This window comes from Macrotis lagotis, chromosome 2 (genome assembly GCF_037893015.1).
Source record: "Macrotis lagotis isolate mMagLag1 chromosome 2, bilby.v1.9.chrom.fasta, whole genome shotgun sequence".
NCBI lineage: Eukaryota > Metazoa > Chordata > Mammalia > Peramelemorphia > Peramelidae > Macrotis > Macrotis lagotis.
In genome coordinates, this window is record NC_133659.1 from 226,169,255 (window position 1) to 227,258,250 (window position 1,088,996).

At 37.2% G+C, this 1,088,996-nt stretch overlaps 7 protein-coding genes, 5 long non-coding RNA genes, 1 other non-coding gene and 5 pseudogenes across 40 annotated transcripts; 8 read left to right on the forward strand and 10 right to left on the reverse strand.

Annotated features, from left to right (window-relative positions):
* The first annotated feature begins 9,549 nt into the window (after window positions 1-9,549).
* Window positions 9,550-112,837, forward strand: LOC141514302 (uncharacterized). Its single transcript, XR_012475987.1, has 5 exons — window positions 9,550-9,623; window positions 105,506-105,544; window positions 111,153-111,196; window positions 111,825-111,925; window positions 112,797-112,837. It is a non-coding gene; the product is annotated as an uncharacterized LOC141514302 (long non-coding RNA).
* A 24,656-nt stretch (window positions 112,838-137,493) lies between these two features.
* Window positions 137,494-180,056, reverse strand: LOC141514303 (uncharacterized). The gene is made up of 3 exons (XR_012475988.1): window positions 179,718-180,056; window positions 142,061-142,284; window positions 137,494-137,655 (listed from the first exon to the last, which is right to left on the reverse strand). It is a non-coding gene; the product is annotated as an uncharacterized LOC141514303 (long non-coding RNA).
* Window positions 180,013-386,976, forward strand: RBFOX3 (RNA binding fox-1 homolog 3). Of its 9 annotated transcripts, none has more exons than XM_074225008.1 (12): window positions 180,013-180,249; window positions 322,049-322,300; window positions 341,009-341,188; window positions 343,190-343,243; window positions 344,345-344,437; window positions 347,134-347,194; window positions 373,042-373,095; window positions 373,480-373,612; window positions 374,661-374,700; window positions 376,175-376,239; window positions 379,229-379,307; window positions 382,135-382,442. In XM_074225008.1, the coding sequence occupies exons 1-12, from the start codon at window positions 180,145-180,147 to the stop codon at window positions 382,177-382,179; spliced, it is 1,161 nt and encodes a 386-aa protein (XP_074081109.1). In that variant the 5' UTR covers window positions 180,013-180,144; the 3' UTR covers window positions 382,180-382,442. The 9 variants fall into 9 exon arrangements, with proteins under 9 accessions (XP_074081109.1, XP_074081104.1, XP_074081106.1 ...); XM_074225003.1 differs by having other exon boundaries at window positions 180,015-180,249; window positions 374,520-374,700; XM_074225005.1 differs by lacking the exon at window positions 382,135-382,442 and adding an exon at window positions 384,825-386,976 and having other exon boundaries at window positions 180,017-180,249; window positions 374,520-374,700.
* A 4,816-nt stretch (window positions 386,977-391,792) lies between these two features.
* ENGASE (endo-beta-N-acetylglucosaminidase) lies at window positions 391,793-410,263 on the reverse strand. 4 transcript variants are annotated; one of them, XM_074225014.1, is made up of 14 exons: window positions 410,036-410,263; window positions 408,131-408,195; window positions 407,603-407,804; window positions 406,032-406,180; window positions 404,356-404,513; window positions 403,250-403,398; window positions 402,372-402,534; window positions 400,924-401,027; window positions 399,906-400,014; window positions 399,172-399,359; window positions 398,698-398,846; window positions 397,953-398,058; window positions 397,398-397,512; window positions 391,793-397,121 (listed from the first exon to the last, which is right to left on the reverse strand). In XM_074225014.1, exons 1-14 carry the CDS (start codon window positions 410,170-410,172, stop codon window positions 396,708-396,710), a joined length of 2,208 nt encoding a protein of 735 aa, XP_074081115.1. In that variant the 5' UTR covers window positions 410,173-410,263; the 3' UTR covers window positions 391,793-396,707. The 4 variants fall into 4 exon arrangements, 2 of the variants coding, with proteins under 2 accessions (XP_074081115.1, XP_074081114.1); XM_074225013.1 differs by having other exon boundaries at window positions 397,953-398,061; window positions 410,036-410,258; XR_012475989.1 differs by having other exon boundaries at window positions 397,035-397,121; window positions 397,225-397,512; window positions 397,953-398,061.
* Window positions 409,877-422,547, forward strand: LOC141514312 (uncharacterized). The gene is made up of 2 exons (XR_012475992.1): window positions 409,877-410,445; window positions 416,352-422,547. It is a non-coding gene; the product is annotated as an uncharacterized LOC141514312 (long non-coding RNA).
* A 10,746-nt stretch (window positions 422,548-433,293) lies between these two features.
* Window positions 433,294-511,904, reverse strand: C1QTNF1 (C1q and TNF related 1). Of its 7 annotated transcripts, none has more exons than XM_074225019.1 (5): window positions 511,678-511,904; window positions 511,279-511,573; window positions 448,638-448,830; window positions 444,687-444,850; window positions 433,294-443,843 (listed from the first exon to the last, which is right to left on the reverse strand). In XM_074225019.1, the coding sequence occupies exons 3-5, from the start codon at window positions 448,817-448,819 to the stop codon at window positions 443,293-443,295; spliced, it is 897 nt and encodes a 298-aa protein (XP_074081120.1). In that variant the 5' UTR covers window positions 448,820-448,830; window positions 511,279-511,573; window positions 511,678-511,904; the 3' UTR covers window positions 433,294-443,292. The 7 variants fall into 7 exon arrangements, with proteins under 7 accessions (XP_074081120.1, XP_074081125.1, XP_074081126.1 ...); XM_074225024.1 differs by lacking the exon at window positions 511,678-511,904 and adding an exon at window positions 472,012-472,313 and having other exon boundaries at window positions 511,279-511,375; XM_074225025.1 differs by lacking the exons at window positions 511,279-511,573; window positions 511,678-511,904 and adding exons at window positions 469,412-469,497; window positions 472,012-472,105.
* Window positions 511,895-546,170, forward strand: CANT1 (calcium activated nucleotidase 1). Of its 3 annotated transcripts, none has more exons than XM_074225018.1 (4): window positions 511,895-512,002; window positions 528,862-529,517; window positions 541,195-541,398; window positions 543,815-546,170. In XM_074225018.1, exons 2-4 carry the CDS (start codon window positions 528,884-528,886, stop codon window positions 544,183-544,185), a joined length of 1,209 nt encoding a protein of 402 aa, XP_074081119.1. In that variant the 5' UTR covers window positions 511,895-512,002; window positions 528,862-528,883; the 3' UTR covers window positions 544,186-546,170. The 3 variants fall into 3 exon arrangements, with proteins under 3 accessions (XP_074081119.1, XP_074081117.1, XP_074081116.1); XM_074225016.1 differs by lacking the exon at window positions 511,895-512,002 and adding an exon at window positions 512,427-513,128; XM_074225015.1 differs by lacking the exon at window positions 511,895-512,002 and adding an exon at window positions 520,019-521,586.
* LOC141514309 (large ribosomal subunit protein eL29-like) lies at window positions 529,759-530,568 on the reverse strand (annotated as a pseudogene).
* Window positions 546,171-546,578: 408 nt separating the features above from the next.
* LOC141514311 (uncharacterized) lies at window positions 546,579-664,008 on the reverse strand. Its single transcript, XR_012475991.1, has 5 exons — window positions 663,896-664,008; window positions 656,939-657,123; window positions 561,838-561,923; window positions 561,247-561,297; window positions 546,579-550,320 (listed from the first exon to the last, which is right to left on the reverse strand). It is a non-coding gene; the product is annotated as an uncharacterized LOC141514311 (long non-coding RNA).
* On the reverse strand, window positions 623,383-624,432 carry LOC141514304 (high mobility group protein B2 pseudogene; annotated as a pseudogene).
* LOC141514305 (large ribosomal subunit protein eL14 pseudogene) lies at window positions 627,166-630,740 on the reverse strand (annotated as a pseudogene).
* A 10,606-nt stretch (window positions 664,009-674,614) lies between the features above and the next one.
* Window positions 674,615-674,886, reverse strand: LOC141511469 (large ribosomal subunit protein eL43-like; annotated as a pseudogene).
* A 26,933-nt stretch (window positions 674,887-701,819) lies between these two features.
* TIMP2 (TIMP metallopeptidase inhibitor 2) lies at window positions 701,820-786,410 on the forward strand. The gene is made up of 5 exons (XM_074225026.1): window positions 701,820-702,387; window positions 755,090-755,190; window positions 764,500-764,608; window positions 780,616-780,740; window positions 783,559-786,410. Exons 1-5 carry the CDS (start codon window positions 702,258-702,260, stop codon window positions 783,754-783,756), a joined length of 663 nt encoding a protein of 220 aa, XP_074081127.1. The 5' UTR covers window positions 701,820-702,257; the 3' UTR covers window positions 783,757-786,410.
* On the reverse strand, window positions 763,697-791,294 carry LOC141514314 (uncharacterized). 3 transcript variants are annotated; one of them, XR_012475994.1, is made up of 4 exons: window positions 791,088-791,294; window positions 789,030-789,154; window positions 768,293-768,382; window positions 763,697-768,216 (listed from the first exon to the last, which is right to left on the reverse strand). It is a non-coding gene; the product is annotated as an uncharacterized LOC141514314 (long non-coding RNA). The 3 variants fall into 3 exon arrangements; XR_012475993.1 differs by having other exon boundaries at window positions 789,030-791,294; XR_012475995.1 differs by lacking the exon at window positions 789,030-789,154 and having other exon boundaries at window positions 791,088-791,293.
* Window positions 791,295-793,205: 1,911 nt separating this feature from the next.
* On the forward strand, window positions 793,206-835,366 carry USP36 (ubiquitin specific peptidase 36). 4 transcript variants are annotated; one of them, XM_074225028.1, is made up of 21 exons: window positions 793,206-793,311; window positions 795,547-795,688; window positions 796,907-797,168; window positions 797,442-797,663; window positions 804,262-804,372; window positions 805,272-805,374; window positions 809,309-809,376; window positions 809,971-810,041; window positions 811,373-811,455; window positions 815,092-815,203; window positions 816,427-816,567; window positions 817,120-817,220; window positions 818,203-818,344; window positions 819,246-819,926; window positions 820,726-820,856; window positions 822,418-823,029; window positions 823,484-823,734; window positions 827,202-827,303; window positions 829,150-829,265; window positions 829,499-829,651; window positions 832,918-835,366. In XM_074225028.1, exons 3-20 carry the CDS (start codon window positions 796,916-796,918, stop codon window positions 829,628-829,630), a joined length of 3,432 nt encoding a protein of 1,143 aa, XP_074081129.1. In that variant the 5' UTR covers window positions 793,206-793,311; window positions 795,547-795,688; window positions 796,907-796,915; the 3' UTR covers window positions 829,631-829,651; window positions 832,918-835,366. The 4 variants fall into 4 exon arrangements, with proteins under 4 accessions (XP_074081129.1, XP_074081132.1, XP_074081131.1 ...); XM_074225031.1 differs by having other exon boundaries at window positions 823,487-823,734; XM_074225030.1 differs by lacking the exon at window positions 832,918-835,366 and adding an exon at window positions 831,617-832,906.
* A 12,132-nt stretch (window positions 835,367-847,498) lies between these two features.
* LOC141514316 (alpha-enolase pseudogene) lies at window positions 847,499-851,594 on the reverse strand (annotated as a pseudogene).
* Window positions 851,595-854,623: 3,029 nt separating this feature from the next.
* Window positions 854,624-1,069,903, forward strand: CYTH1 (cytohesin 1). 4 transcript variants are annotated; one of them, XM_074225034.1, is made up of 13 exons: window positions 854,624-854,756; window positions 1,002,431-1,002,513; window positions 1,009,907-1,009,971; window positions 1,016,926-1,016,992; window positions 1,017,475-1,017,593; window positions 1,018,048-1,018,128; window positions 1,023,137-1,023,249; window positions 1,023,775-1,023,923; window positions 1,024,541-1,024,653; window positions 1,030,433-1,030,511; window positions 1,041,653-1,041,724; window positions 1,042,823-1,042,977; window positions 1,055,135-1,069,903. In XM_074225034.1, the coding sequence occupies exons 1-13, from the start codon at window positions 854,738-854,740 to the stop codon at window positions 1,055,211-1,055,213; spliced, it is 1,194 nt and encodes a 397-aa protein (XP_074081135.1). In that variant the 5' UTR covers window positions 854,624-854,737; the 3' UTR covers window positions 1,055,214-1,069,903. The 4 variants fall into 4 exon arrangements, 3 of the variants coding, with proteins under 3 accessions (XP_074081135.1, XP_074081134.1, XP_074081133.1); XM_074225033.1 differs by lacking the exon at window positions 854,624-854,756 and adding an exon at window positions 945,720-948,742; XR_012475996.1 differs by lacking the exon at window positions 854,624-854,756 and having other exon boundaries at window positions 1,055,135-1,055,607; window positions 1,068,488-1,069,861.
* Window positions 1,032,575-1,032,681, forward strand: LOC141515630 (U6 spliceosomal RNA). Its single transcript, XR_012476393.1, has one exon. It is a non-coding gene; the product is annotated as a U6 spliceosomal RNA (small nuclear RNA).
* Window positions 1,069,904-1,088,996: the final 19,093 nt, after the last annotated feature.

Sequence of the window (1,088,996 nt, forward strand, 5' to 3'; positions counted from 1 at the left end):
GAATTTAGAGCTGGAAGAAGTCATAAAGAACTATGACCCAATCCTCTCCTTATACAGATGAAAATCTGAGATCCAGAGTTTGTGACTAATCCAAGGTCACATAAATAAGAGTAATTTACAATTTATTTAAAGTCTGCAAAGTACTTCAGAATGCATTTTCTCATTTGAGTCTGACAACCCTTTAATGTAAGAATTACAGGAGTCATTACTCCTATTTTATTGATGATGAAATAATCTTTGAGAAGTTAAGTGATTTATTTAGGATCACACAGCTGGTATTAACAAGCAGGATTCTGACTCAAGTATTCTTTTTTTGTTTGGTTTTTTATTTTTATTTTTTTGCAAGGCAATGGGATTAAGTGATTTACCCAAGATCACACAGATAGGTAATTAAGTGTCTGAGACTGAATTTGAACTCAGGTCCTCCTGACTCTAGGACGGGTGCTCAGTACACTATGCCATCTAACTCCCTCTGACTCAAGTATTCTTGATACCAGATCTATTGTTCTGTTTGCACTGTCTCCAGGAAATAAATCATTCTAATCCTAATCTATTGCTCTATCCATAATTTCTACATAGTAAAAGAGCCCCCCAAGTCATGCCTGCTTCTCTGTTTCCTTATTAGTCCTTTTGTCTGGGGCAGCAAAGTGAATCTTCTTTAGTACCATTTTTCCAGTTGCTTTTTTTATGACTACTCCGAATATCAATGATTCTTTACCTTATCATCTTTTTGTCCTATTAAGTCCAAGTATATTTTTAAATGTTCCTTAACCAGAAACTTTGTAGTACTTCAGAGTGGTACTCCAAGATGAAATCATGAAAAGAGGGGCTTCACTTGCCTGTCTCTTCTGTCTTCCCAGCAGGCTATCCACTTATTACTTTAAATGCTAAGTATATTTAAGGAGCACATAGAATATAGGTACCTCTTATATTGATCCCTTTGAAATTCATCTTCATTGTCATTATGCTGAGGAATCATTTGAACAAATGTAAATTCTTCAGAGGTACATGTAGAAATGAGAAGCATTTGGAGGGAATAAATATTTTTTAAAAATTTAAAGAACTTTGGAAAGAGGGCTGTGAGAAAGAAAATATTTGAATTATTAATTTGTTTAGAATGTGGAAACCTTAGAGTGATGAAGAGAGGTTTTTAAAAAAAACAAAATATTGATACAAACTGAATGCTATGCTATTATAATGATAATTGAATTATAATTATGTATGTGGTATAATTATAATAATTAATGTAATGACCACATTTAGCCCTGGAGAAGAGATGAGAAAAATGAATTTCCTTTTGAAGGACTATTGGTATGGAAGAGTTTATGTACCATCAAAATATGATATTTTATATGCTGTCTTTTATTTCTGCTGAACTGCATTTTTTCTTGTTTTTAAAAATTTTTGTTACAAGAAATGACTCAGAGGGTGGAGGGGGAGGGAGGGAGATATTCAAGGATAAAGGTGAACTAAAACAAGAGTTATTAATAAAAAATACATAAATATAAATCATCATCTAGATTTTGTCCCACTCAACTTCCCTTCAGGTTTGGCTCATGCAAGCTATATCAAGCCTTGTAGAGCTGCGATGGGGCTCACAGAGTCTGAGATACTTTTCTTCTTCTGTCCCCAGGCATGTGAACTGGAAGCCTGCTCTTTAAGGAGACAGAGGAGATTCTTTTACTGCACCCTTCATTTCATTAAGCCCACATCCTTTCAGACTGGGGACAATGTTACTAACATTTTAAATTGTTACTTATATTTTAAGTTAAGGAGAAGATACTCAAAGCACAAGATGGCTCTGGTAAAGGATATGTAATTTATTCCTATAAACAAGATTTATTCAGTATTATAGATTCACAAAAGTACATTAACAGAACATAAACTCAGTAATTTAACTTATAACTAGTATTACTTTCCTTTAGAAAATTGATATGTAAATCTTATCAAAATATAAATCATTTTGTAAAACTTCTAATTAGACATTTTATGTTTCACCCCTACTCTTCAGTGTCTTAATAATTCTTGGTACACATCTGATGATAAAATTTCCAGTAAGGAGGCACAGTTATCTTATTGGTATCTTTACTCTTCCCCAAGGAAGAAGCTTCCTCTGACACCAGCCAGCTCTAACCCCTAGGGACCAAAAACCTTAAGATCTCTTGAACACATAAGGTCACCTGGAATTAGTAAAACAAAAGAACAAAAGAAGCAACCCAACCTCAAATTTGGACTTGCCCAGGCAGAACATTTAGTTCATAACTGCACATAGACTGAGTGTGATAAATAAGGGCAAATCACCATTTGTTTGACCTCTCTCATGAAGCAGTCCAAAATAGTGCCAAGTTGATTTGTAAGGAGAGAAAGGAAGAAAGAAATGAAAGATCTTTTGATTCCCCTTTTTATCTCAACTCTTCCTGCTCCATAGTCAACAGGGCTCTGTCATTTCAAAATGAAAGTCCTTTAGCCCTGAGTAATGTGCGACTGGGAAAAGGCTCCAAAACTCACACATGGTCAACCTGAATTAGGAATAGCATCTCTGATTATGTTCCATGGGAGGCCAATTCAGCCTTGCTACATATGTAATAGGCAGATTTGTATTAAGGCTCTACAAAATCCCTGCATCCAAATCAGATAATGTCATTTTTGTCGGATAGAATCAACTATTTTTAAGAAAGCTGTCTGCACTTACAATTATGGAAAAAAGTAAGGGCTCTTTTAGGAGATGAAAGAATTTTATTGCCATCCTGTTTATGCACTATACATATCTGGGATTCATAACAGATAAGAAGAGACTTAAGATTTGATAGGACTGAAATTTTAAATGCTACAGGATACAGAAATCTTGTGCTTGGCAGAGTTTCAGGTTGCATTCCTGAACAAATCTTCCTCAATTATAGTGGCAAAAGCATTGTATTATATTCTCTGACTTACTTTTTTTGCCTATTTCCAATGCCTGTTTTCTTCAGCAATTGAATAGAACAGAGAAGAGGAGTGAAGAATGTCATTGGAGAGATATGGGATCAGAAAAGAGTGAGCAAGTCCTATATTAAGAGTAAAGAATAACAAAGGAACTATACCTGAGCTCTATTTTTATCCAAACAATGTTCTTTAGCTGGGATTGTTGAATTTTGACTATTAATATTCTTGGGAGTTTTCATTTTGGGTTTTCTTTCAAAAGATGATCTGTAAATTCTTTCAATTTTTTTTGTCTTCTGGTCCTAAGGTGTCTGGGCAGTTATCTTTTATGATTTTCCAAAATCATAAGACTTTTTATTTATGGCTTTTAGGTAGTCCAGTGATTCTTAAATTACTTCTTTTCAACCTGTTTTTCATGTCAACTTTTTTCCCTTTGAGATTCTTTACAATTTTCTTCTATTTTTTTCAGTGTTGACTTTGTTTTATTATTTCTTAATCTCTTATATAATCATTAATTTCTATTTGATCAATTCTAATATTCAAAATTATTTTTTCTTTGGTAAGTTTTTGTATCATTTGTTTCAAGCTGTTAATTTTATTTTCAGATTTTCCTTCCCTAGCTCTCATTTCTTTTTCTTCCATTTTTTTTCTTTATTGCTTTCATTTGATTTTTAAAGTAATTTTTTTTAGAAAGTCTTAGCTCTTCTAAAAATTCTTGTTAGGCTTGTGCCTATATCATTTTCTTTGAAGGTTTAGAGGTTTTCAAATCATTCCTTCTCTTCTGTGTTTGTGTCTTGAACTTCTCTGTAACCATAATCACGATTGATGGGTGCTCTGTATACTTCTGAGGGCAAGGAAGATGTCTGACCTAGGTATCTATCCTCTTACAGTCTTCTGCTGCTTTTTCAAGTCATTTTGGGAGCCTACAAGTTTTCATTGCCTACATAATTATATTATCCAGTGCAAAGCTTGCTCACTTTCCTCCTGGTCTATCTCCACCAGTTCCTGACCCAGGTTTGAGTCATATAGTTTGTCCTTGTTTGAGAGTTTCATTCAAATACTACTGCACTCAGTTACTGTTAGCCCATTGGACTCAACTACAGATACCCCTTTTGGTCTGAAACTCCTGACCTATTTATTCCAGTGCAGGTTTCCACACCAGAGACCAGACCTGAGTCACCACTCTACTGCTTGCATCACATAGCTCAGATTTGCTTCTAGAACTTGACATTACTAGAGCTCACAACTGTTCCTCTTTGTCATTGATCTGTGACCTGGAACTGGATAGTTGGCAAAAGAATTGTCAGATGAAACTCATTCCTGTACCCCTTCAAGGATACCCTGTATCTTTCTGTTCTGTTCTGTCCTGTCCTAGTGTCCAGTCTTGGCCTTCTTTCAGTCCTTTGGAATGCTTCAGACCAGACTCTATCCCAGTTTCTACACACCTCTCTACTTAATTCCATAAACCATCCTGAGCTTGAAAAATAACCCATTGTGACTTTTTCTGGACTATATCAAGACTTGGGTCATGCAATTTCTAGATCTTTATGGAAAAGGTTTTATGTGATACTAGGTTGTATAGTTTCTAATAGCTCTACCATCTTGCTTTTACCCTTCCAATGTCAAGAGCACTAAAGGATAGTTGGACCTCCTGTGAAGAATATAGATAAGAGTTGCTCTGGTTATAAGGCACAGATGGATAGCAATTTGCATTGATGAGATTATAGATCTATCACAGCCAAACAAAAGATATAGGTATAAATAGCTATATATCAGCACCAAATCAAGAAATAAATTAACATGTGAAAAGGTTGAGTTTTGTTGCAAAGTAAAATTTCAGCTTTAAGAATGAAAATAATAAAAATTAAACATTAGAAGAAGCAGAAATTGGTAATATCTCATCAAAGTTTCAAGTTGTATTCAATGAATTTGTAGCTTTCTTTTCTCACATCTTTTCTCATAGTCTCATATTTTGAAATGAGCAATTTCAGTATTTGCCTAGCATTGTGGCTGGCATAGAATCCAGGAAGCCTAATAACTTTCTTAGTTTTGCCAATTATTGATAAGTAGACTGAAATTTGAGAATAAACAGAGCCCTTGACCTTATAGAAAAATAAAAGGCCTTGAGATTCCTTCAAGTTCGACAGTTTTGAATACCATTTGTGACACAATTTCAAAACATGCCTCCAATTCAATTCAATTAGTAAAGTTTTAATTACTGACTAAACTTGAATTTAATATACCAAATGTAATCATTTTGTGAGCAAACTAAGTTAAAGCTAGCAATTACTTTAGATGTGCAATAAGTGTTTTAAAAATAAACATTGCATATATCCACTTCAGTTTTCCCCTCAAGTTTCCCTTCCTCTTTCTAAAATTTAAAAAAAATATTTATCTCCTTCCCTCCATGATAGAAAAATTTCCAGATTTTTTATTTCTCTAGTTGTTTTCATAGACAAAATATTTTACTTAAGGCTGTACCAGGAGAAGTACCTGAACTATACATGCAAAAACATCTATATTATTTCAGGAAAGCCCATGGGATATTGAATGGGACTAACTGACTAAATTTAAATGCAGAATTTTTGTTATGACTGAGGAAAGTAACCCATGCCTGAGGATAAACACTAGGGTAATTTGAGTGAGAATAAGGAAAGAAGAGGGCTAGAATGGGGAATTTGGGAGAGAATAGGGAAATGAGTTAAAAGAAAATAGAGGAAAAAAAGCAAGCAGATTCCATGGCTTAATTTTTTTTTTTTAATTTTCTTTTTTCTTTTTGGAATAAAATAAGCATTTCCATAACAGTACAATACAAAGATGATTCATATGAAATTGTAAATCTACTATGTACATCTTGCTATTCCTTTCAAATATATGACATAATTATTGTATAAATGTCTTTTTCTTCCCTTCTACCCTAGAAACAGCTAGTATTAGGCACAGAGAAAAATGATTTATTGATATCTTTCATTTTTTCATTATGTACATGTCCAAACATGCCCTTTTTCTCCTTACCAAGCAAGATTGTTTTAAAAAATTATTTTTCAATTACATATAAAAATAGTTTTCAACATTAATTTTCTGTAAGATTGTGAGTTTCTCATTTTTCTATCTCCCTCTTTTCCCTTCCCCCTCCCTATGACAGCAAGTAATCTTATATAGGTTATACATGTTATCATATTAAACATTTTTCCATATTAGTCATATTGTGAAAGAAGAATCAGAACAAAAGGGAAAAAACACAAGAAAGAAAAAGCACATAAAACAAATTTTTACAAAATGAAAATAGTATGTTTTGGTCTGCTTACAGATTCCATAGTTTTTCTCTGAATGTGGATGACATTTTCCATCATAAATCTTTTAGAATTGTCTTTGATCATTGTACCACTGAGAAGAACTAAGTTTATCATAGTTGATTATCATATAAAAAATGGTCTCCTGGTTCTCACTTAGCATTAATTCATGTCTTTCCAGGGATCTCTCTGAAAACCAGCTGTTCGCAATTTCTAACAGAAAACTAGTATTTCATCACTTTCATAAACCACAGTTCATTCAGCCAATCTCCAATTCTCTCAAGTTTCAATTCTTCCAAGCAAAACTTCTTTAAAATAATAGTACAGAAAAATCAATTAACACATAAACTATAACTGACAGCATATGTAACCATAGTCCCTATACTCTCTGATAAAAGAGGAGGTATATTTTACTATCACAGATTATTAATTTGTAATTATTACTGTTTTGGTCTATATGGACCTTTCTCCTTTTCACATCCTTGGGAAAAATACCTTGCAATGGGATCTTTAGGTCAACCAATACGCATATTTTTGTGCCTTTATAACATATCAAAATATTTCCCATAATGGTTGAATCAGTTCACATCTCTACCAAAAGTGTTTTACCAACATTATTAACATTGACCATTTCTTCAATTTTTATCTTTGTCATTTGAGATATAATATTAGTTATTTTCATTTGTATTTCTCTCATCATTATTATTAGTGATTTGAAGTAATCTTCTTTTTTGTTTAATAGTTTATTTCTTTTTAGGTTTTTTGTAAGGCAAATGGGGTTAAGTGGCTTGCCCAAGGCCACACAGCTAGGTAATTATTAAGTGTCTGAGACCAGATTTGAACCCAGGTACTCCTGACTCCAGGACCAGTGTTTTATCCACTATGCCACCTAGCTGCCCCGTAATAGTTAATTTAATTAAAAGATGTTTAATAGTTTCCATTTAAAAAAAAAAACTTTATTCCTATCTTTTGAAGATATATATTCATTCATTCTTACTTGTTTTTGTTATGTCTTGCATATTATAAAATTATCAGAGGTATTTGATGTAGATTCTTCACAATTTAAAGTGTCCCATCTTATCCTAGTTGCATTAATTTTGTTTATGCAAAAGCTTTTCATAGTTCATGGCTTATTTTTCCCTATGGTGATATAGTTGCCTGAGTAAGCTAACTTTCAGGAAAAGAAATCCCCTATTCTGGCTGGTTCATAAACCTTTCTGCTACAATGAGTTTACAAGCCAGAGGAAAGATGTGGTCAGCTTATTGGAAATTTGTTCCTGAGCAGTCTTCTCACTTCCTTGGGGAGTCACAGCCAATGTATAAAGAGTGACTATCCAAACCAACCCTTTTCAAAGAAAGCTAAATGCTCAGCAGAATCTCAGTTTTGTAAGATTTTTTTTCTTCCAACCGCTCAGTTTGTTTCATTATTTAGTGAAAGATGAGATAGAAAGAACACTGAATTTGGAGTCAAAAGAAATCTGGGATTAAATCTTGACTCTACTACCCATGGAACTCTGGAAAATTCTGTCATTGTAATAACTTAAACTTTTATTGTGCTTAAAGATTTTCAAAATGTTTTCCTCACAACAGCTTTGTGAGGGGAGGTATTATGAGTATTTATCCTTATTTTTATGACAAGGAAATAAACTCACTGTTGAATGACCTGTCCCAGTTCTAAATATTTATAGTCACATGTTCATTGCTCTTCCTACAGCCTCCCACCAAACTCCTTGAGGTCAGGAACTGATTTATCTTGTCTACTTACCCAAGTATCTGGCATAGCACCTGAACCATAGACGGTCCTTTGGTAAATATGGATGGACAGTGGGTAGATGGGTGCATGAATGAATACATGGAGAAATAGAATATAAAAGGGTACAAATAGGAGTTCAGTTAAGCAGTGCATTATAGAAGTATGTAGTGAGAATTTGAAATATTTTATCTCTCTCTTTTCATGTTTCTCAGCATACCATGGCCTAAATCAAAGAATGCTGATATATATAAGTGTTAACTTGTTCATATCTATATACCTATCCCTTCATATTCCCATTGAATATTTTTGAACTTACCATTTTTTCCCCTTCCTATCCAGGCACATGCAAAGTTTTTATCATAACATCAGTGAAACTCCTCCAAGCCCCTTCACAAGAGTAGGTATCATCTAGTGCCTTTGCATTTTAAACTAAATAAATACAGTGCCCATAAAGGCAAGAATTCAGACTGGGTACAAATGGCTGTTGTATTTCTCCCTCATAGTTTTTCATTCAAAATGAAATTATACTCTTGAGAGTAGAAAAGAATGCTTTCTAAAAAGGAAATGCACAGTGAATCCCTTTGGGGAAAAATATTTTGACATGTAAAGTTTTCTATGTTTTATTCATCCTTCACAATTCCATCCATTCTCTTCTCAAAACCTTCAGCAAATTCCTTGATTTCTCTTTTTTGTAGCTGTTATTTCCAATAATATATATATATATAACAAATACATATTATATATCCATATATGATATATAATAAATCCAATGAGATATAATCTCAGACAATAGATTTGTATTTCTAGCAATGTCCCTCCTATCTATCCTTTACATTCTTATGACTTATCCTGTCATAAGACACTACTAGAAGATTATGGTAAGGAGATGATCCATTTTGGATGCCACTGAAGGGGCATGTGATATAGCAAGAAAGTCATTAAGCTTAGATTGAGAAAACCTAGCTTGAAACCTTAACTCTACCATTTATTAGTTTTATAATCTTTGGCAAGTAATATTTGCATCTTATCATAAAGATCAAAGCTTCATTATTGAAAGAACTAAATAAGTCAACCAACTAACAAGTATTTATTAAGTCCTTACTATGTGTTGGGTACTTTGCTAAATACTAGAATAAAAAGACAAAAATTAAACAGTTCCTGCCATTAAGGAGCTTACATTACATTGCATAAAACACACACACACACACACACACACACACACACACACACACACATATACATTAGCTAATATTAACTAACAATTAATGCTTACTATGTGACTGGCACTTTACTAAGAATGTTTCAATTATTATTTCATTTGAGCCTCACAACAGCCCTGGGAGGTAAGTATTATTATTATCCTCATTTTACAGATGAGGAAATTGAGGCAGACAGAATTGAAGTGATGTTCCCAAAACCATATAAGTTGCAAAGGTCTGAGGTCAAATTTGAACTCAGGACTTCCTGCTTTATCCACTGTGCCAACTTAGCTTCCAGATATGTGCATTTATATATCTGTAAATGTGAGACTAAAAATAATAATGATAATAATCATTTCAAAATCCAAATAATGTCTTTTCTATAGGGGGAAAAAAGGAAAGAAAGAAGCAAAAGCACAGTAAGAGAATATCAGAAGGGTAAACTACAGCAGGAACACTGTAAGTCCTTGAGATTTTTGTGATCATTATGAAAGCCTGGTAGAAACCCTGAATGCCTAGACAATTAGACTTTGGTGATACTACTAATTAGCTTAGTATCTAGCCTGATGATGAAATTCTTACTTTGAATTCAAGAAATGGACAGGCTGATTATAAGCCTGGCCACAGAGAACTAGGGAAATTATAGCATTTCTTTACTTCTACTTAGTGTTATTGTTGTTCAGTTATTTCAGCCATGTCTAACTCCCTGTGACCACATCTGAGGTTTTCTTCGCAGGGGTACTGGCGTGGTTTGGCCATTTCTTTCTCCAACTCATTTTTATAGATGAGGAAACTGAGCAGACAGGTTAAATGACTTAACCCAGGATCACACAACTAGCTAGTAAATGTCTGGGACCAGATTTGAACTCAGGAATATGAGTCTTCCTAACTCTAGGTCCACTACTCTATCCACTGAGTCACCTAGCTGCCCCTCATTTCTACTACTTTATCTCAAAATGATGATACATAGTAGAACAAGTCAGAAATACAGTATCTCACCTACCAGAAATATTTCAATATAAATTGTACTGACAAATGGACAACAGAGAAGTATACATTGAAATGGACTAAAGATATGATTTTATGTTCCCAAACATGATACACAATAACAAAACTGGAAACAAATCTTACCAGTTACAGATGAAGAATTCATGTTGCTTTTTCTCAATGATATCTTCAAAGTAACCAACAATGCATTATAGATCAATGCTAGGCAATTGGATTGAAAAAAAAATTAATTCCTAAGCGCTGGTTAGATAAAATACAAGTAGATACAGAAGAGTAACTTAAAAAATATAGAGGAAAAAGCTAAAAACAAAACACTGGAAATCCATACTTAAAACAGACTACTAAAAATGAAATAGCCAAAAAAAATTAGATGTTATGCTTGATTTTGAAAAAGGAGATGGGTATGCTTAGAATGGAATTTTGTAAAAACTTTGAGTCTGAGACAAAATTTACCAAAGCAGAACAGTTTTTATAAAATGATAAAACCAGGGTGCCTAGGTGGTGCAGTGGATAGGGTACTGATCCTGGAATCAGGAGTACCTGTGTTTAAATTTGGCCTCAGACTCTTAATAATTATTGTGTGGCCTTGGGCAAGCCACTTAACCCCATTTGCCTTGCGAAAACCTAAAAACAAAACAAAACAAAACCTGATAAAACCCATCTTTTAAAAAATGACTTCTCTGAATTTGATTGGGTATAAAAACATTTCAGGACCTATATACAACAGTACAAGCCACAGCTGTTGTCAGAATAAAGAAAGGAAGCAAGGAGTCTTTATCATTATCTAGAAATGCTCCTAAATATAGGCATCAAACACATAATAGCAGCTGCCTACCTTTCACCTACCTCATTATACTCTACATATAGTTGTTTATGGAGAAAGAGAAAGGGAGAGAGAGAGAGAGAGAGAGAGAGAGAGAGAGAGAGAGAGAGAAATTAGATAAGACTGTTCTTACAATATACAAGTGGTCTACTCACAGTAAGGCAAATTTTTCTTGAGGGCTTAAGAAAGGGAGGGAGGGGGTCTATATATGGCCTGGAAGAGAGAAGGAGAAGAAACATGCATGGGGCCAGCTACAGGGGTGGGGCCTGGCTAGAACCAATAGGAAAAATTTATAAAGGGCAGTCACATGGGAGCCAGTAATGGGACAGATATGCAGTACTTGAGTGCTAACGGAAAACAGACATATAGGGGCCAGACAAGGAGTGAGCAGGACAAAGGAAAGATCTTCTCCAAAACTGGCAGAGGTGGCCTCTCCTTACATCAGTTCTTCTATTTTCACTTGGAAGATTTATTTAGGGAGAGTAGTTAAGGGATTTTTTTTAGTAGGAGGTAGGGTGGGAGCTCAAAACCACCTAATTAAGGGTCAGGAGCAGTGAGAAAAAGTACAATATTATGCAGTAAACTTGACATAAATGTTTTTTTGAAATGTATATTTCTTTCAGAATTCTTTATGAAAAGTAAAATTTGAATAATGTGAATTTACTTAAAGCAAAAACTATATGTATCCAGGTAATCTTCAATTTTCAGGGGTGAGGAAGCTATCCTGGAAAACTGGAGGAAGTCAAAAATTCAAATTTGAGAAATTGAACCTATGAGAAATAGGGGGTTAGATTACCATGACCACTAAAAACTGAAAGTATATATACATTAAGACTGGTATTGCATTGTTCTTCGTTATTCTAAGCATTCTTCTTTAGTTTTGTGTTCAGGAGGCCACTCAGTCTCTTTACAAATAAGTCTTAGTTTTCTCTTTAATGGCCTAATTATGTACTACAAACATATTAAATGCACCTATGCATAGTAAAAATAATAGTGTATTTGATGTCCATGTGGAAATCTATTCTGTATTTTAAACAGACCACGAATACAATAATTTCAGTCATTTTTAGTTAGCCCATTTGGTGTTTTCTTGCAATACAATGATATCAAGTATAATATAAGCTATTTGGCTATCCAGATAGAACTTATAAACCTGTTACTACTCTTCATAGAACCAAATCTTTTTCAGAATTCCTAAATAAAAGTGAGAGGGACTTTTAGATCATGAAAGGAATATTATAAAACACTGTAATTTACCACTTGGTGTACTTGGATGAGAGCACTATATGGCTCTACTGTGAAGTACAAAAATTAGTGACTTCATCTCATAAAAACCTTTTCCATTAATATCAAAATGTCTTCTAGATTCAATCAGTGCAAAAGTCTTAATATTCACCAAGGAAGAATAGACTTGAAAGCACTGAACTTTGAATGCTGATATCAGATTAAACCAACTGATGAAGGCAAAATTCATAAATATCTTGGATTTCCCTAGACAAGACGTTTTGAGCAAAAAGCCGTTAAGGAGAAAACTATGACATTAGTTTGTTAAGAGTCTGAGTGGCCTCCTGAAGACAAAGCTTAAGGAGAAGAAAACATTTAGAATAATGAACAACTATGTGATGCCACTTTTAATATATGTATACTTATGAAATGGTAAAATAAATGTTACTCTTTATTTAAAAATGTCTATTAAAGGTGTACATATAATACCTTGTAAAATGTCAAGGACAAGAAGGACTCATCAACCCTAGGAAGTTAGAGAAATATTAACATTTCTTAGGGAAAAAATACTGTGGAAGAGAATTGATAAATGTTCTCAGAGCACACAGTAAATAGATTTTAAAATGTATAGAAATACATTTATAACAGACTTCAATTCACAGACCATTAGTAAAGACTGACAATAGCTATGCATCATTAAATTTGACTGCAGTCTATGATGTAACTAAGATTCAATAATAGAATCAAAAGATCTTCCATGAGCAACATTCACAAGGAAGTCAATCTACATTAAATTAACAAATAAATATTAAACAAATGGTTGCAACATTTATATGTTTGTTTTTGTTTATAGAGGTAAAGTTTATGGTTATAATTAAATTATCAGGTCACTGCTAGCAGATATTTCCCAAAAAAGTTATCCTTAAGAATCATAGACTTAGGTTTCAATACAGATTTTCTGCAAGTAAGTAATGGAAAATGTGTTAAAAAATTTGTAAATATTTAGCATATAATCAATGATTCAATAGGAATGATCATAAAGCTAAAATTATATGCCTAGGACTTACTATCTTAGATAACAAGTAACAAAGTCCCTTAATACAAATGCAAAATATCCTTGAGAATTCAACAAATAACCTGTATTGGAACTAGAGAATTTATCATAGATAAAACAATTTATTGCCCACAGCTGCCTGGGTATAACATTGATCCATTAAAATTTAAGAGCAACATTTCTAACATATGTTGCTATATAAGTACTCATAATCTCCAAAGTACATGAAGTGAAAAGCTTTTAAAGTATAGAAAGCAAGCAGAAGAAACTAAAACCATGTGGGAATGGGACATGATATATTTGTTTCATTATTGATATACTCTCTGTGACCCGAGGTATCCCAATGATGCTTTCAGGGAATCTACAGAGGATGAGCTTATATCCCCATCCTCTTATTCAGTTTCCAAAAGTAATCATTTTATCTTTCAGTATAATATTCTGTAGATCATCAGCTTCCTCATCAAAAAAAGAGGTAATGAGGTAAAAGTTACAGTATTGGACTGATGAGTTCACAGTGGATTACCAGAGCACCTGACATGGGATCAGAAAGACAAATTCGTATTCAGCATTTTATACGTAAATGGGTGTGCAACAGTGTAATAGATGGAACAGTCAAGAGAGTGCCAGGCCTGGAGTCCAGAAGACTCATCTTCCTGAGTTCAAATCTGATCTCAGACACTCACTAGCTGTGTGACCCTGGGTAAAGCACTTAACCCTGTTTGCCTCGGTTTCCTCACCTATAAAATGACCTGGACAAAGAATGGCATACCACTCCTTTATCTTTGCCAAGAAAACCCCAAATGGGGTCATAAAGAGTTGGAAATTGAACAGATATGCAGCTCTAGACTAGTCATTTAATCCATCTTCCTCAGTTTTCTCTTCTGTAAAGTGGAGATTAAAAATAGCACCTACCTCTTAGGCTTACATCAAGAATAAAAAGAGATAATGTTTGTAATATCGTTTTGAAAAACTTAGGGTGCCATATAAATGCTAGTTATTATTATTATTAAGAAAACAATAATAATAGGACAAGAATTGGTAGGCTTTCTTAGAGCACATGATAGATCATAAACCCAAGAAATGCTTTTGGAATAAAAAGACATCTCTACTGAATTAATAAAGGCTAATAACAGATAGCATTGGATTCATCTAATGTAACTGAAAGTGATAGAACTGATTTAACTCTAAGTGAACCTATGAAACAATTAAGATCCATGGGTGGAATCCAAAGTCACTGCTTGAATATAGCTAACATGTTGACAAAAAAGTATCAAACAAGTAGCTATACACAGTTATGCTATATTGAGTCATACTATACAGAGGTATTTGTGATTGCAATTCAATATTACCACTATAAACTATGCAAAATTATGCTAACAACTACTACCACTATCCTGAAAAAAAAAGTAAACTTAGTGATCATCGTTATATATTATAATTTCTGGCTACAGACATTTAACACATACTGAATCCATAGCAAGACATAACCTGGTGATTTACTATCTTTCATGAATAGATAGATAACAAATTTCCATTCTAAAAGGACATACTAGAGTACCAGCCCTAGAGTCAGGAGAATCTGAGTTCAAATCCCACCTCAGACACTTAATAATTACCTAGCCGTGTGGTGCCACTTAACCCCATTGTCTTGCAAAAAACCCAAATTAAAAAAAAAAGAATGACCATTATCAGAGACTGAACACTGTCCACAGCCACTTAGATATAATAATGATTCATAAAGAACTTAAGGATATTATTTTTAATACATTTCACTATCCCAATTATTCATAAACCTCCAAACTACATGGGATAAAAAGCTTTTAAAATATACTCTACCCAATGGAAGAAAATAAAATAATATTTTGAATAAGGTTCCAGTTGTCTTGTCTTCTGTTGGAGTTGTACAAAAGATCTTTTCACTAAACTAACAGAGGAAAAAATGATCTATTAGTATTTTTTTCAACTACAAAACAGTTCTTTTATTTTATTTTTTAGGTTTTTGCAAGGCAAATGGAGTTAAGCAGCTTGCCCAAGGCCACACAGCTAGGTAATTATTAAGTGTCTGAGACCAGATTTGAACCCAGGTACTCCTGACTCCAGGGCCGGTGTTTTATCCACTGTGCCACCTAGCCGCCCCATTTTTTTTAAAATAATTCTTTTTTTTTTTTTAGATTTTTCAAGGCAGCAGGGTTAAGTGGCTTGCCCAAGGCCACACAGCTAGGTAATTATTAAATGTCTGAGATCAGATTTGAACTCAGGTACTCCTTACTCCAAGGCTGGTGCTCTATCCACTGCGCCACCTAACTGCCCCCAAAACAGTTATTTTATCTATTTGAGTAATATCCCATCAAAATTCAACATAAATGTACCCCTCTGTAGATACTTTTGGAGTCAGTTGCCCAAATGAGCACTTGTATTCACAGAGTGACAACTCAGAAGACCACAATTTTACTCAATATTCTAGAAAAACTATACTTCTAATACTGTTGCTACAAAACATCCATTCAAACCAGGGTTTTCTGTTATACCCTTACATTGTGTCTCTGAGGGACTCTTAATCCAGAAGGTCCCAAAAGAGAGTGACTTAAATTTCGAGTGCATTAGCAGTAAGATGCATATAATAATAATAATGTTTATCCTTCATTTTCAAAGAAGACCACAAAATCAGGGAGGTGATGCCATGATAGGCACATGAATTGGATTTGAGTGGGGGGGGTGCTGTGTTAAGTCTATTAAAGGTTACATATAATACTTTTCAAAATGTCAAGGACAAAAAGGCCAGTGCTTTATCCATCATATCAACTAGCTTCCCTTAAGGTACATATATGGATAACACACACACACACACACACACACACACACATATATATATATGTGTATATATATATATATATATATATATATATATATGTATATATGTCAAAGAGGTATCTTCTGATTGCCAATCCTAGAAGTATTATTCTCCTTCCATGGAGTTCTCATAATGTCAGCTCTGTGGGGCACATTTGTATTCATAGACAAGTCACTGCTGCTCCTCAAGGCTGATTCCTGCATAACATTTCTACTGAATGATTGAATCAACAGCTGAGCTAGGACACTCCACTTGTACTTAGATGGACCATTTCACTGTCAGGCTGGGTCATTGAGCTGTTATGGTACTGTCTCCCTAACTTCTATTCATATACCTGTGGAGGGAGAAATGCCAGGCACTAACCTGCAGCTCTTCAGACCTTACAGTAGTTCACAATATTGCTGCATAGACTTGTCCATCAAGATTGCTGCTCCATCCCCTTTTCCAAGGGAGCAAATACAAATAGAGTTGCCATGTGTTTATAAACTCCATTATGAAAAACTATACTTTTAATACAGTTGCTACAAAACATCCATTCAAATTGGCTGACTGGGAGAGTGGGAAATCCTTCTCCTGTCTGGTTTTCTTCAAGATAATTCAAAGTAGCCGGGTCCTCACGTGAATACACAAAGTCAAGAGATCAATGAAGGGACAAGTTGACTCTTTTGTGTATCTCTTCAGTTCTTGCTTGGCATCCCTTGAATCTTCAGATCTTCTGGTTCCAAAACCAAAAAAATAACAAGAAGACCTTTTGATTATTACACAGTATAAACCCTTGAGTCATCTATATGGTGACTTGGACTGAAACCAATAAAGGAATCTTCGTGGGCTTCAATGATTGACCCACTCATGATGTATAAAAGAATAATGAAAGCTGGTTTGGCCTATTGGGTTTTGGCAGTACCACTAATTAGGTGGTGTTGTCCTTAGAACATTAAACAAAAAAGAATTATGGCATTAAAGCAATTTGTCTTAGGACCATTTCTATTTGAACTCCTTTGAAAAATATGAGAATGAGATAATAATAGTGGTGTTATTAAAAGCTTCCAAGGATCCTATTTAAATAATCACACCATCCTACTGAATATAAAAGCATTAACTTAGGTATAAATTTATTAGTTTTGCATTTTAAAGGTATATGTTAGTTGTAATTGATACACAGGAGTATACCCTGTGTATCCAGCTATGTATACACACACAGAATTCTCCAAGGAATTATCTGTAGAGATATAAAGCTAAAGAAGGATAAGCTACCCTATCCTTATCTCTCCACTCCCCATCTCGGAATCACAAAGCTAGGGTTCCACACTGGCATACTTGAAAGAACAGGAAATGCTTACAAAGGTGTTATTAAGTGTGCAGCTTGTTATGACTTTATAGCATAGAATTATCACAGTCACAACTCTTCAGTGTTCTCTGTGCACCAGACTGTCGACAGCTTGAAGCACAACTCAGCACACCGGAGTGCTCCAGGAACAAATACAATGCTAGGGAATGTAAGCACAAATACACAAGCAAAGCCACCCAGGGACACCAGACCCCACAGCCCTTACCTACCTATGCCAGTATGACTCTGCTCTGAAGAGGCTTCCTCTGGCTCACTAACTCTCCTTCCATGCAAAACAAATAGCTCAACACCAGCAGGAAAACTGGCCAGCCTAACACAAACACCAGCCAAGAAGTTTTGTTTCTCTCTGCTTTTGCTGTTCGATGCAGGTAACTCTAGCATGGGAAAAAAGCTGGTATGGTCCTCAAGGCTATTGATAACACCTGCTTCCTTGTCTCTACAACTCATCTGCCATGGCTTCTTTGAAGTAACACTTGGAATTAAAAGGAGCTTTGGCAGGGTAAATGCCAAGTGCCTAAGACATGGTAGGTTTAGAAATATATCTTGATAAATACATGTTCAATTCCATGAAAAGATAAAGACCCTTCAGTGCAAATTTCCTCATTCAAATGTACCTTACTGGGCAACTTCATTTGAGCTCACCAAAGACATTTTACATTTCAACTACAAAGCAGTGGTTCATTATTTTAAAACCTATTGTCATAACAATATTTTTAAATGCATAAAATAAAATATAAAAGATTAAAAAGGAAAGAACTATATTTAAATATAGTTATCAAAATATTGTTAAAAGTCTTTGATTCAGACATATTTTCACCTTTTTATGGTGATCACTTTAAATGAAGTATATAACTTGATTGACTTACTCAATTAAGCCTCACCTTTATATCAGTGTAATTCCATAAACATTTTTTAATCACCTAAACTGTATTTAGCATTGTGTCTTTAAAATTTCTAAGGATTAGCTTTTGTGGCAACCCTTTTCTCTTTGTTTATTTACACTTTATTACTTTTTTTAAATTCTACCTCTAATTTTGTTAATGAGACAGTGTTTTAACTCTGAATTATATCTAAGTATATGGTATATGATATCCTAGATATTATAAAATGTCTTCTTACCCCAGAGATGGAAGCTATGTCTGTGTCATGGTGGTGACAGAATGGCTAAAGAATTCCCTGAAAGGAAACACTATTGTCCAAGAAAGAAGAAATTTTAGAAAGTACTTGAGATTTCTAGACTGGACCTCCTATGGGAGCTGAGGAAGGGTAATAATTTTAGATATCAGATTCCTTGATTCAGCATCCTCTTACCTCCATTGCTACCCTTTATAGGTCCAAAGAATAAGATGTTAACTTTTTTCCCCCTACTTGTAAGACTGAACCTCCCTAATTTCACTTAGGCTAGAAATAAAATAATATTGATAGATACTGATGGAAATTTTAACCTGCTCCATTTTTATGACTTTGGCCAGTTCATCCTTCTTTAGAATGCCTAGTGCCCTTGTGTTTTTAGGGGCTCACAATTTTGTCCCAGACAAAATGTAGACAGGAAGAAGTGTTGACTTTCAACTAACACCAGTTCCTTATTTCTTAGAGAAGTCTCTACTTTTAAGGAAGTTTTGTGAGTCTTGATGATTCCATATAGATAGTGGTTCCTACAAAAATATTTCATTTTCTACATTCATAAAAACTATGTCTGCTGTTATATTCTCTGAACACATACATCCTTATATGCATTTTATATATCTATATTTGTGTGCATTTTTATATGTATGTGTATATGTAAGACATGCCTACATATATCCATATGTGTATGTGTATGTATATTATGAATTATGAAGAGATGCCTAGGCAGGCATGGACTACAGCATGTGTGCCAGTGAAGAAGCAATGTCACAGGTATAAAATATATTATCAAAGAAATATATCATAGCAAAAGGCATTGAACAACTCACGTAACAAAACCAAGGTATAACTAATCGATGATCTCTATGCTCCGTTGGTATCCTTAGCTGTCATAGATGAGATGTAATCTACACCATTGTTGTGAGGCCTGGCATCAATGAGATCATATATCCATGAAAAATTATACAGCAGAAAAAAAGAGGCATAGGGAAAAACTCTGCTTCTAACTCAAGAATACTGTGGTTATTATTGATCATTGCTCATTTTTGTTTCTGTGACTAAAAAATCTAATAAACTTTTTTTTTCATATTTAAATGCTGACCTTGTATATGTGGCTCTTAAGACCATGTGCCAAACGTGCCTCTATTTGAAAATCTCCTTCTCAAACCCAGAGTCAGCTTTTTACTCATAAAGGACAGTTCATACCCATCTGTCCCTATTCTTCGTGACTTTATACCAGGCTAGTCAGTTTGGTGTATGTCCAAATGGAAATTTTAGATACTAGTAAGCCTAGAAGAGAAAGAACTCCTTGGTACAATCAGTTAAATAATTATTCTAAAAAGAAAGGGAGAAGGGTACCTTTGAGAATAGAATGTTGCATACATCATCATATCTCAATAATATGTCAACTGATTTTTGTTGATTTCTTCTTACAGAAGGGAAATTTGATGAGATAATCAAAAATGGATATGATATAGAAATCAAAATTAACAATAAAAATGGGAGGAAGGGGATGGATCACTAGAAAAATGGAGCAGTCATAAACTCATTGAGATTGGAGGCATTGAAAAGAGAAAAGGTATAGGGAAGGAATTTTTCTGAGCAGATTCCAGGGAAAAATTCTCAAGTTGGATAAAAAATAGCAATTTTGACATAAGGCTCAGAGAAGGACTTGACCAAAAGACCAAAAGAAGGATAAAGAGAATTGCTGGGCATTAGATTGGAGGGGGGGAAAGTAGGATAAATAATCAAAAATGCTTTTCATGGGCAGACTGAGGTCATCTGGCAAGAACACTTCTAGCTTCCCTCCTATATTCTTCAGTCTTCAGTAACATCATCTCCAATTCTCTTATTTTCGCTGGTCATAGGAGAGATAACCTTGCTCCTCAGAAAAGTTCATTCTCCCTTGTCTCCCTCCCTCCCTCCCTCTCCCTTCCTTCCTTCCTTCCTTCCTTCCTTCCTTCCTTCCTTCCTTCCTTCCTTTCTTCCGATCCTTGCACTGGAAATAATCTGCTCTTTTTTATTCATCTTCAGCCTTATCATACTCACAATTTCTTTCCACATACCTATAGAAACACCTCCCCAGTCCTTTAAAAAAAAATTTCATTTTCTTGACCCTCTAACCTCCCCCACTTAACAGCTAAATTTCAACAAGTTTTCTCTACCTCATTAAGCACTATATGGTTTAATGGAGGGAGGGAGAGGGAGAGGGAGAGAGAGAGAGAGAGAGAGAGAGAGAGAGAGAGAGAGAGAGAGAGAGAGAGCTATCCTTGGAAGCATGAAAACCCCTGTTCAAGTCCTACCTTTAATACTGATTGTTGGACCCTGAACTAGTCCTTTAATCTCCGTCCTCTAGGAAACTCTCTAATACACTTACGTTATAAAGAAAGAAGAAACCTGTATTGATTAAGGGAGTTTCCTCACCCAGAATGTCCCCAGACCAATGAAATTATTGGAATCAATTTGTACTTATTTATATCTTCTACAACTGTCTAATCTTCATCTGTATATCTGAATACATATATATATATATATATATATATATATATATATATATGTATATACACACACAAATGAGTGTGTATGTCTCCTTATGCTTCTCAGGTCTTTATCATTATCTATTCTCTTTAAGCCCTTCACTGGTTTCCATCCTTAACATTCTACTAAAACTGCCATCTCAAAGATCATTAATAATCCACTGATTACCAAATACTTTGTACAAATCCTTTTGCAGCTTTTGACAATGTCAGTTGCTACCTACTAGATACCCTCTCCTCCTTTGATACAAGAGAGAAACCACATTCTCTGGATTTTTCTTCTACCTCTATGACCACTCCTTCTTTCTCCCTTGGTGTTTTTTCATTTTCTATCCTTCATTTTCTATCTAAGATCTTAAAGGGTCTGTCATTGGATTCTTCCATCTGTATATACTGTCTCTCAACAATCTCATTCATTTCTACAGCTTCAATTACCATCTCTATGTAAGTGACTTTCAAATCCATATTTACTGCCCTGACCTCTCCTTTAAGCTTCAGTCCCACATTTCCTATTAGTTACCAGACATTTCAACCTAGATCTCAAGTGATACTTCAAACTCAATATGTCCAAAATGGAACTCATTTACCCTTAGTCCTTAAGTCTAAAACCTACTCCAATTTCTGTCTGTATTGCTACTGTTCACCCTGTCTCATATGTTAAAAGCTTAGGTTAATCTTTTACTCTTTCCTCCACCTTTGTCCTAGTAATCAGTTACTACATTCTACTGATTCTACCTCTGCAATATTTCATCTAGCCCACTGTACCCTCTCATCCAGTCTATACCAGTGCCCTATATTTGGTCCTCATCATCATCATCTTTGATTATTGTGTAAGGGTTTCCTAATAAGTTTTTGTTCCCTATTTTCTCCCCACTCTACTTTCTCCTTCCTTCCTCTGCTGGACAAGGATTCCTTGTATAATAAAATTTGCTCAAAAATGTCCAGTAACCCTTTCTTTGCTTTAAAATAAAGGTCATTCTCCTTTGCTTGTCATCAAAGGCACTCGAAAATCTTGGGACAATCTACCTCCCCTATCCCCTTTCATGTCATTCCTCCTCATATTTTCTTCATTTCTCTTAAGCTGAATTACTTTGCCCAAGAAACACAAGCTACTTTTTCATCTCTATGCCTTTGTTCACACTATCCTTTATAAGCTGAATGACCTCCTATTTTCACCTCTCAAATTCCTTTCTGGTTTTTCATATATTATCTCCCTCATAAAATTTGGCAGTGCTTTGTTTTGCAATTCTATAATGTATTTCTCACATAATAGTGTATGATGGCAATCTATATTTGTATCCCATATCTCTTCTAGATGATAAGCATCAAAAGGAGAGGGATATTGTCTTCTAAACTTTATTTTACCTACTGAAGTTCACAAAATGCTCTTTAGGGGCGGCTAGGTGGTGTAGTGAATAAAGCACCAGCCCTGGAGTCAGGAGTACCTGGGTTCAAATCCAGTCTCAGACACTTAATAATTACCTAGCTGTGTGGCCTCGGGCAAGCCACTTAACCCCGTTTGCCTTGCAAAAACCTAAAAATAATGCTCTTTAACAAATAGATAATTAATAACTTTTTAAAGATAAATATACAAATGAAGACAAGACAGTGACCCCAAAAGACTAGGTTCATTAACTAGAAAGAAAGTTAAAAAACCAAAAGATTTTGGAAGGGCCATACTGATTCTTTGAACTGTATCAAGCTAATTGTTTGGTATTTATGACAGCATACTTGTGACCTACATAACTTTATATGGTTTATACTAGGATTGCCTAATATTGAGGTAAAAATAAACTCTGTACCTGAAATATTTCTGCATGTATTGTTTTGAAATTCCTATCATGAGAGCCCAGGGTGCAGTTAGGTGGCACAATAGGTAGAGCACCAGCCCTAGAGATAGGAGGACCTGTGTACAAATCCAACCTCAGACAGTTAATAATTACATAGTGATACAACCTTGGACAGGTCACTTAATCCCATTGCCTTGCCAAAAAAAAAAAAACCCCAATAAAAAAAAATCAAGAGGAAGGCAAGGGGCCTATTGTAAATGCTGAACCCATAATCTTTGGACACTAACCCTGTTCCTGTCTTTTAGGCATTGTCCTCATATAATAATAATAATAATAATAATAATAATAATAATAATAATAATAGTAATAGTAATAATAATTTACATACTAGAGATGGCAAAAGTAACCCAGTTACCATAGACTTTTTGGGAATTGTCCTAAGGTGTCCCTTTTGACCTAATATTTTACAGGATTTCGTTGTTCAGGAGATATAAGATGTATCAGTGACAGAGATTTGCTCATAGTTTGCATATGTGTGTGTATTATACATTGAAATTACAGGTCTGAGGGGCAGCTAGGTGGCACAGTTAGGGGTGACTAGGTAGCGCGGTGGATAGTGCTCTGCCCTGGAGTCAGGAGTACCTGAGTTCAAATGCTGCCTCAGATACTTAATGATCACCTAGCTGTGTGGCCTTGGCCACTTAACCCACTTTGCCTTGCAAAAACCAAAAAAGAAAGAAAGAAAGAAAGAAAGAAAGAAAGAAAGAAAGAAAGAAAGAAAGAAAGAAAGAAAGAAAGAAAGAAAGAAAGAAAGAAAGAAAGAAAGGAAGGAAGGAAGGAAGGAAGGAAGGAAGGAAGGAAGGAAGAAATCACAGGTCTGAACCAAGCATCTATATAAATCTCAAGAGATATGTATGTATAGATTGGTGCATGTATGTATATGTTTGTATATATGTATATGTTTTATATTTATATATACAGGGTACATTGTATATGAATATATGCTAGCACATGAGTATGTGTGTGTATATACACGCATGTACACTATATATATATATCCCAGATCTAGGATTTAAATACCAAAAGTACCAAAGTCCCAAGACAAAATTTTCCTTATCTGCATATATGATGTCTTTTTGGTTATATTACTTTTAGCAAATTGCCTGATGAACCAGAAGTTTAAATTATTTGCCCATGGTCACCTGATAGCATTTGAACCTAGCTCTGATTTAAGGGTTAACTCTATCCACTATACCTCACTGATAATAGCCTCTCACTGATATACATATAGATTCAGATATACAGATGAAGATTATATAGATATAGAAGATATAAATAAGTACAAATTGATTCCTGGCTTTCTGTGAGATAAGTAATAAGGAATACAATAATACTTAGCATTTATGTGCAGTTTAAGATTTTAAAACATTCTATAAATATTATTTCATTTGATCTTCATAAAAACCTATTAAGATTTGTTGCAAGCATTATCCTCATTTAAGAGAGGAGGAAACTGAGGCTTAAAAAGGTAAAGTGATTTCCTTGAAGTCACATCACTAGTAAGTGGTTGCTGTTGTTTTGTCCTTTTCTCTCAAGGAAGACCATAACATCAGGGAGGTGATCCCATGCAAGTGATTTGGATTTAAGTGAGGGAGTACTGTGCAGACTCAGAAGCCTCACTTTTTCTTCTGCAGTCTTATGTGTCCAGTGATCAGATATAGATCAGGATAACTGGAGATGGCTCTGTATGCCATGGGAAATATTAGCAGTTAATTTAGAACTTAGATCCAATGATACTAGGTGTAGTATTCTTTCCAAAAGATCCCACTGCTTCTCAGAGATAGAAAACTTAGGAATTAGTCACTTCTATATCTTTGTAATTTTATGTGATCAGAATTGATCTTTTTTTTTCCTATGGCATTTTCTACCCATTGTTTGGTCATGAACTCTTTGCCTATGTTTATATTCAAAAGGTAATTTCTTCCTTGATCTTCTAACATGTTTAGAATGTGACCATTTATGTTTCTCATATATCCATTTATATTATATTTTTCTAAAATATAATTCTAATTTCTAATATTTTAATCAAATTTCTAATTTTCCTAATTAGTTTCTAATTTATAGTTTATTTTTCTAATATCTGCTGGACTGTTTTCTGGTTTCCTGGCAAATTTTGTTGGATACTTTAATAGTGATTTTTGCTGTTGATTCCTTATCTCAGTAAGTAGATCTCTAGGTTATTTTGAAAATTAAACTAATAGATTTCCTGTGCCTTCTTCTGCTGTTTACCTAATCTGTTTTATTGATCAACCTCTCTATTTTTCACAAACATTGAATAAATATCCTGATTGATTATTTGTAATATAGTGTGACATCTGCTTTTGCTGAGAACCTTTTTCACTTTTTTCATTATTTCTCTTAGTATTCTTGAACTTTTATTCTTCCAGATGAATTTTGTTCTCATTTTTATCTCTATAAAATAATCTTTTCATAGTTTATTATTACTTTGAATAACAACAATTATTTAGGTAGCATTTTATTTTCACTATATTTGTTCAGCCTATCAAGAAACAATTGATAATTAGAATTGATTTTTTTTCTTTTAACAGGTTTATAATTATATCCATATGATACCTATATGTATTTTGTAGTTAGAGTCTCAGATATTTTCATATCCTACAACTTTGCTGAAGTTATTGTTTCAGTTCATTTTAGTTTACTGCTCTAGGGTAATCTAAGTAAACCATCATATCATCTGCCAAAAGCAAATTTTATTTCTTCTGTACCTTTGATTATTCCTCAATTTCTTTTAACTTTTTAATTTCTCTAGCCAGAATTGCTATTTCTATAGCAAATAATTTTACTGGCTAAAGTGCTAATTAATAGTAATTACATATTGTTTTATTTTTTGATTTAAGATAGATAGCAGTTGCCATTTTATGGAAAAAATAGAATTGAATGTTGAATTTTGTCAAAATGCCTTTTATGAATTCATTGTCAATTAAGTGTATAATTTGTATAGGCCAACTATGTATTTGATATAAATCTCACCTCATTGTGCATAATTTTGATATATATTTCTATAGTTTTTTTGTCTAATAATTTACTTAACATTTTTGCATCTATCTTCATTAGGGATATTGGTGTATATGTTATTTGACTGCTTTGTTTCTCCCTAGCTTGGGTATATAAACCAAATTTGTATCACAGAAGGAATTTGATAGAAGTCTATCCATTTCTGAAAACAGTTTACATAATATCTAAACTAAATTTTTGAATATTTTATAGAATTCATTTGTAAATCCACCTTGTTCTCTTTTTTTCCTCCTGAGATTTCATTATGCTTCATCAATTTTCCTTTTTAAAAGTAGGTCACTTGAAGTTTCCTTTTTTTTCCTCTGTTAATCTGAACATTGATGTTTTTTAAATATTTGCCCATTTCATTTAATGGTCAGGGTATTTTTTCCCTTTTTTCCATCCCCTTTGCCGTCTTTTAAAATCAGCAAAACAAAACAGAATCAGTCAAAGGCCTTTTGTTTTATTTAACTCCCTCTATGACTCTTGCTGACACAAGGGGAAACATATTTTTCCCTATTAGAATATCTGCACTTGATTCTTGTGTAGTCCCTTTCAATTACTCACACATAATTACCATTTTATTTTTCTCTTGACTTCTATGTTTTCATTTCAATATTTTTACTTAGCTTTGATCTTTTCATTTAGGAATGCTTAAAAGGCTGCTATTTCCAAGAAGAAAAGGTCTAGGTTTTCCCTGGTAATATTATACTCAATTTTTCTGGGTAAATTATTCTTGGTTGTATACCTATATCATTTTCCTTTGAAATATCAAATCAAATCTTTCCTCTTCTTATTAGTATAGGTACCAAATCCTGTGTGGTCCTGATTGGTTTCATGTTATTTGAAATTTTTCTTTTTTTGGCTGCTTATAGTATTTTTTTAACTTGAAATTTTTTTATTTTTTTTCCTATAATCTTTCAGGGTATTTTAATTTTGGTTCCTTTTTTTCTTTTGATGATTAGGAGATTCCTGTAATTTTGTTCCCTTGTTCCACAAGTTTTATTCAGTTTATAATTTCTCAAAATATAATATCCAGGCTATCTTTTATTCTGACTTTGAGATAGCATTATTTCTTGATTTTTCTAGCTTCATTCTTTGGCATGTGAGTAGGAATAAATGTAACTGGGACTTAAAAAGGCAAGATTTGCAAAATGAAAAAAGAATAAAGAGAATTAAGAAATGGAGACAGTGATGGAGAATAGAGGAATAGAGAAATAGAGGAAAGTATAACTAGAGAAATAGAGACAGCCTAGAAAAGAACTGAAAGATGAAGGAATCGGAGGTCATAGTGAAGTTAAAGAGCCTAGGTTATGGTTCAGAGACAAAGGAAGAGGTAGAATGGCAATGATTATGCTTAGGGAACTGCAGAGTTCATGAATATTAAAGTGTCATACTTATGGATGATGTCAAGATTCAGAATGACCATCTCTGTTTGTAGTAAAGATGAGGCAGCGGAGTGGGTTATAGGAAATAAGTAATCTGAGAAAATAGGAGTTTAGGGATTTTGAGGGAGTACTGTCAAATAGTTTCAAGTTCCCTGGCATGATTGCAGATTTGCGTGTCAGAGAAAAAGACTAAGAGCAGTCACTGAACTCATTGAGAAGAGAGAAGAATCTTAGAAGTCAATAAATAACAACTTTCAGAATTTTGATTGATTGGTAAATATAGACTGAATGATCTTCAAAGGAGAGATCACTGATTGATGGAGGTAGGAGTAAAATCTGAAAGTGACAATGGGGAGCAAGGAGTAGTTCAAGTAATCTCACCTCAAGCATCCAATCATGTGCAACACAGCCTGGCATAACCTTGATGTCAAGGAAGAGAATGAAGAAAAGTTCACCATCTCATCTTCCTGGGTCAGATTTTTATCAGGCAAAGGGTTTGGGAGCATCTTGTTTGTACCATCGTTTCAAGTCCCAATTGATTGTGTTGCCCCAATTTTAGAGTCCCTCTACACTCCAGTTCCATTTAAATACTTAGCAGTTAGAGTATCTTTTACAAACTTCAAAGGTAAAGGAAAAAGAAACAAACTTCTCCCTCATAAAAACTGGGATGTGTAATCCCTCCCTTCATTATTTCAGTCCCTGTGGAGATAGAAGGGCTTAGGTTCAAAACTCTGTCCCCATAGAACTTGGTCCCACCAAGTTCCAAGTTCATTCCATCCTCCCACTTCTGTTAGGTTCTACTTCTCAGGGATTTCTTGCTATGCTGATAGTGACAAGGATTGAAGATCACTATGGCTCAAACTTCTTGTTCAAGAATTGCACCTACATGGGGTGGCTAGGTGGCACAGTGGATAAAGCACCAGCCCTGGAGTCAGGAGTACCTGGGTTCAAATCTGGTCTCAGACACTTAATAATTACCTACCTGTGTGGCCTTGGGCAAGCTACTTAACCCCATTTGCCTTGCAAAAAAAACCTTAAAAAAAAAAAAAGGATTGCACCTACAACTGAGGAAGTCAAAAAGAAACAGACCAAAAACTTAAACTTAATACTTAATGTCATAGGGTCTTAAAGGGAGAGGGAAAAGAGATAGCCCTTTCTCCTTACCCAGTTCAGTTCATGGGACCTGTACTATGGCTGAACCAACTCTTTATCATCTGCTAGAAAGAGAACACAAGACTGTCACAGTCTGGTAGGAGAAAGATTATTGTAGATCATAGTCTAGTTATTGCATGTTTTCTCTTCTGTTACTCTGTAAACTTTTTGAAACCAAGGAGTATCTTTTTCCTTTATTTGTACCACCAGGACTTAGCATAGTGCCTGCCATATGGTAGATACTTCATAATTGTTTTTTGACTGACTGGTAGTATTAAAGACCCAGCCTGTACTGGGTACTCAGCTGATAGAAAGATTGCATCTGCACAGAAAAGGGGAACACCAGAGATCTCTCAGAAATATATCTGTGCTGTTTCCATAGTGATGCCTCTATCTTGAGTGATCCAGTTATTTACAAAGCCTACCCACACTAACAAATCATTTAATGTCTCCATGTCTTAGTTTGTTCACACATAAATTGGAGAGTTTAGATTAAATGACGTCTAAAGTCTCTTTAGCTATGTATCTATGGTATTCATTTATATATGGTCCCCAATATACAAAATGCAAACTTAGAAAATTTGTTATAGAAAGTTACTCCTGTTAGAATTTGGTCATCTTCTGAAACTCCTCCTCTCTGATGCTAATTGATTATGAGGCTGTTTCTCCCTAGAACCCCATGTATCAATGAAGTTTTACTATCTCTGTTGGGACCCAGTCCGAGAGCAATGGAAAGATGCTCTCTACCATTGACTGTCAGGCCCAATGAATTAAGTTATGTTCTGGTATCCCCCCAAATTGTGTTTTCACCTTGTTAAACATGTTATGTTTTGTGAAATTATTAATAATAGCATTCATCTACATCTTGGCTTATATGGGGTTTTATGATACCCTGGGAATCCAAATGACATAAGTAATGTTATGTAATGGGCATCTTGATTATGCAATCAGGGCTGACTCTCCTGGCAAAGTTGCTTGTCTTCTGGTCCACTGCCTTTTCTCCAGAAGCATCCAAATTTTCTTGGGGCACTTGTATATTAGCAGGGAGAGGCTTGATATTCCCTTCTGATTGTAGAAAGTGAGTTTGAATCATTCAGTATGATATACAACTGTAGCCATAAGTTCAAGTCACAGTTTTTCTTCTCTACCAGCTGTCTTGTCCATTTGACAGTTTAATTGCTTCTGCATAAACACTCAGCCCCAGGATCAGTGCCTTTCTGTTTCTTCTCTTGTAGTGACACATCCTTCTTTTGTACTCTGATTGTATGATACAGGACTCTGTTCCTTGACAAGTTTACTAAAACCACATCTCAGACCCCGATTACCTTCCTACCTCCTTATAACTGGACTATCCATTCCTCAAAGAATAACTTCTTGTGCGGAACTATCAACCTAATGAACTTACAGTCTACTCTCTTAAGATGCTTGTATGTCTAGGTTCTGTGATCCATGGCATACTTCATCTGAATGGTCCAGTTCTCTAAACTAAAAGTGCCTCACAGTTGTGAATGTGATTATCTTATGAAAAGCTCTTAAAGTATGAATGCAGAAGGTTGGAGGAATGTTGTCTTCAAGTCTCCTGAGTACCAGGGTAAGGTCAGAGCCATGAATCCTTGCTCTATTCTGAATCTGATTTGCCATGCATTACATGATGTCCCTGCAGCAGGTTCACCTACATAATTATGGGCTACTTGGGCTATTCCCTATGTAAATTTGCATTCGAAGGACATATAGTAGCTAGTCATGGAAGGGAAGTATTGAGGGGCATCTTGGAAGAGCTAGTAATATTAATAACTGAAAATAATAAGTTGGAAACATCATTCAGTAATTATTTAATTAATACTTGGTTATGTACTAAGACATTGTGCCAGATTATATGGGGATGGGGGAGAGGAAAATTGAAAAAAATTAATAGAATAGTTATATCATAATCCTTTACTACTCAGAATGATCCCTTCTTTCATGCTAACTCTACTTTACTCCACAGAGTCCTCTTTTCTCTACTTTCTTCTCTGTTTATTTTCAAATTTTAACTCTTCTAACTGCACTGGTTACTCCCTTCTCAGCTACCTGAATTAATGGGAGAACACAGAGAATATGTTAGAGTATCACCTTCCCTGGGCTCACTCTGCTGACTTCCCCTCACCCCTGCCCCCCCCCCCCCCAGAGAGAGAGAGAGAGAGAGAGAGAGAGAGAGAGAGGGAGAGAGATTGATCCCTGTTTTTATTTATTAATTCATCTCTTCATTTTTAAAATTATTAATATTTATAGTAGTGAATGCCCTATTATGATGGAAAGAGTATTGTACTTAGGAGTTTAAACCTAACTTAATTCTGTGACTTTTTGACCTGGGCCAAGTCACCTTAACCTCTTTGAGGCCATCCTAGCAGAGATGCTTGTCCAGGGAACAATATAAGGACAAACAAGAAGGAATGGGCACCAGGTCCTGTACTGCCAGAGGTGTGAGTTGCCTTGAGAAATGAATAACATGTTAGGCATGTTGCAAATTTTAAAGCAATCCATTAATGCTAAAGATTTTTATCATTATTATTAGCTACAAGTATTTCTTAAGTGTGTGCATTTCTACTAGTATAGTCAGAGTATGTGTACACTTTTCCTGACACAATATACTTGTGGGAGCTATTATTTATATATCTCAGTTAAATGACTTTTCTTCAAGCTAATCATATATACTAGCTGACTACTAAAGATAAATATATTGCTGTGGGTTCATGAACTATATAATTTTAGGAATAAGGACTGCAGAATATATTGAACCTGAGTATCTAGCCTTTGAATACAAATTAAGCAGGAGCAGAGAGATGATGTAATACTCTTGATGGGGGGCTTCACTCAGAATATATTTGTATACCCAGTGTGAGAGCATACTATAGAGACTCTCTATCCAGTATCTTCCATCTTTAATAGGCTAATTTTATTGGAATCCAATGAAGAAGAAAAATTTTCTTTTTTTCTTCTGTTTGTTTTCAGACAGTAATTAGACAATTTTCTAGCTTTTTTCTTCATAAATCAGTCTTGTTGTTTTGGAATAACTTTTGCGTGGTTGAATGGTTATGTTACATTACTATGTTCATGTTCTGAGTATAGAGAAAGTTAGGAAGAAGCCCCAGAGGGAGTGCTATGGCACTATCGCAAGACAAGTATATTAACCAGTCTTGTTCATATATAATAAGTTCAAATTTATCATATTTATCCATGACAGATAGGTTTCTTATTCATTCACATTTAGAAATATCTAGGGCTTTAAAATAAAATGAAAATTGCTTCTATAGATGAGTCAAGTGATTAATAATCATTTTTTGTCTATTTTGTTTGCAGAAGAGAAATATTTAAAAGCAGAAAATATGTAAAATGTAAAATATTAGTTAGTAAATTTATTATACATAGTTCTAGTTGTGCTTCTTGAATGCTGTTTTTTCTTTCTGCATATAAGTATCAGATGGAAGACTTTACATTGACTAATTTAGAGTCCGTGACTTTTTAAAAATATATAGACAAATTTAAGGAAGAATTTTTTTGTTTTGAAATTAATTTCCTTCAACTTTATTATTTACTGTTGTTGAGCCATTTTTCAGTCATGTCTGACTTTTTGTGACTCCCATTATCACTAAAAAGATTGGCAATTTCTTCTTTTAGTTCAAACATCCTTTAAATTACTTTAGCATAAGAAAGCCATAACATTTCATTGGTAGTTAGTGGTACAGAAGTTAGAGTACCAGACAAGTTCAAATCTGGCCTCAGACACTTAGTAACTGTGTGATTCTAGGCAAGTAATTTAACCCCTGTTCACCTCAGTTTCCTCATCTATAAAATGATTTGGAGAAAGAAATGGCAAGCCACTACAGGAACTTTCCTTAAAGAAAATCCCACATGGGGTCACAAAGAGTTGGACACGACTAAAACAAATAATGACAAATTCATGGCAAGAAATACTCTATGCTCTACATTGTATTATCTTACAGTTTTGAAATACAAGTTTTTCTATTTAACAATAAAATTGATTATTCTTGAAACAAATTGAAAATATTTGTGTATATCTTTATTCATAATTTTCAGCACAAATGAAAATTTGTGAAATATGCCACATATATAGTGTATAAAGGACTGTGCTTTGTTATGACATCCCTTGAGTGCCATCATTTCAAAGTCCAATAAGTCATTTTCATTGAAAAAAAGTTAATTCCATTCTGAAAGACTTATTGATGAAAAATTTTATCTATCCCCAAAGAAGGAGCTAATAGAATCTGAACAAAGCATATTTTTCTTTACCTTTATTTTTCTTAGATAGGAGGAGTGGTTGGAGGGTCTGTGATTTCTTTCACAGTGTGACTGATATGGAAATGTTTTGCATGACTGCATATCAAATTCCTTGCCTTCTCAATGAGGTGAGGGAGAGAATTTGGAACTCTCCAAATTTTAAAAAATTAATATAAAGATATTTGTTTTTACATATAATTGGGGAAAATAAAATATTAAATTTTATATTAAAATTTTAAAATTATGTCAATTGGATATAAAACTTACCTTGATTTGTCATTACCATGAATAGGTTTATAAAATAATAAATCCTCCCTTATACCAATTTCAAAAGTATCCACATAATATAATCAAATGAACATCTTTAACAAATTTGGTTGTTTCTTCTATTTGCAATGAAAAATAAAAAGATTTTAGATTTGCAATTAATTGATCACAAAATCTTCACATGGGTGAAGAGACAGTTTTCTATCCCATCATGTTTTTTGCAAGTGTCACCATGTGGTGATGCTTTACATATGAATGGCCAAGCATTATTATACCCATATCAGAAGATTCAGATAGCACAAATATTTCTTCTTTTGAGTGCAGCTTTTTATACTTAGCAATTTCATAAGCAACTTATACTAATAATCCTATTATTTTCACAGACATAGTTTTTAGAAAAGCTTATTTTTTATCTTATTCAAAGCATAAAAAAGTATCTTTGTATATTCCAAATGTATATCCCCAAGATAGAATTTAATTTATTAGGTTCATACTTTCTGCATCTAAAACATTTATAGATGATAAACACCTTTCTTCTCCATCAATGACAGTATTTGTGAACCTGAAAAATAGCTATAGTGGATTTTGATTTTTTTTACCTTGTTTTTACTTATACTGGCTTGTGCTGCTTCTGTTTATTTTTGCTTTTAAAAAAAATTATATATTTATCCATCATGAAGTTATTTTTTCACTTTAAAAATTAAATATTATAATTAAATTAAATTTGATTATAATATTAAATTTAAATATTGAAAATTTCACATTGTTATATATAACCACTCTTATGTTACTTTTATTTTTATGAGTTCTTTTTTTTTATGTTTATTTTGCAAGGCAATGGTATTAAGTGGCTTGCCCAAGGTCACACAACTAGGTAATTATTAAGTGCCTGAGACCAGATTTGAACCCAGGTACTCCTGACTCCAGGGCCGGTGCTTTATCCACTGCACCATGTAACAGCTACTACAAGAGTTCTTAAAAATCAACTTATCATATTGTACTTTGAATGACGTTGAGAAAAATATCAGATATAACATCTTAACTACAAGACAGATTGTGTAAGTTTCAGTTTACATACTTTACTTTCAAATAAAATAATAAAAAAATGACACAACTAAGTTTCACATACCATGTTGAATAATTGCTATGTTGCATTTACTATAACTTGAAGCAAATGTATAATATTACTCTGATTTTGTTTGACTTTGAATTAAATTTTATCTTCAATGAAAAAACTTGTTTTTATGCAATAGTTGTACCAAAAATTCCTTTCATCTTGAACATCACTCTCCAGGGGTGCATGCCCCATAGATAAGACAACTCTGCCTTAATAGGTTGTTTAAATTAAATGAGATTTTATATCTATCTATCTATATTATACATATTCTATATATAGATCTATATATATAGAATATACAAACATATTCATTTATTAGGACCTATATAACACATTGTAATACACTATATAACACTATTGTAATACATATATATATATATACACATATATATATACATATATATATATATATATATACACACACATATAATCATACTCTATGTGTATGTATATAGAAGTTTTCCAGTATCATAGACTGAGAGCTGGCTTCAAAATTAGCATGATTTAAGTCCAAGTGTTACCTTTTATACATATTGGCTGTGTGACCCTGGGCAAGTCACTTAATCTTGTAAGGAGGTAGCAAACTGCAAAAGGCTTATCTTCATCATGGTTTCTTTTCTGGATGTGGGGAGCAAGACTCATAAAAGGACTGATAATCTAGGAAACACTGATTTCTGGGGCTCTTGGACTTATTTGTCTTCTTTAACAGTTTGTCAGCATTGATTTTAATGAAAGCAGGGATAGTAGAATTCTTTTCTATTTTTTAACCTTGAAGTAGAAAAATAATTGACTCTTTAGCCAAGGATAAAGGAAAGGTATCTGTTCTCTATTTTCTCTGAATATTTCCCTCTGTATATATAGTTTGTGTACTTGTCATTCTTCTTGTTACTTATAATGATCCCTTTGTGGTAGAAAGGAAGAAGTTCATTTGGTCTCTACCTTTACTTACACTGGTGTTTTCATCAGTAATCATTGCTCCTTTGTTCCAGCTTAAGAAAAATATCATGTTCTCTTTTGAGGGGATCAGTATTCAGATCAATTCAACAAACATTTTCTGCCTATTCCATACAAGGCAGCATACAAGCACCAAAGCACACTAAGGTAAGACTTCAACAGTCCCTGTCCTCATGGATTAGAAACATATTCATTCATACAGATACAACATAAACATAAGTAAATCAAAACAAAACAAAGTGTGAAAAGTGCAAAGTAATTTCAAAAGGGAAAGATGACCAAAGATGATCCATTGATCTCTAAAAGGTGGCAACTTAACTGTATTTTGAAAGAAACAAGAATTTCTGTGAGGTGAGTTTGTGGGAGGTATTCATTCCAGGCATGGGGTGACACCTGTGTAAAGAGAAAGTGGGAGATGGATGTCTGGAGAACAGCTAATAGGCCAATTTGATTGGAACTAAGAGTGTATGAAGCAGAGAAATATGGAATAATCTTGGAATGATAGATAGAGGGCTTTGAATGTCAGTATTAACGTCTTGTGTGGAAAGCAGCTCAAACAGCTGGATTTTAATTACTACTGGAGTCAGAGATGATATTCAGGGCCCATCCCAAGCTTTCATTCAAAAGGTTAGTCATTCCCCCAAGCCTATGTCACCTCAGTTACAGTGTTAGATCACAAGCAGACCCTGAGAGACATAATTGATCGGGAGAACATTAGTGCGCATGCATGAAAAAAAGAGGGAGGAAAGTTAAGGAAGATGCAGTGTGTGGGGTCCCTATTGAGTACTTGTGCTTACTCTACCCAGAGTATGTCGCAGTCTGTGCCTCCTGGCTCAAGAATAGATTCTCTGCCTTAAGAGTTTTCTTATATTGTTCACTAAATGAAAACAGTGCTGAAGAAATGGCATGGGGCTATAAATTTGGGACACACCTGTGCTGAATCACCACTCCTAGAGGGAATGTGTCTATAGAAAACCATGCAGGGTAGGGCTGGCTCAGCTCCCTTAGCTACATTGGGGGAGAGCTAATATAACAGATGTCCTATTCTCCTCTTAAATGCATTGCCTGCTCCTACCATGGGGTTTATGTATATAAGGGGCAGAGGATTGGTGAGGAGAGGAAGAGTAAGATTGTGTGTAGTTCATTTCTCCCTTTTATACATACGTTAACTCTCCACATTCCATGGTGCTCCCTGATTGATTTGTTGGTTGTCTTGAACTCGTCCTGCTCAAGCATCACTTACAGTATAGCTGGCTGCCATGTCCTTTGTCTATATCATAGAAACATGCCTTTTGGAGGTATATGGTACCCACCTGGTCAGGCATAGCCTCCAGAGTTCCCATGCTGCATGTTCTTCGAGACACTAATCCTGATGGCTCCAGGTCTGTCTTTCTGATCTTACCCTCTGAACAGTCAGTGCCACAATATATCATACTCCAAGTGATCTAATATCTTACTGATGGGGATGTTCATTCTGGTCATGCAGAGATCACAACCTATCCTGGCCTTTCCTTATTGTCATTCTTCTGTGAGTCTACCATGGAGGCTGAAAGGAGGAAAACCCAATATATTGGGGCCCTTCTTTGTATTCTCTTGACATGGCACTTTGACCAATGGAGCATGAGGACTGTCTATTGTTCATTCTCCACTCTCATTAAGCAATCAGAGCATCATTTTTTCTGTCTATAAATTTCTACTGTAAATCCTACACACAATTTCTCTAGTGTAATTCCTTTTTTATCTATTACAACCTTTTCCCATGAATGTAATGATTATGAATAATTATAACACATTATTATTATTAAACAAACTATTTTTTAGATATGTGCACTCACTTCATCGACACAGATTGCACCTACTTTGCTAAAAATTCATTACTTGTACAAGTGCTTGATGAACCTCTTTGCTCCTAGCCAGATGCTCAGATAATGTACCAACAAACAGTCCCTCATTACTTCTAAACCTGGAACTTACCTAGCTTGGCAGAGCTCCTGAGATCCTAGGTTCACAACCTTGAAACATTAGAAGTGGGCTTTAATAGTTAGATAGTGGGGGAAGCTAGACGGCATAGTGGATAAAGCACTGGCCCTGGTGTCAGGTGAACCTGAGTTCAAATCCAGCCTCAGACACTTAATAATTGCCTAGCTGTGTGACCTTGGACAAGTCACTTAAACCCATTGCCTTAAATAAATAATTTAAAAAAAAATAGGTAGTAATTAAAATCATTTCTATTGACACTGGTGCTTTAAGTTTTAAAAAGCTCTTTCCTCGTTATTCTACTAGATAACTAGCACAACTGTTTTTCCATCTTCCATTAATGTCCTATCCAGTTGCTTTGGTGTTTTATTTTTGTGAATAGAAATAAATATATACTGAGATAGTTGGGCAGCATGGAGATTGATTTCCCATGTTGTTTTATTTTCTGGTTTCCACTTCAGCCTTCTGCTTTGATTTTTCTCAATATCTGATAGTCCATCTGTTTCAGGGATCCAAACCACCAATTTTACCCAAGCATAGTTAGTCAAGCTCCAAGGTGTTAGATCACTAGGCAGAGATTTTAGGTGCTTCTCTCACCACCAATCTCCAAAACTGGGAAATGGAAGTTTCCCCTTCTTTAGTTGGCACTTTCTAAAGAAGGGTTAATTCATATGACAGCATTCATCTCTCAGAGTAGACTAGCATGGCTGTTCTCATCACCACTGGGTCCCTCTGTCCCCTATGTAATCAGCTCCATGACCTAACCAGCTGCTTGAGACCTAGCACTAACTAACCAGTGACCTGATTAGTCAGCATGTGTCTCACAGTTAGGGTTGGCCACATGGAGCTCTGGGGGTTTCAGAAACACAGGGGTGCCAGCAGAACACAGCAAGTTCCCTTCTTTTCCTCCCTTCCCCCAGAGCTCAGGGCTGTCTCAGCAGGTTCTCCTGAGACAGCTCCAGGGCAAGAGGGGACCTTCCAACTTTGGAGCCAGTGCCATTTAATGAATTTTTCATTTTCAAGCAGCTGGAGACCAATCCACACCCTCTGTGGATTAGCAATTTACCTCCTGTGGGTCCCCCTCCCTTCTTAGGGCCTTGGGTATTTCTGGGTGTGTTCTGAGAGTCTAGTGGGAGAAAGAGAAAATAGGGAATTTTTATTTCTAAGAGTCCTTGAGGAAAAGAGAATCATCGAAGAGAAAATTTTCAGGGGAAAGCCAGAGGTAAAGGGTGAGGGAAAGGCCATTTAGGAGAAAGAAAACCCAATTTTCTCTGGCAAGGCTACAGGCCAACCATCCCAGACTGGCTCCCAGGCACTTGGTTGATATTGCACACTGAAGCAGAGATGAATGGCAAAAGTGACTGCTGCCTGCAGAGTCTCAACTGAGCAAAATACCCAATTGAATTGATTTCACTTTCAATTGGAAAGTCTATTGGTGAAGCAAACTGTGTTATCAGTCTGAAATGAGCTGAGCGATTTGTTCCTCAGGAGAGGCATGGAGAGGGAAACAGGAGGAAAGGAAGTGGTATGGAGGAGGGGAAGGAGATATGCTCAGTAAATGCCTACTTGGGTAACTTGGGATACCCACTGTCCATGATCATGTCACATAGTTGAGATAATATTATTGTCTCATTAAAAATGAAATTCATATCACAAATCAAAATCAAAGCCAGCTGTCTAGGAGTGAAAGGCTAAATATATTTCCTACTATATTCCTTTTCCAGATAATTTCCATAATAGCATACTAATCTAGTTCTGAACATATTACAATAATGTTGGAATTAATGTATATGCTTGTGGTTGGCATAGTGGCTAGACTGTTGAGCTTGCACTCAAGAAAACTGACATTCAATCTTCTTGTGACTTTTAATAGGTTTGTGACTTTGGACAAGTCAGTTAACATCTTTCAGTTTCAGTTTCCTCATCTGTAAATAAGAATAATCCCAGTAGGATAAACCTCAATCAAACTTTAAATCACTATATAAAACTTGGTAAGGGGCAGCTAGATGGCGCAGTGGATAGAGCACCAGTCTTGTACTCAGGAGGACCTGAGTTCAAATCCAGCCTCAGATACTTAATAATTGCCTAGATGTGTGATCTTGAGCAAGTCACTTAACCCTATTGCCTTGCCAAAAAAATAAAAGTTTGGTAAGTATCAGCAAATTATTTATTACAACAAACATCCTGGCAGTATAGTGAAAGAACCAGAAGACCTGAGTTCTATTCCAGATAGTGTTACAGTGAAAAATTACTGGGTTTGGAAGACCTAAATTTAAATCATCACTCTCCCACAACTACCTTTTTGACCTTCAACAAATAATGTAACCTCTCTGAGATTCAGTTACTTCATTTGTAAAATGAAAAGATAGTAGCAGACAAGACTATCATGGCTTTCATGGAGGCACTATAGAGTAGTGATTATGGACTTCAGTTATGCAGATTTCTGGGAATGCACACTCTTTCTCTTTCTCTCTGTCTCTCTGTCTCTGTCTCTGCCTCCCCCCTTCCTCCCTCTTTCCCTGTCTCTTATTTTTCCTATCAAAAGCAAAGCACCTAATAAATTCTTTATTTGTATTAGTAATAATTTCATAAATTCTGCTCTGAATCTGATTATGTTTTTTTAGGGTTTTTTTTTTTTGCAAGGCAAATGGGGTTATGTGGCTTGCCCAAGGCCACAAAGCTAAGCAATTATTAAGTGTCTGAGACAGGATTTGAACCCAGGTATTCCTGACTCCAGGGCCAGTGCTTTATCCACTGCGCCACCTAGCCACTCCTCCACTGTGCCACCCAGCCGCCCCTGAATCTGATTATCTTTAACAGAAAGGAACTGGTTGCTGAGGGGGAAGTTGCTACTATGCATAGTCTGAAATATATATATATATATATATATATATATATATATATATATGATATATATATATATATATATATATTCTAGACTTTAGGATGGTAGATTTCAATGGATTCAGAGGAAAGCTAGGTGTGATTCCATGGACTAAATATATAAATATCCAAGCAAATCCAGGCAGGAAAGAATGAATATAAAAATGTAGCTCAGTACTATAAAGACTTGTAATGATAATTCTGACAACTAAAATGAGCTGAGACTGGTGAAGGAAGCTAAGAATAAGAAAAGTGGTGGTGAGGGTTAAAAGGTATTTGAGAAAACTGAGGATTTTTTTCTTTTTTTTAATTTATTTTTTTATTCCCATTTTGTACAAAATTTTTTTTGCATTAATAAAATATTCTTGTTTACAAGTAAACAAAATACCCCTCCTCCCCCATGAATATAAATAGACTTGCTTGGGCAAAAAAAAGTAAAGGGGAGAGACAAAAATTAAAATTAAAAAAAAATAATAGTAATAATTGTAGGTATGGCCAGGTGCGCAATGGACTAGGCACCAGCCCTGGAGCCACGAGCACCCGAGCCCATATCCAGCCTCATGAACCCAACAATCACCCAGCTGTGTGACATGCAAGCCACCCGATCCCCATTGCCCTGCAAAAACCAAAAAAGAAAAGAAAAAAAAAGACCCAAAATAAAATAAAATAGTAATAATAGTAGGGGTGGCTGGGTGGCAGACAGAGCATTGGCCCTTGAGCCAGGAACACCTGGGTCCAAATCCAGCCCCCAACACCCAAAGATCACCTTGCTATATGGCCCCAGGTAGGCCACCCAGCCCCGCTTGCCCTGCACCCTCCCCCAAATAATAACAAAAAAATGTGCTTGAGTCTTTGTTCCAACACCAACAACTCTGTCATGGGTGGATCTCATTCTTTATGGTAAGTCCATCACAAAAGTTACTTCCATATTTTTCCAATGTTGCCATTGCTGATCGCAACTCCCTCCTTTCATATTTCTCCACTACCATGTACTATATTTTCTTTCTCTTTTCACTCTGACTCTGCTGTAGGGTCGTTGAGTGGCGCAGCAGACAGAGCCCTGGTCCTGGGGCCAAGAAGCCCTGAGCCCCCATACCACCCCTTAGGCCCAGAATTCACCTGGCCCCATGGTCCTGGGCAGGACTTCCAATCCCAGCCCCTTGCAAGAAGTAAGAAAGAAAATGTATTATATCTGACCACTCTCCCCCCATGGTCCATCCTCTCCTCCTTTATTCACATCCCACACCCCACCTATATACTCAATGGGGTATAGGCTCCTGGCTCCTTCTTACTCCAGATGCCTATACCCCATTGAGTATATATGATGTTTCCTCTCCTAGCCATCTCTGATGAGAGCAAAGGTTCCCTCATTCCCCCTTGCCTTCCCCCTTCCATATCATTGCAATAGCTCATTGTAATAAAAAAAAATCTTATGTGAAATATCTTGGACTATTCCCCCTCTCCTTTTTCTTTCTCCCATTCCATTTCCCTTTTTTTCTATTAACTAGATTTTTACACCATATTTTATCTTTGAATTCAGCTTTCTCCTGTGCTTCAACTATAAAAGCTCCCTCTACCTGCTCTATTAACTGAGAAGGTTCATATGAGTATTATCAGTGTCATTTTTCTATGCAGGAATACATGCAGTTCATCCTCATTAAGTCCCTCATATTTCCCCCTCTCCTCCAATCTCCATGCTTCACCTGAGTCCTGTATCTGAAGATCAAACCTTCTGTTCAGCTCTGGCCATTCCCAAAGGAACATTTGAAATTCCCCTGGTTCATTGAAAGTCCATCTTTTTCCCTGGAAGAGGACATTCAGCCTTGCTGGGTAGTTCATTCTTGGCTGCATTCTAAGCTCTTTTGCCTTCCAGTATATTATATTCCAAGCCCTACGAGCTTCCAATGTAGTTGCTGCTAAGTCCTGTGTGATCCTGATTGCAGCTCCACGGTATTTGAATTGTGTCCTTCTGGCTGCTTGTAATATTTTCTCTTTGACTTGGGAGTTCTGGAACTTGGCTATAATAGTCCTAGGGGTTGGTTTTTTGGGATCTCTTTCTCTGGGGGATTGGTGGATTCTCTCCATTTCTATTTTGCCCTCTGCTTCTAGAATATCAGGGCAATTTTCCTGTAGTAATTCTTTGAAAATGATGTCAAGGCTCTTTTCCTGATCATGACTTTCAGGTATTCCAATAATTTTTAAATTATCTTTCCTAAGTCTGTTTTCCATATCAGTTGTTTTTTCAATGAGATATTTCACATTTTCTTCTAATTTTTCATTTTTTTTGTTTTGAAGTATTGATTCCTGATTTCTGGTAAATTCATCAATCTCCCTGAATTCTATTCTTTGTCTGAAGGATTTATTGTCCTCAGAGAGTTTTCTTATCTCTTTTTCCATCTGGCCAATTTTGCTTTTTAAGCATTCTTCTCCTCAATAACTTTTTGAACTGTTTTATCCATTTCACCTAAGCTGGTTTTTAGCATGCTATTTTCTTCAGCATTTTTTTGGATTTCCTTGACTAAGCTGCTGACTTCATTTTCATGTTTTTCCTGCATCTCTCTCCTTTCTTTTCCCAGTTTTTCTTCCAACTCCCTCATTTGATTTTCAGTCTTTTTTGAGCTCTGTCATAGCCTGAGCCCAATTTCTGTTTTTCTTGGAGTCTTTAGATGCAGGAGCTTGTGCTTCCTCATCTTCAGACTGAGTATTTTGATCCTTCTTGGGCTCATTTGCAAAATATTTCTCAATAGTCTTCCTTTTGTTTCTCTGCTTGCTCATTTTCCCAGCCTGGGCCTGGTTTGGGGGTGCTTCCTGAGCTTTTGGTACACTCCCACAAGGGTCTCAGTGTGTGAGGCTCTGTCCTCCCTCCTGGTCTGTGAATGACCATAAGCACCTCCCTCTGCCACAGGCGGAGGTGGGGGGTGGGGCTTGCTGTTCTATGGGGGGGCCTAGACTGCGATCAAGATCTGAATGTGGTCAGAGCCCCAGAGTCCTGTTCCAGGGGCAGAGGACAGAGCTCTGCAGTCTCTCTTCACTCCCCTCCCTCAGCTCAATGGGCTCATGCCCTGGGGACTCCTGCTTACAGGCTCCCCCTGCTTCTGTTTCCGGGTCTGGGCTGCAGAAAGACCTAGCTGCTGGCTGTGTGCCCTGAGGGCTGGGCTCCACGTGCTTGCTCTGGCAGAGGTCCTCTGCTATTCCCCCACTTTGTGCCTGGTGCTCCCCTGGGTGCAGGTCAGGAGACTCCCCCGCTGCTGTGAGCTGAGGCTCCCAGTGCCCTGGGGCTGCCTCCGGGAGGCTCTGGTGGGCCACCCCTCTGGCAGGCCGCCTCTCCGACCCCGGGGAGCAGAGCCTTTCTGCTCTTTTCCAGGTTACCTTGAGTAGGAGAACTGCCTCACTGGGTCCCTCTGTGGGTTCTGTCTCTCGAAAGTTTAGTTAGAGTACTTAGCTGATGAGTTTTATCAGAGAGCTCCTAAGACTGGATCCCTTCTTGTAGCCATCTTGGCTCCGCCCCCTGGTCTATTCGAGGATTTTTTTTAAAAAGGAAGGGGACTGTTGCATGGGGTGGATGGGATGAAGGTAACTGATAACTGAGTGAGAAGACAGAGCTGCCCAGCTCTGATTTTGTCTTTGTTTTCTTTGTAATGACTTGACAATGGACACAATAGAATAAAACATATGATACCTAAGATAAGTAAGGAGAAAGAGGGGCAGCTGGGTGGCACAGTGGATAGAGCACCGGCCCTGGAGTCAGGAGTACTTGGGTTCAAATCCAGCCTCCGACACTTAATAATTACCTAGCTGTGTGGCCCTGGGCAAGCCACTTAACCCCATTGCCTTGCAAAAACTAAAACAAACAAACAAAGAAAAACAAGGAGAAAGGAAGATAGTACCACACTATCTATGATAAATTCAGGTTATCTGACCTGTATGAATTGTATCCTTCAGATCCTGAAAAAGGTTGGCACATGTGATTGATGAGCCACTGTTGATCATACCAGAAAAGTCATGGAAAACAAGAGAGGTTAGTAAAGGGAAAATGTTATGTTTAAAAAAAAAAAGTTGGAAGTAACATAACAATCTTCAAACTAGGGACCAGTAACTTTGATTTCAATTCCTAGAAAAATGACAATTACCTAAAAAAGGGAAACAGTGATTATAAAGAGCCAACAAAGATTCATCAAGAGCAAGTCATGGCAGACTAATTTCCTTTTTTTGACAAGATAACTCAGCTAATAGAGGGGAAGAATTCTATGTATAAAGTTTGCCTAAATTTAGTGAGGTTTTTGTTCTAGTATCTCATGTGATTTTTGTGTAGAAAATAGAAATATAGATTAAATGATAATACAATTAGAAGAATTTAGATGATCATACTAAAGTATAGTTATTTTTTTTCAAGGCAATGGGGTTAAGTGGCTTGCCCAAGGCCACACAGCTAGGTAATTATTAAATGTTTGAGGTCGGATTTGAACCCAAGTACTCCTGACTCCAGGGCCGGTGCTCTATCCACTACGCCACCTAGCTGCCCCTTAAAGTATAGTTATTAATGGTCCAATACCTAGTGAATGGATCTTCTCAAAGTTTAAGGTGACATAAAGTTTTGAGGGATAGCTAACATATTGACTGACAAAGTCCAAAGAAACTTGACAGGGTATAGTATTGAACTAAGTCTAGTAAGATGAAATTCAATAGAGATCAATGTAAAATCTTGAATTATGGTACAAAAAAATCAACCTTACCAACTGACCATTAACATATAAATTGGGCAAGGCATTAATAAACTCAAGAGGATCTGAGAGTTTTGTCACTTTCAAGCTTAATATTGTCAGCTATATGAGTGGGCAAAAAAACTAATGTAAACTTGGGATGCATTTGCTGAGGCATATCTTATAAAAAAAGATGTGTCTTTATCACTCTTTGTCATTGTACTCTTTGCCCTTCTCAGACCTTAACTGGAATATCATGTTCAGTTTTTGATCTCAGAATTAAAAAAAAAATCTAACAAGTTATAAAATATCTAAAGGAGGAAAACCAGACTTTGAGATAATGACATATAAAAAATTAGCTAAAGGAACTAAAGAAGATTCAGAGATGACATGATAGCTAAGTTCAAATATTTGAAAGCCTATCATAAGGAATAGGGATTCAGTGTTCTGTTTAGCTTTAGAGGGCTGATACAGGAACAATAGGTGGAATTGTCATAAGAGGCTGGTATAAGCTTAATGTCAAGAAAAACTTCCTGAAGAGATGTCTAAAGGTGGAATTGCTTGCCTTGAAAGGTGATGGATTTTCCTTTATTGAAGGTCTTCAATAAGAGGTTAGAGGATCACTTTTTAGGCATATTAAATGGGAAAATCCTTCTGTGTATAGGCTGACCTAGATGGCTACTGAGCTTTAAACTTTAAATTCTATGAGTCTGAAAAAAAACCCCAACATGTTGGTTACATCTAAAAATGTATGTTAATGTTTACTTACTTTTTTTCTGAATTAGGATACCCCCCCCCTCCGCCTTCCTCTATAAGCATAGTATCTTTAGTCTCTTCAGTCTAAAGATAGTCTCTTCAGTTATTTTAGCTTAATATGCTCTTTTTTGTTGGGTTTTCTTTTTAGGTTTTTGCCAGGCAATGGGGTTAAGTGGCTTGCCCAAGGCCACACAGCTAGGTAATTATTAAGTGTCTGAGACCAGATTTGAACCCAGGTACTCCTGACTCTAGGGCTGGTGCTTTATCCAGCTTAATATGCTCTTAAAGCATATTTTAAACAATCCTATTTTCACTGGATCTCTTCCCCTCAACCATAAGCTCTATACTCACTCCCTTTATTACCTCTTTATCTAGTTTTGCTTATGGTATTCTTTTTTTCCCCTTCTTCCATTTAATTCCTACTTCCTTTGTCTCTCAGTTAAATAGCAAAATATCACTCCCTCTTCTTTTGACCCCCTCTAAATATTTTTAGGCTTTTAAAATTTTTATTTTCTGTGCCTTTTTTCCAAAAAACTTTCTTTTCCTCATTCTTTTCACTTATCTTTCCTTTCTGTGTATTCTAGACTTTTATTCATGTCCTTTATAGTTATTTATTCTTTCTTTAGGCTCTATATTCCTCATGGAGTTAAGGCTTCTCTGCTACCTATTTTTGAATTCTCTCTTTTAAACAAGATTCTTTGTTATTGTATTGTAGATCTTGTCCCTTTTCTATTTACTCCATCTTAGAAATGCCAGTTCTGGTAGGTGATAGTGTAAACAGCAGCTTTGCCCCATGGTAAGAATTTTCCTGCATCTCTGTGCATTTCTCTTTTTTCCCTACTTTTTTTTCTACTCTTTGCCTTCCTTGTGGTCATTTTTCACATTTACCATGAAATCTCCTTCTGGAATCCATGGTCTCCTGTCCTTCTGGGTGTTAGTTGTCCCCAAGAACTTTAATTGTCTTTCTCCTAAGGTAATTTGAGTGATCTCTTTAAGCAAGTTCTCTATCATGCCCATTATTGCCCCGACCCGTGGGACGGAAAAGTGGGGTGTCGAGGAGGACCCAGCCTGAAAAGGAATGGGTGAGAATAAGGCACATTATAATGTTCCCATCTCCCATCTTAGAATCTCTCTCTTTCCCCTATAGGAATGATTTTCAGGGGCACTCCCTCCCGCCACTAAACAATATTCCCCCATTTTTCCCACTTTTTCCCCATCCTTTCCTTTGCCTCCATGTCCATTGTCTTTTAATTCCTCTTCTTTTCAATTGAAAATAGGGGTTATTTTCCCTTAATTGTTATCCTTTTACTTGATTAAGGAATATGTAACACTCTTTCCACTTTTCCCCAGGCGCACTTCTGTTCTGCATTTTACTCTCAAACTTACAAAAGTCCATCTGTAGGTTGGATATCTAGAGATTTAGTCCATGATATTTCTAACCTATTAATCTACTGTCATGTCCTCTATTTGACTTCTCCTTTCATCCTTGTCTCCTTGAACAATTTTAGAAAGACTTCTTTTATTGGTCTCTGTTTTTATTTTGTTTTTGTTGTTGTTTATGCCATAGATCTCTTTTTTTAGGGTTTTTTTTTTCTGGAGTAAAATATTTCATTATCTATGCCTCTTTGGTTGTTGTGTTTGTTTAGCTTTATGGTTGTTTGTGGAGAAAGTTATTTCCTCAGGTAAAGTTTTCTTTATAAGAAGACTTCAAATATCTTTTTTTAAAATTGAATATCCATCTTTTATTTTTCATTTATGATTAGGCTTATTTTTGTACCTAAGGTTGTATTTTGAATTCCTTTATTCTTCAGAATACATTACTTTCATTTTATGGGGAGTACAGAATAATTTTATGTTATTCATATTTCTTTTCTTATATGTTTGTAAGTCTTTCCCTTGGTCATTTGCATAATTTCTTGTTTATATTTTTTAATTTAACCACTATGTATCTTGAATTTTGAAGCATTAGCTTTGTTTCTTTTTCTAGAGGTGATCTATTACTTCTTTCAGTTGGTACTTTATTTTCTATGTTCAGAAGATCTGGGGAGTTTTCTTATATTATTTGTTGAATCATAATATTTGAATTTTTTGACTTGTCATGTTCTTCTGGGAGCCCTTTAATCCATAAAGTTATCTCTACACATTCTGTCTTTGAGATAAATATCAATGTATTTTGCTATTATAGAAGTCATATTTTCTTTTAATAGTATAGCTTTTTGCTTCTCTTCTTCCAGAGTGCCCTTTACTTTCAGATATTTACTAAATAATTATTCTCTCTTCTTTATTTTGTCCTTTACTTTCAGATATTTACCAAACAATTGTTCTATCTTATTTATTTTGTTGATTAAAATTTTCCTATTCTGCCAATTATTTCTGCCATGTATTTTTCTCTCATGATTCTTATTTCTCTTTAAACCTTTCAGGAACACCCTGCTTTTGAGAATACACTATGTCCTTTTATTTGTCAGATATTGATTCATTTTAGTTTGTTTTGCAACAGTAATTCTTGGATATCTGGACTCATTTTTGCTGATCTGAAGACTATATTCTCTTCTGTTATTAATATCTTCTCTGTTGGCTTATATGTTTATGCTCAGGGTATTTAATTGGATTTTCTTCCTATTGAAATATTGGAAATTTCAGTCCTTTTCCCTTATGTACCTTTATTGCACATTGTCTTACTCTGTCCCTTGATAATGGTATTCCCAAGTGACTTGACCTCAAAGCTATGCAATTTGATCTCAAACTGGGAAATTCAGTTCTCACCAGCCTAATCTCTACTCCAGTTGACTTTTTGGAGGATAGAACTGTTTATAGGTAGGGACCAGTTCCATTTCTTGAAGACCTAGTAGATTATCATTCACATACAGATAATTTGACTCAGTTCCTTCTGTTTCTAGATTCTTTGTTGTAGCACAGAATATTGCTATTCCAAACAGAGCAAGGTTTTGGTTTTTGATAACTCTGAAGAGGTGAGAGAGGGGGTGAGAAGTCGAGTTCTTTTGCATATCAATGGCTCCCTTTGTGCAGCACTGTTTGAGCCTGATAGCTCTTGGGGAAGGAAGTATTCATTGAGTATGTTAAGGATTAGCTATCTATGTAGTTAGTTAATGGGGTTATTACTTACATCTTTAGGCTTTAATGTTTTAGACTGTAAACAACTGAATTGCTCTATCACTTGCATATAATACTTATTACAGAGAGATCTGAAAAGTTGGATGATCTTAAAAAGTGTTTAACCCTCCATCCTGGTGTTAGGAATCTGGGGCAAAGAAGTTTCAAAGAATTGTCTTTATTTCTGCTTTATTTATTTCTATCATGTATTCTTTTCAAGTTTGATTTGGGGAATTTGAATGTTTTCCTTTTTGTCAATTTTTAGCTAACAGGGTTTGTTTCCCTAGTTTTTTCTTTATCAATACCATATAGTTTTGATGATCATTGCTTAGACGTGTAGTTTGAGATATGGTAACATTAAGTATCTTTTTTTTTCATTTTCCTTTGAAATTATTGAAATTTTTCTTATTCCTCCCCATGAATTCTGCTGTTATTTTGTCATTTATATTTTGTTACTTTTTGGTTATTTGACTGCTAAGACTAAAACTAAATTAATTTGCATATTATTGGTATTTTGTTATGTTAACTTACCCCAACTAGCAAATGGCAAAAAAAAAAAAAAAATACTTGACTTGGAGACAATTAATATCTTTCCAATTATTTATGTTCTTTTGTTTTTTTCCATTAACTAAGTATATCTTTTCTCCCTCAATTAAGAACAAAGAAAAACAAAATTCCTATTTCCAAGATGTATTCAATCAAAACAAATTGCCACATTGCCCACGGCAAAATAATGTCTCAATCAGCATTATGAGCCAATAGCTTCTCTGTCACTGTAGTGTATTTTGTTTTGATTCCTCTGAAAATCCAGTGTTGATCAGAGATCTTAAGTCTTTCAGAGTTGTTTGTCTTTACCATATAGTTGACAGCTAGGTGGGATGGTAGATAATATCATCTTCCTGAGTTCAGACACTAGTTGTATGTCCCCAGGCAAGTCACTTAATCCCCATTGCCTCACTTTCCTCTTCTGTGAAATGAGTTGTAGAAGGAAATGGCAAATCACTCCAGCATATTTGCCAAAAAAAAAAAAAAGTCAAATGGGATCACAAAGAGTTGAACATGACTGAAAAACAGTTGAACTACAATAAAACTATATTGCCATTGTTCTTTTTATTCTGTTCATTTCACTTTGAATCAGCTCATACAGGCCTTCCCAGGTTTCTCTGTAACAATTCCTTTCATTATTTCTTAAAACACAATAATCTTCCATCACATTTACATACAAAAATAGAGTTATTTCCCAATTAGTGAAAGCCCTCTTGGTTTCCTGGTCTTTGTCTTTTCAAAAGAAAGCTGCTATAAATATTTTTGTACATCCTTACAGGTTGTTTTGCTTGGGAATAATCTCTCCCTTTAGTTCCCCTCTCTCTTTATCTCTCTCTCTCTCCCTTCTTCCCCTTCCTTTTCCCCTATAAAGTGAAATGAATTTTGTGTATTTGGCACTGTATGTGTTTTTTCCTCCTTTGACCAGTTCATGTGAGAATGAAATCCAAGCACCTGTCCTAACCATTCCTTCTCTGAGATAACTTTCACTTCCATTTCCACCCTAGTTTATTCCTCTTTCCATTCCTTTTCATTCTTTTAAGACTATCAAAGCATAACAACCACTTTCTAACCCTCTTTTAAACTAGACTCTCTGTGACTTCTGATGATGAAAGGGTTCTTTTTTATTATAAGGTAGTGGGGTTAAGTGACTTGCCCAAGGACACACAGCCGGGTAATTATTATGTGTCTGAGACAGGGATTTGAACTTGGGTCTTCCTGATTCCAGGGCTGGCACTCCATCCACTGTGCCACCTAACTGTCCCCACCATCTAACTGCCCTGATAATAAGATTCTTTAAAGATATATGCATTATCTTTCTATATTAGAATGCAAACAATTTATCCAAGTTTAGTTCCTTCTGGTTGTTCATTTGTGTTTACTTTTTATTTTTCTTTACTCTTTCATTTACTCTTCAATATTTTCTTGTAGCTTTGATCTTTGTATCAAGGATGCTTATAGATTTTAAATTCCATTTAAAGTCCATTTTCCTCCCTTTGGGATCACTTCTACTGAATAAATTTGTTCTTGTTTGTAAACATATACCTTTCATTTATTGCAATATCATTTTTTCAATATATCCACCGCTGCATAGTGGTGCCAGCTAATTCTTTTTTTTTTTTGTTTATTTTTTATTTATTTTTTATTTTATTTAAGTCAATGGCTTAAGTGATTTGCATAAGGTCACACAGCTAGGCAATTAAGTGTCTGAGGTCAGATTTGAACTTAGGTCCCCCTGACTTCAAGGTTGTGCTCTATCCACTGTGCAACCTAGCTGTCCCCAGCTAATCCATATATAATCTGAATTGTAGTTTCGATGCTACTCAAATTCTTCCTTAATTTTTTTTTAATCTAGATATCTTGGAGTTTGATTATAATGTCTCCAGGAGTTCATTTTGGAAGTTTGTTTCAGGAGATAACCAATAGATTTTTTTTTTCTGTTTCTACTTTGCCCTGGACTTCCAAGAGATCTGGGAGATTTTCTTTCATGATTTCTTGACATATAATGCATATTTTTTTTTTGGTTATAGCTATCAGGTAGTCTCCAGGCCAAGTATTTTTTGCTATTTTTTCAGTCTTGATTTTCTTTGAATACTTCTTGTTGCCTTATGATATTATTAGCTTCTATTTGGCCCATTCTAATCTTTAGAGAGTTTGCTGTTTTGTAGCTCTTGTTCCAATATGTTAATTACCTTTCCAATTCTTCCATATCTCTAATTCATTTTCCAATTTTTCCCCAAGCTCTTATGCTATTTACCACAACACTGTAAAATCTTTTTAAAAAAATCTCGTCTTCCATCTTTTCCAGAGTGAGATTGTATCCAAGCTGTATTTTTCTCTACAGCATTTCTTATAGATATTTTTGAGTCATTCTCTTCTGTGTGTGTGTTTTGACTGACCCTTTCCACCACAATAACTTATTTTGGTGGGTTACTTTTACTATTACCTATTTTTCCAGCCTATTTTCCAACTTTAAACTTGATGTTAGGACTAGACTCTGCATTCCTCTGCAGGGAAGGTCAGGGCTGGTCCTCTTACTGCTTTCTTGGACTTATTAAAATGATGTGCTATTCCAGATTCTTAAGCACAGTTTGACTGCTTGCAAGTTTCAGTGATCTCAAAGTGGTTTCATTCAATGGAAAGTCTGATTTCCCACCATATTTTCTAAGCTGTCCAATTTCATTATATGGTATTGAATCAAAGCAAATTACCTGTCGGCTTTTCCATGTTTGGAGTTTCAGTACACTACTGTTGGACTCAGTTTCTATCAACCAGCTGGAAAGTTCTGTAGCTTCACATTTTGTGGCTCAGTCATTTTTCAGTTGTGTCAAAACACTTTGTGACTCCCTTTGGGGTTTCCTTGGCAAGGACATTGAATTAGTGTGTCATTTTTTTTTCTCCAGTTCATTTTACAGATGAGGAAACAAAGGTGAACAGGGTTAAGAGACTTGCCCAGGGTCACACAGCTAATAAGAGTTTCAGGTTGCATTTGACCTTAGGAAGTTGAATCTTCCTAACTCCAGGACTGTACAATGCACCACCTAGATTCTCTGTAGTTTCAGAGAGAACTCTAGAAATCCTCTTTAGTCTGAGATTCCTTCTCTAGTTATTCTACTTTGGACTTCACATTGGGCTAAAAACTGTATCTGAGATTTCATTCTGTTCCTGGGGTAGAACTACACAGAGATTGCTCACTGCTGAATTTGTCCTTATGTTAAAATGTTAAGTTGAAGCATAAGTCCCCTCTTCTGCCCTAAATCTGAAATTTGAAACTGAGTACTGAACAACAGAGCTAACATTTGGCACCTATTTTTCTACTTTGCACAAGTTTGACCTCCTCTACTGGTTTGGGACCTCTTCTTGTCCTGTTTCACAACCTTTCCTTTAACTTGAATGTTCTTTATTTCTGTTCTTGGCTACCTCATTCTTCAATTGTTCATAGATTTATTCATCTCCCTATGCCACTCTGGGCTAAAAAAAATGACTCACTGTGATTTTTTTTCTTGGATTTTTCCTCTCAGGATTTGGTTTGATACCTTTTCCAAATGTTTTTGGCTCTAAAAAGGTAGAGTTGTGAGGTAGAACTCAGCTGTACTTCTTTCTACTCTGCCATCTTGGTGCCACTTCTTTTTAACTTGATTTCTGAAAATAGTATTGGGTAGTCATATTAATACAAGTCCTTATTTTCTTGCTGGGTGGCCTCACTGATATTGTAGACATTATGAGCCATTTTAAATGAAATTTATTTTCTCTGTCTTCCTGAGTCATGTTGGTAAAATACAGAATAACTCATGACTTTTGTAGATTAATTTATATTCTGCTACTTTCTTTTTTTGTTTTATTTATTTAAGGCAATGGGGTTAAGTGACTTGCCCTAGGACACACAGCTAAGCAATTATTATGTGTCTGAGGCTGGATTTGAACTTAGGTCCTCCTGATTTCAGGGTCAGTGCTCTCTCCACTACACCATCCAGCTGCCTCCCCCCACCGACTGTGCCACCTAGCTGCCCTATATCATTCTACTTTCATGAAGTTATTTATTATTTATTAATTTTGGAGTTGAGTTTCCTGGGCTAAGTAAATTATATCATCTGGAAAAAATAATTTGGTCTTTTCTTTGCTATGATTATTCTTTTACTTTATCTTTTTTATTGAAAGAATGAGACTTTCTAGAACTTTATCAAATGATAGTGGTGATTTTGAGCATCCTTACTTTGTACCTGAGTTTATTGTAAAGGCCTTTAACATTTTCCCTTTATGAATATTACAGGCTCTTGGTTTTAATAATAAATGGTTTTCTAAATTAAGGAAAATTCCATTTATTCTAATGTTTTTTAGTGTTTTCAAAACATGGGTGTTATGTTTTATCAAAATCTCTTTGTACCTTCTGATATAATCATGTGTTCTTTATTGTTTTTGTTATTAATATGGGTAATTATTCTAATAATTTTCCTAATGTTTAAACTACTTTAACCAGAACAAATTGAACAAGATCATAATGTTTAACTTCAAAGTGAATGAATAAATGAAAAAAAGCATTTATTCGATACTTAAAGTCTCCCTTGGGTCCCTTGATGGTAAGTAATCTGCAAACACTGGTAAACCTCTATGTTTCAAAGGCAAACCTTGAACACAGGTCTTCATGACTTTGAAGGCAACTTTTCATCTATTACACAACACTGCCTAAAACTTCATGTAATATTAGGGTTATTTTTCCTGGAATGTTTGATAGAATTCACTTGTAAATTCATCTAGATGTGGTTTGTTCTTTGTCTACTCTATACTGACTTCCAGTCCCTGAGGTCCTCAATTCCTTCCCAGGTCATTAGCACTAGCTACACAGTCCTTTATTCCCTATCTTGACATCTTGGTGAACCAGTTCAACTCCTCACTGTCTTCTTTTCTTGAATTCCTTGTCCCTTTATCATACAGCCAAATTTGTCCTGAAAAGCCTCAGTTTTAGAACATTCTGACCATATTCTAGTTTTACTTTTATACATGTACAAAGCAATGTAAAAATCATGAAATCATGCCAACTGGGTCTATTACATGAACTGATGATCCCTCACTGTATCAAGGCAATTCTTTTTTACTTCTTTAATTAACCCACTATCCCATTCATCATAGCAGCTCTTCCAAACCTCTTCATCTCTTTTCAAACCTCTCATAGCTCCTCCTTCCTCCACTGTTTCTACTGAGGAACTTACCTCATAATTTACTGAGGTGGGAAAATGAGGATATTTACCAAGATCTCCCTCTTTTCTTCTTCTCATCTCACATCACCCAGTTGTCTTCTGTTATTATCTCTTCATCTTCACATAATGAGGTGACCCTTTTTGCAAAGGCTAGCCTCTCTACATATATGTGACTTTATTCCATCCTATCTTCTCCAGCAGACTCCTCCCTTCATTGTCTCCTCTCTGTCAATAATTTCAATAATTTCTGTCTACTGACTGCTTCTCTCTTACCTACAAAAATGTTCCATATTTCTGTCACCCTCAAAAAACCCTTAATTTATTTGTCCTTCCTAGCTATTTTGTCTCTTATCTCCCCTGCCTTTTATAACTAAACTTCTTAAGAAGGCCATCTATAAGGTACTACCACTTCCTTTTTTTCTCACTCCCTTATTAATTTTCACCTCATCTTGCTTCCCACCTCATCATGCAACAACAACTCATTTCTCCAATTATAGTAATGACAAATGACAATGACAAATATAATGGTTTTTTCTCAATCTATATCCTTCATTTCCCTACAGCCTTTGATTTGTCAATCACTCTATTCTATTCTAGGTTTTTATGACACTACTCTTACCTGGTTTTATTTATATCTGCTTGACCACTCTTTTATTCCCCTTTGCTGGATTTTTATCCAGGTTGAATCCATTAACTGTTTATTAACTCTTTTTGCTTTTGTTTTACTTTTGCAAGGCAATGGGATTAAATGACTTGTCCAAGGTCACACAGCTAGGTAATTACTAAGTGTATAAGGCCAGATCTGAACCAGATCCTTCTGACTCCAGGGTCAGTGCTGTAGCCACTGTGCCACCTAGCTGCCCTCCCATTAACTATTAGTGTTCCAAAGGGCTATTTTCTTCTTCTATATGTGCTATTTTGCTTGGTGATCTCATAAGGTCCCATAGATTTTATTAGCATCTCTATTCTGATGATTCTGAAATCTACTTATCCATTCATTTGGTGAACTTCAGTATCTCACCTGTACCTGCTTATTGGCCATCATGTCCAAAATTAAATTCATATTTTCCTTATAACCCTCCTCTGTTTCCAGGTTCAAATCTTCGATTAAGTCATGTCTCTCTTGATTCCTGTTTCTTCATCTATAAAATGATGAAATAGGATAAGATAATCTTTAAGGTCCTTCCTAGCTATAAATCTGTGATCTTATTATAAATATTACATATATATATGTATATATATATATATATATATATATATATATTATGAGCACAACAAAATACCCTTTCATCCTCCTATACATAAAGCCTGAACTGTGATTCAATTACTCATACAGAAAGGGTTCTGTAGCCAAATGGTATAGGAATTCACTTAACCAAGCTGTTGGGCAACATAATGATGGGTGGAAAACTTAACTAGCAGAAGTTGGGAAGGTAATCAACAGCAGCAGAAAGACTGTGTGCCTTTCAAGTGAATTGAACAAATAAGCAAATAAATTCAAAGTGCTAAAGAATTAGCTATATGCCAAACACCAACATTCCCTTCAATAACTCATTAGAAGTCTTGGCCACCTTCCAAAATGCTGGGTTAGCAAATATAGAAAGGGAATTTAAAAGAAATTAAGAACAATCTCACTTTTTCCTGTTGTAGAACAGTGAAAAGAAAGTAGGATTTAGAGTCAGAAGACCTGAGTTCAAATTTTGGCTCTCCTTTCCAAATTTGAGCAAATTATTTTCCTTCTCTGAATTTCTTGCTAGGAATTGACAAAGTTGAAATAGGTGACTTCTCAAGTCATTTTTAATGGCATGATTTTTTTTAGAACATACACTGTTCTTGCCTTCCTTGCCCCACAGCAGACTCAGATGAGGCTTATAACATACAAATGGCAAGAAAACTTATGGATTAGATGAGGTTGAATAGGCACAGTTAAGAGACAGCAGAAGCATTCACTGAATTTGGCAAAAGAAAGGGCTTGATTAATCTCTTTGAAAACCTAAAATGTTATCATATTGGCTAGCTCTCTGTAGAAGTCTCCAGGCTTTCTCAGCCAAACCAAGAATCTACCTAGCCCAAATCAAAAACAAACCTCTTTGAAACAACCTTCAATCTTCTTTTATAACTTGTAATCACAGCTGATGTCCACTAACAAACAGTCTTGTAGCCAGGCATTTTGCAATGGGGATAAAATCATCTGTTTTGAAGATTCTCAACCAAGAGTAAAGAAAAGAATTTTCCCTATCTGTGCCGTACCATTGCAGGTATAATTATTCTTTACTTGCACATATTGGCAAGAGAATGAACTTCTTATGCTTAGCCTGATCTGTTCATCACTATTTTCTATAGATCTCTGCCTAGGAACAAAAAGTTGGTTAGCAGTGGATCTTATAGCTTTGTTCCTATATAAGGATGCAGGGCAGCACTGCAACTATAAACAAAACTAATCATAGATTACTAACAGTTCTTCTTGAGATGCTTTGTCTGACAGGTTTCCACCTTTCATGTATAAAATTATAATTAAGGGGTCTTACTTGTGAAAAGACAGGGTATTAACCTAGTTTAGGACCCTAATCAATTAGATCTTGTATGATTAATTGATATTTCCACCTCAATTTTTTTCTATATAAAAAACAGCTGAGATGGAATTCTTGGAGAAATTTGTGGAAATACCAATTAGCTATTTAGTTTTCAATACTGATCTGAGCTGATGGGAGAAATGAGGGCCTTTGTTTTACTGTGTGAGAAGCTTTGAGTTTGAACTTGGTTTATCTTGTCTAATGTTTTGTTTTCAATTCTAGGGACCAAGTAGGCATTGAAGCTGTTCTTTAATTGCCTGAAATCCAGAGATATACCCTCTTCTCCCAAATGTCCAAAGACACCACTTCTCCTAAGAATAATTCTTTCCTGATTTCAGAAGTTAGGATTCTCTCATGGAAAGCCTGGAAAATGAACTGCAAGCTCTAAGTTCTAGTCTTGACTAAATAATTCAATACTTAAAAAATTGTATGTGGGACACCTTATCTTGATTCCTTAATGGTCCCCTCTGTAAAATGAAGGAAATAGCTAAGCCAAAACTGTTGAGAATATAATCTAATGAAAGGGTCCAATAATGCATGTGCTCTAGAATGACTAAAGAAGGGAAAGTATTTGGCATTAACCCAGTTTGATGGTGGATTGTTCTTGCTTATATAGAGACACTGGTCTCTTATGACATTGGTCCTTAGTCTTCAAGTGTTCTTGAAGATTTAAGAGTGGCAGCTTTCCATACAATATGTGCTTAGCTTACAGATTGTCTTTTAAATATTTTGATTGGTCATTGAAGCAATTTGGTACCATGAAAGAAATCGAAAACATTCTATGGTGCAAACACACCAAACAAGTCCAATAAGCAAAGTGATTAAAAGAGTGTGCTAATTAGGTAAAAGTTAAAGACTCCCTTTAAGCATTTGCTTTAGGGACACTTTGGGAAGTTAATCCAGGTTTTCCTCTAGCTACCACTTTAACATATGTAGAAAAATCATTTGAGAAGGTTTCCTAGACTGGATTCTTTGCAGAGATCTTGGATGACATGTTGTCATTGGATTTATGCTATAAATCTTATTCTCTTATGTTTCTTCCATCACAAAATCCATACAAAATGACTAATAGGTAAAGGGCAAGCTAGCATGTAGACTATTGTTAAGGAATAAAAGGATATGGGAGTAATGGCACTCAACAAAGTGTGTATTCAGTTTACACAGCTGTTTCAATTGACTGTTCTATTTATTGGTCTGTGACACCTTTAGCTAGAGGGTAGTAGAGGAGGTAGAAAATTCATTGAATTCTATGCATGTTGAATGGCACAGGTGATGACTAATGATGAGATGAAGTGGCAACTATGGTCTGAAGAGATGGTGAAGGGAATTCCATAATAAAAGATAAGATGAGAATCACAAGTATTGAATTTTGACCACTTTAGTAGCATATTTTCACAGAATAAGTCAAAGCCAAAAAATTTTTTTATTATCAATTGAGTGAAATGAAAGTCATTATAGGAAAACAAAGGGCTAGAGTAATTAATAAGCCAAGCAATATACAGAATGTAGCCAAACATTCAGCAAGAGTTTTCCAAATTGCTACAGGCTTCATAATTAGAAGCCACAGTAACAGGTAACTCAGAATCCACGGAAGGCCATTTTGCTGAGCCCATGAATAGACAACATCATATACTGCATGTCCAAATTGTTCATAAGCCAAATGGCCAAAACATGAAGGTCAATGTCAGAACAATTATGATGGCTCAGTTAATGCATCATTCCTGAAGGACTCAGAAGATATGGTTGAATTATCATGAGCATTAATACACAGTAAAATGTTAAACAAAAGCTCATCCCAGAGTTGAAACTACACTGTCATAAGACAGGTAGGCACCAGATTCACTGGTGAGACTATTAGAAACCCAGAAGTCTCCCAACCCCATATAGGATCTCTTCTGTAGGATGTGATTAAGGTAGTGATAGATGTACACATCAGGATATAGGGTCCATATGTAAAAATCCCTATTCTAAACTGTGACAGATGGTGGGAGAGTTGATGTAACCTTGTGGGAAGAAGTGAAAGTATACTGATGGCTGTCTCACATGAAAGCAAATTGGGAATGGTGAGAGTTCACTATCAAGATCCTGAAACAGGCATTTGCTTAATCCATGACAGTGCAATATAAAATAGCCAAGATATAAAAATAATGCCCCAAATCATGAACATGGACTACCTAGGCCAAGGAGGCCTCATCTTGGAACAGGCTATAAGTTTTAGCCAGGTCCCCATAAACTCATAAGTCCTTAGGCTTTTTTTTTGTCTTTCTTAGTATCCCCAGTACATAGTACACTGCATATATTTTTTTGCATGGCATATATTAGGTGCTTAATGAATGTTTGTTGACAGAGAGAGAGAGAGAGAGAGAGAGAGAGAGAGAGAGAGAGAGATGAATGAATTAATAAAATTCTTGTTGACTAGCTAAAGTTCAAAACATGACCCTATGGTCCATTTGATGATAATGTCTATTAATGAGCCTAATCTGAAGAGAGAGATAAAAATACCCAATGGGAAGGGAGCCAATAGTAGTAAGATAGAGAGGACTAAAATCATAGTGAGAAAGAAGGAGATGGAATAGAAAGAGGAAAAAATGATGTGTGTGAAGTGATTAAATAGGGTTGTGCTGGTGCTACTCACACTTCAGAAATTAGTAGATGCTGTGAAACAGGGCTTATTTCTTTGTTGATTTTCTATACTTAAGAAAGTAATAGAGAAATGCTAATAATGCAGATTAAATTTAAAAGTGCATTGTGAACTTCTAGAATTTGTTATTAAACTTCAGCACTCCCCTGGAATAAAATTTATAATCCTTTCCACGATCTTCTCATTTGTCTCCATTCTAAAAATCAGGATACCAATATTTTCCTTCCAAGGCCAGAAACGTAATCTTGAAGATTTGTAAGGGAATTTGATGGATTTTTTCAAGTTTGATTGGCAAAAAATTTCTAAACATGCTCTTCTGAAAGCTCTATACATTTTCACTGCTTGATTACCCACAAAGGTGAAGTTTGTTTTTGCCAGTGGCTAAGGCATATAAACAAACATGTATTCTACCACTCAACATGGAAAGATAGGAATTCACTATAATTCCAATAACAGTATGGATAATCATTGAAACAGTCTTGGGGATGTTCCAAACATGCACTAAATTTCCTTCCTCAGAACTCTCCTCAATATTCACCTTCTTCCATTTATCCCTATCTTGAAGGGGAGTTCTTGAGATGCTAAGAGGACTTGTACAGTCTCTAGTCTTGCTTCCCTTATGCTAGATTCAGGAATAGTAGCCACTTGATTGGCTGTGATATGTTTTGCTCTGGGGACCTTGGGAATCTGTTGAGTATAAAACATAGGGTTCCAAACTTGTGGCAGTTTCATCTATTAGCAGTTTCCTGATTTTATGATAGTGACAGAAACTAATCATTGTTGGTAGAGTATTTCATTTTATCCCATTCCCAAACCTGAATTAAGACTTCCCCATAATATAATTTCAAAGGATGGGTCTTCAAATGTAATGGAATTTGAATATAAATTGTCCCTGCTTATATGGAGAAAAGTCCCAATTCTAACACTAGTCCTTATAAGAAAGACCCAAAGTTTTCAGATGTTCTTAATGATTTAAGAGTATCAGCTGATTAGAGTTGAGTTCATGAACAGATTTTTCTGAGTTTTATTGGGCAGGACATACATGCCTAAATTATTAGGTAATCTTTTCTGGATTAGTGATTGCAATGTCATTGAGTCAACTGGATCTTAGCACACTGCTGAGATCCTCACATCTTTAAATGTAGGCAGCTTAAATGTAGACATCATAGATTTTCAGGAAGGAAACTTATGATGGTCTGATTCCTATAATAAACTTAAGGATGATACACAATGACATTGGGAGGTAGCAGTTATCTCAGGATGGATAGCTTATTCTTCTTTGACACCAATAAATATCCTAAGAATGATAATGGCAGAAGCGGCTCTTATCTTAGAGTAAGGAGGACAGAGAAGCAAACCTTTTCAAATTAAGATAAAAGGGGAAAAAAGTTGTGCCTTTGGCTAGCAAATTTGAAAGGCTACAAATGGATAATATGCTTCAAAGAAAGCTATTTACTTTAACTGGAAACCAAAAATTATTATAAAAAAATTTAATACAAAAATATTTTTTTTGCAAGGCAGTGGGGTTAAGTGACTTGCCCAAGGCCACACAGTTAGGAAATTAAGTGTCTGAAGCCAGATTTGAGCTCAGGTACTCCTGACTCCAAGACCAGTGCTCTATCCACTGTGCCACCTAGCTGCCCCAGAAATATTTTTAATTATGAAAAAATTCTCCTAAATGAGAGTTACACATGCTCTTTATGTAATAATAATAATAATAATAACAGCAGAAACAAAGGTAGGGACAATAATGGTTTGCTTCATCACCTCCTCACCTTTATAGATAGAAATTCATACATCAGCAGCTCCTTGAAATATGACTTAAAACAGTCACAGAAAGCCTCTGGCTCATATAGAAAGTCTTCCACAGCAGCCATCTATGTCAATCCAATCTGGAAAAGATTCCCCAATAACATATATTTGACAAGTCATCAACCTACCTTTACTTTCTGATCATCTTAATGCTAGATGTCCCATTTATCCTGTACATATCTTATTTGTATATAGTTGCTTTTCTGTTCCATTTGACGTGAGCTTCTTGAAAAGAGAAACTATATTTTACCTTTATTGGTTTTCTCAGTGTTTACCATAGTGTCTGGCAAATATGATAAGTGCTTAATAAATGCTTATTGACTGACTCAACAGTGAGGCAAACCTCACTGTCTTCTGGGAGAGCCCATTTGATTTTGGAGAGCTCCAATAATTAGAAAGTTTTTTCTTATATTAAATGTAATTGCCATTGCAAGTTCTGCTTATTGTTCCTTGTTTTGTTCCTTTATTTCAAGCAAACAAATCCAATCCCATGAATTCATAAAGACCTTCAAATACTTGAAGACAATTATCATGTCCCCCTCCCCATTCTTCCCTGCCTCCATCAGCTGGATCTTCTCCAGGATAAATATCCCTAGTTCCTTTACCTGATACTCGTATCACATGGACTCAGGGTCTGTCACCATCCTTCTACAGGAGTTAAAGCAGAATAGTGATTCTTTTTTTTTTAAGATGAGTACAGTTTTATTTATGTTGAGTTTATTTTTGTTTTTTGTTTTTTTTTTTAGATTTTTGCAAGGCAAATGGGGTTAAATGGCTTGCCCAAGGCCATACAGCTAGGTAATGATTAAGTGTCTGAGACCGGATTTGAACCCAGGTACTCCTGACTCCAGGGCCGGTGCTTTATCCACTACGCCACCTAGCCACCCAGAATAGTGATTCTTTTAAGGATTTTTTTTACTCTTTTGTAGCAAGTCAAAGGAGGGATCTGGATGCCAAAGAGGTAGAGTCTATGCATGCCAGTATAAGTATAAGCACAGTAAGGGATGATATTGAGTCCATATGCTTTATTGTGGAGGAGGAAAGAGGTGAAGTATCACCCAGTTTGATCACCTTTCATTCCCTCTACCTGGCAGAGGAATGAAGGGAGATGGAGTATTAGAGATATGGAACCAAAGGACAAGTCTTGGTAAAGAAAAGATCATCTGGTCTATATAATTCCTTCTAAGGGAATAGGGAAGTCAGGAATGACAATGTAAGGAAGGAGGGGTGTGGGCCTGTTGGTACAAAGTTGAGAGTCATAGGTAGAAGGGAACTTCAGGTTATAATTGAGTCAATTTTTCAGAGCAATAAATGAGAGTTCTTAGTTGTGTAAGTGGGGCAGGGTTCATATTATGCACCTTTTTCATAAGCTTTCATGATAATACTACTCTTACCTTGTTTATGAAATGCACACAAATCCCCTCAAGACACTGAGTTAAGCAAAAAAAAAAATCAAAAGCCCATGATCTTTGGGAGCTTACATTCTATTGAGAAATAGTACTACATTCAAGTATAATGCTGTAACTAGGACTTTTTACAATTTCTCTCTCTCTTGCTCTCTCTCTCTCTCTCTCTCTCTCTCTCTCTCTCTCTCTTCCATCTATCTGTCTGTCTGTCTATCTGTCTGTCTTTGCTTCTATCTTTCTCTCTATTTATATTCGATCCTTTATTGGCAAGGGGGCTAGGAGAAAATGCAATTTTCCAGTTGGAGAGACTGAGGGCTCATGGAAGGAACAAGTTGCATGGGATGGGGAAAACCCAGGAACTTTGAAAAGAGAAGGCTCCAAGGATGTGGATATTTCCAGCAGCCAACCGATTGAAAAAGAGGACAACTGCTACCCTGCATTGAATATAATAATGAGCAGTTTAGATCGTTGTTTGTCTCACTGACCCACTTACAGAATGATCTGCCTACTTGAAATTTTGCATTTTCCCTGACTGTTGTTACTGCTACTGGCACCTGGTAAATTTATTCCCTCTCTAATTCTTCCCCTTCCCCTTCCTCAATGCTTCATGTACTGACGTGGTTTACTCTTGGGAGCTTTCTGCTCACTTTAAACTTTCTTTATTGGCTGTACTTTTATAATGGGCTTGGTATCTATATAAAAACAAGCTGATTTTTTTTAAAATTGCATTCACAGAGAATGTTTGTTTTAAAGGAGTTAACAGTAGGAAAGAGAATCCATATACCAATATCTTGAGAATTTGATGTCTTTCTCCTGTTTCTATCCCTTTATTTTTCTCTTTCTCTCTCTCTCTCTCTGTATCTGTCTCTCTTTGTCTCCTCCCCCAAAGATGGTTTTATATATATTTATATAAATATGTGTATGTGCACACATATATATTTATTGATTTGAAGGTGAAAACAATAATTTCTTATGAGAAGTGGTTAATGAGCTGACCCATGAATGGAGTGAGAAACTGTAAGAGTTGGAGGTGAAGAGGGTGGGAGAACATTCCTGGTATGCAAAAACACAGAGGTAGAATATGGAGTACTAAGTTTGGGGAAGAACTTCCAGCCAGTTTGGCTAGAAAGTAAAATTATATGCAGAGGAGTAATGTGAAATATATCTAATAAAATAGACTAGTATTCTCTGCTCTATCTTTGTATTTAGTATGCTTCTACCTATGTGAAAGGTAGTTATCTTAATAATGAAACCCTTATAGCTTCAATTCTTTGATGGATGCATTAATGAAGCAATTCCGTGATTTCTGCCATGAAAAAGGTTGTCACTTCTTTCCTGAATAGTCTTCAAAGTCCATGGTCATTCATTCTATTTGTTCCAATGACATTTTCAGCTGACTTGAGCATAGGTAACTCCATCTGCAAAGAGAATTTGAAGGCAGAGGATAAGCTTAGGATGAGAAACCTTGGCAAACAGAACAGCATCTCTAGTCATTTTACCCAAGATATTAAAGAGTGAGATACTACCAGAGCATGTGCATCATTTTATACTTACGATCACTCATCTCTGAAAGAAGTCTATGGGGGTAAATGTTGTCAGGGAACAGGAGCTCAACTCTCCAATTTCCAGGGAGCTCATAGTTACAAAAATCAAGTATGTATATGTGTGTTTATACTGATATACAGCTAAGAAGTAAAGTGAAGTAGATTGGACTCAGTGGATCTTATCTCAGACACATGGTAGCTGGATGACTCTGGGCTACTAACAATGTATATGGACCTCAGTTTCCTCATCTATAAAATGAGTGGCTTGGATTCAATGACCTCTGAGGTCTCTTTCAGATCTTAATCTATGCTCATAAGACTAGGAACAGTTCTCCTCAGAGATTTGTGACTGTCCTTGTGGCAGCTGCTAATCTTCATTGCCCTGTCTTTCACCTTGTAGATCTATTCCAAATTTTGTCCCTATCAAGAGAGGGACACTTTCTTTATCCTATTCATAGCTTCCTTCCTTCCCCACTTTTGGTACATAATATGTAGACATCCTCCCTTTCTATGAAGCAGGGGGAAACTAGATGACCCTGTGAACTGCCCCTGTACTGATTTTATAGGCATCATATCCAAGTAGTTCTCCTTTCTTAGAAGGGAACTTGGCATGTAGAGTCCAGTGCTCTTGTTTTTACAAATGGGGAAACTGAGACCCATAAAGATTGAGTGAGTTGCAAAAGTCACATAGGAGTGGTGAAATAATTAGTAAGAGTTGAAATTTGAACTTAGATTCTCCCATCCATATATAATGGTGTTCTTTACACTGCACTATACTCCTCTCTAGTTTCAAAAGTGGGGGAAAAAAACTTTGATGCACATTTAGAGCTTTAGATGGCATTAGAATTTCTTCATCCCAGTTTTTCATCAGTTTATGTATCCTCCTGGGAATGAATGAGATCTCTTCTCAATGAGCATTTCTCCATCCTTTACCTTTTTACTCCAAATAAATAAATCTATGACCAGATTTACTTTGTAGAATGTTTACCCTCCCTTAATAATCAACTGTGAGCACTGGACTTGTTTTAGGGGGAAAAGAAAAGGGTCAAATCAATTACAGAAAATTACAGAATGGAAAAAATTAATACAATCTATCTTTATAATCACTGTCTTGACATCACCCCTCTACCAGTCTCAAGTGAGGTGCAGAATAGGGAATAGGATGGCTGGATTATTTCACTGGGGTGGTTTTGAGCTGAAGTTTATAAAAGACAGAATGGGGCAATGCATGAATGGTACTGGTGACAGGAGACCCGGGTTTAAATGATGGTTCTATCACTTTCTGCATTTGGAACCTGGACCTAGTTACTTAATTTCTCCAAGTCTCCATTTTCTCACATGTTAATACAAAATGAGGTGAGACTAGATGCTCTCTAAGGTCCTTCCAGCTTCTTAAATCTTTTGATTTAGCAAATTAAATTGTAAATAGTGACAGGCCCTACAAGTAACAGCTGCAGCCACAAAGCAAAGAACAGCCTTCACATTGCACAGGGTTGACAAAACAGTTTGTCATAAGTGAATCCGTTCAGAACTTGCATAGAAAGACAACAATTGCCCTCTCTGAATGTGAGGTATAATATGGGACCTCACCCAACCCATTTCAATTAATTGGCCCCACTTCAAAGCCAGTTTGGTCAATCAAATTGCCAGCAACCACTACTGCTTTATCCCATCTGGTATTTCCATAATGGAGAGAAATTCAACTAGAATAAGTGATCAGTTCTCCCCTTTGCTTATACCTTGAAGACTGTCAAATCAGTGAAGGAAGGATGGGAAGATAGATTTAACAAGGGTAAACCCCATCTCTGATAAGTAATGGTAGTCACATTTTTATACCAATTTAAGATTTACAAAACACTTTCCTAACAACGTGGTATTATAAGTATTATTACTATTTTAATTTTATAGATGCAGAAATGGATATTCTGAGAGGATAAGTGACTTTCCTATGATTACACAGCTAGCAAATGTTTGAGGCTTGACTTTGGTTCTAATAAAGTTCTCATAGGATCATAGATCTAGAGCTAGAAGGGATGTTGGAGGCCATGTAATCCAAACTCTTCATTTTACATATGAGGAAACTGAGGCCAAGGTAACTTTTCTTAGACTATAGAGATCATAACTCAGCTAGAAATATATCCTAGATCTTCTAACTACAAATCACATGCTTTTTTTTTTTTTTTTTTAGCATACAGGACTCTTAAGTTCAAGACTGGTTTTCTCAAGATCTTACCCTTAGCAGACCCCTTTCCTGAAACCAAGCACTTTGCTCAAGGTAGCCACAACATTCTTGGTAATAAATATTTAAGTAAGGTACATGCAGATTGCTAAAATACTCTGTCTCTCACTTTTCCTGGTATAGCTGAAGAATCTCTTCCAAAGCCCTTGTCTCCTTCCCCCAATCCTAGGAATCTACAGTCCTTTTTATCTACCAAATATCTGATCTGTCAGTATTGTTAGTGCTCCTGACCCATTTCCAGCTAGAAGAATTTTATTCTCTTTCGTCTGTGAGCCCAATGACCAAGAACCCAGTAAATGATAAAGTATAACAGCAACATTGATTCTTGTCTTCTGTCTCTGTTCTCTCAGTGATTGAAACTGGAAGTGGAATTAAATATTGTAGCATTATAGAGAGAGAATTTGCCTTGAAGGAAACCAGAAAGACCTGGATTCAAGTACTGTTTCTGACACATACTGTGTGGTCAAGGCAGCTCTCTGAGATTATAAATTGCAGAGGAGATAGAGGAAGTTTCCTCACCTGAATGTTCTGCATATCAATGAAATCACAGGCCAAACTCCTCTTCCTTAACTTCCTCTCTCAGACAGTAGGGGAATCGTGGTAATAGCAGTACTGAAGAAGAAAATTAAGTATACATATATATATATATATATATATATATATATATATATATATATAAAACATATACACACATATATATGTATATATCAGAGTAGAGACATAGTTTGTGATAACAGAAAGAAGACTGAGGCAGAAAATCTGGGTTCAAAAATTCCAACTTAGATTCTTACTAACCCTTTGACCCTCCATAAGTCTCTTTGGAAACTATATTTACTCATCTGTAAGATACAATGATACCACCTGCCTGGCTTGGTTGCTGAGTGGAAAATACTTTAAAAACTTTAAAATGCTACAGAAATGTGCAATGTGGCTGGTTCTCATTTAGTTTCTATGACTCATAATCAACCTGCAGGAAGTGCTCCCAATCAACTTGGTCATTGCTTCATCAGACCTCCAGTATTTATGAACAGAATTCATTTATCTGAGTCTGGTAGTGGAATGATAGAGGTAGTATATGGTATTTGAGTAGAAGGCCAGTATGGGAGACAAGAAGACCTAGGATCAAATTCTGCCTCTAAGAGACACTAATTGTGTGACCCTGGGCAAATTACTTAGCCTCTCAACTTTATAAGAGTAGAAGTTATAAATGAGCAGTTAGCTTCTTAAAATACTAACCTTTTTTTGGGGGGGGGGGTGTTTGGGTTATTATAAAAACTAAACACAAATACCACCTTCTCCCTGCATCTTTTTTATGTTTTAGCATGTCTTTTATCGGCATTTAGAGAGAACATGTCACTCAAAATATAAACCCCATAGAGAAATCATGTAACTCTGACAAAAATAACAGTATACCATGATCTGAATCTTTTTTCTGATTTATTAAGCTAGTGCCTCCTCCACCCCCCCCAAAATGACTTTATATCTCTTTTACATATATTCACTTAAATTAGTAATTTTTGTCTCCTCCAAGAGGATGTAAGCTCCTTGAGGTCTGGGGCTATTTCATTTTTGCCTTTAAATTCTGACATCCTAACATAGAGTAAGCATTTAATGAATGTTTTGGATTGAGCACTGATTTTATTAATGGAAGAAGCTTCCTTCATACAAACTCTCTACAATGGTGAAATCACAAGTTGAGACTCAAACAAGTAAAATATAATGTGACATTGTTTATCCTTTCCAGGGTTTGAGGTTTTCAATAGTTCAATCACTTTTCAAAAGATCTTAAGATGATGAACTTTTCTATTGAACACAAACTACCTTACTATAGGTGTTCACAGGCATTCAGTAACGTAAGATCCAATAGGAATCTGGAAAATGTGTTGTAAGTACTCCCCATAAGCTAGGGTGAAAGAATGAGGTCTTTTTCTGAGAAAACCCAGTCCTGAAACAGAGTAAAAATCCTACCACCTATCTGGGAGGTTATGAATCTTATATCTGAGGATCTGAGAGTACCAAACTGGAATGATTTCTGTAAATTAGCTAAGGATTTCTGCCCTTTTTGTGAGTAGAGTAGTACTCTTAACTCAGAAGAACACTGTAACCATCTCAGCTGAAAAGAGCATAGTAGCACCCATGTTTGTCTGATACTGGAGGAGTAACTTCCTATTGAAAAATGAGCCTAAGACTTAGAAGAGATTGACCCATTCAGCGGAGAAGCTATGTTCTATGAGCTATGTCTAGCTCTCAGCAGCCAAGTAAACTTTCTGACCCCTCTCAGCAGCAAATTGAACTATCAAGCAGAAAGGTCATGCCTTACAAGGAACAAGTCCCATTTATCCATACATCCAGCTGAGACACTATACTTTGTGATAAGTCAGTCCTATTAAACAGCAAAATTATTCAACCACCACTGATACCACCACTCTGACCCATAATGAACTTTGTGAGAAATCTAGGAAAAGGATTGCTGTTTTAATTTGTGAGTTGTTTTGATCATATGTTTCCCTATATATGTGTCTCACTAATAGTCTGTGTATTTTGTGAGAGAAGCCACTCTGGGAGGGAAATTCTTTACAACTATCATTCTTGCTATGGTATTTGAATAGCATGTCTTTTCTCATTGAGTCTATTGACTGATTGTTAATGGAAAATATACTGGTAGGGGCTTGTATTAAGAATAGCTACCTACAGAGTTATCCCTAGGATTCAAGAAAACAACAGCCTTTCTAAAGACTCAACTTGCTAGCATCAGTCAAAGTTGGGAGACTCAGTACCAAAAGAATATGATGGATATGTGCCCATATTTATTTGCATGCCACAATAAGGTATAATAGATAGAGTAGTGATCTTATAGTCAGTAATGCTCTAGTCATTTATTTGCTCTTTGACCATGAACAAACTCTGAATACCTCCTTCAACCCCCTGTTACTTGTCCACTGATAAGTGTCTAGGTTGGCAAAAGAAATTCCTAGAAATTCCATAGATTGTAATACACACACACACACACACACACACACACACATTATTTATATCAAGTTTTGTCCTTAATTTCTGAGGAACACAGCATCAAGAAGGCAATGTCATGACAAGCACATGAATTGGATTTGAGTGATAGAATTCTGTGCAAAGTCATCAGCCTTATTTTCTCCACCAGAACCATCTGGGTCCGGTGGACAGATATAAATAAGGAGGACTGGATATGGGCCTGGATGCGAGGCACTCAGGGTTAAGTGACTTGCCCAAGGTCACCCAGCTAGTACAAGTAAAGTATCTGAGGCAGGATTTGAACTCAGGTTCTCCTGACTCCAAGACTCTATCCACTGTAATATATATACACTGCTAGTATATATTACTATGACTAATGTAGTATTTGATACATACATATCATTTTAAGTTCACAAGGCATTTTATAGCCATTATTTCACTTAATCCTCAAAAAACTCCTTTAAGGTAACTAGAATATGCCATTATCCTCATTTTATAGATAAGAAAACTGAGGCTTAGAGTGAGTAAATGATGCACTCAAAGTCATACAGCAAGTTAGTATAAGTCTCTAACTCTAAATCCATCATTTTTTTCATAATATATCTATGAATGAAGAAAAGTCTATATTTCTTTTTAACAAATTTTATATTTGATTGATGTATGAAATTCATAATTGCTAAGTTGGGGACTAAATTTTTGTCCATCTGCTTGCACTGAGCATATGCATCCACATGAGTCTCCCCCCGCCCCCCACTGAAGATCAGGCATATAACTATATAAAAATGTTCCATCATTTTTATTCTTTGCCCAGAAAAAAAAGGAAGGAATGATCAAGAGAAAGCTCAGATATCTTTTCCCTGACACTCTCAGTTTGGTGACTCTTCAATCAACTCCCCAGTAGACTATTAACTTCAGTATTTTACCAATTATGTACTCAGCTCAGCACAGGTCCTACTCTTGGCAATGTGTTGGTCTACTCCCTCGAGCAGCTGTGAGTTAGAGTATCTTTCTGGGTTTGAGTTTGTATTCTGGGAGAGTTGTTTGAATACTTGGGACCTTAGAGATTTCACTGGCAGAGACTTTAAAGATAAAGCTGAAAACTGCTTAACGATGTCCATTCTTTTTTTTTTTTTCCTCTTCCTTTTTGGAACTGAGAATTCTTCCAGTAGCACTAGGATTAGGAAGAAGCTGTTCTGGACATCCTGAAGGTCACAGAATCATAGAATTTGTAAAAGGGACTTTTCTAAATCAACAAGTCCAATTCTCCCATTTTATAAAAGAAAGCTAAGACCTGAAAAGGAAAATTGATATTTTCATAGTCACAAAAGGAACCTTTCCAAGTTCCTCTAATTCTTGTACCTTCCTTCTTTTGATTATTTCCAATTTATCTATTTACAGCTAGTTTGTTTTTAGTTGTTTGCATGACTACCTCATTCAACTATGAACTCTTTGAGAAGAGATGATTTTTTGCTTTTTTAAAAATCTTCATCACTTACCACAGTACCTAGCACATGGAAAGTGGTTATTTGTTTATTGACCAATTCTGACTATAGATTTGATGCTATTTTCACTAACCTAGACTGCCATTTATATTTTTTGAGGGTTTCACTGGCCATGTTCCAGAAGGGTCTTACAGAAGAAAGTACATGAGACTTAAGAACACTAGAAATAGTCAGGAGATTTGGGTTTGAGTCTCTGAAACTAGTTGTGTGGCCTTGGGCAGTTTTTTCATCTCTGTGAAGCTCAATTCCTCAACTATTGTTTTATAGCAATAAATATCATTTTATTTTATATGTTTTTGACACATAAATATAATGTTCTTGGAAGAAAAAGTGCTGTGTAAACTTGAAAGAACCTGTATGATTGTCATTTCTGCTTGTAAGATGGAGGCTTTGCTACTTATTAACTGAGTGATATTGAAGATATTTAACCTCTATGAAACTGTTTTCTCATCTGAAAAATAATAATAACCCTTATTTAGCAGGATTGTCATTTAGTCAATAAACATTCATGTACTTACTATGGGTCCCAGGCACTGTGCTAAGCACAAGGATAAAAAGAAAAGCAAAGAAAGGCAAAACACAGTCTGCTCTCAAGGGAGCTCAAGGAGTTTATAGTCTAATGGAGGAGAAATATGAAAACAAGTATAAACAAGATGGATATAAATACAGAATAAGTTATTTGGAGATGTTAATTGGAGAGAAGGCACTAGCATTATGGGGAATTATGAAAGGCTTTCTATGAGAAAGTGGGATGTTAGTTGAAGAAAGCTGGAGGTCAAAGAGAGAAGAGCATTTCATTCACATAACCAGTGAAAATGTTCAGTCTGCCAATGGAATGTTGGATTAAGGAAGGCCAATGCCATTCCATGACAGAGTATAGAAAAGGATTGGGAGGAATATTGTAAAGGAAAAAACAAGAAGACTGGAAAGGTAAGGGGGTCCAAGTTGTGAAGGGACATGGAAAGTAACAAAATATTTGAAATAAAAGATATCATCATTAGGGTATTTCAGTGGGATTTTGCTTCCCAACATCTTTTCTCCCCTCCAAAGATGGAAACAGTGCAAGATCCCCTGACTTCTTCAGGTTCTGTGGTTCTGGGTCTGCCCCAAACACCTGTTGATAGTTTGAGCTAGCTACTTAGCTTTTCACTCACTCCTGTCAATAACTTATATCTCTTTCTTAGAAGAAAGGGGGAAGATGACACAGTGTCTTCCACCTAAACGCTTTTTCCTTTCTCCAGTACTGGTTCTGAGATTTACATTAAGGGCTAAAACGGGTTGGAGTAAATGGAGCAGGTTTGCAATTAGTTTTCAAAGTACTTATCTCATTAAAGTAAATGAATTATTGATTTAGTGACACTCATGCTTTTAGTGAGTGGCATGGTGCCATCCAGCTCTATTCCCTGGCTCTGAGATGCAAAGGGCCAGCTCAAGCAAACTTGCTTTGTGTAGGGATTTTTTTTTATTTTAAAATTTCCTTCTCATTATTTAGCTTTGTAATTAAAGTGGATTCACATGAGAAATGAAGGGTCAGTTTATGGGAATGTAAACCCAAGAGACCCACTCACTTGCCTCCCTGCAGGGAAGGACAAAGTGAGAAATGAATGAGAAGGCCCTGAATTCCACCAGTTAATGCAGTTGGGAAAAGTAGAGAGGAAGGAGCCACTAATTTGGGCAAGGGGGCTATTTAAAATGGGCAGCATGCCATTCCATTAGGGCAACTATCCTTTATATCTTCCCTTTTCTGGGCATGCCACAGAAAATTATTAAACTCCTGGATAACTTCCTTGCTTTGATGATACCCTCCGAATTCCTGGAGCACCCTGGCCAGTAGCTTTCAGGGATGGCAAGACCTCAGCCCCCTCCTGATGAGTGCCCAAGGAGGGAAACAACATAGAATGAATCACAAACCTTTGCTGAACTACTGCAATAGAACACAGGAGCTACAGGAGTTATAAGGGAAAGAGCTCTAGATTTGTCACCAAGAAGACCTGGGTTCCAGATCCAGCTCTCCTAGTTAACCATGAGTTTGGGTCATACGCTTTATCCCCTAGACTTCAGTTTCCTCATCTATTATACATGGGTATAGTGGACTACAGGCCCTCTTCTTGACCTAACATTCTGTGGCTCCCAGAAGGGAACAGAATGAATTTGGGCCACCTAATTAAAAAGGAAACAGTCTTGGGGATTCAAACAGAAACAGTTGAGACACAAGCCTTATATCCAACCCTGAGAGTTTGACTGTCATAAGACTTTGGAGGAGGATGGATTTGGAAAGAAGAACATGATGAAGAAAGGTCAAGATACTCACATTTGGCCTTAGAACGATGAACACCCTGGTAAGGGCATGCACCTGGGAATGGAAGCCACTAAAACAAGTGATTGAGCCAAGGGCTTAATGACTGAACTCCCTTTGTCTCTGTCCATTTTAGGCACTGACTCAGCATTTTCTCAAACCTCCCTGAAGAGATTTAATCTCCATGGGATGGAATGCTTATTCTGAGCTGACTCTGATTTTCAACCTTTCCTTGATCCAAGGAATATTGTCTTCATCTCAATGCAAAATTATAGGAACTCAAGTTGGACATACATTCTATGACAAGTTTTAAAGAGTTTTGGAGATAGGCATGATATCATATTCTTTGGGTAAACTCAATATTTGAATATCAGTGGCAGTAGAGAAAGTAGTTAGTTCTGTAATTGGTATCAATCCTATATACTGGGCTGAATGCCTACTCTCCTTGCTCCCCCTCCTTCCCAGGCCACTCTGACCCACAAAAGGGCAGAGCTGACCTTCAATCAGAGCAGTAAGACAGTGATTTGCAGAAGAATTAAAGAAGGATGAAATGATCTGGAAAATACTATAAGTTGAATTGTAGAGGAATCAGGAAAGGCATGAAATATCAGGCATGTGGTATAGACTGTTGGAGTCTAAAAAATCAAAGTTGAAAGAATCTGATACAGTGGAAAAACAGATTTAGATTTGGAGTCAGATGACCTGGGCTCCAATCCCAGCTCTGTCATTTCAATGGACACTTGGATAAATTTCTTAACCTCTTGGGCCCTCAGTTTCCATCTCTGAAAAATGAGTGGGAGAAAGTTGAGCCTCTAAAGTCTCTTCCCAACTCCAAATCTATAATCCAATGAGTAAATAGAATGTTCATCCTATTGCAGAGGTTGACTATTATCTGATATTTAGGGAATAGGGTGAGGGAAGGTTGACATTTTTGTGCTCTCACAACTACTCAAATTGACCCCCTAAAGTGTTAATTGTAAGCAAACCCTGAAGAGCTTCTGGGATTGCTGGGATTATAGGTTTAGAATAGTCTCTGGAGATACTGTCACAATTCCCACAGGTAGGTCTCAGGATATAGCTGCTATTTCTCCTCAAAGGGCTTTAGCAGACTCATTGAGTGCTTTTTGTAAGGCAATGGATCATGAGCCCCTATTGGTGTTTTTCACCTTTGTTATTACAGTTGATACCAAGTCCAATTCAACTAACTTTTAGAAAGAGGCATTTACTAAAGTAATACAATAAGAACAGATGGTACAAAATACCCCCTCAAAAGTCTGTGACACAATTTCTTACTGTTACATACATACATAGCTTGGGTAAATTGAGTTCAAGTTTAGTGCACATTTGTGAAAAAGGAACAACTCACAGCTTCTAATTGCTGAAAATGTCTTTCTATCATGGGCTTAAAATGCCCTTTAGGTATGGTTTAGATTTCTTCTGGGTTCATGATAGAATATTGAAGCTGCCTTTCCTCAGTATGGCTAGTTTGTCCTTGGCTCCTGTTTCAAACACTATTTCCAGCCACTTTCATCTGGGGACACTGCTAGGATGCTGATGAAAAATGAAAATCCTCTGACCCCCTGATGTTCACAAGGTCATCCTCTGGTCAAATGATTCCCTTGAAGGGGCTTATTTGGAATACTTCCTTCCTCAATGCTGCCAGATACTCAAATGTTTTGGCCCCAAACAGCTTGCTATTTTATGAAATACCCACAAGTTATGACTGAACTGTTTAGTCACTCTAAATATACCTCCTATTTAGCATCCTTTCATTTTATCCTTTGGTTTTTCACTCTTTCCAAAATAATGAAAGAATTTTTCTGCACTTAGTTAAAATGTCATTGATTGATTTATTCTGCAGAGATGAACAGCCAATTTATATATCAGATTGACTGAAATGAAAAGACCATAGTTGTATGCTAGTAAATGTTTAGCAACTCACTCTCCTGTAGAAAAAACTGTAATGATATACATTTAAGCTTAATCTGCATTATTAAAATTTTTCCATCACTTTCTCAAGTCTTCCCAATCAGCACAATAAATAGAGCCCTGATTTTAGCATTTGTCAGGTCACAAGGTATGATAAATATATACATTGACTATTTTTTGTGGGTATACTCTTTTTTTTGTTTTTTACCAATCATTTATTTTTGTAGTATTTTGAGTTTTACCATTTCCCTCCCCTCCTTTCCCTCCCCCTTTCCCCCGACAGAAAGCAATCTGGTATAAGCCCTGTATTTATAATCATGTTAAACATAGATCAATATTGAACATGTTATAAAGAGAAGAATCAGATCCAAATGGAAGAAAGAAAACTTTAGAGAGAGAAAAAAATGACATGATACTTTTAAAAATTGAAGATAATAAGCTTTGGTATTCATTTAAACTCCACAGTTCATTCTCTAGACATGGATGACATTTTCCATCACAAGTCTTTTTAAAATTGTCTTTTATTATTGTGTACTGCTGAAATGAACAATCTTCACCCCATGTTGTTAGGGTGCATAATGTTCTTCTGGTTCTGCTCATTTCATTCATCATCAGTTCATGCAAGTCTTTCCAGGATTTTCTGAAGTCCCATCCCTCATGATTTCTTATAGAACAAAAGTGTTTCATCATATACATATACTACAATTTGTTCAGCCATTTCTCAATTGATGGGCATCCCCTCAATTTCCAGTTCTTTGCCTCTACAAAATGAATATTTTTGTATAGTACATTGAATATTTACCTATATGTTCTTATCAATTCAAGCAGACTCCAGCATATCTATGGAAACCTGAGATCTGCATCATTATTGAGGTAGAGGCATGGTATACCTCTCTTATGAAGGAAATTCTCACAACTTCACACCAATTAAGGGAAAAAGTTCATTTCTCAAGGAAGCTTACCTCTGGTGGAGTTTACCCTAGCTGTACTCTTTGAATAACTTTGTGCTTGAAGTTTGCTGAGGCCACATGTCTAACATAAATACTAAGAATCCAAGCCATTTCTTTGCTGGGATTGACTATAAGATCTCTTCCTTTCCTCAGACTAAAAAACTAAATCTAGAAATGCCAGTACTTTTGAGAATTCACTGGACTTTTGTTAACAAGCTAATAACTGTTCATCTAGGGCCTGGTGGAAAGGTCCTTATATATTGCTTAGAATTTTCTCAAATTTTCCCTAGAATTTTAGCATTCCAACTATGAAAGGCAAAATTTTCCCATACTAGATCAACCCATTATCAGAATATCTTGTGCTCAGGTCACTGTTACTCTTTCTTTGCCCTTTTAAAATTGTAAAATCTATAGTTTAGGCAAAGGCAGACTCCTCACCCCTGAGGACCTCTGAAGATTTTTTCCCCCAACCATTAAATGTGGATGGTCTAGATTGGGAAACTTTAAAATGAGACTTCCCTATAAATGTGAGGTTGTTATGCCCAGCCAGACATGATGAGAGGCCAGTGTGCAGAGCTTTCAGTGATCAGACTAACTAAAATGGGATTTCCAGGAATTATAGAACTGTTATCTACAGATATCACCAAAACAAAATTAAGATGGAAGGAGAAAAGAAGGGAGGAAGGGAAGGAAGGAAGAAAGGAGGGAAAGAGGGAGGAAAGGATTCACTGGTCACTTAATATATACTAGACACTGTGATTAGAGCTTTTCAAATATAGCTCATTTTATCCTAACTACCCAGGGAAATGGGCAATATTACTATTCTCATTTTATAGTTGAAGAAACTGAGGCAGAGAGAGGTTAAGTGACTTGTCGAGGACCATACAACGAGTCTATGAAGCCACATTTGAACTCAGGTCTTCCTGACTACAGACCTTGCAATTGATCAATGAGAGTTGCTACCTCATTATCTCCTACCTTCCATCTAGGTGAGAAGGAAGACTTCAGATACTATTGTTTATCTATAATGAATTAACTCATCAGTGATAGTTTTACTGGATAGATGAAAGAGGAACCAAAAGTCTGTCTCATCTTTGATCTGTGAAGTGATTCTGAGAAAGAAAATTTGGGACCTTGCCCTTCTTGCTCATTGTCTTCAAGTGACTGATAGGTGGGGAAAGACCTCCTGATTAGGGGTACCATGAAACTGAAATAAGATAATGAATGGAAAACACTTTTCAAACTTTAAGACAATTTATAAATATATATATTTTTATAAATGCTATATGCTATACTGTGTGTTGTCATTGTAATCATCATCATCATCAGTAATATCATCCAGTCTGGTATTGTCTTCATTCCCTCAGCCTTGTACTTTCTTCCTAGTGAGCTCAAGGCATGTTTATAAAAGTAATGCAAAGGTGTACAGGCAAATGTTTAAAAACCATGTTGGAGGGGGAGAATGTAGGCACACTCCTTTCTAAGTTTAATCTGCTTTAACATATTCTTGTGTTTCAAATATCTGTTATTGTATCATTTCAGTCATGTCCTCACTTTATGACCTTATTTGGAGTTTCCTTGACAAAGATATTGTAGTGGTTTGTCATTTCCTTCTGTAGTTCATTTTGCAGAGGAGTAAATTGAGACAAACAGAGTGAAGTGACTTGCCTGCATCAAGCTAACAGATATGATCATATTTGAACTCAGGAAAATGGATCTTCCTAAATAGACCCACCACTCTTTGCACTTTGACACCACCTAGCTGCCCCCCAAAAGATGGTTTACTTGTCACCATTTAGTCAATGCCCAAATTTCCCAAGGTTGTTCAACAATGAGACTATTATTCTTTATTCCCTGGCACACCTGAACCTGGAGCAAGTAACATGACATCCTCCACTGGAGGTGGGGGCAATAACTGAATGGGGTGAAGGAGTTCAATCCAGCCCACTTTCTAGTGTCTTATCATTTTAGGTTTTGTTTTGTTTTGTTTTGCAAGGCAATGGGGTTAAGTGACTTGCCCAAGGCCACACAGCTAGGTAATTATTAAGTGTCTGAGGGTGGATTTGAACTCAGGTACTTCTGACTCCAGGACTTGTGCTCTATCCACTGCGACACCTAGCTGCCCTGGCTTATCATTTTAACCAATTATACTTGCTAACTGTGGGGAATGAGATGGGGAAACATTTATGAAGGCACTTTGCAGAAATTATCAAATTTGATCCTCGATGCTGGGATTTAATTGCTATCATGATCCTCATTTTATAGTTGGGGAAACTGAGGCAGACAGCAGTTAAGTGACTAGCCTAGGGCTACACAGACAATATGTATCTGAAACTCAGAAATGAAGTCTGTTATTTCTCCGATTTTAAAGGACTAAAAGTGCTGTTGCATCCTATACATTTCAGAAGTCTCTAAATTCAGCACCCTAAAACAAAGCCCTGATCGCTCTGCCCTAGTTATGTCTCTGTTGAGAAACTTCCTTTTCCAATACTTAGCATACCCATCCTAGTAAATAACCCACATGCCAGAATGAGTGGCATTTTAGAATCATTCCAGCCAGCCATTGAGGACACACAGATATCATGACATGTGTTTTTAAAGCCTCTTTCTTGTCCCAGGCTAAGTACTCTCTGAACTTTACCCATACCTGTGGTCTTACCTGCTAAGTCCCTGGTTTGCTCAGATCCTAGAGACAACAGGCAACAGGCAAATCCAGGGCTTCTGGTTCATGCCCTCTTTCTGATCTTTCTTAGGGACAGTGACAGATTCCTAAACTGTACCCAGGCCAGCTCTTTCTAAATCCAGGAATGTGGCCCACCTTTCCTGGTACACTCTATAACCGGCTGCCTTTCAAAGCTACTCCATTAACTGGTTCAAATGTGGCCTTTTAAAAAAAATCTTTCTTTGTAATAAAAAAATTTCATTTAATTAAAAATGTTGACATTGTGCCTGGACATCCCGCCAGAGAAAGTGGTTATAAATTAAACATTAAATCTTTAATGGTCCATAAAGAAATATTCATCTCTGGTTATGTATATACTGGATATAAATAGAGAGAAAGCACTTTTTCATTTAGGAGGGGAAGAAGATTCTTTTTTACCTCTGCCAGATAATCTTTGCTAATGAATTTAATTAAAAGCAAAATTAATTTAAGTCTCTCTTCCTTTCTGTCTGTTGGGTTGTTTGTATTTATTTCTTTTCCAGGGGAGGGAGGAACAATGGCCAAATCTCCATTTAGAAATATTCTCTGTGTTAAACTGGGAGTTGACAAATGCTTATGCGTCAGTCAGCAGCAATGAACCATTTTTGTTAACAAAAAGTATGTAAGGTTGAGGCAGCATCATCAAATACTGACTTTGGCTATTCTTCTCTCAACCACCAAAGAGCTGCTTTCCTAAGTAGGAGAGGCCACTGAAGATTAGTTGATTAGGTCCCAATCCTGGAAATGTTGAAATCTCTCTCTAATCCCTCTAAAAGGAGTATCAGTAAGCTTTATAGTTTAAATGGAAGGTAAAAGAAATTTAGAAAGCAGAGTGGTATAGAGTAGAAAAAGGAGTCATTTGGACACCTCTTAGATCTTTAGACTGAGTGGATCCCTGTGTTTTAAAAAGTCCTTTTAGCTCTTCTCTTGTAAATGGGAACAGCCATATCAAAAAAGATCTTCCAGTAGGCACCATCTGTGAATCAATCTTGTTTTCTCACTTTTCACACAAGGATCCTACTCTCTGTGAATGTTAGAGATGAAAGCTATAATAAGAATTCAATGTGTTTTCAAATAAGGAAATAATTTGTCCGTCCTGGGATGGACAAATATGACCTGACAGTATTGATTCTGGGGGATTCCTATCTGTTGATGAGACATATTGTCAAAATAAATCAATCTATATACATATTTTTAGTGAATCGTAGGATCTATGGTTTGAAGGGACTTCTAGTCTAATTTCTTCATTTTACAGATAAGGAAACCGAGGCACAGGGAAGTTGAGTGACAGTGTATGTGTACTTGGGAGAATTTCCAGTCCAGAATGAGTTGTATTTCAGAATTTAGAATTTTAGGGTCAGTTATATGAAAAATAGCAAGAGAATGAGAAGACATTTTTAGGATGTGGGGAGATGCTAATATTTATAGGCAAAAGTAAAAAAAAGCCATTAGAGAGAAATTGTTGCAGCAGTCATCTCCTCTCATGCATCATCAAAGTTCTGAATGAGACAAGGGGCAATTAGATCAAGGGCAAAACATAAAAGGATTAGTGTTAGTGGGGAGTAGGAAGACTCTTCTGTGATCAGAGAAGAAGCAAAGAAGTTATGATGATACTGAGAAGCTTTAAGGAATGGAGGAAACTGGTTGAGAAAATTCATGTCAGATGGTTCTAACTTTTTTTGAAAGCAAAGTAGGAGTCTTTAACTGGGTGGTAGAATGTTTTAGAGATTTTAGGGAAGAGAAAAGAAGAAAAGATTCGAAATTAGTTCTGTAAAGAAAGAGATAAGAAATTAATGTGTATAAAGTTTAAGTATCATTGACAGCGCTAATGAAGCTATGTAGTATAAACTTGTAGTGAATAAAACTGTCTGCTTTTTAGATTTTTCTCCATCAGTGCTCATTGGACAGGTTGTCACAGTGAATGGCTTAATGTACTAGAACTACACCAAGATTTGAATCCTGCCTCACTCACCAAAACTTATCAATTCCACCTCCATAACATGTCTTCCTTCTGCCACCTTCTCTTCACTAACACTGCTGCTACCATAATTCAAGCTCTCCTCACCTCTGTCCCAAGCAATTAAAATAGCTGCCTAACTCTTCTCCATGAATCAAATCTCTTCTCCTTCTAATCTGTCCTTCACATGGCTTCCAAACTGATTTTTTACCAAAGTGAAAAGCTGACTATGTTTTTTCTTCCACACAGTAAATTCTACTGGTTCTCTGTTACCTCCAGATTAAATATAAATTCTTCTGTTTGGTATGTAAAGTTCTTCCCAACCTAATTCAGCCTCCTTTTTTATCTGTAGCATGATACTCCTCTCTAAACACACTGTAGTCCATTCAAACTGGTTTTAGTGCTGTTTCTCTCTAATCCACAGCAATACATCTTCAATCTCTACACTTTTGCATTCTATCTCCATGTCTCAGAAACCCCTAGTTTCAATGTAAATGCCACTTTCTTTATTAGATCTTTCCTGCCTCCTCCTCCTCTTCTCTTTCCCACCCTCCACAGTTAATTAAGCTTTCCTTTCAGAATTCCCTTATATCTATTTTGTATGCACATATGTGTGGCTGATGAGCTGGGAGTCATTTCTCTCTAGATTAGGGATGGGGAACCATTTTTCTACCAATGACCTTTTGGGGATTTAAAGCATCATTTGGGCCATACCAAATTATCAACTTAAAAATTAGTTTTCTATATTTGATCAGTCATTTAATTAATTGACCTCTAAAAAGCTTCTAGATTTATTGAATTTCAAGTCTCCTCAGAGGTTGCCTTGGCAGTGCCAGGCCAAATGATTTTGAGGGCCTCCTACAGATGCTTCCCATCCCTGCTCTAGATGACAGTTTCAGAGGGTGGGTTAGATGAAAGACTTCTCTAGAAAGTCTTGCTGTTCCTAGGGCTTTTTAGTTTGTCAACCCATTTGATCAGCAGTTGCATTGGTAGAAGCTGGAATGGCAGGCACCTTCTCCACAGGGATAACTGTCCTGAGTGATGGCCACAGGGACTATGTTGGAAGCAGGCCCAGTAGACTAGAGCATGTTGCCTTTCCTAAGAGCTATATCTACCAGAGTATAAGGATAGAAGGCATTGATGGTGGTGATGGTGGCTTTGAAAGAAGCCACTTAAGAGCAGATATTATTTTTGTTTTTGTCTGGCTTATATTATTAAGGGCATAATAAATGCTGGTTCATTTCCTGGTTGATTAATATGGTGATGAGAAATTCCCTTAATCCCTCCAAACCTCAGTTTCCAAATCCCAGAAAATGAGATAAATATGACTTATAGTACCTTCCTCACAAGGTTGTTTTGAGGCTCAAATAAAATGATGATGGTTAAGTACTTTACAAACTTTAGTACATAAATGTCTGAGTAGATAGGGATTGCTCCTTTTTTTGTTCTTGGATTCCCAGGGACACTTATCTAAGTGTCTTTCACATAGTAAAAATTCAATAAATATTTGTTGAATTTTCATCTGCCCTGGAGCAGGACCTGAGAAAAATGACATGTAGCAGTCACCAAGGGATAACTTTGTTGGAAATTGTATAAGTTCAGGGTAACAAGGGTTTGTTTAGTTGTTTGGGGATTTTTTTGGGGTGGGGATAATACTTAATAAAATATTAGAGTCATCAACCAAAGAATGGAGACAAGCAAAACTAGAATGAGTGAGATGGCTTGAAAGACAAGACAAATGACAAAAGGTCACAATAAAAATATGAGTAGATTTAATGTTAATGAAAAAATACATGAAGTGAATATAGTTAGAAAACAGAATTTAGAAGAAATAGTAAAGCTTCATGTATGACCATGGATGTGTATGAATGAAGTAGAGAAGAAAGGTGGTAGAACTGATGAAGTTAAGGTATTGGGAAATCAGAGTTGTTAAAGGAGTAAAAAATATGAATGAATGGATATTGCCTCTGTCAGACTGTAACCTGGGAAGGTCCTAGCTTTTAAAAGGCCAAGGTCTTCCATTGTATCCAAGCCATCTCTAGTCATCCTGATCCATAACTGGTCCTTGAACCAGATGGCTCCAGAAGAGAAAGTGAGCTGGTGACTTAGCACAGCTCCCCCTCACAAATCAAATTCACTTGCATGTCCTGGCATCACCTCTCTGATGTCATGGTCTCCTTCAAGAAAAAAAGACAAACATCAATCAAATATGATTATTAATGTTCTCAAGAATTAGAGGAGGTCATCAGAAAAGATAGACCAGCTTGAAATCCCTGAAAAAGATGAGGGCAGGGAATGAATGGCAGAAACAAAAGAAAACTCATAAGGAATCTATTTATTCCATGCTTTTATTTAAAGAAAGATTTTATTTATTTTGAGTTTTACAATTTTTCCACTATTCTTGCTTCCCTACCCCTACCCCCCACAGAAGGCAGTCTGTTAGTCTTTACATTGTTTCCATGGTATACATTGATCCAAATTGAATGTGATGAGAAAAAAATCATATCCTTTTTTTTGTAGTTGTTTCCATGGTATACATTGATCTCAGTTGAATGTGATGAGAGAGAAATCACATCTTAAAGGAAGAAAAATAAAGTAAAAGAGATAGCAAAATTACATAATAAGATAACTTTTTTTTCTAAATTGAAAGTAATAGTCTTTGGTCTTTGTTCAAACTCCACAATTCTTTCTCTGGATACAGATGGTATTCTCATTGCAGATAGCCCAAAATTGTCCTTGGTTGTTGCACTGATGGAATGAGCAAGTCCATCAAGGTTGATCATTACTCCCATGTTGCTATTAAGATGTACAATGTTTTTCTGGTTCTGCTCATCTCACTCAGCATCAGTTCATGCAAATCCTCCCATGCTTCCCTGAATTCCTATCCCTCCTGATTTCTAATAAAATAATAGTGTTCCATGACATACATATATACCAGTTCATTAAACTATTCCCCAATTGAAAGACATTCACTTAATTTCCAATTCTTTGCCACCACAAATAGGGCTGCTATGAATGTTTTTGTACAAGTGATGTTTTTTCATCATCTCTTCAGGGTATGAACTCAGTAGTGGTATTGCTGGATCAAAGGATATACATATTTTTGTTGCCCTTTGGGTGTAATTCCAAAATGATCTCCAGAAATGTTGGATGAGTTCACAGCTCCATCAACAATGCATTAATGTCCCAGATTTCTCATATCCCTTCCAACATTGTTCTTTGTCCTTTCTTGTCATATTGGCCAGTCTGAGAGGTGTGAGGTGGTACCTCAGAGATGCTTTAATTTGCATTTCTCTAATAAGTAACGATTTGGAACAATTTTTCATATGGCCATGGATCACTTTGATTTTCTCATCTGTAAATTGCCTTTGCATATCCTTTGACCATTTGTCAATTGGGGAATGGCTTGTTTTTTTGAAAATTTCACTCAGTTCTCTGTATATTTTAGAAATGAGTCTTTTGTCAGAAACACTATATTTCTTTTGATCTTGGTCAGTGGTTTTGTCTGTGCAAAAACTTTTTAATTTAATGTAATCAAAATTATCTAGTTTGTTTTTAATGATGTTCTCCATCTCTTCCTTGATCATAAACTGCTTTCCTTTCCATAGATCTGACAGTTATATTACTCCTTGATCTTCTAGTTTACTTATAATATTTTTTATGTCTAAATCCTGTATCTATTTTGATCTTATTTTGGTATAGGGTGTAAGGTGTTTCACAGTTAAGTAAATGGAAGTTCATGGTTTTATATTGTGTTGTGCTGTGTACATGGAAATCTTTTTCTTTTCTTTTAGTATTAAAGTTCAAAATGAATAAATTTTTTTTAAAAGTTGAGGGAGTGGCATAGAGTTTAGAAATGGTAGCATGGACAAAGAAAGATAACAGGTCATTCAGGTATAGTAGTGGGTAAAGGAATAGCCTGGAAGTATCCATGGAAATCAAGAAATGGCCACTTCTCTTCCTGGGATAGAGTCAGGGAGACTGGGATAAGTGGTGGCTTCCAACTACGAGGGTTGAAAAGCAAAACAATTAGATAGGTAAAGAGTAAACCACAGCAGGGGCAGCTAGGTGACACAGTGAATAGAGCACCAGCCCTGGAGTGAGGAGAACCTGAGTTAAAATCCAGCCTCAGACACTTAATAATAACCTAGCTGTGTGACCTTGAACAAGTCACTTAACCCCAATGCCTTACCCTCCCCCCCAAGAGTGAACCACTGATTAACCAAAATAAATGCTACAAAAATCTTTGCATGTAGGAGCGGCTAGGTAGCACAGTGGATAGAGCACTGGCCCTGGAGTCAGGAGTACCTGAGTTCAAATGCGACCTCAGACACTTAATAATTACCTAGCTGTGTGGTCTTGGGCAAGCCACTTAACCCCATTGCCATGCAAAAACCTAAAAAAAAAAATCTTTCCATGTAAATTACGACCCTTAATCAGACATGTGGAACTTATGTGTAAAGCCAAAGTCAATTGGCTTTGGCTATCTGGTATTTAAGCTCTTAACACATTAGAAGCAAGAAATTCAAAGTAAGGAAATTACATGTAGCAAAAAAGAAAGAACAGCTGTCATCTTAATATCAAGAGAAGAGAAAACAGACAAAACTCAAAGAGCAGGACAGTCTGGGGCCATTTTAGCCTACAAAACCTCAAAGGAGCTTCATCTTACTCAAAGTCTAAAAGTATAGCATAATTACCATGAAAAACTATGTGTTGAGGCATCAGAAAAAGGTGAAATCAATTTCTGTATGTCAGTCAACATACATTTATTAACAGTTTACTATGTGTCTGACACTGTATTAGTACCAGAAATACAAAGAAAGGCAAAAGTCCTCCTCTTAACAAAGCTTAAGAAGGAAGTATATAATACATTGTAGAAGAATTTATATCTAAAATGGTTAAAATAATATGAATTATTGGGGTTTTTCAGTTATTTAAAATATTGTCTCTTCTTCCCCAAAGAGTTCTATAAAATCCTACATTTGCTGTTCCTCAGACTGGGTCCCCCCTACTTGTGCCAAAGGGCCTCTACACGTACACATACACACAATATTCATTGATACTTGCAAAAATTACTTGTCTATTGGTTCAAACACTACAGTGAAAAGGGAAAAAACTTCCCCTTAAAACATGAAGCCATTGACAATGACTTGTGTTGCTAATTTGCCACAGATAACATAGCTATTGAGAGACACTATGGTATCACTATACCATAGGACACAGAGGACTGATTTGGGAGTCAAGAAGATACAGGCACTTGTCCTGCTTCTGATGCATAATTGAATAGGTAACCAAGGGCAACTTCCTTAAGCTTTCAGTACCCTCAGGGAACTCTCAGACTAGAAGTTACAGATGAGATGTCATATCACCTTGGTGAAAAGAATTTCTATAGCAGATGTTCCCTATCCTGATATAAAATCTTAAATATGAATCAGAAATACCTTAACCAAAAAAAAACCCAAAACCCAATTCCCTCTTTTTTTAGTTATTGGACCTCTGTTTTTAAGTTTTTAGTTATTGGACCTCTGTTCTTGGCTTAGATCAGGTAGAAGGAGCCCTTCCCAGAGCAGTTAATGTCACATTTTAGACATAGCATATAACATACAGGGTTGGGTTTTTTTTTATTTTTAGCAATATATCTACTCTGAAAAGATCTGCATATAGATGGAACTTTTGTAAATCAATAATATTTCAAATGCACTAAAGAATTAGTTAATATATTTTTATAAAACAAATAATTCTTTTGAAACATGAAAGAATAACTCGCTGGTATATGAATGTTCACCAAATAACAGAATCTGAAGAGTTAAAATGAAACTCTTAAGATCATCTAGTCCAAGATATACCTGAACAAGAATCCTTCTATTCTAATCTATAAGTAGTCATCCAATTCTTTTGAATCCCTTTAGGGAAGGAGAATAGACTATCTCAGACAGCCTACTGAACATTTTGACAATGAGGGGAATGGGGAGGAGGTGCAGCTCAGGGGTATACTGGATAGGATCCCAGCCCTGAAATCAGAGGACCTGAGTTCAAATCTAATCTCAAACAATTACCAGATGTCTGACCCTGAGCAATTCTCTTAACCCCAATTGCCTAAAAAATAAAAACAAAACTATAGTAAGAAGATGCAAGTGATAAAAATTAGCAGCTATCAGAAGGACTGCCCTAATGGATCAGTAGTAATTGGTCTAAATTAAAATGTTTTCCTTATCTAAATCCTTCTTGCCATATCTCCCCATCATTTCTTCCCTCTAGTAATATAAAGCAGAACAAGTATAGTCTTTCTTCCTTGTGATAACTCTTCAAATTCTTTTTTTTTTTTGGTTTTTGTAAGGCAATAGGGTTAAAGTGACTTGCCCAAGGTCACACAGGCAATTATTAAAGTCACATTTGAACTCAGGTCCTCCTGACCACAGGACCAGTGCTCTGTCTATCCACCTAGCTGCCCCAATTCTTCAAATTCTTGAAGAAATTTCTTATGTCCCTCACCAATATATGTGTGTATATTCCCCTAGTTAAAACCATTTCTTTAGCCTATTTTCATTTGTAATGATGCCAAAGCCCTTCATTATTCTGCTTACTGTGCTAAGGAATCTCTTAAACTCATCAGTGTCATTCCTGTCTAGATATAATCTGACCAGGGTGTTAGTATAATAAGATCGTCACTTCTCTAATCTTGAACCCCTTGCCTCTCTTTACTGTCCTAAGTTGGAACTTTTTAGATTGTCATATAACAAATTTATGTATGTTCTAAGTGTCAAAGATTAGATTTGAGCTCTGTCCTTTTGACTTCAAGTCTTTCTACTGAACCACCATTTAGCTGCCATATTATGCTATTAAGCTGGTAATCCATTAACATCTTAGATCTTGTTCACATAAATGTCTAGTTAGTTTTTTGTAAAACACATCTATCAGGACAAATAACTCACCATATCATAAACATAGGGGAATGTCTATGTACTGGCATTTATTTCTGAGTCTTAAGATTTTTTTTTAAGTGGCCTCATCACAGGTTCTCATCAAATCAGAAGACTTAAGAAAGTAGAAGTCTTAATAATGATCAACCCCTGGAACAGAGAGTAAACACAAGCAAGAGTTTATAATTTCATAGGCTCAACATAAACTGTTTTTTGTGTCAGGTCCTAATGACACAGCAGAAAAAAAAATCAGCACAAACACAATCTTATTTATTGTGTGATGGACATAAGTATATGCATTTTTATATTTTTATGCCATATTTCCAATGACCAAACACAAAGACCAAGAAATTAGCTAAGATCCATTAATGCTGAGAGTTAATAATTCTAAGTAATATTAGGTTGAACCATGTGTTGTTATGGCTGTGTTGAATTGAGTTGACTGTGGAGGATCATACCTCACAAATAATAACTGTTCACTCCCAGAAAGAAACTCAGTTGCCATCACCTTTCAACAGCTCCCTCTTCGAAGGATGCCTGTGATAGAATCAGCAGCTGCAGCAAAAACTGCCTTGAACAACTAGCCTGTTATAGCAGGAAAAGCCCCAGAAAGGCATCAAGCATCATCTCTGGGCTCACTGCATTTGAATCTCCAACTCCAGCACAAAGCTTTCCTGCTTGGGAACCTCAGCATTTCCATCTCTCCCTCCAGGAAACACAGTCAGCTGAAATGTCCAATTTCCCAGACTTCTCTGAATTTCCAGAGAAATTTCTGTGGGACTTGGTTAGATTTTTTTTTTTTTTTAGCCCCTAGGGTCCTTTTCCAGCTGTCAGAAAAAGACGCATTACAGTGGCTTGCTGATCCAGGAAAAGAAATGTTCTGCTTTTTGGCCAGGTTAGAAGAAACTGGAGACTTGAAAAAGGATGGTTCCCTGACCATCCTTCTCCTCTGCCTCAGGCTGGAGGTCTTTAGTTCCAGACCTCAGTTAAAGGCTTGGAATGATGAGAAATTCTACTTCAGCAAAAGAAAAGAATCTACCTAAAGGAAACAAGGTTCTTCATCTTCTTGCTGAGCCAGCAAAATCAAAATCAAAGGCACTCCGGAGAATCTTTGGAAAGTAGGGGGCTTTGTATATGAATAAAGCAAAATATTAAACTATATTTGCATAGCAACATCCAATCATACTTCCAGCTCTTTTCTGCCTCATCCCTCATACAAAGACGTTTGACTCAATCATAGAAGCTTGTCTTTGATGACTAGAGCTAGATTTTTAAATCTAAGGGTTCTTAGTCTTCTTTCTACTCTACTCTACTCTTTGCTTTTCTAGAACTCTAGCACTTGGGGTCATTGGGGAAATCAAAAGAAGAGTTTTTCCCCTGCTTCTTCCAGCTGCTATTCTATTCAACTTCAGCACTACTCTTCCCTTTGTGATTTCTCTTCATAATCTCAGATTATGTGCCAAGATCTACCCAGATGCCAGTCTAGGATTTGGGTGGAGAATTATTTTTTCTTTTTTATTCCCTGCCCTTTTTTATTAAAAAAGGTTCCATTGCCAATTGAAAGTTGGAAATTAATATTAGTAGTGACTCACAGACTTGTTCAAGGAAAGAATCACTTTGCCTTTTCCCATGAATTTATCAAGCATAGGGTTTCTGGATCCCCACAAGTCCCCAACAGTAACCTAAGAGGTCAGTATTTTATTTTATTATTTTTAGGGTTTTTATGCAAGGCAAATGGGGTTAATTAGCTTGCTCAAGGCCACACAGCTAAGTAATTATTAAGTGTCTGAGATCGGATTTGAACCCAGGTACTCCTGACTCCAAGGCTGGTGCTTTATCCTTTATGCCACCTAGCCACCCCGAGGTCAATATTTTATAATTAAGTTCATTGGACTCACAATCCTTAACCTGAGGTCTATAAACTTGAAGGGGGGAAAATTATGTCATTATTTTCACTATCTCCAAACTGAAATTTAGCATTCTTTTAGTTATTTAAAAATATTACTCCGAGAAGGATCTATAAATTTCATCAGACAATCAAAAGGGCTATCTCTCTCTCTCTCTCTCTCTCTCTCTCTCTCTCTGTCTCTGTCTCTGTCTCTCTCTCTCTCTCTCACACACACACACACACACACACACAAACACACACACACACACACACACACACACACACACACACACACACACACACACACACACAAACCCTGAACTAGAAGGTTTCTGAGAATTGTGGTGGAAGGAAAGGGTTGATTCCCAAAGACATTTTCTTGGGAAAAGAGATTTATATTCATTTCCCAAAAGAAAAAGGGCATATATGAATAATTGATAGTAAAACATCCCCAGTGATTACATCTTCCTTGGAATCTTGAATGATCTTGATATATGGATGAGAGAAACCTTGTTGTAAAAGAGCCTCTACAGTGGCGCTTGTTTTACTAAGTTGAGTGTTTTTTTAATCAACAAATAATAAGCATGGTAGTATCATATTTTTTTTAATCTTTGAGTCAGTTGTGAAATGTAAAAGTTGGGATTTATTTTTAAAATATTATTTGTGAAAGCCTACTTGTTCCCTGCTAAGAACTTTAGGGGGTCAAAGAGATCAGGGAAGATGCTCTTAGCTCCTTTATAAATTATCCTTATAAAATTATGTATAGAGGAAAAAGAAGGCATATAAGTTAATAATTGTTGTTTGGAATTATTAAGGTCTGGAATTTTTTCCACATTTTTGATATCTTTCACTCCTTGAAATTGTAAATTGTTTTTTCTCCAATTTACCTTAAAATTAATTCTTCTGTGTTCTCACAGCTACATTGCTTCCAGCAAAAACTCTCTTATAATAAACATCCAGTGAGGTATAAAACAGAGAGGTGTATGTTCATCAGTAGTATCTGCAATTTGATAGAGAATATTCAGGATAGAGGCCAGGTTGAGGAGTGATTCCCTATGGATAGTGAATCCCCTCAGATGCTTCTGATTATAGATGGCATCATGTTGATTGCATCAAACAGAAACTCATAGGAGGGTCTCTTGGAAGAGACCAGTGATCTCTTAAAGGAATTTGGTTTATCCATCCACTCAGGAAAAACCAAATGGATCAAGATGAATATGAATTTTCCAGATTTTGACATTCATCTGAATGGATATAGCTCAAGCTGTCCAACAATATGCATATCTGAAATATACAATATAGATGGACAATAAGGCACACCCAGAATTGAAAAGGAATAAAGCTGGCTAGATTGCTTTCAGGAAATTACAAAGCATTTTCACTGACTCCAAGCTTTCAAAGACAACAAAGACCTATATTTCTTAATCAAAAATTTTACCAGTGAAGCTTTATGATAGTGAGACCTGGAATACTCCTGCCTATGAATAACTCAAGAAGAACATCACACAGAGGCAATGGGAATGTGAGTAGATTGCACTATACAAGCAATGCAGAACTCCAAAGAAGTAAAAGATGTCAACAAAGAATTGTAATGAAGAAAAGAAATTGATTGTTTACAAGACAAGAGCAAAGTATGACAGCTGAATGGAAAAAGTGCTCCACTGGCGTCTTTGTAATGAAAAAGTGAAGAAAACAATGAAGCACAGTAGGACAATTCCCTACTCTTTTGAGTAGGACATTGATAAAAAGTTGATCAGCAAAGGCAAGCATGGATGTGATCTGCATCCCTGAATGGAATACCCAAAATGATGAGATTAAAAAATCCATTTGTATATTTGAAAATAAAGGCCAAAACTAATGTTGTTATTGTTGTTATATAAGTATTTATTTCTATGTTTTGTTTTTTCTAAAACCAACCCGCTTATTATTTCTTACAACGTGGTAGCATTCCATCACAATCATATATTATAACTTAGCCATTCTCCAGTTGATGGGCAGCTCCTCAATTTCCAGTTCTTTACCATAAAAAGAACTGCTATAAATATTTTAGAAGATATAAATTCTTTTCCTTTTTCTCTATTCACCTTGGGAAAGAGATCTAATAATACTGTTGCTCAAAGGGTATACATAGTTTTATAATTCTTTGGATATAATTCCAAATTGTTCTTCAAAATGGTTGGATCAGTTCACACTTCTATCAACAGTGAATTAGGGGGTGGCTAGGTGGTGCCGTGGAGAAAGCACTGGCCCTGGAGTCAGGAGTACCTGAGTTCAAATCTGGTCTCAGATATTTAATAATTACCTAGCTGTGTGGCCTTGGACAAGCCACTTAACCCCATTGTCTAGCTAAAAAACCTAAAAACAACCCCAGTGAATTAGTGTACCAGTTTTTCCATATCACCCCCCCCAAAATTTGTCATTTTCCCTTTCTGTCTTTTTTAGTCAATCAGATTGATATGACATGGTATGTCAAAGTTGTTTCATTTTACATTTTTCTAAACAATAATGACTTAGAGCATTTTTCATCCCTGTATGTAGTTTTGATTTCTTCTGCAAAAATTGCATGATCATATCCTTTGAAATCCTATGATCTTTTAATATCATTTCTCATATGTCATTGTTGGTACTATATGAGAGGCTATAACCTACATATAACTAGCATGTATCTTTCCACCTTGACCTCTGAAACAAATGCAGTCTTAAGCTGTATTAATAGAAAGAACTCACAAAAAGATAGTAGATTCATTGTACTATAGGCTGGTCAGACAGAGTTCCATAAGAATCTAAGATCAGGAACTGCATTATTTTGGTCTATGTCTCTCTCTAAATACCCTGTTTTATACATAGCAGATGCTTAGTGATTTACTGGAATGAACTGAATGAACTGAACTTAAATAACTGAAAAAATAGTTGTGTAGAAAGGGATTACATGTTTTTAATTTGGACCTAGAGGATAGAACTAGGAACAATAATAAGAATACCAATAACTAACATTTCTAAAGTGGTTTATAGTTTATAACATATTTATTCATTTGATTTTACAAAAGCAATACTAACTAGTGTTGATATTGTATGTTAAGGTTTTCAAAGCACTTTTACATATATTATCTCATTTCTCCTCTCGATAACCCTGCGAGGTAATTGCTATTATTATCTCCATTTCATAGATGAAGGAAGTGAGTTTTAGGGAGGTTTGAATTTTCTAATTACTAAAACACCTCATAATTAACAGAGGCTGGATTCAGACACAACTTCTAGACTTTAAAATTATTATCCTTCCCACTACATTCTATATAGTTAGCAAACTTAGTTGAAATAACAAAAATATTCCTAACAATTAGAACACAAATTTTTAACATCTGTTGTATCATTGACTTCTTTGCTAATGTGGGAGAACATTATGGATCCCTTCTCAGAATGATGTTTTTAAATACATAGCACAAAATACATGGGATTACAAAGTAAACCAGCTAAATTGAAATACAACTATAAAGATATTTTTAAAATAAGTTTTTGAACCCCAGGTTCAGAACCCCTGAATTAAAGCTATCCAAAAGTTAAGTGGACTCACTCAAGAGGAAATAAATTTCCAAGAGATGATAGGTCTTTAAGCAGAGGTCAGTTAGAGAAATAGTGGGCTCTTAAGGGATGAAACTATGGGAAGAATGCTTTATTAAAGTTGGAAGATAGTTTTTTTAACTGTGTTTTTTAGTTTTTTTTTTTTCTTCAAGCCAATGGGGTTAGGTGACTTGCCCAAAGTCACACAGTTAGGTAATTATTAAGTGTCTGAGTCTAGATTTTAACTCCAGTCCTCCTGACTCTAGGGCCGGTACTCTATTCACTATGCCACCTAGCTGCCTTCATGTTAGAGAAATAGTGAAGGAAATTTAAACTTTGTGTAGAAAGTAGATTAGATGGCCTGAAGTCCCTTCTGCTTGAGATTATGTGAATCCTTAGCAAGCTAAGTTAACACAGCCAAATATTTGGAAGAATCAGATGTACAAAATCATATTATATGGATAATAATTCAATATTGTAACTCCTAGTAGTGTTTATTTGAAAGAAAAATTATCTTCAGGATAAAACATGACTTTTTTTGGTTTTATTTAGTTTTATCAAAAGATCAATTGATCAGTCATAGGATACTATTCAGTTCGAATTTAGGCCCATTATTGTCCTAGCACGAGGCTGGCATGAAGGAATATATGTGTGTGTATGTGTGAGAAAAAAAGGAATGTGTGTGTGTGTGTGTGTGTGTGTGTGTGTGTGTGTGTGAAAAGAACAAAGTATAATCTGAAACAAGATAAATACAGAATTGTAGTAGGTCAGAGCAGTACCTAGGAATTTTGTGCCCAGGGCAAGGCATGCTTATTTGAGGCAAAAGGTAAATAGATTCAGGTTATCAGAATGACCACAGTTGGAGAGTAAAGAAACAAGTCAGTAATAGTAAAGGACCTCACTCTAGCCACTTATCTGATACTTTCCTACTTGAAATTTTATTTTTTACTTTTGGTTACTGTTTTGTTATTGGTTAGGCTCTCTTATTTCTTTACAGTTGAAGGATTTCAAATGAAACTTCTCAACCATCTACATTTTGCACCCTTGAGCAAAGCTTCAGTTAACCTTTCCTAGTCACATACAAGAGAGTATGTAATTAAATAGTTAACTATGTGGGACACATTATCGATGCTATATGAGTTCAGAGATGGAAGATATCAAGGTGGATGATTACAGAAGTTGGAGAAAGGCCTTCAAAGTTGGTAGGATCAAGTGTACTCCAGTCTAACTTCCAGCCTGAGCAAAAGCAAGAAATAGAAGGGAGTCTAACTGTATAAGGAGGCATATTAAAACCATCCTGATAATTTGGAGATGTCAATACATGTTTTGCTTCTGTTTTCTCCTAATTAAAGCTGAAAACATTTCTCTTTTACTTCTCCTTCACTCCTCTGACATTGATATCATCACCTCATTCTTGGACTTTTGCAGTAACTTAATGGTTGCTTTTCCTGCCTCAAGTTTCTCCCCAACTCTGGTTTAACCTCTACTGAGATGCAAAATAGATCATTTAAAATGTGATTCTAGTCAAATATCATCCATATTCAATCATTACGAGGTGACTCCCTATTATTTCCATGATCCAATTTAAAAACCCTTCCTTTCATGACCCCTTTCTATCTTGTCAGTTGTCTTATGCCTTACCTCACCCATTATATTCTCTGCAATTCAGTGATAGACCTCCTTACTACTCCTTGCATAAGCCTCTCCACATGCCCCACGCCTCGAACTCTCTGATCTCTGCCTCCTGCCTTCCTTCAAGTCTTGCTAAAGTCCCACCTTTTACAAGAAGCTCTTTCCAGCCCTCTTTAATCTTAGCACCCTCCCTCTGAGATGATCTCAGATTTACCAGAGTATGTCTTAAATGTTGTCTCCGCCTTTAGTTTGTGAGCTCCTTGAAAACAAGGACCTGGTTTTTACTTTTCTTTGTTTCCCCTACTCTTAGCACCCTGCCTGGAATACTTAATAAATCTTGTTGACTTAACTTGATCATCACTGGAGGAAAGGTGCTTTTAGTTTGCCTTATCTTTTGTTGCTTTCTCAGAAAGCATTAGAACATTTGCCTCATGTTATGTGGATTAACCTCTGACTTTTAATAGTGAGCTATGTGCACACCCAGTGCCTAATATAGTGTCTGGTACATAACTAGGAGCTTAGAAAGAGGAAGTAGGAATAGTCTGAGCAATAGTAACCTTATTTAGCATTTTGGTTATATTGGAAATTTTCAAGGGTTTCTGTTTGCAGGTAATTTCACCCAGGAGCCCATATAATTCTTCATCTCTTAGAAGTTCATGTTGCACAGACAAATTGCTTTCAGAGGGAACACTTATTCTCTGAAAAACTATAAAGCTACTATGTTTCTCAGTCATTCAAAACTTCAAGCCCACATCCTTATCCCTAAAACTTCTATTCTAAAGATGAAGATTTTTGTTTGTTGGTGTGGGTGTGGATGTGGAGATAGGGGTCATTTAAGTGGATTACAGCCTTCTTGGCATTTCCCTCATCTTAATTTTCAAACCAGACACAATTCCTTTTTATTTATAAAATTGTGCCCTTGGCCATCAGTTTTTTTTTTTCAGTAAATACAAAGGAAAACATTCAATAAGATATGCAGCCATAAATGTAACAAATGTTCTCTGCCTCAGAGAATTCTTGATGAAACTTATCTTCCTCTTCTCAGTAGAGGGTGGGGAGTTCTGGCTATGTAATGTGAGAGATAATTGATCAGTCCTTGTTTTAGTTCATTTTTGCTACAACATTTTTGTTTTTGTTGTTACAAAGGAGGGTTCATGAAAAGGGAGTTGTGGGAACTGAGGTGTACTGGAATCAAATCAGACTGGCTCACAAATTGTTACATTTTCACTGAACATTTATATCTGCAAATTTACAAATCAGGGATTGATTGTTTTGTTGACTGTCACTTAAACAAATAATGAAGAAAATGTTAATAACATAAGACTAAATCCAAGAGTATCTTGTGTAAAAGTTTTCCATAGAGCCAGTTGTTAAACTTTTACAAAACCACACATCACTGTCCAGGGGGATACTGGTTTGTCACATTAACTCCTATCTTTCTTAAAGGTGGTCAATAGCCAGGACCTAACAAAACAAACTTAGAGGATATTGGGAAGAAAGAGGAGACCACCTTCGCCAAACCTCTAGTTTCCTTCTCCATTTCTCAGAGACTTAATTCTCCAATCACTTCCCTGTTCTGGTATTCATTGAACCATGAACTCCAAAGGATAGGTCAACTGAACCACTAAATCAGCCCTGAATGCCACAGGAGGCTAGGCTAAAATATGTCCTCTTCTTCAACCTAGATTCAGGTGGAAGATCCAGAACTCACCCACAGGAAGCAAGCCAACAATCTTCATACTCATTGCCAACATAAAATTCAGTAAACATTACTAAGCACTTGCTGCATGCAAACTATCGTGCTCTATCTACAAAGATTATGACAAAATAGGGGATATAAATGGTCACAAAAAGTATAACAGGGAGGGGCTACTAGGTGGCACAGTGGACAGAGCACCAGCCTTGGAGTCAGGAGTACCTGGGTTCAAATCCAGTCTCAGACACTTAATTACCTAGCTGTGTGGCCTTGGGCAAGCCACTTAACCCCATTTGCCTTGCAAAAAACCTAAAAAAAAAAAGTATAACAGGGCAAATTAGGGAGAAAGCAAGCACTGGTAATTAGGGATGGAGGACAGGGGATCACATTTGAGGTGACCTTGAAGGAAGACAGATATTCTTAGAGGCAGAGGTTGGGACAGAGCACATCCCAGACTTGGGGGATGGCCTCTGCCCATGCCCAGAGGCAGGAAATGGGGCACCAAGTTGGGGGACAGCTAATAATCCATCATGACCAAGTTATTGGTTTCAAGTAAAGCCCTAGTATAAAATAAGGTTGAACTAGACTCTATGAAGATTGTTCAGTACCAGACTCTTGTTTTATTCTTGTATTAATGGAAGCTCATATAAGATTTTTGAGCAGGGGATTCACATAAACCAGAAACAAAAGATTTTCATCAAAGATTCTTATGAAAGGAAGCTCAGACATTACCTTATTCAACTTCCTCATTTCACAGATGAAACCAAGGTCTAGAGAACTTAAGTGATTTGTTCAAGGTTCTCAGTATCAAAAAAGAAAAGTTCATAATATTCCTGGTTCCATGATAATTATTTTTGTAATCTTGCAGAAGTCATTTAACCTTACTGAACCTCAGGCTCCTCTGCAAAATTAGGGAATTGAACTAGGTCATTTCTAAGGTGTATTCCAGCTCCAAGAGTCTCTGTCAAAAATTATCTCCCAGACATATCAGTATCAGTATCAAACTAGACTTGCCAGCCTAGATCATGTGTGTGTATATATATATATATATATATATATATATATATATATATATATACACAAAAGAGACCTGCCTTAGAGGCAAAAGTACTGAAAGATCAGTTTTCAAAAAACCTGAAAAAGAAGACACAATGTTTGGAGAAAATAAAGAATATAATTATTACTGAAGTCAGTAGAGAAAATTTCAGTAACTACCATCCATGTCTACTTTCTCAGTTCTATAAACTTTTTATGAAAATAATGCACATGCATGGATGCAAATATATACATGTATATGTATAAATGTATATTAATGCATCCTTAAAGCAGGCATGAGAAGGGAATAGGCACGCTTTCATAATAGGCAGTTAGATGGATCAGTGGATAGAATGCCAGGCCTGGAGTCAGGAAGACTTATCTTTCTGCACAAATGATGGGGTTTTTTTTATACATTACTAAAATATTCTTGTTTAAGAGTAAACATAATACCCCCTCCCCCAAAAAATATAGACCCTCATATGCCATAAAATAAAGAGAAAAAAATTAAAATTAAAATTAAAAATAATAATAACAATAATAGGAGCAGTTAGGTGGTGCAGTGGACAGAGCACCAGCCCTGGAGTGAGGAGCACCCAAACTCAAATCCGGCCCCAGATGCCCAACAATCACCCAGCTGTGCGACCCTGGGCAAGTCACCCCAGCCCCATTGCCCTGCAAAAAAAAATTAAATTAAAAAAAATAATAATAATAATAGGGGTGGTTAGGTGGTACAGTGGACAGAGCACCGGTCCTGGAGCCAGGAGCACCCAGGTTCAAATCCGGCCTCAGACACCCAATAATCACCCAGCTGTGTTACCCTGGGCAAGTCACCCAACCCCATTTGCCCTGCAACTCCCCCCCCCAAAAAATAATAATAATAAATGTGCTTCAGTCTGTGTTCCAACACCACCAGGTCTGTCACGGGTGGATCACATTCTTTATGATAAAGACTTATCTTTCTGAATTCCACTCTGACCTCAGAATGAATAAGTCATTTAACCCTGTTTGCCCCATCTGTGAAATGAACTAGAGAAGAAAATGGCAAACTACTTCAATATCTTGGCCAAGAAAACCTGAAAGAGGTCACAAAGAGTTGGACATGTCTGAAAAATGACTGAACAACAACAAATGAATAAATAATATTCTAGAATAAATTACATCTTCACAATTACACAACTGACTTAAAGATGGGCATAGATCTCAGTGTGATTATGTATTGCCTCTAAAAAGCTTTTGATTCAGTTTCCTCTTTATAACAGAATGTATATTTTCTGTGTGTGTGTGTGTGTGTGTATTTCGTGTATCCTGTTACCATATTCTAGCCCTTAGAATAGAATGCATTCATTGTCACCGTCTTCACTCATTCACCCTAAGCCCCCATTTAGTTGATCATGTGATCTAATATTACTACAAAAGGACATGTGCTTAAAATGATAATTTTTAAAAGGTTAACAATAAAAACTAAGAAGCTCCTAAATTGTTACCCAAACTTCCAGGAATTGTAAGTTTAAACTTTCTTGACTCAGCTTTCTTCGCTGGCGTATTAGCCCATAACCACAAGAAAAAAATGGACATGCAAGTCCACTTTCTAGGCATTCACTGGTGCTGCTACATCAGCAAACTATAGCAAACTAAGGCTGGTAAATGGATGTTAGCAAACTGTCTGACAATAAAATCTATGTTAGCAACTTGTCCAACAATAAAATTCAGAAGCCTCAGGGCCAGAAAGGTGTTGCATCCTAGCACTAGATCTGGAAATTTTGAGGTCTTGTAACAATGACTTCTAAAGATAGGAACTATAATCAGAAGAATGTTAGTTGCTATTGTACTGAAGAGGGAAAACCTCTTTTTTAGTGGTTGCAAGAGACAGGCTTAGCTTGTAAGACAGCTTCCTGCCTCCATTTACATTTTCCTCTCTCTCTTCCAACACCTCAAACAAATCTTTCTGCATCTATTCCTTGCAAGAGAATTTTTGCCTTACCTCTCATCAGGTGTACTGGAAATACTACACTCTAAGAAGAATCTGAAATCATCACCTGCTTAGTTCCACTTGTAGTTTCCAGTGATGTGCCCTCCCCGTATATGTATGAATAGTGGTAGATACATTTTGAGTGCAAATGGACTTCAGTATATTGCTAACAAAGAATTATATTCCAAAAGAAAGTATAATACAGTAAAAAGGATGCTGAATCTGTAATCATAAAATTTGAGTTTGATTCTGCCACTTTGGTTTAAGTCATTTCACTACCATTTATTACCTGAGATATCTTCAACAAATTACTTAACCTCTCTAAGCCTCAATTTTCTCATCTATAGAATGAGGCAGCCAGACTAGATGGCCTGTAACATCCCTTCCAGCTCAAAAAACTATTATCCTATGAAATGTAGCATTAAATCATCACCGAATAAATATATGATCAGGAGAGGAAGTGGACCAGTCATGTAATAAGAGAAGCATAACAGTGCACATAGCTGTGCACTCCATTGGTACTTATATAATGTTTAAAAAAATCAGAAGGAAAATACTGGCACATTGATTAGTCCTTCCATGAAAGGCTTATTATGTAAGATCATAGACTAGATCCACAGAAGATGATATGGAATGGATGGGTTACAAAAATGACCCGATGTAAATATTACCAACATTGATGAGATCACAAATCCATCAAATTTTTGAAATGGAGATGTGTTTGTGAGAGATATAATTTTGTGAGAGATATTATTATTTATCTATCATATGCATACTTACATATATATACATATATAATATATTATACACACATGTATTTATAAGTTTAGATATTTTAAGATAATATGAAATAAAATTTAAAAATCTAAAAATGCAAGAGAAGAATTAAGGTAATGTAACTAAAAGACATTGTAGTTTAGTTTTGCTTATTCTTGTCAGCAGGAATTAAAAAAGATAATAGAAATTATAAATTTCAAGATCATTTTATTTGGCTCTATCTCACAATCAGAAACATACAAAATCAAAAGTTAGACTTCTATAGCTATGTGCTTCTGCTATAAGTGTTGATAAAGTCCTAAGTTGATAATGTCCTGTTCTTCCTCCCTTCATTATTCATACTGAGAGATCCAAACCAAAAGGTTAAGAAGGAAGTTCTCAACAGCTGATTTCTCCCATAGGTGGCTTTTTGCCCCACTCAACTGACTGGAGCTCCATATCTCTGCTTTTAAACTGCCAATGAAGCTAATACCAATAAGAGGAAAATCTCTGCCAATTCTTTAATTTCCTAGACTATCCTATGCAAATGAGCTAATCAAAATCTGAAAGGAGCCACACCCTAACCCTGATTCCCCTAAAGTCCCTTACTTCTTTTAATTTCAGCTAATGGATTGTCAGGGTTGAAATGATCTGTGTTCCCTAGATCAGCAATCCTTCACAACACATTGCTTATAGTTTGGAAGAAATAATTGGAGAACATTAAGGGAACTGAATACAATAATGTTTATGTGGGAGGGTTGAGTCTTTGACAAGCATTAAATTTTGCTATAATATTTTAGTAGATATATACTTACAAAGAGATTCAATCTCATTGCTCAAAATAGTAGTTCAAATCTGAGCCTTTCCCAGGTAGATGTTTATCGTATATCCAGGAAATAGAGAACCATCTTGCTTTTCAGGACTATCACTGCCCTCAAAGAGCTCCCTTGAGAAGAGTTTGCAGTTTGAAAGACTTTAGTTTGAGGTGAGGTTGGGAAATATGGAGATCCTTTAAGCTTGGTAAATGTGTCTAGCTCTGTTTGAGCTTTGCTGAAGGGTTTCACCACAAGAGCACTAATGGAAGTCAGCACCACTGGTCTAATGAGATGTGCTCCTCCATGACTCTGATTCATTGAGGCAAAAATTCCCATAATTGATTATCCTGCTGAGCAGCTGAGAGCAGTGTTTGCTAACAGTGAGACTGAGAATCAGCTCCAGTTGCCTCAACATGAGACAAGCTTCCTCCGGACTGACTGAGCATGCTCAGAGTGATGTCCTTAGTAGGGCCCACAGAGGAGGAACGAATGAATCCTAGGCATCTTTTCCTCTCCACCCCTCCTCAGAATAGGGTAAGTGTGTGTTAGATGGGGAGCATAGCAGCAAGGAATGGAGACTTGGGAGGGGAAATGGAGGAGTCAATTACCCTCTCCAAAAATGCAAGTATATTCACACTCCATCTTAATGCATTCCTCTGATTCTACTTGAGATAGGCAACTTACCTCTGTGCTCACACAAAAGCTCCACAAAAGATGAGATTGCAACAAGATGCTTTCCTCTTTTCTTTGAAGAGATGGGGAACCATGGTTTGTTTTTGGCTAGTTTTGCTAAACTGCTCTTTTTTTATCTTTTAAAATTATTTGTTTCAAGGATCATTGGGTAGAAAAAAAGAAGAGATATTTTCAAAATAAAGGTGTTGTAAAAACAAAATATATCAATCAAAAATTTCTTATTTTTTTTCATTATAGTTATAAAATTGAATTGGCTCTTAAGAAATTCTCATCTCCAGACTGTAAGCTTCATGAGGGCAGGAATCAATATTTTTTTATCTTTGTCTTTATCATCTAATATGGTATCCTAAACTTAACTCTTTGAGTTGAATTAAATGTGACCATGAAATACAGTTGATACCAGGACAGCTCCAATTTGAAGATTTTTAGAAAAATAGGATAAATACTAATTAAATTAAAGAGTTGGACTCCTTGGCAGACAAGAAGTTATACCAAAAAGACCTCCTGAAATTCATTCTTACTCAGTGAGTTCTGAAACACTTGAGCATCTGTGGGATTGAGATGTTTATCATTCTTTGAGTTTCATTTCTACAGTTGGATTACCAAAATGTTTGCTTTGAACAAATATCATGATAAATATATTCTCAGCCCTCAGGGACCCTTGAGAGATCCAAGGGAAAATAAGAAGCACTGAAAGGAAGCATTGGCAGACTGTAGTTGGAGAAGTTTCTCTGGCTCTTTGCCACTGTTACACAAAATAAGGATGAGGTCAACCTCAACAGTCCTTTATAGTTTGTGTAACCTTCTTGATGAAAAGATACAGTTGGGTATATAGAAAAATTAAAAGAAAGTCTAGAAAATTAGAGGCATATAAGAGCAAGAGGCTTATGTTTATTAGGAGGAAGGGAACAGAAGAAAGCCTTGTGTTTAGCAAGCAGAATCCCAGTTATTTAGAACTATAAGGCATCTTTTTGCTGTTCATGTTCAGTCATTCAGTCATGCCCAATTTTTTTGTGACCCCATAAACCGTAACATTTCAGACCTTTCTATCCTCCTCTATCTCCCAAAGCCTATCCAACTTCATATTCATTGCTAGAACTATTTATAGTTGGCCTCTGTTCTTCCCTGTAATGTATTAGACACTTTCTGACCTGAGGGACTCATAACATCTTAATAATGTCCATGGGGTTTTCTTGGCAAATATACTAGATTGGTTTGCCTTTTCTTTCTCCTGTGGATCACCTTTTGTCAGAACATTATCCATCTTAGATAACACTGCATATCTTATATCTCATAGTTTCATTGAGCTATGCAGTGATTCAGGACAGGGTAAGTCACCTTAGAAATCATCTCTTTCAAGTCTCACGTCTCTCATCTTAAAGATTAGGAAAGAGAAGTGAAACTATGTGTCTGAGGTCACAAAAGTAATAATCAGAACTCACATGTATACAGCATCTTCAAGTAACAAGCTAAAATTTGAATCTGAGTCCTCTGACTCTTGACACAGAGTTCTAGCTTCTATACTATTCTGCTTTCAATTTTATTAAAATAGGAAACACTTTGGGGTCAGCAGTACAGACAGGACCAAAAAATGAATTAATATTTGAATTTAGAATTGTGGGAACATTGGCCTTTAGCATCCTTCCTCCTGTTACTTCTGTGATTCCCTGCCCTCAGAAAGTTGAGGTCCTCCCTTCCATGTGTACATGAAGATGATTTTCATACTAGTCATGTGAAAGAAGACACAGACCAAAGGGGGGAAACTATGGGGAAAAAAAAGAAAGTGAAAAATAGTTTGCTTCAATCTGCATTCAGACTCCATCAGTTCTTTTTCTGGAGTTGATAGCCTTTAGAGACCTTTGGAATTGTCTTGAATCATTGTATTGCTGAGAATATCTAAGTCATTCATAGTTGATCATCATACAGTATTGCTATTACTGTGTACAATGTTCTCCTCACTTCATTTTACATCAGTTTTTTTAAGTCTTTCCCAGTTTTTTTTTCTGAAATTATCCTGCTCTTCATCTCTTTAGGACAATAGTATTCCCTTTCAATCCTATATCACAATTTGTTCAGACATTTCCTATTTAATGGGCATTCTCTAAGTCTCTAATTTCTAATTCTTTCTTTGCCTATATATATATAGATAGATAGATAGATAGATAGATAGATCTGCTATAAATATTTTTATATAAATAGATCCTTTCCCTTTTTTAAAAATAAAAATTCTCTTTAAGATTCAGATCTAGTAGTGGTATTATATATCATAGGGTTTGGCATAGTTTTATAAGCCATTTGGGCATAATTTCAAATTGCTCTCCAGAATGGTTGGATCAGTTCACAATGCCACCAAAAGTATATTAGTGTCACAATTTTTCCACATCTAAGAGAAATAGTTTTCAAAACTTAATGCATCATCAGTGTTGGTAAGCAGGATGGGACTTGAAGTCAGATCCCATCTCTGATACTAGCCAAGAAGAGAAGTTAACTCACTTTATCTTTCAAAGTCTTAGATAACTCACTAGGAATTATCTCCTGATTCAATTCATTAAGTATGTGTGAAGGAATTAGGCATTGAAATACAAAGACACCCCCCCCCCAAAAGAAAAAAAACAACTCACCCAGAAACAATACCTACTATTAATTAGATTTACATTTACTTTACCTTCTACTGGGGAAATATGTACAGATATAATATAAAGTATATAAAAATTAGTTTCTGGTGGGTAATATTGGGAATGGTCTGTTTAAGAAGCTATTCTTGCTCTGAGCAAAGGAACTAGAGATTTTAAGGGATTAAGGGAAAAACTTTCTAAGCATAAGAGACACCTTGTATGAAGTCATTAATGTAGGAGAGGAAATACTGGAGAATAGCAAAGAAGCCAATTTGGCTAGGATCTAGATTGTGTAAGTAATAGTGGTGGAAACAATTTCTGAGTCAGCAGTTTCTCAGAATGATGACATCACAGTCATTTATCATAGTATTATTATTATTGTTGTTGTTGTTGTTGTTGTTGCTATCATCTTAGCAAACTTTGGATGCCCTACAATTTCCCATACCACTGGTGTCAAGTAATAATACAAATAATTCAAAACAATAGGAGATGAAAAAATAATTTGGTCAGATTTAGAGTTTATCATATGATTTTTAATAGCAAGAACAGAACATTTTATCTTTCTGATAATGTTTTGCTTATTAAGATATATTAAAATCAGCTAGTATTTTATAAGTATACACTGAGAGCTGAAGGAATTAAGCTAGACATATGTTGAATAGCAATAAAAATCCAACTTGGGCTTCATCATTTGCCATAAGCAAATCTGCAGAGTAGATCCTTGACATAACAGCTATCTTATCCAAGACTGGGGAAAAGAAAAGCAAAACAAAGCAGCCTTCCCAGAGTTGGAAAGAAAATAAATTTGGAAAATCTAAATGATGGTTCCAAAATGTTGTTTTCCTTTGTCTTTGCCTGTTAAGTAAAATGTCCATTTCCAGCCATACTTGAAATCCTGACAGCAACGAGTTTAACCTGGGCAGGTTTCCGAGAACTCCTAGGGATATAATACTTCCTGTTCCAAACTTTACTAGGCAGTGATCAAATAGCATCTCAGGCAACCAAGTTCATGTTTATAACCATTGATTGTAATTCTTTCTTCCTTCTCTTTTTTTCTTTCTTAGAGTCCAGAGTGCCCCAAGGGATAATTGGCTGAATCAAAGGTATACAGACTTTCTCTTTTATTGTTTTTTGGAGGATTGTTTTTGACAGGTGTGATGTTGTACTTTTCTGAGATCTACTGATAATGAATTCCCAGAATTTCTGGGATTCCCCATTTATTTCTAGGAGGAGAAGGTTGGGGGCAGAACCAGAAGCCTGAGGAGATAGTATTTCTGAATCTCCCCATGAAATTTCCTCACTCTCCACCTAGCTCTCACCAGAAATTTTTCAAGCAAGACTAAGGAATTGGTAACCCCACAGGGGCAGAGCTGGGGAGAGAAATAAGGAAGGAATTAAAGGGGGTTTGTTGAATTTGAAATTATTCTGGAAATTCAATTTTCTTCCAGCAGCATTTATTGGTTTTCCCCCAGGCACCTTCCATCAGTCTTTTTGGCACTGTGTACCACTCAATGAGTGACTGGTCTGTACTCAAAATGACACATTCTCAGATCCCAAATAGATCCTAGGGTTCACCTGGCAGGAAGGCAGGTTCCCTCAACAACCATCAACTAAATGCCAAAGAAGTTAGTTTTTCAATGATTTCCTTTGGATTAACTGTATTCCTTATATTGTCATGTATCATTGAGGACTGACTATGTAATATCAATAACTAAAGCAGGGTATCCTCACCCATACAGTATTTCCTGGAAGACAGTCACATTCTAGCAATCTAGATTGTGTGTGTTGGGATTAAATTTGAGTGATATAGGTTGAACCGCATAAGAATGATTTTCCAATAGATATATTCTACTCAAAAGACATAGTTGGCTGACTTTGGAGGCAGGGAGACCTGAGTTCAAGTTCTGTTTCAAGTTCAAGTATTGACAACATTACAATTATTTTTATTTGTTAAAACCAGTCTGTTACTTCATTGGTAGACACAGACAAGTCACTTGACCTCTCAGCATCTCATGTACAAATCTACATTAATAGAGGGAGTTGCTACAACAGTAAGTGCTCACGCTGAAAAAGCTCCTCAAATTTCTGCTCTTCTTCAACCATCCAGCCAATCATTCATTGTAGAGGTATTAGTGTTCATATATATAGTGAACTCAGAGGTTTCTGAGAGGTCTTGTGTGTTTTAAGAAGTTCCTTTCTTTAATTTCCTGATAATTTTCTTGATAATGACATAAAATATATATTTGGAGAATAATTGGGACTATTGACACATTTCCTTAAGGTAATACATTCAAGAGAGTTGCCTACATTGACAGTAGACACACATTTGTTACAATTTCTTATCAGTAGAAATACAATAAATACTACTGTATCCTCAGATTTTATGATAGTCTCAGTGCCCTTAAAGCCATTGTTTCTGGGGACAATTATACATTGCTTTTATATAATTATACTTCTTAAATTTTCATTTATAAAATAGTTTTTATCAATAAATAACATCTTAAGAGAATAAGGCATAGGGGATCTAAAAGAATCCCAGAATAAAATCTTTTGTAAAAAAAAAACAACATGGAAAGACTCTGGACCTGGGTTCAAATTATGCTACCAATGCTTACAACCTGTGCAAATTTGGGCAAGTCACTTAATCACCCTGGTTCTTAGTTTCTTCATCTATAAAATGAATAGGTTGGACTAGTTGATTTCTGTCTAAAGTCCCTTCTAGATCTAAAGCAATGATCTTACTAAGGTAACCTAATTATTGCCTTATGGCTTATGTTTGTAAGTTCAAGTTTTTATGAATTAGGTTTTTCCTAAAATTGGGCATATATATATATATATATATATATATATATGATGTCCTGGGGCGGCTAGGTGCCATAGTGGATAAAGCACCGGCCCTGGAGTCAGGAGTACCTGGGTTCAAATCCGGTCTCAGACACTTAATAATTACCTAGCTGTGTGACCTTGGGCAAGCCACTTAACCCAGTTTGCCTTGCAAAAACTTAAAAAAAAAAGATGTCCTTAACCTGATCTTAAACACATACAACTGTGCAACATGTGTCTATGTACAATTTCCCTCCCCTCTTCTAAATTTGCTTCTTTTAAATCCTCTTGTGAGGGGTGGCTAGGTGGTGCAGTGGATAAAGCACCTGCCCTGGAGTCAGGGGTACCTGGGTTCAAATCCGATCTCAGACACTTAATAATTACCTAGCTGTGTGGCCTTGGGCAAGCCACTTAACCCTGTTTGCCTCACAAAAACCTAAAAAAACAAAAAGCAAAAACAAAAACAAAATCCTCTTGTGGAAGAGGGAAAAAAGGAGAGAGAAAGAAAAAGATGATGAGAAATAGACAATAAGAACCTGAGGTTTTTGGAATTTGAGCCTTGAGAATATACTGTTCAGAATAGCTGCCTGTGTTTGTTGTATCTTAAAAACAGCTGTTCTTTACCTCAATTAAATAGAATCTGATTAAATAGGAGCCTGCCTTTCAATAGTTTACCTCAAAGCCCTCTTCAAATAATATTCTAGGAAGAAGATTCTAATTGCAAAGAATAATTGCAAAGAGCTAGCTAAATAATCTGTGAGAGCATCTAGCAAACAAAACAAGGTAGGGCAGAAAACTAGAGTGTTTGGAAACTTAAGGACTTGGTGATAGTCCTGATTGACCACTATTGGTGAAATCTTTTGTTATAGTATGCTATATATAACATCCTAATTTCCTTGACAATAAAACTAAGAAAGATTTGGATGTTGTTACAGTGACAAAAGTCTTTATTTCACTCACTCTATATCCTACCAGTATACTCATCTGATACTTTTTCCCCCAGAACTCATCCAGCCAGAACAATTGTATTGAGTAGTAAATACTAAAAGAGTCCAAATAACATCAAAAACCATAACCTGAATTCTTCCCTAACCTACTCCATCCACCCCCACCCTAGATAAGCATGGACCAAGCAGCAATGGAATAGAGCCAATTCATTCATGGTCATTTCAAGAGCTATAACTAGGGCAGGGTGTCTGGAGCTCTGTCCAGGGTGCTCAATTTAAAAGACTCTGGCAGCACTTAAAGTTCTTCAGGAGTGCAGAAACAATAATAGAGTAGAGCATCATGCTTCATCTTCACATCTGATTCAGTCATCCAGCTGTCCATATAGGCCATATTATTACCTGTGAGGCATTTCTACTCTTCTCCCCCTTGTACTAATATCTTCTGGACTTCTATATTCTATGTCCCTATTCTTTGGGAAAGTCAACCTACTTGGTTTTTGGAGCTCCTGTACTAAGGCCCAAGCCAACTGATTGATTATTGAATTTAATTTAAACCCTTAGTCCCCATTATCTATTTTAAGGGGTTTTTTTGCAAGGCAAACGGGGTTAAGTAGCTTGCCCAAGGCCACACAGCTAGGTAATTATTAAGTGTCTGAGACTGGATTTGAACCCAGGTACTCCTGACTCCAGGGCCAGTGTTTTATCCACTACACCACCTAGCCACCCCACCCCATTATCTATTGACTGATGCTAGGTAACAAAACTTATTTCACCTTCACATTCTATATAACCATCTTACTGTTTTCTAGTCTCTACTACTTTTTTTTCCTCTACCTGGACCAGTACCCTCCACACTGGACCTTGACCTCTGCATGTAGACCTCTAGAATTTTTATTCTTAGTGTCTCAGGAAGTTAACACACTTATTTTTGGAATATATAACTTTGGTTCCAACACAACTGATTAGTATTTGAGTAAGTTCAAAATAGTTTAACCACTAGACTATGATGTATTTTCACATCCCAGTTAGCCCTTCAATGATCTAACTGTTCACTTCTTACTATACTTCTATATACATACCCACTCAGCCTTCCTCTCTTTATTCCTTTTCTACCTTTCCTTTTCTGTCCACCACTCCCATATGTGTTGTCTTTCCCTATTAGTATGTAAGCTCCTCCAGAGCAATACAATATACTGTATCCCCAGCATTTAGCACAGTGACTAGGAAATGTTTAATAAATTCTTTTTTTATTCACATTTATTCAGTTATCATGATTAATTATTATTGGGAGTAACCTAGCACTAGAATCCTGGTTCTCCCCTTAAAATGAGAATGATTGTTTCTTGATCCTAGATCAACTTGTGAGACTTTTCCTGTAACAAAAATTACTGATTATAGTTTTCATAATTTCTGATCCTATATTGCTCACTCAGCAAAATCACATAGGTACTGCTCAGAAGTTAAGAAGATCTTACCAGGTAGTTTGCTCAGCTAATATGTCCTCAGTGACTCCTAGGTTTCTTGATGAAATCTTTGACTTGTCCTATCCTAAGTTATGCAAAAAAGAGCTAGGTTTAATACATTTTTTTTTACTTTGTTGAAGCAAGAAAATGAGAGGAAATGGATATGTATACATGGACACTCCTAAAGAAGAATCTCTATGGTGATATACAAAACTCTAGGTGCATGTTTTCCCGAGTGTATTAATTATAGTCAGTGAGCAAACTTCTCCAAGTGTATTAAGCTTAGACAGAGTAATTTATCATGCCATTTTTAGTGAGCAAGAGGTGGGTCATAGTATAGAAAGAGGGGATGCATCCCTCTCTCAGACCACAGCCACTCTGCCTGCTTCTTGGTGAATAACTTTGTCTAAGACTGGTATCAGAGAAAACACAGAGAAACAGCAAGAAAGAAAAGAAAAGAGACCAAGATAGATTTGTAATCCTTCACCAAAAAAAGCAGTGGTAAGAGTTATATGTGAGTAATGTGATGAGAGGTTTTCTAATGTCTTATGGACTGCTACTTGCCTTCTAAATTTAGGGTGGGTGGGGTTGTAAGAGAGAGAGAGGAACAAAGAAAAAAGTGAGTATCTTAGTGGATCAGTGAATGATTGATGTTAATTTCTTAGACCATAGATGAAAAGTTCCATTCCTGAAAGCTATTTTCAACAACATTTGATGATAAGGGCAGAAAAATCTCAATCAGTATGATCCCCATAGATTTGACATTTGAAGGGAAATTTCATCATGCCTGAAAAGAACCTCTAATTTATTTGTTCATCAAATAACCTTCTCAATTCTTATGTACTTCTCACTTATCCTGGCACTGTTGTGGTGTCATCTTGCTTATATTGCCTGTGGAAGGAGAGGGTCAGGTATGAGTGCAATATCAAGAAATCCTGGTTCACTAAAATGTATGGCACGTGTATACCTGCTCTACCTATTGTATGTTTCCCCTATCTCAGTGATAGTCTCACTTATGTTCAATAAACATCTATTAAGTGCCTAGTATGTGCCTAGCAATGTTCTGAGACATGGAAATTCAAAAGGGAAGCATCCCTTGCCTTCAAGGAAGTCTGATTCTAGAGACTATGTAGTGATTCACATATATGGACACTAAGTAAAAAATATGTATTAATCAACAAGAATTTTTTAAACTTAGACACTGGGCATAAAAATGATAAAACAAAACAATCCCTGCACTCTAGTACCTGTCATTCTATCAGAGGCTAATATTAAAATATAGGTAGACAGACAGACAGACATATAGACAGATTGATAGATAGTAAATGTAATACAAAATCATTTGGAGGAAGGCAATTGTGAGGGAAAGGGAGTCTGCATCTTGGAACTATGGACTAAAAAGCTATGCTCTGGACCAAAGCCAGAGAAAAATCTTCATCTTTGTTCCACACCACTAGCCAAAATTATTTCACTTGCAGATGAACTAATGGGAGAGAATGCAGAAGCAGCAGCATTGCATAAGGTAGGGTCTCCAAGTTTATTTGATCAAACACCCCTAAATTTTTTTTGAGCAGGCAGCCTTACTTTGTATATGTACTTACTTGTAAATTAAATACATGTACAGTACTAATGATTTTGTACAGTATTTAAAATATACAAAAATAGACATTTTAAAATATGAGTTATGAATAAAATAATATTTGATCCTCAAATCAGTAGGGAAGCCCTGGACGTTATTGAATAAGGAAGCAACCTACTCAGAATTATGCTTTAGGAAAATCATTTTAGCAACTATATTGAAGAGTAAGGAAAGACTTGAGGCAAGGTGGATAATAAGGCTATTATAGTAATTTAGGTAAGAGGTGATAAGGCTCTGGACAAGGGTTGAGGCTGTATCAGGAAAGAGAAGTGAACAGATATGAGATGTGGTGGAGGTAAAAATGACAAAATTAATAAATGAGTGGTTTTATGGAGTAGGGAGCATGTGAAGTTAAATGACACTGAGTTTGGAACCTGGGCAACTGGAAGAATAATGATGCCCTCAGAAGTAATAGAAGAGTTTGAAAGGGAGGTTGGGATGGTTTGGTAGCAAAGAGATGATATGAGACCTCTGAAGAATGAAATAATCTGTTCCTGCTCATTCTGTGCAGCTTACTCTATCCCACCAAAACAAAAAAGGAGGGAAAGTGAGGCTCTTCCTCACCAGTCATTGCCTGGAGTTCCAAGGAGCTCCTACTCCTGCTGCTGCAAGGTGATTTGAAAAGGCAGAGGATGAGTATGCTAGGGCAATTGTGGGGGCAAATGGCACCTGCCCAACTACTATTGTGAGTACCCAGATAACAACTTGGTTAAATAACTACTCTCAGGAGCCAACTCTTGAAATTGGGATCTTGCATAAAAATTGGAGGAGACTTATTGGGAGAAAATGGGGGAAGGGCAGTTGTGATAAACTCAAGAGCTAGCAGGGAGGTAGGGGGAAGCTTTTCATCTTCCTCTTCTTGTATTGGTAGCTCACATACTCCACTAAGGTAAAACTAGACCCCCATTTTGGAGACCTTAATAGCTGTGTGACCCTAGGTAAGTCATTTAACCTCAATCCACTTCAGTTTCCTCATCTATAAAAATGGAAATACTGATAGCACCTATTTAGAGGATAGTTATGAGTATCAAATGAAATAACATATATAAAGTATAAAATTTGGAGAAATTATGTGACTTGTTTAAGATCTGGCAAAGGAACAAATCATTTAATTTCTACAATCTTCAGTTTTCACATTTGTTAAATAAAGGGCATATACTCTAAATTTTTATGAGCAAAAATGAATACACAAAAAGTAACATGGTATAGTGTATGATCATCAATAAGTTATGTAATCTCTCAGTGCTCCAGGCAACAATAAAAAGACTATAAAGTATAGAAAGTTTTTCTTTGAAAGATTTAAGAACTCTGATCAGTGATTGAACATGATTCCATAGAGCCAATGACAAAGAATACAACTTAGCTCCTGACATAGAAATAATAGGAAAAATCTGGGGACATATTTTTGAATGTGACCTAATGTTCTGTTGACTAGGAATATTCGTTAAAAGAATTTCATTTTACTGTTTTGGTTCCAAAATAGAAAGAGGAAGGAGGAAAAACAAATTTTAATTGGAAAAAATAATGAATAAAAAAAATTGTTGATGTGCACTGGAGAACGAAGCTTCCGTACTTGAGGTCCCCTCACACTGAAGAAATCATAAATCAGGACCAAAAAGGTAAAGAACCTATAAACTCTTAGAGGACAAGATACATATCTGTACATAGCTAAAGTACATATGTTCTTACGTACTGTGCTATTTGACTGTGTAAATGATTCATCAAGAATCAATTGTGCCATTATGAATTTGTTTATTTGAGTTTAAAAAAACCTTTCTATCATTTTTCTTTAGAATGAAGAATAACAAGGGAATAGTAAATGGATAGGGACAAATCCCTGACTGTCATTTCATTATCATCAGACCAGAATTATCCTTAACTCCAGTTATTTGCCCATTAGAGCATTTATTTTCTCCTTCAATAATGAAAATATTGGCTGTGTATGGGTTTGTCTGAAGACTAGAGAACTAGGTCTACCCTATGCCTAGAAAAATTGATGAAGCAGGATGGGAATTAATAATACATAGTTATAATAATACTGGCTGACACACATGTAATGCTTTGAGGTCTGTGCAAGTCTAAGGGTTGAGCCCCTATAACTCATCTACTTATTTGAGCACCTCACGAGGGTACCTTAAGATTCAGAAACAAGTCATGCCAATAGCTCAGGCTTTCCTGAGATTCTAGGCATTCTTTTCATCTGCCCTCATCAGTGGAATTCATCTCCATCTACTGATATTCTGTCTGGTAGTTAGCAAACTACCTCTTCTTATCCTCCCAATTCCTGTGATCCTGAACTGCCAAATAGCAAATCCCCTCCTATGTCCCACACTTCCCTTGTCTCAGCTTCATATATCTCCACCATGCCTTCTCAGTATCCTGTTCCATATTTGTCTGCTCTTTGACAGTACCCTTTGCCCTTCTGGTCCGAAATGAACAAACTTCCCATCAATTTAGACCTTTCTTTTCCCATGCACTTTCCATGTGTTGGCTGTCTGTGAAACCTGCCCATCTCCAATGACATGACATTCTTGGTAATCTGTTCCACTACTTGTTGCTTGTTCCTTCATATTGCCTTCTCTACTCCTTACCCCCACAATTCACTGGTTCAAGGGATGAGTCAGATTATTCCTTATTTGTCATTGTCATTTCCAGAATTTCCTTCTACCACCATAATTTGGCAAGCTCTCATCCTCTGAAGTTCTCTCCATCCAAATTCATCACCCAATCTAAATTCCATTAGTTATCTACTAAAATCCAGGACATTCTTTCTCCTTTCTCAATGAGTTTATTGCCTACTCCACAATCTCCTGCTTCGCTTCACCTTCTGTTTTCATATTAGGACACACCTGTACCCATGGAAATTCCCTGTTTTTTCTGAGAACTACTCAATCTGATTTTTATAATTGGCCTCAGAATTTAGGTTCCTCCCCTTTTGTTGGTGTTGATATTTTTAAACAGATTTTAAAGGAAAAGAATGAACTTCAATAGATTGTTCTTGTCCTAGCTTTTAAGTTCTTTAAGATGCTAACATGACTGCATGGAAGATTTTTTTTTTTAGTATTCCTGTATTGTCTGTTACAAATGAGATAATCATGAGAAATGGATGTTGCATTCTAAAATCATTAAGCTTTACATGTTGATATTCCTTGAAATACTCTCACCTCTTTGATCTACTCAGTTCTTATGATCTACTCCCCTACTTCATTTCAACTGCATAGTTAGATGGCTCAATAATTTAAGAGCTGTGCCTGGAGTCAGAAAAGATGAGTTCAAATTGGCTTCAGACCCTCCCTAGATATATAATTCTGGGTAAGTCACTTAATTTCTCTCAACCTGAGTTTCCTCATCTATAAAATGCAGATAGTAATGGCCCCTGCCTCCCAGACTTGCTGGGAGAATAAAATGATATAACATTTGTAACATACTTTGAAAATGTTGAAGTATTATATAAATACTACCTATTATCATTATCCTTGATTTTTGCCACTTGCAACAAGTACTATTCTTTCAATACCAAGAAGTCTAATATTTCTTTATCTGGTGACATTTTTCTTTCTTCTCATCTATTCCTATGCCATAGTCTTCCTAAACCTTTTCTTCATTTGGAGACCTCCAGTCTCCTCAGAACTTTTATGCTTCCTCCCTTTTCAGTCTCAAAACTTTAGTGAGGGGCAGCCAGGTGGCACAGTGGATAAAGCATGAACTCAGACAGGTGATAATTACCTAGTTATGTGACCTTGGGCAAGTTAATTAGCCCATTGCCTTGCAAAACCCAACCAATAAATTAATTAATTAATTAATTAAAAAAATTTAGTGAACTAGTTTAGCTCTTCACTAAGCTCTACAATCCTGAATGACACCCCCCATCTATTTTCCTTGCTCTTACTCACAAGCTGGGAAATTAGGTGGAGGAAGTCATCTAACCACAACAAATATATTATCCATTCTTTATTTTTGTTTTTTTATTTTTATTTTTTTTTAGGTTTTTTGCAAGGCAAATGGGGTTAAGTGGCTTGCCCAAGGCCACACAGCTAGGTAATTATTAAGTGTCTGAGACCAGATTTGAACCCAGGTACTCCTGACTCCAAGGCCAGTGCTTTATCCATTACGCCACCTAGCCACCCCCTATATTATCCAATCTTAAATAAGCCCTTACTTAAGCAAAATTATCCTTCTACTCTTCTAGCCAAAAGAGGCTATTCCAAATTTCCTCTCCTCTTCAAGTTTCCCACTGTAACCCACTATTTCAGCTGAGAATTTTGACTCAAACTTCACTATGAAAATGGAAGTCATTTATTTCAATTCTCCTTTTTTCTTTCTCCTAACCTCCCAACTCTCTTAATTATCTTATAACTCCTTGCCATCATCAATCACTATTTATACTTTTGGTCTGATCTTTTCACTACAAATAACCACCTTTGATCCCCTCCTTTCCAATATTTTTGAATAGATTTTCCTTTTTATCATTCCTTTCTCTATTTTAACTTCCTTCTCTCCTTACTTGTTGGTTTCTTCCATGAAGCTCCCAAATTTCTTCCATCCTTAAAAATCCTCTCTATATTCTATTATCCCTGCAAGCTGATTTTTTTTGTTGTTTTTTTTTTTTGTAAGGCAAACGGGGTTAAGTGGCTTGCCTAAGGCCACACAGCTAGGTAATTATTAAGTGCCTGAGACCGGATTTGCACCCAGGTACTCCTGACTCCAGGGCCGGTACTTTATCCACTGCACCACCTAGCCACCCCTTGCAAGCTGATATTCTAATTCTCTCCTTCCTTTCTCAGACAAATTCCTCAATAAAGCTATCCACATGAGATACCTCCACTTCTCCTTTTACCCTTTTCTAAACTATTTTGTATTATTATTTGGGCACTAAAATTATCAATAAATGTTTTAAATAACAAAAATACTAAACATATCCTTCACAGATTATATCACAATGAAAATAATAAACAGTGCAGGGACCGCAAGCAAAAGACAAACATAATTGAAAATTTGATGAAATTCTAAATCAAAGTTAGGGCAGAGAAGAAATCAAAGAAATAATTAATAGGTATTCCAAAGAAAATTATTAGGCAAAATTTCTCTGTTGAAGCTAAAACAAACATTAACATAATAGGAAAAAAGAGGCTTAACAAAGCTAATTTACAATTTTCTAAAATGGAAACACAAAACAAAAATTAGCAAAAAGAAGGAATCTTGAAAATTCAAGGTAAAATAGATAAACTGTATATGAAAGATTATGATATTGATAATCAAAAGTAATAACTGATCCTTTGAAAAGAAAAAATTAATAATTCTAAGAGATTATTGTCTGACCAATCTGATTTTTAAAAAGAGGGGTGAACCTTAAGGATATGATTTCTCTCTCATCACATTCAATTTGGATCAATGTATACCATGGAAACAATGTAAAGATTGGCAAATTACCATCTATTGGGGTGGGGGAAGGGAAGTAAGGTTACAGGAAACATTGTAAAACTCAAACAGGAAACATTGTAAAACTCAAAATATATAAAATCATTATAATAAATAGTTTACAAAAAATAGGGAAGAAAATAAAAATTAACAAAAATAAAAAGAACTCAGTATAAACACAACAAACTCAGAATAAAAAGAATTATCAGAACTTACTATATATGGTTGCATGCTAACAAAATAGAATTCAAAAGAAATGTGCGATTATCTTTTTTGACATTTTTTGTTATTCTAATTAGCACAATTTCAGATAGATATCTTGAATAAATCAACTTTAGAAAACAAAATGTAACTTCCATAAAAGAATTATTGAAAAAAGTCTCTATTCCAGATAAGTTTATTAGAAAAATTATTCCAAAACTTTGAAAGAACATTGCACACACACACACACACACACACACACACACACACACACACACACAGACAAACAAAAATATTCCCAAAAGTGAGAAAGAAAGCATTCTACCAAACTCATTTTATGAGACAAATAGGGTCATAATTTCTAAGTCGGGGAGGATAAAGCAAAGAAAGAGAACTACTGGCCAACATCATTCATGATATTGTTTCAGCATTCAAATAAAATCCTGGCAAAAAGAGTATATCAATTTATTTTTTTTTAATTATTCATCATGATTCTTAGATTTCTACTAGAAATGCAAGGTTGAAACAACCTGATCACTACTTTGCCATTGCTACAAGTACTGCATCAATAAAGTTACAAGACATTCCTTTAAGAAATAAAAAGAAATTTAACTGGAGTTATAAAGCACATGACTGGGCTGGGCCAATACAATAAAAATGATGATGCTATGAAAAGTAATTTACCAACTTCATACTATACCAATAAGATTATCAAAGAAATACTTTATAAAATTAGACAAAATAAAATGTATTTCAGAGGGACAAAAGATCTAAACTTTAAAAAGAAATAATTTTAAAAGGTAAGAATGAAGGAGGATTAACTCATCCAGACCTCAGATTATATACAAAACATTTCTTATCAGAAACACTTAAAAATAGGAAGGCTAATCAATGTAAGAGACCAAAAAGGAAGTAGACACAACAATAACCTGAAAATATAAACAAATAATAAAAGCTAGCATTTATATAGCACTTTAAGATCTACAAAGCTATTTACAAGTATCTATTTGATCTTCACACAAATCCTGGGATATAAATGCTATTATTATTCTCACTTCTTCTTGTCTTTGGCTGTCCCCTAAACTGGAATGCTCTCCCTCCTCACCTCTGCCTGCTAGAAGTAGTGCTTCCTTGGTTTCCTTCTTAAGTTCAACTCGATCACCACTTTCCACAAGAATCCTTTCCTGAATGAAGCCTCTAGCTGCTAGTATTCTTTATCCCAAAACAATTTTTTATTCATATATAAATATATATTTATATAAGTACATGTTTTCCCCCTCTTTAGAATTAGACTCTTTGAAGAGAAGTATTATTTCACTTTTATCTTTGAATTCCCAGTACTCATAGAAGGTATTTAATAAACATAGATTGACTTTTTTCCTTTTATTAAAGATTTTATTTGAGTTTTACAATTTTTCCCCCAATCTTATTTCCCTCCCCCCCACCCCCCACCCCACATAAAGCAATCTGTTGGTCTTTACTATGTTTCCATGTTGCACATTGATCCAAATTGAGTTGATGAGAGAGAAATCATATCCTTAAGGAAGAAACAAAAAGTATAAGAGATAACAAGATCAGACAATAAGGTATCTGTTTTTTTTCCCTAAATTAAAGGGAATAGTCCTTGAACTTTGTTCAAACTCCACGGCCCTTTATCTGGATACAGATGGTATTCTCCTTTGCGGACAGCCCCAAATTGTCCCTGATTGTTGCACTGATGGAACAAGCAAGTCCATCAAGGTTGATCATCACCCCATGTTGCTGTTAGAGTGTACAGTGTTTTTCTGGTTCTGCTCATCTCACTCAAAAATAGATTGACTTTTTTACAAAATACTTTATATATTATAATTATCTTTATTTTATAGAAGAAACTGAGACTTCAAGAGGTTATATGACTTGCTCATAGTTTTCCAGATAGTAATTGTCAGAGACCAGATCCAGTATTTTGCTTTTGGGCAGAGCTTTACATTTTGCAAAGTGTTTTCACTCACAATAAACTTGTAAATATAGAAATCTAAGAAAGTAGAATAAGAATATGATTTTTCATTGAAAGAGGCCTCAGAGATCATCTAGGGAAGATAGAGTAGGTTATTCATGTCTTTTATAGAAGGTTAGAGAAGATAAAGGCTAATCCTGTGTGGTAATTTTATTGAGATAGGAAGCTCCAAGGTGAGGAAATTCTATCAAGGTAAATCATCACCTCCAAATATTAGAGAGTCATCTAGAATGCTGAGACCTGGGTCACATAACCTGCATGTATCAGAAGCAAAACTCCCAAATCAGTTTTCCTGGTTCTACACTGCTGCTCTACATTGCCTATAAATGATTTGATTAATATCACAATCTAGTTAGCATCTTCCAGGAACAGAGATGTAGAAAAGTGTGAATTAGAACAAATCTTTGTTTGTTTTGGGTTTGGTTTTTTTTTGGCAAAGCAATGGGGTTAAGTGACTTGCCCAAGGTCACACAGCTAGGTAATTATCAAGTGTCTGAAGGTCAAATTTGAACTCAGGTACTCCTGACTCCAAGGCCAGTGCTTTATCCACTACTCCATCTAGCTGCCCCAGAACAAAACTAAATATTAATCATTCCCTTCTGCTTGCCTCTTTCATTTTTTTTTGTTTCCCCTTATACTATTTTTTTCTTCTTTCCTCTATATTTTTCCTCTCTTTCTTCCTCCCCTTCTCTCTGCTTGAAGCTGATTTTTCCCCTTCCCTTCTTAACTCCCTTCTCCTTGTACTGAATTATTAAGAATGTTGTTTTCTTGAATTGCTCTGCTAGAGTTAGCTGTCACAATGCAACTGAGCTTTGAATATGATCATGGGCCAGGAAAGTCAGGATGGACCTAAGAATCACCTTCCTAGGAAATCCCAGAGGCATCACCCATCCAGGCTCCCCATCTCTTTGCTCTCTCTCACTTTTGTTTATTCATTGTACTGGCAGTTAATTAGATGATCTCAGTCTCTTTCTCTCCCTTCACTTTTGTCTAGTCTGGACAGTCTTGGATTTAATTTAAGATAAATTTGTTGTTAAGCTAGCATGTGGAGTTTGTATGAGTCATAGATTCTCTAGTGGGAAATGGGTTGAAGCAGAGAGAAGCTGTGTTGTTCTTTTTACTTGGAAACTTGTTTATACTTAACAAGATCTAGTCATAACTAGCAGTTTTGGTTGCCCAGGGCAAGCATCATAAAACAGGACTGGAGACAATAAATACAAAAACAGCCAATAGATTTTCAAGGTAAATCATGTGGAAAAGGGACATACTTTGTACCTCATGACAAGGATCCATTGGAGAGGGGAGACAGAAGCTATGGATGGTGATCCTGGGACAACTGAAAGTCAGTGCTAGGAAGACCATCATATGGGGAGGGAACATTTTTGAGCCAGCCTAGAAAAGAACTTCCTTTAGGTAACTACCAGAGGGGTCATCTAGAAAGTTCCTGTTTTAAATAAATATTCTTGCTAAAAAGGTATTAAACTCAGTTGTTCTGCATCTGAAGAAATATAAATATCTCTGCACTTTCTAATTTTCAGCAACTAGCATAGTTTCCTAGTTGTGCCACTATAGTAACAAGTCTAACAGGATCTCTAGTAGTTCCCTAGGACCTCCCCAGGCAGCTAATCAAAATGATGGGTATTATCCATCTAGAACTGGAGTTTTTAAATTTTTTTGTATCATGAATTCTTATGGAAGTCTGGAAAATCTATGGACCATTTCTCAGAATAATGTTTTAAAATGAATAAAACAAAATGCTAATAATTGCAAAGGAAACCGATTATATTGAAAAAAGTTGTTAATTTTTTTAAAAAATGTTCATGGGCCCCAAATTAAGTAAGAACCCCTGGTTTACCCTAGATGAATCACAAACAGGAGGTATTGCCTTGCTTGAAAGTACCTTGTTGGCACATTTACAAGGTAAGAGACAATTCCTTGGGATAGTCACCTCTAGAGTTCAACCAACTATATCTTATTGTTGAGAATATGATAGGAGAAGAGGGATTTAGGTTTGTCATGGTGGAATCCAGGCCTCTATTATCTATGGAGGGCAGGTTTTTTAAGCATATCCAGAGTCAAAAGGCATGGAGATGCTCTTATCTTTATAGTCAAAGTTGCTGGTGGTGACCACAGGCCTCTAGGATATAGCAAGGGCATAGTAGAATAGAGGAGGAATCAGAGAGCTTAGATACAAAGGTAAAACTAGTCACCAGCTGAGAGGATTAGAACAGGGGCTATCTCCTACATTCAAGCCTCCTCCAGGCCCAGAGCCTTTTCAGGATTTAACTTAATCAGCAGAAAAATGCTTACAACAACAACAGAAATCTACTTTTGATTCCATAGTTGCCCACAGTTCTGAAGTCAGTGTTACTTAGTGTCCTAAAAGACTTCATTTCCTAGGTAGCTGTGTTGTCTATAACTGACCATTCTATAGCCCCTCAGTGGAGAATAGACCTTGGGGGTGGGGGGACTTGAATGTTAGCATGGAACAAGCAGCTGTCACTGATATATACTTCTAATCCCAAATCCCCTGTTCCCCAAGTATCCAACATTCCCTCTACTCCCCTATAAAAATCTTTCCTCAGTTGTCATCCTGGTGTCCTTTTTTCTTCTCAAACATCACATTCATTCTGCCTCCCACTCATAAAGCTCCCTTAACCCAAAATGCACTTAGTTGTTCATTGCCCTTTCAAATCAAACCCATTTTTCAAGTTCTATCTCCCTAAAATCTTCCCCAACATTCTTTGCCCCTGAGCTTTCCCTTCTCATTTGTGTTTGCTCTTGGAATAGCATCCTAGTGTGGTTTGAGAGCTTTCTCTTCTCCCTATTACTGCCCTTTGTCTTCTAAGTGTGAGTGAGGTAGTAATAGAAATGGAAAAGAGGGAACAGATCAGAAACAAATAATTTTGAATGAATAAAAAATATGAATGAAAACAAAGAACTTTAGGGGCAAGTACACTGGATTTAGAATCTGAGGTTGTTGTTTAGTCATTTCAGTTGTGTCTGACTCTTCATGACCCTATTTTGGGGTTTTGGTATGGTTTGTTATTTCTTTCTCCAGCTTATTTTACAGATGAATAAATGGAGGCAAACAGGGTTAAATGACTTGCCCAAATCATTTAGGTAAACTTAAATTTAGGATGATGAGTCTTCCTAATCCCAGGCCTAGGATTTTAACCACTCTGCTACCTAACTGCCCCATATAAATGCTGGCTATAATAATAATAATAATAATAATAATTATTATTATTATTAAGGAAAAATAGGTAAAATTTGGAAATATAAATAGTATTTTCACTGATTTTGCAAATTAATGAAGTGTTCATAGACTAGTGACATATGGAATGGATTTCTATGCCCATGAAAATTGGTATTTTCATGATAACTGCAATGCATCTGTATCTTTACCTCCCACCTACCCACTCACCTAGGTCCTTGAGTACAGCTTCAGAGGCTAAACAGTTAATTCTAATACCTTAGCCTCAGTTCCTTCCTCAAGAACAACTGGTCAATGAGTTGTGCTTCTGGAGTCCAGGAAACTGGTTTCTTGCAGAAGGCAGCCAAGGTACATATCTGGAGCCTTGTATCATGTTCCCTAGCCACCTTACTTCAGATTCTCTTCTCTCATCCAGATCTAGCTCCACCTAGAACTGGAGGGAGGAGGAGGGGAGAGAGAGAGAGAGAGAGAGAGAGAGAGAGAGAGAGAGAGAGAGAGAGAGAGAGAGAGAGAGAGAAAGGAGATAAGGAAAAGTGAGGAGGAAAGAGTGGAAGAGAGGGAAGGAAGCAGAGAGAAGTAGATTCTAATTTTGTCTTTCCAATGAGCCTTAACTCCAAACTTGAATTTCCCCTTGTTTGAATATTGAAAAATGATCATTCCTTTTCAATCACTATACTTCCTGATGAGATTTGTACTTCCAGATAGGTATGATGAATTCTCTTTAACTGGCATCCCAGTCTAGGACAATCCACATAGACTCCGTGATTCAATTTCTGCTTGACCAATGTGTTCACTCCATGTCCCAGACAACCCCTAAACTCATCAATGTGCACATTCCTGGGAATGCAGTTCAGTCGGGGTTCTTCCCTCTCCTGGGAGTTCAATTCATTCTCCTCATTCCTTACCTAGAACTGACTTGGACTCCCAGAAGGTGGAAGTCTGAATAAGGTAGAGCTGGGAGCAACAGGGAAAGCCAAGAAGTTCACAGGTTAATTGTGAAGAAACAGCCTTTTCTCTCATTGAGAGATTAGCTTTGAAAATGCTGAACTATATTAAATATACTATCAAAACCAGAAGCTCAGATTTCTCCTTCTCTTATACGCACAGCCCTTTCCCCTATCCTTTCCCCATTTCCTAGGACTCTTTACCATTACCCCCAAGATACCTGTCTGTAGGATGATTTGCCTGGTGTATCATTTCCAACTGAACTAGAATGCTCAAGGGTCAACCCAGCTGCCCTTCCACTCTCACTCGGCTAGAGTTTCCAAAAATTTGGGACTTTTGAATAGATTTATTATTTCTTTTCTTTCACTCCTCTCTCTTATATTTCCCTTAAGTCAAAGGTGATCTTAAAAAAAGGGGGGGGGCAGCTAAGTGGCACAGTGGATAGAGCACTGCCCTGGAATCAGGAGGACTTGAGTACAAATCTGGCCTCAGACACTTAACAATTACCTAGCTGTGTGGCCTTGGGCAAGTCACTTAACCCCATTGCCTTAAATAAATTTTTAAAAAAATATTAAAAGCTGGTTCTTTGTCTCTCCCATATATGTTCCTATTTTTAAAAAGTTGAATTAAAAAAATCACCTCTTTTCCATTCTAATCTCCTATAAGATTAATAGGCTAGTGAGTGATTTTCCTTCCCCCAACTTGTTTTCTGTTTCTCTCTTACCCTTCAAGGTGAATTTTCCCTTAGGACCCTTGTAATGAGTTAGCTAAACAGCAGGTTGCTAGAAGCATTACTCTAAGCTTAGGGTTGGTCAGTTGGAGCTTGAGACTTGGTCTGTTCCAGAGTCAAACATCACCAGCTCTCTCAGGCATCCCAGTCAAAAATGAAAACAGAATTACACCAAGTCAGAGAAGGGAGACAAACTAATATGCAACAAAGAAAGAGGAAGAACGACAGTTCTTTAGCAAGTCTGACAATTAAACTAGAAAGTCAGGGTATGTTATGGCCCATCCTATCCCTTCTTCCAATCCAGTTTGCTCAACCAATTTACCTGATTGAGTCTTTTACAACTGTGAGTCCAAAGTGATGATTTATTTGGAATGTCTCTACCAAACATAGACTCTATCTTGTTTTTCTGACCTTTATACCAACCAGGTTCTAAGAGCCAGGTAAGGTTCACATGTTAAAAGAACTAAGGTACCCTAAAGTAGCTATCAGACAACCTAGGCTTCCTTCTCTCACTGCCAGATTTCTCCAAATCCCCAGGATTCTAACCTTTAAGATAGTGCCAGTTAAAGAGTGTTACTTAGGAAGGAAGAAGCTTGGCCATAGATGAATACCAGTGAGTTTACTTACCCTATTCTCCACCCCCAGGGCTGCTGAATCATGATTAAATTTAGGGATCAGAGCCAAATAACACTCTGGGAGATTTCCCCAAATTGTGACATTGTGACTCTGTCTCTCCTTCCCTTCTGCCTTCCTCTAAGAAAAGCTTTTGACACCTACCTTAAAATAAAGTCCTAGACTGCTTCTACCTAAATCCTGCTGGTCCTTGGGTCTTGCCAAAAGAAAATTTGCCTTTTTTCTCTCCCTCTTTTCCTTGTTCCCTCATTTTCTCTCTTTCTCTGAGTTTTGATGGGAGAAGCAGTCTCTAAAGGTGTTCCTTTAGAAGCAAAGGAGAAAATGAAATGGAATAATTTACTGATGCAAAGCTGATATCTACCAAAAAATCTTACCAACAGGTAATGGACAGGTTTAGTAGATTGTCTTGGGAAACCTCTTCCCTCCTGAAAGATTATTTCTCTCATATTTTCATATATGTGTGTGTGTTCATATATGTGTATGTGTAAATTTTTTCCAATTACATGCAAAAACAATTTTTAAACATTTTTTTAAATTTTGAGTTTCAAATTTTCTCTCTCCCTTCCTTCCTCTCCCCCCCTCATTGAGAAGGCAAGCAATTTAATATAGGTTATACATGTGCAGTCCTGTAAAACATATTTCCATATTAGTCATGTTGTGAAAGAAAACAGATCAAACCCCAAAGAAAAATAAAATTTAAAAAAATATGCTTTCAACTGCATTCTGACTACATCAGTTCTTAGAAAAATTACTTCTATTTGAGTTGAATAATTCCTCTTTCTTCTCCTCATCCCCTGTTGTAAACAGAGCAAAAGACAGAAGTAAGGGGAAGTCTAGGCACAGGCATCTTAGTAGATAGAGCACCAGGACAAAATGACTGCTCTTCCTGAATTCAAATCTGGCCTCAGACATTTACTAGTTGTGTGACTTCACTATGTTTGCCTCAGTTTCCTCATCTGTAAAGTGAACTGAAGAAGGAAATGGCAAACCACTCCAGTATCTTTACCAGGAAAACTTCAAATGGGGTCAGGAAGAGTTGAATCTGACTGAAAATGACTGAACAACAAGTCTTGGTCAGTGGCAAAGAGATGCTATTTGGAGATGATAGTATGTAATGGTGAAAGGGGTGTTGACATAGTATTTTGAAACTTATTTGAAAAGGTGTCGGTAGAAGGAAAGTTCTCTTCAGTTAGAGAGGAAGGAAAGTTAATAGGAGCATTTTCTCAGCTGTATTGTTTGTTTTTGTATGCATACATGCTTACTTGTGTGTATATGTGTGTATGTTGGAGCAAGGAATTCCATGTAAGGTCTTTTCTTTTCCCCACCCACTTACTGTGAATTGTCTTTCCTAGAAAACTATCTATCCAGTTTAGCCTGTCTTAAGTCTGTGAACAATTTGTAGGTGCCAAATATTTTATTGAAAATACATTTCACAGATGCAGCTGTTCATCCTTTCCTCCAGTCTATTATCTAGCATCAGGGCAAGGTCTAGCACAGTGTGTGGTCCTCCTACAGGAAGCAGAAATAGATTGTCACCCAAATTTCCAGCTGCCAAAGCAGTTGCTGCAGTAAAGTGTACAAAGTGCCCAGGAGCCTCATTTGGAGAGGCTGGGTATCTGTGGGGTCCAATCCAAAATAACTTTGGGTAAAACCAAATAACTAGAGCTTTGTTGGATGAGAAGAAACCGAAACTAAGCTGTTTCTGGGACATCTGGACAGGAGTAGCTAGCAGCAAAGATGGCAATGGGCTGATATAACTTTCAAAAGAGAGAGTCCTAGTATTTTACTTATAAGAAACATGCTTAAGATACCTCTTCAGGCCTTAAAAATCAAGCTCCAAACACAGTAGATGACTGTTGATCAAACTTTATTTTTCTGCCCTCCTCCCCATACCCCTTTTTGAATTTTCTGTGAGTAGCCATGACCTGACTTTTAAATAAGGAAAAATCTGTGGCAAAAATCGAGGAAAGGAAGGATCTGGGAGCCCCAGGAATATAATAGTTTTATTGTCCAGTGCTATTTTGTTGGGAAAGTTCCTTTAATAATGCTATCAAGGAACAAGCTTAGCAGAACTCCTAAACATTCAATGGAATGTGAATTTTCTTTTTTTCTTTTATATCACTATCAGTTTCTCAATGATCCTTCCTCCTCAGACAAGTTATAGTCAAGAAACGCAAATAATTTATTGGCCATATCTAACAACATGTATGTCATTTCACTCTCTTAGATTACATGTTGAGAAACAACAAGCATGCATTTCTGATGGGCTTCTGAACTTGGGCATAAGTGACACTGAACAGATTGGATTCATTTAGTGTTATTGCCCTTTATGTTATTGTAGGCATTATGTAAATTGTCCTCCTGGTTTGTCTTTCTGTGCATCAGTTCAGATAAGTTTTCCCAATTTCTAAGAATTCTTAATTTTTATTTTTACAGTACAGCTATCTCATGAGCGGTTAAGTTTTTCCCTAATTATTGGTTATTCACTTTAATTTCAAGTCTTTGTTACTACAGAAAGTGCTATCAAAAATATTTGTATAAAAGAATAAAAATAAAACATCTGTATTTATGTAGGGCCATTCCCTCTTTCTGCAACCTCTTGGTGGGGGGGAGGATCAATACCTAGTAATGGTTGAATATTCTACTATAATTCCAAATTATATTGCAAAGCATGTTTTCTGCCTCAGATCATCTCACATCCATTTATGTGACATAGTTTTGTGCCTTCTAGTCAAGCTCAATCCTACAATTCTCTTTGAATGTGTGTGGCTACTTAGTTTTTTTCTGAGGAAATTAGTCCTAGGAACAGTGTAGCTTCTCCACTCACAGCCCTGCCTTACTGCCTATCCATCTACCCTTAGAGTCTTAAACTGAATCAGATTAACCTTCATACCCAACAGTCCTTCAGATGAGTTAAAAGTTTAATAAAATACACCATTACTGTGAAAGAGGAAAAAAGGAATGTGGGGAGATAGAGAGATGAGCCTAGTGAAAGGTGATTTAAAGGCTAAATTTCTCAAAAAGAAGAATTTGAAGGCTGGAGGACAGTTAGGACTCAGGTCCTTCCTGTTCTAGGTATGATTTGTTCAGCCATTGACTTTCCTACCTTTGAGGGGCTTTATAATCAAATTAAGAACACATGACATAGATATAAAATAATTAAAAAGAATATAAATCAGAGACTACAAGATTTGAAATTATTTCTATGGACAACAGGTCCAAAAGAATTCCTTAGGGGAGGTAGGGGAAGAGAGAGAGAGAGAGAGAGAGAGAGAGAGAGAGAGAGAGAGAGAGAGAGAGAGAGAGAGAGAGAGGAGAGAGAGATTATAGCATCTGCATCCCAGGGTTATTATGAAGATAAAATTAAATAATTTTTTGTGAAGGGTTTGGTGAACCTCAAAATCCTATATACAGAGTAATAGTTGTTATGATCCTTATTGTTATTATTTTTGCTCATGCTGCTATTCTACCTAGAATGTCTTTCTTCTCCTTTCTTTCCTTGAGACTCAGCCCAGTTCCTACCTTTTAGAAGACACCTTTCCTGCAAATGCATCCCCTCTTCCCACTGCTAACATCTCCCTTTAAAGATTACATTCCGGGGGTGGCTAGGTGGCACAGTGGATAAAGCACCGGCCCTGGAGTCAGGAGTACCTGGGTTCAAATCCAGTCTCAGACACTTAATAATTGCCTAGTTGTGTGGCCTTGGGCAAGCCACTTAACCCCATTTGCCTTGCAAAAACCTAAAAAAAAAAGATTACCTTTCATTTATTCTCTCTCTCTCTCTCTCTCTCTCTCTCTCTCTCTCTCTCTCTCTCTCTCTCTGTGTGTGTGTGTGTGTGTGTAGCACAAAAATGAACCAGTCCTTCCCTCAAGGAGCATATGTAAATCCTAGTTATTTGCTTTTCTTGACTATAATTTGTTTGAGAAGGAAGGATTATTTAAAAATTAATAGTGATATAAAAGTGTGGTATGTGAAAAGAGGGGTCTTCAGTAAATAAATTCAGTGAGAGGTCAATGGTATGCTCTTTCTCACTTTCATACGATCTTGTCCTGATTCATTTTATGAACTACGAAACCAACTAGAGTCACCAGAATTCTAAATTCTAAGTATTGAAGTTATGAGTTCAGCTTGCAGTGGTATCCTGGGTTCAATAATTTTGCTCAAAACCAGAGTCAAGGAACCTTTATACATTGCTACAAAGAACCTGCTTTGGGTTAACTGGGAGCAACATGTTTCCCAGGTGAAGAAAGTGAGGATGGTGGGAAAGATGATGAAGAAGAACTACAGGGCAAGTCTGTGAATATGTGAGGTATAGCATCAGTTTTCTAGCCCCCAGATAGCAGGTGGGTTTTATGGCTGAGTTGCCTCCCTCTGAGAGTTGATCTCAGAGAAGGGAACTCCAGACCCTTTTCTACCTCAACAGACTGGTCACCAGGGACTAGACTGCAGGGTATTCTGTAGTGACAGCTACCAGTGGGTGCCTTAGTAATTGACTCAGCAACAGGCTGAGATGCCAAAGCAAAACGTCTTCAAATTAGCAGTAATTGCAGGAGAAATAAAGAGCAAACAGGGTGAGCTGAATGAGGTTTTCTATAAATATTATGTTTTTTAAAGTTTGCCCTGGAGTAATAGAAGCTGTTTAAACGCTAATATCCTGTCTGTGCATTTAAAAAGCCTTATAATGAGGATTTAGAGTCTGAATTTCATAGCTACTGCCTGCTCCAGTGTGGGCCTGTAACATCTCCATCCAGTACTCCTGTTGGCTTCCCTGAATAAGCAGAAGCAAATCACTCATGTCTATGTAGAATCAAGCTCAAAATGAATTAACAAAATCATAAGAGTATTTGCCCCTTGTTGGGTTGTCTATGCTCTCCCACTCTATTTTGATTGTAATTGGTCTTTGATCCTCATTCACAGGGGTCAATGACAGAAAATAGGACTCTAGACTTGTCTGTTCAATAGGCAGTTTATTCATCATTCTCCAAATTCTGGGTGTCTGCTCTTGACTGTGAACTACATGAGAATTATGGGAAAGAGGATACATGGAAGCCTTTGTAGTAGGCTACTGGGAGGTTCATTCTAAATACTGTTAATACTAAATAAGTTACTATAAGACTTGTTGATCTACGTTAAAGGAATAATTTTCTACATTTTAATTCCCTAACCAATGAAATCATAAATACCTATTCCTCCTCTAAAAATACTATCTTCCTCATAATGTTATCATGAGAAAAGCATTTTATAAATCATAAGGTAATATATAACTGGTCGTTATTATTTCTCAGTCACATACTACTTTGCATAACACCCATATCCTACCTAAACCTGTTTGCCACTCCAAAGAAGCTCACCTATTGAGAATGGCATTCCTATAGATTAAGCAAAGTCTAACTTTTAAAGAATATTATTAACTAAATTACTCATTTACTTTTGAAATAAAATATAGGCATTTTAATATTGTAAATATTAATAATACAAGTGACCTGGAAGAACATAAGAATCTTTCAAGAGTCTAAAGAACACTTTTAGAAGTATAGTCTAGAGCTAAAAGGGACATACTAAGTAATCTAGTATAATCCTTTCATTTTTCAGAGAAGGAACTTTGGGCCCTGGGAGGGAAAAATTACTTAATCGAAGGTTGTACATGTCAGAGGCACTCTTATACTAGAGTCAGTACCCTTTCCATGGTAGCCTCCAAAGAATTGTCTTTATAAGCTTGCTCCTGGAAGAGAATTGAGAAAAAGAACCTTCCTCTTCTCTTTGCTGAAATGGGAGACTATGGGTATAGAATGTTGTACATACTATCAGAAATAACTGATAAATTGATTGAATTTACTGACATTTTTTATTTCTTTTTTTAAAATTCTTTCTACAAAGAACAAGCTCATGAGTAAGGGAGCTATATTCAATCAATAAGTAATCAATTATTAATAATCTACTCTATATTGAACACTATGTTGTTCAATCATTGTGGTTATGTGATTCTTCATGAAACCTTTTTGAGTTTTCTTGGCAAAGATACTGGAGTAATTTGCCATTTCTTTCTCCAGCCCATTTTATATTTGAGGAAACTGAGGCAAAAGGTCTAAGGTCTATATGGCCAGGGTCATGTAAATCCACTGAGCTGCAAAGCTGCTCCCTTACCTTGAATTTCTTTTGTGTCTCCTGATTTCTATATGTATAGAATATAGGTTTCTTTAAGGACAGGGCTTCTTATAGAAAGAAAAGCTTGATCTGAGTTTTAAAATGAAGATGATATAAAAATAAAATGTCAATAAAAACAAAATTTAAAAGTCATTTTTTAAAGAAACTTGTGAATGATCATATAATGGACTATCAAAAAGGAATACACAACCTCTGAGAATGATTTCAACCAATGAATTCAACAATTATTTATGAAGCACCTATTATTTGACAAGGTAATATACAAGGAGCTAGAGAATCTAAAACAAAAATGGAATCATCTCACAAAACTTACATTCTATTATGTACTTATAGATAATATGTACTCATATAACCATATACACAATAAAGACAAGGGAGGGATCAGGAAAAGTTTTCACATAGAAAGTGTTGCTAAAGCTGAATATTGAAAGAAGATAGCCATGGGGAAGGGGGAGAAAGGAGAAATTTACATGATAACTTTATTATATATTTAAGAAGAATAGCAATTTGTACATAACAGATTTGTAGTTTTGTGTGCAATCATCTTTTTTATTATACTGCTATAAAAATGGTTCATTTCACAAATTTAAAAAAAAGAAGTGTGGTATTCTATGAGTTAGAATTGAGGAGAGAATGTATTCTACCATAAATAATTGGTAGGACAAAGGCATGATGGGAAACAGAATGTTATATGTAAGGCACAGAAAGCCTGGTTTGACTAGATCATAGAATAATGAAATGGGAATGTATTGAGTAGATAGAACCATAGTAAAAGCATGCACCCAAGAAAAATCACTTTGGTAACAATGTGAAGATTGGATCAGAGTGGAGAAAGCAACCACCATACTCAAATGCCAAGCATCCCTATGGATGGAGGATATTAAAAGTAAAAGAGACCCAAGTTGTCATCCCAGTCCAAACACTTCATTTTACAGCTATATCTCTTACAAAGTGTGGGGTGTGATACAAATTCTTTCATGTATATACCACAAACATATAACTACCATCCTCTCCACTATTGACTAATTTCTTATTCTCTCTAGGTTCAAAGGTAGTCTTGTGTGTATGCTATGGGATGTTTTCAGTAATTACCAAAATTTTAGCAACTTTCTAATTTGCTCAGGCTAAAGTAAAAGTGGAAAATTGTATTCTTCCATGAAATAGTTTCTTTTTTCTCAGTCTTTAATCAGGAATTTATAAGCTTAGACATTTAGTGCATAGCATCTAAGCTCATTTTCCCATTCACCCCCATTTGAACCAGCAGGTTGTATCCCTATAGCAAGGATACTACCTCTCCCTCAGGATTCTAGGTGTAATCTTGAGGGATTAAAAGATTTTTCAGTATTACTGCTCATGATCACCCATCTGGGTGTTCTTCCTCCCCCCAACTGCCATCAATAACCAGGAAATATCTACCTAATATCATTTAAGCAATTATATCAATGAGTTTCTACAAAGGTATGTTTACTGAGAGGATTTAGAGCGAAAAACACAATAGAAATATCAGCCTCTTAAAGGAGTACATTCTCCCCTCTATACAGCCACTCATGTGAAAGGTGAACTTAAATTTCAAATGACTATAAAACATTCCCCTCACTATGTTCACTCTAAGTGAACTTACTTGCAGGACATGATGTTTCCACTGCCTGGCCAATTCACTGCTGGGCTAGTTCAAGCAAATTATTCCTCAGAACTGTCTCCTCATTAGATTTAATTACTGCTACTGTGAGTTCTATAAGAACCTTTGATGATTCTTCCAGCTTGTCAAAATTTACAAGGTTATGACCTTTACCATTCCATCACAAATACTCATTCACCTAAAATCAGGAAAGAATGAAACCCAATAGACTGAAGAAAGAAGCATTATGCCATATGGAAGCCGGGTGAAGAGAGAGAGCCAGTGTCATCACTCAAACCCCATCCAAGATCCATAGAAGTTCTTGCCAAAACTACCACCAGAAAAAAGAAATTTTGTTTATTCAAGCCTTTTATGTGTACACTTAGTTCTAGCTCAGCAGACAATTAAGACTTTTCATTCCAAAGTAGCAAGCCAACAAATAATAGAGGATACCTCTAAATTTGAGAGTGAAAGGACCTCTGTATCACACATTTCTGAATCAAGCTCATCAAATGTTCATATGTTGTTGTTGTTACTATTGCTGTAGTTGTTGTAGTTCAGTTGTTGAATGGTATCTGACTCTTCATGATCCCATGGAACAAATTGTCCATGGGGGTTTTCTGGACAAAGATATATGGTTTACCATTTTTTCCCCTCCAACATAAGAGATTGTATAAGTTCTTAAGAATGTCTTCATTGGTCATTTCCTCATCATTGGCAAAAATCACTGTGAATTGCCATGTAATTCATTAGCAATAACAAGTAACATTTTTTTGCAGATAAACATTCACTCAAACCATAGAAACCTTAATGCATCTTACATCCAGAGTTGCCTGTTTCTTCCATTCTATGCCATTCCCCTTGTTGGTCTGAATGGGTCTTGATGAATATAAGGAATGAGACTTAAACTCTAGGTGTACATTCCCCCATTGCTTATGCTCTAGGGAAATAAAGAACCCCACCTTTACTTAGAGCTGCAACTGCTACAAATACCAGTTCAAACTGACCTTTAGTCTACTTCTTACACATCACTTTTTTCTCATTCTCTTATCTGAACATTCATCAATTGGCATCTTGCTCAAGCCTTCCCATATCCTCCCCACAGCCTCTTACTAGTGCCCCTCAACTTGGGCAGAAGTCTCTCAAATTAAATTGATTCTTCTCAATATCTACAAACAGTCTAATCCAAGAATTCTCTGTTATAATGAGAAAATCCTTCAAAGTTTCAGTAGTTTTGAGTTCTTCCCAAGTCACTGAAACTCAAGGCCTGCAAAAAAGGAAATTGAAGTCTAGAGAGAGAAATGATTTGTCAAGGGTCGCATAGTGAGTTGTTCGACAGAGTGAGTATGAGTACCACAATTTAGAATTCCTGACAGCCAATCAAATGTTCTTTCTATTACCCCAAAGTGATCCACTGTGGCACTTTCCATATGCTCACGTCCTCTGTTTTTTGACCCAAGTATACCTCTGTACTTGTCATTGACAGATCATTCATTTCTCAAGATTGGATAGTATGAAGGACACTATGCATACATTGAGTATGTTTTGACTAGAAAGGGAAATCTGTGGGCATTGGCAGCTGAATCCTTTTCTTTGATATAGGTAAACTTTACTTCTATTGTAATACAAATATTCTGAGATTTTCAAGTGGGAACAAAAGTAGAGAGGGAAGGCAGTATCACTTTATCAGTCGGTCAACATTTATTGTCAATTTTTGTAACTGAAGGAGTGTATTGAAAAGCATTTGTTAGTGTATTGTATAAGGCAAATTCCAAAGAAATAGAAGGAAAGAAAGGAAGGAGCACGTTGGAGCCAACCTAAAACAATTTTATTGTTAAATTTTTGGTGTAAGTATTTACACCTTTAAGATCAAACACAATAAATCAGGGTTTGATTTATTGTTTTGCTGATTGTCCAGTCTTAAGACTTGGGGCAACTCAATGGCACGGTGGGTAGAGCACTGACCTTGGAGTCAGGAGGGCAGGAGTTTGAGTCTAGTATCAGACACTTACTAGCTGTGTGACCTTGAGCAAGTCATTCAAGCCTGATTTCCTTGCATCCAGGGCCATCTCCAGTTGTCCTGATTCATATCTGACCACTGGACTTAAATGGCTCTAGAGAAGAAAGTAAGGCTGGCGACTTAGCACAGCACCCTCTCACTCAAATCCAATTCACGTGCTTGTCATGGCAACACCTCCATGATGTCATGGTCTTCGAAAAAGAAGGATAATCAGTCTTAAGTCTTAATAATGTAGATTAAACTCAAACATGTATTTTGCATACATTTTTTTCCTGAAAGAAGATTTCTTGTAAGAAAGGAACATTGATTACATTCCTGGTGAAAAGGGAGAGGGATAGCAGAAATGGAAAGGAATAAAGGACATAGAGAGGGAAGAGATAGAGAAGGGTGAGAACTAAAGAGAGAAGGAAGAAAGAGGGGGGAAAGAGACAGGAAAAAGGGGAAAGGGAAGAACACATGAACCCTGCTTTGGAGATGTTTGCAGGAAGATATTATAGACTATAGATATATGGAAGGACTTAGGAACTATTACAAAACAACATACAATAAAATACTCATAAATGGGAAAGAATTAATCAGTGGAGGTTTCATTCAAATATTTGCCACATTTCTCAGATGGAAGGAAGAGGGGTAAGAGGAAAAATTAGAGAGTACACTCTTTTAGGCTAGATGTTAATGGTCAGTGTCTAACACATAATAGTGGCTTAATAAATAATTGATTGGTTAACAAGGAATCTAATTGTCCTCTCTTGTAAATACTGAATCAAAATGAAGAAAATGAGGAAGAATTGTATTGCTTATTACTATCTTATGTTTCTCATCACTTCGATAGGATTTAGAAAGAAATGATCCTAGACAAATTATTATACTGCTATAAATATATTTCATGTTCTATAGATTATCACATAGATAAAATAACTGCTTTTTTGGCTAAATGAAAGTAAGCTCTTCAAGTATCCTTATTCAAACTATAGTAGCAGAAAAACCAAAGATGATACTCCTATTCCCACTTGCTTTTTAAAAATTTTTCTTCTATATTTCTTTATAAATTGAAAACTTTTCCTTGTAGCTTAGATAATATGAGTATTTGTTATGATGTAATAGGCTCTTCATTTGCTATGGTGAAATCTAATTTTTTTCAGGTTTTTTTTTTCAAGGCAATGGGGTAAAGTGGCTTGCCCAAGGCCACACAGCTAGGTAATTATTAAGTGTCTCAGACCAGATTTGAACCCAGGTACTCCTGACTCCAGGGCCGGTGCTTTATCCACTGTGCCACCTAGCTGCCCCGAAATCTGATTTTGAAAAAAAATTCTTAAACTTTTGTGGATCAGTGCTAGAGCTAGATGGTTACGAGTAATGATTTGTTCAATGATAAAGCTATACTGATTCCAGTAGTTGATTGGTTGAGTTATGAAGAGTATTTTGAGACCTGTAGTAGTAGTAGTAGTATGCTTATTTGTCATCTGTAAATCCATGAAATATAATCAAATTTTGATATATATGATTTTAGCCCTCAAATCACATTTTGTGAGATACTTGGTAGAATCTAAATTTTTATGTCCCAGTTTCTACTACTTTCTTGCATAGTCTACATATTAGTAATTCTGTATTCCATAAAGATTACACTTCTCTAATTTCTGGTGGCAATGATGCAGTCTTAGAGTCATTATAAGCCTCTTCCTTTCCACAAACAAATCCAATTAATTCAGCAACTTGTTCAATGCATCTTTATCAAAATTTGGTTTAGTTCATTGGCCCCATGAAGGGCCTTTGGATTTCATTTTTGGACCTTAGCTATTTCATAGGTTGCATCTGGAAGTAAATTACTTTTGGTTACACTCAACAAATCTAGTGGCAGATACCTTTTATCCTCCTTAACTATTGCTCTTTGATATACTATCTGTTTGTTAAAAAGGCATTTTTAAAGTTATTTTGACCAGTTTTTCATGTCGTATAAGAATCACTTCTCTTCATCCTTTTTGGCAAAAAATGGTTCATCTTTCTATAGGTGGTAGGCCCTACCATTTTACAATTCCTAAAGTGTATATAAAGAGTGATATTAGATATGTATTAATATAAGATGCTTTAATTCTATTCACTAGTTAGTTTGAAAGTCATTCTTAGTTCTATTTAGGAAATACAATTATAAGACTAAGCAGAACCTTAATGAGTTTAAACTGTCTCCCAGGAAAATGCCATATTTTATATAAATTATCTTGACATTATTGTGATGTCATTTATTTTCAGTAGAGTTTTCCATGTGGACATCAAATACTCTAATGTTCTCCCAACAGTTGGGTCTGTTTTATACTTTTGTAGTACATGAATAAGCCATGAGTTTGGAACCAAGTCAAAGGTTTTGCAATAATCAACAAAGGCAATATAAATGTTCCGGTGCTATTGGGCAGCTTGTTCAATAGTTACCAAATCAATAATAAGTTGTTCTTTGCACTCCTGGGACTTTTTAGAACACCCTTTGTTCTTCAGCCAGTATATTGTTCTGTTATGTTTATAGACTTTCTTCTTGGTAAAATAAGCTGAGAATTCATTTTATGAACTACGTAAACATGTAATTAGGTTATTATTTAAAGCATGTCCTCATCTTTTGATAATAGATATGTGATAGCTAAGTTTTTTTTAAAAAGGTAGGATCAGGTTTCTATCTGAGAAGAAACTTGATATAGTGCTTTGCTAGTAATTCACACACTCCTGTGAAGTATTTGAGCCAATAATTACAGATCTTTACTGGCCCTACTGCTCTCCAGTTTTTTCCAGAGAAGACAGTAGAATTTCAGTCATTTCCCTGGGCATCAATGCTCTGTTGTTGATAACCTTAACAGTTGTGGTAGGAGGAATCTCTCCTAGAATTCCCCAACAAGTAAACTGAGCTAAGTCTTCTTTAAGAGATATTAAAACCATTTCCGGACCTTGAGGCTTGACTGAGAAGTGAGGGTAGCAGTACTCAATGGAATCAATACTGAATTATTGATTATCCTTTTCTTGTTCTGAATCTGCTTTAGCTAAGGAAAGCTCCTTTTGTTAATGTCTCTTTTTTCTAATCTCAAATAAAAGGTAACCACATCAACCTGGTCAGCTGAGACCTAGTGCAACAGTGCACAAGTTTTTTCTTTTATTTCACATTTGATCCACCTCATATTTTCATACTCTTTTAAACCATATATATGAGTATTTTTTATATTCTGCTTCATCAGGGGTTCTCTCTCACCACTCTGATTTCTCTGTTATTAAATTTATATAATAGAATGCTTGAGAAATGTTGAACACTTTATTTTGTTCTTTGAGCTTTTTTGTTTCAATGTATTTACCTGAACATTTTGACTCTTGCTTTCAAATCCAGATTAAGACAGCTGAGGAATTCAGTAGATAGAGTTCTGGGCCTAGAAAAAGGGATACCAAGTTCAAATCCAACTTCATATACATACTGGCTGTGTGACCCAGAGAAAATCATTTAACTTCTCTCAACTTCAGTTTTCTAATCTGTAAAATGGGGTAATAATATCACCTACCTCCCAGGGTTGTTGTGAAGATCTAATGAGATATTTTGTAAATCACTTATATAGCTCATAGTTAGTAAAGTATTTGTTTTCTTCCTTAAGAGAATCTAGAATTTCTGACATGCTTTTGTTTTGTGGATATCTTTTCACATGCCTCTCTTCTTTAATGATGTTTACAGATAAGGGTTATATTTTATGCTTTGTGGACCAGTGAGATATTGATGTAATTTCCAAAGTCTTTCCAAAGATTTTCAATAGCTAACTCTTTGCTTCTGCCATAGTGATATTTGATACCCATCCTTAGGGATGTTGCCTGACCACTTCTTTAATCCTATCATTCTTTTTTTTCCTTTTATTTTATTTTTTTATTTTTATTAAAGATTTTATTTGAGTTTTACAATTTTTCCCCCATCTTACTTCTCTCCCCAACCCCATGGAAAGCAATCTTTGTTTCCATGTTGTACATTGATCCAAATTGAGTGTGATGAGAGAGAAATCATATCCTTAAGGAAGAAACAAAAAGTATAAGAGACAACAAGATCATACAATAAGGTATCTTTTTTCCCCCTAAATTAAAGGGAATAGTCCTTGAACTTTGTTCAAACTCCATGGCTCTTTATCTGGATACAGATGGTATTCTCCATTGCATACAGCCCCAAGTTGTCCCTGATTGTTGCACTGATGGAATGAGCAAGTCCATCAAGTTTGATCATCACCCCCAAGTTGCTGTTAGGGTGAACAATGTTTTTCTGGTCCTGCTCATCTCACTCAGCATCAGTTCATGCAAATCCCTCCAGGCTTCCCTGAATTCTCATCCCTCCTGGTTTCTAATAGAACAGTAATGTTCTATGACATACGTATACCACAGTTTGCTAAGCCATTCCCCAATTGAAGGACATTTACTTTAATCCTATCATTCTTACAATGGAAATGGAGGCCACAAAATGCTAGATGCAGGTCCCAAAATGTCTTTATACTTTATTCATGTTCATCATGTCAAATAGATAGTAGCTTTTTAAAAATTATTCTGTTTTACTATAATTGGTCTGTAAGTTGTATTCTACCAAACTCAAGGAAGATTTTTTAGAAATACAGTCTAAGTATGCCCATCTTCTTTTCAAAATCACTTGAGATATTAGTGTTCTTTTTGTTATTCATTTCATTATTAAGGATGATTTCTGAAGTTTACATTAAATAGACATTTTCCTCAGTGCCCTTGATTTTTTTTTCTAATCAGATTTTGGTAACTGTTTAATTCATCTCTAGATTTCCTTAACTCTAGGCTTAGAGGTGAAGTGTTTTCTTTTTATAAATTCCTTGTTCTTGTCAGCAGTACATTGCTATGTAACTTGGAGCTGAGGAAATCCTTCACAAAAACTGGCAAGATCTGTTTCCAATTTTGACATGATATAGTGTTGGTACATTATAAAAGTTTTCATATCTTCAATCTGTTTCCTGTATATTCATAGTTTGTTCACTTTAGTAGTCTGCATTATTTGCACTGAAATATTTCCAGTGAGTGAGAGAGTAGTATTTCTCATGTAACGGACCTTTCTAGGGTACCAGAACCTAGTGGAGTACCATCCATTTGTAATCATCATGGTTTCAAGTGAAGCTAGTCTGCAACTCTATGCCATCTTATCAGTTTCTTTGCTTCACAATTACTGTTTCCCCATGTTGTGCTAACCGAATCAAGAATGTCACTATGAGGCAGCTCAATGGTTAAATAGAATGCTGAAACTGGATTCAAGAATTGATTGCAAACTTGGACTCAGATACTTAGTAGTTGGGTGACCCTGGGCAAGTCACTTAACCTTTGCTTCCTCAACTTACAGTGAGAATGATAATAGCACCTACATCCCAGGGTTACTGTGAGGATCAAATGAAATAATAATTGTAAATAATTAGAATATGACCTGGCATTTGGATACTATATAAATAATTATTCCCTCCCCCTCATCAGAACCCAACTGGCCAGCACTTCATCATTCATGCCAGGGCTTCACAGCTACCATTTTGATCTCGGTGTTCATAGAATCCCTTCTGTATATTATCCTAGATGATATATAATCATCATTATCATCTTGCTCTAGTTGGTTTGTTTTTTGGTTTGTTTATTTTTAATGAAATTAAGCTTAGAAATGATCCTGGAAAAACTGCTACCCTAGAACTAACTCTTTTTTAGTACTCTAGTATTATTTAACACTTTAAGACCTTAGGATAGACTAGGTGTAAAAGCAGGAGATGATTATAGTAATCTGCTGTTTGATAAACCCAAAGAGTCCAGCTATTGGGATAAAAACTCCCTCTCTGATAAAAACTGCTGGGAAAATTGGAAGTTAGTATGGAAGAAACTTAGATTAGACCAACACCTCACACCTTTTACGAAGATAAGATCCAAATGGTTACAGGACTTAGACATAAAAAACAATACTACAAGCAAATTAGAAGATCAAGGACTAGTCTACCTGTCAGATCTATGGAAAGGGGAGCAGCTTATGACTAAGGAAGAGTTGGAGAACATCGCCAAAAACCAATTAGATGATTTTGATTACATTAAATGAAAAAGCTTTTGCACAGATAAAACCAATGTAACCAAGATCAAAAGAAATGTAGTAAATTGGGAAACGATCTTTACAACTAATGATTCTGACAAAGGACTCATTTCTAAAATATACAGAGAACTGAGTCATATTTTTAAAACAAAAAGCCATTCCCCAATTGACAAATGGTCAAAGGATATGCAAAGGCAATTTATAGATGAGGAGATCAAAGTAATCCATAGCCATATGAAAAAATGCTCTAAATCATTAATTATTAGAGAAATGCAAATTAAAGCTTCCCTGAGGCACCACCTCACACCTCTCAGATTGGCCAGTATGATCAGGAAGGATAATGATCATTGTTGGAAGGGTTGTGGGAAATCTGGGACACTATTACACTGTTGGTGGAGCTGTGAACTCATCCAACCCTTCTGGAGAACTATTTGGAACTATGCCCAAAGGGCAACAAAAATGTACATACCCTTTGACCCAGCAATACTACTACTACTAGGTCTATACCCTGAAGAGATGAGGAAAAAAGGGTAAAAACATTACTTGTACAAAAATATTTATAGCAGCCCTGTTTGTGGTGGCAAAGAATTGGAAATCCAGTAAATGTCCTTCAATTGGGGAATGGCTTAGCAAACTGTGGTATATGTATGTCATAGAACACTATTGTTCTATTAGAAACCAGGAGGGATGGGATTTCAGGGAAACCTGGAGGGATTTGCATGAACTGATGCTGAGTGAGATGAGCAGAACCAGAAAAACACCATACACCCTAACAGCAACATGGGAGTGATGTTCAAGCTTGAAGGACTTGCTCATTCCATCAGTGCAACAATCGGGAACAATTTTGGGCTGTCTGCAAAGGAGAGTACCATCTGTATCCAGATAAGGAGCTGTGGAGTTTGAACAAAGTACAAGGACTATTACCTTTAATTTAGAAAAAAACCAAATAGCTATTGTCTGATTTTGTAACCTCTTAGACTTCTCTTTAAGGATATGATTTCTCTTTCATCACACCCAATTTGGATCAAGGTACAACATGGAAAGAAAGTAAAGACTGACAGAGTGAATTCTTTGGGGGGGGGAGGGAAGCAAGATTGGGGGGAAAATGTAAAACTCAAATAATATCTTTAATAAAAAATAAATTTAAATTAACAAAAAGAACTTAGCTAGTTCAATAGATAGAATATAACTCAGAAAGATCTGAGTTCAAATTTGGCCATAGAAATTTTCCAACTGTTTGTTCCTGAACAAATCACTTAAACTCATTTGCCTCAGTTTTCTCATCTGCAAAATGAGCTAGGGAAAGAAATAGCAAACTACTTCAATATCTCTGCCAAGAAAACTGCAAATGAGATCACAAAAATACAACTGAATAACAATGCAAATATCATTTTTGTCATTTTATACTGCATATTAAAAATAATTATAATTATTGATCAAAGTAGAAAACCTAATATGCTGTGACCCAATTGTTTTGAGTGATAAATTCCAGATTCCTCCAATTCCTTTCTTTTAAGTAGTTAGGAGAGGAAAAGGCAGAATAGCATTGTAGTGGCCCTCACCGACCCTCTACATAGTTTCTCTAGGAAGCATTGATATTGGGAAGATTCCATGAATTTAAAATCTGCTCTAAGTTGTAGTTGCTGTAGAAGTTGAGTAGAATTAGTTCAATTGGGAATTGAGTGAGTGAGAGGAAAAAAATAGAAATTCTTAGGTTCTAATTCTGAGTCTACCTTGTTTCCTCATTGTTCATTGTTCATATAAACACCATCCTCTTCTTCATTCTTTTGAACTTTTTGAATGGATTCAAAGCAGTTCTGAAGGATAGAGAAAATCAAGGATCTATTTGTGGTTGACAATTCAGGTTAGTGGAAAAAATCTCATCTTGGAGTTAGGAAAAAGCTGTGATTTCTCTCTGTGTGACTGGTCTCATGCCTCTCTGAACTTCTTTCTTCATCTGTAAAATGAAGAGAATAATACTTTTAATGGTTACAGATTTGTTGCCCTATCACATTGTTGTGAGATTGTGATAAGATAATGTATTTAAAGTATTTTAAAAACATAAAAGATGTTATATGTCAGTTGCTTATTTGAAAGATCAAATAAATATTTGAAAGATCTGTAATTTCCTCAACATGGGCACACCCTTTACACAGAAATTGCATCATCCAGACATATAAAGAGAAAAGGAAAGTTGGTTTTTGATGCAAAATTTCATCTTGTGCTGTCTGATGATCATCTACCTCAGTTTGTCTCAGTGGTCCTCAGGTGACAGATCTGTGATCCTTCATCAATTCTATGTTTAATCTTAAATTTAATAAGACCTGTCAGAGTTTATGCTCCTCTGGATTAGCTTTCAAGAATGCCACAGGACTTTAGTAAAGGAAATCTCAATTATTTATTATTACTGTTGTTTTGGATGATAGTGGTGGTGGTGATGAGAATGAAAAGCAGAATGCTATAGATAGAATGCTAAATTCTATCTACATATCAGGGAAATGGGGGGGGCATTCCCCATGGTCAAAAAAAGCATAGATCTTTCATATATTCACATATTATTGGGAGTAATGAAAAGGCTTTTGGATGGTTCAGTGCTTACATATGCAAAGTATAAGATTCTCTGGAACCTAATCTTTCAATCTGGACAAAAATCTGGGAAAGAAACCAATAAATATGGAAGTTCAGTCCTCCAAGGGAGGCAGTTAAGAGGAATAACTTAGACTCCAGTAACTACTAAGGCAAGGGTAATTGGCATAAGCATTAGAATGGAGTAAGGAAAAAAATGGCAAAAAGCATCTGAAATGAAGGAGATGAAGGAACTGCAGTTAAAGAGGAAAGAGAGAACAAGAGATTTGGTGGGAAAGGAGGAAGTGGGGAAAAGAACTCCTGAAGAGGAACACTTATTCTTGTGCAGAGATAAAGAGAAACAGAAAAAAAGATGGTGAGTGACCAAATCCTAAGTCAATGAAGTTGGTACCAAAAGAGAATCTAGATCTTTAAATCAGACAGAAATCCTCAGGTCCTGAATGGTATTAGGACCTGTGCCTTAAGAAAACTAGGAATGAAACCTAAGAGAAAAATAATAGCACTTATATGATTCATAAAGCAGCTCACCCACATTATCCTATTTCATTTTCTCAACAAATCTTTAGATAGTGTAGTTATTAACCTCATCTTGCAAATGAGAAAACTGAGGCTCCAAGAAGGGAAGACATAGCTATTAAGCATTCATCCCTAGATTCAAACCCAGATTCTCTCGAGTTTAGCACTCCATTCATTGTTATTATGCTATTTGCAGAAACTGGACTAGATGACATCAAAGATTCATTTCATCTCTATATGGATGTTCCTATTGGATAGATGAGGAAACAGAACCTTGGAAATGTCAAGTGATTTGTCCAAGGCAGTAGCAAAGACATATTCAAATGGACATCTTCAGAATCTCAGACCAGGGCTCTAGGTATCATTTACTTCTCCCTTCCTATTCTGGGTTTATAAGAGGATTTTTGAGATGTGTATATTAATATGTGTGTACCATGTGTATTGTGTGTTTTGAATGTGTTAGGATTTCTTTAGGAATCTTTTCCAGGCAGATTCTAAGTAGGTGTGACTGAAGGCAAGTCTGTCTGTCTTTAACAGAGAATAACAATTTATTTTCTCCAACCTAGGATCCTTGGTGTTTCTTGCTTTGTCTTTACAGTGGGCAGTAGGTTTACAGTACATAAAGGTATCCAATTGAAGTACCTTTCAGGTTATGCTCAGGAAAGGGTCAAAGCCACAAGAAGAGTTTTCCTGTCATGGACATAACTATAGGCAGTACCTAATTAATAATAGAACTAGTCCTATAAGCCAGAATACCATGTAGCCCTTCTCAAACATGTAAACATTTTAAAACTATATCAATATTTCTGGGGCAGCTAGATAGAACACTGTTCCTGGACTCAGAAAGGTTCATCTTCCTAAATTTAAATCTGACCTCAGATACTTAGTAGCTATATTACTGTGAGCAAGTCCCTTAATCCTATTTGCCTTAGTTTCCACATATGTAAAATAAGCTGGAGAAAGAAATGGCAAACCATTCTAGTATCTTTACCAAGAAAACTCCAAATGGGATTATGAAGAGTTAGACATGACTTGAAACACCTAAACAAAAACAGCAAGAACTAATATCTCCCATAAAGGTAGCACAATGAGGCAGGGATGAGCTCCAAGACTGGAATTTGGGGTTTGACTGATAGTGAAACGTTTGTTTTCTTTTGAGGTAATCTAGTATAGAGATCAGAATGATGAATGTAGGATGAGAAAGATACAAGTTCAAATCTCACTCCAGATACTTATTAACTAAAACACCTTGAGCAAATCATTTAACCTTTCACCTCAGATTGCTGAACTGCAAAATGAATGTAATAATCTAGCATTGTTGTGAGGATCAGATGGGCTAATGAATGAAAAGTGGTCTGCACATCTTAAAGGGCTAAATATAAGTCAATTATTCTGATTTTTAAAATGTGTACATGTTTGAAAAGAGCTGCATGGTAGAGTGGGAACTGAAAACCAAGGAATCTGTATGGTACCCAACAGTCTTAGCTCTGGCCCTATCTAGCTGTGTGGTATTGGGCAAGTGTTTCATTGCTCTAGGTTTCCTTTGGAAGGGAATATGAAAGTACTAGAGCTCTGTTGTGGATGCCTATGTTCAACATCGTCCTAGCTAACAAATATATGTGATGTGATGGAAATAGTGATGGATTTTTAATAAGAGCACATAAATTTAAATCCTGATTCTCCCACTACATGTTCTTGAGTAAATCACTTAGACTTGCCAGGCCTCTGTTTCCTCAAATGAAAATTGAAGAAACTGGACTAGATGACATCAAAGATTCATTTCATTGCTATATGGATGTTCCTATAATTTTTGGCTATATCTGGGAAGTGGTTAAGAGAAAAGAAGTTTCTGCAATGCTTGTTGTGTTTGAAGGTGAGGAGAATGGAATGTGAGAAAAAATGCCCTTTGCCCAGCCTCTCTCTGTGGTTGTTCTGCAGTGGTATTCCCTGGGGCCAGCTTCTTCAGCTCTGCTAAAACCAGAGTTCAGCTAATTGTGATTTTTAAAACTTAATTACGGTAAGAAGAAGGGATTAAGGGCACTTTCATTTGTTTTCCTCCTGGCTGTGGACTGTCAGCAGCAGATTTAGGAGAACTGTCCAGCTCAGGGTGCAGAAGGATGAACAAGGGAGATGTTGCACAGGTTCATTTTGGCCGAGGTCAGACCTTTGGAGTTGTAGAAACTGCTGAAATGAGTTTCTAGCCAGAACTAACTCTGTCTTACCCACATCTTCCATGACTCTGTTTTGAAGTAGGCCCTACTTAAAGACACACAGCATGTGAGAAGACCTGTTCTCACTGGCCACTTTCTATCAAGAAACTGCTCAGCTCTGTATATGAGTCCTGAGGTAGTCACATATATAAGGCTAGTCCCTGAAATTATAGAAATGGGGATCAGGGGAAAGAATAAGTTACTCTCTGAGGGCCAGGGAATTTCCCAGGAAATAAGGCCACTGAACAAATTGTGTAGGAATATAGCAATTGTTCCTCCCTTATTTGCCTTACCTTCTATGGAAGAGTTCTCAAAGTGCAGATGACTCTACACATCCCTGAGCTTGAAAGGCACTAAAGAACATCTGGTCTAGACCCTTTATTTTATGGATAAGAAGACCAAGAGAGGGGAAATTATTTATTCAAGGACACAAAGACTCCACATGACTTCAATATGGTTTAGATCTAAATCCAAAGTGGATATAAATCTACTCCAAATTGATTGGTCTTTCAGTTAAACCACACTGCCTCATTTCTTCCTATGAGAATTCCCATTGAGGGGTTAAGATTGTCTTGAACTGGTCCCTTCCCTCTGTTAGAGGATAAAACCCAGAAGACAAAGACCATGAATATTTCTTTTGCTCTCAACCTGTTTAGCTTTTCCATCTCCCATGTATTTACACAGTCTATCCTCCATATCATGAACAGATTTGTTTTTTGATTCCCCCCATGAACCACTCTCTCTCTCTCTCTCTCTCTCTCTCTCTCTCTCTCTCTCTCTCTCTCTCTTATCTCCTGAAATTCTCCTAATTTTTTCATCAGATACAACTACATCCTCCATGAAATCTTCCCTGATCCTTCCCTTTTTGAATTTTTCATACTTCTTTGATATCCCATTTTATGCACATAATCATTTTATGATATATATTTATCTGTATGTAAAAATAGCAGGAGACTAGTGTTGTTTGGGTTATCAGGAAATCTAACTTTTAGATGGTTCTCACCCTTATATTTTGGAACCATTCTTTCCAACTTCTCCCTTCTGGGAAGGAGTAACTTTTCCTTTATTCTAGGAGTTTTAACCAAGTGAACCTGGTTTGTTAAAAATATTTTAAAAACATAATATCAATGCAACTGGTTTTCTTTGTAATTCTATATAATTTATTTTATTCATTTAAAAACAATATTCTTAGAATGGGATGGGGAACATTGGGTCTCTTTGGATATGCTCAGAGAAATGAACAGTGGAAAGGAAATTTTACTAAAGACAATGAGCCAATTGCCTCTAAAGGACCTAGATGGCTTCTACTTACCAAATTACCTTCTCCTTTAAACACCACTGATTTAGCACATTATTTGACCAGGGTAATCTATGACTATATAGATTGATTTGAATTAGTTGTTTCCCCTTTTGTAGGGAAGTTATAGTATTATTTATCAGTAAAATATCTTTGTCCATTTTTGAGCCCCCAGATAAGAAAATTCTCCAGCAATTTAAAAAGGGAATTTCCTTCATGTACTCTGTTTAGATTACCATAATCTATCTCTTAACTGTCATTGAACAAATCAAATATATACAGACCAATAATGCTTTACATTAACCACAATTTTACATTAATACCAGCCTGTAGATACTAGATTAAAATTTTAAAATAAACCTTAAAGAAATGGAAATACCCTTTAGAATGAAAGCATATTTTCCCTTGAAAGGTAAGAGGGGAAGAAAAAGTGAAAAAAGAAAATCAGCAGCAGCAGCAGCATCCTCATCCTCATTCTTCTCACAGTCAAAGATAGTCTACTCTGCATCAGCTCCATGTGGGTTCTACATAATTCTGCCCCAAGATTGTGGCAGCAGCAACAACAGCATTGACAGTACTGCTATCTGGGGATTTTCTTTCTCTATTTTCATTTCTTTATTTCTTTGTATCTGTCTCTCTATGTCTTTGTCTGTGTTTCCCTGTCTCTAGCTCTCTGCTTCTATCTGTCTCTTTGTCTTTCTCTTTGACTCTGTCTTTATCAATTTCTTTCTCTCTCTATCTCTTTGTCCCTCTGTCTACTGTCTATCTTTGTTTCAGTCTCTCTTTGTCTCTGTCTCTCTCTGTGTCTCTCTCTCTCTCTCTCTCTCTCTCTCTCTCTCTCTCTCTCTCTCTTCCTCCTCCCCACCCCAACATATTTCATTAACACAAGGAGAGATAAGAATAGTCATTTCCTCTAGTTGTCATAATTCTGAATGGTCCTTAGATTAAGATATGCTGATAATTTTCATTCAGTACTATAGGCTTCTATCACATTGTGCATTCTATATCTTGGGATTAAGGTGGGAGAGGGGAAGTGACACATATGTGCCTCATCATCCCCCTGTGCAATAAAATGTAAATTCCTTGAGGGCAAGGACTATGTCATTTTTCATTTCTAAAGCTTAGTATAAAATCCTGTACACAGTAGGCACTTGTGTTTGTTAAATTGTTTCTTATAGTACTCACAAAAGTCAACAAGAGCACAAAGGATGGCAATATTTCTGTAATGAATACTGGCTACAAATGTTCTTCCATCCATTATGTGTCTATAGCCAATAGTTCTTTTTCCTAACCTATTCTAATGATCCTATTGGTAGAAGGCTATTAAGATCCTTGGGGTCTTCTCCACCAAAATTCCCAATCCATAAGGTATTTTCTATCATAATTTTTGATTATGCCATTCTCTGCCATCTTCTTGACCAGGAATGATGTCACACAGAGATTCTCAACTCAGGGATGATAGATTCTCGCTTTCTATATCCCAAGTTTCAATAAAGTTGGAGATTACCTTTAGTGCCACTCTTCAGAGCTTCTTCCCTGGTTCTCCTTTGTATACATCCCATCCCCCAATGCCTTTTCTTCTACCTAATCTTCATTTTCCATTTTGTTTTTCACTTTCTTCTCTCTGCTTTTAGCAGGCTAGAAAACTGACTGCAAAAGTTCCCTGATTTAAATATTAATGAAGTGAGGGGGTATGAAAAAAGGATGAGAGCATTTAATAGGACTATGCCAGAAAATACCTGGTTGTGAACTGATAGAATACTTTTTAAAATAGGAATTGCTATAAGGAAAAGTTGATCATTAACTGGAAATCCTTATCAGAAAGAATTGCCTTTTCTTAACCCAGAGTTTCTTAGCCCTTTTTGGTGTTGTAGACCCTTTGGCCAATTTTTGAGCCAACTATTTGACTGGGGTGAAGCTTTTGGACTCTTCTCAAAATAATGCTATTAAATGCATAAAATAGAAAGTGATTATAGAAGAAAAGTATATATTATAATATAGGCATCAAAGCATTTCTAAGTCCACAAACTTGGGATAAAGAATCTAAACTTTATTATTTTGGTACCTCAAGTTCTTTTTTTTGAGTAGCATCTTTATTTTTTTATCCATATATACATATATTTGCAAGGCAATGGGGGTTAAGTGGCTTGCCCAAGGCCACACAGCTAGGTAATTATTAAATGTCTGAGACCGGATTTGAACTCAGATATCCTGACTCTAGGACCAGTGCTCTATCCACTACCTAGCCACCCCCATACATTTATATTTTTAAGGTACAAAATTTCCTTCCACTCTCCCTTCCCACCCTCCTCCCCTCAGTGGTGAACAGACAGGTTAGCAGTGTATATACATATTTTTGATAAACATCTTTACAGATTAGTCATTTTTGTTATGAAGAATTAGGATTAAGGGAGACACATAAGTAGTAATTTTTATGAAGTGTTCATCATAAGATGAAGGGTTATTTTTTTGGGGGGGGTTGTTTTGTTTTTCTTCCTCTGGATGGGATAACATTGTCCATAGCTGGTCTGATATAGTTTTCCTAGTTCTCTGAATCGCTAGGAGGAGCTGCTTCCATAAAGGTTAATCATTTCATAATGTTGTTAATGTGCACATTGTTCTCTTGGTTCTGTTCCTTTTGCTCAGTATCAGATTCTGCAGGTCATTCCATGCATGCATACCCCAAATTCTGAGAGCTCTAACTTGAATGGTGAATGGAACTTGTCCTTCCTCTTCCTCTTGTTATCCCAGTTTCTTACCTCCCAGTCCCATAAAATATCACTTCTTATGTTAATCTTTCAAGGCAAATCTCATGTGACTGGGACACAGACTGTCTGAGGGATGGACCTCTTATTCTCCTAATAACCTGCCCATGATCTGTTATCAGAATGACATCCCCCATCAAATGCTCATGGATAGGTCAAGATATTATAATAAAAATGACAATTCTACCAAAATTAAACTACCTGTTTAGTGCCCTACTAATCAAACTTCCAAAAAATTACTTTGAGTTAGAAAAAGTTATAAGTAAATTCATATGGATAAATAAAAAGTCAAGAATTTCCAGAGATTCAATGAAAAAAAGTGCAAAAGAAGGTGGCTTAGCCTATCAGACCTAAAATTATATTATAAAGCATCAGTCATCAAAACAGTCTGGTATTGACTAAAAAAATAGAGTGGTGGACCAGTGGAATAGACTAGGTGCAATAGCAGGAAACGATTATAGTAATTTGATGTTTGATAAACCCAAAGAGTCCAGCTATTGGGATAAAAACTCTCTCTTTGATAAAAAAAACTTCTGGGAAGGGGTGGCTAGGTGGCATAGTGGATAGAGCACTGGCCTTGGAGTACCTCAGGAGTACCTGAGTTCAAATTCGGTCTCAGACACTTAATAATTACCTAGCCATGTGGTCTTGGGCAAGCCACTTAACCCCATTGCCTTGAAAAATCTAAAAATAAAATAAAATAAAAACGCTGGGAAAATTAGAAGTTAGTATGGAAGAAATTTAGATTAGACCAACACCTCACACCCTATATCAAGATAAGATCCAAATGGATACAGGATTTGGACATAAAAAACAATATAAACATACTAGAAGATCACGGACTTGTTTACCTATCAGATCTATGGAAAGGGAAGCAGTTTATGACTAAGGAAGAGATGGAGATCATCACTAAAAACAAACTAGATGATTTTGATTACATTAAATTAAAAGGCTTTTGCACAGACAAAACCATTGTAACCAAGATCAAAAGAAATGTAAACTGGGAAACAATCTTTACAACTAGTATTTCTGACAAAGGGTTCATTTCTAAAATATACAGAGAACTGAGTCAATTTTTTTTTTTAAAAACAGGCTATAAAAAATTGGAAATCAAGTAAATGTCCTTTAATTGGGGAATGGCTTAGCAAACTGTGGTATATGTATGTCTTGGAACACTATTGTTCTATTACAAACCAGGAGGGATGGGAATTCAGGGAAGCCTGGAGGGGTTTGCATGAACTGATGCTGAGTGAGATGAACAGGACCAGAAAAACATTGTTCACCCTAACAGCAACTTGGGGGTGATGATCAAACTTGATGGACTTGCTCATTCCATCAGTGCAACAATCAGGGACAATTTGGGGCTGTCTGCAATGGAGAATACTATCTGTATCCAGAGAAAGAATTGTGGAGTTTGAGCAAAGACCAAGGACTATTACCTTTAATTTAGGAAAAAAACCCTGATATCCTATTATGTAATTTTGCTATCTCTTATACTTTATTTTTCTTCCTTAAGGATATGCTTTTTCTCTCATCACATTCAATTTGGATCAATGTATAACATGGAAACAATGTAAAGACTGGCAAATTGCCTTCTGTGGGGGGGTGAGGGGAGGGAAGCAAGATTAGGGGAAAATTTGCAAAACTCAAAATAAAAAAACACATAATTAAAACATCAAAAAAAAAATCTACCCTCAGATACTGACCAAAAAAAACAAAAAACGAATGACACCTCCCCAACCCTCTATATTCCACCACCTCCCTCTAATGAACTTCACCCTATTTGACTAGACTAGCATAATGTAACATTCTTCCAGCATGCAATGATGTTCAGTGTCCCTGTATGTGACAGAGATTATCTAGCTACCCAGAAGAAATAGGAATTGTTGGCTCTTTGCCTATATCCTTTCCTGAGAGTTTCTATGCAGATTCAGACAACTGAAAAGCAATGCCCACTAGGCTCTATGTCAACTCTGCTTGCATCTACTAAGTTATAATTATAAGAGCAGAGGTTGAAGGGAGCAGTTCCTTAGTTATTGAAAATAAGATTTTCTCATAGCAGTGAGTAGGGAGGGAATGAAGCAAAGATCCTGCTGACAGGCGGTCAAGGAAAAATCTCAGGAAATTCCCAGAAACAGATTATCAGAATCATCCTCATAGTTGTCAACCCAGCTCAGAGAAAGTCTGATCTAGTCAAAGGAAAAACAGTATAAATAAGCAGAGACAGGAACAAGGCAGAGGGTATTTGGGGATTATTAGCTAATTGCTAATTTATATAGATCTCCCTTCGGCTGAGTTTGAGAACTCTGATTAGGTTCAGACTAGAGGGAGTTCTATCTCAAATAAAAAGTAGTCAATAGAGCAAAGGAGACAAATAAAAGAAGTTAGGGTTAGAAAAGAAAATGCCAAAGAGAACAAAGTGAATAGAAGAGACCATAACATCAAAAGATTTAAACCTAGAAACCCCCCTAGAAATAATTTAGTCCAATTTTCTTATTTTATTGAGAAATAAAACAATGACCTGAAAGAAAATTATTTGAACAAAGTCACAGAGGTATCATGTTGAACAGGGTCAGGAAAGGGTCATAAAAGACCCTCAAAATCATTTTGTCTGGCACTGCCAAGGCAACCTAAGGTGAAACTCAAAATTCAATAAGTCTAAGGAGCTTTTTAGGGGTTAATTAATTAAATTGTTTGACCAAATATAGTAGGCTAATTTTTAAGATGATAATTTTATATGACCCTAGAATAACATTATAAATTCCAAATGGCCTTGGCAGAAAAGATTCCCCATCCCTGCTATAGAAAATTCAAATATATGACTTCTGATTCCAAATACAAATAGTACTGACCGAATAAAAGAGAAAAAGTCATTCCCTAAAATTCCCAGATTGGCCCAATAAGCTCTTCTTAACTGGGTCTGATTTAGGGCAGTATCCTGAGGGTTTAGGTTCAGTATTGGAAAGGAACAAGATGTCCATATGTCATTCAACAATTCACAAAAGGAGATTTACTTAGGCATGGCAGGGAAAGGTTATTCAACAAGGATATGCTTTTAGGACACTATGGGTTGATTCAGCTGAGGGAATCTTCCCTGCCTCAGAGTTGCTTATTTGGTCTTCCAGCTAAGTCTCTAAATAAGGTTACAGTTTCACATGATTATTTTATACTCAAGTGACCAGAAAGTAATGTCTTTATTAATGTCTTTAGTTGCCTAAGCCAATCAAAAACCTCAAGAAAAATTTCAGTTGGGAAAAACTAGCCTGCTAACTTGCATGGAAGAGAGTTGTTTAGGATATTGCACTCACCACATCCATCTACCTCTGATGATCTATTATTTTTATGAATGTCATTCTTCCTAATGGACTAACATTCACCCCACCCTTCAAATCCCCCACACACACGTTTTAACAGAATTCTGCTTCCTTATCTAGTGAATTACTTAGGGAAAGCCTCAGCTGAGCCTCAAAGGTATGATGATCCATTAGAGGGAGTAGTCCAGCCTCCTAGAGTTGGTACAGAGTTGTTACTGTGCTGAATGAGAAAGAAGGGAGATGAATAAGGGGCAATGGTGCCTGGCTCATGTCTGAATGGTATCATTTCTTATGGTTAAATTTGCTTAGTAATGTGAATAAGCACAAATCACTTTACCTCCCTGAACCTCAGTTTTTTTTTTCTTTGGAAAATGAAGAGAGTAATACTTCCTAGTTCCCAAAATCATTATAAGAAATTAAATTTATAAACCAAAAAGCACTATATGAGCTATTGCTTTACCATTTACTACTGGCCAGACACTGCAGAGAGTGTCAGACAAAATATCCCATTATTTAACTAACTTGAAATCATTATAGCTTTTTTCCTTAGGCTGGTACCATCTCAGGACATGAATTTCTTCCAGGGGGTGAGACTGAGCCTGTACATTCTCCCTTCAGCAACCAGTCTTCAATGTAGAGCCTTGTTTCAGGGTCTTGTTACCCAATGCCCTTCCGTAGTCTCAGACCAAATAATACTGACTCTTTTACCTCCCCTCTACAAGCCTTCCAGTCCAGGGAGTTTTATTATTTCCTTCCCGAGAGTCTCAGGGGACTATGGGTATTCTCCATGGTAATGATTGCTGATATTACAGAGATAGATGTCACCAACCTGAGATTGTGACAGCTCTGAGTGAATCAGGTAGGAGAAGCAGAAGCAGGAAACAGGAGCAAGGAAAAGGGAACTGCTTTTGAAAGATGTTTGAAGTTGAGCATTTGGGGGGCATGCTGCAGTAGAGGAATGGCAAATAGAGAGCAGTGGTGAAAGTTTGAAGCAACTTTTAGTGGAGTTTTCCTGAGTCTGCCGCAGGCACTTCCTGGGGCTCTCTCTAAGCCCCCACACAAAGTGGGAAGGAAAGGAAATGCATATGGGAAAGTGCAGGGGAGGAGGGGTGAGCTAGGGTTAACCTTTTTTGTTTCATGGACCCCCTTGACAGTAGTGAGAATCCTATACAATTTTCCTCAAAAGAATGATTTTAAATTCATAAAAATAAACTATATAGTATTGCAAAAGAAACCAATTTTTATTGAAATTCAGTTATCACAGCATTTTTAAAAAGTCAAGTTCTCAGATACAAGAGCAAATCTGCATGTACATTAATAGTGACTGGAACTGGGAAGCCAGAAAGCAAGCTTAATTGAGGTACTAGGTGTTTTAGTAGCTAGTAAACTGAGCTTGGAATCTGAAAGACCTGAATTCAAATTCAACCTTAGGCACTTTCTAGATCTATGACACTAAATCAGTGGCTTAATCTCTGTCTGCCTCAGTATTTTCATTTGTAGAATGTGGATAATAATAGCATATACTTTCAGGGTTATTATGAGGAAGAAATGAGATATTTATAAGTGCTTTGTAAATTTAAAAGTACTATGTGAAAAAACAACTATTGCTGTCATTCAATATTATTGTTTAGTAGTCTGGAATTCTCTAGATTTCACTCCTTTGGGACATCTTGTGGTTTAAATGGTTTGTCTCTTTCTCCCCTTTTTAGTCTTTACTTGGGGGTTGTAAAGGGGGAATCCACTGCAAGTTGGGACCATAGGGGAACAAACCTAGTTGAAGAGGTAGGTGTTCACATTCTGGGTGTGCTGGATATACTAAGGTCTCACTTGTGCAGCTGCTCCATCTTGAAACTTGAAGTAGCTTTATGAAAATAATAATCCATCTCAATGGCACATTAAGATTACAAAGTGTTTTTATCACAACATACCCATGAGGTTGGTAACCTATGTATTCCTGTTCATATTTTCAAATGAGGAAACTGAAACGGTGAGGGGAGCTTCTTGTTTCTGCATAGTTAGTAATATTATAGCTAGAATTTTAATGTAAATCTCATCCAAAACCCTTTCCATTATACTCCCTTGCTGCATAAAGTCTGCAGTGTTCTCATTAAAGATTGAGTTTGGGTTAGAGAAAGTAGAGTGAGAAAATGTGAGAAAAGAGGCTGATGGGGAGAAAGGAGGGTCTTAGGAAGTAAACAGGTTGGGTAGAGGGGTATGACAGATGGGAATGAAAGAAAACAAAAGGTGATAATTCCAAGAATAATGAAATAAGGGATAGATACATTATGTTAGAAAGGACACAGAGAGAGCATCTTGTCCAGCCCCCCACTTTTCAAGCCAGTGAAGTTCCAAAGCATCTAGGACAGAGGGAGCCTTTTGCCTATGACAGCATCTTCTATCTGAACTTCTGCCTCCCTAGAGTGATCAGGGAAAGAGAAATATCAGTAACTTGTCTTTTGGTTAGATGGCACCCCTGAGATTCCAAGCCTATCATCAAGGTCAGCTTGGAAATTTTTTCAGAGGAAAGGTTTGCTATCTGTGTCATCTCCTTGGTATTATTATTATTATGATGATGATATGTGATGATCTGCTATCAGCCCCAAAGATTTGGCATTACTGTTTCCCCACAGTCATGCTCCACATAACCCCACAGGCTGTGACTGTCCCAACATCCCTCTGTATACCTTTTTTCCCTGGCACTAAAATGGAGCCAGATGGCATGGAGGCAAAGTACCTTAGCCTCTCTGGTGGTTGTCACCCACTGTCTCATCACACAGAACCATAAAACTATGAAATTCTAGAGTTAGTAATTATTTTAGGGACCTGAAAACTATCTCGGAGATTTTATAGTCCAACTCCCTGCTTTTACAATGAGGGAAGTACCCAAGAAAGGGTACTTGCTCAAAGTTTCCCAACTAAATTAATGACAATGTTCCAAACCCAGAATGCAAGGTTCCTCCGTGTCAATACAGTACACACTCTCCTATATTATGATATCTTGACTTAAGTGCTTCTCTATTTATCAACCTAGGTTCTCTATCTTCAGAGCTGGTTAATCTAAGTGTCTACCATACACTGAGCACTGAATTAAGCACTAGGGGAAATACAAAGTTTAGATATGACATGGATACTGCCCTCAAGAAACTTACAGGATAATAGATGAGAGATCTAAAATAATGACTCCAAATCCAACACCTCTTCCCACTGGAAATCCAGTTCCCATGGAATGAAACTATATCTTTTAAATTGCTGAGGATAAAACAAGTGCAGTAGATACCTTCCCCTAAGACATTTCAAGAAAACCAGTGGAGCACTTGATTTATCCATCTCTTATCCTTTACTTTCACTATATAATCATCTATTATGCATCTCTCTATTGTCCTTTTTGCAACTTTGCTTATTTGGAATTAGAATGTTCTACAATTTGAAGAAATTAGATATTACAATAGATTATTGATTGGTATTGGGGAAAAAGGTTTTTATGTCAGGGAATAATAGATTAGAATCCTTGAAAGTATTGTGTGATTTCTGAGATATATATATATATATATATATATATATATATATATATATATATATATATATATCTTCCATTCTCTTTCACCTGTTCAATTGTGGGCTTAGCTCATTGACCATTGGAAGTACTTGTCCAATTTATATTTACTTACAGACTAATTCATTTGGCTGCCCATAGAACTGCATGTCATAATCTGGTCAATATTCATCCTTCATCCACTTGGTTTTTCCTATATACATTATTAAGCCATTTTCTTTAGAGTACTCATGAATCACACCAAGGAAATAATTATGCTCTAGGACTTGATGCAATCAGCACAATATCACAATCAGCATAGGAACAGGAAGAGGATTTCAACATCTTTAGGCAAATCTTTTTGCATTTGGACTAAAGATATGATATCTTCCAGGATAGTAATAAACCCCTTTGGCAAATATTTTCCTGTTTTTTTTATAGTTAGAGGATTAAGATGCATTTTAGTGTAGTTCACTGGTATCAAACTCAGAAACTAAGGCATACTTAAAACGATTTCTTGAAGTTTCATATTGATTTAGCTTTAAAATGCAATATTAGCTATGTTTATTATGTTTTTATTTATTATGTCAAATATTTCCCAATTACATTTTAACATGGTTCTGGAGCATTCAGGAATGTTATGGCTGCATAAGACCTCTGGGCTGCATTTGGACATCTCTGCTATAGTTAATAGAGGACAAGTCTTGTAATCAGGAAAACCTAGATTCAACTCCTGCTTTATGAAGGGTCATGGAAATCAATTAATAAAAAGGTATTTAGTAAGTATTTACTAGGTGTAACAAAGACTCAGACACAACTGAAAATGACTGAACAACAAAACAACAAGAAAAATGTGTCAGATCTGAGTGCCACAGATTCAAAAACAGTTGGGGGGGTAGACCCTTGCCCTCAAGAAGATACATGGTACCCTTAATATTACCTCTGAGGTTCATTCTATCTCTGTCTATTTTATGGCACAAGACACTTAACCTCTCAATACCCTCTTCTTCCCCCTTTCCCACAACTATCCTAGATTTTTAAGACTGTAAATTATAGATAAGTTGCTGATATATATTGGTAGAGATTTCTATGCCAATTAAATAATAGGTTCGGACTCCTTCCCCACTACCACAGCTTTCCATCAAAAGGAAAAAAAACTGTTGTTAGACTATTCAAGGAATATTAGATGATCTTAATATGTACAAGGGAAGCACTTGGTTGGAGGAGAAACCTTAAAGCTAGGTTTTTCTCAAGGCTGCTTGAGAATTTGTGCACAGATCATTCTCATAAAGAATAAAAGGGTAATTTCTGGCAAAGGTTGTCTTTTTGGTCATCTTTTTGTTTCCAGCTTAATTTTCTTAAGTGCCCCCTTTCTATTTCTGAAAAGTTGGGGGTAGTGTAAAGGCTATTAATTTGGTTTGGAGAAATCTTGTCAGGTTATTAACATAATTTGTCTGACTCTTTACTTTCTGCAATTCATAAGCTGTATTTATCTTCATACTGGTCTTTTTGGTTATGCTCATCATTAGTACTACAAGATCAGGTATCTCATGACATATTCCTTGTTGCCTTTCAACACATGATAAAACCAATTCTGCCAAATGTTTTATTCACCTCTATTCTGATTTCATTTATAGTAACAATTGAAGTTATCCAGTTACTGATAAACTTACTGATAATTAGACAAACATTGTACAATCAGAAAAACCAACATTTAAATATACAGATAAAACCATGTGATTCTTAGCACCTTCTGCCCCCTTTTCTGTCACTCTGCCACCATCACTACAGCATTAGGAGGGGATCATTGATAAGGGCCATTTTGTATTTGTATTTGTTTCAAGGGTCTTGTGGCCAAAAAATATTTCACCTACCACCAAGTTTCTGGTGATGAGTCTATCCATGCTTACTTAGGCTGATCCCCAGAAAACAGTCTATTGGCAGTTCTATGTGTGAAGGTTTTCCAGATAGGTGACCATGCCAGAGCTTATACTCACTCTTTTGAGACCCCAGAATCATTTCCATCTCATAATGAAACATTTAAGGAAGACTTTTATGGAGGGTCATACTAGGTATACTAAAAATAAGAATCTTTACATTTATGTGGCATTTTAGAGTTTTAAAAATGTTTATATATCTGTTGTTTCATTTTATTCTCATAAGAATGATTTGAGTTCAACAGAAGTTATCATTCCCATTTCACAAAGAGCTTAAAGTGACTTTGTTGAGAGCACCTGCTCATAATTCATTCTAGTTCTTAACCTGGAGTCCAGACACCCTGATTTTAGAAATTTAAAATGCCAAGGAGATAATCATGTGAAGATGTCCAGCAGGAAGCTGGTAACACAGGCCTGATACTCTAGAAAATAAGTATTCTAGATATGCAGATTTAGGGATCATCTTTATAGAAAGAAAATTGAATCAAGAAGAGCCATAAGGTTACCAAGAAAATCTAAGAAGAGAAGTTGAGAAGGAGTATTAAGGAAACCTTTTCTATGCCCTTTGGCTTACCTCCTCCTACTCCACTCAAACCTTTATTTGCCTTTTCTTGACCCAGAGCCTGCTTATTATTTTCCTCAGAAAATTCTGCTTTCCAGATCAGCTAAAATCAAGCATCATGTATTACCTCTTCCACAGACATTTATATTTTTAATTAGATATCTTATGTCTTTAGAGATATCAGTCAATAAATCAGAAGGAACTTCAGAGGAAAGGCAGCTTTTAAGGCACCTTGGAAATCTTACCATATAAGTAGCTCATTACTGAGAAAGAACCTAGAAGAGGATCAGTCTTAGAGCTGCACGATGTAAAACTCCAGCTCATTCCAACCAGCACAAAGCACAAAGTCACATTATTGTGTGTACTGCAGCAGCACTTCCCAAGCTGACTTCCCTCTTCCATTCAACACTCTTCTCTACCATCATTGATTAGTGCATGCTATTGAAAAGTAAAATCATTCAACTTGCTTTTCAAACTCATATTTCTCCACAGGCTTTTTACAAGTATCTTTTTATAATCATCATCTGTTTTGGGTAATTCACACTTAATGCTTCCTTCTGTTACTGAAGATATTTGAGTTTTCAGTGTTTATCAGAACTTAATGAGAGTGGGCAATCAAAGAGTGAGCCTAAAAACAGCTGGAAATGTCACCTTTTTGTCAACATTGCAATCCATGGAGCCACCTAGGCTGAAAGTCCAGAAGGGAAAATAGTCTGCCCCTGTTAGAGTTGCTTATGGTAAACATTATCTAGTTTTTGCTTTGTTCCAGGCTACAAATCTCTTTTTAAAGCATATAGAAATGTTGGGGGAAGGGGATTGGAGGGAGAAGCAAAGTAGCTTTGAGAAAAGGGTTATGCTTGGCAAACAGAATTGCATCTCAGCTCTGCCTTGCAGTCTCTGCAGGGGGATAAATCATAGCTCATAGAAGCCAGCCTGGGCCTCCAATGCAGGCTCCCCTGAGTCTCTGCCCCTCCTAGCAGAGCCTGTAGCCTCTCAGCTCAGCTGCACTTGGATACTTCCATTCTTTTGGATTCCCACTGTTACTCTTAGGGAAGAGCAGCTGCCAGATGGGGCTGCCTAGTTGTCGTTGCAGGTTGTCTGAAGTTAGCCCTCATTCTCTCAAGAGAATTATCAGTAAGTTTTCCTACAGTAAACTCGGTATTGGGTATTGCTGATAATCTGTTTTGTGGTTAATCTGTAGCCAAAATGTGAATCCCTGCCTGACACCCCGCTTTTACCTCAGCTCCACCCACCCTTATTTCTACCACTGTTTCTCTGAGAGTTAATTGTGCTTATACTAAGGACTGCTTAATGCAATTTTCTTTTTTTTTTTTTTTTGCTAGTGAATTTAGCAGTCCATTTCCCTCCTCTATGCTTTTACCTACTTTGTCCAGAAACTGGAAAAATTCTCTTTTCTCACCACTGTCTTAGAATTTCCTGGTTCCCTTCTTACTGTAAACCTTTCCTCTACTGTGCAATTGTTAGTAATCTCTCATTCCTCAGATTATCCTAAACAAAAAAACATTTTCACTTTAGTAAGTGTATTATTCAGTAGACCTCTAAGTAATGAAAATTTGGTCTGGATATGGAGAAGGGAGGGAGGAAGGCAAGGAGAGGCAAGCCCATGGAGGAAGGGAGCCAGCACATAGTTCAAGTACACATGGGGGCTTGGCCATAACCAAGAGGAAAGACAGGAGATGGAAACATAGGAGCCTGATAGAACATAGGACAGGATACACATAGAACAGGACAGGACAGTAGAGAACCAGTAGTAGGGGAGGGCTAGAATAGACATATAGTACCAGCAAGCAGGTGAAGTTGTATCAGGGGTCTTTAACCAATCCCCTATCCAGCAGTGGTGGCTATCTCTCTCTATATAACTGTTCTTCTTTGACTTGACAGGGAGAATTAGGGTTTGGTTTTTTGTTTTTGAGGTGGGAGTCCTCAGAACCAAGGGGCAGAAGCCAAGAAAGAGCACAGAATTGTATGGTAAAGTTAAATATAGGTGATTTTATGGAATGCAAATTTCCCTCAGAACTCTTTTTTGTAAAGTCAAATTTCCATAAGGTGAATTAATATAAAGCAAGAACTATATAAATCTACTTGTTCATAAGTTGCATCCTAAGCTCCTTGAGGGCAGAGGCTGGTTTTGGTAGGAATTTTTGGTTGTTGTTTAGTTGGTTTTGGGTCATTGTAGGCCCAGCCCCTAACCTGCCTTGCAGATGGTAAGTGTGCAATAAATAAAAGTGTCCATTCAATCAGAACTTACTTGCAATTTCAAGATATTTGGCACGATTCCTATCAATTGTAAAATACACCTAGTCTATCCCAACCCCCTCTGGGTGATATAGAATAATTTTCAACAACTGCCTTTAACTAAAACTGCCCTAGAAATTTGCTTCAAATCTTCTTTCTCTTCTCTGGAGATATTAGAAAAAAAAATGAATAGAAAAAGGAAAACCTGGCCAAGTAAGTGAGGGAGGTAGTTACAACACTTGATGAATTGTTCACTGGATCAGAAGAATTAGGCAAATCCAGTTCCTTGGAGTAGCTGCCACAGAAAAGCCTTAAACTCAATTGTGTTTCTTCTTGGCAGTTCCAGCTCCCAAAGTCATGCTCTGCAATCTTAGCCAATACCAATTGTTTTGCAACTATACTATCACTCTGACAGAGAGAGACTGATGACTTTGTACAACTCTGCCTCACTTGAATCTATACATGAGTCAAGACATCAGCCTCTGATGTCATTGGTCCATTTGAGAAAGGACAAACAACAGTCTCAGTGGTGAAGGAGCTGATTTCTGGAGTGCATTGTAGAGATAAGTTAGGTCAAATATGGGGAATCATTACTGGTTTACATAAGAGCTGAGTCTGGGAAGGAGAATATGTACTAGAATATAGCAGACTAAGTATTACAGGGGGAAAAAGTGTGACCATTAGGAAAGGAAAGGTGAAGTGAGAAAAGCACTTAGTTTAGTTGTAGAATCCAACTCCAAATCCTCACTTGCCATTATCTCACCAAATAACTTTGGGCAAGTTACTTAACCTCTCTTGGTCTGTTTCCTCATCTGTCAAGTAGCTAGACCTGTGGTGTCAAAGACAAATAGATATGGATCCCTGAAGAATGCATGTTGACTTAGAAAACCACAAAGTTACATTATCTATGTTGTATTATATTTTTATTTATTTTGTTAAATATTTCTAGTTTTATCTTGGTCTGCTTCAAACCCCAGGGGAGAATTTTATAGTTTGCTTGGGTTCTGCAGACTGAGACTTTAATATTCTCATACCAAATGATTTCTTTGGTTTCATTCAGTTATAAATCTATGATCTTATAATGAGACCACAGGTTACTTCTCAGCTCTGAGCAAATATCCTAAAACAATTCTCCTTTTTGGCTTTATCTTTCTTACCCTTGGAATGGGGAAAACTCTAACTTGTTTCTACCTTTTCTGAAAGGCATTTACATGTCTGTAAAGTGCTCTGGGCATCTTAGATCCAATCTGTCCAAATTATTATCATAATTATTACTAAACCCTGGAACATCAGAGTAGAATTTCCTCACTATAAACTGGAAAGGGAAATCAATAAGCTCACCCTGGAGCCAAATGCAAATAAGTTCAACCCTGTGGAGATTGACATTTCCTCTTTCAAGTAGCCTGGTATGGGGGCCTAGTGTCCTTGCTAGAATTGGTGATGTTCTCCCTGAGAGCAGATCAGGATGGCAAATATGTCTCCGTAAAGTGACCCTAAAATCTGCCTACTATTTAGTGAGGTACAAAGGTGGTACTCTGTTCTCTACAACTAACAGACTACCAACCAATAGCCTCTGAGTGGAAGTCAATATTCCCAGTGTCTCTCACACACACACACACACACACACACACACACACACACACACACCCCTCTGTCTCTGTCTATTTCTCTGTTTCTCTGTGTCACTCTCTCTCCCCCTGACCCTCCCTCTCTTAGGAGTTGAAGGAACAAATGTTCTTATCTGACATTTAAATGGCACTTTAAAGTTTGCAAAGTTTATATCATTTTATCTGAACCACATAACACTTTTATAAATGAAAATAATGATTAACCCACAGCTTAAGATAAAGCAACAAATCTTTGAAAAATTTTTATTTATGCTTTTTGTTTTTAGATTATATCACTTGAATATATATATCTCTCCTTTTCCCCTACTCAATAAACATTCCCTTGTAATAAAGTTGTTATTTTTTAATGGTAGGTCACCCCTCCCCCTCCCCTGCCAAGTCTTCAAGCAAAGGTTGAATGACCAATGTTATAATGCATGTGGGTGAAATTGTTGTAATCCATTCCAATTCTCAAATTCTGTGATTCTGTAAAGAAGAATAAAAACAGTTCATCAAAACTAACATATACAATGATTATGTCTGACTCATGGGACCCCAATTCTTCAGGAAAGGAAGTGCATTTCAATTCTTCCCCTGGGTTAAATGTCTTGGTCATTATTAACTTCACAGGGTTCAGTTTCATTTTATTGTTCTTTCTTTTTTGTATTATTATATTGTTATTATGTAATTGTTGCTTTCCTGTCACTGCTTACTTTACCTTACATCAGTTCATGTCTTCCTATGTTTCTCTGAACTCTTCATATTTATAGTTTCTTATATGAATCTTCAGTCATAAATAATTTGTTTAGCTATTCCTCAGTCAATGGCACCTGCTCTTCGCCTCCAATTATTAAGAATCAAAACTTTTAAACACTGAAAGAAACTCTTCTTCTCATTCTTTCTGGTTTTCTTCCATATTTTTATCTGGAAAAACCTTTATAAAATCTAATTTCTGGAAGAGTAAGTGGAAAAATGAGGCTGGATTGTACTCCAGTTTCAATAATAACATTTCTCTTTAGTTTGTTGTATTCTGGTGGTGACAGAGGATGCTTGGAAGCTGGTCTGGGTGACTGTAGAGGAATTTTTAGGGCCATTTTTTGCAATCAGATGTTTCTGCTCTTATAATTCTTTGGTGGTGGGAAGAAGCAGAAAAAAGATAGATATGCTTGGAGATGGATACACATTGAAATACAGAAAGATGCAATTCTAAGTTTGTGGCCCAAATAAAACTTTTATGGACTTAATTATTTTAAAATGTGATGAAACAATTGCCAAATTTGGTTAATTTCTGGAGATACGGTGGGAAAGAATGGGGGTAAGGAAGAGACAGGTTTGAAATAACATTATTCGTAAGCAGCATTTGTTTGTTCAATTTGAACCTACACTAGACCTTGCTTGTCTGAAATTGTCTGAACCCCTGGTTTGAGAAAACTCTACAAAAGTTCTAGAACTTGAATTAAAGCTATCTGAGGAGAGATTACCTTATCCATAGCCTGCCCTCTCTCAGTGATGATTGACTTCTATTGAAATGGCATATTAGGCACATTAGTTAAATGAACAGAAAAGCCATATGAATTACTTTGGAAATGGCAAGGTTAGAAATTCAGAAAATTCCTTCCAGACTTCATCAGGGCTAGTACTCATGATCTTAGGAATTCCCTGAGATGAACGTCCCTGAGTTGAACAAAGCCCTGTCAAATGCATAATGACCTGGGTTGTGTCAAGACTCTACTCCAGGCGCAGCTAGGTGGCATAGTGGATAAAGCACCGGCCTTAGAGTCAGGAGTACCTGGGTTCAAATCCTGTCTCAGACACTTAATAATTACCTAGCTGTGTGGCCTTGGGCAAGCCACTTAACCCCATTTGCCTTGCAAAAACCTAAAAAAAAAAAAGACTCTACTCCAGGAAATTCTGATTCTCTTCTTTTAATTCTGCTTAGCTAACAGATGAGAACAAATGTTCTTATCTGACATTATAACAGTACTTGAAAGTTTGCAAAGTTTTACATTATCTTATTTGAACCACACAACACCCTTGTAAAGTATGTGCTATAGTATTATCATCATTTCACAAATGGACTCAGAGAGGTTCAGTGAGTCATCTATACTGACATAGCTAGTAAATGTACAATATATGATTTTAAGGTCTTCCTAACTCCAAATCCAGAATTTCATACAGAGTGACACCCTTTATGATTCCCACAGATTGTCACTGCAGAAATCCAGAATATTTCTTTGTCTTTGATAGTAGCACCCTTTTCCTCTTCCTCAATCCCAAACCACATTTGAGTTAAAACAAGGGAAATTAACTACAGGAGGATGAGGTGGGGAGGGGGAAGAACATTTACAAACATACAAAATAGTAAATGAGAATGTAAAATATTAACTGACCATTACAATGGCTGGTACTTATCTTCCTCATTTTTACCATCTGAAATTTGAGATCGAGCTCAGAGGTTAAATCATTGATTTTAAAAAGGAAAAATGACATATACATTCCTTTGCTTCTAAGAACTGAACTGGACTACTTGATCCCAAAATGCCCCCTGCATGGGTATTTGACTCTGGCTCTTTTTCCTAAGGAAGAAGAAGATTCCTTTTGCACCTTCTGGGAAGGTGATGATGGTTCCAAATTATTAGTTACATTTACAAGGCAGGTATAATCCAAGGTGGTACTATTGTCCCTTGTTCTGAAACCATATTTGTTTTTAGAGAAAATTGTAGTACTTTCTTCTAATATGCCTTGCTTCATTAATTACTCTGATCATCTTTTCTTTTCTCCCCTAAGCCTAAGGTTCACCTTCTTGGTTCAAAACTGCAAACCATTTTAGAGGTCACCAAATCAAACCCTTTATTTTTTTAGATAAGGAAGCTGAAGCAGATCTAAGATTTTAACTCAGGTCCCTGATTCAAATCCAGTGCTCTTTCTACTAGTATATTATGTTGATAAAACTATGTCCTTTTTCTCCTTCCTGTAGTTCTGGAAGAAGTGATTTTTCTGACTAAACTGACTTTAACTAGGAGTTCAACCAGTTATTATTTTACCCCAGAGAAGAGTTTGGGTCAGTTTAGAACTGTGCTGACCCTTTTCATAGTCTTTAACTCTTAAAAACACAATTCCAATAGAGTAAAGATTATTTTTTTCTGATTTTCAATTATCCACATGCTGCCAAATGGCAGCCACTTCATTATAATTCTATAATAGCCATATAGAATTCCTATAAATTTGTTATTAATTTTTAACCTCTGGATCCTTCTCTTACCAAGTGTAACATAAATTAAAAATCTATAGATGTCTGTCAATTTAAGTTTGTTGCATATGTGCACAGGTATACAACAACTGCACAACATAGTGTGGTCTGGAAGGGGAATAAATCCAGTATGTTAAGAGGGGTGATCGAAATATTAATAAAATCATTCTCGCAGGTGAAAATAAGAAAGTAAGTCTACAGTTCTCTCTGATTCTGATACTAATGCTTCTCCTTAATTTGTGATGAGCTAGTAGCAGCAGTGAGAATGACTGGGGAAGATCTTGCTCATAAATGAGAATGGTTTTCTGCATCATGTTCTCCAGTTAAGAGGTGCCTTCCCATTTCATCACTCCCTCCTCCTGCTGGGTGATAATTTACAAACTGGGCTTCCGAGTGTAATCTTCCAGTATTGTGCTACTCCATGGTGCTGCCTGAATTGCAACAAGGACCAGGTCTATAAAAGGCACTAAAGAGGAAATGGCAAACATGCAGACATACCCTAGCAAGTGAGCATCCAGGTGCCAAGCAGAGAAATTATCCTGTTTTTCAGGAGATGCTAATGAGGCAGATTGGGAGAGGACTAGGCTAAGCCAGAACCATAAGAGCCCCAGGCACAAAAGGCCATTGAAGACAGAGAAAAGGGATCCAGGGAGCAGTTTGCCTCACTTGAGGAACCTGGAATCACCATCTTCTACTGCAAGAAGCAGAGAGAAAAAGGGAAGACTACAATAAATAGGAGAAGAGCAGCCATGAAGAGAGTTAGCTAGAGAAGAACACTGAGCTTCTTAGGAAAAACCAAGAGAGAATATAAGCTACTAAATCCATAAACATTTATCAAGCACCTACTGTGTGCTCAGTACTGTGCTCAACACTGGAGATAAAAAGAAAGGCAAAAGATAATCCTTATTTCAAAGAGCTCACAGTGTAATAGAAGAGACAATATGCCAGCAAAAAAGGTACAAATGATATATACATATATGTGTATATGTGTGTATGCACACATACACACACACACACAGGAAAAATGTATGTAATCAACCGAAGGAAGATACTAAAATTAAGGGTGGTTATGAAAGGCTTTATACAGAAGATAGAATTCTGGCAAGGACTTAAAGGAAACCAAGTGAACAGAGCTGAGGAGAAAGAGCATTCTAGTGAAAATACCCAGCATCAGGAGATAGGCAGGAGATCCTGAGTCTTGTTTGAGGAACAATAAACAGGTTAGTGTCATTGGATTATTCAGTATGTTTGGGGGAAGGGAGATTGGAAGACTATAAAGTCAAGGGCTTTATAATGGGCTTAGAACACCAAAAAGAGGATTTTATATTTGATCTTGGAGTTGATAGGGAGCCAGTAGAATTTATTGAGTGGGGAGGGAGTGTGTGACAAGATCAAACCATGCTTTAGGAAGATCACTTTGGCAGCTGAATGGGAGCCTTGAAGCAAGGAGACCACTCAGAAGGTAATCCAGGTGTGAGATGATGAGGATCTTTAGCAGGTTATCAGAGAAAAGAGCTTATGCAGTATGTATTACAACAATAAAATCTTTAGGCCTTGATGACAAATTAGATAGGGAAATTGAGGAGTTGAGTATGACATCTAGGTTTCAAGCCTGGGTGACTGGGGAGATGGTGATAGCTTTCTGTGAGAGGAAGAAAAAGGATGGGATTAAAGTTAAAGAAGCAAACTACTAGCTGATCAGATTTGCCAAACAATTTACCCATTGATTTGGTTTAAACCAAGTAAGAATGAACCTGAGGTACCTTTCCTTTGACAGGAACTGTCCCTAGTGCTGAAATGTAGAAGTTTGCCGTCCTAATTCCAATTTCTAATCCAGGCTGCCAAGCCACTTTTAGCAATTGGTACACAAATCCAGTTGACTCTCCAATCCTAGTTCCAATATCTCCTTTGACTCCAAAAGATCAGCAGTGAGCAGCAGTGAGAAATTGGGCCACAGAATGATTTGAAAGTTCCCATGTTTGATCTATAGCAGAGCTGGCTCCTTGCAGCTCTGTTTCTCCTGAGTTTGGTGACCTGAGAGAATTAAAGCTGCCTTAAATACAGTTTCTGTCAGCTGTATATTAATCAACCAGGAATCAAAAGTCATAGCATCTCAGGGAAGTAAGCAAAGGAACAGACGGCTCCCCTTGTACTAATGCTGCAACCCTCAGCAGGAAGAGAAGTAGGGGAAAAGCTAAGAGCAGCACAGGGCCCCTAGCTTGCTGCCAAATTTCTCCAAACCTCCTTGCCAGTGTATTCTCAGAAACCTTATGCCTTGGAAAGGGAGAGTCATTTTCAGTGCCACACAACACTGGACCTTGATGCCAGCTTAGAGTAAGGTAGATGCTTTTTTTAAAATGCACTCATCAACTAACTGCCTTCTTAAGAGACAGGGAAAATCAAATCCTTGATATCCATTTAACCTGTACAAAGCAACTTGCAAAGCTATTTTGGTGTATTTAGAGTTGTTGAATAGAGTTAGCTTGGGTTAGGAAGTTAACTGGAAACATCCCAAGTGTCCTTACCTAAGCCCTCCTAATTCTAAGCAGGCCCTAGAGATTCTTAAACTTTTTGTGTCACAGACACATAGTGAAGCTTATGAATACTTCAAATGGTTTTTTTTAGGGTTTTTTTTTTGCAAGGCAAATGGGGTTAAGTGGCTTGCCCAAGGCCACACAGCTAGGTAATTATTAAGTGTCTGAGACCGGATTTGAACTCAGGTACTCCTGACTCCACTCCAGGGCTGGTGCTCTATCCACTGTGCCACCTAGTCGCCCCTACTTCAAATGTTTTTAAAACCATAAAATAACATCATGAGATTTAAAAGGGAAATCAATTATGTTGATTTCCATTTATTAGGTTTTTTAAAGTTCACTTTTTCCATATATATATATATATATATATATATATATATACCCTAATACCCTAAACTTCTCCCTTATGGATCATTCTCCTCAATCTAAGAAAAGATCTTTCATATTCCCATATTTCAACACTGAGCATATACCCTGTAATGATGTTTTAATGTTAAAAATCCATATCTTGTTTTTCTGGCAGGGAGATTTGCCTCATATCATTAAGGTAGGATAACAATTCCGAGAGCATCCTCATCCTTCAGTAAAGGGTTAATTGGAGAAATTCTTTCCCAAGGCTTCCTCCCTGTCCTCTCTCCCCATCTGTTGTCTACAGCATGAGCTCAAGCTGCCCAACCTTGGTGCTCCTGCCTCACCAGGTGTGCTTTGCCAGGGCAACATAGTCATTCTAGTACTTTGGGTCAGGATCCTAATGAGCTTTTAATGAGCTGTTGCTCTGGCTTCAGGGGACACAAAGGGGTAGGGAAGAACACAATGCCAGTCCCCTTGTGTTCTATATTTTGGAGACTTCAGGTTCCTAGTTAACTCGCTAAGTACTAGAATTAGAACTGTAGAAAGTTTCTTTAGTCAGAGATTCTCTTTTAGCTTTTGAGATTTGACCTTCATAGAACCTCCTCTGTGCCCAATCTCCTTTTTGTGCCCTCTACATCCTTCCTTCCCTCTTATGCTTATGCCAGGACAAAGGAAAGGGCATGTCAGATCTCTGCCTTATTACTACATTCACTGTGCTGTGATTTGCCAGTCCAAAACACCCTTTCTGAGCCTCTACTCCCAAAATTTGTGAATTTTCTCTCTAATATAAGTTCCTTCAGGAACTATCTTTCTTTTGGAGTTATATCCCCCAGTACTTGGCATGGTGTCTCCAACATAATAAAAAACTGAATAAATATTTTTTTCTTACCATCCTTAATTCAAAGTACACTAGTTTCTAAGTTGCTATGAAAAGTTTTGTAAGGACCTACAGAAAAAGAAGTAGAACCAGAGAGATTCCAATACTGGTTTTAAAAACAAGATGCAGAGAAAACAAAGATGGGTGCTGGGCAAAACCCTGATCCATCTTTTTAGCTGTCTCTTGACATGATAGCAATTGAGGCTTCCCTTCTGTTTGTGTAAGAAACCATGATGCCATCCCAACTCAAGAGCCTTTTTCTTAGGAATTGTAAAATTCAATCATCTCAGAAACAAATACATCCATCCTATCTGATCCTGAGGCTTCTTCACAGAGTTCACAACAATGGAAAGAGCCCCAGATGGTCATCTAATCTTCCCCTCAGCCATTTCTTTCATGATTATCTTTGAGGCTAGCTCAGTGTTAAGTGTTCCAAATGGGCTTCTGCTAATTTTCCTAGACATTATTTTGTATTCTGGGGCAGGGGAGAGAAGGGATATATCCTACAATCTCCTATGACCTTCTGAGTGTGTGAGTTGATGAAATCCAACTTCTTTTCCTTCTTCAATGTCTCCCTTGGAACTGTCCCCAGACTTTTCCCCCTTTAAATCAATTTAGGATAGGCAAGATTGGGATTAGGGAGAATTAAGAATATTTTGACTTTCAGAGTAATAAAACACAGCATAGACTCCCAAGAGGATTCAATCTTCCCTGGAGATCTTCAGAAAAGAACATACAATTCTGTCACAAATGGCTTAAATTTACTTGAAGGCAGAGGGCTGGACATCTTGATCTTGAAGCCCTACTCTTCTCAAGCCCCCTTCTAGCTCTAAGACTGTAAGAGGGAGTGTGATAGTGCAAAAGAATACTGATATTAGACTTAGAGAGAGCTTTGGTTTCAAAACTAATCTGATAATTTCTCTATGACATTAGGAAAGTATTTCAGTTCTCTAACTTTGTTTCCTTATTTGTAAATTGAAGGTAGACCGACTAGATAATTTTGAAGGTCCCTTCTAACTCCAAGATCTACAATTCTACAAATTCTAATTTCTATTGCTTTAATCACTTTCATTACCTCCTATGCTATTCTCCCCTCTCATTGGACCAAATATAGGAGATGGTATCAATTCTATGAGTGCTAGAGGTCAAATATGAGCAATTATTTTTAAACACCTCCTCCCATTCAAATATAGATTCAAAGCTTCAAAATTAAAGTATCAGACAGCTAGATGGAGTCATTGTTTATGATAAATAGGCCCATCTTTCCAAGGCCCAGCATTTCAGTCAGGGCTCTTAATTCTGACAGGCAGGATTCAGTGCAATGCAAGCCCAACCTGAGCATGAACCAAGACTTAGTTATATCTACATTGGAGAATCCACTATTTAGACTTACTTCATTTGTGATCCAGTTGGAGATTGAAAATAGCTTTACAACTGAATAAATAAATATGTGGACTCTCAATACTTCCCTAATTCCTTTCCTTTTCAAATCTGTCACCTAGAACTCTTAAATTCATCAGTTAGATGGTGGTCTTGATACAGGGATAAGAAAAAGAAAGAAAAGAAAGAAGGAAGGAAAAAATTTTTCTGAAAAAGAATTATTGATCTTCCTTGTGCTTACGAAACTGGAATCATAAAAGGCAAATAGCAATTTTGAGGATAATCCAGCCACAGTTCCTATTTCTGTATATGATACAACCCTACATATCTTCCCCAAACTCTTGTCTAAGTAGAGGAAAATAGATCATGATCACTAGGCAAACTGAAAAGTATCTGGATTAGTAAATAGCTGATTTATCAAAAATGAATAGTGAGCCTGACAAAGATGGTTTGGGTTAATGACAGTTAAGGACAGTTAGTCATGCCAGACAAACAGTGATGAAATTTACAGAAGGCTGGAGGTAGAATTACTTTGAGAGAGCCCTAACCCAAGGTATCCTGACTCTAGTGCCAATTTACCAAATGATCCCCAGAAAGTCTCTTCATCTCTCTATGCCTCAGTTACTAAAAGACAAAAGGAAATCATATTACTTGTCCCAAAAAGTCATGTTTGAAATAATATTTGTAAAAGAGCTTAGCACAATATTTGGAACCTAGATGCTTAATAAAAACGAGTGTTCCCCTTACTACCCTTACTGTTATTGTGTTATGAGAAATTAGTGAGATAATATATGTGGGGAAAACCCTTTGAAAATGTTTTAAAAATCTATAAAAAGCATACAAAAAACCCTATAAAATGGGACAGCTAGGTGGTACAGTGGATAGAGCACTGCCCCTGAAGCCCTGAGCTCAAATCCAGCCTCAGGTACTTAATACTTACCTAGCTGTGTGACCTTGGGAAAATCACTTAACCCCCTTGCCTTGAAAAAGAAAACAAAAAAATTATAAAGTTCAAAGTCTTATTCCTAGTAGTAGTAGTAGTAGTAGTAGTAGTAGTAGTAGTAGTAGTAGTAGTAGTAGTAGTACTTGTGGTAGTAGGAATAATTGTTATAGTAATTACACAGTTTTTCCAAATCTGACAGAACTGTAACTAGCTATTTTGGTACCTGGGGCAAATGGCATAAAGTACCCTCAAAAAACTCTATGGGAAAAAGCCATGTTTTACGTGGCAAGGGATTTAGGGAAAGAAATGTATGATCCAGACATCTGTAACATCTGGTAACCTCCTACTTTAAGGACACCTAGGTGACACAGTGGATAGAACACTGATCTTGGAGTCAGGAGGACTGGAGTACAAATTTGACTTTAGTCACTTGACTCTTACTTAACTGTGTGATATTGCACAAGTCAGTTAACCCTGATTGTCTTGCTTCCAGGGACATCTCCAGTCATCCTGATTCATATCTGGCCACTAGACCCAGATGGCTTTGGAGGAAAAAAAGAGAGAGGCTGATGACTTAGCATAGCATCCCTTCACTCAAATCCAGTTGACATTTTTGTCATGGCATCATTGCCTGAATTGTCATTTTCCTTGGAAATGAAGGACAAACATTATTAACTTCCTAATTTTTTTTCTAATGAAATAGTAAGTTCACTATTTCTACCCAAGGACTGCAAATGCTTTCAACACCATGGAGCAAGGCCCAAGTTAATCCATCCCCATTTCAGCTCTAATATAAGACATTCATCTATTAGCCTCAGAAAATAAAGGCATCTAGCATCTGGTATGGAATTAAAATTTTAGAACATAACCGGGGGGAGATGGAGAACCTTCCCTAACTTTGGTTTCTCCTGTTTTGTCATCCCATGTGGGCTTGGGACTAAGCACCCTGAATTGAAGCTTCAAAGGAGCTAAAAGAAAGACACAACTGATTGTTTCACCCATATCTGGCAGGCCAGATGCTCTCTGTGCCTGGAGCCAATCTTTCTGGTTGCAATAGGAGGCCACTAAGAAATTTCAAGGTCTGAAGTATATAGCATTTCAGAAATGGCCAGCTTCAGATGCTTCTTTTATTTTATTTCAAGTTCTCTTCCATCCTACAGACAAAGAAAAGGAAGAAATTCTGAGGGTTTCCTTTAAAATAAATAACAATGAGGAAGAGTGTTGAGTATCTTTTTAAATCTATCTAGATCCAGCACCCTCTCTCTTCAAGAGCTCAGCTGGTCTCCAGCCCTATAGGGGTGAGGTGTTTGCAAAAGAAAGATGTGCTTATAACTGCAACCCTATGCAACTTCTGGCTTTGCTCGTATATCTCATATGTGCCCTTTGCTTTCAGTCTCCCTATATTTATTATGTTTAATTTTGCTGGGACATGGTTGTAAGTGAGACGGATGGACCTGAATCTGTGAGGCTGGCAAACAGCTCTTAATTAAACAGATAAATAAACTTATTTTTCACTTTTGCTGCAGTCTCTGCTGGGGCTTGAGGACTTGTTCTATGGGTGGACAGGGCTGCCTACATGCTAACCAATGGGTGCCAGTCACCCATCAACTGAGTTGGTCTTTATACTTTTTCATGTTTCTGCCAAGAAATTCCTTGGTCAGTGCTGGTGGGGTTCTAGGATGGGAGGGTAACCTCACTCTCCCCCTTAATCATACTTTTATTAGCCAAAAGTGGCATTTAGCTAGGATGATTGAACCCTCTACTGGAGCTCTCCAATTTGAACTCAGCTGAAGAAGTTACCATTTGCCTGCACCTGGTCTTCATTCCTTTTTCTGCATGGTCGCTATGGTCTTCTTTCTATCACCCATTCTTATGCTGTGATTGGAAGACCCAGTAGGGGGGAGTAATTGAAACCTGAAACCTCTGAAATCTGTTCCTATAGCTTTTGAACACTGAAAGGAAAGTTCTCATCTCCAATTTAATGGCCTTTCAGTGACTGTAATATATCCTTTCTAACAGGGTGTAAGACTTCTGTTCCAGTTATAGACTCATAAGTACCCAACTTTAGGAAATGGGGAAGTAACTGATTAGCGCAGAAAATTAGCACAGAAAACTTTCCATTGTTCCATGTTGTTATCCCCACTCTTTATTCCATCTTGTCTTCCATGTTGGTCCAAGGATCTTCTCCCTACTTCCTTTCTTGCCCCCACAAAGACACATGTACACATATTATAGATTATTCTTCTGCCTCCTTGTATTTGCCCTTCACAGCTTACCCCTTCAGAGAGCCAGTATACAGCTGACCCTCTAATCCTCATATTCACTTAAAATTCTAGCTAGCGTTATGACAAAAAAAAAATACCCTAGGGTGGCTACAGGGGTATCAAAGACACTATTGAAATCATGAAGCTGGATGTATTTATAGAATATAGTGAGGCTTAGCTCAGTTGAGCAGCCTGAAACTCGTGAGATCATCCCTTGTCCTGGGTTGGCTTTAGATAGGTCAGGTGATTTCTTAGTAGGTGTTCTTGGTGAGATACTTCAAAGTAGAAATAGAGATATAAAGTGGAAGGGGAGTAAGAGGGAACCAGGCTAAGCCCTGCAAGGAGAACAAAGGCATTATTTTAGAGTTGAATCATTCTTACCTCCCTCAATAGTATTCAGCTTTGCTGATAGTATGGGCAGCTAGGCCTGGTCATTTGCTAAATTCATGAAGATGGGGAATAGTTCTAAATCGGGAAATTTAAAAATAAGTAACTTAACTTAGCCTGAGTCTTGTTTTTCAATTAATGGACTAAAATACCAAGAATGGGAAATGTTAAGAGGAATGCCAAGAATGAAGTCTTGCCACAAACTCAAGAATAATTGGACATGGCCCTGTCAGGAAGTTTCCCTTAGTCTTGAATTATATTGTAAAGTGCCCCTACTGAGCCATCTTATTTTAAGTGAGTTTTTATTCCCTACTGTTCTCTGGCCTTCCAAGTAGTTGGGTTGTCCTGGAAGAAATAGTTTGGGTGTCCAGAAGAGAAACTGAAAAGCTCAACTTGCTCTCACAACCTTCCCTTGCATCACCGATAGGAATTTCTATAAACCCATTTTACAGAGGCTCTAAGTTGCCCAATGCTCTGAGATATAAAGAATCTTTTATCATCATTATATGTCCAACCAAATTATATGGTGCACTGGCTCCCCAAAGAGGGCCCTTATGGCTTACATCTTTCCAAGTAGATGGTAGCAGGTTAAGTAGCCATCCTTTCTTGGCGGAGAGGAGATCCACTGAGACTATTAGGAAAGATCATGAAGATCTCAAAAGCAGTGGAACCATTGGAAACTTTTGAGGTGCCTCTCCTACAAGATATTTATAGTGGTGCCCAGAAGCACAGAAATAATTACAACTCCATTCCTACCTCCTTAACAAGGTCCCTCTTAGATTCAAGGTGAATGGTATATTTTTTTCCTTAGCTTTTTTTTTTGAAGTTGCAAATATTAAAACAGATTGACAGCTTTTACCAACTAACAGTTTCTCTTCTTTCCTGTAGCAGATATCAGAAATATTGGCTTCCCCCACTCATGACTCCAGTGCCACCCACTCTGGCTCATGAAGGCACCCTCTGGGGAGGAAAGAGGTTGCTAAGCCTTTTTGGAGGCACAAATAAATATTTATTAATGATTCCCAAGAGTATTTCCAGAGTGGGACCTGTGAGATATGGAGAACCTTATGCCACTGTTGCATTTGCCTCCTGGGACCACTCTTCTCCTATCTCCCCTACTCCCACCACCAGCTGTTGGAATAGAAGGATAATGCTTTTGCCTTCAGCACTTTTTGGTTTTGTTTTTTGTTTTTTGGTGGGTACAGGAATAGCATCCTGATTTGAATTTCTGTATCAGAATGAAGTATCTTAAGAGTCTCTTCCAGGAATCACTTCCCTATTCCCAATTCCACCTCTACTTCCAATAGTATATTAAGCTCCTAGAGAACTGAAATCTGTCATATCTAAATTTTTATCTCCAGATCATATAGCAAGAAAAATATTGGAGTTGGAGTCAGAACCTCCAACCTTGGACATGGAATCTTGATCAAGTTGCTCCTCTTTGTATATTAGTTTTCTCTGGTGTAAAAAACTAAGGGGTTGGATGAGATGATCTCTGGTCCCTCTCAGCTCTAAATTTTATAATTATGACGTTAACTCAATGCTTTTGCTCATACTAAGGGTTTAGTAAATGTGAGTGGAATAGAACTGATGGAATTAGAAACAGTCAGGGCCTATAGTATCTTGCAACTTAAAACCTGTTGCCTGTTCTTACCCATCTGATGTTACTTTTCCTTCTGAGAGCAATATGTACAGAAATCTGTGTCATTTAGCATCCTGGAACTTTCTCTGGCTTCATTTGTTTGTTTCTCTTTCTTCCAGTGAAGACTTTACTTTTTACTAGATGCTTTACTTAACTTTATGGTTTTTGTTACTTTCTCTGTAAAGTCTTTCCAAGTTACCTTGATTGAAAGTATTCTCTCTTCTTTCTCAAAATTTCCTAGAGCATTCTGTCTGGATAGTTGCTTTGCCTCCATCACAATCTAGCTCATATCATATTTACCTGTACACTTCAAACCTGAATGACTTGCCCAGGGTCATTCAGGCAATTTGTTCCAGAGGTTGTAGCTGAATGAAGTCTTCCTGACTTTGAAGCTATTTGAGGCTACAAGTTGCTTCTTTTTTTAAAAAAAAAATTTTATTTATTTTGAGTTTTATAATTTTTCCCCTAATCTTACTTCCCTCTCCCCACACCCCACAGAAGGCAATTTGCCAGCCTTTATGTTGTTTCTATGGTATACATTGATCCAAATTGAATGTGATGAGAGAGAAATCACATCCTTAAGGAAGAAACATAAAGTAAAAGAGATAGCAAGATCAGACAATAAGATATCAGTTTTTCCCCCCCTAAATTAAAGGTAATAGTCCTTGGTCTTTGTTCAAACTCCACAGTTCTTTCTCTGGATACAGATGGTATTCTCCATTGCAGACAGCCCCAAATTGTCCCTGATTGTTGCACTGATGAAATGAGCAAGTCCAATAAGGTTGATCATCACCCCCATGTTGCTCTTAGGGTGTACAATGTTTTTCTGGTTCTGCTCATCTCACTCAGCATCAGTCCATGCAAATCCCTCCAGGCTTCCCTGAATTCCCATCTCTCCTGATTTCTAATAGAACAATAGTGTTCCAAGACATACATATACCACAGTTTGCTAAGCCATTCCCCAATTGAAGGACATTTATTTGATTTTTCAATTCTTTTCCACCACAAACAGGGCTGCTATGAATATTTTTGTACAAGTGATGTTTTTTACACTTTTTTATCATCTCTTCAGGGTATAGGCCCAGTAGTGGTATTGCTGGATGCACATTTTTGTTTACAAGTTGCTTTTTTCTTTTTTTTTTAAAGTTTTTTTGCAAGGCAAATGGGGTTAAGTGGCTTGCCCAAGGCCACACAGCTAGGTAATTACTAAGTGTCTGAGATGGGATTTGAACCCAGGTACTCCTGACTCCAGGGCTGGTGCTTTATCCACTGCGCCACCTAGCCACCTAGCCACCCCTACAAAGTTGCTTCTTAAAATTGAATTGGTTTAAATGGAATTGAGCTGCTACAATAAGGTAGATATTTATTCAATATTACATGATTATTAGGAAAGACTTCCTGATGAACATGTGATTTAAAGAATAAGGGTATTAAAATTTTTTTTTTCTAAAGTCTTTTCCAGTTAAAAGATTTTATTGATTTGTTTTAAGGAGAAGAGGGAGACCATTTGGCTACCCCTACAACAAGAGCAAAAACCATGAGGAAGAAGGCGACAATAGGGTTGTGGGCAGGCAATATAGAATTCAGAAAAGCCTTCTAGTGCCACAGGCCAGGAAAATGCAATTACAAGAGACATATATAAGATATCGTTCAACTCATAATTATACTATCATCCAAGAAGTTCCTCCTTTGTCTGGGGAAGAGTATTTCTGGAGACAATGAGTTAGGTCCTTTTGTAAAGTCAGGTTTAGTAAAATTTTAAACCCACTACTAGAGAGCCCCTAGTTCTTATAAAATAAAAATGATCACTAGGAAAAAAAACAAAACAAAACACTATACCAAGAGATGGAAGATCCAGCTTTTAGTCTTCATTCTACCCTTTACTGCCTACATAAGCTAAAACACTCTCTAGTTACATTCTCTGATTTTATAGTAAACTGAGACCCAGATGTATTTCTTTTGAGCTTGGTTTTTGTTTTTTTGGATGATGAGGTGGGGTCAAAGGAGCACTTAGCTAAATGAGGATTAAGCTACACTGTTCTAGGGACGGGGACCATCAAAAATGGGTACCTGAATTGTTTAGACTCTGTCCTTACTTCATGTAGATATGAATTTATATTTAGTTTTGGAAAATCACCCTCTCTAGTCAGCCTGTCTGCCTTTCAGCATCTGGTTAAGAGGATAGTCACCTGAAACTCTGCCAAGTTCAAGGAAGGTCAACTATTCTCCCTTTATTGTTGTAAGTCTTTGTCTATTTATGGGCAGGTGAAAATGGAGAGACAGCTACCCAAGTGATATGGAGTACCTAATTTTGTGCATTGATGTCTGATATGAAACTGCACAAAAACAATGCCCCTTTCTTTACCTATGTTGTTAGGAGGAGAGAAGTATGGGTGGAGATGGAACTGCCTACCTATGCTATTCTGTGTGTGGGCCAGGTGGTAGTCCACATGATGTTGTGTATATCAGAGTAGCTGTTTGTGTGCACACCTTTCTGATGTGTTCAGGTGAAGATGGACTAGAATGGCTACCCAAATGGACATGCTCATCCAGACAGAGTTCATCTGAGGAGTTGAGGCAAGGTGGTATTAGGTGGTCTGGGTACATATATGCATGGCCTACCCTCTGTTCTCCCAGAAATTAGAATTCAAGATAAAGGGAGGCCAGGGAAGCACAGGCAGAAGGTTTGCTTGGATTTCCAAGCCCTGAATAGCCTAGAGAAAGCTCCTTACTGTGAGGAAGCCTTTGCGTAGGTGCCCTCATTACATCACTGAAACTCCCTGTCACTGAGCTGGTTTCCCTTAAGATAGTTGCTGAGTACCCAGGGAGAATCGCCTGTCTTACCCGCAAAGCCTTCCCGAGATGCGAATGCTCTCCCCCAGCGCCGGAACCAAGAGAAAATTTTAAATATCAAAAAAAAAAATGTTAAATTCAGAAGCAGATAGGGAAAACGGAGGGAATCAGGGAGGAGACTGGGAAGGGAGGGTGTGAGACCTGGCTGCAAAAGAACTCCGGCAGGCAAAGGGTTAAGTGTGGGATCAGCTGTTGTGCTGTCATTCTGGATTCTCTTCCTTTTATACGGGGCTCTGTTTGATGTTGGAGTACGCCAGGGACTCCCCCTCCCACCGCTTGCCTTACACAGACACGCGCGCCGCGCACACACTCGCACTCTTTGCCTACCGGCCTCTGATGGCTCCAAAGTGATAGTCATTTTCTCTTTCGCTCTCTCCGTGTGTCTCTCCGTGTGTGTCTGTCTCTCCCCGTCTGTGCCTCTCTTGTCTGTGTCTGTATCTCTCCTTCTCCCTCTCCCTCTCGTCTTCCCTCTCCATCTCTCTCTCGCTCTCCATCATTCCCCGCCCTGGCTGGGGGAGAACCGGGCAGAGGAGCGCTGCTTTGATGCCTCCCCCTTAACAGCGCCACGAGGGGGAGGGGAGGGCCCGAGGAGGAGGAGGAGGAGGAGGAGGAGGAGGAGAGAGAGAGAGAGAGAAAGGGAGGGAGCCAGGGAAACACTCTAGCTCGCTCGCTCGCACACCCAGAGGGACGGAGCCGAGGGTGCGAGAGGAGCCCCGAACTGCCTCCTCGGAGCCGGGCGCCCATCCGCTGCCCCATGCTGTGCTCCATGGCGAACTCGGGCTGCCTCCTGCTGTCCAACTCCGGCAGCATGCTCCCGCATTCAGTGCCCTGCCCGCCTGCCTTCCTCTACCTCCAACAGGTAAGCTCGCCGGCCCGGGGCTGGCCCCCGGACTCGCACGTGCTTAGGGGGGTGGGGGTAACCGAGATCCGAGCAGCCAGCTCAGACCGCCGGACTTAACCTTTTCTTCGCCGGTTCCCGGGTGCGGGGTGAGGATGGTGTCCCCCCCCCAGTCCCCCCCCACTCCTGCCCGGCTCCACTCAGGTCTCTCCTCCGCACCTGGGGAACCGAGAGCCGGGTCGGGTCGGGCCAGGCCGAGCCGGGCCAGAGTGGGCGCTGCGGCGACGGCCCGGTTTGCAGAGCCCCCCTCCTCGCCCTCCCGTCGGGTCGAGGTCATCCCCCAGGCCCAGCGGTGGAAGAAGAGGAGGGTCGGGCGCGGGGAGGGGGTGAGCTCGGTGCGTTACTTGCTCGTAACTTTTAAGACCGTGCGGGATCCGGGCCGCAGAAAGGGGGGTGGGGGAAGAGGCGAGGCGGGGGGAGGGGACAGTATGGGGAACTTCTTTGCGAGCTGCCAAAAGAACGGGGTCGGAGGAGTCCTCGACCCTCCCCGGCTGCCAGTCTACGGGTCCCGGGGAGCGCGGGGGTGGGGAGCAGGGAAGGAGAGGCGTGTGTGGGGGAGCCCCAAGCTTTGCTGCAGCGAAGATCGCGGTGCCGGCGGCGGCTTGGAGGGGGCGGATCTCGGAGGGCAGATCGCAGAGAGCACGGCGCTGGGCTGGCGCTGGCCCCGGAGCCCGGGTGGCAGGGGTGTGGGAGAAGACCCCGCGGGGACCGGGAGCCCAGCCCTGGGTGTGAGTTGAGGGGCTGGGAATGGCGCGGGGGCGAGAGTCTTTGCAAACTGCGGTGTCTGGAGAGAGCTCAGCCTAGGGAGATGCGGATCTGTCCTCTCAAAATTATTTAGGAACTTGGGGAGGAGGGCAGGAGTCCACTCGAAGACCAGGGCTGGGTGGGACGGGTTCTGGAACCCTCCCCGTGTCCTTCCCCTGCTCCCCACTCTCCTGCCAGCTCCGAACCACTCCTCGAGGCAGTTCAGGCTGTTCCCTTCCTTCTTCTAGCTTAAGGGCAGGAGTGTGACCCTTGGGTCCAGTTTGGGACCCGGCCCCCGCAGTAGTGATCGGGGTCTGTTTAAGTTAGCCTTCCTTGCGTGGCTTTTCCTCCACCCCCAGCACAGAGTAGCTGCGGATCTACCAGCCGTCCAAAGGCCGCTCCCTTTCCCTACTTAACCCGTCAACCTGACCTGAAGATTTCCACCAGCCAAAGCCTCTCCTCCCTTGGCCTTTTACTTGCTTCCCTTTCCTCTCCCAGCATGGGAAAGTTGCTGGATGGGTCTGCAGAGGGGCTTTGGAGGAAACCCTGAGTAGGGAATCCAACGGAGAGCAGCGATTTAAAAGCTCTGGAGGCAGAAAGAAGGCGCCAGGCCACCATACCTTCCTGTCAAACCAGGTTACAACTCCTGCGCATTCACCCTTCCAGAGACAAGAATATCCCGTGACTGGATTGGGACCCTAGTCACCTACTGAGACAAAATGGGGGGAAAGTGTATTCTAGACTGGAATTGGTGGTTTAGTACTGGTTTTCTGCTGCCCTGGATTCAAAATCCTATTTCAGGCCCTCTTGGGTTGTGTTGATTATGTCTTCCTCCAAGCTGTGATGGGGTAAAGCAAAGGAAAAAGTGTGTGACATTTCTCTTTTTTGAAGTGAAGTGGTGGTTTGGTATTGCTTTTCTCTTTCTTGTATGTGCTTCTTCTTTCCCAGCACTGTGATAAGGGCAATGGAAGGGGCAATGGGGAAGGGCAATGGGACGAGGCAACCATAGAGTTGGTTCTTAGCTATGGCCATAAGATGACTGTACCCCCTAGATTAGTTCCAATTCTCCCCCTCCCCATTACACACACACACACACACACAAATAAATCTATTCAAGTATGATTTAGAGTGAAATATGACTGAAGATATACACCAAGAGAATTTAATGAGAGACCAGTTATGGAGATCTTTTCAGTGGAGATGGGATAATAGAGAAGATAGATGAAACAGTCCTTATTCATTTATCTATGTATTTATTTAAATTCCCCATTCCCCCCCCATCAGAAAGATAGATAGCACCTGTTACTTCTAGCTAACACTAAGTATCTCATTGAATGTGGTGAAGGTGCCAACCTAGCTTCATGGTAGCTTCTGAGATTATCACAAGGAATCTTCTCTACACCCCCCACACACACACTTCCTGCAATAAACAGTAGTGGGGAAACTTCTAGGACATGTTTTTTCTGAAACCCTTAGAACATAGATGAAGATATTCTGTAAACTACAGATCTTCCATAACAGATCTTATGATGAGTCAAAAACCATCCTAAGGAAGCTAACCTTTCCAATTCCTGATTTCTGTTTCAAATCCCTGACATGGTATCTGGTTCAGTGTTTTCTGAAGGGTCATAAAGAATGGAAAAAAGCACACTGATTCACCATCCAGATTAAGAAGTACATATCAAAACAGAAGTTCTGCTCCATCCAGTCTTTCTTTTTCCCCTTCTGCAGCTACCTATAGAAGAACTCACTCCATGTTATGGGTCAAATGGTCGTAAGTGACCCTTTTTATGCTACTGAGGTATATATGTATTTAAGAGGGAAATGCTTTCTTCAGTATTCAGGGTATTTTTTCAAGTTGATCCCCATTTTTGTTAACTGGTACAGAGAGGTATTGTGTTATAGTAGATAGAAAGTAGTCCACATATTGACTGTGTGACCCTGGTTAAATCACTCTCAGTGTCCTACATAACTCTAAAACTATTAACTTGTAGAGAGGCACCAATTTAACAATGGTAGTTGTATCCTCTCTGTTAATGAAGCCATTATTCTATTAATCAGTATAATCTAAGATTTACTTTTTTGTTGTTTCTGTTTTCTTTTATGATATCTTTTTGCATCATCCTTTCCCAAAAACTTACTACCATGAGCTTTTTCTTGAAACAAAGAAAAACAGTTAAACAAAATCAGCTTATGCAGAAAGGTACCATTGTACAATGGAAAGACTGCAGAATTTGGAACCAGCAATCCCACCTCTATTACTACCAAGTCATTTCATCTTTCTGGGTCTCAGTTTTCTCATCTAATAAAATGGGAGGATTGAACTAAGGATTCAACTTCCTTCTGAACTCTAAATCCCTGATCACAACCATGTTTGACAGCATAAATAGCATTCCATGCCACAGTTCCTCGCCTGTGAATAGATGGAGAAGAGAAGTGCATTTCCTCATCTCTTTTGCAAATCCTAGTGTATTTGCAAACCCCACAGCTGTAGTTCCCAGAACACAATCTCCTTCTAGCTATCTTTAGGCTATGTTAAAGCACTAAGCTTGTAGTTCTTCTTTGTAGAAAACACCTAAAAATTAAGAGGTGAATATTCCTCATCTAGCCATTCCTCCTTAAAATGAGATCTTTCTTTACCGTAAAATCTATGGTGTAGGTGGTTGGATGGAGGCTCTTTACATAAACTTGTGCATGAGTGAGGATGTTTGTTTCTTATGTAGGCTGTATATTAGATCTAAACAGCACAATTGAGCAGAGTGAAAGATGTGAATTCAAGCAAGACAGAAACATAGTTTGTGGTGCATTAAAATGCAGCAGCGGAATAGGCAAAGGTTTTCAGACTAGGTATTTTTTTTTAATCTGGGGTAAAAAGCCTCAACCAACAGGACTCTTGTTTTCTCCATTACATTAAAAACTCATTAACCTTTTCCTGCTCTGAGAAGGAGCATATGCTGCTCTTTTCTGGACCCCAAACCTGGTGGGAACTGGTCTAGGTCCTCTCAGATAGAAAACTGTTCCATAATTAATTGGACATCTTTTTTGTGACTGTCTACCCCTTTCTGCCCCTCTCCTGATGGTGGTGCTGATATTTTTCATCATATTAACATTGCATGGGACAGCCACAAATGAAGCTGTCTGCAAAACTTTGATTAACCAAATGCTAGGAAAATACAGCTGCAGTGTGGGCTCTGTCATTTGTGAATAGCTCATCAAAGGCAGCTGCGTGCATCTTGTACCTCACTCACATCAGCTCCCTGACAGTATCTTTCTTTGCTTTACCATGGCCCAATTGCCAGAATCCCCCATTTCAGGACAGTGTTTGCTCTCTACAAAGCAATCAGTGTCATAGTGCAACTGCCATGCTTAGCCCAAGACCATTATATGGTGTTTTATGGAACTGCCTCCCACCTTCTGAAGTTCTTCAGTGAGAAATGTAGGAGACTTGGGATATGGGTCCTAAAGGCTTTACACCCTACTTTCATCTCAATGTACTATAAAAGAATAGGCTTTTCTACCTGGAAACTACTAACATTTGCAAAGAGTTATTTTAAGTGGTTCAGAATACAGGCTGCCTTTGAAGACAAATTATAGAGAATTGCAGGAAACCCAATGAAAAGGGATTTTTATCACTGTAATTAATTTATTAAGCCACAATTTCATATCAAGAGAGTCTTATAGACTCATCTATTACATAGGAAAGGGAATCACTAAAAGGAAAAACAAAGTACCTTAAATATCATGTTTGTGCACATATTTAAGAATTAGTAATTGGGTGGGAAAATAACAGATATGTAGTATAATTCAGAATTAAAAGACAGTTACATTGTTGGAAATTTGAGCAATCTGGGCCTTTCTGAGAAGACCTTTTCCCTTCCCTCTCTGAGACTCACTGGAGCCAGACTCTCAGGCTGTCCTTGGGCATCAGAGCTATAACTAGAAAATTTTTGTGCCAGGGCAAGCAGAACAAATCGTGTCCTCAGTTGATCAGGGTGGGGGCAGGTGGTCATCATGTGGCAGCGTCTCCTGATAGGAAGATCATCTGGTAAGACTTGGGGTAGAGTAGGAAGGACCTTAACCCACTATCTAATAGTTCAATATTTTAACTATCCTTGAAAACTTAATTTTATTGTTCCTGTAATAATTGTTAATTGCCTCTTTATTAGTTTAGTAGGGAAAAGCCCTAGTTGCCCCCCCTTCCCCACACTCACATTTAGGGCTCTTCTTAGGGTCCAGGCCATGACACTAATACATAATTAGGTAAAGCCATCTTACAATTAAGTATTTTTATCAGATGTCTCATGATCTAAATCTATACAATTCTGATGCTTAATGAATATTATAATAAGTCATGAATTTTGTTGTGGGTTTTTAAAAAATTAGATCTGTGTAATCAAAGGTTAATTTAAATATTATATAGTGCTTAAAAATAAAATGAGACTATCATCTTTAATCATCAGCTTTTTCAGTAAAATAATAGATTCTTTAGTCCTGTTATCATCAATTAGTTACTTCTTGGAAATTTTAGTAATGGTAAATTTTCCTGGGGAAATGGAGCAAGGAGTCTCAGAAAAAAGAACAGGGATTTCCAAGCACTATTTTGAGAATTCATTAGGAAACTCTATTCTCATTAATCACTGTTCTCCTTTTGTTCCAAGGCATCATAGCTGCTAATCACAGGAATTTATAAAAGAAGTAATTACTGTAGCAAACTCAGCTCTGTTCATTAAATGCTTTATGTACTTTGGGGCATTTATGCTTGTTCCCCCAAATTGATGCCCACCACACCCAAACCTCATAAAGGAACCCCAGGATCACTTTTTTTATGACATGTCCTCTATATATGACAGTTCATCCTACATCCCCCACTCCTACCCCTAATACTCTTAACATTTGATCCTTCCTGAGGGGGGAAAGCAACTGGTGAAGAAATGACAACTTTATACCATTTTCAGAAACAATCATTTTTCAAGGTCTGGCTCATGTTGTGGCAAATAGGTAGATTAAGAAAGGTTATTTGGCTGAGATTTCTCAGATTAGAATGGTTCTTGCCTCTCCTACTGTGAGATTTGGAGTCCCGACCGTGGCGTGGTCTTATTGATAAAGCTACCTCATAACAATAACTCATCGCTAGCATTTCACTAACTAAACCCTCACACTGATCTCTTTATATACAGTATATATAAAATCTTCTCTATAAATATAGTATTTTTTGAAGGTTAAACAGTTAACCTCATGCCTACCTCAAAAGTGTTCTTGACCATCTCCAAAACAAAAGTAGATCTAGGGTTTTTGTGTATATAACTTCCAATCCAATCAACATTTATTGATCACTTACTTTGTATCTCCTGAAGATACAAAGACAAAACAGGAAATAGTTGCTGTCCTCAAGGAGCTTTCATCCCAATGGAGGAATGTAATATGTACTTAGATAAATTCTTGAAAGTTTGTAACATACTTTACAAGTATCACTCATTTGATCCTCACAGCACTCTTAAGAGGTAAATACTACCTCATATTATCCCTGTTTTACAAAGGGGAAAACTCAGACAGAGAGATACTTAATTTCAGACAGAGATTAAGAGATTTGCCTAGGGTCACAGAATTAGTCCAGTTTTGAGATCAAGTCTTTCTATACTCTTATCTTCCCACCATCTAGATACATCATAAGATGGAATGTTGACAAATGGAATTGGGGGGGATCAGAAAAGACTTCTCTGTAGCCTTCATGAGCTGAGTCTAGAAAATACAAAGATCGAAAAATGCCTCTCTTCCTCATATCTAATACTGACTACTGTTCCCCATTCCCAATCCAGATACTCCATTCCACTTTTTCAGAATGTTTCAGAAAATTGTTTGCAATGTTTCAGAAATTCCTTTGATGGAAAGTGAACTTGGAGTTAATGAAGTATTCTTCTTGAAAAATTGATCTTTATGTATTGGGGGGAACCACTTTTCTGTTTCTCAGTGAGTCGAGGTTTATCTAAGCAATGCCTATGACCAGATCATATATAGTACAGTATATATTTAGCAGAGTTTGAATGGTACTGAGCACAGAGACTGAACTTGCATAAGCCATAAGGGTTTCTTCGTGGAAAAAAAAGGAGTGAAAACCACTTACTGGATCCAGGTAGGAGAGGCAGAGTAGCACTGAAATCTTTTCCATTTATAGTCAGTAGAAACAACTTGGTTCAGTAGAAGGAACACTGGATTTAGGAAACAGGGCACCTGGGTTTAAAACTCAACTTATCCACAGACTGACTGAGCTTGGACAAGTCACCTAACTTCACTGGACCTCAGCTTTATAATTTATAAAATGAGGGGGTGGGTTAGATGACACAAAGATAAAAGATAGGTCTCTTCTATCTCTAAATCTTTAGACTTAGATCTGTGATCAGGATAATATAAGTTCTGCATTTCTGTGTTCTTATATCTGAATTTTTCTCAATGCGATGTTTTGGTACAAACAAGCAAAATCTAAATGCAGATCTAGAGATTTCCATATGTGAGGAGGGGATCTTAACCTCTTTGTGTGAATAGGCCACCCCCCCCCCCGATTTAAAGTATTCACACATACATTCATATATGGGCACGTATATCTACCGAAATAATAAGTCCATTCATTCAGGAGCTCCATGTAGCAGGTATGTTATAGCTAAGCTTATGCATTTGTCACATTTGGCACCTGTAGGATTTTCATGTTCTATTAGAGACGCCAGCATCTTTTTGACACATTAGGTTATGGATGAGCAGTCTAAGCTTCAAATCAGAAGTCCCCGGGCTCCCTAGAATCACAGGGTCAAATCCTTGCTTGGTCAGCTCAGACTTTCATCCTCTCCAGAAAGTCGAATAGAGTACCTGCAGTTCGTTATGTGAGCATTACCCCCCCCCCAAAAAAAGAGAGACCTTTTATTTTTAAATGTAAATAGATCCTGTGAAGTGATAGGATTAAGAGGAAGGTTTATCCTGGTATGTCCAGGTCCAAGTTCCTGTCTGCAGTCACTTGAGTGAGAAATCCTTTCAGTTACTTTCCCTATCCTTTGGACTATGAATAAGAGCAAAATGAAGGGGAGAAGACCAAGTTTCAGGCAATCAAACCATCCCTTGGGTTGTCCCAGAGTTGCCTTAGGACAGAGGAAAAATAAAACTGCGGAGATGTGAATAATATACCTAACAGACTAAGCTTCACCCTGATACAGTGGGGTGCCCACCACAGGCTGATAGGGCAAGCATACTGAGCCTTAAAACAACTTTTAGAATACTGAATTACCTTTGGAGGAAACAAAGACCAAGATTACAACCAAAATACTTTTCTAGTTCACCTATTGTGAAAATCCCTCAAGGGTCCCTCAAGAAAGATATATTATTAAAGAGGAGAAGAGATCATCCAATATAACCAGGTCTATCCCTCCCAGCTCTGGAAATTTGCTCACAATGGATCTTGAGTTTTAGCATCTTCACTGCCTTTAGGCAGAGCCTTCTGAACACAACCTCTCCATCTTTTTCAGGCTGGGGCTGCATTTGTACCAGCTTCAGGCAAAAGGTTTGGTTCATAAGTAACTTGATTAGCACTTTTGACATTGTAAGTAGGAGAAATCCCATGCTTGTTCCAGAAGGTCTGTTTTTTACTGATCAAAAATGAATAGTAGAAATGAAAGAATTTTAGTTCTTCTGAGCAAAAATGATCCAGAGCCAAGATTCCTCTCCTTCTCATATGGAATCCACATTCTGGATTTTTATACCTCACCTATAGCAATCTCTATCTCCACCTCCCCCCCAAAGGGATTCAAGAGAACCAAGAAACTCTTAAAATTCCTATAGTAAATATGGTTTCTATTTCTCCATTGTTTCTTCTTTCTCTACTTTTGTCTTCTAGGAACTTTTAATTTTTTTGAATCTCTTATCTTCCTTTCTTCCTCTCCCTTTTCATATATCTTTTCTCTTTCTCTTTTCTATCTCTTCTCTTCTCCTCTCTCTATTTCCCTGGCTCTATGTTTTCTTCATATTGCTTTTCATATTATATTCTTCTGGGGTTTTCTTAATAGTCATTTGCTTTATCTAATGCTTTTCATTCCTTTAGATATCACCTCAGTTCTCTCACCAACTCAGGCCTCATTTTTCTCTCTTCCTTTCTTCTCTTCCATCTCTCCCTCCCTCATGTTTTCTATCTCCCTTTGTCTTTCCCTCTGTCTAATTCTCCTTTCTCCCTCTGTCTTGTTCTTTCTATCACATGTTCTTTTCTGCCTCACTGTCTCCTGTCTTATTCTTTCTCTGTCAGTCTCACTAACTCTTTCTGTCTTTTCCTCTAACATGTTTGTCCCTGTTTCTCTCTCCCATTTTCCTCCATTTTCCTGTTTTTCATTCTGTTTCCTTCTCCCTCTATCTCCTTATTTTTTCTGTCTGTCTTATTCTCCTATTTCTCATTTTCTCTGTCTTCTCTCTTTCCCTGTTATCTATCTCACTCACTCCTCTGTCATTGTGTGTCTCCATGTCTCTATTTTTCTACCCCTTCCTTTACTTGTGTCTGTCTGCCTTTTTTCTCTATGCATCACCTTCTCTTAAACACAACTTCCAGACCCACCCAGTCAATTTCTGAACTTGCCAGCTCTGCAGAGTCCCATCCAGCCCAGCTACCTGATCCCCACCATCCTAATCACCCAAATGGTTATTTGGTCCTGTCAGGGACTGCGCATATATTACAAATTGGGTTTACACAAGATCAGCAGGATTTACTCCAGGCCTTTTGTGTAACCAACCCAGCTGAAATGTGATCCTTGGCACCAATAACCTATTAAGGGGAGTGAGGCAAGAGTTGGAAAGAGACACAGTCTGGAAGAAGAATCCAGAGGCTCTGTCAGGAAAGCTGATGGGTGTTCAGATGACCAATCAGTCACTAGAGGTGTGTGCTATCACCACTACTTCTGGGGATACATTTGAATTTCCTGAATTTGCCCTAGGGTTTATTTGACTCATTGGCTGAATTTAGGTAGTCCTGACCCATCCAAGAGACCCAGTGATGTTTCCCACTTCAGATTTGCTTATTGTGTATGGTTCAACCCAATTGAGGAAAGGACTGAGTGGCAGTTGCCTCCCAAACTACATTGTAAACTCCTTGAGGATAGGGATGATCATGTACTTCTTTCTCTCCCCAGCAACTAATGCAGTATATTGCACATCCATTCCACAAATATACATACATACATACATATACACATAAGTAATTTGTGTAGCATACTGTGCTACGTTGTTCACTTGTTTTTTAGTCATATCTAACTCTTTGTGACTCTATTTGGGGTTTTCTTGGCAAAGTTATTGGAGTGGTTTGCTATTTTCTTTTCCAGCTCATCTTACAGATGAGGAAACTGAGGTCACACACCTAATAAGTGCCTAAGACCAGACTTGAACTCGGGAAGAGGAGTCCTACTGACTCCCGGCCTGGCACCCTTTCCACTGTGCCATTTACCTGCCCTATTCATAAACAAAAAATGACATGATCCCTGCCCTCAAGGGGTATGATGATGGGGATCCTAGGATGATAAACAAAGGCATTAGAAAGACTTCTCAGGGGTGACAGGGTCCTATTGTTCTATAATCATTGTCCAGAAAGGACAGGTTGTCCCAAAGGCTACCAGACAAATATAGCCGGGCTGGAAAAATTCAAGTCTTATCACTGCTGAGATAAAATGATCCAGATAAAATGACCCTTTGTTGGTGAGTCTCTCATATTTAATCCGGATACAACATTGTTTTACATTTTCTTTCTCTTTTTTCCTCTAAACTGCCGTGGAGACACTGAACTAAACCTGCTCTTGTCTCTCTGCCTACCAGCCACTGTCTTTGTGGCTTAGTAACAACACTGTACAATCCAGGGCTGTCACCAGGCTCAAGCATTAGGAGATGGGCAAATATTCTCCAATATGGGCAATTCTTGTTATTCATGCTCATTAGGTCACATAATAGAGTGGGGGAAAATACCTGAAAACCTAGGTTCTGGTTCTGACTGTCACCATCTTGGGCTGAATTCTGTGCCTTTACATAAAAGGGTCCAGCATGCCTGAAATACAGAAGGCCCATCTTCTTTCACACTGTATTTCAGGCAACATTTCTGACACAGGACTTTCTAGTATGAGAAGTTACTATTTTTCCCTCTTGGAATTACTTTGTATATGTTTTATATTTATAGAATTATCAATCAAACTAAATATGTATATACTTAAGTATAGAAATATTTATATATATATGCACACACATATATACTCACACACACACACACATATAAATATGTCAATGGATAAAGCATTGAGCCTGGAGTGAGAAAGACCTGAGTTCAAATCTAGCCTAAGATATTCACTAGCTGTGTGACTCTGGGAAAGTCTCTTAACTTCTGTTTGCCTTAATCTACTGTAGAAGAAAATGTCAAAATATTCTAGTATCTCTGTCAAGAAAATCCAATGGATAGTATTGGCATTATATGGTCCCACAGGGTCATGAAAGTCAGACACAACTGAACAATAAATAATACCAAGAATTTGGCTATGTGTTGCAATCCCTTAATATAGTACGAGCTCCTTGAAGACTGGAGCTTTTTTGTATTTGTCTTTACGTCCTCAGCATCTAGCACAATGCTTTTCGTAAAGTAGTTAATTAATAAGTAAGATTAAGAATAAAATCTAGCATTATAGCACTTTAAGTTTTGCAAAAGTGCTTAATAAAACATTATCTCATGTTATCCTCCCAACAACCCTGTGAGGTAGATGTTATTATCCCCATTTTACACATGAGGAAACTGAGGTATGCAGAGATTAAGAGATCCCACAGCTAATAAGCACTTGAGACTAGATATGAATTTAGCTCTTCCTAGAGGTCTTTAGTCTCTAGTGCTCTATTCACATCTCTAGCAAACTGTCTATATAAAATATGTATTGTACTGAAATTCCTTGAGCAAATCCCTTAGTCTTTCTGGGTCTCTACATTCTCATCTATAAAAAGTTCTCATCTACCACCAGTATTCTAATGTGGAAAGCTGAGGTGTGAATAATCCACACTGAAGCTCACTGTAAATATACAGAAACATCCACTTTCATATTCTATTTCTAATTCTCCTAATCTTTCAGGTATTTCTTCTCCCAGTGTCTCCATCCCATACTCTACTGTCTCACCACACATCCTGTGCCTCACACACATAAATCGCCCCTACTAATTAATGACACACACGTAAGCATACACATAGTGTTGTTCCCAACCTTGTAACACATCTGAGATACACGGCCACCATCTCCCCTCATATTTTCTGTAAAATCTACACGTGCATGTGAACTCGCATAATGAGTGACTCACATAAGAGTGACAGACTCTTCCTCACAATCTGTCTTACTCATACCACTGTGCCTCTTCTTAATATATTTGACACACAGGTATGTCTCTCTTTATATTTTGCTTGAAAATACCCATGCTCACATGGGGGTGATGATCAACCTTGAAGGACTTGCTCATCCCTTCAGTGCAACAACCAGGGACAATTTTGAGCTATCTGCAATGGAGAATACCATCTGTATCCAGAGAAAGAATTATGGACTTTGAACAAAGACCAAAGACTATTACCATCAAATTGGGGGAAAAAACACGTTATATTACTATGTAATTTTACTATCTCATACTTTATTTTTCTTCCTTAAGAATATGATTTCTCTGTCATCATATTCAACTGAGATCAATGTATAACATGGAACCAATGTAAAGACTAACAGAATGCCTTCTGTGGGGGTGAGGGAAAGGAAGCAAGAATGGGGGAAAAATGTAAAACTCAAAATAAATAAAATATTTCTTTAAAAAAACAAGAAAGAAAGAAAATATCCATGCTCTTCAACTTTATGGATTCTATCAGTATATTTTAAGCTTAAACATGTCCAATTACCAAGTTAATTTGGGAAACTACATCAAAGAGTATGTGTCACACTGTACATAGCACATTCTAGAGAATGGTACCTATAGGCTAAACAAACATAATTTTCTTAGTCAGACATACTCTGACAATCTATTATAACCCCAGTTAAAGTCTATACTTATCTCTTTTTCTCTATTTCTCTCCCTAACCCTGTATATTCCCCAAATCCTATTGATTATTTTTCTTCTAGACTAAGAACTCTTAATTTTTCTTCTTCCGTGGACCTCTTTAGCAGCTTGGCAAAACCTTTGAACCCCTTCTTAGAATAATGTTTTGAAATGCATAAAATGAACCAAATTGGATTATAAAGGAAGCCAATAGTGTTAAAATATGGTTTTAAAAATATTTTAAAAAAACAAAATTTTCAAACTTCAGATTAAGAATCTCTGTTCTAAACATTTTTACAATTACATATGAATAGACAACAAGGGTCAGGTTATTATAAACAAAAATGGGCATTTGATTCATTTCAATAAGCATTTGTTTAATGCCTACTCAATTAGGCATACTGTGCTTGGTCCTAGGGACCAAACATATGAAGCTCCTTCAAGGAATTGACATTCAGTTAGAGGATAACAACAATATTGGACCTCCATCTGTTATTCCTGCTCTATATAGAGTACTTGCTAGCAATGCTGATCTTCTCCATCATTATGGATCTTCATTCTTCTTCCCCTTTTTACCTTCCTTAGTGAGTAAATCTCCATCAGCACCATCACTCCCCAATGTTGCAAAGTGCTTTACAAACATTAGTTCATACAGTAATCACAGCAAAAACCATGACGTGACTACTTTGGGGGGGAGTATGGACCTATGATTTCTATGATGGAGAAACTGCAGACCATCTGCTCCACAACTTAAGAGATTCCTGGGACCTCAGATGTTTAAGTGTAAAGAGCTGTGTTAAGACTTGTGTAGCTAGGTGGTACTAGGCTTAGAAAGACTCTCATCCTATGAGTTCAAATCTGGCTTCACACTTATTAGCTGTGTGACCTTGGACAAGTCATTTAATTCTGCTTAAGTTTCTTAATTTGAGTTGAAGAAGGAAATGGCAAACCACTCTAGTATTTTTGCCAAGAGATAGACTGAACTGAAATGACTGAACAACAACAACAACAGGTTGGAGTTAAACTTTAAACTCTTCCTAACTCCAAGGTGACTTTTCTATGCATTATGCTATGCTGATTTTCCAGATAGGGACTTTAGGTATTTCTCCATTTTTCGGATGAAGGAAACTGAGATTCAGATTAAATACTTATATAGATTAAAAAATATCAGAGCTGGGATTTTTTAACCTAACTCTAAATTATGTTCTCTTTCAACTATACTATCTCAATGATTACAGTGATGATGATTCATATTTCTAAGATATTTCAGGTTTTCAAGACAATCCTTTGAAGTAGATAATTTAAATACTAAAATCTTCATTTTATTAATGAAAAAACTAAGGTGCAATGTGAAGCTCAAGTGAGATTATGAATCAAAAGTGTTGTGTAAATCTTTAAATGCCATAAAAATGTCAGTTATTATTAATAATTATAATAATAATTATTATTATTATTGTTATATAGTCACCAGATCTCCAATCTGGTGATGACTTCATTCCCTAAGCCTTCTACTGCATTCCTGCTGACTTCAAGAAATGTTTACAGAGCAATACAAGACTATGTTGGTAAATAGGCTCTCTGGGGGGAATAAATGTATGCATATATACTTTTAAATTTAATCTATATTATTAACACTTTTTAAAAGTCCAGATAATCAACAAAATAACAAGCCAAGCCCTGATTTGTAAAGATTGCCAATTTCTGAGGTATAAATTCTTACCCTGAAAATTTAGCAACTGCTCGCAAATCTGTTAGAGGTGGTTCCAGCGTATACTTCAAACTAAGGAAAAGGAAGTCACTTACTTAATTTACCCAAGTTCACATATCAAGGCCTCACTCTAGACTTTTGAGTCTCAAACCAGTGCTTTTCCCCACTATCATCATAGGATCTAGTGTTAGAAGTGGTTTACAAACTATGTAGTCTAAGCCCCTCCTTCTCCAGATGAGGAACAGGCCCAGGAAGGGTTAGTGACTTTGTTTACTCTTACAAAGGTAGTAAGCCTCAGAAGTGGGATTTGAACTCAGGTTCTCTGGATTCAGGGCTCTTTCTACTGAACTATGTCATCTTGATGATAATGATGATGATGATGTTGTTACAACCACATAGAATTTTCCTTTCATCTCTTGAATAATTTTTTAAAATACTGGCACAATTGCTCTCCATGAAGCCTTCCTTCCTTATTCCCAGATTTAGAAACTACTTATTCCTAGACTTAGAAATAACTTAGAAATAAGCCTTATGTGGCACTTTGTTGGCAACCTTTTAAAGTATGAGTATACTATAGCGATCTGAATTTGTAACTTCTATAAAGCAGAATCTATGTCATACCTAGACTTTGCATTTTCCTTTAGAGATGTGTCACAAACTCAAGTCTATTCATTCCATCTTCAAACCAAGGCCTAATAGTCTATACTTAATGAATAGTCACTGAACTTAAGGGTAATTTGGGGGGGAAGAATGTAGGAATGTTAAAGACTACCTTCCTTTTCCTTATTTCCAAATCAGATGGAGTGAGAGAAGCTGTACATTCTTTTGAGCAATCCAAGGAGCCTTCTTGGAGAAAGTGACTTTCAGGAGCCTAGTGAATGGGGAGCCTAATAGCCCAAATCCAGGCAAGAGGCTCAAGAAAACCAATTGAAAAAGGAATATAATAGCCAAGTGGAGAGTAGCCCATATGCCTTCAATGATAGAGAAGCTTGGCTGGGGGCCTCTTGTTGGTTTGCCCAAAAGGAACAATGATTCATCCTAGGCAAGTGCAAAAGAATTCTGATTTCATTTGTGGCTGGTTTAAAAAAAGAATTGTGTGGGTTGGTAAATTGTACCTATGCTTCATTTTCAGGGCTTTCTTGTAGAGACAGGGACATCCATCTCAGTCATTGTTTCCCAGCCAGTGTGTTGCCCAAGATCAAACTATTGTATTACAACAAGCTAGACCTTCTTGGACCTCCATCTGTGATTCCTGCTCTATATAGAGTACTTGCTAGCAATGCTGATCGTCTCCATCATTATGGATCTTCATTCTTCTTCCCCTTTTCTTTTCACCTTCCTTGGTGAGTAAATCTCCATCAGCACCATCACTCTTCAATCAAATTATCAGCCAGGGTTTGCCTTAGGCCTCAATGATCTATATAATATCTTGTATGACTCTCCTTTTGCTGCTCAATTTTAACATGAAGGAATAAGTTGGGTGACATTGTGGAAAGAGTTCTAGTCCTAGAGTTAGGAAAGCCTGAGTCCAAATCCAGCCTCAGACTCTTACAAATTGTGTCACCTTGGGGAAATCATTTAACCTCTATTTGCCTCAGTTTCCTCATCTTTAAAATGGGAATAATAATAGCTCCTACCTTCCAGGGTTGTAGTGAGGATCAAATGGGATTTTAGTAAAGGGCTTAACATTACAGGGTCACCTCCTCACCACCCCACCAATATTTTTCCATGAGAGCATCACCTTTCACCATTCTCACACTCCTCCCACCCCCTTTTCTTGCTCATTAAACTAAATTGCCACTAGAGTTTTGCCTCTAGAAAGGAGCTTAGAGATTATATACTCTAACTACCCAGGAACCTTAAGTGACTTATTCAAGGTTCATGGCAAGTAAGTAGCAGACCTTAGATTTGAACCTAGATCCCCTAATTCTAAATGTATTTCTATTTTTGTCATGTCAGGAATTGAGGTTTACAGAAGGGGTAAAATGGAGCACTTTTGGGGGAAAAAAAGAAATAGTAACTACTTTACAAATTTTTTTTTAATTAAAAAATATTTATTTTTTTCTTCCACCTCCCACAGAAAAGAAAAAGAAAAACAAAACCCCCATAACAAATATGCTCTCAAGCAAAACAAACTCCCACATTGACCAGTGTCCAAAATATGAGTTTCATTCTGCATCTTAAGTCCCTCACCTCTGCATCTTCATTCGTGGTCCTCTGCATTCCCAGTCATCTGTTGGCATGTCTTTTTACCCTCTGCCTGATGGAATGGAGGAGGGTGGTACTGTTCTGTGATGATTGTGGAACCTCAGCCTTTGCTGCTCACATCACCCAAGTAGAAAATGACAACCCAAACTGACAAGATCATGGTGTTTTCACAGCATTATGCAGCATCTGTTTCCTCTACTGGGTGCTGGGCAGTAGGTTAGGTGCCTACATGCATATGCATATGCATATGCATATACATACCCTGAGCCACAGCAAGAAAGACTGTGTATAAAAACATGTTCACATCCATGTATACAGGCTAAGTGAGCTTACCTTCCACTTGTTTGTGCCTCGAGAGAAGTAAAAAATGATGATATTTGTGTATGTGGGTATTTTAATCCTGGGATTTTTATCTATGATTTCCATCAGGAGGTGAGGTTGTTTATAAATAGCATTAGGTTCAGGAGACTCTATCTCCATATGATTGTAGTATGTGCAGGCTCACTAGTGATACCAAGCATATGGCCAAAAGTACAAAGAGTGTTCCAATCCATATGTGTCTGAGTGGTGATGGTTGCTGTGGCTGTCCCTCTGTACAGTTATCCAGCATGTAACTGAAGGTATGTTAGAAGCTTGAGCAATACATCTATCCTGGGTCCCTTTTAGCAATATTTAAGCCCAGTATAAAGAAAGTGCCACTCACAGCCCCTTAATTCCAAGGACAAGAGGTTGGCCTTTGGGAGGAAGAGGAGACAGAAGAGCATTCTACTTTAAACTGTTTTGTTTCTCAAAAAACAACTATCAGAGTGGGTTCCAGACTTAGGGTACAGAGAAGGGCTAAGGGGAGGGACACATTCTCTTTGAACTTTCTTTTAAGAGCTTGGTATATCATCTTACCTAAACCATCACAGCATCCATCATTATTGTCATCACCACCCCAACCCCCCCCCATATACACACACTCACACATGCACATACATATATTGTTGGCTTCACCCCAACCATAAGTAGGAAGTCTCTAATGTAGCCAGTTTTACTCTTTCCCCCTCCATTCCAACCCCAGCAATGTAAAGACCATAGGGATACTTGAGATCAGTCTCCCCTGTTCCCCACTGGTGAGTACCCCTTTCAAAACAATGAGGGTAGAGATCATGGACTAGCCACTTTATAAGTTGTCCTTCTCGTGGCAGTAATTTACTGAGGGGCTGAAGAGTCCTAAGCTGTTTGTGCCTCCTAAATCTATCACCATCTGCTCAGCTACTTTGCTGCTCCTATAAATAAAATGTTTATGGACAGCCCCTTCATTCATCTACCCTCTCAATCTGCCTCCTGCTTCCAGCTCTCAGTTCTGGCCATGGATGCCCCCACATACATCTAGTCTGATGAAGCCTGAGAAAGCCAGAGAAAAAAGAAGCTAGTGGGATTTAAATGTGGAGGGAGAGAGACCTTCCTTCCTCTTTCCAAAAACCCTCTCCTCTCATCGACTCACTTCCCCTTAAAATGTGAAAACTTTTAACAGTGGCATGACCTTATAAAGAGGTTCTCATCATCCTCTGGGCCTAACATTTGAAATAAATAATGCACTTCATGGAGCACAGAATTGATATATACCTTTCCCGGGACCCTTTTAACAGCCTCCAAGCAGGTGACCACCTTCCCTCTCTCTTTCTCTCCAAGTCAGCAGATATTCCCTGGAAACTATGGTAATTTATGGCTAGGATTAGAAGGTCAGTTTTGACTCCGAAAGGAGAGAGTGAAGGAAAAACCAGGAAGCAGTGGTGGAAAAAATCCAGAGGAAATGGAGGGCTCCCATATCCAGTCACTTTGAGCTCTTTTCTCTGGAAGGGTATACCTTTTGAGATTAGCAGTGTTTGAATCACATGGTTATAAGTATGAAAAAAGGAAGTATGTAAGTGCAAGACTATGATGGGGGCAAGAGAGGAGAAAGAGAGGAGGTGAATCTCATGGAAGAAGATTCAAACAGGTCACTTCAAAAGGGATCTGAACATTTCCTAGCCTTATCAAGCATGATGGTGTTGAGGACTATTAAGGGACAGCTCTGGGACCAGAACCTAAGAGAATAAGGTATCAAAAAAGGGGAAGGAGAACTTTTTGAAAGCCCAGGCAACTTCAACTATCCAATGAATATCACATCCTGAAAACAGTGATAAGTGGGCATCTTTCTTCCTGGTCTCTTCCTTTACAATCTAATTGTGCTATTTTAATTTTACTTCTTGAACTTGTTTCAGATTTGAGCACTCTACTCATGTATGAGAAATATAAAAACTCATGTATTTTACCAGCATCTAATCTAGAGGCAGGAGGACATAATGAAATGATCCTGGATTTGGTGTGAAAAACCTGGATTTAAGCCCAGTTTCACATACCAGTTATAGGACCTTGTGCAAAGCATATTAGCCTTCTAGACTTCAGTTTCCTCACCTAGAAAATGAGGGTCGTAATGCTTACTTTACCTCAGGGAGGGTTGCTGTAAGGAAAGTGTGTGTCAACCAAGGAAAAAATGAAAAGTGCCATATAAACGTGAGCTGTTATGATTTCTTTGTAAGAGCTTTTAAGTCAGTGTTTTGTCTGCCTCTGATAATACCTCACATTTCCATAGGGACTTGACAGTTAGTTATGAAGCACATTATCTCATTCTTTCTTCACAACAATCCTATGAGGTATGTACTAAGAGTAATATCATCACCCTTTTTCAGATGAAGAAATTGAGCCCAAAGTTGAATACTTAGTAAAAATGGTGGTTAGAAGCAGAAGCAGGAATTCAGACTGTTTTTATCATCCAAGAGACAGAGATTCTTTTTAGCCCTACAATGCCTAGCTGCATGCACGTTGACTGATTGTATGATTAGTGTGGGACACCTTTCAGGTCAGTATCTGGCAAGTTAATTGAGGAGAGGCACTGAGCAAAGTAAGCCCTAGGACTATTTTCTTCCTCTTCCTGCACCTCTTCCCAGTGCTAGAGAATGGGGGTGCAAGTGAGGGGATGGTCTCAGCAATGAAAGGGTTAAGACATCTCACACTCTCCATTAAACATCTCCAGAAGTTGGGTTTTCATGAATGTCTCTTGGGGAGACATTCCCTCAGTCTCATATATCTCTCTTGCCCTTAGGAAATGTTCAGCCTGTATCTGCCTCTTTCTCAATCCTTTCCTCCCTCTGGGATCCTCCAGATATTTCCTCTCTCCCTTCTCTCTGAATCTTCTGCCTTTCACATACCTGTAGGTTGTTATTAGATTCCCCCTTCAGTAATGGCTCTGAGTTAAGCCTATTTAATTGTTTTGATCTTGATTCAGAAATCATCTTTTCCAGTCCCTCCTGTCACCTTCATCAGAACATTCTCTGTATGAATGGGGAACTGAGCTAAAAACTGGGGTTGCTTCTCCTCCTATGTCCCCTGTGTACAGTCCTCCAGCATTTCCAATGCTGCTTACCTACCCAGACAGGTCCTCTAGTAGAGGCACGTGATTAACTGCCCCAAGGGAGGAATCTTATATACTTTGGCTAAAGCGCTACCCAGGTAGCTGGTATGTCCTATTTAGCAGAAGACTGTCTACTGCAAGGCAGGGGGAGAATAGGCCATAGGGACAGTCACTGGGAAGGAAGAGTTTGCCTTGGAAAGACTTAAGGGAGGAGCACCAGGGAAAAGAGAAACCATTTCCCCAGACCTTGAGCTATCCTTTGATCCTGCTCCACAGCTTTTAGAATGAGTAGAAGACACCTAAGAACTGTGCGACCCTGATTCTTAACCCTGTTTGCTTCAGTTCATCCATAAAATGAGTTGAAGAAGGAGATGGCAAACTGTTCCAATAACTTTGCCAAGAAAACCCCAAATAATGTCACAAAGAATGTGATACAACTAAAACAACAGCAGCAGCCACAAAAGAGGGGGCTATATCCCTCCCCTTTGTCACATAGTAGATTATCCCTACTCCTAGCCAGGAAACCCAGACCTACCCTGGCCAAGCCTCTGCTGTCATCTATTCATTGCACTTCCTGGTAGTCAGCCAAGAGGAGGCAGCAAGGGCAGGGCCAGACCTCTGGTGCACTTGTGGTGGCAGAAGCCCTTTAACACTGATCTTCTCCTGTTGGGGTTATGGCCAAGGGCATTAATAATTGAGAAGGCAGAAAGAGCGCTAAGACCCAGCCTCGGCTAACCTGCCCAGTATGGGCAATCTGTGCCAGTCTGCATTGCGTGTATAATCTTTCCTTCTCTCTCCCCAGGAAAGAATAGGATGTAGGAGGCAGAGGGAGTCCCTCATGTCTAGTTATGCATTCGAAGATCATCAGAGCTGAATCCTCCCCTCTGTTCTTTTCTCATCACCTACTCACTTTGCAGAGGGAAGCCAATGAGACAGGATTCTCCCCCTCCCCCCCTTCCTTCATTATAGCCCTAATACACCCAGCTAGGGGGGTCTAAGCCTTGGACTGATGCTAACCTAGATGCTTTACATTTGTTTAAGACTTCTAACTCTTCAAAGAACAGAGGTAGAAGAGCAGCTGGACATTAGCCTGCCCTTCCCTGGCCTCTTGCCAGCAGCCTTTGACCCAGGTCTGGATGATATTCCCCTACTGCCCATGCCAAAGTGAACAGCAGAAGCTGAAGGACTTGGGATTCAGTTTCCTGGATAAAGCTCAGAGTTACTAAAAGTTAGAGCCCTAAAGCAGGAAGGAGCCTTAATGAGATTGGAGCATTAATGGGGTTGGATTTAAAAGTTCTTTCTATTATGCCCAGGGAAGGTAGTTTTGTAGGCTGATCACTGGCCTATGAAGAAACCTCTACCTGATGTGCTGGCAGCCAGGCTCCACCTCAGTGGGCTCAGCCCTGGGAAATGAGCAGCTCCCTTTTGCTCTTACTTCCCCAAGGGCACCTGGACCTCCAGCTGGGACAGGTTCTCTTGTCCCCCTCATCATTCCCCTGGTTGGTGCATCCCCACTGTCTCTCCCTTTTCCCTATTTTAAATCTAAAATGAGAATCAGAGGAAATGAGGAGATAGTGGCAATTCATTTATGAACTGCATTGTGTTGGGAGCTCTTAATTAGAACTAATTAGACTAATTAACTTTCAAATGAGAATCTCAGATTTTTCCCCCCTCCTCTCTCACTCTCTTTCTCTTTTACTCTTTATTTCCCTTTCAGAAATGAAATCAGGATAAATATTTGAAAGGCCCTGTACATTCTGGGTGGTGGGAGGCTGCCTGTGGGGAGAGGAAGGAGGATAAGGACAGCACCTTGGGCCAGGCATTCAGAAAGCAAAAGACCTCATGCCTAGGATACTCTCTTCCTCTCCTTCCTTCCCCTTAATTTGAAAGACTGTGGAACCTGCGTTTGCTTGATGTAGGAAAATAGGAGCCAGGAGTGGTAGGTGGGAAAGAAAAGTTTCTAAAAATGCTTCTCCCTGGTTCAGTGGTTTCTGTTAAGTTAAGATGGAAGTTACAAACTGATTAAGTACAAGAAACTGTATTGTTTAGGTTTGTTTATTGAAAGGAGGGGAAAAGGGGATTGGACCCAAAAGTCTAGGCCAGGGACCCATAACCTTTGTTTTTTTTTTTTCTTTTCATGGATCCTATTATCACTCTAATGTAGTATAGAAACCTTTTTCAGGATAATATTTTTAATCATATAAAGTAAGACAAAAAATTACAGAGAAAACCAATGATTTTGAAATAGTTATCTAGTATTTTTAAGGTAATACCTAAATTAAGAAACTGACCTAGACAATATACCCACAATCTACCCATAGATGACCTTCCTGCTTCAGTAAGCCCATTCAGTTCATCTTCAAACCAACAACTAACCAGTTTACTCAGAGGCAGTGTGGAATATTTAGAAAAGAGCTCTTGACTTGGATTTGTACTTAACATAATGACATTCAAATCCCAGCCCCACCCCATACTAGCAGTGTGTTTCCTGGGCAAGTCCCTTCAATGCTCTGTTCCCTCATTTAGGGGGCAGCTAGGTGGCACAGTGGATAAAGCACCAGCCCTGGAGTTAGGAGTACCTGGGTTCAAATCCGGTCTCAGACACTTCATAATTACCTAGCTGTGTGGCCTTGGGCAAGCCACTTAACCCCATTTGCCTTGCAAAAACCTAAAATAAATAAATAAAATAAAATGAGGGAAATAATACTTGAACAGCCTACTTTCCTATAATGAGAAAGCACTTTGTAAACATAAAAGGCTTTATACTAATGTGTGATATATTGTTATTAGCTTTGTTCATTAAGAAATAGTTTTAATGGGATCAAAGTTGTGGGTTTGGTCACTGCCTGGACATTTTTACAGGAAAACTAACAATCCTCTGTTCTGTGACCACCAAGTCTACTGTTCCCTAAGGCCAGCAAATAGGAATGGCAGAATTATTCCAAATGCACATCTTAACATAGTAGGCAGGCCCCTGTGTCACCCCAAATAAAAAGAGAGGTACACTATTATTTTTAAGTAAATCATCCCCCAAATCTCCAAAATTCCATTCCAGGTAACATCCTTTCCCCCATCTCCTGGGAATTCAGACCCTCCCATCTTCCTTTGCTCAGTTTTTTTTCCCAGTTTGAGGGTAAAGGAGCCTTAAAGGCTCCCCCTTCTCCCTAAGTTGCTCTTGTTGCTCTTCTCCCCTTCCTATCTTCATTTACATATTAGCAGCATTAGAAATTTAAATCTGTCCCTACCTCTCATATCTGTCTTCTTCTCTCAACTTCCTACATTCCATCCTACCCTCCCCACAGGAGAACCTGATCCGATTTGATCACATTAATAGACCCACTGACCAAAAGTGTCTTAAGCAGTTTTCTAGGTCAACTCTTTTTCCCCCCTACTCACAAACCTCCCCACTTCTGCCTTCCCCCAACATGGAAGAATCCCTGACACCTACACCTTCACAATCCTTATTGATTACCTCTCTATTCCAATCCAGGCTGCTCCTGTGATGGACCCAGGAAGGGTTTCTGGGAGCAGCAAGGGAGAGCATGGCACCATTGTTGCTGATTCTTTAGAAAGTTCAGCAGGCAGAGGCCACCAGGTCAGAGTCCCACCCTGCCTTATTCCATTCTTCTCCTATTCCTCCCCCCCATCCAGCCTGCCTCCTTTCCTCCCTAGCTTGTTTATGTGGCTCAGCAGAAGGATTGGACTTCTGTAAAGGCTCTGAGGAAGCAGGGGGCGGGATGGGCTCTATCAGGCTGTCTGGATGCCATCTGGCCCAGAGACACAAACTGCACCTGGACTGGGAAAAACAGGGCAGAAGAGCTGAACGAAGACCTGTTCTGCAGCTGTTCATCCCCAATGGGGGATGGGTATGGATTAGAGAGGTGGGGTTTGGGAGAACAGGGGTCTTCTAAGTGAAATCTACTGTATTTCTGTGCCATCCTAGCCAAAGAGGTTGCCCGGAGTCAAGATAAAACAGAAAACAAGGTTTGTATTCTTTAATCAGTTCTGGGACCAGAATGGGACCTGATAACTTGACCTAGACAAGTCTTAGAGCTATTTTTCTCTTCTCTGACATGGCTTCTGACATAAGTGGACAGTTAACCGAACCCTGTACAGCAGAAAAGGAGAAGTGCAATGTCTTCATAGTCTCACATTCCTTACAAGCAAATTTGCACTGGTATCTCCAGTGCAGGTCCCTGACCATACATTGTCTAGGTTCTTGGTCAAATTCACAGCTTCCCAAAGGGACAGGAATCATGGAATCATCAATCTAATGCTAGAAGGAACAGATGAGGTGCTCTGACCCAGTCTAAGTGACTTTCCCAAGGTTATAAACCTCACATTGCAAGATTTGAACCCAGATTCTCTGACTCAAGATTCAGTAATCTTACCATTAAACCACACTTCCTCTTCCTATCATTTCTAGACTCCCCAAAAGATTGAGAACTCTCACAGACTGTTTCCCTCTTTCTACTTCTACTGGCTTATGCTTGGCGTCTAGGCCACTACAGTAATTTGGAGTGATCTTGGTACCTGCTATGCCTTCAATATCCGTTGCCACCTTTTTGTATGATCTTACTCTAGCATCCACCTCCCTTCCTGCTGACTTCCCAACTCCCTTCTATCCCCTCACAAAGTGACTTTATGCAGGGTTTAAATTACAAAAGTCAAATTATAATTTCACTAAGACTAAAGATGTTAGCCTATTCTAGTAGATGGAGCTTCTTCACTTGGGAATTCCCTATAACAATGAAATCACAGGTCAGATTTCTATTCCTAACTTCTATGTACAAACATCATTAGTAGTTTAATCCATAATCCTTTGCAACTTTGTAACTGCAGAATCTGGGCTCCAATTGTGTAACCTTTTGAGAACTAGGGTCACTTTCACCCTCATGAAACAATATAGATGGACATTATATGGATATAGGGGAAACACATTCTAAAAGCTAACCAAATTAACTCCCTATTGCATAAATGAACAGCTTTTCCAGATTTTACAAATGTGTCCCCATGTTAAAGTCATGGTTACTGTATGCTAAATTGGTGAACAGTTGGGCAAAGCCAGCAGCAATCCTTAACACCAATTTTTTTGGTGATTTGGGCTACTCTTCCCCTTTGGAGGATAACTTTCCAGCAATTCCCTCTCTCATTAGAAAAGTAGCTTTCAGTTCATATTAGTGGGAGTGGGGGTGGGTATGGATGGATAAGGTAGATGCCCTCAGTGCCAGCCCAGGCAATTATATTTTCTCTGTCCTGGGAAGTTGTAGAAATGAATTAATAACTCTTTCCTAGCTCTTAGTCCCCTACCAGAGATATTTTTCTGGCAAAATCCCAGTTTTAAGTTTCTCTTCTTTGAAAAATCATTCCTTCAAAGTTGTGTTCCTATCATAATACAAACAGTTTGGTAATGCAGATTTTTCTCATTTTAATTACTTAAAAGGCAAAGCAATGTTTAAACATGAAAAAGGTAAACATATTTAAAGAAATAATGCAATAGGGAGGGTAGTAGAGAAAACAAGGCTAACACCTTGAGAAGAAAGAGGGGGAAATGGGTAAGGACTGAGATATTACTGACATATCAATAAACCAAACTGAATTCAGCAAGGCATAGTCACAGGATCTGGAGTTCAGTGGTGGCAGCTTCATAGCTGCAGCCTCTCACTAGCTTGCATGGTAGCTAGGCTTCTGATGCTCAGAGAACTGGACTTATGAGTCAGTCCCCTTTTCAAATTCTAAGTCAGGGCAAAACTTAACTTAGAATGGGGTTGAAAGAAATACCTTCCAATAACTAGCAGCCACTCATCACTAATGTCTTCTTATAGTGTAACACTAATTTACTGAGTTAATTCTATATCTTTTCTCATGGTCCTACCTCATTTTGTCTATCATATTCCTTAGAACTTTAGGAATAGTAACTCAGGTCCTTCTGATTCCAGTGCCAGTGCTCTATCCATTGCACCTCTTTACTACACCTCACTATACCCCCCCCAGTCATATGTAGTTTCTAAATCCTTTGACCTCAAAGTTCTACCCCACTTTTCTTTTTATTTTGACTCTCATTCCCTCCTATAGAACCAAGAATTCTGACTCATTGACTATTGTCCTTTCATTTACAGAAACATTCCATCTCATACTATATTAAAGCATAAGCTTGAAAGCAGGGGCTGTGGAAGTTTTCTTCTTTAGGGGGTTATCATTTTTAATACAGTATCTTTCATACTGAGTTTTGTTGAATCGTTTCAGTCATGTCCAACTCTTTGTGACCCCATTAGGGGTTTTCTTTGCAGAGATACTGGATGGGCTTGCCATTTCCTTTCACAGCTCATTTTATAAATGAGAAAATTGAGGTAAACGGAGTGAAGTAACTTGCTCAGGTTCATATAGCTAGTAAGTGTCTGAGGTAAGATTTGAAGATAAGACAATGAGTCTTCCTGACTCCAGACCTGACATTATCCACTACTCCACCTTAGGAGTTTAATAAATTTCTATTGAGTATTGACTGAAACACCCATATTGCTAGATGACACATTTTTACTGTGTTTTCCTAGACATGCTTTACTTTCTTTCTGTGTTCTCCATATTTGAAGATTTTTGTGCTCTTCTTTGGTTTGTCCTGGTAAGGAGTTATAACAATAATGCTTGGTATTTAAGTATTGTTGCTACTTTAAAATTGCCAAAATACTTTATATGCATTATTTTTGAAAAGCTGGGGGGGGAGCGGAGGAAAGCAATTGAGTCAAACAGCCCACCCTCCTTAAAATAACTAACATGATGCTGTGCTCTCTGATACTTTTTTGGATGACAAAATATTTTTAACTATTACATGAAATGAAATGACATTGCACTAGAAACATATTGGAATTGGCTGAGGAGTTCATCACCCTTGGTGGGACTTGGACAAAAAAAAAGTTAGCATGGAATTGGTATTCCAGTGGTGGCAGTGGTGGGCTGGCCTACTAATGGAAGTAGTAGAAATGAAGCATCAGAGAGAGTACAGAGAGGAAATTACTTGGGGTGGGGGGGTGAAGACAGCCTTTGTTACACATTGACAAGAGAAAGACATGGCAAATTTGAAAAGGTCAGAGGATTTGGGACTTCCCATCTAAAATAAGAGCATCCCTAGAATAGCAATAACTGCCAATGGCATCCATATCCTGGACACCCTAAGGAAAAGCAATTTGGGGCTATTATAAGAAACCTAGCAGAAAGTGGCACCATACTTTCATGGGAACTTCATAAGGACCCCCTTAAACAGAGAAAAAGGACTTTGGGCAACTGGGGGCTATGAGTTATCCCTTTGCTGAGCCCACTTTCCCCTTGCCTCTATTTATTTGTGGAAGAATGTACCCTTGTTTAGGAAAAGTTTTGTAGCATCTTACTATGCCCCCTTGCTCCCAAAAAAGTATTTAAGCCTGGATGACTAATGACATCAATTAATGGAGGAGCATATTGGTCAAGGCTTATGAGCTATAGTACTAGAGAAACCATCCTCCATTTCCCCAAAGTTTCCCCTAGAACATTGGTGGGAAAAGAAATAAGCTATCTGTTGGGAACCTGATCTGCCAGTGTGAATGGGGGTTTGGAATAGTAGACCCTGGGACCTTACTACATCTCATTTAAACCTTACTTTTAAGCCATGTGAACTAAGTTGTATGATTATTATTATTCCTGCTTTCAGATTGGGAAAAATCCTCAGAAAAGTTAAATAACTTGCCTATCATACAGCTAATAGTAGTCTTTCTGACTACAAATTGAACACACAGCTACTATATACCATGCTGCCTCCTTCACCCAGAAGAATATAATTAGATGGGAAGTCCCAAATCTTTGAAGTAAGCAATCAAGGTTCCCAAAGTAAGTCATTTCTTTGTCTACCATGGGTTCATCATCTATCAGTCATTCTTATGTTGGGTCTGCAGTCTTTCCAGCTATATCATCTTCCTCCTTTTAGCCCTACTCCTCTTCCTTCTCACTAGCTCCAGTTGTTTTCTCCTCCAAAACAGCCCAAAGGCTTTGTTAGCACAACTTAGTTCAAATGTCTGATTAGTCCTTAGGAGATCAAGGGGTCAATTTTCCACAGCTCCTTCCTCTCCATTTAACTAATTTAACTGCCCAATTGTTACAAATTTCATTTTATTATAGCTCTGCTTCTCAGTCCAATTGAATTACTAAAATCTCATTTTCTCAGAAGTGCTGAATATGTAATTAGAAGAAAAAATATGCTTCCATTTGCATGTTGGTGGTAGCTTATGCATGTGTGTATACATGAAATGGTATGAGAGACTATGTTTGTGGTTGGGTCTGTATAGAAATTAATGTGACAAAGGCAAAGAAAGCATGCTTTCTGATCATATAGTGCATGTATATCTCAATGGTAAAGCCTCCTTGGGCATGAGGGTTGTCCACTCCCTCCTCTATGTGCAAGGACATGTATGTGCATGGGGCATCATGATTGCAAAAGGGAAAAACCAAATTAACTCACCAATTACAAATTAAACAATATCTCTGAGCCATGGTAATTAAAGGGAAATTCAATTCTATTCTAATGCTCCATTATATTTGGTTCTGTGAGGTAAAGCTGGAAATGTGCAACCCTTTTAATTGGACCAGAGGTTACAAGGGAAAATGAACATTATCCTGAGGTTTGGCCTTCTTCCCTACCACCCAGTTCTCAGCAGGGGCAATGATGAGGGAGGAGGGATGCAGTGGGGAATTTTTTTCAGATTTGTTTTGTCTTGAGAATTTCTCTTCATCTTTGTCTCAAAAAAAGCATGTCCTTGAGGTAATTTTTTTCTTTAAAACCTAGTCTTATTCCTGACAATTGTAACTTCTGAGGCAATGAACTTTTTCTATTTCTTCATCTTTTACACTATTTTTTTCTCAAGCAGGAAGGAAGGGAGAGCTTAGAGGGAGGCGATGAAATTGGACTGTGTTTACTTTTTGGAGGGGAAAGATAACTCCCAAGGGTGAAACCGATATGGGAAGACTGCTAGGCTAATCGATCAGTCTGTTCTTTATGACATAATATAATAGATTTAGATCTGGAAGACACTTTAGGGATCATCTAAGTTAATTCCTTTTATTTTACAGATGAAGAAACTGAGGTCAGTTTCCCCTCCATCTTAGAAGGGTATTTGGTTCTATGTCAGGGTAAAGTGTAAGGAGCAACTCCTCTTTCAGGTTAACTAGACCATAGACCAAAAGGAACAGGATTCGGGGGGTAGAATATAGAGAAACTAAAGCAGCACAGTAGTCAACTTCTATGGGGGGCTACTGTATGTGTCTGGGTGATCGGTCCAGTACTTGTACAGATCACTTTGTAACTACTGTGAGAGAAAAAATGGATTTCCCATGTTTTTCCTCACATGTCTGTTACAAATATTGCCTTTTTTTAGGTTTTCCACCTGCCCTAAGGTATTTTTCCAACTAAAAATTCCACTGAGGGAGCAGGTCTCCTATGTCTATTCAGTCCTGGTTCTGTATTATACACAGAAGGCACTAAGAAGTGGAGGTTTATGTTCCAGTGGGAAAAAAGAGGGCAGATCAAGATGGCATCTGGTCCCAGAGACCCTGAAAGGTGTTCACATGATATAAACTAGGGAGTCATTTGGTTTTGGACTGCAGAGGACACCAGGGTGATCTCAGACATCATAGAGACTGTAGGGGTAGTAGAAAATAAACACTTTTGGGGTGGCTAGGTGGCGCAGTGGATAAAGCACCAGCCCTGGAGTCAGGAGTACCTGGGTTCAAATCCGGTCTCAGACACTTAATAATTACCTAGCTGTGTGGCCTTGGGCAAGCCACTTAACCCCATTTGCCTTGCAGGAAAAAAAAACCAAAAAAAAGAAAAAGAAAATAAACACTCTTCTTGGAGTCAGAATCCTGGGTTTGAATACTGTCTCCAATATTTACTAGCTGTGTGCCCATGGTGAAGTCTTAATCCCAATATCCTCATGTGTAGAATGTGGCAAATAATGACATCTACCTCACTGAGTTGTTATTAAGATCAGATGAGAATGTATGAGATGTGCTTTACAAACCTTAAAGGACAGCATAAAAGTTAGCCATTATTATCATATAGGTAGTAAAATATATAGTGTGCTGGTTCTGAAGTCAAGAAGACTTTTCTTTGTGAGTTCAAATCTGGCTTCAAATACTTATTGCAGTGTGACTCTGACAAGTCTGTTTGCCTCAGTTTCCTCATTCAAATAAGCTGAAGAAGGAAGTAACAAACCATTCCTGTATCTCTGCAAAGAAAATACTGAATGGGGTCCCAAAGAGATGGACATGACTGAAAAACATCTAAACAATTATTATCATAAAAGATTCTAGGCAAAAGAAATTGTGCGTGTTTGTGTGTATGTGTGTGTGTGTGTGTGTGTGCATGCATGCACGTGCTCAATGCCAGATTCTGCATACCAATATTTACCTTCAGAAAGCTCTCTTTTCTATAAAGTTGGGGTTTGCTTAGGAAGGATAGAGATTGGAAGCCCAGCTGTACGAGCCTGTAGCAGTCTTGCTTCATTGTGCCTGATATGTCATTTGTGATAACCACCGGGGTTTGGGAAGAGGGCCTGGGGTCCCCTCCTCTGTGTCTCAGTGAGTATCTCTCTTGTAGGGTTTTTTTTCCTCCCCTGCCTGGAGAGCATCAGTGTTCGCTAATACCAAGCTTTATCTACTCATTCTCCGGATAGCAGAAAATCCCCAGGGGTCTGAGCCAGACACTTTCACTTATCACTGAAGTGTTTCTCCAGCTCTGAAACAGCTCTGGGGAAGTGAGCCTAATAGGCTGCTAGCCTGCTTGCCCCTTCCCAAGGTGATGGAGCTGGCTCCCTGATTAGGTTTCTGTTTTATCAGCACTGCTGAGAGGTATAGTAGAAGCTGCTTCTCTGGGGAAGACCCAGCCTCACTCCCTCAGATGTGCGTACACATGCGTACACACACACACACACACACACACACACACACACACATCCCTTTTATTTCCTTCATTGCTGTCTTTGAAACCCATTTTAGGAGTGGAGATTTTATTTTGCCCTTGCTGTTGTTGCTATTGTAATGCTTGCCCTGTCTCTCCCAATTTGGATATAAGCTCCCAAATTATAGCAACTGTGTCCAACAACCCTATGCCTTTGACTAGGCACAGGACCACCTCTGTGAATGTTGATAATGGTGGTAGATTGTGTGGATGAATGAATAAAAGAAATACATAAAAATAAAACATTCTTTATTAAGTTCCTACTATGTTCAAAATTCAAAATTAAATGCTAATGTTCACATTCTAATGGAGATGATACATGTAGGAGGTTTCAGTTACAAGTAAGAGATGAAAAGAGCCCATCCTCCTTTGAGTACAGTGGCAAAGCAGATGGTAATGCATCTTTTTAAGTGTTGTTTTCACTGATAAAATCATATCTATATGCACATGGAGACATGTATAAAAACACATATGAGTGAGCAGAAAAAAGGCTTATCTAGGAAGGGTAGCAGATTTTTTTAAACTCTCCTTTTGTACCCCATTTCAGTGGAAGATTCAAGCCTTAATAGTTTCCTTGGATTTTCCTTCTTTCAAGTTCTGATTTCACTGCCCATAAGATCATAGAATATGAGCTCTGGAAGGAACTTCAGAATTAATCTAGTCCCATCAAGATCTTCTCATTTTTGAAAATGAATAAACTGAAGTCCAGAGATGAGATGAGAAGTGCTTTATCCAAAGGCAGATAGTAGCAGAACTGAGGCTAGGCTGTAAATGTCATTGCATTGCTATCCTTACTATACCTCAAATTTTGATCCTGATCTCAGATCTGGTTCCCTCTGTCTCCCTTTGCTCCTGAGAACCAATGGATTAGTTAAAGATGGGAAGGGCAGGGATTCCCCAGATACCATCAGGGTATGAGCATAAGAATTTTTATAGTATTTTTCTCAGTTATATGTAAATACAATTTTTAACATTAATTTTTACAAAATTTTGAGTTCTAAGTTTTTCTCCCTTCCCCTCTTCCTAAGATGGTAAGCAATTTGATATAGGTTATATATATTCAATCATATAAAACATATTACCATATTAGACATAGTTATGGAAGAAGAAACAGATCAGAAAGAAAAAAACATGAAAAATTAAAGTGAAACTAGATCATCACACAAATGTTGCTGTTACTTTGTACAGTGTTTTCCTGGTTCTGCTCATTTCACTTTGTATCAATTCATATAAATCTAAGTTTTTCTGAAATTCACAAGTTCATCATCTCTTATAGAATAATAATATTCTATTATATTCATATAGCACAGCTTGTTATGAGGGTTCTTTAGATCAACTGACACTGTTGTCCTTTTGTACAAATGGTAGGGATTTATAAATTAAATCCAGGGGACTTTTATGCCAGGGTTCTTTACTGATTCCTTTATGAAAATTCATAATTCCACTGTAGGGATGAGAACAGAGGAAAGAAGCCAGAAAAGGTCAAGGTCCTTGGTGGGATTCCAAAGATTTACTTGTTCTCACTTTCCCCTTTCCTAAAGTGGGGGGAGAGGAAGGAGAATATGCCAAGGAAAGAAAGAACAATCAACTAGAACTGAGGGCCTTGGCCTTTACTTTATAATATTATAACTCAGTACTTCTCCTTTTGAAAGTATTTTTATAGATTAATACATATATATGTGCATATACATACATATATATATATATATATATATATATATATATATATATATATATATACATATATACCAAATCTTGGGGAATCTAGGGAATGAGATGAGCTATAGAAGTTCACAGTTAGGGATTTCTAATTACCTTTTCCAAAAGGATTAATGAAAGAGCACTGAACTTGAAATCACAAAATCTTAGAATGGGAAGGAACAGCAGAGGTCATCTAATCCAACCTGCCCTTAAATAGGAATACTTTATTCAACATACCCAACAATGAGCTGAGAAGGAAATAGCAAACCATTCAAGTATCTTTGCCAAATTGGGTCATGGAGAGTCAAACAAGTTTGAAACAACAGAATAAGTGATCATCTAACATTTTCTTGAAGATCCTCAGATTATTGGAGCCCACTGCCTCCTGAAGTAACTTATTCCACTTTGGAATGATACTAATCATTACAAGTTTCATCTTGAATCAAGCTGAATTCTATTTCTCCTAAGCATCCACCTTGTTCCTAACTCTACTAATTCTGCCCTTGGGGAACAAACAAAATAAATCTAATCCCTCTTCCTCCCAGTAGTCCTCCAGGTTTAATATCTTAACTTCTTTAGATGAGTCTTATTTGTTACTATTTCTAGTCCCCTTACCATTCTGACTGCCCTCCTCTGGGATGCATCCAGGCAATGGCCTTCCTAAAATGTGAAGGAGAGTTTATCATATATGGCCTCACCAGGAAGAGTATAGGGAGTAACAGATCCTTTATCTGGATGTTATTTAATGTAAAGACTTCTTTTAATGTAGCTTAGGATCACATTTAATTGCTTTACTGTCATGGTACATGTTTGATTCTTCTTGTTGCAGGCCTTTCAAATCCCCAGATTTTATTCATAAGAATAAAATAAATAAATTTTAAAATAAATTCAATCCTGGACTGAAAAGTTTGATTTTTCCCCCTAGTGCTTTCTTTTTGTCTCTATTACATTTAACTTCTTAGATTTAGTCCATCATTCTAGCTTCTTGAGATCTTTTTAAATCCTGACTCTCTCATCTAACATGTTGGTTATCTTTCCAGTTGCAAACCAAATAATCACGTTGTCTATGACTTTAGTCAAGGCATGGATAAAAGACTTAAAGCCCAAAGTTAAGAAGAGATCCCTGGATCTCTACTCGTCTTGTTTCCAGGTTGACATTGAACCATTAAGAACTTCTGGATCCGAGTAGTTCAAAAAGTTCCTAATCTATCTAATTTATTCGAACCTCTAGTCCACATATTTCTATTTTGTCCACAAGGACAACTTGATCTTGTCAAATGCTTTGCTGAAATCTAAGTATACTAATAACTGCAGAATTCTCCTAACCTGACACTGTAGTGACCCTGTCAAAAAACCAAAAGACACTAATCGGGTTTGACTCTTTTGATGAAGCTGTATTATGACCACTTCCCTTTCTAAGTCCTCCAAAATAACCCTTTTAATGTTATAAAGTTTTGCAAGTAGAGCAGTTAGATAGTGAAATGAATCAAGCACCATTCCTGGAGTCAAGAGGACCTGAAATTTAATCCAGGCTCAGATACTTACTAGCGGTGTGACTCTACACAAGTCACTTAACCCTATTGTCACCAAAAAGAATTGATAGGAATTGAAATTAAACTCACTGTCTTACCTTTTTTTTTTGAGAGTGGAAAAAAGACTTGAGAAAAAAATGAGAAAAGAGAAGGTGATTAAGGGGGAAGAGCTCCCAGAGGAGATAGAAAGGGGTGGGATCCTTTTCTTTTTGTTGTTGTTTTTTTTTAAATCAGCTCCAGTCTTTTAGGCATTTCAGAGATCACTAAAAACAGTTCAGCAATAGATTCTGTTAGTTCTTTCAGTACCTTGAGGTATAGTTCATGTGGTTCTTTTAGCTTCTGCCCATTAAGGCTGGCTAGGTGCTCTTTACTTATCCTAGGGTTTTAGCTCTCTATAATTGATTTTTGTTCTGTCCATCTCAGTGTGAAAATTATTCTCCTTGACAGAGAAGACAGAAACAATTTAAGAATTGAGTATTTCTTTCTTCACTTCATTTTCTTTTATCATTCTCACAAGCAAATTCTAGTTAGTTTTATTTAACTTATTTATTTTGAATTTTACAATTTTTCCCCTAATCTCGCTTCCCTCCCCCACTCCCCACAGAAGGCAGTCTTTTAGTCTTTACGTTGTTTCCATGCTATACATTGATGTAAGTTGAATGTGATGAGAGAGAAATCATATCCTTAAGGAAAAAATAAAGTATAAATGATAGCAAAATTACATAAGACATCAGTTTTTTAAATTAAAAGTAATAATCTTTGCTCTTTGTTCAAACTCCACAATTCTTTCTTTGGATACAAATGGTAATCTCCATCACAGATACCCCAGAATTGTCTCTGATTGTTGCACTGATAGAATGAGTAAGTCCATCAAGGTTGGTTATCAAACCCTTGTTGCTGTTAGGGTGTACAATGTTCTTCTGGTTCTGCTCATCTCACTCAGCATCAGTTCATGCAAATCCTTCCAGGCTTCCCTGAATTCCCATCCCTCTTAGTTTCTAATAGAACAATAGTGTTCCATCACATACCTATACCACAATTTGTTCAGCCATTCCCCAATTGATGGACATTCACTCAATTTCCAATTCTTTGCCACCACAAACAGGGCTGCTATGGATATTTTTGTACAAGTGATGTTTTTACCCTTTTTCATCATCTCTTCAGGGTATAGACCCAGTAGTGGTATTGCTGGATCAAAGGGTATGCATATTTTTATTGCCCTTTGGGCGTGATTCCAACTTGCTTTCCAAAAAGGTTGGATGCATTCACAGATCCACCAACAACGTATTAATGTCCCAGATTTCCCACATCCCTTCCAACATTGATCATTGTCCTTTCTAGTCATATTGGCCAGTCTGAGAGGTGTGAGGTGGTACCTCAGAGATGCTTTAATTTGCATTTCTCTAATCGGTAATGATTTAGAACAATTTTTCATATGCTTATGGATCGCTTTGATTTCCTCATCTGTAAATTGCCTTTGCATATCCTTTGACCATTTGTCAATTGGGGAATGGCTTGTTTTTTTAAAAAAAAATTTGACTCAGAGGGGCAGCTAGGTGGTTCAGTGGATAGAGCACTGGCCCTGGAGTCAGGAGTACTTGAGTTCAAATCTGTTCTCAGACACTTAATAATTACCTAGCTGTGTGGCCTTGGGCAAGCCACTTAACCCCATTTGCCTTGCAAAGAAAACCTAAAAAAAAATTTGACTCAGTTCTCTATATGTTTTAGAAATGAGTCCTTTGTCAGAACTACATCACTTCTATTCTGTCCTCCCTTTCCTCCTTTTTATAGTATTGAACCTATAATTAACTGAACAGTTATGTACTGTCCTCTATCTTTGAATCCCCTGCCCCCTGGTTGAGGTATTACAATCATTTTTTTCTCTTTTCCTTACACATGTGATGCATAATGCCATTAGAAGTCATCATACAATTGTGTATACTGGGTCCATTACAAATTTGTCTAAACTCACCTGGATTCTTATTCTCAAATGGCATTTATTTGGAAAAAAAGATAATACAAAAAATTTAAAAAATTAAAAGATGAGCACCACCACCATCTTAAAACCTCTTCATATCAACTCCCATTCTCTCTTCCTTTGATCCAATGTCTGAAAAACAGGTGACTCTGCTTCTTACCAAAGCCAACCCTCTATTTCTTCTGCTCTCACTTCAGTGTCAATCTCCTTACTGTGATTATTCTACATCTTTTCTCTCCTTAAGACTCATCCACAATTCTTTCTCTCCTCACTCTCAGCATAAGATTCCCCCCACCCCACTTTATGAAAAGTCTTTTTTGTCTTTATCCAGCCTCTTTACTGCACTCTGGGAGGACTAGAACTTCTGTTGTGAGCATTTGCTGAGTCCTTTTCAGGGCTGTTCATCCACTTTTGATGTCTCTCACCTGTGGCTCACAAGAAGCTGTATCAACAGCCACACCCAAGTAAAACCATCCTGGTATATGGGTTAAACCAGGTTGAGGGTAACCAATAGGCCTCAAATCCATTGGGGTTAGGGGGATGCCTATCCCAAGCATATGAAAACTTCTCCCAGTGGAATGAACAGATGAGAACAGTTTATTCCAACAGCAATGAAGGTGATTGAAGCAAGCTATGGAGCCTTTAGTGCTTGGTCTGACATCAGAGACCATGACCAAAATCATCCACTGGATCCTGGGCTATCAGCAATTGCCTTGACTTTTGTCTTAGCACTGGAGTTTGATGACTCTTAAAGAGAGAGGCTGATGAGTTTGTGCAACATTGCTGCACTTAAATCCAATTCACCTTGATGTTATTGGTCCTCTTCAAAAATGAACAATGAGCATACAGAGAAACAACTATGGAGTCTGAATGTAGACCAAAGAATACTATTTCACTTTTTTAAATTTGTGTTTTGTTTTTTTTCTTTCTCATTTTTTTCTTTTGTTCTGATTCTTCTTTCATAACTTGTCTAATATGGAAATATATTTAACATAATTGTATATCTATAAAACCTATATCAGATTACTTATTGTTTTGGGGATGGAGGAGGAAAGGGAGAGAGGAAGAAAAATGTGGAACTCAAAATCTTACAAAACCTATTTTTAAATTTATTTGGAAAAAAAGATAATACAAAAAATTTAAAAAATTAAAAGATGAGCACCACCACCATCTTAAAACCTCTTCATATCAACTCCCATTCTCTCTTCCTTTGATCCAATGTCTGAAAAACAGGTGACTCTGCTTCTTACCAAAGCCAACCCTCTATTTGTGCTTTTACTCCCACCCCTTTCTATCTCCTCTGGGAGATCTTCCTCCTTAATCATCCTTCTCTTTTCTCATTTTTTTTCCTCCAGTCTTAATTTATTTAATAGTCTCTTAACTGACACCTGAAAACATGCCTAAATCTTCCCCAACCTTAAGTAACCTTTACTTTATCTTGCTATAACCTCAAACTGTTGTCTTATAGCTCTCTTTCCTTTATCAGCCAAATTTTGTCTGCTCTCCATGCCTCTATGCCCTCACCTTCCCCTTACTTCTCAATCTGCCTGGATTCTGATACCACTCCATTAAGACTGCTCTAAGGTTGCTATAAATTTCTTAATTGCTAAATCCGAGTTCTTTTTTTTTCAGTCTTCATCCTTCTTTATCTCTCTGCAGCAATTGATACAGGTATCCAAGCTCCCTTCTGAATATTCTTTCTCTTAGTTTTCATGCCAGCTCTTTCTTGATTCTCTTCTCACCTGACTGGCTACTCCTTTCTCAGTTATCTTTTCTGGATCATTATACTTTGAGTTTCGTTATTTGTCCTAAGACTTCATCAATTCTTTCTTTATACCTATACTTAATGATTTCATCAAATGCCCTGGACTGAATTATCTTTTCAGAAGATTGCTACATCTGCATATCTAGCTCTTATCTCTTTTCTCAAATTCAAACCTGCATTGCTGGCTGTCTAATGAACAACTCTATCTGTATGTTCCATATACAATTCAAACTCCAAGAGGAACTTATTATGTCCTTCCACATACAAACCTACCTTATCTTAACCTAAATTTCTCTATTTTTGTTGTAGACACTACTATTCTTTTTCAATCACTCAGGTTTTCAGCCTCAACATCATCTTGATCTTTTCAGTGACGGATTAGTCATAAACAAAACACATTCCAACATTAAAGGGTTCATCACAGTGGGGACATTAAGAAACATAATTAAGAGTAAAAAAAATCTATAATCTAGGGCAAGACAAGGGAAATCAAAGAAAAGCAGTGAAGTAGAAACATTACTTTAGTTATAGTCACTATTGCTTAGCATACTCCTCAACTACTTTACTTCCTTCTTCATAAAGAATGGAGCAGGGGGCAGCTAGGTGGTGGACCAAGCACCGGCCCTGGAGTCAGGAGTACCTGGGTTCAAATCCGGTCTCAGACACTTAATAATTACCTAGCTGTGTGGCCTTGGGCAAGCCACTTAACCCCATTTGCCTTGCAAAAACCTAAAAAAAAAAAAAAAAAAGAATGGAGCAGATATAAGTACCAAAGAGTGGGAAAAGTATGAGAGAATGGAATAGAAGGAAATTATTATGTAATTATTATCTTGAGTATGAATGGTATAAATTCACCCATAAAACAGAAAAGAATAGAGGAATGAATTAAAAAGTAAAATCTAACTATTTGTTTTGGGGATTTTTTTGTTTTTATTTTTGTTTATTTCATTAAATATTTCCCAGTAACATGTAAAATTTGTTATAATGATCTTTTAAAAAAATTTTAGTACCACATTCTCTCCACTTTCACTCCTGTACCCTCCTCCTCCAACCAATTTGATATCCATTATGCATGTGAAGTCCTATGAAATATTTCTATACAATATGTTGTTTACAAGAAATACTCCTTAAACATAAAGATTCACAGAAATGAAAATAAGGCACTGGGAAAAAATCAATTATGTATCAAATGAACTCATCCATTTTTCACTTGCTTTATATACCATATCCATAAATTATCAAATCTTATTAATATTCTTCCATAACATTTTCCTATTTGTCACTTTCTTGCCACATATCATCCTAGGGAGGCCACAATTCTAATTTAGACCCTTATTACTGCTTGACTGGACACTGAATTATTCTTCTCATTGGTCTTGCTGTTTCTTGCCTCTTCTCCCTTTCTCATCATTCCTCCACACCGATACCAAAATAATCTTCCTAAATTACAAGTCTGATTATGCTATTCCCTATGCTATTCAAGAATCTTCAGTGCCTCTCTATTGCCTCTGGGATAAAATACAATCTCCTAGGCTTGGTATTTAAAGTCCTTCAAATTCTAATTCCAGCTTCCAGTCTTTCCAGTCTTATATTTTATTACCTCCCTTCAGATCAACTGTCCTACTTTAGTGAGCTCAGCATTCTGTCTTCTATTGCCTCTATATCTTGACTGGGTTTTTTGTTTTTGTTTTTGTTTTTTTTTGCAAGGCAATGGGGTTAAATGGCTTGCCCAAGGTCACACAGCTAGGTAATTATTAAATGTCTGAGGTCAGATTTGAACTCAGGTCCTCCTGACTCCAGGGCTGGTGCCCTATCCACTGCACCACCTAGCTGCCCCTGCCTCTATATCTTGAAACAGAAAATAGACTATAATACATTTATACTCTACAATTCTTCCTTTCACAAACCTTAGTTTCCTTTGAAATTTCAGATCAGGAAACTTCCTGATTCCCCCTAGTTAGTTTTCTCTCCCTCTTCTCAAATTATCTTGTACTTACATATCTGTGTAAATATTGTCTTCCCTCTTAGTAGAATGTGAGTTCCATTTTCTCTTTATATCCTCAATGCTTTAATGCCTCAGTGCCTGACAAATAGTATATGCTTAACAAATGCTTGTTGAAATCATTCCATCCACCCTAGCAGCAGTCTTATTCTTTCTTTTCTATTCCCCTTGCACCCAACATAGATAAAAGGGGCCTTTATGTTGTCTTTAGCACAAATCACTGAGCTTAGCTCTATCCATTCATTAGTTCTCTTGATAGTATTATTAAATGAATGTGTCACTTTTTTGTAATCATCATCCTTTATTTGACCTTGATTCCATCTTTTATACATTATTTTTTTAAAATCTAAGTTTGTAGAAGAGTTTCCTTTTAATCTACAAAGGTCTCTTTAAACATTTCCTCCTTTCCTTTTTCAGCAGAATGATTTTTGTTTGTAGCTGCAGAACTTTTTTCTTAAGAAAGATTTTCTTTCTCTTTTGTAAAAACTACATCTATAGAATTTTTAGACCATGGGATCCTACCTATCCTTTCTTTAAATCTAATTAAAAGAGTTGGGTTTGATTCTTGGGTCTACCTTTTATTTTTTAATTTTTACATTTTTAATTTCATGTAAAAACAAGTTATTTTACCAAATTCTTTCCCTCCTTCCTTCTTCTCCCAAACCCAAGTAGGTAAGTAACTTGATATAGACAGTATATGTGCAGTCATGTGAAGCATATCTTCATATTAGTCATTTTGCAAAATAAAACATACAAAAAATGAAACAGTAAAGAAACAAAAAATTGTGCTTGTTCAGCTATTCCTCAATTGATGGATATTTTCATTTTCCATTTCTTTTTATTCCATCAAAAGAGTTACTGTAAATATTTTTATCTCTTTGGGATACAGACATAGTAGTAGTATTGCTGGGTCAAAAGGTATGCACGGTTTTGTAACCCATTAGAAACACAGTTAAAAGTTCTTCTCTTGAATGGTTAGATCAGTTTACAACTTCTTGGTTCTTCCTTTTATTCCCTATGTGACCTTGGGCATTTTCTTTCTCAATATTAGTAGCCAATAAAATTAGGGACTTAAGACATCCTGGCTTTCAATCCATGTTTTAGATAACTTGTTCCTAATAACCTAGATAAAACTTTTGTTCAAATTTGGCTAATTATTCTCAACCAGGCATGAAGAGACTGCCATTTTAGAATGAAAATAGGGTAGGATGACTCATAGAAAGGAAAATGCACTGTATCTCAAGCCAAAAGATCCAAATGCAAATACCAAATCCAACACTTATTTTCTATGTAATCATGGATAAGTCCTGTCACCTCTCTGCACTTTGGCTTTCTCAACTCTAAAATGGGATTAATTATACCTACTCTGCCAACACATAAAGTTGTTGTAAGGAAGGCATTTTGTGAGTGAAGTGTAAAAATGTGGATTATAAGTATTATGTTCACACCTGAACAGGAAAATTCCTTAGATAGTTCAGCTTCTAAAGAAAATCACTTTGTGCTTCTCCTTCAACATTTTTGCAGATTAGACCTTTGAGTTTTGCCTAACTATTCACACAAGGAAAAACAAGTGGGTGAAAAATTCTTATTGCCAATGCTATTTTATGCAGTTGAATAACCATTTTGTATAGATCATTCATTAATAAATACATCTTAGACACTGAAAAACAGAAAATTAACTTGCTAAATTACATAGGAGGTAAAGAACAAGGTGGATTACCTTTGGGAAATTGTTTAATTCTTTTAAATACTCCATGCTTTTGCCTGAAATGAAAGCTAATTTTTTTTAATATAGAAGACTTCTGGTGACATTGAAGTTGATTCTGCAAGTCATAGTATGTAAAACAATGTATGACTAGGGGGAAAGAAACATTATTGATCCCTAGAGTATAGAAATGGGAATGGTAATTATAGGTAAGATGTATAGGGATGAGTGATGAACAGCCTAGCAACTAAATTTTTTCTATGTAAAGCAAGTACTTCCAACTCCCCACTTCTGCTATCAGAGTGGATTAGATAGTATAATGGATAGAGTCCTGAGTCTGCAGTTGGGAAGTCTTGATTTAAAATCTGACCTCAAATACTTATTAACTATGTGACTTTGGGTAAGTCACTAAACCTCTGTTTACTTGTTTTCTTGACTGTAAAATAGAGATAATAATAGCCCCATCTCCCAGGGTTGTGAGAATCAAATGAGGTAATTATATAGGAAAGGTCTTTTATAGAAATAGGTTTGTAAAGCATTAGCACACTTTCTAGCATACAGTAGGTGCTATAAAATGCAAGCTATCATGATGATGATGATGGTGATAATTATTTATGATTTTTCCCCGAGGTCTATCTGGGAATAGAGCTTCTCAGAGTTCTAATATTAGTACGGAGGGATTGGGTGGGAATTTCTTATGCTATAGTTGACAAGCCCCAACAATGTACTTCTTCCATTAATATATATCAGATGATATCAGTTAGCCAGAGAGACTCAATTAACTTTTAGAAATGCAGGATAGGAAGAACTATTAGTTCAAAGAGTCCAGGGGAAAATGTTCTTAGACTACATGTTCTTAAGGGAAGAAGAGAGCAACTTATATCTCCTAGTTACCAGAAGTTCTTTTCTTCATTTGTAGAATTCTCACAGTGTTCCCCACAAGTATGGCATAGACTTCTTTTGGAATCCTGAAACTGCTTTTTCTCAGTGTGTCTAATGTGTTGTTGGTTCCAAATATAGACAGTTCCACTACTCAGTGTCATTCCAGAGACACAATTAGATTATCAATGAGAAATCTATATCCTCTGACCTTTTGAAGTTCATAAGGGCCTGCTCTGGTGCAGGGTCAGGGGATGGGACAGAAGATCTATTTCTTCCTTCACCTACAAAGGGTTAGGATGTACTGCTCTCCAGGCTGCTGGTTGTCCATGTAACACTGGGTTCTAAACTGACCTACTATTTTATGGAAAAACATACAAGGAGTGACATATGGTGTACTTTAAAGTCTTTATTTGGTTCAATAAAGATATTCTCACCTGATAAAGATATCAGGAGTAGCTTGTTAGTTACTTTAAGTAGGATGGGATGATTGATTGCTTGACTCAGTACACCCCAATTCTTATATTTTCAATATCAACAAAACAAGAGGAGGATCTCCAGCAAGTGAGTGGCCTCCTGTGATTTATATATAAGAAGTCATGGTTAAGGGTAACAAATTGCAGTCATACATGGATGAGTTTTCATCTATAGAGTTGGAAAAAATACTTGCACCTGTGAGATAACAGATTCATTGGATTATTGGAATATTGGATTCGCAATTAAAATGAATGATTGGGGCAGCCTGAAGAGAAAAAGGAAGTCCTAATGAATTAGCATCCTACCTGAGGAATAAGATGGAGAGAGAAAACAGACTACCAATTTGACTTGGGGATGGTCAGAGGGACAGTGTATATAAATAAGATTCAGGTCATTTTTTTGGCACCAACTAATAGAAGGATCTTCCAAGACTCAGGGTCTCAATTGGGTCTGTTACTGAAACAATCATTGATGTTATTCTCTCATTTTTTTGTGATATGTGCTTTTCTTTATCTTTTCCCCAATTTCTGCTTCTAAGCTTTGATATTTCCTATCCCTTTTCTCCTTCTTCCTTTGCTCATCCCTTTAATCTTTTGCTATTTACCAGCACCTGGAAACTTTGCTTAAATCACCCTGGGTTAGACTAACCTGATGGTGGTGATGATGATGTAGGTTTACAAGGCACTTTCTTCAGAACAGTTCTGAGAGATAGGGAGCACAAATATCATTATCCTTATTTTTCATATGAACAAACTGAGACTTAGAGAAACAGTGTCTTGAAAGCCATGACTTGATCCCAGGTCCCTAATCCCAGGTTTCACACTTTTTCTACTACACTGTACTTATTGGAACACAGTCTTATAGTTTTCTTGAGCAGTTGTCATTATCTATTTTCTCTGAATGACTATGAATGTTTTGGGTGCTATTATTAGATTTCATCTAAATTTGCATCTGGGTACCACATTTTAACTGGGATACCCAACAACCATCATAGCATAACAGAGAGCCAGCAATGGAGGTAAAATCTGCATTGAAGTCCTGCCTTAGACACAAACTTTCTGGAAAGACAACAGCTCAGGGCCCTGGTCAATTCTCTAAGTCTGTTGAGTTATATATGAGTTTCTAACCTAAATTGGTAAAGAGAACTTTTATACTAAGCTCTCCCAATTAAATTGAAAATTAGGTTCCCCCCCAGTCATCCAAAGGAAGATGACCACAACAATGAGGGTCCTAGAAATCATGTCCTATAAAGAATAGTAGAAGAAACTGGAAATGTTTAACCTAGAGAAAATGGGGGGTGTTGGGTAGTTGATTACTGTCTTCAAGTATTAAAAAGAATTTTCTTGTAGAAGAATGAAAAAAGCTGTTTAGTAATGTTCCAAAAGACAAAGTTATGTTCAGTTAGTAAAAGGCAGATTTTGGTTCAAAATAAAGCAAAATCATCTAAGAATGAGAGCTATTCATCAAAAGAATAGTCTGCCTCAGCAAGTAGTACCTCCTATACCTAGAAGTATTCAAGCAAAAGTAGTGACTATATATTACTGTCAATGGGAGTTATACTAGATCAAGTATGGCTAAGGACCCAGAGACTAGTCAAATAGATGGAATTCCCTGAAGAAAATATGAAAAGGAATTTGGGCTATCTGGTTGACGAAAATTTTAACTTACTCAACTGGAAACAGGTATGATGGGTTAAATTTGCAGGGGTAGATTTCCAGCTTAATGAAAGCTTTCCAAAAGTAGAATGCACTGGGAGATATTTGGGTCCCATCACTGATAGTCTTTCATTGGAATCTGATGCCCTCTTATAAAGGACATAAGTAAAAGGAATTCCTACTGAGCATTCAAGGACTCAGCCACAGGGATTGGGGACCCAGCAAGATAGAGTTCTAGGTTCTGGGATAACTAACAAAAGTAAGGCCATATGATTTTGAAGATGAAAGAAATCTTAGAGTCAATCTCATTCAACAACCTGTTTATTTTTTTGAGGTCAAGGAAAGTAAAATGAATATGAGTTGAAATTTTTCATTGTTTATTGGCTCCCCCAATTAGTATCTAAGGTTCTTGAGAACAGGGATAATCTCTTTTTCCTATTTGTTTTCCTAGTACTTAGTGAAGGACTTGTCCTGAAGAAAGTAAGTATTAAGGCTGCTAATCCATTAAGTGATTTACCTAAGGTCACACACAGATAGTGGTAGAGTTGTAGACCCAGGACACTAAAGGTAGGAGGTTGGATACAGACACCCAGTGCTGCATAGGGCAGGGAGGGGACTTGGAAATGAAGGACAAGGCAAGAACCCAATTGGGTTAGGAAGGATACAAGGGCAGAGTAAAAGCGATTTCAAGGTGATATTGAATTCCAAGTCAATTCAACAAGCATTTATACATCTAATATTCTCAAGTCAAGCTATAGGTTGGTGACATTAAAATAAAGATGAAACTCTTCACCGTTCTACCAAGGTTATATAATTCATAATGTTGTTCTATTGTTCAATTGTGTTCAGCTGTGGACCTTCCATGGGATTTTCTTGGCAGTGATACTGGAATGGTTTGCCAGTTCCTTCTCCAATAGGTCTCCATTTTACAGATGAGGAACTGAGATAAACAGATGTTAAGTGACTTGCTTATATAATACAAGTTATATAGGACAGCTAGGTGGTGCAGTGGATAGAGCACCCATCCTGGAGTCAGGAAGACATGAGTTCAAATCTAGCCTCAGATACTTACTAGTTTGCAGCTCTGGACAGGTCTGTGAACCCTGTTTACCTCATTTTCCTCATCTATGAAATGAGCTAGAGGAGGAAATGAAAAACCATTCCAGTATCTTTGCCAAGAAAATCCTAAATGGGGTCAGAAAGAGTCAGACGAGACTGAAACAACTGAACAATGAGATGAGTAGGGAAAGCATTTTAGGCATGGAGGACAATCTATATACAAAGGCAAGAGATGGAATGCTGTGTACAAAGGACAGGAGGCAGTCCAGTTTGGCTGGAACATGAAGTGCATAATAATATGAAATCAGTTTAGAATGAGAGGTTGGAGCCAACAAGAAGGGTTCTGAATGCCAAGTACAAAAATTGATATTTTTCCACAAAGGTAATAGGGAGCCACTGAAACTTCTTAAAGAGTGACATGGTAGCTTGTCCTAAAAGAAAGGAAGGGGAAAAGGGACTTTATTTCCTTTGAAGAAATGGAATTCTCTGGTCATGGATTTTCAGTTTCAGATGAGTTATCAATTTTGATGAACTGACTGATTTTCTTCATTCTTTATTTCAAGGGAAGGTTTAATGGATGGGGGACAGGGAGGGCTATATTTGAAAATTAAGGTGATAAAATATAATAAATTTTAAACAAAAAATAGAAATAAAAAATTCATGGGGTGAGGAGTAATATTTGAACTAACTCCCTCATAGGGTTGTTAAAAGGATCAAATGAGATGGTGAGTACAAGACTTCTTTCCAAAGAATTTGGAGAAAACTTAGCAAATATATGAATTCTCTTTTATGTTCTGCTATGCACATGGCAATTTTTTATTTTTTTATTTTGTTTTTAAGTTTAAAATAAATTTTAAAAAATTATAAAAAATATTTGATATCAGTAAAATCTATTTTTAAAAGAGTGACATGGTTAGATGTTTGCTTTCAGAATATCAATTTGGTAGTTGTAAAGAGATTGAATTGGAGGGAGAGGAGATCAGAGATTAATAAACTATTGTAGTAATCCAAGGGACAGGTAATGAGAGGGGTGGCTAGATGGTACAGTGGATAGAGCACTGGCCCTGGAGTCATGAGGACCTGAGTTCAAATCCAGCCTCAGACACATAATTACTTAGTTGTGTGACCTTGGGAAAGTCACTTAATCCCATTGCCTTGAAGAAAGAAAGAAAGGAAGGAAGGAAGGAAGGAAGGAAGGAAGGTACTGAGGGCCTGAATTAAGTTGGTTAGCATTATGAATGGAGAGATGGAGCTAAATGTGAGGTATTGTGGGGTAAATCAAGATTTGATGTCTTATGAAATAACAGGAGAAGTTGAAGTTGATTTCTATGTTGTGTTGGGTTACTGGAAAAATGATAGGTAAGCTCAACAGAAAAAGGGAAGTTAGTGGGTAAGATTCTATTTGCTATTGTGGGACTTGTCCAGTTGTGACATCTTAAGGTGACAGTTTATAAAAAAAGGAACTATAGTTAAGAAGATTATAACTGGTTATATAGGTCAGGGAATTATTCATAGAGATGATAATTGACCCCTTTTGAACAGATGAGATCACTGAGAGAGCAGCTTGGGTAAAGAAAAGAAATCCCAGAGAGAGCAATAGGATATACCTGAGACTGAGAAACAACTATCAACTGAGCAGGAGGTGAATCAGAAAAGGAAGTCTCACAAAAATTCAAGGATGAGAAAGGGTCTAAGACAGCAAGTCAAATCACTATTTATGAGGAACTTCATGGAAGGTACCCTTACACTTGCTAGTAGGAACAAGATGTTCTCCAAGATCCCTTCTATCATTAAGATTTTATGATTCCATGAATGAAAGAATAAAGGAATACTCAGACATGTCTTTGAGACATCTTTTCCTACTTTTATCTGCTGTAAATAAGTTTTTCTCCTTACTTTCCACCCTGGTTAGCTTCTGATTCTTCTGACTGCACATCTAGAAAATACAAGTAACTGTGCAGAGCAATTCAATCTAACCATAGACACCAACTTAAATACTGACCCCACTTCCCAAGAGAAATCAGTCTGTGAGCTTCAAATAAATAAAATGCTTTCTGCTTTTCTTTTCTTTCCTTTGATTTGTGCAAGAGTTTGTGTTGGGAGGGGTATTTGGGGTAGGGAAAATGTGACATACTTGGGGGTGGTTGAGAACAGAGAGGAATTAAAGAAAGATGTTTTGGCAAATAAGTTTATTTACAAGATGGATAGGACAGAAGACAAAACTTTGTTACTTTTTTTTTGGTCAGTTGATTCTTTATAATTATATATTTGGGGGTGAGTGTAATCTCCAGCCTTACCAGCTGCAGTAAATCTGGGCCTTATGAATACAACTGTTAATTCTGGAATGTCTAAGAATTATACTACATGGATTATGCTGTGACTCAGGGCATAACATTCAGTAGGCAATCAAGAACTGTGCCACATCAACTTTGCTGGTACTTTTCATGTAAGACCCTGGGGAAAGCAATCAAGAAAAAAGCAATGCTTGAGCCTTCCTAGGTCCCTAGAGCACTATCTAGAAGGGAAAGTATGGATCAATGTGCTCAAAAGCATCTCTGTTTGATTTGTTGGAATAACAAATATTTGATTGGGGGAGGGTATTGATGGTGCTAATTAGAAGAGCCTCTGGTCTATTTGATTTGATGGACTTTGTAGAGTTCGGACACATGTTGGCAAGGACACTGTCTGTGGAGGTATGCATGAGCCCTAGCACCTTGCTGAGTGGACATTAGTAACTCCTGTAATTGGTCCCCAGTGGCTGAGGCTTTTTCCAAAATGATTCAGGACTGAAAGTCAGGGGGATGAAGAACCACTGGAATTGGGAACAAAAACAAAGCAGGGTCAGCGAGACTTTTGTTCTCACCTAGACAGCAAAAGAAATTCAAACACATTTTAAACTGGAAAGACCTCTTGTATCCAAGAAATTTTTGATGGTCATGGAGTCAATCTTATGCCATAGGTAGAATAAAAGCTGAAAGAGGAAAAAGTCCATCTTATAGGATGGTGGGGGAGTGGAGAGAAAGAAAGAGGAGAAAGGAAAAGGAGAGAGGAGAGAAAGTAGAGAGTGTAGAAAGAGGAAAAGGAGAGAAGAAAAAAAAGAGAGTTTAGAAGAGGTACATGTTGTAAGGAATGGAAAAGAGCCACCACTAGCAGCTTCAGGTTCCATTTAGTGCTGTGCCATAGATCAACTCTATTCTAAACAGTTCCACCCAGCTTGGGCCATTTGATTCCAACCTTCCCTGACTGCATCCAAGCAAACAGTATCTGAAGCAGGCCATGAGCCAGGTAAAGCTGCAGACATTCTCTGTGGCTCTCTGGTTTTTTCCAGCATTGAAAGCTATTCTCAACCCAGTGACCAACAGAACCATATACAGCCAGACCAGTAATGCTCACTGCAACTTTAAGAATGGCTCAGTGTTTGGCTTGCTAGCTCTCCAGGGATCTCTCAAAAAGATCACTTCCTATTACCTGATGGAGACAGGGAGGGTGGGGGATAGAGAAGAGATTTGAGGTAGAAGATATTTTATTTTTATTTTTATTTATTTTTTTTGAAAGGCAATGGGTGGGGCAGCTAGGCAGCAGGGGCAGTGGATAGAGCACTGGCCCTGGACTCAGAGTTCAAATCTGGCCTCAGACACTTAATAATTACCTAGTTGTATGGCCTTGGGCAAGCCACTTAACCCCATTGCCTGGCAAAAAAAAAAACAAAAAAACTTAAAGAAAGAGAAAGGCAATGGGGCTAAGTGACTTGCCCAAGGCCATACAGCTAGGTAATTATTAAGTGTCTGAGGTCAGATTTGAACTCAGGTCCTCCTGATTCCATGGCCGGTGCTCTATCCACTGTGCCACCTAGCTGCCCCTTAGAAGATATTTTCTAAGCAAGATCCAAGCTACTACTAAACTCCAGGAGCCTGGGAACATCATGTAGGTTCCAGATTTTCCAAATTGTTCACAAAAAATAAACCATAGGAATTAAAGTAGAAAAAGACATTAGAAATTATCTAACTTTAGGGGCAGCTAGGTGGCACAGTGGATAGAGCACCGGCCCTGGAGTCAGGAGGACCTGAGTTCAAATCTGGCCTCAGACACTTAATAATTACCTAACTATGTGGCCTTGGGCAAGCCATTTAACTCCATTTGCCTTGCAAAAAAAAAAAAAGAAAGAAATCATCTAACTTCATCCCTTCAATATACTGAAAAGGAAACTGAGGTCCAGAGATAAGAAGAGACTTGCCCAAATATCACATAGTCTACTAACTTTAAACCCATTGTTTTTTGGATGCTTATTATTGTTATTTGATAGCATGAATGTGTCCTAAACCCATTTAAATCTCCAGGCTTGCCAAAGTACCAGTACTAATACCATTGGAAGGCAACAATTAGGAGGTAACAAATAGAACCAACTCAGTTTTCTGGGGAAATCCTTGCAATTTCCAGGTGTATTTAGCTCTGCCTGCAGTTTCTTCCCTGGAAAAGAATTATGGTAGGGAAATTAGCACTAGCTTTAGCTGTCCCTTAGTAGAGACAGGGTCTCATCGTCTTCTACCATATAGTAGGAATGGATCTATATATTTACTATTATCTTCATTGATAGGAGTTTCCTCACCAGCAAGCTCCCCTGCACCAATGAAATCATAGATCCAAGAAAAAAGAAAGGAAGGGAAGGGAAGGAAAAAGAAAGAAGAAATTTCTTTACATGTTGTATTCCACCCCAGTTGAGATAATACAAAGACTGGAGGTTCCCCCACGGCTTGGAAGGACTAGAATAGAGGAAATGTGTCACAATAGAATAGACAACAGAATACTGAGACCCAAATTGTCTAGAAGGTAGAAGAAGAAGGGATATGAGGGCCAGATGAGTAATCTACTAAATAAATGGTTCAACCAGGTAGGGATCCCAGGAAGGAGTTTAATAAAGAGGCCAGACACTTTGCAGCATTAGAAGCCTTAAAAGTATTTGTTACTCCAACTTGCTCAGAGGTAGCCTTGCTTGTTATATGGTTTTAGAGATAAACTAGGTGGCAAATGGACCTGAAGTCTGGAAACTGGCCTCAGACACTTATGACTCTAGACAAGTAATTTAACCCTATTTACTTCAGTTTCCTAATCAACAAAATGAGCTGGAGAAAGAATTAGAAATCACTCCAGCATAATTACCAAGAAAAACCCAAAAGAGATCACAAAGAATCAGAAATGACTGCAAATGACTTAGCAACAACAATAAAAAGTGGTTCAGTGTATAGAATGCCATGCTTGGTGACAGGAAGACTTGAGTTTAAAACCTGCTTTATTAGCTACATTTATTAGCTGTGTGACCCTAGGCAAGTTTCCTCATCTGCAAAAAAGCAGGGAATCAGATGAGATTATATAATGTAAAGCAATTGTAAACTATATAAAACACTATGTAGGCATTAACTATTATCTTAAGGATCATCTGGTCATATTACAAATGGAAAAATTGAGACCCAGAGATGTACAGGATGACCCCTAGGATCATTAAGTTAGAGATTGAGAATTTGAAGCCAGATCTCCCTACTGTTGTCACCACTGCAGCTTTATCTCAAATCCTGGAGTTTGATGGTGGAACCAAAAGTGAAATTCTCCTTGTGCATAAAAAAAAAAAGCAAAACCCACCATTTTTTTTTACAAAGGAAGAAACCACCACTAAATTTACTATTTTGGATTCAAGAACTACCTGATTTCCATGTCTTGGAATTCCTTGCTTCCTTCAAGCCTCAGCTCAAGTGCCACTGCCATGAAAAGCCTTTCCTACCATTTCCTAGCTTCAATACAAGGGCTCATTTCCCTCACCCAATTACTTTGTATTTATCTTAATTATATTTTGTGTTTATAGAGAGGCTGTGTGGAATAATTGATAGAATACTGACATCAGAGTTAAGAGATCTTGAGTCTGAATTCTGCTACTAATACACATTTGGCAGCATGACCCTGAACAAGTCATTCAACCTCTCAGTACTCCCAGACAACACTCCAAGACCATATTCTGTGGAATAATTGCAGATTTTCATTGATAAAGGAAGTTTCTTCAAAAGGAAACTGGTAGAGGAGTAGACATTTGTTATTTGTTTATCTGCGTATATGTTGTGCCTCCATTCCCCCCTACCCCACAGCACATAAGGAGCTGTTTGTTTTTATTTCTATATCAATGATATCTAGCCCAGAGGTTGGTACACAGTAGGTACTTAATAATAAATGTTATTTGAATTCATTTTAAGACATAATCAAGTCTAATCTGATTGTGAAAGTAGAGAAAAAAATAAAACAAAGTCTAGAGTTGGAGACAGAATTAGGGGATGGGGGATATAGATGGGGGGGAGAGTAGGCTTCCCTTCCCTTCCCTTCCCTTCCCTTCCCCTGAGCAGGGCTGAGGTAAAAATGCCCAGGAATGACTTGATTTGGAGCATGTTTGACCGGGAGCAGCTGTCAATCAACAGGAGTTAGCGGGTCTTCTGAGAGCCTAGAGAGGAAGACCAGTGCTGAATCGGCACCAGCCCTCAGAAAGACTGTCGTCTGAAACCGGAGACAGTGCAGCTATTAGAGTAGAAAGAGGCAGCAGCTAGAGCATGTGTGCAGAAACAGCCAATACTCCCTTCATACATTAGTAATGGGGAGAACATCTCAGCTTGTGCCTTTGGTGTTGCTGGAAGTGGGGGATGGGGAGGTTAAAATAGGGGTGTTATGAGGTTAAAGGATGGAACCCTTCCTGACCTGTCACTATCCATCCTGGGTCATCCCATCCCAGAAACTTTTAGAGATGCAGGAAAATGGGGAGAGCCCTGGGGCCCTTTTCTTCACTCCCATCTCAACCCTAACCCCAAGCCCTCCCCATTTTGCCCCACCCTTGGTCCCCTGGCTTTCCTGGCCCAGCTTGCCTCTGTTGCACAACATTATCATTTCATAATATTCTGAAATATACATGAAGTTGGCTGAATGCAGACAAAATTGCACCATTTACAGCATGAATATTTCATGCTGGCTTAGCTCCGAGGTATCCGTCTGATGGAGTTGGAAGCCCACTGCCCTGGACCTTCTCCGGCCATCCACTTCCTGTTCTATTTCACTGAGCACACTGGGTTAATTTGGTGGATTGGAGTGTTAAAGGAGTGGGAAATGAATGGAGAGGGCACTGTGGGATTCAGCCTTCCAGAGTGAGAGGGATGGTGAGGAGAAGGATGAGCACATGATGGCCCATTTGCAGTCAGCCCTCACCCTCAACTTTGTGGCTTGGGTGTTCCAGGAATATCCTGGTGGACTGGGAAAAAAAACAGCATGAACATCAGAGGAAGAGATACCTGGGCATCCACTGGTTCATTGTATTCCCAAATCCTGGAGCAGAGATCTAGCTCTGCGGAGGATATAGGCAAACAGGGTTTGAGGGACTTTGGCAAGAAGACTGCCCCATCTTCCAGTGAATCCTTTGGGTGCTTGGAACAGTGGTTTTTCCCTCACCCTGCTGAAAACACAGGGCCATGACAATGCGGAGGAATAGAACGGGGCAGCAAGGACAACAAACGCCAGTGCCTTAGAAAAGTAAGATTATAGGAATATGGGTAAGGAGAGGTGTGGATGTGGTCTGTATATAAGCATGTAGGTATTGTGGCAGGGAGGAGCCAGCAAACATTCTCTTCAGAAATGCTGTGAAGTGGAGAGAATTTTTTGGGAAAGAAGGTTTTCCAAACCAGAGTCCTTTCTCCATGACTCTCATGAAAATTCAGCCACACATACCAGGTTCCACAACAGCTGTACCACTGGCTGCCCGCCAACTTGCTCTGTGTCTGTGTGCTGCAAACCTGTCTGTCTCTCAAGGGGTTCCCAGTACACATCAGTGCCAGACCCTCCCCTTGTATCACCTCCTGACCAGGATCCCAGATCTACCAGACCATACCTCCTTCTGTTCCTGCCTGCTGCGAGACAATCCTCCCAAGGCACCTCAGGACACAACACCACCTGTCATGAAATGGGCCTCAATAGACAATCTTTAACTATCAAATCATCAACCTTCTTCAGTAGAACTCTCTCTAATGATTGAGAACTGATTGAATTCTTTTCTCAATAAATAGAAACCCCACCCTGGCTGTTCACTCCCTTATTTCCATCTAGCTAATCCCTGCCCTACCAGTTTCCCAATCCAGATCTGTCTGCCTCTTCTACTATCTCTAAAATGCCTGTTTCATAATTAGAAATTTTCCTTAAATTTTAAATCTCTTCCTTTCTTACTCCTTCAATCTTCTGTCATTTCCTGAGAACTTGATTCCTGAGGACATTCATTCACTGGTCACACTTTAAATATTATCGATACTCTTTCTTATCCCTCCTGTTTCACTGCTTCCAGAGGAGAGTTGGAATACTTCTTGATCCCTATAGCTGTTTCCATACTGTCTCTTCCACATCACTCTTTAAAAGTTCTTACTGACAAAATCTATCACCCAGGGGCAGCTGGGTGGTGCAGTAGATCCCTGGAGTCTGGAGAACCTGAATTCAAATACAGCCTCAGATACTTAATACATACTAGCTGTGTGACCTTGACCAAGTCACTTGACCCCATTGTGCCACAAAACAAACAAAAACATTTATCACCCACCTCAGATCTTAGTCACCGTTATTTACTACCTCTACTATTCCCCCCTTTCTGTCCCCCCAAAATCATTCTCTCTCCTTCCTCAAAGAGTACAGTTGCCTAATTCACAGTCTCACTTTCCAATCCTACCTCCTGCCCCCATACTAGGGGACATCAACATACAAATTGATGTTTCCTCAATCAACTCAGTCCCCAGGTCCAGTCCTCTATATCTAAACTACACACAGGGTCCTTTATCTTTGATGTTACCAATAATCTCAAATGTTCCACTTTGGTGTTCTTGAACTCAAAATTCTGATCATAATAATTTTGAATCACTTCTTTTCCTTTACCCTTTACATATATAACTCAGTATTTCCTCACTTGTGACCTCTAAACCCTCTGCTCAGTACTTCTCCAGGCTATCACACCTAACTACACCCTCCTTCCTTCCCAATCTTAACCCCCTTAGTGAACTAGCCTTTACTCTCAAATTCTTTAGGCCTATCCCTGATTGCTCCTTGACAAATCCCCATTCCAGCACCTGACTACTTCTCAGCTTCTTTTCCTACTTCTGTCTTTTCTAATGATTGTTCCTAGTTCACCCCTTCTATGATTTCTATACAAATAAGTCTATATTTCCTCCAACCTTTAAAAAACCCTGACTTGGGGTGGCTAGGTGGTGCGGTGGATAAAGCACCAGCCCTGGAGTCAGGAGTACCTGAGTTCAAATCTGGTCTCAGACACTTAATAATTACCTAGCTGTGTGGCCTTGGGCAAGCCACTTAACCCCATTTACCTTGCAAAAACATCAAACAAACAAACAAACAAAAAAAAAAAAACCCTGACTTGATCTTAACATATCTACTAGCCTAGATTTCTCCACTTCCTATCTAGCCTCCTAGGAAAAAATTGTTTACATTCACTTCTTTTCCTCATTCTCTTCTAAACTTTAGACAATCTGACTTCCAACTTCATCATTTAACTGAAATCTCTTGTCTCCAACTAATGATCTTTTAATTGCCAAATCTAATGGTCTTTTCTCATTCCTCATTCTTCTTGACCTCTCTGGAGTATGAAACAGTATTGATCATCTTCTCCAAGACAGTCCTCTTTGAATGTTGATCACACTCTTAATTCTTCTGTCTTTCTGACCACTCATTCTCAGGTTCCTTTGCTGGATCTTTATTCATGGTATTCCCTTGGGTATTCCCCAAGTCTAGTCCTGGGTCTCCTTTTCTTTTTTCTCTATTCTTTCTTATTTGAAAATTTCCTCAGTTCCCTTGGGTTTAATTATCATCTTTTTGCAGATAACTCCCAGATCTATTTAGCCTCAGGTTATTTTCCAGGCTTCCCATTCCATTTCACCAACTCTGCATTGAACTTTTCAAACCATATATCCCATAAATATCTTATATTTAACTATTTAGAATAGAACTCAGTACCTTTACCCTTCCTTTCTCCAAATATTTGTTTTATTCTTTTATTTACAGCAAATAATATTTTATAATATTTGAAGTGTAGCACCCATCTCCCCATCCCCTAGGTTCACAACTTTGGGACAATCTTTAACTTTTTTACTTACCTCATATCCAATTAGTTGCCAAATTTTTGTTGTTCAGGTTATCAAAAAATGGTTGCCATTTTTACCTTCAAAACATTTCTGGGGCAGCTAGGTGGTGAAGTGGATAGAGCATGGCCCTGGAGTCAGGAGTACCTGAGTTCAAATCCGGCCTCAGACACTTAGTAATTACCTAGCTGTGTGGCCTTGGACAAGCCACTTAACCCCATTGCCTTGCAAAAATCTAAAAAATATATATATATATATATTTCTTCATTCATACAGTCACCATCACCCTTTCCCTGGCCTTCTATATTAGCTTTCTAATTGGTCTCCTTGCTATAAGTCATCCCTCACTCCTAACCATCTGCCCCACAGATGCCAAAGTGATTTTCTAAAGCATTTGTCTGACCATGTTAACTTGTTCTCAAAATGCAGTAAACATTAGTGACTCCCTCTAGGATCAATTATTAACTCTGGCATTTAAAACTCTTTAAAACCTGGCTCCTTCTTACTTTTCTAGTTTTCTTTCACCTTCCTTTCCATCGTGTACTCTCTCTTGTCCAGCCAAACCTGCTTTCTTGCTGTTGCTTGAATCCAGTTTTCCATAGATTTTTTTGCCTTGTCTTTACCCAGCTGTCCCTGTTGCCTTGGATGCTCTCCCTTCTTATTTCTGCCTCTTGGAATCCCTGACTTTCTTTAAGACTAAGACTCAGTCTCTGCCAGAGGATGTGAGGTAGTGGGGAGACGGTGGAGATATAGGGCCACTCACCACTTGCCTTGCCTTCCCCTACAGCTCTCCCCTTCTTTACCCCCATTTCCCTCCATCTTCCAGACTGACAATCCCTGAGGATCCTGAAAAATGCCCAAGGGGCTGTGAGGGAGAGAGGAACAGACATAACCTCTTCGACAAGATCCATCTGGGTCCAGTGGCCAGATATGAATCAGGAAGAATGAAAAGAGCCCTGGATACAAGGCAATCAGGGTTAAGTGACTTGCCTTGGGTCACACAGCTAGCAAGTGGCAAGTGACTGAGGCAGGAATAAAACTCCCATCCTGAATCCAAGGCCAAGGCTAAATCCACAACATCACCTAGCTGCCCTTGTGATACTGTAACGTATGAATGCATGTATCATTCTAATTTTTTATATAATACATATACTGACAACAAGGAGGATGCTGACAATCTGCCTGTACACATGCAACAGAAATTACAATCCAATCCACTTCTACAAATAAAATCCATCATAGTTGGCCTGGTTTTTGAGATCACTAAAAAAAAAAAGACTAAGACTCAGCTCAAGCAGCACCTTCTTCATGAGGCCTTTCCTGGTTTGAGCACCCACTAGAGTCTTAACTTCTAAGACAACCTTCACTTTACTCAAAATATATCTTATATGTGCATACAAGGACAGCTAAGTGGAGCAGTGGATAGAGTGCTGTGCTAGGAGTCAAAAAGACTTTGCTTCCTGAGTTCAAATCTAGCCTCAGATTCATAATAATTGTTTGACTCTGGGCAAGTCATCTAACCCTGTCTGCCTCAGTTTCCTCATCTATAAAATGAGTTGGAAAAGGAAATGACAAACTAATATCTTTGCCAAGAAAACCCTAACTGTGGTCAGAGAGTCAGACATGACTGAAACAACCAAACAGCATATGCATCTAAGTATCTGTGTGTGTGTGTGTGTGTGTGTGTGTGTGTGTGCGTGCATATATGTGGTCTTCCGCTCCCCATTAGAATGTGATGTCCTTGGGGAAAGGGATTAATTAATTTGTATTTAATGAAAGACAAGCATTAATTAGGGAAGGGCTAAAGAACAACTGCTATTTCAAAGATTTTGGTACCCTTCTGAATATAACCTGTATGGAAAAGAAATGGACTTACCCTGTCTGTCCCTCTGACATTCACTTCTGGTATAGAAGACTCTTCCTCAACCTACTAAACTACACATCCTTTAAAACCTCCCAAACGGAAGGAGCAACTTTTGTACCTCATTCCACCTGAGTGGATGGATTTGACCAAGAATTAGGTCTAGTGTGTTTGTGTGTTTGTGTGTGTGTGTGTGTGTGTGTGTGTGTGTGTGTGTGTGTGCATGTGTTTTGGGGGAGTGTAGGAAAGTTCCCCTCAGTAATCAAGCAAAACTGAAATGATTTAGATAGGAATATGCTGTTTAAATAGTGCCAGAAGGTAGAAAAATCCTTTCTTTTGGGGGGAGAAGGAAGAAGCACAGCAGTCCAGGTCAAGAGAGTAGTATTCTTGATTCCTTCCTCCACCAACTTGTTTCTTCTTACATTTAATGAAAGAGGTCATAAGAATATTGTGCTCTTCCACCTTTCTGAACTGGCAAGATGAAGGGCACCCCTCTGCAGCAGAAGAAAGGAAGGAAGGAAAGGGAGGAAGGAAGAAAGATAGGAAGGAAGGAAAATATGGCAAGTACTTCAAATTGGGAATGTTCTTCCCTCAACTGAAATAGTTGTATCCAGTGTGATCCCTAATCATTTGCAAATCACTCTGTCTCTGTATTTCTTAGTCTTACTTTGACTGCCTCTTCCCTCTTTATTACTCATATATTGCTTTTGTAACTCTTTTGTCTGCCTTTGTCTACTCTGAATTTCTAGCTTATATTTCTTTTTCTTAGGGCCTCTATGAAGTGTTTCTTGTTTCTCTTCCTCTTCTCTCCCTCTACCCCACCCCCAGCTTCTCCATACCCATGTATTTATTGCTGCATTTGTTATCTCTCTGCCTCTGATCACATCCTCCTCTTTGTCTTTGTAGTCCAAGGCCAGAACCAAAGCTCTGGATTTACATGGTTCTGGCTCAATCTTGGTATCTTCTCACATAAATCACCCTTCAGCTTGTGCCTACACTAAGGATTCCCTCCTAGGGACCATAGAATTTGGCTTACATCTAGCTCTTTATGAAAAAGGTAAAGATTCCTCAGCTCCCATGTCAGCCCTCAAGCTCACAGACTATCAAATATAGGACAGGCTTTATTTAACCAAACAGAAAAACACAAAGGATTCATACATGAGCCCATAAATAGTCAAAATCACCCTCCTTCCTTCCATGGTAACTGTTTGCTCCAAGGGAACCAAAAATCCTTTAACTGCCAAATCTAATAGCCTTCTCATAGTACTTATTATCTTGACCTCTTTGCAGTCTTAAAACTGTTGACCACCCTCTCCAAATACATTTTCCTCATTGGATATTTTATGACATTATTCTCTTAGTTCTCCTGTCAGACTACTTCTTATCACTCTTTTACTGACTCATCATCTAAATCGTTTCCTCTAACTGTAGGTATACTCCAAGGCTCTGTCCTGTGCCCTCTTCTCTCTCTACGTTCCTCTCTTGGAGACCTCCTCAGCTCCCAGGGGTTCAATTATCAGCTCTATGTAGAAGACTCCCAGATCTATATACTTATTCCTCATCTCTAGCCTGAGCTCCCATACCACATCATCAATTACTTATTGGACATTTCAACCTAGATGTCCCACAGGCAACTAAGACTCACATGTCTGAAAATGAAATTATCTATCCCCCTAAAACATGTTGCTTTTCCAAACATTCCTGTTTCAAATGGATGATTATTGATCTTTTGTTTTACAGTACTTAAATTCTTCCTACATCTTTTGCTTTTCCCAGAGTCCTTTCCTTTAAAACAAATAACTTCTTTTAAGAAAGAAAAGTATTAAGAGGAAGAGGGGGGGGGAATCAACAAAACCAATCAACACATGGAAAAAAATCTGTCATTATATATATATTTCATACTCCTGTAGCCCTCTGTTTAAGGGGGTCTTCATGAAGTTTCCATAAAGGTATGGTGTCATTTTCTTATAAAATCCCAAAGCTGCTTTTCCTTAGGGTGTACAGTTTGTCTTCAATGTGATTCTCTGTTGCAAATACAGATGCCATCAGCAACCATTGCTATTCTAAGGATATTCTTATCATCTTAGGTGGGAAATCCCAAATCCTCTGACCTTTTCAAGCTTTGTACTATCAGTTAATATCTTGAGGAAATTCACTACCTGAATTTCAATTTAAAAAACTGTATAATTTGTGAATGGGATTAAAAAACACTATTGTACTAATATACATATAACAATACAAAATTTTAAGAATGAGATAAAGATAAAAAACAACCTTTAAAAATAACTTTTAAACAAATTTTTTAGTGAAAGCAATGTGATCAAATACTCTTCATTATTTTTTAGTGTTCTCACATTTGGAAAATCATGTTCTATATTCAGTTTATTTTAATATTGAGTTTTACTATACATCAAAGCTGTAAAATATACATCACAAAGATCTTTAGATCCAAATGGGAATAGGACACCTTTGGCTATGATTACTAAATTATTTTTTAATCCCATCCGCCAACTATACAGTTTTTTATTGAAATTCAGGTAGTAAATATCCAACTTCCCTGATGTCATTTTGTTATTCTTATAAACTAATCACAAGTTGCTGTTTTTTTTATATTTTTAACAAATAAGTCAAGACCCACTATAACTCTTCCTTTGAAAAATTTTTAAACAAGGAAAAAGAATTCTGTTTCCAAGTTTTTAAAGTGCTGAAATGAGGGATTTTACAGATGACACGTCATCTTTAGTAACAAATACATAATTTTTAAATGACTTGGTATTTACTATGGCTTCATACTATCAGCTAATATCTCAAGGCACAATATATACTTGGGATAAGATTCATTGTTAATGATAATGAATAAAAACCCATGTTTTAAATAATCTTCATGATAATTAAAAGTTTTTGATTTTTTGGTTGATTTCTTGTCAGATCTGATTAAATCGTCATTGCTTTTACTTTGTAATATGGCTTACAATGTGGTTTAAGAAGAATTAGAGAATTATAAACTGCCATTTTCCTGTTTTTTGCTTGTGTTTACATTATTAGTCTTATCTTCAATCTTTACTTTCTTTGCAAGAATATTTTTAAGCCACTTATCTATTTTATGAGGGTTAGTTTAGTTAAAACTAGATAATGTAATCTATGAATCCATTTAACTGGCCACACATAAACTGCAGCATAACACAATATACTGAAAGTGAACAGATAAGTGAGTGTATCAGTCAACCTCTCATTTTTGTGTAACTCTCTACCCTTCCCTTTTGATATATTTTCACACCATACTTGACAAAAGACTCTCTGACATATAGACCAAATAAAGGTGCCAGTATATCTTGGTTTCTTTTCCTTTTCTTAGATAAATAAGTGTAATTAGAAGTTATGATATTTTCTTTCTGTGCCTATAGATCCCTTTGTGTATGTCCAGTTCATTCTTTCTTCTTGTTTCCTATGCCCTGCTAATTTGGAATCAGAATCAGAGAGAAATTAGACCAGTCCATATTGTTGCAGTGCAGAACCTTTTAGCAGTTAAGTAGTGAAATAGATAAAGCCCTAGGCCTGGAACACAGACTTGAATTCAAATCTAAGTTCAACCATTTACTAGCTATTTGACCCTGAGCAAGTTATTTAATCTCTGTCTCATTTTCCCCATCTGTAAATTAGAGTTAATAATAAATACCTGTCCCCTAGATTTGTTATGAGGATCAAATGAGATATTTGTAAAATGCTCTGAAATCCTTATTAACATTAGCAAATAATTCATTAATTAATACTTAACAGTGGTGACTACATGAAAAAAAAATTTTAAATAGATGCAGTGCATGTCTTACCCCCCACCTCACACAGAGTTCCCAGAAAAGCCATCTTATAAGGTAAAACTTATAGCCCTTCCACAGTGGGACTCTATTTGTCTTCATACAATTGTAAATTTATCTTAATAGTGGACCTGATCCTGAAGAGAAGTATAAAACCCCTCTTTCTCTTACTAGCTAATTCATTGCTCCTCCCCAAATAGCACCTCATAGAAATAATCTGGCTCATGCTTATGACTATCCCAAATGGAACTAATAAAGTCCTTTCTCAAAAAGGTATTCAGTATATAATATGAATTATAAGGACATGTTTCTTTTCTCTTCCATAGAAAATTCTGAAAACAAAAATGACTCAAAATGCATATTAACAAATAAAAATATGTAATAATTACCCATCACATTCATTATAGTCTTCCATAAGATAAAGGCAGCTTTGTGGGACTAATGAAAAGATAGCTCACATTCATCTGAAACCAACACTGGGTAACTCAGAAGGTCCAGATTTCCTAACCAACTTAGACAATGTTCAGTCATTTTTCAGTCATATTCTTCATAATCCCATTTGAGATTTTCTTGGCAAAGATGCTAGACTGGTTTGCCATTTCTTTCTCCAGCTCATTGAGGAGATGAGGAAACTGAGGCAAACAGTGTGAAGTGACCTGAAGTGACCGGCCTAGTATCATACAACTTAGTAAGGATCTAAAGTCTGATTTGAATTCATGAAGATAAGTCTTTCTGATTCCAGGCCCAACACTCTATACTACATCACCTAGCTGCCCTAACCAGGACAGGGTTTAAGCTTTGGGTTTAAGCTTTATTCTTCCATTGCACCCTCCTAGCAGTGTTCTCCTGAAAAGTACCATTGTTTTGAGCATCACAGAATACAGAGTTTGAGACATAGATCCTACTGACCTTCTGGTCCAATTCATATATGAAGGATATCTGACAACAAGTGACCATCATATTTGCTTTGAAGACTTTCACGGAGGAAAAACTCACTCTTAAGGCAAGCCATTCCACTTTTGGATAAACTCTACTAATTGTTAAACCTTTTTCTTTACACAAAATCTAAATTGACTGCTTTGCAACTTTCATCCATTATTCCTGGTTCTGCAAATTGAAGATTTTAACAAAATCACAGAACCTCATTATTTAAAACTTGACCTAGAAACCCATTTACAACACATTTATCAAGTATGTTTGTTTGAAGACCTTTAATGACTCAGCTCATTCCATTTTTGAATAGCTCTAATTGTTTGGAAGTATTATCTTTACATCAAGATCAGCCATGACACTTCTATCCATTGTGCAAAGGTTCTGAAAACAACTCTCCTACCCCCCCCCCCAGTATTCTATTTAACCATGCTTAACTTGCCAAATGTCTTTAGCTGATTATCATATTCAATGACCTCAAGACTATCTATCATCCTGATTGCCTTACTCTAGACACTCTCTAGTTCATCAATGTCCTTCCTAAGTCCAGAATCCAGAATTGAATTCAATAACTCAGATGAGGGCCAAGTAAAGTATCACCTCCCTATTCCTGGAAGCTAGACCCCTTTCGTAGACAATCTAAAATGGCATGAACATTTCTGGTTACCACGTTACATTGTTGACTTATATTGAGCAAAACCCCCAACTTCTTTTCAAAACAACTTCTATCCATGCTACCCCATCTTATAATAATGGAGTTGCTTTTTTAGACTGAAATGTAAGAATTTACATTTATCCCTATTGATTCATATGATTAGAACCAATGTTTTAATCTGTCAAAATATTTTTGGATGCTGACTAGTTACTCATTAGAGAGAATGGTGGAACTGAAGTCAGGAAGAGTCACCTTCCTCAGTTCAAATCTGGCCTCAGACATTTACTAGCTATGTGGCCCAGGACAAGTCACTTAACCCTGTTTGCCTTAGTTCCTCATCTGAAAAATGAACTGGGGAAGGAAATGACAAGTCACTCACAGTATCTTCACCAAGAAAACTTCAAATAGTACCAAGAAAGTTAGACACAACTGAAATGATTAAACAAAAATGTCATCTACTATGTTGGTTATGCCTCCCAACAATGCTGAGCATTATATCCTTACCTGTGTCCAACTTCTAGAGAAAGATATTAAACAGCAAGGTCAAAGTACAGATTGCTGGAGTATTCTACTGTATACAGTCTACCACACGGACATTGAACCTTTAATAAATGTCCTTAAAGTCACCTCCTATTGGGCAAATAAAACCCATCTTTAAAACTCTTGAACTCATGAAAGATTCAACTCACTAAGACTGGAAACAACCATTTTTCAGAATCTTGTTGGTCTCTGACTTAATGTTCAGAGAAGATTAAAAAACAGAAGAAAGTAACGAAGGAATCAGCTTCTACGAGGCAATCACATATGGTGGCCATATGCTTGTGGCCACCACAACAGCTGGAGCTGAGGGGAGATAGATTCCCTTACCTCTCCTTACTGGAAATCCAAGGGATAGAAAGCATTATATCCCTGCCCCCCCCCATGTAGAAAACAAAAAGGACAGATTTCCACCTCACTTATAAATAGCTATGGGAAGAATATTCTGTTTCCATCAACAATCATTTTTGTCATAATCTTCCAGTGACCAATGAAGTGTTGCTGTGTCATCCCAAAAGTCTTTCAGTACTGAGATACAGTGCATGTCCAGTTCCACTGGAAATGATCTTTTCTAACAAAGGTCTAATACTTTATAATTTCATGAAGTGGACTGGAGAACACAGTTTGATCAACACTCTTGCTACACACAAACACATTCACACATACTATCACTGTTCCACACGTAAAAATGACTTAAATAATTTACTTAACTTTTATTTTATTAAAACAATAATACAATCTGTTATGGTAGCAATCAAACAAATTAATAAAGTACATATAGTAAAATTAATATCTAATATCTATATCTTAGTCTGTATTACATTCACCATCATAAGATCATTTTAACACAGAAGGGATTTTTAAGATCACATAATCCAAACCCATCATTATACAAAAGAAGAAAAAATTGAGATCCAGAAAGTGATTTGTCCAAATTCATATAGGTAATACTGTCAGAATTGAGATTTGAAACCTCTTATTCTAAATCCAGTGATACTTTCTTTGCATCAGCTTCTTTCCAAAGGTAACAAGGAAAACAAGATAGTGGTAGAGGTGTTGAGAATTCTCTAATTACCTGATACCTCCATAGTAACACATTTAATCACCCCCCCCCTTACCACTGGTGGAATCAGATTGGAAAGTGAGGAGGAGGAGAAGCACCCAGTCCCATGACTATGGCCTGACAAATAGCACATTCCTCTTTTGTCATCCCCAACTTGTTGGAGTCTTGCTTAACCATTTAGTTGATATTGATTTTACCTTTTTTCCACATTAAAAGAAGTGAATATATTCATATAAGACTTGTACTTAACAAAATTCAAAACTTTTGTCTTACTGCATCATCTGCTACTATTTGGAAAACAATGTCCAATGTTGGTAGATCAAGAAAATGCTATCGATATAAGATGATATGTTTGTAGATAAGCTGTAGATATTGGCATAGAATCAATAATTTTTAACCTAGCCCTAGAGTATATAAGCTTTTTAAAAAAAATACATATTGTCAACTATGAGTTATTCAGTTGTTTTAGTTGTACTTGATTCTTCATGACCCCATTTGGGATTTTCTTGGCAAAGAGTGGTTTGCCATTTCCTTCTCCAGTTCATTTTACAGTTGAACTAAAGTAAACAGGGTTAAGTGACTTGCCCAAAGTCACATAACTAGTAAGTATGCAAGACAGGATTTAAATTCAGGAAGATGAATATACCTGAATCCAGATATAGCATTCTATCCATGGTGCTATCTAGCTGCCCTTTTGTTAATTATATTTTAATATATTTGGTTTGCTTTGTAATCCTGCATATTTTATTTTATAAATTTAAAAATATTATTGAGAAAGGCTCCAAAGGGTGCACTAGTCTGACAAAGTGGGCTCCCCTGGACTCAATGGTAATACATATAAACAGATTTGGGATTGTCAAGTGACTGGACACAGAGAGGAATCATAATTTATCATAAGGTTGAGGAAAAGTCTCTAATCCTGTGTTTCAGGGATCTGTCCATTGGTTTGGTTTTGTTTTTTTTTTTAGTGATTTGGCTTGAAGGCATTGATGGCATGCCTGTCAAATGTTTCAATGATGAGGCCAGCTAAAACAATAGATGAAAGAGTTTAAAAACCTGGCTTCCCAGGTACAACTGGACAGCAACTTCTCTGGGAAAAAAGATGTGGGGATTTTAGCAGGCTTTAAATCCTGAGTCTACAGTATGACCTGGCAGTGCCCCAGAAAAACTAATGCTGTAGTAGGCTATATCAAGAAAAGTTTAGTGTCTGGAATTAGAGAAAGAATTTTTTTTTCCTATCATCTACCCAGGGCAGATGCTACCTAGACTACTGAGTGCTATATTTTAGGCAAGATACCAAAAAGATAGAGGGCAGTTTCAGCAGAGGGAAACCTGGATAATGAAAGAGGTCTGGAGAATATGCCATCTACAAGGATCAGCTGAAGGCACTGGGGCTGTTCAATTTAGAAGAAAGGAGCTTAATCAGACAGGATTGCAATCCAGGTATTTGAGGGATTGGCATGTGGAAGAATGATTAGGTTCATTCTATTTGGCTCCAGAGGACACAACTAGGAGTAATGGATGGAAGTTACATTGAGGCAGATTTAATCTTGAAGAAGAAATCCTTACCACCATTTAGGCAGCTAAGTATCTCAGTGGATAGAGCATGAAATTAGAGTCAGGAAAACATGAATGCAAATCCATCCTCATTTACTTACTAGCTTTGTGACCCTGACCAAACCACTGTTTTGCCTCCTTTTCCTCAAATGTAAAATGGGAATAATTTATTTCCCAGGGCTTTTGTTAAAATCAGATGAGATAACATTTGTAGTGTGCTTTGCAATTCTTAAAGATTTACATAATATTAGCTAATATTAGCTATTTCTTAATTAGCTAATATTAGCTATTTCTTAATTATTTAGCTATTTAATTTTAACTATTTAATTTAACTATTTAATTATTAATTAGCTATTTCTTAATTAGCTAATATTAGCTATTTCTTAATTAGAGTTATCCATTCTATTTTGAATGAGTTCCTCCTCACTAGATATCTTCAAGCATAGCTTTAACCCATTTGTTAGATTTATTGGTCAGTTATGATTTAGGTCGTTGAGGCCCCTTCTAGATGATAAGGTTCTATGATCCTTTGAATTTCTTGCTAGTTCACTTGGCATTTTACAAAGAGTTTTCATATGTCTCTATCTTTTTACCAGTGTAATCATCTTCTCCTTTGACTCAGGATCCCACTGCTCTAACCAATATGGTGTCCTAATAAATCAGCTTCTACATCTACAATGCCATTCCACCCCTCCATTTAATCAGTCAATAAGTATTAATTAAGCACCTATTATGCACCAGATATTGTATTAGCTGCCTGGGATGCAAAGACAAAAAATAAAACAATCTCTACAAGTTGAAATTTTTTTTTTATGTCAGTTGATGTCAAACTGAAATAGAAGAATAGCTGGCTGCATAAACCACTTTTTAACATTATCTATTTTCATATTAGATTTTTATTTATATTTGTTAACTATTTCCCAAATGCATTTTAACTTGACTGTGTTAGATTCCTCTGCTTTAGAGTCCTTTTCATTTACTCCTGCCCTCAGGCAGCTTATTGTCCAGTAGGAAAGATAGAAGATGTAAAGTTATATTCTATAAAGCAGAATTCAGTAAATGCCCAAGGAGACATAGAAGCAGAACACATAGTTGGTGGTTCTTTGCACATCCTACTCATCCTTCCAAGCCTAGCAAGTGCTTCCCAGCTTTCCCCAACTTTTGATGATTCCCTCCCTTCTCTGAACTCCTCCAACACTAACAGTCTGTACAATCTATTTCGCACTAAACAAATGCCACCTTTTATTATTATTGATCGTTATATATTTATCCTGTCTCCTCAATGAGATGGATTACCAGTCCTTTGAGGATGGATATAGCCTTACACCATTCCAGTACATAATACTGTATCTTGCCCTCAGTAAGTGTTTCAAAATGTTTGTTTTTGGATGATGAGGATGTGAACAGCTCCAGGAGGCAATTTAGAATCACAGGAACATAAACTTCAGAGCTGGATAGGACCTTCAAGATCATTTAGTCCAGTGCCTTCATTTTACAGATGAGAAAACAATGACTTGCTGGTTAAAGGACATTGAAATTATTGGATAAAATGAAATTTACATAAATCTATAGATTCCTGCGATCCTTATTCCCCTTCCTACTCCCCTCCCCCACCCCTACCTCATGGTCTATAACCATAGATAATTGAGATAATCAGTCGTCAAGAGCTAGCTCTATTCACCCTACATTAGCTTCCTTCTTATTCTTGTGTGTGACCCTCACTGACTCCCTTCTCCAAGGCCTTCCATCACTCTTATTTTGCCACTGATTTTTCTCAGAGTTCCTTTCCATTTCATTGTTATACAGAAAGTGTTTCTATTTGGCCAAAGGCTCCCTAAAAAGTCAGAATTACTTATGATGATGAGGAGTCATTGCTGTATCCAATGATGAGTCAGAATGGCACTAGTACATAATAACCCACCACCACCATGTTAAAAAAAAATGTGGGGAGTGGGGAGTAGACTAGTACTACCAAGGGAAAAGTAAACCAACCTCTTTCAAATTCTGGTCCTAATATCATTGGACAAATATTTATTCTAAAATGTGCTTATCTGCTGAAAAAGCAAAGACAAAGGTGAAACTCCCTGCCTTCAAGAAGCTCACATTCTCCTGGGAGAAAACAACACATGCACACATAAGAAAAGGGTGAAGATTTTGAAGAGAATCTGAGTTTGTTTGTGTGTGTGTGTGTGTGTGTGTGTGTGTGTGAGAGAGAGAGAGAGAGACAGAGAGAGAGAGACAGAGAGAGACAGAGAGAATTATAATGAACAGAGACAGAAGGAAAATACACAGACACATATGTGTATGCATGTATGTATATACATATATATAGACACACAAAATAATTTCAATAGGAAGAAGATAGCATCTGAAAAAAATCAGAAAAGTGGTATTTGAGTTAAGTTTTGAAGTAAGATGAGGAAGATATGCTTGGTGGCACAGTGGATAGAGTGCTGAATTTTGGAAGACCTGAGTTCAAATCTGGCTTCAGATACTTACTAATAATGTCATCCTGGACAAGTCACTTAGCCTTGTTTGCCTCAGTTCCTCATCTGTAAAATGAGCTAGTGAAGGAAATGACAAACAACTCCAGTATCTCTACCAAGAAAACCCCGAATGGGGTTTCAAAGATTGACATTAGGTGATAGATTAGAATCTCTGGTCTACAAATTGTAGGATTATAGGGTTTTAGAACTGAGAGCTCCTTGTGAGGGAAATCATCTAGTCCAATTGTGTAATCCTTTTATAGATGAGGAAACAGATAAAATTAGAAAAAGTGACCTGTTAAAGGTCACACAAATCATAAAGATGGAATCAGAACCCAAGTCTTCTGACTTAAAATCATATATACTTTCCATTATGCCACACCACCTCTCTGGGTATAGTCCTTCCTTTACAGCTCTGTGGCCTCAGTTTCCTGTTCTGCCAAATGAGAGACTTGAACTGGATTTTCTCTTAAGGTTCCTTCTAATTCTGATGTTCTAATAAAGGTTCTTTCTCCTTCCTACTCTCTGACAGATCTTTGCCTGTTGTACCTTTTTTCTCCTTCCCAGCTAACTCAACTCCACCTTTATCATGCTCATTCCAAAACTTTCCTTCTTTTTCCTCCTCTTATTTTCCCCTTTTTATGACCTCATCTGATTCCAATTTCTTTGAATTTGAACTCTTTTTTTTTATTCCTTTTTAATTCTTGCCCAGGCCAATTGTCTTCTTTCTCTCTTGTTATGTAAAGTTGACCTAAGGGCACAGAAGTTGAGAGTGAGACTTGTTGCAGCCCACTTCACTCTTTTTTTTTTCACTTCACTCTTTTTAATTAGCACAGAGATCCCATTCTCAATGCTTGCTTGCCCTTTGAGAATTGTAAATAGGAAACAGCTAGGTGGCACAGTGGATAGACCACCTGCCCTTGACTCAGGAGAACCTGAGTTCAAATCCAGCCTCAGATACTTATTACTTTGCTTTGTGACTTTGGGCAAGTCATTTAATCCCACTGCCTTACAAAAAAAAAATGAGAACTGTAACAAATTTGGTTTGCCCGGGGGCAAATACCCCCCAAAATGTAGTGAGGCAAATACACATTTTGCACCTTCAACTAACTTTTAAACATAAATTGAGTTAAATGAAAGTGAGGACACAGCTTTGTTTCTTGTACTTCATAATCCCAAGGGAAAACCCTTGGACACTGAGGCCACTGCTAGAGATAATTTGATTATCAGAATTTGACTACCAAGGCTACAGGGAAGAGTCTAGTCAAGAAAGTTCAGCCAAAAGAGGTGGGGAAAGCAGTGAAGAGGGGATAAGAATCTCACCATCTTTCATATTTGTACTGAGAATAGAAGACTCTAACTAAGCACCAAGTTCAATTGTTTGTTATTGTTAAAGGAAAATAAATTCTTTCAATAACCCAGGGCAAAACCCTAATCTCTCTGGTCTACTTTCATTTCTGGGGTTCAAAACTCAGCAGCAAACTCTGGCTGCTCATTAGATTCCCCTGCTTAGAACTAGCTTTGGGATTCATTCCTTGGTAACTTAAAGTTCAATTCAATTCAAACAGCATCTTTTAAAAACCTACTGTGGGCAAAGTACTGTCCTGTCCATTGGACATATTCAGAGATATGACATATTTCTTATTTTCAGAGTAGCATCCCTACCACTGCTTTCTTGTCTTATTTATGTTTTCTTATGCTTCTGAATGATATATCACACTAACAACTGCCTACCAGAATCTCCAATTGGTTCTTTTTTGTTTGTTTGTTTTTGTTTTTTTCTTATTTTTTCAGTTTGTTCCTGATCCTTTTTTCCCCAAACTAGAATGAATGATTGAACGTTGGCCCATCCCCAGAACAAACGCCAAACTCTCAATTGAAGAGTGACTCCTCAACTACCATCCTGATTCAATACCCTTCATCCTCTGCTTGTATTGAATGTATTCTAATATAATCATCAAATGGAAGCATTTTATGTTTGTCCTAAATATTCAGCCACTCTATATCTATTTGACTGTCTTCTAAAAGGCAAAACTATATGTGACTATATGCACTACCATGCATAGACTGACATGGATGGATTTTGTTCACCAATAACATCATGGGGAGATGTCTTGACTTGCTCATGAACTGGATTTAAGTGAGGTAGAGTTGCACAAAGATGTCATTCTCTCTTCCAGAGCCAAATGGTACTTAATGAAGGTTCCACATCACTATGTTTGATTGCATCCAGCCACTCCTGCCCCTTCCTCAGTCCCATTTTTGTGTCTTTGCTAGTGAAGTGTTATTTCCCAAGAAACCCAGAGCCCTCCTAACATGGTCTCTGAGTATTCCAGATAAGAAGCTAATACAAGGAAACTTCAGGCTGGCAGAAAAACCTAGAGGATTAGCTATTCTATTCTCTTTCCTTCTGTAAAGACAGCTCATTTACTCTTTCAGACAAGAATTATACAGATAAGAATATCTCCTGTTTTTTTTAAGATATTCAGGGAAGGATACTTCATAGTCACTGACCCATGTGCCCTTTTATCCTCACTATCAAGCAGTTCATATATATATATATATATATATGTATGTATGTATGTATATATATACATACATACATATATATATATATATATATATATATATATATATATATATATAATTTAATTCCCTCTTGTTACAGCATTGTAAAACAATTTTCTCATGTTCTATCTTCTCCCCATCCCAGGATGATTTGTCCCAATTTCAGGTTGAGATGAGTAGGTCAGCAACTGAGTCAAGAATGAATGACAGCAGGGGTGGCTAGGTGGTGCAGTGGATAAAGCACTGTCCCTGGAGTCAGGAGTACATGGGTTCAAATCTGGTCTCAGACACTTAATAATTACCTAGATGTGTGGCCTTGGGCAAGCCACTTAACCCCATTTGCCTTGCAAAAAAATAAAAAAGAATGAATGACAGCATTCTGATTCCCAATGCCATTCTTTCAATCTATCAGTCAATAAACATTTCTTAAGTACCATATGCAGATGCAAAGGAGATAAAAGCAAACATCTCCTAACTTCAAAGAGCATACAGTCTAGACAGAGAAGATACAAACACATATGTCACATACACATATATATTTACACAAAATATAAATCAGGTAATTTTAGAGGAGGAGGAAGTACTAGGATCTGGAAGGATTATGAATAATTTCAAGTAGAAGATGATATTTAAACAAAGGGAATCTGGGGGCTCTTCAAGGTGGAGGTAAAGAAAGATTGCATGCCAGGCATGTGAGACAGTCAACATAAAAGCATGGAAATTGGAGCTGGAGTGTCATATATATAAAATAATTTCAATGGGGAGAAACTAACTGGGAAAAATTTTAAGAAAACCATAACATATGTGAAAGGAAACATAATGTAATAAGGACATTATCTATGATGAAATAATTAATTCTTTCTATAATTTGTTGTTTGATTGGTTCAATATTAGGAAAACTGTCAGTATAATTAATTATATCAATAACAAACCTATCAGAAATCATATGATTATATTAAAAGATGCTGAAAGAGCTTTTGACAAAACACAGCACTCAATCCTATAAAAACTACTAGAGAGCATAGGAATAAATGGATTGCTCCTTAGAATAATAAACAGTATCTATTTGAAACCATCAACAAGCATTATATGCAATGGGGAGAGGCTAGAGGCTAAGATCAGGGGTGAAACAAGGATGCCCATTATCACCACTACTATTAAATATCATATTAGAAATGTTAGCTTCAGCAATTAGAGAAGAAAAAGAAATTGAAGGAATTAGAATTGGGAAGGAAGAGACAAAACTCTCACATGACATGATGGTATACCTAGAGAATCCCAAAAAATCATCTAAAAAACTAGTAGAAATAATTAGCATCTTTAGCATAGTTGCAGGATATAAAATAAACTTTCATAAACCCTCAACATTTCTATATATGACTAGCAAGATGCAGCAGAAAGAGCTAGAAAGAGAAATCCCATTCATAATATAACAAGGTAAAAAAAAGGTAGATCAGTTATCTAGAGTTTTAAATGCCAAATGGAAGAATTTATATTTAATCCTTTAAGTAATAGCAAGCCAGTGGAGTTTTACTTAGTGGGGAATTGACATGATCTAGCCTGTGCTTTAGTAAAATCACTATGACAGGCTTGTGAAAAATGGATTGGGGGGGGAGGAATCTTGAGGCAAAGAGGCTAATTAGAAGGCTATTGCAATTATTCAGACGAGAGGTGAGAGGCATGAACTAGAGTAGTGTAGAGCAGTGACTGTATGAGTGAAGAAAAGTGAACATATATTAGAAATGCTGTGGAGGGAAAAAAGGCATATATGGGATGAATGAGAATGCGAGATCCAGGATATCACTAAGTTTTGAATAGAAGATTGTGATACCTTAACAAAAATAGGGAAGTTTATAAAAGGAATGGATTTGAGCAAAAAGATAATCTGTTTTTAACATTATTTTTTAGATGCCTACAGAACATCCAGTCAGAAATGTACATAAGGCAGCTGGTGATACAGGATGAGAGGAGCTCACGAGAAAGACTACAAGCTAGAAATGATAATTAAATTCATGTGAGCTAATGAGGTCACCAAGAGATTGTAAAGAGAGAACTAAAGAAGCCTTAGGTTATAGCCATGGTCCTGTTAATGGGCATGACATGGATGAAACCCCTGCAAAGCAAACTTTAAAGGAATAGTCAGAATGGTAAAAGAACCACAGAAGAGCAGGGTCATAATAAGAGAGTGGGATCAGTAGTGCCAGAAGCTTCAGAGAGGTCAAGAAGGATGAAGATTAAGAAGAGACCATTTGATGTAGCAATTAAGAGATCACTGATAACTTTGATCACTTCTCTGCCAGTCTCTCCTGCCTTCTCACCCTCCTGTGGTGTGTCTCTGCTTTTTGATGTTGTACTGTGCCAGGAAGCTGTCACAAGACACTGCCTCCTCTGCTCTATTAATCCCCAAATGGATTTTTTTCCATCACTTTCCCTTGGTGTTTACTAATTTAGTAATTCTATTCATAACTAATTACCAGAAAATTACAAAGCTATCATATTTCTCTAACAGAAGACAGGTGCTCACACTCCTCAGAATCTGTAGAGTACTCAGAGTTATGTTAACTTCTAGAACAGTGGTCTCCCTAACCCTCTGGGCTTCTATGGCTTCCCCAAGAGGGGCTTGACATGACTCTAAGAGGTATGTAATCAAACAACCAAAAGATCCCACCTTCTTATGATAGGCATTGACTTTATGATAGTCAATTGACCAGTCAGTTGATTAGCATTAACTAAGTCTTGCTCTAAATGGTGGGGATAGAAAGACTAAAGGCATTCTCTTTTTTTTTTCAAGGATGTCATAACCTGAGTAGAGAAACAACATGCAACCAGCTCTGTGTTTGTGTGTGTGTGTGTGTGTGTGTAGGATAGATGTAGAATAAAGAAGAGATAATCTCAGAGAAAAAGGTACTAACAATAAGGAAGATTGGGGAAAAGTTTCTTCTAGAAAGTGGGATTTTAGATGAGACTTCAAGGAAACATGGGAAACCAAGAGGCAGATAATGAGGAGGGAAAGTTCCAGGCATGGGAGAAAAATACTCAGATACAGAAATGAGTGTTGTGTGTGAAGAATAGCTGAATCAGAGTATATGGGGCAGAAAATGATGTATAAGGCATAAGAAAAATGGAAATGTTAGGAGAGTCCAGTTTATTAAAGTTAAGAATATATATTTAATATTGGAGGTGATAAGAAGCCAGTAGAGTTGATTGAATGGAATCAAATTGTCAGTCTGGCACTTAGAAAGACTATTTTGACAACTCAATGGAGAATAGATTGAAGTAGAGAGAGACAGTACAGAATGACCAACCAGCTGCTTACTATACTAGATGTGAGGTAAAAAGGACCTCCATCTGGGTAGTGGCTGTGTTAGAGGAGAGAAGAATTTCAAGAGGTTAGAATCAATAAGACTCGGCAAATGACTGAATATATAGAATGGGCAGTTATACAGATTAGGGAGTCCAGGATGTACCTAGTCTCTGAGCCTGGGTGACTAGGAAGATAATGGTATCCTCATAAGTAATAAGGAAGTTAGGAAAAGGGGAAAGTTTGGGATGAAAGACAGAGTTTAAAATATGTACCAGGCATCCAATTTGATATGTCCAGTAAGTAGAGATGAAAGAATAGAGAAGTTAGGGCTGGATAAGTAAGTCTGAGAATCATAGAAATGATAGTTGAATCTATGACAGCTGATGAGATCAGTGAGTGAAACAAAATAGAGGGATAAGAAAAGAGGGCAAAGGACAGAGCCTTTGGAACACCCATGGTTAATGGTAATGACCTGGATAAAGATCCAACAATGGAGACTAAGAAGGAGTGGTCAGACAGGTAGGTGAAGCTCCAGCAGTGTCACAAAAATATAGACAGGAAAGAGCATCAAAAAGAGGTTGGTCACCACTGTCAAAAACTGCAGAGATCAAGAAGGATGAAGTTAAGAAAAGGTTATTCAATTTGGTAATTAAGAGGCAATTGACAGGGTGGCTAGGTGGCACAGTGGATAGAGCACCAGCCCTGGAGTCAGGAGTACCTGAATTCAAATCCTGCCTCAGACACTTAATAATTACCTAGCTGTATGGCCTTGGGCAAGTCACTTAACCCCATTGCCTTGCAAAAAGAAAAGAGAAAAAAAAAGAAGTAATTGGTAACTTTGGGAGGTGAGAAATGGGATCCTAGTAGCAGTGGAAGACAGACCAAAGGAGGAATTTTTGAGACATGGGCATACTTTTAGAAAGTAGAGAAGCAATCTGTTAATAGATTGAAGATAAATGTCTCCAGAACCATACCTACCCTTCAGTCATTATCACCCACTATTCCCATGATCCAGCTTCTCCTGAATCATTGCAAAGTCCTAAATATCTCTCTTCTACACCATTCATAGATTCTCTCATGATAATTAAAAAAAAAACTCAGAACGCCCCTTGGTAGCTGCACTTGGCCATTAAAAATATTCTTCTACTCCTGGTATACTCACCTCCTTCCTCTTTCCTAGTCACCCTTGGGAAGACAGATTGTGCTGCAGGGTAGTTACCTGGAGTCCTATTCCTTTCACTTTTCATTCATGAAACAGAGTAAATCATATCAAATAAACAGACATGGGAGGATCATGATCTGCATTCTCATCACATTATCTTTCATCTCAAATTCAACCTCTTCCAAACTCTTTCTATCAAGGGTACAATCATCATTCTAGTAACCCAAGTTTGCCACTTCAGTGCCATCCTTCATTCATATACTTCACTCACACAACCAGTTGCCAAAAGGTTTTATATCTCCACCACATTTCTTGTAAAGATCCCCTTCTCTCAACTCAAATAGTCATTCTCCCATTTCAGACTTTCATCACTTCTTGCCAGATTTTTGCAATGATCTCCTAGTCTCAAGACTCTCCCTACTTCAGTCTATCCTTTACTCCATTGCCTAAATTATTTTCCTAAAGTATAAATCTATCACCTCCCTCCTCAACAAATTCCAATGACTCCCTATTATCTCAAGGATCAAAAAATGAATTTCTCTGTTTGGTATTTAAGGCCCTTCACAACATACCCCCAATCTATACTCTCCTTCTTACTAACTATTCCTATTATACTATTCTTGTACTATTCTTTGCACACAGTCAAAAGCACAACTGAACTATTCAAACATGAAAAAAATTAACTTTGTTTGCCTCAATTTCCTCATCTGTAAATGTGCTGGAGAAGGAAATGACACACCACTTGCTCAGAAAAATCCAGATGGATTCAAAAAGAGTTAATGAATCAATTCAACAGTAGCAGTAAACAGCCACCTAGTAAGCAGAACCATGGAAAGAAAAGGAATTCACTTTTATTGAAAACTTTATGCTGAGTTGAAATCAGAACAAGTTCACTTTTGCTTATTTTTGTATTATATATGGTGGAGGATCATTGTATTGTGTATCTTTCATAAATAAAAAAGCAGCTAAAAAAATTTCACACCTGCTTGACTGACCACATTGATCAAATTAACTCAACTACCAACTACTATCAAATAATAACTATTTATAAGAAACCCCAGGATAAACATAAGGTTTTTCCCCAAAAATGAAGCATATTCAATAATATTGTTCTCACCAAGAAATATTATTAATAACATTTTTTAATAAGTGTAATGTTTTTGGTACCATTGTAAATAAAATAATCTATTTTAAAATATTATGTGCTTCATTTTTAGTTCATCATTTTTAATTGCTTTTGACGAATTTTATAAGATACACAATATATTAATAGAGTAACACATGTGAAAACCTTATAAATAAATATATTTACATTAAGGGTATATATTTTTTTTAATTTACTGATAAGAATATGCACTTGAACAAGTTCAGAGACTACTATCCTAGAACAGCAATTTCCAAACTTTTTGGAATTTTGATACCATATGCTTTTTTCTTTATAGCTCATAACCTCTGGGGCTCTCAGAAACCATATTCAGACTAGGAAGTTGTGTCTGTCAACAGATAATCACAGTGTCACAAGACTTGGGTGAAAACCACATTTATTACAAGAGAAATGAACACACATATGGAACACACATAGTAGCAGGACAAAAGGAGGAAAGGATATCAGGAAGGGGTGTGACATGGGATGGAGAATGGTGCAGCTAAGGTGGGAGAAAAGACAAGACCATGCCCTACAGGGAGGAGCAAGGTGATGGCAAAAGTTTCATTCCTTTTCCATGGGAACTGCTAGACTATAGGAGACTCCTTAACAACTCTTTAACTTGTCCCCAGAGCACTGTTACTACTTTTCCTCTTAGGATTCTAAGGGAAATTATGAGTATCTGGGGTTTTTCCCCTAATACTTATATCCCCCATTCTGATATTTCATTCCTAATATTAATAACTAGTTAATCTTTCCACCTCTTATTTAACAGTATTATTTAATAATATTTAATTTCAGCAAAGGATTATTTACTGAAAAATTATATTAAAAAAACTGGTAATATACTGCCCTCTACCACTCTGTCCCTGAGGAGAGGAGAGTCACACATAGAATGGTGAATCCTGAATATCCACCACCACCAAGTTTAGTTTTTTATTTTATTTTATTTTTTTTAGTTTTTGTAAAGCAATGGGGTTAAGTGGCTTGCCCAAGGCCACACAGGTAGGTAATTATTAAGTGTCTGAGGCCGGATTTGAACTCAGGTACTCCTGACTCCAGGTCTGGTGCTCTATTCACTTCGCTACCTAGCAGCCCCCACCAAGTTTCATTTTGTAGGTAGCATAGCTGGTGAGTGACACTTCCTTGTTTACAGAATACCTTATCTTTGGTGCTAAGTCAAGCAGGCCATTCATTTGGGCTGACTTCTTACCAGGCTTAGCTGCTTCTTTAGATCACTGTCAACTTTGCTATGAACTCCAAATGTTGAACCTTTGGGGGCTTTTCTGACCTTTCAAAGCTCCTAAGTTTATAATTGGTTTGTTCTGTTTCCAGATATTCATTTGCCTAAGATTAGGAAAGAATAAAAATGCCAAAGTAACAGAGGTAACACCATGAGTTTGAGGCCATATGGTACTTGAGTGTGAGGAGGAGGCTGCTGGTAGCACTGCTGCCACCTCTCCCTCTACTTGGAGGCTTATAGGCTTTCTTCCTTGTCCTGTTCATTTGAGCTTTCTTTGGGCACACTTGGTTTCAGCCTAGCAGTCAATGGAAAGGTTTAGCATATTATTTGTGGTTGTTCAGCCATTTCAGTCATGCCCTACTCTTTATGACCCATCTGTGGTTTTTCTTGGCAAAGATACAGGAGTGAGTTACCATTTCCCTCTGTTTTATTTTTTGGATGAGGAAACTGAGGCAAACAGGGATAATTGGCTTTTTCAGTGTCACATAGTAAGTGTCTGAGGCCAGATTTGAACTCAGGAAGTTAAATCTTCCTGACTTTAGGTCTAGCACTCTAACCAAAGCCCCCAACCAGCTGCCCGATGTTTTAGCTATCAAACCATACCTGAAAAAGCTTCTATCTTTTAAGATAAGTCAAGTAATTTCCTAAGGGAGATCTCCCATTCTATTGACTTGGAAGGCAGGTGAATTACTATCCCTATAAAATTGTAGTCATTTAGACAAGTCTCAGGACAAAAGCCTGACTTCATATCTGGAACTGAGGCAAGGATGCCATAATCCTGTCAACTTTCCCATAAAAATTATTGATGCAGAGGTGGCTAGGTGGCGCAGTGGATAGAGCACTGACCTTGGAGTCAGGAGTACCTGAGTTCAAATCCGGCCTCAGACACTTAATAATTACCTAGCCATGTAGCCTTGGGCAAGCCACTTAACCCCATTGCCTTGCAAAAACTAAAAAAAAAAAATTATTGATGCTCTAATAATAATCATCTTTATGTAGCATTTTAAAATTTATAGTGTGCTATCACCATTTTTTGACATGCTAGTACATAGTTGCAGTTGAAGAAACCAAAGCTGAAAGATAGGAAATGACTGGCCCAAAGTCACACAGCTAATCAAATTTCCTAGATTTCAAGAACAATGCTTTTAGCATTAAAATGGAGTTGCCTCTCCAAAAGTAACGACAAATAGAAAAATCGTCTGGATATTCCTCTCCTTTTCCCTCAAAGATTTAATAAATTTCTGTTTCCTAATAGTAACTGGGTAGAGATTAAGTCTACTGCAAAGATTTTAAACCTTTTTTTATATGCCATAGACTCTTGAAAGTATGATAAAGCTTAGAGACCACTTCTCAGAATAATATTTTTAAATGCATAAATAGAATACATAGAATTACAAAGAAAACCAAAAGTTGGTGAAAATACAGATTTTTTTTTCTCCTTCAATTTCACACATTCCCTGAAATCTATTCATAAACCCAAAGCCAAGGAAAAGGGAGATCCTCTTTCTGAGACTCTTGGGTCATTCCCCTTACCAAAGACTTTTTGACTACTCCATTGTGCCTAGACCCTATGAAACAAGCCAGTTAAAGTATGACCCTTTGCCCAGTTTGACTCATTACCCAGGTGGCCTTTGGGGAACTATGGACCCCACATTAAAAACTCCTAGTTTACAGCAAAGAACTAGTCCTGGGAAATATGGAGAATGATAGACTAGAGGCCTACTAACAAGAAAGAATGGGATACTCTCCCCGCTGCTTTATGCCGTCAGTCATGAAAATGTCTGTCCGTCTTGCTCACCTATTCTTATATTCTCCCCAAATCTTTACAGTCCCCATCTTTCTCCTCCTCCTCCTCCTCCTCCCCCTCCTCCTCCTAAGTCCTGGAACTTCATCACCACTACTCCCAATGGCCTCGGTGGCTCCTGCTTTGTATGGATGGTGCCGCATTTTGGGTAATGAAATATTCACAGGTCAGTGATTCCTTGAGAAATGATGGGGACCAGTCAATTCCTTTTCAGGGAGTAATTTTCTTCTCCTTCACAGCCTCTGTTTCATGTTGACAGTCATTAGCATGAGAGAGAGGCTGGATCGAAGGAGAGGTATGGTGCTTGTCAGAGCACCGAGGCGAGATGTGTCGTGGCAAGCAGCCCCAGCAGAATGGCAGCCATGGAAGAAAGTGCAGGTGGTGGAGCACAGTAGGAATCATGTCATCTAAGAAGGCAAATGTCCACACCCACATTTGCTCAGCAAAGAGTATCTATCTTCCCTAGGACATCAGCACTAATTACTCAGCATATTAAAAACCCTTAGATTTTTCAGTCCAAAAAAGGAGATTAAATAAATACATCCAAGTGTCTGACCCTTCCCTGAGCTAGAGTCAGATCTCACCAGAATGAGACCCTCTTCAGTGATCAGTGAGAAACATATTCATGGGTCTAGGAGAAAAAGTCAATGAGCAGGTATTATGCTTAAGTACTGAGCTTATAAAGAAAGTTCTTTAAGGAGCTCATGTTGTAATGTTGGAAACAAAAGGTTTCTTGCAGAGGCAGGATTTGAGCTGAATTTTGAAGGAAGTCGAGAGGAGGAGGGAGAGCATGGGGGACAAGTGAAAATGCATGGAATTAGGAAATGGAATTTTTTATTGAGGAATAACAAGACCCAGTATCACTGGATTCTGAAGTACATAGAGGGAAAACAAAGAGTAAGAAGACTGGAATGGAAGGGAGGGTCATATTATGAAGGATGTTGAAAGTCAAACATAGGATTTTGTATTTGATCTTGTTAGTGGTAGGGAGTAACTGGAGTTTCAATGGGGGATGATATGGTCAGACCTGTGCTTTAGGAAGATCACTTTGACAGGTGATTGGAGGATGTACTGGAGTGGGGCAGGAAATTGAGGCAGGGGAGACCAACCAGAAGGTCTAGGCATGAATGGGGGTCTGAACCACTGTAAGGCAAGAGAAGAAGATATATATGAGAGGGATTTTGAAGGTAGGTCCAAGATCACCTGCCAACAGATTGTATATGGGAGATAAAGGGAAAAAAAGAATTGAGAATGACTTCTAAATTATGAAGCTGGGTAATTGGGAAGTTGGTGGTACCCTGGACAGGAACAGGAAATTTAGGAAGAGAGGAAGGTTTAGAGAGAAAGATAATTAATTCACTTTTGTATATGTTGAGTTTAAGACATCTACAGAATATTCAATTGTTTGCACTTTGCTGAGGAGGGAGTGAGTTAAAGAATGACCAGAAACTCTGGAACAATTTCACCTTTGATCAAGTCTAAGGCTTCAGTTAGATATCTTCATTAATCTCTGATCCAGTTACTCCTTTACAGGTATTGTAAGGAATTAGATGATTCTTTCCTTTCATCCACCTGCTTTATCATCAGATTTGAACTTTTAGCTCGAGGGAAATCTTTTTGTCTGGCAGTCCCAACCATAAAGTCCTAAGTTATTTTTCCACCTCAAGGCCAATTCAGCTTTACTGGCCTATAGTCTCTACTGCCTTGGGTATCTGGATTTCAAGCAAAGGAAAGAAGAGATCTTCTTTCTGAGGTTTTTGGATGATTTCCCCTACTACAGAACTTCTGACTAATCCATCCCCAAAGAGACAGATGGATACAGTGCCCAGACCCTGTTAAATGGCTGGGTCTTAGACCCATATTACCATCTCCATTTAGACCCACAGAGCAGACCAGCTAAAGTGTGATCTCTGCCCAGTTTGTCTCATTTCCCAGCTGGCCTTTTGACTGCAAATTCTGGCTGCAGATGCCATGTGGATTCTTTGTTTTGTATCTCTGAGGACAAAAAATGAGTGAGAAGAAGAGCAGAGGAAAAATATTGAGATATTTTGGAGTGGGCAGTTCAGTAACAATGCTATCTAGGAATTTGAACAACTTGCTAGAAGCCAGAATACATGACTTCTATTCTATTGGACATATTCTATTCTATTCTATTGGACATTGTTCTGTGAAGTCAACCCTTTTATATACTCCCCAATTGCAGGTAGGAGTTAGGGGGAAGGTCCTGGAAAACGTTGACCAAGGTAATAATGTCTCTATCCAGGTTGAGTCTCTTGGAGAGGATAATTGGACATGCATTTCCTAAAATGGGAAGAGGGAAATGGGCAACTAAATGATTGGTACTTTTCTAGTGGAAAGAGAAACTTGCACCTCTGGGATCTCCTTTAGTTAATGCTTTGGCATCAAAAAGTGTTATGCAGGATGTTTTGGGGAGGCCTTCCCATCTCCAAAGAGCTATAGAGAATACCTAAGAGAACATCTATTTAGCTCTTCAGCATGAGGGTCCAGGTGCTTAAATGGTTCTCCAATCCCACACATAGGATGGAACAACCAACATCAGTAAGAGCTTCTCTGATTAGTCCCCATAAAGACTGGCAGGTGATAAAGAGTAAGAACCCTCTTGCACAGGTTTTCCTTTTCAAGACAAAAATTAGAGATCTTGATCTGCCTTGATCTTAAAGGGTGTCTATACGTTCACTTGTATAAGCTAGCTGCAACTGGAGTGAGATGCAAGTTTGCATTATGAATAATAACTCACATTTATATGACACTTTACAATTGTAACCCTGTAAAGTAAGTAACACCAGTGTTATCAGCTCCTTTTACAGATGATAAAGCTAAAGCATAAACAGATAAAGTAATTCATCAGTTCTGGCTCAGTGGATAGAACACTGGCCTTGGAGTCAGGAAGATGGGAATTCGAATCCATCTCAGATATTGGCTGTGGACCTTGATTGCCTTGCATTCAAGATCATCTCTAGTCATCCTGATTCATATCTGGTCACTGGACCCAGTTGGCTCTGGAGGAGAAAGGCTGGTGACTTAGCCCAGCCCCACCTCACAACCCCCCCCCCCACCCAAATCCAATTTATGTGTTTGTCATGGTATCACCTCCCTGATGTCTTGGTCTTATTCAAGAACAAAGGACAAACATCAGTTTTTCCTTCATAACCCCAGCTTTCCTGCCCTTGGTGATATATAAACTCCCTCTTTTCCTTAATCAAACAGACAGTTGTGTCAGATTAAAAGCAATACTTTACTAGGTAATGGGGCAGGAGATACCAAGCCAAAGACAGAATGTAGTTTACAATGGTCGGATTTTAACAGTCTTGGATCTATTCTTTTAATCTGTTCTGAGTGCCTTCTGGATGAGAAAAAAAATTCCTCCACCACTCCTTAAGCTCTTAAACTCTGTATTCTCCTCATCTCTCCCAAACCAATCAAATAGGTAGGGAAGGAATATCAGAAAAAGTCATTAAGACAGCCACCTAAATGTCAATTAGGACAAAGGATCTGAAGCTGACATCCACATTAGAAATAATCTAATCCAGGAGTTTTTTAATCTTTTTGTGTCATGGATCCCTTTTGTCAGTCTATTAAAGCTGATAAATTCCTTTGCAGAATAATTTTTTTAGATGAATAAAATGAAATTCATAGAATTCAAAAGGAAAGCAATTATATATATATATATGTGCATATATACACATACAAGCATGCATTATATATATATATATATATATATATATATAGTTATCAAACTACTTTTTAATTTCCACAGGCCCCAGTTCTAGGTCCCCTTGTTCTAGTTCAACATCTTCATTTTACTGAGTATGCAGTACTTGAAGTACTGAGCCTCAGAGAAGTTAAGAAATTTATCCAAGGTCACACAGTATGACATAGAGTTGGAACCTGAACCCAGGTCTTTTGATTCTAAATTCTTTGTTCTTTCCAGTCACTAAGTTCAGAAACTTTCAGTTCATCTTTTTCTAAGGTTTCCTTACATAGCAAAATCTTGGGTAACTCCCTCCTTTATACTGAGCACTCAAAGAACTAGAGAAAAAGATGAAAATAGAACAGAATAGCCATTTTTCATAGATGTCACAGAGAGAAAAATAGAAAACAAAAAGACATAGATAACAATTATAATTGCTCACATTTCTATCACACTTTCAGTTTTCCTAAATATTTTACTGTTTCCTCACAACTCTGTAAAGGGGGTGGGGGTGGGGGTAGGGTAAATATCATAAACACCAATAGAGGCCTCTGAGGGGGTGAAATGACTTTCCCAGGATCATATAATCCTTTCAGTGCCAAAATTCAAAGGCAGATCTCTTATACTTATCTTTATTCTTTTTCCTGTACCACACTGTCTCTGTGCCAAAAATCTCCTTTTTTGACAGAGATCAGAAACAGTGCTTACTATCCTTCAGCCCTCTAGGAAGAAGATATCCCTTTCCTTATTCTAGGCCCTGGCTCACAGAAAATAAAATTTACTGGTTGGAGTTTGTTTCATCCCCATAAGCATATAAGAAAAGGAATGGACAAGAATCAAGTTGCAGGGGGAAAGAAGGTTAGGAGTTAAAGTAATCAAAGTCACAGCCTAACATCTGGAGTCTATATATCCACCCACATATTTTTATGAACATTTGAATGATATTCAGTTCCTCACATCCTGAGGATTTCCTTTTCATTTGGATTAATTCTCCAGATTTTCTCAAGAACTAGTGTAGTCGTATTAGGTACCCTTATCTAGGTATGAATTTGGAGATAGGCGGTAAGGAACTACTCCCACCATTGGCCACTGGTGGAATTGCTGTATAGATCCAACCACACATCCCCATCCCACCCCATTCCCCATAGGACAGTTCCTATTTCCTAGCCCTTCCCCTCAGTTCTATCTCTACAGATAGTTCTTTCCATTTGCTAAGGAAGAGGGAAAGAATAAGTGAAGCAATGTAACCCGAAAGTGTTGCCATGTTTCAGATTGCAAAATGATACTATGACTCATTTTTTTAGTCTGGAGAAAAGAAGGAAAAAAAACAAATCTAGTTTAGTTCTGTCTTTTGAGTTTACCCAAAATCAATAAATCCAAACTGTAAGATTCTCTTTCATTTTTATCTCAGAGCTAGGACAGATTAAAAAAAAGAACAATAACATTTTAGATAGAGTTCAGACCTCTTTTTCCTCTCTGTATACCAACACTATTCCTCTTTTCATTACAGCCTTCTTGTTCACGATTAAGAATATACACTAATACAAAACAAGTTATTTTTATACAGAGTAAGCTTGTTTTGAGTTACTAATTAAGTCATGAATTATGAACAAACAGATATAAATTTTGGAGTAAACCTGCTATCTTGGATAGAGGAAGGGAAGAGATAAGGGGGGAGAGATAAAGCATATCCCTGCCTTTTCTTGGTCTCACCAGAGATAAACACTTAGCTCCTCTATCTAGTCTGTTCCAGACACATTCTTCAATACTGAACCAGAGAGAAAGAGATAATGGCCAATGGGGGGCAATTGCCCAATCTCTTATCTCAGGACTTGCATTGCAAAATGCTTACTGGTCCTCCCTGCTTTTTCTCTTTATTCACATTGCATGTGTCTCCTATAGCAAGAAGAGTAAAAAACGGAAATCCCTATGTTCAGCCTCTTTCAAATCCTGGGGGGTCCTACGTGTACATTATCTTGGAGTAGCAATCCACACAAGATTTCTTTCTGATCCATAGAACCTTAGCTCCCTTCTTATCATTTCTTCTCATCAGAGAAGAACCCCCTTCTCCCAAGAATTCCAAGGCCTGGAATTCTGTGATCTTTTGCAAAATCAGTGACATCTGGAATTATACATCAGAACATCAAGAGAAAGACCAACAATTAACAGAAACAGGATGATTAGCCTATTTAAAGCAAATATAAATTGATGGTATATACAATAGATGTGGCACAGTATACAGCAACTCTTGATGGGCTATTTCAGTGACTATATATCTAAGTTATAAACAGAATATATATTCATGTCACAGTAGCATTCCCATACATATCCATGGAATATAGGCATCACACTAAGCAAAATAGGCATCACATCAAGCAAAAGTAAAGCAATACTAATATCAGTAGACCTCTAAAAAAATCACAACATACAAAAACAGAAATATATGCAAAAAAACCCAAAATTATTCACAGTTAATAGTCTAATTTAGCTCTATATGCATGAGATTAAAGCAAGTAGACATGATAATGAAAATAATAAAGCAGAAGCATACTAAGACATATGTATCAGTGAACATACCCAAGGCATTCCTTATATGGGTATATATCTAACATTGCTGACTAACTACATCTATAACCACTATTCCAGGATCTCCTGTAACTGTAAATTATGGTCACATGCAAAGTGACCTGTTGATCTCTTTGCTCCTCTATCTGATCCAACTGATGGTATGAATCAGTCTTAAGTCCTGTCTTCCTAAACCTGACCTGGCCAGGTAGTAGAATTGCTATTCTCTGTGAGGCATATCTCTGCAGCTAAAATTCTAGTCAGAGAAGGTATTTTCTCTAAATTTAGTCTTCTCTCTCTCTCTCTCTCTCTCTCTCTCTCTCTCTCTCTCTCTATCTATCTATCTATCTCTTCCCCCCTACTGGTTGTTGGGTTACTAGTACAAAAAATATTCTTCATTTGAAATGACTATTTCTTTTCCTTTTTTTTTTTTTAGGTTTTTGCTAGGCAATGAGGTTAGGTGGCTTGCCCAAGGCCACACAGCTAGGTAAATTATTAAATGTCTGAGGCTGGATTTGAACTCAGGTACTCCTGACTCCAGGGCCAGTTCTCTATCCACTGCGCCACCTAGCCACCCCTGAAATGACTATTTCTAAACCATTATATGAATCTGACAGTCTTTGAATGGTTCAAAGGATATCTCTTTTACTTCTTTTGCAATGAGTTAAGTGATCAGTGCTGTTGTTCAGTTCTTTCAATTCTGTCTAACTCTGTGACCCCTTTTGGAGTTTTCTTGGCAAAAATACTAGAATGATTTGCCATTTACTTTTCTGGCTTGCCTAGGGTCATATAGCTAGTGAATGTAGCATTTGAGGCCAAAGTTAAATTCAGGCCTTCCTGACTTCAGGCCTTCCTGACTCCAGGCCTGGCACTCTATACACTGTGCCACCTAACTGCCCCAAGTATCATTACTTGTCCTCAGGAAATCCAAAGAACTCAATTACAGGCAATAAATGATTACATTGGATTGTTTTTGCAGAACCTGTATCAGTTTTTGGAACTGTTTTATAAACTGGTAAGTTGTTCAGTCTCTCTACAACTAGCTATATAGTCACTTTCTATCAGTTTACTAATTTGTTTATCCCCAGGAACACCAATATTTCTCAGCAAAACTCTCAACTTGCTGAAGATCTTCCCAATGAACTTGAGCACTATAACAGTATTTTTCTGGGCCAGAGTTATAGCTAAAACATTCTTTATCTTCCCTCTTAGTTGAGAGATGGACTGGTTGTGAGTGTATGAAGTCTCATCCTCAGAGACTTCAAAACACAGCATTAGGTACTCATGGCTATCATTCAAACAGTAGCAGGTAGTATGCAAAACTAGAACTGTCATTCATGGTGTGTTTATGTGGGTTTGTACTAGGAAAAGTATGTATTGACTCTACTGAGATTTTTGTTCTATTCTCAGTATATAGTTGAAATGTTCAATGGTGTATCCCCTTGGGGATGGTAAGGGGTCAGTTCTAAATTTCTTGATGCTAGATAAAGCTAATATTGACTTAAGTCTTCCCTTTTCTGAATAGATTCTAAGAGGAAATATGAACGCTGAGAAATACTTCTCACGGTACTTTGTTAATTAGGGCAGCTAGGTGGTGCAGTGGATGGAGCACTGACCTTGGAGTCAGGAGGACCAGAGTTCAAATCTAACCTCAGACACTTGACACTAACTATATGACTGTGGGCAAGTTACTTAACCGTGACTGCCTCACATCCAGGGCCATCTCCAGTCATCCTGATCATATCTGGCCATTGGATCCAGATGGTTCTGGAGGATAAAGTGAGGTTGATGACTTAGCATGGTATCCCCTAATTCAAATCCAATTCACTCCCTTGTCATGGTCTTCAAGAATGAAGGACAAATATTATTATTGTTAATCATTAATTACCTTCTGATACCTGATTTAGTATGCCTCAGCACAACTTGTAGTCAGTCATCTCCAAAATATGGCCCATTTTTTTTGTTTTTACTATTTCTTTTCAGAGATAGAAAGTCAATAAAAGCAAGTTCTAAGGATTTATCAATTCTTATGCTCTTCAAATCTGCATCACAAGTTGGCAGCACTTTTCTTGGTACATAGTCAACAGATCATAATTTTGGTGATATCTGTGACAGTCAAATCTGTTTATTAACTCTAGGGATTTTTTTTGACTCATGTGCCCAAAGTTATCATGTAAATCTTTCAAAATCATAGGTAAATATATGCTGAGTATCACAGTTTCTGAGTACCATATAGTAGTGACAGTACAGTATGACAAAACTCTTAATTTTTGCCATTCTTTCACTAGTAAAGTACCTTCAGGGGGGCACAGTGGATAGAGCACTGGCCCTGGAGTCAGGAGGACCTGAGTTCAAATTTAGCCTCAGATCCTTAATGATTATCTAGATGGGTGACCTTGAGCAAGTCATTTAACCCCATTGCCTTGCAAAAAAAAACCCAAAATAGTAAGGTGCCTTCAAAAGATTGACCCTTGAGTCCTTCACCTTTTTAGCTCACCACTCCACTTGGCTGAGCTACCTCAAGGTGGCTCACTACTTTGCTTCTTGACTGGTCATATCTCACAGTCCTTTATCAGTCATTTTGCTGTCTTTGTCAATGATATATAGACAATGAAAGTAAAGAAGATTGCTACAATGAGTTGAAGTTCATTCATGCTGCAGACATGTTGTCTGAAGTTCCAGACTTTCAATTATACTGCCATCTTTTGTAATCCAGTTTACTGGTTTTTCACCAGTAGCTTTTCTTCCTTCCAATATATGTTCAATACTATGTGGCCTTTGGGACAAGACATCTGCATCCATATTATTCTCTGGGGCAGGGTAGTATATGTTGAATTTTCAGTTAACTGTGCTGCTGCTACTTATCTCTGACAAGAGGCATTCAAAGAAATAGTCAAAATAATGTTGGTGGATTTTTATCAATCTACAACTTCACTCCATTGAAATAGCTTTTGAAATAGCCTACTTCAAAGCCAAGAACTCCAGCTTGTGTCTAGAGTAATGAATCTCACCAAAGATCAGAACATTGTTAGCAAATGTACCTGGTTTCTGGTAACTATCATTCTCTTGGTACAGAACTGTTCCTAAGCCCTCTAAACAAGACAGACTCATCAGTATGTGGAATGAAGGATTTGTCTGGGTCTACACAGGCCAATACTGGTGCACATGTGAGGCAACTGATCAATTTTGTTAAAGCTTGGTTACATCTTGCCTGTCCATGAGTCTCCAAAGGACTTTGTGTATTTTAAGTCAATATTGCATTTCTTGCCTTTAGGTTTTTGAATGACTAAAAGGCAAAAATGTATTATGTCCTCATCATGTGTCAGACACCGTACAAGTACTAGAAATAGTGAGATAGTGTGCTCTCAAAGAACTCATATTCTAATTAAGAGAGACAATACATAAAAGGAAATTCAGCTGTTGGGAGGATAGAAAGATCCAGAAGACCTAAGAGTACAACAGTGGTACAGATGGTAAGGTTCAGAGATTCTCAGACTATCATTAAATTATATTAAGGTTCCAGACAACTGAAAGCTATAGAGTCAGGGCAAATGCCTGGTGGTCCTTCATCTCCATAGAACAAATAGAATTAGGGACAGTCATATTATTTAAGTTGTAGAAACTCTGATGGATTCTGTAAAACCCTGATCTAGGGAGAGAATGAAGGATGAAATGAAAGAGATGGCAGACTGGCCAATATGACCAGAAAGGACAATGATCCATGTTGGAAGGGATACGGGAAATCTGGGACACTAATACATTATTGGTGGAGCTGTGAACTCATCCAACCTTTCTGGAGAGCAATTTGGGATTATGCCCAAAGGGCAACAAAAATGTGCATACCCTTTGATCCGGCAATACCACTATTGACCCTGAACAGATTATGAAAAAGGGTAAAAACATCACTTGTACAAAAATATATATAGCAGCCCTGTTTGTGGTGGCAAAAATTTGGAAATTAAGTGAATGTCCTTCAATTGGGGAAATGGCTTAACAAACTGTGGCATATGTATGCCATGGAACACTATTGTTCTATTAGAAACCAGGAGGGATGGGAATTCAGGGAAGCCCAGAAGGATTTACATGAACTGATGCTGAGTGAGATGAGTAGAATCAGAAAAACATTGTACACCCTAACAGCGACATGAGAGTGATGATCAACCTTGATGGATATGCTCAATTCCATCAGTACAACAACCAGGGACAATTTTGGGCTATCTGCCATAGAAAATACAATCTGTATTCAGAGAAACAGTTATGGACTTTGAACAAAGACCAAAGACTATTACCTTCAAATTAGAAAAAAACCGTTATCTTATTATGTAATTTTACTATCTCATACTTTATTTTTCTTCCTTAAGGATATGATTTCTGTCTCATCACATTCAATTGAGATCAATGTATACCATGGAAACAATGTAAAGACTAACAGAGTGCCTTCTGTGGGGCGGGGGGAAGCAAGAATAGGGGGGAAATTATAAAACTCAAAATAAATAAAATCTTTCTTAAACAAATGAAAGAGACAGGATCCTCTTGGTAGTGGTGGGTCTTCCCAAGGCCAAGTTATCCCAGTTGGATTCTGACATAGTCTGGGACCAGGGTAGAGCAGTGAGAGAAAAAGGCAAGGGAGAGGGGCAGCTAGGTGGCGCAGTGGTCAGGAGTACCTGGGTTCAAATCTGACTTCAGACACTTAATAATTACCTAGCCATGTGGCCTTGGGCAAGCCACTTAACCCCATTGCCTTGAAAAATCTAAAAAAAAAAAAAAAGGCAAGGGAGAATGAGTAATCACAAATATTTGAGTAAGGTCATTTGGTAGCCTAGAAAAAGTAGCACTATCCTAAAAAATATTCAATAATGACTTCCAGATTCTAAGAAAGTCATTAGATTTTGAAGGTTCTTTGGCTTCAGCCAAATCAGGAACACTTTCAAAGTCTCATAACTGACAGAGTCATTTACTGATTAAATACGTTAACTAATATTCTTTTAGCTAATCCAACACTCTTCTGTCTTTATGTTCTTCCAGGGTTTTCCAAAGAGAGTGATGTAATCAAAGTGTACCAACACCCTCAGATGGTTCATGTCTCCAACTACTTTTTCCATCAGTTTTTGAGAGAGTGTGGCAGATGCCTCTGAGATGCCTTAAGACATTTGTTTAAACTAATAAAATCCAACTAGGCAGATGGAAGCCATCTTCTTGTCTTCCTCTACTCTGAGAATCTAGTATTAACCATACTACAAGACCAAAATGAAGAACCACTAGATGCCTAAGAGATAGCCCAGAGATCTCAACTCTTATGGTGTAATGATCCACACTGGTCCTTTTATTCAAAGTCCAGTAGTCTATATATGCTACATATGTGGGCAACTAGTTAGTGCAGTGGATAGAGTGCCAGGTCTAGAGTCAGAAAGACCTGAGTTCAAATCCAGCCTCAGATACTTACTAGCGGTGTGACTTTGGGCAAGTCACTTGTCTCCATTTCTTCATTTGTAAAATGAGCTGGAATAGAAAATGGCAAACCACTCTAGCATCTTTGCCAAGGAAAACTCCAAATGGGGTCATGAAGAGTCAAACATCACTCTAGGCTGTATATATGAGTTTTTGTAATCTATGGTAATATCATTTACCAACAGATTCTTGATATAGTTTTCAAAGTTAACTGTCCCAGACTGTTGAACTTTCCTAGATCTTTTCTGGAGTGGTTAGGGGTTGGTAATCTATATACTGTAGATTGCTTTTTGGGGTCATCCCATATCCTGTTGATTTAAATGACAATATGAACCTGTCCTCTTGACAGCTTCTGTCTGGCCTTTCCTTCTATTTTCCTTCTATTTCCTTCTAAAGAATCAAAATGCTTTAGATCTACATCAGAAGATGCCAAAGCCAATGCTTTTATGATTTTCACTCTCCTCCTATAAGCCTGTCCAAATCACATGGAAGGTCAAAGTATGAAGGTATTGGCTGCCGAAGGTTATTTGCAACATTATGCTAAATATCTTGAATAGCCTGGAATTGGTCAGAGCTGATACTATGTTCACATATGGTATCTGAATACACTTGAGCTGGTTCTACTGCCCTATTTACACCAGCAATTTTTTTTGGGGGGGGGGTTAATTATTTCAGTTTATCCCAGGAGTGAATAGCTTTTGTCACTCATTCCTCCAAAGCCAAATTCTCTTAAAAGTTGTGAAGATTTTCTTCAAAGGTCTCATAAAATGAATCACTTGTGCTCCACTTTTTAGGATAGTAATGCAATCTTCATCCTAAATCTTTACTGTGAAATCCTTATAAGGTCCTATGAACTGAGTTCAAATACAGCCTCAATCTAGTTGTATGACCATGGGCAAGTCACTTAACCCCAAGTGCCTTGAAAAAAAAGGGTCCTATGAGTCTAAGTGCAAAGGATTCATTAGGAATTGTTCAGTGCTTGTGGGTACATAACCTTTCTCTATGTCCATAAAATTGGTCCTAAGACACATTCTCTTACAAGTGCAGGCTACTTGTTGTATAGCCATCTTCACAATTGTTAACAGAAGGCATTTCTGTAGTTCTTCAGACTTTCAATCATGTCCTATTCTTTGTGACCCCATGGACCATATCATCCATTGAGTTTTTGTGGCAAAGAACTGGTGTCTTGCCATTTCCTTCTCTAGTAGATTAAGGCAAACAGAGGTTAAGTGACTTGCCTAGGGTCACACAGCTAGTGAGTGTCTTAGGCTGGATTCAAATTCAGGTCTTCCTGACTGTAGGCCCAGCCCTCTATCCACCAAGCCATCCAGTTGCCTCTTATGAAATTCTATCTTTCTATTTCTCTCTTGCTGGTAGTATTCATAAGTCAGCCATTTCCTTTCCCTTGTCATATTACCTTTCCAGGTATGAGGTGTTTGTTTTTTGGGGGGGTGACTTCTCACCAAATTTTTCTGTAAGTCTCCTTAGGTACCCTTTCTTTGGACCATACATGAAACAGCATCCTTACAGGGGTTTGGGTTGAATCTTTGCAACTTACATTGTATTTAAATGTTTTCATGCAGGCCAGTTCAAAATGCCATGACACCCCTCAGGATATCTTTAAGTCAACCTGCCCCTGTAGCCTATTGGCTTCTTAGATCATTCTAGACATGTTTGCATCTTCAGAGGTTAATTCCTCTTGCTAGCAGTCTGGTTAATTTGCTATCTGTCCATGACAGGATGCCAATTCTCCTTTGTCCTGAATGATGTTGCCAAACATCAGTTATCACTTTAGTGGTCATTCTGCCCTAGATGAAAAATAATTTGAGTCTTTGTATACATTCCAGTTATGTGAGTTCAAAGTTTCCTTCTCCTTGAACCTTACAAGTCTTCAAATGTGAGGTTTTTGAAAATTCCCATTACATAATTCATCTTGGGTCTGTCAGATATAGTCCTACAGAAGATAACCCATTCCCTAACTCTATGAGTCTCCTTCAGGAGGGCAGATTACTTTCCTGAGAAAGTGTTTGGAACTTAGTTTTCCTATCTGCATTAAGATGTTTTATCTTGAGCATATGCAAGACTGAGACTTCTCTGTACAACACAAGGGACATAGCCTTTGCCTAATGTACATACAGCTGATTCCTCTGGGGTTCTATACTTTGTGCACATGTAAGTTTTGTCCTGCCATGGGAAATCTAGCTTCATCCTAGTCCATAGGGGGCTGGCTCTTCCTGACTTCCTAGCTTTGACCCTGGCATACTGTCCTTTTCTGTCCCAATCATTCATTTTAGACTCCTTGTTGTCAATCCAGCTTCCTGGCTCTTCTATTTTCTTGACCAATTACTCTTCTTCAAAAAGGAGTATGTATCTGGTATTTTTTGAATGCAACATCCATTGGGTTAGATACAAGCACTTCCTGGGGGCTCCCCAGCCTGTAACCTAACATGTATCTCCTAATTCTTCTGTCTAAACTTGTGATTCCATTGGTGTATGGAATGCTTGGTAAGGAAATTTCTTCTATCAATATAGTTGGCAGCTGTTCTCTAATTTATAAATTTAGGGAGTCTGCACTGAGTGGACAAGTGACCTGCTCATGATTAAACACTTGAACCCAAATTTTGCTAATTCTGAGACTAATCACTCTCTAACAATAATTATTATAATAGTAATAATGACCAATCCTAGGTCATTATCATATGTAAATTATTATTAACATCTATATTTAAAATTTGCAAAGCATTTTATATTTGATATCTCCTTTGTTATCTTCTCACAACCCTATGATATTTGTGCCATTAATAACTCTATTTTGCCTATGAAGAAATTAAGCCTCAAAGAACTTCAATGAGTTGCCCAAGATCTTTTGCCCAAGTGTGTAAGGTATTGGGACAATAGAAACAGTATGGTGTAATGGACCCCACTAGACATGTAGTGAACATGACTCACCTTTGAGTCAAGAAGGTCTAGATTCAGGTGAAGCCTCTGACATGTTCCTTATGTAATCAGGAACAAGTCAATTCACCTTTCAGTGCTCCCAGGCTAATCTCTAAAATGAATTAGTGATGTTATAGTATACCTTGGTGGAGTTTATACAGTATGAATTCTACCCCTATGAAATCACAGGTCTGAATCATAAAATAAATTTCAGATATTACTTGTATTATTAGGAAAATACAACACTAGTTCTTTACTGGGGCAGCTCCCTATGATCTGAGCCCATTTCTGAGACTGAATCATTTTCATAGCTGAGTAGGTTAGAAAAGCTGATGTCTAATATTCCTCAAGAAGAAGAAATATTTTGCACTAAGATTCATCCTTATATATGGGAGGGTGGCATTTTTGGAGACCTTTCCTCCTATCCACCTTGTGCTCTGGGTAATTTTCTGCCTCTCTTCAAAAGGGAGGCCCCTGTCTTAAAACCAGAGGAAAAGTCCAAAAAAAGATTCATAGGAGAGAAGGAAACCTCTTCTGTTACTAGTTACTCAGCCTCTTTTAGGGCTTTAAGAAGAGTAGGGGCTGAGGCTTTGTTAGTAGTAAGATTTTCTAGGATACAATTTACATGTGTGTCAGTGTGTTGGGGTTTTTTTGGTATTTTGTAGGGGGGGGTGGCAGGGGGAGAGAGGATAGACAAAAACAGAAGAATCTAGCCTGGGAACTTATTTCCCAACTTCCTAGGTGTTTGATCTTCATTTAGTAGGAGGACCCAAAGAATGAATGTCCCTCCAGGTCAGGGCATCTTGGAAGAAGTGAGAATGAGGATTCCCCTCAGTATTTCCTGAGTCAGAGCATTCTTTGCTCCCACCCCTCAAACTTGTGAAAGCCACAGTTCCTCAAAACAGCCCTCATCCCTCCTCAAGAGATCCATAGCCATTTCCTTTCCAGAAGCCAGACTTTCAACCTAGCCTAGGTAGATTGAGTTGAGAGAATTTGGATATCCTACCTTAATTCCTCTCCATCTCTCCACCTTGTTTGGAAAGAGCATCAAATCACCTTCCTTTCTCTTTCTGCCCATTCTCTGCCTTTGAAGGAGAATCACAGCCTTGAATCTAAGCAGCATAGGAAAATATGGTTCAGTTTCTAGCACAAAACTTGAGCCAAGGAGAATTCTGGTAGCACTGGACATTCTTGTTCAGGTCAACTCTATGACAAAAGGATTGTGAAATGGGGGAAAGTGAGAAAATTTGGAATGGAAATCCCATTAGTGCTCAATGATGGGTGGCAAGACATGTTCAAAGGATACAGTCAATTAAAAACTGATTTTTTCAGTTTAGCTTTAATAATAATATATCATGTCTGAAACATTTTTCTCTGATCGCTATCTATCCCTCTTCCTTGACCCTCTTCTATGCAAGGTTCCTTTTCCCATTCTCCACTGAGAAAGCTGAAGGAAAGGGAGGAAAGAGAAGTAGAGAATAGGTATTTGGTGATATAGGGACAGAGGCAGGGAGGTTGAAAGAGAGAGATGAACCATTTTTTCATTATATTTAGAAATAATTATAAAGGATGTGTGGTGTGATTTTTTTTTTATTTTTGCTAGGCAATGGGGATAAGTGACTTGCCCAAGGTCACACAGCTAGGCAATTATTAAGTATCTGAGGTCAGATTTAAACTCAGTTTCTACTGACTCCAGGGCCAGTTCTCTATTGCACCACCTAGCTGCCACTGTGGTGTGATTCTTTGATAAATGAAAAGTGTCAGGGTGCTAAATCATATTTTTATTTGCTTTAAGTTGTATTTTTTATTGATGCTCCAGGTAAATGCTGATGTTTAATTTTCCTGGATTCAGGTAGTATTTCAAAATCATCATAAAATTAATACTACACCAATTTTTTTATCCTTATCTTTTTTCCAAGCTCAAAAACTTTTATAAGAGCTCATACCATGTGGACTTAATTGGTTTCAAGTTCATAACTAACTTCTATGAGCTCTTCTTTAGCTCTTCCATCCCTCTTTCTTCTAACTTTTTCCTTCTATGGATTTTCTCTATATCTCTATCTCTCTCCTCTGTTTCCCTCTCCTCTTTCTCTGTGTCTCTTCATTTTTCTTCCCCTCTCCTCTTCCCTGTCTTTTACTCTCTTTCCCTCCCCTCTTTCCTCTATCCCTCCCTCTTTCTTTTCCTTTCTTCTTGACAAGAAGGAGGTCAAGAGTAGAAAAGAAGGTACAGGGGTGGCTAGGTGGTGCAGTGGATAGAGCACTGGCCCTGGAGTCAGGAGTACCTGAGTTCAAATCCAGCCTCAGACAATAATTACCTAGCTGTGTGACCTTGGGAAAGCTACTTAACCCCATTTGCCTTGCAAAAACCTTAAAAAAAAAGAAAAAGAAAGAAAAGAAAGTTCAGTTCTCTGAAACTACCTTGAGTTTTAGAGCAGGGGAGCAATCATGCCTCAAGACTTTGGAACCCTGCAGAAAATGCTATGGTGTCAGTCTGTCCAGCTTTTACTTAATGTGTGACCCAAATCCATCATAGATTATTTGTAAGGCTAAAATTTTACCCAACTCTAAAATAAGATGAACTATCTCAGATTCTTAGAAATCACATCATTAGAGTTAGATGGCCCCTCAGAAGCCAACCTCTCCAATCCAACCCTTTCTTTTGCAGATTAGGAAACTGAGGCCCAAGTTAATTGACTTGGCCAACATTATACAGTTCCTCATCACAAGGGTTAGGGGCATGGCACCTCATGATCTGGGAAATATGCATAATTTTTTGACTCTTCCTTTGTACTAGAGCAGGTCTGAATTTTTTTTTAGGTTTTTGCAAGGCAAATGGGGTTAAGTGGTTTGCCCAAGGCCACACAGCTAGGTAATTATTAAGTGTCTGAGATCGGATTTGAACCCAGGTACTCCTGACTCCAGAGCCGGTGCTTTATCCACTGCACCACCTAGCCGCCCATTATCTTTTTCTTTTATGGGATGTTTGTATCTTATTGTAAAATTTAGATTACTATTATATAATACTATACATATATTTTATGCTTTTCTGAGTTTCTAAACTTTTTCTGTGTCATCTGCTAGCCTTCATGTATTATCTGCAGCTTCCACAAAACCCCCCAAATTCCCATTTAATTTCTTTTACCGACCCATCATAGATGGAAACTGCAGTGGATAAAATCATGACCTAAAAGGGATAACTGTAATATAATAAGTCTCAGAAGAAGCATTTGAACCTGGGTCCTCTGACTCCAACTCCAGTGCTCATCAATTATTCAATCAACACATATTTATTTAGCACCTGCTATGTACCAGGGAAGAACATGTACTTACAAATAAGAGTATATAAAACAAATCATACAAAACATATTTTATAGTCAATTTGTGGAGAGGGGAGGCATTAGCACCAGAGACAATATGAAAGAATTAGTATCTGAGCTTTTAAATTCAGAATTCTAAGAGGTGAGGTGAGACAAGAGCACATTTGGGACATAGAAGACAACTTATTCAAAGGTACAGAAATGGAGAATGGAAAGGAGTTTGTGAGGATCAGTAAGACAACCAGTTTGACTTACTACATAGTTAGCAAAGGTGAGCAATATATAATAAAGCTCCAAAGGTAGGTAAGTGATCGTAAAGGGATTTAAATGCCAAATAGAAGTATTTGTTTGATCCTAGAAGTTAATGGGGAGCGACTGGAGTTTATTGATCAGTGGAGTGACAGTGCCAAACCTGAGCTACAAGATGAGTAATTTGTATGCCCAAAGGGCTATAAAATTTTTTCTACCCTTTGGCTTTGTGATGCCACTGCTAGGTCTGTATTTCAGAAGACATGAAATATGAGAAAAAAAGAACCTATATGTTTAAGGATATTTATAGCAGCTCTTTTCTGGTGTCAGGGAGCTAGTGATTGAGAGGATGCCCAGCAGTTGAGGAATGACTGAACAAATTGTGGTATGTGATTGAGAGGAAATGCTGTTCTGTTATGAGAAATGATGAACAGGATGCTCTCAGTAAAAAAAAAAAAACTTACATAAGCAGATACAATGGGAAATGCACTGTATACAAAGTAACAGCAGTATTGCAGGATGATCAGCTGTGAATGACCTACTTTTTCTCTGCAATGCTGTGATCCAAGAGAATTCTGAAGGATTTATGATAAAGAATGCTATCCATCCCAAAGTCAGAGTTAATGGTATCTGAATACAGATTGAAGCCTCCTCTTTTGTTCACTTTATTTTTTGAGTTTTCTCAAGATGAACATTGTGGTAATGTTTTTCATGACTACACATTTTTAACTTGTAACAAGTGACTTGCTTTCTCAATGAGTGGGGAGGGGTGGAAGAAAGGAGCGAATTTGGAACTCAAGGTTTTGGAAGTAAATTTAAAATTTGTTTTTGCATGTAACCAGAGAGGGGATGGGGTATAAAGTAAAATAAAGAGAAAAGAGCAAAAAAAATAGTTGTTTGACAGCTATCTGGAGAATAAATTGGAATTCTTTCCATGGAAATGAAAATGTAGAATTAAAATCTCAGAAGGGGCTGTATGCATTTTCTCAGGGGCTTGTGGATAGCCCACATTTTTCTTAGGGAGGGAATAAGGAGAATAGTAGCAGTTATCAATAGATTCCATCTTCATCCCACATGCTTATGCAGTCCCAGTTATCTCATCTCATAAATTTCCTCTTGAGAAACCAGTGGTTACCTATATGATATTCCTTTGTGGTGTCTATGTCTACTTCTGCCCTCTCTATATCAGTTTACTGTTTCAAATCAGATCTAGAGGGGCAGGAACCTCTTCTTCAGTTGTAGAGCATAGGGGGACATCTCTAGGTGTGTGGAACTAATGACAAAAGTTGGAGAAGTGATCAGGCTCTCCTACCCATTACCTAATATTTATCAACTAATGCTTTCTTTTAAAAAAAATTCATATTTAGGGGCAGCTAGGTGGCACAGTGGATAAAGCACCAGCCCTGGAGTCAGGAGTACCTGGGTTCAAATCCAGTCTCAGACACTTAATAATCACCTAGCTGTGTGGCCTTGGGCAAGCCACTTAACCCCATTTGCCTTGCAAAAAGCTAAAAAAAATTCATATTTTTACTTGAGTTACAAATTTTTTTCCTGTGTCCTCTCCCCAACCCTGAAAAGACAAGCAATGTGATACTTGTTTTACATACATATACATATATATATATATATATATATATATATATGGTCATGTAAAATATATTTACCTATTGACCATATTACCATAAAAGGCAAGAAAAAATAAAGTGGAAATAATAATCTTCAATCTGTACTCAGAGTTCGTTAGTTCTCTCTGTGGAGGTAGATAGCATTTTTCAGCATGAATCCTTTGGAATTGTCATCAATCATTGTATTCATCAGAGTAACTAAATCTTTCCAGTTGATCGTTATATATTGTTGTTACTATGTCCAGTACTTTCCTGATTCCACTCTATTCACTTTGTGTCAGGTCATATAAGTTTTCCTAAGTTTTTCTAAACCCATCCCAATTGTCATTTCTTATAACTCAGTAGTACTCCATTACAATTAAATACCAGAACTACCTCAGTCATTCCCAAATGTTGGACATCTCCTCAATTTCCAATTTTTTGTCATCATGAAAAGAGATGCTACAAATATTTTTGTACCTATTTTTCCTTTTTTTCTTTGATCTCTTTGGGATACATACCTAATAGCAGTATTGCTATAGGCATAGTATAGTATAGTATACTATATAGTATATAGTATAGGCATAGTTTTGTAATTCTTTGAACAATTCTAAATTGCTCTGTGGAATGATTAGAACTCTACCAATTCTACCAGTAATATATTAGTGTTCCTATTTTTTCCCATGTCCTCCAACATTTTACTTTTTTCCTATTCTATTAGGTTTGTCCATCTGATTGGTATATCAGAGGTTTTTAATTTGAATTTCTTTAATTATTAGTGACAGATCATTTTTCATATGACTGTTGATAGATTTGATTTTTTTTTCTGAAAACCACCTATTCATATCCTTTGACTGTCAATTGGGGAATGACTCTTATTTTTATAAATTTGACTCAATTCCCTATATATTTGAGAAATGAGGTCTTTATCAGAGAAAATTGCACTAAATTTTTTCCAAATTTCCTGCTTTCTTTTTAATTTTGACTACTTTGGGAGCAGCTACATGGCACAGTGGATAAAGTACCAACCCTGGAGTCAGGAGGACCTGAGTTCAAATGTGACCTCAGACACTAAATTTAGCTGTGTGATCTTGGGCAAGTCACTTACTTTATTGCCTTGCAAAAAACAACAACAAAAAATTTTGACTACTTCTGACATTAGCCCTTATCAGTAAAGTGCCCATTCTTCAGAAATTTTTTTCAGATTTCCTTAAGATATAAGGATACTCATTGGGCAAGTAGATCATGCCTAAAGCTCAAGACTAATTGGTTTTGTTTGCACAAACCCTTTTTGATTTCATGTAATTAAAATTATCCATGTTATTTCCTATGAACCAAAATAATTTCTTCTATGCCCCCTTAATTTGCTTATGCTATTACCCTTTATGTCTAAATCATACACATATTTTGACCTTATTTTGGTTTATAGTGTGAGATGTTGATCCTTACCTAGTATATTCCAACCTGCTTTCAAGTTTTCCCATGAATTTTTGCCACATGAATAGTTCTTACCCCCAATGCTTGAATCTTTAGATTTCTCAAACAGTAGGTTGCTAAGGTCACTTACAGTACTACTGCATGTCGTTTACCTAATCTATTCCACTCGTAAACCATTCTATTCCTTAACCAATATTAAATCGCTTTGATGATTATTGTTTTGTAATAGAGTTTGAAATCTGGTATTGCATGGGTATTTTTCTTCACATTTTAAAAATATTCTTTATGATTTATTCTTCCAGATGAATTTTTTCATGTTTTTTACCTCTATAAAATAATTCTTTAGTAGTTTGGAATATCATTAAATAGGTAAATTAAGTTAAGGTATAATTGCCATTTTTATTATATTGGCTTAGCCACTCATGAGCAATTAATATTTCTCCAATTAATAGGAATGTCTTTATTTGTGTGAAAAGCATTTTGTAATTGGTTCATATGGTTCCTGAGTAACTAATGTTTTCTAAATGAATAGGTACATGATAATCATTACTCCTATGTCACAGAAAGATGAAAACAAAACTCAAACACAAGTCACATATATTCCAATGAGGTATATTCAAATATGTTAGTTATTATAGAGATAAGTCACAGCTGACCAAATTTTGGATAGTAAAGCAAGTGATAGGAATGCAGATGCTGCATATGGCCCTCTTTAGTTCTTCAGATAAAGTAAACACTCCTCCAGACTTGAGGAGTTTCCTCTGCTTTTGTAGCTGTGTTCTCAAAGGCAAAATAAGTATCAATATCTTTGTGAGGATAGGTCTTCGGTAGCAATGTAATTCGAGACTAGATTGTTCCTGCTCATATAGTAAGAAAGTTATATTTCTGATATTAGCCCTTATCAGTAAAGCCCCATTTTTCAAACTTTTTTTTCAGATTTCTTAAAGATTTAAGGGTTCTTAATTGACAAATGGTCAAAGGATATGCAAAGACAATTTACAGATGAGGAAATTGAAGCAATCCATAGTCATATGAAAAATTGCTCTAAATAATTACTTATTAGAGAAATGCAAATGAAAGCATCTCTGAGGTACCACTTCACACCTCTCAGACTGGACAATATGACCAGAAAGGACAATGATCAGTGTTGGAAGGGATGTGGGAAATCTGGGTCATTAATAAATTGTTGGTGGATCTGTAAACTCATCCAACATTTCTGGAGAGAAATTTGGAATTACGCCCAAAGGGCAACAAAAATGTGCATACCCTTTGGGTATACCACTACTGGGTCTATACCCTGGAGAAATGATGAAAAAGGGTAAAAACATCACTTGTACAAAAACATTCATAGCAGCCCTGTTTGTGGTGGCAAAGAATTGGAAATTGAGTAAATGTCCTTCAGTTGGGGAATGGCTTAATAAACTGTGTTATATGTATGTCATAGAACACTATTGTTCTATTAGAAACCAGGAAGGATGGGAATTCAGGGAAGCCTGGAAGGATTTGCATGAATTGATGTTGAGTGAGATGAGCAGAACCAAGCAAAACACTGTACACCCTAACAGCAACATGGGGTGATGACCAACCTTGATGGACTTACTCATTCTATCAATGCAACAATCAGGGACAATTCTGAGGTGTCTGTGATGGAGAATACCATCTATTTCCAGAGGAAGAATTGTGGAGTTTGAACAAGGACCTTTAATTTTAGGGGAAAAAACCCATTATCTTACTATGTAATTCTGCTATCTCTTATACTTTATTTTTCTTCCTTAAGGATATGATTTCTCTCTCATCACATTCAACTTAGATCAATGTATATCATGGACACATTGTGAAGACTAACAAACTGCCTTCTGTCATGGGGGGGAGGGAAGGAAGATTAGGGGGAAAATTGTAAAACTCAAAATAAATTTTAAAAAAAAGTTTTAAGGGTTCTTATTGGACAAATAAGTCATGTCTAAAGTTCATGGATAATTTTTTATTCCTAAGTGTCAATTTGCCTGAGCACACTAGTCTAGATCTTAGACTGCCTTTTTTCATGCTCATGATACATCTTTAACTCTAGCATACATTCAAAAATATCTACAGCCTTAGGTTTCTAATAATTAGATGAGAACTATGATAGACTGGTTCTCACATTTAACACAAAGATGATTTACAATTGTAGATACTAAATTTCTCTCAGGATAAGTCATTTGCTTAGCTAGGTTCAAATAAATATCCTAAGAATGATTGTAACAGAAGTTCCTATCAACTTTGAGTGGAAAAGGAAGAAGGAAAAATCCTTTTTTATAAATTAAAGAAAAGAAAAAACACCTTGTACTTTTAGCAAGCAAATTTATAAGACCTCAAAAAAGTTGTGCTTCAAAGGCCTTTTACTTCTTAGCAATGAATATAATAAACCATACTTAACATAAAAACTTCTTACTTGGGGAAGTAGTTTCTCAAAATTGAGGCTACTCTTGTGAGTTCAATAGTTAATAGTAGAAAGAAGATGAAGAAGAGGAGGGGCACCATTTTATTGTTTAGTTGTTTCAATCATGCCCAATTCTTCAAAGCCCAATCTGAGATTTTCTTGACAAAGATATTGGAGTCTGCTTTCCTCTCTCAACTCTTGGTCCAGCTCTTTGTCCATCTAGATTGTCCATCCCAGACATAGCAACTTTTCAGAGGTTCCAACAAATCTATGTTGAATTTCAAGCAATTGACTTTGTTCATCCATTTGACCTTTCCTGTGTAGATAGACAGACCATACTCCTTTGAATTATCACATATCTCTTCCAGGAGTCTCTGCAATGTTCTAAAGACTGATGCTATCAAAGAGAGCCATCTGGAAGATCTTATCATCCATAGAGAATTCCTTCTTTGTTCTATCCCAGTAGTAAATGCTTTTGGCAAGCATCCATCTCCCTGTTTTATGCTTTTGCCTGCTGTTTATTATCAGAAGGTCATTGCAGAAGATTATTTTATTGTATCTTCCAAGGTATCTTGAATGTCTTTGATATAGGAATAAGAGATACCTTGTTATAAAAGAACCTACAAGGTTTTGTTTTGTTGAGTCAAATGCTAAAAAAAAACAACTTTCAATAAGTTAGGAAATGGTAAACATGTGGCCCACTGTGGAATATCATTTGTAAAAGCTTACTTGTCCTCTGCTAATACCCTCACCAAAGATTCCCTGAATTCATGTACAAATGACCCTCAAAAGATTCTGCATAGGTGAGAGAGTAGACATATAAGTCAATAGTTATTGATATTTTCTCAGTCATTTTTTATTTCAAATCATTAAGGTCTGACAAGTATCATAGAATCATGGATTGAGAGCTCCAGGGGACTTTAGAGAGTTATGCCAGCCTCTGCTGTGGTTGGCATTTCTTAGATTTTTCCATAGGGGTTGGGGGAGAGGAGAGGGAACATGAGCAGACAGAACTCCACTTTAACATCTTCACAAATATGTGGCACTGTAACTGAAAAAATGGGGGTTTTGATGGACTGTAAGGTCAATGTAAATCAATAATATGCTACAACAGCCCCCCAAAAAGTGAATGCCATCTTAGGTCACACAACAGAGGAATTGTATCTACCTTAGTCAGAACACAGTCAGAGTATTGTAGTTGGTTGCTGCTACCATAATTTGGAAATGACATTGATAATCTGGAGGCCGTCCAAAGAAGGGAGAACAAGGTAGAGAAAAGCCCAAGGTCATGCTATATGGGAATTCAAAGAAGGAATTAAGAAGGTTTAGCCTTGAGAAAAGAAAATGATAGCTATCTTCAAGTATTTGAAAGGCTGTCATTTGGAAGAGAGAGATTTAGATTTGTTCTTATTGGTCCCAAAAGACAAATGTAGGAGTAACAGATAAAAGCTGAAATGAGGTAAGTTTAGGCTTATTGTAAGTTAAAACTTTCAGATAAGTAGAATTATTCAAAAGTAGTATCAGATGCTCTTTCACTATAGCTCTTAAAGCAAAAGCTGGAATACCATTATGTTGTAGAAGGAATTATTTTGCTACAGGTAGGGCAAAATGGTCTCTGAAATCCTTTTCAGCTCTGAAATTCTTTGATTGTCCCCATTTTACAGATGAGAAAATTGAGATCTAGAGAACTGAAATGCTTTACCCTATCTAGTAAACATCAGCGCTAGAATGTGAATTCATTTATATCATCTGGTTCTAGGTCTTGAGCTCTCTCTTCTATACCAAAAAATAAGTTATTCTACTATATATAGGGTACTGCAATACGTGCTAAGAAGACAGATTGAACAATGACATAGTACTGACCCTTAAAGCTTATAATCTAGAGAAGTAATATAATGGATTAGGTGACAGAAGATCTAAATTGAACTGAAATGTATAGTTTTGAAGCCCCTACTATGTGAATAGTCACTGGGCATACCAGTACAAAGAATGTACTCTTAAGAAGCTGACATTCTACTGGGGGAAATACATACATAGATAAGTATATACAGGATAAATATGAAATAAACAAATAAAAAGTAGTTAGGGAGGGAGAGCATTAGTAGTTGGAGGAATTGGGAAAAACTTCATGTGGAAGGAAGTTAAATCACATGAGGGAAAAGATATTCTATGACATGCAGATGAGAAGAGAATGCATGTCAGGTATGGGAGAGAACTAGTGTGAAGGCATGGTGATGGGAGGTGGTATATCAGATGTAAGGAAAAGAAAGTAGATAAGTACAGTTGGATCATAGAATGCAAGAGGGGAAGTAATGTACAATGAGGCTGAAAGGTGAAGGCTAGATTACAAACAGTTTTAGAAAGTAATTAGGGGAGATTGTCTTTTATCCTATAAACTATAAGGAACCTCTTATTGAAATTGATTGAATAGGGGAGTGATGTGGTCAGATTTGTGCTTAGGGACAATCACTTTGGAAGCTATGTGTAGACTAGATTGACCTGAGGCAGGGAAACCAAATAGGAGGCTCTTAGAATAATCATAAGATGGTAGCCATGTGAATAGAAAGAAGTGTTAGATGTGTTGAGATAAGTTTGGGAGTGAAAATGGCAAAATTTAGCCAGTTAGACATGGGATGGTAGGACAATAAGACAAAGTGATGAATCAAGTATAATGCCAAGGTTAGTCTCTTAGGAGACTGGAAGAATGATAGTGGTGCCTTCTGTAGAAATCAGGGAAATTTAAAAGAGGGGTGGATTGGGGAGAAAAGATGAGCTATGTTTTGAACATATTGATTTTGAGAGGACTCCAGAGCATCGAGTTTGATATGTCCAATAAGTAGTTAACTAGTCATGTGGGATTGGCTGGATATATAGCTCTTTGACTCATCATCTGTATAGAGATGATAATTAAGGGGCAGCTAGGTGGCATAGTGGGTAGAGCACCAGCCCTGGAGTTAGGAAGACCTAAATTCAAATGCAGCCTCAAACACTTAATAATTGCCTAGCTGTGTGACCTTGGGCAAGTAACTTAACCTCATCGTCTTAAATAAAATAATTTTTCAAAAACATAAAAAGAAATGATAATTCTCATAAATCATGAGAACTGAGGAGGTCACAAAAAGAGTGTTTCATCCTGTAGAGAGGACAAGAAAAAGTAGACTGAGACAAGACTATCAGATCTATCAAAATAGACATCACTGATAACTTTAGAGGAAGCATGGAGCGGCTAGGTGGCACAGTGGATAAAGCACCAGCCCTGGAGTAAGTAGTACCTGGGTTCAAATTCGGTCTCAGACACTTAATAATTATCTAGCTGTGTGGCCTTGAGCAAGCCACTTAACCCCATTTGCCTTGCAAAAACCTAAAAAAAAACAAACTTTAGAGGAAGCAGTTTAAGTTGAATGATGATGTCTGAAATCTAACCAAAAGATAAGAAAAAGCAGAAGTGAATTCAGAATGCTTTTCCCTAGAATTTGGACAAGAATAGAAAGATCTAGGAAAATAGTTTTAGTGAATAGTAGGGTCTAATAAAGAATTATTGGGGAGGTTGTTGGGGGGAGCTTAGAATGGGGGGAGACTTGGATTTTTTTTAAAGCAGTAGAGAAGATATCAGTTGAAAGGAAGAGATGAAGATTAGAAAGAGAGAAGGGAGATGTGACAATATGCTGAAGAAAGTGAGAGGGAGTGGGATTAGAAGTGTTGGTCATTTCCAAGGGAACGGTCACTCCATCATCAGAGACTCAGATAAAAGGAGAGACAATGAAAGATAATATCAAGGGGTTAAAGAGTTGACCAGAGGGAGATTTGGGAAAAATGAACCAGAAGGAGGGGAGCAAGTCAACTGTTCCATACATGGCCTTAACTTTTTCCTAATATAACCCTAACCTTGAGGCTAATCAAAGCATAGTGAAGAGAATGAAGTAGATAAAAGATTGAATTATATTTGCCAAAAATGGATTTGGTACTGATGTAGTTAACTGTCTTCTGGTCTGAAATTTCCTAAATAATTCCTATTCTTTGCCTGTCCTCTAGCAAATTGCTTTTTTGTATATCCTCTGGTGAGTTTTTTTTTTTCTTTTCGGTAAGGAGAGGTTCTGTCTGCAATTCAGGTTCCTGTAACACTCACTTGTGAGGGTACATTATGTAAATGCCTGTGTAAATATGTATACATGAATGCTTAGGAACAAAAGTATGTATTAATTGTGCAAATACCACGTGTGTAAGGATGCAAATACCTGCACGAGAATATTCATTCTTATGGCTATATGGTGAGCTTGTGTTTGTATGTGTGCACATGCGCATGTGTGTGCATGATTTTTAAAGAAGAGAATGTTTTAAAATGGAGTTGTCAGCCGGGAGTTGACAGGCACAATCAGCAAAGTGCAGTGTCGGCAAGAACTGCCTGGCTCACTCAATTACTCTAGAGGAAATGGCCCCCGATTTGTGCTGAGGAGGCAGAGTGTGGCTGGAATAAAGCAAGTGGAGCAAACCAAAAAACTTCATTAATTAAAGAAACTCATTAATGAGGGACATTTAATCAACTAAAGATTATATCCATGTTCACATCTGAAATGAACTAGGCATGGCAAGGGGAAAAAGAAATCATTCCTCTTCCTCATTTTTCTATGGTTTTGAGTAGAATCAGATGAGGACTGGGATAGGTGGGGTGAACCTTCACTTTAGCTAAAGTGATAATTAAATCATGGATTTAAACATGAAAGGGAACTTAAAGATAGTCTGAACCAACCCCCTTGTTTCATAGTTAACACCCCCTGTGGGCATTACTCCACCCAATTTGGCACTTACACCTACTCAGGGAAGGTCCCCAGATGGGTACTTCTTCCTCAGGGTTTAAGGCTACTTTTTCGGTCCTGACTTCCAGAATTATTAATCACAAGCTCTCTCTATCTTTATAGTTAGCCAATAGACACAAATAGCTTAAAGTAAACATGATTATTAAGAGAGCATAACAATAATTATACAACACTTCCCCCTTCAAAGCCTGAAGTATACTGCCCTACTAATATACAGTGCAGTGGGAAAAGTGGTCACAAACTTAGAGGATAAACCCTAATCTTTTCCTCAATCAATAGTCCCACAGATGTGAAAGAACTAGAGAAAACTTTTTAAGACTGTATTCACTAGCTCCATTAAAAATGTGATCTATAATCTCAACTGAGTCATTACTACAGCAAGTACTCCTTTATTATATATCCCACTCACCATATAGGCTATCCCAAACTTTTTTCATCCTCCCTCAAGACTGCCTGTCATGGCACCCTTTCCTCTCATGTTCTCAGTTGAGACCTTGACTCATAAATTTATGAGACCATTAACTCAGAGTTTCCACTTTTCCACTCCTCTTCATTCCCAACTTCCCAGTACATAATCTTGCTCCAGCATTTCCTCCTTCACCTTGGTATCACACAAAGAGGCAATCCTTCTCCTTGCCAAAGCAAACCCTTCTTCATGTACATTTGATCTCATGTCCTATCCCATCTTCTCTATCAGGTTGCCCTCACTATCACCTCTACTCCCTAATCCCCATCTTTTCCCAATTTACTTTCTCCATTCCTGACATTTTTCAAATATTCCCATGTACATCCTTAAAAGACTCATTTGATCAAATCATCTATGCTAATTGTTACCCAGTATTTCTTCTCTTTTCAGCTAAACTCCATGAGAAAACTCTGTATACTAGATGTCTCAACTTTATTTTACTTTATTTCTCTAATCTGACTTCCAACTTTATTATTCAACTAAAACTCTTCAAAATATGTAATGACTTTTTTTTTTCTCAATTCTCAGTTTTCTAGACTTCCCTTCAACATTTGACAGTGTTGACCTCCTCTTGGATGCTATCTTTGTTCTAGGCTTTCATTTTGCTACTCCTTCCTTGTTTTCCTCCTACTTATCTGACTACCTCTTCTCAGTCAGTTTTGCTGAATCTTCATCCAGGTCATGCCCACTAATTGCAGATATTATTAAGACTCTGTTTGTGCCTCAACTCTTTTCCCTCTAAAAATACTAGTTCAATGATCTCATTTAAATTCATTTATCTCTGTATAGATCAGCATATCCCTAATCTCTCTCCTGAGCTCCAGTCCCACATCACTGTCTTCTAGACACCTCAAATCAGATACCTGTTGTACATGCAAATGCTAAATATTCCAAACAGAACTCATCACATTTTCCCAAAAAGCCTCTCCTCTTACCATCTTTGCCATAAATATTGAGGGTATTATCCTTCTTCACTGTCACCCAGTATCAAAATCTTGGTATCAACCTCAAATCCTCACTCTAACACACATAGCTAATTTGCTGTCAAATCTTATCATTTCTACCTTTACAATATCTTTTACATACACACTTCTCTGCTACCCTGGTTCAGATCCTCCTCACCTCTCAACTGGATTATTGCACTGACCTTCCCTGCTTCAACTTTGTCTCTAATCTATCCTATACTCAGCTACCAAGGTGATTTTCCTAAAATATAGATCTGACCATGTCACCCTCCCCCACTCCACAAACTCCACTGACTCTCTATTACCTCCGGGAACAAATATAAAGAAACTCCTGTCTCTGACATTTAAAGTCTTTCATGATGTGTCTCCTTCCTACTTTTCTACTTTTCTTTTCTTTTTTTTTTTTTTGCAAGGCAATGGGGTTAAGTGGCTTGCCCAAGGCCACACAGCTAGGTAATTATTAAGTGTCTGAGGTCAGATTTCAACTCAAGTACTCCTGACTCCAGGGCCAGTGCTCTATCCACTGCGCCACCTAGCCGTCCCCCACTTTTCTTATAGTTTATTCCCTCACATCCATATAGATGACTGAACCACACTGACTTACTGTCTTCCACAAAAGACATTGTGAGATTATAAATTCCTTGAGAATAAACATTGTTTCTTGCCTTTTGGGGTATTCCCAGCACAGTCCCTGGAATATAAAAGATACTTAAATGCTTGTTGACTGACTGTGACACTTCATCTTCTATTTCAGTGCCTGCTCCCATGTCAGAATGCTCTACACATTACCATCACATAGCTTACCAGACACAACTCAAGAACCATCTCTTCAGGAACCATTTGCTAGTATCTTACTGCTAGTCCCTTCCTTTTCTGGTCATCTTTCATTTTCACTACATGCATCTTGTAGATACATAGTTATTTGTTGTTGCCTTTCTCCTTGATGATTGGGCAATATTTTTATCTTTTGCCTTTGTTTTGTATCCCCAATGCTTAGCATGATGGGTGGTTTAAAGGAAGCACATAATAAATTCTTATTGGTTTTTAATAAACTGACTAGTAGTGAGATGACTCATATGACCAAGGCAATTCATGCCTTTAGCATTGCAGAACCCCAATGTCTTATTGTTTCTTGTGATGTTCTCACATAGCTCACTGTAGGATGAAGTATCTCTGCTGTCCAGGTAGCCAAGTTAGTAACAGGGCTAGTTCTTCTTCATGGTTCTTTTCCCTGCTTCCAGGTTGTACTACTTGGAGATATCTCCACTGACTCTCATACTTCCAGTGGATGCAGACTCCTCCACTTCTACACTTGCAGTTCAGCTGCAATATGACATGGTCAGGAGAAGAGACTGAGATTTTTAAAAACTACCCCCCCTACTTTTCTTCTTGGCAAAGGTGCAGGTGTCACACTCAGCTTAGCTGTCCTCTGCCTCCAGGACTATCAAGCTTAGCTTTGGGGCAGGGGTTAAACCAGTCAATAGCAAGTTTCTTCTTTCATTCCATCATCACAAATGGATAACTGTGCACAGAATCATCTTTGCATTTCCATTTAATCCATTTATACCTCATTTTCTTGCTTATTTGCCTTCTACTTTCTATGATTTCATCAAATTGGAGGAAGGAGGTAAAGTAATAAACTATCTATACTACACAAAGAAGTGAAACTTGCTTAAGGTCACACAGGTTATATGTAGTAGAGCCCGAATTCAAACCTGGGTCTTTTGTCTTCAACTTTGCCCAGCTATGAAACTTTTTATTAGTTGCTTGAGGATTCTTGGAAGGTAAAAGCTATCACTATAGGAAGTGAGATTGACCGAGCAAAGGTCAGGAATTAATGAACATGGGGGCAGCTAGGTGGTGTAGTGGATAAAGCACTGGCCCTGTAGTCAGGAGTACCTGAGTTCAAATCCAGTCTGAGACACTTAATAATTACCTAGCCGTGTGGCCTTGGGCAAGCCACTTAACCCCATTGCCTTGCAAAAATCTAAAAAAAAAAAAAAAGAATTAATGAACATAGAGTCTGGGGGCTCTGGTAAGGGACAAACCTGTGAGAATATAGGCATGTCTGCAAGTATAGGACAAGTTTGTTTCTGTTCCCCTTTTTTGGTCAGGGGCTACAGAAAAGAGAAAAATTCATGGAAAAGGGTACAAATGAAAAAAACAAAAAGAGAAAAAGTTTATAGGGTACACAGAATTGGGTGTGGTATATGGCCAAGACAGAATTCTAAGGACACAAGAGGTCATGATCCCTCCACCATCTTCCATCTTTGTTTAAAGGAACTCAATTGATTGTACTTTAAGTGTCTGCTCTGTTTTTAAGACATTAAATACTACTTAGTCTAGAAAGGCAAGGCAGTCACTTTATCATGGAATCCATGATCTAGATTGTTGGTAACACTCAAATGGCCCTTTATTTTTTTTTCACAGAGAAGAATAAATTTTGATTCTCTAGGTTTCTGAGGTCCCAGCTATAGATTTTACTCTCCAATCCCAAACTCTATCCCATTTTTTTTCCTGGCCTAAAGAAAAAAGGGAGAGGAGGAGATTGTATGTTCCTTCCATCCCTTTTGGAAATCTGTCAAAAGTAGACACTACTCAGAACTACATGGGAGCCTCTAGAACTCATTCCCACCTAAAATTAGGATATAGTCAAGAAAGATGGTTTCTACTCATAATGGGACAAGAGGTACAGATTTAACCTTAAGAGTCCTAGGAAGGATAATGCAAAACATAGATTGATGAATTTGTGTCAAAAGGACTGAGTTCAAATTGCAGCTTTGGCATGTTGTATCTTTGTGACCTTGGGAAAGTAATAACCACTAGGGATCTCCATTTCTGCATCTAAAAATTATGGAATTAGACTAGAGGATTCTTAAGGATTCTCTACCCTTAATAAGTACCTTGGGTCACATAGTTCTATTAATAGCGGGACCAAATATATTAGAGCTCAAAATTACCTTGGAGTTCATCTATTACAAACCTTTCATTCCACAGTAGAAGAAATACATCCAGAGAAAAGGAGTTTGCTCAAGGTCACATAGATTAGAACCCAGGTTCTCTGACTCAAAACCAGAGTTCCCACCAAACTGCCAAGGAACAAATTAATTCTGTCTTCCTTGGTGCATAGACTCCTAGAAGAGGAAGGTCTTGCCTATAGCCATTAAGAGAAGAGAGCACAAAATATCCACAACAATCAGGTAATCAATCATTCAACAAAAATGTTATAAACATGTACTACATAAGAAGCATTGTGTTGGACACTGAAGAAGAGAACAAAGCACAGATATGCAACACAAACTCAGTTTTATGGATAATTTGTAATATAATCATCATAGACTACATTAACCTAGAACTTCACATTTTACAAAGCCCTTTTCTCAAAAACCTTGTGAGACAACTATTTTCATGGCTATTTTTAGATCAAAATTTGAACCTGGGTCTCCTGATTCCAAGTTCTACATTCTTTCTACCATTGAACCTTTCCTCAATATTTTTAGAGTTGAGGTTGAAGAACAGAAGAGAAAATTCAAGAATATTGGAGTTTATGGTCTATAATACTGCAGCAAGCAAATCTGTCTTACCTTCTTTGTGTAGGTCATCCACTTAAGCAGAGTGTTTACAGTAGTTTCTGGGATTCTCAGTTAAGTGTGATTCTCTTTGTTTCCCCATTTTCCATTCCCTGCTCTCCTCTCCCCATTATGCTAATCTCCCTAACCCTCTCCAGTTCCAAAGATACCAGATACATCTTTCAGTTATAATAACTCGAGGTCCCTAGGACTCAACACCTCATTCAAAGCTCCTAGCTATCTCCTTGCACAGAGGTGGTGGGCTGGTGTGTGAGACTATTCTTTGCACTCTTTCAGGTTTAGATGCTGAGAAGTTTTGGAGCAGACATGTTCAAGTGAAACATAGAAGTCAAAGATGATAATATCTTTGGAAACAAGGCTGCTCAGAAACTTGCTGGGCTCTGGGATTTTGATGTTGGTAATGATGGTGGTTGAAGAAGTGCAAGAAGTAGTTGGAGGCAAAAGACAAAAAAAAAATTTAGATATCAATTGCTGCAAGCTGGCTAGTAGAGTATTAAATATTCTCTGCCCCTATTCTCTTAGAATGAACCTGCTGCAACTAACTCTCAGGATTCTAAGGTACACTGAGGGATTGATGGATTCTTTTCTCTAATGGATTCCATTCTCTAATGAATTCTTTTCTCTAACTTAAGCCCCCACCAGTTGTTTTCACTTACTGTTAGGTGCTAGTGACTTGTTCTCCAGCTTCATTTAACCACTTAACATCAATTAACTTTTACAAAAGAATATTTATTTCAAAGATACAGAAAAGCAAAAAACCTTGGATGCTCTCTACATAAAATGAGAAAAAATACCAAATAAAAGATGAAGGACAAAAGATAACTTTAGATCATTTTAGGTTTTCATAGTATTTTGTAATCATTCTACATAATTTTTGAGTTAGTCTATATAATTTTGTTGTTGTTTATCATATCTAATTATCCATCTATCATTTTCTTGGCAGCTACTGGGGAGAGGTTTTCCATTTTCTTCTCTAGTTCATTTTGCATATGAGGAAGCTGTGGCAAACTGGGTTAAGTGCCTTGCCCAGGGTCACACAGTCTGAGATCTGGTTTAACTTAGGAGGATGAGTTTTCCTGACTCCAGGCTCAGCATTCTATCCACTGTGCCACCTAGCTGTCCCTAGCTTTAGGAGGCCTTAAGGATCTCAACTGATCTTCATTTCACCATGATTCTCTTTCAAGAAGATGCCCCAGCATTCTACATGGTAGAAGACATCACCAGAAGTTGCCCTATGCACAAACCAGTCCCTGTTACACTAGTAAGAGGCAATAAGTTAAAATAAGAATGCACATGAGCTCAGGTGAGCAGGGCCAGGAAAAGGTGCTCTTTAGGATCTATTAAAAGAGTACTTTTTGAAGAATCTTTGAAATAGTCAGCTTGCATTTGTTGAGCACCTACTACCTTCCAGACATTGTATCAAGTCCTCTGCTTTTTCCACTAAGAATCAAGCAAAACAAGATGAGTTGCTACTGAATTTTAATGTTAGACATGAAAAAGAATTCTCCTTCAGATCTGTGCAAGAGTTGTTGGAGTCTATGGAGGAACATGAATAAAATGGATTCTTATTTGTCACAGGTTGCTTAGATGCAGTCTTTCTTAGAGACAGGGGAATGGACTATATGACCCTTCAAGGTCCCTTCTAATTTTGTAGGACTCTGAATTCTTAGTCATATCCTCCATGCTTTAGTAATAGACAGAATCCAGGTGAATCCCAGGAGTCTTGGCTATAAACAGTTTTTAAGGGCTTAAGGCCCTGCAGTTTTCTACCCTAAAAGAAAAGTCCAGGGAGTAGGTCATCCCATTTTCCTCGGGAGAGAACATATATCAATGAATATATAAACATATATATATATATGTATATGTGTGTGTGTGTGTGTGTGTGTGTGTGTGTGTGTGTGTGTATCCCTGGAGAATCCTGAGACATGAAGACAGTAAAAAGTAAACTTTACATTTCATAAGGATTATTGAAATCTTTAGGTCTCTTTCCTAGACTTCATGTGTACATAAAAATCTTATGTTTATACTCAATATAGGTCAGTTAGTTTTGCCTTTTCCCAATCACATATAAATCAATTTGTCAATCAAAAAATTCAACATTTATTAAGTTCCTATTGTATGCCACACACTGTGCTGTTGGTTGATTACAAAAAACAGCCCCTGCCCTCAAGAAGCTTGAGAGAGACAGCATATAAACAAAAAGTTAGATAATTGTGTATATTTTAGTGCATTCATGCACGCATGTATGTATGTATGTATGTATGTATGTATGTATGTAGTAAACCATAGACAGGATAAATAGGGCACAGTAACCAGAAGGCCAAACATCTTAAGAGGAGCTTGGTAAGAGAGTGTAGTTAATTCTAAATTCACTATTCCCCACTACTGGAAAAAATTATACAAAGCACAAAAAGGTCAACTTCCTCCCCAAAGACCCCCACATTTCTTGAGGCACCATACCCCTAGATAAAGTAGTGGTATGAATGAGTCATTCTCTCTACCTGGGAATCTCCTCCTGAGTATCCTGTATAGTCTTTCCTAATTCTGTTCATTTTTCAAGCCCACCTCACCCATGAGCCTTCCTTGAGCTCATACTATCACAAGTCTCTTCATTTCCTAAACTCCTATAACACTTATTGGCAGTATCATTCATTCTGGCATCTAATTACTTACCTGTTTCATGTGCTGGGGCCTTGTTTTCCCAACTCAATTGCTGTGTTCCTAAAGAACCACAGTTTATATTTTCTTTGCATCTTCAGACCTGAAGGCATAGTAGAAAAAAAATATTTCAAGAAATATTTGCTGAGTGAAGGAGATGCTGCCCATGTATAATGTATCCTACCACATGCAAAGTTTGCTCTTATATGATCTTAGGTGGGGCTTAGCCTCCAGGACAGCTGTTTTTGTGCTTTGCATACCAATCAGGTCCAACCACATTAAAGAAGGGAAGAAAGTGGGAATGTTCTACCCAGTCTCAACTCCCCAAAACATCTTTCTAGCCAATTTCCAAATACCCAAACTAATAGAAGAAACCAATTACATAGATAACCCACAAGCAATAGATAATCTTAGAACATTTTAAGTGTCATGGTATATTATAATCCTAAGCAATTAATGTATAATTGCTACATTACTTTTTATTTGTGTCTGACTCTATGTGCTCCCATTTGGGATTTTCTTGGCAGAGATACTGGAGTAATTTGCCATTCCTTGTCCAGATCATTTTACAGATGAAGAAACTGAGGCAAACTTGGCTAAGTGACTTTCTCAGGGTCTGGTAAGAATTTTACAGTTGGACAGGACTTTTCAAACTTGTGGTTTATGAGGGAACACTCATAAGACCCAGAGAGATGAAATCACTTGTCTAACTTCACATAGTTAAATCTAGTTAAAACTAGATTTAAATGTCATTGCCCTCAGTTGTGGGTCCTATCCAGATTGTTTTTCTAAATTATCTTCTGTTAATTTTCAAATTTTAATTGTTTGCCCACCCAAAAGAATGATGAAGGATAGTCTCAAGAATTCCATGGACAGTAGGAAGAAGTCAACTCAAAATTCAAATCTCTTTGCTTTATTCCATAGTGAATAGTACTTGACCCATAGCTTTATTCACTGTCAGAATTAAGTTCTCACTGGGTTTTCAGGCTATATACAGTCCCTGCTGCAGATAAATTCATTTGAAACTCCTTCTGGATCCCTTTCTGCTCTACCCTGGGATACTGTGCCTTAATATCCTGTTCCATTTGCTATAAAGACTATGGGTCATTAATAATGCTAATAACTTCTAATGAAAATGTGGGAAACAAATTTCTCAGATCCTTTGGTGGCCTCTGGAGAGAGGGCCATTTTGGTTCTGGTTATGGAAAGAGGGCACAAAGGATACTTACTCATTTTAATGGTAATTACATGTAATAACCCTGGGGGTATGGCATGTCCCATGGGAAGAGGGAGTCCATGGAGTGTATGTGCTAGCACTCTAGTTCACAAAGCTGCAATAGAAAGCCTCCAACAGTTATGTAGTTAGGGTATCCCAGGTTAACATGTGCTTCATGGCTTCAGCCATTCTTTCATCCTACGAGGGCAAGAATACTTGCCCAAGCCCAGAACCAGATTTTATCAGTGGTGATTCTCCCCTTATAATCTGCATGTCTCAGGGTAACTCCCTAAAAGATTGTGAAAAATCTCTGTTTCTCTACCTTGACTTCTCACTCCCTCTCTCTCCTCCCTTTCTCTTCTCCCTCCACCCCCCCCCCCCATTGGGCTAAGGAGAAAAAAATATCCTATCTCTTAAGGAATGGAATTCCTCTACCCCATAATCTTTCTGGATATTTAGAAGCTAAGCTAAGGTTTGACATCCATCAAGGTTTCCTAATAGTCTAAGCAGCATAGACTTGTAAATAAACTTAGGATAGGGTTTATTAATCTGCAGGTTTTTTCTTCTTTTGTTTGTTTGTTTTTGCAAGGCAGTGGGGTTAAGTGATTTGTGTAAGGTCACACAGCTAGATAATTATTAAGTGTCTGAGGCCAATTTGAACTCAGGTCCTTCTGATTCCAGGGCCAGTGCTCTATCCACTGTACCATATTTTTATGGCTACTTCTTGTTTAATATAGATTTTATTTTTCTCCCAATTAAATGTTAAAACAATTTTTTAACATTTGTTTTTTTTAATTCTGTCTTTAAATTCTATCCAAATTCTATCCCTTCTTCTTTCCATCCCTCCCCTTCTCCCTCCCTGAGATGACAAGCTATCAGATATAGGTTATTCATGTGCAATCATGTAAAACAATGAATATTTCAATATAATTGAGTCCATTTGTAACACTATATGTCTTTAAAAATCTTACTCTGAAAAGTTTCTCTCTCTCTCTCTCTCTCTCTCTCTCTCTCTCTCTCTCTCTCTCTGTCTCCCCCTTTCCCTCTCCCTCATAACCCTCCTTTAGGAATGCTTAGCCTCCAAATAGCTCTTTTTAAGAAGTGAGAATGGACAGGCAGGAAGGGCAAATACAGAGCACCATTAAATCCCCTACCAGCAGACAAGAAGAGAAAGAAAGAAATAGTGCCAGGGGTTGTTGTACCACACAGGTCACATAGCCTGCTGATTTCACCTGCTTAGGCTTGTGCTGACCTTCACAAATACTTGACCTCCATCCATCTGTCATAGATCCTTTGCAATCATTAGCAAAGTCCTAATTTGCCTCTATCCTCATCCCTCTCATAAGGTCTCTATGTCCATCAATCAACAAGTACTAAGTGCCTATTGTGTGGCAGGCCTGGGTTAGGTACTAGTGATTCTATCAATGACACAATATCCACTTCTCTTCAAGGTTAAGGCAAATGGCTCCCAATACAATTATCTCTTCCACATCAAGCCTTTCCTTATCACAATTTCGATATATATATAGATATAGATATATAGATATATAGATATATAGTGGTAGGCAAAAGAAATTAAATGGAAATTTCAGGGGAGTTTTGCAGAAGACATAAATGATATTTGAAGGCCAGCAGATGACACAGAGTCTATAACCAAATACTTAACCCAAATTTATAATAAGGTATGGTAAATACCCCATAAAAGAAATAGAAAAAATTTAGACCTTCTCTAGTATAAAGGATAGATCAGTTTTTCTATATTATGGGGTACTACATCCCTAACCCCCTCTTTGTGGAAAGGATAAGTGTATATTCTGGAAGTCCCATCTTCTTCCCATTGTCACATGTGCTTGAGAGCTCCCAGCAGTCACTTCCTGCTTCCTAAGTGGCTGTAAACATGACAAAAGTAGGTCACAAAAACTACCTAGAAATCTCAGAAAATCTGAAGTGAAAGGGACCTCAGAGGTCATCCAGACCCACCCTTACTTGAACATAAATCCCTTCTACCATAGACTTGATAAATGAAGTGACTGCTTATTGGAGAACTTTATTGTCTCTGGAGGTAGCCCATCCCGCTTTCAAAGAGTGAGAAAAGTCTTCTTTCTATGAAAGCCATAATGTACTTTCCTGTTACTTCTATCCATTGTCTCTGGTTTTGCCCTCTGGGACCAAAGAGACAAAGCTAATCCCTCAGCCACCAGACAAGTCTTCAAATTTTTGAAGACAGTTATCATGTCCTCAACCTTTCTGAACACCAGTTTTCTTGACTGAGGGGACAATCTCTTTCAGTTCTAAATTTATGATGTCATGGCCCATCCTAAGATTTCTTCTCTTCAGGATGTATATATCCCCAGTTTTCTACCTGATTTCATATTTCATTCCTGAGCCCCATCCTGGTCCACCATCTTCCCTTGGATGTTTTCTAGCTTGTCATTGTTTTTCTTGAGGGGTGGTGAGAGGAGGAAATGAAGGTAATACTCTAATATGGTTTGACAAGGACAGAAGATAATCTCCTCCCTCTTTCTGGCCACTAGGCTTAACTAAATTAAAGGGTTATGTTCATAATGGAATCAATTAAACTCAACAAGCATGAGAGACCAAGCAAAGAAAAATCCAAGGTGGGATAGTCTTGGTTTCATTGTCTGCAAAATAGTGGGATTTGATTTGATAATAAGACACCCTTTCAGTTGCAGATACTTTGGTCCAGCCTATGACATTTCTTTATACAAATAACAAAGAAGCTTTGAAAATGGAGGTAGACAGTTGAGATTGCTGACAGTACTCCTAGCTAGTACTAGTCATGTTGTAGGAAGATTTTTTTTTTACTCATCAGTGGGCCTGTAATCAGAAAAATGTGAGAATTGGAAAGGATCATATTAAAAACTAGAAATTGAGATATAAAGAGATTGCTTAAAGGTTGGGTGACAACTAGGGAAGCAGATCATTGGGGAAGTAATATGGCAAAGGTTAGGGGAGTTTGGAAGGGGGATAACAAAGGAAATAGAGCATTAAAAAGGATAGAGACTATATCTTTATTTTCCTCTAAAGAGAGAAGACTCATCTTCCCTTCTCCCATCCCCCAACAGTCCTCTCTAACTAACTTTACTTTTACTGTCAAGGGTGCCACCTTTCTCCCAGTCATCCAGGGTATAAACTAGGTATCATCTATGCTACCTCATTCTTGCTGATCATATTCAATCTACTGCCAAATTTTGTTGCTCCTACCTTTGTAACATCTCTTGTATACCCTCTTCTATCTTCTAATTTTGTCACCCATGTTTATGTGATCACTTCATACCTAAGCTATTATGCCTCCTTGCCTCATGTCTCTCCCCATTCCAGTCCATCTTTTACTCAGTTATCTAATTGATTTTCTGACCATGTCACCCCATTCGATAAATTCTAATGGCTCTCTAATACCTCTAATATAAAATATAATAATAATAATAATAAAATAATATAATAATATAAAATCTTTTGTTACATTTCTGGTCTTCTTATACCTTACTTCCTCCCAGACTCCTATACACTCTGATTCAGTGACATTGACTTCCTTGTTCTTCCTTAACAAGACACTCCAGCTGTAAACTACAGGCATTTTTAATTGGCTCATACCTCAAATTCTGTCCCTCCCCATTTCTGTCCCCTGGCCTCCCTTCATACTCCAACTAAAATGTCACTTTCTTTAAAAAAATAAAATAAAACAAAAAACACACACACAGAAAACTTTTCCAACCTTCCTTAATGCCAATCTTATGATCATCTCTAATTTGTCCCATATATATCTTGCTTACACTTAGTTGTTTGCAGGTTGTCTTCCCCCATTAGAATGAGATCCTAGAAAGTAGTGACTGTATTTTGTTTTTCTTTGTGACTCTACACAGCCCTGCCTCACTTAAAGCCAATTTTCTTGCAAATCAAAACATAACCCTCCTGATATCATTAGTACTGTTTGAGAATGATGAACAACAAAAACAGTCCCCAGCACTGAGCACAGTCCTTTGGATATAACAGTTATTTAACTTGCTGTCTGACTATTGATTGATCTTTAATCTTTCTAGGGAGACAGAAAGTCACAAGACATTCTCCCAAGGCAACATGAGAACTTGATACAAGGCAAATCCTAGTTCAAAGACCAACTGGATGGGAGTGGAATCATGATTTTAGAACTGTAATGGATCTTAGAGGTCAAGTCTCCCCCATTTGACAAATATGGTAACTGAGACTCAAAGAGGTGAATTGGTTTGTCCAAGGTCACATAGTAGTATTAAAGTAGGTAGCAGAGACAGGATAGAAATCAAGGTCAAATTATCAGACCAGGTGATGAATATTCCAGTATTCTTCAGTACCACTGATCACAAGAATGAGAGTAAAGAAAAATAAAGCTAGAAAGAAATGGTCAAGCCAGATTGTGAAGAGTTTGAAACATCAGATTAATAAAAGTGGTCTTCATTCCTTGGACACTGGGGAGCCATCAAAGGCTTTTGAGTGGTGGAGCCAGATTAATCTGACAGCAATGTGTTAGATGGATTGGAGGGAAGAGGTCTCTGGTCCCTCTCTCTACTTAACATTCACTACCTATAGGAGGGCCCTACAATAATTTCTGAAAGAACCCAGAGAGAAGGCATAAGGAGTAAAGGGTCATAGAGACTTGTGATTTCTTCTTATATAATTGAAGATCAAAGAAGAAACCTGTATGCTTCCTTTCTTGCCACCACTTGTCTAGTTTGGACTACTGCTGAAAACTTTCCTATTTTCCCTATATCAGAAAGGGTTGACAAGGCTGGAGGTTAAAACGAAAGCAGAAAAAAGATTTGTGGAGCCAAATTATTTATGATTTGTAAACTGTGAGCTTGGAAGTGAATTACAGCATAATTGCATGAAAATCTATTCCTTAGTTTGATGCTTTTCTGCTGAGATCTCCCTAAACCTGCAGGAAAGTCAGGTAATACTATGACTGTAAATACCATAACTAACAATTCTGTCCCACCCCACCCCAGAACATTGCAGGAAATGCCCAGTTGATTGAAGAATTGAGAGACCCTGGAACATCATCCCAGAGAGTGAGGAGACAGAGATAATGAACTTTTACTGATGAGGCCACCACCATAGATAGAATGGAATTATATTGAGTTGTCTAAGGAAAAAGCTTATTAATTTCCTATATTACCTAATTATTCTGACTAACTAGTTGTTAAGCTCATTTGTTTTTACCTGTTAAAGGAGTACAAATGCACACTCCCTTTTGGGGTTTCACAGTAAAGCCCTGGTCTTTTCACTCTAGTTAGAGCTCTGATAGAAGGGGAGCCGAAGTATGCAAGAATGAATCTGAACCTGAAAACCAATGTAACTTATAGTATGTGATTTCACTCAACATAAACACAGAAATGTAGAGGATGAGAGAGTTTGGGTTAGAAAAATAACGAAATGCCTAAAAGAATGTTCAGGCAGACATCCAAGAGGCAGATGACAAATGCAGGGTTAGAGACTAGGAGAAAGATAAGGGATAAATATATGTGTGATAGACATACTTACATAAAACATATATGTGCATGTAATTGCTAGATGATAGATATCACACACAGACATATGTGTGATAGATAGCCATTTTGGAGTCCTCTATAATTGAACCCATGAAATGTGATGAGATTGCTGACAAAGAGAGACAATATAGCGAAAAATCCAAATCAGAACCTTGGGAGACAGCCTTGGTTAGGGGACAAGAAGTGAATGATCATGAAGAAATGGGGTCTGAAAAGGAGATAAGTAGAAAGAATTAGGCATCATGAAAGGCAAGAAAGGAAAAAAAAATCCAGAAAGTAGGGTTGGTCAACAGTATCAAAAGCTGCAGAAAAGTCAAAAAAAGGGATAAAAATAAGAAAATTTCATAAAATGTAGCATTTGAGAGAAGATTAGCAGTCTGTAGAGAGCAGTAGCCTCATTATAGTGAGTAATGAGGTAAGGAAGTTGAAGCAGTTTGCCTGTGAAAGAAATTGGAGATCACCATTCTAGAATAATAGCTTAAGAGCATGACAGTATCAGGTGTGAGTTTTTTTTTTTAAAGATGGCAGAGAGCTGTGCAGGTTTGTAAGCAGCAAGGAAATAAACAATTAGATGAAGATAGAAACCTGTAAGTTTTACCACTTATTTTTTCCTAAGCTATTTATTCTCCCTAATCTTTTCCTCAAGAGCTTTTATTTCATTTGTCTTTTGCTTTATTTCTTCTAGTTATTCCCATAGTCCTTGTGGAAAATCTATTTTTCCCTGTAAATCTCTACTTGCAGGTGTTAGAGAAACTTGTTCCTTCTTCTAGGGAATAGCTAGACCTACGCTAATTTTTCATCCTAGCCATTTTTTCTTGGATATATTAATCTCTCCAGCTTTAGCTCCTAAATTAGGGCTTTATGTTAGACTCATGTTCTTTTACCAGCTCTGTTTTAGGGAAAATTGGTCAGCCTTGCATCATCTCATCCTGGGTTTCTGCCCTGACTTCCTCCTGGTGTTTGCCTAGGATCTGAAAAGTTCAGTTTGCTTAATCTTCAGGGTCTTCTCTGGTGGCTGAGAATGTAGTGTTATAAAACTCAGAGCCCCTGAGTCTGGATTGGCCCACCTAATGCTATGGTCATTGCCCTCTGTCACTTTCCTGGGTTTCCAAAGTCCCCACCCCGGAACTTTCTTAGAGAAACCCTGCATGCTTACATTCTTGCTCCCTCCAGACACAGATCCTCCTTTATAGACTGCATTTGACCCTTGTCTATCTTTGGTCATCTTTGATTGCAATATGGAGACCTGACTTTACTGCAGGTCTCTTCTTTATTGCCTTCTATCTGACCTTATATAATTCTGTGGTGGAAGATATTTACTGTATTTTTTCATTGAATTTCTTTATTATTACTTGGTATAGTGAAGAATTCAGCTGAAGTAACTATGGGGAAGTTGGCTAGGCCTGCCTGCTATTTAGACAGACCTCTTGACTGGAAGTCTGTACAGAGTTGTAAGGTTTACAAAATACTTTCCACATGTATGATTATCCCCATTTTACAGAAGAGGAAACCAAATTCAAAAGACATGAAGTAATTTGCTTAAGGATGTGCAACTACTACATAATGGAATCAGGAATTTCTGTCTGTCTTCTGTCTGCCTTAAGAGTGCTCTTGGTGATCATAAACTTTGGCACCTCTAACCCCAAGCTACCTTTTCCAACTGTGACTGCATTATAGAATATTTTTGGGTCGATGGATAGAGCACCAAGGACCCAAGTTCAAAACAGTCTCAGACACTTACTAGCTATGTGAAGCTGGATAAGTCAATTGCCTAAGGGGAAAAAAGAAATAAAAGAAAAAAAGAATACTTCTTTGTTCTTCTGAGGATTAAAAAAGGGTCTAGAACCAAGCCATCAAACAACATTCCCAAGGAGGACTGCTATTGCTTCCTCCTACCTCAGGCCAAGAAATAATTGACCAGAGATATTTGTGCCCATGGATGTTTTAAGTGCCAGTGACTGCAACTTTTAAAAGATCCCCAAGAAGAAACTGAACTCTGAGAAAACCAATCTAGGTCCTGAATAAGAGATAACAAAATGTACCTCCTAATTCATAGAAGAAGGGTAACAGACTACTAAGACAGAAGAGTGTATATATTGTCAGAAATTTCTGAATCAGATGTTTTTGCTTAATTGTCCTTTGTTGCAAAGACAAAGTTCAATAAAGGGAAGAGAACAGAAAAGGGTAGGAGATAGGGTCAAGAATAACTGTGTTGGACAAAAGGAGCAATGAAACTTGTTTTTTAAGCTAAATCACTCCAGGACTTCAGATCTCTGCCCTCAGTCAAGAAATATTTTTTTTCTTGCTTTTGACTAGTGTTCAAAACAAGAAAAGAAAAAAAATCTACCTCTCAGCCCCCTAAAGGAGAAACCCCTATTCCTCCAATAGAAAAGGGGTAAGAGGAGGGCCATCTTCTAATCTCTCCTGAAGCACCTAACTAACTGGGCAAAAGACTGTGGGTTGGGGGTTGGCTCCCTCAGATTAAGGAGTAAGCAAAGATGAAGGGAAGGCAAAGAGAAGAGTGGCCTACCAGAGCAGGGTGGCAGCGGAACAAGGGAACCTAATGGTCCCTGAATGAAATAATATTCAGTATGACAGGCCATCTGACAGCCCTAATTAATAAAAGAAATTAAACCAGCTGTCAAGGGACAAAATGGATTAGATGGGGCAGGAGGAACAAATCACTCAGGTGAATATTCTCCCCCAAGTCTCTCAGCCCTCCCTTTCTCTCCCCCTCCTCTCCAATTCCCTTCCTATATCATCTTTCATTTCCCTTCTCTTCCTGGATTCCCCTCATCCTCTTTTTTCTCATTCTCAATGTGCTGTTAGACTCTGTCCTCACTTTGTCTTTTCCTAGTCCCTTTTACTTTTCCTGGACCTTGTACTTACCTAGAGAAGGGAATAAGATTTAGGTTTCTGTAACACAGAAACCAGGGACAGTGGGGAATCTTGGTTGCTTCCAGCTTCAAGAAACCCAATGTTTGTACAGAAATACAGAATTTGAGATTTGGAAGGGACCTCAGAATCTATCTACTCCAACTCTTATGGGAAGGAATCCTCACTATTAGATATTCCAAAAAATAGCCATCCAGCCTCTACTTGAAGATTTCCATCACATAGCAAGGCAACCTTTTTCTTACTTGCAGCCTAAATTTGCCTCTCTTTGTAACTTACACTCAGAACACCAGCTTCTGTCCTCTGGAATCAAACAGAAAAAGTCTAACTCCTTCTCTACATATTTGAACATAGTTATCATGTCTTCTCCTAAATCTTCTGTTTACCAGACTAGATGTTCCCATTTCCTTCAGCTGAGCCCCAGATGAAATGGACTCAAATCCCTTCACCATCTCTTCTTGACAGCTTATCAATCCTTCTTAAATGCTAGATCTCAGAATTGAATACAATATTCCAGATGAGGTCTAATGAAGGCAAAAATATAATAGAATTATCATATCTCTATTCCTGGAAGCTATTTCAAAGTAGCCTAAGATGACATTCAGTATTTTAAATTTCCATATCACACTTCTGGCCCATATATGAACTGACCATCCACTAAAAAAAAAGAAAAAAAATTTTTTTCAGACCATCATATATATGGTGTTGCTTTTTGGACCTATGTGCAAGATTTACATTTATCTTTATTGGATTGGACTGAACTCAGGATTCTCTGTCAAAATTTCTTCTGAATCATCACTCATTCATCCACTGTGTTAGTTGTCCCAGTTTTTTTTGTCATCTATAAATTTGTTTGTTTTGTTTTGTTTTTGTAGTTTTTGCAAGGCAATGGGGTTAAGTGGCTTGCCCAAGGCCACACAGCTAGGTAATTATTAAGTGTCTGATGTCAGATTTGAACTCAGGTACTCCTGACTCCAAGGGCCAGTGCTCTATCCACTGTGCCACCTAGCTGCCCCTGTCATCTATAAATTTAATGAACACACAATCTGTGCCTTTTTTCTAGGTCACTGATAACATTGTTAAACAGCATAGGGTCAAGGGTAGATATCCCTGTCATATTCCACTGGAGATCTCCTGCCATTTTGACATTGAATCATTTCCAGTTAAATCCAATAAACATTTATTAAGTATCTACCATATGTCTACTAAGTGTCTTCACTCTGCTAAATTCTGGGGGTATAGTTAATAAAAAGACACTGCCCTCCAAACACACAGGAAAGTGGGGGGAAAGTAACCCAACCCAGTGCAGATATATCTTGTTTTATAAAAGTAGAGTGGGCTGAGAGTTTGTGCCCTCTCTAAAGGAAGACATTAGGAGGAATTTGGAACTCCACTCTCTAGCCCTCCAATCAGAGGAGAGAGGAAGTTAAGGGAGGTGGGGTCAATCAAAGCTTGAGTTTACAGCATGTTGGATTAGAGGTGATAACTCAACCTGGGAGGCATTTCTTATTCTCTGCAAATTTTTTTTGTTTTTTTTTTGGCTAGGCAATGGGGTTAAGTGGCTTGCCCAAGGCCACATAGCTAGGTAATTATTAAGTGTCTGAGGTCGGATTTGAACTCAGGTACTCCTGACTCCAGGGCTGGTGCTCTACCCACTGCACCACCTAGCTGCCCCTCTCTGCAATTTTAAATCAGAGAAGCACATGGAAAGTATCAATTTATAAATAAACATTCTTTTAACCTACCCATCTCAACAGTTTTTTATTTATTTAATTTTATTTTTTAATGATACAAACCCTTCTTCCTCTCACTAAAATATTTTCATATTAACAATATTGTTAACCAACCAGTTCTGAATCCATTGGATTATATCAATTTAATCTCCATAAAAACAATGAAATTTTTATCAAAAACTGTTAAATTTGGGACAATGCCCCCCAAACTTACTAAAAAAAAAAAGCATGATGATGTTTGTCCTTCATTCTTAAAGAAGACCATGATATCAGGGGAGATGATGCCATGACAAGCATATAAACTGGATTTGAGTGAAGGGGTGTTATGCTAAATCACCAACTTCACTTTCTCCTTTGGAGCCATCTGGGTTCAATAGCCAGAGATGTATCAGGACAACTGGAGATGGCCCTGGATTCAAGGCAATCCTGCCTTGAAGCAAAGTCACACAGCTAGTAAATGTCAAGTGTCTGAGACTGGATTCAAATTCTCATTCTCTTGACTCCAAGGACAGTGCACTATTCACTTCACCACCTAGCTTCCCCTTCTAAAATAAGTATATGCTTTGACTTAACCATTTCACTGCTGGGCTTTTATACCCCAAAAGAGGTCAAAGAAATAGAAAAGGGTTCCATTTGTACAAAAATATTTATAGCAGCTCTTTCCATAGTATCCCAAGCTGGAGGAATGGCTAAAAATTTTTTTAAAAATAAAAGGTTTATGAATATAATTGCATATCTACCATAAGAAACAATGAAATTGACAGTTTCAGAGGAAACTGGGAAGAACGTTGTGATCTGATGCAGAGTGAAGGGAGTGGAACTAGAAGAATAATTTACATAATGAAAACAACATTATAGAAAAATATCTCTGAAAGGCCTCAGAATAATGAATAATGAAATCATAAGCCATGAGTACAGAGAATTGAGGATGAATTACACCATCCACCTCCAGTCAGAAAAAAATGATGGACTTAAAATCTAGAATGATACATGCATTTTTTGGACATTCTCAACTTGGGTATTTGTTTTACTGGACACTACATATTTGTTGGAAGAGAAAAATAAATGTTTATAAAAATAAATGATAAGAGGAGAAAAGGCTTTGTTAAAATCTGGATAAACTCTGTACATATCATACCTCTCATCTATCAGTTTAGTAATCCTATCAAAAAAGGAAATGAAGTTAGTCTGACATGACCAATTCTTGATGAAGACAGCCAAGCTCTTTATAATAACTACTCTCCTTTCTAGATGTTTGCCCACAATCTCTTTCATGATTCATTCTAGAGTTTTCCCAAAAAGTGAATCATTGCCTTGCATTTTGCCTGTTTTGAAAATCTGCCCTTCTACTATCTGCTTTCCTTGAATTTTCAATTATTACACAGGAATCACATCTGCAGTTCTTTCAGCTAATAAAGATGTAGTTCTTCTGGGCCAGATGACTTAAATTCATGAAAAATAGCTAACTGGATCAAAGACAATTCTAAAGGACTTGTTATGGAAAATATATCCACATCCAGAGAATTATGGAATCTGAATGCAGATCAAAACATACTATTTTCAATTTTAAAAATTTGTTTTATGCTTTTTCCCTTTTGTTCTGATTCTTCTTTCACAACATGATTAATATAGAAATATGTTTAACACAGTTATACATGTATAGCCCATATCAGATTTCTCTCTGTCAAGGGGAGAGGGGAAGGAAGGAAAGGAGGAGAAAAATGTGGAACTCAAAATATAGTTGTTGTTTGTCCTTCATTTTTGAAGAACATATCAGGGAAGTGATGCCTTGACATACACATGAATTAGATTTGAGTGAGGGGGTGCTGTGCAAAGTCACCAGCCTCACTTTCTTCTCCAGAGTCCTCTGGGTCCAGTAACCAAATACGAATCTGGAAGACTGGAGAGTGCCCTAGATGCAAGGTAATCAGGGATAAGTGATTTGCCCAAGGTCACATAGCTAGTAAGTATCAAATGTCTGAGGCCCGATTTGAATTTGGATCCTCTCGACTCCAGGCCCAATGTTCTATCCAAGCATTGGGCTTGGAATCAGGAAAATTCATCTTTATAACTTCAAGTACACCCTAAGACACTTCCTAGCTTGGGCAAGTCATTTAATCCTATTTGCCTCAATTCTTCTACTGTAAAACAAATTAGAGAAGGAAATAACAAACCATTCTAGTATGTTTTCCAAGAAAATCCCAAATGGGGTCACAAAGAATTGAACAGTCTGGTTGTTAGTTACCATCCCATTCTCCCCAAACAAAGGCCTTAATCCTACTTTTATCTTCCTATTTTTCTTAGCTTATTTTTAAAAAAATCTTATTTTTGTTTTACTTGCAAAGAAAATTCCAAACGAGTCATGAAGAATCAGACCCAACTAAAACAATTGAACAATGAAATATCACACTCATATTCATCTTATGTTACCTGGACTTGCTTCCATTTTTTTGTTATTTATTTTTTAAATACAAGTCAGTTGGTAAGTTTCCCGTGCTTCCACATTGATATATTCAGACAATTCTGTTTTTCCTACTCATTCAAGGTGTATCCCTTTGTGTCTTTAGAATTTCATTCTTAAGCATCTCCCATTCCTCCAAGGATGACTTTTGAAGCATTTCACTCCTTGGTCCCTCTCCTTTAAACTCTTTAAACAGTTTATGACAATTGCTGATTATGTCTAGTCAAACCTCAACACTAGATTACTCCCACCATCATTTCTATTCACCTGATATTGAACAAAACTGGATAAAATCACAAAATAATACTAATTAGATCTAATACATTTGTCACAGTGTCAACTGAGACCTCACTGATTAAAAGTAGTCCTTTTACACTTCAAGATATTTTTTCTATAGCTCCCTCTTCTACACCTCTCTTTATCTCACATCAGAAAAATGTCTTCTTTCACCACATTCTCCTTCACCCTGGTCTCTTATGAATAAAAGGTTCTTGCTCTCTGTCAACACAAACTTCTTGATTCCATGCCTTGCTCCATCTACTCCAGAAGATTGTCACCATTATTGTCCCAACCCTTTTTCTCTTCTTGGAAATCTCCCTGGTTCCTTCTCTCCTGCCTACAAACACTCCCATGTTGTCTACATTCTTAAAAAAAAAAAACCCTACTTCATCTGACCATCCAGCAATTGGCCAATATCTCTCTTCTCAGCTAAATGCTTTGAAAAAACTGTCTTTACTAGGTATTTCTCCTCTTCTCTTACTTGCTTTTAAACCTTCTGCAATCTGGCTTCTGACCTCATCATTCAACTGAAATGGCTCTCTCCAAAGTTCCCAGTGATCTCTTAATTCCCAAAATCCAATGACTTTTTCTCAATACTTGTCCTTTTCAACCTCTTTGCAAGCATTTGGTGTTATTGATCACCATCTCTTCCTAAATATTCTATCCTCTCAGCTTTCATCTAGGATTGTAACTGCTTCTCAACCTCCTATATTAGTAATACCCCTAACAGTGGCTGACCCTCAAAGCTCTGTCCTGGGCTTTCTCTTTTTTCTATACACTACCTCATTTGTTGATTTCATTAGTTTACATTGCCTCAATTATCTCTTACAAAGATGATTTCCAGATCTATATCTCTCTCCTGACTTCCACAGTTGGTCATCTTGAATCAAATGTCCCAAAAGCATTTCAAATTCAACATATTCAAAAAAAGAACTCATTATCCTTCATCTCCCAAAAAACTACCTCTCATCCTTTCTTTCTTATTATTATTGAGAGCACCGCACTTCTAATCACCTAAGCTCAAAACCTGGAACTCTTCCCTGATATCCATTCTACTATCCAATATGTTGTACAATCTAGTTATTTATACCTTCACAATCTGTCATAGATTTTTAGGAGAAGGGCAAAATAGTATGGGAGCAGGATAAGATGGCCCCAAAGATCCCAGCTTCTGTGAAAATCTAACTGGCTAGAGGTTCCACTTCCAAGGCTGCCTGCACTGACCAAGGCATCTATAGCTCCTTCTGTCTGTAGCTTTATGAGCAATGGCTCCCAGAAATGAAAGAGTCAGCAGCATGGTCCACAGCCTGGAGATCTACTGAGTCAAAGGGAAAAGAAGCCTCTGGAGGAGTCCCTTCCTTGGTTTTAGTTATAGTGGAAACATGTCCCTGACCTCTTAGAAATAGTGCTCCCCCACCCACACATGCACCGATGTTTTAATATCATAGGACCTTGGAGCACTTGGAAAATAGATCCAAAGCCCTCTCAGATCTCTGTTGATCCTTGGAGAATTTTTTTAAATTTTTTGCACAATATATAAAGAAATATGGGGTGCCAAAAGTCTTAGAGCAGTTTTAAGCTGCTATAGCATAAATTATTGGACTTTAATAACCCTAGGATTTTCAGGATACCCTGAATAGTTAGTTACCTCTCAGTTAATCATGAGGATTATCTACTCTATAGATTATCTATTTAATCCCAGGCTTCCCCTTTCACTCAATGCATTTCTGGACCACTTCTCATTGTTTAAACTAATTTAACTATCAAGTCAAATGATTTTATAGAGACTGGAGCAAAAAAAAAAAAAAATCCCATCATGAAATTCAGATTCTAATAGGACTTTTGCATTATTTGCTGACTTGTATTATTCATATCATCACTTTCCTCCATTAGCTAACTATATAAAGAAAAAATAATAGACTAGGGATCAGAAGGTAAGGGTAACTGATTCTGTGACTTTGAGTAAGTCACTTCCTCATCTGGATTAGTTTCCTCCTCTGTAAAATAAGGAGTTATTAGAGTAGATGATTTCTAAAACCTCTATACTCCACAGTTAGCTATTATAATTCTATTTGTTACAACTAATATCTTAGCTCAGAAGTAATGCAAACATGATACAGAAATTCAAACTTGCATTCATTTATTCGTGGACAATAATACTTTCCATCAAGGCAAAATGAATTATGTAAAAAAAAAGTAATTTATCTTGACAATAGGACTATAAACTGTTCTGATTCATGAACTCACTATGAACAATAGTAGATATTTGGGCTTTAGACTTGATATAAAAATGTCATCCTTGTGCTTTTTTTAAAATCTTCATTCCTCCAAAATAATCTAGCCATTTCTCCTTTCTTCTCTTCCCCTAAACTTCACTTTCTTGTGATTAGTAGATAAAAATAAAATTTGAATGAACATTCTCTGGAACAAGAGACTAATTCCTTTATTAGTCCTTGCATGTCATAAACATAAATGTGCTTGGGTTTGGTCTGGATATGCCTGCCTGGCCCATATTTCATGATTTATATATGACACAAATAGAATGTCAGAGCTGGAAGAAAACTTGGAAATTATCTGATCCTTTCCCTCACTTTGCATATAGAAAAATTAAGGCCCCAAGAGATGAAAATTTCCCAGTTAGAGACAGCTCAGAATACTGAATTTAGAGTCAGAGTACCTGGGTGTAGTCCCAGTTCTGCTATTTACTATTAACTTTTCAAAAGAAGAAAAGCTCCTTTCCTTCTCTGGGCTTCAGGTTTCTCTTTTGTAACATTAGTGGATAAGAGAGATCTCTAGAGACTCTTTACTTCAGCTATAACCCTGAGAGGTAGAACTGAGACTCTGTGCTCCCATTGTGCCACCTTGCCTGTGGGGAGTTATGAAAAGGTATGTTCTGGGCACTCCCACTTGTCCCCCTGCACACACTCTTTACAATAGTCACCTTCCCTAACATAGCTGCCACTTGGCCAGTTTCTGACTTTTTCACCAGGAAGTCTGACTTACCCAAAGTAGATAGGAAAATAGACTTGAACTTGCTCACTTGCCCCCCACCCACTTCTCCTTCCTCCTCAGTTTTGAGTGGGAACTCAGAACTGCATCTGGTACCTTCCTAGGAACCAGAGGGCCTGAAATGCAATTAACCTAATTGTCTGGGCAGATTGTGAGAGCCAGAGGGAGACAGGAACTTAGACACTGAAAGCAGGGAGAGTGTCTAGGACAATCACAGCTTCAGGATGGAAAATAACCAGGGTGATGTTAGACTCTCTGGCATAAGCCTATAATCCCTGCTTCCAGAGGAGTCTGAGTCTGGAGGATTGCTTGAGCTTAGGAGTTATGAGATACAATGGAGAGAAGGCCTATTGGTTGGTTACCTCCACTAAATTTAGTATCAACATAGCAAGTCTCTAAGAGTAGGGGGCTACCAGAGTGTCTAAAGGAAAGAGGAACTTATCCAGATGAGAAATAGAGCAAGTCGGCAGCTAGGTGGTGCAGTGGATAGAGCACCAGCCCTGGAGTCAGGAGTACCTGAGTTCAAATCCAGTCTGAGACACTTAATAATTACCTAGCCAGGTGGCCTTGGGCAAGCCACTTAACCCCATTGCCTTGCAAAAACTAAAAGAAAATAAAAAGAAATGGAGTAAATCAAACTATCAGTTAGTAGGAATGGGTCCATATACTTATATTCGGGCAAGAAAGAAAGACTCACTCTTAAAGAAGAAAAGAAGGGGAACGATTAGGGAATTGGAGTGACTGCTAGACATCAGGGTAACTATTAAATAAAGAGCTCTCCTCCTGCCCTTGCTCTCTCTGTGAATCTATATTATAGGCATTGGAAGGGATCTTAGAAATCAAACAGTCCAGTCTCTCATTTTGCAAAAAAAAAAAAAAAAAAAAAAAGAAACCTAGGCTCAAAGAAGAAAAACAAAGTGTCAACATTAAGGTTTGTTGTCAGCTTTTAAATGTCTGTAGTGAACCCCATATAGGATTTATTCTTGGTTCTATGTGGTTTAACACATCTGCTAATCAAAAATTCTAAGGTATTTTAGCATTCATAAGCAGTTATCAGTATGCTTCTCTTTAACACAATTATTTTTTCTTTTTTAAAAAGAGAATTGTATTTAGTTTTTCCATAGTCTAAAGTTCCTCAACATACCTCCTTTTTCCAAAATGAGAAAAGAGAAAAAAATCAGCAAAACTAATCAACTCTTCAAAAAACAATCTGATAATATATGTAATATTCCAAATCCTTAGATAATTAGCCACCCCCCAAGTAATCAGGAAAGGTGTCTTCTCATATCTCTTCTCCAAATGTTGAGGATCTATTTTGTTTCCAATTTTTTGCTGCCACTAAATTGATACTATAAATATATTACAGAGCTTTCTATCAATGACTTCCTTGGCCTAGTGATGGAATATCTAGGTCAAAGAGCATTGATATTTTTAACCATTTTATTTGCAAAATTACAAACTACTTTACAAAAATTAAATCAGCCAAGGCACTTGCTAAGATAGTAAGTAAAGTAACTACAAAAAATTCCTACCCAACTCCCTCATAAATATGAGGCACAAGCTCTTACAAATACATTTAGTATCCATGATATCTACTTAGTATCTAAAGTGAGCAAAAACTCAAAGTACAATATTATGTCAATGCACAGGGAACACAATTCATCAAGGCAATTCATAACTCCAGAACTATCAGGCTTTAAAGTCCTTTCTTTCCTTGTGCAATTCTTTCTGACAACTCTCCCTTACCAGAGCTAGTTCTTTCTTAAGTACAAAGCTGACTCTTTTCTCTGCTGCCAGATACCATTCTTTGAAATTGCTTGTAAGGGGCAGCTAGGTGGCGCAGTGGATAGAGCACCAGCCCTGGAATCAGGAGTACCTGAGTTCAAATCTAGCCTCAGACTCTTAATATTACCTAGCTGTCCTGTTTGTGGTGGCAAAGAATTGGAAATCAAGTAAATGTCCTTCAATTGGGGAATGGCTTAGCAAACTGTGGCATATGTATGTCATGGAACACTATTGTTCTATTAGAAACCAGGAGGGATGGGAATTCAGGGAAGCCTGGAGGGATTTGCATGAACTGATGCTGAGTGAGATGAGCAGCACCAGAAAAACACTGTACACCCTACATGGGGGTGTACGATCAACCTTGATGGACTCACTCATTCCATCAGTGCAACAATCGGGGACAATTTTGGGCTGTCAGCAATGGAGAATATCATCTGTATCTAGATAAAGAGCCGTGGAGTTTGAACAAAGTTCAAGGACTATTCCCTTTAATTTAGGGGGAAAAAAACAGATATCTTATTGTCTGATCTTGTTATCTCTTATACTTTTTTGTTTCTTTCCTTAAGGATGTGATTTCTCTCGCATTACACTCAATTTGGATCAATGTAAAACATGGAAACAAAATAAAGATTGACAGATTGCTTTCCTTGGTGGGGGGAGAAGTAAGATTGGGAGAAAAATTCTAAAACTCAAATAAAATCTTTAAAAATAAAAAAAAAATTACCTAGCTGTGTGTTAGCCACTTAACCCCATTGCCTTGTAAAAATGAAAAAAAGAAAAAAAGAAATTGCTTGTAGGTATGAGCAAACTGTGGAGTGTGTGTACACCTTCAACAGTCTCATATTCTCTAAAACTGAGTTTTTTAAACTCCTAGGCTAATAATTCCCCTGCTAGACACTATAACCACTAGGATGCAGGAGAGAAAAGTCTTTTTCATCCTCTCAAGAAATGAAGAGCTTTAACACCTTGTAAATACATTAAATTTCACCATCTATGATTATTCCCTGTGACTTTATCAACTGAGTTGAGAATAGAAAACAAAATCCACTGACACACCCATGAACAAATTTGTAGATAAGAGGAGGGAATGAGGATTTATTAAGTACTAGTGTTTGATCAGTCACTTTATAGATATTATGTCTTTTTATCCTGACAACAATTCTATGAGGTGGGTGCCATTGTTATTCCTCTTTTATAGTTGAGGAAATTGAGACAAACAAAAGTTAGATGACTTACCCAAGATCACACAGCCAGTTGTGTGTGTTAGATTTTAATTCAAGTCTTCCTGACCCCAGGCCTGAAGATCTATCCACTTATACCATCCAGCTGCTGATAATATATCAAACAACCAGAGAATGATACTCAAACTATAGCAACATATCTCAAATATGCCATCTAGCTGCTGATAATATGTAGAACAACAGAAAATGGCACTCAGGATACAGCAACTTATCTTAAATATGCCTCCCTAGGGGTGGCTAGGTGGCACAGTGAATAGAGCACCGGCCTTGGAATCAGGAGTACCTGGGTTCAAATCCAACCTCAGATACTTAATAATTACCTAGCCGTGTGGCCTTGGGCAAGCTACTTAACCCCATTGCCTTGAAAAAAAAAAATCTAATGAATAAAAAAATAAATAAATAAATAAATGACTGAATAAATAAATATGCCTCCCTCTCACTTCTGATACTGCTACCATCTTGGTACAGGCCCTAATCTCCTGATGCTGGAACTATTGCAATAGACTACTGTGGATCTGCCTGTCTCAAGTCTCTCTCTACTCCAATCAATCCTCCATTCTAAATGATTTTCCTAAAATACCACTAGTTCTTATCACCCTCCTACTCAATCATTCTGGTGATTCCCTATCACCTCTAGGATCAAATACAAAATTCTCTGATGTCAGTCCTTCATAACCTCTCCCTTCCTCCACTGTTCCACTTTTTGTACCTCCTATCATGTACTTTTTGATCAAGTGACACTAGCTTTCTTGCAATTCCTTAAACAAAACACTCCATAGCTCAACTTTGGGAATTTTCTCTGACTGCCTTCCATACCTAGCATGCTTCCCCACTCATTTTTCCCTCCTGGAGTCTTTCAAATCCCAACTAAAACCCCACCTCCTGAAGAAATCATTTCCTAATCTCTCTTATTCTAGGGCCTTTTTTCTTATTTATTCTATATATTCCTTGTTTATTATTGTTCAAAATATGTTGTCTCCCTGATAGGTAGTGAGTTTCCTGAAGGCAGGAATTGTCTTTTGCCTTTTTTGTATCCCCAATGATTGGCACATATTAAAAACTAATTGAAAGTCATGCCACATGAGAATCCATTGAAGGAACTAAAAGAATTTAAACTATAGAAGAAATGACTTACAGGGAACATGATGGAAAAATTATTTAAATGTTTTATTTTATCCTAGAGGGCAGAACTAAGAGCACTGAATGGTAGCAATAGAGGAACAAATTTAGGCAAGAGGTAATCGAGATATAATAACAGTTAAGGCTATCTCAAAGTAGAATAGGCTGCCTCTGGAGGGCTGACTTTCATTGGGGTTCTTCAAGCAAAATCTTGATGACCACTCATCAGATATATCACTTACAATCTAAAATGATGCTATTCTTACTTCTCATCAACTCTACTCTAACCAGATCAATCAGTTCATTTTCTTTGAAGACTCACAACTTCCAACCTTGAGCTAGCACCAGGCAAAACTGTGAAGTAGATACACTTTATCTCACTTCTTCAGAACTCAATTCCTTTATTCATTTGCCTTAAACATTCCTCCCTTGTATTTGCCTTGTATTCAATTCCCATGGAGTGAACCAAAGAAGTAGCTATTAAGGAAGGGGTTGTCCCATAAGACTTAGAATTCATTATTTAGGGCATTTCTTTTTCATTTTAATAGGCTACTCTTAAGGCCTTCAGACTCTCCAAATCCAAAGGAAAAAAAAAAACTGAAGTTGAAAGATCACCTAATCCCACTCCTGATTCCTTAAAGAAAGCCCTGTTTATAAATATCCTCTTTATAAGTCTCTACTTGTATAAATAGATGAGGTTGAAAAAGAAGAGGGAGGTAGACTGGCAGAGTGAGTGAGGCATGTCAGGCCTCTCTCTCAAAGTCTACTAGAGGAAACCATGACACATTTTATAGAATCTAATCCCAGTGCAGAAAATTGACCAATCTGAGGATGAACCCCTGGATATTTGAAACTGGTCCTCACTGAGAGCAGACTGAGACTTCTGTGTTTCCTCTGAATTGATAATTGCCTCTTTTACATAATCTCTTTCCCCTCCAATGTCCCCTAAACAGAGTATTCAAGATCTACTCACATCCCCTGATGCCTTCTTGCCCTGGTGACTTGTCAGATGTCTCAAAGGCTCTTGATTGGCAGGTGACGGCATTGGATTCTGGCATTCCAATCAAGTCATCTACATCTGAGTGATGAACAGGTGGCATTCACCTTCACTTCCCTAACCCCAAATGGGGTAGAGTGGGCAAGAGGCCCTCGGGGTATGGAGAACTGTGTTTGGGAACTACTCTGGGGGGAAGGGTAGAAAAGTTGGAAGATGGAAGAGGACTGAAACAGAAAAAAAAAACCAGACTTTAAAGGAAGATGGAAACAGAAAAGGGTGGGAGTTGGTGGGGAGAAAAAGGAGAAACTGGAAAAATTCTGTAAGTTGAAGCTAAGGTTCCAATCAAATATTTATCAGTTAATTGATCTCTGCTGTGCCTGCCAAAAAGCCCATTTGACAGCTCCTTCTCTCTCATTCCTTGTCGCTTCCTTTTCCATGGTTTTTGTCTTTCCCTGTTTTCTTTTACCTTCTCCCTTTGTTCCTTGCTTTTCTCTTCATTACACTCCCTACTGCCTCTGCTTTCATAACTCTTTCCATGGTCTCCCTTTGTGGTTCTCTCTCCCTTAACTGCATCTTCCTGATCATGCTCTGCTTCTTTCATCTTCTATACTTTCCCTTTTCTCATTGCACCTCAACCTCCTTCTCTCCCTTTCCCCGCTTTCTTATATTTCTTCTATCAGTTGGAAGCTATGGGGCTGACATATTCTCTTAACATGTTTGTTAATAATGGGCAATGGGGCTTTGCAGCCCACTTTGGAAAAATGATGCTGGAGTCTCCAGTGAAGCTCTTTGTGTGTGTGTGTGTGTGTGTGTGTGTGTGTGTGTGTGTGTGTGTTTTGTTGTTCTTGAAGTTGAATGTTGCCCCAGTTTCTCAGTCTCTAAAGATAGAGGGAAAGAATCTGCCAGCTGCACCAAAGCGAGGGGACCAGAGAGAGTTTGCTCATTAGGAATACAGATCCACAGCTCAGGGTATCCCAGGGGTAGCCAGAGTAGAACCCTTGAGATACCAGTTTTGGAGGATAGCACAAGAAGGGCTAGAGAAGCTGGCAATCCTTGAAGAATAAACAAGATACTGCCTCTGTCACAGGCCTGTATATAGATACTCTATAGGAATCCCACCCTATTTCATTTACCATGGCATCCCCCCTAGAGTAGACTCCAACCTACTCAAAAGAGCCTTAGACTTAGAAGATGGATAAGTTTCATGTTGCTGCTTCCCAAAATGCATTTGTAAAAGGATCAGAGATGTTGAATCTGGAAATATAGAGCCTCCCATGGCCCCTAAATTCCCCCTCAAAATTACCTAAAAGTTATTTCTAATAGAAATAGTTGGGCTGAGTCATCTCTATCCTCTCCTGATCTTGGAAATCAAACCCCTTCTTCTGAGGTTGAATGACTTTGGAACAAGACCAGTCTGATGTTCCCAAATCTATAATCCAAAAGCCAAATTTCTTAGCTGCCCCAAGCATTCTGTACTCCTTGGTCAGTCCTTGGGATTCTTTAGAGAAAGCAGTTGCAGGCAGCTCCCCTATCTCACCTTTCTCTCATTTTAGAGATTAGGAGCCATGAGAGATTTAGCCTTTAGGAATGCCTCTTAGAAATCATGATAAATCTAGATTGTTAACTATTTGAGGGGAGAAATGTATATATTTAACACTTATACCATAGCCTGTAGACAATTTTCATTCATTATTGAAGTGAAGTCTAGGGCAGAACTAATCTGGGCTACAGGATGCAATCAATCCCTACCTAGACTATTAAAGACCTGCTTTTTTGTTACCAACTCAGGACCAAAGATCTTTCTGGGACCACTGTTACCCCCATTAGCCAAACACAGACACATACACACACACACACAAACACACACACACACACACACACACACACACACACACACACACACATGCACACCAGGTCAGAACAGACCTGGATTGAGGGAAAAGAGTACGTACCTTAAATATGCCTCATTTCCCCTATCCACTCATTTAACTGATCAGACTCCAGGACTACCTGTTTTGAACATCAGTAAGAACCAAAGATCCAGTGCTTATATTCCTTCAGGTGTATAAATATCACAAATACACTCTCTTCCAAACTTTCTTAGTATTACCATTGCAACTGTGAAGATGTGACAATATATCATCTTATGATTTTATTCAGGGATCCCAAGTCATAGGGCTACTGAGGTTGGTGCCCCCTTCTCTGACTACTTTCTTCTTCATCTTCCTACCCATTCACATTTGCCCCATTCTTTTCATACCCCTATCTTACCATATCCTATCTTTCCAATTTACCTAGAATCTGTTGTCTTGTTGTTAACAAATGTATTAGTGATGTGCTCTCCTCCCCCCCAGAAATCACATTGCATATTTTTTAATTTTCATTTTTTGTATACACATTTCCTACATAATCTCTTTGGGGACAGGGCCATGTTCACTTTTGACTTTGAATCCCTGATGCCAAGCACAATTCTTGAATATAGAAGATAATTAATAAATGTTAAATTCAATTACTAAATGCTTCCTGATGGTCATAGGGTCCCATAGCCTTAGAGCTGGCAGGGATCTTAGAAGTTTTCCAGTCCAAGCTTTCATTTTATATATAAGGAAACTTAGGTGCAAGGGAGCTAAGTGACTTACAGGATAAAGATAATGACTTTTCACATACACACATACACACAGTGCTTCTATTGCTGTGGAAATTCTACCAATAGAGGGCATCATCATTTAATGGAAAGAACATTGAGTTTACTTCATTGCTAAGCTCATACATACTGAATGATACTGGGCAACTCTTCTGAGTCTCAGTTTCATAATCCAAAAAATGAGACTAATGATATATTACTGCTTAGCACACAGGATCGTTTTGAAGTCAAATTAGACAATATATTTCACAATGTTTTGTCACAGCAAAGGGCTAGACTGTCATTACTACTACTAAGATTAATAATTTCTATATAGCAGAATAATACCTAAGGTAATGTATCATCAGAACTGTTAAGCAGTGTCCCACTAAACTAGAAGGACTCTTTATGGATTGTGAAAGGGGGCACTTTCTGTACCCAACATGCCACCAAGATTCTAACCAGAGCCCTCCTGTTGGTTTTCTCTTTTTCTTTCTCTCTCTCTCTCTCTCTCCCCCAGGGTAATCAGGACACCACGGCTCCTCCTGAAGCGATGGCTCAGCCCTACCCCCAGGCCCAGTATCCCCCACCACCACAGAACAGCATCCCCACTGAGTATGTACCACCCCACCCCCACCCCACACAGGACTACTCGGGCCAGACCACAGTACCAGAACATGCCATGACCCTCTATACACCAGCACAGACCCACCCAGAGCAGCCAGGCACCGACTCCAGTACACAGCCCATCACTGGGACACAGACAGTACCGGTAAGAAATTCCTGCCAGCCTATCTCATATCTTAAAGGGCCCCGGGGAGCTGTCTTCCAAGACTTCATAACTAATGCCCATCTAGACCTTTTCTTTAGGACTGGCAGGAACCAGGGGCCCCCAAGGGCGGTAAAGTGACTGATCTATGAAAGAACTCAAGACAAGTCCACCAAAAGAAAACTGGGGTGTTGGCTACAAAGTAAAACATGAAGGTGATGTTGGGGAAGTCAGAACTTGGCCAAGAAAAGTATGGCCTTTTAATGGGAAAGTGTTAGGCAGTACGCAATGATGGCAGTTGGGTATAGACCTCCCTGGGGAGTGGAAAGGAGGTTTCAGTAATAAGGATTGATTCTTTTTATAGAATATAGTGATTCCCTCCTCTCACTCCCTCCCTATACACACAGAAACTCAAGTCCCTCTGGTTTGTCTTCAAAAAGCTCCCACCTTTAATAGTAAAAACTCTTAGTTGTTTCTGAAGGAAGCAGCTAAAGAAGGCCAAGAAAACATGGTGGTCTAGGCCACCCACTTATTGGTTCCGTAAGCCATCACTTCTGGTTGTTCTTAAAGGAAACCAAATCACTTTATTTGAGAGATGAACAATGTCTTCAGCTGCCAGTAACCTGTTAATAGAAAGTAAGAAAAATCACCAAACCCAGAAACCCTGAGCAGCTGCTGCAACTCTGCTGACGGGGCCCTCTCTCTGAGCTGTCTCCAGTTACTGGCTCTCCTATCATTTCTAATCACTTGTAATCTACCTGCTTGGCTGCCCTCCAATCAGATAGCTTCAATTATGTGGTTGTAATGCAGTTCCAAAGGGGAAAGTGCTGAGCCATGCACTTCATAGAGATTTCCTGATAATAAAGGGAGGCTTGTTAAGGAGTAACCATCACATTGGGTGAGCCCCTGGCCTATCTCCTCCACAGGGTAAACCCCTGTTTCTCTACTCCTCTTATTCTAAGGCAGAAGCTCTACCCTCTCCATTCCTTTACCCTTCCTTTATTTAATTCAATCTTTTAGCTGCCTTTATTTTTTGACCCTCTTTCAAAAATTCAAAAAATGCTAGACTTGGAGTCAGTAGACCTGAGTTCAAATTCCATGGCTGACAATAATTGGATCCTCTATGAAGCATCAGTCTTCTCATCTATAAAATATTGAGCTTTAACTAGATGTCCTCCAAGGTACCTTCCAGTTCTAAATCAATGCTCCTATGTTCCTTTCTTGTCCCATATCTTCTGAGTCTAGTCTCCAATCCTTCCTAGTTCTCATGCTGGTTCTTTAGTCAATAATGTGCCTTGGGATTGGAAAGTAGCAATGGAGACTAACTAGCAAAGTAGGTTGTTATGTTCAGCATTTCCTAGCAGTGGAAACACCTTGACTTATTGGCCTGCCCAGTTTCCATCACAGACTGCCCTATTTACTGGGTTTGACTTTCAGGAAGTTTCTATAGGACTAAGAGGCTGCCCTGCCCCTATTCCTTATGTAATACAAAAAAAAAAATACAGCTGGATGGAAAGTACCTGGGTACACTTCACACTCTCTGTGAGGCTTTTCTTTCTCTTTATAGACCCAAACCCCAGTTTTAGGGGATAAGAGCCCTTCAATCATATATAATGACTCTGAATCTTTCCAGTCCTTTAGGCTAAGGTCAAGGAAAAAACCCAATTCATCTTTCCATAAATTGGCTGAGATATAATAAGGCTAAATAAAATCTTTACTAAGTGGCTACCCTGCTACTAAGGGAATCACAAATACACTCTCTTCAGACCCTTTTCAGCATTTCCATTGCATCTGTGAAGCTGTGACAATCTATTGTCTTATGGTTTACTACTTTACTAAGTAATAAAACTAGAAAGTATTCAATAAAAGCTGATGTCAAATTCAGATTGTCAAGTGTAAGAGACATAGAGAGTTGTGGGATTGTTTGACCCTATTTCAAACCCTGACTCTCAGTGTCTGACAAAACTCCTTATTTCAGTTTTTCCCCTTCCCAGTCTGGTAGAAGAGGAGGGGAAAGGGGATTGGGGTAAGTTGTGTTTGTCAGATAGGGACAGGGTCTGAATAATTAACCTCAGCACCAGGGACTCTAATACCTCCAGCCAAAGGAATATTACACATAAAATATTTAGCAAAAATCCAGGCATCCCCATTACCTAAATGAATGTTTCCTTTGGCTACATAGGCTATGGGTGGGGAAACCAATGTACAAGACTACATAAAACCAAGACTGTTAGTCATTTGCCATCCACTTCCAACAAGTAGGAACAAAATCTGTGCCAACAGGACTGCCACTGAGTCAACAAGAGATTATTTAAGATCTCACTGGAAGTCAGCATTGGTTCCCTATGAACAAATCAGGACAAATTTACCTCCTTTTTTGTTGATGGGTTTATCCTCCTAAAGATCAGGAAAATGGTGTATCTATGTTATTATTCAGTGATTTCAGTTGTGTCTGACTCTTCATGACCCCATTTGGGATTTTCTTGGCAAAGTTGTTTGCTATTTCCTTCTTTAGCTCACTTCATAGATGAGGACCTTGAAGGAAACAGGCTTAAGTAATTAATCTAGGGTCACACAGATGGTAAATATCTGAAAGGATTTGAACTCAGGACTCCTTGATGTCAGACTTGACATTCTATCCTCTGTACCACCTAACTGTCATTATATCTATTGGGTTTCTTCATTTAATAGTCTTTCCTGGTACCTTCATAGATAACAGGACAGTACAGGAGGAATATAGACTTACAAGGATATCAAACAAAGAATTCTTCAATAGTAATTATCAACAAATTGGATATTTAGAGTAAAGCTTTCAAATGTTTGTTGAATACATGAATGGAGATCTGGACAGCTGTGACTTCATTTGATATACTCACCTTCCTTTTTGGTTTTCTTATTTACTTATGACATAGATATGCACAAACATACACATACATACACACACATATATGCACATATATATGCATATATATAGCTATTTTATTAAAATTATCAGGTTTTTTCATTGGTACAAAACCAAGAGAAATGACAAAATCAGGTTTCAACAGAATCTTGGCAGGTCAGAATAATGATGAAATTGAATAGGAACAAATTGAAAGTTTTACATTTCAGTACAGAAACTAAATACATAGTTACAGATTGCAAGTACATGCTTCAGTCACAATTTAGGTAGAAAAGACCTGTGAGTGTTAGGTGATCACAAGTTCAACATGACAATGTGATATGGCTACTTAAAAAAAGTAAATAGGTTATATGGTGAGTCATCTAGAAACCGTATCATTTTAGAAACTAGAAGAACTGAAGATGTTTAGCCTGGAAAAGAGAAAATTTAGATGGGAAATTGTTATTTTCATTTTATAAAAGGCTATATGGAACAAGAATTTTCTGTTACTCCAGAGAATTGAACAGGATAGAAATTATAAAATGTCAGGTTTCAATTCATTATAAAGAAAAACTCTGTAACAACTGAAACTGTATAATAATGAAATGGATTTCTCGATTAGGTATGGAGCACTCCTTCACTGGAAGTCTTCAAGTTGAGCTGTATAATCTCTTCTTTGACATATTGCTGAGGAGATTACTATCTTATGTGAGAAGTAGAAATATATTAACTTGAAGGTCCTTCCAACTCTAAGATTCACTTATTCCCTGATCCAGGATCTTTCCAGGGTGAAATCAGTAAAGAACTGAATTTGCTCTAACTTCTTTTTTTTTGTTTTGAAAAAGATGAGGTTTGCAAGGCAATGGGGTTAAGTGACTTGCCCAAAGTCACACAGCTAGATAATTATTAAATGTCTAAGATCAGATTTGAACTCAGGTCCTCCTGACTCCTGGAATGGTGCTCTATCCATGAATCACCTAGCTGCCCCTCTGACTTTTACCTCATCTCCTCTATGCCAGGTTCCCTCAGTTTCTGGTTCTGGACTTCAATAGCAAGTATAGACCACTTAAAACTATTCCAGACCCCATCTTTTGGTGCTTCCTCTGAGGGTTCTAGCCATTTCCCATTGCAAAAACATAGTATGGCCAAGAATAACATTTAGATTAGAAAATAGAGATTTAATCAGTATTGGAACCCATTTCTTCTCTCCCTTTGAGCAGTTTGTGGAAAATAAAGGATGCCTTTTAATCCATAACCTCCAACCACTACCCACAGTACTCTTAATCCCCTGACTGGAGTTGGCATTGGAAGAAAAGGATGGAAGACATATGGAAGAATGGAGTATGAGAACTGACTTTTCTGCAGAGCATTGCAGATTGAACACTGAGATTGAAAGAACTAGTTTTGAATCCTGGGTCTGCTGCTCACTAGCAATTCAGGCTTGAGTTGATCATTTAACTTCTCTGACCCTTAGTTTCTTCATCTGTCATATAGAAATAATAATACCCGTACTTTCTATCTTATAGAGCTATTGGAGAAAGCATTTTTAAATCCTTAAGTTCTTTGTAAATGTGAGCTAATATTATTCAGTATCAGTGTTTTCAACTCCCTTTCTGCTTTTCCACTTCTTCCTTCTAGATCCTAGTCTGCTTTCAGGGAAGGTTACTGAGGAATACTTTTGGCTCCACTGAACTCTTGTATTCCTATATCATTCTTATATATATTTCCAAGCTGGATTCAGCAAGGAAACTATCCTTTTGGAATGATCTCTGAATTCCCCCAGGGACTGAGACCCTATCAACAGTAATATTTTTCATATGGTAGTTGTCTAAGCAATCCCTTTGATTCCTAACTGTTGCATAGAAACCTTGTATTCTCTGGACATAGAATCTTAAAACCCTATCCATAGTAGAACCCTGCTCTGCCATCTCCTGCCATACCTAAGACCTTGCTTTTTGGCTCTTAGGGATGAACTGCTATGTAGCAGCTGATTATAGGTTTGGAGGTCAGGGAAGTATTATATATCAATTCACTGGTGCAGATAAAAGATGTTATGAAGGTTGACTACAAACATGATGGTAGAAGTCAGAGGATATCTGTATTTTGGTAGTGCTAGCTCAACTCCATAGGCCTGGAAACTCAATTTTAACCAGTCTAACAGATAGATGGCCCTTTGGTTAGAGTGCTGATCCTGAAATTAGGAAAATTCTTCTTCCTAAGTACAAATCTAGTCTCAGTTCTTTACTAGTTATGTGACCCTGGGCAAGTCACTTAAACCTATTTGCCTAGTTTCCTTATCTGTAAAATGATTTGGAGAAGGAAATGGCAAACCACTCTAGTCTCTTCCAAAAAGACCCCAAAAGGGTCACAAAGAGTCAGACATGACTAAAAAGTGACTGGACAGCAAAATTCTGAAGTGATCAAACTCTAGAGAATTGACTGACATTAACTGAACTCATGAGAGATTTAAAAAAACAGAATGGCAGTGGAAATATTGCTGATATTGAAATCAGGAAGATATGCTCAAATATTTCCTCTAATACTTAATAAATGTGTGATTATCATAAATGACAACATCTCTAAGCCTCAGTTTCCTCATCTGTAAAATGTGGATAATGAGACCTCACAGGGTTGTTATGAGGTTCACCTACAACAACCTAAGGAAAATTCTTTGCAAAAGCAAAGAAATCTCTTATGAAGAGATTGGCAAATGAGAATAATAATGTGTGACTTTATAATTGCACAAGGAAGAGAGTACAGGACACTCCCTTGGGCAAGGAAAGGATGAATTTGTATGCACATTCAGGAGACCTAATCATAAATCAGTAAGTTTATTCATGAGTACAAAATAGTAACAAAAGGAGTTGAGTATTCTTGTGAGAGATTTCCATCAAACCTGGTGAATTGTCAATCTGCACAGTAGGAATATCTCTATCTAAAAAAGAGATTCACCATATAGTATCCTGAAAAGAATGCTGAATTTGCAGTCAGAAGGAACTGGGTTTAAATGTTGCCATAAACATTTCCTAGCTGTGTGACCCTGGGCAAGTCACTTAACTCTGTGTGCCTCAATTTCTTCAACTGCAAAATGGATATGCTAATAATAGCACCCACCTCCTAGTATTGTCATGAGGATGAAATTATAAAGTGCTTAGCAGTGACTAGTAACTATGTATTTATTTAATGAATGCTTGTTTCTATCCCTTCCTTCCTTCCTTCCCTCCTTCCTTCCTTCCTTCCATTCTCTTGAACCAGTTACTTGTTCACATGTCCTCCAGAATATCATTGCAGAAACACTGGCCTTTTTGACTAAGTTTGGAGACTGGTCTTGATTCACGAGTCCATCAGTCTCTTGAAAGTGACATGGTCTCACATTAAATCAGGTTTTAGTAAATTCCTTCCTTCCTTCCTTCCTTCCTTCCTTCCTTCCTTCCTTCCTTCCTTCCTTCCTTCCTTCATTCATCCATTCAACAAACACCATCAAGCAAATGCTTAGGATTTTCATTTAATTAGAACATAGGCACTACCTTTGTGGAGCTTAAAGTCTAGTATTAGGTTATAAAGTATCCACAAATATTTATGACACCTGTGTTATTAGAGACGATAAGTATATTAGAGCCATGCAAGCTGAGTACTATTTGCATGTTCAAGAAAGAAAGGCTGAACATCCCTGAGAGTGAAGCTGCTTCCGTAAGTGCCTAATCTCTCTCATTACTTAAAATGACTTATCAACTTCAGGATTGGAGTGTGCCATTTTTCTTAACCTAGTCCCCAGACTCTGAGAATATGTCCAATTTTTTTTAGCCTGTGGCTCATTTGCACAAACTACATCCTGTTCTCCCTGTCACTACCAGTTTGGACTGGTTTCCTTTCTTTTGACTAATTGATGCTCTAAGCATTGGTTAGAAGTTTATATTAGTCGTTAATCTCAATGATTCACATCCCTTTGAATACAACAGTTGACTCCCTATCTGAACCTCCCCCCCCAATTATTTGCCCCAGAGTCAAAGAGGGAAAACTCTCAAGAGAGTTAGTATCTTAGAGTGGTCATCAAATAGTTTGATCTGTGAACTACTCTAGGAAAAAACCCTGATGAAGACTGTCTATCCCTAAGGAACTTGGGACAAGATTGTAGGTAGTTTCCAATTTGTCTCATTTACCTGGTCGCTCCAGTCACCAAGCTATTATATCCAATGTCCTCTAGAGGCAACTTGCATGGTATGAGGAGCTATAAATTTGAAGTCAGACAATCTGCATGTAAATCCCACATGCTTATTAGCTGTGTGACCTTGGGCAAATCACATCAACCTTCTGAATATCCTTTTTCCTCAGGAATTAATGAATTCTTGTTTCCTTCCTTCCTTCCTCTTGAGCCAGTTACTTGTTCACATTTCCCCCACCCCAGAATTTCATGGGGGACACAATGGCCTTTTTGACTAAGTTTGGAGATTGGTCTTGATTGATGAGCCTGGGGTTTTTAATCTTTTTTCTATGTTATCAGCCCAGGGATGTTCTGAGGCTCAAATGAAGCAATTCTATGGCACCTATTACATGCCAGTGCTAAGTATTTTACGAATCCTCACAACAGCTAGAGGCGGGAAGTGCTATTGTTATCCCCATTTTACAGATGAGGAAACTGGGACAAAGGTTAAATTAATAAGGATATGAAGTCAAATTTGAACTCAGCTCTTCCTGACTCCAGGCCCAGCACTCTGTACCCTTCACTGATGTAGCTACCTCTGAACATTATCTCCAACATGAGATGATAGATGTAAAGCATTTTGCAAACCTTTAAACTCTCTATAGATGCTAATTATTATCATTATTATTATTATTATTATTATTATTAGCTTCCAGCCTGGGGACAATTTCATTCTTGTCATGGCTGCTCTTCTACTGCTCTCAAGCACTATTTATGTAGCAATACAGGAGCATATAAGTAAATGTGTTTAACATTTGAAATAATAATATGGGTTAGGGAAGGAGAGGATGGTACAGGTAATATATACCCTTTAAAATTTAATTTGCTTTATTAGCACTTTCTTAAGTCTAGACAATCAACAGAACAATAAATCAGATCCTAATTTGTAGTGACTGCTGATTTTTAAGATTGAAATGCTCACTTCGAAAATTTAACAATGAGCCCTAACAAGTTTGAGCTGACCCCCTTATCCTGCATAAAATAAAATCCATAGAATTACAAAGTAAAACAATTTTATTGAAATGCAGTTATCAAAGGACAACTAGGTAGAGCAGTAGATAGAGCACTGAGCCTGGAGTTAGGAAGATTCATCTTTACAAATTCAAATCTGGCCTTAGACATCTACTAGCTGTATGACATCTACTAGCTGTATGACCCTGGGCAAGTCACTTAACCCTGTTTTCTTAAGTTTTCTCATCTATTTAATGAATTGGAGAAGGAAATGGCAAACCACTAAAATATCTTTCCCAAGAAAATTCCAAATGGAGTCATAAAGAGTCAAACACAACTGAAAACAACAGCACAATCAACTTTTTTTTAAAAAAACATGTTCATGAACTCCCAAATTAAGGGCCTCTCAATTATATAATCTCTAAATTCCCAGATTCATAATCTTAGATTTGGAAGGGATCTTTGAGATTGTTTTATTCTAACTTCATTTTACTGAAAAGAAAATCCCCCAAAAGATAAATCATTTGTCCAAAATCACAAAACTCATTTAGGAACATTGCCTAATACTGTTAAACCATGACTGGTGGGTTTCCAGTAGTAAAGACTCTCAAAATAAACTATTGGAGACCACTCCAAAGCAATTGGAAACTCTCCATAGTTCTCAGAATATACTGTGGCTATAGTATTGGATGTTAATGAATCCTGGATTTAAATCAGCCTTGGATAAGCAATATACCCATGCTTCTGAGCTAAGTAACAGTCAATATCAAAGAAGACAATTCTATATCTGATCAGTTCTACATCTGGTCTTTTAGAAGTGTAGAGCAGGGAAGCTAGGTAGCACAGTGGATAGAGCCCTGGACTCAGAAAGACCTGAATTCAAATCTAACCTCAAACACTTAATAATTACCTAGCTGTGTGACCTTGAACAAGTCACTTAACCCTATTGCCTTACAAAAAAGAAAAAGAAAGAAAAGAAGCGTAGAGTAGACTGAATCAGGCAACAGTAATTTACTTAGTTGTATCATTCAGTGCCACGTTAATAAAATTATGCCTAACTTTTTTTTGTAAGGAATTTTGTTTTGTCAAAAGACCTGGATTCAATTCCAATCCTGCCATTTACTAGATGTCTGATTTGGAACAAATCACTTTACCTTTCTAGTCTTCAGCTTTCTCATCTATAAAAAGGGGTTCAGATTAGGTGGTCTCAAAGATCTTTCACTGTCTGAAATCTTAGTCTCATTATCTTTCTCTCCATTGCTTGTTATGCTAGTAGGAATCAGTGACTAAATCTCAACCCAGTCCTTCCCCCACCCCCTATATCTTTGTTTTTTGTCTGCACTAGAAGAGAAATCCTTGAAAATTTAACTTTCAGAATCTCCTGAGAGTAGGTGGAGAGACACTCTTTGCAGCTCTACTACTTCATAAAATCTCTGCATTAGAAGGGACCTAAGAAGTCCCTTAGTGGGACTCATAACTAGGCAAAAACAACCACAATAACTAGCATTCTAGAGTGCAAGAAGGTTTATAAAGAGTCTTACCAATATTTCATTTGACCCTCACAACAGCCCTGAGAGATAATTTCTCCCACTATTGCCATTTTCCAGATGAGAAAAACTGAGAGTGAGAAAAGCTAAGTGATTTGCCCAGGGTCACATAAAAGTTTCTAAGGTAGGATTTGAACTCAGGTCTTCCTTTCTCCTAGGAAGGGGAGAGAAGAGAAGGGAAGGGAATGGGGAGAGAGGAGAATAAAGGGACAGGGAAAGTAAAAGGAAAAAAGAAAAAAAAGTCCAGGTCATTGTGTGTGTACACATAGTTGGGGACCATAACACCAGTATTTGATTCATCAAAAGAAATTTAGAGGACATAATTGAGCAAATAAAATAGCTGGAAAATAAAGAGGGAATTATGTCACCAAAATACTTGAAAAGAGAGGGTTTTCAGTGATGTCAGATATTGGAGATAGGTCAAGAAAGATGAGTATTGAAAGGGGTCATCAGATTTGTCCATTAAGAGATCACTGAGGACACCTAGGTGGCACAGTGGATAGAGCACCAGCCCAGGAGACAGGAGGACCTGAGTTCAAATCCAACCTCAGACATTTAATAATTACCTAGCTGTGTGACCTTGGGAAAGTCTCTTTTTTTTGTAAGGCAAATGGGGTTAAGTGGCTTGCCCAAGGCTACACAGCTAGGTAATTATTAAGTGTCTGAGACTGGATTTGAACTCAGGTACTCCTGACTCCAGGGCCGGTGCTCTATGCACGCCACCTAGCCTCCCTGGGAAAGTTTCTTAAGCCCATTACCTTGCAAAAAACAAAACAAAAAAAAAAGAGCTCACTGGTGTTATGAAGGGAAAAGTTTCAGTTGAGTAACAAGATTAGGAGCCAGATTGCAAAGGGTTGAGAAATGAGTGAGACTATCATAGGGATTGGAAGCAGTGTAGAAGTAATTTTTTTTTCCTTCTACTCACTGAGTGTTCCTAGTTCTGCCTTCTGGGGACAGGCAACACAAGAATCATTCTTCTTCTTTGTGACAGCCCTTCAAATATTTAATGACAGAAACCATATCTTTCTTAGAGTTTCTCTTCTCCAGTTTAAACATCTCTGATTCCTTCAGCTAAGCGTCATTATGCCATGATCTTGGGACCCTTCATTATTCTGATAGCTCTCCTCTTGAGTCTCTAAGTGCTGCCCAGAACTGAATAGAATGCTCTTTATAGAGTCTGAACAGAATATTAGCTTGACCAAGTTATAACATAAATTGCAGGTGTGCAAAATGGAAAATGTCTGAGCCAGGGCTAGGAATTGTAGTGGAAGAAGAGAGAGATAGAAGAAAGTCAGAGAAAGGAGAGAAGCATAAGTTAGAGATAGGAAAGGACAAGGTACTATCTGCAGTTGTTTGGTTTTTCTTTTTAAGGCAGGAAGTATGCCCATTGGAAAGAAGGCAAGAGGCTGCCTAAACCACTGTGATAAATGGCAGAAAAGTGCTTTATCTCCCCTAAGGGGCAGCAAGTATACTTGTTACACTCTGGGGTTTCTCAGCATGTTACAATTTTACAGCCATTGAGCCCATTTATCTGCTTCTGTCCACAATAGAGCTGCTGTGGTTAGACCATGGGGTCTCCAGGGAATTGTCCTTATTCACTTGTGTGGCCTGGGTTTTCCTTAGGACTTCACCCTTGGCTCTCTTTCCCAGTCTTCTCTCACTCTTCCGCCTTCTCATATGCTTGTAGCCCTCACCCCAATCCCTTTAGAACTCTGCTCCTGTCCAAGGTCCATGAAGAAGGCAGAGACTTGAGTGAATTCATTTTTTTCCAGCACTGAAATCTGCTAAGGCTCTTCCAGTGGGACAGAAAAAAGGAACCACAGTCTGATCCCCAAAGATGTTCCTTGAAAAGGATTGAATTCTGTGCCCCCTCCAAGTCCCAGTATAAATACTTTGAGGGGGGTAAGTCCTTTATTTTTCAACTTTTGAATAGAGTCTCCCCCCCCACCCGGAATATCTGTTTTTTTATAACCACAGGTCCTTCTTTCAAATGAATTATTATCTATTATGCCTCTCAAATCCTAGACCTATGTAATTGATTTTTTGAACCCACATTCGGGACTTAACATTTTTTTAGAAACCTTAGAATGAGTTTGAGAAAACTGTTCAAATCATCTAATGCTAACAGACTATTTAATAATGATTTAGAGTCAGAACTTGGAAATCGAGACATAGACTCAATAACTTCTGAAAGGTTAGCCCTAGATAATTTTGACTTCCAAAGAGCCCTGGATATAGGAGCAGGATCTGGTTAGCCAATGACTTTTGAAGAGCACTGTTTTATACAGGTACAAACATAAACTTCAGAAATATTTGGCCAAAAATTCAAACTTTTAGGATAAAGTGAACTCAGTGATTGACCTTCTTAGCATTTTATATTAGAGAGGAAATTTTGTCAAATTTCATATTCTACATACCTATCAATTTTCTGGGACTTGAATTTTTTTTTAATTTTGAGTAGGTATTTTATTAAATCTGGAATTTCAGTACTTTAGAGGTGGAAAGGACCATCTAGTCTAATCCATATTCAAAAGGAATATCTGGAGCAGCTAGGTAGCAAAGTGGATGGAGCACCGGCCTTGGAGTCAGGAGTACCCAAGTTCAAATCCGACCTCAGACATTTAATAATTACCTAGCTGTGTGGCCTTGGGCAAGCTACTTAACCCCATGTGCCTTGCAAAAATCTTTTAAAAAAAGGAATATCTACTACAACATAATATACTTGACAATTAATCATACTGCCTTTACTTGAAGTCCTCCAAGTAGGGGATCCTAGTACCTCACAAGGAAGGCCATTCTACTTTTAGATAGTTCTAGCTTAAGTTTTTCCTGATGTCAAAATTAAATTTGTTTCTTTGGAACTTTTAACTAGAACTCCTGAATCTGCTATCCAGAGAACAAAACTAATACTTCCCCTACATAGCAGTCCTTCAAACACTTGAAAGTAGGTATAATGTTCCCTGAGTCTTCTTTGGGCTAAACAATGCTAAACCCAGTTTTTGCTGATCTCCTTATGACATAGTAAGGCTTTTCACCATTCTGGCTGTTCTCCTTCCTCTGACATTGTCCATCTTATCAATGTGCTTCTTGAACCCTGCAGATGAGATCTAATTAGAACAGAGTACAATGGAACTATCACCAAGCTGTTCTAGAGGTATGTGGATGTAATGCAGTCCAAGATGGCACTGGTTTTTTAGGCTTCCACATCATACTACTAACTCATATTGAGCTTATAATTCATTAAAATCCCTGGTCATCTTCAGAACAACTGCTGTCCAGACATGTCTCCCCTTCTTATACTTGTTGAAAATGATTTTTTATGCCCTAATGTAAGACTTTTCCTTCAATTTTGTTGAATTTACTCTTATATTAAATTCAGTGCTCTAGCCTGTCAGAATTCTTTTGGCTATTGAGTCAATGTCATCCACCATGTTATCTCTCACCCCCAGCTTTGTCATCTAAAACTAGATGAGCATACCATCTATGCCAAGTCAAAGATAACTAAATTATTGATAAAAATTTTAAATAGTTCAAGACTACAGATCTCTGGGATAATCCATCAGTCAGATGGACATTGAAAATTTATTGTCGGACATTGAACCATTAACAACTACTCTTTGAATCTTGTTATTCAAGCAGTTCTGGATTCATTGGGTTGTATTTCTAATGACAAGAATATTATAATATGCTTAGAATACATATATACAATGAAGGCAAAGGAAAGTACTTGGATAAATCACTTCTTCTCTGAGATTTGATTTCCTTATCTATAAAATTAGGAGGATGGAATAGATGATTCTGTTGTCTAAATTCCAAAAGTTTGTATTAGAACATAAAATGAGGCAATACAAATTGGAACTGATGCTAATTACTTCTTGAGGAAGTCTGAGCCAGATAAAGAGACCACAAATGATGGAGACTAGGGAGATGATCAACTAATTGTTTAAGAGGAGAGGATAAGGCAAGAACAGTGTTTGTGTTTGAGTTCTGTGGTTTGAGTGCAGCAAATATGTCACCTAGAGAGGACAATTGCCATGGGATAAAGGCAAAAGACTAAACTGTGAAGACAAAGGAAACAAGAATGTCTATGCTGAGTCCCATATATATAAAAATATAGCAATTTTTTTGAGTGTCAAAGAGACACAAACTCAGGGAGTGTTCATCATTTAGGAAATAGCTGAATAAATTATGGTGTATGAATATAATATAATCCTATGTGCTAAAAAATGATAAAAGGAACACTTTCTTAAAAAGCTGGGAAAACTTGTATAAAGTAATACAGAGTAAATAGAGCCAGGAAGAAAAAATATTTATACTAACAATATTGTAAAGAAAAACAACTTGGAAAACTTATCTGTGGCACCACCTTACACCTATCAGATTGACCAATATGACAAAAAAAGGAAGATGATCAATGTTGGAGGGGATATGGGAAAACTGGGAAACTAATGAATTATAGTGGAGTTGTGAATTGATTCAACCTTTCTGGAAAGCAATTTGGAATTATGACCAAAGGGCAATAAAACTATGCATACTCTTTGGTCCAGCAATATCACTACTAGGTCTATATCCCAAAGAGATCATGAAAACAGGTAATAAACTCACTTGTTTAAAAATATTTATAGCAGCTCTTTTCATAGTGGCAAAGAATTGGAAGTTGAAGGGATGCCCACCAATTGGGGAATGCTTGAAAAAATTGTGGTATATGAATGTGATGGAACACAATTGTTCTATAAGAAGTCATGAGAGTCAGAACTTCAGAATAGAAGTCAAAAAGACTTAAACAAACTGATGCTGAGTGAAGTGAACAGAACTAAAAGAATATTATACACACTACCAGCAACATGGGGTGATGATCAGCTATGACAGACTTGATCATTTCTGCAGTATAATAATCAAAAACAATACTGAAAGACTTGTGATGGAGAATACTATCCATATCTAGAAAAGTTGCAATGGAATTTAAATATACATCAAAGTTTGGTATCTTCAATTCTTACGAATATCTTACAAATTGTTATTTTTTCCTCTCTAATTTTTCCTTTCCATTTGGATGTGATTCTTCTTTCACAATATGATTAATATGGCTCTATGTTTAGCATGATTATAGATATAGAGCCTATATTACATTGCTTTCTGTGAGGGGGGAGAAAAATATAAAAAAATGATTATTGAAAACTAACATTATATGAAGTTGGAAAAAATAAAGAAATGAGAGGAAAAAACTAAATTGAGCAAATAAATTAATAAATAAATGAACGAATGACTACACATGGGTCACTTATAACAATGATACATAAGAAAAATTGCTACTATCTGGAGCTACTATTTGGAGCTATCCCTGTATCAGGTCTCCCAAAGGAATCTCCACTAGATTGCCTGGTATGGTAGAAAGTGTTAGACTGACTTGAAGTTCTGGGTTCTGGTCCTGGCCCTACCTCTATCTGTGTGATTGTAGGCAAATTGCTTTTCTGTGGTCTTATTATTTTATCTGCAATAGGAAGGGGTTGGAGTAAATGGCCTCTAAGTTACCTTCCTTCTCTGAGATTCTTTGGGGACAGGGAGTGGAGGTGGTCAGCTTTCCCTCTTCACTGTCAAGGGACAAATTCTGCTCTGGGACCTGCATTCCAAACCAATTGCAAGGGTACCTTAAGCAGGAAGACCTAGAAGGCAACTTCAGCTGAATCCATTCTCACAAAAGGAAGAAAAGAGGTGACACATAGTTTTAAAACTTAGCAGAGATGGAGTTCTTAGGATCTTAGGATAGCCAAAGCAGAAGAGAAAACCTGATGAACAGGTTAAGAGTTAGTTCCAGGCAATAAAAACTGACTTTGTCCACCAACACCCTTGAGTCCTCATGGAAACAACTACTCTATCCAACCCATCTACTATTATAGCTAAGTCTTCATTAGCCAGTTTATGTATTCTCTGTTCTTTCCTTCTCCTCTTCCTTCCCTCCCTCTTTCCCACTTTGTATCCATAGTGACTAAGGAAGGCCAGAGGAAAGAACATCAAAAAAATAGAATGGAGAATCCAGTCTGATCAATGTACTTCTTACCAAATGTTCTGAGGTGACAGGGAAAGCCATGGGATAAAAGGAAGAGGAACAAATTCAAGAGAAAGACCTTACATTGTTGTAGAAGAAGACAAGATAGAGAGAAGTGGTGGCCAAGTGTTTTAGTTTGGGAAGTCCCAGAGATGGTGATCAGAATAACATGGTAGTCAGTTGACATGCCTTTTCCAAAAGCAATAGTAAATCAGCTTAGTTGAAGTTACCAGAGGCACTCTCAAACTAGAATGAATTAGGTCTTTAAAACTAGATATAAGGATAACTAGGTGACACAGTGGATAGAGCACTGGCCCTGGAGTCAGGAGTACCTGAGTGCAAAAGTGGCCTCTGATACTTAATAATTGCCTAGCTGTGTGACCTTGGGCAAGTCACTTAACCCCATTGCCTTAAATAAATAAAATTTTCAAAAAAGAAAAAGAAAAATTTACATATAAAATATTTTTTGAAAAAACTAGATATATTGAAGTTTCACACTGAGGATAGCCTAGCTCCAAGCCCTGGTTTCTCTTACCGGATCAATCAAAGCCTTTCCAGTTTGGTTAGGATTTTACAGAGCTTATACTATACTGAGTTTGCCTTCAGAAAACTTGAGTCACCTCCTTACCATGATTAAGATGGTATTGGAGGGGCGGCTAGGTGGCGCAGTGGATAGAGCACTGGCTTTGGAGTCAGGAGTACCTGAGTTCAAATTCAGCCTCAGACACTTAATAAATACCTAGCTGTGTGGCCTTGGGCAAGCCACTTAACCCCATTGCCTTGCAAAAAAAAAACCTAAAAAAAAAGAAGGTATTGGAGTAGAACATGACTAAATTTATAGTTCTTCCCTCAAAGAGCCTGTAGAAAGGAAGACAAAGACATTTTTTAAGAGCAGCAAAAGATTTCATGAGTTTGTATTATGAGATAAAGGTGAACTAGGAATTGCTGGAGAAAAGACTGAGTTTGGGATGATTGCATAAAAGTGCCAATCCTGAAATATGATGTAAAGGAAATCAGAAAGTCTGTATTGGGCATTCCAGAAAGAAACAGAATGAAGGTGGAACAGTAAGCTTGGGTGTATTGTTGCAGGGGAAATAGCGAGGTGTATGATACCTCTTCATTCTCCTTTACTAACTAGGCTTCCTGAACAGTTGTCCTGACCTCCATTTCTTATATGATTCAAAAGGGAATGGGGGCAAGTTTTTAAGGAATTGGAGAAAAGACGATTTGGGTGGGAAAATCTGCTCTCCAATTCCTCCCCACCTTCAAAAAGCAGGAGAAGGTTCAGAAGGTCAGGTGGAGGTCTGACCCAGAGATCCTAATAGTTTGGAGAACAATCAATCAACAAGTATTTAAATCCTAGGGATACAGACACAGTCTTGGTGGAGAGGAAAAAATGTATATGGAAAGGTACATAAAATTTGGAGGGAAGGCACTAGCCTCAAGAGTGGTCAGGAAAAGCATCATGTAGAAAGGGACATTGAAGGAAATTAGGCATTCTGTAAGACAGAGGAGAGAAGGGAATAAATTTCAGTCCTAGGGGGACAACCAATGCAAAAAAAAAAAAAACCTGACAAGGGAAAGAGAGCATCATACATGTCTGCAGAACAATAAAGTGTATCTGGACCGTAGAGTTCATGAAGGGGAATAATATGTAATAAAGCTATAAAGATAGGTTGAGGCCAGTTTGTCAAAGGTTTTAAGTTATGTGAGTTTCTATTTGATCTTCAGAGTAATAGTCACTAGAATTTATTGAGGCATGGTTAACCCTTCTCTTTGGTAAAATCACTTAGGCAGCTTTATGAAGGACAGTTTGGAGAGGAAAGATATTTGAAGTAGAGAGATCAATTAAGAGCTATTGCAATAGTCCAGATGAAAGATGATGAAGGCCTGAGCTAAAATAATCCTTACCCAAGTGAAGTTGCTATGGAGGTAGAAATGAAAAGATGTGTCAACTGATTGGATGTGTAGTGAGGGAGTAAGTGAATGAATGAATGAAAAGGCACTTATGTTCTAGGCACTGCACTGAGAGCTGGAAATACGAAAGGCAAGATAAGAATCTGCCTTAAGGTGCTTTCATTCTTTTTTTTGTGATTCATAAATATTTATTGCATTGACTTGACATTCATGAGATCAAGGGCACAGGAAAATCATCTATAACTTTTACAAGGAGTAGAAATCCCTTTTTCTTTTTTTTAGGGTGTTTTTTCTTTTGTATTTAATAGTATTTTTTTCCAATTACATGTAAAAATAGATTTCAACATTCATTTTCATAAGGTTTTGAGTTCCAAATTTTTCTTCCTTCTCTCTCTTCCCTCCCCCTTCCCCAAGATAGCCAACAATCTGATATAGGTTACACATGTACAATCATGTTAAACATTTCCACATCCAAAGATGCTTTCATTCTGTAAGGAAGAGATACCAATTAGGGAGTAGTGACCAGGAAGGGTATTTTGGTCTTGGAAGTCATGGAGATGGTGAGTGAAATAATGGGTCAATCAGTTGAGAAGTCTCCTTCAGAAGCAATGATAATGTTACTTTGATTAGAGTTCACTGAACCAGATGTGGAAAGCTGGGGAGAGGCAGGAGAGAGTACTGAAGTTCTTATGGGCCAGATAAAAGAACACACACAGGTTTGCCAGCCAGGTTAATTGGGGACCCATCCATAAGGACAGCCTAGTGCCATGTCATTTCCTCCAGGTCTTGGGGTTTGTGGGTACATTTGGAGGGTGGAGCAACAGGAAATATCAAAAGTGAAAGAACACGATGAATGCAAAGCTTAAAACCTTGCAAAAAAGATGATTGTTGCATGTATTTGGAAAATAAATAAATAATAAAATGTGTGTGTGTATATGTATGTATATGTATATGTATATATATATATATATATATATGTATATGTGTATATTAAAAAGTGAAAGAACATAATCAGGCCTGGGCCCAGCAAAATATAGTGAGAAGGTTGTCAGAAGAGAAGTGAGTTTGGAGGGAAAAGATAATTAGTTCTTTTTTGGACATGTTAAGTTTGAGATACCTGTAAAACATCACAAGATGCCCTCTAGAGCAGTTTTCCATCTTGTACCAGGTGCTGAGGGCATCTCACAGGCCTTCTGTCCTGTCTCCCCAGCAAACAGATGAAGCTGCACAGACAGACAGCCAACAGCTACATTCCTCAGAGAACACAGACAAGCAGCAGCCCAAGAGATTACACGTCTCCAACATCCCCTTCCGGTTCAGGGATCCTGATCTACGGCAAATGTTCGGGGTGAGTATGCTCATCTTAACCCCCCCTCCCCTGTCTTCTTCCTAACACCCCTCAGCCCAGCTCCCCATCCCCAACTCATCCTTCCCATACCATCATTTACTTGGACTGAAAACCAGAGACTCCTTTGTCATTGGAAATGATAAAGTGATCATTGGAAATTCCCATAATGTTCTCCCCACATAGCCTCTCTCCTCTCTCCTTTCTTTCTTCTTTGGGATTGTGTGAGAAGTAAAATAAGGAAACTTCAAACAAAGTGCCAGTCTTTGTTCCCTAAATTCATTCATTTCAGGCTATTATACTTGCCTTAGTTTGCAACTATAATTATCTCTCTGCCTCAATTTCCTCATTTATTTCTAAAAGGATAACAAACTTGTGCTGCTACTTCAAAGAGTTCTGAAAAAACATTATTTATGTTGTTTCTATTATAATCATCATCATCATCATCATCATCATTATGCCCACTCTCCCTCTTTTCTTGGGCCCTTTGCCTTTCCTCCTAGCTAAGTTTTGTACATTCTGTTTCTCCATGTATCATTTTTTCCCCTAAGACTAAGCGGGCAGACTGATTTGTCAAAAGAATTTCCCTCTTCATGCTCAACATCCCATCTCCCCACCTTCCACTTTCCTCCCTCTTTCTTAAGGCAGTTCAAAAGTGTATTCTGCTCTGGTCCTCCTTGTTTCATCATTGGACAAAAGGTCCTGCTCAAGATACTAGCTTGACAAGAATGGATAATGTAACCCAATCAGAAAGACAACCAAAATATTATTCTCTGACTTAACTTTACCCTGCTGCATGACCTCGGATAAATATTTTGGGTCTCAGTTCTTGCCTCTGGAAAATGGTGATAATACTAACATAGTACCTGCTAATTATTTGTGAAGCTCAATCGAGATGATATCTTTAATGTATTTTGAAAATCTTAAAGTACCATATAAATGTCAACTATTTTTACTATTATTCCCACAGAATTATTATTATTATTTATTGTTATTATTACTAGAGTTCTATTTATTATTTTTATTATTACTGTTTACTTTAAGAAGGATGTTCCTCTAAGTGGCAATTAAAATACACTGGGAGCATTGAAGTCTCACTGAGTAGACTCCATCCAGCCTCAAATTATAGAAGATGGCATGGATGCTTCCTATCTGTGTGATTAAGTGCAAATCATTTAATCTTCCAAGGCCTCTGTTTCTTCATCTGTACAATAATGGACCTGGATTAAATGAGTACTGAGGCTGCTTCCAGCTCTAGATCTGTGATTTTTTAGGGGTGTTTTTTTTGCAAGGCAAATGGGGTTAAGTGGCTTGTCCAAGGCCACACAGCTAGGTCATTATTAAGTGTCTGAGACCGGACTTGAACCCAGGTACTCCTGACTCCAGGGCCAGTGCACTATCCACTGTGCCACATAGCCGCCCCATCTGTGATTTTTAAAAAAAGCAAAGAACTGTAGTAACAAGAAGATGTGGGTGCTAGCCCACATTCTGCTAGTGACTAGCTGATTGGCCTAGGTAATCCAACCCTTGTCTCTGAGATGCTGTATAAAATACAGAAATGAATTATATAGCAAAAATAGTAAATCCTTTTAGGAAATTATCTGATATCAATCACAGTTTAATTATAAAAGATAAGGATTTTAATGCTTTGTAGCTGAAATCTCTACCAGCTTCTTATAACCTAGTCCTGTTAGACAACAGAAGCAAGGAAGAGGTGACTTGCAGAAGCATATTAGTATATCTGAACCCTACCATCCCCAAGGTGAGAGGAGTCCATGGTGTAAATTATGCCCATATTTATCCTCCCTAATTAAAGAACTGAAGACATTATTCCTTTTAAAGGAATTAGGAGAACTAGTAGCAGTTAGGTGAAGAAGGACTTCTCCTGACTCTTGGTATTTCTAAACAAGGACTGAGTGGTTTCAGGGTGATTACTTCAAAGGCATCTCAGCATGAGATGAGCCTTCTCAACCTTTCCCTCTTCTCTCCTCTCTCTCTCTCCAGCAATTCGGAAAAATTTTAGACGTGGAGATCATTTTTAACGAACGGGGCTCCAAGGTGGGTGCTGCCCAGACGCCGCCATCATTACAGCGAACCCAGCTGTAACGGTCCCGCCAGGCTAACGTGTGAAATGTGCGTTTCCTTCCTGGAGAGCTTCGAGCCCGAGGACCCCTGAGCAACACGGGTGCTTGTATTCCCTGCTCTTCCTGACTCACACCTGTCCTGCCTCTTCCCTGCAATCCTGACCTCCTCCTCCTCCTCCTCCTGCAACCCTCCCCCTTCCCACCTTCCCCCAAGCTGTCTGTGTTGCTGCTGCTTCTTCCTTTCTAAAAGCGACAGGACCTCTGCCTACCCCTTGGGAACACTTCCTGCTATTCTGTTTGTGTCCCCCTTTCCCCCCTTTACCTCTTTTCCCCCCACCCTCAGTGTTGGATCAACCAGCATCTTGTCCCCATCAGCATCCTGTCCCCACATGCCTGTCCCTGGCTTTGGCTTGGGGAGCTTTTCACTGGAGGTGGGATTACCCGGGCATCATGGGCACCAGGGTTGGGAATGGGTAAGGTTCATCCACAAGGGTTGATGTACAAAGGTACCCATCTAAAGCTGGCAAGGGAAAAGAGGGACTTGGAGAACTGGGCAAGGCTGAGCCTTCTGGGGTCAAGGGCGGGGAGGGGTGCTCAGTCTAGGGGGCTCTGACCAGAAGCCCCGGCTTTAGCTCCCCCCAGCCCTCAGACCCTCTGACCTTCCCCCCTATCATTCCAAAAGGGGGCAAGACAGTACTTCTAACCCCTCACCAGGTTAATATCCCTCTGGTAGCTTCTGCCCCTCTTGTGGGCCACCCTTGGTACCAAGTTGGGCCAACTCAGGAAGGACAAATTCTGCAGTTGCTGCCCAGAGCCTGGTATCCTTCCTTAGTCTTCTCTGTATGTGATGGTGGCACTAAAACCAGACCTTTTTCTGCAGTTCAGCAGCCTGAGTCTCTCCTATCAACTCTCCTGACTCACCCCCCTCTCTTTCTCTCTCTTTCTCTCTTTCTTTCTTTCTCCCTCCCTGTCACCCTCTCCCTCTTCCCTCATCCCTGCCTCCCTTTCCTTTTTTTTTCCTTTTTTCTCATCCTGTGTCTTTCTTTCCATGTCTGTCCTTCTCCTCTGCTCACAGGGATTTGGGTTTGTAACTTTTGAAACTAGCACAGATGCTGACCGAGCACGAGAGAAGCTGAATGGGACAATCGTAGAGGGACGGAAAATAGAGGTGCTCAGATAAGTGTGACGAGGGGCAAGGATGCCCTCTCTGCGTTATACCCATTATGCCCGTCTCTCTGTGTCCCCCTCCTCTTACCTCTCACCTTCCCACAACTGCTTCTAGCAGGGCCCTGTGGACAGTTTGACCCCTGTAGGATTTTTCCTACAAGGATCTTTCCCTTGGCACAGAAGCGGGAAGCCTGGGAGGGATTAAGGAATCCAGTCGATGCTCCAGGTTCTTAGTTCAGTCCTGGTTTCTAATCTAATCCTACATTCCTCCACACCCTTCTTTGGAAATAGACAGGAATGTCTCTTCCTCCTTTTTCTATTCCCTGAAGTAAGGAAGCATACTGGCATCCCTGAGCTGATAGAAATCCTAGACATTTTGGCTTTGACAGGCCTTGGGATGGGGAACAAGAGGTTGGAGCTAGAGTCTGCTCAGTTGATCCTCCAATTCCTTAGGCTACTGACTGGTGGGGCAAAATAGAAGAGTATCCAAGAGGAAGGGCTGTACTCAGTTAAACCTCTCTGCTCCCTGCTCCCATCCCCTACCTCTTTCACAGGCAGTCTTTCAACCTTCTGCTGAATCTCTCGGCACCCAAAGGCAGTTTTCTTCTCTGGTCTCCTTCTATCCCTTCCTCCTCCTTCCTCAGATTCTATAGCCTCTTGCCATCTCAGTGACTCCCTTCTCCACTCCCCCACCCCAAATTACAACCCTTGCTGAAATGCCATCAGTGTCTGGCTCTGATTACATGCATGAGCTGGAACAAGTTGTCAGAATGGGGGTGGTGGGAGAACTGCAAAAGACCACCCATCCCCCCTCCCTGATTTGGGGCACAGAGAGCCGGGTCCTGGGATGCATGCTTCCTCTGTGTGTGGTGCTGGTCATTTGGATTGGTTTGATTTTGTTTTCTGTACTGGTGCTGAAAATAATGGAGAACTTGTGAGCTGGTGACTAGACTAAATAGTAGGGGAAGGAATTGCAGGGACTGGACCTGGGCCAAGGGGGGACCAAGCAAGGTAGGAGAAATGAATGGATTCAGTTTGTCTAAATAGACAGAACCAAACTGTTGCCATCTATTGCTCTTTCTTTCTCAAATCTTACCTTGTCCTGGATTAAGAAGGAAACAAACAACACCTAGGAAAGTCCAAGTGTTGAGAAGTATTGATGTGAGCCACTAACCATGGATTCTTGGGCTCCTTGTCAGGTTAGCATCCAAAGAATGTTTAGACTCCAAACTCCAAACCTAAATTAGGGTAGCTGGAAAGGGAAAAAACAGAAAGAAAAGAAAGAAAAATAGAAAAAAAGATTCAGGATTCAAGAAATTGGAGGAGTCAGGCAAAATAGAAGTCAAAAGCGAATGCTGTATAAATGAGGACTAAAACACCCATGAAGTATTGAATGTGTAGGGGGAGAAGGAGGGTTAGATGTTCATTGTTCAGCCTCTCCATATTATTCTCCACTTATGTCCCTTATAATCCATCCAATAAACCTGCCTTCTTTGTGGTAGAGAGCTTTGCTCTCACTAAACTTCCCCTAAAAGATGAGTTTCTTTCCTTTTTCCTAAATCCTACCTAGATTCTCAAACTTCTAGGAAATGTCCTTTCTAGCGTGCTGGGCAGGACTAGGAGGTCAGATCCTTTAATCTATCCTTTTCCTCATAGACAAAGTAAAAGCAGTATATATCCTCCACGTGTCCCCCACATACCCATTTCCCTTTTACAGCCCTTCTGTGAATGGCTTCCCTCTGGCTCTGTGAGGTCCCAAGAGACACCCTACTCTATAGTTTCTAGTCACTACCCATGAGGTTGGGGTAGGTGCATTTCTGCATACAGAGCCTCTACAGACCCATTTAATGTAGAAAGCAGATGTAGATTGTAGTTCCTGATCACAAGCAATGAAGTCTCTAGCACTGTGATGAGCAACTGTACTACCAAGGGAATATGAGGGGGACTAGGGAGGGTTTCCACTTATTAGCCTGTGGAGAGCCATAGCAGAGGCAGATGAATAGAATGAGAGCAGAGAGTTCCATCAGAGATTCCTCCTAAAAATGAATTTGAAGAGAGGTGTGGGGAAGGGAGAGAAAGGAAGGGGATACAGTTCATCCCTCAGTAGGACACTGGAATTAGAGATAAGGGGAGGAACATAAGGTTGAGATTCTGACTGGCCTGAGGTCTGGACACCAGCCACTGAGGGACTCTAGGAAAAGACCTAGGGTACTACTGTCTTAATTTGTTGAATTGAATTGATTTACTTGAGTGACTTGCCTCTACCATGGTGTCTATGGACTAGAAGATGAAGGTGAGAGGCTATGGAGCAGGATGGAATGACTTACAAGGTATCCAAGACCAGGGCTTAGATCCCAACAAGGACTGTTTGAGGAGTTAACTAATGCTAAAGGAAGAGAGAGGGTTGCATGAACCTCAGAGGAAATGACAGTCTGGGAAACCAGGGACTGGACAGTTTTGGCAGGAGGGTCTTGATGAATGGGGATGAGCATGGGATGTTGTCATAAGCCACTGGCCTCCTTCTATCCCCTATTCTTGAGACTACAGCCACTCAGTCAATTCCCTGGACTTCAAGACTTCTTAGTAAAGGGAGTGGCACAGGGGCCAAGTAGGGACTGAGGGAGGGTACTAATGCTCAGCCCACCCTCTCTTTCTCTCTCTCTCTTTCTCTCTCTCTCTCTCTTTCTCTCTGGGCAGGTAAATAATGCCACAGCCCGGGTTATGACCAACAAGAAGACCACGAATCCCTACACAAATGGTAAGGTGGCAGAAAGGATGAAGACAGGGGGTTGTCCATTTTGCTCTGGGTCAGGCTCCCAGGGTCAAGGTTGGGAAACTGTTATGCTGTCTGAAAAGATTCTGATTTTCATGTCTTTACAACAATAGTGCAATCTTCATTGTCATCCCAGCTCTCCCTCTCTTTCTCTCTCAGGCTGAAAGAGAGACATCAGAGGGTTCATAAGGTCTGAGAAAGCCTGGAATATTCTTGCCCAATTCAATTTGTCCTTAAGCAGACTGCAGGGCCACTTGGATTTTCTCAAACATGCCTAACAGTCAACAATATCAAAAAGAAATAGTATCACATATTTAAATGTATATGAAGGAAAGTTAATCTAAGATGAATTTCTATTTTCCATAGAAATATTTAATTTTAATAATGCATTATTATATAAGCAGTGTGACATAGTAGAAAGAGCAATGGAATTGGAGTCAAGGGAGTTAGGTTTAAATTCTGATTCTGGTATCTTCTGCTTTTGTGACTTGGAGGTAATAGTTGGCATAGTGAATAGAATGCTAGGTCTCAAGCAGTCTCAAGACTTGGCTTCAATCACTTACTAACTTAAGAACTCTGGACAAGTCACTTAGGCCTCCATTATTGCCCACAAAATGAGGGGATTAGGATAAATAACATCAGAAAATCTATGATTCTATATCTAAATCTATGATTCTATAATAGGACTGTATTATAAACTACCTTGCCAGAAGGAGGAACTAGATAATGAATTCTGCAAGATAATTAAAATTGGCATTGAAGGCACAATATAGGAATGATATGGGGAATTTCCATTATTTGGATGCTTCCCTTGTTTCCATCCTTTCTCTGTTTCCCCTGGTGTTGGGAGGATATGATTCCCTCTATCTCTATCCTAAGCATCATTACTATAACTTAGTATATATTATCATAAGTAACACTATATGACATATATCTATATTCTTATATTCTACAATATTGCTCTGATATATTTTGTCAATATTTCTGAAAGAAGTTGCATTTATGTGGTCATACTAGCACAGCTAGAAAGAACTTAAGAAATCAGCTAGTTCAACCCCACATTTTATAAATAATGAAACTGAGCTCCAGAGGAATGGATTTATTTGCCCATCATCATAGATATTAAACAGAAGAATGGGTATTAGAATTCAAGTCTTCTGACTCCATACCAACCCTCCATTCTGAAGGAGAAACCAAGATCACAGTGTTGAAGGGCACTCTGAAGACTATGTTATCCATTTTCCAGATGAGAAAATTGACATAAAGATGAATTAAATAATTTGCTTAACTTCATGGTACATCTCTCAAAGTGACTTATTCTCACAAACCTTGTGAAACAAACAATGTTTAGGGCACCCTTTCCAGTTTTCTCCCATGTATTAAAAATTAATTATGTGAAATAAAAGAAAATGGGAGACAAAGTTACAGAGTGAACTGTGATTTAATTTGCAAAGACCCCTTCTCAAATGATTTACCTATCTGATTTTATAACAAAAAAGAGGAATTATTTTTTAAATTACATAAACTTCTTTTGAACATAATTCTATTGGACAAGGCAAGTCACCTGACAGGTTATCCCCAGAAGTCCTTGTTTTGCTTCTGTTACATTTTTACATGCCCAGTAAGTAATATATCCTTCAAGAAAGCATCAAGATGACAGATATTTCCATGTTAGAGGGGACATTCAGAGGCCATCTAGTTCAAATCCCCTCTACAACATACTCTTCAAAGGAATGTCCAACTTCTACTTAAAGACCTCCATTGAGAGGGAGCTCACTATTTCAAGGTGGCATGGTGCAAAGAGTACTGGACCTAGAATAAGGAAGACTCATCTTCCAGAGTTCAAATCTTGCCTCAGACACTCACTAGCATTGTGGTCTAGAGCAAGTCACTTAGCCCTTTTTGCCTCGGTTTTCTCATCTGTAAAATAAACTGGAGAATGAAATAAATGGGGGGTATAAAAAGTCAAAAACAACCAAACAGCATCAGAAGGCATCCCATTCCCCTTTTGGTTGACTCAAATTGTTAGATAATTTTTCCTGACAAGGAGCAACTTATATCCATTGTTTCTAGTTCTTCCCTCTGAAATCAAATAATCAATCTGATCCCTCCTCCACAGCCCTTCAATAACCTGAAGACAGTTATATCTCCCCACACACAAACACCCCACTCTTCTCTTCTTCAAGAAAGCTATTATTGGGTCCTTCTGTTTATCTTTACATGATATAGACTTCAGCATCCTGGGTCATACTGTTCTACTTATCTACTTATCTACTTGAATGGTCTTGTTAAAACTATGATCCCAACTGAGTACAAGTATTCTGGAGGTGGCCTCATCAAGGCAGAAACCAATGGGACTGTCCCATGCTTATTCCTGGAAGGTCTCCTTCATTTAAGGTGAACTAAACCCACATTAGTTTTTTTGGCTCCCTACCACATTGTTGTCTCCTATCAAGCCTGGCACTTATAAAACACCAATATTACTGGATGTCCCTTCAGGCTCTTCACCCACTGAATAGCTAATACTCCAGGCTGTTTACAGGCAAGCCAACAGGATGTAAGGTTTTGTTTGGTTTGGTTTTGTGCTGTTGACAGCTTGCTGTACACACATTCTCACCAAATCCCCCTGTGATCAACAAAACTTAATGCTAAGAATTCAATTGCTAAGGCACCTACAGGGGCATGTCATGTGACTGTTCAATCATTTCTCTGTGACTGTAGGAGAGAGCTGTTGTGTCTCCAACCATTTCAAATATTGCTGGTCCAATGTTTATAAGATTGATTTACATGAAGGTGTTAGGAATTCTAAGGTAAATTTGGGCAGGAATGGACACTTGCAGTTTAAGGATACAGCTTCCCAAAATAAGGAATTTAAGCATCATGCAAAGAACAATGGACAAGCATCTGGTAGGTGTGAATAGACTACTTTACATTGCAATCAAAGAATTATGCACGAAAAGCAGTATAAAAGACACCATTGGAGAAATACCTGCCTGGGGGGGGGGGGGGAGATAATGAAAACTAGGGCTAATTGATGTATTATGAGATCATAGATTTTTTTTGAACCCAAAGGAACCACAGAAGTCATCAAGTCCAAACTACTCATTTTACAGATGAGAAATTTGAAGCCTAGAGAAATTATTTATCTAGGGTCACACAGAGAGTGTATGTCTAATGCAGGATTTGAATCTAGGTCTTCCTCACTCTATGTCTAGAAACACTGCCTCCTGAACACCATGTTGGACATTAGAACCCACACAATGTTAAGAGCTCTAAGAGACCCCTCTCCACAGCATGTGATGTTCTCTTCCTATGGAGGACTGATGAGAGCATGGGCAGACAAGATGGATTGTAATCTATACCATGAGAAGAAGTACCCACATTAATGAAAGCACAGGAAAAATAATATAAATAATATAAAATAATATAAATAATATAAAAAATTTAGATAGCTCACTAATCACATGAGAGCTCTCCAGCTTTCATCTAGTTTCTGGGTAAAACTGAATAGGGTTTTAAAACTCTGGGAAAAAATCAGAAAGCAGTCAATCCATAAAAAATTAAATTAGGACCTTTAATGATTGAGACCAATCAGGTCAGACAAAAATCACCATATGCCCTTGTAACAGTAACAACTTCACCTAAATTTATTCACTGGCATGTCCTAGAATATGATTTCTTTTAATGCCATTCCAATGTAGAAGGAGTTATGTTCTCTGGAGACTCTGCTGATAAGATGCAGCACATGTCACTTTGCTCATCATTGACTCCATGGTGACTTTTGCTTCCATCTACAAGAGCAAAACTCATCTCTAGAAATCTTCAACAAAAAAAAAAATTGCCAGGTTTTCTATGAAAGCAAATGAATGGGCAATCCTATTTTGGGATAAGAACCAATAAAATGCCTATATAAGCTGATTTAGGGCTTATATATTGTCTAGGAATAATGACACATGGCACTGCCACCAAACTTCTATAGATTTTTGGGTAAGTCCTTCCCATGGCACTGCCACTAAACTTCTATGGATTTTGGGGTAACTCCTTCCCCACCCCTTTCTGGACCTCAGTTTGGGGACAGGGTCAGTAAAATAAAGAAGTTACACTGGAACATCCAAAGCTCCTTTCTAATCAAGGGTTCAGCATCTGGTTTACAAATGACCTTCTGAGAGAAATTTTGTTTTAAGTAACAATAGGTAGAGAAGAAAGGCACAGGGGCAGCTAGGTGGCGCAGTGGATAGAGCACCAGCCCTGGAGTCAGGAGTACCTGAGTTCAAATGTGACCTCAGAGAGTTAATAATTACTTAGCTAGTTAATAATTACCTGGGCAAACCACTTAACCCCATTGCCTTGCAAAAAATCTAAAAAAAAAAAAAAAAAAGAAGGGGAAGAAGGAGGAGGAGGAAGAGGAAGATGAAGAAAGAAGAAAGTGTTGAATGAGAATTCCAACAGGAAGGGCCAAGTTTCTCTTTTGCCTACTTAGGGCAAAAGAGCAAAAAAGGAATGGGTAGGAAGGGGAGAGAGTATAGAGAAAAGGACAAGATTTGATCTCCATGCCACCAGCCTAGTTATATTGGTGGCAACAGTGATGTTCATGATGAGCTCATATTTATCTAGTAACATAAGGTTTATAAAATACTTTTTTTAAAGAAAGATTTTGGGGCAGCTAGGTGGCATAGTGGAGGGGAAGCTAGGTGGCGTAGTAGATAAAGCACCGGTCTTGGAGTCAAGAGTACCTGGGTTCAAATCCGGTCTCAGACACTTAATAATTACCTAGCTGTGTGGCCTTGGGCAAGCCACTTAACCCCATTTGCCTTGCAAAAAAAAAAACTAAAAAAAAAGTTTTTATTTATTTTGAGTTTTACAATTTTTCCCCTATTCATGCTTCCCTCCCCCCACCCCCCCACAGAAGGCAGTCTGTTAGTCTTTACATTGTTTCCATGGTATACATTGATCTCAGCTGAAAGTGATGAGAGAAATGATATCCTTAAGGAAGAAAAATAAAGTATAAGAGATAGCAAGATAACATAAGAAGATAACTTTTTTCCACTAAATTGAAGGTAATAGTCTTTGGTCTTTGTTCAAACTCCACAAATCTTTCTCTGGATGCAGATGGTATTCTCCAAAATTGTCCCTGATGTTGCACTGATGGAATGAGCAAGTCCATCATGGTTGATCATCACCCCCATGTTGCTGTTAGGGTGTACAATGTTATTCTGGTTTTGCTCATCTCACTCAGGATCATTTCATGCAAATCTTTCCAGGCTTCCCTGAATTCCCATCCCTCCTAGTTTCTAACAGAACAGTAGTGTTCCATGACATACATATACCACAGTTTTGTAAACCATTCCCCAATTGAAGGACATTCACCCAATTTCCAATTCTTTGCCACCACAAACAGAATTGCTATGACTATTTTTATACAAGTGATGTTTTTACCCTTTTTCGTAATCTCTTCAGGGTATAGACCCAGTAGGGGTACTGCTGGATCAAAGGGTATGCACATTTTTGGTTGCTCTTTGGGCATAATTCCAAATTGCTCTCCAGAAAGATTGGATGAGTTCACAGCTCCACCAACAATGCATTAGTGTCCCAGATTTCCCACATCCCTTCCAACATTGATCATTGTCCTTTCTGGTCATATTGGCCAGTCTGAGAGGTGAGGCCAGTCTCAGAGATACTTTCATTTGTATTACTCTAATAAGTAATGATTTAGAGCAATTTTTGATATGACTATGGATCACTTTGATTTCCTTATCTGTAAACTGCCTTTGCATATCCTTTAACCATTTATCAATTGGGGAATGACTTGTTTTTTTGAAAATTTGACTCGGTTCTCTGTATATTTTAGAAATGATTCCTTTGTCAGAAATACTAGTTGTAAAAATTGTTTCCCCATTTATTACATTTCTTATGATCGAAATGATTCCTTTGTCAGAAATACTAGTTGTAAAAATTGTTTCCCAATTTATTACATTTCTTATGATCTTGATTACAGTGGTTTTGTCTGCGCAAAAGCTTTTTAATTTAATGTAATCAAAATCATCTAGTTTGTTTTTAATGATGTTCTCCATCTCTTCCTTGGCATAAACTGCTTCCCTTTCCACAGATCTGACAGGTATACTACTCCTTGATCTTCTAGTTTGCATCTTATATTGTTTTTATGTCTAAATCCTGTATCCATTTGGAGCTTATCTTGGTATGGGATGTGAGGTGTTGGTCTAATCCAAGTTTCTGCCATACTAACTTCCAATTTTCCCAACAGTTTTTTATCAAAGAGGGAGTGTTTATTCCAATAGCCAGGCTCTTTGGGTTTATCAAACAGCAGATTACTATAATAATTTCCTGCTATTGCACCTAGTCTATTCCACTGGTCCACCACTCTATTTTTTAGCCAATATCAGACAGTTTTGATGACTGATGCTTTATAATATAATTTTAGATCTGTTAAGGCTAAGCCTCCTTCCTTTGCACTTTTTTTCATTGAATCCCTGGAAATTCTTGACTTTTTATTTCTCCATATGAATTTACTTACAATTTTTTCTAATTCATTAAAGTAATTTTTTGGAATTTTGATTGATAGGGCTCTAAACAAGTAGTTTATTTTTGGTAGAAGTCTCATTTTTATTATATTATATTATATTGTATTATATTGTATTATATTGTATTATATTGTATTATATTATATTATATTATATTATATTATATTATATTATATTATATTATATTATATTATATTATATTATATTATTATATCATATTATATCATATTATTATGTTATGTTATGTTATATTATATTATTATATTAGCTCAACCTATCCATGACAAGTTGATGTTTTCCCAGTTATTTAAATCCAATTTTATTTGTTTATTTATTTTATTTTATTATAATTGTTTTCAAAAAGTTTTTGAGTCTGCCTTGGCAGATAGACTCCCAGGTATTTTATATTGACTGAGGTTACTTTGTATGGGATTTCTCTTTCAAGCTCTTTCTGCTGTATCTTGCTTGTCATATATAGAAATGTTGAGAATTTATGAGGGTTTATTTTATATCCTATGACCTTGCTAAAATTACTAATTATTTCTAGTAGTTTTTAGATGGGTTTTTTTTTTTTTTGGATTCTCTAGGTATAACATTATGTCATCTGCAAAGAGTGAGAGTTTTGTTTCTTCCTTCCCATTTCTAATTCCTTCAATTTCTTTTTCTTCTCTTATTGCTGAAGCTAACATGTCTAATACAATATTGAATAGTAGTGACGATAATGGGCATCCTTGTTTCACCCCTGATATTATTGGGAATACCTCTAGCCTATCTGCATTGCATATAATGCTTGTTGATGGTTTCAGATAGATACTGCTTATTATTCTAAGGAACAATCCATTTATTTCTACACTCTCTAGTGTTTTTAGTAGGAATGGGTGCTGTATTTAGTTGAAAGCTTTTTAAGCATCTATTGATATAATCATATAATTTCTGACAGGTTTTTTTATTGAAATAATTAATTATACTAACAGTTTTCCTAATATTGAACCAACCCTGCATTCCTGGGATAAATCCTACTTGGTCATAATATATTATCCTAGTGATAATTTGTAGTCATTTTGCTAAGATTTTGTTTAAGATTTTTGCATCTATATGCATCAGAGAGATAGGTCTATAATTTTCTTTTTCTATTTTACCTCTTCCTGATTTAGGTATCAGCATCAGATTGGTGTCATAGAAAGAGTTAGGCAGAGTTCTGTCTTCACCTATTTTTCCAAAGAGCTTATATAAAATTGAAACTAGTTGTTCCTTAAATGTTTGATAGAATTCACTTGTGAATCCATCTGGCCCTGGAGATTTTTTTCTTAGGGAGTTCAAAAATGGCTTATTGAATTTCTTTTTCTGAGATATTTAGGTATTTAATTTCCTCTTCATTTAACCTGGGTAACTTATATTTTTGTAAATATTCGACCATTTCACTTAGATTCTCAAATTTATTGGCATAGAGTTGGGCAAAATAACTCCAAATTATTACTTTAATTTCCTCCTCATTGATGGTGAGTTTACCTTTTTCATTTATAATTCTAGCAATATGGTATTCTTTCTTTTTTTTTAATCAAATTGATCAGAGGTTTATCAATTTTATTGGGGGGTTTTTCATAAAATGAGCTCTTGGCTTTATTTATTAGTCCAATAGTTTTCTTGCTTTCAATTTTATTAATTCCTCCTTTAATTTTATAATTTCTAATTTGATATTTAATTGGAGGTTTTTAATTTATACTTTCTCTAATTTTTTTAGTTACATATTTAGTTCATTGATTTCTTCTTTCTCTAATTTATTCATGTAAGCATTTAAAGATATAATATATCCCCTGACAGCCACCTTGAGTGTATCCCATAGGTTTTGGTATGTTGTTTCATTATTGTCATTATGTGGGATGAAATAACTCTTTCTTTAATTTATTGCTTGATCCACTAATTCTTTAAAATGAGGTTATTTAGTTTCCAATTAGTTCTGGGTCTATATCTCCTGGCCCAATATTGTATATGATTTTTATTGCATTATGATCTGAGAAAGATGTATTCACTATTTATGCCTTTCTGCAATTGATCATTAGGTTTTTATGCCCTAGTACATGGTCATGTTTTGTGTAAGTGCCGTGTACTGCAGAACAAAAGTATATTCCTTTCTATCCCCATTCAGTTTCCTCCATAGGTCTGTCATATCTAGGTTTTCTAACAATCTATTTACCTCCTTAATTTCCTTCTTGTTTATTTTATGATTCGATTTATCTAGATCTGAGAGTGGGAGGTTGAGGTCTTCCATTAGTAGAATTTTGCTGTCTATGTCTTCTTGTATCTCTTTCAACTTCTCTAAGAATCTGGATGCTATACCACTGGGTGCATATATATTTAGTATTGAATTGTTTTATTGTCTATGGTACCTTTTAGGAGGATATAGTTTCCTTCCTTATCTCTTTTAATGCTATCTATTTTTTCAGTTGCTTTGTCTGAGATAAGGATTACTACCCCTGCTTTTTTCACTTCAGCTGAAGCAAAATATATTTTTCTCCAACCTTTTACCTTTACTCTATATGTATCTCTCTGCTTCAAATGAGTTTCTTGTAAGAGGCATATTGTAAGATTCTGGTTTTTAATCCACTCTGCTATTCGCTTACAGTTTAAGGGAGAGTTCATCCCATTCATATTCAAAGTTATAATTACTAACTCTTTATTGCCCTCCATGCTATCTTCTCTGTATTTTCCCCTTTTTTTGTTTTATCCACATTCCCCAGCATTTTGTTTCTGAATACCACCCCTTCAGTGTGTTTGCCCTCCTATATCAACCCCCCCTCTCCTTTGTTTCCCCTTTCTCTTTTCCCCTCCTTCCTTCCTTTTCTTCTGTTAGTGCCCCCTTTTCTCCCCTCCCCATCCCCCTTCCCCTTTTCCCCTTTTAAAGCTTGAAAGGTAAGATAAGCTTCTTAACTTAACTGAGTGTGTGTGTAAGTTAGCTTTAAGCCAGGTCTGATGAGATGAAGATTCAGGTGGTTCTCACCTCCTCTCTTCTTCCTCTCTATTACAATAAGTTTTTTGTACCTCTTAATTTAATGAGATTTACCCCATTCAATCTTCTCCATCCTCCAGTCTCCTTACTGTCCCCCTTTTTAAGGATGTATTGTATTTCAATCATTCTATCTGAGTCACAGAAAAGTCATGAGTGTCCATCACTTCTGGCTCTAATAGAGTTACAATTCTCAAGAGTTATAGAGTCTTTCTCCCAGGTAAGAATACAGCCAGTTTCATCTTATTGGATAACAGTCTCATAGATAAGTCATGAGTGATCATCACTTCCGGCTAAGTATATTCTCTCTAATAAGAGTTTCATTTCTCAACAGTTATGAGAATCTTTGTCCCAGGTTGGGATATAGCCAGTTTCATCTTATTGGTTAGCAGTTTTTTCTTTACATTTTTTATGTCTCTCTTTTTTAAATTTTTTTATTAAAGATATTTTTTGAGTTTTACAATTTCCCCCCCAATCTTACTTCCCACTCCCCCCAGGGAAAGCAGTCTGTCAGTCTTTACTTTGTTTCCATGTTGTACATTGATCTAAATTGAGTGTGATGAGAGAGAAATCATATCCTTAAGGAAGAGACAAAAAGTCTAAGAAATAACAAGATCAGACAATAAGATATCTGTTTTTTTTTTTCTAAATTAAAAGGAATAGGGCACAGAGCCAAGATGGCGAAAAGAGCAGATCGTGTCTTAGGCGCTCTCTCATAAATCTTTGAAACTAAGGACTCTAACTAAATTTTCGAGAGACATAATCCACAGAGGAACCCAGTGAGGCAGTTCTCCTACTCAAGGTAACCTGGAAAAGAGCAGAAAGGCTCTGCTCCCCGGGGTTGGAGGGGCAGCTGCCAGAGGGGTAGCCCACCAGAGCGAAAGAACTTCAGCCTCCCAGAGGTAGCCCCAGGGCGCTGGGAACCACAGCTCACAGCAGCGGGGGGAGTTTCCTGATCTATGCCCCGGGGAGTACTGGGCACAAATTGGGGGGACAGCAGGGGGAGCTCTGCCAGAGCAAGCACAGGGCACACAGCAAGCAGCATGGCCACCACAGTCCAGATCCAGGAAACAGAAGCAGGTGAAGCCGGTAAGCAGGAGCCTCCAGGCTCAATGAGCCCATTGAACCTAGGGAGGAGAGTGAAGAGAGAGACTGCAGAGCTCTGCCCCTGGAACAGGACTCTGGGGCTCTGACAACATTCAGATCTTGATCACAGTCTAGGCCCCCTGAAAGAACAGCAAGCCCCCCCCAACCTAAGCCCCATTGCAGAGTGGGGCATATATGGTCATTCACAGACCAGGAGGGAGGACAGAGCCTCACACACTGAGATCCTTGTGGGAGTGTCCCCAAAACTCAGGAAGCACCCCCAAAACAGGCTTAGGCTGAGAAAATGAGCAAGCAGAGAAAAAAGAGGAATGCCATTGAGAAATATTTTTCACATGAGCCCAAGAAGGATCAAAACACTCAGTCTGAAGATGAGGAAGCACAAGCTCCTGTATCTAAAGACTCCAAGAAAAAGAGAAATTGGGCTCAGGCTATGACAGAGCTCAAAGAAGACTTTGAAAATCAAATGAGGGAGTTAGAAGAAAAACTGGGAGAAGAAATGAGAGAGATGCAGGAAAACCATGCAAATAAAGTCAGCAGCCTAGTCAAGGAAATCCAAAAAAATGCTGAAGAAAATAGCATGCTAAAAACCAGCTTAAGTCAAATGGATAAAACAGTTCAAAAAGTTATTGAGGAGAAGAATGCTTTAAAAAGCAAAATTGGCCAGATGGAAAAAGAGATAAGAAAACTCTCTGAGGAAAACAAATCCTTCAGACAAAGAATAGAGCTCAGGGAGATTGATGAATTTATGAGAAATCAGGACTCAATACTTCAAAACCAAAAAAAAAAAGAAAAATTAGAAGAAAATGTGAAACACCTCATTGAAAAAACAACTGATATGGAAAACAGATTTAGGAAAGATAATTTTAAAATTGTTGGAATACCTGAAAGTCATGATCAGGAAAGAGCCTTGACATCATTTTCAAAGAATTACTACAGGAAAATTGCCCTGATATCCTAGAAGCAGAGGGCAAAATAGAAATGGAGAGAATCCACCAATACCCCCGAGAAAGAGATCCCCCCCCCCAAAAAAAACAACCCCTAGGAATATTTTAGCCAAGTTCCAGAACTCCCAAGTTAAAGAGAAAATATTGCAAGCATCCAGAAGGACACAATTCAAATATCGTGGAGCTGCAGTCAGGATCACACAGGACTTAGCAGCAACTACATTAAAAGCTCGTAGGGCTTGGAATATAATATACCGGAAGGCAAAAGAGCTTAGAATGCAACCGAGAATCAACTACCCAGCAAAACTGAATGTACTCTTCCAGGGAAAAAGATGGACTTTCAATGAACCAGGGGGATTTCAAATGTTCCTGTTGGAATGGCCAGAGCTAAACAGAAGGTTTGATCTTCAAATACAGGACTCAGGTGAAGCATAGAGATTGGAGGAGAAGGGGAAAATATGAGGGACTTAATGATGATGAACTGCATGTATTCCTGTACAGAAAAATGATACTGATAATACTCATAAGAAACTTCTCATTTTATAGAGCAGGTAGAAGGAGATTTTATAGATGAAGCACAGGAGAGAGCTGAATTTGAAGACAAAATATGGTGTAAAAATGGAGTCAATAGAAAAAAGGGAAATGTAATGGGAGAAAGAAAAAGGAGAGGGGGAATAGGCCAAGACATTTCATATAATAAGATTTTTCTTTATTACAATGAGCTATTGCAATGATATGGAAGGGGGGAAGGCAAGGGGGAATGAGGGAATCTTCACTCTCATCAGAGGTGGCTAGGAGAGGAAACAGCATATATACTCAATGGGGTATAGACATCTGGAGTAAGAAGGACAGAGGCGGGGACAGGGGGAAGGGGTGGGGATGTGAATGAAGGAGGAGAAGATGGGCCATGGGGGGAGAGTGGTCAAATATGACACATTTTCTTTTTTACTTCTTGCAAGCGGCTGGGATTGGATGGCCTGTCCAGGACCATAGGGCTACGTGGATGCTGGGCCTAAGGGGTGGTATGGGGGCTCAGGGCCTTTTGGCCCCAGGGCCAGGGATCTGTCTGCTGTGCCACTCAGCTACCCTACAGCCGAGTCAGAGTGAAAGGAGAGACAAAATATAGTGCATGGCAGTGGAGAAATACCAAAGGAGGGAGTTGCGATCAGCAATGGCAATGGTGGAAAAATATGGAAGTAACTTTTGCCATGGACTTATCATGAAGAATGTGATCCACCCACAACAGAGTTGTTGGTGTTGGAACAAAGACTGAAGCACATTTTTTATTATTATTATTTGGGGGGGTGTAGAGCAAATGGGGCTGGGTGGCCTGCCTGGGGCTGCATAGTAGGGTGATTGTTGGGTATCTGAGGTTGGATTTGGAACTGGGTGTTCCTAGCTCAAGGGCCAAAGCTCTGTCCGCCACCCAGCCACCCCTACTATTATTACTATTTTATTTTATTTTATTTAAGTCTTTTTTTTTTTTTAGTTTTTGCAGGGCAGTGGGGTTGGAGTGGCTTGCATGTCACACAGCTAGGTGATTGTTGGGTGTATGGGGCCGGATATGGGCTCGGGTGCTCCTGGCTCCAGGGCTGGTGCTCTGTCTACTGCGCCACCTGGCCATACCTATAATTATTACTATTTTTTTATTTTAATTTTTTTTCTCTTCCCTTTACTTTATCACTCAAATGAGTCTATATTTTGGGGGGGAGGGGGTATTTTGTTTCCTCTTAAACAAGAATATTTTATTAATGTATAAAAAAACATTTATACAAAATGAGAATAAATAAATATTAAATATAAAAACAAAAAAATAAATTAAAGGGAATAGTCCTTGAACTTTATTCAAATTCCATGGCTCTTTCTCTGGATACAGATGGCACTCTCCATTGCACACTGCCCAAAATTGTTCCCGATTGTTGCATTGATAGAATGAGGGAGTCCTTCAAGGTTGAACATCACTCCCATGTTGCTGTTAGGGTAATACAGTGTTTTTCTGGTTCTGCTCATCTCATTCAGCATCAGTTCATGCAAATCTTTCCAGGCTTCCCTGAATTCCCATCCCTCCTGGTTTCTAATAGAACAATAGTGTTCTATGATATACATATACCACAGTTTGCTAAGCCATTCCCCAACTGAAGGACATTTACTTGATTTCCAATTCTTTGCCACCACAAACAGGGCTACTATAAATATTTTTGTACAAGTGATGTTTTTACCCTTTTTCATCATCTCTTCATGGTATAGACCCAGTAGTGGTATTACTGGGTCAAAGGGTATGCTCATTATTGTTGCCCTTTCGGCATAGTTCCAAATTTCTCTCCAGAAAGGTTGGATGGGTTCACAGCTCCACCAAAAGTGTAATAGTGTCCCAGATTTCCCACAACCCTTCCAACAATGATCATTATCCTTTCTGGTCATATTGGCCAGTCCTAGAAGAGTGAGGTGGTACCTCAGAGAAGCTTTAATTTGCATTTCTCTAATAATGATTTAGAGCAATTTTTCATATGGCTATGGATTGCTTTGATCTCCTCATCTGTAAATTGCCTTTGCATATCCTTTGACCATTTGTCAATTGGGGAATGGCTTTTTGTTTTAAAAATATGACTCAGTTCTCTGTATATTTTAAAAATGAATCCTTTGTCAGAATCATTAGTTGTAAAGATTGTTTCCCAATTTACTACATTTCTTTTGATCTTGGTTACAGTGGTTTTATCTGTGCAAAAGCTTTTTAATTTAATGTAATCAAAAATCATCTAGTTGGTTTTTGGTGATGTTTTCCATCTCTTCCTTAGTCATAAACTGCTCTCCTTTCCATAGATCTGACAGGTAAACTAGTCCTTGATCTTCTAATTTGCTTATAATATTGTTTTTTTATGTCTAAATCCTATAACCATTTGGATCTTATCTTGGTAAAGAGTGTTAGGTGTTGGTCTAATCTAAGTTTCTTCCACACTAACTTCCAATTTTCCCAGCAGTTTTTTATCAAAGAGAGAGTTTTTATCCCAATAGCTGGACTCTCTGGGTTTATCAAACAGCAGATTACTATAATTATCTCCTGCTTTTGCACCTAGTCTGTTCCACTGGTCCACCACTCTATTTCTTAGCCAATACCAAACAGTTTTGATGACTGATGCTTTATAATATACTTTTAGATCAGGTAGAGCTAGGCCCCCTTCTTTTGCATTTTTTTCATTAAGTTCCTGGAAATTCTTGACTTTTTATTTCTCTTTATGAATTTACTTACAATTTTTTCTAACGCATTAAAGTAATTTTTTGGAATTTTGATAGATAGGGCACTAAATAGGAAGTTTAGTTTTGGTAAAATTGTCATTTTTATTATATTAGCTCTCCCTATCCATGAGCAGTTGATGTTTTCCCAGTTATTTAAATCTGATTTTATTTGTGTGAGAAGTGTTTTATAATTGTTTTCAAAAAGTTTCTGAGTCTGTCTTGACAAATAGATTCCCACGTATTTTATATTGTCTGAAGTTACATTGAGATTTCTCTTTCTAGCTCTTCCTGTTGTATTTTGCTAGACATATATAGAAAAGTTGAGGATTTATGAGGGTTTATTTTATAACCTGCAACTTTGCTAAAATTGTTCATTGTTTCCAGTAGTTTTTTGGATGATTTCTTGGGAATCTCTAGGTAGACCATCATGTCATCTGCGAAGAGTGAGAGTTTTGTCTCTTCCTTCCCAATTCTAATTCCTTCAATTTCTTTTTCTTCTCTTACTGCTGAAGCTAACATTTCTAATACTATATTGAATAGTAGTGGTGATAGTGGGCATCCTTGTTTCACCCCTGATCTTATTGGGAATGCCTCTAGCCTCTCCCCATTGATTATAATGCTTGTTGATGGTTTCAAATAGATACTGTTAATTATTCTAAGGAACAGTCCATTTATTCCTACATTCTCTAGTGTTTTAAATAGGAATGGATGCTGTATTTTGTCAAAAGCTTTTTCAGCATCTATTGACATGATCATATGATTTCTGATAGGTTTGTTGTTGATATAATTGAGTATACTAACAGTTTTCCTAATATTGAGCCAACCCTGCATTCCTGGAATAAATCCTACTTGATCATAATGTATTATCCTAGTGATGACTTGTTGTAATTGTTTTGCTAAGATTTTATTTAGGATTTTTGCATCTATATTCATCAGGGAAATAGGTCTATAATTTTCTTTCTCTGTTTTAACTCTTCCTGGTTTAGGTAACAGCACCATATTGGTTTCATAGAAAGAGTTAGGCAGAGTTCCATCTTTCCCTATTTTTCCAAAGAGTTTATATAGAATTGGAACCAGTTGTTCCTTAAATGTTTGGTAGAATTCACTTGTGAATCCATCAGGCCCTGGAGATTTTTTTCTTAGGGAGTTCAATGATGGCCTGTTGAATTTCCCTTTCTGAGATAGGGTTGTTTAGGTATTTAATCTCCTCTTCATTTAACCTGGGCAACTTATAATTTTGTAAATATTCATCCATTTCACTTAGATTATCAAATTTATTGGCATAGAATTGGTCAAAATAATTTTAAATTATTACTTTAATTTCCTCCTCATTGGTGGTTAGTTCACCTTTTTCATTTATGATACTAGCAATTTGGTTTTCTTCTTTCTTTTTTTTTAATCAAATTGACCAAAGGTTTATCAATTTTATTGTTTTTTTCATAATACCAATGGTTTTATTTATTAATTCAATAGTATTTTTACTTTCGATTTTATTAATTTCTCCTTTAATTTTTAGAATTTCTAATTTGGTATTTTTAATTTGTTCTTTCTCTGATTTTTTTAGTTACATGTTTAGTTCATTGATTTCTTCTTTCTCCAATTTATTCATGTAAGCATTTAAAGCTATAATATATCCCCTGAGAGCCGCTTTGAGTGAATCCCATAGCTTTTGGTATGTTGTTTCAGTATTGTCATTATCTAGGATAAAATGGTTAATTCTTTCTATAATTTGTTCTTTGGTCCACTCATTCTTTAAAATAAGGTTATTCAGTTTCGAATTGGTTCTGGGTCTATATATCCTTGGCCCAATATTGCATATGACTTTTATTGCAATGTAATCTGAGAAAGATGTATTTACTATTTATGCCTTTCTGCAGTTGATCATTAGGTTTTTATGTCCTAGTACATGGTCAATTTTTGTATAAGTTCCATGTATGGCTGAGAAAAAGGTATATATTCCTTTCTATCCCCATTCAGTTTCCTCCATAAGTCTACCATATCTAGTTTTTCTAACACTCTATTTACCTCCTTAACTTCTTTCTTGTTTATTTTATGATTCAATTTATCTAGATATGAGAGTGGGAGGTTGAGGTCTCCCACTAGTAGAGTTTTTTGCAGTCTATATCTTCCTGTAGTTCTTTCAGCTTCTCCTCTAAGAATTTTGGATGCTATCCCATTGGGTATATATATATACATATATATGTGTGTGTGTGTGTGTGTGTGTGTGTGTGTATTTATACATGTTGTGTATATATGTATATATATATATATGTGTGTGTGTGTGTGTATATATATATATATATATATATATATATATATATATATATATATATCCAGTATTGAAATAACCTTATTGTCTACGGTACCTTTTAGGGGGGATAAAGTTTCCTTCCTTATCTCTCTCTCTCTTTTTTTTTAAGATTTTCTAAGGCAATGGGGTTAAGTAGCTTGCCCAAGGCCACACAGCTAGGTAATTATTAAGTGTTTGAGGCCAGATTTGAACTCAGGTATTCCTGACTCCAAGGCCAGTACTCTATCCACTGTGCCACTAGCCACCCCTCCTTCCTTATCTCTTTTAACACTGTCTATTTTTGCTGCTGCTTTGTCTGAGATAAGGATTGCTACCCCTGCTTTTTTTTACTTCAGCTGAAGCAAAATATATTTTCCTCCAACCTTTTACCTTTACTCTATATGTATCTCTCTGCTTCAAATGAGTTTCTTGTAAGCAGCATATTGTAGGATTCTGGTTTTTAATCCACTCTGCTATTCACTTACATTTTAAGGAAGAGTTCATCCCATTCACATTCAAAGTTATGATTACTAATTCTTTATTGCCCTCCATGCTATCTTCCCTCACTTTGTATTTTTCCCCTTCCCCCCATCCATATTTCCCAGTATTTTGTTTCTGAATATCACCCCTTCAGTGTGTTTGCTCTCCTATATCACCCCCTCCCCTTTCTTTCCCCTTTCCCTTTTTCCCTTTTCCCTTTCCTTCCTTTTGTTAGTTCCCCTTTTTATCCCACTCCCCCTCCCTTTCTCCATTCCCCCCTCCCCTTTTCCCCTTTTAATATTTGAAAGGTTAGATGTTTTTTAATTTAACTAAGTATGTGTAAGTTGACTTTAAGCCAAGTCTGATGAGAAGAAGATTCAGATGTTTCCCATCTCCTCCCTTCTTCCCCTCTATTACCATAAGTATTTTGTACCTCTTAGTGTAATGAGATTTACCCCCATTCAATCCCCTCCCTCCTCCCATCTCCTTCCTGTCCCCCTTTTTAAGGAGGTAGTGTTTTTTAGATTATTCTATCTGAGTCATAGAAAATTTCTGAATATCTGTCACTTCTAGCTAAGTACATTCTATCTAATAGAGTTAAAATTCTTGAGAGTTATTATAGTCTTTCTCCCAAGTGGGGTTAAAGCCAGTTACCCATTGGATAGCAGTCTCATGGATACGTCATGAATGTCCATCACTTCTGGCTAGGTATATTCTCCCTGTTAGAGTTATAAGTCTGAAGATTTATGAGAATCGTTTTCCCCATACTGGGATATAGCCAGTTTCAACTTATTGGATAGCAGTTTTTTTTCTTTTACTACCCCCCCCCTTTTTTAACCTTTTCATGTGTCTCTTGAGCCTCCTATTTGATGTCCAGATTTTCTATTTAGCTTAGGTCTTTTCTTCAAGAAATGTTGGACATCTCCCATTTTGTTAAACATCCATCTTTTCCCCTAGAAGAGAAGGTTCAACTTTGCTGGATAGTGAATTCTTGGCTGCATTCCAAGCTCCCTTGTTCTTCAGAATATCTCATTCCAGGCCCTTTGATCCCTTAATGTTGCTGCAGCCAGGTCCTGTGTAATCCTTCCTGTGGCTCCTTGGTATTTAAATTTTTTCTTTCTGGCTGCTTACAGGATATTTTCTTTTATCTGATAGTTCTGGACTTTGACCACAATATTCATTGGTGTTTTTATTTTAGGATCTCTTTCGAGAGAGGATCAATGTATTCTTTCAATAAATATTTTTCCCTCTGGTTTCATGATATCAGGGCAATTTTCCATCACTAAATCCTCTAATATTAAATCCCAACTTTTTTTCTCTTCAGTGTTTTCAGGAAGGCCTATAATTCTCAGGTTGTCCCTTCTTGATCTATTCTCAAGGTCAGTGGTTTTGGTGATGAGGTATTTTACATTTTCCTCTATTTTTTCAATCTTTTTGTTTTGTTTAACAGAATCTTGTTGTCTCATGAAGTCATTAGTTTCCACCAATTCCATTCTTTTTTAGAGAAGAATTTTCTTCATTTACCTTTTGCAACTCCTTTTCTAGTTGGTCAATTCTATTTTTGAAGGAGTTTTCCATTTGTCCAAGTGCAGTTTTGAGAGAATTATTTTCTTTTTGCATTTGCCCAATTGAGGATATGAGAGAATTATTCTTATTTTGGATTTGTCCAATTGTATTTTCCAAAGAAATGTTTTCTTGTTGTGAGATACTAATTTTCTCTTGCAATGTGTTAATTTTCTCTTGAGTTTCTTTTCTCAGTTTTTCCAGTTGATTTTTAAACTCCTTCCTGATTTATTCAAGAAAGTCTTTCTGGACTGGAGACCAATTCATATTCTCAGAAGTGCTATATGTCTCTGGATTAGAATCTATTTCTTCTAAGCATTTCTCCATGGGCCCCCCTTTCTGCTGGCCTTTCTTCATTTTCCTAGGATCTTGTGTCAGGGAGGGGCTGGCTCTCAGAGGTTTGCTTTTGAAAACCCTAGAGGCTTTTTTCACTTGGCTTAGTAATTCCAAGAGCCAGCTAGTTGGGGGCACTGGTTGCTTTCTCTGGAGTTTTTGAGGCCTTCCTCAGCAGGGTCTGAGTTGACTTTGAACAATGGCCTGGGCCTTGGGGGAGGTAGTTAATCTCCCTTTCAGCTGAGTGAACTCTTTTGCCCATACCTAAACCTGAGGGCATGGGAGGGGCATTACTGTTTGTTCTGGGAAGAGTATGGAGCTCAGGTCCCTTGCCCAGATGGTCATTTTCCAGGAGTGCTCTGTGACTCTCTGTGTTAGAATTCACCCTTCAGTGGATGGGGGCTCACCAGAGCTCCTCTCACCCAGGTCAAAGATTCTAGGGTTAAGGTTGGTTCTCAGACCTGCCACTCACCAAAGACTCTGTGGTGAAGGCCAGTCCTCTAGCTTCCCCCAGCTATTGTTCCTGTGCTGGCCTTCTCTGGTCTCGGCTCTGGTTTACCTATGGTCCCCTGAGACAGAGTTTGTTGGTAGGTGTTCTTCTCCTAGCTTCTCTTTCTGGGTTTGGGCTATCACATTTCTGTTGAGGTTTCTTTCATGTTATTTTTGAGGGGAACCAGGAGCACTTAACACAGTGTCTGTCTTCTCTCCAACATCTTGGCCAAAAGTCCTATCATGTACATAAAATACTTTTCATATGTTATCTTATTTGGTTCTCAGAAACAACTGTGTTAGGTAGTCCCTGTTATTGTCTCCACTTGACAGCTGAGGATAGTGAAGCTTAAGAGACTTCCTCATAGTCACACAACTATTAAGCTTCTGAGATGAGGTTCAAGCTCATGTCTTCCTGTTACTCTATATGCCCTACTACACTACCCATCATTGATTTTTCATTGTTTCAATCTTGCCTGACTCTTTGTAACCCCATTTGAGGTTTTCATGGCAAAGATACTGGAGTGTGGTTTGCCATTTACTTCTCCAGCTCATTTTACAGATAATGAAACAGAGGCAAATAGAATTAAATGACTTTCCCAGGGTCACACAGTTGCTAGGTGTCTGAGGCTGGTTTTGAAATCAGGTCTTCCTTAACTCCAGGCGTAACATTATCCTCTGCACCACCTAATTGCCATTTCCAATTGATTAGTATTTCCATTAAGAAGTTCTTTCTTGACATGGGGGGTTTTCCCAGAAGATGGAATATTTCTTTCTAACCAGAATACTCTGACTTCCTATAATTTCCCCATAAAAATGATAGATATTTCTGAAATAAGTTTCAGACCTTACTATGTGAGAAAATGGAATGATGAAGAGGATGGACATTAGAGAATATGGCAGATAGGTCAGCAAAGTGATTGATCTGTCTTCATGATCCATCCAAGATATTCTTGCCTGAAGAATCTTTATGAATTCCTTATGATCAGTTTGTCCTCCAGGATCTGAAATTGGATGTCTTTAGAGTGAGCTAGGTTCTATTCCCAGTCTGGTCACTAATTCATAAGATAGCTTAGCCTGACTCAATTCACTGAGTTCTCAACTTTAAATCAGAAAAAACAAGGGTCAGCTCTTATCCTTATTACCAGAGGCTCTGGGCAGTTTTCCTCCTCTGAACCTCAATCTACCAGCAATAGAAGGAAGCCCCTTCTTTTCTTCTTTCAGAAGATGAAAAGACAAAGGATCTCTGGAGTTGTGCAGGGTCCTAAAGGGAGGAGGAGGAAGGGGCTAGATGAACCAAGAGTCTAAATGAGGGAAAATCCAAGATTGTACCATGAAGAGGAAAATGGGGGGGGGGGGGTAACCACAGGGAACCACATCATTCTTCCCACCCTGAAGCCATCAAGCTGGATCACATGTTAATTCAGTTTATTTTCTACTCCAAAGGAGTTTTAGACTAATAGAATCATGAAGTGGAATCTCAGAATTGAATGGAAAGTCAGAGGTCATCCAGCCTAGCCAAAGTCTTAAGACTCTTCCTCTATATATTCACAAGGGGTTACCTAACCTCATTTTAAAATGGGGAACTTACTGCCTCTAGAGTCTGCCGATTCCGCTTTTGGACAATTCTAATTATGAGCAAATTTTCCCCTCTGTCTAGCCAAGATTTGTCTCTCTTTAACTTCTGTCTAATGCTTTTAGCTTCTATCCTCTTGGATCAAGCAAAATAAATCTAATTTTTCTTTCATCTGACAACCCTTCACATACTAGAAAATAGTTGTCATGTCCCCTCCCAAGTCTTTACTTCTGCAGGCTAAACATTCCTAGTTCTTTCAGCCTATTCTCATATGTCATGATTTCAAGTGCCCTTACCATTTTGATCATCTAGGTGAACTCAGACTTGACTTTTTTCTTCTGTAAAGGGCAGATTTCAGTGAGTATGACTACATCTTTCTTTTTCCCTTCCTTCTTTCCTTCCTTCTTAACTTCCTTCCTTTCCTTCTTTCTTTTTTTGGAGGCTATCTGGGTTAAATGACTCATTCAGAGTCACACAGTAAGTGTCTGAGGATTCTCCCTCTTTGTAATCACTGGGTATGTGATCACTACATAATGTATTATCGCAACTCTGATCACACTAGGATTTTTTTGTCTGTCAGGTCAATGTTAGTTTAATGGAACTTGCTGCCCCTCATGAACTGATATCTATAATCTCAAAAAATTTCCAGGAATCAAAGACAAACCTAAAGTCTAAAGAAAATGTTCTTCCCTTTATGAAAATCATCTGTTTTCCTATCTTCAGTCCTATAGTACTCTACTTTCTCTATGACTATTCATGGTGAGAACTCTGTCAACTCACAAAATGTCTCTGGAGCTCAGTTTTCTTGCTTGTAAAACTCAGGAAATTGAATTGGATGAACTCTAGGGTCCCTTCCGGGTCTAAATCTATGAATAGTCATAGAGAAAGTAGAGTACTGCTTTTGTTTGAAGACCTCCAGGGAGGCAATTCCACTCCTTAAACTGTCCCAATGCATTTTTGGACAACTGAAATTGTTAGGGAGTTTTTCTGCCACCAAGGTTAAATTTGCCTTGTTCCAACTTCCAACCAATACTCCTGATCCTGTCCTCTGAGGACAAACAAAACAAGCTGAATCTCTCTTCCACATTCTAGCCTGTCATATACTACAAGATAGCCAGCATGTTGCCTTGCCCCCAAGTCTGACTTTTACCAGGTTAAATATGCCCAGTTCCTTCAATGGATGCCACTTTGATATAGACTCATGGCCATTCACCATCCCAGTTGTCTTCCTCTGGACACTCTGTAGCTTATCAATGTCCTTCTTAAACCAGTAAACCCAGAATGGATGAGGTCTGACATGAGCTAAGTACAGTTAGATTATCACCTCCTTGCTCCTGGAAGTATTACCCCCCTTTAAAGAAGCCCAAGTTGGCATTAACTCTTCTGGCTGCCACATGACTTTGCTGATTCATTTTGAGCTTAGAGTCCACTACAGCCTTTTATCTTTTTCACAACAGCTGTCCAACCATATTTTCCCCATCTTATCCTTGTGATTTTAACACCCAAGCGTTAGACTTTACATTTATCCATGTTGAAATTCAACTTATTAGATTCAGCCTGATGCTTTAACTTATCAAGATCCTTTTGGAATCTGTCACTGACTATGATAGCTGCTCTCCTAGCTTTGTGTCACTTGTGCAGATATGATGAAAATACCATCTATCACCTTATCCCAGACACTGATAAAAATGTGAAACACAGATTCCTGGGGTTCTCCACTGGAGACTATATGACTTTGGCAAGTCACTTAATCCCATTGCCTTGTAAAACCCCCCCCAAAAAATTTTTGAGTGATTCTATGAATGTCCTGTAATGTAAGAAATGAACAGAATTTGGAGTCAAGAGAATGAGTTCAAATCCTTTCTCTCCCATTTACTACTTATATGAAAATGAGGCAAATTGCTTATCCATCCTATTCCCCATCTGTAAAATTTTCTGATGATCTTCTGGGTTTAAACCTATGATCCTGCCACATTGACCACTTGTTTTTATCCATCTGATTATATTAGCTAATGCAGATCTTACCCATATTTCCCAAAAGGACAGATTGAAATATTTTATCAAAAGTTTAACTAAACTCTAGGTAAATCATATCCCCTCATTTGTTTTAGCAGTCTCATCCAAAAAAGAAAGGCATTTAGACTGGTATAACTTGCTCTTAAAGGAGTTCTTTGGGGGTGACTAGGTGGCACAGTAGATAGAGCACCGGCCCTGGAGTCAGGAGTACCTAAGTTCAAATCTGGCCTCAGACACATAATAATTACCTAGCTATGTGGCCTTGGGCAAGCCACTTAACCCCATTGCCTTGCAAAAACTAAAAAAAAAAAAAAAAAAGTTCTTTGGAAACACTGCTTTCCTTTCTACCTGTTCACCAACCATCTCTGTAATGATCTTTTCTAGAATTTTCCTAAGAATCAAAGTTAAACTCACTTCCACATAATTAGGGAAGGCAATTTACTTTCACCAGGAATGGCCCTATACTTTTTAAAATCTTTCCATTTGTCCTGACACCCACATAATTAAAACAAAACCTTTTGTTGTCCTTAATATTCATTCTAGACCTCAATTTATCCTGGGCTCTAAATTTGCTCCCATTCTTAAAAAGCCATACATTGCCCTTATTATTTATTATCATTTATTATCATTTATTATCATTTATCAATCCATATTCTATACATTATTTTAAAATGTTGAGTTATTCAGGACAGCTAAGTGGTGCAGTAGATAGAGTACCAGCCCTGGAGTCAGGAGGACCTGAGTTCAAATTTGGCCTCAGACACAATAATTACTTAGCTATATGACTTTGGCAAGTCACTTAATCCCATTGCCTTGTAAAACCCCCCAAAAATTTTTGAGTGATTCTGTGAATGTCCTGTAAATGCACGTAATTTGGAGTCAGAGAATATGAGTTCAAATCCTTTCTCTCCCATTTACTACTTATATGAAAATGAGGCAAATTGCTTATCCATCCTATTCCCCATCTGTAAAGTTTTCTGATGATCTTCTGGCTTTAAATCTATGATCCTAAAATAGAATAAATTACAGACAACTATATTGAAAATAAAGATATGATGACTTCCAGAAAAAGATCACAATGCTATCATTAAGAAGTGTAATGGGGGCAGCTACATGGTGCAGTGGATAGAACACCAGCCCTGGAGTCAGGAGGACATGAGTTCAAATCCAGCCTCAGACACTTAATAATTACCTAGCTGTGTGACCTTGGGCAAGGCACTTAATCCTACTACCTTACGAAAACTAAAAAAAAAAAGTGTGATAAATTCATAATTGGGTATTTCAATCCTTTGCTTCCATTCCTTCTCTACCCTGTAGTCTGTCCCATTCCCAGGGATATTAGGAGCCTTTAGTCTGATACTCCAACCTCACCTATATTCCCTCTTCCCCTCCTCTAGCAAGAGAGAATGCTCCTTTGAAAAGGGGAAGGGAAAGAATCAGTGAAACCAGACTTGACCCCAAGAACAGAAGTTAAAAAGAAGACCAAAGTAGTCTCAGGGATAGAAATGTATCATCATAACTTAACTGATATTACATGCCAAGTTCATTCAACTCTTAATTATTAGTTCTAACCTAGTGAAGTTGTGGTATAAATAAAACTGATGGAGAATATATATACCATGAATTTGTTTTACCCTCATATTCTTTTTTTCTTAGGTTGATATAAAAAGGAATTGTTATTCCCAGAGAACAAAACCACTGACAGAGGAGTAGGCCTGGGGTGGGGGTGGCAGTAAGGTTGAGGGTAACCTAAATGAAATAACCCACAAGATTAAATAATTATTAATATGTAGAAGAGCCAAAAAGAAGATGGCTTAGCAATTGCTCTGAGAGACTGACCTGTTCTTGTTCTTCTCAATAGCAGTGGTGATGATAGTGTAATTCAACTGGAAATATAGGGGACTGAGAGCTCCAGGAGTCTTAGGTTCCTCTTAGGTTCCATTCATCCCTTCCTAGACTTTCATTAATTTGCCTACCTCTGGTCACAATGGGGCAGAGGATGCCATCTTTGGGTGGTATTTCAGGCCTTGGGTGATATCTCTAGAGGTCTTTAAAATGTCCAATATCAAGATCAAAACATTTTAGAAATACTTAGCAATCCTCCATGGTGCCCCCTGCTTTAATGTAGCCCAAATCCAGGGGTAGGTTGAAATGTGGAGAAAGCTCAAAGAGAGCAGAGATTTGTGGTAGTTTGATGGGAAGTGGAGTGATTAAGTGATCTTGACATAATGACTATCCCCCTTTATTTTTATCCCAGGCTGGAAGCTAAACCCTGTGGTGGGTGCTGTATATGGACCCGAATTCTATGCAGGTAAAGTGTGGGGAGGGAGAGGGACAGGTCGTTTTTGAGAGGAGAAATGACAGGATCCTAAGAGAAGGCTCTCTCAGACACATATAGCACTCCCATCCCAACCCAGGCGGGGCTGTTGTTTAGCTTGCATTAGCCTCAAGGTAACATAGAGCAATGCCCTGTTACTCTGGACCAGGAAAAATAGGACAGAACCAAGGAAATTTTATTGGGGTCCCTGCTTCTGCTTTTGAGCTTGAACAGGGAACATCAAGGGATCAAGGATAAATGAAAGGGCTTCCTTAGCAAGATATTTCCTTCAGGTAAAAACTTAATTGACTTCCTTCTCCAGACCCTTACTTCTTTCATCTGTTTGGTGACTTCTTTTCTCTTGCTCTTTCTCTGCAGTGACAGGATTCCCATACCCCACAACAGGCACAGCAGTGGCATATCGAGGGGCACACTTACGAGGTCGGGGACGGGCTGTATATAACACATTCCGAGCTGCACCACCTCCTCCCCCCATTCCAACATATGGCGCGTGAGTACCTAGGATGGGGGACTCCTGGTGGCTTGTGTGGGCACAGGAAAATAATCTGGGAGATCCCAGGAGTAGGAAGATGGAGAAGGAATGGGGAACAGAAATCTGGGAAGTCTCTGGAAGGCAGAGGAACCTGTTTAACTTGGTGGGGGGAAAATTTATACCTGAGGAATATTTTGGGAAATTATAAATTAGGATCACAGGATTATAGATTGAGAACTGGAAGAGACCAATTGCTTCACTTTATGGATGAGTAAACAGAGGCACAGGGAGTGTCTGAGGCCCAAAGCCACTGCTCTGTCCACTATATCAAACTTCTTTTGGTCTTAAAATTTTCCTGTCCTATTAAAGGAACCAGATGGGACCAGCAGATAGACTTCCCTTAGGTAAATCACCCTCTCAGTTTCCTAAGCAACTCTCTTTAAGTCGTTTAGGTCCACAAAAGATGCTAACATGTATTGGTAGAGGTAGTTCACCTGGAAATTCCAATAGATATCACATGTCTAGCCCTTAACCCTATAGGATGATTAACTATCCAGAAACTTCTCTAATATTGTTCAATGAAGACAGTCACAGACAGTGACAAGATCATAACACTAGTGGTATCTCTGAGCATCTTCTGTGTCCCCCAGTATATTGAGGATTCTAGGGATCTTCAGGACTAGAAGATTCCATTAAAGGTTTTGTCCCAGCTGCCTCCCTGAGAAACTGAGGACAAACCCCATCCATATCAGGGCCCTAGTGCCCTCTGATGCCTAATGGGGATCACAGTTCCCCGGGATGTGGGTGGGGTTGGTTGGGGTTGGGGGTAGTAAAATGAGACTGGGGCCGAAAGGCCCCCTAGGCTTGTGGGGAAAAAAGTTGGTGACTATAGCAAGGGTGTTACTCTATTGTTATACCAAAACAGGGCACTGGAGCAAACGCTTGTTAAAATGCCAGTCCCATGGGCAGGGCTGGCACCATGCCCCCTCCCTCCTCAGCAGACACCGGAGCCGGCCTACCCCACCTCTCCAGCGTTCCCACCACTTTCTTGTCCGTTTGCTTCCAGGGTCGTGTATCAGGATGGATTTTATGGCGCAGAAATTTATGTAAGTGTACACCACCCCCCATAAGCTACCCATTTCAGGGGATAAAAACCTTACTTCCTCCATAATTGTGCTTAAGTCAATGGGATATCTCCTAAATTTCAGATGATCCCAGGGTTCAGGCACAATTAGGGAACACACAGACAGAGCAGAGTGTCAACTCCCTGTGTACTGTCTGTTTTCCTGTAGCCCAGTAAACTTTCACTATTTATATATAGTAAAAAAAAGCCCAGTAGGAATGATCCAAAGCAGTCAACTGACATTGATCTTCCTGTATGAAAGACAATATGGACTATTTGTGCCTGCCCTGTGGTAGAACCATCCAAACTTGTATTGGTCTGATCAGCCACAGTCAGACACACTCTACCTTTACCCCTCCACAGTGATGTCATTTTGGTACTCTCCTAGAATTAAGGACAACCATCACCAATGGCAGCCCATATATTGAGAGGGGTAGGAGAAGAGATGAGGCAACAGATTTCTATTCCAAATCATGTTAGATATAATGGCATTGTCTCTCATTACTCTTAATGGTGGGGGAGGATAAAAGCACACCCACATGTATATAACCCAACATGCTAATAGCAGAAGTTGCTGTACTTCCAACCTCTCTGTTTTTCTCCCTAATATGCCTCTTCCTTATCCCTACCTCTTTACATCTCCAGAAGAAAAAGAAATCTTTTATCCCTCTTAAAGAGTCTTTGTTCCCATTGCTTCCAATTAGTTAGAAACTTGTAATTTTGTTACAAAATTCCCCTCCTACCCCTACCCCACTATAGCAGTACCACCTACTTACTGTCTCATGTGTACCTATCAGAAAGAAGCCACTAAACTTGATTTACAAAAGAATAGAGCTTGGACCTAATTGGATACCAGCTGATACCATCTGCCCTGACCCCTTCCCCAAAGCTCAAAGATATATATGGTTTTTCTATACTTCAAAACAAGAAATTCCTAACCTAAGGTTTACAGACACCGAATGGGTTCATGGATAGCTTTTAGGAGGTCTCGAAACTTTTTTAAAAATATATTTTTATAAGTATATTTCAACATAACTGGTTTCCTTTGTATTTTTAAATTTTCCTATATACTTTATTTTATTCAGTTTAAAACATTATTCTGAGAAGGAATTCATAGACTTCATCAAACTGCCAAAGAAATTCATGACACAAAATTGAAGAACCCTCCCTTCCTTGAAAAATTGACTTTTTCAATTTAGCAGCCTAGTCCCACCTGAGGAGGAAAATCAGGAGAAATATTCCTTACAGGTCAAGGGCTAATCTTTTCCTTCCCAGGTCTCTGTTTTCCAATGTTTTTCAGTGCCCTAAATATGTAGTTGAACTTGGAACTATTGGAGGTTAGTTCTCAAATCTAGTCCCGTGGGTACATTCTCTACCCTAGTCCTATCCTTTTTGAGCAGACAGAAGCCCATTACGCTCATCCTGCCTTTTCTCTCCTCTCTTTCTTGTCCCTACAGGGAGGCTATGCAGCCTACAGATATGCTCAGCCAGCAGCAACAGCGGCAGCAGCTTACAGCGACAGGTAAGAAGTGAGTCCAAACTGGGTTGTGAAAGTATCTATGGTTGGGCGGGAAGAAAGGGAAGTGAAGAGTAGGTCCCTATAAGTAAAGTCAACAGATGATAAAGGATAAATAATCATGAACATGATCATAGCAATCTCCCAACTCTCCCTATCATTTCCCTATGAGTCCATCCCCAACCCCTAGTACTCTATCCAGAAAATGATTGCTGCCTATCCCAACCACTATCTCATCTCAGGAATCCTTAGAGAATTCTGGCTTTTCTAAGTTGTCTTAAATGTTATTAGTGGTGGAAACAATAGTTCCTAGGGTCTATCTATATTGTAACAACTTACTCCAACAGCAAAATTGTCTTTTTTTGCTGTCTCAAAATTCTCACACCCTTGCAATTTATGAGATCCCAGGAAGAAATGACTACATTCCTATGGTATGGCTGAAGATTACTTTTAATCAGGGTTCTAGATCCCCTCTATTTTATTTTTTCAGGGTTTCAAAGATCTGGAAGGGGTATAGTCCTTCCATGCCTGTCTACCTTTATCAACTACTGTTGGTTGAAATGTTACTGGTGGCTAGCACTCCAGTGATAAGCTTATTAGGCTAGTCCTCAGACAACAAACATTCAAGCAAGTTTGTATACACAGACACACACACACACACACACACACACACACACACACACACACATACGTGCACACAAGCACACTCTGTTGGTTCTAAACTCAAAGCCTTTCCAGCTTGGTTTATATAGAAAACATAAAGGTAATCTGAAAGAGGAAGACATTCATAGTTAGAAGGGAAGATACATATTCTATATAGTTCCCCCCACTCACCAGGGTCTTCTTTTTAGGTAAAGAGCATTTTAACTCTCAGTCTATCTAGCTGTCCTCTGGCCCACAATTCATAGTGACCTATTCCTCCTTTATCTAATGTTAGAAATTTCTGAAAAGTGAACCATCTCATCCCCTTCCTGGAATATTTGTAAGTCTGTTGATTCCATTCATTAACTAAGAGGCTAACAAAAGCTTCATTCAAGCCTTTGACTAATTTCCCAAATGTCTCACCATCTCTGCTTCCTTGGATCCCTTTGACCAACCTACCCATCTGTTCCCCAGGTTCTAGAAAGATCTCTCAAAAAATGACTAATTGGAATCTCTAGAGCCTTTGTAATTCTAACTACTCTATTAGAGGAATTCCTCCCTGCCTGTAGAGAGAACTGGGAATTGGCTATAAAATAGGCTATAGGAAAGTGAAGGCAGGTATAGAGGGTCTTCCTTTCCTTCTCCCAACTTTTTGGTAAGACCATCGGGGCTATTATCATTGGAAAACTATACATGTCATCTGCTAAAGTGTTTTTCTTTACTTTAATCACTGACCCTCTCTACCTGTTCAGATTTCTAACTCTCATGAACTAATAATGACTTCGTCCACTGAAGTTGTCTCCCACTTATGCACAAAATGAACTTTGCCCATCCACCATACTTGACCTTTGGTTAATTAGTTTAGTTGCTGGAGCAGTTATAATCAGTTAAAAAATGTTTATTAAGCATCTGATTTGAGCCAGACTCTAAACTAATCACACCAATCTCCTACTACTTTCCTGTTATCACTTCTGAGGACCAACCCCAGAATGCACGTGCTCACCATCCCAACTCATTCTATCCTGAATTCTTAAATTCTCTTTCCTTGGAGACCAGAAATAGGGTGGTAGCAACTAATTCAGGTCCCTGGGCAAAATAGGTGGAGCAGGGGTTCCTGGAGAAGTGAAAAAATGTTTAGGAAAAATAGGATACAGTAAAGGTAGGAGGATGAGGGAAGGGTGCAGCTGTGATTGATAAATCCTTCCCACCTGGGACCTTCCCTCACAGTGCTCAAAGCTTCCCTACTAGTCAAAGAACCAAGATTTTAGTGCTTTCAGTCCTGATGCTTTATCCTGCAGAGCCAGCAGTATGGCCTGGGATGCTCAGCTCTATCAGACATAAGACACTAGCTGTAGCAAGCTTTCCATATCTGCTAGGAGTTTCATACTCTTGTGATGGGGGAAGGCTTTCATTACACTACTCCTTCCAGTCCCATCCATTGGGAGCCTTACCCTACTTAGATGCTGGGAGTCTGCTGTGACTTCAAAGACTTAAAATTATTTAATCTATTTAGTCCAAAGGCAGAGGGTGAACTTGATTGCCATCTTAAATTAAATAAGTAAGATTTGATTGGGGAAAAAATGCAGCAATATATGACTATCCAGAGCACAAGCTCACCCATCTTAAAGGGAATGTAAATATCCAGGCTTAAGAAACTCAGGGGAGCTCTTGCTGTTGGACTGGCCAATTGTGAATATTTCAAGCTCTTACTCAGCACTGATGATAATGACTCTATGCATAATCTGTTTTCACCCCAGGAATCTTTTTTCTTCCCACTCTAGACATACTTACTGGGACCCTTCTGTCCTCCACATCTGCATGTAGTCACTCAGTTCTCCATCTCATCAAATATAACATATATTGTACATAAAGTTTTATGTCCCTAGCCCACATTTCTTGAAGAGCTTATATTCAATGGCAGAGATATGATGGAGAATATGAAGGGCATGTGGTTATTTGCTATTAGGGGGACCACTTCTTTCTAAAAAGGGCTTCCAGGGGTGGCTAGGTGGCGTAGCGGATAAAGCACCAGCCCTGGAGTCAGGAGTACCTGGGTTCAAATCTGGTCTCAGACACTTAATAATTACCCAGCTGTGTGGCCTTGGGCAAGCCACTTAACCCCATTTGCCTTGCAAAAACCTAAAAAAAAAAACAAATAAAAAGGGCTTCCTACAAGAGGTATAAAAGGCCTTGAGAAAGAGAAGGGAAGTAACCTAGTTAATATGAGAGTTTGAGGTCAATAGACAACTCTAGGTTTAAGAGGTAAGCAGACATCCCTCACCCCATTTATTTTATTTCTATCTTTTTTGCTTCCCACCACTACCACACCTTGCTTGTGATTTTTGTTCCCTAGTTACGGCAGAGTCTATGCAGCTGCTGACCCTTACCACCACGCCATTGGCCCTGCTGCAACCTATAGCATTGGAACTATGGTAAGGAGGTTCAGCCCTGCTTTGACAATAGATTGATTCAAGTATTTGTGATCAGAAAAAGTTGTTATCCCTAGAGGGTAGGGAGATGGGAGGGAAGGTCTATGTTGGGGGCCATGGGGATTTGGGGGGATCATTAGAGAAAGCCCCAGTTTGAATCTAAAATAACTTTCCATTGGTTCAAGAGTTTGGGAGGAAGGGAAAGAGAAAGCCTGTACAGCCCCTTTAAATATATAGTACTCCTCTCCTCATGTTTCCCCCTTAAACTGGGAAAGGGACATCATATATAGTTTGTTGGTCCCTTTCTGTGTGTGTTTCTCTGGCCTTCCAGTCTGTGTCATTATCCCAGGTCAACTTCCCTATCTTCAGTGACCAATTATCCTGAATCCAATATGCCACAGAAAGATCCCAAAATGCAGCCTCTGCCCTTCTCTCAGTGATATCCTCATACTCATAGCAATAGTACAGATATGGTCCCTCTGGTCCCTTCTGTGTTTTAAAGTGCCAACCCTCTTATACGCACAGCACTATCGATGGTCCACAACTGAGGAGATTGTGGCTCACACCCTCCATTGACTCACTGTTCCCTGAGGTGCTTGCTTCAGGATTCTCTCTCCCTGGGTTCCTTGGTCACCATTGCATGGACAAAATGGTTGGGGTCAGGAAGAGAGAAAGGGTGCACTTCTGATGAGCTTGGCTTGATGATGGTGATCTACAGGAGAGCCTGTGTGTTTGTGTGTGTGTGTACATTTGCCAGTGATAGTCACAAAAACCCAACCCCATTCTACAACAGGGTATTCTCTTAATAACACATCAGTCTACTAGTAACCCCAAACCCTCAGCCCGGCATCGTACTTAATGTCGGTTTTTAGCTAGCTTGGCATCCAGCATCAAAGATGAAAACTGTTGGGGGGAGGGAGAGGGCCAGGGTAGGGAAGTGGGGAAAATGGGGAAAGGTCAATTCACAAAAGATTTTTTTCTTTTCTTTTAAGGCTCCCTCGCTTTTTTATTCTAGTCTTTCCTTTTTGTTTTTTTTTAATTTTGGGGTGTTTTCAATCCTCAAAAATCCAATCTTGCCTGAGGTTGTCCCTGGCAACACCATGGACTAGATTCAACCCCTCACTGGCTTGCTCTCCCTGAGCAGTGACTCTCGGGAGAGGTATCCAGGCCCTGGGTTGGTATGCTTTGTAGTGTGCTTCCTTTAAAAATCCCAATGCCCTCAGTTCAGCTGCTAGCTAAAAGCTTTCATTAATTAATGAACGGTTACCTCTTTTTTGTTTTATTTAACATTTTTTAAAAGAAACTTTTATCTTTTTTGTCAACTCTTCAACATTTTCCATTTTCTCCCCTTTTCAATTGAAAATGACAGTAGAGTGGGAGGGGAACAAGAAAACTTTTCTACAAGGTAATGATGAGGTCAGGTGAAAAAGCCAGTTCAGGACTCCAGAGGAGATTGGAGAAGAGGGTTTTGGAAACCCAGGCAAACAGGAATACTGAGAAAAGGGAATGGAGTAATGTCCTAGTTTAGGCAGAGAACTATCTTTTTGTTCATAAAAAAAGTGTCCAACTCCATTTTACAGATGAAGAAAAGTAGACCACGAAAGGTTAAGTGAAAAACCTATGTAAAGCTAACATTCAAACATAAGTCCTTGCCTCCAAATTTAGTGTTTATTCTACCACATATACCTAGGATACAAAGACTCTCCTTTTCCACCACCACCACCAACCCATTAAAAAGAAGGAGAAAACAAAATTTAAAAGTTCCTACCATTAAAGGAGCTTACATTCTCTATATAAAGAAATACATGAAGTTCAGAGAAGTGATTTGCCCAAGGAGACACAGCTTATGATTTAAAAAAGGACACCCAGACCCAGATTACAGCAGAAAAAAAAAACCTTTTTAACATATATAGATATTATTTAGAAACCATGGGCCTTGGGGGGCTAGGTGGCACAGTGAATTGAGCACTGGCCCTGGAGTCAGGAGTACCTGAGTTCAAATATGGCCTCAGACACTTAATAATTACCTAGCTGTGTGGCCTTGAGCAAGCCACTTAATCCCATTTGCCTTTCAAAAAAAAAAAAAAGAAAGAAACCATAGGCCTAAAGCAAATCTGTTTGACACAGCCATTGGGCTTGGGGCTTAAAACCTCAATAGTCCCAGTTCCTTTAATCAAAATCATATAAAACTGCTTGGAATGTATATACACTGTTATGAAGTCTCATTAATTCATGATCATAGGATCACTTGATCCAACTCCAATATTTGATTGATTTAATTCAGCAAGCACCTATCATGTACAAATCACTGTACTCAAGCAACAAAGAAAAAATGAAGTCCTTGATGTCAACTACCATCATTACATTCCTTTCCCCTAAGGAAACTGAGGCCCAAAGCAGGAAAGTAACTTGCCCATGATCACAAAACCTATAAGTATTAGAGCCTACTAATTTAAAACCCCATGTCCATCCCTCTAAATTCATTGCTTTTTCCACCAAGGACTAAGAATTAAGAGAGAGAAAAAAATTCAACACCAATTCCTATGGTTATCCCCCAAAACACCCTTCCTACTGGCTTCAGAGGTACCACCCACTCAGAAATAAACCAAGCCCCTCAACCTGCTCTCACTGCCCTATTGCCATGGCAAATTAACATATCCATTTATCAATCATTCTCCCCATGGAGGGGAAAAAGAAAACATTGGGGGAAGAAAATGGGATTTGGATATTTCTCTTTTTCCTTTCTTTTTTCTTTTTCCTTTTTTTTTGATTTTTTTTTTCCTACCAAAAGACAATACTGATTGGCTGTTTTTCATCTTTGATGTTGCAGGCTAGCCTCTGCCGAGGAGGGTACAGCCGCTTCACCCCCTACTAGCAAGAGACCCAGCCCCTAACAGCATTCACACTGACTGCTTATTCCAAACCAAACCAAACAAACTAGACACCAGGCAGATCCTCCGGGAAGACAAACTGCCCCATCGGGTCAGGGACATTCACCGCTGACCCTCCGCGACTCTAAAACCATAGATTTTTACCTCCAGTTGTTTTTCTCCCTGCCCCCATGGTGGTGTGTGTGTCTTTGTCCATGACTGTACCTGTATGTTTGTAACTAATTTCCTGTATTGAGTTTGTCGATGTTGTGCCACTCCCAAACCATTAAGGTATGGTATATAAACTGGGGGGGGGGGGGGGCAGGGGAGGCGGGTAGGAGGGGAAGGGAGTAAGGCCAGAAGTTGAACCTGGAGCCAGAATATCAACCCCAACCCTTCCCTGTGGCTCTGACCTCTCAACACATATCCCCAAAGGGTTTGCAGAAGGACCTCGTGCCCTGGCCGATTAATCCCCCTACTTCCATTCTGTTCCATCTTTACTCTTCAATCATAGCCTGAAATTAGGGAATCTTAATGAAAGGAGTCAGGGCCACAGATCATGTGCCATTCTCCGGCTCCACAGTTCATTTAACTGTCTATTACTCCTACTCTGGTCTTTCCTACATCCCTCTCTAGTTAGTTGTCTCCACTGTATCTTGAAACTGCTAGGAGAAATTTGTTCCATGTAAAGAAGGGCAGGAAGAAAGAATCAATCAGAACTCTCCCATCCTGTCTTCCATCTTAGATCAACCTTACCTCTCTCTGCTTCTTCTTCCCTTTCTTTCCTTCATTCCTTTTATCTATCTGGTCTTCATCTCTTCTCTCAGCTAAAACAAATTTTTAAAAAAATTGCATTATATAAATTCCATTCCCTATGGAAGTCATAATGTCCTGGCCAAAGTGTTCTTTGCAAGAAATGAAAAGGAAATGAATTCTCCCTTCCTTAGTTCCCTACATCTGTCCACATGCCTTACAGTTTCCCTATACTACTCCCCTCAAATCTCTCCTTTGTCCTATGACTTAAAAAAACAAAAGCCATTCATTGTCCTAGCTGGGGAGATCCCTAACTCCCTCCTAAAGTGGCAGATTTTATTTTCCCAGCTTGTCCTTGATGTGTGCTGCCTAGCCAAAGTATCTCCCTTCCTGTGCCTAAGCTCAAAAAAACAGTCTTTAGTTTGAATATTTTTATCACTTTGCCCTTCAAAAATTAAGCTTCTTGTAGAGGGACTCCTCACTGCTGGATGGCTCATCTCAGGACTGACTTGCTGAATCAAGTTCTCCTTCCTACCACCTCCAACAGTAATGCAGATACATTTTTTTAAATGAATGTATTCACATGACCACAGAGATCTGCATAGCCTGGCCCAGCCCAGTCCTACAATACATACATAGACCATGACTTAGAGACCCTTGAAGACCCAATTCATAAATGTTGGACCTGGAAGAGATGCCTAGAAGGTTATCCCTTCAAAATTTCTCATTTGACAGGAGGGAAGTAGAACCCAGAGATGTCATAGCAGGTTAGCAGCAAAATCTAGACTAAAACCCAAGTGTCTTGGATCTCAATCAGGTTCCATTGCAACTTCATATTGCTTACAAGAAAGCTTAGCTTTTCTGTTCTGGTTATACAAGAAAACTTTCAGGGAGCTTGGGGGGGTGGCAACCAAGGCAAGAGAGCTTTTTTTTTTATCATCCATGGATTTTTAAATAAGCTACTCCCTGAGCCTTTTTATCAAGTGAGATAATATTTATAAAATGCTTAGCACCAGTAGTGCTTATTACCCTCTTCTTTCCCCTTTTCCTTTTTGTGCCTATTCTCTTAATCATGGGAGGAAGCATGGCAGGAGGTTTTTCATCTTTGACTGAGGAAAGCTAAGGCACCTAGTATCTGGAAGGGACAAAGGCTCCCCCACCAGCTGTGGAACTTAGTTTCTGCTCCACCTCACACACACACACACATCCTTGTTTGGAAAACTGTTCCCATAGTTCCCTCCCATCCTCTCTCAGGTGTCCAACTTGTCTCTTCCCTGATGAATTAAAAGTCACCTTTCCCTACATATTTACCCCACCTTTTTCACATCCTCTTTCTGTTTGCTGAACACTAACCCCACATAACCTTGTTTCCAGCCCCTTCTAAACCTTCTATTATGAACCTTTCCTACTCTTATCCCAACTTAGCTTCTTCTACCTACTCCATCTTTTACTTAACCCAGAGCTTAACCATAGTCTAGTCTCCCTCCACTCCAAGCCCCGACCTCCAGTGCCCAGTTCCTACTTTCCTATCCCATCATTGAACATCCATTCATCCCTGGAAAGGGTTGAGGGATAAGTTAAAAATCCATCGTTTAGATTTTAAAGCCAGCAACATCCTGAGGGTCAGACTGGCATATCTATGTATGTATATAATGAGCAAACCTCAGCTGGGCAATGGGGTCCACTGTTCTCCCCTCCTCTCCCTGGGGCAGTTTAATACATCAAAAAGGAAATATTTGCCTCAAGCCAGCACCAATTCCTCCCCACACGATCTCACTATCTCCTTCTGGATTCCAAGACCCTCCCCAGTGTCCAGGGCCTCTGCGGCCTTGTCTTTGCCCACAGTGTGTTGCATCTGTGAAATTGTGCAAGCTTGGCTTTTTTGTTTCTGTTGTAGTGAAATCTGCTGTTTTCTTCTTGGACCGTGAAGGGCAAAACAAAACAAAACAAAAACAAAAACAAATAAAAAAACAAAATGAAAAAACACAAAAACAAAAACAACGCCAAAAAAAACCACCCTAAAAATATTTTAAAATGAAAGCAACAAAACTTAAGCAGAGAAGAGAAGCAATCAACCAAGTGACAAGTCCCACATAGAGGCCACACACAGGCGCCCAGCAAGAAGAGTCCAGCAGGAGGTGCAGTGTACCCCGCACCCACAAAGTGAACACCAACCTGATGGCACCAAAGGGGAGACTTTCCCCAACTTCCACCTCTCACTTCTTTTCCTAAGCTGGTAGTCATGTTGGGGGACCCCTCCTCTTTCTTGGGCTTATGAGGGTGCAGTCATGGGGTGGGAGTCAAGCTTTTGCTCCCCCTGAAGCAGGCTCTCTTTGCTACCATGTCTTACTCTCAGTCACCCTTCACTCTTGGATAGTGTAGGGGCTGGTAGGGCAGAGTGATGTGAGAACAGAAGCAAGACAGAATACAGTCATCTTGTTCCAAGTGGCTTGAGAATAGGTTGCAAAAAAGGAAGAGTTGGGGCCAGGAACAGCTGAATCAGGAAAGATAGGGCAGAGAAAAGAGGGGAGGGGAAGCAAAGGCAGTTTTGCTTTCCCAGAGAACTCATACTTTGGTGCATGCCTAGTCATCCATGGGTTGAGTTTTCTGGGTCTCAGCTCCCCATGATGTGCTGGAAAAGAAAAACGTCCTTGCCCTCACCCCAGTGAAAGTGATGTGCTGAGTAGTGCATCACATTAGAGTTTGCAGGCCGCCTGAATGTTATTTGACCACCAGTCCTCGAGTGCCAACTCCTTTTAAAAAAAATAAAAATAAAAAAGCATTGGCAGGACTCCAGGACAACCAGAGTCCACAGATTTCTCCTCCAGCCAATCATTCTTTTGGCTCCCAGACAGCAGAACAGAACAAGCCCAGGCTCTCTGTCCATGAGATCCAGGCTATAAGTAAACAGGGACACCCAGTGTTCCTCTTATATAAGAACTTTAAAAGGTGGGTGTCCCCTGCAGCCATGCCTCCTCTTTCAAAACAACTTTCCTCCTCAGTCATGTGCAGTCCTGTAAGACAAGGCTTGGAGAAGAAGCAAGAATTGAAATAAAGGTAGGGGCACTCCAGTGGTTTTCAAAGCAGAAGGTTTATTCTGGTGACTGAAGTTGATCTCTCTCTAGTTCTGCCACCAGGTGCTCTGCTCTCCCTGTCCAAGATCCATTTCCTTTGAAGGTCAAGGGACAGGTAGATAGAGGGGGTATTGGACAGAGCTGAATGGAAAACAGGCAGGGTAGCTACTAATGCTCTGACTTTGCTAGGGGGCAGAGAAGAAGGAAGGGGGTAGCCTAAAGTCTTCATCTGCTCCATTGGTGCAACTTACCTGCAAGATTAGGGATCATGGTGCGGTGGGTCTAGGAAACCATAGCTAGGGTAAAGGAACCTGTGAGGAGAGCCAGGGAACAGTGGCAGTTTGAGGGGAAGAGAGGTTCGGAGCTGACTCTCAGCCCCACAGTGGAGGCTCCATCCCGCCCCTCAGTTACTGCCCTTGGAATGGTAGTTGGGTTTCCAAAGCAGTAGTGACAGCAAGGGGTCCTGGAGGAGGGAGGGGCCTTGTCTAGCAGAAAATGGTAGGGACAAAAACTGGACGGCAGGGGAGAAGAGAAAGCCCCTGCCAGGGTAAGAACAACTGGAAGTAGCAGAATGGAAAGGGGGGAAAAATAGGCTCCCAACATAGCTCCACTGTCTCATGAAACTTAAAAACAAATCAAACAACTAAAAGCCCCTCACTTTATATTCAGCATAAGCGCCTGAAGCTATCAAAATGAAATTCTCCTTTTCTATTCCTGATGTACATAGAACCCAGTCCCTACCTCTGGCCATTTGTCTTCTGTATAAAGCTCCCCTACCCCTTCCATCTGCTGTACTGAATCCTTTTCTCTTGGCAGCCTCCTCCCAAGTCCCTCTCCCCATAAATTTATTCCCCTCCTCCCTTCTAGGACTGCAATTGAGCCCCCCAACTTCCTTTCTTACCATTCTGTATGCTTCCAAGGTGTGACCATTCAAATTAACAGTATTATTATTAAGATTATTAATAAAGATTTCTTTCTTCAAACAAGGATAGCTTTTTGATTGGGAGGGGAGAGGGAGGGAACCTGGTGATCACCTCGGTAAATCTGGTTTCAATAAAGAATTAAACACGATGTTAACCTCCAGAGTTTGTCCTAATGAGGGACAAACAGCCTCTAGAGTTTGGTCTCAAGAAAAAACAAACAGCGGGGTGGCTAGGTGGCGTAGTGGATAAAACACCAGCCTTGGAGTCAGGAGTACCTGGGTTCAAATCCAGTCTCAGACACTTAAAAATTACCTAGCTGTGTGGCCTTGGCAAGCCACTTAACCCCATTGCCTAGCAAAAAAAAAAAAAAAACAACAAACAAACCAGAATTAGGCTGATACACATTTATTAAAATTTCTCTAAGCTTGCTGATAATGCAGGTGTGTATGGGGGGCCTAACTAGAAAACTGTACCCCAAAATGTAGTTTTAGAGAGGGATTATAATACAATTCTACTATCAGAAGAAAGGATCTGAAAAGGTTGCTTCTGGCTCGATCATCAATGGATTGATTCTCAACTGAGCAATATGCTCGGGCGGGGGGGGGTCCCTTATCAAAAATACCATTAAGGTTAGGGTCCCCTCCCAACTCAGGACATTTGTGCTTTATTAGTTATACTAAAGACCTTCACAAAGGAGGTGACTCTCCCCTCCAGGATGTCAGTACAATGGGATGATTCATATTTGTTATTATAGAAAAAAATCCAAAATTTTAATTTTAGGTGATGTTAGCACTGAACAGAGAGTGAGGACAGAAAGGTATTTGATGGACTCTACTAGTGTGTAGATGCTGGATCCAAACTAGAAACATTCTCTAAGTGGTTCAGTTCTAACTTTGACCAAAGCCAGACAAGTGAGAAATGGCTGCTACATACCTGGGTGTCCAGCCCTCCCCACCTCAACAAAAAATGAAAAATCAGTGTCCAACATGCATGGCTTAAACCACTAAGATCCAAATTCCAGTTCATTCTTTCCTTTTATCCCACCTGTAGCATCTCTAAAAGAGAAACATAAAGAAGCTTTCATAGTAATTTGTGGGATCTCTTCATTTCAAAATTGAAAAAATAACAAAGCACTTTTCAAAACAGATGCACCAAGGCAGCTGCTCTTATCTATTCAGGTATCTGAAGATTTGGGATAGATGATTTCTTTGTGAAAGAGTCCCCCAAAATGAGGAATCCTCACTGAGTTTTGGTCTGTTGAAAATAAATGTGGTAACCTTCCCAGGACAAAGAAAATGCATATTTATTGATATTTCTCTAATGGGGATATCTAGCTCAAGACCCCCCAAATGGAGCCCTATGTTGGGGTTTAAATAGCTTTGACTATTAGAAGGCAGATCTGAAACATCACTTCCAACTTGTCCAGTCAAAGAAGAGTATGGTTCCCTCCCCAACTTGGAAGGAGGGATGGGAAGAGGGATGGGGAGGCTCAAGACAGCAGGCATTCCAATAAAAGGAGTCTTGACACTTGTCCAAAGAAAAGAAGATAGCTGTAGGGGCACTTGGGATTAAGAAGGCAAACCTTTGGGGCGGCTAGGTGGTGCAGTCGATGGAGCACGGGCCCTGGAGTAGGAGTATCTGAATTCAAATCCAGCCTCAGACATTTAATAATTACCTAGCTGTATGGCCTTGGGCAAGTTACTTAACCCCATTTGCCTTGCAAAAAAAAAAAAAACTAAAAAAAACCCTAATAAGGCAAACCTTTGTTGCTGTTTACAATTGACAGAGCTTACTCAAAATAGCTTTTATAATTGCTAAATCGACCTGCTTAGAAGGTCTTCTTTAATATCTGCGTGAAAGTTCATCTTCACCCACCAATACTACTCTTTTTTTTTTTAGGTTTTTGCAAGGCAATGGGGTTAAGTGGCTTACCCAAGGCCACACAGCTAGGTAATTATTAAGTATCTGAGGGCAAATTTGAACTCAGGTCCTCCTGAGTCCAGGACTTGTACCCTATTCACTGTGGCACCTAGCTGTCCCACAATTCTACTCTTAAAGACTCAGAACAATAATTCTTACATATATATGTACATATATATATTATATGTGTGTGCACACACATATATGGCAAAATTCACTGTTGACACCTTATAGTATTAAATCTTCTGACCCCGAGTTCCACTAAGAAATCAAGTTGATGATTTTGCTACCACTGAATTCCAGTCAAGTTTACTACTGTAGATACCTATCTGTAGGATAGTTTACTCCAAGTGGAGTTCACAAGGAAACCAAAATCGCATCTCTAAAGATGATATGCAAACCACATTGTCATTCTAACTAAAAACTCTGAGAAAATAAAAGGATCATATATGGGACCAGGCAGAGAGGGGAGAACAGAAGGTTCATCTCTTCATCCAGAAGGGAAGTTAGAAGTTATTTGAGGTCCCACTTGTCACTTCTGTTATTTTTTCTCATCAAGATTTAATGGTATTTGAACAATATTGGACACCTCCCCACCTGGAGAAGAAAACTAAAGAAGAGACAAGGAGACAGGATCTGCCTTCAGAGTAAAAGTGATTTCTTTAGCTTTCTCCTTTGCCTGGACAGGTGGATCATCAGAAGCCAGAAAAAAGCTAGGGCATCTGATCTGGGGACATTTCTTTTTGCTAAGAAGAAAATAAGGCATGAATGACTGAGAGAGGATGGATGAAATTGAATATATTGTAGATTAATAAAGTTTTGGTCGTGGGGGGTAGGGTAAGGGGTACAGATATTCTCAGGCCCTAAATCACCACTCTTGCCAGAATTGCACATCGAGAAAAGTTGAGTTCTTCATTTTTCAAAACGTCAGATAATTTATTTCAGCGCAATTACACCCACCAGAGGGGCACCAGCTTAAATGCCGAGATATTAATTTTCCTGTATATGAGGCTTTCTTGTTGGTGGAATTGGGGACTGTGCTCTGAGGGAGTTGGGGCTGTGTGATCCTGCCATGCCATGCTCTGCTAAACCCCCTTACTTCTAATTGCTTGCTCACCAGACTGTGAGAAAATAATTGCCACTATAAATTTTCTCTCCTCTGCATAAAATATTCTAAGGAACTGCTACTAGAAAAATGACTACATGCAAATAAATGAAGCCAGGCATCAGTATTATACTAGCTACTAACAGGTGGGGAAGAAGTCAGGACAGAAACCTGAGGAGACTGGGGCTAGCATGAGCATTTCATTTGGTAAATGACAGACAATAGAAACTACCTCTGCTCCATCAAGCTCAAAAATGAGGGAGGGGGGGAATAAGAAAATACAACCTTGGATAATTGCTGAAAATAAAAAAAACTTGGTTCTGTATGTGGTTCCATATTTCAGCATCTCTCTTCCCTATCTCAGGAAGCACCTCTCCTCCTGGCAACACCCCTCCCCACAACAACGGCGGCTTTTATGGATGAGCCACAGCACCAGGTGTGACCCTGATCAACAAGAGGAACCTGTGTGAGATGTTCCTCTCACTGTCTCACATTTCCAAGCAGCTGCTGACTCAGAAAGCATCTTTTCCCTGGCTTGCAGTTATGTTCCTTGTTAAGAGTGTGAGGGATGTGAACATGTGACCATTGAATCCCAGGAATTGGAAGGGACATTAAAAATCATCTAGTCTATCCAATACCTGAACATGAATCCTCTCTAACACACACAACTTGTCATTCAAGTTTTGAAGACTTTCGCTAAGGGGAAACTTGAGGCAGCCTGTTCCACTTCAGGACCCTTAATTGTTTTTTAAATAAAATTTTGCTTTTTCATTCCATAAATATCCACCTTCCTTCCTATTCTTACCCACACACCCCAACCCAAGAAAAACAAATCCCATTAAAAACCTGTATAAGAGGGGTGACTAGGTGGCGAAGTGGATAGAGCACTGGCCCTGAAGTCAGGAGTACCTGAATTCAAATCCAGCCTCAGAAATTTAATAATTTCCTAGCTGTGTGGCCTTGGGCAAGCCACTTAACCCCATTGCCTTGCAAAAACTAACTAAATAAATAAATAGATAGATAGACAGATAAATAAATAAATAAATTATAAATAAATGAATGAATGAATGAATGAATAAATGAATGAATGAAAATTTGAAAAAGTATAGGTAAGCAAAACAAATTCCTACATTGGCCATAAAACAGCTCTAATTATTCAGTTGTTTTTCCTGGGTATCAAGCTTAAATTTGCTTCCTTCAATTTCTGCCCCAATGTTCCCAGTTCTGATCTCCGAGACCTAGAGTAGAAGAATTAACCTGTCTTCAAAAGTGTCAGCTTTTCAAATATTTGACAACATCTATCATGTCAATTCTACTAATTCTTTTTATCTCCAGGTCCTTCAACCCATTCTCATGATGAGAGTTTGCAGTCTGTCATCATCCTGGTCGCCATTCTCTGAATATTCTCTAATTTAACAATGTCCTTTCTAAAACGTGCTCAGAAATGAATGCACATAATAGTACAGATGTTGTCCAATCAGAGAGAGTATCAATCACCTCACTAAGCCTAGACACAATGTCTCATCTTAATGAAACCTAATATTGCATTAGTTTGGAGGTTTATTTTAATGCTGTATCATACTACCGACTCATTGAGTTTGTTAGACTAAGTCACCAGAATTTTTCAGATAAACTGTCATTTGTCTATTTTGTACTTATGAAATTGATTTGTTGAAATTGTTACATAGAAAGGTAGCATCAGTGCTAATCTCCTCTCACATAGGAAGTCCACTGAACAACTCCTCAGGTTTAAGATAACCTAAGTCTACATCCCTTATGAGCCTCCAAAAATGTATTTATTTTCTAATCAGAGGACACAATTAGTTCAAAGCAAAGGCATTTATTGAAATATCAGAGTAAGAAGACTTGCAAAACAAGATATATTATACAAATATAGAATACCAATAAGAAAAATAAATATGTATAGGGAACACATGTGAGGGGCAATTCACAGCTCCACTGCTGGAAGACCACAGATGTCTTCTAAGTGATGTTAACATTCTGCTCTCCCTGGGTCTTTCTTGGCTGGTTACAAGGCTCCACTAGACTTTTAATGCAGGTGTGCTCATCTCTTTAGGGTAGGCTCAGCCATATCAACTTCAGTCTGCAAGTACCTCCTGGCTAATAACTGCAGGCAGATATAGTTGTAGCCATCACAACCATCTAACAAGAGCCAAGCAAAGTGCCCCAGGCTAAGATTAGGTCTTTTCTCCCCTAAATCACAGGCTAGGGAACAAAGTTTTAGTATATGATTAACCATCTGAAATACTCCAAAAAGCCTCCCAGGTTTGATTTTAAATAAACTTCAGTCCCAACAAAAGATAGGATAAGAAGGCACCCACCTAGCCAAAATTTTCTGTATTTATTAAGCATGACAGTCATTAGCAAAGCCTGTGTGCTATAATACTGAATTTTAGTCAATGAAAATTTCAGTCCCCCAACACTTACAAAATTTCTTCTTTTAAATTTGGTCAGGTGCTTTAGTGTTGAATTTTAGCCAGTAAAATTTCAGTTTTCCAATGCCTATTAAATTTCATCTTTAAAATTTGGTCCAATGTCCTAACCTGTTTGGATCTTTCTGTATCCCAGTTCTATTAGCAATCCCTCCCCACTTTGTGCCATCTGCAAGTCTGATAAGTATACCATCTGCTTTTATTCAAATCATTGACAAAAGTAATTAAAACAGCACAAGGCCAGGCAAACATCCCTGAGACATTCCATTAAAGAAAGACCTTCCAAGATGACATCAAACCATTAAGTCCAGTTGTTCAGTCAGTCCCAAATCCACCAAATTGTACCATATCTAGACATATGTTTCCCTTTCTTGGTTTTCTCATCTGTAAAATTAGGTCATCTTAGATGTCTTCTAAGATCCTTTCCTCCTCTACATCTATGCTCCATGTTCCTTTTTAGAATCAGTTTTAGAATCAATTTTAGAATGCCCTTCTCCAATCAGATGGCACATCCTCCAGATCTTTCATTACCAGAGGACATAGTTTATCTCAGCCTGGGAACTAGAGCTCATTAAGGACAGCCAGGTGCTTTCAGTATCTTCTTACTTCTCTTGGGTATAAAGTCTCCACTAGCCATTGTTATTCTATTGCTTCCAGCCCAAATATTATTTTTCTTGGCAGAGAAAACAGAAGTAAAATGTAGGCTAATCAGTGCTGCTAGTTGTTGTCACACATCACTCCTTAACCCAAAAAGGGTTCTATCCCTTCTGCATCCTCTTTTCTCCAGCATAATTTTTAAACCCTTTTTATTGCCTTTCCCCACCAAATTCAACCAGTTCTTAGCTTTAGCACACCTCACACTATTTTTATAGAATAAAGTTACACTTCCATATTCACTCTCCATCACTTGCCTTTGCTTCAATCTAATTTGTTTGGTGAATTCACTGTCAATCCAAATCTATCTCAATAATTACTCTCTCCTTATCAGAATTTTTCTTTTTGCTTTCAGAATTTCATTCTTGAGAATTTCCCATTTCTTCCAGAATGACTTTTCTGGGAGAATTTTAATCCATAGATTTCTACTGAGTTTGTATTTTAAAAAACTCTCTGAATTTTGCAAAGATCATTTCCAGTTTTCTTCTCCTCTATTTCAAAATCTAAGACAATATGTATGGTCACTTCCTGGAACAGGTTTCTCCTTATTGGTAAGAATTGGATCCAAAATAAAAATTTTGCTTATTACCCTCACTTTATGAAGAATGAAATTATTATTAAAGTCAACAAATTCTTAGCTCCTACACTTTTGGAAGAGCTCCAGGGCTTGTCCAGAAATCCATTACTACTAAATCAAGCCAACTTGCCATGTTTATGTTTCCCAGACTACTCAGATTTCATCTTTCTGTCCAGTTGGTCTCCAATAACAAAATAGCTTCTTCTTTTTTTTTTTTTTTTTGGCTTCCATTGCTCTTTAACCCAAATGTTTTCTACCATGTTTTACAGTTTTGCTACTTAGGTTGCCTCACATTGAGTATACCATCTTAAAACAATATTATCCAACACTCCTTCCATATCATGCAAATTTAAATGAAACCAAAAAACTTATCCTATGTTTTGTTTTGTAATAAAGTACTCTTCTAAAGCCATATTCCAGCCATGAATCTCATTCCATCAAATCTCAGGGATAAATAAGAAGTTATAATTTTCCTCCTTGTCTTTGAATCTTCTTTTTTAGAAATTAGGAAATTTTGGCTCACTTCTTCCTTACTATTTTGTTGTTTCTCTTTATGGTATCTATATTTTAGAGTATATATAAGAATATAAGACTCCCTCTCCTTTTTTCAACTTAAAGACTTCTTGATAAGATTTGTAAGACTCCAGAAATTAACATTTTCACATGCCTTGTTACACTCACCTTTGTGGCCCAAAAGTCAGGTTGCTACCTGTATGGCAACTAGCTAGTTTGATAGAAGTCGTAGAACTTTGGAATGCAGGAAATCAGGGCTTCCTTTCTTCCAGAAGAGAGGTTCTTAACCTCTTCTTGGGACATGGCCCCCTGTGGCAGTGTCTAGGAATACCTATGGATCCCTTCTCAGAATGTGGTTAAATGATAAAACAAAATATATAGGATCATAAAAGAACCCAAATACATTGAAAGACAATGATCAAAGGGCAGCTAGATGAGCAGTGAATAGAGCACCTGACTCAGGTCAGGAGGACCAGAGTTCAAATGTGACCTCAGACACTTAATAATTACCTAGCTGTGTGACCATGGGCAAGTCACTTAACCCCCATGCCTTGCCAAAAACAAAAACAAAGAAAAAAGAAATACAATGATCAGTGTTGGTGGGGGGTGTTTTGTTTTGCTTTTTCAAGTTGAGTCTAGGTTAAGAGTTCCTTCTCTGGAGCAAAGCTATAACCTAAGAAAGAGAAGGCAAAGCACTTAAAGGAACAAAGCACCATCCTCCCACTACCAACACTCAAGGAAACCTTAGTTTTCCTGCATTCTTCATTAGGCTCTGTCAATTCTCCATGAAGTCCCCAATTCCAAAGGCCAAAGGGAGAGTAAAAGAAGTTGAGATTTGTGCTGCCACCTGGTGTTCACAGTACAGTGTAGCAATCTATTTTGATGCTACAAAAGTTCAATATTGATTTCTTTTGCTAACAAAATATTTCAGGATGGGCCACCAGGCACATCACCTGGGTGACTGGCTTATATCTGTAAAATAAGAGAGCTAGATTAAATGACCTCTATAGTTCCTGGCATTCTAAATGTATCCTATGTCCTAATAGCAGGGCTTATGAGTTCTTTCCCTTCTCTTTAGGGACACTGCTCTATGAATCCTACAGATTCACAGAGGATATGCCAGGAGAAAAATATAACTTCTTATTTATCCCTGAGATTTGATGGAATGAGATTCATGGCTGGAATATGGATTTAGAAGAGTACTTTATTACAAAACAAAACATAGAATAAGTTTTTTGGTTTCATTTAAATTTGCATGATATGGAAGGAATGTTGAATAATAACTCAGTCAGAATGTAGCCAAGGTAGCAGGATTAAATAGAACCTAAGACAGTCTACTCACTTACCCAGTTGTCAGCAACCTCTTTAGCTCAAAAATGCCATGAGTCAAGCTAGGTAATGCCTAGGATTGATTGTTTGCTCAATGCCAAGTCTTAGTTATGCACAGGGGAAATGAGAAACTGAGAAATGGGGGGGGGGAGGAAACAGAAAAAGAGTATCTGGTGAGAAAGTAGTAATGGATTTCTGGACAAGTTGAGAAAGTACAACCAATGAATATGTTGGGGCTCCTCAATGACACTTGGCCATGAAACTGATCATCCAAGAGAAAAGATCAAAATGCAGAATAAAGCGCAAGGAAATGAGAGATGAGAAGAAAAAGCATTAGTTGAAGAAGTTTCAGCAAATATAAAAATTTTCAAAGGGGGAAAAACTGTAGAAAAATGAACTTATCTTAGATGTTTCTGATGAATGACAAACAATATCAAGATAGACTGAGACAAATAACTAGAGGTATAAAGGGCTAAGACTGGCCTCATCTCCTTGATCCTGATAGCCTCTATTTAAAGCAAAGGTGCAGGAAAGGGAGGCAAGTAACTTCAGGTCAAGTCCAATCAAAGGAAAGGAAATAAATTTTAAAAAAAAGTTCTTCAGAGAAGACTTTTATGCTATAATAGGTAATATCTTGACCAAGTCACAAGGCTGGAAGAGATCTAGGGCTGTTTCTCTTCTTGAGCTTAACCTGGGGAATATTGCTCTATATTCCTCCCCAAAGCCCCTAGAGAAAGCCAGGTATTGACCACGTTTCCCCAGAGAAGCTAAGACTTACTTTGGTGTGGGGCCTCCCTAAATTACCAGGCCCAGAGCATTCTCCCCACAGTGAAATCTTTTGTTGTAGTACCTCATGTTAGATCTCAAGCTACTCTACCTAAAATCCTCCAGCTGTGATTTAGTTCATTTCCTCAGTAATTTAGAAAGCAGTGAACAAAAATAATTACTATCTTCTATGTAAGGATAAAGCCTTAGTCTTCCTCTCTATTTTTCCTTAAGTATTTCTAATTCCTATCACTTTGAAACATCTCAGCATAAAGAGAATGATTAAGATGAGTTTTCAAATAACACCAGAGAAATTTTCACCTTCAAGGAGAATAAAAAAAGCAGTTCTATGTGCCTCAGTTCCCATAGTTCCAGAATGCCCTTTGCCTCAATACCTCTAAACTTGCATCCTTGAATCACAATGAGAAAAGGAATCTGGAGTCAATGAGACAGTTATGCTTTAATGTTTAGGCACTGGATTTTGAGTAGAGAAGGGTCAATCTGCCCCACTCTTCCTGAGGAACCACAAATCTTTCCTTGGGGAGTGGCTGCACCAAGAACTCCACAAAGTGTTCCTGGCCAGCTGGGGCTTCTTCTACTTCAAGGTTCACCACACGAAACTTATTGGAATGGGCCAGACCCAAGAAGGTAGGCTCTTCTGAGTCCAGCAGCTCCTTTCTTCGTGAATAGTTCCCTCCCAGATGGTAGATACGGAAACCATGGGCTTGGGGTAGCAAGTAGGACCAATACAGAGTACAGCTGAGAAAGAGCTTGGTTTTCAACCTGTGTATCGGTGAGTGGAGAAGCTGCCAGGAGGTATTGGAGACAGTAAGGTCCTGGACCTGGGACAAGGGTGTCATTAAACTGTTTGCATCCACTACCTGCCAAGAGAAAGGAAGTTCAGAATACTCCCCAATCCCTAACTTTCATTCCCAAAAAGGGAGAGAAGAGTTCTGTGGAGAGAAGAACATTAGCCCAACTCACCCCTGAGACAAGCAATATTACCAACAAGTTTTGTAGTTTGTTTCCAGTATTATAGTAATGTCATTCCTTTTCTTTGCAAATTCAGCATAAGCCCATAAGGAGTTGAGTCCCTAGGACCCTGTTTCCTTTGCACAAGTCTTAGAGCAGGAATCTTCAGACTCAGGACTCCTCACCTGGATTTCTCCAAGGCGACAGGTAAAACTTTCATCCTTCTGGCTACCTAAGGGGCGTGTGAAATTAACAAAGATGTCTTGCAGAAAGCAGTTCTGAAGATTCACTTCATAGCAGCTATGGAGAGGGCAGAGACAAGCTATGAGGGCAAGGGGAAAAGAAAGGGTTTTTCTATGTTAAGTAAAATCCCTACTAGTTCACTAAGTGACTAAAGTCCAGTTTAATTGAAGCTTAAAATGCTACCTGATTACCATGATCCAGTCCTATAATATACGTGGAAGATTGGGATTTGGGAACAGTGACAAAGGCCCTGATCCAGGGTCTAGGACTCCACAGATAAGTTAGTTGCGTACAAGATAAGGACCTTTACCCTTCAGTGGCCTAGAAACCTGCTGGGCAGAGCTGTTTCAATAGGCAAGAATGGCTAAGCCATGACCCTCTAGTCCTGGGAATTCTCAGCTTGGAATCCTTACTCCCACTCACCTCTAGCCCATCCATTCTTCATGGCAGGCCAGCCCCCGCACAATGCAACACACCCTTGGGAAAAGGGGACTCACCGATGGATCCAGCCCCCGTCGAACGGCTGGCTGCCTCTATCAACCCACCTGAGCAGCTTGGCTGGGGGCACCTGGAGAGGTTGGGGAGTATGCCTAGTGCTTGGTTCTGCTAGGGAGACAAGTCAGGGAAAGCATGAGGTTCAATTCTATTTTTCCAGCCAGATTCCCAAATCAGAAATGCCAAGGAGAAGGAAATAGGAGGAAACCAATAAAGGAGTCAAAACTTCCATTCTTGAAGAAGCTATTACATTGGAAGCTAAAGATTTCCCTTCAGTAAAACTGAAATTTGAAAAGAAAAATCACTCAATGTTAGGGCTCCCTATCTTCTCATCAGCTCTATGCTACATTATCTGCTCGCTTCCAAATCATACACCCAATTGGAGATAACAGCTTCTTAAGGAGAGGGGAGAAGGAAAAGATAAATGAAGTCCTGGACTTGGGACTAGACTAAAAAGGAAAGTAGTCTATTTCTGATATGATTATTCTGGATCATGTTGTCCCTATCTCCAGACTCCACTGAGAATTCTTCTACTGTCTCAAGGAAAGACAACATAGACAACTTAGCTGCCAGGACCCCCTCCAAGTCCCTGCCAAGAGGGAAAGCTACAATATTATTCTCACTCTTGCAGACTTTTAATTCCATAGATGACCACAGAAACCAGAGTAAAAACCCCAGGGGGAAGAAAAGCCTTTAGAGGAAAGAAGTGTAGTGAATGCAAGAGGGAGACCTATCCAGATACCTCACCATGTAAAGATGAGATGCTCTCAATGTTACATGTTCTGGCATCCAGAGTGGAGAGTTCCAATGCAACAGTGATATCTGTATTTCCTTCCAGTTTGTATATTAGGGACAGATAAATTTTTGGTGGTGCTTGAACCTTCAGAGAAAAAAGCCTAGAGGAAAAAAATGATATGATGAGAGGCCTTAGAGAAACTCTTAGATACTAGGCTCAAGTCTCTTCAGCCACAAAGGTAACTGAACAATGTAAACTCTAAGCTCTCCCTTCCAGATTTAGCTGTTTGGCTAGTAATGGCTATTATTTTAGTTCTAACTACATCCACAACTTTGGAAATTCATAAGGAAAATCCTCAAACCAAAGCACAACATACGCAGAAAACTTTTATCAGCCCTGGTCCTACTTAGGTAGACCAGCAGAGCAGCCAGCACTGAGTAAAAAAAGTGAGGCTGAAAATCTCTAATCTCCAATCATTCACCTACCTCACAGTCACCTTTTCAGTGTCAGAAGGAATTGTCCCACGAACAAGCAGGGAGCTTCCTCCATTCCAGGCATCCATGAAGCAACTGTGGATCCTCACCCAACCAGACTCACTTTCGAGTGTGTGGTCTCCAAAGAGAGGCTGGATTTCCTGTGCACTCAGGTGGTACCATGGTCCTATTGTATCCTCCTAAAAGGAAAAATCAGGGGCAAAGAGAGCATTCTATGATGTCATGCAGGACAAAGGAGACAGTAGACGTGGAACGGGATCAAACAAAGCTGGATATCAATTCTATTCAGATCACAAATCCTAGTCACACAAAACAAATCTCTCCTCCATTTCTCACAAGTTTATGGAAATCAGAAAGCAAAAGAAAGAATGATCATGCTTGCAAAAATGTAATATGAGTTATAAGCGATACAAAGTAATATATCCTATAATTCTGAACTATTTGTGTTCTGTACTTTCCAAAGGCAGGCCTAAAAATTATTTTGCCATTCTATGCCATCTTTTTTTGTTCAAAGATACTAGTTTGATAATACTAATACTAGTAATACAAGAGAAGACTCATTGGTTGAAGCATACGACAGAAAGAGGTATATCTAGAAATGACTTCTATAAAAACAAAAAAGCACCAATTAATTTTTTTAATCCAGTTCAAGCAGGAAACTCTTGTTCTACCCTCAACCCAGCATGACTGCAATGGAACAAGAGAATCACAAATACTCCACACACCTGTCCACAGGAGAATCTCCGTGTTCCCACGCCCAGACAGAATGAGGTGACAAAGGGTAGGGAACAAATGCTGTGAGTGGGCAGATATTGTTCCAGCAAACTCCAGAACCTACACAGAGACATGTGGGTGCAGGAAGAACTCAAGAAATGTATTAAAGAGGAGACTCTGTATTCCTCAATCTCAACCATTCTATCTTATAGCTTTCCCTGACCCCATCCAAGACAAACTTATACTTGCCTTGAAATATCTTTGAAAAAAAGTCTAGTATATAAGCTATGTAAGAAATTGACACATAAAGTCACTGTCCTATACATACATATATATATGTACGTATATACGTATATATACATACATATATATATATACATATCTACATACCCCCAAAATAGGAATACTTTTCAAGAAGAAATGCAAATGGTCAACAATCATATATAGGGTTTTTCCAAATCATTAATACTGAGAAATTCTCACTACCTCAGATCTATGAAGTTGACAAAAACGACAAAAAAATCCAGTAGTTGAAATTAGAGGAATTATGAGTCAAGAAACACAGTAATACACTAATGGTAAGGCTGTGATTAGGACCAATCATTCTGGAAAATAATTTGGAATCCTTCAAGAAAAGTCACTAAGCTGTTCAAAGCATTTGGCTCAGTAATATCAGGAGTGGGCATATGCCCAAAGAATCACTGACATGAAAAAGGGCTACATACTTATGTTTATCATATGTGTGTATAAACAAAACAAGATATTTATAACACTGTGATAGAAAACTATAACTTCATGCTTCCTCAACCACCCAGTAGCTTCATGCTCCAGAAATGCCAGTCTGAGGGAAGTTGTCCCTCAGTTCCTGGCCCATCATCCATTCCTCACTGCTTTTTCATTTATTTCTAGGACATTCCTACCTGAGGGCAGTCAAGCTATTTGATTTGTCAAGAAAAAAAGTAATCTGAGGTCCCTTTCTTTGACTCACTGATCTACTACTAGAAACCCTAAGCGGAACTGAGATCTCACCTGTCCTGGTTCTGGAAGAAATTCTTATGACCTAAGTTCTCATATACCCAGCCAGGAGCAAAGAGTGCAGCTGAGAACCCATACTTCCGGATCAGCTCCAGTGACTGCAAAAAAGACAGAGGACAGAGAGAAATACCAATCACATAAAAGTAAAAATAATTCATTCACTGCCTTCTCTAAGGTTCAGATCAGGATTGTCTCAGCATCTGAGAAGAAAGCAATGAGTCTCTAATTCCTCATCAAAAGTAGTCCCCTATTTTTTCACACATCATTCAGATGAACTCCTGGGTTTTTGTAGCTCTTTGAGAGTAGGTCTTGTTCCACTTTTATCTTAGTATCTCTGAATGTCTGACAAATAGACAGCAATCATAAATACTTGTTGAATGATTTCACCTCTCACTGAGATTCGGGCAGAATCCTATGTAAGCACTCTAGAGTTTCACAGACTGCCCATAAGAGAGCACTATAGGGTGGAAGAAAGCCAGGGAAAAGTCCAAAGTGTACAGGAATGCAGGAAACTTCACACCTCATTACATTATCAGAATAGCTGTGCATAAGAAGAATGTTCAGTGATTGCATTACTTTATTGATTTAAAGTTTAATTAATGACTGAGGACCTCCCTATAGAAACTGAAAAGGGATATGATTGACAGCTCAAAAGACAAATGATCTATCTAGTATTCTCTCATGAGGTACATCAACCCCAACCTCCCTTTTCCTTTTTGCTGCCATAAGCTATACTGCCAGAAACTCACAACCAACCTATCATCTCCCAAAACCTAATGCCCAAGGGTAATTATCTAAACTTACCAAGAAATTTTTAAAATATAAAAATACTATTAATATTTTAATATTCTCTAAGTCTAGCATAGAAAGTAAGAGACAGTCAGAATGGACAGGACTGGTGGTCTGGACTACTAACTCCACAAGAATTTGTCATAGGATCAGAGATTTAGAGCTAGAAGAGACCTCATTTAGTCCAAATTCCTCTTTTACAGAGGAGGTAACTGAGGTCAGAGAGCTTAAGTCACTTTCTTAACATCACAGAAGCAATAAGGGGCAGAAGCAGGTTGGGAACCTGAGATCTTTGACTCCAGAACAAAACACTGTGTCCAGTATGACTTCTCAGTGATCTGACAATCACTATTCAGAGTCAGGCCTTAGGGATTGTTTAGTCTATCCCTGCCCCAGCTTTCCCACCAGTCTTCCTTTTCTCAGAGAAGATACATTCCCAAAGTTCCTTCTGGAATACAGGTCCCCAGAAACCCAGTCATCCAGCCCACAGGTAAATGATCTCTAAGTCTCAATTTCTCTAAGAAATTCATCCTAAGAAGAATGATAGTCACCTTCTTCCTCTAAATAAAATAAAAAAGTGAGAAAGACAACAACCAATTTCAACAATTACCCCTCAAATGGTGATTAAGCTTCCATCTGCCCAGGTTACTCACCTTGTTGGTCTCAAATCCACCTCCCACGACATTTCCCCGGGCAAATATGTCCACTCCTACATACACATTTGCCTTGCGCACCTCAAAGGATGCCATCCGTTTCAGGTGTTCCTCCTTCCAGTTGTAATTGGTAAAAATGCCATCACAGGAGTCAAAGAATAACCTGGGAAGTGGCAAGAGACACAAAAAAATGGAGAAGAGTCAGATCAGCCAGGCCCTGTTCTCTTGACAGAGCCCTTTTATTCACAAGGACTCCTTTTCTCTCTAAAGTGGAGAATAGAGAACCCACCTTGCCTCTGCAGTCAAAAGAATAGTATCCTAAAGATTATAAACTCCTGTAAATCATTCTTCATATGATTCTAAGTGCAAGACCACCAGCAATTAGAGTTTTTTGATGATGATGATGAATCTAATCAGTCTATGCCTTCAAACCTCTCACAGGTCAGAGCCAATGCTGAGTTTTCAGACACAAACACACACACACACACACACACACACACACACACACACACACACACACACAAAAGACACGGCCCAATCTTAAGCAGTTCATGGTCCCCACAGGAATGAAAAGTAATCTACCCACAACTATGCAAGTAGGATAAGGCAAATTAAGAAATGCCTCACTTCCCCCAAAAGTAGGTAGAATTCTTTTGCGTAGGAAGACTGAATGTCAGCTAATTAGGTCTGGAAAGGCAAGGATGAAGACCATATCCTTCATAGGGTTGCTCAGTTAATCTGGCAGTTATCTTTGATCCATAGCATTAGCCATCCTTGTTGGGTTAAGACTAGAATTTATTCTAATCTCTTTTCACTGTTCTGTCCACATTTAGGAGACAAGGAAAACAGAGAAAGTTGTCATTGCTAAATCAGCTCACCTATTATTTTCATTCAATTCATTTTGCCACTTTAGCTGTCCATCCTTGGTTACACTATCATACCAAATCACCAATCCACCTGGTACACGTTGGTGCAACTGTTCTGTCAAGTACTGCAGGAAGAAAGGAGTGTTCTCCACTGCATCCATCTGTGAGAAAGGAAAAAAAAATGATATGACATTGTCTGAGCTGAGTGAGGTTTAGAAAGCATAGAGTGCTCTAGGTGAGCAAACCCTTCTCTTGGATAGGAAGAAAACTACTGGTGTGAGTTAAGCTGCCTACACTCTGGCCACCATCCTGACTTCCATCTCCTGTCTCCCTGCCCCCAACCACTGTCCCCAGGACCCTGCACCACACCAGGGTCCTGTCACTATGTCACCACCACATGTATCAACTCTCTCTTCATTTTTCCAGCTCCCCTTTTTGTCTTTTTCCTCCTCAGTAAAATACAAGCTCCTTGAGATAGGAACTGTCTTGCTAACTTGCTTTTGTTTCTTCAGCATTTAGTACGATAGCTGATCCATAGTAAATGTTCTACAATAAATACTCTGCCTGTCTGTCTGTCTGTCAGGTCTGTTAGAAAAGGATACATAAAATCATGGATAATACAAGGCAGAAAAACATGATTCAGAAAAACAAAAAAGTACTGATAATTGAAGCCCACAGTCTGCTCACTCAGAGTCATGTGGCCTATACACAACTCTGCTAAGGCAAGATGAAGGGGAAGAAGTCAGGGACGTTACCTAGTCCCATAACAGGGAGAGGAGGATCCCAGTCCCATCCAAGTATGACAGAGGGAAACAAGTGACTCAGGGTCACAATAAGAGCTCAATCAGGAAGGTCCCTGGAGACATAGAAGGAAATCACCCCATTGCCTTCCATCATAGAAGGCATCCTGGGGCAGAGGAAGTTCTGTCTGAGAATGAAGAGAAGCTGCTGCTGGGCTAGATGAGCCATCACAAAGAGGGAAGAAGAGAGTCAGGGGAGGTTAAGTGACAGAAGTCAATGTTAAGTCCCTGAGGGAGAATTGAACTAGAGGAGGCAGGGTGGAAGGGTAGCTGGGGGGGGGGGGGGAGGGGAGGGGGAGGGGAGAGGACCACACTCACACTCAGTGAGTTCTCAATGTTGATCAGCCAGCCATCAAAGCGAAAAAACTGTGCAATGCGGACTAGCTGATCTGCCACCTTCTGGGAAGTGTATGGGTCTCCAGACAAGAATTTCTCACAGAGCTGCCCACCTTCTTTCCACTCTGTGATCAAGGTCCCTAGAAGACAGGACAGAAAAGTTAGGCTCTTTGAAGATGTGCAGGTAAGAAAATAACTTGCTAAGCAGAAATGAGAACAGTGACTCCATATGCGAATCAAAAGGCCACCAATTGGGCTGCTGATGAGTTCTGGCCAGGTAATGATGGCAGACATTTGTATTTACATATTACTGTCCTCTATGATGCATCCAGACAGTCCTGTGACTCACACACATGCTATTTCCCATCCTGGTGTCTCCACACAAAGCTGATATGAACCACTTCATCATCTTTAATTCTCCTTCCTTCAATCCAAAGCTCATGCACAACTCATCCCCTCTTGATCCTTTGGATCCTTTGGATGCAGATGCCTCCCCTAAATCCCCATTTAGCTTGTTTTTGTTTTGTACAAATTTTGTTTTTATTTATATGAGCTCCATATTGAGTAAAATCTTGTCTCAGGGCAGCAGAAGGCTACTGATATGAACTAAGTTGCCTGAATGGTGGCCATCATCCCTATCTCCACCCAAACCAAATCTTGTATACTCTGCCCTTGGGGCACTGGTCTCTTACAGGTAAGCTTTCTTTTGTCTTGTCCATAACTAGCCCCCCACACACACACACACACACTACTTCCAGGTCATATCTGGAATATGTGGCCACCATGCAAACTTCCTCTACCCTCAACTTTCCAGGTCCCTTCCCTTCCCCAACAGAATGTGTAACCTTCTTGAGGAAGAGAGTTACTGTTCTGTTTTTGTCTCCAGATTCCCAATACCTAGAACAGTGTCTTACATACTCTTTAATAATGCTTGATTGATTAAAGTTTGTAAAAAGTACTTTAGATATGTTTTCTCATTTGATCCCTACAATAGCCTTGTGAGATTGCTACAATTATTAATGTAACCATTTTATAGAAAATTGAGGCTCAAAGATAAAAGTAAAGTATTGACAGTGGTCATATAGCTAAAGAAATGATGGATGTAAGATATGAAGCCAAGTCTCTCCCAATTCCAAGGGCAGTGCTCTTCACTCTATGCCATGCCACATTTATGCAAAATTCTATGGTTTTACAAAATACTTTATTTACATGATCTCATTTGATCTTCACAGCAATCCTATCAGGTTGGTATTAGTACCTCTATTTAAAAGATGAGGAAACTGAGGCACAGATAGGTTAAGAGACTTGCTTAAGGAGCCATAGCTAACAGTGGTAAAGAGCTAGAGGGGGCTTCAAAACTAGGTTTCTAACTTCAAAGTCACTGTTCTTTCTATTAACTCATAGCTAAGGAGGCAGTATGGAAAGCATTTTCTTTCTGTGTGATTCTAGAGCAGGACATTTAAACTCTGTGCCTCTTACAAATCTGTGAATGAAGAAGCTGAAATTTAAGATCCCTTCCAGCTCTGTGAACTGAAGCTCCAACTTATTTATACATACTTCCCCAAAACAACTGGCTCTATCTTCTCTTATTCCCACATTCCTCTGAATAGTTACTATAGATGCTCTTCTTAATAAATGAAGCCTGCCATTATTCTTACCCAGTACAGAGACCCCATGCTTATGGGCAGCATTGGTCCAGACAACTGGGGGGATGGTGATCGTGTGATGGCTGAAGTACACAAAGATGTCAATGTACTGCCAATGATAGAAGGTGTAGGGAGACTCTGTCATTGAGCCTTGAATAAATCTAGGTAAAGAAATAGGATAAAGTCAAATCACAGGGCGCAAAATGTGAAACTCAATTCAATTCAACAAGCATTAATTGTGTTCCAATGATGTCCAAGGCAAAACCAAAGCAGACCTCACCCTCAAAAAGTTTATGTCTTATTGGAGGAAAAAGAACACATACACAGAAAATGAAATTCAAATTGGAAATGCATGGAAAGTAATTTCCAGAGGAAGGGTAATCTCTCTTTTTAACATCTGGGTTCCAGCTTATATCATATTTATCTGAGTATATGCCATGTTCCCTGCTCTTACCTCACTACCAGAAAGTAAACTTTATAAGGGCAAGGATGATGTCTTATTTGGCTTTATTCCTAAATTGGCAAGTCCTAACTACCACTGAGTGTTTGTCATAAAAATACCTGGGAGTATATCTACAGAAATAAAGAAGAGAAATAACTGTTGATTAATTATTCATAATTGGACTGTGCCAATAAAATAAATAAGATGATACTACCTAAATTAATTAGGTGCCATAACAATCAAACTACCAAGGGGTTACTTTAGAACTATAGTTCATCTGCAGGAATAAAAAGTCAAGAATATCAAGAAAAAAATGGGGGAAAATAGGGATGAAGGGAACTAGTAGTACCAGATTTCCAATTATACGTAAAGCAGTAATCATCAAAACTATTTGACATTGGTTAAAAAGATAGAAAAGTTAGAGAAACTGATCCAAGAAATAGGACAAAACAAGTCAGATACAAAAGCAAATGAACACAGTGAATTATTTAATAAACCCAACCAATACAAACTATTGCAACAAAAGTTCACTATTTGATAAAAGCTGTTGAGAAAACTAGAAAACAGTCTAGCAGAAACAAGATTTAAACTAATATATTACATATAGACCATAATGAACTCTAAATAGATGCATGGCATAAATATAAAAGATACAGTTAAGGAGAATGTGTGATTTGCTCAAGGTCACACAGTATGTGCCAAAGTAATAAGGTGAATTCATTTTTTCTGAATATATGTACTCCCAAATTCCAGTATACCTTCACTGTACCACACTGTTATTCATTAGTGGGAGAGATCTTTCAAAACTGGAGGAACAAAGACAATAAATAAGTGGGATTCCAAAGTGAAGTCTACCTATTTCTATAACAAATCTTGCATAAGTCAATAAAAGCTAGGAAACTCAGGATAGTTTGTAAAGCTATGGGAGGATGGTTAATTAAAGGAATCAAGAGAGAAAGCAAGCTGTAGGAGATCCGCAGAGAACAATCTTATTCAATATCCCAAAGCTAGCTAGCTGCTGAGGCAGACACAGCATCCCTATCTTCTGACTCCTGATTCAGCACTCTATTAAATAATTACATCTCATTGGTCTCTCAATTTGACCCCTGTTTTATTGGGTGAAGGGAGAAAATTCACTTACTTGTCATCTAAATAACCACCCATCATGTCATGGCACAGCAGAGTCCGAGGCCTCTGGCTTTTAAGTGGGGGTTGTCGATCTGCTAGGGGTATCATAGCAATATTAAAGGCATCATCACCACTTGGATTCCATGCCAGAAATTCTTCCAGTGAAGAAATGTAGAAGCTGACAGGTTGATTGGTGGTCCTGTCATAGTTTCTAACTAGATGAGAAAACATTAAAATGTAACTTCGAAAGTAAAAAAGAACCTAAAGAGATGAAATCTTGAGAGAAAGTCATTAAGGTAGAAATTCTTAATCTTTTTTGTGTATTAGGGACCCCTATGGCAGTCTGATGAAGCCCAAGGATCCCTTCGCAGATTGTTTTTAAATGCATAAAATAAAATACATAAAGTTGCAAAGGAAATCAGTTATTGTAAAATACAGCTATAAAAATATTTTAAAAGCAAGGTAATGGATCAGAGGATAAGAATCCTCGCTATAGGGTCTGCAAAAGTCAAACAATGTGCATGAGTTCAGGTTTTCTCACCTGGCAAGGGAGTTGGCTTAAAATTGATCACCTCTCGAAAGACTGGATTCTGGCCCTCTTCAACACTAGCAATGGAAAAAAACACCAAGAAGTTGTTAGTGTAGATAGCCTAAGATCAAGATAGAAGAAACCTTTTTCCTTGAATTTTCTGGTCCATAAACTTACTGCAAAGAAATTCAGCCTATTTTCTCAGAGTTTGTACAATTGTTCACCTTATATAACACACTTCTGCATATTGGCAACCTGGGTCAAATATTTGTTGAATGATTAAGAGACTTCTAGGTAATTCTATCCTTCCCCTTATCATTAGATGCCATGTCCTCTAAAATAGCCAATCCAAAAGACCTGCTCCAAAGACTAAGACCAGGTCATATCATAGAGGAAGCATTGCCTTCAAAAGGCAAAAGTTCTAGGTAAAAGATTGACTAGGTAAAAGTCTCTAGGTAAAAAAAGTTACTCCTATGTAGCTTACAATCTAATAAAAGAAGAAAACTGAAAAGGGGCAGGGGAAGGGGAAGCCAAGAGAGAGAAAGATTTGGGAAGACTTGGAGTTGTTGCTATACCCAGCTTAGATATATTATTTTTTGTCTGTCTTATTTGAATGTAGTCTCCTTAAGGACTAGGATTTTTTTGTTTGTTTCTTTAGTGCCTAACAAAGTGGCACATTTAATAAATGTCTGTTGATTGATGAATAGAATGAAGGAAAATGAGGTGTCAATAATAATATTAATAATTTACTTGTGAACGTGGGTGACTAGAATACTGGAGCTTTCAACAAATACTGAACAGTTGGGAAGAGTGGTGGGAATTTAAGATAATGACATCTGTCACAACTCATCCAGCCTGCTCATTTTGTAGGATTCCCTCAGTTCCATATAAAATAGAAAGGGCAGGAGGGGGAGCTCTAGGATAGCAGGTGACTAACCTATCTTCCAAGATACCTCTGGTGCTCTGAGCAGAGATCAAATATGGAGGTGGAGGGGGTAATTTTCCCACGGGCACATACAGAATTAGTTTTGTGGAATTCCATACTGGTTAGGTTATTTTTCCTTTTAACAGGTGACGAGTTTTCCTGAAGTGACTTATCCAGGGTCAAGTTAAGCAGTCAGTGGCAGAATAAAAAAAAAAATTAACAAGCGCAACCAGTTTTCATACAATTTAGAAACAGAAACCAACAACCTAACTCAGGGGCCTCATAATTTAGAGCCCTGAATTTAAGGTCAAAGTGTCTAGTGCTGGTTCTGCCACTGATGAACTCTGCCTGACCTTAGAATTCAGAAATTCCACATTTTCTGAGCCAAGTTTCTCATCTGACAAATGAAGGATGAGAGTTGGATGATAGAGTGCTGAGGGGGGCGGCTAGGTGATGTAGTGGACAGAGCACCGGCCCTGGAGTCAGGAGTAACTGGGTTCAAATTCGCTCTCAGACACTTCATAATTACTTAGCTGTGGGGCCTTGGGCAAGCCACTTAACCCCATTTGCCTTGCAAAAACAAAAAATATTTTTTAAAAAGTAGAGTGCTAGGGTTCTTTTGGTGATTCTAAGCCATAGGATCCTACGGCCATGCCCTTCGTTAACGAATGTGCAAACTGACATTCAAAGAGGACTGACTTCTCCGAGGTCACGCTCCTTCTAAAGGTTTTTGGTTGTTGTTTTTTAAACGCAAGCACACAGAGCCGTCAGGAGGGGGCGGGGCCGCTTGGTGGAGTGGCCCGGCCTGGACGTACAAGCACAGGACCCGCAGGCAGGAGGGGAGGAGGAGGGCGGCGAGGGCCGGGCGCCGCCGGGACGAGAGCAGCGCCTCTTACGTCACAACACCGCGCGCTCTCCGTCTCTCCCTCCCTACCCCCACCCCGGCTCTCCACATCCTGACCGGCGCGCTCGCTCTCCCGGCTTCCCTTCACCTCCGCCCGAGGCTCTTGAGCGGCTTCATCCTCGTCTCCTGCAGCCACTCCTCCTCCTTCTCCGAGGCCTTCTCCGGCAGGTGCGGGCTGCGCCCTCTCGATGGTTCCCGATTCGCATCCTCCGTCGAAGACTCCATTGGGTCCCCCGGGAGGCGCCCAGCCCAAGTCCCCGGATCAGCCCGGGTGAGTGACCGCCGGACTCCCGGCCACAGCTTAGAAGTCCCGACTCCGACCAATGGCGACCTTTTCCCCGCCCCCTGCCGACCAACCTCCAATCAGGAGCTCCCAAAAAAAACAAGACAAGCTGAATTTTAAGAAGGAACCGAGGCGCTGGTGGGAAGGGCTGGGCCCCGACGCTGACCTGTTTCTTGATAGAAGATGTTTTAAGAGGTGATGAATGGGTGAATGAGGTAAAAAGGAGGAATGACCGTGGGGGAAGGGTAATTAAAAAAAAAAAGGCTGTGTCCTACACAAGGAGGGATGCTGGCTTCCCCTCCCCCGTGCTTAAGTCCTCACCATCCTTGCAGCTTGGGAAACCGAAGGGCCAGCTGCCCGGGAAGACGCCCAAGCCAAGCTGCGTTGTGTGTATATATATATTTACCGTCATGGTTTTGAAATGTTTATGAGGCGTCCAGGGGTCTCAGTGTTTTCCTCCTCCAGTCCTGACCACAGGTGCGGCTGGCACCCGGATGGAGCTACCTGCTGGTCACGCTGGGAGGAGAAATCAAGGGGGGGGGGGGGAGAAAAAGAAAAGAAAGGTTGTGAGCCCTCCACCTAGTACAAAGGGATAATACAAGGTGGTAGAGTGGGAAAAGAGCGCCCCAGCAGAAATGGAAATTTAACTCTGGAATGTAATCCCTAGATATTCTCTACCTGTATAACCTTGGGCAAATCCCTTCACTTCTCTGGGCTCTTAATTTCCCCGTCTGGCACAAGAAGGTGAGCAAAGCACCAGGCCCCTGAGGGCCCTTTCTGCTCCAAGTCTATGAAATTATGATGATATGATCTCTCGGATCCCAGACACTCATTATGATTATTATGAACCATGTGGAAGGAAAGGAAACATGCATTTATCAAGGATCTACGGTGTACCAGGAACTTTGCAAATATTATCTCATTTGATCTTCAAAGTAACCCTGAAAAGAAAGAGATATCATCATTATCCTCATTTTAGAGTTGAAGTAGAAGTTGTGACTTGCCCAGGATCTTACAACTAATAAGTCTCTGAGTTCAAATTTCAATTCAATCCTTCCACTTGTACCATTTATCTGCCTCAAACAATGGAAAGAATGCTAGAAATAATATGATCATATCACAGAGAAACTGGAATAGGCCTTAAGGGATCAATTTATTGAATCCTCCTAAGTTGAAAAAGGTTACTCTTCTTTTTTTTTAATTTTCCTAAATTTTTTTTTTAGGTTTTAGGTAATTATTAAGTGTCTGAGACTGGATTTGAACCCTGGTACTCCTGACTCCAGGGCCAGTGCTTTATCCACTGCACCACCTAGCTGCCCCAAGGTTTTTCTTCTTAAAGAACTCTAGGGGGCACAGTGGATAGAGCATGTGCCCTAAAGTCAGGAGGATCTGAGTTCAAATTCGGTTTCAGACACTTAATAATTACCTAGCTGTGTGGCCTTGGGCAAGCCTCTTAACTCCATTTGCCTTGCAAAATCCTAAAACAAAACAAAACACTAGAACTCTAGGGTTAGAGATCCCCTAGTTTCCCTTGGTCATATACATGATAATGATTAATCTCTGAGTCTCCTTACTGTAGCTCCACAAGATTGAAACTTTTCATAATAACACTAAAAAGGTATTTGCCTTTTCACTTTCATTCTCTTTCATTCCATGGAAATTTTTTTGTGAGGTTTTATGACCTGTGAAATAAAGATTTAGCTGCAAATATGAAGAGTGAGTTAATATCTTGCCTCCATAGATTTAGCTTCAAAAACTCTTTGAAGTCTTCAATAATTTTTAAGTTGTAAAAGAGTTCTGGTGCCAAAAAAAAACAAACGAATAATGCTTTAAGGGATGAAAAGCTCTTTCCTCATAATCTTGTAAGATAGTTTTAATAAAGCCCTTCAAAACCTAATCTCATCCTACCTCAATCCTGCTATTCCAGGAACAGGACACTCCATCTCTCAGTTCTGGGCATTGAAGAGAGAGAGGGAAAATGAGTAAACTGCCCACACAGATCTAGCAAGTCTGGTACCAGAGAAAGGATCAGTTACAAATAAGGAATTTATGAAACATGGCGTCCAAGAAAACAGTACCATAAACCAGGGTCTCAGATATCTATCTATCTATATAAATTATGATTATAATCATAGTAATTTGAGATATTAACATAAGGAGAAAAACATTTATCTTACCAATATCACTGAAGTTTGGTAGAATAGGAATTTAGCTAGGATACCTTTTTGTAGATGGAAAAGCATTCTATAATAATACATGTTTAAAACCCATACTGGTATGGCTTCTACTCTCACTCTGGCCTCACTCATTTACTCCTAATTGCCCTCACATGAGTAGGGCTAGGGTTTCTAAAAAAGGACCACCAATATATAGCTAAAACTCAAACTCAGAGTGCTAGTAGGAAAGTAGGAGGATATTTTTCTCCTGTATGTTGTAACTGGAACTTCCATCTCCATATATATAAAATCACTTACCAGGAGACAAATACAGGAATAATCAATATATCACAGTCCACTTATGTCAGTCTCCCACCAGTGTACACAGGTATAGAAACCAAGTAGAGGTGTCTGAGTGGAGAAAACGAGGCACTCAAGAGTCACAACTTGGTGTAAAACTTGATGTTTTTGGACCCTTCAGAAATAAAATGAAGCTTTTTCTGCCAACTGCCTTTTTTTCTAGTCCTTCCAGCTCTCCTGTTGAGACCTCCTTTTCTGAGCAATAAGTTCTTTTAATTAAAAAAAAAACTGAGAAATTGTTATGATGTGAAAGTGAAAAGCTATTCCCATAAACCAAACTAGAAAACTCAAAGTTTGCTCTCTGGGTAAAATAGACAAATATAGCCAGATCGTCACTCAACAGAATTCTGCTTTGTCCTAACAACACAGCAAAGCAGATGTGAAACCTATCTTTAAAAAAAAAAACAAAAAAAAACTTCATTTTAAACTTAAATATAAAATGAGAAAAAAAGATCATGGCCATGTTCAAGGCAGAACAATTCAATATAAAACCATAAATTTTCATTTTAAAAAATTTAACAAATAAAATTGTTTTCAAAGCTACCCAAGTTTTCTGTACTTCCTTCCAAAGCTTTCTTTTTTCTTTTGTATACTTTTTCTCCTTCCCTCCCCAACTAACCCTAGAAAAAGCTACAGTTAAATACAAATTAATATACATATTTGCATAAACTTACATATATAGTATACAAACACATATTTGAATGTAAAGTCATACTATATATATATATATATATATACATATACATACATATGTATACACACACACTTATATTTTTGAAGGTTTTTCCTAGAAGTAGAAAGCATTTTCCTTCATAGGTCCAAGTCTTTCCATATTTTTCTAAAATCAACCAGCTCATCATTTCTTATTGTGCAGTAGTATTTCCTCACAATCATATACCACAATTTGTTTAGCCATTTCCCCAATTGAAGGGCATCTAACATTTAACCAATTTGATAGGTGTGAAATGATATCTCAAACTTGCTTAATTTGCATTTCTCTGACCAATAATGTTTTATAGCATTTTTATATGACTAAATATAGTTTTGATTTTTTCATCAAAAAGCTGCCTATTTGTGTCCTTTGATTATTTATTGGGGAATGATTCATATTCTTATAAATTTGAAAAATACTCGAATTCTGACAGACTGTTTTCCAACTTTCCCAAACAATTTTGTCAAATAATGAATTCTTATCCCCCAAACTGAAATCTATATTTGTCAAACACAATGTTGCTATAATCCTTTACTACTGTGTATTGTATGTCTATCTGTTCCACTGATCCACATTTCTATTTTTTAGCGAGTACCAGCAGTTTTAGTATTTCCTGTCATATAGTTTAAAATATGGTACTAGCAGCTTGTCTTTTCCCTCTTTTCCTTCTCAAATCAGAAAGGACAATAGAAAGCAACTAAGTATCTGAGAGATTTCACCTCTTTCTAGGCAAAAATAATATTGAAAGGCAAAACCCAAACCACACCAGAGATCAACCTTCTTCCAGAAAGTTCCTTAGCAACTGTTTTTTTTCAGCCAATCCACAGGATCAAAGCTTGTTTCAATTAGCAGAATCTCAGAGATGCATCTGAAGTCTTATTCCTTGCTTCTTCTAGATCTTAGGTCCTTCATAGCTGGCTTTCAATTCCTAAAGTCTCAAATCAAAAACTTTTCATAGTCTTTGACACTTCTTTCCCTTATATTGGGAAACTCATGAAATCCACCTTCCTGTTGGTTATAAATTCAACAATACTTAATCTTTCCATAGTTGCTAAAATGTTTAGTTTACAATCTGATTATATATAATTTTTCAGACTCTTAATAACAATCATGTGAAAATAGGCACAGACTCTGATTTCTCTGATTTCAAACAGATCCTCTTAGTATTTTCTTCTGTGAAATCATTCATTATACATTCTTCCTAATAGTCTATGTCAGTACTTAACATTTTATCTGAATAGCTGTTTCTTCATTAATAGGTTTTATAATTTTTTCAAAAGTTCTTCTTTTTAAAAATATATTGATCTGTTTTTCCAACTAGCAAAGATAGTTTTCAACATTCTTTCTTAAATTAATTTTATTTATTTTTTCAACTACATGGAACAGTAGTTTTCAGCAATCATTTTATGCAAGGCTTTGAGTTTTGTTATTCTCCCTTCCTTTCCTCTCCCCTCCACCAACAGAAAACAATCCTATAGTTGATCATCATCCAATGTGTTATTAGTGTGTATAATGTTTTTCTGGTTCTGCTCATTTCACTCAGTAGCAGTTCTTGCAAGTCTTTCCAAACTATTCTAAGTCCTATCCCTCATGATTTTTTATAGAATAATAGTGTTCTATAACATTCATAAACCACAATTTGTTCTGCCATTCCCCAATTGATGGACATCCTCTCAGTTTCCAATTCTTTGCCACTACAAGAATTGCTATAAATATTTTTGAAACATATAGGTTTTTTACTGTTTCTTATGCCCTTTTTGGGATACAGACATAGTAGTAATATTGCTGGGTTAAAAAGGGTATACACAGTTTTTTATTACTCTTTGGGCATAGTTCCAAATTGCTCTCCAGAAAGATTGAATCAGTTTACAACCCTACTAACAATATATTAGTGTCCCAATTTTACAGCATCCCCTCCAACATTCATTTTCCTTTTTGTCAATCATTCTGATAGGTGTGATGTGGTGTATCAGAGTTGTTTTAAATTTGCATTTCTCTGATCAATAATTTTAAATCTATAGTCATTTTCATATGACTATAGATATATTCAAACTATGTGGAATGAATGCCACTTAAATAAATTTTGGAGATCTCCCAAGGTATGAAGAGAAAGTTTTATTCATGTCTTGAGGAATGGTCACCAGTCAATTAGAGAGAGACTGAGTTAAAGGCAGAAGATCTAAGAATCTTTTTTTTTTTAGGTTTTTTGCAAGGCAAATGAGGTTAAGTGGCTTGCCCAAGTCCACACAGCTAGGTAATTATTAAGTGTCTAAGGCCAGATTTGAACTCAGATACCCCTGACTCCAGGGCCGGTGTTCTATCTACTGCACCACCCCATTAAGAATCATTTTTATCCTAATGCAATCCCCTCCACTGACCCATTCTCATTAGTTAAGAATGTGGCCTTTATGGATATGCAAAGGCAATTTACAGTTGAGGAAACCAAAGTAATCAATAGTCATGAAAAATTGTTCCAAATCATTATTAATTATTAGAGAAATGCAAATTAAAACATCTCTGAGATACCACCTCACACCTCTCAGACTGGCCAATATGATCAGAAAGGACAATGATCAATGCTGGAAGGGATATGGGAAATCTGGGACACTTAATATATTGTTGGTGGAGCTGTGAACTCATCCAGCTTTAATGGAGAGAAATTTGGGATTATGCCCAAAGGGCAGCAAAAATGTGCATACCCTTTGACCCAGCAATACCACTGCTGGGTCTGTACGCTGGAAGAGATTATGAAAAAGGGTAAAAACATCACTTGTACAAAAATATTTATAGCAGCCCTATTTGTGGTGGCAAAAAATTGGAAATTAAGTGAATGTCCTTCAATTGGGGAATGGCTTAACAAACTGTGGTATATGTATGTCTATTGTTCTATTAGGAATTCAGGGAAGCCTGGAAGGATTTGCATGAATTGATGCTGAGCAAGATGGGCAGAACCAGAAAAACATCGTATGCCCCAACAGCAACATGGGGGTGACGATCAACCTTGATGGACTTGCTTATCCCTTCAGTGCAACAACCAGGGACAATTTTGGGCTATCTGCAATGGAGAATACCATCTGTATCTAGAGAAAGAATTATGGACTTTGAACAAAGACTGTTACTGTCAAATTAGAAAAAAAATGTTATATGATTATGTAATTTTACTATCTCATACTTTATTTTTCTTCCTTAAGGATATGATTTCTCTGTCATCACATTCATCTGAGATCAATGTATAACCATGGAACCAATGTAAAGACTAATAGAATGCCTTCTGTGGGGGTTGGGGGAGGGAAGCTAGAATGGGGGAAGAAAATTGTAAAACTTAAAATCTTTATTAAAAAAAAAAAGATTTGTGGCCTTTACAATCTAAGCCCATAAGGTAATTTAAGTAATCCAATCAGAGACATATGCCTCCTTCTGAAGACTCAGTAGATAAGGAACAAAAGTCAGTTTGCTCTTTACATTCTGGTCCTAATAACATTCGCTGATATGCCAAAAGTTGTTTGTCAGGGGGAAAAGGGGCAGAAGAGACACAGTTCTAATCTATAATATTCTACTGAAGAAATCTCAGACTTTATCCCACTCAGATCTCTTCATCTGAGATCTGCCTGTTCATATCCTTTGACCATTTATTAATTGGGGAGTGACTTGTATTCTTATAATTTATTTTGGAAATGAGATCTTCATCGGAAATACTCATAAAAATTGCTTCCCAACTTGCTTCTTTCATTTTAATCTTGGTTGCATTGGTTTTATTTGTGTAAAAACTCTTTGTTGTAATAAAAATTATCCATATTGCATATTATAATATTTTCTATCTCTTCTTTGGTCATAAACTCCTCCCCTTTCCATAGATCTGACAAGTAAACTATTCCTTGTTCTCCTAACTGGCTTGTGGTATCACCTTTTATGTCTAAGTTCTGTACCCATTTTGATCTTATGGTGAAGGATATGAGATGTTGGTCTCTACCTAGTTTCTACCATACTATTTTCTAGTTTTCCCAAGTTTTAAAAAGTGAGTTCTTAATCCCAGAAGCTGGAGTCTTTGGATTTATAAAACAGTGGATTACTATAGTCATTTATTACTGTTTGTCTTGTATCTAATTTATTTCATGATCAACCACCCTGTTTCTTAGCTGGTACCAAACAGTTTTGATGACTGCTACTTCTGACTAGGCCACTTCTTTTGCATTTTTCCCCCATTAATTTCTTTGATTTTTTTTTACCTTTTTTTTTCCTCCAAATGAGTTTTGTTGCTATGTTTTCTAGCTTTATAAAGTAATTTTTTAGTAGTTTGATTGGTATGGCACTGAATAAATAATTTAATTAGGCAGAATTGCTATTTTTATTATATTATCTCTGCCTACCCATGAGCTATTGATATTTGTCCTATTATTTAGATCTGATTTTGTTTGAAAAGTGTTTTGTAATGTTTTTCATATAGTTTCTGATTTTGTCTTGGCTGGTAGACTCGTAAGTATTTTATGTTGTCTATAGTTAGTTTAAATGGAATTTCTCTTTCAATCTCCAATTGTGCTTTATTAGTAATATATCGAAGTGCTGATGATTGACGGGGGTTTATTTTTGCTAAAGTTGCTAATTGTTTCAAGTTTCTAAGATTCTCTAAGTAAACCATCATATCATCTGCCAGGAGTAAGAATTTTGTTTCCTCATTGCCTATTCTAAATTCTTTCAATTTCTTTTTCATCTCCTCTTGCTAAAGTTAACATTTCTAATACGCTATTGAATAACAGTGGTGATAACAGGTATATGTTTCACCTCTGATCTTATTGAGAATGCTTCTAGCTTATCCCCATTACATATAATGCTTGCTGATGGTTTTAGATACCTGTTATCAGTTTTAAGGAAAATTCCATTTATTCTTGTGCTCTCTAGTATTTGTTAATAGGAATGGGTGCTATATTTTGTCATTTTCAGCATCTATCAAGAATTCTTTTTCTACCCATAACATCAACCACACTGTTCACATACAAAAGAGGAGATACTTAACATCCATATTTATATGTGTGTAGGAACCGGAGAGAGGAGATATGGTGGAGATATTTGCAGAAATGTAGAAATTGAAACAATATCATTGTAAAGAGATACAAACCAGGCCACATTGGTAGGAGAAATTAGATGGAGTTTGAGGAACAAGTTATATGCCAGGCACAAAGGCAGAATATCATAAATTGAGATGAAGGAATTGAATCATCTGGATAACACCTTGCAATCTGTCTGCCAAAAGAAGAGCAACTAATAAATTTGTGATTTATTATAGTGATAATTTCATTCTGTAAAAAGGAAGCAACAATAAGAAAATTTTCTATTCTGCGTACTGCTTAAGTTGTCCTGATAAGTTCCTTGGGGACAGTGACCACTCCATCATAGGGTTCATGATAGAGAACAAGAAAACCAAATGCAGGCTGATAGGCAGCCTAGAGTTTAAGAGAATAGATTTTAAAGAATTCAGAGACAAGTTCATTAAGATGATCATTAATGTCTCAATATTATTCAAAGGGAATGATCCTTAGAGGACAGGAAGCACTCAAGAATGAAATTCTTAAGACCTAAGCAAAATTGTTTCAAATTTGTAGAAATAGGAGCTTCTTAAAAAAGGGCAGTAAAGCCAAATAGAGAACTAAACACTCACAACTGGTTGCTTCCAGTATTCATTTCATCAGTGTACTCTTCATCTGCTATTTCCTCTTTCTATTTCATGACATCTTCATTTCATAATATAAAACATCTGGGATTTAATGTTTGATTCCAAATGTGTAGGTCCTATCATTGACGAAATAATTTGTTATAAAAATGCTGACAGAGCCTTCCATTTTTCAGTTGCATGTTCTCTTTTTTCCTTCAAATTCTCCTGGGATGATGTGTTTTAATTGATATCTTGCCAAGTTTTCTGCAGACTTGTTTTGCTTGCTGTTTTATTAGGCAATGCAGCTCATTAAGTTCTGTAAGGCATAGCAAATGAGTATCATTCTAGATAAATGATATCACACCTATCTATTTGAAAAAGATGTCAAGCATCTGTTGATTGAGTCAGTTGCTGAGTTCTTTTGGATACTTCATTGTGGTGATTGTTTTACTTTGGTTAAAGGTCCATTGGAAATGTTAACAAATCATGGTGATATTTTCTTTTACTTGATTCCTATTGGGGGTAGGGGGTGGGTATCAGTAGTTTATATGATTAGTCTTTATTTTGACTTTTGTTCTGGAAATTGTTCTGGAAATAACTCCCACAATGATTAGCATTCTTTGTGAGAGTTATTTCCAAATCTTTGGGCAGTTAAATCATCAACCTCTTAGAGCAATAATCAAAACAAAGACTAATCACATAAATACTGATGCCACAAAAAATAGAAATAATACTCAATGATACTTTATGGGCAGTTGGTGGCAAAGTGAGTAGAGCACCAGGTCTAGATCTTCCTAAATTCAAATCTAACCTCGACATTTCCTAGCTGTGTGACCCTAAGTCATTCACTTAACCCCAATTTGCCTCAGTTTCCTCATCTTTTTCTTTTTAGTTTCCTCATCTTTAAATTAAACTGGAAAAAGAAATGGCAAATCACTCCAGTATTTTTGCCAAGAAAACCCAAATTGTGTCACAAAGAGTGAGACATGACTGAAATGACTGAACAATAATAACAAAAACTTAATCAATTACACAGATGAATATATACGAGGAATTTAATCCTCATATATAGGAGGATTCTTTATATAGAGAGCATTAAATCAATCAAGCATAGCTTCCTAGGGTGTTTCTTGCTAAGCCAGAAAGAGAATAATGTCCAGCCCCTCATGCTCTATTTGGTATCCAGATACAAAAAGGAAGCTACTCAACTGAACCAGTATTTTATCCTTGATAAATATTTTCTTACTTTGAATGTTCTTTTCCTGTAGCTAAGTAAAACTTTTTATTAATGATAAGAAAGACTAGAGTTTCAACTTCTAACCTGAGGTAGCAGGTCTGCCTGAGACAGATCTGACCTGGGACAGTTCTACCTCAGACAAAATCCTTAGTTACTTTTTTATTTAGCTTTTTCTTAGATTTTTATAGTTCTTGTAAAAAGATCAAAATTAATATTCTCTCTAATTTCAGTTGTATTGATTTTTTGTAATTGAATTAGTGTTTGTCTGAACTCCTCTTGTTCAGGAATGCAGTTTTCCCTCCAAGTTAGTTTAAAGGTGGTTGAAAGAGAAACTTGTAATCACTTATGCCATCAGCCCCAGATGAACATTTTATAAATTGTTGTCTTTAAGCCCCAACCAGGTTAACCTGATGCCATTCTCCAAAGATGTGTCATTTGTCCTTGCCTTTTGTCCTTGCAATTTGTGGGGTGGAGGGAGTGGGGGTTTGACTTCCCCAAGGGAACAGCACACAGGTGGTATTGATCTCCTGACCAAGATTACAGGAAGTAGATGACTTCCTTAAAACAATTCACATTCCTTAATTATCAAAGAGGGGTGTGATTAGCCATACCTGAATGCCAACCCACTTTTCCTAAGTGTAACTAACTGTAATAATCCAAAACTACCCAGATTCCCCTCCAATAAAAAGGGCCCCTCTTTTCCTTGAGGTTGCTGACCTTAATGAGGTGACCATTCTGACTTCTTTTGTTAACAATCATATATATCACTATTAGTAATGAGTCTAAGCCTCAGTTTATCTTTATTGCATTTCTTCACTACAGTTTTGAAGGTCTCATCAAGATTGGGGGAAGGAGGCTGATTCCCCATGTTCTCTTGTCAGAACACCTCTCTTCTAAGAAACTCAGGTGAAATTTTTCACCTGAAGGGAGGATCTCTTATTGAGAGTCAGCTTGAAACTAGAATCTCCCCTCAAACTTTACAAAAAATTTCCAATCAATGAGATAGTTACTCCAATAATGGGTATCTTTGGGTGCTCTCTTATTTTCAGTAGGACAATTTAGAAGTAATTGTCAATATAAAACCTTGGTAAAATCCCCTGGAGACAATCCCTTGAAGGATTTTTTTTTCCTCAAGAAAGACCCCCAATCAAGGATTGAGGAATAATCAACGAATGTCCACCAGAGTCTAAAAAGTTGAGTGTCTTCCTAGTTGAAGAATGAGCACAGGGTATCCACCATCAATGCTTTTCACAACTCAAAGAGTTGAGGGAGCTTAGTCTCCTAGTTGAAGGTGAGGGAGAGAGAATACTAAAACATTGAACAAATTAATTAAAATCTAAGTATTGACCTGAAAAAGGATATTTTTTAAGAGCATCAATTTTTTGTGTCTGTGTTTCTCTTCCCACCCACAATATAGTCACCCCTGCATTGTCAGCCCTGTGTCTGTTAGAGAGTAAGACTAGCTTTTTCCTGGGGCTTTCTCAGCTCAAAGGGCAAAAAAAGAAAACTTTTTCTTAAGAAAAAAATCTCCCTGTCTTTACTGGCCAAGTTAGAAGGCAGACAAAAGACACATAAGACAAACAGAATATTTTTCCTAAACCCTGGATGTCTCTCTCCAGTTGCTTCCCTTTTCCTGAATAGATTTAAGAAAATCAAAAGAAAACGCTTGGCATCTTGAAGGCAGTATACAGAACTAGATCTGTCTAAACTATTTACTACTTTAAAAAAAATAATTTTCAGATTAATTCTTGCCAGATATCAAATGGTATTTGTATGTTTTATGGCCTAGATGACATCTGGGAACTAAAAGACCATTGCCCCGTGTGTAATTTAGGGTAGGAACCAAGAGAAGGTCTTTCAGTTTGGGGATTCTTCATGTGTTTAAAAACTGCAGAAATAAGTTTCTGTCCATAAGGTATATTCTGATCAAGATTTCTCTATATTTCTCTAAGTGGAATGAAGTTAGAATATCAACAGTTAAAATTTTTAAATATATGCTACTTTTGTAAAAAACCATTATGTAAGAAATGTTATGAACTAAAAAAAATACAATTCTCTTAGTTTGGAAATTACAGAAAATTATATGAATATTTGAAAGGAAGGAACAGAAGAGAAAACTCTGAAAAGGGATTATCAGTGAGATTCCAAAGTATAGAATTTGAAGAATTTGAAATTTGAAAGAAAGAAAGAAAGAAAGAAAGAAAGTTTAATTTGAGAAAATGCTTTGTGTTATTTCTATAAACAGTATAATAGAACTTAATTGTTTTTTGAATAGACCAGACATTTGTAAGCTGTTAACATACTGGGAGATCTCAGAAAAACTCTCCAGTGCCTCAATAGTAGTATGTCCCACAAACTTCATATACTGAATCTAGGACTGTGCAGTATGGTCTCTCTCCTCCTTCTGGGAAAATGGGAGAGTTTATGGGGTATTTTCATCTCTCAAAAAATGGGCAGAATCGCTACTAGTTAGCAATAATTCAATAGTTTAGTTGTTATAGGTAAATTAATGACAAAGTTGCCTGAATTGAAATGAATTATGCAACTTAAGAAATAAAAACTTAGTAAGTTAGTGGTTTTAACAACAATTTGTGCTAAAAGAAATTCAGTGGAAAAATTAGTTCTGGAATACTATTGAAATTTAGGATTGGGGGGTGGCTAGGTGGCGCAGTGGCTAGAGCACCGGCCCTGGAGTCAGCACTGCCTGAGTTCAAATCTGAACTCAGACAATAATTACCTAGCTGTTTGACCTTGGGCCACTTTAACCCCATTGCCTTGCAAAAACTAAAAAAAAAAAAAAAAAAAAAAATTAGGATTGAAGAAACTAGGTAAATATAATTTAGAGGAAGAATATAAAGGAAATAAGATGGGTTTTGAAGGTCACTGAAAGGGTATATATAAAGAAAAGGAAGAAATCATGTTGTAAAGAAAGCTTGGAGGGAGGTATTTTGTTTCATAGCAATAAGAAACTTTATGCATTTATTCTTTACGATATGGAAATTGTGAAAGATTCTTCCCAAAATGAGGAAAGGTCTTCACTGAGTTTTGACCTGTGGAAATAAATGTCTTAACCTTCCCAGAGTTGATCCTAATCAGGACAAATGTTAGCAGGTTTTGGCCTCTACTGGGTCTATATCCTGAAGAGATGATGAAAAAGGGGAAAAAAAAATCACTTGTATAAAAATATTCATAGCAGCCCTGTTTGTGGTGGCAAAGAACTGGAAATCTAGGGGCTGTCCCTCATTTGGGGAATGGCTGAACAAATTGTGGTATATGTATGTTATGGAATACTACTGTTCTATTAGAAACCAGAAGAGATGGGAATTCAGAGAAGTCTGGAAAGACTTACACAACCTGATGCTGAGTGAGATGAGCAGAACCAGAAGAACATTGTACATTGTAACAGCAACATGGGTGTGATGATCAATCTTAATGGACTTGCTCATTCCATCATTTAGAGTATCTGCGATGGAGAATGCCATCTATATCCAGAGTAAGAACTGTGGAGTTTAAACAAAAACCAAAGACTATTACCTTCAGTTTAAAAAAAAAAAAAAGTTTTCTTATGTACTACATAATTTTGCCATCTCTAATATTTAATTTTTTACTCAAGGCTATGATTTTTACTCAACACATTCAATTTTGATCAACTTATAGCAAGGAAACAATGTAAAGATTATCAGATTGCCTTCTGTGGGGGAGGGGAGGGAAGGGAGGATGAAGGAAAAATTGTAAAATTCAAAACATTACAAAAGTGATATACTGTTGTATATATTGTATATAATTGGAAAACAATTAAAATATTTAGAAAAAAAGAGTTAAATAGAATTATTTCTCTAAGTTACAGATTTTGCCAGTAGCTAGAGAGCCAGACCCCCCCAAAATGGATGCCTAAGGTTGTCCTCAAATAACCTTGACTATCAAAACGTATGACCTGAAATGCCATCTCTAGCTAGTCTAGTCCTCCAAATCTAGGATGGGTCGGGTGGAAAGGGACTAGGAGAATTGGGGGTGGGGAAACACATACCAGACATTTCAGAAAAAGGAAAGCTTTATCCTAAAGGAACTTTAAAGCAAAGGATCTCTTTGGGCTCTTGATAGGATTAAGAAGGCAAACCTTGTTGTATTTACTATAAGAGAGTAGCCCCCTTTTAATTGCTGAATTCCCCAAGCTCCAAATCAGGGGAATGAGAATTCAAAGTTGCTGTATAAAGGCTTAAAAACTGAAAAACCTCAGGTACAAGTAATAAGGGGAGGACTAGGAATTGATCCAGTTCTTTGGATGATTTGAAAGGAAAAAGAAAAAAAGGTTATAGAAAATTGGGAATGCTACCACTTGTCTTTAAAAATGAGCTCTCAATTTTGAAGTGCATTCAGAAATTTTTGAGATTTTATATATTACCATTACTGGTCATAAAATCCAAATTTTATTGGGTCAAAATCTTTCATAAAATAAAATCATAATGTGCTCTATTGTATCCCCTATTAGGGTAATATTCATAGATTAAATATTTTTTTTTAGGTTTTTGCAAGGCAAATGGGGTTAAATGGCTTGCCCAAGCCACACAGCTAGGTAATTATTAAGTGTCTGAGACCAGATTTGAACCCAGGTACTCCTGACTTCAGGGCCGGTGCTTTATCCACTGTGCCACCTAGCTGCCCCTCATAGATTAATTCTTAATACCAACTCCAGTTACTGTTTGGCATCAAGAAATTTATTAATTGCGTGACCTTTGCTTTGCCTTTGTTTACTAATCTTTAAAATAGACAAAGATTGTGCCTAACATAATTCTTTGTATTAGAAATATTGTTAGAAAAGTAAATTCTTTTAGTCTTGATTCTCTCCTAGTCTTGATTCAGTTGTTAAAAGAATAATGTAAATACATTTGAAAATTATTTACTTAGAAATATAATAGATGATGGCAATAATTTTCTATAAATTTCTCATTTGTGAAAGGTGGAGTTCTAAGATTATACCAGCCCTGCTAACAGTTTAAAATGATTATGTCTGAGAAATCCTTGTCAGGCCAAACTTCAATATCTTAAAATTTCAAGATCTAGTCCCATACCCAGACTAGAGTGTGGTAATTTAATTTCAATTGAAAATAGCAATATATTTTAAGGCTTCCCACACCCATAAAATCATAGGTCTATCTAGAAATTGCAGAGGATATTTAATACATGTATCTGCCCATTATAGCACACTGCTTTAAAAGTCATGAAATTTTAGCTTCTTATTATACTATGTATCTATTTTAAGAGCAAAAACAGAATAAATTTTGCTAATTTGTGGAAAGCACAAATTTAGATTGAGTTAAGAACATGAGATACAGTTTCCCCATCCACTTTCTGGTAAATATACTCATGCAAACTGAAAATCATTGTATTGGATCTCTTTCTCTGGATTCTGTGCCTCAGTGTAAAAATTTCAAGGACTTCTATTTGAGGAAATGGAGTTAACATCCTATCACATTGAGACCAGAATCCTTAGAGCCTTTTACCTGGGCCAAAAATCCTAATTACCCTACCAGTTCTCCACCTAGAATAGCAGAGTAAGAAATTTTGACAACAGCATATTTGAGCTGACCCAACAATATGTTATGAATTTAAACTAGAAAAGACTTACATTTATATATTTCCTAGTAATTTTAATGTAAGATTCATTTGTTTTATGTGATTTCATTATAAGGAAAGATATCTTCTTATTGGGATAATTCATTAAAATTTATAACTACTCCCTGTCATTTGTTTCAGTCTAAAGGTACATGTATATATTACCTGTTCTGCTAGTTGCATCTTTAATGACATCTTTCTTTAATGAAACCAGTGCCTTTCCAGATTATAAGAATTATAAGTTTAAAAGCCACATGTGATAGAATGAATGGTTTTCTATCTAAGATAATTTAGAAACGCATTTAATTAAATTGGTGTCCCCTTACTGGTAATGACTTATATTGTGCAACTTGATAAGATCAACACTATTAGAATTTTGACCCATCGACCCATCCAGGGGCTTAAGTTGTTTTTATTGGAGTTTTTTTTTTTGTTTTGGTTTGGTTTTGTTTCTTTCATGAAGTTGCTGACTTGGTTTTCATGATATTCCTCACATAAAATCCTTTTTGAGCTCTTCCATGACCTGAGACCAATTAATATTTTATATTGCAAGCTTTGGATGTAGGTGCTTTGATTTGTTATCTTCATCTGATTGTGTGTTTTGATATTCTTTATCACATATCACTCTAGTAACTTTCTATGGTTAGATTTTTTTTCTGTTGTTTGCTCATTTGTCTATGACTTGATTTTAACTCTTTATTAAGGTAGGGCTCTGCTTCCAGGGTGAAGGACACACAATCCCAAGCTTCTAGAATTTTTTTGCAGCTGTTTTCAGAGATACTTCTAGGGACCAGTAAGTTTTCAGTTCTTCCAAGGGAGTATGATCTAAGGAGATATTTTTAGTTTTTTCCTGACCTGTGCTCTGGTCTGTGGGTAACAACAAATACTCCTTTCTGCCCTGAAATTGTGAGAATGGTCCTTGCTCCCCTGGGGAAGCAAACCCTAATGTGCCACTGCTCCTTTTCCTGCAATTGCAACTCAGAACTGTGACTGCCACCACTTCAGTGACCCCCAAGGACTGCTCATGGTCCACTGAGACCAGGTCTGAACTGTTGAGGCCTCCACATAACTGTACTCCACTCTCACCCAGGTATGGCAGACTTTTCCTGCTGACCTTCCAAGTTGTCTTTTGGCATTCTCTGGGTCGAGGGGTCTGGAAACCACTATTGCTGCCACTGACCCAGTAGCCCTGCTGCCTGTTCCTGGATTGCTAGGGCTGGTCTGCCTAGTGTTACCTTTCACTCCTCTCTCTCACCCTGGCCCTTTCTGCCAATTTTCCAAGTTGTCTTGGACTAGAAAATTGTTTCACTCCATCTTTTTTGTGGGTTCTGCCACTTAGAATTTGTTTAGAGTCATCATTTAAAGGTATTTGGAGAGATTTGGGAAAGAGCTTGGGTGAATCCCTGCCTTTAGTTCCTGTATTTATTCCTCTATCGTGACTCCACTCCTCCTGGATGTCTGTTTTATAAGAGATTTTTAGTAGCAATATCTAAGAATCTCTTCAAGTAATCTGAACCAAAGAAGCTGCTACCTTCAGGGCTTCTAGGAGTACAGGTCTGATTCTAGCATGCCCAGGAGGAGAGATTCCCAGGAAAAATCATATATCTGCATCATTTTTTTTTCAGAAACCAGACAACTAAATGAAACATCTGATCCCTAAGATATACTGATGATATGGACATTGGAAATAGATTACTAAAATAGAGATTAAACATTCACTTTTCCCTCTCATTTCTTTCCCATGCACCTGCTATCTCTATAAAGTCTACTTGTGAAAGGGGACTACTCCCAACAGATCCTATCAATGTGTCAGTCAATCTTTCTCTCTTTCTCTCACTCCTTTCATATTATTCCATCATGATAAAACTCCTATGATGCATAATTAACATGAAGTGTTTGTGCCTGGTAAGTCAGGAGAAAGGAGAGATTTGATGTCATTTGATAATTGGCTATTAGCTAATGATTCACTGAGGAAAGAGTTTTTCTCAGTGAATCAAAAGAAGGAATTAAAAAATCAAAACTAATATTGTCTTTGATTTTTGCTATATTCATTTTATGCTGAATTGATTTTTATAATTGAATTAGTATTTTCCTGAATTTACCTTACTCAGGAATGTGTTTTTCCCTCCAACTTAGTTTAAAGGTTTAGTTTGAAATGCAACACTCATGCCATTAGCCCCAGAGGGACATCTGTTTATTGTTTCTAAACCCCAACCATGTTAATCTGGTGTCATCCTCCAAAAGACAAGTTATTTGTCCTTGTCCAGTTGGGAGTGGGGTATGATCTCTCCCAAAGAGACAACAAACATGGTGATACTGATCTCTTAGCCAAAATTACAAGAGACAGATGAGTCCTTATTGTCAGGAGTGTGATTAGCTGTACCTGAATACCATTCTACTTTTCCTGTATAACCAATTACTCTCCAGCCCCACCCCCCATTCCTGTATTTCAACTGGGACTACTGGCCTTTCTGAGATAGCCAGTCTGTCTTTCTTTGTGCATCACTGTTAATAGAATGAATATGCTCAAACCATACCTCAATTTACTTCTTTGCATTTACTCACCACAGTCTGAAAAGGGTATGAAGAAACTCCTGACCTATGGAGATTGACTTTTTCCCTGGCTTCTATTTTGAAAGTTCAAGGTCAGGATATGTCTTCAGGTATCTGGCTATTGGAGGTCTCTCTTGCAATTACCCTTGGTCAGAGCACCAATTGATTTCAGTACTGTTTATGGCTTTCCAAATGTGACCTTTATCGCAGATTGCCATCTTTGAGCAAATTTACTAAAAGTTCCCTGGTATGACCTCCCTCTCAATCTCCACTGACTTCTAGAGTCTTTTAAGGCTCTAAAATAAGGTTCTAAAAATAGATGGAAGATTTTTTTCTTTGGTTCCTCTCAGCTCAATCTGAGTTCCTTTTCATATATTTACTAGTATCACAGTTAGTGAAACAACTAGGTTCCTCTAAAACTTTTAATTTCACTATACCAAGTAACTTATCTTAGAAAACTGGCCATCCTTCTACATAAAGCCAAGAGTTATATTTTCCTTCCTTAGTTCCTTTAAGTCATCCTTTTTTTGTCCTTGTTTCTTTACTAAGGAAACAATCTTATTTCTTGCCAATGATGATACTTTTTCATCTGTGATGAAGTACAAATTAGTCAATCTACAAAGACTACTGTTAAAAAAAAAAAAAACTGTTGCTCCTAAGACTATATAAGGTTGATTTACTTAACCCCAACCTACTTAAAAATAAGTGATAAGATTCCCAATCATTTATAGTCCTTAAACTAAGTGTAAAAAAGAGATACTATTTGGTCAAATGAAAGGAAGCTTGTTCATCATACCCTCTGAGTCCTGTAGACTCAGTTTGTTAGAGTTTGCTAGAACTGGGAAGTTTGATTAGTAGTGAACCAGAAAGTATTTCAGTAAAGACAGAACAGAGATGTGTCGGAGAAGAAAGATGACAAGAAGAGTCATTGGCCTTACAAGTATCTCAGAGCAGAAGACTCATTCTGAAGGATGTCCCCTCCAAAAGTCTTCTTTTTTCACAGTTCCTCCCAGTACCTTTCTAATCATAGACCTTATAATATAAACTGCTATTTCATTACCATTTCCAGTAAACTGAATTTTGCTTCAGTTAACTAGAGATGAATATAAATGTAAATTTAGGCAGAGATCCCAAACTCCACCTTAATGTTAGGAATTTTCCTAACATCATTGCTGGCTTAGAGTAGTTGTGATTGAACTCAAAATTTGTCTAAAAGAAGTTTGCAAAAGCCAAAAGGAAGGACCTTAGGAGCCAATATGTTGTCCCTGAACTTAAAATAATTCAAGTATTATTATGGGTTGTTACATAAGATTTCTCCCTTAAAGAAGAGGTCTACTTTCTCAAAGGAGTCTCACCATGGTTACATGTGTTTCTGTGTCTTCTCAGTTCCTTTGCTAAAGTTTCTAATGGCCATAAATTGTGGTCCTTGAGAGAGAAACTGATTGGGCCTCCAAATTAGTCTTTTTTAACTATACAAAAGTAGATAAAACCTAAGGTTTATAGCTTCACTGTGGTGAGTGGTGAGGGGGGATGGGGAGAGGGAGAAATGAGAGGAGAGAGAGAGAGAGAGAGAGAGAGAGAGAGAGAGAGAGAGAGAGAGAGAGAGAGAAGAAAGAGCACAATTATTTTTAACATGTGCCAGAAATAGAATTAAGTATTGGGGAATACATATAAAAGCAAGCAAGATGATTCCTTCCTTCAAGAATCTTGCATTTTAATGGATGTAGACAGCTCATAAAAGGGAGCTAAAAAGATGAAAGTGGGAATAGAAAAAAAAGATAGCATGGCAGGAGGTCGAGTCCTGAGGAAGATAAGGCCAAAGTTGGCTTATCAAAATCTAGAGGTTTGTTTTTTTTTTCTTATTAAGTACATGTAGACTATTAGGAGATAATCTAGAAGGGAAAAAAAAATCTGTGTATTCAACTTTATTGAACTACTCTGGGATGGTTTTTCTGTATAAATCTGCAATGTCTATACCCAGAAAGAGTGTATGTTTCATCTCCCCACTCTGTCTTTCAGTACCCTTCTTCTGACCAAGTAGGATTGACAGGCAGTATCTTCTAAAAGTAAAACTGATTTCCTAAACCAAGAACTATAAAATTCAGAGAGTATTTAGTAAACTAAAAGTGGAACTGAGAGATGAAAGGGACAAATTGGCTGCTTCTCCAAATTAATCTTTCTTACCATCCAAAGACAGATAAGATTTGAAGCTTCACTGGAACAACAAAATAAACTCCAAACAAATTTAAATGGTTTAACTTTTTGAGAGAAAGTTTAATCTGTCTTAACTAGCTCTGAAAACAAAATAAATCCCCAATAGAGTAATATTTTAATTCAGAAGGGAAGTCTCAAAACCTGGCATGCATCTCAGGAAAAGAATGCTTGCTAGATTGGCAAGCTTGCCAGTAAAAATATCTGAATTATCTTTTTATGTACACTTGTATGTGTTATGCTACTAGTTCAGTGAGAATGCTATAGATATTTTAGTTTAGGTGTGGTCAATTTTGGGAAGAGCAAAGTAGTACCTATTGAGTTCAATCTTGAGCAATTATGTGATTTTCTCTTTCTACTTTGAGCTAACCAATGAGAACAAAGTGAGGATGGGAATGGGAGGAATAAAAATTAAATAGAGAATGCCTCCCTCTTTTTACAAGAATTATTTCAAATAATTTTTCTGTGAGAAGGGGGAAATATTATGGCCTCAAGCAAACTACATAGTTTAAATCAGTGTTAAAGAAATGGGAACAATATTTCTCTTACTAGGTTGGTTATGTTGTAATTAAGAATTTGAATATTTGTTGTCAGTCCCAGTGAACTAAGCCCTACTAAAGAAGATTGATTTTATTTCTTTATTGATGTTTATTAAGAGGAAGAACAGCACTGAGGAATGAATAGTCACAAGTAAAACAAACTACAGAAAGATGTTTATCCATTGCTCTTTAGCTTATTCATATGATTCTCTTCAAACTAATATTTACCTAATGGAAACTTGTATTGCATTTGAAAAATTACTTTGATGCCTAAAGATATGCCTTATCAAATGTAAACTAAATGTGATTTGAAAATTTTTGAATGCTTTAAATGAAAATGTTACATCTATAACTTTAAAATTGGAGCTATAACAAGCAATAGGCTTAAATAATTTATAACCTTAGTAGAACGTAATAGTTAAATGGAATCAAGCTTCAAGAGATTTAAAAAAACCACCAAAAATGCCCATTCCGTCTCTTGCAGCTCTTCAAAAATAGATTTTTAACTTTGAGAATTACATTTACACAAACAATATATATATGCAGAGTTCTCAAAAACCCTTAAGACATTATTTTAAAAAACATCTATAAACAAAATATCTTTTATGAACAGTGAATTTTGCCATGTATATAAATATAGACAAATACACACACACACATATATATTTGAATTATTTTTCTGAGTCTTTAAGGGCAGGTGGTAGGTGATGTCAGTTTGCACATAGATACTAAAAAAAGGCCTCTTTTTAATCAGGTCAATTTAGTAATTATAAATGATGTTTTGAGAAAGCCTCTTCAATGGTAAACAGATGAAGTTTTACCTTCTTAATCCCATCAAGATAGTTCCTATAGTTATTTCCATGCTTTGAAGGTCTTTAGCATAATGATAGGGCACTCCTTTTACTGTAATGTCAAATGTCCTGAATTCCCTCCAACCCATGCTGTATTTCCTCTGCCTCAACCTGAATTGCCCCTACCTCATCCTAGGTTGCTGGGACTAAACCCTTCTTTGATTGAATGTGTCTGAGGGTGCTTCAGATCCTGCCTTCTGATGGTCAAAGCTATAAGAACCATAAGGGATCCATTTTGTGGGGTTTGGCTCTCTAGCCAGACAAGCCCCCCCACACACACACACACATACACATACACTCATACCCAGGTAATCCACAACTTAGAGAAATATCAGTAAAGATGCATCTTAGCCTAATTCTGTTGTGCTTTTTCTTAAGGCCAAAACTTCCCTAGCAATTGTCCCTGAGTGGGACAACTCTGGGTTAATGTTTCTCCCTGATTAGAACAAACTCTAGGAAGGTTAATACATATTTAACATGGCCAAAACTCAAAGAGAACTCCTCAATTTGAAGGAGTCTTTCACACTTTTCATTTTGGAAAATGATCGGTTAATATTTACACATGTATAACTTTGGTGAATTACTGATAAGAGTCTATAGAGAGAGAGAAAAAGATATCAGTATCTGCAGAAATGTGCATGCACAGAGACAAGAAACAATTTTTGTGACTTTTCCCTTGAGAACATGGATTATAACATGTGGAAATTTAATTTGAAGTTTCAATTTAATATCATTATAAAATGATACATGATTTTTGGAATTTTTATATTTAAATATGAAACTATTCACACACAATTCCTGATAGAGAAACTAAGGTAACTTCCTCTTTTCATCAATCTGGGTCAGAGTGGCAGGCTGGAGGTTATTGGTCTTTAAGAATAATGCAGCTCACAAGAACTGGGACTAATTAGAACATAAATTGTGAAGAGATTGATTATACAGTGTATGTGAGAAATTTGGTGATTAGTCATTTTGTGTACATAATATAGTTAATTATCTTTCCTGTTCAAAGTGCTTATATTTCTACCTTCAATAAATCTATTTATTATACTTTTGACACTGTGCGTAAGTATGGACAGTTGTGATAAAGATAGCTCATTTTCTATGGCCCACTGAATTAGGAGTTTATTCAGCTATAGTAGACTTACCTCATCAGAAGTATTTAAAACAAAAACTCAATTCCATAACTATTAGATTATATTTATTACCTTATTTCATTTTAAACTTATATATTAAACTGTAATATAATAAATATATTGAACTCCATTAGAATCCCATTGGGCTATCAAAATGTGAACTACAAGCTTATATTTTAACATGAACATAATCCTTCAGAAACAAATTGTCCTTTATAAGTAAGCACGGGAAGGCAGAGAAACAAGATTTTTATTTGGTTGAGGGTTTTTTTTGGGAGGGGGGGTTATTCATGGGTAACCAGAAGGTGTCACTATGCAACAGTTGCCTGAAAACACTCATTCTTTTACTCCTTCTCCCAACAAAAAGAGTGATGAGGTGATTCTTTCCAAACCACATCTTTCTCCTCCCATTAGTCTGCCCAGAGGCATAACCTTTCCTTTGGATCTCATTTTTTCCCCCACCTAGTCCCCTTCCAGTGAGAGTCTAAAGTTTTGCCTAATGGACCTCCAGTTTAAGCAGCAACACCCCATCCAGCAATTGAGCTCACCTTCTAGTTTGGGAACAAATGATTCGGTTCTCCTTGTATCTCTTTCTCTGCTAGGTTAGGGAATTTATATAAGAAAAAATGTTATTAATAAAACAGAGCCTCCATTTAGAAAAATGTTCATTTTCAGGCAGAGGTTTAGATCTCTGCCCTATTTAAATTACATATTTTTCCAATTAACCTCTGGTTTTCTTTTCTCTATTGCCTTTTATTCAATGTACAATAAATATAGAGATATGGAATCCACAGAATTCATTACTGAACATGGAATTTTATATGAAACAAAAAATAAATAGCTTAAGCAATTAGTAGGAAAAAATCTTATGCAAATACTTGTTAATAAACAGGCACAGAGAGAATTTAGGAAGAATAAAAAACCTTTTGGAACTTTACTCTGTTCTTAAAGTGGTGCTTGTATGCTTTAAGCAGAAACAGTCTGAATACTTTGTTCCTAGGTAGATGCAGAGTCCTGAAAAGTTCCCAGCTGCCATCTACTCCCTCTCTCTGCCACATCTTAGCTCTCTGCTATCTCTTCTGATCACCCATCACAATCACCCCTCTGCTGCCAACTCCTTGATTCTCTCTTACTTCTATAACAGACTCCAAGGAGACTTTCTCACCTGCTTGTCATAGACAGTCTGTTGTCAGAATTCTCAAACTCAGACTAGTCTGCCCACTCCTTCACCCACACACCCACCCTACCCAACAGCTAAAAGATAAAAGAATAGTTATCAGAGTTATGCATTTACATAATATACATAGATGATATATAAAATGTTGACCTTAACTCTATCTGTGACCAACTGGAAAGTAGCCATAATTTCACTAGAAAAAAAAAAGGCAATCTAGCTTTATGAATATGTGGAAAAGGATTTTAGACCTTGATTTGTTTCTATTTTAGGATTATTTGATTTCATTGGATTTGTGTGGTTTCTCTAATTGTACACATTTCCTTTTCTGCACAAGGTAAGAAGTATACAGCACCTATGCCACAGTTGTTTCATACAAAAAACCTCGAGATAACAAAACTAAGGAACCTAGTACATGTTGAGTTTTTAAAGAAACCATCATTATTTTTAGTTCTTACAATATTTATGTTTGTAACATCAGACTTTCATCTAGAAGTATTAACTGCCTTGGAAATCCAATCCACTCCTTATTTTTGAGTTCTACAAAAAGAGAGGATCATTGATTATAAATTAAGTTATTGATTATCAAATTTGAATGGCTGATTTTGGATTATTATTAAGCTTTGAAAATTGCATTATTAAATTATCGCTAAAATCATTATTGAATATTATTCATGTTATTGAATCTTCATTGGCACTGCATAATTATTTCATACTTATTTCCTCATATAATGTTGTGATCCCCTGACCAGCAGGGGATCCATTCAGCTCAGGAAAGAATAGAAACATGCATACGCTCAGGTAAGGAATGTCAGCAAGTCATCTGCCAGAGCCACTGAACTAAAGCCGACCCTGGGCCAGTTCACCCCTCCTTAAGGAACCTGGTGATCCCCGCCTTCCCAAGGGGTTACCATATTGATGCTGAACTTAGTGCAGACGCCCAATTAGCATAGCACACAGAGGCCCAGAACTCCTAGGCTCAAGCGATCCTCCAGCCTCAGCCTCCCAAGTAGCATGCACCACCATGCCCAGCTAGCTCAGTCGATAGAGCATGAACTCTTAATCTCAGGGTCATAGGTTCGTGCCCTATATTGGGCACAAAATGTTGTGATCCCCTGACTACCAGGGGATCCATTCAGCTCAGAAGAGAACAGAAACACACATACACTCAGGTGGGGAATGTCAGAAGGACATCTGATAGAGCTGCTGAGCTAAATCTGACCTTGGGCCTGTACCCAGTCTGGGCAAGATAGTGAGGCATGGTCTGATGTTTTCTTCTGACATCCAGACAGTTTCTCCATCTGTGGACAAACCAAAAGCAAACCCTCAACTCCAGGTTAGTAATTGATCAAGTCTTTTCCAATGTCTGTCTTTTGTATCCTTCCACATTACTCTGTGAGTACTCTTAGGGATGTTTATTATGTTATCTACAGTGATTTTCTAACCAAAGTGTTTTTCAGCCAAGGTTTTATTCTTATCATCTAAAGTCAAATAATTCATGAATATAAAGCTTTATTTAGGCATAGTCTTATATCTGCTTCCCCACAATATGACAATTATTTTTCTTATGGTACAGTTTGAATTATAAATTGGCTGCCCATTTTCCAAAGTCTCTTGACCTATCCGCTATTAATATAATGTTGAGAAAGAGGGTAAAAATAATGAAATAACATATTACCTTTACATTAACTGTGCATGAAAAGTTTTCTGGTTGCTGTAAAACATTGGTTTGGTATATTAAATACCTTCATTCCCAAAATTTCCATGTCAAACCATTATGGAAAGGAATCCTCTTCCATCTTTTTAGGAAAAGACCTCATCATGTGCCTCAAACTACCAGAAATGCTACTAAATATGGGAACTCTCCACATTGGATCCACAAGTCTGACTTAAAAGATTCTGTTCTTTCTAGGAGATGACATTAATATATTAGAGCTCATTGCTTGTTATAAAACATGTATATGTACTTTATAGTATTGGGGGGGGGGAATACAGACCCAACAGCCTCAGTCATCAAAAACATTTTTACTAATCCTAACAAATCCTTTTCTTATTTTGAGTCAGCATCTATTACATCTTTGTGAAATCTCACATTGTTTTATTTTTACAAATGTTAATTTCAATATTTGCCTTGAAATATTATTAATTATATTCTTTATGCAATATGAATATAAGGTATAGCTGGTTGCACCAAAGGAAAAGAGTTTAAAGTACTTAAAATACTTTATGTGAACATTTGGTATAAAAGATCTTTTCAATATAATATTATTATCATGTATTATGTTGTTATTGTAAAATAATCCCCAAATTTTTCTCAATCTTATGGTATGTCTCCTATTTTTCCATCAATTTTCAGAAATTATTTATAGTAACTTAATGATCATATCTATGAGTTCTTTCAATATCCCAAAATATAGGGTCAGGTGACTTGAATTTATCACAGCCAACTAGATGATTTCTTACTTATCCCTACTTATCTTGGGGACTTTATTAACTATTTTTGTTCTTTAATTTCCTCTACAAAGGTCATGCTCCTTGACAGAGAAAAAACTAGTAAAATATGAACTCAGTAGCTCTTCCTGCACTGTTTTCACTTATCATCATCTCATCCACCCCAAACAGAAATCCTATCCTTTCTTAGATCTTTCTTTTTTTCCCAATATAGCTTTAAAAAAACCACCTTATTTGTAGTTCTTAAATTACCTCGCCAGGCTCAGATCATTCTGAGCTTTAGTTCTCCTGATACTATTTTTATAGGACTATCCCACATTCTTATGATCATTCTCTTTCCCCTGCTTAGGCTCCTCTTCTGCATATTCCTCTTTAAAATCTAAGTTGGTTTGTGAATTTCTGGTGCATCCGAATATTTCTCCTCATATATTCCTTATTTTTTCCTGTTCATTAGACCTTGTGTATTCAGAATTTAATTCTCAAATAAAGCTCCTCCTGAGCAGACTTCTTGTCGAATTCTCTTGTAGTCCATTGAAATTCTATCTATTCTTCCTTTGAACTTTTAAAACTCTGCTTTCCCAAAATCTAGAGTCTATGTCTGAATTTCTTCTTCTTCTGTATCACCAACTCTAGGAAAGAATGTTACTTCCTTGAGGGTTCCTATGATTTTTTCACTAACAAGCAGAGGAACTAGTTGCTGTGGGGTAAAAATTATCATTAAAGCAAGTCAAAACATGCTAGCTGCTCTGCTTTTAGTAGAAAGAAAACTCCATCAAGTGTCCTGAACCTAACAAAATAATTGGAATTATTTTTACTTCTCTGTTACTCTGTTACTTAGATTTTAATAGTAAAATGTGGTGTGTACTCTTTCATCTATAGGAAAAGACTGATGATATTTGATCATACTGTAGACCTGAATTGATCATTTTGTTCCAGTTTTCACTGGTTTAGAACAGTATACTTTAGTAAATCTAACTTACCATGAGCATCATTGGTATTTCTAGTGATGTCACTTTACACTCATCCAATTGAAGATTTTACTCAGGGCTATCCTCAAATATACCCATGTCAGCCCACATCTATGTGCAACATTTGGAGACATTAGGAAAGTTGGGATTACTGGTACTACTTCTTGCAATGCTATCCAGAAACTATGTGGAAAGTGCAATAAACTTGGACTAGGACTACTTATCATATTTCCCCATATACAAGATGCACCCTTTTTCTTTTTTCTTTTTCTTTTTTTTCAAGGCAATGGGGTTAAGTGGCTTGCCCAAGGCCACATGGCAAGGTAATTATTAAGTGTCTGAGGTTGGATTTGAACCCAGGTACTCCTGACTTCAAGGCCGGTGCTCTATTCACTGCACCACCTAGCCGCCCCCAAGATGCACCCTTTTTCAAAAGGGTTTAAAGCAGTCTAAAAACTGGGAGTGTCTTATACAATGGTTGTATATTGTTTTACTTGTATTTCCCTGTTTTTTTGCATTTGTTGTCTTTGTGCTCATTGATTTGCATTTGTTACCAGTATATTAGATTCCATTTTGCCATGTTCTGCCCAGAAATGGCTCAGAAAAAAAATTTTCATCCTGTGCTGAATTCAAGTTCAAAGTGATCCAGTTTGCAAAAATGAATGGAAATCATGCTACTGAATGTCAGTTTGGTCCTCCTCCAACTGAGAAAACAATCTGAGATTGGCTATGGGAAGAAGAAACCCTACTGAAAATGCCATGGTAGAAGAAGGCCATGAGAGGCAAATCAGCAAAATGTCCTAATTTAGAGAGGGAATTGAAGAGATGGATTGAAGAGTAAAAGGCAATTGGAATTCCTGTGTCCACAAAGATGGTTCAGCATGAGTCAAGAAGAATTGCTGATGAAAAAAGAAGTGACTGATTTCAAAGGAGGACACAAATAGTTGTTCAGGTTCATGAAACAGAATGGACTGAGCCACACACCAGACTTGCCCAAAAGATGCCTGAAAGTTATGAGCAGAATTGCTTCAATCCTTGAATTTCATGATGAATAAAACTTGAGTTCAATAACTTTATGTAATACATTTTTTCAAATTTTGGGCCCCCAAATTAAGTGCATCTTATATATGGGAAAATATGGTAGTTTAAGTACTCACATTATCATTTAAAAGCTGTATGACCCTGGGGAAGTCATTTAACTTCTCTAAGACTGCTCCTCATCTATAAAATGGGGATAATATTCCTTGCTCTGCTTACCTCTTGGAATTATAGCAAGAAGTAAGTGAACATGTTGTTTATATAAAATTGCTTTTTACATGTAAATTATTAACCTAAGAAATTCATTCTTTTGATTGGGGAAGCAGGATAGTACAGGGAAAAAAGAATAATATATTTGAAGTTAGGAAATCTGACTTCAAGTCTTGGCTCTGCTCCCTTATTATCTGTGTGACCTTAGATAAGTTATTTAATATTTCTGGACCTCAGTTTTCTTATATGTAAAGTGAAAGGAGGGGAGTTGAACTCTTAAGATTCTAGTTCTAAATCTATAGTAATTTAGGAATTAGAATCTTCTAGAATACTTTGTTAAAATACACTGATCGTATATTATATGAAATATATGATAACACTGTCACAAATAACTAGAGTTCATTAGAGGGAGGGCTGATCTATAGTTATTATCAGCCATTAACCCTGAGTAGAAGAATTACTCATCTCTTTATTATTTGCAGTGCTTTGCACATAGGAGGTACTCAAATATGATTTTTTTAAAAAATTATATATTTAACAGGTAATATATGCAAGGTGCTGAGGATACAAGGATAGAGTTACAGTCCCTGCCTTTAAAGAACTTAATGGGGAGAAGAAAGAATGCTATTAAAATGAATGATTTTTGGTTCAGTTCAGCAAACATTCAGTAAATGGATGAGATTGTTTCTAAGAACAACTAGCTGACAGTTATATAGAAATGAAATGTGTCATAGAACAATTGATTTGGGAGTGGGAGTATGTGGAAAATTTCTGGTGAAGTCCTCTCAGGGTTAAACAGGTGTTTATGTCAAGAAAAACCTTGCATTCCAAGAGACCCAAGACATCCTGCTTTTGCAATAAGACTGTTTTGCTAACTGAGGTGCAACATCATGACCAAGAAAACTTTGTTATTATTATTTCTATTCCTAGTCAAAAATAAGGACCCAGTCACCCCACCATTGGGTGAGAGAGACATATTTTGAAAATATTATATTGCTTTCTTTGCATTTGTTGCTAGGTTAGATTTCCATGAATAGATTGTTACCCCCCCCCCAAAAAAAGCAGCTAGCCAATGGGCTGAAGAGGGAGGGGGTTAGGTAGAAGGGGGAGGATTATAAAGTTAGAAATTATAAAAACCAAACTTTTATACTTTCAGCCCAGCTCTCTATCTGCCAGTGCGCCCTCTAGGGAGAGAGAGCAATTAAACAATTTTCTTTTTGTTCAGACCAAGTCTTTGACAATTTCTTTTAGGGTAACTTTACCCCACACAGCGGGGAGAAGGGAAAGACAGAAATCCTGACCTTGCAATGCCATAGTAGGAGCCAAGGGTAGCCAGGGAGAAGCACTGGGTGCAGTGGTAAGGGAGCAAGTCATAAAACAGAAGGTCATTGAAGGGACATGTGAGGTTTCTTGGATTATTTAACTTGTTTGCCAAGGGTTGGTCTAGGATTTAGCATTTGCTTTTTGAATCTGCCTCTGTCCCTAGAGAGAGGGTGGAAGGCAGGCACACTGACAAAGACTGATTCACTTCTTTGGGAAAAAAAAGAAAGCCACAGGTTTCCCCATGACCTGATTCTAGCTAAGTGTAAACAAATGACATGACCCTATATTCAGTGGCTATTAACTCTGGGAGGAAAAGAACAGGTGTCCACCAGCACCAGAGAGCAGGATCACAGCTGCCCACCCATGCCACAGCTCCAGGGGTATATGTAATAGCAGCCTACTCACCCACTGGCAATAGGCAAAGTTAAAAAAAATAAAATAAAGCAGCTGTTGGCCAACCTGCTCATGCCAGAGGGAGTGAGGCAGCTTCTTCACAAACTGCTGGTAATAGTGGTAAAGGACAGCTGGATACTTATCTTCATTGGCAAAGGGCATAGAGAAAGAAAATACAAAGAGCAGCTGTACTGCCTGGATTTGGCACAATGATCACTTTTGATAGGCAAGAAGCCACCCTCATTAATCCAACAAAGCAGAGTCCAGACAAGGGGACACACTGTGCCTATAGTATCTCCCTCCAGGTTATTTCAGATGAAAGCCTGGGGTCCCTTTTAATGGAAGATGCTATTTCCAAAGAAAAACACAGAAACTGTATAAATGGACTGGTAGATTCACATTATATGCACCCTGTCATGAACTTCTCTGATTTTTATCAGATTGATCAGTTGTTCAGAAGTACCAAGTAGCCAGGATGAAGAAAGACCTGTCATTGTCATTCTCTCTCCTTTCAGAAGGATGAAAATCAAGAAAGTCAGCTGACATATTCTATACACACATAGAACACATGTTTTTTCCCAATATTAAATTGTTTTTTAAATTAGCGTTTAGGGATCACCAAGAAACCAAGTAAGGAATTCCCTGCTCACTAGTTGTTTTTGAAAAAATAAATTTAATGGGATAAGATACCTACTGATCCTGACCACTAGGACCCAGTAATGACATCAGGGAGAAACAGGATCTAGCTAGGGTCTAAATTCAGAAATGCAGGATGAAGTGAAGGAATATCCATCCACCAGGATGGTGGCTAAAGATTGACCTAGGGTTTCTGGTAGAACAAGACAAGTGATCCAACTTTGCTTTAAGATTCTGTGAAACTTCAACATGGCTTTCATCAGTTACCTAGAATAAAGCCACACTAACCTTGATCTCTAACCCAGTCCTCTTCTTGATGCCCTACAAAGATCTGCTTGCCATAGTATCGAAATCAGTATGAAAGGAAAACTGATGAGCTGATGGGCAAAGAGACCTCCCCTCCACTCCAATATACCTAGTCCTAAGTCACCCACATTATTTTTTGCCTCATATTATATTTTTCTTGCATTCTGATTACTGAGAAAAATCATTTAACACAGACATCCCACTTCCCTTTCTTCCCAGTTTTAAGTATGGGTGGAGAAAGCATAATCAGGCACAAAATTTCCTGTACCCATGTATTTTTTGTATCCACAACAATGATAAGGGTTTAAGAAGCACCAGGAACATCTGTTTTTCTAAGGATGGAAACTTCCTAGTTCCTGCCTGATAGCTCATTTAAGTTAGCCACTAGGTTCTTGAGACACAGATAATGAAAGTGTATAGAGGAACTAGACTGTGCTGTGTTTATTGCCATAAACAGCCACAACTTATACCAGGAGAAGACTGAGAAGGCAGGAAACCATAGGGATTGCAGGCTTATCTCTGAAATGGTTACACCCATCATAACACAACAACCAGGAAGGCAGTAAAAAATGGTTTGACCTAGTCCTTTTTTAAGATTCTCGTTTGATCCAGGTATAAGTAAGAAGAGAAATCAGAAATCAGATTGGAAGGAACTGAGAAGATAAAGAGAAGCATAGTCAAACTCTGTTTGATTCTTCTAATAACAAGCTATTCTGTGTGGGGGCTAGGCAAAGGGATAGCTGCCCCTATGTGGATGCCAGTTGCATCAGGTTAGTAGGCAGCATTGGCAGGACATAGCTACCTGCAGATACTTCACAGCAAGCAGTCACTGGGTTAGTAAAAAGACAACTTTTTTTGCTTTCACAATGACACTCCCCATTCTATCAGGGCCCTAAAAGGGGCATGAGAAGGCAAGAAGTCAATCCAGTTAATTCATGAGGAAGGCCTGATAAGCAAGTAGGAAATGATCTATGCACATAACAACTTTGCCCCCACCTTTCCTATGGTTCAAGTACTACTCCAAGTCCTTGGAGCTGTAAAGAATTTCTTTGGACCTATTGTGCTAAAACCAACTTTCTCTGGGGTAAAACCTCATTCAGTGTGAAGACAAAAAGACTATTTCTTTTATTTTCCATGATTTACTTTGCTCTATTTAGTAGCCATTGAATGGTTACTAATTAATTCCAGTAATGGGAGTAGAAATTATTTCTTCTGGGAAATCCAGCTATATTACTAAGCTGTTAAGGGATTTGTATCTTGTTGGAGGTAGGACATCCCCAGTCCTTCATTCTCACATACTCCCATCCCTGAAAATTTCATACAGTTGCACAAAAAAGGCATTGCAAAATTTAGGAATAGATAACATTTTTTTTTCATTTAATAAGAATCCTGCGGAATGTAAATGGAGTGGAAGCAGCGATCCAGGAGGAGAGTGGCATTTCAGGAAGAATTCAGCCTGGTGCTTGTATCACAAGGAGAGGTGTTGGCCATAGAAAGATAAACAATTGTAGTTAACCTCAGGAGCTGAGAGAGAGGTGAGGTCTTGGTCTATGGCTCAGCATTGTGTTTGATCAGATACCCATTAAAGGTGATGTAGGTGTCAAACTCATCACTGAAGATGGCATTCTCTCTCTCCCCCTTGAATAGCCGTACCCACACCTCATCCTGCTCCTGAAGCTCCAACATCAGGCTCTGGCTCTGCATGATGCTTCGATCGCTCACCTGAGCATATAGTATCACCACCTCAGCATCATTCTTCATGATATGGAGATAAGTTTCCTTCTGGTTCCAAGTATGCACATTGAGACTGAAGAAGTAGATGCCTGGAACGTAGCAGTAGAATTTACCTGTGAACATGTTGAAGTGGCTGTAGAGGTTGACGAATTCCATGTCGAAAATCAGTGTCTGGTAGTAATCATTACTGTGCAAAGGCTTCTTCCTTCCCACTGAGAAGGCAGCATAGTGGTTCTTACATCGATCCCCAGGAGCCCCCATTGTACCTTTCTGTCCCTTTGGTCCAGCATGGCCCCTGGCACCTATTGATCCTGTTTTACCAAATTTTCCTTGGAGGCCTCTCTCTCCTCTGTCACCCTTTTCACCTAAAAGACATATAGAAAACATATGGTATTAAATGGTCCTCTCTGTTGTCACCCCAGAATTCAGGCTTCAATCTCTCTTCCTTCATACTCAGCACCTGGCCAAGGCTTCCTAGACTAATTCATTAGCCAACCCTGAAAATTCTAACTTCTAGTTTGGATATCCCAAATTTATTTCTCATATCTTAGGCACAAGGATGATTTGATTTCCAAACAATTCATCCAAACAGCATCAACCCCAAGGAACTTTCTATTTTGATCCAGAATCAACAAATTTTATTTTTTCTTGAAAGCCCTGGCAAGTAAAAAGGGAACATATGGGTTTGTCCAAAAGCAGCAGTTTCAGTGACCAAGCCCATGGCTCACTGTAAGTGGATTAACTGCAGATGTCAGGAACTCCAGGATCCAGCCTCTTCACCACAAAATCCAGGTCACATGTGTTCCCAGTTAGATTTTGCAGTGTTGTGCAAGGTTATCTGATGCTCCCAGGATTGTGACACTCAGGTGGCATTTCAGAAAACAGGCTGGGGAGCACCAGACCTCAAAACAAAGAACAAAGAAACTTGCAGTCAAGAATGTAAGTATGGGGAGAAGAGACACAAACTGTCTCTACTTTGTTGTTCTGCTCTTTATTGTCTTGGGAATTCATCTCCTGACCCACATCTTAAAGAGGTAATCATAACCTTGCCTAGAATCTCAAAAGGAGGGAATAGTTTCTTTTCTTCTCTCCAGGCAAAGAGCCACCTTGGCCTTGTAGCCTAACCTGTCCCTTCTAATTAGAGTATTCATCTCAGCTATGGAAAGTAATTTCTTATACTCATTTTTAAAAAAGACCATTTCCCTAACCTTTTAAAATAGTGATATTGATCTGAGGCATTGGCATTGGCATTGGCATTGGCATTGGCATTGGCTGGTACATGGGGTTGCCAGAGTCACAACAGCGGAAACATTTTGAGTCAGAAGATTGCTCTTCCAGGCTGGGGTTGTTCTTTTCATGGTGATCTTCAACCCTGAAAGAAAAAGGAGTACAGAAAAGAAAATGAAACCTTCTTCAATTATTCTACTGAATAGGTTCCACAGGAATGTGAAAGGAGAATTGGATTTTGAGTCAGGGAACCTGAGATCAAATACTAATTTTGCCAGTATATAATCTTAGACAAATCATTTAATCTCTCTGGACCTTGGTTTCCTCTGCTATGAAAACAACAAGACAGTTGATGACTCTAAAGCCCCTTCTAGCTCTAAATCTATGATCCCAGCAGCTGTTCACTCTCTAAGCTTCCATGCTGAAGCAGTCCCAAGTCTTTTCCCAAAGAAGAATGAGTACAAGTATAAATTCTATGCACACCACCCTGTTTCTCCCCAATACCGATGCCCAAAATATTTGGAGGGGATCCTTAAGCCTTTGTTAACCAAACACATTCAATTCAATAAATATTCATCTAGCATCTTCTTATTATTACCATATAAGGTATGGCACTAATCTTTGTTCATTAGAAAAATATTTAATGAAAGATGCAAGGTTGAGGGGCAGCTAGGTGGCACATTGGATAGAACACCAGCCCTGGAGTCAGGAGTACCTGGGTTCAAATCCGACCTCAGACACTTGATAATTACCTAGCCGTGTGGCCTTGGGCAAGCCACTTAACCCCATTGCCTTGAAAAAAATATAAAAAAAAAGATGCAAGGTTGTTTGAGTGTTATTTACATCAAAGATGGATCAACACTTAAAGAAATCAGGTCTCATCAATCCATCAACAAGCATTTATTAAGTATCTAATATATTTCAGGTGTTCTGCTAGGTGATATAGCCACAAAGATGAAAAAGCTTTAAGGAATGATCTAGTACAATTCCCTCATTTTAAAGATGAGGTAACTGAGTCCCAGAGAGATAAGGTGACTTGCCTAAGGTCACATAGTAGGATATTTTATAACCAGGGTTTTAGACTCGAAATCTGGTACTTTTACCTCTATACCATTCTATTAACAGACAATAACCGAAATGAACACGGCCATCAATAAGTTCAAGGTTTATGATCTTGTCCAAGCACCAGCATAGATTATATCCCATCTATAACTTAAAGCTTGTCAGCTTCATCTGCATCTAGGGTCAGCCTGACTACAATTGTTAATGAATTGTTTCAATTATGTCCAACTCTTTGTTCAATTCCCATTTGAGATTTTCTTAGCAAAGACCCTGGAATAGTTTGCCATTTCCTTCTCCATTGCATTTTACAGATGAGGAAACTGAGACAAACAGGGTCAAGTGACTTGCCCAGGGCCACACAGCTGTTAACTGAGTTTGGATCTTAACTCTGGTCTAAGTGACTCCAGACCTAGTACTTTACCTACTTGCCACCAAGCTGAATAGTCTGGCTAGTTAATGTTGTTTGTCCTTCATTTTTGAAGAGCATCACAACATCAGGGATGTGTCAGGATAATGTCATGACAAGAATATGAATTGGATTTGAGTGAGGGGGATGCTATGCTAAGTCACAAACCTCACTTTCTTCTCCAGAGTCATCTGAGTCCAGTGGCCAGATATGAATCAGGATGATTGGAGATGGCCCTGGATGCAAGGCAATCAGGGTTAAGTGACTTGGTCACACAGCTAGTAAGTGCCCTATCCACTGCTCTATCTAGCCACCCTCTGGCTACAGTTACATAAGGCTTAGAGAACAAGTGACCTGCCCATTCACTGAGCAGATCACTTTCAAAGGCTCTATCTTAAATCTTGTTTTTTTCTGATTCTAAGTTTATCCATATAACACTTTGCCTCTTATTAACTAAATCTAAGTTTCATAGAGTACCTTGCATGTAGCTTATTTGTATGGAAATAATAGTCAAATATAAAATAAAATACATTCTTTGCTTGCTTTTTCATCTGTCTCATAAGAAAATTATTTGTTTAAATCATCTACAAGACCCCTCCCAGTCCTAATCTTCTATGCTCTGTAGTAATGTTTACATCTTGAAATTAGATGGACCAGAAAATCTCTAGGACCACATATAAGGCAACAGTTTCATGCTACCACCTAGTGGTGTTCTTCTGAATTGCACCGAGATATCTTGGGTCAAGGACAATTTTGCTTAGATGCTCTGGATCTCAGCTGGTCCTACACAGGCTGGGAAATAATGTTCTCATTTGTTTCAAAGTTTTAGTTTAGAGTAAAGGCTCATCCAAGTGAAGTGACCTGCCCATGGTTATCCAGTTTGTCAGATTCGTTGCATCTAGACCCACCCAGCCTAAGTCTCTTAATTCTAGATTTATTTTTCTTTTTTTTTAGACAGGAAAACTAAGTTCAGAGGTTGCCAGTATAGTTTTACTCTGCTGCATCAACCCAGCTCAGGTCCCCTTTTCTATGTCCTCAAAACAGAGCTAAGGAAGAAGTGAGCTCAGCTCTCAAGAAACTAAGAGAAACAAGGTGACAATTTCAACATGGGTTTTTCTTTAGTCATACAAGGAACTCAATGTACTTTATAAATATCATTGCAACATCCCAGATAAGTGTTGAAGTTAACACATTCAGGGAAAATGAAGATTCTAATGTTTTCTATGAAACAAACTTCTCTGCTCTTGCTGCCTCAATAGGAAGAGAGAAGTCATAAGAGAATAACAGGAGACAATGCAGTCCAATGGAAAAAAATACAAGGGTTCTAAATCTCCCTCTGTTTCCACACTACCTGTGCCAGGTTGGCAAGTTGTTCTGTGGGTTTTAATTTCTTTATAAAATGAAGAAGTTGGATCTGAACCTCTGGACCTAAATGTATGATTCCAAGATGTATTGTATATTATGATCCTTCTCTACTAGTATCGCAGAGTTTAGGACCAAAAGGGACCTTACACAGCCCCCTCTTTCTTCAGGTGAGGAAGCTAAGTCACTAAAAAGTTAAGTGACTTACCCAAAGTCACACAAATATATAGTAGAAGCAGGACTTATCTCATGTATCTTCACATTATCCTATATGTGGAAGGAGGGCAGTACTATTATTTTTTTTAATTCACTCAACAATTTATTAAGCACCTGTGCTAGAGAGGCACTGAATATATAAAGATAAATAGGACACAGATCATGCTCTCAATGAGCTCATATTCTAAGAGCAGGGAAAGATGTGCACTGGTATAGCTAATTATAATATGAGAGGAAGCATGGCATAGAAATAGAATATTTATATTGAAATCAGAAAACCCTGGGCTTAAATCTGATACAGAAAATCTGGGCAAATTACTTAACCTCGTAGTATCCCAGGCAACTCTAAAAAAAGTTATAGACATTGCTGTTCTTCAAAGGAAATTTCTGTATTGGGAGATAGCTATATGTGTCCAGACTAATAAATTATTCACTTTCAAGATAAGGAAATTGAGTCACTAACCAGAATGTTCTGAAGATTGTAATCTAGCAGAAAAGCTAGCTATGGGATCCAGGAATCCTGCCTTACTAACAGGTCAAGGCTTTAGACATAGTAAAGTTATAAGCTTGCAAAGCTGGGAGATGCAGCATCAATCTCATTAACCAGTGATTAAGGGCTCATATTCATAAAAAATAATAGGATTTAGAATAAAAAGAACTCATATAAACAATGCAGCTCAATTTATTTTATTTTACAAAGAAAGTGAGATTCCTAAAGAATAAATAACTCCCAAAGTTATAAACTATTCATTAGGAGTGTCCGAATTTGAATCCAGGTTCACTGATTCCAAATTCATTTACTCTTTACATTACACCATACCACCAGGACAAATTTCTCACATAGCCCCAATTCCTATGCCTTATACCAGTACTCCCAATGTCTCACTTTTCAGTGTGATTCGGCAATGGTGGCGGTAAGTCCTCCACCTTAACCTCTTCCTGAGTCTCTTCCTGGTCTTTCTGAGGTTGCTGCTTTTGTGATGCCCTGCCCAATGCTGGGTCACACCAGATGAGAGTCAGTAGCAGGCAGGATCCTAAAATGAATCCCAATTTGCAGGACCCAATCATTTTTCCTTGCTCTAGGATAGAAAGAGATACACAAGGAAAGTTAGAGAGTCAGAACCATAGAAGATGAAACAATACCTGAAGTGCCCACCCCTTATCTACAGTTATAGGGAAATGCCTCTGCCAGGGTTCATTTTGATCCAATAAACTATTATAATAGAGACCTGAGCCCATCTATTTGAAACTGGAGAGATGGGAGCTGACTGACTAATTGCTTAGAATAACAGTCTTTGCTCCAACACAAAAACAGAGGTCCCTCCAAAACCTTGAAGAGTAAAACAAATGGAAATTCACATTTAGAACTCCTTTAACCAATGCTCTCCCAGTTATTAAACACCCAGTTGTTTAGAGGAAGCCAGATATAACAGAACAAGCACTAGATCAGGAGCCAGATGGTCTAGATTTGAAACACTGCTCCATGAGTCACTTGTTACACAAAGAGCAAGTTACCTTAACTTTCTGAGTCATAGTTTTCTCATCTGTGAAATGGAGATAACAATTCTTGATGCACCAACTCATAGGGCTGTTGTGAATATAAAAAGTTATACTAGGAGAACCCAATCAACTGAACTGAGGTTGGACACACATGACTCTATGGACAAACATGTGCTTTGCCTTGGTGATAAAGGATATGGTTAAAAAGCTGCTCCTAGTAGTTCTTTGTGTGTCCCTGTAATTGAATGAAGATTATTGACAATTGAACTAGGAAGAATTGTCCTCACTAAGCTTTAGGAGTAATTTAAAAAAATTCTGTCTTCTGCTCTTTTTGGTTATCCCCTGGATGTCCACCTGGGAGAGGTAAGATTTCTCTCCCCTCCATATGGTATGCAATGGTGACAGCATACACATAGTAGCAAGAGTGTGGGTTCACTTATGGGACCCTGAGATTTGGACCTGAAGTTTACAGCTCTCTCTTTACTGTATTTCTTTCCTTAAGCCCAGATCACTAAAGAAAACTCCTGAGAAAAGGTCATTTCCAGCCCTGTTTGTGAATCTTGGGACCTGTCTGTGTAGTGGGGGATTTCCTCAACCTTTTTTTTAAGAGGAGAAAATGATAGCTATCAACAGGATTCTGTAGCTAAAAAGACTAAGAACATCAAAGCAATGCCATGTCTTTCCAGGAGGTATGGACTTATGAGTTTCCAGGTCTCCGCTCTAAGGTAAATTGTGAAATATCTTTCGAGCAGTTCTACAAAGTTGTCTAACTCCCAGGAGAATTAAAATAGGTGATTCATTAATGTGTGAGGCTCTTGGATTTTTAAGCATTTAGTTTGTGGTGAAGGAAATAAATGCTATCCTATACCTAATAATTACTTTATATATTGAATATCTCTTATGGAAGGGACCTAATTAATTTCTTTAATTTAATAGAGACCCTAGTCTCTATTAAAACCCTAAGTTTTATTTAAGAAATTTTCTATGGCTCTCTGAGATGAACCAAAGAGTGTGAGAAAAGTCTTCTCCCCTAGGATTGAAATTTTTGTCCATGTAAATTGAAAACCAGGGTCTTTATAGAAAGAAGAGCTCTCCCTGGGTTCTGAGTAATATAAAGAAAGTGTTATGTAAGCTATTAAGGATTATTTGAGTGTGAACTATTATTACTGGACCCACTTAGAAAAGGAGAAAAATCCCAAGTGAATTTGGAGTCACTAAAGTGACTAAATTATCCCTTTATTGCATTCTATGTGATATTGGATTATTTTCTCCCATTGCCCCTCCCTGATAAATTAGGTGGTTAAGAAAGTAGGTGCATTAACTACAATAGTGCTGTAGGAAATTATTTAATATGCCTCCTGAAACATCTAATTTAGAAAGAGTATTCCTACCCCCTTCAAATGATACTGTTCTAATACAACATTTCCCTTTCATATTTGCTTTCTTAAAAAACTCTTAGACCTTAAAATCCTTAACAAAGTTTCAAAATGCTCATTTTTGAAAAAAAGCTGTTGAGTGCTTGATGAAATATCTGTGGCAGGGCAATTCTTGATTTTAAAATAAGGAAAATTACATGCATATTTTAACCATTCAAAACTGGGCACTTCAAGGCTCTATTCAATAATGTCAAGTAAGATAGAATTCTACAGTATAAAGCTAAGCCTATCCCTGATGCTTTGTTTAGGGTTGGGAATCTCATAGGGTCATTGCTGATGAAATCCAAACTATCAGATTTAGTTTTATTTATAGATTCTTAGACTCCTATAACTAGAAAGAATGTTAGAAATAACCTCATTGCTTTAAGGGTATAGTAACTGAAGTCTAGAACGAAAATGATTTGTCACAAAGCCAATTGCTGTGGAGTACAAGTTAACTAAGACAAAGTAAAATAATTAAATTTATTTACTTCTACACTAAATCTTATAAATTTTTTACATCTTTAAAACCTTTTAATATACAATGCATCCTGCTTTTGCTAAAATCATTTGTTTTATACAATTTAATATTGATTTCACAAGAGTATGACATATTCTTTGTCATAAAACATACATTCCATTGGTTATTAAGATTATGTTCCATGAATATTCTATTTCCCCAAGTCTAGCTTTAATTATAAGTCAAAGGTTTTGTGGTGGGAGATATATCCTTACCCCATTCAAGTTAAGGTAGTTTTCTTCCTCAAAAGTTATTGAAACTATCCTTGAGACAAAATTCTCAGGGAATCAAAGTTGGCGGTTAATAACACTTCTAGGTTTCCTGAGAACAAAATAATCACAAGGAACTACAGGACCTTTCTGTAGTGGACCATCTCAAACAATTCAGAGACTGGGTAACTTCCTTTTCAATGCATATCTTTGTTGATTATACTTATCCAGCTAAGTAAATCTCCTTCTGTTAACTCTAGAAAGGCATTGGAGTATCTCATTCCATTCTAATTTCAGAGTTAAAATACTAGTGAACTATCTTGAGATAGGCCCTACCCACTCAAGCTTTCAATGGGGTTTCAATCAGATGAGTTCCCAGATCACTGAAGCGAATTTCTCCCCCCCCCACCCAGTCTCTGACTCAGCCTCTCTCTTTCTCTATGTCTCTTTAATCTCGTTAATTTCTTAACCTTTTGTGACAGGATGCAAATCTTTATTTTGTACTATTTTATCCCTGGGAAATTCCTGTATTTCTATAACAGTTATTCTCCTTAACATATTTAACAGTTCATAATTCCCTCAATGAGGACAAGACTTATAGGCCTACTGAAAATAAAAAGTCACCTAAACTTTTGGGTGGATGCCAAGTGAAGAAACTCAGACTTTACAGGGTCATATAGATGGCTTCTGGTTTTTTTATATCATCTTCATGGAAAAGTGATTTCTATCAGTAAAAATTACGTTTGGGAAGAATCAGTACTCCATTTTGGGGGGCATAATCTTGTCCACAATAAGCAATTTTTTCTTCAGAGCAACAGTTGTAATTTGTTATTTCTTGTTTTTGTTATTTGTCCATCATTTTCTTTTTTCTTTTATTGATATTTTATTTTATTTTTCCAATTACATTATGAAAGTTTTTCAATATTCATCCACATGCAAATTTATAAGCTACAAAATTTTTTCCATTCTCCCTTCCCACCCTCCTCCCCTCAGCAGCGAATAGTCTAGAGAACATTGTACATGTACATTTGTGTTTAACATGTTTACATATTAATCATTTTCTGTATGAGGTATTAGGACTAAGGGAAAGAAAGAAAACTACAGAATAGGAAGGAAAACATAAGAGAAATTTTAAGAAAGTGAACATACTCTTCAGTCTGCATTTCTCTCCATGCTAGTTTTCCCCATTTAAATTTTTCTTTTTCCTTTCCTCTTACTCCTCACTACTGTTTTGCTCCCTTTCCTCTTTAATTTTTCTTTTAAATTTTAACTTTACTTTCTTTCACTTTTACCTTCACCTTCCCTTTTATCAGTTCCTTTTTCCCTTTTCTTGCCCATTTCCCCCCTTACTTTTCTGTAGGATAGGATAGATTTTTAAACCCAAATGAGAATGTGTGTTATTCCCTCTCAGAGCCAAATCTATTGAGTAAGATTTATTCAGTGTTCACGCCCTCCCTTCTTTCTCTCTAGGTTTTTGTGTATCTTTACCTGATGTTACTTATCCACTAATGCCTAGCCTTCTCCCAGTAGAGTCCTTCTTTTTAATGTTTTTATTGGTTTAATCCTGACTTGTCCTTACATTCCCTTTGTCCAAATATACTAAGTTCTAGTCTTAAAGACTGATTGATTGATTGATTAGCATTGCCTCATTGTCACTAAGTACCCTCCCATCTTCTATCTCAATAGAAATAACCTTCTGAAGAGTCATGAATCACTTAAAATTATAATTACTTTATACCCTATTCCCTTTTCAAATACCCTCCATGGACACACAATCCTCATGGGCCTCATGCAAAACCAAATCATTTCATGAACCATTTATACTGCCCTGCCCCCAGCATACTCCCTCCAATTATAACCAAAATATCAAGCAAAGCAAAATCTCTTCATTATGTTTTCATGTCCAGCTACTTTAAGTATACTCTCTTCCTCTGTCTCTATAGTATTACAACCATAGCCCTACCACCCTCTCCAACAAAAGTATCAATACATTCTCTCCCACTGTCCCTTTAGCACCCTAAGCATGATTAAGACAAGATCACATCCTAAGCTCTTTATGTCCAACCTTTCTCAGTATGCTTCTACCCTCTGCCACTATTGTACTTCAAACCTCTTGGTCTCTAATAAAGTTATTTCTGATTTAAATATGTATAGAACCTCTAAGTACTCTAAATACTGGGACATCCAAAAGTCTCTTTCTTAAGAGCTTTAGAATTGATTATAAGGAATGGGAGCCACTGGTACTGCCCAGCATAGGGTGCCCTCATCAGAGAAAGTGCTGAGCTCTATGAGAAAGGCAGAATTAAAATAACTCAAAGGAAACATGAAATATATAAGTTTAAACACCCCAGGTGTGCATGTGGACTATTTGTGCTCTGGTAGAGCATTCTGAAACTGTATGGTCTGATCCACCACAGTCACTTGTACTGTAATTTGCCTTAAACATGGTGATGTCATTTGGGTCTTCTTCAATAATGAAAGACAAGAACCAATCATATCCATAAGTACAATATCTTCAACTATATTCAACCCTTTAACTATCCCTAGAAAAATCAAGGGTTACAAGCATTATCTTACCTTGTAGGGTTGTATACAATTTAATGTGTACAATTTGTGTTTTTCCTTCTTTCCAGTTACCTTTTTAATGCATCCTTTGAGTCTTGTATTTGAAGACTGAATTCTCTGTTCAGTTCTGGTCTTTTTATCAGGAAATTTTGGAAGTCTTCTATGTCATTGAAAATCCATCGGGGTTTTTTGGGGGTTTTTTTTAGGTTTTTGCAAGGCAAACAGGGTTAAGTGGCTTGCCCAAGGCCACACAGTTAGGTAATTATTAAGTGTCTGAGACTGGATCTGAACCCAGGTACTCCTGACTCCAGGGCAGGTGCTTTATCTACTACACCACCTAGCTGCCCCGAAAATCCATCTTTTCTCCTGATAGAATATGCTGAATTTTACAGGGTAGTGAATTCTTGGTTGTAATACTTTGCCCTTTGAAATATCATATTCAGGGGGCAGCTGGGTGGCACAGTGGATAGAGCACTGGCCCTGAAGTCAAGAGTACCTGAGTTCAAATCCATCCTCAGACACTTAATAATTACCTAGCTGTGTGGCCTTGGGCAAGCCACGTAACCCCATTTGCCTTGAAAAAACCTTAAAAAAAAAAGAAATATCATATTCCAGACTTGCCAATCCTTTAATGTTGAAGCTGATAAGTCTTGTGTAATTCTGAAAAACTGTATTTAAATTACTTCTTTCGGGCCTCTTGCAGTATTTTCTATTTTATTTAAGAATTCTGGAATTTGACTATGACAGTCCTTGGAGTTTTTATCCGGAGCCTTTTTCTGGAAGTGTTCTGTGTTCTCTTTCAAGGTCTATTTTGTCTTCTTGATCTAGTATATTAGTACAGTTTTCCCTGATAATTTCTTGAAAGATATTTTCCAGACTTTTTTTTTTTTTGAGCTAGGCTTTCTGATAGACCAATAATTCATGAATTATATCTACTGGATTTATTTTCCAGGTCTTTTGTTTTTGCTAAAAGGTACTTTACATTTTTTTCATTTTTTCATCCTTTTGATTTTGTTTGATGGAATCTTGTGTCTCATACATTCATTTATTTCTTTTGTCCAACTCTAATTTTTAGGGTTTCATTTTTTTCATTTAACTTTTGTGTTTCCTTTTCTATTTGGTTGATTTTACTTTTTGCTGAGTTACACTCTCTTTCCAGTTGGTCAATTTGAATTTTAGATGACTTGCATTCCTTTTCCAGTTGGTTGATTTTAGTTTTTTTGAAGAGTTGCATTCTTTTTTCAGTTATTTCTACTTTTAAAGGAATTTATTTCTTTTATCAATTTTTCATAATATTCCTGCATGAGTCTCATTTCTTTTCTCTTTTTTAATTCTTGCTTTCTTCTTTAGTTTTAAAATTCTTTTTTTAAGCTCTTCTATGAGGTTTTGGATTTGAGTCCAATTCATAGAGTCCTTTGAGACTTCCTAAGTAGGCAATTTGTCACTGCTTTCTTCTTCTGAGGTAGCATTTTTATCATCTCTATCTTCATAGTAACTTTCTATGATTAGTGCTCTTTTAGGTTTTTTGCTCATTTTGATTATTGAGCTCTGTCCCTGAGCTTTTTGTGCAGGAGTTGGGGTCTGACTCACTGGCCAAGATGTTACCTATGCAGCCTAGGCCTTGCCTATGCAGAGGTTTGTTTCCTCCTTTATGTCCAGGCTCTACCTATGCAGAGTCTTTTGCTCCAGTGTTCCCAGGGTTCAGACTTTGTCTGGGACCCTCTCTGCTGGCTTGTAGCCTTTCTACCAGGACCTGGACTACACTATGGCTAAAAGTCTCCCTCTGGCTTTCCTACTCTACAACCTATCTGAACTTTACTTCCAATTTTCCCTCAAAAACACAAACCCTCACTGAAGATCTCCATGATGTCTACAGTTGAAAACTTGTTTTGAACTGTTTTGTTTTGTTTTTTGGTGTAATCTATAGCTTTAATGTCTATTATGAGGCTTCATTTAACATGGTGTAGAGAAGAACTCTGGAGGCATGCTAGCTTCATGCCACTATATTGGCCTGTCAGTCATTTTCAAAGAGAACCAATGATATCACAAGTGATATCTTGATTCATGAGTAAATTGGATTTAAGTGAAACAGAATTGTGCAAAGTCATCATCCTCGTTCTCTCTTCCACAGTCATCAAAATCCAGTGGTAGGACAAAAGTCAGGATGACTGTCAATGGCCTAGGATGCAGTGGGTGACCAAGCTCTTAGTGCTCCACAGTGCCTGCTTCAAACTTCTTTGTGGCCATTGGAATAAATTGTTCTGGATGTTTTATAGCATTCTCGCTGTTTTTCCGACTTCAAGAATCCTATACCTCACTGTAGAGGAATAAATAACAACTCTCAAGTTCTGGATCCCTCTGAAGGTCTTCTTTCCTGAAGATTAATTAGACTGTTTCACCTAACAATAGCTTGCTGTGTTCTTGACATTATTTTTGTTGTTAACTGCCCTGTTTGTGCTTTGATTTTTTCACATGATATTTTATCACAGACTTGATTGATCCTTGAAACACCAATAACCACTGCAATATCTCTAACAGTCATTGAAATATGCTCTTTAAGAACTATAATTTTTGCACATTTCCTTTGAATAATACCCATTCTTTAAAACCATAGAACTAAAAACACAACAAATGAAATACATCTGTATGGAACTAAATCCAGCAATCAACTGGCAAAGAACTCACTAAAAATGGGGAAACCAGCTCAATCCAGTTGGAATGAGTCACAGATACATATGACTACTGCTGTTACATAAGGAAAACATATCAAAATTATTGTTCTCTTAAGTAATTTTTACATAATTATGCCATCAAATTTACAATGAAACAGTTCTCATGTACTCCCAGTCCAAAACTGAGAAAAAATTAAACTTTATCAAGAGGAAATGAAAGATGGAAAATTTGTAAAGATCTAATGCATATTTTTTTTAAAAAATAATTTTATTAGTGTCATTATATAGCAACAAAATTGCTTTCATCAGTTTATCCAAATGAGTTCTGATCTCCAGAGTTTTCATGGTGTGATGACAAAATACCTTTTCTAATGATTCTGACATTAGTTCTGACATTTAAAAAAAATTGTCCAGGAAGAACTCTATTCTTTGTTTACTAGAAATTATTTTCATTATACATGTAAAATAATTGATAATATCTTGAATGATCGCTTCCTTGGGGATACCTGTGGGATGTATAAGACAAAAGCAGCTTAGAGGACTGGGGTAAAACTGGCAACTTCAGCTGGGAAAGTATTGATTCTTCAGTGAACTAAGGATGAGTCAACTTGTTTTTGCTCTACAAATATGACAGTGTCCCTCAGACAAGAAACAACAACTTAGTGGATATGATATTGTCTTTTTCTTGTGTATTTACATATCAGAAAAAAAGAAGAGACTCTTTTCCTCACTTTAATCCATTCTCAATTCAGCCACTAAAGTGATTTTCCCAAAACCCAGATCCAATCATATTACATAGATCCCTACCTACTCAATAAACTCCAATGTCTTCCAATTGCCTCCTGAAACAAATAAAAAACACGATGTTTAGCATTCAATGCCCTTGAAAACCTCCCCACTTCTTACCTTTCCAGTTTTCTTATACCTTATTCCCCAACACATAATCTTAGATCTGGTGACACTAGTCTCCTGGTTCTTCCATGAACAAGAAACTCTGATTTCTTGGGTTGGGCCATTCTCTCTGGCTGTCTCTTATGCCTGGAATGTTTTCCCTTTTCCTGTTCCAACTACTGAAATCTCTGACTTCCTTTATCACTAAAATTCTACCTTCTAAAAGTGCCTTCCTCAACCCCTCTTAATTCTCATGCCTTCCCTCTGTTACTTCCTGGTTATCCATATAACTTGTTTTTTATATATTTGTTTGCATGTTGTCTCTACCATTAGATTGCAAGCTCCTTGAAGGAACATATTGTCTTTTGCCTTTTTGTTTAATCCCCCAGGACCTAGCAGAGTACTGAATACATTGTAGGTATTTAATAAATGTTTATTGATTGATTGATGAAGTCAATCTTGTGGAGCCAGATTCCAATCCAAGTGCTCTGATTCCAAAGACAAAACTCTTTATACTTCACCATACTGCTATATTAAAAGACATCAGAATTCTAATCAATACAGGAACCAATTGTGTCTTCAAAGGGTTTTGAATTGCTTCTGAGGGTCAGGTTAGAGGAAAGTGATTATTCTGTCTCCAACCTTGGCCTTGGCAGAAATGAGCTCAAGGTCATCTCTGTCTCTTTTGTTTGTTTTTTCCTGATTTTAGGTGAAAGAGCATTATGAAAGAGAAGTGTCTGGGGTCCTTGTGCATTTGAGAAATTCAGGAATCAGATAAGAATGGTGGTAGTAGCATTGTCCATTGGTGACTGACAGCAGTGGAAGTAGTTACAGATGTGTAAAGACAGTTACCCAAAGATGGTAGCAGCTTCAGGGTTTATGGCTTCTCATTGTTGAGAGACTTGCTAGCTATGACCCCTAGAAAGTCACTGACCCTGGGAATGTAATAGAGAGTTACACTTAAGGGAAACTCCATGAGGATTCAACAAGGAGAAAATAGGACTTCCAGGGCCATGGGAGGTACCTCTTTGTCACATGTGTTTTCCATATGTGTGCCTTATTTCCATTATGTTTTAAGACTGTGTCAATTCTCCCCATGGATATTATGTACATTTATGGGAAAGTGCATCCCATTTTGGGGGAAAATTTTGGACCAACTGTTCTTGTTCTAATTTCAGTAAAGGTGTTTTCTAATAGTTTTGCTGGTCAGTTGATGTTGGGGAATACATGGGGGGGTAGTGGACTAAGTAAAAACAGTGCTAGCAGCATAGTCCTTAACAGTACCCCTTAAATGAACAAATAGGGCCAGTGCTCTATCCACTGTGCCACCTAGCTGCCCCCAGTATTGCTCTTTAACAGCTTCAATAGCTATTTCAGATTCTGGGTGGAGTGCATCACTCTTTTTGTGACAGCTTCCTTCTTCATTCTACTCACCTTCATTCCTTCTATTTGCTCTGGCTTCCATTTTCATTTATCCACAAGTTCTTTTGGAGAAGATCAGAGTTAGTGGTATTCTGGATAGTCTCTCCCTACATTAAATCGAAAGCTTTTCAGAGCTTAGGAAACTCTAATGATAAAAACAAAACAAAAGAACAACCAAAATCCTGTCTGTCCCTGCCCATCTAGTTACATGGCCAAGAACTTTTGAACAACTCAAAAGTTAGGTTACTATATAGCAGCAGAATTAAATATTAAATGGTTTTCTGAAGAGGTGAGCAAACATCATCATCAACTAGAAACTTTCTCTCTCTTCATCTCCTTCAATTTAGTAAATGAACAATTAGTGTGATTAATGAACTCTCTGGGGGGAGAAGGAAAGAACTGCCAAAAGGTTGTTCCCCCTTATATTCACGAATATCAATGTAGCTATATTTCCTTAACCAGTGAAATGATGACAAAATCTGGAAACAGTCAATGTTAGAGAGGCTATGGGAAGATAGGCAGTTGGTAAAGTTGTGAATTGGGAAAACTTTTCCAGAAAACAATCTGGTATCCTGAGGGAAACATGACAAAGCTATTTGTACCCTTAGTCCAGCATATAAGCTCCAAGAGGCTAAGAGAAAAAACAAAACAACAATAGAAAAAAAGTCCCAAATGTGCCAAACTATTTAGAGTAACAATTTTTGTGGTAGCAAAAAATCTGGAAACAAAGTAGGTACCCAACAATTGGGGGATGGCTAAACAAACTGGTATGTAAATTTAATAGAGTATGATACTCAATAAGAAATGACAAATATGAGGAAGTCAAAGAAACCTGGAAAGACTGAAGTTAAGTAGAACCAAGAGAATAATAATAATGACAATGACCTCATTAATATAAAGGATAACAGTTTTTAAAAAGATTTTTTAGTTTTTGCAAGGCAATTGGGATTAAGTGGCTACTTAAACCCATTTGCCTTGCAAAAAACCTTAAAAAAAAAAAAGCAATACTGATCCCATGTTAAGACCAATAAGAGAAGTATCACCAGAACTTGCAACCCTAGAGTGATGAGAGCTTGCTGGTAGGTTAGAACTATCCCTTTTACCTTTCTAGTCAAGTTGCTTGCCCTTTTTTCCAGTCCACATGCATTCTTGTTTGTTCCTTATCTGTTATTTGCAGTTTAGATTTTATTTACCTCTCATAAAACCCTTTGGAACAGTAAATGCTAATCTAACTATGCATTTTATCTTTTAATTACAAAAGAGAAGGTAAGGAAATGTATTTCCTCCTTTAAAATGACAAATATTTGATCCAAATATGTGAATTGGTTAGACATGTGGATAGACCCATTAGGGTAAAATATGAGAACTAGTGGTATTTACCAACTACTTCTCTGGGAAACTTTAAGCTTAATCTGCCTTCTTAACATTTTCTCTATCTATTTCTTAAGTCTAGACAATCAAACAATAACTGAAGCCCAGATTGGTACCATTTTGCTTATTTCCTGAGGTACAATTTCTGACCCTAAAAATTTAACAATAAAGTTGGCTCTAGTACACCCCTGATGGAGACCTAGAACTGAACTGCAACAAGCCTGGCAAAGAATCTCAAAACCCCAAGGCTGATATTTTGAAATGTATGCTGATACTAACCACAAGTTGTGAGTGAGAAAAATACAGGTATTTTTCTTATTTTTTTCTGACAGCAGATTTTTGGCACCTGGAACTTGAAAAATAAATCATGATCCCACAGATTATTTAGGAGGAGAAAGCTAGGTCCTGGAGGGAAAAATAAGCAGGAGAAAAGCTCCACAAACAGGAAAGAAGGGGAGTGATTTGGCTCAGCATATCTTTTAGTTCAGGAGATGATTGACAGCCCAATCTGCTTTGCTTACCAATACCATCTGGTGACTTCTGCATACATAAATACATACATATGCATTTGGAACACATATTAATACATACATGTGCATACCTCTACATGTATATTTCTTGTGTATATTTGTGTGTATACTATATAACAAACAATTGCAACTGAGACTGACATTTTGAGATCAGTTTTGCTCTCTGAATCTTCTCTTTCAATATTTCTATAAAGTTCTCTATCTTTTAGGAAAGGGATGATTAGTTGAGATGAGAAGGGAAACAGGAGTTTCTTTTGTTAGAACTATTCATTAAAAGACTAGGGGAAGGGAGAGGATATTCTTGAGCTGATTGCTAGTTTGTCAATCAGTGGTTTCTTTCCTTCTGGCATGGTCTATAGCAAACATGAAAAAGGGATTGATATTCATTGGCCCCAAAAGGGGTCTCAGCAAAAATTCTCCCTGCCTTATAAAATCACCACTTTCTCCTTTTGAAATTTCTTGGTCTTGGAATCACAAACCTCCACAGTGGGTCTACCCCCAGCTGGACAACTGGGGAGTCTAAGGACCAAGACTGATCTCACTGTTAGAGTGAGCTCTGCCAGCTCTGCATACTAGTTTGGCTTCCAACCCTATTATTCCATCCCAGTAGAAACACCAATTTTCTCTGGTAAAAGAGATGTCCTCACATTACCTCCTAGCTTTAAGCTCTTGAGCAGAATGTGTTAGAGATAGGAGAAGGAAAAGAAAAATTCTGAAGAGATTCTTTGTCATGTCTATGATTTAACTGCTCCCATCAGTTGCTGGTGATAGCTCTGAAATTGAAGGATAATAAAGGGTTTGGTATGGACTTTATGACTCCACAACTCTACTAGTATTATTGATTGATTGACTGATTGATATCAGGAACAAAAATAACTTTGATCAGCTCTTTCAAGACTTGGACCCTTCCCCTAAACCTTATTAACTCCCAATCCTCCAACCAACACCAAATGAAGCTACTCAGAAAACAGAATTTTATTCTACTTCTAACTGCAGATAAAACAAACTAAATAGCCATCATAACAAAAAACAGTTAATAGGACTGATTTCTTATCTTCCAAGTACATTCAACTAAAAGCAATGGATCCAATAAAATATCACGGCAATGCAACAGACTAATCAATAACAAAGATCCAATTTAGACTTATCAAGTTTTGCCCTAGACACTCCAACTTCTTGGATTTTGAGGGTGAGGATATAGGAAGCATGATTAAGTTAGCTCATGGGGGCCATTAGTTGGCACAATGAAACTCAGGAAGATCTAAGTTCAAATCTAGCCTCAGAGACTCAGAGATGAGCTTTGTGACCCTGGGCAAGTCACTTGACCTCTGCTTGCTTTAGTTTCTCATCTGTAATACTGGATAATAATATCACAACAGGATTTTAAGGATCAAATGAAATAATAGTTATAATTTAAAATTATAAATTAAGCACAGTATCTGGCTTCCTTCTCTTTTTTTTTCATTCTACCTAAGTTATTCTGTTTGGGACTGTAGCATCCCTTTTTTCTTCTTCATTAGACTTTTCTTTTTCCATGCATAGGTTAAGCTTCTATGAAATAAATAAAACACTTTAATCCTTTGGTCAAGACAACCCTCATCTTCACCTGTTTCTGCATAAGCAGTAAGCAGAGTTTAGATCCACACAATGAGCTTGGGAGCTGGTGTTGTGCACTAGTTTTTCTTTGGGTCAAATCTTTACCTAAAGATGACACAGAAACATAAATATAAACCAACCTGGAACTCTAAAGTGCAATCCCTACTTATTCATACACATCCATCACCCCAAATGCCCCTGTGACTTCTGGGATCAATCTCCTACCTTCCTAGCTGAAGAAAGAGTATATACTAGAAGAGGTCCTCAAATTAAGGATCTGGGGTACATTCTAGGGTTAAGTGGCTTGCCCAAGGCCACACAGCTAGGTAATTATTAAGTGTCTGAGGTCGGATTTGAACTCAGGTACTCCTGACTCCAGGGCCAGTGCCCTATCCACTGTGCCACCTAGCTGCCCTTGGGATGCATTTAAACACTGAATACTATTGAGGATGCAAGAGAGGACCAAGGGATAAGCAACCAGAATGTTGAAGGGCCTTAAGTTCATGACTTAAGAAAATGTCTTGAAGGAACTGAAAGTGAAATGGAAGAGAAAAGAAATGCTCATTAATTTAAAAATGAAAAAAATATGTATTTTAAAAGGAGAACATAGTGTGCTACCAGAGATGGCCCTGAGAAAAAAGGAAGCTCATTGAAGTCAAAGACTGATTTTCATTTTTTCTTTAAATATCCAGTCCGTACTATCTTGCAAATAGTAGGCATGTAGTACAATTTTTAAAAAATCAAATGAATTGAGTACTCTAACTCAAAAAAAGTACTATAGTCCTTGAGATAGTGACTTCAGGAAGGTGAGGAAGATGATAAAATGGTTGAAAGTAAAGCAAAGAAAGTAGAGAGGTGCCAGAAGATAAATGTCTTGATTTGTTTTTAAGGCCAGTTCACTTTACAGGGAACAAAAATCCCCCAGATGAGTATGTAACTGTACCCTTTCAGTTGCTTTTAGCAATGTGATCTTGGACAAGTCAATTAAGTTCTGTTTTTCCACAAAAGTCAAGGAAATTTCCTCTGAGCTAAGATTGGTCCCGAGGACTAGGGCTAGACTGACGTGATTTTGTAATTGGATCACATATAAGAAAGCTAACCCTCAAGGAGTTGGCTTCTGTCAGACTAGATGGATGATTTACTGCCATAAAAGTCAACACCTCTTTCTGACCCAATATATCTTGGACTAGATGAGTTTCTGTATGAATACAAGAGACACTGTGGCTACTGAACCTGTATCATTGTCAAGTTTTCTCTCCAATCTGTTGTGAAGTAAACTTATTTTTGGTTAAGAATCAGATGTCTCCTGTATCCAGAGAAGGACTACTTTGATTTAGGGGAAAAAAACCTGATATCTTATTGTCTGATCTTGCTATCTCTTATACTTTATGTTTCTTCCTTAAGGATATGATTTCTCTCTCATCGCATTCAATTTGGATCAATATATACCATGGAAACAGTGTAAAGACTTGCAAATTGCCTTCTGTGGAGGGTGGGGGGAGGGAAGTAAGATTAGGGGAAAAATTGGAAAATTCAAAATAAATCAAATCTTTATAATTCAAAAAAAAGAAACTACTAAATTTTAAGGGAAACAAGTACTTTAAGGCCAATAAAAATCTTCATGTAATACAAAATCCACAAATTATACATAATAATAAAACATTGAATGTTATAGTTTAAGATAAAAAAAAGAATCAGATGTCTATGAGTATCCTACTTCCTTCCAATCCCTAGCCTGAACAATTGGATCAACCTAAGTCCAGTCCAGTCCAGGACATCAGTTTCTTCATCTGTAAAACAGAGATAATAAAACCTGAGCTATCACATAGGAATCTTGTACAGTAAGTGCTTTATAATTATTAAAAAGAGGCATGATCCTCAGTCTTGCAGAAATCATAGTCGATAAGAATAACACCAGAATGAAACAGATCTAGCCAAGCATGCCTGGGTCCATATATTGCATTTTTTTTTGGTTAGAACTCACATTATAACTTTTTCATATGCAATATCTAGTATGGTCTAGTGAACAGAATGCTAGGTTTGGAGGCAGGAAAAACTGGGTTAAGTAGTTGTATGATTATGGTAGGGTCACTTTAACTCTCTTGGTTTCCTCACTTATAAAATGAAAGTGTCTTCAGTTCAGCTCCAAAAACATACAGGACAACAGGAATGGCATATATACCATCCTAATTCTCAAATAATTTTTATCTCCTCTGCTAGTTTTTTGTTCTAGAGAGTTTGGAAATTATAGGGATTTAATAAGGTGACATCTTTCTGAAGCATTATTCTTAAGTTTTTATAGATCAATGTTATAGTAGGTGACTGTGAACCCCAAGGAAGTTTCTGATAATTACCCAATTTCAGTCCAGTTTATTAATTGAATTCTCGAGGATATTTTTGAAGTTTGGATCTTATAGTATGGGGATTTATTCTTTATTAGTCCATGAAAGATACCAAGCTTGTGCTATATCATTCTAAACTCCCAGAAATAACTTTTTAGGTATTTGATAGTCATCCAATTTTTACATCCTTAAGGGATACATTTGCATAGTTTCTAGCATGTCTTTATATAATAGGAACAGGGACTCTCTAGTTGCAGGCTATATTGATCTGGTATTGCCAAGGCAGCCACAGGTGGGACTGAAAATTCAATAAATGTAATAGCTTTTTAAGGGTGAATTAATTAAATGTTTGACCAAATTTAGCCTGAGAATGATATTGTAAATATTCAAATGACCCTTGGCAGAAAAAATGTTCTCCATCCTTGTTATATAATCTACATTGATCAATAAGTATTAATTATAACTTTTCTATAATTTCTTATGACTAATACTTGTTCCTGAATTATCATCATAAACTTTTCTGATTCCACAAACATGATTCCATTTACTTGAAGCTTCTCTGTCAATAAATTGTTGACTGAGTTCATGCAGATGTCAACCATGAGGACTTTTTGATTCTATTCTTGAAATTTAACTATTTTATAACTCCATGTGGAACTAACCACTAAGCTACATTTGACAAATCTAATATTATGTACATGTTACCAGCCTTTACTCTTCCTCTGTGAAGTATTGTCCACTTATTCCAAAAGTATTTTTTTGTCAGTTTTTGACATGTTAATTATGGGGTATAAGACAGTCTATCCAATCTCTTCCTCTTTTTTTCTTTTCTTTTTGGCTAGCTTATGGTAATGTTCAATTAATATTGTGCAGGTTTTTGTTAAGATATTTTCCATATCTGTTATGACTTATTCTCAACTTTCAAAAGTGAACAATAAGGCTAATATTACAAAAATGCTAACCTATTTAGCTTGATTTCAAGATGACACCCATTAATAAGCATTTATTAAGCTCCTACTGTATGGTAGGCAATGTGATACAATACAAATGCAAAGGATGAAACAATCTCCTGCTCTTGAGGAAATTATATTAGTTCAGAAAATATGTACATAGAAAACATACATAAGTATATACAGAATAAATATAAGGAGAATAAATTAAGATAATTGGGGGGGACACCAGCAAAAGAGTGTATATAGAAAGAGGCACTTAAAATTATAGAAGGGAGAGAGAGAGAGAGAAAAAGAGAGAGAGAGAGAGAGAGAGAGAGAGAGAGAGAGAGAGAGAAAGGGAGGGAGGAAGGGAGGAGAAGACTCCATAAGGCAGAGGTAATGAGGAAATATATTCCAGGCATGGGGATGGCCAGTACAAAGAAATGGAGAGAGAAATGGGATGTCTCCTATGAGTTAATAGAGAGAAGACCAGTTTGCCAGAACTGAAAAATATGGGATAAGAACTAATGTACAGAAAGGCTAGAAAGATATGTTGATTTCAGATTGTGAAAGACTATAAAAGCTAAATAGAAGTTTATATTTTATCTTTAAAGGAACATGATTAATATGAAATTATTTTTGTATGATTACATATTTTTAACTTTTCTCAACTTACTTTCTCAATGAGGGGGAGTGGAATGGGAAAGAGGGAGGAGAGAATTCAGAACTAAAAGTTTTAAAAATGAATGTTAAAACTTGTTTTAACATGTAACTAGGGAAAATAAAATTTAGTTTTTTTAAAAAAGCAATAAGTAGGCATTTGAGTTTATTGAATGGGAATAAGAAATCTCTGATCACTATGTGGAGGACCAACTTTGGAGTGGTGACAGATCTTAGATAGAAACTAATGATGATGTTGTTATAATAATTTATGTAAGAGGTGATGAAATCTTGAACTAAAATGATAGAAACATAAGGAGAGAGAATGGGTAGAATGTGTTTGCCATAGAGGTAAAAATGGCAATATTTGGCGATTGGATGGTAGGATGAGGGGGGAATAAGACACTGAAGATGACACCGTTTATGAACTTAAAAGATTTCCATTAAGTCTCTTAATATTCAGCCTAAGCCTTCTCAATATTTTTTGCTCAATGTATCTTACCTAGAGGAAGCCAAGGTATTTGTAGGTAACACCTTCATATAATTCAATGTGACCTCCAGATTCAAGCTGCAAGCGTTTCCTTAGCAAACATTAAGACAAGTCCAGATAACATTTTTATATCATTGGAGAAAGATTCCATGAGATCAAGGAATTGTTTAATATTTTTTGGTAGAGGCAAATACTTTGATGTTAGTCATTTAAATAAAAAAATAATAAAATATTTTGATTTGACCTCTTAATTTGGAAGTCATATTTAGCAATTTTGAGGAATATAGATATGAGGTTAGACAAACCATGAGTTTACATTTCTCTTTGAAAAATGCTGTGTTTTCTATAAGTTTTTCTTGATTATGATGTAAAATCATGTTTTAGAGAATTTTTTCCATAAAATATGCTAACATTTTCACTATACTGCACTTGTTTCTATTTTATGTCCAGTATTGTATTACATAAATAAGTTATGAGTGTGGAACTGAATCCAAGGCTTTGAAATAATTGACAGTAATTATAATCATTATCATCATCATTATCATCATCATTATCACACATAGACCAAGAAGAAACGTGCTATGTGTTGCAAGGTATTAAAACAGACCCAGAAACCTTTGAGATAGAATTCAAAATCTGAACATTTTATGACCAAGGCAACATGCCTCTTGCTCAAGTACCTAAGAAAGATGTCAGTCAGTCCTAGGTGACTTTCATAAATCTGAATTATTGAGAAAAATAATTTGCTTTTCCAAGACTGCTTCTCCTGTGGCTAGTAGCCAAATATTCCACATGAGGGGCTAGCAACTAAAGCAAAAAGGGGTTCCTGGAAAGATGTAGAAATTTAAATTTTGCCTTTAGCCAACAACAACATTTGAATTATTCTCTCTCTCTCTCTCTCTCTCTCTCTCTCTCTCTCTCTCTTTCTTTCTCTCTCTCCTCTCTCTCCCTCTCCCCCTCCCTCCCTCCCCTTCCATTCTCTTTTTTTCCATCTGTCTTCCTGACTGTCTCTTGTTCTGTTTCATTTCATTTCAAGGAAAATTTCTGCAGAAGCCAGAGAGATGGGCACACATTTTGAGCACATCCTGTTCTGCAGCTGTTCCGTCCTAGTGCTGCTCAACACCAGCTCTGCAGAAGGAAAAAGCAGGGCCTGGAAACAGAGATAACTCTTCTGTTTCTAGCTCACCATACAGAGAATTTGTGGGTAAAGGATTGCTCCAAAGTCTCTCAAAGATATTTCAGGGACACTCTACCTGACCCCAAAGCTTTTCCGCTGCTTTGGACAAACCTGTACATACCTCAGTCCCACTTAAAGCCAGACTCTGCAGGCAGGAATGCCAAGCCCAGTTAGGAAAAGCAAGCATGAACAAGAATACAGAGATTTAACCATATTATAAAATACTTGAGAAGACTACTTATCTTGCCTGGTTAATAAACATAACTTATTATGCTTGTTGTGAAGGGGAGTCTGAGATATGTTTTCTCTCTGTGAGTGTATTCACGTTCTCTATCTCTGTGTGTGTCTCTCTCTCTGTAACATACACACACACACACACACACACACAGCCTTACATATACACACACAAAGTACCCTCACCCCAGAGAAGCAAGATCAAAGAGAGAGGCTCAAGCAGTGAAAGTCTCAATATTTGACTTAGGGATCAAAGAAAAGGAAAAACCTGAACATTCATTTTTTACTTCCATGTTTATGATCAAACCTTTTTTGCCATACCAAAAGGATAGACACAGAAACTATGATAGAAGTGTGTTTTATAACAAACAGCAAGTTTTGCGGTCCTGTACTGAGTAGTCTGCAGAAGTAGATAAGGAGGAGAAAATAATCATTTATTAAGCACTTTTTTTTATGTACCAGAAACTGGACTAAGTACTTTACAAATATTTCATTTCATCCTCATAACAAGCCAGAGAGGAAGGAGATATTATTATCATCCCTATATTAGAGTAGAGGAAACTGAAGCAAGTGTCTTGTCTAACATAACACAAGTATTTGAGGTTGACATTGAACTCAGTTCTTCCTGACTTCCAGGCCCAGCATTTTATCCCCTGCACAATCTAGCTATATCAATCACAGGGCAGCATCACAGAACAAAGTCCTTGTGGTTCTAGAAGGTCTTTTAAAAGTTAGCATCCAAAGTATGTAATTTCTTTCATTGGGAGAAGCATGTCAGTATCCCTAAGTGACTAACTCTCATTTCAGACCCAGCAATAAGGAGAATGCTACAGGTCTAAGCAGGAAGAAACCTAGAGTCAAGAGTATGGAATGGTTATTCCCATACTTCATTACTAAGAGTATTAGCCTTTGGTGCCAGATCTTTCCCTCTTATATTTCCATGGAATTCTTCAGATTATCAAGACTGAGTACTCCAAAAGGGATGATTTTAGAATTAGATGGGTGGACTTTAGAATTAGATGGGAGAGATTGTCAAAGTGGTTTCTCCTTTATACCAATTACAAAATAAAACAGCTGTGGGGAAATATTTCTTTGACCCTTCCACCCTCCTGTTTCTTCCCATGTTACACTCACCCCTTTGGTATAGGCCCAGCACATGGCCTAGCTGGTCCCTGGAGCCACAGCTACCATCAACCCAAGGAACAGAGAGACACCAGGTACTGGCAATAGAGGACAAAAGAAACAGCAGCAAATGTATAGTGTAGACACTTGGCAACATGACTGTGCCTACAAAATTCTTTTCATCTTTGTTTTGATGGATAAAGTTCAATGCCAGAATATTTGGTTTATGAGTCATACTAATTACAGCTGAGGAAGAGAGGAGGGAACTAAGAACAAAAACCAAGCATGTTCAGAAAAAAATGTTCCATACTTATTAGATTGGATAGGAAAGTTGCAACCTAGGAGTGAAGAAGGCCAAATGTTCCCTTCCTGTGAGAATATTGGATTGGGTCACTCCCAATGGGCATCATTGGCCCTTAATATGTACCTGTCATGCTAACTATATCACCAGGACAGAGATCTTTACATTGGCAGAAAAAGGGAGCTTCAATCTAAAATCCCTATGCCCAAGGATCCAGAAGTTCTGCCTTTCACGTAGAGCTCTCTCCTTATATCTGCAAAGGTTACATTTCATGAATGCACATCCTCTAACCTTTTGTAAAGTGGGGGTGAGAGTGCCACTAAAGACAGAGAGGAAAAGAAATAAGGTCCATGGATAAGAGAAAACATATTTCCTTCTGTGTAACAGGGAATTTTCCACAAGCAAAGGGATAACTTCCTGGGAGTTAGAAAAATTCAGCTAAATCCTACAAGCATCTATTAAGTGATGTTTCCATTTACAAGGTATTGCAGCTAAACACTTGAGATCCAAAGACAAAAATCTCAGCTCTGCCATTAACTTATTGAGTCATCTTGGAAAAATCATTTAATCTCTTTGAGCCTCAATTTCTTCAACTTTAAAAATGAAGAGATTAGACTAAATGATTTCTAAATTTTCTCACTGCTCTAAAACTCTATATTTCCACAGGGGAAGGGAGAGGGAAAAGATAATATCCTTTGGCACTCTTCTGGCGGGAACACTGAGCAGATCTGCTGAAAAAATTTCCCAACTTTCTGTCCCTAGATCCAGTTGATGATTGTGTCAAGATGAGGATATGTCACCAACGCACTATCAGTAGCTGCAATTGTACAAATATAGGCAGAAATGCACACACAGGACTAAGTACATTCATTTGCAAAGATGCCATGTGTGCCTTGGCAGACTATTGGAAGAGCTTATGTTTCTTTACTCTGTTTAAAAAAAAAGTAGGAGCAAAGCAACTTCCAAGGACGTCACACATTTCCCAATGGGACCTGTGGTACATCTAGCCTTTGGGAAAATTCATTTTCTCAGGGAACTTTACATTTTAGTTTAGGTTGCTCAAACAAGACATTCTCATCTACACAAAATCCCTGTTTCTAAAACCTGAAGGAGAGAGAGAAGGAAAAAGGGAGAAAGGTAGATAAAAACGAGAGAGAAAGAGACAGAAATTAGAGAACCAACATGCTTCTTCAAACCAAGTGGAGAAATTACAGAGTAGAGTCACACGGGCTCATGGGCAGAGAAAGACACATGGGGAGAGTTTAGGACGATCTGCAAATTAACTGGGAACCAGGGTATGATCTGTCTTTAGAAAAAGAAGTGCACAGATTGCACGGATATCCCCAGTTAAATGGTGCTTCTGTCTAAAGATAGAAACTCACAAGTGCGCCCAGTGAAGCATTTAGGATGACTAGAGCCCCACTCAGACACACCCTACATAGAGATAAACACATGTCTATAGGTTGTTTGCCCCTGAGTTAACGTGTGTGCACAGGTTGTGTGTTTGGAGTGTGTTACATAGCAGTCAAAGACAATGAATTTGTACAGTATATTGTGTCTCCAGTATCACAAATGTACTACACGAAGACTCATCATCCCTTGGGAGGCATATGCAACAGCCCTAAAGTCCCTCAAGCAAGCCTGGTGAAGTGACATTGTTTTTTCCTGTCCAAGCTGGATTCCCTCCAGGAACATCTCAGTTATTTAAATGCAGAAGCTGAAAGTCAATGCTTCCGGTAATATTTGTGGAGACAGGATAAATCTTGACGCCCCAGTCATAAAAAGAAGTTGCCCGTGGTGGGTAACTGCTCCCTACCAAGCATACTCAGGCATATTCCACCTTTTATCTTTTTTTTAGTCTCTCAGGAAAGCCCAAAGGAAAAAAAAAAAAACCCGAAGATGACAAAAAATACCTCAAGCAGAACAAAAGGAGGTATATATCCAGTCCGGAGACTGTTAACTAGCAGAAGTCTTCGGGAGAGGTTCCCAAGCACTCATTCCCCTTCCAAATCCAAAGAGTAAGGCCCTAAGTTGCCGCCCCTCTGTCTGTGGCTGGAGTGAATGACAGCAAGGGGCAAGCCGGACCCCCGAGCGGACCCGTTCCCTTTCTGTGCCCCAGTCGGCAGCCCCGGGACACCCCAGCCTTCATCCTGCTGCTAAGTTGTCCTGTCACTTTTGCCGCTGGGGTCCAGGAAGCCACAAGGCAAGCCCGTGCCGGGTTCCCCTCACCCGCACCCTCTTCTCAGCCCCCTTTCGGCTCTCGCCCTCGCCCCGACTCCCCACAACCTAGCCCCGGCCCCGTTCAGCCTACCTTGCGGTCCACTTCTCTCTTGAGGATTTTGTTTTCTGTCTTGTCTGCCTTTCCACGGGCAACTGTCTAGTTGGCTCAGCAGAGACTCGGTGGTCTTAGAGCATCTCCTGGGGGCTGGACCCTTCTCCCCAGCCAGGTCGAGTTTGTAGGAGAGACAGTACGAGGGAAGAAAGTCCCGAGGACAGAAAAAAAGCCAAAAGGGGGTGGGGGTGGGGGGCAGTGCGAGCCAGCGCCAGTCCTCTCCCAGCACCTTTATCTCCAAGGCTCCGCGATTTCTTTGGTCAGAAGCGGAAATGCGGTTTCTCGAAAGTCAAGGAAGAGAGGAAGAAACCAGGACAAACACGTAAAGAGAAAACCCCAGCCAGATGTGAGACGCGGTGGAGCCTTGAATGGCTCCCAGGGCATTTTATACAAACTGCAGCAGTTAAGTATTAACTCTGTGTGTGCCCGGGTTGGCAGGGGGAAATCAACCTCTGCTGTTCCCCTTGGGAACCAGCCCAGCCTGGAGAATCAGACTTGCAACATCAGAGCATCTAAAAGTCAATCCAGATGTTGTTAGCCTACTTGTGCCTGTGAAAGCTAGGAGGCAGTGGCATCAGGAGCCCAGACCAAAGACGTTCAGGGCCACGTTGAGAAGCGGCGGACACCAAGCTAGAAGATGAGAGGGACCAGGGGTCTGGAGATGCCTGTGACCAAACCTGTGAATTTTAAACTTCCATTCAGTGACAAAGCTGAATTGAACCCTACAAATTTAGAACATCTGTAGGAAGAGCAGACTTGTCCTTCCTATATTCTTCACTCATTCTAAATCTAATAGCAAGCTCATTGAAAGAGGAGGGATCTGACCAAAGAAACAAAATTTTCTGCTATGGCAATGAGTCTCTTCTCCATCTTCTCACCTCTTTCTCTCTAAGTGAGAAGTACCCAGTATGGGCAGAGCATCTCTACTGTACAGAACTACTCCTATGTGCACTCCCTCTGGTTATATCTGGGCAGGAGATAAGGCAATATGGCATACTGGCACTGGGTTCCCAGGGGAAATATATGCTTTCCCTTGCTTTGGTATTTCCTTCCTGGATCACTGCACATATTTCTTCTTGGAATGCCAAGTACAAACATCTGGGGGATGGGGAGATATATATTTTTTTTAAATGAATGGAGTAGCTACCATACTTGATACACATCTGGCAGAGATAATATTGCCCCAGTGCTGGGGGATCAGGCAATAAACCAAGTATGGTTGAGAATGGAAGTACAAGAGAAAACTGGTGGCAGATGAGCAATGATGTCCCATGGCAAACACCCCATGCCATGCAGACTGTGAGCAAAGTAGGCGGACAATGATGATACCCTAGTGTAGGAGTAGAATCCAGTACTGCCAAATCATCATAGGAATCTTAAAATTTGGCAATTACTTATACATCATTTTGTATGGTATTTAAAAGCTTATCTAAACCTAAAAAAAAAATTTAAAAAGCTGACTTATTTGTGATAGAACAAAAGTTGGTTTCAAGAAATTATGAATTTAGTGAATTTATTTTTAAAGGACACGATTAAGGGGCAGCTAGGTAGTGCAGTTGGATAGAGTACCCGCCCTGGAGTCAGGAAGACCTGAGTTCAAATTCAACCTCAGACACTTATTACCTAGCTGTGTGACCTTGGGCAAGTCTAATCCCATTTCCTTGAAAAAAACAAAAATTAATTAAATAAAGGGCATTATTAGAAGATTAAGGGCTTTGGTTTCCTGAAGTTGCTATTCCAGATACAGTTCTAGCTAATGATAAGAAAAAGGTCAGAAGTCTCACATTCTGTAGGTTTATTTCTAAGACCTGGCAAACTCACTTCCCTTATAGCTTATCAACTCTGGAAAATTCAGAGATAAACTCATCTTCATTCCTGTAAGTAATTTAAGGAAGTTTGGGAATGAATAAGGGCATGAGCCCAACAAACTGATTAATTTTCCCTTAGCTACTTTGTCCTCAGATGGCCTTTTCAACACTGATATCATAGGAAAACTTCACTGAAATCTTGTAAGAGCAGTTAAGAAAGGGCAAGAACTCAATGTCTTTATGGAATTGCTGTTAACCTGAGAGAATTCAAGACCTGTCTACAATCTTCCTGAAATTAGGAAATATTCTGGATTATTTCCTAGAATGAAATTCTTCCATTTTCCTATCCTGGTAGCTCAGATATGTTGCAGCAATGGATTAATGCTGTTTTATTTTTTAAATGTTGAGTTTATATTACTATTTCTTTAGAAATCACCTTAATTTATGAATATACCTTCCCATTCTCCTATCCAACAAATCATCCCTTGAAACAAAGAACAAAAAAGAAAGGAAAAAACAGTTCAGCAAAAATAACCATCACATTAGTCAAACCTGACAAATTTATGCAATATTCCACATCAAAAGTTTCCCACTTCTAGGGGTGGCTAGGTGGCTAGGTGGCGCAGTAGATAAAGCACCAGCCCTGGAGTCCAGGAGTACCTGAGTTCAAATCTGATCTCAGATACTTAATAATTACCTAGCTGTTTGGCCTTGGGCAAGCCACTTAACCCCATTTGCCTTGCAAAAACCTTAAAAAAGAAAAAAGAAAAAAGTTTCCCACTTCTAAAAAGGGAGGGAGGTGAGGTGTATTTTCTCATTCTTTCCTTGGGGTCAAATTCAGGCATTAGTTATTAATTGCCCAAAGTTCAGTTTAGGATGTTCTTTTCTTTCCATTTTGTTATTCATTATGTATATTGTTTTCCTGGTTAGGCCTATTTTGTTCTACATCAATTTGTTTAAATCTTCTTGTACTTCTCTGAATTCTTCATATTCAGGCATAAGAAGGTGGAAGGCTTGAGCTCAACTATCTTAGACACTTCCTAGCTATTTGACTCTAGGCAAATCTTGCCCAATCTTGGTTTCCTCATCTGTAAAATGAGAATAATAATAGCACCTGTCTCCCAGTGTTTTGTGAGAATTAAATGAGATAGCACTTGTCATCTGGGGGATGGGGAGGGATTTTTTTTTTTAATGAATGGAGTAGCTACCATATTTGATACACATCTGGTCAAGAACAAGAGGAAATTAATGATGGATGAGCAATGACATCCCATGGCAGATATCCTTTTTTTTCCTGTTAATGTTTTTTCTGTTCTCTATTCCATATATCCTCCATTCGGATGGCATGATTTTTTCCTAAAGTACAGAAATATTGATTAAATTTTAGCATTTTCCTATTCCCTCCAGTATCAAATTCAGAATTCTCTATTTGATGTTCCAGATTTTTCATAGCTTGGTCCACTCTCAAACTTTCTAGACTTTTTCCTATCCTACAACCCCAACTTATATTCTTTAATCCATTTTAACGCTCCCCTTGCTATTCCCTGAACAAGATACTCCATCTGTTGATTCTGGGTCCTCCATGCCTAGGATGCTCTTCCCTTCCTATCTCAGTTTCCTGACTTCCTTCAAGTCCCAGCTAAAAGACCACCTTCTAGAAGAAGCCTTTCCAATCCCTCTCAATTCTAGTACCTTCCCTTTGTTAATTATTCCATATTTATCCTGTATATAGCTTCTTTGTACATATTTGTTTTACATGTTATCTTCTCCATTAGATTGTGAGCTCCCCTTCTTTGCATTCACATATCTTAGAACAGCAAGTGGCATAATATTAGAAGCTTAATAAATGTTTATTGACTAACTGAAATGAGCTTCTACTTTTTAAAAATAATTCCTTGCAATCACAAAAGTTCTGCTATATGAATATTTTTGAAACACATGGAACTTTTCCTTCTATATTTGATCTCAAAGAATACACCTAGAAGTGGGGTCTGGATCAAACTGGACATTTTCACCATCTTTTTTTGATGTAACATCTTTTTTGTTAAGGTCTCCCACAGAGCCTACAGATAGTGTCTTAACCATCAGTTTAGGGAGATTATTAAGAGTAATGGCTTGAGAAAAACTGAAGATACTGTTTTCCTATCATGGCTGAACAGAAGCTAGCAATAACAAGGGAGGAAAAAAAGAGATGGAGAGAATGTTTTTTTCTTGATAAAACTGTTTTAACCTTTATTGTATGAAGAAGATGAAGAGAATTCTTACTAAAACATTTTTTATTATTCTGAAGGAACTAAATGGTTTGAGACTGCGTCGTCAAAAGTGAAGTCATCTGTCATTAAGAAAAGGGGTTTCAGATTTCTCTAGATGCAATCATGTTCACAGGTAAAATATTGTAAATAATTGTCTTTTTATTAGATTTCATTGATGATAAATTATGTATTCAATAACCTTAATATTTATCTTAGTAGATTAAAAAATTTAATAGAGATAGAGGCATGAGTAACTATTTCTGGGAAAAATTAGTTTTTCCAATTTGCTAAATAAATAATATTTGATGAATTGGTAAGTAATTTTTAGCTAATTAATTGAAAGATTTGTTGAAATTGTATTATTAGGAGTAGCTAAGTGATGCAGTTGATAGAGCACTGGCCCTGGAGTCAGGAGTACCTGAGTTCAAATCCAGCCTCAGGCACTTAATAATTGCATAGCTGTGTGACCTTGGGCAAATCACTTAACTCCATTACCTTAAATAAAAATAAAAAAATTTTTAAAAAGAAATTGTATTAATTAAAGCAGAATTATATAAACGTATCTCTAGAGTGACCTAGAGTTCAGGATGACAAAATGAAGTATGGTAGGAAATCAATACGTGAAATATGGTCAACCTCAAATTTTTATATCTTGCTACAATTACAAATTACCTTCAAAATGTTCAGATCAATTCATAACTCCATCAACAGTATAATAATATGCCTGTCTTCCTTCATGAAATTTCCATCATTTGTCATCTGAATACTGTGATTTTGTACCAAAAAAAATAAAGGACTCAACAAAAAGGACTCAACAACCCAATGTTGTTGTTGTTTTCCAAATTGGAACAAAAATTGTTAGAAGAGGGTGCAATCAGAACATATGCATAGAGAAGTAACTCATAACTTACAATACTTACAATACTACTTTCCTTGTGTTTCATGGTCATCTCATTGTACTGCATTCCACTGGCCTTTAGAATACCTATTCTATTATCAACAAACTTCTTTTATTTTAGATTCTTCCTCTTGTACTCCTGGCATTCATAGAGACCTGGCTCCTCCAGAAGACACTGCATCCTTAGTCATACTTTCCAGTCCTATATCTTTCCTCATGACTCTTGAAATACTGGTATTAGAGAAGAAATTAGCATATTCCTTGCTTTTCATAGACTCTCCTCTGTGGTTATGACTGAGCAAGCTCCCCTTCTCGGTTCATTCTATCACCAAGTCTAAAAGCTGGTAGAACTATCTATTGGACCCCATATCATTCTCCTTCCTTTCTCAATTTTTTTTCATTCAAAAAGTTGACCATAAGAAAAATCCAAGGGTTAAGGGAATAGCTTATACATCAATGTTGCTTCAAATATCATGGTCTCCTTGTTTTTTCAAGGCCATTGCAGAGTAAATTTATTTTGTTAGATGCTATATGGACAATACATGTCTCATTTCATTTGAACCCAAAGCCTAAAACATCAAACAGACCTGATCCAGAAATGACCCACAGTAGTTAATGTACCTATAAGAATGATTTAGAATAATTTTGAGACTAATTTAAATGGTTGAAGTGGGGGAGGGGAGGAAGAAAAGGAAATGTTTGGGTAGCCTGAAAGGGAGTCTGACATTATAAAATCATATGTATATGACAAATCTTCTCAATGGGAAGGGGAGGGCATCTCCATTGATCCAGTGGGATTAACTCCATGAGATAGAATAAAGGTACCACCTGTGCTGGTATTACTTGACAGTTACTGATGGATCTAGAAAAGCTGCTACTGCCTACATAAGAAAAAATGTGTAAAATCTTGACCAAATTCAAGGAAGACAATAGGAGGAGGGAGGATAAGATCCAGGATTTTAACCTACTGGTAGCCTACTGGGCTTCCCTAATGCTTTTCACTATGGGGTGGCTTCTTCCAATCAGTCATTGAGAGCAGACTTTCACGCTGTCCACCACCACCCCACAAACAACTCAGGAGGTTGTAGGACATGCTTAACAAAAACCCAACCAGATAAATCATTAGAATAATGGTTTTTACAAAGGTATAGCTGGAAATCTCACAGAAAATCTTAAGCCCTACATGTCCAAAATAAAACGCATTATCTTTCCCCAAAGCCCTCTATTTTCACTACTGCTCTAAAAGAGGGCAGCCTCCTTCTAGTGCCTGAGGCTTACAACCTGGAATCATCCTGGAATCCTCATTGTCTTCTCACGCTGCCCCCCCCCATATCCAAGCTGTTGCCAAGGCCTTTCAGTATCACTTTTGTGATAAATAATAAACTACCCTCTCTCCTCTGACACAACCACCACCCTCATCACCTCTTGCCTGAATTATGTCAACAGGTAATTATTGGAGCTGCTTGTTTCAAGTCTTGCACTGCTCCACTCAGTCTTCCATTCAACTGCCAAAGTAATTTTTCCAAAGCACAGGTGTGGCTATGTCATTGCCCTACTCAATAAACTCCAGTGGAGAAAGGGAGAGAATATTTCTATAGTGTGTACTATGTGCTCTGTACATTTACAAATATTATCTCAATTAGAGTCTCTTCAAAACCTGTGAGGGAGGTATTATTATTAACTCCAATTTACTGTTGAGAAGCCTGAGACAAACAAGGATTAAGTGACTTGCCCAGGATTACACAGCTAATAAATGTCTGGCTTCAAATTTGAACTCAAGTCTTCTTGAGTCCAGACAGAGTGCTCTATCCACTGTGCCAACAGCTGCCTTCAGGATCATGGTGTTCATCTGGTGTTCAAAGTCCTTCATAGCATTAAACCCCACCCTGTTTTTTGGAAATGACTGAAACTGCTGAACAGCAACAACCCTTCCAGTCTCCTTAGCTCTGACTCCCAACACATACTTTTTGATCCAATGACATTGAATCATTGTTCCATGAACAAAACACTCCATCTCTCAGCTCCAGGCATTTTCTCTGGCTGTTCCCTATACCTGTAATGCTTTCCTTTCTCATTTCTGCCTACTGGTTTCACTGGTTTCCATTAAGTCCCAACTAAAATCCCATCTTAATTCTAATGCCTCCCCTCTCTAATTTACTTTCTATTTATCCTATATCTAACCTGTTGTACATATTTATTTGTTTATTGTCTCCCTAATTAGATCATAAACTCCTGAAGGGCAGGGACATCCTTTGCCTCTTTTTTGGTATTCCCAGGACTTCTGCCCAACACATAATAGGTGACTAATAAATGTTATTGAAAAACTGGCAAAATTTACTCTTGTAAAGGCAAAGTGACAAAAAGCTTAGGCCATGGACCTCTTCTGTGACTACACCATTCTGTTTGTTCATTTGTTTGTTTTGTTTTTGATTTTTGCAAGGCAATGGGTAAGTGACTTGCCCAAGGTCACACAGCTAGGTAATTATTAAGAATCTGAGGTCAAATTTGAACTCAGGTCCTCCTGACTCCAGGGCTGGTGCTCTATCCACTGTGCCATCTAGCTGCCTCCACACCATTCTTATGTGGACAAAAAAGGAACTGGTGAAATTTGAGAAAAATGTTACAGCTAAGTGGGGCATAGGATAGAGCACCAGCCCTGGAGTGTGGAGGACCTGAGTTCAAATCCAACCTTAGACACTTAATACTTGCCTAGCTGTGAGACCTTGGGCAAGTCACTTAACCACAGTGCCTTAAATAAAAATAAAAAATAAATTTAAAAAAAAATGTTGATTTTATCAATCGGGTCCTGGAATACTCAGGAGATAGAAGAAGAAGACATAGCACTTACCATCCTTCTCAGAGAGTGGATGATAATGGCATTGGGGTTTGGGATATGACTCCTGAAACAAGCGATTGATAAAGCTTGTAAACATCTTAAAGCAATAAGTGCTAGTTTGCTTTGCCTAATATTATCATTCCCTAAATCCCTTGCAGCACTTTGAAGTCCTGAGCTATACAAGTCATTGCAACCAAACTTGAATAATAAGATAAAGAATAAGTGTTCTTTGAGACTTAGGCCATTCTAACCCTCAAATCTTTTTTTTTTTACTTTTTTTTTTTTGCAAGGCAATGGGGTTAAGTGGCTTGCCCAAGACCACACAGCTAGGTAATTATTAAGTGTCTGAGGCCGGATTTGAACTCAGGGAGTCCTGACTCCAGGGCCCATGCTCTATCCACTGTGCCACCTAGCCGCCCTCTAACCCTAAAATCTTGCAGGGACTAAAGGCAATTTGTAGGAGTCACAGAGCCCTGAAAAGAGAAATAAAGAATTATCAAATATAAATGAAACATCTGAAACCTGGTAGGCAAGTAACTGTCATATCAAGGTTCCCCCCACAACAGATCATTTGGTGCATTCCAATTTTCTACAAGAAATTCCTAAGAGCAGACCACCAAAGAAAATGGCATACTTTCATAAATAATAGTGTCCCAGATTACCAAGGCTGATTCTATTTCACAGATTATGCATCTACAGAAAATTAGCGCCACCCTACAAAGGAGTAGTGTTCTTTTTTCTGTAGTTTCTTGTATCTGTAAATTAACTTAGCTAAGGAGCAGATAAGTGGTACAGTGGATAGAGCATGGGCCCTGGAGTCAGGACTCCCTGAGTTCAAATCCGGCCTCAGACACTTAATAATTACCTAGCTGTGTGGCCTTGGGCAAGTCACTTAACCCCATTTGCCTTGAAAAAACCTAAAAAAATTTAATTTAGCTAGTATTGTCATTTGTATTATACTGATCTGTTCAAACATGAGAAATTAATCTCTCTCCAATTATATATATATATATATATATATTCAGAAGGAGTATGAGACATTATATATTCTATAGTTATTATTAACAGATTCTCTCTCTCCTCCTTTAGGTTTTTGTTAGTAGGAAAGGCTAATGATTTATGTGAGATTTTTCTGTGTTCTGCTATTTTGCTGAATTTATTAACTATTTCAGTTAATTTTTAGATAATAGCTTGGATTATTTAATTAAATTACTGCAAAAAGCAGTAATCTTTGACTATGATTTTTCCCTCAATTTCTTTTTTTATCTATTGTTATTACTAGTAATTACAGAACTATATCAAATACTTTAGTGACAATGGACATCTTTGCTTTACTTTTGTCCTTATTAGGACAGAGGTAATATTGTGAATTTCTTAATTACAGATACTAGCTTTTGGTTTTGGATAGTCTATTAAGTATAGTAAGAAAAGTTCCTTTATTCTACAATTATCTTTAACATAAACAGGTATTATATTTTGTCAAATAATTTTTTTTTTAGGTTTTTGCAAGGCAAACGGGGTTAAGTGGCTTGCCCAAGGCCACACAGCTAGGTAATTATTAAGTGTCTGATTTGAACCCAGATACTCCTGACTCCAGGGCCGGTGCTTTATCCACTACACCACCTAGCCCTCCCCCAAAGTTATTTTTTAATCTAATGACATAATTGTGATTTTTTTGTTTTTGATATTAATCTGGTCTATTATACTTATAGGTTTTCTAATATTGAGTCAACCTTGCATTCTTAGTATAAATACAACCTAATCAAAGAGTATAATCTTGTTGCTGTTTCTCTTTGCTTAGGTTTACATGAGTTTTGAATAAATATCATCGAGAATATTTGGTTCCTATAGTTTTGTCTTTCTACTTTATCTGAGCCTAGTTTTGCCATAATTTTTAAGGATTCTTTCTTTAATTCAATTAATAGCATAACAATTAAATTGTGATTTTACCTGAATTCTAACAAATGCAAGTTGGTACATTCTCTACAATTTGTCTTTGGAGCCACATGAAATCCTCAAGACTTTTAGAGTATATCTTCAGCCAGATTAAAATGTAAATGAGAAACATTTAATAAAATAAATAAAAATACATAAAACATAGATCATGTTGAATTGTGGTTTTCTCTATAAAGCTTGGAGGAATCTACTTTTATTTGTGTTTGACACCACTGCTCTAGAACACTGAAATGTTAAGTGAATTTTCCAGTGCCACATGGCTAATATGTGTCACTTGTGAAATTTGAACAAGGCTTCTCCTAACTTAAGTCTCTCCAAGTTGTGTGTCTTTTCAAAATTGTTATAATTGTATAAATAGTTCTCCTACTTGTGATCACTTTACTTTGTATCCATTCATAAAAGACTTTCCAAGTTTCTCTGAGACTTCATAATTTCCTGTAGCACAATACTAATTCATCACATTCACATAGCATCACTTGTTCTAATATTTTGCAACTGATGGGTACCCCTTTAGTATGAAATTCTTTGTCACTGCAAAAAATAGCTGCTATAAATATTTTTATACATATAAATCCCTTTTCCCATTTATCTGATCTCTTTCGGGCAATAAACATAGCAGTAATACCACTGGTTCAAAAAATATGTCCAGTTTAATACATTATTTTGGGAATAGTTCCAAATTGCTTCCCTGAATGGCTAGTTCACAATTCCACTACCAGTTCACTAATGTGCTTCTTTCCCATAGCCCCTTCTGCATTTGTCATTTTCCTTTTTTTCAACAACTTTGCCAATCTGTTGGGTATGAAGTAGAAACTCAGAGCTGTTTCAATCTGCATTTCTCTTAGTAATTTAGAGCATTTTTCCCATATACTAATCTTGGATTTCTTCCTCTTAGAAATGACTTGTTCATATCCTTTGACAATTTGGCAGTTAAAAAATGGATTTATTTTGATACATTTCAATTAGTTCCTTGTATAGCTGAGAAATAAAACCTTTATCAGAGAAATTTAATTGCAAAGATTTTTTCCCATTTCCCTACTTCTCTTCTAATTTAAATTGCACTTATTTTGTTTCTGCATTTGTAGTTATGATTGTTAACTGTATGTTTCCTTTAAACTTTTTTCTTAAACTTTTCCTTCTGTTGTTTCCCAACCTCTCTTATAAAGAAGAGAGTAGTTAGAAGAGTATGCTTAGAACTTTATTCTAGATTTGTTGCAATCTCCTTAGCTCTCCCATCCCTCTTCTCTTTCCCTTAGTTACAGCCTAATCATAATTTCTTTTTTTTCTTTTAGACTCCTCTTAAAAATCCATTCCCCTTAGTTAGAGTTTGTTTTTCTTAGGCCCAATGTCTCCCTTAAGCTACCTCTCTTTTCTTCTTTTTGTTCTAATTTCATTGTTGAGAGAAATGTATTTTTGTATCCTACTGTATTTTTCTTTTCTACGACTAGTTCATATAAAAGTGAGGATCAAGTGTCTCCTGCTCTCTCCACCCCTTCTTCCTTTTGGTATGCTTTTCTACTCTGCACTCCAATTTTTAGAACATTTTCTCTTTCCTTCCTCTCCTTTCCCCACATATGTTCCTTTCCCCCTTCTCTTTCCATTCATTTTTTCAAATCATTAAAATATAAAGCTAACTCCATATGCTTTATATTATCATATATATATTATCCATTAGTCCTGATGGTGATAGGGTTCAGAGGAGAGGTATATATCATTTCCTATAATAGGATTTAGTGTATCTCTCTTTAGTTCTTTGTGATTGTTTACTCATGTCTGCCTTTTTTATATTTCTCTGGATCCCTGTTTTGGTTTTTCAAAGTTTCTACTACCTAGCTCTGGCCTTTTCATTAGAACTAGGAAATATGTTTCATTAAAGGTAATTTTTTTTTGTCCTGGAGAATTTATGTTCAGTTTTACTTAGAAAGTTATTCTCAGTTGCAAACCTTTATACTTTGCGTTTTTGCATTCAAGTCTTCACTTTTTAAAAATGGTGCTCATGGGCAGCTAGGTGGCAGTGAATACAGTACCAGTCCTGGAGTAGGAGGACCTGAGTTCAACTCTGATCTCAGACACATAATTACCTAGCTGTGTGACCCTGGGCAAATCGCTTAATCCCACTGCCTCGTAAAAACTAAAAAAGAAAAAAAAATGGTGGTCATGAAATCATATGTGAAACTGACAATGACTTCTTTCTTTCTAGTTACTTGTAATATTTTTTTCTTTGACCTGGAAGCTCTGGATTTTGGCTATAATTTTCCTAGAAGTTTCATTCTAGGGTTTTTCTTCCAGGAGATGGATTCTTTTGATTTTCACTTTGCCCTAGATTCTAAGATATCTTGGTAGTTTTCTTTTATGATGTCTTATAATATAAATTGTAATATGATGTCTAGGCTCTTTTATTCATCAAGGCTTTCAAGTAGTCCAATAATTCTTATATTGTATTTCTTCTGAGTTCTAGTCAATTGTTTTGCTATGACATACCTCACTTTTTTCTATATTTATTTTTAACTTTGCTTTTAATATTTCTTGCTGTCTCATGGAGTGATTAACTTTTTAGTTCAATCTAATTTTCAAAGAGTTTGATATTTGAGGTTTTGAACCTCATCCTAACCTGTAACTATTTTCCCAATCTTCCACAGTACCCATTTCTAATTTTTTCCTCTGATATACCCATTTCACTTATAAAAAGATTTTTGTTTCCCAGATTACCATAGTCCAATTTCTATAGCATTGAGTGTTGTATTATTACAGGATCTCAGGTTAGCATCTTAGGCTAGCATCCTAAATGTTTTCAGTGCTCCCCAAGTGGTCTGATCCAGGGCAAAATCAAGTAACTATCCTCCTAGTCTAAGCTCTGCAAGTTCCTAACTTTAGATTTGGGTCTGAAAAACATGCTTGCCCCATTTAGGTACTAGTAGGCTGCTGTTAGATTCAGGCATTTTCAGTCAGCTAGAAAGTTCTGTTGTTTCAAAGTGAATGAATTGTAGTCTCCTTTTTAGTCTGGTTCTCATTATTATGTGTAAATTTTAGACTGGAATGGAGGCTAGAACTAAGACATCTTACACCCCAAAACCACCCTCACTTCTGTTCCTAAAATCATACACAGAGCTAGCCTGTTTGTGATTCACACTTCACTCTTCACATACTTGACTTTGCCCTGGATCAGACCACTTGGGGAGCACTGAAAGCTTTTAGGATGCTAACCTAAGATATCCCTGAGATCCTGTAATAATACAACACTCAATACCCCCAAGAAAGCAGTAGAAGGATCCAATAGGATACAAACTTAGTCCAAACCTTTTCTCTCTTCACCCTATGATACTGCCCCTATGTTTTTGACTTTTCCTCAGATCACCTTGAATCTGTTTTGTACAGCCTTTGTCCTCTTTCAGGTCCTGTGCTGGAATGTTCCAGGAAGTGATTAATAGATAGATGCCATCCCCTATGTCAGTAGCTCTCATATACCAACCTGAGTTGGAAAATGAACTCATTGTGATTTTTCCCCCCCCCTTAGATTTCCCAGTCAGGACTCAGTTAACATATTTTCCAGATTTATATGGAGGGGTTGCATTAGAGGAACTAGATTTCTTAAACTCCTGTACTGTGCCAACCTAGTCCCAGGTTGTTTCTTTGTATATTTATATTCAGCTTTGCTGGGTAACTGCTGGGCATCTAGTTGGACACAGTGACACAGTGGATAGAGTCAGGAAGACCTGAGTTCAAAGTGACCTCAAACTCTAAAAGTTGGGTGACTTAACCTCTCTGTTGCCTCAGTTTCCTCAACTATAAAATGAGGAGGGGAGGCTAGGTGGTGCAGTGGATAAAGCATCAGCCTGGAGTCAGGAGTATCTGAGTTCAAATCCAGTCTCAGACACTTAATAATTACCTAGCCGTGTGGCCTTGGGCAAGCCACTTCATCCCATTTGCCTTGCGAAAACTTAAAAAAAAACTATAAAATGAGGATAATAATAGCTAACAGAATTGTTGTGGGGCTCAAATGAGATATTGGTAATATGTTTAGTACCTAGCACATAAATATATATATATATGTATATGTATATATAAAATATATGTATATATCCTTATTCCCTTCCTCTATTCTTCATTCTTAGCTTTTTACCTTTTGTTTTTCAGATTACTACAGCCCAAGCTGTCTTGTATTTTATAGAAATAGCTTTCAGGTCTTGTGTTATCTTTTTTTCATTTTTGCAAGGCAATAGGGCTAAGTGATATGGCCAGGGTCACACGGCTAGGTAATTATTAAGTGTCTGAGGTCGAATTTAGACTCAGGTCCTCCTTGAGGCCATGGCTGGCATTCTATCCACTGCGCCACCTAGCTGCTCCAAAGTCTTGTGTTATCTAGATAGTGACCTTTTGGAATTGAATTCTTTCTTTTAAATTGTGTAAAGTATTTTTTTTACTTGTTCTTGGAGTTTTGTTTTTGAGATTTCTTTAAGAAATTCTTTAAGAATTTGACCAAAAAAATTGCCCTCTGGAACTAGTAGATCTGGGAAGTTTTCATTTATGATTTCTTTAAACATGGTTTCTAACATATTTCATATAGTTTCTTCATTTTTTGACTCTTTGCTTTATTCCATGAATACTGGTAGATTGGGGCAAACACGTGATTTTGCTTTGCTTGTGTATTATATGGAATTATTTTCTTCTGAGTTTGTGACTTAGGTGTATTTAACTCCATAATATTTCTTTTTTCTATTATTTAAATTTATTTATTATTCCAACCACATGCAAAGATAGTTTCAAACATTCATTTTTGGTAAGATTTTGAGTTCCACATTTTTCTCCCTCCCCTCTTTCATAATATTTCATAAATATCTTTGTTTTAGCTAGATGTGGTTGCATATGCCCATAAACATGGAGTAGACTGAGGCAGGTGGATCACTAGAGTTTGGTAGTTCTGAGCTAAAATAGAATTAATGTTAATCCAGTGTCCACACTAAGTCTGTCACTAATATAGTGAGCTCCTATTTATTAATAACTACTAAGGCTACCTAAGGAGGGATGAAGTGGTCCAAGCTGGAAAACTGAGGAGATTATTAAGTTTCCATCCTGATCAGTATTGTGATCTGGTCCACAAGTGGTTGCTACACTTCTAGTCTGAGTGAGACAGGGAATCTCAATCTCAAAAAATAATAATATATATGTTCCACTTATTTTACTTATTTTTCCAGGCTTACTTACTGAATTGGTATTTTGCATCAATTCCAGACTGCATAATTTTGAAAGGAATGATAGGGCCTTATTTGTCTTGATCACTATTATCTGGGATACTGTCACTTCTTCCTCTGTTCCATGGATTTACCAGTGGAGTCTGATTCAGGACAGGTCTAATCATTTCCCTTCTAATTTGGGCCCCTCAGGCTCCTGATCCCCCAGTTCAGAGTCAGAGTAATACAGCTTTAGGCTTCAGACCTCCCTGACTTGCCCCATGGTCTGCATGCTGGATGGCTTCCATACACAATACTCCCAGGCCAAGATTTTCTAGTTGAAGCTCTTACTAAATTCCCACAGACTTCTGATTATCTTTTTATGTGGATTTCCCTGGGGAAATACAGTTATTATAGTTTCTCCATGGATTTCTTGATTATCATTCAATATGGTTTTCATTTTTTTTATCTTTGTTGAAATAATTATATAAGTGATGGATTTCTTTGTACTACTTCAGAAAAGACCCCAGAAATGCTTTATTTTCCCCTAGATTCTACAGTCATCTCCACATTGTTGTTAGTTGTCTTCTCACTCTGGAGAAACCTCTACCCTGGACCCTGGGCTCTTCTCTAGTCACCAATCTCTTTTGTGTGTTGTCTCCCTCATTAAAATGTAAGCTCCTTAAAAAGGATTATTTTTTGCTTCTCATATTTGCTATCTATAGAAAGCATTTAATTAATGCTTTTTTTCTTTCTATTCCTTTTCACTCTACCATATTTCTCCTTGAGCTGGTTTTTTAAAATATAATAGATATGCTATATTTTAATATGTTTTCAAATCTTTAACTTTGTTCTAAATATTTCATGAGAATTCCTGGAGTCATTGATGTTGATTTTCTCCATTTTATTTTTCAGGAAGTCTGTTATGCATAAGTTTTCTACCTTTGGTTCTAAGCTACTTAGTTTCCTTTCAATTTATTTTTTCTCTCAAGAATCCCTTATTTCACTTATAATGTCATTTTTATCTCCTACTTTATTTCTTCTAGTCACTCTTAGCATTCTTGTAAACAAACCATTTTCCCCCCAAGGTTCAACTTGTTTTTGTGAATTTATACTCTTATTTTTGGGTTTATTTCTTGAATAACTCTTAACTTCTAGTATTCCTTTTTTGTATTTAGTATTTTGCATTATTTTTCTTCTTGCACATATCTCAAGCCTCAATTTTAGATTTGGAAATTTATACCATGTCCAGACTCTAGATGCTCCTATGCTCTTTTTCTGGGTGGTGATTTGTTCAAGGTCACATAGCTGGGTAATTATTAAGTGCCTGAGGTTGGATTTGAACTCAGGTACACCTGACTCTAGGGCAGGTGCTCTTTCAACTGCTTAGTAGCCCCTTGCTCCTATTCTCCTGAATGACTTGGGTAGTGCTTATTTAATGCTGTCCCTATTGATTTCCACTATTTCCACAATGTCTACACAGAGGTTTCAGGATTCCCTAGATTGTCCCCAGCCAGAGTACTTCTGATTTAAATTACTGAGAAGCATCTCTAGTCATATTCACTGTAGGCTTCAAGCTGCCAAAACAATGCCAGTTACCAAGTTTTCTCAATTCTTCTTTCACAACATCTCTCAAAACCATTCCCCTTACTCTGCTTTCATGGTTACCATTTTAATTTAGGCCCTCTTCCATACCTACTACTTTGATCTCCTAATTGTTCTCCTTGCCTTAAGGCTTTCCCCATTGCAGTCCATAATCCATATAGGTATCTAACTGATATTCCTAAAGCACAGATTTGATTTTATTCCTCTATTCAATAAACTCTGGTGACTCCTTTAGAAACCTCTGATCAGAACTTTTAGGATGAGAACAAATTCTTCTCTCTGACATTTAATCATAATATAACAGCTAGCATTTATATATGGCACCCATTATATGTCTAGCACAATAATAAGCATTTTGCAAATAAATCATTTGATTCTCATAATAATCTTGCTATTGTTATCCCTATTCTATATTTAGTAAAACTGATGTCAACAAGCTTAAGTGGCTTACCCAAAGTCATACAGCTAGTAAGTATCTGAGGTCAGTTTTAATATCTTAAGATCATAGATTCAAAGCTGGAAAGGACTTCAGAGATGTCCTAATCCAACTACTTAATTTATCATATAAATTAACTGAAGGTCACATAAGCAAATAGGTAGAAGAATTGGGTTTTAAACCCATCTTTTTATTCCAAATCCAGTTCTTCCCAATCTGCCTCTGACCTAATTTTCAAAACTTCACACACTCTACAATCCAGTCAAAATGGTCTTCTTACGGTTTCTTACACGAGGTATTCTATCTCCTGTGTCCATTTCATTTTCCTGACTTTATCTATATATATGTGTGTGATCAGCAACAAGTCTCCCAGGTTTTGACACACTCTATATAACATGAATACTAGTAGGTACAAGATGATTTGTGGCGGAGGATGTGTTAACAATTAGGGGACTCAGAAAAGACTTTCCCTATGAAGAGTCCCCTGAGTTGAACCTGGAAGGAAGCCAAAGTTTCTAAGTGGGGGAGATCAACAGGAAATGAATTTTAGGCATTTGGGACAGTCTACGAAAATGCACAAAAGTAAGAAATAAATACCTAGTTTGGAAAACAACAAGCCGGTCCATTTGGCTGGAATGTTGAGTGCATAAAGGGCCTGAATATGAAATGAATCTGAAAGTTAATATGGCACTTTACAAATATATTTCATTTGTACTATAACTACTATCATTACCTTCATTTTATAGAAGATGAAATTGAGGCTGACAAAGGTTAAGTGACTTGCTCAGAATCACATGGTCAATAAGTATCTGAGTCTAGATCTGAATTTGAATCTTCTTGACTTTTAAGTCTAGTTCTCTATTCACCATGGCATCTAAGTAAATGAGGTCTAACCTATAAAAAGGTTTAAATATCAATTTGAATTTTTAGTTTATGCTAGAAACACTGCACAATGTGGTATTCTTTCACAGTGATACAAGATGGGTATGACTAGGTACAGACTACTCTAAATAACTGAGGACATGAATGTTAATCTTTGTTGGGAAGGTTTTTCCCCCCTGCAGAAATAATGCAGCAGTGAGTGCCCTGATGTTCACATTGCATTCATCAGTTCTATGATGGCTCTGAGGCCAAGGCAAACATTGGAGGTGCTACATTTTTGCCTTCACAGAGTGTCCCTTATGGGAGCAATGTTCCTGGAGATGAGAACATCCCTGGAGTCTCCTGAGAACTTGGACCTCCCACATAATGATTACTGTGCCTTAGGATTTTGAGAATATTTCTACCAAACCAAGGACCATCTAACCTCAAACAAGAGGTGCTTCTCTGAGATATGGGACTCTCAGGAATTACAAGGGCAAAAAAGGATTCACCTATTGACTCAGAAGTCAACAATTCCCTTTGTATGTTGAATTCTATCTTTGTTCAGTAATTCTGGACACATTACTGCTAGTCACTATGTCTATTTCCCCATCAGTGGAGAAAAAAATATTTGGCACAGTTAAATTCCTTAAAACACTTTGAAATTTGGTTCTTGATAAAGTCAACATACCGTTATCTGCAGTATGATATTTTTCCATTGGGACTCCAACAGTTTGTCTTTCCCAGCTTTTCTGGGTGGGGCAAGGCTAGACTGTCCAATCATCTTTTGAGGACAGAGGCCTGTATTACAAAATTTTTGAATTCCATTCTGAAGGGTAATGTCCATCAGACTGAGACTGTACTGTCTCTCTGCCAAGGGACTGGGGGTGGGGAGACTCTTACTGTGAATTTCAAAAGCTAAGATGGAAAAGTAGAAACTTGGCAGTGTGTTCCAGCCACTCTGGATGCCTGCCCATGCTCACTGTTCCTGGGATGGCAAAACCAGAGTTCTGGGAGTCTCAGGGCAGGTGGATCTCACTATTGACAACTGCACTAACTTAATAGGCTATTTTGTTGTATTACTTTGGTCATTCTAGTATTTAGTCATCCAAGAATCAGAGGAACCTAAAAGCTAGAAAAGGATCCAAGAGTCATCTAGTCCAACTCATAACTAAATAACAAATACCTTACCTAGAAGCCCTTACAAAAGGTCATCTAGCCTCCTTTTGAAGTTCCCTAGTAATAGGAAGTTCACTACTCCTACAATCACTTGACTAAAAGAAGCCATAAAAGAAAGACATTTTTATGGCAACCTCATCTCTCTTCCTTATCCCACTCCTTCATCCCATAGATGCCATGGCATAATAGAGGTCCAAGACATAGGACTCATGATGTCAGTTATGATCCAACAAAGACTAAGATGGAGCAGTCAGACAAAGCAGGGGGAAAAGGTGAGAAGGAGCAGCAGCAGCATGAAAACCCAGCACTTCTAAGATTCTCCACAATCTCTTAGTAGTAACTAACAGAAGTTGAATAAATCTTTTTTTTAAGACCTCAAGATAGTTTGGGGATGAAAACTAGATATCTTCCATATGCTTACTTACTTTGGGTTTTTACTGACAACTAATTAATTTTTTCCTATGCTGTCTATTCCAAAAATCATGATACTTGGAAGATTAAAAAACTGAAGCAAAATGAACTGAAAGATTTGGTCTTCTCACAATTGTTTATTATCTTTACCCATTATTGATAGATAATGGTAAAATGTAAAGAACAGTGAACCTGAGTTAATACCTTGCCTCTGACATTTACTGGCTATGTGAAAACAGGTAAGTATTTAATTTCTCTGAACCTGTTTCCTCGTCTTTTTATGAGGATAATATTTCTACTTTTGGAATTGTTGTGAGAATAAAATGAGATAGTATATGTAAAAAACTTTGCAAATATAAAAGCTCTGTATGAACTTTAGTTCATCCTATCCACTTGATCAATCAATTAGCAATTTAAGGGAAGGAGAAAAGGAAGGAAGGAAGGAAGGAAGGAAGGAAGGAAGGAAGGAAGGAAGGAAGGAAGGGAGGGAGGGAGGGAGGGACGGAGAGAGGGAGAGAGGGAGAGGAGGCACTTGAGTCTAGAAAACTATAGGAATAATAAATGGGAATGAACCATAGTAGAGTAGAGTGATACTCTCTATATCTATTCCAATTTTTTTCTCTTTTGGGGAGAGGCAAAGGAGACCAAATACCATTCTCCCTAGAAACAGTAGTGTGCCCTCAGAGACCCAGAGCTTTTACCTAGCACATTGGATTTGTATACACATGCTTAAGAAACTCCCACAGACAGAGGAGATCACCACTGAAGTATTTACTCAGAAAAAAGACTTCCCCATTCACTTCTCTTTTACCAAGTTATCCTAATGATATTTACATACTATATCTTGGGATGCTTCCAGAAGAGAGGGCAGATGATGATCATGCTTTAAGAGACAGCTAGAAAAATAAAATAAAATAAAAAAATAAAAATAAAAATAAAAAAATAAAAAAAAGAGACCACTAGACAGCAAGGCATACAAACCATAGAATTGTAAATATAGTCAAAGCAATTTGCCAGTAAGGCCACTTCTCATTTACTGTGTCATCAAGAAACACTGTTGTTGGTAGCAACAGGCAGCAGAGAAATGGGGTTGATAAAATGTAGATAACCACAGCACGGGTTTACCTTTCCCCCAACATAGTATATACCTTTTCCTATAAATGGCTACATCCTACCCTTAAGATTGCATCAGAATTAATCTTCTATTGTGAAGGGAGGAGGGACAATATGTCAACCTTATAATTCAGTGAAACTTGATTCTGGTACACTACCTTCTCTGTCCTATATTGTTGACACAGAAGATATGATTGATTGGCCTGAAACCCATTTGCATTAGTACAAAAAGTATGAACTTAATTAGGGTTTATAATACCTAGAGAATGGATGGAAAATTCTTCAACTTGTATATGAAAATTCTAACCCTCAGACCCATGCCAGGAAACTAAAAAAAAAAAAATCTATGGGAGTCTATTATTTAAGGGTTAGACTCAGGAACAGAAAATTTGCAGAAGCTTTTACACAGAAAGACAGAATGAATCCCTCTCCATGACAGCTAGTGGCTGCAGTTTGAATCCAACTGGTCAGTGGAAGCCATTATCTACAATAATTGCCTGAAGACCTATATATGTTTCTGGATTTCCCAAATTAGACGACTTGAATTAAACTATTTGGACTTAACAAGTAATGCTAGAAGAGTAGAGGCAGCTGTTTTGAAGGAATTTTTGCAGGGTTTTTCCTCTGCTGCTGGAAACTTAACCAACTAATTTTTTTATCTCTACTTTTAACAAAAGTTTTATTTGCTGCCACTAGGGATTCTTGTTATCCTGATGTTCCCACAGTTCAAATTCAGGCCCTCTGTATACTATATTTACATAATCCATATACCAATTGCTACTGGGGTTGTAGATTATAGAATAGTTCTACTGCTTCTGCCAAATAAAAAGTCTATAAAAATTCTATAGTGGTTTATATTTTGTTTTGTATTGATTTGTTGCCCTGGTTTTATCTGAAAATGCTCTCAAGATCATATAACTTAGCTGAATCTCATGCTATGTTTTTCCTCATCTGCTTTTTACTACTCTTTAAGTTGATGCAGCTTCCTTGTCCTGATAGCTTTCTCTGTAATGTTTTGAAAATGAAGTTGTACTTTAAATCAGATTTCTCTATTGAAGGTTCTCTATTTAAATAAAAAAATTTGGTGATTGAAATAGATTCTGAACTTTTCCAGCCTTATTATGGGGAAGACAGTTTTGAATCAGTAAAACAACTCTAAGAAATAATAATAATAATATCTATCATAAAAATAATACTTGAGGGACTTCTGGGGCAAAGCCATGATGAGCTTGAAGCTAGCATGCTCCCAGAGCTTTACCATACACAACACTAAATGAAGCCTCTACACAGACATTAAAGCTACAGATCCTACCAAAAAAGAGAAAAGATCAAAAGTTTTCAACTGTAGACATCATGGAGGACCTTCAGTGAAGGTTAATCTCTTCAGGGAAAATGGAGAAGTAAATCCCAACTAGTTGGGAGAGCAGGAAAGTCAGTGGGAGGCTTTTAGCTATAGTGCAGTCCAGTTCCTGGCAGCTGGACAACAGTACAGGTTCTGGCAGCTAGATAGCAAACTAGCAGGGAAGGTCCAACCCAAACAAAGTCTAAATCCTGGGGCATTACTACATATAACAATAAAACTCAAAAACAAGCAACAGAAAGAGAAATTCCATTTAAAGTAACTGCAGACAACATTAAATACTTGGGTATCTACTTCCCAAGACAAACCATATGAAAACAATTAAAAAAACACCTTTCACACAAAGTCAGATCTAAACAATTGGAAAGTGTCAATTGCTCAGGTTAGTTCAGGCTAATATAATAAAAAATGACAACCTATCCAAATCAAACTACTTATTCAGTGCCATATCAATCAAATTACCAAATAAGTATTTTACTGAGTTTTTTACTGAAAAAATAATAGCAAAATTCATATGGAGCAATGAAAGATCAAGAATATCAAGGAAATTTATGAAAAAAAAATGTAAAGGAAGATGGTCTTGCTTTCCCAGATCTAAAATTATACTATAAAGCAGCAGTCATCAAAACTGCCTGATACTGGTTAACAAACAGAATAATGGATCAGCGGTTTAAGATAGGTTCAAAAGAAATAGTAGTAAATGACTATAGTAATCTACTGTTAGACAAAACCAAAGATATTAGTTTCTGGGATAAGAACTCACTATTTAACAAAAATTGTTAGGAAAAGTGGAAAATAGTATGGTAAAAACTAGGCCTAGATTCACACCCTATACCAAAATAAGGTCAAAAAGGGTACAGGATTTAAATATTAAGGGTGATATCATAGACCAATTACCAGATCATGAAAAGGGGAGAAATTTATGACCAAACAAGAAATAGAGTACATTATAAATTGTGAAATTTAAATTAAAAAGGTTTTGTATTAATAAAATCAATGCTGCCAAGATTAGAAGGAAAACAAATTTGGGAAAGAATTTTCACAGCTAGGAGCTCTGATAAAGGTCTCATTTCTAAAATATAGAGAGAATTGAATCAAAATTATAAAGTTACATGTCATTCCCCAATTGACAAATGGTCAAAGTATATGAACAGGAAGTTTTCAAATAAAGAAATTAAAGCTATATATAACTATATGAAAAAATGTTGCAAATCATTATTGATTGGAGAAATAGAAATTAAAACAACTATGGTATCACCTCATACCTATCAGATTGGCAAGATGAGTTAAAGGGAAAATGATCAATGATGGAGAGGTTGTGGGAGAATTGGGACATTAATGCATTGTTGGTGGAATTGTGAAGTAATCCAACCATTCTGGAAAACAATATGGAGCTATGTTTAAAGAGCAATTGAACTGAACTTTGAACCAGCAGTACCAATCCTAGGCCTTTATCCAGAAGAAATCAAAAAAATGGGAAAAGTCTCACATGTTCCAAAATATTCACAGCAGCCCGTTTTGAAGTGACAAAGAATTAGAAATTGAGGGGATACCTATCATTTGGGGAATGACTGAACAAGTTATGGCATATGAATGTTATGAAATACTCTGGTTCTATTAGAAACCAAGAAGGGGTGAACTCTGGAGAAGCATGGAACAAATTACAGGAACTGATGCTGAGCAAAGGGAGCAGAACCAAGAAAACATTCACTTATTAACAGTAACATTGTGAGTTGATCAATCTTGATGAATGCAGTTCAGAGAGCTAGGACAACCCTGGGAGACCTGTTATAGGCAATTCTATCCACTTCCAAAAGAAGAAAAACAAAGCAAACAAACAACTACAGAATCTGAATAAATACATTTACTTTTTTAAAAATTTTTCATGTTTTTCCTTCCTATCTCATGGCTTTCTTTCTTTTTCCTTAGCCCTAATTCCTCAAACAGAAAAATGACTAATGTGCAAACATGTTAAACACAAATGTATATGTAAAATGTTCACCAGATTGTTCGCTGCTGAGGAAAGGGAAGGGAGGGTTGTAGAAAATTATTTAACCTATAAATATGCATAAGCATTTGGATGAATGCTGAAAAACTTTCATACCATGTAATTGGAAAAAGAAAATAAAGTATCAATTGGGGAAAAAATAGTACTTTAAAGTTTGCAAAGTGCTTTACAAAGTTTATCTCATTTGATTCTCACAACAACTCTGCAAGATGAGGCCTATTATTATCCATCTTATGATTGGTTTTTGTCCTTCATTATCAAAGAAGAACAAAATGACATCACTATGTTTGAGACAAATTACGGTGTGTCCGACTATGACTGATCAATCCAATATAGGCCCAGAATGCTCTACCACAGGTCAGCCACAAATCATCCCTGTGAACATATGAGGTGGGTACTCTCACAGTCCTGTACCAGTGTCTCCCATGCTTCACAATCAATTCTAAAGTTCTTAAGAGAGACCTTCAAGGTGTCCCAGTATTACTTCTTCTAATCCCCTTGTGAACTCTTTACCCTGTATAGTTTTCCATAGAATAGTCTTTTGACAAGAATATTTCTGTCATTCTATCAACATGACCAGCCCATCATAGTTGCACTCTCTGTAGTAATATTGGAATTCTAGGCAGTTTAGCTCAAGAAAAGAACTCAGTATCTGTTATTTTCTCCTACCAGGGGATCTTCAGAATCTTTCTAAGACAATTTATTTATTTTTTAGGTTTTGGGGTTTTTTTTGCAAGGAAAACAGGGTTAAGTGGCTTGCCTAAGGCCACACAGCTAGGTAATTATTAAGTGTCTGAGACCAGATTTGAACCCAGTTACTCCTGACTCCAGGGCTGGTGCTTTATTCACTACACCACCTAGCTGGCCCTCTAAGACAATTTAAATGGAAATGATTCTGTTTCCTGACGTGGCATTGGTAGACTGTTCAGATTTCACAGACATATAGCAATGAGGTCAGCACAATGGCTCTGTAGACTTTCAGTTTGGTAATTAGTCTAATACCTCTTCTCTCCCATATTTTCTTTTGGAGCCTCCCAAATACAGAACTAGCTCTGGCAATGTATGTGTCAACCTTATGATCAAAGTGTACCTCCCCAGAAAGAATATCGCCAAGGTAAGTGAAGTTGTCCATAGTACTCAAAAACTTCATGATTGATGATTCTACATATGGATAGTGTGGTGCCGGCTGATGGAGCACCTGTGTTTTCTTGGTGTTAATTGTCAGACCAAAATTAACAGACACAGAGAATTGCTTCATACTTTATTGCATTTCAGCTTTAGAGGCTCCTTTGAGTGCATAATCATCATCTGGAAACAGAAGATCGTGCACCAATGCTCCCTCTACTTCAGTCTTGGCTTGTAATCTGTTCAAGTTGAAGAATTTATCATCAATATAGTAACTGACCTTAAGGCCATGTTCATCCTCAGTGAAAACATTTGCTAACATGGCATATTAAAAAGCATGGGAGCAAGGACACATGCTTGTTTCACTCCATTAGTGAAATCTTGAGAGTATCAAGCCCGGGAAGCTTGCCATTGTGAAAATGATGTACAATACTGATGAACTTCTCCAGGCAACCAAATTTTGACATAATTTTCCACAAACCCTCATGACTGACACATCAAAGGCTCTGGTCAGATCTACAAATCTTGTATACAGACCTCTGTTCTGTTCCTTGTATTTTTCCTAAAGTTGTTGAGCAGCACCATATTGACTGTTATTTCACCCCTTCTGAAGCCACACTGGCTCTCAGGGTGGTGATCACCTTCTAGGTGAAGGATCAACCTATTTAGAACAACTCTGGCAAAAATCTTACCAATAATGACTAAAAGAGAAATTCCCCTGTGACTATCACAGGGCAATCTATTCCCTTTATCTTTATAGAGATGAATGATAGAGGCATAGTAGAACGGAAAGAGTGGGTAGCTTTCAGAGAACTGGTGTACAGCACTGCATTTGCTCATCTGGGCCAGAACACTCACAAATATCAAGATTTGTTCGCTGAAAATGATGGGGAAATACAGGAGCTGTTAAATGAAAAACGAGACCACCATAGGATTTTTTTTTTAGGTTTTTCCAAGGCAAATGGGGTTAAGTGGCTTGCCCAAGGCCACACAGCTAGGTAATTATTAAATGTCTGAGGCCAGATTTGAACTGAGGTACTCCTGACTCCAGGGTCGGTGCTCTATCCATTGCGCTCCCACCCCTTGTGAAAATTATTTTGCAAATTTTGAAGAAACAATTAAAGGTAACTCCCCTTAACCAGAGTTATCCAGGTAAAGAGAATGGTTAAGTGACTTAGCATGGTCACACAGCTAATAAGTGTTTTAGGTTGAATTTGAACTCAAGTCTTCTTGATGTCATGCCTAGTCTTCTATTCATTGGGTCACTTATCTTTACTCTTGTATTGCCACTGGACTCCAATGCCTGGAGAAGAGAATGAGGTCAATGATTTTGTGCAGCACTTAAACACAATTCACTCACAAGTCAAGAAACCTTGATGTCCTTGATTTCATTGGTGCTCTTGGTGAACAAAGGATGAACAACATGAAAATGTTAATAGAAAATGTCTTTACATATGATTCTATGTTTATTTTAATCAAGAAATAAATGAAACTGATCAGTAGCAGGTTTCATCCTTCAAAGCCATAAGTAAGAAATTCTGGAGCAATAACTTGTTTTTATACTAAATTTATATTGTTGCTTTATATAAAAATATAATTCACTGAAAATTTGGCTGAAAAGATAAATGCTTGACCATCAAGCTCAATCTGGTGGTCTGCAGGTTATATTTCTTTGTTAAGTGCACACACTTAGGACCCACTTGGAACTCCATTGAATAAAACAAATGATGGTTTAAAATATTTTGAAAAGCGGTATAGTTTGGGGTTCAAATTTGTGATGAACTCATGAAAAAAAAATCAGCTCTGACCCAGAAGTATTTAGGGCAAAAAAGCATTCATGTATATCTGTGGTTAGGAGAAATTAATAGCAGCAGCAGAACATCAGAGAATAAGTAGTAAGGCAGGGTAAAGGAGCATGAGAGTTTATTTGGGGGATGAGTGCCCTGAATCCCTCAAAGGGAGATTTCAACTCAACTGAAGAGAGAGGGAGCTTTTAAAGGGACAGAAAGATGAGGTAATTAGGTATAGTGGATGTTAGGGTAGAGGTAATTAAGGACTTGCAGATCAGGGGTAGTAGCTCAAAGACTTAACCCTTTCAGACTAGAGCAGGGATCTTGTGCCTGAGGGCAGAGATTATGGAGTCCCTCCTGAGGAAAAAGATACTTTACTAAAGTTCTTTGACCTCATCTCTTTAGTTTGGACAATGGGATGGGGGTCAATGTTAATGTAATGCCAGGACAGAGGTTAACTATTTGAAATGGTCAGGGCAGAGGGAACAGATTAGTTATAGAACATATTTCTCTATCCAGTATTTCTTTTACTACATTACCACGCCATTCTTAGTAGACAAGAATACGGTAAGAAAAGGGAGTTCAGACAATTAGGTGGTGAGTTCAAATCTACCCTCAGATCCAAGTTATATCAACCTGGGAAATCCATTTAACCCTATTTGCCTCAGTTTCCTCATCTATAAAATGCACTAAAGAAAAAAAATGACAAATCCCTTCAGTATCTTTGTCAAGAAAACCCCAAGTGGAATCAACAAGTCAGACAAGAATAAAAAACCAATATTGTAATGAAATGGAAAAGCATTCATAGGGTCCATTATCTAATTTCCATATATATATATGTATATATATATATATATATATGTGTGTGTGTGTGTGTGTGTGTGTGTGTATGCACATATATATATATATATATATATATATATATACATACCATACTTCTTTAGATATTTTCCTGTCATAAAGACTCTGTGGTATCATTTTATTTCAGAAACATATTTATGCACTTTAGACCAATATGGGAATAAATTCAATCATGGGCACTAACTTGAAAAGAGTCATCCTCTAGTTTTCTTTTGCTATTGTTCTCATATAGTGCATTGATGATTAGTTTGCATTTAGGCTTCTCCAGAAGTCAGTAATAGGATCCCCAGTTCCCATATATATACACTTTAGTAAGACTGATTAAGGGAACCTCTGACTGATTTGTCTATCTGGTATGCACCTATAATTATAGGGTGTGGACCTTTGAAGCACTTCCCATGGAACTGGGCAAACCTATTGATTATTGCTGAGGGTCTTTCACTTAATAGGAGAATATGGTAAGTTCCTCTGACTCAGTCTAGTAACTGAAACTATTTCCTGAAGTCCAGGAAGACAGAATTTGTCAGAGGGACCTCCCTCTCTGTAGCTAGAAGATCTGAGGAGAAAAGTCTCCATTAATGTCTTTTGGACACTTCTCTAGCATTTTGTTTTCATTGTTTCTCCAAATGGACATCAAGGGAGTGGGGTTAGGCAACAATGAATCTTCTCTCATTTCTAGTAGAAAATGGTGAAGTTTATCAGAAACATGTAAATCACTATGGGAAATATCTATGCACATGTAATCTTACTGGAAACTCCTAGAATTCATCTTCTGACTTTTTTCTTCCTTCTCTGAACAGGAATCAGGGAGGAATGATCCTTAGAAATAAATATTTCTAGTTTTGGCTTATTTGACAGATATTTCTGAGTTTGAGGATCCATGAGTTCCAGAGTTTAACAACAACTCTTCAGAAGTTTTCCTCCACTGCATACTTCTCAAAGAAAAGGCTCTATATCAAGAAGCATTCTATTAACCTTGACAAATTCTGTGAAATCTTTCTCACAAACTCTGGGAGATTCATAGTACAATCATGAAGTTTACCATCCCTCCTCACCAAAAAGTAAAGATACAATGAGGTAAACTGAACAAGCAAATCCCCTTCTCATTATACCCTTTGTTCCAAAAGCTCACTGGTTTTGTTTTTCAAGTAGAACACTTTAGTCAATCAGTAAATGTTTACTGAGCAACTAGTATGCACCAAGCATCATTCTAAGCACTGGGGATACAAAAAAAAGTAAAAGACCCTGATCCCAAGGAGCTCATGATCTAATGGAGGAAATAACATGCAAATACTATGTACAAACAAGTCATATAGCTTTTTTCTTTCTCATTCTCAGCTTCTTTCTGGCAGTGGTCTAAAGATGCTAAGAACTATACCATCCTCAGTCAATCATGAAAATAACGTAGAAGTGACATCAAAGAAGGTGACCTCCAAGTTTCTGAGAAACATGCATTTTATCAAAAAATACAACAAGAAGGGGTTGAAGATGATGCAGGTCAACACTAGCAAAGCTATCAAAGGCATTCAAGCCCTTGAGTACTGAGGCCTCCAAGATCAAATTTTTCAGGTCCAAAATTCCCAGTGTTAATGTCTGATGGACCAGCCTCAAGATGGCCACCAAGCATCCAGGGCCTAGAGTCAACACTAAATGCCCAGACTCCAGAAACATGAAGCCCAATTCTAAGGTTGCCAGGACCACTGGCTCCAAAGCTTCCAAGCCCACTGATCCCAAGGTTGCCAAGCCCACCAACTCCCTAGATCACCAAGTTTTTCCCCCCAACATCACTAAATCTAGCTCTAAGGTCACCAAGTCTGAAGCCAAGATCACCAAGTCTTTTCCCAAAGCCACTGAGTTTAAGTGTCAGTGATTCCAAAGCTTCTGATGCCATGCCATCTAAGGCTGATAAGTCTACCCACTCTAAAGCTGACAAACCCAAAGATAATAGGGTTGACAGCTAATCCCAAGCTTTCAAAATAGGTACTTCAAGAAATAAGGACTTAAAACCTAAACTATTGCCTTTTTTATTTTAGCCAGGATAATTCACTATTTTGTACAAATAAAAGAAATGGTGAGTCAAAAGTTACATACAGGATAAACTGGAAATAATAATAGAGGAAAGGCACTAGAATCAAGAAGTTTCAAGAATGGCTTTCTCTAGATGGTGAGATTTTCTAGAAGTGGAATTTTTGTTGGAACTTGAAAAAACCAGGAAAGCCAAGACAAGAAGTGAGGAGAGAAAACATTTCATGTATGAGGAAAAACCAGTAAAAATGCCTAGAGCATAAGAATTATGTACATAATCTTCTTCTTTCTCTCCCCTCCCCCCACCAAATTATTTTTGTAGCATCAAAATTCCTTTCTCTCTCTAGAATAGGGGTGGGAAACTTTTGGCCTGTGGGCTAGATAAGGCTGGCAAAATTATTTGGTCTGGTGCTGCCAAGGCAACCACAGGTAGAACTCAAAATTCAATAAATCTAGGAAATTTTTAGGGATGAATTAAATATTTGACCAAATATAGCAGGCTAATTTATAAGTTTTGGCCATTGTATAAAAAGGAATTCCCCCACCCCTGCCCTAGAAGAGTCTTGAGTTAGGGAACTCATGAAATATATGATATTTAAAAAGCTCAAGAGACATAATTTCTGGGTAATTATTTATTTTATTAATTTTTTTTTAGGTTTTTGCAAGGCAATGGGGTTAAGTGGCTTACCCAAAGGCCACACGGCTAGGTTAATTATTAAGTGTCTGAAACTGGATTTGAACTCAGGTACTCCTGACTCCAGGGCCAGTGCTCTATCCACTGAGCCACCTAGCCACCCCCACCATTTTATTAATAATGCTAGTATATTACCAATAAAATGGGTCAGTGATACTCTCAAATGTCAAAGACAAATCATGTTGATGGGTTCACAGTTTCATACCTTTGAAAGAGTGAGTCTTCCTGAGGGTTGTAATCAGCTCTGATTGGTTAAAAATTAATGAGGGGGGTGCGGAGCCAAGATGACAACGGGAGAAGATCCTCTCTTAGGTGCTCTCGCTTTCTAATATTTCAAAACCCATAAAATAAGGACTCTTTTGAGAATCAGAGCCCAAAGAGGGATCCAGTGAGGCAATTCTCCAGCCCAAGGTAACCTGGAAAATAGGGGAAAGGCTCCGCTCCATGGGGTTAGAGGGCTGCCCACCACAATGCAGGAACTTCAGCCTCCCGGAGGCAGCCCCAGGGTGCCTGGGAGCCACAGCTCATGGCAGCCTGAGAAATTTCCTGACCTTCACCCCAGGGAGCACCAGGCACAACTTGGAAGATTGGGGGAGCCTGGGTATGAAGCCCAGCCCTCAGAGCACTTAGCATGCAGCACGGCCAAGCAGCCCACAAGGGGAGTGGAGAGAGACTTCCAAGGTCTGTCCTCTGTACCTGGAACAGGACTCTGGGGCTCTGGTCACATTCAGATCCTGATCACAGTCTAGGCCCCCCATAGAACAGCAGGGCCCCCCCCACCTCAGCCCCATGGCAGAAGGGTGCACTTGTGGTCATTCACAGACCAGGGGGGAAAACAGAGCTTTGCACAAGGAGATCCTTGGGGGGGTGTCCCAATAATACTCAAAAACTCAGGAAGCACCCCAAAACCAGGCACAGACTGGGGAAATGAGTAAACAGAGAAAAAAGAGGAACACCATTGAGAAATACATTGTCTATGATCCCAAGAATGATCAAAATACTCATTCTGAAGATGAGGAAGTACAAGCTCCTGCATCTAAAGACTGCAAGAAAAATGGAAATTGGGCTCAGGCTATGACAGAGCTCAAAAAAGATTTTGAAAATCAAGTGAGGAAGATAGAAGAAAAATTGGGAAAAGAAATGAGAGAGATGCAGGAAAAACATGAAAAAGAAGTCAGCAGCTTAGTCAAGGAGATCCAAAAAAATGCTGAAGAAAATAACATGTTAAAAACTAGCATAGATCAAATGTATAAAACAATTCAAAAAGTTATTGAGGAGAAGAATGCTTTTAAAAAAGCAGAATTGGCCAGATGGAAAAAGAAATAAGAAAGCTCTCTGAGGAAAACAAATCCTTCAGATGTAGAATGGAACTGAGGGAAGCTGCTGACTTTATGAAAAATCAAGATACAATACTTCAAAACCAAAAGAATGAAAAATTAGAAGAAAATGTGAAACATCTCACTGAAAAAACAACTGATCTGGAAAACAGATTCAGGAAAGATAATTTTAAAATTATTGGGATACCTGAAAGTCATGATCAGGAAAAGAGCCTTGACATCATTTTTTAAAGAATTCCTACAGGAAAATTGCACAGATATCCTAGAAGCAGAGGGCAAAATAGAAATTGAGAGAATCCACCAATCTCCCCCAGAAAGAGATCCAAAAAATAACAACCCCCAGGAATATTATAGCCAAGTTCCATAACTCCCAAATCAAAGAGAAAATATTACAAGGAACCAGAAGGACCCAATTCAAATATCATGGAGCTGCAGTCAGGATCACACAGGACTTAGGAGCAATTACATTAAAAGCTCATAGAGCTTGGAATATAATATTCCAGAAGGCAAAAGAGCTCAGAATACAACTGAGAATCAACTACCCAGAAAAACTGAAGTCCTCTTCCAGGGAAAAAGATGGACTTTCAATGAACCAGGGGAATTTCAAATGTTCCTGTTGAAATGGTCAGAGCTGAACAGAAAGTTTGTTCTTCAAATACAGGACTCAGGTGAAACATAGAGAGTGGAGGATAAGGATAAAATATGAGGGACTTAATGATGATGAACTACATGTATTCCTGCATAGAAAAATGATACTGAAAATACTCATATGAACCTTCTCATTTAATAAAACAGGTAGAAGGAGCTTATATAGATGAAGCACAGGAGAGAGCTGAATTTGAAGATATAATATAGTGTAAAAATGGAGTCAATGGTTAAAAGGGAAATGTAATGGGAGTAAGAGAAAGGAGAGGTAGAATAGGCTAAGATATTTCATATAATAAGATTTTTTTAATTACAGTGAGCTATTGTAATGATATGGAAGGGGGGGGAAGGCAAGGGGGAATGAGGAAACCTTCGCTCTCATCAGAGGTGACTAGGAGAGGAAACAGAATATATACTCAATGAGGTATAGCCATCTAGAGTAAGACGGAGAGAAGGGGGACAGGGGGGAAGGGGGAGATGTGAGTGATGGAGGAGAGGGTGGACCATGGGGGAAGATGATCAGATATAACGCATTTTCTTTTTTACTTCTTGCAAGGGGCTGGGATTGGATGGCCTGTCCGGGACCATAGGGCTGGGTAGATGCTGGGCCTAAGGGGTTGTGAATGGACTCGGGGCCTCTTGGCCCCCAGAGCCAAGGATATGTCTGCTGTGCCACTCAGCTACCCTACAGCACATTGAAGAAGAGGGACAGAGTGAAAGGAGAGAGAAAATATAGTATATGGTAGTGGGGAAGTACAAATGGAGGGAATTGCGATCAGCAATGGCAATGGTGGAAAAATATGGAAGTAGCTTTTGTGATGGACTTACCATAAAGAATGTGATCCACCTGTGACAGAGCTGGAGGTGTTGGAACACATACTGAAGCACATTATTATTATTATTATTATTATTATTATTATTATTATTATATTTTAGAGAGTTTGCAGGGCAAATGTGGTTGGGTGGCTTGCCTGGGGCTGCACAGCTGGGTGATTGTTGGGTGTCTGAGGCCAGATTTGGACCCGGGTGCTCCTGGCTCCAGGGCCAGTGCTCTGTTCACTGCACCACCTGGCTGCCCCTACTACTACTACTACTACTACTACTACTACTACTACTACTACCACTACTATTATTATTATTTAATTGGGGGGGTTGGTTTTTGCAGGGCAATGGGGTTGGGGTCACACAACTGGGTGATTATTGGGTGTCTGAGGCCAGATCTGGACCGGGGTGCTCCTGGCTCCAGGGCCAGTGCTCCATCCATTGCACCACCTGGCTGCCCTTATCATTATTATTATTTTTAATTTTAATTTTTTCTCTTTACTTTATTGCTTATGTGGGTCTATATTTTTGGGGGGAGGGGTATTATGTTTACTCTTAAACAAGAATATTTTAGTAATGTATTAAAAAATCATTTCTATAAAAATAAGAATAAATAAATAAAAATTCAAAAAATAAATAAATAAAATCCAAAAAGAAAAAAAAAAAAGAAATGGCTATGGGGATAAGAATAAAATATACAGTTGAAGAAATAAAAAAAAAATAATAAGAGAATGAATATTACAATGAGAGGCAGACCTGTTCTATTGAGTTGGGGGGGATGTAACTTTGTCATTTATTTCCAAATCACCCCAGTCTTGGTTAAATCTAGACAAAGGGTCTATATCCTCTTCCAGTTATGTAGGTTCATGTCTAATTTAGTTATGTCTTTCTGTAGGAAATCTCTAAGGGTCCTGGTTCCTTTCCTGTATTAACTGGTTCTTATTGGTTAGTTGATTTGTTAGTTCTCATCCTTTGGTATTGAAGAAGACAAAAAATGACATCACTATGTTTGAGACAAATTAAAGTGTGTCTGATTGTGACAGATCAGACCAATATGAGATATGAATGCTCTACCACAGATTGGGCACAAATAGTTCATGTGAATATCTGGGGTGGGTACTAGACTCACGTTTCCTTTGAGATGCTTCAATTCTGACTTCCTCATAGAGTGCAGCATCCTCACTGATGATGGCTCACCAAGTTGAGCCAGTGTTTCCCATGCTGTACAATCAATTCTAAAATTCTTCAATGAGACCTTCAGGGTGTCTCATTATCACTTCTTCTGACACCCCCCCTCCCCCATGAGCTCTTATTCTGTGTGAGTTCTCCATAAAATAGTTTTCTTTTGGCAAGCATATATCTAGTATTCTAACATTGTATTCAGCCCATTGTGGTTGCACTCTCTGTAGTAATGTTGGAATGCTAGGAAATTTAGTTCAAAAGAGGACTTTAGTGTCTTCTGACAAATGATCTTCAGCATCTTCCTAAGACAATTTAAATGGAAGCAATTCAGTTTCCTGACATGGTACTGGTAAATAGCATGTATATAGCATATAGCAATGAGGTCAGCATAATGGCTTTGTAGACCTTCAATTTGGTGGTCAGTCTAATACCTCTTCTTTCTGACACTTTCAGTCCCTCCCAAATACTGAGCTATTCTGGCAATGCCTGTGTCACCTCACTGTTACTGTGCACCTCCCTGGAAAGAATGTTGCCAAGGTAAGTGAACTTGTCCACAGTACTCAAGATTTCTCTGTTTGCTGTAATCAATGATTCTACATATAGATAGTGTGGTGCTGGCTGTTGGAGCATCTGTCTTTTCTTGGTTTTTGATTGTTAGACCAAAATTAGCACAAGCAGCAGAGAATTGATCCATACTTTCTTGCATCTCAGCTTCAGAGGCTGAATTGAATGCACAATCATCTCTATTAACTATTATCTAACTAGAAGGCTAAATTCTGGGATCAAGGTGTCTAGGGAATTCAAAATCTTTATTACTATACAAAATTCAGGGACACCCATCCTGAAATATATTTTCAGAACATATACAAATAAGCATGTCTGTCTCTGCTAAATGTGGAGCTTTTCCCATAAATCACAATCATATATATTCCTTATGAGAGGAAATTGAAGAGTACAGATTCTCTCCATATTCCCTGCCAAATGTTCAAATGTAGGTTTGACTCAGCTGTTTTCTGCTCTGGATATCCAAGAGAGAAGAGTCATGGGGTCTGAAAGCTTAGTTTTATATCCCACAGGGACAGTTGGCACCTCAATTGAGAGTCTGTCCCCTGAGGCTATTAGACAACATCTTGAATTTCCTGTGCCCTTTTATTAAGGAACCATTGCGCATTTCCATCTCCAATGGGGTCTTTATCTTCAAAACCCCATGTCCTATAATTTTGCTCAAATTAACCAGTCAAACTTGAAAGTGCACATCATCTAATAGTTACAAAAAACTTTCTCAGGATTTAAAAAATGTCATTATGGCTCTTCTCTGAGATATTATCCAGGAATAATTTCACAGAAGTCAAAAATCACTTTACTGTGGAGAAAATAATGTATTTATGGGGCTGGGGATTGGTCCTAAGATCCCCAGAAAGGAATTTTTATGTGGTTCCAATGCCTCTGAAATATGACATACATTCTCTCCTTCCCCCACCCCACTCACCAATCACTTACTCCCTTATATCTTGGCTTCTAACCCCAAATATCCTGTACTGAAACTGTTCTTGAAGATTTAGATGCAACCTGGTAAAGAGCACTGAACCCAAAGTCTGAGCCCTAAGTTCAAATCCCAGCTAAGGCCCACCTTCGAGAGTTTCCTAGTTCTTGATCTAAAATAATCAGAGCTCTTGGTCAAACCACTATTACCTCTATGAGTCTGTTTTGTCACCAGCAAAATCAGGGGGTTAGTCTAGATCTCTGAGGTCTCTTTGGCTTTAAAATATGATAAATAATATATGATGCTATATAAACAATATATGATTCTATGGTCTATTAACTGATAAGGCCTAAGTCCTTTTTTCTTTCCTTTTTTGGAATCAATCAGTGTTAAGTGACTTCCCCATAGAATTAGTAAGTGTCTGAGACTGCCATGGAATGAAGGTCCTCCTGATTCCAGGACCAGTGCTTTGAGTCACCTAGTTGCCCCCATGTTCTTTTTTTCACTTTGTATTTATCACCATCATTATTTCCATTTCTCTCTAGAAACTCTTTCCTCCTTTGACTTCTGTGGAACATTTCTTACCTGGTTCTTCTCTTACCTGTTTCAGGTTCCTTTGCTGGATCATCATCCATCCCCTGCCTCCTAAGGATAAGTATCCTCCAAAACTACTCCAAAACTATTCTGGGTTTTCTTCTCTCTCTGTGCCTTGCCCTGTCTCTGTTTCTCTCTTCCTCTCTACTTACTCCCCCCTCCCCTCCACACCCTTGCCTTTTTTCATCTCATCTGTTTCCATGAGCTCAATTTTAGGCTAAAAGGGAAAGAAAATTGATCAAGGATCAGTCCAGAACCAAGCATAGGAAGTCAAAGGTAGATAAGATGATCTTTAAATTAGGAATAAAAGTATGAAGACTCTAAATCCCTAATGAAAGCTAATGACTATGCCACTTTTCCTCATTAAAAAGCTCTATTTGTAATTTTTTCAGGATGAAGCCAGGGGATGAGGAAGATTCCATCTCTTTATTGAGAATCAGTCTTTACATCTTAGGGAAGAAGAGGGAATTTCTCTCTCTTTCTCCTCTCACTGGCCATGGCACTTTACAGAAAAGTTATGCAGTCAGCAGGAAGTTTCCCAAACCCACAGGGTGCAATTCAAAAAGTTGTGGAATTGAAGACTGAGTTGTGAAACATCTAAGAGGAAATGGAAATACACAATTTCTATGGGGCCCCAGAGATCAAGAAATTGAGTGATTTGACTCGGGTCACATAGTAGCATGTATGGGATTTCATTTTAGGTCCTCTGATTCCTAATTCTGTGATCTCTTGTGGAACCAATTGCCTAAAACCATTTTATGGAGAAGAAGCAGGGATAGTTGATAAAGAGTAATACCTGGAATCAAGAAGACCTGTGTTCAAGTTTTTCCTTGACTGTGTGACCATAATCAAGTGACTTCACCTTACTTGAGTTTCAGGCAGTTTTCTAAAACCAATAAGATAGATTGTGACCTCCTGTGAAAGGAGATCCCCAAACAATGAAATCTCTAGTGGTTCACTGAGGAGTACTGAGGCAACATGATGGAAGAGTAGGATGAGAACAGAATGGAATTAATTTCCCTACTACTATCATCATTTCAACATGGAAACAGTTTTACATTTGAAGTGGGAAATCTAATGTATTTTGACTTTAATCAGTAACTCCTCGAGTCATTTTCCTTGTTTGTTTGATGTTCTACTCATTCTGGGGTCATCCCCCAATTTGAACTTGAAGATTGATCCTGAGGGTGACCACCTCCTGGCTAGTTCAAGGTGGTCCTCTAAAATTATAGATTTTGATCAATGTTTGATCAATGAGGTTATGGAGAATGAGGACATTAATGTGTTGTTGGTGATGCTGTGAACTGATCCAACTATTCTGGAGAACAATATGGAACTGTGCCCAAAGAGCAATAAAACTGATCATACCCTCTGAGCCAGCAATTCCAATACTAGGCCTATATCCAGAAGAAATCATAAAAATGGGACAAGCACTACAAGTTTCAAAATATTCATAGCACTTTTTGTAGTGGTAAAGAATTAGAAATTGAGAGGATATCCATCAATTGGGGATTGGCTGAACAAGTTATGGTACATGAATGTTATGAATACTATTTTTCTATAGAAACCATAAATAGTTGGACTCTAGAGAAGCATGGAATGAATTATAGGATCTGATGCTGAGTGAAGGGAGCAGAGCCAAGAGAATATTGTACACATTAACAACAATACTGTGAGTTGATCAACCTAGATGAATGCAGCTTCTCTCAGCAGTTCAGAGAGACTGGCTAGGAAAATGCTATCCACATTCAGAAGAAGAAAAACAAAACAAAACAAAACAAAACTTCAGAATCTGATTGAACACTACACTCACTTTTATTTTTAGGTTTTTTTGCAAGGCAAATAGGGTTAAGTGGCTTGCCCAAAGCCACACAGCTAGGTAATTATTAAGTGTCTGAGATTGGATTTGAACCCAGGTACTCCTGACTCCAAGGCTGGTGCTTTATCCACTGCACCACCTAGCTGCCCTACTACACTCACTTTTTAAAAAAAATTTCTCTTATGTATTTCTCTCCTATACCATGGTTTTCTTTCTTTTCTCCTAATCCTGATTCCTCATACCAAAAATGATTAATCTGTAAACATGTTTAACACAAATGTGTATTACAATATTCACCTGACTATTTGCTGCTGGGGGTGGGGGGGAGTGAGGGTGGAAGGAAATTATGTAATTTAAGAATATGCATATGCATAGATGAATGTTGAAAAACTTTCATAACGTGTAATTGGAAAAAAATATAATAAATCAATTTTAAAAAATTATAGATTTCAAGTTTCTACTGATGAGCTGATCTTTAACAGACAGATAGCAAATATAATTAGCTCAAAACACAGACATTCACTGAGATGGAATTGCTGAGAATAAGAGTAATTAAATATTTCTCTGTAAACCCATGTTGCTGTTGTTCAGTTCTATTGGGGACCTCATTTGGAGTTTTCTTGGCAGACTACTAGAGTGGTTTACTCTTTCTGACTCCGGCTTATTTTACAGATGAAGAAACTGAGGCAAACAGGATTAAGTGACTTGCCAAGCTAATGAGTGTGTGAGGCTGAATTTGAACTGAGGAAAGGTGAGACTCCATCTACTGAGTCACCTAGCCGTGCCAGTTTGACCAGGTCCAGCAGGGAGGCAGGCACAGTGGTCCAGGCAACCAGCACTCCCAGAACGTCAGGGTCCATTCCCTGATGCTGTCCCCGGTCACCCCGCTTTTGCGCCAGTCCCTCTCCCCAGTTCAGCCCCCCGTAGCCAGGGATGACTCTTCCCAACTCCAAGTTGCATTCCCAACTCTCAACTCACCTGGTGGAGTAAGCGCTCTCTCCTAGGAGGACTCGGAGGCAAGGCACCTTGGCCACCCTAACGGGGAGCACAGAGGAGTGGAGGGCGGGCTCCTCCCTGTCCTCTCAGGGGCTGGGACCCCGATCCCCGGCTGGCTGTCTCCTCTGCTGAGAGGAGCTCACACTCAGTCTCCATTTGGGGAGGAAAGGGCCACGAAGAGTGGGTCGTCCCTGGACCAGTCAGCCAGTGACACTCCCGCCACCGCTCTGGAGGCTCCAGGTAAAGTGCCATCTCTCCGTTACTTCCATCAGTTGACCTGGGGAGGTGGGGGAAGAGGCACAAACTGAAGAGGACTGTCTCAATCCAGAGGCCCCTCCCTCAAATTCAACTACGAATAAGACGGTGGGCAGAGCTCAATACTTTGAGAATCGTCTTCCCGCTCCCGCGTCTTTCGGGCATTCCTCGGCCGGAGCACCCCCTTTCTCTCGCTTCTTGCTCTTTAATGTCCGGAGAACTACAATTCCCAGCAGCTTTCCCTTCTCCGCCAATGGAGTCTCCGAGCAGAGCCTTTCGGGAGTTGTAGTTTCTTCAGAAAAGGGGGCGAGGCCTGCGCGGGGCGGAAGTGCGGACTTGCCAGCCCCGTCCTGCTGCCCGCTCCGGCGCGGATCGTCCGAGCCTCCTCCGGTCGCCGCCGCCGGCCCGCCGTCCTCGGCCGCGCTCCCCGCCCAGGCTGGCACCGACAAGGGTGAGTGGCGCTGGCGCGGCCACCCCGCCAGGCTGCCGGCCGGCTCCGACCGCGCCCCGGGCGCTCCCCGCCTCCCCCACCCCGCAGCCCGCTCCCCCAGGCTGGCACCTCCCAGTCGGGTCCCTCGCTGCCGCCCCCCGCGCTCCTCCTCTCCCCCTCGCCCGGCCTTGGCACTTTTCCCGCCCCCCGGACCCACTAACTTACTTGGCAGCAGCCGCGTGGCCCCCCTCACACTGGCCCCTTGTCCTGCCCTCCCCCCTAGTGCCAGCCTCGGAGCGCCCCCGCGCTGCCCTCTGGACCCTCCTCCCGTTTGACACATCAGAAGCCTCTCTCCCAGCCGCTGTAGGAAACGCATCATTTTTCGGCCATTCCCCCCAGCCCCGTGTGCCCTCCTGCCCCAGTCAGCTTAGCCGAGCGGCCCCCGGCCCAGCCGGCCCCAGAGCCCGAAGACCGCCCGGTGGGACCGGACAGGGGCGCCTTAGTGGCCGCAGGGGAACCGGACGGACCTGACTCGGACAAGCGGCGCAGACTACACACGCTGCCGCTCCCTCCTCTCCCTGGGGCTGCTGGGCACTGCCCAAAGGATCCGGACGGAGCTGGCTGCGGGCACTGAGGGCAGCCCCAGCTCCTCTGCAGAACAGTGTGTCCTAAGACCTTGCTCGGTGCGGACCCCCGAGAGCAAGCAGCGTCTCTCCCCTGTGAATGAGCCCTCTATTCATGCTTTGGACTCCTGCTGAAAGGCGCATTGAAGGGGCCGGCATCATTCCACTCTCCACGGCGTCCAGCCTTAGCAGTAACCTATCTGCAGAGTGCTGCCCAAATAGAGACCATTCAGGTGAAAGAATTCCAGAAAGCTACTACTGTGCTTGCGAGAACCTCACCCTTAGGAAAATAAATTCAGAACCATATTCTCTTTCCCCCTTCCTCCCCCCAGGGAATGTTTTAGATTAAAATTGCCCGTTTCAGTCTACTGTTATTTTTTTTAAAATATCCATGACCATTTACCACATTATTCTTAATTTAGGTGGCGGTCCATCTCAAGGGGGAAAAAAGTTTATGCGTTGATACCATTTGGCTGTTTCCTTCCCCAACTTTCTAGACCCAGACATAATTCAACCACATGTTTGTAAGTGCTTTGCAGTCAGATTCAAAAGCTTTCACTTCCCTTCAAAATTTAAATCTTTCCTTTCTTATAATATCCCTTCTTACCATACTTACAAAACCGTTATGTTGATACAAGATGTTAATAATGGGAAATGACAGTGAAGGGTAACAGAAACCTATAGGAAAATACCACTCACTCTGAGGGATATTTCCAATGTTCATTATTATCGGACTTATTGTCTAATTCTGGTGAAGGAAGTTATCTCCTCTGATTCAGTTTCTTCTTCTGCAAATTAAAGTACCTGATAGGGTGGTTGTGAGGATAGAATGGGATATTTGTGAAGCACTTTACAAACCCTAAACCACCATATAAATACTAGTTATAATTATTAAAATTCTTACTTGCCTGCAACTTGTATTTTTATTTTAGGTTTTCCTTTCATTTGAACCTCAAAGTACTTGGCTGTTATTAACTTGGTCAGAACTCACAGGTGAACTGTGTGAGTGTGTATAAAAGTTAATATTCTCTTTTCTTTCAAAAGCCAAAATAACTAAGGCCTAAGGAAATTAAGACTGGCCTGTTACACTGAGATAAATTAGTGATATAGGAGCACTGGCCCTGGAGTCAGGTGCACCTAAATTTAAATCTGGTCTCAGACTCTTGATACTTCTACCTATATAACCTTGGGCAAGTCACTTTAACCCCATTGCCTTGCCAAAAAAAAAAAATTAAATGATAAATCAGTGATATGGGCAGGAATATGAGGTTATCCTTTTAGGTTTCTATGTTGTTGTCAGGAGTCCTCACCTGGGAGTCTAGAAAGCTGGGGGGGGGGGGGGTGTAATTGGTTTGTTTGTTTTTTTTAAGAGAACTAGGACCAATGACTTAAGCTCCTCAAGTCCTTGTTTCCCCATATTTAAAATGAGAGAATTGGATTACATGGGGTTTTTTTTTCAGATTTTTCATAGTTCTTAAGTTCTATGTGATTCCATTTCTGTTGACTCATTGGACAGTTGAGAATCTGCTGGAGAGCTCTAATGGTTATATTTAAGTGAATAGATAACTGCCCACTTTCTAAGGATAACTTCAACTGTCAAAAGGCATTTTTCTTTGGTTAAATTAGTTTATGGACCTTCAAATACTTTTTAGTTTGGTAGGAAAAATATTGAATGATTACTAAAGAATTCTATTTATTAGAAGAAATCGCAGCCTTATCTTTTTTTTACAGTGTTTATTTTAATGTTAAATGTATACCCATAGAAGGAGCCACAATGGCAGAATAGTAAGAAGTGGTGCCACATGTTTCCCTCCAAAAAAACTTCCAAACAGATGTAGAAAATACACCAGACTAAGTCCTGATGGGAAAATCCAAAAAAGACCACAGTGATTCATTTGTCCAGCCCATCTTGGCTTGGAAATTCAGATAGGGAGGTCTGAGTACACTAGGGACTTGATTTGGTCAGGAGCACTTTACCTCTGAGCATCGAAGGACCCTCATGCAAAGGCACCCTTAGGGCATTGAGATAGGAACAGGTAGCTTTGTCAGCCTCTACCTACTTCTAGGTCACAGAGAGCAAAAAGGGACTTGTGCTGAAGAATGTCATCCCAGGTAGGAAGGCCTTGGACCCTGTATGGAGAAAAGAGGATGTTCTGAACCAACAAAAAAACAGTGTGTGACTCAAATCCTAATGTCAGAGCAGGGTCTCACTTCTAGTATCTAGCACAGTTTGAAAATAAATAAGGCAGGAATCTAGACTAAAGAGGGTCTGCAGTTCTGAACCTCCAGAGCTCTTCAGCTGGCCAATGGGGATAGAATCCAGCAACAGTCTATCCTTATTCAGAACTAAATCTGAAGTGCAGAACTCAGTTCAGAACTCAGTTCAGAATGATAACAGCAATCAGACATTGACCTCGACCACACCATTTGGGCAGCACTGAAAGACTGGAATAACACAACAGTCAATACCATAAGAAAGCAAAAACAGAACCAACCTAAGCCTGTCCTCTAGAAGTTTGGCAGAGTCTGACTCTAATAACAAGTTCAAAGTCAGGAAGTAAGTTGGAAGAAGGTGAAACAAAAAAGAATCCCACCATAAGAAACCATTATGGTGACAAGGACACTCAAGATTCAAACACAAAAGAAGAAAATGCGTCCAAAACTTCTGCAAGAGAAAAACACAACTTGGGCACAAACTAACTAGAATTCCTAGGAGAGATGAAGCAAGAATTTTTTTTTAAAGTTTTTATACATGAAATCATAGTGCTTAAAGGAAAAGATTGAAAGAGAAATAAAAGCTACAGAAGAAAGAATTGGAAAAAGAATTAACAGCTTAGCTCAAAAGGTATAAATCCTTGCCCAAGCCACAAACACTTTAGAATGGACTAAATAGAAGCCAATGACTCCATGAAGCAACAAGAATAAAATAAAAAGATTGAAAAAATAGAGGAAAATATAAGATATCTCTAAGCAAAAAACAAGTCACTTAGAAATTGATAGAGAAGGGGAAATTAAGAATTATTAGACTATCTGAATGTCATGACCAATAAAATAGCCTAGACATCATATTTCAAGAAATGTTAAAAGAAAACTACCCAACTTTCTTAACACCAAAGGGCAAAGTAGAAATAGAAATCCAGGGAACATCGGCAATTGTTCCAGGTCAAAGAAAAAATATTGCAAGAAGTCAGAAATATAAAATTCAAGTATTGAGAAGCCACAGTCAAGATTACATACGATTTATCAACTACCATGACTTATAGTCTTCTTTATAAGAAGCAGAAAACTTGGAGCGTGATATTCCAGAAGACAAAGGATGCCCACTAAGTTATTACTTAGTGAAAGAGAATATAATGCTATAGGGTAAAAAAAAAATGGATCTTTAATAAAATAGAGGGCTTCAAAACACATCATGAGGATATACTGCTTACATTCGTATATGGGGAGCTGATACTTGAGTCCTCTTCTGAGCCCTTTCATCAGGGATCATTTAGAGAGTCTAATCAGATGAGGGCTGGGAATGATTCTGTAATGTCTTAATGGTTTTAAGAAAAGATTGGAAAGAGAGGGGGAAAATAATATACTGGGGTAGGGGGAGGGAGAGGTTAGGAAAATTTATCTCATAAAAATGCACAAGTAGACATCTATACGAAGAAGGAAAGGAAATTTGTTGACAAGCTTTCTACAGTAGAGCATAACTAATCCCACTCTGGGAATTGTTTCAGGTGGGGAGATTGACTGGGGTGGTACACCTGTCAAACAATAATGCAGGTGACCTAAGGTGATCCCAAGGGGACAGAGACCTCCCGTGGAGCAGAAAGGCAAAAACTTGCTTGATCTTGATTTTCAGTAAAAATATAGACTGTACAAGCAGGGTCTCCATTTCTTCTGATCTTTGAGATTTTAAGCAGGTGATGTCAGAAAAGTTACCATCGGGATAACTGGCTTGTGGCAGCCAAGCATTCTAAGAGATAACACTTTTTGATCTTTCGATGTTGGCTTTTCCTATCATTGTGATATAGAATTTACCAAACCTTGGATTGTTCACCCACTAATACTGAACTTGTTTAATTGTCAGTACTCCATGATCTTTGCTGGGGCTGTCCAACCTTACTTTTAAAAGTTTTTATTGAAACAATAGACAATATATTTTGATTTTCCATTTTAGTGAGAGCTCAGCCCTGGTCTATTCTACTCAGCTCTGCAGCCATATTCCCCCACCCCCACCCCAACACCCAAAGATATTGGTTTCCTGGGAAACTGCCTCTTGTGTCACAGGAATAATGCCTCCTCATTGCTATTCTGCATCATTTATTAACTTTTCCCTACTGCTGAAAGCTTGTTGCCAAATATTACCTTACTGATGATTAAACCATCTTGAGACAGGTTAGCCTTACCTTACTGTTGAAAGATTATTGCCATAAAATTACTGTACTGACAATTATCAAGAGACAGGTTAGCTTTACTGTGTACTGTAGCCATAAAAATACTGATGCTCTGTCCAACATTAATATATGTCATGGTACCTTGATCATATAGGAAAGACTTATATCTAAAGACCTCCCTCCATGTCCACATCAACACCAGAAGTCCTGTTTCCTTTACTATTAGGCCACTTGGTTCTGGAACAGGCAGTGAAAAGGATGTCTTTAAACAGCATTCTTCTCTCTTTAATCAAATAATTTGCATGTCATGTCATCATTTAAAGTCATGGTCTTCTTTGAAGGACAGCAATCACCAAATCACACAAAATTGAGTAAAGAGATACATTTCAATAACTAGGGAAATAAGATTGTAAGAGGAGAAGCAGGGAAGAATTAGAGGAAGAGTAGATTAGGGGAGGGATTAGTTCTAAGTAAAACAAACTCTAAGAAGGAACAAAAATATTTATAGAGCTTTAAGGTGGAAAAGAATGAGAATTTTAGGGTGTGGCCATAAATTGACTTTGTAATGAGTTTTATTTTTCTTGTGATCTCCATTGGAAGGTTGGGAATTGGGGTGGGAGGGTAAGAAAGCAGATCTTGGATGATTAAAACAAAATACATTTTTAAAATGTGTAACTGTTAAAAATCCTACAATTTAAATAGATCTAATGTCTCCTGATCTGCATTTCATTCTTCTGGGTGGTTTTTAGATTGTTATTTTAATGAGTGTGGATTCCTACAACATCAGAAGATGGTATCAGAAAGGTAGTGCTTAAAGTCTAAGACAGACGATATTGCAATGGCAGAAATACTGCACCTAAGTGGTGCAGTGGATAGAGCACTGGTCTTGGATTCAGGAGGATGGGAGTTCAAATATGACCTCAGACACTTGCCACTTATTAGCTGTTTGACCTTGGGCAAGTTACTTAACCCTGATTCATATCTGACCCATGACTGAACCCAGATGGCTCTGGAGGAGAAAGTGAGGCTGTTGACTTAGCCTAGTCACCTCCTCACTCAAATCCAAGTCATATGCTTCTCATGGCATCATCTCCCTGATGTCATGGTCTTTTTTGAAGATGAAGGACAAACATTATTATTACAGAAAATATAATAATGGCATGCATTTACATAGCATTTTAAGGTTTGCAGTGACTAAACCACAATTATGTAAATGAATGTACAAGAATTGGGGTTAATTATTTTAGAGAGTAGTTAATTGAAGAATGAGTTGATTTGGACATATTTAGAAATGAGAGTAGGTAGGCTTGGGAGATAGGAAAGGAAAAAATAAAAGACTAGAAGAAATCCACCCTAATGATAATGCATAGTAGATAATGTGAGCCTGGATTTGAGAATGATGAGTAGGCAAGAGTATCTTGTTTAGTTGGGTTGATGCTATGGTGACATTGTCCACTAGGATGGAGAAACCAAAGACGAACTGGTTAAATGTAAACATGACTTTGGATTAATTAATGTTTGTCCTTCATTTTCAAAGAAGACCATGACATCAGGGAAGCATGTGAATTAGAATTGAGTGAGGGGGTGCTGTGCTAAGTCACCAGCCTTACTTTCTCATCCAGAACTATCTGGGTCCAGTGGCCAGATAAGGATCAGGATAACTGGAGATGGCCCTGGATGTGGGGCAATCAGAGTTAAGTGACTTTGTCACATGGCTAGTAAGTGGCAAATGTCTGAGGCTGTATTTGAACTCCTATCCTACTGAATCCAAGGTCAGTTCTCTATCCACTGTGCCACCTAGCTGCCCTGACCATGGAGATAGATCTTTTTTAAATTGTAATTTTATGATTACTGTGCTTTCCTAATAAGGAAGGAAGCAAAATAAATTAGGCTCATAACTTGTTCTGATTTCCACTGTGGACATGATGATTTTGTTTCCAGTGGGAGGTTTTTATTTCCCAATTTTCAGTCTTAATTTAATTAGGCAAAATATGGTAGTGTTCTTTTGTGGAGCCACTTGTAACTTATAAGATTACCCGTTTGCTAAAATTCTTCTAAGAATGAGGAGGAGTATAATACACACTTAGACATCCACTTTGACCAGACCACAGGCCTGTTATTTATTATTTATGAAACATATAAATGTTAATTGTGAAGCTGTCAAGCACAGTCCCAGACTTGAAAAGTTGAACTCTATGTCACTAGATTGGCAGGTTATACAGATGATAATTTATATGAACCATTATAAAATCAAAATATTGGAAAGAGATGGAAATTCTCCCTGTTTTTCTAAGCAGTCAGCCTGCTTCTCCCCCCAAAAGGGCCTAGAAAATGAATTATAACACCCCTTCTGTGATAACTTCCTCAACTTGTATTTGTAGGTTCAGTATCGAGAGGATATATGTTACTTTCTCATTCCAGGGGTACTGGAAGTATAGCTCCTCAGTCCCTACCACTGTGCTGCCCATTAACAGTAAATCAATAGACAGCTCTTAGCAAAGACATTGACCAAATGGCATAGTCCAAATAGTAATTACAGAACATTCTGCTTTCCCCCATCCCCATAAAACAAAACAAAGCAAAACAAAACTGGACTACATTCTCCTTTAAATCAAATAGCTTCTATGGAAAGAGTGGGGATAAAGTACAGTAATAGAAATGCATAGGAGCAGCTAGATGTCTTGTGGGTAGAACTCTGGGTCTGGGGTCAGAAAGGCCTGAGTTCAAATCCAGTTCAGACATTTACTCACTGTGTAACCCAGGAAAAGTCACTTTAACTCTGTTTGCCTTATTCCACTGAAGAAGGAAATGGCAAACTACTCCAATATCTTTGCCAGGAAAACTCCACAGGGTCATGAAGAATCAGATGTGATGGACTGACAAGAGCAATAATCACGTGGTTTAGGGAACTGATACTACCAGGCCTCAAAATCCTTTTTCTTCTATGAAGCCTTCACAGAACAGCCCCTCTCCTTCCCTCCCCCTCCCCCTCCCCCCCCCCACCCCTGGCCTTGAGTCTCTGCTAGATGGGTAGCCCTCCAAAACAGTTTCCTTTTTACATCTTGACTTTCAGTTGCCAGGAGTAGTACTCTCTAGCCCTTAATTTGTTCTTTTCTATTGCCAAAGGTCTTAGTTCTTAAAAGTGACTTCTCTCTATAGCAGTGTCTGAAGTATCCTCTGCTCCCTAAACTGTACCTCTGGTACTGGCTCTCCAACTGTTGGATGGGACCTCTCCCTCTGAGGGAATACCTCCCCTGCTAGACTCTGTGACTGATGGGAGTGGAATGAAAGAAATCCATTCTTCCTTATGAAAGACTTCTTTACAATTTTCCTGACCTATACTTGATCTATCTACCTTTTAATACCAGAAGAACCAAGTACATCAATAAAAACTTACACAATCCTTCCTTCAGTTGCTGTTGCATCATGTCTACCTCTTCCTTACCTTATTGGGGAGGGGGGCATTTCTTGGTCAAGATTCTGGAGTGGTTTGCTATTTCTTTCTCCAGATCATTTTACAGATAAGCAACTGAGGCAAACAGGGTTAACTGACTTCCCTGGAGTCAACATTTAAATTCTTGAAGATGAATCTTCTTGGCTCAGCACTATCCACATTGCCACCCAGTTGTCTGTGGTCCTTCTAGGTATTCTTAAATTCCAGTCTTTCTTTGAAGATCACCAGAGGAGATCCAGCATCAGCCAATGGAAATTGCCCTTTCTGATTCACCCAGAGAAAATTGTTCACATTTCTATAAAGTGATCAATGATTGTTGGCACCTTGCTATTATATTAATTGCCTTGTCATCAGTAATTAAATTAACTGAACTAGAACAAAACAAAATCATCCTTTATATTGCTTATCCAAGGATCCTATTCATTTGCCTAGCATGTGACATATTGTAAGGTAAAATTCATTTCATTCTCAGCTTTTACTCACCAGTCATTCTTATTTTCTAAATCTTACCCTCCCAAATAATCTCCAGTACCATTCTGAATTTGGATTTCTAAATGCAATACCTTTGCTATGGCAAATCCAAAGCAGAACATCTCTTTGACGATGATTGGTCAAGAGGGCTTTTGCAAAGTTGTTTGGTTTGAGGCACTTGGCATTTGTCATCACCCTTCCTAAGGACTTTCAGAAAGTCAACAGAATTTTCTTTGGCTGCCCAATAGGGAAGTATTTCTTTGGCAAAAAACTGAATAAAAAGCTTAGACTAGCCTGCTCTAGGCTCTTTAAGTGTTTCAACACACGTCAGCATGTGTAGTGGGGCCATGAAAGAAAGAAGTCATCTGTCCTTTAAGACTGAAGCAGTTCTTCTAGGAATGGAAGGAATGTGCCAATATTTTAGAGGAAGCAGGAAGTTGGAGCTGTTATCACTTGTTATCTTAATGATGTATGTCTTTCACTGGCACTGCCTAGATCCTGGAAGGGAGGAGCTTTTCTTGGTTAGCTTCTGCAGAGCTAATGTTCTGCCACCTGTCACACCACACTATAGAACTCTTGCTGTGGGGAGAGACAGAAAGATAGTCAAGTAGTCTAGAAACTTTAATTTGCTGGGCTTTTAGAATTGGATGATAATCTTCTGGATCCATGAAGGTAAGTGGTTTCCAAGTATACATTTTGTTCCATAGCCTTTGTAGAAGTGGCTTCATTCTCAGGCAAAGAAGAGATGGATTGTGGCATCTTTTTTGTAGTTATCAGCACTGTGCATTAGAGAAAATAAAAAACTGTTCCCTGGCTTGCTCTGTGTCTCCCAGGAACCTGTTGTGATTATCTTAAAATTGGACCAGTACATTTATTCAAAATAACTGTTTTTACAAACTGACCATAATCATATGTTTTTTTAGGCCTGTTTTTACAGAGAAATACTAGTTTAACTGAAACCAACCCATATATGAGTGGAAAAAAAGAGAGCTTATTACACAGTTCCCTGATGAAGTGGTAGAGAGAGAATTAGACTGCAGAACAACTTAGAGAGTTTGCATTGCTTGTAGTTATTATTGCCATGTTTGTTATTATTTGGTATTTAGACTTTGCACAATTTATAGAGGACATCAGTGGAACTTTAGTCCCCTGGGATTTCTTAGCTAGCAAAAGGCCTCATTTAGACCCACTTGGAGAGATGGACTTGACAGACCATGTTCCTCCATGGTTTTATTCTTTCACACCTTGATAATATCTTTTTCAATGTTGAGCTGTTGGATAATGAGAAAACAACCATCAGGATGAATAGTGATATGGGCAAACATTTCTTGTAGTTATCACACATAAATGAGTGATTTTGTTGGTTAAAGGAAGTGGGCAAGGTTGGACAATTCTAGATTAGTCCCTTTCTTTCTGTAACTACTTTGCCAGTCTCAGGCATAGGCTCCAGTGCTTTCTTTGTGGTTCATAAATGGGCATTAAAGTTCTTTTTTGAATAAAAATGCAAGCAATTCCACCCGATCCAGCCTTTTTAGCATCAAATACACATAAGTTGTATACTTGGTAACCTCACAGTTTGTACTTACAGATAACAAAATAGATGGAATATGACTGAAGCTTTTTGGAGTGGTTATAGATGAAAAAGAATTAGTTTCCAATATGATTTATTAGAGGAGTGTATTTTCTTAGGACACAAGGAAACAGCTAAAGGAAGAATGAAGGCTATTGGATTTTTCTATAAGGGAATTGTTTAGCTCCTGCATGGTATGGGAGGAATTTGTTTTAGGGCAAAATGATGTGTAAATGTTTCAATTCCCAGCACCATTGAAAAAAGTCAGCAATTAAATTCATAAAACTGAGACATTCAGTTCTCATATCTTATCTCTATGTAGTTTGTGTGCAATTGTTTCATTTTTTTTTTTAAGGGGCCCCCTACCCAACTGTTGGGAATTTATTAATGAATAGTCTGGGATCCCTTTGGATAGCAAGATGATTTTATGGTCCAAAGTTTGGCAACATTGAGTTCATCTTCTTGCTAGTTGTTGTAGCCATTCTCCTATTAGAACCTGCTCCCCAAGATCTGCATGAAATCATTGGTTGGCATATTTGACTCCATCACAGAGTTCTGTAAGCCTTTCACATTTTTGTGCCATGTTTAATGGAAGAATCTTAAATTTAGAGCTAGAAAGGACCTGATGGATCATATTGTCCAACCCCTTTGTTTTCCAGAAGAGGAAACTGAAAAGTTTAGTGTTTTGTTGGATAGAGTTCTGGACCTGGAGTTGGGGAGGCTTGACTTCAGATCCATCATCAAAACCCTAAGTCATTGTGACTTCAGCAATTTGTTTGACACCACTGCCTACAGAATATGAATGATAGTACCTACCTCCCAGGATTGTTGTGAGGATAAAATGCAATAATATTTGCAAACCTTACAGATCTATATAAATTCTAATTATTATTGGCCAGGAAGACACAGACTTGGGTATACCGACATGGACATGATAAAAATGATGATCCAGACTAAGAAGGAACCAATAGAAAAGTAAAAGAAAAAAAGGTTGAAGAGACTACTGTCACAAAACCCAGAGAATATCCAGGAAGAAAGAGTGTTAATAATGTCAGAGGTTCAAGAAGGAAAAGGATCTAAGAATTCGAGTAAAATTTGACAATTAAGAGATTATCTAGAACTTTAGAGGGAGCAGTTTCAGTTGAGTGATAAGATTGGGAAGAAGATGAAGTGAATAGAGGGAGGCACTGAGTGTAGATAGATTTCTCAAGGAATTTGACTGTAGAGGGAAGAAAAATGTAGAACAGTCACTAGCAGGAATGATAAAACCAAGTGAAGTGTTTTTGTGTTTGTTTATTTTTAATAGAGGAAAACTGGGCTTGCTTTGTAGGCTCTAGGGAAGGAATGGATGAATTGGGAGTGATGGAAAATTAAAGAAAGAGACAGGCGCTGATAATGGGGACAGTCGTTTTGGAGAAGATAGAAGGAAATAATATCAAGTAGATATGTAGAAGTGTTGATTATAGTGAGAAGGTCTTCATCATCAAAGATTGAAATAAAGGAGGAAATAATCAGGGATGAATTAAAGAATTGAGACAGAAGAGAAGGCTCACACCTCTCAGACTGGCCAATATGACCAGAAAGGACAATGATCATTGTTGGAAGGGTTGTAGGAAATCTAGGACACTAATACATTGTTGGTGGAGCTGTGAACTCATCCAACCTTTCTGGAGAGTAGTCTGGAACTATGCCCAAAGGGCAACAAAAATGTGCATACCCTTTGATCCAGCAATACTACTGGGCCTGTATACCCTGAAGAGATGATGAAAAGGGGTAAAAACATCACTTGTACAAAAATATTCATAGCAACCCTGTTTGTGGTGGTAAAGAACTAGAAATCAAATAAATGTCCTTCAGTTGGGGAATGGCTTAGCAAACATGGTGTATGTATGTCATGGAACACTATTGTTCTATTAGAAACCTGGAGGGATGGGAATTCAGGGAAGCCTGGAGGGATTTTCATGAACTGATGCTGAGCAAGAGCAGAACCAGAAAAACATTGTATACCCTAACAGCAACATGGGGGTGATGATCAACCTTGATGGACTTGCTCATTCCACCAGTGCAGCAATCAAGGACAATTTGTGGCTGTCTGCCATGGAGAATGTCATCTGTATCCAGAGAAAGAATTGTGGAGTTTGAACAAAGACCAAGAACTATTACCTTTAATTTAGGAAAAAAAAAAAAACCCTGATATCTTATTGTCTGATCTTGCTATCTCTTTTACTTTATATTTCTTCCTTAAGAATGTGATTTCTCTTTCATCACATTCAATTTAGATCAACGTATACCATGGAAACAATGTAAAGACTGGCAAATTGCCTTCTGTGGGGGGTGGGGGGAGGGAAGTAAGATTAGGGGAAAAATTGTAAAACTCAAAATAAATAAAATCTTTAAAAAAAAAAGAAGAGAAGAGGAACTCTTTCCCACTGGCCTCTATTTTCTTCTTAAAGCATGAGATGAGGTTCTTAACTCAGAGACTAAAAGGACAGGGGTAGTGTAAAACACAAGAAGAGACTGGTGAGAGGTGAAAATGTTGAAGATAATTCTTAACTATTGCTGTACTTCTTTTTCTAACTTTAATTGCTTTTATTCTGAATTTAGCAAATACAAAAGAGCATTTTTATAAAGTAGAATTCATAAAAAGTTTTGCACATGAAAATATGAATCTCTTTTCCATTCTGCTTGCTTTTTAAAAAGTATGTACTAAATTCAAAATGATTCTGCTTATCTTTGCTTCCTTCTGAACTGCCTTCTGTTCTCCTTTATGTAGTTTTGAAAACATTTTTCCATTTATTTATTTATTTATCTATCTATCTATCTAGTTAGTTAGTTTTTGCAAGGCAGTGGGGTTAAGTGGCTTGCCCAAGGCCACACAGCTAGGTAATTATTATGTATCTGAGGCTGGATTTGAACCCAGGTACTCCTGACTCCAGGGCCGGTGCTCTATCCACTGTGCCACCTAGCCGCCCCTTTTTCTTTTTTTTTAAGCATTACCATCAATACTGCATTCTCCATCCTATCCCTCTTATTAAAAATAGGAGGAGGAAAAAACCCCTTGGAACAAATATGTATAATAAAGCAAAAATAATCCACAGGGACATATCCAAAAATATACCTTATACATCTGAGTCCATTAGCTCGCCATTATGAGGTGGATAACAGAACTTCCTGAGATATGGTTGGTCATTACTTTAGTCAAGATTTTTAAGTCTTTCATAGTCAAAGTTTTTTTAAGTCTTTCAGTGTTGTTTTTTTGTTGCTGCCATTGTATAAATTGTTCTACTGTTCTTTCACTATTTATTACTATATTTTCACTATATATCACTTTGAAACATCTCTTTTGTCATGTCTTTTGGGACAATAATATTTCATCATATAACGTAATTTGTTTAGCCATTATACAATCAATTAACACCTTCCAGATCTTTTTCTTCTACTATTTTTTTTTTAGGAAAACAGTTTCCTTTTCTCTTCATTCTCCTTCTTTAGGACCAAGAAAGTTATTTTTATTGTGACTATTTCCTCTCCAGGATTATCTACCTGTCACTCCCCAACTGTTTTCCTGAATGTACTTATTTTTACACCTAACTTTGTGGGTGTATGTTGAGGGCCAACCCCTAAGAGTGATTTACACATGTCTTTGGTGACCTTTGTCACCAGAGATATGCATATATTCTTGCTCATTAAATAGATTTGTTGGCTCACCAGTAAACCCTGACCTAAAACATTTGTGGCCCTAGTGGTGTGTCGGAAGCTTTCTGATAAGGAAGTCTACTGACTTCGAAGGATAAATATGATAAATTTATTCAGGGAAGCTATGCAGCTGGGTTTCATCTGACTTATCATGTCTGAGATGAGTTTTGTTATAAAAGTCTTGAGTATTCAAGAATAAAGTGTTGGTGCTTTCTTGACATCTAAGTGTCTGTGGAAAATTTCCTTCAATCTGGCTCTCAGTCAAATGGCCAGATGAGCACCTGAGTTATCGTGGGCGATAGGTGTACATGAATGTGTTTTCAACTCTCCCTTGTCTGATTCAGATAAGAATGAGATTCCCATTTGCCCATTTCCCTGACCCCCTTATCATGAACCCTCCAGTTAGGAGAAATAGCAAAACTCATTCCTTCATTGTTTCTACATTTTTATGTTTCTCCTTTTAAACCTCCATTCTCTTTCCTCTTTTCAAACATACAGTCCACTCCCAGATCCTCTATTTTCTCAATTAATTTCCTTAACACTCTTTGAAGACTTTAATGTCTGAAGGGGCCCTCATATGTCCTCACATTATTAGAATGCTAGCCCTTCATCATAATACAACTCCTTCTAAAGACTCAAATAAATATGTCTTTGTAAATTTCTCTTGAGTGGTTTTTTTTTTGCATTTCAAAGTTCCTATTCAGTTCTGATCTTTTCATCAGAAATGCTTGAAAGCCTCTCTATTCATTAAAGGTCCACTTTTTTTTCCGCCTTGTAGAGAAGACACTTATCCTGCACAGCAAGTTATTTTTGATTGTAAACCTCTATCTGTTGCCTTTTGGAACAGTGTATTCCAAGATTTTCTCCTCAAGTCTTGTGTTACTATAGTACTTTTGGTATTTAAACTCATTCTGGCTGCTTCAGTATTTTTTGTAGAAAATGCGTTTTTTCCTTTGAGTCTGCTTGCAGTTTTAACAGACTTAGTCTCTTTCTATCTTATATTTTGGAATATCTTGGGATCTACAATAATTCTTTATAATTTTCAGTATTATTTTTGCTTTATTCGTCTCTTCAACCTGAGTTCTTGCATTGAGTCCTTATGCTAAGTCAGACTCTGGCTCCTGTTTGGGTGTGTTGGTTGATCTTGTTTGGTCTGGGTAATTTGAATTGCTTTACTTAACTTAATCTCTTTGGATTAACACTTTACCCCCACCCCTCAAATATTTGAGATTCAGAGGACTGAATCTTCATAGTCCTCTATGGCATCTCAGGATAGATTGCTATGAACCTTGGAACTCAAGGACCTGGTGTCTGAACACTGTTGCTCTTGGTTGCTTCCAAGGTCCCTACCATTATTACCCTAGGACTTTCTAGAGAGTGAGCCTTCCATTCTTGCTGCTTCTAGATACAGAACCTTACAACCTACAGTTAGCTGTATTTGGCCAGTCTTCAGTCCACCGTGAGGCTACCTTAGGTGCCGACTGATGGACTTGTTTCTTTGGGCTGATTTTTTATGATGTTCTGGAATGACTTGATTATTATTCCTTCTTGTACTGGGACCTGAATTTCTTATAACTCAGTGTTTGGGTGTTGATTTTGTTCTCAGAAGGAGCCCTTAAAGATCCTGTCTGTGCCAAAAAGTGAAGCCTATGCATACAGAATTTCTGTTGCTCTAGATCATCTGGATTTAGTCATCCCTGGATTTTAATAATGATGATGATATCTAAATAACACTTTTAAAATTACAATGCAGCTGAGTTAAATCTGATTTTATTCTTAGTCACTTGTTAAATTTGGGCAAATTACTTAAACTTTTACTTGTTACAGTTTCTGCAACCATGAAACAAGGATCATTTTAGCACCTGTCTTACAGGGTTTTTGTGTTGATTAAATGAAATAATATAAGTGCTTAAGACTGCCCAACATGTTATAGGTACTATATAAATTCTTGCAATTATATAAAAATACAAAGAAGTATCTTCACAACATTATGCATTATTGTAGAAGAACAATATAATAGATGACATAAAAATCTTAAATGATGCTTTTTGACCATATATAGGTATGGCTATTAATTAAATAAAAGCATAATGAAGACTTGAGCCAGAAGGATCTATAAGATTGTTCATCTTTCTTGTGCCCCCTTACTCACTTCTTTTACTGTTGCTCACAGTCTATTGATGATGCAAAAGTACCATCCTAAGAATAACTCTTTAAGTCATCTGAACTTTTGTCTGAGACAGGGAAAGAAAATTATTTTGCTTTAAAATGACCATCTTTTCTTATCAGATAAAAGCAAATAGGAAACATGCTGGCATCTTCACAGATTTAATTAAGGAGAGTTAGACAAGTATTAAAAAGTATTAAAAACAAGACTTCAGTTGGAAAAATTTTAATGAAAAAAATTTAATTGGTGGGGTGGCTAGGTGGTACAGTAGATAGAATACCAGCTCCGGAGTCAGGAGTACCTGAGTTCAAATCCAGCCTCAGACACTTAATAATTACCTAGCTGTGTGGCCTTGGGAAAGCCACTTAACCCCATTTGCCTTGCAAAAACCTTAAAAAAAATCTAATTTGAAATAATTGACAGTTCATTGTATTTTCAAGGTTACTAACATCTCTCTTCTCTTTTTGGATATATATATATATATATATATATATATATATATATATATATATAGGTTCCTGCTGACTTTCAGTCTGATGCCCATCCAACCCTATGACCACTTGGAATGGAATGATTCTATGCACTCCCTTCGGATAACTGTGGGTGGACTTCCTGTCCTTGCGTCCATGACCAAAGCTGCTGACCCCCGCTTTCGACTCCGCTGGAAGGCAATTGTAGTATCTTCCTTGTGCTTTGGTATTGTGCTATTGCTACTGTGCTTCCACCGTTCTTCCACAGGGAGACCAATCCAACCCAACGTCCACAACCGGAGGCTTAGTCAGTTTTCTGGTGACCGGTACAATGATACCTATCCTCTCTCACAACCCCAGAAGACTCCCAATGGAGTTCGATACCGCATTGCAGTTATTGCTGACTTGGACACTGAATCCAGGGCCAAAAAGGAAAATACCTGGTTCAGTTACCTGAAAAAGGGCTACTTGACCTTGTCAGAAAGTGGAGACAAAGTGACTGTAGAGTGGGATAAAGAGGATGGCATCCTGGAGTCTCACCTGGCTGAAAAAGGAAGGGGCATGGAACTCTCAGAGCTTATTGTTTTCAATGGGAAGCTCTACTCAGTGGATGATCGAACTGGGGTGGTCTACCAGATTGAAGGCACTAAGACAGTGCCTTGGGTGATTCTGTCAGATGGAGATGGTACAGTAGGAAAAGGTAAATTAGAACAGGTTTTATTTTCTGAGGTTAAATGATAATGGTAGATGAAGAGTTTTGCCCTTCTACGGTAAAAAACCAAGTCAGGACATGATTAAGAACCTATCTTTCCTCCTGCAATCCAAAGTAATGAAGCTAGAATAGTGTTCTGCTCAGGAATGAAGTTCTCCAAGGATCAGGGCTAAATTCAAAGTCATTTAAATCATTTCTTTTCTGAATTAATGGGTCTTTATTTCCCCCTTCCAGTTATATTTCTTTTTTTTTTCTTATGACTCACCATTTCCTTTATTTGTACAAAATAGTGAATAATCATCCCCTCTCTGGGGGGAAAAACAGTGGTTTAGGATTTAAACAAGTCCTTAGGTCCTAATGCATCTATTTTGAAGGTTTGGGACTGGCCGTTTTACCTCCAGCATTTTTGGATTTGGACTCAGCAGGCTTAGCAGCCTTAGCATCAGACTTGGTGACCTTGGTGACAGACTTGGTGGCCTTGGGATCAGACTTACTGGCCTTGTCGGTGGGCTTGGCAGCCTTGGGGTCAGTGGGCTTGGCAGCCTTGGCGTCAGTGGTTCTGGCAACCTTAGAGTCAGGCTTAGTGATCCTGGGGCCTGGACGTTTGATGCCGATCCTAGGGCCTGGACGCTTGGTGGCCATCTTGTGACCAGCACGCCAGACACTGGCCTTGGGGATCTTGGACCTGAGGAGCTTGGCCTTGGTGCTCAGGGCCTTGATAGCCTCTGCTTGGGCCTGGATGGCTTTGGCGTTGTTGGCCTGCATCTTCTTCGACCCTTTCTTGTTGTGTTTCTTGGCAAAGCGCATGTTTCTCAGAAACTTGGGATCAAATCAACCCCTTTCAGAGACTCATATCTCTGTGACCTAGGTTTCTTGATGCCATTTCTGTGCCACTTTTGTGATTGATTATGGGTGGTATGATTCTTAGACTTGGCCATCTTTACACCGCAGTCGACGCTAGCAGGCACTCCAACCACCGGACCAGTTATATTTCTTAAAAAATCATGTCCTTGATATTATCACAAAACAATTTTTTAAAAATGTTCATCCTTTTTTTTTTTTAGGTTTTTTGCAAGGCAATGGGGTTAAGTGGCTTCCCCATGGTCACACAGCTAGGCAATTATTAAGTGTCTGAGGCCCGATTTGAGCTCAGGTCCTCCTGACTCCAGGGCTGGTATTCTATCCACTGTGCCACCTAGCTGCCCCAAATAATTTTCTTTTTTTTATATAAAGATTTTATTTATTTTGAGTTTTACAATTTTCCCCCTAACCTTACTTCCCGACCCCCCCCCCCCCACAGAAGGCAATTTGCCAGTCTTTACATTGTTTCTATGGTATACATTGATCCATAATGAATGTGATGAGAGAGAAATCATATCCTTAAGGAAGAAACAAACATAAAGTAAGAGATAGCAAGATCAGACAATGAGATATCAGGGTTTTTTTTTCCTAAATTAAAGGTAATTGTCCTTGACCTTTGTTCAAACTCCACTGTTCTTTCTCTGGATGCAGATGGTATTCTCCATCGCAGATAGCCCCAAATTGTCCCTGATTGTTGCACTGATAGAATGAGCCAGTCCATCAAGGTTGATCATCACCCCCATGTTGCTGTTAGGATGTACAATGTTTTTCTGGTTCTGCTCATCTCGCTCAGCATCAATTCATGAAAATCCTTCCAGGCTTCCCTGAATTCCTATCCCTCCTGGTTTTTAATAGAACAATAGTGTTCCATGACATACACATACCACACTTTGTTAAGCCATTCCCCAATTGAAGGACATTTACTTGATTTCCAATTCTTTACCAACACAAACAGGGCTGCTATGAAAATTTTTGTACAAGTGATGTTTTTACCCTTTTTCATCATCTCTTCAGGGTATAGACCCAGTAGTGGTATTGTTGCCCTTTGGGCATAGTTCCAGACTTCTCTCCAGAAAGGTTGGATGAGTTCACAGCTTCACCAACAATGTATTAGTGTCCCAGATTTCCTACAACCCTTCCAACAATGATCATTGTCCTTTCTGGTCACATTGGCCAGTCTGAGAGATGTGAGGTGGTACCTCAGAGGTGCATTAATTTGCATTTCTCTCTCTAATAAGTAATGGTTTAGAGCAACTTTTCATATGACTGGATCACTTTGATCTCATCCATAAATTGCCTTTGCATATCCTTTGACTATTTGTCAATTGAGGAATGGCTTTTTTTTATTAAATTTGACTCAGTTCTCTGTATATTTTAGAAATGAGTCTTTTGTCAGTAACATTAGTTGTAAAGATTTTTTCCCAGTTTATTACATTTCTTTTGATCTTGGTTACAGTGATTTTGTCTATGTAAGAGCTTTTTAATTTAATGTAATCAAAATCATCTAGTTTGTTTTTAGTTATGTTCTCCATCTCTTCCTTAGTTATAGCTACTTCCCTTTCCATAGATCTGACAGGTAAACTATTCCTTGATCTTCTAGTTTGCTTATAATATTGTTTTTTATGTCTAAATCCTGTATCCATTTTGATCTTATCTTGGTATAGGGTATGAGGTGTTGCTCTAATCTAAGTTTCTTCCAGACTTCCAATTTTCCCAGCAGTTTTTATCAAAGAGAGAGTTTTTTATCCCAATAGCTGGACTCTTTGGGTTTATCAAACAGCAGGTTACTATAATCGTTTCCTGTTATTGCACCTAGACTGTTCCACTGGTCCACCACTCTATTTCTTAGCCAATACCAGATGGTTTTGATGACTGACACTTTATAATATAATTTTAGATCTGGTAGGGCTAAACCACCTTCTTTTGTACTTTTTTTCATTGAATCCCTGGAAATCCTTGACTTTTTATTTCTCCATATGAATTTACTTACTCATTAAAGTAATTTTTTGGAATTTTGATTGGTAGAGCACTAAACAGGTAGTTTAGTTTTAGTAGCATTGTCATTTTCATTATATTAGCTTGACCTATCCATGAGCAGTTGATGTTTGCCCAGTTATTTAAATCTGATTTTATTTGTGTGATAAGTGTTTTATAATTGTTTTCAAGAAGTTTCTGAGTCTTCCTTGGCAAATAGACTCCCAGGTATTTTATATTGTCTGATGTTACTTTGAATGGGATTTCTCTTTCTAGCTCTTTCTACTGTATCTTGCTAGTCATATATAGAAAAGTTGAGGATTTGTGACGGTTTATTTTATACCCTGTAACTTGCTAAAGTTTCTAGTTGTTTCCAGTAGGTTTTTGGATGATTTCTTGGGATTCTCTAGGTATACCATCATGTCATCTTCAAAGAGAGAGAGTTTTGTCTCTTCCTTCCCAATTCTAATTTCTTCAATTTCTTTTTCTTCTCTTATTGCTGAAGCTAACATTTCTATTACAATATTGAATAGTAGCAGTGATGGGCATCCTTGTTTCACCCCTGATTTTATTGGGAATGCCTCAATCCCCTCCCCATTGAATATAATGTTTGTTTATGGTTTCAGATAGATACTGCTTATTATAATGAGGAACAGTCCATCCATTCCTATACTCTCTTGTGTTTTTAGTAGGAATGGGTGCTGTATTTTGTCAAAAGTTTTTTCATATAATTTCTGGTAGGTTTGTTGTTGATATAATTAATTATACTAACAGTTTTCCTAATATTGAACCAACCCTGCATTCCTGGGATAAATCCTACTTGATCATAATGTATTATCCTAGTGATAACTTGTTGTAATTGTTTTGCTAAGATTTTATTTAAGATTTTTGCATCTATATTCATCAGGGAGATAAGTCTATAATTTTCTTTCTCTGTTTTAACTCCTCCTGGTTTAGGTATCAGCACCATATTGGTGTCATAGAAAGAGTTAGGCAGAGTTCCATCTTTCCCTATTTTTCCAAAGAGTTTATATAGAATTGTAACCAATTGTTCCTTAAATGGTTGATAGAATTCACTTGTGAATCCATCAGGCCCTGGAGATTTTTTCTTAGGGAGTTCAATGAGGGTTTGTGTAATTTCTTTTTCTGAGATAGGGTTGTTTAGGTATTTAATCTCCTCCTCATTTAACCTAGGCAACTTATATTTTTGTAAATATTCATCTATTTCACTTAGATTGGCATAGAGTTGAGAAAAATAATTCTGAATTGTTACTTTAATTTTCTCCTCATTGGTGGTGAGTTCACCTTTTTCATTTATGATACTAGCAATTTGGTTTTCTCCTTTCTTTTTTTTAATCAAATTGACCAGCGATTTATCAATTTTATTGGTTTTTTCATAAAACCAACCCTTGGTTTTGTTTATTAGTTCAATAGTTTTCTTGCTTTCAATTTTATTAATTTCTCCTTTAGTTTTTAGAATTTCTAATTTGCTATTTAATTGGGGGGTTTTTAATTTGCTCTTTCTCTAATTTTTTTAGTTGTATATTTAGTTCATTGATTTCCTCTTTCTCTGATTTATTCATGTAAGCATTTAAAGATATACTATATCCCCAACACTCACTTCGAGTGAATCCTAGGTTTTGGTATGTTGTTTCATTATTGTCATTATCTAGGATAAAATATTTAATTCTTTCTATAATTTGTTGTTTGATCCACTCATTCTTTAAAATGAGGTTATTCAGTTTCCAATTAGTTATGTGTCTATATCTCCCTGGCCCAATATTGCATATGATTTTTATTGAATTATGATCTGAGAAAGAAGTATTCACTATTTCTGCCTTTCTGCAATTATTAGGTTTTTATGCCCTAGTACATGGTCAGTTTTATGTAAGTGCCATGTACTGCAGAAAAAAAATGTATATTCCTTTCTATCCACATTCAATTTCCTCCATAAGTTTATCATATCTAGGTTTTCTAACAATCTACCTCCTTAACTTCTTTTTTTGTTTATTTTATGATACGGTTTATCTAAATGTGAGAGTGGGAGGTTAAGGTCTTCCACTAGTAGAGTTTTGCTGTCTATGTCTTCCTGTAGTTCTTTCAGCTTCTCTTCTAAGAATTTGGATACATATTTAGTACATACATACATATTTAGTATTGAAATTATTGTCTATGGTACCTTTTAGGATGATATAGTTTCCTTCCTTATCCCTCTTAACACTATCTACTTTTGCAGCTGCTTTGTGTGAGATAAGAATTGCTACCCCTGATTTTTTCACTTCAGCTGAAGCAAAATGTATTTTGCTCCAACCTTGTAACTTTACTCTATATGTATCTCTCTGCTTCAGATGAGTTTCTTGTAAGCAGGATATTGTAGGATTCTGGTTTTTAATCCAGTGTGCTATTTGCTTACATTTTAAGGGAGCATTCATCCTATTCACATTCAAAGTTATAATTACTAACTATTTATTGCCCTCCATGCTATCTTTCCTCTGTTTGTATTTTTCCCCTTTTATTCCCCTTTATCCATATTCCCCAGTATTTTGTTTCTGAATACTGCCACCTTCAGTGTTTTGCCTTCCTATATCCACCCCTCCCTTTTCTTTCCCCTTTCCTTTTTTCCCTTTTCCCTTCCCTTCCTTCTGTTAGTTCCCCTTTTTCCTCCCCACCCTGTCTCTACCCCTCCCCTTTTCCCCTTTTAATACTTGAAATATAAGATAGGGGTTTTTTTAGGTTATAAGATGTTTTTTAAGTTAACTGAGTGTATGTGTAAGTTAACTTTAGGCCTAGTCTGATGAAAGGAAGATTCAGGTGTTTCTCATCTCCTCCCTTCTTCCCTTCTATTACAATATATCATTTGTACTTCTTAATGTTGTTTTTTTTATTTTTTTAGTTTTTGCAAGGCAATGGGGTTAAGTGACTTGCCCAAGGCCACACAGCTAGGTAATTATGAAGTGTGTGAGGCCAGATTTGAACCCATGCCATACATTGAAATTGAATGTATTATAAGAGTATAACCCCCCCCCAAGAAGATGAGAAACCTCAAGAAAAAGAGAGAGAGAGAGAGAGAGAGAGAGAGAGGAGAGAGAGAGAGAATGTACTTCAGTCTGTGTTCAGATTCCAATGTCTCTGTCTCTGGGGTGAATTACTTTTGTTATCATAAAACCACCAGAGAAGTTGTTTCAATATTTTTCCCATAGTTGCTATTACTAGCTGTACCTCCACTCTATTCCTCCCCACTCTCATTTATTCTATTCTCTCTCTCTCTCTCTTTCCTTTCATTCTGGCCCTGTCCAGAAGAGTGTTGTATCTTAGTACCCTCTCTCTCCATCGTCCCTCTCTCCTATCACTTATTCCTCCCCTTTCCTTCCCCCATTCCCCATTCCCCCTTATCCTATCCCTTTCTTCTCATTTTTCTCTAGGGTAAGATAGATTTCCTCATCCTATTAAGTGTGTATGTTATTTCCTCTCTGAGCCATTTCTGATGAGGGGGACTCACTCATTCCCCCTTGCCTTCCCCCTTTCCACTCCATTGAAAAAGCTTTTTCTTAACTCTTACGTGAAATTTCTTAGCTACTTCTTCATCTCCTTTCCCTTCCTCCCAGTACTTTCCTTTATCACACATTGACTCCATCTTTTTACTATATTATACCATTCTATGTTTTTTTTTTTTTAGTTTTTGCAAGGCAATGGGCTTAAGTGGCTTGCCCAAGGCCACACAGCTAGGTAACTATTAAGTGTCTGAGGCCAGATTTGAACTCAGGTACTCCTGACTCCAGGGCCAGTGTTCTGTTCACTGCGCCACCTAGCTGCCCCTATATATGCTCCTTCTAACAGCTCTTATAAATGAAAAAGTTCATATGAATTATCAGTATCTTCTTCCCATGCAGGAATACAAACATTTCAATATCATTAAGTTCCTCATATTTAGTCCTTCTCTTCCACCCCCTCTATGGTGGTTCAGGACCTGAGTCCTGAACTTAGAGAACAAACTTTCTGTTCAGCTCTGGTTGTTTCAATAGGAAAGTTTGAAAGTCCCCTGTTTCATTGAAAGTCCATCTTTTCCCCTGAAAGAGGATGTTCAGTTTTGCTGGGTAGTTGATTCTCCATTGTAAACCAAAATCTTTTGCCTTGCAGAATATCATATTCCAAGCTCTATGAGCCTTTAATGTAGATGCTGCCAGATCCTGTGTAATCCTGATTATGGAGCCTTGGTAGTTGAATTGTTTGTTTCTGGCAGCTTTTAGTATTTTTCTCTTTGACTTTGGAATTTTGGAATTTGGTTATAATATTCTAGGAAGTTTTTCTTTTGGGATCTCTTTCAGGAGGCAACTGGTGAAGCCTCTCAATTTCTATTTTACTCTCTACTTCTATTTTACTCTACTTCTAAGGTCTCAGGGAAATTTTGCTGTATTATTTCTTGAAAAATGAAATCTAGGCTCTTTTCCTGATCATGGTTTTCAGATAGCCCAATAATTTTTTAATTATTTCTTCTGGATCTGTTTTTGAGGTCAGTTGTTTTTCCAAAGAGATATTTCACATTTTCTTCTAATTTTTAGTTTTTTTAGAAGAATTTTATTTCTTCCTGATTTCTTGCAAAGTCATCAGCTTCTTTTAGTTCCATTCTGTATTTGAAGGAGTTATTTTCTTCAGAGAGCTTTTTTATCTCCTTTTCCAGCTGGCCAATTCTGCTTTTTAAGACATTCTTCTCCTCATTTGCCTTTTTTGCTTTTTTTTCCATTAGGCCTAAACTAGTTTTTAACATATTATTTTCTTCAGTATTTTTTGTATATCTTTCACCAAGCTGTTGATTTGGTTTTCATGATTTTTCTGCATTGCTCTCATTTCTCCTCCCAATTTTTCTTCCACCTCCCTTAATTGCTTTTCAAAGTCTTTTTTGAACTCATCCATAGTCTGAACCCATTTTTTTATTTCTGTTGGAGGTTTTGGATATGGAAGCTTCAATTTTGTCATCATCTCCGTATGTATTTTGATCTTCCATGGGACTAAAGTCATTCTCTATGGTCAGATTCTTCTTTTTCTGTTGTTTACTCATTTCCTTAGCCCAAGACAGCACTTCTAAGGCTTTGGATTTTTTTTGGGGGGGTGGGACACCACACTGAGACCTTTATTCCTCCAAGGTCTTATGCTCTCTTGCCTGTGCTTTGATATATAGATGGCCCCCATACTTCCCTCTGCCCTGGAGCTATAAGGAGAGATCCAGCTTGGCTACTTAGTATGGAAGTCCAAACTGCAACCTGAATCTAAATGTAGGTTAGCAGCAGGGTCCTACTCTGAGAGAGAACAGAGAAATCTCTGCAGACTTCCCTTACCATCTCTTGGGGTACAGGCTGTTTTCTCCAAATTCTCGCTGCTGATTCTGTGGCCTGTGCTCCTCATTCCACACTTATTTTGGTATAGCAGACTTCTCTCCCCTCCCCTTCAATCTGTTGCCTGGTGATAAACTCCTTCCTTATTTCTTCAAGGAAGTCTTTCTGTGCTTGAGAGCAGGTCATATTCTCCTCAAAAAGTTCTAGGTCTCTGAGTTAGTGTCTTTTCCTTCTAAGAATTTTTCTATAGACCCTCCTTTGAGCTGACCTTCATTATCCTAAAACCTTATCCTGGGGAGCTTGGTGTCAGGATCTCTAGAGGCTTTACTCACTGGGTATAATATCTCCATCTGGCCAGTAGGGGGTGCTAGAAGGTTTTGCTCCCTGAGTGTAATATCTCTAGCCAGCCAGTAGGAGGTGCTGGTTGCTTTCTCTGGAATTCTGTGACCTTGATTGAGGCTTTCTCCCTTGACCTAGAGGGAGTGGTTGAAGCTGTTAAATACTTTTGTCTTGGATCAGTAGTGGGTTATACCCTGAGGTGAGGTGATCACTCTCCCCAATGTCAGCTGAGGTGTTCTGCTGCTGGGCCTTAGCCTGGGGCAGAGGCAGTCTGTAATTGTGTTTGTTCTAGGAAGAGGCTTCAGCTGAAATGGAGGTGTGGACTCTGAGTTCCTCCTGACCAGAGGGACTCAGGGATCAGTCTGCAACTCTCCTGCTCAGGAACTCTCTTTCCAGCCCTGCTGACATGCTCCAGTTGGTCAGCGCCACCACCAATGCCTCTGCTCCCTAGTTGACCCAAGCCCACGGTCAAACAGGTTCTAGCCCCTCCACTGATCAAGACTGTCTGGTTCTCGGGTCCTCAGACTCTGGGGCTCTAGCCCCACTGCTAATCAGGCTAATCCATGCTGATCCAGGCTCCCAAGCTCTCTCACCTGTCCAGTACTCCCTGCCAAGTTCTCCCTCTGTGCCCAGACTCACCCAGGATCTTGGAAGACAGATCCTGAGGTGGATGTTCTTCTCCTGGCTTTTCTTTCTGGGTTTTGTCGATTGGATTTCTGTTAAGAGGTTTGTTTCATATTATTTATAAGGGATGATAAGGAGATTTTAGAACTCTGCATGTCTTCTCTCTACCATCTTGGTCAGAAGTCCCTATAATTTTCTTTTAAAGACAAAAATTTTATACTAGTTCTTAGGTTAGGGTTTTAATGTTTGTTCTTAGGCGTGTGGCAAGGTGTTTTCTCTTGTCCTGTTCTTGTGCTACTAGGAGGCTTATTTCATTCTCTTTTTATGATATATAAAATATTGATGCAATACAATTCAATACTAGGCTGTTATAAAACTTTAGGTCTGGTTATAGGGAGAAATTGGGTACGATGGAAACTACCTCTACAATCAAAGGGCCTGGATTCAAATCCTCTTTTATACTTTATTTCAGTATGACATTAAATTCTTTAAAACACCTTAATTCTCATTTTCTTTACCTAAAAAAGAAGAGAGTTGGGTTAGATGATCTTTTAATTCACTTTAGGTGATCCAATACTCACATCTAATTAAAATTGAATTTCCATGAAATGAGTGACAACTCTATAGATAATGTGTTTCCCTATGCTTAGATATCTTCCCTAAGAAAATGATTCATTTCAGAAGACCAGACAGAAATACTGGAGCAAAATGAGATGGCTCATAATAGGGGAAAAAAAAAGAATAGGACAATAGAAAAAAGGTTCTTTAACATGGAATAGGAAGGAAAGCCTTAGCAGAGACCATGAGAACATGGATATTTCAGTTAAGCAGACTCGGTTTGGCACTAATAGTCTGTCTATTTTCTATTCTCCAGACTCAACAGCAACCTTTCCAGATTTAAATGGATTGTAATTTAAAAAAAAAAAAAAAGATTGTTGTAAGCAGGGCCACTAAGGTACTCTGTCTAGGAGTGTACCCAAGGTTCAGGATAGGTATTCAGTGTGAATAGAGTAGCAGATGCCTGCCACCTTTTTCTGGCTAAGTCCAACAGTATAGAAATTGCCAGTCAGACTGAAGATTTGGATTGTGGTCCATCTCCCTGGATAGCTAGTTATATAAAGAAAAAACACAAGATTAAATCATCATTTAGAAAAGCTTTGTTTGAGTTTAGGATAAGTAAGTTTGTCTACAAGTTATGAAAATTTATGGGGTGGCTAGGTGTCCTAGTGGATAAAGCACCGGCCCTGGAGTCAGGAGTACCTGGGTTCAAATCCAGTCTCAGACACTTAATAATTACCTAGCTGTGTGGCTTTGGGCAAGCCACTTAACCCCATTTGCCTTACAAAAAAAAAAAAAACTAAAAAAAAGTTATGGAGATTTTCTTCTAATGACTGGGGGGAGGTATCACAGTGGCTACCAGTGACTTTTTAGCACAGGATGCTAACATCATCATTGTTACTGTTGTTTTTCAATAATTTTTCAGTTGTATCTGACTATGACCCCATTGGAAGTTTTTCAGCAAAGATTCTCAAGTGGCTTTTTATTTCCTTCTCCAGTTTATTTTACAGATGAGGAAACTGAAGCAGGCAGGGTTTAGTGACCTTCCAGGGTCAAACAATAGTAAGTAACTGAGGTTACATTTGAACTCAGAAAGATGAGTCTTCCTGACTCCAGATGAGACTTTCAATCCACTAAACCTCCTCTCTGTCCCAAACATCATCATTACAGCTTTCATTTATATAAGCAATTTAAGGTTTACAAAGTTCTTTATCTGTTACGTTTTTCAGTGCACAGAACAAACCTTTCTTGGAGGCAAGTGCTGTTATTATCCTCATTTTACAGATGAGGAAACTGAGCCTAAGGGAAATCAAATGATTTTTCACGGGTCACACAGCTATTTTCAACTTGTCTTCCTGACTCCAGTTCACTGTATTCACTGTTCCACTTAGCAGCCAAATAATTGAATTTGGGCAATCAGGATATATGTGTATATAAATATGTATGTATGTATGTTGTATGTATATAGTTTAATTTGAAATTTGTATGTGTATATACATATACATACATACATATATACATATATACATATATATACATACATATATACATATATACATATATACATATATACATATACATATACATACATATATATATATATATATATATGTATATATACTTAATAGGGTTATTTATTGCTATATGGGGAGAGGGGTTGATCTTCCAAGAACAGATTGCAATGAACCATTTCAGAAGGTGCTTCTGTCCATCTAATAGCCACATATTGCTGAATCAAGAAGGGAAGAAAAGTACTGAGTATAGGCCAGAACAAGAAAGGATTGTTCAACTTCTGACCTCTCTTTCCTAGTCTTCCTTTTACTTCTGTGAACTATTTAATGCTGGTGTGGCTCCTGAAGGTCAAGAGAATTTGTCCCATTGGGACAATAAGTGAATTTTTAAATATAATATGCTTTGATCAAAGGTAGTTTATCTTAGTTCAGTAGAGACCCTATAACTTTGAATACCATTTTCTCTAGGTTTTAAAGCTGAATGGCTGGCCGTGAAAGATGAACATCTGTATGTGGGAGGCCTGGGCAAGGAGTGGACCACTACTACCGGTGAAGTGATGAATGAAAATCCTGAATGGGTAAAAGTGATTGGCTACAAAGGCAATGTATATCATGAGAACTGGGTATCTAACTACAATGCTTTGAGAGATGCAGCTGGAATTCGCCCCCCAGGTAAGTTATTTTAGAGTTCCCTTCTGGATTGGATTGGATTGGACAGCCAGAAGCCAACAAGAAAGCTATAACTTCTTTCTTTTATCCCAGACAAATGTCCTTATCTTAAAATGTAAGCATTTAGGTAGATACTCAAGACCATTGTCCTGTTATATGTCAGTGAGGATTGGTAGGGAATGTCTGAAAATCTATTTCTCCACACCATCATTTTTCACATTTCCAGATCCCTTCACTCTATTTCCGTATCCATTCTATGAAACTGACTTCCTTTTAAAGTCTACTATGATCTTATGTAAACTGATAGATAATAATCTGAACTTAGCAACTTCCTGCTGAGACATATATGGTTTTCAATAGACTTTGGATTACATTTATTACAATTCCTGAGGCCTTTTTTCCTCCTGGTGGAGACAGTCCAGGATCCTAAACCCAAAAGCCTTGGGAAAAGCAGTGTTCCCCAGGCTACCAGACCTTTTTACAACCCAACTACCATAGCCACCATTGAAGGAAAAAAATCATTGTGGAGAAAGGACCCACCTTCTTATTATCACCAAAAACAGTGCTGACTAACTGCCACTAATAGGAAGATAAGTAACCCTAAGGAACTGCCAAAGGGAGCAAGTACCCCAAGACCAGCCCTGCTCCTGACCCAGCCCTCACAGCCACTGTCTGAGGAGACAGCTCCTGTGGAGAAGCAGGCAGCCCCACCTACAAAAGAAAGGCAAACCCATCTTGGCTAAAGCAGCAAAACATCCAAGTGAGAGATTGGAAGCAGCATTAGCTGGGCTAGTTAAACCATAGCCACCACACTGAGCATCATTTCTCTTCAGACTTTCAACCCCAGTCTTAGGAATGGCAGTGACCCCTAGGCCACTGGATCTACTTCCAGCACAAATCCTCTAGCCATCATTATAGAGCAGGGGCTCACCATCCTTATGAGGCCACTAGCAACAACTACTTGCCAAGTGCCACCAGTGCTTAGATAAGTGCAGAACTCATGAAGGTAGTAGATTCCCCTCTCCCTCAAACTTCTGGTCCTGCTTCTAGCATAGCCCTCACAGCTGTTGTCTAGGGAAGCAACCCCTGTGGACAAGGGACCAGTCATCCCCACCAACTGCTCTGCAAAGTGAAGGTGAACCTGCCCAGCTAAAGCTGACTTTTCTGAGGTAGAGACAGGAGGCATTAAGTCCCAGGCTCATCAAAGTACCACCACCCCAGGGCGGCTAGGTGGTGCAGTGGATAAAGCACCAGCCCTGGAATCAGGAGGACCTGGGTTCAAATTCGGTCTCAGACACTTAGCTGTGTGGCCTTGGGCAAGCCACTTAACCCCATTGCCTAGCAAAAACCTAAAAAAAACAAAACAATACCACCACCCCCACTGTGATCACCATCTCACTTAGACCCTACTGGAGACAGCCCATGACCCCGAACCCCAGAGCTCTAGGAAGAGCAGTACTTCCAAACCAGTGTTATGATTTTATGGGTGGAAACGAAATTAAAGAAGAGGCATCAGCATCTGCTTTGTCTCTGCACCCTCAGGACCATCTACCTTTCCATCTACTATATGCATTGTCTCCGTATTAAAGTATGTTCTCCTTGAGGGCAGGAACTGTCTTTTCTGATTGTATCCCCAGTGTGTAGAACAGTGCTTTGCACATGGTAAGTATGTGCAATGAGTGCTTCATTCATTCATTATAGTTTGAAAATTTCTGGATTGGGATTTAGGATTCACTTGAGCTTTGGTCAGCTGCTATTGATTGCAAATTACTTAACTGTTTTTCCATGGGGGTTATGATGTTTTATGAACTTCTATCTAGCCTAGGACTCTTTTATTATTGCAGCCTGCTCTAGGGAAGCTCCTCTAGCATCTCACAATAGCCTCCTCACAAATTAGAATCTCTGCTAGCCCTGCTTCCCTCCCCTTAACTCTTTCATTGTTCCTCCACCCCTCCATTGTCACTTGGGGTAAAGTACAAAATGAAAATTCAAGGTTATGGGTTTGGCTGCTTTAGGGAATAAGGGGAGATAATTCAAACTAATGACAAAAATAATAATAAGGCTTTAAAATTTAAATGGTCCTCTATCCCCCTGCTTTTTATTGCCCTGGGTAATTTAGAACAAAAGAAGATGAATAATAAAGCTGGGACTTAAAAAAAAATAATTAGATCAACATCAGGATGATCTATGAGCCTGTGAAAAGAGCTATACTTGTGTTCAAAGAGAATTCGAATTCCATATTCAAGCTTTTCTTCATCTGCATTCAGGGAACTAGCAGTTGATTCAAATACAGGTGGCTCTGGTTTGTAAGGAGAAGGGGATGTAGGGTGATAGCTTTATGTTGCAAGGTAGAGACGAGAATCCATTCACCTCTTTCATAGACTTTGTTAATTCCATATACCTTTGTGTATGTCCCCAGGCTACTTAATTCATGAGTCAGCTTGTTGGAGTGACACTTTGCAGCGATGGTTTTTCTTGCCCCGTCGGGCCAGTCGTGAACGTTACAATGAGAAGGAAGATGAGCACAGGGGTACCAACCTTCTCCTACGCTCTGCTCAAGACTTTGGAGACATTTCTGTGAGCCATATTGGAGAAGTAACCCCAACACACGGCTTCTCTTCCTTCAAATTCATTCCTAACACAGATGACCAAATCATCGTGGCCCTGAAGTCAGAGGAAGATAATGGCAAAATTGCTACCTACATCATGGCCTTCACTCTGGATGGACACTTCCTCCTCCCAGAGACCAGAATTGGGAGTGTAAAATATGAAGGAATAGAATTTATTTAAATCAGAAAAGAGGAAAAAAAAGACTTTTTTTCATGGAGCAAAGCCAAGCGGCTAGAATGTGTAAGCCGGGTCATTACTTTGGTTTTATACAAATGAGAGGACTTTAGATTTATTTTTATGATTTTTTTTTTGCTGCAGTGAGAGATATGTGCCCAGACTGGGTGATTGCCAGAGGAGGGATATCAGATCCGGGGTAGATCAATTAAGGGGATGTCAGTAATTGCTGAAATGGACACATCCTCAGTAACAGACTGATGGCTTCTTTTAGTGATGGTTTGTGCTATAATGTGTTTTCACATTGGCACCTGGGGGTGAAAGATAGTCATTATGTTAAATTCTGCCTGTGCTGCATAGTTCACTTCCTGTTGCAGGACTTGTGAGCTGCTCTAGTACCTAATTCCCCTCACTTTCATTTCCTTAAGAAAAATGTTCTAGAGTTAGTGGAGACTGGGAGGGAGGATACCTTTGATTAGGGAATCTGAGTCTGTGAATATCAATATTAAGTGCCCTGAGAAAGAAGGCCAACTCTTTCCTTTTTTCCAAGTTTTTTATATAATAATCTCAATCTGAGTGGCAGCTGTGACCTCATTTTATCTATTTGGGGCAAACTACATTATAGCAGCATGGCACTTTTAAGTCTAACTTGTTTTAAGAAAAAATAATGTCCTTTATTATAAAATTGAATCACCAAATTTAATCACACACACCAGGAAGCTATAAACTTAAATCATTCACCCATCAGGCAGTAAGTGACCATTGGGACAGTCTGTTCTGGGTCAAGACTAAAAAAGTATGCATACAGTGAAAGAATGTTGTAATTAGATATAGTAAGTAAAGCAACTTTTAAAATAGTCCCTGAGCCCTGGACCAGCAGATAGGAAGTTAACAGAAAAAGAAACTTCAAATGTCTTCAGAAACAAATTGGAAACATTCATATCTCTAAAAGCTTTCACAGAGGCCTTGATTTTTCACTTGCTTGCCTTTTAAGTGGAATGAAAGTTTCTGACATAAACTTGTGTTCCCTGAATTTCTTTATTCTTGGAATTTAGTGTTTGCAGTTGAGGCCCAGGCTCCAAATTTACCTGAAATAATTTTAGTGGGGCATTCATCATCCTACATAATTCTATCATCTCACCCTGATCCTCAGGCTGTTTTTCCGATGTCTTCTCTCAACACTCCTTGGTATAGGCAAAATAGTGTTTGAGAGAGAGAATAACTGGGAACAAGACTAATTAGGGAAGTTTCTCTCAGTATGCAGTATTCCTCCTTAAAAAAGCTACCTCATTTTCTTATGATTTTTTTCCCCTATGAGAAAAACTGTCGGGTTTATGGGTGTAAAGGATGAGTGAGCAAATGAGCGTATCTTCCTTCCTGGTTTAATCAATGACAACTTTTTCTCAACTTGAAACTTTGATACAATTTCTTTGAGGGAATCTATTCTTTCATGTTCCTAAGGTCTCTGTTTCTTTACACCATAATCAAACCGGTGGGAGGTGGGAGGAGAGAGAGGATTAAATTTAAATTATTGAATGGTCCTTGTTTACCTAGAACCTATAAGTACTAATCCATGTCCAAATGATATATCGATTTGTTGGTGAGGCTGTCTGTGTCATCTCCTCTCCTCTTTCTTCTGTTTGGTCATTGTCAGGTCTGTATAGACTGCACAATTAAAAAGCAAAGAGGTTACTAGAGGACGTGGAAAAATTAAGAGAATCATTAGGTAGAAAATTTTATTTCAGGTTTGAAGTCAGGCATGAGGAGAATCTTTTAAGGTGTTTTGATGTCAATGAGAATGACTTTCAACTCCCAGCCTTAGCATTACTGGATTCACTTTTTAGATATGGTCAGTAATTTTCCAATATCTTTAAATTATTCTACCTTTTTTTCCTTCCCTCTCTCTTTACTACTGTAAACACAGTGATTGTGTTCCTTGCCTGCTGGATCCATGTGTTATAATAAAGTTTCAGAGGGGAATGTGAATTCTATTTTGTTTCTTGCTCTGTGTGACAATTATTTTAGAGGTCAGTTCCCTAGGGGGATTGACTGTAGGTGATGCACACTGTTGCCTCTGCTTTTGATTATCTAGTTTAGGATTTTTTCTCTCTAAAGCATCTTCCAGTTTCCAAATTAACAGGCTAGAGACATAATATCTCATTTATTTTAAACATGAATAATATCTGCTGCAAACGACAGTAGTGAGTGTTGAGCCTAAAGCTTTGGTTTTCAAATTTTATGTAGAAATAGTTTTTGCCAAAATATCAACCCCCCCAATACTGCTTAAAAACAATCTCTGCAAATAATTTCTTAACTTGTTTTTATTCAAATAAAAGCATGAATTTATTTTAATTTTAAAACCAACATTAAATACACAATATGCATAGATTTTATTTTAAAAATAATTTGATTTTCATATTTATAATTTTCAAAAATAATCATAATAGTAATATTAATGTGATGAGTAGGTTTGTTCAGCATACAGTTTCTCAAAATGCCCTATCATTGATGACATTGTTACTTATTAGTTTTGCCTTCAGTAGAAAACCTCAGAAAACCTCATTTCTTGCAAAAAGATATTACAAATGGTAGTAAAAATTGTATCATTGATAAATCAGTGAGCTCTTTATTCACCTGTAGCCAAAACATAAATTTTCAGAATCAGACACCTGTTTAACAGTTCTTGTTGTTCAGTCATATGCAGACCCCATGGAATGGTTTACCATTTCCTTCTATAATGGATTAAGGCAAACAGAGGTTAAGTGCCTTACCCAGGATTACACATCTAGTAAGTGTTTGAGGCTGGATTTGAAATCAGGTCTTCCTGACTCCAGACTCAGTGCTTTATTCACTGAGGTGCCTAACTGCCTCTTTAGGGTACAAAGACAAATCTATTAATTGTTCTTATTCATATGTAATAAGACTAAATATGATATCTATCCTTGGCAAATACTTTCCTTATGCCTCCATAGTCAGAAATATCTAGATCTTCAAAATAAAATGAGAATTGCTTTGTAGACCAGTTACGTGATTAATTAATTAATTAATTAATCCATTTTCACTGTCATGGCAAGTATTTCTAGTTGCAAAGCATATAAGAATATTCATTCATGTATTTATTATATATAGCTCCAACTTTTCATCAATGCAATTATTTTATTTTAGATGAGATAATGAATTTTAGGACATTGCACTGATTTTTTTTTCAAGTTTTCAGCTTTTCAGAAATATCCCCTATGCAAATTTCAAGAGAAAATCATTTATTATAAAATGAATTTGTTTCAAAGCATCCTGTCAAATTCTTTGGATAAGAAAAAATGATCATGCTTTGCAGTAATATCGAAGTGCCTTATGCTCTATCCCTGTATCATCATACAATTTATTGCTCATTAAGTCAATAAACATTAACTGTCTTCTATATTCTAAGCACTGTGCTAAGTACTGGTGACACAAAGCCATGAATGAAACAGTCCCTGCCTTCTAGAAGTTTATATTTTAAAGAGGAAACAAGGGGCAGCTAGGTGGCACAGTGGATAAAGCACCAGCCCTGGAGTCAGGAGTACCTGGGTTCAAATCCAGTCTCAGACACTTCATAATTACCTATCTGTGTGGCCTTGGGCAAGCCACTTAACCCCATTTGCCTTGCAAAAAAAAAAAAAGAGAGAAAACAATTTGTACATACATGTAATTTTTACATGTGCATTTTGTGCACATGTACAAAACTTATGTACAACTTGTTGAGAGTATGTCAAATTGATTACCCTTATAACAATTTGGAAACTTTATCCAGCCACTCTGGTATTTTTCAATGCAAGTAACTGAAATATGCATCTTCCAAATTGAATAAGGTGCCAAATGTTTGAATAATTAAGTTTCTTTCTACAATCAATTCAGCTCTGTCAATGTAGAGCATTTTCATGAAAAATTTTATTTAATTATGCTGATTAATTTAATTAGTTATGCTATTAATATTTAAAAATTTCTCAATATGGTATTCTTATCACTAAGTTTACAAAGTCTTTTCTAAAACTAGTTTCAAGCATCTTTCACTTCATTGATTGTTTCATACACTTAGTAAAATAAAAAGATTTTATTTAACTATCATAAAGGTCTTCAGAAATAGAGGCAATTTTCCTCATCATACTCTCTGCAAATTGTGCTGTTTTAAGCTGCTTTGCATATGATTAATCAACCATCATTCTGACCATATCAAGAGGTATGCAAGTAGCACCATTTCTTCTCAGTGAGAATTTTAACATTTAACAGTTGTGTAAGCAACCTTATAATATATAAACAATTTTTTTGATGTCACAGGCTTTTATGTTAGGTTTTTTGTTGTTGTTGTTTGCTCCTGTGATTTAAAGCATTTAATTTTTCCCTGGAAAAATTCACTTGCCTTGCCCACATCACAAGTACATTTTCAAGATGTCATTTCAATGTATTAGGTTTAATGATGTTTGCAGATTCATTAGTATTTATGTAACCTCATAATAAATTCAGATTTTGGCCTCTATTTTATGTTTTTATTTTTGCCATTTACAGTCTCTTTTATCTTGGCCTGTATTAATTTTAGCTGCTGCAATGAATTTTCTCTTCAAACTGGCTTATATAGTTATCCATCACAAAGGGATATTATCTCACTGGTAAAATTTAGAATCATTAAACATTAGACAATTGAGTTCTAAAGTAACTGTTGAAAAATTTCAGATGAGGGGCATTCTTTTAATATTTTATTGTTTTAATATTTTATTGTTGTTCTTTTTTTAGTTTTTTTTCAACCCCAAGGCAACGGGATTAAGTGACTTGCCCAAGGCCACACATCTAGGGAATTATCAAGTGCCTGAGGCTGGATTTGAATTCAAGTCCTCCTGACTCCAGGGCCAGTGCTCTGTCCACTCTGCCACCTAGCCGCCCCTGTTGCTCTTTTTTAACATCACTTTCAATTAACTCCTCCATCCCACAAGAGATCCCCACCCCATTCCCCTTATGACAAGTGAGTATAGAGTTAAGCAAAATTAATTAACTGGCCATGTCTGAAAATGAATGCCTGAACTATTTATCTAGTCTGCCACATCTCTACCATGAGATAGAAGGCATGCTTTACCAACAACTTCTGAAGTTGTTCACTGTATTCATCACAGCCAAAACCATCTTTGAGTCATTTTAACTTTTTTAGAAGTTTCAAGATTTGGGGGAAACCTTATATCATTCTTACCCAAATGAATGAGAAATGTAACAGATTTAAAAGTGTTTATTTCCACACAGATTAATGTTTTGTGTTATACATAGTTTATATAACTTCACATTAAAAAGTAACAAACAGTGCAACAACATAATTCATCTGTGTCTTGAGTCTACACTGAATTGACTGGCAGATCATTCTGATGTCAAGATTAAACATTTACCAATTCAAATTTGATCTTATTTGTGTATACCATATTAAGTAATCCTTGCACTGCAGTTAATTGATAGTTGGAGCAAATTCTCTGCATTAATGTTACTTTCTTAACTTTGATTTGAACTTTCTTTTCATTGAAAAACATAGATGTATTGCTGTGGGAGTTAGTTGTACTTGAAAATAAGTATTCCATAATTTTTAGAGTTTGTTTCACATCCCCCAAGAAAGGTCTTCAGTCTCCCAGAATGATGCACATTAATTTCAAAATTCTGAACTAAGATAAGTTAAATGAATTTTACTTTTACATCTGGTGCTTAACTCCTATTTTCTACACTGTGAAAAGTACTGAATTGGAAGAATGACCAAAGAATAATGATAGCTAACATTTATGTAGCTCTTTTAGATTTGCAAAGCACATTTTTATTTGATCCTCAGAGTAACACTGTGAGATAGATATAATCAATGTTATTAGACCCATTTTGCAGATGAGGCAACTGAGGTTAAAATGACTGGTCACAAAAGTCATTATCCAATTGATAAATGGTCAAAGGATATAAACAAACAGTTCTCCAAAAAAGTGCAAAATATTAACACATGAAAGAAGGTTCCAAAGGACCACAGAAATGCAAATTAAGCAGCCTGGAGATTGTCACTTCACACCCTGTCTTTCTGCAGCCCAGATCCAGGAACAGAAGCAGGTGGAGCCAGTAAGCAGGAGCCCTCAGGGCATGAGCCCATTGAACCTAGGGAGGGAAGTTAAGAGAGAGACTGCTGAGCTCTGTCCTTGGCCCCTGGAACAGGACTCTGGGGATCTGACCACATTCAGATCCTGATCACAGTCTAGGCCCCCCATAGAACAGCAGGGCCCCCTCCACCTCAGCCCCGTGGCAGAGGGGGGCACATATGGTCATAGACTAGGAGGGAGGACAGAGCCTCTCACACTGAGAGCCTTGTGGGAGTGTCCCCAAAGCTCAGGAAGCACCCCAAAACCAGGCCCAGGCTGGCAAAATGAGCAAGCAGAGAAACAAGAGGAATACCATTGAGAAATATTTTGCAAATGAGACCAAGAAGGATCAAAATACTCAGTCTGAAGATGAGGAAGCACAAGCTCCTGCATCTACAGACTCCAAGAAAAACAGAAATTGGGCTCAGTCTATGACAGAACTCAAAAAAGACTTTGAAAATCAAATGAGGGAGTTAGAAGAAAAACTGGGAAAAGAAAGGAGAGAGATGCAGGAAAAACATGAAAATGAAGTCAGCAGCCTAGTCAAAGAAATCCAAAAAAATGCTGAAGAAAATAGCATGCTAAAAACCAACTTAGGTCAAATGGATAAAACAGTTCAAAAAAGTTATTGAGGAGAAGAATGCTTTAAAAAGCAAAATGGGCCAGGTGGAAAAAGAGATAAGAAAACTCTCTGAGGAGAACAAATCCTTCAGACAAAGAATGGAACTCAGGGAGATTGATGAATTTACAAGAAACCAGGATTCATTACTTCAAAACCAAAAAAATGAAAAATTAGAAGAAAATGTGAAACATCTCATTGAAAAAACAACTGATATGGAAAACAGACTTAGGAAAGATAATTTAAAAATTATTGGAATACCTGAAAGTCATGATCAGGAAAAGAGCCTTGACATTGTTTTCAAAGAATTACTACAGGAAAATTGCCCTGATATTTTAGAAGCAGAGGGCAAAATATAAATGGAGAGAATCCACCGATACCCCCGAGAAAGAGATCCCAAAAAACCAACCCCTAGGAATATTATAGCCAAGTTCCAGAACTCCCAAGTCAAAGAGAAAATATTACAAGCAGCCAGAAGGACACAGTTCAAATATCATGGAGCTGCAGTCAGGATCACACAGGGCTTAGCAGCAACTACATTGGAAGCTCGTAGGGCTTGGAATATAATATACCAGAAGACAAAAGAGCTTAGAATGCAGCCGAGAATCAAATACCCAGCAAGGCTGAATGTCCTCTTCCAGGGAAAAAGATGGGCTTTCAGTGAACCAGAGGAATTTCAAATGTTCCTGTTAGAATGGCCAGAGCTGAACAGAAGGTTTGATCTTCAGATACAGGACTCAGGTGAGGCATAGAGATTGGAGGAGAAGGGGAAAATATGAGGGACTTAATGATGATGAACTGCATGTATTGCTGCATAGAAAAATGACACTGATAATACTCATATGAACCTTCTCAGTTAATAGAGCAGGTAGAGGGAGCTTTTATAGTTGAAGCACAAGAGAAAGCTGAATTCGAAGATAAAATATGGTATAAAAATGGAGTCAATAGAAAAAAAGGGAAATGTAATGGGAGAAAGAAAAAGGAGAAGGGGAATAGGCCAAGATATCTCATATAATAAGTTTTTTCTTTATTACAATGAGCTATTGCAATGATATGGAAGTGGGGAAGGCAAGGGAGAATGAAGGAATCTTCACTCTCATCAGAGGTGGCTAGGAGAGGAAATAGCATATATATATATACTCAATGGGGTATAGACATCTGGAGTAAGGAGAGGGGGGGACAGGGGGAAGGGGGGGGATGTGAATGATGAAGGAGAAGATGGACCATGGCGGGAGAGTGGTCAGATATAACACATTTTCCTTTTTGCTTCTTGCAAGCGGCTGGGACTGGATGGCCTGTCTGGGGCTCAGGGCCTCTTGGCCCCAAGACCAGGGATCTGTCTGCTGCACCACTCAGCGACCCTACAGCAGAGTCAGAGTGAAAGGAGCGAGAAAATATAGTACATGGTAGTGGAGAAATACAAAAGGAGGGAGTTGTGATCAGCAATGGCAATGGTGGAAAAATATGGAAGTAACTTTTGCCATGGACTTATCATAAAGAATGTGATCCACCCACAACAGAGTTGTTGGTGTTGGAACAAAGACTGAAGCACATTTATTATTATTATTATTATTTGGGGGGGAGGTGCAGGGCAAATGGGGCTGGGTGGCCTGCCTGGAGCCGCATAGCAGGGTGATCTTTGGGTGTCTGAGGCTGGATTTGGACCTGGGTGCTCCTGGCTCAAGGGCCAATGCTCTTTCTACCACCCAGCTACCCCTACTATTATTACTATTTTATTTTATTTTGTGTCTTTTTTTTTTTTGGTTTTTGCAGGGCAGTGGGGTTGGGGTGGCTTGCATGTCACATGGCTGGGTGATTGTTGGGTGTATGGGGCCAGATATGGGCTCAGGTGCTCCTGGCTCCAGGGCTGGGGCTCCATCCATTGCACCACCTGGCCATACCTACAATTATTATTATTATTTTTTTATTTTAATTTTTTTCTCTCCCCTTTACTTTGTCACTCAAGCAAGTCTATATTTTGTGGGGGGAGGAGGTTCTGTTTACTCTTAAACAAGAATGTTTTATTAATGTATAAAAAATTATTTGTACAAAAAGAGAATAAATAAATATTTTTTAAAAAAGTCAATAGTGATTGCTGCAAAGTTATAAAGAACAAGTATAACACAAAAGAAAGCAATAAGACATTTTCACTCTACCTTTCTGCCAAGGTGGGAGAATCGAATACATGTTACACATTGCACAAATTTTCATATTTTTTCAATGTATAGGTTAGTTATATTGATTTCTTATCTTTTAAAAATATTATTTGTTATAAGGAATGATTCTTTGGGAGAGTGAGAGAGAATGATACTGGGGAAAATTATGGTGATATATAAGGCCAACAAGATTTCTTAAAAGAATGATTGCTCCCAGGCCTTAGTGATGTAGGTTCTATGCTCCTTTCAGAATTCCAATGTGTGTAGGGAAAGCACAGAGTTGGGTTGAAAGAATTTGTTCATTTCTTCTAACTAGAGCAGGTGTGGCAAAGGGTTATTTGAGAGCTGCTCTTTTCTAGCTCTTCTTCAGCCTTGGCTTTTGACTCATTTTGGCTTCATCCCTCAGGCATGGCATAGTCTTCCTTTCAGTCCAACAGCTGGAAAAAGTCAAAGAGAAGAAAGGCATCCACCTCACTATTACCAACTCCCAACTTGCTCACAATCTTCTCCCTACATAGGAACTCCTAGGCTCATTTTGCATCTAAAGCAATCTTTTTAACTTACTATGGGGAAACTTATAAACTTAGAAATCAGTGAAGTTTCTTTTTTTTATAACTACAAGTTCTCATTGTGCCCGGGATTGTCCTACTGTATTTAGAGCTCACTCTCTCTTTACTTCACCACCCATCACTTAATCCCTCATCTGCCTTTTAGCATTAAAACATATACAGAGTAGTAATGCAATGGCTAACCACAGTTTTATCTTACTATTGACTTTTTTAAAAAATGTAGATAAATGTTAAAGTTAAACCCTATAAAGGGAGAGGGAAGAGGGGAAATAGAATCATCACCTTGGATCTACTCCTCTGGGTAAGTGTAGCAAAAACAAGATATGCCTAGGCTCCATTGATGACATCATCCCTGAAGCTCTACTTCTCTTTTCTTGGCTTCTGTAGTTCTAGTCTTTTGCTCCCCTGCTTCTGTTCTCTAGCAAGGATGCTGCCAGGTCCCTAGTGCATGCTTTCATTTCTAGGTGATCCAAGTCAACCCTTGGTATCTCAGCTTTCATTCACACCACTGGCAGTTAGGGTATGGCAATCATCTGCTGGCTCATGCCTATCTCTCCTCCCTTTTTCTTAGGAATGGGGAGAGAGTTTGTTCTCCAATGGGAGGGACTCAACAGAGGAACATTGCAGAGTTTCCAACCTGGCAAGGGCTATTTACATTCTCCATAGTGCTTTGCAAATATTAGATGTGCTACCCTAGGCTTTACCTAGTCCTGGAAAATCAAAGACACAAAAATTTTATCATTATATCTTCCATCTCAGTGCCTTTGTACTAACTATTCTCCATGCCAGAAAGCTCTTACCATGATGTCTTATTAGCTCAATCACCACTGTCATCAGGAGGCTTTTTGTGCCACCACTATCCTCCTCTCAGGTTCTAGAATCTTCTCCTCTAAAGTTACTTACTATCTATTTTGTATGTGTCTTGTATATATCTGTTTCTAAACATGTTTTTCCCCTTATTGGAATGTAAATTTCTGAAGGTCATGGACATTTTGTTTTTGTCTTTGTGTCTTCAAGAGCTATCACAGTGCCTGGAATACAGTAAGTAGTTAATATTTAATTATTGAAAAAGTTATTAAACATTTTCCTTCCAAAAGAATTATGGGAAGATGGTGTGATGAGGCCCAAATTCACTCACAAATAGTTTAAAATAATGCTTCAAAGAAAATTTTGGAACAGCAGAAATAATTAAGTCAGAATAAAGTTTTGACCTCCCGGAATGGTGTTCTAGCCTGATTGAAATGCAGATACCTCTAGACAGATACTACTAGGTCAATAAACAGCAAGTTGTGGGGGGGGGGGCAGTGGTGTAAAAGAGAGCCTAAGCATCTGGAGCTTCTCCCCTACTGATGGCAGGATTGGGTGATGGACGGGGGAAGGTTTCAGAACCCTCCACTGGTGCTGGAGGAAGAGCCTGGGCTCACTGACCAAGCTGTGGCTTTGGGCAAGGAGCAAGCACCTGCCAATGACTGTGGTTGCAGAGGGGTGAGGCCCTATTGGTTGTGGTCACTGGAAGGAAAACCAAGGCCCTGATTTTGGTTTCAGGCTAGGAGGGAAAGCTGACACTTGTAGTCACTTGAGGGACCACAGGGATATTTACGGTGAAAGGAGTTCTGGAGGATTACCTGAAGTCACTTTTAAACAAGGTGTAAGCTGGAGGAGCAGTTATCACATCTGGTCTTAGATGATAGAACATTGGAAGAACAAAGAGGTCAAAGGCTCCCTAATAGACATCAGAAAACAACAGCATGAAAAGCCTGAAGAAGCATAAAAGCATGAAAAAACTGAATCTCTCACACCCTGGGATGGAGTCCAATGCTAACATAAAGTTATTAGCCACAAATTTGGCTATTTTTTAAATGAGTAAATAAAGATAAAGAAGCCAACTATAGTTAGCTACTCTGGTGATAGAGAATATCAGGGTCCAAATTTAAAAGACAAAAAAACTTCTTGTGAAGTTTCAATGAAAAAATGTAAAATAGTCATAAGCCCCAAAGAGTTCTTAAAGAGCTTTAAAAGGACTTTAAAAATCAAATAATTCTCTTATTTCAAGGAAATTTGGGAAAAGAAAAAAGACAGAAGGAAGAAGAGCAACAAAAGTATGAAAAGAAAGTCAACCAATTAGAAAAAGATTCAAAACCTTGGAGAAGAAAATAACTCTTTAAAAATTAGAATTAGGGGGCAGCTAGGTGGCACAGTGGATACAGCACCGGCCCTGGAGTCAAGAGTACCTGAGTTCAAATCCAGCCTCAGACACTTCATAATTACTTAGCTGTGTGGCCTTGGGCAAGCCACTTAACCCCAATTACCTTGCAAAAAAAAACCTAAAAAAAAATTAGAATTAGGCAATGAGACAGACATTCATGACTTCATCAAAAAATAATAAAACAAAATAAAACGAATGATAAATAGAAGAAAAGGGGTGATACATTTCTTTAGAAAAACAACTGATGTGGAAAACAGATGAAGAAGAGATTATATAAGAATTGTCAGAATCTCTCAAAAATTTTGATTAAAAAAATTCAGACTTCAAGAAATTAGTATGGAATATTGCCTTGAAGTTTTACAAAAATTGAAAAAATCCACCAATCATTAACTGAAAGACATCCTAAAATGAAAACTCACAGATAAATTATAACTAAGTTTCAATGCTTCCTTGTCAAGGAGAAATATTACAAGCAATTAGAAGGAAACAATTTAAAATTGTGGAGGTAAATGGCACAGTGGATAGAGTACCAGATCTGGAATCAGGTAGACTTATCTTCCTGAGTTCAAATCTGGCCTCAGATTAGCTGTATGACCGTGGGCCTAGTCACTTAACTTCGTTTACCTCAGTTAACTCATCTGTAAAATGAGCTGGAGAAGGAAATGACAAACCACTCCAGCAACTTTGCCAAGAAAACTCGCAATTAGAGTCATGAAGAGTTGAACATGACTGAAAATGCCTAAACACTAACAGTCATAATAACACAAGATTTAGCAATTTCTCTATTTAAAAAACTGAAGGGGATGGAATATTATATTTCTAAAAACAAAGGAGCTGGGTTTGCAGTCAAGAATAACCTATCCAGCAAACCTGAGTATAATCATGCTAAGGAAATAATATTTAATGAATTAAAAGACTTTCAGGTATTCTTAAAGAAAAGACTAGAACTGAATAGAAAATTCAACTTACAAGAATCAAAAGAAACAGAAAGTAAACATTAAAGACTAATTACAAAGGATTTAATAAAGTTAAGCATAAAAACTTTATATTTAAGTACAGAAAAGTAGAAATATCAGATGCATCTTTCTACATCAAAGTAATAAAAATTGCATTTAATAAAGGACCATAGAAACAGATTAAAAATTATTTGGAGACTAAATAACAGAATAAATCATAGAAATAACAGATAATTTTGTTAAAGATAATTATACAACATTTCAAAACTTGTAGGATGCAGAAAAAGCAGTAATCAAAAGAAATTTTGTATTTCTATATACTTATATCAATAAAATAAAGAACAAGTTTATTAACTGAGTATTTTTTAAAATTAGAAAAAAGAAAAAATTAAACACCAAGTTGGAAATCCTGCAAATTAAAAGTGAGATTAATAAAATTAAATATAAGAAGACCATTGCACTAATAAATGAAACTAGGAGTTTATTTTATTAAAAAGTTAATAAAATAGATAAACAATTGGTTAATAATTTTTTGGAAAAAGAAAAGAAAACCAAATCACTAGTATCTAAAATCAAAAGGGTATACACTTATAATACTTATAAAAACTAAAACTGCTCAGAAAAACAGAAGAGAAAATAGATTATCTAAATAAATCTATTTTAAGAAGAAATTGAACAGACCATAAATTAGCTTCCTAGAAAAATAATCAGAACCAGATAGATTAATAAGTGAATTCTATCAAATATTCAAAAGATGAACTAATTCCAATATTGAATAAACTATTTGAAATAATGGACTAAAAAGGATTCCTACCAAAATCCTTTTATGAAACAAATATGATGCTGAAACCTAAACTAGGAAGAGTAAAAACAGAAAATTATAAACCAATTTCACTAATGAATATCAAGTTGCAAAAACCCTAAATAAAACACTAACTAGAAGACCACAGCAATATATCCAAAGATTATTATTAGCAAGTGAGATTTATACCAGGAATAGAGAACTGATTCAATAAAAGGAAAACTATTAACATTATTGATTATATCAATAACAGTTAACAAAAATCACATGATTATGTCAGTAGATGAATAAAAAGCCTTTGACAAAATAGAGCAATTTAAAATACTTGAAAACATAAGTATAAATATATTTTTCATTAAAGTGATAAGAATCATCTATCTAATAACATCAGCAAGCATTATTTGTAATGGGAATTAACCAGAAGACTTCCCAATAAGATCAGGAGTGAAACAAGGACTTACATTATCACCATTATTATTCAGTATTGTAGTAGACATGCTAGCAATAGCCATGAGAAGAAAAAGAAATTGGAGGAATCATAATGAGCAATGAGATAAGGAAACTGTCTTTTTGCAAACAATATGATAGTATACTTGGAAAATCCTAGCAATCCAACTAAAAATCTAATTGAAACAATTTTCAGCAAAGCAGCAGATTATAAAATAAATCCACAAAAATCATCAACATTTCTATATAGTACCAACAAAACTCTGTAAGAAAAGATAATAAGAGATAGTTCATTTAAAATAACTATAGACAATGTAAATACCTGGGAGTATACCTGCCAAAGTGAACCCAACTATAAACATAATTATAAAATACTTTTTTACATAAGGCCAGATTTAAATAATCAGAGAAATATTAACTATTCATGGGTAGGCTGAACCAAATAATAAAAATGACAGTTCTACTTCAATTAATCTACTTATTAAGTGTCATCTCAATTAATTTACCAAAAATTATTTCCCTGAGCTAGAAAAAACAATAACAAAATTCATGTAGAAAAATAAAAAGTCAAGATTATCGAAGAAGCATTAATTTTTTAAAAGGTAAATTAAGGAGGTCTAGCAATGCTAGATCTTAAACCATATTATAATGCAGTAATTATCAAGATTATCTGATACTGGCTAAGAAATAGCATGATGGATCAGTAGAATAAAGCAGATATATAACACACAGTAGTAAATGATTATAGTAACCTTTATGTTGAATAAATGTAAATATTTAAGCTTTCAGGATAAGAATTTATTATTTTGTAAAAATTGTTGAAAGCAGTCTGGCAGAAACTAGTTGGATAAAATGGATACATGACCTAGACATAAAGGGAAATATAAATAAATTAGAAGAACATGTGTCATATTGTCTGTCATTATATGGATAAGAGAAGAATTTACAAATAAATGAGAGAGAATTTTGTGGGATATAAACTAGACAATTACATTATGTTATAAAGGTTTTATATAAATAAAAAATATAAATTGGGGGGGGCAGCTAGGTTGCACATTGGATAGAGCACCAGCCTTGGAGTCAGGAGGACCTGAGTTCAAATTGGGCCTCAGACATTTAATAATTGCCTAGTTGTGTGACCTTGGTCAAGTCACTTAACCCTATTGACTTGCAAAAAGGAAAAAAAAGAAAAGCAGAAACTTGGGGGAAACTTATTGACAGTTTCTTGGGTAAAAAGCCTTATATCTCAATATATATATATATATAGTTACTTTGTCAAATTTATAAGAATACAAGTCATTTCCCAAATTAATAAATGATCAAAGGATATGAATAGTCAATTTGGGGAAGAAATCAAAGCTCTCTCTATATATATAGTTTTATTAAAATGTTTTAAATCATTGATTAGAAAAATTCTAAATAAAATAACTTTTGAGATGCCATCTCACACCTATTAAATTAATTAATTAAAATGATAGAATGAGGAAATGATTAATTTTGGAAAGGATGTGGAAAAATTGAAAACTAATTAATTGTTTCCAGAACAATGAACTGATCCAACAATTTTGGAGAACAATCTGGAATAATGTCTAAAGAGTTATAAAACATTGCTTACCCTTGATCTAGCAATATCACAATAAGGTCTGTTTCTCAAGGTGATCAGGGAAAAAAGGAAAAGAATCTATATTTCTAAAATGTTTTTAGAAGCTCTCTTTGTGGTGGCAAGGAACTGGAAAGTGAGGGGATGCCCATCACTAGAGTATGGCTGAATAAGTATGTGATTGTGATGGATTACTACTGTGCTGGAGGAAATAATGAGCAGGTTGATTTTAGGAAAACCTAGAAAGACTTGTCTGAAATAATGAAGAATGAAATGAACAGAATCAAGAAAATGTGTACATGGTAACAGCAATATTGTTCCAAGAGTAAATGTGAATAACTAAGCTTTTCTGAGTGATATGAATACTTATATCAACCACAAAGGTACTATCAAGAAAGATGCTATCCACCTCCAGAATAAGAACTGATATTTTTTTATCTTTCTCAAATATTGACCTTCTCTAGTGTAGGGTTGTGAGGGAGGGAATACAACTTGGAATTCAAATGTAACAAAAATAAAATGCAATAGTTTTTTTAAAACAGTTACTAGCCCCAAGCTAATTGGCCAACTTCTGCAATGGAAAAGTAGCAAGCATTGGTGCCAGTTGACCTCCCAACTCCGAGACTTGCTTTTACCTTAAGGGTCTCTAACTTTGTGTCTAAGGCAGACACAAAAAGAAAATAGATAGTATTTTATGTGTTGAAAAAACATTAGATCAACACATAAAATACTATTCATTTAATCATTTCCTTGCCTGGAGGATCCAGGATTAGATAAGCAATTTGGCTGTTGTACCTCATGACTCAGTTTTACCATTTTTATTTTGTTAAGTCAACATGAATATTTTAGAACCCTGGGTAAATGTAGGTAAGGAGTTATATTGAGTCCCATATATGAGTAAGGGTTGTCTTTCTCTGTGACTCAAAGCTAGACTCTTCTCTCCTGACCCGTATTTAAGGGAGACTTTAATTCCTGCCAGGAGGGGAAGGAAGAGGTTGGGGCCAGAGACTAGTACTGTGTTTCTGTGTGTGTGTGTGTGTGTGTGTGTGTGTGTGTGTGTGTGTGTGTGTGTGTGTTAGGGCATATGATTAAGTTTGAGCTAGTTTATTTTTGTCATTTTTTAGGGCAGGGCTGTCCAATCTTAAGTTATCTTAGGGCCACATTAAAATAAAATAATTATTCAAGGTCCCACCCAGAATAAAAAAAAAAACAGTTCACTAATATAATATTTAATTTGTAGTCTTACCTTATATTTAACAAGTACTATGAAAAGTCTTGATACTTTTAACTTCTTAAAAAGTGGGGGAACGTGCATCATCAATGTGACAGGTGAAAGCAAATACAAAAAAAAAGAGAGAGACAACACAACAGTATAAAGGTAGGTAAATATTGACTAATCTGCATCCTATAGACTGAATGCATCCCACAGATAATTGAAAATTCCATACAATGTATTCTATCCATAATACTGCTTAAAATCACCAAAGAAAATTAACATCAGGGGAGACTAGGTGGCGCAGTGGCTAGAGCACCGGCCCTGGAGTCAGGTGTACCTGAGTTCAAATCCAACCTCAGACATTTAATAATTACCTAGCTGTGTGACCTTGGGCAAGCCACTTAATCCCATTGCCTTGCAAAAACCTAAAAACAAAAAAAAGAAAAAAGAAAATTAACATCAACAAGATTATTTCTTAGTGATGGAATTTAAAAATCTAATAGGCATTCCATGCAAATTAAGTATTTTATTTTCCCTCATGAAAATTAAAATGAAACAGACCAGTCATATAAAATCGCACTGCAGGTTATATGCAACCTGCAGGCCATATTTTGGACAGCCCTCTTTTAGGGGAAGGAGGACCCCAAGTTCTATATCCAAGGCTTAACCACTTTCCCACCAAATGCCAGTTCTTTCCCACTAAATACCATTTCCACAAGGGCAGTGAGGTAGAGCTGTGGATAGAGCACTGACCCTGGAGTCAGGAGGACCTAATTCAAATCTGACCTCAGACACTTGACACTAATTAGCTGTGTGACCTTGGACAAGTCATTTAACCCTGACTGCCTCTCATCCAGGGCCATCTCCAGTTGTCCTGATCTATATCTTGACCCAGATGGTTCTGGAGGAGAAAGGGAGGCTGGTGACTTTGAATAGCACCCCCCAACCAACTCCAATTCACCTACATGTCATAGCATCACCTCCCTGATGTCATGGTCTTCTTCGAGAAGGAAGAACAAGCATCACATCACCAGTTCCACCAGAGCACATCCTGAATTCAAGAAAAGACTTTTGTCCAAATCATGATAAAACAGAAATTAGAGAAGTTATATATATATATATATATATATATATATATATATATATATATATATATATATAAGAATATATGCCAGAGAGATAGTGAAATAGTTCAACCAACAGAATATGTAGCAAGCAGAATTAGGTAGAGATTTAATGGAATTGACAGCTCTGTGCGTGTGTTCCTAGGCTCTTCTTCAGCAACCTGAAGGAGGGCTTGTGTTTTCCATCTTCTCTCTCAAAGTTAGAAGCCAGAAGTGCCCCAAGCAACTTGAAAAACACTTGAAGCTGAATGAGTCTCAAAGGGGACTACCTCTGAAGAGTCCTGAAGGGGATTTTCAAAGGCTGAAGCTCTCTAGTGTCTTGTCAACTGCACCACCACAGGGACAGGCAGGATATTAATCTTCACCAAAAAAGGAGAGAATTCCAAACCAATGGCAGGGCTTTAGAACAGGGATTACAAGTCTATTTGGCCACATAGTCACTTCTTTACCTTCCTAAGTAGTGAAAAATAGCAAACTGGAGTGGAGGAATTTCTGGGTAGGGATGATTCAGAGGTATATTTGGCAATGTGTGTTATAAAGAACAGAAAATATCAATAAAAAGTTTTAGAAGAAAATGATTGTCTAAAAAGAGTGGTGACCGCACCTATTTTGTCTTGAAAAAATGATTCATTACCTTATGTGCTTGGTGAGTTTGTGTTCCTTGTTTTAGTCAAGCTGCTAGAAAGCAGATGGATTTATCCTTTTCTTTGATGTATTCAAAACACAATCAAATGAACAAATGATGGAAAAATCTAGGTCTAGCAGAGACTTTACCCTTAGTGCCTTACTCAGATTATATACCTCCTCTACAAAACCTTCCTCTATAAAGTTCAAACAGAAATGAGGTCACTGATATCTTTCAGAATATTTTTTCTATCTCTTTCTATACATTTACTATTTTTTTAATTGAATTTTTCTATTTTCCAATTTTCTCTCCCTCCCACTTTAGCCCCTGGCATTGAACAATAAAAATAACAAAACCTTTCTAACAAATATAGTCAAACTATACAAATTTCCATTCTGTTCATATAGAAAAATATATATTTCATTCAATATTTAAAGATTATCACTTTTCTAGCAGGAAATGGGTAACATTTCTCATCTCTGGTCTTCTACTATCATAATTTTGTTATTACATTAGTGAGATTGTTTTTCAAAGTTGTTTTTATTTATTATGTTGTTATTATATAAAGTGTTCCCCTAGTTCTGCTCACTAATCTCTGCAACAATTCACAAAGATAGAAGTTTTCTCAGTTCTTTTGAAGCTCAAAATTTTATCATTTATTATAGATGAAGTCTATTATATTCACATATTGTAATTTAACTATTCAATTAATAGGTGGATATCCCCTTATTTTCTTTTTTTCTACAATAAAAAAGCTGCTGTAAATATTTTTGTACATGTGAGTTCTTTCCTTCCTTCTTTGACTTCTTTGGGGCATATGCCTAGTAGTAATAACACTGAGTCAAAGGACATAAACAATTTAGTGACTGTGGACATAAAAATGCTTTATAGAGTGGTTGGACACATCCACAACTCTATCAACAATGTATTAGGGTATCTGAAGCCAGCACGACATTTGTCATTTTTCTCTTTTATCATCTTTGCCAATGTCTTAAAAATTGCTGAAATATTTATTTCTCTAGTTATTAGCTAACATTTTTAAAAATATGGTTAGCTTAGATTTCTTCCAAATAGGAAGTCATTATCTTTTGGGGAATGACTCTTAGTTTTCTGAACTTGAATCAATTCCTAATATATCTAGGTATGAGAACTTTATCAGATAAATTTGCTACAAAGACATTTTCCCCCCAATTTCATGCTTCTTTTTAAAATTTTTGCTGCATTGGTTTTGCTTAAGCAAAAAATTTTAATGTTATTAAATCAAAACTGTCCATTTTTTCTTCTGTAATTTTTTTCTATCACTTTTTTGGTCTTGAACTCTTTCTCATTTATAGATTAGAAAGATAATTTTCTATTTAGTCTTCTAATTTACTTATGATGTCACCTTTTATATTTAAGTTATATTGTATCCATTTGACACTGATTTGGGGGTTTTTTTTGAAAGACAATGGGGTTAAGTGACTTGCCCAAGGTCACACAGCTAGGCAATTATTAAGTGAGGTCACATTTGAACTCAGGTTCTCCTGACTCCAGGGCCAGTGCTATATCCACTGTGCCACCTAGCCACCCCCTGGAATTGATTTTGATATGTAATTTCTGGCAAACAGCTCTCCCAAAGTTTTTGTCAAATAGTAAGTCCTGTCCCCCAAAGGTCTTTGAGTTTGTAGAATCCTACATTGTTGTGCTTTTCATCTCTATTCTCTCAATTTAATCTCTTCCATTCTAATCATTTTGATGATTACTATTATGTAGTATAGTTTCATATCTAGCACTGCTAAGTCCCTTCTTTTTTTTTTATTATATCTCTTAGAGATCCTTACTCTTTTATTCCTCAGTAGAAACTTCTTTATGTTTTCTAGCTCTATAAAACATGCTCTTTTTCAACCCTTAATAAATAAGTTAATTTAGGTAGTATTACCTTTTTTTATTATATAGTTTTAGTCAACCCATGAACAAATAATGTTTTTTCTAATTATTTAGGTCTATATTTTTGTAAAAAAATGTATTTTGGATATGTTTTGATAAGGATATGTCCTGGTAGATAGACTCTCAAATATTTTATACACCCTGTAATTATTTTGAGTGGAATTTCTCTCTATTTCTTCTTGAGCAGCATTATTGGTAACATAAAGGAAAACTAAAGATTTCTGAGGATTTATTTTATATCCTGTATCTTTGATGAATTTATTGTTTCAATTAATTTTACTTGAATTTCTAGGTTCTTCTCATTGACCACAATAGCAAAAAACAATTTTTGTCTTTTTAAGAGTTTATTCTTTTTCTTATTTTAATGCTATATAGTTAACATTTCTAGCACTATGTTAAATAGTATTGATGATAATGGGCATTCTTACTTTACCATTGATTTCATTAGAAAGGTCTTAACTTTTTTCTATCATATATATTTGCTTTTGGTGTCAGATATTGTTTAACATATTAAGGGAAAATCCATTTATACCTGTTCTTTCTAGTGTCTAACAGAACTTGGTGTTGAATTTCATCAAAATCCTTTGCAGCATCAGTTGATATAACTATGTGGTTTTTAATTGGAAAATTGGGTGATGCCATTGATCTGGAGCCAGGAAGACTGGAGTTTAAATCCTATATCAGATACTAAGTAGCTGAGAAAAATCTCTTAATCCCTTGTGATTCTATAAAATGGTAAATATGATAGAACTACCTTGCAGCACTGTAACATTAAGGATAAAATTAGTTAATATTTGTAAAATGTTTGGCAAACCTTAAAGCACTATATTAATGCTGGCTGCTATCATATTATTTGTTATTAATGTGGTTTATCTTCTAAGCCTGGCTATTTGCTAATATATTTATTTAAAATTTTTGTAATGTTCATTAGGTATTGGTCTACAGAAGGTTCCCCCCCCCTCTGCTTTATCTACTAGATCTAGGTATCAGTACCATATTTGTATCATAGAAAGAGATTGGAAAAACTCTCTATTTTTTAAAAGTTTATGTAATATTATATTTAATAGTCTTAGAATGTTGGATAGAATACACTTGTAAATCTAAGTTTTTACTTTTGGAAGTTCATGTATGACTCACTCCATTTCTTTTGCTGATATTGGGTTATTTAAATAATTATTTTACCTTCTGTTAATCTAGATTGTTTATGTTTTGTAAATATTCATTTTTCTAGGTTATTTTTGCTAGTAAACAATTGGGTAAAATAATTTTGTATGATTTCCTTTATTTCTCCTGCAATTGTGAATTATACTTGTTTATTTTTTTATTTGAACAATTTGGTTTTCCTCTCTTTTAAAAATCAGATTTAGGGGCAGATAGTGGATAAAGCACTGGCCCTGGAGTTAGGAGTACCTGGGTTCAAATCTGATGTCAGACATTTAATAATTACCTAGCTGTGTGGCCTTGGGCAAGCCATTTAACCCCATTTGCCTTACCAAAAAAATCAGATTAACTATCTATTTTATTAGTTTTTTTAAAAAATTTACAATTACATGATCCATATGACATCCATTTTTATAAGATTTTGAGTATCACATTTTTCTTCTTCCCTCTTTTCTCTAACCCCTTCCCAAGAGAGCAAATGATCTGAAATACTTTATATATGCACAATCATGTTAAACATTTTCCTATTAGTCATGTTGTAAAAGAAGAACTAGAACAAAAGAGAAAAAGCAAATTTTAAAAAGTGAAAATAGTAAGCTTTGATCTGCATTTCTCTAATTCCTTCTCTGGATGTGGATGACATTTTCCATCACGAGTCTTTTAGAATTGTCTTTGTTCATTGTCTTGTTGAAAAGAACTATATCTATCTGATCATTACATAATGTTGCTCTCAAGTTATACAATGATCTCCTGGTCCTACTGACTTCACTCAGCATTGGTTCATGTAGATATTTCTGGGTCTTTTCTGAAATTCTTTGCCTCGTGATTTCTTACAGAATAATAATATTCTGTCATATTCACCATAATTTGTTCAATCATTCCTCAATCAATGGTCTTCTCCTCAGTTTCCAGTTCTTTGCCACCATAGAACGAGCTGCTATAAATATTTTTGTATATGTGTATCTTTTCCCCTTTTTTATGATCTCTTTAGGATATAGACACAGGAGTGGTATGGTTGGATCAAAGGGTTATATAACCCAGTTTTTTAACCTTTTGGGAATAGTTATACATTGCTTTCCAGAATGGTTGAATCAGTTCACAGATCCACCAACAGTACATTTTGACCCAGTTTTCCCACATTCCCTCCAACATTGATTATTTTCTTTTTTTAGTCATATTGGTCAGTCTGATAGGTATGAAGTAGTACTTTAGAGTTGTATTAATTCGCATTTCTCTAATCAATATTGAGTTAAGACATTTTTTTCATATGTCTATAGTTAGCTTGAATTTATCTGAAAACTGCCTGTTCATATCCTTTGAACTTTTATCAATTGAGGAATGACTTACATTCTCATAAATTTGACTCAGTTCTCTATATTTTAGAAATGAGACTTTTATCAGAAATGCTAACTGTAAAAACTGTTTCCCAACTTTTGCATTCCTTCTAATCTTGACTGCATTGGTTTTGTTTGTGCAAAATCTTTTTAATTTAATTAAAACTTTTCCATTTTTCATGCTATAATGTTCTCTATTTTTGGTTGGTCATAAATTTTTCCCCTCTACATAGAATTGACAGATTTACTATTCCTTGTTCTCCTAATTGGCTTATGATATTACTCTTTATTTCTAAATCATGTATCCATTTCTTTTTTTAAATTTTTATTTAAGGTAATGGGGTTAAGTGATTTGCCCAAGGTCACACAGCTAAGTAATTATTAAGTGTCTGAGGCTGCATTTGAACTTAAGTCCTCCTGACTCCAGGGCCAGTGCTCTACCCACTGCGCCATCTAGTTGCCCCTACCATGTACCTATTTCGACCTTATCCAGGTATAGGTGTGCAATATTGGTCTATGCCTAGTTTCTGCCACACTATTTTCCAGTTTTCCCAACAGTTTGTTAAATAGTGAGTTCATTTCCTGGGAGCTGAAGTCTTTGGATTCATCAAACAATAGATCAATATGGTTATTTACTACTATTTCTTTTGTACTTAATCTATTCCATTGATCCAGCCCTCTATTTCTTAACCAATACTAAACAGTTTGGATTTCATTTTATAATATAGCTTTGGATCTGGTATGGTTAGGCCATCTTCTTTTGCATTTTTCCCCTATTAATTCTCTTGATATTCTTGATCTTTTGTTCCTCCATTGAATTTTGTTACTATTTTTTCTAGCTCTTTAAAATAATTTCTAGCTATATAAAATAATGATTGGTGTGGTATTGAATAAGTAAATTAAATAGAATTATCATTTTTATTATATTAGCTTGGCCTACCCATGAGCAATTGATATTTTTTCAGTTGTTTAGATCTGATTTTATTTGTGTGAAAGTGTTTTGTTATTCTGTTCACATAGTTCCTCAGTTTGTCTTGGCAGGTAGATTTGTTATCTACAGTTACTTTAAGTGAAATTTCTCTTTCTCTTGCTGCTGGGCTTGGTTGTTAATGGGGATTTATTTTATATCTTGCAACTTTGCTAAAGTTATTGTTTCAAGTAATTTTTTAGTTGATTTTCTAGGGTTCTCTAAGTTAACTATCATATCTTCAAAGGATGAGTTTTGTTTCCTCATTGCCCATTCTAATTCCCTTAATTTCTTTTTCTTCTCTTATTGCTAAAGCTAATATTTCTAGTACAATTTTGAACAACAGTAGTAGTAAGGGGCAATCTTGTTTCACCCCCTGATCTTATTGGGAATGCTTCTAGTTTATCCCTTTTCCATATAATGCTTACTGATGGTTTTAGATGGATGTTATCATTTTAAGGAAAACTTCATTTATTCCTCCTATACTCTAGTGTTTTAATAGGGTGCTATATATTATCAAAAGGTTTTTCAGCATCTATTGAGATAATCATATGATTTCTGTTAGTTTTGTTATTGTTATGGCCAATTATGCTGATTGTTTTCCTGATATTGAACCATTCCTACATCCTATTTTACTAGATTTTTAAAAGTCCTAAGTTTTATATACCAATTCACTGGTTTTCTTTTCTTCTAGTTTTATTTATCTCTGCTTCAATTTTCAGATTTTACTTTGTTGTTTAGTTGAAGGGAGGCTTCATTTGTTGTTCCAGTTGTGTGTTTTTAGCTGTAAAGGTGCAATGAATGGTTGAGAAGTATATAAACTCTGTTCTGTTCCCATTCAGTAATTCACATATAAGTATCAATTTAAATTTTTCTAAAATTCTATTCAGATTATTAACTTTTTTCATTTGTCTTTTGGTGAAATTTGTCTAGATTTGAATGGAGTACATTGAGTCCCTACTATTATAGTTATACTGCCTTTTTCTCTGAAATTTGATAATGTTTTCCTTCTTATACTTTGATGCTTTGCTGTTTGGTGCATATTTAGGCAGCTAGGTATCCAGTGGATAAAGTCCCAAGCCTTGAGTTGGAGAGCTGAGTTCAAATCCAGACCTAGCCACATCCTAGCTATGGAAACTTGGGTAAGTCATTTAACCTCTCTTTGTCTCAGTTTCTTCATCTGTAAAATGGTAATAATAACAGCACTTCATTCCCAGGGTTATAGTGAAGCTCAAATGAGATAATAATTGCAAAGTACATGGTAAATATAAATGTTAGTTGTTATTATTGTCATTATTATTATAATAAGTACTGATATTTATTCATAAGTTGTGGTATCTTTAAGTATGCTTATTTCCCTATCATTTCAATGTTTACTGTAACTTTATTTGAAGTTCTTTCTTTTTTTCTAGTTCAACTGAAGCATAAAAGATTTTTCTTTAACCTCTAGTTTTAACATTGTCTTGATTATATTTCAGATGTGTTTCTTTTAAACAACATATTAATGTAGGGGGAGCTAGGTGGATAGAGCACCAGTGTTGGAGTCAAGAGGGCCTGAGTTCAAACATGGCCTCTAACAGTTAATAATTAACTAGCTGTGTGATCTTGGACAAGTCACTTTGCCCTTGTTTACCTTGCAAACAAACAAAAATGTTATTGTATTCTGCTATCTAATCTATTCTACTATCCTCTTCTATCAATGATTTTATCCCATTCATATCCAATTATGATTGTTGATTGTGTTTTTCCCTTCACCCTGCCCTATTACATTTTTTTCTTATCTTTTTTCTCCTCACCTTTTACAAAGGTGCTAAAAGAGGAGTTTGCCTAACCTTTGTGATTTATAAATGAAGTGGTTAGTTTTCATTCTGCTGCCTCTCTTCTCTTCTCTATGTCTCATCTTATTTTTTTATTCTTTTCCTTTTAATCCCTCCTATTCATGTTTGATATGGGAGTTTATTTAGCTTATTCTTTTACTTCTTTACCCCTTCCCTCTTACCCTTAGTTTTAACACTTCCTATTTCCTTTTTGTTTAGTATGATTCTCTATTTTGATCTATGTGAGTTAAACTATGTTCAATCTTTCTTTGGTTCAGAAAAAAATGAGGCTTATGGGATGTTCTTTCCTTCCACCCTTTTTTGATTGACCTAAAAGCTCTGAATTTTTACTGAATTACTAATAATTTTCATTTTGAAATTTTTTCAGGAAGTTATTGGTAGATTATTTCTATTTTCACTTTGTCCTCAAGTTGTAAGAGATCTGGAAATTTTTAATTTATGATTTCTCAAAATGCTTCTTTTTTGAATCATGATTTTCAGATAGTTCAAAGATTCTTAGTCCAAAAATATTCTTGACCTTTTTTCTAAGTTTATTGATTTTGAATATTAAATTCCTTTTTTATATTCTTTTCAGTCTTTTGATTTTTATTTTACTATGTCTTCTTGTTTCACTGAGTCATTTTCTGTTTAACCCTTTAAGGCTTAATCTTTAGAACATTCTATTTTGGTGCAAGGTTTCCCATTGTCACTTCTAAGATATTAAGTTTCCTTACCTTTGTTCCCTCCAAAAATATTTTATTTTACATTTTGCTTTGTTTCTTCCAGGATTCTAGACCCAGTACTCTAATCATTGTATTACCTATCAGGAGGCAAAGGCCTTTGACACTTCTACAAGAGTAGTGGGATAGCCCCTTCTTTGGGATTTACCCTTTGGGTATGTCTCAGTCCAAGGCATTTCTTTATATTGTTTAGTGTTTTCTTTAGCTTAGCTATATCAGCAGTCTCAATTCTCAGAGCTTGACACATAGTCAATGCTTAATAAAATATCATTAATTGTTTGGGTTAGGACTAACTCTGCTCTCCTATCCTGCTAAGTCCTGAAAATAGTGTTTAAGGATCTAATAGAAGTGGCAAAGTCCTTTGTTCTCCTGCTTGATGGTACAGTGGATAAGAGTCCTGAGTCTAAGAGTCAGAAAGGCCTGAGTTCAGATCCAACCTCAGATACTAGACCTTAGGAAAGTCATTAGACTTAAATGCTCACAGGATTGTAGTAAGGATTAAGTGGGATAAAGTCTGAGATTTCTTCAGTGGAATATTATAAATTAGAAAATAGTTGAACTATGTGTCCTTCCTCCCTTGCCAAGCAACTTCTGGGATATTGTTGAAGAGTCAACTGACTCCATCTTATCGGCTGAAGTCCGGATGTCCATTCAATTCCTGGAACTAAAGGGATAATGGTTTGAATTATATGCTTTTTTTCTTTAGATTAATTTACTTGTCTAGATTGTGAAGACCACATTCCTCATTAATGAGGCTGAGTCAGTGGGGGGAGGGGAATCATGTTAGGATAAATGTGATTCTTGGGTCTTTTCCCTTTGCATCCGTCTCTGTAATTGATTGGGGCCTATTCCTTGAGAAATGAATAAAATTTTCTCTTCATACCTTGAGAGATCTCTGAAATTTATTTAAGTGGCATTCGTCCCACACAGTTTGGGGGCTCATTCCAGGACTGCATGCCCATTGGGGACCTCAACCTCTCAGGACTTGGCAAAAAGATGCCTCTGCCCAAATTCGACAGTTTGCCATTTTTTCTGAGGGCCCTGGTTTCCCCTCTGTGCAAGTGACCTGAAGCAGAGAGACTGTAGGGAGAGAAGAGAAAATCCGAGGCAAAAACCTGACCTGTCAGTGAGGATGAAAAGCAATCGGCAATTTTTGTGCACAGAGTCCCAAAAAGAGGATAAGCCTAGACCTTGGAATCTGAAGGCACTAGATTCCTGGAGGGTCCATTTGGGTGACTGAAGGTTGGGGGAGGGGCGACCCCCACCAGTTTGGGTGTAAGAGACTTGGATCTAAAGGCACTTGATCCTGAGAGATTTCTGGGGCCCTGTCCTAAGCCTCCCCCCCCCCACAGTAAATAAGGTAAATAAGACTAAAATATAAAAGAAAAAGTAAGAAGAAAATGATTAAATATTGTTGTCTTGTATGAGGAAAAATGATATAGGAGAAGGAATACATTTGGTCTGCTTTTGGGAGAGAGAGATTGTTGGACCCAAGGCTGAAATCTCCCCTCATGGCATTCCTGAGATGTCAGGAATTTGCCATTGGCCTGTGTTTGTTGAAATATATTGAAATTGTCAGTTTGGAAAATTCTGTTGCATTTGTGTGATCTGTGTTTGTGCCTCTTCTGTCTTTATGTGTTTAGATTGTCTATTTACTTGTGTGATTTGTTAAACAGGGGAAAGGGGGAGCCAGCAAGTTCCCCTAAAGACTTCCTTGGATTGCCTCATTTTGTTATTTTGAATTTTTAGGCAGTATTCATCTAGTTCTCACTGACTCTTCCCCTGAGCCTGCTTTCTGCCTCTGTTACAATGGGTAATATGATCCCTCCCTCCTCACTCCTGGGCTGTCTCTTGAGCACTTAAAAGAGGGATTTTTATTTTGATTAAAAAAGGAATGGATTATGGTGTTAAATTGACTGAGGTCAAACTACTCACCCTGTTATTCTACCATTATGAGAAGGGCCCCCCCCTTCCCTGTTTGTGTTCCCTTCTCTTCCCAGTTCTCTGAGATTCTGTGGTGCCAGAGTGTCCCTCTCCCTTTTAGAAAAAGGACTAAGAGAGAAGTTGAAGAAACAGGAAAGAGACAGTGAATATTACCAAATATGTAAACAAAGATATCATAGAAAGAAATCCTATTTTACTTTGAAAAAGTTGTTAGAAAATAAATTTCAGAAAGACAAGAGAGTCAGGTTAATCCTAAAGTATATAATGTGGTTACCAAAATATGCCAGTATAGGGGAAACTAAATAGTTAATCTTTTTCCAGAATGATATGGTAATATTAGAGCTTCAGGAGTTTATCAATATAGATTCTGATAATGTTAGTTATTACAGAAAATTATGGAACATGTAAGGATTTAAGAATAGAAGATCAACCCCTCCCCCTGAAAAAGGATTGTCCCTCTATAAAAGTCATTCAGTTTACTCTATTTGAAGAAGGGAGGGTGGCAGGGAATATTCTAATTAGGCTAAGGGATTTTTGAATGATTGTTTGCCTTCTCTAGGTTTTAGCAGCTATAATCCAGAAATGTTAAATGTTAAAAACTTGGAATGGAAAATGTATTGTCAAAAGTGGAATCACATCTGTGGTTTATATAGCTGTATAAACTAATTATAGTTCAGAATAGTATGTCAAGAAGAGCTAATGAAAAGGATTGATCAAACAGTATATTGAGGAAAATGTGAGTTGTATAGTCTGAAGTAAGAGGTTCTGAAAGTACTGGGAAGAAAATCCAGAAGAAGAGACAATTGGGGTCTTTGAGCCATTTGTTAAGTATGGAAATTGGTTGAAGCATGTAGACAGAAGATTTGAACAGGTTTGACTTTGTATACAAAGATGGATTTGGGGAACTTTGTAAGGTGGTTTACAAATCATTCTAAGAGGAGAAGAAAGTAGTTGAGCAGCGTTCCCCACGTGGAAATCAGCCCCTCCTTCACTGAGCAGGTGGTAGCTGTGCTAGGTGTGCAGAGTTAAAGAGAAGGGAGCGGGATTCTTAAAGAAAAAAAATCTGTGGTTTGGGGAGAGTTTAGAAGAGTTTAAGAGAAGAAAGAACCTTTAAGGGAAAGATTGAGAAGTTATAGGAGGGAAGATTTTTTTATCCTTATGAGTGTCTGGGAAAGATCCCATGCTTTCTCCCTGGGGTGGGGGAAGGGTTGGCACATGGTGGTCTTGATCCCATCCACAATCTTGTTAAGACTTGAACCCTAGACTGAGTCTACCTAAGTACCCCCTCACCCCTCTTGGAGGGAGGGGGGATAGACAGGAGACCTCAAGTACTTAATCCTTAAAGGGAAAGCAATCCCTCCACAGGTGGGATATGCGATTGGGAAAGAAAATATATATACATGACCTGAGTGACTCTCATTGTTTTTAAGGTTTCTGAACTAGAGTTTTGGGAAGCACACTGAGGATTTTAAAAAGAGAGATACTAGTGTTATAACATTCTGACAAAAACTTTAAATTCCTAGATTGTTAAATTAGTTTGGGATTATAAACTGTTTTTAACACTATTGTAACTTTAAGTGGTTTGGGATTTTAAACTTTATGTAATACCTTTGGGTTGAAGAGAAGTGGTATTGTGTTACTAAGAAGAGTAATACCTATGTTACCAGGGAACTGATTTCTTTTGGGAAAAAAAAACTATAATTCATTTTAATGTTAAACCTAATAATGTTAACAAATGTATTTTTATTTTGGAAATAGCTTTTGGAAGTTCAGTGCTAGATTCTCTATATAAGGTACTCTAAAGCTTTTATCAAACTAAACTGTTGGGAAGTTTAGTTGTAATTGATTGGGGTTTTAAATGTATCATATATATGAGATTGGATTCTGAGAATCTGGGTAAAGAGAAGTGTAAAGATCATGGGATGTTCAATTTGCTCTTGTTCTAAGGGAAATGAGATGTTTGAATAAGAATCTTATGATTTAATGTGTATTAACAATGTATGTTTAATTTTAAAGAAGTCAAGAATGTGGACTTCTCTCGGTAATTGCATAGTTGATATAGGGGCTCTGACTGATGCTGTAAGGTGACTTATTGATGAATAAGAAGTATCTATCAGTTACAGGATATTCTTTTGTAACTGCAAAGAGATTATATTTGCAATATTTAGTTATCTATTGTGAACATGTTATTTAAATACTGTATTGTTAAAGCCTAGAATTAGCATGTGATTGCTCTGAAGGGCAATAAGGGAAATTTCAAAGTATGACCCTTTCTGGGAAAGATCTGTGGGTTCATGAATAATGTAATAATGGAAGGATTGCTTTGTACAATCTAGTAAATTGTGTGTTACTCCTATTGCTGTTCTGTTATATTGAAATTAATAAAGCATGTTGGAAATTTAAAGCTACCTTTGATATTCTAATGGTTTTACAGAAGTCTGAAAAGTAATTTGTATGTTAGGGGGCAACTAGGTGGAGTAGTGGATAGAGCACTAGGCCCTGGTGTCAGGAGACCTGAATTCAGATCGGGCCTCAGACACTTGGTGATTGCCTAGCTGTGTGACCTTGTACAAATCTCTTAGCCCCAACTGTCTTGCCAAAACAAAAATAACCATTTGTATGTTGATGATGGCTAGTAACTAAACAAGTTTATGTATAGAAGTTTCTAGTTATATAAGTGAATTGGGAATATTTTGGTTATGTATATATACTCAAAAGCTGTGGCTGTTTGCTTCAAAGTAAAAAACACTGTGTAATATAAGAAAGATAAACACAAGATAATTTGAGATTTTTCTGTGCAATCTCCTGGACAAAGGATGTGCTAATTTGATGTCAAATACAACAGGCTAGAAGGAGGTTTGCCTTTAGCCAAGGGGAATCTGATATACCATCTGTATACAGAGATAGAATAGATATGATTTCAGACAAAGGGATGTCTCTAGTAAGAGGTAGGAGATGAGGCCTGTAGGGCCAGTCATAGTTAGAATACCTGGAAAAGACCCAGGAAGGACCCTCTGAACTTTAGATAGGGGTTTCATTAATTGGGACTCCATTAAGACTATAATTGGAATTTAGTGAATTATATACACTGGAAGTTCTTTTTCTTTTCTTTTCTTTTTTTTTTTAGGTTCTTGCAAGGCAAACAGGGTTAAGTGGATTGCTCAAGGTCACACAGCTAGGTAATTATTAAGTGTTTGAGACTGGATTTGAACCCAGGTATTCCTGACTCCAGGGCCGGTGCTTTATCCACTGCGCCACCTAGCCGCCCCCACTGGAAGTTCTAATTAGGTAAAACAACCATTTTAAATCACGGTATTTTTAATCAATTTTTTTCTTGTCAGATACCAGGATGGTCAACAAAAGGAAATGCTACTGGGTAAATGTTCTTGGAGCCAAGGAAGCCAGTGGGCTAAAGATGTCAGCTGAAGGGGCGGCTTCTCAGTATGGCTGAGGTTGGACCCCTTTGACTTGATTTTTCCAAAATGACATTTGGATATGTCTCACCTGGAAGAATAAATATGGCCTAAGACATTTGACTGCCCACATGACCTTTGCCTGGACACTGACATTCAATGGTTATATCCATAAAGGAATTTTCCTTTAATGTCCTGGATCTTTATAGTTACTAAGCAAACCAGAAAATGAAGATTTAGGTGAATTGGTTCTAATAGCCAGAGAAGGGTTAGGTGTGTGGCTCTGATGCCTGCTATCAGCTGCATGTTAAGATAGGAAGTAAGTTTCCTTAGTTTTTGTGTTAGAGGGTATATTTAGGTAAGAAGAAGAATGGGATATTCTTAGGATAATCACAGTTTCAAAGTCCTAGTTTAAGGAAAGGAATGTGAGTTAGATAAGTACACCAGGAAGACGAAAATATGGGAATATGTTGAAAAAAAATTTATTTTGGTTAAGGATGTTTAAGTCATTATTGTAATGAAAGAAAACATTGATTGTTTTGTTGTAAGCCAGATATTGGGTACTTTTAGAACAAAGATGACCACTGAATGTATGTGTTATAAGCTTGAGTCAATGTGATAATTCTCGTTGGGAGTATACTCATGTAGTAAAACACTAACGGAAGTTTATTGTGTTAAACATGAAGTATGTGTGTCAATATGGCAAAAAGGAAGAATGTAAATTGTAATAAGCTCCAGAATCTCATTGTTTTGTGATGGAAACATGTGTTTTGATCTGAATAAGCTGTTAAGCAGTTTCTTTACCAGAAGACAAGGTCTCAGTCACCAGAGCTGGAGAGGACTTTTTTGGAACAGATTCAGAAGAAGCAGAAGGACGTTGGATGCCTCCAAAGGAGAAGAGAGGAGAGACACTGGACCAGTTCATCTCCACCATCTCTTGCCTATGTATACATTGCTTCTCTGTAACTTCCCCTTGATTCTGTGACACCCCTACTTCTGCCCCTCTCCTTATGGAAAGAAGGAGGGGAGGCAGAATGAAAATGTTCTCCATTGAGAGAGAAAGAGGGAGATTATTGGGTGGCATGATTATCCTACATGAGTCTATATATCTTCTCTAGGGAAAGTCCCATCTCTGATTTAGACAATGGGCTATTAGTAAAGGTGGGAGGAGAATCTAGCTGATAGAAGTCAATGCCCAGTCTTTTTGGTGTATCTTCTTTGCGATTGTTCACAGCAGTTTGAGAATTGACCTTGGGTGGAGTATCCCTAGATTCTCAGTCCCTGGTCAGAGGTGCACTGTGCCACAGGATTCTGATCCAGAGGAGAGAAACACCAATGGCATATGACTGAGTCAGTACAGGGTGACAGTCAGTTTATAACTGACTGGCCAGGATATTTGCCTGGGGAGTAGCAAATGTCTGGACATGTCCAGAAGCAGCATACATATATTCTAGACTGTACAATTTAGAGATAGGTGGCCTCAGACTCATGCGAGATTAATGATGCTACCTAGATCCCTTGTAAAGATGTGCAAACTGGAAGACTTGTTAAAGGAAACTGTGATTATGAGTTAATATGGACTTGCAAGGAAAGTGCAGAAATGGCCATTTGCAAGAAAAATAATTTAAGGAACATTACTAGGTATATTAGCTATTCTTGGGGTTGGTCCACTGGCATTGGAACAAAATCAGGGATTTGTTTTGATCAATTTTGGAGCCAGGAAGACCTATCTAAAGACAATGGTATAAAAACTTGCCAGTGGAATTGTACAGCAAATTTGGAAATGTATCTATTATGGTGACTATAGGGCTTATCCAAAAGGGTCCCTTGGACATAAGGAGGAACAGTATTTATCCATATTTTTAAAAACTCAGGAAACTATTCCTGGAAGACCAAATAGCACTAGAGAGACATTATTGGATTTGTAGGACTTCTGTCTACACTCAGTTGTCCAAAGAGTTGGTCAGGGAATTGCTACATAGGGTTGATCAGGGACTTGTTATCTAGATTTAATGGCCTACTCAGAAATTTGAAGAAATCTCATCAAAATAAAAGAGGAGGGATTGAGTGGGATAAAGTCTGAGATTTCTTCAGTAGAATATTATAAATCAGAAAATAGTTGAACTATGTGCCCCTCTTCCCTTGACAAGAACTCCTGGGATATTGGTGAAGAGTCAACTAACTCCATCTTATCTGTTGAAGTCCAGATGTCCATTCAATTCCTGGGACTGAAGGGATAATCCTGTTTCAGTTCAAATTATATGCTTTTTTTCCTTAGATTAATTTACCTGTCTAGATTGTGAAGACCACATTCCTCAGGGAGGGGACAGGAATTTTGTTAGGAAAAATGTGACTTTTGGGTCTTTTCCCTTTGCCTCAGACTCTATAATTGAGAAATGAATAAAACTTTCTCTTCATACCTTGAGAAATCTCTAAAATTTATTTAAGTAGCATTTGTCCTGCATAGGATCAAATGGCACAACATTTATAAAGTGCTTAGCAGTTCCTGGCCACAGTAGGTCCTATACAAATAGTTATTTCCTTCCCTTCCCCCACCCCCGCCCCACCCCCACCCCCTTCTCTACCCACTGTACTTCAGCCCTAGAGGTCAAAATGCTGGGTTGGGACAGAGTTTCCTGGATGCTGCGCAGAACTGTTCTTCTGTTGTGGCCAAGCTTCCACAACTAATGAACTGGAATTTTTTTCTCCTGCTGCATTGGAGTTGCCCCAGATGGGTTTTTCCTGAAGCCATCTGCCTGGGGCTTGTTTCCCCACTTCTCCAGGGATGCCTCCTCCCTGGATTCTGATAAGAATCTTTCTCCAGTGCATAGAGCACAGGACCTGGAGAACTTGAGTTCAAATCTAGATTTTAGCACTACTAGCTGTGTTACCCTGGACAAGTAATTTAACCTCTTTTGCCTCAGTTTCCTGATTTGTAAATGTAGGAATAATAGCACCAGCCTCCAGGATTATTATGAGGATCAAATGAGATAATAAAAACAAAGTACTTAGCAAAATGCTTGACCTCATAGTAAGCACTATATTACCCCCTACCTTCCACCACTTATGGCTTTTTTACTTTCAGGGTTTCTGTAAGACTATGACAGCCTTTTTGTGTAGCTAGAATCCTCTATGTCCTAACATATCAACAACTTCCCGTAATCCATTTATTTTTTAAATCAATCTATTTTGGAGTTATTCACCTCTTATCTCCCTGACTAGATTGTAAGTTTTGACAAGGTTCAAGTCTTATTCGTAATTTCATTCTTCAAATGCTTAGCATAATGTGAACATTTAATTTAAAAAATCATTTAATGAATAAATTGAATGGTTGGGAATGTCTATTACCTCAGAAAAAACATGTAAACTGTGGGAAAACAATATAGTATAGTGAACATTGGCAAACAAGAGACAAAAGACATGATTCTTAGGCCCAGCTCATCTATCTGCTATGTAGTCTCAGAACCTTGAACAAAGGGATCTAACTCTTCTTTTCTTTTTAACATTTTTAAAAAATTAAGTTCCAGATTCTCTCCCTCCTTCTAGTTCTTCCCCCCACCCATTGAAAAGGAAAGCAATATGATACTCATGATATTTGTGAAGTTAGCTAAACATAATTCCAAATTAGCCATGTTGCCAAAAAACAAACAAAAAAACCCCAAAAAAGTAAAGTGGGAAAAATATGATTCTATCTGAACTCAGAGTTCATCAGTTCTCTCTCTGGAGATGGAAGACTTTTTTTTTATGAATCTGTTAGAAGTATTGCATTTAACTTTTCTTTCACTCAATTTTCTCATCTTTAAAATAAAAGTAATATCATTGCTATCTACCTCACAGAGTTGTTGTGATGACCTGGTGAGAGAATGTGTTTGAAATATTTTTAAAATATCAAAAAAGGACTATAAAAATCACAACTTGTTCATAAACCAAGAAAACATATTCTTCCCAGATCTCTATTCTAAAACTATACACAAAGAGGACCTGTGATATTCTGAGACTCATTGAGCCATTCAGTACTAAAATTGTATCTAAAGGAAGGTAATTTAGATGGGATAGTGGAAGAGCTTTTCAAAGGAACTACTGATAAAGTTGAAGTTGTAAATATGTAAAAGGTTACAGCTGAGCCCACTTTTACCAAGAAACTCCCTGGTAGAGAGAAAAAAGGACTTGAGATAAAGAAATGATTATTAACACCAAAGGGAAATAACAGTAAGCTCCATAGTCAGATTCAGGGCTTCACAAGAACATAGCCAGAAGTCTATAGGACCTCAGTTTGGGAATCATTTCAGGTGCAGTCAGAAATCAGCTTAATCCTGGCAGTATTTATTCTGAGGTATTGCAAGAAATAGAGCTAGCTTCCCTGTCAGTCACTGTGTAAGGAGACAGAACAGAGTGTATGAGAAATATATGCACATTCTGAGACTCCTCAAGTTCCCTAAAGAAAATCTGATCTCCAGTATTCTGTTGGAACCATTGGGATGTAAGGAAAGTTCAGAGAGGACTAGCACTACTGATGTGAGGACTTGCTGAACTCTTTTCAGGGGTCCAACTTTGGTGAACTCTTTTCAGGGGTCCAACTTTGGTGTCCACCTATCACCCCAAGGTATAGCATGCATAGAAAGCATCTCAACCAAAGTTCTAAACCAGATTGAGGGTAACTGAATGTCTTCAAACTCATCAGTGAGTTAGGTGTGTCAACCCAGAGATGGAAGACTTTTCCAAATGGAATGGGCAGTGGAGAACAATTTGTTCCAATGACCAAGAAGGTGGCTGAAGCAGGTTCTGTGGAACTTGATCAGATGTGAACAATGGACAAGGTCATCCACTGCATTCTGGGTCATTGTGAGTCAACATTTGTCTCATCACTGGACTCTGGAAAAGAGAATAAGGCTAATGATTTTACACAACTCTACTTCATTTAAATCCAATTCATGTACAAGATGAGACATCACCCTGTAATGTCACTGTTCTTAAAAATGAAGGACAAACAACAATAACAGCAGGGGACAAAGACAGTCCCTAAGAGGGGTCAGAACCTGTCCCTGGCATGGTCTCTCAAAGTAGGAACTGAAGCTCTAAACAATAATAAACAGAAAAAAGGCTTCAAGTATAGTAAAGAATTTTTGATTAGAGAAATGCAAATTAAAATAACTGCAATGTAGCCAACAGATGGCTACTATGATAAAAAAGAAAAAATTATAAATGTTGGAGAGGATGTGCAGAAATTGGGAAATTAATTGCACTATCGTTGGAGTTGTGAACTGACTCAACCAATCTGGAGAGCAATTTAGAACTATACCCAAAGGAAAATCAAGTTTTGCATATACTTATATCCAGCAATATCATTACTACACCTGCATATATCCTGTCTCTTTACTGTCCCTCCCTTTAAAGGAGATATTAAGGAGATTACATCACACCTGTATCTCAAAGAGATTATAAAAAAAGGGGGAAAGGACCTACATGTGCACAAATATATTTAGATTTTTGCAAGGCAAATGGGGTTAAGTGGCTTGCTCAAGGCCACACAGCTAGGTAATTATGAAGAGTCTGAGACCAGATTTGAACCCAGGTACTCCTGACTCCAGGGCTGGTGCTTTATCCACTGCGCCACCTAGCAGCCCCTATGTGCACAAATATTTTAAAGAGCCCTTTTCATGATGGTAAAATATTAGAATTTGAGAGAATGTCCATCAGTTGGGGAATGACTCAACAAATTGTGGTATATGAGTGTAATACTCTTGTGCGATAAGAAATGGTAAACAGACAAATTTCAGAAAACTATTTGTATGAAATGAGCAGAACCAGGAAATGTTGTACACAATAATAGCAATATTGTGCAATGATCAATTATGAATGACTTAGCTCTTCACAGCCTTTATCCATGTATAAAGGACTCATGATGAAAAATGCTATCCATATCTAGGTAAAGAACTGATGGTGATAAAGAACAGAAATTCTATCCATAAAACCCAGAAAAAGAAACTAGGTGAACATCTACCAACAAGATCTGTCTCAGGGAAGTGTAGGTAAGCCAAGGGCAGAGAGCAGAGAGCCAGCCCAGGGGCAGCAGCAAGTTGAAACCAGAGGACCAACTTAAGCTACGGAGGCTTTGGCTGTGGGAGCAGGATCTGGGATCCCCAGTGGGGCTGAAGGGAAAGTTCCAGCACAGAGAATTGCAGAGTGTGGCTGGACATCAATCCACTTGGCTCAGGGCCATGAGCTCCATACTTTCAAGTGGAGCCCTCTTCCCAGAACAAACACAGTAAAAGCCCTCCCACTCCCCAGGCTCAGTCAGGTGTGAGCAGCAGAGCTCCCCCAGCTGAATAAGGAGATTAATTTCCTCACCCCAGGACACAGCCCACACTGTTCAAGGATAACAGTGTTCAGCTGTGCTCTCCACCCCCTCCAGGCCTAGGAGAGGGCCTCAAATCGAGGTCACAGATACTCCAGAGAAAGCAATTAGCACCCCCTACTGGCCAGCCCACTCAGAGTTACTAAACTCAGCAAAGCTTCTAGGGTTTTCAACACCAAGATCTGTGAACCAGCCCACCCCAACACAAGATCTTAGGAAAATGAAGAAAGGCCAGCAGAAAGGGGGGCCCATTGATAACTACCTTGAAGGCTTCTGAGGAGAACATGAATTGGTCTCCAGCCCAGAAAGACTTCCTAGAAGCAATCAAGAAGGAGTTTAAAAATCAATTGGAAAAGTTGGGAAAAGAAACTCAAGAGAAAATTAATACCTTGCAAGAGAAAATTAACATCTCACAACAAGAAAACAAGTCCTTGAAGAATACAATTGAACAAATGCAAAAAATTAATTCTCTCAAAACCTCAGTCAGGCAGATGGAAAACTTTCAAAAATAGAATTGACCAATTAGAAAAGGAGTTGCAAAAGGGAAATGAAGAAAATTCTTCTTTTAAAAAAAAAGAATGGAATCTGTGGATACTAATGACTTCATGAGACAACAAGAATCTGTTAAACAAAACCAAAAAATTGGAAAAATAGAAACCACTGACCTTGAGAATATATCCAGGAAAGACAACTTAAGAATCATTGGGTGTCCTGAAAACCATGAAGAGGAAAAAAGCGTGGATCAATATTACAGGATTTAGTGATGGAAAATTGCCCTGATATCATAGAACCAGAGGGCAAAATAGTTATTGAAAGAATACATCAACCCCCTCTGGAAAGGGATCCTAAAATTAAAACACCAAGGAATATTGTGGCCAAATTCCAGAACCATCAAACAAAAGAGAAAATCTTACAAGCAGCCAGAGAGAAACAATTTGGATACCAAGGAGCCATAGTACAGATTGCACAGGACCTGGCTGCATCAACATTAAGTGATCACAGGGCCTGGGATGCAATATTCCTGAGAGCAAGGGAACTTGGAATTCAGCCAATAATCCATTATCCAGCAAAACCAAGTCTTCTCTTCAGGGGAAAAAAGATGGATATTTAACGTACTAGAAGACTTCCAACTTTTCCTGATGGAAAGACCAGAGCTAAATAGAAAATTTGGATATCAAACAGGACACTCAAGAAAAACATGAAAAGGTGGGAAAAGGGGTAAAGAAAAAAACTGGTATCCAATAAGATGAAACTGGCTATATATCCCTCTGGGAGGAAGATTCTCATAACTCTCGAGAATTGTAACTCTATTAGAGAGAATATAGTCAGAAGTAATGGACATTCATGATTTATCCATGACTCTGATAGAATTATTTAAAAACAATATCTCTTTAAAAAGGGAGAACAATAAAAAGATGAGAGAATGGAGGAGACTGAATGGGGCAAATCACATTACATAAAGAGGTACAAAAGACCTATTGCAATAGAGGGGAAGAAGGGAGAAGGTGAGAACCACCTAAATTCTACTTTTATCAGATTAGGCCTAAAGTTAACATACACACTCATTTAAGTAAAGAAACTTATCTTACTTTTCAAGTATTAAAAGGGGAATGGGGAAGAAGGAGGAAAAGAGGAACTAACAGAAGGAAGGGAAGGAAGAAGGGGCAAAGGGAAAGGGGAAGAGAGGCGAGAAAGGTTGTATACAAGGGGGCAAACACACTGAAGGTGGTGATATTCAGAAACAAAATACTGGGAAATATGGATAAAGTGAAAAAAGGGGAAAAATATAAACAGAGGGAAGATAGCATAGAGGGCAATAAAGAGTTAGTAATTATAACTTTGAAAGTGAATGGGATGAATTATCCCATAAAAGGTAAGCAAATAGCAAACTGAATTAAAGCAGATAGAATCCTACAATATGTTGTTTACAAGAAACTCATTTGAAGCAGAGAGATACATACAGAGTAAAGGTAAAAGGTTGGAGCAACATAGATTTTGCTTCAACTGAAGTGAAAAAAAAGCAGGGGTAGCAATTCTTATTTCAGACAAAGCAGCTGGAAAAAATAGATCTCATTAAAAGAGATAAGGAAGGAAACTATATCCTTCTAAAAGGTACCATAGACAGAGAAGCAATTTTTAAATTATAGCTAATTTATAGCATCCAGATTCTTAGAGGAGAAGTTGAATGAGTCATAGGAAGACACAGACAGCAAAACTACTGATGGGAGACCTCAATCTCCCACTCTCAGATTTAGATAAATCTAACCATAAAATAAACAAGAAGGAAGTTAAGGAGGTAAATAGAATGTTAGAAAAGCTAGACATGGAGATCTTTAGAGAAAGTTGAATGGGGATAAAAAGTAATATATTTTTTTTTCTGCAGTACATGGCATTTACACAGAAAATGACCATGTACTAGGATATAAAAACCTAATAATGAAATGCAGAAAGGCAGAAATAGTGAATATATCTCTCTCAGATCATAATGCAATAACAATCAGATGCAATAATGGGCCAGGGAGATATAGACCTAAAACTAATTGGAAACTAAATAACCTCATTTTAAAGAATGAATGGACCAAACAACAAATTATAGAAGGAAATAATGATTTCATCCTAGGTAATGACAATAATGAGACAACATACCAAAACTTAGGGGATATAGTCAAGGCAGTTGTCAGGGGATATATTATATCTTTTTTTTTTAGGTTTTTGCAAGGCAAATGGGGTTAAGTGACTTGCTCAAGCCCACACAGCTAGGTAATTATTAAGTGTCTGAGGTCAGATTTGAACTCAGGTACTCCTGACTCGTGTACTCTATCCACTGTGCCCCCTAGCTGCCCCTGATATATTATATCTTTAAATGCTTACATGAATAAATTGGAGAAAGAGGAAATCAATGAACTAAACATGCAACTAAAAAAATTAGAGAAAGAACAAGTTAAAACTCCCAATTAAATACCAAATTAGAAATTCTGAAAATAAAAGGAGAAAATAATAAAATCAAAAGCAAGATAATGAACTAATAAATAAAACCAAGAGTTGGTTTTATGAAAAAAACCTATAAAATTGATAAATCTCGGGTTAATTTGATTAAAAAAAGAATGCAGAAAACCAAATGGCCAGTATCATAAATGAAAAAGGTGAACTCACCATGAATGAGGAAGAAATTAAATTAAAAATTCAGAATTATTTTGCCCAACTCTATAGTAATAAATTTGATAATCTGAAAAGGATTAATATTTTTTTTAGGTTTTTGCAAGGCAAATGGAGTTAAGTGGCTTGCCCAAGGCCACACAGCTAGGTAATTATTAAGTGTCTGAGACCAGATTTAAACCCAGGTACTCCTGACTCCAGGACCAGTGCTTTATCCACTACGCCACCTAGCCGCCCCTGAAAAGGATTCATATTTACAAAAATATAAGTTGCCCATGTTAAATGAAGAGGAAATTAAATACCTAAATAACCCTATCTCTGAAAAAGAAATTCAACAAGCTATTATTGAACTCCCTGAGTCAAAAATCTCCGGGACCAAATGGATCCACAAATGAATTCTAACAAACATTTAAGGAACAATTGGTTACAATATTATATACACTCTTTGGAAAAATAGGTGAGGACAAAACTCTGCCTAACTCTTTCTATGACATCAATGTGGTGCCATACCTAAACCAGGAAGAGTCAAAGCAGAGGAAAAAAAATTATAGACGCATCCCCCTGATAAATAGACTCAGAAACTCTATGAAAACAACTACAAAGCACTTCTCACCCAAAATCAGATTTAAATAACTGGGCAAATATCAACTTCTCATGTATAGGCCCAGCTAATGTAATAAAAATGACAGTTCAACCTAAATTAAACTACTTATTCAATGCCTTGCCAATCAAAATTCCAAAAAAAAAAAAATGAGTTAGAAAAAATTATAAGTAAATTCATATGAAGAAATAAAAAGTCAAGAGTTTCCAGGTATTTAATGAAAAAAGTACAAAAGAAAGTGGCTTAGCCCTATCAGATCTAAAATTATTTTATAAAGCATCAGACATCAAAACTGTTTGGTATTGGCTAAGAAATAGAGTGGTGGATTAGTGAAATAGATTAGGTGCAAAAGAGATAGCAGGAAATGATTATAGTAATCTGCTGCTTGATAAACTCAAAGAGCCCAGATTCTGGGATAAAAACTCTCTGTGATAAAAACTGTTGGGAAAATTGAAAGTTAATATGGCAGAAACTTGGATTAGACCAACATCTCACACCCTAAACTGAGATAAGATCAAAATGGGTACAGGATTTAGACATAAAAGACAATATTATAAGCAGACTAGGAGATCAAGGAATAGTTTACCAGTCAGATCTTATGGAAAAGGAAGCAGTTTAGTCTGTGGAAGAGATGGAGAACACCGTTAAAAACAAACTAGATAATTTTGATTACATTAAATTAAAAAGCTTTTGCACAAAAAAAACCCCGCTGTAACCAAGATCACAAGAAATGTAGTAAATTGGGAAACAATTTTTTACAACTACTATTTCTGTCAGACTCATTTCTAAAATATATAGAGAACTGAGTCAAATTTATAAAAAAAAAAAACCAAGCCATTCCTCAATTGACAAATGGTCAATTTGCAGATAAGGAAATCAAAGCAATCCATAGTCATATGAAAAATTGCTCCAAATCATTACTGATTAGAGAAATGCAAATTAAAGCATCTCTGAGATAGCACCTCACACCTCTCAGACTAGCCAATATTACCAGAAAGGACAATGATCAGTGCTGGAAGGGATGTGGGAAATCTGTGACACTAATGCATTGTTGATGGAGCTGTGAACTCATCCAACTTTTCTGGAGAGCCATTTGGAATTATGCCCAAAGGGCAATAAAAATGTGCATACCCTTTGATCCAGCAATACCACTACTGGGACTATACCCTGAAGAGATCATGATAAAGAGTAAAAACATTACTTGTATAAAAATATTCACAGCAACCCTGTTTGTGGTGGCAAAGAATTGGAAATTGAGTGAATGTTCATTAATTGGGGAATGGCTGAACAAATTGTGTTATATGTGTGTTATGGAATGCTATTTTTCTATTAGAAACCAGTAAGGATGGGAATTCAGGGAAGCCTGGAAGGATCTGCATGAACTGATACAGCAAGATGAGCAGAACCAGAAAAACATTGTACACCCTAACAGCAACATGGAGGTAATGATCAGCCTTGATGGACTTGCTCATTCCATCAGTGGAACAACCAGAGACAATTTTGGACTATCTGAAATGGAGAATACCATTTGTATCAGAGAGAGAGAGAGAGAGAGAGAGAGAGAGAGAGAGAGAATTGTGGAGTTTAAACAAAGACCAAAAACTATTACCTTCAATTTTTTTTTAGGTTTTTGCAAGGCAATAGGGTTAAGTGGCTTGCCCAAGGGCCAGCTAGGAAATTATTAAGTGTCTAAGGCCAGATTTGAACTCAGGCACTCCTGACTCCAGGGCCTGTGCTCTATCCACTGCACCTCCTAGCTGCCCCTACCTTCAATTTTTTTAAAAAAAGATATCTTTTTATGTAATTTTGCCACTGTATTATATTTTATTTTTTCCTTAAGGATATGATTTCCCTCTCAACACATTCAATTTTGATCAACGTATAGTATGGAAACAATATAAAGACTATCAGATTGCCTTCTGTGTGGGATAGGGGGAGGGAAGTGAGATGAGGGGAATTGTAAAATTCAAAAACCAAGTAAATTAACTGATGGATTCTGAATGCCAACTGAAGCATCTTTTTTCTTTTCATTAGTTTCTTCTTTCACAAATGTGACTAATATGGAAATAAATTTACATAACTACACATAAAGAACCTATATCAAATTGCCTACCATTTTAGGAAGAAGGGAGTGCAGGAAAGGAGGGAGAAAAATTTGAATCACAAATTCTTGCAAAAATGAATGCTTAAAATTGTCTTGACATAGAATTGGTAAAAAAAAAATAAAATACTATTAAAAACACACACAGTGAAGAAATTCTATGAGTTAAGAGAATTCCAAGAGGCAATGCCAGAAGAAGAGAGTAACTCTACAATAAATACAAATTGCCCCTCAGGAAAAAAAGATTAATTCAAGAGTGGATGGTAGAGGAGCAGCTAGGTGACTCAGTGAATAGAGCACCAGCCCAGGAGTCAGGAGGACCTGAGATCAAATTCAGCCTCAGTCGATTAATAATTCCTAGCTGTGTGATCTTGGGCAAGTCACACAAAAATCTAAAAATAAATAAATAAATAAATAATAGTAGTGGATGGAAGAATAAAGCAAGCAGTTAAAAAATAAATTTAGAGTTCATGAGAAAAATAGTAAAAGAGGAAGAAAATATAACATAAGTGATATAATAAAGAGTGCACTAAGAATTATATTCAAAGGACATTAAACAAAATGACGAAAAATTGAGACATTTAGTTCTAAAAACATGGCAGATCAAAAAAAAACCCTTTCATCAAAGAAAAAGTTAATAATGAAAAACAGCAAAATTTTAATGATCTAACCAAAGTAGTTCTAAGGGGAAAATTTATACCTCTAAATATTTGATATGCGTATGTAAGTATACAGATAGCTAACTAGCTAGTTAGCAAGATAGGTAGATAAGTAGATAGATAGATAGATAGATAGATAGATAGATAGATAGATAGATAGATAGATATAGATAAATAAACTCCCTGAGTTTGATCTTAATAAAGAATTAAACTAACATGTATTGACCTCTGGAATTAGTCCTAATAAGTGACAAAGATATAGGCTGAACATATTAATCTCTAGAGTTTGGTCTCAAAGAAAGAACAAATGCAATTAGCTTAACATGTACATTTATCAGATTTCTCTAAGCTTGGGGATTACACATGAATGCATGGGACAGGGACAGAAAACTGGACCCAAAATGGGATTCTGAGGAATGGTATTTATACAATTCCACAATCTGAAGGCAGAATCTGATAAAAATGCTTTGGTGTTTATCAATCAAGGGAGTGGCCCTCAACTCTTGATATGTTTCAGTTGAAGTTCTCTAGGGTCAGAAGGTTAGCTATCTGAAATTTCATTAGAAGGAGTGCTTACGCCCAACTCCTGACCTTTGTGACTCATTAGTTATGCTAAGCACAACAAAGCATGGGAATGTTCCCCCTCCAGGGATGTTGGTGCCATCTAGTGATAGTTGTTACAATGGGGAGATTCATGTTTGTTATTGTTCTTGTTATTGAAGAGAGAGAAAAGCAGGCAAAATTTATGTTTATTTAAATGGCATCAACTAGAAAACCACGAAATTATAAATAAAAGAAACAACATGAACAATCTAAAAATTAGAGATTAACAAAACTGAATGCAAACCAACTTCATTAAATAAAAGAAACTAGTAATTAAAGAAAAATTTAAATAGATAAACCAATAACTAATTTTATTTTTTTTAAAGAAAGAGAGTTACTAAGTTATCAGTTTTGAAAATAAAAATAGAATTCACAAGAAATGGCAAATAAATGAAGGAAATAATTAGAAACTTTTTCCCTAGTTATACGCCTGCAAAGCAGAAAGTTCAATGAAATAGATGAATATATATATTATATATATATATATATATATATTATATATATATAAAGTCAGATAAACAAACAAAGAACCCATTGTCCAATATTCCTAATGAATATCTAAACAAAGGTTTTGTGTAACAGGGATTCCTTTTGGGTCCAATCCCTCAAAGGACAAGGCTAGTTAATATTTTACTTCCCTTCCCTCCACCCCCCTAGAAGTTCTGTGGTAATCAGAGAGGAATCTCTTTTCTTCTTGAGCATCTACCAATTGCATTTCCTCTCATCTTAGGGGTTCAATAATTAGGACCCCAGTTCCATTAACTATTTAACATCAGATTAGTTTTTACACAGGGTTATTTACTTCAACAATATAGCAAGAATAAAATACAAATATTTCTCCTAATACCTTGGAGATAAAATTCTGCTAGTGTTTCCTCCTACCCTATCTCAAAAACATACTACCTTAGTCTCAGGGGAGGGAAAAGGGATTAAACTCACAATTTAGTTCCATTGCTACTTATCTTCAGTTTAAAGCCCTACTAGCTTAGCATTCTAGGACCCTTGCTCCCCAGAGCTTCGCTACTGGCTGACTATAATATCTGGTTTTGGATTCCCTGTATTCCTATATTCTTATGGCTTAAACTCCTGGTTTGGAGACTATATTCCCTGCACATAGAAAAGAAAAGGTTGAACAAAAAGGTCAAAACCCAAGTTCCATATTTCCAAATAGCCTAAGGGGCAGAGGAGTAGGAAAGCATCCCTAAAGACACTTCATTCTTACCATTGAATATGACTGAAAAAAATGCTTCACGCTCAGATGCGAATTCAGGAAAACCTCTAAATTGTTCTCATACAGTTTCCATCTTAAGTAATGTTGATACTGAAAGTTATGTTGATTTAGTGACCCATTGTTCCCAGTCCAACTTGTCAATCAGAGTTGGGGGAGGCTCTGTTTGGAGAAGGCTTCACTGAGGCTGCAGTTTTTTGTGTTAACCTGGTTTCTATCTGTGAGAAGGCTAGGTCTACCTGGATAATGCAAAGAACTTTATTATCTTGGGAAGAAACTGAAATGCAACCTTTCTTTTTAAACTGATGTTGACCTATCTAAATTGTCTTTATCTCCATTCAAGAGTTCCTAATAAAAGCTGGCCCCACCTTGAAGCCATCCCTGATCTCCAGTGATCAGCACCACAGTGTTTGTTATTTTGACTTCTTATAATAAACTACATTTAACTCTCTTTATCCTGAATATTGTCTTGTTAATCAGGGTGAAAGCCCAAAGGAAGAATTTTCCCTTCAACATAGTCATGTTCCTACCCTCCATTACCTTTGTAAAGAGAAGAGTGCCACCCTTTCCTGTCTACCACAATTCCAAGTATTTCATTTTTGTTGAAGTCACAGTGAGAATGCAACATAGTGACTCAGAAAACAAGAGCATAGGGCTTCTTTTACTAGTGGGATTCCTCATATATGAGAAATGTGAACTATGGGCCAGATGTGTCCCTGGATCAAGCAAATTATCCTCTTCAGTAACTAAACCAAAAGATAATGCTTCCCAAGCATATGCCTACTTTATAGGCATGCCTTTGTTTATGAATAAAGAGGAAAGGTTCCTGACCAACTGCCATCATTGATCTGAAGAACACAAGAGCCTTGGGAGTAAAAGCATCTCCCAGACCACCTGCTTTCAGACCAACCCTTATAGCCATCCCCATCTTCCATTCAGCAAGCGACTCCTGAAGAAAACAGTCTGCCATCCCTCATCAACTGCCAACCAGCTGCCACACACAAGACAAGCAGGTCATCCTAGCTGGGGAACCTTGAAGGAGAAATGGAGGCAGTACATGCCAAGCAAGTCAAACTATCACTACCCTGCCTACCATTTCCCCTCAGATCTTGATAGAGACAACCTAAGATCCTGAACTCAAGAGCCTTTTGGGATAATGTTTCCTGTCCAGTTTCCTTAGCTATCATCCTAGGAACAACTCTGATAATGCTACCAGGTCACTGCTCCCGTAGTTGCTACAGTCACATCTATTGAAGACTTAGAAAAGAAAGTCCTTGTCACCAAAGTACTCAGCATTGCCAAATGGTTCAATATCATAAACTGATTATGTTTTATCAGTGGAGATTATATTCAAGGAAATGCATTATCACATGCTTTCCTATCATACCTAAAGAACCATACAACCTTTCCATCTAACTTGTAACTTAAATGTTCTTTATGTTGTCTCAACCATTACAATGTAAGCTCTTTGAGAGCAGAGACTATCTTTATTATTGTTCAGTTTTTTCAGGGTTTTCTTTGGCAAAGATACTGGAGTGATTTGTCATTTCCTTCTCAACTTATTTTACAGATGAAGAACCTGAGGCAAAGAAAGTTACACAGCTAGTAAGTGTCTGAGGCCAGATTGTATCATCCCAGAGAGATGATACATTAGAAGGTTTATTATAAAAATAAATTCCCTGTAAGATTGTTGAGTCCCTTTCTGGACTCCCTCAATCTTTCCCCAGGTGAGCATTGAAGGGGCAGGAGACAAGGAAGACAAGTTCTCCCCACCAAGGTCTTCATTTATTCACCAAAACACAATGCTTAAATATCCCTTCCAGTCTCTAATCTACTCTCAGCACTTCGTAAAATAAGGCTCTGGTGCTCAAGGGCACCAGGTGATGAAGGTTCACAGCACTCCCACACACAACACCCCCTAACATAAGATTACTTTAAATAACTTACTAAAGCATGGGATGTAACAATCTGTATAGAAAAAGGAACAACAGCCCTGATGAAAACATCAATCCTAGAAGTATTGGAGATATTTTCAGCAAGATATTGAGTAGATTAACAGATTTCTATGGAGGTCTTTAGTACAAGGGCTACTAATCAGTTCTAGTCTTCTCCTCTTCCTTGGTACCTCTGTTCCAGAAGTATAGATACCATCCTGTTTTCCACAGTTTGACTTTATCCAGTGTTACTTATCAACTTCAAGAATAACATAGCCACCTCTTGTTATTTGTCCCTATCAAAGACTCCACTGGATCTCTGTGAATATGCCAGGGTCATTCAGGCTCTCTTAATTGAGGAATGAATGCTGCATGCAAGACCTAACCTGACTTGTGAAACATAGCCCTTGTCTGAACCTCTGCTGACCCTTCCTGTTACCTGTTAGCCTGATCATCTCTAGGAAGATTTCCTTGTTGGAAGCTTTGATTTGATTGGTTCAAGTTAGAACAAGAGTCTCTCTTATGTGGAGGTCAAAGAACTAATCAAAAAGCCTAGAATGCTATCTTACCTTAAAGGGAAAAAAAAAGGAGAGGAAAGGGATGGGAGAAAAGGAACAGGGAGAGGGGAGGGGGTGTGAGTGATAGAAGAGAGGGAAGATCATGGGAGAGGATAGTCAGATTCAACACACTTTTGAGGAGGACAAGATGAAAGGAAAGAAAATAGAATAAACGGGGGGATTAAAGGGGTAGGATGGAGGGAAATACAGCTGGCAATTGCAACTGTGGGAAAATATATTGAAGCAATTTCTCTGATGGATTTATGATAAAGAATGCAATCCTTCCCAAAGACTGAGCTAATGGTATCTGAATACACACTGAAGAACACTTTTTTCCCCCTCACTTTATTTTTCTTGAGGTTTCTCTATCTTTGTGGGGAGAGACGAAATTATGTTTACTTTTACAAGACTATTATAGTTATAGGAAGGAAGGAAGGAAGGAAGGAAGGAAGGAAGGAAGGAAGGAAAGAAAGAAAGAAAGAAAGAAAGAAAGAAAGAAAGAAAGAAAGAAAGAAAGAAAGAAAGAAAGAAAGAAAGAAAGAAAGAAAGAAAACTGAAGATACCCTTGTTTCTTCTTTTAAGTCCCTGTTGATCTTCTGGAATTCTGCTTATCTCCCTATATTGTAGAGTTGCTAGAGTTATGATTTCTTGTGTACTGCTGAAGGATTCCCCACTCTGATATGTAGTGTCCCAGATCTCCTCTTCCAACCCCACCCCATTCTAGGAGAATAAGGCTTGATTCTTTGTCAGGATACATATGCTACAGATATAGCTGACTTTAGGGAGCTAAGGATTCTAAGTCCCCAAAGTTTTCCTACTAGTTCATCCTTCTTCATCATCTCTCCAGTTTACAACAACTTCACAGCAGTCATCTGCCCTTTCCATTGATGTAACTCTTCATAACTAAGAGAAACTTAGGATGCAGGAGTTGGGGAATGCTGAAACAGAGGAGTGAAACACATGGCAGAGTTCAACCCATTTCTGAGGCTAGAGGTTTCAGAGCTCTCTCAGTCTCCCATTGCTCTCTACAGAGACAGATCCAACATTTGCCACCAGATGTCTCCTCTTGCTTTCAATGAGATGACCACTGCTCTGTTTAAACCAAAAATTCAGCCAAAGACTAACTGCAACAATGCAGAACAAAGACATTCATATGTGATGTCAGCCCCATGTGATTGTGGTAAGGCTGCTTCTGTAAATCCCCATGCTCTGGGACTGTGTCATCTAATTTAGAAATTCTTAACCCCTTTTTTTCCTGGAGAAAAGGGTCATAGACCCTTTTAACAGCCTGGTGAAGTCTATGAACCCCTTAGAAAAATGTTTTTAATGCCTAAAAGAAAAAAAGAAAATACACAGGATTATATAGAAAACGAATTATATTGAAACAGTTCAAAAGAGGAAAGAGGAGTTGAAATCAAGGAAGAGGAGTGAGAAGTGGGGAGAGGAAAAAAAAATTCAACCAATTCCATAAATTCCAGGTTAAGAATCCCTGTAAAACACAAACTCCTGTAAGGTATGACTTCTTTCCAATCAATTCTCTCATTAAAAAGATGGGATAGGGACAGCTAGGTGGTGCAGTGGATAGAGCACTGGCCCTGGACTCAGGAATACCTGAGTTCAAATCTGACCTCAGACACTTAATAATTACCTAGCTGCATGGCCTTAGGCAAGCCACTTAACCCCATTGCCTTGCAAAAAAACTTTAAAAAAAACTAAGAAAAAAAAAGAAGGGATAAAGGATAGGATCTGAACTTGGTTGGAGTTGAATTCTTTCTAACCCCTCCTTTTAGACTGGCATCCAAAACTGTAATCTGTCTGCAAACATCAGTAAATATTAAACGATGTTTAGAGAGACTTGCAGTTTTTGCTGGCAATTCAGAGGCAACTGGAACTAAGTCTACTTAATAAGGAGACAATTGAACCCCTGGCTAATATTCATGGATTAAATTGAAGGATGCTGACTTTGTAATTTTAGATCTAGTTCCTTTTAAACTTTTTTTTGATGAGTTCGGCAAAAAGGGGCAAGTCACAGTTCCTTTGCTGGCAAACAGGGTGGGAGAGGAAAGGGAAAGAGAAACACAAATCAACTCCTATCCATCAGTAATCAGTAAATTAGACTCATAGATTCAAAAAAATATCAGACTTATAAGGAATCTGAAAGGAGTGGAACTGCCCTGTGTTGATACTTTTACTGCTGTACTATTCGTTGCTTTAATTAATATCTAATTTCTTCATTAAAGACTTATTCATCAAATATGCTATTTTTATCCTTATGGGGTTTTTTATTGATTTCAAAGCCTAGGATTATTGGGGTGTCTTCATTTTTAACACCTTTTTGCTAAGAGCTCCTAATGAAGCAGGGGAACACTAGGCTGTAGTTTTCTTTTTGTATTGGAAACAAGTCTTGTATTTTTTTCTGTACTGTTAACAGTAGTTGTTCCTATGCCTGACCTTGGTCACTCTGTAGACTCACCCTTGGGGGCTGGCACAGTAGCTGCTACTCAGTGCAGTAGACTCTACTTCACACCAGATGCTGACCACTCATACACCAAGTGTTAACCATTCCATATACAAGATCACTGTTCCTCCCATGAGTGGAGCACTCATGTAAGGTATATATGTGACAAAGCGTTTTCCTCTGCATGAGGACACAATAGAGTTCTCATTCATCTTTATGTATCTAATATATCTTTGCTGGGCAAATTGTTCAGGGAGTTTCCAGAGTTGGCTCCTCTTGACAGGGCTCGAGTTTGCTAGAACCAGCTCTTTGAAGTAGCATTCTCATTTGGTTGAAGGTCTCTCTTAATCTTTGTCTGTTTGGAGTTTGTTTCTCTGTATTCAATTTCTCCTACTGGTCCAGTAGCTCTCCTTCAAAGCTTCATCACATTTAGTAGAGGTAGGAGGAAAAGGGAGAGAGAGATTCACTCCTCCTTCCACTGTAGAGGTTTCTTCAATAAGCAGCTCCTGGCTTTACATACCTCCAACTCTTGAGATTTATCTAGGGTTTAGCTACTAAAAACCCCCAAAGAAGTAGCTAATTTGTTTACCAATTTACTGTTCCTTTCTGGACTGATCCTAAGGGATCAGGACAGAGACATCTTTTCCTGTTAAACACTTCATTTATACCCTGTGATTCCATGGTGAATATTTTCACTGACTTGTGGGTGAGGGGAATCACATTGCCCAACCCTTACACTAGAAAAAAGCAGTGTATTAATTGTTGAATTTGTTCATCCTTCATTTTCAAAGAGGACCAATGACATTATGGGTAATGTCTTGAAGGATGAATTAGATTTAAATGAAAAAGAGTTGCACAAAGTAGTTGTCAGTCTCACTCTCTCTTCCAGAGTCATTGAAGTTCAATGGCAGTACAGAAGTCCTAGGTGAAGGCCAGAGATGACCTTGGCATCTTCAATGGCTGTCCAAGCTCTAAGTGGTCTGCAGTGACTGCAGCTGTCTTTATGGCCATTGGAACATCTTACCATTCCACCAGGGGAAATCTTCACACGCAACTCATTGGTTGAGACCTGACAGTAACCCTCAAACTGGTTCAGCTGTCTACCCAGTCATGTTTACAGGTTTGCTCTACATGATACAGCATCTTGAAGCCACCCATGATTAGTGGGTCATAGTATCATGGGTTTAAAGCTGGAAGGAATCTTAGAGGTCATTGAATTCAACCCTCTCATTTTATCAATGAGAAGATAAGCCCAGAAAGGTGAAGTGATTTGTCCATATTCACATAGTTCATAAATAATACACCTTGGATTTTAGGTTTAAAAAATGGGTATGCCTATATGAAAGGACACACTTTTAAGTTTAATTTGTATTATCAATATTTTCTCCATCATTTTCTTAAGTGTAGAGTCTAGATATAAAACAAGATTGTGTAGATTCTAGTAATCAACAAAATAATAAATCAAGTACTGATTTGCAGCTAACATACCCCTTAACTAAACACTTTCCTTACAAGATAGGTATTTTCTCCATTGTACAAAGGTGAAAGTTGAGGTTTAAGAGATGAGAATTGTAAATTATCAAAGTTGGAACAAAAATCAGATCTTCTGCATTCAGGTCAAGTGCTCTTCCCACACTACATTGCCTCTTCAAAGCAGTTTATTAACCTGCTCTAGTGTCAGCAAACCCTACATTTTCATAAATGCTGGCCATAGACCAACATCATAAGCTTCAGATGAAACTATTGATGATTCAGCTCCTGGATCCCTTTGTGGTTTTCTCTACTTTGAGAAGACCATTGGCTAATGTTGGGGTTTCAGTTTGTGACAATGGTACTGAATTTTTCTTTTGTGTCAGGTTAATTGGTGAGAATGGGCATGCAAGCCATTAAAACCCTAGGGACAAATGAAAGTTAAAATTAGAATGAGCCTTAAGATTCATTTAGTTCAAACAAAATCCTCATTTGTAGATTAGAAAATAGAAGGGAAGTGATTTGTTCAAAGTCACATAAGAAGGTAGTGATAAAATCAAGATTTAAGCCCATATTCTCTGATTCCAAGTCCATTGATCTTTCCACTACATCATTCTGTTTCTAGGGCTGAACAGGACTTTGAGAGATCATGTCATTGAGCCTTTTCTGCTTCAGTGCCTAAATTACCTAGCAAGAGATAGTTTTCCCTCCTTTCAAATGCCTCTGAAGACTCTGAGTCTAATTCTCTTGTTTCAATGTCTAACAATCATAACTCAAAAGGAAATTCATAGATTAAGAAATCTATCTTATTTTTTTTTAGGTTTTGGCAAGGCAGTGGGGCCCAAGGCCATACAGCTAGGTAATTATTAAGTGTCTGAGGCCAGATTTGAACTCAGGTACTCCTGACTCCAGGGCTGGTGCTCTATCCACTGCCACCACCTAGCCATCCCATATCTTATTTCTTATTAAAATTCAATGAGGAATTTTAAAGGTTATCAGTTCCACCACCCTCATTTTATAGATGAAGAAACCATGGGATAGGAAGGAAAAATGTAGTTTTAAAAAGTGAACATAGTATCCATTCAGATTGTGTGAGTTTTATTCCTCTGAATATGGATGGCATTGTTCATAACAAGTCTCCCAGGGTTATCCTAGATCTCTGTTTTGTGAAAAAAGAGCTGTATCCATCATTGTTGATCAACTCACAATGTTGTTATTAATGTGTACAATGTTCTCTTGGTCCTGCTTCTTTCACTCAGAATCAGTTCATGTAATTCTTTCCATGCTTCTCTAAAGTCTAACCATTCATGGTTTCTCATAGAACAATTAGTAACACAACATTCGTATACCATATTTTGTTCGGCCATTCCCTAATTGATAGACATCCCCTCATTTTCCATTTCTTTGCTTCTACAAAAAGAGCTATAAATATTTTTGAATATGTAGAACTTTTCCTATTTTTTGTGATTTCTTTTGGATACAGACCTAGTTCCATATTGCTTTCCAGAATAGTTGGATTAGTTCACAACTCCACCAACAGTGCATTACTCTTCCCACAGCCTTTCCAACATTGATCATTTTCCCTTTTATTCATCTTAGCCAGGCTGATCAGTGTGATTTGGTATATAAAAACCTAATTGTTTTAATTTTCATTTTTCTAATCAACAATGATTTGTATATTTTCTCATATGATTCTTTATAGTTTTAATTTCTTCATTTGAAAACTTCCTATTCAAACCCTTTGGCCATTTATTAGTTGGTGAATGACTTTGAACCTTATAAATTTGATTCAATTTTCTATATAGTTTATTAATGAGAACTTTATCAGAACCACTATATATGAAAATTGTTTCCAAGGTTTCTCTTTTCCTTCTAATCTTTACTGCATTGCTTTTATTAGTGCAAAACCTTTTTAAGGTAATATAGTCAAAAACATCCATTTTGTAATTTATAATGTACTCTATTTCTCATTTGGTCATAAATTTATTCACTTTTCATTGATCCAACAGATACTGCATGACTTGATCTCTTAATTGGTCTGTGATATCACTCTTTATGTATATAAATCCTGTATCCATTTTGACCTTGCTTTGGTATAGGGTGTGAGTTGTGGGTCTATACCTAGTTTTTGTTATTACTTTACACTTTTTCTAGCAGTTTTTGTCGAATATAACAGAAGCTAATGGGTTTGTCAAACAGTAGATTACTATAATCATTTACACTATTTCTTTTGTACCTGTTCTAATCCACTGATTCATTACTCTGTTTCTTAATCAGTACCAGGTAGTTCTTGAAGACTGCCACTTTACAATATAGTTTTAGATCTGGAACAGCTAGGTGACCTTCCTTTGCATTGTTTTTCATCCTTCTCTTGATAGTCTGGAATTACTCCAGATGAATTTTGTTACTATTTTTCTAGCTCAGTAAAGTAGCTTTTTGGTAGTTTGATTAGTATGGCACTGAACAAGTAATTTAAATTGGGTAGAATTGTCATTTTTACTATATTAGCTTGGCCTAACCATGAGCACCTGAAATTTTTCAATTGATTGGATGTGACTTTATTTGTATGAAAACTATTTTGTAATTGTATTAACACAGTTTCTGGGTTTGTCTTGGAAGATAGATTCCAGAGTATTTTATGTTGTCTACAGTAAGTTAAATGGAATTTCTCTATTTCTTACCCTTGAGCTTTTGTTGTTCATATATACAAATAATGATGATTTATGTGGGTTTATTTTATATCTTACTACCTTGCTGAAGTTGTTAATTGTTTCAAGTAGTTTTTTAGTTGATTTTCTAGGGCTCTGTAAGTATACCATCATATCTTCTGCAAAGAGTGAAAGTTTTGCTTCCTTAGTGCCAATTCTAATTCCTTCAATTTTTTCTTCTTATTGCTAAAATTAGCATTTCTAATACTTTATTGAATAATAGTGGTGATAATTTCCTTGTTTCACCCTGATCTTCTTGGAAATACTCCTACTTTATCCTCATTTCATATAGTGTTTGGGGGTTTTTTGGTTTAATTATTTTATATTATTACAATAATCTTGTTATGAGAGTAAATATAAAGTCCCCCCCCAAGAAAATGAGAAACATCCAGAATAATGAGAGAGAGAGAGAGAGAGTATATGTACTTCAGTCTGTGTTTAGATTCCAATGGCTCTGTCTCTGGGATGAGTTGCCTTCTTTATCAAAAGTCCACCAGAGAAGTTGCTTCAATATTTTTGCCACAGTTGCTATCACAAGCTGTATTTCCATCCACTCTATTCCTCCCCACTCTCATTTATTCTCTCCTTTCATCCTGTCCCTATCCAAAAGTGTGTTGTATCTGAGTATCCTTTCCCACAATCTTCCCTCTCTTCTATTACCTATTCCCCACTTCCCTCCCCCCATTCCCCCTTATTCCATCCCTTTCTTCTCATTTTTCTTAAGGGTAAGATAAATTTCCTCACCCTATTAAGTGTGAATATTATTTCCTCTCTGAACCATTTCTGATGAGAATGAAGGCTCACTCATTCCTCCTCGCTTTCCCCCTTTCCACTCCATTGAAAAAAGCTTTTTCTTGACTCTTATGTGAAATATCTTAGCTACTTCTTACTCTCCTTTCTCTTCCTCCCAATACTTTCCTTTATCACTCATTGACTCCATCTTTTTTACTATATTATACCATTATATTCAACTCTTCCTGTGCCCTGTATGTGTGTGTAGTAAAAAAAAAAATAGTAATAAAATTCATCTGGAACAATTCCAAACTATCAAAAGAAGGATGAAAAACAATGTAAAGGAAGGCCTAGCTGTACCAGATCTAAAACTATACTGTAAAGTGGCAGTCTTCAAGAACTACCTGGTACTGATTAAGTAATAGAGTAATGAATCAGTGGATTAGAACAGGTACAAAAGAAATAATGTAAATGACTATACTATAGTAATCGACTGACAAATCCATCTATATATATATATATATATATATATATATATATATATATATATATATATACACACACACACACACACACACACACACATATATATATATATATATATATATATACAGTCCTTATGACAGCTCTTTTAAATGAGAAATTTCATATGAGTTATCAGTATCATCTTCCCATGCAGGAATACAAACAGCTCAACATTATTAAGTTCCCCTTAGTTAGTCCTTCTCGTCCACCCCTTCTATGGTTCACCAGAGTCCTGTACTTGAAGACAAACTTTCTGTTCAGCTCTGGTTGTTTCAATAGGAAAGTTTGAAAGTCCCCTGTTTCATTGAAATTCTATTTTTTCCCTGAAAGATGTTCAGTTTTGCTGTTTAGTTGATTCTCAGTTGTAAACCAAGATCTTTTGCCTTCCAGATTATCATATTCCAATCCCTACAAATCCTTAATGTAGATACTGCCAGATCCTGTGTAATCCTGACTATAGAGCCACGATAGTTGAATTGTTTGTTTCTGGCAGCTTTTAGTATTTTCTCTTTGAATTGGGAGTTTTGGAATTTGGCTATAAAATTCCTGGATATTTTTCTTTTAGCATCTCTTTCAGGAGGTGACTGGTGAATTCCCTCAATTTCTATTTTACCCTCTGCCTCTAAGATCTCAGGGCAATTTTGCTGTATTATTTCTTGAAAAAGGAAGTCCAGGCTCTTTTCCTAGTCATGACTGTCAGATAGCCCAGTAATTTTAAAATTATTTCTTCTGGATCTGTTTTTGAGATCAGTTGTTTTTCCAATGAGATATTTCAAATATTCTTCTAATTTTGGGGGGTTTTTTGGAAAGAGTTTTATTTCTTCCTGTTTTCTCATGAAGTCATCAGCTTCTTTTAGTTCCATTCTGCATTTGAAGGAGTTATTTTCTTCAGAGAGCTTTTTTATCTCCTTTTCCAACTGGCCAATTCTGTTTTTAAGGCATTCTCCTCCTCATTTGCCTTTTGTTTTGCTTTTTCTATTTGGCCTAAACTGTCTTTTAACATACTATTTTCTTCAATATTTTTTTTTGTATTTCTTTCACCAAGCTGCTGATTTGGTTTTCATGATTTATCTGCATTGCTCTCATTTCTCCTCCCAATTTTTCCTCTACCTCCCTTAATTGTTTTTCAAAATCATTTTTGAGCTCATCCATAGCCTGAGCCCATTTTCTATTTTTCTTAGAGGCTTTGGATACAGAAGCTTCGAGTTTGTCATCTTCTGAATCTTCCATGAGACCAAAGTAATTTTCTATTGTCAGATTCTTCTTTTTCTTTTGTTTGCTCATTTCCTCAGCCTATGACTAATTTACTGCATTTCCAAGGCTTTGGGGGAGAGGGTTTTGGGACACCTCACTAGGACCTTTACTCCTCCAAGGTCTTATGCTCTCTTGCCTATGCTTTGATATGTAGATGACCACAGGTGCTCCCCTCTACCCTGGAGCTATGAAGAGGATCTCTGTTCAGCAGAAGTCCACACTGCAACCTGGATCTGAGTGTGGGCAAACAGCAGAGTCCTTGCCCCAGGGAGAGCAGAGAGATTTCTGCAGTCTCCCCCTACTTCCTTACTGTCTGTGGACTGTGCTCTGGAAGTATAGGCTGCCTTACCTGATTCCTGCTGCAGGTTCTTACTGCAGGGCTGTTCTGAGGACTGGCACTCCCACAGAGTGCTGTGAGGCTCTATACTCATTCTTGTGCAGCAGAGTTCTCTCACTGCCCCTTCAAACTGTTTCCAGTAATCCCAGGCACTGTGGCCCCTGCTTTTTTCCAATCCCCGGTCCTGGTGAAACATACTTATCCCGTGGAACTTCTAAATTGTCTTGGACTGGGAAATTGTATCACTCAGTCTTTTTGTGGGTTCTGTCCATCTAAATTTTGGCTAGAGTCATAATTTGACAGTTTTTAGAGTTTTTTGGGAAGGGAGTTTCTAGATATTGCTGCCTTCAAGCTGCCATCTTGGCTCTGCTCCCCAAATAATTTTTGTGGATGATTTTAAATAGATATTGCTTATTATTTTAAGGGAAAACTCCATTTATCCCTATACTTTTAAGTGCTTTTTAATAGGAATGGGATTTCTGTTGCTTTTATTATTGATGTTTTCAATTATGTTGAGTATTTTTCTATTATTGAACCAGCCCAGCCAACCAGGCATAAATGTATTATCCTAATAACTTGTAATCTTTTTACTAAAATTTTATTTAAGATTTTTGCATCAGTGTTCATTAGGGAACTTGGTCTATAATTTTCTTAGTCTGTTTTGGCTCTTCCTGGTTCAGGTATCAGCACCACATTGGTGTCATAAAAGGAATTTAGCAGAACTCCTCCTATTTAAAAAAAAAAAGTTTATGTAGAATTGGAATTAATTGTTCTTTAAATGTTTGGTAGAATTCATTTGTAAGTTTATCTGGAGCTTTTTTTTCTTGAGGAGTTTATTGATGATTTCTTCAATTTCTTTTTCTGAAATGGGGTTATTTAAGTATCTTATTTCCTCTTCTGTAAATCTGGGTATTTATAATTTTTGTAAATATTCATACATTTCACCCAGGTCGTCAAATTTATTAGCATACAGTTAAGCAAAATCATTCTGAATTATCTCTTTAATTTCCTCCTCATTGGGGGATAAGTTCACCCTTTTCATTTTTTTTTTAGATTTTTGCAAGGCAAATGGGGTTAAGTGGCTTGCCCAAGGCCACACAGCTAGGTAATTATTAAGTGTCTGAGACCGGATTTGAACCCAGGTACTCCCGACTCCAAGGCCGGTGCTTTATCCACTATGCCACCTAGCCACCCCACCCTTTTCATTTTTAATACAAGTAATTTGCTATTCTTCTTTCTTTTTTATTTTTTTCATAAAACCAACTCATATCAATATGGATCTATGTTGAACATGGTTATAATTGTAGAGCCTATATTAAATTTCTTCCTGTCAAAAGAGGAAGAAGGGAAGGAAGGGAGGGAGAAAAATGTAAAACCTGAAAACTTGTAAAAATTGATTGGTAAAAACTACTGTTACATGAAGTTGGAAAAACAAATAAATAAAGTATTTTAAAAACAACTCAGTTTTATTTCTATTTCTTGCTTTTTAATTTTATTAATTTCTCCTTTCATTTTCAGGATTTCTAATTAGCTATTTAATTGGGAATTTTTAATTTGTTTAATTTTGTTTTTCTAACTTTTTTTAATTGCATGTCCAATTCATTGATCTCCTTTTTTCTCTATTTTATTCATATAAGCATTTAGAGATGAAATTTCCCCTAAAAATTGCTGTGGCTGCATCCCATAAATTTTGGTATGGTGTTTCATTGTTGTCTTTTTTTTTAAGCAAGGCAGTGGCATTAAGGGACTTGCTCAAGCTAAGTAATTGTTTAGTATCTGAGACTGGATTTGAACTCAGGTCCTCCTGACTCCAGGTCCAAGGCACCTAGTTGCCCTGATTGTTGTCTTTTTCTTGGATGAAATTGTTTGATACACTCTTTCTTTCAAATTAGGTTACTTAGTTTATCTGTCCATGGGCCTTTATTCCATTTATTATTATTTTTTTATTACATCTTGATTTGAAAAACATGTTTTTATTTTTTCTGCCTTTCTGTATTTGATTGTAAGGTTTTTATGCCCCAGTACATGATCAATTTTGGTATAGGTGTCATGTGCAGAGAAAAAGGTAATTTTTTTTCCTAACCCCATTCTGTTTTCTCCAGAGGTCTATCATATCTAAGTTTTCAAAGATTTTATTTACTTTTTTAGCTTCTTTCTTCTTTATTTTATGGTTAGATTTATTTAATTCTGCAAAAGAAAGAAGTTAAGGTCTCCCACTATTATAGTTTTGCTGTCTCCTTATAATTTATTCAACCTGTCCTCTAAGAATTTTATGCCACTTGGTGGATATATTTTTAATAATAGGCCTATGGTGCCTTTTAAGAAGATCTAGTTTCTTTCCTTTTAATAAGATTTATTTTACTTTTTCTTTGTCTGAGATCAGGATTGTTAGCTCTGATATTTTTTTACTTCCATTGAAGCATAATAGATTTTACTCCAGTCTTTTATCTTTACATTTGTGTGTATCTCTCTGCTTCAAATGTGTTTCTTTTAAACAACATATTATAGGATCATGCTATCATTCCCTGTTCATACTTTTCTTCTTTCTTTTCTCTTATCCTTCCTCAGTAATGTTTTATTCCCTTTCCCCTTTTAATTTCTTTTAAATTTTAACTTCTTTACTTTTACTTTTACCTTCCCCTTCCCTTTTATCAATCCCCTCTTCCCCTTTCTTTCCCTTCCCCCATGCTCTACCTTCCTGTAGTGTAGAATAGATTTTTAAACTCAGTTGGGAATATATGTTGGCCAAATCCATAGGATTTACTCAGTGTTCATACCCTCCCATCTTTCTCTCTACTATAGTAGATTTTTGTGCCTCTTTACCTGATGTAATTTTTCCACTCTTGCCTAGCCTTCTCTAGTATAGCTCTCCTTTTCATGTCTTTAAGCCTTGTCTTGTACCTACCACCCCTATATCAAAATATACTCTTTTTATCAGTCCTGCTGTACCTTTCTCAAATGTTGATTGCTTGATTGATCCCCACTTCTGTCCCATCAGAAATGTACTTTTCAAGAGTCATAAATCACATCAAATTATAATTAATATAAATCACATCAAATTATAATGAATTAGGGGCGGCTAGGTGGCGCAGTGGATAAAGCACTGGTCCTGGAGTCAGGAGTACCTGGGTTCAAATCCGGTCTCAGACACTTAATAATTACCTAGCTGTGTGGCCTTGGGCAAGCTACTTAACCCTGTTTGCCTTGCAAAAACCTAAAAAAAATTATAATGAATTTATAATAATGAATTGAGTACCATCCATGAACACACAATCCTCATGAACCAAAGCATTATGCAAAGCCAAATCATTTCATGGAACATTTGTACCCCACTACCTCAAGCACACTCCCTCCAATTATAGACAAAGCATCAATCAAATTAAAATCATTTCATGATCTTTTCTTGTCCATTCCCTCTAAGTATAGTCTCTCCTTCAATCTCTATAATACTTCAGCCACAGTCCTACAACCCTTCCCAACCAAAGTATCAGGTACACTCTCTCCATCTATCCCTTTAGCATTCCAGTCACAACACTGCAGTTCTCCTTAACTAAAATACTGGGCACACTCTCTCCATCTGTCCCTATAGTACACCAACTATAGTATTGTAACCCTTGTTAACTGAAGTATGGAATAATGCAAGGTTACTTCCTGATCTATTTATGTCCAACCCTTCTAAGGACACTTTTACCCTACAACACTCCTTAATTAAAATATCTAGTAAAATAAGGTTACTTCATGATTTAATTATGTATAGCCCTTCTAAGTACTCTCCCTCCCTCTCTTTGTCTCAATAGGAAATACACCTTCATATACAACATTGCTTCAGGTCTCATTTAAACCCATAGCCTCTAAGTACAATCCCTTCAACTATATTCAGCTCTTTAACTCCTAAGAAAAAGAGAGTTCTCAAGAGTTAAAAGTTATCTGACCTTGTTGGGATGTATACAGTTTCTTGACTAGTGTTCTTTTTCCCATTTCCATTTACCTTTTTATACATCTCTTGAGTCTGGTATTTGAAGATCAAATTTTTGTTCAGTTCTGGACTTTTTAACAGAAAATTTTGGAAGTCCTCTATTTCATTGAAAATCATCTTTTCCCCTAACAGAATATGCTGGATTTTGCAGGGTAGTTAATTCTTGATTGTAATCCAGGCTCTTTTGCTCTCTGGAATATCATATTCCAGACTCTCTGATCCTTTAATGTTGAAGGTGATAAGTCCTGTATAATTCTGATTGTGCTTCCTTTGAAGTTAAATTGCTTCTTTATGGCTACTTACAGGATCTTCTTTATTTGAGAATTCTGGAATTTAGCTATGATATTCCTTGGACTTTTTCTTCTGGGGTTTCTTTCTGGTCTGTATTCTTTCAAGGACTATTTTATCTTCTTGATCTAGTATATTAGGGCAGTTTTCCATAATAATTTCCTGAAAGATAGTTTTCAGGCTCTTTTTTTGATCTTTGCTTTCTGGTAGACTAATAAATTGTAAATTATCTCTTCTTGATATTTTTTAGGTCATTTGTTTTTCCTAAAAGGTACTTTATATTTTTTCAGCCTTTTGATTTTGTTTGATAGAATCTTAAATGAGTTTTTTCCTTTTCCAGCTGATTAATTTTATTTTTGATGAATTATATTCTTTTTCAGTTGGTCATTTTTACTTTTAAGCAAGTTGATTTCTTCAGTCAATTTTTCATTATTCCCAGCATGACTCTCATTTATTTTTTCCATTTTTCTTCTTCCTCTCTTCTTTGTTTTTTAAAATCTTTCATGAGGTTTTAGATTTTGAGTCCAATTTTTAAACTCTTCTGAGACTTCCCATGTAGGTAATTCTTCCAAGATGGGATTTTTATCATCTCTATCTGAATAGCAGCTTTCTAGAATTAGCACTCTTTTTTGTATTTTTGCTCATTTTGATAGTTGAACTCTGCTCCTGGGGTATAGGGAATATAATTCTAAGCTTTTTGAACTGGGATTAGAATTTAGTCCTGGTTTATTGCTTGCCAAGGTGTTGCCTATGCAGTTGGTTGTTGCCTACCCAGTTCTGTCACCAGTGTTCCCAGTGCTCAGACTTTGTCTGAGGTTGGAATCCTCCTTGCTGGCCCGCTATCTAGCTGCCAGGACTTGGGATGCTAAATGCCAGGGTCTGGGCTGTGTTGTGGCTAAGAGCCTCCCATTGGCTTTTCTGTCTCCTACCTAGCTGAGTTATACTTTCCTTTGCCCCTGAAGAGATGGACCTTCACTGAAGATATTCCATGATATCCAGAGTTGAGAACTTGAATTTAAGCCCATTTTCTCTTGTCTCTCCTTATACTGCCATCTATAGATGGATAAATTACATTTATAGAGTAAAAAGACCTGAATTCTCATCCTGACTGTGATATTTAATAGCTGGATGACCTTGGGGAAGTTGATTCACCTGTCTAGGCCTCTGTTTTCCTCATTTGGATTGAATTAAATTAAATCTCTTCCATTTCCAAACCTTAAATCTTATTTATCATGGTTGCACATGGGGTTGTGGAGTAAGAAATAAAAAGAATGACTTTCTTATGAACGTCAAGATGAATGTGAAATGTAAAAAAAAAAAAAAAAAGGAGGGCCCAGCTGTTGTGCCTCAGTGAGAGCTGGAAAGAAAGGGTTGTATGGTAGCTGTAGCTTTTCTTCCCAAGGAATGTCTTTAGGGGTGAGGCCAAGAGCAAAGAGCCAAGGGAGTGAGAGTTACAAAATTGCTTGGAACACACTTATCATATTTTTCTTAGTTCTCTATATCTTGCACTTTTCCAAAATGTTTTATATATATACATATATGTATATCTGCATACATTCCTGCTTGTATGTATTATATTTAAAAATTAATTATATATTTGAGTTTTAGAGGCTGTATGATTCAATTTCCAACTGAAACATACTGCCTCTATGACACTGGGCAAGTGACATAGCCATATATATGGGTATGTATGTATGCATGTATGTATTATGTATGTGTGCATGAATGCACATCTAGATTCTGGACATATTGTTCCACCTAACATGTGATATAGATATGGTTGTGTCTAATACAAAAGGATTGCCTTCCAGGGGCATGGATGGATTCTATATCTCCAAAGGGAAACTTTTGTTTCCAACTTTGTGAAGAATAAAAGCCCCTTTTTGTGAGGAACACTCAAGTGTTCCTCCAAATGTTCCCCCAAGACTGCATTGCCAGTAGCCTAGTGTAGGAAGAGCAGGCAGGATCCATCCTGGCTACTCCAATGCCCTATCTTCAAAAGTTTTAGCTAAAGTTATATGTAACATACCACATTTATTTATAGTCTAGGATTAAGATCAGGGATGTTTTAGTAAATAGTAACTAGTTCACCAAAACACAAGGTACAATTTTAAATTTAGCCTGTATTTTCTCCATCAATTTCATAAGTATACACAAGCAACAAAATAAATCAAACGTTCATTTGAGATTTCCAAGGTGTAAATGCTAACACTAGGGAGCTCAGCCAAGATAGCTTCAACACACTCCTAGGTAAAATATTCTTTCTTTCAAGAGGTTTGAATAAAGGGCTCTTTTTCCTGGTTGCTCTAAAATAGAGGATAATACTAAACTTAGCTCTTTTCTATGAAAGGTTGCTTACATAAAACACAACCAGGGATAGCTTGTAAATGATCATCTTATTCCTTAAATTCAAAATAAAATATATAATTTTTTGAAAAGAAGAGTAGATGATTGAATACAAAATTGTACATGAGCTCTTCTGGGTTGAGATAGGAACTAAGCTCAACCAAGAAGAGGGACAAGGACCAATGTTTTTCTAGTCTCTGGAGTTATAGGGACTGACTTTGACTCCATGTAGATCTCCTACCTGCCAGTCAGAAGTTTGCTTTTTCTCTCAAACTCTTTACTTTCCCTAGCAGAAAAATCTCATGAAGTATTTTCTCAGTTTGGACAAGTATTCAATGTGGTAGTCTCAACCAGTCAGGAATAACATCTTCTCCTACATGTGTACCAAATATATTTGTCTTTCAGAAAAATAAGCCAAGCTTATGGCAAGAATTGTATTACCTTAATTTATTTACTTTTGTTCATCAATGAGCTATATATCCATTGTCTATTAGTATTGAATGTGTTTGTATATATGTTTAGATATGAATTCATACATACACACATATGTGTATAATCATAGAACCAAAGATTTGGAAGGGGCTTTATAGTCTAATCTATGTCTAAACAAGAATTCCATCATATATATGATACATGATCCTCCAGACTTTGAAAACCTCCACTGAAGAATCACTCAACACTGCCCAAAACAATTCATTTTACTTTTGTATCACTTTAATTTTTATGAAATTTCTGGATGAAATCTATCCATTACTCCTAAATTTGCCCTCTGGTACTAAGCAAAACAAATCCAATCTTTTTCCTATAGGATAGCTCTTTATATACTTAAGGGAAAATTAATTCTATGTGCAGACTGTCCCAATTCCTTCCACAAATTGTACTATGTTTTTCAAAACCCTTTACTACCTACAGTGTCCCAGGCACTATGCTAAGTACAGGGTGGGGATACAAAAAGAAGCAAAAGAGAAGCCCCTATCCTAAAGAGGTTTACATTCTAATAGGGGAATAACATGCAAATAAATATACACAAAGCAAGGTAAATATAGAATAAATAGGAGTTAAAAGATAGAAAGCACTGAAATTACAAGGGGTTAGGACAGAGCACAGTTAAACTGTCACCTTCTTCATTCCTAGGGTTCTACTACTTCTAGATTACCTAAAACAGGAAAGACAAAGGGAGCCCAAAATGTCAGACCAAATGCCAGTAGTTCATTCTATCTACTGTGGCCTTGCTGTGTTGTTTCCCATCAGCAGTGGCTACCCTGTTCTAAAATGGTTTGATTCTTGCATATAAGTCAAAGGACTATAGTCATTAATTCAGATCCAGCAGCCAATACAGCAGACCTGGATAATCCAGTACCTAATGCAAGGTTTGAAAGTGCTGCTAATGCTGGGGCAGTTAGGTGGCGCAGTAGATAGAGTACTGGCCCTGGAGTCAGGAGTGCCCGAGTTCAAATCTGACCTCAGAAACAATAATTATCTAGCTGTGTGGCCTTGGGCAAGGCCACACTTAACCCCATTTCCTTGCCAAAAAAAAAAATAAAACTAAAAAAACATGCTGCTAACCCCTACCATTTCTGTGCCACTTACCCCTCCTTGCCCTTTAAAAATTGAAAAAGAAAGGCCCTTTTGAGGACTTCAGATGCTTCTCCATGCTCCAGGGAATAGGAGCAACAATGCTAACCCCAAGGATTGCTTCTGGGTAGAAACTGTACTTCTCAGATATTTTAGGATTCATAAGCAAGGGGATTCCCTGAGCTCCAAAACCTGGTGAAAATACATTAATTAAGGCCCTACCAGAGGAGTAGATGAGCTTGAGGCTGAGGTTGATGAGGCAGTAACTCTGTAGAGGAGAAAACAGCATTCCTACTTGGATGCTGAAACTGTGGGCTCTGGCAGTTTTCTCTTCTGATCATAAATCAGTAACCTCTGTCCTGTCTGGCTGTGGAATCAACATTCAACCCCAAAATTTTACTGTTTATTTCCAAAGACATTAGCCAAGGGTATAAGTTTGCTCAGGATGGGTTCTCCTTAGGTGTGGGTAACTGGCACAGAGTGCCAATCTTTTTTAATTATTTACTTTATTATTCTAACTATATGCAAAGAGAGTTTTCAACATTTATTTTTTTGTAAGGTTTTGAGTTTCACATTTTTTTCCTTCCCTTTTCTCCCCCTTCCCCTTGACATCAAGTAATCTGATATAGGTTACACATGTATAACTATGTTAAACATATTTCCTTAGGAAAAAAAAATAACATGAGAGAAAAAACCCATTAAAGCATAAAACAAAATTTTAAAAAGGAAAATGCTTTAGTTTGCATTCAGACTCCATAGCTCTTTCTCTGGATGTGGATGGCATCTTCCACCACTATGTCCTTCAGTTGTCTTTGATCATTGTACTGCTGAGGAGAGCTAAATCCATCATAATGGATCATCACACAATGTTGCTGTTAGAGAGTACCACTTAAAGCTCTATGAAGAGCCTCTTCTGATCCTCCATTAAGAGCAGCTTCCCTCTTAGACATCACCATGTTATCTAGTCACTACCTGGTTAGTGCAGAGTTTTTGCAAGTTGTCTCATCAATTAGACTATGAGTTTCTTGAGAGCAGGGATTCTTTTTTCCCTTCTTTCTCCCAAGGCTTAACAAAGCACCTAGCACATAGTAGGTCCTTAATTAAGTGCTTGTTGACTTGCCTAGGTACTGGGAAGAATCCTTTATGGATTAGGGTTTAAAAGATTTACAGAGGATTTAAAACAAACTTTTACCAGTGCAAGTAAACTGAGATCAACTTTAGCAGATATGTGAGGTCATAAAGCATTCCTAGAAAGAGATTTTGAATCAACTCCCTCTAAACTCATTATGGTTTTCATGTGCAGTGAGGTGAGAAGAAAAAATTTTAGGAGACAGATTAAGTTAGTTGAGGGCAGAGAATGAGCCTGAGAAAGAGTGAATAAGACAGGATCACAGACCCATACAAAATTAGTTTAGGAAAAGGCCTAGAGCAAAACTCATTTTCTTGGGCAGACTTTGCCTGAGAAATAAGGTCAAGATCTCCCACTGCATCCACAGCCATCTCCAGTCATCCTGATCCATATCTGGTTATTGCACTCAGTTGGCTCTGGAGGAGAAAGTGAAGCTGGCAGCTTTGTACAACACCCCCTCACTTAATCCAACTCACTTGTGTTTCATGGCATCACCTTCCTCATGTCATGAAAATGAAGAAAACATCATCATCGTCCTTAAGAAAGAGGTACTGACAATACTTGTATTCTGGCAGGTAATGAGTTTAGCTCTCAGTTAGCAAAAACACTTAGGTATTCATTGCCTAAGCCCTGGTTGGAATCTTCCCCAGCCTGGCCCAACTCTAGTTCCTCCCCAGTAACAGACTCCCTAGGAGCTGCATAGTGGTATCTTAGGATTCCTGGAGACCTCCAGTTCCCTGGTGCCAGTGTCCCTGCTACCCATGGAGTTGTATCTGGAGGCAGTTAGGAGTCTTCCCACTCAGATCCTTGTGTCCTAAGGTCTAAGTTCTCTCTCCATAATGCTTTGCCCACCCCACCTACTCCCAGAGTACCTGCTATTTGCCCTGCATAGCAGAATGAGTAAGGCTCTACCTAAGAAATCATTTAGTCCAATAACTGAAAAACTGATGAAGTGTGTCTGGTGCCATTCCATTCCCTTTCAGTGATCCTCTTGAGGGCACTCCCACACACCTTGTATGCCCTTGCTACCTATTAGTCCTACTCATTCCAGAACTCAATCCAGGTAATATCTCAAGTATATCTCATGTTCAGGATTATTCCTCTTCCTCAATGCCTCCCTTTTATTTCTTTCTCCATCTCTTCTTTCCCTACCCAGTAAAGCCCCACTTCCCCTCTGTTTACAAAGAAGTCTCTGATTGTTTGCAGTTAGTTATCCCAGTAGAAAAATGTTCTAACACAGCAGAAGAATGAAATGAAAGATTGGAAAGAGAAAATGATTCACAACTAGATAGTGAATTTTCTGAAATTACAAATGAAGCCTTTTGGCTTCTCAATAAAGAATGCCAATAAAATCATATCACATGTCAATAGAATCTGAAAACCTACTTGGGGTTCATGCCTCCCCTTCCAGTTACTTTTGATTGACTTTGTATATATTTTACTGTTGTTCAGTTGGGTTTTTTTAGTCATGTCTTACTCTTTGTCACCCTGTTTGGGGTTTTCTTGGCAAAGATACTGAAGTGGCTTGTTTTTTTTCTCCAGCTTATTTTACATATCAGAAAACTGAGGCAAATAAGGTTAAGTGGCTTGTCCAGGGTCATACAATTTGTCCTGTCTTAGGTCATATTTGAACTCAGGAAGATTAATTTTTCTGACTCCAGACCCTGCACTTTATCCACTTCATCTCCTAACTGCCCCCTTGTGTAGAATGATTAGTGTTCAAAGAGACAGCTTGGAAGAATGAAAAGAGAGCTAGACCTGAAGCCAGAAAGATTGGGATTTAAGTTCCTGCCTCTGACCTTGCTAAGTTATTACAGGGACCTGTAGTGAGGGATATTTGGTGATAGTTGGGGAGGATGGGAAGGGGGGTGTATATAATACTTCTATAGATACAGTGTAAACTCTTAGCCCTACTAAAAAGGTTGGAGTTAGGAATTATGAATTATAATTCCAGCTCTATTACTAACTTTGTATCATTTGGGTCCTGGCTTCTAACATGGCAGACTCAGGGTCAATTTGGGAGGAATCTCTCACCAAAACAAGCTGTAGTTTATGTCCCACCCAAGGGAACCCTGGATAGTTTGGTGTCTGGATTCCTTTACTCCCCTCCCCTTTTCCCCCTCTCCCCCCAAAGTACTGAAGGTAGACGTTGTAGCTGTATGGTTCCTCCTTCCTAGAAAGAATCTGGGCATTTCTACCTAACATAAACCTACTAACAAACAACCAGAGGGAAATAGAACAACTAAGAAGTGGGCTCTGATTTTTCCTTATGGTTGTAATTTGCAGACAGCTGTTCCCCATTATTTCACCTCAGACCTTTTTTGTAAGGAGCCTCATGTGACCAGCTCCTTGCTTTAGTCAGAGCAGACCTCATGCAGGTATGGATAGCACTGAAGTGCCTGTTGCCATGGCAATGCAATCAAGTTGGAGCTGATTGCAACAGAATCTACCAGGACCCTTATATTGCCCTATCAGCTCCCCCATTCACTTGCTCTTCCATAAAGGATGGTTGGGATCTTGTGGCAGGACTTCTGGCCTGAGTTATCCATTTGGGACTTAATTCCCAATCCCATTTCCAATAAATTTCCAGTGAATGACTGATATTTAAAACCCTTAAGAGATGGAGAGTTTTGAAGAAACCTTTGATGTTTTTAATCCTCCTGTATCCAAGGCTGATACCCTGTTTCCTCTGTACTCATTCCATAGCCACAGTGATTATGCTTTCTGAACAACACCCCCTGCATCTGGGAGAACTAATTCTCACGTAACTAGCAAGTTGTCAAATCCTATGTCCCAAAGGTAAATATTATAGAAATTAATGAAAAACTGAGGCTCATTACTTTTCTATCCAGAAAATCATAGAATGTGAAAGCTGGAAGGGGACTTTTATAGAGGAGTAAACTGAAGCCAATCAACAGATAATTTATTGAGTGTCCATGAGTACAATATTAAATACAAAAGCCAAGGACTGGAGATTGGAGAGAAGACTACAAAAAGAATATAAAATGTGATCCTTTTCTTTGGAGAGCTTACAGTTTGTAAAAATGAATTTAATACCAAGCTATACTACTATCCATCCCTAGAGAATTTAAAGTCCTTCCCCTTTGGATCATAGTCATGGTGTTGGGGCTGAACTACTCTTAGACTTTAAGTGAAATCTACTCTTTGGTAATCCCTTTTACCAGGAATGGAGAAAAATAGAAGAAGAAATTAAAAACTAACCAAACAGAACCCACCTTATCTCTCAGCAGCCCCAACTCCCACATTGCATCAAGATAGTCATGGTCTCATCTCTTCAGTGATACCCATAATTCTAACAAGAGACTGGCTAGGTTTTTGTACATTCAGGAGAGAGTGACATTTTAGAGCACAAAGGAGATGATGACATGTTGAATGTCTGCCAGATTTCTGCTACATATAGAATGAGTGAGAACCTCTGCCAACCAGTTCCATCAGAGCTGAAAAGTATGATTTATTGTAAGTAAAAAAAAAACCCAAAAAACCAAAATCAAAAAGCTTGTTCTTATCAAAGGTTTTGAATGTAGCTTGTCTGTTTGAATTCAGGCTTATTCTCAAAATATTTAAAAGCTTTAATCCTTTTACAGATTTACTTTCTTCTGGTGGAAGATGAAAGTTCAAAAAATTACAGAGAACCCTATTTTCCCCCTACATACTCTGGCAAAGATCTAAAAATTGTACCAAACAGAATAATAGTATCAGTAAATACAAAGAGAAACAGTAGTGACTTCAACCAGTCCCGACTGTAGCTGGAAGAGAGGTTGCGTCAGGGAAACCAGAACAAGTTCAAACAAATAGGCCTAAAGCCTACAGTTTTACACTCTCGCCAGGAATGCCTCAAGGGAGTAAGAAGGCCATAGTTCTTTGACAAGGGACAACTCAGGAGGTACAAAATGCTGAATCACTCAGGACAGGTAGTCTCCCTAGAGGACTGGAAGATTGTAGTGCCCTATATTTTGGCTTTCCAGGAAAACCAGATGCCTAAAAAATTAGGAAACAGGACTAAACATATGTGATCTCCATCCAAGAATAAGAGAGGGTAGAACATTATCCTGGTGTAAAATCCCAAACCAGTTACTGAAGCTGGAGAATATATGTACAAAGGAGTATAAAGAAGATAACAAATACAATAAAGAAGTAAAATGGACCAAAATAAGTCCAAGAAGAATTAAACATGTATGAAGAGAGTAATTCCACAATACAAAACTCTTTCTAATGTCTGAACAACAAGGATTCTAATAAGTAAGTAAATCAAGAGATAAATTATAAATGAAATAAGAACTCTGGGAGAAGAAGTTAGAAGGAAAGTGAAAAGCTTCAAACAGATGGCAGAAAAATATACCCAACTTGTAGATGACCTAAAAACTAATATGAAACAATTAGATGGGAAATTCAATGATTCTGACATAATGAGAAATATTTGAACAAATATTTTTTGAAATAGAAGAAAATGAAAAGTAGCTAATATTAAAAAATGTTTAAACAGAAAAAAATTGGAGATAACTTAAGAATTACTGGACTCCCTGTTCAAATAAGATCTCAGAAACTACATTTAAAAAATAAAAATAAATAATTAAAAATAAATTAAAAAATTAAAAAAATAAAAAATAAAAAAACTATTAGCATTAAGTAGACAAAGTGAAAATATTATCCATTGAACACCTCACAAAAGATAACCCAAAATAAACATCCAAAATGAGACATTTTTTAGACATAGCCAATGTGTGAATCTGCTTTTATTAATCTATCTTTTTTTTTTGAGCAGGCTTTTCTTTCTTTTGGAGGGAAGATTTTGGAGGAAGTAAGAGTGATAAGAGAGAAGAAAAAAAGGAGGAGGGGAAGGAGAAAAAGGAAGGAAGGAAGGAAGGAAGGAAGGAAGGAAGGAAGGAAGGAAGGAAGGAAGGAAAGAAGGAAAGAAGGAAAGGAAAGAAAGATGGAAGGATGGAAGGAAGTCCTTCACTGAAGGGTTCCTTCAAAACTTCTTTTGACTTAACCTGCTAATGAAATTCTCATTCCAAAGTGATTTGCTATATATTATAGATAGGCCCAAAGGTATATTTGATTTTTTTCAGCTAATCATAAGATATTTCCTATGTGGTCATATTCTTTATCCAATGATCAAAACACATTCCTCACAAATTAATTTTGATTGATTGAATGAATTTGGTATTAGATAGAAGTCCCTACTCTTATACATAAAGTCCTGGAAGTCAGCATGAATCACATCAAAAAATAAGACTCATTAGGGTGAAAACTGGGAAATTTAGCACTGAAATTGCTAAGTCTAGGGTCATTTTTTCAGTTTTACCCAGGTGCTAGGATTTTTTGTTGCTGTTTTGACCTGTGGCATTGGTGCCATTGCTACTTAAAGGTCTAAAGCAGTTTGGCTATAGCATTCTAATAATAATAATAATTCATAATAGTAATAGTAAACATTTATATAACACTTTGAGAGCAGTACTGTGCTACTTTACAAGTATTATCTCATGTGATTCTCACAACAAACTTGGAAAATGGGTGCTATGATTATATAAATTTTACAGATGAGAAAACTGAGGCAAACAGGGGTGAAATTACTTGCCCAGGGTCACAATAAGTGTATAGATCAGATTTGAATTCAGATCTTCCTGACTCCAAGCCCAACACTCTATCCACTCTACCCATACCTAGCTGAGGGTTCTTCCAGCACCTACAAAGACAACTCAATTTTATACCTTCTTTACACATGTATTACACATAGTTACCTTAAACCAATTTGCTACATGTGGGTGCCATGTACCTCACTTTTGACCTGCTAAAACCTTGGTCCAACAATAATAAAATTTTAATTGCAACAATCACTAGCACTGACATAATACTTTGTGGTTTACAACATGCTCTCTTCACAACTATTTCATAATAGGTACTGATATGAAAAAGAAGGCATTTTTCTTTCTAGATTCCCAGGGTCTAACATACTACCTTACACAAAGTAAGAATTTTGTAAACCTTTCAAAGTAAATCATCATTTTACAGATGAAAAAAATTGAAGCTTGGAAAGGGGTGGTGATTTACCCTTGTCATATGACTAATAAATGTTGAAATTGGAACTTTAACTTAGGTCTTCTGACCTCAAATCTTGTGTGTTCTTTTCTATAACATATCATCATTCTCATTACACATCAAAAATATTTACATTGGCATAATTCAAGATTAGGGGAGAAGCAGGAATTAAGCAATATCATAGAGGAATATGCCCCCTATCTCACTCATGTGATTGTCCTATAAAATAGGAAATAAAAGGAATCAGAGTGAAATAGTCATTTAATTCTAAGCTCCTTGGGGTCAGGAACTGTCTTTGGCCTGTTTTGTACCCCCAGTTCTTAGCACAGTATCTGGACATAGTGAACACTTAATAAATATTTGTTATAGATGGATGGATAGGACTTCCCAGAGATTAAAGCAATATGTACATGAGGAGTTCTAATGGGTAATCAGCACAATTTGTATGTTACTTTGCAAAATAAAGAGGAAGTATCAGTGATCAAAGTCTTTGGAAACTACCTAATGGCCTGGCACTTTGGGGTTTACCCAGTCTATTTTGTGGCAGATAGCCAACCTTCACTTCAGCTGTATAGCCTTGTACCTGCATCTCACCTCTGGGCAGTAAAGCACTTACCAGAAGTGACTGGTTCCCAAGGAAAGATAAGGAACAGAATAAATACTCTAGGAGACTCTTGAAGAAGAGTGTGGCACACAGATGGGTTGATCAAGGAGTGAAAACAAGCCCTGTCCCTTTAAATAACTATTTTGCCAACACAGAGAATGCAAAGAAGAGGGATTTAGTAAACATCTAAGCCCTTAAAATAATAACTACCAGATGTGTGGTGGCAAGGAAAGGGAATTAGGATCAGAGATCGTGCTCCAGAAAGGAATGGTCTCTTTTCCTGGGTGAGATGAGGGAACTCAAAACCTGCAACATCCTCAAATTTTCTGGTTTTAAACTCTGCCTCCATGGTCACCAAGTCTTCTGCTCCCTCAGAAAACTGAGAGGTTGTTTGGAAGATAGAGGGTTGTTAGAAATTAAAATTCCATGCTCATCAGTTATTTATGTCTATAATCTATGCTTTTAGAATCATTCAAGCTCAGTTAGGTTCTTAAAAATACAGAAAACTGACTTCCAGCCAAGATGGTGGAGAAAGGACAGGCACTGGACTAAGGTCTCCTGGTCTTCCCTCATATATAATTTCTTAACAGAAATTCAATCAACAAAATTCAGAAAAAGAAGATAAGAGAAAAACATCTACAAACAAGGTCTGTCTTCAGAGTGAGCTGGGGCAGAGAGCAAAGAGCCAGCAGGGGTGGAGTGAGAGCCAGACTAACCTAAGATCAGTCACAGAGCTTTGACTGCAAGAGTCATGGTTAGAGGACCAACTAGGCTGCAGAGGCTTTTGCTGTGGGAGCAGTGGTCTGGGGCACTGCAGCAGGACTGTAGGATGAGTTCCATTGCAGAGAGCTGCAGAGTGCAGCTGGACATCAATCCACTGGGCTCAGAGAGACTGGAGGACTTCTGGCTCCATACTTCATTTCAGCCCTCCCACTCCCCACCCCCAAACTCGAGTATAGGCAGCAGAGCTCCCTCAGCCAAACAGGGAGATTAACATTCTCACTCCAGGGTGCAGCCCACATTGTTCAAGGATAAAAGTATCCAGCAGTGCCACCCACCCCTTCCAGGCCTAGGGAGAGGGCCTCAAATCAAAGTTACAAACACTCCAGAGAAAGCAACCAGCACCCCTTACTGGCCATCCCACTTGTAGTTACTAAGCCAAGTGAGCAAAGCCTCCAACACCCCCTACTTGCCAACCCATTTGAAGTTATTAAACCCAGTGATTAAAGCTTCTAGGGATCTCAACACCAAACCTCTGTGAACCAGCCCTCCCCGCCAACACAAGATTTTAGGAAAATGAAAAGGGCCAGCAGAAAGGGGATCCATAGAAAACTATCTATAAGATAAAGACCCTAATTCAAATAGATCTAGAACTTCTAAGGAAAATATGATTTTGTCTCCAGCCCAGAAAGACTTCCAAAAAGAAATCAGGAAGGAGTTTAAAAATCCTTTGGAAAATTTGGGAAGAGAAACCCAAGAAAAAAATTAACAACTTGCAACAAGAAAATGCATCCTTGGAAAATAAAATTAGACAAATTCAAAAAGAAAGTACTTCTCTCAAAGCCTCAATCTGGCAAACGGAAAACTTCAAAAATAGAATTGACAAATTAGAAAAGGAGTTGCAAAAGGTAAATGGAGAAAATTCTTCTCTAAAAAAAGAATGGAGTCTATGGAAACTAATGACCTCATGAGACAACAAGAATCTGTTAAAATCAAAAATTTGAAAAATAGAAGAAAATGTAAAATACCTCACTGACAAAACCACTGAACTCAAGAATAGATCTAGAAGAGATAACTTAAGAATTATTGGGCTCCTTGAAAATATTGAAGAGAAAAAAAAAAAGCTTGGATTTAATATTACAGGATTTAATGATGGGAAAATAGCCCTGATATCATGGAACCAGAAGACAAAATGGTTATTGGAAGAATGCATGGATCCCCTTAGGAAAGGGATCTCTAAAGGAAAACACCAAAGAATATTGTGGCCAAATCCCTGAACAATCAAATAAAGAGAAAATCATCCAAAAAGAAACAATTTATATACCAATGAGCCACAGTAAGGATTACTCAGAACCTGGCTGCATCAACATTAAGGGATCAAAGGGCCTGGAATTAGATATTCCAAATAACAAAGGAGCTTGTAATGCAGCCCAAAATTCACTATCCAGAAAAACTTAGCCTTCTCTTCCAGGGGAAAAGATGGATTTTTAATGAAATAGGGGACTTCCAACTTTTCCTGATGAAAAGACCAGAGCTAAATAGAAAATTTGGACTTCAAACAGGAGACTCAAGATATACATAGAAAGGTTTTTAAAAGGTAAAGAAAAAACTGCTATCCAATAAGATAAAACAGGCTATATCCCCACCTGGGAGAAATATTCTCATAACTCTTGAGAATTATAACTCTATTAGAAAGAATATACTTAGCCAGAAATGATGAACACTCATAACTTAATCATGACACTGACAGAATGATTTTTAAAAACCTCCTTAAAAGGGGGGGATAGTAAAGAGACAGGAAGATGGAGGAGATTGAATGAGGCAAATCACATTATATAAAGAGGTACAAAAGACCTATTATAATAGAGGGGAAGAAAGGAGGAAGTGAGAACCACCTGGACCTTACTCACATCAGATTTAGCTTAAAGTTAACATACACACACTCAGTTAAGTAAAGAAACTTGCCTTACCTTTCAAGTACTAAAGGGGAAAGGAGGAGGGGGAAGGTAAAGAGGAACTAGTAGAAGGAAAGGGGAAAGAAAGGGGAGGGGGGGTTGGATATAAGGAGGAAAACTGAAGTCTGTGGAATTCAGAAACAAAATACTGGGGAATAGGATAAAGTGAAAAGGGGGGATATAAACAGAGGGAAGATAGCATGGAGGGCAATAAAGAGTTAGCAATTATAACTCTGAATGTGAATGGGATGAATTCTCCCTTAAAATGTAAGTGAATAGCAGACTGGATTAAAAAACAGAATCCTACAATATGTTGCTTTCAAGAACCTCATTGGAAGCAGAGAGATACACACAGACTAAAGGTAAAAGGTTGGAGCAACATATATTTTGCTTCAGCTGAAGTGAAGTAAGCAGGGGTAGCAATTCTTATCTCAGACAAAAGAGCTGCAAAATAGATCTCATTAAAAGAGATAAGGAAGGAAACTATATCCTCCTAAAAAGTACCATAGACAATGAAGCAATTTCAATACTAAATAGGAATGCACCAAGTGGCATAGCATCCAGATTCTTAGGTGAGAAGTTGAATGAGTTGCAGGAAGACATAGACAGCAAAACTCTGCTGGTGGGAGACCTCAACCTCCTGCTCTCATATTTAGATAAATCAAACCATAAAATAAACAGGAAGGAAGTTAAGGAGGTAAATAGATTGTTAGAAAACTTTTCTTTGGAGAAAATTTAATATACTTTTTTCTGCAGTACATGGTACTTAAACAAAAATTAACCATGTACTAGGGCATAAAAACCCAATAATCAAAAGCAGAAAGGCAGAAATAGTGAATGCATCCTTCTCAGATCATAATTCAATAAAAATCACATGCAATGGTGGGCCAAGGAGAGAAAGACATAATATTAATTGGAAACTAAATTACCTCATTTTAAAGAATGAAGGGGGGGGGGAAGCTAGGTGGCTCAGTGGATAGAGCACCAGCCCTGGAATCAGGAGTACCTGAATTCAAATCTGGCCACAGACGCTTAATAATTACCTAGCTGTGTGGCCTTGGGCAAGCCACTTAACCCCATTTGCCTTGCAAACACCCCCCCCCAAAAAAAGAATGAATGGATCAAACAACAAATTATAGAAAGAAATAATTATTTCATCCTAGATAATGACAATAATGAGACAACATCCCAAAACTTACAACCAAGGCAGTTGTCAGGGGATATATCATTAGATGCTTATGTGAATAAATTGGATAAAGAGGAAATCAATGAACTAAACAAGCAATTAAAAAATTAGAGAAAGAACAAATTAAAAACCACCAATTAAATATCAAATTAGAAATTCTAAAAATTAAAGGAGAAATTAATAAAATCAAAAGTAAGAAAACTATTGAACTAATAAATAAAACCAAGAGTTGATTTTATGAAAAAACCAATAAAATTGATATACCTCTGGTTAAATTAATTTAAGAAAAAAGAAAGAAGAAAACCAAATTGCTAGTATCATAAATGAAAAAAAAGTGAACTCAACACCATTCAGGAGGGAATTAAAGTAATAATTCAAATTATCTTGACCAACTCTATGCCAATAAATATGATAAACTAAATGAAATGGATTAATATTTACAAAATATAAGTCCCCATGTTAAATGAAGAGGAAATTAAATTAAATACCTATCTCAGAAAAAGAAATTCAACAAGCCATTATTGAACTTCCTAAGAAAAAATCTCCAGGGCCAGATGAATTCACAAGTGAATTCTATCCAACATTTAAGGAACAATTGGTTCCAATTCTATATAAACTCTGGAAAAATAGGTGAAGACGGAATTCTGCCTAATTCTTTCTATGACACCAATATGGTGCTGATACCTAAACCAGGAAGAGTTAAAACAGAGAAAGAAAATTATTTACCTATCTCCCTGATGAATATAGATGCAAAAATCTTAAATAAAATTTTAGCAAAAGGATTACAGAAAGTTATTACTAGGATAATACACTATGACCAAGTAGGATTTATCCTAGGAATGCAGGATTGGTTCAATATTAGGAAAACTGTTACTATAATTAATTAAATCAATAACAAATCTATCAGAAATCACATGATTATATCAATAGATGCTGAAAGTCTTTTTTTTAATGTACATCATTTTATTACAAAATATTTTATCTTAAAAAACAAAATGCAACGTCTAGAAAACTTAAGATTTGCTATGATACTACTTCCTAGGGCTTTACTGTGCTATAACAATACATTGTCAAGAAATTCAAAAGAAACCATTAAATATGCAGAAACATTCAACATCAGAAGCTTTAAAATCTATCTGGAGTGGCCCCTCAAAAGCTTCTACTTACATTACAAAATAGAGGTTCTCCCTACAAAGAATCATTCAAGTTACCTATACACAAGTCTGTACAGTTTTTATACTGAAGCTAACAATGAGCTGCACTTGAGTTCACATTCTTAGAAAAACAATGACTTTCTTCACACACACACACACAAAAAAAATCTTTACAGCATGATATTAAATTTTACTCTTCATCATCATCATCCTCTTCCTCCTCCTCCTCCTCTTCATCTTCTTCCTCCTCATCTGGTTCATTCTTCTTCTTAGATCCTGTTGGCCTGCCAGGGCCCTTTTTTCCTGTATCTCCCTTACCCTTGGCGCGATATGCTGCAATATCCTTCTCATATTTCTCCTTTAGTTTGGCAACTTTCTGTTCATAAGGAAGTTTGTCTTTGGCCGACTGCTCAGACCACAGTTCCCCCAATTTCTTAGCAGTATCTCCGACAGAAAGGCCGGGATGTTCACTTTTGATCTTTGGGCGATGTTCAGCACAGAAGAGGAAGAATGCAGATGGTGGTCTTTTGGGGGCATTCGGATCCTTTTTCTTTCCTTTCTTGTCCCCTTTGGGAGGGACGTAGTTCTTCATCTCCCGGTCATAGCGGGCTTTGTCTCTTTTGGCCAGATCTTCAAACTTGGACTTCTCCTTTGCAGACATGGTCTTCCACCGCTCCGAGCACTTTTTGGAGAACTCGGCGAAGTTGAAGGGCGAGTCCGGGTGCTTCTTCTTGTGCTCCTCCCGGCAGGTCTGCACAAAGAAGGCGTACGAGGACATCTTGCCCCGCGGCTTGTTGGGGTCTCCCTTGCCCATCCTGCCCGGCTCGTCTCAACCTGCTCGCGGCGGCAACTCGGCTTCCTCTGGGCCTGCCCGCCGCGCCTCCTTACTCGGGGGCTCCTGCCAAGAAAATCTGAAAAAGTCTTTGACAAAATACAGCACCCATTCCTACTAAAAACACTAGAGTGAATAGGAGTAAATGGATTGTTCCTTAGAATGATAAGCAGTATCTGACACCATCAACAAGCATTATATGCAATGAGGATAAGAGAGGCATTCCCAATAAGATCAGGGGTGAAACAAGGATGCCCATTATCACCACTACTATTCAATATTGTACTAGAAATGTTAGCTTCAGCAATAAGAGAAGAAAAAGAAATTGAAGGAATTATAATTGGGAAGGAAGAGACAAAACTCTCACTCTTTGCAGATGACATGATGGTATACCTAGAGAATCCCAAAAAATCATCTAAAAAACTGCTGGAAACAATTAGCAACTTTAGCAAAGTTGCAGTATATAAAATAAACAACTCATAAATCCTCAGCATTCACACACACACACACACACACACACACACACACACACACACAAACACATGTAACTGGAAAGATACAGCAGAAAGAACTAGAAAGAAAATTCCCATTCAAAGTAACTTCACACAATATAAAATACTTGGAAGTCTACCTGCTAAGGTAGACTCGGAAACTTTATGAAACCAATTACAAAACACTTCTCACACAAATAAAATCAGATTTAAATAACTGGGCAAATATCAACTGCTCATGTATAAGCCGAGCTAATGTAATAAAAATCACAATTCTACCTAAATTAAACTACTTATTAATGCCCTACCAATCAAAATTCCAAAAAATTACTTTAATGAGTTAAAAAAATTGTAAGTAAATTCATATGGAGAAATAAAGTCAAGAATTTCCAGGGATTTAATGGAAAAAAATTGCAAAAGAAGGTGCCTTAGCCCTAACAGATCTAAAATTATATTATAAAGCATCAGACATCAAAACTGTCTGGTACTGGCTAAGAAATAGAGTGGTAGATCAGTGGAATAGACTAGGTGCAATAACAGGAAATGATTATAGTAATCTGCTGTTTGAGAAACCCAAAGAGTCTGGCTTTTGGGATAAAAACTCTCTCTTTGATAAAAACTTTTGGGATAATATCAAAATAGATACAGGATTTAGACATAAAAAGACAACATTATAAGCAAACTATGAGATCAAGGAATAGTTTACCTGTCAGATCTATGGAAAGGGAAGCAGTCTATGACTAAGGAAGAGATGGAGAACATCATTAAAAACAAACTAGATAATTTTGATTATATCAAATTAAAAAGCTTTTGCACAGACAAAACCACTGTAATCAAGATCAAAAGAAATGAAGTAAATTGGGAAAGAATTTTTACAGGCACTATTTCTGAAAAAGACTCATTTCTAAAATATATAGAAAACTGAGTCAAACTGATAAAAAAAAAAAAGCCATTCTCCAATTGACAAATTGTCAAAGGATATGTGGAGGCAATTTACAGGTGAGGAAAGCAAAGTGATCCATAGTCATATAAAAAAATTGTTCTACATAATTACTGAGTAAAGAAATGCAAATTAAAGCATCTCTGAGGTACTACCTCACACTTCTCAGACTGGCCAACATGACCAGAAAGGACAATGATCAGTGTTGGAAGGGATGTAGGAAATCTGGGACACTAATAAATTGTTGATGGAGTTGTGAACTCATCCAACCTTTCTGGAGAGCAATTTGGAATTACTCCCAAAGAGCAATAAAAATGTGCATACTCTGATCCAGCAATACCACTACTGGGACTATACTCTGAAGAGATCATGTAAAAGGGTAAAAATATCACTTGTACAAAAAATATTCATAGCAGCTCTGTTTGTGGTGGCAAAGAATTAGAAATTGAGTGAATGTCCATCAGTTGGGGAATGGCTTAACAAACTGTGGTATATGTACATTATGGAACACTATTGATGTATTAGAAACCAGGAGGGATAGGAATTTAGAGAAGCCTGGAAGGATTTGCATGAAATGATGCTGAAAGAGATGAGCAGAACCAGAAGAACATTGTATACCATAACAGCAACATGGAATTGATGATCAATCTTAATGGACTTGCTCATTCTATCAGTGCAACAATCAGGGACAATTTTGGGGTATCTGCAATGGAGAATACCATCTGTATCCAGAGAAAGAACTGTGGAGTTTGAACAAAGACCAAAGACTATTACCTTTAATTTTTTAAAAAACACCCTGTAATCTTATTAGGTAATTTTGCTATCTCTTATAGTTTATTTTTTCTCCTTAAGGTTATGAGTTCTCTCTCAACACATTCAACTTAGATCAGTGTATAGCATGGAAACAATGTAAAGACTAACAGACTGACTTCTGTAGGGGGGGGGGAGCAAGATTAGGAGAAAAAAATTATCAAATTCAAAAATAATTAATTTTAAAAATAGTAAACATATTAATGAATCTCATAAGATATAATATTGGGTAGATGCAGACACACAGAATACTTGGAACAGGGAGTAGTTCTTCTGCAACAAGGTTGGGGTTACTCCCATGCTACCTTCAAAATTATAAATAATAACTACCAACAAAGTAGTCCAATAAGCAAAAAAATGATTATGTATAAATCTATGACATATACTGTATATTTTAACAAAACAACAAAATATATTAATAAACAACAAAGTAGTAAAAGGTAAAATATACATAAAACTTTAATTTCTTTTCTTTTTTTTTAAAGTTTCTCTTGTTTGCAAAGCTGTTTAATAATTGTTTCTAATTTTGGTTCTACTCTGTAATTTAGGAATATGGGACTCCTTTCTTAGATCAATAAGGGTTTTTCTCTACAAAATGGGGAAGGGGGTTTCAGAGGTAGGCTCATTAAGAGATGTGAGGAGGGTGTTAAACCTTGGAAATAAACTTAAATGCTGAAGAAAAAATTCTGCTATCACATCAGCAGCAACAACCCAACAATAAACCAAGGATAAATAGAGACCTGCTTTAGGACTGTGTGTAGAAATAGGAGAGGCTGAGGTGAATTAGGACCATCAGTTATAATTGATTGGTTTCTGTGTGGATTTCATCATTTGGCAGCAAAGACTTTTCCAAAAGAGCAAATATGCAGCAACCCAGCTTCCACACAAGAAAAGGGAAAAAGGAAGAAGGCCATGCACAAAACTATATTTCAAAAGAAATTTCTTAAGCCAACTGAAGAAGTAAGTGAAATACTTTGTCCTTCCAAATTTATATACAGATTGGGGTGATGGCATAGCAGCTTCAAAGATGATTTTCTGACTTTCCATTTTTTTGTACAGGAAAAGGTCCTATCTCTGACATGTATTAAAGATGTTTTCTCATTTTGGGGTGAGGGTAGGAGGCATTTGTGTAGATTCTGAGATGAAGAAAGGTATTACTTCCAAATATATGATTTAGGATGTTTTAAGTGCAGTGAATGAGTGGGGGGGGGGGGGAGAGGAGAGATTAGAAGACTGTAATGTTAATATGTTAAGTTAATATGACACAATATGTAACAACTTCTTTATTATCCCAGGTGATATGGAGATAGTTGGGCCCACTTGGACACATATTTATGAAGTTATAATTGGGGAGTTGGGAAATCTACTTTGTCAGCTACTTTCAGAGATAAAAGCAAAAAAGCAATTAAAAATATATGAGTGTACAGGATAGTGGCTGAGTAATAAGCTTATAAGCCTTCTCTGGCTTTCCTAGATCAGGAGGATGGTTTTGGGTTGTTCTTTCAAATGAAAAATCTGAGACCTTTGGAGATGCTTATTGGCTTTCCCCCTAGAATTATGCATATAAAATGCTAAGTCAGATCTCTATAGAGAAGCAGAAATAAACATTTTTATTCTTTAAAAAAAGTTAATTTTTTTAATTAACAAAAATTCTCTTTTTCTCCTTTTCATACACTAATTGAGAACAAAACATATTACAAACATGTATAGTCAAGCAAAACAAATTTCTACATTGGCAATATTAAAAAATATATCTCAATCTGCACTCTGACCCCTTCACCTCTCTTTCAGGAGGTACATAGCATGTTTCATCATTATTACTCTGGAATGATGGATGGTAATTATGTTACTCAGAGTCTGTGATTCTTTCAAAGTTGTTTGTCTTTATTATGATGTTTTCACTGTATAATTCATTCTCTTGGTTTTGTTTACTTCACTCTACATCAGTTTATATTAGTCTTTCCAGGTTTTTTCAGAAAACATCCTCTTCATCATTTCTTTTAGAATTATAATATTCCATCGCATTTACATGTCATAACTGTTTATCCATTCTCCAACTGATGGGCACCCTCTCAGGTTCCCCTCCTTAAAAAAAGAACTATAAATATATTTATACATCAGTTGTTTTGCTTGATCAGTTTCTCCCTTAGCTTGTCTTCCTTCTAAGTCCCCTGTAGAGTGAAATGTACTTTTGCACCAAACTCTGTATGTGTCTATATTCTTCCCTCCTTTAACCAGTTCAGATGAGAATGGGGTTCAAGTTCAGCCACTCACCCTGACTTCTCTTCATTTGCATAAATGTCTATTTGTGCTCCTTGATTGCAAGAGATAATTTTTCCTATTCTTCATTTCCCTTCTCACCTCCCATATCTCTTTTTCTCTCTTTTCATTCTTTACTCAAGATCATTAAGATGATGAAATCATTCCCAGGACTTGTCTAATTGGCTTCTCTATGACTCCAGACACAATTCAGAGGGAGCTATGTATCATCTTTCATATTAGAATTTAATTTATCCTTGTTTAATCTCTCATGTTGCTCATGTTTATCTTTTTATGTTTCTCTTGATTCCTGTGTTTGCAGCCAAAAATATCTATGTAATGCTTTCATCAGGAATGCTTGGAAGTCATCTCTCTCTCTCTCTGTTTCTCTTTATCACAAAGACAGATGGACCACACACACACACATGCACACACACACCTGGTTGTCTTATGGAATCACTGACATCTATTTGATCCATTCTAGTTTTATGAGCATTTATTGCTTGGTCAAGGTTTTGTGCCTCTTTTCCAAGTTGTTAATTCTCTTTCCAATTGTTTCTTCCATAGTTCTTGTTAATTATATAATTTTTTCCTCCAACACACATATAATTTTTCTGCCACCTAAACACAGAATGCACAAATGCTTATTTAATAATGTAATATGACAACTGAAGTTAAATGCCATATGATGCTCTGAAAGTTAACATTAAGTTGACATACTTTTAAATATAGGAAAACTAGGCTTGGTATTTCATATGCTAAAAATGGATAACCTTATCAGTCTCACACAATGAAGCCATACTAATTTAAAAATGCAAAGAAGGAAATGCATCTAAACCATGCAGGTACACTAGTATATATGCATCCACATACCTGCTACCACATAGTACACAGTCAAAGCTGTGCAATAAATTTTTCAGTAAATGAATGTCATATTTTAGTGAAAAATTCAGTTTCTCTGACCAGCAATCAATGTTCTTTTCCTTGGCAAAAAATCGAATGTCAAACTGGAGAGAGATTTGTAAACATTTGAATCAATCCAAACTATGACAATCCAGCAAATTAAATGTTGTTTCCCCCCCCCAACTCCATAGATATAATCTTTGTGTGTGTGTGTGTGTGTGTGTGTGTGTGTGTGTAGCAAAACCTTTATTAGATTTCTGGTAGTCTTACTTTTTAGCCTTTGGAGCAGCAGCAGCAGCTTTCTGAGCAGGTGCCTTTTGTGCGGTTCCCTTCTTGTCCGGGGCCTTCTGGCCAGGTGCTTTAGGGCCCTTCTGCCCCTTCTGGCCTGGAGCTGCCTTCTGACCCTCTGTCTTCTTTGCTGGGATCTTCTTGGCTGAAACCTTGGAGGCAAGTGCCTTCTGGGCAGCTCCCTTCTTGGGAGAGCCCTTCTGGGTAGCAGCCTTCTGAAGCTTCTTCACCTCATGTTTGATAATTCGGTTTCTCATTTCCTTGGCCTTCATGACTTTGTAACAGTCAAAATCTGATATCTTGGCTTTCCGTTCTCTGGCTTCAATCTTCTTGGCCCATCTTGTGGCTTTCCATTTTTTATTGATCTTTTCTTTCTCCCAAGCAGCACGGACGTACTTCTGCCTAGCACTGTGTGGGAACTTGAGGACGAAGTCTGTAAACTGCATACACTTAAACGGCATGGCCTGCCTCCTCATGCCACCGCATGGACCGTCCACCAAAGCCCAGTTCTGGTCAATCACGTCCACAATGGCCACCAGATTGCCCACGTGGGGCCCGAAGGACACGTAGACCACGCAGCCGAGCTCCACGAAGCACTTGAATACCATGCTGGCAGTGCCGAGCGAGAAGGCAGATATAATCTTTAAGAGAAGACACTGTACATTGTATCAACTTCTCTCAATAAATTCCAGAATCTAAATGACAAAGAAAACTTAAATAGAACTTCTGATTGTATTATACCTTCTCTTCATAACAAAGTATCTGAAACCTGTGAAAAACTGGAGTGTTATATCATTTTAAAAAAATTTTTTTAACTCTTACAAGCTCTTGCTTCATCTTTTCTAGGAATTTTGTTGAATCTTTGTCCCAAATGGGTACTTCTTTGCTTATAGATATTTTAGAGTCATTTACTTCTTCTAGATTTATGTCTAGCATTTATGTAATCATAGTAGCTTTTTTCATGGGGGGACTGATTTTTTTGTTTACTTATTCTTCCAGTCTACATCTGGGCTTGATGTTAGGGCTGGACTTTGGGCATTTCTAGAGGGAAAGTCTGTTCTATCACCTATTCCCACCTTCCCTCCCCCCATTCCCCCTTATCCCATCCCTTTCTTCTCTTTTTTCTCTCTAGGGTAAGATAGATTTTTTTATGCCCTATTAAGTGTGTATGTTATTTCTTCTCTGAGCCATTTCTGATGAGAATGAAGGCAATTTTGCCTTCCCCTGTTCCACTCCATTGAAAAAGCTTTTTCTTGACTCTTGTGTGAAATATCTTAGCTCCTTCTTCCTCTCCTTTCTCTTCCTCCCAGTACTTCCCCTTATCACCCATTGGTTTTTACTATATTATACCTTATGCTGCTCCTGCCCTGTCTATATATACTCCTTCTAACAGCTCTTATAAATGAGAAAGTTCATATGAGTTATTAATATCTTCTTCCCATGCAAAAATTCAATATCATTAAGTTCCTCTTAGTCCTTCTCGTCCATCCCCTCTATGGCTCACCAGAATACTGTACTTGAAGATCAAACTTTCTACTCAGCTGTGGTTATTTCAATAGGAAAGTTTGAAAGTATCCTGTTTCATTGAAAGTCCATATTTTCCCCTAAAAGAAGATGCTCAGTTTTGCTAGGTAGTTGATTCTCAGTTGTAAACCAAGATCTTTTGCCTTCCAGAATATCATATTCCAATCCCTATGAGCCCTTAATGTAGATGCTGCCAGATCCTGTGTTATCCTGACTATGGAGCCTCAGCAGTTGAATTGTCTGTTTCTGGAAACTTTTAGTATTTTCTCTTTGACTTGGGAGTTTTGGAATTTGGTTATAATATTCCTGGAAGTTTTTCTTTTGGGATCTCTTTCAGGAGGTGACTAGTGAATTCTGCTTCTAGGATCTCAGGGCAATTTTGCTGTATTATTTCTTGAAAAAGGAAGTCTAGGCTCTTTTATTGGTCATGACTTTCAGGTAGCCCAATATTTCTTCTGGATTTGTTTTTGAGGTCAGTTGTTTTTTCCAATGAGATATTTCACATTGTCTTCTTATTTTTGGCTTTTTTGGAAGAGTTTTATTTCTTCCTGATTTCTTGCAAAATCATCAGCTTCCTTTAGTTCCATTCTGCATTTGAAGGAGTTATTTTCTTCAGAGAGCTTTTTCATCTCCTTTTCCAGCTGGCCAATTCTGCTTTTTAAGGTATTCTTCTCCTCGTTTGCCTTTTGTTTTGAATTTTTCCATTTGGCCTAAACTGGTTTTTAACATATTATTTTCTTCAATTTTTTTTGTATTTCTTTCACCAAGCTGCTGATTTGGTTTTCATGATTTTTCTGCATTGCTCTCATTTCTCCTCCCAATTTTTCCTCCACCTCCTTTAAATGCTTTTCAAAGTCTTTTTTGAGCTCATCTGTAGTCTGAGCCCATTTTCTATTTCTCTTGGAGGTTTTAGATACGGAAGCTTTGATTTTTTTTGTCACCTGAGTATGTGTTTTGATCTTCCATGGGACCAAAGTAATTTTCTATGGTCAGATTCTTCTTTTTCTTTGTTTACTCATTTCCGCAGCCCAAAATTAATTTGTGGCACCTCCAAGGCTTTGGGAGTTTTTTGGGGACACCCCACTAGGACCTTTATTCCTCCAAGGTCTTATACTTTCCTGCCTGTGCATTGATATGTAGATAACCACAAGCACTTTCCTCTGCCCTGGAGCTGTGAGGAGGATCTCTGTTATCTTAATACGAAAATTAAAACTGCAACCTGGATCTGAGTATGGACAAACAGCAGAGTCCTACACCAGGGAGAGCAGAGAGATTTCTGCAGTCTCCCCTGACCCCCTTACCATCTGTGGGCTGTGCTCCGGAGGTACAGGTTGGTTTCCCCCAATTCTCAGCTGCAGGTTCTGTGGCTGATGCTCCTCACTCCATATTCATTCTGGTGTAGCAGAGTTCTTCACTACCCCTTTATGCTGTGGCTGGGCTGGGATGCACTGCAGCCAGGGCTTTTTTCAAACTCCAGGTCCTGGTGAAACACCCTTTCCTGTGGAACTTCTAAGTTATCTTGGACTGGGAAAATACATCACTTAGTCTTTCTGTGGGTTCTGCCCTTCTAAATTTTGGCTACAGTCATAATTTGAGGGCTTTTGGAGCTTTGGGGGGAAGGAGTTTCTGGGAAATGCTGCCTTCATGCCACCATCTTGGCTCTGCCCTCTAGGGGGACAGTCTGGGCTGGCCCTGTTGCTTTCTTGTAATATTAAGTGTCCCAGAGTATATCTGGGGCTGGGGAACCTTTACAGTTTAAGTGATCTGATCTGGGAGAAAAAAATCTGATTGGTGCTATCCTGCTCTAAGCTCTGCAAGTTTCTGACCAAGGCTTAGGTCTGAGCAATAGTACACAACTTTTGGATTCATCCACTATTAACCAGCTGGGAAGTTCCACCACAGATTCCCTTTGGTCTGAGATTCTCATCCTCTTTATTCCTCTGAAAACTTCACACTATGCTAGAAACTGAAATTGAGATCTTACTCTGCTCCTGGGATCTGAGGTTTGTTCTTCCTTCTTCCACCCCTACCCAGAGTACTCCAGAGTACAAGTATCCACAGTCTACTCTGAATCTGTGAGTCAGTCTTCTATCACAAATGCTCTAATAATGTTCTGGGATCTGCTCCTGAACAGCCTTTCCCCAGGCATTTCACAGCCAAACTTCCAGTCAGATCTATTCCCATATCCACAGACTTCTTTGCCAATCTCCCTATGCTGATCTGGACTGGGAAAATAACTTACTATGACTTTTTATTGGATTTCCCCATCAGAATTTGGTCTGGTATATTTTATTTTCTTTTTTTGTAAAGATTTTATTTATTTTGAGTTTTACAATTTTCCCCCTAATCATACTTCCTTCCCCGCACCGTCCCACAGAAGGCAGTTTGCCAGTCTTTACATTGTTTCCAGGGTATACATTAATCCAAATTGAATGTGATGAGAGATAAATCATATCCTTAAGGAAGAAACAAAGTAATAAGAGATAGCAAGATCAGACAATAAGAAACCAGTTTTTTTTCCTAAATTAAAGTTAATAGTCCTTGGTCTTTGTCCAAACTCCACAGTTCTTTCTTTGGATACAGATGGTATTCTTCATTGCAGACAGTCCTAAATTGTCCCTGATTGTTGCACCATGTTGCTGTTAGGGTGTACAGTGTTTTTCTGGTTCTGCTCATTTCATTCAGCATCAGTTCATGCAAATCCCTCCAGGCTTCCCTGAATTCCCTTCCCTCCTACTTTCTAATAATAGAACAATAGTGTTCCATGACATACATATACCACAGTTTGTTAAGTCATTCCCCAACTGAAGGACATTTACTTGATTTCCAGTTCTTTGCTACCACAAACAGGGCTGCTATGAATATTTTTGTACAAGTGATGTTTTTACCCCTTTTCATCCTCTCTTCAGGGTATAGACCCAGTAGTGGTATTGCTGGATCAAAGGGTATGCACATATTTGTTGTCCTTTGGGTGTAGTTCCAAATTGCTCTCCAGGAAGGTTGGATGAGTTCACAGCTCCATCAACAATGTAGTAGTGTCCCAAATTTCCCACAATGCTTGGTCTGGTATATTTTCTAAACCTATTGGAAGAGTACCACTTCCTGATATTCTCTCTTCAATTTTGTTTCCAATCCCCTGGAATATATTTCCAATAGACAATGATCCTAACAAAGGGTGAAAGTCTTAATTATTAGTATAATTACTTATGAATACATATTTTTCTGTACATAAATGTAAATGTATAGCTGGGTGCCTCAGATGCTTAGAAGATGTTTGATGCTGAACGTGTCTCAATCTCTTAGTTTCCTCATATATGGACTCCTTAAGAGCAAGGACTGTCTTTTTCCTTTCTTTGTTTCCCCAACGCTTACATAGTCTCTAGCACATAGTAAGCACTCAATAAATGCTAATTAAGTGATTAGTTGAGAATACCACCTACTTCCCTGAATTGTTATGAGAACCAAATGATAACAAATGTATTTGTTTGTTATTACTGAGGCATTTCATTTGTTTCCATCCTTTTGTGATCTTTTTTGAAGTTTTCTTGGCAAAGGTACTGGAGTGCTCCAGTTCATTTTACAGATGAGAAAACTGGGGCAAAGTTAAGTGACTTGTTCAAGGTCACACAGATAGTATTTGAGTCTGGATTTGAACTCAGGAAGAGGAGTCTTCTTGATTCCAGGTTTGGTGCTCTATATCACCCTAGTATATGACCCTCATTATCACCTACCAAGACTTGCAATATACTGCCTTTAACTCGCTGAACCATCCTTTACACAACTCTAAGAATAAACTTTCTAATCATAAGATATGCTCATATCATTCTTTCGTTCAAGTTCAGACATGTTAAACTAAGTGGCATTTAAGTCTCTTCACAACTTGGTGACAACCTTCCTTTCCAGGCTTACTGAACTCTGCCCCAAGAGCTAAATGCTCCAGCAAAATTGAATAAACCTCTACCCCTAAGTATGTACCATGTTCCTATTCCTCAGGAATAGAATTTACATGGAGAAAACAACAGTTCACATTTTTCCATATTACCTGTGTGATCTTGAGCAAAACACTTCCTTTCTCTGGCCCTCAATTTCTCTATCTGTAAATTGAGATGACTGGATGACATGACATCTAAAATCCCTTATAGCATTAAATCTATGATCCTAATAGTTGTTCTTTAAACACTCCTTAGACCTTCCCAAGTGATTTCCTTTACTTGTGCCATTACTTTTTTTCTGAAATTCTTACCCTTCATATTCTTCAAAGCCCAAATTAAATTCCAATTTCCACATCAAGATGACCATGATTGGGGCGGCTAGGTGGCACAGTAGATAAAAGGACCAGCCCTGGAGTCAGAAGTACCTGGGTTAAAATCTGGTCTTAGACACTTAATAATTACCTAGCTGTGTGGCCTTGGGCAAGCCACTTAACCCCACTGCCTTGCCAAAAAACCTTAAAAAAAAAAAAAAGATGACCATGATCTACCCCAGTAGAAACTGACTTCTTTCACCATTTAAATCTATTTATATAACATCACCATTGCCTTATGTTGTAGTTATCTTTATATATGATATTTTCCATCACAAGTCTTTCAATATTGTCTTTAATTATTATACTGCAGAAATGATCAAGTCCATCAATAGTTGATCATCACTCCATATTGTTGTTAATGTGTATAATGTTCATCTGGTTCTGCTCATTTCACTCAACATTAGTTCAGGTAAGTCTTTCCAAGCTTTTCTGAAGTCCCATCACTCATGATTTCTTATAGAACAATAGTGTTCCATTACATTCATATATCACAACTTGTTCAGTCATTTTCCAATTGATGGGCATCTCCTCAATTCCCAATTTTTTGCCACTACAAAAGAGATGCTTTTAATATTTTTATACATGTGAGTTTTTACCCTTTTTCATGATCTCTTCAGGATACAGACCCAGTAGTAGTAGTAGTAGTAGTAATAGTAGTAGTAGTAGTAGTAGTAGTAGTACTAGTACTAGTACTGCTGGATCAAAGGGTCTGCAGTTTTATTGCCCTTTGAATGTAATTCCAAAATTCTCTCCAGAATGATTAGATCATTTCACAACTTCACCAACAATGCGTTAGTGTCCCAGTTTTCCCATACCCCCTCCAACATTGGTCATGTTCATTTTTAGTCATATTGGCCAATCTGATAGATATGAGGTAGTAGTGAGGGACCATCTTAAAAATAAATAAGTATTTCATAAATACTAATTTGAATTGACTAATAATCCTAAGAGGCAGGTTGGCATAATGGATACTTGATCCCAAATGGAGTCAAGAAAGCCTAGTTTCAAGTTCTGATCCTAAAATATACTAAATTACCTCATAAAATCACTTAAACTCTCTAGAATTATCTTATAAATGAGCAGATGATTTGTGTTAGTAGAGGGATTTTTGAAGATGCAGAGTAAAGGCAGGGAATCAAGCTTCCCAAATTCCCCTCCAAACATCATTAAAATAACATCACAAAACAAATTCTAGAGCAATGGAACCCATAAAAGAACAGGATGAAGCAATTTTTCAGTCCAAGTTAACTTGAGTTCCACAAGAAAAGCTTCAAGAAAGCAAAAGCAGGTCTTGAGAGCAATTGAATCAGCAACCTCAGACTTTCAGCCCACAGATGATTAGAAAACTCATCAGAAAAAGATCACAGGTGTCACTTCACTGGCACTGAGTGCAGGAGTCTATTGCATTGCCCATCCATGGATTAAAGCCACAGTCTTGGGTCTCAGGTCCAGAACAAGGAAGAGAACTAGCACCCCAGATCTTGCAACTACAGGGGAGTTGGTTCACTGTTTAATGCAGAATAGAGTATTTGTGGTCACTCACAGACTAGGAGCACAGACCAGGAGAATAGTAAACACACTTCTTCTTTGGTCATGTCATCCAAGAAAACCTGAAAATTTACAGACCCAGAACTATCTCTAAAAACAGATGCAAAAAATCCTGAAGCTTAGGACAATGTTTCCTTCTCCCCCAGGAGCAAAGCCCAACTTCAACATAGTTGAAAGGCAAGAAATAAAATTGAAAAACAAGTAAAAAAAATTCTGACCATATAAAGTTATTACTGTTTCAGGAAAGATCAAAACACAAATTCAGAAAAAGACAACAAAGTCAAGACTACTACATCCAAAGACTCTAAGAAAAATGTTTATTGCAAATGTCCAAAAAGAACTCCTGGAAGACCTCAAAAAGGATTTTTAAAATCAAATAAGAGACTTCAAGGAAAAATTGAGGAAAGAAATTAAAGTGATGCAAGAAAATCATAAAAAAGAATCAACAAAGAGGTACAAAAATACTGAAGAAAATAATACTTTAAAAAACAGAATTATCAGGGCGACTAGGTGGCATAGTGGATAAAGCATCAGCCCTGGAGTCAGGAGTGCCTGGGTTCAAATCCAGTCTCAGACACTTAATAATTACCTAGCTGTGTGGCCTTGGGCAAGCCACTTAACCCCATTTGCCTTGCAAAAACTTAAAAAAAAAAACAGAATTATCAAGGGAAAAAACTCTGATATCCTAGAATCAGAGGCCAAAATAGAAAGTGAAAGACTACACTGATCACCTCCTGAAAGAGGCCCCAAAATAAATACTTCCAGGAATATTAAAGTCAAATTTCAGAATTCCCAAATCAAGAAGAAAACATTGTAAGTAGCTGAAACATCATGGAGCCACAGTAGGGATAGCATAATGCAGCTTCTTTTGTTTTGTTTTTATTTTTTATTTATTACACGTTACTAAAATATTCTTGTAAGAATAAACATAATCCCCCTCCCTCCACAAACATATATGCAAAATAAAGTGAAAGAAAGAGAAAAAATGTGCTTTAGTCTGTTCTGATACCATCAGCTCTGTCTCTGGGGTGGATTGCATTCTTTATCATGTCCATCAGAGAAGTTACTTCTATATTTTTCCACAGTTGCTGGTGCTGATTGTAATTCCCTCCATCCATTCATCCCCACTATCATTTATTATATTTTCTCTCTCTTTTCACTCTGTCCTTCTTCAAAAATGTGCTGTGGGTCAGGTGAGTGGTGCAGTGGACAGAGCATCAGCCCTGGGGCGAGGAAGCCCCAAGCCTACATCCCACCCCAGAGACCCAGCAATCACCCAGTCCCTTGGTCCCAGAAAGGCCACCCAATCCCAAGACCTTGCAAAAAAGTAAAAAAAGAAAATGTGTTATATCTGACTATTCTCTCCCAGGATCTACCGTCTCCTTTATTGCCTACATCTCCCCTCCCCTCCCCTGTCCCCTTTCTCTCCTTTTTCTTCTAGATTTCTATACTCTATTGAGTATGTATGCTGTTTCCTCTCTGAGTCATTTCCCATGAGAATAAAGGCTCTCTCATTCCCCCTCACCTTCCCCAACTTCCATACCATTGCAAAAGTTATTTCTTGACTCTTTTACATGAAATATCTAAGCCTATTCTCTCTCTCTCTCTTTTCTCTTTCTCCTAGTACATTTCCCTTTCACCCATTGACTCCATTTTTACAAATATTATACCTTCAAATTCAGCTATCTCCTATACCTTGTCTACATATGCTCCTTCTAACTGCTCTAATAAATGAGAAGGTTCATATAAGTATTATCAGTATCTCTGTCCATGTAGGAATACATGCAGCTCATCATCATTAAGTCCCTCATAACTTACCCTTCTCATCCACCCTCTCTATGTTTCACCTGAGTCCTGTACTTGAAGATCAAACTTTCTGTTCAGCTCTGATCGTTTCAACAGGAAAATCTGAAATTCCCATTTCATTGAAAATCTATCTTTTCCTCTGGAAAAGGATGTTGAGTTTTGCTGCATAGTTGATTCTCAGTTGCATTCCAAACTCTTTTGCCTTCCAGAATATTATATTCCAACTACAAGCCATTAATGTGGATGCTGCTAAGTCCTGTGTGATCCTGACTGTAGTTCCAAAGTATTTTAATTGTTTCCTTCTGGCTGCTTGTAGTATTTTCTCTTTGATTTGGGAGTTCTGGAACTTGACTATAATATTCCTGTGGATTATTTTTTAATCTCAGGAGAAGATCAGTGGATTCTCTCCATTTCTATTTTGCCCTCTACTTCTAGGACATCAGGACAATTTTCCTATAGAAATTCTTTAAAAATGAAGTCATGGCTCTTTTCTTGATCATGACTTTCAGGTAGCCAAATAATTTTTAAATTGTCTCTTCTGGATCTGTTTTCAATGAGATATTTCATATTTTCTTCTAGTTTTTCATTCTTTTGGTGTTGAATTATTGTGTCTTGGTTCCTCACAAAGTCATTGACTTCCTTTAGCTCCAATCTACTTTGAAGGATTTGTTTTCCTCAGAGAGCTTCCTTATCTCTTTTTCCATCTGGCCAATTCTGCTTTTTAAGGCATTCTTCTCCTCATTAACTTTTTGGATTGTTTTATCCATTTGACATAAACTGGTTTTTAACATGCTGTTTTCTTCAGCATTTTTTTGGATCTCCTTGTCTAAGCTGCTAATTTGGTTTTCATGTTTTTCCTGCAGCTCTCCCATTTCTCTTCCCAATTTTTCCTCTACCTCCCTTACTTGATTTTCAAAATCTTTTTTTGAGCTCTGTCATAGTCTGAGTCCAACTTCTATAGTTCTTCAAGTCTTTACATGCACAAGCTTGGGCTCTTTCATCCTCTGAGAGTATATTTTGATCCTCCATGGGAACAAAGTAATTGTCTATGGTCAGGTTCTCTTTTTTCCCTGTTTACTCATTTCCCCAGCCTGTGCCCCAGTTTTGGAGTGCTTCCTGAGCTTTTGAGTATTATTGGGACACTCTCACAAGAACCTCAGTTCCTTCAAGGTCTTATGGGAGCCTCTGATTGCTCTCCTGCCTGTGCTCTGGTCTATGGATAATCATAAGAACACCCCTCTGCCCTGAGGCTGTGAAGAGAGTCCCTGCTCTGTGAAAGTATGGGGCCCCAGATTGTGACCAGGGTCTGAATATGGACAAAGCTCCATAATCCTGTCCCAGGGACAAAGGAGAGACCACAATAGTCTCCCCCCACACACACTCCCTTACCTTCCACAGGCTGAGTGCTCTGGAAGCAGCTGCCAGGAGGCTCCTGCTGGGAAGTTCTGTAGACTTGCTTCTGTTTCCTGGGATCTGGGATGCACTGAGAGCCACAGCTGTGCTGAGGGCCATGCTGGCTTATCTCGATGCTCACTCTGGCATAGGTTTCCCCCACTGATTTTCCAAGTTGGGTTTGGTACTCACTGAATTGGCAGGTCAGGAAACTGCTTATGCTGCCAGGAGCCAGGGCCCCCAAGGACCCAGGTGTCCCCACAGGCTGTTCCCAGAAGGCTGGAGCTCCTTGCTCCTACACATTGCCACCCCCTCCATCCATGTGGAAGAATCTTCCCATGATTTTTCAGGTGACCACAGGCTAGAGAACTGCCTCACTGGATCTTTCTGTGGGTTCTTCTCTAAAATTTAGTGTCATAATTTTAAGGTTTTTGAAATATCTTGGAGAGTGTCTCTGGGAAAGGCTGTTCTCTTGCCACCATCTTGGTCCCCCCCCCCAGATTTAACAGCTTCTACATCAAAGTTTCAGAGGGCTTGAAATATGATATTCTGGAAGTAAAAGGGGCTAAAAAATCACCTACTCAACAAAACTGAGTAACATTCAGGGGGAATGTTCAAAGAATGTTTAATTGAATTGAACAATTGAATTCATTGAATCAAAAGATGTTCAATGAAATCAATATTTTTCAAACATTCTTGATGAAAAGACCAGAGCTGAATAGAAAATTTGACTTTCAAATATAAGATTAAAGAAACATAAAAAGGTAAATGGGAAAGATAAAGCATAAGAAATTTAATAAGATTAAATTGTTTGCATTCTGACACAGAAAAAAAGTATACTTGTAATTCCTAAGAATGTTTTCAATATTAGGGCAATTAGGAGTATACAAAGAGTTCAATTTATGGGATGATATCTAAAAAATATAAAATTGAAATGTGAGAAAGAGGAAAACGGGAAAGAGAGAGATAGAACAGGGTAAATCATCTCATATAAAAGAGGAATGCAGGGGTGGAGCCAAGATGGTGACAAGAGTGGAGGGTGTCCTAGGAGCTATCTCATAAATCTTTGAAACTAAGGACTTTAAATTTTCGAGAGACAGACCCCACAGAGGAACCCAATGAGGCAGTGTTCCTACTCAAGGTAACCTGGAAAAGAGCAGAAAGGCTCGGCTCCCTGGGGTCAGAGGGGCGGCCCGCCAGAGGGGTGGCCCGCCAGAGTGAAAGAACTTCAGCCTCCCGGAGGCAGGCCCAGGGGGAGCCACGGCTCACAGCAGTGGGGGAGTTTCCTGACCTGTGCCCCGGGGAGCACAGGGCACAAAGTGGGGGACCAGCAGGGGACCTCTGCCAGAGCCAGCACGTGGAGCCCAGCCCTCAGGGCACACAGCAAGCTGCCTGACCACTGCATTCCAGATCCAGGAAACAGAAGCAGGCGGAGCCAGCAAGCAGGGGCCCCCAGGACATGAGTCCATTGAACTGAGGGAGGGGAGTGAAAAGAGAGAGACTGCAGAGCTCTGTCCTCTGCCCCAGAAACAGGACTCTGGGGCTCTGACCACATTCAGATCCTGATTGCAGTCTAGGAACCCCAAGAAGAGCAGCAGGGCCCCCCCACCTCAGCCCCATGGCAGAGAGGGGCACATATGGTCATTCACAGACCAGGAGGGAGGACAGAGCCTCACACACTGAAACCCTTGTGGGAGTGTCCCAAAAGCTCAGGAAGCACCCCCAAAACAGTCACAGGCTGGGAAAAATGAGCAAGCAGAGAAAAAAGAGGAACGCAATTGAGAAATATTTTGCAAATGAGACCAAGAAGGATCAAAATACTCAGTCTGAAGATGAGGAAGCACAAGCTCCTACATCTAAAGACTCCAAGAAAAACAGAAATTGGGCTCAGGCTATGACAGAGATTAAAAAAGACTTTGAAAATCAAATGAGGGAGTTAGAAGAAAAACTGGGAAAAGAAATGAGAGAGATGCAGGAAAAACATGAAAATGAAGTCAGCAGGCTAGTCAAGGAAATCCAAAAAAATGCTGAAGAAAATAGCATGCTAAAAACCAGCTTTGGTCAAATGGATAAAACAGTTCAAAAAGTTATGGAGGAGAAGAATGCTTTAAAAATCAGAATGGGCCAGATGGAAAAAGAGATAAGAAAACTCTCTGAAGAGAACAAATCCTTCAGACAAAGAATAGAATTCAGGAAGATTGATGAATTTGCCAGAAATCAGGACTCAATACTTCAAAACCAAAAAAATGAAAAAATTAGAAGAAAATGTGAAATATCTCATTGAAAAAACAACTGATATGGAAAACAGATTTAGGAAAGATAATTTAAAAATTATTGGAATACCTGAAAGTCATGATCAGGAAAAGAACCTTGACATCATTTTCAAAGAATTACTACAGGAAAATTGCCCTGATATCCTAGAAGCAGAGGGCAAAATAGAAATGGAGAGAATCCACCGATACCCCCGAGAAAGAGATCCCAAAAAACCAACCCCCTAGGAATATCATAGCCAAGTTCCAGAACTCCCAAGTCAAAGAGAAAATATTACAAGCAGCCAGAAGGACACAGTTCAAATATCGTGGAGCTGCAGTCAGGATCACACAGGGCTTAGCAGCAGCTACATTGGAAGCTAGTAGGGCTTGGAATATAATATACCGGAAGACAAAAGAGCTTAGAATGCTGCCGAGAATCAAATACCCAGCAAGGCTGAATGTCCTCTTCCAGGGAAAAAGATGGACTTTCAATGAACCAGGGGAATTTCAAATGTTCCCGTTGGAATGGCCAGAGCTGAACAGAAGGATTGATCTTCAGATACAGGACTCAGGTGAAGCATAGAGATTGGAGGAAAAGGGGAAAATATGAGGGACTTAATGATGATGAACTGCATGTATTCCTGTATAGAAAAGTGACACTGATAATACTCATATGAACCTTCTCAGTTAATAGAGCAGGTAGAGGGAACTTTTATAGTTGAAGCACAGGAGAAAGCTGAATTCAAAGATAAAATATGGTGTAAAAATGGAGTCAATAGAAAAAAAGGGAAATGTAATGGGAGAAAGAAAAAGGAGAGGGGGAATAGGCCAAGATATTTCATATAATAAGATTTTTCTTTATTATAATGAGCTATTGCAATGATATGGAAGGGGGGAAGGCAAGGGGGAACAAGGGAATCTTCACCCTTATCAGAGGTGGCTAGGAGAGGAAACAGCATATATACTCAATGGGGTATAGGCATTTGGAGTAAGAAGGAGAGAGGGGGGAACAGGGGGAAGGGGGGGGATGTGAGTGATGGAGGAGAAGATGAACCATGGGGGGAGAGTGGTCAGATATAACACATTTTCTTTTTTACTTATTGCAAGGGGGCTGGGACTGGATGGCCTGTCTGGGACCACAGGGCCAGGTGGATTCTGGGTCTAAGGGGTGGTATAGGGGCTCGGAGCCTCTTGGCCCCAGGGCCAGGGATCTGTCTGCTGCACCACTCAGCTACCCTACAGCAGAATCAGAGTGAAAGGAGAGAGAAAATATAGTACATGGTAGTGGAGAAATACGAAAGGAGGGAGTGGCTATCAGCAATGGCAATGCTAGAAAAGTATGGAAGTAACTTTTGTGATGGACTTATCATAAAGAACGTGATCCACCCATGATAGAGCTTTTGGTGTTGGAACAAAGACTCAAGCACATCTTTTATTATTATTATTATTATTTTTTTTGGGGGGGGTGCAGGGCAAATAGGACTGGGTGGCCTGCCTGGGGCCATATAGCAGGGTGATTCTTGGGTATCTGAGGCCAGATTTGGCCCCGGGTGCTCCTGGCTCAAGGGCCAATGCTCTGTCCACCACCCAGCCACCCCTACTATTATTATTTTGTTTTATTTTGGGTCTTTTTTTTTCTTTTTTTTTTTTTTGGTTTTTGCAGGGCAGTGGGGTTCAGGTGGCTTGCATATCACACGGCTGGGTGATTGTTGGGTGTACGGGGCCAGATGTGGGCTTGGGTGCTTGTGGCTCCAGGGCTGGTGCTCCGTCCATTGCTCCACCTGGCCATACCTACAATTATTACTATTTTTTTTATTTTAATTTTTTTCTCTCTCCCCTTTACTTTATCACTGAAGCAAGTCTATATTTATGGGGGAGGGGTATCTCATTCACTCTTAAACAAGAATATTTTACTAATGTAAAAATAACATTAATTGTACAAAATGAGAATAAATATTAAATAAAAAAATGAAAAAAAAAGAGGAATGCAAGTGGAGGGGCTGATGGGGGAGTTGAGAGGGAAAGTTTGAACATTAATCCCAGTGGAATTAGTTAAAAGAGGGAATAACATACATAGTCGTTTGAGTAAAGTAATCTATTTTACCCTACAGGAAAGTAGGAGGGAAAGAGAATAAACAAAGGAGGTAGGTTGATAGAAGGGAGAGCAGACTGGGAGAGGTAGTAGTCAAAAACAAAATACTTTTGAGAACAAATAGGGTGAAAGGAGAGAAAGGATAGAATAAATGGAGGGGAGATAGGATAGAGAGAATATTCAGAAATCTTAATTATGGAAAAAATTATAGCAAGATTTTTTTGATAAAGGTCTTATTTTTCAAATATCCAGAGAACTGAGTCAAATTTATACAAATAAGAACCATTCCCCAGTTGATAAATGGTCAAATGATATGAATAGTTTTCAGACAAAATAATCAGTCATTTGAAAAAATGCTCTAAATCACTATTGATCAAAGAAATGCACAATAAAATATCTTACAGATTCCACCCTACACCTATCAGATGGACCAATATGACAGAAAAGGAAAATGATAATTGTTGAAGAGAATGTGAAAAAGTTGAGATACTAATTCCGTAGAGCAATTTGGAACTATGTTCAAATGAGTACATAAGGTCTTGTATACCCAGCATTGCCACCACTAGTTCTGTATTCCAAAGAGATTTTTTAAAAAACCAATAAGGAAAAGGATATTATGTATTTACTCAGATATTTATAGCAATTCATTTTGTGGTCAAAAGGAGTTGGAAATTGAAGGGATGTCCATCAATTGGTGGATGGCTAAACTTGTAATGGTTTATGGTTGTGATGGAATACTATTGTACCATAAAAAATGATGAGTAAGATGTTCTTAGAAAAACACTGGAAAGATTTACATGAGTTGATGAAAAAAGAAATGAACAGAACCAGGAGAACATTATACTCAGTAACAGCAATATATTTTATGTTAATACTGAATGATGTAAGTATTCTAAGAAGTACCAAGACAATTCCAAAGGACTTATGATGAAAAATGCTCTCCAGAGAAAGAATTGATGGAATATGAATGAAGACTGAAGCATACTTTTAAAACTTGTTTTTGTTTTTCTTGAGTTTTGCTTTTAGTCTGTTTTCTTTCACAACATGACTAATAATGGAAATATGTTTTGCATGAATGAACATGTATAATCTATATCAAATTGCTTGCAATCTCATGGAGGAGAGAAAGAGAAGAAGAAAATTTATAACTCAAATTTTTAAAAAATGAAAATAAAATCATTTTTATTTTAGGTAATTATTATTTTTTTAGGATTTTGCAAGGCAAATGGGGTTAAGTGGCTTGCCCAAGGCCACACAGCGAGATAATTATTAAGTGTCTGAGACCGGATCTGAACCCAGGTACTCCTGACTCCAGGGCCAGTGCTTTATCCACTGCACCACCCAGCAGCCCCTGTAATTATTTTTATATAAAATAAAATTATTTTATGTAATTGAGAACAAAATAAAATATTAAATACATTTTTTCAAATGAGATAACCTAAATAAAAACAAATTGGAAACTAAATAATCCAATAATAAAGAATGAATAGGTCAAATAATAAATCATAGAAATGATAAATAATTTCCTTAAAGAGAATGACAATAATGAAAACAACATACCAAAATCTATGGGATGCAGCCAAAAAGCAGTGCTTAGGGGAATTTTATATCTCTAAATATTTACATCAATAAAAGAGAGAAAGAACAGATCAACAAACTGGGCATGCAACTAAAAAAAAATCTAGAAAAACAACAAATTAAAAATCCCCAGTTAAACCCCAAATTGGAAATCTTGAAAATCAAAGAAAATTAAGAAAATTGAAAGAATAAAAACCATGGAACTAATAAGTAAAATTGGAAGCTGGTTTTATGGGGGGGGAACAACAAAATAGACAAACTGTTGATTATTTTGATTTAAAGAAGCCATATTATCAGTATCAAAAAAATGAAACAGTCCAAAAATTCACCACCAATGAAGATGAATAAAGCTTTTTTTCCCAATTTAATGCCAATAAATCTAATAATCAGTAAAATGGATAAATATTTACAAAATATAAATTTTCTCATATCAACAGAAAAGGAAATAGAATACTTAAATAAACATAACTTAGAAAAAGAAGAACAAACTGTCAATGAACTCTCTAAGACAAAAATTCCCAGGACCAAATGGAATCACAAGAGAATTCTATCAAACATTTTTTAGGGGATTTTTGTCTTTTGTTTTTTTCAAGGCAATGGAGTTAAGTGACTTGACCAAGGTCACACAGTTGGGTGAGACTGCCTACCAAATATTTAAAAAACAATTAATTTGGGGGCAGCTGGGTAGTACAGTGGATAGAGCACCAGCCCTGGAGTCAGGATGACCTGAGTTCAAATCCTGACTCAGACACCTAAAAATTATCTAGCTGTGTGACCTTGGGCAAGTCACTTAACTCCATTGCCTTAAATTAAAAATAAATTTGTGGCGGCTAGGTGGCACAGTGGATAAAGCACCAGCCCTGGAGTCAGGAGTATCTGGGTTCAAATCCAGTCTCAGACCTAGCTGTGTGGCCTTGGGCAAGCTACTTAACCCCATTGCCTAGCAAAAACCTAAAATAAATAGATAGATAGATAGATAGATAGATAGATAGATAGATAAGCAAACAAATAAATGAATAAATAAATAAATAAATTGAAAATTGAAAAATTAAAAAACCAATTAATTCCAAAAGCATATAAACTATGGAAAGTGTCAAAAATTATGATTTTATATTATTTAGTATGATATGTGGAATAAATTTAATAATATTAATCTAATTTCTAGAGATTCTTTTTACAGATAGACTCTGGGTCTGGGAAAACAGTGAAACAAAGTTACACACATCATCTGTCAATCATGACAGGTCCTGCCCTATTTTAAGTAAAGTGTATCTGTATAATTTGTACTAATCAAACCAGCCATTCCCACAGGACTCCTACCTGGATAGTCATAAGTGATATAGTTGTATTGTTCTGTAGGTGGGCTTTCTCTGGGAAGATAATTCAAGTCCTAAATATGATTGTTTTATGATCCACCTGACCACTTATAATCATGAATAAAATATCTGACTCCATAACTGTGAGGTGGAGCTCCAAGGAATGGAATAATTCCATGATTTGTATTTTGATTCCTTACAAGGAAAGTAATTGATAAACTACTATCTGCTTTACTGGCACTCTGTCTCTGGTCTCCTTTGTCATTACCAGGTTAGCGATGGCTCAGTAAAAATTCAGTTAAAAAAAGCAGTCAATGAAGGAGTCCTTTCAAATTCTTTTTACAATTTAAATATGGTGCTGATATCTAACCCAGGAAGAACAAAAAAGGGGGGTCAGGGGAACTATAATGAAAACTGATGCAAAAAAATTTTAAAGAAAGTACTAACAAGAAGGTTACAGCAATATATCACAAAGATCTTGCAATATGACCAGGTGAGATTTTTTATCAGGAATCCAGAGCTGATTCAAAATTAAGAAAATTATCAGTATAATTGACCATATCAACAGGGGAACTAATGGAAATCATATGATTATTTTGGTAGATGCAGAAAAAGCTTTTGACTTTTCTACTCCAGGAATTCTTCACATCAATGAAATTGTAAGTCGAACTGAAACAAAAATCAATAATCCCAAAATATGTATGAATTATATATCTTTAAAATGTTGCCTTCGTGTGAAGGGGAAGGTTGAAGGGAAATTCTTGATCAACTGAATACCCTAAGTAACAGAAATAATGAGTGGTTGCATTCAGAGCTTGTAGAAGGCATTAAACCTTAAAACAAACTGATCTTAAAACACAACTCCAGAGGGGCGGGGCCAAGATAGCAGCATGAAGACAGCATTTCCTGGGAACTCTTTCTCCCCACCCCCAACTCCAAAAACCAACAAATTATGACTCTAGCCAAAATTTAGAGGGGCAGAAACCACAGAAAGACTGAATGATACATTTTCTGCAGGAAAGGTGTGTTTCACCAGGACCGGGGGTTGGAAAAAAGCCACGGCCACAGCACAGCACAGCCCAGACCAGCCCAGGCCAGAAACCACCAGCAACAGCTTGAAGGGGCAGTGAGGGAACTCTGCTACACCAGAATGAATGTGGAGTGAGGAGCACTGGCCACAGAATCTGCAGCGAGAATCTGGAGAAAGCAGCCTGTACCCCCAGAGCAAAGCCCACAGATGGTAAGGGGGTCAGGGAAGACTGCAGAAATCTCTCTGCTCTCCCTCCAGTTTCTGCTTTTGCCTACACTCAGATCCAGGTTGCAGGTTGGCCTTCCATACTAAGACAGCAGGATCCCTCCTTACAGCTCCAGGGCAGAGGGAAGTGAGGTGGTCATCTACATATCAAAGCACAGGCAAGAGAGCATAAGACCTTGGAGGAATAAAGGTCCCATTGGGGTGTCCCCCCCCAAAAAAAAACCCAAAGCTTTGGAAGTGCTGTCTTGGACTGAGGAAATGAGTAAACAAAAAAAAAAAAAAAGAAGAAGAATCTGACCATAGAAAATTACTTTAGTCCCATGGAAGATCAAAACATATACTCAGATGATGACAAAATCGAAGCTTCCATATCCAAAACCTCTAAGAGAAATAGAAAATGGGCTCAGACTACAGATGAGCTCAAAAAAGACTTTGAAAAGCAATTAAGGGAGGTGGAAGAAAAATTGGGAGGAGAAATGAGAGCAATGCAGAAAAATCATGAAAACCAAATCAACAGCTTGGTGAAAGATATACAAAAAATACTGAAGAAAATAATATGTTAAAAACCAGTTTAGGCCTAATGGCAAAAGCAAAACAAAAGGTACATGAGGAGAAGAATGCCTTGAAAACAGGACTGGCCAGCTGGAAAAGGAGATTAAAAAAAACTCTGAAGAAAATAACTCCTTCAAATGCAGAATGGAACTAAAAGAAGCTGATGACTTTGCAAGAAATCAGGAAGAAATAAAATTCTTCCAAAAAAACTAAAAATTAGAAGCAAATGTGAAATATCTCTTTGGAAAAACAACTGACCTCAAAAACAGATCCAGAAGAAATAATTTAAAAATTATTGGGTTATCTGAAAACCATGATCAGCAAAAGAGCCTAGATTTCATTTTTCAAGAAATAATACAGCAAAATTACCCTGAGATCTTAGAAGTAGAGTAAAATAGAAGTAGAGAGTAAAATAGAAAGTGAGAGGCTTCACCAGTTGCCTCCTGAAAGAGATCCCCAAAGAAAAACTTCCTGGAATATTATAACCAAATTCCAAAATTCCCAAGTCAAAGAGAAAATACTAAAAGCTGCCAGAAACAAACAATTCAACTACCGAGGCTCCATAATCAGGATTATACAGGATCTGGCAGCATCTACATTAAGGGCTCATAGGGCTTGGAATATGATATTCTGGAAGGCAAAAGATTTTGGTTTACAATGGAGAATCAACTACGCAGCAAAACTGAACATCCTCTTTCAGGGGGAAAAGATGGACTTTCAATGAAACAGGGGACTTTCAAACTTTCCTATTGAAACAACCAGAGCTGAACAGAAAGTTTGTTCTCTAAGTTCAGGACTCAGGTCCTGAACCACCATAAACGGGGTGGAAGAGAAGGACTAAATATGAGGAACTTAATGATATTGAAATGTTTGTATTCCTGCATGGGAAGAAGATACTGATAATTCATATGAACTTTCTCATTTATAAGAGCTGTTAGAATGAGCATATATAGGGCTAGGTGGCGCAGTGAACAGAACACTGGCCCTGGAGTCAGGAGTACCTGAGTTCAAATCCGGCCTCAGACACTTAATAGTTACCTAGCTGTGTGGCCTTGGGCAAGCCACTTAACTCCATTTGCCTTGCAAAAACTAAAAAAAACAAAAAAAAAAAAAAAACCATAGAATGGTATAATATAGTAAAAAGATGGAGTCAATGTGTGATAAAGGAAAGTACTGGGAGGAAGGGAAAGGAGATGAAGAAGTAGCTAAGAAATTTCACGTAAGAGTTAAGAAAAAGCTTTTTCAATGGAATGGAAAGGGGGAAGGCAAGGGGGAATGAGTGAGTCCCCCTCATCAGAAATGGCTCAGAGAGGAAATAACATACATACTTAATAGGATGAGGAAATGTATCTTACCCTAGAGAAAAATGAGAAGAAAGGGATGGGATAAGGGGGAATAGGGGGGAGGGAAGGGGGGGAATAAGTGACAGAAGAGAGGGAAGATCGAGAGAGAGGGTACTCAGATACAACACACTTCTGGACAGGGCCAGAATGAAAGGAAAGAGAGAGAGAGAGAGAACAGAATAAATGAGAGTGGGGAGGAATAGAGTGGAGGTACAGCTAGTAATAGCAACTATGGGGAAAATATTGAAACAACTTCTCTGGTGGTTTTATGATAACAAAAGTAACTCACCCCAGAGACAGAGCCATTGGAATCTGAACACAGACTGAAGTACATTCTCTCTCCTCTCTCTCTCTCTCTCTCTCTCTCTCTCTCTCATCCCCTCTCTCCCTCCCTCCCTCCCTCCTTAAGGTTTCTCATCTTCTTGGGGGGATTATGTTTACTCTTATAACACATTCAATTTCAATCAATGTATGGCATGGAAACAAGGTGGAGACTATCAGACAGCCTTCTGTATGTGTCTAATAGCATATACTATGTGGGAGCCTACTCTTCTTAATGACTCTGTATATTTTTAGGAGCATTCCCACAGGTTTATTGGGTGAATATTTATTATTTCTATTCATGCTATGCCACAGGACCATCTCCCATTGTCCTGATTCATCTCTGACCACTGAACACCATAGATGGCTCCAGAGAAGAATATGAGCACCCCCTCACTTAAATCTTGCAAATCCTGGCACCACATACATGATGTCATGATTTCCTTGAGAACAAAGGCTGAACAACAACAACATGGTATGTCGTTTCAGTAAATGCCTTTGCTTTGAGCTTATTGACTGATTGATCACTAAAAGTAAGTAAATGAAAATGACATATAGAAATATGCTAAACACAAATTCATTTACTACCTATATCAGTTTGTGCACTGTCATGGGGAGGGGCGAGAGAAGAGAAGGTGGTAGAAAAATGTGAAACTCAAAAACTTGGAAAAGCATGAATGCTGAACACTACCTTTGCATATAACTGGGGGGATATAATATTTTTTAAAGTAAGTGAATGAGTGGGGACTAATGAACTAGTTTTAAAAATGTAGACCCTCAGAGTTTCTTGACCTTGAGTAGTTATCCACCTGAGGAATCACAGATACTAGTGTAAATTGGAGTAGTAGCTCATAGGGGATGACATATATATAAATATATATATATATATATATATATATATATATATATACAAATATGATATAAGAGAAATGAAGGAAAATAATACTTCAACAACCATTCAGGTTCAAATCTTACGATCTTCCTAAATCTCCTGTTTCATAATCCAGTGAACACACACATTACTCACTATTTGTTGAACTCCAAGTCACCAGCCCAGTGTTCAGTTAGATCATTGTGATCTAATCAGTTCAAGGTATGAATTTCTATCCTAATGTAAGGCCAGTTTACTTCTTGCAGAGAAAAACTTTTTGCACAAATACAAACTCTCCTCAATGTCCATTCAATAAGAAATTTATCCTTAGGTGCCTCCTTCCCATAAGGTAAGATATGATGCCAGATCATGGAAAGAAAATTTCCTCACCTAGTAAGGTTTCTCACAAAGATATCTTATCAATCAATCAATCAATGAACAGGTATTTATTATGTATCTACTATTTTCTAAACACTGGCCTAAATTGTAGGCTTATGAAGGCAAAGATGAAACAATCCCTGCTCTCAAGAAATTTACATTCTATAAGAGGAAACAGTATATACCACTATATACCACAAATGCTGTTAGAGGTAGTGTAATATCATGAATAGAAAGGTCCAGGTTCAAGTCTTGCCTCTCGGTTACTCTAGTCAAGATTTATAATCTTAGAACCTGAGGCAGAAATCTGCTGTTGTTCAGTCTGATCCGGTTCTATGTGACTTTGTCCATGGAACTTTCTTGGCAAAGCTACTGGAATGGTTTGCTATTTCCTTCTCCAGTGTTTCCATTTTACAGATGAGAAACTGAAGCAAATAAGGGTTAAGTGATTTTCTCAGGGTCAGTGTCTGAGGCCAAATCTGAACTCAGATATTCCTTACTCCAGGCTCAGTGTTATTTCCACTGTGTCTCCTAGCTGTCCTCCCTCCCTTCCTAGGCAACTCTCTAAGAATATAAATTACAGAGATGCTAATCTACACTGGTAGAAGGAATTCCTCACTAGAAAATGTTGATTGAAATCTTTAAGTACTTTCAAAAAACTAAAACTACATAAATGCAAAATAATTTGGAGGAGGGAGGCAGTAACAACAAAGGGGATCAGGGAAAGCTTCATGAAAGAGATGGTATTTGAGCTAAGTTTTAGAGGAAACCAAGAATTCTAGGGGCAGCTAATTGGAGCAGTGGATCAAGCACCAGGACTGGAATCAAAGTAGATTTGAGTTCAAATATGACCTCAGATACTTAATAAGACTCTAGGAAAGACCTTGTTTACCTCAGTTTCCTCAAATGTAAAATAAGCTGAAGAAGAAAATAGCAAACCACTCCAGTATCTTTGCCAAGAAAACCCAGATGAGGTCAAGAAGAGTCAGACATCACTGAAAACAAACTGAAAGACGAAAGGATTCTAAGAGGAGGAGATGAGAAGGAAGTACATTCCAGGAAGGGGCAATACTGTAGTTTAGGAATTAAAAGACAATTTCCTTCTACCATCTGTAAATCTTTCCTTACTCCCCAAGAATGATCTGGGGCAAAGGCCCTAGAATATATGGCTTTCTGGGCAGGAGGGTCCTTTATCAGTAACATATTAGCAGTAGCCCCATCTAGCCCTCAGGAATTTGTCCAGTTTTCTATAGTACTGTAATCCTAGAGGTTTACTGAGAAATCCTTTGCAGAAAAAAAAAAATGGAAATCCATAATCATATTCATTATGTAATTTTTTCCACTAAAGTAAGGCATCCTTTTTTATATTATATTCAAGGTTCCGAGTACTATTTTGTTATTTAAAAGAGAACAGATTTTGATTCTTCCACTCAGAACAATTAATATAATTGAATAGGATCTGAAAGAAAGGTTACACAGTTCAGAAAAGGTGGGAGGGAGAAGGAAGATTTTGCATGGTTTACTGGCAACATCCACATATATACAGCAGCGTGGGAAGTAGAATAGGCAGGCCCACTGTGGGCCTTTGTTTATAGTTATTGTTTGTAATCTGGAATTAATAAGGCCCCTCCACTCTGCTGCCAGTACAGTGTCCTGTGGTTAACTCTATAATTATCCTCTAGCCCAAAAATGAAAGTACCAAGGATGAGGGAAAGGAAAAGAAATTCCAGGCTAATACCCACCTTGATGAAACTGGAAACCAAGGGCATGGGAATTGTGAAGCTATGGGATTGGCATATTTTTACTCCAATTAAAGGTGCCAGATCCCTACAGTTCACTCCTTTTCCAAGCAATTCTTGATCTTCATTGCTTTTTTGGAGAACCAGGAATGAGGAGAGGAGAGGACAGATGAATTGAAACCTGAAGGGGGATTGATTTAACACGATGTGGCTGGAAACAACTAATAAAGAACTCCCTTTGGAATGCAAAAGTGCAGGCCTCTGATGGTTGACCATTGGAAGAGTTGGGGCCTCACAGAAGAGCATTAAAGAGCTGCCCCGACTATCCCTTAGGTGCTCCTCAGACTTGACAGAACAAACCTCTGCTCGGTTGACTCTCCTAGAAGTTCTTAAATACCTTTACAGATAACTAAAGGTCAAGTACAGCTGAGTGGCATTATGAACAAAGTGGAGACTTGAAGTCAGGAAGACAGTTCCAATCGAGCCTCAGATAATTTAATACCTGAGTGACCCTAGCCAAGTCACTTACCTGTCTGCCTCAGTTTCTTCAACTGTAAAATGGAGATAATAAGAGCACCTACCTTCCCAGGGTTGTTGTAAGAATAAAATAATTGTAAACCACTCAGCATAGAACCTGATGCATAATAGGTACCACATACTATTAGATATTATTATCATCATCATTATTATCACCAGATAAAGTCTATATCTTAAATTAAGCAACTTTTTGATCATGTACTTAAGATTCTGGCTGTTTTGCTGTACCAGAATAGAAAAGATTTTGAGTTTCAACCAAAATATAAGTAGGAATAAGGCCTCCATTTTATTTCACTTCTCTTCAACTCTAGGCAAAAGGAATCCTCCACCCCTTCATCCCCCAGTAGTAGTAAAAGTAACTCACAGAAAAATAGCAACTCATAAGGCAGAGAGAGGTAAATGTGTTACTTACACATCTCCTAAGAGGGTAACTCAGGTGCTGCTAACCTCACTTTTTCTCCTACCTATCTGATCACTCCTTTTCAGTCTCCTTTGCTGCATTATTCTGTAGAATAAGGAATCTCTCAAGCTATTATCCTAGACCCTTTTCTCTTCTTCCTCTATATTACTTCACTTGGCTATCTCATCATCTGCCATAGATTTAATTAACATCTCTATAATGATGATTCTCAACTCCCTATCCTGCCCAACCTCTCATCTGACCTCCACTCTCATATCTCCAACTGCCTTTCAGACATCATGAACTGTATCTCTTAAATAAAATAGAATAAAAATAAATAAAATAAAATTTCTTTAAAAAATTAGATATCTTAAATTCAACATATCCAAAACAAGCTTGTTTTCTTTCCTCCTAAAGTCTTCCAACCTATTGCCTTACCTATTACTATAAAAGGTGCTATTATTATCAGCACCTCAGATTCTCAGCCTAGGAACCATCCTTGACTTTTTACAATTTCTATGTATAGTATATATGCATATATATGTATATACATATATATATATATATATATAAAATTCCATTTCATTTAAAGTTAACTATAGAATATATAAAATAGTTGGTGTTCTAGCAAAACAGATATGCAAGAATATCAGTGAATATCAGCATCATCAGATGCTGACAAAAGTCAAGAAGAAATAAAAATGTATAAATGAAGCATTTTTTAAGGCAAAGAAGGAACAGAAGATGGGGAGATATATAAGGAAAAGTCTAGAACTAGTATGTTTGATTTATTATATATATTTTAAACATGAAGTACATAATAGAGTTTTTGGGGGGCTTTGTGAGGCAACAGGGTTAAGTGACTTGCCCAAGGTCACACAGCTAAGTGTCTGAGGTCAGATTTCAACTCAGGTCCTCGTGACTCCAGGGCTGATACTCTATCTACTGTACCACCTAGCTGTGCTGAGATTTTTTTATTGCATAAAAATTCTCTTTTCTCCTCTTTGTACATGGAATTATTCATGTGTGTTTTTCTTTGTCAAGTTCAGAATAAATTTTATTAAAAGATACAAAGTGAGTGGCCACCAACTGAGGAATGCTTGAAAAAAAACTAATGCATCAAATACAATATAATATTATTGTGAAAATAAGAAATGCTAAATATAAGGAATTCAGAAAAACAAGATTTGCATGGAGCGATATATAGCAAAATAAGTAGCACTAAGAGAACAAAATATATAGCTGTTAGGTAGTAGTGTCACAGGTCAGGCCTGGAGTCAGGAACACTCATCTTCCTGAGTTTAAATCTATTCTCAAACACTTACTAGATATATAATCCTGGGCAAGTCACTTAACCCTGTTTGCCTCAGTTTTCTCAGCTATAAAAGGAATTGGAGAAGGAAATGAAAACTACTTCAATATTTTTGCTAAGAAACACCAAATGAGGTCACAAAGAGTCAGATACATCTGAAAATGATCCTAACACCAACAAAGAGAACACTTATACATAATAACAGCAACAATATAAGTGAAAATATGGCTAAGTGAAAATTGAATTCTGGGTAACTGAAAAACCATTGAAGATCCTGGAGAATAAAAATGAAACCTTACCTCAAAGTGATGATATTATCCTTCAATCTTGAAGAAGAACATGACATCAGGAAGGTGATGCCATGACAAACAAGTGAATCAGACTTGAATGAGGGGGTGCTGTGGTAAGTCACCAGTCTCACTTTCTCTTCCAGAGCTATCTGGGCTCAATGACAAGATATGGATCAGGAGGACTGAAGATGACCCTGGATGCAAGGTAATCAAGATTAAGTGACTTGCCCAAGGTCATACAACTAGTAAGCATCAAGTATCTGAGGCTGTATTTGAACTCAGGGCCTCCTGACTCCAGCACTGGTGCTCTGTCTACTGCACCTAGCTTCCCCTATCTTGAAACAGAGATTACTAGCATAGAATACTATTTACATTGTCAGATTGATCACTGTAGCAGATATTTTTAGTTAATTGTTCTTCTTTGTTACTAGAAAGGATTCAAACTGGAAAGGGCTTCGAAATAATCAAGACAGAAGGACAAAAGAGTTTTTAAAAAATTAAAATGCAAAATAAAATAATAGTCCTCTAATATAAGGCCTTTTATACTGTACTCATAATGTCATTCTATGGCCTATTGAATCAAGACCAAACTCATTTTTTCTGGTTTCCAAAACCCTCTATATTCTGAACTCATACAGCTATAAAAACCTTATTTTCCCACTACTTCCCAACATATACTTTTTACTCAGTCAGCCTGTTTTTTCCCCCTTCTGCCTTGTACAGGACCCCTTTTTCCCCACACTGCTTGCTCTCTACCTAAAATGACCCCCTTTCTCTCCTCGCCTATTCAACTTGATTTTAAGTACTTTGAGTTAAGGACTAAGCCTTCAATTGTTTTTTTTTTTTGGGGGGGGGGGGGTTGTATGCCCTACAGCCTAGCTCCAGGAAAAGGTCAGAGAGATCAACCCTGTAATAGATATCCCTCAAAATTTCTAGTTTAAAAGATTCCCTGACTTATAATGAAAGGTGCTGTCCATCTTCTGAGAAAGAACTAGTGAAGCCTGATTGCAGATTGAAGCTACTTTTTTCTCTACCTTTTTTCTTGGGGTTTTTTTCTGTCTGTGTTTTCTTTCACAGCATGCTTTACATGGAAATGTATTTTGCCCTGACAAAATATATATAACATGTCAAACTGCTTGCCTTCTCACTGAGGGAGGGAGAGAATTTGGAACTCAAAATTTGAAAAGAAAAAAGTTAAAATTATTTTTACATGTAATTGAGGGAAAATAGCATATTAAACTAAAAAAATTCCAAGACCTCACTTAATACTTCATTGTAATACCTTAGTCTCAGGATCTTTCCCAACTGCCCCAACCCAAGTCATTTAATCCATGGAAGGCAAAATCCTGGGACTCATTCATGTTCATTCACCTCTGTAAGAAATCTATCCTCTCATTTTCAACTAGGACTTCCTCTCCCAAAAATATACCCAAAGGACCACCAGACCTTTCCATTCTCCCTGGAAGAGAACTCTCCTATATATGTTGTCTCCCCCCCCCCCCCCCACTTAAACTGTGAGCAAGAACTGTCTCAGTTTTCCATGTTTCCCCAGTAAATTTTTTCCATTTTATTCCATCAAACCTGAATTCCTTCTATTCTACTTTATGCCATTTCCTTTTATACTATCTTTGGGGAGAGGAAAATATGTATTATTAATGACTGCATTTTTCTCCCTGGTTCTCATCCCCAAAGCAGTAACTAATCAGAACTGAGCTAGGGCAAATTTAGTTGTGAAAAAAGATGAGAAACAAGTTAACATAGAATATAATTCCACTGTAGACCCATTTTTGCTAGGAGCTCCCATTGAGTCCAAGCCCAGGGACTCTTTTGCCAGATGGGCTTGGAAGCAGACTCAGGAGAAGACTTGAGCCAAAGTAACAAACTCCTAGGACTAGGGAGAGTCATGATCTATTCCTCTAGAACATTAGAAAGAAATTAATTTCCCTGAGAATGTTTAAACCATGGAAGAAAATCCAGGTTGACCCATGTCATTCATAACTCTGTCCAGTTTCTCCTTTTCTGCCCAGGTCCCCCTCAGACTGTATATTTGGTTTTTATTAGAACTAAGGATCAAATTTGCCATTTCCATGAGATAGTTCAAGAACTGATTTCTCTGGATTTCTTGGAACCAATTTCCCTTGGCTCTTATAGCCAGGGAGATCTTCCTTCCCAGGAGGGAATTTTGCCTAGACATCCAGGCCCTTCATACTCATCGTGCTGTGTTTCATTTTCACTCTCAGTTCAGAACAAATTCACAAAAATAGTTTCTTTGGCAGCTAATGAGAGAAAAGCAGCCATGTACATTCAGCCAGGTTATCGGAAACCTAATTAGATTCTGCCTTCATGATCCCCCTTTAAATGGCAAAAATCAAGGGGAAAGTATTTGGAGTGGGGGAAGAAGAGGAAGGGGTGTTGTTAAGGATTCTGACTTCACCCAGACCTTAATATAGGACTTTTTCCTGATTGAGGGCATTTTGCCCCTATCCACTCCCCTAAGCATCAAAGAAGATGGCATGGAAGAGCTATTTCCACCTATCTGATCCCAAAAAGACTCCACAAGCTGAGACAATCATTCATAAGCATATTGGGAAAATACTCAGTCTGCCAGAAAATTAGGCAGTTTCCAGAAGCATAGTCCACTGTCTTCCTTCATATTAGAAGCAGCTAAGTGATGCATCAGATTAAATGTTAGACCTAAATAAGAAAACTCAAGTTCAAATCCAACCTCAGATATTTATTAGCTATGTGACTCTGGGTAAATCACTTACCCTCTACCTGCCTCAGTTGCCTCAACTATAAAATGGGGTCATAAGAACATCTACCTCCCAGAATTGTTGAGAGGATCAAATCTGAAAAGTGCTTACATAGTAGACTCTTAACAAATGTTTGTTTCCTTCCTTCCTTTTTCTGGAAGTTTCAAAAAATATCTAGTAATGGACAATCTTGGCCACAAAGAAGAAATTAAAGTGAAAGACCATGAGTACAGAATGCTGCATACATGGTTATGCTTAACTGCTTTAAAAAAAATTTTCTTGATAGAAATACACAGAGATGATTCTGATGTAGAAAAAGACAAAGTCATCAGTAAAACTAATTTTGAAGAATGTATAGGTGACTGAGCAAATGCTCCATTGTTTTTTGTGAGGCAATGGCTTCCTTATGGTTCACCAATAAAAGGTTGAAGAAGTGGAAAGGAAAGAGAGGACCTTTTTAAATGTTTTTAATGTTAGTTAATCTCCCTTAAAGAGACCCAACTTGTAGAGAATTTGTTCCCAATTAAAAAAATGGTCATTTGTCTCTTACAAAAAGATATTTTGGTCCCTTTTTTCCTTCCTCTGACCATTTACTGAGATGTTCCTTTTGCTAATGTTTTCCAAGAATTGCTCTTGTACTAAAAAGATTCTTTCCTTGTATATGATATTCCCATTGACCCTTGACCTTTTCTGGATCAAGAATCCAGAAGTAGGGGCAGCTAGGTGGTGCTCAGGATAGAGCACTGGCCCTGGAGTCAGGAGGACCTGAGTTCAAATTTGGTCTCAGACGCTTAAAAATTAACTGTGACCTTGGGCAAGTCACTCTTAACCCCATTACCTTAAATAAATAAAAAATTTTTTAAAAAGAATTCAGAACTGGTCAGCAACTTCTCTGAGACTTCTCTGTGTTTCTCCTTGACTCTTGGAGCCAACAATCTCTCCCTTCCCTTAGGAGTGAGCTTGCCTGGAGCTCCAGATCCTTCATACTCATACTCATGTTGCTCAGGGCTCAGGGTAAGGCAGCCTGAAAAATCATTTTCTTTCTTCACCCCTAATGGTAAAAAGCATTTAATTAAGACATCAAAGCACCATATATTAATTTTTTTCTAACTACATGTGAAGATAGTTTTCAGCACTTTTTTGAAAGATTTTGAGTTACACATTTTTCTCCCTCCTTCCCTTCTTGACAGAGAGAAATTTAATATAGGTTATCTACATATAATGATGTTAAACCTATTTCCATATTAATCATATTGTGAAAGAAGAATTAGAACAAAAAGGGAAAATATAATGAGAGGGAAAAAACTATAAGACATAAAACAAAATTTTTAAATTGAAAATAGTAAGTTTCAGTCTATATTTAGATTCCATAGTTCTTTCTCTGGATGTGGATGCTATTTTCCATCAAAAGTCCTTTAGAAATGTCTTTGATTATAATGCTGCTGAGAGTTGAGTCCATCATAGTTGATCATTACACAAAGTTGCTGCTAATATGTACAATGTTCTTCTGATTCGGCTCACTTCACTCAACATCAGTTCATGCAAGTTTCTCCAGGTTTTTCTGAAGTCTAACTGCTCATGATTTCTTACAGAACATTCACATTCAAATTACACAATTTGTTCTGCCATTCCCCAATTGATGAGCATCCCCTCAATTTCCAATTCTTTGCCACTACAGAAAGAGCTGTGATGAATATTTTTGTACAAGTTAGTTTTTTATCCTTCCTAATGATTTTTTTGAATATAGACCTAGTAGTGATATTGCTTGATCAAAGGAATACACAATTAGTAGACTCATTTTTAACCCACTCCCCCTTACAAAAACCAGTACAACTTTCCATACCTTCCAAAATAGTGAATTAGAAACTTCCTGAGTAAAGTTTACAAAGGAATGGGGAATATTGTACTTAAGCATATGAGAGAATAGGGTAATGAAGTATTTAAACTACCCTGACTATTTTTCCCCAATTCTGGTCCTCATGCCTACCCCTCCCCTTTCCATTTTACTTCTCCTATTCTGGGTGGAAAAAAAGACTAGTCTATCCATGAGACATACAACCTCAGCAATCTCTCAGGGCCACAATCCCACAAGAAACCAACAGAGGGCCTTGATAGTATAAACAGGGAGCCGAGTTCCATTCCACTGCTTAACTTCTTTGAGGCCCAGAGAAAATAAGCTGCGGTGTGTTTTCATGGTTGGGTGTGTATCTGCAGAGGAGGAGGAGGGGTCTGAAAGAGGAATGACTGAAGGCTGCCTTTGCCCTAAGGGGGGGGGGGGAGGGAAAAAAAAATACCTTGACCTAAGATAAACCCCCATTGGGACAGAGAAACATTTCTTTTTAAAACATCATTTCAGCCACATTTGGAGAGAGGCTTCTGAAAGAGATATTCAAGGTGTAGGAGATAATAAGTATTGACAAATACATTTTCAAAGGAGCAACCAACAACCCTCCTCTTCCCTGCTAAAACTCTGTCTTCCCAGCCCCTCCCACAGTGACTAAAAGGGCAGGAACCTGGAGTTGGAAACCATAAACTCCACCAGCCGGCTAGATGCAGACATGTGTTTCCGCTTAGCCGGCTCAGCAGTGAGTCACCACTGACAGCTGTTGGTTTCCTCCATCTCCTCATCATAATCAGATCAACAACACTGGGAGCCCTGTATCTTGTTGAGATTCCTTTCCCTCTCCCCGTTTCAGACTGGTCCCCCTCACCCCACCCCGTGATTCTCCCAAAGCAGCGCACTACTGTTCTGACCTTGCTCTTTGGAGCCCCTTTCACCTGTCCCTGGAAGTATCTCACTCCCTTGAACCCCATCATTGCACTTGATCAAGGATCAAGGAATACCACTTTCAACTCAGTTTTTTTTTTGGGGGGGGGAGGTTGAGTATTATTAGTATCTCTGAGACAAAAAGGAAAAAGATAAACATTCTCAAGTCTTGCTCCACCTCAGAGTATGGCAATCTCCATTCCTCAAATGCCTGTAATTTCAGATAACTAGGAAGAATTGTAATGATATCAAGTCACTTCTCTCCCCTCCTTTATCTTCTGTAGATAGATGAGGGAAGTATAATTTTCAAATTTAAAGGTACACAATTGGTACCTATATAGAAATATTTTCAACAATGGAATTTCTATCCTATATCCCTTCCACACCAACTTAAGAAATATTTAATTATCTTCTGGGGGAGTCACACCCTTCTCTCCTTCCCTTTATGATTTGTCTGTCTTCAGTTCCCCATTGTCAAAGGCCTCTCTATTTGTTTCAAGATGTTCAGGAAACAGTGCAAAAATATGTCCCTATTTGGCCCTCTTCTCCTTCTGTAAGAGCAGAATGAAGGTCATGCAATCTGACATGGTCATTGTATTGGTTTGTTTTGATTAACTAATAAGCCTTTGTTACAAGAATGAATTCTTGAAGGGAGGGGAAAAAAACAAGGGGGAGGGGGACAGAGGGAATTGATAGTAATATTAAAAAAAATAAAAAAGCAAGCATGAAACATTTCTTTTTAAATCTTGGATACTAATGGCCAAAACAAAGAATCTTGTGTCTTCATTCTGTTATCTTCAGTAAAAGGGCTCTCAAGTCACTGCTGCTCCCTATGAATAGCGAGTTTCTACTACTGGTTGTACTCTCAATCTCTGTTCTATTTAATCACTCATTGTCTGAAAGTAAATCACTCCCATCCCCAGTCTTTCACTGTTTGTTCTCTCATTCCCATTCTTCTCAATCCTACCCCTCTCCTGTCTCAATCAACCTATGCATTTTCCTTTATGGAGTCTTGTGGAATTCTCATTCCATAACTAACAACCTTCTCTTCATTCCGGATGGATGTTTCTATCTTCTACCACTCACAGAAATTTAGCACTTACAAATAATACTTCATCCCTGGCCATCCTGTCAAGTACTGGTTTTGCCTTATCTCATACTCCTTATAACATTGATCCTAGAAAAGAAGTTATACTATTTCTTGCTTTCCATTGTACCTTTCAAATTCTCTATACTGTCACAATTGAATAATTTCTTCTGCTCTAAAATTTGCTCTTAAAGTCATAACCTAATCTAGATCACAATGACTGTTGACCTCCAACTCAGTCTCATTTCTTTCTCAAGGACTTTAGTACCCAGGTCACTATCTTCATTTCTTCCCCAACTCTTGCCCTTATTCTAAGAAACTGAAACATACATATTGATGAGCCATCAAAAAATGCTAACCTTAGAGGTCTTCAATCTTCTTAGATCCCTTGAGATAATTCCTCTACTTCATAAGAGTCCCATAAAGGACTTTAAACTTTAATAGAGTGAACTTCAGAGCAAAAGAAATTGCCCAATTATGGCAGCAAAGGGAGGAACTGAAAGATACAGTGAAAATCAAAACACATTATAACTTCCCTCTAGCACCAGTGTCACAAAGGGCATGAGACAAAGCAAAAGTCATACCCTGGATCTTAGCATTACTCATAAATGTTTCATTTCCATTTTCAAAAACTCTGACTTTATTAGAAAGATCATCATTTTCTTCTCTCTATGCTTTTTCCATCTTAAGCTTATTTTTTATCTTCAGTAGGACTTCCAATAATTCTGCCTCTCAACATAACTTGACAATGAAACAGAGGAAATATTGAAAGAAATATGCTGGTTTCCATCTCATTGTTGTCTAGCACCTCAACACTACTGAAATGTAGGGCAGCTAGGAAGTACAGTGGATAGAGTATTGGCCTTGGATTCAGGAGAATTGGAGTTTGAATCTGACCTCAGACACTTGCCATTTCCTAGCTGTGTGAACTTTGCATCCAGGGCAGTCTCCAGTCTTCCTGATTTGTATCTGGCCACTGGACCCAGATGGCCCTGGAGGAGAAAGTGAGACTGGTGACTTAGCACAGCATCCCTTCACTCAAATCTAGTTCATGTGCTTGTCGTGGCATCACCTCCTTGATGTTATGGTCTTCTTTGAAAATGAAAAACAGGTGTGGCTAGGTGGCGCAGTGGATAGAGTACCAGCCCTGGAGTCAGGAGTACCTGAGTTCAAATCCAACCTCAGACACTTAATAGTTACCTAGCTGTGTGGCCTTGGGCAAGCCACTTAACCCCATTGCACTGCAAAAACTAAAAAGGAAAGAAAATGAAGGACAAACATTATTGTTATTATCACTGAAATATAAATGCTTTAAACTTCTATCCCAAATTTATCACAGTACTTTTCCCATAGAAACTGAATACTGAGGTGGTAGGAATCACCTTAGGCCCTTCTGGGGCTAAATCAAACTTTCCCCAATTCCTCTTATCCTTTTCCCACTTTTTCCAGTATGTACTACATGCTGCTCCTCTATATAAACCTGTTCTTTGCCCCTGATGCTGTTGCTGCTGCTGTTAACAGACCAATTATGCTTGCAACTGTACCTAATCTCTCTTCTCTCCCTCTTAATACTACTTATAGGCTAAAGTGGCTGCTACTCTTGTTTCTGTTGTCTTTTTCAAACCCCCAGGTGATCAGTTCACTGCCTTTATAGTTAATAAATCTTTTTGTCCCTAAATATTTATGAGTCAGAGCTGAATCCTTTCGTGAATTTATTGTACATTAGAACCTGAAACAAGATCACCCCCAAAACATTTTTAAACTTCATTTTCAAACTTCAATGGGTTTTCTGAAATTTCCCAATTATGGCAGCAAATGGAGGAACTAAAATGTACAGTGAAAAATCAAGAAATATTATAACTTCCCTCCAGGACCAGTCTCAAGGGGGGGGGGGGGTATGAGACAAGACAAAGATCATGCCCTGAATTTTATCATTGTCTGTAGCACTTCATTTTCAAAAACTGACATTTTTCAAAAATATCACTTCCTATCTCTGTACTTCTCTATGTGCTTTTCACTTCTTAAATTTATTTTTTTTATCATCAGTAGAACTTACAGTCATTTTGCCCTCATTATATTCTGTTATCACTTTCCTCCCTTTCCAATCTTGATCCTCCTGTAAGCCTGAATCGTTCACTCTCTTATAATATAAAGTGCCATATCAATTCCCAGCTTTGTATTAAATGCACCAACTGCCTCTATTATTTATACTCAATTCTTTCTAAACAAAGCTGGAGGAAATTTTGAAACCAAGTTGACTGGGTCACCTATAAATTTCTGTTATGTAATATCAACCAGGCTGTTGTTTGTCCTTCATTCTCAAAGTGGACCATATCTTGATGTTATGATATGAAATGAGTTGAATTGGGGGGGGGGTGTACAAAGTCACAGTAAGACTTTCTCCTCCAGAGTTATCTGGGTCAGATATGGATCAGGACAACTGGAGATGCCCCTGGATGTAGTGGTTGACCTTGGCCTTCTTAAGCTAGGGTCTTTAACAGCCCTCAGTTTGATTGAAGCAATGCCTATTCAATGATTAAGGCTGGTTAAGAAAGAAATGAGACAGATTGGCCTCTTTAACCTAGTCCAAAAAAAGAAAAAAAATCAGTCTGGGAAGGAAAGACCTTCAGGGTTTCTGGCCAAAACAAAAACAATTGCTCAAGTAGACTCACACTGAATCAAAACAAACTTTTTTATGCCTAGTAAACCCTCTCATTCCCTTCTGAGGTTATTGTAAATCTTCTCTAAAAATCGCAAATCTCCTCCTAACCCTCTACCTTCTCAGGTAAGATTTTGTCTCATACTTTACTGTTTCCCTCTTCTCCCCTTATAATCATTACAGAATTCCCTACATCTCCCACTCTTTCCTCCTTTACACCAGTGTCTGATAATGAGATGGCACTCCTTGCCACCTTTTTCTGTACCTTTAATTCCATCCCTTCCTGATTTATCCAATGGATTGTCTTCTTAATCCTCCCTACCTTTCTCTCTAAGCTTCAGTCTCGATCTGTTTACTGGTTCTTTCCTTACTGCCTGCAGATCTCCAGTCATCCTGATTCATATCTGGACCCAGATGACTCTGGAGGAGAAAGTGGGACTGGTGACTTAGCATAGCACCCCCTCACTCAAATCCAATTCACATGATTGTCATGCTATCACCTCCCTGATGTCATGGTTTTCTTTGAAAAGGATAGGGCAAACAGCTCTACTGCCTTCAAATATGCCCAAATCTCTTCCATCCTTAAACAACCAAACAAAAAAAATCTTTCATTTTTTTCTATCTTCAATTAGTACAGTGCATCCCAAGTATTATAGAAGATACTTAATAAATGCTTCTTATTGATATAATTTAATTGATATAAATGTATTGATAGAAAAATGATCTTGGGACACATTTTACCAAGAGACTTCAGTTTCTTTGCTCTAATTTCAGTATATTGAAGGGGCAGAGGGGAGCACTGGCCCTATCTTCCACTCTATTGAGGCCAAGGTCCTTTTGAGATCAACTTTCTTATTGATCTTTGACCATGATATTCTATCTTCCATGACTATACTTTTGCAAAGATTGTTGCTTCTATGTGAAAGGAGTTCCCTCCTCACCTCTGAGTTTTAGAATCTATAATTTTTTTAAAAACTCAGGACAAATAACATTTTCTACATAAAGCCTTCCCTGATCCCCCAATCAGATACTGTTCCCCCCCCCCACAAAACAACAAACAAACCTGTCTTGCATTTTCTTCATATGCATTCTGTATCTAGAGTCAGGGGTGTCAAACTCAAATAGAAATGGGATTAGGTATTTCAAACTGTAATGTTATCTATGTCTTATTATATTTGTATTACAACATATTTATTCATCTTGTCAAATATTCCCAATGACATGTTGGGTTTTCTTTTGGGTTTTTTTTCAAGGCAATGGGGTTAAGTGACTTCTCCAAGGTCACACAGCTAGGTAATTTATCAAGTATCTGAGGTCAGATTTGACTCAGGTCCTCCTGACTCCAGGGCTGGCTCTCTATCCTCTGCACAACCTAGCTGCCCCCCAATTACATTTAATGAACATGAACCACTTGTGGGAGTGTAGTAGGCAGTATGCCCGTAAATGTAGTAGATAGATACCTGACTTCAATTAAGAATGAATGAGTGATTGAATGACTGCATTTATTAGTACATTGTATATGCAAAACATTCTACTGAGGCCTGGGAATACAAATAAAAAGGAAGGCAGTCCCTACCCTAAAGGAACTCACATTTGTAATCTCAAATTACACATACACATGATGTAATCTCAAGTCTGATGGAAAAATCCTCTGTTTCTTCATTTGTATTGATAAAATTCAATCGGTTTCTGCTGTGGAAATATTTGAGAATGCCAAGAACTGTGGTGGCATCAACTTTCCTTTCCAGTTCTTCAGAAGCTGTGGCTAGAGTGCCTGCCCCAGCAGTTGCCAGGCTGCATCTCCAGTGGGGCTGCTACCCAGGGTGATGTCTGGGCACCAGGCTGGAAACTGTTATCTTCAAGGCTCTTGGGTTCAGGTCTGGTCTGTTTCCATCTGGGTCTGAGGGGAGATGATGCTCAAGCAGGTGATGATGGTTTAATACCCATAGCACAGGCCATTTCCATTTCTCCCTCAGGGAACCTCAGTAGGTAAACTGGTTTGCCAGCCTATTAGGTGGCAGTTAGGTGAGAGTAACAACTTCTCCACTTGCTTCATCAAATTATGTCTGCCCAGTCTGCATTGGTTTCAAATCCTTTCTCTGAAATATTTGAGCAATGTGACCTTATGTAGAAAATGTCATTTTATAAACTTTTAGTACCCTAAAGACTCTAAGGCTAAAACAAATTTCTGATGGGCCAGGGAATTTTCTTACTATGATTTCTCTAAACCATTGAAATCATAGATCCAAACTACAAGCAAAAAATAAGATTTTATTTTTATACAGAGTGTTCCAAAAGTCTGCTGTTTTAAACTTTAATAGACTTGGATAGCACCAAGACTTTTTGGATATGTGTTTACTGATATATGTGCACATTACTCCCCTGATAGAATTAAGTATCTTAAAGACAGAAACTTGCTTTTTGTTTGTCTTTATCTTTGTTTAGTCCCCAGCTGTACGGTGTCTGGCACATAGTTGTTGTTTGTCCTTTGTTCTTAAAGAGGACCATACCTAAAAAAAAATTTAAAAAAAAAGAAGACCATGACTTCAAGGACATGATGCTATGACATGCAATTGAATTAGATTTAAGTGAGGGAGTACTGTATAAAGTCACTAAGTACTGAATAAATGCTTTTTGATTTATGCTTGTACCAACATGTCTTCTCTTCCCTTATTCTTCCCATATCATCCAATACTCCTAATTTTAGCCCTGGCTTGTGCTTCTAGTTTTAATCTAAGACACAGTGGAAAAAACACTGCATATAGAGACAGGCACCTTGGGTTTGAATCTCCAGTCTATCTACTACCTTGAGCAAGTCACTTTCCCTTTCTATAAAAGGTTAAGAAAAGGTCACACTGGTGATTCTTCAGTTTTTTATGTGTCATGGACCCCTTTCTCAGCCTAATGAAGCCTATGGTTTCCATCTCAAAATAACTCAAAACAAAGTAAAATATAATGGATATTACATAAAGGAAATTGAAATACAATTTTGAAAATATTTAAAAATTCTTTGTTCATGAAGCCTCTTGAAATCTGTTCAAGAACTCAGGGATGTGCTAGAACTAGGTTGAATATATTTAGGAGAGGAAATTGTTAACTTTCCAATGTGAGCATTACACTTTAGAAATGAGCAAATGTTACAAATCTGGGCTTGATTTATTGTTTTGTTGATTTTCTAGGCTTAAGAAAGTGGAGCAGAAAATTTTAATAATGCAGATTAAATTTTATAGTGTGTTGTGCATACAATTTTTTTCTCTAGAGAGTTGGATATGAAACATGTACCAGCCTACCCCTGCAGGGACCTCTTGGGGTTCCTTGGAATCCAGGTTAAGAACCCTTGGCTAGATGATTCAAATATTATAATCCTGAATTGAGGGCAATGAGTGTCCTCCTATGGCTAATTTCTACATCTTTTAACCCATTCCCTTCAGTTTAGTGTCCTGGCCTGTTTCTGCTGCTTAGGACACCAAGGGGAGGAAAAAGGAAGGTTTGGTTTGGAACTACAGACATTATAAGTTTGAATTGTAGAGATGAAGGACTGGCAAAACAAAGCTGTCAGTTTCTATGCTGAGTTACTAGGGTTACTTGGAGTTGGAGCAAAATTATGAAAAAAGAAAACAAAAAGGAAGATGAAACACGGGGTTTTGGAAATGGGAGAAAGAAACAAAGGAAGGAGGAAGGAGGAGAAAAATAGAATTAAGAGAGGGAAAGAGAGAAAGGAAATTCTTAGGCACAGACATAATCATAGCCTTTAAATGAATCGTACTGCCACACTCAGCATGGCCACCAGCCAATTCCACGAATGAGCTTTCTTTATGTTTCCATTAAGCAATGACATCATGGCCATGGGGCTATCACTCTCCCAATAGCAAAGAAAGAAGAAGATGTAGGGCAGGAAACCTGAGCCTCTCCAGTCCTGGTTTCCAGTGGGGTGAGGAACGGTGAAACCCTGAAAACAATCAACCTCTGAAAATACCTGCTGAGATTTTGTATTGATGTCCCTCCTTCTTGGGCTGCCACACTGTGAGCCCTCTGTTACTAAGAAGCTAGTTCAAGTAAACATAATATCCTTGCAGGAGAACACTACCTGCAGAGTGACATTCAACTCTCATCCCCGATCTTGAGTCCTTGCCCTGACCCTCTCATGAAAATAAACACAGGCCAACCTGCCCAGAAGTCTGAAGGAAGTCAGTCACAGGCTTAAAGGAAATCCAGATTATAGCCTCTACTTTCTTCTTCTCCTTGGCTTGATTTTCAAGGAAACCTGAGTGTCAGGGAAATATTGAGCATGCAATAAGAGACTTGAGAAATTGGAAGTAACAAAAGGAAGTGGGTTTATGAATGGCAGGTGAGCCATCTTAGCTAAGAAAGCCAAAAGAAAAGGCAACAGGTCTCTGAGAGATACTTTAGCTTGGTATCAGTCCAATGGTCTTTGTTGCCTCCATTCCCAGCTCTTTCAGTGAAGGACCTGTCATCCATCAGTAGTTGTCTGCTGGTAATATGGCATTCCATCAAGAGTTTTCCAAAACTGTACCACAGGACCACATGAGGACCCTGACCTTTACATCTCTTGGGATGTGTAAATGAGCATTAATCTAATGTAGCTCTCCCGGGTCACACTATCCCCTTTTGAGTCATGGTTGAGGACTTCCTTCTCATGCAGCAGGGATAGCAGCATCAATATAGAGTAGTAACAGAAACACCAACTCTACAAGAGGCAGAAAGTTTGACATAAGAATTAATTACTTGGAATCTTGGCAAAACCTTAATCAGCAGTTTTGGTCCCCTGAGCATTCATGGAACAAACAACACCAATTTTTATTTTTTGATATTCTGAACTTAACAAATGGTAACAAACTTGAAGATTTATATATAAAAAGAACTTGAAAAGAGGATTGTTTCTGAAATAACAAATATAATTTGTAGTTTGTATTTTTAAAAAGTTTATGATACATACAATATATTAGGTCCTATACTGTATCATTTATCTATTTCCCTCAGAACTTCCTTCAGTTCAAGTCTATATACTTTATAAATGCTCTTTTTTCTCTTGATATTTTTGGCATCATTAGCACTAACAACCCTGTCCTCCTCAAAAAAAAATATAGTTTCCCAATGTAAAAAATAAACATGATAGTCAAGTAAACAAATGAAATGAAAATGTATTTCTCATTAAGCACCTTTAGTCCATTACCTCTCTTGTTAAGAAAAAGATAGGCATCTTCCTTTAGCAGCAACTCTTAAGAAGCTGAGGTTGGTCATTGCATTGATTACAATACTGAAATCTTTCATAGTTAGTTTCCTTTATAAATTGTTCTGGCTCTGCTCACTTCATCATAAGTTCAAATAAGTCTTTCCAAGTTTCTCTTAATCCATACTTTCTGTCACTTCTCATTGTACAACAATAGTCTATTACTTCCATATACCATTATTAGTTCAACAAGTCTCCAACTGATGAAGGAACCCTTAGTTCCCTATACATTTTACTTCAACTAATATTGCTCTTATAAATATTTTTGTACATGAGAGTCCCTTTTCTCCTTCTTTAAATGCTGGGTGATCTTAGTAGTGGAATTACTGGGTCAAAAGATTTACAAAGAGGTCAGGAATTATCTTTTGTCTCTTTTTATATCCCCAGAATTTACCACAGTGCTGCAATAGGGGCAGCTAGGGCCAGTTAGCTGCTAGGCGTAGAATCAGGAAGACTTCTTCCTGAGTGCACAATCTAGTTTCAGACAGGGGCCAACTGTGCGATTCTAGGCAAGTCATTTAATCCTGTTTGCCTCAGTTTCCTCATCTGTAAATTGAATAGAAGAAGGAAATTTCAAACCACTCCAGTACCTTTGCCAAGAAAATCCCAATTAGGATTTGAAGAGTCAGACACTACTGAAAACTGGCATATATTGTCATTTAATAAATGCTTATTGACTTATTTAACATTCCTTATTCCTTTCACTGATCAACTTTTTAAAAATTTTTAATTATTGCCTAACAGTCTTGCTTTGTAGCAATACTATGTAATCTGGTATTGCTAGGTCCCCTTCCTTCTCACTTTTTTTCCCATTATTTCTCTCAAGATTTCTAACTTTTTGTTCCTCCAGATAAAGTTAATATTTTTTCCAGTTCCATAGAGTAATCCTTCGTTAGTTTAGTTGGGAGGACATTGAATCTCTAAAGTAATTTGGGTAGTATTGTCATTTTTATTATATTTTAACATGGTCCAACCATGAGCAATTGATATCTTTCCAATTTTTTAGGTCTATATTTCTGTCAAAAGTATTTTGTAGTTGTATTTATACAATTGCTATGTGTGTCTTGGTAGGCGAATTCCCAAATACTTCATATATTCTGTAATTATTTTAAATGGAATTTGTCTTTCAATAGCTTCCTGCCAAGTTTTGCTGGTAAGATATTAAAAAAATCTGATGATTTAATATGAATTTGTTTTTCTCTTGCTACATTACTGTAGTACATTATTGGTTGTTTCAATTAAAATTTAAGTTAAATTTTTATGATTCTTTGGGGGTTTTTGTTGGGGGTTTTTTTTTTAGGGTTTTTTTTTTGGCAAGGTAAACAGGGTTAAGTGGCTTGCCCAAGGCCACACAGCTAGGTAATTATTAAGTGTCTGAGACCGGATTTGAACCCAGGTACTCCTGACTCCAGGACCAATGCTTTATCCACTACACCACCTAGCCACCCAAATTTTTATGATTCTTTAAGCAAAACATATCTTTTGCAAAATAAAAGGTAATTAGCTTCCTCTTGGTCTATGTTTATTCACTTAATTTTTTCTTATCACTGTAACTAGCATTTCTATTACTATATCAAATAGTTGCAGTGATAATGGAAATTCTTTATCCTTGATTTTATTGGAAAGACCTCTGGCATTTATCAGTTATATACGGTGTGGTTCTTGCTATTAGTTCTATTCTATTTACTTTATTTTTTAAAGTTCCATTCATTCCTATTTTTTATTGTTTTTAACTTAAATTGTATCTTAGTTTATCAAAAATCTATTGATATAATTACATGATTTCAATGTTAATTTGTCTACTATGTTCATAATTTGAGAAATACAGAAAGGGGAGAGGAAAAACAAGTGTAAATTAATAAGATATATATATGACTATAGTCACACAAAGAAAAACATCATGAAAAGACATCTGATTCTGAGATTTCATCTCCCACTTAATAAATTCGGTCCTTGTTGGTTAAACTATGAATTGCTCCAATAATTCTTAAAAGCAATTAGTAAATATGCTAATGAAGTAATAAAAATATTTAAGCCTTTTGACCCAGTCTCCATACTTCTTTCTTTCTCTCCCTTCCTTTTTCCTTCCTTTTTCTTTCTTCTGTCCATCCATGCACATTGAACTTAATGAAAACACTTAATCAGATTTAACCTAACTGCATCTCAGAACCCTCAAAAATCAAGCAATTCATCAGTCTCAGTCTCCTCTAGTAGTAGATATTATAAGTGTTCAGAAAGATTCCTCCTTTTATTGTTAGAATTAATGGCAGCTAGGTGGTGCAATGGATAGAGCACTGGCCTTGGAGTAAAGAGGACTTGATTCAAATCTGGCCTTGGACACTTAATAATTACCACTGTGTGACTTTGGGCAAGTCACTTAAACCCATTGCCTTAAAAAAAAAAAGAAAATTTTTTTAAAAAGCCATCTTTTACAGAATACCTTTACTGATCTTCCTTAATTCTAAAAAAAAAAAAAAAGAATTAATACCCAAACCAAGTTAAAAAAAAGAAAAAAGCAAAGAAAAATAATAATCTTTAATTAATATGATCCAAAATTAATATAATACCAGGCAAAAACATAGCAGTTTTTTCTAAAAAAAACATTCACCATGATCAAATTGAATCTATACCAGGGCTGCAAGAGTAGTTCAAAAATCAGGAAAACAGTTAACATAATTGCATTTTAAAAACACATGGTATACCATAATCTGACTTTAGACAGGGTGAGATCCTGGGCAAATCATTTAATCCTGTTTGCCTCAGTTTCCTCATCTGTAAAATGGCAAACCACTTCAATACCTTTGCCACGAAAACCCCAATTAGGATTATGAAGTCATACACTATTGAAAACAACTGAACAGCAGCAGTAATAACTGGCATTTTTTTCTTAGATTTTTGCAAGGCAAATGGGGTTAAGTGGTTTGCCCAAGGCCACACAGTTAGGTAATTATTAAGTGTCTGAGAGCGGATTTGAACCCAGGTACTCCTGACTCCAGGGCCGGTGCTTTATCCACTGCACCACCTAGCCGCCCCAATAACTGGCATTTAATAAATGTTTATTGACTTAATGTTCCTTATTTGTTTCACTGATCAACTTTTTTTTAATTCCACAAATTAATCCATTTATTGTTGGACTATGGGCTACAGATAATGGATAAGGAGAAGATTTTACTGGTCTTTCAATTCCCTCAGTCTTCTGATGGCAAATTTGACTGTGACTGCAAAAGTGGTATGGTATGTCCACTCACCACCAGCTACTGTTTTCATACAGGATCTACAATGCCAGATACCCATGGCCCATCTCTTCATTTTGGTCTTGCCACAGAAGGAGCAGGACTTGGCATGCTAGCTAATTACAATTTTTCACCATTTTTCTGAGGGATGCACCATAACATTCCATATTTACCAGCAATTCCAACCTTCTTTGTACATTTAGCCATGTTGCCAGTCACAGGGCCACAGCTCAGAGAGGCCACTGATCAACTTTTTAAACTTTTAATTATTGCCAAATAGTCCTGCTTTTCAGTATTCTTTGTAATTTGGTATTTCTAGGGCCCCTCTCTTCCCACTTTTCTTTCTCATTATTTCTCTCAAGATTTCTAAACTTTTGTCCCTCCAAATAAATTTTAATATTTTTTCCAGTTTCATAAAGTACAATTCCCTGTTCAGACCCCTGGGATTTGTAGTTTTTCTACCCTAGAAGAGAATGGTCTCACTCGTTTTGAGGCAAGAGGAGGAATTTATGCCAACCTGAGAAATTTTCAAACAATTCTACAATGGGACAGAGGAAAACAATAGCAGTAACCAGGATGAAGGATTCTTTGAATAGGAAATGAATGATTCTGAATGCAGAGAAGCTAGAGAAATTTTCCCTAACTCAGTCATCTTTTCAATGAAAGAATATCATACTAAGAAGGGAATGGAAGGCTCTTTACTGAGAAAACCCAAGTAACTATTAAACCATTTCTTTTTCATTTTCCACATTCCCTTTTTGGTCCAAAAGGATGAATGTTGAAATTCACAATTTGGTTTCCTTTTAAGTTGTTCCTTACCATTTCAATAGTATCTTAAACTTAACATTCTCTAACTAAAGATAAGATCCAAGATTAATTTCTTTTCCATTTATGATTTTAAAGAGAATACAAATGAGAAAGTAAGAATATATATATATATATATATATATATATATATATATATATATATATATATATATATATATATATAACAAGTTGGGAATTCTCATCTTTGTTAAGAAATTTTCCTTAGAGCACCAACCCTGGAGGTCATCAGGATTTGAATTCAAATCCAACCTCAGACATTTAATAATTACCTAGCTGTGTGACCTTAGTCAAATCACTAAACCCTATTGCCTTATAATCCCCCCCAAAAAAGAGGGGAGGATTAGAGTGGGGATGCGATCTATGCCCCAGAACTGGGCAGTGAGCAACAGAATTAGTAGTTGGCTCCTGTTCCTGCCCCCCCCCCAGAAGTTTAAGCCTCTCTATGTTAGATCTGGGACCTCTTCTAGCCCTGGCGATGGAGGGTTCTGGCTAGACACTGTCTCCAGTGTTCACAGATCTCTCCATCTAGTTCTATGTGCCAACCTGGTCTGAAAAATGACTATGATTTTTTTTTTCTTGGATTTCCTGATCAGGATTCAGTTTGGTGTTTTTCTAGATCTGTTTGAAGAAATTGGGGAACAGAGAGTATGCTGTACTCTGACATCTTGGATATTCCTCCCCATGCTTTACTTTTAAAATGCTCATTTATGCTTCCTTCTGAACTTCCTATGGTTCTTTTCTGTACATTAAAAAAAAAATCTTTCTATGGCCCTTTTTGGGACATCATTATTACTTTCTATTCTTCTCTCCTAGTTCCTCTTCTCAATTAAAATCCCTATAACAAATAAGCATAACCAAAAAAAAAATAGTTTCTTTAGATTGATCAAAATTCTTAATTCCTTCAAAGTTTTTCTTTACAATATTGCTGTCAGTATATAAATTGTTCTCCTGTTTCTTATGTTTATTATAGTCTATATCAATTCAAATTTCCCAGAATTATTTGCAAATTCATTACTATTTATAGTGGAATAATTTTCTCATAGTCATATACCACAGTGTGTTCAGCCATTAATAAGAACCCCTTCTTAAATTCTAGTTCTTTTTTTCCTTCTCTCTAGTTCCTGCTTCAGGATCAGGAAGATTGTTTTGCTTATGCATTTTTTTCACTTTTAAACCTACCCCCTCCATCCCCACTAAATTTCCTGTTTAAATTTGATGTATTTCTAAACCAAATTGTGTATGTGGTGTATTCAACTCTTCCCCTCTTTTTTTAGATAAAATTGAGGTTTACCAGTTGCTTACTGCCCTATCCTTTCCTTAATATTTCTAATTTTTCACCAATTATAAGAAATAGTAAGTTGCACTTCCTTCTATCTCCTTTCTACACTAGCATACACCTTCCTTTGCCCTCTCTTCTTTTCTCTCTTCAAACTCCCAGAATAGAATCAATTCTTCTCCAAGACCCCTGATTTTCCTATTCAACTGTGTTGGTACTCTTTGGAAACTCTTTGTAGGGATTTTTTGCTTTTTTTAGGATTCTGGCATTTGAATTCCAAAGCATCTAATCAGGTTTGGTATTTTCATTAGAAATGCTTGAAGGGGCAGATAGGTGATGCAGTGGATAGAGTACCAGTCCTGGAGTCAGGAGGACCTGAGTTCAAAATCGGCATCAGACACTTAATAATTAATCTAGTTGTATGACCCTGGGCAAGTTACTTAACCCCATTGCCTTGCAAAAAAAAAAAAAAAAAAAAGAAATGCTTGAAAATCTTCTTTTCCTTTAAAGCTCCATTCTTGCAGGCTAAGTTATTCTTGGTTGTAAGTCTTTATCTTTTGCCTTTTGGAATTTTGTATTTCAGGTTTGTCTCTTGTTTATTGTAGAAAGTAGATCATGTGTAATATAATCAATAGTTTCTTGGTAATTGAACTGCTTCTTTCTGAGGCATATAATACTTTTTCTTTCATGACTTTGCCATTCCTGTGACATTTCCTTTTGGAGTTTCTTTCAAGAGGTGTATGGTTGGTGTATTCTCTTTATTTTTGCACTCCAGTTCTGGTAGATCTAGGCAGTTTTCATCTTGATATGTTGTATTTGGACTTTTTAAATTCATGATTTTCAGGGAGTCCCATAATTCTTAAATTCTCTTTCATTGACTAATTTTCAGGTCAATTTTTTTCTATCAGCTTCTATGTTTTCAGTATGTAACAACTGAAAATAAAACAGACAGGCCCAAAGATCCAAGTACAATCAATTTATCAGTACGGCCAGCAATTATCAATAAATAGGACCTTCTCAACTCCTTAGTAAGCTAAAAGACCTTAAATGAGGGCTGACATCATGTTTATGGACAAAAGGAGCAATCTCTAAAAATTAGAAGGCAGCATTTATAGATGGTGAAAACAATATGATTGGTTACAAAGGCTTCTTTTAATTAAAATATTTTAATGGGGGAAATTGAACTTTTAAACCTAATTTAGAATAGAAGATTGACTTTTTTTTAAACTTGTGAATTTCTGAACTGAACTTAAAAAAAGAAAGTTACTTTAGATGGTTACATAAAATATTGGTGGTGATACAAAATCGAGAATCAATTTCTCCCTTTGTTCAATAGGAGACATGCCTTTCATGGATCACATATCTATCAATTTTTCACATAATTATTATCAGTAGGGCCCATTAACATAAGCTTTTTCAGTGCAAGTTTAGAACAGATTTTAACAAAGCAGCTAAGGCAAAGATTAAAAAAAGAATAATGAGACAGAGGACAAAGAGTACCCAATTTACCATGGGTGGCTAATAGTCTAGTTCTCTCAGGTGAACCAAGAAAGGAATTTCACCAATCACCATTCTTTGTTACAAGCATTGAATTTGCAATTTGCCGAGTCTTGGACATAATTCATTGAAAAACATGGGCATTTATGATAATTTCTCCTGTCTTATTAGTATGGAAGTAACATGATTGATTAATAACAACATAGTTTCCTTCCTGGGAAGCAGAGAGAGCATCTAACACCAAATAATTTTGCATGATCTCTTTTGCTAGGGAATTAACTCTTACTTAGAGAGAGAGGACAGTACTGGCTGTGTTATCAATGGCTAAGATTTTTCATGGGCTTCTCAATTTTTATGGAAAAGTTCCTAATTAAATGTATTCCTCCCATTATTCCAAAAGGGGCTATTTTTATTTTTTTTTATTTTGGGGGGTTTTTGCAAGGCAAATGGGGTAAAGTAACTTGCCCAAAGTCACACATCTAGGTAATTATTAAATGTTTGAGACCAGATTTGAACCCAGGTACTCCTAACTCCAGGGCCGGTGCTTTATCCACTGCACCACCTAGCCGCCCCATAAAAGGGACTATTTTTAAAATATAATTTGGAGGTCCGTGTGCATTTGTTATGCTTGTGCCACCATGCCCCCAAGATTCTGGTGGTTTCTCTTCCTATTAATCCTACAGAATTATTAAAACCAATACAAGTGGGACCAGGTAGACAGTTTTATATGACCCGTTACAGCCTGAGGAAAGAGAATATTGAGCAAAGATCTATAAAAGTAAAATAGGTACCCTCACAAGGACCTGAGGAAATGATGGTAGCAGAATTGGGCACCACAGGATATCTGTGTAGAACATAAGCAGTAACAGTGTATAAATCTTGTACATAGTGAAAATAGGCTTACCAGCAGGGCCTGGCTTAGGTTTCTTAATGGAAAAGATGAACATATTGCAAAGAAAGATATCTTTCTTTTTTTTTTAGGGACAAAATAAGTTTATTTAAGTATTTCTGCGGTTAGCAGAAACTAAGGGAAAGAAAGATTAGAAATAGCAGCAGCAGCAATAGCAACAACAACAGCAGCCACCATGAGGGAATAGGTAGTAAGGGAGGGTATGGAGACATGAGAAGTTATTTAGGAGATCATGATTCACCAAAGTGGGCTGGCTTCCCAAAAAAGGATGGGCAAATATCTTTTGAATTTTTTGGGTGAAATGTCATCAATTTTCTACCTGGACAAAGGGTACCAGAAAATAGATGGCAGATGGCCTCCCCTGATTTTGATGGTTATAAGGAAGACTTTAGGAGTCCCACATCTGAAGACAAAGAGATAGTGTTGGATGGGGTGCTAAAACACATCCCCAACTGCATCTTGGTCATTTTGAATAAGAATAAGGAATAAGGAAAAGGAATTCTCAGGTAGCTGCAAAGACAAGGTACCAATGGGAGAATAAGGAATAGCAGCCTTAAGATTGCTCAGAGTATCCTGCCCCAAAAGATTTAAAGGAGATTTGAACAACATGGTGAAGAAGTATTAATCAAAAAAGGAGACAATCCTGAGATATTCTCTGGCTTCCCTCAAACCCTGACAACATTTAGAGATGCTGTAAAGGTACAGTTGGAATTTGGTTTACTCAATACCAAATTAGAAGCTCCAATATACATTAAGCAATCATAGATTATGTCACCAATGTCAAAAGTCACATGGGGGGGGTTCACCACTGTGAGAAAAGGAATGGATCAGAACAACTGGGGTCATGATGTCAAGATCAAGAAAAGCAATGAGTTATTTCCAAAATTTATAACCTCCCTACCTCTCTCCAACACTTTCATAAAATAAAGTTTCTCTTTATTTTATGGGAACATCTATAATGACCATCCCTTATATTCCTATGGTGCATTTTTGTCATACAGAATCAGGCAATGTGGCTCTTTTGGCAGGAAAAATATTCACAAGTTTCTTGAGCCTCTAATATTATCTATGCAAGAGTAAGAATGTTCTGTGCTTTTTTCCCAGAGGTTTCTCTTTCTCCTGTTTATCTCTTTAACTTTTTCCTTCATTTACATATAGAGCAATGCTTTTAAGTTGACTGATAAATATTTCATGACATCCAAGGTATCTTGGATGAAAGTTTTTTTTTTATTTCAGGCAAGGGTTGAGTAATAAATAACACTTAGGCATAATCTATCATTTAAAAAAAAAGTTAGTTTTTTTTTCTTCTTGTAAAGTCACTTGGAATTTGCCCCAGTTTCTAATCTGATAACACAAGATTCCCTGCCATAAATCCCCAGTTTGCACCAACCTAGTTTAAAGGGTCCAAACAATGGGATTCCCATGGGGATTTTACATTGACCAATTAGAAAGACCTGCAGGATCTGGGGACCTCTCTTCCAATAAGGAGCAGCCTATTTGCTACCTCTATAATGGCAGTTCTTTCTCCACGGGTAAGAAGGGTTTCCATAAAGTTGATAGCATCTCCCTGGATGAGATTAGAACCCCTAAATAACCTGAAATTTGGTAGTAATAGTCCCAGGGTCTTTATCAAATTTGAGTTTGTCCTTCCTCCAGTTGGAAAGAGCTGAAGGACTGAAATTCTGATGGTGCCTATGTGCAATTATAATCTCCCCAGGGGATATAATTGGACTTTTCTTAAAGAAGAAAAATACCAGTAGTCTATACCTCAGTTTCAGAAGAAACTAAATCCTTGTAGGAGGAGAATAAGGTGAAGAAAATAGGAAATGAGAAGGGGGAAGGAAAAGGGGGGGAGCTGATAGCAGTAAAGGAAAGGCAATAGCAAGAGAAGTAGCCAAAAGAAGATGTAAAGGAGTAGGAGAAGATATAGGCTTGGTAACATATAGGGAAAGTATCTGTAGGTTAGTCAAGCATATTCCCTTTGCCAGGACTACCCAGCAAAACCAGAACCTGGGTATTTTCTTATGAATAGACTTAAGTCCTTATAATCTTCAAAGGTACCAAATTAAGGCCAGAATAGATAATTAGTTGAATCTCTCTCAGATTTAGACCACATGTTATATAACTTAATTGCATGCCTTTTTGTCATTCTCATCTCTAACTAGGAGCTCCCCCTTGTCCCATATTCAAGAAATTTTCCCAAGAGTGCTTCTTTAAGCATACTATTATCTAGTTTGCTATTATTATATCCCATTATTCTAAATGGTTTCTTTGGTCAAACCACAGAAAAGGATAAGAAAATGTTTAAGTTATAAAACCACAAACAAAAACACAGATAAACAGGCACAAGGCTTATGGACTTCTATAAAGCATCCCTCACAAGTCCTAATGAAGTCAACATATGCAAGGATCTTTTACTAATGATAACTATGTTGAGCCAAATTTACTCCTTGTTTTAAGCAAGGAACCCTTTCAATTTGGTAGTTATTTTTCTACTACAAAACTCACTAGTAAAGATCTTCACCAAAACACTTTTAAAAGACTTGTGTAGCCAATTGTATAGAATGACATGGCTTCCAGAATTGCTGAATATCTGCCATGCATGGTTCAGCTGGATACTAGACACAGACCTGGTTCTCAGTTTAATGGATCTAAAGAAGTCCAGGAAATCCCTCCTGACAATTTATGGCATTTTAATAGGCAGGCCTTACTTTTGAGACATGCTTAAGACAACTTTGGGACAGCTGCTGCCAATTATAGTGCCAAAATGAATAGTCAGTTTATTTCTAAGAAAAGGTCTGTGGGCACAAGGAAGACCCAGGTGGGTGGGGATGGAATGTTCCTCTTTTGATGCTTGCTTTCTATATCTGGGCCATATTCCCCTTGTGTAGGTGTGGCTGTCAATAAGTTAATTTCTTGTCTGAGAACCCAATTTATGACTAAGACAGAATGGTGTAAGGGTAGAACTGAGAGATTATCTCCCTCTTTACAGTAATTAAATATAATATGAAAAGCCTTAAAAATAACCTAGTGTGCATAAATGAAAGTCCTCTTTTTCACTTCAGATTTAGGACTTTCTTGTATGTCTCGGGTCAATTTTGCTTTGACAAGGAATGTATTACTGTTTCCAGGTTTCCTTTATCCCTTTTAAATGGGAAATATCACTCTTCCTTCTCATGAATTATACTGAGTTCTAAGATTTAATGTCCCCTCTTGCCAATGGCAGTAAGTGACCCAGGACTTACTTTATGACTTTCCAAAAGAAGCACTGAGAATGCTCGACTCCAATTCATTTTTCCTAATGAGAATAATCTTCTGTTTCTAGACTCCCCCAACTCCTTCTTAAAGGACTATCTACTGTGCTCTAAGGGAGGAGAGCTCCTCAATTTGAATAATTGTCGATTGTTATCAAACAGCTTTGCTAGAAATGAACAGAACATCAAGATAAATAATAGAATGAGGATTACAATTTCTCAACAGTATGAGGGCCTTGGTTGGTTCAGAAGAGTTGAGACTGAGGGAAGAGTCAGGTCCTTGGTGCCATCCTCCAAGGAAAAGCCTCTCAGGTAAAAATTTCCCTGGAGTACTCAAAGGTTTCCCCTAAGAGGATACCTCAAGAGCCAGTCTTCCTCGTCCCAGTTCCCTCTTGGTTGCCAAGCTGTCATGATTGAAAATAAGGTCTAAGGCACAGAACTCTAAACCTGATCAATTTATGGATAAGGCTAGATTTTACCAATAAATGGGGTCTCTCAGATCCTCAGCAAGCTAAAAGACCTCAAGTAAGAGCTAACGCATGATTATTATAGACAAAAGGAGGAGCCTCCAAAAATTAGAAGGCAACATCACAGATGGGAAAAACAATATTAGTTACAGAAAGCAGAAACATCATAGGCAACAAAACTGATAAGATTGGTTGGATATTTGAAGTAGCAAAACCCACTCCTTCCATCCTATTGTGAGGAAAGATTGATTGGTGGGGTCTATTGACTTGTTAATGGAAAGGGAATAATAGATTTGCTTTACACATAAAATGATTCACAAGAAAGCTAAACTTCTGAACTGAGATAATATATTTCCACTAATTGTCCAAGGAGAGCCATCAATGTAGCAATAACTGGCTTTCTTCAATTAAAAATGATTTTTAGAGAAACTAAACTCTTAAACTTGAGATAACAGGCTTCTTTATTAAAGGCTTTTAATTGGTGAAACCAATTTTTAAACTTACAGTGGAAGACTGAATTTTGAATCTGGGAATTTCTGAATTGAACTTAAAGCAAAAGTAGGTGATTTTTTAGGTAGTTGTGCAAAATGTTGGTGGTAATACATATAGCATCATTTGCAAAATGAAATTAGAATCAATTTTATTTTCTCAAGTCTTTCAATTTATTGTAATATTTGACTATCTTAGGGAGTTATTGATTTTTCTTTAAACTTTTAATTTTCAGGGAATCTTTTCCTTGAGTAAAGTTTAACACTTTCTGTTATATAAATGTATTCAAACACACACACACACTCACACACATATATCTGTATGTATGTGTGTATACATATGCATGTACATATAGTCATACAGCAAGATATTTATTAAAATTGATAATTATAATACTTAAACTTTATGCTGAAGAAAGTTTTACAAATTGCTGTAAAAAGTTACATCCAAGTAAAGACTTTTATTGCAGATATTTGGGTCACTTGAAGATGTCTTTAAAGAACGAAATTCATCAGTGACAATGATCATTACAATTACATTGCAATTCTAATACTGATAATAGAAAAGATTATTTGATCCTCAGAAGAATGATTCAGGAACACAGCCAATAATGAAAAGTACTAGAATAATTAGTTCAGCCAAAATCAGAATTCCTCCTAAGGAGATGGTGAAATTTTAGGCATTTAGTCCATAAAATTACTTCCTCTGCTTTTCAATGATAGGGTGACTCTTGGAAAAAACCAATATTTTCTATATCTTTCTTTGGACCTTATGCTCCAAAGGATGGGATAAATTTTTGTCTAGTTTGGTTTATAGAGGCAACTGGGTAATAAAAGTCCAAAGAGTAGAATTGAAAGAGCAGTCAAATATCTTGCTATCACCACCTAAGTAAAGTCACTTGATGTATATGATGAGTAAGCACACAAATATGCATAAATATAGATTATATATGGCTATAGCTCTCTATATACAAGTATATTTATACATTTCTCTATATAAAGATATATTTATGTAGTTATGTAGGTAGATTTGTGTCTATACAGTTACATAGATATAGAGACGTATCTCTATAGGTATAATTATATACATATATTTATATAGTGACATATATCTATGTATATATATATATATATAAATAGATGTACATAACCCTATAATAGAGAATACCTTTATTTATTCTCCTTACAATTCTTTCCTTCATAGCTTTTATTTCATTTTTTTAAATGTCTTGCTTCATTTCTTCTGGGTATTTATGTAGTCTTTGTGGAAAATTGACTTTTTTTTTTAAGATTCTGTTCACAGTATTATAGAGTCATTGTTGTTTATTCTTTGTTTTCAAAGAGGACCAATATTTTCAGGGGATGATGTCAATTTGCTTAAGAATTGGATTTAAGGGGCGGCTAGGTGGCATAGTGGATAAAGCACCAGCCTTGGAGTCAGGAGTACCTGGGTTCAAATCTAGTCTCAGACACTTAATAATTACCTAGCTGTGTGGCCTTGGGCAAGCCACTTAACCCCATTTGCCTTGCAAAAAACCTAAAAAATAAAAAGAATTGGATTTAAGTGAGGATGAGTTGCACAAAGTCAGCCTCACTTTATCTTTCAAAGTTATCAAAGTCCAGTAGCAAAACAAAAATTAAGACAACTTGCAATGTTCCAGGATGCAGTGAATAACCTTGGTTTCTGCAATGTCTGACCAAGCTCTATGTGTTCCATAGCATCTGCTTCAGCTGCCTTCATGATTGTTGGAACAAATTGTTCTTGTCCACCCTTCCTTGGGGTAGGTCTTCACATGCTAGGAGTAAACATTCCCTTAACTCATTGGTGTGTTTCAGACTGGTTGGTTGTCCTCCTTCCTTCTAAACTGGATTTTTGGGTATCTCTAGATCTACAGTCATTTTTATTTTATCCTGATCAATGTCTTTGGTTTACTCATTTCTCCAGATTTACTTCAGGGCTTTATGTCTGGACCAGATTTGGTTTACTGTTGTGTTTTTGGGTGGGATTTTTGGATCTTCTTGGTCTTGATCTGGATTCCTCTGCTGATCTCCAGGGTTAGGCCTCTCTATAACTTTTAGTTTCAGAATATTGTCTCTTCAGAACCCTCCATGGCTAGGAATAATAAAACCTCCAGGAAACTGGGCTATATAGGTGTGAGTGCTACCAGGCCACATTTGTCATTACTATTCCTGATGGTTTCCAATATCCCATTGTAGGTTTATAAAAGTGCTGCATGAAGAACTTTATTTGTCTGATAGGCCTACAATATAGGTCAGCATAGTGGCACTTTACAATATATCACTCTTTGTTTTTGACTGTCTTTAGGTATTAGAAGAGCACCCTACTTTGCTGCCACTGGACACTTTTAGCCTACCCAAAATCCAGGTAAGAAGGAAAGAGCATAAGTCTCATAACCATTAATGAGTTAGGGGGATGTCTACTCTAACCATGTGAAGACTTTCCCCCAAAAGACAAGAACAATTTGTTCCAACAATCATGAAGGCAGCTGAAGCAGATCCTATGGAATACTTAGAGCTTGGTCATATTGTTTCTGAATATGCTGGGATAATACCCATCTTGTTTAACTGTGTTGGTGCTAACCTCACTGGTGGTCCCCTTCATATTGCCCATGGATTTCTGGCTGAAATTTTGTATATGTTTAATTATTATTCAGAATGGTATTAGTTTCAGAGTTTTGCTAGAAAAGTTATATGTGAGCTGGGTGGTCTGCCTCTGTTCAGATAGAAATCTTAACTAGAAGTCATTAGGCCAACATTTTATATAACTTGGTTCAATACATGCAAAATTAGATATGTGATCCAAGTATTAACTATCATAACCAATTAAAAATGAGAAGAAAACTAAATTAGGTAACTTTTATAGCTGTGCCTAGGGGTGAATTCAACAAAGCTTTAAAAGTGACTACAAAAGAATAACAGATTGCTTTGATGATATAGAATGCTATTCAAACAAAATCAATGTAAATAGGATAATAAAATAGCAGTCAGTCATTTGGAGGGAAAGATCCTTTCCCCAAATATATCTTTGATAAAAGTTTACAAGAGATATATGCAAGAGGGGGCAACTAGGTGGTGCATAGGTGGTGCACAGGTGGTGCAATGGATAGAGCACTGGCCCTGGAGTCAGGAGGACATGAGTTTAAATGCAGCCTCAAACACTTGTGTGAACTTGGGCAAGTCACTTAAACCCATTGCCTTGCAAAAACCGAGAGAGAGAGAGAGAGAGAGAGAGAGAGAGAGAGAGAGAGAGGAGAAATATAGAACAAAAGTCATTCCCCAATAGTGGAATAGTCAATTCTTAGAAGAAATACAAATTATTAATAAACATACCAAAGAAAGCTCCAAAATATTATTACTACTACTAGATAACATTTATATAGTACTTTAACGCTTACAGAGAACTTTACATGTGTTAGCTTATATTATCTTTACATGTAATATAAGAACTACAAATCAATACTAACTTTTTCCCTTCTCATATGGCAAAATGGTAAATATGATAAAAGATGATAAGAGTCAGTGATGAAAGAATGATGGAAAGATTGTGTGTGGTGCTGTAAACTTTCCTAAGCACTTTGGAAATCAACTTGGAATTATGCAAAGCAAGCGACCAATATGCCCCATATTCTCCAATCAGTAGATTGCACTGCTAAGCACTTAAACCAAGGAAATCAATGACAATAAAGACATATTTCAAAGAATTCTTATATAAATTTATTAAAGTGGATAAAGATCTAGGCTTGGATTCAGGAATCCTTTGATTCAAATCTAGCCTTAAACATAGAGTAACTCTGAGTAAGTCATTTCATTACTGTCTGTCTTAGTTTCTTCAACTATAAAGTGGGAATTAAGGATAATATGAGATAATATTTGTTAAGTACTTTGGAAACCTTGAAGTGCTATATGAATGCTAGCAAATACTATTATAAAAGATTTTTTGGAGTAGCAAAGACCTGGATGCAAGGTAGGTATCACTGATTGAGAAATGGTTAAATAAATTTTAATATATGAATTTATTGGGATATTATCTTTCTTTTTAAGGCAGTTGGAGTTAATTGACATTCCCAGGGTCACACAGTAAGTATCCAAGGTTAAATAAATTTGAACTCAGGTCCTCCTGACTCTAAGACGGGTGCTGTATCCACTATGCCACCTAACTGCTCCTTGGAATATTATTTTGCATAGGAAATAAAGAATCTGATGAAGACAGAGGCATAGGAAGACACATGAACCTAATGTAAAATGAAATAAAGGTAGAAGGGGTATGTTGTTCATCTAAGTCTAGTTCATGCCATCATGGGTTTGTATAATTGTGGCTCTCAGGGACCCATAAATAGAGCCCACATCTTTCCAAGGGAGATTTTGATTCTTGCCAGAAGAGGAGCTTAGGAAGAGGCAATTAGGTTGACCATTCAGCTCTACTCAGAGAGAGATAATTTCATCTGTCCCCCTAAATATTGATAATCCAGAGGAAATTATTTTTTTCTGAGGTGCAACCTACTTTCCTGGTCACTTAAAAAGTAAGGAGTGGGGGCAGCTAGGTAGCACAGTGGATAGAACACTAGCCCTGGAGTCCAGAGCACCTGAGTTCAAATTCAGCCTCAGACACTTAATAATTACCTAGCTGTGTGACCTTGGGCAAATCATTTAACCCCATTGCCTTGCAACCCCCCCCCCAAAAAAAATTAAAGAATGTATGACAAAAAAACAAAAAACTGAAGCTAATACCATTCTGAATAATAATTAAACGTATACAAAATTTCAGCCAGAAGTCCATGGGCAATATGAAGGGGACCACCAGTGAGGTTAGCACCAACAGTTAAACAAGATGAGTAGTATCAAAAAGAGATAAAAAAGAGAATTCTATTTGAAATGCATAGAGAATTTATAAATACTTGAGAAACTAGTTGCTAAGACCTAGGATATGAACCCAACAATAATGATCTAAGTATTTGGAGAAATATTAATTGCTCATGGGAAAGTCAAGACAGTATTATAAAAATGGCAATACTACCTAAATTAGTTTACTTGTTCATTTCCGTACCAGTCAAACTATCAAAGGATTACTTTATAGAGCTAGAAAAAATTAATAAAATTCATTTGAAGATGTAAAGGACAAGAATTTCAAGGAAAATGATGAAAAAAGGTAGAAAGGAAAGGGGTCTAATAGTAACATCTCAAACTATATTGCAAAACAGTAATTACCAAACAGGTTAATTAGTAGATTTAGTAGAATACTGTGATGTAGGTGCTATTATTATCATCTCCATTTTAAAGATGAGGAAACTGAGGCACAGAGATATTAAGTGACTTGCTAGGATCATATAGATAGCAAGTATTTGAGGCAATAGCTTTCTTACTCCAAGTCCTAATCTTGATCCAATGCTAGCTGCCTATTACCCTAAAAGATAAATAGTCAAATGATATTAAAAGACAGTTTTCAGAGCACTGGTCCTGGAGTCAAGAGTACCTGAGTTCAAATCCGGCCTCAGACACTTAAAAGTTGCCTAGCTTGGGCAAGTCATTCACCTCCATTACCTTAAATTACATTAAATTAAATTAAATTAAAAAAATAAAATTTAAAAAAAAGAGTTTTCAGAGGCAAAAATCCAAAATAACAATAGCCATATGAAAAAATGTTCCAAATCAATCAATAAAAAATGCAAATTAAAACACCCGCTTATCAGATTGGCAAAACTGACAAAAAAAGGAATAATCAATGTTACAGAGACCAGGAAAACAGGTACATTAATGCACTTTTGGAAACTGTGAATTGGTCCAGCTATTTTGGAAAGCAATTTGGAACTCAAGTCCCAAAATAACAATTGTTGTATGCCTTTTCATCCAATGATCACAATACTAAATCAGAGATTGAAAAAAGAGGAAAAATACTGGTATGTAAAAAAATATTTGCAGTAGCTCATTTTATATTGACAAAGAACTCAAAACTAGTGGATATCCTTCAATTGAGGAATAATTGAATAAATAATGGAATATGAATATAGTGGAATAACATTGGATTATAAGAAAATATGAAGGGAATAGTTTCTAAGAAGGAAGGCAAGATTCATATGAACTGATGCCAAGTGAAGCAAGCAGCACCAGAAAAATAATTTTTTTATATAATAACATTATAAAGACAGGAAACTTTGAAAAACTTGAGAACTCTGAACCATATAAAAATCAACCACAATTCCAGAGAATCCATGATGAAATAAACTCTGGCAGATAGGTGATGGATTAAGATTATAGATTGAGTCATATAGTTATTGGACATGACCACTATCAGAATTTATTTTGTTTAGCTATATAATTTTGTTAAGGATGTTTTCTTATTTTTTTTTTCCTGCCAGTGTATGTAGGAGAAGAAGGAGAAAGATAATAGAGCGGGGAAAAAAAGATTTTTGTTAAGTGAAAAAAAAAGGAATTAAAAAAAAAAAAGAACAGATGCAGCAAAGAGCTTGGTTCCTTTCTACAAAGTTCTAGTTTTACAAAAGACCCTCACAAATAGTGAACAGTAAATAAATCATTTTATATGAGCTGATAGCAAATAGAAAATAAGAGAAATTATGCAGTTCAGATAAAATATGTCAGACAATACATAAGGTGAATGAGACTTCCCAATGGGAGTTAGATAAAGCAGTTTGAGTGAATCTTTCATCTCACTCAAGGGGAAATTTCCATAATTCTCTAGAGAGACAAGGTGGGCCTCAAGGACATGGTGAGGTGCTATCTCCTCTACATGTCTCTAGATTCCATTGTCTTTTTTCTCTCTATATCCAGATTTCATCCCAAAGAGGGCCTGGAACTACGTGCTTTCTGTCTTGAAACAGGAAACCAGAAGTTCTCTACTCTCCTCAAGATTTCATGCCAACTACACTCCTCATGCAGAATCAAGTATTCATTCTTTCCACCAATAAGGAGATTCTCACAAAAACTGCAACTTGCAAAATTCTTCAGAGTTATGAAACTTGGTTACATGAGCATTAGCCAGAAAGCATAATTTGAAATGGCAGCAACAATGAAAAAAGAAAGGAGATTGACAATGATGATGACAGCAGATTGAAACTGAATATTACAAAATTATAATGATCAAGACGGATTCCCAGGGACAACTAGGTGGCGCAGTGGATAGAGCACTGGCTCTGAAGTCAAGGGGACCTGAGTTCAAATGCAGTCCCAGACACTTAATAATTACCTAGCTGTGTGGCCTTGGGCAAGCCACTTAACCCCATTTGCCTTACCCCCCCTCCCCAAAAAAAGACCGATTCCCAAGAAGAGTTGTAAAAAGGCACCTTCTTGCTTTCTTTGTAGAGATGGAAAACTATGGTATGCAATGATAGACTTTTGGCATATTGATCAATTTTCTGAACTGTTTTTTTAATTGTTATGAAAGATGGCTGGTGCAGACAAGTTAAAATTTGAAATATACATAAGAAAAGATATCAATAAAAATTAATTTTAAACACATATACTAAAATATTGACAGGAGTTCTTTTTGAGGTAGCAAAGAACTGGAAACAAAGTTGGTACCATCATCCAGGAAACAGCTAAGCAAATTGTCACATGTGGCTGTAATGGAATATTACTGTACCAAAGATAAAATATAAATGAAGAGTATATTGGTAAAGTTAAAAAGAGTACTTGGTTTTGTGTAAAAGACATTCGGTTCAAATCCTGCTTCTGATTTTAACTACCTATGTGACCTTGATCAAGTCACTGAGTCTTTATAGATCTCAGTATCCTCTTCTGTAACATTGACTAAATGTCCTTCCAGCCCTTCTGGTTCTAAATCTATGATTCTTTTATTTTTATTCTTAAAGTAAAGATTTTATTTATTTTGAGTTTTATAAATTTTCCCCTAATCTTACTTCCCTCCCTCCACCCCCCACAGAAGGCAATTTGTCAGTCTTTACATTGTTTCCATGGTATACATTGTTCCAAATTGAATGTGATGAGAGAGAAATCATATCCTTAAGGAAGAAACATAAAGTATAAGAGATAGCAGGATCAGACAATAAGATATCAGGGTTTTTTTTTCTAAATTTAAGATAATAGTCCTTGGTCTTTGATCAAACTCCACAGTTGTTTCTCTGGATACAGATGGTATTCTCCATTGCAGAGAGCCCCAAATTGTCCCTGATTGTTACACTGATGGAATGAGCATGTCCATCAAGGTTGATCATTGCCCCCATGTTACTGTTAGAGTGTACAATGTTTTTCTGGTTTTGCTCATCTCACTCAGCATCAGTTCATGCAAATCCCTCCAGGCTTCCCTGAATTCCCATCCCTCCTGGTTTCCTAATAGAACAATAGTGTTCCATGACATACATATACCATAGTTTGATAAATGGATCATGCTAGAATATTCTAAATCTATGATTCTAAGGAGAATTCTGAGGATTGTGTTCAAGCCAGATTTCAGTTTTAGAATTGGAATGAAATAAGATACTGATAGATGATTTAGCAGGTAACAAAAGGTTTAATTAGTCACAACAAATAAAGAATATTCAACAAGAATATAAAAACATTTCATTTTGATGCAGTTGTCCTCCCTCTTTGTTGCCTATACTGGGGTTCTGGTCAAAAGCAAGAAGCAACACCTACCTTCTCCAGAGCTGGCTTTTATAGTTGGGCTACCCAAAAGGTGAGGTTTAGAGTGTTTTCAAGGAAGACTAGAACCTCTGGTGTGAGGTTTGCCAAGCCCTTTTCAGGGATGCTTTTCACCTCTAATGTCCATCTAAGCTACCTCACTCTCACCTGTGGCTCCAAGAAACTATAGCAAGCACAGTAAACCACTTCAGCAGGTAAGCTAAATCAGGCTGTCTCAAACTCATTAATGAGTTGGCAAGCACATGAAGTCTTCCATTGGTGGAATGGGCAGATAAGAACATTTTATACGAATGGCCATGAAGGCAGCTGAAGCAGGTCAGTACCAGAACCTGGTTAGATATTGAAGACAGCCAAGGACATCTACTGCATCTAAAGCCATCACCACCTGTCTTGATTCTGACTTGCTACTGGATCATGATGACTTTGGAAAACTGTGTGAGGCCAACCACTTTGTCTAGTTCTGCCCCATTTAAATCCAATTTACTCAGTAATCAAAAGACACTAATCATACCACTTTACCATTTCTATCTCAAAGTTCTGTGGCAACAAGAAAGGGATGAAGCAAAAGGTGAAGATACATTGGGAGCTATAGTCACAACTCTGTACACAGGCAGTCCATCTCATAGGATTGTTTCCCCTTTGAAAGCAGCAGAGGGATTTGGCAACCTTCTGGGTGTTTTTTTTTATTTTTAGGGGGTTTTTTGCAAGGCAAATGGGGTTAAGTGACTTGCCCAAGGCCACACAGCTAGATAATTATTAAGTGACTGAGGCCAGATTTCAACTCAGGTACTCCTGACTCCAGGGCCAGTGCTCTATCTATTGTGCCACCTAGCCACCCCCCTGGGTGTCCTTTTAAGGATCAAACTGCTCACCTCCTAATGTGAGGAAGGGACTAGAAAAAGTGCTCTAAAAATTGTCTGTTATAGGCAGCTAGGTGGTACAGTGGATAGAGCACTGGCCCTGGAGTCAGGAGGACCTGAGTTCAAATCCTAGCTGTGTCACTTATCCCCATTGTGTGTTTATCCAACCCTGGCTTAATTATCATGGTGTGAGTGTGTGGGGGGATGTAATCCCACTTGGAGAATCCCACCCTGCAGTTGAGACACAAAAAAAACCTACAGAAACTTCAAAGAAAATTCCACTCACCATCCAAACACAAAATGTGCACACATTCATAAACAAAGTGACCTGAAAAACAAATAGTTCTTGGTGCAAGAGAACTCAGCAAATGTCATATGCAAATAGCAGTCCCAAATAAAACAAGGCTGGTAAATGAAGGCCAGCTTACTGAAGTCAAAGTTAGACATATTTTGGGGGGGGTGACCACAGTGAAGGAGAGTGCCGGGATAGGTGTTGTAATCTAAAGTAATCTCCTCAACAAGCTTTAATGCCCACCAAGAAGAGTGAACAACAAGCTCATGACAATGAGATTGCCATTTGCAGGAAAAAGTCCTGCCATCATCACCAGTGCCTATGCTCCCACCATGACAAACCCTGATGAAGTCAAAGAAAAATTTTATGAAAACATGGAGATCCTTATCATCAATGTATCAAAAGAGGGTAAGCTTATAATTCTGTGTGACTTTAAAGGTAGAGTAGGGTCCCTTTTCAGGGCTGCTTTTCACCTCTGGTGTCCATCTGAGCCACCTAACTCTTACCTGTGGCTCCAAGAAACTGTAGCATGCACAGTAAACCACTTCAGCAAGTGAGCTAAACCAGGCTGTCTCAGACTCATTAATGAGTTGGCAAGGGTGTCTACCCCAAGCACATGAAGTCTTCCTTTGGTGGAATGGGTAGATAAGAACACTTTATACCAACGGACATGAAGGCAGCTGAAGCAGGTACTGTGGAGTAGGGTCAGACTACCAGACATGGCAGGGAGTCCTTGGGAGGAATGGAGTTGGAAACAGCAACAGTAATGGTCACCTACTACTAAAAATTAGTGCATCTCATGACCTCATCACAAACACTTCTTTCCATTTACCTAAAAGCAATAAAACTTCCTGGATGTACCCTCTCAGCAAATGTTAGGCTCTAAAAGACTATGCAATTGTAAGAAGAAAAGACAGAAAGTGAGAGTAACAAAGGCAAAGTGTGGTACAAAGTGCTGGACTGATCACAGACTCATCCTCTCCAAGCTAAATATTCCCAGTCAACCAAAGCAGGGGTCTTAACCAAAAATAACTAGAAGAATTAATCTCAAGAGATTAGAGTGTTTCTCTGAGCAGGAACAGTTTGTTGTTAATTGAAGGGAAAATTGAACCAACACAGGTTGGCAACAGTGGAGCAGAAAAAGAGTAGTAGCTTTCAGAGATTTGGTGTACAGTACTGCATTTGCTCATCTGGGTCAGAACACTTGTAAACATCAAGACTGGTTTGATAAATTATGGGGAAATTCAAAAACTGCTAAATGAAAAAAATGAAAACTCCATATGGTTTACCAGGAGGATAGTTCATCCATTTCTAAGAAAGCAACATCTAAGTTTAGAGAGATGCAAGCTTTTGACTCAGTGAGAACTCAGATGAAATTCAGTTTTATGCAGATGCTACACATCAGATGAAATTCAGTTTTATGCAGATGCTAACAATCCTAAGTACTTTTATAATTCCCTGAAGGCTATTTATGGGCTAAAAAACCTATGGTGCATCTCAACTATTCAGTGGTGGGTTGATTAATGATAGGATTTGATACTAGAGAGTATTCCATGGTGTTTTTAACAGGCCTTCATCAATCAATGCAGAATTCATTGACCATTTATCTCAAACTGAAGTCAGTCAGTCCCTAGCTGAAGTTCCAGCTGAAGATTAGGTTTCAAATGTCATTAGGCTCCATTCCAATTGGCAAAGCACTTGTGCTGATTCTATTCCAGCTACAAGGTGGGGCATCCATTGATCATCTAGAAGTTGACTGAAATTTTCCAGGTTATATGGCATGGAGACTATCCCCCAAGAATTCAAGGATGCCTCCATCATCCATCTCTATAAAAATAAAGAGAAGAGACAATCACAGGGATATTTCTCTTTTAGTTATTGCTGGTAAGATTCTTACTAACTGATCCTTCACCCTGAAGATGGTCACCTTCCTGAGAGCCAGTGTGGCTTCAGAAAGGATCAAGGAACAGTGGATATGGTTTTTGCTGCCCAATAACTCTAGGAAAATTGCCAGGAGCTGAACAGAGGTATACAATTTTGCAGATCTGACCAAGGACTTTGATACTGTCAGTTGTGAGGGTTTATGGAAAATTATGTCAAAATTTTGGTGCCTAGAGAAGTTCATCAGTATTGCACAACAATTTCATGATGGCATGCATCTGGTTCTGAATAGTGGACGATGCTCTCAAGATTACCTGGTCACCAATGGAGTGAAATAAGTATGTGTCCTTGCTCCCATGCTTTTTTAACATGATGTTTTCAGTCATTTTATCAAATGCCTTCACTGAGAATGAATACAACATCAAGGTCAGCTACCATACTACAGATAAATTCAACTTGAAAAGGCTACAAGCCAAGACTGTGGTGAAGGGAATATTGGTATATGATCTTTTTGTTGATTGTGTGCTCAATACAGTCACTGAAGCTGAGATACAACAAAGTATTCTCTGCTGCTTGTGCTACTTTTAGCCTAACAATTAACAAGAAAACACAAGTGCTCCATCAGCCAGCACCACACCATCCATATGTGGAACCACTGGTTATAGCAAATGAAGTTTTGAGTACTGTGAACAAGTTCACTTCCTTTGGCAGTGTCTTTTCCATTGATAATGAGGTTGACATATGCATTACCAGAGCTAGCTCATATTTGGGAAGTTCAAAAAGAAAGCATGGAAGAGGCTAACTACCAAACTGAAGGTCTACAGGGCCATTGTGACGACTGATCAATGCTCTATGCCTGTGTAACCTGGATAGTCTACCAGCACCTTGTCAAGAAATTGAATTGCTTTCATTTAAATTGTCTTAGGAAGATTCTGAAGATCACCTGGCAGAGAAAGATACCCAAATTGCTAAGCATTTCAAACACTACTACAGGTAATGCCAGATGAATGCTTGCACTTGCCTCTATTTTATGGAGAGCTCACACAGGGAAACCCTTTCACAGAGTCAGAAGAAACGACACCAGGACACACTGAAGTTCTCTCTTAATAACTTTAGAATTGATTGTACAGTAGGGAAGACACTGGCACAGGACCTCCTGGAATGGCATGCCCTCATCAGAGAGGGTGCTGCACTCTATGAGGAAGGCAGAAATTGAAGCAGCTCAAAGGAATATGACGCCCATAATTTTAGAGTAAGCACCCCAGGTGTTCACATGGACTATTTGTGCCTGACCTATGATAAAGTATTCTGAGCTCATATTGGTCTGATCAGCCACAGTCAGATACACTGTAATTTGTCTCAAAAATAGTAACATCACTTTGGTTTTCTTTGCTAGTGAAGGACAAGAATCAACCAACCAACCAACCAACCAACCAGAAATGTATCTCAGTGGCTTCGCCATACTCTCCTTACTCAAGGATAATTCTAACACCTTTCAAGGCAGGAATTATTAACATTTTTTGTGTCATAGATCTCTTTGGAAGTCTGGGGGATTCTATGAATGCCTCCTCAGAACACATTTTTAAATGTATGCAATATAATGTATAGAATAAAATATATTACAAAAGAAACCAATTATACAATAGGTGTCAAAGTATTTTTTAAACAAGTCCAGGCCCTCCCAGGTTAAGAACCCATGTTTCAAAGTAAAATTAGTGTAACTTACATATTAGATATTATTTATGTCAACATGGGAAATCTTATGTTAATTGATAAGAGTAAAGTATATGGGACCAGGAAAATAATTTATAAAATGATTGCAACAGTAAAGATAAAAATAAACCTAAAAGCAACAAAAAAATTTGACAGTTATAATGATCATATTTAGCTTTGGTTAATGTGTTAGTTATACTGATTTTTTTTCTTTTTTTACAAAAAAATGGTTCACTGGGAAGGGAAGGAATATATTCAATAATGATAATGATATAAAAACAAAATATAAGATTAAACACTTAAATAAATAAACAAAATAAAATTTAATAAAGATTGGAATTTCAGATAAGTGATGAGGCACTCCTGCCCTCTTCTCAGAATAGTGTAATATAATGACATGCTCTCATGTTAGCACAGAGCCTCACACATGCTAGGCACTTAATATTTATTGACTGATATTTGCTTGTCTTAAGCTGAGCCAGAATGTGTGAATAGAGAAAAGGGAAGATATAAGAGAGATTTTATAGCAGTAGAAAGGACATTATCTAGCAACTAATTTGTTTGGATATATGGGATGACAGTGAGGAGTCAAATATGACATTGAATTGATTTCTCTCTTTAAATATTTGTTCTTATTAGTGATGATTCAGTGGGAAAGAGAAAGGCATTTTTTTGGAATGACAATTTTTTTCAAAGGTATAAAAAACTAATATATAAAACAATTCAAGAAAAATTACATAATAAATGATGTAGGATTTATTTAAAATATTAGAAGTTCTAAAAGTAGGGGCAGCTAGATGGTGCAACAGATAGCGCATGGACCCTGGAGTCAGGAGAACCTGAGTTCAAATCTGGCCTTGGGTAAGTCACTTAACCTTCTTGCCTTTCTCAAAAAAAGAAAAGTTCTGAAAGCATACAGAAAAAACTTTAGTAATTCAAAGTGCTCTGTAAAACCCTCTTAAAAAGAAAATACCTTTTACCTGAAAAATGTATATAGTAGATTTAATGAACTGGGTAATTCACTAAATAGTAGACTCAATTTGAGGGTTGTTTTAAAAAAAGCAAAAGGTTTCTTATCTTCTCTCAACCAATATGACCTGGTAGTCCCATACTTGTTACACACACACACACACACACACAAACTATATGGATGTATTGTCTGTGTGTGTATGTGTGTCTCTGTGTACAGCCAAATGGATACTTTTAATAAAATTATCTTTTTTACCAAGTAAGTCTGTTGCCCCAAAACTAAGATGAGTTGACAAACTTACTTGAAACTCTGAAATCATAATTCTTGACAAGAATACTCACTCATACTTTCCCAGAAGTAACTCCCCCTTCCAGGAAAGGAGGATAGTGACAGTTCTACAGAGATGAAGACAGGCTCTCTTCTTCTATGAACGATGTCCTGGTTTTCCATATCAGAAACTAAAGGTTGATACTTTAAACCACTCTCTTTCTAAATACTCTTCAGTCTGGTCTCCAATCTCATCATTCAACTGAAATTATTTTCTCCAAAGTTGCCCAGGATTTAATCTCCAGAAATAATGATCTTTCCCAAATTCTCATTCTTCTCTGTCTTTCTTCAGCAACTTACACAGCTGACCACAATTAGATCTCACTTTCTTTATTCTTTTTGTTTTGTTTTGTTTTCTGTAATGCTTCTTAGATGTCCTTCTTATCAACACATTTTCTAGCTCTGCTAGAATTTCAAGAAGGGGAGGAATAAATTCAATAATGATGGTAATATAAAAACAATATAAGATTAATAAGATTAAACACAAATAGAATAACATGCTATCATGTTATAGTGCCTCACATATAGTAGGCTCTGTCCTGGGCTCTTATTTTTTTTTCTATACTTATCTCAACATCAGATACATCTCTATATATCTCTCTCTCCAAATCTCCATCACTAATTACCTATTCAATATTTAGAACTGGATGGCCTGAAAAAAATATCAAACTAGAAATGTCTAAAACAAAGCATCTCCAAAACCTTCCCAAGAAACCCCTCTGTATTTTCCTGTCACTATCAAGAGCATCACTATCCTCCCAATCACCCAACTTCAGTTCCTCTTTAACCCCTCACTCACTAACTCCATATATCCAATCAAGTTAACTGCTAAATGTTGTCCTTTCTCTTTTCACAGGCACAAACCTAGTTTAGATCCTCCTTTTTTTCTCCCAGGATTATCACAATAGCTTATTAAGCAGACTTCCTGTCCCTTATCTCTCCATTCCAATCTGTCCCCTACATAGCTGCCAAAATTATTTTCCTAAGGCTCAAGTCTGACCATGTCACCCCCTTAATTGTATACATTTTAGTATTCTCTCTTTATATCTATAGGATCAACTGCTTGGTTTAGCATTTAAAACTCTTGCTAGGGGCAGCTAAGTGGTGCAGTGTATAGAGCCCACCCTGGAGTCAGGAGTACTTGAGTTCAAATCTGACCTCAGACACTTAATTACCTAGTTGTGTGGCCTTGGGCAAGACACAGCCCCATTGCCTTGCAAAAACAAACAAACAAAAAACTAAAACAATAAAGCTCTTCATAATCTGTCCCTTCTTAGCTTTTCAATTCTACTAATACATACTACATAAAATAATGTTAATGAGGCAAATGTAAACAAGTTTACACTTGGGATCAAGAAGTAACTCATAATTCCTTGTGCTGGAAGATCTTAGAGTCCCCACAGAACTTCCTTTAGCCCAGGGGTTCTTAACCTTTTTTGTCCCATGGTATCCTGGCAGTCTGAAAATGGATCCATTCTGATCATGTCTATAAAAAACTAAAGGAAATGCTAAATTTCAATTTATAGTTTGTAAAAATAAAGATGTCATTTGTTTCTTATCCAAGTTTATAGAGCTCAAGAAAAATCTATCTTAGGCTAAGAATTCCAATCTAGGATGCTGCTTAGGACCATCTACCTCCTTGGGTTCACTTTGGGCACTTGTCTATGTTGAAGCTGATTCACTCTGCTGCCTGTCTCTGGCATCCAAAAGACGCTCTACTCAAAGCTAAATCTATTGTTTCCAATTGGTCTAGTCTCTCAGATTCCATTGTCAAGGAGATAAAGAGGTAGGAGAGGTAGGAGAAGGGTAAATACCTTAGGCTGCCCTTAGATCTGGGATCTTTTAGATCCTAGGGTTTCTGCCAAGGTTTCATTTGGATATTTATAATATCATCACTTACCTGGTATATTTGGTCAGACATTTAATTTTCACCCCCTAAAAAAGTTCCTAGATTTATTGAATTTCCGTTCCCACCTGCAGCTGCCAAGGCAGTGACCTTATACAACTTGTGGGTCTCATCTTCCCCACCCCTATTCCAGATAGAATGGCTATCTCCAGGCTCAGCTTGGTTTATCATAGGCCAAAGATGCATGATTTATTCTTTTTTTTTTTTTAGTTTTTGCAAGGCAATGGGGTTAAGTTGCTTGCCCAAGGCCACACAGCTAGGTAATTATTAAGTATCTGAGGCTGGATTTGAACTCAGGTACTCCTGACTCCAAGGCCAGTGTTCAATCCACTGTGCCACCTAGCCGCCCCCTAGTCTTTCTTTTTTTAAAAAAGATTTTATTTAGAGTTTTACAATTTTCCCCCAATCTTACTTGCCCCCCCACAGAAGGCAATTTGCCAGTCTCTTTACATTGTTTCCATGGTCTACACTGATCTAAATTGAATGTGATGAGAGAGAAATCATATCCTTAAGGAAGAAACAAAGTATAAAAGATAACAAGATCAGACAATAAGATATCGGGGTTTGTTTTTTTTCTAAATCAAAGGTAATAGTCCTTGGTCTTTGTTCAAACTCCACAATTCTTTCTCTGGGTACAGATGGTATTCTCCATTGCAGACAGCCCCAAATTGTCCCTGACTGTTGCACTGATGGAATGAGCAAGTCCATTGGGGTTGATCATCACTCCCATGTTGCTGTTAGGGTATACACCGTTTTTTCTGGTTCTGTTCATCTCACTCAGCATCAGTTCATGCAAATCCTTCCAGGCTTCCCTGACTTCTCATCCCTCCTGGTTTCTAATAGAACAATGGTGTTTCATGACATACATATACCACAGTTTGCTAAGCCATTCCCCAATTGAAGGACATTTACTTGATTTCCAATTCTTTTGCCAACACAAACAGGGCTGCTTTGAATATTTTTGTACAGGTGATGTTTTTACCCTTTTTCATCATCTCTTTGGGGTATAGACCCAATAGTGGTATTGCTGGATCAAAGGGTATGCACATTTTTGTTGCCCTTTGGGCAACTTAGTCTTTCCATTAGGGCAGGTATAATCTATTCAATAAACTCCAGTGGCTCCCTATTGTCTACAAGATTAAACCTAAAAATCCTCTTTGGTGTTTAAAGCCCCTGTAACCGGGGCCCTTCCCTACTTTCCCTGTTGGCTTACACCTTACTCCCTTCCGTGTATTCTCTTTTCTGTTCGTCCAGGCAGCTCCAGTGGCGCTTTTTTGCCACCAGTTTCCCCCAGCCTCCTTAGGACGCATGCCTTCCATCTGAGGGTCTCTCCCGTCCGTCCTGCCGTTGGCACCCACACTGGTCGTTTGCCCGGTCTTCCCCATTCAACTGGAGGCTCCTTGAGGACAGGGGCTCTTCTTGTCCTTATTGCATCTTCCGCCACAGGAACTGGCAGACCCACACACAGGTGAAATGAGCTTTCGTGTTCATTTTTTTTCTCTTGTGTAGAAGCGGGGAGCCGAGGGAAGCCCCCCTATCTCTGCACCCCCGGGGCAAGTGGGTGGGTGGCTCATTCCGGTTGGGGAAGGATGTCTGCGGTCCCGCCGGCCCCGCCGCGGGTCAGTCCGCTGGGCACGCTGGGCGCCCGGAGCTGCCCCTCAGGGCGAGCTGGGGGCGCGTGGGGGGCGGGGAAGCCCCGGGCAGGCCCGAGGCCGCGCGGGGCAGCGCGGCGGGAGTCGCGGGGCTGCTGGGAGCGGCCGGCAGCCTGCACTGGCCGCGAGCCACCGGGAGGAGGAGCAGAGCTGTGCGCGCGCCGGGAGCCGGGCTGGGCGCAGCCCCGCAGCACGTCCGTAGCAGGCGCTGGGCACACACAGCCCCGCCGCCCGCGCCTCCGCGCTCCGCGCTGCGCTGCCCGGGGAGTCGCTGCACCGACTCTGCCCCTCTCCCTCCCCGCGCCGCTCGGAGCAACAAAGAAGGGAGAAACTTTGTCCGGCGGGGCCGGCCAGGTGAGGAGGAGCAGCAGCAGCAGCAGCAGCAGCAGCAGGGTGTGCGCCGGGATCCTCCATTCCGCGTCCTTTCTTCGCCCGCCCGGCCCCGGCCCCCCGGCCCCCGAAGCTCGCGTGGACGGGCCTCGCGGCCGAGCCCCCGCCCCCATCCCTCGCCGCCGGAGGAGGACGCCGCGCCCCGGGAGGAGGCTGCGGCTGCAGCGCTCCGGGCAGCTCCCGCGCCCAGGCCGCCGCCCCCCGCCCCCCGCCCCTGCCCGGGCCCGCCAGACATGACCGCCGCTGCGAGGGGGCTGCTGCTGCCCCTGTGCCTGCTGCTGCTCTGGAGGCTGGACCGCTTCGGCCACGCCTGCAGCTGCTCCCCGGTGCACCCGCAACAGGCGTTTTGCAATGCAGATGTAGGTAAGCGACGGCGGCGGCCCGGCGGCCCTGCCACCTCCCTTCCCCCCTCCCCCCGCGGGCCCTCGGAGGCCGCCCTGGCCCCCCGCTCCGAGCAGGTCTGCGGGGTGGGGGCGGGGAGGAGCCTCCCGCGGCGCCCAAAGAAGAACCACTTGTTTCCACGCCCCGCGCCCCTCGGAGAGGCGGCGGCTGGCGCGGGCCGGGCCGCGGGGCCGCACAATGCGCCCCCTCCCCTCGCGCCGATGCCCCCGACCTCAGCATTCCGCCGAGGGAGCCGGGCGGCGGCACGGCGCGGGAGGATGCTGGCGGGGTGGGGGGCGGCAGGGGGGACGCCGCGGGCCCCCCGCCCCAGGCCAGCGGGGGGAGGGGCCCCCTCGGGAAGAAACTTTTGCAGGTGGGAGGGTCCCCCCCTGCCTTCATCCCCCGAACCCCTCCTTTTCATCATCTTTTCTCCTTAAAGAAAAGAATCCCCGTCCTTCCGAAGGATGCGAGCCCCCCCGTCCTAGGCCACATTCCGAGGGCTTGGCGTGGCCTGGGCGCGGCGGCGGGAGGAAGGGCGGGCCCGCGGCGGCCGGGCTGGGCCAGGGTGCCCCCGCGGAGCGCCGCGGGACAGACCTTGAAGTTTCTGTGGCCGGGAGCGGGCTGCCCTTGACCCTGGCCCCGGGAGGGGGGTCGGGACCGACCCGGCTGGGTCCGGCGCGCGGGGCAGCCGGAGAAGAAAGGAAAAGCCGAGCAGGGCGGATCTCAGTGCGCCTCCATCCACCTGTGTAAATAGCTCCACGGGCCGCCGGGCCCCGGCCGCGAGGAAACGTGGGCTTTGGTTTCCAACTTGGCCCGAAACAGAAGCGGTCCAGGCCGGCCTCCCCGCCCGGCTCGTGTCAGCTTCATTTTCCCCTTAAAGACGGTGCAACTCGAGCTCCCGTTCCCGGCCTCCTTTCTGCACTTCCACAGCCTCTTTTCCTTGCCATGTTAGACAGGGAGATCCAAGGTGAGGTGTCTATCACCTGGCCTCCCCTCCTCCACCCCCCCCCCCAACACACACACACAGAGTTAGATCCAAGGTGAGGTCTCTGTCACCTGGCCTCCCCTCCATCCCCCCCCCCCACAGAGTTAGATACAAGGTGAGGTCTCTATCACCTGACCTTCCCTACTACCCCCCACTCTCTCTCTTCTCTTCTCTCTCTCTCTCTCTCTCTCTCTCTCTCTCTCTCTCTCTCTCTCTCTCCTTCTGCCTTTTACCCTTTCCAACACTCAAAACAACAAAAACACCTGTCTCCTCGTAGGCTTATAGTTTGATACTTTACTACCTGTGGGTACGGTTCAGGTTTTGCTTTGTTTCGTGGTTTCTTAATTTAATTATAATAATATCCAAACACATTTAGAAACATGAGCTCCTCATCCCCAAAGGAAAAGTGAGTCATTCCAAAGATTTGTCAGAATTTTGGTTTGACCAAGATGAATACAGGGTTATGCAGACACGTAAAAGGACACAAAGGTTTATATGGATGACTCAATTTAGGAACCCTTGGACTTAAAACTGAGGGAGAGAAGGGCAGGTAATTCTTCCCAAACAGGATTGTAGGGGAGATGAGAACATCTCGAGGTATTCAGGATGAAGGGAGAGGTATATCCTAACCACCTCAGATGTGGAAATAACATAGGGCCAGGTGACTTCCTCCCCTTATACCCATTTCCCTTTGAGTTTTACTGAAACAGGATCATAGATTTAGAGCTAGAGGAGGCCTTATCTAGTCTAGCTCTGTCATTCTATACATGAGACGGCTGAAGTGTAAAGAGTTTTCTACCCAGTCATACAGATTCCTAAATGAGAGAGACAGTATTCAAAGCTATATCCTCTAATTTCAAAGCCAGAGTTCTTTCTAGTATGCCATTACCATTACGGGAGTAGCAGCAAGATTTAATGAGCCAGTGAATCATATCTCATGGGACTGAATCAGATCCAGACACTTGGGAGAAACACATGGATCTCAAGATACACAGGCTTCTGTTTACTCAGGGCTGGTTACAGAAGGGGCTAGGCTCGGGGAAAGTACCTCCACATATCTCAGCTGCTTTGGGAATGAACCAGAGAATCCAATTACTTCTTTTATCTCTCTCCTCTTCTTTGATTGTTTGAATTGCCTGGCCAATACTACAATTGGGTGCCAGGACTATTTCAATTCTAAGTATGAAAAGGGGAGAGTCCTTCTTATTTATTGAAAAGAGGAGGCACCCTTTTAAAGTGGGCTTCTTTATAGTTCATATAGTTCAACCATCTCTACCTTCATTCTTTCCCAGTATCTGACCTCAGTCATCAGAAACATGATTTGGCCAAGTCTTCCAACATAGTCTTCTTTCAAGCTCTTTTTTGGGGAGTGAGACAGGTTAGAGATGGTATTAAATTGGGAGACCCAAAGTGTTGCTACAGTGCTATTAATGACACCCCTTACTTTGGTCACTAAATAGTTTAGCAACAATGACTCCCATTTTGCCTTTCCATATGTTTTGTTGTTATTTGGTCCTTTTAGTTCTGTCCAACTCTTTGTGACCCCATTTAGTATTTTCTTGGCAAAGATACTGGATTGCTTTGCCATTTCCTTCTTCAGCTCATTTTTCAGATGAAGAAAACGAGGCAAATAGGGTTAATTACTTGCCCAGGGTCACACAGCTAGTAAATGTCTGAGGCTGGATTTGAATTTAGGTCTTTGTGACTCTAGGCCCAGTACTCTATCCACTGAGACAGATGCATATGCACTGTCTGGTGCATGGTAGAGTTTAGTAAATACTTGTTTACTTAAAATTTGTACATACTTTAAGGTTTGCAAAGCATTTTTTCACAATAAATTGATCAGTAATAGAATTATCATTATTCCCATTTGACAGATAAAGAAATTGTATTTTTGAGAAATCGTGACTTGTTGAAAGTCACAGAGCTAGGGAGTGGCAGAGGCAGAATTTGAACCTGAGTTTCCTGACTATGGTACCAGTACTCAATCCATTATGATACATATACATATATATATATATATATATATATATATATATATATATATATATATATTCCTATAAAACTCCATTAGGGCAAGGATCTTGTCTTATTTTTTAAGTGGAACCAAATTTTAAATTTCAATGTAGTATGTATTTATTTTTATAATTTTTTTAGTGCCCAACTTTTATAACCAAATGAATATAAAATTCTATTCAACACTGGCCCATATTCCCTTGTGATCTTTGATAATGGACACACACATAAGTTTTTGTATTGTAAACAAGGACAACCTGGTGTATTGTGAAGACATCTAGATTTGGAGTTAAAAGACCCAAAGTTTGAATTCTGGCTTTGCCTTTCCCAAGCTTTATGTAGCTCACTTAGTTCTCCTGTAAATCAACCACTTCTTTTTCATGGATGATCCAATATATGTTGGACTTTTCTGCTAATCAGAGATCTCCTTATCAAGATTCTTAACCCTTTACTATGCCATAAACACCTTTGGCAGTAATGAGGTCCCTAACTCTAGAGGAACTTAAAATCAAATGGGTTAAGGAAAAGTACACAAGTAATTATAATACAAAGTCAAGCATGAAATCATATTTGCGATGCAAACATAATGTTATGAAGGTATAGAGGAAAATGTTTCAGTCCTAAGTGGCACTGGAAGGAAAAGAAGAGGCATTAGAGGAGAAAGAGAACATAAGTGTGATGGGATCACAAAGACATTCAGGGAATTGGAGTCAAAGCCCTGAAGATAGTATAGTTCTCTGACAATGTGATCATGCCACTCTAAATAGCATTTACTTTAATAAAAAGGATATATTTTTTCAAATGCCCTTTTTTTCCCATATAGCTCAGTGGCTTCAATTAAATTATTGCATAGATTTTCTTCATCTCTTGGAGCATCTATTAGGGAAAATAATTTATTTTTCATGTTTTAAGTTTTATTGTCATTAGGACATGTACTGTAAGATCCCAAATAGGAATAACGTGTAGACACTAGTATGTTTACAGCCTTTCTTGGTTCCTTTTTCTTATCAAGATCATATATTTTTCAAACAGCTGAGTGGAAAAAAAGGAAGAGAGTGGGAATGCAGCTTAATAAAGCTGTCTGACTTGATCATAACCCTGATCACACCCAATTAATTGGAATGGGCAAGGATTTCTGCTTTATGGATGTGAAAACCAAGGCTTTTGGAGGAGGGGGGAGAATAAGCTGATGATACCCAATCTGATGCATAAGGAGGACTTCACTACTGTTTCCTGGACTCTTCTACCTGATTTGTTGGGCAGAGAATTTGTCAGTAGAGAATTTTCTTGCATTCCAATAGTAGGCTTCTAGAGAATTCCAACCAGAAAGTTTGGGTGAAGGTTTTGTCCTAAGACAGAAGCAGCCTTTTGTTACATTGCATATTTAATTGATCATTGACTGTGTCTGGAGGCAAGGACAAGACAGAAATTTTACTTTTTTTCCATATCTAGAAAGTTCCAATTTATCATCTTCAGGTCATATTTGCTCTAGAAAGCCAAGATTGTAATAATCAGAGAGTGAGTCAGAGATCCATTTCAGGAGCCTGGTGTGAAATTAAATATCGACAGTCATCCTACACAGGTGACTGGCTTTGCTTTTATGACAGGAGTTGGTAATAGGCTTCTAACATATGAAAAGCTTTCTTCACATTGTCATGTAGAATGCTTTGCAGCTGAGAGGGTCATGGAGGTAAAGTACTTTTTTTGGCAGATGGAAACTGGACCTTTCCTCTAAAAATATGACAAAGAATTGAGTGATCACCCTTTGTTTAAAAATGAGGGCAGAGTATGGAGTTATGGGAGGGGGGTGTCAGGAACAAATTAAATATAATTTGTCTCAATGGTAGGATTGCTTAAGTTGTACTCTATGAGAGTTACTTAACTTGGGGGATAATTGTTTATTGCAATGATCAATTCAAGAGGTTTGGGTTTAGAGTTAAGGTCATGTGCAGTGGTGAGAGAAGAAAGATTTGAGTCCAGTTATGATGAAAGTACTTATAAATTTTAAAGACTTTTATATGTTGACAAGATATTATTACTATAGCAAAGCAGGGAGGTAAACTAGAAGAAAGAAAATAAAAAGCTGGCTTTTAGTACCCCAAAATATAGTCATTCTCTGTTCCTCACCCATCCCCAGTTTATAGGTACTACTTGCTTGGTATAGATAGATATACTCTGGAAAAGCAGCTATTTGCAAGACTGGATTCTTCAATTTTTTGGTTTTATTCCCAACGCATGATGATTTCAATGACTGGAAGCCAGGGAAATAACTTTGGAGAAAGGATTGTTCACAGTTGTGAGGACCACAGGAAGTCAAGTGATTGTGGTACCCAATTCAAGAATTATCTGTTTTACTGAAGGCACTGTGCTATATCCTGGATTCAAAAACAAAAGAATAAAACACTTCTTGTCCTTAAGGAGTTTACATTTTTATGTTGTAGAGGGGCAGAAGTGTATAGGGTGATTATCACATCTCTGTGTTGGTGATATATGTTTAGTTTTTTATATTTTTGAGGGGCAATGAGGTTGCTTAGTTATTTGCCCAAGATACAACTAGTATCTGAGGTCTGATTTGAACTCAGGTTCTCCTGACTCCAGGACTGGTGCTCTATATACTGCATCACTTAACTGCCCCACATTTGTTTTTCTTCTTACTGGATTGTCTGTTTCATTCCTAGCAGCAACTACTATCAATGTGACTAAATAAAAGGTGGTGTCATCCCAAATTTTGTCTTGACCAATTATAACTGAAACCTTCAGAATTCCAGTTGAATAATGAATGAGTAGAAAGGAACCTCTTCAGAGCTCATCTAGTCAGGCTCTAGAGCCTCTAGGTTGGTGACTAGCTAAAACATTCAGCAATGAGGGCCATAGACCTGGCAGAGTTGGAATTAGAATTTAACTGACAAGCTACTTCCTCTTTGTGGATCCCACCCTCCTACAGGTGTAGGCAAACTTCAATTCCTTCCTTTCAGGAGTAATTCTCTAATTAGTTCACTAGTCTCCACCCTCAGAGGGGAGGGGTTTGGGCAAATCTCAGTCTTAACTATAAATGCATTCCCTAACTCAAGTGAGAAAATATTTGTAGAAACTCTTACATAGTGTCAGACATATGGTGTGTATGTATTTTTTCTTCCCTACATTTCATAAGACTTGTGAAAATCAAATGAAATAATGTATGTGAAGTGTTCTATATGATACTCCTCTATATGATAAACTCCATATACTATATGATAAACTTTTCCATCTTAACCATTCTCTGTCCTGCTACTGTTGGTGTTGTTGCCCCACCCTCCAGATTTGACCACCAGAGGCCAGAAAGTTAAGTCACTCTGCCCTTCATTGCCATGGCCAAATATTTTCATCTTTGCCCAACATTTTCTGCCTCGATGCACTACAAAGACCAACCCTCCCCTGCTTCCCACATCTTGCTTTAAAAATTGTTTATTCAGTCAATACTATACTGTTTATACATAGGACATATCAGTGAACTTGCCTTCTGGTTCCAATCTGTGACTTCCCAGATCAGAACGCCTTTCCTTCTCCATCAGTTCCCTTGTTAAAGTCATTCCTCTCCCATTATAAATATAAGCTTCTAAGGGCAAGGAATGTCTTATTTTTTGTTTGTACCCTTAGCACTTAATATGGTGCTTGGCAATTAGCAAATGCTAATTCCTTCCTTCCTTCCTTCATTCATTCATTCATTCAGTTTCTGTTCACTGACTAGGTAATTCTCTAAGGTTATAATTTATGAAGGAGTTGCTAGTTTGCATCAGTCAATGTGCAAGCATTTTTTAAGCATCTACCCTGTGTTGGGCATCACACTCTTAAGGAGTTACTTTGTATTGGGGAAAACAACATATAAACAAAACTTTCAATTAACCATGTTATCTATGAATAATATTATTCCTAGGTTTACTTTGCCCTACCATTGGGCACACTTCAGTAGTGGTATATCCTCAGAGAATTCAACATTACTTTAACAACCTTAATCAAACACATTTAAAAAATGTGTCTCCTAGTGTTTGGGGTGGGGGGTATGTTTAAATATATTCCAAAATCAAATGAAATATTTTTCTGATGATTTGCTCTGCTGGATTATCCATGCCACTCCATTCTCTTTGCATATACAAGGGACAATTGATACATTTAACATTTACTAGAATACTGCCTTGTGCTTGGTATTCTCACTTTAGAGAGATAAAGAAAGTCAGGGAGGGGTAGCTAGGTGGCATAGTGGAGAAAGCATGGGCCCTGGAGTCAGGAGTGCCTGGGTTCAAATCCGGTCTCAGACACTTAATAATTACCTAGCTGTGTGGCCTTGGGCAAGCCACTTAACCCCGTTTGCCTAGCAAAACCTAAAAAAAAAAAAAAAGTCAGGGAAAGAGTTGTATGCTTTTCATCCAAAAATAGACAAGAATTGGGTGATCACTGTATTTAGGGTACAGAAGACTGGGTTAGAGATTTTAGTATTTTTAACCACAAAGAAATATTGTAGAATGACTACTGGTGTTAAAAATCTATGGAAGATTATCCGATATAGTAATTGTCATTTTCAAGGGAAATGAAAATATCATTTGTGCATGAAAAAATCTGAACTATGGCATAGAATATATAATGTATATAAAGAATGTCCTCTCAATGAGAGTCCAACCCACTAAAGCTAAGCCAGCATTTCTTCTGAGCCTTGCTCTAATAATAATAATGGGCATTTTTATCACTCTTGGAAGGTTTCTTATGTATGCAACTGGCTTTGGATGGAAGTAAGAGGAAGTAATGAATGGGATGCCTTTCCTATTTTAACAATAGCTTACATTTTTATAAGGCTTTCTCAAAGCCCTTTTCTCAAATAGTCCTCTATTTGAAGTAATGAATGTGATACCCTTGCTATTTTAATAATAGTTCACATTGTATAGTGCTTTGTGGCTTACAAAAGTTTTCTCAAATACTCCAATTTTATAAGATAAGTGCTAGCCCCATTTTACAGATTAAAAAGACTGAAGATGGAATAAATTATGTGACTTAGTCATAGTCATTGATGTATCAGAGCTCAGATTTGGACCAACCTAAGGTCTTCCCAAAAGCCCATTAGTCTCAGAATTGGAAGTGAGGTAGGGAAATCTTTTAAACCATAAAAATTTGAGTAGCTATCATTTTCAATGGCCAGAATTTCTATTCTCCCTTTTACAAAAGGAAATAGTTACTTGTTTGTTTATGTATTCTATCTTGAAGAAGTGTATAATTTCACTGATGTTGAGAATTATTGTTTTTGTAAAGACTGGGGGTAGAGCAGTGGGAGAATGGATTCAATCAATCACCTCCAGCCCAACTGAAACAATTAATAAGATGCTGTCCCTGAAACCTTTATTAAATGAAAACACATCTACAGAATGAATCAGTGAAAATTTCTAAAATAACCACAAAAGTGCCTGGTGTTACTGTTATGCTGGTCATTTGACCCCTTTTATACCAGTTATTTAGGTGTTTTTTTAAAAACTCATTATTATAGAAAAATGTTTAAAAATGGGAACAGATTTTCATTTTTGTAATGGAAGAGATAAAGACTTGTGTCTATGATTTCATTGGTGTAGGGAACTACAAAATGAGAGAACTTCTATATAACTAAGTGACTTAGAGAGTTGCCTAGAGCATTAAAAGATGGAGTTATTCAGTTTTCATAGTCACTGTTTCTGAGGTGGACTTGAACCCAGGTCTTCCTGGTTTGAGGCCAGTGCTCTGTCCACTCCACCAGGCTGAATCTGTCAGTGGGAGAGTTTGTTTGTTTTTTCACACTGGAAGCTCCACACACCAATGAAGTAGCAGATCTAGACCAAAACTTTCAATTAAGCATGTTATCCATGGATAATGTTCATTCCTAAGTTTACTTTGCCCTGCCATTGAGCTCACTTTCCTTCAGTAGTGGTATATCCTCAGGGAATTCAACATTATATTAACAACCTTAGCCAAACACACTTAAAAATGTATCTCCTGGTGTTGGGGTGGGGGTGGGGGGGAATGTCCTTCAATAAGAATGGAGTAATATTTACTTACTCAGTAGTGACATGGAGCTCCTCTATCTTGAGGTCAAAGTTGGAGTTGAGCAGTTGTTTCCATTTCTTTACTCATACAAAAGTGTCTAAAACTATTAATAGAATTATGACCTACTGTCATCCCTTTGCTTTGAGGTTAAAGAAAATGAAAATGGTCTATTATTACAGCAAGAAAGTCTTAAGATAGACTCCAGAAAACAGCAACAACTTTCTGTTTGAGTCTTGGAAGGCAATGGCATGATATACTTTAGACCAGGGGTTCCTAACTTGGGATCCACGGAAAGGGGAATCTATGATTTTTTTAATTGATAACTTTTTCAATATAATTGTGTTTACTTTGTAATACTATATTACCTTGTGCACTTAAAAATATTATTCCGAGGAATCCATAGGCTTCGTCACACTGCAATGACACACACAAAAAGATTAAGAACCTCTAACTTAGGCAGTAATATTCCTTAAGCAATGAAGCCCATTAGCAAAATCAAAACTTTGTAAAAAGCTATAATATGATCTACCAGTAAGAAACAAGTATCTTCTGGAATTAGAATGCTAACCTTATACTATTTCTAGCAGGGACAAAAAAAAAAGTCTTTGAGAGTGGGAGGTAAAAGTCGGGGAGAAAGAAGTCAGCTGACCATCATACTTGTCTCTTTAGCAGAATGACAGTCCTGTAAAGTCAGCCTGCTGAAGGAGGAAGGATGTCACTCAAGGGTAGGCTGGGAGGGTAGATGTGCATTCACAATGCACTTTTAAACATAATCTGCATTATTAACATTATTAACACTTTCAAAGTCTAGACAACCAACTAAACAATAAACCAAGCCCTGATTTGTAGTCTTGAAAGGTGTAAATGCTTACAATGAAAACAGCTCAGTCAGTTTTAACCTGGCTGCTGCACACCCCTGGAGCCAATGATGTAATTATTCATGGTGGTGCTAGGAATAGTAGGTTATGAAAACCTCTAGCTCTGTGGTTGCCTCTCTAAGGGTCTATGTGTTGAGTATTGCATTTTTTGTTTGTCTATTTTTAAGAATATTTTGATTCATTTTCTCTCTCCGCACCTCCACATTTTTTACAGCCTCTTCTGGTTTGGAGGAACATTAGCATCCTGTTTGGATGTTTTCCCCTTGGCCAACATGTCTGTGCCCCTTGATTTCACCCCCCTGCCCAGCTATCATAGCATCAGAACACTGTTGTTCCTATGGCAACAGCCTGACATAGCATATCAGAGAAAAATCTAGAGCTGTAGTTGAAAATGAGAGAGCATTTTTTCCACTACCTTTGATCATTTATCCATTTCTCCTTGGTGACCTGTTTCTCCTTGATACAATTCTTTTCCCAGTTTTTTTCCCCATTGTAAGGGCATCACTTTTTGATCTCTGTTTAGGGAACTTTTGTTCTGGTGAAGTGATGGAATATTCTCTTTAGGGAGGTGGGCTATAAATTGGCTAGCAGAAGTCCCTACAAGATTAGAGGCTTCATATCTCAGTTGTCTCTTTTTAATGTCCACTAGATCTATAAGACTTATGAGATAAAAGCAGATTCAGGTTATAAGAATGATGGCAGGTGAGGAGTAGTGGCAAAATTTTCATTCACTCATAAGATGAACATGGCTATAGTTACTGATTAGGGACCCCTGATCTAAAATTATTTGGAGAGTCAGCCCTTGGTTTGGAAAAAAGGTGATGCAAACCATCTTGAAAAACACTGTTGTTTGGGGTGATTTTTTTGGCAAGACAATGGGGTTGAGTGACTTGCCCAAGGTCACACAGCTAGGCAATTAATAAGTGTCTAGATAGGATTTGAACTTGGGTCCTCCTGACTCCAGGACCAGTGCTTGAAAATCACTTTTAAGATTGTCATATTTATATCTATATAAGACAATGCATTTGCATCAATCAGTTTTAGAGTAACAAGGATTTATTGTTTATTCTGCAAAATGCTAAAGTGGTTATTAAAAAAAGTGGGGGGCAGCTAGGTGGTGCAATGGATAGAGCACAGGCCCTGGAGTCAGGAGGACCCAAGTTCAAATCCGGCTTCAGACACTTAATAATTACCTAGCTGTGTGGCCTTGGGCAAGCCACTTAACTCCCATTTGCCATGCAAAAACCTAAAAAAAAAAAAAAAAAAAAAAAGTGACAAATTTGGTTCTAGCCCTGAAGGATAGATACTATAACATTGTAGAAACAAAACTCACCTATATAAAACAATTAGAAAACAAGATAAAATTTTAAAGTTATTTATCTGGAAGTCATTTTTCGAGTAACTCTAAATATCTAGAACACAGCCAAGCAAATAAGGCTTCTGAGTAATCAAAACATGTCCCAGAGTCAGTATATGAAAGTTCATTGCATTTTTTTCTAAGAACTCCCACCTCAGAGCCTATTTGCTCTTTCATTAGGTATAGTTTTAACTAGCCCGCTTAACTGGTTTCTCAGTCTACAGCAAATTTGAGGCTGTAAATTAGAAGGGATGGGTAGTCTGCTAGAGGCAGTTAGACTAACAAGAAGCAAGAAGTACTTGCTGACAGCCTGGAAAGTACAGAATAGGCAGAAAAGTTATGAAACACACACACACACACACACACATCCAGGTGGGAAGTCACTCAGTTTAGGAGCAAACAGTCCCAGCTATTGCAATAGCCCCTGGGAACATTATTTTATTACACTACAGTATAATTTTTATAATTATATTTTCATGATGATGAGTCTGAGTCATCAGGAAAAGGTTAAATTATGCTCAGTATCTACTTTTTAAAAAAGGCAGGAAGTATGTAAACCATCTTAGAAAAATTTCCAGTAAAAATGGTACTTAAAAATTTGATAGTTTAAAGAAAGGAGACATAGTGCAAGGAGAATACTGGATATGTCTTAGTCATCAGACTAAGATTCAAATCCTGGCTTCATTAGTTATTATCTATGGAATGGACTCAATAATAACCAAAACCTTTCACTCTAAATCCTATAATTCCAAGAATTTGTTATCTTGAATTCTGGAAGAAAGTGATTGAAATGAGAAAGTCAGAAAAGACAGCTAGCTTGGATGGGGAGGATGAAGTTTATTTTAAATGTGGTCAGTTTCAGATCAGTTATAGAGAATGATTCCAAAAACAGGCTTGTGGAATGATTGTTTCCTCTTTGATAGGGAGACATTGATCTGAAAAATCAGAATGTTCACTCACATTCACATATCATATCATACAAAGTGACCTGCAAAGATAAAAGGAGATTAAAATATGAGATAGTCTTTTGCCCTCAAGTGCTTTCCTTGGGAAGCCAATAAACTTCTCTTGAATGTGAAGCCACATTTTAGTCTTCTTTTAGTCTTCTGCAGCCTTTACTGTGGTTGCCAAGATTCTAAAAGAATGAAGTTCTAGTTAAGAAATAATTGTTATTATATCTTCTCCAGAATGAAAGTTAAGCCTTGAAATAAGTAAAGGTAGTCAAGATACTCTCTCTCTCTCTTTCATCTCACTTTCTCTCTCTCTCTCACTCTCACTCTCACACACACACACACACACACACACACACACACACACACACACACAATATAGATTCTTTCCAAGTAAGGGGATGAAATGATCTCTTGAACTGCACAAAAGTGACATTCTCTTCTTATCTTTGAAATTGCTTCTGTCTCAAATTTTACCTTTAACAGGTAGTATCCACTCACAAAGGATGTGCTGATCATACTACCTTAGATTGTATAGATGAAATATTCCTAGCCAAGTGAATAGCTATAGCTTGAGGAAGGTGTGGATATTCAAGATTAGCTTGAAATAAGGTCAGACTAATGATTCTCATCATCTACAATCTCCACTGCACTTTTACATTCAATTTTGATTAACCAAATATCCTGATTATTTGAGTTACCTCATTCAGAGATTGAATTCTATAAAATATACCTAATTCTAAAATATTATGAATATGATTTTATCTGAGAAGATTGAGAAGGTAGAACAACTTTTATTTTCATGTTTTGGACTCATTGTGGACATGGGGAGCCAGAAACCTAGACTCTAATTCTTGATGCACTAGTTGCCTATATGATCTTGGTTCTCACAGGAATTTCCATGGAACTTTCAATCTGGAAGCTATTTGAGAGAAACCATCCAATTCAACAAGAATTAATTAAGCACTTACCAGGTATAAGGCACTGTTCTGACATTTTCTAAATTACCTGGATCAGAGGATACTTTAACTCTTCCCATTTATTTTTGCTTGTTTTTGTGAGGCAGTGAGGTTAAGTGACTTGCCTAAGGGCGCACAGCTTGTAGAACTCAGGTCCTCCTGACTCCAGGCTCAGTGCTCTGACTGCCTAGCTGCCCCTCAGAGGATACTTTAGAAATAGCCACCTCAAATCATTTTCTGCCTCTTCTAGTTGGAAATCTTTCTTAATCTGGCTGCTAACTATCTTTTCAGACTGATTTCACATTGTTTGCTTTTATGTACTGTTCCAACTATTGTTTCCAATATTCCATCTCCTACCTCTTTTGTCTTTTATTCGTGTTTCTACCACCTCCCCCCATGCCTAAAATAGTCTTAATTCTTAATTTTCAGTCCCTCATTCTTCAAGATTCAGCTCAAGTGCCTCCTTTTTCTCTAAGCCTTTAATGATCCCATTTGATCTCTTTCCTCAAATCATTTTGTATTTAATTTGTGTACATTTTAAATTTTTTTATATAGGTACATGTTTCCCATAGGATATAAACTCTTCAACATCAGGGATTGTTTCTTTTTTTGTCTTGAAAGTTCCAATGTATGGAGTTTAAAAATGTTGATAATCATTTTCAAAATATTGGCCTGGTGATACAAAATAATTCCAGAATAATGGTTAAAGGTATTGTGAAACAGAGCATAGGAAATTTGTCCATTTTTCATATTAAAATGAAAAACATTAAAAAACCAAGCATTGATTGAGTACCTACTTAATGTGCTAGAAATGATACTTGACTCTGGGGATAAAAGACAAGAGTGATGGGAGTCTCTGTCTTCAAGGAGTTTATTTGGAGACAAAGTATTTTTGTGTAAATATAAAACAGGGACCGGCCTCTGCCCAAAGTGCCTCGTTGTGATATTCCCAGAAGCAAGTTCCCAAGCTACCTCCACATGGGGACTTTGGAAAGTTCTCATGGAGAATGTGATAGTTGAGTGTCTAGGCCTAGTTGAGTGTCTATACCTATACAAATAAATACACATATATATTTATATAAATGGATAGATTTTTTTAAGTTCAGAAACCCCAGGTTAAAAACATTATCTTTTCAGTATTTGTGAATTACAAGTTCACAGCCCTACAACTATCCTAGAGAATGATCCTCTCTGATTTAGATGGACTAGGTCTGAAATGATGCTTGGAGTACTTGAAGAACTTTCAGTTTGGCAAAACTACTTGGTTTCAGAGGAAAGTTAAAAGGGAAAGAAGGGAATCACCCAAAACAATCAGAACTTTTATTTTCTTTTCCAAATGCTTGTATCTCAAAAGTCAATGGAAGGGAGGTAGCTAGATGGCATAGTGGATACAGCACCAGTCCTGGAGTCAGGAGGACATGAGTTCAAATTTGGCCCCAGACACTTGATACTAATTAGATGAGTGACTTTGCACAAGTCACTTAATCCCATTGCCTTGCCAAAAAAAAAAAGAAAGGAGAAAAAAGTCAATGAAAGGCACTGAACGAGACAAAAGTACATCAAGACTACGAACTGGGGCAGCTATGTGGCATAGTGGATAAAGCACCGGCCCTGGAGTCAGGAGTACCTGGGTTCAAATCCGGTCTCAGACACTCAATAATCACCTAGCTGTGTGGCCTTGGGCAAGCCACTTAACCCCATTTGCCTTGCAAAAAAAACCTTAAAAAAAAAAGACTATGAAATTCTTTTTATACAGATAGCAATTGGCCAGGAAAGGAGGCAGGATCCATGTCCAATTTCTCCCTAATGTGACTTAAGCAAGGGACTTACTTAGGCACTAACTGAGCTCTACCAATAATACTCTGAAAATGTACCATCTATCACCATGGTGATCCACAGGGATATTACCATCTTGACTTCCTGCTGTACTTCTCCCAGACTTCTTCAGACAATACTTTAAAGGTTAAAGTACCATATTAATATGATGATAATTTTGTTCTTCATTCTGAAAGAAGAGCATAACATCAAAAATTGATGCCATGGCAAGCAAGTGAATTGTATTTGATTCCAATTCCAACTAAGTGGCTTGCCCAAGGCCACACAGCTAGGTGATTATTGAGTGTCTGAGACCGGATTTGAACCCATGTACTCTTGATTCCAGGGCCGATGCTCTATCCACTGCGCCACCTAGCCACCCCCTCAACTCCCGTACTGATGTGCTAGCCATTGTGCCAGCTAGCTGCCCGATATTAAACTGGGCATCTTATTATAATATTATTATCTTATTCATATATCATATTGTGATATTATATATGAATTATTGCTTTTTAAAGAATGTATACAACCTATTTCAGTTCTCTAAAGACCTTATTAGCACAAAACCTCATTGACATCCAGCCTAGGGTTGCAACAAGAAATGTTTGAAAAGCTGTAATCAATAACTTAGCATTTGGGGAATTTTTCCAGCCTGTTTTGTGGTTACTTTATCTTGACATGGAAGAAGTAGTGTTCCTTTGGGTTCATGAGAGTATTGCCTCTGTTGAAAAAAACTCTGTATGACTTCGCTGCCTGCTAGTTGGTCTCTATCACTTGGAGCAAAGGGCAGGAAAGCTGTATTTGATGAATGGCCCCACTGTCCAAACTGCTCCCAAGTCTCTAAATGTCATCTAGAGGCCAAACTAGGCTATGATCTCTCCTTCCTGTGTTTTGAGTATAGCTACTGTGTGGAAGGGAGGTCTGTGGTTTCTCTGTATGATTATAAAGGCAACAGGCAAAACTTTTCAGCTTAAAGACATGAACTGGGAAGGGAGGGAAGGAAGAGGAAAACCTCCTGGAAAGTTATGAAAATGTTGTCTTTGGGCCAGATGCTGTTGTCTTGAAAGCCAAAGGAAGAGACTGAGTAGGACAAAGATTCTTTAGAGCTACCAACCTTGAATGCCAATAGAGAGGGAGACCTGAGTTCCTCCTGGGGTGAAGGGCAGTGTGAATAAAACAACTAAGTCAGAAGGTGTGCTCTCTCTTTTCTGGTAAGCTGATTGACCTCAGAGCAACATACCTTGCTGGCTCATAGAAATGTCCCCTCTTCTCTATCTACCCCCTTCTACCACTAACTCAGGAAAGGTAGGTTATTAGTGGCTAGAATATAATTTAGTCTCAGTCAGACTTTTCAGAATGTGGAAAAATCTACCACACCAGACCAAACCCCTTTATTCATTTCTGGCTCCTTAATATCTGTGGTCATAGGGCACAGTAGAGGCATAGATGACAAAAACCCACAGATTACCCACTACTGAAGACTCAGCCAGGAGACTCAACTTCTGCCAGAACTACTAAAAAGGATTCTAATGGATGAATTTAAATTTGTCTTCTCACAGTTCCTACCTGTTTTATCAGGTAATAAAGAGGATTACTGTATCACACCCATCCTGGATAGAGAGTATATGTAAAAAAGTGATTAAGACCTACATTATTACTGGGACAGAATCAAAGGAGTCAGTTGAAAGAATATAGGTTAGCTGTGCATTTATAAGCAAATTGTTTGACTTTTCTGAACTTCAGTTTCCTCCTCTGTAAAATGAGGATAATGCTTTAAAAATGCTTTGAAAATGTGGGGAATATCCATACCACCTTGAGATTGGTTTTATGACTACACATGAAAATGGATGAAACCCTTACATCATCTACATGATCTGGTCACAGAAGAGCATAGCCAACTCTTAATGATTCAAGACATGATTGATCCTCTGGCAAATCCCTTTCCCTCAAATATTTTTTAATTCTTTTCTATTCCTGACATTGACCCCTAAATATAAAAGATTGATTTATTGCATCAGTGATTACTTTGGAGTCTTGGAATGTCAATGAAGTCTTCTATAATTGGCCAAGGGATTGCTAATGAGAGTCTTCTCATATTCTTGGTATGTGAACTTGAAGTTCTTATGGATCTTCCCTCTACTTTCATAGAATCTCAGAGTAGAAAGGGACCTTAAAGGGCATCTACTCTTGTTCAAACCATCCCTATGTAAAAATTCCCTTTGCAAATTGCCTAGTAAATTGGCCATCTAACATCTGGTGAGGAAAGCCAATGAGAAGGCTAGGTCTCCTGAGGCAACCCATTCCTACTTTTAAACAGCTATAATTATTAGAAAATGCTTTCAGTTTCTATGACCCTATCTCTTTTTCCTTAAATCAAGCCAAAATTTGCCTATTTATACCTATTCTGGTTCCTATTTTTGTACTCCAGTAATCTAAGATCAATTTTCTAGAACAACTTCATTAGCGGCTATCTCACCATTTCTTTCCTAAATTAAATATAATTTAATATTGATATCGTGTTTGCTCAACTAACTCATGCTAGTTTGTTTCTGTTTTTTTTTTTTCTGGGTCCTTTTACATGTTTTTCATGTTAGAGTATTTGACTCAAATAATAATTTGCCTGTTGTTGCTTGGTCGTTTTAGTCATGTTCAACTCACCATGAACTCATTTGGGGTTTTCTTAACAAAAATGCTATTACCTTCACTAGCTCATTTTACAGATGCAGAAACTAAAGCAAACAGGGTTAAATTACCCAGGGTCATACAGCTAGTAAGAATCTAAGGTCGGATTTGAACTCAGGAAGATGAGTCTTCCTGAATTCAAACTCTGCACTCTCTCCATTGACCTGTGGAGGTGATCTTTTACATAGTGTCTAGCAAAAGCATACTTTTTAGCAGGATGACCTAAAGACCACTCCCTTTTTAGAGATTTACTATCAGATTTGGAATGCATTGCTATGTGACCTTTGAGCCTCAGTTTCTACATCTACAAAATGAAACTATAAATAAACCCTTCTTTTCTCAGATTAGTCATAAGGATAAAATGAAATGTTAGAATTCTGGTCCTTTTAGGAGTTTAGAGCTCATCTTTAAGCAGTTAGGTTGCTTTACTTCATCTTCTAATGTCTGAGTTATTCTCCATTTTCTAGGCACAATCAGAAATAGTCTCAGGTCTGTCTCTGAACATTTAGCAAGAAATGCTACAGTAGTTGGGTTCTTAACCAAACAAGGATAGAGAGGTACTTATAAAAGATAAAAGAATTTTGATTATATAAAAGTAAAAAGTATTTATGTGAACAAAAAACAATTGACTAAGAAAAAAATCTTTGCATCAAATATTTTTGATTGACAAAAGAAATAGGCAACTAACAGAAATATTAAGATCAAAGACCATTTCCTAATAGCTGTGTTTAAAAGATTTGAATAAATAGTTCTCAAAAGAATCACAAACTGTTAGCCAAAGAATGCTTCAAATCACTCATAAGAGAAAGACATATTCAAACGAATCTGAGGTAACATCTCATAACTAACAAATTGGCATAGATGACCCAAAAAAAGACAAGGAATTGTGGAGGAATTGTGGAAAGAACGATATATTTATGGAGCTGTAAATTGATCCAACCATTCTGAAAATCAATTTGGAATTCTTCATAGAGACTTAAAATGTTTACACTCTTTGTCCCAGAGATTCCACTGCTAGGCATATATCCCCAAAGCATCAGAATAGTTAAAATTACTCATTTGTAGTAGGAAAGAATTGAAAATAAAGTAGATGTGCATGAATTGGGTTAAATTATGCTTCATGAATTTAACAGCCAATTGTTGGTGTTTATAAGAAGCAATGAATATGATGAAGACAGAGTAGCATGCATAGCATATGAACTAATACAAAGTGAAATAAAAGCAGAACCAGGAAAACAATGTATACAGTAATTACAACATTGTAGCTGAAAAGAATAAAACAATAGTGGCTTAGTGGTAGAGTACTAGACCTGAGTTGGAAGTTTTGAATACAAATCCCTGAGCAAATCATTTAACTTTTCTCTGTCCCAGTTTCGTCATTTCCAAAATGAAAGTATTTCCTATTTATCCTGTATGTGTGGCTTATTTACATATATTTGTTTGGCACATATCTATCAAGGTTGTTGGGAGGTCAAATTTATTTTCCATCTTCCTTACTGATTCGCTGTTCTACTCAGCTTTTCCGTTATCTTTTTCTCTCTTCAAATCTCCTAAAGCTTATATTGACACTGTGATCACCATTTGCTTTCTCTATTCTCCCTAGGTCTTTAGGAAACCACTCTTTCCTGGTTTCCTTCTACTTAGCAAGCCCTCATCATATCTAATACAATAGTCTGTGGATAGGTCTGTTCCCTTTTCAATTCATCTCCATTGAGTTATCAAAATGACTTTCCAAAGTACTGACCACATCACCCCTCTAGTGGCTCACTATTAGCTCCAAAATCAAATATAAAATAAACAACCTAACTGCTTAAAGATGAACTCTAAACTCCTAAAAGGACAAGAATTCTAATATTTCATTTTACCCTTATGACTAATCTGAGAAAAGAAGGGTTTATTATAGTTTCATTTTGTAGATGTAGAAACTGAGGCTCAAAGGTCACTTAGCAATGGACTACAAATCTGATAGTAAATCTACTTATCTGGTCCTATCTACTTATCCTTCTCCTTTTGTGACTCCTTTATTGGATTTTCACCCAGATCACACCCTTTAACTATAGGTATCCCTCAGTATTCTGCCCTTGAGCCTTCTCTTTTCCCTCTATACTGTTTTTTCATTTGATGATCTCATCAACTTCCATTTAATTACTGTGTTTATGCTGATGATTCTCAAATATACCTATCTTGCCACAACCTCCCTTTCATCTCCAACTGCCTTTTAGACATCTTGACTGAAATTTTATTTCATATTTCCAATTACATGCAGTGGTAGTTTTTTGGCATTCATCCTATTTGCAAAATTATGAATTATGAAAAAAATTCCACATTTTTCTACCACCCTTCCTTCCTTCTCCCTTCCCCTTGGTGACAAATAGTCTGGTAAAAGCTGTATTTGTACATTTGTGTTTAACATATATACATATTAGTCATATTGTGAAGAAGAATTAGAATTTAGGGGAAAGGAAAAAAACCATGAGAAAGGAAAAACATAAAAGAAGTTTTAAAAAAAAGTGAACATAGTATGCACTCAGACTCTTGTGTTTTTCCCCCCTCTGGATATGAATGGCATTGTCCACAGCAGGTCTCTCAGGTCCTTGATCTCTGGGTTGTTGAGAGGACCTGCATCCATCATAGTTGATCATTTCAAAATGTTGTTGTTAATGTGCACAATGTTCTCTTGGTTCTGCTCACTTCCCCAGCATCAGTTTATGTGATTCTTTCCATGCTTCTCTAAAGTCTAACTGCTCATCATTTCTTACAGAACAATAGTGTTCTGTCACATTTACATACCAGTTTTCAGTCATTCCTCAATTGATGGGTATCCCCTCAATTTCCAATTCTTTGCCACTACAAAGAGCTGCTATAAATATTTTTGAACATGTGAGACTTTTCCTGGTTTTTTTTTTGATGATTTCTTTGGAATATGCACCTAGTATTGTATTGTGGTCTTTGGGCATAGTACCAGATTGCTCTCCAGAATGGCTGGATCAGTTTACAATTCCAACAATAGTGCATTTTAATGACCCAATTTTCCCACATCTTCTCCAACATTGATCATTTTCCTTTTTTGTTATCTTAACCAGTCTCATAGGTGTACCTTATATAGCTCTTTTAATTTGTATTTCTCTGTTCAATAATGATTTGGAGCATTTTTTCATATGACATTATATAGCTTTAATTTCTTTATCTGAAAACTGCCTGTTGATATCCTTTGACCCTTTCAGACATCTTAAAGTGGATATCTAGGAGACATGTTTTTTTTTTTTTGGGGGGGGGGTTGCAAGGCAAATGGGGTTAAGTGGCTTGCCCAAGGCCACACAGCTAGGTAATTAAGTGTCTGAGGTCTGATTTGAACTCAGGTACTCCAGACTCCAGGGCTGGTGCTCTATCCACTGTGCCACCTAGCCGCCCCTCTAGTAGACATCTTAAATTCAGCATGTTCAAAACAGAATTAATCATCTTTCTCCCTTCCCTTTGAAATGTTCCCCCTCCTAGCATCCCTTTTATTATTGAGAGAAATCCCTCAGGTTTTCAGTCAGGGTGTCATCCTCAATAATTCCTTATTTCTCACTTTCCATACTCAGTCTGTTGCCAAGATCTGTAAATTCTATCTTTCAAAATAGGCCCAATTTTCTCCTCTGGTACTACTACTATTCTGGTGCAAGCCCTCATCATATCTAATACAATAGTCTGTGGATAGGTCTGTTCCCTTTACAATTCCTCTCCATTGAGTTATCAGCATGACTTTCCAAAGTACTGACCACATCACCCCTCTAGTGGCTCACTATTAGCTCCAGAATCAAATACAGAATCCTTCTTTTGGCATTCCCTAACCCATTCCTACCTTTCCAAACTTCTTATACCTTATTGTCTTTCTTGTGCTTTTTGGTTCAGTGACACTTGCCTCCTTGCTATTCTATGAACAGGAGACTATAGTTTTGCTCTGGACAGTTTTTCTGACTGCATTAGCTAGAATATTCTCCCTCCTCATCTCTGCCTGTTGGCTTCCTTTAAGTTCCAACTAAAATCCCATCTCTATAGAAAGTTTTTCCCAATCCTTCCTAATTCTAGTCCTTTTAATGATTTCGTATTGATTAGACATGAGCTCCCTGTGGGCCAAGACTCTCTTTGGCCTTTTTTTTTTAATTTCTTTACTATTATAGCATTTAGCACAGTGCCTAGAACACATTAAGCACTTTACTGATTGATTATTGATTGATATTTCTTTTTAAACTTGGACTTTATTTTACTTCATTTATTATTATTTAATTTTTCAATTACTTGCAAAGGTAGTTTCCATCCATTTGCAAGTTTATGAGTTTCACATTTTTCTACCACTCTCCCTTCCCTCACCCCTCCCCATCTCAGTGAACAATTTGGTAAAAGTTGTACATGTGCATATTGATTGATATTTCATTGAAAAAAATTTGAAGCCATTTGCAAAAAGCTCCTTCTTCTCCCCTCATCTTCACTTCACATCACTACTGAAATGCCTTCTACCTACTGTCTCTTCCTTTATCCCTGTCTCACAAGAAAAAGGGGCTCTTTTCCTTGCCAAGAAAAACCTCTCCATAGATTTGAGTGACCCCATTCTATTCTTTCTTAAGTAGATTACCCCCTCTACCATCTCCATTTTGTCTTATCTTTAATCTCTCCCTGTTTATTGACTGTTTAAATCCCTACTGCCTATAAACACAGTCATGTCTCCCCTATCTTCAAAAACAAAAACAAAACAAACTCAATGCATTCATCCAATAATACATGAGAATGCAAGCTACAATTGAGAACTCTGTTTCCTTTCGTTTTGGGCTTTACATTCTCTACACTCTAGCCTCTGACTTCATTCAGACAAAACTGCTCTTCTCAAAGTTACCAGTGATCTCTGAATTGCCAATTCTAATGACCTTTTATTAATCCTTATCCTTCTTGATCTCGCTCTACAGACTTTGACACTCAACCATTCTTTTCTCCTTGACATCTCTTCTGTCTAGGTTTTCCTGATACTTCTTCAAACTATTTCTCTTCCTACATGGGTGGCTATTCCTCAGTTTCCTTTGCTGGATTGTCATCCATTTCACATCCATCAATGATGGTTGTCTTATCTTTAAACTCAATATGTCCAAATTAGTATTCTGCCCCCCAAAAAAATTCCTTCCCTACTGCTAAGGATACCACCCAGCCTTGCTGGATAGATGTCATTCCTTAGTCTCTCAAACCCCCATATTCAAACTATTACCAAATCCTATTGGTTTTATCCTCATACTATTTATTGTATATAAGCCCTTATCACGTTATGGCTAAACTATTGAAATAACCTTCTGGTTGATATCCCTGTCTCAAGTCTCTCTCCAATTCATGTCATATTGATCTTAACAAAATGCAGTTCTAACCTTGTCACATCTCCTACCCCCATTTCAGTGGCTCCTTATTCACCTCTAAGATTCAATATCAAATCCTTTATTTGGAATTCAAAGCCCTTAATAACCCAGTCCCTTGCTACCTTTCTAATAATGTTTGTCTTTCATTTTCTTTCTTTTTTCTTTTTTTTTGGTTGTTGCAAGGCAATGGGGTTAAGTAATTTGACCAAGATCACCCAGCTAGGTAATTTTTAAATGTCTGAGGTCACATTTGAACTCAGGTCCTCCTGACTCCAGGGCCGGTGCTCTATCCACTGTGCCACTTAGTTGCCCCCTTCTCTTTCATTTTTGAAGAAGACCAGGCCATCAGAGAGTACATGAATTAGATTTGAGTGAGGGAGGGGCTGTGCTAAGATACCAGTCTCACTTTTTCCTCCAGAGCCATCTGGTTCCAGTGGCCAGATATGAATCAGGACAACTGGAAATGACCCTGGATGTGGGGCAATCAGGGTCAAATTACTTGCCCATGGTTACACAGCTAATAAGAGGCAAGTGTCTGAGGCCAGATTCAAACTCCCATTCTCCTGAATCCAAGGCCAGTGCTCTATCCACTGTGCCACCATCTCAACCCTACTAGAATCTGGGATCTAATGACCTTGGCCTCCTTGCTGTTCCTTGCATAAGATAATTTATCTACCCCATGTTTGGAATTTTCTCCCTCCTTACCTCTGCATCCCTGAAAGTATCATTTAAAAATCCTACCTTCGACAGAAAACCCATTTTCATTGCCTTTAATGTTGGTACCTTCTCTCTGTTAATTATCTTTAATTTATCCTTTCTATATCTTATTTGTATATAGTTATTTGCATGTTCCCCCTTCATTAAACATTTTTTTTTTGAGGCAATGAGGTTAAGTGACTTGCCCAATGACACAGCTAGTAGGTATCAAGTGTCTGCGTCTGATTTGATTCCAGAGGTCCTTCTGATTTCAGAGTTGGGACTCTATCCATTATGCCACTGTCATTTGCTTTTCTTTGTATCTGAGGTGTTTAGTATCCACCTGGCACATAGTAGGAAATGAATAAATGCTTGTTGATGGTCTTCTCATTGTGCTAGAGGGCTTTTGTTATCTTAAATACAACAGTGAAATGCCTGGATTGCTTATCTGTTACTCCTGATGGACTCAGACCCTTTTCTGTTCATACATGTCCTTGGTAATCATCTTTTATACCACTTCTTATGTGCACATCAATGGTAATTGCTATAGTTCACTGATGCACATAGTACTTCCTAGTATTGCCTCCTGGGACACCTTTAATTTTGATCCTTCTAAATGTTTGTATTCCAAGTTTCAGAGCAGGAGAGTAACTTACTTTTGGGGTAGGGGGGGTAAAGCAGGTTAAAATAATTTGCCAAATGCCATGCAGTCCAATCTCTATAATAGTATTAATAAATTATTCTTTAATATTCAATAACTTTGAATTATTAATAAATTACTCTTATTATTTAAGCATGAAACAAAGATGTACGTGTATACAAAATGAATGAAACAGAAGTTAGAATAAAGTTCTAAAAATATGAAAGCTTGTTTTCTGTAGGGAAAGAAAGGAACCTTGAAGAATTCCCAACTTTCTTGAAAGGACTGCTCAGGTATCACCTCCTGCATGAAACTTACCGATCCCTCTACTTCATTTTATATTCCTTTTAGTAAAGATATGTGTTGTATCTTACTCCTTGCTCTCTGTCCCCCTCATAAAAATAATCAGGGATTATCATTTCTGATACCCTAATAAAATCTTAATGACATGCACAATGCCTTGTCCATAGTAGGTATATCTATTGAATTGTAATAAGCTATTTAAAATTTGATCTCAGTTATAGAAATTACTATATTTAATTTTTATTGTCATAAAGGTCTACTTATCCTGCCCTGTTAGAAATTTCTCATCCTAACCTTCCTTTCCCCAAGAAAAATGGAAAATATCCTCTTTTGGAAATTATAATAATAAATAAGTAAATAAAATTATAAGCTTCTTGAGAGAAGGATCCATGTTGTAGCTACCCTTGCTTTTCCCCCTTTTCTGGTAGGCACTATAATAAATGTATAGTTAATTGAATTTATTTCAGCTACAGTTAAACTGTGGTCCAGGGTTCCCCAGGGCTCTGGGCTAACTCAGTCCCGGGGACAATTTCTTTTTCTACCTGGCGTCTAGCTTTTCCTAGATATAGATAACTCAGGGGCAGCTAGGTGGCACAGTGGATAAAGCACCAGCCCTGGAGTCAGGAGTACCTGGGTTCAAATCCAGTCTCAGACACTTAATAATTACCTAGCTGTGTGGCCTTGAGCAAGCCACTTAACTCCATTTGCCTTGCAAAAACCTAAAAAAAAAAAAATAGATAACTCTACTGGCATTCAAAGCCCCAAATGCACATAAAAGGACAATCTCTATTTCTTCCCTGTCCTCCACCCATGAAACACATGAGACAAAAAGACCATAGAGTAGCCAGAAAAAAATAGTAATGCATAAAACACTAAAATAATCTGTTGACTTAACGAAAAAGTAAACCTATTTTGGAGGGCTATTGAACAAGCAATCACCTTCTTATCAAACCTGAACTTATTTGAGCAACTCTCAGCAATAGTAGGGAAATTTGGCAAGATCTAGATATCTTGACTTGGCACAGTGGGAAAAGACAAAGAGGAAGTTCTGAAGAATATGAAAAACTGGCCAGTCTGATCATAAAGACTGTAGAGAAAGTTGACTGATTTGAAAGAAGCTCCTGTCTCTAAAATCTAATTCATAGATTGCTAATGAAATTTTTCCTTCCATTTCCCTCTGTTGCCTATACTGGCTTACATATAATCTCATTGGTTGACTGGGAGCTCCTCAAATTGATCAGTGACTCTCCTTATCACCACCACCACAAACCCTCTATATAGGTCGTAAGACACCAAAAAGTGAACTTGCTCTCTCTATGGTTGTTTTGTACTGAAACAAGCAGAAAGATACACACACACCTGTTCTATATATTTCTCTTCCTCACACTTACAGTTATATGAGTAGAGAGACATATGTCCTCCTTCACTTTCCACAAAAGTCCTGTCCAACATACCTATCATTTTTGTGTACTTTTGGGTGCCATTACCCACTCACAGACCCAAACATTAGCCCAATAGCTTATTTTGCTCTTGGGAAATAGAATCATAGCTAGGAAGAAATCTGAGAAGTCTAGTCCTTTCCCTTTTTTTAAAGATGAGAAAACTATGGCACAGGAACATAACTAATAAGTTTCAGAAGTGAGATTTGGATGGAGGTCTTCCTGATTCTAGGTCAAAAGTCCTACATGTGTATGCAGAACCAATGAAGGTTTCTTTGAGAATATAACTCTACTGGCCAAATACTTTCCAAAATCGAATTTTGGTACTTCTTATCTTTCATAAGAGATTGTCAGTTCAACAAATATTGTAAATTTCTTGCATTCAGGACTTGACTCAGGAATATAAAAAATTTATTTATAAAAAGGCAGCATTCTTAACAAAAAAGGAAGATAATAATAAAACTTTTATATGTTACTTTAAGGTTTACATAGTATTTTCTCACAATAAGCTTCATAGGTAGCTAATGTGGAAAATAAATCAATCAAATAGAGAAGCTAAGGAAAGAACATAAATAACTACAAATTAGAATTTGATTAATGCATAAGAAGCAAGGATGAGGGGCAACTAGGTAGTGCTTTGGATAGAGCACCAGCCCTAGAGTTCAAACCTGAATTCAAATCTGGCCTCAGTCAATCAATTATTATCCAATTGTGTGACCTTGGACAAGTGTCTATAGAATTTGCTATGACAAGTCACCTAAACCCATTGCCTTGCCAAAAAATAATAATAAGTAAGGATGAAGCACTAGGAGACAGACTGAAATAGGAGATGATATTTCTTTCTGTTCATTTCTGTATATTAATGAACTAATAGTGTCATTGATGATAAGGAATCTTAAAGAATTCTACAAATAATAATTGTCTACTATGTGGCAGCCTCTGTACTAGGTGCTGGACATACAAAAACAGAAATAAGAGAAACCCCTGCCTCTTAAAGGAGAGGTGAGAATGGGAGAGGAAACTACATGAACTCTTAAGTAAACACAAAGTACTTTGTGTAGGAAGTAATGTTAAAAACAGGGAGAGTCTAGAGGAGGGGATCCCTCAGTCCCTAGAAGAAAGATAAGGATTTCAAGCCTTTTCAAAGCACTTAATCTGTACTTAATCCTACAAAGAATAGAGATCATCCCATATCTGGAAGGAGCCTTCTTCAGGGAGACCTAGCATTTTGAGTATTCTAAATTTGGGGTAAATTTGGAATGGGATGGTAAACAGAGCAGGTTGAAATGTGCTAAAAATCAAATCTTTCTATTTTGAAAGGTGTTCAAATTTATTTCTTGCCCTCCTACATTGTATTTGGAATTCCAACGCTGCCGTAATATTATGGCTGTCCACTTATGCCCTGCCATTTTCAGGTTTCATTTTCAGGGAAGGTTGCAGAGTTAGGATCATTTGTTCCAATATTTCCTTAAGTCACAAGTATGTGATCATCTTTCCTGCATAGAATACTAGGTCCATGTTGTATATGTCATGAGAGATTAGGAAATAAATCTAAGAAATAGAGCTAAACTTGCTTTACTGACCTGGGAATTTGCCTCATTTGAATCCCACTCATTGAAAACCTTTAGGTTATATTTAAGTCTTGATAGGGGAAAATGGACTGTTCATCAAAAGAATATTTAATATCTGATCTAATCAAATTCTGGCTTCAAGTTAAAGAACTAAAGAATTTGGATCAAAATCTTATTAACTCAGCATCAAACTATGGAAAACAAATGATTACAGCAAATGGAATATTTTTCGTTTTGAAAATTTTTTAATATTCAAAAGTTGCAAAGTTTATTCAGTAAATTGGTCAATTTAATTATTTTGCTTTTCTCCATTTATTTTGCATGTAGATGTAGATGCAGATGCTAAGACCTGCCTCTCAGATATACTAACATAAGACATTGGGCTAGTACTTAGTGCTTCTCTTACAGTGCCTTAGACAACTCTCCAAATGAAAGATGATTGGTGATCCATTGCTGATCTTCACTGTTAGAGGGAATTCCCTCTAATGAAATTATACATCTGGACCCCAAAAATATATATACACAAATGAATCCTTAGCTACCCTGAAGTAACTTTTTAGACTCACAGGGACCTTAAGTTTGGAGATTACAGGTCACACTAGTGCATTGCAAAACCTAGTTTTGTGGATAATTGTCCTGTCCATTGAACATAGTAGATACTTAGGTGCTTAATAAATGTGAATTAGATTATCGGTTTTCCCTACCTTAAGTCTTTTTCTTTTTTTTTCTTTTAAAAAAAATATTTAAGGCAATGGGTTAAATGAATTGTCCAAAGTCACACAGGCAATTATTAAGTGTTTGAGTCTGGAGTTGAACTCAAGTACTCCTGACTTCTGGGCCGGTGCCCTATCCACTGTGCTACCTAACTGTCTATAACTCTCTTTTTCTATAGAATTTGCTATGAATAACAACTCTGCTCCTTGTTAAGTATGTGACCTTGAGTGGATCACTCCCCTTCAGTTCCTTGATCTGTGAAGTGGAGAGATTAGATTTGTTTCCTTCTACTTTAGTTTCACACCCTCAATAAGGATATTCTTATTCTAATAAAAAGTTCTGACCATTTCTAAATTTATTTAATCTTATACCCAGGCATTGACTCATAGCTGTGACCAGGATGGAACAGAAACATCACATCTGGTGAATTAGTCCTGTTTACTTAGTTTACAAACCAAAGTTTAATGAGTGAAAAGGCCAACAGGATCTTCTTTTGAGTGGCTTATTTTCACTCCTATTTTCCAAGGTAGTAGTTGGGTCTGTATGTTCTAGATTGGGAAATTTTCTTTCATGGTCACACACTTTGACTAAATGTTGGTTTATAGAAGTGGGGGAAACAGACATCCCCCCAAGTCATATGCTGGCATTATATATATATCTTGAATATAAATTACCACTTCTTCATACATTTCACACACACACACACACACACACACACACACACAAAAAGCAGAGGCTAGTGTGTAACCCTGCCTGAACCCTTTTTTGAAGGTCCATTGGTATCTCTAATGAAATAGCTCAGACCCAAAGTAAAAGACTTTACCTCCTCCACACTCACCCCACTCCCAGTAACTCTTGCTTCGTATTATAGGTAACTTTATGATGTAAAGACAAAAAATTTTAAAGATTTGATTTCTTCTTCCCTACTGTATTGCTAGGAGGGATACTAAGAATCATTTTACTTTTCTCTGGCAGCACCTTCCTGTGCCATAGCCACTGCTATGCCATAGCAGTTGATCAGTAAGCATTTATTGAACACCCACTCTGTGCCAGATACTGTGCTAAGTAATAGAGGTACAGGTCTTCTGGTTTACTATAGGATGAGGGAATTCTGGCAGTATAACTTTGTACCAAGATAAATAAGGAAACACTACCTTGTCACACTTTTAAAGCATTAAGTATGGATAGAGCACCAGTCTGGGAGTCAGGAGAACCTGAGTTCAAATCTCGCTCAGACACTTATTACCTCACTTAACCTCATTGCCTTGCCAAAAAAATAAAAATAAAATAAAAAAGTATTAAGCAATCACTTTTAGACTGTTTCCATTTGTTAGTTCCATTGAGCTTTGTCCATTACGGGTCACTGTTCCTTTGTTCATTCATTCTTTTTTTCTTTCTTTCTTTCTTTCTTTCTTTTCTTTTTTTTTTTTTTTTTTAGTTTTTACAAGGCAATGGGGTTAAGTGGCTTGCCCAAGGCCACACAGCTAGGTAATTATCAAGTGTCTGAGACCCATTTGAACCCAGGTACTCCTGACTCTAGGGCCGATGCTTTATCCACTGCGCCACCTAGCCGCCCCTGTTCATTCATTCTTGATAATAATCCTGTCTTCCTATTTTTGAACTTAACTTGAACATTTTTCAGCTCCATTTGTTGTTGTTGTTGTTCATTCTTGTTGTTCCTGACTCCATTTGGGGTTTTCCTTGCCAAAGAACCTAAAGTGGTTTGCCATTTCCTTCTCCAACTTATTTTTACATATGAGGAAACTGAGGCAAAAAGGAGTAAGAGTCTGAGGCTAGATTTGCACTCAGGAAGATGAGTCTTCTTTCAGGTCTGACAATCTGTCCACTGTACCACCTACCTGCCTTTTTAGTTTTGTAGATCCCTGGAAAAAGTCTTTTTTTTCTTTTTATTTTTTTTTGCGGGGGGGGGGGGGGGGGGGGGGTCTGGACTCAGCTTATACTCCAGGTTGAAACTGTTGTCTTCAGTCAACGAATTACCTGAGCTACTTTGCATATTGAAATTCTCTGACCAGACTTTACTTAGTGTCTTATTAAGTTTCTCCCTGGTGGGCATATCATGGATTCTTTCCAAGGTGAATACTTCCCTTTTCCTCTTTTTTCTCATTTCCCTCTTCCTCACTACTTCCTTTCCTCTCCTCTCTCCTTTTGAAACCAAAGAATTTCTTACTGTCCCTGGGATTTTTCTTAATTCTTTCTTCTCTTTTACTCCCCCCATCAGAGGTACTGTAGCTATTCTTAGAGAAATACATTCATAAAACCTAATCTCAGAACATTTCCACATCTTCAACCCAGTTACTTAATTCTGCTAAGACTCCAATGTGGACAGAGTTCCAAATCCAGTTGTTTTCTTTTGTGAGAGGAAAGGGTTTCCACTCTGGTGTCCCACAGGATTTGCCTTCTGCTGTGGCAAAGCATTTACCACAAGAGGTAGATCTAAGGGAAATTCTAGGTGGGACCTGCTAAGTTAGGTGTTCGTTCAGGCTAATGTGGACTTGTGGGGGAGGAGTTCAGGTTGCTGGCTAAGTCAAAAATAGTTCACTTACTAGACTGTACTGTGGTAAAAGACCAGGAAGTATGGTGAAGTTGTTATGTGATCACATAGTTACATCAGCACTTTCTGGTTCCCATATTTCATAGGAATCATTTTGGACACAACCCTATCCAATTCAGTAGGCAAAAATTCCCTGATCTTGGTTGGGCAAATGAATTAACATAGTGGATGAAACAATAAAATCTAAGGGCTTATAAACTTGATATGATAAGTAAATTAGATTTTAACCAAAAGGATGTTGCAAAACAAAGATGATACACATAGTCAGAGGCGGGATAAGAGACACACAGGGACAAAGACAGACAGAGACCCTTTAGTATAAGAAGAAAAAAAGGAAGTGAGATGATTTCAAGTCTTCTTTCTTTCTTTCTTTCTTTTTTTTTAAAGTTTTTGCAAGGCAATGGGGTTAAGTGGCTTGCCCAAGGCCACATGGCTAGGTAATTAGTCAAGTCTTCTTTCCAAAAGTGAATACAACCTGCCACTCCATGAAAATGAGGAGAGATGTTTTATTCAAATCGGATTCACCAGAGAAGCCTTATCCACATTCCTAGAGTTAATGCCTGCCTCTGTCAGACTACTAATAAGAGATAGTCACTATATATTCTGTACAGGAAAAGTTAGCTAATCTAAAGTAGACTGGTATATCAAGAATTTTTATCTGCATGGATTGACATCACTGCAGATAGAAGGTGTTATGTATAATGGAAGAAGTTGACTTGGATTTTCCAATGCCAGTTTTCTTCCCAGAATCATTGAGATCTCCAGTCATTGACCAAAAAGGTATGTATTTATTGTAAGTACCTGCAGTGTAGGGATATAAGATTTGGAATCAAAGATTCCTTGATTCAAATCCTGATTCCGCTATTTACTATCTTACTATCTGTATGTGACTTTGGACAAGTCACTTCTTTGGGTTTCAGTTTCCTTATCTTACTGTAGTTAACTCATCACACTTAACTCTTGGTTCCCTTAGGGCACTATTTCTCCAATTTCAAAGGACTGGAGAACTTTATGGTCCACTTCTACCAGTGTATTATTAACCTTTAATGGTCAGGTAGTTGACCCTATTATTGTAAAGACATTTACTAAAATGGCATGCCATTAGCAATAGTCAGAAGACACTGATTATTTTCATAAACTTGGGACAATTTCTCCCATAAATATACATATATCAGTGGGCAGAATGAATGTACACATAGAAAGAACACAGACTTAGCAAAGGCAACTCATATTTCTAGCACTTCAGGGCCATTGTTGCCTTCCTCTTTTTTTTATGGTGTTTTCATGCTGTCCCGGGTGCAATGTCTCCACTAGGCTCCAAGGGACTAATCCTCCTCACAACTGTACTCCCTGGACCTTGTGTTTTCACTTCAAGACATCTCCATCAGTGGCTGTAGAGAGGAGAGAGTTTCCTTCCCCCTTCACCTCCCCTCCAGTTTTGCTAACAGAAAGAAAATGATAAAGAGCTCCTTATAGGAGCTAGGTTTTTTTGTCCATAGCTGACTCTTTCAACTTCCAGAACTCCAACTTTGCTTTTTTAAAGCCCATAAAAACTATGGCTGATTTCTGCTCCTATAATTCTAACAAGCTTGAGGAATTTCTTTATACCTCCTAAAAGAGAAAAAAAAAAGCATGAATATTTTATACTTCTTCAAAAGCTGTGAATGGACCATTCCCAGTTGGATACTTTATAATGTGTGAATAGATCACTTAGGGTATGAAACATTCAGTATTTCCTGTCCTTTAGAAGCTCATTCATTGCCAGTGTTAATTTGGGGACCAATTGATTCCCTGATCAGTCTTCTCTTCCCACTTACTTAAAATGAAGGGTGGACTAGATGACCCATAAGATTTAAGCTAGATCCAAATATATGATCCTATGATCTCTCAATAGTTTTTCCATTGTTATTCCTTATCCCACCAGTGGATCCCTTGTTGTTTCTGTAAGGTTGGCTAGAGTCAAAGGTATTTGGCTTAGTGGGAAAACTATTTTCTCACCTCTCTGGCTAGATGGTATAGTGAATAATCATGGAACTGGAGTCAGGAAGACCTGAATTCAAATATAGCCTCAGATACATACTACTTTGGGCAAGTCACTTAACCACAGTCTGCCTCAGTTTCCTCAACTGTAAAATAGGAGTAATAATAAAAACTCCCAGGGTTTTTGTGAGGATCAAATAAGCTCTTTCCATCCACAAAGTACCTGACAAAAATTAGTTACCTAATAAATACCCATTACCATTCTTCCTCTCATCCTTTTGTAGCTGAGTTCAAATTTGGCCTCAGACACTTAATGATTACCTAGCTCTGTGACCTTGGGCAAGTCGTCACTTAACCCCACTGCCTTTCAAAAACCCAAATAAATAAATAAATAAATTGCTTGTATAGAACTGAATAAATATCCTTTCAGTAAAATTTATTGTTTCATCCCAGACAAATATTCTGGAAAATTGGAAAGAAACTTACTCTTGTTCTGCACTGCCTTTGAACAAATGAAATACATACAGACTAATAATGCTTTGGGTTAACACTAATTTTTGAAAGATTAGAAGAACAGCAATGAAAAAATATAAACTTTAAAGAAATAGATAAACTTTGGAACAAATAAATACTTCCCTCTGGGAAGGAGAAGTAGCATTTTATATATTGCCTACTGTATCTCTCTTACTGTGTTGAGCTTATTTGATTCTTACAACTCTGGGAGGTGGGTGCTGTTTTTATCTCTATTTTACAATGGAGGAAACTGAAGAAGACAAGTAAAGGGACTTGCCTAGATAGTAAGGCTCTAAGGCTGTATTTGAACTCAAGCTTTCATGACTCCAGGTTCAGCAAATTTATCTATGCTACAATCCTCTATTTTCTCCCATTTCTCCCTTTTATATCTGTCTAGCTGAAGGATTTGTAGGGAAGGCAATGGCCTCCCTTGCTTATACCCTTTACAGTTTCTTTCTTTTTGAAGCAGGAACCACACACACTTCCAGCCCTCCAGGATACCAACCCTCTCCCCCTTTTCTCTTTTCCTCCTCTCTGCCCTCCTCTTTCATTTTATCTTTTAATATGAGAGGCCCCCTTGCTCTTTGCATCTCACTTAAGGAGAACATCCAAGCTCATCCCAGGGCTCTCCAAGCAGACAAACCTGGGTGAGCTCTAATTCACATGCCCAGGTATCTTTCTCAGCTGTAGTCTTCCTCTGGGCAGACCCCTTGTTGCCTTTGTTGTTGTTTTCACTACCTACCTGCCATCCAGTTCCCTGGGCCCTTGGTCTGTGGCAAACCACCGTTCTATTTTCAGATCCAGTGACTTCCAGTATGACTCACTCTTTACATTCTGAATGTTGTAAAGAGAGTCATGGTGGGGCCCCTAAGTGGCACAGCAGATATAGCACCCACCCTGGAGTCAGGAGAATCTGAGTTCAAATATGTCCTCAGACATCTACTAGCTGTGTGACCCTGGGCAAGTCTGCCTCTTTTCCCCACCCCCCCCCACCCTGCCACTGTCAAAAAAAGAGTCATAGTCTCTGTTTAAAGAAGGGTCTCAAGATTCATATTATATAGAGCAGGAACTAAACATCCCATTTAACTGTTATAGATACTAAGGCTAGAGAGCTTAAAATGACTTGCCAAAGGTAATTCAGACAGTCTGTTGCAGAGGCAAGATCTGAAACCTTGGTCCTCTGATTCCAAATCTAGTTCTTTATCCAAAATATCTGAAGGAACATGAGACTTCTTAAGTTCTCAACTCTCTACTCTAAGAGACAATGTGGAATTTGAATCACAAGACTTCATTTCATATCATATACACATAAACTTTATGTGCTATGTGATCTTGGATAAGAAACTTAAAATTTGTGATCCTCAGTTTCTTCATCTCTAAAATGGAGACAATGCTACTTGTTCTGCCTGTCTTGTAGTCTTTTGAGGCTGTGTCATGCTGCCACTTACAGTAACCTGCAGGATGTTAAGCAAGGCCCTTAAGATTATAGATTTAGAACTGGAAGAAATCTTTCATTTAACAGATGAGGAAATGGAAGCCTAGGGAAGCTAAGGGACTTACCTATTTACTAAGTTTTTAGATGACTCAGAAGGAAGAAATGAGGGCCAAGATCAAAAGATGATACAGAAATCTTATATTTCTATATAATGAACTCCTCCCTCACCAAAAAAGAAAAAAATAAGCATCAAAAACATCACAAAGAATATTGACTATATTTTAACTGATATAGGAGACATGGGAGTTATCCTTGATTCAGCTATCTGTGCAATCAGAGCTAAAATGATAATTTATAACAAAAGTGAATAAAGATTAATGAGAAAAAGACATGACATTGAATTAAGAAAATTAAACATGAGGTCATTAAGCAAGTTACGTAAACAAGAAATGAGAAATGGTCAATTGGAATGACAGCATCAATTGTGATAATTTTGTTCAGAAATTTATCCAAACTACATTGATTAGCAAAACAAAGAAACCAAAAGAGCCCAGAAACCACTTTAGCATACATTTGATTTGTTTGCCAAATGGAGAGAGATGACTTCCAACTGCATTGTCAAGTCAGAATATTAACTCATCTATAAAACTTTATAAGGGATGATAGACAATTATGAGCAGTATTGTCTTACTATGCAGAGAGAAGCAGTGGAAGGTAAAAATCAGTTTAACAGAAGCTTAGCAAGATATCTAAATAGGCCAAATCATCCCAAGGGTTTCAAGGATGAAAATGGAAAGATTACAAATGGAAGGAAAATGGAAAAGACTTGCAAAAATTATTTCAACAAAATAATTTTTTCATCTTTTGGCACTACCATAATGTCACAGTCTGAGGTAGAATTAACACTGTAGAGAACATGGATGGAAAAAGCAGATTAAATCAAATTTATATATCTATATCTATATCTATCTATCCATTTGTATATAAATGTATAGGAAATCTTTGCTCTGAGGTGACACAATTGTGATGGCATTGAGGAAAGATCAGAGGCATGGAAAAAATAAACCTTATTAATATCTGCTTCTCAAAAAAAGTGAATAAAGGAACATCAATAATACTGATTTATGTGCCTAGTCTCCAATTTATACAAAATCTTTGAGGGCTATCTATTCATGAATTGAGACCATTCTCCTTAAAAATGTTATTAAAGAATAGGCAGGTTTTCCCAAGTGATTTTCAACAATGGCCCACATATTTACCATTTCACAATTGACTCAAAGATGTAGTGAATAAAAGGTTCTATTGTACTTATTGTTGTTGCTATCTGACAGGCTCTTTTTATTATTTATTTATTTATTTTTGAATTTTGCAATTTTTCCCTTAATCTTGCCCCCCCCACACACACACACACACAAGGCAGGCTGTTAATCTTTACATTGTTTCCATGCTATACATTGATCTAAGTTGAATGTGTTGAGAGAGAAATCATAACCAAATATAAGAAATAGCAAAATTACATAAGATAATAGTAGTTTTTTTTAATTAAATTTAAATTAAAGATAATCTCAAACCTTAAAATTCCATAATTCTTTCTCTGGATAAAGATGGTATTCTCCATCACAGATAACCCAAAATTGTCCCTGATTGTTGCACTGATGGAATGAGCAAGTCCATTAAGATTAATCATCAAGGGGACGGCTAGGTGGCGTAGTGGATAAAGCCTTGGAGTCAGGAGTACCTGGGTTCAAATCCAGTCTCAGACACTTAATAATTACCTAGCTGTGTGGCCTTGGGCAAGCCACTTAACCCCATTTGCCTTGCAAAAACCTAAAAAAAAAAAAGAAAAGATTAATCATCAACCCCATGTTGCTGTTATGGTGTACAATGTTTTTCTGGTTCTGCTCATTTCGTTTAGCATCAGTTCATGCAAATCCTTCCAGGCTTCTCTGAATTCCCAACCCTCCTGGTTTCTAACAGAACAAGTGTTCTATAACATACATATACCACCAATTGATGGACATTCACTCAATTTCCAATTCTTTGCCACCACAAACAGGGCTGCTATGAATATTTTTGTACAAGTGATGTTTTTACCCTTTTTCATGATCTCTTCAGGGTATAGTCCCAGTAGTGGTATTGCTGGATCAAAGAGTATGCAAATTTTTATTGCCCTTAGGCATAATTCCAAATTGCTCTCCAGAAAGGTTGGATGAGTTCACAGCTCCACCAACAATGTATTAGTGTCCTAGATTTCCCACATTCCTTCCAATATTGACCATTGTCCTTTCTGGTCCTATTGGCCAATCTGAGAGGAGGTACCTCAGAGATGCTTTAATTCGCATTTCTCTACTCAGTAATGATTTAGAGCAATTCTTCATATTACTATGGATCACTTTGATTTCCTCATCTGTAAATTGCCTCCACATATCCTTTGACTGATTGACAGGCTCTTTTTACAATATATTTCCACTTGAAATATCAAGATAATTCAAGAGTTTTGGAAGATGAAACAAAGAAATAATCTTGTTCAGTGATCCCCTGATAATAATCATCAGGCAAAGCAAGAAATTGGGAGATGTTATGGTAACCAAAAGTATTTGCCACTGTGCTGGTGGAGATACAGTGCAGAGTCCAAATTGAGGTGGATGTGGAATGGCAATGCCCTGCAGGTGTTTCTTTTTTGCAGATGACATTGTGTTTTCTCCATCAAGCCCTCAGATGTTCCAGAGCCCCTTAAAAGGGATCAATATTTAGGCAAAGGAATATGGTCCCTCCATCCACAAAAGAAAGACTAAATGAATGAAGCATGATGGTTGCCCAGATTTCAAAATGTATATGAACAAACTCTCAACAGTCTTGTCCAACAGTATGTATATCTGGAACCAGACAATGATCTAGACCCAGAGTTGAAAAAGTACTTTAATCCCAAATTTCCCAAAAAAGTGACCTCCTCCCCCATCGTTTTAATAAAAACATCTTACTGGTATTGTTATGTGGCAATGAGACCTTAAATACCACTGTCCACCAAGGAAATAAAAAATTAGTATCGTACAGAAGGCACATAGTAGGTGTGAATAGACAGCAATATAAAATCTATGAGGAACTCATAAATACTCAGTAAAAAATGTTTTTAGGAACAAGAAATGATGAGCTGGTCTCTACTTCAGGGGAGTACAGAACAATGTCCAATGTGTTTCTCCAGTTCTTTGAGATGACAGGAAAAAGTGAGGAAGGTCTCCACCATGTCTCTTTATGGTAAATTTTCAAGAAGCTATGCTTGAGAGTCACCCTGGGCTAGCAAGGAAGGATTACTGTCCTTAGCACTGGTGGGAACTCCCAAATCAATGAGATCTTAAATATCTTATGAGACCATATAAGAAAAGTTCATTGATTTCCTGCATTGCTACAGAGCCAATATCAGTGGAGGAATTTGAACACAGATTTTCCTGACTCTACTTTCCTTCACTGGCTCTCTCATGCACAGTTGTTATTGGATGATTTTTCAGTTGCTCCTAATTTTTTATGATTCCATATGGGTGTGCTTGGCAAAGATATTGGAGTGGTTTGTCATTTCCTTCTCCAGATCATTTTACTTATGAGGAAACTGAGACAGAGTCAAGTGACTTGTGTCTGAGACCAGATTGGAACTCAGGAAGATGAATCTTCCTGACTCCAGGCCTGGTACCCTATCCACTGAGCCATCTACTTGCACTCAAGCATACAGAGCTCTTAACCCTTCCTTCAAAAATGTTTCATCATCACACTAAGCTTAAGAAGGATTTTTCACACCCTCAGTTGCCTTTTCAACTCCAACACCTCCCTTAGTGAACATGCATTGTATCTGCCTCAGTTCAGTCCCTCTTATTTAGTTATTCCTTTCTCTCCTCCCTTCTGCTCCATCTTTCTCCATCCTCCTTCCTTCCATGCCCCCCCACCCCAGTTCTGGGTTTTGCCGAGTCAAACTTGGCTACACCACTGGGGTCTTGGCGGAGAAAGTGCAGAGCAGCAATTCCCTCCACAAAGCTGCAATGTTCAGAACAAATCCTCCCAGGACTGGGATGCATTTTTGAAAAATGAGTCAATAGCACGTGAGTGGAAAAGGCTAGAGCCCACTGCTTCAGGAACCACGACCAAGGTCTCAGGCAATGTAACTGCTGCCTGTCCTACAGGGAGAAGGGTATTAAGCATCTGGGACTATCTGGGGAGTCCCACTGAAAACAGAATTCGAAAGAAAGGGTATTTAAATCACTAGAGTCCCTGGGGCTCCAAGTAGCCAAAAAGATAAAGAATCTTATTATATTATTATATCACATTATTATCATTAGCCCAGGGATCAGGAAAATGTCACTCTCTGTAGGGAAAAAAGAGAAGTAGCAACCGTTCTCCATGGTAACCAGGGAGCCTAGTGGGCAAACAGCCTCCTTGTATGTGGTAAAAATCCACAATGGGATAACTTCCATGAAATGATCAGGGAAATTTCAATTTTAGTTCACTGATGGAGTATCCAAGGAACCTGGCCAGTCTCTCTCCCTTTTTCATTTTCTCTCAGAAAAGTTCCCATTACTACTTGGAGGGCCCTTGACTTGGAATCTGTGGAGGTAGAGAGAGAATTAGGAAGCTGAAAGGAACTTTGGAGAATGACTAGTAGAATGCATTCATTTTTAAAAAAGAAGAAACCGAGGGGGGAGCACCCAGTTTTTCTGTGGCAAAACAGGTACCAGAGCCCTGACTAAGTTCTCTTGATTCCCATGCACCCTCTAAGTACCTCCTTGCTATATATTCTCAACTTTGAGCAATCTTTATCTCTGGCATTTATAGATATTGGCATTCGTGCAGGCTGACTGGCTCACACAAACCCACTGACCTCACCTCCTTTAATTTCCCTCTTTGCTCAAGCCTTTGTTCCCTTCCAAAAAATGTACTACCCCTTCCTAGTAGCCTCACCATGTGGAATATGGAAGGGATTTAGTGGCATGGTTTCTCTTTTACAGATACCAATAAGAAGAGAAGAGTTTCTCCCTAATAAACTACAGAGCTGTTTTTAATTGCTAAATTACAGCCCTGCCCCCACAGACCCTGTTTCTTTCCCTAAAAGGGGAGTGCATTTGGAGAGTCCATAGGTCTGCTCCACCCACTCTCACTGGCAAAAGCCCGATCAGGCTATGGAAAATAACAAAGGGCAGAACTAAGCCTCAGGAAAAAAAAATCCCCATCCCTCCCCTCACCCTCACCCTCAAATTCCACAAGGGCTAAATTGGGGGAAAAACTAGGAAGAAAGTTAGGAAGAAGCAGCCTTTGGAGAGAGGCAGCAGTGGGACACACCCGCTAAATTCTGGACCTAGAGACCTTTCTGATGGGGTGGAGGTTTTCCTTTCTCCATTCCTTTCTCTGTACCTCTCTGGTCTCTCACCTATTTCCTTCTAGTTTTAGATGGACAATCTAGAATATAGCCCTGAGGAATCACTGTCTTCCTAGACCTAATTCTCCTTTTTTGCATATCATAGGGAACATTTGGCTGTCTTATAGAAGTGGGAGTGGGGGGAGGTGCCACATCACCTAAGGGTGAGTCATGAGGTCACTATGTCCTATTTGAAGGAATTATTACTTAAGCTTCCTAAATCAAGATTTAAGTTATATGCCTTGAAAAGACTAAATTAAATTAATTATTTAAATTCAAGCAGTTGGGAGTTCAGCGGTAATCTCTGAGCTGCTGGAGGGGTTTGGATCTTGGCAGCTTTTATGGGATCAGACTATAAACTAACTTTCTGGACAGCTGGCCTGTTTTCAAGTTTGTAGATGCCTTGGAAGTCAGGAAGCTTGGGTGTATATAGGGGGTGGAGAAGAGATGGGCAAAGCCTTCCAGAATGCAAGTTTTTGTTGTTGTTGGGTTTTTTTAGATTTTTCAAGGCAATGGGGTTAAGTGGCTTGCCCCAGGCCATACGGCTAGGTAATTATCAAGTGTCTGAGGTTGGATCTGAACCCAGGTACTCCTGACTCCAAGGCCGGTGCTGTTTTCACTTCGCCACCTAGCTGCCCCCCTAGACTTCAAGTTTTGTTAAATCCCTGAGATGTTGCTGATGTTTCTTTCCCTTTCTGTGCTTCTTGTGCTTGCTAAAAGCAAGGCCTATATAGTCCAACCAATTGTCTAGATTTAATTTTAACCAAATGTTCTCTCTGGGCCCACCATGGACAGGATAAGAGGGAATGTACTTTAATTACAAAGAGAGATTAGGGTTAGACATGAGAAGAACTTAAGATGTAAATGTTGTAAAAAGAACCTAAGAGTTCCGTGTTTCCTGGAAGTTTTTAAGGAAAAGTAGAATACAATATACACTTTTTGAATCTCAGAACCAAAAGACCATAGAGTCCTCTACTTTCAGGCAAGTAAAGATTTGTTGACACTTTCTGAAATGTTGGTTTCTTTTAAAATATATATATATAGTTGTGGGTGTGTGTCTGTATATAGATATAGGTATAAATGTAATGACTTCTATTTTTACATTATTTCTTCCCTTCCTTTATAGAAAAGCAAAACAGTCAAGTAAAACCAACACAGAAATGTTGCATTAACATCTGACAGAATATTCCACAGTATCCCACACCCATAGCCTTTTTTCCTGTCATAATGAATTACCCAGCATCTGACTATTATTTTCATTCATTCATAATCATTATTACATAGCATTTGAATTTTATTTTATCACTATTTTAATTTACATTATTGTAGTCATTCTGTATTATTTTCCCTGCTCATATAAAATGCTCATGCATTTTATAATTTTCCTGTACTTCTCTGAAATCTCCATATTCTGATTTTTTATGGCACATATGAAGTACCTACTCAGATTTAAGGAAGGAAGACTGTTCCAGCTCTGATTTCTTCTTAACTTATATCTGAATGTGTATATATGTATGGTATGCATGTATATATATTGTTCCCTGGACAGTAGGGATTTGAGACCTGGCTGGTATCCTGAAATTTATGGTTTAGAAAGACAAGCATTTCCTTTGAGTGATTTGGATTATTGCTGTCTCTGAACAGGAAAGTGAACTTCATTCACATCCTGGAGTTTTTAAAGGAATGCATCAGGTACAGACCTGACTTAGTCGAATGAATGAAGACTTACATGAATTGAGCAGCAGCAATGAGGAAGTTATCTCTGTCCCAATTGGTACTTAAAGGGCCTAGTTAGAAAGAATCCCAGTCTAAGGGCAAAAGGAGAAATTGAAAAAAAAAAGCTGAATCATGACCTTGAAAGGAGAGATTGAGGTTGGCCTTCAGACCTGATCTCAGATCATGAGTCAGAGGGAATCTACTTGGGTGTACACATGTCTTCAAGGACTAAGAAAAGTTCCAAATTGTCTATTCCCCTTCCTTCTCCCCATCTTTCCCTCTCTGAGACTATCCAGTAACAGTTACTATACTATATTCTTCTCGCCTCTTCTGTGTCATCATTTCCCTTATCCTTATTTACTTCAAATATGTAAAAGATGGTATGGTTTTGCTGTAAATATACAAAATTTAAATTAGGGCAGAGTTGGGGTAGCTAGGTGTCGCAGTGGATAAAGCACCGGCCCTGGAGTGAGGAGTACCTGAGTTCAAATCCGACCTCAGCCACTTAATAATTACTTAGTTGTGTGGCCACTTAACACCATAGCCTAGCAAAAACCTATAAATAAACAAACAGATAAATAAATTAGGGCAGAGTGTCCAAACTCTGAATGTTAAGGATTTTCCTGGGGGTGGAGATTTAATTACTATTAAGAGCAATTGCTATTAATAATTTTTCAGTTGCTAGAAATTCCACAAATAAAAGACATGGGGACTTGTGGACCTGTCCCTGGGATAAAAGTGAGCTAATTGTTGTAAGAGAAAGGAAAGGTGGAGAAAGGAAAGAATACACTTTAAACCAGAGAGGGGAGATAGGCAAAAGGCAAACTTGAAAAAGATTTATCTCCAGTCCCTTCCAGAATGAAGAAAGAAGAAATGGTTATTTTCACCAGTTGCACCTATAATAAGCCATACCATGCTTGTTAGTCTTTTTTTTTTAAAGGTTTTTGCAAGGCAAATGGGGTTAAGTGGCTTGCCCAAGGCCACACACCTAGGTAATTATTAAGTGGCTGAGGTCGGATTTGAACCCAGGTACTCCTGACTCCAGGGCCGGTGCTTTTTTATCCACTACACCACCTAGCCACCCCTACTTGTTAATCTTAATAGAACACCTAACTTCATTCTAATGGGAACAAGGCAATCAGCTCCTTGGTTAATTTTGGCTAACAAAGTCATTAGCTAATGCTGGGGAACTGAAGTCTCAATTTGATAGTACTAGAATAAAAGCCTTGGGAAGAAATGAACCCATTTGTTTCACTGAGGGGAGGAAGTTGGCTCACATTTTCCCTCACATTTCTCTGGTGCTATGAATAAGAGACCCAGTGCATATTAGAAAAATGCAAATCTTCTTGGCCACTTTTCATTTTTCCTTCCAGAACAGAGACTGGCATTTGTAAGATGGGGTGGAGTTAAAGTCCATGAGTTGACCCCAACTGGAAATGAATCCCTTGAGTTTATCCCAAGGATATCCTAGCCCTAGGATGCTTTGTACCTAATATTTGAACAGTCACCAAATATGATTTGGATCTTAAACCCAGCTGCAATTTCTGATGGGGATACCATAAAAAGAGTAGGATAGAATTGCCCCAAAACTGTAATGAATTTAGATTTGGAAGGTCATCCAGTTCAACTTTTTGCCTCTTTTTGTGAGCTAGCAAGACTTGCAAAGACTTGTTTCTGATCCATCAGAATTCTTTGGTCCTGTGAATTTTTTTGGTGGAAACAAGGGGGAGGTTTGTATAAGCAATATCACTGATTTAGGTAATTCCAGGTGTAGAATACACTAATACAGATGGCAATTTGTCTGTAATATATAGTCTTAGAGTTTACTGGAACATAGAGCGGTCAAGGGACTTGCCCATAATCACAACTGGTATGTGTCAGCTTTCCCTGACTCTCTGCACTATGCATTTGTTCTCTGATGTTCATTCATTGCAGTCTTAAGTGTCTTAATCTTGACTTTCTTGGTCTCTCTCCCATGATGTTCACACTCTTCCCTAAAACTAGCAGTCCAACCTCCTGGGGATTATTACATTGCTTTTCACACCTACTTTGAAATAACAGAATCTTTTGAGTTAGCAGATCCTCAGGGATGATTTTGTCTAGTAAAGAATGTTTTGGGGCGGCTAGGTGACTAAGTGGATAGAGCACCGGCCCTGGAGTCAGGAGTACTTTAGTTCAAATCCAGCCTCAGACACTTAATAATTACCTAGCTGTGTGGCCTTGGGCAAGCCACTCAACCCCATTTGCCTTGAAAAAAAAAAAGAAAGAAAGAATGTTGAGTCCTGGCCCTGGTGAGTTTAGGGGCATTTATTTCTGATAGGGTCTTGTGGATTGATTTTGGAAGAACTGACTAGCCAGAGTTATGCCACAAGGGAAGATCTTCAAGACTAAATTATATTTCTATCCTTACCCTTAGAGGGAAGAAGTCTTTCAGAGAGCAACTGGACTTTCATGGCCCCTTGGTGGTGGTGGTGGCGGGGAGGATGTGTTTTTTTAGGTAGCCTTGAAAGTGGGCCTGAGACTTCTGGCATCTCTTTCCCCTTGATTTAACATTATTGGAATCTGGCTGTCTAACTACAGCTTGTTACAGTAGAAAGATCACAGGAAATATCCTGTTTGTCATTTAAAGTGCTTACTGTCTGATTCCTACCTGTCTTTCCAGGTTGATTAACTGTCCACTCCCCTCTCCTCATTCTAGTTAAACTGGTCAACTTCATGTTCCCCATACCCTGCTGCTATACCTCTGTTTAGGTTGTCCACCATACTTGGAACATTCTTCAACTTTTAGAATTCCTAACTTTTTTCAGTGATGAGCTGGAGGTCAAACTTTTTCAACAAGTCTTTCCTTTTTTTTTTCAAAATTGTTAATGCCCAATTCTTCTAGATTTGAGGAAATTTGTAAGCTTTATTTAGGGCAGCTAGGTGATACAGTGGATAGAATGCCAAGTTTGGATTCAGAGTTCAAATTTGGCCTCAGATACTTACTAGTTGTGTGTCCCTAGACAAGTCACTTAAGCCAGTCTGCCTCAGTTTCCTTATCTGTAAAATGAGCTAGAGAAGGAAATTGAAAACCACTCCAATATTTTTGCCAAGAAAACCCAAAACAGGGTCACAAAGAATCAAATATGACTGGAAGGACTAAAAAACTATTCTGCATTTACCCATTTTTGAGCATGTTTTATCCCATTAGAGTGTTAACTCCCTGTAAGTAGGGACTCACTTTTGTATTTGTTATCTCATATGGTCTAGCACAATGCCTAAAATTTAGTTGGCCCTTAATGCTTAATGACTGATAACTTACACCTGGGGAAGGCTGCAAAGTTGGTGAAAGATCTTAACCAGTCATTCCTGCAATGTTTAAAAAACTAGAAATGTTTATTTAACCTGGAGAAGTAGGGGGGGCTAGGTGTCGTAGTGGATAGAGCACCAGTCTTGGAGTCAGGAGTATCTGGGTTCAAATGCAGTCTCAGACACTTAATAATTACCTAGCTGTGTGGCCTTGGGCAAGCCACTTAACCCCATTTGCCTTGCAAAAAAAAAACCTAAAAAAAAAAAACCTGGAGAAGTGGAGACAAGGGAGACATGATACATGTTCAAAAATTTGAAGGACTTTTATATGTGAAAAACTTATTCTGCTTGCCCTAGAGGTCAAAACCAGGAGCACTAATTGGAAGCTGTCATCCGGCAAATTTAGTTTTATTTCCTAGAAGCAGTAAAAGGTTCCTAACTTTTAAAATTGCCCCAAAGAGGACTGATCTGCCTCTGTAAGGCAGTGGGGCTACCCTTCATTAGAGGTCTTCAAGCAGAGGTTGAACAGATCATTTATCTAATATTATAAATATAGTAGAAATTCCTTTTAGGTATGGGTTGCCTTAGGTACTGCTCTAGCACATAGTAGGTTAACAAATGCTTGTTGTTGGATTGGCTGAGACATCCACTGAGATCTCTTACACTCCAAGATTCTGTGGATCACATTCCTCAACCTTCCTAGTTCTTTTTTCATTTCAAGTCCTGTTGGCTTTGTAGAAATTGTTTTTACAGGCTTCTTGAGGAGGGAAGTGACATCATGTGGTCTCTTCAGCTGTGCCAACCCAGAGTGGTGGAGGGGAATGGATTTCCGTAATTTGTGCTTTTAATTCAGTTGACGTTTGGCATTCCAATAGCAAACATCTGGCAGTGAATTTGCCAACCAATGTATCACTCTTGATCTCAAACCCAGATATTGTTTTAATGGCAAAAATAAAATCTGAACCAACTAAAGGAGAGGCTGTGTTTTTCTGACTTGGTGCAGCTGTAACAATAGTTGGGTTAAGAATGCCTCTCTCCCTTCTTGCCTCTGGTTTCTAAAATCATACAGAGCAAGGGGTGTTATGGACCCTTTTGGAAGTCTGGTAAAGTTATGAACCCTTTCTCAAAATATTTTAAACATATAAGATAAATACACAGAATTAGAAAGGAAATTAATTTCATTGGAATAATAGTCATTGAAATATTTTTTTAAAAATATATTAACAGACCCCCCGCCCCCCCCAGTTAAGATGTAAAGAGACCTTCCCTGCTTTACCTGCTTTAACTCTGAGCAATTCAGAAGACAAAGAGCCATACTCAGTCTTGCAGCCTATCAATAGGCTCCTTTTATGAGCTCAGAAGCTCCTTTTATGAAAGAAGTTCTTGGATTTCTACCGGGGTGCTAATGGTTGTTTTATAAAACCATTGTCCCTCTCCTCTGCCAGACACATAGAGGGAGTTTTTGCATTGTGACATCTCTGTCCTCTCTATTCTTCAGTCTGTTATTCTGGGTTTACAAATGCTTGATGATTGATGAGGCTTCACCTTGTGAGTGTCTCTGATTCTTTCTTGCCTACATCTGTCTCTCTTTATTTCCCTGTTCTTTATATATCCAGAAAATCATAGAAACACAAAATTTTAGAACTGAAAGGGACTTTATGGATGACCTAGTCCAACTCCTTCAGTTTACAGAACAAGAAACTGAGGCTCAGAGAGGAGAAGATGCTTACTATAAGGTTATAAAACTTGCCTTTCTCTCCGATTTCTGAAAGGAACCTCAAAAATCAGTCTGTAAATTCAACTCTTTCACAGAATATCCATACTCCTTTTTTTTTCTTTTCCTTGTTCTTATTTCATCACCACTTTCTAATCCACTACTATCTCTTCTTTAATCTCTCTATCATTCAGGACACCTAAATCTATTTCTCTTCTTATTTTCACTCACATTCAGCTCCCAACTATATTTCAGACCTGACAGTACCTCTGAGAGGATTGACTAATTTCAGTTTGTTTCTCTTGAGTCTCTAACATCATTACATAAGGAGGACTGTGTAAAACTATAATTTGGGAACAACACAAGGAAGCAAAGAGGGTCCATTCATTCTGGATGCTGCCTTACCCTTGTCTTTTAATAAACTATCATGATAAACTGAAAAATGTAATACAGCACAAAATAATTTACTTTCCCTATCCTTATGCTTGTGGACTCTGGCATAGTGCTTCACAGCAGAGCTGATTTTATGTGGTTAAACTCAAACTATATGAAACCCTCAGAATGGATGAGTTCTAATAAGCTAGAGATTTGCCCCCTTAAGCACCAAAACTTTTTTTCATATTTTTAACCAATATGGAAGAAATTTTTTTTAAAATGTAGCATATCCTACCTACCTTACTATGTGATAACTTTCCTTTTATTTTTTTTTATTTTTTTTAGGTTTTTTTTGCAAGGCAAATGGGGTTAAGTGGCTTGCCCAAGGCCACACAGCTAGGTCATTATTAAATGTCTGAGGTCGGATTTGAACTCAGGTACTCCTGACTCCAAGGCCAGTGCTCTATCCACTGTGCCACCTAGCCACCCCTCTTTCCTTTTATATACTGAACAAAATTTAAACTTTTTTTGGTGACTCAGAAATATTATTACAAACATCATATAATTATGCTTTCATAGCCCATAGAAATATAAGAGGTCATTTGTACCTATCCAGAATGGCCCCCTCCCACTGTGCTTTTTGAGTTCTTAAGTCTGTAGTTTATGGTTTTTCCTGTCTTTTTCCTTGCTGTTAGCTGGCAGTTCTTCCTATTATCAACACAGCTGCCATAACAGCCTTTCTTCCTTCCCACCCCTTTTAAATTTACTATTCCTAATATACTATGGACTTGGAAACCTTAAACTAAGAACTAAGCTTATTTGAATTGTGTATAAAGTAGGAGTAAATAGGCACCTGAATACAGACAGGACCTATGAGGCTCTCCCTTAAGCAAAGTGAATGAGCCTTCTTAGTACATAGATGTTGTTAGCATCTCTTTTGGTTGCCCAGAGGCTTTTCTGCTTCCTTTCTGATTTGGGCTAGATCAGCAGTTATTGTCTAAAAGCTGAGTTCCTGATAGGTGAGGTGTTCACTCTATAACCAGAATTATGATTTTAATACTATGTTTATTATCTGATAAGCAGTTATACAGGAACCAATGACCATCCCATATAACTATCACAACATAGATAATTGGTTAGATAATTTAGTATTGAAATTAAATAAAATATCAAGTCAACACATTGCTTAATTGTTGCATAGCATGCAAATTCTTTAAGCATCTGATTAGGCATAGATGTTAAAGGAAATGGAAAGACTCATAGATAAACTTAATTTTTGTAGTTAACCAATCCTGCTGGGTTTTGATGACTCTGGAATATTATTTGGTAACTCCAGAACCATCCTGCTGACTGGCTAACTATAAAGTACTCCCACTCTAGCTTTTAAGACCCAAATCTTGTGATTTAGTGAGACACTCCCAGGCTAGGGCTGGGACTAAAAGTCAGAGATTATTAGAGCTTGAAATACCCTCAAAAGTAGTCCTACTTCTTAAAGGAGAAAACTGAGAACCAGAATGGGGAAGGGTCTTGCTGAAGGTCAGATGGCCTGTGAGTGGCAGAACTGGAACTCAAATTCAAATCTGATGAGTCTTAGTCATATGAGGTAGCAGTTCTTAGAGAAGGTGGATTGGTCCCCAGAAACTTGGGGAGTTATGGAAATTTAAATTAAGCCACAGTATCTTCTCTTTTTAATTACGTTACTTGTACTCCTCAACCTCCTGAACTAATGATTATTAAAATTATCTCTAATGTTCTTAGACTTAGCATTTTGATCCTAAAGTCCTCCTCCAAAGCTATTAGAGGATTTGTGTGACATCATACAAAGACTGATAAGATTTGGACTCAGAAAAGACCTGGGTTTCATTGCCAGGTATCAGGACGTGTGACTTCAGATTTAATGAGGATGAATTTTGCATGTTAACTCGTAGAATGCTTAAGTTGGAAAGCACCTTAATGCAATCATCCTTCTCTCCTTATAATTATACTGTGTGTACTCTGTGTTTTTAAAATTATGTCACCCAAGTTGGTTAACTTTGCTGAAATGTCTTTTGCTCTATTCTTATTCTTTGTTTTAAAGGGTGGTTCTACGAGGGTGATGTAAAAAGTATCAATTAAATATTATTTGAAAAGAAAAGTGAAATCAACAAAAAATTTTAGAAAAATTTTGCAACTTTTCATTCCAGAAGTTTACTCAAGGATGCTAGTCATGTAAGAATTAATTATCTTTCCTGGTAAAATTTCTCTGTGGGGAAATAATTTTTCCTGTGGTTTCTTCTGTATCCTTTCTGATCTGAGAAATAAGCATCAAGGAAGAATGTAAGTTACTGGAGGGAATAGACTTTTCATTTTATCTTTGTTTTCCCTAGTATAGAGATGTCAAACCCTCTGCTAGCAGGTGGCATTGTGGGTCCGAATACTCCCTAGTACCACCTAAACTAGATTAAAATGTAATTGGGAAATATTTATCAAAACAAATAAAAATACAAAGAACATAGAGTATGTTAACATGTTGTTTTCTAAGTCAGGCTCATAGGATTCCTTAGATATGGATTAGTGACCTTGACATCACTGCCCTAGAATATAGTTGCTTAATAAACACTTGTTGAATGTTTATTGAACTAATGTAAATTCCTATTCAAATATGGCAAATCTTTTTATATATATACTCTTTTCTGAGCTTTCCATCTTGAGGCTTAACTTCAGAAATATCCTAATTTCAGAGAAAAAAGAATATAATATACCAAAGTCTTTGAGATGCAACCAAGATAGTCTTAAAGTAAAAATTTTTCAAAATACTTTCATCAACAAAAGAACAAATAAATGGAGAATGTAACTAAAAATAAAAGAAAACCAAAAAAATACCAAATCAACAACTTAAATAGAAATTCTGTAGTTCAAAGAAAAGATTATAAAATTGAAAGTAAAAAATGAACTAATAAAACTAAGAGCTAATTTAAAAAATATATAAACTTGTCTAATTTAACAGATAAAACCAAATTGTCAGCATCAAAAAAATGAAACATTTCACAACAAATAAAATTAAGAAAATTATTAGAAATAATTTTGTTCAATTATATACCAATAAAACTGATGATTTATATGAAGTAAATGAGTATTTACAGAAATAAAATCAATAGAAAAATTAATTTCTTAGAATTATCAGAAAAGGAAATCGAACATATGAATTCCTAAAGGAAAGAAAAATCTAGTACCACTTGAATTTGAAAATGAATTCTTTTCAGCCTTCAAGGAACAATGAATTCCTACATGGCATAAACTGTAAACTGCTCAAAAATAAAAGGATGGAGTAACAGAAACTTGGGAAGACTTTACATGAATCAAGGCACTGAATTTATGCAGAGAAAAAAATGACTTTTGCACTTTTTTTGTATCCCCTGACTTAGTACAATGACATAGTAGGTTCTTAATAAATACTTGTCAAGTGACAATGAAATGAGAACCAGGAAAATTTATACAATGACTACAGTATCATAAATAAAAACAACTTATCATTGTGAACTGTGATCAATTCAGTGATTCACAGGAACAAAAGTATGGATATGGAAGAAATCAGTGTGTGTTTTAAGGATAGAAAGTTCATTTGATTGGAGCACCAAATATATGGAGAGGAGTAACATGATTTAAAGTTTGAAGGATTTATATCATATTTCTTTACTTTTTATGGCACCAGACTGTAGAGGATCTTGACTACCAGGCAAAGGAATTTGCATAATAAAGATTATTCTGAAAGTAGGAATAGGTATGGGATAGATATAAAGGGAAAGAAAATCTCTCTGAGCAAATAATAAAACCTGTAGTTGTTACCATTAAATGAGATTATGTTTGAGAAAGTATTTTTATATAGGTTTTTGGCTAGACAATGGGATTAAATGGCTTGCCCAAGGCCACACAGCGGGGTAATTATTAAGTGTGTAAGGTCAGATTTGAACTCAGGTACTCCTGACTCCAGGGCCAGTGCTCCATCCACTATGCCACCTAGCCATCCCTTGAGAAAGTATTTTACAAAGAGTAAGATGCTTTATAATTATCAACTATTATTATGGGTCAGTTAGGTGGCTTGGTGGATAGAGTGCCAGGCTCAGAGTCAAGACTCAACTTTCTGGGTTCAAATCTAACCTCAGACAATTGTGTGATGCTGGGAAAATCACTTAACCCTGTTTGCCTCAGTTTCTTCATCTTTAAAATGAGTTGAAGAAGAAAATGACCATCCACTCCAATATGTTTGCCAAGAAAATCTCAGATAGGGTCACAAAGAGTCAGACATGACTTCAATAACTGAACAACAACAAATTGTTATTATTTTACATATTTAGAAATCAATATTTTTCTTCTATCACCAATCACGCCATAAAGTGTTGACTGGCTGAACGAATGAAAGTCTTTAGTGTTGAGGGCCTGCAGATATGGCTGGGATTTTGCATACAGCATTATCATTATCTTCTCCAAATCTTCTCCTTTAAATATATTTCTTTTGAGAGTACTATCAACCTTTTAGGGAATGAGTTATCAAATTCTGGTGATGGATAATTCTACTTCCATATCTTCACTTATCTCCCTTCCATTCACATAGGCACCAACCTAGTTCAGAATCATATATCTTACCTGGACTTTGGCTAGCTTCCTAGTTAGACTCCTAGCTTCAATTGTCTCTTTTCAATCTATCCTCTATACCAATGATGTCAAGCTCAAATAGAAATGGGGTCACCAAACAATATATGGATCTCTGCTGACTGCATACATACTGACTTAGAAAACCACATATTTATATTATCTAGGTCCTATTGTATCTTAATTTTGTTAAATATGTCTCAATTACCTTTTAATCTGGTTCTAGCTATAAAAGAGTCTTGCCTGCTTCCAGACAGCAGGCTGACTTTGTTATGTCCAGGTTGACACCTTTGCCCCACACAGCTGCAACCACAGTTTTCCCAAAGCACAGACCTGACCTCATCTCAACTCTCCTCCTCAAGAGGCTTCAGTGTTTTGCTGTTATTTCTGGGATAAAATACCAACTTCCACCACAGAAGCATAGATGTTGTTTGGCATCAAAGAGACATTAATGCTCTTTTTTATCTCTGATGGTGGGCAAAGAGAGGTAAACTAAAACCGCTGCTCCTCACTCTCCCCTCCATCAACTAATTGAACTCCCCCCCCCCAAAAAAAGGCCTGTACTGATTCTTCCAATTCTTCCAATCAGCCATATTGCTGATTTTCAGATTTTCTAACCATCTCTTTATCTGTTTTTTACAGTGATCAGAGCCAAAGCTGTCAGTGGGAAAGAAGTGGATTCTGGAAATGATATTTATGGAAATCCCATCAAAAGGATTCAGTATGAGATCAAACAGATAAAGGTAACCAGTATCTTCAACTGCATCACTTTCATCACACTATACTTCTATGAAATGGGAGATTAAAAGACTTCCAGGAAATAAAGTACTCCACATAATGGTATTTAACCTTTTGTGAACCCCAGAACACTTCACATGTGATGAAACTCTGGACTCCACAGGTAGCCCAGTATATAATTGGATTGGAGCTAATATATATTAGTTTGATATTTTGAAAGATCAGTGTTTTCTTGAACATAATAGTTAAAGTCCTGGACTTGAATTTGAGAGATTATGAAAACATTAAAATGCTATAGAAATGTTGTTGCATTTACCCAAGTGCTAACAATGCACTCACATTTCTTTCTTTTCACAATTAGCATGGACAAAATTTATCACTTGGTTCTTAATCTCTTTAGATTTTTTTTTTTTTGCAAGGCAATGGGGTTAAGTGGCTTGCCCAAGACCACACAGCTAGGTAATTATTAAGGTCTGAGGCCAGATTTGAACTCAGGTACTCCTGCTCCAGGGCTGGTGCTCTATCCACTGTGCCACCTAGCCACCCAGTTCTTAATCTCTTAATAGTTATGAGTCTTTATTTATGTAATATATGTAAAGGAGGGGAGAAAGAGAAGGAGGGAGGGAAAGAACTGGGAACTCAAAAATTAAAAAGAAATGTTAAGAATTGTTTTAATATATAATTGGAGGGAAATTTATGTGTGTGTATATACATATATGTGTGTGTATAATATATATATATATATATGAATAAAGTGATTTGCAAACATTAAAGTGCCATATAAATATCAGCTGTTATCATATCATCATCATGGTAACTCTTTCTGTCCTGAGTTATGTTTGTCTTTTAAAAAAAAATTTATGTGTGTGTGTATACATATACACATATATGTGTGTGTAATATGTGTATGGTGTGTGTGTATCATGTGACCCACAAACTCAATTTCTCCTGGATAGCCTTTAAGAAATCAAGAGTTGAACCCTCTAAGAATCTCTCTCATTCCAAGGTGTAGACTAAGAGAAGGGATTTAGTGGAGGGAAGTGTGTTTTCAAAAATATAGAAGAGCCTAATTGAATATAGATGAATTCTCAAAAAGTTGTACATAAAATTAAGTTTTAGCAATGCAAATGTTATTTTTCTGTGATTTACATGTGCATTTTTTTTTAGGTTTTTGCGAGGCAAATGGGGTTAAGTGGCTTGCCCAAGGCCACATGACTAGGTAATTATTAAGTGTCTGAGACTGGATTTGAACCCAGGTACTCCTGACTCCAAGGCTGGTGCTTTAACCACTATGGCGCCTAGCCGTCCCACATGTGTATTTTAATGGATGCTTTTTTTCCCTCATTTTTGAATCCTTGTCAGTTGACCTGTGTTTTCTTTTAACTTTAAGTTACCAAATTGAAAATGATTAGCCTAGTATTTACACTAGACCTGTGGCTGGAATATCATTATAATAATAATGAATGCTGTCATGCACATAGTGTTTAAAGTTTATAAAGTGTTTCACACAAATCATCTCATTCAAGCCTCCCAATGATCTCATGAGTACTATGGATGTTATTAATCCTCATTTTCTACCATAAGGAAACTGAGACTTGGGGAAGTTAAATGACTTGCCCACAATCACCCAACTAATAAATATTGAGATCACATTCAAACTCAGGTCTTCCTGATTTTAAGTTTACCATCTAATTCTACATAGGACCTCTGATTTCCTACTGCGTAGGGAATAATGAACTTGTTCTCCCTACTATTGGGGTGCTTACCATCTTTTTCAGAAGACAGTACATACATACATGGGACAAGCAAAAAATATCTTAGGATTATATCAGTGCTGCTTGAAGATGGTAGAATGACTGCTAAGAACTTAAGTAGTTTTGAGAAGAGAAAGATTATTGGTGTTCTGAGTGGTCAGAGGAAGTTTCATAGCAGATGGATTAACTGTACTGAGCTTTACAGAATGAGTAGTGAAGAAATGAAAAGAGCACAAAAATGATTGTTTCTCATAAGTAGGAGAAAATAAGATGGTAGGCCAAATGGTTATTAGCAGGATTGAATGATAACTTTTATTTTTTAATCAAGTTGAGAAGACAGGCATATTTGAAGGCAGGAGAGAAGAAATTATTGGAAAGAGAGATTAAAGGAAGTTGGAGAGGGAAGGGGTGTGAGACAGCACCACCTCTCAGTAAGAAGCTGAGAAAGGAGGAGATCCAGAGCAGAGATGTTAGGAACACTTGCATTCAAATCTTGCCTCACACATGAGCTAGACTCTTAACCACTCTCAACCTCAATTTCCTCTTCTGTAAATGGAGATATGATACCTTACAGGGTTTTTGTGACAATCAAATGATAAAATATATAAATAACACTTTGCAAGCCTCAAAGTGCCATAGAAATGCCAGCTATCATCATTATCTTCATCATTATAGATGAATGCAACTGATCATTCAGGTGCTGTCCTTGTGCCAGGGAGAAAACTAGATGGCTTAGTGGGTAAAGTGCTGGACCAGAGTCAGTAAGATCTGAGTTCACATCTAGCCTCAGATAGTTGTGATACTGGGTAAGTCACTTAGCCTCTGTTTGCTTTAATCCACTGGTGAAGGAAATGGCAAACCACTCCATCACCTTTGCCAAGAAAATCCCCTGACAGCATGGGATGCTATGGCCAACAGGGTCGTGAAGAGTCAGATGCAACTGAACAACAATGTGTCAAGGCTTTACTAGCTGATGAAGACATAAAAACAAAAGCAGATTAGTTCCTGCCCTCAAAGAAACTTTATAAAATAAAATGCATACTTCCACCACAGAAACATAGATCATACTTAATATTAAAAGACATTATAGGGGGCAGCTAGGTGGTGCAGTGAATAGAGCACCAGCCCTGGAGTCAGGAGTACCTGAGTTCAAATCTGGCCTCAGACACTTAATTACCTAGTTGTGTGGCCTTGGGCAAGCCACTTAACCCTATTGCCTTACAAAAACCTAAAAAAAAAGACATTATAGCTTTTTTATCTCTAGCAGGTTAGCTGTTATCATTAGCTGAGACATCTTGTTCATCTATAAGGAGATAATATATTTGTAAAATGAGATGTTTGCTATATCAACATTAGTTATTTTACTTAATATAAAGGCAAATACAAAAATATATATACAAGGAAACATTGAAGAAAGAAAGTGGTAGAAGTTGCCACTTGGGATTAACCTTGGGGAAAAATATGGATTCTAAAAAATAAAGGACGAAGAGGGATTTTTATCAAAAACACTTAACACAGCCAGTGCAAAGACATGGTGATGGAATATATTGAACTTGTCATGTATAAGGTACAATAAAAAGACTAATTTGACTGGACTATAATACTCACAAAGAGAAATCATGTTTAATAAGCCTGGAAAGGCAAGCTTGGGCTGGGTTGTGAACATTTGGAATAGGAATTGACATTTGATTCTATTTTTTTTTTTAAAGTAATTGAAGTTAAATGACTTGCCCAGGATCACATTGTTAGTGTCTGAGACACTAACTTGCCACTAACTATACTAGCCAAAGTGTACTAAATACTGTAATGCTAAATAGGGCAATGCTAAAGCCCTGCCCTCAAGGAGCTTCTATTCTTTTTTTTTTTTAGGTTTTTTGCAAGGCAAATGGGGCTAAGTGGCTTGCCCAAGGCCACACAGCTAGGTTTGAACCTAGGTACTCCTGACTCCAGGGCTGGTGCTTTATCTACTGCACCACCTAGCTGCCCTGACATTTGATTCTAGAAATGATTGGGAACCACTGAAGTATATTGAGTCGATTAGACTTGCACTTTTAACATATCTTTGGAAGGGAAGAGAGTTGAGGCAAGATCAATTTTGCTATCTTTGCAAAGACAGTGGTTAAAGACTATGTGAGTAGGAAGAAAGGTATGGATACAAAAGAGCAGTAGCAAAAAGATCTGACCACTGATTTACTATGAAGTGAGAGGGAGGAATCAAAGTTGATCCTGAGGTTGTGATCTAGGTGACTAGAAGGTTGATGGTGCCCTTGACAGAAATAGGGAAGCAACTCAGGAAAATATATATTCAAGGACTTTTACACTATGAGTTCTTTTATTTATGGAAGACTCTTCTTAATCAAATCCACTTTTCATTGTTTTTTCTTAAATTTGAGTATATCTTTACTGTTACATTGAAGTTTCATGAGACGTAGTGATTATCACATTGAGCAAGTGATAAATTGTGTTGACGCAGCCGAAAATGAGAGTTAAAAATATGGAGCCATCTCATACTAAATGCTGTCATTCAGGGAAGACAAGATGGGAAGAATATTAGGCATGAGTTTGATAAAAGAGTGATTGAAGAGTATGAATCAGGAACTGGTATGAAGGAAGTCCATAATGAAGAAAGGCTAATACAGAAGGCCTCAGCTTATTGGTTTGGGGAGTTCAATCAAAGGGAATTCAAAAGCAATGATTGCAGCAGAATCACAGGGAGGCTCTGTACATGGGCTCTAAAATTAATGATGTTGGCAAATTTGCTTATCCACTGCAACTCTTGAGAAACAGAAGATATTCCTTTTTTTTAGTTTTTTTGCAAGGCAAATGGGGTTAAGTGGCTTGCCCAAGGCCACACAGCTAGGTAATTATTAAGTGTCTGAGACCGGATTTGAACCCAGGTACCCCTGCCTCCAAGGCCGGTGCTTTATCCACTACACCACCTAGCCGCCCCAACAGAAGATATTCTTAAAGCACAGTTCTGACTCCTTCATCCCCCTAGTTAAAAACTTAAGTAGTTCCCTGCTTCCTCTATAGGGGCAAATAAGGTGGCACAGTGATAGTGCCAGACCTGGAGTCAGAAAGACTCACTTGAGTGTAAATCTGACCTCAGATACTCACTAGCTGTGTGACCCTGGACAAGTCACATCATCCTGTTGGCCTCAGTTCTTCATCTGTAAAATGAACTAGAGAAGGAAATGGCAAACCAATCCAATATCTCCACCAAGAAAAGCCCAAATAGGATCATGAAGAGTCAGACACAACTGAAAATTTGAATATTTTCTCACTAATAAAATATACATTCCTCTTTTGATCATTTAAATATTTTCACAATTGAAACTTTTTTCTTTTATTTTCTTGCCTTTCTTTCTGAAGTTATTTCATATAATTCTCCCTTACTCTGTGATCCAGTCAATTAACATACTTGCTATTTGCAAGACATTCCATTGCCCATTTCTCTGCATTGGTACATAATGTGCCCCATTTCTGGAATATTTTCCCTTGTCAATTCCACCCTTGGAACCCCTAACACCTTTCAAAAGTCAGCTCAGGTAGCACCTGCTATACTAAGCCTTTTCTGATTTTCCACCTGTTAGGACTCTCCTCCCAACCCATTATATAGCATATAGTAATGTTAAATATATTAATCATAATAAATATAATTTTATACATGCTTTTTGTTACTCATAAGTGTACATTCTTGTATCTTTCCATCTTCAACATTAACTCTTCAAGGACAGGCTGTTTCATTTATGTTACTGTGTCCCTAGCACTTTGTATAGTGCCTTGGCACAAAAAAAAATGTCACTTAACTTTAATTTGTCAACCCCCTAAACTAGATGATCTGAGTTTTGTTCTACATGAAGTCCTTCAGCAATTCACTGAATCTGAGGATGATAGTTTTTTAACTTCTCTTGCTCACTTTGTGATCCATATAAACCTCTCAACCAGCTGTTTTCCCTCCATGCCTTTACCTGGGCATGTAATGCTCATACCTGAAGTGCAGTCCCTACCCCCCCCCACACACACACACACCTCTTGTAACCCTGAAGTCCCTTGAAGGCTCAACGAGAGTGCCACCTGTCACTTTCCTCAGGAATTACTTTTTCTCACCCCTTCCTTAGGAAGGCAAGGCAAGGACTGGTTTTGTTTTTGTCCATTCCTAAAACCAAGTAGTAAATATTTAATGAACTGATTATTGTCATTGAAGGTTGGAGTATTCAGTTGAAGATTGTTTTGTAGAAGAACTGAGGTTTAAGTTGAAACTCACAGGATTAGGAAGGCTGGTGTTCCATGTGGGGATAATGACATGAGGGAGGCAAGGAGATAAGAACAAGCAAGAGACTGATATATTTAGACCAGAAAGTGTTTTTAGGAAAATAGATATTAATAGGATAAGAAAAGTTAGGTTAGATGATGGAGAATCTTGAAAGCTAGTCAGATGCAATGGGACTTAACTCTGATATGAAATGGGGAATCATTGACAGTTTTGGAGTAAGGGAGTGACATGGCATTTTCAGTAGTATTGAAGGAAGATTAGTTATTCTGGTAGGTTGGTTTTTGTCTGCAGGATGGTTTTGTGAAGGAAAAGACTAGAATCAGAGAAACTAGCTAAGAGGCTTGATGAAACAATCCAGGAATAATTTGATAAGAGACTAGACTGAGGGGTTAGTGATAATAATTAAAGCTAGCATTTACATTATGCCTACATGCTTAGGCACAGTGCAAAGTAGTTTTACAATTATCTCATTTGATACTCAACACTGTGAGATGGGTGTTATTATCCTCATATGACTTTTGAGAAAACTTAAGATAGAGGTTAAGTGACTTAGTCATATATGGAGTCAAATTCGGAGAAAGAATTTGACATTAGGTTCCCAGTTCTCTATCCACTACACCAAGCATTCTGAGCAGATAATGAAAATGAGATGAATATGAGATACATTTTGAAGTAAACATGGACAGGACCTAGGAAGTGACAAGATAATGAAAATAAAGAAGTATGAGCAAAGATGATTATGCGTCTTTCAGACTGTTTGACAGAAAGATGATGGTGTTAACAAAAACAGGAAAGTTGAGAGTTGCTTTCTGGAGTTAGAGAAGGAAAATGACTTCTACTTTGGGCATATTCAGTATGAAGTAGTTGCAAGATATCAAAATGGAAATACCTAGCAATTAGAAATAAAGGACTGGGGGGTGGCTAGGTGGCTAAGTGGATAAAGCACTGGCCCTGGAGTCAAATCCGGTCTCAGACACTTAATAATTACCTAGCTGTGTGGCCTTGGGCAAGCCACTTAACCCCATTTGCCTTGCAAAAACCTAAAAAAAATAAAAAATAAAAAAAATAAAGGACTGGTACTGCTGGGAAAAAGAAGACTCTATTAAGATAGTTTTGAGTTTTGTTTTGTTTTTGCTTTTAAAGGAAGGGCAACCAGGTGGTGTAGTGGAAAGAGCACCAGCCTAGAAGTCAGAAGGACCAAATTTCAAATTTGACCTCAAACACTTAAATATGTGATCCTGGACAAGTCACTTAACCCAGATTGCCTCCAAATAAATAAAAAGGACAGGACAAGGAGAAATAATTTTAAGAGTTTAAAGAGAGTGGAAGAAAAATTGATAATCCTAATAATAAATGTATAATTTTAATACAGACTTATGTATCCTTAAAAAAATAATGTTTGTCCCTTCATTCATAAAATAGGAAGGAGAATCTTTTTTTTTTCTAAACTCACTGAAGTATTCTGTGATTGAAAGTAATAATGTAGGGGTGGCTAGGTGGTACAGTGGATTAAGCATTGGCCCTGGAGTCAGGAGTCCCTGGGTTCAAATCCAGCCTCAGACACTTAATAATTACCTAGCTGTGTGGCCTTGGGCAAGCTACTTAACCCCATTTGCCTTTCAAAACCCTAAAAAAAAAAAGTAATAATGTACGTAAAGTATTTTTGGCTCTTGAGAGAGACATTATGTAAATATACTGTTGTCATCAACAGCATAATGTTCACATTATATCTTACAGATTTACTATAGATTTCCTCTGCTTGGCCTCAAAAAGTAGAACTAGGAGTGAAAAATTCAAACAAGCAGATTTAGACTTGATTTCAGGAAAAACTATTTAATAATTAAGTATAAAGTAGCTAATAGCTAATATTTATTTACCACTTTAAGGTTTATATAACTCTTTACATATGTTTTCTCATTTGATCCTTACAACAGCCAGGTAAAATAGAGTTTATTAGTAATCCCATTGAGGCTAGGGGAAGTTTTGGTTGACTAGCTTATCTGTGTCCACAAGAAAGCACTTAGATCTTCCTGACTCTAATTACCTGAAGCTCTGCACTGTCACAAATTCTGGATGCTTCCTTGGGAGATGGTAAATTCTTTCTTCATTGGAGGCCTTCAAGCCTCAAGTATGTTATCTAGGTATTTTTGTTCGGGGTGAGTAAAACTGAGATATGGTGATTCTAATCATATGTTATCTATTGGAAATGAGTTCTGACATGGTTAGAACCTTGTGGGGCAGAGGATAGAGTGCCTGGCCTGGAGTCAGAAAGACTACTCCCTGAGTTCAAATTCCCCCTCAGACATTTATTAACTGTGTGACCCTAGGCAAATCACTGTAAAATGAGCTGGAGAATGAAATGGTAAACCACTCTAGTATCTTTGCCCAGAAAACCTCCAATGGGGTTTTCTCCATTCCCAAAGACTCATGACACAACTGAGCAACAAAGATAATAATAAATATTAATAACTAAAATATATAATGCTTACTGTGTGCTATCTACTGTGCTCATTATTATTTAATTTAATCCTCATGACAATCCTGGGTTGTAGGTACTATAATCCCCATATTCCAGAGGAAAATAGAAGTGAAATGACTTGCCCATGATCATATCTAGTGTCTGAAGACAAATTTAAACTTGGGTCTTCCCGACTCCAGGCCTGGCTCTTATCCACTGTGCTACCTAGCTACCTGCCTAATAATATGAGAAAGAAAGAAACAGCAGTTTTAGCTCATAAAGATTTCTATGACATGGACCCCAACAATGTGTCCTGCACCTGTACAATACAGTTAAATAGTAGTATGAAGGTTTTAGATGTTCCACATGGAGTTCACCTTTTGGACAACTCCAGAACAGTCTCTCTGCTTCTTTCTGCCTCAGTCTACCCTCCAGTCCAATATCCTTTTTACCATGGGACTGCTGGAACAGAATTTACATTCCTTCCGTTTGTTATGTCCTTTGTTATGTTGGGGAACATGGATGTTTTTGCATCAGGACCTGTAACTAGGTCTCAAAGAAAGGGATCTGTTTACTTTGTACAGGTGTGCCTCACTTTACACTGCAACCGTATTCTTGAAACGTGGCAATAATCAAAGTTGTAACTAAAGCAGGGTGTGTATGAATGGCCCCTAACTGAGATAAAAGTAAAGTGATGAAAAGGCAAATTGGAGAGTTCTGAGCTACCCCATTGATATAGAAGTCTCTGAATTTCTTTAAAAGAAGAACTGGGCAATCTCTCTCAGAGCTTTACTTTTTTTTTCCATTCCTTTTTTTTCCCCTTCAGATGTTTAAAGGACCTGATAAGGATATCGAGTTTATTTATACTGCTCCATCCTCAGCAGTATGTGGAGTCTCATTGGACACTGGAGGAAAAAAGGAATACCTAATTGCAGGTATGTGAAGTCATTAGTTGGAGATTGGTACAAACCATGGGAGAGACTTTGGGATAACTCAGCTCCAATGCATCATACTCCAAAGAATCATAGATTTAGAGTTAGACTCCACCTTTTAGCTTAATTCCAAGACCTAGTCATTTTACCATGAGGTAATTTAGGCTGTAGAAGTTTCAGTGACTTGCCCAAGGTCATAAAGGATTTAAACCTGGGTCCTCAGAGCTATTGTTCTTTTCACATATTATATAGAGAAATCTATAAAGCAGCAAGTTATCAAATATCAAAATAAAGGTCTTCTATTTTTATTATTTTATTTATATGGTGTTTTTAAAAGGCTTAATATACTTAAAACTTGTTAGAATATTTGGTACCTAGATACTTTCAGCTGGGTGGCTCAAAGGATGGAATACTGGAACTGGAATCAGAAAGACTTGAATTCAAATCTTACCTCAGATATTTAAAAGCTGTGTGACTTTGGGCAAGTCATTTACTCTGTTTCATTTTCTTTAACTATAAAATAGGAGTAATAATAATAATAATAATGCCTATCTCACAGGGTTGTGATGAAGGATCAATTGAAATAGTATTTATGTATTTAACATAGTTTTTCTTCCTTCCATCTTAACTCTTACCATAACACGAAATTATGTTAGGTATTGGAGATACAAACATAAAAATAATATCTGTCATACATTCTAGTGGAAGCATCCAACTGAAACACCACTAAATATAATGGGATGGACTTTCCACTTTCTCTCATGATCTATAAATAAGGTATCTGCCCAAATGTCTCTCGTAAGATCCTTTTAAACAATGGGGTTCCAATATAATTAGTTTCCTTTGTAAGGAGTCATTAAGGAACCAGAAAGAGTGAGAGGAGCAAAGGAGTGATTGAAGAATGCCAGGAATATTTTGAGAAGGGATAATGCACTAATAATTGGGATAGGAAAGAGGGGAGGATTCAGGAAAGACTTCTCAGGAGACAGAATTTGAGTTGAATCTTAAAGGAAGATGAAGATTCTGAAAGACATGAGAGATAGTTTAAGTAAAAGTACAGAGGCAAAAGATGGAATAGGAAATTTATGAAGCAGTTTCCTTTCAGCATCCTTTGAGGCATCTAAAAATTATTCTTATTTTATAGGTAAAGAGGCCGGTATGGTGGTATAAGTAAGGCACTGATCCTAGAAAGCGGTTTTAGATCCTGCCTCAGAAACTTACCTCTGAGATCCCTTAACTGCTCTGTGCCTCAGTTTCCCCCTCTGTTAAATGAGGGATTTGGATTCAATGGCTTCTGTATTTTCTTACAGTTTTAAAGCTGTGACCCTCTAAACTGACTCAGGGTTACCCAGCTGTAAGTATAAGAATTGAGATTTGAATCCAGATCCTTTTAATTGAAGTCTATGGTTCTTTTCACTAAGTTAAGCAAGCTTCTTAAAATGTATGTATGTATTTAAATGCATATATACACATATGTACATACATACGTACACAGGTAGTAATAAATGTTGTAGAACATCAGATAAAGAAGAGAATATTGTGACTAAGGCAGTCAGGTGACTTAATGGAGGAAATGGCTTTAATTGAACCCTTAAGAAGTAGCACTTGAGCAAATGGAGAGGAAGTCAAGTCAACAAGATTTACCATGTATCAGACACCGTGATGAGCTCTGGAGATACAAAAGAAAGACAGAAAATGGAGTCTGCTCTCAGGGAAGAGGGAGACACTTTTTGAATGTATCAAAATGTTCAAGTAGAATGAATAGAATTAATTTCTCTTCCCTTTGCTTCATTAGGTTTTCTGTCCCAGTTTTCCTTCATTCAGTACAGTACTCTCATGTTTCTCAAGGATCTCTTTCCCTTACTTTTCTTAGTTTTATTCCAAACTGGGAAAGTCTAGAACAACCTGTGGGAAAGGATTGTACCAGAATCAAACTAGTCTCTTTTTCAATGCTGCAGAGTACTGAGCTTTGACAGTCCCTTTTAAATGAAAAGCAGAGAATGATTGCCATTATTTTTATATCTTCTTGTACTGCCCTCTAGTGGTTGCTTCAAGATACTGCTTTGCAGTAAAAACAACTGGACCAGATGATGTGGGAAACAAAATATATCTAGTCATTGTCAATAGTAAAAGTAGTTTTGTTTATATTACATAATAGTTAAATGTTTATACAGTATTTTACAGCTTAAGAATTTTCACTTTGGTTTTCTCATTTCATCCTCACAACAACCCAGTGCCATATTTCTATTTGATCTATATGGTGATAGTGATGCTTTAGACAGATGAATTTCACTATAGTGCAACAAACAATAGGTGTCCACTATGTGCAAAGCAACACAATAGATGGTGGGGGTTCCAAGATAAACAAGAAAAGCTCCTTCTTTCAAGCAACTTAAAGCTAATAACTGGCAGGGATTTGTCTTTCTGGTTCCTTACTGACTCCTTACAAAGGAAACTAATTATATTGGAATCCCAGAGTTTAAAAGGATCTTACTAGAGACATTTGGGCAGATCCCTTATTTATAGATCATGAGAGAAAGTGGAAAGTCCATCCCATTTTTTAGGGGCCCATTCAATTTTTAATGGGAGGACTTCATCAGTCACAATCCACTTCAAAAACAAAAGACACCTAATAGTGATTTCTTAAACAGCTGCCAGGTCTGTAAACCTCATGCTTATTACTTTGTCCTAAGAGCCTAAAAGGATCTTTTTAAAAACATTTGGGCAGATCCCCTATTTGTTGATAATAAGAGAAAGCAGAAAGTCCATCCCATTTTTAAAGGTCTCATTCCATTTTTAATAGGAAGACTTCATCAGTGATTAGTCACAATTCACTTCAAAAACAAAAGACACCCAAGAATGATTTCAGATTCCAGGTCTATTAACATGATGCTTAATACTTGGTACCTCTTGGTACCTCTCTTATGTGCTTATCATGATTTCTTTTACATAATAGTTGTTTGCATGCGGTCTTTATCTCCCCACTGCCTTATTAAATTTCTTTTGGGTAGGGAGGGCCTATCCAGAGATCTTAGGGCCTGGAGTTGGGATAGGTCCCAACTCTGCCGTTTAACCCATGAGCAAGGCACTTCACCTCTTTTAAAGTTTCTGGAAAGAAAGTGTTTTGTGAACCTATGCACCTGAATTGAATTTTTATTTTATCTTCATGTCTCCCCTGTCATTCACCAGGAGCTCAATAAGTATTTATTCATTTATTGAATTGAATTGAAATAGTCCCCAGAAGCCTTCACCAAAAATACTCAGGTACCAGTTATTCATTTCCATGTGTGAATTGAGCCTTATTCTTCTCTAAGTTTATAGATCTAAACTTCCAGCAACAATAGGACTGTCAGTGATACACTCTTTCCAAAAGCAGTGATACAATGTTGACTTGATCATAGTTCCAGAGAGGTGGGGAAATGGTGACAGCAGGTCAGAAAAATGTCCTCTGTGAAAGAATTTGATTGAGTTGGGCTTGGCTAGATTTAGTGAGAACTCACCAAGTTCAAATTTGGAGTAAAAGTTAACAAACTCCTCTAACTCTTTGGTTACTGGAATCTGAGTAGAAGGATTCAGCAATAAGAGCAGGTTGCAAGAAGATGGATGATTACCTGTGGGATATAACATAGATTCACATTTAGGTGTGGAATGGATAGAGATAGTGCCCAGAGGACCATTTCAACTCACGTGATATGATTGTGGTTTGAAAGACATTGCAGGATCTGCTACCTTTCAGAAATTTTTCAGATCTGGCCTATTTGTTACCCTGGAAGGAATCTGAAAAAGAAATAATAAAGAAAATATAGATATAGATTATAATAAAGAAATTATATATTATAACATAATATATGAATTACATGAATATACATAATAACTAAAGAGACTTGTATCAGGAAATGTGATGTGTTTAAGTTAGATCCAGCTTTAAAAGAAGAATCAGGAACCCAGGTTCACATCACTAACTTACTGTGTATCAAGTCACTAAATGTCTGTATTGCTCAGTTTCTTTTCTTTTAAAAACTTTATTTTAATTATTATTATGAACTTGGTAGTTATCAGCAAAAAAAGAACAATTGCATCTAAAAGAAATATTAGAAAAAAGAACCATGTAGTGAAACTGAATTTATACGATGTCCCACTTGGATTTTTTTTTCTTACTGTTCTCCTCTGTTTACTTTTTTTAATGATTCATTGGTGCCACTTTCCAATAAGATACAGAAAATACTGTTGATAAAGTCTAATACTCAATTATACTAAAAATCCTACAGACTATATGCATGGAAGAGGGTCCTCTAACTTGAGATCCATGAACTTCTTTTTATAAAGATTTTATTTATTTTGAGTTTTACAATTTTTCCCCTAATCTTACTTCCTTCCCCCATCCCACACAGAAGGCAATTTACCAGTCTTTACATTGTTTCCATGGTATACATTGATCCAAATTGAGTGTGATGAGAGAGGAATCATACCCTTAAGGAAGAAACACAAAGTATAAGAGATAGCAGGATCAGATAATAAGATATCAGGTTTTTTTTCTAAATTTAAGATAATAGTCCTTGGACTTTGTTTAAACTTCACAGTTCTTTCTCTGGATACAGATGGTATTCTTCATTGCAGACAGCCCCAAATTGTCCCTGACTGTTGCACTGATGGAATGAGCAAGTCCATTGGGGTTGATCATCACCCCCATATTGCTGTTAGGATATACAGTGTTTTTCTGGTTCTGCTCATCTCACTCAGCATCAGTTCATGCAGATCCCTCCAGGCTTCCCTGTATTCCCATCCCTCCTGGTTTCTAATAGAACAATAGTGTTCCATGACATACATATACCACAGTTTGCTAAGCCATTCCCCAACTGAAGGACATTTACTTAATTTCCAATTCTTTGCCACCACAAACAGGGCTGTTATGAATATTTTTGTACAAGTGATGTTTTTACCCTTTTTCATCATCTCTTCAGGGTGTAGACCCAGTAGTGGTATTAGTGGATCAAAGGGTATGCATATATTTGTTGCCCTTTGGGCATAGCATGAACTTTTTAAAAGAAATAATTTGATAACTAATATAATTGGCTTCCTTTGTAATTTTTTTATTTCCTTGTATTTTGTTTTATGATTTACAAACATTCTGAGAAGGAATCTGTGCCTTTCACAAAACTACTGAAAGGGATCCTTGATTTTTTTTTAAAAAGTTAACTGCTAGATAGAGAGACCTTTTTACTGTGTAAAAAAAAATCTTATCTAAAACCAAAAACAAGCATTATATTCAATGGGGGAAACATTAGTTTCCCAGTAAAAGCAAGAAAAAAGCAAGGCTTGCTATTTTTTAATATCATTCTAGAAATGCTAGCAATCAGATAGAAAGAAATTAAAGGCACTAAAGCTAGGGAAAGGACAAGAAAAAAAATCCCTATTTTCAAATGACATAATGACTTACTTAGAAAATCTGAAGAAATAAGCAAAGACACAAACTGAAACAATTCACAGTTTTAGCAAAGTTGTAAGCTACAAAATAAATCTACAAAAATCAATAGGATCTTTGTATAATAAAGTAAAATTCAGGAGGTAATTATAGAAAGGGAAGTCATTTAAAATATAAAAAAGTACCTTGGGGTCAATCTTCCAAAGCACAGTCAGTACCTATCTATGCAAAGTTAAAGAAAAAAAGAACACCATGTTCATGACTGACTATGCCAAAAAAAAAATAAGATACCTATATCAAAAAGGGAGATAGACCTCTATAGCTCTATCTCAGTATCTGGTCAAAAGTTATTCCTGAACATATAAGTGATAAGATAGAAACAAATAGTTACTTAATATACCACAAAGAATTGAAAATATAAATATTTGTGTATATATATATATATATATCCTTGCCCTCTCTTTTTATCTTTTTTTTTTTGTGTGTGTGCTGTAAAGGCTATGCACAGATGAGTAACACTGAGTGAATAGTTTGAGATTACTTTCTAGAATGGTTGGACCACTTGCACAATTCCATCAGTAGTGTATAAGTGGTGTCTACAACCACTACTACCTCTCTGTCTTCAGAAGCTGTCCATTTTTTTTTTGTTTTTGTCATTTCCGACAATCTGATCAATGTGAGGGCTTAATCTTATTTTTAGTACTAAGGAGAATTTTTTCACAAGGTTGTTGAATTTGCCTTACTTCTTTTGAGAACTAACTATCTCTTCATAATCCAAAAGTTCTTCCAAATGAATTTCATTAGTATTTTTCTAGTTCTACAATTTGGTAGTTTTATCAGTGTGGAACTGAATTTGCAAGTTAATTTAGCTAATATTTCATTTTTAATGTATCAGCATGGCAATTTATAGTTTAAAGTATAAGCAATTATTTAGTTCTCTATTTTTGTAAAGTGTCTTGTTTTTATATTCATATAATTTCTTTATCTGTTTTGGTAGTTGGGCTCCAAATATTTTATACTTTATAGTTCTTTTTATAAGGAATTGCATTTATCTTTTCCTGCTGATTTTTGTTGTTGATATATAGAAAGGCTAATGATTTTATGAGCTTGTTTATCCTATTACTTTCCTGAAGTTATTAATTGCTTTGTTAAATTTTAGTTATTTTTATATCAGAATTATTTATTAAACATTTAATGGGAATATTGAACACATCACAAATTGAATTCTTTGTCTTTACCTCAAGGTTTGCTTACATTTAAATTTTCCCTTTTTTATATTTTTTTGTAAATTTTTTTGATTCTAAATTTAAACACCACAAAAGATGTTTCCAAAGACATGAAAGAATAATTTTTTATATTGTTTAGAGTATTCTTTGATTCATTTATCTTGACAGTTCTGGAAGTGAGATACAAGATTAGACTCTGCCCTCTCTGTACTTTTGAATGGTATGGTCAGCTCTATTTGGCCTCACTCTGGACCCCTGAATTCTTATACACATCCCCACCTTTGAGATTTGACCCTCCTACTTGAGTTTCATAGTGCTGGATCTTTCGTGTTTCAGAACAGGAAGCTGAGCCTCTGAATCTAGGCTATCCTGGTCTTAGTCTTGTGAAACCAAGTGGTCCAGCATCTTGCTGCTACTCTTTGTAGCTTCGAAGTTACCCACCCTGGCACTTTCTCATGGGAGCCTTCTGCTGCTTTTAATAGATTTCAAATTATATACAGGAAGGCCATCAATGATGACTTTGCTGAAGAAGTGCCCTTTCCTATTGCCCCTGGGCTTTTCCATAACTTGTGTGGTTCTGGGGAGAAAAAAAATCACTTGCTGTATTTTCTCATTGTATTTTTTGATCATTATACAGTCTGGTGGGAACTTCAGGGTTTTAGTAACACAAATGTGTGGGAGGATTTCTTTGTATCCTAAAAGGGTTGACTTTTGTCTCATTGTTGTCATTTTCTTTGATGAAATTATCTGTTGTCTTTATTTGTTTTTTGACCCACAGTTTTTTTAGGATTAAGCTATTTCATCTCTACTGATACCCAAATTTTATAGAATTGAAACAGTTTTGCAATAAAATCTGTAACAAAATATTGAAAGCTCTCAGAATTTTATTTCCAAGACACCTTGCTGAATTCTCCAATCCCAACTTATTGTTCTGTGTTTAAATTATTGTTTTGTGTTTACTGTTCTGTGTTTAACAAAGATATATGAAAGAAATTATTCTATATCTGATAACACAACTAAATTAAAAAGTAAGTTAACAAAGAAGAGAAGGAATATTAAATATGGGCAAACTTCAGACTTTAAAAGTTTGTGAAGATGATTTTTGAAAAATCTCAAGGAGGAAGCTAGTGGTGCAGTGGATAGAGCACCCAGCCCTGGAGTCAGGAGTATCTGAGTTCAAATCTGGTCTCAGACACTTAATAATTCCCTAGCTGTATAGCCTTGGGCAAGCCACTTAACCCCATTGCCTTGCAAAAACTTAAAAAAAAATCTCAAGCAGAAACTGCTGGTGTTGACAGCTCAGAAAATGAAACTAACTTGAAAAAATTGCATGTTATTTCTTATCTATCTGCAACAATGCAGAGTGCTTGCTCTGAAATTAGAGACAAGCTGCTTCCAACAGAGTAGCACCGGTATAATCTTGGACAAGATGCTTAGCCCTGTCCACTTCCTCTCTCTGCCCCACCAACTTCATTACCTCATCTGTTTTTATGAGTCTGATCACCTAACATGATTCCCAAATCCAAATATCTCAAACCTCTATCCTTTTGAGGAAGTGTAAAATACTAATAATGTTTTGCTAGAAATTCCTTCGCTACAGTGTTTGAGGAAAAGGTTTTTCTTTATCAACTGGTCCTAAGTTTGAATTTGTATAACTTCCCTGTGGGTCAGAGCCTAGACACTAGTACAAATGAGCTGTATCTTACCTTGTGTTCTTAAAGAAAAGGGGGGAAGGGGAGCCTGTAAATAATGTGAAGAAATCCCAGGCTTGGCCTGAGCTGGTCAGGTTGCTAGGGGCAGCAGGTGCTAATAGGAACTGACCTCAGATTAAGCTAATTAAATAAAGTAGTGTCCTGAGCTATAGGTCGTATTTTTTCCTTAGAACTTTTCCTAAGGATCTTTGCCTTCAGACTAGTAGCTTTTCTCTTTATTTTCTAAAGTTTCTAAACTTTCCTAATCTTCTAACTCTCAAATCAAGGTCATATAAGTGATTCTAAAGTTATGTAAGGAAAATAATACATGAAATTCCTAAAAATGACAATGTAAAATAGTGTGAGAGGATTCTACTACACTTGGAGTCTGGAAAGATTTGGGTTCTTACGTCATCCTTGATATTAATTATCTTATTTGACTATGGGCAAAGTAAGTATTTAACTTCTACAAGCTTACATTTTCTCATCTATAATAAAGGAATAAGATTACTTGAAGCATCTGTGTCATAATATTGTTATAAAGACCAAAAGACACAATATAGGGGTCCCAAAAGTCTTAGTGCAGTTTTAATCTACAAATAATTAAATATAGTAATATATAAAACGATTGATGAACTTTGAGCTATAGAAATGCTAGCTATCATTACTTTCTGGCTAACACTCTCTGAAAAAAGACTCAAACTTCTCTATCAACATTCTTCTAGTAATGCTCTTTAACTGTAAAATATGAAATACCACAATCTCCAAAGAATTAAAGTTACAGGTCATGCAAAGAGCACTGAAGAGCTGGATAGTGGACTTGAGTAGAAAAGAAATAAGGGAACAGATATTTATTAAATGATACATGAAATATCACAAACTCACAGTCTGTGATCCAGCCAAACTGGTCTTCTTTCTGTTCTTCTCACATGACCCTCCATTTCTCATTTCCATGCCTTTGCACGGGCTGTCCCCATACCTGGGAAGCATGACCTTCTTACCTCTGCCTTTTACTAATTTCTCTTCCTTGATGATGAACCTCAGGCACCATTTTCCATATGAAACCTTGAATTTTTAAGAACCACCAACATTTTATTCAACACATCACAGCAATGAATAACCCCAGTTGAAACAACAGTCAGAGACAACAAGGCATTTCTGGCTTAAGGCAGAGATTGGTAGATTATATAGGGTTTAGGTGCTAAAGTGAAGGAAGAACCCCCAAAGTTCCTGTATTACAACCAAACAAGGAAGTCTCTGCAAAAAAAAGCATTGATGATACTTGGTACAATGACAGCTGATCTCCCTGCTATAGCCATACAAAGTACAAAATATTTCTTCCTTAAAGATAAAACATTTAAGTGATTGCAGAGGAACATTAAGAAAACTCGATTCTATTTCAGCACATCTCATTTGCCTTTATGTTACAAGTTTAGTTACATTTTGTGCAACAAATTGACCAAGAATGAAATCATCAGAGAACAATGAGTAACATGGCGCTGAGATCTCAATTTCATCTCCAACTCTCCCAAGTAATTACTTTGTCTCCACATATAATCCTCCTTGTAGAACACATGACCTGTCACAGAAGACTCTTCCTGTATTTTAGAAGAGTAACTGATGAATAACAGTATCTTTTTTTCCAAAATAACTCTATGGACCCACAGTTTTTTTAAAAAAAGCGTAAGTTTCCTTTATACTTCTCTCATGAAAAAGTGCTAGTGGCTATCTCAAAGGGTCAAAGGAAAGCATAATTTAGAAGTCTGATTTGAGAAGTAAAGAAAGAACTAGAAATGACTACCAAAATGTAAAACTAATTTGCTCAATTAAAGTCACAAATTATTTTCTACACAATTCTTAGGGAAATGCCTATGATTATTCATATACCTCAAACTATAAAACAAAGAATATGGGGGAAAGATACTGTATGTATTTTCATATGACTTATGACATTCATTGACATTCCATATTAGAATGTGATTTTATGCCAGGATTATTTCATTTTACATGTCTCCCTAGTACAATGCCTGGCTCCTAGGAATGCTTAATAAATACTTCCTGATCAATTGATTGAGAAAGGTTCCCAACACATTGAATACTCTATGAGAAGACATAAGCAAGAGTCATATAAGGAGGAAAAGTTGTCACATAAGTGAAATTTATGTTCTGTGATGCTATTGCCATTTTAGTCTACTCCAATGACATTCTCTTACATATCAGAAAACCCACATGTTGAATTGGGATTCAGATTCCTGGGAACCCAGGATTGAGATCCTGCTTCCTTCTCCCAAAATCAGGAAGCTCTTAATTTTTGACAGGCTTTTAGCATTCTATCCACATTTATTACACAATCACTGCCCAAAAAGATATCTATTACCACAACAGCCCTCAAGTGGCAAAGAGGAAAAGAACTCAAAAGATAGTAGTGTAATTTTTGTTCTGTCACTCAGTTAAAAGAGTAATTCAACCTGATCATTCCCAAAGTTCACAAGGCTCCTATTTTCTTCACAGGCTTTTACTTGAATGTGACTCTGGGATTCCCTGTAGCTCTTGAACTTGGTGTCAGAAAATCTATATTTTGAGTCTCACCTAAATATTATTTACTTGCTATGTGATTCTAGACAACTTGGTTTTACGTCTTTGAGTCTTGTTTTCTTCAACTACCCTACCCTAGCTCAATTCCCTTATCATCTCTTGCTGAACTATCAATCCACATGGAATCCTTGCATCAAAGAAGGTGCTGTGCTCTGTGAATGAAGCAGAATTGCAGTAGTTCAAAAGAAACATGAGATGCACAAATTTAGACATCTCTACTCCAAGTGTTTATGTGTCCTATTTGTGCCTGACCTATAGTGGAGCATCCTGAATTCATATTGATCTGATGAACCATAGTTGGACATACTGTAGTGTTATCATTTTGACCTTTGAGACCAAAGGTCTTTGAGACCAACCATTGGGGCAGTCTCCTAATTAGACTCTCAACTTCCATCTCTTCCCTTTTCCATATCATCTTTCTGAAAACATAATCTTCCTAAAACATATTTCTGACAAAGTTATTCTCCTAATTTAGAGTCCAAATGACACTAGAATAAAGTAAAAACTCTCCAGCTTGACATTTAAAACCCATCCAGACTTAATGCATGCACATTACTTTCACTCAGTTAATCAAAAAGTATTTATTAAACACCTGCTGTGTTCCAGATATTATGGGGGAGTCGTGGATACAAATACAATGAATAAAATGATCCCTACTCACAAGAAGCTAACATTCTACCTGAGGAGAAATAATAAGTATATAGATAAATATGTACAGAATAAATTTGGAACTGGAGCTGTGATTTTTTTTGGCACAGAGAAAGCTCACTTTATCAAGCTGATCTGTACCCTCCTTGCAACTTGTGGCTTTAGAGGATTGCCTAGACTAGTGAAAATTTAAGTGACTTGTCCAAGATCAGTTAACTATTATAGAAAAGAGACAAACTTGAACCTAAGTCTTCTCTACTGCACCCATTGTCTCTACTGGTATCTCTATACTACACAAATATAAAAAAGAATTAATAGAAAGGAATCATATATAAGAGAGATAGAGAGACAGAACGGTTGTGAGGATCAGGAAAACCTTATAGAAGGGGATGCTTGAACAGGGTCTTGAAGGAAGCTTTTAGCTCATGTGACATCCATTGGGCAACCTTTCCTAAACCCCTTATTTATTATTGTTCTCAGCTTCATCCTCAAATTATTTTATGCTTCTCTGTTTTTATGTTGTTTCTCCCAAGTGGCAGGTTCTATATTTTGTTTTGTCATCATATTCTCACATTGTATTCTCCCACAGTGATTTTTGCCCAGCAGGACCTTAATAAACAAGTACTTATGAATTGGATTTCTAAAATGAATTGGAATTAATAATCTGTAAGGTTATTTTCATCTCCCCTATGATTTTTTAATGGTCAAAGAAAATGGGAGAAATCCAGTATTTTATCATTATCTTCTAGGGTCTTACCAAGGATTTTAAATTGAGATACACAGAGAGGTCTGTGGATAGATTTCAGAGGATTCATTAACTTGGATGAAGAAAAAAAATTGCATCATTATTTCAACAAAGGGTAGCTATGTAGCACAATGGTTAAAGTGTCCCCCTTGAAGTCAGCAACACTTATCTTCCTGAGTTCAAATCCAGCATCATACATTTATTAGCTCCATGAGCCTGAGCAATTCATTTATCCTTGCTTGAATCCATTTTTCATCTGTACAATGAGATGAAGAAGGAAATGCCAAATAACTCCAGTATCTTTGCCAAGAAAATTCCAAATGGAGTTATGAAGAGTCAGACATGACTGAAATGACTAGACAATATTTCAACAAAATTGGTTTCCTTATTAATCCTGCACATTTTATTTTTTTAAAAAATATCACTCTGGGAGGGGTCTATAGGCTTCACCAGATTGCCAGAAAAGATAAATGATTCCTGATATAGATTATATCATAACTTTGCTATAATTGCTGCCTGCCAATTGACCACAGAACCTGGGACATTACCAGCATTTCTACTAATTGGGAAGCATTTTATCACTTGTGATAGATTTAGTAAACATCATAGAAAAGACAAGACTAACTTATTCTGTTGAAAATTCTGTTCTTCTCCTTAAACAGTAATTGATCTAACCTTCTTTCCCAGGTTCAGTCAGATGACTCTAAATAGAATCTGTTGTTTACTTCCGAAGTAAGTCTTGTGCTTGTGGGCATTAGGACCCCCCTTAGCCAAGGCTTAACCAGAAATCATAGGGAACAACAAAACCATGTAGCCAGAACTAGCTGTACCTTAGTGAATGACTGTAATACTCTGTAGAGGCCACCTCCTCTTGCTTTGAGTGACTCAGCTTCACATGTTTGGTTTTGGCACTGCAGGAGACATTCAGATTCAGTGTCTCTTTATAGTGTTATAACTTCAGTGTGCTTCTCCTGATTGTTTCCTTTAATTTATAAATTTTATAAATTTAAAAATAAGCAAAAAAAGTTTTCTGGTGTCAATCAGCCACAAAACATTTATTAAGTAGCTTCTACATGTTGGTTATCTATTCAAATTTTCTAACTAGGGTATCAAGTACATATAAAAGTATATGCAGATTAAACACAAAATTTATATATAAAAATACAAATAAATACAAGGTAATTTGGGAGAGAAAATACTAGCAATTGTGAAAAATCAATAAAGTTCACATATCTTGAATTTTGAAGGATAAAAGGAATTTTTTGAGACAGAGGTAAGAATGGGAGTACATTCCAGGCTTGAGAGACAGATGCTGTAACCTGGAGGTAAAGAATTTTTTGTGTGAGGAAAATAAAAAGACCAGTTTGACGGGATTGGAGAGTATAGGAATGGGACTAATGTACAAACAAGCAGAAAAGATGGGCCAGGTAATGTAGGACTTTAAAAATCAAACAGATACATTTATATTTAATCTTGGAGACACAAGGGAATCACTGGAATGGGGTAAAGAAGTGACATAGTCAGATCTACCCCTAAGGAAAATCACTTTCATAACAATAAGCTGGACTGGGAATGGAGAGCAACTTGAGGTAAGGCAGTAATCTAGCAATGGGGGCCTGAACTAAGGTAGAGGAAAAGGGGTCAGAAGCTAGAGATGTTGTGAAAGTAGAAACAGAAAGATTAAGCAACTGTTTAGATGTGTGGAGTAAAAGTGAAGAGAGGGTGAGAAGTCAGTATCACTGAAGTTATGAACCTGCTTAAGATGGCAAGAATGATAGTACCTTTGACAAAAGTGGGGAAATTTAGACAAGGGATGTGATGGAGGAAAGATAATGAACTTTGTTTTGGACATGTTGAATTTAAGCTATCTCCAGAGCATCCACTTAAAAATGTCCAATAGGCAATTGGTAATGAATGATTAAAGTTCATAAAAGAGACTGGGGCTGGAATTGAAGTATAGAAAAAGAGAAGATGACAACTCAGGATAGAGCTATGGCAGATACCCATAGTCAGGGATATCATTTGGATGATGAACCAGAAAAACCTCAGAAAGCTCTTCTAGAATCTTTAGTGCAGGTACCCAATAGAATGTTAGAATAGGATTTCAAATCTCATTCATCCTAGAGAGATTTTAAGCTGCAGTTTCAAGGATGCTCTCTAAATTCTTTTTGGCCTACCAATTGGTATTGTTTTTACTTTTTAAAATTGTTTACTGAATTCAAATAATTTGATTTCATCTCCTCTTCTGGAAATGTTGTAGAAGAGGTCAGGGAAAAGTTATATCACCTAGTCTTTAAGCTTCCTTCTACATAATAGATTATGTACCTCATTGTCCCTATGTCTCTCTCTATCTCTAAAGAAGCTACTACATGGCAGTTAAGTATCCAAAAGAAAAGTGAATTCCACTCTAGGCCCTATTTCAAATCTTTTGTTTTTCTCTCATCCCACTCCAGCAAAGATTCAAACATGTTAAAAAAAATATATTGTTAATAACATCTTCACTTAGGACCCAACAGTACTGTGTAGAACCAGATGAAATTAAAATATTTCTGGAAAGCCAAGCAATTAAAATAGAAATCAAAGTTTAAGAAGTTCAAATGACAAGAGAGCACTGTTTGAAACAGTTATTTTCACTCATAAAGGGTTTTATTTAATTCAGGTACCCAAGGTTTTTCTCCCATGGTAATTGGTCACAGCTCATTTATTTGTGATGTCAGCATACATTTCACTACCTTTACTACTACTTTGCTATACTGTATTCCAATTCATGACCTCACTATATGAAATTTGCTCCTAAGATAATTGAAGTTGAGTCTGCTAAAATCCTATTAAGCAAGGTGTATTTAGATAACAATCTAAGAGGAAAATACCACCTTGAAAGTTACTGTCCTTCAATTCCTAGGAAGGTTTCTCTATTCAGTCTGCCTGTCAGAGACTGGCTGCTTAGCATTTGAACATTTTGATAGGGTATCATTTTACAAAGATGAAAAAACAGTAGTTTTTTTAAAAATGACCACCCTCCCTTAAGTCAGATTCTTTTGTTCCCTGAATACAGTTCTTTTGTTTCCCGCATGTCCAAGACATTGAATATCACAAGTTTGATGTCTTTAGCAGAGAAAGAGGGAAGGGAGCTGAGTCAGGAAGCTACTGCAAAGTGTGGGAAACTATTAGGGATAACCTATGACTATTTATATATGTCCAATAATCTTCTGTCATTAACTAAAATGTCTTTGTAATCTCTCCCTTCTCTAAGCTCTTATTGCATTCTCTCTTCTCTAATAGAGGGTAAATTTCTTGAAGATGTGGACTCTGGGTTTGCACCTTACATTCTGCCTTATCTGATAGTAGATTCTTAATAAGAGATTTTTTTTTCTTTTCTACTTTGATATGTAGCAATTCATTTCTCTCCTCTTTTACTTAATTATAAGTTCCAGGAAAGTGGGGATCATTTTTATTCACTGTTACATTTCAATTCATTTAGACCAGTATTGATTGATGCTTACTTAGGACCTTGCACAGAGTAGAGGTGCCTTAGATATTTGTTGGATTCAATTAAAGTTTGCATTCACCCTAGAAAATCTAGCAGTGAAACTAAACTCTTACTCTTAAGTGAGTGAAAAGATCAAATGCATAATAATGAGGGGCAGAAAGAGAAGAGTTCATTGTTTTCTTGGGTCTTTTAGGAAAGTCAGAAGGAAATGGCAAAATGCACGTTACTCTCTGTGACTTCATTGAGCCCTGGGATACCCTGAGTACCACACAGAAGAAGAGTCTAAATCAGCGATACCAGATGGGTTGTGAATGCAAGGTAAGAAGATAATTTCTGCCATCATTCAAGGGGCTGCTGACCAGCCAATGCTTAATATTAGGGCAGTGGTTCCATGGTAACCTTCAGTTTACCATCATACTGTGGAATTCTGACTTACTGGAATGGTAAAGGTACATCATGTGTGCACTTGTACATCTTAATGTGCCAAGGCCCTCACACATTGGTGAAGCAACCTAGACTTGCTGGTTTTCCCAAACTCTAGTAACCCCATGTTCCTATAACCATTCCTGCTATTCCTACTTCTTCCTCTAGTTCCCATCAGTTCCCTTCCATAGCTTTCATTAGGCTCTAGTGCAGAGAGCCATTCATAAATGGTGATTATGTTGCCCTGAAATTCAGGGACTTTATATGCCCAGACACACATTATATGGCATTGCCTTATTTGTTCTAAAGACATTTCTTGATGGTTACCAGTTCCATTCAAAGCCTTTCTGCCTCCCTTCTTGTTTTCCATGTTCATGCCATCATATGTGACCCTAGGGATCTGATGGTTATGGGCAAGAACAACAAAAAAGTTAGTTTTAAAAATTGAAATTCTAGTAATTAGTCCTTAAATTTCATTGCCACCCTTGATGGCAGTGTTGAACTAGAGGGACAGGATTCAGTTGGAAAGATGCCTTTTTAGCCAAGAATATACAACTGACAAGATTGTTCTGTATTTTAGGATAAGGGAAAAGGTTTGATTAAAAGGAACCATATACTGGTCATGGTAGGAAAACTGGAGCTGATAGAGCAGTTGCTTAGGAGTTCTGAGCTTCAGTGAGTTAAGCCAATTAGGGATCTGTACTAATGTTGGGCACTAATATGGTGAGACCCCTGGAAGAGTGAAGGAGGGAATAAACTTGGTTAAACTAGGTGTTGAGGGAGGAAAGGGGGAGCAGTGGTTAATTCAGCCCAGGTCAGGTAAATAAAGTTAAATTTCTTTGTCAAAGGTTGAATTTAAAATATAAAATTTAAAAAAATAAGCTGCAACATTTATATTTTTAAGAAGAGTTTAGATGTTTATTTTTTAAAATTAGGTTTAAGCTTTTGTTTTTTAATTTTATTAATAAAAATAATAGCTATTATTACTCAGTAAACTTTCACCTGTTTTTTTAAATGCCTCATGGTATACCCTTTTGAGATGTGCTCTGCCTAGCTATGCTATATGGCATCACACATCTAAATCCAGCAAATTTGCTCCCAAAAAGCAGATTTCATAGGATATAATGGTGGAGTAGTAGCAAATGCTAATATAAAGAATACAACAGGGCTACAGGATTCTAAGGCTCAGCTGTGCCAGACCAGTTTTTAAGGGAAATAGGGTAACTTTGAGTAGGCAAATTAAGACAGATCTGCCTAAATGGTCTGCAACTGATAAACCCTGGAAAGGGAATTCAGTAGGAAGAATGGGAATCCTGTGAATGTTTTACATTTCAGCTAAAAAAGGTAATCATATGTATCTTTTCTAACAGAGCCACATGTATTAGGCCCTTATCAACATTTAAGCCCCTTCCACTTGTAGGCATTTGTAGATCTAGGTTGTCTCTGCTGGTTTGAAATATTGTCGTGAAGACTAGACTTTTTAAAAGTCAGCCAAGAGATATCACCTTGATAACTAATCATTTGGTGTAGTACTGAGTTAAAAAAAAAACTGACGTCTAAATTCAGCCTTTGGTTTCTAAATCCAAAGGTCTTTCCTTTTAAGAAGACCAGATTAGACTTTTTCAATGCCCTCCAATAAATATATTAGCTTCCCAACTTACTTAGCAGGTTTGGAAGATTCCTAGAAGTAATCCTTTGGATCTTAGATCTTCTTCCAATTTTGTACCTGTGGTTTCCTTTCTCATATGATCTCATACAATAGCTCATCCTATTGAGCACAAAAATGAATCACAAAAAGGAATGTTAACCACCTTAAGTGGACAGAAAGTCAAACACAGTGGGAACTGGGACTAAATTTATGAACTGTAGTTTCCCAAAAGATTTTTTCCCTTTGCTCAGAAGATCAGAAGATCCTTTTTTATTTCCTTGTGTACCATCCCCTACCTTAAACTTTTCAAATTAAAAAAGGCAGAGTACTAATGTCCCAGATTTAAACCTTTAACTCTTAACAGTTCACAAAGTTATCAATCATCTACTATACAATTAAAATTCAGTCTTTCATGATTTATTAGATTTCTGATGTGGTGAAAGTATTCACTACCTTGCATAGACTCAAGTTGCTTTATAAATAGGATGGTTTTTATCTAATTTCAAGCACCTAGGCTCAAAACTGAATCATAATAATTTTTTTCATTTGTATATATCAATCTCCACACCATTCCACTCTCCGCCCCTTTCATTCTTCTAATATGGAATTGAGAATTTGGAAAGGGAAACAGGCTATATTCATGTGCTCCAACAACACTAATATGGGAATGAAACTCAGAAAGCCAAGATATTTGTCATATTGCATGTCAGTAACAGAATGGTTACTAAACTCTAGTCTTTTCTTCACTGGGGATACTGTCTCTTTTTTGGTTGCAAAATGAATTCAAACAAGGTGGCCCATCTAAAAGCAGTGTGATAAAAATAGAGAGTGAATCTAGTCCTGGTAGATAAGTTCAAAATTCCAATTCTGGAACCTTTTCCCTTGGGCATCACTTAAATTTCTCTGGGCTACTTGGGCATTACTTAGATTTCTCTGGGCTACTCTTTATATAATGAAAGATCTTGGCTAGATAGTTTTTTTACCTTTAAATCCTAGAATCCTCTTCGCTTAATTTGGTCTTTGCCCCAAGACTGTCTTGTGATCCTGTTTTTATTTTCTCCCTAGATTTCTCGATGCCCCATGATCCCATGTTATGTATCTTCACCAGATGAATGCCTGTGGATGGACTGGGTCACAGAGAAGATCATTTATGGGCATCAGGCAAAATATTTTGCCTGTATCAAGAGGAGTGATGGCTCCTGTGCATGGTACCGTGGGGCAGCACCACCCAAGCAGGAGTTTCTTGATATTGAGGACCCATAACTGGACTGGCAGAACCCTAACAGCCAATAGAAAAGCCTCCAAGAGTTTAGACAGGTCCAACTCTGACATTACTTCCAAGAAACAGCATGAAAATATAATCATCCAATTGTGTCAAAATTAGGTGTGATTTTTATTTTCCTTTTTTTTCCCATATATCTCTAGGGTAAGGGAGCAGGAGGGCACAAAGTTCTCATCCTATCTAGACTCAGGCTAAGTGCTGTATTTTTCAGTTCTCATTCCTCAGAATGATAACCACCAGGAAATTCCCTGGAAATCTCTACCCCTACCAGCACCCCTATTTTGGAATGTTGCATTTAGCAGAAACAAATGAGGTTCATTGCAAGATTCTGTGTAGCAGGCCTACCAGGTATCTCTCATCTCGAGTGGCATTGTCCCTCATTTCATAAAGTTTCCTTCCCCTCTATTTTCACTGTGTCAGTCCCCATCCTTCCCAAAAGCCCTTCCTGTTCTTCCTCCCTACCTCCTTTCCCTGTGTCTGTGCCTTTCACAGATTCTTAAAATCTCATGTCTCAGTGAGTGACCATGAAATGCCATTTGTAGAACCAGCACCCAGACTTCTTAGTTTTGAAGGCACCTAAAATTTAACACTCAACAGAATATCCATTGGAGCCCCAGGGACCCTGGAAATATGCAGAGGCAACAAAATTTCCAGCCAAACAGAGTTTTCAGCTTTAGTCTATCTCCCACAGTGGAAATCTATTGCACTCCACTCTAAATATCAGACTTTGGAGAAAAGCTAAATGAAGGATGCTCTGGTCTAAAATTTGAATCCTGAGAGTTCCATGTCATGCCTTTGAAAAAGGCATTCATAGTTGTACAGATGACATGTATATCTAGCATTAGTGTTAAAATTCCTTGACTTCCTTTAAACTCCCAAAGAGATTGACAGTTGCCATTTTGCTCTCGGGTTTCTGCAAATGCTATTTGGCTAGCAATATAGTATCACGGATTCTTATATAGGGAGGAAAGGGATTTTGGAGGCAAACAGGTTGAATGAAGCTCTTATTTTTGCTTGGGGTCCTATAGGGCATCATGGCCTGTTTTAGAGGCATCTTATCTCAAAATTTAATTCATCAATCCAAATGCCAAGTATGCCACTTATCTCCTTATATTTTTCCATGTCAGAAACACAAGAGTGAAGAAAATCAGATGGCCCTAGGATAGAATACTACTTGCTGTTTCCTAAAGATGGTTCATTGTCCCTAGCGATTAGAATTATGATAGGCAAATATCTTTACTTATGACAAAAAGATGATGTAACTTCTTTTTTGCCTTTTGTAAAAGTAATCTTCCAAAAGAAAGACAGATAGATACACACACAAAAATTGTAATTAAACTAAAATCTGGCAGTCCATGAGTGATCTTTCTTCTGTGAAACTGCTTCACTAAACTCTCATCATTTGAGCTTAATTTACAGTGATCCAAAAAACAATTAGTGACCCCTGAGTGGCACAGAGCCTCTTTTGTCTGGTATCCAGTCAGCACAAACCCAAGGTAATTTACTTTTTTATGGAAAATTATTAAGAAAACATCCAGAAATAATTCCCTGCAGACCTGCTTTGGGGACATTTTCATGCTCTATGTCAGTAGAAGGTTTTAAAGATGTCTTATTGGATCAATGGAAGTGATTTCACTCTAGTCAAGCCAATATAACATTTTGCTTACTTTGGTTAAAACATATGTGACATGTGACAGACATTTACTTCTTTCTCTGATTTCCTTTTTAAAAAAATTTTTTTCTGGTTGTTTTGGGTATCAGTTCTATCATTACTGTGCTGTATTTCCACCTCCTAACCACTTCTAGCCCTGTTGTTAGGTGTTAGAATTGCACTTTCTTTTAAAAGGTTTCTATAATGGAAGCTTTTGACACAGAGTGGAAAGAGTGTCAAGTTAGTCTATGAAGATAGATTCCTCTGGACCTTTTCTTTAGCTGTTTAATTGCCTTTGCTTCTTTCCTTTCCCCTCTTTTTATACCTTCTTTTTTCAAATGCCTGCAAAGTCAACAGGTCTTTAAGAAAGTTGTCTTGGGGGGACAGGCTATATATAAATAAATATATATATATATATATATTTTTTATTCCTTGCTAGTTAGTCTTCTTTCCTTTCTTAATAGGAAAGAAAAAACTCCAATTGCAGGTGAGATAAGGAGCCCTTCCAGTAGCTTTACAATAAATAATTACTGCATATATACATATATACATACATATATATATGTGTGTGTGTGTATATATTGTTTATGAAGGATCTTCATTTGGCATTGCTTTAATTTATATGTTACACAATCTAAGCACTGTTCTTTCTACCCTTCCTCCATGCTCTTCTTTGTGCAAGCAACTCAAAATATTTTTAAAGAAAGTTTACATTATAGTTATTTTCAAATCTTTGCTTATAAGTATTAAGAAATATCTAAATGGCTGCCATAATTTAAAGCTTTGGGGGGGTTGTTTTGTTTTGTTTGGATCTTTTTGGGGCAATATGTTTTTGCTGGAATATGAAGTCTGAAACCTTCTTGTGCTGGGAACACATGAAAGTTGTTGAAAAATGACAAGCAGTCTGTGCATGTCTCTGACGCTTTGTATCATTCTTAAGTGAACATTCAGTCATTGGACAATAAACAGTATTATCAAATAAAATGTTGTCTCCACTGTATTCAAGGAACTTGTCACACACTGAGCTCTAACACAATCACAGAATCTCTGTTAGAATGGATTTTAAGTCTAATATCCCAAAAAGAATGCTCTAAAACATCTTACAAATCGTCATCCATCCTGTACTCAGATACCTCAAATGAAGAAATACACTTCTTTCCAAGATAACTCATTACCCTTTTGGATAGCTCTAAATGTTAGAAAAATTTTCTGCTTCAAAGGAACCATTTCACCAAGGAAAACTTGCATTATAAATATTCTTGGTGTTGTACCAATAACTAGGAACATATAGAGTTAATAAAATTTAACCAAATGAGAAACTGACTAGTAGCAATCACAATGACCCATATCAAAAACATAATGTGTATATGGTAGACCAAATTACAATAGTGCCTCATTTATCTGGGGTTCTTTTATTTGGCAAATTTAATTCTCTGAAAAGAAGCCAGTGCCATTAAAAAAAAAGAGTTCCTGAATAGCCAAATCACATGCCACAAAAGCCAAACAGTTAAGGCATATGCATTTTACTCATGGGTCAGCAAGATACTCAGCAAAATCATTCAGGTCCTTACTTAGCACCTATTTACTCTTATCTTAGAATACTGATAAACAAGGGCATGCCATGACATGCTGTAAGTTTTGCTGATGTGCTCTGAAACTCCTCACCACAACTCAGACACTTCTCAATCCCAAACCCAGGTGTAGGTGGCTGCCATCTTTCCCAACCTAGTGTTAAAAAGGTCACATTAGCAACCCTATTCAAGGCTCCAAGTCCTGGGGAAGCAAGGAAAATAAAGGAAGAAGGTTGGGAAAGGTGAAGGAATCTCAAGGCCCCAGTAATGAGGTCTGGACACCAGACTACCAGAGAACTTTTCTTTCTTACCAACCTAAACATTTAGGGTACAATGATTACTTTTTTGCTATAAGCAAAAAAAATTTTGTGAACCACTACTTTTGACTCAATTATAACAAAATTTTATTATCTGATTTCCCAATCCACATTAAATTGGAAGTTGCCAATTAGAAGGGAAAGAGATGACATTAGACAGATACATAACAGTATAAGGGTGAGGTTACACTGATTATCTGCTCTCACTTAAAAATAACTTTTTTATTAAATTAATCAGAAATAAATGTAAACAGGGCCTTGTATACTTCTTGAATCAATCACAGTTGTTTATTGCCTGAGAAACTCTGTCATACCCTAAGGAACTTGTATAAAAGGGAGGAGCTATCAGCAAACCATATATGTTTATAAAGTCTCAAAAGTGGAGGAGGAATGAGGTCAACAAAAAGTTTTGAATGGGAAAGAATTAGCAGCCTAGGGACAGGCTGCTAATAAAAGGAGAAAAAGACTTGAAGAGATATTTAGGAGAGTTATCAACTCTACAAGTGCTGAAGACTTGGTCTACTTCAACAGAATGCCCGATATTCAAAGATGAGGGAAATTGCCAGAGAAGATCTGCTTTTTTTTTCCATTTCCCTTCCTAGTGTCTATCCACAGATATGATAATATTAGAGTCTGTTGTTTTGTTACCCATATGTTCCTAATAATCTGATTTTTGCTTCAATCACAAAGATGCTATGGAATTACCTAGATATATCAATTTAACACACAAGCCCAATGTTAGGAACTTTATAAACTGGGGGTTCAGAGGAACTATAATTGAACCCATAACTTGTTTTTGAGCAAAGTTAAGTGACTTGCCCAAGATCACCCAGTTAATAGTATCTGAGGCTGAATTTGAAATCAGGTCCTCCTGACTTTAAGGTCAGTACTCTATCCATAGTGCCATCTAGCTGTCCCTCTTAACTTTTAATCTAAAACAAATTCTCCAAATTCTCCAAAACCATAAAGGAGTAAACCATTGTGAACTTTTAGGAGGCCATTATATTGCTCCTAGCTTAAAATGGCAAAAAGTGTCAATTGATAGTAAGGGCCAAGAAAAAACTATATTAAAGCCTACTGAGAATTCAGAAAGCAGAACAGCTCTTCATTTGCCCTGGGAGTTCTTAGGGTATTGCAATGTTACACTAACTAGTTATAGTAAAAATGAGATGTAACAGATTTAAGGTTCATAATAAGATTTATTTTGTCTTTAAGTTTTGCTTGACTATCATATCTGTTATAAGAATTTTTTTTCAGTGAAATGGAGTGGGGTAGAAGAATGAGAAATAGAGTTCTTATTTTTAAAAATGGAGGTAGGTAACACTGAGATGTAAAATGTTACATAAACTTTCAGATGAGGTGACTGTATTAGTGTTTTTTTTTTTTGTTTTACTCTTTTACAATAGACTTCTTAAAAAGTTGGGGTAATTTGTAAATGTTTTTTTCATGTAAAAACACATCAATAAAACAAAAAAATGAAACTGAGTCATTAAGGAAAAAGTTAAATAAGACTCAGAAACCTCTTTTTAAAAGAAGGGAAGTATCTTTTATATATCTAACAGCATTTAGCAATGACTGAATAAGTTAATTATCTTAAAAATTCAATTAAATGAAATATCTTTCCAAATTAAGGAGATATTGGCAGAATAATTTGTATGATAGGTCTACATCTGGTCAGAGTAAGAAAAAGACCAGCATTTCTTTGGACCCCTTACCCTGGTGGGCAGTCATTCTTTCCAAGATCTCCCTCTGAACATCCCTGAAAGTCTGGCTTTTCCTTTAGTCACGCCTCCTCACTGTACCCTTGGGGGAGTTAAGGGAATGGGTTTCTTCCTTTAACCTGTTTTAGGGCAAAATAATAGAAACTTGCCTAAGGTCATTGTCATAGAGAGGCATTCACTCATTACCAAACCTCCTCCAACCAGAACACTGTTTGCCTTAATTTGTGTTTAGGTATGAATCCAGATTTATTTGATCTCTTCTCTGCTTTGGGAAAGCTAAAATATCAATTATCAACACTATCATTTTCATTCAGTTGGAACCCCCCAGTTAGGGAAGAATCCCAACATCAGAACATCTCCCTCTTTATGTCAGTGGTGATCAGTCTCAGCTACTTTTCTAATCGTCTCAGGAAAACACACACACACACACACACACACACACACACACACACACACACACACACACACACCCCTTCGAGAAACCATTTCTTTTTTTTTTGAGAACCTATAGAAAATACAGGAAAAAAAGTTTGTTTTTTTACAGAATTGAGGAATAGGTTATTGATTCAGCCAGAGTAAGATAAGGGAGTGATGCATGGTATAGTAAGTTTCATCATTGCTACTCCCAGCAGAGACAACTAGAGTCTCGAATATTTTCTCAGGAGCATTCTTGCTTTATTGTGGCTTCTCTTCCTCAGCCTACCACAGATCCTCACCTTCTTTCTTCCCTATGATACTTAATTCAAGGAATGAAGAATGTTATATATAGAGATCTCTGCTAGTCTTCACCTTAACCAAGCATTAACTGAATTGGATGGCTGAGAAATTGTCCTGTTTTTAAGTTGCCCCTGTACTTCCCACTTTCTCTTCAGAAGACTGAAGAACCTCTTTTCTAAACAATTCCAGCATTCTCCAATAGCCATTGTAAAAAATAAAACAAACAAAATTTCTTCCATTAATCTAAAAGTTAATCCTTTATTTTACAATTTAGACAGTTCTTTTGTTATGTCAAAAAAAAATCACCAATACTAAATCTTAAACTTCATCATGAAATGTGGGCTTTTGCCACACAATTAAGGCCACATTGTAAGCCTCTCACAGTGAATAACTAGGCATTTCTTTATGGCAGTTCTTCTATGAAATATACACATAACTGTTCTTGATTTAAGAGATACACTTTGTGATAAGGTGGTATTACTCATATTCACATTTTGGGATAAGTAAATTGTAAGAAACATAAGAGTATTGAAATTAAAAAATTATGTGAACTTGAGCTGATGACTTTACCTTTCTTGGCTCCAGTCTGTAAAAAACAATGGGAGTCAAAGTCCCTTTCAATTCTAAAGGATCCTATAAGCACAGTGATGAATATTTTAGAATGGCCCTCATTTCATTAGTAAAGAAACATTATGGTGCTGTGGGAAAGCACTAAAGGGGTGGGGAGTGTAGATTCCTTCACTAGTCTTTGGAAAATTAATCAAAAATGCTATTTATGTGGTACTTTCAAGTACCTTATAAAGTGTATGTGATATATGACTATCTTATTTAAAGCTCTATGAGGCAGGTACTACAAATATTATTGTGACCATTTTACAGATGATAAAAATGAGACACAAGTTAACCAACTTGCCCTGAGTCATGCCTAAGGATGAAAGGCTAGATTTGAATCTAACAGACTACAAGTCCAGCACTTGATTTCATTATCTGTAAAAAAAAATGAAGAGTGAATATATGATGGGAAAGGGTGGTATCATTCTTCTAAAGCTCTTTCTGGGTCTGATTAATAATAAATGAAATAATGGTGATGAAATAGGCTATAATTTTCTAAATGTACTTTCAAAACATTTTTTTATCTTAACCTAGACTTAAGCTTATCATTATACTAGAAGAGGCAGTGGTACCCTTTCTCCTTTAAGCCCTGTCTGAATGATCAGGAATTGGAATGAAAATATGCACTGTCATTCCTTCCTTCTGAAACATCTGTGAATTCCTCCCTATATTGCTGCTGTAGTTTTCCTTATAGGTTCCAGTCACACCATGTGAAACACTGACCTTGTATCCAAGGGTGCTAGGTGAGCCTTAATCTGCTAAGCATCCTTGCAGCCTGTCAGTCTGATACCAACTGACTTTAAAAGAAGCACATTTTCTAATGGCTGATTTGCTTTATTTGGAATGAACCATGTGACAAGAGTCAGCAGCCTAGCATCTATGAAATTAAACCACAGTGGTTGAAGGTCAAGTCAATGATTTTTCTGCTGATTTCCTCCTTCCTGGTTGAAGCTGAGATGTTGCTACAGCAAGCATTTCAGCAGAATTCAGTGACGCTAATTTAGCCAAAATACGCAGGTTGTGATGGTAGCTTGCCAGCTCTTGCAGACTGCACCTAAATAATACAAAAATGTAAAAAAGTGATGCATGCAATTTGTCTCTATGCATAACAACAACAATAATAATTAGTAATCATTGTAGAGACTGTAGGTAGAGGAAGTTCCTCATGAGGAACTTTTAATATTGAGGAAATCACAAGTCTTGTAAAAAAAAATTGATCACTTGCATTTGTATATCACTTTAAGTTTTGCAAAGCATCTTACATTATCTGTGTAGTAGGTGCTACTTTTGGTTTTTGTTTTCTTGGTTTTTATTACATGGCAATTGGGTTAAGTGACTTGCCTAAGGTCACACAGCTCAGTAATTATTGTCTGAAGTGGCATTTGAACTCGGGTCCTGATGACTCCAGGGCCTATGCTATGTAGCTGCCCCTGGTGCTAATTAATATTAAAATTATTACTACCACATACAGATGAGGAAACTGAGGTTCTGATAGGTATACATAATTAGCCCAGGATCAGAGAGTTAGGAAGGAGTTGAGCCTGGATAATACATTGTATCTTTCTGGCATATTCAAAAGTAAGTGATATATTGCTAAGGGCCCCAATGTTTTTCCCCTACTTGTCTTAAGTGAAAAGATGACTATAGGGTTGGATGGCTTTGGGGACTGACATTTGAAAAGAGGAAGATGTGTGGCCTTGGGCAAGCCACTTAACCCCATTGTCTTGCAAAAAAAAAAAAGAAAAGAGGGAGAGTGGTACATGGTGGCCCTGACAAAGGCAAAGATGAGGCTAGAGCCATCTGGACCAACTCCAGGCAGAAGACTATCCTCTTCATTCACCCTTTACTTGAAGACCCTTTGGCTACGATAGCATCAATTCCACTTTTGGAAGGCCTGCTGACATTAAATCAAATTTCACGTCACCCTAAAATCTGCTCTCTTGTAACTTCTACGGGTTGCAGACTATCATGAGTAAGTCATGATTGGTTGATTGAGATATTGGCTGGCTGCAGAGAGGAACAAACCAAACAATTTGGAAAGGAGGCCCTTTTCTTTCAAAGAGTTCATACTCTAGTTTTGGAGCCTTGATGTAGATCCACAAAGATACGAATGTGTAGCATCAATCAATACAATATGCGCCAGATACATCAATAGGGAAGCATCTACAACAAGGTAAAGACCGTCCTCTCCCTCTCTCTCTCTCTCTCTAAGAGCACGCCGTCTGATTCCAGGGACGACGGGGAAACAATGACGCAAAACGAGCTACATATTGGATACAGTTGGAGACCAGAAAGCGGACTTGGCGCTAATTCTTGTTGGGCTTTTTTGCTTTTTGTTTTTTTAGGTTTTTGCACGGCATACGCGATTAAGTGGCTCGCCCAAGGCCGCGGCTACATCATTATTAAGCGTCTGAGGCCAGATTTGAACCCGGGTCCTCCTGGCTCCAGGGCCGATGCTTTATCCTCTACGCCACCCGGCCGCCCCCCGGGAGTGGTTGCTGAAGGAAGGCAAAGTGAGGAAGGAGCACGGTGCAGAGGCTGTGGGTAGCTAGTGCGCAGGCCCAGGGCGGAGGGCCGGGGCGGCCTGCGGCCCGGGAGGACACTGGCGTAGAGATCACGTGCTCTGCGGCAAAGCGCAGGAAGGGGCGGGGGGCAGAGGGGAAGGAGGCGGCGGCGGCGGAGGAGGGCTCCGTGACGTGCGCGGGAACGGAAGCGCGTGCGGCCCGGAGCGGCCGACCGAAACGGGGAGGCTCCTCCTCTTAAAGGGGAAAGCGCCCTGGCCGGGGCCCGAGGAGCGCTCCGAGGGGACGGCGCCTTTAAGGGCCGCCGCTGACACGTGTTTGAAGCGGCGCCGGAGCCCCGGATGGTGCGTGTGAGGCCCCGCGAGCTGGGGAGCGCGCCGCGCCGCTCCTGACAGCCTGACAGACCCCGCGCCCAAGCCCCCCGGGTAGGTCGGGGCGGAGCGAGGGCGACGGTTGGCGGCGGCCGCGGGGGACGGTTGGGGGCCGGCCGCGGCGGGAGGGGCGGCCGCGGGGCCGGGAGCCTGGGGCAGGGGGGCGGCCCGGCGCAGCCCCGCTGCCCGCTCGGGGCCGCGGTGAGGGAGGCTCGCTTCGGCCGGGGGCCTGCGCCCCTTCCCCGGCGGGGGCGTCGAGGACCGACCGCGGTGGGGGAGGGAGGGCGGGACAGGGCCCCGAGGCGCCCCCTGGAAGAGCTGGGGTCTCCGCCCGCCCCCCTTCTTCCCGCGTGCTCCGCGTTGGGGGAGGGGAGCACCGCGCCCCGGACTCTGGGTCCCGTGACAGACTCCCCCGGGTGTTCCCCGGTGACCCCAGCGGCGCGCCCGCGTGCGCCCGCGTTTCTGACAGGGCACGTGCCGGGTTCTGCGTGCTCACCCCCCTTCTCGGGCTGCAGCCCCCCTCGCCGGACGTGGGCAAGGCTCTCTAGGGATCCAGGCTTGAAACTTCTCCTGGTGCCAGATTCCCTTAGTGCAGACGAAGTGCCAAAATCGATTCTGGGGGTGCTGGGGTGGTTGGTAGAGATCTCCCCTTCCTTGGACTCTGAGAAAGGCAACTTTTTGTGCTTGGGAAGATCCATGCCTTTAGGAACTAGATTTGTAGGAGAAATGGTTTGTTTAGTTTCTGGAGGTGTCTTTGGTGAGTTAAAGGGAATAAAGTTATAGGTTTATTATGCTTTTAGGGGGGCACTCTTTTAAAAAGAGGGATTTTTGTGGGAGGGAGAGAATAAGTGTTAAGTGCCTGCACTGCATGCACTAGATGTTCTTATAAACATTATCTTATTTTCTTTTAGGAAAGTAACCTTTCTCATGTGGTAAACATGTATTTCTAATCTTTTTTCCTAGTACATATTGCTTTTAAGGGGCAGTAGGCAGTATTCAGCTATTTTTAGGATGAGGTAGGTTTCTTCACTTTGCCAGAGCAGCTTCCTGGGGCAGTGCCAGGTAGCAGTATAAAATTAAGATGCAAGGTGGATATGGGAATGTCTTAAGTTGAGGAAGGGGAGTCTTGATTTGCCCTCCTTCCTGAAGAGTGATAGGAAAGTAGTAGTTTCCCATATTTTAAAGCTAGCCTTGGATAGGGTTTGTGCTTTTTCCATGTTGTTAATCCTCCCCCTGACTGCATGAAGCAGGTGGAAATATTTGACACATGGCAATTGGGAAAAGGACCAAGAAGTGTCAACCTTCAGCATATAGTCGTTTCTCAGTGTACCCTGGAGAGTAATATAGTCTTAAAAAGAGAATTGTTTTGTGAATTTAAATGGTGGATATTTTGAGTTTGCTAAGCTGAGCAATTTACTATTTGTAATTCAGGATCACAGCTTTTTTCTTTGAAATTTTATGCTTTAGAGATAAAGTGATATCCAGTATAGAATAATAGGATAACTTTATTTAAAACAATTCTTTGATGTGTAGAACATTTCCATATGATTTGATGTACAAAATTAAAATTGTAATTTTTAAAAAGCAGTTCTGATTTGACTTAAGAGAATGGTCATTTGTTGGTCAGTTGCTAAAGCTTCTGCTACAGTTTGTAAAACGTTGAAGTTGGATAATTATCTCTGTTAAGGTTCTTAAATCCAGGTTTGGAAAGGAAAAAACCTAGTTTTTCTTATCCTCATGGTGATGCATTATGTGGGTTTATCTACTTATTTTTATCTAGAATTCAACTGACTCACCTCCCTGAATTGCATGACTTAAATGAAATACTGCAAAATGCTTTACAAACTTTAACTCAACCACAGCAAATATCTTCTGATAGTCCTTTTATTTTCCAGGTACTCATTAATTGAAAGAACAAATTTGTTACTATATCTGTTAACTCTTAAGTCTTTTCTAGTGAAATTGATGGAAGATATGATTGACCTTGCTAATACTTTTAATACCTTGAAGCCTTCTTAGACAAAAGTTGAGGTGATCAAGGCAAGAATTTATATACAATCTTCACTGTATTCACATTTCATCTTCACCTCCATTAATTTTTGGATCGCCTTCATGATTTTAGCTTTCATATACATAGGAAATGATCAGTCCTTTTATGGTCCAAAATGGAAGTTATTGCTTAGAAGTGAATGGGGCAATGGGGGTTTCGTTTAATCATTTTCTGAGCATGTCTTGGTGTTCTTCATACTATGAATTCTGATGGTTGATAATGTTCTGTCCACCTGGCAGTTTTACTGACTTAAGAGGAAAAGGAAGAGGAGCTTCCTAATTCAAGGGCAGAGGAAAACATTTGGCTTACTGGACTAGTCGTCTTCCTCCATAACCCAATCAGATGCTGCTGAAGCAGCTGGTCTAGCTCCTGACATCCAAGGTACATATGTAAAGATTTCTGTACATTTTGTTTTTTACTTTGACTTTTTTGCATGTGAGCCTGCACTGTTGAGGGCTTTTGAAGACTTTCCCCTAGCCAGAATAGATGTCTTTATAAGCAAAATCAGAGAATTCAGACTTAATAAGTTTAGATCTATATTCTGTGTATATATACACATACAATCGCAGATACTATGTCTGTATAGGGAGTTCCAAAAGTTTTTAGTGTGGTTTTAAGCTACTAAAACTTCACAGTCTTTTAAAATAAGGTAAGAAGAACAGTGGCACTGGAGTCAGGAAGACCTGAGTTCAAATGTGACCTCAGACCCTTAGGCAAGTCATTTAAACCCACTACCACCCCAAAACCAAAAAAGTTCCCCCCAAAACTAGATAACGTGACAAAAGAAATCTATATAAAAATAGATCATACATGTTACTATATTCTAGCTTGACCAAGAGGTATCATTGAAATGGAGGGTATTTAATTGGTGTTTGTAATATCAAACTGGATTCCTGAGTTCAAAGGAATTTCTTAGTATAGATTTTCCTCAATTTTTTTCTAAGTATAATTCAAGGAGTTCTTGAATCCCAACTAGTATGTTCCACTATAAGTGACAAAGTTAGGTGATAGTTGGTAAATTCATTTATTCTCTGAACAGGATGATGAAAAGAGAAAGAATAGAGAAAAATAGAACCATGTTCTAGAGTTTATTAGGTCATGGGTATCTGATTAATTTATATGTTTTATTTGACAAGGAGATTTTTTTGGGGATAGATTTATTTAAATATAGCCTTTTTGTTGTTGTAATCCCAATTGCCAATCCTATCGAATCTTATTCCCACTCTTTTTTTTGGTGGAATTAGTGCTAAATAACTATAAACAGATTTGTACTTTTTTGTTTCAAATTGACCAATTTCTGTCTAGAGATCACTGTACTCCCCACAGATTTAGCTTCTCTATTTCTGAAAATTTTTGAAGATTGAAGAATGTTCATTTTGAAATCTGTTCATTGGGTTATTTTTCTTCCCTACCTTTATTGAAGCTTCTGATTAAATTTGTTACTCTTGTTTACATTAATTTTGTAGGATGATAAATGCTGATCCTAGATAGTTTTTTCAGGTGGTTCCTTAATAATCTTTTGAGGAAAGTTTAAGGGAAATGACTTCTTCTTAGTGAGGAATAATTTATTATTCTGTCTCTCTACCCTTTTATTTTCAGTGATGCACCATGCCAATTGTTGATAAGCTAAAGGAAGCTCTGAAACCTGGACGAAAGGAATCAACAGATGATGGAGATCTGGGGAAACTCCTGGCTTCTTCTGCTAAAAAGGTCCTCCTACAGAAGATAGAATTTGAGCCTGCAAGCAAAAGCTTCTCTTACCAGTTGGAGTCCTTAAAGAGCAAATATGTGCTATTGAACCCCAAAACAGAGGGTGCTAGTCGCCACAAGAATTGTGATGAGGCACAGATCAAGAGACAGGGTAAATAGTATATTGGAAAAAAAGTATGGGTCAGAGAATGATGGATATGAATAGGGTCTCTACCCTGCTTAGTAGAAATAATTATATTTGCTACAAGGGAAAATGAAGAGATGGAAGTTTAGGTTTCTCAGAGCCCCTACCTTTGTAGGTGAATGACTTTTTGTCAGTTTTTCCTTTTTTTCTGTGGTTTTTTTTTGTAATTTAGATAAGATACTTAATTTCAAAGGATTTTCTTGTTACTCTGTATATCACTCATTTCCTTTACTTTTTCAGGTAGTGATCATGGGTTTGAAAGCTGTAGTGATGGTGTTCCAGCCCCTCAGAAAGTTCTCTTTCCTCTGGATCGGCTATCTTTGAAGTGGGAGCGCATTTACCGAGTTGGAGCAGGTCTCCACAATCTAGGCAATACTTGCTTCTTGAACTCCACCATACAGTGTTTGACCTACACACCCCCTCTAGCCAACTACTTGCTTTCCAAGGAACACACTCGGAACTGTGAGTATAATTTTGTGGCATAGGAACAACTTTTTCCCAAATTTGATAATGTAGCTACATTGAGGTCATAGCTCTGCAATTATTTTTTTTTGTTTGTTTGTTTTTTTGCAATATGGCAGTGATCCATCTGAGCATATAGATTAACCAGAATTTATCCTTGAACATAAGTGCTTTTATTTTGTGAAATTCAGAAAATAAAACAAATTAAATCTCATACTCTGCACAATCTGTTACTTATTCTACATGAAAATGACTGTTCTGAAAATCAATCAGTGGCATTAGGAGGATGCTTGGAAGATTAACTCATACAGTATTTTGTGGTGAATTGAGATTGGTTTGGTGTTTTTTGTTTCTATTTTATCTTGAGTTTAGTAATTGAGAAAAAGAATGCTTTCTTTTTATTAATGTTGACTTCTTGAGGTTTGTGCTCTATTTATAGGAGTTTGCAATACTGTTCTAAATAGTTTAAAAGTGTTGACAGTCCAACCTGTGTTGTAGAACTTATGTTCTGTGTCTCATGGTTCAGAATTAGTTGAAAAGATGAATAGAATGCTAGATTTAAGACCTTAGTTAAACTTCTAGTACCTCATAGTAACAAGCTTACTGAAAGTATATGACAATATAACTCCACGAAGTTCTCACAATGCTAATCGTAATCACTATAAATCTTGATGTCATAACCCATTAATCAAATAAAATGAAATTTTAAAATGGAGAAAATTTTTTATCAGCTAATACTTTATTTTTTTAAATTTTGAGTTTCAAATTCTGTCCTTCCAACACCCCTTCTCCACTCATTGAGGAAGCAAGTAATATGATACCCATTATGATACCTGTTAAATCATACAAAACATTTCTTGGTTTTTAATTTTTTTAATTTTTAATTATTTAGTGTTTTATTTTTCCTCAGTTACATGTAAAAAACAAATTCTCTTCCTCCCTCCCCACTCCCCCTCATTGAGTTATCTGATATAGGTTACAACTGTATAGTTATGAAAAAATATTCCCATAATAGTCATGTTGTGAAAGAAAACAAAGACACTTCCCTCCCCTCATTAATCCCCCCCAAAAAAAAAACCTCAAGAAAAAGGTTAAAAAGGTATTAAAAAAGGATGCAGCAATCTGTATTTTGAAAATTTATCAACTCTTTTCTCTTGGGATTGATAGTATCCTCCATCATAAGTTCTTCAAAGTTGTCTTTGGTCATTATAATGCTGAGAAAAACTAAGGTTAATCATCTGATAATATTGCTGTTACTTTGTATGTAGTATATTTCACTTTGTATCAGCTCATGTAAATCTTAGCAAGTTTTTCTGAGAGCAACCTACTAATCTTTTCTTATGGAAGAATAGCTTTCCATCAAAATGATAAACCACAATTTGTGCAGCCATTTCCCAACTAATGGCTTCCTTTCAGTTTCCAATTCCTTGACAACAGGAGAGAGCTGCCACAAATATCCTTGAACATATAGGTCCTTTTTCTTTTTGTTTTTCATTTCTTTTGGGATACAGACCTATTAGTGAAATTGTTAGATCAAAGGCTATGCATGGTTTTATAGTTCTTTAGATAGAGTTCCCAATTGCTTTACAGAAAGGTTATTTAAATCAGTTCACAATTACATCAACGGTGCATTAATGTCTCGTTATCTCTACATCCTCTCCAGTATTTATCGTTTTCTTTTTTCTGTCCTGTTAGCCATTCTAATAGGTATGATTGTTTTAATTTGCATTTCTTCAATGAAGAGTGCTTTAGAGCATTTTTTATATGACGATAGTATTGAAAATTGTATGTATCCTTTTATCATTCGTCAGTTTGGGAAATAACTTATTTATAAAGATTTGACTCAGTTCTCTAAATGTTTTGAAATTACTTTAATATCCATGTTACCTTTTAGGCTGATCTAGAGTCCTTCCTTATCTCTTTTAACTCTATTTTTGCAGCTGCTTTGTCTGAGATAAGGATTGCAACCCCTGCTTTTTTCACTTCAGCCAAATCAAAATATATTTTGCTCCAACCCTTTACTTTTATTCTATATGTATCTCTTTGTTTCAAATAAGTTTCTTGTAAGCAACATATTGTAGGATTCTGGTTTTTAATTCACTCTGCTATTCGCTTACATTTTAAGGGAGAGTTCATCCCATTCACATTCAAAGTTATAATTACTAACTCTTTATTGCCCTCCATGCTATCTTCCCTCTGTTTGTATTTTTCCCCTTTTCCCCTTTATCCATATTCCCTAGTATTTTGTTTCTGAATACCGCCATCTTCAGTGTTTTCCCGCCTATATCACCCCCCTCCCATTTCTTTCCCCCTTTCCCCTTCCTTCCCTTCAGTTAGTTCCCCCTTTTCTCCCCCCATCCCCCCTCTTTTCCCCCTTTTAATACTTGAAAAGTAACTTAACGTTTTGTTTTGTTTTTTTTAGGTTTTTTTTTTAGGTTTTTGCAAGGCAAATAAGTTAAGTGGCTTGCCCAAGGCCACACAGCTAGGTAATTATTAAGTGTCTGAGGCCGAATTTGAACCCAGGTACTCCTGACTCCAGGGCTGGTGCTTTATCCACTGCACCACCTAGCCACCCCTAAAATAAGTTTCTTAACTTAACTGAATGTGTGTAAGTTAACTTTAAGCCAAGTCTGATGAGATGAAGATTTAGGCTGTTCTCACCCCCTCCCTTCTTCCCCTCTATTACAATAGGTCTTTTGTACCTCTTGATATAATGAGATTTACCCATTCAATCTCTTCCATCCTCCCATCTCCTTACTGTCCCCCTTTTTTAAGGAGGTTTTGTTTTTAAATCATTCTATCTGAGTTACAGTGTCCACTTCTGGCTAAGTATAGTCTCTCTAATAGAGTTAAAATTCTCAAGAGTTATTAGAATCTCTAAGGTAGGGATTTAACTTGTTTCATCTTATTGGATAGCAGTTTTTTTTCCCTTTCCTTTTTTTTTTTAAACATTTTCATGTGTCTCTTGAGCCTCCTGTTTGATGTCCAAATTTTCTATTTAGCTCTGGTTTTTTCCTCAGGAAATGATGGAAGTGTCCCAGTTCATTAAATGTCCATCTTTTCCCCTGGAAGAGAAGGCTCAGCTTTGCCGGATAGTGCCTGGCCGCATTCCAAGCTCCCTTGCTCTTTGGAATATCTCATTCCAAGCCCTTTGATCACTTAATGTTGATGAAGCCAGGTCCTGCATAATCCTTACTGTGACTCCTTGGTATTTAAATTGTTTCTTTCTGGCTACTTGCAGGATTTTCTCTTTTATCTGATAGTTCTGGAATTTGACCACATTTCTTGGTGTTTTCATTTTAGGATCTCTTTCCGGAGGGGATCAATGTATTCTTTCAATAACTATTTTGCCCTCTGGTTCCATGATATCAGGGCAGTTTTCCATTACCAAATCCTGTAATATTAAGTCCAGGCTTTTTTCCTCTTCAATGTTTTTAGAAAGTCCAATAATTCTCAGGTTGTCCCTTCTCTATCAGTTCTCAAGGTCAGTGATTTTGCTGATGAGGTATTTTACATTTTCTCCTATATTTTTTCAATCTTTTGCTTTTGTTTAACAGAATCTTGTTGTCTCATGAAGTCATTAGTTTCCACAGATTCCATTCTTTTTTTTTTTTAGAGAAAAATTTTCTTCATTTACCTTTTGAAACTCCTTTTCCAATCGGCCAATTCTATTTTTGAAGGAGTTTTCCATTTGCCTAATTGATGACTTGAGAGAATTCTTTTCTTTTTTTTTTTCTGTCCAATTGTATTTTCCATTGTTTTCTTGTTGCAATGTGTTAATTTTCTTTCTTTTCCAATTGATTTTTAAACTACTTCCTGATTTCTTCCAGGAAGTCTTTCTGGGCTGGAGGCCAATTCATATTCTCAGAAGTGCTAGATCTTTCTGGGTTAGAATCTGGTACTTCTAAGTATTTCTCCATGGGTCCCCCTTTTCTCTGGTTTTTCTTCATTTTTCTAGGATCTTGTGTTGGGGGGGGTCTGGCTTTCAGAGGTTTGCTTTTGAAGATCCTTGTTCACTTCACTTGGCTTAGTATTCCAAGGGCCAGCCAGTAGGAGGCACTAGTTACTTTCTCTGGAGTGATTGAAGCCCTCTTCCAATCCTGGAGGGAGGGAGGAGGGGCAGCAGGGTCTGAGTTGACCTTAAACAATAGGCTGGAAGCCAATCTCCCTTTCAGCTGACTGGGCTCCTTAGTCCACACCCGTTTTGGGGGGGATGGGGGCAGGGAGCTGGGACTGCTACCATTTGTTCCTGGAAGAATGTGTAGAGTTCAGACCCTGCACCAAACTGGACAATTTCCAGGCCACAAACCTCCTCACCCCTTGGCCAGAAACTTAGCAGCTAAAGTTGTTTCTCCACCCGCCTCTCAGAGACTAACATTGGTCTTTTGGCCTCCCCCCCCCCCCTCTTTTTCTGGGTTTTGTTGATTGAGTTTATGTTTCTGTTAAGAGGTTTCTTTCATTATTTTTGAAGGGGCACAGGGAGTGCTTAACAGAGTTCCTTTCTTAGCTCTGCCATCTTGGCCTGAGGTTTTTCTTGGGGATAGGATGTGCTCCAATCCCTCCCCCCCTTGCCACCTCCTGGCAGGCTGGAAGAGAAGGTGCAAGGTACTCTCCCAAGGAATTTGAGAATCGATAATTTCTTTAAAGATAATGTCTGGGGGGTGCACCTAGGTGAAACTGTGGATAGAGCACCGGCCCTGGAGTCAGAAGTGCCTGAGTTCATATCTGGCCTCAGACACTTAATAATTACCTAGCTGTGTGGCCTTGGGGCAAGCCACTTAACCCCATTTGCCTTGCAAAAACAAAACAAAAAAAAAGATAATGTTTGAAATTTTTTTTTAATCAGCTTTCAGGTTGTCTAATAATTTTTAAATTATCTCTCTGTATCTATTTTCCAGATTAGTTGTTTTTCTGGTGAGTTATTTCATATTTTCTTCCATTTTCATTCTTTTGATTTCTCATAAAGTCTTTAGCATCAATTTGATCAATTCTAATTGTTAAGGAATTATTTTCTTTAGTGAATTTTTCTGCCTACTTTTCCATTTGACTAATTCTCCTTTTTAAAGAGTTTTGCCATAAGTGAATTTTTATGCCTCTTTTCCATTTGACCAGTTCTGCTTTTTAAGGAATTTTTCTCCTCATTGACTTTTTGGAATTTAACTTTTTATTAAAATAGGGTTCTGTTTCCAGGGCAGAACTATTCTGAGCTTCTGGGTTTTTATATAACTGTTTTCAATGATATTTCTGGGGACCTGTAAGTTTTCAGTTCTTTCAAAATTGTTTGATCTAAGGAGAGGTGTTTACTACTCTCATAGCCTGTATTCTGCTCTGTGAGTGATTATAAGTACTTTTTTCTGCTGGAAAAGTCCCTTTCTCTACTTTGGCCCCAGGCTCTAGTGTACTACTGCTCCTCCTCATCCTGAGACCACCCCCCAGGACTGGGACCAGGATCTGAGTGGGGCAAAAGCAACAGCCTCCTGCCTCAGTGCTAACAAAGATACCCCTGTAATCTTATTTTGACCCATTGTTTCAGTACCCTTAACATCTGTGAGCTGAGAGCTGCTGGTGCTAGTGCTGGTGCTCTTTCAGTGGCTCCAAAAAGCCTGCTTCTGGTTTGCTGGGGGTAGGGGCTGTGCTGGCACAACCTGCACTTCTCTCATCCTGGTGCAACAGATCTTTCAACTGTTATTGTATTGGACTAGAAAATTTTTGTAGATTCTGTTGTTGTAGAATTTGTTTAGTGTCATTATTTAAAGATATTTAGATAATTTGGGGGGGAGAGCTGGACAAGTCCCTGCCTTTACTCCACTGTCTTGATTCCATCTCCCCTAGTCATTTTTTAATTTATTTAAGGCAGTGGGGTTAAGTGACTTGCCTAAGGTCACACAGCTAGGCAATTATTAAGTGTCTGAGGCTGAATTTGATCTTGGTTACTCCTGACTCGGGTCAGTGCTCTATCCACTGCCCCACCTAGCTGCAGTATTCCATCACAAATTTTTCAACCATTCTCCAATTCTTTGTCACCACAAAAGAGCTACAGTTTTTGTATATAATAGGTCCTTTTCCTTTGTTCTTTTAGAGATACAGAACTAGTAGTGATCAAAGAGTATGCAGTTATATATCCTTTGGCATAGTTCCATATTGTTCTCCACAATAGACCCGTTGACACACCACCAATAGTGCATTCGTGTACCTATTTTTTTCACATCCCTTCCAGCAGAGGGAGCAAGTAGTTTTCTAAGCTTAATTTTGAAAATGATTTCAAAAACTCATTAAACTAAAAGGATAAGTATCTGATACAATAATCTTTTTAAAATGCTTCAGTACACACACACACACACAAACTTTAAAATGCTACAGTATAAGAGTACTAGAATTAAGGTTTTCATTAAGTCCTAAGGCCTGTGTAGTACAAAATACTCTTTGTTCTCTAGTCATCTTTGATTCCAACCTTAATAATTGTCTTAGTTCTCATTATTTTGAGATTCCAGTCTCCAGTTTGAGATTGCTATCTACATCATTCTTTTGTCATTTATCATACAACTGTCATAGATTCTGTTGGAGACTAGTCAGCAATTTTTCTCTTTCATATTTGCAGGTCACCAAGGAGGTTTTTGTATGCTGTGTGTAATGCAGAATCACATGATCCAGGCCTTTGCCAATAATGGCAATGCTATCAAGCCAGTCTCCTTTATCCGAGACCTGAAAAGTAAGAATCACGTAATATGAACAAATATTTATTTAAATCTAATTACCTAGAACTTTGCTTGGTACTGTGGGGAATGTGTAAGATTTGTAAAAAATAGAAACTATCTTCAGGAAACTTATGTTCTTGTAGGAAAACAAGACTTATTCATATCAAGCAATTAGAAAGCCATGTTCAACCATATATAAAGTGCTAAATTTTGTGACACAGGCAATAAATTGCAAAAGTTGCATATCTGGAAGAAGTAAAAATAGAGTTTTAGGGTCTTTGAGGAAGACTTAATAAGTCATATAATATTTGAACAGGAAGGGTCCTAAGGGATTATCTAGTCTAGCTTTTATTTTCCTATCAGATGATGAAACTGAGACTCACAGAGGGCCAAAATTACTTAATGAATGTCATAGAGCTAGTTAAATAGCAAGACTGTATCTAGAACATAAGATTTCTGACTTCTCTTTAGTTCAGTATTCTTATTACATCATGCTGCCTTCTCTTTTAATAGGGTCTATTAAAGTATCATGGCAAAGTATAAACCTTTTTCCAATTATTACCTGTGGCCATTTATCATAGCTATATACTAAGTAAACCCTCACTGCCTTGAGCAAAGGACAGGTTGGTTTTTAAAACAAATTGCAATGCTATAGAAAAATTGCTTTTTAGCTTTGTACTGACTTTTCTGAAGATTAAGGAAGTCAGTGGACTATGTGTTCTTAGTTCCTGATTAATCTTATGGGTTATTTCTGCTTTTCTCTCGGAAGTATTAGAAACTAGTCCTTATTGAGGCTTTGTACTTTGAGTTTTTAAAGAGTGCTAAAGAAAACAGCAAATAGAGTTCTTGAAAGGTAAAATTTCAAACTCTTACCTGCTTGTCTGATTTTTTTTTTTTCCTTTTCTCTCCTTAGAAATTGCTAGGCACTTCCGCTTTGGAAACCAGGAAGATGCACATGAATTTCTTCGGTACATCATTGATGCTATGCAAAAGGCCTGTTTGAATGGCTATACAAAGTATGTACTTGCTTTCTTCACTTTTCTAGTTGAGAATTTGGAAGCTAATTTTCCTTTACCTCAGCCACAAATAAGGTGGTTACATACTGGATTTCACTATCACCTAGAAATGTTCCATTTCCTGAATTAAAATTTCTGACATCCCCCTCTTCAACCATAACTTCCTATCATTTTATCTCTTCCTAGGTCTTACCCTTCCTAAACGTGTTCTCCCTTACCCCCTATTAGTCCTCTGTTGTTATGATCTACCCCATAGTTCTTTCTTATGCCATTACCCTTGGTTTGACTCCACTTCCCTCTCCCTGTCTTAACCTTTAGGCAATAGTAGACCAATTTAATTCCACACTGTTCTGTACTTTCCTATCCCCTTATCCTGTTCCTGTTTATCTCTTGCTAAACCATAGCCCTAGACTATTCACCACAGGACTTTTCTTCTCCCACTTACATGTTACCCAATTATACTATAGGTATTTACACATTCATGTTCAACTTCAACTGGATCCTTACTGAAGCAAGATATTCATATATTCATATGCTTCTTTGATTCCCTATCTTAGTCCCCATATTAGATTTTTTTTAGTTTTTTTTTCTTTTTGCTAGGCAATAGGGTTAAGTGGCTTGCCCAAGGCCTCACAGCTAGGTAATTATTAAATGTCTGAGGTCGGATTTGAACTCAGGTACTCCTGACTTCAGGGCCAGTGCTCTATCCACTGCGCCACCTAGCGGCCCCCCATATAAGATTTTGTTAACTTCTCTTCAAACTTCCCACAATTCTCCCTTGCCTGCTGTCTCAGATGAGAAAACCTTTTACTTGAGAAAATTGAGGCCAGTCAGCATAACCTCCCGATTTTTCCTTTCCCTTCCACTCAAACTCCTTGACATTTTCATTTCCTATTCTCTCTTTTCCTCCTGTTTTTGACAGTATGATGACTCTTTTCATTAGAGGTCAACTCCTTTATAAATACCCTACCACTTCCTAAAAAAACTGTTTTCAAATGTGTTTACTTCCTCTCCTCTGAATCAGCCCTTTCAGTGGGACTCTTAGTTGTTTTATTACTCTACTGAAACTGCTTCCTCCAAAGTTAGTAGTGATCTCTTTAATTTGCTAACTTTAATGACTTTTATTCATATATTTATATAGCTGAATGCTGTTGTTGACCAAACTCTTCACTTGGATGATCTTTCCCCCTTTTAAGTTTTTTGATATTATTGCTGTTTATCTACCTTAGTATCCTTTGCTTATCCATATTGCACCCCTAATTCTGGCTTTCTCAAAATTCTGCTTAGTTGCACTATTCTTTTCTACATTCTCTTGATGATTTTATCAGCTTCCATAGGTTTAACTATCATTTCTGTGCGTATGACTTTTTGATCAACATATCCTGTTCTAATCTTTACCCTGTACTTCAATCCCACATTATCAATTCCCTATTGTTCTAGATGTTCTATTTAACTTGTCCAAAATTAAACTCAATATCTTTATCCCTAAACTCCCCTTTCTTCCAGATTTGTAACTTTGTTATCCTCAACTCTTCTCTCGAGACACCAGTTGCCAACTGCAGACTCTTCTATGTCTATATCATTTCCGCACTTGTCTCACTCACCCACGGTTTCCTGTGTTTTGCATCCAGAATCAAATACAAGCTCCTCTATTTGACTTTTTTTTTATTTTTTGCAAGGCAATGGGGTTAAGTGGCTTGCCCAAGGCCACACAGCTAGGTCATTATTAAGTTGTCTGAGGCCAGATTTGAACTCAGGTACTCCTGACTCCAGGGCTGATGCTCTATCCACTGCACCACCTAGCCGCCCCTCTATTTGACTTTTTAAAACTTTTAACATCCTGGCTCCAGCCTATCTCCCCAGACTCATTACTTCATACCCCATCTTGTACTCTGTGATCCAGTAATATTTTCCTTTTCTCTATCCTTTCACATGACATTCCCATTCCTGATTCTGTCTTATCTCCATGCCTGGGGTACCTGCCTTCCTTTCTTCTGCCTCTAAGTTCTTCTTTTCCCTCAATTATAGATATAGTTAAGCACCACATGAAGCCTTTCTTGATCCCCTCGATTCTAGTGCCTTCCCTCTGAAACTGTCTTGTGTTTTAGCTATTTTACAATTGATGTGTATTTTATTCTTTTTAATATTTATTCTGTACATACTCATATATATCATTGTCTTTCCCATTAGAATGTAAGCGCCTTAGGAATCAGGATAATTTCATTTATCATATTTGTATACTAGCCTAGCACAGTATCTGGCACAGAGGATGGGTACTTAGTAAGTGGGTGCTTGTTGATTTACTTTGAAGGGAACACAAATTTATGGTATTCAAGAAGGTGTTTTTGCAGTCAGTACTTTTATTGCTATGTAAACTTTATATTTCTCAGACTCTGAAGTCTAAATCCAAAGGATCTATATAAGACTCCAAAGAAAGACACATCTATGGCCTCTGCTGGAGCAGTATTCAGCTTGTAGAGCCCAAGAATTAGGGATGTTTTTCATGGAGTCTCTTTAACCTGATGAAGAGATAAAGCTTTAAATAAGGCGTATCTAGAAAATGAGGGTCAAAAGTGACATTCAAATGATATAATTTTGTTCTTTGATGCTGTTCCTTTTTTGTTTAAAATGCTTTTCAGATTTGGCCATATAAAATTAATAATTATGAATTCTGAGTCATTGTGGGTCATTCTTGCAAGGCAGGAAATATCCTAGAATTGCCTTGGGGAAATTTAGAAGTTTTTAATAAACATATTAGCCATCTTTTCTAGGATGAGTTTAGAGAGGGAATGTTAAGGTCTTCAGAGTATCCTCCCACCCTTGAGTAATTGCAGCTATGCATATTGTGTTAATAAGTCATTCTATCAATAGTCATTTACTAGGCATTATTAAACACTATTATATGAGAGGCACTGTGATTAAAATGTGAAATTAAATGTGACTAAAGAGAGACAGTCTTTGCCCTCAAGGAGATTGCAGTTAAATGAGGAGACTACAAAAGGAAGCTGGAAAGCTCCTGTCTCTTTTTTCCCCAAGGCAAATGGGGTTAAGTGGCTTGCCCAAAGCCACACAGCTAGGTAATTATTAAGTGTCTGAATTCGGATTTGAACTCAGGTACTCCTGACTCCAGGGCCGGTGCTCTATCCACTACGCCACCTAGCCACCCCGAAAGCTGCCTTAATATATGAGAGAGGGGGCAGCTAGGTGGCGTAGTGGATAGAGCACCAGCCCTGGGGTCAGGAGTACCTGGGTTCAAATCCGGTCTCAGACACTTAATAATTACCTAGAATTACCTAGCTGTGTGGCCTTGGGCAAGCCACTTAACCCCATTTGCCTTGCGAAAACCTAAATATATATATATATATATATATATATATATATGAGAGAGAGAATGGCCTAATGGATAAAGGAGTCAGAAAGAACTGAGTTTTACATGTATTAGTTTGTTGATTCTGGAAAGCCACTTAATCCCTTAGTACCCCAGGCAATTCTCATTTTTTAAGACTGCACAGTAATTGCTAATCTGCATTAATAGTTTTTCTCCCTGGGAATTCTTTGTACCAAAAAAATCACAAGTCCAGTTTAAAAAAAACCGTACCTTAAATCTTTGAGGCAACAAAAATCTAATTGCTGTTTATCAAGATAATCTGAACAGTGGCTCATTTAAATGTGGGAAAATGCTGGTTTCAATTGAACCAAATTAATGTTCATTCATATATGAAAGGAAATGTCTTGAAGGGTTACAAGACCTTAGTGGAATAATATTGACCTGGTTTGTCATATGTTCTCCTTGTCATGAGAACATTTTAAGAGACTTAAGACCATCTACCCACAACACAAATTCTAGGAGGTAGGTAGTATCCAGTTATATTACTGCTCTTGAAGTTTCCCATTAGTGGGTTTTGTCATGGACTGTTTGATGTCTGTTTTGTAGATTAGATCGTCAAACTCAGGCAACTACTTTAGTTCATCAGATCTTTGGAGGTTACCTCAGATCTCGTGGTGAGTACAAACTTTTTCATCATATCTTTCTTAGGTGTAGGTTGTAGTAGTAAACAAAGGAATCCAAAAAAATCCTTACTGTTAATTTTTTTCTTTTTCTGGCAAGGCAATGGGATTAGGTGACTTGCCCAAAGTCACATAGCTAAGTAATTATTAAATGTTTGAGGTGGGATTTGAACTCAGGTCCTCCTAAGTCCAGGGTCAGTGCTCTATCCACTGTGCCCTGCTATCATTTCTTAAAACATCAAAAATCATGAAACATTGGCTGGAGGGAAATGGATCTCCCAGATAATCTTGTTTATCAACAGATACAGAAAGCTTTTGGTTATTGGGGGGAAAGTTGTTCTGGTCTGCTTTTGGTTGGTTCCCTATCTTTTTTGTCCTTAAATGATATGAGTTCCAAATGAGATATCTCACCAAATGTAATGACACTTGCAAAGCTAGCTTTATCATAATCTTTTGCTAACATTGTCATAAAATTTTGAAAGATAAAAAAATATGGTAAGCTTTGGGAAAAATGAGAAAGAATCTGCAGCAGTTACATTTAGTTTCACTGATGCTTGACTAATTGCTCTCTGCTCTCTTCTTTTGCAGTTAAGTGTTCAGTGTGTAAGAGCGTCTCTGATACCTATGATCCTTATTTGGATGTTGCATTGGAGATCAGGGTATAAAATTATATTATTGTCCCTTACGTCTGGGTTGGGAAAGTGGGGATTTAAACTTTTTAAAAAGAGCTAGATGGGAAATGTTGCTTTGGTGGGGAGGTTTATTGACAGCTTTTCACAAATACTTGTGAAGAACCTAGAGGTCCTCTCTAGGAGCTCTTTGATCCTAAGTCCTCTAGGATCAAGTAAGTTTTTCTTTTTAGAAGAACATTCTTTGTTGCATTACAACTTTTTTACTGTGGTAGTAAAACTTACTAATAAGGATAATTTATAAATTAGAGCAAACCTGAAAATTTTAAGGGGAAAAATACTTAACAGTACTTTTGATAACCCTGTTAACTGACTCAAGAACCTGGGGGGGGTAAGAGGGGTGGATGTGTGGGTGTGAGTAAAATCATTAGAGTTCTGTGACAGTTGGATTCTGAAATGACTGAGGAAACAAAGATTCAAGCTGAGCATACTGATTTATTAAGCAATACATGAAAATTGTATTACACATTGGGACCAGGCCTTCCTTAGCTTGGCTATGGACCCTGAATACAGGGGAGACAGATTTTTTAATGCTTTAAAAGCAATAAAGTAAGACCAGTTAGTTAAAAGAAAATAATAGGGTACAATGTGGGATACAAAATTAGGTAATCTGAGTTCCCATTGGAGGAAAGATTAGGAATTTTATAAATTGGGAGGGAGGGAGGGAGCAAACAAGTATAATTCCCTGAAATCAGAAAATCACCTCTTGCTTCCCCCCAAAATGACCAATGTTCAATCAGAGGTACATGAAAACACAAACTGATTGATCAGTACAGAGCCAATTTTCAGATGAGACTTGGGCTTGATGAGAAAACTCATTATATTACTCTTTGGATCTGACTAACCTAGATTTTTGGTTAAGCATGTTCTTAGTTAAACATCTCTAAGCAACAGGGAGAGGTGGTCTAGCTTTCCAGCCACACAGGGCTAGATTCAAATAATGCAATAAAGTTTTCTCACAGTTTCCTAATTGAATAAAGTTTTCTCACAAGGCAGAAATTGGGTTTAACCATAATTGAATAGAAAGGGAACTGAACTAGATCCAGAATTGAACCACAAAAATGGAGTCAGTATGGTTCACCCTATTCCCACAATTCCCTCAGTTCACAAAACAGGTAACATTATAGATCTACATTCTCTCCTGATGCTTGCTAGATTGAAATTTCAAAACTCAGATTCTGATATAATATGGAAGTTTGATCAACTCAAATTAAAAAAGTTTTAATTTTAATTTTCCTTGTATTTATAGACTTCTTTTTTTAAAAATTCTACTCTTTTACCTTATACTTGTCTCTTAACAGCAAGCTGCAAATATTGTCCGTGCCCTGGAGCTGTTTGTAAAACCAGATGTCTTGAGTGGAGAGAATGCTTACATGTGTGCTAAGTAAATCAGCTTTTGGTTCTTTCTCGGAGTGTTTTTAAAATTTGTCACCTCTCCCAGATATTTCATGATGTTGTAATATTATTTTAATTCCATTTACCAAGATGACTTTCCTCACCAAAATCACTTATTCTGTGAAGCACTTTACTATCCTTTTACCCTCCTTGTTGGTTATGTAGATAATTGCTCTACAAATTTTATGTGGAGAGGAAAACAGTCATCTTGATGTTCTTTTGATTTCTTTGCTCAGTTTCAAAAAGACCCAATATTTTTTTCTATACCTTTGATATCCTACCCAACATCACATGACTTTTGAATCATTTCCCCTCCCCCCACCCCCACCCCCACCCCCATTTATTGTTTTAGAGAACTGCCAAGAAGACTGAGAAGTTAAGTGAGTAGCTCAGAACTTGCTGGTTTTGAGATTTACTCCTTCTCCATTATGTCAGGCTGCAGGGAAGGGGAAGGGAATGGTAAAGAGAGGGAGGTAAGGATTATACCTTTCAATCTAAAGGATAAGGGAAGCAGGAGAGAGGTATTGTTTTCTAGCTTTGGGGTGTAAGGGGAGGTAGGAGGAAAAGGAAGAATCAGTTGATTTAGAGTACTAGGGAGAAAAGTAGTTCATCAGTAGAGGTTCCTATCCCCTGGGCTTAAATCTCTGGGCTGAATTCACACTCTTTGAAAGGCTGAGGCCCTCTCTAGGAGCTCTTTGATCCTAAGACTTCTAGGATCAAATAGGCATTCTGATATTTGGTTTAAAGCTGTTTAATCTGGGCGCCGTCCTATTTTCCACTCTTAGAACTTACTTCCCTGCTCATTCTATGGTCCAGCTATGCCGGCCCACTTGTAGTTCTTCAAATAGCACTCCAGCTCCCATTTCTATTTTTCATTCTAGAATACTCTGCCCCCTCTCTTCTGTCTTTTATTTTCTCTAGTGTCTTTTAATGACTTCCCATATCTTCTTATCTTCTCTGTAGATATTTTAAATGCAAATAGTTGTTTACGATTTGTCTCCCTCATTAGAATATATCACCTTTGGGAACAGGACTTATTTTTTCCCTTCTTTGTACTAGATGTGCTTAGCACCTTTTATATATATAGTAAATGCTTAATAAATATTTGTTAATAGGCTAACCCTATACAGGTTATGGTAGCTAAGGTACTCCAACTTCCAGGTCATAAATTCCTATCTTGTTTTCCTCTTTAACCCTTGCATTTATATGAAGAGAACTCAACATTTATGTTTATGTTCCCTTAAATTCCTTGAACCTAATTCTTCAATCTTTCCATTCCATAACTTAGTTTGCTTATTTAGTAGGAAATTTTTGATTAAAACCTTTCTCCTGTATCTTATCATAATTTATCATTTCACTTTTCTCCAAATTTCATCACTTCTAAACTCAGGACCCCTCTGAGCCATTTATTGCTTAGTATTTTCTCTGACCATTGCTGTACTATGATTTTGTTTTTCCTTTTCCAGTCTCTGCTCTAGTTAATCAGCTGGATTCCAGACTATCCTCTTCTAAAATTCCTTGCCACTAATTTTTTTTCCCTTGCCCAGATCCCAGCTCTGCATTATTCTATTCCTGCTTTTGGGCTCTTTCTGAAGCTGGAAGAAGTCATATACCTGTGCTAAGTATACAACATATTTTTATATTAAACCACCTTCATTTATATTCATTGAAGTCTCACTACAACAGGGCAATTTTTATATTTCTGTGCACTGGATGTCCATTCTAAACCTCTCATTAAGCCTCCACAGAATCACGGTTCTCCCAACCCTGCCTCACCTTCTTGCATAAAAAAAAATTAACCCCAGGGCAGCTGGGTGGCACAGTGGATAGAGCACCGGCTCTGGAGTCAGGAGGATCTGCATTCAAATTTGGCCTCAAATACTTAATAATTACTTTGCTGTGTGACCTTTGGCAAGTCACTTAACCCCATTGCCTTGCAAAAAACTAAAAAAATAAGAAAGTTAATCCCTAATTATTGTCCAAAAGTTTTCATTTTCTTCTCTTTATCTACAATTCCTTTAATATTAACTATATTTTCTCCTTATCTCTATTCTTCTTGCCAAAACCAATCTATCTACATATGTCCCTCCCACTCTGTCTTCTCCAACACATTGCTACTCCAGTCATCATTTCTCTCTGTTTACTGATTCTTTCCCTACTGTCTTGAAACATATAAAAGTCATCCCCCCCATGGTGGGAGATGGAGTGGGGCGGGGGAGAGTGGGCTGGTTTTTATCTTCTACTAGTTTTATCTTCATCTTTTTGAGCTGTTTGTGTATCTTATGGTATTGTCCATCCTTTTATTCTGGATGTTTTCTAGGGTACTTCAGCAGTTTCCATAGGTTTAATTATTACTTCTGTACAGATTTATATATTGAATCCCATTCTCTACTCTTTGTTTCAGTAATGCCCCCCTATCTGCTTACTGGACATTTCTAATTGTTACATCTCAAGCTTACACCCAGCCACCCAGATTCACCCCTCTTCCAAACTTCCCTATTCTGTCATTCATCCAATCTCCCAGATTCATAACTTAGAAGTTGAATTCTTTTCTTTCTCACTCATCCCTTATACCCCATCAATGAACAAATCTTGCCTTTTTTACCTCTGCACATTTCATATCTCTCTATTCCTATAGCTACCACCTCAATTCAGACATTCATTATCTCTGACCAAGGCACTTGCAATGCTATCCTTATGTCTTTTCTCAACTTTAATCCATCTTCTGCATTGCTACTGCAGTGATTTTCCTTAAGTATACAACAGATCTAGTCACTTTCTTAATAGATTTAAATGGAATAGGGGCAGCTAGGTGGTACAGTTGATAGTCTGGCCTGGAGCCAGGAAGACTTGCCTTTCCAAGTTCAAATCTTCCCTCAGCTGTGTAACCCTGGGCAAACCACTTCATCCTATTTGCCTCAGTTTCCTCATCCAGAAAATGACCTGAAGAAGGAAATGGTGAACCACTCCAGCGTCTTTGTCAAAATCCCAAATGGAATCACATTCAGACATGACTGAAAAGTGTCCAAAGAACAGACTTAAATAACTCCCTCTATTTGACTTTTAAAGCTCTTTACAACTTGACCCAAATCCATCTTTCCTTGTTACTTATTTACAGATTATTATATTATTATGTTATTGTATATTTTTTCTTTTCTTTATCTACAATTCTTTTAATATTAACCATATTTTCTCCTTATCTCTACTTTTGCCAAAAACTTACTTTTGCCAAACTCACTTAAGTGTTTTAGTAGCAAGTTAGGGGACCATAGATACAAAGTGTTACATATATGCTGCCCCATGTTAGTTGGTTTTGCTTAACTTTTGCGGGGAGACTGTAGGGAGAACTCTATATCTGGAAATGACAGTGATACATAAATAATAGCAATAAAACTTTCTAAGTGTGATGGGTAATGATTTAATTTAACTCCATAGTTTGTATTATGTTTAATAAATAACCTCTTGTTCCTCATATGATCATAAAATGTCTAAAAGCAAAGGATATTTTTGTGGTGATTTACCCTTTGTTAAAGAAAACATTTTATATCCTCTCTACTTGTGCATCATTTCCAAATCATATAGATGAGAGAACAGTTCTTTCTTTTTTAATCTATTTTCCCTATAGGTGCAAGAAAAAAGTTCCAGCCAGTAAGCGCTTCACAATCCACAGGACATCCAATGTCTTAACCCTCTCATTGAAACGCTTTGCAAACTTCAGTGGGGGTAAAATCACCAAGGTAAGTTTTCTATCAAGAATTATTCAATAGGGGGCGGCTAGGTGGCACAGTGGATAGAACACTGGCCCTGGAGTCAGGAGGACCTGAGTTCAAATCCAGCCTCAGACACTTAATAATTACTTAGCTGTGTGGCCTTGGGCAAGCCACTTAACCCCATTGCCTTGCAAAAAAAAAAATATTCACTAAACACAAGAGCTTTGGAAGCTGTACTGGGTCCCAACCATCTTCCTCTCTTTCTGAAAATCATATACTAATGACATATTATGATTTTAAACAAATAGACAATACATTTACTTTTATGTAACTAAATATCTTGTTGTGTAGCTTAACTGGCACAATGGAGGAGAATGCTGGACCTGGTATCAGGGACTCATCTTTTTGAGTTCAGATCTGACTTTAGACTCTTACTTATCTGTGTGAACTGGGCAAGTCACTGGACAAGTCACTTAATGCTATTTGCCTCAGTTTCTTATCTGTAAAATAAGCTGAAAAAGAAAATAGCAAACTCTTCAGTGATCTTTGCCAAGAAAACCCCAAATGGAGTTAGCCATGATTGGAAAAACAAACAAGTACCTGGTTTGCCAAATGAAAGTGTCTGGATTTTTCAATTAATTTACTTATTCTTTATTTTTATAATTTGAAATTCAGTAAAATTTTGAGAAATTATTGGTATATTTTATTTTTTTAGCCATTATTCAAAGAATACTTTTTTCCTATAATATTCCCAGGATAAATTGCCAATTTTTATTGAAGTCTTCACTTTTAATCTCATTCTTTAACCTTTTTTTGGTGGAATGACCTTAGTTTTGAATCGTTCTATAAAAATAGACTTTACTGGCGAAAATAGGTATATTAATCCATAAATTTTTTTATTTTAAATAGTTCAGGTTATTCATCTTCATAATGTAAGTATGGGATAGTAATGGGGGAAAAAGTCTTATTCCCATTTTACTTTTGGAAAAAATTGGAAATTTGGGTGGTGAGACTTGTTGCTTTATAACAAGAGTAGAAATAGTTGAAATTTGAAACTACAATAATCATGTCAAACTAAAGAAGACATTCCTTTTAAACATCTGTCATGAATTACAGCATGCTCAATTGGGTGAACTATTGAGTTGTTAATCCATGTAATACATTTTTGCTTTGTCGTGATAGAAACAAAACAAAAAAGGGACTTTTTAACTTGATATGATTTCTCATTATCCTATTTTCTTATATAACAGGATGTGGGATATCCAGAATTTCTCAATATACGCCCATATATGTCACAAAGTAATGGTGATCCTGTCATGTATGGGTTATATGCTGTACTTGTCCATTCAGGCTATAGCTGCCATGCTGGACATTATTACTGTTATGTGAAGGTAAGTCTGTCTTTTATTTTTAGATTTAGCCAGTCTTTAAAGGTTATATTAAGCCCTGCTTTAACCTCTATATAACCTTTGTTTTAGGAAAAATAGGAAATTTTCTAGCAAAAACTTAGCCCCACTGAAAAAATCTATCAGAATCTTTACTATTATCACATATACTAATATCAAACTTTAGAGAAAGAATTGGAAAGGTAACTACTCTAATTGCTTGGGTTATAAAAGGCTTTACCAGATAAATGTTCAGAAGAATCTTAGCTAAGGTAATGTATTTGCTTATGGAAGAAGGTATGGAGATTAGCTGTTCATATCTCTTTGAAACAAAGAACCTAAGGAGTGATGAGGTGTGAAAGAATTAGAAATTATTGTCAAACATTTTAGGGAGTCACTCTTTGAGACCAGACTATGTTGTCAATATTTTCTGAGAACCTAATTATATATAGCATTACATTAGAAATGACAAGATAGTAATTTTTATTACTCAAAACAGAAGGGAATCTAGTACTTTTAGTGATCTTTGTCCCCTTTTTTTTTTATTCATGACTTTAGGCTAGCAATGGGCAGTGGTACCAAATGAATGATTCTTTGGTCCACTGTAGTAATATCAAAGTGGTCCTGACCCAGCAGGCCTATGTTCTGTTCTATCTCAGGTAAGTCCTTTGATGTCTCCCTTTAGAGCTTTCCTTTGGGTTCTTTCAATGGAAATTACTCAGGGTAGGGTAGATGGGTTTTTTTTTTATGAATCTAGGTGGGTTTTTTTTTTAAATTTATTTAAGGCAATGGGGTTAAGTGACTTTCCCAAGGTCACACAGCTAGGCAATTAAGTGTCTGAGGCTGGATTTAAACTAAGGTCCTCCTGACTCCAGGGCCAATGCTCTATCCACTGCGCCACCTAGCTGCCCCCAGGATAGAAGTTTTAACAAAACATTTCATTTGTAATCTCCAAAAGCATTCAATTTCAAACTGACCTTGAAAGTTCTAACATAGATCCCAGATGTGGCACCTCCTGGGTACCAGTTTAGTTGACTGTTAGTTTTGGGGGGCCTAGAATTTCAAGGGTCATTCCCAAATGGATATATCTTAGAACCTTCCCTGTATTGTAGGTATCCATTGAAGGTAAGACTAGATCAGAATTATTGTAGTTTCAAAAATAGAATGACTTGTTTCTAAACTAAAAGCAAAACATTGCCTAGGGAATGTAAGAGCATTTACTGTTTGGCTTTTAAATTTTGAAATAATCCAACTTCCTTTGTACTTCTGTCTTAAGGTTTTTGGTATCTTTATATGTCCCAGGAACTTAGGACCAAAAATCAATCATTTGCCCCTGAATTAAAATGAGGCATTTTAGAATTATATTGACTACCTTGGAACATAGTCATTCAGAATATTTTCACTTGGAAATGGATCTTTATAGTTTGGTATGCCTTGTTCAATTAGAGTCATATATCTTAGACTGCCCAAAACCACCTTCGTTTATATTTTTCTCTATATATGGATCATTTAGCAACCTTAAAGTCCCTTCTGCTGTGACTTAATTCTAGTATTGTTTCTTTTGCCTAATATTTGCTTAGTTTGTCACCTATTTTGTTTGCTTTCTTTTCAACTTTATTGCTAACTTTCTTCTCTTCCCAGAATTCCAGGCTCTAAGAAAAGTCCTGAGGGCCCCATTGCAAAAACTACTTCAGCTGTTGCTAGCCGAGCAAATAATACAGTTTCTGAACACATTAAGAAAAATACTAGTAATGGTGTTGTCCCCTCACCACTAATTGGAAAGGTAAGTAATTTGTAGAGCATCCAAAACATCTTTTTGAAAAAAAAACAGAAAATAAAACTTCAAGGATAATCTGTTTCAGTCTTTGGGCAATTAATTGTCAAATCATTATCATTTGAGAAAAAGAAATCTAGAACAGGTGATTCTGACCTGGCCATTTCTGAGCAATTGGGAGCTTAGAGTGAAATAACTTGAAAGCAATTTGTAGAGAATTGTGATTTTCATATCAATTGATATGCTACATGTAATGATAATACTATTAATTTGGACTTCTCAGAGATCCTTTTTCATAGGCAGAATCTGGTCTGGCAATCAGAGGGAACAAAACAACCAGAGTAATTTGTTAATTCCATAAGTCTGCATTCTTTCCCTGACCTGTACTAGCCTGTGTTAAGTGAAGTGAATCAAAAAACTGTGTAACTTGTTCTTTACCCAAGGAAGATAATGGGGAAACCCCCAAGATTACAATAAATTTGGCCATTCCCACAAAAAAAAAAGAAAGCAATTTGTATAATTTTATTCTTGTATAGGATAGCGCCATAAGTTCGGTAAGGGAAGGGGATGGGATAAATCATAAAAGGTGAATGTTGATAAACCAACTTAATTAAAAAACTTCAAAGTAGACTTTGTTTTTTCTGTCTCTAAAGAAGATCTGTCCATAAGTTTGAAAAATATAGCTCATCTCTTTAGGAGTTAACAAAGATAGCGAAATGAAGTGGAATCAATCTTCTTTATCATATTTGACTGTGTATGGAAATGTTTCTTTCTTAGGCTTTTCTACAGTAAGTGAAATTTCTTTTTGTAGTTTTATGAGAATGAGTTTTACCTTGCTTACATAATGCCTTGTTTGTCCTTTGTTTACCTCAAAGTCCTTAAACTCTGCTTTCTCTTGAACTTCCTTTAGAAACTGGATTTGGTATCAGTTAAAAAACAGCAGACAGCAGAGGAAAATGGTGTTCCAGTTTCCAGGAATAGCTTTGTGGTCCCTAAATCACAGAATGGAAGTGTTCAATTAAAGCTGCCCCTGGGGTCTCTGTCCCCAAAACTCTCTGCAAAGCCTATTCATGGACCTGTCATACTGGATAAACTGGGAAAAAAAGTCAAGAAGCCTCTCTCCCTGCAACACCTCTCTCCATCACTAAAAGTATCTCAGGGGTTAAATGGCATCAACAGCTTAAGTAGCACTAAACTTGAGGGCCGTAGGCAAGGCTCATGGGAGAACAAGAATATTGTGCCAGCTACCTCACCTAAACTCCTGCCTGAAGTGACTGTTAATGGCCATGGGCCAAAGGGTAATGGTGAGTGTGCAGATCCCAAGAGGAAGGATTCCATCAGTTCCAGCCCTGAGTATTCTGCCAGTAGTGAGACAGCCAGGGGGCCAGAGACCCTGAAGAATGGAGTTGGCTGTTTCTATACTTCTCAGGAAACAGACTATTCTGCTGGTGAGCGTACCAAAGAGCCACCTGGTGGAGAGGATTCTAAGATGGTGAAGTTAAAGTCCCCTGTCCTGACCAATACTGCCACTGAGCCTACAAGCATCATGTCCCCCCCACCAGCCAAAAAACTGGCCCTTTCTTCTAAGAAGGTGGGTATGTGAAGTCTCATTCCCTGCATGTGATCCATGGGGCTAGAGAGGCAGGTTTGATTTGCTTTCTGATCTTAGAATTGTAGAATGGCTTAATGTGGGAAGAGAAACTATAGGGGCTTATCCTTAATTTAGAAAAATGAAATTTATTTTAGTTCTCCTTAGCAACCTCTTGGGTTATGATAGTGTAGCAGGGCATGGGGAGGTAGGGATCAGAGATTTTAAGGAAACCTTTTATTAGCTCGTAGATACTTAATAATATAGTTAACCTTGGGAATTCCAGGAAGAAAGGGGAAGTATCTTTTTAGCTTTTACCTAATTGTCCTTATTGGATGATAGATGAAGGCATACACTAACCCCCAATTTCTCATATCTAAAACTTAGGGTAAACTTTAGTAGAAATGAGTTAGGGTCTTTTGTTCAGATAGGACTCCTTACCTCTGAATTCACAGAAAGACTAGGTGTGGTGGAGTTTGACAGGGAATTGTCAGCATGGAACATGACAGCCATCTCCTTCATGTAGCATAAGGATGTGACAAGAAGATAGTAACTGTTGTACTGAGATTTCTGTTGAAATATCCTTCTTTTTTTCTTTTTGTTTCTAACCAAAAACACTTCTGATTCTTCTTCTATCATTCCCCACCCCTTACCTTCTCTGTTTGTTTTTTGTTTTCCTGCCCATCTCAACCTTCCCTCTTTCTGGGCTCTTCTTTCCCCTCATTTTTATTTTTATTTTTCCTCTTCACTCACGGAAACCTTTTTTAGACCACCAAGTTTTTATTTATGTCGATAACTACAGGCCAGCACCCTCCGGAGGGCGACCGGCAATGACCTCCATTCACCTCCCCATTCATCATTTGCTGACCACACCTACCCCACGAAAATCACCCACCCTGTCTTCGCCTCTTCTTGGTCTGTCAGTAAAATCAGGTGAGTTGTACACATAGGGGTGCCTGTGTATTCTAATCTGGGTTTAAAGGAAGCAACAAAACTTAGCCCTATGAAGGATATTGTATTATTAGATATTGAAGTGAAAATAATTGATGACCAAACAAGGAATGGTAAAAGTGACAATAATACATGTTCCTCATTGTTTCTTCTTTTTACCTATTAGAATTTGAGAGAGGATCCTTCCTTGGTAAAAGAAAGGCTGAGTTTCCACAGCTTGTTTTCTGAGACTGTTCCATATGCATAAATGATAGTAGACATAAATGTATGTTCTATGAACTATATACTAAGACCTCCCCGAGTAATCTTGTTACACCTTGAAAAAGGAAGAGAAGATTCAAAATAAAGGTGATGTAAAAACAAAAGATAGCAGTAAGAATAAGGGCCTCATTTCAAAACCTGTTTCCACCCTTCCTAGCCAAACAATATAGTTCCAGAGCATATCAAGAAAAATAATGAAATTGGTGCTGTCCTCTCACCACTAATTGGAAAGGTACGTTGATATATGGATGTCAGCCCAAACCAGAAAAACTCCTGGAAGTATGAGCTCTGTGCACTTTGCTTTTACTATTCGTTCAGTAGTGTCTGATACTTTGAATTCTTTTGAAATTTATTTTTTTTTTAAGTGTAGGACTTAGGATTTTGTACATTAAGGAAAGAAAAAAAAAGAGACTAAAATTGTAATATAAAGGGATTCATTAAAAAATTAAAGGAAAAGTCCCTGAAGACTGTATAGAGATCTCAAAGCATTTGACCTTTTTGACGAAGGAAGGATAAAGTTTAGGATACCTAATTCAACAAACTATTCCTTGATGGTTCCTTTTTCTTCTATTGTATTTCCAGTGCTTGAAGTATGTAGTAATACTAATATTGAGACCAAGTCTTAGGCTTCAGGACAGAGGTTTGGAATTTTGAATAGGCATTTACCTGCTAATTATTCTTCCCAGTTCTGTTTCTACAAAAAGAAAATTCTTTAGAAATATAACCAGAAGCTTTCATGGTTTTTGTTTTGAATTGGGTTTCTTTTTAGTAATTCTACCTGGCCTGTATAAATATGTAATTTAGACTATTTGTTTCCCAGTTTAAGTAAAGAAAGGCAAAAGGAGAGAATGTGGACCTTTTACTTGACTTTCTTTTTTTGTTCCTTTGTTTTATTTGTACAACCTGATGGTTTTGGGACTGGGGAATGGAGTCTAATGTTCACTGTTTTAGGCACTCTGTTTCCAAGATTTTATGATTTTCAAATTCTGATAGCATTTAAATTGAAAAACATTTCAGAATTTTCAGCAGTACTTTAAACTTTTTGAAGGCAATACTTTAAGTAAAACAAAATAATAGTTGGTATTAAATTTTATTTTATAAAAACAAGCCTCACCTACTATGTTTCCTTAAATTTATTTATATATCTCAAAGCAATCTGCATTAAGATACTTAAGGGGAAATAAATATTCTTGGTTAAGTTGTTTGAGATTGAATTTTAGGAATGAACTGATCCCAGGTCTTTTAGAGCTGATTTTTCATATTCCTGTCTTTCTGTTTTTAGGGCTGTTTCACCTCCCAAATCATCAAATCATTTGAAGTCTGCCTTCAACTCTTACTCAGTCAAAGCCTCACCACTCCCCTCCAGTTTTGGGTCTTCAGGGATGACTGAACCACATAGCTGCTCCTTTGCCTCCAGTCCCCTGCCTCAGGTAAATGGGGATGTCATGTCCCCTTCTCACCAGCAGCAGGGGGCCAGCAATACCCCTTATAGCTTCTCCAGAAAGAGAAGGAGAAAGCATAAAGGAGAAGACAGGCCATATGGAAGTCCAGAAGAAGAAATCTCACAGGGAAATGGAGAAGCAGCCGACCTTTCTCATGTAAAGAAAAAGAAGAGGAAGTGTACAGAAGAAGATCATAGATTCTGGACAGAAGTTACTGTATCTCTTACACAGGAGGAACAAACACAGAGACCTAGTTGGAATGGGAAGTGTGGATTAAATGTGACTGTTGATGGGCTGGAGGAAAAGAGCAAAAACCAAGAGATGAATGGCAGTCACATAGAAGATGTGACTGATGCCCACTACCTTAGCAAGAAGAAAAAGGAGAAAAAACGAAAGAGAATGGAGGAATGTAATGAGGAACTTTATCACTGTCAGAGATCATCTTTGGACAGGTGAGTCTAGGGATAAAAAGAACTCAAGACATTGATATATCTTTGAGATTTAAATTTACTTTCTAGGTACGATACTATCTGATCACAATCTTTATGGAAGGTGGGAATAGAGTATACCAGACATAGCTTCAGTTGGGTTAATTGGATATAATACATTGTCTCCTGGTATCTTCAGTCTAATAATTCCTAAACCTTAAATGATAATGTAATTGTTGGCAGCCTTCTATACATTTCTTATTTTAACTATTTATGATAAATAACTTGAGCTTATTTTGGCAGCATGCTTGATTTTTTTTTTATTTTAAGTCCTTCCTTGAGAGCTATACTAGACTATAAGAATTTGGCTGATAGTTTGTGGAGACTGCTTCTTGCCAAATTATAGATAGATGAAAGAAAAGTATATTTGGGGTTTTTATTAAGATACTTAATTTAACTACTTCCCATAATTCTACAGCAGCTGTTCTATTTGTGACAAGAAGGAGCCAGAGTCCATTATAGAGTCCCAAAGGAAAAAGAAAAAAAAGAAAAGAAAGCAAAATTCAGAACAGGAAGTAGAAGAGAACAAACACCAAAAACACCAGAGAAAGGACTGCCAAAATGACCACAAGGTCATTCCTAAGGAAAACACTGTTTACAAGGACAGCAATCAGTCTCAAGCTGTAAATGGCCAGCATCCTGGAAATACTGCTCCATATTTGTTTTTGGGTGAGATGAGGGGTGATTAGGAGGTGGGCAGTTTGAGAGAATGTCTTGTATGATCAGTGGGTCATGGCTAATATTTCTTGTTCTACTTTGTCTTTTATTCTAGTTCTAAGGCAATCTGACATTCAGAAAGACTGTTATTTGAAAACTAAAACATCTCTTTTGGAATAATTTATGACCTAGCATAATTTATCAAATAACATTTAAAATGTGAAAAGTGAGGAGATGAGGTATTTAGAAAATTCCTTATTTTATTTAAGAGGAAAAGGCTCAAAAAAGTGAGATGGACAAAATAAATACAAGTAATTAATAATAACACAGCAAATTCCCAGTTTGTTGTCCAGTGAATTTCCAACATACCACCTGCCACCTTTGCTTCACAACTCAGGGTAGGTTGATAGATTTAGCATTTTCAGATTATCTCAGGATGAAACGAAAAAATTGATAAAGAGGGGGTAGCTAGGTGGCATAGTGGATAAAGCACCGGCCCTGGAGTCAGGAGTACCTGGGTTCAAATCCGGTCTCAGATGCTTAATAATTACCTAGTTGTGTAGCCTTGGGCAAGCCACTTGACCCTGTTTGCCTTGCAAAAACCTAAAAAATCAAACAAAAATTTGATAAAGAGGGGCAGCTAGGTGGTGTAGTAGGTACTCAGGTATGACAATACCTTTGGAGAGATAACTTCAAATATAAGGTATAGAATTAGATGATCATAATCTGGGGGATGATTGATTCATATTAACCAAATTGATAATATGACACCAATATTGTGCCATTTTTATTAATTGCACTCAGAAAATAAAAACTGCCAAGGTAATCAAAATAGTCATGTCAGCTGGTAAGTTCATTCTTTTCTGCATCTATTTGGGAAATTGAGATCAGATGATTTCAGGGTAAATAGAAAGTTGCAGTTTAGAATTAGACATTTTTAATGCTTGCTGTCTTTTTTGTTTTGTTTGTTTTTGCAAGTCAATGGGGTTAAGTGACTTCCCAAGGTCTCACAGCTAAGTAATTATTAAGATTTGAACTCAGGTCCTCCTGATGCCAGGGCTGATGCTCTATCCACTTTGCCCACCTTGCTGCCCCTTAGTGGTTACTGTCAGCAAATTTTAATGACCTCATCTCTACATTGAGATGTCTTCATGTCAGCTGAATAGCACCTCCTTCAAAGTGTTGGAAACTTACTGACCAATTCTTATTACTTGTTGATATTGCTTCTAGCTTTCATGTAGATTAATGTTGTCAAACATAAATAGAAATTGGCCACTAATCTATAGCTTAATCTTAAATTTTCGTATCCTTGATGAGATTTGATGATAATATAATCTCATTAGTAAAGTGCCATTTATTTTAGAAATATATTTTCTTTTATATCAACTACATTTTAGCCCCCTTCATCTTCTTTCCTTTCTCCTCCCAGATAACCAATCCAAAAAAAAAAAAAATCTCAGTATATACATTGTTGGATTAGAACCTCTGCAAAGGAATCAGGGGAGGTTCTCCATATCTCTTCTGTGGAGTCAAGTTACTGGGTTTTTTTTAACTTCACAACATTCAGTTTTGATCATTTTTGTGGTTGTTTGTTCATTTCTGTTGTTATAATTACAGTGTATGTTGTTTTCCTGGTTCTGTTTATTTAACTTTGCCTCAGTTCACATAAGTCTTTTCACGCTTCTCTATATACATCATACTTAGTTTTTCCTATAACATAGTAATAGTTTTTTTCCTGTGATTTATTTAGCTACTCTTCAGTCAGCGGACATCTACTTTGTTTCCAAGTCTTTGCTTTCACAAAAAGTTATACTATAAATATATATTGATATGAGTATGTATATGCAAATATGTGCATATGTGTATACACATATACATACACACACACACACACACAAACACACACCACATCCCCTCTGTGGGCTAAGGGTGTGGATATTTTGGTCACTCTATTTTTGTAATTCCATATTGCTTTCCAGGATGGATGGATCAGTTCAGAGCTCCATCAGCTGTAACTCCATCAATTTTGACTTATTCCATCTTTACCAACTTCCTAGGTGCAAGGGAAAATTGTTTTTGATTTACATTTTATATATTAGTGATTTGCCTTATTTTTTCCTATGTTATTATTAGTTGTCTAAAAAAAACTTGTTTGTTTTTTAAACTTTGACCTCAAATTCTGCAAGTATTTCCTCTTTGAGGAATATGTCCCTTCTATTCTGATTATTTTGAAGTTGTACATTCGGATTTGAAGCTTATTCTGTTTTTTTTTACAGCAAGTATATGGTTGACATTAATGACTTGCTTTCATTCTTTTCCAAGAATGAGTTTCAGATGACTGCCTTTTCTATCAGCTGTAAATGCTATTCATCTTTTTTATTGTTAAGTTGCTTTTTTAATGTTTCCTTTTTATGTTATTATTACTTCCCATTGAAAATTACCACTACTACCAATTGAACCATCCTTTGTAACGAGTAAATGCAAATCACTACATGATCCATTCCTGCAGTTCAGTGCTTCATTTTGTGCTTCATTGGTTATCCTCTGAAATCACCGTTGATCCCAGTGACCAAAATTCTGAGCTCCATCAGTGTTGTTTTCCTTTATACTGTTTTGTCATCATGAAATTTTTCTCCCAATTCTGCTCTAAGTACATTAATTTTCCTCACTATTCTCCATGACAGGAAGAAAAAGCATCATCTATGGTTTAAAATACTATTCTTTTAAAAGTAAAAACATGAAATGAACTGGGTGTTCATTAATTAAGGAAATGATTTATAAAATTTTGCTATTTGAATGTAATTCAATAGAATTGTGCAATAAGAAAAAAGATATTTCCTGTTTTTATGGCACTTTCATCTTTCAAAAGTTCTTGACATATTTATTTGATTTTACATTGTTATCCCCATTGTACAGATGAAGAAATAGTTTCAGAGCCTAAGTGACTTGCCCAAGAACGTAGGTAGTAAGCTTTATAAACCAATATTTGAGGTAGAATTTGGATATAAACCTTCCTGACACCTAAGCCCAGTGCTTTATTCATTTTGAAATGCCATCTTCTCAGATGAATAATTTAGAAGAATATGAATTGATTCAGTAGAACATATTACAGTTGATACAACAGTGTAAATAAAAAGATCACTAAAAGGAAGCTGAACTCTGGGTAACTTAAAAGCTAGGTGTGGTCCTAGATAATAAATAATGAGACATACATAACTCCTCATTAGTAGAGAGGAGAGGGAGAGACTAAAAGGTTAGAATTTTGTATGTATTGTCAGATTGGGTCTCACCATATTGAGTGTTTTTGCTTAATTATATTTGTTATAAGGGAGAGTTGCATTTTGTGGGGAAGGGAATTTTTATATGATAATATAAAGAAAGAAAAAGTATCAACAAGATAAATTTTAAAAATAATTATTGACTGTGTCCTTAATTGTTTAACATGATGTCTATAAACATAACTCTTATTCTGATTGCAGAGAAGAAACAGTCTCCTCTTCAACTCTGGAATAAAGAAAGAGAATCTAATGTAGTCCAGGAATTGCTCAAATATTCATCTGATAAAGCTTATGGGAAAAAAGGTACTGCCTTTGAAGACCAAGCCCAGTATTCTTTTAGCTAGGATTTTCGAAATCTTCAAAAGTTATTGAAAAGTAGAACATCTGAAAGGAGATGTGGGTATCTTGGAATGTTACAAAAGGCTATAAATCATTACTTTAGAGAAAACTTAAATTATAAAGATTGAAAGCATATCTACAAAATTGAATCAGTCTTAACAGCAGCAAATTTTCTGTAATGATTAGCACAATTTCTGACTCCAGTCCATTCTTCATTTTTCCACTAAGACACAAGTCTGACTATGTCAGCCCCTTTTTCTTTAAATTCTAGGGACTCTCTGTTATCCTCCAGGATCAGATAAAAAAAAATCTTCTTTGGCAATTATACCTTTTAAAAACTTTACCTCTTCATACTTTCCCAGTCTTCTCATTCTTTTCCACATACTATTCTTTGAATTCATTGTTCCGTCTCTGTACCTTTTCAGTGACTATCCCTTATGCTTGGAATGCTCTCCATCCTCTTCTCCCTCCTTGCTCCCCTGACATTCTTCAATCTCAACTTAGATTCTCTCTTTTAAAAGAGACTCTTACTGTAATACTACAACCTTCTCTCTGCTGATGATTTCCAATTCTGTATATAGCTTGTTGGTTTTTTCCCATATGTATGTTCATATAGTTGTTTGCATGTTGTCTCTCCCATTAGACTGTGAGCTCCTTAAAAAGAGGGCCTGGTTGGTTTGGGTTTTTTGTTTTTGTGTTTGCCTTTGTATCCCCAGCACTTAGTACAGTGTCTGACATAAACTAAATGCTTGTTGGCTGACTAACAGTTCTGTATCTCTCTGACTTTGAGTTCTCCATCACTTCCTTGCATAGCCACACTAGTGGATAGGACTATAAAAGAGCCTTTACCTTATCAAGTTATTTATCTAATTCTGTTGCTCCAGTATGTTTTACTTATGAACAAGAATAGTGGCTTGACCCATGATTTCATTGATATAAAGAACTCCCAGGTGAGGAGACTGCCTCTACCAATTCAGACTGTACCTTTTCTGTAATTTACAATCATTGAGAGGCTAACTGAGGTTAATTTTACCTGGGACCAACTATGGGCCTGCTATTCATGAATGCTCATTAAAAGAGCCTGTTTATAGTTTCCTTTTTTTTGAGGAGGAGGTAAGTGCTAGTTCATTAACACACCTCCTTATCAGTCATCCTTAATACAAATATGGTCTTGGCATATCAATAGGGTCTGAGATCAAGATAAAAGCAATATTAATTAACAATATTCAGGAGCATCCTCTTTAAGTAAGAAAAACAAAATGGGAATAGTAAGAATTACTTGACCTTGATTTATCAGAGACTTCCATAGCAGTATTATTTATATCAGACAGTAGCCAGATGGGGCATCAGATGTACAGTCTCCTAGAGGGCCTAAGGCATTGTCATTCTATTTCACCAAACTGCAGGAACCTAATTTCTTCTACGCTGGATATCCTTAAAACTATTGGTTCTCTTTTGTGCTACTCTCACCTGTTTCAAAGAACATTTCAAAGTCAGCATTTTCTTTCCCCAATTTTGAAAACTTATATAGGAAATTCTGTAAAAGAACTTTTCCATTCACTATCACCTACCCTGTCCCTCTCAGCAAAAAGGTGTGTGAAGACTGTATTCAGGAAAAGAGTGGAGTTCAGGGTCTCTTGTTAACTAAAGGACTTCCCAAAAGAATTGGGTGAGCCAATTAATGCTGAAAGAATCACTTTTAATAGTAGTCTTGTGATAAACATGCATTATGCCTCTAGGTGAATTAGAAACTTAGGTTTCAGAGTTAGCTAAATCTACCTTTTTATTGACAATTGTCTCTCTTTTGTAGTTTTGACATGGAATGGTGAGGTTTCAGCCATCAGTCAGGATGCCATTCAATATAGTAGACTCGCCCAGAATGAGACAGTGATTGATGACTGGGACAAAGAATTTGACTCTGGGAAGGTAAGACATAGCTGGAAATATGGATCTGATGATGTAGTTTTTAAAATGTAATTTAAAAATTTTCTAAATTAAAAATACTATAGAAAAGCTTTTAAATTTTTTTACGAGTCCAGTGAAGCTAAGTTCAGACCTGGTAGGTAAAGGGAACTTGACATTAGCTTATTGAAAAAACTATATTGAGATCTGGTGACTGTGTTATGTGAGATTTTGACTTCTTTGTCTTTCTCCTTCAGGAAAAGAAAACAAAGAAGTTCAAGCGAGAGAAGAGGAGAAATTTCAATGCCTTCCAGAAACTTCAGAGCAGGCGGAACTTTTGGTCTATAACTCATCCAGCTAAGGTCACAAGTCTTAGCTACCGCCGCTGAACCCTGCTGCTACTAAGAAAGGTAAATTTAAAAGTATCTTAGAAATTAAGCTTATTTTTGAATGTTAGTACTAGTAACTTGAAGAGAGGATTATATATCATTTCTTCACTGTTGAAATGTATATTTGTTCCCATTTGTTTTTAGAATGTGATGCTTGGTAATTTAATACGCTTAATGTATGCTATTACTGCCTTTGGGGCTTCTTCTCTTACTTCTCTTATTTATCTCCCCTCTCCTTGGCTCTGGCACTTCCCTCTTGGTTGATCTATTATCTCTCCCTAATCCTTAATCTTTCCTATTCCTATGGCTCCTTCCTACTACTTTCAAATAATCTCTCCATCCTTATAAAACCTTTCCTGGAACATAGTCATACTTCTACTTTCTCATCATTCACTCACTTCTCAACCCTTTGAAATCTAGATTTTTTATCTTTATCACTTGGCTGAAACTGAGCTCTGTAAAGTCTCATAATCCCTGTATTGCTAAATCCTATGTTCTTTTATCAGTTGTAATCTTTCTTTACCTCTTTGTAAATTTGACGCTGTGACCACCCCCACTTTCTGAATGTTTTCCTTCACAGGTTTTCATGATGTCTCTCTTGTCATTGTTCTTTTCTTTGCAAAGTCATTATTCATATCCTACTACATAAATGTGTCTCACCCCACTGGACTCTGCCCTGTCCCTTCTCTCAGTGAACTTGTCATCATTTCCTATAGGTTGTTATCTCTATGCAAGCAATTCCCAAATTTACATATGTCTAATCTTTATTCCTGAATTTACAACCCCATATCCCTTAACTAAAGTATATATTGAATTTAACACGGGAATAGCAGAATTATCCTGTTTTACATCACCTGCTGAATTTTTTGTTCTGCATACTCTTAAATTTTTTGTTATTTAGTGCTCTTCTCTTTGTGTTTTGCATCTTTATCACTACTCATTAACTCACACCCCTCCTACCACATAGAAGTCCTTTCTTATAGCAAATTAGCAATATAGTCAAAGCAGTACAAATCAACATATTGGCCATATCTGAAGATATACTTCATTCTGAACCTTTAACTTTATCACTTCTCTGTAATACTTCACTATTCACCAGAGGTAAAGTGAGTCTTCTCAAGTCAATGATTGGTCCCTGTATCCATCAGAGTTTTCATGTGACCATGATGACAATTGGTGTTTTGTTTTTACTTATTTCTGCATCTGTTCATATATGTTTTACCAGGTTTTTCAGAGCTAGTTAATTTGTTGTTTTCATGATGTAATGATATTCTAAGATAACAAAATATTGAGTACTCTTTGCTACAGCAAAAAAATGCTTCAATAAATATTTTTGTACATATGATAATATCCATAAAACATTTTGTAACTTTAAAGCACTATCTAAATTAGCTCTTATTAATAATTTATGACTTTTTTTTTTGTCTTTAAGCTCTTTGGAGTATTTGCCTGGTATTTTTTTTTTTGACTATTTGCCTGTCATTGAATCAAAGGAATACATGATTTGGGGGGCCACAGATCCACATTGCACTTCTAAATGGTTGGACTTATTTAACATTCCAACATCATGTCATTGGTGTTCTATTCTCCTTCAACACCTTTAACAATTAATTGCTTTTCTCTTCTTTGTCCATTTGATTGGGTTGTAAGAGAAGGATGACTCAGGGAGTCATTCTTAACTCTTTACTAATACTTACCCTTCCCCCCTCAACATCCATTCAGTTGCTATGTTTTGCATATTTCTTGTCCTCAGCATCTCTTTTTTTCTTGGGATCTCATAAAGCCACCTTGATTCAGACCTTCATCATCTCAAACCATAACTGTTAGAGAAAACTTCTAATTGGTCTCCTTGCATCATCCAATCCTTCCTTTCTCCAAATAACTATCAAGGTCTGGCCTGCTCAAGAAGCTTCAGTGACTCCCCTTGAAGATAAGATACAAATTCTTCTCTGGCTTTTTTAAAATTCAATTTTATTTTATTTTCAGATCTGCATTCTCTCCATCCCACCATGTTCCCCCTCCTCCAAGAAAAACGAAACTCCTGTTTTATACATGTATAGTGAAGCAAAACAATTTCCTGCATTGGGCATGTCCAAAAATTATGTCTCAATCTGTACTATGGGTCCATTACTCTTATCAGGAGGTAGGTAGCATGTTTCATCTTAGGTTTTCTGAAATTGTGGTTCATTATTAAGCCTGTGTTCCCACAGCCTCTCCAGCATTTGTCATTTTCTTTTTTGTCAACTTTGCCAATCTGATGAGTGTGAATTGAAGCCCTAAAGCTGTTTTAATTTGCATTGTTCTAATTTTTAATGAATTAGAGCAGTGGTGTCAAACTCAACCAGAAATAGGAAAAAAACTGTATTTAAGGACCTCTTTGGGCTTATTAATTTAAAAAAACCACATATTACATTGTGACCCCAGTGGGTTTCTTGTTTGACATTCTGATTTAGAGGATTTAGATCTCAAAACTACCCATTCATCCCTTTTGATCATTCATCAATTAGGAAATAACTTTTCAGTTTGACTTAGTTCCCTGTATCTTAGAAATGAGACATTATCAAAGTTGCAAAGATTTTTCCCATTTATTTGCTTCTCTCTCTCTCTCTCTCTCTCTCTCTCTCTCTCTCTCTCTCTTTTTTATGTTTTTGCAAGGCAAATGGGGTTAAGTGGCTTGCCCAAGGCCACACAGCTAGGTAATTATTAAGTGTCTGAGACCGGATTTGAACCCAGGTACTCCTGACTCCAAGGCTGGTACTTTATCCACTATGCCACCTAGCCGCCCCAATTTGCTTCTCTTTTAAATTTTTTCTGCATTGGTTTTGTTGGTACAAAAACTTTAATTTTATGTATTCAAACCTTTTCATAATACAGCTCCATTTTCTTTCCAGGTGGATAGACACTAATCATGCACTCAACCATGTGGTCCACTTACTACTACTGCCTTTGTATGTTACTCCATTTCCCACTTCCATGTCTCCATAGGCTGACCATCCCTGTTGTCCTCTTTTGGAATCACTTCAAAAAACCTTTTCTGATTCTGACATCAGTGCTTTTCTTTACTCTTCTCATATCTACTCTTTCCAGTTGACTGTGTGCTTATTTTGTATTCATCTTGTATTGATAAACATGTTCACTTAACCTTTGACATGTTGTATCCACTGAGTAGATTTTAACCTCCTTGACTGCCTCACTTTTATCTTTTTATTCCTAGTATTAGCATAATGCCTAATAGTAAGAACTTAATAAAGGCCTAATGATTTATCAACTAATTCTTTCTTCCATAGCTTCCAGGAAAAAATGTATCACTCTGTGAGCTGTAGCTGCCTGTCTGTTGGATCTAAAGAACAGAAATTGTGGACCTTAAATAAACTTGCTACTCCAAGGATATTTACACTGTGAACCTACCTTGGCAGGAGAAGGCTCCCTCCACTACTGTTACAGGACATCCTGGATTAGAGTTTTATGGACCACTATTTTACAAAAAACGGAAAGATTTTAAGACTTAGGGTCTTGGTGACTTCAAAAATGGAACTGTAGGAAAAGCCAATCTGATAGTATTGCAGAGATGGCAGTTCAGTGGGCTCAGGGTGTGAAAAGAACCTAGTTTACTAAGTGAATGTATGACAGAGATTTCTTCCACAGTAAAGACATCCAGTCAGAAGAGATCTAGGTACTCATCTGGTGGGTGTAAAAGATGGCAGGACAAAGGGACAGATTAGGTAGTTTGATGAAAACTAGCACCTCCACCCTTTGTATCCTAAAGGAAACAGGAACTTAAGGGAGGATACACCTGAAATTTAGTAAACCTTCACAGTGAAAAAAATCATCTGCACTACAACTGCCAACATTTTATATGCTTCTGCTCGCTGTCTTTGTTTTGGGGTGTGGAGCTGGCATGTCTCTAAACCTGAGTGATTTGTATATGCCTCTCCAATCCATCTTGCCTGCAGTAAGCAGGAGTTCTGCAGCATTGCTTCTTTGGAGTAGAGGCTTTAGTTTCTTTCTTTGAAAAGTGCTGCTATTGATAGCTTTCTAGAATAAAAAGACGATTTTCTGCAGTCTGAGCTTGTAATGAGCTGGAATTATCTGTCCTTTGCTTCTAAGTATTCTATTTTTCTTGCTCCAGTGTGATTGTGTTGTAGTTTACCTCACAGCTGCAATGACCCATGGAAGTGGTGGTCTTGGGGGTGAAACTCTTCTGTTTTAATTTTGTATTTAGTATAAAAAAATAGACTTATTACCAGGCCAGTGGTAACACATGTTCCTTTTGACCTTTTTCTGTAGTGCACACCCATTTTGATACTGTTCGTAGAAGTCCTGATAACCCAATATTATTTACTGTGCCTTCAACATTAGCAGTTTGAGAAGTATGGAAAACTCAGTCTACATGGTATTTTAAGAAAAATATTCTACTATAGGTAGGCAGAAGAAAGGTGATAAAAATTTCACATTTGGTATCTTAGAGAATCTATATGTGACTTAGATCCATTCCAACATTCATAGGACCTACTGTTATTTATGTTTGTGCTACTTTTGTTTTAATTTATCTTGCCTTATACTCTGCTATCACCTTAATAGGGGTTTTAATGTTGACTGTGTAGACAGAACCTGGTTTGGGGGAATTATCAGCATTGTCTAAATACCTTTATTTTTAAATGGGCTCATTCACTCAACAATCATTTATTAAGCAGCTACTATTTGCAGAACACTATTTTGAGAATAATGATACATGTGGTCTGTCCTCATTAGTTATTTCAAGTCTTGTGAAAACAGAATTGTAGGGTTTACTAATGATAATTAGGAGATTTTTTTTGCTCTCTTCTCAAAGTGCAGATTTCTAAATGTCAATTTATTCTTCATTCTCATGAAAAGAAGAAGCAGTCGTCAGTGTTCCAGTAGTTAAATTATCTATTGCCACGATGGAGGAGAAGCAGCTGCTTTTTTCAGTAATCACTTCTTATGTTAAAATTTACTCCTCTATAGAATATCTCCCAAGCAGTTTCTCTATAATGCCCGATAGTTGAAAAGAAAATTTAAGTCTTCAACTCTTTAATTTTTTTCTCCTCCCATTTACCCCATTTGCTACTCCTAAACCCTCAGATATTCCTTCCATACCACAATTATGACATCTTTTTCCCCATACAGTCTTTGAAAAAAAATATATATATATGACTTTCCAAAATATTTTATCATTGTCCAAATATAGACTAGTCATTTCCTTTTATAAAAGATGATTAACCAAACTGGGAGGGGGAAGGGATAGTGCCCAGAAATAATTTCATACAAACTCTAGGGTGACATGTACATATATACATATATACACACATACATATAAGTATCTATATATAATAGACATATTTACATATATATAAAACATATATACATAAAGCTTTTATAATAGCAGTCACTCAACTGACAGAATATGGGTTTTATTTAACTTTACATTTAGGAGGTGTATTGGGGTAGGTAAGAATATGATCTGTACTGTAAAGACTCTACCCTTTTTGAGTGATAGGTATGATATCACTCATAAATTACCATTGATCAGTTTGTTTTATTAACCTAGACTTCATTTTGACAATTTTTAAAGTCTCATATTTCATGTTGTATAATCTCTAATGTATGTGCGTGGAAAGATATGTCATCTGGTGTTTTGCACCTCCTACTGAAGGGTGCTCAGAAGCCTCAGATATTGCCAAGATCATGGTGCAATAAAATGATGAATTTTTGTGACTTTTGTCAGTGTCTCATTGAATTTTTTTTTTTAAAGATTTGGGTCTTTTTTTTGCTGGTTAGAGTGGAAAAGTTCTAGTAGTAATTGATTCAGTGGCTATTGGGATAGATATATTTTCTTGAAAATTTATGATTTCAGAATAATTCAAAACAGGGCTCAAGGTGATATACTTCATTAAAATGAGAAGTAAATAGAAGCTTCTGATAGCTTGGGGGGGGTGATAAACTTTATATGGCATATTTAAAATGAGTAATAAAAATTTGAAACTAAAAGAGATTACAATTTAATGTAGAAATAGAATTAATATAGAAATAGATGAGTGAGAAATGGTATGTTATACTACATGATTAATTTTCTCTACAGAATGAATTTGTAAGTTCAAACTTCAAAACTAGTGTGCATATATTCAAAATTTAATTCAATAAACATTAAAAATCTACAATATGCTAGTATGAAAAGAAGGGAAATGACATTGAAACATAAATTATGGAGAAAAGGATCTTAGTTTCCTATTTTCCAGACCTATGATTTTATTCCTTCTACCAAAGCAAATTGGAGCTGCCTGGAGCAATGACATTTTATTTGGATTTTTTTTTTCAGTTTTTTGCAAGGCAAATGGGGTTAAATGGCTTGCCCCAAGGCCACACAACAATGACATTTTAAGTCATTTAGAGAACAGACTAAAGTTTGAATTTTCCTGCCTTGAGTTTGCCTCTCTGTCTACTAAGCCATTGGTTTCTGACATTTTTTGACCCCACACCCAATCAGTAAAAAAAAAAATTGAGCCCATTATGTTTATACTTTAAAAATATGTATATGCTTCTATATTAATAATTATATATAAGACAAAAACAAATGTTTAAAAGGTGAAATAAAGATTGAAAATATTTAATAGGAAAGTGACGTGGTCAGCCCTATGCTTTAGGAAGTCACTTTGGCACCTTTGTTAGAACTATTGGAAATAGCAGAAGCAAGGAAACCAATTAAGCTATTCAGAAGTCTAGGGGAGGGGTGGCTTGGTGGTGCAGTGGATAGAGCACTGGCCCTGGAGTCAGGAGGACCTAAGTTCAAAAAAAATTACCTAGCTGTGTGGCCTTGGGCAAGCCACTTAACCCCATTGCCTTGCAAAAACTAAAAAAAAAAAAAAAAAAAATTTCTCCAACCATTTGTTGAAGTTACTTCTGGCCCACATGAAGGAATGATTGATATCATGAAATTCAGGCTAGCATGAATCTAGTTATTCAGGAGAATCATAATTGTAGGGAAAAAAATTAGGCCGGTTCTCTGGATCTAATTAAACTTTTCCTTAACTTTTTTTATCATGGTAGTTTTTTTAAACCAAGATTTAAATTTTCTGTCCTGTCTTGTAAGCATATATAGACTAAACTTGACCCAGCTTTTGCTCTTCCGATCATATTGTATTTTGTGTCATAGTCTGGAAGGATGTTGATAAAGTGTCACAATTTATAACTATTGATACCTACCATGGACCCCAGGTTCTGTAGTAGATAAAAAGAAATATAAGATAACTTCAAGGAGTTTAAAATTTGTTTGAGGAGATAGCACAACTATGTGGAGAATTAACTGACAAAGCAACTCTAACAAAAATGATTAAGTGGTAAGGTAAGGTGAAAAGGATAGTTGACCATTTTTCAGTAGTTTAAGGAAGTTTTTTTAATTATGTGGAATTGAACTATAAAAAACTTTCAATTTTTCTTCCAGTTTTCAAATCTGAGCGTTTTACTTTGCTTTATCTGTCTTTTTATCGGGTTGGGAAATTGGATACTATCAAGTCCCAGAGTTTCAGTTTAGTTTCTCCCTAAAAATACTAGTCCTAAACTGTCAAATATTATTGTTCCTATCCAGTGAGTTGCTAGCATAAGTCAAAAGTTGGAATGGACCTCTGAGTTCAACTAGTCCAATCCCCTTTATTCTGCAGATGAGAAAATCTAACACACTTGGATTTCTAAGACCAGCACTCATATTTACATGTTGCTGGCATAAAGATATACAGAGTAGGTCAAAAACTTTCCTCCACCAAAAAAGACAGAACATTGCTTCAGAGCAACAGAAATAAACAATCCTAAAACAATTGAGAAGACTCCAGGAAAGAGGTTTGGCTTTAGTGAAGTGCAAACATGTCGAGGTGGACTATGCAGAATCAACAAACAAACCCTGGAAGCAGCTAGGTTAAAAGACAACCTCAGCCTTAGAAACTTAAATTTCGTAGACTGTGTTGGGGGGGAGGGGGTCTGACAGCTGAATAGGATCAGATTGAAGGAACTTCCACTGTGGAGGGATGCGATGCACAGCTGGGCCAGCCAGACATGTCCTGGGCTGTGTCTATAGGGGAAAAGGAAATGGCACACATCCAGTGAGGTGGGGAGCCTGCAGGCTGTAGGCATTTGTAGGAGAGCAGAGTCCCTGGAGTCAGTTCCAGGGCAGAAAAAAACAGCTGTTGTTTGCAGCCACTGAAAGAAGCACAGAGAGCAAGATCAATTTGCAGAACCCTGTGATCAGACCCTAGCTGTGACTTAGGAGAGAAAAGGAGAGCCCAATAGGGCCCACAGACAGACCTTAGAAAATGACAGTAAGAAGGATCTGAGGCTTAGGGCAACATTCCTCAGATTACAACATTATACTGATAGCTAAGTAAAACAAAGAAAATGAGTAAGCAAAGGAGAAAGACCTCCACCATAAGGATAGAGATCTGAATTCATATTCAGAGGATAATGGAGCTTAAAAAAAAACAACTATTTTTCAATGAGAAACATCAAATGGTCCCAAGTGCAAAAGGTTTATTATTTATTTGCTAGGCAATGGGGTTAAGTGGCTTGCCCAAGGCCATACAGCTAGGTAGATTTGAACTCAGGTACTCCCAACACCAGGGCTGGTGCTCTATCTACTGCGCCACCTAGCTGCTCCTAGAAAAGGCTTTTTGAATAACATGAAAAGGATAAAAGTCAAATAAGAGAGATTGAGGAAAAATGGGAAAAAAATAAGAGCAAGAAAGTCAATCAACTTGAAATAGAGAATTAAAAACTTTAAAGAAGGGGTGGCTAGGTGGTGCAGTAGATAGAGGCACTGTCTCTGGAGTCAGAGGAGTACCTGGGTTCAAATCCAGAAAAAATATCTTGGAACTACAGTAATGATTACATGAGACCTAGCAATTACTACATTGAAGGACAATAGGTCTTGAAATACTGTATATCTTACAACACAAGATCTGGGGTTATGACCAAGGCTGACATACCCAGAAAAGTATAATTCTGAATTTTTTAAAAAAAAGGACATTTAGGGTTTTTTGTGACAAAGCCTCCAGAATTTATGGAAAAATTAAACATTTAACATCCAGAAGAAATAAAGACTAATTATATGGAACTCAGTATGGTAATTTGTTTACTTTATATATGTGGAAGTATAACAGTAGTCATATCATTTGTATAGTTGGAAAGAAAAGCTTTGGGTGGCTAGGTGGGGCAGTGGATAGAGCACTAGCCCTGGAGTCGGGAGGACCTGAGTTCAAATCCAACCTCAGACACTTAATAATTACCTAGCTGTGTGGCCTTGGGCAAGTCACTTAACCCCATTGCCTTGCAAAAAAAACACCCTAAAAAAAAAAAGAAAGGCTTGGACTGAGTTGAGTATGATGGGATGATTCTAAAAAGACCTAAGGGATAAAAAGGAGTAATATTCTCATCCAAATGAGGCATTAAAGGAAAACTTGATACAGGGGGGAGGGACAGGCAGTTATGGAACCTTACTCTCTTTGAGAATGGATTAAAGGGGTGTGTGTTAAAGTCTTCTAAATTCAGAAAAAAATAAGACTAGCATGGAGGGAGGAGATAAGGGAGGGACCTTTAGGGGAGTAGGTAGAGAGCAGCTACAAGTAAAGCAGAGAAGTGAGGAGTCAGGATAGGGTAAATAGGGTGAAAAGGATAGTGAGGAAAAAATAGAAAGGAGGAAATACACACGTAATTGTAGTTTAGAATGTGAATAGGATAAATTTATCCATAAAACATGGATAGCAGATTAAAAATTTGAATTCAACAATATGTTGCTTTCAGGAAACAAAAATGAGAAATACACACATAACATAAAATAAAGGACAGGAATAGAATTTGTTATGTAAGAAAAGCAGGAATAGTATGATCTAAGATAAAGTTAAGTTAAAATAGATTTATTTTTTTTTAGGTTTTTTTTTTGCAAGGCAAATGGGGTTAAGTGGCTTGCCCAAGACCACACAGCTAGGTAATTACTAAGTGTCTGAGACAGGTTTTGAACCCAGGTACTCCCGACTACAAGGCCGGTGCTTTATCCACTACGCCACCTAGCCACCCCTAAAATAGATTTAATTAAAAGTGAGGGGGCGGCTAGGTGGCACAGTGAGTCTGGTACACTGAGTTCAAGTGCAACCTCAGACAATAATTAGCTGTGTGGCCTTGGGCAAGCCACTTAACCCCATTGCCTTGCAAAAACCTAAAAATATTAAAATTAAAAAGTGACTCAAAATTAGTCAATATTGTTTTAGACCATTTAAAATGACTATACAGTATACCTGCCAAAACACACATAAACTACATAAAACACTTTTTATACAAATAAATTCAGGTCTAAATTGAAGTAAAATTTCTTGTCCATGGGTAGTTAGATAAAGCCAATATAAATTTTAAAATGACAATTTTACCTATTTATTCAATTTCATCCCAATTAAATTACTAAAAAAAAATTATTTTACTGAATTAGAAAAAATTATAACAAAGTTCATTTGGAAGAGCAAAAGGTCAAGAACTTAAAAGAAACCAGGAAAAAAGATGTACAGGAAATAGCAATATCACTTAAACTATAACTTACAAGGAAGAGCATTGTTGAAGTACAAAAGGAAAATTTTGATTATTTTAAATTAAAACATTCATGAAATAAAACATAGCCAAGAAATGGAGGAATGCAGAAAATTGGGGGGAAATTTTCACAAGACAATCTCTCAGATAAGATGTAATTGGATTGGAATGCTGTGTAGGAAATGAGCTGATTGATTTAGGAAAAACAGACTTGGACTTAGGAAGAAAGATACTATCTACTTTCAGAAAAACAGGTGACTGGTGGAATATATGTATGAATGTGTATATATATATATATTTGTATGTTTATGAATATGTATATAGATCTATGCTTCATTTTAGACTTCTTTAGAGTGGGGTGGCAAGAGGAGGGGGAGGGAGTAAAAAGTACACAGCAGAGAACAAAAAAAACCAACAAGGAAGCAGAAGCAAAGAAAAGCTGGGCAGCTTTGAAAAATTTATCATGTAGGTTTTCTTGAAATGGAAATTTATTGTTTTATATTGAATTTTCTGTTTGTACATGGCAATTTTTTTCCTTTTCTCATTTTGCATTTAAGTTTAAAATGTTTAAAAATTACAGAAAACACCCTAACAGCAACATGGGAGTGATGTTCAACCTTGGACTTGCTCATTCCATCAGTGCAACAATCAGGAACAATTTTGGGCTGTCTGCAATGGAGAGTGCCAGCTGTATCCAGATAAGGAGCTGTGGAGTTTGAACAAAGTACAAGGACTATTCCCTTTAATTTGGGAAAAAAAAAACATATCTTATTGTCTGATCTGGTTACCTCTGAGAATTCTGTTCTCTTTAAGGATATGATTTCTCTCTCATCACACCCAATTTGGAGCAAGGTACAACATGGAAACAAAGTAAAGACTGACGGAGTGCTATCTGTGGGGTGAGGGTGGGGGGAGGGAAGCAAGATTGGGAGAAAATTGTAAAACTCAAATAATATCTTTAATAAAAAAAAATTACAGAAAAATGAAAGTAGTGTTGTTGTTAATAAGTACCCTCCTTCATTCACTAGTTAAGTGATTAAAACAACTGGGATTAGAAAAAAGCATTAGAGCAGAAACTAGGAGACCTGTGTACTAGGTTCAGCTGTGCCTTATGACCCTGATTCACATAAAACTGCTCAGTTTGAGTTTTCTCATCTGTAAAAAGAATAGATGATTTCTAAAGTTTCTTACCTTATCTGACATTCTGTAATTCTATGATTTACTGCCATTTCAATTTTCATGGGGGGGGGGGGGCAGGAGGGGGAGGTAGAAGGAGAGGGGGAGAGAGAGCCAGCGAGAAACAGCTCAAAAGTGCACAGGCTTTACTCTGGGTGCCTTGTGTGTGTTATGTTGTCAGAGTATTATTGCCTTATCTTTGAGATGATTTTGGCAGTTAGGAGAATGTATTTGTAAACATCACTTGGATCTGGTTCTGTAGGAGACATCTTGGTTCATAGTAAATACTAGTAAATACATAGTAAATACTTGCTTCTACCTAAGCCTGGAGCAGTTTCCTGAGAAACCAGCATGGGTGGTGCTACATATTTGCAGTAAGGGAGAAAGTTGGGAAGCTACAAGTATATAGAGAAGCTATCACCCAGGATGTCCCTGGATTCCCATTGCCTTCGACTCTGGAGACTGCCAAGGACTTATTTCTCTGATGAAGCTATTTTATGCTTAATTGAGCCAAAATTTTTATCTACTGGCAAAGAGCTCATCTACTCAAATATCCTTTCCCCTACACTAATCTGTTTAACTTTCCTGATTTTCCATTTACTGAGGACTATGATAAAAAGGTTTACTAACCAATTAGGATTATCTTTTATGTACCTAGTGTTTATTGAGACCAACCAAACTGATAAGTATAAGCAGACTGTTATCCTTTCTTTGAGATACTTCTAGATTTCTAGTATTTAGAGATATGCTAGAGATAATAACCATTTTTGGGGAAGAGTCCACAACACTAGACATCTCAAAGAAAAACTCAAGATCAGATATCTATTTATGACACAGAGGCCAGCTGTTTTATGTTAGAGGCATTCGCATCTATAATATATATGGGTTCACCTATAAAATATAGCTATATCATATATTTTAGATCTATAATATCTAATAAAAATTCAAAATCTGACTATACTTAATGCTAATACACTTTAATTGATTAGCTCTATTTAGTATTTCACTTATGGTTACCTCATCCTAAATGCTGAGAATCAGAAAATAATTGAAGCATTTTTCCAGACTGAAATGCTTAGAAATTGATAGTGCATAAAGTTTCTCTTTTCATTTTTAATTACTCTGTGTGTATGTGTAGAGTTCCTCTGGCAGATGGCTATGATTTGAAACTTTCATTAAGATAGTTAAGGTATTTAAACCTTGAAAATCTTCAATAAAAAGTTTGTAGCCAATTTAATGTATTTTAGGGTATTCTCAGAGCAAACAGCGTTCCTTAAAAACTTGATGACCTTCGTTGCATATACCAGTTGCTCTCCTTGCTGTCTTCTCTAAGCTAGAATGTTCCCCCCCATCACATGAAGCCTTTTAAGTGAATTAGAGCATAAGCTAATACAATAACTACCCTATTTGAAATAAGAATTTGAGCTGTGTCAAGAGACCAGCTGGATGGCAGGGGAACAATTGGTGACAGCTGGATAGAAACAGGTTTCATTTCAGTCTTAACAGTGGTGCTCAAATTTAAGTGAAAATGAAATAATTTATTGACAGATATAAAGCTTAAAATTTTATGTAATTTAAATACTTACTATTCCGTATATCTTTTCTATAATTGTAATTTTGAGTACACAAAATCCTGGTTTAATTTTTCATCATGAAATCACATTTTTATCACACTGGACATTGTCTACCTTTGATAAAGTTCATTTTTCCATGGTTAATCTTGAAAATAGCCAATAGTTTTCAAAAGGATTTAAATCATACAAGTTCCCAGACTACTGAAGCAGGTTTGTCTCTATCACTTAGATAATGATGAAAAGCACATATAATATTCCATTTCCACTTGGAATTTCTATAATTTAGAATAATTCTACATCTCAAAATATCAATACATTTATCAGATTTCATAATTCCCACTGAGGAACAAGACTTACAGGAAAACTGCAAAGAAAAAATCCCCAACATGGATTGGTTTTCTATGGGGGAGGGGAGGGAAAGTGGATATTTTACAATTTAATGAAGATGCCCGAATCTTGCAGGCTTCCCTGGACAGTTTCTGACAGTTTTTGGTATAGTATTCAATGAAAGAATGAGTTTCAACTATGAACATTACCTTTTTTTCAATTTCACTATGGTATGGTGTAGCCCATGACATGAATATTTTCTTCATATCAACAACCAGTTGATATTTTTTCTCTCAGTTATCTAGCTGGTCTTCCACTTGTCCACTCCATTGTAGAGGAACCAATGACATTTTCTCCAGAAGCCAGGTCCTTCTGAAGGACTTGTTTTCTGAAGATTGTTTAGGTTACTTTGCTGTAATGATTTCAGTTTTTCCATTTTAAATTGAACTTTCCTTTGCACTTGAGACCTTCTCACACATAATATATAACACCTAATTCAATATCTAAGAATCTAAAGTTATAACTCTTAGATTATGTAACCTGAGAATTAAAGATACAAGAGAACAAAATATATCAAAATGGAAGAAAATCTAACACCCAAATGAAAACTAAAAAGGGTAAAGAAATCTGGTTTTATATGGTCAAGGTCTAAGTCTTTGTCAGTTGACGCTTACCTACATATGACCATTATATCATATAATAAAACCAAATTAGAATTATTGCTTGTCCCAAGTAATTTGTGTACCACCACCATAAATGAGTACCTAAAAATAGGAAAATTAAGAATCTTAAAAAACTTGGAAATCTAGTTCAATCCTTCACTTATGAGTTGAGAATTGATGATATTCAATGTAAGGTGTCGCCCAGGCCTTAACACAAGTATGTGTCAGTAGAAGCAACTTGCCAGGATCTTGAAGCCTGTTCTTAATTTCCACTCAGTGATATTAATAAGCACCCTCCTTCATTCACTAAAAATATATTTTCAAATTTGGGGAGGACATCCATATATACATTGCTTCTAGGCTGAGCTGCTGGTTGCTGTTTTCAGTTATTTTAGAATTCATTGGATGTAGAAACACTTCACCTTGTGTAACCTTCATTTTACTTTCAACTTCTTCCCATCTTGAAGACATTCTTTTTTCCCTAACTTCAAACTCTTCTCAATGAGTCAGAGGTATCTGGGGTTCTTCGCAATACATATAATTAATAAGCCTATGGTACCAGTTCTGTTTTTCTTTTTAGTATACAGATACATTTCCCAGTTGTTTGGACCCTCATTGATGAAGTTGGTATTGAGCCCAGTGAATAATTAACAAGACAAAGATTTCAGAATTATGAGGGATGTAAAATTAGGTTTATTTCTTTAACTTCCCTATTGAAACTCTTCCCCAGGGGAGGAAGTGGGAAGTAACATAAGCAGGAGTCTTCATAGAAGAAACTCATTATGAACAAGTACCTTAATTGGGAAATAGGGCACAAAGATGATTAAGCTCATCAGCTCTTTGAATATTTTGCCTTCATCTTTACCCCCAGCCCATTCAACAGGCTTTCTTTGGTATACTCTTTTATTGGTCTGTCATTTAGAATTCTGGCCAGAACCAATCTGGGTCTATCTTTCCAGCAAATTCAGAGGCTGTTAGATCTTCTAACATCCAGTCCCAAATCCTTCAAAAATCCTTTCTTTGTTATTATTGTTCAGTCTTGTCCGACTCTACATCATTTGTATTTTTTTTTTTACAAAGATACTGGAATGGTTTGCCATTCCTTTTCTAGTTCATTTTACAGATGAAGAAGTAAGGCAAACAGGTTTAAGTGACTTGTCTAGGGTCACATGGTGTCCAATTTAAACTTATGAAGATGAGTCTTCCTGATTCCAGGCCTGACATTTTATCCCCACTGCTGCCCTAGATTCCCCATAATAAGGAACTACCACCTCCCAGAGGGCAATGCAATTAGTTCCTGGAAGCCTGCCCAGGGTAGGCTACATCAGTATCATTTGTTTTTACATCACCTCCCAGAGAGGAGATAAACCTGTAAGCAAATAGGAAAAGATGGTTGGGGAGCGGGGAAACCCAAAGTTCCATGAAACTAACCAAAATATCAAAGAATTTTTTACAATGTTCCACCCCAGAATCCCCTATCTCTGTAAGGATGGGGGAAGTACCTTCTCATAACTCTTTTTAAGCTTAGTCATTGTTATTTGGCAACATTCAGTTTTGTTATCCAACATAGAATCTTTTGTATTTATTTTTATTTTTTAATTTTTTTTAGGTTTTTGCAAGGGAGATGGGGTTAAGTGGCTTGCCTAAGGCCACAGAGCTAGGTAATTATTAAGTGTCTGAGACCAGATTTGAACCTAGGTACTCCTGACTCCAGGGCCTGTGCTTTATCCACTGCGCCACCTAGCTGCCCCCAACATAGAATCTTTTAAATGATATATAAGTCAAGTTAGGTAAAAGAAAATTAATATAAAAGTGTCACTGTATTTAAAGAATAGAATTAGGAATGCTTTAGCATTTAGCTCAGAGGATGGAAAAGAGATTTTAAAAAACCTAGAAGAGGAAAGAGGAGGATCAAAGAAGGGCATTCAGAACAATAACAGAAGGCAAAGTTACTCAATTATTATTTTGCTTGTTTTCTCTCCTGAGAATAACTATGGTGTCATGAGGCTCAAATGAGATAATGGAGGCAAATCGATTCACAAGCTATACAAATATTTACCAGCCACCAGCCTGATGATGATTTCCTTCATTTCTTAAGCCTTGTACTACAGTATAAGCTGAGTTCACATCATCCTTATAGAGCAATGTAGAGATGTCCTGGTAAATGTTTAACAAGGCTTGGGGTGGGGTGGGGGGAATGTATGAACTCTCACTTTTAAATTTAATCTGCACCATTAACACTTTCTTAAGTATAGACTAACAACAAAACAATAAATCAAGTCCAGCTTTGAATCTGGGATTTCTGAAGCTGTAAATGGTTACCCTGAAAATTTAACTATGGGCTCTCAAGACTGGCTCCAGCACACCCCTGAGAATAACAAAAAAGGGAGTGAATTCCCAACATAAGAAAGAACCTAAATTCCTTTGCTGACTTGGAATTCTAATATGACTCATGTAAACAATATTCTTGGTTTTTTTAATTTTCTTTTTTAATTATGAACAAGTAAATATTTTAATCTGCATAGAACAGAAAAAGATGATTAAACAAGACATCATGAATTTTTGTTATATATAACATGTTTTTTTTTTAAAAATATATTAGCTTCCTGACAAGATGGCTGTCTCAACACAAGGTATCTTACCCACCTCTCATTCTACCAAAATTCTGAAGTTGTCAACAAACAGATGATGATAAGAAATCCAGTGAGTAACTATAGTGACTATTTATCCTAGGATTCACAAAAAAGTTAGCAGGCATGAGGAAAGCTCCAAGTGACCAGTTTTTTCTTTTTTAGGTTTTTGCAAGGCAAATGGGGTTAAGTGGCTTGCCCAAGGCCACACAGCTAGGTAATTATTAAGTGTCTGAGGCCAGATTTGAACTCAGGTACTCCTGACTCCAGGACGGATGCTCTATCCACTGAGCTACCTAGCTGCCCCTAAGTGACCAGTTTTTTTTTTTTAAATAAATTTAGGGTTCTCTTATTCCTTGAGAAAACATAGGTTGGAGATCTTAAAAGTCTTGAGGTGCAGCAGTAGGAAGCAAATCAGGTTCAATGGAATGCCAATCAGCTTAGAGCCAGAGCAGAACAGCCTCTGCCCAGGGGAACTGAGGTCCCTTACAAACTAGCCTAAGGTGTCAAGAGAGAGCCTTGAAGATCTAATCCTCTAAGACCCAGGTGAACCTGCCTCCAGAGTGACAAAAACCCATGGAATCCATATTGAGATCAAGCAGGGTTGACCACCCCACCCAAAACTTCATTAAAAAGCACAGCCTGGTTGTGGCACAAAGCTTTAATTCAGGAATTAAGAGATATGAGTAAATAAAAAAAATATTCACTAGTATCAAAATGGGCAAGTTGAGACTCAAAGGAAAAAATGGATTTTTCACATGGACTAAATCAATATTTAGAAAAATAAAAATTAAAAAAATGAAAATAAAATCTCCAGAGGAAAAAATTAAAATGATCAAGGATTTCTAATTAAAAGACCAGAGAGGATTAGGAACTTTGAAATAAAAACAAGGGAACAGAGAAACTTAGGAAGATAAATTTATTTGAACAATTGTAGAAACCTGTATGACTGCTCATAATTGACATATGTGAGAAGAATATACAAATAGAGGGTAATATGGAAAAGACTGGCATCAGATGTATGATGGTTGAATACACACACACACACACACACACACACATTTTGATGTAAAGGTGTACCTGTAACAGGGAAACAAGTGGGGATAATGAATGGGAGAAGTTGAAGAGGATAATAAAGACCTGAAAATAAATGCAAACAAAACAAAATTTTTGATGCTGAAAGTAGTAGTAAAAGTGAGAAAAAGAACTAGAATCTAAGGGGTTGCCTTAGATTACATCATTAAAGATAACTGGGGAAATTGGCTGAAAAAAATTGTTTCCCAAGCCTGTAATGCCCTCCTTCCTCACCTCTACCATTTGGAATTCTTCACTGTCTCCTAAGTGAGGACTTTTCTAATTCCCTCCAACTGTTCCTGCCTCTCCCTTCAAAACACCTTGTACAAATTTTACATATATTTTGGTTTATGTTTATTTTATATGTAACATTTATGTATAATTTTTATTTATTTGCTGATAGATGTAAGCCCCTTGAAGTCAAGGATTATAATAGATGCTTAAAAATGTTTATTGATTGATTAAAAAGACCAGGACAGGAATGTCAGAACCAAGGGTTTTGTAAAACTAGTGAAATCATTTGGTCTAGCACTGCCAAGGCAACAGCAGGTAGGACTTGAAATTCAATAAATCTAGGAGATTTTTAGGGGTCAATTAATTAAATGTTTTTTTCCCCAGTGGATTACTGAATACTTTTATTCTGTACATAGAAGCTACTAAAGGATCTGGCCCGTGGGCTTGTTGGGGGGCTGCATCACAAGTATATGACTCTGCACATCAACAGTGAGGGTGGGGGTGAGAATAGATCATTCTACCCAGTCACAAGATGAGGTCTTCCAAAAAAAGGACCAAATGATCAGGTACTATCTCTGGTAAGACAGTTTGAAAGAAGCAGTGAGAACACAGAAAGGTGGAAGAGAGAGCCCCCATCCCCAAAACAAAACTAGTCTACTACTTGGTGCTGCCCATTCTTTGGAGGGCTTCTACTGAGGAGACTGTTGCCTACTAGCTCTGAGGCTTCATGGTCATGGAGCTTACTTGGCCCGAGGGTTTCTGAAGTTCCTTCCAGTGAATTTAGCCTTGCTGCTCAGTTCTTCCTCAATTCTGAGAATTTGGTTATACTTGGCCAAATGCTCAGATCGGCAGGGGGCCCCAGTCTTGATCTGCCCAGTGCAGAGACCCACCACCAGGTCTGCAATGAAGGTATCTTCAGTCTCTCCAGAAGGATGGGAAACCATTACTCCCCACCCATTGGACTGGGCCAGCTTGCACTCCTGGAGAGATTCAGTCACAGAGCCAATCTGGTTCACTTTGAGCAGGAGGCAATTGCAAGCTTTCTCATTCACAGCCTTTTCAATGTGCTTGGGATTGGTCACTGTGAGATCATCCCCTACAACCTGGATGCCTGCAGTTTCAGTAAAATTCTTCCAAGCTTCCCAATCATCCTGGTTAAAGGGATCTTCAATAGACACCACTGGATAGTTCCAGATGAAGCTCTTGTAAAGGTCCCCAAGCTTGACAGGTGAGATGTATCTGCTGGGATCATTAGGAGACTTGGAAGTCCGAGTCATATTTCCCAGACCGGAAGAATTCAGAAGCAGCAACATCCATGCCAATTACAACCTTGTCAGTATAGCCAGCCTTGCCAATCGCTTCCTTCAGCAGCTCCAGAGCTTCTTTATTCTCCAGGATGTTAGGAGCAAAGCTACCTTCATCTCCTACATTGGTGGCATCCTGTCCAGATTTCTTCTTAATCACATTCTTCAGGTTGTGGTAGACCTCAGCTCCAATGCGCATGGCCTCCTTGAAATTTGATGCCCCAACAGGGAGGATCATGAACTCTTGCATTGCTAGCTTGTTACCAGCATGGGAGCCACCATTGATCACACTGAAGGCTGGAACTGGCAGGATTTCTTCATTGTCTGCAAGATCAGCAATATAGCAGAACAAGGAGACACTTTTCTCTGCAGCCCCAGCCTTACAAACAGCCAGAGATACTCCCAATATGGCATTTGCTCCAAATTTAGATTTATTCTCAGAACCATCCATCTCTATCATCAATCTGTCAATCTTCTCCTGCTCCACAACATTCAGTTTCTTGCTAATCAGGGTCGGGGCAATAGTTTTATTGATGTGCTTAACTGCTTTTGAGACACCTTTCCCCATATAGCGGGTCTTATAATTGTCTCGGAGCTCCAGGGCTTCATGGATGCCAGTAGAAGCCCACTGGGCACAGCAGCTCTGAAGAGACCTTTTGAAGTGTAGGGATCAACTTCAATGGTGGGGTTTCCATGAGAGTCAAAGATCTCTCTTGCAATGATCTTCAAAATCGACATGCTGAATTTCTGATGGGGCTGGCTCCACGGGATTCAGAGGAGAGAGGCAGAGGGATAATTAATTAAATGTTTAATGAAATATAGCAAGCTAAATTTTAAGTTCTGGCCTTTGGCAGAAAAAAAAAGGTTGTCCTCCCCTCTTCCCCCCATCCCCAAGTTTATAGAGAACTGCCTTAGAAGAGATAGGAAATAAAACAGGCAGAGTTGGAGAAGTGTTCTTGTGGGAATGTTTAGGGAGAGCTAGCACCTCTGATGTGAAGATTTGCTGGACTCTTTTCAGGCCTGCTCATTCACCTGTTCACCTTTGGTGTACACCCATCAACCATCTCTCACATGACTCCAAAAAGCTATAGCATGTGCTGGGGAAACTGTCACAGCAGATGGCTAAACCAGGTTGAGGGTAACCAACAGACCTCAAAACTGTTGGTGAATTAGGGGGATGTTCCCCCCAAGCATGTGAAGTCAACCCAGCACTCCATTTCAGGAATGGGCAGAAGAGCATGGTTTGTTCCCAAAAGCCATGAAAGTGGCTGAAGCAGATTCTGTTGGAGCACTTAGACAGACATTGAGGATGACAGTGTCATTCAGAATCCCAAACCATTGCCAGTCATTCTTGACTTTTTTTTTTTGTCTTGCCACTAGACTTCAAAGTCTCGAGATGAGAAAGCAAGCCTGGTGACTTTGTGCAACTCTGCCTCACAAATTCAATTCACAGCAAGTGATGTCTTTGGACCTCTGGGAAAATGAAAGCTAGATAATAACAATCTCTTCCCTTTAACTTAGTCAAACGCCTAGAAAGTTGAATTAAAAAATACTGGTGCTTAAAAAAATGTTTGTTCTTAAATTGCTAAAGTATGGTGACTGCCACAGAACAGGAGGATTACTGGTCCTGGAATAAAGATCTGAATTTAGATCCAGTCTGTTCTTTGCCAAGAACTGAACAAGAAAAAAATGGTCATATCCTTGATCTTGCCATCTTGCCACAAATTTACTTCTTCCATGTTCAGGAATTCTGAAATCCCCTTTTTTTGTTTATTGTTGTTTAGTTGTTTGTCTTGTCCAACTTTTTGTGACCCCAATTGGGGTTTTATTGGCAAGGATATTGGAATGGTTTGCCATTGACAAACAGGTTAGTAACTTGCCCATGATCATATAAGTGTCTAAGGACAAATCTGAACTTAAAAAATCCCCTTATCTGACCATAATCTATTGCCTTTCCATGTTTCCCTCTACCTTCCCTTGTAAAACTACTTTATGTCCATATGTGAATTCTGATCCCTTAGGCCCCCTCAATTCTCTCCCAGGTCATCGCTCCTTCACTAGCCACTCTTTCTTCTTTTCCACATTTGATCCCTTGGTGAACCAACTAAATTCTATTCTCTTGAGTCCCTAGCCCCTTTATCTTCCTGATTGTACCCTGCCAAACTTTACTCTTAGATCATTCCCACCATCCTCCTCTTTCTTCACTTCTTTCATGAATGAAAGTCATGAAATCATTCTGATTGCATCCACTACAAATTTAAATTACAGTCTTGGCTGGGGTCAACCGGCTGTTAGGCAATCCTAACTATACCTTCTTTATCAACTCCCTTTCCACAGAGGAGCTTCCAAACCTCTTATCTGTCCTCAGGCCCCCTATGGCTCCCTCCCTTCCCCTCCCACTCTCACAGCTGAGAACATTGCCTCATATTTTATAGATTGAAGACATTCACAGTGAGCTCCTACTTTTCCCTTCTTCCTAATCACTTATCATTCATGTCTTCTGACTCCTTTTTCCTCCTTTATTCCTATTTCACATAAGATAGCTTTACTCCTAATCAAGACTTAATCTACTCAAGATTTCTATTCCATCCTATTTTCTTCAACAAATTTCCCCCTCTGTCATCCTGGTATCCCTTTTCCTTATTTTCAGAAGAACCAGAAGTCTACTGGTTCTTACTTCACTGCCTACAAATGTAGTCCTGTATATTTACTACAAATACTACTACTGTCTACAAATATACTTGTGTCTCCCCCATTCTTAATCAATCTTCATTTGATCCTTCTATTTCCAATAAATATCATCCTAAATTTCCTCTAGCCTTTGTGGCTAAAAGACTGTCCAAAATTGGTGCCTCTAACTTCTTAATTTCTTACAATCCAGCTTCTAAATTAATTATCCCTCCAAAACTCCTTTCTCCAAAGTTGCCAATGGCCTCTTTTTTTTAGTTTTTTTTTGTAAGGCAAACAGGGTTGGGTGGCTTGCCCAAGGCCACACAGCTAGGTGATTATTAAGTGTCTGAAGCCGGATTTGAACTCAGGTACTCCTGACTCCAGGACCGGTGCTTTATCCACTACCCACCTAGCTGCCCCCACCAATGGCTTCTTAACCGTCAAATCTAATAGCCTTTTTTCTTCTTCAACCCTCATCCTTTTTGAGCTTTCACCAGACTTTGGCACTTTTTTTAGTTTTTGCAAGGCGATGCAGTCAAGTGGCTTGCCCAAGGCCACACAGCTGGGTCGCATTTGAACTCAGGTCCTCCACTGCGCCAGGCTTTGACACTATTGATTATTTCTTCCTTCTCGGTCCTCTTTTGTCTCTAGTTTTCAAGGCACCACTTCTCCGGGTTCTCCTCCTGCCTATGTGGCCCCTCAGTCTCCCGGCCAGCTCGGGCTTGCGTTGGGCGCTCTCTTCTCCCTCGGTGTCGCCTCGCCCGGTGGTGACCTCCTCAACTCTCCTGAATCTGGTGTCCATTTCTTAAGCTGAGGGTTTTCCGATCTAGGGAACCAGCGCTCTTTCCTGACCTGGTCCATCTCAGCTTCTGTCTCCTTTGACGCTTCTTGACTGGATCTTGAACATCCGTCCAAAGCCGGACTTAGTATCTTCCCCCCAAACCCTCTGCTCCCCGCCAACTTCCCTAGTCGCGGAGAAAGCGACATCATCTTCACATCCGCTGGGACCCCGGGCTCTGGAGTCCGCCTCGACTCCCTCCCATATCCAGGCCGCCACGAAGGCCTGCGGATGCCGCCTTGGCAGCACCTCCCAAGTCTCTTCCCCGCCTTCTGCCCGGCAGCCCCTCTGATGCGGGTCCTCGTGGCCCAGACTTGGATCGGTGCCAAGCCTGTTGCCCTGTTGCCACTTGGGTCCCGGGCTTCAGTGCCCAGGCTCTCTGTCTGGACGTCAAAGCTTCTCCTAACTTAGTCCTGGTTCCTCACACTTTGTCCCCCGCCGCGCCCTCTTTGGCACTGAGGCCTCTGCCCCCCGGGCCTGACTCCGGCCTGGCAGGCGCTCTCTCCTCCTCCTCCTCCTCCTCACGCGCCACTAAGCGCCATCCAGTCTCTCTTCATTCTGATGGATGACTTCTCCATTCTCAGCGAGGCTTGTTTGTGAAAGAGTCGGCGTAACGGGGAGGGTCAGGAAGGCGTGGGTTCGAGTCCCGTCCGGCCCGCCTGGATACGCCAGGCTCTTCCACCTGGGTGCCCGCAGCTCGGGGCGCCTCCTCTCCCGGCCTTCGCGCGGGCGGCTCCGGGGCCGCCTCACTGTCCGCTCCGGGGCCGCCTCACTGCCCGCTCCGGGGCCGCCTCACTGCCGGCTCCGGGGCTCCTCACTGCCTGCCTCACTGCCGGCTCCGGGCCTCCTCACTGTCCGCTCCGGCCCTCCTCACTGCCGGCTCCGGGGCCGCCTCACTGCCGGCTCCGGGGCCGCCTCACTGCCGGCTCCGGGGCTCCTCACTGCCCGCTCCAGGCCGCCTCACTGCCGGCTCCGGGGCCTCCTCACTGTCCGCTCCGGGGCTCCTCACGTGCCCGCTCCGGGGCTCCTCACTGCCGGCTCCGGGCCTCCTCACTGTCCGCTCCGGGCCGCCTCACTGCCGGCTCCGGGCCTCCTCACTGTCCGCTCCGGGGCCGCCTCACTGCCGGCTCCGGGCCTCCTCACTGTCCGCTCCGGGGCCGCCTCACTGCCGGCTCCGGGGCCGCCTCACTGCCGGCTCCGGGGCTCCTCACTGCCTGCCTCACTGCCGGCTCCGGGCCTCCTCACTGTCCGCTCCGGCCCTCCTCACTGCCGGCTCCGGGGCCGCCTCACTGCCGGCTCCGGGGCCGCCTCACTGCCGGCTCCGGGGCCGCCTCACTGCCCGCTCCGGGGCCGCCTCACTGCCGGCTCCGGGGCCGCCTCACTGCCGGCTCCGGGGCCGCCTCACTGCCGGCTCCGGGGCCGCCTCACTGCCGGCTCCGGGGCCGCCTCACTGCCCGCTCCGGGGCTCCTCACTGCCGGCTCCGGGGCCGCCTCACTGCCGGCTCCGGGGCTCCTCACGTGCCCGCTCCGGGGCTCCTCACTGCCGGCTCCGGGCCTCCTCACTGTCCGCTCCGGGCCGCCTCACTGCCGGCTCCGGGGCTCCTCACTGCCCGCTCCAGGCCGCCTCACGTGCCGGCGCCCTGGGCTCCCCGCGCGGCCCCCGCCCCTTTGGAGCGCTCTTGCCCAACACCTCCGGGCGGAGCGTTTCGCCTCTCTTTATGTGGTGACGAGAGCGGGGGCGCGCTGCTCACTCCCGCCCGGCGCGCGCCCCTCGGCTCGCGCCCCTCGGCTCGCGCCCGCTCGCGGCGCAGGGGAGGAAGGGGCGGGGCCGGGCCCGGGGGCGCGCCTGCGCGCGTGCCGCGACTCCGGGAGCGAGCGAGCCGGCGAGCGGGCAGGCTGGCGGGCGGGCGCCTCGGAGGAGGGGCGGGGTCCAGAAGCCCGAGCCGGGGCCGCCGCCGCCGCCGGCGGGACAGCAGCCGCCGCCCGGGCCGAGCCGGCTGGGCGCTGGATCCCGGGGCCCGGCTCCGCCGAAGCGCCGCCATGGAGGAAGAAGACTTCGGTGAGTGCCGCCCGCGGCCCCGGCCCAGCCGCGGCTGCCCCGCCGGCCTCCGGCCGGGCTCCGCGGGCCGGGGGACGGGGAGGCGCCCCCGGGCCCGGCGCCCCTTCTGGGGCGAGAGCAGCGCGCGAGCCGCGGCCCGGGGCCGGAGCCCCGGAGGGGGCCGAGCCCCAGGGCGCCCCCCGGGCCCGAGGCGGGCAGCCCCCGCCCGCCCCTGACCGCCGCCGGGGCCCTGGGGGCCGGAGGAGGGAGGGCAGCCGTCATTTGTGCTAAGAAATCGGACCTTCGTGATGGGGGGCTGCTTTTTCTAGGTGAAGATGCGGAGATCGCTGTTGTTTATTCCGAATTCTCGCTCTTCCCCGTCAGTTTCCGGTGTGTGGAAGTTGTGTTTGTGTGTGTGTGTGTCACACGTGTGTGTGTGTGTCACACGTGTGTGTGTGCCACACGGGGGTAGCCGCAACCCGACCTAGCCTCCCCCTTGGCGGTCAGATTTGCGGGGGGCAGCGTCGATTCCCGGGGGAGCGCCGACGAGCTGTTCCGGATCCCAGTGATTCTTTTTTACATCAGATGAGTGAAAAGGAGAGAAACTTTCCTGGCCGTCTTCTTGTCAGTGTTAGGCAAAGTTTGGCCATCCCCGTCCGTGGACAACCTGGGATTGGACTCTCTTAACCTCATTTTCCGACAGGCCTTTTTTTTCCCCCTGCAGCTCCGGCCGATAGGGAAATGAGTAGAACAAGAGAAGCAGAGAGAGGATTAATCCTCAAATTGGGGGGAAAAAATGATTCGCTTTCGGTTTCTCCAGGATAGTTTGAAATTTAAAGGGTTGCAAAAGATTTCTTGAAATGTTGTGCTTTGAACTGTAAAATTAGAGGAAGTATGTCAGTTGGAAAATGACAGAGTGAATTTGGCGTGAGAAGTGTGTGAAAGAGAAGTGAGGCAACCCAGCGTAGTGCATAGAGACCTGGTTTCAAAATCAGGAAGATGGAGGCTCACTGCTGTCTCTGACCCATAGGGGCTTCTCGCAGGTCTGGCGAACCTCTCTGTGCTCTTTGCAGCCCTCAAAGGCTAAATTGCAAAGAATTGTCCCGACCCGAGGGAATTTTCCTCCTTGAAGATGAGGCAGATTGGTGGTGGTGGTAAAGAGGACGAGTCCCTTCTTGACAGGGGTTGCTGTCCTGGGCAACTCTGACAAAGAATTTTCATTAAACTTGGTGCGCTTTATAGTCTGGAAATTCCCTACACTAGGGAAACCAGAGGCCAGTTCTTTATCCTTTTAAGAGAAGTATGTAACATTTTAAAGAATTTAGTTATCAATTTCACCTTTCCAGAACACAGTTGATAACTATAATATAGTTGATATTAGGCAACAAACCAAAAAAAAAAAATCGATGAATAAAGGGAAGTATATTTATTAAATAATTCTTATGTGCGAAGTATTACCCAAGCTCTGGACATAGGAAATAAAGATTAAAGCAGTCTTTACTTTTAATGTCTGGGCTTTAGTAGCAGGAGATGATGCAGATTCAGGGTTTCTCAAGGGTCCGGCAGCAAAACAAATGGTAATCCATCTCCTTTAATGCCATTTTCCGTGATAAAACTAGTTTTTTTCAGGTGTTGAATCATTTGACAATGCCAAGGATTTTGGTTCTTGCTTTTTTAAGATCTTCAATAGTTTTGCTTTGGAGGCAATTAATTGTCAGGTAGAATCTATATTCTGGAAAATGGCAGCAGTGGTCAGGCTTGAAGCAGGGAAGTGCTATTCCAAGGGTATATTGGTCTGCTTAGACACCTTTGACGGTTGTTGTTGGTGATGGTAAAGATGACAGTCAGGTCTCTACAGGGATTGCTATCCTGGGAGGTTTTGATGAAAGATTTTCATTAAAGCCTGTTCCCTTTTGTGTTCTGGAAATCCCCTTAACCATTATTTAGAGACAATTTGCATACAGTATTCTAACTTGCTAGGTTATCTAGTTTTGAAACCCACAACAGATTAAAAGTTTTGAGGAGGCCTGCCACAGGAAGGCACATTGGCTTCAGGAAGAAGTGACAACTAGAACTCCAAATGAAGAGGCAGAAAACACTGTTAAAAAAGTAGTGTGGGATTATTTCTTGTTGGGATAAAAATGTATTAATAGGAGGCAGCTGGGTGGCACAGTGGATAGAGCACTGATCCTGGAATCAGGAGTACCTGAGTTCAAATCCAACCTTAGATGCTTAATAATTACCTAGCTGTGTGGCCTTGGCAAGCCACTTAACCCTATTGCCTTGCAAAAATCCTAAAAAAAAAAAAATACGTATTAATAGGTCCATGTCAAGATACAATAACAACCTTAGAATTGTACAGTAGTTCTAGAAGAAGAGGCTTTACATGCCATCTAGTCCATTTTACAAATGAGGAAATTAAAGCCCAAAGAGGTTAAATGACATGCCTCAAGCCACAGGGATAGATAGATAGATTGAAACCTTTCAATATGTTAGGCATTGATTGCTAAGCGCTGAGAATATATATAAAAGCAAGCAATACATCCCCCAACTTCTAGGAGATTACATTCTGAAAAAAGGAAGAGTGCTCGAAAGAGGGAGTGTTGGGGGAAGGCTACCTGAGAAATGTCACAATGAAGCAACTGTAGGAATTGACAGAAGCATAGAGATCTAGAATTTTTGTTTTTCAGACCAAAGCTCATTTAAGGAAGAAGAGAGAGTTTGATTCCCCCTCCCTTATTTTAAATAAGGTTAATTAATTGAAATACTAAATGAATTCTATTGATATAGTTTACAAAGCATTTTATTTTCAGCAAAACATTTGATAAAATTTCTTGATTTTCTTTTGGGGAAGATGGTGAGATGTGAACAGGTGACGCTGAAATTAGATAATGACCAGACTCAGAGTAGTCATCAGTGGTTCAGTGTTTCATGGTGGCTGGAGGTCTCTAGGGGAGTGCCCCAGGGATTTGTGGTAGATCTTGGATCTGTCTGACACATGATGGCTTTATGAGCCTGGGCAGGCACTTAATATTCTCAGTGTTGTAGGCAGCTATCTCTGATTATAAGGTAGGGAGAAGGGACCAGCAGCTTGCATTGGTAAAGGGAGTTTCCTTATCTTAGTGTTTTCTATACTGATGAAATAATCAGAGATTCAGTACTTATCCATCTCCCTATATGTAGCTAAATTTCAGGGCAGATGATTTTATGTAGCTTATAGCATAACGTGCAATACGGAAGTTCATTTTAATGAGATTTTATAATATTGTACTTGATAATGAGAGATTGCTTATGATATAGGCATAGGAATTTCAGTTTAAATATGTAAAAATTGGGGCAGCTAGGTGGCACAGTGGACAAAGCACCGGCCCTGGAGTCAGGAGTACCTGGGTTCAAATACAGTCTCAGACACTTAATGATTACCTAGCTGTGTGGTCTTGGGCAAGCCACTTAACCCCATTTGCCTTGCAAAAAAAAATGTAAAAATTATTTTAGCACCTGTTTTCAGCCTTTTAAAGTGAAATCAAAGTGGTTTTTTACATTTATAAGCCCCCAAAGAACTTCAGTTAACCAAATACCTATTTTGTGCTAGCACTGGGGGATATTGAGGTAGAAAAGGAAACCGCTCTTTCAAGGAGCTGGTGAAAGTGCTACTTGAACTGAACCTTGAAAGGTACTAGAGATTCTGAAAGGAAGGTGATGTGAGGAAGGGAATGCATTCTAGGAAACCTGTGCAAAGGCATGAAAAACTGCCTGTCTTTGGAGCCCTTCCCAGCTCCTCCAGATTATTTCTGATTTTTTTTTTTGTTTTCTTTTTTTTTGCCAGAGATGAAAAGGTTCCAAGAAGGAACCGCCACTGACTTTCCTCACTTTCAGCTCCTCCTTCCCCCTTTCCTTACCTCAAATTCTGTTGCATTGCTGTACTTTCTTCTAGTTAACTTCTGTGCAAATCACAATCTAACTCTTTTGGGTGTCCTGGAGAGGTGTTCTAGAAGCTTCTGGCTTTTAACAAGCAAACTAAGAATGTATAAAGAAGGAATAAAGCTAGAAGTTTGTTGTTCTGAAGGACTTTCCTATAAAAGGTTGTGGAAAACAAGTAAAGAGGTTTTGAATGAGAGGTTCTCTACCCTCACCAGAAAAGTTTGCAGTTATCTGAGGATTATAGATATGGGGGAGAATATGGTATGGTTTGTGGAGAAGACCTTAAATTTGCTTCAGTTCTCAGAACTTTCAAAACATTCTCTCACATATGACAATAAAATTGATAGATTTTTAAAATTTCATTTCTTAAGAGGAAATTCATACTGAGGAAAAAACCTAACTTTCCAGATTACCTCTTCAGACAAGCTAAAATGCCTAACTAGAGGGGATCAGAATGAATTGGGGAAATGGTCTCCAGGTTAAGAAAAGAAAATATCAATAAAATACTTTTTTTAAAGTGCCTTAGATCTTTTATGGAATTTCCATATAGCTCCATTTACTCCTTTATTCATCTGTAACTAATTTCCTTTTTTTTAGTACCAAATTCCAAGGTAAATAAGAACATTTATTATTTGATTTAAAACTTAAGTGCTAGTATGAAAGCATTATTGTTTTCTATTATTTCATTGCAAATATATAGTGAGAGGTAACATGATTTAGTGGATCGATCATTGTGTTTTGTGGCAGAGAACCTGAGTCCAAATTCTGCTTCTGTTACTGCCTGAGTTTTTTTCCCCTAGACCTCATTTTCCTTATCTGGGGGAAAAAAATGATGACTTGCCTTTAGCTATCTGTTTTTTGCCTTCATTTTCTCTAACAGGAATTTTTTTCTTTTTTGGTTCTATAAATTAAAGTAGAATCTTAAAGTGACTTTAATAGGTTGTACTAGAAATGATCCTTGATGCCTTTCTGCTCTGGCAAGGAACTTTAGGCAAGTTGCAATCTATTTGGAATTCAGTATCCTCATCTATAAAATGAGGGACTCCTAGGTTCCTTCTCATTCTTGATTATTGATTATGATAGATTCTAAAAGGTATAGATCTTTGAGACCTAATCAAGGAACCTAATTGGGACTAACTTCATATAAACGTTTCAACGCAGTTTTTATAAATTGACCACTTCTTACAAAATCTTTACAGAAGCGCATAACTTGAAGTGTATTGTAGAGTAAAGAAATAATTCTTAAAATTCCATCATTTCAAAAGAAAAGCTAAAATCTGTCTTAGCTGTAGTCTTTCTTTAGGGTCTTTGTACAAAACTCATGACTATGCATGACTGAAATTTAAACCCTTTTATTCAACAGAAGTTTCCCCGTCATGGTTGAGGATAGAGTCTAACTAAATAAAAGTGATTCAGTCAATGTGTAGTTACATGCTTTAATACTTTAGATTTACATTTAGTTAATTTAACAGCCAGATAGATATAAATGGAAACCTAGATATGTAGAAAACATAATCTTTTGTGATATTGTTTAGAAAATGTGTGTGTATCTATTTGTTTTAAATGGGGATGAATTGATGAATGTTCCCTTTTTTGGAGTAATTAATGAAATAACATTTTAAAGTTAAGAGGTCCTGGTATCTACGTTATTTATTATAGACAATTCATGTACCTCCTTGTTTCTTTTCTCAGAGATGGCTTCATTTAGAATGCTAGTTGGCAATCTAAATGGAATCACCTGTCTTCTGAATATTTATAAATATCTCTATCTCTATGTAATATTTCGTACCATAAATAAAAAAGATTTTTTTCCACGTATAACCTTGTTTAATCCCACCTATGTCTCTTCCATGACTCACTTTTCTATTCCATGACTTCTCAGTGATTAGCAGCACAGTGTTTGGCATATAATAGGTGCTTAATAAATACTTTTTCATTCATTACTACTTCTTAGGACACCTCTTATCACTTCTGTCAAGAAAGTTATACTTGAACTTTACATTGATTATTGTTCTTAAGTGTTTTAGGGTGAGTTTCTTTTAAATTAATTTAATTTAATTTTTTTCCCTTGGTTATGTGTAAAAAACAAGCTTCAACATTCACTTCCAAACCTTGAGTTCCAAATTCTCTCCCTTCCTCTCACCCCACTCCTCCTCATTAAGCAAGCAAGTTACTTGGAATAGGGTAAAAATGTGTAGTCATGAAAAATATTACTACAATAATCATGTTGTAAAAGTAAACATATCTTTCCCACCAAAAAAAAGAGAAACATCAAAAAAAATTAAAGAGAAAAAAGAGAGCGTGCTTCTGTCTATATTCAGATAACATCAGCCCTGTCTTTGGGATGTCTTTATCGTAAATCCTTCTGAATTCTCTTGGGTCACAGCATTGTTGAGAAAAGGTAGGTCATTCGCAGCTGATCATCGTGCAGTATTGCTATTACTTTGAATAATGTACATTTCCCATTGCTTTTGCTCATATAATTTTTTTTAACAGAGGTCATCCTGTTCATCATTTCCCATAATAGAACAGCATTTCATTTCAATCACATACAACAATTTGTTCAGCCATTTTCCAGCTGCTGGGTATCCCCCCCAATCTCCAGGTCCCTGTTGCCAGAAAAGATCTGCTTTAAATAACCCTATACATATAGATTCATTTCTTTCCATATTTCATCTCTTCCAAGAAGCCCAGGTTGTCTTCCCTTGTTTTCATCTACCAATGTCACTGATAGACCAAAGGGTGGGCATGATTTTATCACCCTCTGGGCATAGTTCTGAATTATTCTACATAATTGTTAGTCATTTCACAGTTCTTCCCATAATACATCAATTTCCCTACATTCCTTCCAATATTTGTTGCAGTTTTGAGGTTGTGCCTCAGAATTATTCCACCCTGCATTTCTCCTATCAATAACTACTTTTAAAATCAACAGTGACATTTTTTTTGTCTTTTTTTCAATAGTGACATTTAAAAAAATGATTTAAATTGATTATATTGATACCCTCATCTGAAAGCTGTTCATATCTATCGATCATTTATCAATTGTGGAATGACTCTTATTTTTTAAAAAATTTGACTCAGTTCTTTATATTTGAGAAATGAGGTCTTTATCAGAGAAACTTGTTTTAATAATTTTTCCTACAGTTGCTATTGCTAACTATATTTCCCTCCATCTTATTCTACCCCAATTCCATTTATTCTATTCTCTCCCTCCTTTCATCCTGTCCCTTCTCAATCCTCTGTGTACCTTCTCCCATGATCTTCCATCTCTTCTATTAACTACACCCCTTCCATCCCTCTGCCTCCTTTCTCCTATTCCATCTCTCCTAATTTCCTCTAGGGTAAGGTAGATTTCTATACCCAATTGAGTGTGTACGTTATTCTCTAAGTCATTTCAGATGAGAGTAAGGTTCACTTATATCTCTTTACCTTCTCCCTCTTCTACTCCACTGCAAAAGCTTTTTCTTGCCTCTTTTATGTGAAATATCTTAGCCTATTCTACTTCTCCTTTTCCTTTCTTCCAGTACATTCCTTTCTCTCCCATTAACTCCACTTTTAAAATATATTATACCTTCAAATTCAACTCCCACCTGTGCCTGGTCTATTCATGCTTCTTCTGTCTTAATAAACAAGGAAGTTCATATGTATTATCAGTATTATCTTTTCATGTAAGAATATAAAGAGTTCAGAATCATTAAGTTCTTTATGATTTGCCTTTTCTCTTTATGCTTCACTTGAGTATTATATTTGAAGATCAGATTTTCTGTTCAGCTCTGGTCTTTTCATTAGGAAAGTTTGAAAGTTCCCTGTTTCATTGAATGGCCATCTTTTCCCCTAAAAGAGGATGTTCTGTTTTCCTGGGTAGTTGATTCTTGGTTGTAACCCTAGCTCTTTTGCCTTCCTTAATATCATATTCCAAAACCTATAGTCCCTTAATGTAGAATTGTGTTATGTAGAGGGCCAGCCCCTGGTAGTGATATTCACATATCCTTGGTTACTTTTTCCATCAAAGATATATGTGGATTATTGCTCATTGTATGGATCTGTTGGTTTACTAGTGAACCCTGACCTGGGATAATCTGTGGCTTTGGAGGTGGTTGTCAAAGGGTTTTCTGATAGAGAAGTATGCAGATTTCTAAGAAGAAATAATGTAAATTTACCCAGGAAATTGTGAAAGTGGGTCTCCTTTAACTGGTCATTCCTGAGATAAGTTTTTGCCATAAAAAGTCTGAGTTTCTAAAAATGAAGTTGGTAGATTTTCACTTCCCAACCTGTATAACAGAGTTTGGGTGTGTTTTTCTACCCAACCTGACTCTTGGAAATTCATATCCAGACCCACACCAGAGATATTGTGGGCAATAGTGTTATCCTGATAGTGGATTGTTTCTTTCTGACTGCTTGCAATATTTTCTCCTTGATTTGGGAGTTTTGAAATTTGACTGTAATATTCCTGACAGTTTTCATTTTGGGATCTCTTTCAGCAGGTGATTGATGGATTCTTTCATTTTATATTTTACCCTCTGCTTTTAGGCTATCCAGGAAGTTTTCCTGGATAACTTTTTGAAAAATAACATCTAGGCTCTCTCTCTCTCTCTCTCTTTTTTTTTTTTTGGCCATGTCTTTCAGGTAGTCCAGTTATTTATGAATTATCTCTCTGGATCTGTTTTCTAGGGTCAGTTTTTTCCAATGAGGTATTTCACATTTTCTTGTATTTTTTCATTCTTTTGGTTTTGTTTTATTATTTTTTTATTTCTCACAAAATGATCAGCTTCCTTTAGCTAACCATTCTATAGTTTAAGGAATTATTTTCTTTAGAGAGCTTTTGTATCTCCTTTTCCATTTGACTAATTCTGTTTTTTTTTAAGGCATTCTCCTCATTGGCCTTTTGTACTGCTTTTTCCATTTGGCCCAAACTGGTTTTTAAAATGTTATTTTCTTCAATATTTTTTTGTTTCTCCTTCACTAAGATTCTGGCTTGGTTTTCATGATTTTCCCACATTGCTCTCATTTCTCTTTCCAGTTTTTCCTTTATTTCCCTTGATTTTCAAAATCTTTTTTTTTTTGAGCTCTTCTATGACCTGAGACAAATTTGTATTTTTCCTAGAGGCTTTGCATACAGAAGCTTTGACTTTGTTATCTTCTGAGTGTGAATTTTGATCCTCTATTATGACCAAAATAATTGTCTATAGTTGGATTTTTTCTTCTATTATTTGCTCATTTCCCCAGCCTATGACTTGATTTTAACTTTTTTTTTTAAGACGGGACTCTTCATCCAGGGTGGAGGATGCACTATTTCAAGCTTTTGAGGGTTTTTGCAGCTGTTTTCAGGGACACCCCTCCAGGGAGGAGTTCTCAATTCCTGCAAGGTCTTAGGGGAAGCTATTACTACTCTCCTGGCCTCTGCTCTTCTCTATGGATGACCACAAGTACTCCTTTCTGCCCTAGAAATGTTAGGTCCCTGCTCCACTGAGACTGTAAACTCTCTTGTCCTTCTACTCCTTTTCCTGAGATTGGAGCTCCAGATTGACACCTGGAGCAGAGTCTGGACAAAGCAACAGAGTCCTGCCACAGGGCTAGCAAAGAGATCCCCTGCAATCTCCTTCTGACCCCATTACTGTCTGTGGGCTGAACACTCTGGAAGCAACTGCTGGATGACTCCTGGGGCTTGCTCCTCCGGAGTCCCAGTCCACACTGAGACCTGCACTGGATTGTGCTCTACTCCCATTCTGGTGCAACAGTTTTTCTGTTGACTTTACAAGTTGTTCTTGGCAAACCCTAGGCTGAGAGGTCTGGAAATTGCCTGCACTGCCATGGACCCAGGTGCCCTGTGGTCTGTTCCTGGATGGATGGAGCTTATTTGCTCAGGCCCAAGCTGCACTGCAAGTCCTTCTAAGTTGTTTTGGACTGGAAAATTGTTTCAGTCTTTTTGTTCATTTTGCCTCTCTAAAATTTGGTTAGTCATTATTTAAAGGTATTTGGAGATTTGGGGAGATCTCAGGAGAGTCACTGACTTTATACCATCATCTGGGCTCTGCCCAAGGGTGTTTTTCTTTACAATGTTGTAGTCATTATATACATTGTTCTTGTTTTACTCATTTCATTTTTCTTTAGTTCATATAACTCCTTACAGGTTTTTCTGAATCTATTCCTTTTGTCTTTTCTGCAGCTATATTCCATGATATTTATAAATCATAATTCATTCAGTCATTTCCAATTAATGGGCACCCCTTAGTTTCTAATTCTTTAATACAACAAAAACCATTTACTATGAATATTTTTGAGGTTTTTTTTTATTAAGCCTTTTCTCTTCTCTTAACCCTTTTGGTTTAAAAGTTCATTAGTGGTATCTCTGGGTCAGTTTTTAGATATCTGTCAAAAGTGCTTTCTAGAGTGGTGGGACTAACAATAACCTCAGCTAACTGTGTTCCTGTTCTACATAATCTCTAACAATTACTTTCTTTTTTAGTTACCTTTGCAATCTGAGGGTATATAGTGGAACCTCAAGAGTTCTTTTGGTTTGTTCTTTTTTCTTCCTCTATTATGTTACTTGGCTATCTCAGCATTTCCTATAGATTTAATTATCATCTCTATGTAGGTAATTCTTTTTTTTTGGTAAGGCAATATGGTTAAGTGACTTGCTCAAGGTAACACAGGTAGGTAATTATTAAGTGTCTGAGGCCGGATTTGAACTCAGGTCGTCCTGACTCCAGGGCTGGTACTCTATCCACTGCATCACCTAGCTGCCCCCAGATAATTGTTAGATCTATTTATTCATATGTCCCATAGACTTGATAAACCCAGCATATCCAACTGAGTACCGTAACTAATTTTCACCCAAAATTCTTTCCATTCCTGAACTTTTCCATTATTACAAGTACCATCATCCTTCCAGTCCTCCAATGTTATTTTCAACTCCTAATTCTTAAATCCACATAAACCAATTTGTTGTCAATTCCTGTCTTTATATCTTCATAACATCTCTTATGTATATCTCCTTTTCTTTTTTTTTTAGGTTTTTTTTTTTGCTAGGCAATGGGGTTAAGTGGCTTGCCCAAGGCCACACAGCTAGGTAATTATTAAGTGTCTGAGACCAGATTTGAACCCAGGTACTCCTGACTCCAGGGCTGGTGCTTTATCCACTGGGCCACCTAGCCACCCCCTGTATCTCCTTTTCTTTTCTGACATCTATCACCCTTTTATAAGCCCTTATCTCCTTATATGCAATTTATTAACATAGCCTTCTGGTTAACCTCCCAGAACATCCTTCATTCAGCTGCTAGTATTGTGATCTTCCTAAAGTGCAAGTCTGATTGCATCAATCCCCTCATTTATCTATCTATCTATCTATTTATTTATTTGGGTTTTTTTGGCAGGACAGTGGGGTTAAGTGGCTTGCCCAAAGGCCACACAGCTAGGTAGTTATTACATGTCTGAGGCCAGATTTGAACTCAGGTACTCCTGACTCCAGGGTGCTCTATCCACTGTGCCACCTAGCTGCCCTTGGTCAATTTCTTCTTTAATAAAATCCAGTGGCTCCTTATTATCTCCAGGATCAAAGATAAAATCCTCTGATTGACATTTAATGCTCTTTACATTTCTGGTCTTAGACTTTGCTCCTTTCTGTGTACTCACTGATGATGACTTCTTTCTTTTCCTTATAATATGACACTCCATCTCCTCACTACTTGGTTTCTTTCAAGTCTCAGTCTTTCCAGATCCACCTTCATGCTTGTACTTATATGTTCATAATTAGTTTAATGTCTCTCCTCGAAGACTTTGTGCTCCTTGAGAGTAGGGACTATTTTTGTCTTTCTTTGTATCCCTAGCACTCTGAGCAGTGTCTGGCACATAGTTGAACAAAACTTAATAAATGCTTGCTGACTTGACTTGCATTTCCCTTATTAGTGATTTGTAGCATTTTTTCATGTGGTTGTTGATAACTTGAATTTGTTCCCTTCAGAAGAAACTTTTGTCCTTTGACTGTATATATATCTTGTTCTTATATTTTTAAATAATTCTCTATATATCTTGTATATCAAATTGTTTTTAGAGACTCACTCCCAAACTTTTTTCCTTCAGGTTTATTTTTTTCTTTCTAATTTTAGTTATTTCAGTTTTATGTAATCAGAGTTGTCCATTTAATCTCCTCTTAATTTTCTCATTTCCTTATTTGATCAAGTTGTTTAGCAACATTGTTCATTCTTTTCCCATCTTCTTCGTGTTCAGAGGAGCTGTACCTATTGCTGCAACAAAACATCCTGAGGAAGACTAATTTTATATCTTTTACCTAATTCAGCAAGACCCTTTGCCTGGTGTCTGAAAGTTTTGAAGTTTCTCATTATCTATTTCTTGAGTTTCTGGATTGAATGAAAGGTCTTCATGAAATTTCCCTTTGGATATTTTTTATTGTTGTTTAGTCTTGGAGTTCTTTTTGGATTATTGTTAGAGTAAAAGTGGGAAATTTGACTCCTTGGAACCTTTTATAGCCCTGTCTTACCCAGAAATCAACTAGTATTCTGTACTTATATTTTTACATATTCTCTTCATTGACTGTGTTGTAACCTTCCCTTTTGTGTTTGTAACCCTCTCCAGCAGAGTGACTCACAAATTCATTTGGTGCTTCATAAATGGCTTGCCTGCCTACCCTACTCTTCCATTTTTTTCTTATCTACCAGTCCCATTTGTACTACTGTGGCATCTTATCTGGACTATTACAGTAGCCTCCTAATTAGTTTTGCCCCGCTTCTGATTTTATGCTCTTTAATCCATTCTCCACATTCTGATAATGCTGTGAGCTACTGTTGGAATCTAACTCTTGATCAAAAGACTTCAGCAATTTCCCAATTTACATCTCATATAAATTTTATTATAATTTTATAGGTTCTAGATGTATTTCTTGCTTGAAGAGAAATGGTGTTAACTTACCAACATTTTTCTCAGTAAGATCTGAACCAACTTATTGCAAAAATAATTTCTTGGTAGGCAGTTGGCAGGTCCTGCTTAGCATGGTATTAGGGCTTAAACATTGCACTCTAAAGATGTTATTCTTGTCAGTCATTTATATAAAGTTTTAGAGATAACTTATCCTTACTTCTACTAAGTAAGGCATGTTGGCTTTTTAAAACTGCCTTCTGCTTTGTGTCCTTCTGAGGCATCATTACAATGCTAAAAATTCTTGTGTGCATATTCCTTCTTTAGATTTTTGCTATTTAACTTTGTGTCTCTTTACCTCTACTTGTACCAGTTTGCATCAAACTTGATCCTTTGGAGAGGAAGTGAAAAGAAAAGTAAAAAAAAAACCCCAAACTTCCTGCCATCCAGGTCCCAGAATCCTCTAGAATTATGAATATCTAAGGTAAAAAAAAAAAAATAAAAACCCAAACCAAAACTACCCTACTCCAACTCTATACATCAGTCGGGTATATGGAGGGGGTGGTAGTCTATCTGCCAGTATATACACAGGAATTTTATGATAGCATTCATAAAATAATCTTTACACAAATTAAGACAGGTCTATATAATTGGAAAAGCTTTGATAGCCCACGGAGAGGCCGAGCCAATATAATAAAAATTAGAGTAAACGAATTTAAAAGTACCTAAATTAATTTACTTATTCAGTGCCATACCAAACTATCAATGTATTGCTTTATAGAGCTAAAAGAAAATAATAATATTCATTTGGATCTGGAGTAAGCAAATTTTGACTCACAGGCTAAATCTAGCCCATTGCCTATTTATGTATGGTCTGAGAGCTAAGAATGTTTAAAAAAAAATAAAAAAAGGCAGGTTTTAATTGAGAGTCATTGAACATGAGTCACATGAGTAAAGAAAGTTCAAACAAATCAAGGGGAATTAATAAAAAATAAATGGGAAGGAAGAGGCCTAGCAGAACTAGATCTCAAACAACTGCAAACCAAGCAATTTTTATATGGTTGAGAAATAGAGAGGTTGATCAGAAATATAGATATGCCAAAGCAAATGAGAGCTGTGGTCTAGTGATTAATAATTCTAAAGATCCCAGCTTTTGAGATAGTGTTTAACAAATACTGTGGGGAAACTGGAAAGCAATCTTGTAGAAACTAGGTATAATCTAATATTTCATACCACATATCAAGGAAAACTCAAATTTCAGTGCACAAAATACCTTTGTGCTGATACTTTGAAGGGTGAATTTATTTAAGTATAAAAGAGCCTTCAATTTTTTTAAACAACTTTTCAAATTTTTTTCCAATTTCATGCAAAGTTAGTTTTTAATATTCATCCTTTTGCCAACCTTTGAGATTCATATTTTTCTACCACCCTCATTCCCTCCCCCTTCCCCATGGCAGTAAACAATCTGATATAGGCTATATATGTACAGTCATGTTTAACATACTTCCAAATTAATGATGATGATGATGAGGTTTGTCCTTTGAAGAGGTGCATGATATCAGAAAGATGATGCTATGATAGCAAGTGAGTTGGATATAGTGAGGAGGTGCTGTGTTAAGTCACCAGCCTTACTTTCTCCTCTAGTGTCATCTGGGTCTAGTGGCTAGATAAAAAGTGGGACAACTGGAGATGACCCTGGATGCAAGGCAATCAGGATTAAGTGACTTATCCAAGATCCATACAACTAGTCAAGTGTCTGAGACCAGATTTGAACTCAGGTTCTCTTGACTCCAGGGCTGATACTCTATCCTTTGTACCACCTAGCTGTTCATATTAATCATGTTGTGAAAGAAGAATTAGAACTAAAGTAAAAAAAAAAAACCCATGAGAATCACTATAAAAGAAGTTGTAAAAAGTTAACAATTATATGATTTTCTCTGCATTAGGATTCCATAGTTTTTTCCTCTGGATGTGGATGGCATTTTCCATAACAGGTCTCTCAGAATTTTCTTTGATCACCAAACTGCTGAGAGGAGCCGAGTTCAACATAGTTGATCATCTCACAATATAACTGCAAATTAATAATATTTTCCTAATTCTACTCACTTTGCTCAGCATCAGTTTAATAAACATTTTATTTTTGACACTTATTACTAGTGATGAAATACATACACTGATGATTTTGAGAGTTAAGAAGACCTAAATTGGAATCATTTTTTGGACATGTTAGTTCTGTGACCCTGGGCAGATAATTTAACTTTTTTTTTTTTTAAGATTTTTGCAAGGCAATGGGGTTAAGTGGCTTGCCCATGGCCACGCAGCTAGGTAATTATTAAGTGTTTGAGACCAGATTTGAACCCAGGTACTCCTGACTCCAGGGCCTCTGCTTTATCCATTGCGCCACCTAGCAATTTAACCTTTTTTAACTTCAATTTCTTCATCTATAAAATGGAGATAAAGAAGGGTTGTTGTGAGGATCAAATAAAATAATATATATTAGGCCTTTTGAAAATCTTTATAAGTACCATGTAAATATTGTCTATTATTATTTTGTCAAAGGCTTTTTTCTGCATCTACTAAATGATCATATGGTTTGCAAGTTTGTGTTTGTAATTTGATTATGTCAAATGTTTAATATTATATATTATATTATTATATAAATTATAAATATATAAAACATGATATAAATATATACTATATAATTATATAAATATATTATATTATGTAATTTAGCCTGTTATAAATTCAACTTAGAATGAATGATGATTTGAATAATTTCTGTAATCATTTTGCCAGGACTTTAAGTTTTTTCAATTGCTACTGTATTGATTTGTATTTCTCTTTGTTATCATTTAGGATTGATGTTAGTATTGTTTTAGATATTAGAATTCTGCTTCTTAAAAAGAGTTTGTAAAGTGCTTTCTTGGTTTTTTGAGGACAGTTGTATTGTGTAAGTATTAAATGAGGCAGCTAGATAGGCAATGGAGAGTGTTGAACCTAGATTCAGGAGGTCCTGAATTCCAAAATCCTGCCTTAGACACTTAGGAGTTTTATGACCTTTAGCAAGTCACTTTACTTCTCTCAACTTTAGTTACCTAATTTAGAAAATAGTCTTTTAATAATAATATCTACCTTGTGAGGATCTAGTTAGATAATATCCGTAAAGCACTTTGAAAACCTTAAAGTAGTATGGAAATGCTATCAGTTTTTATGAATAATCTTAATTTCTTAAAAGTTTGATAAAATTTTCCTTTAAATTCATCTGTCTTTTTTCTCTTTTGGTTGTTTTTTTATATTCAGGTTAATTTTATTTTCTAAAGTTAAGTTATTTAAACTCTGATGTTTTGTTAATTGAGTATTTCATATTTTTGTACAGAATCTCTTTTGAATTTAATTTTTTGGTATATAATTTGTTTCAGTAATTCTTTTTATTTCTTCTGTGTTTCTTGTGATTTTACTTTGTTCATTTAAAAAAAAATTATTCTTGATTTCGCCTTCTCTTGTAGGGTTTGATTCTGCTACCCTACTACCATTTTCCTTGTGGTAATTAACCTTCTTGGCCCTACCCTAAGTTCCTTATTATATTCCTGAAAAGATTTCCTTTTTGTGGGACTACACATCCAGATCTTTGAAATTGAGAGCTATCTTCACAGCCATCTTGAGGTCTCATAACAGGTTCTTAATAAATATTCATTACCTGGGAATGTTAGGTATTTGAAATATCTGGACCTGAATCTGAATGCTACATTACCCTTTATTAGTGAATCATCCAGGTTACTACAGCTCTTAATTACTTTTTTTTTTTAGTTTTTTGCAAGGCAATGGGGTTAAGTGGCTTGCCCAAGGCCACACAGCTAGGTAATTATTAAGTGTCTGAGGCCGGATTTGAACTCAGGTACTCCTGCCTCCAGGGCCGGTGCTCTATTCACTGTGCCACCTAGCCGCCCTATATATATATATATCTATATATCTATATATCTATATCTATGTGTGTGTATTTAGTTTTGAAAGACAATGGGGTTCAGTGACTTGCCCAAGGCCACACAGCTAGGTAATCATTAAATATCTGAGGGCAGATTTGAACTCAGGTACTCCTGACTCCAGGGCTGGTGCTCTATCCACTGCGCCAACTAACCACCCCCTCTTAATTACTTTCGAAGGTCTGCATTGTAGATGCCCAAATACTTTGTGTAAACTCCTGTGGTTTAGGATAGTTTCTTCTCATGCTGTTTGGGGATACAAAGCTTTGCAGGTAGTGTTTTTGATTGCTCTCTGGTTGTGTTAGAGGCTACCATTTTTTTCTGTAACCCTTAGGTTTCTAGCTGAATGTAGTTTGGAGTGGAAGAAGTTGCTCTATGTAGTTTTTCTTTTCTTTTTTCTTTTTTGGTTTTGCAAGGCAATGGGGTTATGTGACTTGCCCAAGGTAATACATCTATATAATTATTAAGTGTCTGAGGTCAAATTTGAACTCAGGTCCTCTGATTTCAGGGCTGATGCTCTATCCACTGTGCCACCTAGCTGCCCCTGAATGTATTTTTTTCATTGACTTTTGTGATTGCTATTTATTCTGTTATGATTTTTAGATTTTTTTTCCCCTCAAATAGGCATTTAGGAGCTAGACTGTCTGCTGTGATTTGAGCAGTTATTTTGGTGCCTAAACAAAGTTTTTTCTTTTTTTTTTTTAAAGGGAACTACAATAGTTTATTATAAGGGGGGAAGGGTAAAGCAATTAGTCCTATATTTTAGGAAAATAAATTTGACAGATGAATAGTTTATGGACTAGAATAAGGAGAGAATTGAGGCAGAGAGACCTACCAGAAGATTGTTGAAAGAATCTAAATGTAACATGATCATGACCTGCACCAGAATAGTATAGGTTGAAAATGGGAGAATTGAGCATATATGAGTAATTTTTTATAGCATAATTTAAGAACTGACTAAATTGGGGAAAGATAGTGTGTGGGAAAGTTCTTGGTGAAGTCCTCTCAGGGTTAAGAAATGTTTGTCAAGAAAATCTTTCGTTCCAAAGGATATTCAGAGTCCCCTGTTTTATTTTTTATTTTATTTTAAGTTTTTGCTAGGCAGTGCGGTTAAGTGGCTTGCCCAAGGCCACACAGCTAGTAATTATTAAGTGTCTGAGACCGGATTTGAACTCAGGTACTTCTGACTCCAGGGCCGGTGCTCTGTCCACTGTGCCACCTAGCTGCCCTGTCACCTGTTTTATGATAAGACTGTTTTTTACTGACTGGGAGGTCTTGTGACCATAGACATTATTTCATTCTAGATAGTTATCAAGGTCCTAAGTCACTGCATCAACTGGTGGGAAAAATATTATGAAAACATTTCATTCTTTTCTTTGTATTTGTTTCTGTGACTAGATTGTACTTCTGGAAACCCAGCCTATGGGTGGAAAGAGAAGGAGGTTGGGGTGGGGGTGGGGGACTGTGTTTATGATATAAATAAACTAGGTTTACCTTACCTTGGTGTAGTTCTCACACTCTCACCACTAGGTGAGATTGTAAGTCTGCCCTTTTTTTGATACTTTCTTTTGCTCAGATCCAGTCTCTGACAATTTCTTTTGGGGTAAATTTATCCCACACAGTTCTGGTGCATTGGCTAGGAAGAATCCTTTCTTTAAGACTCTCCTGGATACAGATACAAGTTGGCACCAGCTGACTGTTTCGGTGGCTCGTGATTTTGTGCTCAGGAAGATCCCTTAGTGAATAGGGAGGAAAGACTTTCAAAATTTAAAATCCAGGAGACAAAACACAAGGGAGACAGCTGACTGCAGGAGTTGACCTGAAGGAATAGTGCCACAAGGTCACTTGAGTTGTGTTCACAAGCCCAGGGAAGCAAGACTTATGAGTCTGGGAAGAGTCCCTGGGTGACCTGGCCCTCTACCTTCCCCAAGCAGTTTGAGTTTGTAGGACTAGAGGTAGGGAATCCCCCAAGCAATTAAAGTCTGTTAGGGGGTCTGAAAAACATCTCAAGCAGCCAAGTCTATAGAGATAGGAGGGTCACATTCAAAGAGGCAAGGAAAAAATTACTCCCTGAAGTGCTGGCTGAGAGCTCTAGGGTCTAGACTTAATCACTAGGAAAAGTATAAAGGAAAACTACAGAAAATGTTTTCCTTGACTTGTTTTTTCTCTGTCATTCTGTGCTATCAGAATGTTTACCCCCCTCCCCCACTCTGGTTTTCTCCATGGCTTTGCACTTGCAGTCCTGGCTCTTATCTTGACCTTGAATTTAGCAAAGAGAGGAACTAAGACAAAAGATTAAATAATAGGAGAGAGAGGAAATTGTTTTATTGAGACTTGGGAAAACAAGTGTTAAAAGGGAATTTTTTTTGAAGTTGTAGAAATAGAAAAAGAGACAGAAAAATATGTTAGGTAAATAAATCATGAAAGAAATGCTATTTTACACTGAAGAAAGCTTTGAGGAAGCAACTTCCAGGAAGATCAAAATTAGGTCTTTGTCCATAAATTGATTATATAGAAATGCCAGATAAAGGGAAACTGAAGCATGTATTGGAAATAGTTGATCATTTAACAGAATAAAACGAAGTTTACTCTATGGTAACATTATAACTTAAGGAGTTTATCAGTGAAAATATAGAAATATAGATTCTAATAATGTTACAGAAATTAATGGGATGGTTGAGGATCTAAAAACAGAAGATTCCCCCCCCCCCCCCCCCCCCCGGCAAAAATTAGGACTGTTCCCTTATGAGAGAAGTTATTTGGTTTACTCTTATCTGAAGAGGGAGGGCAGGGAAAATTCCAGTTAGACTGTTGGTTTTTTGAGTGACTGCCTTCTCAAAGGTTATACCAGTTAAAATCAAGAAGTGTTAAATATTAAAACCTTTGAATGGAAAGGTGTTAAAAGTTTTAAATAAGCTATGGGGGGAATCTAGTTCAGAACAGCATGTACTAAAATCAAAAAGAATGGAAAAGAATAGTGGAACAGTATATTAAGGGAAGTTGTAAGTAGTTCAGGCTGAGTAATAGGTTTGAAAGACTTGGGAAGAGAATTAAAAGGGTTGCAAAGAAAAATGAAGAGGCATAGAGAAGATTGGGGTCTTGAACCATTTGTGAAGTACGGAAGTTGGTTAAAGCACATGGGAAGGTATAAGCAGATTTGACTTTGCATAAATAAAAATATGGATTTGGGGAGCTTTGAAAAATTATTAAGAGAAAAAGTATAGAGAGCTATAAGCCTAAATGGAGATATATTTTTAAATGAGGTTAGGAGCAATTTGAAAGTTGCATTAGACTGCTACTTTTGCAGTATCTGGCAGTGAATTGATTGAAGAGTAATAAATACTTTAACATGGGAAGCTTGACATGAAAGCAATTGCTAGGTAAATGTTAATTTTTATTTTTATTATTGTTTCTTCAGTTAGATAACTTTATAATGGACTGATCTGTAATCTGAAAATATAAGTAACTGAATTAAAAATTTTGATTATGATTTTGTGATATTCCTAAACATTATAATATTAAGAAATGTTCATCAGTAAGAATAAAAAGTTCTTATAAGAGCATTGAGAGGTTAAAATTGCACTGATAAAGATAAGAATTTGCAAACTTTTATGTTGTGAAAAGGAAAATTATAGGCTATTTTGGATATGACTTTTGGAATTTATAAGATTGTTAAGAAAATCTTGTAACCATAAGAAGGAATTTTTAGAAACATCTGATCTTAAACATTTTTTGTATTGCAAAATTCTAGGGAGTAAAGGGAATATATAAGAAATTGAAATGTGTTATGTATAATTAGTAAACTTCTTATAAGAACAGATTCAAACTAAACTTTTTGAGAATTTAAATGATGCTGTAATAATAAACAATGAATGAATTCAAGTTTTATCTATCATATTTGTAAAACTTGGTTATGAGTAAACTAGAGAATACCTTGCCAACAATCATCTCTCAAGGTCTTTTTTGTCCAGAGAATTTGTGAAAAGCTTTGTTTTCTACTTCGTGTTTATGAAAGGGAATATTTATATAAAAGATCAAAATAGCTTGCTTAACATCTCATTTAAGAAGAGAATGTATCTATTTGAGAGCTTGTTCCATGTAAATGTAACCCTGCCTAGCATAGGGGTTTTAAAATTATCATATGTGAATGATTAAATTCATGCAGAATCTTATTTTCTTTTTTGGAAATAGAAATGTATTTGGAATAAGAGGTAAATAAGCTTATAAAACAAAAAGGTAAAAGAAATTTGCATGTAAAAGATATTCATTTAAAAGGTTAACTTTAAGAGAACCTGTTGTTTTGATTTAAGAGATGAGATGTCAGCATGGAAACCTTATTTTTTTTGTGCAGGTTAAGAGTTAAATGTTCAATTATAAAGAAGCAAAATGGCAAACTCAGAGGAATGGCATATAGGTGATTGGGAAGTATTTCTTAACTGCAAGATACCCTTCCAAAAATATTAAATAAGTGCAAGGGGCTCTGAAAAATGATTGGAAAATTTAAAAATCTGTAACCTTAATTAGATAACTTATTGATGAGTAAGATGTTGAAAAGTCATGTGATCCACTTTGGTAAATATAAACTATTTTACAATAATGATGTCAAAGTCAGGAATTAATAATTGCTATTTTTGTAGGGATAATGAGGGAAAATATCAAAAGTCATGACCTACTGGGATCTCTGAAATTTTTAAACATTGTGTTGCTTTAGATCTGTAGGCCCATGAATAAATGCAATAATAGAATGATTGTTTTGCAAAAATCTAGTAATTTATGTGTTACTCTTATTGTTTTGTTATATCTGGAATTAATAACACATGTTGAAAAATTTAGAGTATCTAAGATGTTCTAGTGGGTCAAAAGAATTCTAAAAGTAATGATTGGTATTTCAAATATGGCTAATAATCAAACAAGTTTATTTTTAAGAATTGTATAAGAACTTTCCAATTATATGTAAATTGGTATGATTGTGGATTTATTTATATATGTGTGTATATATATGTATATATATACATATCAAAACTGTGACTGTTTCCTTTGAAGTGAAAACATCTGAGTAACAGGGGAAAGAAAAATAATGATAGTAATTAGATTTTTCTGTGACGATCTCTGGCTAATTGTTATGTGAGAATTTTGGAAATGATCACTTAGCCAGAGAAAGTGTTTATTGTATAATGCAGCAGGCTAGAAGCAGGGGTCCCTAGCCAAGAGGCCCCTGCTATACCATCTTTTTCTAGGAATAGAGCCTAGGAAAGACCCTATGGAATCCTTCTTAAAATAGTTCATAATTACCATACCCAAGGACTAGACTAATGCCTAGCTAACCCCTAAAGGCACCAGAGTGGAGGGTTTTTGAGTTAAGATTTAAAAGACTAAGCTCAGCCTCACCCCTTTCTCTAAGGGAGAGACGTAAGAGATGGTGGCATTTTGCTTGAGATAATAATATTGAGAGAAGGTGTAATCCAGCTGAGGGGTGGTCTGTGTCAAACCAGGAGACTGTCAAAGTTTTTCCTCATCTGAATTCTGGGACCTACTTGCCTCTGCCAGTTGCCATTTGCCTCTATGGAAGGGTTGAGGAATAAAATGTTGGGAAGACACTATGGCAGTTTCTGCTGAGAGCACAGTAAAACCTATCTCCCTTAGCTCATTCTGGCTCTCTTTCACGAAGGCTATATTCCATTCTTCATTTTTTTAAGAAGTGGTTTCATTTTCTGTATTGGTCATGTCTTCTCAAAAGGAATTAGTTTCTCTAAAATATCTTGTATAGTTGAGAGCAACCTCGGGGGGCAAAAAATCAAAACAGCCAAGTGGGAGGCCGCCAGGAGACTATGGTTCTAGCTGAGAGGCATAGAGAAAGGAGATTCTTTTTTTTTTCAGTAGGTGGAATTTCTACCAGATAAGGTCTTAAGAAACACCAAAGACATTTTTTTTTATCATCATCTATTATTATAGTTCTTTAAAGGTAGGGAAGAGAATCTTTTTTTTTTTTTGCAAGGCACTGGTGGGACAAGAGAATCTTAAGGAAAAAAAAATAAGTCTACCATATTGTGGAAGGAGGGAGATCTCTAAATGGATTGAGGAAACTTTCCTCGGCTGAAGTATGTCTCTGGCATCTTTCCTCCTCATTGTTCTCTAAGGAAGCAGGTTAAAGAGTTACCTCCCTCTCACTCCCCCCCCCCCCCCCCCCCCCCCAGGGGTAGGGCTGAGTAAAGGATGATGACTAAGGGAAAAATAACTCACTAAGGGACTTCTCCAGGAGAAGGGAAAAATAAAAATAACTCACTAAGGGATGAGTTAGGGAAAAGTAGCTTCATTCCCCCCCCCCCCCCCAATAGCAGGGATGAGAGAGAGGCCAGATGATCCCATTCCACTACCTCTGTTAGATGGGAGGAATTCATCTTTTTTTTTTCCAAAGTTAAATTTTTTTCCCAAGTTAATAATTTTGTTTCTTACTTGGCCTTTTAAAGATTGTTTTAATTCTTTCTGCTTTTATGCAGACTAGCATTAATGTTTCAAACACAAAAGATAAAAAGCCTTACCTATGAAATTTTAATGTTTTTACAAGTATTTTATTTTTCCTTTTAATTCACTGAGTTTAGAGTTTAATTTAACTCACTGCTTTTCCCTCCAATGGTAACTGGGAACATTTGACTTTTGGATTTTATAATTTTGACAGTTTTGCTACCTTTTGAAGTAGATTTTATTTTTTTATTTTTTGCATAATAAACTTTTCTTTTTTTGTCATTTCTGTTTTGGGTTTTTGTTAATTTTGATGTTATTTTTGTTTTATATTTTCTTTAATTCTTCATCTCTACATGATCAGATGAGATATTTGTAAAGCGCTTATTAGCACAGTGGCTGGCACATAATAGGTATCTTAATAAGCTTAATAAATATTTTTCCCTCTTCCCCCATTCTACCTTTGTAGTTACCTTCCTGACATCTGATCTGCTTTGTCAATATCTTTCTTTTGCATATAAATATATGTCATTTAATGGTGTTAACTTTGATACAATATTATTTTATTACCTATTAGAGTGCAAATGAAATACTACTAATTTGTGTATTTGTTTTTTTTTTCAAAGTGCCACTTAGATCTTTGCTTTTTGAATTAATTGTATTATAAGTGCCTTTCTGTTTTACTTCTCTGTTGTCTGTTGAGTATAGCCATTATGGATTAATCTATTAACTAGAAAGGGTATAAATTACTTGAAAAGTTTTGTGATGTTTTTGAATTGGAAATATGAGTCTCCTAATTTTAGGGGTAAACCTAGAGAAAAAAATAGGTAATATAAAAACATTGAACAAACAGGTCAAATCAAAGGGAAAGAAGAAAAGAACACAAGTGTGCAAAAATATTTCTGACAACTCTTTAAACCAAGGAGGCAATCATTCATTGGGGAATGTCTGAACAAATTATGGTGTATTAATTTAATGGAATACTACTGTTCTGTAAGTGATGAAAAGGATGATTTCAGAGAAACTTTAGAAGACTTGTCTGCACTGCTATAGAATGAAGAGAGAAGAACAATTTTTGAAACAACTTTTAGAAAGTTAAGAACCCTGATCAATACAGTAAACAATTGCATTTCCAAAAGACTAATGATGAAGCATTTTACTCACTTCTGGACAGAGATGATGGACCCAAGATGAAGATTGAGACATACATTGCTAGAGATGAGAAATGTAGAAATTTTTTTTAGCTCAGTGTTACAGTTGCCAGGAGAAACTGGTGTCCTTAATAAAGATTGAGAGTTATTGAAAGTGAAGGATTTCACAACTAGCCCTGGAGTTGAAATAGCTCAGAATTTATTTCACTAGCCTGCAAAGTTTACAGATTAAAACTTTTTTACTTAAGAGACTTCTGTAGCTTGTAAGGTGTGAGGAAAAGGTGAATAACAAAGGACCAGGTAAAGTGCCTGAGGGAAAGAGAGAAAGTTGAGTGGCTAGGAGACCTGGGCTGGGCCAGTTGGACCCACTAGGAGCAGAGGCTGGACCACAAAGTTTTAGGAGACTGCCTGAAGATAAGAGTGAAAGAAAAAAAAAAACTAAAAAAAAGAGATTTCCTATATATATTTTTATTTTTATTTTTTTTAAGTTTTTATTTTATTTTATTTTTTTGCAAGGCAATGGGGGTAAGTGGCTTGCCCAAGGCCACAAGGCTAGGTAATTATTAAGTGTCCGAGGCCGGATTTAAACTGAGGTACTCCTGACTCCAAGGCCAGTGCTCTATCCACTGTGCCACCTAGCCGCCCCCCCCCCTTTATATATTTTTATTGAGCAGACTGGTTACCCTGAATCTTTTAGAGGAAGGTCGTTTTTGTCAGATGAGGGCTAGATTCTAATGGGTTGCACATATAATCCTTGTCTATGGATAGATCTATGGATGATTTCCTCATTTTAGACACCCCAAGGAAAGAATATTCTCAGGAGAGGGTACTTGTCCCCTTGAAGGAGATTCAGTAGAAGTATGGACTGAGCATGGAGTAGAGATAATAGAAGGCAAGATGAATTTTTTTTTTTCATAATAGAAAGTAGTATATAAGTGGGGCAACTAGGTGTCACAGTGGAAATAGTGTTCCTCCTGAAACTAGGAACACTTAACTTACTGAATTCAAATCTGGCCTCAGATACTTAGCATTGTGACCCTGGACAAGTCACCAAGCCTATCTGCCTTAGTTTCCGTATCTTTAAAATGAGCTAGAGAAGGAAATGGCAAACCACTCCAGTATCTTTTCCAGTGGGGTCACCAAGAAAGTGACACAATTGAAAATTATTGACCACAACCACCACCACCACCGTCACCAGTAAAGTGTCTAGGTGTGGTCTGTGAGAATATTAGCAGGATATTACAACAAGCTGAGACCCCAGTTTCTATCTACTGTGATCATTCATGCAGATGTTTTCAGGAGAATAGAAGCAAGGAGGAGAGTCTACTAGTGTAAGAAATAATAGGATATAAAATGGTTAGAATGAAGACAGGGACACATAATACCAGGGCATGCAGAGCTGAACTGTTAGTTCTTCCTGGACAGTTTCTTGTGGGTCCAGTTGAACTCTGATGGGATTTAAGTCCCACAATTTTTGAATTGCTTTCTTGTCATTTGAAGCTATGAATGTGCCCCCTCTTTACCCCTTCTTCTACCCCCACACTCAGAGGAATATAGCAACAAAATTTCTTACCAGCAGATCAAAAGTCCTGTAAAGAGGTCTATTGTAGGAAAAAGTTTTGCATGAACCTGCCCATTTGTCACATTACCACACATATTCTTAGTTGTCTTTAGTTATTGTTGCTTAGTTTCAGTAGAAATAATTATGGTGTGGAAATGGTAGAAAGTGTTTAATTATATAAAAGAGATGAATCTTATGTCTTCTGACTGCTAGTGTTATTGCTATATTTCCCTTTGCTTTTTTTTGCATTGCTTTTTTTAAAAATCAAAATGTTGATTGAAGAAGGTGCAGGGAAGGGTTTGTGTGTGACTTAATTTCATTATAAACAATATCTTAACATTTTCTCTTTGTGACAGTTAGTTGCCCTTTTCTACCCACTTTCTACTCATGTTAAAAAAATTTCCATTAAGGAGTGTGCTGATTCTGTAGTGTCACATAGCCGGCAATATCATAATATGTAATATGTTAGCATAAATGATAATGATTTTAGGCTACAATTAATTAACACCCTTTCCCTAATCTCACACTCTTTAACAGTAATAATCATGGGTCTAAATAAAGCAAGCAATGTGGAGCTCTTGGTTGAACTTCTCATCATTTTGGTTTAAACTTTAAAAAAGCTTATGTGTCCAGTTTGAATTCAGATTTTCAGATAATGCTTTATAAAATTCAAACAGGAATCACACTCATATTTCATTTTATCAGTTGAGACTCTTACACAATTGCCAAGTTATATGTTTCTGCTATCCATATAACTTGTTATTTTTTATTATGTTTTCTAAGTTTCTGAAATATAATTCTCAACCCATTTACAAATAGCTGAAATTAAGAGACTAATTTGAGCAATAGTACTTCACTTCTAGATTTTAAAATAAATTTATAAAAGAAAAAAACAAGGTTAAGTAGCAAGATGGAAATGAGTGGGGCACAGACTTTTTTTTATTAAAGATGTTATTTGAGTTTTACAATTCCCCCCCCAATCTTACTCCCCCCCAAAAAAAACAATCTGTCAGTCTTTACTTTGTTTCCATGTTGTACATTGATCCAAATTAAGTGTGATGAGAGAGAAATCATATCCTTAAGGAAGAGACAACAAGTCTAAGAGATACCAAGATCAGACAATAAGATGTTTTTTTTCTAAATTAAAGGGAATAGTCCTTGAACTTTGTTCAAACTCCACGGTTCTTCATCTGGATACAGATGGTATTCTCCATTGCAGACAGCCCAAATGTATCCCTGATTGTGGTACTGATGGAATGAACAAATCCATCAAGGTTGATCATCACCCCCATGGTTGTTGTTAGGGTATATATACAGTATTTTTCTGGCTCTGCTCATCTCACTCAGCATCAGTTCATGCAAATCCCTCCAGGGCACAGACTTTTGAAAACTATCAAGACTGTTAAAATTCAGAGTAACCTAAGGCTAGAAAGGGAAGTTAAAGACTTGGAAGGTATTGAAGAAAAAACTTTACATGGGATCTGTGATTAGAATGGATAGAACAATGTCAGTGAGAACAGAAAAGTTACAGCCTGCCTAATTCTTGTTTTGCTTGTTTTTTTTCCAAAGGAAAATTACTTCTGAGAAATATGCATACTCTCTAGTGTGCTGTCTAGAAATTGCTGTCTTTTACCTCTAATTTTGCCAGTGTGTATGATAAAAATACATTAAAGAAAATTTTCAGACACTAGTCTAAGCACAAGACAGTTTTTATTTGCTTTTCTCCAGAGAAGAATAGACTCATGATCAAAGATCTGCACCTAAAGGATAGTCAAGCAAGATTTCATAGGTCCTAATGCACGTCCCCCTTCCCTAACCACCTTCTCCTTTAACCCATTGGTCGGGTCTTCAGAAATACAATCTTAGTCGAGGAAAATCTTCCCAGCAACATACACAGAGAAAAGAATGAAATGTTTTCATAATAAGGTAACTTGGAACCTTCATTACTATCTTAATGAAATAATGTCTATAGTTAGACTGCCCTACCAGTTTGCAAAACTAGTCTTATCATAAAGCAGGTGGCTCCTGAGCTTCTCTTTTAGAATGCAAGGTCTTTCTAGGAATAGTCCAATAATAAATTTGTTTTTCTTAATATTTCTTAACCCTGAGAAGTCTTCACTAGGAATATTAACCCTGTGTAGGTTTTACTGGGAATATTCCACTCGCCAACAATTTATTCAGTCATACATTTTATCTTTTATCTTATCACCCAAAATACTTATTTTTAACATTTTTCTTCCTAAATTTTGAGTTCCAAATTATTTTTTTCTCTCTCTCTCTCCTGCCCTCTCCACTGAACTGGCAAGAAATATATCATTCTTCATGTGAAAAATATGGAAAACATTTCTATATTAACCTTATTGATAAAAAGTGAGAAAATTTTATTGTTTGCATTGAGTTTGTCAGGTTTTTTTTCCCCCCTCTGGAGGCGGATAGGATTTTTTTTTTAAATCACAAATCCTTCGAAATTGTTTTGGATCAATATGTTGATCAGAATAGCCAAGTCTTTCACAGTTGATCATCATTACAACATTACTAATACTGTGCATAATGATCTCCTAGTTCTTCTCACTTCACTTTGCATCATTTTTAACATAGGTCTTGCCATTGCTGGATTCTGGTTTCTAATCCATTCTACTATCTACTTCTACTTTTTTTGGTGAGCTCATTCCATTAACATTTACAGTTATGATTCCTAACTATGCATTTCCCTCCATCCTATTATCATTTGTTTCTTCCTTTCTTTTTATCCTATCCCTTCTCAAAGTTTATTTTTCTTATAACCACTGCCTCCCTTAATTTGCCCTCTCTTTTATCTTTCCCATCCCCTCCTCCTTCTCTTATCCCTTTCCCTATTGGATAAGACATTTCCATATATAACGGAATATATCCCCTTTTTTGAAGCAATTCTGATGAGAGTAAGGGTCAAACATTACCCTCATTCCCCCACCACCCCCACTTTCCCCTCTATTGTCAAAGGTCTTATACACTTCTTTTATGTGAGAAAAGTTTTCGCTCTCTCTTCCCTTTCTTCCAGTTACATCCCTCTTTTTCACTCCTTCATTTTTTGGGGAGATTATTCCCACAAAATCAACCGACAATAGATGCTTGCAAATCTATTTGTTGATTATGGAGGCTGCTAAATCTTGTGTGATCTCAACTTGTGTGATATTAAAGTTCGCTTTTGTGGGCAGGCATTGTGCCAAGCAGTGATTTGGTCTGATTATTGGTGGCTTGTCTTTCTTTGAGAATTGCTTATGCATGTCCTTTGATTATTTTCTTTATTTGGGAAATAACTTATCAAATACACACATGAATTTATACAGGAGTACTAGGTTTTATAGTCAAGGAACCTGTCTCCAAATCCTAACTTTCACTTGTGTAAAAACCTTGGGAAAATCAATTAATCTCTCTCCTCTCTTTTTTTTTTTTTGCAAGGCAAATGGGATTAAGTGGCTTGCCCAGGGCCACACAGCTAGGTAATTATTAAGTGACTGGATTTGAACTCAGGTACTCCTGACTCCAGGGCCAGTGCTCTATCCATTGTGTCGCTTAGCCGCCCCCTCTTTTTCTTCAACATGTAAAATGAACTTGAACTTAAGCCTCTATGATTCCTTCCATCTCTAAATCCATGAATGACCCTATGAAATATATATATATCAGAATTTAGCAGAGAGATTTTCTACAAAGTCTGATCAGTATTAACAAGATATGATGGTAGTGGTCTGTTCCTATATTTCCTACAGGTTATAATAGTGATGGTTTTTGGCCCCTTCTCTCTTCACCAAGGCAACCAGATGGCATAGTCCATCTCCTGTTAGGCCTTTAATCAATTATTATAGCAAATATGTATTAACTCTCAAGGCAAATTATAAATACATTTATCTAATAGTTATAAAAGTGTAGATGTCTTGGCTATTTTCCTTGATCAGTTTACTGTATTTCTTCTAGCTATGGATTGGGTCTCAATGTTGCCTTAGATGGATCCAGACATGCCTCAACCATGTTGTTTTTAGTCACAGGATTTCTTGATCTGAGCAATGGCAGTTCCTTTTAGGTATTTGATTTTTGATTTCTAAATATGAAATAAATGGAAACTACATTGTTTAGATAAACTTATCTATTAAACATAAATACTTATATTTAAAATTTTAGTTCTTGATTTTGCTGTTTTATATTATTTTGTTTCAGTCATGTCTGATTCTTCCTGATCTCATTTGGACTTTCTTGGCAAAGATACTGGAGTGATTTACCTTTCCTTCTTCAGTTCATTTTACCGAAGAAGAAACTGATCAAATAGGGTTAAGTGGCTTGCCCAGGTCTAGTAAGTGTCTGAGGCCAAATTTGAACTCAGGTGTTTTTTTTTTTTAAATTCAGGTCCAACACTTTTTCCACAGTGCCACCTAGCTGCCCTCTTTTATATTCTGTAGTTAATAGTTTGTTTTTTATTTATTTGGTTATAGAAGAAAATTGATACAGATTTATGGTGAGATTTTGATTTCAGGGAATTAACAGCACCAAGTTTGAATTTAGATATATGTTATAGAAAATATATTTGATACCATGGAGAAATTACTTTATATCTCTGTTCTAAAACTAAATTATTTATAATTTTTCTTCTATGTGTATGGAGTGAAAACAATCAAAACTATATTTGACCGAATAAAACTTACTCTTTTGTTTCTCTTTATTCACCATGTGCAAAACTAAACTCATTTTCTTTTTCCCTCAAATACTACCCCCTTTTCAAACATCACCATTCTTCAGTCTCTCAGACTCTCAACTTTTATCTTCAAATATCAACTTAAATCTCTCTTGTTGACTCTCTCCATTCCCCCTTTTTAACATCTCTGCCATATACCTCCTTTGACCCTACCATCACAATGATGGCTGAGTGCAGACCTTCATTTCTTCATGCCTAAACTACTGTCATAGCTTACTGATTAGTGTCTCCTCATTCCAGTTCATCCTTCACTCCTCTATCAAAGTGATCTTACCAAAACTCAGATCTGCTTGTCACCCCTCTACTCAATAAATTCTAGTGTTTTCTTATTACTTCCAAGTTCAAATATAAAATTCTTTGTTTGACATTCAAAGCCCTTTATAATCTTCCCTTTCCCATCTTTATCTAGCTTTCCCCTTTTGTTCTTAAACCTAAAACCCTAACTTATACTTGACAGTCCAGTAACACACTGACTTCCATATTGTTCCTTGAACAAGTCTATCTCTCAAAATTGCACATTTTCGTTGACTGTTTCTCATGCCTAGAATGCTCTCCCTTCTCATCTCTGTCTCCTGGCTTTCCTGCTTCTTTCTAGTCACAGCAAAAATTTCACCTTCTCTGGAAAGTCTTTTCCATCCTCTCTTAAATTTAGGACTTTCCCTCTTTTGATTATTATTTCCAATTTATTCTCTGTATGCTTGTTTGCATATAATTATTTTTCTGTTGTCTTACTAGATTGTGAGTTCCTTGAGATCAGTAACCATCTTTTGCCTTTCTTAGTATCAACAGTGTTTAACACGGTGTCTGACATATAGAAGGCTGCTCCATAAATGTTTGTTGACTTCCTAATTGTTGATCTTTACTGTGAGACACCTACTTATTTGGAACCTGCATTTTCCTGAAGGCAGCATAGCTTAATTGCAAGCTAAGTACCTAAGAAGAAATAACTTCTTGGATTTGTCTTTATAGCAAAAAAAAAAAAAAAAAAGCCATAAAGTGATGACAAACGTAAGATTTATTTTAGCTTATGTCTTTTGACCCCAGGTTTGATATCAATATAACTTTAGTTGCAGTGTGATAAATAATGATCTTTTGGATGAATTTAGAAATCATATTGGAAAAATAGTTAAGGCCATTATCAAGAAGCAGGTGATCATTCAAAAGCATTCTACTTGGCTGCTTTTCACAATAAAAGAGTATATGGTATACCTGCAGGGGACCATGTCATACAGATGCCTTGAAAAACACTTTTTGTAACTACATGTGGATTGAGGAATGGGGAAAAGTGTTAATCTTTTATTGATTTATTTTATTGATTTATATATATTGATTTAATGTGTAATTTATTTTATTGATTTATTATTTCTTTGATATTTAATGTGTAAAATCATGATATCACAGGTCCATGAAATATTGCTTTGTTAAGAAGGCCTGGCTGGATCAGTACCCATGCCAAAAGTGTTCCTTTGGTGAAGCAGCATAATTTGTGTCACTTTAATCTTAGGCAATATTTTACCTAGAGATTGATGTCATTTATTAACGTATTCACATTAATAAATTCACGTGGTAGTCCAGTAGCTCTTAGGTCATAGAGTGTTAGAACTGAAAATGATTTGTAGGGATCGTCTGGTCCATTTGGGCCTGTTTTTAATGAGAAGCCTGAAGTCCAAAGAAGTTTAGTGGCTTTGCCAAAGGTCATAAAACTAGAGGGTGGTAGAGCCAGAACTAGAGTTAGGATCTCAGCTCCCCAAAGAGTACACATTCTAGTAAATAGAAGAATTAAGTTCTATTTCTCTTTTTACTCTGGATTCCTACCACTATCTGTTCTATCTTATCCTCATCAGGCTTAAAAGATACTTACAACTTTGTTGACTGGTTATATTACAAACTGATTTTATCCAGCTTCAGTTGAGTTCTCATTGCAGCAAAGCAATCCTTTTATTCCTTCCTAATTGATTCCCTTCCCCATTTTCTATCAGAAATATTCCAGACCTTTTCTTCCTTCTTCAAGGTCTCTCCTCTTTCAGCTCAAGTGAGGGCTTTCCTTTTATTTTGCTGTGAAAATTGTGACCATCCTCTTCTCTTCTCCAGTACATTGATTCTTTATTATTGCCTGTTTCTCTCATTCAGCTTCTCTCTAGTAACTAGTTCATATCCTACAACCTTCAAACATACCCATGTCATCCCCATCCTTTAAGAACCAATCATCACCTCAAGCTTTTGTCCTAGAAATTACTTAATAAATACTTATTTCCATCTCTTTTGCTTCCTACTCAGATCTCAACCATTTGCATTCTTGTTTCTTACCTCTCTTCTGGACTGAAACTTCTTTCTCCAAAGCTGCCAATGATCTTTTTTTTTTTGTTAGGTTTTTTTTTTTGGCAAGACAAATGGGGTTAAGTGGCTTGCCCAAGGCCACACAGCTAGGTAATTATTAAGTATCTGAGACCGGATTTGAACCCAGGTACTCCTGACTCCAAGGCTGGTGCTTTATCCACTACGCCACCTAGCTGCCCCGCCAATGATCTTTTAATTGCCAAATATAATTTTTCCCCATTTTCATCCTTCTTGACCTATTTAATTATTTTGCATTTAATGCATTTTATTTATTAATTTTATACTTATTATGTTCCATATATTTTTAAATATACTTTTCTTCTCCATTAGAATGTAAGCTAGGATTAAAGATTGTTTCATTATTTTTATCTCCAGGGCCTAGCATAGTGAGTGACACACAATAGGCTCTTTAAAAATACTTAATTGATTTGCTTCTAGTTTCCAATCCAAAGTTCTTTTGTGAATGGCCATATAGATAAGCAGTTCACCTTTTATAGACCTCTTTTTGCCTTTTATAGTTGTCTTTCTTTTGGCCTCATGCAAGTCTTCAAGATGAAAATGTAGCCAAATAATGAATTTAACTATTTAAGTGGATTTCTTTTGGAAGCCATGCCTATTTTGAGACAGTCTCTGAGACAATATACTCTTTCTTGATTAACTGACCATAAGAACTCTTTAGTTAGCAGAAACTTCAGCCCTACATTCAGCTTGATTAAATAGTCCTATATTATAATTTTCACATAATTGTATCATGAACAGATAATTTTTCCTTGGAATTCTGAATCCTTCAAGTAAAAAAATCAAGACTTTCTTTTTCCAGAATACATATTTAGTTCCATATAACAAAGATTTATTAAGCATTTATTATATATCTATGTCTAGATATAAATCAAACTGAGGCACAGAGTTCAGTTTATGGTAAGGCTAGCAAGTACCAATAAAATGATTTTTTTGTTTCATCAACCAGCCAGGAGACCACCAGGTAGTAGGGCTTACTAGCTTTCATATAGTTTTGGAAAGTACAACAGATCAAAGAACAGAAAGAATCACAGATGGAAAACAATATTGGTTTTCTAAGTTTGCTTTATCATAGAAGGCAAAAACAATATGATTGGCTAGACATTTGGGACTAGCAAACAACTCCTCCTTCTATACTACTGTTAGGAAAGGTTGATAGAGTTAATCTGCTCCTGTTTTTAATAGAGTTAATAGACTTCTTGGCACTTAACCTACAATCTGTAAGTCTTGTAAATAGGATTATAGATCTCCCTTAATTGTACATGGGTATATAAGGCTAACTAAAGATAACAATTTTTTTTCAATTAGAGTTATTTATTGAGAAACTTAATGTAGTTCAAAGAGACAAAGAAACAGGGCTTAGATGTTACAGAATAGAATCAATTTCAGAATGGAATCAAATAGAATAAAGAAAATCAATATTTTGTTTTCCCAGGTGCAAGCTCAGAATAGAAGTAGAACAGTTTCTACTAGACAGGAACTTATATTTTATTGGTAGGTATATTAAAAGCAGTGGTATCAAACTCAGTTAAAGTTTTGTTGAATTAAAAACATAATCTACTCCTGGAGGATAAAAATATGAACCATACAACCATTTTTGTCTCCCACAAGAAATTTATAGTCTATTAGGAGAGATAAGACAAGTTTAGAAATTAATAAATACCAGTTGATTTATTTATCAACACATATGCAAAAATATGACAGAAAATTATTACTTAGTAAAATATATATATATGTTCACTATATATGTATTCATATACACACGCACACACACACACACATATATGTGTGTGTGTGCGTGTGTGTGGAGAGAGAGAGAGAGAGAGAGAACACAAACTATTGAAGAGATATAAGCAAAGTGCCATGGACCCATTTGGAGGGTAATACTTCAAGTTACCTCCATTTGGAGTGATTATAGAAAGCTTCCCAGGAGAGGCAGGATTTTGTGACCTTATTATATGGAGCTCTAGGTCTTAAATCATAGGGATTAGGTGAGCAGGAAGAAGGATTTTGCTAGCCATTGGACAGGAAAAGTACCACTTTTAAAGAATTGGTATATTAGATTGCCTATTAAGATTCTAATAAAAAATGTTAGAGGGTCTGGATTCCAATTCTACTTTTAGCACAACTTTAGCTATGTGATCACTGGTAAATTGTTTGCATTCAGCAAATTACTTAACCTTCCTAAGTCAGTTTCCACATTTATAAAAAGGGGAAAAGGGGATAAGTTACCTATAGTACATACTTCTACAGGTTAGGAATCTTAATTAGATAATGTATGTAAAGTACTTTTAGATTTTGAAGTACTACATAAATATCAACTGATATTATTATCTTGTATGTATATAGGTATTTACCTGGTTACTGCATGTTTTTCACATGTCTGATTAATCCTTGTGATAAACTTTAAAAATAATGAGCAAAATCCATTTGGCAAAAGAAATTGAGATAGTTTTAATTTTCTACAGATATTTATTGAATACTTATTTATTTCTTTGAAAAAAATTTGTAAGAATGAAGTTTGAAACTTTCTTTTCTTTTCTTTTTTCTTTTTTGGTTTTTTAAATGAAGTTTAATTCTCTAGGATCTTACCAAAGCCCATGAGTGGATGGCACCTTTATTAATACCAACATTGATACAAAATTTTAAGGGAATTTTGTACAAAATGAACAAAGAATCATAAAACTTTTGGAAGCCAACCAATGGGATCTCACAAAGATGGTATGGTTTTACAATATGATTCTCTCAAATCTTATAATAATTTGCTTAAAATTCCTATTGACAACAATTCCACTTTTGCTGAAGAGTAAATGTTTACAAATTACAATAGGTTTTTTCTTTCTGCTCATCCAAGATGTCTCTTATCTTGACTTTCGTTGGTCAGGTAAGGAATTGGTACTATCACTGAGATGACCAGTTAGTATTGACACAGGTGAATTCAACATTGTAGGAAACAAGTGTTACATAGCAGAATGACATTTTGTAACTATTTTTTTTTTATTTTTTTATTTTGTAACTATTAATTAAAAGTTAAGAAACTAACTTCTGATCAGAAATATATAGATCAAGAAATATTAATTCAATCTTTTTTAAAAAATTTTTATTAAAGATATTATTTGAGTTTTACAGTTTTCCCCCAATCTTGCTTCCCTCCCCCCCCCCCCACCCCACAGATAGCACTCCGTCAGTCTTTACTTTGTTTCCATGTTGTACCTCGATCCAAATTGGGTGTGATGAGAGAGAAATCATATCCTTAAAGAGAACAGAATTCTCAGAGGTAACCAGATCAAACCATAAGACATCTGGGTTTTTTTTTTTCCGAATTAAAGGGAATAGTCCTTGTATTTTGTTCAAACTCCACAGCTCCTTATCTGGATACAGATGGTACTCTCCTTTTCAGACAGCCAAAAATTGTTCCCAGTTGTTGCGCTGATGGAATGAGCAAGTCCTTCAAGGTTGAACATCACTCCCATGTTGCTGTTAGGGTGTACAGTGCTTTTCTGGTTCTGCTCATCTCACTCAGCATCAGTTCATGCAAATCCCTCCAGGTTTCCCTGAAATCCCGTCCCTCCTGATTTCTAATAGAACAATAGTATTCCATGACATACATACACCACAGTTTGCTAAACCATTCCCCAGTTGAAGGACATTCACTGGATTTCCAATTCTTTGCCACCACAAACAGGGCTGCTATAAATATCTTTGTACAAGTAATGTTTTTACCCTTTTCCCTCATCTCCCCAGGGTATAGACCCAGCAGTGGTATTGCTGGGTCAAAGGGTATGCACATTTTTGTTGCCCTTTGGGCATAGTTCCAAATAGCTCTCCAGAAGGGTTGGATGAGTTCACAGCTCCACCAACAGTGTAATAGTGTCCCAGATTTCCCACATCCCTTCCAACAATGATCATTATCCTTTCTGGTCATGCTGGCCAATCTGAGAGGTGGAAGGTGGTACTTCAGCGAAGCTTTAATTTGCATTTCTCTAATAATTAATGATTTAGAGCATTTTTTCATATGGCTATGGATTGTTTGATCTCCTCATCTGTAAATTGCCTTTGCATATCCTTTGACCATTTGTCAATTGGGGAATGGCTTTTTGTTTTAAAAATATGACTCAGTTCTCTGTATATTTTAGAAATGAGTCCTTTGTCAGAATCATTAGTTGTAAAGATTGTTTCCCAATTTACTACTTTTCTTTTGATCTTGATTACATTGGTTTTACCTGTGCAAAACCTTTTTAATTTAATGTAATCAAAATCATCTAATTGGTTTTTAGTGATGTTCTCCAACTCTTCCTTAGTCATAAACTGTTCCCCTTTCCATAGATCTGACAGGTAGACTAGTCCTTGATCTTCTAATTTGCTTATAGTATTGTTTTTTATGTCTATGTCCTGTAACCATTTGGATCTTATCTTGGTAAAGGGTGTGAGGTGTTGGTCTAATCTAAGTTTCTTCCATACTAACTTCCAATTATCCCAGCAGTTTTTATCAAAGAGGGAGTTTTTATCCCAGTGGCCTGACTCTTTGGGTTTATCAAACAGCAGATTACTATGATCCTCTCCTGCTTTTACATCTAGTCTATTCCACTGGTCCACCACTCTATTTCTTAGCCAATACCAAACAGTTTTGATGACTGATGCTTTATAATATAATTTTAGATCTGGTAGTGCTAAGCCACCTTCGTTTGCATTTTTTTCATTAAGCTCCTGGCAATTCTTGACTTTTTATTTCTCCATATGAATTTACTTATAATTTTTTCTAACTCATTAAAGTAATCTTTTGGAATTTTGATTGGTAGGGCACTAAACAGATAGTTTAGTTTTGATAGAATTGTCATTTTTATTATATTAGCTCTACCTATCCATGAGCAGTTGATATTTGCCCAGTTATTTAAATCTGATTTAATTTGTGTGAGAAGTGTTTTATAATTGTTTTCAAAAAGATTCTGAGTCTGTCTTGGCAAATAGACTCCCAAGTATTTTACACTGTCTGAGGTTACTTTGAATGGAATTTCTCTTTCTAGCTCTTCCTGCTGTTTCTTGATAGTCATATATAGGAAAGTTGAGGATTTATGGGGGTTTATTTTATAACCTGCAACTTTGCTAAAATTGCTAATTGTTTCCAGTAGTTTTTTAGATGATTTCTTGGGATTCTCTAGGTAGACCATCATGTCATCTGCATATTAATTCAATCTTAAAGAATATCAGATTAGACATTCCTCATAGATCAATCATACAAAAATTTAGGAAGATAATGAGTATATTGGAGAGTAAATGATATATCAGTGGGACTTGAGAACCATGGGCAAATAATATAAGTTCCATAACAGTAATACAAGTGAGTAATACAATCACAAATTTAAAAAAATTTACAGAGATTCAGAAGGGGCAATCCATTTTTTAATTGCTTTATGAATTTTACAGTTTTTCCTCCAATCTGGCTTCCTTCCCCCCACTCCCCACAGAACGCAGTGAAATTTTATTTTTACTAAATAATAATTCTGTCATATTTTTGTATATCTATTGATAAATAAATCAACTGGTATTTTTAAAGTACTATGTGTGTGTAGATACAAGCACAAAGAATTAAATAAGCTTTTGCAAGAAACTTGAATTCTAATGGGAGAGATGTACAAATAAAAACATAAAGCATAAATATAAAGTAAATAAGTACAAATTTATTCAAAGTAGGTAAATACAAGATCCATGTTTAGAGAGTACGAGCAGATGGACAGAGATGTTGTCATGAAAAGTTTCATTCAGAAGATAGTATTTGAGCTGCAACCTTAAAGGTAGAAAGTAATTCTTTGAAGTCAAAGGTATGTGGGATTAGTTAGTTCACAAGCACAGAGAGGAAATGAAGAGAACCAGAGAGAAGGCCAGTTTGTATTGCAGTGTGCATGAGGATTTCAAGTCCACTGAATCTGGGTACGTACGTTAGGACCAGGTTAAAAGCTAAACGGGGGCGGCTAGGTGGCGCAGTAGATAAAGCACTGGCCCTGGAGTCAGGAGTACCTGGGTTCAAATCCGATCTCAGACACTTAATAATTACCTAGCTGTGTGGCCTTGGGCAAGCCACTTAACCCCATTTGCCTTGCAAAAAAAAAACCTAAAACAAAACAAAATAAAACAAAAAACTAAACAGAGGATTTTATCCTACAGACAATAGCAAACTATTAGAGTGGCCTGACTAAAGCATGCACTTGATTAGACTCATGCTTAAGAAGTAGTGGCAGCAGGATTTCTGGGGCATTTACTTCAGAACTTCCAATAGGAACCAAATAATGAGACTGACATTCAGGTTATACAGTAATGATGAATTATCTGGATAGAGATGTTAGTTCATCTCCATGGGAGCTGATGAGGTTACTAAGAGAGAAAATTTAAAGAGAGGAGACAACTTTGGGGAACACCTAAATTAGAGGTGTGTAGTATCACTGCCAAAGCTTAAGGAGTCAGAATAGAGGGAGTGGAGGTAGTGAATGTTGACATCTTTTTCTAGGAGTTTGGCTGAGAAATGAAGGAGAGATTTAGGACAAAGCTCATGAAAGATGGTAGGTTATAATGAGGATTTTTTAAGTATGGAGGACATTGGGGATATTTGAAGGTAATAGGGAAGAAACTGGTTAATAGAGAAAAATTGAAGATTTGAGAGAAATGGGAAGTGATGTAGCATACTGGAGATGATAGAAGGAGATGATATAAAGGGCACATATAGAAAGGTTGACTTGGGTAAGGAGAAACTTTTGTCAGAGACTGAAGAAAGTGGGAAGAGGGTAGGAGATGAGTATCAAGGGATTTTGAGATGAAGATAATGGAACATAAGGGAGCTCATAGCTATATTATTTTATTTTCCTAAGTAGAGGCAAGCTCCTCTGAGTAAGAAAGAGAAGTTTTGGAATAGCTTCTATAGAGAGTAAGATAGGAATTCAATCAGGGAAGAATAAAAGGAGTGCCTTGATGCAGTTCCAAAAACAAGTTTGTAAAGCACCTGACTGTGAAACTTCCTCCAGCTATGTTCATGAGTCCATGAATAGAAACTGAGGTCCTGAATAGTGGGAGTAATTCAAGACTGAGGCAAGAGAAGATTTGATGATAAAATAAAGAAAGCAAAGGGCAGTGTAAAGTCGAAATGGGTTGAAGTTAGTGAAAGAGGAAAGCAAAGTCAGAGCGAAGTTAATGACTTGAGGTATTACTGGACATTATTTTTTTTTTTTTAAGATTTTTGCAAGGCAGTGGGGTTAAGTGGCTTGCCCAAGGCCACACAGCTAGACAATCACTAAGTGTCTGAGACCGGATTTGAACCCAGGCACTCCTGACTCCAAGGCCGGTGCTCTATCCACTACGCCACCTAGCCGCCTCCAGAGGTATTACTGGAAATGGAGAGATTGAAGATTTAAATGAGGATAAAGAATGAATTTAGGGGGTGGCTAGGTGACGTAGTGGATAAAGCACCAGCCCTGGAGTCAGGAGTACCTTGGTTCAAATGCGCTCTCAGACACTTAGTGATTGCCTAGCTGTGTGGCCTTGGGCAAGCCACTTAACCCTGTTTGCCTTGCAAAAAAACCTAAAAAAGGGGTGGCTAGGTGGCACAGTGGATAGAGCACCGGCCTTGGAGTCAGGAGTACCTGGGTTCAAATCCGGACTCAGACACTTAATGATTGCCTAGCTGTGTGGCCTTGGGCAAGCCACTTAACCCCATTGCCTTGCAAAAAAAAAAACTAAAAAAAAACCTAAAAAAGAAAAGAATGAATTTAGGAGGAATGAAGCTTTTTTTAAATATAAAAATCAAATAAGCATTTATTAAATGCTTATTTTTTATTTTCCAGACATTGGACTAAGTAATGGAATACTAATGTGTGGGATAAGAATCCACTTAAAAAAATAGAGACTCCGCTGAGCAAAAAGGAAAGTTTATTTTGACTTTTCTCGAGAAAAGGGCATAGTCCAAGTCTTACAAAGGTAGTGAAGATCAAGGAGTTGCTCCAAGGTGACAGTCAAGCAAGATTATATGGTCTAGCATGTTACCCCCCTCCCTAGCCCCCTCTTCCAGCCTGATTGGTTAAGGTTTTCAGAGTTAACAGTCTTTATGTGAAAAATCTACCCAGCAACAAAGAGAAGAATAAAAGGTTTTTATAAAATATTACCTCTACATCCAGATGGCGAGGGTATCAGATGATTTCTAATGACCTTCTGCTAAATGAATTAATGTCTTGAGTATGCAAGGTTTTCTAAGGAACTCTACTATCTTTTTAGTTTAGTACTTATCAAACAAGAGAAGTCAGGCTACTTTTCTCACAGTCTATTATCAGATGGGTGGCTAAGCCTGCAAGGTCTCTTCTCTGTAAGTATTCTATTTCCCTTCCTAACAGAATCAGTGCAAGGTCTTTCTGGAAATAGTCCACTGTTTCACTCCCTAGCAGAATCGGGAGGGTGTCTGACTGAGGATGCAAGGCCTCTCTCCCTCTTCTAAGAATAGTCTAAGGGTAATTGTCTTTGTTTTGATAATTTTTAACCCTGAGAGGACTTCATTAGGAATGTTAACTCTTAAGAGGGAATATTCCACTCAGTAAGAAAATTTGTCAGTGGATTGAATGAGAATGGGGAATTTAGGAATGATATTGATGTGTCTGGGAAGATAGTACTTTCTTTGATAGTATTAGGAAAATTTGGAAAGGAGGAAGATTTAAGTGAAAAGATAATGGATTTATTGTGAACATATTGAATTATTCTATATATTCAACAGACATCTGGAGATGTGTGACTGAAGTACAGAAAGAGACTAGGATTACCTAGAGATCTAGTCATTACTGGCAAAGAGATGATAATTAAATGGAAGCTGGTGAGATTATTAAGTGAGATAGTATTTGAGTTTTTTAAAAAAAAGGCTGGTATCTTAGCATTGCATGTCCCCCCCCAATCCAATTTTTAAGCATGATGTGGCATCACCTCCCTAATCTTATGGGCTTCTTCAGAAATAAAGGACTAAATATAACAACAGCTTTGCATAAAAAGAATTCCCAAGTTAGAATCTTAGGGGTCACACATATATCTCATGTCAGTCAATAAATATTCAGTGCCTACTAAGTGCCAAGTACTGTGGTAAGTGTTAGGATTGCAAAAAGAGGCAAAAGCAGATCCTGCCCTCAGGGATCGTACAATCTGCCAACAAATACATATACATATACATATACATATACATATACATATACATATACATATACATATACATATACACATACACATACACATACACATACACATACATATACATATACATATACATATACATCAAGCTAAAAACCCGGTAAACAGGAAGTAATTAATTGAGGGAAGGCGCTGGAATTTAGAGAGGTTGGGTCAAATTTCCATTAAAAGACCAGATTTTAGTCAAGTAGTGGATCACAGGGGAGAGAGCATAGGGGACAACCAGGGAAATGCCAGGATGTCAGTGTCACAGGATCAAAGAATACCTGTTGGGAGAATAAGGTGTGAGAAGACTGGAAAGGTGTGTATGTGTGTGGGGGGGGCTGTGATAGGAAAGGTTTTGAATGCCAAAGAGAGCATTTTAATATTTGATACATTCAGGATCTGACATCAAAGAAGAACCTACAAAGGAGACTGAACAGTGACTGGACAACTAAGAGAAGCAGCAGCAGAGCATTGTATCACAAAAACTCAAATTATAGGAGGATAGAAGACCTGAAGAAAGACTGAAATAATTAGGAGGTTATGGTCAAAGGAATATCAGAATACTTTCAAAGAATTAAGAAGTATGTAATCTCTGCAGCAATTTTTTTTATAGAAAAGTATTATCTACGTATATTTGGACATAGTCACATAAATCTGTTGTTGAACTATCAGTTTTCTGCTTTTTACACAACTTTTTTTCAGTGAAAATATTCTAGTACTTTCAATGGTCTTCTATTAGCTATCTGTACAGCTAGAAAACTATTCCCAAATCTCTGTAAATTTTTTTCCTGAAGAATTTCAGAGAATCAGTCTTTATTATATTAAAGTCAGAATGGTAGAATCTTGGAGGACTTTCTGAAAAAAAAAGTTGACAGGGTTGGTGTGTTTGTGTGTGTGTGTGTGTGTGTGTATGTGCAATTTAGAGAAGGGAATCTGAGGACAGGTTATTTCTATTTTGGTTTATTTAGGGATAAATGACAGATGCAGAGAGATTTGGCTGGCAGACTTGTCTTTTTAAAAATATTTTATTTTTTCCTCAATTACACATGAAATCAACTTTTCTTGATAAATCTTTCTGTATCTTTTTACTGCTGGGCAACAAAACTGTTTTCCTTGCATGCTCCTATATCATATGACAGAGTTAGTGGTTTCCTCTTAAGGATAGAGGCCAAATCAGTTTATGCGTTTGTTCATTTGAGTATCATGGGTGGAGTACACCAATTTCATGCTGTTAATTTTGTGGTTTTACAAAGAAAGGGAAGTGTTATCAATCAACAAACTTTTATTAAGCACCATCAGTGTGATGTGCAATTAGTTAAAGAGAAAAGAATTAAAGAAAACAGGAAGGGGATATGCAGTTACATATATGTAATATATGTCAGAATAGAAAACACTATTCTCAGTAGGAAAGAAAAAATTAGAAGCTCCCTGGTTTTTTTTTTTCCTGAATGCATTAATGCAAAGCTTACTTTGCTTTTTTTTCCTTTCAAGACAGTAACATTAAGTAACTTTCAGTTAAGAGATGTTTGTCCTTCATTCTTGAAGAAGACCATAACATTAGGGAGGCTATGCCATAATAAGCACATGAACTGGATTTGGGTGAGGGGGGCCTGTGGTAAGTCACCAGTCTCACTTTTTCCTTCTGAAACATCTGGGTCCAGTGGCCAGATATGAATCAGGATGACTGGAGATGGCCCTGGATGTGAGGCAAACAATGTTAAGTGACTTGCCCAGGGTCACATAGCTAGGAAGTGTCTGAGGCCAAATTTAAATTCAGCTCCTCCTGACTCCAGGACCAATACTATATCTTACTGTGTCATCTCTCTGCCCTTTGCCATCTTTCTTTCTCTCTCTTTCTTTCTTTCTTTCTTTCTTTCTTTCTTTCTTTCTTTCTCTCTCTCTCTCTCTCTCTCTCTCTCTCTCTCTTTCTTTCTTTCTTTTCTAGATTTTTGCAAGGCAATGGGGTTAAGTGGCTTGCCCAAGGCCACACAGTTAGGTAATTATTAAGAGTCTGAGGCTGGATTTGAACTCAGGTACTCCTGACTCCAGGGCCAGTGCTCTATCCACGGCACCACCTAACCACCCCTTGCCATTTGTTCCTTGAAGAACTTTTTGCTTAATTCTAACTATTATTGCCTTCATGCCCCTTTGGCACCATCCTGTTTCTAATTTTCATTTTTTTCCTTTTGATCTGTTTCCTTTTCTGCTACTTACAAACATGCCCACATCTCCCCCATCTTAAAATCTTCCCTGGAACATATCCTTTTTAACTGTTGCTTGTATCTCTTTCTTTCCCAGCCAAATTTCCAGAAAAAGTTGCCACTACTTTCCTTCCTTTCATTTGACTTTCAGCTGCTTGCAATCTGACTTCTGACTTCAGACTTCAGAACTCAATTGAAATAACTCCAAAACTGATTATCTTCATCATCATATTCACTGAACCAGTCCAAGCCTAATACTTCTTGATTTAACTGAAACAAGAGATCAACTGGAATGATGGAAGGTCTTAACTTCATGCTACATAAAGCATTATAGCTTGAAGGAAATGAGACTTTATCCTGAAGGAAAGAAGGCTTCGGGTGAACATTTTGACTATCTTCAAGTGTTTGAAAGGCTTCCAGAAGAGGGATTAAATTAAATTAGGACTAGAACTACAAACAATGAGTAGAAGCTTTCAAAGAAGCAAATTTGGACTTGACATAAGGAAAAACTTCTTAATAAGAGTTATCCAAAAGTTAGGCTGCTTCAGAATTGCTTCCTTCCTCCATGTTCCCCTCTTGCCTCCTTCCTTTCCTTTCCTTTTTTCTTTTGTGTCTCTCTCTCTCTCTCTCTCTTCGGGTTTTTTTTTTTTTTTTTTTTTTTTTTTAGGTTTTTGCAAGGCAAATGGGGTTAAATGGCTTGCCCAAGGCCACACGGCTAGGTAATTATTAAGTGTCTGAGATCAGATTTGAACCCAGGTACTCCTGACTCCAGGGCCGGTGCTTTATCCTCTGTGCCACCTAGCTACCCCCCCCCCCTTTTCAAGGAAATACTAGAGTACCACAATTAAATAAATTGTAAAAGAAATTCTTGTGGGTTACATTAGAAGACCTCCAATGTTGAGATTCTGTGATTAATTGAAAAATGAGTGGAGAAAGCTTAATTTAAGAGTTAACATTCATCATGGGTTCATTTGTAAAACGAAACAGGATGATGAAACCAGAAAAAAAATTGAAAAGTTGTGTCAAGATTTCTATAGCATAATTTTTACTCTATCAATGACAGTATAACCACCCACTTAAGAACATTAGTATCAGTCCCTGTTTTACTAAATGAAGAAGTAAAAATGGCATTCAACATAATAGTTAGGAAGAGAATTTGGAGCAACCTAATTAAATACAAGCGTTGTTTGTGAGAAAGCTGACAGTTTTGATGGTGTTAAGAGACAAAATTTCAAAGTACTTGAAAGTAGAAGATATCAAGGTGTTTGGAAAAATCACGGATATTATTACTTCTTTTTAAAAAGTGAGGAGTTAGAAGTATATTCTGACTCATGTATCTACTTTCCTATCACTATAAAACTTTTGAGAATACATAGATTATGAATGTCCTTAATAAAAAAAAATGAGAGGAACAGGCAGTGATATTACAAGTGATATTCTCCTTAGATTACATTTTTTTTTCAGATTACATTTTTCTAAGTCAAACAGAGGTGCAAAAAAAAATACAAGGTCCCACTGTGTTCATTGTTTGTTTTTAAAAAATAATTGATTTCCAAAAGCTGTTTTAAAATTCTCCTACAAGGTGTTTCCCTTGTAGGAAGTCAGCAAATTTCTTGATAAATACAAGATTGGAAAAAATTCTGATCTACATACTCTTAATATCAAACAATGCATAAATTATGGAAATACATGCTTACCAAAGGTCATTGCCACAGTAAGAGAATGTTCAGTCAGAATCCACATGGATGAGGAATTTCCTTGAGGATATGATACCAGCTTCATGCTATCTACATGAAGCATCAAAACATTGCAGAGCCTCTTGTGAGATCATATTTATATAAAATTCAACTTACCTATTCATAGAGGAGAAACTGAATAGAGGAAGAAATGCTTATTGTCAAATGCAGGATATGCTTTTGCTTGGACAGCTAACAGACATAACTACTTTGGATAGAGGCTGCAGATGGCCAGTGAACTTTGCCTATAACTAATTTTTTTTTTTTTTAGGTTTTTGCAAGGCAAATGGGGTTAAGTGGCTTGCCCAAGGCCACATAGCTAGGTAATTACCAAGTGTCTGAGACTGGATTTGAACCCAGGTACTCCTGATTCCAGGGCCATACTTTATCCACTACGCCACCTAGCCACCCCAAATTGGGTATTATTCTTAATGATCATAGTCTTCTCCCTGAAATAAATCTCCCTCCTTTCAATAACCATATTCTTTTGGTAATGCTATAGTACTTCAGATTGTTGAATGTCTAAATCTCTCTCAAAGGACAATAGAGTAAAAGTGGGTATAAATAGCTGCAACTTATTATTGATGAATTATATATATGGAAAAGTGGAGTAAAAGTTGTATGTGTATCTGCAAAGAAGGTGGTACACTTATGTAGAAAAGGTAATGGCTAACACATGAATAGCCATATTCATATAACTTATTGGTAATATTTGGATCTGTTGACAATAGTTTACCAATAAGTCATGTAACAATTGTATTGGGAGTTGAACATTGGACTGCCTTTTGACTTGTTCTATTGGAGAAAATACCAGGATGAAAATTTAATGTATAAAAATAGAATATCAAACTCTGATGGTTTTTTTGCAAGGCAAATGGGGTTAAAGTGGCTTGCCCAAGTCCACACAGCTAGGTAATTATCATTAAGTGTCTGAGGTCAAATTTGAACCCAGGTACTCCTGACTCCAAGGCCAGTGCTCTATCCACTGTGCCACCTAGCTGCCCAAAACTCTATGACATTCAAAGGACTATGACCTTGATAAAAAATAAGGTTTACATTTTTTTTTTAGGTTTTTGCAAGACAAATGGGTTTAAGTGGCTTGCCCAAGGCCACACAGCTAGGTAATTATTAAGTGTCTTAAGACTGGATTTGAACCCAGGTACTCCTCACTCCAGGGCCGGTGCTTTATCCACTACGCCACCTAGCCACCCCTTAAGGTTCACTTTTGAGTGAGAATTTGAAGGTAATAGTATTTCAAACTTAAGTGGATTGGTAGATTAGACAATTAGACATTTTAGAAGTCAAGAGAAAAGTAAGTTTGGGAATAAAGGGAATGAATTGAATGTAATTTGGAATTTCAAGACAGTTATGTGAGACAACTATTAGGAAAATGCAAACGTAAGACTGGAACTTAAGAAAGAGACTAAGTCTGGAAAAATAAATTTGTAGTAATTTGTGTATAAATGATCATTGTTACTGAGGAAGTAGATGAGATTGTCAAAGAGATTATAGAGAAAGAAGAGGGGCAAGACCTCAATTTTGGGGAATATGTCTTTTAAGAGTTTGGGAGGGGGCGGCTAGGTGGCGCAGTGGATAAAGCACCGGCCCTGGAGTCAGGAGTACCTGGGTTCAAATCCGGGCTCAGACACTTAGTAATTACCTAGCTGTGTGGCCTTGGGCAAGCCACTTAACCCCATTTGCCTTGCAAAATCCTAAAAAAAAAAAAAGTTTGGGAGGAAGAAGATGAGTCAATGGAGATAAAAAAAGTATCTAATAAAGAAACAAGAGAACTCATTAAGAGCAGTATCGTGGAAGCCACTGAAGGAGAGTATTGTCAGGAAGGAGTGGTCAACTGTGTCAAATGCAGCAGAGAGGTTGGGAGGATGAACAATGTTCACTATTCATTTCCATCTCTGAAGAGTTCTTTCCATCCAATCACAGCCAAGAAATTTTGGATGCCACGAATCCAGGGTTTTTTTTTTTTCATGGTTTTTAAAATAATTGTACAGAAAGGATCAGAAGAAGGATTCTGTTTGAGAATCTCCTATATGTGAACCAAAAGTAATACAGCTGTTTTCTTTCATCCTTATTTTGCAAGGGTTGCAAAGAACCAATCTTGTTGTATTTATATTCCTTTTCATTGGAAGAGAATTTCCTTGTTAAGAGTCTTTAATTTCCTTTGGAACTTGCTCTTTTATCCCAACCTCCAGAAATAAAGGGATTTTTTCTCTCTCAGCCACATTTCTGAAGCTTGTTCTTTGCTCCTTATACAAATAGAACACCTGTTCTAATAATATTTGGATAATAATAATTTGGGCAATATTTGTACTATCTATCTCACAGAGTCTCTGTGATGAACAAATGGAATAATAGATATGATTGTATATATGTTACATATATAATTGTAAACTGAGGACTAAATAAATGTTACCTCTTGTCTATCACTGCTTATAAAGAACTTAAACTCTAATTAGAACAATGACAAAGATACATAAAGCAATTAAAATCAAAAGAATATATATTATCTTTCAGGAAAAAATTAAATCAAGTTCCTTAATTTTTGCAACAATGTCAATTCCATCTTCAGTCTGTCTGGTATATTCAAGTATGTTCAGATACTTCTTTAATGAACAACTCGGAAAATCAGAACTTTAGTCACTTGTCAGCATATATAACATGAATTTATTTTAATTCAGTACTTAGTGAAGGCTAGTTTGAGAGAGATAACCTAATGAGAAAATGTCAACTGGTCAGTTGGTTTAGATTTTATAAGTGCTATCCTTCTAAAGTCAGAGCATTTAAAAAGCATTTTTATTTGGACACAGAAGATAATAGGTTTGTATCTCCAATTGCCATTAAACATCTCAAACTAGATGTCCTTTAGATACCTCAAACTCAGCAAGTCCCAAACTGAACATTATTCTTTTTTTTTTTTTGTTCTTAATGTAAGTTATTTTTATTTTATAGAAGAAATACCTTCAAAGAATACAAATGACAGAATCATAGAGGACCATGACAAAAAAAAAACAACAGAGATGAATACTGATTATAACTTATTATCACAACAGAAGAGTATTCATTTCAATGGTTAGCTTCTTGGGCAGTTAACAATGATTATAGATACAGAAACAAATCCGTTTCACTTGCTGAGATGCTATGTTGCAATACACTGAATGAACCAACCTTTTAACTTTTTTTGCTTTTGATTGACATATTCAGGGTGTTTCTTAAGTAAGAGTATTAACACTGACACCATTATACTTAATCACTTTCTCCTTAGAATCATAGGGCAGAATATTCTTTGTTAGGTAACACAGTGATTGGGAAAATGAAAACTAGTAAAAAAGACCAGCTTAAGACTTTAGGATTCCATTTTCAGGCTGAGTGTTCCTTGTCTGGAACATATTTAGTGACTATACATTCCATTTACTGAGTGTGAAGTATGGTATGGCAAGTTTCACTATTTTAGCAATTGAGAAACAATGGTGTGTAAATTCTGAAAAATCATGGCTACCTCCTATCTTGTTTCAGGGATTCTGTTGCCATCACCTTGAAGGTTCCAGCTCTTGGCTTTTTTTTTTATTTAATTCTTGAGCTGTGATAGTTAGAGGACAGGACACAGCAGGGGTGAAGGTGGCTCTCCAATACAGTTAATTCCTGCCACAGATGCACAGTACCTGACCTATCTTCCTCACATCCCTGTTTGTCATTTAACTAAATCTCCTCTCCTTGTTATGGTCCCACTGAATTGCAGAATCAACAAAACAGAGAAGGTAGAGGAAGGCAGAACAAAGGAGGGGTGGGAAGCACAAAAACAAACTGGGTGAGTGAAGGAGTTAGCTGCATTTTTTTTTTTATATTTTGAATTATTGAAATGGAGGTCAAGGAAGGGTTCCTACACTGAAAAAAACAGGTTTCTATCTAAATTGGGGAAGTGAAAGGAGCTCTCTGGAAAAATACTGACTTAGTAAATGGTCTACCAGTATATCTGTTTTCCAACATGGCTAGCTAGTTAGAACATTATTCTTTTCTATAAGCCCTTTCCTCTTTCTAACTACCCTATTTTATTCAAGGGTGTCATAATCCTAGTCTCCCAGATCTACAAACTAGATGTCATCCTGGATTACCCACTATACCTCACCTCATATTCAACCAGTTGCTAAATTCTTTTACTTCAGTCTTTGCAACAGCACACACAAACACACTCACCCTCCCTTTTTCTCCTCTTGATAATGCAGCCGCCATGGTGCAAACTCTCATCACCTCATGACTGGCCATATCACAATAGCCTTCTGGTTGGTCTTCCTGCCTTGAGTCTCTTCCCCTCTCCAAACCATTCTCTACTCAGCTGCCAAAGGAATATATTCCTAAAGTTCAAGTTTGACTATATTTCAATTCAGTAAATTCCAGTTATCAACTCAAGATTCAATATAAAATCTTCTCCTTGCTTTTAAAACCCTTTATAAGCCTACCCACTTTTACCTTTCCAATCTTCTCATACTTTACTCTTTTCTCCTTTGCTTTTTTAAAATTTTTATTAAAGATATTATTTGAGTTTTACAGTTTTCCCCCAATCTTGCTTCCCTCCCCCCACCCCCACCCCACAGATAGCCCTCCGTCAGTCTTTACTTTGTTTCCATGTTGTACCTCGATCCAAATTGGGTGCGATGAGAGAGAAATCATATCCTTAAAGAGAACAGAATTCTCAGAGGTAATCAGATCAAACCATAAGACATTTGGGTTTTTTTTTTTTTCCGAATTAAAGGGAATAGTCCTTGTACTTTGTTCAAACTCCACAGCTGGTTATCTGGATACTCCTTTGTAGACAGCCAAAAATTGTTCCCAGTTGTTGCGCTGATGGAATGAGCAAGTCCTTCAAGGTTGAACTTCACTCCCATGTTGCTGTTAGGGTGTACAGTGTTTTTCTGGTTCTGCTCATCTCACTCAGCATCAGTTCATGCAAATCCCTCCAGGTTTCCCTGAAATCCCACCATTCCCCAATTGAAGGACATTTACTGGATTTCCAATTCTTTGCCACCACAAACAGAGCTGCTATAAATATCTTTGTACAAGTAATGTTTTTACCCTTTTTCCTCATCTCCCCAGGGTATAGACCCAGCAGTGGTGTTGCTGGGTCAAAGGGTATGCACATTTTTGTTGCCCTTTGGGCATAGTTCCAAATAGCTCTCCAGAAGGGTTGGATGAGTTCACAGCTCCACCAACAGTGTAATAGTGTCCCAGATTTCCCACATCCCTTCCAACAATGATCATTATCCTTCCTGGTCATACTGGCCAATCTGAGAGGTGTGAGGTGGTACCTCAGCGAAGCTTTAATTTGCATTTCTCTAATAATTAATGATTTAGAGCATTTTTTCATATGGCTATGGATTGCTTTGATCTCCTCATCTGTAAATTGCCTTTGCATATCCTTTGACCATTTGTCAATTGGGGAATGGCTTTTTGTTTTAAAAATATGACTCAGTTCTCTGTATATTTTAGAAATGAGTCCTTTGTCAGAATCATTAGTTGTAAAGATTGTTTCCCAATTTACTACTTTTCTTTTGATCTTGATTACATTACCTGTGCAAAACCTTTTTAATTTAATGTAATGAAAATCATTTAATTGGTTTTTAGTGATGTTCTCCAACTCTTCCTTAGTCATAAACTGTTCCCCTTTCCATAGATCTGACAGGTAGACTAGTCCTTGATCTTCTAATTTGCTTATAGTATTGTTTTTTATGTCTATGTCCTGTAACCATTTGGATCTTATCTTGGTAAAGGGTGTGAGGTGTTGGTCTAATCTAAGTTTCTTCCATACTAACTTCCAATTATCCCAGCAGTTTTTATCAAAGAGGGAGTTTTTATCCCAGTGGCCTGACTCTGGGTTTATCAAACAGCAGATTACTCTAATCCTCTCCTGCTTTTACATCTAGTCTATTCCACTGGTCCACCACTCTATTTCTTAGCCAATAGCAAACAGTTTTGATGACTGATGCTTTATAATATATTTTTAGATTGGGTAGTGCTAAGCCACCTTCATTTGCATTTTTTTCATTAAGCTCCTGGCAATTCTTGACTTTTTATTTCTCCATATCAATTTACTTATAATTTTTTCTAACTCATTAAAGTAATTTTTTGGAATTCTGATTGGTAGGACACTAAACAGATAGTTTAGTTTTGGTAGAATTGTCATTTTTATTATATTAGCTCTACCTATCCATGAGCAGTTGATATTTGCCCAGTTATTTAAATCTGATTTAATTTGTGTGAGAAGTGTTTTATAATTGTTTTCAAAAAGATTCTGAGTCTGTCTTGGCAAATAGACTCCCAAGTATTTTACACTGTCTGAGGTTACTTTGAATGGAATTTCTCTTTCTAGCTCTTCCTGCTGTTTCTTGATAGTCATATGTAGGAAAGTTGAGGATTTATGGGGGTTTATTTTATAACCTGCAACTTTGCTAAAATTACTAATTGTTTCCAGTAGTTTTTTAGATGATTTCTTGGGATTCTCTAGGTAGACCATCCTGTCATCTGCGAATAGTGAGAGTTTTATCTCTTCCTTCCCATTTCTGATTCCTTTAATTTCTTTTTCTTCTCTAATTGCTGATGCTAACATTTCTAATACAATATTGAATAGTAGTGGTGATAATAGGCACCCTTGTTTAACCCCTGATCTTATTGGGAATGCCTCTAGTCTCTCTCCATTGAGTATAATGCTTGTTGATGGTTTCAGATAGATACTGCTAATTATTTTAAGGAACAGTCCATTTATTCCTACATTCTCTAGTGTTTTTAATAGGAATGGATGCTGTATTTTGTCAAAAGCTTTTTCAGCATCTATTGACATGATCATATGATTTCTGATAGGTTTGTTGTTGATATAATTGAGTATACTAACAGTTTTCCTAATATTGAGCCAACCCTGCATTCCTGGAATAAATCCTACTTGATCATAATGTATTATCCTAGTGATGACTTGTTGTAGTCATTCTGCTAAGATTTTATTTAGGATATTTGCATCTATATTCATCAGGGAAATAGGTCTATAATTTTCTTTCTCTGTTTTAACTCTTCTTGGTTTAGGTAACAGTACCATATTGGTTTTATAGAAAGAGTTAGGCAGAGTTCCATCTTTCCCTATTTTCCCAAAGAGTTTATATAGGATTGGAACCAATTGTTCCTTAAATTTTGGTAGAATTCACTTGTGAATCCATCAGTCCCTGGAGATTTTTTTTTAGGGAGTTCACTAATGGCTTGTTGAATTTCTTTTCTGAGATAGGGTTGTTCAGGTATTTAATCTCTTCTTCATTTAACCTGGGCAACTTATATTTTTGTAAATATTCATCCATTTCACTTAGATTATCAAATTTATTGGCATAAAGTTGGGCAAAATAATTTCAAATTATTACTTTAATTTCCTCCTCATTGGTGGTGAGTTCACCTTTTTCATTTATAATACTAGCAATTTGGTTTTCTTCATTTTTTAATCAAATTGACCAGAGGTTTATCAATTTTATTGGTTTTTTCATAATACCAACTTTTGGTTTTATTTATTAATTCAATAGTTTTTTTGCTTTCAATTTTATTAATTTCTCCTTTAATTTTTAGAATTTCTAATTTGGTATTTTTAATTTGTTCTTTCTCTGATTTTTTTAGTTGCATGTTTAGTTCATTGATTTCTTCTTTCTCAAATTTATTCATATAAGCATTTGGAGCTATAATATATCCCCTGAGAGTTGCTTTGAATGAATCCCATAGGTTTTGGTATGTTGTTTCATTATTATCATTATCTAGGATAAAATGGTTAATTCTTTCTATAATTTGTTTTTTGGTCCACTCATTTTTTAAGATGAGGTTATTCAGTTTCCAGTTTGCTCTGGGTCTATAACTTCTTGGCCCAGTATTGCATATGACTTTTATTGCATTGTGATCTGAGAAAGATGTATTTACTATTTCTGCCTTTCTGCACTTGATCATTAGGTTTTTATGTCCTAGTACATGGTCAATTTTTGTATAAGTTCTATGTACTGCAGAGAAAAAGGTATATTCCTTCCTATCCCCATTCAGTTTCCTCCATAAGTCTACCATATCTAATTTTTCTAACAATCTATTTACCTCCCTAATTTCTTTCTTGTTTGTTTTATGATTTGATTTATCTAGATCTGATAGCGGGAGGTTGAGGTCTACTAGTAGAGTTTTGCTGTCTATGTCTTCATGTAATTCTTTCAGCTTCTCCTCTAAGAATTTGGGTACTGTCCCACTGGGTGCATATATATTCAATATTTAAATGGCTTTATTGTCTATGGTACCTTTTAGGAGGATAAAGTTTCCTTCCTTATCTCTTTTAACGATGTTTATTTTTGCTGCTGCTTTGTCTGAGATAAGGATTGCTACCCCTGCTTTTTTTACTTCAGCTGAAGCAAAATATATTGTGCTCCAACCTTTTACCTTTACTCTATATGTATCTCTCTGCTTCAAATGAGTTTCTTGTAAGCAGCATATTGTAGGATTGTAGGACTCTGGTTTTTAATCCACTCTGCTATTTGCTTAAGTTTTAAGGGAGAGTTCATCCCATTCACATTCAAGGTTATGATTACTAATTCTTTATTGCCCTCTGTGCTATCTTCCCTCTGTTTGTATTTTTCCCCCTTTCCCCCCCTTTTATCCATATTCCCCAGTATTTTGTTTTTGAATACCACCTCCTTCAGTGTGTTTACCCTCCTATATCACACCCTCCCCTTTCTTTCCCCTTTCCCTGTTCCCTTCCCTTCCTTTTGTTATCTCCTTTGCTTTTTAAAATTTATTTAAGGCAATGGGATTAAGTGACATGCGCAATGTCACACAACTAGCAATTATTGTCTGAGGTCACATTTGAACTCAAGTACTCCTGATTCCAGGACCTGTTCTCTATCGACTGCGCCACCTAGCTGCCCTTACCTTACTCTTCTCAAGTACTCTGGAATCCAGTGACACTGGCTTCTTATAGTTACTTACATTTCCTCTTCCAACTCTAGGCATTTTTTGCTGGCTATCTCCTATGCCTGTAACTCTCCCTTCTCATCTTCATCGTTTGGATTCTTTCAAGTCTTAGCTGAAGTCCCACCTTTTTTTTTTTAAGATTTTATTTATTTTGAGTTTCATAATTTTCCCCCCAATCTTACTTGCCTCCCCCCCCCCCCCCACAGAAGGCAATTTGCCAGTCTTTACATTGTTTCCATGGTATACATTGATCCAAATTGAATGTAATGAGAAATCATATCCTTAAGGAAGAAACATAAAGTAAAAGAGATAGAAAAATCAGACAATAAGATATCAGTTTTTTCCCCCTAAATTAAAGGTAATAGTCCTTAGTCTTTGTTCAACTCCACAGTTGTTTCTCTGAATACAGATGATATTCTCCATCACAGACAGCCTCAAATTGTCCCTGATTGTTGCACTGATGGAACGAGCGAGTCCATCAAGGTTGATCATTGCTCCCATGTTCCTGTTAGGGTGTACAGTGTTTTTCTGCTTCTGCTCATCTCACTCAACATCAGTTTGTGCATATCCCTCCAGGCTTCCCTGAATGCCCATCCCTCCTAGTTTCTAATAGAACAATAGTGTTCCATGACATACATATACCATAGTTTGTTAAGCCATTCCCCAATTGAAGGACATTTACTTGATTTCCAATTCTTTGCCACCACAAACAGGACTACTATGAATATTTTTGTCCAAGTGATGTTTTACCCTTTTTCATCATCTCTTCAGGTTATAGACCCAGTAGTGGTATTTCTGGATCAAAGGGTATGCACATTTTTGTTGCCCTTTGGGTATAGGTTGAAACTGCTCCAGAAAGGTTGGATGAGTTCACAGCTCCACCAACAATGTAATAGTGTCCCTACACAACCCTTCCAACAATGATCATCGTCCTTTCTGGTCATATTGGTCAGTCTGAGAGGTATGAGGTGGTACCTCAGAGATGCTTTAATTTGCATTTCCCTAATAAGTAATGATCTAGAGCAATTTTTCATGTGACTATGGATCACTTTAATCAAGTCCCATCTTTCTATAAGAAGTATTTCCCAGACCTTAATTTTAGTCCCTCTTCTCTGAGATTACCTCCTAGTAGACTATCAGCTCCTTGGGGTTTTTTTTTTTGTGTATATGTGTTCGTGACTTTCCTTTTCTTGTAATCTCATCATTTAGTACAGTGTCTGGCACAAAGTAAACACTTAATAGGTACTTTGTTCTTGACTTGAGAGATTCATTGAAGTATTGAAAAAGATAGTAATTCAAAATTGCCTGAATTTGCATTTCTCTTAGAGTTTTAAATTATTTCCCAAGTATTAACAATTTGCCTATTTTAAAAACTGACCATTTGTGCTCATTTCATCAGTGCAACACTCAGGGACAATTTTGGACTACCTGCATTGGAGAATACCATCTGTATACAGATAAAGAACAGTGGAGTTTGAACAAAGTCCAAGGACTATTCCCTTTAATTTAGAAAAAAAACTGATATCTTATTGTCTGATCCTGTTATCTCTTACACTTTGTTTCTTCCTTAAGGATATGATTTCTCTCTCATCACACTCAATTTGGATCATTGTACAGCATGGAAACAATGTAAAGACTGACAAATTGCTTTCTGTGGGTGGGGGTGGGGGGGAGGGAAGTAAGATTGTGGAAAAATTGTAAAACTCAAAATAAATAAAATATTTAATTAAAAAATAAAAATTTGGCAGCTAGGTGGCAAAGTGAATAGAGTACTGGCCTTGGAGTCAGGAGTACCTGGGTTCAAATGTGACCTCAGACACTTAATAATTACCTAGCTGTATGGCCTTGGGCAAGCCACTTAACCCCATTGCCTTGAAAAATCTAAAAAGATAAAAATTAAAAACAAAAACCAAACAAAAAACCCTAACCATTTGAAATGTCACAAAAGATTGTTTAACTGTTAGTCATTAATTATTGTATTATTATTATTGATACAAGAAATACAGATCAAAACTTCTTTGAGATATTTATCTCATACCCAGAAAATTGATAAAAGTTACAAATGATGAATAAATATATTTTGGAGAAATTGTAGCTACAGATAAGGTCAGTATGAGTACGTAATATCTATAAAGAGAGAGATAGGGGTGGCTAGGTGGCACAGTTGATAAAGCACCGGCCCTGGAGTCAGTAGTACCTGGGTTCAAATCCAGTCTCAGACACTTAATAATTACCTACCTGTGTGGCCCTGGGCAAGCCATTTAACCCCATTTGCCTTGCAAAAACCTTAAAAAACAAAAAACAAATAAAAGAGAGATATAACAAACATATTTGAAGAACATTGAACATATTACTCTTCAGACATAGATAGGTGAACAAATTATGAATAAACAGGTGAGGTGAAAAATGGATACTTTTGATTATGTTAAATTACAAAGCTTTTGTTCAAAGAAAACAAATGTAGCCAAGAAAATGAGAAAAAAAATTTAGTGTCTCAGATATAGTCTTATATCTCAAATATATAAAGAAATGTCAAATCTGTTGGAATACAAGTTATTCCCCAGTTGATAAACAGTCAAAAGATATGATCAATTTTTCCAGTGAAGAAGTGAAAATAATTTAGTCATATGAAAAATGCTCTAAGTCATTATTGACTAATGAAATGCTAATAAAAACAACCTCAAGCTATCATTTTACCCTTATCAAATTGGCTAAAATGATTAAAGGGGAAAGTGACATATTGGAGGGGATTTGGAAAAATTAGGACATTAATTTATTGTTGATGAAAGTATGAACTAATTGAACCATTTTGGAGAACAACTTGGAATTATACCCAATAAGTTATTAAACTGAACATATCCTTTGACACAGCATAACTTGATCTGTTTTCAAAGATGATTAAGGAAAAAGGAAAAGAACTTATATTCTCTAAAATATTTATAGCAGCTCTTTATGGTGGAAAAGAATTAGAAATTGTGAGGATGCCTAACAAATTGAGGAATGGCTGAATATGATTATTATGAAATACTTCTGTGCTATACGAAATGATTAGCTTGGTGATTTTAGAAAAATATGGCTAGACTTGCACAAAATAATGAAGAGCTAAATGAATAGAACTAAGAGAATATATACATGTGCAATAAAAGCAATATTGATTTCAGAACAACTTTGAGCACATAAGTCATTTTGACTATTATAAATTCTCAAATTAACTAAAAGGACTTATGAAGGAAAATGCTATTTGCATCCAAAGAAGGAATTGCTAGATAAAAGTCTGTGTGTGTGTGTGTGTGTGTGTGTGTGTGTGTGTGTGTGTGTGTGTGTAATGGTAACCATTTCTGTGTAATTTATCATTTTACTGCTTAAGATTCTGTAAAACTCATGGACTGTTGTGGTTTTTTTAACTGACCTATCAGTGCTTAGAATGGGAAAAAAGGGGAACAAAGAAATTTACATGATTAAAAGGAATAGCAAGTTGTACACAATAAACTTGGAGGTTCATGTGCAATCATCTTTTTTATTCCATACATTAAAAATAAAATAAAATAAAACTGTAGTTATAAAAGCACTCTAGTGAGTACCCAACAAAGGAGTTTGAACTTTGCATTGTAGATAAAAGGAAACTACCAAAGATTTTTGAATAGTGATGATATGACCAAATCTGTACATAAGAAAAATTTTCTGGCAGGGCTATAAAGAATAGTATAGCAAGGGGAGGAAGTAGAATCAGGGAGATTTTTAGTAGTCTGTTACAGCAGTCTAGGCAGGTGGTAATAGAGGCTAACATAAGGAATAGAGAAGAGGGAACATGTTCAGGAAATGTCTCATAAAATTCCTTTCTTCACTGGAGATACAATTCAAGCACTTGTTTCTACTTGAAGTTTTTCCTGATCTCCAATTGCTAGTGTCCTCCTTAAACAAACTTGTCCTCAACTGCTATATATTTATTCTATATATGTGTGTGTATATATATATATATATATATATATATATATATATATATATATATACGTATATATATATATAAACTTGTTTATCTATTAGGAGGAATTTTTTCTTTATATATCTACCTCCTAGAACAGTGCCTATAACAAGTAGGTGATTGATAAATACTTGTTGATTGACAGGAGAAATGAAGTTGACCTAATTTAGTTCTATTGAATATGAAAGGTGAGAGGGTAAGTAGTCAACATTATAGAAATAGTAAAATTATGAGGGAGAAAGTTAGATTTTTTTTCTTCTTAAGTTTTATTTTAAACATGTCATTTTAATAACTCTTGGGATGTATGTATCTTAAAGGCAGCTGGAGATATAGATCTAGAACTCAGAAGAGACATTAGGGTCAGAGATAAAAGATATGGAAATCATTCAAGTAGAGATATGGATTGAAAATAAGAGAGAGAGTGCACTGCTTAAATAATTTCAAATTTTAAAAAATTTCTCCCCAAACCCCAAAGTTAAAAAATTTTCTACATCCCTGTCCCTGAAATATGCAGTCATCAGATTTTTCGTGGGCCATTTCATGTAATATACTCAGAATTACTCTTGCTGGTAACTGCTGGACCAGAAGAACTGTTGAATTCAGTGACGTACAAAAGGAATCAATCCATCCCTCCACTTTTCCTTTTTGAGAAGGATATGAGGATTGTCCAGATTAGGAAAGCTGTGCCACAGCTGCCTTTTCCTCTTCTGTACTTATTCTTTCTTGATTTTAGGAGATTGTCATGTTCATGATTAGAGGCAATCTTTTTAGACTGGAAGAATTAGAATTTCTTGATCTCATTGGGTTGTAGCTGACTGGTGGCAGGAAAAGAAAGCTTAGGCACTGGACAGGATGATAATCCAGAGAAAAAGAACTGATCCATTTTACCAGAAGAATTGTTAGGGACAGTGTGAAGCTGAGATGAAATGTAAAATGATTAACAGTACTACAAATTGCTCTAAATGTTAGCTTTTCAGCAAATTGTAACAGTAGTTATAAAATTGTTCTTGACTCTTGTTTAATTGTTTTGTTAATAGGTTTAACATTCCTTTTATGTGTGGAACCAAACTACTTGTCCCCATATCCTATTCATATTATACACTGAGTTTCTCTTTTATTCCCCCATTTTGAGGAGACTTAGAAACAAGACATATCCTAAACCTTAAACAATTCCTACTTCCCTTTGGGTTGGTGGGGACTTAATAACTTAATAAGTTCAATGTATATGAGAAATTAGAGGCAGCCCCATTAGGACTGAACCTATGCTTGGAAATAGAACAGCAAGTGGCACAGTTCTTTACCTCCTTTAGTGTACTCTGCAATGTTGGTTCAATGCTTGATCTTGATCCCTTACTATCTCCTTCTCTTAGTAGAGTTGTTAAGATCGGTAAGATCAGAGAAGTTTAACCATAGACAAAGAAGTAGACCTATAAGAAACAGTTAATCATCCTACTGTATATGACTTCAGTTTCATGTTTATCAACAACTAAAAACATCCTATACTATTTGAAGTACCTGTTTTCTCAATCCACTTGGCCATGCTCTGACTTTCTAAATGTATCATTATACTGGTTAAGACTGTTTCAAACTCTTGGGTCTGACTGTTGTGGTTTTTGTTAACCAGCCTATCAGTACTTAGATAGGCAAATTTGAATTAGCAGGATATTGTGGGTGGAGTGCCTGTTTTTCAGTTTCATCTGAGAATTGACTGTAACACAAACCCATATCTTTGACTCTTATTTTTATGTTAATAACTTGGATTAGTCAGTGTTAAGACAATGCTATTAAAATTTTATACATTATAATAATTCCATTCATCTAAAAAGAGATGTTAGGAATATAGTAGTCTGGTTAAATTAGTTACCACATGCATAGAATACATGAATTTCAAAGAATTAAAATATAATACACTGAAGTCAAGTCAATAAGTATTTTTTTCAATCTGTATTTATTAAGAGCTCACAGTGTGTCTGACACTGTGCTAAGTCCAAGGCAAAAGACATTGCTCTTAAAAAGCTCTAACACTCTTAATGGGGAATAATAACTGTACATCCAAGTTATACTGAGGGTAGGGTGGAGATGTACTGAGAGGAACTAGAAAAGGCATGAGACTTGAAGGAAGCCAGAAAAATCAGGAAGGAGAGGTGAAGCCATTCCAGGCATGAGGGACAACCAGTGAAGAAACACAGAGCTGGGAGATGGAAGGCCATAGGCAAGGTATAGCAAAAAGGTCAGAGTCACTAGATTTCGGAGTACATGTAGAGGGTGAGAAGACTAGAAAGGTAGCAAGGGGCCAAGTTGTGGAGGCTTTTAAAAACAAAAGGAGGAATTCATATTTGATCCTGACATAAATAGGAGGTCACTGGAATTTATTGAGGAGTGGACTGATATGGTCAAACTTGTGCTTTAGGAAATTCACTTTGGCAATTGAGGATAAAATTTAGCAGTGAGAAACTTGAGACAGGGAAAACAACCAGAATGCTGATGTACCATTCCATGTATGAGACGAAGAGCTCCTCTGCTACCTCGAGATAATTATAACAGAGAAGAGAAGGGGATGTATGTCAAGATGTTGCAAAGTTAGAAACAACAAGGCTTAATGAGAGATTTTGAATATATGGGGTGATTAGGAGAGTGAATAACTCAGATGGACACCTAGAAGGTGGTAGTATTTTTGGCTATGAAGGGGTGGGGATTAGTAGAGAAGATAGGTTTTGGGGAAATTTAATGAGTTCAATTTTAGATGTTGAGTTTAAGATGTCAAAGGAGATAGAGTGCCAGGCCTAGAGTTAGAAGAATTTTATCTTCCTGAATTCAAATATGACCTCAGACATTTACTAGCAGAGTTACTCCGGACAAATGACTTAATCCTATTTGCCTCAGTACCTGTAAATCTAAAATGAGTTGAAGAAGGAAATGTTTCTGACGAAAAAATCCCAAATGGGGTCATGGACAGTTAGACATGACTGAAACAACTCAACAACAAAAGTGGGATATTTGGGACAGCTAGATGACACAGTTGATAGAACACCAGCCCTGGAGTCAGGAGGACCTGATTTCAAATCCGGCCTCAGACATTTAAATAATTGCCTAGCTGTCAGACCTTGGGCATGTCACTCTTAATCTCATTGCCATAAATAAATAAAACAAAAAAAATGGGATCTTCAATTTGAAATGTCTGCTAGGAAATTGTAAATGTAAGTCAGCAGAGAAGTTAGGACTGGATAAATAGATCTAAAAATCATTTGTATAGGGATGATAAATGAATTCATGAAAGCTAATGAGACCACCTGGAGATAAAGTATAGAAGGAAAGGAGAAAATGATCCAGAATAGAGATTAGGGGACACCTATGGTTAGCATTTTTATTCATCACCTACCCTTCTCTATAAATATTGTATTTCCCCATGTATAAGATGTTCACTTTTTCAAAAAATTTGGGATCTAAAAACTGGGAGCTTCTTATATGTGGCTGTAGATTTATTTACTTGCTTTTCCTTCTTTTTCTCATTTGTTGTCTTTGTGTTTATCGTTTTGCATTTGTTACTAGTATATTAATTACGTTTTGCCACATTCTGCCCAGAAATGACTCAGAAAAGATTTTCGTTCAGTGCTGAATTCAAGTTCAGAGTGATCCAGTTTGCAAAAGTGAATGGAAGGGTGGCTAGGTGGCATAGTGGATAAAGCACTGGCCTTGGAGTCAGAAGTACCTGGGTTCAAATCCAGTCTCAGACACTTAATAATTACCTAGCTGTGTGGCCTTGGGCAAGCCATTTAACCCCATTTGCCTTGCAAAACCCTAAAAAAAAAAGTGAATGGAAATCATACTGCTGAACATAATTTTGATCCTTCTCCAATGAGAAAGCAATCCCAGACCTGCTATGGGGAAAAAAAATCCTACTGAAAGCACCATGGCAGAAGAAGGGCCATGAGAGGCAAGTCAGCCAAATGGTCTGTTAGAGAGGGAATTGAAGAGATGGATGGAAAAGCAAAGGACCATTGGGATCCCTGTGTCCACAAAGATGGTTCAGCTTGAGGCAAGAAGAATTGCTGATGAAAAAGAAGTGACTGATTTCAAAGGAGGACACAATTGGTGCTTCAGGGTCATGAAATGGAATGGACTGAGCATGTGTCCACCTACCAGACTTGCCCAGGGAGAACTTGTGGTCAGCCTGCATAGGCAGGAGAACAGGCAGAGCCTCTCCTAAGACAGTGATGTGTCATCAAACATAGATGAGGAAAAGCTAATGAATGGGAGTTTTGACAGTGATGAGGGCTTGTATGAATTTTATGATGAATAAAAGTTGAGTTTAATAACTTTATATAATACATTTTTTCAAATTTTGGATCCCATCTTATACATAGGGAAATATGATAATTCTGCTCAAGTTCAAAAGCAAATGGAGGGGAAAGGTATAGGCTGCATATTAAATTTAAAAAACATCCTGAGTATTCATAAAACTGACTTGGATTGACCACCTAGCTGCTTCCCTTAAGAGTCCATATCTTTAAACATATAGATGCTAGAATACCCTAGTTTAAGAAAACCTATATGCAAAAGTCTGAACTTGAGGAGATAAAATAGGTTATTACTTTCATTGTAAAAATGAATCATCATTTAAGAAAAGAGGGATTATACATTTTTTTTTCAGATAGCAAGCCCTCTCCTTTGTTTACAAGTCCTTAGTTCTTTAAAAGAGAGGGTATGAATTGTTTTCTAACAAATTTTAATCAGAAAAAGGAAGCTTTTTGGCAGTAGTGCAAAATTTATTGGTTTTACAGTTTTTTTTCATGAGTCAATTTTTACAGTTAATTTTACAAATTGTCACTTAGAGTACTGATAAAATGCTATGAGGTTAAATAAAACTTTGAATTTGAGCTAAGCCTGACAAGAGTTGGATATAGAGATATAGTCTTGGGAAGAATTCCTTCCTAGTACTTCAACCTTGCATGACTGTACCCAGGGGTGAGAAGATACCTTCCTATTCATCCTTAGCTTCAGAACCCCAAGAATAGCCCATTCTGGGAATAGTTTCCTCCTTCCAGTTTGTGGAGACTCCCATAAGTCTTCCAAGGGTCATATTTGCATTGTTAGATCATCCCTTTTCCCTAGGAACTTAGCAAGTCAAAGACCCCTACACCTAGACATCTGGGACTGGGGTTTGAATCTCCTATTTAAATTCATCCTGCTCTCCCTAAGGAAGGCAATTAGTATAACCTGTACTGATTGTCTCCTACTACTCCAGAACAAATTCATTAAATCTTGGCTTAAAATGGATCCATTGTTATTGTGTGTTTTCTCTCATAAAACCGACATCTGTCTGGGGTACCAGAGACCCCTGGCTAGGGAGGCTTTTAATCTCTTGGGGGGAGGGGTTGTTCCTCTGGTTAACAGCTTCAATAGGCCTAGGAAAGATGCATCCAAAGGATCAAGATCAAGGGAGCAATTAAGGCAGGATCAGGATTTGGAGATTGATTTATCCTTTTTTTTTATCCTGGGGTAAAGTTAGGTGTCTTTAGGAAGTCTTTCAGAAATAAACCCATTTTAAAGTATGAATTGAAGTTGTGTTCCTACTGAGTTTTGGCTATACATCTCTATTTTCCTTTACATTCTTGGAAAACTGTGATTTGCCAGTCAACATAGAGAAGATGTAGATCCTTAGAAATGAAATTAATAGATTTAATATGTATTCTTGTATTGCCAAAATTCAGAGAAACTACTGAGGCTTAAATTAGGTTTTCAGTCTTCCATTCAATCAGTGCTTATTGATTCCTCTTCTGATTCTTCTTTTTTTTTTAGTGGTTTTTTTTTACAAGGCAAGTTAAGTGACTTGCCCAAGTCACACAGCTAGGCAATTAGTGTCTGAGGTCAAATTTGAACTCAGTATCTCCTGACTCCAGGGCTGGTGCCTAGCTGTCCTGCCTCTCCTGATTCTTATTACTTGTGTTACAAGTCACTTAACCTCTCCAATCTCAATTTCTTCATTTGTAAAAAAAAAAAGGGGGGGGTTGATGAATTGACTTCTGAGATCTTCACCAGCTCCATATCTATGATCCTATGATGGCAATAAATTCTATATATTATGATAAGCACTGAAAAAAATCCCTCATCTCTCAAAAGAAATCATTCCTGCTCTCAAATAACTTATATTGTTTTGGTGGGGAACAACATGAACACAGAAAAGTAAATACAAAATGCTGACAAAGTAATTTCTGGGGGTGTGAGTTATTGTGGGAACATGATACACTTTCTTAAAGTTATTGTTTTTTTGATTGAACTTTGAATCAAGCTAGGAATTCTATGAGTAAAAAGTTGGACAGTTAGGGCATTACAGGCATAGATGGCAGCCTCTGCAAAAATCATAGAGATAAGAGATGGGACTGTCTGGTTGTAATATAGAGTGTGATAAGCCAAGGTAGACCAAAGCTAGATTCTGAAAGTCTTTGAACCCAAGCTGTCCTCAAGGAGTTTACAAACTTATGAGGGAGATAACATATAAATAGAGATATACAAAGCTAGTCACTTACTGACCAAATAGGAAATAGTTAACAGAGGGGAAACTGCTGGAATTAAGAGGTATTAGGAAAAGATTTTCTGTAAAAGAAGGCATTTCAGTTGGGATTTAAGGAATACAGGGAAGTCAGAAGGCATAATTGAGGAGGGACAGAATTCCAGGTATGAGAGACAGCGAAAAATATCCGGAGCTGAAAGATGGGACAACCAAGAGACCAGTATCACTGCAATGAAGAGTATGGGGAGAGTGAAAGTGTAAGGGAGAGGATTTTGATGGATTTTGGATTCCAGACAGAGTATTTGTATTTGATCCTGAAGGTGATTTAGTGGAGGAGTTTATTGAATGAAGGAGTGATGTCTTGTGCTTTAGGAAAATCGCTTTGGTGACTGAATGGAGGATGGATTGAAGTTGAGGGGAGCACTTGAGGCAGGTAGGCACACCAGAAGGCTATTACAAAAATCCAGTCATGAGGTGATAAGACCCTGCCTAGGCTGTAAAAGTGCCAGGGGGAGAAGGGGACATACATGAGAAATGTTGCAGAAATGAAATCAAGAGACCCCGACAAAGCTTGGATGTAGAGGAGAGTGATAATAGTAATAACTCCTAGGCTGCAAGCCTGAGGAACTGGGAGGTTGGTATTGCTCTCTACAGTCATAGGGAAGTAGTAGTGGGATGGGAGTAGGGAGGGTTTAGGGAGAAAGATGATGAGTTTAATTTTTGACTTGTTGAGTTTAAGAAGTTTACAGAACATCCATTTGGAGTTGTAAGATTGGAGGTCATAGAGAGTTTGGGTCAGAATAGGTAAATTCTCATTATAGAGATGGTAGTTAAATCCATCATCAAATACAGTAGTATAGCAGAAGAAGAGAAGAGGGGCCCAGTACAAAATCTGGAGAGAGACAGCTTTGGTTAGAAGGTGATATAGATAAGGATCCAGCAAAAAAGAATAAGGATTGGTCAAATAGAAGGAAGTCCAAGAGAGAATGGTGTTCCAAAAATCTAATAAGAAGAGGGTATGTGCAGAGAAGACAGGAAGAATGAGGATTGAGGAAAGACCACTTAGAAATCTTTGGTAACTTTGGAGACAACAGTTTCAGTGGAGTGACAAAATTAGAAGCAGAATTGTGAGGTTTAAAGGGAAAATGAGAAGAGAAAATAGATTATTGTAGATGGCTTTTCTTTTTTTTAGCTTTTTTTGCAAGGCAAAGGGGTTAAGAGATTTGCCCAAGGTCACACAGCTAGGTAACTATTAAGTGTCTGAGGCCGGATTTGAACTCAGGTACTCCTGACTCCAGGGCTGGTGCTCTATCCACTGTACCACCTAGCTGCCCCACATGTAGATGACTTTTCAAAGGAGTTTAGCTGCAAAGGGCAGAAGAGATACAGAATGTGGAGTTGAAAGGAACAAGTGAAGGTTTTTTTCAGGATACAACAAACATAATTATCCCTCTTTAAGAGTCAAACAAAAACATTTGTACTTTTTGGTAAGGGTAATAGAGGTATTGAAGTCCTGAAGTTGGGGAGTGGTCTAGTCAGATGTGTGCTTTAGTAATATTGGCTATTTATTGACTATGTAAAGGATAATTGGAGTGGGGAGAGATGGAATTAGAGGACTAATTAGGAGTCTATTGCAGTAGTTCATGTGGCAGATAATGAGGGCCTGACCTAGAGTTGTGGCTATGTGAGCAGACAGAAGAGGATAAATAAAAGAGGTGATAGCATCTAATTTCATATAGAAAGTGAAGAAAGAAGTGAGGATAGTTCTGAGAAGCTATAGGGGAAGGTTATTTTTTGGCAAAATATGATAACCTTCATATTAAACATTGCATTTCAAATGCCTGTAGATACACTGAGATGGAGATTTACTGCACTGACCTCAGATTTGCACCTTGTGAAGGAGATACTCTTAATAGCCTCATTTTAGAGAAGAGGAAGTAGAAGTTAAGTGACATGTCTGAGGTGATGAGGGACTGGAAGTCAGGAGAAGGATAATCTATGCAAGGATCATCTATGTAGATCTAATTGAACACATGGAAGCTGATGTTATTACCAAAAGAGAAAATAGGGAGAGAAGAGAGGTGGGCCCTGCCAAGGGGTGCAAACAAGCCTTAGATAGGAGAAAAAGTAAGAGGAGAACCACGAGAGAGAAGAATCTTGAAAAGGGAGGAGTTGCTCACCAATGTCAAATACTTAAGAGAAATCTAGAAGGATGAAACCCAAGAAAGGTCTTTGGGTTAAGCATTTAAAATTAATATCATTGGAAAAGACAGTTTCATTGAAAGCAGTAATCTGAAACCAGATTGCAAGAGGTGAAGTGAGTAGGGGAAGGAAAGGAGAGACATAGTGTTAATAGTTTGATGAAGTGACAGGGGCAATTGAAGATTTTTTTTTTAAATAATGAGGGAGTTCTGCTTCCATTTGTAGGCAGCAGTTCAGAAAGGAGGCAGTTGATATATAATAATCATTAAAGATTATTATTGGTTTGGGCAGTGCTTTACATGTATTTGCACCTTGTGAAGGAGATACTCTTATTAGCCTCATTTTAGAGAGGAGGAAGTAGAAGTTAAGATAAGTTAAGTGACATGTCTGGGGTCACTCAGTAAAGATTTGAACTCCTGCTTTCTTAGAGAGGGAAAGACATGATCAAGGCCAATGAGAAGAGGAGAGATTATAAGAGAAGCAGAAATAAAGACATTTGTTGTCTAGCCTCTGTTTTCTTAATGAAATATGAGTGAAGTCCTTTACTGAGAGAGAAAAGGGTATGATGATGTATATTTGAGAAGAGGTTTGAAATGGGTCTCCCTGATAACTCTCGTCTCTGATTCTGTATTTTTCATGTTTCTTTTAAACATTTTATTGATATATTTTTATGCAACCTCCATTTCCTAGTATTTTTTTCTCCATTCCTCTCCTAGTCATCCATAGGACCCACAGATTTAGAGTTGGTAAGAACCTTGTAGATCATCAAGTTCAACTCTTGTATTTTGCAGATGAGGAAACTGAGACCCAAAGAGGTTAAGTAATTTATCTAGGATCATAAGTAGTGTCCAAGGCAGAATTTGAATTCCAACTCGAGGGAAATGCTGGAAATATAGCTTACCTAGATGTTAGTAAAGTTTTTGATATACTTTTTGATAAAAGTATATCTGTTCTTGATGAAAAGATGTGAAATTGACAATAATATTAGATGTATTCAGAATTGGTTGACTGGCAGAGCTCAGTTGTTCATGTTTCAAGGCAGGAAGTCTCCAGTGGAGTATCTGAGAGATCTGAGCTTCTCTCTGTGTGATTTGGGTTTTTTTTTTTTTTGCAAGGCAGTGGGGTTAAGTGGTTTGCCCAAGGTCACACAGCAGGTAACTATTAAGTGTCTGAGGCCCGAGTTAAACTCAGATCCTCCTGAGTCCAGGGTCAGTGCTCTATCCACTGCAACACCTTAGCTGCCCTCCCTGTGCTGTTTTAACATTTTTGTCAATGTGTTAGATTAAAATCATAAGTGATCAGATTTTTAAAAATGGGCAAGAGAATTTACACAATTAGATAACATGTATAACAGGATCCAAAAATCTCTTACCAATCTACCAATCATTGGACTGAATCTAATAAGATTCAATACTAACATCACTTTTGCAAGTCTTTTTTTTGTTTTAGTTTTTTTGCAGGGCAAATGGGGTTCAGTGGCTTGCCCAAGGCCACACAGCTAGGTAATTATTAAGTGTCTGAGACCAGATTTGAACCCAGGTACTCCTGACTCCAGGGCCGGTGCTTTATCTACTGTGCCACCTAGCTGCCCCTCACTTTTGCAAGTTTAAGATGGAGGAGATAGAAAATTTAACCAAGGTTTGGGGATGAGTCTGCATTGTGATTTAGTAATGGAAAAAACTACTTGGACAACCCAAAGAGGGGATTAGCCATGAGGCAGAGGGAGGCATGAAATCTCACACTGCACTGAACTCTCATCAGAGTTCATTTGGAGTATTGTGAATTCTGGTATTTTTTTTGGGGGGGGGGTTGCTAGGCAAACAGGGTTAAGTGGCTTGCCCAAGGCCACACAGCTAGGTAATTATTAAGTGTCTGAGGCCAGATTTGAACCCAGGTACTCCTGACTCCAGGGCCAGTGCTTTTTCCACTACGCCACCTAGTCATCCCTAGTATTGTGAATTCTGAATGCCACTTATAAGTTGTTGCTGAATGTTAAAAGGAGGGCAACCAGAGTAGTAAAGGGTCTTGAGTTCCTATCATTTTAGTATTGATGGAAAGAACTGAGTTTAACTATGAAGTGGAGGAGGATAATAAGACTTGTTTTCTTTGGCCCCAGAGGTTTTTACAAGGCAATGGGGTTAAGTGGCTTGCCCAAGGCCACACTGCTAGGTAATTATTAAGTGTCTGAGACTGGATTTGAACCCAGGTACTCCTGACTCCAGGGCTGGTGCTTTATCCACTGTACCACATAGCCGCCCCTAGACCAGTGGATCTTAATCTTTTTTATATCATGGTACCCTATGTTAATCTGGTGAAGCTTATGGTTTCTTTTTCAAAAAAAATTGTTTTAAATTAATAAAATTATATATTTAGAATGACTAGGAAAAACAATTATATTGAAATAGTTATTGAAGTTTCTATATTCAAAAACATCAGTTCACTAATCTCAAGTTAAAAACCTTTTCTTTTAATGTGGTATATTTTGACTTCAGCAAGGTATTTGACAATATCTTTAATTCTATAGAGAGAGGTAGGATGATGGATAAGGTGCTGAACTAACAATCAAAAAGTTCTGGGTTTCAGTTCTGATTAAGATAGTAGCTGTGTGACCTTGGGCAAATAACAACTTTTTTGGCCTTAGTTACTTATCCATAAATTGAGATTAAAATTAAAGGTCTCTAAGGTCCCCTTTAGTTCTTCATCAGTGAGCCTTAAGAAGATAGAGAAGAATAGACTGAATGATGACATAGTTACAAATATTCATTATTGATTGACTACTTACATTGTCATTGGTGTGAAGTGAGACCTGTAGTGGCATGCCAGAAGGAGCTGATGGTGGCCTTTGTTTGCACAGCATTAACATCTTAGGAAGTCATGCTTATCAAATTTTATAAAGGGATTAACAAATGAGAACCCAGAGCTTAAGAACATGTGCAGCATACTAAAAGCATTTATTGCCTTCTCATTTGAATGCAACTAGACTAGAAAAAGTAGAAAGTTCAGTCATTAGTGTTTTTCTATGTGCATATTGAGTTTTGGTTCAGAAGCTAGTTGAAAAACCTCTACCTTATTGCCATGTCAGGTATCTTGATCTTCCCTTTATAGTCTTCCTTTCTCATAAAAACATTTTCAACTTCCTTTTATGTGTTCTCTTCTCTATTAGAATGAACCACTTGAGGGTAGAGACTCTCTTTATTTCTACTTCTATTTGTATTCCCAAGCAGTTAGTGCTTGGCCCTTGATAGATTAATAAATACTTGTTGACTGATTGAATGAGTGAATTCATCTTCTTGTGTTGCTTAAGGTTTGCCTCAGCTCTTATTATAGCGTGCCTATAGGGTATCAAAATTATAAATCAACTATAATGAATGCAGATATATGACATTATCTGTGAGATACTTGAGAGTAGACTGTGCTGTTTTCGATTTGAATCAATTCCTCTTAAAGGAATAGAGAGGATGGATAAGAATTCAGAGAGGCTGAAATTGAAGATAGCATTTTTAACTTTATTCTTCATTTAAAAAAATTTAAATTCATCAGCAAAATTTGTCAGGTTATTTACCTTTTGTTTTATTTTTGTTTTTTGTTTTGTAAGGCAGTGGGGTTAAGTGACTTGCCCAAGGTCACACAGCTAGTCAATTATTTTTTTAAGGTTATTTATAAGGCTATTTATCTTTCAAAAATAAATCTGTTTCTCATTGTAGCCAGTGGAGGGCAGCATTGCCTAGTATGGCATGCTTAATATGGTCCCTTCATTCACAGTAACTAGGAGTAATTGGGGAGAGAGAAGAAAGGGTTAGTATTGTCGTAAGTTTCTTGTCAATTTTATGTTCTTTCATCCTCTCTTCTCATTTTTATGGTGTTCAGGCTTTGTGGAAGAGGATATTTGTTTCCTTTTTAATTTAACAGCATAATGATTTTTCTATTCCACTGATAACATTCTTTATCAAGTGATCTTAACATATAACCTGTGAATTTGTGAATTTGAAAATAATTTGATAACTATTTTGCTATAATTGCTTTCCATTGTAATATATGTATGTATGTATGTATACACACACACATTTATAAACATTATTCTGAGAAGGGTCCTATAGGTTTCCTTAGATTGCCAAAGGATTTTATGTCACAAAAAATAAGAACCCTGCTCTAGATGTTACCTTTAGAAACTTGACAAAGGTAGAGCCACTACTGTGATTGTACTCTGAGTACAATCATAAAGGAAGTCCTGTTTCACCTTGTGGAAAAGGGATTAAATTAATTTAATGTTTTTTCAGAGGGCAGAATTTAGGCTAGTGGGAGGAATTAAGAGGGAGGTAGAATTTGGACTCATTAAAGAAACAATATCTAACAATTAGAATCATTTCAAAGTGGAATAGGATGCCTTAGGGGGTAATGACACTTCCTCATCATTAGAGATATTTAAATGGAAGTTGTTCATACTTAATGTAAATGGTAAATGTTAGACTAGATTACCTCTTAGTTCCCATTAAGCTGTGACTTTAATTCTAGTTTAATCACTTTCCACATCATTTCCATGGTTACTTTTTCAGTGTATAAATACATATGCATAATCCTGTTGTTGTATGTTTCCAGAATTATGTGAGAGGTAAATAGTTATCTTTAATGTGTCAGAAGCAGGTTAGATAGCAGGAGCTTGATTGAGGATTGGCATAGGTATAAATGATTCAGCTTGATTTTTGCCCTCATCTAATTTTATATAGTATGTAATGCAAATTTCTTTCCTGGAAATAGAGTAGAAGTAAAAGGTGTTGAGGTACAGTAGAAGAGACACAATTCAAATCTCAGTTTTGCAGTTTACAATCTTGTGTGACCTTAAGACAAATTATTTAACCTCTCTGACCTCCGGTTTCCCTACCTAAAAATGAGGGAGTTTGGACTCTTAAGATCCTTTCTGTCACTAATCATATGAATTTATTTAAGTTCAGGGAAGATTCAGAGGGAAGATATAGAAGATTAAAGTTTTGGTTCTGACTAGAATTGATCTCCTGATTCCTATTTCAATACTTCTTTCTTATTGTAACATACTGACAGAGACAAGTTTTTCTTTTGATTCTGAAACTGACCTGATCGAAAAGGGAAAAGCTGTATCCAGATGAGATATAACCTAGGATAAGGATGTCATAGATTTTAACTGAGAAGACATAGGTTCTGGACCTACATTAAGAGATTAGGGTCCAACTTTGCCTTTAAATTTCATATGTGAGCTTGGTTAAGAAAAAAAAATCATTCTGGGCCTCCTTTTCCTTTTCTGCAAAATGATAGGGTTGAATGGAATGATATTTAAGATTCTTTCTCCTACTGCATGGAAACAAGACCAAATTGGAAGTTGAGGAACTCTGTCTTTTAGCTGGTGTGGCACTCTCTCCAGTCTTATCATTTAAGAATTTTTCTGAATGTGTTGCACCTTTCAGGAAGATTTGTAACTTGGTATATTAGAAATTTGTTTATATATAATCTGTGTATTAATACAACTAATATGCCTTTTCCCCTAGACCAAATTGAGATAGTGATTTGATAAAACAAAATCTACTTACCACTAATATTCATTTTGTCTAATGGTGTTTTCATGAATTTGAATTAACAATTTTGTATTTCTACTTTTTTGAAATTTGTAAAATTTAGAAACTGACCTTTTTTTAAAACTATTTTTCAAGAAATTGAAGGAATTAGAATTGGGAAGGAAGAGACAAACTCACTCTTTGCAGATGATGTGATGGTATACCTAGAGAATCCCAAAAAATTATCTAAAACAACTACTGGAAACAATTAGCAACTTTAGCAAAGTACAGGATATAAAATAAATCCTCAACTTTTCTATATATGACTAGCAAGAAACAACAGGAAGAACCAGAAAAAGAAATCCCATTCAAAGTAACCTCAGACAGTATAAAATACCTGGGAGTCTATTAAGACAGACTCAGAAACTTTTTGAAAACAGTTACAAAACACTTCTCACACAAATAAAATCAGATTTAAATAACTGGGCAAATATCAACTGTTCATGGATAGGTAGACATATAATATATGTGTGTGTGTATATATATATATACATATATATGTGTGTGTGTGTGTGTGTGTGTGTGTGTGTATATATATATATATGAAAATGACAATTCTACCAAAACTAAACTACCTGTTTAGTGCTGTACCAAAAAATTACTTTAATGAGTTAGAAAAAGTTGTAAGTAAAGTCATATGGAGAAATAAAAAGTGAAGAATTTCCAGGGATTTAATGGGAAAAAAGTGTAAAAGAATGGGGCTTAGCCCTACCTGATCTAAAATTATATTATAAAGCATCAGTCATCAAAACTGTCTGGTATTGGCTAAGAAATAGAGTGGTGGACCAGTGGAATAGACTAGGTTGCAATAGCAGGAAATGATTATAGTAATCTGCTGTTTGATAAACCCAAAGAGTCCAGTTATTGGGATAAAAACTCTCTCTTTGATAAAAACTGCTGGGAAAATTGGAAGTTGGTATGGAAGAAACTTAGATTAGACCAACACCCCACACCCTATACCAAGATAAGATCCAAATGGATACAGGATTTAGCCATAAAAAACAATATTATAAGCAAACTAGAAGATCAAGAATAGTTTACCTGTCAGATCTGTGGAAAGGGAAGCAGTTTATGACCAAGGAAGAGATAGACTAAAAACAAACTGGATGATTTCAATTACATTAAATTAAATTAAAAAGCTTTTGCACAGACAAAACTACTGTAACCAAGATCAAAAGAAATGTAGTAAATGGGGAAACAATTTTTACAATTAGTATTTCTGACAAAGGACTGATTTCTAAAATATATAGAGAACTGAGTCAAATTTTAAAAAAACAAACCATTCCTCAAGTGACAAATGGTCAAAGGATATGCAAAAGACAATTTACAGATGAGGCAATCAAAGCAATCCATGGTCATATGAAAAACTGCTCCAAATCATTACTTATTAGAGAAATGCAAATTAAAGCATCTCTGAGGTACCACCTCACACCTCTTAGACTGGCCAATATGACCAGAAAGGATAATGATCATTGTTGGAAGGGATGTGAGAAATCTGGGACACTAATACATTGTTGGTGGAGCTGTGAACTCATCCAGCCTTTCTGGAGAGCAGTTTGGAACTACACCCAAAGGGCAACAAAAATGTGCATGCTGTTTTATCCGACAATACCACTACTCAGCCTATACCCTGAAGAGATGATGAAAAAGGGTAAAAACATCACTTGGACAAAAATATTCATAGCAGCCCTGTTTGTAGTGGCAAAGAATTGGAAATCAAGTAAATGTCCTTCAATTGGGGAATGACTTAACAAACTGTAGTATATGTTTGTGATGGAACACTGTTGTTCTATTAGAAACTAGGAGGGTTGGGAATTCAGGGAAGCCTGGAGGGATTTGCACAAATTTATACTGAGTAAGATTAGCAGAACCAGAAAAACATTGTACACCCTAACAGCAACATGAGTGTAATGATCAATTTTGATGGACTTGCTCATTCCATCAGTGCAACAATCAGGGACAGTTTGGGGCTGTCTGTGATGGAGAATACCATCTGTATCCAGAGAAAGAACTGTGGAGTTTGAACAAAGACCAAGGACTATTACCTTTAATTTAGAAAGAAAAACTGATATCTTATAATCTTGCTATCTCTTATACTTTATTTTTCTTCGTTAAGGATATGATTTCTCTCTCATCACATTCAATTTGGATCACTGCATACCATGGAAACAATGTAAAGACTGGCAAATTGCCTTCTGTGGGGGGGGTGTGGGGGGGAGGCAAGTAAGATTAGGGGAAAAATCATAAAACTCAAAATAAATAAAATCTTTAAAATGAAAAAAAAAGACCCAACTATTTTTCTATCTTTTAAATTTTTTTTTTAAATGTTAGACAATGGGATTAAATGACTTGACCAAGGTTGCACAACTAGGTGATTATTAAGTGACTGAATCCATATTTGAACTCAGGTACTCCTGACTCCAGGGCTGGTGCTCTAGCCACTTTGCCACCTAGCTGCCCTGAAGGTGATCTTTCAAAAGAGAAGTAATATTGACCCAGCAATACCACTACTGGGTCTATACCTTGAAGAGATGATAAAAAAGGGTAAAAACATCACTTGTACAAGAATATTCATAGCAGCCCTGTTTGTGGTGGCAAAGAATTGGAAATCAAGTAAATGACCTTCAATTGGCGAATGGCTTAACACACTGTGGTATATGTTTGTGATGGAACACTATTGTTCTATTAGAAACTAGGAGGGTTGGGAATTCAGGGAAGCCTGGAAGGATTTGCATGAACTGATGCTGAGTGAGATGAGCAGAACCAGAAAAACATTGTAGACCCTAACAGCAACATGGGGGCGATGATCAACCTTGAAGGACTTGCTCATTTCATCAGTGCAACAATCGGGAACAATTTGGGGCTGTCTGCAAAGGAGAGTGCCATCTGAATCCAGATAAAAAGCCGTGGAGTTTGAACAAAGTTCAAGGATTATTCCCTTAAATCAAAAAAAAATCAGATATCTTATTGTCTGATCTTGTTACCTCTTAGACTTCTTGTCTCTTCCTTAAGGATATGATTTCTCTCTCATCACACTCAGTTTGGATCAATGTACAAGGTGGAAACAAAGTAAAGACTGACAGATTGCTTTCTGGGGGAGGAGTAAGATTGGGGGAAAATGGTGAAACTCAAATAATATCTTTAATAAAAAAGAGAAAAAAAGAGAAGTAATACTAATATTTAGGGTTTCTTTTTTATATTACTCACTCAAAAATCATGTGCCTGAAATATAGATAATTTTCTTAGATATTTATCACTTCAGGATTTTTTAACCCATAGAGACTTGAAAAATTCTATAACAAAATCATTTTTGATTCACTTGCAATAATAAATATATTCTAATAGTTCTGTGATGTTCTTTTTGAGATCTTTATAATATAATCTGGTCTATAGAGTCCTGAACTAAAAAAAATAAGAAAGAAAGAAGATTGTCTTTGTATATTCTCCAAGTTAGATACCACATATTCTCTCTAATTAGAGATTTAAATATAAACTGAGTAAAATTCAAGTAAAAAATAAAAAGTTAATTTGAGTTAAGTAAAAAGTTAAGTAAAAGCTAAATAAATTTGAATTTGTAGACACTATTGAGAATTGTTGGGATGAAATCCATGACTTGAATATGACTCTAGATGGGTGAATACCTTATTTAAAAGCAACAGGCTAGGTAAAAAATTGGGTGAGGGTAGCCTTGTGTCTTAGAAAGCTATACTGGTGGTTTAAATGCTACAAGGGAAAACTCCAGTAGGAATGAAAGATACTAAAGTAAAATTCTGACTCTATAAGGGAAACTTACTTCAGTGATCAAGAAAAACATAATTTGTTTGAAAAGTCAAATGTGGATGCATAAGGAACTCACCATCCAATTTTAGATTTGAAAAGGAATTGTACAGAACTTAGAAACTAGATTTTGTTAACAGTGGATAAGTAAGAGTATGGTACAGTCCTGTAAAAAGTCAGGAATGTTAAAACTCAGAGTGATAGGAAGCTAAAACAATTTTTTTAAAACTATTTCAAGGGGAAAAGGATGAAAGAAGCGATAAGATTTCTGCTTGGGATACTGACAAAATAGAAAAGATAAAACTGTTTAATTCTCATTTTGCTTCTTTTTTCATTTCAAAGGAAAATGATCTTTATACTGGAAATGACAAAACAAAAATAACTAAATGGAAAGTACTATCCAAGAAAACTAAGGAGATGGGGAGGGGGAACCCACAAAATTTTTTTTTGTAATGAATTCATTAAAATCATTTGACTGAGATGAATTACCTCCTAGGGTGCTGAAAGAACTGACATATGTAATTGCTTAGTCACTGTGTATAATATTCGAAAGAACCTGGAAGACTAGAGAAAGGATCTGGGGTAACCAGATAAGCATGGGAATTTGGGGGCCACTGAAAAGCAAAGGTGTTTGCATGTTTTCTCTGGGATGTTTAAATTGCTTAGGAATTTATTATAGCAAATTATTACAAATATACAGGTTAAAACTAAAAAGCAGTAACCACCTTAAGAATAGGATAAGTGAAGTTTGAGTGAAAGTGAGAGAGAGAGAGAGAGAGAGAGAGAGACAGTCACCCATGAGGTTTGACTTAGTCTGGCCACAAGAAAGAGAGTGAGAAAAACTCATCCTGCTGGAGTCAAAGAAGAAGGAAAAGAAGGAGCTTACTGTTAAATACTCTTCTGTGGCTAGTTGACTATGGGGGCAGCACTTGGGGAGTGGTCTTACACTTTGGGCCAGATATCTTCCAATGGCAAGCTGTGTTCTGGTCCTTCCTATCCCAAGGTGCTTGATCCCCAAGTTCAACATGTCATTTCCTATCACACCATTGTCTATGGCCAAGGTTAGGTGAAGGGGAAAATGGGGGAGAAGATACAAAACAACAAGGTCAAGGGGCGACAGGATACAATCAACAGTCAAGGTCAATTTACAGCCTTTCACAATTAACAAGATTTTAACATCATTAAAACTACATTCATAATTCTTTATATCAGTTCCATAAGATTGGAGAAAGGATGTTGCAGTTTTTCAAAGAATCTACAAGTCTTGTTGAGCTAAGTAAAATAAAAACTATAGTTTGCAAACCAGTGACCTTATCTTTGATTCTTTTTTTTAGATTTTTCAAGGCAGTGGGGTTAAGTGGTTTGCCCAAGGCCACACAGCTAGGTAATTATTAAGTGTCTGAGGTATGATTTGAACCCAGGTACTCCACTCCAGGACCAGTGCTCTAACCATTGCGCCACCTAGCTGCCCCCCCCCCTTATCTTTGATTCTTAAAGAAATTCTATATTGAAACATTAAAGAGACGATTGGCAAACATCTGGAAAGAAAATGATGATCAAAAAGAGACAATACCTCAAGAACAAGCCATGCTGGACTAACTTCATTGCCCCTTTTTGACAGGATTGCAAAGTTACTAAATGATGTGGGTATTGTTAACCTAAATGTTAGCAAAGATTTTGCTGTCAATTCTAATTATTAATGTAATGTGTTAATCATTATTTACTATATCATATGCTAATATACCATATACAATATAATCTATCCCATTTGATTTACTTGTGGAAAATTATATTATTTAGAAACTGGTTGGATGGAAAACTTAGAATCATTGTTAATGATCCAGTGGGATAGATATTCTGCAATAGAGATCTATTTTTGGCTCTGCTAATTAGCATTTTTATTAGTGACTTGGACAAAAGCATAAATGCCATGGTCCTCAGATTTTCAGGTGGTTCCAGACTAAGAAGGATAATAGGGTAAGGTCCAAAAGAATTCTGACGCTCTGGATCATCGAACTGAATATAAGATGAAATTCAGTTGATTCAGTTAAAAAAGTCAGCTTTACAAGTATAAGATATGGAAGCCATCTTTTTAGGGCAAGATAGTTTCTATGTAAAAGACCTAGAGTTTTTGTTGATTACAAATTTGGCAAGTGTTAGTGGTGTAATATGGCAGCCAAAAAAGCTAAAGTGATATTGTCCTGCTTTCCTACTTCGAGGAACAGGGCCCCATTCTACTCTGCCCTTGACAGAGTTTATCTGGCTTATTTTGTTAAATTATAGGCATCACAATTTAAGAAAGACATGGATAAACTTGGAGAATGTTCAAAAGAGAGTCATGTCCAAGTCTTCATGAACCCATTTGGGGTTTTTTTGGACAAAGATATTAGAATAGTTTGGCATTTTTTCCTCCAGCTCATTTTATTGATGAAGAAACTGAAGCCAACAGGGTCAAGTGACTTGCCCAGGGCTACACAGCTAATAAATATCTGAAACCAGATTTGAACTAAGGTCTTCCTGATTCCAAGCCCAATGCTTTATCTACTGCATCATTTAGGCATCCATGAAGGACTTGGGTCCCTCCATTGAAGGAAATGAAAATGGTTGGCCAGAGAAGAGATAATTGTGCTGAAATATTTGCAGAGCTGTAATGGGGAGGCATTGGACTTAATCTCTTTGTCCTCAGAGGGCAGAACCAGTAGCAAGGGATAGAAGTTGTCAAGAAGCAAAACTTAGGTTTGATGTTAGGGCAAATTTCATTATGATTAAAGCTTTCTGGAAGTGGTTTGTATTGCCTTGAGAGATGATCGATTCCTTGAAGATCTTTAAGCAGGGATGGTTATTGCTTGTTAGCTATGTTATAGTGGTGATTTCTTTCTGGTGTGGATTGTATTAGATGACCACTGATGTGTTTTGTTTTGTTTTTTTTTTTAGGTTTTTGCAAGGCAAATGGGGTTAAGTGGCTTGCCCAAGGCCACACAGCTAGGTCATTATTAAGTGTCTGAGACCGGATTTGAACCCAGGTACTCCTGACTCCAAGGCCGGTGCTTTATCCATTAGGCCACCTAGCCGCCCCTTATATAGAGTTGTGAAGTTTGTAAAGTGCTTTACAAATATTGTCTCATTTGTCTTCACAATAATCATGGGAGTTAGGTGCTATTACTTTTCCCATTTTACAGTAGAATAAACTGAGGTAGACAGAAGTTAAGTGACTTGCTCAGGATCATACAACTCATAAATATCTGGTGCTGGATTTTAACTCAGGTCTTTCTGACTCCAAATTCAACACTCCCACTTCACCACCTAACTAGCAAAGGTTATGAAGTGGAAAAGCTATACTTGATTCTAGAGATAATTTAGATCCTCTTGTAGAACTACTGTAGTTTATTCATCATGGAAGTAACAGAATATGACTTGTACTTGGGGGGAGGGGGGAATCTCTATCATCAGTGTGGAGGATGAATTGAAGAGGGGAGAGATTTGAAGTAGGATGACCCATTAGGAAACTGTTGTGATAGTTTAGGTTAGAGGTAAACTAGAGTGGTCACTGTAAATAGAGAGGAGACAAGTTGAAGAAAGGAGGATGATGATGACAGTTACTTGTATTATAGAACTTGTTATGTGCCACACATATGCTAAAGTACTTTATCATTATGATTTCCTTTGATATTCATCACAGCCCTGGGAGGTAGTCACTATTAATAACCTGCAAGGTCACATAACTAGTAAGTATATGAAGCCAGATTTGTACACAGGTCTTCCTGACTACCTGTCCCAGTGTGCTATCCATTGTACATCCTAGAATTATTAAGATTTGGCCTTGAATTGGCTATAGAATAAATTGATTATGATCCTGAAATTGTGAATCTAGATAACTGTGTGGATGGTGTCACAGTCAGCAGTAGTAGGGGTGTTAAGAGTTGGTTTGGGTGTATAGATAATGTCTTCTCTTTTGAATATGTTGAATTTGAAATACCTCTGGGACATCTAGTTGGAAATGTCTAATATGGTATGGGATTTAGTATTTGAGCTTGAGAGAGAGTAGGGTGAGCTACATAGAAGTGAGACTCATTCTTTTAGATGCTACAATTAAACCTATAGAGGTTCATAATATCACCAAAAAACTATCATATAGAGAAGGTGAGGACCCCAGGTAGATCCTTAGGATTTCCCCATTGTTAGGGAGATAGGATAAAAAAAGGCTAATATTATTAACAGATACTATTATAAAAATATTAAAATACTGACAAATAGGAGTAAAGCAATATGTAAACCTCTCCTTCCATCTTCTATTTTGACCAACTAGAATTGAAACATTAGTAGACATTGTTGATTAGCCAGCCAGAAGTACAAGAAGGGGCATTAGACCAGTAGGAGGAGAAACAAATGAGAGCAGTTATCATGGAATTGTAGAGGTGAAAGTATCCAGAAGAGAGCAGTCCCTGTTCAGGACTCCTATGTTGAGTCCCACTTCAGGATTCCTTCAGTCTTCCCCAGGCAAGTGTTTGGAGGGGCAGGAGACAAGGAAGACTAGGGAGACAAGTACTCCATCAAGATCTCCAAGTGCTCCTTTTATTCACTAAAACACCAGTGCCTAAATACCTTTCCAGTCTCTAATCCACTCCCACTCCTGTGGCACTTAGTAAGATAAGACTCTGGTGTTTAAGGACACAGAGGTGAAGATAATTCACAATGCTCCCATACATAACGATTCCCACACAAGTAGAAAAGTGATGCACAGAGGTCCAGCAAACATTGCCCACCTAATTATGAATTTCACTTAATAAAAATACTGACAATTCTTTTTTAAAAATAAAACTTTATTGATATTTGCTATTCTTATATCATCTTTAGTTCTTGCTGTTTTTTCCCTTGCCTTATCTCAGAGAACCATTCCCATATAAAGATTGAAGGAAGGGGAAAAAAATACTTCTGCACAACTAAGCAACAAGTCAGAAAAGTATGACATGATACAGTATTCAGTCTTCCTCATGCCTTTTGCAAAGAAAGAGGAGAGGAGAGATTTGAAAGGGTAGTATCTTTTCATCTCTTCTTTGTGTCCATAATTATGCAGCTTTCATTTTTTATTAAGGTGGTGTTCTTTCTGTTTTTATTGTGTTCATGGTTTTCTTGGTTCTGCTTACTTTTCTTTGTGTCAGTTCATATAAATCCCTTCTCATTTCCATAATTATCATGTATATCAGAGGTACCAAATATTTTAGAAGCAGATTAAAATGTAATTGTGAGATGTTTAACAGAATAAATAAAAATGCAGTACAGCATAGATGATGTTAATTTGTAGTTTTCTAGTGACATAGTATGAAGTCTGCAGCAATCAGTTTTTATTTTAATTTGACTCTGTTGATTTATATTATTTCTTACTACACTGTTATACAATTTGCTTAGTCATTCCAGGTTTTTGCTATTTGGTATCTCTAGGGCTTTTCTTTTGATATTGACCTACTTTGGGTAAATGCCTTGCAGTGGAATCTCTGAATCAAAGAGAGGTGACATTTAACCTCATTCTTTTTACCTTCCATTTTTATTGAATATGTCTTATATGTACAGTTTTTTTGCATGTTATCTTCTACATTACAATGGGAACTTCTTGAGGAAAGAATCCTGTGTTTGTGCCCTCATGCTTGATGCTTAGCACCAAGTGTAGGGCACATAGTAGGCATTTCACTGTTTATTTGCTGAAAGTCTAGTCTTGGATAATGTACATTCCTCCAATTATTTAAATAGCTTTTTATTTCTTAAAGAGGCATTTTGTAATTTTATCTATATAGAGATTGAATAGGATTTGGAAGAAATTTTATGCTTTTTTTCCTTTCTCCCATTGTTTTTTGTATTTTGTTGCTTTTCTTTTTTTTTTTAAGGTTTTTGCAAGGCAAATGGGGTTTAGTGGCTTGCCCAAGGCCACACTGCTAGGTAATTAAGTGTCTCAGACCGGATTTGAACCCAGGTACTCCTGACTCCAAGGCTGGTGCTTTATCTACTACGCCACCTAGCCGCCCCTATTTTGTTGCTTTTACATAGAAATGCTATTGATTTTTGATGGTTAGTTTTTTCTTTCAACTTGTTGAAACTACTAATTGTTTCCATTAGTATCTTTGCTGATTCCCCCAAATTTTCTAAATAAACTAGCAAGTCTTCAGCAAATGGGAATAACTTTGTTTCCTCTTTTCTTACTTTTATGCTTTTAATTTCCTTCTTTCATTTACTGCTATTGCTATTATTTCTGGACCTATATCATACAGAGGAAGAAATAGGTATCCTTGAATTATTCCTTTATTTTTCCTCGCAGATAATATTTATTTTTATTTTTAAATAATACCTTTTGTCATATTAGGAGAAGATTTCTCCATGCTAATACTTTGTAGGGTGTTTTTTTTAATAGCATAAATGAGTATTGTACTTTGTCAAAGACTTTCTACACTTAATGAAATAATCATATGGTTTTTGATATTTTTTTCTTTGTTCTTTTGTTCTTTTAGTGAGGCAGTATGGATTAAGTGACTTGCCCAGAGTCATGCAATCAATCAGTGTTAAGTGTCTGAGGTCAGATTTTGAACTTGGGTCCTCCTGACTCTAGGGACTGTGTTTTATTCACCGTGCCACCTAGCTGACTTTGTTTCATTTTTTTTTATTGTTAAATCATACTGGCATTCCTGGTGTAAAACCAATGTGATCATAATGATTTTCTTGATATAAATTTCTGTAAATTTTTGCATCAAGATTTTACATTTTTTGAATTGATGATATTCATTCAAATGAGTTCTCATTATTTGCTTTTACTGTCCTGATTAGATATCAAGAATGTATTTGTCTCATAATAAGAGTATGAGTGCTTTTTCCTCCTCAATTTAAAAAAATTATTTCTGCATTTTATATATGTATATATGTGTTTTATTTGTTCTTTTATAGCTAGTTCAGTTTTCTTTTCTGAGATTAGATTATGTGACATCTCTAGTACTCTTAATTTTGGGATTTTTTATTTTTGTAGGTATTCCTTTATTTTGTTTGAGCTCAGGTTTGGTGGGGGTTTTTTTGCATATAACAAACTATAAATGGTTCTGTTATTTCTTTTTTTTGTGACAATCTGATTTTTATGACAGTAGCATTATAACACAATCTGGTAAAATCCCATTAAGGCATAACTGAATTATTTTTAACTGATGTGAGTTTTATATCATTAATTTTTTTTTATTTTTTTATTTTGGCAAGGCAGTGGGGGAAGTGTTAAGTGACTTGGCCAAGGCCACACAGTTAGGCACTCATTAAGTGTCAGAGGTCGGATTTGAACTCAGTTCCTCCTGACTCCAGGGCCAGTGCTCTATTCACTGCACCACCTAGCTATACCCTAATCTCATCAATCTTCTTGGCTCATCCTTTTAGATACTTTCTATATTTGTCATCAGTCCCTTACATCATTTAGGGTTCACTTCACTAAATTTATATTAGTTCATTTTTATCAATATAGGCATACCCCAAACAATAGGATTAGTTTCATGAGATGATAGCCAAAATATTACAGAGATCACTTAATTCCATAGTAACATTGTAAATGGATTTACTAGAAAGATTTCATGACATAAGTTTTATTTCTACACAATCATTGTTGGTTGGGTTCATATTATCTAGGTTTGCCTAATTTGATGATCTGAAGGAAAGGTTTATCTTTCTAAAATTTCAACATTCTAATGTTTGCTTGATTTTTGTGCCACATCCCACTTATAAAAATATGAGCTACTTTATACTAGATAGTGTTGTGAAGCTGTTGTCTCATCACTTAAACTTTCTGGACCTCACATTTTCTTTAAAGTGTGGGTGATTTGCTGGATGTTATATAAGGTCTCTTTTAGCTCTAAATCTATAATCCCCTATGAATTCTATTTTTGTTGACAGTTTTTATCATTCAGTCAGAAATGATGGGGAGAAAATGTTAGACAAAGATGTAATAAAGCCAAATTTGAGAATGCAGTAAACTTCCTATAAAAGTACATGATTAAGAAAAACAATAACAGTATGAGTAGCATTTACAATTACTAAAAGCATCAGAAATTTTTATCACATTAAAAATAAGTAGAAAATAAAAAATGTGGAAAGTGAAAATATAATATGAAATCAAAAGCTTGAAAGTTGGGAGGAGAATGATTATAATAAGGCATGAAACAGATGGGATACACTTCCTTTTTGAGGAAAAAGGTTTATTTATTTTTTGACACCTGAGAGTTCACTATCACAGAGTTGGGAAAAGCGTAGGAAATAATGGGAACCTCATTTTTAGTGAATCTTGGTGCAGTAACAGTGCTATCTCCTGATGAATGCAGATGATTAAAATGTTCCAGATAAACTTAGTTTTTGGTAGGCTTAGCTCAGCATTCTACTTTTCTATTAGTCTTCAAGAGGCCCCTCTAAATCTCTGCAACAGACATGACTTGGGGGGTTGGATGTTTCTATGTCCTAGGTACTATTTGGGAGCAAACATGTGACCTCAGCATCTAGAAACCTAGTGGAGTAGTGGAGATGATTTATCTCAGCCCTGATTTAAAAGTCAGGAGGAGATTGATCAATGAATCAATAAATATTAAGTTCTCATTATGGACCAGGTTCTGTGCTAACTGGGGATACAAAAAAAAAGGCTTAAAACAGTCCCTGCTTTCAAAGAACTTACAGTCTAATGGGGTAGGCAACATCCAGCCAAATATATATAGATAGATAGATAGATAGATAGATAGATAGATAGATAGATAGATAGAGGTGGCTAGGTGGCGCAACGGGTAAAGCACTGGCCCTGGAGTCAGGAGTACCTGGGTTCAAATCCCGTCTCAGACACTTAATAATTACCTAGCTGTGTGGCCTTGGGCAAGCCACTTAACCCCATTTGCCTTGCAAAAACCTAAAACAAAAAAAAAAGAAAGATAAATTAGAAATCATTGAAAGAGGGAAGGCCCTAGAATTAAGGGGGATTCCAGTAAAAAAGAAAAAGAAATTTTCATTGGGATTTAAAACAGGGTGGGAAGGTCAGTTATTGGAGTAGAGGAAGGAGCCCAATCCAGATATGGTGGGAATAGCCAGAGAGTATGCTCAGAACCCAAGAGAAGTGGATTATTTTTGATCCAGCTAGGTCAGTGTTGCTGAATCAGAGAATATGTTTTGGGGAGTTATATTATGAAGTGGTTTTTTTTTTAAGATTTTTTTTTTTTTGCAAGGCAATGGGGTTAAGTGGCTTGCCCAAGGCCACACAGCTAGGTAATTATTAAGTATCTGGGCTGTATTTGAACTCAGGTACTCCTGACTCCAGGGCCAGTGCTCTATCCACTGCGCCATCTAGCTGCCCCTATGAAGTGTTTTGAATGCCAGGCAGACCATTTTGCTTTTGCTCTTGGAGGCAATAGGAAACCACTTGGAATCCTGTCTCACCTTGCCAGTTATTGAAGGACCTGACCATGTTGTACAATTTGGTTGCCAAATTATGTAAATTTAGATACATTAGAGAAAAAGATTGCTTGAGAGTCTGTGATTTGTAGCCATAAACTATTACATGAAGGTATATTGGTGTGAAAAATAAAGATTTTTTTTTAAGCCAATTTCAGTAACCCATTGCTTGAGAGATCCAAAAGCAAAAATAACTTGGGAAAGGACTCTAATCAACACTTCCTCCTGGGAGAACGAGCAAACAGTTTGGCAGAAACTTGCAACATATTCCACAGTAGGAAATATCACATCTTCAAAAAATTTAGAAGAGAATGTACCTGTAACAAATATGATTTGAGGTTGGGGAATAAGGGTGGAGTTTTTAACTAAGCTAAGGATAGAATAGATCACAAAAAACAAAAAGAGAATTCAGGTGATATCAGATTGAATTAGGAATACATCTAAGTGAATTTTCTAAGATTAGAAGGGAGCTGTTTAATTGGGAAAATACCTTGACATCAATTATTTCTGAAGAGGATTTGGAATCTACGATATTTAGAGAATTAGTGCAAATATATAGTACTAATTACCACATCATTCCTCAGTAGATAGTGTTCAAAGGAAACAAACAATTCATCAAAATAATTGTAAACAATTAACAACCATTTGAAAGATTGCTCCAAAATTGCAATATATGAATACAAATTAGAACAACTCTGTGATTTCATCTTATATCTGGTAAATTAATAAAGGAGATAGAAAATGAAAATGGTATGGGAGGGAATTGTAGAAATATATTCTAATATATTATTGATAGAACTGTGAATTAACTCAATCATTTTGGAAAGCAGAAATATGACTGAAATGTTCATAATACCACTGTTAGACCTATACCAATGTCCTGTACACATTAAATTATTCAAAACAGTCCCCCCCCCTTTTAAGAAAACAATAGGAAATAAAGTAGATGTTTTTTGATCAGGAAACCAACAAAACAAATTGTGGTAAGTGAATGTAATTAAATGTTATTTATATAAGATATATATGAAGAAAATGGAAAAGTATTGAGAAAACTTATATGAACTGATGCAGAGTGAAATAAACAGAGCCAAGAAAAGGAGATCTTTATTAGGGTTATAACAATTTATGTTGAATAAATGAAAAAAAACTGAATACTGATCTAAACTAACTTTGGTCCTTGGAAAAGAGTTGATAACCTGGGACTGTTGAAATAGAATATTACATATATTGTCAGACAGATGATATGTTAGCTTTGTTGTATTGTTGCTCCTTTTAAAACATCTTCAATAAAAGATACTTGTTGTATAGGAGATTACTATATTTAGAAACAAAAGTTATAAACAAAAATAAGATGAAATTTTTACATAGATAATTTTTGTTTTAATTTCCTAAATAAATTGCAACTTTTATACCTTTAATTCCAGACCCATCTCATTGTCTCTACATTTTCTCTCCAAGATACATAAAATGATGAACTAACTCAATGGGTTATCTATCCAATTCCATGTGATAGTCTGAGCACAAAATATTTTTCAATCTACTTGGATTTTCTTCTGTGGGTTGCAAGGCTGAACTCTTTTGAATGGGTTATGGATCTCATTAGTGAGGCTTTGCAGTGCCCAGTGGCTTTATTTTATTAGAACAGTGTCATCTACAAACAAGAGTAGCTGATGCCATCATCATTTATTGGGAAGTTTTTTCTTCTATTTGAGCTCTTCCCTAGATATCCTCCTTGACACTGATGAACAATTTTTTACCAAGCATATTTATTTGTTTCTTGCTTGACATTAATAATCAGAGATTATTGAAGAAAGTTTTCTGCTTTTGCTTACCATGATATTGAGAGGAAACTTGTTGAGAGAGAAACTTTAAAACTCTGGGAACCTCAGATTTACTTGAGAAGCAGCATGATATAATAGAAGGGACATTGAATTGGGAGTCAAAAAAACCTGCTCCAATTTTGACTGTCACTTTGTAGTTCTGCAATCTTAAGCAAGGTCAACTTTATTTGATCTTATTTTTTAAAGATTTTATTTATTTTGAGTTTTACAATTTTTTCCCCTAATCTTACCCCGCCCCCCCAGAAGGCAATTTGCCAGTCTTTACATTGTTTCCATGGTATACATTGATGCAAATTGAATGTGATGAGAGAGAAATCACGTCCTTAAGGAAGAAACATAAAGTAAAAGAGAAAGCAATATCAGACAATAAGATATAATTTTTTTTTCTAAATTAAAGGTAATAGTTCTTGGTCTTTGTTCAAACTCTATACTTCTTTCTCTGGATACAGATGGTATTCTCCATCACAGAAAGCCCCAAATTGTCCCTGATTGTTGCATTTATGGAATGAGCAAGTCCATCAAGGTTGATTATCACCCCTATGTTGCTGATAGGGTATACAGTGTTTTTCTGGTTCTGCTCATCTCTCTCAGCATCAGTTCATGCAAATCCCTCCAGACTTCTCTGAATTCCTGTCCCTCCTGGTTTCTAATAGAAGCAAGGTCAACTTTAAATCCCATGTGCTTTGATTCAAAGTTTAAAAAAAGAAGAAAATTCAGCTGTGTGTTCACAGATTCTTTTTTACCTTTGTCCAAAAAATGCAACAAAAATATTCTCTCTTCTCAAAGTGCTCCATAACAACCAAATAGCAACATATATTTATTTAGAGTTAAAATTTATGGAATCCTTTGTTCACAATAATTGCAGGAAAAAGATAGTACAAGTTAACTCTATCACCACCTATCTGCTAACATCCCTTACTTCTTTCTCGGCCCAGTCCAGTTTATTTTCCCTTCTAGGTGCCCTATCATTGCTTCAAATTCAACATGTCCAAAATTAACATATAGTTTCCTTAAAACTGCTCTGTTACCTATCATTGAACTTTATATTGTCGAACTAAATTTTTATTCTTTCCCTGTCTTTTACCTCCACACATCTAATCAATTGTAAAATCCTGTTGATTCTACTAGACCAAAAGCTATCCTCTCTCTGATATCTAATTCCATTATCATAATTCATAACATCATTTTCCGCCTGTAGATTATGATAATTGACAACTGTTTTTCCTATTTTCATTCTATTCCCTTCTCCAAAATATCCCTCATACCAAAGTTTATGTCCAAGAAATTTCCCCAAGGTATTACTTTGATCACATTATTTCTCTACTCAAAAATGTTTAGAAGCTTCCAAAACCAATCTTATGGTATTAAAAGTCTTCTACAGTTTGGTTCCAAACCACCTTATCTCACATTACTCCCCCTTTGATGAATTCTATGATCCAGCTAAACAGGAATACTTTTCATTTTTCATTCTTTCCAGTGTAATCTTTTTTCTTGATTATTGATTTAGCTTCCTAATTAGTTTTCCTACTTCATTCAGGTCTTTCCTTTTCCCAATCTATCTTCCATATAGCTGCTGAGAATGATATTTTCATGGTGTAGATCTGGTGATGTCAGTCTCCTGTTCTGTCACTCAATTCTAGTGACTCTCTAATGCCTGTAAGATTAGAACCTGGTACATAGTAGGCACTTCATAAATGTTTGCTGACTTGACCAAAGGATCAAATATAGACTCCTCTAGTTGAATGTGAAGTTCTTGATGGCCTGATTCCAATTTATCCTTCTAGGCTATTATAACATTGTTGCCTTTCACCCACTTTGTGGTCCAGCCAAACAGACCTAGCTGTCCTGCACACACTCCATCCCCACATTCCATATCATTTTCACACTACCTCCTCCCCTCTTCTGTCTGGCTTCCTTCAGGGTTTAGCACAGACAGTACTGACTGCATGAGGCCTTTTCTAGGTTGGTCCAACTACCCTGTCTCCCTGATCTCAAAAAATCACCTTTACAATATTTTACATATCCTGACCTGCACACAGGTTTATTCTCCAAAATTCTTTGTAGGAAAGGACTGTTTCATTTTTATCTTTATACCTCTTGTGCCTGGTACACAGAAGCTGATCGATAAATTTTGGATTAATTTATCTTTGTGATTTTGTTTGTACCATATCTCATGTGGCCAGAATGGATTTCTATGGATCCTCTCCTCCCTACATCCAGCTAGTCTCCATATGTTGAAGTACATCCTTCCCTTCAAGCCTGATATGCTTTCTCATTGATGAAAACTTCCCCAACTCTATGCAATTGATTCCAGATTTTTATATCATTTTGTTTGAAACATTCCTCTGTACTTTTCACACACCATTATTGCTTCTCTCTAGTCCACATAACATCCTGAAGTTCTTTAACAACAGAATCTGATACATTTCTTTCTTCATATCCCCAGCACAATCTCTTGCACATCATAGGTGCTTGATAAAAGTTGATTAAATTGAATGCATCAATAGTGTTTATTAAATGTGTATACATATATAAAATATATATTTACATATATTATACATATGAGTATTGTTTGTAAAATGTAGATAAGCAACCTGTTTACAATATATAGTCTTAGATAGCTTGGGCATTGAGAGGTAAAGAAATGTGTTCATAGTAACACAGGTAGTTAAGGTACAGGGGTAAGTCTTTGAACCCATGTCTTCCTATCTCCTAAGTCAGCTTTCTATCTTACTAAGTCTCTCAGGTGAGGTATTTAAAATTGAGAATTTTGTTAAGAAAATGTATGCTTCACAGATGGGTTGGAAAAATTGGCCCCTAAGTTCTCTTCTGGCTATAAATCTGGTTCTATTAATTACATTTTTTCTATTTCTGGGAATCTTTGCTTCCCTCAAGCTGAATCTAAAAAACAAGGGGGGGAACTCCACCTATGGTTATAAGATTATCTTCTTTCTTCTAATACTGCCACCCCTGGTCTCCTCATGCCAGGACTATTGCAAAAGCCTGTTTCTGGGTCGACATACCTCAGTTCTCTCCCTGTTCCAGTCCTCTTCACTCAGCCACCAAAGTGGTTTTTTCCCTTTAAAGGACAAAGGTCCAACCATATCACTCCCCTGCCCCACTTCAGTAAAGTCCAGTTGTTCCCTTGTCATTCTATAAAATCCCCTGGCATTCAAAGTCCTTCACAACCTTCCCTTCTCCCTTTCTAGTCTCCTTATACCTTGTCTTCCCTCTTCTTTCCACTATCCCCAATATTCCATAATTCAGTGACACTGGCTTTCTCACCATTCCTCAAAAGATATTTTTATCTCCTTACATCCTGCATTTTCACTGATGTAGTTCCCTGTGTATGGAATGCTCTCCCTCCTCACCTTCACCTCTTGACTTCTCTCACCTCTTAATTCTTAGCTAAAATCCCCCTTTCTGCGGGAAACCTTTCCCAATTCATCTTAATTTCAGTGCCTTCTCTCTGTTCATTATTTTCTATTTATCAAATACATATATATGTATGTATTTATGTATATAGCACTTGTTTGTACATAGTTGCTTACATTCAGGTTCCCTCTTAGATTTGAGTTCTTCCAGGGCAAAGACTGTCTTTTGCCTTTTTTTTTTTTGTATCCTCAGGCTTAGCACTGTGCCTGCTTAATAAAGCTTCTTTACAAATCTTTTGAAACCAAATTTAAAAAAGAAAGATGGGGATGAGTATGGGAGACATCAATTGCTTTTTCAATTTTGAAAATTTCATAATAGTTACTGAATAAAAGGACTTATTGGCCTACTTAGGAATGACATATCAGAATTAAAGACTGGATGTTCAGTCAAGTGTAAGGAAACCCAAGGAAGAGTGGGCCCCACATATGTAGTTAGACCCACCTGTGGTGAGAGGCCTGTCCTTCTGGGACTGAGTCAGAACAAACAAATGTTCTCCTCTCCCCTCCCCCCCTTTCAAAGGAAACTCTCATTCCAGCCAGAAGGGGAAGTAGGAAGTTGGGGATTGAGGTCATCATTCAGTTCTCCTTAGAGAAGATGGAAGAAGCCTACCCTACTTCAGGATGCTGAAGGAATAGTTTCTGGGAAGATATGAGAGGAGTTGGCAGACTCCTTCATGTCCCTAATTCCAGTTTGTTACTCTAGAAACTTAAGGGAATATTTCCTTTGGGTGAGATTCATAACTCTTTCTCTTGGTTGAACTGAATTACCTTACTCCCAATGAAAGCACAAAGGGTGCTGGCCCAGACATATATATCTATGCTTTCTAGGAGATATGATCACATTCTATTTAATTTTATATTGCTTTGTCATTTCTTGGGGGAAGAAGTATCCCCAATCTTTATCTCTAAGACTTGATCCTTTTTCCACCTCATACTAGTTACATAATGAACACACATAGTAAATAAACTCTCATTTATTCAAATAGTGAGAAACAGAAATCAGAGCAGGTATCCATATAAAAATTTATAACTGACAATACAAAATGAAAGAACTTCTATTGGGGTCTCAACCCCCCCAAATCTCTAGGGTAGCAAGTTTGGAAAAGGATCATGGTAGAGACTATTTTCTCCTCTCCTGTCTTCCCAGAGTCTTTTCCTTCAACAACTTGAATTGGGAATTGTAGTCTTCCATCTTCTTTCTCAAAGCTGGAAATGAGGAAAGCTCAAAGGATGAATCTCTGAAGGCGGATTAGTGAAAGTTGAAGCTCTTTAATGTTTTGCCAGCACTGTTCCACCCCTTACAAAAGACTGGACCTTCATCTCCATCAGTGAGAGTCACACTGAGCTTTGGGACTGGGGTTACACGCACTCTCTCTCTCTCTCTCTCTCTCTCTCTCTCTCTCTCTCTATTGGGAAGGTACATTAGAAAAAGTGTCTTGATTATGAAGGAAGAATTTGTCATGTTTGGCATCTTGCTTTAAATTGGTATTTTGTTTTCTTTGTTCATGCTGTCCTTTATTGAGCTTGGCTTATAAAATCCTACCTATTTGACCTGTGATGTCACGAACTCTGACTAGTCATCCTCTTTTGAAATAAACTATGATCTCATTATGAGAAGACAGGGCATTTTCCTGTTGTAATTTAAGTATCAGGGTTAAAGGATAGGTGAATGGGCAGTTCTAATGGTTAAATCTGATTTGCTTGTATTTGTGAAGAGAGTTGAATTGTTGTAACAATTTGTCTCCCCATTACACAAAACCCTAGGTTCTGAAAGAGTTAACTTTCTTTATAGGAAGATACTTCAGCTTGACAGGAACTAGGTGGTGGTGATGATTCAACAAGGAATGACACTCCTTTTCTGGCTGTTTACTGATTGGCCCTGTGTGTTTGTAGCTTTCAGTTCAGGAAGCAGCTCTGAGCTGTCTGAGTGGCTAGACAGATTTACAGGTATTTCTGGACCCACGAAATCTTACTTAGTTTGGGAAGCTTTCTCTTCAGTTACATTTTTTTTTTATCAGAAAAAAAGCAATTGAGAAGAATAAACTTGAACTGTTTCATTTTTATCTAGTTGGATAAAATGGTCTTTAAAACAGAGGAAGAGGATGGTAAGTTCAAGATAATACTCAAATTTTATTTATGATGTAGGATGGGAAATTTATATATATATATATATATATACATATATATGTATATATATATATGTATATATATATATATAATGTTACCAATGATGTGAAACTTGAAAACAGAATTACTAGGTCTTTTATCTGTTTTCTGGGGAAAAACTATGGTTTCTTCTTACTACAAGTTTTCCATGTAAAAGGAGAAAATATGGTATGAGAATTGTTTTATTCATCTACACCTCCTCTTTTAGAAAAGGGGTAAACTAGCTGTCCCTTTTTCATAAATGTATTTTTACCAACAAATTCTTTTCTTTGAAGTTAAACTTTTAGTGCTTATGCTACTTAATTAAGGGTATTAACTTTGTCTCAGAACTCTCAATTCTTTTTCCTTTGTCTGAACTGGCACTTGGACAGAGGTTTATAGGAATTATGAGACTGGGTTAATTTTATACCCACAGTCAGCAAAATTTTTATCAATCCATAATGTTTTTGATATCAGTAAATTGGATTCAGGGACATTTTGAGTTAGAACTAAAAATTATATTTTTGTTTGTTAAATATGATGAAAAAATAACTAATATTTAGTACTTTTTTCTTTTTTACAAAATTACTTTCAGATTATTTTGAAGCTTGATGGGTAAATGTGATAGGACAGCCTATTCTACCCTCATAATAAATAGTGAAATTATAAGTAATATGAAGATATTCTTATAGTTTTCAGATTCCAGTAGATTGCCTGAGAGTCATTTTTTTAAAATTAAGATGATGTTCATAGAACTTTAAGTAGGTAGAGTTTTAACATTATAATTTGCTTTTAAATTAAATTCAAAATTAATTTATATTGACTTGTATGAAACAATATATTTTATTTTGGAGAGAAGACTACATCTAACCTTATAATCAAGTAGTGGTAATTTATGGTTAGAAATGGAGTATTGTTCCATATGTAGGACATGATAAAGAAAACTAGTTTTTGTGAATGGCAAACTTCTCACAATTGTTTTCTGACTCATTCATTTAAAAAAAGCATTTATTCAAGAATATATTTTGTACCAGGAACTGGAGAGGTTCAAAATTTTGACTAGACTTTATACCCCACATTAGAGTTTATAGTTTAGGGGAGGAAATTACAATATTGTATAATATAATATACAGTATTATATGAATCTATTAAATATTGATGAACAAAATGAGGAGAAAAGTTGTTACTGACAATGCCAAGTAACATTTGAATTGGGATTTAATGAATGTATTGGAATTCTGGATGTAAAAGGGAACAGGAAGATATTTTACATAAGGGAAACAATGTGATCAAAGACACAGAGAGGCATACTTGGAGGGCAAATGGTCTATTTTGACTGGGCTAAGTAGTAGGAGGAAAATAAGTGAGGATACTACACTTATGAGGGTCTTGAAAGCTAGGCAAAGGAATTTTAATTTTTAACTTAATAGGTAATTGGGAATTTAGATTTGAAAAAAATTAAAGATTTGTGAATCACAATGTTACATGGCCAGATTTAAGCACTGTGTAAGAATTCTATTAGCAGTAGGGATGAAGAAAGACCCATTGAGTTATTGTTTTGTTTTGTTTTGTTTAGCTTTAGCAAGGCAATGGGGTTAAGTGGCTTGTCCAAGGCCACACAGCTAGGTAATTATTAAACATCTGAGGCCGGATTTGAACTCAGATACTCCTGACTCCAGGGTTGGTACTCTATCCACTGCATCACCTAGCCAACCCTCCATTGAGTTATTGTTAACATTCCGAACATGGGTGTAATGACTACTTCAACTATCATCACTACAACCTTATGTACTTTGTCTAATTTGATAAACTCATTTTTCTTTTTTCTTTTCTTACAAGGCAACCACAGCTAGGAATGGTATTAACATAATATAGGAAATATAAGGAAATTTCTCCTCCCAATTCAAATCATGCCTTCTTCTGTTACTTATAGTGTTATAAAGAATACTAAACACTGAAAGATTAAGTGAGTTGTCTAGAGTCACATAGCCAGTAGGTGTCAGAGGCAGGGTCTTCCTGGTTAGAGGCCAGCACTCCATAACTTAAGCCACTCTATCTTCTCTCCAGGTTAACATAGTGAAAAAAACAAAATAGATAAGTTGGGCGGAGGAATGGCTAAATGATAGTTAAGTGGACCCAAGAAGAATGGAATGATGAGACACTATATTCACTAATAGCCCAATGTCAGAATGAATGGAAGTCTTGAATTCTGAAGGAAGAGAACCAAAACCTATATAGAGAAGAGAATATCCAAGACAAGGAAACTAAAAGTACCAGAAACTTCAAATTGGTTAAGACAGAAGGATTGAGAAAAGACCTGTAGTTTTGGCAATTAAGATTTTTGGTAACTTTGGAAAAAACAATTTCTTCTGAGCTAGCTGGGCAATATAGAGGATAAAATGCTGATCCTTCTTTCCCCTGACACTGCCCACTATCCTGGCATAGGTCTTTACTGGAGTCACCAAAGGAGCAGTGGATTAGAGCACTGGCTCACAAGTCAGGAGGATCTGAGTTCAAATATGATCCTCAGACACTATCTACCTGTATGATCTTGGGCAAGTCACTTAACCCTGATTGCCTCTCATCTAGGGCCATCTCCAGTCATTCTGATTCATATTTGACCATTGGAGAAAGTGAGACTGGTGATTGAGCACAGCACTCCTCACTCAAATCCAATTGATGTGCTTGTCAAGGTATTATTACCCCCCTAATATCATGGTCTTTGAAAATGAAGGACTCTAGCTATCTTGGTTGAAAATTCTTTCTCCTAAACACTTTGCAACTCCCTTTAGACATCATCACTCTTCATTCTATAGACAGCACTGATTTTATATGCCAAATAGATTGCCTTTTCTCAATCTTTGTTCTTCTTAATTTCAGTATGTTTAACACTGTTGACCACCCTTTCCTGATGGTTTCTCCTTTCTGTGTTTTCCTGTATTTTTTAGTTCTCTTTTTATTTACTTAAACCTTATTTTTCCTTTATCCTTTGCTAGATTATTACCTAAATATATTCCTTGATTATTACCCAAATATATTCCTTGCTCTGAGGTCCCCTCCATCTATATTATTCTTGAGGTATAAGGTACTCATCTTAAAGATAGAGAATGTAAGGACCAGGGAAGTTAAGTGGCTAGCCAATGGCCTCATAACTCCTAAATGGGTGAAGTAGAATTTTAACTCCTTGCTACTGTCTTTAAGTACAGTGCTTTTTTCATTATACTATGAGTTAGTGTTTCTCATTATTCCTACTTAGATAGTTTGGTGGAAAGAAAGAGGAGTTGGATTTGAGAGCTGTTATGGAGACAGAACTAATAACTGGATTTGAATGGTGAGATAATTTCATATTTTTTAATATGATAGAAAAGGTGAGAAAAGTAGAATATTGTAGGAGTTAGTTAAGTGATCTTGGTTTTATATATGTTTGATGTACTAGTGACATATCCAGGTAGATATATCCTATAGGCAATTAGAGAGATAGGTCTGTAGTTCAAGAGAGGTCAGGATTAGTGTGATATATTTGAGCTTCATTTATTTAAAGGCCATCATGGCTGAAGTTGTAGATGTGGTACAGAGAACCAAGGACAGACCCTTTGGAAATACAAGAAGCTTTCAAGTAGGCAGCAAAGGTCACTTAGAGTAAGTGCTTAAAGAAGGAAGGTGTTAGGGTTTTGGTATAAAACTGACATAAAGGGGTGGCTAGGTGGCATAGTGGATAAAGCACCGGCCTTGGAGTCAGGAGTACCTGGGTTCAAATCCGGTCTCAGACACTTAATAATTACCTAGCTGTGTGGCCTTGGGCAAGCCACTTAACCCCATTTGCCTTGCAAAAACCTTAAAAAAATCCTTTAAAACTGACATAAAGATGTAAAGTGCTGGAGAGAAATTAAGAAGAATGAAGTCTATAAAGAGGTCAATGGATTTGGTCATTAGAAAGTTATTGTTGATCTCTGAGAACACTATTTCAGTAGAGCAATGGGAGGACAAAGGAGGAGGCAAAAACCTAATTGCAATTAAGTTTTGAGGGGAGAGTGGGATCAATCAACAAATATTTATTAAGCATTCCTTATGTTTCTGGTACTACAGTATGTAGTCAGGAATATATAGTATATAGTAATACAGAATATACAGTATATAGTAAGGAAATAGAAATAATATTACTTTTAAATCCAATATTCCTAGTAAGTTCAGAAATTGAGGAGACTGCGAGAAATGGAGAAATAACTGTATGAGGTATGAGTCAAAGGAAAACTTTTTTAAGGTTAGGGGAAACCTGGACATATTCTGTTAGTGGATACAATGGAAAAAGTCAGTAGAGATGGAGAGATTTAAAATGCAAGGAAGGAGGGAAGACATGTGTGGTGTGTGTGGGGGAATAACAAAATCTTAGCATGATTATACTTTAGAAATGATGTTTAAGTCACTTGACTTTGCTGGACTTTGTTTTGTCATCTGTGAAATGAAGGTGTTGGAATAGATGGCCTCTAAGGTTCCTTTCAGCTTGAAATGTCTTACTTTCCTGTGGTAACTGAGATAAAGATCAAAATAATGCCTTAAATTTGCAAAGCTCTAATTTCACATTCTAAGTTGATTCTCACAATGACCCTGTCCATTAAAAAATGAATAAACTGATATTCATAGAATTTGACTTATCACATGGTAAGTATTGAGGCCAGGTTCAAAATCCAGCACTTGAGAACCATAGTCCTGAGCTCTTTCTCTGTATCAGAACAAAGCTCCTTTTCATATCTCAAGAATTCCAAACTCACCAGACCTTGCTCTTCAGTTTGCTGTCTGCTCTTCCAGACTGATGTTTCATGAAAGTCACAATAACAATTTCTAGGGAAGTAAAGAAAGAAAAAGGTAAGTGCAGAGAGAAATTCCAAGACCCAGATAACAGGTCTTAAGATCTAACTGCATCATTATTGCCAGCTTAGGCATCTGAATTACTCTGATTCCTCATAAAAAAGAATGCTGTATCACAAACCAAGAAAATTTGAGAACTGCAGATAATTATGATAAGGGAGAACAATTTGATGAGAAAAGGAAAAGGAACCAGTTTCAGAAATTTTGTCTTTACAGAAAGTTAAAATATGTTTTTGAAAATTAATTAGTTTTGCAAAGGCAACTAGGTGGTGTGTAGTGGGCAGCAAGCCTGAAACCAGAAAGACCTGAGTTCAAATTTAGCTTTAGACACTTTATAGCTATGTGACCCTGGGCAAGTCACTTAATTCTGTTTTCCTCAGTTTCTTCTTCCATAAAATGAAGTAGGAAATGGCAAACCACCTCAGTATCTTTGTCAAGAAAACCCCAAAAGAATTCATGAAGAGTTGGATATGACTGAAATAACTAAAAACAACAAAAATTTTCCAGAGGAAGTTGAAAGCCCAATGCTGCTTATGAAACTTTGAATCAAGTTTCACAGTTCAAAGAACTCTATATTAGTTGCATGACTTCTAGGGGAAATCCAGAAGTAGGTGGAGGGTTTTTGGTGTTTTTTTTTTAATTTGAAAAAATTCCCTTGCAATTTGAATTATTCTTAGATTCAGTATGGTTCATCCTAGCCAGCAGGTGCTTCATTATCCCTGCTTGCTGATGCTTGTCCTTCTAGTTTTGACTTGAATTCAGACACAACTTGGAGAATGCGCCTAATAAGTGAAAGGGAATAAATAATCAGAGCTTCTGTAGATAGCCCATAATTTTTATAAATTCTTGTTAAGTATAACTTAATTCACCTACTAAAGGGCATAAAACTGAACACAAGCATATGAATAGTACTGTTATCAAATGATCTGTGTTCCCTGTACACATAAGGTTTTTTGAGACTTGAATTATCCAGAGTAGAGCTGACTCTAACATTGATTCTCAGATTTACCCTTACTACCTTTGAGAAAATAATTTTTGGGTAGGAAAAAAAAGGATCAGATACTAAGACTGGACCAGGCAGATGGAGAAGAGCAAAGGTTGGAATCAGGTTAATGTCCGGACTAGAGTCAGTATGCTGAACTTTGTAATTATATGCCAGGAAGAAAGTTGCTAGACACATCACTCCCCAGTGAAAGGGGAGGAGTACTGAAGAACCTTGAGAAAAGCCCTTGCTGTTCTTTGCTGAACCAGGGAAAGACACTGCAGAGCCACAGTCATCTGAGATGCAGAAATGGGATTGTTGGAAAGACTACCTGGAGACTCTCCACTGTCCCCCTTATTTTCCCAGAGACTGAAATTTACTCCCATTATCTACCTCACACTATTCTCTCTACTCCCCTCCTCCTTCCCACCCCCAACTTGCAGCTGCAGTCTGTGACTGCTTTTAAAATAGGATTGTTTTAAGTGTTTTTTTTCAGCATTCATGTGACAAAACGTATTAAAGTCCAGATGGTCCTTTGAATCTCTGCCAGTTCTGCTTACTTGGATGCTAGTGGTGAGATTGTCAATGGAGGAGGTACAAATTCAGAAAGGATTTAAAGTATTGAGGTTTTATGCATTCAATTTGATCTACATATTGAACTGAGATTAGTGTATTAGAAGGAGAAGAGAATATATCTGGGGCTAGATTGCTAAAGCCTCAAGCTAAAAGCAGATTAAGAATGGGTTATCTTACTTTCACTTTCAAATTGTTAAAAAAATTTTAAGTTGCAATTTTTTAAGAAGTGTGTGTGTGGGGGTAATAGAATGCTCCACTTGCTGTAGGAGGAGTGAACTAAAAGAAAGCCATATTCCACGAAAGCAGTAAGGAAATCCCTCTGTTCAAGCTAACATCTTAGGCTGTCTTCCTTCTCAATGCCATTTACTACATATACAGAATATCCTAAAAGTCTTAGTGTAATTTTTAGTTATTAAAAAACTGGACTAAAATTTTTGGGACATTTTATGAAGACTTTAGATTCAGTTCAAGAGAGTAATTTTAGAGATATATGGGAATTGTTCTTTCTTTTAAACAGATAAATAAGATTTTGTACATGAAACTGCAAATCTCCTATGTACAACTTGCTTTTCTTTTAGTTTATAATAAATTAAATATGTAACTTTCAAAACTGTCTTACTTATTTATGATTCCTTCTGGTTTCCCTTATGCTTTGGTCTCTGCATTTTAAAAAAAAATGCACTTGCTTTCATACAATAATTTTTTTCTTTTTTCTTGCATTTTCTTTTTCTTTTTTTGTCAACCCTATCTCTCATCCCTCTTTCTTCCCAACCCTTTTACCCTTTAAAAAGAAAAGTTAAAAACCACTTTGTAACCAAAATGCATAGTTAAGTAAAACAAATTTCTAAGAATAATTTTTGGAGGAGGCAGTTGGGTTTAAGTGACTAATAAGTGTTTGAGGTTGGATTCGAATTCAAGTTCTCCTGATTCTAGGACTTCTATCCACTGTACCACCTAGCTTTCCCTAGGAATAATCTTAAATCAAGAAACACTTATTAGGGGAAGCTAGGTGGTATAGTGGATAGAGCACCAGCCCAAGAGTCAGAAGGACCTGAGTTCAAATGTGGCATCAGACAATAATTACCTAGCTGTGTGACCTTGGGCAAGTTACTTAACCCTATTGCCTTGAAAGAAAACAAACAAAAAAAAAGAAACACTTATTAAACAGGGATTAGGTACTAGACCCTATAATAAGCATTGATGATACAAAGAAGATAAAATTTGTCCCTGATCTCAAAGAACTCACAATCCACTTAGGGAGACATGCAAATAGCTATGCACATGCAATATATGTACAGGATAGAGTTTTAAGGGAGACTGGGAAAGGTCTCTGGTAAATAGTATTTTATTTTTTTTCCAGTTACATATAAAGATGTCTTTCACATTTGTTTTTTTTTATAAGATTTTGAGTTCCAAATTTTTCTCCTCTCTCTCTCTCCCTTCCCTTCTCCCTAAGAAGATAAGCACTGTGATAGAAGTTATACATATGTCATTATGTTAAACTCATTTTTGAGAAAGGTCTCATGAAGAAGATGGGATATGAGCTGAGACTTGAAGGAAACCAGAAGGTATGATGAAGGAGGGAGAGGACAGCTAGTGAAAAAATAAGACATTGGGGAAATCACGTATGAGGAAAAACAGTGAATCAAGGTCAGTGGATCATAGAGATTACAGAGGTGGTCAAGTATCAGAAGCTTAGAAAGGTAAGAAAGGATCAAATTATGAGGGCTTTAAATGCCAGAGAATTTTATTTTTCTTATCATGGAAGTAATAGGGAATCACCAGAACTTATTGAGTCATGTAAAGTAACAGGCTTTAGGAAGATCACTTTGTTGAGTGGAAGGTGGACTTGATGCAGGGAGATCAAGAGAGAAGGTTGTTATTGTAGTCTAGTCATGAGTGATGAGGGCCAGTGTTAGAATGGCAGCCTTGTCAAAGAAGAGAAAGGGATGGGGATATATATATATATATATATATATATATATATATATATATATATACACATTATATATACACACACACACACATATATATATATATATGTATAATGCAGTTGTACAAAGGTCAGATTGATAGGACTTGGCAGTAGATTGGATATAAGGTGGGGGTAAGAGTGAAAAGTTGAGGATAACGCCTAATTTGTGAACTTTGATGAATAGGAGTTTAATGATGCCTGCATTGGAAATAGGGAAGTTTAGAAAAGGGAAGATTTGGGGCAAATGTAATTTGGTTTTAGTTTTAGACTGTTGAGTTAAAAGAAGGATCTCCAATAGGCAGTTGGAGATGCTAGAATGGAGGTTAGAAGAGAGGTTAGTACTAGATAAATAAATCTGAGATTAATTTACTTAGCATAATAATTAAATCCATGAGAGAGCTAGTGAGATCACTAAACAAGATAATATATAGAAAGAAGGTCCAAGACAATAAATACCTTGAGGAGAAACCATAGTTAAGTAGTGCTGAACTGGATGAAGATCCAGCAAGGGAGATTGAGAAAAAAGAAATGGTCAGACAGGTACTAACTATTCTCCACTTTTCCCCTGTAATGCTTATCACAGTAATTTGTTTGGACAAAAAAAGAGAATGAAGGAATTTGGATGAAAAAAGCATTGGATTGGGAATCAGAAGACCTAGATTTCTTTTCATAATTCTGCCACTTGTGTTGTGATCTTGAGTACCTCTCTGACCCTTGGTTTTTCCTTTGTAAAATAAGGGGCCTAGATTTAGATACTCTATAAGAGTCCATGGATCCCTAAAATCCCATGAATTTTACCTTTTAAAGAAAAGCAACCTCTTAAACTTACCTGTAACGCAGCTTTTTCTTATGAAATGTGAGGGATTTGGAGATAAGTCTTTTAAGATTCTTTCCAGTTTTGAAATTCTTTGACATTTTTGTCTGTCCCTAGAGATAGTGGAGAAATGCAAAGCAGAATTTAGATTTATGGGAAAGTGAAGGGAGTATCCTCTAGCAGTTCCCAGAGTTCCCAGAAGTGAGAAGTTAAATGTTAATATTACATTGATAACAAAGTTGCCATTACCAGGCTTATTTATGTTGCCTTGAAGATCAGTTCATGTATTGCTTATGTAGAGAGCTCAGAAAATCCTATTTAAAATAATACCCTTTTCTTCAACCCTGTTCTTAGTCTCAGAACCTGCAGCAAACTACATTTCATCTACCTTCTGGCCATCTAGAAATCTTTTTTATTTTAGTAACGAGTATCTGCTAAGACTAGTAAGTATGACTAATTTGCACATTGTTTTATTTATTTAGTTTTTTAGTTTTTGCAAGGCAATGGGGTTAAGTGGCTTGCCCAAGGCCACACAGATAAGTAATTATTAAGTGTCTGAGGCCGGATTTGAACTTAGATACTGCTCCTGACTCCAGGGCTGGTGCTCTATCTACTTCGCCACCTAGCCACCCTATTGTTTTATTTTTAATAAAAATAAATCATTTTAATGGTTTGTAACTTCCTCGGTTTCTTTGTTAAAACTTTACTGCAATCTTTATTCTCAGTTCTGTTTATTTTGCCTTTGACCTTTTTTTTTTTGATATATGGTTTAGTAAAACTGGGCCCTCTGTGTACATCTGAGTAGTTTAGCAAGGGGAATAAATTTCATGAGATTGTCCATCTCTTGGAAGAAAGTGTGAAATAAATGCATGCAATATTGTGACTTTGTTGTCTTTTAAATTAAGATTCTAAGCTTCCCTGAAATATGTTGCACTTGGAGTCAAGGGACCTGGATTTGAATACTGGCTCCAACACTTTCTAAGCTTCTGTGATCTTCCCTTTATCTTATGAAGTCTTAATTTCCTTTTCTATAAAACTGGATTACAATACTATCTACTAGTGATAACTATCTATCTCGCAAGGGTTATTGTAAGAAATATTTTTTAAACCATAAATATATCCATGTCTATTTATTAACATGAAGATGGCAGATAGTGTTTAGGTCCTGGGGTAAGGAAGACTGATGTTCTTGAGTTCAAATCTAGCCAAAGGCACTTAACTGTGCAGCTCTGGGCAAGTAACTTAAAACTCTTGTTTGCTTCATCTGTAAAATGTATGGAGAAGGAAATGGAAACCACTCCAGTATCTTTGTCAAGAAGACCCCAAAAGGGGTCAGAAAGAGTCAGATGTGATTTAATACAATAAATCACTGAATCAATAAACATTTATAATAATAATGTTTGTCCTTCATTTTCCAAGAAGACCATGACATCAGGGAGGTGATGCCATGACAAGCATGTGAATTGGATTTGAGTGAGGGGGATGCTGTGCTAAGTCACCAGGCTCACTTTCTCTTCCAGAACCATCTGGGTCCAGTGGTTAAATATGAATCAGGATGACTGGAGACAGCCCTGGATGCCAGGCAGTTGGGTTTAAGTGACTTGTCCAAGGTCACACAGCAAGTAAGTGGCAGGTATCTAATGCTGGATTCGAATTCCCATCCTCCTGAATCCAAGGCCGGTGTTGTATACACTGCATCACCTAGCTTCCGTGGTACAGTGGACAGAGCACTGGCCTTGGAGTCAGGAGGATAGGAGTTCGAATCTGCACTCAGATACTTGACTTTTACTAGTTGTGTAACCTGGAGCAAGTCACTTAACCTTGATTGCCTCACATCCAGGGCCATTTCCAGTCATCCTGATTCAAATCTGGCCACTGGACTCAGATGACTCTGGAGGAGAAAGTGAGGTTGGTGACTGAGCACAACTCCCCCCCTCCCCCAATCCAATTCACATTCTTGTCATGGCATCACCTCCCTGATGTCATGGTCTTCTTTGAGAATGAAGGACAAAACAATAAACATTTTTTAAATAAGTATTAAGTAAACATTAAGTATTATGTGCTAGCCATTACCAGCAGGTATCAGTGCTCAGCACTGAGAATACAAAAAGAAGCAGAAGTTAGTTTCTCCCCTCAAGGATCTTTCAGTCTATTATACATTATATATAATTATTACCAAGTACCATGGGAATACAAAGAAGAATAAAACACATGTAATTAGGGAGATAGCTTACACAAATCAATTCAAAAGAATTTGTTAAATACCAATTGAGTGCCAGACCCAAAGTAATTATCTCCCTAAGATGTGAGAATACAAAGAAAAGACTTGAAATAGTCTGTACTGTAAAGTAGCTTATAGTCAAGTATAAAAATGTTCAGAAAGAGAAACACAAAGTACTCTAATACCAAAGAGATTGAGTATGGTGGAAATATAATTTGAGCTGAGTCTAGAAGGATTTGAATTGAAATAGACAGTGGGAGAATATTCCAGATCAAGGAAGCAGTCATTTGAGTGTAGTGGGACAATAGTTCTATTTGTCTAGAAAAGAGAAAATGTAAAAGATGTAGTAGGAGATAAGGCTGGACGGTCTATCAAAAAAAATTAATGTTTTGAAATTATTTTTTATGTACCAGGCACTGTGCCAAACACTGGAGATACAAAGAAAGGCAAAAGCACTTCCTTCTTCATGAATCTCACATTATAATGAGGAACAAAACAAACAGGAAATAAGGTTCTCAGATGAGTGACTTGAGGAGGCCTTGTTATGGAGGCTTGAGGAGGAATTGAAGTTTGGAATAGCCACTGTTCTGAGTGATATAGTAAATTGATTAGGGAGATATAAAAGCATTTCTTTACTACACTGAGGACCTAATTGAGATTATATTGCATACACTTGTCATGGTATCCATTTAGCTCAGTTTTTTAGTCTTCTCTAATTCTTTTTAGAAGCCCTTGAGTAGCAGTGAAGGAAGTAGATATTGGGAGGAATTGCAAAGTTGGAGTTTGACAAGCTTTGATTAGGATAGGGCAAAGAGGCAGAGCAGAACTGATTCACCAGCTAGGGATGAGGTTAGGACCAAATAGTTGAGAGTCTTGCATATCAAATAAAGATATTATTCAGTAGGGAATGAGAATTAATTGAAATTTTTTTGGTTAAGAGAATAATGGCTATCAGTAATCTGGAGTTGACTTGTAGAATCGGGGCAGAGAGTAGAGTCATAAAGACAAATTAGAGTCTACTGTAATAGTCCAGGCAAGAGGTGGTACAGAGGGAGGGTAGTAGAACTGGGATAGTAACAGTATGAATAGAGAGAATCAGTCAATTAAGTTATTCAGTTAAAACAATTATTAGGTACCCACCATATGCCAGCCCTTGTGTTACATCCTGGGGCAAACAAAACTGGGATAATTCCTGCCCTCGAGAAACTGAGGTTCTGCTGGGATGATACAATATGTTCACAGAATATATGTAAAATAAATAAAAGGTGATTTTTTTTTTGGTAGGAGTTGGAATACCTATAAGTGGGAAAATCTAGAAAATACTCTTGAATAAAGGGGTATGTTGGACAAAACCCTGAGGAGAGATGGGAGTTCCAAAAAATTTATGTAGCTGGAAATGGAATGTCATGAACATAAAATAGCAAGTGGAATAGCTAGCACATAGAATGTAGGAGAGAGAATAAAGTGTGATCTGTTCTCAAGCACTTTGAATACACAACAGAAGATTTTGCATTTTAATTTAGAGGCAATAGGCAGCCATTGAAGCCTCTTGAGCAAGGGATTGGCATTTAGTCAATTAACATATTACTTATAGATCAGGAAACAAGATAGGCAGAGAAGATTAAATCACTAGCTCAGAGTCACGTGCTTGGTTTGGATTTGAATTTTGATCTTTCTGAAAACAAATCAACATTTTATCTCATCTGTATCCCTGTTACTTTGGAAGTAATAAGTATTTTTAAGGACTTACTTTGCAACAGGCATTGTGTTAGGTAGTGGAACATATTAGATAATCAGTCCTGTACTTTTAGGAATGTTATTTTGATGGAGGATGAATTGGAAATGGGAGAGAATGTATATAGTGAGGTTAATTAGGTGGTCCAAGTGAGAGGTAGTAGGAGCCTGAGCTAAGATTGTTGTAGTACGAGTGGAAGGAAGTGTACAAATGTCAGAAATGAAGGATGTGGAAGGTGTAGAATCAGAAATACTTAACAGCACATTGTATACTTGGTGGAGGGAGAAAAAAAATGAATAGTTGAGAGTGAGTGGCTTTATGAACTGGATAACTGGAAAAATGATCTGGATAAAACTATTTCCATGGAAATAGTTAAGAACCAAGTGGTTGTAATCCCAAAAGCAGATAGAAATATGGGTTGGGATATATAATGTGGGTCTTTTGTCCTTTTAATTGTGTTCTTCCTCATTATGCCAGGCTATCATGTGCAGTTTGAACTGCTATGAGCAGTATTTGCAGTAGTGTAATGGGAAGAGACCTCACCTGAGAGTCTGGATATCCTGGTTTTCATCTTGCCCCTGTCTTTCTCAAACAGGGACATCTCTAACTTTTTTTTTTAACATATTATATTTTGCTCGAATAATATATCATTTATATATTAGTATTCATGTAATAGTATAGGTTGATAAATTATATATCACATCGTGTTAGTCATATGTATTATAAAATAATAATATATAAAAGATAATTATAATATTTACCAAAAATTAAAGATATGATAGAATTATATAATAGTGCATGATGTTATGTTATTGTATTATAGAATATTATAGCATGTATAATATAACTATAAAGTATTTTAATATAATTAGCAATATAGTATTAATATGTGATGTGATAAGATTAAAGAATTTTCTATTTGAGAAGACAAGATCAAACATGAAAGTCTTCATAGCTCTTAGCAGGAAATCTAAAGGCTATCAGACCATGGGGCAAATCACTTAACCTCTCTGTTTCAATTTTTTCATTTATAAAATAATGATATAATAACACCTGTCTACAATGGGATTGTTGTGAAGATCAACTGAGATAGCATATATAAAATACTTTGCAAACCTAAAAAGTGCCAAATTAGCCTTAAGTATATCATTCTGAACAACAGCTTGAAACAAGATTCCAAAGGAGAAAGAAAATAGAAGCTGTAAAATTACTAGTATATACATACTGACCTGGCACAGTCTTCTAAATGAATCTGATTGATATTTTTCTGGCTTTTCATGAGTAAGATATTTAGAGGGAACTGAAGCTCAGTGCATAGATGCTGCATAAAACAAGCATCATTATAGAAGCTGTTAAATATTAAGTATAAATAATTTCTAAGAGATTTTCTAGCTCTAAAATTCTATAGTTCTTGGGGATAGCTATTTTTAATAGTTAATCTCATTAAGGCATTAGTTACAAAATTCTTTTACACTTTATGAAAGCAAACTGCTACAACTTAAAAGTAAAGACAAAAGAGAATCACAAAATTTTAGATTTGGGGATATGCTTTCCTCCCCCATGTTCTTCTTAAATAAATTTTCCTTCCTATTCAGAACTTAACAGACAAGAACATTTCAGCATATGAGGAATAGAAAGGGGAATTGTTTAACTGTAATGTGGATTCTTTTTACAGTGTATCTTTAATTTGATTAACCAGTAATCAAGCTTCCTGATTGTATTTACTTTTGAATTTTTCTGCTCTCAATTTTTTTTTAAAATGTTTCATTGTCACTTTTTCTTATGTCACTATCACTATATTACCACCTACCAACTTTCCCCCTCCTAATGAAAAAAAGCCCTCCTTGTAAGAAATAAGTGTATTCAAGCAAAATGAGTAATTCTTTGGTTTCTATGATCAGTCCTTTGGAATTAATGGTTGATCAGGGTTCTTTAACTTTTCAAAATTTTTTTCTTTACATAATTGTAGTTATATAAATCGTTTTCCTAATTTGTTCATTGCACTCTGTATCAGTTCATACAAGTCTTTCCAGACTTTCTCAGAATCCTTTCAGTTCATACAAGTCTTTCCACACTTCTCAGAATCCTTTTTTAAAAAACAATATAATTTCTTAGTCTGATAGTTTGCTACTTTGCTTCCAGAGAATGTAGAGAATTTTATTTAGAGAGTTCTATTAACGTTTACTTATGAGGAGGATAAAGATAATTCTTCTAAAATTTTTTTTTTATTTATTTAAAGCAATGGGGTTAAGTGACTTGCCAAAGGCCACATGGCTAGGTTATTATTGTCTGAGGTCAAATTTGAACTCAGGACCTCCTTATTACTGGGCCAATATTCTATCTACTGTGCCACCTAGCTGCCCCAATAAAGATAATTCTTTTTTAAAATATTTTATTTGAGTTTTACAATTCTTCTCCTAATCTTACTCCCCCTGCCCCGAAAGCAATCTGTCATTCTTTCCAATAAAGATAATTCTTGATGAGACAAGACTACTTGGTACCTTGAAATAACTGAATGGTGAGACTGTTATTACATACATGAGAATTGGTGCCAATTAACAATTTTTAATTAAGCATTTTTAATATGTGAGGCACAGCATTAAGTTCTAGGGATACAAAGAAACTAAAATATCTGGACCCCTCTCTCAAGATATTCATATAATGGGGGAGACAACATTCGAACCGCTATGTATATACAAGATATATACAATATAAATCAGAGTTTATCTCAGGGAAAAGATATTAGCAGCTGAAGGGAGGAGTAATGTTTGTCCTTGGTTCTCAAGACCATGTCATCAGGGAGTTGATGCCATGATAAGCACATGAATTGGATTTGAGTGAGGAGGTGCTGTGCTAAGTCACCAACCTCACTTTTTCTTCCAGAGCCATTTAGGTCCAGTGGTCAGATATGAATTAGGATGACTGGGGATGTCCCTGGATGTGAGGCAGCCAAGGTCACACAGCTAGAATGTGTCAAGTGTGTGAGGCTGGAATCAAATTCCTCTCTTCCTAACTCCAAGGCCAGTGCTCTATCCACTGTACCACCTAGAGGGGTGGAGTAGGAATTAGAAAAAGTCTTTAGCATATACATATACACATATATGTATATGCTATATACATCTAACACACACACACAAATATATATACACATATATGTAGAGACAGACATATATATATATATATATATATATATATATATATATATATATAGGTATATGTAGAGGCAGAGAAACAGATGAATATAAGTATGAAAACAAGGTTTCTTCAGTTCAGTACAACAACCTCCTGGACATTTTCACTCATATATGTCTCATAGCAGCTCAAACTCATCTTAAAAATTAACTCATCATGATTTCTTTTTATTCTGCTCTTCCTTTTCACTTAGCATTTTTGTTAATAGTATTTGTTCTCCAAGGTATATAAAGAGGCTCTTCAACTTAGCCAAAGCATTGTTTTCTCTAATTTATTAACACATTACTAAAAGATTCTTGTTTAAGAGTAAGCATAATATCCCCTCCCCCACAAAAATATAAAACCTCATGAGAAATAAAGTGAGAGAAAGAGAAAAAAAACCGTGTTTCAGTCTTTGTTCTGATACCATCAGCTCTGTCTTGGATGGATCACATTCTTTATCATAAGTCCATCAGAGAAGTTGCTTCCATATTTTTCCACAATTGCTGTTGCTGATTGTATTTCTCTCCATCCATTCTTCCCACTACCAGCTATTATTATTTTCTCTTTCCTTTCACTCTGTCCATCTTCAAAACTGTGCTGTGGGACAGCCGAGTGGCACAGGGGACAGAACACTGGCCCTGGGGCCGAGGCCCCAAGTCTATATCCCACCCCAGAGACCCAGCAACCACCCAGCCCTGTGGTCCCAGACAGGCCACCCAATTCCACCACCTTGCAAAAAGTAAAAAAAAGAAAATGCCTTACATCGGACTATCCTCTCCTATGATCTACCCTCTCCTTTATCACCCACATCCCCTCTCCCCTCTCCCCTCCCCTGCCCCTTCTCTCCTTTTTCTTCTAGGTGTCTATACCCTATTGTGTGTATGCTGTTTCCTCTCTGAGTCATTTCCGATGAGAATGAAGGCTCCCTCATTCCCCCTCACCTCCCCCCCATACCATTACAAAAGCTACATGAAATATCTTTTACATGACATATCTTAGCCTATTCCACCTCTCCTTTCTCTTACTTCCAGTATATTTCCCTTTTACCCATTGACTCCATTTTTACAATATATTATACTTTCAAATTCAGCTCTCTCCTGTACCTCATCTATAAAAGCTCCTTCTACCTGCTCTGTTAAATGAGGTCATATGAGTATTATCAGTATAATCTTTTCATGCAGGAATGCATGCAGTTCATCATCATTAAGTCCCATATGATTTACCCTTCTCATACACTCTCTTTATGCTTCACCTGAGTCCTGTACTTGAAGATCAAACTTTCTGTTCAGCTCTGGACATTTCAACAGGAACATTTGAAATTCCTCTGGTTTTCCCTTGGAAGATGTTCAGTTTTTTGGGGGTAGTTGATTCTTGGTTGCATTCCAAGCTCTCTTCCTTGCAGAATATTATATTCTAAGCCCTATGAGCCCTTAATGTAGGTACTGCTAATTTCTGAGTAATCCTGACTGTAACTCCATGATATTTCAATTGTTTCCTTCTGGCTGCTTGTAATATTTTCTCTTTGACTTGGGAGTTCTAGAACTTGGCTATAATATTTTGGGGGGGTTGGTTTTTTGGGATCTCTTTCTCAGGGGGATTGGTGGATTCTCTCCATTTCTATTTTGCCCTCTGCTTCTAGAATATCAGGGCAATTTTGCTGTAGGAATTCTTTAAAAATGAAGTCAAGGCTCTTTTCCTGATCATGACTTTCAGGTAGACCAATTATTTTTAAATTATCTTTCCTAGATCTGTTTTTTCCAGATCAGTTGTTTTTTTTTCAATGAGACATTTCACTGTTTCTTCTAGTTTTTCCATTCTTTTTGGTGTTGATTTATTGTGTCTTGATTTCTCACAGTTATTAGTTTCCTTTAGCTCCATTCTACATCTGAAGGATCTGTTTTCCTCAGAGAGCTTTCTTATCTCTTTTTTCCGTCTGGCCAATTCTGCTTTTTAAAGTATTCTTCTCCTTAGTAACTTTTTGAACTGTTTTATCCATTTGACCTAAACTGGTTTTTAATATGTTAGTTTCTTCATCATTTTTTTTGGATATCCTTGACTGAGCTGCTGACTTCATTTCCATGTTTTTCCTGCATCTCTCATTTCTTTTTCCAATTTTTTCTTCTACCTCCCTTATTTGATTTTCAAAATCTTTTTTGAGCTCTGTCAGAGCCTGAGTCCAACTTCTATATTTCTTGGAGTCTTTAGATGCAGAAGCTTGGACTTTCTTATCTTCAGATTGTGTATTTTGGTCCTCCATGGGACCAGAGTAATTGTCTATGGTCAGGTTCCTTTTTTTTTTTTTTTCCTGTTTACTCATTTCCCCAGCCTGTGCCTGGTTTTAGGGTGCTTCCTGTTGGGACCCACACACACAAGGACCTCAGTATGTGAGACTCTGACTGCTCTCCTGGTCTGTTGAATGGCCACAAACTCACCCCTTTGGGGCCTCCTCAGAATGTGACCAGGGTCTGAATATGGTCAAATCCAGACTCCTTTCCCAGGTACAGAGGAGAGATCTTGGTGGTTTCCCTCCACTTTCTTAACTTCCATGGACTGAGTGCTCAAGTTGCAGCTGCTGGGGGTTCCTGCTGGGTGACTCTGCAGGCCTGCTTCTGTTTCCTGGGATCTAGGCTGCACTGAGGAGGGCCACACGGGTCTGGGCTTTGCTCTCTCTGGCAGAGGTCTCCCTGCTGACCTTCCAAGTTGTGCTTGGTGTTCCCTGGGGTGGCAGGTCAGGAAACTGCTTCTGCTACTAGGAGCCAGTGCTGCTGAGACCCAGGCGACCTGGGGCTGGTCCTGGAAGGATGAAGCTCCTTTGCTCTGGTATGCTGCCGCCCCTCCAACTCCATGGAACAGAGCCTTCCCATTATTTTCTGGGTTACCTTGGACTGGAGAATTACCTTACTGTATCTTTCGGTGGGTTCTGTCTCTTGAAAATTTAGTTGGAGTCATAATTTTAAAGTTTTTGAAATATTTTGGAGACAGCACCTAAGAGAGGCTATTCTGCCGCCATCTCAGCCCTGTTCTCCCCCCCCCCCCCCATTCTGGATTTTTTAAGAAAAACAAATATGACAAGAAAAATAAACTGGTATTTGTTTTTATACTTTCTTTCCCTCTTCTTGCTTGCTTTCTTCTCTTTCTCTCTCTCTCTCTCTCTCACTTCATTAAAATCCCAGGTCTCTTTGATCTTATCACTCTCTCCTAGTTCCTCACATCTAATCAGTTGCTTGGTCCTGTTGACTTTACCTAGAAAATCGCTGTCCCAACTATCCTCTCTTCCCATTTGTTTCCCCTAGTCAAGGCATTATTACTTTTCTCCTGTTAAATTTTCTTAACTTCTTTCTTCCCCTCTACAGTTATTTATATTAATTCCTGAATAATCACCCTAAATTATAGCATTTATTTCCTTTCTGATTTTGTAAATTCATGGACTTTCAGTTCTCTTCCCAATAAAGTCCAAACTCCTTAATACTATTTTTTAAAGGAATGTTTATTTATTTAAGGCAATGGGGTTAAGTGATTTGCCCAAAGTCACACAGCTAGACAATTATTAAGTGTTTGAGTTTGGATTTGAACTCAGAAGATCCTCCTGACTCCAGGGTTGGTGCTCTATCCATTGCCCTCCTTAATACTTTTAATCAGTTTATCCTGACATTCAAGTTCTCCCTTAACTTAGCACCCATCTACTTTTTCTGCTTCCTACACTCTTTCATCTGTTCTTAATTTCAACTTCACTAGGTTAGACTTTCCTTGATATCTTCCCATATTGTAGTACCTCCAGGCTTGATTTATAATACTCCTTTCCAACCTTTGAGATCTGTCCTTGAGTCATTACCTCCAGGCAATCTTCTCTTACTATCCCCAGCTAGAAGTGATCTCTTTTGCCTCAAATCTTTCATAATCCTTTCATTCTTCTATGCTCATTACATTCTAATTGCCTCTTCACCACTAGATTTTAAAATCCCAAAGTGTAAGAACTATGTCTAATTAAGACTTTTATGTATCTCCATTACCTTCTATAGTACCATGTATGCAGTTGGTGTTTAATAAGTTTGTAAAATTGAATTTTATTTAGTGATCTTTTGAGGAACCTAGGGATCCCAAATGATTGGTAGGTTGAGGTGGAATTCAAATTCTTGTGAATACTTTAGTTAAAAATCATTCTAATCCTGGAATGTATTATCTGGAAATGTCTTTGGGTGTATTGGTTTTAATTGGTACTCTGTGTGTCCCTGCATTTTCTCTCATCATCCCTGTCTCCAGTTGCTGCAGAGTTCTGGTTATAGACCAAGTTGCCCTGAGAACTCAAATATATTGTATGCTGAGTTGTTCAGGATTCTTTGATCTGGGTGACATCTGACTCATGTCACACTCACTTTGTTTTCCTTTCATCCTTTCTGCCTAGACAATATCTATTCACTTTCTAGATAAAGTCCCATCTTTACTCTGAAAACCTTCCCAGATTATTCTAACAAGTTATGAATCTCTTCTATATCTTTTTTATAGCACTTATCCATACCATCTTGAAAATTTATCATTTCCTAGTTTGAAATTTCTGTAGTATTGTTATTGAATGCTCTCTTAAAACTGTTTAATTTAATGAAAATGTTTTTTGTCTTCCCAAATACATCATCAGCTCTTTGAGTAGAGGAGATATGTATCCTTTGTTTTTTCCTCAGTGTCTTGTACATTTTAAACCCTTAGGACATATTTGCTGATTAGTTTCCGTTTGCATTTTGCTTCCTTTTTTCTTCTTTTTTACATCTCACTGCTTTTTTTTTTAACTCCATTCTCTGATGGAGTCCCTTCTCTCTGAGACCAGTTCCTTTCTATCTGCTCTTGGCCATATCCCATAGTTCTATTGACAACAGCAAAAGGGAGTTGGACAGGATGGAGTAAAATTCACAGGAAAAAAAGCTGGGGAAAATTCTTACCATATTTCATATTAATCTTACCTTCCACCTAAGCTAGCCTATTAGCCATTTCTCTAAGCACATAATTTCATGTGCTTTTTTTGCTATTACATGAGCTTCATAGTAGAATGTACTCCTTTCTGTCATCCCCCCCATTGTTACTCTTTCTCTTCTTAAATTACTTTATATTTACCTATATGTGTACATCATAGAATAACAATATCAGTTGTCTCCTATCCAACCTATCCAATAAATTTGATGACCCCTAAATAAGGGAGAAACCTAGTAAATCCTGAATTTTTATTATCCATTCAATTTTTATTATATCCCCCCAAGTAGAATGTAAATAGTGGTCAGAGACTGGTTATTGGTTTTGTTTATTTATGCATCCCCCAAATCTTTATTCGTCTCAAGAACCTTTCGGGGAATTAGCTTCTTGATCCCAGAAATGGCAGCTAAGGGAAACAGTAGTTGAGATGTCAGAATTTCAGAGTCAGGCTGAGAATTGCAGACCCTGCCTATAGTAGGTATTTAATTTATATTTATTAAATTGAATGAGTGGTAGGGAGCTACAGGAAATTTTTGAGGGAGAGGATATGATGAAAACAGTACATAGCAGTCTTTGACGTTTTTGCATTAGACCAGACATGAGTTGATAGCATAGATTAGGCTTTAGACATAGAACATAATGGTGTAATCTCAGCGAAATTATAGAGGAAAAGTTGGCAGAAAGTTGCAGTTTATTTGGTATGGGGATCAAAGAGATAACAGAATGAATGAATAAAAAGAACTTATTAAGCATTTTTCATTTGCCAAGTACTGTGGATACAAATAAAAAAGCAAGAAAATCTCTGCCCTCAGAGGGTTTATATTGTAAAAGTGGGAGACAACATATATAGAGGACAATTTAACTTTAGAGCAATTCTTTTTTTGTTTTGTTTTTTAGGTTTTTGCAAGGCAAATGGGGTTAAATGGCTTGCCCAAGGCCACACAGCTAGGTAATTATTAAGTGTCTGAGATCGGATTTGAACCCTGGTACTCCTGATTCCAGGGCCGGTGCTTTATCCACTGCTCCACCTAGCCGCCCCCAGAGCAATTCTTAAGGCCTGGTCTGGCAATGCTTAGGATACAGCATTCAGATTGCATGATGCTGAGGTCCTTAGAATTCAGTGTCTGTTTTCATGGCAAGATTCAGAAATTTAGAAGGCACATCAGCAGAGAACATGGCAAAGCTTAGGTATTCAGAGGGTATGGTTACAGTATTAATGATAAAGCCCACCGAAACAGAGGGGATTAGAAAGACCTGGTAGTAAGAAAGGGGGCCATTGTGAACAGTATATTGCAACTACCTTCTCTTTTAGATGATTCACCAAAGCCTAGCCTATTCTACTTATTTGTGAGCTGGTATTTATTATGTTTAACAAGGTAGCCATATACAGCAACTTAAAAAAAAATTAACCATGCATTAGGGCATAAAAACCTCACCAAAAAGCAGAAAAGCAGAAATGCTAAACGTATCATTTAGTAATGATGATGTAAGAAAAAATAAAAAGCCTTGAAAAAAAGAATTAAAATTAACTAGAGACAAAATGTCTAAATTTTAAAGAACAAATTATAGAAACATTTTATTTCATTTTTATTGTTTTTTTTGAATTTTACAATTTCCCCCCAATCTCACTTCCCTTCACCCCCCAAAGAAGGTAGTCTGATAGTCTTTACATTGTTTCTATGTATAGAAACATTCTAAACAAAAAAATTATTATGAAAACCTTTGTGGATCTTTTCAAATTTTCTGAGTTTTTTGTTCCACTTTTATTCCTAAATGTCTCCCAAATGATTTTTCTTATTAGATGAATCTCTTGGCAGACTTTCTTTAAAATTATTTTATCCTCTCTGTTTTATGAGACAATACTGCTTAGAATCATCCATCACATTTCTTATAGAGGTTGCAATTGACTGAAAGATGTAAAGAATTTAATTTTCTCTTATATTTATTGTTGGGGATTATGGAAAAAAATTAATTTGGTAGTTTGGTAAAACAAAATACCACCTTAACGAGATTTTTGCCATCCATATATCAAAATAATTCAGAATTCTTTGAAAGTATAACAGCTGCAAAAGTCTTTTAAAATTACCTTGAAATCATAAACCTTGGGCAAAGAACATAGGAGGGAAATAAATGCTTGGCATAAATGTTTGTTTGTCACTATGATAGAAAAGATACAATGCAGAGTTTAAGTTGAGAGACTCAATAGAAGTGAGGTCTAGATGCTCTTGTTTGTAACTGACCTTTTTTGTCTGGGCATCACTTTTCAGAATAGAAACTCTTGGAAGGAATTTGTAACCATTCAAAGGAGTTTTTGCTTGACCATCCACAATGGAGGAATCAAAGGGTGACTTTTGTTCATTGCCTAGAGTGCAATTGCTGGAGAGTCTATGGGAATTTTATTTCAGTGAGTATATGTAGAACAAATAATCCAAAAGAATAGCAAACTAGGCATAGAACTAATAGGAAGAGGAGAGTGACACTGTATCAGCTTCTCCTGGAAACAAAGGTTATATATTTTTTTCCTTTTCTAAAACAAATTCATAGTGATATCTTTTGTTTTTATATTACCTATACTTCTGAATATATAATTACCTTCCCCTTTTGGGAGAGCCATCCCATATAACAATATATAAAAGAAAGGGAGAAAATCAGTCTTAATAGAATCAACTAAATACATCACTCATTTCTCTGGAGGAAAAAATCTTTATATATCTCAAGATCCCTTCTGGGAACTAACTATTTGGTCCCAGAAGTGGTAGCTGAAGGAGGCAGCAGTGGAGAGGTCAGGAATTCCTGGGAAGGCTGAGAACTGCAGGAGTGGAAGCTGGCAGCAGTAGGATGGTCATAACAGAGCAGACCAAGTCTGCTAGATCAGCAAAGGAGATGGGACTAAGGGAGAGCTAGAACTAAAGAAGAGTAAGGGCCAGAGGCATGGATCTTGCCCTTCATTGGTATTCATGAGTGCTTTCCTACTTGTAGATATTGTCTTCCTCACTGAAAGTCTAGGATCCATACTCTGGGAACATAACCCACTCTTCTTTGGGCCTACCATCCTGGGATATTGAAATCACAAAGCTTACCATATCTGGGTTACCCTAGACTACCAGACCAGGTTTCAAGCCATCTGCCTATGCTTGATCTTCCCCTTCCCCTTATTCCTTCTTCCCTTTTATCTACCTATTACTCTGAAAACTGCTATCAAGTCAGTACTACTGTTGGTTCAGGAAAAGATATGTCATTAGATTCTCCCATTTCCACTGTGATCCTTTTGCTTCCCTGCTCCTCTAATTGCATTGATTCTAATTAGAATGTAAGTTCCTTGAATAAAGGAGATATCAGCCTTTAATCCAGTACTTGGCACATTCCTTCACTCATTCATTATTCATTCCATTTTTCAGATGAAATTGAGGGCTCAGAGAAGTTGTGTCTTGTACCTGATTGACCAGCTAGCAAAGTCAGAACTCCTGACTGCAGATGCTGTATTTTTAATCCTCTAATATGGCTGTTTTCATTTGAAATAATTAATGAACAAGATAGTATACCAAAAAGTGTTAGATTATGAGATACACACTGGGAATGAGTCCATACTTATTTTGGTGGTAATTGCAAAAGATATTAGTGAAGATCAATGTAAGGTAGAATCATTGGGTAAGACTTCATAGAAGAAAGTCTTGAACTGCAACTTGAGGATTAGAAAGGATATTGGTGGGTCTGCATCAGTAGAGAAGACTAGAAAGGGACCACTGAAGTGAAACAATTGGAAATAAGTGTTATTTTGGTTGAGAGAGAGAGAGAGAGAGAGAGAGAGAGAGGGGAACTATCATAGGGAGGTAGTAGGGGACCAACAAAAGAAATACAAGGAGGTGATAGAAAGATAAAAAGTTTTATGTCACCATTGGGTTCCAGACTTATTTTTAAGCACCTGTTGAAGTGGTATTGGGAGTTTACATTTTATTTTTATTTTCTGTGAATGAATTTGGTGGCGCCTTTTAAAGTTTGGTTTTTACAAAATTGTTAGAATGCTTTAAAAAACAAACCTTTGATGTCCTTCAGCACTAGTCAATTAAAATCAGTCAACAATTAGTCAGTTAATTTGTTATGTGCCAAACATTGTTCTAGACATTGAGAATAAAAAGATAAAGCAAAAGTAGATCACTACAGTCTAACTTGGGGAGATTACATGTAAATATACAATATACAAAATAGATACAATATTATTTTTGGAAAGAAGGTGATGACAGTTGGGTGGTCCAGGAAATAGTTCATGTAGACAGTGGCACTTGTTGAGCCTCGAAGAAAATTAGTGATTTGGAAAAATGGAGGTAAAGAGGGAATGCATTTTAGTCATGGGAGACATGTAGTGTGCAAAGGCATGTGTTTTTGTATGATGGATGAATGGAAAGTGGAGTACCATATATGAAGAACATCAAGAAGACCAATTTGGACCAGTATAATCATTGGAGGGGAGTAATATGCAAGAAGGTTGGAAAGACAGATGGGGGCCAAGTTATAAAAGGCTTTAAATATTTTATTGTAGAGGTACATAGGCAACCACCTGAGTTTATTGAGTAGGGAAATGACATTGTAAGATTTATGCTATGGGAAATTCAATTTATCAGCAATGTGAATAGCTCAGAGAGGAGAAAGAGAGAGAGATTTGAAGTGGAGACACCAATAGGGATCATTACAATAGTCCAGATGAAGGATGATGAGAACTTGAGATTATAGTAGTGGCTGTGTGAGTGGAGAAATGGGGATAAATTCAAGGGATATCCCAAGGGATATCCAAAGGAAGAAACAAGATTTGGCACTTGAATAGATGAGTAATGGGTTACAGTGAAGAACTAAGGGTGATACTGAAGTTGTGATCATGAATAATTTGGTGATAGCAGAAAATAGGTGAATGATATATGAGTTCAGTTTTTGATATCTTGAGTTAAGATATCTTGTGGATATCAAGTTGAAAATATAATTTCTTCTTTAAAAGACAGAAGCTGGGATATAAAACAAATCTTTGGATCAAGTTTGAAGATATATACACACACATATATGTATGTATGTATATGTAGTAATTATGAGGTCCATTGGCATCTCCAAGCAGTATTTTAGTTTCAATAAGTAATTCAGTAGGTAGGATAGGTTTTGCCACATTTGTATTATAATGAAAACAGGAAGTTTATTCTTAGAACTATGAGAACTGGCATTTGTATTTTTGCAATACCTTCAGGACAAGGTTTTGGGGAAAATGTATTGAATGCTGAAACATTGTTGGGGAGGTATATCCTTATTTTTGATTGCTGATTTCCCCCATTTCCTTACTCTCTTTTATACTAACCTACCATGGAGTTTTCAAAACTAATTTTCTTATTGTGTGAAAGGAAATTTTCTTATTATGTGTGTGGTATACATACATACATACACAGCTGTATTTCCTGACATCAGCCATCTTACATGTCAGTTCCCAAGACAAGCTTCTTTTATCCCCACCCTGACAAGAATTTATTAGGATGCATTTATTGCAATTTGGGAGGGGAGAAGGGAGAGCCATTGCTTCAGTCATTAATAACAAGTGAAATAAAAATATAATCCTTGCTTCAAAAGAATTGGACGAGCAGTATTAATATGATATCCTCCATATTCCGGAACCTAGTTAATAAGCAAACTGCCTCCTGAAATCCTCCATTGACTATGTTTTAGAAATCTGGTCAGTGTCAGATCACTGCTGACATAGTGCAGAGTAGCAGGCAGCACATTGGGATTGTGGGTGAGGGGAGTGACACAGTATCGTGCTGCTCTTTATGGATGATGCATTCCCTCATCCTATTTTCTCTTCAGTCAGTAATAAAAATATGTCCAAGTAAGGGTTAATATCTCCCAGTAAAAGCAACCATCCACTCTTACTTTTAAGGGGGAAAGAGAAGCAAGCAATTTTTCTCCATTCCCAACCCCCTTCCTCAAGCCCCAGGAGGCAGAGAATGGGGGAGTAGTGGGAGGGGCCAGCCTTGTAATTGCATTCATGGAAATTAGCCTGAGAGAAGCTGAGCTGTGCACAAGTAACAGTTAGGGTCACAGCTCTATGCATATACATCTCTATGGTACAGGCCAGCGTTCTCCTCCTGGACCAACTCCCTTTCCACTAGCAGTTTTTGTTCATCTTTCATTTCATCTGGACGCCCTTTTTCTTTTTTCTGCTGTGCTGGCATACACATGCTCTCTCTCCTCCATCTCTTGCTCCATCTAGTGCTGTGGATGCACCCAGGAGACTGGAACTGCTATACAAATCTGCTGTGGGCTCTGAAGAGAGAAGCAACAATCTGCTGGTGATTTAATGTTGCAACCCAGGGCTTGCAAGGACACTAGGGCAGCAGGACAGGGGACTCACCTTGGGTAAGAGGTTGGGTGGTGGATGTGTACATATGTGCTCACAATACATAGAAGAACGTATGTATTGTGCTTTACTGCCTGCCTCTTCTGTCTTGAAACCACCGGCATTTGCTAATCAGTGCACTGTGTCTATCTTGCCGTATGTCTGCCTCTTCTTGGGCTCCGGTTCTATCTTCTCAGCATTTTTTTCATTGGCTGCTTTAGTTAGTGTTGTTTAAGCATTCAGTGCAGTGTTTCTAGGCCTATGATTTAAGAACAAGCTAATATCTAATTTCAGTGGTCCTGAACTGTGTGTGTGTGTGTGTGTGTGTGTGTGTGTGTGTGTTGAAGGGGGAGGTGGGTAAAGAGCAAGATGACAAGAAGCAAAAAGGTAAATTAATGTTTTTTTTCCCCTGGAGTTTTCTTCTACCTATTAAGGTCCATGGGACACTGAGGTTCCTTATTCCCTTAGAGATAAACAGAGAGAGACAGTATTGGAATAATAACACATCTGGCTTGATCCTAGGCATCTATTCTGATTACAGGACTAATGCAGAACATTTCTAAGATTTACTTTATAAAAAAAAAAAGATATGGTCATTTAGTTGAGGACCAGCATACTAGCTGATTTCAGGGAGGGGGGCCACGAGGAAGAGAACTGACTCAGTAAATACTGGTAAACCTCTATTTTATGGTTTGAAGGGGCGTGCTAGCACAGCTGCTCAGACTGACAGTGATTACGTGTACTCCTCTGATTTTAGGGACTGGATACTGCAGCCATACCATGGTAGGGATGTTTCTAACAGATCCCATTCGACTTTGTCTGGGGAGAGGGAAACAGCAGTAGCTGCAGTGAATGGAGAGTGTTCTCTGTTAGCAAGGAAGAAAGAAGACAAAGCTGAACTGAGGCTTAGGTACTCTTTATTAACAGTTAACAGATACATATCCTAGCTTTTGCCAAGGATTTAGAATTGAGCTTTCCCCCCCCCCCTTGGGGACTAGTGGCAGAAGGTGATCTTTCCTGATTCAGCCAACTAAATCTGACTTCAGTTTCTGTTATGTGTTTTAAACATATCATTTAGGCTCCCTGTCTTGAAGAATGAATGTCAGAAAGAGAATTCTGCTGTGAATTACATCAATACAAGGTAGTTAATCAATAGGTCTTAAAGGTTAGGGCCTTAAAATGAGTTTGACAGCCATGAACCTTTATTGATACTCATTTATTTCTCTTAATCATCTTTTAGAATGAGATTCCTTTAGGATAACTGATTTAAGTGTAAAATTATTGGGGAATTCTAAGTTTTGTTAGGTGAAGTGTGATTCCACTTTAATCTCTTTTTAGGGGAAATTAGCAATATCCAGAATATGACTTCATGTATACAAGAAATTTACTATACTCCTTGAAGAGGGGTTTAATTGGAAATAAGGGTGGAATCAATTGGTTTAGGTGGTTGGATTTATATAATGTTCCTAAATTTGAGGAAACTGCATGGTATAAATGGGTGGAGCGCCTACCTCAAAGTCAAGAAGACAACGTCCCATGTTGACTCTTAATACTGGAAGTTCCAGAACAATTCTGCATTGGTAGAGGGAGTTTTCTCATTTCAACCTCGCTATATTAATGAAATCATAGACAGACTAAAATTAAGAGATGAATTTAATGGAAGGAAATAAGACATTTATACTTAAAATTCATAATATCTTTACTGTAGCTCTGTTACAGAGAAAAGTGGGGATTTTTTATGCAAAGAATAGAAATCTCAAGAAATTAAGGAATGCTAGCCTTGCTAGTTTATAAGGATATATATATATGCAGATTAATAATAAAAATGCTGATTTATTTTTATTCTTACAATGAGAGTTAGTTTTTCATAGGCTTAATTTAAAAAAAGTAAGATAGCAAAGCCCTTAAGCAGGTACTGCCATGTGTAGAAAAAAAGCTCTTCCTACTCCCTCACTTTATAAAGAAACTGATGAGGCCCAGAAAGCATGATTTTCCCAGTCAATACAAGTGATTAGTTCTAGAACCACAATTTGAATCCTTATCTTCTAACCCCAAATCCAGGCTACTTTCTGCTGCATTTTTCTTTTTCTCAAAGTTCAAAATTTCCTAGAAGAATGGAACTGAATTAAATACATAGGAAAGGTTACTGCTATCAAATGTTAGGGATAATTTCTTTTAATTTGGTTAAGATATATTCTTATAGCAGGAAGAACTCATTATCTCCTTCTTCTTCAATGTACCATTCCCACAACTTCTAAAATGATTATTAAAACAAAAGTTTGACAGTTCTTTGTTCAAGAGAAGCAAAGACTCCCTCTTGTGTGTAGGATCAAATATAAATTACTCTGTAAGGTATTTAAAACCCTTCATAATCTCTCTGAAACCTGCCTTTCCAGACTTAACATATTATTCTCCTTCACATATTCTACTGTCCAGCCAAACTGACCTATTTGCCACCCATTGCACATAACATTCCATCTTCTCTCTCTCTCTCTCTCTCTCTCTCACACCTTTGTTCAGGCCTGGAATTTACTTTCTCCTCTAATCTACCTCTTAGAATATTTAGCTTCCTTTAAAACTTAATTTAAGTATCACTTCCTAAATGAGACCTTTTCTGACTTTCCCCTATTACTAGCATCTCTCCCACATCTAAAATCACTTTGTATTTTTTTTGTATATATTCATATGTTATTTTCCTTGATACAGTGTCAACTCTTTGAGGGCAAAAGACTCTTCTATTTTTGTTGTGTATCCTCAACACCTAATGTAGTACCTGGCAAATAATAGTTGTTTAATTACATGCTTGTTGACTGATTGTGATGAGTTCAAGGTAGATTGTGATGAGTTTCAAAACATATATGGTATCTCTTCTGTAAAAGCTTCTACTACTGATTTAACATGTCCCCCCCAAGCAATAACTTTTATTATAGCTTTCTAAATTCAGTATTTTAAAAGCATAAATAAACCAAAAAATAAACTCTAGCTACCTTTATGTTGTGTTTCTAATCTTTTGAAAGTTTTATCTTCCTAGAAAGACACATATTCTTTCCTAAACTTGATTTTTTAAATTAATACTGTATAATTTTAGAACATCCCCAGGCAGTATCTCATTGGTGCTGTGGTGTAAGCTGTGCAGATTTTCATTTTTGCAATTTTTCTTAGCTACCACATTCTTTAATGCTAAGTACTACTTTCAGAATAGTTTACAAAGCTTTGTAGATAATACAGTTCTTTTCTTGTCTCTTATGCTTCAAGTTGGGGCATTCTTTTTTCTGGATCCCTTAAATCCTAAACTTGAAGTTTTCTAAGCCAAAATTAGAAATTATTGCATAAGTCCTATACTCAAAGGTCTGAAAGAAAACAGTACAGAATGTCAGGAGGATCTAGGACACATGACCATAAATTAGTTGATTTCAGGTAGGTAAACTTTGTATTAAAAGATGGAATGTCTTGTGTCAAGGAGGATTCAAATGATTTCTGTGTCATCTGGTAGAGATAAGAGTTCTGAATCAGGGAGAGATGCTTCTATAGTCTTTGATAGAGTGACATCTCCAAAGACAGGCAGATATCAGGGGATCTGGCATTTCATGCCTTGAATTCTTTGGTCTCTGTGATCAGCACTGTCGGGATTCTTGGACCTTTTACTTTATCTTTCTCTTTATGCCTATATTGTCATTTCTTTCACCTTTCACTGGTTTATCTTAACAGAATAAAAATCAACACTATGTTGCTAAGAACAACATCCTAACTTAATTTCTACAACTGCCTGCCTTACTGAGTCTCTCTAGATCTTTGTAAATGCCTGATATTCCAGTTTCAAGTTCTTTTGGGTGACATTCTCATGTCTATACCCTCCAGTCTTTTAGCTATTATCCTACAAACTTCTCATTTCAGAAAGTTGAGGGTTTTTTTTATCAAATCTTTTTCATTCTCCATTTATCTTAATGATCTTTAGAAATCTTTGTCATTATCTTTCAATTCTGAACTTCCTGTTTCTTTTAGATTTGCCATGAGTACAAAAAATCCCCAATCACTTTCCATATCATATGTATATATTTATATATGTTATATATACATGCAAAACCACACATACACATACCTGCTTTATTCTGCCCTATAAAACTTCAATTAATAGTCTAATAAAGATTATCTTTTAATTTTGTTTTTAAACATTTTAATTTATGATTTATTTATTATAAATTTTTTTAAATTTTGAAATCCAAATTCTCTCCCTCCTACCCCTCCCCCACCCACTGAGAAGGCAAGCAATATGATACCATTTATACTTCTGAACTGATGCAAAATATATTTCTGTATTACTCATATATCCATATTATTTAAAAAATAAGAATCATAAAGTCAGAGAATTGTATTTCAGTTTACACCAAAAGTTCATCAGTTATCTCTGTGGAGGATGAATCTTTTGAAATTGTCTTGAATCATTGTATTGATCAGAGAAGCCAAGTCTTTGTTAATCATCATTATAGCATTGCTATTACTATGCACAATGATACCTAATTTCTTCTCTCTTCACTTTGAATTAGTTCATATGGTTCATTTTGATATATAATTTCTGAAACCACTCTCCTCTCTTCCATCATATCTTTGGGGTTTTTGGGTTTTTTTTTTCCCAAGGCATTGGGGTCAAGTGACTTGCCCAAGGTAGGTAATTATTAAATGTCTGGGTTTGGATTTGAACTTAGGTCTTCCTGACTCCAGGTCTCTCATCATATCTTATAGCACAATAGTACTCCCATCACAATTTTATGCCGACCATTGTTCGACCATTCCCAATTGATGAACATCACCTTGTTTTCCAATTCTTAGCCACCACTAAAAGAATTTGTATAAATATTATTATATATGTAGTTCCTTTTCCTTTTTGTTTGATATTTTTTGTGTACAGACTAAGGTATTGCTGAGGGTATTTACACTTTTTCTAGCCCTTTGAGCCTAGATCCAAATAGTTCTCCAGAATAGTTGGACTAGTTCACTACTCCACTTGCAGTTTATTAGTGTACCTATTTTTTCTCTCATTCCCTCCAGCATTTGTCACTTCCAGTAGGTATGAGGTGATAGTTGTTTTAATTTGCATTTCTCTATTCAATAGTGCTTCAGAGCATTTTTCATGACTATAGATAACTTTGATTTCTTCTTCTGAAAACTGCCTGTTTATGTCATTTTGGTTATTTATCACATGGCAAAATGGCTCTTATTTTTATAAATTTGACCCAGTTCTATATATATATTTAACAAATGATGTTTTAATCTGATAAACATTTAAAAATTTTTTGATACTACTTCATTGTCTATAGTACCTTTAACTATAGTGTAGTTTCCCTAATTATCTCTTTTAATTAATTAAAATGTACTGGATTCTGCTCTATACCTTTATTTTAACTTTGTGTGTGTCTTTCTGTTTCAGATGTTTCTCTTGTACACAACATATTGTTGGATTCTGATTTCTAATGCGTTCTGTGATCTGTTTCTGTTTTATGGGTGAATGAATTCCATTCACATTCACATTTGAATGCAGGTCTTTCTGACTCCAGGGGCCAACATTCTATCTACTGGGCTTCCTAGCTGCTTTTCCTACCCTTCTTTTTATCTACTTTTTCACAGTTATGATTCCTAACTGTATGTTTCCCTATATCCCATTTTCTTCTGCTGCTTCTCTTTTTATCCTGTCCCTACTCAAAAGTCTATTTTGCTTCTAACCACTGTCTCCTTTAATCTGACCTCTTTATCAAACACCCCCCTTTTCTCTTATTCCTTGGCGCTCTTGTTTCCCTATTGGGTAAGCTATCTTTCTTCCTTCTTTGAATTAATTCCAAGGAGTATGAGGTTCAAACATTACTCTTCTTCCCATTTTCTCTTCTACTGTAAAAACTCTTTCTTGCATGCTTTTTTATGTAAGAAAAATTTTCTTACTTTCCATTTCCCTCCCTCCATCTCCCAGTACATTCCCCTTTCTTACCCCTTCAGATTTTTGCAACATCTCATTCCAATTGAATCAACATACCCATGCCCTTTATGTAAATTCCTTTTAACTGCCCTAATAATGATACAGTTCTGAGAAGTTACATGTATCATCTTCCCATATAATAATGTAAATAACAACTTTATTGAATCCTTTATGATTGCTTTTTATGTTTATTATCTTTTTTTGAGACATATTTTTCCTTTCCCCTTCCCTAAGATTATAAGCAATTTGATACAGGTTAAGTATCTTTAATTGTATAAATATATAATTTCATATTAGTCATGTAGAAGAAGATACAGAAAAACAACATGAGAAAAAAATGAAGTGAAAATAGTATGCTTTGATCTGTATTAAGATTCAGTCAGTTCATTCTCTGGCTATTGGATAATATCTTTCCTCATGAGTCCTTTGTAATTGTCTTGGATCATTGTATAACTGAGAGCTAAGTCATTCATGGTTGATCATCATAAAGTATTGTTATTACTACAATGTTCTCCTGCCTTCACGTTGATCAGTTCTTTCCAATTTTTTGTCTGAAATCTATTATTTCTTAAAGTACCATAGTATTCTATTACATTAATATACCATGACTTGTTCAGCCATTACCCAATAGATAGACAATCCCCTCAATCCCCAGTTCTTTGCCACTGCAAAAAAAAAAAAAACTGCTATAAATATTTTTGTACATATAGGTCCTTTTCTCTTTTTTATGATCTCTTGAGATACAGACCTAGTATTGCTGATGCAAAGGGTATGCAGTTTGACTCCCCTTTGGGCATAGTTCCAAATCCTTTCCAGAATGGCTAGATCAAAACATTAATGTCCCCATTTTCCCAATCCTCTCCACCATATAATTATCTTTTATCTTTTTTCTGTCATATTAGTCAATCTGAGAGGTATTATGTGGTACCTCAGAGTTGTTTTAATTTCCCTAATTTATAGTGATTTAGAACATTTTTTCATATGACTATCAATAACTTTGATTTCTTTGCCTGAAAATTGTTGAAGCATTATTTTTAAAGTTTTTTTTGAAAGTAATATTGGGAAAGTTCAGTTGAATGGCTGCCTCTAATCTGCCATTTTGTTTTTATCCTTACCTTTGAATTCTAGAAATATTGACATCTCATTTTCACAGATTCCACCCCCACCCCCCCTTATAATCAACATATCCAGTATTTTCAGTGACTTTATTTTGGAAATGGCCTAAGTGAGCATTAGAATTTGCCTACTATCTTTTCTACTACAAACACTGAGGAGAAGACAAATTGTGTTGTTTTGATGGTCTGTGATCTTTAACTATTGTTCTTTTAATAACTCAGAATGAATGTCATTTTTTAACCTTAGGCAATCAGTTTTATAGCCTTATCTTTCTTACCACTTTTTAAAAGCTTTTTTTTTTTTTTTAGGTTTTTTGGCAAGGCAAATGGGGTTAAATGGCTTGCCCAAGGGCACACAGCTAGATAATTATTAAGTGTCTGAGACCGGATTTGAACCCAGGTACTCCTGACTCCAGGGCCAGTGCTTTATCCACTGTGCCACCTAGCCGCCCCTTAAAAGTTTTGCTTCATGACTCTGTGCCCTATTTGAGGATTTTTTTTTACAAAAATCCTGGAATGATTGGCCATTTTCTTCTCCATCTCATTTTATAGATAAGGAAACTGAGACAGACAGGGTTAAGTGACTTGCCCATAGTCACTCAGCTAGTAAGAAGCTTAGGTCACATTTGAATGCAGGTCTCTCTGACTCCAGGGCCAACATTCTATTTGTTGGACTTCCTAGCTGTTCCTCCTACCTTCTTTTTAGCTATTTCCTTTTTTCTTATGTCATTTGAGTTTGAGATGGGAATTCTTGAAATTTTTAACCTAATAAATGAGATGGCAATGAGGGGAAGGAAGAGATTGAGGAAAATAACTGAATATATGGAAGGTATATATCCATGTTCATTTAGTCCATCTCATACCAAAAGTAATCATCCACTATAACAAAACCAGAAAGCAACAGTTAGTAAGAAGGAATAAGACAACTTGACCAATTCTAATTGTTTGGAAATTATTTCTTACATCATAATTAAATATTCCTCTTTACACCATTCCAATCCTTTTGCCATTCACTCAAAAGCTATGTTACCTAAGATTTTAGAATATATTGTTTTTAATTTCTACAGTTGTGTTCTAAATACAACTACATGAAAAAACTTACTATTTTCTAATAATTATACAAATGCAAATTAAGACCTAAAGGATATCCATTTGATGTTTGTCCTTTTTTTTTTTTTTGCAAGGCAAATGGGGTTAAGTGGCTTGCCCAAGGCCACACAGCCAGGTAATTATTAAGTGTCTGAGGTCGGATTTGAACTCAGGTACTCCTGACTCCAGGGCCAGTGCTCTATCCACTGTGCCACCTAGCCGCCCCTGTCCTTTGTTTCTGAAGAAGACCATGGCATCAGAGAGATGATGCCATGGCAAACATGATTTGACTTTGAATGAGGGGGGTTTTGTGCTAAGTCACCAACCTTACTTTCTCTTCCAAAACCATCTGGGTTCAGTGACCAGATATGAATTAGGACAACTGGAGATGGCCCTGGATGCAAGGCCTTCAGGGTTAAGTGACCTGCTCAAGGTTACACAGCTAGTAAGCGTCTGAAACTGTATTTGAACTTCAGTCTTCCTGACTCCAAGGTCAATGCTCTATCCACTGCTCCATGTGGCTGCAAGGATATCAATTTGCATCCTCTAGAACAGCAGACATAGCAAAAAATGATGGCATTTACTAATGGGGAATTGCAAATACTCTAAAACATTGCAGGTGGAATTGTAGATGTATGAACATTTTGCAAAGTGATCTAGCAATATGAAATGAGTCACAAAACCTATCATACCTTTTAACACTTTAATTCTACAACTGAAAGAGGACATATATTTTTTTTGAGAGGGAGGAGGGATGGATTGCACTGTAAAGATAGTAATCCTTGGCCTTAATGGTGGACAGATTTCAATTAAGAATATTTTGAATAGGTAAGACATTTGTTTTGGGAGAAAAGAAAGGCTTCTATTTCAGAACTTTCCTCATAGTTCTATACTCAACCTTTTCTTGACTTTACCATTCAGTATCTAATTATACCTTTATTTCCTCTCATTGAAATCCCATTTGCTCACAATGAAATCTGCAAAGGATCCAGACCCCAATAATGGCAGCTATGCATGAAAAAAGGAGGGGGGGAAGAATGAGGTTATAATTGTGGTATCTAAAATTAAAGGTATTTGTCTTCAGTCTTTTAACTGAAAGAATGTATGTTAATTTGATATTTTTAGGACCCTGAAATATACCTATTATTCACAATTCTTGATTTTTTATGTTGATAAAAGGAGTTTCTCTTATTTTGACCCCCATTCTGGTCAGCTGTCCAGTATGTTTTGACTGAGTAGGATCTGCATTCATAACTGCTTTTTTAATTTGAAGTAAAATGGCTATTTGATCTTATCCCTGAGTTAAGTAGAAGTATTTCCTCTCTCTGCTTAGGATGAGAATCATTATTATGTTTGTTTAACCCTTGGCACAGAAAGATGATGCTGTCCCTTTAACATCATCTTTTTTTTTTTAATACAGTAGATGGAACACATTTTAGCTTTGAGTTTCTGAGGACTATTAAAATCTACAAAGCAACATTTAAATAACTTTTTAAAAGCTTTTCTTGTTGGACTTTTCCATTCAAAGCACAGTACAATAATCCCTTGTTGCTTCAATCTCTTCAATACCCTTCATTAAATTGGAACCCTGGAAAGGAGTGGAAAGGAGGCTGGTATTAAAATGGTCCCTATGAAACCTTATCAAGAAACCTGGTAATCAACCTTTATCAGGAACAAATTCTTTAGGCCTGGTTTACCTAGTCCTTTTCCTACTCCCTGACAGTGATTGGGTGGGTGTTTAGGGAGGAGGAAGTCTTGAGTATAGTAATGACTATTTTCTCTAGAGTATCTCATTTGTTTAGGATTAGGGGGCAGAGAATCATGGAGAAAACCTGCTGGTTTCTTAGCTCTTTAAAGCTAAGACTTTAGTAGATTTCTGATGGATAAGTGTGACTGAAATATGGGGTCCTGGGGATTGGAGGGCAAGGTCAAGTTGCTTATTCCTTTGCCATCTGGTCCAGAGTAACCATTCATGTCCAGTTAACCATGGTGTCGACCTGGTCCTTGATACCTAGTGTGTATGTTGCCTTCTTAAAGTCTGTTAGAATACTATCCAGACAGAAACACAAACACCACATTGACACTCATATTCTATTTGGACATTATATATGGTGCATGTATATAGAATAATCAAAGCTAACATTTATGTGCCAGACAATATGAAAGTACTTTACAATTATCATCTCATTTGTAAGCTAGTAAGCATCTGGAGGTAGTCTTCCTACCTCCAGGTCTTGTACCCTATACCCTGAACCACCCCACTATCCTTAAATTGGTGTGTGTATTTATACATATACATATACATATACACATATAGATATAGATATATACACATAAATTATATATATATATTTACTCATACATTTATATTATACTACTATATATATCTATATGGAGATAGATTAATTTTAAAAATTTAGCTGAATAAGCATATTAACCGTTACTATATTAAATCACTTAAATTTTTAAAAATTTACATACTTTGTTTTTATATCATCATCTTTTCTAATAGTTCCCTACTTCCTCCCTGCCTGGTGACCTATCCCTGGTAGCAAAGAATTTAAAAAGATTTTTTTTAAAAAAAGGCAATTCAGCAAAACTAACCAACAAGACACCTGAACTTGACTGTATATGTTCTCTTTCAAACCCGTAAATCATTTACTTCTAATAATAGTTGTCCTTTGATTTAGAAGATGACAATGCCAATCAAAATAATGATGGCATGACTGGCACATTATGTTTCTTATAGAGAGGGGAATATTGTGCAGAGAAGTTCTCACTGCCTTTTCCAGAAAACATCCCACCCTATGGTCTGATTTGATAGGAAATAGGACTTCTTCTGATTTCTGGACCCTGTGGAAGTCCTTGCCTTTTTTCTGGTTTCCTCTCCTATATCATCGAAGCACCCAGGTGCTAGTATGATGCTGGTCACACTCCTATGTGAATTTGGTGACAAATTTGCAACAAGAGTTCATTCAAAACTCTCTCAATGGGTGGCTCCCAGGAAACTATTTATCTCTATAAAGGGGGAGAGAGGGCATTTTCTCAATTCTTTGCTGAGATCAAAGAGCTTGATGAGCTTGGCATGAATAACATCTGACTGTAGGAGTACAAATTTCTCATTTTGCTTCATGCTGAACTGTTAAAATAAAAAAGGTTTATTGATACCTTTGTTTTACATCACTGTCACTTCCCTTTCCCCAACCCTAAACAATTCCTTCCTTGATAACAAAATAGTTTTAAACAGAGCCAGCTAACATGGTGACTACCTTGATAGGCAATGTTCACTACACATAGTGCTTCACTTTGCTACTGTAATGAAAGAGTGCTTCCTTATTTCTCTTTCCGTGGTCAAGGTTGTGCATTAAAGTTATTCATTTTTTTGTTTACATTATCATAGCCATTGCTTATCATAGCCATTGCTTATATTTGAATTTTATTTAATTAACTCTGAATTATTTCATATAAGTATTCCCATTTTCCAAATTCTTAATATTTAACATTAACAAATGATAATTTTTAACCATTCCCCCATTTTGTTTCTAATTTATGTCTGATACCCAAAATAGTACTGCTTTGAATATTTTGATGTAAAGGAAGCCCTTTTTTCTGGTTTTGACCTCTTTGCATTATATATTCTGTAGTAGTATCTTTGGGTTGTAGGGGATTTAGTGTCATTTCTCACATATATTGTTCTGGTATAAATAAATTTCCAAAATATTTGGACCAGTTCACATTATCCTTAAATCTTCAAAATTACCAAAAAATAGAGAAATCCAACCTGCATTTAATCTTTAAGTATGGGAAGAAAAAAATATTCATTATGGCAGATAGGGTTTTCTCTACATTGCTCATGTAACTTTAAAAATTGTTTGCATTTTTTAAGCACTTACTATGTGGTAAACATTGTACTAAGTATTAATGTTATGCTGAAAGGCAAAAGATAATTCCTGCTCTCAAGGAGTTCCCAGTCTAATGCAGGAAGATTGAGAAAAGACCATTGGATTTGGTAATTAAGATATCTTTGGTAACTAGAGAAAACGATTTTGGTGAAATAATGAGGTTGGAATTGAATGAATGAAGGACTTAACTATTAGACAGCCTTCTTGAGGAGTTTAGCCACAAAAAACAAGACAGATAAGGGACAATAGAGAGTATAGTTATATCAAGAGGGAGATGATTGAAAGAAGAGGAAAAAATGTGGAACTTGGAAAGTTTCCTTATGTCCCTTACATTAGAATAAAAATCTAAAGGGAAAAAATTAGAATTGATTACTGAATCTTATTATTTTTTATTTTTAGTGATTTCATAGATTTGGACCTCCTCTCCAAAAAAAAAGAATTCTACCTGTTTTCTTTTTTTTTTATATAAATATTTTATTTGTTTTCCAATCATATACAATAGTAGTTTCTACCTATCATTTTTATAATGTTTTGAATTTTACAATTCCCCCCCCCACAGAAGGCGATCTGATAATCTTTACATTGTTTCCATGCTATACATTGATCAAAATTGAATGTGTTGAGAGAAAAATCATTTCCTTGGGGGGGAAAGAATAAAATATAAGAGATAGCAAAATTGCTAGTACATAAGACAACTTTTCTTTTTAAATTGAAGGTAATAGTTTTTGGTCTTTGTTTAAAAACTCCACAATTCTTTCTTTGGATACAGATGGTATCCAAAGAGTATTCTCCTTCACAGATACCCTTAAATTGTTCCTTATTATTATTACACTGATGATATGAACAAGTCCATTAAGGTTGATCATCTCCCCCTTGTTGCTGTTATGGTGTACATTGTTCTGGTTCTTCTCATCTTGCTCAACATCAGTTCATGCAAGTCTTTCCAGGCTTCTCTGAAATTCCATCCCTCCTGGTTTCTAATAGAACAATAGTGTTCCATAAAATACATATACCACAGTTTGTTCAGCCATTCCTCAATTGATGGGCATTCACTCAATTTCCAATTCTTTGCTACCACAAATAGGGCTGCTATGAATATTTTTGTAAAGTGATGTTTTTACTCTTTTTCATGATCTCTTCAGGATATAGATCCAGTAGTGTCTACCTGTTTTCTTAACAGAATCAGAGGCAGAAAAATTTCTACTTCAACTAGACATGTTCCCCCCCCCAAAAAAAAAACTTCTAAACATTGGCTGCAAGCTATCATTGAAATTCAGCTTGAAGACTTTTGGTGATAGGGAACTTGTTTTCTACTAAAGCAGCTTAACTGGTTGGTTTCAGGTTCCATCCTCTGGGACCAAATAAAATAAAACTTAATTTCTTTGCCCTGCCCCATAATAGCTCTTCAAATACTCTAGGCCAGCCCTCTTTGCCCCTTATTTTTTTTCTCCATGCTTTGTGGTGGTGGTGGTGTTTTTTCAACTCTTCCCAATCCCATTTGGAGTTTTCTTGGCAGAGATGCTAGTTTGCCATTTCCTTCTCCAGCTCATTTTACAGATGAGGAAACTGAGGCAGAGTTGCAGCTCCTAAGTGTCTGAAGTCAGATTTGAACTCCAGAAGATGAGTCTTCCTGACTCTGGGCTGACATTCTGTTTCCTGTGCCACCTAATGCCGTCTTTTCCTTGCTAATCATAGTTTTTTCCATGAATTCTCACCATCCTAGTTACTCTCCTTTGGATGTGTTACAACATTACCAGTATCCTTTCTAAAATTATACTTAAACTCTCTGGATAAGGTCTGACTATGGCAGAGTTGAGCAGAGCCACATTTCTTTGTTTCTTATGCCCTGCTTCTGTTATCATGTTTGAAAACTTTTATATTTTGCACACAGAAGAATCCCCTGAGATCTTCAAGGTTTTATCTCTTATTTAACAGAATTGTTGTGGGTTTGATTGTCTGGTTTCAAAACCCACATCAAATCAGAAGTAACAAATTAGATATGGGACACTTAAAAGCAGTAGGAAATAATGCCTGATAGCTATAAGAAATAATATCTGGGACCATTTAGTATGGAGTGGATATATTTCATTAGGCTCTGAGAGGAACATTTTACTGTAAAAACAGTGTAATAATTTATGCTTAAACTAATACCTCAAAACCATCAGAGTGCTAAATTGGAATTAAGAGGAAGCCAGATTAAAGTACCATCACCAACTTGTTTGTTGGGTGACCCTGGGTAAATCACTTAACTTCTCTGAGACTTTTTCCCTTGATAAAATGAAATAATATCTAATTCTCAGTTATGGTGAGGCTAAAATTAAGTAAAGCCCATAAGATGTTTTGTAGAACTTAAATATTAACTTGCAACCTAGCATGACAGTTTTTTCATCTATTACATTAGATTATTGGCTCACACTGAAGCCTGCTACTTCATATAAATAGTTATTTAGCCATCATGGATCTTGCAGTTAATTTTTTTGAACTTAAGAATTAGACAGGTTTTTTTTTATCCTATTTAATTTGGTGGGAACATTACTACTTGAGAAATAGAAATGTGTAATAAAAAAGTCTGGAAACTGTGCAGTTTGGAAATAATGCAGTTTCAGAAGGAAAATAGATTAAGAAGGATCACAAAATCTTAGAGCTAAAGGAGACTTAAAATACCACTTAATCCAACTTGGGCCTAAGCAGCAATCCTTTTTTACAACATACTTAATACATGATTATCTGGACTTTGCTTGAATAGCTCCAAAGAAGGGAAAAACTTATACTTCTTTCATCAGGGAACCCTATCTCACTTGTGCTTTACTTTAATTGCTAGCAAATTTTTCCTTGAATCAAGCTCAAGTTGGCCTGCTTGCAATTTCCATACCTAATCACTAAGATATCTTTATATAATATGCATGAAGAAAAGAGAATGACAGAAAGAAGCATATATATATATATATATTATATATATATATTTACATATATGAAAATTACTGGAAGAATCCTAGTATTAAAAAGCTGTTTCTTTGTTTCAGAAAAATTGGGGGTTATTAAAAATCACTGCAAATTTTCTTAAATGCAGGGCAGTTCCATTTTTTTTTAGGTTTTTGCAAGGAAAATGGGGGTTAAGTGGCTTGCCCAAGGCCACACAGCTAGGTAATTATTAAGTGTCTGAGAATGGATTTGAACCCAGGTACTCCTGACTCCAAGGCCAGTGCTTTATCTACTGTGTCACCTAGCCGCCCCTCCATTTCTTTTTTATACATTTTTATTGATGTCTTCTGTTTCTTACATCCTCATAATTTTCCCCTCTCTTTCACCCAGAGAAACCATTCCATATAAAAATATATACTTTTTTTTAAAAAGAAAAAAGCCCAGCACAACTGATAGAAAAAGTTAGAAGGCATAAACAATATGTGATATCTGTGGACCTTCTATGAAGGGCTGATTTGGGTTGTCCTGTCATATTTCTTTATTTAAGTCATGCTTGATCTTTATAATTTTGTTATATTCATTTTTTCCTTTTTTGAATGTGTGGTTCTTTCTATTTATATCTTTGTAATTATTGTTTTCTTGTCTCTGGTCACTTCATTCTGCATCAGTTCATATAGATCTTTGCATGCTTTTCTGTATCATCATATACATAATTTCTTACAGTTTAGCACTTGACCTTTACATTCATATACCACAATTTATTTAACCATGTCCTAGTCAATGATCATTTACTTCTTTTCCAGTGTTTTGCAATTGCAAAAAAGTATGGCCATAAATATTTTGGTGTGTTTGGGAACTTCTTATTGATGACCTTCTTAGGGCCTGAGCCTAATAATGGAGTCTCTGATTCAAAGGATATGAACATTTTACATAGTTTATTTGCATAATTTTGAATTGCTTTCCCAAGTGGTTGTATCCTCTTATAACTATCAATAATATATTAGTGTACAACACTAAGAATCCACTTTTTGTCATCTTTGCCAATTTGCAAGGTGTGAAGTAAAACTACAGTTGTTTTGATTTATATTTCATTTCCTCATACTATTATTGGTTTAGAGCGTTTTTCATATAGTTGTGAATATTTTGCAAAATATGTAATATATATTCTTTTGATAACTGTTTATTCATATCTTTTGGCACTTATATATTAGGGAATGGTTATTATTATATATATTATATATTTCTATTAATTGTTATATATCTTGTATATCAGATCCTTGTCAGAAAAAAATTGATGCAAAGATTTTTTTTCCTCCCTTCAGACACTTCCATTCTTATCTTAGGTACATTAATTTTGTCAGTGCAGTTTCATTTCTTTTTTTAATGTTTTTATTGATGTCTTCTGTTTCTTATGTCTTCATTATTATCCCCTGAATCCCCTCTCCCACCAGTAGCAGTGAGAGGTAAATGATCTGCCTCTCTTCTAATTTTTTAATAGTTTAATCTTTAATAACAACATCATATATTCTTTTAGAATATATTGTGAAATATGATGTAAGGTGTTGATCTAAGCCTAATTTCTGGCAGACTGCTATCCAGTTTTCCCCAACAATTTATCTTTTCTACTAAATCAAACACTGAGTTATTGTGTTCTATTGTTCTGATTTTCCTTTGTGTGGTTTATTCCACTGGTCTGTCTGGTTTTGAAACAATAGCAGATGATTTTGATCACTGCTGCTTTATAATATAGTTTATAATATAGTACTATTCTCCCTTCATCCCCATTTCTTTTTATAATTTTTCTTGATATTCTAGATTTTTTGTTGTGAATTAATTTTGTTATTACTTTATGAAGTTTTATAAAATATTTCTTTGATAATTTTATTAGTATAACATTAAAAGTATAAATTAATAGAGGAAACTAGGTGGCGAAGTGGATACAGCACTGACCCTGGAATGAAGAGGACCTGAATTCAAATCTAGATTCAGTCATTTAATAATTACCTAGCTGTGTGACATTGGATAAAACAGTTAACCCCACTGCCTTGCAAAAACCAAAAAAAAAAAAAAGTATAGATTAAATTTTACTATTGTTGTCATTTTTATTATTTTAATACGGTCTAGCAATGAGGGCTGAGTATTTCTCCAGCTATTTAAGGTAGTTCATTACTTTTTTTTTAACCCAACTACATGCAAAAGCATGTTTCAACATTTACTTCCAAAGTCTTGAGTTCCAAATTCTCACTTCCTCCCACCCCCATTGAGAGAGCAGTTACTTGATATAGATTAAAAATTTGTAGCTATGAAACATTACTACAAGTCATGTTGTTAAAGTAAACATCATTCTGCCCCCCCAAAAGAAACCAAAAGAAAAAATAAAGTGAGAGGGGGAAAAAAGTATGTTTTAGTCTATATTCAGACACCATCTTTGGTGTCTGACACATGTCTTTGGGATGGTTAGCATTCTTTATTATAAGTCCATCAGAGAAATTGCTTCAATATTTTCCCCATAGTTGCTTTTGTTAGTTGTATTACCCTCCATCCTATTCCTCCCCCTCCCATTTATTCTATTCTCTTTCTCCTTTCACCTGTCCCTCCTTGAAAGTTGTATCTGACTACCATCTCCCATGATCTTTCCTCTCTTCTGTCACCTACATCCTCCAATCTCCTGTCCTCTTTCTCCCATCCCTTTCTTCTCCTATTTTCCTCTAGGGTAAGATAGATTCCTATACCCAGTTGAGTGTGTCTGTTATTTCCTCTCTGAGCCATTTTTGATGAGAGTAAAGGTTCACTTATTCCCTTCCCCTCACTTTCCCCCTCTAACATTCCATTGCAAAAGCTTTTTCTTGCCTCTTTTATGTGAAATAATAGCCCATTCTACCTCTCCTTTTCCTTTCTCGCAGTACATTCCTTTCTCACAGTACATTCCTTTCTCCTCTGTTGACTCTTTCCTTTCAATATATTATACCTTCAAATCCAACTTCTTCCTGTGCCTTGTCTATTTATGCTCTTTCTAACTGTTCTTAAAAATGAGAAGGTTCATATGAGTATTATCAGTATCATCTTCCCATGCAGGAATTTACGCTGTTCAACATCATTAAGTCCCTCATAATTTGCCCATCCCATCCACCCTCTAGGCTTCACTTGAGTGTCCTGTATTTGAAGATCAAACTTTCTGTTCAGCTCTGGTCATTTCAACTGGAAAATTTGAAAGTCTTCTGTTTCATTGAATGTCCCCTTTTCCTTTTTTTTTTAAGTTTTTGCAAGGCAATGGGGTTAAGTGGCTTGCCCAAGGCCACACAGCTAGGTAATTATTAAGTGTCTGAGGCCGGATTTGAACTCGGGTCTTCCTGACTCCATGGCCGGTGCTCTATTCACTGCACCACCTAGTCATCCCTCCCTTTTCCCTTGAAAGAGGATGCTCAGTTTAGCTGGGTAATTGATTCTCGGTTGTAATTCAAATTCTTTTATCTTCTGGAAAATCATAATCCAAGTTCTATGAACCCTTATTGCAGACTCTGCTAAGTACTGTATAATCCTGACTGTAGCTTCATGTTATTTGAATTGTTTCTTTCTGGCTTCCTGTAATATTTTCTCCTTGACTTGGGAGTTCTGGAGTTTTCCATGGTGTTTTCATTTAGGGGTCTCTTTCAGGAGATGATTGTTGGATTTTTTCAATTTCCATTTTACCCTCTGCTTCTAGGATATCAGGGCAGTTTTCCTAGATCATTTCTTGACAAATAAAGTTAAGGTTCTTCCTGGTCATGACTTTCAGATACTCCAATAATTTTTAAATTATCTTTCCTGGGTGTGTTTTCCAGGTCAATTGTTTTTTCCAACGAATCACATTTTCTTCTAGTTTTTCATTCTTTTTGTTTTATTTTATTGTTTCTTGATTTTTTACAGTCATCAACTTCCCTTGGCTCCATTCTACATTTGAAGGAGTTATTTTCTTCAGAGAATTTTTTTAAATCTCCTTTTCCATCTGACCAATTCTGATTTTTAAAGCATCTGTCTCCTCATTGGTCTTTTAGATTTCTTTCTCCATTTGACCTAAACTGGTTTTTAAGATGTTATTTTCTTCAGTATTTTTTGGTATCTCCTTGACTTGGTTTTCAGGATTTTCCTGCCTCGCTCTCATTTTTCTTTCTTATTTTTCTTCTACCTCCCTTAACTTGATTTTCAAAATCTTTTTTGAGCTCTTACATAGCCTGAGACCAATTCATATTTTTTGAAGCCTTTGGATTCAGAAACTTTGACTTTATGTTATCTTCTTCTGAGGACCAAAGTAATTGCCTATGGTCAGATTTTTTTTGTTACTATTATTTTCTTATTTCCCCAGCCTTGATTTTAACTCTTTGTTAAGATGGGGCTCTGCTTCCAGGGTGGAGGGTGAACTTTACCAAGCATTTGAGAGTTTTTGCAGCAGTTTTCATGGAACTCCCCCTACACCCAGGGATTCCTCCAAGGTCTTACAAGAGGCTTTGATTGCTCTCCTGGCCTGTGCTCTGTGGATGACCATAAGCACTTCCCTCTGCTTTGGAACCATGAGGAGGATTCCTGCTCTGCTATGGCAGTATGGCAACAGCCTATGACCTGGATCTGAGAAAGGGCAAAGCAACAGAATCCTGCCTCAGAGATAGCAAAGAGATCTCTGCAATCTCCCTATCCCCCTTACCAGCTGATGGTTGACTCCTTGCTGGCTGTCTCCCCAGCCCTGCTCCTGGGCCCCTGGTACTGGGTCTGTGCTGAGACCTGCACTGGACTGAGCTCTGTGCTCACTCTGATGCAGTACTAGAATTTTCCCACTGTCCTTCCAAATTGTCCTTGACAATCCCTGGACTGAGAGATCTGGAAATCACCACCATTGCTGTGGACCCAGGTGCCTCACGGGCTGTCTGTGAATGGCTGCATGGCTTCAGCCCTTTCCAACCCCAGTGTAATAGACCCTTTTTGCAGATCTTCCAAGTTGTCTTGAGCTGAAAAATTGCTTCACTCAGTGTTTCTGTGGGTTCTGTACTCTAGAATTTGGGTAGAATCATTATTGGCATGGTCTGGGTAGAGAGCTCCTGGGAGTCCCATCTTGGCTCTGCCCTCCTTACTTCTTTAAAGAACATTTTGTAATTGAATTTTTACAAGTTTTTTTTGTGCTTTGGTAGGGCAGTCCTCAGATATTTTATCCATATTATAACTATATATCCATATTATAGTTATATAGAATAAGATTTCCTTTTCCATTTTTATTGGGTTTCTTGTTATTATATGAATTGTTGATTTTTGAAGGCCTCTGACTTTGTGGAAGCTATTAATCATTTCATTTAATATCATTTTCTGATTCCCTAGCATTTTTCCAATATATCATCATACCATCAGAAAATAGGTAGAGTTTTACTAATTTCTTTCTCTTTCATTTTTTGTTGCTTACATTTCTAGAACAGAATCATTGCATATAATGCTTGCTTTTGGTTTTATATAGCTGCTTTTATGATATTTTTTCTGTTTTTAGTTTTTGCAAGGCAATGGGGTTAAGTGGCTTGCCCAGGGCCACACGGCTAGATAATTAGTAAGTGTCTGAGGCCAGATTTGAACTCAGGTACTCCTGACTCCAGGACCAGTGCTCAATCCACTATGCCACCTAGCCGCCCCTACTTTTACGATATTTTTAAAAGTCTTTCAATGCCTATACTTGGTAAGGTTTTTAGCATAAATGTTTCTTTTGACTTCCCAAGATATATGTTCCAATGAATCAGCTTTATTAGTTGTCCATTCAAATGTATATTATACTGAAATAAATTAAATTTCATCTTATTAGATTGAATCTTACAACTTACTTTTTTTCCTAGTTCTGTCATTTCCAATTTAAAAAGATCTTTCTATATTAAACTTCATAATCATAAAGTAAACCTAGAAAACTAGGAGCAAATCTTTATCTAAAGCCTTTAGTATATAACAAATCAAATGAATAAACTAATACTTTTGTTGTCTTCAGATCTTTCTAAAGTTCTCTTGCCTCTGACTGACTTCCCTTCCTCCTTCCCTCCCTCCTTCCTTCCCTTCCTCCCCCTCTTCCTTCCTCCTAGCTCTTATCAGTGTTATATCAATCATATTTCTGTTGACCTTGCTTTAGTTTTCATTATTATATTGTTTTTTATATTACTTTTATTTCTGGATATATTTTCTCCCTACCAGTGAATAATAACACGTATTGAAAAGACAGATCAGAAACACCAACCAACATATCAGCTGTATTTGATAATCCATGTAATATTCTGTATCCATTGTTCATGCAACTCTATGAAGCAGGGAAGGGAGATTGATTTTCTTAACTCTTTGGGGGACCAAACTTAATAATAATTACAGCATTCAATTTTAATATTTTTTATTCTTTCTATTTAAATTATTGCCATGTTAATTTATTGTTTTCCTTGTTGTGCTTACTTCATTCTATTAGTTTATATAACTCTTTACAAAATTACAGAATTTGAGAGTTGGAAGTGATTTCAATGGCTATCTAGTCCAAATCATATGTAAAAAAATTTACACTGTAATATAATTGACAAAAAGTTATCCAACCTCTGCTTTATGGTATACAAGGAGGCTGGATCCTGTCACCTCTCTAAGTAATCCTTTTAGACAGCTCTAGTTAGACAGTTTTTCCTCAGTTCAAACTTAAATTTGTTCTTTGCAGTTGCATTCTCTGTTCCTATTCTTGCCATTTGGAGCCAAATAGGACAAATTCATATGACAATCCTTCAAATACTTGAAGACAAAACTATTATATTTCCTCTTAATCTTCTCATTTTCATGCTAAAAATGCCCATTTAACTGATCCTCATTTGTCATAGACTCAAGTCCTTTATGTCCTTGGATTTGTTAGTTATTATTTTTTTTATAGCAAGACTTCACTTCTTAATAGATTCCAGTCATCAGTCTTTTATATCTGATTTATCTGCTACAAATATTTTTCTCAGTCTATTTCTTTTTTCTTTTTTGCAGTCTGCAAATTTCATGATTTTTGTTGTCTTTCTGGACAGTTTCTAGCTTGTTTATCATAAACATTGGAACTGAACAAAATATTCCAGGTGAAGTCTGACAAGGGCAGGGTTTAGTAGGACTATCATTTCTCTATTCTTGAAAAGTCTGCATCTTTTAGTATAACCCATTTTTTTTGGCTGCAAACTTATCACTCATAAAACCCTTGGATTTTTTTCTAGAACAATTATTTAATTATTCCTCTTTCATCTTATAATAATGAAATTAATTATTCCTATTGAATGTCTTTTTATTAGATATTGCCTAGTGTTCTGCCCTGTTGAGATCTTTTTAGATCTTGACTGTATTGTCCATTGTAATGGCTATCCCTTCAAGAGTTGTGTGAATTCTTCATATTTATTATTGCTTATAGCACAGAAGGGAAGCACTGGGACTGGAGTCAGGAATACCCAAGTTCAGATCTGGCCTCAGACTCCTTCTAGTTGTATGATCCTGAGCATATAACTTCATCCTATTTGCCTCAGTTTCCTCATCTGGTAAATTGATTTGGAGAAGGAAATACCAAACCACTCCAGTATCTTTGCCAAGAAATCTCCAACTCAGGACGAATTGAAAATGATTAAGACAGTTAAATAGCATAGTACAGTAATGTTCAATTATTATTATGCAATTTATTTATTTCAATGTATTTAGCCAGTCAAATTTTCAATCAATGAACATTTTCATTGCTTCTACTTCTTTGATATTGTAAAAAGTTCTTTCTTTCTCTCTCTCTCTCTCTCTCTCTCTCTCTCTCTCTCTGTGTGTGTATGTGAGAGAGAGAGAGAGAGAGAGAGAGAGAGAGAGAGAGAGAGAGAGAGAATCTATAGGACCTCTCTATGCCTAACAAAGACCTCTTTCTTTCCAACTTGGCATTGAATATAACCATACTATTTACTAGCCATATTTTGACATTATTTTTCAATTTGAGAAGCAAAGAAGAAGATAGTTTGCCTGGATCTCCAGGTTGGAGAAAGGGAATGAGGATGATATAATAGGTTAGGGTAAGTTGTGAAAGATTAATAAAAGCAAGTAATAAAAAAGTAGGCAAATTGATATTTTGGCTTATAAGGAACCACTGGAATTGTTTGCACTTCAATGTGTACGATAGATGGTTATGGCAGACTGGCCAGTGAATGATGAAAACAATGGATCTTTATTTGGTTTTTTTTTAGGTTTTTTTTTTTTGCAAGGCAAATGGGGTTAAGTGGCTTGCCCAAGGCCACCACAGCTAGGTAATTATTAAGTATCTGAGATTGGATTTGAACCCAGGCCAGTGCTTTATCCACTACGCCACCTAGCTGTCCCTGGATCTTTATTTGTACATTTTAACTAACACAAAAGAATCCTTATAGGTTTAACCTGAGACATGACTAGGCATCAGAAATGGGAAAAAGAGGAGATAAAGATAAATCTAGATGAATATCATTACAGATAAAGAAAACTAGATTTCTACAAGAGCAAGATAACATTTGTGATTCAACCAAGGGAAGTGAGACCATAACATAAAGATAGTTTTCTGATCAGGTGCCCAAGTCATGCCAATCTCTTGGTGCTCCTCCTTATTCATTTTGTCCAAACCATTCCATGCAACAAGGGATGGGACTAGGTTTTTTTTTTAATTATTGTAGAGCTGTCAGGTCTCTAGGAGGTATGTGTCCAGTTGGTTCTTGCCTTTCTTGTCCCAAATAAGGACATGTTATACAAGGTTCTAGAAAAGTGAGTAGTTATATCTAGGAGGAGGGCCTCTGTAGAACAACTTGCTGCAAGAAAGTCTAGGACCAGAAAGTCCTTGGATTTTTTTTTTTTTTTGGAAAGAGGCAAAGATTCCCTTGCTTATCCCCCCACTCCAGCTTTTAGGAAAACACTTTTTTAATATGATGTACTCTGATCTTTTGTGATCCATACTTTTATTAAGTTATTAGTTTTATATATATTCTCCTCCTGTCCAACACAGCAGATAAAGTGATTTTCTGTCTTCTAATTTTTTTTAATGATATAATCTGACAGGAGGAGGTTTAGGTTAGAGAATATCTGAAATCTCAGCTCTAGATCTGTGATTCTGAATATTGGCTGCTCATTCATGTAGACTAAATTATAGTAGTGTATGTTGTAAAATGCTAATCTAAACCAACCAAAATACTATTCAGTTTTTTCCATATCTCTTATTGAATAGAGTTCTAGTAGTTTATGTTCTCTGGTTTATTAAACACTAACCTAATATAGGACCTTTCCATCTGATTTGTGGCTCTTGTTAATGTTTTCTTTCGCATCAGAATGTGAGCTCCTTAAGAGCACAGATGCTTTTATTTTTCTATGTATACCCCCAACTCTTAACATAGTAATTTTTTTTTTGTAAATAGTAATTGTTTAATGATTTCTATTACTTTATTCTTTTATTATCCTAAGATTTCCTTAGTAGTATCAGTCCACCATGACTCTCAGTACTCCTGACATTAATAAAGGCATACATACTTTTTGCATTAATGCCCTACTTACCTGCCTTTTTTCTGTCTTTAAACAATTTTCACATTAAACAGAGATTTAAATATTTATTGCTAGTTTGTCTTTTAGAGAACTCCCCTTTTTCCACCTTGACTGAAATAAGCTTAAATTGGAGAGGAATTAAAATTACAGTGTGACAGTTATTTGACCCTTGAACTCTTCTACTTAGGAAATAGGTACTTAGATTCCAAAGGGAAACAATAATTTATATTTTCTATGTTATTGTTCTAGATGGGCATTATTTTTTTATGAATTCTTTTTTTTTTGTTCCTCATCACTCAGACTGTACATGGTTCATTAATTTAGCTGGGCCTTTACAATCTTCATTGTCTTTATCATCATGCTATAGGGCAAATGATGCTGGTAACTACAAAGTATTTTTTAAATATTCTTTACTACTCTATTTTTATTCTATTTATTTTTTTAGGTTTTTGCAAGGCAAACCGGGGTTAAGTGGCTTGCCCAAGGCCACACAGATAGGTAATTATAAAGTATCTGAGACCGGATTTGAACCCAGGTACTCCTGGCTCCTGGGCCGATGTTTTATCCACTATGCCACCTAGCCGACCCCTATTCTTTCCTACTCTAAAAGAATTCTGTAATTATAAATCAGAGTCCTGTTATAGCTTCCTCCAAAAAGAATCAAGTAAATTATTCCAAAACAGTATTATCTGTCAATATGTGTAGTTTCCTTCTGGTTCTTCAGGGATTCTTTTCTCAAAGGAGCTTTGGAATGTAAACTTCTAAGTCTCAGTTTTTGAAAATAATGAATACCCTGAAATGATTGCATTATTTGAATTTGTACTGTATATTTTCATTGGATTGTAACCAGTCAACATATCTTATATTAGAATAGATCAGATTAAAAATTTAAAAAAAAAACATTCTTATCTAGCTTTTGAAGGCTGGGGAGGGGTTGATTACTCCAATGTATAGGAAGTAATGATATTGAGTATACATCTCTCTAGAGAATGTATTTATTTATTATTATTTTCTGGGTTTAGTATATCACAGATGTATGACCTCAAGGAGTGCTTAGTGATTGTCCCTATTTTAGACTTCTCCAAAAGATAGGGTAGAGCAAATCATCAAGTGTGTATGTTTACTAGTCTGTCTTAAACTACTTAGTGCTAAAAAGTTTCAAGGTTATTCTTTTAGAGAGGACCTGAAATAGACTTAGGAGTTCAAGTTATTCCTTTTTTCCAAGGTTACAGAGTAGCCTTCTCTCTTCCAGTTTTTTCATTCCCATGGAGATGAACTTTTCTATTTGAACAGTGCTGGTCATTTTATCCCTCTGTCTTTCAAGCCTATTTATTAATATTAGAATAGAGGTTCTTTTGAAACTCACTTCTTTTTAGGTAACCTCCATTATCTGCCCTCTGAATTTAAACAGGTTCCATTTTTAAGAGCCAAAGGAATCCTAATAATATTTTTCTTTTCTTTTTATAGTTCCTGGCGACCTGTCCTTACAAGAACGTCAGGAGCTGGAGAACATCCGTCGTCGGAAGCAGGAACTATTGGCTGACATTCAGGTGAGTATAATAAAGCAGATGTTTTGATAGTGTGATAGGTGTATCTTATTCAAGGTTAAGTGGCCTCAAGCAGTCTCATTTATATATCATCCCCTCCTAGACTTCCCCTTGGTTTCTTGTTTTGTTATTGTTGTCTTTCCTAGCTTCTAGTGTGAGTCACAGATATATTTGAATGGGCAGTCAATAAACATTCATCATTCACTATGTCCCTTACTACCAATTTATCCTTATTAAAAAATTCATCCTCATTAAAAAAAAGCTTCAGCCTCTTTCTTAAGTTCCATAGATATTAATTGTTTAATTAAACTGAATAAAAATAAATAAAATAGTAATTATATTTGGTATAACTCAACATTAAAATTATCATGTATGTGTACATATAAAATTTATTAACAAAAGAAATTCATAATAAAACATAAAGACTGATGGAATTTGACATTTTAACTGTTGTCACAGAGGATAAATTTTCTTCTTTGCCTTTTTTTCTCTACTCGGGATGATGTTGCATCATCATGGTATCCTAGATTTAGAGCTATGAGGGTCCTTTAAAAAATAATAATAATAGCTAACATTTATGAAGTTCTGTGCCATTCACTATGCTTTATAATTATCATCTCATTTGATCCTCACAACAACACCACAAAGTAAATTCTATTACTATCTCCATTTTACAGATGAGGAAACTGAGGCAAACAGAGATTAAATGATTTGCCCAAGGTCATACAGCTATGAAATATCTGAGGGTGGATTTCACATGTCTTCCTGACTTAAGGTCCAACATACTATCCATTGCACCACCTAGCCAACTCCAGATGACCTTAGAGGTCATCCCCCTCATTTTTTAGATGAGAAAACTAAGACATAGAGAAGTTCAGTGAATTGTCCAAGATTACACAATAGTAAGTTTATAAGACAAGATTTGAACCTAGATTTTCCTGATTAAATCCAATGCTTTATCCTGGATGTTCTAGACTAAGTCAGATTTGAATCTCCCTGTTGGGAATCCCTCTTTATAAGGATATACCTATGCTCAGTTTTTCTCACTGCTGTGACTTTCCTATTCTACTTTGAGGAATCTAGTACTAGGCCTTATACATAGATCTGAGTATTCTTTTTCTTCTTTAGGCTTCTCACAAATAAGCAGGCCCTTTCTAACCTAGTTTTTTTTTTTCCAACTTTTATTCTAGGTTCCTCTATTCTCAAAAAGTCCTCAATATTTTTTCTTGACTAGTTCCTTTTCTTCCTGAGAAAGAGTTATAAATGTTATTTTCCACATACTACTGTTAAGCAAATTGGCATTTGTACATGGTCCATTAGATTAAGTAATTCACAGAATAATGACTAAATGGAGTTGCCAGAACTGAATTTACAATGCATTATTTTGCAATTAATCTTTTCTTTACTATACATATAATGTCCTTATTTTAATGAACTGAGTCTGCCCCTTAGGTGAGGAGATACTCATATATGTTACTAATTTCTAGTTTAAAATTTTGGAATTTTAAAAGTCCTAATAATATACAATTTATATTTAGTAAGACAGGAAGACATATGCAAGTTGTTATTAATTGTCAACAGCCAATCAGACACTTTGCTTTTAAGTTATATGAGAAAATAAGTGTGAGAAGAGGTAAGGAAAAATATTTTAAACTCCAAGATTTAAGCTCCCATTCACGTTTGGTTGTTGATGATATAATCCTCAAATAGCATCTCACCAACTTTTCTTTTGTTTTTTTTCTATCACTTTATTAATTCTCTTATTTACTCTTAATCTCTTATCTCTAGAAAGATCCTGGGTATGTTTGGATCATATATTTCCCTATAATATAATATTCCCATATAATAAAGTTATAATCCTTTCATCAAATAGTTCAGGCATAAATCCCAGTTCATTAGATATTGATGTCTCTATATAAAATAAACTAGAAAGGAGATCTCCTTTCCCATGAGTAATTACTCTTTTTCTCTATAACTAAATATTAATGTTAAATATACAGTTTATTTAAACTGGAATTTATAGTCAAGCATAATGACATAGATATTATTTATAATATTTTGGGTATTCAAAAGCTTACAACCAAAGTTATCTCAAATTCTCAGTATAACAGCATATGGTTCTTGTTCACTTATCTGAAAATATAGTCCCAAATTATTCAACTTACTCTGTGTACTGATTAACATCTCATTCTTCTTCATAGTTCTCTTTAAGAAAAAAAATTAAACTCTGTGTCTCAGGAAATAAATTACTTCCCATCAGAGGAAACATCTTTTTAGTTTTTCTTAAGCTCTTTATAAAATTATTTTTAATCATTAAAAAAGATAACACTGCAGTTCATAGTTTTGACAAGAAAAAAGTTTCTCCTAATTTTTTCCCCTAGATTCACAAATGGAATACATATGTTCTTCCTAACATAGAAATTGACATTTTTCTTTGAAAGTTTAAAAATTTTTTTTTATTTATTTAAAGCAATGGGGTTAAGTGACTTGCCCAAGGTCACACAGCTAGGCAAAAATTAAGTGTCTGAGGCTGAATTTGAACTCAGGTCCTTTTGATTTCAGGGCTGGTGCTCCATCCACTGTGCTGCCCCAAAATTGACATTTTTCATCTGTTAACTTCAATATAGTGTTTTTCTCAAAAATTTCTTTTGACTTTTTACTTCTAAAGAGCCAATTACAATCTCCATCATCTATGAAATAGGTATTTGAAACAAAAGTTATACTAGTTTATGCCACATTATCCTCCTTCCTTTTTAAATGGTATAACTTAAAGAATAATATTACCTTGTTTGAGAAGGAACTAGGAAGTCATTGACATATTTTATCCCTTGAATCTATAGAATTTATTTTAGACTTTATTATAATACTTTAGCGTATTTTAATATTTTGGGTCAAAGAAATGGTATTTGCGAGTTCTGTTGGTTATGTAATTCCCAAGTGTGTCTAGACTATTGGTCTGAGACACAGGCTGATACTTTCTATGACTTGGTTAGTGAATAGTTAAAAAATCTCTACTTAAAGTCTTGGTAACAGAAATTTATTTGGAGAGAGAAGTGCTTTCTTTTTTTTTATTTGAACAAGTAAAGAAATGCTGCTAATTTTTTCTACCCTACATTGTGGACTATACTAGAAAAACTATAAAAAGAGTACCAAAATCTTAGGACAGGATCGTATCTCTCTAGATCCAGTTGAAAAGATTATTTTTGCGCTTTTGGGTAGCAATTGGTAGGTTCCAGTCTTAGTTTCTATTTGCATTGTCTTGATTAGTTTAGACTATCCTAGTACAGGAATTTGAGTTTCTGTTCACTGGGAATCTAACAATATAGTTGTATTGCACATGATATATATATATATATATATATATATATATATATATATATATATATATATACCTTAGCAACTGTTCATGAGTCTCTGATATTAAAGTAACATGCAAAAATTGGAGAGGAAAGAGTTAATAAACTAATATTTTTATATAGACAAGCTCTAATTTATGAACAGATTGTGTTATAAAAGATAATTTGTTAAGTAGCTTTGTAATTAAGACTGTTAGAATGAATTTCCACTAGGGATGTTGTAAGTGGTGGATATTTTCTAAGGCTAACCCTACCTGTTTTATTCATAATGTGTCTAAATTCTGGATATTGGAAAATGATATTACATAGTACTTTTGTGACATACTAGTAGTTAAAAGTAATAAAACCAACTGGAAATCAGTCTAAGACAGTTTGGTTGCTGTTTAGAGCAGTCTTTTAGGTTCCTGTGAGGAAAAGGAAGATAGTATGCTGTTCAGATATGCAGAATGATTTGAGCTTTGATTTTATTTAAAACATTATTATTTAAAAATTTAAGCACATCTCTTATATTTTATATTTTTTTTCTTAAGGAGATGATTTCTCTCAACACATTCAATTTAGAGCAATGTATAGCATGGAAACAATGTGACGACTAACATACTGCCTTCTCTGGGGGGTTGGAGGGAGGGAAGCAAGATTAGGGGGGGAAATTGTAAAATTTAAAAAAAGTAAAAAATTAAGCTTACTCATTAAATAGTTTATGTTCTGGTAGTATAGTTTACTGCAGTGAAATGCAGTACTTGAATAGAGTTGGCATGTGCAGATAAATGACTGGCAATAAGATAATAGCTATCCATTGATTAGGCAGTCAGCTGATTTACAAATTCTCAATGGAGCTTTTTCCATTGAATTTCTTATTTATACCTATGCCTTAAAGAAGTTTAAGTAGATAAGTAGAAAAACCTGATTAGCCAGTAGAGCAAATTCCAGTCTTAAGAGAAACTGGTATGATAAATCAGAAGCTCTGCCTATTTAAGACATCCCAAATCCTAAATAATTATTGTTCAAGTCACCTTAGATTTTGTGCAGTGATCCCTTCTCAGATAGGAAATCAAGAAAAGTTGTACATTGTAACAGGCCATACAGAGAAGGATTGCAGTTTCCTTCTTAATAGACCTGAAGTGGGCAAGGACTCTGTAGGAAGAAATGCCTTTTATATTACTGTATAATCCTTGTTGCTCAGTTGAATATTTCAAATTTATTTTCAGATCATTAAGTAATATTTGAGAATTGCATCAAATGAGTAGAATGAAAATAGATGATGTCTGCATTTCATTACTCATCTCTTATCCTACAACACTAAAATTTGTTCCAATATTTTCAGAGCTAATAACTCATATTTCTTTGACAATTTCTGTTTTTCAAAATGCTTTCTTCACCTTAGTCCTTTGAGGTATAGATAGTGCAGATGTTATCATACCTGTTAAAAGATTAGATTAAGTGATTTCTCTTAGGTCACCCAGATAATTGGTGCCAGAGACAGCATTTCAATCTGTGTCTGTGTCTTATGATTCCTGATATTTTCATTTTTCTATTCTACCTTCTCTTTATTGTTTCACTGAATCTGAATTTTATAAATGAAAAAAAGTACATGAAAGAGAAAGACTGTAAAGAAATATATGAAGTCTAAAGCAATAATTAATAAAAGCAGGTTGCGGGATTTAGCTTATTTTTTTGTACTTTGTTTTCTGTAGAGGTTATAGTTAGGTAGGTCTATATTCTCTCTGATGCACTTCTCGTAGTTTTTATATTTTAAAGAGGAGACCCTCAATGCTAAAATACTTGATGATTTTGATGATTACCTACTTTTATAACCTAGGGACAGAAGCAGCTGGGTGAGGGCTGGCCTGAAGTCTGGAAAATATGAATTCATATCCTTTCTCAGACTTTTACTAGCTGTGTGACCCTGAGCAAATCACTTGCCTTAGTTTCCTCCTTTTTAAAATGAGCATATAGCACCTTGGGGTTGTTGTGAGGATATTTATAAAGTACTTGTACATCTTAAAGTACTTATTTAAATACTAAGTTAAAAACCAAAATTTAAGGAATTAGTAACTCCAGGGCCAGCTTAGATAGTTCAGTGAATAGAGAGTTGTACCTGCAGTCAGGAAGACCCAAGTTCAAATGTGACCTCTTACACTTATGTATGATTGTAGGCAAATCATTTAACCTCTAGTTGCCTAAAAGGCAAGAAGGTGACTCTGTGGCTAGTTTTGGAGTAAAGAAGATCTGCGTTTAAATTAGACACATCCTCACTGTGTGACCCTTGGGCAAGTCACTTAACCTCTGTCTTCCTTAATCCACTGGAGTAGGGAATGGCAAACACTACTAGAATTTTTGCCAAGTGAAAAAAAAGGGAAATATTAAGTTAGGATTCTTTTCCCGCCTAATCTAAAAAGCTGTAACTTTAGTGAAAGCTCAAAAAAATTAGATGTAATTTAATTATAGTAATGATTCTGCTTGCTCAAAGAGGATATAATCCCTCACATGTATATAAAGGGGCAAGATTCATGAACTTGAATGGAGGCTTAGAGGATCAGGTAGACAACTAGCCTTCATTCTCTTAACAGCTCCTTAGAGAATGTAAAAGCCTGAAAAAGAAGAGATCATCTTTCCTTACAGTTTCTTTATAATTCCATGATGTAACTACACTTGGTTTATTGTGATCATTTCAAATTCTAAATCCCTTATAGAAATTTCTTGGTTTGAGAATCTAATCCATTTTAATTAACATGCCTTTATGGTATGTCTACTATAGGTCCAAGACATTATACTAGACTACTAGGAATACCAAGACAAAATGAAAAAACAATCCTTATCTTCAAGAAGTTCCACATTTTTCTGGAAGAATGCAAATCTATATCACTCTGTCTTGCCTAGTATTGCATACCCTGCATTTTTTACATAGTAACAACAATAACGGAAATATTTTCTGTCACTTATTAAGGTTCTTTATAGTGATAACTCTCCATAATGTCCATTAAAAGTTTTGTTCATCTTATTTCTGCTTCTGGGAAGCACTCAGCTTTTTTTTTTTTTTAGGTTTTTGCAAGGCAATGGGGTTAAGTGGCTTGCCCAGAGCCACATAGCTAGGGAATTATTAAGTGTGTGAGGCCAGATTTGAACTTAAGTACTCCTAACTCCAGGGCCAGTGCTCTATCCACTGTGCCACCTAGCCGCCCCTACTCAGCTTTTTTGAAGTGGTGAAATTTTGTTTCAGTAAATTTTCTTTTTTGTCAGTCATAGGACCAGAGAGCCTTTATCATTTCAGGAATGACTCTTGCTTTTTATGAGGAAGCAGCATCATTAGAAATTCTGCTTTTCCTGTGCTCCCAGGTATCAGCCAACTAACTCAATTTGTATGGTTTTCCCATAATGTTACTTTGCAAATCATTAGGTCTTAGAAATTTCTATTTACTATAAAAGTTAACTTGGTAGCTAGCCATATGGCCTTGGGCAAGCCACTTAACCCCATTGCCTTGCAAAAACCTTAAAAAAAAAGTTAACTTGGTACTGCCAAAATGTGTCAGTGCCACTCTCTTTAACACTCCCTATATAATAAATCTTAGTGAACATAAACATCTGTATTTATTATTCTAGAATTCACATGCAAATTGAAATTTACATGGAAGTTAAAAATACAAAACAGTTATTCTTCCAATCGTATACTTTTGTTTCCTGAAATGAAAAAATGGTTGAAGTATTGCTATACAAAAGAAGATAATTTGTCAGAATAGTGATCACGTGTGTGTTTATTTTTCAGGTAACTTTTTTCATTTAACATGGCACTGTGTAAGGTAGAAAATGAAACAAATACAAGAATGAAACATTAGCACCTTCTTGTATGTCTGCATTTTTAACTTCTAGAACTCTAGATGGTCTGATAATTCTATAAGATAAGCTAGTCATCTTCAGGTTGATTTTAATTTTGAGAAATTTCTTAGCATTAGATTTCAAGTATTTTATTTTGGCTTGTGGCTTTTCTCTTCTTGGCATCTTATTTATGGTTTTCTTTTGTTTGTTTGTTTTTGTTTTTGCAGCGTCTGAAGGATGAGATAGCAGAAGTGACGAATGAAATTGAGAGCCTGGGATCCACAGAAGAGAGGTGAGTGTACCAGTCAATCAGTGAGCATTCATTAAGTTCTTTCTCACCCAATACAAAGGGGATACAAAGAAAGGTAAAAATAACCTCTTTTCTGAAAGAGTTCCTACTCTATGTCTGTGTGTGTAAATTATTATGTACACACAATATATTCATAGAGCAAATGGAAGATAATTTCAGAGAAAAATAGCTGAGGGGACTGGAAAAGGCTTTCTGTAGAAGGTGGGATTTGAGGTGAGTCTTAAAGGTAGTCCAGTAAACTCAGAGGCAGAAATGAGGGGCACAGCATTCCAGGCATGGGAGACAACCAGTACAAAGACAGACAAATGAGAGATGGAGTGTCTTGTATGAGGAGACCAGTGTAGTTGAATCATATAGTTTGTGGAGGGAAATAAAGTGTGGGAAGAATAGAAAGGTAAGAAGGAAGTAGGTATGAAGGGCTTTAAATGCCAAACAAAAAAGTTGGTATTTGTTTCCAGGAATAGTAGAGAGCCACTAAAATGGAAAGGAGAATAACATGGGCAGATCTATATTTTAGGTTTAGGTTTTTTTTAGGTTTTTTTTTTTTTTTTTTTATGTAAGGCAAATGGGGTTAAGTGGCTTGCCCAAGGCCACACAGCTGGGTAATTATTAAGTGTCTGAGACCAGATTTGAACCCAGGTACTCCTGACTCCAAGGCCGGTGCTTTATCCACTACGCCACCTAGCTGCCCCTGGAGACCTATATTTTAGAAAAACCACTCTGTTAGATTAAATGGAGGATGGATTGGATTGGAAAGACTTGAAGAGATGAACTTGAAAGTTATTGCATTAATCTAGGTGATGCAGGCTGAACAAAACACAGACTATTTTTCAAGAATTTTTTAATATTTTATATTTTCAATTATAGGTAAAAATTATTTTTAGAATTCAGTTTTTTAAAAAAAATTTGAATTCCAAATTCTCTTTCTCCTTCCTTCTCTTCATCTGAGAAAGCAAACAATCTGTTATAGGTTTTGCATATGGTCATGCAACACATTTCCATATTAGTCATGTAATGAAAGAAAACACAGGCCCCAAAAAATGATAGGGAAAATAAGGAAAGAAAAAAAATAAATCTGCTTTCTCTGCAAGTGGCTAGCATCTTTCAGAAAATACTGAGAATATTGCTGATAATTGATCATTATACAATGTTGCTGTTACTGTGTACAAAGGCCTTTTGATTCTGCTCACTTTACATCAGTTCATGAAGTCTTACCTGGTTTTCTGAAGCATCTTGCTTAACATTTCTTATATATAGCACAGTAGTATTCCATTATAGTAATATACCACAACTTGTTCATCTATTCTCAATTAATTCACATCTTCTCAATTTTCAGGACTTTGCCATTACAAAAAGAACTACTATAAATATTTTTATACATGTTGATCCATTTCCTTTTAAAAAAAAATCTTTGGGATACAGACATAGAAGCAGTATTGCTGAGTCAAAAGGCAAGCCTTTTGAGCATAATTCCAGATTGCTCTTCAGAATGGTTGGATCATTACACAACTCTACCAATAGTGCATTATTAATGTCTCAATTTTTCCGCATTCCCTGTCATTTCCCTTTTCTGTCATATTAGCTAATCTGATAGTTGTGAGATAATACCTTTTAATGTGTATTTCTCTAATCGATAGTGTTTTAGAGCATTTTTTCATATTACTGTAGATAGCTTTGATATCTTCTAAAAACTGTCTGGATCATATCCTTTGACCATTTATCAGTTGAGGAATGGTTTTTAATTGTAAATTTGACTCCATTTTGTATATATTTGAGAAATAAGGCCTATATTGGAAAAACCTAGGATAAAAAAATGTCCCCGTTTTCTGTTTTCGTCTTAATTTTGATTGTATTGATTTTGTTTGTGTGAAACCTTTTATCTATTTTACTTCCTATAATGCTCTCTTTCGTTGGTCAAAAATTCTTCCCTTCTCCAAAGATCTGACAAGTAATCTATTCCATACTTAATTAATATGCTTATAGTATCAGCTTTTATGTCTAAGTCATGTACCCATTTTCATCTTATCTTGCTATATGGGGGGGATGTTGGTCTATGCCTAGTTTCTGCCATACTCCTTTCAAGTTTTCCCAACAGTTTTTGTCATCCCCCACACACACACAGTTATTTTTTTTCTCTCTCTCTCTCCTTGCACCTTGTTCCTCCTCAAAACTGTTTTGCTTCTGGCCACTGCCTCAATCTGCCTTTTCCTCTATCATTTCATTCCCTTGTCTTATCCACTTCCTCTCCTACTTCTCTGTAGGGTAAGATATATTTCCATATCCAACTGAATGCGTATGTTATTCCTTCTTTGAACCCATTCTGATGAAAGTAAGATTCAAATGTTGCCCACCACTGCTACCCACACTCCATCTTCCTCTCCACTGTACCTCTTTTATGTGAGATAATTTACCTCATTTTACTTTCCCTTCCTCATTTTCTCAGTGAACAACCTTTTTTTTCATCCCTTCATTTTCCTTTTTTGGATATTATCCTTTCTTAGTCAACTCACACTTATGTCCTCTGTTTATGTATAATCCTTCTAACTTCCCCAATGGTGAGAAAGTTCTTAGGAGTTATAAATATCATCTTCTGCTGTTGGAATGTAAACAGTTTAACCTTATTAAACCCCCTATGCTTTCTCTTTACCTTTTATGTATGAGTATTGTATTTGAAAGTTCAGTTTTCTACTTAGCTCTGGTCTTTTCATATGGAATGGTTAAAAATCCTCTATTTTATTAAATATTCAATTTTATTTATAGTCAGTTTTGTTGTTTAGGTGATTCTTGGTTGTAATCCTAGTTTCTTTGCCCACTATAACATTATATTCCAAATCTTATGATTCTTTTATGAGGAAACCACTGAATCTTGTGTTATCCTAATTGTGGCTCCATGATATTTTAATTATTTCTTTCTGCCTTCTTGCAATATTTTCTCCTTGACCTAGGAGCTCTGGATTTTGGTTATAATGTTCCTGGGAGTTTTCATTTTAGGATCTCTTAAAGGAGATGATCAGTGGATTCTTTCAGTTTTTTTATTTTACCCTCCAGTTCTAGAATATCAAAGCAGTTTTCCTTGATAATTAATTTCTTGCGATATGATATCTAGGCATTATTGTAAATTGTGATTTTAAGGTAGTCTAATAATTCTTAAACTATCTCTCCTCTGTCTATTTCCCAGTCAGTTGTTTTTCTCATGAGATATTTCACATTTTCTTCTATTTTTTCATACCGCCATGGAAGAACTGAAAACTTATAAATCCCCAGAACTAGCTCTAAAAACAATACATAGAAAATTAAGAGAAATTAGAAACTGTGTGTTGATGCAGCTACAACTCCATGTTGCAAAAGTTAGTAGATAGTGCCCAGTAAATCTTCAAAACCAATTTATATGGTTGGTAATATGAATAGCAGTGTGGTGAAAGTTCTTCCTAAATTTTGGACACAAATTAATAAGCAAACTTTTGCTTTGATTTATTTATTTTGGTTCTTCCACATTTGAATCCAATTCAGAATTCTGTAATAATATAGTAACTCCAGCATATATTAAAAAAAATTGAATTGTAAAGGCTATGGATGTGGACCCAGCACATCCTTCATATGTGCTAATAGACCTTTCCTTTCTAACATGGGGGAAAATCTGCCAATTCTGTAATGTCTAAAAATTATTGGAACTATTTAATTTATTTAACTTATCTCTAAATAAAATTTCTAAATATAGTATTCACTTTATTTTTACCTGGAAAAACTATATGATTTACTGAATACATAAACCTAAATGACCTTCTCACTAGGATCCCACTAGGATAGATAGATTTTGTATTTGAATAGAACAAGCACACATTATATGTTTACTGTGTGCCTGAAGTTATGCTAAGTACAGAAAATTCAAATATGAGAAAACTCTGAAGAAGCTTACATTTTAACAGGGGGATACAAAACGTAAAAAGGAAGCTGGAAAGGTTACAGGTGAGGATATGGAGCAATCCATACTGATCTGGGAGTGAAAAGCTATATAACCAACAAAATGGGGGACTAGACACTGTCTCTGATCCTCCTGACTTCTCAGACCTCTTCAAAAGAAGTAAAGCAATTTTAGCTGTCTCCACAGTCTAAAACAAGAAATTTAACAATGTGACAACTTGATGAAGTAACTCTATAGAAGACTGATCTCCAACTTGCTTATTCAGCATCTCCTCTTCCATTGGCTATTATACTCCAATGTGCTGCACAAACTGATCCATAGGATTTGCAGAAGAACTCAACTTTAGGGGCAACTAGGTGGCACAGTGGATAGAGCACCAGCCCTGGAGTCAGGAGGATCTGAGTTCAAATCTGGCCTCAGATACTTAATAATCACCTAACTGGACCTTGGGCAAGTCACTTATCCCCATTGCCTTGCAAAAACAAACAAAAAAAAAAAAGAACTCAGCTTTAACTTTATCTCCTTCTGCCTCTCCACTTTGACCTTCATTACTCCCTTTCTGCTGTGAAAAATCAAAAGACAAACACTTGCTCTTGCTTGGATAGCAGTATGTACTACAACATTGCTAAGCCAGAGAGCCAAGAAAGAGTGGGAACTGAGAGAGGGTATCTATTTGTATATGGCACACCATACATACATACACCTTCAGGAAAGGGGATTGGCATACAGTTGTAAATAGTTCTTTCTTCTCAGAAATCACTTGGGGGCAGAGATTAAAATCTGCAGAATATGAATTCATCAATATGGGATAAGGTTAAAAGAGTTTTGAAGTCCAATCCACAGGAAAATTACCATTAAGGGGTTGCTAGGTGGCTTAGTGGATAAAGCACTGGCCCTGGAGTCAGGAGTACCTGGGTTCAAATCCGGTCTCAGACACTTAATAATTACCTAGCTGTGTGGCCTTGGGCAAGCCACTTAACCCCATTGCCTTGCAAAAACCTTAAAAAAAATTACCATTAAAAGGAAAGAGTGAGAAAGAGCAATAGGAGAGTATAAGGGAAAATACTGAAATTACTAAAGATGTCAAAAGATAAAAATTCAGTTGAAGAAATTGAGCATAAGCAGATAAGCCAAAAGGGAAGATAATAATTACAGAAGGGGATGTGGCCTCTAGATCAGCTAAATGAGTTTGGACATTTATTAATAAGTATTGTAAGACCAAGGAAAATGAATCAGGGCATAATGTGACAGAGGGCCCCAAGAGACCATGGAACTGCTAGATGTTTCTGAATGATTTAAAAGAGAAATAAGTATTGTAAAAGTAGAATTTATGGCTTACTCAGCAGAGATAATAAGCAGAATAGAAAAACTTGGATCTGTGGTGGCAAATCTCATCAAAGAATCAAAAAAGAGGGTTATTGATTAGAAATGTAAATACATTGAAATAAAGAACAGTGTGGAAGAAATGATGCAAAAAGCAATAATTTTAAATGAAAACATGATCAATTTACAAGATAGGCATGTTGCTCTTAATGTCTTGATGCCTAGAGACATCTTGAGAATTATAGATATACCAGAAGAATTTGATAAGTCAAAAAAGAAATAATACATGAAAACTACCCAGAATTTCTGAACATTAAAGCAAAGTACCATTTGAAAGAAGAAGTAACTTGCTTCTAGGAAAGCCAGTAAAACAAACAAAAACATCTAGGTTGCTAACTCCAAGAGATTCTAAGGACAACAACTTATGCAAGTGGCCAAGAGAGAAAAGGAAAATTTGGGTACAAGAATATTCTGTACTCACAATAGATCATTGAAATGAATGGAATAATGTGTTGTGAAGAGCACAGAAGCTCAAGGTGCACCTTAAGGTGATAAATAATGAATACCTCAGCCTAACTTTTAATGAACAAAGATAGGCATTCAACAAAATGAGGCTTTTAAAGCATTCCTGTGGGTGGCACATTCTGAAAACTTGAACCCAACCATTAATGAAAAAGATGAGATTCAGTAAGAAAAGGAAGCCCACAACTGCAGCAACTAAAGGGATTAGAATAGACTTCCTATAGGAAATGGTACTTGAACAGAAGTTGGAAACTAAAGATTTTGTGAGGTGGAAGTGAAGGCCATGGAGTAAGGAGACAATGTGAGTCTGGCAAACAGGCCAATTTAGTCTTTCTTAATTAAACTAAAATTATGACTTTCTTTTTATGGAAGAGAAAAAAATTAATTTATTGCAGGCCTGGGAATTAGGAAAAAATGTAGTTTCTTCCTGGTTTTGCCTCTAGTTAGTTGTTTTTGGCAAGCCTAGACCCTCACTTTTTATATTTGTTAAATAAGTTATAATGATTTCTGAGATACTTTCCATCCATAAGATTCTATTATTCTCCCTTAACTTTTTTTATCCTGCATTTTATTTATAGCCTCCTTTTAAACATGCATTAAACATTGAGTTTTGAGAAGCATACATATATGAATTAATAATAAAAAACCTAACACTCATGAATTTCAATCATAATTTATTTTAAGAATCATTTTTAGAATCTCTCAACTAAGTCCATATGTATTTTGTAAGACTACAGGATTCATCTTAGAAACATCATAGAATGCATCTAAATTTATTTTAGTTACACATTTCTTGCATTCCCTCTAAATAGTCTCACTGATGTCTACATTTCATCATTCCAAATTATATCCAAACTTTTATTGGAAATAAAATACCTTTGTAACCCAACTTAAACTAACCTTGTGTATGGAAGAAAAATAACTTGTAATACTAAATATTCTTAACCTCTCCAAGATTTGGGTTTCTGTGATGATATTCACCAAATGTTCAAATGACACTTGAATTTGTTGTTATTTTGATGCCAAATTTTACTCGACTCTGTTTCTTATCTGCTCAAATTAATTTTCTCCAAGTCCTGGGTCTTTGGTTATACATTCATTTTCATGAACTTTTGAATAATTACTCTCCTTAGAGTACTAATAAAATATTATGATGATTATTTTTATAGGAAAAACATGCAGAGGAACAAACAGGTGGCCATGGGCAGGAAAAAATTCAATATGGACCCCAAAAAGGTAAGAAAAATTGGACACAGTCTTGGCTATTATTACTTTGAATGGCATCTTTCAGGTATGACTTTAGATAAAAGTAGCCTCTTGAACTTTTTGATTTCTGAGGATCCTGTAGAAATTAATGTCATCTATTTAGAATTGTGCCTGAGGGAGAATGCTGATGACTGATCCTCTCATTTTTTCCATTAGAGAATATTTGTTGAATTCATATAAATTCAATTTAGTCATACTTGTTTTCTCCTCTGTCCTTTTTCCTTATATATATATTGAATGAGGGACACTGTGGGGGTAGTAGAAATACTGATCTTGGAGTAAGGAGAAGCCTAGGTTTGAATTCTATTTGTAACTATTTGTAACTGTTGCTAGCCATGTGACTCATGGAAAATACTTGTAGTGACTTCGTCACCAACGGTTATGAACATCAAGTGAGAGTATGTATTTTAAACTTGTTAAAATTATTGGCACTTTTCTTGTGAATATTCCAGGGAATTCAATTCTTAATAGAGAATGACCTGTTGAAGAATACTTGTGAAGATATTGCACAGTTCCTGTACAAAGGTGAAGGGCTCAACAAAACCGCTATTGGAGACTACCTGGGTGAAAGGTATATGGCCCTGACTTGGGGGAGGGTAGAAAAGTTTGGTAAAGAGCTAGCTATACAGTAATATAGATCTTGTTCCCCATACTATAGTTTTGTTACTTTCTCAAACTTTAAGTAAGAGAATTAAAGTTGAGAATCATGTTCCTAAAACTACCTTTGGACTATAGGCTTTCCAAAGTACCTTCCTGCTCTGAGATTCTATAATATCATGCCATAGGTAACAAAAATTATATAGATTGTAGATAATCTTTAATGGAAAATATGATCTTTCTTTTCCAGTTGTGGAAATTCTAAGTCAGTGACTTTAGTTTCTGATCCAGTGGGAGTTAATCGCTGAGGATATCCATTTCAAAAGGCTTTTTGTCTTCAAGGGATGGTGGGAAGCAGATTAATTTTATCCTGTGATGAACTATGCCTTTTAATTTTCCTCCTCTTATTTTTTAATTGACTTTGATAGAGATGAATTTAACATCCATGTCCTTCATGCTTTTGTGGAGTTACATGAATTCACAGATCTTAATCTTGTCCAGGCATTAAGGTAAGTAAATCAGAGATAGTTTGGAAGGCATGAAAGGCAGCTTTCAATCAAATGACTGTTTTTTAAAAGTTTCTGTTGTATATTGTATATGGTATTTTAGTAAATCTGTAACTCTCAACATTGATTTTCCTGAGGCAGGTTGAGACTTAATTGATAGCTTTTTTTTTTGACAAGGCATTGGACTTAAGTAACTTGCCCAAAGTCACACAGCATGTAATTATTAAGTGTCTGAGGTCAGATTTGAATTCAGGTCCTTCTGACTTCAGGGCCTGTGCTTTATCCACTGTACCACCTAACTGCCCTTAATTGATAGCTTTTCAATGGTTAAGGGAAATTGTGAAAGATGTCAAAGTCAAAATAACATCATTTTATACAGTGGTTACTTTATAGATTGACTTATAATTTAAATATACTGAAAGAACTTTTTATTTATAGAGCTAGTTAATGACTTTTTTTCCTTATCCAGATAGGACTCATTTAAAAATTCAGTCACATTAAAAAAAACAAACCCAACAACGTAATTTGTTAAAAGAATCTCTTTGAGCTTTACCACTGGACAAGGCCTTTAGACAAGGTCCACCCCTCAGTTTATAGATGCTTTGAGACATGTTCATTGTTAACAGCTAGTTAAAAACAGAAATGGAATTAAATCTCAGGTCTTATGATTCTCAATTCAGTATTCTTGCCATTTTTACCATTCTTCTGCCTTCCATTTTTAAAAAAGAAAACATAATACTATCAATAAGTAAAATAAGTTTAAATGAATTATAGTTTGTTAAGAAAAATTAACAGAGAGGTGGGTAGAGTTCGAAAGGGAAAGGAAGAATAGGGAAGAGAGATACCCAATTTGTTTGCAAAATCTCTGTGAGGTAGAGATTTAACTTATTTTTTTAATTGGTTTAATTGCTTTGTTATCAAAAAAGACCAAAATGACATCTCCATGTTTGAGACAAATTACAGTGTATCTTACCATGGCTGATCAGACCAATATTAACTTGGAATGCTCTATAACAGTATGACACAAATAGTCCATATGTACGCCTGGGGTGGGTACTCTAAACTTATGGATGTCACATTTCCTTTGAGCTGCTTCAATTCTGCCTTCCTCATAGAGTGTAGCACCCTCATTGATGAGGGAACATTATGCTGGGAAGTCCTATGCCAGTGTCTCCCATACTGTACAATCAATTCCAGAGTTCTTCAATGAGACCTTCACGGTGTCTCGGTATCACTTCTTCTGATCCGTTTGAGAGCACTTACCCTATGTGAGTAGTTCTCCATAAAATAGTTTTTTGGCAAGTGTACGTCTGGCATTCTAACAACATGTTCAGCCCATCATAGTTGCACTCTCTGTAGTTATGTTAGAATACTAGGCAGCTTAGCTCAAGAAAGTATCTTCTCCTGCTAGGTGATCTTCAGAATCTTCCTAAGACAATTTAAATGGAAGCGATTCAGTTTCCTGACATGGTGCTGGTAGACTGTCCAGGTTTCACAGGCATATAACAATTAGGTCAGTTGAAATGGTTCAGCAGACCTTCAGTTTGGTAGTCAGTCTAATACCTCTTCTGTCCCACACTTTCTTTCGGAGTCTCCCAAATACTGAGCTAGCTCTGGCAACATGAGTGTCAATCTCATTATCAATGTGTACTTGCATGGAAAGGACACTACCAAGGTAAGTGAACTTGTCCACAACATTCAAAACTTCTCCTTTAGCTGTAATCAATGACTTAACATATGGTTGGTGTGGTACTAGTTGATGGAGCCTCCTGTTTTTCTTGGTGTTTATTGTTAGACCAAAATTAGCACAAGCAGCAGAGAATTGATCCATGCTTTGTTGCATCTCAGCTCCAGAGGCTGCATTGAGTGTACAATCATCTGCAAGCAGAAGATCATGCACCAAACATTCCCTCTACTTTAGTCTTGGCTTGTAGCTTTTTCAAGTTGAAGAATTTGCCATCAGTGCAGTAGCTGACCTTGAGGCCATGTTCATTCTCATTGAAGGTGTTTGATAACATGGCTGAAAACATCATACTAAAAAGTATAGGAGCAAGGACACAACCTTGTTTTATTCCATTGATGACTGGAAAATCTCAATAGCACTATCCAGAACCTGGGCATGCGTGCTGTCATGGAACTGAAGTACAAGACTGATGAACTTCTCTGGGCAACCAAATTTGAACATAATTTTCCATAAATTCTTCACTACTGACAGTATCAAAAACCTCGGTCAGATCTACAGATGTTGTTGTATTCAGCCCTCTGTTCTGTTCGTGGCATTTTTCCTGGAGTTGTCAGGCAGCAAATACTATATTGACTGTTCCTTGACCCTTTCTGAAGCCACACTGGCTCTCAGAAAGATGACTAACTTCTAGGTGAAAGATCAGCCTATTGAGAAGAACTCTAGCAAGAATCCTACCAGCAATGACTAAAAGAGAAATAAAGTGAAATCTATTCCTTTTCCTTTTATAGAGATGAATAATGGAGTTAAAGAAAAATTTTATGAAGACCTTACCATCAATGTACCAAGAGAGGATAAGCTTATAATTCTGTGTGACTTTAATGCTAGAGTAGGCTGCTCAGATTACCAGACATGGTAGGGAGTCCTTGGGAGGAATGGAGTTGGAAACAGCAGTAGCAATGGTCACCTTCTACTGAAGACTTATGCATCTCATCACAAACACTGTGTTCTGTTAACCTAAACTCAAACTTTCTGGATGCACCCTTATGGTAAACATTGGCATCTCCTAGAATATGTGACTGTAAGGAAAAGAGACAGACAGAATATAAGAGTGACAAAGGCAAAGTCTGGTGCAGAGTGCTAGACTGATCACAGACTCATTCTCTCTAAGTTAAATATTTATTTTCAACCAAAGAACAGCCCCAAGGCAAGGTGAATACTAGAAGAATTAATGTCAAGAGATTAGAGTGTCTTTTTTTTTAAGTTTAATCTATACCATTAACACTTTCTCCTTTACTTTTTATTTTTTTATTTTTTTAGGTTTTTGCAAGGCAAATGGGGTTAAGTAGCTTGCCCAAGGCTACACAGCTAGGTAATTACTAAGTGTCTGAGACTGGATTTGAACCCAGGTACTCCTGCCTCCAGGGCCAGTGCTTTATCCACTGCGCCACCTAGCCACCCCTAGAGTGTCTTTTTGAGCAGGAAAAGTTTGTTGCTAACTTGGAGGGAAAACTGAGCCAACACATGTTTGGCAACAGTGGAACAGAAAAAGAGTAGGCGGCTTCCAGATATCTGGTGTACAGCATTGCATTTGCTTATCTGGGCCAGAACAGTCACAGACACCAAGATTGGTTTAATGAAAATGATGGTGAAATACAGATGCTGCTAAATGAAAAACAAGAATTCCACAAGGTTTGCCAGCAAGATAGTTCATCCATTTCTAAGAAGGCAGCGTTTAATTCCATCAAAAGTAAAGTCTAAGTGAAGCTGAGGGAGATACAGAACTCTTGGCTCAGTAACAAGGCAGATGGAATTCAATTTTATGCAGACAATTACCAACCAAAATGCTTTCACGAGACCCTGAAGGCTATTTATGGCCAAAAACATATGGTGCGTCTCAGCTGCTCAGTGTTAATGGATCCATGTTTATTAATGATAGGGATATGATCTTAGAGAGATGGGTTGAACAAACCATCATCAGTCAATGTAGAAGCTATTGACTATTTGAAGTTGAAGTCGTTCAGTCCCTAGCTGAAGTTCCAACTAAAGAAGAGGTTTTGAATGCTATTAATCTCCTTTCAAATGGCAAAGCATCTGGTGCTTATTCTATTATTTGACTGAAATTTTCCAGGTTATATGGCACGAAGAGGTTATCCCCCAAGAATTCAAAGATGCCTCCATCCTATTTTTTTATACTGCTCTTAGATCAATCAGCAGGTATTTTATTAAGTGCATACTATGGCCCAGACCTAGGTCCTGCTTTAGATACAATGATTGAAATGATCCTGTAAGTTTTATAAACTAATAGTCAAAAATATCCAGGATTTCTTATTTGTTCCTCTTTAAAATGTGGAAGTACAAAAGTGTATGTATTTAATGTCTTCTGTCCTTTTTTTTCCAAGAAAGATAATCTCCAAGTTATATCTTTACAGAGTGAAGGAGATATCTCATTTTGTAAAGAAAAATCTATTTTACTTCTAAATTCCTTCTGTCATCTTGGGATTCTTTTATATGATTATCACAATTCACTTGTAAAACTATGTTGAATTTTCACCATCTGGGCATAATAGTGACCTCTTTTCTTGGTAGTTTCCTTTTATCATTGCAGCCAACTAGATGAAATTAAGCTTAAGTCTAGATCTCATCAATTGCCTTGATCCCTATGTGAAAAGAATACTCATGTGTATAATTTGGGAAAATGTATTTTGCATAAATCAGAATTTTCATATATTGAGTTTGCATATAACAAAGTACATATGTATTATTAGTCTGCTTATTAGTCTGGTGAAAGGGGTTACTCTCTCTAATCAGACAATAATGATCTCTCCTTTTTTCTGATATTTTATATCTGTTCTGCTTGCCTCACAAGGTTGCAATTGGAGACAATGTTTTTGACTGTGATAAAGATCCAATTCCTGTACAATTTTTGATCGAGTTTTTCATGGTTTTTTTAAAGTCTGTTATCGTTGCATTAGTATTTGTTGTTTGTAAGTCCATGAAAGGAAGAGAGCATCTGATTTATCATTTGAGTTAACTAAATGTTTTGCTGAGCATTCATTAGGCACTAAATTTTTATACTGTTCAATGATATATTGTATAGTTTCTTCTATTTCCTCAAACTTATTGTCAAATGCTTTTTATTAGCATAAATAGGATTGGCCAATATGTCTAAAATGTGGACAAGGGAATAAATCTGTTCAATACTTTAGGACAGAATTTATAAAGCCTAGCAGATAATTTTATCATTCTGTATAAAATGTTACTAGAGTTTCTAAAAACTAAAGAAAAAAATCTGAAGATACTATAACAGACATTCTCTCAACTATATAGGCAGTTTCTGTGGAGCTTTCGTCTTCCAGGAGAAGCTCAGAAGATTGATCGAATGATGGAGGCATTTGCACAGCGATATTGTCAATGCAATAATGGAGTCTTTCAGTCCACAGGTAAATAAAGCTGTTAGCAGTCTCTAATCCCATGTCTTCTTGACAGTTTGATTCTTTCCTTGCCACCAAGTAATTTTTAAAGTGTACAGGGACTATTGGAGCATCTTTTACAATTTTTTTCTCTTTTTGCAAGGCAATGAGGTCAAGTGACTTACAAGGTCACATGGCTAAGCATTATTATGATTCAGAGATCAAATTTGAGCTCAGGTCCTCCTGACTCCAGGGCCAGTGCTTTATCTACTGTGCCACTTATCTGCCCCTTGCCTTTCCTTTTGTAGTACTGGTTGGATGTGTGAAATGCCTTCAGATATCAAACACTGGTACAGGATGTTGTTAGCTTTGTCATATAACTCTGCCAATTGCCTCTCTTTTTTCAGGGTGATTAGAAGTTTTGGAATGGATTCGGGAGACTTTTCTGGAGATCAGAAGAGACTCTTTTGTTAATTCCATTGCTGTTGTTTTCCAGTGGGATTTATGATTGGTCTTCTTAGCATTGCAATGTTTTTGTTGTTTTATTTCTTATAGACACTTGCTATGTTCTCTCCTTTGCCATCATTATGTTGAATACCAGTCTCCATAACCCCAATGTTAAAGATAAACCCACAGTGGAGAGATTCATTGGCATGAATAGAGGCATTAATGATGGAGGTGATCTACCAGAAGAACTGCTCAGGGTGAGTTATGTGGAAGACAGTATCCCAATTTTAAAAGAACAGAATAACTAATATTTATATGATACTTTAAGATTTTTATAAAGTGTTCCACATAAGTTATCTCATTTGAGTCTCACAATAACCCTTCGTGATAGTTGCTATTATTATCCCTATTTTACCGATTAGAGTTTGAGAGGTTGACTTGTCCATAGCCACACAGTAAATGTGGCAGCATTTAAATCCTGTTCTTTGTGACTCTAGGTCAGGTCCTCTTATCTTCTATATCATGCTGTTTGTCTGATAAAAGTTAATTGTTAGTACTTTTTGGATCATAAGCATTTTTTTGACTTTGGAATGGGCTTGTTTCTTAGGAGGAAATGATTGAATTTTGTGGGCATAAAGACGTAAGCAAATGATTGAAAAAGGGAAGGTGGATTTTAAATCTTGAATAAAGGAGTTACATTGAACAAGAGATCATATTTTATATTTTTTCCTTATATTTATATACTTTTATTTTTAAATATCTAGTAGGCTTCAAATTTAATCATTCTGTAAGAAGGAAAGGGCTAAGTATAAAGAATGAAAGGAGCATTGATTGTATCAGAGTTGTATATAAATAATGTGATCTTTTGTCCCAGAATCTCTACGAGAGCATAAAAAATGAACCCTTTAAAATCCCTGAAGATGACGGAAATGACCTCACTCATACTTTCTTCAATCCAGATCGTGAAGGCTGGCTACTAAAGCTTGGTGAGTAGCTCCTAATACAGTTAATTCAGAGGAAGGAATTTGTATTATTCACGGCAAAGAAAGTGGTATTAAGGATAGTTTTGTAGGGACTTTAATGTGGTTTGTTTTATAATAAATTTCCATCTAAAAATAAAAGTATATTTCTCTTTTAGTTCCCTGAAAGTATATACCCTATTGAGAAATAAACCTAACTTAGCTGTGGAATGTCCAACTATATGTTTCCCTCATTTTCACCTCTGGGGTTCATTAACCAGGTTATGTTTCAAGGAAATTCCTCAAGGAATTGGTTCCTTCCCCTTTTTCCTTCCCTTAAGTCATGTGGGAAGTGAACAGTGGTATCCATCCTTCTAGTTCCCATTCCTATACCTTGTATCTGGTGCTCCTGCCCCCACCCCCACCCCAGTGCATTATCATTTCCTTCTGAGTTCTGACTCCATGAGCAGACAGCATGCATGGCAATCCCAGAGCGCTTGACTGCAGCTGCATCCACAGCACTCTTAATCATTCTCAGGCAAGTGGAGTTTTTTCCCCCTTCTCCTTTCCAGTCTAAACCTGATATATTCAGTAGGAAAAAAGTTTAAGTGTTCTTCTATTTCCTTCTCTCCCTCTGCATGAGGTGAGCTTCTTTTGCTGGAACTTATGGTCATATCTTCCCTGGCACCAAGTGAGGGATGGGTATCCAGAAGGAATCTTTTTTTTCTGTAAGGTTTTTATACAGGTTCACATATTTCCTTGTGAAGTGTATTTATTTTGATATGAGATATTTCAAAATATGAAAAGAAATCATCTGCCTCCTAAATTCAGTAAACACATGGGCCCCAGACTATTTGGACTCTATATTATTATTATTATTATTATTATTATTATTATTATTATTATTATTATTATTATTATTAGCTGTGGGTGGATTCTCTTCCATATCAACTAATTTATGGGTATAAACAATCTCAATTAACCACCCCATTGAGATTAGAAGTAGTTTCTAATTTGGTCATCATTGACATTCGTAAAGAGGTGAACAGTATTTTTCCACTATTCTTAATTCAAAGGATTTACAGTTTTTCATCTTGAAATTATATTTACACCTAATTACAATGTCTTCAATGTTAAAGAGCCATTCTGGTGGTTTGGTTTTGAATGTTATTCTGGAACAAGCCAATATTTTGTGCTTCCTTAAACCAGTAGTACATGCATCCCTTAGCAATCTCTGCTTTAAAACCATTAAAACAGTTAACTTACTATTTACCATTATTTCCAAGGTGATATAAACTAAAAGATTAAGAGAAAAATAAGATTAGGGAAAAGAAAAAAGAAAAACTGTACCTAAGGTTCTGTTTACTCTCCTCCTCTAAAGTTCTAATTAGATTTTTTTTAAAACAAACTTGTTCTTTGCATTGTTTTTATAAACATCAATCAAGCTTTGCTGGGTCATTAGCCTCATATGTTACTGATACTTTGCATGATACGGAAACCTAAAATTACCACTTCAATAATTGTGATGGAGAGGCAGCCATCATTATCATTGCAATTATATTGTAATGTAAGCATAATTATATACATGCATATGTATTCTGTGTACTAGATACATATATATGTGTGTGTATATACTTGGATGTACTTTAAAAAAAAAGAAAACTGGACCAGCTTTAGATAGAAACTTCATTTTCCTTGAAATAATATTTGTTGCCAGGAATTTTGATTCCTTTTTCCCTGGGTTCTGGACATGCTAATAAGGATTAGCTTAATAAGTGCTAAATTGTAGCTTCTTTTGGGCCACGTTTTCAGTACTTGCCACTAATTTTACACTTGCCAAGTGAGTAGTGAAATATAAGATTACTATACTTTCATTCATGCATTTAACTAATGGTCAGCTGAAAACTTGTTCCCAGAAAGTAGCATTTTGATGCTTAGCTCCTTCCCAAGGCAGACATGAATGTGCATTGCAAAATAAGAATAAGGAGCCTGGTTTAATTTATTTGTTTTAATTTTCTTTTTTCCCTCATTTGTATGTTCCATGATTTTGGCTCTTCTTTTCCTTGCCCCAAACTCCAGGAGGTATGTAATCCCCATCCCCACCCCCCACCTGCTCTCTTGCTCTGCCCAGGCCACTGTAATTGCTGCAGCATTTTATTTTATTTTATTTTTTTAGTTCTTCTGTTTTTGTAATTGCTGGTGGTACTGTTAATGCTGCTTCTGACTTTTTGCACAGTCCCTAGGGAATTCTGCTCAGGATTTGGGGGGGATGGTTATAGGGATTTCATTTTTTGCCCTTTAATTTAGTAAAGAGTACAGTACTTCCCACAATTAGAATTTAGACTCCCAGATAACCTAAATCCGCAATTTCATAATAAGCATTGAATGAATGTGTATAGTGAGTAAACTGAAGACATCATAAATATGGGTCTCTTAGTAGAGATCTAATAAAATTGCCCTTAATATTATTCATATCATGAGTGTACACACACACACACACACACACACACACACAGAAATTTCCTCATCTATTTTAAATCTGCTTATCACTACTCTTTTGAAAATCATTTCTAAAATTTTTGAGGAAATAGGAACCTTTGTTTTCTTAATCACTATGCTTCTGGAAAAGAAGTAGAATTGACCCTTTGGGGGCATTTCTGAGTCTTTGTTCTTGTGAATTTTTCTGATGTTTTCTGAATTAAAAGTGTAATAAAAAGTGTGAAGTAAAAAATGAAATTAAAAAAGTAAAAGACAAAAGTTCAGGAACTAAAAGAAAACTCATCTACATTCTTTTTGCTAGTTTCTAAGCATCATAAGAAAATTACTTGTTCATCAGTGTTTTTTTTTTCCCCCAATCAGGTCAGTGTTGAAAGTCTAGCATTGCTCTATCTACAAGTTACACTGTTGTAACTATTCTCTGTTTCCCAATTTCCTTAGGAATGCTTACATTATTCCCAGCCTGAGGGCTCTGCACAGTTTTTGCAGTTAAGTATTACCAGATTAGAGCCAGAAGAGAGGACCAATGATAAACAAAGCAGTAATATACCAAAGATAAAACTCATTTAGGTTGAGATTGAGACTTCTCATTTGTGAGCCTGAGCTAAAAGGATGATTGGGAGAAGAAAAGTACTTAAAATCAAGAAATTATAAAGGGAATTCAGGAGACCCATATCTCATATTGAAAGTAAAGGAGGAAGGAAAGGGAGAAAGAATGGGCATATCTACCATTACACCTTACCAGTGGAAGAAGGGGATGTATCACTTAGGAAGGGGGAAGGTTTTCCTGTGAGTTCCACAGGGACTGTCCGAGGTGCTCTCAGTGATGCGTCTGCTCATTTTATGTCTGTTCCTTCAATTTAGAAACACTCTCTGTGGCAGTGCTTCATGGTAGAATTCTTTATAACCGCAGGGAACTGTCCTGAGAAAATGACCAAGCTTTTCTGTCATCAGAAAAAATACTTTTATTCCATTTTGCTTTATCTCCTGGATTTTTCCCCACATCCGTTTGGTATTCAACAGCCTCTTTTCACTATCACTTCTTCTCAAAGGACAAGTGTCATCAGGGTATCATTCTGTTTTGGGATTGTGCATGGGCTCTTGTTCATAAACTTCTAATGCTTTAGTTAATTGAATATTCATTGTATGCTGATCATTAGACAGACTCAGTGTCTGCAAAGTCAGAAGTTCTCTCAGACCCTTTGGAATTCATCTTGAACAAACAAACAATCACAAAGTCTCACTATGCTTCTTTTTCTCATTTTCTCCCCCTGTTTACCCAGATTTTCCTTTTTTTTTTTTACATTTTCATCTCATTAATTTATTAATTTTTTCTTGTCTGTGCCCTGTGGTCACATTTCCCACTTAAGGTCAGACAAGAATGTGTTACATAATGTCAGTTATCATATTTGATGGGAAGAGGTCTGTTCTTCAGCTACTTAAGATTAGAACTAGTTAGATGAATGAATAGGCATACTTCATGATGCCAAAGATGATTTACCAGGCAAAGCAACAGTCATTTAGGCTCTCAGTAGTTTGTAATTAAAATCATTACCTCTCTCTAACAATATCTAAGCAAAACCTCATAGAAAGCCTAAAAATTATTAGGTTCTATTTAGTTGTCAGGTTTTTTGTTGACACTATTTTCAAAGTTCCATTTCTATTACCTAACAATCTATATTACTATTGGCCCTCTTTTCTCCTGGCATTATCAGATAGTGATGGAAAGATTAAAAAAATTGTCACTGACCAGAGGAAATCTTTCCATTTCGAAGCTTTTCACTTTGTTCAGGAGTATGAATTTGGAAAGGCATTTGGGAACACAGTAATGTGATGGGCCCTGATGTAGGATAAAAAGAACTCTGGATTTGAAGTTTAAAAAAAAGCAAAAAATCAAGCAAACTTGAATTCAAATTCTGGTTCTGTGTGTCATATAATTTGTGTAACCCTGGGTAATACATTCCCCTTTTCTGGCCTGTTTCCCCATTTGTAAAGTGAAAGGGTTAGACTATATGACCTCTTAAAGTCCCTTCCAACTTGGAATCTTGTGATCATATGGTACTATTCATTTATGTTAGATGATCCTTGCTTTCTGTGTAGACTAGGGAAATAATTCTCTCTTGAGATAGAATTTGTAGTAATATGAGATGTGGTAAAGGAGAAGAAAAGAAATATTCAGAAATATCAAAAGGATTTTTAACAAACTCAGGCTTAAGAATAATTAAGAAGTTTTACTTCTTTTTCTTAATTGAACAGTTGGAAAATATGACTGTGAGGAAAATACTAGACTCACTTTGCTTTTTTGATAGTACATTCCAGGGTTGGATTAAAGTCAATTTTAAAGATGTTTTTTTTCATTTCTGTAGTTAATATCAGGATAAGGTTATGGAATAGAATTATTCTCATTCTCCTGTGTAATAACTAGTGAGAGAAGTGGGTGGCAAAGAATTGTAGGAGTGAGTGAAGCATACACCACTAGCATTAATACTCACTTAGAGACATGTTTGCTTTCCCTACCTCTTTTTGTGACCTACTACCTATGTTGGAATGCTGCTTAGTTGGAAGAGTGAAAAAAGTTATGGAAAATTCAAGGAGTTGATTTTTCCATAATTTAAAAGATATGTCCTTTATTTACCCTGAAACCAAAGAAAAATTATTTTCAGATATTAGCCTGACAGTGTAAACATTAAGTTTCCTATAAATAGGCAAGATGGAGGTAACATGAGAAGTACAGTCATGAGAACTAGGATCTAAAATCATGGTATTCCACAGTGAAACTGGAATTTGATTCCAAAGGAAGTAAAGGTTCTCATTTCTTGTTTCTCTCTTCTCCCATATCTGACTGATTAAACTAGCAGCTCCTAAAATGCCTTTGGGTTTGTTAGATCATTTATATTATTTAGCCTCAAGTCAGGATGTTTACATTTTCCCCTCTCCTACTTCTCTCTAGTTTCAACTCCATTGATCTGCTTTTGCTGATGCTTTTTTAGCACAAGTCAGTTTGCATTGCTTACCATTGGGTTCTTTTCCACCTGAACCCTATCCATCCTGCGGTCTGATTCCATCTGAAGGATGTCATTCAGCCTCGCTTGCTCTGCTTGTGCCACAGATCATGCACCTTGTGAAAGATGCTTCTGTTTTGGCTCTGTTTGTGTTTTGTAACTGATGTAAATTTTGCCATAACCTAGATGTTCCCATAATATCCCTTCCCTCCTATTCATTCATCCTTTTTGAGAAGAAATACTTATGTGTTTGGAGCATACTCTGTGCTTGGTTGTTTCTTGTCAAATGTGTATTTCCTTTTGCTTTGCAGGTGGCAGGGTAAAGACATGGAAGAGACGCTGGTTCATTCTGACTGACAACTGCCTTTACTACTTTGAATATACAACGGTGAGCAAATCTCAGCCTGTTAAGGCAAGAGGGAAGGGTCAGTAATTTACTGTCAGAGTAAAACATCAGAGAACATATATATATATATATATATACCTCATTTGTTTGGGTTTTTAGTTAAACCCAAGCATTTGAGGCACAATACAGTAAATCCTATGTAAACTGGGAACCTAATAATCAAGATTCCCTGACTTTTATCCAGGTGATGACTTCATACCATTTGACCACAAGCCTGATCAGATAAAGAGCACTACATGAATATATTCTTAGCAAAAGCTAATTTATGGCATGAAATAACTCAGGAGAGGTGGGATGGGAAGGGAAGGAAAGGGAAAGGCATGCCTTTTACACTACAAGTATATCCCCAATGACTTTTGTGGTAAATGCAGAGAAAAATGGACCTCCATACTAGCCAGTGGTGGAGTCCAGAGGTGGACCACATGCTTGGGAATGCTTTGTCTTTCAGGAGTAAATTGAGTTAGCATTATATCATTGTCATTCTTTGTTAGTACAGGTAGCATATGGACACACTTATTGACTTCTATAGGAATACATGACTTGTAGAATATAGAACTTATTGACATACAGTATCACTTAATAGGTATCAGAAAGCAGATTTCTGAGACTGGCTAGACTGGCAACCTGTGATTCTTGAAAAACTATAAGATGGTATAGAGTAGGAGTTTTCTAGAACCAGTCAGTAATGAGTCAGTAGACATTTATTAGACACCTACTATATGTCAGGCCCCAGAAAGGACAGAAGACTATCCTTGCCTTGGAGACAACACATAAAAGGAAACTAGATTGAACTGATTCTAGTTATTTATTAAATTTTTATTGTAAAAATTTATACCTTGAAAACAATAAATGCTGAAACAGGAACTTGATTTGTTTTGTTGATTATCTAGAATTTAAAAAGGTGTTAATAATATGTATTAAATTTAAAAGTGTGTTTTCTATTCCCCTCCTCCACTTTGGAGCAGATTGTGAAACATTTCCCAGCACATTCTATGTAGAGGATTCAGCAGACATGGATTGTGGACATGGTTCTATTAGGTCACTATAGATAACAAAAGAAAGGGAAAAAAAAAACATTAATTAACTTTTGTGTGCTAGGCACTGTACCAAGAATTTTAGATCATTAAATTACATCATCATCCTCATAGCATTAGATAGTATTTTTTACAAATATAATCTCCTTTGATCCTCACAGTAGCCCCAAGATCCAAATTTTGAGATTAAGGAAACTGGCAGAGAAGTTAACTGACTTGCCCAAAGTTATCCAGAGAGTAACTATCTTCATCCACAGATTTGAAACAAGGTCTTTCTTTATCTCCTGTGCTACCCTGCTTCCTCCTTCTTCCTCTTCACGTCTTTCCCCCAATTCTCATTTTTATTCTTATGTAGCAAAATTTGAATCAGGATATTTGGCCAGACCTTCCTGTTTTGTTACCTCATTCAGTCTTCACAACAACTCTGGAAGGTTAGATTTTATTATTATTTTCATTTTACAATAGATAAAACGGAAGCAATTAGTAACTTGCCCAGAGTCACACAGCTAGAGTCTGGGGCTGGGATTTGAATTTAGATCTTCCTTATCTATTGTGCCACTTAGATAACTATAATCCTCTCTCTTGGTCTCAGTTTCCTAATTTATGAATTGAAGGAGTTAGACTAGATCACAAAGGTTCATTTCAAATCTAAAATTCCACTCTTCTGTCTTTCTGCCTTCAGAACCTACTGCAGTACCTAGTATGTAATATGTCTTTAACCAGTGCTTGTTGATTGATTTTTCTGCCAATTCTGTATAGCTTGACTTCTTGCTGAAGTCAGACTCCTTTGTTAGCTGCCTTGACTTTTGTCTTATTTTAGAACTGTGTGTGTGTCTGTATGTGTGTGTGTGTGTGTGTGTGTGTGTGTGTACATAGAGAGAAATTGGGGGATAAGGTGGAAGAAGCCTTAGTTACGAATAGTAATTTCTGAAGTAATTTGGAACTTAGAATATATTTTCCACAGAAGAATATTTTCAATGTGGTTAAATTTCCTGTTTTAAATAAAATATAGTGCTCGCTTTGGCAGCACATATACTAAAATTGGAACAATACAGAGAAAATTAGGATGGCCCCTGCACAAGGATGACACGCAAATTCATGAAGTGTTCCATATTTTTAATAAATAAAATATAGTTTAGCAATATTAGTAATATTATAATAACTCATAATAAGAATAATTTTAATATATTTCTACCTAGAAATACATTTTCAGTGTCAACTAGGGATACAAGTTATCTACTTTCTACCCTAATCTATCTCCTCCTTATCAATGCCTTCAGTGATGGCATACTTTCTCTCATCTTTTTTCATCCTATACTAAGTGTGAAGGGTAAAACAATTTGACTGATTCTACTGGTGTTGGTGGGGGGTGCATGAAGGGACAGGGGTGTTGATAGGACTAAAGTTTGGCAATTACCATGTAAGGACTCCTATAGTAAATGTTTCCATTGATTTTGATTGGGGAGGGGAGTGTATAGTCTGACTGAGCAGGAGGAAAAATAGAATTAGGAAATCCTATAAAAGAAGAAATGGCTAAACTTGAAACAGATCTCTCAGTTGTTCAAAAGTAGTGAATTACTCATGTCTATTTATACACATAAAGAGACTGAAAGGGTGTCCCATGTGGGTATACCTTTACCAAACTGTTAATATATGTCTTTTGCCTTCCTTCCTTGTTATTACCCCTCTTTGGCTTATTCCATCACAGCTATTTGGGTTCCAGGGTATACTTTATTCCTCTTAATGTGTGATCACGTATTACTAGCAAATTAAATGTTTTTTCACAATGGTGGGGCCAGTATGTTAGAGTAACAAGATGCAGTGTGTTCTCACCAGAAAACACTCCTCCAAATAGATGTAGAAAATGCACCAACCGAATAGGAAAATCCAGAAAAGTCAGTGAATCATTTGTTCAGCCTAGGTTGTCATAGGAAGACAGAAGTCATCAGTCACTAGGAATGGGGTCAGGACAGGGTCATTCCAGAATCCAGGGAGAGATTGTGAATTGGAGGAAATAAGAGGTCCCAGCTTCAAAGCAAACCCACACTAGGGGAACTAAGACAGGAACAGGTTCTGATTGGCATATTTGTTGTCTATTACTCAGCTGTGGGACACAGTCCTGGGTAGGCTGAAAAGGAGACTTGTGCTCCCAGAGAGGTATTCACAGGTAGAGATGATCTGTGCATTGCACTAAAGAAACAAAACGTTTGAAACAAAAAGCCAGTTGTGACTTAGCCTCTAAGAGCAGAGTGGGTTCTCAGTTACAAAATCTAGTCCAACTTACAGTGGAATAATCAGGACAGGAATTCTAGAGCAGAGGGGGGCTGATTGAGACTGAGTCCAGGAGGATTTCTACTTTTTCCCAGACTCAGACCCAGGTCAGCAATTTGAGAAGCTCAGACTGGGGAATCTGATTTTGCCCTTGATCGTTTCACTTTGTGAGCACTGAGCTTATTGCTCCTGAGTCGGTTTCTTTGATCCTGGAACGACATGTCAATATTTCATGAAAGCAGCAACAGGATCAGTTCAGACCTTCCCTAAATAAGGCAGAACCTAACCCTGGCATTAAGTAAGAAATCAGAAAGTAGGCTGGAAAAATAAACAAACAAAAATATCCCACCATAAGATGCTGTGATAGTGACAGAGAAGCTCAAGACACAAAAACAGAAGAAGAAAATAACTACAAAACATCTAAAAGCAGTGCCTTAGAGAAAAACACAGCTTAAGCACAAAATCAAATTGAATTTTTGCAAGAGAAGAAGCAAGAATTTTTTTTAAAAAAGTTATAAATGGGGGGTGGCTAGGTGGTGCAGTGGATAAAGCATTGGCCCTGGAGTCAGGAATACCTGGGTTCAAATCCAGTCTCAGACACTTAATAATTACCTAGCTGTGTGGCCTTGGGCAAGCCACTTAACCCCATTGCCTTGCAAAAACTAAAAAAAAAAGTTACAAATGGAATGAGGGTGCTTTAGGAAAAATTGGAAAAGAAATAATCTATAGAAGAAGGAATTGGGAAGGGAATTAACAGCTTAACACAAAAGATACAAAACCTTGCCTAAGCAACAAACTCCCTGAAAATTAGAAACTAATATCTCCATGAGAAAACCAGAAATATTTAAAACAGTCAAAAGAAAGAGAAGGAGGAAGAGATGATAATGATGATGTTCCAACTGGGTTGGAACAAATTTTAGGTATCATTGAAATATCTGAATACCGTGACCAAAAGAAAGAATCTAGATATCATATTTCAGGAAATCATAAAACTGCTCAATTCTCTTAGAACTAGAGGGTAAAATATAAATAGAAAGAATCTGTTGATCATCTCTAAAAGAAACTACCAAAATAAAACTTCTAGGAACATTTATCCAAAATTCAGAGTATCCAGATCAAAGAAAAAATACTGCAAGCAGCCAGAAAAAGAGAATCGAAGTACCCAAGAGCCACAATCAATATCACATATGATTTAGCAGCTACCAGAAAACAGGAGAGGAAAATTTGAAATGATTTTCCAGAAGACAAAGAATATATATATATATATATATATATATATATATATATATATGAATAATTTATTCAGAAAACTGAGTATAATCTAATCTCAGGATGAAATAGAGGACTTCCAAGTATTTCTGTTGTATAGAATCTATGAAGCTAAAGAGGACACAAGCATTAAAGAGAAAAATTAAAAAAACTAGACATGAATGAACAATAAATGATAAAGGACTAAACAAGGGTAAACTGCCACTTATATTCGAATGTAAGGCAATATAAACATGTGCCTCCTCTAAACCCCTACCTTCATCAGAGCTAATGGAAGGGAGTGATCCTACTATTTCTTGATGATCTTAAGAGAATAGAAAGAGGAGAAAAGAAGAATATGATAAAAGAGGGGGTGAAGGGAAAGAAAAATTAGAGAAAATCATCTCACAGGTAGACACTATAGAAAGAAAGGAAGGGGAGGAGAAAGCCTTTTAATTCAATTCAGTTAATATTTATTAAACTCCTTTTATGTGCCAATTACTGTGATAAGTTCTGGGAATCCAAAAAAAGGCAAAAGATAATCATTGTCCTGAAAGAGTTAACCATCTAATGAGAATAACATGCAAAAAATATATATACCAAATAAGTTATATGTTGGATAAATAGGAAATAATTAACAGAGGGAAGATATTTGAGTTAAGTAAGTTGAGGAAGATTTCCTATAGTAGATGGGATTTTAGTCAGGATTTAAGGGAACCAGGGAGGACAGGAGTTGGAGAGTATCCCAGTCCAAAGGGTCAGTCAATGCCAGGAATTGAAAGATGGTGCCTTTTTTATGGAAAAGACAGGAGGACAATATCACTGGATCAAGGAGAATATGGAGGGGGAATAAAATGTAAGAAGATGAGCATAAGAATAAGTTAGGAGGGAGCTAGGTTACGAAAGGACTTTGAATGCGAAATAGAGCATTTTATATTTGCTTCTAGAGGCAATAGGAAACTACTAGAATTTATTGAGTAGGTGGGGGGAAGGGAGGGAGATATGATCAGGCTTATATTTTAGGAAAATCATGTAATTGCTGACTGGAGAATGGATTGATAAATTGAAGCAAGTAGATATACCAATGGATTATTGCAGTTATGCAGGCATAATTCAGGTGTGAAGTTATGAACATCTGGACTTGAGTAGTGTGTATCCAAGAAGAGAAGGGAACATAGTAGAGGAATGTTGCCCAGGTGAATTGACAGGTCTTAATAACAGTTGGGATCTGGGGAATGGGAGATAGTAAGGAATCTAGGATGACTTCTAGGTTGTGTGCCTGAGGGAGTGGGAGAATTTTGTTCTCTAAAATAATAGGAAAAGTAAGAAATACCAAAGGGTTTAGGGGAAAAGATAATGTTTTGGACATATTGAGTTTCAAATATATGTCTACTGGACACCCAATGCGAGATGTCTGAAAGACAGTTGGAAGTGAAAGACAGGAGGTCAACAGAGAGGTTAGGACAGGAAAGGTAGATTTGAGAAACACCAATATAAAGATGGTCCATGAGTCCATGAGAACTGATGGAGATCATCAAGTGACTAGTATAAAAGGAGAAAAGAAGAGGGCCCAGGGAAGAGGGTGACCCTCAATTAGAGAACATGATCTGAAAGAGGATCCAGCAAAGGAGATAGAGAAATTGTGGTTAGATAAGTAGGAAGAGAATGAGGAGAGAGTGGTGTCCTAAAACCTAGAGAAAAGAGAGGATCAGGGGAGGAGAGAGTAATCAACAGTGTCCAAGGCTTCAGAGAGGTCAAGGAGAATGATGGTTGAGAAAAGGTCATTGGATTTGGCAATTAAGAGATCATTGGTAATTTTAGGAAGAAGAGTATTATTGGAATGATAATATTAGGAACTGGATTGGAAAGGGTTAAGAAGACATATGTATTCTTTTCAAGAAGTTTAGCTACAATGGGCAGAAGAGATACAGGATGATAGGAGGGATAAAAAAATTGAATAAAGTTTTTTTCAGGATAAGGAATATTTGGGCATGTTTGTATGCAATAGGAAATGAGCCAGGAGAAAGAGTGAAAATAAGTGAGGCAGACAGTGGAGATGACAGTAGTAAAGCTACTTCATCATGTGAGACAAAGATGAAGGAGGAGATATTGGTATAAGTTACATATGTAAACAAATGACTTTTTTGGTGGAGTGGTTAAGTATGAGGCAAGGTTTTCAGCTGTGAGGAGCAATGAAAAAGTTTGGAAGAACTGCTGTGGAAAGTGGAATAGTGAGTTCATAAGGGAGGTCTAGTAGGATTGCCACACAACAATGAGGACCTAGTTGGAGTTATGTAACATAAATTTGTAGTGGATCCAGTCGGAATGGTTGAGTGATTTTTTTCCCCCACTTTTGTTCAGCAGCATATATGTATGAAGGGGAAGATTGGTGGGAGTGATTCATCCTCACTCTCATCTGAACTGGTCAGAGGAGAATATGGAAATACATTTCACTCAATAGGGAAATAGAAGGGCAAAGGAAGAAGAGTGTGGAAAGAATTAGGAGGGGGCAAGCTAAAAGGGAGCAAAACCGACTCTAAAGAAAAACTACAATATAGGTCTTTTTGAAAGGTCAAAAAAATGGAAATCTGAGGAGGTGCCCATCAATTGAAGAATGAATAAGTTATGATTTATAAATGTAATGAAATGTTAGAAATGATCATGATGGTAGTTTCAGAGAAACTTATGAAAACTTAGATATTCTTTTGATGCCAAGTAAAGTGAAAAAAGAAGCAATTCATTAGTTTTAAAAATTACATAAATGGGGCAGTTAGGTGGCACAGTGGATAGAGCACCAGCACTGGAGTCAGGAGTCCCTGAGTTCAAATCTGGCCTCAGACATTTAATAATTGCCTAGCTGTGTGGCCTTGGGCAAGACACTTAACCCCATTGCCTTGAAAAAAAAACTAAACCAAAAATAAAATTATAGAAATGGTGAGTAGAGTCATAGAAGGGAATTATACCCTTTCCTCTAAGAATGGCAGAATTGGTTTGCTTATGGTACCAGAACTAGAATGAGAAGGCAGCATAGAGAATGTAGTATCTGGCAAAGAGATAGCCAGGGAGTAAAGAAAAGCATTGCTGGAGCTGGCTTGGCCTGATATAATAAGATACCTGAAATATTCAACATTCAGGACTGTGGGTCCCCAGAGTAGACATTTCAGAGATGAAAGAATTAAGTCTAGGAATCGTCAAGTCACAATGTTGTTCATTTCCTAGCTATAATAACATAATTCTTAAACCAATATTGACAGCTCTGGATTGGAAAAATATACCACAGTTGTTTCTACAGCTTGCCTGTTGATTTACTTCCTTAAAGATGATGACACTAGTAGTATAAAATTGAGACCACTCAGTATAGAATGAAAGCATCTAGTAGTATATCCTACCTCCATTAATTCAAGGTATTTTAAAATAAGTCTTGATTATTTTCTTCTACCTATTTCAGTTCCTCTATTTGGTGACAAATGCCTCTCTAAATGAATGATTATGTGGTGGTTCAGTATCTGCAGTAGAAAAGGGGAAAAGGGAAAGTCTATGCAAAAACGGTTTATTAGAGGTTATTCTTTAGAGTTGCCTAGAAAAGGAGACAAAATTATGATGCATGAGCCAAATCTAAACCTGATGCCTTTTATTATATATAGCCTGGCAGGAAAAAAATGTTTTTTACATTTTTAATAAGGTCAGGTTTAGCCTGCAGGTTGCAATGTGCCATCTGTGGCTCTAGAGATTTCAATGGTGCTGTGCTCTCCCAAATCTATTTTGCGTGGGGTGGTGGTTGTGGCAGGTTTCTCAAAAATGGTTTCACACCTTTCCTTCTTTATATTAGAAATTCTGCCTCCATTCTAGGGTTTCAGGATGTTTATTGATGAGGAACAAAATGGCTCTCAAATGTTCTTTATTTTTTCTAAATGATACTTGTATGGAAGATGAAAATTTCCAAGTCTTGAAAGAAGTTATTATCTCCAGAAGAGTAATCTGCATACATTTCAATAACATGACCAATAACAACTCATTACTACTCAACTGTATCTATACTTTGGGATCTTTGAAACCATAATTGATTGAGAGAAATAAAAATATGATATTGGAATGTTTGCTTCAGATTGACTAAAAAAGGATCCCAGGTGCAATAGACCATTTGGGCCAAGATGGATACTTATCTATGAAGTTATGATTGAAGAATCAAATAGAGACTTTACCTGATTTCAGAGGTGAAAGTAAAAAAATCAAGAAGCAATTAAAACTACATATTTATATAGTATAATAGCTTATTCTAATTGCTTGGCCAGTATCAGGATAATGGCCTTAGGGGTTAGTCTTTCAAGTCTTCAAGTATTTATTTCTCACCCACGAAGGAAGGGACACTTTGCACAGAGAAGGGGATGCAAAGAATAAAATAACAGGGGCAGCTAGGTGGCACAGTGGATAGAGCACAGGCCCTCGAGTTCAAATTTGGCCTCAGATACTTAATAATTGTCTAGCTGTGTAACCTTGGGCAAGTCACTTAACCCCATTGCCTTAAATAAATTTTTAAGAAAAAAAATTTTTAAACGAATACAAAGGGAGCAGCTAGGTGGCCCAGTGGATAGAGCACCAGCCCTAGAGTCAGGAGGACCTGGGTTCAAATCCAGCCTCAGACACTTAATAATTTCCTAGCTGTGTGGCCTTGGGCAAGCCACTTAACCCCATTTGCCTTGCAAAAACAAAACCAAAAAAAAGAACATAAAAACAGTACCTACTCTCAGGGAGCTCACAATCTAATGGGGGAAATTAAAATGTAAACAAGTATTTACAAAAAAATGGTATAGGATTATCTCAGAGGAAAGGCAGTAGCATTAAGGGAAAATCAGGAAGGATTGGAATTTTAGCTCTGATTTGAAGGTAGGAGATAGAGATGAGGAGGGAGACAGGGGGACAGCCAGTGAAAATACAAGTCAGGAGATGGAGTGCAAGGAATAGTTAGGAGGCTAGAATCACTGGATCATCTTCTGTAGAGTGGGGGAAAGGTAATAATTATGTTTGTCCTTCATTTTCGAGGACTACCATGACAGCAGGGAAGTGATATCATGACAAGCACATGAATTGGATTTCAGTGAGGGGGAGCTGTGCTAAGTCACCAGCCTCACTTTCTCCTCCAGTGCCTTCTGGGTCCAGTGGCCAGATATGAATCATGATGACTGGAAATGGCCCTGGATGCAGGGAAGTCAGGGTTAAGTGACTTGCCTAAGGTCCCACAGTTAATAAGTGGCAAGTGTCTGAGACCAAATTTGAGCTCCCGTCCTCCTTTACTCCAAGACCAACGCTCTATCCACTACACCACCTAACTGCCCTTGAAGGGAAAGGTATAAGAAAACTGGGAAGGTAGGAAGGTATTATGAAGGGTTTTAAAGGGCTTAAAAAAATATTTTATCCTGGAGTTAATTGTTCTTACAGTTATTTTGAATAGAGTGGATAAAATATGATCAGACCCTTTACTTTAAGAAAGATCACATCCTAAAATTGAGTGAAGAAAGACTTGAGACAAGAAGACTAACCAGAAAGTTATTATAATCAGAGGTTCTGCTGAGTGTGCTTAAACTTTTCTCTCGAATTCTTCATATGTATACTAAGATTATATAGGAAAAGAAGAATAAACTTTTAATAAAAAAAAAAGATCCTAACAAGTAAAAAAGAGCTTAATTATTGATATAGCTAAGTATTTCCTAGCAAAAAATATCCAGTCCAATCCAGTATACTTTATTGTACCTACTATAATATACCTATTATGTTTCAGGTACTATGCTAAGCCCTGGGATACAGTTCATAAAAAGAGACAGTCCTTGCCCTCGGGGAACTTACAATCTATTGGAGAGAGACAACACACAAAAGAAGGCAGGAAAGGGGTGAGGAGCTCTCCCATGCAATGGCATCTTGTTGCTTGGAATCAAAACCAAGGCAGAGCAGTAGACGGAATGGAGTGTAAATATTAATTGATTTACATTCCCCAGTGAGAAAGGATGACACTTGCAATTACAAAGTTTTAAGAAGCAAATATATTATTACAGACATTGGTTTTTTTTTTAAAAAGATCACATAAGCCATAAATCAGACACTATATCATTTTTTTTGGTAGTTTTAGGTTAACAAGCAAAATATAAATTTAGAATACCTTTTTTCCAGATCATTTCCATTTGAAGTTCCTAAATAGAATTGTTCAGACACCCCAAGTACTGCTAAATGTCACTACTTATTGATATCCCCGGAGTGATCATTATCTGAGGCTGCCTGTTTCCATGTTTTTTTTTTTTTTGGTTATATTATTCAGGCATAAAGTCATAGAATTTTAGAGCTGCAAAAGACCTTAGGGATATTCTATGAAGATGACTGTTCCTTTCTTGTTTATTGTTGTTATTGTTCTGTTTTGGTTTTGGTTTGTTTTTAAAAACTTTAACTAGCTCCTAGGATTACTTTAGAATGATGATGAAGTGAGAAAAGATAGGAACCCATTAAAGCACTCAAAGAGATTTGTAGTATATATCATTATGGATTTGAAGGTAAAATATTTTCCTTTATAAACCTTTTCTGTAGGATAAGGAACCCCGTGGAATTATTCCTTTAGAGAACCTAAGTATCCGGGAGGTAGAGGACTCCAAAAAACCAGTAAGTGTGTGTTTTTTTTCCTTTGGGGTAATGGCTAAGTGAGATCCTTGAGGACTATAAGTAAATTTGCATATAGATAATAAAAAGATTAAATGGAAAAGCTGTTGTAATTTTCATTTGATTAATTTACAACTTTGTGTTTTATTTACTCTTCTTAAATACTTTGTAAACCGTGTCTTTGAAATGTTTTATTCCGTCCAGGCCAATATTTTTTTTTTTAATTCCAGGATTTTCTGTCTGTTTTGGAAATACTTATTGTCAAAACAGAGATCTTTAGATTTATCTGTTTTTAAGTGTGTGGTAACAGAGGCATTTATTATTAAGTTAGAATTTATTGTCTTGTATCAAAACTTTACAGATAAGTGTATATATCTATATATGTACAAATTTATATACGTATATGTATATGTATATCCTATACGTGTGCATGCATGCACACACACATACATATTTTTCATAGGAGCATAGATTTAGAGCTGGAAGGGACCTTAGATATCATGTTCAGCCCTTTAATTTTACAGATGGAAAAAAAAAGAAGACTCAAAGAAATAAAACCATTCATCCAAGGTCACACAGGGAGTAAGTAGCAGAGCCAACACATGATGCAGATCTTCATTTCAAATCCAGCATGTCCTATAAAGGACTGGTGTTGGAGTCAGGAAAACCTGAGTTCAATTCTTGTTTCTGACATAGACTAGCAGTATATGTCCCTGATCAAGTTACTTTAACTTGTCAGTGTCGAAGGTACTCTTAAGATCCCAGGACATAAATCAGTGCTGCACGACACAGATCAATCACAGATTCAAACCAAAATCAATAAATAATACCCCCACACACACACAAACACACTTCCTTGTCCATAGTTCAGCCATATAAAGATCTACATGTTTATTTTGGGGTAAAAAGGGACAATAACCTGGTTGAAACATTCCTGACTGTTCAGAATTCTCTTCACCACGGTATTCTTTTTCTACCAGAGGTTGAAATTCATTTTATTAGTGTTCAATAAAGACAATTACTTTGAAAAATATATTAATGATAGCTTGTTTAATCAGTATCTTCCTCTGAGCTTCCTTTCATCCTCTTTTTTCTTCTCAGAACTGCTTTGAGCTTTATATCCCTGACAATAAGGATCAAGTAATAAAAGCTTGTAAGACTGAGGCTGACGGTCGAGTAGTAGAGGGAAACCATACGGTCTATCGGATTTCAGCTCCAACTCCTGAGGAAAAGGAGGAATGGATCAAATGCATTAAGTAAGTTGCACTGGATGAACAAGGAGGGCAGGCTTAGTAGGAGCCTTAGTTTTTCCCTCTTAGGGTTTTCACTTTTCCTTTTATTTATTTTCTTAAGATTAGCTTATTTTTAGCATTGCTACCATAGTCATGTTGTAAAAAGTAAATATTACCCCTCACACACAAAAAAGAAAAACTTCAAGAAAAATAAAGCTAGTTTGTATTCATACACTATCAGTTCTATCTTTGGGATGGATAGCATTCATCCTAAGTCCTTCAGGGTTCTCTTGATTCACAGCATTGCTGAGAAAAGGTAGGTCATTCACAGCTGATCATCCTGTTAAGCTATGTCCAGTACATTTCCCATTGCATGTGCTCATGTAAGTTTTTTTACTGAGAGCATCCTGTTCTTTATTTCCCAAAACAGAACAGCATTTAATCTCAATAACATACCACAATTTGTTTAGCCATTCCCCAATCACTGAGCATCCCTTCGATCTCTAGCTCCCCCTCCCCCCACCAGAAAAAAAAAAAACTGCTATAAATATCCCAATGGGCCAAAGGGTAGACATGATTTTATAGCTCTTTGGGCTTAATTCCAAATTAGTCTACATAATTGTTGAATCATTTCACAGCTACTTCCACAGTGTATCGATGTTTCAATTTCCCTACATCCCTTCCAACATTTATTGGAATTCTGAGTACCTCAGAATTGTTTCAATTTGAATTTTTCCTCTCAGTAGTGAGTTAGGGGGCAGCTAGGTGGCGCAGTGGATAAAGCACCATCCCTGGAGTCAGGAGTACCTGGGTTCAAATCTGGTCTCAGACACTTGATAATTACCTAGCTGTGTGGCCTTGGGCAAGCCACTTAACCCCATTTGCCTTGAAAAACCTAAAAAAAAAAAATAGTGGGTTAGGACATTTTTTAAAAATGATTTAAATTTATTGCATTGATATCCTCAACTGAAAACTGTTCAGATCTCTAGATCTCTTATCAAGGAATATTTATTTTTTTATAAATTTGACCCAGTTCTCTATATTTGAGAAATTTAGAAAAAATTGTTTCAATATTTTTTATCATGGTTGCTATTGCTAACTGTATTTCCCTGCATCCTATTCCCCCAATACCATTTATTTTATTCTCTCTCTCCTTTCACTCTGTCTCTCCTCAAGTATTTTGCATCTGACCCCCTCCCTCAATTGTCCCTCCCTTCTATCACCTTCACCTTTCTTCTCCCCCCCCCCAACCTGGTACCTTTCTCCCATCCCCAATTATTCCCTCTCTGAGTCAATTAAGAGAGTGTAAAGCTCACTCACCTCACCTTCCCCCTCTTCCACTCCACTGCAAAATCGTTTTCTTGCCTCTTTTATGTGAAAAAAATTCTTTCCCTTTTATGTGAAATACTTCTTTCCCTTTGTCCTAGTACATTCCTTTCTCCCCCATTAACTTCATCTTTTTAACATATTATACCTTTCTATTCAACTTCTACCTGTGCCTTGTCTATAATATGCTCTTTCTAGCTTCCCAGTAAATGAGAAAGTACATATGAATTATCAGTATCATTTTTCCCATGGAGGAATATAAGCAGTTTTCAACATCATTAAGTCCCTTATGATTTGCCTTTCCTGTTTATCTTTTTTTTTTTTTGTTTCATTTGAGCCTTGTTTTAGAAGATCAAATTTTCTGATCAGTTCTGGTCATTTCATCAGGAAAGTTTGAAAGTCCCCTATTTCATTGAATCTTTTTCCCCTGGAAGAGTATGTTCAGATTTGCTGGATGATTCTTGGTTGTAATGCAAGCTCTTTTGCCTTCTGGAATATCATATTCCAAGCCCTACAATTCCTTAATGTAAAAGCTGCCAAGTCTTTGGTAATCCTGACCATGGATTGTTTCTTTCTGGCTGCTTGCAATATTTTCTCCTTGACTTGGGAATTTTGAAATTTGGCTTTAATATTCCTGGCAGTTTTCATTATGGGATCTCTTTCAGGAAGTTATTGGTTGATTCTTTCAATTTCTATTTTATCCTCTGCTTCTGGGATATCAGAACAGTTTTCCTGGATAAATTTTTAATTTTTGAAAAATGATGTCTAGACTTTTTTTGACTTTATCTCTCCTGGATCTGTTTTCTAGGTCAGTTGTTTTTCCAATGAGATATTTCACTTTTTCTTTTAGTTTTTCATTCTTTTGTTTTATTGTTTCTTGATTTCTCACAAAGTCATCAGCTTTCCTTAGCTCCATTCTACATTTTAAGTATTATTTTCTTCTGAGAGCTTTTGTATTTTATTTTTCATTTGATCAGTTCTGCTTTTTAAGGCATTCTTCTTATTTGCCCTTTTTCCATTTGACCACCCAAACTGGTTTTTAAGATAGTTTCTTCAGTATTTTTTGTATTACCTTCATCTAGCTGCTAACTCTATTTTCATGATTTTCCCACATTGCTCTCATTTCTTTTCCTAGTTTTTCCTCTATCCCCTTTATTTGATTTTCAAAATCTTTTATGAGCTCTTCTGTTGACTGAGACAATTCATATTTTTCTTGGAGGCTTTGGATTCAGAAACTTTGATTTTGTTTTCTTCTGAGTATGTATTTTGATCCTCCATAAGACCAAAGTAATTTTCTATAGTCGGATTTTTTTCTTTTGTTGTTTGCTCATTTCCCCAGCCTATGACTTGATAATGCTTTTTTAAGGTGAGGCTCTGCTTCCAGAGTAAAAGACATACTACCCAAGCTTTTGAGGGGTTTTTCCAGCTGTTTTCAGGGTCCTTCAAGTTCTTAGTTCCTTCAAGGTCTTATGAGAGGCTCTATTGCTTTTTTGGCATGTGCTCTAATCTGTTTATGACCACATGCACTTCCTTCTGCTTTGGAATCATGAGGAGAGTCCCTGCTCCCCTTCCTGAGACTGGGGCCCCGGACTGAGACCTAGATCTGAGTATGGGCAAAGCAACAGAGTCCTGCCTCAGAGATAGCAAGGAGACCTCTGCAGTCTTTCCTGATCCCCTTACCCTCTGTTGGCTGAGCACTTTGGAAGCAGTTGCCAGTGGCTTCCTGCCAGGTGGCTCCCCGAGACTGCACCTGGTACCCTGGGGCTGGGTCTGTGCTGAGTACTGTGCTGGACTAGGCTCTGCCACTCACTGGTGTGGCAGAGTTTTCCTGCTAACCTTCCCAATTGTCTTTGGCAATCCCTGGGTTGAGGGGTCTGGAAATGCCACTGTCGCACACCTAGGCTCCCCATGGTCTGTTCCTGAATGGCTGGAGCCAGTTTGCTCTGGTGGGTCTGGGCTGGGCTGTGGCCCCTTTTGTTTTTTGTTTGTTTTTTTGCAAGGCTATGGGGTTTGTGACTTGCCCAGGGTCACATGCAATTATTAAGTGTCTGAGACCTGATCTGTACCCAGGTCCTCCTGACTCCAGGGCCAGTGCTCTATCCATGGCGCCACCTAGCTGCCCCACTATACCACCTAGCTAACCCACTGTGACTCTTTCTTACTCTGGTGCAACATACCCTTCCTGCTGATCTTCCAAGTTTTCTTGGACTGGAAAATTGTTTCACTCAAGTCTTTTTGTGGGTTCTGCCACTATAGAATTTGGTTAGTATCATTATTTAAAGGTATTTGGAGTGGTTTGGAGAAGAGCTTACTTTACTCTGTCTTGGCTCCACCCTCCAGGGTTTTACTTTTTCCAACTGCTTAAATCAAAACCTTATATCCCCTTCCTTTCTGACCCCAGTCTCATTTAAAAATCCTCAGGGAAATGAATATAGTTAAAAAGGATTCCAAAATTACTAGTATGGAAGAATTTTAGATACCTGTTTTAGATTTAGATTTAGAAACAGATACCTGTTTCTTACAGTATTTTAAAAAGAGAGAACCTCAGAGACACATGATAAAGACTCCAGAGCAAAGAATTCTGGACTTTTTCAGCTAGTTTTAATAGCTGTAAATAGGTAAGTGACTTAATCTATTTAAAGCCTAGTCTCCCTATTATAAAATGAGGATTCATGACTTTTACTACTTGCCTCTTTCATGGGCTTGTAAAGAAAACATTTTGTAAACATCACGTTCTACAAGTAGGAGTAGTTACAATCATAAAAGTTAAGTTCATGCAGATGAAAATTGGTAATGCCCACTAAAAGAAGCAACTGAAGCAGCTTGTTTGTTGTTAATGCCTGAAATCTTTGTGTCTAGCAACAGATTTAGTGTTCACTGAGGACGGCTCAGTGGAGCTAACTCAAATGAAGGGGTTTTTTTGTTTGTTTTTTTTAGGTTTTTGCAAGGCAAACCGGGTTAAGTGGCTTGCCCAAGGCCACACAGCTAGGTAATTATTAAGTGTCTGAGACCAGATTTGAACCCAGGTATGCCTGACTCCAGGGCTGGTGCTTTATTCACTGTGCCACCTAGCCACCCCTCAAATGAAGTTTTAAAGTTGTATAACACTTCATGCTTTTTCTGAGGGCCTTTTTAAGGAAAGGTTAATTTTGTAGAGTACAAAAATTTCTGAACTTGGGTCAGAAAATTTGGGTTTTAGACTTTGTCCATGTCTTTTAATCTCTTGTCTTCAGCATCCTCATCTGTAAAGCAAAGGTACTGGTTTGAGTAGTCTCCAAGTTCCCTTATTCTACTGGTGTTTGTTTATTTTTTGTTTGTTTTTTTGCAGAGCAATGGGCTTGAGTGACTTGCCCAAGGTCACACCATTAGGTGATAAGTGTCTGAGGTCAGATTTGAACTCATGTCTTCCTGACTCCAGGGCTGGTGCTCTATTCACTGCACCACCTAGCTGGCCTGTTTTTTAATTTTAATAGGAAGGGGCATGGTGGAGAAGTGAGCCTGTGATTTCATTGGTTTAGGAAACTTCTGGTGATGAAACTCTATCACTGCCAATCAGAAACTGTTCTGCAAATTAGTCTTAGAATATTTCCTGATAGCACTGAGAATATGTGTAGTAGTTGTCTTTCAATTTTGAAGAAGACCATGACATCAGGAAAGTGATGTCATGACTTACATATAAGATTGATTTACGTGAGGGGGCATTGTAAAATCAGGAAGGTTGATGATCAGTAAGAGATCCTGACTTTTTATAGTCTTTCCCTATCACCAAGGTATCATCAACAGTGTGGTATCATCATGCAACAAACTTTCAATAGTAGGGTAAAGTATTCCATCTCTTGATGGTCTAATTTTATGGTAACAGATTTTCAACAGTACAGTAAAGTACTCTCTAGGAATGGCACTCATTGTGAAGGCTCCCTCAGTAGAGTCCTACAAATGTCAGTGGGGGACCCCCCACCCAGAGCCAGGGCAATTCCAGGAGTGGACCCCTGATGCTATCGGACAGTAAGGTGATTAGAGGAAATGGTAGAGCTCCTGGAGCTCATGCAACCAATGAGGTAGGCAGTGAGGCAGCCACCTCAGCCACCTTCAAAATAAATAACAGCAGAGACAACATGGAGGCCAGTGCCCATATGATTGAAATGTGCAAGAAGTGGGGAGGGCTGTGGGGCCAGGGCTAGGAATCTCAGAGAATAGCACACACCCCACCCTTTCCCTGATGGTCTTCCCATTTTCCACCTTGGAGAGGGAAATGAGGGGACCAGTTCTCCTAAAGAAGTCAGGGAGCTCTAAGGATAACCAGAACCCAGGCATACCCTGAAGCTCAATGTATGACTTGCTAAGGTTCCCCCAGCTCTGTGGTGAAAGAGGCAGGATTTGAACCCAAGCTTCTGGTGTAAGACTATCTATCCACTATACTACCCTCACACTTGCTACATTGAGGTAGCTTATAACTTAAAATGCCTTGCAAGATATCTTCATTTTATTATCTCATTTCAGATCTACTTGATTTGCACATTGGCTAAGGAAGCTAAAAAGATGCTAGACTTAAGCATATAAAATAATATATGGGTTCTATTAAGAAATTATTGTATCTATTATATATCGTACAATATCAGTACAGTACTGAAGGTTTGTTTGCTCTGGTTTACAATATTTAAGTTTAGTGCTCTTCTGCACAATTTTGAAATAAAATGGACCCAAGAAGGGAAGTTTGGACTATCTAAAAGAAGCACATGCATTTCAATATTCTTCTGTACTCGACTTCTCCTCTGTTCCCCTATCTTCCCCCCCCTCCCCCACTTTTTTTTTTTTGATCCAAATTTTGACTTCATTGGTATGGAGACCTTACAATGAAGAAACCTGGTAACTGGGTAATAGAGAATTACCAGGACTAATGAAAGATAATGTGTCTTGTGTCGATTCACATAGCCTGTATAGGTGACTTTTGAAAAATTATAAGGTGATTATTTGAGTGGATAGAATATAGAATTTGAAGTTAAGAAGACTTAAGCTTGGATAAGCTATGTGATCCTAGGCAAGTCATTTTAGTTTCCTATAAAATCTATAAAGTTGAAGTGTTATTATTCAAACCCTCCCCACAAGGTTATTGTGAAGATAAAAATGAGATATGTAAAGCACTTTTGTAAATCTTAAAACATTATATAAATGTTAGCTATTTTTATAATTTCTAAAATCTTCCCTTTCAGTTGTTATTCATGGATTACTCTTTTCTAGTCTAGACAACTTTCTTTTCTTACATGTTTTTTTTCTATTTTTTCTAGTTCTGATCAATTCAAGCTGCATCTTAACTAGCTTGTAATTTTTCATTTTTACAAGAATAAATTACAAGAATATTTTATATATATATATATATATATATATATATATATATATAATACAAGTATTAGATCTACCAAATGTTCTTTCTTTTTCCATTTCTGATGGTGCCATCTTTTTTTCCTGTTTCTTTTCTTCTGACATTTCCTTGTCCTTTCTAATTCACCATAATATACTGAAGGGAAATTAGATATGTGATACAAAGATGTAACTTGATGTGGTGGATAGAAGGCTGGCCTTAATGTGAAGAAGATCCTTCTGGAGTCCTGTCTCTGACACATACTGTGACTGGACAATTCACTTAACTTCTGAGATCTACAAATTGCAGGAAAGATGCCAATCTGCATTGGCAGATAAAGTAAGAAAGAGTGAATTTTTAGGGATATTGGTGCTATTAAATTATAGTTTAAAACAATTATATTTTAAAATGCATTTTTAATGTTCCTGAAAATATTTGTATACAAATTAAAATGAGTTACAAAAATTTAAAATTTGATTTTATATATGGAATATTCTTTTAGAGATATGCCTCTGTTATTACTTTTTTTGTCCTAAGTGACTGGTTAGAGTTTAGAACAGTTGATGAAAGAGGGCTGCCCCTAAAGTCAGGAAGACAAGTACAAATCCAGCCTCAAATCCTCCCTAGCTGTGCTAACCTCTGTTTGTCTTAGTTTCCTCAACTATAAAATAGGGATAATAATAAATACCTACCTTGCAGGATTGTTTTGAGGATTAAATGACTTCCTTGACCTCTGCTGAGCACTATATAAATGCTTTTCCCTTATAGCTTAGGTGAATCTCTTGCTTCCATTATGACCCCTGCTTATAACAATTTTTCTGTTTTTTGGTTAGAAAGGTTCTAGTTATGTGACAAGTATGTAGAAGAATGACATAATTGAAATTATAGCATATTTGTATTCTCTTTTATAATCTTTAATATTCCTTTGAAATGTTGTCTAGGTTATCGTAAATTATAGAGGTAATAATGCTGATCATTCTTACTATCTCACAATTTATTAGGACTTATTTCTTTGACAGCTGCTTGTTGTAGGCTTACATTTAATTTCCAGTTTGTCACTTTTGGTTGTCATTCCACTGTATTCAGGATCAGAAATTTAGAATTGAAAGAAATTTCACAGACCAACTAACCCAACTCTGTCATTTTGCAAATCACAAAACTGAGTTCCAGGAAAGCTCAGTAACTTGCCCAGATTCATATAGGCAGCAAGTATTGCACCCATATCTTGAACTCTACAGAGTCTGTTTTTTTTCTGATTTCTCAGAGAACATATGGTCCTAACCTTATTGTGTTATAGGAATATGGTTACTGTTTCCCTCCTTAAGTAACAATTGTCCATCAAGAAGACTATTTTTTTGTTTGTTTGCTTTTGCTGGGGTAGGTAAGGAGAGAAAGTCTAATTTTAGCGGGGGGGGGGGGGGGGGGGGTTGTGTGTGTGTATGTGTGTGTCTCTTAAAAGCATTACAGTTTAGAGTACTTGGTCCAAAACTTTTTGGTCTCAAGACTCTTTAAAAAAGTAGTGAAGACTACATAACTGATTTGGGAATATGTTTAACATGATTGTACATGTGTAACCTATATCAGATAGCTTGCTGTTTGGGGGAGGGGGAGGGAAGGGAGGAAAATTTGGAACTCAAAATCTTATAGAAAATGAATGTTGGGGCAGCTAGGTGGCGCAGTGGATAGAGCACCAGCCCTGGAGTCAGGAGTACCTGAGTTCAAAGCTGGCCTCAGACACTTAATAATTACCTAGCTGTGTGGCCTTGGGCACACCACTTAACCCCATTGCCTTGCAAAAATCTTAAAAAAAAAAAAAAAAGAAAAAGAAAAAGAAAATGAATGTTGAGGGAGGCTAGGTGGGCGCAGTGGATAGAGCACTAGCCTTGGAGTCAGGAGTATCTGAGTTCAAATCCTGCTTCAGACACTTAATAATCACCTAGCTGTGTGGCCTTAGGCAAGCCACTTAACCCCATTGTCTTGCAAAAACTAAAAAAACTAAAAAGATAAATAAATAATGAATGTTGAAAACTATCTTTACATTTAATTTTAATTAGAAAAATACTATTTAATTGTTAAGTGAAAAAAACAATTTGAGACCCCCCCAATAACTTTTATGTGGTTTTATATCTATTGATATTTGCCATATTAGAAATTAAAATGTCTTGACATTATTATGAAAATAGCTTTGACCTTATGGACTCCCTGAAAGAGTTTTGGTGACCCTCCCCAAAGGACCCTAGGAACTAAATGAAAAGGAAAGGAATGCATGTATACAATACATGCATATCACATGGATTGGAGAGTAGATATATAGATTCAAATTTTTTCTCTTTCCTAAAAAGGATAAAATATTAATATGACATTCTTTCCTTTTCTCCAACAAATTCACCTAATAACTTCAGTTCTTTTTTCCCTTCCTTAATTTTACCTGAACATATTTTTAAAATGTGCACTAACAACCTGAAAACCCAGTAAATTTTCCATTCCTTTAAAAGAAACTTTAAGACAAACAACAGTAGCATTTTTTTTAGGTTTTTTGCAAGGCAGTGGGGTTAAGTGACTTGCCCAAGGCCACAGGGCTAGGTAATTGTTAAGTGTCTGAGGTCGGATTTGAACTCAGGTACTCCTGCTGCCACCTAGCCGCCCCAACAGTAGCATTTTTAAAGATACTTTTTAAACTAACTTTCAAAATAATAAACTGAAGGTGCAATCCAATACCTTTCTCTCTAAACCTTAACTTTCTTTTATGATTTAGCTCTGAATTCTAGATTACAATCCTTCCAAATGTATTGATATTTCCTCCTTAACTTTCAGAACCAAAACAAACTAGGTCTAGGAAAGTGTAGCTTATCTTTAGAATTTCTAGCTATCTTTTCTGTCAATCGTGCACAATGAATGGATCATCTTTTCTGGTCTCATTATGATGCTTAATAATAATGTTTAACCTTGATATTGTATTTTATTGCTAACAAAGATACACAATTTCATTTGATCCTGGTAACAACCTTGTGAGAATAAACGATACATAGATTATATATGCTGTTCAAGTTATTCATAAAAGGCATCCTAGACTTTTGTATTGGCAAGCCTGACAAATTTTGAGCTCCAGGTTATCAAGAGTTATTCGAATTTTCTTCAAAGTTTCTCCCAAAACTAAAAAATTATATTGGACTCTTTTCACCTTGTGCTTGAGTTTTATTGTCAGAATAACTTAAAGAAAAGCCTACATCATTAGACCATCACTGTTGAGAACAGCAGTAGAGAGCCACTTGTGTCATTTGAGCTTTTCCACCACTACCTCGGTAATTCCACTTCAAGTCTGTGAGCACTAATATATTAGCCTTGGATGTTGACTCAAGAGACCTAAATTTGAATTCCAGCCCTGATAGTTATTATTTATATGACATAAACAATCTATTTAATCTTAGCTAGCACTAGCTAAATTTTCAGTGTACATTAGGTATGTTCAAGAGAATCCAGCTTAGAGAACAGTATGATGCTAGAAATGTATAGAGGTCTTTTCATATTTGAGTGAGTAACCAATGCCCCATCAAAAGTGGAAGAGCAGAGTACTAAACTTACTTTTCCACAGGTCTCAGTAGGTGAGAAGTAGGCCCCAAGGCACTGTATGTTCCTTTCTGTCTTGAATGGCAGGCTGCTTTGATAGCAGTGGTATGTGCAGTGTTCTCAGTAACACTAAGTTCCCTTCTTCCCACACACTATTTCCTCCAAGAAACAATATAGCATTTATGTTCCCAACTCACAAATTTTCTTTAATCCATAATGTAACTGATAGCACCTTGCATTATTTGTTAAATGTGGATTTGTAGAAATTCAGGATCAAGTTGCATACTTTTATGTTTATAAATTATTTGAATTATTTGAAACAGATTCTTTTCTTATAGAAATAATATTTTAAATGTTGATTATTTTTCTTGTTAGTCCACCAAAAATCTGTTTGTGCCATAATATACCTGAAGTAGAGTACTACAGAGTCAAATCACTGTGGTTAACTAGGATTTCTTACTTGAGGAAATTCAGGGACCCAGTTTAGAAAACAAGGATTATGTAGACTCTCACTGAAATGAGACTTTAGATTTTTCCTTCTCTAACTTTCTCCTGCCCTTCTTACCCACCCGAACACTGGTATTGGATATGCTGCAGCTTCATGTCACTGGTTATGTCTTCTGTAGGTTGGGCACAAATTCTAACTGGAAACTTAACTGGATAGCTGTGAAGAATTGCGGATGTAATTCTTTGGGATTCAAGTATAAGACCTCTTGCTACACAGCTTCTTCTTTCCTCTATGAATTCCAGAGATTGTCCTATTCACTTCCCTTTCTACTGTTTCTACTTGTTGCTTTCAGCTTAGGTTTTTACTTTCTCTTCATCTCCTCTGTGAAACAAAATTCTCTTGTCTTTTTTTCCTAGTTTCTTCCTATGTTATTGCTTTCAACACAGGCTCCTAACTTTTTGGGAGGATTTCTTTAAGTATGTTTGCTGTAATAAAGAAAAGGGAGGGAATAAAACAAGCTAATCTTACTCCTAGCTTACTCATTCCATCACAAAGAAACTGTTAAGTGAGGAACACATTTGCATTAAAAATTGCTAAGAAAAATCTGATTTTATATATATATATATATATATATATATATATATACACATATCTATATACACATGTGTGTGTGTATATATATATATATATATATATATATATATATATATATATATATATGGAGAATTGAGAGAATTCTATACAACCAAGAACCATTCTTCAATAGATAAATGACTGAAAGAATGTGAACAGTTTTCAAAGAAAGAAATGCAAAAAAATCATTTGAAAATTTGCTCTTAGTCACTAATAATGTCATTAAAATTTGAAATCCTCAGTAATTTTCTCTCATATCAGCAAACTGGCAAATCTGGTAAAAGACAGAACCACCAACAGTAGAGTTTTTATAAAAATACAAACTGGTAGAACTATGTGTTGATTCAACTGTTCTGGAAAACACTTTGGAATTGTACCTCAAAATTTCAAATTTTTATTTGACCTAGTAATCTTAGTGTTGGGCTTATTGCCCAAAGAAGTCAAAGAGAGGCTACACACACACACACACACACACACCACTCATATCAGTTCTATATAACTAAAAAATTCAAATGATATAGAATTTCCTGCTACAGAGGAGCCAAAAATCTTCACTGAAATTTAAGGATTAAAAGAGTAACACTAGTGAATAAAAATGTAAGACTATTGTGGTATTTTTGCTGTCATAACTAGTTTAAGAAGTGATCACAACTTTAAAAGCATTCACTACTTTCACAGCACAACAAGATGAGGTAGTGACCTGAGTTGACCATTATTGTAGACTAATTGTGTATCTATTCTGGTATTGCATGATACCAAGATAGAATTTATTTGTTTATAATTTCCAACAGACAATTTCTCATTATTTTTCATAAGCCAACATCTCTTCCTCTATTTATATGTTTCAGAGCAGCCATCAGCAGGGATCCTTTCTACGAGATGTTAGCAACAAGGAAGAAGAAAGTTTCCTCTACCAAGAGACATTAAGAGCCTGTGTCAGCTAATTGGGATCTTAAGAGTGAAGAATTCTTGGTTTCCCCCTCTGCCATTCTACACATGGGGAGAGAGAGGGCTGCGAAGCAGGAGCATCTTCTGCCACTTAGCATTGCCCTGAATTCCTAAGGACCAGCTTCAGCTTTTGCAATTTTTTTAAGCAAGTTTGGGGAGGGGTTGGGGTGGGAAGTTAAAAGTTGGGGAGAAGAGGGAACCTAAGCCCTTTTAAGGCATGGATTCATAATTTTTTTCTTTGAAAAAGAACAGAGAGCAAATCAGCTTCCCTGCAAGTCTCTCCACTCAGCAGGTCTGATAGCAGAGCTTGGAGCCAACCATTTACCTCTTGGTTATTTTTCCTGTGAAGAAGCCTTCAATTCCTGCACCATAGGTACATTTATAAATATATTATATGTTAAAGTGAAAGGTGAGATGGAAGAGATAAGCCACACATTATAAAGATATATTTTTGGCTTTAAAGAAGTTTGCCCAGATGCATTATTCTCTGTCTAGTCTTGAAGACTCCCAGATAATTGTGTTCCTCCCTGGGGGAAGGAGCAGCATAGGCAACACAAGTCTCTACCACCAGGCCTTGAGAAGGGATGAGGGTAATGCCATTACTTCCTCTCCAGTCTGCTTTGCATTGTACTGGCATAGTGAGCTGGAAAATGTCTTCTGTAGTTTTGAGTAAGCCATTGAGTTTGGGAGAAAGGTGGGGTGAAGGGTTGGGGGGGGTGGAGAATGGGGAAAAGATTCAGTGAAGCTTAATAGGAGCCTCAGACTGTTATTTACCTACTAGGGACATGAACACAAAAAGCACCAGTGTGCTTTTTGGGCCCTGTTGGTGTGGCCACTCATGCTATGGGCTGCAAAGCAAAATAGAGTTCTGTTGGTGGTGGTGTTTTGTCATTCTCACTGCACATGTGATTGATTATAAGGAGAAAAAAAGTGGTCAGTGCTTTTGAGAATATTTTTTTCCTTTTTCAGAATTCAAGCTCCTCCTGAGCTTAAAAAGAAAAAAATTAGCAATTTTCATTGAGCCAAACACCAGATAACCAAAACAATGAGGAGGGCAGCCCCCATGGACACCTGGATATGATGGACTCAGTTGTTCCAGTTTTTTTCTTTTTTTGTTTTCAACTACTTTCCCCAAAAATTCTAGTCCTCGTTTTAGAGGAAGGAGTAGGTTCTGCTTAGTCTCCTTGAGGCTTCATTTTTTTTCTCACTCAAATAGCCCTTAGGTACTTCCCTAAATGCATCTTCACACTAGGATCTAATTTGCTTGATCCTACCAAAGGATTAAACTGAAACTCTTCCGGCTTTATAATTATTCAGGTGGCTTCTTGAAGTGGGTAGATAATAGTCAGAGCCCATGCAACTTCCAGGGACTATCAGTAGTAGCAGTTCTTTACTTCCATATAATCTAACCTGGTAATCCAAAAACCCCTTAGAATAATTTATCAGTGCATTTCTTCCCATATGTATGTTGAGTTACCCTTGAGGACACAAGTTGTTCTTGTTGTATAAGGAAGTAACTCTGTAGGTCATTCAGATTCCCACCTGGTGATATAGCCATCGAAGCTCTTCATCTCTGAAAATCATTCTGAAAAGGTTTTGGGGAGAAAAGGGGATCATCACCACCTAACCATGATAATGAAATGCTGAGTTCTACCTGAAGTCTAGTAGGTGATTTAGTGGAGTGGCATCAAGCATTTTTGCTTCTGGACCCATTTTGGAAGGTATCTGAAAAGAGCACAGACCAGAACCTTTCATTTAAGAGCAGAACAACTAGCACAGGGAAAGCATGATACTGGGAGGTTTGAAGTCTGTTGTTAATACCAGAATTACCTCAACTAGGTTCAGTCCTTGGCTATGTTTCAGTTCCTCCCCTTGTAAGTGGATTCAGTGCACCCATTCTAATGAGTAACCTGGGGGGGTGGGGGTGGGATGGGTAAGGAGAGGGAGGCAAGTGGATCAGTATTAGTCTATTTATCAGAGATGTAAATAATCTATGTATAGTTTTTCTCCTTTAGATTTTTTTGTATTTGGAAAAAAAAGGAGTTTTGTGGGGAGCTCTAAAGAGATAAATAATCACTGCTGACAGGATTTATTTTAATTATTATAATTTTTTTGTTTTGTTTTGTTTGTTTTGTTTTGTTTTATTTTGTTTTGCCATGTAAACTAGAGCCAAGAAACTGCAGCAAATAAACTCCAAACCTTCCCTGAGCTGCACTTCTTTTTTTGTCTATTGTGTTCTTTCTAATTCCTGGATTGGGATATGGGAATAAGAGAAGGAAATCATTACTTAATATATCACTGTGGGAGAGTATATCATTAGTTTTTTCCATAACCCCTTCTTAACCTCCCTGAATCGCAGTTTCATTTGTAAAATGAAAGTTAAATGTGTTATATGTTAAGATCTTTTCTAAATCATAAAATTCTGAATTTTAACATTTGTATAAATATAAGGTTGGGAGCTCATTTCTTATGAGTTTCACAAGAAGCAACTGAATGTAGTTTTAATTAAAACTCACCTGGATCTTAATTAAGTCAGTTAACAGAGAATATAAAACTTTAACAAGGGAACTAGCCTATGAAGGTGCAGTCCTGAGAGCAGTCAGGGAATTGTGCCTAGAGCCAACCCATGTGAATGCTTGGGAAACCTGCTTCAGGAAGTGCATGATGATTTGGATTGGAGTGGAGCAGCTCTCCACTTCAGAGCATGCACAGTCTTGCCTGGTGGCACCCCATATCGATGCTTGGGAAATCTGCTTCTGGAAAAGAGGAATAGAGAGCCCTGCCATCTACTTCAAGTTCATGTACAGGTATTCAGTGATTTTTTTTTTCTATTGGTTTATAGCATGATGTCAGAAAGCCTTTTAATTATCTGCTGAGCTGGAACCGATTCTGCATACAAAAGTCAGCAATAGGCTAAATCATTCTGTTTTCCTTTCCTGTCCATCATAAGATATAAGGATGTCTGACCTCTTGAAGGGTGGACAGGATGCCCTTCCTCTGCACTAAGCAAGCCTGGAATGAGGATGCCTTTTTGTATCTTTTTCCTTTGGTACAGGGCCTTATGAATTCTCTAAAGGTGGAAAGACTTCCCAGAGGTCTAACTGCCCCAGGAAGGAACTGTCCTTGCGTAATGACCTACAAATCTAGTTCAGACATAGATCAGTTTGGAACTTGTTTGGGCAATTGTTTGTAATAGCTTCTTTAAATCTGAGCATCTTCTTCAAAGACTGATGTGGTATAGGGGAAGAATCTCTCCCCATTTTGTACTTGAGGTCTTAACTGTAGCTTCTTGGTAAATATCTCTTTTTAAAACCATTTGGTGATAATTGTTTATTGATAATGTCACAGAGATATTACTTTATTATCTAATATTGGAGTGCTAATCACTGACAATCACTGATATCAGGGAAACACACTAGAATGGGACACCGAGCTAGTAACATTAGGGGGAAAAGAATCCACTATCCCTTGGAGTTACCCATAGAAGACTGGGCAGAGAACTGGGGTCAAAGAAACTGAAGCCTTGCATCGTAACCACTACTAATGGAATCCTGGTAGGGTAAGTGTAGAAGTATGAAGGTAATGTGGGGAGAGATATTCCCACATCACTGGATGTATCTGAATTGCCCAGAGATAGGATAGTCAGTTTGCCAGACATCAGTTAAGAAATTCAAAAGTTGTGGCCCTAAAAGATCTTCATAGCTCTGGTCACTTCCAGGGCTATGAAAAGGACAAGTTCTAGGATTTTTTTGAATTTTGGCACTTCTCTCTTACCCACAGGGAAGTTTAAATAGGGATTAGGCCCTTAATCTTATTAATTTAGGGAACTTCTGGACTTTACCCTCAGGTTAACTTAACCCTAATTGAGGTTGATATGTCAAAAGCAAGTTTTGAACTCTTCCTGACCACACTGCCTCTCTGAATACCATGTTAAAAATATAACAAGCATCTAAAATGTACTTTACCTCCATTTTAGGTCCAATTAGAAGGGTCAAGGGAAAAGAAAAAGAGAAATTAACAGGTTCAGAGAGGGAGAGAGTCTCAAATTCTAAAGTTCTAGTAAGTTCCTAAGTATCCTAAGCTGTTAGATACCTGTTGGATCAAAGAATTTTCATTTCTTATCACTGTTGTTTGATAATTCTGATTAGCTAAGCAATCATTAATCATCATTTTTCTAGTTCCTTATTTTTAAATTCTCAAAGGGATGAGTATATAATTTTGCAACCATATCAGTGGTCAAAATCACTGCATAGATTATCTCACAGATTGGATGAAATTGGACCAAAGGCCAAAAAAGCAGTTCCTAATGCTTCCAGCGCTAAGCAAAATGCAGATTTCTCCCCCAAATGCCTGGAGCTGCTTTTTCTATTTACTGAAAGAACTGTAAGGTTCCCCTCATGTTGTGCCCATTAATGTAGCACAAATTAAGCCCACTCAGAAACATAGAGTGAAGATGAACAAATTATTTCCAGAACAGTTTCTGTTGGTTCTTTTGGAAAATCATAACCCAGTGTTATTCACTAGCATACAAGTAAGATTTCATTTGATTTCTTTGGAATTTAGGTTAATTTATTTCTTAATTGGATCTCTCCCTTTGAATTTTCACATATGTGTTGTAATATAAGCCTAAGGTCTTTGGAGGTGGAGGGTGGGAGAGATATATTCTGAAAACTTTTTTTTTCCAACCTCTCTTTAAGACAGTGGAGTCTATGGAAACCCAGCAGCCTAGCTCTCCTACAACCATTCTAAATTGTTAGATGAAGAAATGTTCATGAAATTCAAAGAGAAACTAAAGTAAGAAAATTTTACCTACTGATTTACAAAAAGTGACCTTAGGAAGGGATTCCAGCCTGACAAAGGATTGCCACTCAGAGAAACCTTCCAGCTAAGACCAAGTGTGAGCCAGCCAAGAGACTGGAGCTGTCTGCCTGGGCAGGTAGATATGACCCAGCCAACAGTAGACATTATTATGTCACTCTGACTCCAGACAGGATGTCAAGTCTCAGGCCAGGAGGACAAGAATAAGAGCATGGCCCTCTAGCCCAGGCAACTTCAGGCATTCACAGTTTGTGCTGGCTGAACATATCATCCCTGACCAAGGAGCTGGCTGACTGCTCCTGAAGTACTTGAAGAACCTACTATTACCTGAAATCTGTTTATCTAAATCGACAACAAAGGATACTACATCATTCCTTTCAGACATGCACAGAACCTGACCTGACCTGAAGTTCCAATTCAGGAAGTAAAGTTGAAAAAATAAACCTGAGAACACTGATGATAATGAAATTTTATAGAGCTAAGAATGATTGGGACACAAGTCTGAAGAACATGATTCCACGTCATCTACAAAGAAAAACATTTACTATAAGCTGTACAGCAATTTATGGGGAAATGAAGCTAGAATTTTTTTAAAATAGTCATATAAATGAAATAAAAAAGAATGGGAAAGGATGTGAGATACCTAAAAATGGAAATTTGTTTTACTTGATTGTACATATTTGTTAAAAAAAAAAATTTTGTTTTAATTTTTACATTGGGAGGGAGGTAGTAAGAAAGGATAATAAGTGCCTGTTAATTGGGGTGGGAGAACAAAATAAAAGTTGTACTAATGAAAGAAAATTAGAATTCTTGAGGAAAGAATAGGAAGTATAAAATATAACTCAGACTCCTTGAAAATCAGTTTGGACAGGAAGAAATCAGTGATTCTTTGAGACAACGGAAAATACTTAGAACCAAGTCCAAAGATTGAAGAAAATAGTAGAATATGTAAATTACCTCCTATTGTAAAGAATTGTCCTAGTAAACAGACCAAAGAGAGATAATCTTGATAAAATAATCATTGAACTCCATGGAAATCTCAACCAAAAAATGTGTTATATTTCAAAAGCTCATGAATGAAAGACTTCTTAAAACCAGAGAACAAAATGAAAATACAAAGAAACCCTTTAGCCATCTCCTGAAATGAAACTCAAAATTAACAGTCAGAACAATATAGTCATAATCCAGAGCTTCCAGATCAAAGAAAAATACTCCAAGTAGCTAGAAGAAACAAAGTTCTAAGAAACTAGACAATATCTCATAAAGACCTGACAATTGACACATTACAAGACAGGAAATTTTGGAATAATATTTTTCCCAAAGGTAAAAAGTCTTACAGCCAAGAATTATGTATCTGTCAAAGCTGAGTGTTACTTTACAGGACAGAAATAAATCTTTAAAGAATTTTTAAAAATAAACCAGCTATTCTTGATGAGGAAACCAGACACTTTGACTTACAAAACACCAGGAGGTAAGGAAAAATACAGATAAAAACATTTGAGCACTTGGAAGGGACTATATGATGATGAAGAGTTTATATTCTAAAGTGAAGGGTGGGGAGAGGGGAGGTTCCTTTAGAACCCTAGTTCCTTTAAGGATTCCAGAGGAAATAAATAAGACAAAATGCCTGTGAGCATTTCTGTTAATTTTTGATGGTCCTTAAAGAGAACAAAAAGAAAAGGGAAGGTGGGGGGATGGAGAAGAATGAGACAGGAAAGAAGTCATAGGATCATAGAAAGCCAGAGATATATGATTATAGGGAATTTAAAGACCATTGACTCTAACCTCATTTTATAAATGAGGAGAAAGGTTAAAAGATTGTGAGTTTGCCAAAGTTTCAGAACTAATTAAGTGATTGAGATAGGATTTGAACTCTTCTTCCTACTCCAAGCCCATTGTTCTAGCCACTGCATCACCTAGTTGTAAAATTTAACCAGTTTACATAATTGGGGTGCTTGAGAAGATGACTGTGTAAACATAGAGGAAAGGAGGAGTGAAGCAGACTTCAGATTAACTTCACTTAACCTGATAAAAGTATATTGGTGTAAAAAGTATATCAGTTTCAATAGTGAAATAAAAAGGTTTTAAGAAGATGGTAATACCAGGAAACTAATGGTTACAAACAAAATAAACTCTTTTTGGAAGGACTGATATCCTCCCAAAGAGGATATTAAAAGCAAAAAAGCAAAGCAAAGAATTGGAAGGGGAGATTCTTCAAATGGGGAATGGATAAATTTCAGTTCATTAATAAATGGAATATTATTGTGCCATAAAATTATGAAATTATTTCAGTGAGTCCTCGGATATATGAAGTGATATAGAATGAAGTGAATGGTACTAGGAGAATGGTTTTTACAATAAAAACAAGATTATCAAGAAATATAACTTTGTAAAACTTAAGTATTTTCATCAATATGACTAATCATGTTTTCAGAGGACCTGTGATGAAACATGTTACCCACCTCAGAGAAATGATCAGCTCAAGGTACAGAAGAACATGCATTTTTGAAACTGGCCACTTTATGTATTTTCTTAACTGTTTGTTATAAGAGTTTTTCCCCTCCTTTCTTTTCAAGGTTTTGAGGAGTTGAACGAGTTTTAAAGTAGTAATGCCAAAAGGGAAAGGGCCCTACTTTTTTAATACACAGAAAAGAACAGAGGAAATTTCAGAAGGAAGCACAAATAAGCTAGAGCTTTTAAATGTGAAATTTCTTTAAAATTTTGTCATATACAATTTTTTTTAAAAAGTGATATTGGGGCAGCTAGGTGGCATAGTGGATAAAGCACCGGCCTTGGAGTCAGGAGTACCTGGGTTCAAATCCCGTCTCAGACACTTAATAATTACCTAGTTGCGTGGCCATGGGCAAGCCACTTAACCCCATTTGCCTTGCAAAAAATCTAAAAAAAAAAAGTAAGTGATGTGAAATTGAGGTTCAGTTTCATAAGAATTCCTTTTTTCTTCTGTGTATGTGAACATGTTCAATTTTTTTGATGTTTAAATTTAGAATGTTTTTAAAATAACTAGTTTAGAAGTAGAAGATATAGAACATGAGAAAGAAAAAAATACTGAATCACTGAGGTCATAGATGTAAAACTAAAGAATTAGAAAAGAAAAATTCTCCAGAAATAGAAAAAAGAAAAAAAAGGTATAACATAAAAGAAAAGTACTGTTTAAAGTACTGAAGTTTTGGGGCGGGCTAGGCGCAGTGGATAGAGCACCAGCCCTGGAGTCAGGAGTGCCTGAATTCAAATGTGGCCTCAGACACTTAATAACTACCTAGCCGTGTGGCTTTGGGCAAGCCACTTAACCCCATTGCCTTGGAAAAAAACAAAACAAAAAACCTAAAGTAATGAGGTTTTTTAAATTGCAAAAATAAAAATTTGTTAGACAAAAAATTAGAAACCTATTTTAAAAATGTAAACGTGCATATATTGAATGACCATATCAACTAAAAGACAATTAAGAGAGTAAAACTTCATTAATAAAAATCATAAAGTTATCCCTCTAAGTAGTGGAAGAAGAATGCCAAATTGACTCAATGATAAGTGACTGAGAATAATAATAATGCAGTGTAGCTTTTGCTTAAGATAAGGTGTTAAGGATAAAAGACTACTATAACTGATATAAATGATAAAATTAAACTTTGAAATGGTGATATTATAAAATACTAAAATTTCACACTTACCATTTAGAAGTTCTGAACAGAGATGAAAAAAGCCCCCCCCCAAAAAAAAGCAAAGGGATGGGGAGAGAATATCAAGCAAAGCTACCCCTCTGTGGACTAAATATGATATTAAAGTTCCTGGAAACAAAAACTAATTGTTTAACTCAGCAATTCAGTCTGTTTTAATTATTAACTGAAATAGTTGCAGAAGTCTAAAATAGATAGTATTCCCTATAGATAGCACCAAGAAAATAAGAAAACGACAGAAAAAAGTTTATATAACAATCAACAAGCTGTTAATAAATATTTACAGTGTACACTATACTAGGTAGTAGAGATATAGAGACAAGAAATTATATAGTTCCTGTGCTCAAGGAGTTTATATTCTGTTGTGGGATAAAAAAATACATGTATGTACAAAATTAACAAAAGGCAATTTTGAAGGGAAAGCACTTCAAACTAAGGGGATTAGAAAAGATTTTATGTAGAAGATAGCACATGGTACATGATCTGAATTGGAAATAAATGTGAGATTCTAAGAGGTGGGAAGCTCATTCCATGAAAATAGGAAAACCAGTACAAAGACACAGGATGGAAGATGGAGTGTTATGGCTGAAGAGGAAAAATAAGGTCATAGAGACCATAGAGATAGTGAAAGGAAGAAATATGTAATGTAATAAGATTGAACAAGGCAAGATTGTGAGGGTCTTTTAATGCCAGAGAAATTTATATTTGAACCTAGAGATAGTAAAGAGCCTCTGCAGTTTATTGAGTAGGGAAGTGTTCTGGTCAGATCTACCCTTTATGAAGATATCCTTGGTAACTCTAGGCAGTGTATGGATTGGAGAAAGAAGGGACTTGAGACAGGGCTAATCAGGATACAGTTTCCATAGCCCAGGGGAAATGATGAGGGTCTGCATCAGAGTGGCGGCTGTATGTGTAGAGACAAGGGGACATGTATAAGAGATGTTGTGAAGATAAATATGACAAGACTTGACAACTGGGAGTGCAAGAAAGATTTAAGAATGACTCTAGATTGAGAACCTGGTTGACCTACACTTGTTTGATAGCAATAATTTAAATGAAGAGTGAGTTTGGGTGAAAAGATGAGTGCACTTAGGGGATGTTGAATTTGATCTGTCTACAAGCAGATCTAGTTCACTGGAGCTGGAGTTCTACTTCTTGGCATTATCTGCATAAAGAAGGTAATTAAATCTGTGGCAGCTGTTAAGTCATTATCAAAAGCATTGTTGTTTATCTTTTTCCTAACTCTGTTTTCACTCTGAATAAGTTAATTTCCATTGTCCATACCTGGGAATAGGTCATCTATGTGAAACAAACAGCTATAAATAAGACTTATGGTGCTTCTCTGAAGAATTTTCAGATTCATTGTTTCATATAGCATAATATATTTCAGTAGATTCATGCGCTATCGTTTGCCATTCTCTGTTCAATGGGTATCTATTTTGTTTCTAATTCTTTGTGTAATGGGGGCCTTTCTTACGTGAAGACACTTTCAACTTGTTAAGATGGTGTATCCCCATGGAGAATGCAAGGGGATACACCTTGCTTCTAGGAGAATGTTGATGATGTGTGAGAGAAGGACCTTGGAGAGAAGGAATAAAACAAGCATGTATTAAACCCCTGTTATTTCCAGGCACTGTGCGAAGTGATTTGCAATTATTATCTCATTTGATCCTTACAATAGCCTGTGCAGTAGGTGTTGTCATTATAACAACATTTGATGCCATTATAACACCATTGAACCACAGTTGAAGAAACTGGGGAGACAGGTTCAGTGACTTCCCCAGAGTCATACAGTTAATGTGGTTAGATTTGAACTCAGATCTCCTTGACTCCAGACCCAGTGCTTATCCATTGCATCACCTCACTGAGATTGGTGTAGGTGTGAACATTCTCTAAATGGTTCTGTTAAGTGTGAACTGGTTTCAGTCAGCTAACCAGGTACTGAAGTTTTCCTCAACTCCTGCCTCCAGCTTTTTGATGGACTACAGAGACATTCAAAAAGATTTGTCAACTTCAACTATGGTTTGTCTCATTTACTTTGGATAATTTCATTAATTACTTGATTCTTAGCATTAGTGAAGGGAATAGAGTCTCTGAGGGCTTTGGTTAGAGCAAGCCACAGGAAGCCAGAAGTTAGAGTTCAGGCCTGGTTTCTCACCTAATACAGTTTTGATGCACAAGCAATAAGGAATGATCTTTGTGAGCAAAGAAGAAGGATTCATCTGATGGTCATGCCACACTTGGACGTAAACTTTGCGGTACTGACGCTATGTAGAACTGAGCTAAGTTTTGAGTCTATAAATGTTTGATATTATATATTTGAAGTCAATAGCTTTTTGTAAAATCTAATCTGATGCTAAATGATTAAATAGAACTGGGGATACTAAGTTACTTTTCCCCTAACAAATGTTGGGGGCTTAAGCTAAGTAAGAAAGTACAAAAGAAAGAAATAACCAAACCCTCTCAGAATCTGAGAACCCTGAGGGGGGGGGAGATGTAACAGTCCTAGTCCTAAATCCGTGAAGCCAGAGTCTATGTTATATTTACTGCTACAGAATGCTGCTATAAATATTTTTAAGACCAAAAGGCATTTCCCAGTAGATGATGGTCAAAGGGTAGAAACAAACAACCTTAAAAGAATTGTAAACTAGTGACAACCATTTGAAATGTTGCTCTAAATCCTGAATAGAATAATGTGAATCGGAACAACTCTGAGGTTTTACCTCACACCCAGGGAGTTGGCAAAGATAGCAAAAGATGGCAGGAGTCAGTGGCTAAAGGTCTATGGTAATACCAGCATTGTTTCATAGAATGATGTGACTAATAGGTGATGTGTTGAAACAAGAAGTATCAAAATTTATTTCACAAAAAAAAGGTGACTACTACAGTACTCTTTGACCCAGCAATCCTACTGGTAGGTGTATACCCCCAAGGAGTACAAGGATTAAAAAATCAAACTCCATATACTATCACTTTTTATTGAAGTAAATAGCTGGAAACAGAGTAGTAGATATCTATCAATCGGACAAAACTAAACAACTTGTGGTATGTAAATGTAATCAAATTCAAATGCTGTAGGAAATGATGTCTGTGAAGAATCCAGAAAAGCATGGGAGGATATATATAAACTAATGCAAAATGAAACAAAATAAAAAAAAATTAGGGTAAAATAATACAATATTTGGTAAAGTGGAAATGATAAGAAAACAAACAAAAAATGAATTCTGTAAAACTATACTGACCAAAATTGGCCACAGAGAAAAGATAAACTTCCCCCACCTTTTTGCAGAGCTTGGGGAAGTATAGATGTGGAACTCTGCATATTTTGAACTTGGTTGATGTATTGTTTAGTTTTGCTGAACTAGTGTTGGGTTCCCTACCCGCCCCTTTTTTTCATTGTTCTATAAAATTAAGGAGAAAAAGAAATATATATTAAGAAATTTAAATACAAAAAAAATAGTAAAATCTGTGTGTGTTGTCTGTGTGAGTGCTTTCTGGGAAGGGGGAGGAGAGGGAGAACCAAGACTCAGTTAATGTGTTGGTGATCATTTCAAATTATCTGACAGCTTATGGCATGGATTCTTGAACTCACTAATGGTCTTACTCATGAGCTCTCATACAAGAAGCTGAAGGAAAACCAGCCCATGGGCTTCTTGGAAGAAAAGTCATTTGAGTAATAAGGCCCCAAGATGAGGTCAGATTACTCATACATCCAGATCAAGATGACTGGCACTGTGAGCCATTCAAGCATGTTTCATTTTAGGCCTAGTTAACTAATTGAAACAGATACTTTTGACAGCACTGTCATAATGCTTAGATCCTGGATAGAAGTAACTTAAGTGACATAATGGTTAGAGGGCCTGACCTGGAGCCAAGAAGACTTCAGTTCAAAACCAGATTCAGATACTTATTAGTTGTGTGACCCTGAGCAAGTCACTTAAACTATTTGCCTCAGTTTTATTAACTATAAATTTAGGATAATAATAGCACCTACCTGCCGTGGTTGTAAGGATCAAATTTTTAAAGTATTTTATTTTTAAAAGTACATAGTAGGCATTTAAGAATGCTTAATTTACTTCATTTATATATGAATAATGTGTCCTTACTTTTTCACAGGAAATAAATTCCTCCAAACCTCACTTTCATTTGGATATATGGATAGGGGAAGTCTTGGAGGAGGAATACATGTTGAAAATAAGATCATTTGGATGGTAACATTTGGGGGAGTGTATGATTGCAGATTAGAGTTAAGGATAGGGTACCAAGTCCAAGCTGGTGAAAGCATTAGGGTTGCTGTTATAGTACTAGCCTTGAAGTCATAAAGACCCAGTTTTTAGCCCTCTCTCTCTCTGTGACCATGGGCAAAGACACTTTAACCTCCAGAGCCTCAGTTTTTTTTCATCTGTAAAAAAGAAAAGAATATCTGTTCTACCTCCCTTACAAGGTTCTTGTCTCAAATAAGAATGCATTATAAAGTGCTTTGCAAGTCAAACAGAATGCATATTTGACTATGCTGCTGGCTCCTAGACAGCCATGCATATTAACTCAGCACTTGAGGGATTTCAGAGTTCCTGGTTATTTGTGCCTTGCTTTGTGTCACTCAACAATGAAGGACTCAGGTGCTTTGGGGATGATGAAACAATACTCTTAATTGGCCACTAATCAGGAAGAGCTAATGATTCAGTGGCCCTTTAAAAAGGGAGTGACCCCACCCTTGTTTGTCTTCTTTCTTCAACTCTCCAGGTGGCAAGTAGTGGTCCCAAGAAGGATAAGGGGAGTGCCCTCCCTTCTGCCTACTTCAGAAGAAATGTTGAACTGCTCACATGTGGCAGCTAGATACTCAGCTAGGTGAGCTGATCCTGGGTTTTGGGACTCTAGGCTACCTTTTCCATTCTGTATTTCCTGAGTATGAGCTATTCAATAGATGCATTCAGTCCTAGAAGAAATCTGAGTTCCAGAGATTAGAGATCCCAGACCCATGTTCAGCAGGGGAGTGGTTACATCAGAGAAGATACCACCAACAGGGGAACGAGTTCTTCTCCCTGGCATGGCTTGACAGAAGACATTTGCTTGAATGGAGTTTTGGTCAGTGCAGAGCCTTCATATTCTGACATTTGTCTTAAGTTTGTGGCAGCTTATTATTACTGTTTGTTTTAAATCTTACTGTGTTTGTGAGCACCTTTTGTATAGTCTTTTGTGTACATTCATCTTATGCTTGGTTCAGATTATATTTTGAGAACCTATCTACTATCCATACCCTCTCAACTTTAAGTAATTTTCCTTGGGATACCAGGGTGAGGGGCATAATGAGCCAAAGAGAGAAGTCTGATCTTTCTAGTTCCCCAGGACTGATCCTGGTCAAGACCGCTAGTGTGGATTCCCTAAAACAGGAATGAATTCTAAATTTCACTGTCATTAACTAGCTAACCTTCATCAAGTCACTTCACTGGACTTCAGTTTCATCCTCTGTAAAATGAGGGTTTCAGTCCAGATAAATCCTAAATTCCCTATTCTAACTTTTAATATTCTATGGACCTTTTAATATTTGAGAGATATCATATAGTGGTTAGATAGCTAACCTTGGAATCTTCCAACCTATATGATACATTGCCCTGCCTCTAAAACTGAAATTCTAAAAATGTGACCCAGAGAAAACCTGGGGATCCACAAAGCCAAAATAATTTTCATAATATTAAGAGCTTATTTGTCTTTTTCACTTTTATTCTCTCATGAGTGTACAGTGGAGTTTTCTAGAGGCTACCAGATAGATGGATTAAGGATTTAGCTGCAAACATGAAAACTGAAGTAGTATCTATAGAAGTGTTCTTTGCTTTACAAAAACAAATCTACAGATGTGATTGAACTTGTTTTTGCTTATATTCATCTAGTATCTGCACTAGGTAATCATTGAAGATCTTTTATATGACTGCTTAGCCGAAAAGCACAAGTGGTACTAAAATATTCAAAGTGTTAAATATCTTTTTTGAGTCTCATGATCTATCCTGGAACAAATGTGTTGCCATTCATACCAATAGTACAGAAGCAATTTGTACTTTATATTAGCAAAATGTAAAATGATGCTACTCTTCTCACTAATATTTTTTGTTTTGGAAAATAGTTGTTTTCATTAAAATGTTATTTATGTTAATATATAATGGGTTTGTTACTGTTATTTTAAAATGAATTAATAAATAAGTTTTTAAATTATTAGTTTAAATTTCTAATATTGTAAATATTATCTCTATAACTCACATAAACAAAAGCTTTTTGAGATTCTAAATGATTTCCAAAGTATAAAAGAGTCCTGAAAACAGCTTTTCTAATACATGCTGGCTATATGGCTCTGAGCAAATTACATTTTAGTGTCTCAGGCAACTAACTTTCTAAAACCAGAGGTGCTGCTGATCTATATTGGTAGGAAGAGTCCTCCACATCAATAAAGCAATGCTTCTGGAGTATGTGTTGGGGAATACTTACAAAGTAGAGATAAGGTGGTAGAGGGATGTATTCATTCAGGGTAAAGCTCAGTTTCTCATCTGTAAGAACTTGAATAGTAAATGACAGGACTGGCATTTATTTACATTTTTAATTTTACTCTAAACACCTATTCCTGAGTAGGCCAAACATAGGTGAGACACATACTTTTTGCCTGAAGCCATCAAGAAACCTAAGCCTTCTACCTGCTCATAAGAATAAAGGACCCTGGGGTGGCTAGGTGGTGCAGTGGATAGCTTACCGGCCCTGGAGTCAGGAGTACTTGAGTTCAAATGAGGCCTCAGACACTTAATTACCTAGCTGTGTGGCCTTAGGCAAACCACTTAAACCCATTACCTTGCAAAAACCTAAAAAAAGAAAAAGAATAAAGGACCCTCTTCTTTGGGTTCATTCCTAAAATTTAATTCTCTATTCCTGGTATTAGAGAGGTAACCATATCTATTTCATCAAAAGAAGTGACAGATTCAATTTGCAAATCTGAGGTCTGGGTCTCTGGCTCTCATCCTCATCTTTTTCCCATACCCCAAAGGATTTGGAGCTTTCAGAGTTCTTTAAAGAAATACAAACATCTGTGCATCAGCTAAATTTTTTTTTGTCTTTTTTTTACAAGGCAGTGGGGTTAAATGAATTGCCCAAGGTCAATTACAGCTAAGTAATTAAATGTCTGAGACTGGAATTGAACTCAGATCCTCCTGACTCCAGGGCCAGTACTCCTCTATTCACTGTGCCATCTAACTGCCCCTCAGCTAACATTTCAGTGGATTTGGTTCATAGCTCTTTGATGATGAGGGTGAGTTTAGAGCCAGAGGTAATCTAAGAAAAGTTAAAAACTAATTTCAGCTATTTTATAATTTGCTTTCTAACAACCCTGTTTTTTTAAGTATCATTCTTGTGACTTTCATATAATCTGAGAGGCTTGGATACATTGCTATGAGGAGTGGGGGGTTTAGAGGGGTTTCATCTTTGATTTATAGTCCCCAGTGAGAAATATCTACAGTATATTTTGCAATTAATTGTCCTTGCAAACATAGGTAACAAAATTGACAGGTTAAAGAAAAAAACTCACAGCAGTACTCATAAAAAATAAACTCATTTAAGAAATCTGTGTAGTATCTTAGTCATTGATAGTCCCAAAGAAGCAAACCTCCCAGCAGGCATGGCTTCCTACAGTTCTTCAGTAGGACATTGCTCTTGCAATCTGGTGCATCTCAAGAGGTAACATTTTTATTTTTCTACAATTCATATGACATGGTATACAATATTGTTTCCCATTATTATGCCCTCATGTGTTTCTAGCACATAATAACCAGCATTGCTCATCTCTTTGGATCCCGTATCTCCCAGCAGACATTGAATCTCCCTGAAATTCTTTACATCATATGTCCTTGGGTACTATTATAGTCTTTTGCCAAAGAAAAATAATTTGTATCAGAGTTCCCTACTTCTGCTATAGAAGGAAATGCTTAAAAGCTTCCCTTCTAGGAGACAAAGTTCTCCTTGAGTCAAGTCAGCAAGGATTAAGAATTTATTTGTCAGATACTGTGCTAAGTGCTGGAGATAAAAAGAGAAGCAAAAAGATAGCCCCTGATCTCATAGAGCTTATGTCCTAATGAGGGGCAGCTAGATGGCACAGTGAATAGCTACACACTGGCTAAGTGACTTGGGCAAGTTACTTAACCCTGATTCCTCACATCCAGGACCATCTTCAGTTATTCTGATTCATATCTGACCACTGGACCCAGATGGTTCTAGAGGAGAAAGTAAGGCTGGTGACTTAGTACAGCAGCCCCCTCCCCACTCACATCCAGTTCATATGCTTATCATGGCATCACCTCCCTAATGTCATGGTCTTCAAGAATGAAGGACAAAACATCACATCCTAATGGTAAATCAATATTTAAACAACTAGGTAAAGAATAGATATTAAGCTGAAAACCCTGAGAAGGGAAGGCATAAGATGCTGGGAATGAAGTACTAAAGTAGGAAAGGACCATTGGTATAGGTGGGATTTGATCTGAGTCTTGAAGGAAATAAGTGAAACTAAGGAGTTGAGGGAACAGAGCATTCCAGGCTCAGGAAATACCCAATAAAAAGACACAATGAAAGATAAAGTGTCCTTATGAGGAGAATCTTAGTAAATCTATGTAGTTAGATAAATTGGAGAGGAAAGTTTTAAGAAGATTGAAAAATTAGGGGGAAACATTATTAGGAAATTTAAATAACAGTTGGTTTGATCCTAAATGTATTAGCTATTGGAACTTATTCAGCAGTAAATGACATGGTCAGAGCTTAGAAAAAGGCAGCTGCATGGAGGATGAATTGGAATTAAAGACCATACAGGGAGAGCAGTTGAAGTCTATTGTAAAATAGTTCAGGAAAAATGCAATAAAGGTCCAGAACCAAGATTGTAGAGTACGGCAGGAACTTTCCTGAGCTCTCACAAATTTCCCTCCAAACTTCAATGCCTCAAAATGAATTCTGGAGCCAAGAAAAGGAGGAAAAATTATAGGTCAAGAAAGAAAAAGACAGAAAAAGTTGAGAGGACCACAGACCAATGCCATCAGTAGGGGCAAGCCAGTAGCAAGCTGGGCCCTGGTAAGCCAGTAGTGAGGCCCTGCATCAGGAGCAAGCTAGCAACTAGGACTTCTGCCCAACACAAGCTAGCAGCGAGACCAGTCTCCAGAAAACCAGGGCAGACTTTGCAGTGCTCAGCTCACAGATGGTAAGAAGGCCAGACAACTGGTCAGAAAGAAATTACAAGGGACCCTTTGGTGAAACTGGGTACAATACTCTGTTGTATTGCACAAGCAGACCTAGTTCACAGAACTGGATCATAGTCCAGCACACTAGACCAAGACCATGGTGTGTGTGTGTGTGTGTGGGGGGATCCTTGTCACAGTTCCAGAGTTGGAAAAAAAAATACTTGTGATTGCGCACAGATCAGAGCACAGGAACTTATGACCACACATCTCCTTTAATAGTAATTACCTTGGAAGAACTAAACATTTATAAAACCCAAAACTAGCTCTGAAAATAGAAGAATGAAAAACCTGAAGCTTAGGACAGTGCCCCCCTGCACTCCAGGAGTAGAACCCAACTTTTTTTTTTGCAAGGCAAATGGGGTTAAGTGGCTTGCCCAAGGCCACACAGCTAGGGAATTATTAAGTGTCTGAGGTCGCATTTGAACCCAGGTACTCCTGACTCCAGGGTCAGTGCTTTTTCCACTGCACTACCTAGCTGCCCCCAGAGCCCAACTTTTAACATAAAATTAAAAGTTAAGAAATAGGCTGGAAAATGGGAAAAAAAAGAAAAAAGTAACCTGACCTTAGACGATATTATGATACAGAGAAGATCAAAATGCAAACTCAGAAGAAAACAATGTCAAAACAACTACAAAGCCTAAAAATGTGAATTGGTATTAAGCCCAAAAAGAAATGGAAGAACTCAAAATGAATTTTAAAAATCAAAGAGGTAGAAGAAAGACTCAGAAAAGAAGTGAGAATGATGCAATAGAACCATGAAAAAAGTCAAAAGTTTGGTAAAGGAAGCACAAAAAATGAAAGATATACAAAAATTCACAAAAGAAAACAACTTTTAAAAAGTAGAACTGGCCTAATGGAAAAGGAGCAAAAGTTCACTGAAAAAAAATTTCTTAAAAATTAGAATTGGGAATATGGAAGACAATGACTCCATGAAACATCGAGAAATAAAACAACTTTTAAAATAAAAAATAAGAAAATATGAAATACCTCTTTGGAAAAAAACAGCTGACCTGCAAAATAAGATTGAGGAGAGAGAATTTAGGAATTATTGGACTACTTGAAAGCCATGAATTTAAAAAAAAGCCTAGACATATTTTAAGAAATTATCACGGAAACTTACCTTGATATCTTAGATCCAGAGGGTAAATAGTAAGAATCCATTGGTCACCTTTTGAAAGAAATCCCAAAGTGAAAACTCCCAAGAACGTTATAGCCAAATTCTAGAGTTCCCAGGCAAGGAGAAAATACTGCAAGCAGTCAGAAGGAAATAATTCTACTACTATGGAACCAAAGTCAGAATTATTCACAGGATTTAGCAGCTCCTATAAAGGGATCACGAGCTTGGAACATGATATTCCAGAAGGCAAAGGAGCTAGGACTAAAATTAACTCACCTATGCACTAAAATTTGAATATATTCCTTCAAGGGGAAAAAATGGATATTTAATGAAATAGTGAACTCTCAACAATTCCTAATTAAAAAACCAGTGGTGTACAGAAAATTTGATTTTCAAATATAAGACTCAAGAGAAGCATAAAGTAAAGAGGAAGGAAAAAATATAAGGGATTCAATAAAGTTAAACTGTTTATATGAGAAGATACTTGTAACACATCAGAACTTTATCACTATTAGGGCATTTAGAACAAGTATACATAGAACAAACAGAAGTATGCATTGACTGTGATGTAAAGAAAAATGGGTGAAAAGTAAGATGCACTTGGAGAAGGGGGATAGGAGAGGTAAAATGGGATAAATTAGCATAGAAGAGGTGCAAAAGAGCTGGAGAGGAAAATGGGAGTGGGGCATTGATGGGCAATACTTGAACTGTACTCTCATTCAAACAGGCTCAAAGATGAAACAAAATACACACTCATTTGGTCATAGAAAATACATCTTACCCAACAGGGAAGTAAAGGGGAGGAGGATAAGAGATGTTGGGGTGGGAGTAGGGAAGGACTGATAGAAAAGAGGGCATATTGGGGGAGGTAGTAGACAAAAGAAAAACATTTGTGAGGAGAGGGCCAAAGGAGAAAGAAAGAGAAGGAAAAATTAGGAAAATATGGAGGGAAATATACAGTATACATAACTGCATGTGAATGGGATGAACTCAACCATAAAACAAGTGGTTAGCAAAGTGGATTTAAAAAATAAATATATAGTATGTTATTCACAAAAAAATACATTTGAAGCAGAAATACACAGAGTAAAAGTTAAGGGGCTGGAGGAGAATCTATTGTTCTTCAGCTAAAGTTAAAAATGTAGGAATAGCAATCATGATTTTAGACAAAGTAAAAGCAAAAAATAGATCTAATTCAAAGATAAGGAAGGAAACTACATCTTGCTGACCAGTACAATGAAGTAATGAAGTAGTGAAGACAATGAAGTAATAGTAGTACTAAAATATAAATGTATCAGATGATATAACATGCAATTTTTTAAAATTTTAGTTGTATTTTTTCCAGTTAACATGTAAAGATTGTTTTCAACATTTTCTGTAAGATTTTGAATTCCACATTTTTCTCCTTCCCTCCCTTTCCTTCCCCCTCCCCAAGACAGCAAGTAATCTATGTTATACATATATAACCATGTTAAATATATTTCCATATTAATCATTTTGTAAAAGAAGAATCAGAACAAAAGAGAAAAAAACATAAAGAAAAAACAAAACAAATTTTAAAAAGTGGAAATAGCATCCAAATTTTTAAAGGCGAAGTTAAATGAGTTACAGGAGGAAATTGATAATTAAACTATTCTAGTGGAGAACCTTAACTTTCCTCTTTTAGAACTAGAACTAGATTAATATAATAAAAAATAAAGAAGAGATAAATTAAGAGGATGAATAAAATTTTAGACAAGTTAGATATAATAGACTTCTGGAGTAAATAGAATGACATTAGAAAGGAATATACTTTTTCTGAGTTTATGGCACCTATACAGAAATATTACTTATGTCATAAAAACCTCATAACCAAATGTACAAAAGCAAAAAATATTAGATGTATCATTTTCAAATTATGATGCAGTAAAAATTCCATGGAATAAAGGACTATGGAAAAATAGGTTAGAAATTTATTTGAAAACTTAAATAATCTACTCTTAAAGAATGAGTCTGTCAAAAAATAAATCAGTAATTTCATTAAACAATGACTACAATGAGACAACATATCAAAATGTATGGGATGTGATCAAAGCATTTCTTAGGAAAAATTTATAACTAAATACTTAACATCAAAATAGAAAAAGAACAGATCAATGAATTTGAATTAGAAAAAGTATAAATTAAATATCCCTAATTAAACATGTAATTGGAAATCTGAAAAATCAAAGGAGAGTTTAAAAAAATTTTAATTAAGAAAACATTGAGCTAATAAAACTGGGAGCTGGTTTTATTTTTAAAAGACAATAAAATAGATAAAGTGTTACTTATTTGATTAAAAGAAAGAAGAAAATCAACTTGTTGGTATCAAAAATGAGAAGGATAAATTTACCACCAAAGAAGAAATTATAGTAGGAGCTGTTTGCCCAATTATATGCCAACAGATCTGATAATCTAAGGGAAGCATATTTACAAAAATGATTTGTCTAGATTAAGAGAAAATGAAATAGAGGAAAATTAAGCAAGCTATCAATACAGTACCAAAGGTAAAAAAAGATACTCAGGACCAGGTGGATTCACAAGTTCCACTAAACATTAAAAGAACAATTCAAATACTATATAAACTATTTTGAAAAAATAGGAAAAGGTGTCCTACTAATTCATTTTATAACACAAATATGGTGCTGATACCTAAACCAGGAAGAGTAAAATCAGAGAAATGAAACTACAGACCAATTTCTCTAATATTGATGCAAAAATTTTAAATGAGATTCTAACAAGTAAATCACAATAAAATTTCATAAGGATGATGTATTATGTCCAGTGGGGATTTATACCAGGAATACAGGGCTGGTTCAATATTAGGAAAACTATTAGCATAATTGACTATATCTGTAGTCCACATGATTAATCATAGGATTACCCTGATAAATTCAGAAAAAGCTTTTGACAAAAGGCAACACTAGACAGCATAGCAATAAATGGAGCCTTAATTAAAATGATAAGTAGCATCTATCTAAAACCATAAGCAAGCATTATCTGTAGTAATGATAAAATAGAAACCTTCCCAGCAAGATCAGTAATGAAGCAAGCATGTCCATTCAATATTGTATTCAAAATTCAATATTGTACCAGATGTACTATTGCAATAAGAGAAGAAAAAAGAAATCGAAGGAATTAGAAGAGGCAATGAAGCAACAAAGCTCACTTTTTGCATATATGATGCTATATTTAAAGATTCCTAGAGAATCAACCAGAAAACTAGTTGAAATACTTAACTTTCTGTATATTACCAAAAGGAAGAGATAGAAAGAGAAACTCCATTAAAAATATCTGAAGACAATATAAAATACTTGGCAGTTTATCTGCCAAGACAAACCCAATTGCAAACATTTTTCATACAAAACCTCATCTAAACAATTGGAAAAATATCAGTTGTTCATGACTAGGCCACACTAATATAATAAAAATGACCATTCTCCCTAAATTAATTTACTAATTCAGTTCCATATCAAACAATTGAAAATGACCTTTTTTTTTTGATAAACTCAAAGATCCAAATTTTTAGGGCAAGAACTCACCACTACAAAAATTGCTGCAAAACTGGAAAATAGTTTTGCAGAAATTAGGTATAGAACAACATCTCACATTGTATTCAAAGATAAGATATAAATTAGTACATGATTTAAATATAAAAATACTCTAAGGAAATTAGGGGAGCATGGAATAGTTTACCTGTCAGATCCACGGTAATGGAAGAATTTATAAGCAAATGAGAATGAAAGCATTATTAAATGTAAATGCATAATTTTGATTATATTAAATTTAAAAAATTTACAAAAGCAAAACCATTGCAATCAAAATTATAAGTAAAGCAGAAATCTGGGAAACTATTTTTACATTTAAATGCCTCGGAAAAGGACCCTATTTCTCAAATTATAGGGAATTAAGGCAGATTTATAAGAATACAAATCATTCCTTATTTGATAAATGGTTAAAGGATATGATTAGACAGTTTTCAGAAGAAAGGAAAATTATAGTCATATGGAAAAAATGCTCTGAATCACTACTGATTCAATAAAAATGCAAATTAAAACAACCTGGCATCTATTCGATTACCTAATATGACTGAAGTGGGAAATGATAATTGTGAAAAAAATTGGGACAGAATTGCAGTGTTTGTTGGGTTAGGAACTGATCCAACCATTCCAAAGAGCAATTTGAAACTATGCCCAAAGGACAATCAAAATTTTGCATACCCTTTGGCCTAACAATAATGCTACTAAGTCTGTATCCAAAGAGATAAGGAAGAAAAGGGGAAAGTTTCTATTTGTACAATAACTATTTATAGCAATTCTTTAAATGGTGACAAAATTGTTAATTGAATGAATACCCATTAATTGGCTGAACAGGTTGTGGCATATAATTTTGATGAAAAACTATTGTACTATATATATAAGAAATGAAAAATAGGATATGCTTTCAGAAAAACCTGGAAAGATTTACTTGAACTGATGCAAGAGGAAGTGAACAGGACAAAGAAAACATTGCACACAGTAATAATATTGTATAATAATCAACTATGAATGACTTGGATATTCTCAGCAATACAAAAATCAAAGACAATATAAAGGACTTATAATGAAAAATGTTATTCACTTCCAAAGAAAGACTTGATGGAATATGAATGAAGATTGGAACACTAGTTTTACATTTTTTCTGTTCTTTTTTTATTGGTGTTTTTTTTCACAATACGACTAACATGGAAATATGTTTTGTATGATTGCACATGTATGAACTATATAAAATTGATTTCCATCATAGGGAGGGATGAGGGTAAGGGGAAGAAGGGAGAAAGAGAGAATTTGGAACTCAGAATTTTAGTTTATTTTATAATTTTTTTTCCAATTACATGTAAAGATAGTTTTCAATATCTATTTTTGTGAAATTTTCTTTTTTCCTCATTTCTACTCCCCTCCCCAAGACAGCAAGCAATCTGACATAGATTATACATGAACAATCATGTTAAGCATATTGGTTGGTTGGTTCTTGTCCTTTGTTATCAAAGAAGACTAAAATGACATCACTATGTTTGAGACGAATTACAGTGTGTATGACTGCAGTTGATCAGACCAATATGAGCTTGGATGGAAACAAATAGTCCATGTGAACACCTGGGCTGGGTATTCTAAACTTACCGATGTCACATTTCTTTTAAACTGCTTCAATTCTGCCTTCCTCATAGAGTGCAGCCCCTCACTGATGAGGGCACGCCTTGCTGGGTGATCCTGTGCCATTGTCTCCCAAGCTGTACAATCAATTTAAAATTCTTCAATGAGACTTTCAGGGCATCTCGGTATCACTTTTTCTGATCCCCTTGAGAGAACTTACCCTGTGTGAGTTCTCCATAAAATAATTTTTTTTTGGCAAGTGTACATCTGGCATTCTAACAACATGACCAGCCCACCATAGTTGCACTCTCTGTAATAATGTTTGAATGCTAGGCAGCTTAGTTCAAGGAAGGATCTCTGTGTCTGGTATCTTCTCCAGCCAGGTAATCTTCAGAATCTCCCTAAGATAATTTAAATGAAGAGTTTCAGTTTCCTGACATGGTGCTGATAGATTGTCCAGGTTTCACAGGCATATAGCAATGAGGTCAGCACAATGGCTCTGTAGACCTTCAGTTTGGTAGTCAGTCTAATACCTCTTCTTTCCCACACTTTCTTTTGGAGCCTCCCAAAGACTGAGCTAGCTCTGGAAATGTGAGTGTCAATCTCATTGTCAATGTGTACCTCCATGAAAAGGACACTGCCAAGGTAAGTGAACTTGTCCACAGCATTCAGAACTTCTCCATTTGCTGTAATTGATGATTCCAAATATTCATGATGTGGTGCTGGCTGATGAAGCACCTTTGTTTTCTTTCTTTCTTTCTTTCTTTCTTTCTTTCTTTCTTTCTTTCTTTCTTTCTTTCTTTCTTTCTTTCTTTCTTTCTTTCTTTCTTTCTTTCTCTCTTTCTCTCTCTCTTTCTCTCTCTCTTTCTCTCTTTCTCTCTTTCTCTCTTTCTTGGTTTTTACAAGGCAATGGGGTTAAGTGGCTTGCCCAAGGCCACACAACTAGGTAATTATTAAGTGTCTGAGGCTGGATTTGACTCCAGGGCCGGTGCTCTATCCACTGCACCACGTAGCCTCCCCACCTTTGTTTTCTTAATGTTAATTGTTAGACCAAAATTAGCACAAGCAGCAGAGAATTGATCCATACTTTATTGCATCTCAGCTTCACTGAGTGCACAATGTTCTTCGAACAGATCATGCACTGACACTAATCTACTTTTGTCTTGACTTGTAGCCTTTTCAAGTTAAAGAAATTGCCATCAGTGTGGTCATTGACCTTGAGGCCATGTTCATCCTCATTGAAGGTATTTGATAAAATGGCTGAAAACATCATGCTAAAAACTATGGGAGCATGGACAAATCCTTGTTTTACTTCACTGGTGACTGGGAAATCTTGAGAGCAGCATCTATTATCCAGAATTCGGGCATTTATGACCATCATGGAACTGGCATGCAATACTGATGATCTCCAGACAATCAAGTTTGGATGTAATTCTCCATAAACCCTCATGACTGATGGTATCAAAGGCCTCTGTTCTCTTCCTGGAATTTTTCCTGAAGCAGCTAGATGATGCAGTAGATAGAGCACTGGCCTTGAAATCAGGAGGATGAAATCCAACTTCTGACACTTATTAGCTGTGTGACCCTGGGCAAGTTACTTAACCTGATTGCCTGGCATCCAGGGCCATCTCCAGTCATCCTGTTTCATATCTAGCCACTGGAGCCATGTGGCTCTGGAGAGAAAGTGACGCTGGTGACTTAGCACAGCAATCACTCATTCAAATATGTGTGCTTGTCAATGCACCGCCTCTCTGATGTTGTGTTCTTTGAAAATAGACTAAAACATGTTAAACATATTAGTCATACTGTGAAAGATGAATCATAGCAAAGGGTAAATATCATGAGAAAGAAAAAACAAAACAGATTTTAAAATGTAAATGGTATGCTTGGATCTGCATTCAGATTCCATAATTTCTTCTTTTGCTGGGGATGGCATTTTCCATCCCAAGTATTTTAGAATTATTTTCATCACTATATTGCTGAGAGGAGCTAAATCTTTTATGGTTAATTATCACACAATGTTGCTGTTGCTATATATAATGTTCTCCTGCTTCTGTTCACTTCACTTAGCATCAATTCATGTAAATCTTTCCAGATTTTTCTTAAATCCATCTGCTCATCATTTTTTAATTGAACAATAGTACTCCATCACATTCATATACCACAGTTTGTTCAGCCATTCTCCCATGGGCATCCCCTCAATTTCTAATTCTTTACCACAAAAGGAATTGCTATGAATATTTTTGTATATGTGGCTCTTTTTCCCTTTTTTGTAATCTCTTGGATAAGGACCTAGTAGTGGTAGTGCTGGATCAAAGGGTAAACACAATTTCATTGCCCTTTGGGCATAGTTTCAAATTGCTCTCCAAAAAGATTGACTCAATTCACAACTCCACCAACAATGTATTAGTATCCCAGGTTTCCCACATTCCCTTCAACATTTATCATTTCCCTTTTTCGGTCATATTAGCCAATCTGATAGGTATAAAATGGTACTACACAGTTGTTTTAATTTTCATTTCTCTAATCAATAGTAACTTAGAGTATTTTTCATATGACTCTAGGTAACTTTAATTTCTTTTCTGAAAATTGCTTTTTGACATTGTATCAATTGGAGAATGATTTCTACTCATAAATTTTATTCAGTTCCCTATTTATTTTAGAATTGAGGGCTTAATCAGAATCATTGACTATAAAAATTATTTCCTAGCTTTCTGCTTTTCTTCTAATTTTGGTTACATTAGTTTTGTTTGTGCAAAACCCTTTTAATTTAATGTGATCAAAATTACCAATTTTGTATTTCATAATGTTCTCTCTATCTTGTTTGATCATAAACTCTTTCCCTCTTCATAGATCTAACAGCTAAAATATTCTTTACTTTCCTAATAGACTTATGATATTTCACTCTATGTCTAAATCATGTACCCATTTCAATTTTATGATGATATAGGAGTATATTTAATATATATGGTATATATGCCTAATTTCTGCCAATATGCTATTTTCCAGTTTTCCCAGGAGTTTTTGTCAATTAGTGAGTTCTTATGCTAGAAGGTGGAGTCTGGGTTTATCAAACAGTAGGTAACAGTAGTTACTACTTTGTCTTGTCCTAATTCCATTGATATACCACTCTATTTCTTAGCCAATACCAAATAGTTTTTATCATTGCCACTTTACAATATGGTTTTAGATATGGTACAGCTATACCACCTTTCTTTGCAATTGACTTTTTGTTCTTCAAGATAAATTTTGTTATTATTTTTTCTAGCTCCATAAAATATTTTTGATAATTTGATTGGTATAGCACTAAATAAAGGAAGAAACAATAAGATTTAGCAAAAAAAAGTAAAAGTGGGTATGAATGAAGAGTAAAGTATGGCACCAAGTTATAAGTAAAGGTAACTGAGAAGATGATGGTGCACTTAACAGGAATAGGCAAGTATGGAAGAGAGGAGAATTTGGGGTAAAGATGAATTCTGTTTCAGACATATTAAGTTCAAGTCATCCAAAAGCTCATTTGGGACTGGAACCCAGGAGGGAGATTATTCTAGAAATCATCTAGATAGACATAATAAGCCAATTCTTGGAACCTTAAGAAGATTACTAAATGGAAAAGCATAGAAGGAAAAGAGAAGTTCCAGAGGACACTTATAGTTTCTTGTTGTGACATGGATAAAAATTTAGCAATGAAGACTGAGGAGTAGTTAAAAGGAAAAACTATAGAGAATAAATTCACAAGAAGCTAGTGACAGGATATCCAGAAGGTGATTAGATATGTCAAATGCTAGAATTGTTGAGAACAATGAGGACCAAGGAAAAACCATTATATTTGTTGTGTAAAGCTCACTGGCAACTTTAGAGATTGCAGCTGCAGTTGATGAGGTCAAAAGTTAACATGCAGACAGTTTAGAAGAGAGTGAGAGGATACAACACGATCGATATCCAACTATGTTTAGCATGGTTATAAAGTTGGAGCTTCTATCAGATTGCTTTCTGTCAGGGAGAAGGAAGGGAGAGAGGGAAAAAACTGTAAAACTCAAAACTTTGTGAAAAAAAGATTAGCAAAAACAGAGAGGGGGGAAGGGAGAGAGAGAAGAGAAAGGAGAAAGGAGAGGAAGAAGAGATACCTAATATAAAAAGTTTTTTCAAGTATGCAAAGGAAGAGATTAGTTGTTTGGTTGGTTGGTTAATTGGTTCTTGTCCTTTGTTACTGAAGAAGACCAAAATGACATCATGTGTTAAAGACAAATTACAGTGTGTTTGACTGTGGCTGATCAGATGAATTACAAGCTTGGAATGCTGTGACACAAATAGTCCATGTGAATACCTGGGATGGTTACTCTAAATTTAAATAGCTCATGTTTTCTTTGAGCTGCTTTAATTCTGCCTTGCTCACAGAGCACAGCACCTTCTCTGATGAGGGCATGCCATGCTGAGCAGTCCTGTGCCAGTGTCTCCCATGCTGCGCAATCAATTCTAAAGTTCTTAAGAAAGCCCATCAGTTTGTCCCTATAAATCTTCTGGCCCCCTTGTGAGTGCTTGCCCTGTGTGAGTTCTCTATAAAATAGTCTTTTTGACAAGCCTACATTTTGAATTCTAACAATGTGGCCAGCTCGTCATAGTTGTATTCTCTGTTGTGATGTTTGAATGCTTGGCAGTTTAGCTCAAGAAAGGACTTCACTGTCTGGTATCTTATCCTACCATGTGATCTTCAGAATCTTGCTGAGATAATTTAATTGGAAGTGAATCATTTTCCTGATGTGATGCTGATAGAATGTCCAGGTTTCACAGGCATATAACAATGAAGTTAGGACAATGGCCGAAGGTTTCAGTTTGGTGGTCAGTGTAATATCTCTTTTTTTTCGGAACCTCCCAAATACAGCTAGCTTTAGGAATGCATGTGACAACTTTATTTTCAATGTGTCTAACCCCCTGGAAAGTACACTGCCAAAGTAAGTTTTTAAAACTTCTTCATTTCTTATAGTTGATGGTTCCACATATGGAGCACCTGTATTTTCTTAGTGTTGTTAGGCCAAAATTAGCACAAACAGCAGAAAATTGATCCATACTTTGTTGCATTTCAGTTTCAAAAGCTACATTGATTGTACAATCATCAGCAAACAGAAAATTATGTACCAACACTTCCTCTAATTTAGTCTTGGCTTGTAGCCTTTTCAAGTTGAAGAATTTACTGACAATGCAGTAGCTGACTTTAATGCTATGTTCATCCTCAGTGAAGGCAGTTGATAAAATGGCTGAAAATATCATGCTAAAAAAGCATGGGAACAAAGACATAGCCTTATTTTATTCCATTGGTGCCTGGGAAAGCATAAGATCATCATCCACTATCCAGAACCCAGGCAAGCATGTCTTCATGAAATTGAGATACAATACTGATGAACTTCTTGCTACCAAGGTTTGACATAATTTTCCAAAAGCCCTCATGGTTGACAGTATCACAGGCCTTGGTCAGATCTGCAAACATTATATACAGATCTCTGTTGTGCTTCTGGCATTTTTCCTGAGTTGCTGGGCAGCAACACCATTTCCTCAACCTTTTCTATAGTCACATTGGCTCTCAGGGAGGTGACCATCTTCTAGATGAAAGGTAAACCTATTGAGGACTCTGGCAAAAATCTTAGCAGCAATGACTAAAAGAAAAATACCCCTTGTGATTGTCACAGGACAGTCTATTCCCTTTACCTCTATACAAACGGACAATGTAGGCATCTTTGAATTTCTGAGGAATAATCTCTTCGTGCTGTATAATGTGGAAAATTTCATTCAGCTTTTGTATGAATAATGGACCCTTCACCTTGTAGACCTCAGCTGGAACAGGTATTTTGCCACTTGAAAGAAGCCTAATGACATTCAAACCTCTTCTTCAATTGTAACTTCAGCTAGCAATGGATTGACTTCAACTTGAAGTAAACAGACAAGGCTTCTGCATTGATCGATTATGGAACACTATGGAAGTGTTCAGTCCATTTTTCTAGGACATAGCCCTATCACTAATCAACATGACTCCAGATGATAGGATGATAGGATCAAATCAAAGGTTTTTAAGACTTGGGGAGAATTGAATTTGTTTGTTTTGCAATAGGGAAGAAGCCTCTTGGTTAAAATGAGAGTGGGAATGTTAATGGGAGGCAATCTGCTGGTGTATATAAGATTAAGAGTAACTGGCTTTCAAGATTAAGAGAATTAGAGGAGTTGAACTTTAAAAAAGAAAGGCTAACCCTATCTGAGACAGAAGTGAAGTGGATGATAAGTGAAGATATCTGAATGATGTGAGATGAGGAGGGAAGAAGAGGGAGCCTTTAGGGAATGACTTCAATTTTTAAAAATAAAATATGGGGGGTAGCTAGGTGGCGTAGTGGATAGAGCACCGGCCCTGGAGTCAGGAGTACCTGAATTCAAATCCAACCTCAGACACTTAATAATTACCTAGCTGTGTGGCCTTGGGCAAGCCACTTAACCCCATTGTCTTGCAAAAAAAACCAAAAAAACTAAAAATAAAATATGAAGATTGGTCCCTGGCTGGGAGGATTGAGGGAAAGAATATTGAGGAGAGACTAGAAAGTTTGGAACAGTCACTTTGGGGGGTGGGAAAGCCAATTGATTTAGAGAGGAATAGAAAGCTGCCTTGCTATTGTATTTATTTAAGATTAGATAACAAATTTATAGTGGACCCACTTTAAAAAAAAATTTTTCCCCAGGTTTATTCATTTGTATGTAAATAGAAACAGAGATGAGCATGACTCATAATATGACCAGGAACCAAGGGGATTTTAGAGTGGAGAGTAATATAGAGTTGGTTCACCAAGGAGTTGAGATAAGGGAAAGAGGAGAATATAGAGAAGGATAATGGGATGAGAAAGCCTATGAATAGAGGGTGAGAGGAACGAAGAAAGTGTGTGTGGGGGGTCATAATAGGTGTTAAAAGCAAGCTTAATAATTGTAAGATGTATAGATAGAAAGATGATTAAATATAGCAATATCAAGAATAAGGAACCATTCTCTTAGAGGAGTGGCAATGTCAAAGGCCATTTCTGTGTGAAGCCTAAATGAAGTGAAGAAGTAAGTCATAGCAATTGAGTAGACTGAGGAACTAAGAAGTTAAGAGTATTTGGGATAGCATCAGTAGAGATGCTGAAGTCCCATACTTTGAGGGCAGAAGATAAAGAGAAGGACTTTGAGTCAAGCACTGAATTCATTAAAGAAGGAAGGAGTATGGATTTAGATTGGATGCTATATTGACTCCAAAGGAAGAAAGATTTCTTGGTGAGATGGGGGAGAATCTGGAAGTGGCAAGAGCAAGATGTGTTTTATCTTCACTACCATGAACTGAAAGTTTAATGAACTATGGATATGGAAATTAGACAGTACTGGAAAGGGTGCCTATAGTATCAACAGGAGAGAGCAAGATCTCAATGAGAAGATGGAAGGAATGAGAAAAGAAGTGGTTTAAGATGAAAGGAAGTTTATAATGGATCAGAATTTCAAAAGGCATAGTGGGAAAATGTATATAGATATAGGATTTAGGTGGATAGGGTTTAAGGGGTTAGCATGTTGGGGATGGGGAAATAATGTTTGTATATTAATTGCTACCTATTAATGTTCTAATCTTCTGAAAATGGAGTTCTGACCATTGACCCACCCACATACTCAATAAGCACCAGTAACTCCCCAACACCCCCAGGATTAAATATGAACCCTGTATGTTTTTAAAACTCTTCATAATTTGACCCTACTGACCTTTCCAGTCTTTTTTTGTACCTTATTATCCCATTTTATTCATCCTCATTCACTTAGTTTCCAATTCTCTGCTACCACAAACAGGGCTGCTATGAATATTTTTGTACAAGTGATTTTTTTACCCTTTTTTCATGATCTCTTCAGGGTATAGACCCAGTAGTGGTATTGTTGGATCAAAAAATGTGCACATTTTTATTGCCCTTTGGGCATAATTCCCAATTGCTCTCCAGAAAGGTTAGATGAGTTCACAGCTCTACCAACAATGTATTAGTGTCCCAGATTTCCCATATCCATTCCAACATTAATCATTGTCATTTCTGGTCATATTGGCCAGTCTGAGAAGTGTCAGGTAGTACCTCAGAGATGCTTTAATTTGCAGTTCTCTAATAAGTAATGATTTAGAGCAATTTTTCATATGACTATGGATCACTTTGATTTTCTCATCTGAAAATTGCCTCTGCATATCCTTTGACCATTTATCAATTAGAGAATGGCTTATTTTTTTTACAAATTTGAGTCAGATCTCTCTCTATATATTTTAGAAATGAGTGCTTTGTCAGAAATACTAGTTGTAAAAATTGTTTCCCAATTTACTACATGTCTTTTGATCTTGGTTACAGTGGTTTCATCTGTGCAAAGATATTTCTTTCCTATGTCATAATTTTCCTTCTTTTCCTTTAATCCTTATTCTTCATACCAAAAATGACTAATCTGTAAGCATGTTAAATCCAAATTATATGTATAATATTCACCTGACTGTTCGCTACTGAGGAGAGGGAAGTAGGAAGGGAGTATGGAAGGAAATTATATAAATATACATATATGTGAATGTGTTGAGAAATTTTCATAATGTGTAATTAGAAAAATAAAATAAATTATCAGTTGAAAAAATATACATAGTTGTCCCTGGTAGCAAGAAATAAACAAAGAGGGATATAGACCCAGTCACTATTTAATAGTATATACAATTCTGTATCTTGAGTCCTCTGCCTCTGCAAAGGAAGGAGGTAAATAACATTTTCTTATCTCTTTTCTGAGGTCAAACTTATATATTACAATTTCACAGCATTACGTTCTTGTTGCTGTTGTTGCTGCTGCTGCTGCTGTTTCTATTTACATTTTGTGTATTATTTCCTTGTTAAGTTCCACTAAGTGCTATGCATCAGTTCATATCAGTCTTCTCATGTTTCTCTGAATTTTTCCTAAACATCATTTCTCATAACACAGTGATATTCCATTGTATTCATGTTCAATAGTTTGTTCAACCATCACCTAGTTGATAAGTTTCTGTTTTGTTTCTACTTCTTTGCTATCATAAATATTTTGTTTATATGGGACTTTCCTGTCTGTTACTCCTTTAGGTATGTCTCCTATGTGTCAGACAAATATCTCATTTGGGCACAAGTCACTTGATTGACTCCATCAGCCTTTAGGCAATCAATTCAACTTTACATCTTTCTCTCCTCTCCAATCCCTTTCAATAGTTGAGGTAAAGGGAAAGACCTGGTAAAGAGCCGGGGACCACTGAGGAAGGAAAGAGAATGTACTGGGAATCTTAGATAATAGTTGCCAAAATCTTCATTGGATAATAAATTAGTATTGTAATAAATTTTTGCTGCCTGACTCAAAGGATTCTTCTTTTAGTAAACCCATCCATCTTACCTTAGAGTTTCAATTCTGTTCAACCTGTCCAACTCCTTTGGGAAATTTATTTAAGTCTGTTTAGAGACAAAGGTATGGATGAAGTCTTCTGTCTTGTTCATTGTTTTATTGATCTCTTCACTTGCAATTGAGTGGATTGTAAATGTCCATTTTCCACTTGAAGACCTTTCTCTTTATATGTCAATATTTCTGTCTTTGAGATCCAGACAACATTCAGATTTTGCTAAAGTTTAACTATGATTTTTCCAGTCTTCTTATACTTTCCTGCTCTCCACACATTCTATGGTCCTACTATTGTACTGGCCCAC

Excerpts from the sequence above, each read along its gene's own strand:
- RBFOX3 (XM_074225003.1), top strand. The coding sequence starts at position 180,145 with ATGCTGTGCTCCATGGCGAACTCGGGCTGCCTCCTGCTGTCCAACTCC. Across the intron at positions 344,438-347,133 it reads TAGAGGGACGGAAAATAGAG|GTAAATAATGCCACAGCCCG; the intron begins GTGCTCAGATAA and ends CTCTCTGGGCAG. Across the intron at positions 379,308-382,134 it reads CCTATAGCATTGGAACTATG|GCTAGCCTCTGCCGAGGAGG; the intron begins GTAAGGAGGTTC and ends TTGATGTTGCAG.
- ENGASE (XM_074225013.1), bottom strand. The coding sequence starts at position 410,172 with ATGGAGTCTTCGACGGAGGATGCGAATCGGGAACCATCGAGAGGGCGC. Across the intron at positions 407,805-408,130 it reads TAAGCCAACTCCCTTGCCAG|TTAGAAACTATGACAGGACC; the intron begins GTGAGAAAACCT and ends TTTCTCATCTAG. Across the intron at positions 404,514-406,031 it reads GCATGGGGTCTCTGTACTGG|GGACCTTGATCACAGAGTGG; the intron begins GTAAGAATAATG and ends CCTGTCTTCTAG.
- C1QTNF1 (XM_074225019.1), bottom strand. The coding sequence starts at position 448,819 with ATGATTGGGTCCTGCAAATTGGGATTCATTTTAGGATCCTGCCTGCTA. Across the intron at positions 444,851-448,637 it reads TTGCCGAATCACACTGAAAA|GGTTGAAGATCACCATGAAA; the intron begins GTGAGACATTGG and ends TTTTTCTTTCAG. Across the intron at positions 443,844-444,686 it reads CAATATCACTATTTTAAAAG|GTGAAAAGGGTGACAGAGGA; the intron begins GTTAGGGAAATG and ends TATGTCTTTTAG.
- CANT1 (XM_074225018.1), top strand. The coding sequence starts at position 528,884 with ATGCCCATCCAACCCTATGACCACTTGGAATGGAATGATTCTATGCAC. Across the intron at positions 529,518-541,194 it reads AGATGGTACAGTAGGAAAAG|GTTTTAAAGCTGAATGGCTG; the intron begins GTAAATTAGAAC and ends CATTTTCTCTAG. Across the intron at positions 541,399-543,814 it reads AGCTGGAATTCGCCCCCCAG|GCTACTTAATTCATGAGTCA; the intron begins GTAAGTTATTTT and ends GTATGTCCCCAG.
- TIMP2 (XM_074225026.1), top strand. The coding sequence starts at position 702,258 with ATGACCGCCGCTGCGAGGGGGCTGCTGCTGCCCCTGTGCCTGCTGCTG. Across the intron at positions 755,191-764,499 it reads ATGAGATCAAACAGATAAAG|ATGTTTAAAGGACCTGATAA; the intron begins GTAACCAGTATC and ends TTTCCCCTTCAG. Across the intron at positions 764,609-780,615 it reads AAAGGAATACCTAATTGCAG|GAAAGTCAGAAGGAAATGGC; the intron begins GTATGTGAAGTC and ends TGGGTCTTTTAG.
- USP36 (XM_074225028.1), top strand. The coding sequence starts at position 796,916 with ATGCCAATTGTTGATAAGCTAAAGGAAGCTCTGAAACCTGGACGAAAG. Across the intron at positions 817,221-818,202 it reads TATGTTCTGTTCTATCTCAG|AATTCCAGGCTCTAAGAAAA; the intron begins GTAAGTCCTTTG and ends TTCTCTTCCCAG. Across the intron at positions 823,030-823,483 it reads CAGAGATCATCTTTGGACAG|CAGCTGTTCTATTTGTGACA; the intron begins GTGAGTCTAGGG and ends ATAATTCTACAG.
- CYTH1 (XM_074225033.1), top strand. The coding sequence starts at position 948,715 with ATGGTCTTTAAAACAGAGGAAGAGGATG. Across the intron at positions 1,023,250-1,023,774 it reads TGGAGTCTTTCAGTCCACAG|ACACTTGCTATGTTCTCTCC; the intron begins GTAAATAAAGCT and ends TATTTCTTATAG. Across the intron at positions 1,041,725-1,042,822 it reads TAGAGGACTCCAAAAAACCA|AACTGCTTTGAGCTTTATAT; the intron begins GTAAGTGTGTGT and ends TTTTCTTCTCAG.